At 31.6% G+C, this 1,130,641-nt stretch overlaps 47 protein-coding genes and 9 long non-coding RNA genes across 159 annotated transcripts; 32 read left to right on the top strand and 24 right to left on the bottom strand.

Moving 5' to 3' along the window:
* Nucleotides 1–16,948: 16,948 nt before the first annotated feature.
* On the bottom strand, nucleotides 16,949–20,987 carry Baldspot (elongation of very long chain fatty acids protein baldspot). Of its 2 annotated transcripts, none has more exons than XM_074125449.1 (3): nucleotides 20,755–20,987; nucleotides 20,341–20,668; nucleotides 16,949–18,526 (listed from the first exon to the last, which is right to left on the bottom strand). In XM_074125449.1, exons 2-3 carry the CDS (start codon nucleotides 20,658–20,660, stop codon nucleotides 17,971–17,973), a joined length of 876 nt encoding a protein of 291 aa, XP_073981550.1. In that variant the 5' UTR covers nucleotides 20,661–20,668; nucleotides 20,755–20,987; the 3' UTR covers nucleotides 16,949–17,970. The 2 variants fall into 2 exon arrangements, with proteins under 2 accessions (XP_073981550.1, XP_073981549.1); XM_074125448.1 differs by having other exon boundaries at nucleotides 20,341–20,680; nucleotides 20,755–20,986.
* Nucleotides 20,988–21,420: 433 nt separating this feature from the next.
* Nucleotides 21,421–23,985, top strand: LOC141452909 (uncharacterized). The gene is made up of 4 exons (XM_074125450.1): nucleotides 21,421–21,978; nucleotides 22,108–22,235; nucleotides 22,469–22,605; nucleotides 23,708–23,985. Exons 1-4 carry the CDS (start codon nucleotides 21,603–21,605, stop codon nucleotides 23,727–23,729), a joined length of 663 nt encoding a protein of 220 aa, XP_073981551.1. The 5' UTR covers nucleotides 21,421–21,602; the 3' UTR covers nucleotides 23,730–23,985.
* A 642-nt stretch (nucleotides 23,986–24,627) lies between these two features.
* On the bottom strand, nucleotides 24,628–29,517 carry LOC141452912 (eukaryotic translation initiation factor 4E-like). The gene is made up of 5 exons (XM_074125454.1): nucleotides 29,312–29,517; nucleotides 28,794–28,945; nucleotides 25,812–25,989; nucleotides 25,586–25,731; nucleotides 24,628–25,301 (listed from the first exon to the last, which is right to left on the bottom strand). The coding sequence occupies exons 1-5, from the start codon at nucleotides 29,336–29,338 to the stop codon at nucleotides 25,187–25,189; spliced, it is 618 nt and encodes a 205-aa protein (XP_073981555.1). The 5' UTR covers nucleotides 29,339–29,517; the 3' UTR covers nucleotides 24,628–25,186.
* A 139-nt stretch (nucleotides 29,518–29,656) lies between these two features.
* On the top strand, nucleotides 29,657–37,143 carry LOC141452904 (uncharacterized). Of its 2 annotated transcripts, none has more exons than XM_074125440.1 (13): nucleotides 29,657–29,794; nucleotides 30,276–30,391; nucleotides 30,466–30,615; nucleotides 30,706–30,948; nucleotides 31,809–31,943; nucleotides 32,079–32,308; nucleotides 32,397–32,549; nucleotides 33,932–34,042; nucleotides 34,308–34,473; nucleotides 34,543–34,608; nucleotides 34,938–34,991; nucleotides 35,368–35,643; nucleotides 36,220–37,143. In XM_074125440.1, the coding sequence occupies exons 4-13, from the start codon at nucleotides 30,730–30,732 to the stop codon at nucleotides 36,232–36,234; spliced, it is 1,425 nt and encodes a 474-aa protein (XP_073981541.1). In that variant the 5' UTR covers nucleotides 29,657–29,794; nucleotides 30,276–30,391; nucleotides 30,466–30,615; nucleotides 30,706–30,729; the 3' UTR covers nucleotides 36,235–37,143. The 2 variants fall into 2 exon arrangements, with proteins under 2 accessions (XP_073981541.1, XP_073981540.1); XM_074125439.1 differs by having other exon boundaries at nucleotides 30,697–30,948.
* Nucleotides 37,144–38,349: 1,206 nt separating this feature from the next.
* RpL18A (ribosomal protein L18A) lies at nucleotides 38,350–39,992 on the top strand. The gene is made up of 4 exons (XM_074125456.1): nucleotides 38,350–38,508; nucleotides 38,914–39,093; nucleotides 39,163–39,339; nucleotides 39,794–39,992. Exons 1-4 carry the CDS (start codon nucleotides 38,491–38,493, stop codon nucleotides 39,950–39,952), a joined length of 534 nt encoding a protein of 177 aa, XP_073981557.1. The 5' UTR covers nucleotides 38,350–38,490; the 3' UTR covers nucleotides 39,953–39,992.
* A 1,892-nt stretch (nucleotides 39,993–41,884) lies between these two features.
* mad2 (mitotic arrest deficient 2) lies at nucleotides 41,885–43,686 on the bottom strand. 2 transcript variants are annotated; one of them, XM_074125453.1, is made up of 4 exons: nucleotides 43,510–43,686; nucleotides 43,046–43,192; nucleotides 42,559–42,795; nucleotides 41,885–42,148 (listed from the first exon to the last, which is right to left on the bottom strand). In XM_074125453.1, exons 1-4 carry the CDS (start codon nucleotides 43,553–43,555, stop codon nucleotides 41,982–41,984), a joined length of 597 nt encoding a protein of 198 aa, XP_073981554.1. In that variant the 5' UTR covers nucleotides 43,556–43,686; the 3' UTR covers nucleotides 41,885–41,981. The 2 variants fall into 2 exon arrangements, with proteins under 2 accessions (XP_073981554.1, XP_073981553.1); XM_074125452.1 differs by having other exon boundaries at nucleotides 43,480–43,683.
* A 398-nt stretch (nucleotides 43,687–44,084) lies between these two features.
* On the top strand, nucleotides 44,085–51,845 carry LOC141452906 (putative ATPase N2B). 2 transcript variants are annotated; one of them, XM_074125444.1, is made up of 7 exons: nucleotides 44,086–44,746; nucleotides 44,829–45,017; nucleotides 45,280–45,521; nucleotides 48,753–48,924; nucleotides 50,076–50,216; nucleotides 50,924–51,043; nucleotides 51,579–51,845. In XM_074125444.1, exons 1-7 carry the CDS (start codon nucleotides 44,348–44,350, stop codon nucleotides 51,699–51,701), a joined length of 1,386 nt encoding a protein of 461 aa, XP_073981545.1. In that variant the 5' UTR covers nucleotides 44,086–44,347; the 3' UTR covers nucleotides 51,702–51,845. The 2 variants fall into 2 exon arrangements, with proteins under 2 accessions (XP_073981546.1, XP_073981545.1); XM_074125445.1 differs by lacking the exon at nucleotides 44,829–45,017 and having other exon boundaries at nucleotides 44,085–44,746.
* A 1,522-nt stretch (nucleotides 51,846–53,367) lies between these two features.
* Nucleotides 53,368–55,011, bottom strand: PCNA (Proliferating cell nuclear antigen). The gene is made up of 5 exons (XM_074125433.1): nucleotides 54,645–55,011; nucleotides 54,321–54,486; nucleotides 54,078–54,222; nucleotides 53,848–53,987; nucleotides 53,368–53,682 (listed from the first exon to the last, which is right to left on the bottom strand). The coding sequence occupies exons 1-5, from the start codon at nucleotides 54,863–54,865 to the stop codon at nucleotides 53,572–53,574; spliced, it is 783 nt and encodes a 260-aa protein (XP_073981534.1). The 5' UTR covers nucleotides 54,866–55,011; the 3' UTR covers nucleotides 53,368–53,571.
* A 35-nt stretch (nucleotides 55,012–55,046) lies between these two features.
* Nucleotides 55,047–63,172, top strand: LOC141452890 (uncharacterized). 2 transcript variants are annotated; one of them, XM_074125423.1, is made up of 9 exons: nucleotides 55,047–55,186; nucleotides 55,421–55,781; nucleotides 57,104–57,389; nucleotides 58,049–58,126; nucleotides 58,663–58,723; nucleotides 59,566–59,755; nucleotides 59,976–60,100; nucleotides 61,303–61,455; nucleotides 62,487–62,629. In XM_074125423.1, the coding sequence occupies exons 2-9, from the start codon at nucleotides 55,453–55,455 to the stop codon at nucleotides 62,555–62,557; spliced, it is 1,293 nt and encodes a 430-aa protein (XP_073981524.1). In that variant the 5' UTR covers nucleotides 55,047–55,186; nucleotides 55,421–55,452; the 3' UTR covers nucleotides 62,558–62,629. The 2 variants fall into 2 exon arrangements, with proteins under 2 accessions (XP_073981524.1, XP_073981523.1); XM_074125422.1 differs by having other exon boundaries at nucleotides 55,067–55,219; nucleotides 62,487–63,172.
* A 911-nt stretch (nucleotides 63,173–64,083) lies between these two features.
* TfIIEalpha (transcription factor IIEalpha) lies at nucleotides 64,084–71,420 on the bottom strand. The gene is made up of 6 exons (XM_074125424.1): nucleotides 70,790–71,420; nucleotides 69,222–69,350; nucleotides 67,046–67,272; nucleotides 66,702–66,906; nucleotides 64,508–64,718; nucleotides 64,084–64,283 (listed from the first exon to the last, which is right to left on the bottom strand). Exons 1-6 carry the CDS (start codon nucleotides 71,099–71,101, stop codon nucleotides 64,111–64,113), a joined length of 1,257 nt encoding a protein of 418 aa, XP_073981525.1. The 5' UTR covers nucleotides 71,102–71,420; the 3' UTR covers nucleotides 64,084–64,110.
* An 85-nt stretch (nucleotides 71,421–71,505) lies between these two features.
* Dcr-2 (Endoribonuclease Dcr-2) lies at nucleotides 71,506–105,069 on the top strand. Of its 7 annotated transcripts, none has more exons than XM_074125383.1 (30): nucleotides 71,506–72,076; nucleotides 72,586–72,788; nucleotides 72,924–73,101; nucleotides 73,191–73,316; nucleotides 74,771–74,943; nucleotides 76,632–76,854; nucleotides 78,006–78,151; nucleotides 79,147–79,330; nucleotides 81,081–81,211; nucleotides 81,693–81,933; nucleotides 82,456–82,601; nucleotides 83,232–83,373; nucleotides 84,563–84,772; nucleotides 85,063–85,236; nucleotides 85,884–86,097; nucleotides 86,187–86,353; nucleotides 86,982–87,160; nucleotides 89,313–89,536; nucleotides 92,740–92,841; nucleotides 94,895–95,136; nucleotides 95,214–95,342; nucleotides 96,614–96,826; nucleotides 96,946–97,070; nucleotides 97,230–97,407; nucleotides 98,687–98,972; nucleotides 99,257–99,477; nucleotides 100,989–101,157; nucleotides 101,240–101,318; nucleotides 101,404–101,612; nucleotides 104,143–105,069. In XM_074125383.1, the coding sequence occupies exons 2-29, from the start codon at nucleotides 72,625–72,627 to the stop codon at nucleotides 101,570–101,572; spliced, it is 4,935 nt and encodes a 1,644-aa protein (XP_073981484.1). In that variant the 5' UTR covers nucleotides 71,506–72,076; nucleotides 72,586–72,624; the 3' UTR covers nucleotides 101,573–101,612; nucleotides 104,143–105,069. The 7 variants fall into 7 exon arrangements, with proteins under 7 accessions (XP_073981484.1, XP_073981486.1, XP_073981487.1 ...); XM_074125385.1 differs by lacking the exon at nucleotides 71,506–72,076 and adding an exon at nucleotides 72,164–72,515; XM_074125386.1 differs by lacking the exon at nucleotides 71,506–72,076 and having other exon boundaries at nucleotides 92,743–92,841.
* Nucleotides 104,275–170,530, bottom strand: LOC141452877 (intermembrane lipid transfer protein VPS13A-like). 4 transcript variants are annotated; one of them, XM_074125377.1, is made up of 66 exons: nucleotides 170,382–170,530; nucleotides 169,038–169,228; nucleotides 160,906–161,073; nucleotides 160,712–160,819; nucleotides 160,507–160,633; nucleotides 159,029–159,197; nucleotides 157,912–158,120; nucleotides 157,657–157,831; nucleotides 157,443–157,571; nucleotides 157,226–157,370; nucleotides 156,449–156,668; nucleotides 155,374–155,595; nucleotides 154,251–154,363; nucleotides 153,876–154,075; nucleotides 153,013–153,179; nucleotides 151,924–152,041; nucleotides 151,519–151,827; nucleotides 151,304–151,436; nucleotides 150,367–150,597; nucleotides 150,119–150,261; nucleotides 149,455–149,647; nucleotides 149,270–149,383; nucleotides 148,248–148,427; nucleotides 147,101–147,293; nucleotides 146,433–146,581; nucleotides 145,866–146,112; nucleotides 144,631–144,818; nucleotides 144,372–144,541; nucleotides 143,836–144,103; nucleotides 143,539–143,638; nucleotides 142,351–142,547; nucleotides 142,146–142,274; nucleotides 141,929–142,061; nucleotides 141,667–141,849; nucleotides 140,393–140,508; nucleotides 139,053–139,278; nucleotides 138,627–138,726; nucleotides 137,231–137,385; nucleotides 118,857–119,089; nucleotides 118,621–118,748; nucleotides 117,187–117,329; nucleotides 116,891–117,042; nucleotides 116,598–116,800; nucleotides 116,340–116,460; nucleotides 116,012–116,227; nucleotides 115,709–115,924; nucleotides 114,652–114,815; nucleotides 114,379–114,565; nucleotides 114,169–114,294; nucleotides 112,976–113,122; nucleotides 112,036–112,158; nucleotides 111,782–111,961; nucleotides 111,235–111,417; nucleotides 110,960–111,139; nucleotides 110,278–110,412; nucleotides 109,912–110,063; nucleotides 109,681–109,837; nucleotides 108,720–108,916; nucleotides 108,452–108,647; nucleotides 107,941–108,102; nucleotides 107,748–107,868; nucleotides 107,422–107,548; nucleotides 107,043–107,109; nucleotides 106,810–106,955; nucleotides 106,234–106,360; nucleotides 104,275–105,334 (listed from the first exon to the last, which is right to left on the bottom strand). In XM_074125377.1, exons 2-66 carry the CDS (start codon nucleotides 169,044–169,046, stop codon nucleotides 105,167–105,169), a joined length of 10,593 nt encoding a protein of 3,530 aa, XP_073981478.1. In that variant the 5' UTR covers nucleotides 169,047–169,228; nucleotides 170,382–170,530; the 3' UTR covers nucleotides 104,275–105,166. The 4 variants fall into 4 exon arrangements, with proteins under 4 accessions (XP_073981478.1, XP_073981480.1, XP_073981479.1 ...); XM_074125379.1 differs by having other exon boundaries at nucleotides 143,839–144,103; XM_074125378.1 differs by having other exon boundaries at nucleotides 169,038–169,158; nucleotides 170,382–170,490.
* On the top strand, nucleotides 106,950–107,441 carry LOC141452902 (uncharacterized). Its single transcript, XR_012457677.1, has 2 exons — nucleotides 106,950–107,187; nucleotides 107,290–107,441. It is a non-coding gene; the product is annotated as an uncharacterized lncRNA (long non-coding RNA).
* Nucleotides 170,531–170,711: 181 nt separating the features above from the next.
* Nucleotides 170,712–188,844, top strand: Nup214 (nuclear pore complex protein Nup214). The gene is made up of 22 exons (XM_074125381.1): nucleotides 170,712–170,869; nucleotides 170,983–171,121; nucleotides 171,203–171,411; nucleotides 171,498–171,682; nucleotides 172,364–172,572; nucleotides 172,676–172,793; nucleotides 172,870–173,057; nucleotides 173,373–173,539; nucleotides 173,906–174,021; nucleotides 174,094–174,236; nucleotides 174,316–174,713; nucleotides 174,792–174,894; nucleotides 175,304–175,437; nucleotides 178,407–178,591; nucleotides 178,788–178,943; nucleotides 179,796–179,975; nucleotides 182,983–185,586; nucleotides 185,656–185,759; nucleotides 186,555–186,674; nucleotides 186,970–187,101; nucleotides 187,433–187,610; nucleotides 188,734–188,844. Exons 1-22 carry the CDS (start codon nucleotides 170,837–170,839, stop codon nucleotides 188,759–188,761), a joined length of 5,829 nt encoding a protein of 1,942 aa, XP_073981482.1. The 5' UTR covers nucleotides 170,712–170,836; the 3' UTR covers nucleotides 188,762–188,844.
* A 1,309-nt stretch (nucleotides 188,845–190,153) lies between these two features.
* Nucleotides 190,154–195,297, bottom strand: LOC141452893 (activator of 90 kDa heat shock protein ATPase homolog 1). The gene is made up of 9 exons (XM_074125426.1): nucleotides 195,085–195,297; nucleotides 194,778–194,868; nucleotides 192,844–193,120; nucleotides 192,472–192,592; nucleotides 192,238–192,338; nucleotides 191,982–192,116; nucleotides 191,716–191,817; nucleotides 191,252–191,388; nucleotides 190,154–191,068 (listed from the first exon to the last, which is right to left on the bottom strand). The coding sequence occupies exons 2-9, from the start codon at nucleotides 194,855–194,857 to the stop codon at nucleotides 190,984–190,986; spliced, it is 1,038 nt and encodes a 345-aa protein (XP_073981527.1). The 5' UTR covers nucleotides 194,858–194,868; nucleotides 195,085–195,297; the 3' UTR covers nucleotides 190,154–190,983.
* Nucleotides 195,298–195,644: 347 nt separating this feature from the next.
* On the top strand, nucleotides 195,645–355,573 carry LOC141452889 (beta-1,4-glucuronyltransferase 1). Of its 2 annotated transcripts, XM_074125419.1 has the most exons (8): nucleotides 195,645–195,837; nucleotides 319,181–319,309; nucleotides 344,953–345,098; nucleotides 348,287–348,464; nucleotides 350,017–350,280; nucleotides 350,381–350,672; nucleotides 350,835–351,080; nucleotides 351,173–355,573. In XM_074125419.1, exons 2-8 carry the CDS (start codon nucleotides 319,224–319,226, stop codon nucleotides 351,368–351,370), a joined length of 1,410 nt encoding a protein of 469 aa, XP_073981520.1. In that variant the 5' UTR covers nucleotides 195,645–195,837; nucleotides 319,181–319,223; the 3' UTR covers nucleotides 351,371–355,573. The 2 variants fall into 2 exon arrangements, with proteins under 2 accessions (XP_073981520.1, XP_073981521.1); XM_074125420.1 differs by lacking the exon at nucleotides 195,645–195,837 and having other exon boundaries at nucleotides 319,041–319,309.
* LOC141452740 (uncharacterized) lies at nucleotides 220,619–224,872 on the bottom strand. The gene has a single exon (XM_074125138.1). It carries the CDS (start codon nucleotides 224,870–224,872, stop codon nucleotides 220,619–220,621), a length of 4,254 nt encoding a protein of 1,417 aa, XP_073981239.1.
* LOC141452901 (uncharacterized) lies at nucleotides 290,868–297,075 on the bottom strand. Its single transcript, XR_012457676.1, has 3 exons — nucleotides 297,023–297,075; nucleotides 296,291–296,465; nucleotides 290,868–291,231 (listed from the first exon to the last, which is right to left on the bottom strand). It is a non-coding gene; the product is annotated as an uncharacterized lncRNA (long non-coding RNA).
* A 4,689-nt stretch (nucleotides 355,574–360,262) lies between the features above and the next one.
* Cap-D3 (Chromosome associated protein D3) lies at nucleotides 360,263–375,352 on the bottom strand. Of its 5 annotated transcripts, XM_074125393.1 has the most exons (19): nucleotides 375,212–375,350; nucleotides 374,905–375,134; nucleotides 373,312–373,894; nucleotides 372,845–373,188; nucleotides 372,453–372,768; nucleotides 372,169–372,361; nucleotides 371,041–371,217; nucleotides 370,733–370,893; nucleotides 369,661–369,814; nucleotides 369,176–369,385; nucleotides 368,105–368,285; nucleotides 367,607–367,802; nucleotides 366,735–366,843; nucleotides 366,171–366,350; nucleotides 365,865–366,036; nucleotides 364,328–364,524; nucleotides 363,686–363,823; nucleotides 362,587–362,760; nucleotides 360,263–362,013 (listed from the first exon to the last, which is right to left on the bottom strand). In XM_074125393.1, exons 3-19 carry the CDS (start codon nucleotides 373,470–373,472, stop codon nucleotides 361,369–361,371), a joined length of 3,708 nt encoding a protein of 1,235 aa, XP_073981494.1. In that variant the 5' UTR covers nucleotides 373,473–373,894; nucleotides 374,905–375,134; nucleotides 375,212–375,350; the 3' UTR covers nucleotides 360,263–361,368. The 5 variants fall into 5 exon arrangements, with proteins under 5 accessions (XP_073981494.1, XP_073981493.1, XP_073981495.1 ...); XM_074125392.1 differs by lacking the exon at nucleotides 374,905–375,134 and having other exon boundaries at nucleotides 375,212–375,346; XM_074125394.1 differs by lacking the exons at nucleotides 373,312–373,894; nucleotides 374,905–375,134 and having other exon boundaries at nucleotides 375,212–375,352.
* LOC141452899 (protein obstructor-E-like) lies at nucleotides 375,291–385,337 on the top strand. Of its 2 annotated transcripts, XM_074125435.1 has the most exons (7): nucleotides 375,291–375,431; nucleotides 376,193–376,328; nucleotides 376,416–376,524; nucleotides 378,286–378,483; nucleotides 378,963–379,157; nucleotides 383,910–384,111; nucleotides 384,525–385,337. In XM_074125435.1, the coding sequence occupies exons 3-7, from the start codon at nucleotides 376,473–376,475 to the stop codon at nucleotides 384,547–384,549; spliced, it is 672 nt and encodes a 223-aa protein (XP_073981536.1). In that variant the 5' UTR covers nucleotides 375,291–375,431; nucleotides 376,193–376,328; nucleotides 376,416–376,472; the 3' UTR covers nucleotides 384,550–385,337. The 2 variants fall into 2 exon arrangements, with proteins under 2 accessions (XP_073981536.1, XP_073981535.1); XM_074125434.1 differs by lacking the exon at nucleotides 376,193–376,328 and having other exon boundaries at nucleotides 375,292–375,431.
* On the bottom strand, nucleotides 381,435–383,303 carry LOC141452888 (uncharacterized). Its single transcript, XM_074125418.1, has one exon. The coding sequence runs from the start codon at nucleotides 383,084–383,086 to the stop codon at nucleotides 381,617–381,619; it is 1,470 nt and encodes a 489-aa protein (XP_073981519.1). The 5' UTR covers nucleotides 383,087–383,303; the 3' UTR covers nucleotides 381,435–381,616.
* A 2,089-nt stretch (nucleotides 385,338–387,426) lies between the features above and the next one.
* On the top strand, nucleotides 387,427–398,020 carry LOC141452883 (uncharacterized). The gene is made up of 10 exons (XM_074125395.1): nucleotides 387,427–387,778; nucleotides 387,909–388,037; nucleotides 388,108–388,185; nucleotides 388,258–388,391; nucleotides 388,460–388,553; nucleotides 389,065–389,323; nucleotides 389,417–389,630; nucleotides 390,370–390,499; nucleotides 392,652–392,705; nucleotides 392,780–398,020. Exons 1-10 carry the CDS (start codon nucleotides 387,614–387,616, stop codon nucleotides 393,380–393,382), a joined length of 1,860 nt encoding a protein of 619 aa, XP_073981496.1. The 5' UTR covers nucleotides 387,427–387,613; the 3' UTR covers nucleotides 393,383–398,020.
* LOC141452897 (1-acyl-sn-glycerol-3-phosphate acyltransferase beta-like) lies at nucleotides 396,297–432,106 on the bottom strand. Its single transcript, XM_074125432.1, has 6 exons — nucleotides 432,088–432,106; nucleotides 403,151–403,328; nucleotides 401,095–401,225; nucleotides 398,063–398,241; nucleotides 396,669–396,834; nucleotides 396,297–396,561 (listed from the first exon to the last, which is right to left on the bottom strand). The coding sequence occupies exons 2-6, from the start codon at nucleotides 403,324–403,326 to the stop codon at nucleotides 396,398–396,400; spliced, it is 816 nt and encodes a 271-aa protein (XP_073981533.1). The 5' UTR covers nucleotides 403,327–403,328; nucleotides 432,088–432,106; the 3' UTR covers nucleotides 396,297–396,397.
* On the top strand, nucleotides 410,693–418,155 carry LOC141452896 (1-acyl-sn-glycerol-3-phosphate acyltransferase beta-like). Of its 3 annotated transcripts, XM_074125431.1 has the most exons (7): nucleotides 410,693–410,890; nucleotides 410,996–411,031; nucleotides 411,574–411,775; nucleotides 412,293–412,426; nucleotides 414,066–414,247; nucleotides 415,977–416,145; nucleotides 417,996–418,155. In XM_074125431.1, exons 3-7 carry the CDS (start codon nucleotides 411,576–411,578, stop codon nucleotides 418,148–418,150), a joined length of 840 nt encoding a protein of 279 aa, XP_073981532.1. In that variant the 5' UTR covers nucleotides 410,693–410,890; nucleotides 410,996–411,031; nucleotides 411,574–411,575; the 3' UTR covers nucleotides 418,151–418,155. The 3 variants fall into 3 exon arrangements, with proteins under 3 accessions (XP_073981532.1, XP_073981530.1, XP_073981531.1); XM_074125429.1 differs by having other exon boundaries at nucleotides 410,693–411,031; XM_074125430.1 differs by lacking the exon at nucleotides 410,996–411,031 and having other exon boundaries at nucleotides 410,694–410,890.
* Nucleotides 421,069–440,985, top strand: LOC141452894 (1-acyl-sn-glycerol-3-phosphate acyltransferase alpha-like). Of its 2 annotated transcripts, none has more exons than XM_074125428.1 (6): nucleotides 421,069–421,222; nucleotides 435,380–435,567; nucleotides 435,662–435,795; nucleotides 437,661–437,842; nucleotides 439,045–439,210; nucleotides 440,204–440,985. In XM_074125428.1, exons 2-6 carry the CDS (start codon nucleotides 435,392–435,394, stop codon nucleotides 440,335–440,337), a joined length of 792 nt encoding a protein of 263 aa, XP_073981529.1. In that variant the 5' UTR covers nucleotides 421,069–421,222; nucleotides 435,380–435,391; the 3' UTR covers nucleotides 440,338–440,985. The 2 variants fall into 2 exon arrangements, with proteins under 2 accessions (XP_073981529.1, XP_073981528.1); XM_074125427.1 differs by lacking the exon at nucleotides 421,069–421,222 and adding an exon at nucleotides 434,449–435,078.
* A 1,720-nt stretch (nucleotides 440,986–442,705) lies between these two features.
* Cyt-b5 (Cytochrome b5) lies at nucleotides 442,706–449,729 on the bottom strand. Of its 2 annotated transcripts, XM_074125437.1 has the most exons (5): nucleotides 449,593–449,729; nucleotides 448,617–448,745; nucleotides 444,801–444,929; nucleotides 444,561–444,634; nucleotides 442,706–443,322 (listed from the first exon to the last, which is right to left on the bottom strand). In XM_074125437.1, the coding sequence occupies exons 1-5, from the start codon at nucleotides 449,698–449,700 to the stop codon at nucleotides 443,241–443,243; spliced, it is 522 nt and encodes a 173-aa protein (XP_073981538.1). In that variant the 5' UTR covers nucleotides 449,701–449,729; the 3' UTR covers nucleotides 442,706–443,240. The 2 variants fall into 2 exon arrangements, with proteins under 2 accessions (XP_073981538.1, XP_073981537.1); XM_074125436.1 differs by lacking the exons at nucleotides 448,617–448,745; nucleotides 449,593–449,729 and adding an exon at nucleotides 445,653–446,078.
* Nucleotides 445,954–454,472, top strand: LOC141452892 (ankyrin repeat domain-containing protein 22-like). The gene is made up of 8 exons (XM_074125425.1): nucleotides 445,954–446,092; nucleotides 448,522–448,593; nucleotides 449,007–449,132; nucleotides 450,336–450,471; nucleotides 452,592–452,925; nucleotides 453,089–453,259; nucleotides 453,343–453,564; nucleotides 454,311–454,472. Exons 3-8 carry the CDS (start codon nucleotides 449,111–449,113, stop codon nucleotides 454,470–454,472), a joined length of 1,047 nt encoding a protein of 348 aa, XP_073981526.1. The 5' UTR covers nucleotides 445,954–446,092; nucleotides 448,522–448,593; nucleotides 449,007–449,110.
* A 57-nt stretch (nucleotides 454,473–454,529) lies between these two features.
* Nucleotides 454,530–517,780, top strand: raw (NDT-like domain-containing protein raw). 21 transcript variants are annotated; one of them, XM_074125396.1, is made up of 19 exons: nucleotides 454,536–454,884; nucleotides 455,777–455,852; nucleotides 463,390–463,598; nucleotides 487,338–487,571; nucleotides 496,293–496,421; nucleotides 500,232–500,344; nucleotides 505,524–505,632; nucleotides 508,115–508,188; nucleotides 509,380–509,492; nucleotides 509,640–509,851; nucleotides 511,364–511,472; nucleotides 512,108–512,187; nucleotides 512,297–512,360; nucleotides 512,454–512,538; nucleotides 512,617–512,760; nucleotides 513,220–513,352; nucleotides 513,457–513,604; nucleotides 514,149–514,232; nucleotides 515,020–517,780. In XM_074125396.1, exons 4-19 carry the CDS (start codon nucleotides 487,501–487,503, stop codon nucleotides 515,173–515,175), a joined length of 1,824 nt encoding a protein of 607 aa, XP_073981497.1. In that variant the 5' UTR covers nucleotides 454,536–454,884; nucleotides 455,777–455,852; nucleotides 463,390–463,598; nucleotides 487,338–487,500; the 3' UTR covers nucleotides 515,176–517,780. The 21 variants fall into 21 exon arrangements, with proteins under 21 accessions (XP_073981514.1, XP_073981510.1, XP_073981517.1 ...); XM_074125403.1 differs by having other exon boundaries at nucleotides 454,541–454,884; nucleotides 512,617–512,703; XM_074125398.1 differs by lacking the exon at nucleotides 454,536–454,884 and adding an exon at nucleotides 454,972–455,112.
* LOC141452739 (uncharacterized) lies at nucleotides 458,150–460,194 on the top strand. Its single transcript, XM_074125137.1, has 2 exons — nucleotides 458,150–458,273; nucleotides 458,339–460,194. The coding sequence occupies exons 1-2, from the start codon at nucleotides 458,150–458,152 to the stop codon at nucleotides 460,192–460,194; spliced, it is 1,980 nt and encodes a 659-aa protein (XP_073981238.1).
* A 3,733-nt stretch (nucleotides 517,781–521,513) lies between the features above and the next one.
* Fbl6 (F-box and leucine-rich repeat protein 6) lies at nucleotides 521,514–540,167 on the top strand. 4 transcript variants are annotated; one of them, XM_074125376.1, is made up of 10 exons: nucleotides 521,514–521,635; nucleotides 521,720–521,843; nucleotides 522,323–523,173; nucleotides 523,257–523,420; nucleotides 528,882–529,051; nucleotides 529,129–529,269; nucleotides 529,409–529,576; nucleotides 529,843–530,050; nucleotides 530,755–530,914; nucleotides 532,505–540,167. In XM_074125376.1, the coding sequence occupies exons 3-10, from the start codon at nucleotides 522,413–522,415 to the stop codon at nucleotides 532,698–532,700; spliced, it is 1,968 nt and encodes a 655-aa protein (XP_073981477.1). In that variant the 5' UTR covers nucleotides 521,514–521,635; nucleotides 521,720–521,843; nucleotides 522,323–522,412; the 3' UTR covers nucleotides 532,701–540,167. The 4 variants fall into 4 exon arrangements, with proteins under 4 accessions (XP_073981477.1, XP_073981474.1, XP_073981476.1 ...); XM_074125373.1 differs by having other exon boundaries at nucleotides 521,720–521,906; XM_074125375.1 differs by lacking the exon at nucleotides 521,720–521,843 and having other exon boundaries at nucleotides 521,569–521,689.
* Nucleotides 540,168–542,508: 2,341 nt separating this feature from the next.
* On the bottom strand, nucleotides 542,509–547,541 carry LOC141452870 (aurora kinase B-like). Of its 2 annotated transcripts, none has more exons than XM_074125366.1 (5): nucleotides 547,317–547,541; nucleotides 546,813–547,051; nucleotides 546,292–546,519; nucleotides 545,212–545,463; nucleotides 542,509–542,877 (listed from the first exon to the last, which is right to left on the bottom strand). In XM_074125366.1, exons 2-5 carry the CDS (start codon nucleotides 547,014–547,016, stop codon nucleotides 542,713–542,715), a joined length of 849 nt encoding a protein of 282 aa, XP_073981467.1. In that variant the 5' UTR covers nucleotides 547,017–547,051; nucleotides 547,317–547,541; the 3' UTR covers nucleotides 542,509–542,712. The 2 variants fall into 2 exon arrangements, with proteins under 2 accessions (XP_073981467.1, XP_073981466.1); XM_074125365.1 differs by having other exon boundaries at nucleotides 546,813–547,064; nucleotides 547,317–547,522.
* Nucleotides 547,542–548,165: 624 nt separating this feature from the next.
* LOC141452868 (carbohydrate sulfotransferase 1-like) lies at nucleotides 548,166–590,950 on the top strand. Of its 26 annotated transcripts, XM_074125342.1 has the most exons (15): nucleotides 555,737–555,876; nucleotides 555,974–556,283; nucleotides 556,382–556,479; nucleotides 558,592–558,691; nucleotides 558,871–558,981; nucleotides 563,943–564,016; nucleotides 567,627–567,783; nucleotides 571,922–572,055; nucleotides 583,787–583,904; nucleotides 585,065–585,224; nucleotides 585,446–585,588; nucleotides 585,822–586,057; nucleotides 586,188–586,386; nucleotides 586,834–587,013; nucleotides 588,485–590,950. In XM_074125342.1, the coding sequence occupies exons 9-15, from the start codon at nucleotides 583,900–583,902 to the stop codon at nucleotides 588,804–588,806; spliced, it is 1,245 nt and encodes a 414-aa protein (XP_073981443.1). In that variant the 5' UTR covers nucleotides 555,737–555,876; nucleotides 555,974–556,283; nucleotides 556,382–556,479; nucleotides 558,592–558,691; nucleotides 558,871–558,981; nucleotides 563,943–564,016; nucleotides 567,627–567,783; nucleotides 571,922–572,055; nucleotides 583,787–583,899; the 3' UTR covers nucleotides 588,807–590,950. The 26 variants fall into 26 exon arrangements, with proteins under 26 accessions (XP_073981462.1, XP_073981463.1, XP_073981465.1 ...); XM_074125345.1 differs by lacking the exons at nucleotides 555,737–555,876; nucleotides 555,974–556,283 and adding an exon at nucleotides 548,167–548,368; XM_074125346.1 differs by lacking the exons at nucleotides 555,737–555,876; nucleotides 555,974–556,283; nucleotides 558,592–558,691 and adding exons at nucleotides 548,167–548,368; nucleotides 552,687–552,794.
* Nucleotides 552,798–555,476, bottom strand: LOC141452873 (uncharacterized). The gene is made up of 3 exons (XR_012457670.1): nucleotides 555,335–555,476; nucleotides 554,499–554,632; nucleotides 552,798–553,658 (listed from the first exon to the last, which is right to left on the bottom strand). It is a non-coding gene; the product is annotated as an uncharacterized lncRNA (long non-coding RNA).
* LOC141452874 (uncharacterized) lies at nucleotides 566,300–571,890 on the bottom strand. Its single transcript, XR_012457671.1, has 3 exons — nucleotides 571,835–571,890; nucleotides 566,522–566,661; nucleotides 566,300–566,429 (listed from the first exon to the last, which is right to left on the bottom strand). It is a non-coding gene; the product is annotated as an uncharacterized lncRNA (long non-coding RNA).
* A 3,774-nt stretch (nucleotides 590,951–594,724) lies between the features above and the next one.
* crb (cell polarity complex component crumbs) lies at nucleotides 594,725–651,370 on the bottom strand. Of its 4 annotated transcripts, XM_074125328.1 has the most exons (38): nucleotides 651,230–651,370; nucleotides 624,662–624,824; nucleotides 624,349–624,532; nucleotides 623,078–623,273; nucleotides 621,286–621,411; nucleotides 619,218–619,313; nucleotides 618,993–619,112; nucleotides 618,111–618,228; nucleotides 617,348–617,486; nucleotides 617,170–617,269; nucleotides 616,936–617,058; nucleotides 612,537–612,761; nucleotides 612,205–612,441; nucleotides 612,048–612,128; nucleotides 611,159–611,308; nucleotides 610,923–611,071; nucleotides 609,129–609,210; nucleotides 608,553–608,666; nucleotides 608,269–608,443; nucleotides 607,995–608,180; nucleotides 607,691–607,907; nucleotides 607,364–607,606; nucleotides 606,713–606,925; nucleotides 604,925–605,102; nucleotides 604,049–604,359; nucleotides 603,365–603,529; nucleotides 603,018–603,211; nucleotides 602,791–602,938; nucleotides 602,551–602,709; nucleotides 602,237–602,453; nucleotides 601,986–602,155; nucleotides 600,528–600,703; nucleotides 600,259–600,432; nucleotides 599,033–599,220; nucleotides 598,463–598,587; nucleotides 596,940–597,239; nucleotides 596,738–596,842; nucleotides 594,725–596,653 (listed from the first exon to the last, which is right to left on the bottom strand). In XM_074125328.1, exons 1-38 carry the CDS (start codon nucleotides 651,258–651,260, stop codon nucleotides 596,426–596,428), a joined length of 6,306 nt encoding a protein of 2,101 aa, XP_073981429.1. In that variant the 5' UTR covers nucleotides 651,261–651,370; the 3' UTR covers nucleotides 594,725–596,425. The 4 variants fall into 4 exon arrangements, with proteins under 4 accessions (XP_073981429.1, XP_073981430.1, XP_073981431.1 ...); XM_074125329.1 differs by lacking the exon at nucleotides 616,936–617,058; XM_074125330.1 differs by lacking the exon at nucleotides 621,286–621,411.
* A 76-nt stretch (nucleotides 651,371–651,446) lies between these two features.
* LOC141452872 (uncharacterized) lies at nucleotides 651,447–655,212 on the top strand. Of its 5 annotated transcripts, none has more exons than XM_074125371.1 (6): nucleotides 651,447–651,584; nucleotides 651,858–652,003; nucleotides 652,622–652,760; nucleotides 653,205–653,291; nucleotides 653,572–653,697; nucleotides 654,885–655,212. In XM_074125371.1, the coding sequence occupies exons 2-6, from the start codon at nucleotides 651,896–651,898 to the stop codon at nucleotides 655,103–655,105; spliced, it is 681 nt and encodes a 226-aa protein (XP_073981472.1). In that variant the 5' UTR covers nucleotides 651,447–651,584; nucleotides 651,858–651,895; the 3' UTR covers nucleotides 655,106–655,212. The 5 variants fall into 5 exon arrangements, with proteins under 5 accessions (XP_073981472.1, XP_073981470.1, XP_073981469.1 ...); XM_074125369.1 differs by lacking the exon at nucleotides 651,447–651,584 and adding an exon at nucleotides 651,591–651,753; XM_074125368.1 differs by lacking the exon at nucleotides 651,447–651,584 and adding an exon at nucleotides 651,591–651,771.
* Nucleotides 655,213–655,852: 640 nt separating this feature from the next.
* LOC141452865 (uncharacterized) lies at nucleotides 655,853–676,342 on the top strand. 3 transcript variants are annotated; one of them, XM_074125332.1, is made up of 24 exons: nucleotides 655,867–656,658; nucleotides 657,472–657,695; nucleotides 658,039–658,239; nucleotides 658,412–658,554; nucleotides 658,656–658,810; nucleotides 659,453–659,568; nucleotides 660,095–660,265; nucleotides 661,359–661,468; nucleotides 662,757–662,993; nucleotides 663,947–664,166; nucleotides 665,093–665,242; nucleotides 666,298–666,422; nucleotides 667,812–667,991; nucleotides 668,775–669,007; nucleotides 669,957–670,159; nucleotides 670,278–670,434; nucleotides 670,918–671,216; nucleotides 672,716–672,899; nucleotides 673,876–673,917; nucleotides 673,997–674,056; nucleotides 674,640–674,705; nucleotides 674,788–674,933; nucleotides 675,885–675,938; nucleotides 676,193–676,342. In XM_074125332.1, exons 1-24 carry the CDS (start codon nucleotides 656,511–656,513, stop codon nucleotides 676,340–676,342), a joined length of 3,774 nt encoding a protein of 1,257 aa, XP_073981433.1. In that variant the 5' UTR covers nucleotides 655,867–656,510. The 3 variants fall into 3 exon arrangements, with proteins under 3 accessions (XP_073981434.1, XP_073981435.1, XP_073981433.1); XM_074125333.1 differs by lacking the exon at nucleotides 676,193–676,342 and having other exon boundaries at nucleotides 655,853–656,658; nucleotides 675,885–676,018; XM_074125334.1 differs by lacking the exons at nucleotides 661,359–661,468; nucleotides 662,757–662,993; nucleotides 663,947–664,166 and having other exon boundaries at nucleotides 655,862–656,658.
* LOC141452866 (mitochondrial-processing peptidase subunit alpha) lies at nucleotides 674,732–684,003 on the bottom strand. The gene is made up of 12 exons (XM_074125335.1): nucleotides 683,863–684,003; nucleotides 683,568–683,794; nucleotides 682,432–682,511; nucleotides 681,987–682,069; nucleotides 681,445–681,547; nucleotides 680,384–680,476; nucleotides 679,511–679,683; nucleotides 678,327–678,426; nucleotides 677,936–678,144; nucleotides 677,166–677,331; nucleotides 676,926–677,058; nucleotides 674,732–676,845 (listed from the first exon to the last, which is right to left on the bottom strand). The coding sequence occupies exons 1-12, from the start codon at nucleotides 683,919–683,921 to the stop codon at nucleotides 676,673–676,675; spliced, it is 1,599 nt and encodes a 532-aa protein (XP_073981436.1). The 5' UTR covers nucleotides 683,922–684,003; the 3' UTR covers nucleotides 674,732–676,672.
* A 485-nt stretch (nucleotides 684,004–684,488) lies between these two features.
* On the top strand, nucleotides 684,489–686,198 carry LOC141452875 (uncharacterized). Its single transcript, XR_012457672.1, has 3 exons — nucleotides 684,489–684,631; nucleotides 685,058–685,273; nucleotides 685,363–686,198. It is a non-coding gene; the product is annotated as an uncharacterized lncRNA (long non-coding RNA).
* cm (AP-3 complex subunit carmine) lies at nucleotides 685,680–705,715 on the bottom strand. Of its 2 annotated transcripts, XR_012457669.1 has the most exons (11): nucleotides 705,454–705,715; nucleotides 705,118–705,302; nucleotides 704,284–704,396; nucleotides 704,082–704,203; nucleotides 703,835–703,994; nucleotides 703,424–703,537; nucleotides 703,173–703,343; nucleotides 702,205–702,363; nucleotides 702,015–702,068; nucleotides 700,370–700,470; nucleotides 686,142–686,237 (listed from the first exon to the last, which is right to left on the bottom strand). XR_012457669.1 is itself a non-coding variant. In XM_074125336.1 (10 exons), the coding sequence occupies exons 1-10, from the start codon at nucleotides 705,486–705,488 to the stop codon at nucleotides 686,103–686,105; spliced, it is 1,248 nt and encodes a 415-aa protein (XP_073981437.1). In that variant the 5' UTR covers nucleotides 705,489–705,715; the 3' UTR covers nucleotides 685,680–686,102. The 2 variants fall into 2 exon arrangements, 1 of the variants encoding a protein (XP_073981437.1); XM_074125336.1 differs by lacking the exon at nucleotides 700,370–700,470 and having other exon boundaries at nucleotides 685,680–686,237.
* Nucleotides 705,716–709,627: 3,912 nt separating this feature from the next.
* On the top strand, nucleotides 709,628–929,798 carry LOC141452857 (FMRFamide receptor-like). 6 transcript variants are annotated; one of them, XM_074125316.1, is made up of 6 exons: nucleotides 709,628–709,763; nucleotides 797,901–798,032; nucleotides 808,539–808,712; nucleotides 825,642–825,704; nucleotides 926,013–926,880; nucleotides 927,339–929,798. In XM_074125316.1, the coding sequence occupies exons 5-6, from the start codon at nucleotides 926,158–926,160 to the stop codon at nucleotides 927,846–927,848; spliced, it is 1,233 nt and encodes a 410-aa protein (XP_073981417.1). In that variant the 5' UTR covers nucleotides 709,628–709,763; nucleotides 797,901–798,032; nucleotides 808,539–808,712; nucleotides 825,642–825,704; nucleotides 926,013–926,157; the 3' UTR covers nucleotides 927,849–929,798. The 6 variants fall into 6 exon arrangements, 4 of the variants coding, with proteins under 4 accessions (XP_073981417.1, XP_073981418.1, XP_073981416.1 ...); XM_074125317.1 differs by lacking the exon at nucleotides 797,901–798,032; XM_074125315.1 differs by lacking the exons at nucleotides 797,901–798,032; nucleotides 808,539–808,712.
* On the bottom strand, nucleotides 733,488–772,680 carry LOC141452850 (uncharacterized). Its single transcript, XR_012457657.1, has 5 exons — nucleotides 772,129–772,680; nucleotides 763,633–763,853; nucleotides 763,136–763,234; nucleotides 735,475–735,689; nucleotides 733,488–735,395 (listed from the first exon to the last, which is right to left on the bottom strand). It is a non-coding gene; the product is annotated as an uncharacterized lncRNA (long non-coding RNA).
* Nucleotides 828,340–845,992, bottom strand: LOC141452862 (uncharacterized). Its single transcript, XR_012457667.1, has 3 exons — nucleotides 845,286–845,992; nucleotides 843,968–844,083; nucleotides 828,340–828,435 (listed from the first exon to the last, which is right to left on the bottom strand). It is a non-coding gene; the product is annotated as an uncharacterized lncRNA (long non-coding RNA).
* On the top strand, nucleotides 919,186–922,812 carry LOC141452470 (uncharacterized). Its single transcript, XM_074124647.1, has one exon. It carries the CDS (start codon nucleotides 922,061–922,063, stop codon nucleotides 922,772–922,774), a length of 714 nt encoding a protein of 237 aa, XP_073980748.1. The 5' UTR covers nucleotides 919,186–922,060; the 3' UTR covers nucleotides 922,775–922,812.
* Nucleotides 929,799–933,895: 4,097 nt separating the features above from the next.
* LOC141453123 (uncharacterized) lies at nucleotides 933,896–936,868 on the top strand. The gene is made up of 4 exons (XM_074125883.1): nucleotides 933,896–934,342; nucleotides 934,763–934,932; nucleotides 936,222–936,461; nucleotides 936,539–936,868. Exons 1-4 carry the CDS (start codon nucleotides 934,021–934,023, stop codon nucleotides 936,743–936,745), a joined length of 939 nt encoding a protein of 312 aa, XP_073981984.1. The 5' UTR covers nucleotides 933,896–934,020; the 3' UTR covers nucleotides 936,746–936,868.
* A 2,141-nt stretch (nucleotides 936,869–939,009) lies between these two features.
* Nucleotides 939,010–940,110, bottom strand: LOC141452858 (nuclear speckle splicing regulatory protein 1-like). Its single transcript, XM_074125319.1, has one exon. The coding sequence runs from the start codon at nucleotides 940,108–940,110 to the stop codon at nucleotides 939,094–939,096; it is 1,017 nt and encodes a 338-aa protein (XP_073981420.1). The 3' UTR covers nucleotides 939,010–939,093.
* A 181-nt stretch (nucleotides 940,111–940,291) lies between these two features.
* Nucleotides 940,292–1,003,324, top strand: bif (protein phosphatase 1-binding protein bifocal). 3 transcript variants are annotated; one of them, XM_074125310.1, is made up of 5 exons: nucleotides 940,292–942,547; nucleotides 990,660–990,803; nucleotides 996,664–996,778; nucleotides 1,000,507–1,000,730; nucleotides 1,002,128–1,003,324. In XM_074125310.1, the coding sequence occupies exons 1-4, from the start codon at nucleotides 940,514–940,516 to the stop codon at nucleotides 1,000,722–1,000,724; spliced, it is 2,511 nt and encodes an 836-aa protein (XP_073981411.1). In that variant the 5' UTR covers nucleotides 940,292–940,513; the 3' UTR covers nucleotides 1,000,725–1,000,730; nucleotides 1,002,128–1,003,324. The 3 variants fall into 3 exon arrangements, 2 of the variants coding, with proteins under 2 accessions (XP_073981411.1, XP_073981410.1); XM_074125309.1 differs by having other exon boundaries at nucleotides 1,000,507–1,000,744; XR_012457659.1 differs by lacking the exon at nucleotides 1,002,128–1,003,324 and adding an exon at nucleotides 997,435–997,581 and having other exon boundaries at nucleotides 940,388–942,547; nucleotides 1,000,507–1,000,702.
* Nucleotides 1,003,325–1,005,894: 2,570 nt separating this feature from the next.
* Nucleotides 1,005,895–1,022,249, top strand: drosha (ribonuclease 3 drosha). The gene is made up of 22 exons (XM_074125308.1): nucleotides 1,005,895–1,006,622; nucleotides 1,006,710–1,006,913; nucleotides 1,007,995–1,008,138; nucleotides 1,008,441–1,008,589; nucleotides 1,008,672–1,008,817; nucleotides 1,008,899–1,009,066; nucleotides 1,009,373–1,009,562; nucleotides 1,009,647–1,009,763; nucleotides 1,011,198–1,011,341; nucleotides 1,011,433–1,011,589; nucleotides 1,011,663–1,011,870; nucleotides 1,013,080–1,013,213; nucleotides 1,013,287–1,013,399; nucleotides 1,013,491–1,013,711; nucleotides 1,013,821–1,013,952; nucleotides 1,014,586–1,014,729; nucleotides 1,014,863–1,014,966; nucleotides 1,016,222–1,016,327; nucleotides 1,017,810–1,017,971; nucleotides 1,018,117–1,018,277; nucleotides 1,020,127–1,020,272; nucleotides 1,021,211–1,022,249. The coding sequence occupies exons 1-22, from the start codon at nucleotides 1,006,195–1,006,197 to the stop codon at nucleotides 1,021,549–1,021,551; spliced, it is 3,819 nt and encodes a 1,272-aa protein (XP_073981409.1). The 5' UTR covers nucleotides 1,005,895–1,006,194; the 3' UTR covers nucleotides 1,021,552–1,022,249.
* A 1,406-nt stretch (nucleotides 1,022,250–1,023,655) lies between these two features.
* RpL7A (ribosomal protein L7A) lies at nucleotides 1,023,656–1,027,110 on the top strand. The gene is made up of 6 exons (XM_074125277.1): nucleotides 1,023,656–1,023,792; nucleotides 1,024,088–1,024,202; nucleotides 1,024,287–1,024,436; nucleotides 1,024,529–1,024,749; nucleotides 1,026,679–1,026,801; nucleotides 1,026,893–1,027,110. Exons 1-6 carry the CDS (start codon nucleotides 1,023,778–1,023,780, stop codon nucleotides 1,027,073–1,027,075), a joined length of 807 nt encoding a protein of 268 aa, XP_073981378.1. The 5' UTR covers nucleotides 1,023,656–1,023,777; the 3' UTR covers nucleotides 1,027,076–1,027,110.
* An 11,057-nt stretch (nucleotides 1,027,111–1,038,167) lies between these two features.
* On the top strand, nucleotides 1,038,168–1,056,121 carry Mf (myofilin). Of its 6 annotated transcripts, XM_074125321.1 has the most exons (10): nucleotides 1,038,191–1,038,324; nucleotides 1,045,025–1,045,147; nucleotides 1,047,122–1,047,252; nucleotides 1,047,917–1,047,979; nucleotides 1,049,098–1,049,352; nucleotides 1,052,031–1,052,099; nucleotides 1,053,266–1,053,424; nucleotides 1,054,041–1,054,097; nucleotides 1,055,406–1,055,648; nucleotides 1,055,778–1,056,121. In XM_074125321.1, exons 3-10 carry the CDS (start codon nucleotides 1,047,159–1,047,161, stop codon nucleotides 1,055,801–1,055,803), a joined length of 966 nt encoding a protein of 321 aa, XP_073981422.1. In that variant the 5' UTR covers nucleotides 1,038,191–1,038,324; nucleotides 1,045,025–1,045,147; nucleotides 1,047,122–1,047,158; the 3' UTR covers nucleotides 1,055,804–1,056,121. The 6 variants fall into 6 exon arrangements, with proteins under 6 accessions (XP_073981423.1, XP_073981422.1, XP_073981427.1 ...); XM_074125322.1 differs by lacking the exon at nucleotides 1,045,025–1,045,147 and having other exon boundaries at nucleotides 1,038,168–1,038,324; XM_074125326.1 differs by lacking the exon at nucleotides 1,052,031–1,052,099 and having other exon boundaries at nucleotides 1,038,196–1,038,324.
* Nucleotides 1,055,929–1,063,327, bottom strand: LOC141452856 (protein odr-4 homolog). Of its 3 annotated transcripts, none has more exons than XM_074125313.1 (9): nucleotides 1,062,910–1,063,327; nucleotides 1,062,698–1,062,832; nucleotides 1,062,421–1,062,626; nucleotides 1,062,137–1,062,305; nucleotides 1,060,942–1,061,145; nucleotides 1,060,737–1,060,862; nucleotides 1,060,584–1,060,668; nucleotides 1,060,064–1,060,243; nucleotides 1,055,929–1,057,183 (listed from the first exon to the last, which is right to left on the bottom strand). In XM_074125313.1, the coding sequence occupies exons 1-9, from the start codon at nucleotides 1,063,003–1,063,005 to the stop codon at nucleotides 1,057,170–1,057,172; spliced, it is 1,215 nt and encodes a 404-aa protein (XP_073981414.1). In that variant the 5' UTR covers nucleotides 1,063,006–1,063,327; the 3' UTR covers nucleotides 1,055,929–1,057,169. The 3 variants fall into 3 exon arrangements, with proteins under 3 accessions (XP_073981414.1, XP_073981413.1, XP_073981415.1); XM_074125312.1 differs by lacking the exon at nucleotides 1,055,929–1,057,183 and adding an exon at nucleotides 1,059,031–1,059,954 and having other exon boundaries at nucleotides 1,062,910–1,063,325; XM_074125314.1 differs by lacking the exons at nucleotides 1,055,929–1,057,183; nucleotides 1,062,910–1,063,327 and adding an exon at nucleotides 1,059,031–1,059,954 and having other exon boundaries at nucleotides 1,062,421–1,062,643; nucleotides 1,062,698–1,062,834.
* A 56-nt stretch (nucleotides 1,063,328–1,063,383) lies between these two features.
* LOC141452861 (uncharacterized) lies at nucleotides 1,063,384–1,068,728 on the top strand. Of its 5 annotated transcripts, XR_012457664.1 has the most exons (6): nucleotides 1,063,384–1,063,558; nucleotides 1,064,064–1,064,379; nucleotides 1,066,161–1,066,294; nucleotides 1,066,867–1,067,097; nucleotides 1,067,712–1,067,865; nucleotides 1,068,197–1,068,722. It is a non-coding gene; the product is annotated as an uncharacterized lncRNA (long non-coding RNA). The 5 variants fall into 5 exon arrangements; XR_012457666.1 differs by having other exon boundaries at nucleotides 1,063,386–1,064,379; nucleotides 1,067,712–1,067,852; nucleotides 1,068,197–1,068,728; XR_012457662.1 differs by having other exon boundaries at nucleotides 1,063,392–1,064,379; nucleotides 1,068,197–1,068,721.
* A 6,802-nt stretch (nucleotides 1,068,729–1,075,530) lies between these two features.
* Nucleotides 1,075,531–1,086,249, top strand: LOC141452826 (uncharacterized). Of its 2 annotated transcripts, none has more exons than XM_074125273.1 (3): nucleotides 1,075,531–1,075,677; nucleotides 1,076,744–1,076,877; nucleotides 1,080,038–1,086,249. In XM_074125273.1, the coding sequence occupies exons 1-3, from the start codon at nucleotides 1,075,672–1,075,674 to the stop codon at nucleotides 1,081,014–1,081,016; spliced, it is 1,119 nt and encodes a 372-aa protein (XP_073981374.1). In that variant the 5' UTR covers nucleotides 1,075,531–1,075,671; the 3' UTR covers nucleotides 1,081,017–1,086,249. The 2 variants fall into 2 exon arrangements, with proteins under 2 accessions (XP_073981374.1, XP_073981373.1); XM_074125272.1 differs by lacking the exon at nucleotides 1,080,038–1,086,249 and adding an exon at nucleotides 1,078,051–1,079,516.
* LOC141452829 (uncharacterized) lies at nucleotides 1,079,024–1,084,271 on the bottom strand. The gene is made up of 2 exons (XR_012457648.1): nucleotides 1,084,147–1,084,271; nucleotides 1,079,024–1,079,302 (listed from the first exon to the last, which is right to left on the bottom strand). It is a non-coding gene; the product is annotated as an uncharacterized lncRNA (long non-coding RNA).
* Nucleotides 1,086,250–1,088,279: 2,030 nt separating the features above from the next.
* Nucleotides 1,088,280–1,111,223, top strand: LOC141452828 (uncharacterized). 2 transcript variants are annotated; one of them, XM_074125275.1, is made up of 12 exons: nucleotides 1,088,280–1,088,353; nucleotides 1,089,746–1,089,973; nucleotides 1,090,212–1,090,314; nucleotides 1,091,575–1,093,260; nucleotides 1,094,199–1,094,501; nucleotides 1,100,259–1,100,443; nucleotides 1,102,180–1,102,504; nucleotides 1,104,922–1,105,103; nucleotides 1,106,060–1,106,256; nucleotides 1,106,974–1,107,278; nucleotides 1,107,593–1,107,752; nucleotides 1,110,794–1,111,223. In XM_074125275.1, exons 7-12 carry the CDS (start codon nucleotides 1,102,493–1,102,495, stop codon nucleotides 1,111,018–1,111,020), a joined length of 1,083 nt encoding a protein of 360 aa, XP_073981376.1. In that variant the 5' UTR covers nucleotides 1,088,280–1,088,353; nucleotides 1,089,746–1,089,973; nucleotides 1,090,212–1,090,314; nucleotides 1,091,575–1,093,260; nucleotides 1,094,199–1,094,501; nucleotides 1,100,259–1,100,443; nucleotides 1,102,180–1,102,492; the 3' UTR covers nucleotides 1,111,021–1,111,223. The 2 variants fall into 2 exon arrangements, with proteins under 2 accessions (XP_073981376.1, XP_073981377.1); XM_074125276.1 differs by lacking the exons at nucleotides 1,088,280–1,088,353; nucleotides 1,089,746–1,089,973; nucleotides 1,090,212–1,090,314; nucleotides 1,091,575–1,093,260; nucleotides 1,094,199–1,094,501 and adding an exon at nucleotides 1,099,443–1,099,638.
* A 145-nt stretch (nucleotides 1,111,224–1,111,368) lies between these two features.
* Nucleotides 1,111,369–1,130,046, top strand: LOC141452827 (uncharacterized). The gene is made up of 4 exons (XM_074125274.1): nucleotides 1,111,369–1,113,467; nucleotides 1,113,555–1,113,847; nucleotides 1,126,338–1,126,405; nucleotides 1,128,368–1,130,046. Exons 2-4 carry the CDS (start codon nucleotides 1,113,818–1,113,820, stop codon nucleotides 1,129,365–1,129,367), a joined length of 1,098 nt encoding a protein of 365 aa, XP_073981375.1. The 5' UTR covers nucleotides 1,111,369–1,113,467; nucleotides 1,113,555–1,113,817; the 3' UTR covers nucleotides 1,129,368–1,130,046.
* Nucleotides 1,130,047–1,130,641: the final 595 nt, after the last annotated feature.

Below are 1,130,641 nucleotides of genomic sequence, written 5' to 3'. Positions count from 1 at the left end.
TTTTCAGGCGGGTTTTACGTTCAATTACCAAATTAGGTGTTGCGGAAGGAGAGATTAGCAAAGGTACCTCACTTTAAATTTCTCATATAAAGCATAAAATCCAAGACCTACAACGGAAATCGAACCCAGTACCACAATACTTCTCAGTTTCGCAGGCCTCGCCTCTAACCGCTCGGCTACCGCGACGCCTGTTTGGAGTTCCCTCCATGTATATGTGTAGGGAGCGGGAGATTCAATGTTTGTTGGAAAAGATTTAACTTCATAAGAAAATCTATCAAATCACAAATACAGCTTTTTTATTTACTTATCAACAGATTTAAATAAAAAATTGATTTTAATACATTTGCACCTATTTAAAATAATCATACAAAAAGTAATATTTAATGGAAGTGGTCAAACAATCTGTGAATATATTAAATGTTTAAAATTCATAATTTATTTCAAACACTACTGATACGCTCATTCATAATTTTATCACATTTTTAAGATAAATCAGGTGATACATTTATCACATTTTTGCTGATGAACTCCAAAGTTCAATTTATTTTTTGTTCTTAATATTTTTTTCTTTTTAATCAATTATATTTTTTGCTCTGTTATTATTTTTCTTTTCTTTTTTATTTGAACAGAATTAAAAAGTGTAAGTCTGATGAAATAGTTGTATTTTTTTTTCATCACATTGCTTTAATCAATAAATCTTGAATTATACATCCGACTACATACAGTTGCACTTGTTGAGGTATGTTTAAGTTGTAACTGGGTTACATAGTTTATATAGTCTCCTTTTTAAGAAATAAGTTATAAATTTTTATTTATATTCAATAAAAATCAATAATAATCTTGAATAATCGATTGCGCGTTAATATTCAGTGAATAGATTATACAATCATTTAATTTCCTAGTTTTGCAATGTGGATTATGTTTTCCCTTGAGAAAGAGTGCAGATGCAAAAGAAAATTGTTTTCATGATAGCGTACTTAATTGTGATTGTCTAGGGATTTCAATGAATTCGTTAAGCTAAATAACATAAAATAAAAGGCAAACACTTTTAATTTCCATAAACACACAGAATCAATCTAAAGTGCTCTGTTCTAAACACACGAAATCAATCTAAAGTGCTCGTTCTAAACACATGGAAACTACTCTCGTAAAAAAGAAATAAATCTATACTTCAAAGTATACTTTTGATAAAACGGTCTATTTGAATTTGAATTTGGGATTCCTATAATAATTTAATGTTAAAAATATTTATATACTTCTGTATGTAACCGTATGTTAAATTGGTCGCAGTGCAATCAAAAAAATCTCCGTGCATCACAGAAAAAAACTGCTTGCCCCACCACTGCATTTGGATGGGTTAATTTAAAGAAAGTAGTTGTTCCATTTTTAAGGAAACTTCGAGAACTAAAAAATCGCGTGGCAAACAAATTTAGTATCGGTAAAACCGCAGTCTAAAATAAAATATTAAATTTTTAGATTTCGGTTTTAAGACTTTCTGCTTCTCGCTCAATAATATTACTAGCAACATATATTTTCATTATTTTGTAGCAAATAACACTAAAAATGTATTGTTAAACTAGAAACATGTAAGCATATACTCTAAATAATCTGAATAAATGCATTTTCCACCATTTAACAGCGGACGTTCTGGACTATAAAAAATTAATGATTGGTTAGAATGTCCGTTTAAGATAAAAAAAATACTGATATATGATTGAAGAGGATTGAAATGCAAGAAATATCATTCCAATTGACCGTGTAAAGTGCATAATGCGTCTGATTCGAAGTTGCTGAATAATAATCTATTTTCTAGAATCATCTTCATGCTGTTCCTTCATTGGTTGAATATTCTGATAGTTGTACGGCTTTCATTGATTAGCGAAATTCCAATATATGTACATTAATTCGTCACACTTTCTATCGCTGTTTAATCTCAAGAACAATTTTCTAAAGCGGAACTTTCAATTTGAAGGAAATGTTAGTAAGAATGATAACTTCGAAGCTCGAATTTGAGGCAGTAAATATTTTAAACCAAGTTTGAAATAGTAATATATTATGCTCATATATAAAAAGTCAGTTATTCGAAACTTTTTGTTAAGGCCAAGTGATGTGTCAAGCAATGAGAACTCATTCATATTAAATCCTAAGACAAAATATAGCAACTTTAAACTCCTTTATTGTTAATTTACGTTAAACATTTTAAGAAAACGTCTAAAACAGAAAAACAAAAAATAATCCATTGTAATTATCTACCATCCATAGTACTTGGAAGTCTTGTACCAAATTTTAGAAACAAATTTTGTTAATGGATGGATCATGTGCTTTAAAAGTAAAGTGTTGTAGAAAACCGTTTAGATTACATATATCCTTTCAGTTTGTTTCCACTAACATTTCCACTTTTTACGGAAAGAGAAGAGAGTTTTCACACATTTCAAGGGATATATTGGACATCAAGACAACGACACATTGGTAAGAAGAATGTTAAAAATTAGGAGAACTTCTATTGTGTTGTTATAAAATAAAAATATTTGCGAAAGTTCAGTAAATATGAAGCTTTGTCGAGGTTAAAATTACTCTAAAAGAAACGAATACCCTCACAAAATACAATGTTGACACACACATTTTTTTTTAGCAAAATATATTAATTAAAATTCTGTTTTAGGCCTTGAAAAAAGCAAACATTTTTAAACGTTAGCCTTTTACAAAAAATATGCTTCTTAACGTAATAAGGAAAAATAACTGTTTATTTCTTGCCATTATTCCATCACGTTTGTATTTTTATTTCACGGCCTTAAAAAAAAAATAATAATTTATCCATTATTAATAACATTTTTAAGGAGATTAACGGAATTTTCGAATCCAATCTCTATTCTCTCTTCTGCTAACTGAAAACTGCCCAGATCTTAATCTTGATTGAAGAGTTGAACAGAAAGAAATCTGTGATGTAAAATAAACATCTATGATTCCCCAACTCTATTGATATCCCAACGTTATATATATATATATTCGAGCCGTCTCAACAGAGCTTTTTTTTTATTTGAACTAATATAAAATTACATCTTCGACAACAATTATACTACAAAAGCGGTAAAAAAAAAAAAAAATTAAGGTTGAACAAAAATAATGGAGCGTGCTCTTAACAAGCAGAGCAAGTAGTTGTAAGATAGTCTACAAACTACAAGGAAGTAAGAGTATTCTGAAAAACGTTTTGAGAAGTACCACTGTCAAAACCTGTAAAACTTCCTTATCTATGTAATATACTTGTCTCTTGCTGTACTGAATATCGTTAAGAGTTTTGATGAGTGGAAATGTCTGGGAGGCCAATCTTTTTTCAGTAAACAGATACCGTTTACATAAGTCTCTGGAAACCAACAAAACTATATACCGTCTTTGTGCATTTCTTTGTGAATACTTGTTCATTAATTATTGAACTATTTGAACTAAAAAATACTTTTTGAAGATTACAATTCTACGTTTGAAGAATATGTGATTAGATTTACTAATATAGTGTAAAAACAATAATGTGCAATTTTATCAATTCGCACAAGATTCAAGCAAATCTTGTATTACGTATGCAAATATTGTAATAAAAGAAAATCTATTCACAGATTACAGATCATTCAATTTTACTTACCCTTGTTAGAGCTTACTCAATTCACAATAAAAAAACTATAAGAAAATCTCCAGAAATTTGTTTATTAATATCAAGGACTAATGCACCTCAAGGTGCATATTAAAAACAATTTCGATAAAGACCAAGTAAGAGTAGATAAAAAAAGAGCATTGAGCAATTGAAACGATTAATGGCAATTACCTAATGTAAGAAACAGTAATAATAACTTAATGGACGTATTTTTTTTTAAGAAAAAATTAAAATAAACAAAATGTATCTTGTCCGCATTTTTGAATTTTAAATATTTCTCAGTTTGTGAGTGGGTATAGGTGTTTTTTGTTGTTTTTTTTAAATGTTGATATATCTTTTCCGCTCTTACGCAAATTGAATATCTAGTTTTAGTTTGAGGTTTTTGCTTTAAGGCCAAGGTGAGACGCACCAAACTTGTTCCTCCTTGACTGAGGTCTCTCTCTATTTCTTAAACATCCACGCTCTCTCTTACCCCTGTTAAAATATATAGTCCGATTGAAAATTGAAGTCCAGCAGCTCTTTTCCAGGAAAACAGTTTTTTTTTTTTCGTAGTCAATGCTAATGACCTTCGTATCGCGCTGTATACATTTTTAAACGAAATGGTGATAAAACTTACTTTTAAACGAAAAACTGAAGTAATTACTTACATTCTTTAGTTGCCATTCTCAAATAAATAACCTTTTTTTTTTATTTATAATTTGTTCTAAATGTTGGCAAACCTTAGTAGTTTCATCCAAGTCATATATAGCGTATTCTCTTATTTTGTGGTAATTTATCAGTACATGTTTGGAAATGGCAAAACGCTTCTCATTCTAAAGGTTTTTTTAATATACAAATATGGCTTTGATCAACACCAAGACTGAAAATCCATTTTCAAGAAAATAAGAAAATAAGAAAAGAAATCATTCACACTGAAACATCTCTTTTGGACATTTGTTCTTCACGGAGATCAAAAATCTGGGAATTGTGCAAAATTATATATATATATAATCGATGCGATGTACAAGCTGATCTTCTCCTGTAGTGGAGCTGGTGTAGATCAGAGTTAAACAGATTTGTGATCTGGTTCTTTTGCTCCGATAAGATATTCTAATACTATAGAAATGAAACAAATTTTAGATGAGAACTAGTAATGATTATTAGAATGGAAAACAAAATAATAATAATCACGGTATTGTCAGGTAGAGACGAAGTATATGCTATTTCTTGAGGGGAGTTGTGTTAGAGAGTCATTAAATCCTGGCTGCTCCTTTTTTGCTGAGGTTTTCCTAGACAAATGACTGGTGTCCCAGGATATGGGTGGGATAAATCCACCCTTGGGAAATAGTAGAAGAAATCTGGCGCCAGAGAGTGATTATCCCAATCTGAGGCTTTCTGACTCCTTGGATTTTCCTAGGTAACCTGGTTGTTTACCAGGGTTTAACCTCCTTAGAACTCTCCTAATCTTGAAGCCAATGTTGGAATATCTGGGGCTTTCCTCTCTTCCAATAACTTTCTCGGATAGATTGGCTCCAGATAGAGTGGTCCCTTAACGCCACCCGTAACTTTTCCACCGCGAACTTTCCTAGAAATATCTAGTTGAGTGTTTCACCACCGTGGGTGCTGCAAGATCTCATCTGGAACAGGTGAGGGGAACAATAGATCTAATCAAAGATTGAAGTACAGGATAACCCGTCATTGAGTAAAAACACGTATATAATTTTTCAAAATCAAGGGAGACTTAACTCAACTTACTTTAAAGAAATTTAAAAAAAATTGATTTGAAGTTTTCTGACCTGAACAGAAAGAGAAGGTAACAATCCCTAAATAAATTTCTATAAAAAAAATTAAAATGGTGAGGTCACATTATGATAACTACAGGAATAAAATATTATTTCTTCTCTTTTTTTATCAGATTGTTATTTTCGTTACATAATCGCAACTATTAAATAAACATACTGAATTAAAAATAAATGCATATGTAATGTAAAAAAAGTCTAATCTGGTTTATTAAATTTCCAAATAATGCCCGCATAAAAACCGTTGACGTTAATATTTTTTGTCAGTTACAAAAGAAAAAGATGTTTGCCTTCTACTAAATTTGATAGTTTACCTTGCTTGTATTAATTCCTGTTTTAATTTGAAAATATTTTCATTGGTCAAACTTTCAATAAATATCTTGTAAATATTACAAATTTTACTTTACATTTGAGGAAAGAAGTTTGACGTAAGTTTACTCACATTTGAATTTTTCTAATTGATTCTTAGTGGTTGAACTTGTTATTAATGGGACTTGATTAAAAAACAGTTTTAAAAAGTGAGCAACCGCGTAAAACAGAGAAAAATTAATGAAACAATAATAATTTTTATTAAATATTTTAGAAAAAAAGTTTGTTTCTCAGGTCAGAGAAAAGAGGCAGGAGTCCAAGGTCTCCTGGCTTCTTCAAACTGATTTATAAATAGTTAGATCTAAAAAAGAAAACTTTTAGAAATCGGCGAGACCATCATCTCCAGCGTTCTCCCACTAATTGTGATCTACAGCTTGGTTTTCTATAATACTAACGCCATTTCAAAATCTCCTGCTTAAAACTAAGATCTCCTTTCTCTTTCGTCGTTTAAAATCCCATTTCTTGGGAAGGTCATGTCAGTTTTAGAACTCGGAAATTGTCTTTCACGCTAATCTAACTTCTTGGATTGAACTCCTCCGACTTTTATCCAGTATGCTTCCCTTCATCTTTACATGAGATGGATCCTCATTGCCTCCCTTGTAGAAATCCAATGACGATGCCGGTATTGTTCTCATCACTTCTCCTTTAAATGCCGTAAACTTTATTCCTTACAAAGGCAATATTTTTTAAACTAGCTGCCAAGCTGTGACACTGTCATGGCGCGTGTTTAGCCTTAGATTTTTAGTGCTCTTATCCCAATGCTCTCCAAGCAAATGATTTGATTTTGTAAAAAAATGATATTTCATGAAATGATCATATATTTTCTGTAACTCAAGTTACTATAGCAACCTTATTATTTGCAAAACAAATTAACTTATTCTTTGCATAAACATATTGCTGTACTGTAAACTTATGAAAATTAAACTTTAAGATAAATTTAAATTTAAGATGGTGTATCTGGAGAGGTTTGGAAAGTTTGAATGTTGATTAATTCTATGGAGGATTATTCTTGCTAGGCTTGGATGATATCAAAATTTTAAAAAATCTTCGATTATAATAACACTCAACTGGTTAATATGAGTTGATCCAGTGGAATTTTCCCAGATGATTTGATGCACAGTTTGATCATTCAACTTTTAAGAGTGCTGTTACAAATTACAGACCTATTAGCCTCGAGACAAATATTGCCATGATAAATAAAAAATCTTAAAAGAAATAAAACAGTTTATTATCTTGATAAAATAAATTAATTGCTACGAATCAATTTGGTTTCCAGAAAAACATTGCAATTTCAAGGTGCTTGACAAGATGCAATTTCACTCTTTAGTTCAGCACTTAAAATCGCATACCATATTCAGCAAATAAAATCGCATTGGTTCAAATATTAGCGGAATTAAAATTGAACAAAGCATGAGTGATTATAACTTCAAGTAGACACATTCGCTTTTCACATTTTGAAAGTAGGTAATTAGGGCAACTAATCGTTTAGTTTTGTACATCAAAGTTCAAAAATTAAGCACAAATTTTATTTGTATTAATTTTAATTTGATTAGCTCTAATGTTAAGAATTGTCAAATTAAACTAGATAGTAACAATAAAAACGTTATACTGTGTGTGTCTATCATGTTTTTAAATAATTATCATTCATAAATGCTAAATAAACTTTTTTATTTATGTTATGCATAGATTTCTCACTAATTATCTGTACTATTACGATATGGAGGATATCCGTAATTGTGTAATTAATACACGCACATAACAATAAACCAGTCATTCCTTTAAAAAAAACACAATATTTCTGTTTATAATTAGAATAAGGAAACAAATATCTAGTTAATGTGTTTAAATAAGCATAGTGAACTCTTAATAAATTAAAGTGAAGTGGGAAGAGTTAAGATACAGTTATAAAAGAATTAGTCATTATTTTTTTATTAAAATTGGTAAGAATTTCATTCAATGATAAGATATTAAAGTAAAAAAGCTCGAAAATTAAGTGGTTTTGAATAAATTCATTATGGAGATTACATACAGCCAAGGACACCTTTGGATGAGAGAAACTACATTCATTATATAATATAAATATGAGTTTTAAATCCTGGGAAATCTTTAAAAATAATTCTAAAGTAGAGCTATCTACAAAATTGATAATGATCACAGGTTAATTTTACAAATAACAACTTCAGTTCATAAAATTGTTTTCTATTTTTTAATTCTTTTGGGCAGATAACATCGACATCTTTATTTTAAGGAAAACCCAGTTATTAACGTTTAGCTCCAGGCAAAGCAATTTTCCGTAAATTATCCTAGGTATTGATAATTTTAGTTGTAAATTTGATTTAGAACATTGCATTCTACTTATCTTCATTGTTATATTCATTTGCTTCGCTCCAAACAATAATAGCTTTCGATCATTGTCTCATTATAGATATTGAAAATTCTATTTATCCTATTTTATACAAAAAATTAGAAATTTAGAAGTGGTTTAACTTTCCCAGAAGGAGTTGAAGGGTTTTGAATCTGACTGTTGTAGGAAAACATCATCTCGCATTTACAACATTCAAAACCTAACATAGTTTCCTCAGGCACCTCAGAAAGTCACTTATTCGACAGTTTTTTAAAAAACGAAAGTAAAGCAAATAATTCAATTTTGAGAAAATCAGTCATTATAATAAGAATATCAGTCTTTATAAAAGAATACCTCACGAATTTTATACAAGCAATGGAATTCGACAAAATTGCAGTATTGGTCATCTGCTCTTTGAGCTTCTCATCAAGAGTTTCTCCTGTTGGCGATATGACCAACGCTGAGAAAGCATAAAAGATTATAAATTATGCCTCAGAAATGTCGGTCCCACCGCTTCAGGAGAAATAATAATCAACGATGATCAGAATATTTTGCAAGTAAGTGTTGCAGGTATACAGTTTTAAATACTTAGTATCAGCTTCTTCTTCTTGAAATTAGAAAAGAAATTATGCTGCGAGAATGTACAGTTCTTTAAAAAATAGTTTCCTAAATCACAGAGAAGTGACAAACAAACCAAACAAACTAAGGTTTCCGTCAACAAATCGACAATTATATCTATAATCATGTACCTTCAGAATCCTGGACTTACAAAGAAAGTTAAGAACCAGCTTCAGGCTGATTGGATCATGATAAATTTATGAAATTGAATTTTCCTAGAAGAATATTTTGTGATTCTCTGAATTCGAAATATTTTTCTAAAAAACTGTGTGTGGATTTGCGACTTTTCAGTCTTTCACTACTTTATTGAAAATGGCTCCAAAGAATCTTTTACTTTATTTGCAACTCTTCACAGTAAAATTGAATTGTTGTGTGGGATGAATTTTAAAGTGTTTACAGGGAATTGTTAGTAAAGGCCTTTCCAAAATGTAATAAATGATGAAAGATTTAATCAGCTAAATAATATTATGAGACATTAAAATCACAAGAATTTCAGATTTTAAAGAAAATCGCTTGCCGGAATTACGATTTTATTCTCTTGGCGCCTGTTAAAACCAAATTTCCTAATATGATTGAGTTGAAAACTCTCGTTTGTAATATGAGATATTTAACACAAAGATCGAATTAAAAATACGAATACGAAAGTGAGAAATATTTTGGATTTTACACAAAAAAAAGGGAGAAGTTTCTCCTATTAGACCAATATGGGGTCGGCACTATAAGCCTCTGGAACAGAAACTTTATCATCATTCTAATTGTATATATTATTGGGAAGATATATGTCGAAATAATGAAAAACCACGATAAAATATTCTCATGAGTACATAACGATATAATGAAATTGACAGTTGAACAACATCAACAATGAAAACTGAGAGCAATGAACATGATATGTGAAATCATCAGGGTGGTAAAAAAGAATTAATCAATCAATTTACAGTACCAATATTGTTTTAATTCATTTCCTTAATTTCTGCTGTTTTATTATTTTATTTTTACTTTCATTTTCACTTTTGTAAATATTTATTTATTTATTTAATTTCTCTATAATCACAGGCCAAACTATTAAGGCCTCTATTTGTACCTGTATTTATTCTTAGGGGACAATTGTCCCAGAATAATAAATTTCTTTTCTATTCTATTCTATTCTACCAAGTTTTACAGGATTTCCCAAAAATCTTTTCATAAAAACATGATTTCATAAAACATTAGGTGTATAGCGCTTTGCGCATAGATAAGGCCTTGATGTGTTTTTTTTAAATATTTGATGTGAACTACAACTTGGCCTTCATTTCGTATTATAGTTGTTCTGTAGGTCGATCACACTTAATTTTTTAGTCATGACTGGTTTTATTATATTTTTTGTTATTTCTCTTCATTAATTGTTAATTAATCTGCAATATGTTAGAAAACCCCAAAGAGAAAAATTAATAATTTATTTATACATTTGGTAAATTTCCACTGAATTGAGTTGTTTGTTAGTTACTTAAAGGATGTTGTCACAAACATGTTTTGCATACTTTCCACTCTCATCCACACATACATACACTTTTATTAAAGTAACTATATCTATACTACTTACTTAATTACATATATTAATAACTTAACTACATAGATTTATAGTAGGCACATGAAAAATATGTTGTATAGCACTCCAATTTGGCATTCAATTCTTTTTGTAGTGATAGGAAAACTTATTTATTATTCATCAATATATTTTAAATTAAGTAAGAGGAAATTCAGCAAACATGTAGACTTTTTTTTTGTAAGTTTGTATCAAAGCACACGGTCCGAGATCCCATTTGGACGAAAAAGTGGTTTTTACTAAGTTGGCTATGAATAACTGGCTGCCTATTAGGTTTATGTGTGATCAGCGTGACTAAAAAATGGAAAATTACAGAAACTTCAGACTTGGAAATTAGGTTAGGTGCTATCCCGGAGTTAGCTAACTGTGTGTAACCCATTACTGAAGAATTTTCTGATCTTTCGCGATTTATCACAAACGTTTGATGACAACTACTTATATAAAAACCTACTACTTTTGCCGGAATCTATATATTTGGTGAAAACTGATATTAATAGAGTTGCAAGGAGTAGGTCCTTGGCGTTCCTTCAAAATTTCTATTGTATCTCATAATACGAATTTAGACCGCTGCTGGCTGCAAAGATGTAGCTTTACACTTCTCCCATCAATCAATTTTCTTTGAAAAATATTCAACGTTTCAGGCGGGCTACTTTTACGTAATTAATAAACCATTTTTTCTTAAGACATTTAAAAATCTTAATTCTTTTAAAAATCGCAGAAAACGGAAAGCTCCATGTAGGATATCCCATCGAACAGCCGTCAGATCTTTCTTATTGGATACGAAGGCGTGGAATCGCCCAAAATTGAGATGCTCGACCGTACCAAGTCCTCTACATACGCCCTAATAAACTTCTGTTGATGGATGAAAATCCTAAACCAGTGAGAAATAATAATTATGCTTGCTTTGAAGTTTAAAATCGACAGAATTATTACAGTTGTGTCCACATTCTTATTCATAATTAAAAATTGCATTTGTATCAAAGAAATCTGTCCGGAGTTGTTTGTTCGTAATCATTATTTGTGTTTGAAACATGCTTCTCGAAGACAAATAATAAATTCAGCTTTGTTCAATTGTATTTGTATTTGCGGGCAAAGTATATAGATGTGGATGAGCATTTATATCATATGTAATTCGTATTTAAAACTAAAGAAAATCATCGGTAGTCATTATTGTTAAAAATTGTCAAAAATATTGATCAAACGTTACAATAAAGTTTAGCTATTTGGTTACTTGGTAAGTTTGTAGGGTTTTTACAAAAACCCGGTTAGCACCTGTACCAATCTATTCGACACTTTTAAAGTTAAAACGTACTGAGACATCGTGTTTTTTATTTTGCACGTTTGTTTAGTTTTAATAATGGCAACAGATACGTATACAAATAGAACCATCTCTAATAATCACTTTTTCATATTGACGAAATCACAAGACTTATTTTAGAATTTCTGAAGAAATCTCAAATTTGCAACTAGTGCCACTTCCTACGGTAGCAGTACAAAATGACTTTTTTAATAGTCCTGCACTTGATTGAACTTTGTAATTAATAAGAGCACCTATTAGTGCTGTCAAATGACATTGATGTATTAATGATGTTTAATTTTAATTCACGACAAAAATTACTCAAGTCATTGCGATTACTTTTCTACCGTTATTTATTTTATTATTATTTTAAATGATATTTTATAACATAACGGCACTAAATTTCTAAACACATTTTTATCAAGCTTTTTCGGGGAAAGTTTTCATTTAGAGTTGTTTTATTTCGTCATTTAATGAATAATAATTACCCATTAGGGCATTATACCCATTTTGAAAGTTATTTTCTCTCTTTAAATTTGGGGTCAAACCTAATGTGGGAATTTCATAATCATTATGAAATAACGGTTTATATCAATTCAGTAGTATATTTTATTACTTCAGAAGGAATTAATTTGATAGTTTTATAATCAGTCATTAAGCAAAATTGCTCAACCAGAATTTATTTATTAAATTTATCGCAATTTTAAAAATTAAAAAGAGAGGCTCGTTCGGAGATATGCAATGAATTACAGGTTTTCAGAACTAACACTAACTTTCGGAACAGAAGCTTAGTAATACTCAAGTAAGAAATTGTTCCTTAGAGGGTAGGGAATTCTCCCAATACGTTTTCTATACTGAGAAGCTCAGCGATTTTTCGGCAAACTACAGAAACAAACCCGCGGGAAATAAGCAAACTACTCTCAGGAGATATCCGACTCTGCGAACGATAAATCTATTTATTTAGTGTAAAAACGAAGCAACGAACTACCGGGCAGTTGAATTTTTTCATATTGCCTTAAAAAAATACAAAAGAAAAAATTACAGAATTAATTAAAATTCAGAATTGAATGCAGTAGTTTACTAGCACAAGGATAATTTAATTAAGGTAAAATTCTTCAACATGCAATTTTATTTGATGGATATGTTTTCTTATTTTGTTTTTACCTTTCTCTTAAATATATTTCTGTATTTTTCCACATGTTGAAGTTTTCACTTCTTATAAATTCTGGTGTAATGTTAAAAACAAACTTAATTCATATCAACTGATGCTTCTTTCAATTTATTAGGGAAAATATTCTTTTGTATGCATTTTTTGCAGTTAAGTTAATTGCTTATAATTTTAACTATATTTTATGCACAGTTATCTAGCTTTTTTAAAAATATCCCTAGACTTTAATGTCTTTATCACTCATTATAGAAAAAGATTTTATAACTTTTCAGAAACGTTCGTTTAACTGATAATGGATTGATATTTATGAATGATCAGGAAATATTGTTTTGTTATAATTTTAGTTACATTTATTTTGCATCTTAAAAAATTCTGGCTACATTTCAGGTGTTTGTCCGAGCATTGCTTTACTTTCAAGGCTCATTTCTACTTCCCTGATTTTTTAAAATTAAGTATTCTTTTAACTTATACTTGTAATGAAAATCAAAACTTTAAGCCAAGAAAATGAACTAAAATCCCACAAGAAACTCCTAAAATACAAAAAGCTGCAGGGAATCAAATTCTTTAGTTTTGTGAATCATACAGACAGCGCCTCAAAGGAAGCTTTAGTGAGTTTAGTGCAAACCACTTGCTATTAGAGTATTGCACTCAAATTTAATATTTTAATAACTCTAAAGTTATGACTCCAACATTTACTTATTTTAAAAATTATATGTTCTTAATAATATAATCTGCACATATTTAAAAAAAAATATAATAATGCAGAAGAGACATATCATTATTATAATTGCAGATTTTTTATTTTATTTTGTTTATTTTATTTTTATCATTATTATTATTTTATTTTTTTGCTAAAATACTATGAGTATGATGTAATGGAAAATAAATGTGGTTAGTAAATACAACAGTCTAAGAACAAATATAGCGCAAGTAAATATTTCTTAAAGAAATATTTCGTCATTTAATATTGATAAATAAATATTGGACTAATGGATTTCTTTTAAATTTAATAACTTTAGTTGTGGTTTAATGTTTAAAGAAGGCTTGTCATTCTCTCGAAGAAGAAAAATAGTCAACCAAACAAATTTACTAAACACATTATTATTATTTTGGAAACAAGTGTAGCATAACATAGAACCGAAAATAATGTTTCAGTAAAGTTTTACTGCAGTAAGAAAGGTTTTTATTCTCAGAGAAGATTTTCAAACCGGAAATGGATGTTTTAAAGTCCCAATAAGTGAAAAAGTGGTTATTAAACACTTATCAGTTTATCTGTCTTTGAGACTAGGTAGATAACACGAATCCTAAAAAATCGTAGCAAATTCAAATTTGATATTAGTTTAGGTCCTACTTGGAGATCTGTCTGTAAGGTTTTAGACAAAGTCAGCCAACTGGAAATAACAATTTGAGTTACAATTATCTGTTTTTAATATTTTTGCGAAAAGTTTTGTCATCATAATAGGAATAGTCGAAGTTTTGTTTCTTAGAGTTAGATTCCCTGCTCCTAATTCTGAATCTCTGATATATAAAAATCCGAGTCCGATCAGAAAAAAAAAACAGGAATGAAACCTGATTCCATTTCCAATTATTTTATTTAGAATCATACGTTCTAGATTCATAATTTTTCTGCAGAAAATTATTTAGGGTGGTTCTGAGGATGGAACTCTTTCTCAGACCCTTTTTATGGCTCCATTTGGCGATCATTATTACTGAAAAACAAATAAGTTGGTACAATTTTGTTTTAAAAAAGTAATAAAAGAAAAAGAGAATCGGCTGTCCACAATTGCGACTTTTTAAGAGAAAGTTGTGATTTTTCGCGTGTATTTTTTATTCGTGAATTTATTTATTTTAATGGCTTATTTCTTTTAATCTTCATATCATTGAATGGAGGATAGGACTCACCAAACTTTATCGAGCTGCTCAATCGTCAGATCAATAAAAAGTTTAATTCTATTTATTTCTTCAAAGTAAATGATCAAAGAAGACTCAACAAATTTATTATTTCCGGAACAATAGTACAATTTCACCACACGAATAGTGATCAAATATAGAAGACTCTAAATAGATTTCTATTATCAATAAATAATTAATTTTAATAACAGTCTGTTACGATGACTTAGTCTAATATCCGGTTATTAGGATTTTTTAAATCCAGTGTATAATCTATTAAAAAAAATTACTAGTTTTGGAAGTTGTTTAATGTACAATGATGATGTATAATGATTTAGTTGAATTTGATTTAGAAACAAAAGGAAAATAATTTACACTTTTACTTTTTTGTCTTAACGTTTGCCACAAATTATTATTGCGCAGTTTTAGTTAATGGTTGGGAATTTCCAAGTAATTTAGTACAGAATTCTTTTGTATCCTAGGTTAATTTTTCAGTAACAGCATTCCTATTCATCTAATGCTTATTGGCAAAAAACATGTATTCAAATTTGTGATTTATTCTATCAATTAAAAAAATTGGAAAATAAATAAAATAAGAAACTTTTAAGCACGATTTTTCTCACAGTACTTTACTCAAAAGTAGCAACGATTGTAATAATTTACAATCTTTTTTGGAACATAGGCTTTTCAGAATCGCAATTACAACAGTAAGTGAAGATGGAGTATAATTGTACGGCAGATGGTTGCATTTCTGAATAGGAAATTAAGTAGGTAATTGGTTTTCGAATGCAGTAGAAAACTTTACCAACGTAGAATTAAGTGACTAAAGAATTTTTTTGAATTGGAAACAAAATATTATTGGCAAAAACTGTAGCAATAAATGAAATTCTCAACTTTTACATTCTGCTTCCCTTTAACAAATGCCAGTACCTTTGATGGGTATAAATGTGTAGTTTAGAGATGATGGTAATTATTGTTTTAAAGTGGGGAGTTAAAATGAAAGCTAACGTAATTGTTGTCTCGGGCATCAGGGCATCCGCCTGGCTGTGTTAAGTACAACGTCAGTTAAAACACAAGGTTTTTATAATGATAATGGAGAAAACCGAAATCGGTGTTCCATAGATACGAATTTTATACCATCGATAGTGCAGAAGATATAATCACGAAGCGTAAACTACTTAATATTTCTGATGCTTCAGAATCGACTCTTATATGAGCAATAAAATTACAGATTCACTACTTATATGTTATAAAAAAAAGAGTAGATTCGTAAAAAAACGGCTACTGTTTTCCTACAATTTTACGACTTTTTTCTTGAAGCCGTTGAAAGATTTCTTTTCTTGCTCTCAAAACCTGAGTATATGTGAGTTCCTTAATCTACTTTAGCGCCCTCAGATGTCCAGCAGTGGGGATGGCCAACTGTCAGTTATCCATGCTAAGCAAATAATTAATTATAAGTCGATATTTTCCATCCCATTTTTCTTTAGTTTTCTCAAATTGTCTGCTGTGTTAATTCTCTTCTTTTGGGAGAATTTTGTAAAAGGAATTAAAATGGATAAAGAAATAATTGAGGCCACTACCGAAAACTGAAAATAATTTGTATTGTAAACATAAACAGCAGGATCGAGCTTTTTAGTTATGGATTTGTATGGGTAGCGAAAATAATTAAAAAAAACAAGTGCTGGTAATTTTATAGGTTTAAACTTTAGACCCAAGGCTATACTTGTCGGATGAGAGCTGGATGTCAACTTATAATTTGCTGTGCTTGGATATCTTAATGTTGGCCTCACTGCTGTTCGCCTGCCGTCCCTGTAGTAGGATGAAAATGTCCACAACATGGCAAGTGAAATTTTCTTATGCTAGTTAAATTCTGCCATTCCAAGATTTTTTTTTTTAAGGATCCAAAAAACCACAGCTGCCGATTTTTTCTTTCTCTTTCCGTGCATACATTAAACATCAGAGGTCTCATGATTATTTCTGAAAGCTTCTCCCAATTCTTTCGAAATAAACATTAATCCAAGTATCGGCGTAGGGACTTTAACGTTAAGTTCCTTCGCTGAGCGACTTCTGGTAACCTCTCCTCCAAAATAACTTCTATGCGTAAATAAAAATACTACGGAAAAAATAAAATAGTAATAATCATCATTAAATTTAATTTAGATTTTTAAAAATCCAACAATACAATTAGAAGAACCGCCAGCCTCTGCCACATAGTCTGCAAGTAAAAAAACAGGATAAAAAATTGGATTCGTCAACTATAAAGCACATTTCCTTTTATTTTAATTAGCATTTTAATCTGCAACTACCTGATATCCTCCCCGAGAAAATTTACAACAAAACATCATATTTTGAAAACTGAAATTAAGAAATTAGCACCGCAATAATTGCAAAACATATAACAATTTTTTTACGAATCCATAAATCTTTCTATAACAGAAAAAAATCTATATTTCAAAAAATGAAAAAATAAATAAATAAATAAGACTAGGCTTTAATTAGTTAAATTTGGAGAGCATAACAGGTAAGCACTTTTTTGTTTTGTTCATTTTCTGTACATACTCGTATAACGGTCAATTTTAACATTATCACAATATTAAAATACTTCAAAGAAGAATTTATAATTATCATTTAATATCTATGTACAAATTCTTTTTGTTTTTGTTTTTAAATAAATTAGGTATACTTTCTCAGCACAGCATTCAAACTTCAAAAATAAAAAATTAAGCAAAAAATAAACCGCCAGTATAAAAAAAATGGTGCCAAATACACACTTACGCTTAGAAAATGCATACATACCTATGGCTACTAAACATTAATAATCTTTTTCTTTTTTTAAACCCATTTCTAAGAAATATTTAGTACTTTTCTTCTAAATGCGCTCTGGAACTTAACTTGACTAACATGTGCAATTATGGAATGTGAATGATGTTTTTTTTTTAACAAAATAAAAGAGAAAAAAATAAGAAGTTTAAAAAATTAAATAGCAAGTTTTCTATCAAAAAGTAACATTGACAACGTTCTTAAGAATTATAATTTAATGTTTTTATTTTTGAAATTTAAAAAAAAAAAAAATTGAGCGTCATATCTAAACATGAAGCATTAATGAATAAATATTAGTATATGCTGTTCTCTGGGTTTTTCGTTTTGATTTTGTTTTTAATACTGATATAAATTCATTATTAAGAGATTTGTTTTTAATCAATTTTCTCTTTTTCTAATCAATGCATAAAATAAATCTCAAATTTGTCCCTCTTTTTTCTTAAAATTAAGCAAATGAATTAATTAGACTTAATTTTATCAGATTTATTGCTAGTATAACCACCCGGAATACTATTGTCTGACTGTGAATGTTTACTTGTTCCTCTATTTACATAAGATTTATAAAAAAATCTAGCAAATAAAACAAAGTAACTAAAGTACATGGCTATAGAAAGTTTAATGTTAGTTGTTGATACATGACATGGTTGGTGTTCCTGTAGATACTGAGCGGCCCAAACATTGATGGCACAGCCGATAATCATTTGGCAAAGTTGACAGGTTGTTATGAGCATCGCAAATTTTCTTGATGGATTGTATCCCATACATTTCAGTGCATAGTATGTATACATAATTGAATGGACACAATAATTCATTACTATGAACCATCTAGCTGATGCTGTATATTCGGTATATGAAAACCATGAGTACAGAAGAACTGTAATATGATGGTACCAATGAAGAAATATTAATGGCTGCTTCCTAAGCACAATAAAGATTGTATCTCCTAGTTCTGGCAGCTTTGAAAGAACGAAGAACCAAGTCCATACTCCAGCAACCCGATCTAGTTCAATGTAACTACAACAAATTAAAAAGTAAATGAAGTCGGTTTCACTAATTATTAATTTTCACGTTTATGCTTTAGTGTGATGTCAAACTAGAATCATTGTGTATAAATCTTTCCCGAAATAAAATAATCTTTCCACACTAATGTCTATTCCCCGTCTACGACACCTAATTGGTAGTTGGACGTTAAACCCCGCCTGAAAAAATACGCGATTACTTTACTTATACTAATGTCAATATGTGGGTAATTAGTTTTACGAATTAGTCTTTCTAAATACTATTTTTATTCTGCAATTTTCAAAGTAATCAATGTAATCAAATATTTACAAGGGCTGATTTCAGATAAGACCACTTTTTGCAGTAATAACATGGCGTCAAAGAGGCTGCAAGTGATGATTATTATAAGAATACATAATCGTCTGGCACAATATGACATATTAAAACTGTGCGATAGAACAGTTGTACAAAGGCTGATAGTCAAATTTACTTCAATGATATAAAAAGTGAAGCAAAGATTGAAAACGCGTATAACAAGACCAAAAAAATTTTTTATGGTGATTGAAACCTTTAATATTATATGATAATATACATCAGTAACCCAATCGATTACCACTTTTTGAGGCAAAGTCTGTGTGTCAAAATATCTCTGAAGTTACTGCGGCAATAATAAAAAAGATACTGTCCGGAAGTCACACTGCATTTGGATTAATAACCTGAATATAAACGCGTCTTCGGAACGAAAAATGAAAGAGTATTTCCAAACTATTTCACTTAAAATATTTGTATTCAATACTTATGAAAACCGGAGGGACATTTATTAAAATAACTTAAAACAATTCTGTTAAATGGAAAGGTGAAGATACTTTACTCCGGGTCAAGTACGAGTAAAAGGCCAGACTTACTTACTAAGGAGCTATATTTTTAAAGAAAAAAAAAAATGCTAAGGTTTGCAGTTAGAAATGCGGATATTTCGGAATCTATTGTACCATCATAATTTGGCGAACGTCTCACTTCCATGAGAATAAAAATCGAAGTCTCTACCAAGGAATGCCACCTTCCGTCTGAGTGATTAATTTTTTTTTTTTTTTTTTTTTTTTGGCGCATCAACAGCTGAGGTCATTAGCGCCCGGAGCTTTTTCCAGTGCACTGCCGGTCTCCGGACAGTGTTCTCTCGTTACAGACAACACTGTCCACCACCGGACAGTGAGCTGTAAGAAGCTCCTAGGAAGAGAAAATCTAAGGGTCAGCTGCTGGATTCGAACCCGGGACCTCCGCGTGGGAGTTATTAATGATTTGATTTGTTTCTTACAAAATTATATTTTTTTTTTTTTTACTTTAATCAATTGTTCTCCCGAAACCTTTACATTTTTTTTTATAAGGAATTACAATTCTCGATTAAAAAAAAACATAATTATTGAAACTTCACAAAATTGAGAATTCTTAGAAACTTAACTTAGAAGAAGCTTCAGTAAAGTAAAATTTCATTATGTCAAAGTAACCAAATTAATAAAAAATTTCTTCAAACGAAGATCTTTAAAGCGAAATAAGTAAAGATAACACAATTACGCTATTTTTCGTTAAAAGTACATTAATCCGCATTCACTTACTAAGTGAACGACCGTCATTAACCGAAATATATACTGTATATATAAAATATCAAAAATATCAACTTTTATATGCTACTTCTACTCATTGAATTTATATTTGTACTTTTAATAATACAACAGAAAAAACTTAAAATTATTGGGTGGGGCATCATTAAAAACTTAAATATTAGTCTTTTATTTTTGAGGAATCACTAAACGAATAATTAAAATTATTCTTACCTAGGAATGCAAATGGAGTGGTAAAGCCCATAATTTTTTAATACATGAAATAATTCTGGAGCAGTCCTGCAAGCACCCATTATACTAAATGCAGCAAGAAGTGAATTCCAAATGCACAACACGCCTTTAAGATTAAACCTAGGTCTGCTTTGCATGTAATACTGTCCACCAAATATAAGTATCATATACAGCGCACAAAAATAAAAACTTATAGTCCAATTTTTTGTCATCCACACTCTAGTATCTTGATGAATAAATTCTTCTTCAAAATTGAAGAAGTACGAATAATTTCTAAGGACCATATCATTGTATCCTCTCATTGTTGCGTCTGCACCACGATCTGAAAAAAGTAATACAGTATTCTACAGAAAATCAACAGATACTCAGGCAAAAGGCAAAAAGTTTATTACCCACGTTTTAATATCGAGAACTCCAAAGTTCAAAATTGTTGTTAAATTTATTGTTATAATTTATTATAAATCCGAAATTGCTAACGATTTCAAAAAAATAGCTGTAAACCCACGTACTATCACATTTAACACACTGCCGAATTCATACATCAGTCCACAACACGTACAACCAGCAGTGTGATCTGTGATATCCAATAGCCGCTCACAACCATTATTAATGACCTGCTCACAGTGCCGGGAGAATGCAGTGGGCGTGCAGTGAGTTAACGGATTGGTGGAGGGGGTAGAGCACTGAATAGTATCTGAATTAACATCGATAATTATGATAAATTCTTATGATCGACTTATTTAGATTAATGCATATCATATATTACTTTTAATCATTTTAAAATTGACAATTTATGACTTCAAAGCCATCCAATAGTACGTTGCCAAATTTTACATATTATATTTTTAAAACAATTTAGTAATTCAAAATTAACCGTTATTAAAGAGCAAACTCAAACCAACAAACTCCACTTTTCGTAAATTTATTTATAATTGGATGCATTACAAATTATTACTGGATTTAAAAATTTTTATCACTGTGTGCCAGAAAATTAAGTTTCTTTTAACTGTAATCGATTTACTGCATAAAATATGAGAAAGTGGTGATAATAGTCATAGTCACTAGAAAATAAGATAACAGTACAGAGATGTGATAGGGCCAGGATACCAATCAGAGATTTTTGCAAGACCTACGAGGGAGGTAATTTTCTGGTTTGTTCTGGAGTTTGGGCGCAATATGTGGTTTTAAGTTTAAAAATAGTTATTGTTTTTCTCATTATATTTTTTTTAAGTGGTTGTTAAAAAATGGGGGAGGCAGAAATTGAAAATTCCTATAAAAATATCATATTGAAATTAAAGTCACTTAGTGTAGATGAAGAGGTCTTCAAACAAAAAAAGCATAACTTCCGGCAAGAAATTGATTCACCAAGAAGATTATTTCTTATGTCTTCGATAGGCGATTTAATAGATTATTTGGAACGCAAACTACTTGTTAGAAACAATAAAATTAGACTTATTACGAAGATTTTAGATGTATTTGAAATTTTTGGAATCAGGAAACTTATAATTGAACATAATATGCTTTTAACGAATTATAATTATACCAATGACCGTATTGATTACAAGGAGGATAATGCAAGACATCAAAACATTACTTCAGACCACAGCATTCCTCCATGTGGTAAGTCTAAAGAATTAGATTTCATGAAACAGAGTAGTCCATAATATTAATCTCTCAAAACTTTAACTAAATAATTTACTCTCGTTTTTATTTTATTACCGGCTTACATTTTATTTTATTTCGTCGCAGTTGTAGAACTCATATCAAGTCGTATCGGCAATTCGTGGAAAGAAATGGCATATGAATTGCAGTTTAAAGCAGGTGAAATTGATTTAATTGATGAAAACTTGGAAAACGATGTAAAAAAATCCCTTAAGGTATTTAAAATCATTAATAAATAGAATCGTTTATTTACTTTTTGAGGATCATTTTCAAAACTAAAAAAAGGAGTTGTGAGAAAAATAAAAATATTAGCTTAAGCTAGATAATCTTTTATTTTAAATTTAATTCATTGATTTCAAACAAAATTTAGAGTTTGAGCATGACAAGCAATCTAAATTATTTAAGTATAGTTACTGTAGTTTAGTAATAACTATAAATGTTGTTGTAGATTTTGAACACCTACATTTCAAGACCTCCTCAGGATTGTAAAAGAGGTCGACTGATCAACGCTCTCTCAAACATAAGAAGAAAACTTTTAAGAGATGAAGTCGAACATTTGTTAATGATGTCCTGCTTAAATTGTCGGTTAGACCATCATCTCCTTACTTCCTTTTAAATTTATTGGTATTAGGAAGCATGGCAATCGTGCTAAGTTTCTGATGTTACGTTTGCTTTTGAAATACTATATTTTAGGAACCCTGTGATCGAACTTTGTTTTTTATAAAATGTTTCAACTAAAAAAATTGTAGGAATCAATTAAACTTTCGGTACCACTTTACATTTATTTTACAGCGAATATCTTAATCAGTGTTTCCATTTTACTGAATGAATTCTTCATTTTATGAGATTTAGTGGAAAATGACTCCTTTTTTTTTAAAGGGCTCTCACTCTAGACCTTTAACTACATTTTAGGTCCCTTTTTGGTGAGGGGAGGTCTTCCTGCGAAATGCGCCGACTTACCTGCTTAGTATTAAAAAGGATTGATTGTGCTGCTAATCATTTTGGGTTTGAGAAAATTCCTCATCCTGAATATTTGTTTTTATACTGATGGATATTTTCACGTATTAATAGTTTTCTCTGTCATGTTTATAGCCGTTTTTTCAAAATTAGGATATACATTACATACACAAAATATGTATTTGTATGTTCTTTGAAATAAATTTTCTAGCTTTCTATCTAGTTTCCAAGAAGCGTTCTTTTAGAAGAAACCGATCCTTTTTATTATTGTTTTAAAACTGTCAAGATGTTAAAATTTACTAGAAACCTTTTTATAATTTAAACACATATCCTTGGTGAATCAATACTTATAATGTAACTTAAATAAATCAACGGATATCTCCAAAAACAAATTGGCAGTTTGTACTCGCCTCGCGGCGTAATCGTGAATTCCTCGGGTAAACAAATTATATTCAATATTTATTTTCGAGGCAACAGATCAGGCCTTGGGAAGTTCCAAAAAAGGAATCTCTTTCTGTAGGAAGATATAAATTAAAATTTTTTGTGCTTAGACATAAAATGGTCTAAAACCCGTTCTGAGTGTGAAACTAAATGAAACGAAAGGTTCCCAAATGAAACCAATGTGCCAAATTTTCAAGTTTTGTGGTCTTAGTTTCGGAGATTTTATGATGGTATTTGAATTTCTTATATCCAGAAACGCGTTACTAATATATTTTTACGTCCTTTCCAGGCTACCTTCAGGAAATTGTTGAAAGATTTATCTTATATTTACCATTGCAACAGATGTAAACATAGCATATATATATCATCTGGTATGAAATGTAAAGAACCTATTCTGAAAAAAAATCCAACCAGCCATGAGAAAAAGTGGAGAAACAATATACAGTTTTTATATTTTTCATAATGTTTTCTGTCTTCTTAAAAATTTATTTTTGCATTTATGTGAACTGAAATTGTCATCGAAATAACCTTTATATATATGACAAATAAATTACCTTTATAATACAAGGAATTGATTTTATGGTAGTGACATATTCTTGCGAAAAGGGAAGGGTACTAAATGAATTTAGTCACAAAGTCACAAAAATCGTCAGAATTATATCTTGCACACGCTGTTTTCTATGTTCTAACATCTAATAAGAAAAGGATATCATTTTACGCAATGCACATTCCATATAAGAAAAACAAACTTACTTTATGCCTGGCTATACAAAATTAAACTTTCTCTTATAAAGACGAAAAAATTTCGGTTGTATTTTTTCGAAATTCCGAATTGAAGTTTTCGCCAGAAAAGTATTTTAAATCTCGGACAACAGGAAGGAAGCTAGAAAAAAAAAATATTGGTAAAGATTTGGCCGAGTAATTTATTAGAAGAAAGAAGCGTCAGATATTTACTTTTATAGAAATGCAATCCACGTTTGGAAAAAAATATTAGTAAATAAATTTATATTTAAATAATAGAACTAAATGCTACAGATACAATTTGTTTTTACGAGCCGCTCAACGTAACGTCTACTAATAAGTATCTTACATATTTACTTGGCGATAATCATTTAGCCAATAGTATTAATCACATTTCCTTTGTTCGCCAATCAAGAAGCCGAACATGGCTTCTGCAACAAAGAATTGTAAAAATGTACGAGCCTAAGGTATTTCTCAAAAAATAATATATTTGAAATTATTACATTAATCATAAATAAAGTTTCCTCAAACAATGAGAGGGTATAATTAAAATAAAGAACATGAGACTAATTTCAAGAATTACAGAATAAAACACTACCAAGTGTTAACAAATGTTACTAATAAAAAAAATAAAACAACGTTCAAATGCATTTTTGTTACTATCAAATCAATTAATGTCAATTTGAAAATGAATCAACAATGTAGAAACCAAAAGTTTGGGTGGAATAAAACATTAGTTTAAATTAAATTACTATTTAAGGTAAAAAAAAAAAAAATACACAACAATCGATCAACTTTTTTTTCAATTACATTTGTATACATGGAATAAATTACACAAGAAAAAAAAAAACGAATACTTTAGATTTGTTTTGATTGCATTTTTACATTTAAAAAAATATATGTACCGCAAAACATCTTTTTTTTTACAGTCAATATAAATGTTATTTTTTTTTAAAAAAAAAACTTCCTCCACAGATTGTATAATAATGAACAATAATAATAATAATAACAACAATCTAATCCGGTATTATAAAGAATGAGTAACTTTTACTATCGATCCAGATTTAATTTGTGTATCTTTATGCATTTGATAGACTATAGACTGTTTGCTATGAATTCTTAATCTTTCTTTAATTTTCCTCCTGCAACATTATGAAGATATTCTTGTCAAAAAACAGCAATGTTAAAAGGCTACAAATGCTGAAGTACCAAGGGAAGTATTATAATAATAAAATGTGTGTACTCTCAGGTTTAGTATCAACTTTTTTGCATTGAATACAATCTATTCGTTTAATTAATTCAACCTGTCTGTGCAGAAATTTAATAGATAAGTTTTTAAGATATAACAGTATGTGAAATAGGACAAATTTAAAAATTTACGAAATCAGGTAAACAATTTTTGAAAATAACTATTTTTGGTGCTCACCCAATTGCTACCACTGCTTCAGATTTTGATTTATCTCCATTAGCTGTCCACAAACCAATTTTGTCCATTTTTGATCTAACATTGACTGTTGCGCCACAAACTTCATCAGAATATTCGTCAAAAGTTTCACCGATCATACATAACATCTGAACAAATTTGAAACTTGAATCTTGACATGAACCAGTATTTTTTTTTTTGGTTTTTAATGAAATGAAATTATACTTACAATCTCAAGCCAATAATTATCTAATTCAACCTCTCGTTGTTTTTTTTCTAAACTTATAAGCCACCGGCCACCTTCTTTATTTGCTGCGTCTTCCCACATTGGTTGAATACCTTTCTTAAAGAGACAGTAATCGCAACCTGGTTTCAATTCACTAGCTGCTTTGATATGATTATATAAACTAAAAATAAAAAAAAAAAAAAATCTCAACTTCGAGTAATATAATGCTCATTTTTCAGGACGGGCTTAATGTCAAACAAAACTGTCTAAATGCTTAGGTCTTAACTCTTAAAGTTTAGAACATTAATTCTTCCTAACATTAATCTGAACCAATAATTATATTAAAACGACACTTTAGAGGGATTCCTATACTAGCCTCCCTCAGTAAAGCACAAAACTACTTTTATCAGAACAATTATTGCTAAAAAGTTATAGCAGTCTGTTGCAGAATGTTATGCAAAGGACGAACATGCAGACAATTCCAATCTTACTTCGCTATTGATACTTCAGAATTGTAACTATTCTTTCTGATGATAATCTTTTTCTTAAGCATTTCTTTTAAAAAAAATAACTTATTACTATGATTATGTTCGGCCTATGTAGTATTAAACTTTGTACAATGGTGCATGTTTTCAATCTATTCATCCCCATTTCTATATCAGGAGGGACCCCGGCTGCTCCGCACTATTGCCGTCATACTTTTTCGCACATACTCGAAAAGGATTAAGAAAACAAAAACTGATCAAAATAATGAAAAAAGACAATAAAACAACTAAATAACACTATTTAAATTATTATTTATTAATGTATATAATTATTTTTTCGCCATTGCAAACATACTATTTGAATTTTATTTATTTTCTAGTTTTGTTAAAAGTCAAGAGAAATCTTAAATCTTTGTTTGATCAAGTGAATTCTGAAAGTGCTGTTTGTTTTTTTTTTGCACAAGTACGACCTCTAGTCTCAGTATAAAAAAAAAGAAAGTAATGAAACAGACAGTGACCAAATTTCAAAAATAATATCTCATTATCAGCCCTCGCAGAGAGAGAGGCTTCTGATCTAGATAATCTCGAAGAATTTCTGTTATTAAATAAATTAAAAAAGGAAATTAATCGTCAACAGTATACATTTAGAAGCTTTATTAAACGATCGAGTGAAATCTTCTATCCTGATAATGACCAGAATAATGGGCATTTTACCAAAGGATTAATTTCCTCAATTCCTATTTTGTAGCAATGATGGAAAAGGCCGAATGCTTTTTAAAATTTTAATCTAACGATTACTTTAGACGATGTAGTGTACTATTCACAAAAGAAAATAAAAGACGTAGAGAAGAAAATTTCAATCAGGAAAAGAAATAATACTTAGATTAGGGGAACAGTTGAGTTTGAACATGATATAAAAAACAACTAATTCTTTTGATGTTGGAACAAATTTTTAGTGATAATTGGCATTTGTGTATATTATCTCCTTAACAAAAACAAAGTTTCAAAAGTTAAGTATAAGGGTTGATTAAACGCCAAAAGGTACACAAATCAGCAAGTACCTATCATTTCATTAATACTTTATTGATATCATTTAAGAAATTTTACTGCAGTAACTTTTCATTAATATTTTTTTGAATTTATTAGATGCCACAGACCCTTACGCTGGCCATTTTCATCTACAAAATATTTGTTCAAGAAGCACACCATTTAACTTAGATTGTCTGTAATATCTAATAAACTATTAATCACAGATTAAAAAAAAATCAAAAAGAAAGGAAAATATTTGGACCTGTGAGGACAGAGGAAGGCTTCAGAATCAGGGCGAACCAAGTACTAGCTGAACCTGTATGGGGAGTCTGTTATTGATAAAAGCAGGAAGACTGCGATGGTTGGGACACATACACCGGATGGAGGATATAAGGGCCCCAAAGAGAGCATTGTATTGGCATTCTGTTGGGTGAAGGTTGGAAAGCTTTAGTGGCTGAGACCCTTCATGGGCTGTGATGGCCAGGGAGTAAGTAAAAATCAGATCTGGGTTGTTGAAAAAATTGCAGTCATAAAGGAGGATTTGCCCTATATTTTAAACGAAATTTAGGAACTTTATCTTTTATAGAATAAGAGAAAACAAATTGTAAAAGTTAGGTATTTTTCAACGTAACGCTTTTTCGTGCATTTTTTCACGATCAACCTTTATGCAACTGTCCTACCGAACAGTTTAAATGAGGTTCTTGGATTCTTCTTCCAAGGTAAATTACATTACCTCTCATCTCGTGGTTTGGTTCCCGCAGTTTAGAGTCCTGTTCAGCTATTTTTTTTTTTTTTTTTTTTTTTTTTTTTTTTTTTTTTTTTTTAGCGCATCAACAGCTGAGGTTATTAGCGCTTGGAGCTTTTTCCAGTGCACTGCCGGCCTCCGGACAGTGTTCTGTTCAGCTATTGTCGGCAATTTCATTCCCTACACTCCGTTATGACCTTATATATAATAATAATAATTATTATTATTTTTATTTTTTTAATGCACCAGTGAAGTTTGAGTTATTTTATTTATACGCTTACATATTAACTTTTCTTCATCAGTTTACAAAAATTGCATTTTATATGTGTATACTAAAGACAAAGAATGAATCATCACTTACGTCCGCATAATCATATGTATCATATCTACATATGAATTCACGTATTGTGCAATTCCTTATAATTGTAACTTATAAAGCCAACCCAATTGCATACCTTAAAAGTAATATATTTATAGAATTTTTATTAACAGTTATTTACTGATCGACCAAGGATTCATCTGTGATGATCCTCAACAGTCTAAATCTTTGCATCGATAGAACTATCATTTCCTAGTAAAACGTAAGAGTAATAAAAATAAACTCATGAAAAATCACAACCTGCCCGCTAATCTAGTATTCTAAATCGTCCCTAAAAAATTGCCACATTGCTTACTGTGTCGGAGTCTTAGCAAATTTTACCTACTAAAGAATAACAAATTGAATACCTCCAAAAATCTTCTACTGTCTCAAAACTAATAATTTCTTTCAAGTTTTGCTTCCAATCTTTCCTTCGATCATTTTCAATGTACCAAAGGGTCCAGGAATTTTGTAGTGGATGCTTAATTTGAAGGTCTGTGATGCTAGGTTTTTCGACATCCTAAAAAAAAAATATATGTATATATTTGCTTAGTACGGAATGTAAAGTGGACAAGAAAAAATTAGACTTTTGTCAAAAACCCTTTCGAATTAATTGAAGTAAAAATAATTTCCTTAACATTAAAAATGTAGTTCTAAAGATTGAAAATGAAATATAGCGGTATGTAACATTCAATGGTCTCCTCCGTATGTTTATAATAATAACCGTATGTTTGAAATTTTTAAAGATTATATTTAAGAATATTAAGCAACATATAACAGTTGAATCTTTTCAAACAACATTTCTATGTTTTTATAAACGTTAACTTTAGAAAATCTATATCTACGACCTAAAATAAATTTTAATTTAATGAAAATTTAGCTATACCTCTTCTGAAGACTTGTTACCAGCCATTTCTTTTCTAGAGGTTGTTGAAATAGTTATATCAACTTGCACTTAATATGTAACCTTTTCCAATTGTAACTATACTGTTAAATGCTTGTTTACAAAAAAATTAACTTTGTTTTAAGTCAAACTGATGTTAAACCTCACACGAAATCCTTTCCTGATGGTTCAAGAGGAAACTGAAACCATGAAATGTGGGCATAACCATCTTGCAGTGTTGACCGCAGAGAACAGTATTATAAAACTAATATGCTATTCATTTTGAAATGTCAATAGTTCTTCATTTATGATTTAATTGCTTATTTCATTTTCAATAAGAAGTAAAATTTATAAAAGAATGTGTAAATAGTTATCTCTAGAAATAAATAATACTACAAATGACCATATAACAAAAAATATTATGTCAGCGTTTCTGTTCTTCATAAAATATTTAAGCGGAAAAAGTTTAAAAATAAAAGAAAATAAGTAAGTATGCTTGGATTTCACATAAATAATCATAGAAGTATTAATTTTTTTGTAACAGTAATATTTTATCAGTTTTCATAAATTAGCAGTATGGCTAAATGATTGATAGTAATTTAATTCCAATAAGGCCAGAAGTACAAATATTCGTATTTATTATCTTCAATGTAAGGAACATGCTGTTAACTTTTATACGGTTAATTCAAAGCTACTTTTTCAATAGAATAAAGATGTACCAACTAAAAATGGCTTAATTATCACAAATAAATCATAATATTCAAAAGGCACCATCTAACTGCTTTAAATAAATCCTGCAAAACTTAAAATTGGTTTTATTTCACATTTGTTTGTTTGTATTTGAAGTACCTTGACGAAGAAACTTATTTACTTGTATACTCAAATTATTTCTAGATTTTCTTATGATACAGCAGCTTATTGATTAATTTTATCTACAAAATCTAATCTATGATTTTATTTATTTAAGGAAGGAGTTGGACTTCCTACATTTAAGAATCTTAAGAACTTTAATGTGGCCCCTCCCTGCATTTTTTGAAACACTGTTACCAGGTCAAAGCAGGATTAAAGCAATTTCAGAACAAGGTATTCCTTTAATGCTGTATAATGTTTATTTTGGAATAAAAGTAAATTAATGTAAAAACACTTAATGTTAATAGGAAGAAAAAAAGTTTTATTATTCGCACATCTAAGAACCTACACTGTATGAGAACAGCAAAGTAGAGTTAGTAAACAAAACAAACCGAAAAGAAGACTTTCTTAGATTTGGACATTCATATTATGAATTTTCTATACATTAAGCAATGAAGGTACTAAAAATTCAACAGAGCTGTTATGGTAATCGCTACTAGACCGTTTTCGAAGTGCTATCAATTTATCAGTAAATTTAGATTTTATAGGTGATTTAACTGCTCGGTACGAATATGGTTGGTACCAGCAATGCTGAAAATACATCTACACCACCTTCTAATTCTGGAGGTGAGTTTAATTCCAGTAACTCAAATCAATGGGGTTGGCAACCAAGAAGAGGCATTAGAGGGTTTTGCCCAGGGCCTAGACGAGGGATGTACGGGCGAGGAGGATATATGTTTCCTGGGCCCCGAGGATATGTTATGCCTCCACAACAGCAATTTTATAACCAGGTATAGTATTTTGTGCGACAAGTTTTACCTTATTAAGGCAATGTAAAGCCATCCAATCACTTGTTTATTAACCAAACTCCAAACAGCTCTGCAACAACTTCCTTTCCCTCGTACACTTTAAGTCCTTGAAATCATTTGAATTATTAAATTTTATTTATGGTTTTGATTTGTTAGTGTTATTACTTTAAATGATTTCATAAAAGATAATTTTTTGTAGCATGCCGATACCATTAGACCAAAGAAAAATTTAAGTTTACATTTGCTATGTCCCCAGTTTAATTTTTTAATTTAATTCTCCATTATTTAATGCTAGTTAAGTTCTATTAATGTAATTACCTTTAAAGGTAATCAAACAAATGATTCTCTTGAGTGCTTTCGTAAAAATATGATAAATAAAATTTAGAGTTACCGCGACTGTTTGCTGGTATGCTAGAGTTGCTTTTAATTCCCAGATTTCATTACTACGCGTAAATCAATTTTATGTTTTACATTCTCTGACCAAATAAAGGACTGTTAGGATGGAATTATGAAGAGCGCCAGATCCCGAGTAAAGTCTACTCCCTCTGCGGGGAGATTGCTAGTGTTTGGTGTAGATGAGTTAATTTAATACAGTACACATACGTACGTTTGTACATATATATATATATATATATATATATACACAAACGTATGTATATATTTATATATATACACGTACCCCACACTTAATTTACCATTACGTCTCTATTTTTTAGACAAATATTAATTTTAAGGAAGATATCCTTGTCTAAGAACCTAATTTGGTAGTTGAGGGTTAGCCCCGTCGACAAAAAAAAAGAAAAAAGTAATCTATATTTCACTTCACTTACTTAATATTTCAGAGGAAACCACTTCCTTGGAATCCAAGAACGCCTAGACTTCCACACTTTCCAGCTTCTCCCGTAGAACCGTTCTTACCTTATCAACCTCCATGGCCTAATGCTCAACCTGCTTCTCAGCGTACAGAAGAAGAAACGGTAAGTTTTATTTTATCGGTGGTTTAAAAATTGATGATAAATTAATTTATTTTTTGTTTTGTAGATAATTACAAAGCTTAAATTATTAAAACTTAAATTTAAGAAATATAATTCTTTTTTAATTATAAATTAAAGAATGAAGGAGCACCTCCAAAAAAAAAGAAAAAAACAGTAAATGGTACTACTCGACCATGGGACCGTGAAGCAGCTGAGAAAGCCCTAGCACTGGAACTTGAATCTCAAAAGAATGCTGGGGCCAATGCAATAGTAATACGTTTTCCAGATCCCGAAGTATCAAAAGAAGTAGTTCAACAATTTCATCCATCTATAGAAAATGTTCATTTTCAAGCACCTTGCGGTGGAAGGTTGTCTTCTCACAATAAATCTGAATCTGTGTACTTTGCCCTTGTATCACTATTCGAAAATTAACATTTCTCGTCTATTTATCAACAGGTATTGTTTTGTAACGTTAAAGGAAGAATCAAATGTTGAAAAAGTAATGAGTGAAATAAATAGAATTAAATTTGGTGTAGGTCATTTGCAGGCTGAAAGAAAAGCGCCAAAAACCGAGGAAAATGTAGGGCCTGAGAATATAGATCCTTTCACGTAAGGCCATTTTATTATTTTCATTCAATTTGAGTGGATGTTTATTCCATAATTTTTAAGGTTCACAACTTCTCAAATTTTTGCTCTTGCAACATGTGCTTGCTTCTTCATACGTGGTCGTACTAAAGCTCATAAATTTACAAAGACACCACTGACAACCGTCATCATTCGCCTTTACATATAAAAAAAAAAATTCCAAAAATGAAAACTGACACAAGGAAAAATCTTCGCTCTGTGTTCAGAAATTAAGATCTTACTTTGCTAATCATGAAAAACCCAAAAAATCCGTGAAAGCAGGGAGTCCTGTCCTAGAAATGCGCTGTCTCGGGGGAATCCTAGACATGAGGCCCACTTATGAAATACACATCAACCCTTAACTACAACATAAATGTTTCATTGATACAATTTACTCTCATGAATGAACCATCATACTCGAACATTCCTTCTTTTATTTCTCATCAACACACTTTTCAGACCATTCCTGAATTGTGCTTGTACAGTTAGGGTAGCAGCTAAACTTTTGACGAAATAACCATAGGCTTTTCAAAATAAAAGTTTTTTTTTGGTTTAACAGAAACGTTCACTGAAAGCTTGACTTTACAAATACTTTACATTCTCGTATATCCCTCCACAAAGTATCCGACTACTTATCACTTTCTAAAGTGCTCTTAGCTACACTATCACATAGCGAACCCATTTCTTCAAGAAGTTTGTAACCTATATTTTTTTATTGATGTGTTTGTTTATAAATTTACCTATATTTTTAACTTTATTATCCTTAACAGTATGTTTAAAATTATAGCGAGCAGGCCCATATTTTTATTTATAAATAAAAATTACTAATATATCAGTACCTCAGAGATAGATAACACAGTCCATTTTTTCAAAATTTATTTGTTTAATGTATCTAATACAATATTTCTTTTTTTATTACCCAACCATCACTTATGGTGCATCTATGTTACTTATTATCCACCAAAGATTTAAGCAAAATAACTCCCGTGGGCTTGAAAATACCGCGAAAAAAATATTTCATTTGCTCTCTGTAAAAAATTAAAAATGTGACTGTGTTGTGTACCTCCAGAGTACTGATATATATTATTTAAGACGCGTGAACATCCGAGGTTATTGGCGCCCGGAGCTTTTTTCAGTGCACTGCCGGCCTCTGTTCACATTTGTGAGTAACGAAAGAACAATGACCGGACAGTGAACTGTAAGTAAAACAATCTAAGGGCCAGCCGCTGGATTCGAATGCGGGATCTCCGTATTGGAATCTAGAATAATGCTAACCACTGACTAGCCCCTTCCATAATAATAATAATTTTAATTCATTAATAAACAAATAATCGATTAGCACAACATATCTTTCTTTAATGTTAAAGGTTGTATGTTGGGAATTTACCTACAAACATAAGTACTTTGGAAGTTAAAGAGAAGTTCCCGACTGCTATGAGAATAGATGTAGGTTACGCACAAAAAATGAAATTTACAAGGTAAATATTTTGAGTAAACTTCATTACTTTTGAATGAGAGTTATTTTTTGGTTGGCTTAAAAAGGAATGCTTTTTGATCTGATTTGAAAATTGTTAGTTTATAAATGTAAAATAAAATTGGAAATTGGTTTTGTAAACGAATGGTAATCATTTTCAGAAACTTTGTTGAATCCTACTGCATCTCTGGGATTACAATTTTAGAAAGAATGTCCGTTAAAATGAATAAAAAATTAAAATTGATATATTAAATTTGATTATTTCTTAGGTATGCCTTTGTGAGGTATTCTACCGCTGAAGCAGCATTTGAAGCGTACAAATCGTCAGTAAATACTATCATTGCTTCGCGATCTATTATTCTGAGATTTAGAAGGCATAAAGCACCGGTTGGTCCTCCAGGGGAAACTCCTGCACCCAGTATTATTGAAGCCAAGGTACTTCAAATTTAAATTTGCGTTAAATTCTTTGTTAGATAAGTTTTTAATAGTTTCCTATTTCACTAGCCCGGAGAGACATTAACAGTTGGAGCAAAACTGAAGGCGAAAAAAGAAAAAGCCAAAGCCGAAAAGGTATATCAGTAATCATTCTATTACAAATTGATATTTATTATCGACATTTTATTTCTTCAGATGTTGAATTGTTAAGGATTAATTTTTTCGTTAAATTGTTGAAAAAGTTATTAGTTTTGGTAAAAGCCAGAATCACATACGCGAAAAAAACAAAATTTCTTTTTGAATTCAAAATATATTAAACCGAAAAATATTAAATAAATAAATAAATGCTAAAACGCAGTACAAATTTAATGAATTTTACAATCGAAGGTTTGAAATTAAGGATTGTTTTTTTATTAAATATAGTTAGTCATATTTTTGATAGTTACAACTGTTTCATGTTACAGGCGGCGAGAGAAAAGGAAGCGAAGAACAAAGGAAAAAAGAAGAAAGAAAAACAAGTAAGTTCGAAATAGTTTATTTCTTAGAGTGTAATTATTGTAGTGATCCAGATTTATTTAACCCTCAAAGTTTGCGATAAAAAACGATAACACTTTGGAAGGAGAATTCGTTTCTCTAGTAAAGTAATTCCTTCATATTTTTCATTATACTCTAAAGCTTATTAAACGTGGTTCACTCAATTCCTACAACACCTGCTAAAGAAGATTGGGTGATGTCATGTAGACTGTTTACGTCGGAGGCGATTCCACTAACATTAGCCAGTGAAAAAAACAGAGCGCCAATGACCTCAGATGTTACACGCGCCTTAAATTGAAAAAACAGAATAACTTCGATATATATTGGAAAGTTATGTAACTTCTACATTTTTATGTTCAGGAAGGTGAAGATGCTTCATCGGACGACGAAGAGGTAGAGTTGGAAAACGATGAATCCGATTCTGAGAACGAAGAAACTGAAGATGAAGAAGATGATGACGACGACGATGACGATGATGATGAAGATGATGATGATGAACCAGATGATGATGATGATGATGAAGAAGAAGTAGAAGACGATGACAATGATGATGATGACGACGATGATGATGACGATCTAGAGGCCAATATCCATGATGACGATGATGAATACATGGATGACGATGATTATAAAGATGTAGGTACAGTTCTAGTGTTAGTAAACTAATATTAAGTTTAAACTACTATTAGGATATGGTACATCAGTTATTATTATTTTATTCTAATATTTACTTTAAAGTTATTAAAAGCGAAATCTCTTTACCCGGATAAATCCTTAGAAAATCTTTTTTATATTGATAAATAATTTCTTAAATATCATAATTTACTCGTCAGCTGCAATTGCACTGATTAGAACTTTAATGTGAAAAGTATACGTTCGGTACATAATTAAGTACCGCTGAACTCGTGAAAAGTATTCCCGTTGATATTCCTTTCTCAACAGCCTTGATTAGATTTGCTTTATTATCCGAGCTTTTTGTCTAGAGGGACGCTACAACTCTTGAGGATGGGTTTAATGCGTTTTATTTTTATATAAAATGTTTTGTAGCCATTAGTTTTTTTGTGAATCGGTTTAATACTGTTTAGTATTTTTATGATTAGTTGTATGTGATATGTCAAATTGACAAATATAAGTTTTTAAATCTTAAATTGATATTCTTCTGTTATTCATGTAGATCTAATTTTGAAGCGTCATTTATTTAAATTGTTTCAGATGAGCTTATTTTGAAATCAATCACATTAAGTAGAACGCTGCTTGAAACAAGAAGTACTAATTTTTGCAATACCAATACGGAAGCGCAGAAATGATAAAAATGTTTTGAGTATTCATTGCTGAAAAGTCAGTGAAAAATATGTAAATAATGAAATTTTAAGTGGTATTTCTATTATTCCTAGCTTGTTTTTTTTTTTTTTTTAATGTAAATATGAAAATATTTATGAAAGAATGTTTTTAAACATGTTTATCGTAATGTATGACCGTCTCTACCCCCCATCCGGCAACTAATTTGGTGATTAAAAGTAAATCTGAGAAAATAAGTGATTACCTTGCTCTATTTTTTTACTTTGACTGTAAATCGAAAGTCAATTGTTAATTTGCTTTCATCATGTAAATAAAACAACATAAATTACGCATAACTAATACAGGACATAACGATCAAATATCGAAGCCATACGTCGAAATGAAGCGAATGTTTTGAGCATCAAAATAACTTATTTTGCAATACGTTTTACAATTGGAACTAATTTCTCCCTATTTATTGTTGTATTGTATAAACAATGTTAGACGCCACGTTAGCAGAGCGGCCTCCTAAGCTAAGAAGTACTGAGTACTATTCCCGGTCTAAGCCTTGGATTTTATTAATTGGTTAATTTGAGAAATTTGTAGTAAAATAAGTTTGCTATTCGCCTCCGACCGCGACACATAATTTGGTAGTACAGCTCGCCTGAAAAAATAGGCATTACTTTACTTTTATACACAATGTTATTATTTATACAACAATGTTTTTGACTGACTATGTGTTATGATGATATTGTATATTCTTGCTGTACAAAGTGTTAATAATTCTTAAGATTTAATGAATTAAAATTGTATAAATTATTGTTAAGGTGTAAAAAATAAATATTTATTACTTTAAAATCATTCTATTTACTTTTTTTTTATTTAAAGTACGTCAGTAGCTAATTGTTGACATTCTTGCTGCTTTAACTCGGAAAATTGTATGATTATTACAATTCTTTCCATCTGATTTCCTTAATGGCTGCGATCTGAATCCATATTTTTGTAGTACTTTTTTTAGCTTTCCAGTATCTCACATTCTCTAAACCTCTTACATTACATTCTATCTATAGATATTTCTATTTCGTGCCTATCAAACTACTTTTCTTTTACTTTTAGGATTTTCTAACTCCACCACTTAATGGGAACTTAAATTTTTAGTTTTTTTCCTGCCCTTGATGGATCTCCTAATAAATGGTAATCTTAAATTATGTTGGACAATGCCTTTGTAGAGTGAATTGTTTTGCTGATTGAACATATTGTACTGAGTTGTCAAGGATCATTACAGCTCTAGCACTAATACAACAGTTACACTGAGTGGTACGTTAAGGAAAGGTAACCATTGACAAAACGGAAAATTTGGCTTTCAGATGATTTGAGAACCTGAGAAACAAAACACGCAAAAAATATTCGATCAAGATCTTTACTAAAAGAGATTTTTTGTTTTTTTAATTTTCACTCGTTCCTTTATTTTGCAACTTTATAAAAGATACAGCCAGCAAAAGACATAAGAGATAAGTTAAGAATTCAAATTGGCGAGGAATTGGTCCAAATAAAAACAACAACTCGTCTTTTGCCAATGTTTCGACATTCTTCAGGGCGTGGCTAAGAGGGTTGGTTGAGTTACAGAAAACTGTTTGAAAATTAGCAAAAAATTGAAGAAGTAGGAAACTGTAATCTGATGCCGAAAAGAAGTTTGGAGTCTATTTCTCGTTCGTTTTAATGTTCTTGGTGGACCAGAGGTAATTTTTTTTTCGGAGGGGGCACTAGTGGCTAAGCGTTCGTGCAGTTTTTCGTGTAGAGTTAGGACTATAGATTAGATTAGAAGTAATGAAATGAGAAGCAGTCAAATCACGTATTATTCACAGTTTTTGTTATGTGAAGATTATTCTCGTTAAACGTGAAGTTTTCATAAATTTAATAAATTCATATTCAATATAACTGTTTGAAATGGCGACACCATATCTGTAATTTATAGATAAGTATGTCCAAAATCCAAGCGGTGCCTTCTCTTAAAAAATATAATTGGTAAAAATTTTAATTTTCAGTGGTTAAAATATTATTTATTTGATAACGTACAACACTGCGTGTTTTTTGTCCCTTGACCATATTGTTGTACTATGTAATGTACTCGATTCGATTCGGGCTGGTTGAATTAGTTGACCACGAGGTTCTGATTACTTTTCTCGCTAGTAACAAACTAATAAAATGAAGGCAAAGGGTGAAGTAAGTAATTTTATAAGTTGAGTTTTTTCTATTACTTATTCTCGGTTACTGAAATTTATTTGTTAAAACATTGACTGCTCCAATAATTTACTTTTAAGCATAACCTTTAAAAAAGAGTTTTAATTTTAGATTTTACTCAATCCTATGTAATTGTTTGATTTCACATTTTTTTAACTTAATTTAATGTACAGATTTAATGTGAATGTTTTTTCCCTTGACAACTACCAGGGTTAGCCGGAAAGATGATTGTAACAAGACTTGGTCTTCATTCCATAATGTTTAGTCTCGTGTATTAAGAAACTGATCGGCTCATCATATTTTTCATAATTTTTCTTATGCTGGTCACATTATTGGAATCGTTATAAGAGCAATTTATAATTGACAAATTCGCATTTGTATTCGTAGCTGAAAGAATATGAAGTGATAGGACGCAAGCTGCCGACGGAAAAAGACAAGATTGTACCCCTCTACAAAATGAGAATATTCGCCCCTGATGCAATTGTAGCCAAATCCAGATTTTGGTATTTTCTGCGTCAGCTGAAGAAGTTTAAGAAAAGTACAGGAGAAATAGTATCACTTAAACAGGTACGAAGGTGTATTTAAATATTTTGGAGCTCTTAAGTATAGTATTTTAAACGTAATTGATTAATTTAGATTCCAGAAAAATCACCCCTGAAGATAAAAAACTTTGGAATTTGGCTTAGATATGACTCAAGATCTGGAACCCATAATATGTATAGGGAATACAGAGATTTGACAGTAGGAGGAGCGGTTACTCAGTGTTACAGAGATATGGGAGCTCGACATAGAGCTCGAGCTCATTCAATTCAGGTGATTAATCTATCAATTAGTATTATGATGTATATTGAAAGATGAGTTGGTGGGCCTATTGAATTTGAACAGGCCCAGTTTCAATATTAACTCTGTAAATAATTAAGTTTGTTTTGATATTTATTTTAGTATGGTTGACCCAATGCTGAATAACAATATTTATAGTTAGCTTGTTTTTATCAATTCTGACAAGTTGCTACTTTTTTAACAGATTTTTATAGGAAATTTCGACTTCCGCTTCTGAGATAATTCTATTGCTTACTGTATAAATTTTTGCTGATAGTCGAATCAAATTCTAAAGGTGGTCAGAATTAATCAAAATAATTTATAATACAGATATAAATGTTACTAAATTAATAAATAACGTACATTTTGTATTTTTTCCAACGTAGAACTATGCAAAAGAGATAAGGAACTTACAATTTATAATATAATATTTACCTTTTTTTTTTAGATTATAAAAGTCGAAGTTGTGAAGGCAGCTAATTGCAGGCGACCTTTGGTCAAACAATTCCATGATTCGAAGATACGCTTCCCTCTGCCTAAACGTATACAGCAGAAGAACCAAATGCCCAAGTTTTCCGTGAGAAAACCAAGGACATACTTCCTTTAATTTAAATAATTTCTTTAATAAAATGTTTTTAAAGAACAAATTTATGTGTCGTTTGATTCTAACTTCTCCCATCAGATTCTATTCATACAAAATAATTTAATCATTGAGTGATTTCTTGTTTCAAATAAAGGATGAAGTAACACTCAATTTCTGATAGGTAATGCGTATTACTAGGTTTCTGTTGTGTCGCTCTAAACAAAGTAATATAAATTAAAACTGTCCGGTAGGACAGTTGTATAAGGGGTGATAGTCAAAAACTGCACGAAAAAGCGTAACGTTGAAAAACAGCCAACTTTGACAATTTTTTTCTCTTCTTCTATAAAAGATAAAATTCCCAAATTTTCTTTATAATGTAAGGCAAATCCTCGTTTATGTCTGTAATTTTTTTGCAACAACCCAGATCTGATAGATTTTTAAAAAAAAGTTGCTGAAGATGAGCAAAAACGGCTTTTCCAAAAATTGGTCTTGTTCTTGTTACCTTTTTTGTAAACTGCGTGGCGCCTAAACGCGCAAACCAATTTTCATGAATGAGGTGTCATTAAATTCGGAATTTTATGTAGACGTGCCTTTTGGGGGTCTCGACGCTGTACATCGAATGAAAGCGAAGTTAGCCACCTTTATGTACTAATTACTTTGTTAATCTTGGCCCGATTTTGATAAAATTTGGTAGGATGTAAATAAGATAATCAATATTTCTAACAGTAATTGTTTTTATGAGATAGCTTTTGTAGAGCATTTAACGTTTATTAGTATGTACTGTTAAGATCTCAACAAAGCCATAAGTTATTTATAATTGAGGGTTTTTAAATACTGGGAACTGTTGAAAGCAAATCTATTTTTTATTTTCTCCCTTAAAATAGATGTTCTATTTTAATTTAACAGTAAATACTAAAAACCGTTAAGTTCTAATTTTCCTTCATTTTACCCTGAGTTCTGACCCAACCACATTTTCGTGTTTTCTGTAGTTAGGTGTGAATCTTAGTATTACTTGCTGGAACAAAACACCTGTGACTCATTAAAGCTAGATAGAATTTTTTTATGCTTCGAGCTCCTGGGTATTAAAGGTTGGAATAATTCGGCACGGTTGTGATGAATTACAACTTAATAGATCTAAAACATTCAGTTCACTTTTTTTCAATTGCCGTTCTGCTGTATCCGAGAGTGCTGTAACTTTAATGTAAATATTAAAAATTTCGCTAGTATTTATCATCAGTACCCACTTCTCTCGCAAGTTTAATAGATCTATATTGAGCTGTAAATTTAAAAAACTTCTCGTTTTTACTTTCTCTGTAGCAAAGAGCAGCAATATTCCTTGTCTATTTCATGGCGCTGCAACCCCGTACTTATCTTCTTTTTACAATTGCCTGGAGATGACTTAACGGTGACTACGCAAAGCCAGTTCTGTAGCAAATGTATGAGTATCTGTCGTAGAATTTGGGACTGCAACTTCAAAACGAACCTCCTCGATAACATAAATAACTTCATTATTAAGTTTGTGGATTTTTTTTAGTTCCTCTCCTATTGAGCCCTAATCCTTTAGCAGTTACAGCCTTTGTATGACCCAGATATTCATTTGAAGACAATTTTCGTGTTTTCTTTAGTTGATAGGAGTGAAACTGAGCATTACTTGCTGGAACAAAACACCTGCGACTGATCAAAGCTAGATACAATTTTTTTAATACTTCTATCTTCTGCACAATAAAGGTTGGAATAATTCGGCACGGGCGCATCGACTGCTTCGGTCATCAACGCCCTAAAATACTTATTAACTATAAAATTGTTTTTGTAGGACTGCAAAACTTACTTAAAATATTTATCTAACGATCGATGTTCGATATATTCATTTCAAAAAAATGAAGGAAAATTAGAACTTAACGGTTTTTAGTATTTACTGTTAAATTAAAATAGAACATCAACAAAAAAAAAAGCATGCCAAGAATCATTAATTTATTTAAAATATATAAAATGTAGGGCTAGATATAAAACATAGAAACTATAAAGAAATAAATTAAGTCAATTTAAAAAATAATCATTCAATTTTTTTATAGCTGACTACTGTATCCATACGGTGAAGAGAAGTAGAGAAAGATCTAAACCTCAATTCTTCAGAATTTGAAATAAAACATGGTCCAGCCTCATCCCAACCTGAGGGCACATCTGCATCGAGGGAAGTGTGAGTTAAAATATCGAAGGCACCTATTAAAAAAAATATAATAAAACAAAATTCCTTCTTTATAAAAGTATGTTTTTAAAACTATGGTTTCCTTAATCACTCTTCAAAAATGAAGTATAAAAAGGTTTAATTATATTGAGAAACATAAATATTGCCGCCCTTTAAGTAAAGTGCGTACCCATTCAAGAAAAATGATTTCTTGTACCACTGAAAGAAAACGAAATTTTACTTGATCAGGTAATTATTTTGCAACGAGTTATTTCCATCAAAACTTCAGGAAATAGCATTATTTCATTAATTATTAGTAAAAGCAAAAACATCTGAGTAGTAAAACGCAGTTTTTGGCGCTACAAATATTTTAAGAAACAAAACCTTTTTTTTTTATATAAATAATAGATTCTATAATAAATTGAACTCCAATTTCATTACTTACAAGGACAGTCTAATAAAGGCAAAAAGCTCACTGATGAACAAATCTGTCGCAATACATCTCTTATTTCATTTTGAATTACTTTTATGTCTTTGGTTCCTATTGGTTTCGATTCATCGGTACAATTTTCAGCAGGTTCTTCATACTGTAATTTAAAATCCCATCTTTCCAGCACTTCTTTATTTGAAAGATTAGTAATAACTAAAGAAAGTTGCTTTATTTTACCAATCAAAAGCCAATCTGTAATGGGGCAGAAATTGCATTAAATCTATATTTATTTTGATTAAAAAAAAAAAAAAAAAAATGTTTCAATGATCAAAGAGGTGTACAAAATTAAACTCATACAAAAAATTGAAATTGCTATATACTATACATGTTCCACTAATGAGCATTAATTAACAACAGTCCTCACTCCTGAGGTAAAGGGTAAAACCCATGTTCCATGTTAGTATTTATCAAAAGTAAATTTTTGCCATCATAAATTACTTGCCTTTGATTTGTCCTAACACTGATTGAAGAAATGTATTTATTTTTTCATCTGAAGAAACATAAATAGAAAGACCAAAGTGCTCTTCATTTTTGAAGGTTTCCGGAGGATAAATACCCCTTTGAAAAAGAATACTGTTTATTCCAAAATCTGAAACCGAACAAACATTTCTTTGAATCAAGAAAGACCTAAAAAGGACAAGAAATTCAATAACTTCAGATAAATCTAAGTTAATGCAAATTTTAAGTGTCAAAACCCAAAAAGATCACCCATTTGTATCATGTAAATGCCTTATTACGGCGGTTATTATACAATGAATGTAGTTTAAATTATCATATATTTGTATCGCCTTAATTGCTTCATAATAATCACTAGATAATAATAACTTTTTAGAAGCACATGAAATTCAAATAGAAATAGACATGAGTGAAACGCACTCAAATAATCTGTCACCATTTTCGCCGAACCTTTTAGAGTTATTGCACTCCTTGTTAACTGCGTTAGTGCAGCCATAATTTACACCGTAAGGAGATCACAAAATTTAAATTTTGAAGCCTGACAAAGAAGAGTAAAAGAACACAGATACTTAAACCAAGGAGGAGAAAAAAACTTGCCGCCAATCTACTTCAATCTCAGTGTAGACTTCAAGTCATGTCTATTGAAGAAAAAATCTCGTACTATTGTAAATAATATTGGATAATTACAATGGAGACATAAAAAGAGTTTACCATTTTCAAGTTAAAAACAGATTTTGTTTGAAAATTTTGATAATCACAAGTAAATAGGAGAAGCGTCTATACTAAGTTTTTTAAAGCGTCTGAAGGAGGATGGGTAAATTGCGATTAGGAATTTAACATAGCGATAGCATATTAAAGAGTTTTTGAAATGAAAGAATGATTTTTAAGAAAGATAAAAAGGGGCATTGAATATAAAAATGATAACAGCCAAAAAAGAATTAAATAGACAAATTGTTTTGTTATATTTATTAACGAGGAACATTGTTGATCAAAACATATCGAAAGTTAATACAAAACTGTCACACATTCATAATTTGTACTGTAACCTTCAACGTAGTATTTTTAGAAAGTGGCTTCCGACTAGCTGTTGCGAAATTTTAGTTTTTTCTCAACATAATGGAGAAGATTAAAAATATTTCTGGCATTTCTTACTTATATGTCTTAATAAAACTAAGCTTATTTAGTTTTAGTTTTTGTAAATGAAAAAATAGTTTAGAGCTATTAATTAAGATATTAGTGAAAACTGTGGTTTTTGCTTTATTTATTTAACATATTTCCAGTATCCACAATGGTTTATGTGCGTTATGTGTTGCAATTGAATTACAAGTGCTTACTTATTTCACCTGCATTAATCACAAAAAGTAATTATTATAACAGTATTAACTATAGTACAAAAAACATTACCTCTCGCGCTATTGTGAATGATACTTTAGAAGGGCCAGCCTCAGCTTATGAAATGCAAATTCAGCAAGGGGAGCTCAAGGAGGATAATCACCAGCGCAAAATAGTTGAGCACTTTCAAGAGGTATTTGATGGTTTGCAAAGCTATGAACCATCTTTACCAAGTATATTTGATAAGATATTTTCAAGAAAAAGGACTGACTCTGTTCCTAAAGGCTTGTACTTATATGGTGCCGTAGGCGGTGGAAAAACAATGCTTATGGATCTTTTTTTTAGTTGTTGCAAGGTTTGTTTGGTTTGCTTCTTTCTTTTGTTTATGCCTTTTTGATTAGTTGGATCTAGTAATTTCAGTTATTTTTATTTATTAGCACATTCAAAAAAAAAGGAGAGTTCATTTTCATTCTTTTATGCTTGACGTACATTCAAGAATTCATGAACTAAAGAAATCAATTAAGAGAGTTACTAATCAAAATAAACCTCAACCATTTGATGTCATTAGGCCAATTGCAGAAGATATAAGTAGGGAATCATGGCTAATATGTTTTGATGAATTTCAGGTATTTTAAAAATATTTATTAGGATTCCTTCTTTATTAAGAACATTGATTTGACAAGTAAGAAATTTAGAAAAAAGGGATACTTTAAAAAAAAAAAAAACCATCACTTTCATAAGTCTGAAATGATCTGATAAGGCTCCAGGCACTTCATAGTAATGATAATTTATCCTATGGGAACAATGTTGTTTGATTCTTTTTAAAGTTATTTCTTTTTCTGAAAAAAAAAGTGTTTGTTTGCAACATTAAGTTTTATATTGTTACAGGTAACAGATGTAGCCGACGCTATGATTTTGAAAAGATTGTTTACCGAATTGTTCTCGTGTGGAATTGTAGTTATTGCTACCAGCAACAGATCTCCAGACGACCTTTATAAAAATGGGTTGCAAAGATCAAACTTTGTTCCTTTTATTAAAGTCTTAAAAGATCATTGCAAAGTTATGTCATTAGATTCTGGAATTGATTATCGAATTCAATCTCCTAAAGGGCAAGACAAAATCTATTTCATGTAAGTTCCACATCCCGCCAGAGGTATGTTTCAGTAATCTTTCATTTTCTAAAGATAATTTTGTGTAAATTTTTGTATCCTCTTAATTAATTCAAGAAAGAATTGAAGCGATTCCCATAACTAGCACTTGATTGAGAGCTGTTTAGTAGATGCCAAAAATCAGTTAAAATATATATTTTTGTAAAAGTACAGATTTTAAAATAATAAAGCAAATATCATCAGTCCTCCGTTTCTTTAGATTATTGAAGATTTTTTGAAAGTATTAAGCTGTAAACCATACTGTTTTTTTAGATATTATTTTTGGAATTGTGTAGGAAATCACGTTTATCAGCTTATTATACGTTTTTGTGTTATTTGCTTTGCTCACCTCATTCAGTGTTGCTCTATCACAAGGCTTATTTCTTTCATTTAAAGTGAATTCAACAAATATTTCGTGACATTAGTATCATAACTGAAACTTGTGTAATTTTAAGGGAGGAAATTTCCGCGTTGGAATCCAGGATTCGATAACCACTCAGCTAATCCCTTCCCTTATTGGAATTAATATTCTAAAAAAGTGGGAGGAAACTGCAGTAGTCTTTTTCTTTCGTGAAGCTAGAATTCATTTTTTTATAGATACTATGAGTAAATTTTTGCGTCTCTACAATATTTTTAGAAAGAAAGTTTTATTTTTTGTTCCATTTTTATTTAAGATGGAAATGAACATTAATTACCACAACTTGGTCGGAAAGAGCATTTTTTCATAATATTTATTGGAAAATTAAAACTTATGCATATCCATTTCCCAATAATAAAAGATTTAGAGTGAACGTCACATTCCAAGCAGTGGTTTGCTAGTGGTTACTTGGACGTAAAACGCGCCTCAAAAAACAGGCCTTCACATTTTTTGCACGCTGCTGAGGCAGAACAATTTTTAACTTACTCTTTCAAAAATCATGGAAACCTCACTTCCAGGGACGGCTTCAAGAAAAATTATAGAACATACAGAACAAACCTAGATTTATCTACTAGAGATTCACGGAACGAAGAACAAAATTTTTATTGTTGCACAGCAATGTTTAAAAAAAATGTAATATTAATGCTCTTTGGATATATTGAAACAGGTTTGTTTATAAATCTACCTTTTCGTCGAATTTCCCCTGAAGTCTTAAAATAGTTTGTTAGTATTTACATAGCCGAATTCACATACGTTATGTTGTATTTTTAAGAATAAATTCAGTAGGTGTCAACTTCAATAATGTTTCCTCTAAAAAAAAAAAAATAGATTGCCTTTATTTTTATTTTTAGAAGAACTTTATTAAAGACACTTGCTTTATTTTTTCTTGGATATTGTTGTTTTGGAGTAAGTATTTTACGATTTGGCTTGGAAGGATGGAACCTACATAGTATGAAAGTAGTATCTCAGTTTTTAAAAAAATTTAAGGCTAATGATAAATTGCATGAATGCCCATAATTATGAAGGATGCACCAAATTTACTTTAATTTACTGCTCTAGATTTCCTTGTGCTTGAAAATCAATGTAATGAAGGGTCTTCACTTCCCTTCTCTCACAGATTCCGACTTTGCATAAAATGCATTTATTGATACATTATTCTTTCATTCATAACAAATGTTTGAAAAGGGGAGTTGAAGATCAACACCCAATTTGGATGTCGTATATATGTATATACTTGGATTCACAGAGGACACGAAAAGAAGTTGTCTAAAATGAAGGTGATTCATTATTATCGTTTTGCATTGATGTTTTCAATTTATCCTTGTTACAAATATTACTTTTTATTGAAGGAGTGGCAGGAGAAAATGTGGCTATTTCGGAATAAGTGGGCTGCCCTTAAGGTTTTGAGCAAACCCTGTTAGCTTCCCAGCTTAATTGTGAAGGTGGTATACTTGCTCAGAAGAGCGGTATGTTACGAAGGGTGGCACCGCAATCAACATTTTTAAAAGGTAGCTGAAATGAAAGCTACATCAGGCTCAAATCCTCCCCCCCCCGCAGAGCCACCAATGTATTTTTTAATTTTTATTTTTTCAACATACTAACATCTAAGGTCATTGGTGTCCGTAACTATTTTCAGTGCATTACTAATGTTCTCTAATTTCAGACGAAAGTGGCCATTACTGAATGTAAGAAACTCCTGGATAGAAAAAAAAAATGTAAGGGAAAGATTGGAATCCGGAGTCATACCATATTGTTATTAATAAATCAGATCTTTTAGCCTGGAGACATGATGATTCTCTAACATTTAACGAATTTTAAATTTCTCAGTCCAAATGCTTAGAACCATTTTGGTGTACAGGTTTCCCACGTTAATAAAAATAATATCACCCTTGAGGTAAATATTTTTCATGTGTAAATTATGTTTGGGTCTTTCGCAACTTTGATCCTTGTAACTGTTTGTACATTCATTACAATTTCAGAAAAACAAATTTTCTGTACATTTTTGGGGTCGCAAAAGGTGACGAAGGCCTGGTTCCAAAGAGTCTTCTTGGCTCCAACTGACTGTTAACCAAGAGAGGCTATCAGGCAGAGTAAACCTTTAACATTTAGAGACAGAAAAATAAAATTCCATGTTACTTTGACTTTTGTTAGTTTATTTTTTAGTTTTTGTCAAATTCCATCATTGAATTCTCATGTTACGTATTAGTTACCACAGTACGCAAAAAAAAAAGCATTCTATAGTCTAAAAAGCATTGTCTGTGCAACAATTGTTCAAAGTTACTTGCTAGGCGTATACTAATGTCCTTAACCTGGAAATAGTTTTTTCCTGAAATTTCCTCTTTTTTGACCATCACACCAATTTTCAATGTATTCTGGTAATTAGCGTAGGATAACAAGAATAGCTTGAATCATTGTATTTTGTGTGCTAGGTAACCACCTCAAATTATGGTTTAAAACGATTTGGTTACGCTGATGGTAACAAATTGTAATTGGCTGCCAGGAAAGAAATATATCGAGAACCCACTCACTCATTCACAACTAATATGTCAAATTATTGGATGTATTGTCCATATTCACTAATGAATTTGTCTAATTTTGCTTTAAATGGACTTTTTGATGTAATTGTATCAAGAGAATACTCCTTTTAAGTTTTAGAATGTCTTTTCGACAGGTGAATCTATATATGTCGTTTTGTTTTTTAACTGTTTTAGAAGACAACTTCTTTTCAATCATCTTGATAGTGACGCTCTTCTGTAATTTCTTATACTGATATTAATACTGATCATATTTTACAGTAAATCAGAGGTGAATGCGGAAGAAAAAATTAATACCATATTTAAAGTTTTGTGTTCAATGGAAAATGATATAATTAGACCAAAAGTGTTGACAATCATGGGAAGAAATGTTACATTTAATAAAACATGTGGTCAAGTTATTGATGCGACTTTTAATGAGCTTTGTGCTAGGGTATGTATTTTCAAGAGTTTCCATTGTTCATTAATATTTGTTATTTTTAGTGGAGTTTGGCAAATTTCTTTCTTTTTCTTCATAGTTTTTTTTCATCCTCATGACTCCACTATTCGACAAACATTTTTTTTCTATTTTCGACTGTTTAGAGTATTTAGGAGATCAATAAAATATAAATTTGTATAAGGTTAATCCACTCCGTGGTAGAAAATATTGAGGTTAGAAGTAAAACAGTCTCTAGTTTTGTAATCATACGTTGTTACCGTGCTTTCTCCCAACAAAAGCAATCAGAACTCCATATTATTAAACTTTTATTCGTTCGGATTACTACTTCTCTACAGCTCGTTTTTCTGATGAACTTTTATAAGATAAGATCTAAGATAAATGTATCGAAACTTTAGAAATGCTTTTTTTTTGCGTACTGTGGTAACTAATACGTAATATGAGAATTAAAGGATTCAGTTCCTAAGCGAGTCCAAATATAGTCACCTAGAACCGTGGAAAAACCTAGTCAGTAGTAAATGTAAAAAGAAAGCGGGGGATTCGCGGCGTTATGGTTTATCATCGGAATTACCATCACTCAGCCTCTGCAGTCTATTTTGCCGGGACTGTTGCGATTTTTATATTAAAATAAATTATTGTAAATTAAATAACTTTGATTTTAAAATCCATTTTTCTAAACAGTTTGAAGTAACCATACAAGTAGAACTACCGTAATTTCGTAAAGAAAAAGTTTAAATTGCTTAAAGTCGTAAACATATTAAGTGGAAATAGTTTCCATACGCTCATAAAGTAGCCAAGATATATTTATAATTCTTTCTTTCTTTTAGACCAGTTTCGTTAGTTTTTGTAGGGATATTAAATGTTAATTAGCCAGCGTTTCATTTCATAGATCATTTTCATGTCATTATGAAAGAATAATGTTTTAAATTTCACATGTAAATAAATCTTAGTTTATTTTTGTTTTTGGATAAATTCCAGCCAATTGTCTTTGCAATAATTGTTTAAAGTATTGATTGTATTCAGTTCTGAAGATTTAATATCAAGAATCGAAACATTAGCTAAGTAAACATAAAAAAAAAAAAAAATGGTAAAGAGCTGAGGTCCCCAAGTAATGGTTTATTATACTCCTTTTTTTTTTAATTTTTTAGCCTCTTTGGGCAAGTGATTATCTTGAATTGTCTCAAGCATTTCATACAATTATTATAAGAGATGTTCCACAGTTGAGCTTAAAACAGAAATCTGAAGCAAGAAGATTCATAACACTCATTGATACTTTGTACGACAATCGGGTATACATTATCTTTAATATTACTTGTAATTACTCTGCTTTGAAGAGCAAAGAAAAGCCACTTGTTTTTATTATTTTAATTTTTTATTCTTAAAACTACTTATTTTTAGGGTGGAACTCAGATCATGCGATCTAAAACGCTAAGGTAGTACATTTATTGGGAGAAGTAAAGTAATTTACCCTTGGTTTGACTTTGTCACCACTTTGCTAAGATAACCGTAGGCCATCAAAATTGCTGAAAAACTGACTAGTCAGTTCAGTCCTCCTTAGAAACTGATTCTTACGTCCCAGCAGCCTTCTTGAACGTTGGTCACACTCATATATTACGATTGCTTGAAGTTCAAATTATCGTTTAAACTTAGGTATCGTTTCTGCTCTATTAGCGCGTTTTGGAAACGTTTATGTAAGTTCTATTCATTGTGTCTACGTGAAGGTAATAAAGCGTATATTTTATTTTGTGTTGAGTGAAGAAAAACAAAAAGGATCTCATAGAGACGGGAGTTGGGTTATTTTTTAGCAAAGGTCAGTGAGAGTACGCGGTATTGAGCAGAAGAGCCCTTTGGAACAGTAGTATGGTGAAGACAATTGAGGCGTGGGGGCTAAGTTCCTCATATATAGGAGCAACGTAACAAGAAAATAAACGAGTGGCTTTTTTGTCTTACTGCCTGAAGAATAATTCAACTGACTCATATGCATTTTTTACATAAGGTGCGAGTTGTAATCTCTTCTGATGTGCCCCATACTGAGTTATTCTTAAGAGAGAAAAATAATGATACTTCTGATGAAAATCGAGCTTTAATGGATGATCTTAACATTACAGCAGAATCAGTAAGTATTCAAATTATGGAATTCAGATTTCTTACAGAATGATTATTTATAAGTGTAGAGAACCCCCTGATTGAGGTAAATAATAGTAGTAATTTCAAAAGAACCTAAACTTTAGATAGAAATTCTTTAATCTGTTAATTGGTTTTTCATAGTTTTTGAGATTTATCTTCAAAATGAAAATAAATTTAAGAATTTTTGGGAATGGATTTGAGTGATCCAGTGCACTGGACTTCCCTGCGGAAATCGTAAGTTCGAGTCCAGCCTTCCCTTAAATTTTAAATTTTCCAGAAGCTTTTTTACTCTCCACCGTCCAACGAAGGAAAGTGTCGCTTGTTACGAGAGAACTTTGGAGTGAAAGGCTAACAGTGCACTGAAAAAGCCAAAGGAATGAGTGATCTTGGATATTGGGCGATTCATCATAAATTTAAAACATAATAATACAGCTTTTTTTTTTTCATCAACTGACCTATTGGTCATTATTACCTTTTGTACCTTAAAAAACTGCTAAAGTTGAGAAAATCTTTTTTTACTTCAGGAAAATGCTGCATCTAATATATTTACTGGAGAAGAAGAAATATTCGCTTTTGACAGAACTGTATCTCGATTGTCAGAAATGCAGACTCAAGATTACTGGCAGCAGTGGGACAAGAGACGATGAGTTTTTGATAGGGAGATTTCAACAGCAGTTATAATGTGTAATAAAACATATTTGAACCTTAATTTAAATCAGATCTGAATTAGAGAATAAATACTTGTAACAGACACTGTACCCTAGAAAATTAAAATAAAACTGTTCATGTTATTTCGTTTATTATTATTAAAAATATTGCTAATTTCTCCATTTGTCAAATCAGCCTAAAATCAAAATCTACTTTATCCTTTAATTTTTCGTTCTCCCATTTCTAACTACCAAAAGAAGACATAATTTACGATACACCTTTTTTTCTAGTTTCATACACTAGAAAAGATATATTTGACATCTTAATTTCTAATTAGTTCTGTTTGTCTTGTTCCTCAGATATTTTTCGAAATTAATAATTTCGTTAACTTAGCAATTCTTAGTTTAAGGAGTTATTATATATTTAAAAAGAAGTGAATCTTAAGCTTAATTTTTATGAATTTCGCTATTGCCAAAAACTAATATTTGCAAACAGAAAAAAAATATATACATATATATATGAATTAACCTGATATATTCCTATTCTATTTGTTGTTTATGGTAATAAGCCTCAATAGAAACACTTAACTATTAACACCCTTAACAAAGAAAGCAAATTACTTCGAGCAATTATTCTAGCGACAAAAGCCGTATAATGATCTTAAGTAAATCCAGCAGTTTTGCGATAAAAACATATTCAGTAAAACGGTACTACCGCTAAAATTTGGACTTGTCAATCACAATCTCCACTCTTTCAGACCTTATAAAGACTAGAGAAAAAATTGTACTTCTTTTCATTAAATTTCTGTTACGACTACCCTGCGATTATTAATACATTGTCAGCTCCATCCATTTATTTTGGTTATTGCAAACCAAATTTCTCAGCAAGATATTTACAGTTAAAATTATGCATTTGCTTGAATTATTGCGTTTTCCATCGTACGATTGCGGACATGGTAAAAATAACCTGCTTCTTATAGCCGGGTTGAACTAACACTAATTAAATTCCTGAGCCATTGTGGCTTGGATCGTCTTAAAGAGAAATAAAGCATCGTCAGTAATGGGGCAATTCACGTTATCTTTGCTTCTGATAAATGTAGAATAACCTAGATGGGATGGGATTAGCTATGCGGTTAGTGTATTGGATTCCCACGCGGAGGTCCCGGGTTCGAATCCAGCTGCTGACCCTTAGAGTTTCTCTTCCTAGAAGCTTCTTACAGCTCACTGTCCGGTGATGGACAGTGTTGTCTGTAACGAGAGAACACTGTCCGGAGGCCAGCAGTGCACAGAAAAAAGCTCCGGGCGCCAATAACCTGAGATGTTGACGCACCTTAATAATAAAAAAAAAAATAACCTAGATCATAAGCCCTACAGAAAGTTCAAAAAATAACGACATCGACTTGGTAACAAACGTCGACTACAAGACAGGTATCTATGAAAACGGTACTCCTTTCGAAAAACGCGCAGGAGCAAATAATGTGTGGAGTATAGCCGAAGAAAAGCCACTGACCAATCGGCAAACAACCAAAAAGTTACTTATTATAGACTCTCTGGAATAACAAATAACTGTATGAGTATATTTAACAGAAAATGTGCGAAGTTTATTGTGTTTGGACGAAATTTTAAACGCTAAATACAGTACAAAGATTGAATTCAGTAAAACAACTTGGATTACCATATTTAATATATTTTGGAAACTGTTTGAAAACTATATATATAAATTTTATCAATAATTTGATAAACATTGTATTTATAAAATATATACGCATATCAAACAACATATCTTACTGAATAAAAACGTTATAGATGTATATAACTTATCCTCAAAGAGGGATAAGATCATAACACGACGAAAAAGTGTTGAACAAAATTATTCATCTTCCTCTTCAATTTTAGGTGCTAAGTAATATCGAATGTGACCAAAATCTCCTATTTTATATTCTACTACTAACGGTACATCAGCCGACATAGAGAGCTGAACCTAGAATAAAAATTAATTAAAATTTGAACATTATTTTGCTTCATTATTCATTACATCACTTAATACATTAAATTCAGCAATAAAATTAATAAATATTTCAACATTATTTTCCTTTAAATTTTAAAATTGAGATGTACTACTGCACAACATATTTGTTCTAATTACCTGCGGAGAAAGGGCGGTAGCTTTTGTGAAAGAATTCAAATATCTGCACGCAAAAGTTAGCGTGACCGGCTCTTGCATTTCAATAGTAACAGCTTCTTCTTCTTTATCCACATTAGCTGTTTGAGCCAATTTTATGTTCGCTGAAGTAATAATGAAAAATAGTAAATAAATATGAACTTCCACCATTCACACAAGGTAAATTTAGTAAAATATTTTAGAGTATATTTTACCTGCCCCAACATCCCCTGCTGCAGAGAATTTAACACCTTCCTTTGTACATGATATCACGACTGATTCCCCAAACTGGCTTAAATCTCTGCATATGCGCGCAAATTCACCAGATGGCATCTTTATAATACATGAATAATCTGTTTCCTAAATTTTAAAAAATATATATATACATGAAGGAGCTGTGGAACCTGTAAATAATTAGAAGTGACAGCTGAAGGTATTCAAAATAAAATGAATCTTACCGGTATTCCTAAATGTTCTTGATCTAAATTGATAAGTTTCATGTCATAATCAGACACCTTTTCCTGATTTTGTGATTCAAACATAAACATCACATTATCGGCATTATCTTGGGCTTTGATAGTTAATACATCATCATTTCCAGCACATTTCATTATCTTGGTCATACTAACGTAAAGGCAAAATAATGCATCAAGTGAAATCAAATTTCTCTGATCTAATTAAGTACAGAATATGATAATACCCACAACCAAAAAATAATAAGAAACATTTTACATTGTTCATAGTTTAAGTTGATTATTTTTTTAACATTGAAAATATCTTACCTTGCTAAATTAATTCCCATTGAAAGATTTCTATCACATCTGTACTTATCAAACCCATCACTTCTCAGATTTAATGAAACTAAGCTTACATGAGAATTGTCCATTGCCTGAAGTTGAATGCCAGCATCCGAACAGTCAAATGTTGCTTCATTAAGAAGTTCTTTTATGGCTTCTAAAACTTTCTTTAACATGGAACACTGTACTAATCTGGCTTCAAACATTGTTAACTTTGCGAAAGAAACTACTAAAATAGAAAAAACTGCTTAACTAATGCAACGTATCAACAGACAATTAGAGAACGGCAGACGACTAAATATTGCAACCAAACCACAACCAACAATGGTTAAGTAGTAGTAACCAAAGTTTAGGCGGGAGAACTTCCAGTTGTCTTTATTCAAGCGCCTTCTTTATCAACGCAAACTTCCTACCAAACCTAATAAATTAGGCGGGACAACCATTTAATACGCAAGAGGAAAACAGTAGAAGGTTAAAGTGAAATGAAGTTTATGATTAGAATTTTTGTTCTCTATCAATTTCTAAAGGTGAAACCCTAAAATATTAAGTATTAATTTTGGGTAAGTTAAAATGCTAACAAAAAGATGTAAATAGGAAAACTTATCTTAATTTTCCCAGCTAAGTATACTGCAAATTCTTAAACAACTTCTTTATAAAATTAGCAGTTACCTTTTTATCTTCTAAATTGAAGAATTTGATTTAAATTTGACAAGATTGTTTAAACTCTATTATTTTAGAAACTCTGTTTTATTTTATTTTAGTGACCGTATGTTGTGGGGAATAAATGTAAACAATGGATAAAATTACATCTTCAGACAGATTTAAGCAACTAAGATTGAACATAGTTGGTTCAAAATACTCTAACAATTTAAAAAGTTTAAGCAATTCAGAAAGTCGTAGCAAAAAACCTACAAGGATGAAGCTTATTAAAGAAAGTGAACGAATTTCTGGATCCAAGGTAATAAGAGTTTCCCCCAGGAGAAATCAAGAATTTAAGAAATGTGACTTTAATAAATTACAGTGCACTTTGAGAAATAAAACATTATCAGAAAAACCGTCTCAATCAAACAGAGGTGAGCCAGCAATAGGTTCTGATCGTCGTCAGGCCTCAATATGTCACAGGTGATATGTTTAAATATTATTTTGAGATATCCATATTCATTTATTTGGAACAGAAGTTAGCTCGGTATTAGCTCCATATCATCTTATTATATGTATATCTTGTCAAACAAGAAGCGTATAATCATATTATCGTTGAAAATATAACGTTAAGATGAAGTTTTTTGTCTGCTCCTTCTCTTTTGGTGAAAATGATTTCTTTCTGATAGTAATTAAAGGGCAGCATAATTATTCAGATTTAGTCAGTTTAATAAAAAAGAAGAAATATTAGAAAGTCATAAAATATAAAAGTCATAACTGAACCCACTTAGGTATTGATATGTCATGATATAAAACCAGACCTAAGTTCAACTCATTTCGATCACTTCTTTTGTATTTTCTTAACTTCTTTATGTTAAATGAAGGACATTGGCCCTTTTAATCACTCTTCTCTGGCATTAGCCAACCTCCTTCAGTTAACACCAAGCCCTCTCAAATCTTTAAAGGATCCTTATCAAGCGAACTGTCCCCTCGTCCTCATTCCTCCTGAATGATCATTAATCAATTAACGTAGAAGCGGTTTCTTTTTACAAGTTACTCAATCCACCTTAACCTACTAGGCATTATGCTGCCCTCAAGGTCTTTACCTCAAAACTAATCAAGGTACTCTCTCTCTCTCTCTCTCTCTGTTGCACCTAGGCTTTCATGTATGTACTCTCTCCCTCCTCCATCTCTCTCACTTGGCTGAAGATCCTTTTCTAGTTCTTCCTAGCATGGGAAAGTAAACAGGGGCGAAAACGTGTTGCGTTGTTTTAGGCTTGCTTCAAGGGAAACTTTACGAAGGTAGAGTTCCTCTCTTTGAATCACTATAATCCTTGCTTCAGTTACTTCAGTGACCTCATTTTTATTATTAATAATAGTGCTTCTTTTTTCTTGGTATTGTATTAGTGACAAATATGTATTTTGTTGTGGATTAATTTATTGCCCCAAAACTTGTTCCCATTTTAAATTCCTGCACCCCTGCTTGTGCTGTTAAAGTGTCTGTTAAAACTATGACATTATCATAAGCCAAGTAATAATCTAGCCTGGTAATAACCATGAGGCCTATCACGTTTGTCAACGTTGCTTTTTTTAATACTAAGTTGAATCCACCACTTTTTTACTTGTTTTTTCATTTAGCTTGAACTGTCCTTCCAAAGTCCTAAAATAAACTTGTATTATGTTTCACATACATTATTGAAATTACTGCAGAATTTTTGCAATAGAATTGCTTTGTCATTATAAACAAATATTTGTTAAGAAAGTAAAATACTCACTTTTTAAATGTTCTTTCTTTCTGTTTTTAGAGACGATTCCAAAAATTACAAAAATGTTGAAAAAATTAATAAATTAGTCGGTAAAAATGAAAGAGATTCTTCAGGTTTTTTGAAACCTGTGAATCCTGCACCTAGAAGAATTGTACTTGAACCTTTTACAAACGAACACCTTCAATCGACAAAAGATCAATCGAGCTTCCTCAAACGTGTCAATGCTGAATCAAACAGAACTACTCATGAACCTTTTGTGATAGAACAGCTAAATATTTTCAATGATTTAAAGCAACGCATTATTGATACCAATCTCTTTGACGAGGTGAGATGTCAAATTAGCTAAAAAACTAAACTGTTGATGAAAATCAGGTTGGATCTGCTACATATTTCCTAGTATCCTAGCAAGCTTATTTTCTTTAACTCGGACTATATCGGGTATTCATCCAACATCAGAATTCGTTTCATCACTAAGGTGAGAAGAATTTGATTTCTACTCACAAAAACTTCTGCCACTTAGGCTGGAAACATAGTGGAGCGGCGAGCAAAGCGGCGCTGATAGCGAAGAGCGAAGCGGCAAAAACAAAAACTAGAAATAGATAGAGTTGCTCTATCTTCGCTTTGCTCGCCACTATGCGCGGTCCCATATGGTAACTTGTGTTTGATTTCGCCGCTTCGCTCTTCGCTATCATCGCCGCTTTGCTCGCCGCTCCACTATGTTTCCAGCCTTAGCGGACTGTGCCGCTCGCTTGTTGGAGGGTCAATTTATCGTCACTTACCTGTTGAACTAATTTTGATGATCATTGCATTTCTGACTGATCAAAATTAAAGAAAATAAGTTAAAATACAAGGTTTACCAAAAATATTGTTTTAAATCAAGTGGAAACAGTTTACAATTAAGTGTTGACAGATTTTATCAAAATCCTAATTATAATTTTATCGTAAAGAGAACAAATAATTATAAACTTGAAACCTTTTTTTTAGGTGGAGACAGAATACCACATTCATGTGCTCTTTAATAAAACTCTGTCGAAGATAAAAAAGAAAGTTAATCCTGGCATGGTAGGTAATACGAGTATGATCGAATGCATTTTCGATTCTAGAAAAAAAAACTATTGATCAGCTGATGAATTGCTTAACATTCAGTCATCTTCAGAGCTTAATAAATGATAGGTGTAAATTTAGGAATAAAAATATATTGTATATATTTTTTTAAAAGATATTCGTGAGCAAAACGTGAAATTTGTTTTTATTCAGACAATTATCTTACAAAGTAAATCAATTTTGTTAATACTATTGTTGTTTGGGATCATTAACATACTATGTAATATTTGTAATTTATTAATTAATTTATTTATTAATTTTCTAAAAATTTAAGGCAAGTCAACATCATCAAATCAAATTTCACCGACCTTCTGATATATTCTTTCTATATAATAGAAATGGAAGGTGATTGATTGTTTAATAAGAAACTTAAGCTGCATAAAAGTTTTTCTTCAAAACAAACTGTTGGCAAACCCTGCAGAAACTAAAAGAAAAAAATTATTTTCATGTTTGTTATTTAGTTCTTAAAGAAATAATTTATTCTTTCCTTGCAGGCTATACCACAAAATGTCGCAACAAAAGATCGAATACAGTCTTGGCTTCATTCATTGCAGGGTTAGTCGCTTATATCATTTACGTTTTACTATAATGTGAACTTATAAATTTAATGATCTATTTTAATATCTATCGACTATTGAATAAATTTGGTGCCTATTTTAAGAAGTAAGTTTAAATTTTATTATTTGTTCTTTTTTACAATTTCTTCAAGTTTTATTATTGATATAGTAAAATTTTACACCATTTTACTGATGCGAACTTAATCGAATGCTTCGTGTTGTAAAATTTAAGCTTTACTTACGAAAATGTATTTTAAAAAAATGTAAACTTAAGGAGTATTAAATATTATCCTTAAAATAAAATAAAATAAAAGCAATCGTTCCTTCCTTATAGGCTTTACTAAAAAAGTAGAATTTTGTGAATAATACATTCACATTTCATTAATAATACACGCATTAGAGATCGGATTAGCTCAGTGGTTAGTGACTGTATTACCACTCAGAATCTTGGGCTCGAGTCTAGCGGGCAGCCCTTAAATTTTAACTTTTTAGGAGCTTGTTACAGCTCAAAGTAACATTAATGATGGACGGCAGTGTTGTCTCTATCGAGATAGACGGGAGCCTTTATTACCCTGAAATGATTCCTTAAACGCAACTTAAATTTAAAAGAAATAGCACGCTAAATATCTTACCTCCTAAAAGTACAAATTTATATATTGAGACTAAGAATTTATGGTAGTCGGGAGGAAATCCGTGAACCAATGTGGTGGTATGCGCGTTTCCTTATTTTTAACCGATTAATAAAATCAGTCTAATTGGCTGAAAAGGCGATGCTAGTAGTATACCTCTCTAATCTATGTTTGACAGTAATTTTGTTAATAGTTCATTATGTTCTCTCAGATACCAGTAAATTACCAGAATCTCGAGCTGAAACTCTGGAAAACTCTTCTAGAATACTTTCAGTTTTACCTGAGAGTACATTAAACAATGAAGGTGAAAAAAAGAACCCAGCCTTCATGTTAAAGGATTGGACAGTTATAAAGGGAAGTAGTGAAACGGAGCTGTTCGTATCCGGAGTTCTTATCGACATGTAATGATTTTTCCATATTTACATCTAATGTTTTTTTGAAACTGATAAGTCTGAAAGCAAGCTCCAATTCTAATTCACTCATATAGTTCATAATAGAAGAATCCATTAAAAATTATAATCTTGTTAAAAAAAAGAAGCCTTTAGCATCGTAGCACTCATTGCAATAATTTGTTCAAATTTTATTATTTTTATTCGTAATGGGTAAATATTCTTTTTCTAGGCGAAGCAGAAAAGTCTTGGAACAAAAGCATAGATCAAGCAATGTCATAGAAAAGTCAGGAGATAATTTTGTGAAGACCGTTTGTTGCATTTATCAGTTGTGTGGAGATTTTATAGAAGGAAACGGTAGGACCAGTGATTTGCTTTTGAATGTTTGCTTATATTATTCTTTCATTTGAATCTTATTTGAAGCACTTTTTGACTTTCTATACTCCGAAGAAAAAATTGGAGAAATAGAACAGATTTTCAATTTGTAGTTTCTTTGTGGGAAATTCGAAAAAGTGCTTTTTAAAAATTGCTCTTTTTTTCTGCTCGCACTACTCTTGCAGTGCGAGACTAATACATAAGTGAACATTCTCTAAACCGAACTGATAAAGCTACATCTAAATAAGCAGCTGCACTACAGCTAAATATATGTGCTGCGATGGATAAAATCTACTGTTTGATCCAGCCCTGCGAATCTTACAAATTTTCTGTCTTAAGTTTGGTTTTAGTAATATTTTTAGGTCCACAAAATGAGGTAGTGAATATACCAGATACATCATTCTGTTAATGTATGAATGATAAAAGTAGTTAGCGCAAGAAAAATCTTAATAACATAATGTCTTATGGCGAGAAGAAAACACATCGATATTAAAGGAAGACCAAAGTTCTAAAAATTAGAATAAAAATAAGATGTATCCTTTTGAAAATACTAAAATAAGTTTAAATCAAAACGTAGGGGCCGTTTTCGAAAATATCTTCAATTTGCTTCAATAAAGTGGTACTTTCGGTTAACCGATTTTGTCAACTGAAAATTCGAACATTTCAGTGAAAATTGAAAATCGAAAATCTGCAACATGCATGACTATCTTTCTGATAAATAGTAAGAAAAAGTCAGAATAATTTAAAAAGCTTCAATTTACCCAAACCTCCTGCCTATTTAATTAATGCCCAAGAACAACTAAAACATTGCTTTACAGATCATTCTGAAGTGTTAAATCTATTAAATACATCTTCAGGGAAGGGATTAGCTATGAGGTTAGCATACTGGACTCCCACGCGGAGGTCCCGGGTTCGAATCCAGCAGCTGACCCTTAGATTTTCTCTTCCTAGGAGCTTCTTACAGCTCACTGTCCGGTGATGGACAGTGTTGTCTGTAACGAGAGAACACTGTCCGGAGGCCGGCAGTGCACTGGAAAAAGCTCCGGGCGCTAATGACCTCAGCTGTTGATGCGCCAAAAAAAAAAAAAAAAAATACATCTTACCGCAAAAATGAACTTTTAAAATAAAAATTTGGTTTTTTTTTCTATGTACTTACGATGATCGGTTAATGTTGTGAATTTTAGATATGCCGCAGGTAATTAAGAAGTATTTTGAAAATGGAAAATTTCCTGATGATTGGAAGACAATAGCAATTAAGTGGCATTCACTAAACAGTGCTTTATTTAAAAATGTGACTGGCACTTCAAATAGAAATATTTCAAAGCGGATTCTTGAGGGTAAATTTATGTCTTTATTTTTACTGTACTTAGATTCATTTTTGATCCTAATCATATGTTTTAGCATCCGAATTTCTTTCTTTTTGCTGGCCTGTAAGGTTAACTTATTTTGTTAGCTTTTCCTTCTGATTAATTTAAGCTTCGAATTTAATTTAATAACCTCCTAATTTGTTCTTGCGGAGATTTAACACAGTCTTACACTATCCAACTTGCGATGTTTTTATCTTTAAAAAAAAAATTATCTTTTGAACTAATTTTTATCAAATTAGAAGCGAATTATAATTAGGTAATTACAATTTTCGGTAAGAATAATTAATATAAATGATAATTTAATAGTTAAAATATAATTAAGTAAATTACAGTCCGAATAATGAAAAATATATATCAACTCACTATACTTATAATAGTTCAATTAAAATTTGATATTAACTTATTTATAACGAGTTTATAGATAAGTTTATTTACTTCAGAATTGTTTAATTATACTGCTCACAAAAAAAAAGTTTTTTTGTTGAGAGAATGTCACTTCACTGGGCGTTTTAAAACTATTTCTTTGATTGTTATAAACATTAAATCACACATTTATTTTAAAGTAAATTCATTAAACAAAAAAAGTTTAGAAAATAAGAAAATCATTTGCATGATGGCTAATGTGGAATCACCAAAAGGCCAAGAAGAAGAAGAAGAAAGGAATTATAATTTAGTTTGATTAACTAGACAAAATTAAAACTGTCTGGAAATTTTCAATAATTAGCAGCAGAAAACCGGGTTTACCTACTAGAATCCTGCACCTGGTTTGGAAATCCCAATCATAAGTAATGCTCCATTCTTAGAATACACATTTTTAATTTACATATTTAACGGAAAATATATTAAAAAAAATAAAAGAAGTTATAGTAGTTAAAAATGAAAATGTGACGTATTTTTTTGTTTTTAAGGTTTTTGTACTTTTTCTCAAACATTTTTTCTCTTCTATATTTTTTTTTTTTTATCAAGAGTACCAGATTTCATTAAACCAATATTTTTTTCAGATTTGTCTAATAATGTTCACGATTCCTGGGTACATACGAAAAAATTGAAAACCAGCTGTAAAAAAAAATGAAATTGCAATTAAAGTTATCCATAATAAATTGTTTAGTTAATAAAAATTAGTTGCAAGTAATGAAAAAAAAAATTATATTTATATTTATGAATTTTTAAAATTAATAAAATTATTTCATTGTATTAGTGAAGAAATTAAATAAGTATGTATTGATTAGGTGGCCTAATGTTTTATAATTTGTTAAGTTAAATGTAAAAAATCCATTGTTAATATTTCTTTGTGTAAAAACGAGTACTTATTAATTTTTGTATAGAAATTGCAACGAAATTCCTTTCATGTCTTAAATTTGGTTAGCATTAGTTAACGAATTTGATAGGTACAGCGAGGGGATTAGAGCGCGAGATTTTCATGCTAAAATCCTATGTTCGAATCTAGCGGCCTAATCTTAATTTTTTTCTTCTTGGGAGCCTCTAGAAAATACTACAGAGATCAATGGTGCACTGAGGAGGTCTGGATCTGTCTCAGAAGTTCGCATACCTTAATAAAAAGTCAAATAACTGATAAATAAAATTGTGCGATTGCTCACGACTTTCTGTTACATAAATGTAATTTAACTCCATATTAGTTTCCTTCACAATTATAGTGATTTTCAATAAAACTGTACTTGTTAGAGAAGCTTGATGTCCTATTTCTGCCAGAACCCTTCAAAAAAACTTCTCTTTATAAATATTATAAATAAATGTGGTTTGTCTATATGTATAATAGTGCTAGTACAAATTCCAGCCATTTTGAGAAAATATTCAGAAAGAAAAAACTGTCGAGTAAAGTCCTCATCAATTTTTATCCATTTTCGGAATGTTGGCCACGAATTGATCGTTACTTATCAGTGAATAATAGTTTTATTTAACTTACGAGTAATAGTTTATTATCAATCTGCTTATTAGCTTATACTCTTACCAATCTGCTTATTAGCTAATTACATCAAACATTTACATGTTTATTTAAGCAATCCAATCGAAGTCACCTCCAGGCTGTGGAAATGATGTTCCTAAAGGAAATATAGAGAAAATCCGTAATGCAACCACACGAGCTACACTCAATAGCGAAACCCCCATTCAACTAATTAGTTTAACTAATTACTCTCAATTGAGAGAGGTTAGCTACGACGGTATGGGCAGTAAATTGGAGGTTAGCTGGATATCCAAAAAAGACGTAGAAACAAAAGTGACTGGAAGATCCCGTGAAGGAAGACGAGTTACTTGGAAAGATAATCTCTAAAATATCCTGAAAAATAGGAAGTGGAATTTTCTAAGGCCAAGAGAATACCAGGAATAGAGAGAGCTAGCGCTCCTTGAGTAAAAACCTCTACACAGACGGTAGATAAGGTGCCGAATAAAATAAGTATGACATATTTTGCTCAAAGGAACGTATCATATGTACCAAAACATTTTCTCAAGCGCTAAAAACATTTTTTCCTTAATAGGTAAGAAATGTTTGACGTACCAATAAATACTTGAGAAAGCTTCAAAAAACAAATAACAAAGGCAATAAAACAGGAAAAGCAATAAAAGGATGAATACTGGTGATTAAGAACTATAAACTAGAATTCTTTATTAATCGTACATGTGAGAATAATATTCTTGATATATTTGTATGTAAGCTTCTTTTTCGGGTGGCGTCATTTCAGATATTAAACTGTCATCTACTTCTGTTATTGGTACAGTTTTGTTGCCAACACTTACAATCGGAACTAATTCATCTTCATCAGAATCTGCTATATCTGAAACTAAAGAAAAAATTACTTAATTTTATTCAGCCATAATATAGAAGCTACATTCTGATATATTCTTGTATCAAAATATTGTCAAATATGTTAGTTTCTATAACAATATTAATCTTGAACAAATAACACTGAAATAGTTACTTGCCTAACTAATGCAGGAAGTGACTCTTTAAGGTCGAAAAATATTTAAAAAGTTTAGCGGTAAGATAAATTGTATCAATAAATACCTCCTATGGATTCTGGGGAATCTTCTTTAGAATGTTCACCATCACTAGAATCAGAAGCATCCGGGTGAGTTGCTTTCACTGATGCAGAAGAAACTGTTCCATCCCCACGCTTTTCATGGGCAAGTAATACAGACATAATATCATCGTTATTTTTAGGGTTGTTAACTATGGTCTTCTCCGCCTCTGCACTAACGCCTACAAGTGCTTCGGTCTAAACATATAAACAAAAAAATCATTCAGAAAAATAAAAATGAAGACCATTCAAAATAGATTTTATGCAATTAGTAATTGACAGACTTTCTTTAGACTAATAAACAATTAGCCCTAACATAAACACATAAGAGATGACAGGTAAGTGGACGTTCTCGGCATGTGTAGATAGTGATGCCAAATTAAAAAAAAATTATGGTTTTCTTCTAGGAATTTCTCTTACTCTTCAATTAAAGTACTAAATAAAAATAATAAAAGATGAAATTACTTGTTTGTTAAAGGTACTATTAAATTGGGATAAAATTGTAGAATGAGACCCTTAAACACACCCTAGTGTGCGCTTGTAACTTTCTTTTGCGGTTCGGGTGCTGATAAAAAGGCGTAAAATATTTTATTTTCTATTTTCAAGAATGGAAAATCAATTTTAAAGCTGAAAATAAAAGGCAGCTAATCTGTCTTCAAAGAATATTACAAAAGGGTTAATAATTATATTATGTATTAGGGACTTGGCCTATCCCTTATTATTCCGAGAAGATCGCCTTAGTGCTCCTCAGGATCCGGAGTGGATTTTATCCTAACAAAAATAACCAAACTACCCTTCTATCGAACTCCTAAACGCTCGTATCATTATTTCTGCATAGATTCGCCTTTTTCATGCACTCATTTTCATATACAATTCTATATCTTCCTCACAGCTTCCAAAAAAAGGATTGAATATGTGCGGAGAGAGTCATGCACTACATATATTCGGCCAGGTAGCCACCAAATTAGCCCTTGCAGTGGTTTGTTCTTAATCCTCTTTTTAAGGCTGACCAAATACTTCTATGGTGATAGAATGGGGTTCCGATTCGGCGTCTGTTTCCCTAGTCTTCTTTGTAATCAAACAGTCATGGCTATAGCCCGAAAAAATTAGTGACCACGGCAAAATTGAGTCTTGATAATATCCAGGAAAAACCGGAATATCTCTATTGTTTAAATTAAAATTGTCCGGTAGGACAGTTGTATAAGGGTTGATCGTCAAAAACGTAACACAAAAAAGCGTAACGTTGAAAAACACCCTACTTTGACAATTTTTTTTCTCTTTTTCTATAGAAGATATAATTCCCAAATTTTCTTTATAATATAACCTTTTGGCGTTTAATCAACCCTTATACTTAACATTTTAAACTGTAAGTTTTTTTTAAGGAGATATAAATATAATAAAAACTTTTTAAAATAGCATGTAATATATCCCGCGAAATTAATTGTGTTAAAAATGAAAAAAAAAAAACCAAACAAACAAAAAGCAAAAGCAAACAGACAACAAAATATTATACGCCTTTTGACCAATTAAATTTTCAAAAACTTCGCAATTTGGTATTATTTTTTGTTGGTTGATTTTTTTCATTTTGTTTAGTCTTTATGCTGAAGTCTCAGTCTTAAGCCTATGATGCGTCTGTACAGTACATAAATAGAGTAGAAAATAAATTTGACGTGAATGTGAAACAAAACCAAGGTGTGACCAAGGGCAAAATTATTATAAGTTTAAACTGTAGTCAACAGGATATTTAAATCCAGTATGTCATCTGAATGGGTTCGCAGAAGTTCAAACCGCACATTAAATTAGGCTGGATGTACTTTAGCAGACTGGGTTCCGAAAGAGTAAAGCCAGAAGCAATATACAGTTCAGCATATATTCGACACCCAATGGTAGCAATACAAGGTAAGACTATCACCAAAATCTGGCAAATCGAAAACCAAATGTTAAAAGTTTAAATTATTTGGGTGTTTGTCACAAGAAAGAAAATATACTAATGAAAAATGAAATTCCTGCAGTTTTTACATTGACACAGACCACTTTCACAGACTAAGAGGATCTCAAACTGTATATTTTCTTAAAAACTCCTTAATGACTAAATAGATGGAAATAATTCCCCATGCCATTAATGAGAAAAGAATTATGTATCAAGCTAGTAAAAAATCCACTGCGAATTTTTCATCTTACTTGAGGATCACTATGAGTGATAACTGTGCTCTCAACCATCCAGATTGGTTGTTCTTTCCTGGCAGACACATCTGTTTTTTCTTCAGCTTCTCCAATAGTAACATCTACTCTAGTCTCTTCGACAGCAAAACCTTGATTTCTTGATAATTCGCCTGACCATATTTCTGAAGGTTTACCACCTACAAGTGGTCTTCTTGTATCCAACCTAAAAAATTTCAAATACAAAAGTAATATAAAATTTTAACTAAAGTAAATCTAGTGGGATCCTTGTTTTAATTAAAAAAAAAGAAATAAGAGTTAATATAAAATTTTAATTAAAGTAAATTGATCTAACTTAATCATACCCTCTAATTGTGTTTATATCCACTGGTTCTGGCTCTAAAACTTCTGGTGCTAGTCTAATACCTTCAACCTGTCTTAATAAATCGTAAAGAGGTTCTAGCTGAGAGTTGAATCTTGCTAACTGCATTCGAGAATCTTTCTTTGGAAGGGCACTTAAATCTTCCTCAACCACTTCACGACAATAAGTACATCGAAATTCTGCACTTATTGGATCGAACAATTGATCTGCCTGTATAACATTTTGATAAATAAATAAATAAAAAAACACATCTATACTTTATCTCTAACTAAGAAAAGAATATCTTTTTGATTTCTCTTTATTACCATTTCTTTTTGTTGTTTCCATAAGATTCAAAAATGTATGAATTTTCTCTCGTAACATTCATATAATTAGGAACTTCACAAGTAGGGCCATCCTCACTGTTTAGACCCAGTGGAAGAACACTAGCTGCGAATATAGTCATTTATTAAGATGGACCAAAACGACCAACCAGTTTGGCTTAAACTGCTAAGGTTGTTGGAAAAAAAGCAAAAGGTAGGACCACACTAACGAAGAAGAAAGGTATTAAGAAAATGTTCTCCTGTAGAAGCAGTGCGAGAAAAAAATGAAGACTCCCTAAACTGCATAGGCCGAGAGAGGGATGATTTATTTGAAGCAACTCTAGGATTAATTTCAATATTAAAAGAAATAAAATAATCATTTGCGAGAGAATTAGTTTATCAACAAAGCCTTCACAGTAGCTAAAATATCCTAAAATAACACCTATGGCGTTGATAATCTAACCTCTCCCTACTGCTCCGCTGATTAAGCTGTATTATGGTATTTTAAAACAAAGATATGTGAAGGCTCTGCTCAGTCTTGCAGCAAATGCATTCACTAATGATAAACGCACGTCGATGGCTTGGAAGTCTGAATTATCTATGTTGAAAATGGGAAGTGATGTTTCATCAATTGTATACAGCTCAAACACTGACAAGAATTAGAACCCTCAATTTTCCTACAATTACATAAAATAGAGTACGGATAGCAACAAGTATACTACTAAATTTAATGTTTATTTATAAGCAATTGCTTTTAGAACCAGAATATATAAATACAATAAAATTAAATATGGATTACGCCCTACTCCAGAAGGTTCACCAAAAGATATTGGATCCTTCTGCTGCAAAAGCAACGCTTTGCCAAAAACACTGGTACTATAACAATCAGCGTAATATTTTCTAGGCGACTAGAATGATCTCCGAGGGATCTATGACACCTGTGATGAAGGAGTACGCTAGTAACTAAGATGGTTCTGAGAAATATAAATATCATTAAAAAAGGCGTACAATACTATTGCGATATGAGAATAAGTTTCAGACGGTTGAAATAGATAAGGAGAAGCGTGCAATATGTCCAAGAAATATAAAGAGGAGTTAGAACGTACATTTAAAGTTTGGGTTCGTTCCCAAGTGGACTATAATACCAAAAACAGTTTTTAGATAAGGCTAGCATACAAAAAGTTGATCTACTTAAGTTAAACAAGAAAATTATTGATGCTAATGTTAGCCAACATGTTTGCACCCTTTATTCAATTGCATACATTACATATTAATTGCATGCAATATTTTTCCCTGTATTACAGTTATTTTTCCTTTGATTCTCATCATGATTGATGCGTAATCTATATATAGAAAAAGAGAAAAAAAAATGTCAAAATCGGGTGTTTTTCAACGTTACGCTTTTTCGTGCACTTTTTGACGATCAACCCAACCCTTATAAAACTGTCCTACCGGACAGTTACTCTCAGCAACATGATGCGTCGCACGTTTCCGCTGATGAATAAACTTGAACAAAAAATAGTTTTCTTTAAACGTGATCAGATTACTTATTTGTTTAGGGTGTGAAAATGCTTAGAATTCGCTGAAGCGACCACATTTTATGAAATTCTTCAATGAAAATCGGCTAAATTTAGTTACTGGAAACTACTTTTTTCCTCATTTTTGTAACCAGTGTAACATTTTTGTTAATGGTATAAACTATTTCTTTAATAAAAAGACAAACACTGAGTTTTGAAATTATTATCATTATTATTTTTATTTATTTTTTTTTTAAAGAGAAAAATAAGAATACATATATTCCTATGAGAATTGTATAATAATTTACCTATTTACTACAATGCTATGTATTTCCTTTACCTCCAAATCTGTAAAAGTTTTGGCACATTTGGGACATTTAAAACTTGCCCTACTTGTGGCATCTCTTTCTTCAGTTTCCATCCTTTTGCGCATCAGATCAAGTTTATATTTTACAACATTCACAAAAGTCTAAAACATAAAACATTAGGTAACTGCATATGTACAAAAAGTAACTCAATAACTGTATCTCTACCTTCTACATTTCGCTGGCTCAATATCCCAAGGTTGTATGTGACCAGAGGCAGGTTTAGAGAAAATCAGATTTGTAATTTTTATTCTACTATTTTTAGATAAGTTAGCGCTGCAAAATTGAGTAACTGTTACTTACTAATGTGTAAACTAAAAAACAAAACTGAATAATCCCCATTTCGCCTTATTTAGATTAGATTTAATTAAATATGTTTCATCGTACAACTTTGATTCTGAAAATGTAACATACAACCTTGTAATATTGAGCCAGCGATTTGTCGTTGCTGCGTGTAACTACCGTGAGTGCAATCTGTTCAAGAATGGGGAAGTAAAACTGGAAGTAAAGCTGGCCGAAAGTTTGCTTTTAGATTTTTATGCAATAAACTACTTTTTCGTGTGCAGGAATGGGGATTATTCTAAAGATTCGGAAAGCAAATAAACTTTTATCCGTATTTTAATCGAATTATTGTTAAATGAATTTTTATTATCAAGAAGCCCACAAGCATTCAAAATTTTTTGTTTATCATTAATTTCATTAAAACACGAAAAAAAGAAAACCCATACAAATTTATTCGTTATTTGAAACCTTTGAATAATGCCCAATCCGGCTGGTAAGCACCTAGAAAGGGGATCAAAAGGGGCGATTGATTACACTATAAGGTTTTTTAGGCAAGGAACGTAGAATCCTTTAAGGAGTAATCTGATTTACCTTTAGAGTTAAGGGTAAGTTAACCTAAAAAAATAGTGAGCATATTTTTTGTTTTTATCGAGTCATTAATTCTCAATAAATCAATAATGAATGGAGTTTAAAATAAATTAGCATGCTTGTGATTGAAAACTGTGACTTTTAAGCACCTTTTGTACGTCTACATTTTCAGAAAAATAGGCAATTTGTAAATACTAGAATAGATCATAGATATAAATTTTTATCTTTCAAATTTTTGAAATAATATTAATTCTTTTATCACGTCTTTAAAAAAAGTCATTAAAACTTTAGTCGAAAATGTAATGTACAAAACTGATAAAGCTAATCTAGATGGTTGTATTTTAACTGTCATTCTGAGTTAAATTATTAGAATATTGCTCATAGTTTTTTGGGGACTGATCATGGATCCAAAAGGAAGAAAAATTATTCAGTACCTAAACAATAAGCACTAAAGACACATCAACATTTGATGTTAAACATTTAAAAAATACTAAAATCATCTACAAGTGTAAGCTCTGAAGATGAGGTAGCCCTAGGTCAAAAGCAAGATCAAAAATATTAAACAATTGTGACTGAAATTGACCATTTTTCTTCCTTATAAATTATAACAAAACACTCAAACTATCCATAAAAATCATCTACATGTGATAACACATAAATTTGTAATAAATACCTTATAATTAATAAAATAATAGTTGACTTTCTGTGCTTTACCATCTTCACCCGTTTCCATTTTTAATCTCACTTGAATGAACTTGTCACTTTTTAAGGTAGAAATCCTTGCTCTTAGCATTTTCTTTTCAAATTTCAATAATTCACATATATCATCTTCCTTCATGCATGGATTTCGAACCAACATATCAATTATAAGTGTATCTTCGATAGAATAAAAACCTCGTACAACTAAACGTGCCAACTGCTTCAGACTGCTCGGAACTTCTGTGACAAGAACTTGTTCTTCTCCCATTTTATTATAGTTCGACATTTAAATGAATGTAGAAATATTGAAATAAAACACTAGCAGGGCTGTGTATTATCAGAAACATTTTATGATAATCAACCAAATAAACTTTTTCGGGGTCTAGGCTACACTAAAAACCTAAAAAAAAACCTACTTTGTAATTGACAATTCTAGCTAAACTAGCAGAAACTCAGACATCTGCTGATTATTGTATATGTCCAAAAAGTTCTCTACACTTTAGTCTTAGGACTTGGTGTAAACATTTCGTACTACGAAGAGACTGTGCAGTACGCTAGTGTGCATGCCTACACTGCACAGCGAAAAGCTTGTGGAGGTTATACTGGTAAAAGGCTAAAAGTCGATTAGTTTGTTAGCTTTAAATGTGGTAATGAGGTAAGGGAAAGGTTCACCTATCGTAAACATACATTTATTCTTTAAAATCCTTAAAAAAATTAAGTTTAGTAAAATATACATAAAAGAAGTGATTGATTAACAATTAAGTAGTTAAAGGAAACCTGTGAATGGGAAACATCGATTGATTGTTACTAACAAATTATATACATTCAGGTGGTATCAATCAGGTTCCAACTCCAACATGTAGCACGTATAGGAATTGAAAACATGCTAGGTTTTTATAAGCCAACAAGATTCAACCGGCTGAGAAGTTGTTGGGAACTCTTGATTATTTAAATTTAATTAGATTTTTTTGTTAAATTAAAGTTTAATGGTGATCTGAGGGATTTTGGGTTCTAAAATAAAAAATTGAATATCTTTTAAAGTTGAACACCGGTGTATAATAATCTCTACTTTGTTTCCGCAAGTAATAAATATAAGGAAAAATTGAAATTGTACAAAATTCAAAAATTGTAAGTGACTCGTTTTAAATAGAAATTTCCTGACTTAACTGAAAGCAGGTGTTCACACGGAATTCTATCAAGAGCTGATTGAAGAAACAGAATCCTCCCTGATTAAGAGCTTCCCGAATTTTTCCAGTTACAGGTACATCTATTCATAAAAAATTTAAAATGCTAAATTTTATATTATCAAAGTTAATAAGTTTTTTTTTCATGAGAAGTAAAATACACGTTTTTCAAAAATACAAAAATTTTCTAAATTCTTCACAACAAATTAAAAAAAAAAAGATACAGAGAATCAAAAATTCATATTTATTTCACAACATGATGCAACTGTTATCAGAGGGGTATAACGTAATGTAAAAAAAAAGAAAAAAAGAATGGGAGCATGTACCGTTACTTGCATTCAGTAAGAGGAATCCTATTTAAAATCAGTGAAATTTTATTTTTATTGAGTCTGGTTATTAGAAGCGGAAATATATTTCCTTAGAGAATTAGTAAAATTATATAATTCACTGGATATGATGTATGCTTTCAATAAGAGGGAGTGAGGGGAAGCATAAGCTAGTCTGTGAATCACAGAGGTAAAAAGTGGGGATAATCAACAAGTCAAGCTTTATTCTTCTACGAATGCTGATTTCGTGGCTATTGCAGATTTATTAGTTGGTGAGAGGTGGCCAAGTACCGGCAACAATGGAAGATACCAATTCTAAGGTAGATTTTAAAGCCAGAGAGTACCAAGTGGAGATTTTAGAAACTGCCATAAAAAGAAATACAATAGTGTTCATGCCTACCGGCTCTGGAAAAACATATATTGCTGCAATGTTAATAAAACACATGGCAAAAGAAATTGAAAAGTGAGTGGAATTTTAGTTAGCCTTAGCATTTTGTTACATCTTCATTAATTTAGTTTTCATTAGTAAATTAGACATTAATTCCACTTAGTTTATAATGCATTCATAAATTATCTCACTTTTTTCTTTTTTTGTTAGGCCATATAGTGAAGGTGGAAAGAGAACATTTTTCCTTGTGAACACAGTAGCCCTTGTTTCACAGCAAGCTAACAGTGTTGCTAGTCTGCTGCCATTGGAAGTATCTACTTACAGTGGCGATATGGGAGTTGATTATTGGGATAGAAATCGTTGGCATCAAGAACTAGAAAAGAATCAGGTTAACGATTAAATTAACTGCTGTGTTATGTTTTAAACTTTTAGATACTGTAGAAAACTGGCAACAAAATATTTTTGTCATTGTCATAGGTATTAGTAATGACAGCACAGATTTTCCTAAACCTGTTAACGCATGCTTACATACAGATGTCCCGTGTTAATTTACTTATTATGGATGAGTGTCACCATACAATGCATAATCACTCAATGAACCAGGTAAGATTCTCGGAATGTTCACTATTTTATACCCGACAGTAATGTCTTGATACATATATGCGCAATTTTTTGTAACACATAAATGCCTGAGATTATTCCTAAAGCTGGTTAAGTTTTTTGGTGTTATGAGATTTGTGTTTTTGGTGCCGCAACGCAGCTGCCAGTGCGCAAATCTAAGATATGATCTCTGAGATTCGTTGGTCGTCAATTATTAATTTTCATTATTTTATTTTATTATGAGGAAGAAGCATTAGACTGCTCTTTAGTTGTTATAATAATGTTTATTGATATTTGTTATTGTCTAGTACAGTGGTGGCAAACTTTTTTAATGGGGGGCCACAAAGTTTAAGAAATCCTAGAGGAGGGCCAGAATTATAGAAAAAATGCATTTTGTGTTAAAGCTTTTAATCATAATATTATAAAAACATTACAGCATTACACACTTGTGTAACTACGCGGCTAGTTTAGTTTCACCTATAGGTTATGCATCTATTATTCTACTAAGTAGAATCTACTTTATACTTCTCGACCGTCAAAACGTAATTATAGCGGGCCATATACTTTCCATGTCTATGGACCCTCGGCGGGCCGGAGTTGGCCCGCGGGCCGTACTTTGCCCATCACTGGTCTAGTACATATCATTCTGGCTAAAAATTAACGATCCAGGCATATTAGGCATCGAATATGCTTTATATTTATGAACAATAAAACTGTTTTATTAAAATTTTATAAAAATCAACAATAACACAGAAGTATCTCATGGTCCATCTACCAAGTTGACTGAAGTAAACTAATGGGATGTTCTGCATCACACAAAATGATTATTCTTAACCAGAAGTTAGGTACTTAGTTCAAGAATAAACCGAGTTCATTATCTGTTGTTAATTACTGTTAATATGTCTAATTCTGGTGGATTAAGACAGTTTCTCACTGCTCTTCGCCATGCTAACTTCTTTTTTTTAAATATTCTTATTTCTGGTTTTAACACAGCCAAGTAGAATCAGTCTTTAGTCACATTTCTACAACCTAGTGCAGTTACCTTTTCCTCTTCCGTGCAGGCGTATTTTCAACGATCGTAATTTTTAGCGATGATTTTATGCGTCGTAGCCGGTTTTTCTGTATTACTGAATGATTTCGAATTTTGATTTATTATCAGAAGTTAATCAGTTTGATGTAGAAAATTTCACTTTAACCAAGTTTTCGTATCACTGACAGTCACAGGGTAGTGTTCTTCTCTTATAGATGAAAAGTATTTCCGAAAGGAAGCCCCCTTCAACGAAACTAGTTGAGATGAGAAAAAATAACTTTTAATTTTTGCTGAATTGATAACTTTGGGTGCACTATCGTGAAAGTTCGTTGTTCGATATAAGCCAATTGTCTTGTGAATAAGTGGTTAAAAAGTATTTCTCTCTTTAATCAAGAAGTTAAATTTATCAGAGTAATTGATGTTTCAGATTATGAAAATATATCGTTTAGATTGCAGTGAGCGCCCCCGAATTTTAGGGCTTACTGCTACATTATTGAATGCTAATTGCAAAATAGAGAGAATTGATAGTGAAATAAAAACTCTTGAAACCAACATGGATTCAATAGTAATAACAGCAACTGATGAAGAATTAGTACAAAAGTAAGTGAACAAAATTTTATGTTACTAAAAATAAAAAGGTTTGAAGGAATTAGTAGCTTTTGTATTAGCGATTAGTGACCGTAAAATATTTATGTTAAGGATTCAACTTAGCGAGGAATCTGTCCAGAGTTTTCTGAAACCCACCAACCCGCATAGCTATACCCTGAAGAAGGCAATGAATTTGCCGAAACGTTGGCAAAAAGGCGGAATAGTTTTTGTTCTGGACCGATTCCTCGCTAAATTGAAACCTTAATATGGAATTAGTAGCGTTTATGAAGGGATACAAAATTGTTGCTTTAAAGGGATACAAATTAGTGAGGAATTAAAAAAGTAAACTATTTATTTCTTAATGGCTACAAATTTAATTAAGTTTATAGCTTTGTTTTGCGCCTTCAGCATGAGTGAGAGCCTTCTGAAAAGTGAAAATTATTAACCAATCTCTCAATTTTCTCTCACTTTAGTTTTTAATATTTATGTAGGTAAGTGAGTTCTGTGAGAGGTATTTTTAGAATAGAAATAGAACCTAAATCACCGCGATTCAAGAGTATCGAAAGTGACATCTTCGGGGAATTTCATTTCTTGCAACTTGGGAATTCTCAAATGCACAACTCAATTTTATTTGAAGCATTTTTTTGGTAAAAATTATTACATAAGATCTCTCTAATAATAACACAGAACTAAGCCATTTGTCTGATTGTTACTGTAATGTAGTTGAACATGAGTTTTATTAAGCCAAAAGTAATAATCCCCATAAGTAAGAGTCGCTAAAGTGAGTCACACCACAGTACCTTCGCTGTTGGTAGGTGAAAATAGTGCGTGTCAATATATTATATCTAAGTTAGCCTTCACTAAAAATCATTTCACGGTTTTGAAGTCCAACACTCTCAACTGCGATGATTCCTTCTGTATTTTTCTATACCGTTTCTATTATAACTTTGATTTAAATTTTATCTTAATGTGGATATGGATAAAAACGTTTGTCTTGCTTTTATCAGTTAATATTAGCATTTTTTTTTTTTATTTTAAAAGGCCTAAGTAGCCTGTTCATTTCAAATGAAAAGATATGTTTGAGAAAACCGTTTGTTTTATAGTTCTAAATACTTTTTTTATTTTAAGGTAGTATTTACAGGTTTTTTTCCTCATTAACGACTTTCTGTCGCACGCAAGATCATAAAAATGTCTTTAGGTTGAAGATGATTATAATATTTCGTAAAAAAATATAAATTTGTTAAGATCTTAGAGTTCAACATCTAGATAGCTAAAACAATATCAAATACTTTTAATCCGTTTGTTTCCTTACAAAACACTTTGGGTCATGTCCTGCCCTCTGTATTATTCATACTGCATCTTTTATAATAGTTCACAGACTATTAATTTTTACTGGGAAGGAGGGAGACAAGTGGATTCTGTGTCTGCATGCAGAAAAACCTGGGCGTAGGTAACCATTCTTAAATTAAAAATTTGGTTGAAAAAATGTAGCCGCTTAACAGTGAGAACAAAAGTCAGAGAATATTATTTGAGTTGTTTCACACCAAATTTTTTTTTTTTTTTGCAGAAACACTAGGTTATTTTCTGTAATTGCAGTGTATCTGTGAACTAATATTCTGCGATTGTCTTACAAGAGTTTCACTCCTTTTTCATATTTTCTTTTGTTTAACTTAATCCAATTCTTATTTATTTATTTATAGGTATTCAACTAATCCAAAGGAAAAAATAGTACGCTATTCTTCTCAAGCATTCACACTGGGAAGACAATTATTACAAACATGTGTTACTTCACTAAAAAAAGCGATAAACAGTATTAATTTAATTGAACCACCAATTATCAGTCCAGTTGTGGGAGCTGAATTATTATCAGATTCAAAAAAAACAATTAAGAAAAAGTTACTTAACTTGTTGCAAAATATTGATGTAAGCTTCACCTTATTTAATATATTAAGTAATAAATTTTGAATGACAAAATTTTAAAATAAACTTCGGAGTTGCCAAGAATGTTAAACAATTTTTTTAAAATAATATAGTAAAATCAGTGCTGAAGTATAAAACTATAGTTCGGCGAGATTTAGCCATGTCTTAATTCTTGAGCCCTTTTTCAAGTGATCTTAAAACCATAAATAAATTCTGTAAGAATTCATGTTGTGTTTCTTTCCCCCCAGATGGCTAAATTAAGCATGGAAAATATTATTTTCTAACATGATAATTTTATATATATCTGAATATTGGCCGATTATATGAAATTGCTCAGGAAATATTTTACCGCATTGCTATGTACATGTACATAGATTATGGGTATTCCCATATAGCGAATTAAATAAAATGCTGTTGAGTAAAACTGTTATTAATCTATCCTCTTAGAAATTCTTTGTGTGAAGTTTAGATTTTCTAATCCAAAATACTTTTGGTTCTAATATGCATTGTGGTACTGGGTTCGATTCCCGGTCTTGGTCTTGGATTTTATTTAATGGTTAAATGAGATATAGTAAAGTACGTTTGCTAGTCGCCTCCGTCCATGACACCTAGTAAATGGTAGTTGGACGTTAAGCCCCGCCTGAAAAAATAGGCGATTACTTTACTTCTGGTTCTCAGCTTGCGGCAGATTTCTCTGCATGATTAAAATTTGTAATTTCTCCTTTTAAATTTCTTCTGTGATTTGTATGTAATAACATCTAAATTCTTTTGGAATTTCTGCATGTTTCATCCTTAGTTCGGAATTGCTTTTTTAAGAACAATTGAAGATCCTGCATTTATAGTAGGCTGTGCCGCGCTAATCGCTAACTGCAACCTCCATAGCGGGAAAGTTCCTGGAAATCGTTAATGTTACTGGCTAATGATGTAGAAATGTTGGTCTAATATTTTTCAATCATGTGAAAGTCGCTTAAAATTATACGGGTGTTGTTCACCACCTGCGCTTGTACATTACATCAACAGCTTTAATTCTACCATATCTTTACTTCCCTTTTTGCCTAGGCAGCCGCTCAGACTATATTAATGGTATTAATATTTCAAGTATTCATTTGATTTGAATGTATTTTTTGGCTACATTAATTTTTTTTTTTTTTTAGGTCTTATATGATGATTTGGGACTTTATGCTGCTGCAGAATGTGCGCTCGCCTTGATCGTACGCCTAGAAAGACTGAAGCTTTCCACTACAGATACAGTACTTTCTACGCTACTAGAAATAATGATCACTAAATTACATTACTTTAGGTTAGTTCATCTCTTAATAATTTCTTTTGTTTAAAATGGTTGTGCGAATTACTTTCATTTGAATTAATTTATTTTCATTTGACAATTATATAATGGCAAGTCGCAATTCTAATCTTTACCGTCTCACATGAAAGCTTTTATTTTGAAAGTTTTCTCGTGGTCCACTTTATCAGTATTACACATAATAATTAAGAAACTATCAGAGGTAATAATAATATTAATAATAATAATAAAGCTTCTTACAGCTCACTGTCCGGTGATGGACAGTGTTGTCTGTAACGAGAGAACACTGTCCGGAGGCCGGCAGTGCACTGGAAAAAGCTCCGGGCGCTAATAACCTCAGCTGTTGATGCGCCAAAAAAAAAAAAATAATAATAATAATAATAAAGGCAGGGAAGGAATTAGCTATGCGGTTAGCGTACTGGACTCCCACACGGAGGTCCCGGGTTCAAATCCAGCTGCTGACCCTTAGATTTTCTCTTCCTAGGAGCTTCTTACAGCTCACTGTCCGGTGATGGACAGTGTTGTCTGTAACGAGAGAACAAGTTCGATTGATTAGAAAACTACTTAGTCTTGTGAAACTAATTTTCTAAGCGTGAATCTTATTTAGAACTACTTGATGTAGAAGTTTATTTCCTTAGCCAAAACGAATAAAATAAATAAATAATAAAATTATTTACTAAGCATTTGTTTAAATTTACTTACTCAGCACCAAGTCCTTTCCTAGTTTAACTGTTTCCATGATTAGCTTTTATATTTGGTCTTTGCTTCTCGCTTATTACGGACAATAATTGTGTGAGCAATCAAATTAATAGCTATCTGTTTACTGCGATATATGGACTAACTAATGTTTCTAAACACATGCGAACGCAACGTGGCTTATGTTTCCAAAATTTCAACTTTAAGTTTAACAATACATTTAAAAAATAGCTAATTTTAATTACAATTTCTGAATGATTGTTTTAAAAAGTCCATATAATGTAATTTATTTTTAGGAACAGAGCTTATAAATTAATGAATGGAAATGATGATGCTACAAACAATACAGTACCATTAGTTTATTCATCTGCAAAACTACAAAAGTTATGCGAGTTTTTTAAAAATTATGAACCAGAAAATGTGGCCATAGTTTTTGTTGAAAGGAGATTAACTGCGAAAGTGTTATTTTACGTATTCAATGTGAGTATTTTAAAATGGTTACTCATTTGATATTTTTTAAATCATCAATGGTGAAAAATTTAATTTAAATTTATATAGATCTCAAAGTATAATAATCATTTTCTATATTGTTACTAGCATCCACAACATAACGGCCCCAGCATAAAAGCAATTCAAAAAGTTTTCATATTTCTCTATAATGTGTGGGAATACTTAAGTCTAAAATTTTCTCTTACTGCTATTATAACAACGCAAACAAATTTACTTCCAACTAGATGTTTGTTATTTTCAATTTTAAACAAGTTATTTTAACTCAAACATGGTATTTGTTGAAAGTCTTGATATTTGGTTAAAATATGAACTCTTTGAATTAGCAGAAAAATAAATAATTATTAAAAACCAGAATATTTAATAAAAATTTTCTGGAAGAAGTTAATCAATGGAATAACACGCTTAATGTGATAATTTTCGGGTCAGTGCATATTGCGCAATGCATCTTTTTTAAACAGTCTTTCAGCTTTCAACGTGACTTGCGACTAGTGTTAAAGAAATTACGTGCGCAGAATAACAAAAACGCATTACAGATGTGACAAATGACTACAGTAATAGTAACAAAAGTAATTTTGGTGAGTGTATTGTAAACCAATTGCGTTAAATAGAGCAGGCATGAGAATAAGTGTGTTTACAACAAATTAGCAGATTGATCCAAACCATGTAGTCTTCGGTTCATACCCACACGAATCAGTTAGCGAGTTACTCCTTTGTGCCAAAAATATAAGGAAGAAGAAGGTTTTTAAAAATGTAGAGAGGGAATGTCTACTGAATGACAAAGAAAGAGACGAACTGTTCAGCACGCTTTGACAACGCCGGTTAGGTATGAAGACATCTTTTTTCTCACAATGTGTAAGTGCTGAAATCTGTTGTGAAAATGACGTAACAAATATATCTGCAGATAGAAGGTATATCTGTTGAGAATAAATATTTTAGGAATGAATGTATATTGAAGTTCTTCGAAATTAATTTATTTTTAAGTAATTACTTCGAGGCTAAAAAAAAAATATGCGGTGTGTGTTGACGCGCTCGACAAGATTTGGTCATTGTTATCTTTATAATCACCCACTCCTGGCTGTTACAAAAAACGTAGAAAGAGCTGTTCATGGGGAACACCGAGTGAAATTTATTTAGAAACTGGCTCCTTACTGCTTGCCCTAACGCGTCCAAGCCTTCATGATATTCAATCTAAACAATTGTATAGATCGACATTGAAGATTCAACTCTATTTCATAGTAAAATGTACTTCACTCTTTAAGTAGTATAGGACTTCACTTTTATCTAAATTATAAATGTAAAATTATACGGCAGTCTAGGGAAGCTGACGTCCTAGGTCCCTTGAACTTCTTATTAAAATTATGTTCACTAAAAAAGGTTATAAGCTTTTTTTAATAGGCTTGCGTTGTAGTAGTTAGTGTTAACATGTATAAGAAATAAAATTGGTGATTATACCATGATTAATCACAAACCACTTTCAGTTCTGGAAGATTTCATTCAAATTCGCAATTTTACTTACATAATCTATTCTTAATAATATTTCAGAGATGTAAGAATATACACATTTTGAAGTAGAGAGTACTAAACGCCACCCAAACTTCTCCCTCTTTCCAGCAGTAAGAGAAAGTAAAAAAAGATTCAGACCACCTACTGACCATTCGTAGATTTTTGACTTTGTATGTTCTTAAACGAATTATTGGTTTTAATGTGCCATAAATTTCAGATATTAAGTAAAACTAACTCCATGTATAAAGGCATAAGGCCAGAATTTATTGTTGGATTCAACAATAATCCTTACAATGATACTAGAGAAGTTTTGTATCTGAAGAAAAGTAACTTGGCCACTTTAAGGAAGTTAGTAGTTTTATATTTATAAATTTTTTATCGTAGGATTTCGTTGGTTTTTCCTGTTTTATTTATTTAACAAAAAATATATTACATTTTTTGCAGAGTTTTTTTTTTTCAGTAGTGGTCACAATAGTCTGAGCAAGTCTTTTGTAAAAATATCTTCCGTTGCTGTATGTGTCGTTTTTAGTTGCGGCTTTTATAATGTTTCCATCCCTGAAGGAGGTTCCGATGAAGTTCACCAATGCTACTCAAAGCACCAATAGAGATTTTTACAAAAGTCTTTCTCTGGACATTGCTGAAAAAACACTTTTTTAGTTTAAGATTTAACGTTTAATAATCATTTATTATTATTATCATCTGTTAATGCGAGGGGCATAAGACAGCCACCGGACTAAAAGAAGCGATGGGATTATTATTATTATATTTATTTATTAAAACGCTCCAACATCTAAGGTCATTGTTATCGTTAATATTATTTTTGTTTTAGATTTAATTGTAAGGAAGTAAATGTACTTTTTGCTTCCAATGTTATTGAAGAAGGTATAGATATTCGTTTATGCAACTACGTCATTAAATTAGATCTGCCGCAAACGTTTAGATCGTATATTCAGTCAAAAGGAAGAGCAAGAAATAAAAATAGTATCTTCTTATTATTTATGCCTGAAGAAGTTACTAAAGAATTATCCAATTATAATTTATTTAAAGCCACAGAAGAATATATGAAAGAAGTTAGTACTATGTAGACTATTGCTTACATTTTAAGTATTGAATTTTAGTTGTTGATCGATAGTAAGCGACGTGCACGTCAGTTACAAGTTGAATTATTTATGGTTCTTATCTATAAGTTTGGCTGGTTCAGAATTGAAATGTACATGTTGATAATTAACTTCATTTAATAAATATTTGATAAATGTGGTTCGATCCGCAGTGATGGTTAAAAATCAAAGGTCCACCTCTCAGTAAATTATAGTGTGGAAGTATTGCTTACCTTTCCAAAAATTACTTTTTTAATTCCAGTCCAGGTAAGTTGTTATGGTTTTCATCTGAAAAGGGAGGAGAGGTGTAATACCCAAAGCAGAAGTTACCGATGCTTTCATATGCATATTCTATATTTATTATACCCGATTAAAACAGTCAAACTGGCGTATCGCTTACTAATTGATATAGAGGAAGCGTTTGACATACTTAGCTAATTATAATTCATTAATTGAAACCATTCACTCAGTTTTATTATTTCATTATATTTTTAGAAATTGCAAGGCGGGAAAGCAATGGGGTACTTACAGAGCAAAGAACATGGAAACGAAGATGAGGACTGTAATTTACCTCCATACTTTGCAGACGGTCCTGGAAGTGCCATGGTTACAGGCATCTCTGCTATTTCTCTAATAAACAGGTATTCCTTATAAAATTCCTTTCATCTATGCAATAAATTTAATTTCAGATTTTAATGTAAATATAATGTATCTATTGATAGAGTGGGTCCCTCTGAAGTTAAGATCTTATGCCATAAAGCCCACGTCTTGGTTATATAATCTACCTATTGCATGCACTATAACATCTGTAGAAATTAATTTTATTAGCCATAAAAAAAATATAAGATAATAATAAAAATAGTTTTATTGTTGGTAAAAAGATTTTATTTTATTTTATTTAAATTTTTGAGTAAAAGTAAAGTGGAATTCAAATTTTTTAAGTAATATTAAGTGAATTAATTCGCAGAGTTTATAATAATATTAGATATGTATAATATAAAGGAGCTTCTAATAAAAATTTGTATGCTCCTACCAAAGAAAATTTTAATGTACTAGCAATATTTATGTATAAAATCAGTAATACTACAAGGGAAAAAATAATAATAAAAAAACTTACCATGATTGATGAAAATAAATTAGATATAAATATTATTTCACTAAAATAAAATATGCTTGTTTCTTTTATAGTTATCAACTATATAATTTAAGTTAAGGCTATTGTCAAAGACATTAATTTAGTTAAATACATGAAAGTTTTTTTTTTGTTCTAGGTATTGTATGTCACTTCCACAAGATAGATTTTGTAGTTTGACTTCTTACTGGTTTGTTAAAGAAATAAACATTGATTGCCTAAACAAATATCAAGGGATTCTTCAGTTGCCGGTTAATAGCGCAATCAAAAATTTAATTGAGGTATGATGAGATTTATTTAAAAAGTCTATTTATTTTATTTTTTATCTTACCCCTCGTATAGTCTGCTTCGCTATGTGCACGATTTCCATTTAAAATCTTCTCTGGAAATAAATGTTTTGACGCTCGAAAAGGTGGTTTTTAGTCTCTGTTTCTTTCATGTTTTCCAGATCAGTACAACCTTAACGCCAAATTACTGTTCTAACGTACAAACTAATTACAACTTATTTTTATATATTGACGAAAGTAAAATTAACACAAATAAATCACATATCTAAACAAAATTATACTTTTTTCATAATAAAAATAATAATGCGGCATAGTATAACGTAGCATAATTTAACTTGAAACGTCAATATATTTTTTAGATCGTAGTGAATATCTTAACAGCTACTCCCTGACAAATATGGGCTAAATTTTGCAAAATTACTATAAAGTTCAACAACAAAATTGTATTAGTAAGAATGTAAATTTTAATTCATTGTTTATAATGGATCAATTGAAAAAAAAATCTATGAAAATTCGTACAAATGTTTAGATCCACCGATGATAGCCATTTATCGTCTTTGAAGGAGATAAAATCATAGCTTCTCTCACTCTCTGACGCCCTGTGATGTCACTAAATTAAGACTGTTGATCAGGGCAGGTAGGCTCTATTTTTTCCATTTAGAGCCTGAGTTATGTGGAAGTTAAAGAAAAAGGGCTCGTTCTCCAACTACCTATGGCTGAGGAAACATTCTTTTATAGAATGCCTTTTCACAAAGTCAGTCGGCCTATCAGCATGTCAGAACAGACTACTAATGCTAATACTAATGATTTTAAATGTGATGGGGCATTTAGTTGTACAGGACATCTTGATAAACCCAGCATGCCCGTAATCAACTCTCTGCAATCCTCGTGTGCTCGTATGAGTTACATAACCCAATTTTAACGTTATGTGTATGTTAAGTTTCCTCATTAGAGGCGAGTGATTCCCGATGTTTTTAAAACCTTTAGATCAATTCCGCTACCTGATGTCTATTATAATATAAGCTGCGTTCCGTTGATTCTTTAAGTTGCTGAGCTCGCAATCTATTCCAGCACATTGTCCATTACATAATCTGCTTGTTGCTACATAAATAATCAACAAAATTTTAAATATTTTATTAAAAATCGTACATTTTATTTTATTATTATTATTATTTTTTGTTAGGGTCCTTTATGTGATTCGAAAATGAACGCCAAAAGAGGTGTCGCTCTAGAGGCGTGCAAATTATTACATTGCCATGGGGAACTAGATAGCAATTTACTTCCTTGTGGCAAAAATAGTGAACTTCTAAGTGACAAAAAGCTGTTCCCACATTGGCAATTGCATGAATCAAAGGCAGGGTCAAAGAAATTAAGAAGGAATTACGATAAACATGTAGGTTTTTTAACAATGGTTAATTAATTAGTTACTTTTTTGTTTATTTGATTTCGGTAATTTTTTGAATTGTGAATTTCATTTAATTTTTAAGTGAAAAATATTCATGCTTTTTTTGCTTAACATGTTATTTTGTAAATTTACTTTTAAAAAATGTCTTGGCTTGTATGTATATATTAAAGCATTATTTTGAAAGTAAATTTGTAAAATAATAAATAATGTAGATTTATATATACATATACATGAATTGACCGCTAATTAATGCAAAGTATTAATTATTAATATTGTAGTATTCAAAATGGGAGTTGAAATGCCGCCCACGACCAAAGTTAGAAACATATTTTCATTTTATTAGAATTTCACCAAACTATGAAAAACCTCTGAGGACTAGGCTAGCAGCCTTCTATGAATTACTAAATTCAAAGCAAAGTTTTTCTATAGCTACTTCTATAAAATGGCCGAAGGTAATCCAAGTGTAATAATTTATTTCTCTATTAGTCATCCCACCTTCTTTTTATATTCCTTACTGTAATCTTTTTAACTTTTTATCTGCATTTTATTCAATTTCAAGTTTAGGGTAGGAAAGATATATTTTTTATTTAGAGTTGCACTGGATGTGTCCGTTCGGTCACCTTTGTTTGTGTTACCTTTGTTTCGAAAAACTAGTTTTTTAAATATTTGGTTTGTTTGTCAGTGTGTATTGGTGTGTGAAAAATTGCGGAAAGCTCGAATTTGATATTTTAATTCACCCATACCCCAGAGTATGTGGCAATAAGGTTTTAGTCAAAATACGTCAATAATAATTTAATAAAAATTCGATTTCTGCAAAAGATTTGTTACTTTCAATTTGTTAAGAGAAAGTTGAATGTTTGCTTAACAATGCTAAGAATTAATCTTCTTTTTCGAATTTAACTGCAATCAGTATTCCCAATACAGTTGAAGAAATTAAATTCACATTCTAGAAATCAGTGATTTTTCTTATTATTCTCTTGAATTTTGCGTACAAGTGGTGCAAGGGTGGCTACAAATTGAGTAAGCTGTCAGGAAACAATCTTTGAATAGTATCATTCTGCTTGATTTCGATAATTTTGAAAAATATTTTTCGTTTTAGCTTTGTAAATTTTCAATGTTTATGAATGTTGGCGAGGTGAATATACAAATTTTGGAGAACGTAGAAACTATTAAGCTGTCTATAAATGAAATTAACTTGCTTTTCCGATTCCATTGCCTTTTGTTTGCAGAAGTTTTAAAAATTACAAAAAAATTTGTTATGAGGGATTATGAAAACTTAGAAAACTCTTTCTTTCTTGTGCCTACTATTGAAGGTATATTTTATTTTCTGCCATAATTTTTCTATTTTATTTTACTTTGATAATTTTTTATTTTATTTTATTTTAATTGATTCTATTTAAAGGTGAAAATGGTAAGATATTTATTGATTGGGAAACTATAAAGAAGCATGAAAAACTACCGGAATTGAAACCACTCAGTAATAAAGGTCGCGAGAATCTTGTGGTAGATGAAGAAACTTATTTAAACAAAGTTGTGGTGCCGTGGTATCGTCATCAAGGAGATTCGATGGTAATTAAGGACACATAGATTTATGATGCAATGATCTTTCATTTAGATAATTTAAAATATTACCTCCTCAGAAGAGCCGTTTTAACATCCGTGAAATTTACTATTTCTGTTTTCACAGATATTATTCGAATTAAAATGGGTTTAGTTTAAAGAGAACCTCTAGGTTCCTAATTTATTTGTGTTTTTAGTCTCTATTACTACTGTCTACTATTACGGTTAAAGGCACCTTAGATGCACCTGGACCGCAAGAGGGACTGTGTACTCTTCTCTTTCATAAATGATAGGACTTGGCAAATGATACTTATGCAGGGATCAAATCTGTGCGGAAGGATAGTTGTAGAAGGGTTGGTTGTCAAAAACTACAATAAAAAAAGTGATGTTGAAAAATGCTTAACTTTGGAAATTTTTTACTCTTTGCTTTTAAAAGATAAAATTCCAAATTTTACAATTTTAATTAGTACAATTTTTTGTAAAAACGCAGATAAATAGCTTTCGAGAAAAAGGTTGTCAAAAATGGCCTAAAACAACATTTTCAGATACGTAAAGCTATTGTATTTTAAATGAATGATTTTTTTTGAAATGCTGTTTAATAAACAATTAGAAATTATTCATTCTTCTTTATTTTCAGAGATATATTGTAACTAAAGTATGCTCAGATGAAAAACCTGATTCTCCATTTCCAAGTGCTAATTATGAATCTTATGCCCAGTACTTCTTTCAACGCTATAATCAAAAGTTACTTAATCTATCGCAACCATTGATTGAAGTGAGAGCAATTTCTAGTAAACTTAATTTGTTACTTCCCAAGTGAGTAAGTCTATGATTGTATATGTATATGTATTATTTTTTAACATTATTAAACATGTGATGAGCTAGAGATAAGGCAAAATTTTAAGAATTGTATGGCCTCCAATAATCAGCATCCCTTCTAGTTAAAGAAGATATGTATTATTGCGAGGTTGGTTTACAATGTTAAGGAGAACGAGATCTGGTGCTTGGACCGGGCTTTATTATTCTGCAGATTCTCTGTCTCTGTCTCTCTCTCTCTGTCACACACACACACACACACAGATATTTACTGGTGATTTAAGGTTCATTCTGGTTTGTTTTTCTTCTTAAGAAGTCGGCAATCTTTGTTTCTTCTAACACTGGGTGTCTTTTTCCCAAAAGACTTTCAATATCTTTTCAACCATTATGTGCAGTATCCAGACTATGTATTGCATATAAATACCCGCAGGCCCCTTGAGGTTTGAAGTACAGAATACAAACATAACATCTCCTACCATTTCTTCAAAGGGTTCTGAAATGTTTCTCAAAGTTTTTTTTAACTGAAAAAAAAAACATAAATAAATTAAACACTTTTTGGAATTCCAGATTAGAAATATGCCATAACTTGGAGTCTCTTCTTCTTTTCTGGAAGTTCATTTTCCAAAGCTACCAGCATTTCTTATTTATTATCATTCACTTAATTCATTTTCTTAGTTAGATCTCATGCTTCTGCCTATTAAATTGACTTTCTTTAAAAAAATGAAATACCCTTCTGTTAATATCCATTTGGATCTATTTTATTCAAAATGCCGAATTAATTACTTGGATAGCTTGCATGTAAATCTTCAGCGTTTATTTGAAATAATTTTACTCTCAATGATCAGTGGAGGGCAGTCTCTCTTCTTTTTGAATACCATTTTAATTTAAATATGTGCTTATATTTATTAAATAATTCGCCTTAAAAAAAAATTAAATCGCCTAAATCAGCATATACGCTTCATTTAATTAATTTATTCAGCTCTTAATTTAAGTCACTTAGAAACATCTGCAAAATATTTCATATTTTATTTAAATTTTTTTCTCCGTGCTCTTCAACTGATTTTTTTCTATTTGAGCTTTCTATGTTCTTCAAATCTGCCTTTTAATATGTTTTAATAAAGTTTGATATGAAAATGTATAATCCTTTTTTTTTTTTTTTTTTGTAAATTGAATAACAACTGATTCCATTTAAATAGTGTTAATGAATTATATTTACATATATGTATGTATGTATATATTTTATTATTCCAGCTGGTCCAATTAAACTTAGTTTTCTAACCACTCATATGAAAAGCTTTAATTTGGAAAAATGCTTAACTTTTTTTTTACGAAAATTCATTTTAAGGCAGTTTGATAGACTTCTTTTTTCTTTTAGAGCGCCTTCCAACAGCGTTATCACGGATTAATAGCAGGAGAACTAAAACACTGATTCACTCTTCACTTACTTTAAATCAAATCGCTTGAGCTGAAGTGTGAATCTCGAGAAATATTATTTTTTTGCATTTATGTACTATTTACTCTAACAAGCTTTGAAAATTTGTGTTCTGGGACGATCATCTTTCCTAAAAGTCCATCTATTATTGTAAACTTAATTTGAACCTAACGTCTATAAACTATAATGTCCTTCGTCGCAAGCATGGTTTTTATGTTCCTAACCGTTTCGTATTTTGATCAGAGGTTAATTTACCTTTTTTTTTTACTTTTCTTACAAATTTGGTTGAAGACAAATTGTCTAATTCTCTACACCTAACTGTTAAATCAACGTCTGAGTGAGTTTTCTTTTTATTCATTTGATATTTTCTAGTGAAGCTAAAAAGGTCAAACTGATATAAATTGTTAACCTTGAAGGTCGTTACATGCTCTTTTGTTATAAAGCCTTTATAGGGACCTCAACGATTCACTAATATAATCTTCAGTTATTACACTGATTATGCAGAAAGGCAAGGATAGTTTCCATTGCAAAAAGCATAAGGGAAGGTAAAATTGATGTGTTTTAAATTTCGTTATTACAGATCTTTGCAAGTATAAAAACCTTTAACAAGAAATTGCTTACATTTAAAAATAAGTTTAGTTCTTTTCGGGAATGGGTTGGGGTTAGCTTATTGTTATGGATGCTTTACATATATTGAAACTTGTGTAATTGGTTTCTCAGGGGAAAGAAGCAAAGTTCAAGGCAGAAACGTCTTGAAGGAGATGACTTCGAGGAAACATTAATTCCTGAATTGTGCTGTTTACTTGAATTTCCATCGGTTTATATGTTGAAAGCAACTGTTTTGCCGTCTGTATTACACAGAATTCATCATTTACTAATAGCTGAAGAGCTGAGACAAAGAATCGCTTTAGAGACAAAACTTGGTTCAGTTCATATTTCTTCAGGTAAATTATGAAACCTTTTTTTTTATACGTAAAATTGCAAAAATAAGAAGTAATTTTACTTTCTCCATATCTCCTAAACAGCGACTTAATCTTTAAAAAAAAATTTGGGAAGGCACTTGATAAAAATCAATCGTATGTACAATCAAGTTAAAGATTTTTACTTTGAACAGGGGCGTGAAGTAAAACATTATTGTCTTTAATTTCCTATGTAACCACAAGGAGTTTCATTTATTTATTTATTTTCATTTACTGAAAATGTTATTAGGCGCAAGTATCTGAAGACAAAAATATATAATTTTCGCTTAATGACACAACAGCTTGAACATTAGAAAACCGACTAGCCCAAATGATAAAATGAATACCAATAGGTAATAATTAAAAGATTAATCATTAATCATTCAAGGATTAAGCCGTATGAAAAAGAAGATGTGAGGATGTCACCATCAAAGATAAATCAGCGGTGAAATCAGTAGATTTTCATAATTTCCGAAGGATACAGTATATGAATGAAAAATGAGAGTGAGATCTCGACATAAACTTCTAGAGCTAGCCTTAGATTTAGAGGATACGCCAAATACTGCGTCTGACTGCACACTTTTTACAGAAGTTTGCCTTCATTGACGCCAGTCTCACATGTTTTACTGCAGCACCATAAAAAAAAAATAAAGTAATAATAAAAAATGAATTCAACGGTAACCAAGCGAATAGGTTTAATTGCTGGTTAACATTCAACTTGATGAATATCCCGAAATATAACACAATTGGGAAGGCATTAGTAAGTGACAACTGAATTATAAAGCAAGACATTACTCCATAATTTATGCAACAAATACAGTTCTTACAGATGATTGCTTGGGCTAACCTAGTTTTTAAATAGGTATTTGCTCATATTGAGTTAATAGGAAGCCTCTTTCTTTCATTCGCTTAAAGATAGATAAATTAAAAGTTATTCAGATATGCAAAAGGAGAACTATTCTCTTCATAATAATAATCGCGCCTTAAATCATTAGAAAAAAAAAAAATAATTTATTTCGTATAAAGTTAAATTCCTTATGGAAACACGGAAGTTTGTCGATATTAAATTCATTACATACATGTGTACAAACAGCAGTATAGATTGTATTATTCAGTAACATAAACTTCGTATAAAAGCAAAATGGATTATTTCATGGAATAAAATAAAAAAATCAAATTACTAAATTTTGGCGGAGTTCTAAAGAAGAGATAAAAAAAAAAAAATACATTATTTAATGGTTTCTGGTCTTAATATCTAGAACACAGCCAATTCATACATTCTAATAGAGATAATATCTTAGATATTTTACACTAATTGAATTTAAAAAAAAGATTCCAATAAATAATTTATTATTTGAGGTATGTTGTAAGTTCAGACAAAAGGTACATAACTTTTAAAGAATTTTTTTTATGTATTTCTCTTAATGTAAAGGAGCTTTGGCCCAAGATAGTCATAGTTGGTAGATAACTCTTAGTTTTCACGTATCAAGTCCTTGTGTTTAAGCTTCCTTACATTAAGATTGCTGATGTTGCGGAAATTAAACTAAATGCTTTTTCTTCCTCTTTTTTTTCTATAGTACATCCAGGGCAGGCATTGATTTTTAAATTTATTTTTAAGATAAGAACATTATTTTAAGATATTCATAGTTTTGTGCATCCCACACGTCCAAGAGTTTTAAAGCCATTTGTTTGGGGTAGAGTAAATACCTGTCAAATTCTTTACTCTAGCCGTTAAAATTCTTGATTTCAATTCCTTTTTGGTGATGGGACTATCTAACCAATGGTGAGTACCTCTGGAATAATAATTTATATCCAGACCTATTCTGACATTTAAATGAAAATAAACTAATGTAAAACTATTCCTATTCATGTAAATTAATGAGATAAGCATATCTTTTATTTTTAATTGGATTAATCAGCTATCGTAATTCTTTTTAATTTTTTTCATTGCTTAATTTATTTCTGGTTTCTTCGAAATAAATTTTCCTATATTTTTTATTTATTTTTTTGCCTGTTTAATATTAATTTAATTTCTTCGACTTTATCCGTCGTAGCACGAATATTTATAGTATTCCTGACTGGTTTCAGATTTTCATCTATTATTAAAGGTAGATTATTTAGTTTGGTGAAAATATTTTGACTTCACTTATGTTTCCGTCTCGCACTGCATTTGCTGACTCGTCAAGTAGACCGTATCATAAATACAGCCAGACCCCAAATTAGGTCATGGTAACGAAAATAAATTATTAAGGTGGTAATTTCAGTAAAAGTCGCCCTTGAAAATAAATTTATTAAGAAGGGAAATCGAAAAAGAGTTCTTTAAACTATTTGTTGTTACTGGTAATGAGAATAACAGTTTTTTTGTTTTAATATAGAGCATTCAAAAGCACATTTGGAAAATGTATATTGTGGAATGAAACTACTAAATATAAAACACAAGATATAAACATACCAACTTAATTTTTTTGTTTCACAAATAACTATAAATGTCATACAAAATTCTTTCAAAAAACATTCATATTCAACGTCTTACTATTTTATGGCGTCTTACTTATTATTAAACATTATTTTATTTATTTATTGATTTACATTGAAAATGCCGTCTTACTATTTTTATACCGTAACTCTTCTATCCTGCCACTTCGATCAACTAGCACACCCCTCCTTATTGAAACATACCTGAAGTATTGCGAAATATACCACTTTATTTTCCATGTAATCGCCTTTCAGTTCCAAACATTATATGGGCCGGTGTAGCGTTCCTGTCGCAGTAAGGTTAATAAAAAAAGTTTCTGGATCATTTAGTCCTTCAAAACAGTAAATCGAAGAGTAAAGTCTTATATATTTAATATCATAGGTCCCAAGATGAGGCAATGGGTTTGGTGGATTATCTATCGTATATCCAACAAAACTGTCAAGCGTGTGCTTGGGATTGAGCTTGTGCAACAAAACATCCCTTTTATCAACAGTCCTATTCTCTTGCTTTAAAACTCTTAAAAGAACCGTTTTAGAGCACTAAAAGTTTAGGTGCTTTCACTATAAATTTTCTGCTCAAAATTTTGAATTTTGTAATTTATATTTGACAGCGCTCGAGGTACGTGTTTCATTTGTTTTATTTTTTTCCTCCCTTATTAAAAGTAATTATGTAAACATTCCATGAAGCCCACTGCTTCTTGTATTGATTTCAGAAGAAATGTTTCTCAGTGAAAAAACTTTGGATGGGAACAAACCTCCCAGAAAAAGAAGAAAATTAGACTGCTGTAAACCAACTGTATCAATTGGTACTGAAGGTAAAAGCATTACATCTGACTAGAAAGAGAGGCCTAAAAGGTAAAGGCAAAAGTTTCCTGCTTAATTAGGTCATGGTATTGGCGGATTATATCCAAGTTAATGACCAAACATTTATTTTTAGGATGTTAATAGGTAAATTGTATAAGATCATGTAAGTCAAAGTGATACCTGGGTAGGAGACTAACATATTATGGTTATATTATAACCTAGTAAGTAAGGTGGGAAGGGCTTCAGGTCACAGAAAACCTCAACTATATAGGCGTTTTCTTTTTGGCGCAGTTTGTCTGAGAGAACCCTGGTCGCCAAAGAGCTTATTCCTTTTAGTACTGGGTGTTGACACCCAATCTGTCCAACACAAACCTAGGGTGCACAAACATCGCGAGCCTATACAAGAAGGACTTTGATTGGTGTGGATTTGAGAGCTCCCCAGGTTGGACCTCAGTGCTTTGAATTTTATCTTATTTACTATACTATACCAATACCAGTCATATTCCATCCCGGAAAGGACTGACAAATGTCAGTAAACCATCAATGATGTTTTCACATCGGCTCCATAGTTAAGATGGATCTCAGTATGTTTAGCAACTGTTCTTACTTTACAGACAGTCGCTCAACGTGTTGTCTCCAAAGCAGTTTGTTATCTATCACTAAAAATGCCCTCCGTTCGCGAGACGTATCCACCTAGAGTTAGAGCAGAGGAAGGTTATATTTTCTATGTCTAATGAAAATTGTAACAGTACTTTTACTCCACAGATGGTGAGAGCCCATACTTAAACACTTGTTGAGTGTCAACATTGCTGCATCTTATCTATTCTTAGCTTTTTCTAACGTAGCTCCTAGCTGAACTGTAATGATATTAGCATATTGAGGTACGCAAGCATCGGCACCTATGGCAGCCTGCGCATCAACGTTATGTATATTGAAGAGCAGTGAATTGAGAACAGCCTCTTGCGACAAACCTATGCATATTTCACGTAGACTATTAATTCTGTCGTTGTGACGTACCTTTATGTGGATGTGTCTGATGATTCCTGAAGGAACGCTTTTATTTATCATTTTTTGTAATGTCGACATTGTTGATAGGCGTTGGATAGGCCAACTTTAGCTACCAGCATGAATTTGTTTTCAGAAAAACAATTGTTAATGACAGAGACAAAGCCCAGTCAATAATAATCAGTGCATATTTAGAAATCATAATGTATCTGACGTATACATAATTGAGACAAAGCTCCAATCTAAGTTATACTTAAATTCTCTAAATTTCTTAATTTAGTGAAATTAAGAGAATTTCTCCTTAGAAATTCTAGGTGGTTAATTATCTCATTAATTAACTAAGAGAGAAATCTCTCTTTTCGTTCTTTATTATTTAATGTTATTATTATATAAAGTGCGGTAACATCTAAGATTTGGGTCTTCGGACAATATTTTCCAATTAAGTTAATATCACCGGACATGAGCTGTATGAATCTCCTAGAAAAACAAATTTTAAGGCATGGCTGCTTGATCGAACTCGGGATTCATCTCCGCATGGAACTCCAGTGCGCTGAAGCACTAAGCTAATGCCTCTCTTTCTCTACTACTTTTTTTTTCTCTTGTATTTAAGGCGCGTCAACATATTGGCGTCCGGAGCTTGTTTCAGCGCATCGGGACAGTGTTCTCTCGATGCAGTCAACACTCTCCATCAGCGGTCAGTGAGCTGTAAGAAGCTCCTAGGAAGGGAAAAAACTAAGAATCAGTAACTGGATTCGAACCCATGATCTCCGCGATGGAATCCAATATTCGCTATCCACTCAGCTAATTTTTTGAACGTTTGCCATCCTTTAAGAGATAGTCCTCGACTGACAACATTTATTAAGATATTATTAATTATAAGACTATTTAAAAAAACTTTTCATTCGATCTATCTTAATTTTTTCTTTAATCGAATTTTCCCAAAATTAATCTCTGAGTGCCTAATAATGAAGAGAACACTTCATTTTATTTCTTTTCTTTTTTAACTTTGCATACTTCAAATATTTATTTAACAGAAAACCTATTTGATTAATGTTTTAGATCATATTTGGGAATCTTTAAAAGTCGATCAGAGTGCGATTCAATATGATGACAAATCGCAGGCCCACAGTACTATTGAAGTTAGTGACATGCTTACTTCTAATATGAATGCTCTTAAAGAAGGAATATTTCCTTGGAAGGAAGAGGATGAACCTTTTGATGTAGAGAGACAGTTACAAAATATCGATTTACTAGCGATCATTCATTATCAGAAATTTATGTCAGTAGACATTGAATTACAAGTACTGTGGACTAAATATTTTGTGCAATTGAAGTATATTTCAGATTTTTAAATCCTTAAGTCATATGTTCCTTTCAGAGTGCCACAACCAATGGAAATAATCTTTTAAACGAGCTAACTGTCGTGAATACTCCTCCTAAAGCTTTCTTATCTATACTGAACGATAAAGACAACAGCATTGGTCCAGAACAACAAGTCATTCTCCAAGTAAGTTATCTTTGTATGCGAAGAATTTTTAACGATATAAACCACCTACACTAGGCGTGGCCAATAGTTTTGCCTCCGGCCGAATTAGGAGAAAACTTTCACGGGCCGAACGAGATATTACAATTAAAAAACTGTTAAATACAAAAACTATTCATTTAAGTAAACAAAATTTTATTATGTAATTAACTTTATGAATAAATGTAATTGAGTACAAATTTAAAAAAAAAGTGACGTGTTAAGGCGCTTTGCATCGCCTATTATTTTTCTTAATATCTAGCTCTACATTTTTATTAGCTATTCTTAACGCAGCCTCCAAATGTAAATCATCTTGATCTTGACAGTAATGATTGTAAATTTTGAAATTATTATAATACCTTAAAATAATTATACATCTTGCAATAATTAATCATCTTTAAAATAATAATATAATTAAATATTTCAAAAGAATTATTAACTTTAAAAATTAAAAATTAAATACATAAGTATATGTATAATAATATGTAATATAAAATGTACATATATTATACAAAATGTTGAAATATATTTCTGTTTTATTTTTAGCAATACACAGGAATAACTAAATTAAATTAAATATTAAGTTTAAGACTCGTAGCTAATATTGAAAGATAATCGCGGACCGTATATTGGCCATGCCTGGTCTACACAGTATCAAATATTACTAGCAAATATTAATAGATCATAAAATTTAAAGAAAAAGGATTAGCTGGAAGATCTACTTTACTGAATAGTTGTCGAAAAAACCTCCATCGGTATTTATTTATTCGTGAAAAGTGGTGAGCTATGTAGTGAGTGACAAGCTTCCCCATATGGTTTCTTTTATTTATCTTTACTAGCCTCCCTCAACTATTTTCCATGTTTTAAAGTTTAAAAATGAAAGTGTATAATTTATAATTATTTGAACTATAACGTTTTTTTTTTTTATCTGGGCTTACACATATGTGGTGACTAAGCCTTTTTAATTTTTAAAGCCTTTTTTTTTTTTTAATTTTTTATTAAGCTCGACAAGATGAGACCTCAGGGGCGCAGCTAAGTGACCCAGTAAGTGTACTGGCTTTAGAGCGAGGCTTAGCAATACGCCTGAGGTTTCAAATTATATTGTCGAGCTATAAAATTGGAACTATGAAAAGAACTTGTTGGACAATTACACTGTGAGAATCGCTGTTTATTTCATACTATATTTTTTAACATTTTATTTGTGTTCAACATAGTTAGGTTTTTCCTTATAGTATTTTTTATTTTTCTATTTTTAGGCACTAACTGCTGTATCTGCTACAGATATCATAAACTATGAAAGATTGGAAACCCTTGGTGACTCATTCCTCAAGTTTATAGTTTCTTTAGCGTTGTTCATATATTATCCTGATAAAGATGAAGGAAAATTAACACAAGTTAAAGGAAAAATCATAGGAAATAAAAATTTCTTTTTTGTGGGCTCGAACATTCTATTAGGTTCACTGCTGAAGGTAATGATGCTTCTTTTTTCTAATAAGGGACTAAAAAATCGCAAGTGTAATGTAATACAGTAAATTCTTAGTTAATCTAGATCTATTATTGTTTTAAGATTTTTTTTTTAATGTTTAAGGTAAATGATTTCTCACCCAGTGATTGGGATGTTCCCTGCTTTAATATTTCAAGAGATTTTAAAAATATCATTAAACACTTCAGATTTTCTCCAAATTTAATGTATCAAATAGGTTTATCTCCTTTGTAAGTAATGAGATTTCCTTCTTTTTCTTTCTTAGGTTAATTAGGGAAAGTAAACTCTCGAAATGATTTTTTTTTTTTAACTCAAATTAAAATATTATTTTATCAAATCAGTTAAATGTTACAATCGTACAAAGCCATTTTATAACTGAATATTCTTAGAGAAAGAGATTCTGGGATTTTGAACGAAGAGACACGTTTAAAATTACATGAACTAATAAACAAGGCAGAAGAAAATGACGAAACTAGTCATTCCAGTTGGGCGATAATCGGTCAGCATTCTGTTTCTGACAAAACAATATCTGACGCAGTTGAGGCACTCGTTGGTGTTTACTTACAGGTAATGTTATTGCTGTTTCTTTTTCTTGAATTATTATTTGTCGCTGCTACTGTTAATATCTTTCTCTTTTACTCCTAATCACAAGCTCATTACGATCACGTCAATTTTTCTAAATTGAGTTCGCATCACAGAAATTTACTTTACTTTGATTAAAACTTAGAGAAATATTTGCCGAACAAGGCACTTCATTTTTCATGATAGTCATTAAATTTTATTTCTATTTCGGATGAAAATTTGGGAAAAGTGAGTTTTGATGATTACCTGTGTAGTTTAACTTTTGTTGAAATGTAACCATCAATTGAAAATGTGGTTAGTTTCGTAGTGCTAGATAGTTTGTAATAGTAGTACTATTTATTACCGGATTGAATATTTATCCATTATCAAAGATGGTTAATCAGTATGGTAAAGAGAATTTGACTTCAACGTTCTTTTCTTTTTTACGATTGGCCTTTTGTATTATGAATATTAGCAAATTAAATGATAAATTTATTTATAAAGCTATTAAACTAATAAAGCATCGCCGGAAAGCAATGATGGAATAAAATAAATATACCATATTTAAACAATAAAAACGGAATTTAATTCAAACAAGTTAACGCATTTGGTTTAACAAGTTCTTTTCATTTTAATTAATATAAACTAGTTTTTATCATTCGAAAAATTATACGAGATTGCTGATGTATTTTCAAAATTTAATTTGGTTTAGCCTAGAATGGAGAAGCGAATTTTCACCTATAAAAAGATAATCATTATGACTGTAAATCCAAACTTAAAATCAGAGGGGAGAAAATGTAAGTAGAAGGAAAACAATTAAATGGAGCAAGGAGATTGGCACTGTCACAAAAATAAATCTACAGCTCAAGTGATTTTCCTGGAAAGTTGGGCTTCTAGCCAATCTCATAGACCAAGCACTAAAAATCTAAGGGATGATAAAATACGGTGGAAAAAGTAAAAAATGTGTATGGGTACTAGACAGTAACTTCGAATTTATCAGAACGCAAGTTGAATTATTAGAATTTAAATTAATATGTATCGGAAACTTGGTTGTAGTCAAATTCTCTATACAAAAGTGATTGATTAATCTCGTATAGTTGATGAAACAATCTAGAACCGGTCAGAAATTGCTTGTAGGATGACTAAAATCAACGGTGGAAACTCATTTTGAAAATTTAACTCGATTGCATATTTCCTCTAAAATTAATTAAAGTTGAATGTGCATACTAGCTGATTATTTATCTTGAGAATTAACATAACAGTTTTCATGAACTCTTGATTATAGGCATGTGGCATAGAGGGAGCAGTGACCTTGTGTCAGTGGTTAGGGATTTTAGCTCAAGAAATTTCTGATGTGACACAGCTTTTTAATTCTCCTGCGCCTACTGCTCAATTCAATGCTTGCTTAGATGTTGATTGCCTTTTAGTGGAACACCAACGTTTAGAAGCAACGATAGGATACAAATTTAAGGATAGAAGTTTCTTATTACAAGCATTAACGCATGCTTCATATCAAAATAATATAACAGATTGTTATCAGAGGTTTGAATTTCTAGGAGATGCGATTTTAGGTAAATATTTTATTAAATCCTAAAATATGTCATAAATTGAAATGCTTTGTCTGTGAAACTCCCTTCTGTTTTCTTGACTTTTGTATGAATCAAAACTTAAATTTCCATTTGAAAATCATTTTTTTGAAAGGGAATCGAGAAGAGAGTTCTAACATTTTAGAAATTCTTATATTAACACGAAACTTAATTTAAGTAAAAATTATTGTTTAAAAATACATTTAATTTGTTTGTGGTATTAGTGTTTTGTATTAATGTTTTTACAATTTTTTATTCATATTTTCCAGATTTTTTAATAACCGCACATATCTATGAAAATTGTGGAAACCTTTCACCTGGCGAGCTGACTGATTTACGTTCTGCGTTGGTAAATAATGTTACATTTGCCTGCCTTTCGGTTCGCTACGGTTTTCACAGGTATTTGAATGCAAGATCAAGTAAACTTAATGAACTCGTATTGAGATTTGTTAAACATCAAGAAAGTAGAGATCACAAAATTGGTGCTGAGGTGAGTGATTTTTTTTTCCAGCTATTAGATCTTTAAATTTTCTCTTCCTAGAGCTTCTTTCAGGTGGTATGGAACAAGCCCTTACTAGAATTCTCTGTCTTTAGAACATTTATGATGGTTAACAGGAAGCGGTTAACTCTAGTCCCTAATACTTTTGTTTTAGTACTCCCTTAGAGGAATTGGTCTGTTAGATTCATCACCGTGGGTGGTATGAGATGAGTGCTTTAAATAGTGATCTATTTTGTCGCAGTGCACAATGTCTTGTTGACCAACAAAAATACTAATAATAAATGTAATGTATACAGTACGAATATTCCATACAAAGAGGAGGCAGATTGTTCTAACTGAACTTGTTTCGTGAGATCCTATCTCTCAGTCACTGCTACCAATGAAGGATTATTGTTATAATCTGAAAAAAAAAAAACGAAATCCTAAGCAACACCAGCCCCTAAAACTCCGCAGTCTGACCTCCTCAGTTCTGACGAATTACTGCTTACGACTAAAAAACCAGTTTAAAGGAATAAAAACAGGCAAAGATTTACAAATTAGATTAGGAAAGAAAAGTACGGGAAGCTGTTTATAAGTTTGCTTAAAACTATCTTAAAGCAAAACGTTTCGTACAAAAAAAGAATAGTCGAAGTCACTAGAAATGCGGTAAAGATAAAATAGCTATTAAAAAAAAGTCTCAAATCAGATCACTCTCGTGGACTAATAAGTCTTCAACATAGTTTCAATGACCTTCAACCTGATGATTCTAAAGATGAGGTTGTTGATTGCCAACCACGGCCACCCTGTTACCAGTATCGTGCCCTGAAGTGGAAAGATGAGATAGCCGAAATATGCTGCAGCGGCGGTAAAGTTCAGCTAACCGCCCTCAGCTCTACCCAGAACCCCTTAACTCCTTATTCATCAGTATTCAATGACCGAACGCTTCTTTAGAGTTATAGAAGTTAAGGAAAGCAACTTTATACAAACACACGTATTTAACCGATTAATAAATAACACACTTCACATCCCTTTTAGGATTATGGAAAGTTTTAAATTGTTTTAAAATCTAATGAAATCGTGTATTCCTTGGCGAATTATAAATAACAATTAGGTATTCCATTGCAACATTATATTTCTAATTTGATGTTTTATTGTGCGCTTAATCTCAAATTGTATACTTCATCTGTTAAAATAATTTGCGAACTTCTCACTTCCGAGCTAAAACAATTAGTGAATTAAAACAATAAAACAAGAAAAACTGAAAATTCGCTTGATCTGATCACTGGTAAACAAACGGTTCAATTGTTGCTCACACAGATGTTGCCGCGGGCCCTACCTTCGCGCGATTTCTGCCCGCCGCTAAAGTGTCGAAACCTTAAGGGCAGCCAGACTTAAGTCTCTAATCTGGAAATAACGCGTTCTGACAACAGTGCACTTACCTTATTTTCTATAAAATAAGGCGAAAATAAACTGTTATTATTCTTTAATTGAAATTTGTTGAGTTAATCGGCAAGTGATTGCAGGTTCTTTTTCTGATTGAAGAGCAAAATGCTCAGGTGGCAGAAAGTGTTGATGTTCCAAAGCTTCTAGGAGATCTGTTTGAATCAATTGCTGCAGCTATATATCTCGACAGTGGCAAAAACTTACAGCTAGTGTGGAACGTTTATTTTAATCTTATGAAAAAAGAAATAGGTAATATAAGTTTTCTTACGATTAATTTTTATGTAATTTTACATATATATGGGCAATAAGTAAGATGATATTATTTTTGTAGAAGATTTTAGCAAAACTGTGCCCAAAAATCACATACGTTTACTTTATGAAAAATTTCCTTTTCCTCCTCCAAAATTCGGGTAAGTGTTTGCTTTCTGTTTATACTTGTCCCAATATAATCTTACCGATTGACATAACCATAATTATCATTTGTTTATATTTTAGTTCAGCAAAAATACTGCTTGATGATGGTAGGGTTTTGGTTCCATTAGAAGTCATACATAATACAAAACCATCAGTGTTCCATGGAATTGGAGAAAATAAACATCAAGCGAAATTAGCTGCTGCTAAAATGGCTCTTAGATTTTTCCATGAAAAATATCAAGATGTTTAAATATTTTTAAAGGTTGTACTTCGTTTTTGGCAAATTTAATGTAAGTATACGCGGAAAAGTCAACTTACCTATTAAAAAATAATTCAGCTAGAATCATGTCATTCGATTATGTGAATTTCCAATAAGTTTTAGATTATTATTATATTTAAGTCGAGTCAATATTTGAGATTGGAACCTGGAGCTTTTTCAGTGCTCTGACGGCCTACTGTTCTCTCGTTACAGACAGCAGTGACCATTACCGGACAGTGAGCTGCAAAAAGCTTCTAGAAAGTAAATAATCTAAGGGTCAGCAGCTGAATACGAACCCAGTATTCGCTAACCAATTAGCTAAGCTCTTTCCTCTGCAGATTTATTATTAAATTTTCACCTGCGAAGCTAATATGTATTGTGGTACTGGGTTCGATTCCCGGTCTTAGGCCTTGGATTTTATTTAATGGTTAATAAAAAGAAATTTACAGTAAAGTATGTTTGCTAGTCGCCTCCGTCCACGACACCTAATTGGTAGTTGGACGTTAAGCCCCGCCTGAAAAAATAGGCGATTACTTTACTTACTTATTAAATTTTCTGTTAATTTCTTCATTAATATAAATTTTCAATATGCATCAAATTTAAATGCAGAGAAATATAATTGCAAGTTATAAAGTTATAAAAATTGTAATAAATAATAATTGCTTAAACATTACTGGCTCTCGGTTGTGTTGTTGGGCAAAATACAACTAAAAAACCTGTTTCTTGTTGTTTGGGCCATCATGATTATTTTTTATATCTATGTGTAAAATTATCTGTCATAAATTAAAATAGAACAAAAGTAATTATGTTTGTTAAGAGGAGCGTAATTGATATGTAGAAACGAAAGATGTAACGGGAAGGTTGAAAACAACCTGGGCTTTAAATTATACATGGATGGGACGTGACTAGTAAAATATTGTTGAAAGTTATATTCAGAAAACTTATTTCTGTGTTTTACCCTACAATACATTTGATACCATTAGTCAACCGTTTTTAAGTTTTAAATTCTGTTTTCCAACAATTGTAACATTCTACTCAATATCAAGTACATATTTATTTATTTGTTATAGACTAACAAATAAAAGAAGTGATCAATTATCAAAGAATGTGTATCAAGCAGTTCTAATTTCTCTGTGATATTAGATTGTTTAAATTAAAAATTATTTTGTTTTAATTTGTACAACCAATTAGATAAATGTTGTATCAAATTATTAATAGTCGATTTTTAAATAAGAAGGCAATACATTAAAATTATAACCAGATCTGTTGCTATATGTTAAATTTTGTCCTAACAGCCTAAGTACTAGAATACTAATATGTAGAGATTTTCTGAACCAAATTTTGTTTAAACATATATTTTTGATGCCAATAAATCTCTTTATTATTATTAATATTATATGTTAGTTTGCATTGATTGAATTAGTAGAGTATATCAAGACTTTAGAGTAATTATTGAAAGAAGTATGCTAAGAAAAAAAGTCTCGTGTTTTGGTTCAGTATTCTAGATCCAACTACCAGTGCAAGTTTTGATACATTTCTGTTCCTTATTCACATATCTTTGGGTAATCATAAGGAGATAAGACTGATAAAATTAATTACTTGAATTTTATCGTCTTCCAAATATCCCATTAGACTAGAAGGGTTCTTGCCTGGTTATTTCTTTAAAACCAACCAAACTCCGGATGAATTTTTAAAAGGCATTCAGAATGTTACAGAATGTCACTAACGGAAACTCAAAGTCAAAAATCAGCACGATTAAAATATTTTTTCTTTTACCGCAGTAAAGTAAGATGAAGTAACATATAAATATTTTAAAAAATTGAAGCTTTAAGAAAAGTTTTGGATAAATTATAATTAAACAGAAATTTATTCAAACACTTTTAAACATTATTGTACATCGTATATTTACAAAAAACAACAATTACTAAAAAAATATTTATATAATATTTTTTTTTTAATTATTGCACATGTATTCAGTTTTCCTTACAACAATCTTTATCATGCAATAAATATTTAACAAATAAATATATATTTCTTTTTTTTTCTTATATATATATTTAAATCGACCGATAAAATAATTGTTCCGCTTCAAAATTATTTATTTGTGTAAATTTCGGCAGATAATATTGAAATCAACACAGGCTATAAGTAGAATATTTTCAAAAATATCAGACTTGTGTCAGAAAATAGATTCTGTTTCGCCCCACGTGAAGGTTTGTGCACACTAGTGCACTACTTCTAATTAAAGTGAAGTATTTTCAAAATTGAAAGAGGAGAGCTTAAAATCTGAAATTAACGTTAACAGAGAAATAGAATATATCAGAGAATAATCAGAAATTCAGTATCATGTTCAACTTTAATCAAAAAACTTCTACCATAGTGGTTTTCAAAATGATAGGCCTTCCGAATGCAACGGCTCTGTAAATTATTTTAGGTGAAAGTATTGAGACTTCTGAATGTTGAATACGCCTCTTTCAGTATATTGGTGAGACTTCTGAATGTTGAATACGCCTCTTTCAGTATATTAGCAGCATTATCTTTAAAAGTATTGTATTTTTCAGGATAAAATCTGAGTAGCGCATAAAGAATGAGGAAATGAAGATTGATTAGCAAACAATAAAAGTGAAACAAAATTTATAAATAAAATGTGAGATTGAAAACTGAAAAATGCGAAAAGCAAAGATGTGTGGCGAACGAAATCTGTTATCTTTCTTGAAGAAAATACGCTTGAATTGCTTTGTTCTTCAGAGTGGCCGTTAAATTATCAAAAGGATCTCAACATGGCATCATTTTAAAGTCGGAAAGTCCACCAAGGTTTGTTGAAATGGTGGTTCGTGCTTTCAGGGAAAGTGGAACCTAGGCCCTTAAAAGCCGAGCTTTAGCTAAACAACAGTCAGGCAATTAATAACAAATATAATTCTAAATTGGTATAAATATTGCAAAAAATATTTTTAAATAGACCAAACAAAAGAAGCACTAAACCTCATTTATACATATAGTTATTGGGCCTATAGTTAAGTTTCCTCACTTTGAAGTATCCCAGAAGACTCACTTTGAGAACCACTGATCTCATTATAATTATTTTTGTAAATATAGTGAATACAGAACTTTCAATGCCGACTGAATCATTCATTGATAAAGTATACATAGAGATTATTCTCCAAAATTCCTTTTACTTTTCGAAATATTTTATACTCAAATAGCATTTTTTGTATAATTCATTTTTTCAAGAACACAGATTTCTTTTATAATGTAATTTACATTTTTGTAAAACTGTAATTATTCTTATCTATATGTTATAAGCTAAAAAAACAAGAAATTAAGGACTGAAAATATTCCAGTCCTCATTTTTAACAGTGTAGTAACCGACATAGTAAGAGATTTGTATTAAGAATGATGTAGTATAATTTATTTCGGCCATGAAAGAATATAAGAAGCGAAATTAAATGTATTTTTACAAAATATATATTTTTCTATTGTTCCGTTTAGTACATCTCCAAAAAATATTCTTAAATTCATCTTTAATAGTGTATTTCAACAAAAGGAACAATTTTAGAGACGTCAAAAGGCATTCCATAACTTACCCTAACTCAAGTTTAGATTTTGCTCTGTCTCTTTTATAACTGGGCAAGGCTTATCTTCCATATTGACTATCATTACGGCTTCAATTTTTTGCTGAAGCCACTGAAGCACAGAATTATCCTTACACACTATGTATCTTTCAGTTCCGTTAAGATAGCTGTAACTTTCTTCCTGATAAAGCAAGAGAAAAAATTAATTACATTAATCTAAAATAATAATAAATTGGTTGAATATAAATAACAGAATCGCACGATAATAATTGAAAAATGCGAAGAAATCAAGCAATACTAATTATTTTCATTCTGGGTCTGATTCCAAAGAACCTAGCAAGAGAGGCATGTTCAATCCCTAAAGGCCCAAGGATATTTTCTCTCTTCAGACTACTGATGGAGAACTATCATCTGCACCAAGTCGGGATGTTATGAGCCCATTAAGTGTCTTGTGCTTCAAGGAGCAATTTCCACCATGGTATCTAGATAATCTGTTTGACATCTAGTTTTAGATAACCTGTGTAAGACTGATTGATAATCTGAATGAAGTGCTAAGATGATATTATACTGGGCAGCGAAATTTAAGCGAATAAAGTAATCTCTCATTTTTCAAGGAGGCCTTAAGGCCCAAATATCATACTGAAAGTATCGAGCTAAGGAATAGTGACAGAACTTGGTAGAATTTTTTATGAGTTTTTATTAATAGTTTGCAGAATGACAGGACATTTCCTCAATGTAGCTTGTGATTGTAAAGTCAGTTTGTTTAAGGGTTTGATCAGTTAGGTTAGAAGAAATGGGTATGTTTTTGGTTAGGATCAAAACTTAAAGCCTTGACGCAATTCCCATTAAATTCCAGAATTTGAAGGGAAGCGCTACTTTTGAAGAACCCCTGTAGTAGTCTGTTAAGTATGCAATTATTGGTCTTATAATCTGCTTATAAGTGCCAACTCCAATGTTACCCATCGTTATAGCTCCAGAGTGTCGTCTTTAAATTAGCTTATCTCTCACAACAAAGATTATTATGTTTGGACTAGATAGCAGTTGACCTCAAAAATTAATGTTGCATATTCTAATACTTACTTGTCTTACTTTAAACAAAAGAGCCTCGTTAGTAATTGTAGGTACTGCCATTATATCATCAATACGAACATTCCATTCAACTTCCCAAGTTCCCCACATTCTACATTTTTCTATAAGAAATACGTGACTGAAAAAATAAAATAGATCAATTTGTGAATTTTATAATAAAAATTATAAAAATAGATTGGTCTGCAATCATTAATGAGAAATCAATGATCGTCAGTTATACTTTTTCCATGGTCTTTTAAAGAGTGGTAATTTAAGTTAATGTTGAGTTTAGACAAAAAAACTGAAGAAAAGTTCCAATTTTGAGACTAGCATTACACCTAAATATAAAAGTAACACTTCAATTCTTTTAACTTTAGCATTCTACAAATCAAACCTAGTTAGTATTCATTAGCACTTCCTTAAAAGTCAATCGCAAACTTTTCAGTATGAATTCGAAAGATCTAAGTAGATGAAAGAATTATTTTCAAGCTGGTTTTCTTTAATGTTTGTTAACTTTTTTCCCCTATTAGAATATGAAACTCTAATAGTAAATTAAAAAAAAATCAAAAAAACTTCTTTGATACTAACTGCAGCGTAACTAATAAAAATGATTTTCCATCAGGGTTAAGTGGCGCATGGACCCAATAAACATCATAATCTGCAAAATATCCTTTATTCATCATACTCAAGAGTTGTTTTCCTGCAGCTTCATAGGGTGAAAACGGCTTAAGGCCCTATAAAAATTATAATAAATAATTATAATCTAAATTAATTCTCAATGGTTGTGCAATCATTTAGGAATAACTAGTACATATACCCACCAAATATTGATCCATATGACGTGGTTGTCTGGTACGTAAAACAAATTCATCTCCAGCTTCAGAAGCTCTACGAAGACAAATCATAATGAAAATCATCTCTTGACAAAATACAAAGATAAAAAGCATAAGGAAACTATTCAAACTTGTACGTATTTAATTTAGAAATTAAATCTCTAATTTTCATTCTTATTTAATTTTTAGATAATTTTATCACTAAAATTAGTCTTCCAATTTCTTCTGTTTTTAGTTAAAACAAATTATACAAAAACCAGCCATTTTTTTATTCGAAATGTAATTGTCGAAAGTATCAACGTTTTGATCCAAACACATGTTACTATAGAGTTAGTGTATTTTAAATATTATAGTTTTTAGAAATTACCGTTTTATGCCATAAGAAACCATTGCCAGACAGTCTGATACACTTCCTGTCGGTTTAGTCACTAAGCCCATTAATCCTTTACCAATACTTCTGAAAAAAACTTCATTTCCATCTTGTTGAGGCATACCTATATTAATAATGAAATTAATGATTTCAGTAATAGTAATGAACGGGAATTAAATTTAAAGTAGTTATTATAATCTCTTTCGCTATGTATAATTGCAGTTTTTGGCAGAGCATTAAAAAAAACAAAAAAAGAAAAAAAAAAAACCTTAAGGCTTGCGCGGATTTAAAAAGGCAATAATTTTTGATTAAATTAGTTTAACCTGTTTGATGCTTTAGAATGAGACCTGACATTCCTAACGCAATGCCAACTTCAAAGGTTTTGCTATGCGACAGTATTCGATGAGGTAGATCAGACATTTGTTCAAGACATAGTTTCCTTCTCTACAAATAATAATAATAAAATTGTTACAGAAGAAAGAAAATTAGGTGATTTTTTAAGGAATGAAACAGTACCTTTTTGTAATCATCATTAAAGTTCAAAGCAACATTCGGTTCTGTTAGACCAGCAGTTATCAGTGAACAATTGTTCCCGGTTCCGCCACGTACATGACCAATCAACATCTGAGCAGCCAAAAGTAATCCTCCATTGAATTCTTCAGAACTTTCCCCGTGATACTAAAATAGATTACGAAGTGTTGATTATTTTATTTTCATCCAATAATGTATATAAAGAAATTTCCTAACAGCTATTAGACAATTGAAGTACAAATGAAAGATATAGTTTGCAAACATATAATTCAAGACAAAGAGCGAGTAATTGAAGTATTCCTTAGTTTTCTGAGCCGCAAGAGAAAGAGCGGATAAACGATGAAACTTTGAGTGATAAATGAAGAAGACAAATTAAAATTATCAAACCATAGTTTACAAAAATTAAAATGCTAAAATAAGTGAATTTTATTTATTAAAGCTCAATATTAAAGAATTTTTAAAGTTTAAAAGAACTTGAATGTTAATAAATACTAACAAATGAAGGGTCGTAATACAATTCTTCAACGCCCTCTGTGAAATTTGTGACTGGTGAATATGGATTGCCCAATATATCTAATCTAAAAATTAATACATGAAGTTGTGGCAAAATCTGTGACCAATAATGTGAAATTATTTCATTTATCTGACTATCTTTTGTAGTTACAATTCCTTTTCTCTCGTAGTATGTAGTTCTGTAAAAAAACGTGATAACAATTAATCTCTGCCTTAAAAAAAAATTAATTATTATCTAAAATTTTACTTACTTCAAATTAACGCCTTTGATTTCAGGATGAGACGGCACTAGTGTATCGAAAATATAGAATAATAAATCATGCTTGAATGAATGCTTACAAACATGTTGATGTAAAGATACACCATTAAATATAAAACTAATATTTAAGCTGATCGGTGAAATATGAAGATATTCAACAGCTACTTTTGGTTCGTTTGAAGAAACACACTAAAAAAAATCATTATTAATGGCATATTTTATTTCAATTAAACCTGAGAGAAAAATTATGATTTATCCGTCATTTTGTAAAATGGAAAGCTCGCAGGAATCAAAGAAAAAACGAAATCATGAAAAAAAGATTAAAAAATTATTATTTCTGATTTTTAATAAAATTTAATTTGCATTCATTAATATTCATACAGCAATGTTGCCAAGATTAGGACATAATTAGGAGGTAAAATTAGGCATAAAACTAGACACTTCTTTGCTTACGCTCTGAACACTTATCATTTAGTAATCATGGCGCGGAGTCACCTAGCGCTCGGGGCGATAAGGATGCCTAAAAATGTAACAGGTTAGGTTAACTTTATTTAGAAACCCACGCGGTTCCGCGCGGAACTCAGCCTTATCTATGCGAATGACGAAATCCAAGTGAACACACGCTGTGCTCGATCCCACTCGATCATGGGTGTGACTCGATCGTAGACTAACATTCGCTCTTGCTGTGTACATAATACTTTTATTTGAAACATATCTAGGGAACGTTAATTTTTACGGGGCCCGAGAAAACAGTTTCAATGGAAAATATTATTATTTAGAACATGCAATGTACAAAAAGTGATTCTCATATAAGAAGATCAAAAATTATAAATTGAAATAGGAGTTGCAACAAAGGAACTCAAAACAATTAAAATTTCTACAAACTTGATTAAAGTCCTAATGAACGTTGAAAAATAGATAAATATGCATAGAGAGACCAGAATAATGATTACCCAATTTGAGATTGGTTGATGAAGAACTGATATATCATTTCTTATTCTCACACATGGTTGAGTTTCCATAACGGACATCGGCAATGTACCGAATATTCCTAGTACAAAATTTTCATCACACTGAATGAAAAATTCTTGAATTATCAGTTTTATATGCCTGAAAACCACATAAAATTAATGTAAAAATTCGGTAACAGTAATAAAAATAAGCATATTGAATCAATTTCTTACTTATACACATCAGCATTTTGAGTTGGTTCGTGCCTTCTTAAACATGTAAATTCTATGCAAGGTTTAAAAGAAAATTTTTTCATGATTTGATAAGGCAGAGGTTTAGGATATACTGCCACAGGATAAACGGCATTTGGCATTTGATTTTCAATCTGAAAATTAGAAAATTATGTAAGTAATGTTTTTAATGAGTCAAATTTTTCTGTGTAGCAGCCTCTTATGTCTCATATATCCAATAAGTCCAATGTGGTTTCGAATATAATTCATCTATTCGAATATTATAATAAAGTACGGATTACTTACTTTGTCCAAACGAAGTTACAAATTTGTTTATAAATGTTAGTTTACTTCTATTCTAATTTTTACCTGTAAATGGTGTACTTTAAATAAAAAAAATCTGAAGTTTTGTGAACGTCTGTACTGCACCCAAAGAGCAGACGAATATCGTCTTCTCAGTTCTCCATAAAATGGTTTAGTCATTTGCATTTTTTCAAAATCAACCTAAAATAACAAAAACAAAAATAAAATAAATATTCGTCAAGTGGTAGCAAAGAAATTAAATTGGTGTGATAGTTACAGGTGATTTCTTTTCGTGTAACAAACACAAAACTAATAAATCGATACCATCAATTGTGAAAATTGAAGGATCTACGGGAAAACCACTAACTATTCTTTTGCAGGAACGTAGAGATCTCGGTAAATAGCAGAACAAAAAAGTCAAATTGACATCTAGCGCTGTGCACCTTGATAACATTGTGCTAACATTTCAAAATTAATTTTTAGATTTGCTAGAACATTCTAAATCTTTTTTCCCATGTGAATAAAAAGTTTCAAACATAATTGATATTTGTATATAGCAAATTAACTTATATCACACAGAACTAACCACCAACTGAACGTTTTTCAATTTTCGTAAGTAGAAGGAAATTTGTTCTTCTAAAAATTATTTAAGAACAAACAAAAAGATTTTCACATTTCACTTTTACAAAAAGTTCCAACTAATAAAGCAAGAAACAAAAAAAAATCAAGCGAATTCCTCAATACTAACATGAACAAATTCTTTCATTTGTGCTTTTCTGGAATCATGTTTCCATTTATCTTCTAACCAAGCAGCTAACTCCAAAGTCATGGGCTTCCAGCGATGAGCCACACTCACTTCCCATATTGGAGCGGAATCTCTAATTGATAAATAAGCTATTTCTTTTAGTTTACCACCTTCATTGCTGGCCTGAATTTGTATAAACATAGGATTTAAAAACAGAATATTTTAATCAAATATTGGTATATAAAGTTCTAAATTTTTCAAAAAGTATTAAGACTAACCAGAGATAATCCAAAACCTTTAATGCTTGCAAACAGCTCAAGATAACTTTTTTCAGCGTCAATTTTCAATCTTGCCTTATATGCAATACGTTCATCTTGTGTGAACATGAGTACTCGTTGCAAACCTTCAAAGTAGGATACCCAATACACAGTTACCTTATCTTTTCTAGTCTTTTTGGTCAACTGCAAAAATGAAATTATTAAAAAATATTTCGTATATCAAAAACAAGTGTTCATCATTTTTTTTTTTTTTTAACATGAGTAACAATTTAAATAAAATAACCGAAATTCAGCGCAATCAAATACTCTAGCCAGACGCAAAAGAAAGTAAAAAATCAAGGCTAAAAACGGAATAGGGATAAAATGGTGAATGACTGTTTTTGTTCAAACTGGTACGTCACCCTTCTAAAATTTGATGTCACACTATCATTTAACAATCACACCTGAGCATTTGAGCTTATTGAAAGTCACTGTTATTGTGACTATGACTACTAATAGATTACTAAGGAAACCAGAACCCCGGTCTTGATATGCCAGTTTGTTTTACCTGTGTCTTCTGAGCATCATCGGATTCAGTGTCTCCGCTACTACTGCTGTGTCCATTTGGAACGGAAGTTGATAATCTTTTGAAACTAGCCGACAATTTAGCCGTCACTGTTGGAGCGCTTGGAGCGGATTGTTGCTTTTTGATCATGTGGAAACTTACTCGCTCTTGTCCGTAACCATCCTTTTAACAATTTTTTTTTATCAAAAACTCTAAAGTTAAATTTGATTAAAGAATGTAACAAAAATCCAACTTACTTTCCATATTTCTGCAATATAATCTTTACTTTTCTTATTATAAACATTCCATAGTAGAAATCTTTCCTTACAAGGATCATCCCAAGTATATAACATTGTTTGGTACGGACTCAACAAGGCAACCTAATCACCAACACATAAATAGTTCTCAAAATTATTATGCAACCAACTTATACTTCAAAATTTTTCATTTACTTTTCAAGATTACAAAAGTGCAAATAAACTGGAATATCCTTCAATCTTTATTTTACGAAAAATAAAGGAATAAATTTTGTTAATTGTTCATATGTATAGTCTATGTTGCTATTAAAAATACAAATTTGAATAAATAAATTTCAGCGAAATTCTACTGCTGAAGCAGCAGTGTAATTTTCAACTCAAACGCATAGATTTTGATAGAAGATTCCTTCTTTATTTTTACCAGATTGAGCACAGCACTGAACGACCCCAAAACACAGACGTAGTCGCGAAGATCTGGCAGATGTTCCGGGGGATTTAGGTCCAGCGTGCGAAACAAAGACCATCCCTTCTTCTACTAGTTTGACTATTAAAAGCACACCATCCCGAAATCCCATCGGTAACTGAGCACAGTCGAACATAAGGCTTTTTAATGTGTTTATTAATTTTAAACCCCTTAAGATAACGATTAAATATCTTTACAAGCCATAAATAGGCATAATTATTTATATACATAACCATACAAATCTGGATAATTACTTTAACTTTACTTTTGGCTAAATATTTTTAAATCTGGAGATTCCGTTATTAAGTTTTAATAGGACATTGATTACAAGATTTTTTTTTCTAAACTTATCGTTATTTCACATTAATACTTAAAAAATAAGACAAACAAATGCAGATTTATCAAACAAAAATGAATTACATTGAGTAAAAAAATTAAAATAAAATTATATTAAATTGAATAAATTCTATTGAGTACCTGACCAAGTTGTTGTTGGTGAATTTTAAGAAAAAGATCTTCACATAAATTATCAACTCGCACCGGTGCATCACCAAATCTATAAGGACGAAATACTATACTAAAAGGACGATTTCCTCCTCCGGAAACAATCACACAAAGACCACCCTAAAAAGTTTGCAAAATAACTTATAAACTTAAAAAATAAAATAAAATTATAAAACAACATATTATTATCATCGTAACAAATCACGATATACCGTTATCAGGTAATATAGTTTCTTCTTTATTACAATCTTCATTATTTTGCTATAACGCGGCCCCGAGCATAAAGAAAATATATCTTAATCTTATTTTGCAACACATGCCTGATGTTGCGGCATGATTAAAGGACTACTTTCGACTGCTTTTCCATTGCCAAACGTTTCTTTAACTTCAACTCTCCTAAAAAAGGAAGGCATCTGATGCACATTAGACCTAAATGCGTCTTACCACCTCCACGGTAGGACTTTTCTCCAGAGTAGCGAATAAAGGGGAATTCCCTTTTCTAAAAGTAAGTCTTTACTTCGTCACCTTGCCTTCATTTAAGCTAGTCAAAATTCTTGCGTCCGGGTCTCACGTGTACATTAGATACTATCGGCCTTTTCTTTATCACGCTACTCTATATCCAGCTGATTCTTGACGAGAGGGTGGTCTTAATGGGTCTACTAAAGCAAATGCAGCAATCATCAAGAACCGTCTGATGGTCACATATAAGGCCCACACTGAGGTTTATATTGAAAACTGTAAACTGCATGACCATCATTATATATAAAAGATTATGATATTTATGAAATTTTTATTTATTATAATTATTTTTAAAAAAATGATAAAAAATAATAGAAAATACAACTTGAATTGCAGTGTTATAAGAGGACATATCAACTGTAGCGCTCACTAGCGCTCAAATTAAATACAGTATTATAATCGGGTTTAAAATAAAATTATTTCCTGAGCCTGGAAGTACGCTTTACATCACTTTCTTAATCTTAATTCCTTGAAGGGCTCTCATTCAGTTACATCTTAAATCATGTTTAAAATTCACGAGGTAAAACCGAGGCCTAAAAAAATTGCCTCAGACATAATACTAAATACTAACGCTAAACGCCACCGATAGTCATAACTCTAAGTAAACGATAGATACAAACACTTTAACCAGAAATATAGGCACTTACACCTCGATCCATTCTCAGTACCGTTTCATGATTACGAGTAATTGGGAAATGTTGTGATACAACTTTGCTGTCCCTAAATTTTACAAGCATGTTCATTTTCTCTGTTTCCGGCCAAAAAGCTGTGCTCTAAAATTAATAAAAAAGTATATATATATTTTTTTTTAATTGCAAATATGGCGAAATATGTTTAGTGACAAAGCTGTAATTTACCTGGGAAGGAGAAAGATCAATCCAAAGATCAGCTTTTTCATTTTCTTCCATAAATCTTAAAGGTTTTTTACATTCGTTAAATACAATGAAATTTGGCAAAAATGTTACAATCTTAGTTAACTGTGGGCAAACATCTGCTAAATCGATTTTTAAAAGTATTCTATACTTCCTTTTCCGTTCTCTATCTCTGCAATATTTAAACTGTGTTTTAGACGATTTGTAATATAATATAAAAACTAAATTGTTGTAAAAATTGTGTAATTCTGATATTACTTGCAAATTACTAATCCCGATGTGCAGAAAGCATCTATTGAAAAGGCTGATGACCATGATGAATGATAAGCACGGACACGTATGCATTGCTTTCTTTGTTTTCGATAACAGAAGAGTAAGAGTTCCTCATTTCGGGCCTCATAGACGCAATCAGTCAGAGATGCCTGTCATCCAATAGTTAATAACTTTAAAACCCTACTCCAAAGATTATTAAAATAGAAATAATATTCTGTTAATTAATAATAAGGAAGAGTAATCGAAACAAAAGAGGTTTTTTAAATAAATAAAATTTTAAAAAAAAGTAAAAAGGATATTTATTTCCATAAAATAAATAAAAACAACTTAATTGGCAATGCTTCTTCGGATTTTGTGCAAACTTGCAAGAAAAAAAGTTTCCACAGCAGTTATGGTCTTTTATTATGTGCTTTTTATGTGCTCTTAGAATATCAAGTTTAAAAAATTATGAAAGTGAAAAAGCCTTCACGAGATGAGAACTTGCGGATTTGCTTCATTCGTTAAATACTTGTAAATCTTATTTAAATTATATCACAACCAAAATACATTTATAGACGCAATCATATCGAACACGTGTACACGTGTAAACGTGTAAAAGTTGGAGATGTACCAGTAATGAGTATAAGGTGTTAAAAGAAAATCATAGCAGTCATTTTCGAAAAAGTTGTGAAGTAGCGAAAAATCCCTTGAGTACATGCTACATCGTGTTGAGGTTCTCGCTCAACAGGTTATGGTCTGATTCCATAGTGGAACTGGTTCAAAATGCTAAGTTTCAGCTGCCTCCGTTTTTAAATTTTGGAAGTATTAAATTCTCCCATCGTTTTCAAAAAACAAACATTTTTCTAACTCAGGGGCCCTAAAACGTTTATGTTCGGTGAAAAGACCATATCAAAAATTTGAGACAATTGAAACAGTTATTCTTACTAGAAGTAAGAGAAGTAGAAATCAAATTTAAGTGCTAGATATATGTATTGTTTCTGCATTTATAGTATAAAAATAAAGTAGAAGGTACTGAGGAGTGAACACTCATTAAAAAGCTCACCCTGATTTGCAAAGGAAGTCCAGTTTTATTTATTATCCAATAAGGAGCATACAATATGACTTCACAGAGACTCCTTCTTTCCACCTTAATATTCAGTCCTAATTGTTTATTACCGCCCTCTGTTTCTTGTTCAGTAGTCATACTCACTATTTTCTCTTCAACTTCTGGACTCAAATTAAAATAACCAGACCATAGAATTCCAAGATAAGAAGGCACCTAAAATAATTAAAATACAAACAAGGTTCAATTAAAATTAATGATTATTTTTTAAAGTGCAAGAATTAATAATATTGTTATATTTACAGAAACAATAATTTTATTGCCCTTCAGTAAATTCAAGTAATAAATGTTTGTGTTTTCTCCAGCTTCAATTCTCACTTCAAAGTGAATAGATGGTATCTTAATTTCTACAGCAATTGGCAATCTATTGTGAAAAGAAAGCGATGGCAGCAATCGAATTAAATATTTTGGTATAAATTTGGAAGATCTAAAAGACGGAACTCCATCTTCACATACCACCTGAAAGAACAAAATGAGGCAGTAATTAAACTACAAATAATACTTACTTTTTCATCATAGTATTAACAAAATCAAAAGTGCTAGAAACAAGAAAATAATATTCTTTTCTTACGCGAACAGAAAATACTGTGGGATCTTTCTCTTCTTTGGCTGGACAAAGCACATCTTTTGGGATGTTAAGATCAGTTGCCATATCTTGCCACCATAGACCAACTTCACTTATAGAATAATTGCTGAAAATAAGTATGTGACGCAAGAATTAATTGTTTAAAAGAAATCACCTTTCATCAATAACTGAATACATTATTCTTGACAGAATAACTAAGAGCATCAGAATAAAAACTATCTTAAAGAATTTACCCATACATACTCAAAATGGGCAGGTTGGAAATAAAGTCTACAATGATGTGCTATTATTAGTGGAACGTTATAAATTTCATCTGGTTCAATAATTGCTATTCTGTTTGTATCTTCAAATGGATTGGTTGATTCTCCTATCAGACTGTAGTTTAGACCTTCCAGGATTGATTTCTTGTAGTAAAGCGCTATTGCGTAAGAAGTTTCGTTTCGTATCTACAAATGGAGAGAAGATAAACAGATGATTATTGGATATTAATAGGGTCTATTTTACAAAAAATTATAACAGAACACAAATCATCTTACTTGTAATGGAGACCTCAGTAAAATTTTTTGACCCCACTCATGGCAAGTAACGCTTAAAATAATATAGTAACGAGTACTGTTCTTTATTGGCTGCAGCATGTGTAGTTTGTTACAAGTCCTTTGCGGGCATAATATTTCCATATCTTCAAAACCTTGAATAGCATAAAACCCTTAATTCTGAAGTATAATTGTACTAATCAATTATATTTAAATTTAGTAATCAAAATAATTTCCTAATATCTTCATTACCACGTATAAAAGAAGAAAAACCTAAAAGAATAAAATTCTAAATTAACCTGTAATTTTGAGACGAAGTCTTTGATCAGTAATTTTTTTGTACAAACGGGATATTGTTTCTATTGGAAATTTCATATAAGGAGATAGTAATTCTGCTGAAGAGTATTCTTTTATCAGCTTAGTATTAAATCTTCCTTCGAAACTGCAAAAAAGATAATAATTGATATCTAAAGAAAATAAATAACCAAAAAGCTTGACAACGGTGATTGTGAGAGGAAACAATTAGTCGGACGTTTGCTTTTGGCTACTGGTTCCTATTAACATGCTCCCCAATGTTCTCTCGAAGTAGTACAAAACTACGAGATGGCTAAGAATGAACCTCTAAAATTTTTAGCATCAATGAGAGATTCCTTACTATGGGGCTACTTAATCATGAGACGATTTAGGTTAAAATTAAAAAAGCACTTGGCAACATCCCATGAAAAACCAAGTCCAACTACAAAGCATGAGGAAGTGGCTCGAGCTTTCCACTTTTCCTTTTAACCTTTATTACATCGTTAGAACTCTTAACGAAATCAATACCAGAGTTCAATAACTAAAGGCAAGTTTGCCTGGTGGCCAATCCTGATTAATGTTTCAGTAAACTTAGCTTTTTGACTTCAGTGCTGTTAATAATAGAAACCGGCACAAGAAAAAAATATCATAATAATGATGATGATTTCATTTAAATGTAACTACATTTAAAATTTATCTTTTTTAACGTGATAAACTTTCTAAGTATCAATTTCAATATTTTGAGATTCGATCTTTTGCTTTCTGCTACTTAAGGGATTCAATATCTCATCTTTAACGAAGTAGCAGAGATAAAGTTAGAAAAGTAGAAACGTTTAACTTACAACAGGGAAAATATATTTTGCCCATTATTATCTTATTTTGTGTCTGAAAATGATGGTACCGTTTAATGAAGTTGTGTCTTCAGTTGTACAAATAATAATTATTATTATTAATTTTTTTTTTATGATTTAAGGTGCGTCAACATCTAAGGTTATTGGCGCCCGTATTATTATTAATAATATTAATAATAATAATAATAATAAATAATAATAACAAAAGAAAAAAAAAAAAAAAAAAACAGAAGAAAAAAAACATAGTATTGACATGGATGATGGGCTGGGATATGTTTATTTTGCTTAGAAACTGAACTTGAAATTTCCTACGAAATAACGTTCAGATTTTTTTTAAGGTGTTACGGTTACTGAGAGGCTTTTAACAGAAAATCCTAGTCTTTTAAAAAAATGTTTAGGCCAAATATGCTATACTATCAAATATATATTATTTCCTAATATTAATACATCTCCTTGAGAAGTTACTAAAGTCTAAAGTATAGCCACTTTTAGATTCAGTTCTATAAGCCATAAAAATTTAAGATAACTCAATTCATTTTCATTTTCTATGGTGCTTAAAGTATCTAAATAAATTCATTTACTACTAACTAATCCATGTCCACATCAGAGCTTAGTGGGCTGAAGAAATCCGTTGGTGCGTTTGAAGAGGCTGGACTGCTAGGTAGTGAGTCAGAATGTTCGTACGAAGAACTCATTATTACTGTAGCCGGACCTTCCTACAATTAAAAACCAATATTGTGCAGCTTATTTATTTATCCATCAAATAATTTATATGTAGCAATTACTTATTCATGATTAACTATCCCAAAGTTAACTGAACTAACCTCAGCGTTAGAAAGAAGTGTAACATTAGAATTAGGCATAATATCATTTATAAGAATTAGAACATTCTCTGTCCACAGTGAAGCTGGATTAGTTAATGCAGTATGAAGTTTGGTTAGCACTAGTATTGATTGAGGCGTTACATTGATTTCTATTCTATCACTTGCTTCGAAAATAACGTAAGTTGAATCTTTTTCCGCACCTTCGGTTTCCAAACCAGAATCAACTGAATCACCTAAAATTGAAGAAGAAATTTCACTACGGATAGGTTCTTTCTCAGATAAAGTAAAAAAAAAAATCTGTCAACATTTTGTATAATGTCATTCATTATAGCAGCAAATATATAAGTCAAGATAGTTCTAAGCGAAGATAGATTTTTAGCTAGTACTTTTTTACACAATTTCTTAAAAAATGGAAGATCTGAAATACGTATACCGAAAATACGTAGAGGAAGAAATTCTCTTATCGTTATTTCAGTTATGACAACAGTTTTTAACATATTTCTCTAATTGACCGTCAGTAGAGGGAAAATGGCGGCTCTAGCACACCTAAATTGTGTCAGATCAAAACACCTCCAAATCTGACCGGGTAATCATCGAGTTCAACGAAGCTGTAAGCCATACCCTCAGCACCATTCTACCCCCACCTATCATCGAATTTGACGAGGCTAAAATCCGCACCATCACAAAAAAAGAGGAATCGTTTTAAAAGATCTAAAGATTTAATTCGGTATAAATATACTCAGATCTCAGAACTGTTAAATAATAATTTTGTTCAAAATAATGTTTAAAAAATAAATAGGTTTATGACAAAGAAGTTTAAAATAAACAACAGACTAAAGGGTTTTTTTAAGCGTATGCTTATTTTTTCGAAAAATGAGTTTAAAAAAGCACTCACACAAAACAACTAGGCTGAAGGGACCGGTAATTTGGAGCTTAAGAAAAAATTCGAGTTTCGTTTAAAATATCTTCCGTTATTTTGACTCCAAGTGTTGGTTGGTACAATTGTGCCGCTCCATTAGATTGTATTATGTATTCAGTAAATTCGATTTTTATGTCAACCAAAAATTATTACTTTTTTTAAAGTATTTCAATGACCCGGTGATACCAATTTTCGGTAGTACCAGTGTTTGACATCGGGTGGGACCAGTGATTGACAACAAGTATATTCCTGAAACGACCTAAAAAATTCCAAATACCTAAATCACTGTTCCACATAGATTTTGTTTAAAAAAATCAGTCATTCATAATTAATAACAATCGGATTTTAAATTGGCCTACCTAAATAATGTAATATTTTTCAACATTACGCTTTTTCATGCATTTACTGACGATCAACCCTTATACAACTATCCTATCGGAGAGTTTTAATTTCGTTCAAACCTTCTAGGGCATCTGCGTCATTCATTTATGGAGAAACTTCATTATGCAAAACGTTCAAACTAGTATTGGTTACTTTAGCTCAAGAAAAAGTTCGTTTATCCTTCTTGCAATGATAGGATGAGGGTTCCGGAATGCTTTCTACCAAGATATACCTGGTAGGTTATTATCGAAAGGGTTCGGTATATCTAGTTTTTTAATAAATTGCCACACACTCATCAGTAGAAGGCTTTTAGTGATGGGAAACCCAGCTCTGGCAACGGACGTGATCCACAAAAGTAAAAAAAAATCCTCTTTCGCAGAGGAGAGTACTGTACATAGCTCCATTCGTCTGCTGAATGTAGATTTACCATTCACTTTGAACAGTAGGGTAACTCGAGCGACTGGGTGCTTTTTAGCAGCTTTACTAATTCATGTTCCTTGAACTACAACTACCTCCCGCAGTTAACAACAAATTATTCATATGAAATTTTGTGCTCTTACACACTCTATTTTACTGATTAGTATACTATAGTTTTCTTGAATACAGATCCGTTAGTTGAGAAGATATTGACAGTTGAAATTTTAATGGGTCATGGTTTTGCTGTGAAATGGGTCCCTTATAACTCCCACAGTAAACAACAGATTATTCGTATGAAATTTCGTGCTCTTACACACTCGGTTATACTGAGTAGTATACTATAGTTTTCTTGAATACAGATCCATTAGTTCAGAAGATATTGACAGTTGAAATTTTTTTGGGTCATGGTTTTGCTCTGAAATTGGGCACTTATAATTCACACAGTAAACAACAGATTATTCGTATGAAATTTTGTGCTCTTACACACTCTGTTTTACTGAGTGGTATGCTATAGTTTTCTTGAATAAAGATCCGTTAGTTGAGACGATATTGACAGTTGAAATTTTTTTGGGTAATGTTTTTGCTGTGAAATTGGGCACTTATAAATCCCACACTAAACAACAGGTTTTTCGTATGAAATTTTGTGCTCTTACACACTCTGTTTTACCGAGTAGTATGCTATAGTTTTCTTGAATACAGTTCCATTAGTTCAGAAAATATTGAGAGTAGAAATTTTTTTGGGTCATGGTTTCTCTGTGAAATGGGGCCGTTATAACTCCCACAGTAAACAACTGATTATTCATATGAAATTTTGTGCTCTTACACACTCGGTTTTACTGAGTAGTATACTATAGTTTTCTTGAATACAGATCCATTAGTTCAGAAGATATTAACAGTTGAAATTTTTTTGGGTCGTGGTTTTGCTGTGAAATGGGTCCCTTATAACTCCCACAGTAAACAACAGATTATTCGTATGAAATTTCGTGCTCTTACACACTCGGTTTTACTGAGTAGTATACTATAGTTTTCATGAATACAGATCCATTAGTTCAGAAGATATTGACAGTTGAAATTTTTTTGGGTCATGGTTTTGTTCTGAAATTGGGCCCTTATAATTCATACAGTAAACAACTGATTATTGGTATGAAATTTTGTGCTCTTACACACTCGGTTTTACTGAGTAGTATACTATAGTTTTCTTGAATACAGATCCGTTTGTTGAGAAGATATTAACAGTTGAAATTTTTTTGGGTCCTGGTTTTGCTGTGAAATGGGTCCCTTATAACTCCCACAGTCAACAACAGATTATTCGTATGAAATTTCGTGCTCTTACACACTCGGTTTTACTGAGTAGTATACTATAGTTTTCCTGAATACAGATCCATTAGTTCAGAAGATATTGACAGTTGAAATTTTTTTGGGTCATGGTTTTGCTCTGAAATTGGGCCCTTATAATTCATACAGTAAACAACTGATTATTCGTATGAAATTTTGTGCTCTTACACACTCGGTTTTACTGAGTAGTATACTATAGTTTTCTTGAATACAGATCCGTTAGTTGAGAAGATATTAACAGTTGAAATTTTTTTGGGTCATGGTTTTGCTGTGAAATGGGTCCCTTATAACTCCCACAGTAAACAACAGATTATTCGTATGAAATTTCGTGCTCTTACAAACTCGGTTTTACTGAGTAGTATACTAAAGTTTTCTTGAATACAGATCCATTAGTTCAGAAGAGATTGACAGTTGAAATTTTTTTGGGTCATGGTTTTGCTCTGAAATTGGGCACTTATAATTCACACAGTAAACAACAGATTATTCGTATGAAATTTTGTGCTCTTACACACTCTGTTTTACTGAGTGGTATGCTATAGTTTTCTTGAATAAAGATCCGTTAGTTGAGACGATATTGACAGTTGAAATTTTTTTGGGTAATGTTTTTGCTGTGAAATTGGGCACTTATAAATCCCACACTAAACAACAGGTTTTTCGTATGAAATTTTGTGCTCTTACACACTCTGTTTTACCGAGTAGTATGCTATAGTTTTCTTGAATACAGTTCCATTAGTTCAGAAAATATTGAGAGTTGAAATTTTTTTGGGTCATGGTTTTGCTGTGAAATGGGTCCCTTATAACTCCCACAGTAAACAACAGATTATTCGTATGAAATTTCGTGCTCTTAAACACTCGGTTTTACTGAGTAGTATACTATAGTTTTCTTGAATACAGATCCATTAGTTCAGAAGATATTAACAGTTGAAATTTTTTTGGGTCATGGTTTTGCAGTGAAATGGGTCCCTTATAATTCACACAGTAAACAACAGATTATTCTTATGAAATTTTGTGCTCTTACACTCTGTTTTACCGAGTAGTATTCTATAGTTTTCTTGAATACTGATCCGTTAGTTGAGAAGATATTAACAGTTGAAATTTTTTTGGGTCATGGTTTTGCTGTGAAATGGGTCCCTTATAATTCACACAGTAAACAACAGATTTTTCGTACGAAATTTTGTGCTCTTACACACTCTGTTTTACCGAGTAGTATGCTATAGTTTTCTTGAATACAGTTCCATTAGTTCAGAAAATATTGAGAGTTGAAATTTTTTTGGGTAATGGTTTCTCTGTGAAAAAGGGGCGTTATAACTCCCACAGTAAACAACTGATTATTCGTATGAAATTTTGTACTCAACCACACTCGGTTTTACTGAGTAGTATACTATAGTTTTCTTGAATACAGATCCATTAGTTCAGAAGATATTAACAGTTGAAATTTTTTTGGGTCATGGTTTTGTTCTGAAATTGGGCCCTTATAATTCACACAGTAAACAACAGATTATTCGTATGAAATTTTGTGCTCTTACACACTCTGTTTTACTGAGTCGTATGCTATAGTTTTCTTGAGTACCGATCCGTTAGTTGAGAAGATACTGACAGTTGAAATTTTTTTGGGTCGTGGTTTTGCTGTGAAATGGGTCCCTTATAACTCCCACAGTAAACAACAGATTATTCGTATGAAATTTCGTGCTCTTACACACCCGGTTTTACTGAGTAGTATACTACAGTTTTCTTGAATACAGATCCATTAGTTCAGAAGATATTGACAGTTGAAATTTTTTTGGGTCATGCTATTGCTGTGAAATAACTCCCACAGTAATTCACACAGTAAACAACAGATTATTCGTATGAAATTTTGTGCTCTTACACACTCTATTTTACTGAGTCGTATGCTATAGTTTTCTTCAGTACAGATCCGTTAGTTGAGAAGATATTGACAGTTGAAATTTTTTTGGGTCATGGTTTTGCTGTGAAATGGGTCCCTTATAACTCCCACAGTAAACAACAGATTATTCGTATGAAATTTCGTGCTCTTACACACTCGGTTTTACTGAGTAGTATACTATAGTTTTCTTGAATACAGATCCATTAGTTCAGAAGATATTGACAGTTAAAATTTTTTTGGGTCATGGTTTTGCTCTGAAATTGGGTCCTTATAATTCACACAGTAAACAACAGATTATTCCTATGAAATTTTGTTCTCTTACACACTCGGTTTTACTGAGTATTATACTATAGTTTTCTTGAATACAGATCCATTAGTTCAGAAGATATTAACAGTTGAAATTTTTTTGGGTCATGGTTTTGCTCTGAAATTGGGCCCTTATAATTCACACAGTAAACAACAGATTATTCGTATGAAATTTTGTGCTCTTACACACTCTGTTTTACTGAGTCGTATGCTATAGTTTTCTTGAGTACCGATCCGTTAGTTGAGAAGATACTGACAGTTGAAATTTTTTTGGGTCGTGGTTTTGCTGTGAAATGGGTCCCTTATAACTCCCACAGTAAACAACAGATTATTCGTATGAAATTTCGTGCTCTTACACACTCGGTTTTACTGAGTAGTATACTATAGTTTTCTTGAATACAGATCCATTAGTTCAGAAGATATTGACAGTTGAAATTTTTTTGGGTCATGCTTTTGCTGTGAAATAACTCCCACAGTAATTCACACAGTAAACAACAGATTATTCGTATGAAATTTTGTGCTCTTACACACTCTGTTGTACTGAGTCGTATGCTATAGTTTTCTTCAGTACAGATCCGTTAGTTGAGAAGATATTGACAGTTGAAATTTTTTTGGGTCATGGTTTTGCTGTGAAATGGGTCCCTTATAACTCCCACAGTAAACAACAGATTATTCGTATGAAATTTCGTGCTCTTACACACTCGGTTTTACTGAGTAGTATACTATAGTTTTCTTGAATACAGATCCATTAGTTCAGAAGATATTGACAGTTGAAATTTTTTTGGGTCATGGTTTTGCTCTGAAATTGGGTCCTTATAATTCACACAGTAAACAACAGATTATTCCTATGAAATTTTATTCTCTTACACACTCGGTTTTGCTGAGTATTATACTATAGATTTCTTGAATACAGATCCATTAGTTCAGAAGATATTAACAGTTGAAATTTTTTTGGGTCATGGTTTTGCTCTGAAATTGGGCCCTTATAATTCACACAGTAAACAACAGATTATTCGTATGAAATTTTGTGCTCTTACACACTCTGTTTTACTGAGTCGTATGCTATAGTTTTCTTCAGTACAGATCCGTTAGTTGAGAAGATATTGACAGTTGAAATTTTTTTGGGTCATGGTTTTGCTGTGAAATGGGTCACTTATAACTCCCACGGTAAACAACAGATTATTCGTATGAAATTTTGTGCTCTTACAAACTCTGTTTTACTGAGTGGTATGCTATAGTTTTTTGAGTACTGATCCGTTAGTTGAGAAGATATTGACAGTTGAATTTTTTTTGGGTCATGGTTTTGCTGTGAAATGGATCCCTTATAATTCACACAGTAAACAACAGATTATACGTTTGAAATTTTGTGCTCTTACACACTCTGTTTTACTGAGTGGTATGCTATAGTTTTCTTGAGTACTGATCCGTTAGTTGAGAAAATATTGACAGTTGAATTTTTTTTGGGTCATAGTTTCTCTGTGAAAAGGGGGCGTTATAACTCCCACAGTAAACAACTGATTATTCGTATGAAATTTTGTGCTCTTACACACTCGGTTTTACTGAGTAGTATACTATACTTTTCTTGAATACAGATCCATTAATTCAGAAGATATTAAGAGTTGAAATTTTTTTGGGTCATGGTTTTGCTCTGAAATTGGGCCCTTATAATTCACACAGTAAACAACAGATTATTCGTATGAAATTTTGTGCTCTTACACACTCTGTTTTACTGAGTCGTATGCTATAGTTTTCTTGAGTACAGATCCGTTAGTTGAGAAGATATAGACAGTTGAAATTTTTTTGGGTCGTGGTTTTGCTGTGAAATGGGTCCCTTATAACTCCCACAGTAAACAACAGATTATTCGTATGAAATTTCGTGCTCTTACACACTCGGTTTTACTGAGTAGTATACTATAGTTTTCTTGAATACAGATCCATTAGTTCAAAAGATATTGACAGTTGAAATTTTTTTGGGTCATGGTTTTCCTCTGAAATTGGGCCCTTATAATTCATACAGTAAACAACAGATTATTCTTATGAAATTTTGTGCTCTTACACACTCGGTTTTACTGAGTAGTATACTATAGTTTTCTTGAATACAGATCCATTAGTTCAGAAGATATTAACAGTTGAATTTTTTTTGGGTCATGGTTTTGCTCTGAAATTGGGCCCTTATAATTCACACAGTAAACAACAGATTATTCGTATGAAATTTTGAGCTCTTACACACTCTGTTTTACTGAGTCGTATGCTATAGTTTTCTTCACTACAGATCCGTTAGTTGAGAAGATATTAACAGTTGAAATTTTTTTGGGTCATGGTTTTGCTGTGAAATGGGTCCCTTATAACTCCCACAATAAACAACAGATTATTCGTATGAAATTTCGTGCTCTTACACACTCGGTTTTACTGAGTAGTATACTATAGTTTTCTTGAATACAGATCCATTAGTTCAGAAGATATTGACAGTTGAAATTTTCTTGGGTCATGGTTTTGCTCTGAAATTGAGCCCTTATAATTCATACAGGAAACAACAGATTATTCGTATGAAATTTTGTGCTCTTACAAACTCTGTTTTACTGAGTGGTATGCTATAGTTTTTTGAGTACTGATCTGTTAGTTGAGAAGATATTGACAGTTGAATTTTTTTTGGGTCATGGTTTTGCTGTGAAATGGATCCCTTATAATTCACACACTAAACAACAGATTATACGTTTGAAATTTTGTGCTCTTACACACTCTGTTTTACTGAGTGGTATGCTATAGTTTTCTTGAGTACTGATCCGTTAGTTGAGAAAATATTGACAGTTGAATTTTTTTTGGGTCATGGTTTTGCTGTGAAATGGGTCCCTTATAACTCCCACAGTAAACCACAGATTATTCGTATGAAATTTTGTGCTCTTACACACTCGGTTTTACTGAGTAGTATACTATAGTTTTCTTGAATACAGATCCATTAGTTCAGAAGATATTGACAGTTGAAATTTTTTTGGGTCATGGTTTTCCTCTGAAATTGGGCCCTTATAATTCATACAGTAAACAACAGATTATTCTTATGAAATTTTGTGCTCTTACACTTTGTTTTACTGAGTGGTATGCTATAGTTTTCTTGAGTACTGATCCGTTAGTTGAGAAGATATTGACAGTTGAATTTTTTTTGGGTCATCGTTTTGCTGTGAAATGGGTCCCTTATAACTCCCACAGTAAACCACAGATTATTCGTATGAAATTTTGTGCTCTTACACACTCTGTTTTACTGAAAGGTATGCTATAGATTTCTTGAGTACAGATCCGTTAGTTGAGAAGATAGTGACAGTTGAAATTTTTTTGGGTCATGGTTTTGCTGTGAAATGGGTCCCTTATAACTCCCACAGTAAACAACAGATTATTGGTATGAAATTTCGTGCTCTTACACACTCGGTTTTACTGAGTAGTATACTATAGTTTTCTTGAATACAGATCCATTAGTTCAGAAGATATTGACAGTTGAAATTTTTTTGGGTCATGGTTTTGCTCTGAAATTGGGCCCTTATAATTCAAACAGTAAACAACAGATTATTCGTATGAAATTTTGTGCTCTTACACACTTTGTTTTACTGAGTCGTATGCTATAGTTTTCTTCAGTACAGATCCGTTAGTTGAGAAGATATTGACAGTTGAAATTTTTTTGGGTCATGGTTTTGCTGTGAAATGGGTCCCTTATAACTCCCACAGTAAACAACAGATTATTCGTATGAAATTTCGTGCTCTTACACACTCGGTTTTACTGAGTAGTATACTATAGTTTTCTTGAATACAGATCCATTAGTTCAGAAGATATTGACAGTTGAAATTTTTTTGGGTCATGGTTTTGCTCTGAAATTGGGTCCTTATAATTCACACAGTAAACAACAGATTATTCCTATGAAATTTTGTGCTCTTACACACTTGGTTTTACTGAGTAGTATACTATAGTTTTCTTGAATACAGATCCATTAGTTCAGAAGATATTAACAGTTGAAATTTTTTTGGGTCATGGTTTTGCTCTGAAATTGGGCCCTTATAATTCACACAGTAAACAACAGCTTATTCGTATGAAATTTTGTGCTCTTACACTTTGTTTTACTGAGTGGTATGCTATAGTTTTCTTGAGTACTGATCCGTTAGTTGAGAAGATATTGACAGTTGAATTTTTTTTGGGTCATCGTTTTGCTGTGAAATGGGTCCCTTATAACTCCCACAGTAAACCACAGATTATTCGTATGAAATTTTGTGCTCTTACACACTCTGTTTTACTGAAAGGTATGCTATAGATTTCTTGAGTACAGATCCGTTAGTTGAGAAGATAGTGACAGTTGAAATTTTTTTGGGTCATGGTTTTGCTGTGAAATGGGTCCCTTATAACTCCCACAGTAAACAACAGATTATTGGTATGAAATTTCGTGCTCTTACACACTCGGTTTTACTGAGTAGTATACTATAGTTTTCTTGAATACAGATCCATTAGTTCAGAAGATATTGACAGTTGAAATTTTTTTGGGTCATGGTTTTGCTCTGAAATTGGGCCCTTATAATTCAAACAGTAAACAACAGATTATTCGTATGAAATTTTGTGCTCTTACACACTTTGTTTTACTGAGTCGTATGCTATAGTTTTCTTCAGTACAGATCCGTTAGTTGAGAAGATATTGACAGTTGAAATTTTTTTGGGTCATGGTTTTGCTGTGAAATGGGTCCCTTATAACTCCCACAGTAAACAACAGATTATTCGTATGAAATTTCGTGCTCATACACACTCGGTTTTACTGAGTAGTATACTATAGTTTTCTTGAATACAGATCCATTAGTTCAGAAGATATTGACAGTTGAAATTTTTTTGGGTCATGGTTTTGCTCTGAAATTGGGTCCTTATAATTCACACAGTAAACAACAGATTATTCCTATGAAATTTTGTGCTCTTACACTTTGTTTTACTGAGTGGTATGCTATAGTTTTCTTGAGTACTGATCCGTTAGTTGAGAAGATATTGACAGTTGAATTTTTTTTGGGTCATCGTTTTGCTGTGAAATGGGTCCCTTATAACTCCCACAGTAAACCACAGATTATTCGTATGAAATTTTGTGCTCTTACACACTCTGTTTTACTGAAAGGTATGCTATAGATTTCTTGAATACAGATCCATTAGTTCAGAAGATATTGACAGTTGAAATTTTTTTGGGTCATGGTTTTGCTCTGAAATTGGGTCCTTATAATTCACACAGTAAACAACAGATTATTCCTATGAAATTTTGTGCTCTTACACACTTGGTTTTACTGAGTAGTATACTATAGTTTTCTTGAATACAGATCCATTAGTTCAGAAGATATTAACAGTTGAAATTTTTTTGGGTCATGGTTTTGCTCTGAAATTGGGCCCTTATAATTCACACAGTAAACAACAGCTTATTCGTATGAAATTTTGTGCTCTTACACTTTGTTTTACTGAGTGGTATGCTATAGTTTTCTTGAGTACTGATCCGTTAGTTGAGAAGATATTGACAGTTGAATTTTTTTTGGGTCATCGTTTTGCTGTGAAATGGGTCCCTTATAACTCCCACAGTAAACCACAGATTATTCGTATGAAATTTTGTGCTCTTACACACTCTGTTTTACTGAAAGGTATGCTATAGATTTCTTGAGTACAGATCCGTTAGTTGAGAAGATAGTGACAGTTGAAATTTTTTTGGGTCATGGTTTTGCTGTGAAATGGGTCCCTTATAACTCCCACAGTAAACAACAGATTATTGGTATGAAATTTCGTGCTCTTACACACTCGGTTTTACTGAGTAGTATACTATAGTTTTCTTGAATACAGATCCATTAGTTCAGAAGATATTGACAGTTGAAATTTTTTTGGGTCATGGTTTTGCTCTGAAATTGGGCCCTTATAATTCAAACAGTAAACAACAGATTATTCGTATGAAATTTTGTGCTCTTACACACTTTGTTTTACTGAGTCGTATGCTATAGTTTTCTTCAGTACAGATCCGTTAGTTGAGAAGATATTGACAGTTGAAATTTTTTTGGGTCATGGTTTTGCTGTGAAATGGGTCCCTTATAACTCCCACAGTAAACAACAGATTATTCGTATGAAATTTCGTGCTCTTACACACTCGGTTTTACTGAGTAGTATACTATAGTTTTCTTGAATACAGATCCATTAGTTCAGAAGATATTGACAGTTGAAATTTTTTTGGGTCATGGTTTTGCTCTGAAATTGGGTCCTTATAATTCACACAGTAAACAACAGATTATTCCTATGAAATTTTGTGCTCTTACACACTTGGTTTTACTGAGTAGTATACTATAGTTTTCTTGAATACAGATCCATTAGTTCAGAAGATATTAACAGTTGAAATTTTTTTGGGTCATGGTTTTGCTCTGAAATTGGGCCCTTATAATTCACACAGTAAACAACAGCTTATTCGTATGAAATTTTGAGCTCTTACACACTCTGTTTTACTGAGTCGTATGCTATAGTTTTCTTCACTACAGATCCGTTAGTTGAGAAGATATTGACAGTTGAAATTTTTTTGGGTCATGGTTTTGCTGTGAAATGGGTCCCTTATAACTCCCACAATAAACAACAGATTATTCGTATGAAATTTCGTGCTCTTACACACTCTGTTTTACTGAAAGGTATGCTATAGATTTCTTGAGTACAGATCCGTTAGTTGAAAAGATATTGACAGTTGAAATTTTTTTGGGTCATGGTTTTGCTGTGAAATGGGTCCCTTATAACTTCCACAGTAAACAACAGATTATTCGTATGAAATTTCGTGCTCTTACACACTCGGTTTTACTGAGTAGTATACTATAGTTTTCTTGAATACAGATCCATTAGTTCAGAAGATATTGACAGTTGAAATTTTTTTGGGTCATGGTTTTGCTCTGAAATTGGGCCCTTATAATTGACACAGTAAACAACAGATTATTCGTATGAAATTTTGTGCTCTTACACAATCTGTTTTACTGAGTCGTATGCTATAGTTTTCTTCAGTACAGATCCGTTAGTTGAGAAGATATTGACAGTTGAAATTTTTTTGGGTCATGGTTTTGCTGTGAAATGGGTCCCTTATAACTCCCACAGTAAACAACAGATTATTCGTATGAAATTTCGTGCTCTTACACACTCGGTTTTACTGAGTAGTATACTATAGTTTTCTTGAATACAGATCCATTAGTTCAGAAGATATTGACAGTTGAAATTTTTTTGGGTCATGGTTTTGCTGTGAAATGGGTCCCTTATAACTCCCACAGTAAACAACAGATTATTTGTATGAAATTTCGTGCTCTTACACACTCGGTTTTACTGAGTAGTATACTATAGTTTTCTTGAATACAGATCCATTAGTTCAGAAGATATTGACAGTTGAAATGTTTTTGGGTCATGGTTTTGCTCTGAAATTGGGCCCTTATAATTCATACAGTAAACAACAGATTATTCGTTTGAAATTTTGTGCTCTTACAAACTCTGATTTACTGAGTGGTATGCTATAGTTTTTTGAGTACTGATCTGTTAGTTGAGAAGATATTGACAGTTGAATTTTTTTTGGGTCATGGTTTTGCTGTGAAATGGATCCCTTATAATTCACACACTAAACAACAGATTATACGTTTGAAATTTTGTGCTCTTACACACTCTGTTTTACTGAGTGGTATGCTGTAGTTTTCTTGAGTACTGATCCGTTAGTTGAGAAAATATTGACAGTTGAATTTTTTTTGGGTCATGGTTTTGCTGTGAAATGGGTCCCTTATAACTCCCACAGTAAACCACAGATTATTCGTATGAAATTTTGTGCTCTTACACACTCTGTTTTACTGAAAGGTATGCTATAGATTTCTTGAGTACAGATCCGTTAGTTGAGAAGATATTGACAGTTGAAATTTTTCTGGGTCATGGTTTTGCTATGAAATGGGTCCCTTATAACTCCCACAGTAAACAACAGATTATTCGTATGAAATTTCGTGCTTTTACACACTCGGTTTTACTGGGTAGCATACTATAGTTTTCTTGAATACAGATCCATTAGTTCAGAAGATATTGACAGTTGAAATTTTTTTGGGTCATGGTTTTGCTCTGAAATTGGGTCCTTATAATTCACACAGTAAACAACAGATTATTCGTATGAAATTTTGTGCTCTTACAAACTCTGTTGTACTGAGTGGTATGCTATAGTTTTTTGAGTACTGATCCGTTAGTTGAGAAGATATTGACAGTTGAATTTTTTTTGGGTCATGGTTTTGCTGTGAAATGGGTCCCTTCTAACTCCCACAGTAAACCACAGATTATTCGTATGAAATTTTGTGCTCTTACACACTCTGTTTTACTGAAAGGTATGCTATAGATTTCTTGAGTACAGATCCGTTAGATGAGAAGATATTGACAGTTGAAATTTTTCTGGGTCATGGTTTTGCTGTGAAATGGGTCCCTTATAACTCCCACAGTAAACAACAGATTATTCGTATGAAATTTCGTGCTCTTACACACTCTGTTTTATTGAGTGGTATGCTATAGTTTTCTTGAATAGAGATCCATTAGTTCAGAAGATATTAACAGTGGAAATTTTTTTGGGTCATGGTTTTGCTGTGAAATGGGTCCCTTATAATTCCCACAGTAAACAACAGATTATTCGTATGAAATTTTGTGCTCTTACACACTCGGTTTTACTGAGTAGTATACTATAGTTATCTTGAATACAGATCCATTAGTTCAGAAGATATTATCAGTTGAAATTTTTTTGGGTCATGGTTTTGCTCTGAAATTAGGCCCTTATAATTCACACAGTAAACAACAGATTATTCGTACGAAATTTTGTGCTCTGTTTTACCGAGTAGTATTCTATAGTTTTCTTGAATACAGATCCATTAGTTCAGAAGATATTGAAAGTTGAAATTTTTTTGGGTCATGGTTTCTCTGTGAAATGGGGCCCTTAGAACTCCCACAATAAACAACAGATTATTCGTATGAAATTTTGTGCTCTTACACACTCGGTTTTACTGTGTAGTATACTATAGTTTTTTTGAATACAGATCCATTAGTTCAGAAGATATTAACAGTTGAAATTTTTTTGGGTCATGGTTTTGCTCTGAAATTGGGCCCTTATAATTGACACAGTAAACAACAGATTATTCGTATGAAATTTTGTGTTCTTACACACTCTGTTTTACTGAGTGGTATACTATAGTTTTCTTGAATACAGATCCATTAGTTCAGAAGATATTGACAGTTGAAATTTTTTTGGGTCATGGTTTTGCTCTGAAATTGGGCCCTTATAATTCACACAGTAAACAACAGATTATTCGTATGAAATTTCGTGCTCTTACACACTCGGTTTTACTGAGTGGTATGCTATAGTTTTCTTGAGTACAGATCCGTTAGTTCAGAAGATATTGACAGTTGAAATTTTTTTGGGTCATGGTTTCTCTGTGAAATGGGGCCGTTATAACTCCCACAGTAAACAACTGAATACTCGTATGAAATTTTGTGCCCTTACACTGTCGGTTTTACTGAGTAGTATACTACAGTTTTCTTGAATACAGATCCATTAGTTCAGAAGATATTAACAGTTGAAATTTTTTTGGGTCATGGTTTTGCTCTGAAATTAGGCCCTTATAATTCACACAGTAAACAACAGATTATTCGTATGAAATTTTGTGCTCTAACACACTCTGTTTTACTGAGTGGTATGCTATAGTTTTTTGAGTACTGATCTGTTAGTTGAGAAGATATTGACAGTTGAATTTTTATTGGGTCATGGTTTTGCTCTGAAATTGGGCCCTTATAATTCACACAGTAAACAACAGATTATTCGTATGAAATTTCGTGCTCTTACACACTCGGTTTTACTGAGTGGTATGCTATACTTTTCTTGAGTACAGATCCGTTAGTTCAGAAGATATTGACAGTTGAAATTTTTTTGGGTCATGGTTTCTCTGTGAAATGGGGCCGTTATAACTCCCACAGTAAACAACTGAATACTCGTATGAAATTTTGTGCCCTTACACTGTCGGTTTTACTGAGTAGTATACTACAGTTTTCTTGAATACAGATCCATTAGTTCAGAAGATATTAACAGTTGAAATTTTTTTGGGTCATGGTTTTGCTCTGAAATTAGGCCCTTATAATTCACACAGTAAACAACAGATTATTCGTATGAAATTTTGTGCTCTTACACACTCTGTTTTACTGAGTGGTATGCTATAGTTTTCTTGAGTACAGATCCGTTAGTTGAGAAGATATTGACAGTTGAAATTTTTTTGGGTCATGGTTTTGCTGTGAAATGGGTCCCTTATAACTCCCACAGTAAACAACAGATTATTCGTATGAAATTTTGTGCTCTTACACACTCTGTTTTACTGAGTGGTATGCTATAGTTTTCTTGAGTACTGATCCGTTAGTTGAGAAGATATTGACAGTTGAAATTTTTTGGGTCATGGTTTTGCTGTGAAATTGGGTCCTTATAATTCACACAGTAAACAACAGATTATTCGTATGAAATTTTGTGCTCTTACACACTCTGTTTTACTGTGTGGTATGCTATAGTTTTCTTGAGTACAGATTCGTTAGTTGAGAAGATATTGTCAGTTGAAATTTTTTTGGGTCATGGTTTTGCTGTGAAATGGGTCCCTTATAACTCCCACAATAAACAACAGATTATTCGTATGAAATTTTGTGCTCTTACACACTCTGTTTTACTGAGTGGTATGCTATAGTTTTCTTGAGTACAGATCCGTTAGTTGAGAAGATATTGACAGTTGAAATTTTTTTGGGTCATGGTTTTGCTGTGAAATGGGTCCCTTATAACTCCCACAGTAAACAACAGATTATTCGTATGAAATTTCGTGCTCTTACACACTCTATTTTACTGATTAGTATTCTATAGTTTTCATGACTACTGATCCATTAGTTCAGAAGATATTGAGAGTTGAAATTTTTTTGGGTCATGGTTTTGCTGTGAAATGGGTCCCTTATAACTCCCACAGTAAACAACAGATTATTCTTATGAAATTTCGTGCTCTTACACACTCGGTTTTACTGAGTAGTATACTATAGTTTTCTTGAGTACTGATCCGTTAGTTGAGAAGATATTGACAGTTGAAATTTTTTTGGGTCATGGTTTTGCTGTGAAATGGGTCCCTTATAACTCCCACAGTAAACAAAAGATTATTCGTATGAAATTTCGTGCTCTTACACACTCTATTTTACTGATTAGTATGCTATAGTTTTCATGACTACTGATCCATTAGTTCAGAAGATATTGATATTTGAAATTTTTTTGGGTCATGGTTTTTCAATGAAATTGCATACGAATAATCTGTTGTTTACTGTGGGAATTATAAGGGCCCAATTTCACAGCCAAACCATGATCCAAAAAAATTTCTACTCTCAATATCTTCTCAACTTATGGATCGGTACCTAAGGAAACTACAGCCTATAACTTATAACTCAGTAAAGTGTAGTATATAAGTGAACAACATTTCATGCCAATAATTTGTTGTTAACTGCAGGAGGTAGTTGTAGGTCATGGAACATGAATTAGTAAAGCTGCTAAAAAGCACCCAGTCGCTCGAGTTACCCTACTGTACAAAGTGAAAGGTAAATCTACAGTCAGCAGACGAATGGAGCTATTTACAGTACTCTCCTCTTAGAAAGAGGATTTTTTTTAGTTTTGTGGATCACGTCTGTTGCCAGAGCTGGGTTTTCCATCACTATAAGCCTTCTTGAGTGTGTGGCAACTTATTAAAACACTAGATATACCGAACCCTTTCAATAATAACCTACCAGGTAAATCTTGGTAGAAATCATTCCGGAACCCTCATCCTATCATTGCAAGAAAGATAAGCGAACTGTTTCTTGAGCCAAAGTAACCAATACTAGTTTGAACGTTTTGTATAATGAAGTTTCTCGATAATTGTATGACGTAGATGCTCTAGAAGGTTTGAACGAAATTAAAACTCTCCGGTAGGATAGTTGTATAAGGGTTGATCGTCAGTACTACATGAAAAAGCGTAATGTTGAAAAATATTACATTATTTAGGTAGGCCAATTTAAAATCTGATTGTTATTAATTATGAATAAGACTGATTTTTTTAAACAAAATCTATGTGGAACAGTGATTTAGGTATTTGGAATTTTTTAGGTCGTTTCAGGAATATACTTGTTGTCAATCACTGGTCCCACCCCATGTCAAACACTGGTACCACCGAAAATTCGGTATGTCAATCACCGGGTCATTGAAATACTTTAAAAAAAGTAATAATTTTTGGTTGACATAAAAATCGAATTTACTGAATACATAATACAATCTAAAGGAGCGGCACAATTGTACCAACCAACACCTGGAGCCAAAATAACGGAAGATATTCTAAACGAAACTCGATTTTTTTCTTAAGCTCCAAATTACCGGTCCCTTCACCCTATTTGTTTTGTGTGAGTGCTTTTTTTAACCCATTTTTCGAAAAAAATAAGCATACGCTTAAAAAACCCTTTAGTCTGTTGTTTATTTTAAACTTCTCTGTCATAAACCTATTTATTTCAAACATTATTTTGAACAAAATTATTATTTAACAGTTCTGAGATCTGAGTATATCTATATCGATTTAAATCTTTAGATCTTTTAAAACGATTCCTCTTTTTTTGTGATGGTGCGGATTTCAGCCTCGTCAAATTCGATGATAGGTGGGGGTAGAATGGTGCTACTGGGTATGGCTTATAGCTTCGTTGAACTCGATGATTAACTGGTCAGATTTGGAGATGTTAGGATCTGGCACAATTTAGGTGCGCCAGAACCGCCATTTTCCCTCTACTACACCGTCACTTACAAGCAAGCGAAGAGGCCAAAATAAAAGAAGTTATGCACCGGGGCAACTCTTTTTACTTGTGAACAAAACCAAACTACAATTGCTTTATGGTAATATCGTATAAACTGTGAAATGAACATCTATTTATTGGTCGTAATTGTTAGTTGTTTTATTTCACTTCGCTTAGATTTTATCCCAACATTGCAGTTGAAGCTTTAATGTTATTAATTTTCATGAAAAATTTATTAATAAATTTTAGTTGTATAAGAATTCAACACTTCTTAATTGAATAAAATACTAATATCTTACTGCGTTTTTTGATTAAGACTGGTCTTGCATCTTTGCCAGATAAAGATGTTATGGTACCGGAAACTGATTCAACAGCCGATTCTTCATCAGTGTCTGGAGATGGTTCTGCACCACTTGAATCATTTGAATCGCTTGCATCTCCTTCACTGCTGTCACTGAACAACATTATAACAACAATGAGAATCTATCGAATACATAAGAGGTGTGTGATATAGAAGAATATTATATATTTATTCTCCATATAATAAAAATTCTTAGATATAAGACTTCGTGTAGCTGTTATATTTATATACATATGAGCCGTTTATTTTGAAAGTGGCATAAGGCACTTTTTCAAAAAATCGAGTTAATGGCAACACTAAATGCAATTGAACGGTATCTTTTCATTTTTAAAAAATTTGCAATTTGAAATATCAGTATCATGAGATAACAAATACAAGTAAATCTTCTCGAAAGTTAGCATCCATATTTTTAAACGTGTTAAAACGCAAACCCTTAAATATCTCGACTTAAAAACAAAGTGACTTATGCCACTTTCAAAATAAACGGCTCATATATAAATAACCTGACCGAGAGAAGCCGCCTTGACTTAATTAGACAACTCATTTTAACTCAGAAATGTAAGTCTCTAAGGCCATTAACAAAATACGACTGACCCAGCTTCTTCTATCACTCAATGAATATTTGAGGTACACTAGATTTGGCTTATAGCCACTACCAAACACAATGTAAAATTCACCCAGTATAAATTGGCATTTTAGAGAAGTTCCTAACCAACTTCTCCTTTAGAAGTACACTTAATCAAATTTCTTGGATAAATTTCAAATAATCGTTATAGACCTTAATGCGTGCAATTATTCTAATGATTGTTTACACAAAACATTAAAGCTATTTTATAAAAAATCCCCAAAAAAACTGAAAAATTGTTTCAGAAAAGTGGCACTTTCGCTTAACGTCTTTGACAAAACGCATGACACTCATTTATTTGAAAGCACCTGAATAAAATAAACAATTTCAAATAACTGCAATGTTTGTTTTGTTTTTAATTTTGCTGACACAAACCAATTTGTAAATCCACTTTTTAAGGCTTTCACGTGGAATTTCAACATTAATCTACTCTTAATTACTTCTCTAAAACAATGACATCTAAACAAGTCAAAGAACTTTTAAAAAAATTGCTAGATTTATGAGTTAGGGAAAAATTGGTTAGCAGGAAGTACACTTATCAGAATTTTGTTTACCTTTCATGTTTTTTGAAAAAGAAAATTTATAAGAAAAAAACAAAATAGAAATTCTGGTGATACAGAATGATAGTACGTTTAGTCAAATAGTGGTGTAAAGGATCACATCTCTGCTAGTTTTACTAAGTAATTCCTGCGCACATATGTCTCCTTACCCAGTGAATAAGTGACTTATTGCTCCAGCTAATTTTTCCATTACACCTTCTTCATTATCAGAATCAGAATCTTCAGGATAACTAATAAGGCTAATGCTTTCTGAAAATAAATTAACAAATAAGTAACAATGAACAGAATAAAAAGTAAAGTAATCGCCTAATTTTTCAAGCGGGGCTTAACAATTAGGTACAATGGACGGGGGTAGAAGAACATACTTTATTATAAACATTTGTTTCTAACAAAAACAAAAATCTGGGGATCTTCCACTTACAAGTCACGCTTTATAACCACCATCCTCAATGAATGGAATATATAGTTATATATTTTGTTACAAGACAAAAAAATAAAATAAATTTTATACTTATTTAAAAACTTTCTGTGAGCTTTATTTGGGAAAATACAATATTGCTCTAAGATTTAGATACCATGTTTGGATTTGCCATGTTCACTTTTATACTGCCTCCTTCTGATGAAAGTCATTGAACAAGTTTCATGATCATGCTCATCAGCTGATGTTTCTGAATCTTCTGAATTCACTATTTGATTGGAACTTAAACTGTGGTACAATTTGGAGATCGTACAATTATTATCTTTCCCATTGGTTTCCTCACCATAACGTGGCTGTATTGGATAGGCTTTTGATTTGAATATCTAAAAAGAAAGACATTACTTTATATTAGGCTTATTATAAATTATTTTTTCTAAAACAGAGCAAAATACTTGTGCTTTTTAATAATAAATGTAGATTATATTATATATATTTATTTCAGAAAGTCATTTTTATGCAATTTTGAGATAGCGCTATGATTTCATAGAAGTTACGAATAATTTCGACTGATTTTTTTGTTATTCTTCAAAACACAAATAATTTCAAAAACTAAAAGTGGGGGCGAACGATTGCCAGAAATTACATGTTATCTTTGCTGGCCTTTTTGGATGTTGTATTTTTATTGTTGCCGACAGCTACTCAAAGTATCTATGAAAATAGACTTCCAGCACTATTAGTAACGGAATTAAGCCGCAATTCACGTTTTTGAATTGAGCTAGTTCATGAAGAAGACCAACCACATTAGACCCGTACCAATGGAGTACTAATCGAGCGTAAGTACAATCGTTAAAGAAGTCATTGCGGACCTGTGAGGAAAGAGCCGATTTACAAACGTCACTATACAGTTTCCTATTAAGATGAAGATCCACCCACATAGTTCCACTCACCTTCACGGTTCTCATATGCTCGAAGCTTGACTCGTTAAAACTAATTTAAAAGAAGATATTGGAAGTTTATGCATGGAAAACGGTTTCGATTGAATTTTTTTTAACCTGATCTATGATCAGCAGTATTGGCTGCTAAGCGGGCTACGAGAAATCAATAGGACAAGAAATATGGAAGAGACATCCTGACAACTAAAATGTCTTCGAAGATTGAATTGTAAGATTTTTTCAATTCTTTTGCTTCGAAAATCATCCCAAAGGAGGGCTTAATTTCGAAGTCGCACATATAAATTAAGCCCCATGCAAACTCGGACTACTTGCTTTAAAGGCTAAAATGTTAGCTCTAACCTAGGACACAGGTCCCAACTTTGAATCTTGAAAAGTTTAAATATAATGGAAAGAGTCTCGAACGAAATTTTTATATAACCTTGAAAACTTAAGGTTTTGATACAAACAACGTTTCCAAAACAAGCGAGACTATCCGTTATCTACCGCATTTCACGAAAATTAGGACAGTTTATTAACAAAGAAGTAAATTATGAACTTTAATTACTTTAACTTGTATTTCTACTGGCCGATAGACTCCTTCTTCTTCGACCGCAGGTTCAATCAAAGGTTCCCATGCTCCAACTTGGCAATTAAAATACGATCCTTGTAATCGAATTTCACCTAAAGTAAAGTTTTATTTAATTAAATATTTAATGAGGTAATGGAATAACATATTTATTTTTTCACAAGCATACTGTGTCAGGTAAAAAAGAAGGAGTAAAAAAGTTAAGTAATCTTATTTGGTAGGTGGGAATAAACGCCCAACTACTTTGTGGATGGCGGCGAAAGCTAATGCTTTACATTTTTTTCATGAATAAAAAGTAGCAACTTGCGGCACTCGCTTGAACTAGAACACTCCTATTACTAGTCCACGATCGTAACTACTATCTAAAACTCACCCAGTATTATTACACAGCAATTAGGATTTCATAACTGAAATGTAACGTTTATTTGTCAGGAGGGTTTTCGGCTAGCTTTTATTAGTACCAAATTATGAGACGATCTCTGGTGAGCTTTGAAAGCGTATATAACTAACATTTTTCCTAAATAGTTTTCCTAATTATTAGAAATTCAAATTTCACATTTAAAAACTGATGGATGTCACAAAACTCTACACGGCAGAAACCCGGACCGTGAACAATAACCTGCGAAATAGACTAGCCGCAACAATGGGGTCAGCTAAAAAATCCAGAAGAGAAAATAAAGAAATCGGAGATAAGGAGAGTTGTCGGAATGAAGTGCGTAGTCCTAGGGAAAACTGACTGTTTGCAATTAGTATGGTTCGGCGAAGCTAACAGAATGCCACGAGACAGCAGAATCTCGCAAAATTTAATGAAAAGGGAGCCTCCAAGCAGAAGGAAAATCTGAGGAATTCATGGAAGATCGGTATTGATGATGTCATGGCCAGGACAGAGCTGTGAGATGATGATGATGCACTGGAAAGATTAGTTGGGTTCAGTGACGGTTCGTCCACTTATTGTTTTGATGATTGGATTGTTTTTATTCTTTGGCCCGGTGAAACTTTAACATAAGGAAGATCCTTTAAAAAAAGCAGGCTAAAAGAAAGAAATAAGGCGCAGCGTCATTGGCACCCGGAGCTTTTTTCAGCGAACGGCCGGCAGCTAACAGTGTTATCTCATTACATACGACATCCATCGCCGAACAGTGAGCTGCAAGAAGTTCCTTAGAAGCGAAAACCTAAAAGTCAGCGGTTGGATTCAAATCTCCGCGTGGGAATCTAATAAAATTTTTAAATAATATAAGAGGTTTCTACAATACCTTTAAGTTGAAAAGACGATGACCAATTACTTATTGCTGCTTCTGCAGCTAATTTTAATAGAATCAATGGTGTTTTCTTGTCCATGCCTTCTAATTCAAATAAAATACGCACCTTAGGTACAGATATAATAAAGGTTTCTTTAATTCTCGTTCCACTATCGTTAGATTGGCTACTATTCATAACTGAAATAATGCATATAATAAAATTCATTTCAACAAAAATAATAAATATCAGGTAACATACAAAACCTAATTTATAAACCTGCACTAGGTGTTACAGTGTAAGAAGACATCTTTTTTGGCGACCATAAATCTTCCAGGTCAATCATTCCGCCAGTAATATTAGCATTATCTGTATCTCCTTCTGTGGCACAATTACTAAATTCACTTATCACCTGCCACCCCACCCCCCCAAAAAAAAGAAAGTCAACAACTGTTAAAATTTAAAGAAATATAAAATAGTTTTTATTAGTTCTTACGGTGTTGATTGCCTGAATAACATTAGGGGTGATGTGGATATCAACTGGACTAAAGTTTGATGTAATTTTAACACCACTTTCATTGGATTTCAAATATTTGGCAAATTCAAAATCACAAGGATGTAAGACCTGTGAGACAAATATTATTTTATTCTTAATAATTTGGTATTCATCATTATTATTAATAATTCATAATTATCTTTACCGCGTAAGGGGCGTTTATTTTGTGAGGATTCCTGAACTTTGAAAAAATATGTACACCAGATGCGGAAAACACAAATGATTCTCTTCCACTATGCCTGCTATAATCTAATAGAATTTCAGTCCTTAATAAAAGGGAATGGCCAGTTGAAGAGTACAAAATAATTTCAGGTCTTCTAAATTGAAGAGATATTGAAATTCCTAAAAAAAAAATAATCAAAGCATAATTAATGTATTTACTTCAAACCATAAGTTTGAGAAAATATTTAAATATCATTTTTTTCAGAGAATTAGTAATATAATGCTTGTATTACTGGTGGCCTTGGGGTTTCTTGTCTATCAGAATGTTCAAATATTTAATCTCCTCACCAAAATAATAATCTCTCAACAAAATAAATTGCTGAGATGGCTGAAAAAATCAATTGAACTAATTGAGTTTAACAAACTCTCAGGAAAACTTCACACATTCCATTCTATTTCTCTTTAACTCCTTTAATACCTTTGTTCTCTCTAAGACAACACCCTGTGACAGTCACTGACTTGCAAGAAATCCATAAATGATCTTTTTTTTTTCATATTAGTTACTAAACTTTTCATAAACCTAAACTGAGCTAAGTAATTGTTCACCAAAAATGTTCTCGATTTTATTCAGAGCAATCATGTTAGGATTATTGAAACCGGGATTTATGAAATAACGCAAAAGAAGAAAGAATTTTCATGTCGTTAGCAGTAAGTCGATTGTGAAGGCGGCAGCTCTTTCATTTCCTTTGTTTATATGGTAATTATAACGCAGATGAATTAAATGTTTTAGGTTTATTCCATCGGTTTAAATGTCGACTAGTGGATAGAAGTGATGCAATCGTTACATAAATGTTTTTAAAGTTCCAAAGCAGCGCTTTTATTTAATAAGTACGGACTTTCCAAGAATCCTACCTACAACTGCGTTCTCCCTAATCCTGATTTCTCCATTGATTATTGTTGATAATATTTTTTCAGAATGTACAAAGCCGTTAAATTTGATTGCTCAAGATAAATTGTATATTTATGTATATGTATTATGCAAGTGTAGAAAAAGATTAATAATTTGTTCTATTTCTAAGATTAACAAGATGTACATATTTAAACTAAGGATTATTAAGACAAAGTTATCGCAAATAATTTATAATTTTAGCTACATAGACTTTACACTAACCAGACTGTTCATCAAAGCAACTTGTCCTTCTCATATAAACATTATTACAAGGAGGTTCTGGAGCTGTGGGTGCTTTAGCTGGTGAAGTTACCTGTTTCACCTGTAAGAAACGTTCAATACAAGAAATAATTACCGACAAGGTATTAGAATAGCAAGAATTTTTCTTTTGGGGTTTAATTTCTACTTTTTTCAAGAAACCTCTTGAATTATTAATGGGCTTATAACTATGAAATTAGCGTAATAAGTACTAATTCGTAATAATAATTATATATATTTAAAAACCGTGTTAATAATTACCACCTGGATATTTGAATCTCCAATATATCCATGATTTATTAGACCTCCTTCAAAATATTTATCAGGTGGGAAAGAATCAAGAATAAATTTTGTAAACTCCAAAATGAATGATACTGATAAACTTAGCCTTGTATGTTCTATAAGCAAGTCTGCACTTTTTTGCCCTGACTGCGTCTGTTTAAATGTTACATCTACTATGGGAGGCGTTGATATGGAAATGTTGCTGTTTTTCTCAGGATGTAACGAACCACAGTGAGATTGAAATATCCTAGAATAAATAATTTTATCACTTGATTTATCGAATACATTGTAATTGTTACCATTTTCTTTATTTTTGCAGAGAATATGATTTTATAAGACAACTTGTATGAGACATGAATGATTTTAGAGAATATTGTTTTTGATTGAGCGAGTGAGAGAGAGAGAGACTTCCCTAGTTACTTTAATATCTGCCTACATCAAAACCACCACAAATCGCTTAACGAAATACATACTCTAAATCATTTCTTCAAGTTTAATAAAAATAAAAAACTTACTTTTTCTTTTCAGGTTCAGTTTCTTTTCTAATATCTTCTAAAAGGCATGTCTGAAGTGTTATTTTCATTTCAAGACTTTTATCAGAAAATACATCTAAGGAGAGAAGTATTTCAGATAGCTCCAGTTTACAAAGCCCTTGATTTAGATCTCGAACTGGGGAACTCAAAATCTGTAATGATATTAGCAAAATATAAATACTGATGCGAGAAGAACCAAGAAAAAAATTGATTCCCAAATAAAATTTTCAAAAATACTTACTTCATCACTGTCATTGAACAAAAATAGTTCAATACTGTCTAGAGTAAATCTTGCAGAAGTTTCTTTTCGAACATGTTCTTCTTGACTGAAAAACGCTTGCAGTTTACGCACTGCTTGGTCTTCTTCGGTTTGTGCAGGTGAACCAAAAGCATCACAACTCAATGAAGCCCAATTATTATAGATTTCATCTGAAAATTCAGTTATACATTACTTTAATTGTAGTTGATAATTAGGAGGAATACTTATTAATGTAATTATTGAGGAAATGGATTAGCTCAGTTGAAAAGTGCACTGATTCCCACGCGGAGATCCTAGGTTCAAGTCCAGATATTTTTCCTTCCAGGAAACTTGTTACAGGTCAATGCCCGCTGATGGACCGTGCTGTCTAGGAAAAATGAACATTATCTAGAGGCTAGCATTGCAGAAAAAGGCTCCTGGAGTCAATGACTTGAGATGATGTCGCACCTCAAATTCACCAGAAATCAACAGAGGACAGTGGCTCACAGACTCTACCATTCTTACGCAGTGATTCCGGCTTAAGACCAGCTTGTGGCCCTTGGATTTTGTCTTACTATCACCAACTATATTACAATTAACTGTAAGATAATATTTAGTATTAGTGCACTTTGTTACAAGAGAATACTATCACTAGGCCGTCAACGCTCCAGGAGCCAATGACCTCTCGGTTGACTATGCGGCATAATAATAACTTCTTAGCACCCTTTGCGTTTATGATGATGTTTCTTGGTTGATTCTAGTAGGCGCAGTTTACTTCCGATATTAAAGAATGCTAAGAATATTTCCTTAATTTTAACGAAATATCAACAACTTAAAGAGAAATTTCTTGAAGAAATATGCTCTATTTAATTTTTAAAGGAAGACAAAAAATTTTAATTCGAATGAACAAATATAAAAAATGCAAACTTCTGCAGGGTTCTTGTCTCACACGGTCTCCCAATCTAAATGCATAAACACGTACTAATCCCACAACATATTTACATATTGGTCCAGCAGAAATAGTTGACATGTGCTGAGAATCAATATCGGTTTAGATTAACCACAAGAAAACACCTCACTCTCCACATCACTCATTTAAATTCTTAGAATTACTCTAAAACTGTACATACATTAAAAATGAATGTATTGTCAATAAAAAAAAATCCCCAATATTTTTTATTTTTTCTAAAAAAACACTCTTCCTCCTCTCATTTACACAAATAAAGCATAATACTTACTAAGAAAAGTACCACTGTTGAAATTTTCCAACCATATGCTAATTATTGTAGATAAATCACATTGTCCTATATTAATTCTTACAGTATCTATTACACCCTCTAGTTCGTATAACAAAATTTGTGGATTAGTTTGCGGATATATTCTGCAAGCTGAAGATCTAATTAACATTGTTACAGCTTTCATATCATTGTAATTTACTGCTCTTTTTACATCCATTTTTATACTAAACGGTTCAATTATTGGTTCCTTTAACAAAGATAACTTATTATTATTGACTTATTAAGTTCACAACAAAATAAAAAGAAACCTTCCATCTTATTTTATATTTGATACGAAAGTTTTTCATTTCTATGGAAAACAGCAGTTGCCAGATGCATACAACTAAATATTCAACTGTCACAGTGGAACGAATGATGCTTCAGCCAATAAGGCTACTAATAAAAAAATATGCAAAAACGAAAATCCGTAAATGATCAATGAAATTTTACTGTGAATTGAAAGTGTAAGAGTATGGAAAGATTTCTTTTGTTACCGAACTAATTCATGCGTGAAGGATAATTATATACCTGAGCTTGCAATGTTCCAGTTAAAGTCATGACCGATCTACAAACTTGTATATTATTTAATCTAATCAATATATTGTCAATTACAGGCACTTCTGCAACTTCTACTGGTGCTGATTTTTCCTTAAAAAAATTTTCTATAACCAAATCTCCTAGAAAAAGGATATTGTATTAAAAACAAAAAATTATATAAAAAGAAAAATATTCCTTGAAAAAAATTAATCCTTATTCCACATGGAAAAATGATAAAATTATTCAAGAAATTCATAAGTCAAGAATTACAAAAAAATCAATCGACAGCTGAATCAATCCGCAGTATCACAGACTTATCTCAATTACAAACTTCAATCGTACATAAAAAGAACGTTCATAAGTGATTTTTTGTTTCTTCCAGTGTCCATTGAAACCAGTTAAAATTTATTTCTGTATTTCAGAACAATTATGTTAGTCTACACCTATCTCTACAATTGAGAGAAAAACGAACATGTAGACGCAATGGTTTAGGAGGTATAGGGAGGCTGGCTAAAGCATTAAGAATTAAGTTTCGTAGACGGAGGCGACAAAGCAAAAATAAATATGTTAAATTATTCATTTTAACCATTACATAAAATCATAAAATTTTATTGAATGACTTAAGTAAATACTTAGAACAGGCTAAAGTATTGAATTACCTAAACTAACAATAATAAGATTTGGTGACGACACCTTCTGCGGGAAAAAAAATGACGGAGTATGTACATCCAGAGCTAAATGTAACCTTGTACCGCATGTCTGAAGACTGCTAATTTTCTCTTTACAACTCCTCCCAACAGCATGAAAAAAGGATGATATTAATTCTGGTCTTATAAGTGGTTCTATAAAATTCTGAAAAAAAAAATCACAATCTATAGTACAGTATAATCTGTGGGAAAGACACACTTATTTCCCTTATCAAAAATTGCAGATTTTCTAAAAACCCAGAATTAATAAATACCGTATCAATAAAATCACGAAAAATAACATGGTGTTAGAAAGGATCAAGAAAATTTCAGAAAACTGAAAAAAAATATTCTCATTTCTGAAGTGCATTTTCTTCACACTCAAAACATTAGCAAATTCCTTAAGGGCACATAATAGAAAGCGAACTCTACCGTTCCCTAGAAAAAAAAAGTTGTAGATTTACCTGGGATGCATGGGAATTAAGTTGAAAGGAAATACAGGAAGCCGAGAAAAATTCATTTAACAAGGTGTTAAATTATTCATTTTAACCATTACATAAAATCATAAAATTTTATTGAATGACTTAAGTAAATACTTAGAACAGGCTAAAGTATTGAATTACCTAAACTAACAATGATAACCTTATAGTATCTAATAATCTGCGTTATTTAGAAAAAAATACATAATATAAATGAGAATATGCTCTTTATTTGACAGAAAATTTGAGAATGTTATAATTAATAAGAAAAAATGGTCAATGTTAGGTGATTTTAAATATTACGCTTTTCGTGTAGTTTTTGATGTAAAAATGTAATGCCTATTTTTTCAGGCGGGCTTTACGTCCAACTACCAAATTAGGTGTTGTGGACGGAGGCGACTAGCATATACTTTACTATTAACTTTTTATTTTTAACCATTAAATAAAATTCAAGGTAATATCGTAAAGTTGTCAGGATCGTAATAATTGCACTTACTGGGAGCATAAGAAAAGTAAAAAGCTAGAGTATTAATTACGATTCTTTGGAGCAACCTTATCAAAAATTCTACTTAAACATTTTGAAATATAAAAAACAATAAGATCAAATGACTAATTAATTAAATAGAAGTGTAAATATTTACCTGTAAATCTATTATCATTTTAGTTATCACAACTACGTGCAATCTGCCAATTCGTACTTTTAGACTCCCATCGGATTTCACATCGTCCTTATTAGTTTCAATTTCAACATTTTTATAAAAACGTGGACTATGTCTTATGTATTTAAAATGAATTACTTTTTCATCTTCTACACTTATCACCTGAAACATTTATATGTTCCGATCTTTATTAAAGTAGATTCAATGGAAATAAGATTAATGTATCTATTATCTTCGTTTAGTTCTGAAGGATGGAAAAGTATCCTCGGCAAAGCCCATTACTGTAATAAGTAAACCCTGTGATTTGCTTTAGTAGCAAATCTAGTCAAAATAATTTTTCAACTACATCTCAAATGGATTTCCATTGCTTTCCCAGTCACTGAGTGTTGTAAATAGCCTCTTAGTTAAAGAAAAGGAAAGCGATCACTGCCTAAGCACTTAGAAACTGAATCTTAAACGAGAAGTTATGATTGTAGTTTCCAATTCGTCGAAATGTTCAGTGAGGCAAAATTAAAATAGAATTGGCCTAAAGAGTTCTCCAAATTCTGGACGCAGAATGAACATGATGATGCATTGAAATCACAGGCTCACCATTTTTAGATTTCCAAAACTTCTCAAACACATCTCTTACTTAAAGACTGTGCTGCAGTTAACCATTCATGGCTTAACGCTTTATTAAATCTGATAGGTTCGCCGTTTACCTAAAGCAGTGAGTGATAACCTATAATTCTACATTAGGTTTCAGAAACGTCAGAGGCAGAGCTGCGTCCATCTGCTTGCCAATTTATTAAAGGTACTTAAACTATTTAAACTATATTTTTTCGGTGTTACCTCTTAACAACATTCATTTCACGTTTTAATTTTTTTTTTTAGAGATGCTACAACAGATCGATTAGATTCTAGACAATTAGGTTATCTCTATCAATAAAAATAATTTTTAATAACTGTTAGCCCAAAATATATCAGTATTAATTTAGATGTATAGAAGGCTAAAAGTTTCTTACCTTTGGATACAGTGTCATCTGTGACAAATCATCCACTGTAATCCGAGATATATAAAATTGCAGAACCATTCGTTCATTAGCTTTAAATAAACAGTCGCTCTCCACTCCACAGATCTGTTGGCAAATATTGAAATTTTTAACAATTTAAGGCAACATAAGTAAGACATAACATAACAATTCCTTACCTTTACGTCCATGAAGTCAATATCAGTATCACAAAATTTAAACCATAATTCATGAAGTCTTGTAGAATAGCTAAATTTGGTTGCCCCTGGTGGAATAGGTGTATCATTTTTGAAATTAATTCTATCTTTTAGATCAAGATTTTTTAGTCGATCTAAAATATTTTGTACAATAACAATTTCTCTATTGTTAATCCTAAAACACAGATAAAATTCTATTGATGAGAATGTCTTTTTTTTTAAGGCCAAACAAAGCCTTAAGATTTAGTTCCCTAACAACTCCCTAAAAAATTAATCTTTCTGAGGAAGTATTTCAAAGAAAAAGTTATACTTCTTGATTTTTTTTACAGTAAGGATAAAAAATTTATTAGATACGGTTTCAGCCATTTAGAGATAATCAAGAAAATCTTACAAAAAATCAGTAAATTCACAAACCCTTTGACGAATTTCGGAATATCTACAGGAGTTTAATTCTTTTTATTTTATTTTATTTTGTTAAGCATATAAATATAGCTATTATTTAAAGCCTGAGGGATATGAAATAAGTATTTACGAAACAGAGTGAAAACTCTATTTGGAAAATATGCCTTGATCAGCAAAATGATGCAAAAATCAATAATCAGGGAGTTAAAAATAAAAAAGAAATACAGAATTATGAACATATTACTTTTGAAGAAGATATTGGGCATATTTATTCAATGTTACAAAAGCTTCCCTATGTACTACTACACACGCTGAAGAGAAGTCCAATACCAATGAATGTTCCACATTATGAAAGTGCGTTTTAAAGTCTGGGCAATCTGATCGAACCTTCAAACAAATGAAGAATAAGAAGAAGGTATAATTATACAGATATAATGTGTTACTACTTTAAAATTGTTTGCTGAATCACCTTTAGAATATGAAATAACTTACTATTCTGTACAATAGTGTGGCAACGTCTTTTCCAGTTTCCGTGGCGAACAGTTCAAGATATTCACCCGAGAGGCCGGTATGTAGTTTGTCAATTAATTGTACACTTCCGATTGAGGCTTGCACAGCTGGGCCATATTCCATTATGGCAGCATCAAAACAAATATTTGTAATGCGCAGCATCAGGTACGGTTTGTCTATTCTGTTACAGGATCGACAAAGTTGTATAACGATCTAAAAATAAAATTATTCGCTTAATCTTAACAATTGTTAACTAAAAAAAATAAAATAAAATAAAAAACTCTTGAGTAATTTTGAATAGTAGCATAAATACATATTTAAACGGCAAACAAGCCAAATAATGTGAGCCTATGTGGCTCAGCTAGAAGTTTCATGTTCACAAAATTATTAGGGTCCGACAGAAACCGGGAACTTATTAATAAGGAGTCTTTATAAAAACATTATTTATAGATTTTACTTGAATACATTATTTAAATGTCAATTCCTTGTTTGCTTAATATGTGTAAATTTTTCGGTTAAAAATTACTGGTTATTGACAAACTATTTTTCTGCTGTAGCAGAGGTAGTAAATGTGCGCTACTAATTGGGATCTATTAGCAAACACAATCACTTAGAATTGCACGTTGCGCACTTCACAGACGTCTGATTCGTCAATTAATATTGAAATATGTCAGAGCCAAAAAATCTATTAAATCGCAGTGGCTTTGGTGTACAGTTATTACTGTACCATTCAATTCTAAAGTTATAACTTAAATGACCAAATTTGAGGAATAGATATCCTAAAAAAATAAAGTCTCTGGAGAAAAGTTAGCACCCTATTTTCGTAAAAGTAATTTTCGAGGATTTTCTAGACGATTCTGCAATGGAAATGACAATTTCATTTCTTGAATTTACAATTCAACTTGATGATATAACTTACTTCTCCAACCATAAAACGAAGCAATATATTAATAATATTATTGGGCGAAACGTTATCATCAAATCCAGGAAGATCCACAGTTCTTGCCCATTGTTCAGTCTCTTCGTCACTGTGTTCTACTGAAATAAAACTTCTAAAAAAAAAAGGAGAGAAAGAAATTTTCACTATATTTTACATCAATTGTTTAGTAAATTTTGTGAAAAAAAGCAAATTACTTGTCTACTTGGAGCATAGCTATCTTGGCTGGAGATTTGCTAGATGTTAACGTAGGCTTATTCAATTTGTTCAGTACTGATTCTACTAAAAGATTTTTTATATCATTTAACTGATTTATGCTAGGGTCACACATAAATTCATCATTAGCAAAGTCTGGTGATCTTGAAAGGCAGTTAATAACAGAAGAAGAAACATGCACAGTATTAACGGTTGGTAATGGTAGATTGTCAAGGAAATCCATAAAACTTCCAATTTTTCTATCAGAAATATTCACTTTTAGACTAGTTAATCCTATGTTCAATTTATGCCTGAAATTAATGCACATTTTTTTAAAGTAAATCTTTGCTAAATTGACTAAAAAACAGCTTCATTAAAATTAAAAATATCTTTATAAATAATCTTACCTCGGTAACAGTTTGTACTCAGGTTTTACGCTGTTTGAAAATGCTAATTGGAATTGAAGTTTTGGTAAGAGATGAAACTCTGAATCATTCATTTTTTTGGCATCTCTCCACAGATCTCCTGAAAATATACCTTAATAGAAACAAAGTTGGGTAATAAAATTAATATGCGTTTTCAAAATGTTTCTTATACTGCGCTACTGGAGGATCCCAATACATGTACAATGAGACCCCTCCACACCTTTCAAATAATACTTTCATCAGAGATTTTCGCAAATGAAGAGGTTAGTACTACATCCTCAATGCCTGTTATACAAGGATTCTCTGACAAGTTAAGGAAAGCAATACTTTAGAATACAGGTTTGGAATTACATTTAACAACCAAGAATTTTCAAAGTTAACACTCTCTTGATCAAGCTTCTTTAGATGTCCTCTAATTCGTCATTGCTTCATGAGAAAAACATAATTAGCGTTCGCAGTTTATTTTTGCCAAAAACGTATATGAACTTTAATTTTGGAAGGTTCTGCACAGCAATGTTCCAGATTGCTTCCACGAGAGATCAGTTATTTATGTATAAAATGGTTTGCACTTTTTTCTTATTAACCATTGATCAAGCACATTGCGGAAAAAGTTACTGATTATTTAAAAAATAAAAATTAGAAAAAAGATATGAACATCACTTCTTTTTTTTACTAAAATTTTAGAAGTTCTAAGACTTTTAAACACCAAATTTTTCACTTAATTTTTAAATACATAAGATTATAAAAATGCATATTATACCGAAATGACCTTTAAGAGAAACATCACCCCTTCTCAAAATTAACCAACAACAAGGTCGATACCCAATCATTTTTAAGTCATTAGCTTGAATTATAATCTTTCTTTCTCTGGAGTAGAGGTATTGCTAGAAGAAGAGAGGTATTGAATTGTACTTGACTTTGAACAGGAAATACATGTTTTGAGTATCTCGGAACCGAAAATCGTAGCTAGTAGAAATTTCATAATTCGTTCAAGGCAGCAGTGAATTTACCAAAACTATGATTTTTATTCATAACTACCAATTATATTTTATATTTATAGCAGAAAAATACCTGAATCACAGAATAAAACTTGAATATCCAAAAAATCTAAATGAAATCTATCGTACAGTCTCTCTTCAATCTCCATCTGTGTGGCATCATCCAGATTGATGTTGCTTGGTTGTAATTCAGTTGACACCTTTATATGACCAAGATCAATAATTGATAGGTTTCCTCCTCTAATGTAAAAAGAAAAAAAAAAAAATACAAATAAACAAACAAAATATACAATTTAAAATTAAAAAGTTAGATCACAAAACTATGATTTTTTTTAATTAGTGCAGTGCCTGTTTCCATAATGGTCTTTTCAATATTTCTAATAGGCCCTCAAAATTAATGTCTAAAATATTCTGCCTTTATAATAAAAGTGCTATTGCCCTAACTTGATTTTCTAAGATGTGCGAGTGTTTTGCGCCAGTTATTGTTAAGATAAATGTTTGGTTTAATTAAGGAGGTCTAAATTTCCAATAGAAATTAGCTTACGAAATTATGCGAATTATCACTTTCAAGAATTACAAAATCCACCATATTTTAATAAATCGAGAACAGCTATTTAAAATATCATTAAACACTTGATGAACAATATCATTATGTGTTTTATTTCAACTATACAAGCTCAATTTTAAATGGATAAATTAACAGAACAATTTTTTAAAATTAAATGTAAATCTTAGAAAAGAACTAAAACATTTTTCACTTTATTTTTATATATATTTATTATTTTTCACTTAACAGCTTTCCATCCTTAATGCTAAAGAAGCTCAAAGATTTCCAAAACGAAAGAAGCACAATTAAAAGAATGTTTACAAATCTACTTTTGGCAATTCTCGAAAAAATGATCTTTGCCTGACTTTTAAAAACACTTTTATACTTACTTTTGCAGCGTTCCTAATTCTGGTATAACAAAATAAGGTAATTTTAAATCAAGATTGATATCAAAAGCGCTTGATCGCCGGATAACTTTTCCACATATTGTACTAATTCCATTTACTACCACTTCACTTGAAGATAAAAGAGTCTGCGATAAAGATTTATCGGCTGTTTTTAAAAAACTTATAAATTCTGAAACGGCATGCTGAAAAGAAATAAATAATTATTGTAAATTACAATCAATCACCTTATTAGATACTTTAGATTAACAGCTGAAACTTCAACTCAAAACGAAATTTGCAAGTTTGAAATGTAAAGAAAGCTAAGAACCTAATCATTTGAAAAAATTATTTATAAGCTGATTTTAACATAATTTGTACCTCATGGTAAATAATTTCAATTTGCTCCAAATTGACAGTGAGACCGTAGTCAGCTTCAGAATTTGACGGATTTTTTATAAAATCAATTGACAAGAAATTCGAAGATGTATTTCCTAAAAAAAGAAATAATAATAATAATAAATCAAAAAATAAAGTGGCACAAAAACAACTACTTTGTAGAGAAGACATAACCAATTAGCGCATACAGATAAACATAAACATTTTCTACTACTTTTTAGCGAACACTTTGAATTTCCTTTGTATTTAAGGCGAAAAACTTGTCGCACTCTTATTACACTGCTTCGAGGTTTTCAAAGCGCCATCTTTTTATTAAAAATCATTAAATGTAGATTGGAATCGTCCGTACACAGATGTTGCTGCCTCAGGCCCCTAGCTTATTCCCCCAATAAGAACTTAAGTATAAGAGTTATTCCGTTACTGGAATAATATTTCGTTTAATTAAAAGAGTGCTTTCATGTTTTTAGAGCTTAATACACTATATAACTTCACTATAAAGATAAGTCAAAAGTTCCGCAATTTCACAAGTAAAGCGAATATTTCCAAATTCAATTAAACGTAAAAGAATTGTTCCCGAACCGTTCTTAGCTAATTTTATTTTTAGGATTAACCGTTATTTTGAATACTTCCTTTATCTTTGAACATTTCATAAAAAATTCCAAAACCTTTGGATCTTTACCATTTTAAAATAATTTTTATTACATGAATAGGTTGTTTGAACTGACTGAAATTCCAAGAGGAATTGAACTTGTTCTTAAATTCCGAATCTAGCACTTCCTAGTCATCGACAATTGAAGGCAAGCGTTCCTTTTTTATCATGTTAGCTGGTGCTCCACTTTTTTGGCGACTATACTGCAATATTTCGAATTAAAGATTTCTCTCGTACCTTTCCTAAACAGAAATTTCTTCGGCTCCACCTTGCGTTAGACATTATTTCAATAAAATCTTGAATAATAGAAGTGCGCGAAGTGTACTTTTTTTTCTAAGAACATTTTGATTGTAGATATTTATATTAGCAAATAAGGAGTAACATTTCATTATCCCCATCAAAAACAAAGTTTATGTAAAGGATATTCTTCAAGTTAGAGTAAATAATTTCTATTACCTGTATACAAGCTATCAGCGGTGATTATCGGCACAAGATCATGCTCAACACTGGCTCCCTCTATTAAAAAGCTCTCAACTCTAGCAGATAATTTAAAAGCTCTCGCTGCAGGTCTAGTTTCTATGCTAGCCAAAAACTGAGCCAAACTAAATACTAAAACTTCGTGTCCTCTTTTTAAGAGACTTAACGAACAATTGGCCAAAGTGAAATTGATTTTATGTTCTGGAAAAAAAAACATTAAGTCTGTAAATTCATTAATCAAAACATTTTATGTATATAAACTGTATATGTATATATCGATAAAAAAAAAGAAGATAACTGGAATAATACGTATATATGTACATTAATATATAAACAGAATGATTAATATATTAAAATTCACAAACACAAGCAAGCATTAACCACCAAGGTAGACAAATACTCTAGTATATAATATGAATAATACTGTGTAAATCTGTGAGTGTAAAGGTATGCTAGAATTGCCTGTAGTAACACTATACCCAAAAAGTTACTCAACTATTTCTACGTTAAGCTATAAGGTTTGTGTGAGTTTTAGGGAAGTCCAAGCGAGTTTGTAATATTATGTTGATACCCACAGTTATATTGCTTTGGGATATCTGCAGATACGCAGATGCATCTGAAGATCTGAGTTTACTTTCTCTTATGGGGTTTACTCTAATTTTTACTCTTTTACTGTTTCTAGGTAAGGAAAGTATCGAAATCGAACAAATTTACGTCTTTAAGTTTATACCAGAAATATCCGTATTAAAAATCTCTTTAGATCAAGGCTTTTACAAATGGTCTTCTCTCTCTTTCACACACATACACTGTTATAAGGTAGCCCTACCAACATCAAAATTTAACATTTAACACTATAATTTATCAATTAGTATTGCAATTACCGCCACAGGAGAAAATTAAAAGCATTTCATTTAGCAAAAAAATAATTATACTTCATGGAATAATGGATGAACAAGTGAGATCAGAGAAATCTTAACAACATAATCAAATCAAAGAGAGAATGCATAACACTCTCTGATTATGTAAAGGTATTTATTATTTAACAATGATATACCTATATATTGTTTTGGTTTTTCTAATGTTACTGAATCTCCGGCATAACCTATTGCTTCATATAGTGTAGATTTCTCAGAAGGAGATAACTGCGCCCACAAACCTCTTCCTTTGCCACTCACAACTTGAAGCGCTAAGTATGTTTTGGAATCAAAACCATTTCTCCACCAAAAGTCTTCTCTTTTGTATACGTTTATTTTTTCTGAGTCTTCCTTTAACATCTGTAATTTTTACTCACAATCAAAAAACATCAATCCTACTTAATCCTTATAACCAGGATTCATTAAGTTTTTTTTAAAGTTATATTTAAATAAATCAAATATGTATATTTTAATGTAACAATAATAATTACAGACAGAATATTAATTTAAAAGAACAGAAAATTTTTGGCTATGTTACCGTTGGAAGCGAGTATTAGGGCTTAATTTGCATCTGTAGTAAGTAGATGAAGGAATGCTCCGAGAAAATTATTTACTATTTTTTGGTGAAAATGGCAGAACTGTTTATACGGGGTTAAAAAAGATAAAGTGAATGCCTTTATAAGTTTCTGGAACCAACCGAGAAAAAAAAAGAAGTAAATTAAGACAATACTCGCTTCCAAAGAGTATCCGATCGGCTAATCAGTCAAAACTATCATCAATAATCAATCCATAAAAAAGTGAGAAGAGAGAATTAATAACATTCATGATTGATACATTTTTTGGAAAAGTGTAATTAACTAATTTTACGGCTCAATTGTAAGAATTTTAATTTTTACTATTAAAAAAATCATAATTACCATAATTTTAGTATGTTCTCGAGCAATAATTATATCAGTAATACTTAATAAATCCTCACTTTGCTGTAAGTCAAGTTTTAATTCTGTATCAGTTGGATTCAACAAAGTTTGCTTGTAAATCTCACAATAATTTTTATAATTTGCCCTGAAAAAAAAAATCCTTCAATTGTAATCAATGATAAAAATTTCTTTTAAGTAAGAGAAAGAATTTTTATACCGATGAGCAGCTATTCTGGCCCAAGTGTACGGTCTTATCCTCTGTTCTAATACACTTTCATAAGAATACTTCCACCATAGTTTTGCATTGCCTGACAGACTTTTACCAGGATGGTACTGCAGATATTTTCTGAAAGTTCAGTTTTGCAATTAAGTTGTAGAAACTTTTAAATAAAAGATGAAAATTTTCTACCATAAATATTTCATATAATAACCTTTTTATGTTAATTCTTTCAAAAGATTCAGCCAACTCTATAAGGGCTAAATACTGTAGTCGAGATAGTTGGGTGGCCGCATCTTGTAATACGAAATCCACTAACAATTTAGGTACTCTAGCTTCATTAGATTTATTAATAATCACTTTCATTTTGGCACTGATTGGCTTGATAACTAAAATGTTGATTAAATGTTAAGACGTAATTAATGATGTAAATTTTTTTGCCCTATTATTATTTTTTTCTTAAACTTACTGAATTCAAATTCTTCTCCTTTTACGCTAAATGTTTCTAAACCTCTTTTCATATCATTTCTCCAGGTGTATGGAGCGGCTGAATCTTGGCCAGGATCCTTACCAACTAATTCTGTACATGTTGGGTTACAATAAACAGAAAAAGAATCCAATTTTATCATCTGATACACTGAGGGTAGAGACGGACTGACTGCAGTTGGCTTCCATTTGCTGCATTAAATAACTTGTATAAATAAAGGAATTATAACAATTTCGAATTATTAGTTTACTATCCAAAGGATCTAATAATGCTTCTTGTCCAAACAAATGTAAGAAGCAAAAAAATATACCTCTTATACATCTAGCATTCATCAGCATACATTTAGAGAACTGTGCACTATAGAAAGAAAAAAATCTAGGAGTTGCGCGCCTTCATAGACCACCGCGCTACCATCAAAGCTAATCACTTCCTATTATCATTAATTGAATTGTTAATCTCTGCTTAATATTTTCAATTAAACTAAGTTTATAATTTCTAAGTAAATATTATTTTAATAAGTAATTCAGGTAACAAATGTATAAATTGTACTTAAGACTTCACCGTCAGAATAAAAGTCAAAGCTACAACCTTAAATTTGCTTATATGGTTTAAATATCGTAGAAAATATATAGCTTCAAACATACCATTTATGCAAATAACTTTAGCGGGATTTGAAAAGATTTAATTTATTTAAACATTATAATGCATATAATATCGGATATTGGTTGCCTGAGCAGGTGTTGAAATTCTGGTGGATTAAAAGATTTCTTATAATCGCTTGGTAGGCTGTGAGTTCAATGATTGAATTGAGTTCAGCGACCATTGTAATCATTTTGTTGAATACAGCTATAAGGTGTAGCTTAATGTTGTGCTTGACTAAATCCAAAGGGGTTAAGTTACTTAACCAAAAAATGGATTTTGTAATGTTTGCAAGTAAAATTTACACATACTATTCATTTTATATATCTTTAATAATAAGTTCTGTTTAAATTATTTATCTATCAAAAAAAATTAATAAATAAAATGAACCCCTAAAAAATAATCATTTATCAATTTTTCCATAAAGCCATAAATTTATTATATATTTGTTTATAAAAACCTGTTTGTAGTCTCAATTGAGATACTTTGAAGACATATTCCACAAGCTAATGGTATATCTCTCATTGATGAATCTTCATATCGAATATGGATATTGTGGATGAATACTTGAAGATTGTTCATTATTGTCGTAATTAAATTTTCAATAAATGTAGGCGATTCAGGTGCATCTGAAACAGTTTTATAAAAATAAGCGTAAGAGCAAGAGCCCAAAGTATTTACTTTATACTTGATAGTAATTAATAAGAGTTTGTTTAACACACCGATGGAGCTGATATTTTTCTAAACATTAAGATTCAGTCAAAGAGGAAAAAAAGTTTTATTTCTCCAACGTTTCGATAGTTAGTTTATTTTTGTTAAGTTCATTACATATTTAATGTGCGATGGGTGTAGGTGATTTGTTGATAAGAAAACTGCTTGGAATTGTAAACGTAAGTACCTCTCAAAACTGCTACGGCAGCAAAATACGCTAATGAACCTTGTATATAACGATAAAGAACATAACAAGCACACTACTAGAACTCCAAGTTTAAAATCGTTTAACAAGAGCGTCTTAACTAATAAATTCAGATTTTTTTCTAAATGATATCGAAAATGTTTCTGATTATCACTAAACTTGAATATCTAAAACTGTTCTAATTAGAAGTAAGTGTTGCAATAACGCCAAGTTTTTCAGTAAGGAGTATTTAACGGAAGTATCGGTCGTCCGTTTCAGTTCTCCTTAGTCATTACTCTGTAAGTAATTTAATGCTCATAAGGATCTATTTTCCTCCCTTATAGATTTAAAATAGATGTTCATAAATTTTAAGGAAGGGATAATGCATTCGTTTCTCATAATTCCTTTTTTTTTTGTTCATTCTCGGTTCAGTAAAAGATTGCGGTAGTAACGGTTATGTCACAAATTGGAACATTTAGTGGGACATACAAGGACTTGACGGATTTTCAACAAAGAATTGTACACTAAAGTTAAATGATACTGTGCAAAAAATTCAAAAGAACAAAGGAATAATCATTATTCTTAATAACACTCGACCACACAAACTTTTCAGGACCAGAAAAAATTAAATAGGTAAAGTATCCATAGTCCTGCATTTTCTCGCATTTGTTTTGGTTACTGGTGGAATGTATGAAGAAAATTAGAGGGTCTCAAAAATTTGGCAAATTGTTTCAAACAATGGAAATTATATGTTAAACAAGTAAATATATTAGATAATTAAATTTGTCAACAAATCTTTCGGTCCGAATTGAACATAAGTACCTAAATACATAAGTAGCAACGTTCCTGCCGGTTCTATCTTATAAATTACACAGAGGCTAGACAAATAACTGATATCCAATTGTACATAACATTACCAAATATACCAAAGATCCATATACAAGAGAACCAAAATATGAAATTTAAACAAGATAACAGGAGATTTGTTTTTGTAAACAGTCGCCCTACTTTTTATGTATAACGTATTAAATTTAAAATTTTACCTGAACCTAATAAGTTTCCATTTTCTAGTAATTCTAATTTTCTTTTCTTTGAAGCTCTCATCAATCTTTTCTCTTTTTCAGGATCGTAGCCACGATCAGTTATAGGCGAGGCAATAATATACACTTCCTGTAAAAATTGAAATTAATTTTTATTCTAATTAATTTTATTACTTACTTGAAGTACAAATGATATCTTTAGCATTACCTCTATTTCTATTATTATTGACTGTTTGTTGAAACATCCCCAGGGAATTTTTATTCTAATTCTTCCAATAGTTCCAACTTTAACTTCAAGTGGTAAATCTAACTCATACTAAATAAATAGATATTTGTTTTTAAACAATTATTTTTCATATTTAAATTTCTAAACTATTATTTTAACCTTTGTAGAATATTTACCAACGCATCTGGTTTAACTTTAAGCTCAGACAGCTGAACATCACCGCCAAATATACCAACATTTAAGTTTTCTGTATCTAAATCTTGTATGTATTTGCCTAAATACCGATGGAGAATAGTTGCTACAACTCTTTCAAACATGTTTGTTTTGTTTCCGATGAGGTACCGCTAAAAACAAATCATTTATTTTTTAATTAATAAAATAATATAAAATATCTGTGAAATGCACGAAAAGGATTTATGATTCGCCTTATGACTACGATCATAATCGTATATCATTAAAGCCCATCTAGAGAGCTCACACAAGTTTCCCGGACGGAATCTGAGAGTTAAGGTTCTCTAATGGTGAGAAACTAGAGTTTTTGTCGGTGAGTAAGCAAAATCAGATACAATACACGGATCAGTTGTTTGCAAATTGACGATAACACTGTTAAGTTTGATTCTAGGACGATATCACTGGAGTTAGTGTACAGGCAGGAGATAAGATCCCTGAAGAAGTGGCCAGTCCACCACTTCTCCCATAGGATTCTTTAATAAAAAATATTGATTTTCAAGAATGTTAACTGTGATTAGTCTTGAAAGAGTAAGAAACGAATAAATAAATAAAAATGAACGTTTCAAAAAATGTATTTGCAGAAGGTGGGTGAAAAGAAATTTAAAATGGCACGGCCCTATTAAAAGAAAAGAAGATGGCAAAATGGCAACGGAAATCCTAGACAGGAAAACCGAAAGAGGAAGAAGAAAGGGCAGACCTAAAGAAAAGTGGAAAGATGGCGCCGAGAAATTTCCACGTTCTCGGACTGAAACAAGAGGATATTTGGGATAGGTTCAGATAGACGCTGAAATTATAAGAAAAATCTGGTTAAGGAAAATCTCATTACTGAGGAACTCCTTTAAAAAAACAAAATAAACGAATAAAGTATGGTTTAAAATCGACAACTCAACTGAGCAGACCTGCAGGATACAAATTAGACTAGCGATCTATGTTCAGTAGTACAAACGCGCCACGGTAGCCGAGCTGTTATGTCTGCAAAACTAAGATGAATAGTGGTTCTGGGTTCGATTCTCGTTCTAGAACTTGGATTTTATGTGGTGGGTTAAGAAAAGAAATTTATAGTAACGTACGTTTGCAAGTCGCCTCCGTCCACGACTCCTAATTTGGTAATTGGCCGGAAAAAAGACAATTTTTCACCACTATCTACCTCACCGTTAATGAGAAAGGATGACAGAATCTTTCTATGGAAATAAAATTCTTTTAGCTGTTGATAAAAAAAAAATTATGGACGAATGAAAACTGAAAACCAGCTGAATAGAACAATCTTTTTCCCCCCTTAAACCAAGCACGAGATACAAAAAAAAAATACCTTGGTCCAGGTTTAATTTTATTTTGTCCAAATGAGGAATGCGATGATTCTACCCACACTATTTTTTTGGAATTTAATTTTGATAAATTGTTCAACATTTATTTTAAGCAATAAACAACCTGCAATATTAAATTTTCAACGTCTCTTGCAATGCTTAAGTAAAAATAAAAATTGAGTTTGCCAGACTAGATTTTGAAATGTGAAGTACATTAAAGTGAAAAACTTCTTAGACCCCAAAATTAATTTGACTTAAATTGAAAAATTAAGAGGCAATAATGTTGAAAAATCATTAATGATGTCGTCGTTATCGTACCATTGGATTAGTCACTTCTAATCAGCTTTTAAAGATTGTTGCAAATTTCTTCTATAATAATTATTTTACAGATTACAGCATTAGATTATTTCTAAATATAAAACGCTTATAGTTCTCTGATTTGAGTTACTAAAAAAAAAAAATTATTGCTTTTCCTACCAAACATACTTAATTATCGAACAAAATTATCTAGTTTACAAACACGCATTTGTAGTTTTCATTTGTAGGGTAAATTGATTTTTTGAAATTGTTGATGGGATTTGTCTGTCTTGTTTAGGGAAATTAATTGATTTTGCATTTTAAATGTAAACATATGCTTTTTTTATGGGAGGGGCAAATCAATCGGTTCCTTCATAAATATAATCTTCTTTCTATTATTTATATCATTTATCACATTTGAGTTCTAGAAATTGAAAAAAACATTATAGAGGATAATTTATGGAGAAATGAAATATGTCTCTCTTTCATTGATTTCATGTTAGAATATTTGTTTTGAGAAAGAACATGCAATTTAACCGGAAACCAAATCTAGTTTCAAAAGCTTTTATAAATAAATAAATCTTATTTTAACAAATATAAACGCTGTTCCACCAACTTGGGAGCCACATTAATGTAACTAAGAAAATGCCTTACACTGAGCAAAATCTAAATGTAGACTTCTACCTCTACATTTTTTTTTTTTTTTTTTTTGACATCAATAACGTCCACAATTTGTGCTATTTTTAATTTTCTATCAGCGAAAAACCAAAATAATTTTATACAAAACTCAGTTCATAAACTTTAAATAAACATATATTTAAAAAGTAAAAAATTTGTCACTGACCTAATACAATGGGTGTCTATGACAAAGGTATCGCAGTTTTGGACATACCATACCAGTGTCAGGACTCTGGTGGACTACCTAAGTTCACTGCAGGTTAGGTAGTGGCCATATTGAATCGTATTGATCGCAAAAACCGACCTTGCGCTAACTCTTAACACACATTTACATCTGGCATTCATCTTTGTCACATATATTTTATGAATTATTTTAATTAGATCTGTTCTTGATGACAATAACAGATTACAAGCTGAAAGACTAATGTATAAGTAAACTTAAAGTCTCAGTTTAGGGATTCAATTTCGGTTTTTTGATTAACGTAAGAATTTTCGAATTAGTAAATATACATTGAGCATAAAATAATGAAAGAAATTATGAATTACTTTGCAAAAATTCAATCCATTGATCAATGCAGCACATTAATATATGCTGAAATAAAATTGTAAAAGTGTATGACGCATTTGTGAGGTGAAACATAGAAGAACTTCCGCTTAAGGATTGTTCCCGACACATGAAGTCTGTGTCTTTAAAAGAATGGTTAATATTATACGAAAGAAAATCAGACATTAAAGGGGCATATCTTTTCATGAATTTACAAATTATATCGCTAAAACTATGGTTTAAAAAAAATACAAATGAATGAATGAAGTGTTCAAATAGGACCCTCATCAGATTGCGTACTATATGAACAACACTAGGTCTGATCAAGGTAATACTTTGTGGCAACCTGACACTTGTTGATGTAAGTAAAGAGAACGGAAGAGAACGTCGAGAGCATGTCGTTATGACTTGCAAGGAATACGACGAATCTAGACATTAAAACTGTCCGGTAGGACAGTTGTATAAGGGTTGATCATCAAAAACTGCACGAAAAAGCGTAACGTTGAAAAACACCCAACTTTGACAATTTTTTTCTCTTTTTCTATAAAAGATAAAATTCCCAAATTTTCTTCATAATATAGGGCAAATCCTCCTTTATGACTGTAATTTTTTTGCAACAACCTAGATTTGATAGATTTTGAGAAAAAAGATGCTGAAAATGAGCAAAAACGGCATTTTCAAAAATTGTTCTTGTTCTTGTTCTTCTTGTTGTTGTTGTTACCTTTTTTGTAAACAACGTAGCGCCTAAACGCGTGAACCGATTTTCATGAATGAGGTATCATTCGATTCGGAATTTTATGTAGATGTGCCTTTTGGGGGTCTCGACGCTGTACATGGAATGGGAGAGCAGTTAGCCCCTTTTATGTAAGGCCCCCTCCAAAATTATTATCATTAATTACTCTGTAAATCTTAGCCCGATTTTGATAAAATTTGGTAGGATGACAGGGTTAGGGCTCCCCTACGTAACATTAAAACGACGATCTGCTCTTACACTTGTTAAGGGGAAGTATAGCAATTGTTTCAAATTATCGAAACGTGAACCGATTTTCATGAATGAAGTGTCATTCGAATCGAAATTTTGTACAGATTTGCTCTTTAAAAGTCTCGACGCTGTGCCTCATAAGGAGGGGAGTTTGCCCCACCCAGGTAAGGCCCTTTCTAAAACTATTATTACCAATATTTCTATAACGCTTAGTCCGATTTTGATAAAATTTAGCATGAAGAAGTGATCAAAGCTCCTCTACGTGGCTGTGAAGTGCCATCATGCTCTTACACGTACTAAGAGGAAGTACTGCAATCGTTAAAATTATCAATGAGTGAACCGATTTACATGAATGAATTGTCGTTCGATTCAAAATCTTTGCCTCTTTGCCTTTTAGGGAGAAGTACTGTAATCGCAGTTTATTTTTCTTACTTCTCTTAAAGGGAAGAACTGAAATCGCAGTTTAATTTTGCTATTTACGTACAAATACCTTCCTATTTTATTCAAAATGCTTTCTCAAAAAAATTGTTATTGAGGATGGTTTGGGGACCGCAACTATAATCATTCTTTAAAAAGATCTCTCCAGTGGTAGTAACTCCGACTTAACACCTTTTCATGATATAATGAATGACATAATGATACAATTAAAATTTATTATTCCCAATTTTAATAAAATCTGTAAAGCAGATATGTAACTTTGAAGAACATACAAAAAGGAAAATCTATCCAAAAGGTACAAAAATCTCTTTAACAAAAACTTACAGTTTAAAATGTTAAGTATAAGGGTTGATTAAACGCCAAAAGGTACACAAATCAGCAAGTACCCAACATTTCATTAATACTTCATTAATATTTAAGTAATTCTACTGCATTAATTTTCATTAATATTTTTTTAAATTTATTAGATGTTTCACAGACCCTTATGCTGGCCAGTTCATTCATTTTCTTTTTCTTTTTTTTATGATTTAAATCGCTTCAACATCTAAGGTTATTGGCGCCCGGAGCTTTTTTCAGTGCACTGCCGGCCTCCGGACAGTGTTCTCTCGTTACAGACAACACTGTCCATTACCCGGACAGTGAGCTGTAAGAAGCTCTTAGAAAGAGAAAATCTAAGGGTCTGCAGCTGGATTCGAACCCGGAACCTCCACGTGGGAATCCAATACGCTAACCGCATAGCTAATCCCTTCCCTTTGTTCATTCATAATATTTTATTTTTTTGTTCTAATTATGATAAAATTTATATTATATCTTCATAATTAAATAGGTACTTTATTTTAGCTTTATTCCAAATTATTCTTCTGATTTATCTTTATTATGCTCTTTATTCTGAGTAGTCACATGTATGTACGAGTATGTACATGCACGTTAAAGTAGAAAAAGACTAAGTAGAGTCGGCTACTATTTAAATTTGAATCACGGATTTAAAACAATATTTCAGTCTAGAATTCGTCTTTCCGAAGTATTTGTGAGCACAAATAACGCGTAGGTAATATCAAGTAAATTATTCAACAATAATTATTCATTTCTCAATTGTAATTTAATGTAGTCCCTCTAATTTTACTTATAGTAAAATACTGGAATAATTATGTTAGCTGTCATAAAAATATGCATATCTTATTTATCTTATATTCCAAATATATAATACTGTGGGAAGACCTAGATTGAGAATGTAATTGAAGAAAACTATATTATTTTCTATAAAGCCAGATTAATTATTACCTATTATTATAAACGTTTGACTACTTCATAAAATAACAATTACTTTAATCGAAGAATTAACTTAAACCAACGATTTTTATTTAAAAATAAAAATAAATAAATGAAATCATTGATGAATGTTGGTGTAAGCATTTTTTTAAAAAAGTTTTTGAATTTTCTAGCCTCATATTTTTTTTTTATTTTTTTTAATAAAGTTTTTCTTTTTAACCTGTGATTAATAGTTTGTTGATTAGATATTACAGTCAATCTAAGTTAAATGGTGTTCTACTTGAACAAATATTTTGTAGATTAAAATGGCCAGCATAAGGGTCTGTGAAACATCTAATAAATTCAAAAAAATATTAATGAAAATTAATGCAGTAGAATTACTTAAATATTAATGAAGTATTAATGAAATGTTGGGTACTTGCTGATTTGTGTACCTTTTGGCGTTTAATCAACCCTTATACTTAACATTTTAAACTGTTCTAGACATGTATAAGATATATTTAATCAATTTACAAAACTGACCGACATGCTGATGGTAGCAATAACGACTTCAAAGTAACACACCAATTTGTTAAAATTATAAATTTAATTAAAAAATACATCCTCCATTCAAACCAATACTATCAACCCTGTGTGCTCCTATAACCTACAAACTAATGTGAAATATAGTATATTTAGAAAGTGGCAGCAACAGTCGGATAGCGTAAACGAAAAACTAAGATATAAGTACGAAATTCAGCAGCTGAGAATCATCGTGAATCTTAATATAGACAAGATTTAGGTTTGGGTATTCACGTGAGATAAATGGGTTCCCTTTCACAGGTATTAGAAGGCCGAGGTATTCGTGGTGCCGAGAAAGATTACATTTGTTACAAGTGTTGAAAGGTGCCTGGTTCTGCAAATGCCAATACAGAGAGCTTAATTCAGAGAGCTTTCAGGCCTACCACATAATTTGCTCGCGATATTACAAGAAGAGTCTTACTAGCCCACTTCATGAAGAAATTTTTTTTTTTTCACCATAAAATTTAGAATTAGGTTTAGATTAATTTCAATCAGAAGAAAGAGGAATGTAATAATATTGTAATTACTGGCGTGCTTGTATTTATTAGAAAATTATAGTTAGTAGAAAGATAACTAGTAAGAATTTGTACAAATACTGCGCATAGATCGCTAACTTGAATTATTTTAATAGGGTTTAAGGCACCACGGTAGCCGAGCGGGTTAAGAGGCGAAACCTGCAAAGCTAATATGCATTGTGGTACTGGGTTCGATTCCCGGTCTTGGCCTTGGATTTTATTTAATGGTTAAATGAGAAATAGTAAATTACGTTTGCTAGTCGCCTCCGTCCACGACACCTAGTAAATGGTAGTTGGACGTTAAGCCCCGCCTGAAAAAATTGGCGATTAAAAAAAAATAGGGTTTAGGATTATTCCTACGAAATTGTTAAGAATTTAGGCATTTGAGGGAGAAGGAATATTTAGAAAAGTACTTTCCCAATGCAAGAACATCAAAATAATACGTCAATCTAGTTATTCATAACAAATGCAGGAACCTATTTAAATCTAAACTGAAAAAATGCTTGAAGAAATATATACAAGTATTTGCTTGTTAACATAGCTCAAGAAGATTATCAGCCATTCCAAACATATTTGGATGCACAGGGAGGCATAAGTAAGGATACCGCACTCCTCCTTTATCAATTATTTTGATTAACTAAGCGAGGACATGTGGATGGACTGCTTGAGGCTCTACCACACTTTTCTTTTCTGGCCAAGGTGCTATGGCAGCCATAGCCAAAAAGGCAGAACAAAAGAATGCCAACCTAACTGTGTATGGCCTGGGTCGAGGTGATTAAAACTTTTGGAGTGATAGTGACTACAGTTGTCGACGCACCAAGTATATATATATAGAGTGGGAGGAGAGGGAGAGAAAGCATATTTATTCTGTTATTGATAGCTATTCATAGTTTTATAAAAGCTGGCAGGCGCCTTTAGTTTCACAAATGCTTTTTTTAATTAAGAGCTCAATTGAAAATTATTAATAAGTAGAGACTAATATCATAGAAATTTCTGGCAATATGAAGTTTTCATTATGACGACCAAGCTAAATGAAAAAAATAAATAAATAAAAGCAAATTTTAAATCCGTAAGAATTGCTTCAACAATGAAAATTTCGGAAATGGATTTTTTTTTTAATTCTATTTAAAAAATCTTGTATTTTTACATAGTTTACGAGTTTGACTTTTCAATTAAAGTTGAAGTTTTGTCAAACCGAAAAATATCTGTGATAAAACAAATAAGTTATATTTGATATGAATTGGTCTGGGGGTGCTTTTACTTCACCCTGAAGGCCACTTTTCTGAATAGATTTTGAAGTTCTTTAAAATGGCTCCGATAAGTGTGCTTACACTTCGCATATATCCAACACATATAAATAGATCTATAATATTCGTATTATAGTTATACAGGTTCATATATCGAGTTCTATCTTCAATCGACCTTAATATAACTTTTAAAAAAATTAGTAGATTTTAGCATAACTATAATTATTATTCTAAACATTTACCTGTAACATTCATCGGTTTCCGCTTAAGGTAGGTCTCTCCTGGGTCTTCGACATTCCATACCTCATCACGAAGACAGTCATTCCGTCTACGATACCTCTTCAACCGTTACACAGCTTTCTCCTGCCATGAGAATCCAATATCAGGGTTAAATCAAGTTTTTTTTCATGAGGCATTCTGCAAATGTACCCACCTGTACGATAATAAATTTTCATTCTAATATAAATTAGTTGTTTGACAGTATTTTTCAGTTATAGCAAAATGAATTATTTATAGAAATTATTTTTTGTTTTTAATTCATTAAAATCATTCTACTGATTTAGGTAAAGTATTTAGTCTAAAATCTGCATTAAGAAACCTCGCCCGGGGATTCTTTAAAAAGAAAATTTCCTTTTTTTTCAGAGTAAGATGAACAATTACAAAAATAAATAACACTGGAAGAAAGATACTCGTTAAGCGTTTATCTTTCTTATCAGGTAATTTGAGGAAATTGAATAAAAAAGACATTTTGAGGCCCTCTTGGTTCTAGAGGGTGCTTTATAGAAATTAGCGAGGTAGTGTGTTTTCAGCCGTATTAAAATTTCATATTACAAGTTCATATTTGATATTTGATAGCTCCTAAAAAAAACAGCAAGATTTTAGTGAAAATATCGAAACCAGAAAATCTGTTTTGAAAACCGTTTTTTTTTTAAATAATTTTTTGCAAGATAGTTCCGAAAATAGTTCCAACAGCGAAGCAGATAGAAATACGCTCATATCAAGGGCCAGTACGCAAGGAAACCATGAGTAAAACAAAAGGAGAACGCAGTTTTTTTAGCGAAATAAGTCGAGATACTGTTACTATCAAGAAAAGTAAAGCACTCCAACTTTCTCTTTCGAGGAAGCACCATGTCATGCAATCATGCCAATTTTCAATAAAAAGTTTTCAGCGGAAATACAAGTTTTGTAGACTTCGTTTGAAAATGTAATTTTAAGAAAATCTGAGGTGAGAGTGATCACTTACGTCAACACCAAAAATTACAGGTAGTTCAAACCTAATATTTGGCAAGAGAACTTCTGTGACCAAAAGTAGAAGTTACAATATTCTTTTCTATACATAGATCATTTTTAGGCCTTACTTGCCTAAAAACAGTATTTCCTTTGAACATTTCACTTGAAATATTCATTTATTTCAGAATTCAGAAAACTTGGATTCGCGTCAATCTATCATTCGAATAATATTTACCAACGCTGCACTAGTTTAACAGGATGGAAATAATTAAAACTTGTGTTAGATGTACTAGGGTATTATTGAGATAAGTAACGGTGAAAATCAAACTTTGTATTATTACAGGTTAAAGTTTTACCTGATTTTGCCAATAAAAATTTTCAAGAGAAAAATATTATCTTTTACGCGAGCTTAATCTCCAAATTTTCATCTTCGTCTGTCCAGTGTCCATGTCCAATGTATTAGACTTGTTTATTTCATCTTTAAGCGCTAAACACAGATGTTGATGCGCCCTAAATAAAAATAAATGTATTTTAAACATGTCCTTGAGCACTTGTGAAATATAAAATTTTTTATTAATTCATTTAATTACAGTTGCATTAATCAGAATAAATTATGTGAGGTTATTAATAATAATTAACCATTATTCTGTTTTACCTGCCAATATCGATTAATTTTGGAATATCGATAATTGAATTGCATAGGTTCTTATTGGCATTCTTATAGTTAAGTTAGGATTGAGATGGGTTAAGCTAGCTTGTATTCAAAGCTAACTTTTTTGTGAAAGAAGTAGCTAAGTTATTGTGTGACAACATGTCAACAGTACCTGCCCAAAAAGAAGTGCAGGTTCGTACATTACATTATGAGAATAGGATTAAGATGTTAAATGTTGTAACATCATTTACATTTCTTATGCCAGTTATTTACTGTCTCTGACATTTTATTAACATTCCATTTAGGAATTTCAGTTCAAGCTTCTATGCCAATTGAGGCTATTTTCTTCAGAATTTAGCATAAAATTGGATAATCCAAGCAGTTTAATAGCCACAGCAAGTAAATATGGCTTAATATTTGTTGGTATCCCAACAGGAATAACATGTATGTATTAAACCTAGGATTATTAAAGCATTGTAATTCCTTAAGGAAACATTAACTTACATAAATCAGAATTGACTCTAGGTTTCCAAACAAATGCCATCGTTACTATACAAAACCGGAGAACTAACAGTCGAGGATACATAACTTCCTTTCCTCGTAGAGAATTGAATTTGGGAGTTCTTCCGTCGCATATAGCTGTTAATTGCGATAATGAACTTCTTGCTGTTGCTGTTGTCGTTAACAGCTGCCCTATATTATTAATATACAGCGTGACAGCATTTGGAAGTATAGTGCGTAATTACTGGTTTTTGTTTTGAATAAGTGGCCTAATTATTTAAATGACTGAATTAATTCTGTACTTTATTGTTTCTGGCAGAATATTAAAACAAGATGTGAAGTAAGAATGAGTAGCACTCCTGGAATTGTAGTAACTGATCTTCAGTGGAATCCAGCGGCTCCTAATGTAATTGGATCTGTACTGTCTGATGGATCGGCTTTTGTTTATGAATTTAAAGATAGCTCAACTGCAATTTCTAATATACCTCCAAATTCTCAGGCGTCGTAAGTGTTTAACTCTTTGTGGCTTGGTGGGATATATTTTAACCCACCTCGAAAAGTTGAAGTTATTCATACATACTGCTTAATATGTTATTTAAAGTTGTTTATTCAGTTGGCAGTGCTATGCACCTAAATGCGAAAATAAGTGAAATAATTTTTTTATTTAATATAAACTTGATCGATAGTAAAAAATGGTGGCACCGCATACTGTTCTATTATTTGGCTGCAGCTGTTGTTAATTTATATATTTATAAAAAATTGGGTCAAAACATGGAACTTAAACATTTCAAGGAAGAGTGCGCTGAAGGACAGTGCTGTACTGTCTGCAAAGTTCCGCTTTGTTTTGGTAAAAAGTTGTGTTTGAATGAACATATCATATAAAGCATTAGTTGCATAGTGGTATTATACAATACCAGTGTCCCACACTAAAAAAGGACTATTGAAATGTTATTAATTTTTTCTTTTCTTTTTTTCTTATTTCGAGAGTAATGGTTATTTGAGAGGGATGATTACATATGTAAAATAATGGAAATGAATGTCTATTTCCATTTTTTTATAATAAAAGAAATTCTGTGCAGCTAGGGCTTTTATTTTCTTTAAAATCGTGTGCCTCAAAGAGTTATGATTTGAAATTCTATTAGAATTGTTTTTTCAGCTTCGATTGCTATTCTCTTCTAATTTTAGTTGCCTTTGCTGGAGTCCTAAAGGAAAACAAATAGTGATTGGAGCAAAAAATGGCTCTTTAACTCAATACAAACCAGATTTAAAAGCTGTCAAAACATTTCGTCCTCCTCAAATTTATAACCAACCGATGGTTGTAAGTGTACATTGGCTATCCAATTATCAATTTATTGCTGCGTTTAAGGATCGAATGGACACTTCTTCAAGGCCAGGTTCTTTTCTTGTTTTAAATAATTGTTTTCCATTTTTTAATTGACCATGTTGTTCTTGAGCAAAGTGTTATTAAAAATAATTAATTTTATCCTATTTTAACAGCGGTGGTTATTGTAAACGTCCCAAAAAGTGCATCTCAAAGTTTCGTTAATTATGAGGATATTTGCTATGGGTTGGGAAGTAACCGACCAGAACATTATTTCATCCATCAGCAATTATGGTATTATCTTTGAATCAGTCCAAGTTTTTTCATGGAAGTAGCAGGAAGTTGTACATAATAATTTTATATTTTTCAGGAATGTTATTATATTAGGTACAAGTAACGGCACAGAAGTTGTAGTTCTTGGTCAAAATGATGATTCTTGGGAGCAATGGTTGCAGGATGGGTCCAATAGAGCGCAGCTTCCTGTTTCTTTGGATTATCGGGATGTTTATCTAACTGGAATGGCAGTGGATTATAGTCCCCAAGCGCCCATTCCAATAGGTCAGTTCCATGTTGATAATATTACTAATCCTTCATGAGTCTGTTAAGAATCTTAGTCTAGCAATCAAATCTTAATTAATACAAGAGAATGTTATAATTATAACTTCACTCTTATACTTCTGTAAGTTTTAGAGTAGAGAATTTAGGTTTAAAGGCTTTTAAGCATAACATGCTTATATATAGATTTAATGTTTCAATGGTACAAACACTTATTTACAAGTTTTAATTAAACTTGTCATCCTCTAATCTAAACACTGATTGTAACATTTAAAAGTTCAAAATACATTATTATTGTAATGTTTGGTTTGGTTATAGGAGAAAACAGAGTCATAGGTCCAATGCCATTCTTACTAATGTATTCTCAAGAGGGAGTACTCTGTTTTTATCATATAATAAATTTGTTTCCGAATGCTCCCGCATTATGTAAAGCACCACAACTTCTGCCTGACCAATCCGGAATTCACTTATTTTCTGAAGTACAGGTTAATATGCCTTTTCCTTTTCTATCATTTGAATATTTTTTTTTTCAATTTCAAGAAATTAATTTTAAACGAAACAGATGATGTTGACAACTGTTGGTACTTCCAATTTTGGAAAATGTAGTTAACAAGATTGAAAAGTATGTTTTTTTAATATGGGTGTTCTTTTATCACTACGAGAACAGTTTAAACTTATAGTATTAAATAAATATAAAACAAATTAATGAGTTGGGAAGGTAACTACAAAGTTATTCTGTAGTAAAAGATAATTCTTATATGGTCTTTCATAGGCCAGTATTTAAGCCGTAGTTATAATTAATCATTTTGAAGTAAGTTAGTTCATGAATGTAATTAAATATTATACTGTAGATTGGACCAAGCGGAGATAAAGTGGTTGATGCTGTTCAAGAGCATACTAATTCAGATAATAATCGATTTACTGATAATAACCAAGCGAATGAAGGAACCAATTATAAACTAGAGAGGTTTGGAAAATTTTAATATTAGTATGTTTATTGTATTCATTGAAGTATTTGCAAAATGTTCTTTCATTCCAGTTTTGGACCGGATTTTTCAAGCTCTATTAAAGAATTACCACCTTCTAACTTGCCTTCACAATCTCCTTTTGCAGCTTTAAATATGCAAAAACAAAGTTTAACCTTGACGCCCAATGCTGCCGTTGGCAATGCTTCTGCAACAAGTAAACTTTTTTTTGTTTTAGTTATATTTATAAATTCAAAAATAAAGGGCTTTCAAAACCTCATTATGTTGGTTTTCAGGTGGACTATGTATGTCAATGGAAAACTCGTCTGCCCCGACATCATTATCAACACCAAAATTTTCTACCTCATCTCCAATTAATTCTCTACAGACTCCTATTTCATCTTCTTTAACATTTCAACTTGCGAATATATCGCAGAAGGCAGGGTCACAAACAAATATGTCCGTGAACGCGCACCAATCATCTAGCTGTAAAGGATTAAATATATTTCAACTTCCAAACACTGTAAATTCGATAGCTCCTCAATTTTCGATGAATTCCTCAACTGTGACAGCAACTATTAATCAGGAATATACTAAACCTGCACTTTTAATAACCTCCATGTCGCAGGCCAATAACTCAGTTATTCCTCAAATAATTTCAGTACCATCTACAAAGCCAGGCGCCAATGAAAAGGTACTTGTGTAAACTTAATTTACGTTGTACTTAGGTTCATCTATACCCTGTGAAATAATAATTTTGTTGTGTGAACAGTCCAGTTTGAATAAAGAGGTGACCACCAAAGGTGAATTGTCTAAACAAACGGAAAGCACACCACCTCAATCAAAGGAAAGCGAAGCTTCTTTTTTAAATCAAGGTAAATATTGCAGTTTTTTCCATCGAATTTAATTTCATATTTAGAAATACTTTTTTTACTTACTAGATTCCTAATTAGGTTTGGTATAGGTCTTCTCTCCTTCCCAACATCTAACTCCGGTTAGACGAATCTGCTTCTTTGACAATTCGTTTTGCAGTAATGAAGTTAAATATTACTTTTTAGGAATATTCTTAAATAACAAAAAAAAAAAACAAGGTTATAAATTTTAACGTTGTACAAAATTGAAATATAACTTGCTTGATTTTCAGTCTAAGAAACGTTATTTAGCCATAGTAAACATTTCATACAAGTAAACATGCCTAAAATTATTTTAACGAAACTGCTTAGACGAACTTGTACTGCTTAAAACATTAAAGGTATCTACTTTGTTCTAATATAACATTTGCAGCATCAAAACGTGATGAAGAAAAAGAGCAGTCAGTAGTTGAAATAGATTTTATTGGAGCTATTAAAGAAGAAATAACAGCATTAAAACTGGAAATTGCTAATCTAGAACAATTGAAAAGTAGCCTTAATTTCTCGGTTAGTATTTGATTTTAAAATTTTCCTTAGTATTGCTTTGCTTTTGAATGCTGCATGAGAGCAATTCATTGTTTAAGCTTAATCAAGTTTTGCAATGTACAGTGGGTCAAAAAAGTATTCATACACTAAGGTTTTTTACTTTATCTACTGAACTTTTGTTTCTAGGATGACTATTTCTTCAGCACTGAAATCGAAGATAGTAACAATAAATTTAATACTCTCATTTTCTTATATAAACATAAAGAATTGATTAAAAAGCCGAAAAATAATTTACTGTATACAAAATAAGTATACATACACTCAGTCTGAATGTTATAATTAACGCAAAACTAAAGACCTAATAATTTGTAAGCAATCCCTTTGCATTTGTTATTGCTTGAAGCCCCCTTGGCACAGATTCCACCAGGTTTAGTGTCTCTTGAGACGTGATTTCTTTCCATGACTTGGTTAAATTGGTTATGAGGTCTTCTCTGGAAAAACATTTCAAATTTTGAATTTTCCGTCCCAAATAAGACCTTAAATTTTCAATAGGGTTTATGTACGGAGACTGTGGAGGGGTGACAAGTTGTTTCCGGGCATTATAAAGCAGCCATTCCTTCGTTTTTTTGGCTGTATGTTAGGGATCGTTATCCTGTTGAAAGAAGTACGCGCTTTCGATCCCCAATTTACCAGCACTTTTGCTTAAATTATGGCGGAACATGTCCACGTACCTTTCAGCGTTAAGAGTACCATCGATGACGACAAGTTCTCCTACTCCTACAGCACTCATGCAGCTCCATACCATCCCACAGCCTCCTCCTTGCTGTACAGTTTTTATTATGTTTTTTTTTCAAGTTCCCTATTACGCCTTCTCCAAACAAAATTTCGTCCATCGGATCCAAAAATATTGAATTAGCTCTCATCAGAGTAGATTATATTTTTCCAAAATTCCAGCGGCTTATTGGCAAACTCACGAGCGAAATCCAGTCTCTTCATCCTATTGATTTCAATAATGAATGGTTTCTTCCTTGCAGTTCTACTTTAGTAGCCCGCTGCATACTGGCGATTTCGGATGTCTATGGCGTAACAAGGGTCCCTGAAGTTGACGCGAGGCTTTCCAAGAGTTGGCGTGCACTTATCATGGGATTATTGGAAACTTGCCGCACCAGATTGCGCGTTCCTCTCACAGAAACTTTTCTCGGCCTCCCAGAACGTCTTGCGTTATCAGTAGAACTTGCCTAAACTCTTTAATTATATCCTGGACAGTCGTATAAGATAATGTAAGTTCTCCCCCTATGTGGCGATAACTAACCCTTGCTGAAGTAGCGCCTCAATTTTATCTTTAATCACGGAATTTAATTCGGCTGATTCTCGCCCCATCTCAATCAACTGATAATAAGAGCCAGTATTTATCCCAATTCGAGCTTCCTAATATCAATTTGGACGCTAGCCTCCCAGTAACTAAAATATAAAGCTTAAATTCAAAACCATCAGCTGTATGAATATTTATTTTGCATACAATAAATTATTTTTCGGCTTTTTAATCAATTCTTTATGTTTATATAAGAAAATGAGAGCATTAAATTCATTGTTACTATCTTCGATTTCAGTGCTGAAGAAATAGTCATCCTAGAAACAAAAGTTCAGTAGATAAAGTAAAAAAACTTAGTGTATGAATACTTTTTTGACCCACTGTATATTCTTGGATTTTGGTTAATTGCAGCCTATATGATAACATATGATTAAGGTACAGGCAACTAAATTCTATAATAACAATTCAATTTCTACATATAGCAAATAAATAAATCTCTTATTCAAATAAAACTTCTTAGTAATAAAAGGTACTTTTTACAACAACAAACAATTATGCAAAAATCAAATTAAGGTTGCTTTTAGTCTATAGGTTACACGACTCTCAAAAAGTAAAAAGTAATACCAAAAGGAAGTCACTTAACCCAGAAGTTTTAACAATTTGTAAAATACTTAGATTAGAAAATTACTCTACAAATAAATAACTAGTCTAGAGAGCGAGAAAAAAAATAAAGAAGAATTAAGTAAAGAATTTGGAGGGGTGGAGTTTATGTAACAATTCCCGATGTTGACAGATGAACAGGAGTTAAAACTGTTTGAACCAGATTTCTTAAAACAGAATAAGTAGTTAAAGGAGGAGAATTAGAATTTGAAGTTTGAAATTAAAGCTGAAAGTAGGAAATGAGAAAATGTGAAAGGTTAGTAGAAGCAATGAAATACCAAATGAGGAGAAATCATTTAATGTTATAGGTTTTGGGAGAGAAGAAAACGTCTAAAATTTAGCAACTTTTTTAAAAGATATTTTGGATGTTGAAGTAGAAGAAAAAATGAAAAATAGCTTTACAATAGAGAAAGTACAGGAGCATAGCCAAGAAAGTTATGTTCACTAGTAAAGTTGTAATGTAATTATTGAAAAATATGATTAAACTAAAGGAGTTGGGCTTTAACTATTTAGAGGCAACAAACTGAATTTACAGAAGAAAGAGAAGGATGCAAACGCAAAATGTCCGATCAGAATTTTTTTAAAATTTGAGATGGGAAAGAATGTCAGTGATATGAACAAAGCGAGACCACGGACAAAAGAGGGCCTAGCCTATTTTACTTGTATACTTGTGTATTAGGTATACAATTATGTATAGGCCGACTTCCAGGAAAAGAAAATTTATTGTACAGCCAATCAAACTATTCAAATTAGTAATGTATCCGGATTAAAATTAAATTATACTAAGAAAAGTATGCAAAAGTTATTAGTAAGCATAAACTGACTGCCATAATATTGTATCTGCCTACCGTTTTAATTACAATTAATTCAAAATAACTCGAATATTCTTTATTAAACTGCAGAAAAATGATTGATTCTATTTTGTTCAAATTTTGAATGTAATCTGTAAGTGTTCGTCATTGTGATTAAAATCCAATTAACCGAAGTTATGTTTAAATAAATTCTCTTTTATTTACAGGTTGCACATGAAGAAATAAATGAACTTGTTGGAAAAATAAATGATTTAAAAGTATTTGAAAAAGATGTAAAAGAGACTACAGTCGCTCAAGAAGCGGAAGTGAGCGCATTAGTCAGCAGTGTAGTTGAGATGTTTTCATGGTTAGAAAATGTAAAAACAAAACAGAAACAGATTAATAATCCGAAGTAAGTATTTTTTTGTGCTTAAAAGAAATAGAAAATAGAAAGCAACAACGTTCCTTTTAGAAATTTCCCGTTTCTTACCATTAACGTGTGGTATTAAAGTTAATATCTTTTTAGAATAAATTCCAAGTTTCAAAAAACCCTTTTTTTGAGTTAAAAACACTTTGGATCCTACGTTATTTCATTATTCTATTTACAGATACATGGATTTAATGGAATCACAGGATTTAGATCCTATAACAAAAAAACATATAAATAACATTGAACAATATATTTATTATTTGGAAACTCAGATTAAACAAGCAAATATTCAATTGGATGCTCTTTGGGCCCAGCATAAAGGAAAACCTGTGAAGTAAGTTAACCTTCTCTGTCTTCAGTGTTTACTATATAATGTTTACATGTTCATTTATTGTTGGTCTATGATTGATACAGTTAAGAGTTGTACTCTCCTCAAACAAACGCTAAAAAAAGGAAAGGAGACAACCAAGTGTCACACCCAAGATTTCCCCGCAGATGATTCCAATCGAGGGATCTTGCTGTTTCCATGCCCTCGTAGTGGCAGAGATTGTAAATCGGTGCTTTTTATCGGCCAAGCCAAACCAATGTCGACCAGACTCATCAGGTTATTGGAGTTCCTAAGGTTATAATGCCCTCTCAGCAATCGGTGTTCACTCTTAGTCAGATTATGTCAACTTCTTTAGGCAAGTATGCCTGAATGTTTGCCATTAGCGAGGTTTCTCCCAATAATCTCCTTCGACTGTTATAATGAATTTATCTGTGTGTACATGTTTTCTATTGTTTTGAAAATTTACGGCGTGTGACTTAAATGATTAAATTGGTTTATTATCTGTTGGAGACTATTGTCACTATGTTAAGATAAGTTTCCTAATGGGTACATATTTTTAAATTAAAGTGGGATAGATTTTATACCCTTTATAGAATCGAACATAGCTCTTTATGTAAACCGTTATATTTTTAATAATTTCTTGTCTCTCTATTATCTGTTGCGCTCAATTATAAATTTTACTCCTTCATTCTTTAAATTTATAAAATCTATTTTTTTTTTACTCTTGGTTTGATATTAATGTTTTGTGATAAAAATTATGCTAAACTATGCCACTCCAGAAGTTAGGTAGTTGTTCAGTTGAAAAGAAAAATTAACCATTGAACAGAAATAAATACAAAGTTTTTTTTTTTGTGGCAGATCTCTGGAGTTGCCAAATATGGAAGCAATATATCAGACAATTGTGGCTGAAAATTATATTTTGGCTGCTCAGAAAGTGCGCGTCACTGAACTTGAAGTGAGATTAAAAGATAAATTAAAGTCATTTTCAAGAAAAATTCCACAGCTAAGTGATTTTTCTTCGACAACATTAAAATCAAGGTGAGCGAAATTATTATTATCATTATCCTGCAAGAGTTTGTTAGTTTAGAAAATATCGTTATCCAGAGCTATTTTCTTTCTATTCATTAACTTAAATTTTTTATTTTCTCTTACTTCACCAAAAGAAGGGATTGTAATCGTGAAAATTTCGTTTTTGAGAACCCTTTGTATCCAAAAAGGTGTTTTTACAAATTGGTCTCTCTCTCTCTCTCTCTCTCTCTCTCTCTCTCTCTCTCTCTCTCTCTCTCTCTCTCTCTCTCTCTCTCTCTCTCTGGGTAGGGCGCTTGCAAGAATCCATCTATTTCATAAAATAATTCGCAGGAAGTTAAAACTTTATATTTAGCATAGTAGCTAACAGAGGATCCTCAATAAGATTTTGTTCCAAATCGACAACCGGATGTACCACTTTAAATTTTTTGTATTTGGTGTAAGGGCTTTTTTGGGAGAGAGGGATGGTCAGATTACCCTTAAAAGTGCAATAATATTAATTTTACAGTTTTGCCATCCATACAATAAGAATCACATGTGGTAATTAATTTTCAGATTAAAAAAAAAAATCGTTTGATCGAAAGTGTCACTTTACTGAATAGATTTATCAGTATTTAGGATGTATAAAAATATATAGATATATAAAAACGACAGCAATAATTTTATGTTACATTATAAATTATAATTTGATTGAAATGTATTATGAAACTAAAAGAAAGTAATAATTTCAAGTTAAGATGGATTACATTTGCGGACTGCTATTTGTGAATGTAAATTACAGGACAATTAGCTTCCTATTTTTTTTTTATATTTGGTTCCGGTTCAAAATTATGTTTGTTTTTATAAGAATCTATTATTCTTTCCATGATCTTTCGATCTGATACTTGTAGATGTTGCTTGTTCTCATTAGACATAATCGAATTATCTGTCATATCAGTGTCATTAAAATAGACTTTGGATTCCTCTTTGAACGATACCTTTTTTTTTTTCTTTTTTAAATTAAATTGACTTTCCTTGATATCATTTTTCATGAGCTGAAATTAACATTTATTTTAAACTTTTCGCGTTTAGTTCTGGTAAAAAATTACCAAATATTTCTTGAAATATATATATATAAGTTTCCTGAATTATTACTACAGTTTACGCATTTTTTTTTAAGTCTGCAGACCATTCAAAATTTATTTTATTTTATTTTTGTATTTTTTGTAAAAAATGTATATTATTTTTTATTGTTTTAGATGTATAAATAATTTAATTTTCCTAACTGTTTTTCTGTTAGAATTTCATATTGTGATTTTATTTAGAACATTTAGAAACTAATTGATTTATTTTTTCTAATCTAACAGCAACATCTATTTTTATTTAATTATTTCTATTTTTTTGTTTGTTATATAATTAAAATTTAGTTCTGAGGAGTTTATATAAATACATTCTTTAGAAGCTTTTATTTTGTACTAAAAAGACATCAGTTTTTCTATTATGTAGTAAAATGTTTAAATTATAGAAACCTCTTCCATAGGACATCTTTAAAATCAAAATCCTTAAAAAGTTTTACCAAATAAGTCTTACTTACGTTTCGTAAAAAATATAGATCTATGTGTAAGTATTTAATTTAACAAGTTTAAATAAAATCAATTTATATCGGTATTCTGATAAAACACCCAAAAATGTGAAAAATCACTAATGAAAGTGGCAGTTATGATTGGGTAATAGTCAAAAGTTTATTGTCGGCTGCAATTTTGACAACCAATAACAAATATTGAATTTGAACTCTTCGCGATTTTTCGTTTGTGATTTATGATGAACATACTCTCCACAGAATCAAACTCAATTTTTGTTTCTCAGAGAATCAAAAAACGGATATTTTGTAATTGGATTTTGAAATTTTTACCTTTTCTTGTAAAGAAAGTAAAAATTGCTATCAAATTTTTTTCTCTCGCATTAAATTTAACTCAATTAAAATCAACAATTTAAATTGAATAAACTTAACCTATAAGTGAAATAATAATTTGTAACGAAATATTGTATAAACAATAAACAGCAAGTCAAGAAATACCCCAAAAAAATCATCTTAGCTAATTATCATTATGTAATATTATTATTTTACATTCTTCCCATTATTATTTCATGTTTTTAATTATAATATTTTTGAATTAGGTGAAAGGCTCCTAAACATTAGGTTTATTAGCTTCCTAACCCTTGTCACTACACTGCTGTCCTGCAAAAATAGTTCTGTCGTACAGTCAACAGTGACCATCACTTTCAGTAAGAAAGAGGCCAGTTGGACACGAACCCAGTGCCCGGCCTTTTTAATCCATATATCTTGATTATATCTTCCTTTATTATTATTTTTTTCAAGTGAAAGTTCTAATGTTTGATTATCATTCAACATTTATTGTACTTTTACAAAAGTTCTTTTTACAGCTTATAGTTGAATTCTAATTTACAGATCATATCTAGACATGTTTATTGACGTTTAAAATAAATTGGTAACATGGTAATTATCTGCATTATAAATTAAAAGATAAATTTTGTTACCTTATCTTTTTTTATTACCTTTAATTTTGTTACCTGGTTTTTTACTTTGGTGCATGCCGGTACAAAATTTTTGTCATACACTTTAGAGGAAAAATTCCGAAAATCTTTATTTTTTTTGAGGAACCAATTCATTAATTTTTTACACATTATATCAGTACCTACTTGTTTCGGTGACATAAGCTAGTTTCATTGTTTGTTGTTTTATTTCTATGTTGTTCTAGCTGTCGATAAAGGTGAAAAAGTGATATATTTTTACCGTCTGTATTATTTTAATGAAACTTAAAAGTTTTAATTAAAAAATTAGTGTGTTTCCTAGTTACAATTTTGTTTTTCTTATTGTCTCTTGTACAATAACTCCCTTAATATTGTTCTTGAGAGACGTTTCTGCCCCTTTTTTTTTACTTATAAATTTAAATTTAATAAAACTAAACATAATTATTTATCTAATATATTTTTTCAAATTTTTTTTTTTTTTTTTTAGCTCTGATACAGAATTAGATAAACTAGCAGATAAATTGCTTATGTCAAAATTGGATCAGATTGAGGATGCTCAAGCAAAATCGCTTAAAAGTACCGCAGAGAAATATATATTAATGAACAGTGCACAAAAATATCTTAGCGCAAAAAAGGAATACTTACTACATAAATGGCATAAAAATCATGTTGTAATTAATGCCAAATCACCAAAAAGACCGAGCGGTCAAATTGATCTTTCAAAATTCACCAAAAAAGTACAAACCACATCATCTGCACTAAAGATGTCACAAATTGTTAATGTTTCAATTCAGAATCCAAGTGCCCAAACTAAAAGTATATTTACAATTACTGACCAAGCGCCTATCACTTTTGAAAGGGAAACTGTTTCTGAAAAAATTACGAACAATTTAGAAATAAAAACTGCTGAGTTTGTACCAACGTTTCAGCCTAAAACTGAGCCAGTTACTGCTCCTGAGAAACTACCTCCTTGTTCAGTAGAAAAACTTGAAAGTAAAACTGTAAATCAAAATGAAATTAAACAAGTCAATCCAAATGATTATCTTCCTTTTGCTGCGAATTTAAAACAGCCTGTTTCAGTTTTTAGGAGCACCGGAGGTGCAACTGATTTAACCACACTTCCGCAGCAAAGTACATCTGTAAATGAATCTTCATCGAAAGATAGTAATGTACAAGATTCAGATGTTAAAAGTATAGTTAAACCTCTTAATTCTACTGCAAATTCGTATAATAAAGAGGTAATCTCTTCATCGTTAATTATACCAAATACTTTTAATTTATCATTAAAAGCAACTTCTTCACCGAGTAAAACTGGAATAACACCAACCTTCAGCGGAAACCTTCCAGGTAAAGTTCCAACCACCGCTACTGTTACCGAAGTATCGACAAATTCTGTCTTGCCTGTTATTGTTGCTGGTTCTAAGGAAAGTATTAAGAAGTGTGAAGAAACAACCTCCGATTTGCTTAAGGATGTTACACCAGAAAGAAATAAAGCTATGACGACTACTTTTACGCTGGTACCTAATCTTTTTAACGTTACTTCTACCGCTGCTTCCAATATTTCAGAAAAACCTGCGACCTCAGCAGTTAGCATCTTCGGAAATTCCAATACAGGTGGACAGTATACTTTATCGACATTTAGCTTCAGCAAGAATTCAATTTTTTCCAATGTTAACACTAATTCTGCAGTTACGACAAATTCGAATGCTCAGTTAATATTTGGTGCCCCTTTGAACAGTGTAAATACTAATTCAACGTCAGTGACGACATCTATATTTGGAGGTAAACCAGTTTCTTCTCAAATAATAAGTCCGGCTACAACTACCTCGATAAGTTCAACACCAACGAGTTCTCCTATCGCAACTGCTACAACTTCTAAATCTATTATATCTACGTCTGCACCAATCACTCCTTCCACATCTACTTTTTTTACAAAACCGAATGTTATGAAATCGCTTTTTGGTAATGCCCAGATTTCAACAGGGCAAATAAATGTCACAGGTGCCCCACCTCTTTTTAAAACAACATCGTCAAGTAGTCCTATTTTTGCATCTACGCAGCCTCAACAAGTAGTTACAGCAACAACAACATCTACGATTGTTAGTGCCAGTTCGACAAAAGTAGATTCTGTTACAAGTAGTTCTACTATTTCTACAGCCACTACCTCAGCAGCGACAACTCTAGTTCCAATAGCAACCACCACTGTTGCTAATGTCACCATCACCCCTTCCGTTAGCTTAGCATTTAGCAGTTCTCTTGTATTAACCTCGCCGGAATCCAGTACTTCCAGTTCAATTATTACTTCGCCTGCAAGTATTGTACCTACCGCACTCGCAGTGGCAGCTCCTGTTATTACAACTGATTTGTCAACTTCTCTCGCGGAGAAAGAAACATCTGCAGCACCAACATCATTTGGAATTGGTTCTTCTGGATCTTCGGTATTCGGAGCAAAAACTACTCAAACTGCTTCTTTATTTGATAATGTGATTTCTAGCACCGCTGCTGCATCAACCAAAGCATTTGGGAACACCGTAACGACCATTGGATTTGCAGCTGCCACTGCAACAGAAAGTAATACAATTTTTGGAAATACTGTTTCCAAGCCACCACTTTTTGGAAATCAAGGAACTACCCCTTCTTTCGGTGGCAATTCAGCAACAACTACCTCATCCATTTTTTCTACAACTTCTGTTTCTGTTTTTGGAAGTCCTACTACAAAAACCACAACAGTTTCAATGTTTGGAACTCCTGCGACTTTTGGAGCTACAACAACTAATGCTTCCGTATTCGGTGCAGCTGCTGCAGCCTTGCCATCATCTACTTTTTTCGGAAGCTCTCCAACTACTTCCGCATTTGGTACACCTTCAGCTCCTTCATCTTTTACCTCTCCTGCAGCAACAAGTGCTAATACATTTTTTGGAAAGCCAATTTGTTCCCCTACATCGAGTGTAACTAATGTATTCAGTAACATTTCATTTGGCCAAAAACCTACTACAGTCACTACCTCTGCGTCAATATTTGGTGGAAATCGTTCATTTGAGAGCAAACCATTGTTTGGTCAAAGTGGAGGCCTATTTGGTCAGACTACAAGGTAAGGAGCTCAGCTATTGGTATTTTGATATTAATGTTCAAACTTTTATTTCAAATTTTCTTATTGCAGCTCGCCAGGAACTTTTGGAACAAGTGGAGGATCATTGTTTGGTAATGCTTCAACATTTGGATCGCCCCAGCAGCAACAAACTAATTTATTTCAGACCCCAACAGGTATTTATCCAATTTTAATTCGTGTAGAATCATTAAGAATCTTTATATATAGCGCAGCCGGCTGGTGGTGCACATCTAAAATTGTTTCTTATAATTACTAAATGAAACGATAATTTAGTGGTGCACTGATTACATTACTCCATTACTACTTATGTACGTATGTTTAACTGAATGTTTGAAAGTGATGCAGGAAAGATTTTTTTAAAAGGGGGAATCAAGACACAAAAACAAAAAGCAAAACGGGTTTGAAAGATGGATCACTAAAAATAATTAAAAGAAATAAACTGAATATTAAACGAAGTAACATGTTACAGAAGTATTTATCTTGCTACTATTCTAGAAAAAAATAACAAAAAGTTTCAGAAACCTCACAACTAGCTACGTCCTACGGAAATTTGTTAAAAAAGAGAAAGAAATAGAGATTAAAGTCTGAATTACAACAAAGAAGGTTAGGGATAGCATGTAATTACGTTGACATGAAGTCACTTTGTTGCTTAACTACATCATTTATTATAATTGTGAATGTTTTTAACGAATGAAGGGTCATATTAACTTTTCTGAGAATAAAGTTATAATTAGATAAAATTTGCCAAATGATCGTATGAATAAAAACAAATTTGTAAGTTTATATTGTTGATTTTATTGTCCCTTTTTTCTGTTTTACTAGCATGAAGCGAAATCCCAGCTAGATCTAGATGATTTTTGAATTGTAAAATCCAACATCTTGAATTTCAGCATTAATTACAATTAACTATTTGATAATTCATTCATACCATCAATTTTTTTTTAATAAAGGGCCGAGTGGCGGTAGCTTGTTTAATTCTGGAAGTCCTAGTGGAGGTTCCTTTAGTGCAGGGAATCAAAGTGTGGCACAGTCAGGATTTGGCGCTCCCCCGAATTTCCAAAGTGCAGCGAGTAATTATCTTTTAATATATGATTTATTTATTTTAATTAAGTAATCATACAAATTTAGGGGGAAAAAAATCGTTCACTTACGATTTTTCGTATCGTACTCATTCTGCTTTATACATTTCTGCTTACTTTGTTTATCGCTAAAAAATTTGCAAATGGATTGCAATCTTAAACAAAAGATATAGCGAAAGAGTAATTATCGCTAGCAAATTTTTAATTAATGTGTTTCCAATTATTTTTTATTCATTAAAATGTTTAAATTCTTTTTTAACAAAAACAAATTAATTTAAAATTTCAGAAACTTTTGGAGCTGCTGGCTCACCTGTGTTTGGAGGGCAAAGTAGTTTTGGAACAGCAACTTCAGCACCCACTTTTGGTGGTTCAGCAACCTTCGGATCTCCAAATAAAGTGTTCGGTTCTCCTTCACCTGGTAATGATTTTTATATGGTTCCTTAAATTAAAAGATTAGAAAAATTAATCCAACCCTTTCCCGAATACAAGATGATCTCACAAGATAATCTATGATTTTAGATATATAATTTAAGACTGATACAGGCTTTCAGCTATAATTATTAATAACGATGTGTTGTAAAGAAATGGTGAAATAGTTCGAAAATACTTACATAATGAAATAATATTATTTTTAGAAGAAATTATGTCCTATATTTTATATCTAATGATAATTATTTGGAGCTGCTACTTTCATAAAGATATTTTTTATAAACTAGTGTATTTTAAACTTTTTTTGTTTTTTCTTTAAGCCAGTGGTGCATTTGGCTCACCCACCCAGCAGTCACCTACATTTGAAAATCTTGCTGGCCAAAACACTTTAACTTTCGGAAATTTGGCCCAAGGGCAGCCAACTTTCAATGCAAATCAACCATTTGGTATGAGTTCGCCCCAGCAGCCGACTAATTCATTTCCAAATACATCTTTCGGGTATGTATTCAAAAACATCCTATAAAAAATTTATATAATGTAGACGTTTTACGTTACTTACGAAATTCTAAGACAAGATTGGCTTCACTCTCCAGATAAGAACTGTATTGATCATAATTTTTATGATACAAATAGGAAGAAGAAATTAGATTCCATGAGGGTTGTCAGCTAGTCGGCTATCTCCATCTCATTCCTGGTATTTATTGTTGGCATTTCTCTCTAGTTCTTAACGTACTCTGGACGCAAAAAAAGTTTTAACTTGTGGTTTGTGTTTGTTTTAAAAGAATATCTCAAAAACAAAAAAAATCAGAAAAGCGTAGACTTTTTATTTCATATCGATACTACTACGAAATCTTCCTAAGGTTTTGGCCAAAATTTGTCAATTGAAAAATCAAACTTTATTTTAGCGATCTTTTCCGTTTTTTTCTTTTTGATAATAGTCTTTAATAATTTTATCAAACTTCAATCTCTAGAGGCCTCTCACTTTTACCTGAAACTCTATCCAAGGAAAATCTTTCATTATTTTGGTTGTTCAAAGAAGAGCTTATGCTTCTTTCTGTAACGATGCTTAAGAATAAGTTTCCGTTCCGCGATCTTTATAAAATCAATTAATTTTAAGAGCTTCACTAGGATTCCAAATTATGGACGATAATCGGTTAGTCAGAAGCGCAATTTTATACAATAGAATTTTGTTTTATGCTATTTCTCGAATTAGAATTAAGCGTTAAAAACATTCATTTCAATCAGCGTATTATTTACCGTCATTTTTTATGGAAACGAATTTCCAAATACTTGGTCCGGAAGTTTTATTACCGAATTACTCAAAAATAGAAATCCTATTTCTTTCCTGTTTAATGGTAGCGCTGACAAGTATGATTTCAACTAGTTACTTATTTTATTTTTACATTTTTATATTTTATGAATTTAAAATATTCACTTCGCCTTTGTGGAGTATACTACCTACCTCATCTCTTGGATGTATGTGAGAGATGATAGATTCCCTCCTCCTATAACATTGACATTTCTAAGAGAGGTGTTAGTAATTCTTAATGAGTAGAGTTTATGTGTGTCACACACACACACACACATATATATATATATATATATAATTTTTATTTTGCAGGGGCAGCTCATTTAGTACCTGGAGATGAAGAGTACCATGAGGGTGTGATATAATGTAAAATTAAATTTTGTACTTTTTATTTGTAAAATATATTCGTGAATTTACTAATAAGGCTTTATACTTCTTCTTTTTTATAAGGCGTCCTTCATATTAGTAAATAGTTTTTTATAATAGTTACTTTTAGCAATTTTTAATAGTTACGCTAAAAAGCCTACCAAATATGAATTTGCATTTCTTTTAGTGATCGTAAACTATTAATATTTAGGATTGAGCTAGCGAGGGATTCTGTCAAAATAAAGAACAACAACTCCGTATTTACGCCTACGTTTTGACAGAGGAAGCCATAGTGAGATTTTGATCAATCTAGGTCTACCTGAATTGTCACTTTCTATAATAGATTTTTCGTTTTTCCAAGGACTCCTCGAAAGTGGCTCCTACGATTTTCTTTAGTTAGTGTGCTAATTAATTACTATAACTTTTATTTTTTTTTCTGGAAAATTTAATTAAGATCAGTTCAGGTTGAAAGAAATGGTAAAGATTTTCTCTAATGTGCTGATACTGTTTATTGTACTGGCTTTTTCTCTGTATAAATATTAATCAGAACCAAATCTGAGTTGAATTCCCAAATTTGATGGTAGTCGGTTGTTGGAAATGCCACTTTACCGAACAGCCTTTCCTGCACTTTATAATTGCCTCGCAAAAGGCTCCGCCTTTATATGAACTTTTTTTAGTGATTTCAAAAACACGTAACTAAAACATTTACTGGAAACATCTTTCCCGGATATTTGATAAAAAGATACTTCTAAAAGAAGGGTTTGTAGATTCCAAGTGATAAGAATTAAATAAGACTTAAACCTTCAGAGTTTGACCAAAACTTGTGCGTTGTAACCTTGAGAATGGTGAGTTATAGTCGAATAAGAATTTAGATATTTTTACTTTCATTTACTTTTCCTTACGGTAAATGAAGAATTAAGAACGTACAAATTTTTGATATCGTGTTTTGAGATCCCTTAGATCCGAAAAAGTGGTTTTTAGAAACTAGTCTTTGTGTATGTGTTTGATACTGAAAAACAAAAAATTGCAAGAATCCCAGGTTTGGGCACCGCTACGGTAATCGAAGAAAGTTAGCGGTAAAAAATAATAATAATAAATAAATAAACGTTATAAAGTGAGTAGCTCATCTCGCAAGAAACGGCTGATATGATAAGAAGTTGAAACTTGTTTGTGAAATAAGGCTTACTCTATTTAACACGCCGGCCATCTTTCCTCTTGTTATTTAAGAACTGACAAATTATAAATCAAATTTCGTTTTTATAAGTTATGCTGATCCCAATGAAACACAAATTCTGTTTTAATGATCACAGTAGCTAATGAAAATATAATCTAAAAAGTAAGGGATGTCAAAATAAATGATACTCAGTTTGAGAATAGTGCAGGAGTCTTTTAATATTCCTCAAAAAATCGAGCTTTATAAATAAAAGTTGTTTTTTTTTTCTTCTTGAGATAACAGTGTAACCAAAAAATTGAATGAAATCTAATTGGTAAATCTGAAATATTACACTATATGATAAATATATTGAGTATTTCTTCAGGTGTGTAGTGAGTGTGATATCTACTTGCAAAGCAAAAAAAAAAAAAACACTTTAGGAAAGTAATAAACAGAATGAAAGAAGTGCAATCATTACAATTGTACTAAATTTCAAATCATTTTATTTATTAATAACTGTTTAATTAATAAACGCTGTTATTTGTTCAGAAAAAAATACGTCCACAACACAAACTTCTGATTTCAAAAACGATCATTAAAACTACAAATTTAAAGATAGTGCAATGGTAAACATACAAAGTCTGTAGTGCAAATTAGGGGTTTCGTACACAAAATTTATTAAAATACTGGTATCCTAAGAATAAATAAAAATTATTTTTAAAAAAAATCACAGGGACAATGATAACAATTAAGTAGTGATAAGTAATTAACCAATTCATCTTAGTTTTAGAATTAGAAACAACATACTTAGGGAACTCGCATAAACTTACTCAGGAAGCAGGTTGCAATATTCGAAATTATTTTGGAGACAGTAATTATAAAAAAATTTAACATCTGTACAAAATAAAAAACTTTTTATACTCAATTTATAGATATGTAACAAAATAAATAATAATGAACAGAAAAAAAAATAAATATACTTATGGAACAACTGTCTGCCAATAAAATTTCTAATTTTATTTAGATTTTAACTATGATAAGGATCACATGAAATAGCCCCAGCCAAATGTTCGTTTAATCGCATCCCAATAATATCGTCCCCAATTCTCACGTGTTCCATCCACATCACTGAAACAAATAATTTGGTATGAAATATTCATAAAATACAATAGTTAACTGTGTGACTATAATGGAAAGTGACCCCAATTATGTGAGTAAGAAAACCAATCCGCAATAATCACACATTATATTTAGCTACGAACATGAGAAGTTTGAAACTTTAAATCTAAAAAAAAAAAGAAAGTGAATTACCTCTTAGGAATGCCCGTTTGAGAAATCCTAACTACAGTATGATCTTCTTGCTGATCAATGTCCATGGTTACGACAGAATAGTGTCCAGCTGGCCAACCTTTCAATCGCCACCTTTGAACTATTTTCTTATCCGGAACCTATTAAAGTAAACGGAAGTATTAATAAAAATCGTTATGAAGAGCCACAGTTAAGCAAACCCTGCCACACTGGGCGACCATGAAGATCACATACATTTCATCTTTCACATACTCTAGAGAAAAATGGTTAATCCCTTTCCTCGGTAATTTTACGTATTTTTGGCATTTATGAGTAAATATAAATCATTCCAACTTCTTCTAACCATGGGTCGCCTCTGTGCCCTTCCCAAAATAATAACCAATCATTCGAGATAAACTTTAAAAAATTATAGCTAACAGTATAATGGATAGAAAGTAATGGATCAAATTACTGATAGCGTAACTAACCAATTCCACAAATTCCCCAAGTATGTTTCCTCCGAATAATTCAAAGTGACCACCCTCCTTCGGTTCTAATTTGCAGGGACCACTTGTAAATGCGCTTACCATCTACGGCAATCACAGAAGCAATATTAATAACAATTAACTGAAATGAAAGATATAATAGTTTAAATCTTGAAAATTTTAATTAGTTTCGATCGAAGTTGCTTTTTTAACAAACTTCCTTATATTTTATTATTGATTTTCTCATAGTGAGGTTTAAATTAACATACTTCAGGTGTAGTCATGGCTCTGTAAAAATCTTCACCCTTACACTGAAAGTTCTGACTCACTTTCAATGAAGTTACATCAACTGATTTAGGATCCTTGTTATTACTGGGACTCTTGTTCACCTGATTCATCTGAACCTATAAATAATCAAAACACTGAATATACTTTACATAAGTATGGCAGATTCTCTTTATTCAATATTTTCATAAGTTAATACAAAATCATTATTTCCGAAAGTAATAAATGCTATAAATGTACCTTAGTTGAGAAACCAGAAGATAAATTTGTTATTTGTTGATCCCGGGATTCTTGACATTCATCACATTCTTTCTTTGGTAGTATCATACCTTTAGAAAACTCTGAAACGAAAATATAAAAACAATAAGCGCACTTAAACTAATGCTTCACATATTATCTTTGCTTTATTTTTAAAAGTGAACTTTCTGTTGCAGTTAAGAGGACGCTTTGAAACCCCCAAGAAGAGACACTTACCTTCTTTTAACATTACGACATATAATTTCAACTTTTCCCTAATTTTTTCACTTCCACAGTTATGTAAAAAATCTTTAATAATTTCGCCCTCAGTACTGGATTCTTTTAACGTCACAGTTACCTGAAAATTAAAAAAAAAAAAGGCACTTATTAAGAGAAACATTTTTCTAACATTGAAATTCTACGTTAAATATATCACAAGTACACATTTCATTCATCCAGTTTAATTTTCGGTTGCAAACATAATATCCTCCAAGGAATGTTTAAAGAATGCTGAGTTATATCAGTGAAAATTCAGATTATTTCACCGTTTACTTAGAATGCACTTCGTTCAGTTAAATAGATAGATTTCCAAATTTCTGAATTTATTACCTCCACTTCTGATATATCATTTTCCTCACTAAGATTGGGTATATGGATTTTTCCTTCTGCTGCCTGGATGCCTCCTTTAAGCCTACCTTTCCAACTCAGTGTTATGTCCCATTCATAAAAAAAAATTAATTTTCCTTTACGATTATTGGCAACAGCTTCCCCTTCTATTTTTTCCATTTCAGAAAGTTGGCAATCTGCCACGTCAGACTCTATTCTCAGTCCTACTAATAGCTCTTTCAATTTGTCTTGAGACCAACCGCAAGCATTTTTCTCAGTCCTGCAAAGTAAAACAACATTCTTAAGCTATAAAATACACTCCCACTCAGATAAACTTTGTCCAAACATACATTTTTTTGTAAAAAAAACAAAAAAAACAGTGAAATTCTTATTTTGACAAGGATTTTAAAAATTTTTTCTGTGATAAGTCCTTAAAATCTCAGGAATGATTTGGAGAAATTTCTCTTCTATTATGACATTATTAATATTAACCAAAAATTTAAGCTTTTTACTTTGATAAGGATCCTTTTGGGTCTGTACGGTGGACTAAGGCAGTTTTGGTACTGCAGCGACTTGGATATGGATCAATTTGGAAATGTATACAATTCCCTAGAATGAATGAATATGTTTAGGAAAGGGCATTTTTGTAACTGTTTCAGTTAGCAGAAATGTAGTCGGTCACGTTCAGTTTCAGTAAAAGGACATGGTTTGTTTCTCTTCAGTACCTTCAAATGTTTTTTTCGAGGGACCTGGGTCGTTTTGGACCTGCAAAATCCAATCGGATGAATAGAGAATAATATTGAAATTAATAATAAATAATATCAAAGTTGAAAATTTTTGGACATGGATACTAAAGGAACTGGACGCCACATACAAACTTGATTTGAAAAGAACCGCACGCATTTTTCTCAATCCTGCAAATTAAAATAACATTCTTAAGGTATAAATCACACAAACCCGCAAAAGTATATGAGTATAGTTTCAAAAACTTTCTTCCCTTAATAAAAAGGAAAAAACTACATTCTCAACTGCTACGAGGATAAGAGGAGCATTCAGGTCCCCTTTTGAAAACTGGACAGGTACATCTTCTTCAACATTTGCTAGGTGAATAATGTAAACCATAAAAAAAAAAATATTGCTATAAAAGCTGTTACTAAAATATCAGAGTGATTTCTCAATGGTACTGAAATCTGCACAGATACTTGACTGATTTAAACGTCACAAGGATCAACCCTATTTTTTAAATTAAATAAAAAAGGCCCTTCGAAAGTATTTTCAAAAAAAGCTTGTGAAAATTGGAGAAAACTCTTTTAACTATGGAAAAGAAAGATAAAATAACATCGTAGAGGTTGTAATGCAAGTCAACACGGTAAAAAACTTTGAATTTTTTTAATTTTAGGCGCGTCAGTAGCAGACGTCATTGGCGCCCATTGTTTTTATAAGTGCGCTGCCTGTCCCCGGACAGTGTTCTCTTGTCAGATGTGAATTAAATACATTTCTAATTAATTCTAGAATAAGCATTTACATGTCAAGTCCGTGAACTACTGGAAACTCCGATGAACTTATTTTAGTATCAGATTTAACTACTAGAAAAATAACTATTACAAAAGTTGTTCTTCGTACATTCTGGGGCAAAACAATAAAAAGACATATTTTTAGAAGTATATGCAATGATGAGATTCGTTCAACAAGTAACAAGATAAATTATGAAGAGGAGAAAGGATATTTAGCAATTGCAAAAGCAAGACTAATTTGCAAATACTTTTTAATTGCTGCTCTCTAACAGGAGCTGAAGAACTGTCTACGTTAATAAGCACACACCAATAAAACAGATTTTGCAAAAAGAATTTCTCTGGCCATCACCAAACTTCTTCCTCTTCTAATTTATGGCCAGACAACTTATAAATCAGGTCAATTTAAACAGCTTTCATACTTACCAATGCCAATTGTTCACATTAGTTGCATCTGGTCTTTCTTCAACAATCCATCGAGGATCACCTTCTCCCCAACGTGCCATTATGATAATATCTGTAAAAACATGAGTCGAATATATCATTTTTAAGAAAAATAAAATGTTTGAAACGAGATAAATAATATACAAGGTATACCTGAAATAAATGTAACCTAAATAAGTTTTTGCTAATAATAATGGTAATTAGAAAGAGTTTATAACACTATTACAATAAATAAAAAATTGTTATGACAATAACGAAATCTTATTTTAATTACTGTTATCAAACTTACCTTAGAACAATTATTGAAGAACTTACTTTACTCTAAAGCGATGGACCCTTAAACTAAAACCAATTCAATAACAAAAATAACTACACAAAACAATAAGCTATAGCTGTAACTCAAAATGGCCAAGAAAACGTGAGTATTCCAGGTAATCAAGCGAGTTTCTGCAGATGGGACTAGAACCTTAGAGAACCTTCTAGACTTTGCAGTAATCGGTTTGATCTGTGCCATGATCAAATTAAAGTTGGTATGATTGATAAGTGCAAACTTTGAATGTTCTGAGAACTAAAAATAATGTATAATTTAAAAAAAATTAGACTTGTTAAACGAATAATTTTTCATTTCATAAATTTTATGCCATTCTTATGTAATGTTACAATAAACAAAAAAACCTCATTCCTTCTATCGTAAGTATTGTTTTTAAATAGAAACAGGACACTAATTTACTTGTTTTTGATCGATAAAATTGATTTGTATTTTTAAAGTAATGTTTTTAAAGTTTAAACTCTTACAATAACACGTGTTTTTGTTCTTATGTTGGCCTCACTGAAATGCTCGCTGTTCAATTGCCAGAACGCAATCAGTTGTTTTCATCTCGTTGTGCCGGTATCTGGCTATAGTAAAGATCAGGCTAGCCGCAAGTTATGGTTTGGTCTGCCGAAGTTTAATTTTTTGTACATAATTGTTTTATTGAATATCCGTTTCAATGTCTTGTAGAACCTCATGCTGGACGTTTATGATTACCTGTTAGTGCAAAAGGTATTTTTATTTGTTTATTAATAGTATAATTTCATGTACAGATATGTTCAAAGAAATCAGCAATAAACTCAGAACTCTCATAGAGTTTTTAAGTTCTCCTGTTGACTTGACATGATTTACACCTTGAATGAAATATTTTGATTATTTTATCTGGTGTGCAATGTTAAATGTTGTGTATGTTGTAGTTATCCCAGCCATGTCAAGTATACTAAATTATTTCAGATAATTTGATAGATAAAAAATCCTGCTATTGGTAATAATCAGTATTAAGTTGATGTCCAAATTGTATTAGGCACATTCTTGAAGGTAGGTTATATAATTTTCCCGCATTTGGTGGGAGCCATCGGGCGAAAAATGTTCAAACTTATAGATAGTTTAAAATACATTGTGTTGCCTCTTTTTTCTTATTTATTCATTTCTGGAAGTAAAAACTGATGAAAAAATCTTAGTTCGAAGAAGTGGCAAGTAGCCAAGAAGTTTCACGTTCAGCAAAGATTATATTTTTTATTTTTTACTAGTGATTGTTAATATTAAAATATTACATTTTATGAATTATTATAATTAAATTGGCCATTTATAGTTAGCATAATTTTGTTTTGCAATACAAATTGGTTCTTGTTTTCTACAAATAGAGCAGCATCACTTGATAATCGAGTCAGTTTGCAGTAAATTGTCCACTTCCGTTTTTGATGTCCGTAATAAAAGAAATTTTCGTCTCTCCTTGGTGTGTCCTCCTTACGGTTTCGTTTATAGTGCAGATTTGCAGCAATATCCTTAATGAACATCGTAAAATAAGCGCTTTTAGTAGTACTTGAATTTTCTGAAAACTACGAGTAATAAAGGAGAAAATAACATTAGAGTAATTAATAGTTTTATCTTCAAGTCTTCAAACGCTCTTCCACATAATATTGCATGTCCACCGTATTTAAAATTTTCCATGTATTTAAATGTTTATATTAGGTTTCAAAAATAAAGTAAATTATAATCGTATAATTTTTGTGGTCTTTCGCCGGTATTTCTGGAAGATTCTTTCATATCAGTCATGTGAATCACTCGAATGAATTGATTTTGTGATTTTGTCGAAATGAGGGTCCAACGATGACTCAGAGGCCGATGGTAATTTATGTGCTATTCTCTGTACTATAATAGGTCGGGAGTTTGCCTTCATTCTGATATTGGTTATCGTAGGACCCTAAACCGTCCTTGCAAAATTTATGCGGCTGAGAGCATAATAAAAAGTAATACGTTTGGTGAAATTTTTTTTTTCCTCACATAATTTTGATACGTAAAATTTTGATTCAAAAAGGTTCGACGAATAATTAATTTTTGGAATACATACTTGTAGGACAGATACTGTTCAAAAACAGGATCAGATCACGTCGCTGGCCAAAGAAACATTGATGGACCGTATATTAAGTACAGGCCAACAAGGAGGGCAATCATTATGCCGCGTTAGCTAACAAGTAAAATGTTCGGAGACGGCAAAGAATAATAAATGTGTGAGAGTTAGGTCAGGAACTCCGCCAACATCAGGATGGTAAAAAGATTTCTAACGGAAACGTTATCACCAACTAGGGTGCGTTATTCTACTTTATATGGGGAACTGGAATGACCGCAGAACATCAAGTTGTTAGTTTGAAGATGGATAATGATGGCCTTACGCCCCTAATATGCCGAGTAAGCGGCTCTATTGGGCGGCATGTTATCGTATGGTGTTCAGCCGAAAACTGTTTAAATATTTCGTGTTTATTGAAAAGTTTTTAATCGATATTACCACTTTAACATACAGATTTTCTTCTTTTTGTTATTTTTTAATTACTTGCTCATATAGTATTCTTTTTTTAATCTTCTAATTTACATGAAAAACGGTAGATCTATAATTTTTATGTGGATAATTTCTTTTGTAAAATTCGTTCCATGGCTGTTCGAAGGCCAAGTATCTTTCTAAAAATTGTCATTCAAATGTTATGCACGATTTTACAACTGCAATGTGATTAGAAGTTTCAACTCTAAAAAAGAAATAAGTTCACGAAATTCTGAAATATATTAAAACGTTTTGGGGAATTCTAACTTCAGATTTTGGAAAACAAAAATTTAAAAATGAGAAACTTGAAAATTGAAGTAAGAAAAGTGTTTTAAATGGTGAGGGTTTAATCCATAATTTTTATATTGAATTGAAGCATATTATTCACTTAAAAGAGTTTATTATTATTATAGGAGGAGCGGGTGATGGTGTAATGGTCAAGAGCGTGGCTTTGCAGATCCCCAGTTCGAATCCCGCGTATGACTACTTTTTATTTGTTAGAAAAAAGTGTGTGTAGTAGAGTTCGAGCTCTCGCCACCGTCCTAATTGGTACTTGGATGTTAAGCCCCGCCTGAAAAAAATAGGCGATTACTTTACTGACTTATTATTTTATTACAATAGGATATTGTGTGCGTTTTTTTGTCTTCTTCTTTTAACTTCAAAGGGGCTAAAAAAAAAAACGTACTTTCCCTTCAGGGTCGTATAAGTAGGGTCTACATTAGCCTGCGTCACGCGATACGCTATTTGCCCATTAGCTGTTGTACAAAATATTACTAACCCAAATGTGTCCATATGTCAGTGTCACAATGTGTTCAATAGCAGTTTATCCAAAATTATTCATTTGGCTATTTTTTTTTCTTTTTCTTTTTTGTTTTCATGGATCCTTTTTACCTTTTAAAGAATTTAGACTCTAGCGAAACGTTGAAAAGTACCAGTTGAAATGTAAATGTCTTTACATTAGATAATTGGCTGTTTTAGTGAAAATGTGGGTTGTGAATTAAGTAATTGTTTACTTGCTCTTACCCCTCTTCTATGAAAAGGTAATGCAGATTTTTTATTTTGAGTTGTTACTTGATATATGCTTTTAGAAGAAATACTTCCAAGCATTTCAATTCATAATAGTTTAAGATCTCTTCAGTTAAGAGTATATGCTTTTCATAAAATCCGTCACCGTCACGAAAAATTAACTAGGCTTAGCAAATACTAATTTGTTCTCTTTAAAAAACTATGAACATAAAAATTTTCATTTGTATTATATTTTTTTAACCCACCAGGTTTGATATTGATCCAAGTTTACACTCGTAATTATATTAATGCCATGCTAGTAGTAGTTGCAATATAATGAATCACGCAACACTTACTAAATTCCGTGACGAAGTTACGCTTTACCTGGCTATCCAATGTAAAATATACTTAGTTAATATCCATGGCCATGGAAAGAGTGCAGGAGCGTTAGTGGGAGCAGAATATATTATAAAAACTATATAACATTTTTTTTTTTTTTTTTTTTTTTTTTTTTTTTTTTTTTTTAAATATTGAATCTGTGGCAGTTTGACTTGTCCAGCTGGTGTATAGTGTAAATTGTGGTTATTATGTACATGAATTTTGTTCTCTTCGTCACGGGAAAATCAGGATGTCAATTGACGCTAGATTAATTTCTGGTTCTAATATCCAGAATGTAAAATCTAATAATCCCTTGACTTTAAAAATATCTCAACTCACTTATAGTAAAATCTATCGACCATTTTCTCTCATCATAATCTTCGTTGATGTAGCACTTCCTTCAAAGATTCCTTCTAGACGTCTTGCCAGTTATAAATTTTGAAATCTTTTAAGAGATTGATGTGTGGACGGACTACCAGCAATAAGTAATGTCTCCGCTCACCCTATTATTTAGTTATCTTTTCTTTAAAGATTCGTTTTCTTAATTGTTTTATTTTATTTTTTATAATGTTACCATCAGATTTGCTTGCGTCTATAAATATTATGTATAAGTACTTGAAGTAAAAAACAAAATATTTCTGATGCTTGAATAATTACTTTTTTGTGGAAGACTTTTTGCCATTAAATAATTTTTTAATTATGAAGTTTAAGTCTACCTATTATTTTTGAATGTTTATCTCAAATCCTATTGATGTAGTTGAAAGTGTGACTGGAGTTAAATCAGATTAATAGTGGGGCATTAAACTGCAAGATCTATGTGGTTTTGTATTATTTCTTCCTCCTGTCTCGTAATCTGTCTGTAAAACCCACTCTCTTAGAACCAAAATATATTTACGTATATTTTTAAGACCACCATTAAACATTCATTTTACTCTGCTTAAACAAACACGCCAGCTGTTCTCTTGGCTAAGTTTGTTTTTTTATATAAAATAGTTCGGTAATAATCGACAATTTTCGTACTTTTCGACGTAATTTTGCCGGACTGCAACAGTATTTTAATTGATTTTCCAATTAGTTTATCTAATTTATTTTTATTTTTTAAGAATTTATCGTTTGCTATGTATTGCCGTGTGTATAGACATGGTTCAAATTGAAGACTGTAAATGTAACCTTTTTGGGCACTATACTACCCTACAATAGGGGATAGTAACACCCTTCGATTTTTGTCGTCCTCACCTACTGCAATTTGCTTTATTCAGATTTCTTGAATCTTGAATTTTTTCAAAAACGCTATAAAGCTTTAATACTTCTATATTACAACCATAAAAAGAACATTTTCTGAAAATGCCGTTTTTTTTTTTGCTCATTTTTCTCGAAATCTGTTTCATCCATCTATGTAGTTGCAAAAAAAAATTACTCTTGTAAAAGAAGATTTGCCCTATATTATAAAGAAAATGCGAAAATTTTATTTAAAAAGTGAAAACAAATGATCAAAGTTGGGTGTTTTTCAACGTTTCTCTTTTTCGTGCACTTTTTGACGATCAACCCTTTACAACTGTCTTAACGGACAGTTTTAATTCATGCCCACTATAATGAAACAATTTTTCCCGTAGAGAAAATTTCCTCAAATTTGCAATTCTACTTAAATATTAAAATATTATAGGCACCACGATAGCCGAGCGGGATAAGAGGCGAGACCTATAAAGCTAATATGCATTGTGATACTGGGTTCGATTTTCGGTCTTGGCCTTGGATTTTATTTAATGGTTAATAAAAGAAATACAGTAGAGTATGTTTGCTAGTCGCCTCCGTCCACGACACCTAGTAAATGGTAGTTGGACGTTAAGCCCCGCCTGGAAAAATAGGCGATTACTTTACTTTATTAAAATATTATGAAATAACATTTTAAAGAGAAGGTACCTCTCTTTACCCCTGAATAGCCTTTTAATAGATTAACCATTTGTTATAAAGGGATTTTTTTAATTTACATTTTTCCAAATAAACTCGATTAAGGGCGCTGCCCCCTCCCCAAAGTACTATTTTGGCGTCGTGTACGGTTCTATCATTTATTTATTAAATAAATAAAGCTTTATTCCAAAAGAATTATATACAACAATAAATTACAATTAGATCTTCTCTTTCTTTTTTTAGGTTGTTAAATAATTGAAATTAACTGTTGTATTGTGAAAAATTAAATTAATAAAAGAAAAACCAAATAATACAAATAAAATTTAAAGCAAGAAAAAAGTGTTTAAAAACACTAAGGAAGATTAAGTTGAAACTGGTTCTTAAAATGAGCCGCTGACTATTAACATTATCATTTTGCTTGGAAAATTTATTTTAGAACAGCTTTCAGGAGGGAAATGGGGTCATCACTATAAGATATCAAATCAGTAAACTATGTGGCTTTCCCGAACTATATAACATTTATGGAAATACGATTGTGTTAATAAAAACGTTATGAGTTAGAATCTTAAGAATTGTGTGAGTGTGCCGGACCTTTATTTTTTAAATTTTTATTTAATATAAGTTTAATTTTCTAACTTTGTAAATAAGCTGTTAAGTTTTAAAGAGTTTTATAGAGAGTTTAAGCGGCCAATGTGAACAGTATGTAATTCTCGGCTTCCTTAAGTTATTGCCACTTGTGAAGGCTGGGGCTCTTCTTATGCAGTTAAATCAGCAATGACATCCACGGCCGAATCTGTTAACACGGACCAACTAGTTTCCTTTGCTTCAACAACTACGTTCAGTTCACTCACTTACACAAATATATCTATTTACATAAACATTACAATACAATATTTTGCATGCATTGTTACGTGTTCTTATGATCATCCGTTCTTGACAGATTTGGTTCGGGTGATTTGTTTGTCCCCATTTGGTATACCATTGCCTTCTTTTATTAACAGTAATGTACTTATTACCTCGTTTTTTACTGTTCATAAGAGGGAGAAGTGCTTTGAAATGGCTAATTTAGCTAAATTGAGTTTTTTAAAACAGAATAATCTAAATTTGAAATTATATAGGAATATAAGGGGGACGAGATTAGATCAGTGTTGAGTGCAATAGATTCCCACGTCAAGATCCCGGGCTTGAATCCTAGTTAGTTGCAAGCCTCTTAGATGTCCCGGTTATGGACAGTGTTGTCTGTGTTCTAGAAAAAAGTGTCCGGAGACTGGCAATGCGTTGAAAAATGCTCCGGGCGCTAATCACCTTAGACATTGACTCTTCTTAAATTAAAAATAAAATGCAAGAAAATTAAGCTTACATTCCTATTGATTCCATTGTTAATTACCATTGTTGCTTCCGATTCTTAGATTACGACCGAAATTCAACAACCAGAGCTGCTACTTCAGGTTTTTCTCAATTTTTTGTTTTCTTTTTGCGATTATCTCTACGATATTTTTTTTTAACTTGATCCACCACCAAGGCTGGCGCAACCCGCGGCCCCTCTTAACATTTTTGTGCGGCTCGCATTAAATTTTAATAGGTTTAAACACCTATTAATGATCTAGAACAGGGATGAGCTTGCGGCCCGCCAAGCATTTCTAAAATTGAATTTATTTTATCGACTTTCTCCCATCAATATATTGTTATAAAATTAATTATAATAAAATGGTAGTACATACTAAACCGAAATATTTTTTCATGGCGAGTTACTTGTCGACGACGTTTTTAAACATGCAATACGAACGCGCCGCGTCTGCGCGATTTTTTTTTTGACGAGATACACACTTGTCGGTGACTTGTTCAAACATGCAATACGGACGTTTCGTAAATTATTAGTAAGAGTTAATCTATGTGCGGCCCGCAAAAAAAAATTTAAATTTAAATTGGCCCATTGATTAAAAAGGTTGCTCACCCCTGATCTAGAATGTTCTTTAAATCGTTTAAAAAAAAAAAGATAATAAAGAGAAGACTTCAAATAGACTGACTTTCACTATGTTCCGAATTTTATTAATTTTTGACTTGCTTGATTTTTTTTAATTTTTAGCCCAATGTTAGTAACAGAATTATTTACATTAGTATAAGTTATCGTCTGATTCCCGCACTTTTTAACAAATAATTTACTGATCTTAATCTATACGAGTTACTTCATTATTTATACATTTCGTGTATGTTGTCAGTCGTTTGTTTTTTTTCCTGCTAGAGTGATATATTTAAATTTTCAGCAAATGTTCCTTCAATTTTTTTATTTAGGGTGGCAAACCGGATATGTTGATAAACTATATCCTTTTCTTTATCGCCTTGTTGTTTCCCTTATATTTATATATTTATATGTGTTGGTACACCAATAGAGATATTTCGGTGCTGTATACAGCAGAAATTATTATTATTGTCTTTATTCTCAATTGTAGAAATTCCGTCGATATGTTGCCGGCTTTTTGTTTATTTTAATTTTTTTTAGTACTTTTTAAGATGTCTCCTCTGATTTAAATATTTTTAATTTCCAACTTCCTCGTGAGTGGAAGAATTACATAGTTGTCAACTTCAAACTGCCACCTAAATCAAGCATATTCATTTTACCAGAGACGTTCTACAAAAAAAAAAAAAAAAAAATGCAGCATCTTTTTTTTCTCAGCCAATTTCTTATTTATTAATTGTATTTTTAAAGATTTTCGTGATAACTCATGTATTTTAAATTAATTGTTGGAGTAGGGCAACACTGTAACCAGCTTGCAATTTAGCGTTTTAGTGAGGGATAAGTTCAAAATAAATAAAAAAACAGCAGTAACAAACTGTACACAAATACCCTTAGAGTATTAGATTAAAATGTAAATTCCAATTCTCCTACTAACGAAATAAAAAAAATTGAATAAGTGACTAAAAATTGAAAAAGTTTTCGGATTTTCAATTAAACTTTCAATTGTAACCATTAAAGAATTTTACCTTATTTAAACATATTTCTTTTTCAGAAAAGCACGTTGTTCCATTAAATTTTAATTTGTTCTATAGAAGGATATAAAACATTATCAAAAATGAATTTGCTTTTAACGTAGTATGTACTAATAAAAACTATAAACAAGTAAGTAATTTCTTTTAACAATAAACTTATATAATTATAATCAAAACAATTTAACAATATTTTTGTATTACAGAAAGAAATATTAAATTAAAAGTTATATATAAAATAATATATTAACAAGAAATTTGTTTAAAAGAGAAAAATAATAAATAATAAAAAAATGAAAACTCACAATTACTTAATATTTATTAAAGATAATAAAAAAAAATATAATAAAACTGAAATGAATCAGAAGAATTGGTAAGTACGAGTAAAATTTGTTTATTTTCAATTTTCTAATTTTTATTTCTAACACTAAAAAAATAAAAATATGAAGTTTATATAAATAAATTAAACAATATGTATATATCTTTATAGCCAAAGATGCTGATGATGGAATGTGTAGGATGCCGAAACGTTCGCAAAAAAAGAAGTAAATAAGAATATATCTTATGAAATAAAACCCAATTTACTTAATAAAAAGCAGCGATGTGAATAAAAGGGACTGTCCCAGATCTTCAAAGGCAAGGAGACTTGCCTAGGTTCTGGATACAAGCTCTGCGTTGGACTTTGCTTATGCCAATGTCTGAACAAGAACATTAGGTTTTTCTTGCACACTAGTGATAAAGATGTAATAAGTTATTAGATACTTGATGGCCAACAATCTCAGCCAAACAACTCATTTTCCCGATTTGTATAATCTATGTGGGAATTGTCGCTTCAGCTTTCGAAACATTAGAGTATTCAAAGATTTGTGGCCTTTGGGATTATCAGAAATTTTTAACAGATTATTCTTTCCCACTAATCCTAACAACCTGGTTCATGTCCTTTTTTTTGGGTTGCCTCCAGAAAAATTGAGATCGCAGCCCAACAGTTCTTTTAACAGCTCTAAAAATTAATCTTAAACAATAGCGGATTTATAAGTTAATGTGCTTAGTTTTATTTTTTATTTTTCAATAAAATAATAAATATTCCATGACTTTTCCATTACTGTTTTCATTAGTTATTAAAATAGATAACAATATGTAAGAAAAAAGTCGATATTTAGAGTTGTTTTGATTAATTTTTTTGTTATTGCTTATTCTGATAAATTAAAAATTCAGTTTATTTTAATTAAATAAAAAAAAAGGCAATACAAAAATTTACCAACCACAGTGGAGTATTAAAGATGTGAAAAGTAGGCGGTTTGTGGGGCCAATAGGAAGCCATGCTAGTGTTAGCTGACCACGCCCACAGTTAAGCAGTGTCATGTAGGCGTTTTGTTGTGACAATAAGAAGCCATGCTAATGTTAGCTGGCCACGCCTACATCCTACCTTGCCTTTACTTATTAAATTCATGTTCATTCGCTTTTAGAATTTTTAGTTTTTATTATTATTTACGCCAGAAATGATTACGAAAATGTTATTTTCTTTTATTTCTTTGAGTTTATTTACTTCTCATAAAAAAACATAAATAAGAATACAAAAAAATATGTTTAAGCAGAGAAGGTTGGTCTACACCTTAAATGTGAAACGTATTACAATTGAAGATAAGATGAATGATTGAAATTTTCATTCGAATGTGTCAAATATAGATGTCAGTTTTACTGAAATTAATTTTCTTTAAATGAACCTTTGTGGTAGTCCAGTTTTGAGGATAGGTATTGAAATATAATTCGATATAATTAACGGTTTAATAAGGTAGATAATTTTAGTAAGAATTAAGAAGGAATTGCGTAAGGTAGGACTTTGAGAATTGTAATATACTCGTAAGAGAAAGTGATGCGTGTATTCGCACTAAATTTTTGAAAATTGTGTTCTTCATTAAGAACTAATATAAAATAAATAAAGGAAAACTTCAATTCTTTAGATTTTTTTAAAATATTGAACACTTAAGATAACCTTTCGTGAGTTTATTTTGAAATCATGTGTGATGTCTTTGAACATGCTATAAAAGAAAGTTATTGGCTTAAACGTTTTATTTTTTGAAAATGATAGTTTCTCTTGTTTTTGTTTTCATTTTTTTTTTTTTTGCAGTAATTGTATTGAAAAGCAGTTTTATTTCTGCTTTGTTTTGCAGTTAATGGTACCTAATTAGAATATTATTGACGTCTAGTCAGTTTGAAGTAATTTGTATTGCTACAAAAGTATTATAGCTAGCTGATTAATTTGTAAATAGTATGAGAAAAGATTTAAGTGCTGTGAGAAAATCAGCTGTGATATTGGAGAATACATAGTTGTGAAAATTTGTAAGCTCTTAATTAGAAGACAAAACGCATTTATATTTTCACCACACTTTACGGGCCTAATAAGGCCATTTTCAGCATCTATTTAGTTTGATCTTATTTGTCTTTGAATTGTTAATCACATATTGATTACGAAGTAAAAACTTCTTTCTTTCTTTTTTTATTTATAGTTCTTTAAATTATACTATACTAAAAATTGACCAAAGTCTATTTTTTAGCTAAATTGTAGTTAGCTTTAGAGGCTAATTTTAAACTAAACGTTTTAACTACTTTAAAGCCAAAAGGTCTAGAAGATGTAGAACAAACTCGGCTACTAATTCAAGAACTTACAATCAAAAGTTATAATATTACATTTTTATTACCACAACAATCACATGAAATTGGTTTTATGTATGAAAAATTATAACGTTACCGGTACTGTTAGGAATAATTTTTTTAAACATAAAGGACTACCTGTTAAATGATATTTTTCACGATTCAATTTTTAATTAAATAACGATGTATTAAATTGTTACCACTTTATAAATAATGCTTAATAATAATAATAATTTTTTATAATCTGTAGACTGCTGGGAAAAGTTGACGCGCCTATGGTTTGCTTTATTATTTATTGTTGTTATTTTATAAGAATAAAGTACTTTTTCTATTCCATGTTGTTTGGAAAATTTCCTGAAATAGCACTCTGAAGACATTTACAGAGTTAGTTATCTCATCTGGAATGCTGTTATTTCTATTTTCACGGTATTTAAAACAAAAATTATTTTTAGATTAGTTCTCATAATACCAATATGCTTATTTTTTATGGACATTAATTACAAATTATTACATGTATAATGTTCCTTAATTTCGGTTTTCTTTTATGGAAAAAGATTACCTGTGAATATATAGTTTGACTTTGAAAAACCACCTAACATTATTAACTAAAATGTGTTTAATAAAAATGACTCATCTTAAAACACAGGAAATGCCACTTTTATCCCTGTATAATGTCGTATAATTGCACTCTAATACAGGAGGAACCTTCAAAATAATTTGGAAGAGCTACAACATTAAGCAGTTTTAACATAAGCATTTGGTTGTTGGATTTTATTTTCTTTTACTTCTACTAAATGAATATATATTTATAATTTTAATTGAGTTTTACCTGAAATACATAATTCTGTGGCTCCTGAGGCCAAAAATGTTTTAATCAGTATCACTGTCACTGTTATGTGTGATAGAGAAAGAACTTGGTATGCCGTTTTTGTCCAAATCGTCACTCCTTGTACCGTGATTTTGGCCGTTATTGAATGCTGTTCTATTGAAGAAATTTCCTTAAATTATACTCCTGATACACATAAAGGCCTAACCACCTTTTATTTAAATTTTTACAGAAAAATTTACTTTTTAGTCATTTTGATAGATCTAGATTCCTTTAAGTCTCTCTGAAATGCTATTAATGTACGTTACTATAAACAATAAACTACAAAAGTTACCCAAGAAGTACAAACTTTGGCGAAAATGGCTTACAATTAAAGTCGCATTTTACTATTTATTTTCTAGAAAAAAGCTTTCATCTATTTTCATTGCTAACATCCCAACTTGGAATGGACATTGTTTATAAAGCGTTAGTTTTTTTATTTAAACGATTTTTCCTCCTCCCAAATTGGTTTTATGAGGAGTCTGTTAAATTGTCTGAAGATTTTCCTCCTCCCAAATTGGTTTTATGAGGAGTCTGTTAAATTGTCTGAAGATTTTCCTCCTCCCAAATTGGTTTTATGAGGAGTCTGTTAAATTGTCTGAAGATTTTCCTCCTCCCAAATTGGTTTTATGAGGAGTCTGTTAAATTGTCTGAAGATTTTCCTCCTCCCAAATTGGTTTTATGAGGAGTCTGTTAAATTGTCTGAAGATTTTCCTCCTCCCAAATTGGTTTTATGAGGAGTCTGTTAAATTGTCTGAAGATTTTCCTCCTCCCAAATTGGTTTTATGAGGAGTCTGTTAAATTGTCTGAAGATTTTCCTCCTCCCAAATTGGTTTTATGAGGAGTCTGTTAAATTGTCTGAAGATTTTCCTCCTCCCAAATTGGTTTTATGAGGAGTCTGTTAAATTGTCTGAAGATTTTCCTCCTCCCAAATTGGTTTTATGAGGAGTCTGTTAAATTGTCTGAAGATTTTCCTCCTCCCAAATTGGTTTTATGAGGAGTCTGTTAAATTGTCTGAAGATTTTCCTCCTCCCAAATTGGTTTTATGAGGAGTCTGTTAAATTGTCTGAAGATTTTCCTCCTCCCAAATTGGTTTTATGAGGAGTCTGTTAAATTGTCTGAAGATTTTCCTCCTCCCAAATTGGTTTTATGAGGAGTCTGTTAAATTGTCTGAAGATTTTCCTCCTCCCAAATTGGTTTTATGAGGAGTCTGTTAAATTGTCCGAAGATTTTCCTCCTCCCAAATTGGTTTTATGAGGAGTCTGTTAAATTGTCTGAAGATGGAATTTCTTGCTGCGATGAACCTGCCCTAAACAAATCTTTCCCCCTCATTTCTTCAAAACTCTTACTAATCTCTGGTATATAAATTAAATGGAAATCGTGTTTCATATCATATTTTTTTGTCATTAAATTTTACAAATTTCTTTCTTAAGTCTAGTTTCGTTTTTTGTTTTGCTTTTGTGAGACTGGATTTAAACGCGATTGGTTACTAGCCGACATTTAAAACAATAGTAAGAGCTGGAATTTATTTTGAATAAAAATAATATAATCTTTACCATCTATAGCATTTAATCGATGATGAATGACGACGGCAGTGTCTCTGAAGAGTGTTACATGTCTCTGTAATCGAGGAGAAACAGGTGGAGGCAGGATCAAGTAGCATTGCGTGAGCTAATCGCTTCAACAAACTGTGGTATATATAGACTACACCGAGTGAGATCGCTGTTGAAGGGATTTCCCACTTAAACCACTAAAACAGAAATATCAAGCTGGTTGTTTTCCGCTTTATTTCTGACATATACTCTTCTTCTGTGTTTTAGAAAAAATAATTGACCTTTAATAAGTAATAATCACAGTAATGTGGAAAAAGAAACATATCTCTTTAATTTTAAGTAGCAAGTGCATTTGATAGTCTGTTATAATGACAGTGGTACTTGCGACTTGTAATAAACTATAAAAAACAATTGAACAAAAATTTTAAGAAATAAAAATAAAATAACTGCATAAACAAGTATTTTTTATTTTGGTACTGTTGGACGGTGAGCCAAGATCTATATCAGGGCCGGCGTCAGCACCCGGCTTGACCGGACAAGTGCTGGCAATCGCCCCCCTCCTGATTGGAAGACCCAGAAGGAGCGATTAAAGCGAATCAAGAAGTTGAATCAACAAAGCACAAGGTACATGGTTTTAAACAGAATGACCGAAGAAAGAAGACGACGGCTAGTCTTCCGAATAGCGGCCGAAGGTATGGCCTATTTTGTCGCCACATTATTTCCTCGACTAAGGAGCCCGCTGAGAGGCTATGTCGTCCAAGTATGAAATTAGAAATATGAAAGAGAAATCACAATCTTTCTAATCAAAATGAATGAGAATTCATTATTTCTCCGTGTGTTTCTCCTAACTTCAAATCAGGGCTGTCCGGGGTGTACATTCCTGGCTTAGTAACTTAGTAATGTATAAAGAAGTAATCTCAATTCTTGCAGTAAAACTAGACGAGAATTCCTGATTTTTCATTTTATTTTGCAATTGTAACTTCAAATTCAGGCTACCCTGAATGTGTTTCAGATAATTAGAGAATTTGTTAGAGTAATTTAGAGATCTGAGGAGTAAAACCAATTTTATACTGCCTGGAAATAAAAACTCTACTTTATCTGAAGATATTTTGCTTCTGTCGTTGTAGAATTTGAATTAATATGATAGCTGTAGGGATGCTGTATTATTGATATTTCGCTCTTGCGATCAGTTTGCCAGAAATTACCTATATTATCCTTCAATGTAGGAATTTATATGAAAAGCTGGTGTATATTTGTCTAAAGAGTACTTCAAGTCTGAGGTGAATATCTCGTGTTTTAATTATTTGTATCAATTTTTTAACTATTAGTAAATGAACTTTATATCACTTGTAATGGTAAATGGTGTTAATTTAATTATATCAGGTGATATTTATCAAGTATTAGGTAAGGTAGTCATTGTTTTCTGGTTAAATAAACTATTGAAAGTGGAATGTTGAAGAGGGGTACTAAGCTATACAAGTACAGGAGTCCAGAGTGAAGGAAAGAGGATCCTTAAGATGTGAGCCCCCCGGTCTGGGGAAGTAGACCGTTTTCAGACGATCCCCATAACTGCGCCTGTCTGCCAGTTTCATGAAAGCAGCTTTCATTCTACACGTGAATGGAGCTGGCGAAGAATGATGCCGGGGTCCATTAAGGGAAAAGTAGGTTGTTGAGAAGGCTGAGCCCTTCCAACGGACCGTCCATCATCCATCCATCTCCAGTGTCTCCAGACACTCATCAAATTATGTTCGTTAGGCCATTATTCATTTTGTAGAAGTTATGTTACTGTGTACACGCTGTATTATTTATATGAGCTACCACAATCCAAAGAATTTATTTTATTTCTAGCCTCAAGGAAATAGTTGTAAAAGTATAAAAACTTAATATTTGTTACTAGTAACTGATCAACAGCTAGTTTAGCATCACTTCCTTTTCCTCATTACAAGTTTCCACAGAATGAATGTTGTTTTCTCTAAACAATCATTAGAGCAACTGTTGCTATTGAATTTCCGAAATTGCGATAATTTTCAATTTTTTCTGAACTTTCAAAGTAATAGACCTAATGTTGTGATTAATTCCTGGTATAAGAATAGACTAGGAGAAATTTAGGAATTTCTTGTAAAAGTAGCAAAGGTTTACCTTATTATCCATTTTTACACATCGCTTCTAGTGGCCCCCGGGTGCCGACGTAGTCCTTGCTGTGTATATAATCCACCTCTGGCTTAATTATTAACACTGAAGCGGAAATCCTAATATTTCCAGTCAAACTAGACAAGAATTCCTTATTTTTCATTTTATTTTGCAATTTTAAATACAAATTCGGAGTGCCCTGTTTGTACAGTGCAATTCACGCATGAATTCCGAATTACAGCTAAAAAACTAATTGGAAAAATGAGTAACTCTCTAGTTTTGAACAAACATATTTAGTTTATAGTTTATTATAGTAATAACTTAAGTCCAAAGAGGGATGTACATACAGGATAGACTGATTTTGAAGTTACGGGTGCAAAATTAATAGAAGAATAAGTAATTCTGGTCTACTTTGACTGGAAAGATTGAGATTTCCGCTTAGTAAATTTCGTTACCAAGCCAGAGGTGGAATGTACACACAGGGTAGACCGATTTTGAAGTTACGAGTGCAAAATTAATAGAAAAATAAGTAATTCTGGTCTACTTTGACTGGAAAGATTGAATTTCCGCTTTGTAAATTTCGTTACTAAGCCAGAGGTGGAATGTACACACAGGGTAGAGCGATTTTGAAGTTACGAGTGCAAAAATTATAGAAAAATAAGTAATTCTGGTCTACTTTGACTGGAAAGATTGAGATTTCCGCTTTGTAAATTTCGTTACTAAGCCAGAGGTGGAATGTACACACAGGGTAGAGCGATTTTGAAGTTACGAGTGCAAAAATTATAGAAAAATAAGTAATTCTGGTCTACTTTGACTGGAAAGATTGAGATTTCTTTTTTCATTCTTTTGCAACCTTTCTTCTTCTTTTGTTTAAAACTAGAAGAGAATTTCTTTTTCTTCTATTTTTTTTTTCCATTGCAGCACTTTTCGGCGTAAGCCGGGTGCTGATGTCGGCCCTGGATATATTTTTTAAAACTCCATGACTCTCCAATTCCTTCCAGTTTTCTTTCGCCAGGACTTTAATGGCGGTTGTGTTCGAGGATCTGCCACTTTAAGCATTTCTTCAATTTACCATTTATGTACAAAATACAATTTTACTGCGATCTTAAATTTGTCGCCTGGATAACTGAACGCATTAATTGAAATGTGATGTTAAATAAAATTTCTCGTTTAGAAATATAATGGAAGAGAAATCAGATTCGCTTCTGAGTACTGACTTCCTTCTTGATTGATCTGTATCGGATCGCAAACTTTTATCTCTTCTATTTCTGGTGTGCTATAGTCAGCTATAATCTCTGGCACATCTGGAAGATGGTTTTTACTTTGGGTGTCCTCTTAGGATAGTTTCTGTTCTGTGCATTTCTTTGGCCATCATTTTTTCGCGTTTTATATAGTCATTCCATATAAGGATCTTTTACTAGGTTCTCTCCACTTCGTCTGCGTCAATTCGATTATTGTCAATATATTTTTATCAACTATTGAGTAGAGAGCTTAATTAGCGATTCCATAGTCATTTGTAATGAAATAGTTGGTGAAATAGTGCTGAATACTATAAACTTGTAAAAAGCTCCTTGCCGCAGATGCGAGAAGGACAGAAATATCTCTGATTCTACCATTATTTAAGTCTTTTAAGTTTATACCTCACGAATCCATACGATTTATTTATTACATACTTTACTAAGAGAATGTTCTTGTTTGAAAAATAGATATTGTTAATGTAATAAATGTATAAGTACAATTTATTGATTACAGGTACATTATGTAAACGTTAATGACATGTATTAGTTAAAGGTTTTAGTTCATTACAAACTCTACCTACATTCCGATTAATAAATTAGTGTATTGGATTCATTATTTTCTTATCGAACTGTTTGTATAAAATATCTATTAACTAGTTGTAAGTGTCGAACAGGTCGGCCAGGGGCTATATATAATCCTTGCCGCTTCAAAAAGGAAGTACAACGACCTGCCTTCCACGGCAGTATATATAAACGAGAAATATGAGAAGACCCTAGAAGAAGGAACTGGAAGTTATATATTTTCCTACAGATGCCAGTAAATGCACAATGAAAGTGGTAGGAGGTAACTTTATGAACAATTTTTAAAAAGAAAAAACAATTATTTGTGAAAAAAAGATTAATGGATTTACTGTGACACGAGAATATTAACAATCACGGGATACAATAAATTATAAAATTTCAATTGCTTTTCTTTTAAAGAAAAAAAAGAGGTGATTTTTGGAGATACTTAATCATTTTTACTGTGTTTTCTGAACAATAAGAAATGCGACAGTATTAGTAATATACCAGAGAGATTTTCTGATGATCAAGAGCCGGCGGGTTCATCAAACCACTTCTCACGTTTTTATTCCTCTTACTTCTCTTAAGAGGTAGTATTAAGATCTTGTTAATTTTCCATTTATAGTTTTTGCCGGAAATACAAGTTCTTAGGGTTTTATTAATCACAGTTTTCTATAAAGTAGAAAAACAAATTGATCTCTACATAACGAAAATTGCCTCAAATTCAATGATGTTCTCTTTGGCTGTTACATCTTATGAGTAAAAAAAAAATTACATTTATTGAAATTAAATACTGCAGCGTATTTGCAAGGAATTGCAAAGTCATTTGTAAATTTTATGATCTTTCCTCGTCTTGAAGGATGACAGTAAAATTGGTTGAAAGGGCAAGCTTTAAAGAAGTGGTTTCATAATTAGGTAGTTTATTAGCTGTATCATCATGTCACAAACTGCAAATCTGTAATCATTTTGGGCAATTTGAGTTCATTACATTATTACTTATCCTTTCCTTTCGCAAAAAGAATTATTACAATCGTGTAAATTTTTGAGTTTTCATTTGAAATACTCGTTTTTTCTAAAATTGTTATTATTCAAATAAAATTGAATTAAGTTCTACTTACAAACAAAGCCTGAACGTTTAAGAATTATATTGTTTTTCCTCCTCAATCTTGCTTTTGCTCTCTACAAAGTTGTAGTTACTCCTTAATAGTTTTGAGGTTTCGGAGGCTACAGTTTCGGCTATCTTCATTTGTTGATAGAAGAGGCGCTCATCCTCTTTCATCGCGCTTTCATTCATAACTCAAAATGTTTTAATAAATACTTTGGTATCTTTCTTCTCAGTTAATTTAATCGTCATTTCCGGACAAGTGTAACGTGTTTTCTTGCTGAATTAATTTTCTTTGTTGTGGTATCAATTATAGTCAAAGGGAAATTGAAAATTAGTCCTTATTGAATTATTTTACTTATAGAATATGTCAGATAAAATCAAATTAAAAAGGGAAAAAAGGAACCCACAAAAATTAAATTACGTAAATTAAAGACGTAGTTCTCATCCTTCTTTGCGAATAATGGGAAATTGAATCTACATTTCTGACAGGAAATTGAAAAATGTTGTTAAGAGTTCTCTTATGAATTAAAATTTTACAGGAAATTCATAAAAAATTATTATTTTTGTGTGTTTCTTGAAAACGATATCTTCGATTTTCTACAAACTTTTAACTACAAATTGTATACTTACGTATTCTATATTTTTGATAATTAAAAAACGTACCTTCTGCCATAATACATGTGATTTTAATTTGATAATAATGATTTTTCTAATCCGAGAAGGAATGTTGATCTCTGTATCTTCATTGAAAGGCTCCCCGGATATTGTAAAATCGACACAGACATTGGCCTTACACTAGGTTTTCTCTCCGAAATTTATTTTGAGATTTCAGTGATGATTATTTTCAGTGAGATTTCATATTGTGATTTTTAATGTGTATCTTTGAATCGTGCCAATACCAGGACAACTTACAAATCTATCACTTTCATAATTTCAAAGAATTTTAAAAAAATATTTCTGTAATCTCACGTTAGAATTACGATTTTACAAAATAGGATTATAAATTTTTTTGACCATCTTTATTTTAAGTATTTTAAGCTTTTGATGAGCGTTGGAGTACTTTGTTGCTTTCTAGACATTTGATGTTTATTTGTTAATAACAAAAATATTTGAAAGAAATTTATCAGATTGCAATGCAATTGTAAGTAAATGCTGCGAAAAGAAAAGCCTCTAAACTGCTTCGCGCAGTTTTCCTTTTTGTTTTATTATTACAAAAAAAAAGAGCTGTAGGTCTCAGAGAAAAGACCAATTGCAAGTTGCGAACTTCTTACTTAAGTAGCACTTTTAAAGACGTCTTTAATGAGGTAGATTTCGTAATTCTTAAGGAGAGATTTTCCATTTTTTATAGAAACATTAAATGAATTGCATAAATAAAAGTTATTTAAGAATATATATATTTAGTTTAGAATAAGGACACAACAGACGTTTAATAGTTTAATAGTAGGATGATTATGTCTTTTTTGGTGGACTTAGCTTACCAGAATGGGGAAAGTGCCCTTTTAAAAACAAGCCTAGATGCAATACTGCAATTGTAGGATGATATTGCCAAGTTACTTGAGGGGATCGTGCCCTCCTGCACCGTAATTAAAGATTGCTAAAGTTACTATTTCCTAAGCGTTTTTTTTTTTAGAATGGTCTTTTTGTCTGTCATCAGTAACAAAGAAATAACAGCTTTCAGTCACAGTGTTTCCTTTTTAAGTATTTATTTTTTCGTCCAGTATTTTTATTACCTTTTTTTTCTACCAGCGCAATATTTACTGGCCATAAAGTTGGTTTTCATTTTATAAAAATGGCAAATATCTATTGATCATCTGGCTGAAACTAACAATAAACAATTTTAATTTAATTTTCCAGCAACTATTTCATGATTTACATAGTTATAATTCACACACTGAAATGAATAAAGCAAATTTGATTGCAATTCAAATTGAAGTGGTAGAGCACAATATTTCAGAATAAGGCTACCCAAAAAGAACAAGTTACTTTGTGGCTTGTTGCCGGATTCCCTTTCCCTTTCAACAATCATGCCTGTACCATCTGGTCTACATTTTTTTTTTTTGAGGAACGTAAAAAAATTCATCTTAGAAAGTCCGGGAAGAAATTGAAAGTTTCTAGGCTAGTGCGAAGACAGCGCGCTCTCTCTTCAGTTCGACCTGCCTTCAATAAATGTGCCACCACGGGAATCATATATTTTTTTTAACTTGTCTATACTACCATGTACTACTTTCATTTCATCTATCACATCTGTGAACCCCAGATGTGTTTCCAAACAAATTGTGTCAAAGTAGTATCACAATTACTGCCAGAGGGGTATGTTGTACGAGTGTTTTCCTCAACGACCCTGCTTGTTCTACCAACTGGTGAACATTTGCTTGATTGATCACATTTAATCATTCAGATCGAAACTTTCTCTTATCCATGTCATAGAGGGGGGGCCGTAGGGGACGAGAGGGTCATGTTGGATCTGTTGTAGGATTGCCCTATTTTGTAGAGTTCGTGTGGCATTTGCACAAAAAGTAGACGAAAGAAATTTATTGATCCCATTTACAGTTCGGATTTTGTGATGACAGTCACTCGAATACTTGAAAATATTTTAGTAGTTAAGTCTGATTCGAGATTTGGGGTTCTCGAGCTCGAGGCAAAGATAACACCTTACGAGTAAATATCAGAAACGAGCTCGTATTGCATGGATCGCTTCCAAAGGAACTAAATAATCTTCTTAAAACTGTAAGAGTAGCTTCATAATTTCATCTGAAGCTGCGAATTAAAATGACTGTTCTCCAGCTTCAAATACAAAAGCTTTAGCTTTTCTTCTGCAGATTGGCCAGGAATGCTGAGAATCTCCAAGTTCTTTTGCATAATAACCATGCTTGCTTCATCTCTATTTAACGACCGGTTTCATACGTGCCTTCAGGATTTCTAAATTTGATTTATGGTTTACACCCTTAACAAAGAGATATTGTCCTTCACCCAATTAATATGAGTAGATATTTATTTTGGGCAAAAATTAATTTTTACTTCAAGTGTATCCCTGGCTACATGTATCTATCTTATATTTTTATGATTTAATGCTTTCTTCATTCTATCGAATCTTTGTTAGAAATCAAAATAAGTAATGGCTTCGAAGAAAATTAGGAATATCTACTATTTTTGTTTAATTTTAGATGCCTTTCTTCATTACTAAGCAGTAGTATAAGTATAATTAAATTTTAAGGAATACCTTTACAATTTTTTTAAGTCTTGATTCAGATGTTTGTGACTATTAAGAAATCACTGAATTTAATGTGTTATATATCTTGTACAGCGGTGAGAGTGAGTTCTAACTCATTAATTAAAATTTCGTAGGAATTTCTAATTTAAATTTCATTTACAGTATCGATTTTGAGTAGATTTTTGCAGTTTTCTTGAAAATGTTCTAACATTTTCTTTGAAATTCAAATCCTCATAGCACACTTTTATAACTGTAACATTTTCCAAGCTTTTTATGGTAGTTCGTTAGGAAAGATGAAACTCTTATACGATCATTTAAGGCAATGCATGGAATCGTTACTTTTGTTACACTAATTGGATTTAATTTTGTAAGAAAGATTTGAAATAAGAAGAATAATTCCATTTTACTGAATATATTTCTGTGGTTTTTAAAATTGAAAGTTTAATGCAAGATTAACACCAGATTATAAAACCAGTATTTATCAAATATGTGATTGATTTTGGATTTTAGAAACTATGTGTTTGGTTTGTTTATGTCAGTTTGTACGTACTGATGAGTATATGGTATAACTCTGGTTTATGTTTGTCTATTGCGAGTTATATACGAGATCTAAAAGCTAAGGGATTGGTTATATACTGACCGTTATCTGTGTCCACTTATCCTATATTTATGTATTACATACAGTTTGACTTCTCTCTCTCTCTCCGTGTTCATTTTAATGAGTGTTTTCTAGGACAACGACTGGCGATCTCTCACAACTTATATGAGAATAGTTGTATGCTTGACTCTCTATGGTAATGACACCATGTTCTGTTTGCTGAAACAAATACAACTGTTTATAAGGAAAAAATTGGGAAAATTGCTAAAAAGAAAAGAAGACACAGACAACTTTCATCGTTTGAATAGAAAACATTTTTCCTTGCTGCGAGAATGGAGATATCTGTCTGAGGAAGTTCTGTCATCCTGGAAGTGATCTTTCTTTGGACATTTTCAGTGCGAAGCTTATCATCTTTGATAAACGGGTTTAGGGAGAGGTGTCACCCGCCTTTGATTGTCACTAATCTATCGACGATAAACGACTTTAAGACTGTGGAAGTCCAAGTGTACTTTTTCAATAAAAATTATCAATTGTTTCCTTGTAGATATAAATGTTTCTTCACTGTTATGTTTGCTTCCTTTCTCTGGAAGCTCTATAAAAATTACTCTTTTGCTTCCTAGCTGACAACGTCCATGGACAAGGGCCTTACTAACGGGGGATCCCCAAACCATTGTACTAGTTCTTAGAAAGTACCGAAGCCTCTGTACCCTTGAGTTGCTGTGATAGTTCTATTAAGTTAGTTCTTTTTCCTTGGCACCAGAGAAAGTACGATCATTCCAGAATTATTAAACTCTTTAAGACTGGAAGAAGTTTGACCTGATTTGATATGTACTCCTCTTTTTTCCTTTTCTCCCACTCTGAACTGCGTCATCAACTCAGGGCGTTTACTTCTGGATGAAATTACCAGTAAAAAAAGAAACAATTACTTTTCTAGTACATGAAAATACCACATTTACCCAGTAGTTATTAAATATAACAATCATCATTATCTTCATGGTAATTTAGGTTATTTTAGGCAATTATTATGGTGACATTTTTTTAAAAAATTGGTGTAAAAATATTTGCCCTTTTATTTTTATTTTTTTCCTTCTTAAAAAACTATTAAGGCTCTCTGTTATTATTGATAGTTAAATAATAAAATGAATGACGTAGTGATAATTTTAAAATAAACATTTGGAGTTTACAAAGATGAGTTGTAATCACCAAAAGTCAAAATAACGTATTCTCTTCTTTAAAAAAATTATCCAAATTGCAGGGAAAAGGTATCAGCTTTTCTCGAATATTTGTATATTCTCTCCTCTCCACCTCTCTCACTCACTAACACGCAATATTCCTGCGTGCATGTACTGATTATTTAAAAATATATCTATATAGCTCTTTTCCTTAGAAAAATTAAGATATGTTGAAGTTTTCCTTAAGAAATCAGACCAAAATCGATCATCAACAGGAATGTGGCTATTCAGAATCGCTGTTTCAGTGACTTTTTAAAATTTCCGTTTAATTATTTACCCATCTGAAAGGCTTTTCTTTTTTGAAAATATTGTTAGGTCCTCATTACTGGATAATGGACCTCTGATGACACATGAAAATCCGAAACTGGTCAGGAATACAAGAAATATGCTTGCTACGACGGATAAAACCAAATATTTCCCTTTCATTTGGAAAATATTTTTGAAACAATTTTCTTTTTGGGGGGAGTTAATGATTTCTGGAAAACTGATGTTAAGTTTCCCTCTAGGGCGCCATTAAAAAAACAAACAATCAAATCAATCCTCCGCTTATTACATAATCAAGAAATATTAAAAGTACTAACAGATTATTAAATTCTATGAAAATATAATATGTAGGATAGGAACAAGTTTTTAGAAATTGAAGATTTGAAATACAAATTAGAAATTTGTTTTTTTTGTGTTAATATTCATTTTGTTCGATATTAAGTCGATACTAAAAATGAGCAAGAAGTTAACTTGCATTAGATAGTGGGAAAAGAAGCAACAATATTGAAAAATATTCAAAAGGAAGGGAGGTGGATAGAGAAGCAATTCAAATTAAGGCTGGAATAGTGGGGGACGCCACCAGTCTTCAAAACACTTTTTACATAGATACAATTCAATACTTTATTAATAATCCATAAACTCTGAGAACAATAAAATAGTCAGATGTACAAGGCAATATACACGTGAGGATAAACAATATATATAATTCCAAAAGGGAAGAATAATTACAATAATTAATTGTCCAAGACAATATGTAACTGGGGAAATGACCTTGTACTTAACAACGTGCTTGCCGCGCACTAAATACAATAAAATAGTCAAATGTACAAGGCGATATACACATGAGGATAACCAATTTATATAATGACAAAAGGGAAAAATAATTACAATAATTAATAGTTCAATACAATATGTAACTGGGGAAATGACCTTGTACTTAACAACGTGCTTGACGCGCACTAAATACAATAAAATAATTACGCTAATTACATACGAATATATATATATATATGTTGTCCAACAGATTAACGATTTGTCCATAAAACTTGTGAACAAAAAACCAGGTTTTTATATCATCAAACTTTTCACAATGTAAAAGCAAGAAAAAGGACGCTAACATGGCCGACATTACTTCACACACTGACGCTTGACCTCACGTCCTACCAGCGCCTCCCCTCTCTCCTCGTGCTCACCCAATTCCGCCAACTGACTCAGGGAAAAAACAAGTCTGGGGGGCCGCCACTCTTGGGGAACCAAACATCCTCCCCCGCAGTGGACTCGCAGAGATCCACTTACTGAGTTGGCAGGGGGCAAAGCTTCCGGACAGGCCGGCTAATCAGTCCTGAAGTTGTCTTGACCTCGGCCACCCTGGCCACGTCGTCTCGGCCATGGTGAAGCTTGACGATTCGGCCTATGGACCACTGCAGGGGAGGAAGGTTGTCGTCCATGATCATGACTATTTGTCCCACTGCCGCGGGGAAGGAAGGCGAATGCCATTTGAGCATGGCTTGCTGCTCGAGGAGGTACTCCTTGTGCCATCTTTTCCAAAACTGTCCAACAGTGAGCTGTGCCATTGCCCATTTCGATTTGAGCGCAGTGCGAGGAGTTAAGGAGCTATCGGGAGGTAGCGCAGTCATAGGTCGCATAATCAGAAAGTGACCTGGCGTCAGGACTTGCAGGTCATCTGGCGAGGACGAGACAGCGGTAAGAGGTCTGGAATTTAATATGGCTTCAATTTGACAAATGATTGTGAGGAAACACTCCATGGTGGGCTCTTGAGTGCCTAACATGACCTTCAGTAGTCTTTTGGTAGATTTAACGGCTGCTTCCCAGAGACCTCCGAAGTGTGGTGCTCGAGGGGGGATGAAATGCCACTCGATGCTTCTTTTGTTGGATTCTCTTAGAATGGCCTCCTGAGACTTGGCGTCATTTAGTAGTGCAGATACCTCCTTGAGTCTTCTTTTGGCTCCGACGAAGTTAGTGCCGTTATCCGACCAAATGTGACTCGGCACACCCCTCCTGGCAACAAAGCGGTTCAGGGCAGCTAAAAATGCCTGTGTTGTAAGGTCTGTGACTAGTTCCAGGTGTATGGCCTTGGTGGAAAAACAGACGAAAATGGCGAGGTAAGACTGGAGGACTTTGGCTGAACGCAGGGAAGCAATTTTCACGTTGAAGGGGCCCGCGTAGTCTATGCCAGTGGTGGCGAAGGGTGATGAAGCGCTGACTCTTCCTTCGGGCAGTTGACCCATGAGTGGGTTGAAGGGTGTTGGCTTGACACTGAAACACTTGTTACAGGCTCCCAATTGTCGGCGGACAACATTCTTACCATTAACAATCCAATATCGATTTCTCAAAAACGCATGAGTGGCAGTGGGGCCTACGTGGAGGTTGGATATGTGGGCATCTTGTATGACCAGGGCCGTGAGGGGGTGTTGCGAAGGCAACAAGGCAGGGTGCTTTTGATATTCGGGGACATCGGCCAGTCTGAGTCTCCCTCCGACTCGCAACACTCCATCAGTGTGCAGAAATAGGCCTAACGTTTTAACGAGGCGTAGTCTAGGCCGAGGGGACTGAGCATCCTCAATTTCTTCGGAAAGCGAGTGCTGTTGGGCTCGGACTATTAGAACTCGCAGGGCTTCGCTACGTTCCTTTACATTCAATGGACCTGACATACGATGTACTGGATTTTTAGTATTGTGGGCGAATCGCAGGCACCAGGCCACTACATTTTGCAGAGTGTACAGACTGGAAAATTTAGACTCTAATTCCTCAGGGCAGGGCATTACACTTGACACGTTAAGGGCCTGGGAGCGAATTTCTGCTCCTACGACAGGGTCAGACAAATCGGCATTTACTGGCCCAAGGGGCCATGACTCGTGGTTTGATTTCAACCAAGGGGGACCTTCCCACCATAACTGGTGACTCACTAATTCTTGAGGACGTACTCCACGTGAGGCACAGTCAGCGGGGTTTTGTGAGGAGGAGATGTGGAACCATTGCGAGGCGGGAACCTTTTCCAAGATAGCCGCTACTCTATTACCCACGAACACCTTCCAATGCGGAGGTGGTGTTGCTGTGATCCAGGCAAGGGCAATGGTAGAATCAGAAAAGGCTAGGATATTTTGGGTGGTTATCTGAGGGAACAGCAGACTGACTTTGTGAATTGTAAGGGCAAGTAGGTGGGCCGCACAGAGCTCCAGACGAGGGAGCGTGACCGGTTTCATGGGGGCCATTCTGGCTTTAGACATGACCAGGCTAATGGTAGTGTTCTCAGACTGGGACACAAGGTAGACCACTGCCGCATAGGCTCGCTCAGACGCGTCAGCGAAACCCACTAAATAGCACTTAGGATTGGGTAATGACAAAAATCTAGGTATGCGTATTTTGGACAGATCAGGCAAGGAAACAGCAAACTGAGACCATTCCTGGGCAATTGATGAGGGCAGGGGGTCATCCCAATCAAACGAGGCTTGACAAACTATTCTAAATATTGCACGGGCAAAAACTGTTATGGGAATTAGCCATCCCAAGGGGTCAAAGACTTTGGCAATCTGGCTGGCTAATTGTCTTTTAGTTTGAACATTAGGCACGGAACGGATTAGAAAGTGGAAGTAATCTTGAGCAGGGTTCCAACAAAGTCCGAGGATTTTCAATTGTGACTCCTCATCGTTTTCTAAACAGACTGAGGACATGGCTGGAAGTAGATATTCAGAGGGTATTTTATTTAATAATTGCGGTTGATTTGAGGCCCACTTTCTGAGTTCAATTTGAGCCTGACTCAATAATTGGATTAACTGATCTCTGGATTGCAATGCCACTTCTAGAGAAGGGCCTCCTCCAGAAATGTCATCCACATAGGTACGGTCGCGGAGTATCTCAGAGGCCAGGGGAAAGGAAGCCTGAGAGGTCAGAGCTAATTCTTGAAGGACGCGACATGCCAAGTAGGGGGCTGACGTGGTTCCATAGGTCACAGTGCACAAACGGTACTCCTGCACTGGTTGGCTCGTGTCAAATCGCCACAGTATGCGTAACAAATCCCTGTCTTCCGGGGGGTGTTGTATCTGTCTAAACATTTGGCGAATGTCGGCCGTAAAGACCCATTTGTCCACTCTAAATCTGGTAACCACCTTCCAGATATCGAGCTGTAAACGGGGTCCAGGGAGCAAGAGCTCATTGAGGGAGATGCCTGAAGAGGACTTCTGGGAAGCGTTAAATACTACACGAATCTTCTCCGGGGGATCGTCTGGACGGTGTACCGCATGATGGGGAATATAATAGACAATTTGGCCTGACTTGAGAGGAGGGGCCAGTTCCATATGATTCGAATCTAAGTAGTCTTGCATAAACTCCACATAGGGAGCACGGAGATGTGGGGACTTGGCATGACGGGATTCAGTTTGTAGGAGACGCCTTAAAGCAATCTTTCTGGATTCACCGAGGCAACACGGACTGGTTTTAAATGGCAGTGCTACTGAAAACCGACCATCAGGAAGTCGGAAATGTGACTTCGAGAAGCACTCTTCAGCCTTCAATTCGTCCGGGGTGAGAGGCGAAACCTCCGACACTTCCTCCAAGGCAAACATTCTTTCCATCAGGCGTGACAAGACTAGGTCAGGGGGGTGTGATATAGATTGGGGGATTTTACCCGAGCCGAGTCGGAGTACCGTGGGTTGGGCAGGAATTGCCGGCATATGAGTGACTAGAGAGGGACCAACAGGTGAATCAGAACCTTCGGAGAGAGCAACCCCGGCAGAAGTTGTGGTGGGGGGCAGCGTTTCAGGAAGGAAGGTATTACAAGTTTGCAGCGGCCGCCGCGTTCTAATCAGACGTTGAGGTTTCGGGGTTGGAAGTTGGATAGCCAAAGTTGGAGGAGTGGGCTGCTGAGTGATGACTTCCTCTTGGGGAGTAGACCTGGCTTGGGCGGAGGACACAGACAAACTAGGGGGGCCTGATTGTCCGGACTGCGCGGGGAGTTCAGGGTTCTTGCAAGCAAGCTGTTCCGACTCGGACCGGTACAAGAGGGTTTCGGCCGAAGGCTTGTTTTCTGGGCTAGACTGGTTAGCAGGTGCCTTAGGAGCTGGTAGTTGACCATATTTATGCTTGAACAAAATTCTATAATAGGTCCGATATAACTTGGAGTTGGACCTGCTGTCCTTGACAGAAGCGTGAAAACAAACCCGCCTCGAGGGGAAGCTTCTCAAGGGGCCAGACATAATCCAGCCAAGAGTTGTTAGTCGGGCGTTGGGGGAACCATTTTGTGCCCGGATTATTTGACTAAGGTCGATGGCGTCAAAAACCGAGGCTGAAAATACTACGTCTATAGGACTCGGTTCGTTAAAGTTTGGGTCGGCTAACTGTTTATCCGCCAAATGCTGCCAATCCTTAACAGGGAAATAAGAGGACGGTGCATCTGGGACAGTCTTGGTGACTATGCGGAAGGGGACTTTGATTTGGGAAAATGGGGGACATTGCCTTACATTGGTAGAAACTTGACCTACGACTTGGGTGGCGATGTTGCCTCCTATCCCTCGAATCCCACCTGACATAGGGTTATAGTTCAATTTACTTTCTTTGGCGAATTTCTTGGACATCAAATTTATCTCACTGCCTGAATCCAGCAGGGCACGAGCGCGATACCACTGGCCATCTCCTCCAAGGAGGTAAACCAGGGCAGTGGGGGATACCGACAAATCGGAAGGGAAAGACTTCAAAATAGCTTTGCTTTGTGGATTAGGTCTATGACACAAGTGACAGTTTCGGCGAAAACTCGACAAAACATGGCAGGACTGGGGAATGGTATCGCGCGGGCCGAATCCCTAAAAGGTAGCTTTTGGTGAATCACTACCAAAGTAGATAGTTGGGAGTGAAGAAAGGGTGCTGCTACCAGACGAAGTCGAAGGATAAGAAACGTCATCTCGAAGGTGGGGAACTGCCCTTCTGGGAGAAGGGTCAGGAAGTTTCTTAGTCAGCTTAGGGCTTAAAGACATTAACGGGGGAATGACAACATCGGGTAAAGTCCTTTGACTTAGACTAGAAGAGGGGGGAGGAGGGTGAAGGGTGGTGTGATGAGCACCAGCGCACTCCAAACACCCAGCACTTCGAGGGCATTGAGCCACTGAGTGAGATTTGGAGAAACAGTTAACACATAAGTGGTTCTCAGTGATGAAACTCCATCTATTACTCACTGGCAGTCGCAGGTATTCGTTACAATTAGATATCAGATGCCACTCGTCACAAAAGTAACAGCGTAAGGAGTGGACTGGAGGGGAAGGAGCTCTCGATGTGGAGGGGGGTGTCCGTCGGGCAGGAATAGGAGAAGAGGATTTCTTGGGTGAAGGGGGCGGAGACTTAGCTGATTTGGGTGTGTGGGTCTTGGAGGGCTTCAAGGTGGAGACAGCCCTAGGCTTAAAGAATGTTCTAGGAAGGGAAGGGGTTTCAGATTGTTGGGAGGAGGGGCCTTCAGGGAGACGACTAGAGGGAGCTGTCACGTCTTGGGGCGAAGAGGTGGATTTCCTTAATGTTATTTTAGGGGCGAACTTGTCTTCTTGATTTTTCAAGAATTCCAGCACTTGTGCACTTTGGGGCAGTTCATCAAAGGATCTTAAATACTTCTTCCTAAACTCCTCTTGGAGGTTAGCAGACAAGGCCGACAGAATTACATGACACAAAAGGAAGTCCAACGGCTGGGGAATATCGTGTTGATCTAGTAGCATTTGCCTCCTTGAAATCCAAGCGATACATTCATCAATGGTGGGGTTCCCTTCCGGGACCTGAAGGAAGGTTTCGAACAACGCACTGGCGGTACGCAACTTGCCTTCATAGCGAGCATCCAAGGTCTCCCAGGCAGAGCTGTAACCTTCCTCTGTAGGCGTGGAATTCTGAATAATAGACAGAGGGGGGCCTTTCAAGCAGGACTTAAGAGCTTGGAGACGCCTATGAGGAGGCAGGGACAATTTATTGATCTCAAACTGGAAGGTGCGCTTGAACTCCTGGTAAGCGAGAACATCCCCTTCGAATGGGGTGATCTTTGGAATCACCAATTCCTGTAATTGTCTCCTCGCGAGTTCGACCACCGACTCGTCCGAGACCAAGACTTGAGAAACTGGGCCAGGAGGGGCAGACGCGCAAAACGAAATAGACGAATCTAGAATAGGTGCAATCCTTGACAAATGGACTAGCTCAGCTTGGGCAAAGCTTTTTGTCAAGGCTCTGGCAAGCGGACCTCGTTCCTCTGGGACCAGTGCTCGGAGCCATTCCCACACTTCCCCGTCCACAGTCTGGGACAACGTCAAAAACCCGGAAGAAAGCCGCTGGCACGTAGTTACAATTTCGGGAACATCTGTGTCCAAGGTTTTTGCATTCTGTGTCCATCGATCAAGCCTGTCAATGAGGTATCGGCACTTGATGGCTTTAAGATCTGCATCACCCCCTGACAGCATGGACATTGAGGGAGTATCCTCCATTGACGGAGTGGTTGGGCTTGCAGGGGAGGGGGGAGGAGTGTCGTTGCCGGAAGTAAATGAATTACCCATAATTAACCACGGCTGGAGGGACTTACAATACGAAAATTATACACAAGTTACAATACAATAGACAAGAATAATAACAGTACAAAAAATAGACAAAATAACTAACATAGACTAAGTAACTTGGTAGCTAATAAGCAACGTGTGCTAACTTAACTACATTTACTAATGATACAATAAAGCAGCAAACAATGTTATATAAACTAAACACAACTGAACATAACAAAAAAGGAAAAACCCGACAGTTGTCAAATCAAAACTGTCAATATTCAAACTGAAATAAAACTAAGGTATAAACAAATTATTTTAAGAAAAGACGAGATTACTTACAAGGTAAAAAGAAAAAAGAAAAAACAATTGAATAGTGTTCTGAAGACTGTTTCCCGGGTTTCGGCACCATGAAAAATATTCAAAAGGAAGGGAGGTGGATAGAGAAGCAATTCAAATTAAGGCTGGAATAGTGGGGGACGCCACCAGTCTTCAAAACACTTTTTACATAGATACAATTCAATACTTTATTAATAATCCATAAACTCTGAGAACAATAAAATAGTCAGATGTACAAGGCAATATACACGTGAGGATAAACAATATATATAATTCCAAAAGGGAAGAATAATTACAATAATTAATTGTCCAAGACAATATGTAACTGGGGAAATGACCTTGTACTTAACAACGTGCTTGCCGCGCACTAAATACAATAAAATAGTCAAATGTACAAGGCGATATACACATGAGGATAACCAATTTATATAATGACAAAAGGGAAAAATAATTACAATAATTAATAGTTCAATACAATATGTAACTGGGGAAATGACCTTGTACTTAACAACGTGCTTGACGCGCACTAAATACAATAAAATAATTACGCTAATTACATACGAATATATATATATATGTTGTCCAACAGATTAACGATTTGTCCATAAAACTTGTGAACAAAAAACCAGGTTTTTATATCATCAAACTTTTCACAATGTAAAAGCAAGAAAAAGGACGCTAACATGGCCGACATTACTTCACACTAGTGATGGGCTATTAGAGCGGACTCGTTCCACTGGAACGAGTCCGATGGTGGAACGAGTTGATTCAAATCCCTATTTTAAAAAAAAGTGATTCCGCCCCGCCCCAAAAAATTGAGGCAAATTAAAATGAAAATAATTAATACTGTAGTCGTTTACACTAAAATAAAACTCACTTAAGGCTACTATGTAGAAGTTCACTGACACATTCCAACTTGTAAGAGGAATCCACACCAAAATACAAAATCTGGCGAGCTTAAATACTGATGCTTGAAGAATAAAATAAGTTCCAAGGTTTTTTTAGAATATCGATTCTAAAATAATATTCATTTTATTATTTTGTTAATTTCTAAACAAAAGTAGGGGTCGATCTAAGACAGGGAGTCGAAGGAAAAATAATTTCGTACCCAATAAGCGAACCTTGCAAAGAAACACCAGGCACACCCATCTCATTAATTAAAAAGCAATGCTGTAGTTACTTTACTTATTATTTAATATTTTATTTTACATATAGAAAATGCTGTGTGCTTAATCTTTAACTTAGCGGCTGGACGCTCTTTCTCTTATCTTCATTGGCGAAAGTTAAATCGTGTACATGTTATTACGACGATCAAAGTAATACTGAGCTAAAAAATAGTATTACCTAACTGGTTTACTTACTGCTGTATCCCTCCCAATCTATCACCTACTTCACAAACATTCGTCGATTGGAAATGGGTTATAGTTTAATATTCGTTTCATTTGAAAACAAAAAACATTATAACGCTTTCTCAAGATGTTTTTAATTTTTAAAAATTTGTTTTTGTCCATTACTCTTATAATATACGAAGAATTTCGAATAAAATATAATATACAAACACAGAATGATCTAGAGTGCAGGTGGAGTCAGTCGGCGTTGTCATGGTGATGGAACCGTTTAACGACTCCGGCCCAACACCAGCAATTTCATTGGTTAAATCCACTGGAATTGGTGGAGTCAAATCCGGAGTGATTTAAATCCTTTTGAAACCGGACTCGTTCCATTTTTTCGTTCACTGAATCTAGCCAATAGAAAATGCTGGAGCTGGAACCGGAGTCGTTAAACGGTTCCATCACCATGACAACGCCGACTGACTCCACCTGCATTCTAGATCATTTGTGTTTGTATATTATATTTTATTTAAAATTCTTCGTATTTTACAAGAGTAATGGACAAAAACAAATTTTTAAAACTTAAAAACATCTTGAGAAAGCGTTATAATGTTTTTTGTTTTCAAATGAAACAAATATTTAACTAAAACCTACTTCCAATCGACGAATGTTTGTGAAATAGGTGATAGAGTGGGAGGGATACAGCAGTAAGTAAAGCAGTTAGGTAATACTATTTTTTAGCTCAGTATTACTTTGATTGTCGTTATGACATGTACACGATTTAACTTTCGCCAATGAAGATAAGAGAAAGAGCGTCCAGCCGCTAAGTTAAAGATTTGGCACACAGCTTTTTCTTTTTGTAAAATAATAAGATATTTTAAAAGCTTGATATTAATTCATAGTAAATAAATATTTCTTTCTTTATGAGTAATTATCATTTTGTTTGAAGGGTTATAATTTTTTTTTATGGGAATAATTTCCTACCCATTTGCGTTTTTCTTCTTGAATCAAGTTAACTCCGGTGGTCAAGCTAGATAACGACAAAACTGCAGTTGCTTTAATTTTTATATTTGACTAGCCTATTTTTGTTAATATTTGGTTACGTTGTTAATTTTATATTTATCAGATCAATTGGGAATTAGGGAACTACTTAATGTGTGTTAAAGAAATATAGTTTTGTTATTAACTGGAAAAGCTAACTTTTAATTATTTATTTAATTACAATGCGTGACATTTGTACTAATGCATAGGGTAAGTACAGACTGGAATCAGTGAACGAGTTGTTGGAATCGATTCCAACCCTGGAACTGATTCAAATCCAACGACTCCAAACGCGGACTCGTTCTGCCCATCACTACTTCACACACTGACGCTTGACCTCACGTCCTACCAGCGCCTCCCCTCTCTCCTCGTGCTCACCCAATTCCGCCAACTGACTCAGGGAAAAAACAAGTCTGGGGGGCCGCCACTCTTGGGGAACCAAACAAATATTCTTTCTATCTATCTCTCTATTAATTTTTTTTTTTTTTTTTTTTTTGCCAAGAAAATAATAATAGAAATTCTCCAAAGAAAAACGTGGTATCTAGTTTCATTGTGGACCACTAACCGATAGACAGATAGATGATAGACCCACCGAGGCCAGTAGGACGATGGATGTTAAAGTGAAAACGATATTGTACCTCATCCGGTCTATGTGACTCTTGCACTCTTATATTATCTTCTATGGAGACAATGGATTTCGTTTCTCTTTCAGCAGAATCTAACCGAACTGAGGATAGAAAACTTTCATTTCATCAAGTTTTAGTAAACTTCATTCTCAAAGATTCATAGTCCAATTCAATGGTCTCGCATCAATTTAAACTTAGTGTTTAATTTATTTAATAGATCTTTTCAGTTTTTGAATTTCGAATATTGAGAAAAACTACATAGAAAAAAAACATTACTTATAAAATAATTTCTCATATTTCCGTTTTCATTATCAACAAGAAGTAAATTATTTATGTTTAATAGAACAGGAAACACATTTTGAGTTCAACATATTTATCAGGAAGTAGATGTGATATGTGTGCTGTTGATTATGTTTAGCTATTTCCGCTCCTAGTGTATGAATTATTAAAATTCATTTTGTTTTCGTTTCAATGAGTATCTCTTTGGAAATACGTAAAGGGAGTTTGCCTATTACATACTCTTACTTTTTATCTGAAGAAGTATTATCTTTATGACAAATTTTATTGATTGAATTTTGATGTAAAAATTCCTGTTTTTTTTAAGTAAATGCCGAACAATATCTACGCGTTCACTGGCACCTGGAGGCGCTTCTCTGCAGGTTTCCTGATGGTGATCTCTCGTAAGCATCCCTAAGCAGTGCTGTAAGAGCATTACTGGTATTCCAGACTTGAGGAAGTAGTTTTAGTCGAAAGTTTGGTTTATTGAATGAATTACTTTTTTAAGTTTTGCAGCGCTTTAGATTTCTTTTTTTATTTAGCGCCACTAAAAATATAGTTACATCTTCAATTTAAAGAAAATGACCTTGTATCTTTTTTTTTAATTTAAAAAAAAGGATGAATTTTATTATACAGTATAAGGAAAATAAATAAAAATGTAGGTTATTAGGTGCATCACAAATTGAATGCTAAAAAAAGCACCTGTAATTTAGCACCGTTAGGGGCACGAGGTAGGCTAGTGTAGGCTCAGTTTTGTTGGGGCCGCTTTTTGGCAAGCAATCTCCAAGAAGTAAGCTAGTTGAGGACAGAACGTAATTGGGTAATTGGCAGGAGCAAATTGGCCAAATTGATGGAATCAGTTGATTAGAAGAGTAATGATTATTTGCATATTTCCATTCAGAATTTATCTAGGTCATTGATTGATTTAAAAAAAAAAGAAAAAGCCAAACAAGTTCCTGAATGCCTTAGAGTTTACTTTGTTTATGGACCTTTCATCGCCTATTTAGGTGGCCTTCTGGGGTGTTTAACAAATAGGCCTAGTATGACTTTCTCTTACTTCTGCCTTTATTTATTTATGGTGCAACTGTTGTGGCCATTGGCGCCGCCAGCCTTATCTGAGCGCTGCTGTTCCGCTGTAAGTGTACTCTCCATCACCTTTAGTAAGCTGAGAAACGCTAGTTTAATTAGAACCAGAAATATACGTTTGAGAATTCAGTGTGTTGACCATTGCGCAAATCCATCACTACATTTGTAATTAGTACTGTTAATCAGCTATCCTGCTAACTGTTATCTAGAGAAGAAATTGCTAAGTTTTATTTATTCAGCATTTTACGTATCCGACGGAAAATATCAGTAGCCACATGCAATTTATATTTCTCTTATAACTCTGTTGGAGATGAAGAGGAGCAGGCGGTCAATATGATCACAAACAATGCACGAATTTGATTTTGATGTGGAGTTTTCCCTTTCTTCTGAATCTCTACATTCAAAACCAGGCGACCTAACGTGTATAATATAGGCTTGGCATGAAATTACATCGTTAGAAGCAGAAATGGAGGAAATTTCAGCAAAACTAAGAAAGATTTTGTATTTTTCCCTTATTTCTGAACCTCTACATCCAAAACCAGGCGACTTAATGTGTATAATAAAGGCTTGGCATGAAAGTACAATGTTAGAAGCAGAAATAGAGGAAATTCCAGCAAAACTAGGAAAGATTTTGTATTTTTCCCTTTCTTCTGAAGCTCTACATCCAATACCAGGCGACCTAATCTGTATAATATAGGCTTGGCATGAAAGTACATCGTTATAAGCAGAAATAGAGGAAATTCCAGCAAAACTAGGAAAGATTTTGTATTTTTCCCTTTCTTCTGAAGCTCTACATCCAAAACCAGGCGACCTAATCTGTATAATATAGGCTTGGCATGAAAGTACAATGTTAGAAGCAGAAATAGAGGAAATTCCAGCAAAACTAGGAAAGATTTTGTATTTTTCCCTTTCTTCTGAAGCTCTACATCCAAAACCAGGCGACCTAATCTGTATAATATAGGCTTGGCATGAAAGTACAATGTTAGAAGCAGAAATAGAGGAAATTCCAGCAAAACTAAGAAAGATTTTGTATTTTTCCCTTTCTTCTGAAGCTCTACATCCAAAAATAGCCGACCTAATATGTATAATATACGCTTGGCATGAAAATACAATGTTAGAAGCAGAAATTATGGAAATTCCAGCAAAATTAAGAAAAATTTTTTATTTTTCCCTTTCTTCTGAACCTCTTCATCCAAAACTAGCCAACCTAATGTGTATAATATAGGCTTGACATGAATGTACAATGTTATTAACAGATGTGGAGGAAATTCCAGCAAAACTAGGAAAGATTTTGTTTTTTTCCCTTTCTTCTGAACCTCTTTATCCAGAACTAGCCAATCTAGTGTGTATAATATAGGCTTGGCATGAAAGTACATCGTTATAAGCAGAAATAGAGGAAATTCCAGCAAAACTAAGAAAGATTTTGTATTTTTCCCTTTCTTCTGAAGCTCTACATCCAAAAATATCCGACCTAATATGTATAATATACGCATGGCACGAAAGTACAACGTTACAAGTAGAAATTGAGGAAATTCCAGTAAAACTAAGAAAGATTTTGTATTTTTCCCTTTCTTCTGAAGCTCTACATCCAAAACCAGGCGACCTAATCTGTATAATATAGGCTTGGCATGAAAGTACAATGTTAGAAGCAGAAATAGAGGAAATTCCAGCAAAACTAGGAAAGATTTTGTATTTTTCCCTTTCTTCTGAAGCTCTACATCCAAAAATAGCCGACCTAATATGTATAATATACGCTTGGCATGAAAATACAATGTTAGAAGCAGAAATTATGGAAATTCCAGCAAAATTAAGAAAAATTTTTTATTTTTCCCTTTCTTCTGAACCTCTTCATCCAAAACTAGCCAACCTAATGTGTATAATATAGGCTTGACATGAATGTACAATGTTATTAACAGATGTGGAGGAAATTCCAGCAAAACTAGGAAAGATTTTGTTTTTTTCCCTTTCTTCTGAACCTCTTTATCCAGAACTAGCCAATCTAGTGTGTATAATATAGGCTTGGCATGAAAGTACATCGTTAGAAGCAGAAATGGAGGAAATTTCAGCAAAACTAAGAAAGATTTTGTATTTTTCCCTTATTTCTGAACCTCTACATCCAAAACCAGGCGACCTAATGTGTATAATATAGGCTTGGCATGAAAGTACAATGTTAGAAGCAGAAATAGAGAAAATTCCAGCAAAACTAGGAAAGATTTTGTATTTTTCCCTTTCTTCTGAAGCTCTACATCCAATACCAGGCGACCTAATCTGTATAATATAGGCTTGGCATGAAAGTACATCGTTAGAAGCAGAAATAGAGGAAATTCCAGCAAAACTAGGAAAGATTTTGTATTTTTCCCTTTCTTCTGAAGCTCTACATCCAAAAATATCCGACCTAATATGTATAATATACGCATGGCATGAAAGTACATCGTTAGAAGCAGAAATTGAGGAAATTTCAGCAAAACTAAGAAAGATTTTGTATTTTTCCCTTATTTCTGAACCTCTACATCCAAAAATAGCCGACCTAATATGTATAATATACGCTTGGCATGAAAATACAATGTTAGAAGCAGAAATTGAGGAAATTTCAGCAAAACTAAGAAAGATTTTGTATTTTTCCCTTATTTCTGAACCTCTACATCCAAAAATAGCCGACCTAATATGTATAATATACGCTTGGCATGAAAATACAATGTTAGAAGCAGAAATTATGGAAATTCCAGCAAAATTAAGAATTTTTTTTTATTTTTCCCTTTCTTCTGAACCTCTTCATCCAAAACTAGCCAACCTAATGTGTATAATATAGGCTTGACATGAATGTACAATGTTATTAACAGATGTGGAGGAAATTCCAGCAAAACTATAAAGATTTTCTATTTTTCCTTTTTTTCTACATCTCTACATCCAAAACTAGCCGACCTAATCTGTATAATATAGGCTTGGCATGAAATTACAATGTAAAAGTAGAAATTGAGGAAGTTCATGCCAAGTTATAAATGATTTTGTATTTTTCCCTTTTTCCAAAAAAAAGTCTTGAAAGTATCCAACAGGATAGCCCAGATATTGGATGTTCGTTTCATGCTGGATCAAAATTATCAAAGCACAATTACGAATAATAATGAAGAAGTATAGAAGCTCTACTTTGAAATTAAGGAATCTTATTGTCTGAAGAAGGTAGCATTGGACCAATAATTTTTGTGAATGTCCTGGTGTCTGCTGCAAGTACTCAAAAAAGGATAAAGATCTCCGAACTTCTATCACATCCATTGGAAGAGGCTTTAAGAAGACAAGGATAAGAGTAGAATAGGAATTGTTCACTGCTCTGTGAAACTCTCAGACTCATGACTTTTTCACAAAACAATGAGCAAGATTCTCACTTAAACATATTTTTGAAACTTCGACATTTAAATTGTATTTACCTAGTTTGTGGTTGCTTAAACACGTCTGCAAATTTTTTATAATATTCATCGAACCGGATCGATCTTAGTAAATAATTTTATTTTTCTAAAAAATCAATTCTATTATTTTATTATTATTATTATTTTTAAAAAAATGTCCTTGTGATATTTTTCATTGGATATACATTTAATGTCTGCCTTTCAGTATAGTGTTTTCTCACAGTTTTAAAAGGAAGTAGTTCATACTATACAATTAATTTAATTACAAAAAAAAAATGGAGAATACACAACGGAAGCTATGTGAAAAACTAAACAAAATTATATTCTAGATTAAAATCAGTTAGCAGTATCCGTTTTGAAACTAGCCGAATGTCGTGGCCGGAGGTCACGTTACGTACTTCCTCTTTCAAAAAGATTAAATGAAATAAACATCAAAATCAATTTTTGAAAGAAGAGTAATTATTATAGAGGATTCATATATCCGGATTTAATTGGAAAATTTCAATCACACGACTTTCCTTTACTGATAATTTTCTTAATTAAATTTTCTTGAGACCTAGAAATGTCCTTAAAAGATGATTGAGTTCAGTTAATAAATAGGCTACTGTTAAAGGAAACGGGCATCTCTGGTCCCTAGAACACCATTAAAGGTAAATATTTCCTGAAATATTTTGGAACTCTTCAATCTATAAATCAGCAGAATATTTTTTTTTAAACCCCATCTACATTTCTAAAACAATTTGATTAAATTTAAAGAAGAGTTAATGAAAAATAAAAAAGTACTTGAAAACTCCGTTTAACGAATGTAGACTAAAAACCTCTCCATCCGTCCAACACCATCTGGTGGATTATCTATCCCACTGGATATCAAGATAGGAACTTCCTGCATTAAGTCAAAGTCATAAATCAACGTCATTAGCATTTTTTACCCCTCTCAATGCTTGTGATAGGGAAGATAAGTCAAGTCGAGAGGGATAAATAAATTCTTTATTATTGCGATTCAAACCTGGGACAACAATTCGTTCAAACACTCGGAGTGTAAATACATTGAATTATTTATTAAATGTCGATTTCCTGGTTGAATTATTGAAGCTCTAAAACGGTGATAGCAATGTGAAAAATTAAATTTTCAGAATATTTGTTTGTCTTTAAATAATATTGATTGCAAAAAATGTTTTTTTTTGTATTTTATTTATAGCAACAACTGTTTGGACATAATTATTATTATTCTGTATTTCTTTAATCCAATTTTGTATTATTCAAAATCTAAAGAATGCCTGGCGAGAATTCCCAGTGTGAACTCGAGAATGGCCATTCTCTTGTCGAAAAAGAATTATTAGTTTTTTTTAAAAAATAAACACAATTATTTCTTTGATCCTTCCATAAAAGCATCTAGGGTCCATCAAGAGCCAGCCAGGGTTTGCCTTACTACAAGCGCACTCAATTCTTCCCTAACGTTTGATGCACTCTGCTGTCCCGCATCTCTCCAACCTTCTCAAATCGTCCTGAACATGAATGAGCGTTCTTTATTACTGGTCACTACTTTTTGCTACTTCTTGTTTGCTCTACATGAGTGAGGAATGGTGAAAATACAATGATCACAAATCTGGCAGCTCTTTAAATCATACTTGCTTTTAAGCATTGAGCATTCTATGAACTAATCTGCCAAGTTACTCTATGACTTTGCAATACATCTTATTTCTTGTATTTGCTTATAGTAGTTGAATGTGAATATATGTATTGAACACTGTCGGAGTGAGATAGACATCCTTTTTTCATATTTCTACCTCTTGACGAGCAGTAGTGTATTGGTTGTTGACATTTACCCAATGAGATACCGACTGCGCTAACCTTCAAACTGGCATTATCCCGCGGCTGGAGTGTTATTTACCTTGGAAAGTTTTCATGCATTTCACCTTTTATTTATTTAATTGAATTGATCCTCTATTATAATAAATAATGTATTCATTAAGAAAACATGGATATTTGGCTTATTTATCTTACGAGCAAAAAAAAAAAAAACAGTAGCTTTATGCTTTTTCATAATTTAGCTAGCAAGAAGCGTGGCGAGATATCTAAGGTTGTTTCTTAGTAGGCCACATAAAGAGAAGTCGGAGGGTCTGAATTTTACTAGGGCTTTTACTGGTTCCATCATCTCATAAGGGTTGATAATATTGTTCTTTCTCAATTACTGTTGAAATGTTCAGTTGCAGGTGAAATTGTGCTTAGCAACAAGTTAATCAATTGACAGAAATCTAACATGAGAATAGATACCGCTCCTCTGCACTCCGCTCCACTGTCAATTACACTGACCTCCAACACCGAATAAAGCACATGGCCCGCGCCGTCTCAGTTTTCGTCAGTCAACCTTTGATCATGGATAAAAATCAAAAATCGATTAGAAAGAGGAAAAGAACATCATTCTACGTTTCATAAACCCAAAGGAAATGCAAAAAAAAAAAAAAAAAGATCACGGATCAATATTAAAAAAATCCATTCAACAAGTTAGCAATCCATATGACAGAGTTAAGCCGAAATTTTGGTAATGATAGTATCAAAACTGAATACTAAGTGCTAATATTGTTTTTGAGGATTCCGTTAACAAACGAAGACCATCCGCAATAAATATTTCTTTCCAGAAATCAAGTGTTTTCACATCAAGAATTCTTGGTGAAAATCTGAATACTAAAAACTGGAGACGAATGCATACTTCAAAAAAAGATTATTGATTTGCCATTTGTAAATCATGTGATAGCATTCTAAGAGAAAGCAATAGTTTGATTTTTGTTTTTTTAAAATGTTAATTAAAAAACTTTGGGCCTTTCTAAACTTGTTTGCAGCGAGCTGACTGGACTTTTTTTTTATGTACATACATATATAACCATTACTTTATTTTTATAAATTAACTACTTTATTTTTTAGGTAAAGGCCACTTTAGTTGCACAACTGTTTTTCCATGTTCATTTGTTTAGTTCTTTTATCACCAGAACTAATGTTTTTGTTTGTTTTTTTACACCAAATTAAGATTGAGTAGTTTGCCAAATCTTAATTAGAAAGAGAATTTGTAGAAATTTCAATTTACTTCTTCATCTTACAGTGTCCCACTTGTGCACGGTAGAGAAATTTGGTATAATCTAGTTTGTTCTCCAAATAAGTGGTACATCGTGTATCATTTTCTTTTTCTTTTCTTTTCTGTCATTGGGGACAAAAACAAATTACCGGACATCCTATACCCTTAGTAAAGCCTTGGCGTATTAATTATATAACCGTGTGTCCCAATAATTGTTGATTAGGAATTTTAATAATCAATCAATATTGTTTTGTTATTAGATATTGTTATCATTAAAGATTTTAGTCCTCTGTTTTATTAGTTTTAAGCATTGAACGATCAATATCCTTGATTGGCCAATTTTATCTCAGTCAGCACCTTGAAACAAGCGGGTAACTTCTTCATTTTATCAAACCTTTATTTAGTTATCTAAAGCATTTCAATACAAATGGAAATGTTACAAATAAAGGATGTGCATGGCTGAAGGCCAACTGCAGCAGTTAAAACATTCATAAACAAGTTTAGTACTAATAAATGAAATGTTTTAAACAAATAAAATCAGGAAAGAATTATTTGTAAGCTGTTTAAGCAGAATATTTGTTAAAATGGTAATAAATCTTAAAAAATAGTATTTATTTATTACCATTTCTTACCAAAATATCATTCAGACAGGGCTTTAGGAGCTGTCACCCTTGAGAATTTGAAGTCTGAATGTACAAGTGGGTGATAGTGCGGAGAGGATAGTAGCTGGACCATCTGGTGTCCGGGAATAATGGAACTTCCTTAACTTCTCGCACTCTGCTAAGAACTGGAAGAGATTCTCTTCATCACCAGCGTTGCAGACTATTCATCATTGTCTATCCCCAGTTCCTACGTCTATCCGTGCGAGAACTAGATGTATGAGAGTATTATTTCTGTTCTTCGGCTGCAAGGACGGCCAAGGCCCTGAGTTTATGGGAATTCTGATGAGTGCAGTGCATCGGAAGAATACAATAGTGACGTCCATTGGTTTGACATTAACATACATAGCTAACTACGCTATGTAAAGAGGTAAAAATTTACAAATCTAAAATATAACGTGTTTTATTTGCAAAATATACACACATTAAAAAAAATACCAGATGTATTTAACTTCTAAAGTTTGTGTGTCCACTATTCTTGGCGAATGTAGGTCCAATATAATTACTTCTGTCTATTAAAACATAATTTTGCTTAAAAAAACTTTTGAGGATATTGCGGTTTTCGTGCCATGTTCTAGATCTAATTTTCAGTTCTTAACGATTAAAGAAATTTAATGTGTTCCCAACGTTCATCAACCCAGATTTCAACAAATGGCGCAGCTTTTATTTGATCTACTTTAAACTGCCTCATTTTAAAAAAAAGGTTTAGGAATCTTTAAAACTGAAGCTGCCTTTTTCACACTTTGTTCTTGTAAATATTTAGTCAGCCGTGAATTCAGTGCAAGCTGGATGAAGCTTCTTTTTATTGTATTTGTTATTTGTTTGTTCCTAGATGTCGGCTACTTCTCTGAATTATCTCTTATGATAAATATTTTGCATTCTTCTTTGAGGCAGAATCATAAGAGTTTCTTAAATTGTATTTCTTCTAATACAATTCATCAAATATCCTCATTCTTTCTCCTTCGCAAACTGATCTAAAGGATACTCTCGTCTGCGAAAATCCGTTTCATTTGCCGCTATCTATTACTGCATCCTCTAGCTGACTATCTATACGCAGGAAACTCTGTATCAGTGCTTCTTAAAATATGGGTCGCAGAAATATATTGTGAACTATATTATTGACGTGTTATGAGTCTTTCAATGCTGCTCTTGATATTGTTGCTACCTACTTGATGTCTATTCAACATTCCAATTGCTTTTCATACGCATTATTCATTTTCGCAGTTCCGTCCTCTTGGAAACAAGAGAATATCTAAAGTAGGTTACTTTATTTAATTTTTAGCCATCAATTTCGCTGCGTTAATTTAATTGTGAGGGGATTCATACTTATCCTGTTTTATCAACATTATTGTTCTTAATATTTAAATAAAAACTGGGTAAAGTTATAAATAAATTGACATAAATGTGGTATCAAGTTTTATAATTAGTTTCTCTGACTCTGCTATGATGTGATGATTAAATTTCAAGAAGATATTAATATCGACAGAATTATTAAATATTTCTCTGTCTGCAAAGCTATGCACTAATGTGCAGTCCCATTCACAAACTATTGTTAGGAGAGAAGCTATTGTTGGTGCTAATTGTAAAGGATGAGGCGTAGCGACAGTAAGACTAAAGAGAATTGAGAAGAGGAAGTCGAGTGGTAAGCAGGATGGTCACGTAGTGGTGGTCAGTAAGTATGCTGAGAGACTCTCGCTAAGTATTGTTGTTTATGACGTCTCCCCAGATCCTACTGGTGGGAATGGCTTGGTTAGGCTCGGATCTGGCTAGTTTGTCATCTATACTCAGCTCGCTATCCTAGTCTTTCCCTTTACTTCTTCTATTTCATCTGGAATTGTTGATGACCTGATTATCCACAGCAAATCTCTTCCACTTTTCACAGTATTCTTTAATAACATCATAATGTAGAGCCAATTGGTAGTTGGACGTTAAGCCCCGCCTGAAAAAATAGGCGATTACTTTACTTTACTAATGTAGAGCCTACACTTTTGCTTTTGTCCTAACGAAACTATTACTTTTGCTTTTCCGCCTTAAAAATAAACTTAATAACTAGGAGAACATTCCATTCTCTCACAGAGAGCTCAAGTACTTTCATTTCAAAGCGAACTGAAATGCCTTATGTTACCAACTCATGTTGAAATAGAGTTTTAAAGGCCTGGTATAATAAATACTTCTATCTTAAGTCTCCCACATCTGTCTTAAGCGAAGAAATGAGTTTTTAGAGAAATGACTTTATTATTTACTCTTACAACCAGATCGTTGATTATTTCTGTCTTTTTCTTTTGAATTTAAGGAAATACGCGAACCAGATTTGTACCTGCAATGGAAATAATGAAATACTCTTTCTACAAAATATTAATTGAATGTGAAAATATTTAATATAAGTTAATAACTCAAGTTCATCTTAATTTAATCTGTACATCTAGGTTGTTTTCGCTGGCAAAGTTAAGCACTGATATTAATAATTAAGTTAAGCATTGTAAATAACACTGTAGGCAGTTTTTTCTTTAAAAAGCAGAAAATCCAAGGGTTTATAATTGTACTCCTTCCAAAATAAGGCCGGTAGTATTAAATGAACTTTATTCAGAAAAGCAACAAAAATAGGTTCCCTCTTGGTGACACAGCATCTGTTATAGAAAAACTTTGAAAAAAAGTGATGTCGGGATGCCAAACCTTTGCCTACATTAAATGTAAATTGCCTTGTAATTAAATATTCTTTGTTTTACGTGTATTCTAATAAATCAAAGCCGTGATATTGAATATGGTTAAAGCACCGCAAAGAAGTATAATTTTCTTCAGAGGTCCTGGTATAATTACTTTGGCATGCCAGTCTTCAAGAAGTTGGTGCTGTTTGTGTAGGAGGTTGTGGAACAAGTTCTTTTTAACAAGTGGAGTATGAAGTCTGAGGAGTGTATTGAAGAGCAATACTGTACAGTCCACGACTGTTTGGCGAAGTTATGTAAATAAGTAGAGATAACTTATTCAATCGAGTGTGCGCTTGCCGAAGTTTGAAGTTAATTTGAAGTGCTTTCTTTCCCAGGGGATTTCTCTGTTGTTATCTTTAGAATCACTTGATACCTACTTAGGTATTCGAAACCTACGAAATGAGAAAATGTTCGCCTAGTTTAGAAAGATTAAATCCGTAGCGTTCTATCTCAAAACCAGTTTGAAATAATGTTCTAAAGATATTTGTGAGTCTGTGACAAATTAGTCAATGGCTATGATAGAAGAGGCTATCATTGTATAGTCTGCATCTGTAGCTAAAGTCATTAGGAAGGTTGTTGATGGCCAAGAAGTGGAGGATGAAGAGAAGGGAACATTTGATTGCACCCTCAGGCAGTGCCGTTAGTATCTGTTGTTTAGCGCCTACTGTGTACTTAATTTGTTGTTGAGCTTAACCGGAAAGGAACTCAATGACAGACCTCAAAAATATGTACAGGTAAATATTTCTCGCCAATAACTTGGATTTATCTAAATTATTCCTTTACTGCAGGAAATATTAGTAAAAATTTACTGTTAATTACAGGATGTCTGTATTGTAGATCGTAAAATTATATTTTTTTAAATGTTTTTTCCAAGTTAGGAGTTGTTTTCATTTTAGCACTATCGCCTGCCTAGATAAGGCTGAATATTTTCCTTAATATAATATTGTATAAAATTACATGTAAGAAGATATATCTATAAAAGTAACGAAGAGTTATCATCCAGGTTTAAGAGCGGGAATTTATTTTCTTAGTATTAGTATAGCTAGTAAACATGAACATGGGGGTAGCAGAGGTCCGGAGGTAATGGAGATTCCTTGCGTGACTTCTCAGCGAGCCGCCATCTAACCTGCTTGGCCTGCATATTTCTAGCTATTGAGTCTATTCTTGGACGGGTATGATTCTCCACTACTCCGCGCCGGACAGGAAGTGGTTTGCTTTTCGGTTAGCACCTGAAACCGGTTCGGTTAGATACCCCACTATGGAGCGCTGATGTTGTCTGTCCTGCAGTTAGCTCCCATCCTTCGCCAACGACCTCCAATTCAGTTCAGTTCTTTCTTCCCTTGCATCCACTACTCCGTTATTTCAAATCGCAACCTGTTTATGTAAAAAAAAAAAAAAAAAATACTAAAACGACTTTGCAGGTTTATTTTTAACTCGCTGATTTTAAATACCTTTAATTTAAAAACGAACGAATCCATTAAGTAGAAGGAAACAGCTGCAACTTTTGTTTTTCTGTCTTTTAAAGATCTTACGGTGAAAATAATAGTTTTGAAATAAGTATATGTCTTAGATCTGCGGGTATTTGGAATTCACAGTTTGCATAAACTCGTAACTATTATTAATAGGAAAATTAGGAAATTATAAATCTGTTAGTAACAAGGAATTTTCTTGGTTTAAGTTTCTAAATAGCATAAACAGAGTGAGAGAATTTAATGAGAATATTTCTCCATTTTGGCGAAAAATAGAAAGTTAAAATTTCTATTTGTGACTGATTTCATTTCAAATAGTTCATGCTGAACTAATAGACAAAGTAATTTTGTGAAGAATTCTCTAGATTGGATATTTCATCCCAGTGGTCCTCCATCTTTCTTCTTTGAAGATAAATCCATAGTTTTTATTTTTTTTAATTTCATGAAATTTAAAGAAGAAAGATCTGAACCAGACAGAGTTTGAGACTGGCTATTTCCTTTAATAGCTTTATGGCGTCTTTCATCTTGACTAATTTAACGGTATATTGGCCTAACTTGTAGCCCAGCTGATCAAAATATAGTTGCGAGAAATATACTTTGATGTTAGGGAGACAAACAGTTATAATTCATCTTATAAAAACAATACCTAATGTAATATCTTTATGGAGAAAATTCAAAAGATGTTTTATAATTATTTTTTTTAAATGTCTTCAAAAAATCTTTAGTGAAGTTTCCACATACCGAAGAATACGTCAAGATGCTTTCATTGTTTTTCAATCTATCAAAGTTTAATTAACCTATAATAGATTTAACTAAAAATAATGTTACTTTAAACTGCAATTAAAAAAGTGCATTACGTAGTAGCCCTTATTATTATTATTTTATGCTTCGGAAATATCTTTGCTTTGGCAAAAGATAGATAAGGGAATTACAGTACTGTGGTTTCATGGTGTACGCCCACTTCCTGAATATTCCTTTGGTCCTACTTTTTGAAATCATAATTATTGAAATCATCATCATTTTACTGATGAAAGTGCATAATACGATTTCAGGCGCCACTGTAGCCTAGCGGTTAGAGGCGAGGCCCGCAAAGGTAATATGTATTGCGGTACTGGGTTCGATTCCCGGTCTAGGCCTTAGATTTTATTTAATAGTTAATAAAAGAAATTCACAGTAAAGTATGTTTGCTAGTCGCCTCCGTCCGCGACACCTAACCCAATACGATCTTTTGTTTCTAAAGTAACATCGAATTACTCTTGGGCGATCATTAACTGAATTCTGTTTCCCCATTTCCACGATTCCTACTTCTTAACAACCTTACTTTTCCCTCCCTCTAGTTCATTCTTTTGCTAGAACAGTTCTTTACAGATAAATAAAGAGAAAAAACACTTTTAAATAGGAAAAACTCTAAAACTCTGGTTAAGTTTTAGACTTGGCGATAAGAGGTCTCTCCTTTGCGGTGGTGCCATGATGTATAAATTTTGTTGCGTGCGCAACTACTTCACCTTTCGGTTTTATTTCCAGATCGACAATGATATCAGTTGCGTGAGCACTGCTTCTACCCTCTTCTTACCAACTATATAATAATACTTCTAATAATTATTGCCGCTATAATATTAAGTAAACCTAGATTTTGAGAGGGAATTGCTGGGGTCATTTTTATTTAAATTTCAAATTTGATATAAAACTACTAATTATTGTTAAAACATATACTTATAAATGCGCCTTGATTTTAATCTACTCTTTTCGCTCATAATAATATTTGCACCCTAAAATATTTACTGATTTTAGCTCAGAAATTCGAACGGTTTTTATGGAGATTCTAAGATCAGTTAAAGTTATCCTAATAATACCTCCTCTTTGTTTTTTTCTAATTTCTTTGTTAACGAAACTGCAGTGAAACATTTGGGAACTATTATGTTGTATGCATTTCCGGTGTTAAACTGTTTTAGGAACCTGGACAAGTATTAATGACACAGGGAGGAATCTTGGATTTTTTGTGAATTTAAGAGTATCCTTGTTGAAAGTTGCAATGGGAGGTAATGGAGGCAAGAGAAAGGTTTGTGGTACCTTTGTTCGTTACTAACTTACGTTTTTTCTCTTGACCAATCTGCAAGTTCGTAACTCGGTAACTTATTGAATCTGTTTACGTATTTGTATTTTCCTTTGAATAAATTCCATACAATTAGTTTTAATTATTAAAATTAGTTACGAAATTGGCTGGAAAAAGTCGGTGAAGGTTGAAAATGCATATCTAATTTTCACTCTAACTATCGGTATCAATGGGAATTTAGTTTGTTCTTTTCGTTAGAAAGTCTACATTCAAGGTGTTCTTTTTATTATTTTTATTTTGTAGCTCAATTATTTTATTTATAGCTTTTTAAGTTGTCTAAGTTCCTTTTTAACGCCTATTTTGTAACCAATTTTATAAGCAAATCTTCATGGAAATGATGTCTTTTAAGCTGCTAACTCGGAAGAGTATTAGACACATATGTACTTATCTCCTGTAACCAAATTTCTTAATTTGAAATTAATCGACTGTCAAGAAGTGCCTGGCACTTTTCTTGAACTTCTTTCTGGTGGTTTTTCCACCAATTATATAAATCTAATTTTGTGCAGACAACTCTTAAGAGGACTTCAAATAAAGAGGGGGGAAAATATTCACTAGAAACAAACAAGTTTAAACTTGCATGACGATAGGAAATCTTACTATTCACCAAGTTGGAGATTATGGGAATCATTTATTATTTCCTTTAAGCAAGTTTATTGCGGTCATTAAAACACATCAAGACTGTTTTCATCTGTTTAATGCTTAATGTTCATGAGTTTGATGGTATTCCATAACTGGCGATACCACAGTTATTATGACTTGTTCAGTTTTTATGTGCCTATTCGATTTTCTTTTAGGTTCTGTTTGGATAAGAGAACATCAAAGCTGACCTTTTGTATCTTAAGTAATTCAGAGAGAAACAAATACAAGATCTAAATATAACAGAACATTTTGTTAGAAACATACTACATTCTCTTTCAAGTAAGGTTCTTTTTTGCAGCGATTATTGACTATTATGCCCACTCGCCTCTCAGTTGTAAAAATGATTTAAGATTAAGGTATGCCTGTGTGTAGAGTCATTACTTACTGTAATTTATTTTTGCTTTTCTTTCTCCATTTTATGAACCATCATTTTGAAAATTACTTGATACAACTAACAATGGGCTAACTAACCCTGTCAGCAAACTTAACTGTTGCGTGATACCAATCACAATAATGAGAACTGGTATTCTGGTTAAACGACTCCACTTAAACAATAAATCATTAACTTTGATTTTTCTTAATTACCTTTTTTTTAACGTAGAAATAATTCTCAGACATATTACTGTCGTAATCAAAAGTAAAACTTGGCAGGTCGTTTAAGTTGTTAATGCGCAGCCTCAGTTTTCTGTTGTTTCCGGTGACTCGTCTGAAAATTGGAATCTAAACTAAAAAAGGTCATTCAGGACAATAGGGAATTACCACTTTAAGTATGATTATTTGTTTCTCCTGTTTTTAAATCCAGGAGAGTCATTTATTGTCCGTGAATGAGTAGATTTTAGCAAGTAACTTTTCACAGGAAATGCTATTTTACTGAACGGATTCTTCCTTTATTTCTTCAAACTCCATTGTAGGTCTATTACTTCTGTTTTGGAAATTGGTTTTCGGCTAAACGTATAATAGAGACTGTAAGTAAGCTTCAGTCATACTTCCGCCAAATATGTTTAAGTCAAATATTTTTTGATGAAAAAATTAATTCCTTAAATTACGGAAAGAGAAAGTTTTTCTCACACTAATTTATTTTTTTAATTAAAATTTTGAGAACGTAAATTAAAAATAAAATTGTATAAATGTGACAGATATTTTCATATTGAAGATTATATTCAGCTTAGCCAACATTTGAGTTATGCAAACAGTAGTGAGCTTGAAAACAGTGAGTTGGTAATATGAGAGAGTTCTTGAATTAATATTGTAAGAATATTCCAAAGCTGTTAGCATAAAGTTAATATCAGAATATTCATGAATACACTTCGTATATGTGCTTTTAGGAAAGAATTTCCATATTGAGCATTTGTTTGCGACCGCTAAGAGTGGGATTCTTAGCCAGCGGTTTATATTATACTTGCGCTAATAGTTTTTTTTCCTTTCGAAACGTTGGCTGAAAGCACCTTTCTTTACCATTCACTACTCTTCAAGAACTTTATCTTTCTTTCTTTTCTTTTTTCAAAGAAAAAGTACGTACAGCCAGCATCGTCTTAATAGAATTATGTAGAACAGCCTCGACTGGCTTGCATATACTTGCTTTTTCGACTGTTTTAGTTAATGGTTCTTCTGATGCCCATTAATATCACTTATTGACTGCAATTCTTACATCATATTTTCCTGTAATCGACCCGTGAAATCATCGAACACAGATTTGAAGTCCAAACATACCTTTTAACAAATTTCACCCTAATCTCTGTGTTTGTAGCAACAAAAATCAAAATAAATAATTATATAAATTAAAAATTGAATGTTTCAATAAAAATGTTATCGATGTACATATTATTGGCAAGCCACTTTTATAGAAAATCGTAGAACCTGTTTACGGGAAAATTTCAGAGAGCTGAAAATAAATTTAGTAAAATGGTCTTTAGGTTGATAAATTTTGACCAAAATTTTATTGTAGCGTTCACTGTTGGCAGGCAGCTAAATGAAGTATCAAAATTTAAGCTTCTATGATTTTTTTTTTTTAGTTTAGGGGCCTCAAAATTTTGGGGAAAACATGAGAGCTTAGTTTCCAAATTATGCTCGCTATTTCCGTTTATCTTGTGCATACTTAATAAAAGAAATGCTTCTAACAAATTTGAAATTTCAAGTAACTCTAATACCCAGAGTGAAATTCTTATTTATTTGTCCAAAAAAATCTTATCAAACTGTGGATGCAACAGAAAAATATCATCCGAATTATATTAGAAACTAGTAGTACTGGTTTTACTGGATTTGGGACAATATATATTATATTTATAATTTTCAACCACTCACTTAAATATTAATACCAACTCGTTTGGAATTGCGTCATAAGCATTATCTAGGGTTAAGCGTCAGATTCCTCAACAAAAGACACCTCCAAAAAATGTCGCTACTCCAAAATTTTTGCAGTTCCTTCTCAGCTTTCTTGGACATCTGTTAACAATAACGTAGCGCTCGAAGTAGCAGTCCTGCCACATCTGTTTTAGACTGTCTACCCTTATCAGGGTGAGCCAGACAGAAAGGTCTTTCCTTGATCCCTTAGCCCTTTTTTTCCCCTAGAATATTAAATGGACGAAACTGCAACTTTAGATGTTTTACTAATTTTACTCAGTAAAGTCAAAGCCTGTGCAACCTTAAGATTATAATGGTTTTCTTCCAGAACCAAGATGCACGTGTTGATTGGAAGTAGATAGACACAGTGATCTGCAATGAAGATTGATAGGGAGAGAGAATGAATGAAAAGATGGTTTGGGTAGGGGTTTCCTCGTTACAAAGAACCTATCCCAACCTAATATATTCAGACATACCCAGACATTATAATCAATTATGTCTGTGCCTTTAAAAATGGCTGAGAGTAGTAGTAATTTCAAACATCTACGTGTTGGTGATAAGTTTTGATGCACAAGGAAGCCCTAAAGAAGTGGCCAATCCATTTACGTCTTTGGTGAACGTTTCCAAGTATTCTGTAATTTTGTCGCACTTCAAACTAGACTCTCTGATCTTCCGTGAATCTTCCTTTTAGTGCTTTACAAAATTCAAAAAAGTAAACATTTTTACTTAATCTATTTTAGAATGTAGTCATGATTTACTCTTACTATTTAAATCAACAATTTTGTTTCCATTGTGACATCAATACAGCGAATTAAGTACAAACTCAAGTCATGGGTGTTGTATCTCATTGTTCAAGAAATACCCAGGTGTATGTACGCCCGGAACAGGCCATATTTCAAAAAATAGAACAGACTGTCATGGAAAAGATTAAAAGTAATTTATGAACTTCGCTTGATTCTAATTGTTTTACTTATGTAGTTGAAAATTAGGATAATGAAGTACCTCGCTTGAATGAAGTGAAAAAATTGGATGTTTAGACAATAGTTCAATAATTTTTAGCAATATTTGAGGCTTAAAACTTTTGGTTTAATAAGTTAAAGAATTAAAATAACTAATGAACATCTTCCTTTAAATTTCCTGCAGTAAAATCCAGCATCTAGAAGTTATTATTAATAAATGTATTGAAAGTAATTAACATTGGCAGGATATACCCGTAGAAATATGTTAACTAATCTCAACAGCAATGATTGCAGTCCGCAAGTTTTATGTATTTATAAATACTGTTGTAAAAGCATTAACTCTAATAAATAAACGTATCTTTTTCTTTCTTTTTTTTTTACCGTTCTTTACCAAAACCGGTTCTTTTATTTCTGAAATTGACTGGCACTGCTTTGTGGCCGTCATACAGAAGTTATGCAGCTGCATTTTATCCATATTGAAATTAAAGTGCACTCAATTAATCTCTTAGAAGGTTTACAATCAATTTCCTTGTGCGTTATGCCTTTGTATTTTAAAATAACTAATGAAAATGAACTTTCAAAATTTTCTTTTAACTAAATAAATATTGTAGATAACTCTAGTTTTAATAGTGATGAATGTTTATCTTAAACTGTAATTATAGACTTCGCTATCTGTCTTATTAAGAACTTGTTAACATTTATTTTATCTCAACTTTTATTTATTTATATAGTTAACAAATTTTTCACAAATAGCTCTTTCTTTTGCTCTGAATGTTTGCTAAGCAAAAAGCTCCTAACATTTCCTCTTCTAGCCTCTGATGGCTAGAAAGATGAGATGAAATAGATACTTTGGACGCGGTAGATTCTAAAAATATGTGCAAAACTATGTAACAATTATCGTGGAGACGGAAATAGGCTTTATAGAGCGCACAAGCGAGTCTATTCACGAAGACGGAAACTAATAACTCCAAGAATAAGAGATAGTAGTAATAATCAGCGAATGGTAGGCTGTCCAAGAAACTCCTTCTACAAGCTGAGACCAAAGTTCGCACTTTTCCACAATAATTCCTTCTCTTCCTTCCACTACATGTATACAATTAAAGGAGGTCGAAGAAATAACGAGAGAATCACAATAATCACTTTCCAACACAATTTGAAACCACCAAATTAACTGAAGATTACGGTAGGAGATATCACAGAAATCAAATAATTATACAAGAACACAAATTCCTTTTTCTTCTTAAATAATTCAACGTTCACTTCTCCAATAAATTGATTTTGTGATCGTCTATTATTCTACCTGTACATAGAATTATCTATAAGGTAAGTAGTCACAGTGGGATGGGAAAAGAAGCAAAATAGTAAATTACATTAGTAATGATATCTCTCTCTCTCTCTATAGCAAAGTGTGAGGGTATGGAGAAAATAAAGTAGGTTTACTTTCACAAAAGACAAAAAGGAATTCCGTGATGTCTTGGTGGTGAACAAAAGAACGCCAATAATTCGGTCATGAATACGGCAGTCATTAAATTATATTTCAATAAAAATGGAGAAATATGGCAGCCTACCTTGACAAAAAGGCATGGTAACTGCTATTGTCATTGTTTTCTTTTTCAGCTGTATACTATTTACGTTCTAAATTGGACATTGTAAGTTTATAAAATGAGTATATATATCTTTTAAATTGATAAGCAATTTATTTTTTTCGGAAAAGGGGTTATTACTGGAGACTTAGTGAAGAAGAGGAGCTTCTTCCAACAAAAACAACCTTTACAGTCTCCTTTTGTATTATTGTCAAAAAAACAGATATCCTCTACGTTTCGTACCTCATACTTCTCTTGCTAGACAACATCTTAAGTTTCTATAAAACTAAATGCTCGTACGCAGTGGCAGTTGTGGTGTATTCAAGGTTTAAAATAAATCACTGGAATCATTTTCCAGATAATTGCTTTACAAAAAAAAAAAAACTGCCGATCTACTGAATTACATTTTTAATTCTAATTAATATTATACAGTTATTCAGGCCGTACAATAACTAAGATGGCGCTCTAGAGAAAAGCTCATCCTTTCTTTACGAATACTGTTACATAAAGTTTCCGAGGAAAGTGATTCAAGTAAAAGTTTCACGTGCTCAGTAAAAATACCTATTTTACAAAAAAAATATAAAAGAGCCGCTTTCGAAAATAAATTGCAAAAAACTTTAAAATTGTTTTTCATTAATGTCCGGCACATTTAGAATCATTATAACACCCTTTCTGGCTGTGATAAAATAAAATGTTAAGTATGAACTATCTGCGATAGTTCTCTTTTGAGTTATATAACTAAGTACAGAAGATTTACGTGACAACTTTTTCTATTTGAAAGGACTTCCACCTGATGAAAACTACAAATAGAAAATTGACTATCATTGGAGCAGTTTTCCAATTTTAATAGCGAACATATCAGATTATTTAAGTGATATTTAAAACTATATTTCTTTTTCTTTTATAAACAGTTTTCGTTACAAAATTAAACTAGCCAAAAAAACTAATGCTCTAAATAGTTTTGAAAACTTATTGTCAAACGTGTTGTTGAAACAGCCAACGCCACTATTTCTTGTAAAATACTCGTGAGAACTACAGCAAAAAATTTAGCTCTCAGTCGAGCAGAAAATTGTCAACCTATAAAGATAGGTTGAACCATGTCATTTAACTAAAAGTACTAACAATTATTAGAAGTTATTTTGAATTTCAATGTGAAACAGTTCTATTCTTTCTTTAACTGGCCAACTGTACATTAAGAACACTTCTAGCAAAGTTTTTTTTCTTTACTTTTTCTTTTCAGGAAAAATTGAGAGAGAGTGGCCAAAATGATGGACGCGACCAACTGATTCCACATCCCGGGCTTGGCCGTCTAGCTGATGGAATGTCTCAATTAGAACTAACCTAACGTGGGATTCTTTTTTGTATATTTCAGAAACGAAATTATCATTAAGTCTTATTTTAAAAAGTTTTTTTTTTTTTTAAGACCCACAGGATTACAGCTTACGTAATTACATTTTCTTGAAACGTAGAATTAGTTCTAAGAACGTAGTTAACTCCATGTTTACTTGCTTCCATAAAATGGTACTGTTAAAGAAAACTTGATGTATATATTCTCTGAGAAAGTGTGACAGTGCTTGACTTAGATTAAGTCCAAGTTTATGGAAATTGTTAGGCTACAATTTATCTAATCGCCGTATTCTTGAATCGAAAACCCTTCGGAGCATACTCTGAAATCTGAATCAGAAGACCTTAAAGAATATCAGTATGGGTTCAATAGCTGTACTACTAAAAGTTCGGTAACTACCAAAAAACAAGATAGGGTTGAATTTTGGGAGAACCGATTTGGGTGGTTAGTCAGGTTGAAGTGGCTGATTCAAGACTAGTCAACTCTTAAATTTTGTTATTCTTCCTTCCTAGAAAGTATTCTTTTTCAGTAATTCATGGCCCGAAGAAGGACAATACTGTCTTCAACCAAGAGAACACTATTTGAAGGCCGACATTGCCTCCTGACAAACGATCCGGGCGCCAGTGATTTCCAGATAGAGTGCGCCTAAAAGTTCTATTGAGAGCACTTCTTGACGAGTGGGAAAGTTAAGTAACCATCAACAGTGCCAATTTATACACCAATCATTCTGTAGGATCAAATCTCATCCAAAAATTAATTACAAGGGTTGATCGGAAGTATCAAGTTTCAGATATCCTCATTTATTTTTTCCGGAAACCACTCCAGCTCTAACTGTTAGATGATGACTGCTCTTTATTATTACTTAGTTATCGGCTGTAACTTTTGTTTCACTTCAAAACAATTAATTTTGAGGGAGTACTGACGTGGATGACCAAAGTTTTCCTCAAGTCTCATTATATTGAACCAGTTTTGAAGTCAACTGTAATAATAGTAGTTGAAAGTTCAGGACTGGTTTTTATTTTTGATTTTTTTCTTTATCGAAATCAATTTTAATAATTAACATTCTTCCCGGTTCAAGCCCATTATTTGAACCCTAACGTGAGTTGGTAATCTCCTAGTTGTACACATAATTACTATTAAAATTAAACGTGCTCTTGTTTCGCTCTAAAACAGACAAGTTATGGCATTCATGCTGAACTAAATGTTGATCACCATAAAACTTTTAATTACTTTTTTAATGATTTATTGCTCCTTAATTTCCACTTTACTATTCATTGATCTCTCTCACTCGCTTTTTCTATTGTTAGTTGGTCATTAAACTGCTGATCCTTTTGGGCAGTTTTTTTTTTAAAGAAAAAACTGCAGTTTTTCTTTGGGAAACTTTGAAGTTAAAGTTAATGTTAGACCATTATATTATATACAATAAAAAAATAAAAAGTATGAATGGTTTTCTAAGAGATCGATATTGTGTGAGTGCAGAGTAATTGTCGACATGTTGTAACATGTAAAGCGTTACTAAGATGATTTTTTTCCCCTTCTATTTCGGGAAGGCAGTACTGGGATGTTTGATGTTTATTTTGTGGCTCTCCTTTATACGAGCGTGAAACTGACAATGCATGGGTTTCAAAGGAAACTTCTATAACTTCTTTCCATTTCTTTTTTATATAGATATATACATATTTATAAAAAAGTATGCTATTATTATATATGTTGTAAGAATCCCATGAAGGTGAACATCGGTCAAAATATTTGAAATATTCTTCATGTATATTGAAAAAAATAAGGTAAATTTTTCTCTCTCAGATACAGATGGCCTTTCAACTTGTGCAGTTTATGCAGTCAATATGTAAATTCTAATTAGTGCATTTTAACAAAACTAAGCGAACTGTTTAACCTTTACATTGTTAATAAATTAAAAACCTTTGTTGCTTAATTACCTTGACCTTCTCGCAGGAATTAAAGGACCTTTTTTAATTCACTCTCACTCCCAATATTTATTCGTATGCTTATTTTCGTTAAGGGCACAACTTAAACCATTGAGTAATGAAACTCATTGTTTCGAAAAAAAAGTCCCTAACAATAAGTTAGATCACGGCTACCCCCCTATGGTTGATGCTGTCCTCGTCAGACTACGAGTATATCGTCTAGCTTCCTGATAGCAAGAAATAGACTATCCAATTCTTCCAGGGGTCTTTGCGAGTATCCCCAACACTAAGACAATAAGCTTAATAACCTTATCATCATTAAAGTTGTCAATTGCGGTTTAACGTACTTATAGAATAGCTCTAGTTTATTGGAATACCCTCACGGACATTGGGTGAACGCTTATCTTGGGTTTAACCTCTCATGGTACACTGTCCGGGGAAGAAGAGTGTTGTCTGTGACGAGAAAACACTGTGCAGAGGTTGGCAGTGCCTGAAAAAGGATCCCCCCAAAGCGCCAATGACCTCAGATGTTGAGTGCCTTAAATAAATAATAATCACTCATTTGAATACATGGAGGACTCTCTTTATGGTTTCATGGTATTATATTATTTACTTTTAGGATCTGGCTTTTTTTTTGGAATGCTAATATTTTCTTCTTTTGTTGCAGGTGTGTAGCATGAAACTGAAAACTTCTGCTTTTCAAACGCTCATTATTGAATGTGGCTGAAATTTGGGGTAAAATATATTTGACTTCACTTTATAGAAGTTATAAAATAAATTTGTTAAAGAAAATGAGTTTTCTATCTGTTAGCTACCTAGATTAACAATTTGAAATTTAAATTTTTAAAATTAATTAGAAGATTTTTGTGGTAGGTAAATGCTAAATTTTACTTATCGTCAACATTAGAATTAGCTATTCGTGGTTGTTTTGGTGTGCTAATGGTGTAAAGTTACAGATAGTTTTTTAATAACTGGGATTGCAGAGTGTCCATTAAGGCTGGCAGGCCAGCTAGCAACACATCATCGAAATTACCCTTCATTTGCCGTAAAATATTTTGTTGCCTACCTAGATGTTGTTTCTTTTAAGTTTTTTCGCTTACAACAATGTTATTAGGCCGGATCATTGTAAAAAATACTAAGCTAACTTAGTTTATGACTTGATTGTGAACTTGAATGGCTAAATATATGATCTTGTGGAATGACAGAAGAGCTTTGGCAGAGGACAGTGACAGGAATGAAGGAAGAAGTACAAGAAGGTTACGGAGCGGTAGAAGAGGCCTACGATTATGATGATGATGATTTTAATGATAGTAATAATAGTCCCGGATGTAGCTTGATTGATTGAGTGGTGGCGGACTACCACTACCTTTATTCGACGCATTTTGGTTGAAATCGTGGATAGGATTGTGTCTGTTATTCTGGTCAGGCTAAATAACATTGTTATAACGATAACTATATGAGGGGCGTCTTGAAAATTTATTATCGTCGAGAAAAATGTTTCGTTGGTCTGTGCATTTTTCTTAGTGCACATTCCTCGAAACAATCTTTGGCCAACAAATGTTCCCAGGAGGCCTTTTGTTTTTAAATTTATTAAAGAAAATGAGTTTTCTATCTGTTAGCTACCTAGATTAACAATTTGAAATTTAAATTTTTAAAATTAATTAGAAGATTTTTGTGGTAGGTAAATGCTAAATTTTACTTATCGTCAACATTAATAATGTGTTGATAATGAATTTCATTGCTAAACTACAAATTTACGGAAGCAGTTCATGTTTTATGACCTAATTTTGAAAATGATTGTAATGTAAATAGTTAACGTGTTGTTGCGTGAATGTTCGAGGATTTGTCGAAGATATTCTAGAAGACAGTATGGTTTAAATGAATAATTTTAATTGCTGTCCCTAAGATATTTAGCAATCACTGGGTTTTCTATTTCTATTTCTTACAGTAGTAAGAACTCCTGGTTTTTTGCCTTTCATTTCCTGTAGAAATAAAAGGCAGGTATGTTCTTTTAAAGAGAATTCTTCCATTGTTCCAAACGAACTGTTGAACTTCAGTAGTCTATCTTAGGAAGTTGTAAGTTTGATTCCAATCTTGATGGAGGAACTGGGCAAACGGGTGCTTCTGAAAATTCTGATAAGCCTTATCAAACCAAAGGGCTGGATTGTTTGCACTAAACAAGGAAAGAGACAATTATAGTTGCTAATTAACATTAAGAATTAGATATTTTTATGAACTAATAGAGATATTATATTGTTATAAGAATAAATCTGATAAAGTGAATAAAAAAAGAGATGGCAATCTCAATAACTAGCCGACACTTGTTGAATTATAAAGATGAATAAGTGCTTTGGAAGAAAGTTATTGGAATGTGCAGAGTGAGTTGTTTTTAAGAGGTAGATTGTAAGCGATAGCTGCTGGCAAAGTTTACTTCTTGATTGTACATCGATTGATCTATTAGATAATAATATATCAGATATATATGTCCATTATCATCATGCTGTTCAACGATCAAATTTACTAATGAAACAGATTGAAGTCTTCTTTAGATCAATCAAGTTAGAATAAATTACTAATATAGTTCTACTAAATCATCTCTAATTACTAGCTATCTCTTACCCAAAACCTGATATTAAAGGCGAACCTTTTTTTCTTTTGTCTTCTTTTTAGTCTGGTAAAACCTATTATATTCATGCAACGACCTGGTTTCATTAAATATACCTGTTTATTAAATGCCCTAAATTGTTTTTACCGTTATACATACAGAATCTAGGTGTGTAATAGATGCACACACACTCAACGATTTTGTACAAGAAGAATTGTAGTGTAGGTGTAAGTTTTAGTGTGGATAAGATCTCATGTTTATTGTGGAATGTAGTTGTTACCTGTTGTGACGAGGTGGTTAGTGGTTAGTGTAGTGGTTGTTCACATTCTTATTCACTTAGAAGATTAGATTCTAGTAGGGCGGCCTTAAAGGGACTACGCCACCGCAACCCAATGGATCCCTGGCTTCATTCACTTACTCCAACATCTACAATTTTGTATTGTATGATTGATTATATGATGCAGCTTCATCGATACTTTTCAGTAAATATAAATAAGATTAATTCTCTCTCAAAATTATATTTTCTGTTTGATTTTTAGGCAAATTATTTCTTTGATTTGTAAATGAAATATTTAGGTCAATATTAATAAATGCTGGAGTATAATTTAAAGTCCTCTGAAGATGTATTGTATGTCTTCCAGTTTATGTAAGGCAAACTATTCTTCTTGACGCTTTATCTTGAATAAAGAATTAACACGGAATCAGGTATCCGGAAAGATACCCTGACGCACAATCAAAGCTAACACTGATCAAAAAAGGTATTCTTAAATTGAAGTACTCACTGCTGAAACCAATTTTAAGTTACGGACTTAAATATCTACCGTCTGCAAACAATTTAGTCCAAAATTCTTCACCGAATTACCAATGATGCTCCATATTAGGTATGCTGTAGATCCATCCATAATCATCCTCATCGTACCATTCTTCAAGGGCTTAATAACATCTTGGCACAATAAAAGCTTTATTGACACCTATCTGGTCACTCTAACCCATTAATCCATCAGCTTTCATCTCTTCTTCTTCCCAACAATCCTATTCGACGCTTGAGGCTACTCTGGCCATGCGATTTCCTCGGCAAATGTCGAAAGTCATTAAATACTTTTGGAGAATTACTGCTAAGTGATGAATCCTCTTGCGCTGCTTTCATCAGGGAACGTCAGTTTTCTGCCTCAGAGGACGCCAAGAAAAGTGTACTTCTGCAAAATTCTCAATATCATGAATTTGACAAGATCACAATACTAAATGGAAACAGAAACCAGACAAATATCGCAAAAATTCACTGGCAAATACAAAAAATTGTAAGTCATATTATAAGAGAAGTAAAGAGCATACATAAAAATGTTTCCCAGCTGTTTTGTCTTCATCCTTTAGGTTATAAGAAATTTCTCCTAACAGGAAAATGGGGTTTATGGCCAAGTCTTCAACATTTATAGTGGCCAGACACCCAATATACCTGTCCATTACTACTTTGTAAAATAACTCGTAAAAAGAACGATATGGTCAGTTTGCCGAATAGCCCTGCTTGTACTTAATAGCCAAAGTGAATGAGTTCCGTTTTTAAGTGCTCTTATACTTGACGGAAAAGTACTTTCTCTAAAGTACAGTGTTGTGTGTGGTTAATTACCGACAAGGTTTCACTCCATGATTGGACCACATAAAATACCATTATTGATGGCCAATTATTGTAAGTTTGACATAATTTTAACGTTGCCAGTCAAGCTATGTTGTGTTTATGTTATTAGTGAATGTACAGAGATATGTTCAAATTTATGTAATTAAGAGATTATACACCTTTTTAGGCCCATCTTATTAAAAAATAATAATAATGTTTTTTTTTGTTTGTTTTTTGGTGAGATTATTTCGCTTAGTATACTGTCTGATCCCGTGGGTACACTCAAACGAAGTATGAAGTTATGACTTTTTGCAATTTTTCATTTTTAGCTTGAGTATTTGAGCAAAATTTGGTACTCAGAGACTCAGAATTAATAAATAAACACTTTTCTGACTCAAATACCTCAAAATGGATATTTATAACAAAAACTCTATTAAAAAATATGACCCAGTTTCATTTACTAGAAAAAGAAAGTGAAAAGATTACTTACTATCTGATTAATTATGGAAACACATCTAAAATGTTCGTCTTAAATTTCTTCTGATAATAATTTATACTTTCACTGAATTTTTTGTCTTTATTAATGGGCACAAATTGGAGAGTGCTAATGTGTCCGCGTACGTTCTCCCTTTTGTCAATCGATATTTTATCTCTAAGTAAATCCATGGGCACTCTGAAATTGTTTCAAATAATAGTTTTATTTCTGCATAAATGATTTAGTGAACCACTTTAAGAGAAAACTGAATAAGAAATAACAACTTAGCAAAGTAGAACTTCTGTTTTTTCCATATTATATCTAAATGATAGGACTATTTTAATTAAATCATCATTAAAGTTTAGAGATCTAAATTTTAATTAAAAAAACTATCTTCTTCAACTTAGCCTCAACTTTTACTCCGCAGTAAGTAGCTCAATTTGTAAAACTTAGTGTAATCAGGAATTATTGTATAACTTTATATGAAGAAAAATGGTAACTTCCTAATTCTCCGCGCTTTATCCCAGAAATGTGTAATGTGTATCTATCTTTGCCCATTAATTTTAGAAATAGGCCTAAAAATGGAATAACCGCAATAAATATAACAGTAATGAGAGAAGAGATCCTTACTGCAGAGATTCTAAGAAATGTTCTTTTGCCGTTAATTCTCCATAAATTTAGCAAATAGGAATTCTGGTTTAAAACATACCATAGGCTTTTCCTTATCCATTATTATGGGGATTATTTTTGGGAGAACAACAGTATGTGCTTGGTTACTGAATCCTTCTAAAAGTTAGGAACACCTCAGAATTTGTACTCCATTTATGCATAATTTTTGTTAGTATTTAATTTTTAAAATTGCTAAAAATAGGAGAATTCAATAATTTGCAGTAAACTAATTAACAACTCATTTAGTTTCCTTTGATAACTGATGGAACACTTAGAACAACATAGAGCAACCATCCTCTTTTAGAACTTCCACAAAAAGAACTTTCAATGAAAAAACTTTCAAATAGAAGTTGCATGTACAAATGTATGCAATAACTATAATAATAACTAAGTTTAAAAAGAAAAATCGCCAAAAAAGTTTTGAGAAAAACAGATTTTTCACAATTACAGCCCACTTTATAAAAATCAAAATTGAAAATTTACAGGATACTAGCTCCTCCTAATTATATGTATATGAAACACAATCTATATTGTATAATACAGAATAGAGAATAAAGTTTTCTATAGAAAATAATAATTACATATATTTCCACGTTTCTAATACTGTGACTTCATTTCCTTTGAATATAACAGACAGCTAATAAATGTGAAACAATGTAATAAAGTAAAAAGAGACCAAAAGACAATTTAACAATCGGTTATTAGCAATCAAGAAAGCGTGAAATTGTAACATTACCGCTTGTACATATCGTTTATTTTTGTAACAAATGTAACATACACATTTGTTACATTTGTTTTTTGTACGTTTCTGATGACAATGGTATATTACCACCACTTTCTAATCAGGCGGATTTCTTTGTAATTGATACCAACAGCGTTCTCAATGTTCAATGCTGTTATCAACCTTTTTTTTAATTTTTTTTTTTGTAGCGTTACTATAAAAGGAAGTGTGAGGGCGTATCAAATAATTCGTAGGAAATTACATAACTGCCTAATAAACTTGCTCATTATGAGCTTTGTTGCACGATTTAAAAACTGTAAGTCGCGAGGCCTTTAGAATATGGTTAGTTAAAGTTCGTCTACTGCTCTGCCTAATAAACTTGCTCATTATGAGCTTTATTGCACGATTTAAAAACTGTAAGTCGCGAGGCCTTTAGAATATGGTTAGTTAAAGTTCGTCTACTGCTTTAATCTGTAAATTACCTGTGGCCTTCAATATCGTTTAATGAAAAAGCCCATTTCCCACATTTCCTGAAGGTTTAATTCAATATTAAAATATCTTTACTAAAAAACAGATTTTTATAAGAAGTAACGAAATTCATTAAAGGAAAGTGGATTGTTCTAACTTTTTGGGAATTATTTGTTGCCCTCTACAGGAATTATAAATTTGTAAACCCCAAAATAAGGACAGTTTTGAATCCAAGTTCCCGTTGATTTGTCTTTAATGAAGACCAATGCCTTTATAACTCCTAAACACATATTTTAACGTCGCTATGACTTCGAGTAGCGTACCCAAAATAGTCCCTTTCTTCCCAGAATGGTTCCAGAATGTTAAATGATATAGAATGTTCATTTTGATATCTTTCTTTAGCATGCAATCTCATGAAGTCCGGGTACAGTGGTTTGCGTTCAATAATAACCGGGGCTAAATGTCGCTTCAACATTCTTCCTCTTGAGTAGTCTATTCAGTCCATCCCAACTGGAGAGATGGACCTCCTCCTCTTCCTTTAACTCTTTTGTCGATTTCCAAGTACTAAATATCTTCTTATACCAGGAATCCTACACTCCCTGTTCAGAATCTTGATCAGTTTACTGTTCAGAATCTTGATTCAGGAACAATACTCAAAAGAAATAAGAACCCATTAACCAGTCAAATCTGGTAAATTGCTGGATCTTTTTCTGACTGAATTTTTGCAATTATTTTACTTGAATATTATTAGCTTAAATTAGTGATGTGAATACTATTTATATCGCAAGTTCATACTTAATCGTATTAAAGTATTATCTTGGCATATCTTGGTGCTATTCTAATGTACGTAGTAACTTTCATTGGCAAAATAGTCCTAGTATCCATCATAAATAATTTCTTAGGCGATTGGAGCCGTCCTTTTACATGATGCCTTCATAACGTTTTCATTTTAATTGCATCTTACATCAAACTAGTCTGCTGAGATGGCAATGCTAATTTTTAAAACATTTCTAAAGATGATGTAAAGTCATTTCATTCTTGTTTCTAAAAAGTGAGCTCTTGTCCGAGACCATTGATAGTATCAATCAAACTTTTGACCAGAAATTTATCCAAATATAATCTTTAACATCAACTGGTAAGTCTTTCGTGTCTATATAAAAACAAAAAACAACCACACATTTTACCTTATTCTTTTCTGTCCATAAAAAAATGTAGTAAAACGTTCTTCTTGATAGATACTCACGCTTCGTTTCCGACCTTCAGTATTAAGGACGCTTTTTTCAAACACTGAATGATCTAAGTAGGTATATTTTGTAAGTGTGAGTAATTAGTAATATATTTTAATAGCCAGCCTGTTGAAACTACTCATAGTAATTTATTTATAACAATTATATTGTAGATACAAGGTTCACGGTGAAGATTCGTGATGTCATTTAGTTTTTTTTACACTCTTGTTAAGTTTAAAAAACAATGTCATAGCTTTATTTATATTTATTTATTTTTAACAGAATGTTGTTTATGCCTTGACGCGATAAACATTATAAATATGTTGTAGCACTTCATTATTTATCGGCAAATACTTTACTGACACTTGAATGACATACCAGGCTACTTAGTTTGTGTCTAGAATTGAGACATGTACTAGGCAATTTATTGTCACTTATTTATCAATTTTTATCGAAAATCTTTTTCCATAAGCCGGCCGACGTTTAAGTATATCCCATTAGTTGTGAGAGAATCTACCTTATTCTTAACGTATAAAGAACTCGACTAGGAAGCAAGAATTCAGCACAATTGCCGGCCTTCAAGCTGTCGATTTCGACCAGTCGTTTCCCAAGCTCTCAAAGCTCCCAAAACTTATCACCTTATATCTCCTTCATTAATGCAGAATAAATTTTTGAGTATATCCGGTTGATGATGAAGTTGTCGAATGTGACACTTTAGATCTACTTGGAATTCGGTACTTATAAGTCGTTCTAATCATATTGCAATCACATTCTCTCAATATAAAATGATTTAGATAGATAATAATGCTAATTGTGCTGTATCTGCATCGTCACTAAAGAGTAAGAAACTTAAATGACTCTTTTTTATATATCAACAAATATTTATTATTTTTCGTTTCTTTTTAAACAAGTTACGCAATTTGTGTGGATACAGCTGGGTATTTCGTTCTTTCTTTACTCGAAATAAGGAACAATTGAATAATGAACATTCCGTAAAGTCTCTAAACTTGGAAAATTCTCCTTTTACTATGAGAAGTGGTTTTTATAGCCTGTTTCATCTAGCCCAATATTTTGGTTGTTGTTTGTAAATAATTAACAGCTTATTATGAAACACAGAAAGAACTTCTTCTTGAAAAGAAAACATTAAGACTACCACCAACCCTTTTAGGTTTTTATGCTAACTGGGTCTAAGGGATGCACTCAGTGTTATCTATAATAACAAAAAAGTAGTGAGAAAGGCAGACAGGAAAGTCTTATTACTTGAAAATGGGACAACTTAATGGAAGGAAATTAACCCTTCTCGTGAGGCTTCTTAATGCTTAGACAAACACTATCATTGGCAGAACAAGTCTTATTAAGTATCTGCAGAGATGTTGATGTCCAGTAATTTAGATGAGAAAGAACATTTAGACATTTTTTTAATAATCCCAGATATTAGTGAAAGACAAATATCTAAATAACAAATATTGAACTCCTTGAAGCCGAATTTCTCAAAAAGTGAATTCCCAGTAAGTTTAATTTTGAGATTCTATTTTTATATAGTTCTCTTTTCGTTTATAGCTTAAATCCAACAATCACATTTACTTTATTATTACAGCTCCTGCAATCCTTTTTTGCTATAACTAAATTTTGTTATAACTTCTTACAGAAGTAGATACTTATCTCTTAAAAATACACTACTATTGATTTTATTTTCTTAGGAAAATTCTGCGAATCTTCAGTCATCGGTCAGTGTCACCTTAAGATACTAATAAAATTAGTCTTTAATTATACATTTTAGCAGAAACTAAGAAATTCCATATTTACATTGTATATTTGCACTTCGAAGTTCTAATTAGAAGGACGAAATTTCCCCAATCGAGCGCTGTGTAAATTTTGGATGTTACTGAGTGGAAATTACCCAGAGTTAGCAGAAACTAAGGGAGAAAATCACCGAATTGGCATCCAGTTCGTCTATATTTCTACTTTTCCTGTCTTTGTCACTTGCTTTTATGGCCAGGGCTAGAATAACCATAAAGGTTAGCCTTCATTTGGGATGTGAAAACTAAAATACAAGGGAAAATCACCGAATTAGCATCCAGTTCGTCTAGATTCCTACTTTTCCTCTCTTTGTCACTTGCTTTTATGGCCAGGGCTAGAATTAACATAAAGGGTAGCCTTCATTTGGGATGTATAAAGTAAAATACAAGGGAAAATCACCGAATTGGCATCCAGTTCGTCTAGATTTCTACTTTTCCTGTCTTTTGTCACCTGCTTTTATGGCCAGGGCTAGAGTAACCATAAAGGTTAGCCTTCATTTGGGATGTGAAAACTAAAATAGAAGGGAAAATCACCGAATTAGCATCCAGTTCGTCTAGATTCCTACTTTTCCTCTCTTTGTCACTTGCTTTTATGGCCAGGGCTAGAATTAACATAAAGGGTAGCCTTCATTTGGGATGTATAAAGTAAAATACAAGGGAAAATCACCGAATTAGCATCCAGTTCGTCTAGATTCCTACTTTTCCTCTCTTTGTCACTTGCTTTTATGGCCAGGGCTAGAATTAACATAAAGGGTAGCCTTCATTTGGGATGTATAAAGTAAAATACAAGGGAAAATCACCGAATTGGCATCCAGTTCGTCTAGATTTCTACTTTTCCTGTCTTTTGTCACCTGCTTTTATGGCCAGAGCTAGAATTAACATAAAGGGTAGCCTTCATTTGGGATGTGAAAACTAAAATACAAGGGAAAATCACCGAATTAGCTTCCAGTTCGTCTATATTTCTACTTTTCCTGTCTTTGTCACCTGCTTTTATGGCCAGGGCTAGAATTAACATAAAGGTTAGCCTTCATTTGGGATGTGAAAACTAAAACACAAGGGAAAATCACCGAATTAGCTTCCAGTTCGTCTATATTTCTACTTTTTCTGTCTTTGTCACCTGCTATTATGGCCAGGGCTAGAATTAACATAAAGGGTAGCCTTCATTTGGGATGTAAAAAGTAAAATACAAGGGAAAATCACCGAATTAGCTTCCAGTTCGTCTATATTGCTACTATTTCTGTCTCCATCACCTACTTTTATGGCCAGGGCTAGAATTAACATAAATGGTAGCCTTCATTGGGGATGTAAAAAGTAAAATACAAAGGAAAAACACCGAATTAGCTTCCAGTTCGTCTAGATTTCTACTTTTTCCGTCTTTGTCACTGGCTTTTATGGCCAGGGCTAGAATTAACATAAAGGGTAGCCTTCATTGGGGATGTAAAAAGTAAAATACAAAGGAAAAACACCGAATTAGCTTCCAGTTCGTCTAGATTTCTACTTTTTCCGTCTTTGTCACCTGCTTTTATGGCCAGGGCTAAAATTAACTTAAAGGGTGGCTTACATTTTGAAAAATTAAGATATAATACAAAGAAAAATACTAATTTGGCATCCCGTTCTACTAGATTTCTATTTATTTTTTTAGCTTAACCTAATTGAGCATTTCCACTTTTACATTGGGTATTTGCATTTCTACATTCAATTTTGTGTGTATCCTACAATCCTTGATATTTGGAGTAATTCTCTCAAAAAGATTTGTTTAATTTCTAATTAAGTCAGAAGTTTTACTTCAAATATTACTTTTTTAAATTATATTTTTACGTAATATTCTGCATTTAGGAGTAAGATTAAAATGTGTACATCCTGTTTAATTATAAAAGAATCATCCATTTATTATGCTCTTAATACAGTTCTTATTTGGAATTGTGGGACTGTCTCTCACTATTTCTCTCTTTGTACCCTTCCGACATTTTAATTTAGTAACAATTTCGGTACCGTTTCTTGATCCTTCATTTCTCCTTTTCTATTTCAGTTGTTACCAAGGGGGTAGTCGGTAACCTTAAGAACCAGTATTCAATCGGCCAGAAAGTACAGTTGGAATAACCTTGCTCCAGCAAAATAATTTTTGCATAACACTTGAAAATATTGTTCTTTTTTTCCATTCTTGTATAATTTTTGAATTGAGCAGTTTTTGGTTACAATTACTGCTTAAGATAAGTCATTTACGCAATAGTTGTACATCTTTGGCTCATTAATGCCAAAGTCATTCCTCAAATAATTTAAAAAGTTAAAATGTCTTTTAAGATGCAGAAGTCATTCCTTGAGGTGGAGAGGTTTTTCAGGAGATATTTTCTTTTCAGCAATGTTTCCCAAGCTTTTTCTATTAACTTTTCTCTTGAAATAATCGTGAAATTCTTTAATAAATAGATGCATCGATTCAGCCGTCGCTTAGTCGAGGTTTCACGGTTTTTTTAACATTTTGCTGAACGCAACATGTTTCTTAAGCCGCTTGGTTTGCTAATTAATTTCTTTTGACGGAACCAAGATATGGGCAAAGGTTTAATCTTATTAATTAAGTAGCTCTGTCTGTTCATTACGGTGATGAGCCGTTGATAATAAATGCTAAAACTTAAGCCTTGCAATCTTTAAAAAATGTTTTTATATTAGCTTATTGTTACGTGAGTATGGTAGATTACAAACCAATAGAAGATCATATAATTGGTTCCTTATTAAATCCAGTGAGTTTCTCTATTCCTGTATAACCTTTTAACGTCAAATCCAAATTGGTTTTCTTTAAACCATTTATAGTTCCATTGAAAATATTTCCTGAATTAGATTTATTGGATGAAGAAGGTTTTTTAAATAAGCCAACTATTATATTCTCTGACTGCTCATGGTTGTTCCTGAAAACGATTTCCTACCCAGTAACTGTGCAATTTTTAGGACAAATTAGGATGAACATCTTAATGGTGAAAAAGAACAAGGTGAATGACAACAGATGTTATAAAGCGGTTGATAATGTGATGGAGATAAACAAGATTTTATCCTTTATTTAAGCCAATGATAGTGTTCTTGTCCTTCGGATTAATCGTGGTTACTATTCTCCCCGTCCGCTGTATTATTATTTTTTTTCTGCTACGTGATCCTGTTAGTCATTTTGAAGATGATGATCATCCAACAAGGTCTGATTGATAGCTTCTTACGAAGTTGATGATGTGGTAGAGTGGTTGGTGTTGGTCTAGCGCGGACACAGAAGGTCTTAGGCCAAGGTTATGATGCCTGCCAAGGTTAAGGACATCTCCTTCCTTAGATAGCAAACGTTGACCCTCTCTGCCAGGAGTTCTTGAAGATATTGCTAAGTCTACTACCTCATCACAGTATATAAATGAATATTAACTAATTTATTGTCTTTATTTCAAGGTAAGACACGCTTCATGATTTAACTAGATAATTTTTAGACACTTGACTAATAATAAGTGCCTATGATGATTAGTACTGGTGACGAAGGTCTGCGTAGTTAGGAAACTACGTACTTCCTAAGTGCCACGATTAATGAGCACTCAGATAGAGTTCATTTCTATTTTAATCTTTTATAAATTAAAAAATGTAAAAAAAATATGACAAATTTCAAAATAGAGTTTCATTAGAAATACAAAATTTGTGTTCGAACTCATGTTATGAAAAAAATAAAGAATAGTTCTTGAGTATTCTTTTACTCACACATAACTTGCGAGTTTTTACTTTATCATAGGAGCTCGTGTAACTCGTTGGTTTAACTCATAATTGTAAGCTTCTTTTCTTTGTAACGAAGGCTTTTTTTCTCCAGAAAGCCTTATTCATTTTATGTTCACGGATCTTCAGGTTATTATAACCCAGCGCTTAACTTCAGGATTAACCCCTGGGAACCCAGTTCCTTCAAAAAGCCCATTCTTCTTTACTGCAATTCTAGTTTGCATTTTGTCGTGAGTTTGTCATATTCGTTTGCAAAGTTTTTTGTTTTTACTTTCAATCCTTTCTACATTTTTATTTTTAAACAGTTTTCTTTTGCTCCTACTTTGATAAACTTTTCTTAATCCTCGCTGAACACAGACTCAACTGTTCCAATCGTGTGATAGCAATGTATAATCCTACTTCTTGTTTCACTCGTCCTTCCTCCACTTCCTATGTTCTAGTAGTCTTTCTGTGGGTCCCCTTAATGCCACTTTTGTTTTAAAGATGGCATTCATTTTCCTCAGGCTAGACCATTTGAGCTAACATTCCTCTAAAAAGCTCCATCATGCTATATACCTAATTATAATCATTTGCTGTCAAAAAGTATCAAATTTTCATGATGATCACTTAAACTTTTTGATGATAGTAATAAAGATTAATTTCTTTTACAGTGTAACGAAACATTTTTGGGATTTATAGTGGGATCACTTAAATTACATTTTATCCTTATTATTTATAATATCGTAATATTGAAAATACTAATTATTTAAATTTAAAACATATTGTAACAGTTATCAAGTTCATGTTGCGATTTTAATCATTTTTGAGGGAATGTAATTGAATGTACATACATAAGATTTATTAACGGTAACCAAGGTAATCACGTAATCTTAATTCGTTAAAATTTATGGCGATTTATTTTCATAAATTATTTACAATTACGTTGCAAAATTGAATGTGGCTAATTTGGGAATATTTTTTTTTATAGGAGGCACACTTAGAAGAACTTGAGCTTGTAACAAATTTTGAAAGTTAAGGAGATTAATTTTTACATCCAGTAATTGCGAAAATCAAACACGTCCTTGGAAATTATCGCACGGACATATCCCTAAGATTGTTAACAATTTTTTTTTAAATAAATCAATCCATATCTTCGAAATTGAGTTTGGTTTTATAACTTTACAATAATGTTCCTTCAAATTGTTGAAAGTTTTATTGTTTTTGTACAAGTCTCTTCAGAAAAACAGGAATTATTTTTTTGTAAGTAATTTCATTTCCTCTTTGGAATTGATGAGTCATCCGGATATCTAGATAATGGTGTTCCACCCTCATAGAACAGCTGTAAATTTCCCCTCTCTTTTATTAATATTTAATGTAGCTCTAAAACTAAAATTTAGAGAATTGAAAAAGAAATAGATCTTTTTTCGCTTTCTGTTATTTTATGATTTTAGTTTTATTTATAACCACCTAATACACAAGCATACTTTTATCTTTAACCACTTAATATACACCTATAACCACTTATTTCGGTTTCGAGAACTTCAAGACAAGAATCGCTGTTGAAATCTCGTTACTTCACAAGTTTGTTAATTTTTTAAAAATTCGTAAAAACTAAAAAGGTGAGCCGATTTTTCTTTCTAGTGAAAACCTAGTCTTTTTTTTTTCTTTCCTCAAAAACACGCATTTTACCCCTTCTTTTGTACAAAGTTGAAGGAAAATCTATAAGACTATTTTCAAGAAAGAAGAAAACCCAAATTCTAATATTGTTGGGTGACCCGGTAGCTCCTTTCTGTCTGAAATATCATTGGCAATTTTTCATTTATAACTTATGACAGGAAATTGATGAAAATTCCATACACAAGCACATGTACATTAATGTCTGATTTTAGTGTATTCATATGCTAATAGAAGCGTCTCGAAGCATTGTATGGAAATGCCCGTTTGGAAGAGCAAGGTCTCGGCCACCAGTTGGCGCGTCATAATGAAATCTCCACAGTGTGGGGGGCACTTCGCTCCAGTGAACAGTGCCATCGTTTCATTTAGTACTACATTAACAAGTCAGAAAATTAATATTTGTTTAGATTCTTTAATCCAAAAAAAAGTTCCTTACAATAATAACAATTTTTCTTTACGCAATTTTAAGCTTATATTTTGTGGTATGTTTTAATACATTCACTTATGGCATTTTCCCGAATTTTACTATTTATAAGTTTTTTTTTTAATGTCGCATAATTGTTTATTTATTTTTGACCGCTTTCGCCGGACATCCAAAGATATTTACTTGTAAAAAATATTTGTGATTACATTTTGACTTCCAACGTAACAAAAATCTCGTTTGGTTTTTGTTCATTTCCACAGTAATGCATTGGGGAAGAAGTCAGGTTTAAACAATCAAGATAATTGAAATTTATTATTTATAATTTAACCTTAGAATCGATCTTTAAACGCGTGGAATTTCGCCAAGCAGCAATGAGTGATTTTTTCGTTTATTTTCATAGAATAATAAATAAAGATTTAGATCGTTGAAGGTATTATTTAAATGAAAGTGCATTTACTCGCCAAATAGAACCGAATCATGCAACTCAGTAATGATGAGAGGTAAATCTAACAAATAAGATAATCAAATGTACAATCTGGAACGGTGATGCGATTCAACCATATGCAACAAGTGGCTACATGTCTTTATGCGCGTGTAGTCTGGTACATAAACCGAAATTTGGTAGTAAGCTAATTATCATTTTCTTAGGAACAGCGATTATTGAGACTTTCTCAGAAGTACCGATTCTTGAAGAAAAACATCGTGGCGATTCTATGTTTAAGGAAACTTGGTAATAGTGGAAGTGCGTCTTTACTGATTATATTTTTGGAAATTGAAATTTTTCTTCAACTTGTACTTCAACTTCAACTCTTCAAATTGTAATCGTAACTTGTTTGAGTGGTATTGTGATAAAACGTATGTGCGAGCAATTAGGGGAAGCGAATTTAAGACAGAGCGAAGGAGGTCAATGTAACTGATTATGATTATTATTATTAAAACTTTTCTTTTCTTCGTTTGTAAGGATGTCACGAACGGATGGCATGTCTTCTTGAATAACTTAAGAGTTGCGGCAGTGTTCGTCCATAACCAGGATTTATATCTGGCGGTCATGTCATCATTATTAACCCCTCTGTCTCATTCTCCATGCTGTTTAGCTTCTTTTATATTTTATAAAAATATTTATATCTCCATTTCCCATTTCTTTGGGGGTTTTCTTTATTACTACTATTGGTTCGTATTTATTGTAAGTGAAGTAGGATTCCAGGTTAGTTAACTGTCTGTGAGTAAATAAATAAATAAACATTTTTTGGTTCATGCAAATTGTTCATATTTCCTGGCCGGATTCTCTGGATATTATTCATCACTCTGCCTAATGTCCACATGCTATCTACCAAGATCATTCCTTTATTTATTATTTATTATGTTCAGGCTGAGCTTTACACAAGTAGGTAACTCACATTCATCTACATTTAGGTAAAATTTAAATAAATTTGCATTTTTAAATTAGCCAAAATTTTATTGTAGTGTATATTTAACAAAATACACTAATTTTTTGGGTGAAGTAAGGCAGGCACATTCCTCTAGAGTGCCATTTCATATATTGTACGGTTCTAACACCTTTGAATTAATTTCATTATGGAATGTTTAATAAATTCTGAGTGTGAAAGATTTCAATGAACCAAAAGTAAGAAGAACAGAAGGGTTGTTTTTCTGTTTTTATGTTTTCTGTAAGGGATTTATTTTGAACGTGGACCAAACGTTTGTTAAATTAAATTTAATTTTCTCATACAATAAGAGAAAGTTTTGAGCTTTTACATAAGTTTTTTCTCTTTTTCCTTTCATTGAACTTAATAGAATAGAAATCACGCAAATTCTTTGTTTTGGAAGCTAGATAGTTAATACTACTTCAAATTGAATTTTTTTCCTTTCAAAATTTTACGGTTTGGGATTCCCTGTTATGTTTTTCTTTACTTTTAAGATTGTTAACCGTAAAGTTTTTACTGTGGGAAAGTCTAGAATGATTCTAGATTCTTGTAGATGACAGATATAATTTCAAAACGTTTCATAGTCAAAGAAATTTTTTATCCAATTGTCAGCATAAGTTTGGATCTCAGTTGGCTACGACAAACGAGAAAGAATTACTGTCAAGATAACATTAAAGGACTCCAGTTGCAGAGGTAATAAAAGAGATAAAGGCGTGTAGCTCTACTGATAATCGACCATGGATAGGTTACACATGAATAACTTATGAAGAGAGATGCAGCATCTACAGGTAATACTTCCAGACTGTAAAACACATTCTACAAAATGTATGGTGTACAGATGTTGAAAATATATTCAAGAAAGCAAACAGTTATCTGCCAGCTGATAGAATAGTGTATAATCTATATGCGATATTAGTTGATATTATAGTTGTGTACATCTGTCTTCTGAGTTAAACAGTTGAATATGATTGATTTACTCAGATGGGAGAAGGCAACAAGTTGTTTATGTGGACCAGCTTGGATTTTATAAAAGCGTATCACCGCTACATGACCGCCTTTGAGATTCAAGTAACATAATTTACTTCAAAAGAGAAAATGAAAATGTTAATTGAGGTTAACAATTAAGCGTTTATTTATGGACAAAGATGAGCTCTGCTTACAACTGATAACCTATTGTGGTCATGCCTCGCGGTTGGTTAATTTTATATATAAGGAGAAGTATTGTTTTGCAAACTTAATGGTCAGATCACGAACTGTTTGTTAGTTGTACAAGGTGAGAACAAGGCCGGTGATTCGTAAATATGGAATTAAAATTTAATTATTTTCAATGATCTGTACATCCTTCCACCTTGTTTTGTTCCTGTTAAAAGAGGAAAACTATTGCTGATATTAATAGTTCGTAAACGAATAGAAAGGTAATCACTACGATCTAAAATCTAAAACATAGATTTTGACTTCCTTAGTTTGGATTCAGAACTCTCATTCAGCTCACTAAGGTTATATTTAAGGATTTTTTTGACTAGCTTCAGAATAGGCTTTTAGTTCTCTGCGCACTCGAGGGAACAATTCAATCAAGGGTACGTTCGTAGTGTATATTTATTTTGGAGGGTTGATATGTACAGTACGAATGTTTTAATTTTACTCTATTTATACATTTAGACGATTTTCTTAATTTTTCTGCGACCCTCTTTTTATATTTGTGTAAATTATAGAAATATAACGTATTTTTTTGAAGTTTTGTAGTTCCTCATAATTATATATATACAAATACAATTAATGTTTCACTGAATGCAGAAAATCCAAATTGATGGTGCACTTGTACATAGTCAGTGTAAAAGAGTTCTCCACTCACGCTCAAAAAGGTGGGTGTGCATTCTGCGTGTTAAGCGTCGAATTTGGTGGACAAACTTACCTTGATCTGCATTATGAATACTCAGTTTAAAGAATCGAGTTTCTGTTCTTAGATTTGTAGATTAACAATATATAGAAGTTTGTGCGATTGGTAAGGTTGTGTTTGGACTTTAGCAGTTGCGTGTAAACTATCTCTGCGTGCAACAAAGTTTTTTAAAAAAAAACTTATTTGACTCCATTTTCGTGAAAGTCGCCAATTACTGCAGCAAAAGCACACAGAGTTGTCGCATTTCCGGTTCACTGATTCCAGCGGTTAAAACTTTTTAGTAAGCTACTTGAGGCAACTATAACTTGGTTGAGTGCGATTTAGTTTTACTCAGAAATTCCAATTTCACAAAACATTTGACAGGATCTCTTCTATATATTATGGAATTTATGTTTGGGTTGAGGATAAAAAAAAAAAAATAGCTACACCATTTTTTTTTAAATCTGCATAGATGAGTGATGTGTTTGTAGAAGAGTGAAGTACACGCAGGGGTGAAGCGAACGAAGAGGCAGTACGACGACCAAAGTGTTCGCCGAGCACAAGAGCAGGCAGGCGTGCGAGCAACTCATTGGAGCTTGTTGTAATTATGGACCAACCGCTCGCCGATAATAAAGCTGTCCTTGGGCAACCGGCGGCACCAAGACCTGACAAGTTTTTCACCTACTTAACATGCGCGTTCACTTCTAAACCTTTTACAATGTAATGTATTAACACTATTTATTTTCTATTTCTTTATTACTTCATACAGTGTAACATTCTAATGCCACGTGTACGAATTTCACAGCTATCTTTCTCTAATTATGGATAGGAATAGTTTGGGTTAATGATGATTGCATTGTCATAGCCAACGAACTGAATTAGCTATTCATCCCCACTTCTATAACTGTAATTTCAATCATAATTAAGACAAATTATTTTTAGGCAATGGTTTTGAATTCGCTCGAAAGTATCATTTCAGTACACCGTACGATGTTACAAACTGAATAATGTCAACAACGAGGAAATAAGTTTCATTAATTTGAAGTTCTTAAAAATGTATAAATTAGAAGATCTTAAATTTTAATAATAGAAAGCCATGCTTATTCTGGAAGTCAGTTTTCTAGGTCAAACTAAGGAAATTGCCCACACATAACCTCGTGTCTTTCCGGTTTTTTGTTAGGCTTTCATATTTCTATTCCGGCCTCACTCGCATAAAAGTAAAAACCGTTTCTGATGAGTTCAAAGAGACTTTATTAATCATTTTGATGACATTAAAAGTAATTACTGAATTGAGTAATACTAAAAATGATACAATTTTTAATACCTTCCGTTTTAGAAATCAGTCTTCGTATTCTTTATTTTAATTATCTTAATAACCGTTTTTCTTCCCTTTGTGAATACACTGTACCGGAAGCTCTCAACAAAGTGTTATAGAGCGAGTTTCACTAGAGAATATTGATATATATCGGATATTATTTGTTAAGGTGTCAATATTTTCTCACGTCCTCACTAAATTTTACGTCACTTTTAGTTAAGCCTTGATGTAACATCATTAACTAAAAAAAAAATAGATTATTAATTATATTTGCTCCAAAAAATGTATGGAACAGATAAGTTTCAATATTTCCTTGTGGGTGGGTATTGTTACAGCTGTGAAATTCAACCAATATTAGACTGTCCCCAAACATTCTATCTAACTTGGGGGTACTCCGATTGGGAGATAATGCTCCTTTAAAGATCACAAACATCGCTCTCTACGTCCCTTTTGTCCAACAACTTAAGTTTAATAAAAGTCTATCACTCGTCTGTCTTCCCTGACAAACATCATTGCCTAAGTATTCGCCAATTGCCTCGAGTTTCTGTTTGGAAAGAGTGCTCAGAAAAATTAGTTTCGGGGGTGCCATTGAAGAGTAAAATTAAGAGCAAAATGTTTGTTAATTGTTTCTTGGACGAAGCTCCTGCTCATATATTATTCATTGTGATCCAGTTACAAATTTCAAATCCAGTTAATAAAGTTTTTATTTTAAAGTAGGTTCAGATGTGCTTCGTGGGTTATTCACTTTTGCATTATTCTTTTAAAGAATTCACAAACTATTTTTGTACTTAATGGTATACTCGTCAATTAATTATTAAATAGAGTAGTTTGGGTACTCTATTAAATTTGTTGTATTATCACAGTTGTAAATGTCAGGTATTAAATGTCGTTTAGAATTTATTATTCATTTAATTTTTAGTTCAATAAGTAATTCTAAATTGTTCCGCTAGTATCCTTATTGTCGATGCAGTTAAGGAGGAGGGAAGTACGAGGACAATGCAAACAGGAACTGTATACCACTGTTCTCTAGATCACGTGATTAATCCATATTTATTTTATTTATCAGCGTTGTTTGATGAGGAATTGGATTAATATAGATTAATATGGATATAGATTAATATTAATATGGATTCAGACTAAGTAGAAAACAAGGTAGATGTTGGCAATTTACGAGCCGAAATGTTCTTAAAACCCTGCGTGTCAATCATGAAGTTAAAAACCTACCATTTTTTTCCCCTTTAAATTTTATTTAATTTTTAAATTTACGGCCTACAAACAGAGTTCTCTCTTTACTAAGAGACCATCACCGGACAGTGAGCTGTTAGAAGCTCCTATAAAGAGAAAATCTAAGGGCCAGCAGCTGAAATCGAATCCTTGATCTCCGCGAAGGAATTTAGTACGCTAATCACCAAACTTATCGCCTTATTTTTCCCTTAAAATAATAATCGTATTAATAATGGCTTTTAAAGAGATTAACTTGTAATTTCACGAAGCTAATCAGTAAGAATAAAGGAATAATTACTACTGTATTATGGTTAAATCATTTCAATGTTCATAAATCAAGAAATGAAGATTGAAAGGTTGCATAATTCATATTATTAAAAATTTACCAATAATTATTTTTTTATCAAATTAAACCTCTAGTAATTTTGAAAGCCAAAGAGAAATATGAAACCATAAATTCAAAAGAGAGGAAATTCTACCTTATCTGTTAAACCAGTTTATACTTTCTTAACACGAAAGCAGTTCGCATAAATGACTTGAGGGCAAAAAAACAGTACTTAATTATAACTTACTGCAGAAGAAATCCCGACTACAGGCTAAATTTCTGTAAACAGTATTACTTTTAAGAGTTTTGAAGTTACTTGGTTGAGCGTCATAAATTTGTGATATGTACAAATTTAAAATTTGGTGGAAGAGGAGTGGTATTCAACATCATTTTTTTAACCCGTCATGATGTGTATTACACATGAATATCGGTAGTCTTTATCTCTGTAATTGCAATCTGAAATCGAACTCCTCATCTATTCCGTCAGAATTTACGTTTGGATAAATTCCAGAATCTTGCGGTGTTAATGTTTTGTTTCCGCTTTTTCCCAATTTTGTTTTTATCAACCAGTTAAACAGATTCGTCTGGTTAAACGTAAGAAATGGAAAAGGTTAATTTATTGATTAAATCAGCCAGTTAACGAATGAAAGATCATTATTTTTCTCGCGTGATTAACTTTTCTTATTTCTTTTTCCAACATTATAATAGTTAGTTTAAAGAGGAGGGTGAAAGAGGAGGAGGAGGTTTGCTTGTCCACGACTTTTGGCATTGCGTGTAACTGTCAGTAATGCAATAGGTAATTATTGTACACAGAAAATAAAGTAAAATAAAAATATCGCTTTTATTTTTTATGAAGTCCCTAATAAATAGCTTCCATCGTTAATTTAACATTAAGTAGTACAATTTCTGAGGCTTAAACCTTCTCCTCCTCACCAATTCCCTCCTGTTTCATCGAGGTCCTGTCATTATTAGGCGTCATGGAGCCTAATAAATCCTAGTTTAGAGAGCTGCCATTAGTAGAAACGTTTTTAACAGGCTAGTGTTTCGCACGCAAAAAGGATTATCCCTAGCTTCATGTTGGACACATCCCGGACTATCGACCTCCAATTCTTTGTAGATACTTTCCTGCTAGATGATTAATAGGAAGTAGGTGACTATTTCACTCTGAGACAGATTAAATGGTAACACGCTACCACCTTTGGGGAACACAGACTCATCAAGTAATTCTTTTTTTTTGGCTATTTTTGTTGTTTGATGGTGCTCGGATTAGATTCTTAACCGTTTCAAATGAAATAGATTTCTCTGGCTAATTTAAGACTGGCTAGGATAAATGTCTTCTTCCTTCTCTTCCTCAGTTCTTGAACAATTCTAAGGCAATTAACAAGATATTCTTTAGAATCAGACCAAATATTTGAGTTGTTTTAATGATGTTGCTGAAGACCATCATCTTTTTTTAAAGATTCAAAATGAATTGCAGTTGTACAGAAATTAGGTTTTAAGCAATTTTCATTGTTTTTGTTGTGTAATTATAAACAATCACTTTCCAGTTACTAAATACAAGAATGTGTAATTAATTCTTGTTCTTACCTAATGTAAGGAGTAAAGCAAATTTAGATTTAATTGAATTACTTTTATACTTATGTTTATTATTATCAATTTTGTGCTAATTCAAGGTTGGAATCGATTTCTTTCTGGCAATGTGTTGCCTCACTTGCAAGGCTTTCTCTCGATATTTATTAGAAATATCTAAAGGAATATGGAGTGGATTTGGAATTAATATTCAAAAACTAGGTGAATAAAGTTGATGAATAACAGCCAAACGGAATAAAGATGATTACTAACTCATTCTCTATTAGATTTATTATTAATTCAAGATTATTTTCAGTTATAATGTTTTATTTATTCACTGTTCAGTACTTAAACAGTCAGAACAGAAGACAAACCAACCTTAGATGTTAACAATGTAAAAAATATTATAATTGTTAATAATTGTGAACCCCCAGAGATGACCTAGTTCCTAGGTCGAAAACTTGACTGAAAATAGGTATAAAATTGGCAATAACCGTTCTTATTTTTCGGACTAATGACTCATGTCACCAAAACCGACGAACAATACTCTGAATGAATAACATTCTGCATAAAACAATGATAGCAATACTCTCCTTCAAAAAGTTTTAGAAGCTCTTTAAAGCGCGTGACTATGAGAAGAGCAGGATCTCTTTAAAAGGCAGTGGTACCTTCTGAATACAGCCTTCTGAAGGAGTTCACCAACTACAGAGGGAATTACTTAGATCATAGATCCCTTGTAGAAGTTCTCAAAGCCGTAAAATGTCTGGAAATTCCCTAATTTTAATGATTAAAAACAAATTTCATTGATATATTTAATTATTAGAATAAAATATTTTATTTAAAACTGATATTAGATGTGAAATCAATTAATTCAAAGAGAACAAAGTATAAATTGTATTTTTATATCTGAAAACTATTTGTGTAACCACATAATTCCAGCAAAAGAAAACATTCTATGATAACAAATTTTACTGTACTTTTTACGTCAATACAAAAAGAAAATGTGGAAGAAAGGAAAGTGAAAATTAGGCCATTTCCTTTCCTCAAGTGTGCACTATAATTAGCCTAATGTGGGCTGTTGTGTTGCAAGAATGCACCACAAACCTGAACTTCACTTACCATCAAACTACTTCTAATAATAGTTCATTAAGATTTTTATAGTGAAAAAATAAACAAACAAAAGTGTTTCCACTTTAATAAATAATTCGCTTCTGGTGTAATCAATGTCAGATAGTTATTATTATGATTATAATAATGGTAAGATTTATGATGGCCATTTGGTAGTGTGATAGTTTTATGTGCTGTATTATATCTGCCGCTCTCCGAGTTTTTCTTTAAAGTATTTGAAGATTATCTATTGTGCTCCAACGATATCTTGCAGATTCTGGAAGACTAATCTATGTATTTTAGTGAATTCACTGTTTCTTAGGAATGCAATAAATAACTAAAAATACTTTTTATTTATTTATTTTTACTTAATGAACAATTCACTCTTATTAAATTGATTACGTACACTTCTTCTGTGGATCTATTACTTTACATTCTGTTCCTTTTGATTAGTTGTGACCACAGAATCTGTGAACGTCTGGCAGTTCCTTGATTATGTTCTGTGGTTGCACACTTCATTATCTGGAAGGTGTTCCCATATACATTGATGCATTAATTAAAATAATCCTTGTAAGGTAGTAATATCTAAATAAGATGAAATGTAATTTGCATTTATACTTCTTAATAATGATTAAAAGGTTTTTTTTTTTAATGACTTTCTCTCATCTTAAAAAGTAGTTTTTATTCCTGGCTTGTCTGAGCAAATTAATCATTCGAAGATTAAAAATGCAGAAAGGAATTAATTGTTATGAGTTAATGTTATTCTGTCTGGTATTATATGTAATGTATCTTGGTTGAGGAAAGTGCTTAGCGCTTTGGAGAATGAAGTGGCCCTGTCAGTGGAAGACAGGTCCCAGGAAAGGTTGCCTCCATCTTTTGCATTTTAAGGATGTGATATTGTTGCTGTCAATCATAGATTTACCATTCCTCAGGAGCATGTCGGTTCTGTGTGTAGTCTGATTTTTTTTTTTTAAAATAGTGGGGAGAAATTTTGTGGTTAAATCGGAGCCAAAAAAGAAAAGGGAATAGTCTCGGGAATAGGGAATTGTACCGGTTATACTACGGTTCCTTGAGGATAACTAGTTTTCCCTTGAATCGATGGCACTTTTTATATTCCATTGCATCTAACCAGGGAACTGCACCTTCTTACTACCCCTTCTAATCAGACATAATTGGAGGAGGTGCTCTTACTAGTGAATGCCATGATAGACCCTCTAGGTCATGGTGTTGTAGGCTATCTACCTATTAGAATATAATCTAAAGAATTTTTCTAATCATTGGAAGTATTTAGTATCTTGAAGGTTCACCCAAATTAGGCTATTTTTAGAAGTAGGCGCTTCATTTAGATCTCTTACTTTTAAGCTGAAATTCTATGCATTAAAACTAGGATGTAATAACTAACATTCTCATATCACTTTTATAATCTTATTTTACAATGATTGTGGAAGCGAATACAAGAAATTTATAAATCAGAGTTTGTGTTTTGTTTTTCTCGATATTTAGAGCATGTTCTACCTATCGGGTTTTTTCCTTTAATCGATTTGGTTATATATGAGAAACACTTAAGGAAATCTGGGTCAACTTTTGTAATACATTAAATACTAATTTTACGATTGAGTAGCGAGTTGCACCACAGGTTACACCTAATGAAATTTCAGAAAAAATTCTAATAATTCCCTTGCATCTAAACTGAAGCTCGTTATCAGAGTGTACATACAAACATATCTACTTAAAAATACACGTATAAATATTGAATGATTGAATCGATGTTCTAATTGGTTCAAGTTTGTCGCATGATGACCTCTGGTATTTAAATTTCGATCGTTTTTATTCTGTTTTTCAAATTAAAATGTAACCCATTTATTTTTGGTTAATTTTAGTAATATATATTACATCCAATTTTTGCTCATTTTTGCAGCAAAAATAAAAAAAATAAATATCTGGAGATTGTAAGAGGGTGGAAAATTTCTTAAAACATGGTCTCCTGAGACTGCCAATAACATGCATATACGGTGATAACTGGATGTGACAAGAAGTGGAGGAGGCCATCATTTGTTTGGCATTGGCGGCAGCAATGTTTCATTTGTTTGTAAGAGAACTGAAAGTTGAAAGTGAAACGACCAAATCAGAATGTGTAATCGTGATAAATGAAGTTCGAGGCCTCCTGTCACAGTTCAGAGGGGAAGTCAAGTGTTCTCCTCATCAGTCGCCCATAATGTTCACCTTTTTTACGTACCGTTTCTTGAATAAGCTTCTTCTTTTTTTGTTTTCTCTTGTTCCTAGTGGTATAGTTCATGAAAAAACATGCAAAATTATGTTTCTAGGTAATGTGTCAATCTAAAGTAAAAAAAACTGATGTCATTTTTGGACATTGTATTACACGCAGCGTGTATTATTTATTGATTGGACTTTAAAGAAGGATGCACTTCTGAACGGAGAGAAATTGTGAAATTATGTAAATTCTAGAAGGCCATTGTGAGAAAAAAAAACAGTGAATTTGCCACAATTATCTATCATACTAGTTGTAATAAAAATTTTAAGAAAAAAGACAAAATGTTGAGAGAGGTTAAAATCAATATTTTCTTTCAAAGTTACAGAAGAACTACTTGCGCCATTTTTTAAAATTCGTATTCAATTTAAATTCTGTGCAAGTTGTCAAAGAAATTTATATCTATTTATTACCCAACCCCTATAATGCTATCAGTCTCATAAATTTCTTTTTATTTAATTACTTTCCTTAGGTAATATTGATCAATTTTTTGTTGTCCTTCATCAACTATTACTACAACATTGCTAGTATCAAATAAAAAGTTATTTATCTATACATAGTATGCATAAATATTTAATGTCCTTGCTATAATTTCTAATTAAATTATTCGGTTAAAACTCTTGCACAATCTGTTTATAATTAACAGATTTTTTAAAAAATATACATAATTAAAATGAGCTGTGAAATTCTAGAACTTTTACTTAATTATAGTTTTCAAAATTATAAAATTTTCTGTTGATTTAGTTAACTGCATTTTTTTCGGTGAACTTAGGCTGGAATTCCGACTTTTTCCACTGTTTATGGAACTTATGTTAAGAAATAAGGCCGACCCAGTCTGTAATATCCAGCCCTGCTCTTGTAAATGGTTACGTGTGATTAAAAATCACATATTTCGGTGAACTTAGGTTGGAATTCCGACTTTTTCCGCTATTTATTGAACTTATATTAAGAAATAAGGACGACCCAGTCTGTAACATCCAGCCCTGCTCTTGTAAATGGTTATTTAAGATTAAAAATCACATATTTCGGTGAACTTAGGCTGGAATTCCGACTTTTTCCACTGTTTATTGTACTTATATTAAGAAATAAGGACGACCCAGTCTGTAACATCCAGACCTGCTCTTGTAAATGGTTATTTAAGATTAAAAATCACATATTTCGGTGAACTTAGGCTGGAATTCCGACTTTTTCCACTGTTTATTGAACTTATTTTAAGAAATGAGGACGACCCAGTCTGTAACATCCAGCCCTGCTCTTGTAAATGGTTATTTGAGATTAAAAATCACATATTTCGGTGAACTTAGGCTGGAATTCCGACTTTTTCCACTGTTTATTGAACTTATATTAAGAAATAAGGACGACCCAGTCTGTAACATCCAGCCCTGCTCTTGTAAATTGTTACGTGTGATTAAAAATCACATATTTCGGTGAACTTAGGCTGGAATTCCGACTTTTTCGCTGTTTATTGAACTTATATTAAGAAATAAGGACGACCCAGTCTGTAACATCCTGCCCTGCTCGGGTAAATTGTTATTTGAGATTTTAAGAATAACTATTTACATGTGATGGAATTCAGAATTTTTTTTTGCGAGTGAATTAGTTTGTAAAAATTGTTTAAATCATTGTAGAATCCTAACGAGTTGTTACTTGATTGTACTACTTACGTGATTTACAACTTCATAAACGCTGTTTGTTCTGAGGTGATTTCCAATACTCTTCTTCATCTTTAAAAAATATATTTTAATATAGTCATAGTTTCTCAGTTAAATGAATTATTTGGGAAATAAAATAAAAAATAAATTAATAACCTTGTTAGTCATAGTTCTGGTTCGCACTTTCTATCCGTGGTGCAGTTCTGTTGCTAATCTCAGCATAAAAATATAATAATACCCACTAGAGAAATGGAGACGAAGGTAACCGTCTCTTTTTAAATTTGCCGCTCTGTGAAGCATGAAATATACCACAATCGGTCGTACAACTGAACAAATTAGATTATTTAGCCGACATTTTTGCACTTCTTTGCTTTGTGACGTGTAAATTAAGAAAAATAAGATAAAAGTTGATGTCTTTTTCTGAATTGGTTAGGTTGATTGATGATATTTTGTCTATTAAATCCGTCATGGCTCGATTGAGATTGGTGACTTGAAGAGCATGCAATCAAAATGTGGGAAATGTCAGAAATTGTTTTTTTTTTATTATTATTAGAAAAGTGGGTAGTGATTTGAAAAGCGCTTTTCCTCATATATGTGAGTTCTTCACAGAGTTCCTCATTTAACCTACAAACATCCATCTTGTCCCCTTAATCTTTGGTAATAATTAAGTGTAAACACATATTATGCCGGCAATAGTGTGCTGTTCACAGCATCTTTCTCACAGGATTGTTAATTCTGAGTTGATCTCTTTTCGTCGGTCTGGATTACTTGCAATGGAGGAACTCTCTCGGGATATTCCTTCAATCGGCCAAACGCTGCAATTTTTTCAACACCATCTCTTCTACGTCACCTGTTGTCTGTGACTGTCATCTTTCTTTTTTTATCCTTTAAAATGAGAACATTTAGCCAAAATCTCTATAAAATACATTTTACTGCAGCTATGTTTTTCTTCATCAATTCCTAAATTGTTTGCAACCAAAATTTGCACAGTTTTACCATGAAATTTATCTAAATGCTACTACTACAATAATGCTTGACGTATTAATTTTTTTGTACGCACTGGTCACCTGTTTTTTCCTGTAACCAGTTCCAGCCAGTCGAGTTGAAGATAAGAATCCAAGGTAACTAATTGAAAATTCTGTGCCTTTTACGAACAGTAGTCACCGATTACATAGTCAGTATATCAAGAGTTGCCATCAAAATATATTCTGAATTATTAGAAGTTTGTATATCTTCCATGAACTTAGATTAACCTCATAGATCTCGTAATTGATATTAACTTAATCTACAGTCTGAAATTATTGTAGTTTAGACGATTATATCTATATCCTCGAAGTAGAATTCACGATTTAATTCTTCTAGGGATTGCTGCAAACGAATAATTTATTCCTTTATGTTTTCAATTAATAATTTATTTATGTTACCCTGCAGAAGTTAGACCTGTCATTTTTAGTATTACCAGATTTAGAAGTTATTTAATAAAAAATTATTAGTAAAATTTTCTTTTTTTTAACCAAGTTTACCAGTCTGTTCTGAATGTTTATATCGATGAAGAGGATTGTAATTGGGAGAAAGGTACGATTTTATTTTATTCGTATTTTATGTAAACTACTACTGAGTTCGCAATATAAAGCAACCAGGACTTTCTTATCACTTAAATGGAAATTACTAATACTAAGTTTTAATTGTTAATGTACTAACTGCTTACTTAATTCTAATTTGAAGTATGTATGTATGTCAGAAGTAGTGAAGTTATAAATAGACATACTTGAGCAATGGACACTTGGACATGTTGAGGTGACAATGAGAGATAACGATGTTACTTGAATACAAATTAACTTGAATATTGAGGCAATTTAAAGTTAGTACTTACTCTCAGTGTGAGGAAGTATTGCTATAGTTTTAAATTTTCGAAGAGTTTTGAGTTTTCAAAGAAAATTATACGCTTTGAATCCTGAAGACTGGAAAAATAGCTTTTAGAAATTGGTAAGTGCATAAAATTTGTAGGAAATTAACATTGTTTTATGTGCATAATCCCATGTATTTACTAACCATAGGTGTATTGAATGACAATGGGGTTCTCTTCTGTCTTTATACAGCTATAAGCCCAAGAAGATGGAGATTATAGATTATTATTATTGCTGATAGCAATTTCTGTCACCAAATTTGGTCTGTATCTTTATTAGGAAATTACAATTTAAGATATGACTAAATTAAAAGAAGCTGTTTATTTGGTTTAACTGCAATTCTCACATCTTTCAGTGCTTTATGTTTAGATAGAAAACTTGTCTTCTCTTTTCCAGATGTCTAAAACAAATTATAACAGAAATATATTGTTATTGGGTTGGAGAACTAGAGAGGGATCTGTGCCCTTTTTTTGGATCTTATCCTCCCATCATACGAAAGTAAAACCTAAGACCACCAGCAGTATCTTTGATAACGCTGAGTTACACATCGCCCAAGCCCTTTGAAGGTATAGCCCACTTAATTGAACTAATCCTAAGAAGGCGAAGCAGGCACACTGACTCAGATAGATACAACGTTTCCAAAATTCTGTCATTATTAGCGGTCCTTTGTTTTTTGTATGAATGACGCCATCAAACCAAGCGCAGTCACCACACTTACCAATTCTCTTATTTGTTCCTTCTGAGAAAGAGAAAAATGTTATTTCCTGGCGTGAACAGTACTCATTAGGAATTACAGACTCGCTAAATGGAGCAGTAATATTGTTTATTGTTTCCACTGTAAGAAAAACATTTACAGCCTTAAGAAAGCAGGAAGTGTCAAAATAGAGAAGAATCAAATAAACCTCGCCTCTGCCAGGAAATATCTAAAACGCTAAACAATCTGGACAACAAATTCAAACATAACTTATTTCCAGCTAAGACTCCGCAATTGATGATGCATTTACGTTCATGATTCATTTTTATTTTGGTTAAGCTTAAGCTTAATCATTAAATTTCTTATTAGAATGAAGTTCTAAAGCCTATTAATCACACAGTTTTAACATCATCACGACTAATGATATAACTCAACTTCATCGCAATGGATATACTTAAAGATTTCTACTTTCACATATACTTAGTCTATCCAGTTCATCATGATGTATCCTTCACTGATCATTTTACTTCCTTATAACTTCCTCAGAAGAACATTCTCTCCAAAGTTAAGTTGGTTTTTTCGTAAAGTGTCTTTGATTAAGTACCAGACTATGGCTTATAATCAGGACAAGCGTATTAATATGTTACTTTACTTACACAAAATGCATTTAGATGTTCTAAATAAATTTCTGCATTTTAATTAAGTGCAAGAGTTATTTAGAAAGATTATGTCAAAAAAGCTGTAAAATGTACTTTTGCTCTAAAACAAGAACTGAAATTATTTTCTGAAAATAAGTGTTACCCTACGCTAATATCAAGCAGAGAACTAAGAATTTCAGTTTAGTTTAGTATAGCAAAGCAGGAGCCAATGAAAATATGATAATTTTACAATGATAGCCGAAGGTTAACATGTGAACGGGGTCCATTGTTAGTTATTTTTCTACTAAGAAACAAACTTGGTGGAGAACTGGCTATATAATACAGCCAAAGTACATTGCCAACTGTATTATACATGCTGAAGACGTAAGTTGAATTCACTTTGAATGAAATGCATGCATGTAGTGATGAATTAAGTTTATTTCTATTGTACAAAAAGAATAACTAATTGTAATCTTATGGAAATTTGGATCATTTAACAATAACATCTGAGACGGCTAGCTCTCAAATAATTCAAATAATTCTATTGAACTGTTTAGAATTTTAAATTTAGATTTATCTCTTCTGATATCTGTGAATTAAAAGAATGAAAATTGTGGTGTTGAACACAAATTTCTAATGTCTATTTCTCAGTTTTTGAACGGACCAATTTGGTTTTAAACAGAATTTTTGTTGAGGTTAAGTTGGCTTCGATACAAGTTCATTCCCAAACAGACGACGATTCAGAGGTAAATATGAAATCTTAATTATCCCTCTTACACGTTGCTGAATCAAATTCACTGAGGAAACATTTTTAAAGTGCCAGGTCTAGTCTAAACTTTATTGGTTTAAAGCATGAAAAGAGTGCAGTTTCTCTGCCTCAGCAAACTGCGCTTATAGCGGCAGTTAGATGAGAGTCTAGTAGGGGAAGCCTTTTCTAGGTCCAGGATCTTTTCCACTAGACTTTTTCTCTTCTGCTCTCAATGTGTCCAACTTCTCGAATCACAACTTTGCAATAGAACCGCAACGTTCTTCATATCAATGGCCTCTGCTTCTTTCTCTTTTCACAGTCTGCACAATGGCTCTTGATGTTATTTAAATCTACCCTGTGGAGGTGCTTCCTAAACCTATCGTGCAATGTAAGCAGGGCAAACACCACACTGATTGGTTTTTCTATCTAGAAACTCGGTGCAATATGATTTGGCCATTCTTTTCATTAGAACCAAAAACTTCAATTTCTTCCTAATTTATTAACCTACCCAAAGAATTCCTGGATTGAAGGAATTTGTGTTTCGTTACATAAACATTGACCTTGTACGAAGTTCTTGGTCGATTTATTTTCTGCTTTTCTTTGTTAATGGTTTACTTGCATAATTTTATTATTTGCATAATTGCAGTAATGTTTTTAATTAAATAAATCACGGCCTCCGATTTGTTTAATTGAAATTTTTATTATTTTAATTGTTGATCCATCACTTGCATAACATTAACAATTCAGATTGTAAAAAAACTTTCAAAATTGCTACATTTTTCGGCTGAAAACAATAGGCTGGCTAATCGGATCCTGCCCGTGATTTCAAGTCTAAGCCGATGGTAGTAGTTAGGGAAGTATTTTTGTGACGATAGTAATACAGTTTATGAAGTTCAAGTAGCGATGGAGAATCATAGAAGGCTAATTTCTCATCGGAAGTTTTATTTAAAGAATTGGATAGGGAGTTCGAAGAAGGATCTTCTTTTCTCTGAGTAAAAAAGTTATGGAGAATTTCGATTAGCAATAGGAGGGAGATATGATTGGGCACTCCTGATTGGCCAGTCATTTACCCGTTGAAGGAAGGATAGTCACTTCTAAGTTTTACTAAAAAAAAGGTGTCAACAACCCGATGACTAGTTTTGTTGTTACTAGATATTTATAGTTTTGCGGAGCCATATTATCAGGATAATGCTTGAAGAAGTTGGAAATACCTTAGGATATTGATGGCAAAGATCCTTAGGTAACTATGATCTAAGAATCTTAAGAGAGATTTTAATTCTCTCATCTAAATTAGGTTAAAACAATCTTATTGATTTGGAACCTTTTTTGATGACAAATTAACTTTTAATTAATAATAATGAATAACTATTTAGATTAGAATGTTTGCAATATATGGTAGAACTCAGATAATTTCATGGATACAAATTTAATATTACTGATAAAGGTTTGATTGAAGTTTTTATTAACTAATTTTATTTATGTTTGTCTTTGTTACAGGTAAGCCTGACGTTGAGTGACCACTTAAAATTAGTAAGTACAAGTAAATCCGTTTTTAAAAAAACTTTATGAGTTTTAATTCTTTTTTGCGGATACCATACGCAAAAATTCTTCATTTCAAATCTGTTTTTAATAAAAACTTCAACAATTGCTGTATAATAAAGTCAAAACGGATTTTTTTTGTTGTTCTTTGTGAATACAACCTACAAATAATGTTATATGTATGTATATTAAGATAGCTACCGTTAAAATCAATAATGCATAAGTTATTGATAAAACATAACCACCTGATCAGGGGAATAATTCTTGAAGTATACGAGGGAGACATCAATAGTAATGTTCGATCACATTTTTGTCTCCTTATTTCTAGAATGCACGAGATGGAAAATAGAAGGGAGAAAAACTGCAAGCAAGCTTGAATGAATGCAAGATGGAATCATAAGAATTATTTGAGAAAATTAATGTTCTACCTTCCTTTTTATAATAGTTAACCATTTACATAGTCTCTTTGGAATCGTATAGTGCTAGGTTTAATTCAGAAAAGGGCAGATCTCATATTATCGAGTTCTGACCGCGTGGTCCTACATTTGATTACTCTTTCTAGGAGGCTATTCCTATTGGGCACAATGCTGGAAGCCGGGAAAGCCTTTTCAAGCTAATGACCTCAAATGATGTCCCTTAATTAAAAAGTGGAAAAAACAAATATTTCCCACAGCAAACCTAATTAATTACTATCCAGTTAATTAGAATAAATTAAATTTAATCTGATTAAATAAAGGAAAATCTGATGTGAAAAGAAGTCCTCGACTTTTTTTCCTTCTGCAAATTGCAGTATATTTGTAAAGTTCAGTTTAAATAAAAATATTTAAACCTCTAATTTTTTAGAGGCAAACCTTTTACAACTCCCAGCTGCATTATAATAGCAGTTAAACCAAAATCTTAGATGAGATCCTTTCTTAAAATTAACTTTACCGGAAAAATATTGGGAACAAAATTAGTTTTATTATAACTGGAAATCAGCAGTTCAGATATTAATTAACTAAAATTGTTGTAGCCGGTTTTATTTCACTTTTTCGATTTATGTTCGTCTACAGAAATGGAAGTAGCAATGCATTGTTTAATCGATAATATTTTGCAAGTACCATGATGAAGTATAACGAAAAAACTGGTGGAACTAAAAGTTGGTATTCCAGTATTTGTAGACCAGGAGGAAGTCTTCCCTGTTGCGAGTTTTTACGACTTCCTTTAAACATTGACTATAAGCTGTTTCTCTAGTTAATAAGAATAGCTTTTATCTACAGGATTTTGCTAGGAAAATTAATTTTAGCGTGAAGGAAGTTTCAGGTCGTTGCAACTTATCTGAATATAGAAATTCCTCAAAAACAATGCGAAAAATCAATTTTCTCAGGGAATGTAAATAATAGTTTGCGTTCCAAGAAAATAATTGGATTAATTTTCCATGAAAAAAGAGAAAAACTAAAAAAAAAATCATACTCAGAGTCGCATTTCGGCAAAACTGGGGAATTTAAATTAAAGAAATTTTCATTTTAACTTGAAAGTAAACTAAGATCACATATCAAACTAAGATTACAAACCAATCTTTATTAGAAACCTTATGATGATGCATCCATATCTTTTCTTTCTGGGCCAATTTCACGGAGACTTTTATCTATTCTTCATTATTGTGAAATAAAGTGTTCGTTATGTATGATTACACCTTACGTAACGGTTCTATATCATCTCCCATACTAGTAGTATTACACAATTTTTTTGAACCAGAAAATTAACTACAATCTAAAATTAGAATTGGGCGTGTTTTCTGTTTGTGAAGAAGAATAATTCATTCATTTTTCTATATTAATTTGAATTAAAACAAAAAAAGACATCGTTAGTAATAAATACATTTCGACGTTCTGCTTGTTATTATTATTGTTATTAAAAGTTTAATACTTTTATTAACAAATATAGTGATTAATTAAAAAAATGATTGTTTGTTTTATAATTATAAAGTATAACTAGAGGTATTGTGCTGCTTGATCACCTTTGCTCAGTAAAAAACAATATGATTGATTAAATTAGATTAATTTAAAAGAATTGTTCGTTTTAATTATATACGTCATACTAATGATGTACTTTCATTAAGTTCATTGTTTATTTATTTTCTTTCTTTTCTTGCAGTGAAAACATTTTCTTTTTTTTTATTGACCTTGCATTGTCTTTCATGATGAATGATGTATTTACTACAAGTTATTTAAATAAATTTTATATTTACCTAAGTAAGTTTATATGTTTATTTGGACAAATATTTATGTTTTTGGTGATAACAATTTATATATTTGTTTATTAGGCAAAGTACTTTGGCGGCTTGTTTTTCGAATTCAGAGGTGACGTTTTTTTTATTGTTCTAACTTCAACAATTTAAATTAGAGAAAAAAGTGCCATTATGGTTGCGGAGTAGCCCCGATTAAGGCTGCCTTTAAATCTAATCTATGATCAAGTATGGTATTTTCAAAGCTGAGTATCAAGTCAATGTCACACATTGTGACATGAGGAGTGACAGTCGCGATACAACATCCTCAATTTGTCGCGTTTTTACATCTTTACCGAATTGGATACCAAAATTCAGAACGCAATACCTGCTGTGTTTGTCAATTCCATCATTTTCTAATGTAAATACTTAGCGAAATAGTAAATTAAGAAATAAACTGTACTGCTGTTGACATAAATCTTTGGGATACATTTGCGCTCAATTTTCTCGATAAACTCGAAACTCGGTAATGTTTCAGGTTTTAAGGTTTTTTTTTGTTTAAGGTCAATACAATGTTTACCATTCTAGCATTAGACAGAATCCCAGTTTCCGGTTTCTTTCAATTTTTTAATCATTCCACAGACGTGATGTTATAATTGGCCAAGAATCCTCATGTCTATGTTTATACCCAATGAACTGTTAATCTTCTGTAACTTTCATCGCCACTTCCAATGCTGATCTGGTTTTGAACCTGATTCAATTCACCACCTAATATTGCCCTGCCCTGCCTCATATTTATTTTTATTAGAAACTAAGTCCCACAGAACATGAAAACTTGTTCTTTTGAGCACATTGTTCTGCAATTTCGTTGCTAGAAATTTGCGAGTTTTATTTAAAAATTGGAACACTGACCGCGAATAATTGTAATATACAAACGCATTTATTTTAAAAAATTTTCTCTGTAAAAAATTGATTTAATGAAAGTACAGATAGACATATTTAACTCTAAAATTGAAACCATACTTCCGGTGTAGCAATGCAATCAATTGCATTCAGTAGCTATATTCAGTTTGGAATGTTTTAATAACTGTGTGCAATGTGCCCACACATTATAACATTGAGTAAATTGCAAGGTTAAGAGACAATTTCAAGTTATCTCGTGTGTTTTAACAGATTCTTTACTAATATGAACTTTACTCATGTATAATAAGTGCATAAAATATCTTTTATTATTGCTATAGAAAGTTTTTCTTTAAAAAAAAAAAACTGAGTATTTATAAAACGTTACGTAGACATTATATTAAATTTATGTAAATGTGATTGAGTTGTAAATGTTGGGACATTGAATAAAAGATTGCATACGCTTCTCTCTTCCAGAATCCTCGTGTTTGCAGACCCACGACTTTTGTTTGCTTTCTCCTCTGACTACATAAATTACTGAAGACCGGTCATTTTTCCTTCCTTCATCTTAGGAAAGTATTACGTTAGGTACACCATCCGACTTATGCAGATAAATCCCTATTCTTTATGAATTCACACATGTTATATAAACTTGCTAGTAAACATGGGGTAGTTGTGATCTCTGAGACTCTCTTCTGCTCACTTATTCACTGTTACAAAAAAAAATATGATAAAAAAGAGAAGAAATACGGTGTTGTTTTTGGGAGCAGTTAGAGATCTAAGACCTGGGCTGGACACCAGCCAAACTCCCGTCCGATAGAAGTGTGAACTACTGTTTGAATAAACCAGCAAACATTTCTCTTTCTGCAAGTTTCAATTATTTTTTTTTTCTTTTCAAATGCAGCACTTTTACTGCGTTTTTAAGGTGTTTTCACTAAATAGCGGATCCAGAACGCCAGAGGTGACTCCACTAAGTAAAGGAGTTTCCAGAGGATCTGTGCGGATTTACGGCTGAATCCGGGACAATATTTGTGTCATATCCATTCATATTGACACTTACTTAGGAGCTTAACTTTATTAACTGATCTACTGTTTGATCATCTTATAGTATTTATTTATAATATTCAAGAGATTAATTATTTGAATCACATTACCAATTTAAACAGAAATATATTGTTACATTACAATAAGTTGTTGTTATTGAACATTACCTTATATTGTTACTGTAACAATATCGCTGCAGAATGTGCTACTACCTCTAGTTAGTTAGTACAAGTAAGGTAGGCTAGTTTTGGAAGTACAAGTGAAGAAAAAGGGTTCAAAATAAGAAATCTCCTTTACTTTGTCCACGAACAGTGAATTTCCAGTCTTGAACATTCTATTTGTAGGCCACAGGTAGTTAGTACAAGTAAGGTTGGCTAGTTTTGGAAATACAAGTGAAGAAAAAGGGTTCAAAATAAGAAATCTCTTTTACTTTGTCCACGATCAGTGAATTTCCAGTCTTGTACATTCTATTTGTAGGCCACAGGTAGTTAGTACAAGTAATGTTGGCTAGTTTTGGAAGTACAAGTGAAGAAAAAGGGTTCAAAATAAGAAATCTCCTTTACTTTGTCCACGAACCGTGAATTTCCAGTCTTGTACATTCTATTTGTAGGCCACAGGTAGTTAGTACAAGTAAGGTTGGCTAGTTTTGGAAGTACAAGTGAAGAAAAAGGGTTCAAAATAAGAAATCTCCTTTACTTAGTCCACGAACAGTGAATTTCCAGTCTTGTACATTCTATTTGTAGGCCACAGGTAGTTAGTACAAGTAATGTTGGCTAGTTTTGGAAGTACAAGTGAAGAAAAAGGGTTCAAAATAAGAAATATCCTTTACTTTGTCCACGAACAGTGAATTTCCAGTCATGTACATTCTATTTGTAGGCCACAGGTAGTTAGTACAAGTAAGGTAGGCTAGTTTTGGAAGTACAAGTGAAGAAAAAGGGTTCAAAATAAGAAATCTCCTTTACTTTGTCCACGAACAGTGAATTTCCAGTCTTGTACATTCTATTTGTAGGCCACAGGTAGTTAGTACAAGTAATGTTGGCTAGTTTTCGAAGTACAAGTGAAGAAAAAGGGTTCAAAATAAGAAATATCCTTTACTTTGTCCACGAACAGTGAATTTCCAGTCTTGTACATTCTATTTGTAGGCCACAGGTAGTTAGTACAAGTAAGGTAGGCTAGTTTTGGAAGTACAAGTGAAGAAAAAGGGTTCAAAATAAGAAATCTCCTTTACTTTGTCCACGAACAGTGAATTTCCAGTCTTGTACATTCTATTTGTAGGCCACAGGTAGTTAGTACAAGTAATGTTGGCTAGTTTTGGAAGTACAAGTGAAGAAAAAGGGTTCAAAATAAGAAATATCCTTTACTTTGTCCACGAACAGTGAATTTCCAGTCTTGTACATTCTATTTGTAGGCCACAGGTAGTTAGTACAAGTAATGTTGGCTAGTTTTAGAAGTACAAGTGAAGAAAAAGGGTTCAAAATAAGAAATATCCTTTACTTTGTCCACGAACAGTGAATTTCCAGTCTTGTACATTCTATTTGTAGGCCACAGGTAGTTAGTACAAGTAAGGTAGGCTAGTTTTGGAAGTACAAGTGAAGAAAAAGGGTTCAAAATAAGAAATCTCCTTTACTTTGTCCACGAACAGTGAATTTCCAGTCTTGTACATTCTATTTGTAGGCCACAGGTAGTTAGTACAAGTAATGTTGGCTAGTTTTGGAAGTACAAGTGAAGAAAAAGGGTTCAAAATAAGAAATATCCTTTACTTTGTCCACGAACAGTGAATTTCCAGTCTTGTACATTCTATTTGTAGGCCACAGGTAGTTAGTATAAGTAAGGTAGGCTAGTTTTGGAAGTACAAGTGAAGAAAAAGGGTTCAAAATAAGAAATCTCCTTTACTTTGTCCACGAACAGTGAATTTCCAGTTTTGTACATTCTATTTGTAGGCCACAGGTAGTTAGTACAAGTAATGTTGGCTAGTTTTGGAAGTACAAGTGAAGAAAAAGGGTTCAAAATAAGAAATATCCTTTACTTTGTCCACGAACAGTGAATTTCCAGTCTTGTACATTCTATTTGTAGGCCACAGGTAGTTAGTACAAGTAATGTTGGCTAGTTTTAGAAGTACAAGTGAAGAAAAAGGGTTCAAAATAAGAAATATCCTTTACTTTGTCCACGAACAGTGAATTTCCAGTCTTGTACATTCTATTTGTAGGCCACAGGTAGTTAGTACAAGTAATGTTGGCTAGTTTTAGAAGTACAAGTGAAGAAAAAGGGTTCAAAATAAGAAATATCCTTTACTTTGTCCACGAACAGTGAATTTCCAGTCTTGTACATTCTATTTGTAGGCCACAGGTAGTTAGTACAAGTAATGTTGGCTAGTTTTGGAAGTACAAGTGAAGAAAAAGGGTTCAAAATAAGAAATCTCCTTTACTTTGTCCACGAACAGTGAATTTCCAGTCTTGTACAATCTATTTGTAGGCCACAGGTAGTTAGTACAAGTAATGTTGGCTAGTTTTGGAAGTACAAGTGAAGAAAAAGGGTTCAAAATAAGAAATCTCCTTTACTTTGTCCACGAACAGTGAATTTCCAGTCTTGTACATTCTATTTGTAGGCCACAGGTAGTTAGTACAAGTAATGTTGGCTAGTTTTGGAAGTACAAGTGAAGAAAAAGGGTTCAAAATAAGAAATCTCCTTTACTTTGTCCACGAACAGTGAATTTCCAGTCTTGTACATTCTATTTGTAGGCCACAGGTAGTTAGTACAAGTAATGTTGGCTAGTTTTAGAAGTACAAGTGAAGAAAAAGGGTTCAAAATAAGAAATATCCTTTACTTTGTCCACGAACAGTGAATTTCCAGTCTTGTACATTCTATTTGTAGGCCACAGGTAGTTAGTACAAGTAATGTTGGCTAGTTTTGGAAGTACAAGTGAAGAAAAAGGGTTCAAAATAAGAAATCTCCTTTACTTTGTCCACGAACAGTGAATTTCCAGTCTTGTACATTCTATTTGTAGGCCACAGGTAGTTAGTACAAGTAATGTTGGCTAGTTTTAGAAGTACAAGTGAAGAAAAAGGGTTCAAAATAAGAAATATCCTTTACTTTGTCCACGAACAGTGAATTTCCAGTCTTGTACATTCTATTTGTAGGCCACAGGTAGTTAGTACAAGTAAGGTAGGCTAGTTTTGGAAGTACAAGTGAAGAAAAAGGGTTCAAAATAAGAAATCTCCTTTACTTTGTCCACGAACAGTGAATTTCCAGTCTTGTACATTCTATTTGTAGGCCACAGGTAGTTAGTACAAGTAAGGTAGGCTAGTTTTGGAAGTACAAGTGAAGAAAAAGGGTTCAAAATAAGAAATCTCCTTTACTTTGTCCACGAACAGTGAATTTCCAGTCTTGTACATTCTATTTGTAGGCCACAGGTAGTTAGTACAATTAATGTTGGCTAGTTTTGGAAGTACAAGTGAAGAAAAAGGGTTCAAAATAAGAAATCTCCTTTACTTTGTCCACGAACAGTGAATTTCCAGTCTTGTACATTCTATTTGTAGGCCACAGGTAGTTAGTACAAGTAATGTTGGCTAGTTTTAGAAGTACAAGTGAAGAAAAAGTGTTCAAAATAAGAAATATCCTTTACTTTGTCCACGAACAGTGAATTTCCAGTCTTGTACATTCTATTTGTAGGCCACAGGTAGTTAGTACAAGTAATGTTGGCTAGTTTTGGAAGTACAAGTGAAGAAAAAGGGTTCAAAATAAGAAATCTCCTTTACTTTGTCCACGAACAGTGAATTTCCAGTCTTGTACATTCTATTTGTAGGCCACAGGTAGTTAGTACAAGTAAGGTAGGCTAGTTTTGGAAGTACAAGTGAAGAAAAAGGGTTCAAAATAAGAAATCTCCTTTACTTTGTCCACGAACAGTGAATTTCCAGTCTTGTACATTCTATTTGTAGGCCACAGGTAGTTAGTACAAGTAATGTTGGCTAGTTTTGGAAGTACAAGTGAAGAAAAAGGGTTCAAAATAAGAAATCTCCTTTACTTTGTCCACGAACAGTGAATTTCCAGTCTTGTACATTCTATTTGTAGGCCACAGGTAGTTAGTACAAGTAATGTTGGCTAGTTTTAGAAGTACAAGTGAAGAAAAAGGGTTCAAAATAAGAAATATCCTTTACTTTGTCCACGAACAGTGAATTTCCAGTCTTGTACATTCTATTTGTAGGCCACAGGTAGTTAGTACAAGTAATGTTGGCTAGTTTTGGAAGTACAAGTGAAGAAAAAGGGTTCAAAATAAGAAATCTCCTTTACTTTGTCCACGAACAGTGAATTTCCAGTCTTGTACATTCTATTTGTAGGCCACAGGTAGTTAGTAGAAGTAAGGTAGGCTAGTTTGGGAAGTACAAGTGAAGAAAAAGGGTTCAAAATAAGAAATCTCCTTTACTTTGTCCACGAACAGTGAATTTCCAGTCTTGTACATTCTATTTGTAGGCCACAGGTAGTTAGTACAAGTAATGTTGGCTAGTTTTGGAAGTACAAGTGAAGAAAAAGGGTTCAAAATAAGAAATATCCTTTACTTTGTCCACGAACAGTGAATTTCCAGTCTTGTACATCCCATTTGTAGGCCAATAGTAGACCAATGCCTTCAAATGATTGTGCAACTCTGGATCAAAACTAATTTACTCTGTATTCATTTATTAGCGCCGCTTGCAAACAAGCCATTCGCAATTAAGTAGTAAACACACTTACTTTGGCAAGGTGTTCGGATCAGCCTTCTTATCAAAATCATAGGAGATGTATATTTTACTTCTTTTACATTTTAATTTTGTATATGTGACTTCGATCAATTAAGGCGCCCATGTACAGAGGCACCCTTACGCGACCGCCCCTTGTCATAGAATGTGTTTTTACACTGATGATGCCCCTATATGTCGAAATAAATTAATTAGTCCAAATAGTTTTACTGTTTTACAGAAGATAAAATGAATGAACCATTCTTTCCTTGTATGTACTCCTTTTCTGAAGACTGGTTTTATAAAAACTGTTCTAATTATGTGTCTAGTATTTATTAAATTTTTAAAGTTTTTCTTCGTTTAAGGATCATAAAATGATTAACTTTCGGAACTGGTTCATCTTTTAAAAATGTAATTCAATTAAATGTTTGTTTGGTAGTTAAATTTTAAATTATAATGATATGTTATTTTTATAATAATTAACATTAATGTAGTCTTAATCTTTTTAGATTTACATCTCAATTCACTGTCTTATTAAAATCGTTCCATTTTTGGTCCTGCGCATAATACAGTCGACTCTCGATAAATCGAAATCCAAGGGACTTCAAGAAAATTTCGAATTATCAAGCCTTCGAATTATCAAGAAGTTTGAATTATCAAGAAGGGGAGGAAAAAATCGAATTATTAAGATTTTTTATTATGTATATATGTATGTATATACGTATATTGAAAATACGTATGAGCTTACCTAAGTTTTAGACATATACAGCCTCAATTAAAATAGTAAAAATAATGAAAACGACAAAAAAGAACAAAAAAATTACATATGTATTAACATTTCAATAAATAATAATATACATATGTACCTAATTAAAAAAATGAAGAACAGTTTTTTGTTACAATGTGGCTTGACTTAGTCAAGTGACTTAGAATTGTGGAAAGCGTTGATGGTGGAATATTGAAAGTTTTGGCGATATCTTTTTCTTTTCGAACCACTTTCCACGGCCGCGATCATTTTTTTTTTTTTTGTGGGACACAGTAAGGGAGACGTACTTCCCATCGTGACAAACTAGGAAAGAGAATCGGAAAGTTAAACTGGGCTGAAAGGAGGGAAACATTAGGCAGGAAATGAACAATAAGCGGAAAATGAGGAGTAAACATTACTAGGGAAAATTCGAATTATAAAGAGGGGAAGCGGCCGCGTTCGAATTATAGAGCCTTCTCTCCCCCTGTTGTTAAGAAAAGGATTTCGAATTATCGAGCGTATCTAAATACACTTAATTTTTTCGATTTACCGAAGTTAGCAGCTGTAGAGTTTGAATTATCGAAAAATTCGAATTATCGAGGTTCGAATTATCGAGAGTCGACTGTATTATAATTATTAAAGTCAGACGGTTTACTTAAACGCCTGGAATCCTGTTTATTTCGGGTCTCCAAAGTGAGTTACGTAATTTGGGCATATTTTTCATGATCTGCATGCTGATGCTGCAGCTAGAACATAAATAAAAAAAAGCAGTTCTATAGACTTCCGGTTTGGCTGTCTTTCAAATAAGGGCACTTTATTTAGTTTGGAAAAAGTAAACCCTTAGTATACCTAGCGCTGAATAACTCCACTGCTGGACTCTGCCCTAATGTGGAACTTTTATGTTTACCTATTAAAATTTATTCATCTGCAACGGATTTCTGTTGGGGAAAAAATGGGCAGTTTTCATGAAAACAGCCTTGCGTAGATTTATTTTTAAATCTTTGAATGATCTATAAAACTAAAGGGGCTTCGCGTTTTATTTGTAAATATATTTCCCCTTGAAAGAGTTTGAAACCAGAGTTCTTAGCGATTTTGTACTAGCGGATAATTTCAGAGATCCTATTTGTGTTTCATATTTACAAGGACACTGCTCTTTTTTTACAATCCTTGTAATTGTGAGAGTTTAAGTTATCCCAATACTGATTAAAATATGAAATCTACAAGGTTAATAGCTCTACCAAGCTATTTTAGTACATATTCAAATTTTCCGTTCAGTATGCAGTTCACTATTTGGCATTTAGCTAAGGTATATTATATCCGGAAGAAAACGATTTATCCGGTTATCCCTTTACAATTGTTGTCCCTTTAAAATTGTTTTCTGCGACTACCAATATAACCTCTAAGTCGCTTCCACAGATTCACTTTTAAGAGCATTTTCATCAGATTTAGTATGCTTTTGAGTCACTGTGCTTTGTGGAATTGGTTCCACTTCCTCTCTTCCTATTGGCGTACTGAAAACGTGGGTAAAAGAAAAAGTTTCAATAGAGAGTTTTGAAGGAGATCTAATTCAGTTGCATAAATCATGTAAAACTCAAGCTTATATTAAAGCTAACGAAAGCATCATTTTGTTAAGCTAAGATGTATATAAAGGAGGACAAACATCTTTGTTAAAAGAGCAGTAAAATTAGGATTCATTTTGCCCTAAATCCTTGCTGCATTTCAGTTCTTTTTGTTCCATTTCTTTAATAACTGTAAAGTTTTATTTAAGTGTACGTGAGACCAGAAGTTTGTAAGTTGCTTCAAAAGTCAAAATACATAATATTACAGTTACAGGTTACATTCTATTTTCTCTTAGTTACATTCACTTTGGAATATGTAATCTTCTGCATTATTGTATTCATGTCTGTAAATTAGTGAAGGATGCACGACTCTTGGAGATCTCCTATTACAAGTGAAAGACTCGAGTTATGATATACTACAAAACAAAATAAATATTTGTAACTTTCGTTTGATGGGCGACTTACCTTTGTTAGTTAAGCTTACCAATTTGAAAAAAAAAATGGGTTAATGTCTGTTATAAAAATGATAATATTATAACAATAGGCTGAAATTCTATATCAGGCAACGATATATTCCTTACAAAGAATTGATTGTACTTTCAATAAGCTATTAAAAATAATAAACTAGAGTAGAAAGTAGAATCCCACACTGACACTTAGACTTACTCTAGAGAGCTTATAGCACACTTTCATTGTTAGCGTTAGGTTTTTCTATTCAGTCTTCATTATTGCAATACTGTTGTGCATTTTTTAGAGATGCAACAAAACGATCGATACTAACGATGACTGTTTGCTTTGTAAATAATATATTCACCGCTGTCTGCTTTCTTTCTGTGTAAGATGATAAATGATGCCGCCAGATGTCATTTTTGGCACGTTCTGTTTAGCATGACTTTCTGCCTTTATTTTATTTATTTATTCGTATTCAAAACTTTGTATTGCATTTTTAGTGGAAGAATTGCGTCTAATTTTCTCTGGACAGTCTTTCACGCTCCTCCTTCTTTCTTTAATGGAATAAAAACAAAAAATCAAAATAGAAGTAACACTGGAAGTAAAAATGATAATGCTATTTTGGAACCAAGGAATCCAGACCTAAACATCTGACCTAAAAATTTATATCCAGAGATTGAATGATTGTAATCGTAAAAATGTTTCTGGAGAAGTTATAGACTTTTCGGCTTCAATGAAGAAATATGAAAACAAGAAGAAGAATAAGACCTTTATACCCGAAGATTTCAATAAGTTGACTAACTAATCAGAATGGATGATTTAAGATGGCCCGAAAAAGCTCTTGTATTGAAGCAACAAGATAATATTGTCTTGATGGGGTTGCTGGACAGCAGTTAGAAAGATAGATCATCTTTGGGCAAGAGATTTTTTATATAGCAAGTCATGTTTAGTGAATGAGATGACCTTTCGGTAATTTGCTTCTTACAATCACCTTCACGTTTATGTTCTTACGTAAAATTCATCAGCAAAACCTTTTCTTCTGCCCAGATCCCAATCTTTCTTGTTCATCTGTAGAGAAAGTTTGAGTGGACCAGTGACTCCTATTGTGAGAATGGCTTTTGAAATTGGTCAATACCGCAATCAGCCGATCGCATATATCACGAGGTTTCCATTTTACTGCCGTCGTAACAATGTCACCAATCTTGTCGCCCACTTATTTGTATTTTCTTCTAATGCACCTTCAAGTGTAGTGAAATATAAGGCAATTCTGTTTGTGTCTTGAAAAACCTTTTCTTTTTTTAATTTTAAAACGCCTGAAATAACATTTTCGATAGTTTAAAATTCAAAATAAGTTTAAAGAAAATGTTATATTGTCCTGCCAGCCGTACAAACTGCCCTTTGGAGCCCTTGATGGAAAATCGCCCTAAGCTGGTGAGGATGTAAGATTCTTTCAGAATTAGAATTGTGTTACTGGGTTCGCTTTCGTACGTGTATTATATTAATAGAGCACAACGAGATGGAGAAAGTTTGTAATAAGATGTTTTGTTCCCCTTCTATTGGTTCATTTAATTATTAAGAAATGTATGTTTGTATTCCATACGAAAATTAAAATAATAATTAAAAAAAAAAGATGGCAGGACCAGACAAAACAAAGAAGTATGAGTCACCGGTCTAGTGTTTTCTTTTAGGTGCTTTGCCGTGTGTTTATCTCAACAAAGGAAATTAAACTGTCTGTCTGTCTTTGAGTCTGACTAATGCTGATCATAACAAAAGAATGTTCTTTTTTTTGTCTTTTTTCTTAAAGAAACAATTATCTGATCATTTGATTCTCTCATTTAAAAGAAAATTTAGGGTGCTTACCTCGCATGACTTTCTTGCGCTGCAATTTTCAAGATACTAACTCTTCAGTAATTTACAAACTCCAATAATTTGAGTCATATTTCATTATCACCAACATTATAGTTTGGAAACCATACAGCGAAGCTTCCTATCACCATACAACTCTGTACCCGTGATTGCCTTAAAACAAGATCTATCATAAAAATTGTTAAACAGTATTAAATTTATCTGTGCGAGGTTTACAGGAAAGTTCAACAGATGTTATTTATTAAGGTTCTATCAGTTCTTCAGTTGAAGCTGTTGCAGGTAGATAGATATTGTCCAGATTTTTATTTGCTTATGTCACTGGCCCAAGTGATGATTTTCTTATGTTCCAGGAACACATACATAGAATGACTGCACAGGTCAATAACCTAAACCAGCTTAGGATTAGATCCGGAACATATTTAAACGAATAAAAAAAACGTTTAAGAGCTTATCTGCTTAGTGTGTCAAGAAAGAAGTAATTCCACTTTTGCGTTGAAATTCAACAGTAGCAAAAAAAATTTGCATAAAATTTATAAATACAAAAAATATCTTTTAGAGATTTTCGCTTATAACTTCCTGTTTACTTCTGTGTAATGATATATTTGTTAAGTACTTTAAGTCTAAATTATTTACAGTACTGCTAAATCTTGGTGGCAAAACCAGATTTTATAATACCATCATTTTGATGTCGGTACAGAAGTTTCTAATAGCCTTAAGTTAGATTACTCTCATTTACTATTAGTATAATTTAATGCCAGAAATTTTGCCTGGATTAAGGAATGTTTATGTGCAAATGGAGCCGCTTATATAGGGGGACTTACTAGAGGAAGAGGGATCGACTTTAATCCCGTTGTTATCTTTATTCTGTTTGCTTGCCTCCAACCGGCTGGAGGTTTGGTTCTAGGCCAATAAATTCATATTATATCTTTGATCTATTGATAAATAGAAATACATATTTTCTTATTTTAGTTAATGGGAATATTTCTTTTGATTTGAATCCCTCCACCAAGTAAGGGCAAACTTTTGAATGTCATTTTCTCAGACTTTAAGTGTGTGGAGTAATTGAGGAAATATTTTGTTATGTTAGTAAACTGAACTTCTATAAATTGATCTGACTTTTGAAGTGGTTAGATCTTGAGAAAATGAAATGTTTTCCCTTAATTTTCCACAATTATTCGTTCCCATATTTATTCCTTTCTCCTACTGGCTGACTCTAAATTCTCCATTCTAGGAAGTGTAACTATTTTTGTTAATTCCCAGCATTAGATCACTTATAATAATAGTTTTTATTTTGCTAGGCACAATTAGTATACTTATTTTCAGATTTCAGAAATTTATACTTTAATCTTTTGAGGAATAAGTTACTAATTTCCAATCTGCCCGTCTATTTAAAACGCTCTACAACACCTGATGGATTTCGGTCTACTCAGTAAGCCCAATGCAGATGTCTCTGTTGGTTGCAGCTGTTCACCAGTTACAACTAACTAAAATGTTACTCAAATTGTTGGCTACACCATCGAGCTATCACAATCTGGGTCTACCGTCCTTGGTCTTCGTGCACAGCTTTGTCATCCTTCTTCTCCATAAGTCGTCCATCTAGTTTTCAATTGCAGTTTCTTTAAACCAACTTTGGGATAATCCCTGTTCTGTAGGCATTCGTCATGACTGGCCGAAAAATGAATTTACATCTACAGATTTATTTTCGTATTTCTTGAGCTCAGGCTGCCCTTTATCTGGGTTTGTTGGCAAAAGTAACAACTACTAACAACAATGATTCTTTAACTGATTCCTGAGAGACATTTTTGGAGGAAAACTTGGAAATCTAGATAGAGGAATCTTGGAGCGTTTGAAACGTAAAAAAAATGTGATCTCATCACATTTAATATTTTCATTTATGCATTCAACATAAGCTAGTACCTGCTTGAATTTATTGAGTGTAGACTGAAGTTTGAATACCGGAGTTGCCGATAACTTTCTCTAAGGTTAGATTGAATAAAAGACAGAAGAGGGCGTACCTCCTTTAGCCATTTGATTTAAATACCGGAGAAATGCAATTCTGTATTCGACTTCCATTTGACACATCAGTCACCGTCATTTTTACAAATCTAACTCCCGATAGGACCTAAGATTGAAAGTTTAGTTCAAAAGGACAGGTACACCACCAGAAGGAAAACTCCCTCCAGCTGTGTTGCCATTGTCCCAGAAGATTTAAATTAGTGAAGAGTTACCACGCATTGGATGTACTCTCTCTAGAAATCTTCCCAGATTCTGGAATCTCTTGCATACATTAGCATGAAGCAGTTGTTGTAGGGGTTCATTGCATCATTATGCTCGGAGTAAGAAAAAGAGAGTAGATACTGATAACAAGATCAGAACTCTTACAATTCACTACAAATTATGATATACTCACACTTCATTTTTGTAGAAGTTATACTTTAATTATATACTTTTTGCCGGAAATATTCTTTTTACGAGATTATCTAGGATTAGCGACATTTAGTTTCCAGTTCTAACGATTCCTTATGGAACCTCTAAAACGTATTTTCACAATAGTGAGGCCTGAAAAAATTGTGAGTTTGCGAGTAAGTTTGTTCTTTGCCGAATCATAATTTAGCCCAAAAATAAAAGAACAAAGAAGAAGCGGAGAAGAGAACAAGTTAGAGCGTGTATCCATCCATAACTAGTAAACTACTCTACTGAACTAGATTCACGCAGATCGTTTAAAACCCACACAGAACTCTTACTCAGAATATATTTACCCATCATCCTACTCTAGGGACCCACCTACCCTATTAGTTTAGAACAAAGTTTGGGCTAAATAAACTTGTCACACTTGAAGAGAAACAGTTTTAATTATTTTTTGACATAATAATTTATTCCAAACGAACTAATTCATTCTCTGCTGGTTACATGTTTTATCTTACAGTTAAATTAAACATTATTTACTTCTTTTTTTGTATTAATTTTAAAGAGCTCCTTTGTTAGTGGATGACAAAGTAAAAAAAATTATTGTTCCAATCTCCCACTTAAGCACGAATTGAGTGCAAAATGTCATATCCAGTTTAAACCCGGATCTTTGTTTAAGCTCTATTGAAAGACCTTCATAGTTAGATTATTGTGCTAAGAATGCTCCAGAAGTATTGATATTTTTTTTCGTTTAACTTAGGGGAGCAAGGAACTGTGAACTGAGACAGGTTTGCCATCAATTCAGGCATGGTTTAAAGGACTGGCCAAAAAATGAATTTACATCTACAGATTTATTTTCGTATTTCTTGAGATTAGGCTGCCCCTTTTTCTCGGTTTGTTGGCAAAAGTAACTAAAAGTCAATTCGTCAGCAATGTGCATCATCACTGGTGAAACGCAGTGAAGACTTGAACAACCTTGCAATCAAGTTCTGCACGAAAGTTGGTAAATCAGAATGTTCTTAAACACCTTCGAAAAAAATATTGTTTTGTGAGCTTCCAAAGAGGTGAAGAAGATGTTTAAGAAAATAATGGTAAGCGTCAAGGAAATATCCTCAAGAAATTAGACAACCGAAGTTCCTGAAAACACAATATTGGAATTCTTCCATTGAACTCGAGACTATCAATGAGTAGAATTAAGAGGAATATCATACGTATGAAATGGGGAAAGAAATTAAGTGACTTTTGATTCAGCATGGCGACATGAGCTCAGAACTTTAAATAAATAAATTACTAAATGTAACTTTTGTATTGCATGATTAATTTATCTGATTATTAGTAACTATGATTAATTCTCTACATGAGCAAAATCAAAAGTCATACGATTTGAAAGACATGTTGTTTGCAGTTATTTTTGCTGTAAGGCTCAGCATTTCCTGCAATAAGTACTGCTTCCATAATGTTATGGCCAATTAGGTCTTAATTGTCATTTATTGCTGTATAAAAATCGTTTATTCATTGCTTTGAGTAATACTACTTCCTGCAAATATCATTTTATTCCATATTTTCCTTGTCAGATGATACTTGTTGAAGTTCTATGTATCACTTTTCATTCATTCTTTTGGAAGAGTTCTTTTTTCAGCCGTGCTCTATAGCAATAATCTGATACATGTTGCATTACGTTTTGGTTGTACAAGAGTGGTGACTATAAACTAAATCCAAAGTGAATAAAACGATCTATTGTAGTTTGTCAGTTATTGTTTGTTCATTAAGTATATTCCTCTGCTAACTGTTCAGTGTGGGTGAGACGATCATCTGGTGTTTGGCTGTGGATATGCTAAACACAAGTAATCCGAATAAAACAAAAAATAATTTACAGGAAGTTAACCAATTCGGTGAAGAGTTAATTTAAAATCGAAGTTATAAGAACTTAGTTGTTTGGCGTTTGTAGTTCTCCATTTCTCTCTCAGTATTTGTTCATGTTGGAGTTACGAAGATGTAATAGAGACTTGTTTGTGTTGATGTGGGTGACTCTTGGGCGGCCGTTTCGCATCCAGCTTTGGACGATCCCTTCAATTTTGACCTGGTGGCTAAAACCTCATGGCTATTTCGATAAGTACACTTCCTTCTTCGGCGCTTGGAGCTTATGAGCTGGAGGAACAGTTACTTGGGAGCCAGCATCCATTTCAATATCTGGTCTAGGCCAATGGGATTATTTCTCAAGCAATGCCGATTAATTAGCAATGGGAGCAAAAGCGACTTATGAGGAAGTCTGTAATTTGTAAAAAAACGGAGGTTTCTCCTACTTTACCCTACGCGTTAGCACAACAAACATCACGTGGGTGCCCTGCCTAGAACCTCCTCATGTTTTAAATTGATTAACTTTAACATTGTCTCTTTCTGGAGGGAAGAGTTATCTTTTGTGTTTTGTTGGGAAGTCCCTTAAGTTCTCTTCTTTACTTAGGAACCTTTAAAATCAGAAGTAAATCTGAAAAAGTAAATTTATAGATCTGGATGTGTTTTCTAATACAGTAAAAACCGTTACTCACATCTGTGAGAGAAAGTAATCAACTGTAATGGATTGTGAGAAGTACCAAAGAGGATCAGGATGGTCGCGAAAAGTGGGTTGTTGATTCAAATCAGCCGGGGGAAATTAGTGAACTGTGAAAAAGAATTCAGTGTGACACAGTTTTTCCACAGGAAGTGTTTTCGATAGTTTTTCACAGGTCACTTCCTTGACACTTGCCTACATTTGTTCCGCAAGCGTTCCAACGGTTTTATCATGTTTACTTTTTGTTGTTCTCGTTATTGTTTGGGTCTTTCAGAACTAGAAGTACGCTTACTGCCTAAACATGTGTTGTAACACGTAGATACTACTTCATTAAGTCCTCAAAGGATAATAATAATTACTGCGATAGAAGACCTTTCACTAAACGTAATGTTGTTTTTTTTCTTATATAGAGTAAAGCTGCATTTAGAGTTACGGAGTAAAAACGAAATGCAGTGACTGTAACGGGCGTTTACGACCTTGTTGCACCCGGTCCCCTCTCTGCACTGCTTTTAAAAATTTACGTAACACTTTGATATTGTCTGGCCCTGTTTTATTATACTAGAACTGACTAAATGATCATAATGTGATAACAGGATTGTGAATTGAGACCAATAGCACAATAAATTTTAAAGGTCGCGTCATTTTGGCTTCTTATTTTATTATCTCTCTTACTTTTCTTTTATGATGTCCTTTAATTTGATTTTTTTTTCTTTCTACTAGCTCTATAAGAGGAAATACTGCGTGCGTCTTTAAACTTCCAAGTTGGCTTCACCGGAAATAGATGTTTTTAGTACCAACTATTTCACACGAAACTCAAATCAGTTTTATAGGGTAGAATCGCTTCAAACAAGAATATTTCTTTTGAATAACCCTCTTCAAAATGATGAATATCATTGGGTACCTTTCTTTACATATATCACTTTATTCTGCTTCTGCATTTGCCCATTGTGAATGTAAAGTTGCAAGATGTTGTACATAAATGGATGATTAAAAAATAATTTTATTGAAACTTGTTTCAAAAAATGATTTTTCATCTTGCTTTGTAAAAAAAAAAAAAAAAATTGCATCTTGATAAAATATTTGAAAGTTACTGAATTTATTTGACATTAAGGAAAGACAATTTTTTTGTCTTTTTTTTTAAATTTAAATTAACAATATCTTGTTTTGTGTCAGGTTTGAAGGTCAACTTTCATGCTCATGGAAATATACTAGAATTATATGGATAAATTGATCAGTGCTTCCAAATATCGTAAAGTTATTCTGCTAATTAGGTTATTAAAAATTTTAATTAGACCTTTAAGATATGTTTATTCTGTTAGTTATGAAGTAAAATATATTCCAAAAAGCTGTATAATAATAATCTAAAGGAGCTCGAATTAATTTCTTAGACCTTACCGGAAAAGGGCTTTTACTTTTTAGTTTTAAGGAAAAATGTTCGTAACTTCTTTAAAAAAGGCATCATATTTGTGGAACGTTACCATCTATAAATTGTTTTTGAAAACAGCCTTTTCGTTTGACCGAGATATCAATATTTTAGAAAACAACTTTTATATTTGGTTTAATTTAAATGAATATTTTTAGCACTGTAGATATTACAATAAATTTCTGTATTCATTTTTTTTTTATAACAAGTTCAAAATAATTGTGAACTAAAAGTAGACCAGCTGTCTAATATCACGGCCGTTTAGTGCCCCCTCTCCACCACTCCACAACTAATCTTATTTCGGACTCCATTAGTGTTTCTTTTTTGGTTTATGAGAGATCCGTTAGTTAATATATACTATTCAGATGTGTGTTTAATACAATGTAATTAGCAAAAAGTTAAATTATAACTCTCATTTAACGGAGAAATTGCCAAAGCTAACCTTCCAGTAGACCTGTAGGAGTTTCCTGGTCTGGGGCCTTCTTAGGGGAACTTTTACTTGAAGTAAAATCATATTGAACGCATTTACTATGTACTTTGCATAAATAAGTATGCCTTTAAATGATTCAATAATTATTTTGGTGTTCCTTAATGTATCTACTAGTTCAGGGGTTTTCGTTAAGGATAATTTTCCTCAGGTGAATAGATAAATTTTCATTTCATCTCAAGAGATTATAGACAGACGTCGTTCCATTTATATCACTTAGAATTTAAAAAAAAAAAGTAAAGCTGTCTGATTTGCTATTGAGATCATGAGTGACATTGTTTTCTGACATTGGTGAGTTTTGTTTTCTCTCACTTTTACTGATAAAAGTGGCACTTTTATCGAATGGATATTTCACTTTTTTGAGAATTTCTCGAATACGTCACTCACTATGTTCTGTAAATCTCGCACACGATAATTTTATCTTTGAAAAATGGTTTTTTACGGCCTCCTCACGAGGGAAGGAGGTAGTTTTCACTTCAAAATATCATTTTAGGAGTCATTTGCGGTTCTACAAAGTATATAATGTTAATTAAAGACATTTTGAATATAGATACGTATTAGAGCTTTGATAGTGGTTAGGAGGAAATCGTGTAAATTTTAGCGTTTCCCCTCCTGATTACACCCTCGAGAAGTTTTTTTTGATCTTGTGAATATCAAAAATGTCATTCAAAAAATCTCTTAGAAAATATTTCAGATTTTAGTCTCCCTTTATTTATAGTTTTTTATTTAAAAATAAGCAAACATTTTTTAATGAGTACTTAAAATTATTAAACTAAAACTTACATTTCACGCTCCATTTTACGTTTCATAGAATGTAATCTCGCTAACTATTCATTTAATGAATTGCCCAATTAAGATAGGCTTTTTTCCCTGCTGAAGATTAAATTGCTGCATTTTAATTGCATAAAATTAACTAGTGATTAATTCCTGGAATTCGTCAGCAAGCATACAACATGAAAAACAAAGATAATCAATGCAATTGCAGTTTATCGATAACCAGTTGGATGCAAGTCAGTGATAAGTAATGTAATTGTTCGAACTGATAATTTTAATCAGTCTGCAACTTGTATAGTCTTTTTTATAATTTTTGTATGTTATCATTTATTGAGGTAGTGCACTTACTTGCACTTAAATAGTCCTAATTCAACGTGGTATTCTCTTTTATTTTTACTACTTTTAAATGCATATACTGAAAAAAAAGTAATCAACCCGGAAGTGAATTGCAATTTTTTTTAAAAAAAATTATCTTAAGCTTAAGATAGCATGCTATAAGGTTATCCAAGTTTATTTATTAGTTTCATTAAAATAGTAATAGCAATAAAAATGGAAGTTTAATAACGAAGACTAAACTTAATCTAACTTCCTTCATTACTGACGGAAACTGATTAAGAAGAGACGATAATTCTGTCGATAAAAAAGATGCAAGGAAATCCTAATGAGAATATAGTTCTTCCAAAACATATTACTTTAAAAAATAAGTAAAATAAAAGAATAAGAATTAAAACTTTCATTGGTTAATCACTTGTCTGAGCGTGAGAATTATCTAGAAAATTGATTGCCTCCTACATTGTTCATTTTGATTGAATTTAATTATAGCAGCAAAGGAAATTCCTTTCTTTTTATGAATTAAGAGATTATGGTTAATTGCTGAGAATAGTGAAAATGTTATTTAAAAAGCTTAAACACTTTTTTTTATAGTTAATAAAGTTGTTTTCATTTCAATTAGAGACTTTTCTCTTTCAATCGTCTTTTCATTTCATTCATTCTTAGTCGCTGGGGAAAATGAAAGATTAATGGCTTTTCCATAATTTAATTTAAAGAAATTCAGTTTCCATTTATTTACACCTACTGGGCGATTAAGTACCTCAGAAAGTATGATTATTTCTTTGTGTTTCGTAATGGTTATTTTATTAGTTTTCTCTTGCTACATTCTCTTTATGTTTTAACTCTAAAATTTTCTACAAAACTCGAATGATAGAAAAATATTTACTTCCTCACTAATATCAAACAGTACTTGAAGAAAATTACAAATTTTAAAAATAGAAAGAATACGTTTATTAAGCAAGAAAAATATTTAAAATAAAACTAAAGGATCTTCAAACGAAGATTAGGAAAATTTGTAGATGCCAGTTTCGAGGATATCTCAAATAATTCTGAAAAAGGATTCCAGTTGTTTAATTTTCTTTAAACTCGAAATTTTGGCGTCACTATTACTTAGTAATGGTATTTAAATGGGGAGTACAAAACGAGAAAATGACGAATTACAGATTTTTTTCATTTTCTTTGAGATTTACTCTGATATTTTCTTTATTAGTTGATCATAAAGAATAAAGAACACTTTATTCTTGGAAGATCTTCTTAGGAGAGATCTACACATCTCTTTAAAGTTGTTTTTTTTTGTAATGCTATCTACGTTTTAACAAACTGTTCAGCTTGAAAATGTTCGAGTTGTGTTAAAAATAAAGTTTTATTGGATTCCGACTTGAAAATTGCATAAAACTTATTTCTTTTGCAGATTTAGAATTAATTAAAAGTAAAAACTAATTTGTAATAAAAATTGCAAACTTCTAATATTTTATAGACATAATTATGTTTTAATGAAGATTACTTCTGTTTCTTTGATTTTCTAATTCTATAAATCAGAAATTTTAATCTTGAGTTTATGACGCATGCAAACTTTTGACGGAAAATCAAATTGAAGAAATTAATAGAATAAATTTAAAACTGTGTTGACAAATACGCAAATATTTACGTTATTTTCATTTTACCGGGTAATCAGATATTTTTGTATCCCTGTCATTAAAATTTTAAATTATCCTTATTATAATCCTATCTTGTTCTCTATTTTTATCTGGTTTTAAGGATTTTTCGTGCATCATTTTTTGGTTTATGACTTTATCGTTTTGTTTTTTATTTGTTCTTTTTTTTACGCCTAATATGGTTGTTATATAAACTTAATAATGAAGTGTACACAAACCTGACACATACTTTTTTTATTATAAAGCTTTATTATATCTGAATAATTACGTGATTTGCTCTCATTTTTGTCCCACTTTTATTATTCTTATTCCTTTAGTGAATATAAAATTACGTAATATTCTTTTTTAAATAGTTACATTTTTCGACAACATGTACTCTCTTGATTATGTTGACAATGTCTCTTTTTTTCATTCATTCCTTTAAGACTGAATGCGGAATCTGTTATTTTTAGTGACAGATTTCTCCTGCCTATTTCCTGAGGGTCTACTTGTTTGGATGTAGTATATTTTAAGAACTCTGTTGACAACTAGCCGATTGGTTTCAATAATATTATGGTCTACAAAAAGTACTAGAAAACTTTGGTAAAATATTTTAAATAAAGTTGTCATTGATTAACATTTAGCTATGAGAATTATAATTATAGGAAACATATCATTTTTACGAAATTTGGAGAAAAGTAAAAAAAAAAATATCGATTCGAAAAGTGAATGAAAGCATTTTCACATTAATTTTATAAGGCCCTCTCTCTACAGATAAAATTACCCTACAAATTCTTTGTTGTCTTTTGTAGTGAGATTGACCGAGTGCGCGAAGATATGATGGAGTTTACCACTGGGCAAACCAACCCATCAATTACCCCTAGCATCCCCTAGGGAGTAAAATAGAACAGAAATGGGCTCTTCGCTAGATACTGCAAACAAATGATATCTTTATTATGAAGATTCTTCTAAATGTCCAAGATCAAATTACGTATTAGTGACGCAAATAGATAAACAGATTAGATAGGTCCGATATTGCTCTTCCTTCTAGGAACTCATATTCCTTTGACTTCCGTCTTAGGGTTAAAATCTCCATTTTGTTTTTAGGAAAAGGAGAAGAATACTTTAAATCTCGAAACTTAGAATGGAATAGCGAGTTTTGTGAATGGACTTATAGTTAGGACTCTGAGGGAGACTTAGACAGTTGATTATCTCCAGGAAATACGACGATGACTCAGTTGTCACTGATCTCCCAAGATCGTGAACACCCAGACACCAATAAGTGGCCTTCACCAATATCTTCAGCTACTCATTAGGAGATTTTTTTTTCTTGTACCTGAGTCATAGCTCAAAATTTAGACGTCATCGTTTCGCCAGTATATTTACAGGAAACATTGAGCCAACAATTATCCCAGTTACATTTTTATACCTAATTTTAAAGGTTAAACATTCTGCTTTAATGTTAATATTAAAATGCAGACATCACGATGATACCCCATTTGGTCTCCTTGATATTTTCAAAATGGTTGCCTTGCCTCTCATATAGACGTTTCGAATAAAATTAACTAATGCCATTTCTAATTACTTTTTCTATCCACCAAAGCTTAGTGAAAGTACTGTAAAAGAAAAATTGTATTAAATACATTGCAGTGAGAGAAAGACTCATGTCTTTCTCTCACTTTTAATTTTTCTAATAGTTGTAATATTAATTATTGTTTTAATGAAGGATATGAGCACAATATTTACAAGAACCTAATGGATTAGTAACTTAACTACTGAAATGTTATGCTGTGATTGTAGGTGATGTAAGAATCTATTTTCAAGATTTCTGAGAGAACCCACTTAATAATTGATTAAAAGTTGTAATGTACGTGATGTGTTTCATTAAAAATACTTTTATAATAATTGACTGGTTTCAGTTCAAATTGTATTAAGTAAAGGACTTTAAAGTACTTGTATTTGAAGTGTCTGCAAGACATATTTTCCTATTGAAAACTCTTATTTCGAAACTATTACCCTAAAGAAGACTTTTCACTAAAAGAAACTTCGGAAAAGAACTTCATACTAAATATACAGCACAGACATTGACGGTGAGAATCATATTTGTGATAGATACTAATCATGTTATTTCACTAAAGTAGGTGAACTGGATTCAATTGCATTCATTGGAAAATTAATGGCATAGTTTTGCTTTACTTAAGTCGCTAATGGAAAGTAAAACTAAGTGAAATTAATTTTTTTTAATTAATTAACAACTTTACTTTCCTTAATCATTCGTGTAGTTTGACAAATAAGTTTAAATTGTTCTTGAAATTTGTAGACAAATTTTATTAAACAGATTAAAGGGGCATTTTGGCTTTAGAAATAGTTTACCTTAAAACATGAATGCTTTGTAACAATCAATTTAGAAAATTCGACCTAGTTTCGGTAAGTTCTTACTTCTTATTAGTAAAAACTTCCGCAAGTAACTTAGTTTGTGTTGGTAAAGTGTAAAAAGTTTTTGTGAAAAAGGTCTTTTAAACATTTAATTTTGTAATATTATCAGTAGGATTTATAATAACCTGAAACTTGTTCAACATGATTAATTTGAGTTAAATTTTGATGAAAGGAGACAAAAGAGAATTCTAAGAACGGTGGGCGGATCTTCTTCTTTCAATAACCAATTTTTTTTTGCTTTGTATTCTTCGTCGGCACATCTTATGTTGCCACCAAACTAACAATATGACAGTGAACTACTTTCTAATCTCACACTAACACGGAGTCACAATTGTGCAATTCTGTCTACAACTGGCATCAGCAGGAGAATTTCTGGTATAATCGTCTTTCTTAGGGGAACTGATTTTTTTTTGTCTTTCTTTTCTTTCGTTTCTTACTTATTGTTGCAGCAAATGTGTCTTGCTTTTGAAAGCTATAATCATTTTCTCTTGCGTAATTTCTTATTTGTTTACTTTGACCTGCATCTTTGTATGAATTATTGCTTGGTTTTCATTAAAACATTTATCTCGCGTTAAGTTACAAATTTAAATAAGGTTTATTTTGTGAATGTACTTTATGGAAGATTGCTTAATTAAGAGAACTTAATCACCTGAATATACGCGCATAATTTATCGTACTGAGGGTGCCAGCTGAACATTTATTGTTCTGATTAAACTTTCACTCTTTTGTAATTTTGTCTAGAGATCTTCTTTTTGTCTATTTCATTTATTCGTGCTTTATTATTAGTCATCTTTCATTGCTTAAAACCTTTCAAAGTTTTTAATTCATTGATTCCTTTCGATTTTTAAATAATTGAAAAAATTGTAATTTTAAGATTAGGCAATTTGTTGGTTTCTTGTGTAACTTTACAGTTGTCTCCCATTATTCATATTCAATAAGTTTTGTTAAGAGATATTGCATTTTCCAATAAATATACCTTTTTAAGCATTGAGGAGCACTGTAAGGGACTGTTGGAATCAGGATATAGGGTTTTATTATTATTGTTGAGTGTAGGGTGTAGTAATACTTAAGGTACCGCAGTAAAAGAGGCCTTATGATTCATCTTCCAGAAGTGGTAAGCCTCGTAGGGTATCAAATAGCAAATAGTGTCGCACTTTTTTGGCTAACTCAATGTTTTGGGCGAGGATGATAAAGTTCCTTTTTTGATTTTATTTTGAGTATATCTTTTAATGCTGCTAATACACGTCGCACCAAGTGATGCAGCTGAAAGATCTGTGCTTGCATTATTTCAGGCAACAATAGGTTGTTACGCATTAATAAATTCTGTTACGAGGCACTTAAGACTATCACGTTTTTAAAGAAAATCTGTATTAGAAGATGAAGATTTCTGCAGTTTCCGTTAATTATCTATTCTTGAGATATTTTGATCTTCGAACTATTTTAATTGTCAGATTAATAGGACTAACTAAGTTCTCTTAAATTTTACTGGCATCCTCTAGCTCATCATGAGTTATCTACATGTGATTGTAAGGTATCAAAGGGTACCAAATATTGATTTGGTTAACAATTGGGCCTCTTCCCCTGTAGAAAGAGAAAAAGTGAAGTATTGCCTATTTTTTCATGCTGGTTTTACGTCTAACTGCCGGATAAAGTGCCTTGGACGGAGCCAGATAGCAAACGTACTTTACTATAAATCTCTAGAAATATAAATACTATAAATCTATAATAAATCTATTTCATGTTAAAACTCTAGGCATTTTCCACTGAAAGTGAGAAATGCAACATGCTTAAAGAGAAAACATTGTCTTGAAACTTCTCAGACCCTAAGATTCATCAAGGAAATAGCTTGTAACTTATCGTTTTAGCGGTTCCATTAAGGAATCTGGAGAACGCAACTTGGGATCTCATTTGGTCGTACCATTTCATACCCCTTGCAGGAGAAGGAGTGGTGATGGTTTTATTTGCAATTTCATACGTTTGTATAAATAATAATGTGTTTATCCTCTTATACTTCAGCTTATAGTTAATCTTGCTTTGAAATTATGTAACAATTAATTCCTTTATTAATAATGTGAAATGATGAATTAATGTGGCGTAACTCTAAAGGAGTTTGGCGTTTCTTTTTTGTTTCTTTTTTTTTAGCCTAATTAATAAACACTAATACCTGTAAATAAATCTAATTATCCTTCATAATCTCCTTATTGTTCCAAATGTTGCAACAGCACGCTAGGAATGTCTGTCTCAGTTACCTAGTTAATTTTATTGTTTTTTCTTTATTTACCTCGTTATTATGGTTTACAGGCTAATAGAGAAATCAATTGTAGTTCAAAAAATAAAGAGGTTTTACTGAAAATATATTTATTGAGTCATATTTTTCTTTTTCATTTTTTCAAAATTTAAATTATAATAAATTTAGAAAGTGAGGATTACAGTAATTGTATGTTTGACATAAGATTGGCTTTACCAACATAAAGTAAGTACCCATTATCTCGGGCGTCACTTAGTAAACCATAAACAGTAAACTCACTCTTTCCTGGCTAATTGTATCAAATAAAAATGATAAGAGATCGAACTGCGCGTTGAACTAGCAAGTATATGTTTTATGCATGTTGTCGGCAAACGACTATTTAAATTGTACGCTTAAATTTCTCCATTTCTTCTGAATTTCTTAAGAGATTTTAATACAAAATAGAGATCTCAATGGTTTGAAAATTCAATTCTTGATGGAAATAGTCTTTGGTGTAAACCGAATTATTAATGTCTAATTTCGGATTGGTTGGAAATACTATAGCCTTTCAGGCAATACAAACCTTAGCATTAAAATACCAAATTATGCCGTATTGATTTGCTCGATGGACACGCATGCAACCATAATAACGGCTCGTAGATATCTATTCTGAACAATTTGTACAACCGCAGAATTACATTTCTTTACAATTACGGCAATAAAAAGAAAGAGAAATACAAAAACAATCATCTTTTCTTGCAAACATATCATCTTCCTCTCATTGTAATGTTTCTTTTTGGTTCTATTGGATGTAATACAGTGAGTGCAACTTAATGTTACCAACTTACTGGCTATCAAGAGGGTCTTGGAATCTTATTGACTATGTCTTTGCCCCTTTTTGGAGTTAACGTGCCTGTCCAGTGAAGACCCTTTTGAAGGGAGGGAAGCTCAAATGCATGCACTCCATGTAATGCTTGTCTTCCTGCTCATCAATTTAGTATTATTATTTCTTTTATAACTGGTAACCAGAAGTATTGCAATTGTTTAAAATTTCCGAATTTGAGTTCTAACAGGAAATCAGTATTTTGAGCTACATTTTGTATTTAATTTCATGGAATAAATGTTTTTGGTGAATGGGCCTGGATTTTCATTCTAGTTGTTATTCTTTTTCTTTGGGGTGAGCTACATGTTCCAGAATGCGTTTGTTTCCTTCCTAAACTTCGAATTATATTGATAATTTATGCATCATTTGTTTTATTGTAGAATTTTTTTCATTTTTTAAGAATCATTGAATGTCCTGTGATATCTCGCCAAAAGGGGTGAAGGTAGATAAAAGATTCTGTTCGACCATGTTGATTCAAGTTATTCTTATCATTCAGGTTGAAAATCCATAAAACTTATATTTGTTTTCAATATTTAGATTTTGTAAAACTTCTGTTTTATTAAGTATTCTCTCGTGATTCTTTCATGTAAGCTTACTTCCACTCGTCCTGGACATCCTAAGTATTCTGAGTTACCATTCTTCCTAGCATGGAATTCCAGGCTCGTTATAACCTTGTACTTATTGTGTTTCAAAATGTGAGAAATTAACTGTATTGCAAATAAAAGACCTTGCATTACTTAATGTTAAAGGGTTATCGCCTATATAGTTGTAGCAATATGCAGGTAGAAGTGGGGCCATGTGCGGATAAATTAAATTTGTAGCTGTGGGTGCACTATTTACTTAGTGATTAGCCACAGTTAATTGCAAATCGTTTGTCTATTGCTATTGTAAATAAGGAATAGAAGTATTTTTGTACAGCTGGTTCTGGCACCAACTTGGAACGAAATTTTGGGGACTAGGTACGTAAAGTATGCTTTAGCATATGCTTAAAGTTCAGAGCTAAAGGACTCAGCTTAATTATTGTTCTAGAATTTTATATTCAACCTGAATCCAGAAATGGTCCCAGCACTTTTATAAGAATCCATAATATTAAAACTTTAATTAAATCGATGAAAGCTGTTTTTTTAAAAAAATCGCGGAAAACTGGAAAAGAAGATCTTTAAAGTTGAGTTCTCACTTCTATATAAATACATACAAAATTCTAAAAATGAGCAAACTTTCCTCATTTCTATCGTTCTCCTAGAAAAGAGCCCTTGGGGAAATCACAATGAGTGCAATCTGTGATAACATTAGTCCACGTCGTTTCTGATTTGGTATTTGCCTCTATTGCTGCTTTTAACTTGACTTTGATATTGATTAAAACAGAAGTAAATATTTGAGTTAAGACTGAATGTACCAACTTGTAAGGTATACCATCAATGGTACTAATAAATTTTGTTTCAACATAGCAGCGCTACGTTCCCCAATATCGATTTAATGGAATAATGATTTACATATTTGTTACGCATAAGTAATTTATTTTACTAGATTATTTATTACTTCTTGCTTTACGTGGAATAAGTTTATAACAACACTCGAGTACTTGCGTGTGTGCTGTTAAGTTTAAAGATTTGTTTTAGATTAAAAGCTATTGTTTAACTCCAGGAGAAGTTGAGGAACAAGAGTCATTGGAAATCCCAGTCTCTTGACTCACAAACTGGATATGCTGGAACATTAGCTGGAAAATAGAGGTACAATCCAGGCGTGATTATTATTTTTTTTTTTTAAATCTAATTCAAGGTTTTACGCACTCTCTTAGAAATTTAGCGTGTAATATTGAATGTGTACAGAATTTTTGGCCTAATATTTATTTCTGTTTAAAATTGTGATCATTTTGTGATGACTCGATCGTGGATACAGAATAACGCACGACATGGAATTTTTTTCAAATTGCAACCACTGTAAATACTGGTTGAATACCATGCAACTCTTAACTAATCCAATTGCAACGTTTTTAACACTGCATAAAACCATTTCTCATCACAAATCATTGATTTTTGAAGAAATGCTTGTTGGATCTTATTTTAGTTCTTTAAAGAGAATTTTGCAATAATCCATTCTTCCGCTTGCCTTTTGAGGTTTAAGGAGCTGGACTCCCTTTAGTACAAAGTTGGGAACTATAGACATTGTCAGTTCTGTGCCAATAGAACAAGTGTTCAGCTTTCCCTTAAAAAATAGCCTTGTCAGGGTCTTATGATCACCTGCGTTGAATATGTCTTTCTTTCATTAGCTTCAATGGCTTTCTTTCAGTACAGCTTCAGCAGGCTGAAACTATTTTTGAGTACGGTTTTCTATTTAAAAATAAAAAACAATTGGATTTTCTTAAAGGGACATAATGTTGTTAGAAAGGACATTAACATCCGAAAGTTATGGTTGGTTTTTAATGTGCATTGAATTTCTATAGAAGAAAAACGGTCTTACTTTTTATGTACTGCATCTTATAGATTGGTTGCCATGTGCACATTGTTACCATCGTACATTGATCTTACAAATATTTGAAAAAGATTGGGGCAGAAACTGTTTTAGAATTTCATCTAAAATTTCTATTCAAAATGAAAAATTCCAAAACATATAAATTCAAGTTACTCCAATAAAAGGATTATTGGCAGCCTCAATAAAACACATGCTTTGGAAAGCATTAGTTTAAGAAATTCTTCCCGGTTTCCTAAAATCCGGAAGATTTTATTATTATTATCTTTTTTTTAAATGTATCTGTGGCTTTTTATGTAGTAAATAGAAAAGATTAAATCTAAAATATGTATTTATTTTTATTTATGCTTCTTCCATGTATATGATGTGCGAGAGACAGGATATTTTGTGGTTGTTGAAATTGCTAGGACAGATGACGACCTTGCTATAGGGCTGACCGTGTTCTGACCGCTGGGGGATTCCTGTCGGTTGAGTCAAAGCCAACAAAGTGGTAGTGGTGGGGAGCTTCACCTCACTCACAAACAACTGGGCAACCACCGCAGACAGTTCTAGTAGTTCAGGCGGTTTACTAGTCAGCTAGCCAGCCAGACAGTCAGTTTGTGCGTGCTGCATGTTTGCAAAGATAAAGCAAACGGTGTGTGCATATACATGTACTATTGTGTGTTGCAGATAAACTTCAGCGGTGGTGTTATGTATTTACCAAGGGCCGGCCATGCTTCAAAGACGGAACTGGCTCTTCCGCCTCAGCATCTTTCTAAATCTTGTGGTAGTACTTTATGTAGCCGCTCATCTATATTTGTAAGTAAAAATCTACTTTTTTTTATTTATCTTATTAATTTTGTTTGAGTTAGCCTGTTTATTATTAAATGTAAGGAAATTCCAGTGGGTTGTTTGGTTAATTAAAAAAAGTTTATATTTATTGTAGAGGCACTTTAACTGGGCTTAAACTAGAAAGGTTTTATACCTTTAAGTTTAAAATAAATTTATTAAATTGAGTTTTTATCAAGATCAGAATGTTTTTTCTGTTTTGTGCGTCAAATATTGATTTGAATATTGTATTAATTTATAAAGCCCATCAATCTGTCGCGCCCTGTCTTCAAAGAACATTGATGATCGCCTTTCCCTGTCAGTAGTTCTTCAACTGTGAAGCCCGTGGTTCTTCTTCTTCTTCCTTCTTTCTCCTGCCATTAATTAACTGGCATTTCCTGTTTCATATTATTAGTGCTACATTTTAGACCAAAGTTTATCCTTTTTGAATACTTAAGCATCCTTCACAGCTTGTTCCTGGTGTATAAACATTCAGGAGAGAACGAACTCTTTTTTTTCAGACTTGGTATACCCACGGTACTTCAGTTTTCTTGGCCTTACCCGCTGTAGTGACTTCATCCACATATAATAGGCTATTACAATGCTAGAATACTTGCCTTAAAATAAAAGATAATAGAAAAAAGTCCAATGCCGAAAACCAAAAATAGTGTAGTCCTTGGCGTGAAGTATTGGAGTATTTCATTTCTTAGCTTCCTAGAGTGTAAAAAAGGCAAGATGCTTGAAATTCATTTTAGCTTTATAGTGTAGCCATTTAAAAGTAGCTTCATTATTTTACAGATGTCTTTGAGGAAAGTAATTCAGCTTTCTGTTAAAAAATTACTAAAATGTTTTACGGAGATTCCCTTCTAACTAACGCTCTGAGTTAGTTTTTCTCAAACTAAGCCTGTTTACCTGAAAATTAGTTTCTTTTTTTTTATATTTTCCGATAAAATTTGTTAATAATCTATTTCGAATCATAGTTTTGATTTTTTTTTATTTTTTAAATGTTTCGTTTCAATAAATAAATTTAAAACAAACTTGTCACTGTTGACGCGATAGCAAGCTTCAAAATCCATTCAAATTTTAACAAAACTTATCATAAACAATCCATGTGATGATCACATCGATTATAAAATAAGAAATTTGAGCTAATTTTACATATCAGTAAATCTGCTTTTAGATTTTAATGAAATCATTCTTCATGTGAAACTGATTACAGTTTTATTATGTTTAAAGTTACTGATTACAGTTTCTATTAAGAAAAACTGTAATTGAAAATCGTAGATTTGTTTAAAGTTTTTATAAAACTCTAATTGATCCATAAATTAGAGTAAAAAGTTATATCACTAATTTACTTTTAATCCAACATTCATTTTAAAAGGAATACTGTACATGAAGTTGATGTTAAAAGAGAAGAACTGGAATATTAAAGCTATATTAAAAATTCAAATAACTGATGCCAGTTTATCCAGGAAAATGTCCCAGAAGAGAAAACTATAAACTTAAAGTCAGACCCACTTTATAATCATTTAAGAACGCTCTTTAAGTGACTGGAATGAAATTCAGTTGTAGTTTTTTCTTGTGCAACACTTAATTTAAATGTTTTGATGGAACTAAAAAAGAAAAATTGAAAATAGTCGAGAACTTCGACTTGATGAGCGATGTGATATTATTCGACTTGATGAGCGATGTGATATTATTCGACTTGATGAGCGATGTGATATTACTGAACTTAATAAATGCACTCTAAAACTTCGAATTAGCATTTTTATGAGATCACACTGATCCCCAAATCCGATTAATGATAAAAATGGAAATCTACCTGGCCGAACTATTTCAATATTCACGACGATCTTTAAGATAAATGAACATTTGGCCCCAATTTCAACAGCTTCCACATATTTAAAATCATCAACAATCAACATTGTACTGAGTAAATCTAGAAATGGAGTAATTCCCGTTCAAAATTGGATATGTCCTGGATACCTGAATTCCGCGGAAATCCAGGTCATAAAAAAAGAAATTAACATAATTCATTTATGTAAATAACTAATAAACAAAATTTTAGAAAGAAATTTTTACATTTAGTTATTGAGAACTAAAATCTAAAGAATTAGATATTTTTTTTCGGATAATTTTGCGGAAATGTATTACCAAATTTGAAAAATTGTCGAGTATTTTATTTATTAATATTCAAACTTTTCTTTCAAAAAAATAAATAAAATAAAAATCCGTTACTTGTTTTCACTTTTAAAGTAGTGTAATGTAAATTAAAGAAGTATCCACATTAAGGTGAAAATGAAGTGAAATCTATAGAAACGATCTCACCTTGAATGTACCTGTCTAGTGTGTGATAGAGGCACTCCAAGGGGTTATAGTTTTACTCTCTAGCACTATTATTTATTAATAATTATTCATTATATATTCTATATTCATTCATGAATCCATATTCATTTTTATAGTTAGTGACTCTTACTGTTATCTACTTCGCGTCTACTCTTCCGTTTTTTAGTATTTTGCTCCTTTTTACGTTCAGCTCACTTCCCAATAACAGTTTAGTAGTACCTCATTTTTATTTTCCACGTAAGGACAAATTACCTTAACGTAATAACTGGTGTAATACAGGTGTGATAATAAAATGACATTTTGGTTTATCTTCTTTTCAATGTCATGGGTATTGTAACCGCCGTACAATATCAACTGATTCGCCGTTTCCCAAAATATCCTTTCTCCAAAAGTTTTTTGCATGGAAAATGGAGAGTGTGATTTAACAGCTCCCCTTAGAACTTCTTAGTGAGCTTGGAAACCTATTAATCTGGTGGGCCAGACACTAAGGAGTGGACAACTGCCGACTTCTTGCTCTGGGGTATCCTTGATGAAACTAGGGAGTTAACAGGTTTTGAATGGGGAACTTACCCTAATTTAGAATCTTTTTTGGGAAATCTTTAGGAAGGGCAATGGAAGGGAGTGGCGAGTTGGCTCCAAGAAGTGGTTTTCCTTAATTGCTGGCTCCCAGATCTTCACATAGACTTTTCCTAGAGAATCTTAGAGAATTTTTCCATACTCTGCAAGTGAATAGCTTCATCTGGCACCAGTTGGTGTGCAGTAGATCTTTAAAAAAAAAAGGGTCGCAGTGCAGACCATTACTCTTCAATAAAGTTAGGTTTAACCCTTGAACACAAATTTAGAGAAGCCAAGATATTAAAAGAGAAGGTACCTATTATAAAAGTTCCTGAAACCTATCAAAACGTTTTACTGTTCAATGCAATATTAGTATAATTTCAAAACTGTATGTAATAACGTTGAGAAAAACATTATAATAATGCGCACGTTTTTGAGACATATATTTTACCGCACATATGTGTAGGAAACTTTATAATTAATGTATAAGTTGAACAACATAATTCCGTTGGCTGGTGGAAGGCGTTAAAGTTTTGGGTGAACAAGCGGTTATACCACTTTATAACACAAACTTTGTGGGCGATAGCAAAACCGTGGCCATAATTAATAGTATTAATTAACCCAGGAGGGCGCCACACTTTGTCATTGATGAGAATGTGCGGCCTGCCACATCGCATTATTAAGTTTTCGTGTAGAATTTAACTCGGTCATCACTTTCATATTGTTGAGAAATATTTGTTTTGGCTTTTAATATTGATTGTGTAATACGCTTTTGGTTCTTGAACTATATTGTAAATTATTTGAATAAATACCCAATCAATTTGGAGAATTTAATGAAAATATATGTTACATCTAGCCGATTGTTAGCTGTATACAGAATATACAATCTGATCAAATTATAATTTCCGCTGAGGCGTGATAAGAGACGTTAGCCATTGCTGGAACTATCCAGGAGTTACAATCTCGCTTGAAAACGTCAAGAGATCAAACGGCCATGTTAAACGGCATGCTGTGTGGTGGGATGAAAGAGATGATTCATGTGGAAGATTTAGTTTGGATCTAAAAGGTGTGTTGAGGTCTTAATGACGGGTAACATTGGAAGGCAGCAAGCAGCGTTGATGATTTGTTTGAAGACAATCAGTACTCAATTGTCATCTCTTACGCTGACCGATACCTAATAATATCCTATCTCCTGACTCTCTGATGACCACTGAAAATATGCAAGACTACCTTGTTCTAATAGAAGACTGTATTTTGTAGAATTGGATTGATTTAGCGGATCCCTAAAGTTCCTTTCCGTACGTTTATAGTTATATCGTAGAAGTGATTTGTAGACAATCAGTTTTATGTGTTTCCGTTCACTTTGGAGTTCTGTCCAAAAAGTCGCTTCACTTGACTGTGCCTTCTCAGTTCAGTTCTTGTCTTCTTTTCTAATGGGTAAGTGGGTTCCAAGTTTGTCAATTAACCAGGTAGATCACTTGGTTGTTTATCAGTATAGACGGAATGGTTTGTTGTGACAAACCAATTTGTTATTTTCATTCATCAACTCTTTATTACATCGAAATAGCATGTTTTGGGAGGCCTCCAGCCAGTCAGTATAGGATATTATGGGGTTTCGTCTGCAATGAGCATTATACTGATTTATTGATAGGTGACTATATCTATCTTACAAGTGGAATGCAGAACGCCAGGCTAAGATAGGTTTCAGGTTTCATAGAGAAGTTAACTAGAGAGTAATGGATCATTGTAGTTGCAGAAAGTTCATAGTGGGCGTTACTACACAATAGAATATTTTAGATGGAGCATATTTTATAGAGTTATGATAAAATTATAGTTATAATTTTTTTTTCTATCTATAAATGAACATGGTAAAGCAGATGTTAGTTGAAGTTGTTCCCTTATGAATATTATTGGAGCAGTTATTAGCTACTTGCTGAGAACGGGATGTCCGATGAACGGGGTGAATGTAGAGATTATAAAACTGGTTGCTAAGCAATAAACCAGAATGGAGACTATAAACCAGAGAATTAATAAACGTAATTTTCAACTATAAAAAGTTAAACTTACATATATTTAATGGTTGTCTGGTTTTTAAAATCATTTGTTATTAAACATTATACCACAATTAGCGAAACAGAAAATTCTGTTTCTTTGTTAATTACTACTTCCATTTAGAAAATGTTCTTCTAGCTTCGAATTTCTTTGGTCTTAACAGTTTTTCTTAAGTAGTGTAAGTCTGTTATAAAGAACTGTTATAAATGGAAATTTGGCGTAAAACTACCATTTTGATTAGGCTTTTTTAAAATAGCCGAAAAAAACCTCATAATTTAAGGCTAAAGATTTAAGAAACTGATTTGGCGTATGGAAACTGACTCTGGGCGACTGGAAATGGTTTCGTTTTCAATAACAAAAATCTTTCACTGTTTAATCTCTGTTCCGGATAAAAGCCGTTATTACTGCCAGTATTCTTGCAGATCAAAGTACTAATCAGAGATCTGCATTGCGCTTGACTTAGTACTTTAGTAGCATACTTAAAGTAGCTACTGCTTGAGACACTCCTTCACTCCTTTCCACTTCTGGAAAACTATTTCAAATAAAATTACATATACGAACTTAGCTTACGGAATTTGTTAGAGAAAACAGAGTTTCTTTGGCCATGTCGCGATGAACTGGAAAAAATATTCATTCAGCCAAATAAAACTTCATATTTCGATTGAAATTCTATCGAGTTCGAGCTTCGAGTAACTTTTGGTACTTATGAGGGGCTTATACACTAAAATTAGTAATTTCCTTATTCATCGGACCTCAAAACAAGCATTTACAGTGGAAACTCCGCTTCCATTGTTGGTAATGGATTAACAGTGAAAGATTTTTGTTATTGAAAACAAAACCATTTCCAGTCGCCCAGAGTCAGTTTCCATACGCCAAATCAGTTTCTTAAATCTTTAGCCTTACGTGATTTTAATTTTGGTTAAGCGAGAAGGATGGCAGGAGCACAGAGTGCTGCTCCATCCATTAGCAGTAGTTTATGTAAATAGCGGTATATAGTAGAATGATGAATGTGTGAAGCGAATGTATTTGTAGGTAAGAATGGAGAGTGAGTGATATTCTAGTGATAAGCACCTAGACGATGCTGGCTGTATGGCGGAAGCCAATGCCAAAAGAAAAAAAAACTTTTACGAGAAAAGACAAGATCGCAGAACATTCTCGAACTAAGCAATAGATTCAGTCCATCCTCCCAATTACTTCCAGACTTTAGAACATATTAAAAGAGTATCTCCTGTTAGGAAGGTATTTATTGTTGAAGCTGTTGCAATGATTAATAGTGTAAGAATAATTACTATTATAGGAAGGCGCTAAGAGAGCATTGTATAATCTGTTTGGGCTGGATGTGATGAAGGAAGGGCGTGTGACATTCATTGTGACTGTATTTTATTATTGTTAGGACTATAATACTATTGTTTATTTAAATTTAAATTCAAGACTAATTTTATTGGGTACTTAAATATTTGACTGTTTATTAAACAGTTTGTTAGACATAACTTCTTCAGCAATAAACTGTTTATTTGTTTGTAAAGCTTGTTTTTTTAACAGATGTACTGGATAAAAAGGTGTTTTGAACAACAATCACATGACAATTTGTACTAAACAGTAGTTGACTACAATATTACGCATGTTCGTTGCTTCATTACCATAAAATGTGGTCAATTGAAGGAAGCAATGTGGTTATAGACACCTAAAATGAACACTCCTCTGTTATAAAGTTTCCAAACAGAATTGATGGGTCAAAACTCAGTGAGTTGATTACTATGGTTGCAATAAGCTATTCAGTTTGGATTTATGAGTTCTTGAAGTTAAAATTAGGCGTGATCGGTTTAATACATTTAGCTGTACAAAAGAACTTACAAAAGTATAAATTGAGAAAATTATTAATTTGACTACATTAAAGGGCTAGAACTGCTAAATACGAGTAATTTACTATTAATAACTACGGATACATTTATATAAAAATTAATCTTTAGATAATAAATTAAGGTAATAAAATTTTAGCCTTATATCCAAACAGATTGCCAAGCAACGATCTTGCCTTGAGCTTGTAAGCCTGAGCTTAACCAACAATCTGTTTTAAATCTTTTATAATTCTGAGTTTTTTCGAATTCTCCATTTCTGACGCCAATAAATGATCATATGTGCGTTTTGTAACTGCCTAGAAAGTAACGTAGATATTTTGTATGAACTCATTATCTGTTAAATAAGATTATCCGTACAAAATTTCGTGGAGAGCTTAATTTCATTCCAATTAAAGAACCTCACTTGAATAAAGCTGGTATAAATATCAAGTTTGGACTTTGAAGATGCTTTCTCCCAAGACTAGTAAGCGAAAGTAATGAAATGGCTATGTAATTTGTTAATATTTCTGGTTATTTTACAAGTAGTATAATAACTGAATGTTGTACATTTTGTGAAACATTGTAAAACATTTTGTTTGTAATTATTTCAAGAGCTCCACTATCGTGTGGGAGGTGGTCAAATTCATCGTGGAAGAACGTTATATGCAAAAGAAAAGAAATTTAAGGAAACAGCGTTTCAAATAAATATGGCGCAGTGTCAGGACTGTGTAGTATATTGTGCTTAGGAAGCTAAACTAGCACATTATAAATTTCAATCTTAGTTACCTAGTGACAAGTTTTTCATTCAAGGTTTTCCTCGTGGAATTTTTCTTTTTCTTTCTTTTCTCTCGTTCTTTCTCCATTTCCAACATCAATACTTATAAAAGAAAGAATTATTTCTGCTGCTGTTACTTTTTAACATCGGAAGAGTTCGTTTACCTTTTTATTAGAGGCGGCGTTCCACTGCATTACTTTATATTCAGGTATAGTATGTAAATAGGTTTGTACCACCCATTCGTCGCGTTTGTCAGAACAATATTGCTAAGAAATTCCGTTCGCGCTTACTCTATACATTCAATCTTGCAAATTAATGCAAATCTGTATTCAGTTGATGGTATTTCTTTGATAACAGCAATTTTCTTATTCTCAAGCAATTTATCGAGATTATAATTATTATTATTTTGATGTGTTACAGGTTCTTGATTTGTTTCATTATTTGACATATTTAAGTCTGTTTTTGGTCATTCTATTTATTACTCAGTACAGTTTTTTTGTTTTAATTTGATCTTTGTTTCCAACTAAATAACTTTAGTCCTTACTATACTGAAAACTAGTGAGGTGTGTATAAAACATTTTTAAAGTAAATATTTGTTTGAGTTAGTAAAAATTTTTGATAAAGACTGACATGATTACTATTTATTGCTGCCCGACAAACAAAGAACTAGTTAATTAAAAATTGAAGAATAGTAAAGTACATATTTTCTACATCTCCTTGATAAGTAAAAGAAAGTGAAATCACACGAAATGGATGATATAATCGATTGAATTTAAAAGAAAATGATAAAACATGTAAAATAATGGAAAACATACGAATGTTTGGATTTTGTTTTGCAAAAAGAAGATAGAATCCTCGGAATAGAAGAAAACCTGTTGCCTAGTCAAAACCACCCTGGCATGTCAGGGTACTATTTGGAAATGATGGCCATCAAGTAAATGGGGAGATGTCGCAACGGATAAGATGACGTGTTGTATGCTTCGTTTGGTAGAATAAAAATGTATTAAAGGAAGTGAATAAAGTATCTTCTCTACCAGAACGCTATTAGCTTGGATGAACCCCCAAAGGAGGGAGAGGTACAATTGTATGGTTAAAGAAAAGAATATCTGTCCAGGCTAAATGTGCAAAACCCTATGGAAATGACCGCGGTTCCGTTAGAGTGAAATTTAAGAAGTTCAGGCCTCTTACAAAAACTTTACGATGGCCAAAATTAGTAGACCAGCAAGATGATAGGAATATCCTGGAACGGAATATTGTAAGAAAGAGTCCAGGAAATTGTGGAGGATAGTTCGCCCTGAAGCAAACCAGAAAATAAGAGATACCAAAGACGTTAAATCCGTAGTTAGGATACTAAAATTTTCTCTTTTCTTTTTAGGAGGGGAAATGAATGCTAAAAATTTAAGCTGCATCTTTATTCATAAAGAACATTAACTTACTGTGTTAGGGAAATAACATCATGAGCTTTATGGGAAGGTCAAGTTTCTTTAAAAAAAAGCACAAAACAATATTTATTGGGCTCTTGGCAGTGAAATGTGTATAAACAGAAGAAATAAAACAGGTAACCCGTCGGATTTGCATAAGAATGTAGGGCAGGGGACTTAAATGTATTGAGCATTCTAGAATATCAAAATAGCGTGGGCTTCCCACATGCCAATCTTGTTATTTATTTTACGATGTTCTAAGTATCTCAGCTGGCTAATTGTTCACATTAATGAAGCTACTTTTTTTAACTTTCTTTTCCTTGTAATTTGGAAGAAAATTATGCAAAAATAACTGCATTAAGTAAGGTTGAGATGAACTATGGACAGTTAAAGTAGTTTCATTAAAGTCAGTCTTTTGTAGCTGCTTAACGATCGGGTTAGCTGATTATTAGATTATTCTATCTGACTCTAAAAACAGTCAATTATTCCAGTATTCAGAATAACTGCTATCTCAGAATACATAGTTGAATATTCACACTTATAGCGGGTTAAGTGTAACTCATAGTATTGAAATGAATGAAGCTACATCGAATGAAACAGAACTACACGTTCAGCATATCTTGTAATTTGAAAGCTAGAAGTTGGGAAATGAAGCGATCTCAGGTGAATGGAAATAAAAGAAGTAAGAGGCACAAAAAGGAGCTGTGATGAAATGTGGACATACATTTTTTTTTTGAATTGCTGTCCATTTCTTTTGGTGATTTTGTAGAGGTTTTTTTAAGTAATGTTTGTAATTGATTCAATTTACTTTTGTGTTGTACAGATAAAGAGAAATAGCTGTTACTACTTTTTTTTGTGCAACATTCTGATATCACTAGTATAGGTTGATCATTTCAACACAGCACAGCACCACATGCTAAACATGTGGAACCACCAACGTTTAGTTGATGTGACTATTTTTATTTGTTAGTCTATTTGGGTGTAACAGTAGGCAAACCTCATGTGCACTGTCAAATGAAAGGTTCTCTGGATGGTTTAGAGTTCTTGTCAATTCCTTAAGGCGAATAATAATAGCATAAAGGTTCTAGACCTGTTTGTAAATCCCAAATCTTCGCGCATGTCTTTAATGCCATTATCACACAATCATGAGACTATCGTCTGATTCGTTTTGAAATTCCTCATCGTAGAAAACCTTAAATTCATTCAAATAAATGGTAGCTAAATGATACAAATTTTTCCATTTGTTCATCCCTTGTTTCAAAAATTGATCTAATCGCTTGTTTTTTTTTGAGAATGGAACTGAATCTTTTGTTAGTTTAACGGAGTGTCTTTCATTCTGTAAAGATAGATAGTTATTTTTTACTGGTATTACAATGGGATCTAGATGTACAAAACTTATTTGCTCACCTAACAAACAACCCTGTGGTGTTTATTTACTATAAGCTGGCCAACCAGCTAGCTATACTGCGGCGCCTTTAAGAGTCGTGAATCCCCTTAAGAAATTAAGTCCTGGAGGAACTCTATTAGAACTTACATGGGGTCAAAATTTGTTGAAAAACAAAAAAAAAAAAATCTGCTTGATTGATAACGATAATCCGCTGAACTGTGGCTAGATATTTTATGAGGTTAGTTATTATTTTATAATGGTTATTAAAAACAGTTTTATCAATGATATGAATTAGGAAGCAGTAGGTGTTCCTTCAAAGCAATTTAAAGCGCCTCCGTGCTTAACCATATGGTTTTAATTGAAATGAATTAATTATCTTTCACAGTAAATTTGACAAAAATGTTAAAAGGGGTAGGCCCTCGTTAGTAGGCCCAAATTATTAACATTTTTTAATCGATAACTCTTTTTATTAACTTGTGTTAAAATTACAGTTTTCTCCTTTTCTCCCTTCATTAGTAATAAAACAAATTTAATAAATTAATACAATTTATTTGTTAAATTTCCAGTTTTTTGTTGTTTTTTTTTCTTTTTTGGACTCCTATATTACTGGTGTGTAAATATTCAAAAATATTCAACTGTTGGGCGTGTACTGCAGTCATTGTGGCCAAACTTGACCTTTCAGATTTTAGCAATTAGGCCGACTTTTTGGGTTTTCTTCCTGCTTTTGTTGTCAGATAATATTTAAAAAAAAAAAAATTCATATAACTTATTAAAATGTATTGCAGTTAAAAACTGCTTTTGAACTGTTGAGCTCTTTGAAAGGTAAATTTTATTAGTGTTATGTCAATAAGTGATATTTTTTAAAGCAATTAACAGCATAGTTTTTTAAAATTTGTTTTCTCTACAGACAACTAACGGGGTTGTAAATGTATACAGTTATGTAAACTGTGTAATGGCTTCTCTATAAAGAACAAGAATTTAATTTAGAACATTCTTTAATTAACTTGAATCTCTAATGATGGATATTAAATTTCCGTTAATTAAAGAGAAGTTAATAATGAAGAAAAGCGATGTCTTGCTTCATTGGATTCGATTCCATTCACTTTTGTTTAACTAAGACTTGTTTTTAACTTGGTAACTTTTAAAAGAAAGCTCTAATCATTGTTTTATTTCTCTACTGGAAACATAAATTAAGGTAATTACTTAAAAAATTATTTGTGCGTACATCTGAAGTAAATTTTTTTGGTGTTTTTCCGAGTCCAAAGAAGATTTATCGTCCTTTCGTTAAATCGTCTTCCCCCTGTCATGGTAGGACAGTAATTGTACTTAACGCCAGTAAGCAAAACTCTCGACAGTAAATTTAAAAAAAATTACTGCAGAGTTTTAATTGGTTGAGTCAACTTTTAGCTATCCCCAAAGAGATGGTTTTGTAAAACTCCCTATTATTAGGGTGGCAATTAAGACAAGCATCTAGGGGAGTAATCGCTTTTTAAAAAGGATAGATAAATATAATCTAGAACGTATACAACATCGTTCCTTCTTCGACAACTTCGACCAACTAAGTCGCCTCGCCCAGTCAGTCAAACCTTGCTATAACTTGCACTGTCGCTGCCAATTATAGTTCTACATTTTAAGTATATTTTCTAGTTGATTTCACAAGTCCTATCACGGTTTAAGTTGAATATTAAGTAACCAAGTTTATTCAGTATAGTTTAAAAGTAGTTTTGTAATTAAGTAAGCTCATTATCATTACCCAATCTAAACTCTTCCTTTTTACTCCTCTCTCTCACTATATACGAGTATGTATATATATGTGGTGTGTAAAATGTATAAAATATTTTTTAAATAACACCAACGCCACATCAGTACTCGTGCATTTTTAATAAATAAACCAGGATTCACGTTATTTAAAATATTTACATTCCATTTTGAATTTCTCTTTAGATTCTTCTAAATTCTGTTCAAAATCCTATTAAGTTTGCATACTCACCAATTTGGCTTCGCGCAGTTTTGTGTTAGACGGAAGAAGGAAATAGGTAGGTACGTATGGTTTTAATTCTTCTTTTGTGCGCTCACATTAGCTCATCTTTCATCTGCACACATGTTATAAAGTTAGGCAATAATATATGGAGAAAAAATCGAATATTTTCTTAATGCTTATAATCAGTAAAAAAAAAAAAAAAAAATGCAACGCACGCGTAAAAACAATAAGTCGACAATCGTATGGCTTACTTATTAGAAAAATTCTGCCTTTTAAAAGAATTTGTTCAACTAGTATTTCGGTAACATAGAATAAAATAAGAAATAGAAAATTTATCATCTGCATTACATTTAGTTAAATCGATTGAAAGTTGGATTTACATCAGTGAAAAGATAAAGTTTACAACTATAATTAAAATCTTTCAATAGATTTCGCTAGCATTATATAAGCAATTTTCTAATATTCATTAGTTATTAATACCAGTTTTCTCATATTGGGTATGAGACAACATCTGAATATTGGAATTATTGATTGAAAAGGCGACTCACTCACTAGACTGGCTTTTCCCCAAGGATCGGGGACAAGTTAGCGGTGTAGTGACTGGGAGATGATGTGAATGATCATGACAAAAAGAGAGAGAAATAGAAAGAAATAGATGATAGAATGGTAGCCATGACAATGTGGAACGGAAAAACATTTAGTTTAACTTTTTTCTTTGTAAATTTAAGAAAAACTTGTTAAGTGTAGTTTACTTTGAGGGAAAAATCGTCTGCTACATGGCGTACTCAAGTCTGAATCGTCTGAAATATAATCTCAAAGTGCGACTCTTTAACTGTTACTTCCTTTTTATTGTTAATCCAAAATAATTTGGAAATAATTACCTAAAAATATTAAAATTGTTTCCCCGTCATATTGATCGTCAGTAGAAATGATAATGATTTGTTTAGTATTTATAAATTTGAAGATCGTAAGTAACATGGAATATAATTGTTATCTGGGTGCATCTAAATTGCTTGAATCACTTATTATCTGAAACAAATCTGCCATAGAATCTAAATGGCCGTATATAATGGCATTACCAAGCTGTTTATGCTAATGTCCAATTGATTGTTCTGTCACTTACGTTATGAGTTTTTTATTTTATCTAACACATTTTATGCTAATAAAATTGAATCAATAAATTTTATGTCATTTTCATAAATAATCTGTTCTTTGAAATGGAAAATTCACTTGGTGTTGCAGGTGTTTGTAACTGCCCTTTAGAAGGATTCGGTTCTCGTTCATGCTTTTGACAGAACTTTAAAGTAGATCTTAATCTTTCCAAAGAAAGTTTGCATTTTATGTTGTAAGACTTTAGAACGCCACTCTGGATTAACCTCAGATGTACCCTCCTAGTTTTTGGTGCCCGCTGAATCTTAGGAATACCGCTTAGGATCCTTTTATAATCCAGTTCTTTAGAGACTGAGTTTCTTTTTGGTAACTGTGATTATTTAGTCACCAAGAGTTATAGTCATAATTGCTTCTTTCTAATTATTTTTAAAAAAATTAAACCCTAATAAATAAAAATTCAATAATATTCAGCAACTTGTATGCTAGCCTACAGTTTGGACATTAAGTCGTAGATTATTGTGCAGCTAATCTCCAGTTGACTAGATTATACCAATTTATGTTTTAATATTAAGGAAGATTTGACATTTCCTGCTATAAACATGTGGAAGAAAATACCAATTGTCGAGACGTAGCAGTACTATTAAAATGGAAATAAGACAGTTATATTCTGAGGGTCTTGCTGTCTTCTTTCATGAATACCAGATATTAACAAATATAAAGATTAATGATATCTAAATTTTTCTGTTTTTTTTCAGTGTCTTTATAGTTTTCTTTGTCTTTTGAAAAAATTAAACCTATTAAAACCAACTTTAGAAAACTTGGCCCATTTTAAACATAAGAGATGTAATGTCAATACATGTCGGTCAGATAATCTGCATAGATAGATTTGTTTTAGTAACAGAAACAGCAACTTCCAAACAGGTGGAGACTGCAACATAGATGCCTTATTAGTCAGTGCTAATTTTGTCACAAACATTGCTCTGTTCCCTAGGAAATGACCAATCTAGTGAATATTTCAGTTTGTCGTTTTATCAGCCACATCTTCAACACAATCCTGCCTCTTTTGTTTAATTATCTTTCATTGCAAATATCTCCTTTAAATCTATTAATTCTGCTATTTCTCTTATATCAAATATCTTTTGTTCAAATTTAAATAGATTAATGTTAATATTGATTACAAGCTAATATTTTACCGTAATTTGTCTTTAACTTCCTTTTATTTTTACTTTCCTTCTTAACCAAGTAAGACGGAGTGTTGTGATCCTCACAGATTTATTTAAATTGAGTTTGTAGGTAGAAAAAGAGTGTAGTATTAATATTGCCAAGACCTCCGCGACTTACAAGGACCATTGAGGCTAAAGTGATGTAGCAGATGTAGGCGTAGAGTAGAGGTATAAAATCAATGAACTTTTATTATATAATATAAGAATGATTTTATCCGGGGCAGCATACGATTATTTATTAAATTCTTGGCCGTTTTTGGATTTTCATCCATCGTGTGATTTAGATTAGTCAGTTTGGTCCTGAGAATTCGACCATTCAAATTTCCGTCTTGCACTAGACTTGCTAGCTCAATTGACTAACAGTGGGATTTCCTTAGAGACGCCAAGATCTGAGAAGTGGTGAATGATTTTCATCTGTGTATTGGGTTTTTTATTGATTTCTCAGGGAGTTTAGTTTTACTCTAATGTTCTCCTTCAGAACAATTACTGTACCATGGTTTACATGATATTAAGTAATTCAAGGGCATTGCTGGAATAACAAATTAGAGTAAAATCAAAGATTATTCTAAATTGACAATTGACTGACGTCAACATTCCTTGAATAATTTAAGAGCTGTTCATTAGATCAGTTACAGTGAATCACAACCTCCCATCTTCAATCTACGTTGTAAAAGTGGCTTATCTACTTCCCTCTACGTAGATCATACAAAATTAATACTTTATCAAACAATTTTAGTTAGATTTTCAACAAACTTTAAAACTATGCACTATAAAAACCATAAATCAGAACCGTAAGAATTTAGATTTTTGTTCCCATAAATGGATCTATAAGTTTTCTTTTGTGATGGTTTTTTTTTTTGCAATTGACGATTGTTTTTGCTTTTAGATTGTTACTTAAAACTGCTCTGCCTTTTCTTTACAATTTCCAACAAAAATGAGGGTTTTTCTAGGTAGTCGCCACGATTACGTTGACCTTAAAGTACAGGATTACACGTAAAAAGTTCAAAACATAGTTTAGAAGAAATACTGTAAAATGTTGTGGAATTAGAGTTTACTTCAAACTATAATTATACATCTTTAAACTGCTGAAAAAAAAAAAATCAGAACTAAACTAATGATTTTTCCTCGGCAATAGATAAGGTTTCGCTAAGAATATTGTTTTGCATAATACTTGTGTATAATTAGGTAAATAAAGAATATCTTTATTACTAGGTTAAGCATACAGAAATTAATTTCAACACAGTTGTCCTGAAGGACACGTTTGAACATGCTAGAAGACGTCTCCGGTTGGATATCTTATCAGGGCAGCAATACTACTAGCCTAAGTACGCGTATCCTGGCGAATGTCCTTCGTGCACTTTCACAGCAGAACGTACTCAGAATTGTAATCGCTGTTTTTAAACTTTTAACACTTCAAAAACTTTACTTCTCCTGCTTTAGCTATTTAACCTACTTATCCTTTTATTACCAGAAGGAAAAGTACCTTCTATTTATTAGTACGGTAGTCATTACGGATAAATTTTGTTTATACTTGAAGAGCAATAATAAGTTTAATCAAGTTCACATGCTTATTTGATTTTTGTCATTTTTAGTCTCGTTTTGATGGGAACAACCCTTAGAAACTTTCATGTATGGATTGGTTATTTTAAAAGGACAAAAAAGCTTACGGCGGATGGCGGATTTAAAGACTGCGAACTTATGATTTCTACTTTTCATTTCTCATTCCTTTTTTTAAAGATATTTATTGGAGAAAAAGTTGTTCGACTTCTAATATGTCTTTTCGGAAATTCATTTAATTGATGGTTGAGAACCGTGGGTAACGGTCGTTGTATTATGGGGTTTATAGACCACCTGAAATACTCGTATTACGTTGTTGACCATTAGTAGTCTTAATCTTAATTAAAGCACCTCAGATTTTGGGCACTCGTAATATGGAGCTTCGAAAATCGCTATTCAAAATCAAATTCTTTTAGTTAAGCTAAACTTTAAGCATTATAAGTTTTTTCTTTGGGGGGTTTATTAAGAGAATCATGAAAAAATCTAAGGCAACTATTACAATCTCACTGGACTATTTGGTCTGCCGGATAACTTATTTTCTTCAGCAATGAATTAACAAGAGATCTACGAGGAAGTAGTGTTGTAAGATATGATTATAATTGCTGGTGCCCGTCCAACCAGGAGCAACAAAATTCACAGAAGAACTAGGGAAAAAAGAGCTCCATTCTGGATGTTCTTAGAGAGAATTGGATAGTTTAAGAATACTGATTTTTCCTCGGCAATAGAAACTTAAACAACAGCTGGAATTATCAACTACGCTTTCATTTTTTTTTAAATAAAGAATGTTTCAAAGTCAATCAAGAATTCGAATTTTAAAAAAATATCAAAGATCGGATCTTCGAATCTACGTCAACTCAATAAAAAAAGTGAAAAGTCACTTTTAAAACTGGAAAAAGCGGAAAACCTGTTCATCTAATGGTAAAAAAAAATGAAGGTCACCACTTATTTATTGCATAAAAATGATTGAGAAAGAAAAAATCAAAAGAATTGATTTAAAACTGATGAAATTTCAAACTCTTAACCATTAATATCTTATTTAATTGTAGATTCTTCAAAAATGTTTTTGTTGTTTGTGGATTTAATCGAATGATAGTATTTTAAATAAGGCGATAGCTTAGCCTTAATAATGACCATGTTTATAACAAACAGAGATAATGAAAATCCAGTTATAAACAATTGTGTTGGTAAAAGTAAAAGAGGATGTGTGGTAGATTATGTAAATAACCAGACTGAATAATGTACATAATAAGTGCACAATACTGATAGTTAATAAGCGTATAATTAATCTACTTAAAACAGTTGAATTCCAAGTTATGTACATTGTTAAATCTCGCTTCAAGACAAACTTTTTTTTGTTACATTCTTGAAATAATGTTTCTGTGGACATCTTCAGAGCTCTAATCCTAGAAATATTGTCTAATAAACTGTAATATTCTAGTACATACTACGTTTCTTCATTTGTATATTACAATAGAAGCTTTGTCAGTAATTGTACAACAATTTTTCAAAAGCTTGTAGCTCATTAACTGAATTTACTGTCCAAATATGACATTTTAGATGTTAACCAGAGCGAATTATGTAAGCTTTTAACTGGGACTTTTCAAAGATGTTTTCATTGTTTGTTCGAAGAGCTTATAACTATGATTTAGTTCAATTAAAAACTTTTTTTCCCATAATTCGAAGACGTCAGGCTATTTATCTGAATTGAATTTGAAAAATATCATTGGCGAAGCATTGAGCCTTCCTTAACAGATAGGATGAGATCTATTTTAGATAGTTCGCCTTCAACATTCCAGATTTTTTGAGAATAATTGCGTTAACTGTTTTGGTTCGCTCGGATTAATTTTTGGCAAACATTTAAACACTTTTCTATCAAGATGGAAGTGCGCCCTCATGTTTGCTTCTGCACCAATTTAAAAAATTCAAAGGTTGGAAGGTCTAATTCATTTCTTTCTGGCTTGTAATTCAAATAGTGTGGAGTACCAGAGATAAGACTTCCTTCGTGCCAAGATAAAAAAAAAGCATCACTAACTTTTTGAACTCTAGCAATGTTCTGTTAAGAAATTATTCAAAGAAAATATTTATGTCTAAGCTAATTTTAGAGAGAAATATCTGAGTCCTAGAAAACAAAATATATATTACTCCATCGAATTTTCGTTCAAGGCATCATGTTCAAAATTAGTTGAAGATTTTATTTTCTGAGATATTTTACTCACAAATCATCTTTGACCATTTGCCAAAAAAGAAAGAAAAGAAATTTCCTGCGAAGAACTTCAATAAAGTTCAGGTACACAAATTACTTGCACAGGAAGGAAAGTAGGAAAAACGCTGATTATGTTGGCAGGATAAATAAAGGATTAACCTTGATTGTAATTCACTAAAGAGCTGGGTGGGCTGCTGTAATAAAATCAGTACACCCTACGTTTGGGGGGAGTGGCGACCGGTGGGAGTTGTTCCTGCACTGCAGCAGTCAGACTCTCTACTTTAATTTAATATATTCTAAACTCTAATCCATAGTGCTTAAAAAAAAAAAAAAAAGCAGTAATTTCAAAGGCTGCTCCAACAAAACAAATTTTTGTTTTTTGCATATTAATTAATTGTTAATAGAAGCCATAAATACTTGGATAGGTAATTAAAAAGATGCTTATCTTTCAATTATACACCTAATTACATGTACACGGTACACAGATCGCACATTTTTGCAATTCTTGTCGATCGATGGTGAAAAATGGACAGCCACTGGTGCTTTTACAGTAAGTAATCAACGCTGTGATCTTTAGATCTTTTCTGCTCCTTTTGATGATGTTCAATGATTTCACACTATAAATATCTTCATTTGGGTGCAGAAGTTAAATGGGCACCAGCTCTTTTAATTCCTCCATGTCCATTTCGTTTAATTCCTCACCCTCAGATTCTGGCAGCTTAAATTTGTATAAATATTTCTCTCCCCCATTCGAGAGAGAGAGTGTTGCAAGTGTTACAATGAAGTCATTGGCCAGGCATTTTCCAATGAACGGCGATCTTATTGCGGGAAAATAGACTGTACGAAAGCATTGATTTGAAAACTACTTACTAAGATAGATTGCAAGTGAGGATTATGCACTCACGATTACTTAGAAATCAGTTAGTTGGATCTATTTGAAGATATTTTAAAGTTTGTTGGCGTGAACGAAATGAAGGAAGTGCCTTCATTGATTTATTTTGCAAGATGTTCCTTTATTGAAAAGTATAACTCAAGAATTTTGTAACATTTACTTGAAATAGTATTCAAATTTGTACTTATAATGCAAACATTTACAAGTTTAAATATATTTCTTGTTCTCCATTTCAATCAACTCTTTTGTTTGCAATTCAAATCTTAATAAAATAAGAATCGTTGAGTTGCCAGCATTGTTGTAAAAACTAAAACTGTATTGAGACTTCCAAACTGTAGCTATATTTAGTACAGTCCGCCAAGAATTGAATTTTTAGTACAAGAAGAGAACGAGACATCCAAAATTCAGGTGCGCCACTTCTTTCGAAATAAGGGGTCTTCTTAAGATAAAACATCTAAGATAGAAATTTTTGATTACTCCTTAAGAATTGAGTGTGAATTCTTGCTAACTAGATTCTTCTAAAGAACTTTGCTTTCCACTTTTATAAACTTTCTTCCCGCATTGTACGCTAAAAATATTTTTCATTATCAAGAGAGCACAAAACATCTTATTACTTGTGTAAAAACGTGTTACGAAAATTTGATAAGTTCGAAAATAATGAAAACACGCTAAAGAGTGATGTGACAAATGTTATTAATATTAATGTCAGCCATTATTAAGAAACAGTCCAAACCCTCTCATCTAATGTACTTGTTTTCTAGAATCACATATCTAGATGGTTACATTAGTGGTTTAAATGTCAGATAACTCCTCTATTCAACTAAGATATTTGTGGACGCAATGCTAACCTCGAACTGTAGTGAAGAGCAGACTGTAGCCACCAAAACCATTCTCTTTATTCTAAAATGTTATCTCGTGACATATTATTTGTCCTAAGCTTCCCTCATGCTTTCACATTTCTCTCGTTGTTTTTTCTTTTTTATTTTCCATCCAGTTTTCTTAATTTTTTGGGAGAAATTGTTTTACATTAATCGAAGGTTTTGCAGAAATTGAATTCTTATGAAATATGTACTGTATGTATGTGCTGAAATAATCTGAAATATTTCTCCATATTCTATTTGTTTATGAGTTCTTAATAGTCTCCTATACCCCTTTGCATCGATTTCAATTCACAAGTTGTTATGCGTTTTAATGTAGTAGAGTAACAACTCAAAAAACCACCCCCATAGAAACGGAAGTCTAGATAAAGGTAATTTCCTGGTTTTTAAGCATAATAAGGCTTTTTTTCTCAAAACAAAACGGTATTCTCTTCATTATAAGGAAAAAAGGGGAGTAGAAAACCTTATTTGTATACCTTTAGAGTTGATTTCTTTTAATCTTACTTTGAAAGTTATTTGGAAAGTGTGCACATTTTAATCTGGAAATTAATAATATACAGACATTTTAATTGGGAATCAGTAACAGAATGTAATTACTAGTTGTTACCTTGACAAATTAACACAAGCAGATTTCCCGTTCCTCCGCAATCTTAAATCCAGGGTGAAAGCTTCAATTCCGTGCAGAGTTAATTGGATAAATATCAGTTGCGAAAAAAAAAATGATGATTTTGATGATGATATAAAAAAAAGGGATATTTTTAAAGTGCTACAACAAAAGGCAGGTGAAGGGTCCAGATAACAATGTGCTAGTTAAGGAGAGTGTTGTTGTTGTTGATCTGATGTCTGTAGGTAACTAACCATTAAACAAGATACATTTCACTTTCTGAATTTCATTATTTTCATCTTCATTTCATTTCTTGCCCTTGGAAGAACTAGAGAGAAGACAAAGAGCACTAATTTCTGCAATGAATGTTTTATTGATGGGAAATATTAAAATATGCAGCAGCGCCAAGTAAACATTTACAGGGACAACCCTTCAGTAGATATGTTAAGAATAATGCAGCAATCTCGTGCCTTCCTTATGAAACAGGATGTTTCATTCAGGATTAGGGTTATTATTGTTGAATTAAGAAAATGAATAGTTAATAAAATAAAGTAGCTATTGAACATGAAAATTATAATATTAAACAAAACAAAAAATAGCACAATTAAAAAAAAAATCTTGTTTGTTTAGTCAACTGAAATTTGTTTTAAAGATATTTATTCACTCATTAGAAGAGAATACCTCAAAGAAGTGTCTACAATTTAACCTTTATTTTTAATAAGATAAAGAAAATCAATTGTTTAAGGACATCAAATATATCAAGTTAGCGTCAAGCGTTTAAAAAATCACAAAACATTGCAAATCATGTTTTGAAGTGATTAAGCATTGAAATTAATTGTTTTTAGCACATATGTATCTGCACGTTTCATGGAACTATAAGCTACCTTTTAGAAGTAAAATGAAGGATTTTCTAAATATTATTGCTTAGAAAAGTCATTATAAAAAAAATATGCGCCATTATATTTGGACTTCAGAGCTTTAAAACTACTACGTATAGAGATCTTGGCTAATTAATGGCATTAATAAGTGATAATGTATTCTTAAATTCAACTCGGGCTAAACTAAAGAGGAAGATGCTCGTAGTGGACATGTACTGTACCTAAGAGAGCAATGCTCATCAGATTAAGCTGAAGGAGAGGAACAATAAAACCCACAATCGAAAATAGAAAAGAAGAAGATGTAAACAAGGCTAATTTCTAGTGTAAATTTCAGGCAGGGCTAAGGTAGGCGAAGATTGTCTGGGTAAAATACTGGAAGAAGTGTGAAGCGTGTTCTGGTCTGAGTAATAGAGGCATAATAATTAAATAATAATAATAATAATAATAGTAAGCATGCTGATGAGTTCCTCTAGGGGAAGTTTAAGGTAGAGCGCATGTATCTGAAAATTCGGGCCTAAAACGATTTAAAGCACTTACAGTTCTAGAAGCATTCAGAAGTCTCCAATGATTTGAAAGGCGAGTGGTTGGTTTCTCGTTTGGAAGATGGATATTCAAAAAAGAAGTACGCTGAATTGGCAGAATAATTTTTACTTTGCAGCTTAAATTATAAAACTTTTACCATTATATAATTTTTTCACTTTAAAATAATGCTAAGACAAAAGAAAGCTGTTTTAACAGTCATTTTTTAGAAAATTGTGGAAAATTTTTTTAAAAAATTCTTAAAAAGTATTCTAGTTAAGGTTTTTTTCCTTTTACAGCTTCGGGTCAACTGTAAGAATGTGAGAAATTTAATTTGAGATCTCCTTACTATAATAGACAAAAAAATAGTCCAAACGTGGTAATCATAAAAAAAGGACGGTAAAAGTACAGGATGTTCTCATGAGAGGTTGACGAAGCGAGTTGAGAGTGTGAAAAGAATGCTTCACTAAATTGTTTCTTCTTTATCCGGTCCAGGCCTGCTGCACTGTGCTCGTGTCGTTGTTATTGCGTCCTCAAGGCTCTTTCGAAATTGTTTTTCTTCTACTACGTAATTATTTGAAAATCACTTGTTTAGACAACATTTGAATGGTTAGCTACCGATTAAAGCCGGACATTTTTAATGGAAGGTTGGAAATTTTTAATAATAGGACAATCATGAAGTGAAACTATTTTTTTTTTTTAAAAAAAAAAAAGTTATTTAGTGAACATTATACACGATAGAAATCATTAGTCACGGAATTTTTATACACCATGAACATTAAACTAGTGTTAAGGTGAAATAACCATGTTTCTGCACTCTGTAATTTGCAATTGGTTGCTTTCTTATAACACTTAATAACCAACTTTCAATTAATTAGAAGTCTAAAGTAAAAACATTTTCAGCTTAAAAGATATAAATTTTATATAAAATAAATAATAAATGTTAGTTTGGTGATAAAAATAATAATTAGACCGCTGTGCACTCGTTCATTATAAAATAAGCGTGACCTCATAATATTTTTTGAAAACATCCATTAGCTTGGCTGGTTTGAGCTTTATTAGGTTGAAAATTTAAGAGCTTTTTTCTGCAGGAATTCGCTAATCATTTTTATATAATAATCCTTTAACAAGAATTACTTCGCTTCAATAACTGTAAAAGTTTCTGGAAGCAATAAGCCTGCATAGTGTGTTGCCTCAAGTGGCACTTATCACATTCCTCCTTCATAAATAAATAGAAGACCTTCCTAAAGGACTCGCCTTGATGTATCGTACGTCCGGAATAGGACATTCTTATATCTGCTCACCTGCCCAGTATTCCATTTAGAACAGATGTACGCATCCCCCTGTTGTCATAACATAATATTCCAATAAAAACAATTCTCTTTACAAATAAGTATATATATTTTTTTGTCTTAAGCGCCTTTACTCTCGACTTAATCCACTAAAGTAGTTTTTTGTGAAGGGATCATTTTTTTACTGATTGTCGTTACATTTACAATTGGTGGCTAGTAGATTACAGTTTTTGAAATAACGCCTACTCAGACCGGACAAGGAGGCCATCACTAGTTAGGGCCAAAGCTTGTTGGCGTGAAGAACAGCTGACTTCGATTCAGTGTAACGTGTAACATTCATCTTGTACATTACATTGTAATTTTTACTTTTGATAATCATTTTATATAAACTGCAATTTAATGTATCCGCTCTATCTGTATTTTATTCTTAAACTTACAAAATTCAATTTTTGAAAGGTGATTTCTACTTCAGACAAACATTTTGAAGTTCAAATGGTTTTCACCTTTATGCCATTGTAAATATTTATTCTCTACGAAGATTCACTTTCATGTATTTACAGGACTTTCTCTGTACTATAAAGTCTTAAGATGGAAAGAGTCACCTATTACATGCTGTAATTTATACTGTTAAAACGTACAAAATATTGTAGGCAGATCTAATAACCTAAATATTTCTTAACTTTTCCAATTCAGAGATCTATGCTAACGTAGAGTGAAAAAAATTAGAACAGAACAGAAAGCACAAGGACAACTGGTGTATTAGGAGTGTCTTTATGACGGAAAGTAATCAGCTGCCCCGACAACACCGGCTTTCACGTTCAAGACCAGCTGATCAGTGAAAGTAGTCGGACTATGGAACCACCCCGAAGAGCTTCGCAGTACTTTCTTTCAAATTGTGTCAAATTTGCCAAATTCTGTTCATTATTATTATAATTTTTTGTTGAAAAACAAATTTAGTGCTTCAATAACAGTACAGCTATTAATACTATTTAATCATAAACACAAAGTTCATATTTTCATTACTAAACTGAGAAAGTTATTTATTGTTTGCTGTTACAACTAAAATTGTTAAATTTACGATCATATTCATTGTTATTTCTTGATTAAAATCAGCAAAAATTTTGTATCCTTTCACCGATGACTATCTTTATCTTTAAGCTACTCCTAATTTTATTAAAATAAAAATAACTTATTGATCTCTTAATATATTCTATAATCAGAAGAGATTATTTTTATTTGCTTAGACTTGGCAGTTGGGATTTTAAAGTTCGGGTAACAGTTTCTTCTACATCTTTACTGTTTTGAAAAGTAGTGTAAGATTTTTCAAAGATTGAATTAATCCAGTCAAAATTAGGATTAGACACTTATTTTCTTCAGAGTCAAGGAGTCATTTTAATATTTAGCAAATAAATCTAAGAGGTTTGAATAGTTTAATTGCATTCAAAATTGCTGGCTAAGGACTTGAATTTTTAGAGGACTAAAATGCAAATGCTGATTGGCTTTTAGTAAAAAAAAAAGAAAGAAAGAAAAAAACTGGAACTTGAAAAAAGTGGCTTCTCAATTGCAAACTTCTAAAAACGGCCTCTATTGTCAACTATAGATTTCCAAAATGGTCATTCCCTAAAGAAAAATTAGATAATTTGCCAACTACATTTTATAAATAACAACTCTATTTAAGTGCCAAAAATGTATTTTATTAAAACAGAATGGCAAAGAGATTTGCATTTATATATTCTATTTATAATGTAAACATTACTTAGCTTTAGCCTTAAAGCTAAGGAGTTATAGCTTTTTATTAGTTATATTAAATTTCGCTTCCAGAAGTTATCAACTCATTTTTAGTCAATCTTCGCCTTAAACAGCTGCACGCGTATTGTTAAATTCTTTGTTTATTTTAATTCATAAACGCAGTGGTTTTTTTCAAACATTGTATTAATTTCTTAACCTTTTCCTTCAGAAACTGTTGTGTGGTTATAATTTTGCTAGATTTTTTTTTTCCTAGTTAGGTCCTTCAATTTCGAGGAAAGACTAAGGAATGCTGGATACTTGATTTATTCTTTATTTTTTGTATAAATTTGATTTTAATGTTGCTTTTGTGCAATAATATATTATTAATGTTGCAGGACAGAGCGGCCTAGTGATGGAGGATTGGGTTTGGAGGGAGTGCCGGCCCTTGACGATGGAAGGGCCGGCGAACCTTCCAGGCGGATACTCCTTGACATTGGATCCCAGCCGCCAAGTTTCGTCGCGCCCAGTACCAATACCCTAGGTAAGATTTCTGTTGTTGTCGCCTAATTTATTTCGTTATTGGGCTAGTTTTCTTATCTCATCATATATTCATACAAGAAGGCCAATTTCTAAAACAACTTTGTCGGACTATAGAGCCTCAAATCAAATATTCCTATGGAGAAAAGAGAAAAGAAAAATTATTTTTTCATCAGGAAAACGAGAAATTATTTCAATTTCCACTTTTTATAGGTTATTCATAATAATAATTTTTTATTTTTTGTTTTTTTTTAACAGAAAACGAAGATTAAAAAAATAAAAAGCGTGGGATAAATAAATCGGTTGACCCTTCGTGAACTGTCGGGAAGATTTAGTTGGGGTTAAGTGCATTCTGTAGAGAAATCTTTTCACCTCTACCCTCACATTAATGTGCTTTCGCTGTCTGTAAACTTATTTTTATATTGGTAAAATTACATTGCTCTCTGGCTGATAGAAAAATGCCAGCCCTGCCACATGCATTGTTTAAATAAAAAAGAAAAGGGTGTGAAACTTTTAAACGTTTCCCTCAGTTTTTGTACACATTTAGTTCTAACTTACTAAAATCGCTGAAACTTTTACGAGAAAAACGTGTCAGGAAAAAGGAGACAGGTAGGTGGTAGTGGAAAAACAATTTCCAAAAGGGGAAATTACACTCACTTCACTATTCTAACTCTCAATTCAGTTAGGAAATCTTTTTGTTCTCTTATTTCATTTCAGATTTACTCGTCGTGGTAACTCTGTATTTGTAACTTTTTTCAAGTTGCGTTGTCTATCATAATTAAACCATAGTAAGATCCGCTTACAAAAGTTTTCACAATAAAGTATGAAGTATTAAAGATTGAATTTATGGTAAGAGGTTTTTATAACAATTTAATCGACCATTGTTTATTGACTCCGTCGGTAATCGTCAAGAAAGAAACTGTGGAACCAAAGATGATGGCTCTTCAAGAATGGAGTTTTCGCGGTCATACTCCTGAAGTAAGAAGCTAGTTATTATTGATGATAGGTAAAGCTTCCAAAGTTTATTCCGTCTCTCACAACTAGAATTGCGGCCACTGCTAGATTGAACATATCGGGTCGCCCTAATTTGAAATATAAAAGTTAAAAATTTTGTGAAAATAGACTAATGTACCAGATAGTTCGATCAGAATGTTGCCTTTTCTGTCAATATCACCTGGCATTACGGTCAGTGCTAGATTATACAAGTCAGGTCGCCCTAATTTGAAATGTAGAAGTTAAAAATTTTGGAAAATAGACTAAAGTGTCAGATAGTTCGATCAGAATGTTGCCTTTTCTGTCAATATCACCTGGCATTACGGTCAGTGCTAGATTATACAAATCAGGTCGCCCTAATTTGAAATGTAGAAGTTAAAAATTTTGGGAAAATAGACTAAAGTGTCAGATAGTTCGATCAGAATGTTGTATTTTCTGTCTGTATCACCTGGCATTACGGCCAGTGCTAGATTGAACCTATCAGGTCTCCCTAATTTGAGATTTAGAAGTTAAAAATCTTGGAAAAAAGACTAAAATATAAGCTGGATGTATTTTTGTTTATAGTGATTTTTTGGTTTTTAATTTTTCTTATGTCGCCAATGACGTTACCCACTATGACGTTTATAAATAAATATTTTAAAAACTGATGACAATTGTTTACTCAAGTTTAGAATAGTTTGCTTAGAATGACGTTGCACAGACCAAGGATTTTTTTCTCTCTCAAGGATTTTTTTATTTACTTATCATTAAAACATTATTTAAGCAATGATTATTTCCTGTTAACTTCAATAAATCTTTATAATCTGCTGATGCTCACACTTGTCTTCATGGTCAGTGATTTTAATGAAAGAGAAGACTCGTTTATTTATTTTTTTTTTTTCTTGCCTGTCCTTCTATTTCATTTTTAGTTTATAATATTTTGGTAGATTCTTTTCATTCCAAACAATAAAGAACAAGAAGAAGAAAGAAAACTAAATCACTTAATCGCTTTTCACCGATTTTCTTTTCTAATAAGTCAATTTAACTCTCTAGATTGGTACGTTTAAAGTAATTTTTTTCAGTAATTCGGTATGTTTTCATTTTCTCAAACTTTTTTCCTTTTCTAAGGTTTCCTTCCACTTCCTCAGGACAAGACTAATTTCCTGGGCAGGCTGAAGTTAATGACCTACGTATTTTTTTTTTTTCCTTTTCAAACGTCTACTGTTCTTTGCAAACAGATCTGTCTAAAGGAGGTGATTCTGTGCTGCCCACAGTTTCTTTAGAGTCCTGTAGTGTTACAGCATGTACATGGAATTGGAACAGTTCAAATGTTATTCTTGTTATTGCTAGACAGGGACCCAGGAGGTCCCTGAAGCAGTTGCCGGCCATTCAAACTTTTCGTTTTTGAGGTGTTGTTTCACTAACATGAACAAATGAGAATAATTTAATTTATTTTGGATTCGCCGCATTTTTTAATTCTTTTAGATTTACCAAAAGAACAAGAGTCCGTTCCTCCCAAAAAAGTTGCTTATTTGATAACTCCTTTATTATTTACTGCTATTTCAGGATCTTCAAATTGAAGGATTAATAAATTATTTGGCTACAAATTATAATTTTATTCAAAATTAAATATATTTTATAAATGCTTAGTTTGTAGGAATTGCTAGAGTTTCATCAATTTAGTAAGAAAGGTCATGTGAATGGCCTAACCAAATTTTTTAATGATTTCAAATTACTGTTTCTTTTTGTTTGTTTTACAAATACATAATATCCATATAGTCTAATACAAGTGGTGTCACTTTATACCTCAGGATGTAATAATAAATTAATTGAGAGAAGTGAATAGATTAACTTGTTGAACTTTATTAATTGAAAACCTTCTATTCATTTTCTTCATTCTGCCTGTGATAGTATATGTAAGCAGAAATAATAATTTATTGTTCAGCATTAGCTTTGATTTAAGTGAAATAATTTATTGGTTTCAAGTTAAAGGTTGAGGTGAATTGAGTGTGGACTGTTCACTTACAGTGTTTAGTGGCAAACATTTTATTAAATTCAATTGCAGTAAATGCATTTCTTAGAGGTTTCACTAAGTTGTTTTTTTTTTTTTTTTTTTTTTTTTTTTAGTATTTATAAGTCTCTTTAGAAATATTTTTTATTATCTTTAGTATATGCTTTGCGATAAATGTATTCTACTAATTATTTACTGTTATTCGCCAGGACCCGGTAGTTCAGTTATGCCAACGAACAGAACCAGTCCCCCAACAACAGAACATAGTACGACTGTTAGTTCGCAAGGAAACATTGATTGTGTGGATAGACGGCCTTTGCATTACATTGCTCAACGGGGAGATTATTGGGTTTTATACAACTACATTGTCGCAACCACGCAGTTCAGGTAAGATTTTTATTTACTATAGAATTAATTTTTTGCATCCAGTTACAATAAAATAAAATCTATGGATTTATCTACTTCTCCACAGAATGAAGAAGGAGGTGGATAGATAATATGAAATTGGTCAGTCATTTCATTAAAGCTTGTTTGAGCTCTAAGCCCAAAACCTTCTCTAAGCCCTTTTATTGTGGTCGAAAGACTATTGAGAAAGTTACCAGAGTTTCCTTTATTTTCAAGGTCATTATTCAGAATCAAAGCTTAAAACAAAGCTCAACATTAAAACCCTTCGCTGATTCTAAACCTCTTCCAAAATAGGTTTTTCAAATGAAACTTTTCTGATATAAGGTTTTCTTTGTCTTGACGTTCAGTTCAAGAAGTTTTTTTTATCGAATTATAATGAACCACTTCTTTCTATTTAACTTAATTGAGTCGTTATTGAGCCAAGTAGTAGTAACCTAAGTCAGCTACCACGTAGTCCGACATTCGTTTCCTTCTAGGAACATATCTTGTTTTTCGAAGAAAGAAAAATTTTCGATCCTTTTCCAAAACAACGTTAGAAAAGAGTCACAAAATAAAGATTTGAAGGTGCTTTTCAGTTAAAAATACTTGGGTTCTTCTGTTGAGATGATGATAATAAAGCGTCGGTGGATTAAGAATTAGCGGAAGACAAAAGAAAACAAAGAGCTCAATTCTTTGCTTTAGAATAGAGATATATTTCAAAGCACCACTCACCAATTTATAAAGAAATAATTAATTGAACTAAATGGCAACAGAACATGGGCTCCAAATAAGTAAGAAGGAAACAGATTACAATCCACCGGAATAAACTTTTGGAAAAGATCATCTGTAGATTGATTAGAGAAGATTGTGAAATATAGACAAAAGAAATGCATTAAAAGTTGAAAAAACATCTTTAATGTCTTTAGAGCTCAAGCAGTTAATGGTCAAGTTTTTCTTAAGACTGGTCATGACTGAAGTCATGATCTCAGAAGCAGTGGGCTTTTGTGGAACATAGGTTGTGTGAAAGAGGAGATTGAGACGAGAAGATCCAAGGACCAGAAAGAAAATTGCGTTGGAGATTGGATGCTGTTTCTCAGAAGTCAACAAAAAAAAAAAAACTGAAAACATGGAAGGATCGCTTCACTAATTGACGGAGATAATTGCTAAGTAGTAAAAACATCCCTAGAAAAAACAAAATCAGAAATGAATGTTAACATACTCATTCGAAGCAGATGGGAAAATCGTTCAAAAGTCTTCTTGTGAGGGATCCCAACTAGCAAAACCTTGAACAGACCCATTACCTAATTTTACCTATTTTCCCTCCGGTTTCCGTTCGAAATTTATCTAGGCCAGTTATAGAAGTTTTCGTGCACGTTAGTCTCTAAAAAAAAATCAATCATTACTGTCTAGAAAGAAAAAAAAAAAAATTAAGTTAATTTCATAAATAATCATTGCTTAAATAGGTTTCCCATTTTATAATATAATTTGTGGCCGGCAAATTACTGGAGTTTAATACTTATGTTTCAAAGTATTTTTATTTATTAATTGCTCACAGGTGTTGGGAGAGTGTAACATACACTACTCACGCAGATTACACATTTATGGAAAATCTGGAGCCTTTATTAGACAGATGGAAAGGTCCCATCTCACTTGCTCTTCATGCACCTGGTACTGATTTCGAAACCACACTACGAACTATACATTACCTGAGAGATTGTTCACCCCAACCAATTTCACAACTTGTTACTTTTCATATATATTTCCCATCGAAGCATCTTCCCAAGATGGTGCCTAAAAGTGATAAACTGTTCTTAGACAGGTTAGTTCCTCAACTATTTATATATATTTTTGTCTATGACCTCTACTTTGTTGACCCTTACGTTCCAGTGATATTTATTTTAACTTATTGTTATTTTCAGATATAATTGTTCGATCCCTGCACCCTGGTTTAATGCTACCACCTACAAAACACAAAAGAAATTGATGTATCCAATAAACGTAGGCCGCAACATCGCCAGGGAGAGTGCAACCACACACTATTTGTTGGCCTCTGATATTGAACTCTATCCTAGTCCAGGAGTAATAAATGACTTCCTTGACATGATCAGACGAAATGGTCCTTCCCTTAGACACGGTAAACCTAAGGTTTTTCCCTTGTCAATATTTGAGTTGGAAGCAAACATGAGTCTCCCAAATGATAAGACTGAATTAGTAAGTTAATTTATTAAAAAGCTTAATCATTATTTAACAATAAAATGCTTAAACTTTTCAGTTTCTAATTTTGCTTGTATGCTCATTTAACAGTGTCAATTCATTTAATAATAATAATGTACATTTGAATTTGTTTATATATATTTTATTTTTTCATTAAAGGTAACAATGTTAAAAAATGGATCAGCGATTCCGTTCCATAAGAAAGTGTGCCCTCGATGCCATAATGTGCCTCACAGTAAAGAGTGGCTAAAAGCTAACTCTAGTCAGGGTGGTCTTGCGGTGTTTCATATAGGCAAACGTACTGGTTATTTCGTCCATTGGGAACCTATCTATATTGGTACTCACAGTGATCCTCTGTACGATGAAAGATTAAGTTGGGAAGGAAAAAGTGATAAAATGACGCAGGTAAATTAAAGTAGTCACTATTATTTTTGTTTATTACATTTGACTTACTTTATCAACATTTATAAATATAATCTAAATATTTCTTTTTGCAGGGTTATGTCCTTTGCGTTTTGGATTATGAGTTTCAAATTTTAGACAATGCCTTTCTTGTACATAAACCTGGCATTAAAACCTTGAAAAAAGATCCAGCTAGGGCTGTTTTAGCTGGTAAAACTAATTCCTTAATTAGGAAAGTCATTTTTCCAGAATTAAAAATTTTATATGGAACCAAAAAGGGATGCGCCGTTTGACATATTTTCTGTTAGCCCAATATATTTATGTAGATATATATATATACATATATATAAAGGAAAAGCAAATTTTCTATTATAGGTTTATATATATTTATATTGTATTATTATGTGATGTGCTTTTCACAATCTCATTGCTTAGTTTTTAAAAAGTCATTCCATTTATTTTAAAAAGAATCCAGTTTAAAAATTGTACATATTTATATATAAAATAAAAAGAAAATAATTCATTCTTTTCGTTATTTCGCGAAAATTCTATTTCTTTTAATTTATTGTAATATTTGTTCTGTAACCATGAGCTACTGATTAGAACCATGAGCTAAAATTAATATTTCTATTTAGTTAATTTTCAAAATATATCAATTCAAAACTTTTGTCAGGTTAATTTTAGTTATCACTTATTCTTTTTGAACTTTTTCTTAGCATTTTTTCGGGATCTTCTTTCATACGGAAACTTTTCTTCAAAACATTGTGCACCCCTGGGTTAGAAGATAATATTCATTATAAGCACTCTCGGCAGCCTAGTTTTATTCGTAGATAAGGAGTAAAAACCAATGGTTGACGTAGCGACCGAATCATCCTTCATAATAAAATAAAAAAAACTGATTTATTTATTTTTTTTTTGTACATATTATTCTAGTAGCGAACATCAGTCCAAGGCGCCCGTATGCAGTGACAGTCATCCCACCATCTTGCAGCGGCCCTGGCCATCGCTACTAGTTTAGGTGATAATTATAAAAAAGTAATGCCCCCTTTGGCTGTTAAGAAAGTAATTCTATTCTGAAATTGCATCTTCTGAGCTCTCTCAATAGATAACTTGCGACTAGTTAACTAACTTCCAAACAGACGTCATGCCCAGTAGCTAATACTGCATCATAAGATAACTTTCCATAGGTCAATTCAATGAGCTAATTTTATTTTTCCACTTCTTCAGAAATGTACTGCACAAGTTTTCCGTTAGCTTTCATTTCGCCATGGAAAATATTTTGTTGGCTTTAACAGAGTTCATGGTTATGTTCCTATTTTTACATTCTTATAATTTGTATTGCTATTTTTGGAAAAATAAACTCACATGTAATTTAAGAATTTTTTTTTATATTGAAGTTGTTCCTATTATTATGTTAATGGCACAATATCATTTAGAACAGACAATTTCTTGTTTTAATTTATGTGATTTGTCAGGATCTATTATATTCGTTTTTAAAAACAGAAAAAGATGTATATATTTATAACGTGTATGCATAAAATTTTACTGCTACCAACTTGTATGATAATGGTATTACTTATCAGATAATGATAGAAATATGTGCAGTAGTTATTACTTCAATATTTAATGAAGTTGGAAAGAAAGTATGCAAACTATTCTGAGTATATATAAAAAATATTTTATTACCAATGAGCTGTGCCTTAAAGCATATTATGTTATTAAGTAAAAAAAAAGCTTATTAAAGCCAATTAAAAAAAGAATATTCACTCTAAGCTCTTCTTTATATCAGGAATGCTGTAATATTTCCTTATTTACTGTAAAATTGCATAGTTTTTTTTCATTGCTGGTAAATACTTCATAAATATTTCATAAAATCAAATTATTATATTTGAAATAAGCCTTTATAAGTAGTGCAGTTAAATATAAGACGTAATTTGGCGATGTACTAGGACAAGTTTGGTCATCAATTTTAATTTTCTTATCTGGGTTAATAACCACGCTTTTTAGAGTTTTATTAGTTTGGATCTGTGTCATTAGTGGCGGTGAGATAATCCTGGTAACAAAGCACTTCCCAAGTTTGAAAAATAGTTGTCTGTGGTTTTGGAGAAGTGCGCCAAGATTGAACTTCGCAATGACGAACGAAATCAGTTTATTGTTTTTGTGAACTTATGTGATTACAAATTATTATAATTAGAATTAATTTTTGAGAAAATAATGTATGGAAAGCAAATTTATGGCCGGTTATTGTGCTACAAATCTGTTGAACGCTGTTAATTTATTTGTGTGATTTAGATTTAGCCATATTTCTTCCCCTTTTTTACAAAATAAACAAGTTAATGCATATGTATTATGCAGTTATAACCAATAAGAGTGTAGGTTTTCACCTGCAGAGAAAAATGTAATTTTTCCACGGTAGTGAAAGTTTTACACTAATATCCATCGTCTCTACAACTACTGTTACAGCTTGAGACTATTTACCAATTTTATTTTGCATAATTGCAGTTTAATGAGATTTTGGTTAAACTCAAGCTTCATTATCTAAATACAAAACTGCCTTTCCTCAATCTTATACTTGTGTTAAGTTCACCTACAAACTCCTCTTTCGTTTCTATTTCAGGTCCATCGGATAGATACCAAAACACGCCTGTTTGTCTACATGTTAAATGACTTTTTTGACTGCAGTGCCATAGTAGAGTATAAGAGCAAGGTGCTACGTGTTGATATATATACGATTATTAAAACAAAAAAAAATTAATGCATTTTGAATTGTAAATAAAACTAACAAAAAAATGAGAGAATACAAATTTCTTCAATGCAACCAAAATTCTCTCTGAAAAGTAGTGATTATTATGGTTAAAGAAAAGAAAAATTACTTTTAAATATATTTCTCGCCTCTCTTCTAATCTTGAGGACATTTTTCCCTTCAATAAAAAGAATTGGGCTATTCTTTCTTAATAAGCTTAAAACAAATGGAATTAAATTAGTGTCTGTTTACTATCACAGATTTTCTTAGTAGTATTTACAGTCTTTAGTTTTTATTTGTACTGTTATCCTTTTATGTATCTATCCTATATTATATTTTCATCCTAGTTCCCTAAAAAGTATATGTTCTATGTGTACGTTATATTCATACTTTATTTTTTTTATATTCTATTTTGAGTTGTAAGATATATTTATTTATGTATGTATATTATTTATAAGCTTATAAACCGCGTGTCAAAGTGTGAACATTTTTTTAATTTTTATTATTTAATTTAATCTATTGTGGGTCTAATGCCGTCTATTTAATCGGTGCTAATGCCGTTTGATGGAAAAATATTTGCTAAAGTTTTTTGAAGTAACGCATAGATACATTTTTGAACATAGGTTTGCTTTATGTTGCATTTATTAATGTTAAAATGTTCTTGGAAATATTTTTTTCGTACTTGAGAGAAAAGTAAAATCAAATATGCGATGTATGGATCATAACGGTGAACAAAAATAAAGATTTAATTAAAGTTAGAACATATTATTTATAGATAAGTTATATGACATATCGCCTCTCCCCTTAAGCTGCATCCGTCATTCTTAATATTTTTCCTTGTAATTCTATATTTTATGAAAATTTTATTTTTTATTCCTTTCAAAGAAGGTGGAGGTTTTTATTTGCGGGAAAATGCTTAAGGTTTCATTTAGCAGACAAGGTATCTGTTTTAATTAATCTGAATATATATATACATATAGATCTTATAATCATTTTTAATTATTCAAAATAGCACATAATTGTAAGACTTTTTTCATCTCTCTATTTATTTATTAAATTATTTTTGTCATTAAATTGATCTTATAGAATTATTACAGTAAAGTGAGGTGCCATTCCAACATTGCAATTTTAACAATGTGAAAGAAGGAAAGGAAAAACATATTGTAGGCTTGTGAAAATTGCAATGTATGTTCAATTCTTTCTCTGCTTTTTGAAGCCAATATTGTTTTTAAGGACTGTACATATTTTAAAAATTAATAATTAAAATTGTAAATTAGGATTCGATAGAAATATGTGAAAATGCGTTAATGAAATTAAAGTGTAAACTATATTTTTGCAGTACTTAAGCCAATTGTATTTTATAAATTATCATTTAAATATAATTTTTTTCTGTGAAACATGAAAACAATATCTACCAAGTGATAATAATAGAATTGTAATGTTTTATTAGTCCTTTTTTTTTTATAAAATTATTATGCTGATAAATTTATTTTTATAAATACCAGAAGTGTTAGACATTGGAAGGGGCAAAATATTGAAAATACAGTTGTGAAAAGGAACAGATACAATGGGAAATAATTTTACCATTATGTCAGGAGATCTCGTGGGTGGGGACCGTCATTTTAAGCAGCTTGTTGGGTAGTCTGAATTGGAAATGGTTGATAGGGTTTGAGCGGCAGAGATTCTGATGGTTCTTGTAGCAAAGATAATGGAAATGTGATCTGCTTAGTTTACAAATAATGCATGAAATTAAGAGTTTAAGTCGAAGAGCGTCATTAAAAACATAACACGAAGCTTATCGTCTGAGAACCTTAAAAAGAAAGAACTCTCTACAGCCCAGAAATTGGTGGGTTGGATCCGTTTCTAATCTACTTTAAGTCGTAGACTTCATTAATAAGTATGCAGTATTGTATGTAGTTCGTGGTGGCATTCCCCTTAATTGAGTACATATTGTTTAGTTATTGACGTTTCAGTTAAGTTTGTGAGGTACTATCTCAATAAGCGAATTTAGTTCGATTTTGGTATGTTACGGTTGTTTAATATAATATTCGTGTAGGTTTTTAATCTCATTTTAAAAGAATTTGTGCACTTGTTCACATTTTATAATTTAATACAAAATAATTTTTTTTGTGGAAAATATTATTATACAAATTATTATAAGCAAAATTTATTAAAATATTTTGAAATCAGTTGAAAATTTGCCTGGATTTATTTATAATCCGATTTGTAACATTCATGAAATTTTGTTCCCATCAAAACAATTCTATTTTTCATGTTCTCTAACAAAAAAATTATTGTACATTCTACTAGATGAATCTCTAATCTCAAAAGCTACTGATTTCTAATATCAATCTTGTTAGAAGACATGCTCAAATTTTATTTGATACAGTACTATGCTTCAGTTTATTGAAAATGAAGTGTGGCCAAAACTTCAGATGATATCTTTGATTCATCAGTCATCAGAGGTGTATTAATCAGTTTGGTTTAGTGATTTCAAATTCAATTATGTTTTCGTTTCGCACTAACTTGCTACTGTTAATTCTATGAAAATGTGCTAATTTCAGGAAGACTAGGGTAAATGTGTTATGAAACTTAATAATAATAGTAAAAACAAAGTCTCTTTTAATAAGTCAGACAGATGTGGATGATTACAAGGGCAGTATAGGCATAGCTCAGCTTCCCGTTAGGCTCCAAGGCTAAGCCAACCAAAATATTTCTCAGTAAATGAAAACGTTGCCTTTGTGTTTTAAAACCACCTATTTTACAGCCTGAAGTTTCTGCTTTCATGAATATCTATGTATAATTTATTTATTTTTATTACATCCACCACGAATAAATAAAGTCTGAATGTTTAAGAATTATAACAAAGGCTTGGGCGATTCGCAGCCACCTGCACTTGCCTAGTACTTCAATTTTTGATTTCAGCTTTGTAGTATTAAGAACCTGAAGGCTGTCTTTGTGACTACCTCAGGGAATATTCGGAGAATTCAGGTGCCCAGTAATAACACTCTAAATTAACCAAAAAGCATTGATTTAAATATTCGTCCTGCAATACCAGATAATTTCTTTATTTTTAAAAAATAGAAAATGATTCTGCTATTAGTAAAAAACTCAGCCTTAAGCCAACAATCTTAAAATAATCATTGGCATGCTATCTAGCGGCATTTGCATAAACTAACTAGTTCTAACAAGTGCCGCTAGAAAGCATTGACGTACATTTTTCACTGCAATTCTTTCAATTTCATTTGTTTGTCATACGTACGTATGTATGTATATTTTATATGAGTTCAATTCTTCATAAAACCATGATTACCATACTTGTAATAACATTTGGTGAAATTCTTTTTGTGGGGTACAAGAAATATTCTTAAAGAGCCAGTCGTTCATTTTTTGTAGATTGCAATCCGCTAATAATAATAATAATAATAATAGCCATTTATTAAACATACATACAAATACATAATATCTAAATCAGCTGAAGCTGTGGCCACAATCCGCTAATAAGTAAACATAAGAGCGAAGTTAGAGAAGAAAAAGTTCTATGTCGCATTAATTTTCATTAAAATACTTTAAAAAATGATTTAGAACAATAATCAATTGAAAACGTATCATATCTTGAGCGACTTTTCTACAGATCTTAAAACTAGAGTTAAATTCTGGATATAGCTTTTATTTATTGATAAATAGCCCCAACTGAAACTTTTTGCTTAATTTATAGAACAGGTGCTGCTGTCTGGTAGTCATTTCACAAAGTAACATTTTTTTAAACTTTTTTGGTTTTTCTCATTTATTTTACCTCCTGAACTTTTTATAAATTAGAAAAAATTATAATTCAGTGTATTATATTGTTGTTAATAGATTTTGATATAATTAAACTAAAATAAAATTTATTACCAATAAAAAAAGCAATAAATGAACCTTGCCTCTCGGCTGGCCATATTGTCATAACAAGTACTTAAGAAAGGTAATTTCGCTGGGCGGGAGGGTGGGGCGAATAGTTTTCATGTTTTTTAGACGCTTATTTTATTTTTATTTTTTTGCATTCTCACAGCAACGTTAAACTATGCTCAAAGTCAAAGTAATGAACTCATTCTTTAGAGATTTTATGTATATGAAATATATACTCATCAAGAATAGTTTTAATTTATTCTAGTCGCTTATTTTTTATTGCATTTGCACAGCAAAATTAACTTATCTCAACCTTCTAAACCAACGATTATAAAACCTTTTCAGATATGATACATGTGCATGTTGAGGAAAAGAACAAAATCAAAGTAATAAACTTATTCTTTAGAGATTTATTCATCAAAACTGTTACGACTTATTTAAAGGATTGAAGGAGAGCAACGACAAAGCGATGTTCTCCCCATCGTCTCCTAGATGATACTGATAAATAAGTCTCCATTATTTTCACTAGAGTAGTATATCAGTGCTATCTAGCGGTATTAGTTAAAACTATTAATGAAGTGTAGTTTATGCTGTTGTCGCTAGAATGCATGAGAATGCACTTTCTTAATGTCTTTTAGTCAGTTTTAGCAAATTAAATTTTTACTGTTAAGTTATAGCTTTTCGAAAAGTTGCTTATCTTATTGGTTCATCCGTCTATTTAATAAAACACCCTTTCAGGCAAGTTAGACATATTTGGAGATGACCGACAACAGAGCGATCTACTCCCCTTGGTCACTCGGATGAAACTGAAAGTAAAGGGATATGAGACTGAATTGCCACTTAAGTTGAATATCAGTGCTACCTAGCGTCAATAGTTAGAACTGTTACAGTTAGGTAGTTTAAGCTGTTGCCGCTAGAATGCATGAGTATGCACTTTCTTATTGTTTTTTGGTCAGTTTTAGCAAATTAAATTTTTGCTGTTAAGTTATAGCTTCCCTAAAGGTTGCTTATCTTATTGGCTCATCCGTCAATTTAATAAAACACCCTTTCAGGCAAGTTAGACATATTTGGAGAAGACCGACAACAGAACGATCTACTCCCTTTCCTTTCTCTGATGATACTGAAGTAAAGGGATATGAGACTGCATTGCCACTTAAGTTGAATATCAGTGCTATCTAGCGTCAATAGTTAAAACTGTTATAGTTAGATAGTTCAAGCTGTTGCCGCTAGAATGTATGAGAATGCACTTTCTTAATGTTTTGGCCTGTTGTAGCAAATTAATTTTAATTTGAAATTATAGAAAGTTAATGGCTTTTTGTAAACAAAATTCACAGATAAAATTGACAAACTATAACAAAGATAAAACTGATAGGTTATCATTTTAATTCTTTTTTTTTTTTTTTTTTTTTTTTTTTTTTTTTGCGCATCAACAGCTGAGGTCATTAGCGCCCGGAGCTTTTTCCAGTGCACTGCCGGCCTCCGGACAGTGTTCTCTCGTTACAGACAACACTGTCCATCACCGGACAGTGAGCTGTAAGAAGCTCCTAGGAAGAGAAAATCTAAGGGTCAGCAGCTGGATTCGAACCCGGGACCTCCGCGTGGGAGTCCAGTACGCTAACCGCATAGCTAATCCCTTCCCTCATTTTAATTCGTTACTGGAGTAACGATTTATTTATTGATACACATTATTTTATTATATTTATTAATTAATATCATAATTCTACTTAAATTTATTATCTATAGTTTAATATCACAGTTATATCAAAAATAAAATACGACAAAGCGAAAATAATGTTAAAGAACAAAAACAAAAAATAAGCAGAATGGATTAATAATTACGCATTTCTATGCACTTTTTAAGATTATATGTATATTCTTTTGTTAATGTTATCTTTACTAAATAGCATTAGAATTCTTCTTTTTTTTAGTTACCTGTCACATTGTAAATTAAATAAGTTTTCTTTGTAACTTATAGCAAATGATTTTTTCTTTAAAATTAAATGCCCGCCTGATGCAAAATAAGAAAGAAAAAAAACAAAAACTTAATAAAGTAAACAAAAATTAAAACCAAATTGGTAGCATTACTTTCCCTCGCTTCATAAAATGAACAACTAAGTGATTTTATCATAGTCGAATAAATAATTCTCAACCGAAAAAGTGGTTTTGTGCGGAATTAATATTTCAAAATCAATAAAATCGCAGGGTGCCTATAAATAATATATTTTTTCGAGAACGGCTTCTATGAGTTTCTTTTAATTTCAAATAACCAACACTTAATACACTTAATTGTTAGAAATATTTTTCCAGAAAATTTTTTTTTGCACTTCCTGGTAAGGGCTTTCTAAATAATAAGTATAAAATATGTTAAGAATCATAAATTGTAAAAGTAAGTATGACCGGAGGTGCGTGGTTCCTGAAGGTTCCTTGAACTTTATATCCAGCAAATTCAGGTACTAATCTAAAGCATGTTATAAAAATCTCTATATTTTTATTCAAGTAGTATGATTTACCAGAATCGTAAAATGCAGAAGGTATAAGATTTATCTTTTCTAGATTTATCTATAAATACAAATTTATATTGTTTATTTCAATCATTAAATCGTTAACATTTGCTATTTATAAAATACATTTTAAATGCAGAGAAAGAAAGCCAACAACTAACGTTGCAGTTTAATAGACTCTTTTAAAAGAATAAAATGAAACAAGAAGCAAAATATAGTATCAAACATTTCATTCAAAATCAATAACAACTTATATTTTGATAGATATTTACATCATTATTACTCTTATTGTTTCCATTATAATTATTATCGTGAAACTGTAATTTGATATTTATGACTGTTTAACCATATATTACACCCTTAACACATAAGCATGTAATAAGTACACTTTAAGAAACTGTCATTAGTGCATCATTGCTCATTTGAAAATAGGTATATTGTTGAAGATGTCCTCTTTATATAGAAATGGTGTTTAAAAAATCTGCCACAATTTTTATTCAGTTTTCAAAAATATCAAATTTGTTTTAATAATGGATCAAATTACTAGAAAAGTTCCTGAGTTCTGACAAGATAAACGAAACTGAATAATAGAAATACAGTAAACTGAAATTCTCTGAAAGTATGTTGGACTAACAGAAAATGGAAGTGCAAAAGAAGTGTACACTTGTAAAAAAAAAAAAGTGTAAAAAAAAGAGTGTACACTTGTGAAGTTCGTCGAAAACAGTTTGATTTGACAGTAAATTTATGAAATATTAAACAACAGAATTGCTAGGGTTTATTTGGTTTCAGTAATTCTTTTTATGTACATCAAAGAGAACTCGTTTTAAATAAACAAACAAAAAATACAACTAGTGGAAGGAATAATGAGAAACCAAACACTAACAGTACCATCGAACAACAATTCATAAATTACATTTTTATAATTACTAAAATATTTTTGGTTTCAATATAGACAGAATAATTCATAAGAAGCTGTGCTTACACTGCTACAGAAGTATTCACAACTCACAACAAGAGTTATCACAGACGTCGTTGAATATTGTATAGAAATTGAACTGAGTACGTTTAAAATTATGAACACAATATGATGTAATTAATTATTATTAAATACTGATGGTACTTAGTATTCATATATTTTTTTTTTTTTTTCTAAATCAAACTACTTTTTCTTCTTTTGTTTTTTTTTACCTTCCTTACCCGCAGATCTGGAAGCTTGGCCGCTAGATCGAGGTGGCGGTTCATCACACGGTGAGCTCGAGGAATTGGTTTCAGATAATACTGATGAAGAGTCTGAACTAACAATTGATCTGCCTTTTGTAGTTCTAATTCTTATTTCATCTTCACCATTACTTTCTTCACTTGCATTCCTTCTTTTCTTTGACAAGCCTCTCAATGCACGAGAATTCACTACACTGCTACCATCTCTAGTGCCATTCTGCAACATACTCTGCGATGTTTCACCAAAAGCTGTACTCAAACTCGACTGACTACGTCTCAAACTGCCTCTTTCTAAATCATTTTGACTTAGAGTTGAAGATATACTTGATCTTGCCTTTTTCTTTGGTGATTCCTTAATTGTCGAAGTACCATCGCCATTTAAAATGGACTGTGTACCAGATTCACTGCAGTATGTACTGAAACTGTTCTGATTGAAAGGGACGGCACTACTTCTGTCAGGTCGAGTTTGCTCCAATTGTTTTTTGGCAGTTCCACTTCCATTAGGGACATCAACAACTCCATCCTCTTGTCGATTTTCTCGAGAATCTAGTATTTCTGGTGTATCGTATCCAAAATCTTTTAAAACCTGAAATGAAAATACGAATGAAAATAATACATCTAAAACACCACAGTAAATAGAGAGCGGATGAAATGCTAAACTTATAATAAAAGTTTGTACTTTACGAGAAGAATAAATTTACATCACCATACGATATTACTGATAGAGAAAATGTTCTATGAATTCTAAAGACAAAGTGACATGTACAAAAATTACTATGTACTATACAGTTCTTTTGTTTATCAAAGCGATAATATTATGTTACATAGTATGTGTACACAGTGAAAATAACGCAGCTATTTACGTAGAAAACTAGAAAAGTACTTTTAAAACGAAAGTAATGATGTTTCTTTTAAGCTTTAGTGGCTATGAGACATTTGCCAAAATATATACAATTCAAATGAAGCCGATTATGAAAGGATTCTTATAGAAGATGTACGGAATGATGAGGCAATTAGTAAAAAAAAAAAATAAAAAATAAAAATGGGTTGATAGTTAAAATCAACGGAAAGATTGGGGCAGTTTGTTTAGAGAGAGAATACGTATTATACATAAATTATAATGACGTAATTCTAAAACTTCAAAATCTTAAACTCCTACCTGTTGAGAAAGTTTTTCGCAATGAACATACAAATTTTGTAGCATAACAACTTGTTGTTCGTGCTGTCTACAAGTTGAAGGTGACAATCGAGCTTGTTCTTCTTGTTCAATTTTACGCAATTCCAGAGCAATCTCTGCGGCAGTATCATTGTCATTAATTAGTATCTCATTTATCTGAAACATAAAAAAGGGTCATTAAAACAATGAAAAATAAAACAAATTTTATAAATAGGACAAGGATTTTGTTAACACTAAAATCAAAATTATGTTAATTTATTTAAGTAAAGAAAGTAAAATGGATGATCTGGCGCAAATAAAATATAAAATAGTTATTTCAGGTTTTGGTTTGACTTTCTAAATTTATTGTTTTCTTTAAATTTTGGATCCCTTTTGTTGTGGGACTGGAAGGGGTGAGGGGAGATTAAAAGAAATAAGATAATTGGTTAAATTTAATTCATCCCTTGTGCAGAACCATCTCTATTAGACGTGCTAAATAATTCCTGGGACGTTTAATCTTAGTTTATTGCTTGCTTTTGATGAAAGTTAGTACCTTCTTTTATAAACGGAAGTTGAGCCGGAAGAGTGGGATCCAAGTGGAAACTAGAAATTACCTATAGAAAGATCTTGGCACTGCCGTCTAGATAGGCCTGTGAGCAGTAGGTAAGTACGATAGAGTCTTAGAATAATACCAGGCAATGAACGAGTTTCAAAAGCTGCACACATGAAGCCTTCTTTTAATTGCTTTAAGATTCTTCCAACTCCTCCATAAGTTTCGTGGAGTTATAGAGTTCCTGGATTATTCAAGCGTAAGACTTAAGTCTTATGGAGAAATTCCAATGATTCAGAACCTCGCAGTTAGCATTGAACAGAACGATATTAAATTGCTCATTTGGACAGAAAAACAACAAATATTTTATTTATTTATTTTAGTTTAGCCTTTACCAATTCACGAAAGCGTTTCAAGCTGCCCGCGACAGTTAGAACAATTATTCACTCCAAAACGTTTTTTATTCCCCCACTCAGGCAGGTAACGGCAATGTCTCAATAACAAGGGAGTTCCAGTTCTTTTTTACAGTGTATTAAACAAACAGTGTAATACCTCTTCTTTGAAGTCTTTCATAAGTTCTCTGAGAGCAATTCTTAAATCATGTACCAAAGGAGATTTTAACTCAATTAATTTAGACTTTAAATTCAAAATTATTGGTACCACCACATCCACATAATCTTTCTTTAATGCCTGCAACAAAAATTATGAATTAATATATAAATTAAAAGTAAAATAGAACTGCTATAAAAATAAATGTCTAAGTTGTATGATATGCAAACAAAAACTTATATCATAAAATTCCCCAAATCAATTTTTCTCAGAAAAACATTTGATGTAAACATTTGTAAAAATGTATCATTTATATTTGTCAACATCTATAGATTAGAAAGCCAGAAAGAGAGAAATGAAAAGTAAGAAAAATTCGTAAACTTGTCTGTAAATTTTTCTTCCAGTCAATCGACTTCTTCCATGCTCCTTCATATGTATTTATTTATTTTTTTCAGGGACAAATTATAGTAAAATATAAAGTGTACTAAACTTGTCTTATTAAATCATCCTATATTGTGCTTTTTGTGATTAAACTGTCTCTTAGTAAGTCATAAGGCATGACTTCAAAGTATAGATTAACATAGTAATATTTATGTACAAGCATAAAAATAAAAAATCATACTTCACAATATTGAACAGAATTACCTGTGAAATTATAGTACGCTTACAAATATTGCCAATTATTTCATCACGGTTCAATTCTCCAGAACCATCATCAGCAAGATCCTTTGTTTGATTCATATGTACAAGCCTTATCTCCTCGCAAGCAAGACAGAAAAGTGCATCTTCTAATAAAAGAGAGCCGTTCCCTTCGAGAGGGATCACATTTTGTGAGACTTCGCCTAATAAATAAAATATGCCTTTAGCAACAATAATTAAGGACCATCATAACAATAATAATAAAGACAGTCATGCTTTTGAAATCTCTCTTTTGAATCATGCTTATATTCTAGTAGGTTTCTCTAATATTCAAGTGGATTCATGTAAAACTGAATAAAAGTTCTAATAGCTAAATGAATCAAAAACTGAAAAAGTTCTAAAACTCAACGTAGCGTTATGATCTTAAATTTTATGGAGTCGACACTAGCATCCATTTTAAAATATTCAGTCTATGGTAACTAAATCGTCTTCAATAAGCATAGCCGGGTATTGGTTTCAAATATGAATAATCAGCGGAGAACTATGCCGTAAACGTTAAAGAGTAAAATACAAAAAGAACTTCAAACAATAATAACCCAGAGAAGGTTGAGATACTCCGTAACCTCTTTTTACTGAATTAAATGTTAATTTTTTAAAATTAGGTTTCCTTCTAATCTCTACTTCCTTAACTGAATGACAATAGTAACTACTACTAATTACCACAGACTACTTTATTTGAAAGTACACACTCTAACCTAAACACATCTCTTTTAAAGCGCCCAGTCTAACTACTCCACAACCCCTTTTACCAACCCAGATAATCATACAATAGTAATGCACTTTCCGTTAAAGAAGTACTCCACATTTCGATTTGAAAGAGTATGATGGTGATGTTACCTAAAGTAAATTAATTTCCTTTAAGAAAAGAAAACGTGGCGGCAATGTTGAAATGCTGATGTCATTTTAGGGAAGCAGTTAAATCTAATTCGACCAAAAGTACTGATAAATAAGCCGCAGAACTGATAGTGTGAAGATACCAAGTTCGTCGACTCGATGGTATGAGAAAGTATAAAAGAAAGGATATTGATTTGATATCTTCTACCACAACAGGCCACCAGAGAATGAAAAACACTAACTTTTCTCATCCCTCCAAATGAAATTTTTCATTATTGCTAGAAATAAACAAAGATATGTTTCGACAAGTTAATTTGTTTACGAAATCCTTATGTAGAAAGTAAGAATTTATAAAATGGCATTTCCGTTGATGGAGGAAAGTAATTTGAGAAAAAGCTGGAAATCACAGATTCGTGGAATTAGAAATAGACACTTATTTAAATTTAGCAGTTGTCATCGCAAATTTAATTAAATTGTAGACAACAAAATCTTTTTGTAGTAAAAAATGTGGCTGCAAGGCTAGAAAATTAAGCTATTGTATAAATACACATACATACATACTGTGGAAATCAGAATTTGAAAAATTTCACTGTTTAAATACTATTTTTGTAATTCAAAAAGATAACTACAAATTAAATTGTATACTAACACAATATATCTGTGGATAATTTATGAGTAATTTTGAACCTATGATCATCTTGCATATGTTCAAGCATAAACCTGTATAACCTTCTCCTTATCTCTCGATTATGTCTACCAGAAATACAAAAAGCCTCACGTTCCTGAGGTCCTTGTTCGACCCTTGAATATTGTTTTTCTCCCTAAAAACGACCTTTTCTAAATTTTAAATGTCCCATGGATGTTTACGCATTAGAGAAAATAAATTTATTACAAGCGATTCAAGAGGAAATAGAAGTACTTTTATTTAAATAATTTGATAAAATGCAATGATCACCTCATAATCGTTAAAGAAATAAATTGCTTGTATGAAGAACGTTGCCATAATATTGCCCTGTTTCGTCCTGGCACAATTTATCAGAAAAGAAGATGTCTGTTCCTTTATCTCTTCTGAAGGGTCTTCTAGCATGCACAACAGATAAAAAAAGTATGGACCTCGCAATTTTATATAATCCTCCTAGAAAATTAAATGTTTTTAATGATATAATTTCCATATCTGAAAATATGAATAAAAACATCTTTTCTAAACTATCATTCGTTTCAATTTAAATTCTTGCTCTCTCACCCTCTCTGTCACTAAACACTCCACCATACACTCCCACAACTCCCACAGTAACAAAGTGAGTCGATCAGAGGACAAACATATTTTCTTATAACAATCAAATAACTCAAATTATGTCGGAGAATCTTCAACTAAAAAAACTGAGGCAATCCTTCTTGCCCGCGGTTGCATAAATAGAAAATTAAATGTAATTGGTTTATAAAATAGAAATAAATCGATTAATATCAATGATGCAAATACAAAGCTATAGCTAAACATACTGAAAATACCCAAACATACCGTAATAAGTTGCATCAATAATGTTAATGTCATTTTTCTAACTGCTAGATCTTTATCTTTTAGGCAAACGCACATATCACCAAGATAAGCTTCAACTAAAGATGTGAACCTTTAAACAAACAAAAATTAAGATAATTTACAAACATTTATTACATCTAATTTGATAATGGAGAACCTTTTATTAAAACTGTCCGGTAGGACAGTTGTATAAGGGTTCCTTATAAGAAAGGGAGAGAGGGCTTTGTCCATAGAGGACCATTCAGTAATGGATCAACACTGAGGACAACGATGCCACGTATATAAATGATTCAAGAGGGTCGGCTAACCACAGAGGGTTGAAAAAGTGAAATCTGAATGCCTACATGTAGGACCACTTAATCCAGTAGTAAGAGAAATGGGTGCTTCCTTCTTGGAGGTTGAAATTTGTCATTATCTTCGGAGTGATATTATGGTTCAAAAAGTTGAGAGAAGTTATCAAAGAGCCGGAAAAAATCTTTAAAAAGCTTTTATTTAATAGAAACTTGCAAGGAAACGGCATGTGACTTGTTTGATGCTATGTTCCAAGTGCAGTAATAAATATATTCCCACAGGAGACCTTGTTTTAATTGTTCAGTCAAGTATTTCACCTTTAAGTGAAGAGTACTGGCGAGGTGCCAATAATTGCTATAACAAGAACAACAAAATTCGTGAAGAAAAATAAAATAGGCAAAGACAAAGCTATAAATATGTCTTCACATTTGTGGAAGAGTCTTACGAGGCAAATTCAACATTTCCAAAATCCAAATTCAACATTTCCAGAAGACAAAGAGGGAAATGTCAGTCTTTCTTTATTTGCGAATATCGTATGAAAAATAGAATGAATATACACCAACCTTACACATAAATCTGTTAATGCTACTAAAGTATTGATTTTTATCTCAGATGCAGATCTATTGTCAAGAAGTGCGCCCAGAACTGGAACAATTGATTTGGCTAACAGTTGATCTTGTAGACATAACTTTCCAAGAGTTACTACAATTACCGAATGAGTCTGCGAAGTTAACTTATCCTTCCATTTTAAAGCAAGATCTAGAAACGAAAAAAAGTAAATGAGTAAAAATAGATTTTTCAACTCGAAAATTATAAAGATTATTACTAAGTAGAATATCTTGATAAACTGTAGAAATAAATGAGGGAAAGCTTAATTTATTAATTTAATAAGATTTCGAAAATCACGAGGAAAATCTTTGCAACTATATTTTTTGATGCTCAAATAGCATACTTTTATTCTCTGTATTGTACAAATGCAAATGCAGTGGTGACTAAAATACCGAATCCTAGACGTCCGCTCAAATAGATGGCAGTAATAAAAATTATTAAATTAAAATTACCATTTCTTTCATCATAGAAGTCCACTAGTGCAACTAGAGATGATACAAGTTCTTCTGAGACTACATTTGGAGAAGTCATGGAGGCTTCCCCTAAGGTGTATATATATTGACAAAGCACAGTTTGGTTTAAATCCTCTTTACAATCACCATTAATAGTTCTGTTCAAATGCAATTCTGCATCCTGTTCAAAAACACTGTTTTTTAGGAGATACTGGGTAACAAAGAATAAGAACAAAAATAATGGGGTGAACAAAAAAGTTCCGTTTTTCTATTTTAAAAGTTCCATAGACTTTGAAAGCACATCCAATAAAGGCGAACACGATATTATATTTAGTTTGTAAAGTTTCATATATATTATAGACTCTTCAAATAATCGGATCAAATGAGATTTTTCTTAGAAAACCATGACTATGTTTTACTCTACACAAATTACAGTACGTTACTTGGAAACATGCAAGAAAGTTTTAGTAGTTCTACAGAGCTAAGGTGCGCTCTGCCCAAACAGAAGGAGAAGATGTCATTTCTCAGCAATCTCATCATTGGTTTTAAATATTGGTGGAGATATTACCTTCTAAAAACTTCCAGAATCCGGGTAGCCCTCATGATGTAGAGCTATCGGATCGAATTTAATCCGAAGTAATCGTGCACTTGTCAGAACTGACAGTGGCTGAACACATCGTTCGTCATCATTTCCATACGTAAGAAGGGTAACAACAAAAAAAGTCAGCGTCACATGAATTATGAAAAGAATAGTGAAGAGCAATGAAGAAGCAATTACTGATAAAATCCTGAATCAAAGTAGTGGGTGCACACTTGGATGAACATCAAACAATGTTTCGAATTGGAACAATAACAGAACATTTTTGAGAAAATCGGGAATATGCGTTTTCTGATTTTTTAATACTAACGTTCTTCCAATAAATAAAAAATATCATCTACAAACGAATTACGAACTGAAACTGGAGTGAGCTCATTTTTATATCCTCTGAAGGAAAATGTATTATTAATTACCAAAAACAGCTGAAAAATCATTTTGAGAGAAAAACAAATTAAAAAAATTAATAAATGTACCTTAACAAGTTTGTCGGTCCATGTTTTTATTTCTGCTGGATAAGTATGCTGGTATATGTCCATACATCTGGAAATGATAGGTAGGGGAACAGCGAATTTATTCACTGTCTCTTTGATTGATGCACACAAATTGGTTTTACTTTCCTCATTAATTTCACTTAAGTTTAGAAATATTGCTTCTAATATTAGCTGACTTTCAAATTCGCTTATCTATCAAAATAGAAGGTGGAAAATAATTCAATGAAAAGTATATAATTTTGATTTAGTTGAATGAATTAAATGCAGATGTGTTGTTTAATATATTGTTTATATTAAAACCTTAAGTTAGAAATAACTGAGGCCACAATAATAAAGGTTATATATCTAGTTTTAATGAAACACCAAAATTTAATTCCTGATATTAGTTTTTAAAACTATTTCATAATAATACATTAAACTTAGATTTCGTAAAAGATCATAGTAAAATATCAAAAGCTTGCACTTACATTTGTACAATCACGAACTTTTGCATAATAATCTCTCAACAAATGATCATTTTTTGGTATATTTTGAAATTCGGATATGGATACTAATAAGAACAGAGCACCCAAATTATTTTCCGTACCAATGTGACTTCTCAAAATTTTTAGTTCTGTCGACCTGAAAATAGACAGTTTTTTTTAAATGTTTGAAAACTTGTAGATAGAACAATAATTTCTAGCAATCCAAATCAAACTTTTCATCGAATTTTTTCTTCTCACTTTCTCCAACAGGTGTATAGGCTACTTTTTTAAAATTGAGAAGGCGACATACAACCGCAACTCTATTAAGCAAATTACGCATAAGAATAATATTTGTTTTCCAACTGTAATATCCGTTGATGGACAATATTGTTTGTAAGCTACTGTAATGACCGATGATAGAGGACAACGTTGTTTAGAACGTGAGAAAATTTCCGGAAGCCAGTCATTCACTGAAATAGACTCCAGGTGCCAAAAACACTCTGATGTTGATGCAACTTAAATAAAAATAAACCGCAGAATTGGGTGAACACTCATATTTCTTTTTTGCCCAATTTTCGAGATTCTATTTATAAAATTTCATTCAAATTTTCAATTTTTTTTACGAGATTTTAACTGCGTTCAATATAAGCAATAAATATACAGAGATATACTTTCAATCATACACTTTTTTTAAATCAGTCAGTAAGGGCGGGGCTCGTACAGCGGTTCAGTGATTGCGGCACCTTGCACATTCTCCCTTTATTTATACTTTTCCATCCTAGTATAACAACTTTTATGAAATAAAAATTTAAAAAAGCCTTGTGAAAATTTTGGCCAAGCAAATTTCTGCCAACCCTGAATTTATAAAAGCATTTATTTTCTTGCTCCTTGATTACCAAACCTGCGAGAAGTCCTTTTTTGAAAATAGTAACAATTTCCAATGGTTCTACCTTTCAGATGATTAGTGCAACTGCTCTAGCAAGAGGATAGCTACGTCTAAGGCTAGCATGCTCAATTTATATAAATTAAGTAACATTCACCATAACTACAAATAAGCTAATCTCAGATAAATAACCTAATCTTATTTACTGAAGACCAATATCTGCACACAATTCTAAATAACTTTCTTTTTCTCTTATTACAAATTTGAGCTACTATTTTCCAAGGTAGTTGAGAATAACCCGTGGTACTACTGTCATAGAACTCCATGTTATCTATTATTAATTTGGTAGCAGTCTGTAAAAGAATAAAAGAAAAAAATGACCTATAACAAAACAAGTACATCTGTAACATTAAAAAATAAATGAAGCAAAGACAAATTTCAAATTATTTTGAAGTTTTGATAAAAATTTAAAACTCTAGCTTCAATTATGGAAGAGTTACCTCTAAAACTTTTTCTTGAGATTTGATTTCATTATCACCAATTAAAGGAAACACCCCGTCCACCCAAGCAGCAACTAGCAGTTCATTTGTGGGCTGAGCTAGCAGAAGATCTGTTAAACAACTTGTCATTTGTTTACGAACAACCAATGAAATATCCTTGCATGCCTGGATCATTAACTAAAATACAAATCAAAACGTAATAAATTTAGTTTATATTGAACAGTTATTAGTACAATTTAATACTTTTCATTTTACATAACTACATTTAAATAAAACAAGGACTAAGATGAGGTTAGGTTCCGAAGTATTGGCTCTCGCTGATTTTATCTGTCACGCTTGTTTGTTTATATTACTCACAGGTTCGGACTTTCATCCATCATCCAAGGTGACCAATCAGTTTGGAGCAGAGAATTTGACTTCAATTATGTTTTTGTCTGACATACTTACAAAGCACCAGCAAAATTAGAGTCCAAAATTAATTAGAAATTCAATAAAAAGGTTTTACGACGGATAAAATCAGAAATAAGTTCTTCATTAATATTGCCTCTCAAGTGCGCACTATAATTACAGTAATATGATCGGAAGGAAAAACTTAGAATAGCCACTTAAATTGCATGTATAAAATAAAACACTTCAAATGACCAAGAATTAAAAGTCAAATGTATTTTCAAACTCTAGTCTATGTGATGAAGTCTCAAAATTGACTTTGCAATATCTGATTTTGATCTATCATTAATAGATATTGTTCCAGTAATATCTCTCGAAAGATATTTTTAGAAAAATTGAAGAACTTAATATATTGCATTTCTTGAACACCCATCTTACTGAAGATTATAAAGGTAATGGCTACAAACCAAATCAAAGTGATTTCATAAACATATTCCAGGTGTCTCAAGTTTGATTGTTTTTAAATAAATGTATTTAAATTTGTTTCTAAATTTAAAATTTATTTTAATGAAAAAATCACTTTTTTTTACTATCTTAAGTAAATCAAAAAATTTACAAGTGCCTTCAGAAATAGGTAGTCTGATGACAAAAGGAATTTTTGAATCACAGCAACAGATTGTTAACGAAAAACTGATTCGTCGACTCACAATGCAGCTTTAATCGAAATACTAAAATATACACCTCGATTCTTCTTTCTGTATTCCATTTTCCTGCTAGCAAGCAAATATTACAAACTACACTTAAAGCAGCTTTTTTTACAAAAACTTTATCGTCATGAGATAACTTCTCCACAAGATCCATAATAAAAGTACCTCCAGGTATAGGGTTAGTTTTCAAATTGAATAAGGAATCACTATTCACATCTCTAGGATTCCTACAAAACAATAAAAGAGCGGGATAGATTTAAATTAATATAATGTATAAATAGCCTTTTAAATGGCAGATAATTTTTCAAAAGTACTCACCATGATTTAAACAAAGTTTTGAAATTAAAAAACTTTCTTTCATTGGTATCTAGCTTATCTATAACTTCAATTCCCATATAAGGATCGATAAAAGTTTTTAAAATGATGTCTTCAAGCGGTTCCTGTTTAATCAAAACGACCGATGCTAGAGTGCTCAATGCTTTCGTCCTGACAGTTGGTGATATGTCAGCACATTTTGAAACAACTACAGATATATAAAGATGCAGAAGAGAACTTGAAAATCTAGACACTTCAGTTGTCGAAGTCGACGACCGAAGTGGCGAAGAAATGCGATGTCTAGGACTGCTATTATCTACTAACAAAACAAAAATCTGTTTATAAATTTCATTCTTTCTCGGTAAAGGAGCATTGTAAATACCAACGTTACATACCATTCGAACATGGAGGAATATGATCTGAAGAGATGCTGCTTGACCGAATCGTTCTTGAATCAGAGAATGACTGGTACAAATTTGGATGATGATGTGCGGAAAGTAATAAGGTCGCTATTATTTCTACACCAACTACGCGATTTCTCACAGACTCTGCATGACATAGGCTCAATAACCACACATTAATATGGTTGAAGATGAATGTTGGAAGATGCTCAAGTAAAGACACAATTACTTGTACACATTTAGCGCGTACATCAGCCTTGTCTGGAGTGCGAACACATAACTGCTGAACGGCGGCAATAACGCCATCATAGGAGGCTTCTTTAACTGCAGATACAAGCCTGTAATGTGAAATAGCACATTATTAAAAAGCTGTACATAAATACTCAAAAATGACTGGTCATGTTCATATCAATATAAATATACAAAGGTATAAAGTTCATACTGGAAACAAAATGTACTACCTATAAATAAAGTTGAGCAGATTTTCTCGCAGAATGCTAAGGCCTCGAGAAGCATTGGCATTGGTCAGAAAGTCTTGCTCATTTGGACAGAGGTGCGGAAGTACAGATCTCATTATAAAGCGTACAATATCTTCCACATTACCAAACGACTGATTACACATTTCCCCCAATATTTCAATCGATTTAAAAGCTAAGAAAGCTAATGATTTAGGATGAGGGCGAACTTGAAAAATATATGATGTTTTTTCTAAAGATACAACAGACACCAAATTTTGGATCGTTAGTAATATTGAATCCTTTTCACACTTCAATTCAAGATTTTGAAGACAGAACCTCAAGTCATCTAAAAAGGCAGCAACTCTATCAAGAAGATGTATTTTTTGACTACCGCTGAAATTTAATTCTATCTTGTCATTTTCATCACTATTTTCTAGATCGCTAGTTTGTTGCCCTTTCTTTTTCTTGCCTTTTCCTTTTTCTCTAGTAGCACCATCTTCTTCATCCTCATTCTCTAATTCATTTTCATTATCCTGCAAATTGTTTTTTGTTTTGTTTCGCTTTTTCTCCTTCTGAATATTTTTCTCTGTAAACGCAACTTTTAAAATTTTTAAAGTGTCAATTGCTTGTCCAAACAAAATAGAATTAAATATATTAAATACATGCGCTCCATGTACAGAAAGTATTACAAAGTAACATCTACAAGCTTCTAAAGCTAAATAAACTTCATCTAGACTTCTAAATTCTTTAATGTCCTTTTTTATGAAAGTGCTAATAAGAGCTATAAAAGCTCTGTGACCTAAATTTTTTGAAACTAAGCTCTGCCAAGATCTTCTCGCATTTGAAGCTACAGAGGAATCTGTGATACTGTTAGATTGATCAATAGGGTCAGTAATCCAGTCTTTAATTGTAGAACTAACTGTTTTAATTAAATCTAAGATATTAAGTTCTTCTAATACCAATTCATAATCAGATGGTAACTCTTTTTCTTCACAAAAATCTTTTTCCCAAACAGAATCAACCCAAAAACTATCAACTTGGTCTAGTTGAAATTTTCCAAAAAGATCTGCCAATTCCATATTCACAATTAACCTATATCGTTCATTTAAAAAACACCATTAAAACACTTAATAATCAAATAAGCACTACAATTCTGAGAAACATGTGAAGTTCGAGGTTTATAAATGTTTCATTAGACCGCCCTCAGTAACCGTTAACAGTTCTGATTCAACGCTAGAATTAAATCTGTAACCTCCACTTTCAAATATTATGAAAGTCAAGAATGTCTTGCAACAAGTTGTAAACGTTTTTTAAATTGTAACACTTTCTATGTATGAAGAAGTACTATTATTTTTATTTAATATGGACTTAAATATTTTTTGAAAATAGAATGTTCTCTTAACATTCTTGATTTATGTACATTAGGTTTTTCGTTAACCAATCTTGGCAAAACGCGCAAAATTTAAATCGATTTATCTGAGTTCTCTTGGTGATTGTATTTATCATCATCGTAATACGTTTTCACCAAATTGGAGAAAAATTAAAAATAATTATTTTAAAACCTAAAAAGTACTGCGAAAAGTTAATCTGACATACTTATCCTGAAATGTTGAGGCTAAAAATTAAGAGTAAGTCGAATAACTGTCGACGTTGTTCATCATTTGGAATACCAAGTGCCAAGAGAAAATACAGAACTAAAATTTATTTTAGTAAAAAAGGATCCCTTAGCATAAATTCTCAATTCCTAAATAAAATCGGATATAATCTAGTCCAATCATTTTTAGTAATTATCTATCAATACATTTGTATGTATGTATTAACTTTTTCTGAAATTTTCAACAGTAACATTTCATTATTGAAGTTGTCACTCTTTTAAAATGTCATATGTATCTAAAATACTAACCCTCAGCCGAAGTCAGCAAAGTACAATAATTAACACCATCATCTCTCTTTTCCACTTAGTATTTCAAACTCTTATACATTTTCTTTTCCATTTTTTAAAGCTTTGTTGCAAGTCAAATTAGTTTTTAGTGCAAAGCATTTTGTAAGTCCGGTAGATAGTGCCATAGGTTCCTCATGTATTATTGATTTATATCCCCAGGAAAGGTGAAAGTAATTCTAAGGTAAATTTAAAACAAACAATTTGGTTATCTTAATTGATGATGTTATGTACGAATCTTAGGACTGGACAAATCTGGTGGAGCTGTAACCTCCCTTCATTTTAACTTAATTTTTATTGATTGACCGCACCTCAATATTCCCAAAATCATCACTTAATTTAATTTAAAAACTCGGTTGTGCGTTATTATTCTTCATCTCAATCTTTAAATTTTATATTGAACGATTTGAAGTGTAAAAACACCATTTAAGAATAATAATAATAAATTTTGCTTTACGACAATTAGTATTTTAATTCATCTAAGCTGCGGAAACCGTTTATTTCTATTTTTTTTTGTATTGAAAACTCTATGTTTTAATGATTCCTCATAAAGACATAAATATTTGTTTTTAAGCAACATAATTGAGTTTTTTTTTTTTTTTTACTAAAACAAGAATCTGTTACTTTTGGCATTAGACCTTGTACTAGTCAACTGTGGAAGTATTGAATCGTTCAAAAAGAAGGCATATTTATGTAAGGAACTGTTTCTAAGTCAAGTGCCTGGAAAAAATGTTAAATGAAAGAAATTAAGTTGCTCTAATGCTTGTCAATTAGTTTACTCTGACAGCAATTTTTGTTTTTCTTAGAAACATAGTTTTAATAATAATTACAAAACATACCATACTTCCGACAAAAAAGCTCAAAAAATAAAATTAATTACTTTTACAATTGTTTATTCCATTGAAAAAGATTGTACTGAAACTAATTAAGCAATAACTTTCCCAGCAGTACCTAATAGGAACAAGTAGATCTTCTAACACAGGCAATTATAATTCATATTTCCATTAACAAACAACTCCTCAGGAAATAATTAATTTCCCCGTTGGTATTCAAAAAGTACTCATACATTACAAATGCCAAGGTTACTATCACATTCCCTGACGATTTTTAAAAGTTATGCAATGATCACTCATCTTCTTTTACTAAATACTTTAATATTCCCCTCCAGTATGAAGAATTGTGCAACTTTTGGAATCCAAGTAGATAGTTTTATTTCACTATTGCCATGCATAGAGCGACATATTTGCTACAAATCTTCTTCTATCTATTGTATTCATGTGAGTATTTTTTCCAATATTTTTACATTTTTACAGAAATAAAGCTTTTAAATCAATTTAATGAGTTCATATTTGGCGCCAACTTATTAACATTTTATATAAACATCCCCTTTAATTCATCATACACACAGACACAGAATTACTTTATGAAATTCGCACTTCCTGTAGACGAAACTCGAACGAAACATAAGCGCACTATATGACAATTATTCCAAATTGGAAAACTAAATTCGAGATTATACGGCTAATCAACCTTGCACTTCTGTCAAACTGTGGTTCCACAATTCTCAGAAAGCAGGAGATCTTACACCACCATCTACAAACTGAGATTTAATCATAATTACTCGCTACAACATTTGACTCAAATTGGAATTCAGATGAGCACAAATGTATGTTATGTACATGTAATTCCGAATCCATGGAGAGTACTAATCTGTTGATCTTGATCTGCGACAATAGGTAAAGCTACGGTAGAAAACAACTGTGGAAGGAAAAAAACACGTTTTGGGATGAAAAAGTGGCTTGTGCAAATTAGTTTCTCTCTCCTTATTAGTCGAGACTATGCAGCAAAAACATCTAATAATATAAACATTTAAAGTCGACTAAATTTTTTTGTTTTGTTGATAGTTTTTACTTATTTTGAGATGGTTACAAACAAATTCATATATATTTAGTGTTTTATTATGTACTTTTACTAATATTTTAGAAAATAATTTCAGATTCTTATAACCAGTGACACCGAAATATTTCATGAATATGTATTTAGGTTGTATAAAATGCTCTTCATAATTTTTCTTAATTTTTAAATTATATAATTCCTTAATTTAAAAATCTAACAATTACCTTTTTTATATACACACTACTTCTAAATCTGGTGACTATACAGCTCTCGAGAATGCCCTAAAAAAACACGGTCTCGGTGCCAAAACATCTTCACAATTCAAACCCATCGCTACAAGGGGTAAATACTTCGCCAGCAGCAGGTAACAACTGATCCTCTAGCCTAAGAAGAAGCGTATCTGAAATCAGAGATAATCACTTATTGTAAATTATTACTTATTATCATTTATTATAAGCTGCTGTCCCTACGGCAGTAGTATTCTAGAACAAGCCAGAAGGTATTCAAGGGTAGGAATACCCTCCCAATACTAGGTAATAATCCAGGATTCTAGGTTACCCTCAGATAGAGCGGTGTGCCAGCAATATAGGAATAGCCATTCCCCCCTCAAGTGCTAAAGAACAATTCCTCAGGAGAATAGATTCTAATCCAACACTTGGTTTCTTTGGAAGCCCCTGGAAATTTGGCGAGTCGGAATTAGAGCTAACCACTCTCTTGTGTCATAACACCACTTTCTTCAGCGCACCCAATGTACGGTATATCCCCTTCCTATATCAGATGTTAAACCCAGCTCTCTAGAGAAGCTCTGGATGAGTGGGGTACTCCACTCCCTGTCAACCACTCCCTGCGCTAAAAGCTCCCCTCCGCTACTTCAAAATAAAATTTGAACTTGCTAGTTAAATAAACGTCAAAATTAGTTATAAGCAAAAAAGAGAAAGCCCTAAAGAAACATTTTATAAGGTCAAGGGATATTTCATTCACAGAACAAAATATTCACTACATATGAAAGTTATATTAATTTTTTTAAATTTAATTATTTAATTGGTATTGAAGTATTTCTATTATCAACAGAAAAGTATTGAATGATACTATCAGTATTATTATTACTTAATTTTAATATTAGTTTTTCTTCCTTCATTTAGGTAGGGGCCAAAATTGTCCTGAAAGGAATGGTCGTTTTGCGGATCCCAATCAATGTGACGCTTATTTAGAATGTGAAGATGGTGTACCAACACCGAAACTATGTCCGGACGGCTTAATGTTTTCTAATGAAGCTTCATTCTTTTCATACCCATGTGTATATCCTGGGCAAACTGATTGCTCTACTAGGACAACAACACGTTAGTATTTTTTTCTTAATTATATTAAAATTATATAGTATTTTACCCTAATTATGTTCATAGTTAATTCTCCTTAGTTATATTAGTTACTTCTAAGACACTTAGTAGTGACTCATTAAAATTACCATTGCAACAAAAAAAATTCATACTTGAATGCATTAATTGCACAAAAAATGTCATCTACTTTTTAAAAAGTGACGGTTCGAGAAACCAATGCCAATGGAGCTCCAGTAATAGTTTGTTAGGCATACATAAATTTTAATTGTATTTTAAAATATTTGAAATTGGCGTTGTGTTTGGTACAAACGCCTTCTTTGTCATATATAAAAAAATAATTAAGGAGAATTTCTCGTTAATAACGATAGCTTTCTATGCTATGTTTTCCAACCAGATCTAAATGCAGTTCCGATAGTTAATAAATATTAAACATATCAGTTTTATCAATGAACGTTCTACTGACAAAAAAATCCTTTTCCCAGAACCTGCTAAGCCAACAGCTATCTGTCCTCATCAGTTCGGATATTTCTTACTGGGAGATGCATATAACTGCGGTCAGTACCTTAATTGTGCACATGGTAAAGGTTACACTTTCACTTGCCCTGAAGGACTTGCTTTCAACGAAATCAGCCTCAGATGCGATTGGGCAGATTTGGTTCCTTCTTGTAATGCAGAAGGTTAGTTAGAATGTGGTCATTTAATAGTTCCTAATTAATATTATTTTCTAACTCATGTTCTATTGTTTCTATTACACCTACTCTTTATGTATTTCCTTCTCTTTTCTGAATTGGCAAATCTTACTGCTTTTAGATTGTGCGGAATTTAGCGATTATAATCAATAATCTAATACATTGAAAATAAACCTTAAGGTTATATAAATCACAGCCCAATTTGCAACTGTTATTGAGAAAAAGGCTGTTTATGATTTTTAATTTTTAAAAAATTATTTTATTTAATTTATATTATTTCCTTTATATTCAAATATTTTTAGCGCAAGTTAGACACTTCTGGGTTGTATCCATATTTCTATATGGATTTTTATATCCATCAGTTGAAAATAAAAATAACTATTACTTATGTAAAAAGCAAATTGCAACATTGTCGGCGATATCAGTCTGCATTTCATTTCTCAATGATAGAGAATTATTTTTTTCGCGGTCATCAGTCTTCTTTAAATTAATTACACATCATCGCAAGATTTTTATTTTCACGATGATTAATATTATTTCCCCTTATTCACCATTCAGAAAGCTATACATAATAATTGTTTCATGAGATGACTGAGACTTTTGGTGTAGCATTATATTAAGTTCAAGTATTATTAAAAGAACTTATTGGAATGTTTCCTTTCGCAGATTGTCTGTTTTAGGCAACTGTTTATTTTGAAAAATTTTACGATAATTTGCTTGATACTTGTTTTTTTATATTATTTATATAAGATAGATCCTAAGTTAACTTAGGATAATTTTGTCTTGTCTCTTAAAAGAGGAATTATTACAATAAAGCAGATTTTAGATTTTCACAGGAAGTGCTAGTTCGTGAGTGTGAAAAAGTGTTTTTTACAGATCGTTCTGTATGTGATCTCTTTGTGATCAGTAAGTCAAAATCGCAGAGAGTACAAATTCAGTTATTGGTTTAGTTTTTACATTAGCACTCAACAGCATTTGGGCAAAATCAGCCAAAAGAAGTGCCTCTTTCAGAACCGCGTTTCAATTTGTTTTTGAATTTTTCAAAAACTATTTCGATTTTCTTTTAACTTATGAAGTTATTACTAACTCTTAGATCTATACTTTTATTAAAAACATTTTTTTAGTAATAATAATTATTATTATAAAGACGGGGGACACATAATATTCCCCCTTGGTCTCACAGCTAGAGAAAAAACTACAATCCTCAAGGTAGTTCAGGAGGTAGATTGTTCTTACATGTCCAGGATCTTCTCCAATATTCTTTGTTGCGATATGATTTCCTCTTGATCGCTAACCTAACGATAGTAGTTCTATGAAACAGGACTTGAGAAGCCTTTTCCTTCTCCTTCTAGCGGGATCAACATAGAACACAGAGGCGTTAAATAAACTAAATCCCGGTTATTTTACATATTTTTGGGATGGTGTAGGTACGCTTCTCTATATGCAATTTAAATTTATGCTTCTTTAAAGGCCATTGAAATGCAACTTAGTACTTTTCATCTGTTTATGTACGCAAGAATTAATAATTACCAAAATTTTTCCAATTTGAAGAAAATCGATTGACAGGGAGGGTTTCTTCGATGTACAGAATTGAAGTTTTTCTTTTTTTAATTTTTTTAGGAAAATGGTTCGAATTGAAAATCGGTACATGATATGCATGCAAGTGTATTTGAGTTTTTTCCTAAAACACTTTTTTTAAGCACAATTCTAAAAACAATACGCGAATTAGGCTTCTTTAAAGGACTTTTACTGCACTGTTCAGACATTTTTAATATTTATGAGAATCAAATGAATTGCCAAAATTCTGTTTCATCTTGAGGATGATACATAATTTATCTATTCAATTCTAGTCAATTAGGTTTCATTTAAACTTGGACGTATGTATTAGGTCTGAGTGCATTTTGGGGAAGCTGTGGCGTCACATTTCCTTCTACAGAATCATTTCAATGGCAAATATGTGTAATTTTGTAAGTTCAAATGGTAAGTTTTAAAGAAAAATTAAAATGCGTACAATGCGGAAAAGAAAGTCGTGTGAATATTTAGATTTTATTTTTAATTTTAATTTTTTGTAAAATGCTGTTTCATCTTATTTCATATTCCTTTTTTTCTGGAATATTTTGGCACCATACGACTAATATTTTATGTTCTACCAACTCTTTTAATTATGTTCGACTAATATTTAATAAATACCTACTTTGAATTAAGTTTGTTAATAAGATCTCAGAATTGCTACAAAAGAAATTGTCCAAGAGTATTTCACTAGGATTTATTTAGAACGTCTTTTATTAATATCTATTTTTTATAACAATCACTTTGTACTTTATAATTCTTTGAAAGTATCTACAAAGAAACGATGCAATGCTCTACCCCTACAAAACAGATAAAAAAAAAAATGACCTTTTGACATTCATTCTCCTTAATAAAAAAACAGTAACTTTACCATTAGGCTAAAGCGATCTTCTGGTTTTCCTTCTTTTATAATCTAATTTTGTACTGAGAGTTGTATCTGCAATGTTCTGGTGCGCAATCCTGTGCTTTACACTTGGCTGGGCTAATTCATTGCTGTTATTATCATCTAAATCATGTAGTGAACTTGTAGTTGATTTCGAAAGTAATTTATTTTTTTCAAATAATATGGACTCTACATTATGTACTACGGCAATTTTTTTATTATCCTGTGATGTTGATTTCTGAATTTTCTCTTTGGCCTTATGCCATCGCTCTAGGAGATCTACAAATGGGCCAGATATGAGTGAATTACATGGCAGCCCACCTCCAACCAGACTTATTCGTCTCCCTTTATGATTTTCGTTTTTTTGAATTTGTTCATTTTTTGGGGGCGATATTTCAGCAGTAGTATCTTCTCTAATATTTTTTGTTGCTGAATTATTTTCTTCCTCCTCGTAATCTAAAAGTTCATCCTCTAAATTTATAACTTCTTCACTTTCTTCCAAAGGTCTCTTCTTAGTTCTAGAACCTAGTATATTATCCAATGTTTTGCTTAATTTTTTACTCTTTTTTTTGAGATTTTCTGTCTGATCTTGTTTTCCAAGAGACCCACTTTCTCTTAATGACTTTTCATTCTTCTTTGGGATGTGCGGTACAACATTAATTTTAATTTTCTCTTCTTTATAATCTGATAGCTCATTTGATAGTTCATTAGGTTTTCGGATCCCTGCTGTTTGACTGTGCTTATTAAATGAAGGAACAGATTCATCACCAAACTCCATACAATTTAAAGATGAATTCTCTGACTCAAATTGTAAAATTTGTTTTGTATATGAGGAATAAGAATGAGTCATTTGTTCTGCAATACTTGATTCATCACAATTCCTTGCCACATTATCTTCCCTTGAAGAAGAAACACTTTCAATAATAGGTAATGCTGAAATTGTGTTGTGTAAATCGTTCCATAAATTGTGCTTATGTTCAACTCTATGGGTGTCTTTATGTTTTGTAGCATGGAAAGATGCAGTATTTTTATTTCGGCGAGAAGACATTTGGTAACTTGGTCTGGTTGGCGCAACCTGAACAGGTATATGTCTATTTAATTTCTCAATTGGTGTAGGCTTATATTCAGGAATTATTTTACTTTTAGAAAATAATGCTAAAAATTTGGCGTTATTTGTGGAATTTTGAATGTCGGAAACAATATCTTCAACTACAGCTGAAATATCGGGATTTTCTTCATTTTCATCTTTAGGATCGATGCGATTAATAACATGCTTCACTGTCTCTCTTACCAAATGTGTGATGAGTAAGTTGTCATTTTCTTGATTTTTGTTGGAATCATATTTTTTTCTAACGTTGTTCTTAACTTTCTTTGAATGTTTGAAATGACAGTGGGGTCTATCACAGTGATTATCATCAAAAAAAGGACAATTTATTTTGAAGAAAAAACACTTTGAAGGCAACATTATTTTGTTTATATTATTTAAGGTTCAATAAAAATAAAGAAATAAACAACTTGAAAGGTTATGTTTTAGTTCAAAAAATTATTAAACTGACAGGTAGATCTTTTGGTTATATGATGTAATGGTGAACAATAACAACACAGGAAACATATCGGCCTCCAATATTGATTTCCAACGAAATCGGCAACAAATTGTTCAAAAATTGGTAATTTAAAACATTTTTTTATTTAATGTTACGACATAGTAGGTACAAAAAAATCGTTGAAATAGATTTTGACTGTTTTAAAGGTAATAATTTAAATCTTTAACAGAAAAACTCCAATGTTTCTTATAAATGTTAAAAATTACTTAACATTGAAATTATTTTGTCTGTAAAACACCATTCTTAAGTAAATGCTTAAGCTAGCGAACTTAATTGATTTCATCGTTAATAGCGTACATATTTGTTTTTAAACTGTATTTTTCTAGGATGACAAGAAATTTGTATGCAGGTAAGTGGCAGTTAAATTTTTCATACAATTTGAGGAAACGATTCTGAGTTTAGTTGAACCGCAAAGCCAGTCGGAATTACACAATATCTAGTTATGAGGGATCGCATTTACACCTTAACTGCATCATTATTGTCAAGAGTTTTTCTTTGCCAGTTATATCCTAAAGTATCACAGAAGTTTAATTATGAGATGCAATGAACATTTGCATTCATTTGATATTTACAGTAGTTTAGCAACTAATCCGTTATTAAATTATTTCTCTAAATTAAAAAAAAAGATATGTCAATTTTATTTATATCAGAAATGAAAAAAATCCTTATTCTCGAATTGTTTAGGATATTTAGGATTCAGCTGTCCAGTCACTTATAGCAACGAACTGGGTTACCCTGCAGAATACACCTATCACAGGGCTGCTGGAAGCTGTGACAAATATTTTATATGCATACAAGACCGACCAAGGTTGTTCCGATGTCCCGAAGGTCAGGCTTTTAATGAAGATACCAAAAAATGTGAAGATGAACGTGACGTACCAGGATGGTGAGTACATATTCTTGAATTAAAAAAATAATAAGTTTAAAAAAGAGAGAAAAGATTAGCTGTGCGTAGCGAATTGGATTCCCTCGCGGGGATCCCGGGTTCAAATCCATTTGCTGGCCATCAGATATTCTGATCCTAGCAGCTTCTTATAGCTCACTGTCCAGTGATGGACAGTGTTGCCTGTAACGAGAGAACACGAAGACCGGCAGTGCACTGAAAAAACTCGGGCGCCAATAACTGCAGATGTTGACGTGCCTTAAATAATAATAAAAAAACAAAAAAACTCTTGTATAAAAAAATGAACTTTTCTAGCTAATCTTTTGAAACAATAGAAGCCTAAATTTTAGTCATAACGTTTGCAATATTACTACATAAGTATTTTTAAAATTAAAATGTTTCAATTTATGTTTTAGCTATAGCCAGGGACTACAAGGATAAATAAAAGAGAAGTTAAATGTTGGGAGAAATATGTTAACGAAATTTACTTATAGCAATTTGTATAATGTTTTTGAAACTCTTAGCTTTAGAAAAATCAATGGATGTATCCTTAAAAATTAATAAATACATAAATAAAATAAATCATTACTTTTCAGTTTACTTAATTTTAATCTAAGCTTGCCACTAACTAGAATAGCTATTTGTCAATTACTTGATTTTGAATTGAACTAGTTTATTTAGTTATTATTTATATAAAATTTTAGGGATTGGATGATGATGTAACGATGATTGTTAGTGCTTATGCCAAAAAATATCTTACGAATTTTTTAAAGTAATTCTTAGATTTTCATGTACAAGTTTAGGAGCACTTTTTAATCTTTTGTCATCTGTATAGAAAGCCTTACATTCATCAATATTTTTCTCCAAGTAATTGTTGCCTAAACGCTTATCATTTATGAACTGGAGAAGCTGGATGATATGTGTTATAATTACATAATTCTTTGAAATTAAAATATTTTGTGGAAAAAGATTAAAAATTTTATTGTTAAATTCATTTGTCATTTTCCTCTTTTGAACTTAAGTTTAGAATAAACCAATTCTTTTGCCTAATTTGTTTACAATGATGAATTATAATTACTTTCCAAAAGTTATAGCCATTAATTGAAAGAAATGAAAAAAAAACTTTTGTTAAGAAACGTTTTACTGTGCTGTGTATTCTCTGAAAGAAAAAACATATATGTATGTAAACTTAATTCAGCCATTTTTTAAATAAACAAGAAAAGAAACAATTTGTGATTTTTTTTTTTTTTTAAAGACGTAGACCATCAGTTGCTGCAGAAGAGGACTAATTCCTCCGAAATCTTCCATCAACAAAGAAATATCACTAATGCGTACATATCTTGTATGGAGGAAATTTGAATCTTTAAGTTTAGTTTAAATGTTAGTCCTCTTGTTCTTTTTTTTTTACAGAAAATATCTTGAAATTTCGAAGGTTTAGTGGAAACAAAATCAATTAAAAATAAGTTGTTTAAGCTAGTATGAATCCAAATATAAATATTCAAGCCTGGTATCGGTCATTTTGCTGACTTCAAATCTGACTTAACTGAAGGACTGAAAGTCCTAGTCAGCGAAGCAATTTGTACATTATTTATTTGTTGATTATTCAAAAGAAAATCAATAAATATCAGTATTGAAATTGTTTTAATTTGAAATGCTGCAGTATATTGTAGTTAATAGAAATTCTCCTAACTGCATAAGATACAGAGAAGTTCCCCTTGGTATCAATAGATAGTGTTTACTTCTATATTAATTGATTTTTATTTTTTGTCCAGATAGGCATGCGTACAATGATCCCTTTCCCCCATAAACTTGTAGTAGAATGCATCACATTTATGACAATTTTATTAACAGTAATCAACGCTGTATAACATTTTCTGCAATTTATGGAAAAGGACAAACTTAAAACGAATACCAAAAGTTTATTCTTTTTCTTAACGGTTTTCTCCGTAAATATGTTCTCAAATAGTAAAGTCTTGGCTCTTATACTATCGAAAATTGATAATCTTAAAATGACATATGTATGTCTACTCTTCAGAAATCAATCGCAATTTTAATTTGTATATTAAAGAGACTAATAATATGTTTCGGTGTATCAAATAAAAAAAAATCAAATCAAAGTGGAAGGGAACATTCAATGTTTTTTATGTGTTATTTAAATTTTAATAAGAATTTTTAATGTCTGATATCACCTTATTAATATTTATTAAGAACTATGATTGAAAACATTAGCAGTTTAAAATTCTGACTTTTTTTGATGAATACTTAGATTCCAAATACCAAATAATCTGCATAATTCATATTTGCTAGACCAATTGATCTCTCAAGCTACCTCATGTCCGAAATCGTATGTTCTGATCTTAGAACAGATTATTTATAAACCTATTATTGTTTTTTTCTGGAAGAAATGTGTTGATGTAAAATGTTTGCAATAGAATCTTTGCTGGATACCTTGTTTTGAGGTGGGTACCAGAGTATAAAAAACATTTTCTGTTGTAGAAATGTTGAGGCACAAATTTAATACTCAGATTTGATATTATTGTAGCTTTCGAGACTATATTTCTATCTTCTTTTAATGTTTTTTTTTAGTTTTTTTCAACTTGCTCAATACTGAAACTAATTACTTTCTTTAAACTAAGCAAACATTTGCTTTAAATTACTATTTACCCACAAAAAATCTGTTGCTTATGTATTTAACATTTTCAAGGAAATTTATTTTTTGCATTGTTTTCTCAGGGGTCAGAGAATTGCCATGAAAGCTTCCTTTAGAACAATTTACTTTATTTTAAAAGAGAATAATTTTATAGTGCTAAAAATGTTGACCAGTACATTAACAGATAAAATATAATACAAAATAATAGTAAATGTTTAAAAACTTATGCAAATTTATCTAGAAAATTAAATTTATATATTAAACATTTCAGTATTTTTTTCCCCAATTTAACCCCAAGAAAATAATAAACCTGGTCACAGGCTTCAAAAAAGAAAAGCATTTTTCATTTTTCAGTAATAAAACAATAAGCATTTTGATGGATATATTCTTCGTAAATTGTATGCCATTGTTAGTACGAAATATTTAAATAGTATTAACATAGTAAGGCAAAGCTCATTTAACTTGGCTTTATTTTATTTTATTTTTATTTGTCCTTTGACAAATACAATTCTTACATATTTTAACAATTTCTTTTATTTCGTCTTCTCGGAATGAAGTTGTACGTATACTTTGTTCCATAAGCAAAACGATTCTAAATAATACTTTCATTGAAAATAAACTTACCATTACACCTACTTGCTCGTAAATTGAGCGGGGTGTTGTGTAGGGAGACTCATTATTGGGGAAGCTAGAGATCGGACCCCCAACAGGGAGGCTCGCCCCGAGGGTGACCCAGCCCCCAGCTACAACCCTAACCCAGTAGGGCGGCGTCTCCAGTAGGCCCTTTATTGATTTTTTTACCGTTTCATTCTGTACAATTCATATTACTAGTTAATCTGTAATTCTTTTGGTACAATGTTCGAACCTCAAGATTATTTAATGAAATATGAACTCAATCTAAATGAAATCTGCCGTTTATGTCGTAACTCAAAAGGTGTTATGTCGTATATTTTTAGTTCAATTGGAATTGATACAACAGAACCTCTTTCTAATCGGATAATGAGTTTCGTCAACATAGAGGTAACTGAATAATCTATTGTCTGTGTCTATGAAACTAATGCATTCACATCATAACCTTTAATGTTAGATGTGAACACTTTGATGTGGGTTGTGTTACTTTTCGTATTTGTTACTTTTCTTTATTCTCTAGATGAGTGAAGGTGATGGTCTTCCTAATTTAATATGCCACAGATGTCTATATCACGTAGAAAAATTAAATAAGTTTAAGCTGAAGTGCGAACAATCTGATGCTCTGCTGCGTCAGTACATTTCATATCAGGTATTTCAGTTATTTGCTTTTCTATTTTAAAACATAACTCCCTTCCACAGAAAAAAGTATACTTTTTTAGATGGAAGAAGCTACTTACAACAAAATGGAACAAAAACCACTTATAGCAATACCTCCTGAAGAAGAGATGAATGGCTTGGTAATTACCTTAGTTTTTTAAAGTAAGCTAAAAGATGAAAGTGAATATTGTCAGATAACGTGTACTGTTTAGGCAGGTGAAGAATGTGATATTAAACAAGAACATTTAGAGCCCATGATTCCTATAAAAGACGAAGTTAATATTGAAAATATTGTAATGGTGGTTGATCCACACAACACTGTTGACGGTAGTGATGATAATGAGAGGTAATATTTACCGCGTTGATTATGAAGATTTTCTGAAAATCAAAATTTAATTTAATACATTCTTACAGTGAGTCTAGTGATGGCGATATGAACTGCCCCCATTGCAATAAACGCTTTGACAAGCAAGATCGGTTTGATAGACATTTACAAATACATACACAGGTAACGTTTATTTAGAGTTTATTAAAAAATTACATAGTTTGAACAAGTTTCCTATTTGCTATCCCGAACATCGTAAGAAAGTTTATCTTGTGTATTTATTTTACAAATTTGAATCTCCTTTATCAATTCCTTGATTGTCTATGTTCCGTAATAACTTTAATTTTTTTCTTAAGATAGTTCGGTTATTAATGAATTAGGGTCTCGCTATTGGTTTTAGTAGGAAAAGCACTACTTCCTCTAGTTAGTTGAAAAGTAGGACCTAATGGTTCCATCTGATTGGTTGTTCTGAATCGTATGAAACTGTTTATTATCAAGTGAAGAATACAAATGCTCTCTATATGAATTAAATATACATTTCTGTACCTTTCATAAACGAAGAAAATTATAAGATGCAATTAAAACAAAAAAGGAAGTCAGAAATCAAGTTGAAATGTGTGTTAAGAATCGTTCTTAGCAGAAGACTTTATTTTTTCGATATCATTTGTTCTTTTTTTTTATTATTAATTTTTAGGATGGCCCATTTCCTTGTGATTATTGTAGTGCCGTTGAGAAAGATAAAGCCTCTTTGAAAATGCACTGGAGAAAAGAACATTCAGAAAACAAAGCTCATATGTGTCAGGCATGTGGAGAAGCTTTTTCCAGACGTGAAGACTTAGTCAAACATAATATAAGACATGACAAAATAAAACCTTATCCATGCAAGGAACCTTCTTGCAATAAGGCATTTGCTTATCGATCAGATCTGAGAAAGCATTTGGTTATTCATACTGGTATTTATTTTCCACAATTATTATTGTCTTTACAATTTGGTGGAAAATTACTGCTTGTGTAATACTAGAAACTGACTTTTAAAAAAATTTCAGGGGCGAGACCTTACGTGTGTACAATTTGTTGCAAATCATTCACAAGAAGTACCAATCTTAACAAGCACTATAGGCTGCATTCTGGTAGAAGACCTTTCTCATGCAGCGAATGCGACAAACTGTTCGCTTCACGTGGTGATCTTGCTAGGCACTCTGTCATACACACTGGTGAAAAACCATACTCTTGCCCAATTTGTATGATTTCATTTAATAGGTAAGATAAAAAAATATTTTCTCATCACAGATCCTTTCCCCGATAATCTCTTTGTTTTGTAGTCAACGATATGTCTACTTATTAGGAGAATAAATAAGATATTACCTTTTAAGTATTCCTTCAGCAGCAGCCAGGACACATCAACTACTTACAGTCACAACACACTTAGAACTATTACAGTTTTTTACTGGTCGAAGTCTAATTCATACAAGTATTCTAATACAGATTTGTATGCACTCTGATATATGTGCAACTGACTTTACAAGCCAGCTTTTAGATTCTTCACTAATAACAATCCTTATGTTTAGTATAAAACTTTCCAGCTCTCCAGTTCAGCCGATTCTTTCTCGCAAAGATAATGTTCTATGTTTCTTACAAGTTTGAAGAGAATTCGATGAACATCGAACGGTTCAACCGAAGTTTTCCAACACCATGATGAAGGCGGATATCAAATCATTTCTTTGTGTTTTTGTTCTTGTTCATTCGTACAGTTCCGGGTTCAATATTTTAAAAATAAAACTGTTTTTTAGTATCATAGATTTTTCCATTACAGGTATTCTTTAGCCTCCCTAACTGCTCGTTTAGTTACTTGAAATAATCTTTCACTTAATTTAAAATAATAAATGTTGAGCACAATTTTGTGTCATTAATTTGTATCTGTTAGCTTTCGCTTAAAATTTATATTTATAAAATAATTTAATACCTATTAATCATTTTTAATTAAAAATTTCTGTTTAAGGAAAGATAAGTTATTGAGGCACGAGAAACTTCATAAAGGAGAACGACCACATACGTGTTATGAATGTCCTACCTCATTTCATCGAAAAGAAGAATTAACGAAACACATTCAATTTCATCATTATTCCCCAGTAAGTGAATTTTGATATTTTTAGAGTTAGGACAAATACATTATTTAGTACCTACGATTTGTTTAAATCTCAAAAAACTATCTCAAAGAAGAAAGTGGGTAATTTTTCCGTTAAAAAAAAATCTAGATTTGACTACACTTTTTTCGCAAGCGTATAGACATTTATGAGCCCTTTACTACATCTCAGTTTGGAACATATTCGTAAACCAACAGTTGTTACTTGAGATTTTTTTTTAAACAATATTCACAAATGTCATGAAAGCAATTTTTATTTCAATATATGCTTATACATATTCAAAACAATGCAAAAATAAAATTTATTTTCAAATAAAGCGATGTAACAAACATCAGAAAAAAATCTTCATAATCAACGCGGTAAAGGATTGCCATTACTTAAACATTCATACACACAAACCGTTATACATATTAGGTATTTATGTATGTTGTACTATGTATATAAACATATAAATATTCAATATTGTATACAAAGGTGCATCCAGGGGAGTTGATGGGTTGAAACAGCTCCCCTTCCTCAGGAAATATTTGAAAAACCAATTAAAAAAAAAATTAATCAAATAATTTGCTGAAAAATTTAATTCTAAAGTAGCATTGATTCATTTTTAAGGATCTAGAGCCAGAATTAATTGCCTAATTCTTCTACATTTATTTTGATATACATCATTTTGAATATAATGTTTGTCTGCATTCTAAACATAATCTCTCATCTAAAAATTAGATGTAAAGCTTAGCTTTGGTTACATTCCGAGGAAGTTGCTAATTAGCTTTCGCTACCATTACCCGAATCTGCTGGGACTCCCTCTGTTATGAGCTCTCCTGTCTATTTTATTACACTCTAGAGTCAGAAGAGAAGGTAAAGCTATAAGACACGTTTTTGTTTCTGTAAATTAATAATATGCTAGCCAGACACATCCTTCGCGTGATACATAATAGTCAATACTCATTGTACCATTCCTTTTTCTTTCTGTCAAACATAAGAGGCTATCCATTAGTAGGCATGTGCAATGCTTAATTTGTTCAATGTACAGCCGCCTTCAAGGGCTACGTACCTCCTGTGACTGGAGATTAATATGCGAGTGGCTAATAATGAAGTTTCTCGCCTGCCTCTGACCTGGAGTTTCGCCCTTTTTGTTATCTTGTCTGCCCGGACCCTCTGTCAGTGTTAAACATAAGAATATCCACCCCAGCAGTCTTACACTCACAATAATTAGCCAATGGAGCCACGGAGATATTTCGAAAAATCACAATTTTGGAATCAATAGTAAAAGAAGTTTTATATAATTAGCCCGAATTTGTTTAAATGTCTGCTAGGACAGATGTATAATGGTTGATCGTCAAAAAAGAGTAACGTTGAAAAACACCCAACTTTTAATTTTTATTTTCTCTTTTTCTGTAAAAGATAAAATTCTCAAATTTTCTTTAAAGTGAAGGGCATATCCTTGTTTACAAGAGTTTTTATTTTATTTTATTTATTTATTTATTTTTATTTTTTGCAACTACTTAGATTTAAAAGGTTTTGAGAAAAAAGTTGCCAAAATGAGCAAAAACGGCATTTTCAAAAATTGTTCTTCTTATTACCTTTTTTGTAAGCAACATAGCGCCTAAACATCTTGGGCCGACCGAATTTAACAAATTATAAGCTTAATGTGATTGTTAATGACTGTCAATTATTAATGTTTATTTTATTGCTGATAAAGTTGTCTAGATTAATTTGTTAACACATTCACAGAAACAGTTTGAATAATAATGTGTGTTTTAACTTAAATAAAATGGTAGTTTAAAATGAAAAAGTAAGCATTTACTTCATAAACTGAACTGCATTCAAAAACTTCTTGGTGCGCCCCTGCTTCTGCATGCATCCTTTGCCCAATATAGAATATCTTATATTACATATATCCTGTATATAGTATTGGATATCCTATTTGTATTTACTACACATCCTATGTTATATAGGTAAAAATTATATATTTAGAGTTCTAAATTTGTTAGAATTATCACCTAGAAATAATATTATGAGTCTAGTATAGGTAGAAGTTAAACTTATTAGAGTTGGCTGTAATGAGCAATAATTTTCTCCTCTTTTCTCATTCTTTTATGTAGAAAATTCATATTTTATAAAAATAAATAATTTACAGCAAATGGATGGCGGTGCAATATCTGGGCCAAAGAATGTTGATAAACAAAATGAGGTAATACATTTTTTCTATAGTAAAACGTTCGTTTCATAGATGTTTGCAATTAAAATATTAAACCATTTTTTCAGAATTTAAAAGTGGATCCTCGAGACAATACACCTTCCAATGGAAAGGATTCAGAAACTGAAGACGTTATTATCAGTGTGGATCCTTCACACTGGGATGGTGCCAACCATCCTTGTGATATCTGTCATAAAGTTTTCCGACAGCCATATGAATTAATGAAACATAAACTGAAACATGGAAAAAGTAAAGACTTCATTTGTGACGTTTGTACTAAAGGATTTCATACACGTAGAGAATTGACTCGTCATGCAAATATACATAGTGACATTCGACCGTTTTCATGTGTAACCTGTGGAAAAGCATTTTCACGAAAAGATAAATTAACAAGGCATATGAAGATTCATGTTACTATTGTTTCCACAGACTCTTTAAATATTACTGAGGTACCAGCGTGTAAAATTTGTAAAAAAACTTATTCATCACAACAAGAATTAACTAGACATTTATATACACATTCAGCGAATAAGCCTTATCAATGTGAGTTTTGTACGTCGTCATATTGTAGAAAAGACAAATTGGTAAAACATATTAAAAAAGCCCATCCCCAATCTAGTTCAGAAAGTGGTGCTACAATTATTGAAAAAAATGAAGCTGTTGTTACATGAATGTGACCTCACAAATATAATTTGATATTGATGGTTATCTAATGAACAGTACTTCAAAACGTGGATACTTTTCTTTTCAAAATAGCTAATTTTGAAAGTAATGCAAAATCGTAAAAATTGTTCTTTACGTTATATTCAGGTTATATAAGATTTTCTGCCAAATAATTGAAACATTGTTCTTTTAAGTCATTAATTGCTTTAATTTTATATTATCCATAAATATTAAATATTTACCAGAAGGGCTTCGGAGAAAAGAATTAAGAGAACATTAAGTTTTCTTTCTACCTTCTTTATTTTTATTATTTACAATTAATATGGTCAAGCTCATGTAGGAGCTTTACATATAGAATTAAGATGATAAGCTGAAGCACATTTCTTCTAGGATTCGTAGAAAGCAAAATATACTTGAATAAAGAAAATAGATGAAAATTAATTTAGGTTTTTATTTTTACTTTATTTCTATTTTTTGTTGATGAATTTAAGGACTAAAGAAACGACCTTTAAAGCAAGTATAAAACTTGATAAATCATTCTAATCCAATCGTCATTTAAAAAATTCGGAATCTTTTAGCCAATATGCAAATTTAACTGCTTTTGTTGCTTTAAAAGTGTAGTTTCTAACAGACCTGACTCTCTGAAACGTAACAAAAAATTAAAAAAATAGTAAAAAAAAATGAATAAACCAATGAAGCACCGAAATAGCAATTATTTTACTTATTCAAAGTTTTGCTTTTTAAAAATAATTGCGAGAAAAAGTTACACCATTCGGAAAAATCATAAGGCAGGATTTCTTTAACCGTATCAAAAGAATGTAAATATATTTCAACACGAAGTATTATTTTTAACTTTTTAGGTTTCCTTAATAGATTTTCTTGAAAAGTGGCTTTAATTATTATTTTAAACTTGTCTTTGCAACTAGTCACAGTACTTCACATTATTTTTTTTTTATTAGATATAGTTTTAGTTACATGATGCTGTCTCGACAAATAGTGTGTAAGGACGATTAAAAAAAGTAGTAAGATTTTTTACAAGTATGAGTATTGGAACTTGAATAATTGTCATTTGGATGTTAAGGGTTTATTTTACACGAAACTGAATGTTTTGTTCCAGATTTGCAAAGTGAAAGTCTCATTTTTTAAACCTTTTCTGTATTTTATTTGAGTAAAAATAAACTTTCATCCTAATGTTTTACTGATAATTTTAATTGCTGTTTTAAATTTTTTTTGAAAACTAGTGATACATTTTTTAAATTGTATTTGGACCTGAATTAAACGTTAAGAATATAGAGATGAAAATTAAAATATTTGTTGGGTTCACAGAAGTCCGAATAATATTTGTTAAACAAAAAAAAGGAATAAATGTTGATAAAGGGTTTGCTATGCTGAAATTATCAGTTTAAAGACATCGACTCAGACTTGCCTATCGGAAGTTAACTCCTGAATCTGTATGTACCTCCGTAATTTCAATATATCAGTTAATGAGATTAAAAATATTGCTACAAGCAAATTATTTAAAGTGGGGAATAAAGCAAAGGAAGATTGGAACTTCATAAGCATAAGAGAAGTAAAAATTATCTCTGCAGTAACATTAAGCGCACTAGTTTCTTTTACTTCTATTAGATTTTACGGTGATACAAATGAATAGAAGAACTAGTTGAGGTCCTCTCTGTAAAAACAATTTTAATGCTTAGATTTGATTCTTGGGGTTCGGCTGATCTTAGTTTTATAGACACAAAATTCCTTTATAGTTACATATTATTGCAGTAGATGTATCCTAAATATCAGGCCTAAAATTTGTCCTGACTTCTAAGTTTTTTTCATCCGGTAGCTACATATGTATGTTTACAAGAGGGAAAGTACAGCTTAAAAAAAAATAATGGTAAAGTTAAAATTAAAACCTGGTTTTCCGCTCGAAATCACTTCGTACACTCCTTACACTCCTACAGTCAGACGGTAGCAATATTCAGTGGTATGAATTATTTGAATTAGCAAAATCATGCCTTCCTCAGAACTGTGGCTTATAGCTCTTACATTTAAACTTATTCTCATCGAACTAATGTAAACAAACTTCATCACGCTCCTCATATCCTCCACAATCCTCCTTCTCCACAGAAAAGTTGCTTTTGTGCAAACTTTTTTATGAATATCTTGTATATGAGGGAGCCACTTCAATATTTATTCTTAAACCATACAAGCATTCAGGAAAAAATCTCCTTTTTTTTTTTTACAAAATAAAGCGTAAAATTTTTAGTTTGAAAAAAGTCTGAAAAATGTCGTAACAGAGAGCCAGTAACCTAGTTTTACATTTTTAATTTTGTAAATTTTCAAATTTCGGATCAGCTAATTTCCAACTTCTATCATTATTAGTTATGATTTTCTTTTGATTCTGTTAGTCTTTATAAGGTCTTCACTTAAATCACAGAAGTGAGAAACAAAAAAGATGATTTTGTACTGTTTATATTATAAAGATCTGAATGCAGTTTTTGTCTACCCAAATATTAATCCAACATTTCTTAAGTTGAGTTTAATAAGAAATGTTTTTATATAAATATAAAAGAGATATACCGTATACATTTTTTAATGTACATAATTCGACAAGAACAAAATTTACAATATAAATTAGATTAATTAATTGTCTGAACATAGTATAGTATTCATATAAATCTTTATTTTTCTTTGTTAATTAATAAACAATGCTGAAATTAGATCGACCATATTGATGTTGAATGTAGTTACTTTAATGAGTAATTTGAACAGCAATTATTTTACTCGTGTATAAGACTGGTTATTGTAAGTGTGGTGCGATAAAATTAAATTAAACTCGATAAAAAGCCTTTCTTGAACGAAAATTTTATATATGTACACAAAAAATATATATATTTTTCAGACCAAACGTATTTTGTGATGAATAATGTATTTTAGTTATTAGATATTTTAATTATGCCAAAAAATAATATAAATTTATCTGATTGTTGTAATTGTGTTTTGTGGGAATATTATTTTATTTATTTTTATTATTATTGTGAAATATTTGAACATTTTGAGGACATGTACATTTCTTTTCTTAAATTATCATATTCATTTTCAATCAATGTCCTTGTCTTTTGTATTAATGTGTCAATATTTTCTGGTTTTAAATTTGTCGTTGGTATTGGTTCCAACAATGACATTACTATTTTTCCTATAAAAAAAAAAAAAAATTAAAATATAAAAAAACTTTTAACATTTGTTACAAAATTTACCACATTATTTATTTGAAATGGTAAATAACTCAGTGAAATATATTACCTCCTGCAAATAGTTTTTTCCATTGAATAAAATAGTAAGGTGACAAAACAAATGGATATATTGGTACTTGATGTTCTATTGCTGTCCAGAAGGCTCCTTTCTTAAACGGTAACAAACCTTTACCTCTATTTCTAGTTCCTTCAGGGAATATTAATAACTGAGCTGACTGCAAGTAGGGTATGATTAATTTTATTTTCCACATTCCACGTATCACAGATAATTTAATTTTATATTTATTTAAAATATATTTTTAGTAATTGTATATGAGTACTGGTAATAATAATAATTGGATCAATTAGTAAGGTATTTTTAGATTAGAGATTTAGCCCTAATTACTTTAAAAAAATAAAAAAATATTGTATCACATGTCCAAGATGTCCCCAAATTATTTTATTTGGATCACAAAATTAAAAAGAAAATAAAATCTATTTAAATGTGCGAACGAAAATAAATAATATATATTATTTAATTCTACTAATGCAATATATTAGTGAAATAAAATTCTTGATTTATAGGTTTTAAATGTTTTCTTTGCTTCATAAATCAAAATTTTTAAGGACACGAAGGATAAGGTTCATCCGCATTATTTAAAGCACCAATTGAGGGTCACTCATTTTAAGAGTTCAACTATCTTTACTTTGTCAATAAAAATTACAATTGTTAAGCTTTAAATAAAAATAAGGGGATCAAAGCAATGTATCTATTCATTTCCTCCAACTCAAAACAAAGCACTACTTAAACTGATTCGGACAAATTAAAGTAAAAAAGAAGAGCGAGTATTCATGTGAAGAATCGAACATTTCCAACAAATGGATGCCTAATTATATTAAATCCTTTCTAGCGTTTATTTTCTTTCGATAAATTTGAATTAGACAGTTTCATACCTTCTAATTTAATTTAAAAATATTTTTGGGACACATGGCGAATAACATTAATAGGTGAGTTTTAAAATTAATGTACTAAAATACAAGTGGTAAAGCTGTTTCAAATTACGTATAGAAATATTACTTCAGTCATTTTTTGGCTTTGTTTGTAGATAGATGCATCTGAAGATCTTATCTTAAGATGGTCCGAAACTTCTTCATTATAAATAAATAAAAAGGATTTGGGACTGAAATTGTTACTTGTTTACCAATTAATACCAGAGTTCATACAAGGAGAAGGCTACAAGCTAAGGATTCCACAATGCAAAATAAAGAATGCCCCTTTCACATGAGTGTATAAAGCGTGCGAACGTCCATTCAACATTGAGTAATCTAAGAACACTGCACCAAGCTAGGTATGACGTTCACAGATTTTGAGTAAGTAAGTTTAATAGAAGGAGATGGGCCGAGTGGGCATTGTTAAGTGATTTGTTAAAGAAAGTAAGAAGAAAAAGAGAAAAAAATACGTACATCTCGTCGGAAATGTTTTTCTGCAGCAAGTCTTAATTGTTGTACTGCAGAATTTTTCCCTCTGTCTACAAAGATAAATCCTAATAAATAGCATATTAAGCCTAGAGGCCAAAAGAATAAAATTTCTCTTTTAGAGACAATATTAACATCTCCAAATAATGGACCAACACTAACAATACCTGCAACATATACATATTACTAGAATGAGGAATATTAAAATCTTCACTTTGCACCCCGTTTACCTGATCATGTTAGAACTTGAATATATATTTAGTTACCCAAATTAGTAACGAATTATTACATTTGCTGTCAAATCATATATATATCTTAAATATAATATAAATCTAATTTTATCACATTTTAAAGCTATTTAATTTATGGGTGGCTATTTTCTATCTTTTTTCAAATGGAAGGAATTAGCTAAGTGGTAAACATATTGGATTCCCACGTGGAATTCCCCGGTTCGAATCAAGCTAATAGCTAATAGATTTTTTCTTTAGTGTTGTCTGTACCGAGAGAATACTGGCCGGAGGCTGGAAATGCACTAAAAACTCGAGGTACATAACTGATGAATATATCCTAAAAATTTTCCTCCAAAGCGATGATGTTGCAGTTGGGTCATTCCATGTCAAATCAACACAAAAAAAGACCATTTTTGACCTCACCATCTCGGATTTTCTTGAAATTTGGCACATGTGTACTATTGGTATAGACTTGGAAAAATATGAAATTTTACTGTGATATGTCCACTGGTTTATGAGTTACAGGGCTGTAAAGTTGCCAAAAATGGGCTGAAAAACAGGGAACCCCGTGTTTTTGAATTACTGTAGAAGCTTTCCTAATTGAGCTACAGACTTGGGATTGGTGTCATTTTATAGCATATATGATGCCCTTTCCTGTGATATGCGACACCATATGGGTTAGGATAAATAAAGTTTGTAAAATTTAAATTTAAAATTTAATTTTAAATTTTTTAAAAAGTACATATTTTAAAATTTTAAAATTAATTCTATGAATAGCTAATAGTGTTATGAATCACTGGCCAAAATATTAATTTGGGACGACAATGGCTTCATTGTTAAAAAAATTTAGGACTAAAGCTCCTTTTCATGGAAAATATATTTAATAAAATTAAAGTAATAAATAAATTGAAAATAGTAATAATGAATCAATGAATCATAATTAATAATTATTAAGATTTAAAATATTGATTTTGAAATCATTTTTAGAATTAATAATTATGATTACAGTAATTATTCATATTAATTATAATATATTATTTTAATGAAATTATGCAGTTAATCAAATTATACAAAAATAATTCAATTCAATATCTTTGTTCAAGAACAGTCTTCTTTGGCTGAGATATCAGCCTCTTTAAGTTAGTTTAAGTCGGCAAAGGGCCTTGTGATTGCGTAGGGGGTTCGGTAAAGAGACTGGCAGCTCGTGCCAGTTTGCAACGACCCTATGGAAATCAAATTCAAACTTCACTACAGCTTTTTGAGTGGGCAGTAGAAAACATCACCAAGACTTTGCATATTCAACCCAGGAAGACTATGTTGAATCTGAGTGTTTTTTAAAAAATCGGTTTGCTCAAGCATTGGGTATTAAAGGAACACAGCAATATCATGCTTTCATTCCCAGAAGTAAATCCAAAATATTGGTTAAAAACTTTTCTATGAACTCAGAAGCTTGCGAAATGGAAGTTTCAAAATTCCCTGATAAACTAAAATTAGCCGACATATCAGGTTATATCAGTGTAGTCTATAAAGAAACTGGTGACTTGGATATTTTTTAGAGAAAAATGAAGAACTTGATGAAGTAAAAATAACTTTTCTTCATCCAGCTGGACCCTCTAAATCATCTCGCATCCAAGAAATGCCGATATTCTTTGGGTCTCAGTAGTGGATGATTTGATAAAAATTGATCCTGTGACTCTGACTGGAAGAACTTACATATGTCCTACTAGAAAGTGACGCATGTCAAACAAATGAAGCGTTTTCAAGCTTAAAATAATAAAGAGATCCTATTACTTAACAATATGTTTTACTTTGGACTTATTAGTGGAATTATTATTAGCATTATTGTATTAACATGAATTCAGAGTTGAATTAATCGGATTGGAGCTTTAGTCTTAATTTTTTTTAACAATGAAGCCATTGTCGTCCCAAATTAATATTTTGGCCAGTGATTCATAACACTACTAGCTATTCATAGAATTAATTTTAAAATTTTAAAATATGTACTTTTTAAAAAATTTTAAAATTTAAATTTTAAATTTAAATTTAACAAACTTTATTTATTCTAACCCATATGGTGTCGCATATCACAGGAAAGGGCATCATATATGCTATAAAATGACACCAATCCCAAGTCTGTAGCTCAATTAGGAAAGCTTCTACAGTAATTCAAAAACACGGGGTTCCCTGTTTTTCAGCCCATTTTTGGCAACTTTACAGCCCTGTAACTCATAAACCAGTTGACATATCACAGTAAAATTTCATATTTTTCCAAGTCTATACCAATAGTACACATGTGCCAAATTTCAAGAAAATCCGAGATGGTGAGGTTCAGACCCCGTGTTGATTTGACATGGAATGACCCAGTTACGGTAATGTCATTGTATAATGTGGCCCACAATTGATACCGATTCGACATCGTCTCTTTAAAAATATTAAATGTTTTGAGGGATGAAGAGAATGGAGTGAGGAGACAAACCATTCTAATGCTCGGGGTAGCAAAACAGCCCTACAGCTGGAAATGTGTAGGTGTTGAACGATTCTAAAATTTAATGACAATATCAATTAAATGTTTAAAAAGAATACTCAAAATTAGTGAGTATTTGTTGCAGCTGTAAAAGTGCTGTTGTGGTTAAGTTTAGAAAGAACATTAACAGCATAATCATTTTAATGATAAAATTTCAAAGCTCCAAAAGTGAAGTTTTACGTTGATTACAACTTTACTAAACTAAATCACGTAATTCACTAGACGGTACTCGCAATGGTATTATGACTGATCGTACAATACTATACCAAGAATATCAAACATTGATTGATGGTTTCCAACAAAGATGCCTTTTTCTTTAGTTTTCACATCTGGAATTCTAGCTTCCCACTCAATGCCAACAATTTTTGAAATAAGGGAAGCTAAGGCAGCTGCGATACTGAAAAAAAGAAAGAAAAGTAAAATCACTAAAGATATTTAAATAAGAACTAAACTAAATCACAAGTGAAGATATATGTTCGGCGTGTTTATTTTTATACGCCCTTACTTTTATAGGGATCACTTTAACTGAGCACATTAAATTTTAGGGCACATATACGTTTTGAGATGTTTAGGTCCAGCTAAAGTATCATTTTAATACAATGGAGATTTCAATAATTTATATTAACATTAACTAGGACTAAATGAGTAGTTGAAAATCTGAGTTTAAAGAAAATGACGTGATTAGAAGTGAATTTCTAGAATTCATCAATTTTTTGCAAAGTTTTCGAAAACCATTCCTAACTGTTGCCCTGGAGTGAAATCTTCTTACTTGAAACATTTTACCTGAAGTTTGAACATTTCTAAGAAAATTCAATGTAGTAGGGTTAGTGGAAAGCTTTTCTAAAGAATGCTAATCAACTGAACGCAATTAAACTGCACTTGCTAGCAAATTGATGGATTTGAAGAAAATCACTTCAGAATGTGAAAATTTTAAACGATTTCTTTCAGCAAATCGTCTACTTAAATAAAGATTATACTTCTGTTTGAAATTATTTTCATGAAAATGTAATTATAAGGAGGTTCCGGAATGTCTTGCTTCCTTAAAAAGCCTTTTATTATAGTAAGCCTTGTAAATTGTTTGATGCTAATTAACATGTAGTAGAATTTCGAAGTAGGAAGAGAACCCTTGAGAATTTTAGAAGTCATGTGAAGGTTCATCCTAGATTTCAGGCGAGCGTCATAAATAAAACAGTAAATAGAATGAAGGAAACGTCTGTTTGGCTCTGGCTTAGCTCCTTAAGAGCTACAAAGTAATTAAAACTTCATTTATAAGTAAACCACAGAAAAATTTCTCAGAAGTTACATAAAAAAATTAATAGCAGTAAATATACATATATGTGTGCGTGTGTCTGTATATATTATATATATGTATATATGGTCGGGACAAAAAAAAACTTAGTAGCATTTTTCCTAAAAAATATGAAGTAGATGCATGCGGGATAGGAATTAAGGATCTACCAGTAATAAATGTATGTCTAACAACTATTACACCAATACCCGATCAACGTTGTAGGATATTCACGTCTCAATGAAACAGTTATAAATTTAAAAATTAAATAATGGAAAGTAAAATAATGATGATAATAATAGTAAAAAAAGTGAACATAAACAATAGTTCTGTTCAAACTTAAATGTCTTTTCTAAACTTAGTTGACGTAAAGCTCATACTGGTACTCACTACTAACAAAATGTTTGATATCTATTAGGTAGGCAAACAATTATGATTAAACTACATTAAATTATGATTGATGATGTTCAATGACTTACGTCACGATCATCTTCTGTAAAGATGTCGAATCAGATAGGCGAGGAAGATGTATGGTGGGTACGAGAAAGATATATATGTATATATCATGCGTTTTTACATGATTCTAATACTTTGCAAAAACTCATTTTTAAAATCTGAAATAAATCTAATTTAAGGAGGACGATATAGAACTGTAATTAATTATTTGGAAGCTGTATAACCGAGAAGAACAGAGAGAAAAATTGTACAAGGCTTTTTATTGGGGACTAATTTTTGGAAATTCCAATTACGATACATAAGATTCTCATGTACATATTCAGCAAATAAATGATGCCATATATTTTCATAATGATAGTAAAGTTGTTCATTTCAAAAAATTACTGCTGCTAGCATCAATAACATGCACATTTTGCATTTAAAAAATATGAATAGAAAAATTAAATTACGATGAGAAAAATGAATACACTTTCATTGTTATTAACAATTGTAAACAAATTTAGTGTTATTTAATACCTTTCATACTCAATTAGATTTATTTTTATACTAACATTCTTATATACTTTACCTCGACTTACCTCTTACATTGCATTCGTGGTAAAATGATTACCATTGGAACAATAATAACACTACTTGCCAAGCAGCTCGTAAAAAATGCTAGGTAGCAGGCATAGAATCTCAACCAGTGGTTGTTGGGAATTAATTTCGGTAGAATACATATGCATAATACTATGTACGCTATTGTCATAATCATCCCTATAACAAAACTTTAAAGTTCTATTAAAAAAATAAATTACAAATAATACATTTTTCTAAAACTAATAGGAAAAGTTCTTAAATTCTGTTGTTGGTGTACTGTTAAAATTAGTTTGATTGAGGAAAGAAAATGTTACAGCTAAAAATATACTATACTTTATTCGACAAAATTGTACATGAACACCTTAAATGAATAAAAATTTTTTAATGTGGATACAAAACATACTCTGCCACTCTGTCTTTTTTGACCTAAAGTGATGATGAAAGGAAATCTGAAGAAGTCTAGCTAAAAGCCTGATTGGGCAAAGCAGTGCTTTGTCTTTTCTTTACAAATACAAAGCCGAGAAGCGTAAACCAGGCTAATGTAATGTAAAAATACTTTTTACTTTATTTTAATCAAAATATAAATAAAAAAATAGTCTAGTTTTCGAGTATCCGCGCCTGGATAGATTTTTTTAAAATCGCTGGGAAATTGTATTGTACCTCAAAAGTTTAACCCACAAATATCTGCCAGCAATATTAAAATTATGTAAAACGGTTTAAAATGGAATGAAAAAAACTTAATTAAAATCTGTTAGCGAATCTTGATTTCCAATTGTACTGAGTCTAAGAATCTAAAGTTTCTAATAAAGGAAAATATCAGATGTATTATAGAAATATTTAAATTATGTACCAAGAATGTGAGGAAATAAAATGAGGAAATTCAAGTTTGTTGGGTTTTAATTGCACTCTCATACAACTTTCCTTAACTGCAATTAAGTACTACATAAATAATCTGTTAAAATCTCAAATTTAGATACATATTTATGTTTACTTTTTTTCCTTACACATATTATTTGTAATAAATTTTGTGATTCCAGTTGCCAAATTATTATGCGACCCGTGTTGCATGCTCAAGTTTTTAAGGATCTCCTCGGTCACAACTTTCGGAGCGATAAAACTACAGTAGTAAGATTGAATGGATTGAAATATATTAATAGGAGTAACTCTGAAGGTGAGTTGTTACTATTCACACGTATGCGGATAATCGTCTCAGAATGAAGAATTTCCCCGACAGTTGCATCAGATGGCCTCCTTCATCTTCTTTGGCTAATTGAAAACAACTTCCGCCTTGGCTGGTGGATGCTGGCGAAACAATACTAGTACTTACTAATACTACAATACTAACACTGCTTCACTTACTGTCATATTGCCTTGTAGGTATTTTCGACAGTTAAATTTACTCTCACTATATCATTATCTCTCTCGATGAATATCGAAGGAAAAGGCTGCTACCAAAAATCTCTTGTAGTGAAATCTTTTGGAGCAGCCTAACTAAACCCAAAGTGCGCTCGCTCTATTAAACGTAAATTAAATCTACAGATTTAAGTAGTATAACTCAATTTAGAAATAAATCCAATAAAAATGTATATGATATTGAATATAAGATTAAAGGAATCTTCTTTTTAATTAGAATTCAAAGTTTCAAGAAAATTTATCTACGAAATAACTGTGATAAGAGAAATGAGAAAATCGTGTGTAAAAGTTCGCGATAGATCTTGTTTGCCTATTTTTTAGGCGGGCTTTACGTTCAACTACCAAAAAGGTTACGTGGACGATGCAGGATATCAGACAAAATTTTACTTTCCTACCTTAACTCATCATAAGGCTGGAAACATAGTGGAGCGGCGAGCAAAGCGGCGCTGATAGCGAAGAGCGAAGCGGCGAAATCAAACACAAGTTACCATATGGGACCGCGCATAGTGGCGAGCAAAGCGAAGATAGAGCAACTCTATCTATTTCTAGTTTTTGTTTTTGCCGCTTTGCTCTTCGCTATCATCGCCGCTTTGCGCGCCGCTCCACTATGTTTCCAGCCTAAGTGACCAGCAAGGCTTACCGGTAAATATTCGCTATAGATGAAGGAAAAAAAGTCGTAAATAAAATATAGATTTAATCTCAAACCATTTTAGGCTAGAGTCCAATAACCATGCGTGATTCCACAAATTCTATCCAAACCCTTTATCTTTTAACACAAAATTGTCATAGGTCGGCAACCGATGGCTGGAGATCATAGAGCAAAATGGTTCCCTTTCCTCGCATGTCCAAAAGTAGAAGAGCTTTACTTTGCTCCATTAAGCAAGGCTACTAGGTTTAATTTGGAAATTTTTGTCTTCGCGCTAAATTAACCCACTATAAGATGCCACTGCGTGTCGGCACTAGCCTCAAGAGTTCCCTTTTGCCCATTTTTTATTTAATTGGTCTTAAATGTGGGTCTGTTTAGAGTCCTTGTGAGGCAAATATAAAACAGTTTTAAAAGTTTTAAGCTGGGTTTTTTCTTCCAAAACACCATATGTAAATTCAAATGTGAGTGTGGGAAGATGTAACAATAAAAATAACGTATGATGTAAATATTAGATAACTTAAACAAAAGAATAGTAATTGGTCGTAACTAACCTTTAAAATAATTATTGTTAATTAATTCTTAATCACGTATTTGCTCCAATACGTTTTCTAACACACTGTCTGAAGCCTACTAGTCTAACCTTTTCTAAAATCCAACCTTTTCTAAAATCCTGCATCCTGCACATTTGGAGAGGGAAGCTTTTCCGGATCCCACAACTCATTATTCTTCGGACAAGAAAAAAAAAGACTTTTTCTTTCATGAAGGCTAAACTTTAGTAGTGGCTCTTTTCATGGTTGTATCCTTTGGGAACTTAAGCAAGTAATTCTGAAATTTTCCAGATAAACAAATTCAGAACGAAGGATGAACACATTTTCTGTATAATAATTTGCAATTATTTACAGCTATGGAATAAATAAGTTGGATAAATTCCAAGTGCGAATTTCTTTACCAAAAGTACTGAATAGATTTGTCCGAAAGTGTATTCTAAGATTTTCTTTTAAATTTGAGAATAAAATAAATTCACGCAGCTTTGTACCTGGTCTTTATTATATTTTATTGTGTTACTTGTTATTAAATTCTTTGTTATCTTTTGCACTAAAAGGTACATCATAGATAAACAAAAAAATGTGCTTACACCGCTTCAAAACTGTTTTTCCATACAGAGCGCAATATTTGATGAAACACTGTCTCTTGAGCGGGCTAGAAGTTTCTCTTAAGAGAAGTATGTACATATTTCCATTGTGTAAAATTTTCAAAATTAAGTTTCCCCCGCAATGATTATTGTAAAAGTTCAGAAATACAAAAAAGTTTTACAGATTATATCCAAAACGAAAAGACGCTGCAAGCTTATTATTTCGCTTTGGTAATCTTCATTGTTTTTGATACTAAGGTTAGAAGAAATATAACAACTAAAATAGCATATTTACTATTTTTAATGACGCAATTTTCAAGTTTTCCCCCTGAAATTGGCTCCAAAGTTTTTTCAGTTTTCGGATACACATGACCAGTTCTTTTAATTTAACTTTTTCCGTCGTTACTAGATGTTTTTTTTAAAGGTGGTTTTCAGGCTAAATAAAGTTGTTGTTAATTACTGAGAAAATGGGTAACAAAACACAAAATAAAAATTTAGAATATCATCAACATGACTATTTGATTTATAGAACGGCCAGCTCAAGAGACAGTGCTTCATCAACAGATTTGAAGCGGTGGCGTAAGCATATATATTTAATTTTTTTAGAAGAAAAAGCAGACACATGAGAAGCATCAATGCGAATAAGTTTACATTAAGACCAGGATATACCAATTGTTTTAAAGAAAATTTGGGAGTTTTATCGTTAAAGGTAAAAAAGGAAAAAAAATTATCAAAATTTAGTTGCTTTTCAACTTTACTCTTCAAGCAGTTTTTGACACCTTTACAAATGTCTTACCTACCGGGCAGTTTTGATAGGTCACATATTTTTAAATTTTTCATTAATTTGTCAACAACAAACATGCCGCCCACGCTACGTCTATTATCCACTTAAACGTAATATCTTGCAGTAACAAGGAAGTAAAATAGTCTTATTTTCGAAGTAAACTTTCAGTATGATTAGCTGTTACATTTGGTATAGTGGTACATGATTATCCTTACAGTACTTTTCTCATTGACCATACAATAAACACCCAAAGTTGCTCTCAAAATACAAACGAAAAACGAGTATTTCTATTAACTCAGTTTTAAATGACCATACTGAATAGTTACTTACTGATAATCATCAGATTTGTATTCGCTTAACGTTTATCTTTTCACACATTGGAAAGTAAAGCATAGAACAATTCCACTTTTTAAAGGATCTTTGGAATTAAATATTGATTGCTTATCTCTCATTAGTCTTGCTGATATTATTATTATTTATTTATTTTTTTATCGTAGCAATAAAGATTGATAAGTGTGTTTTAAAAATATAATTGAGTATAGATTAAACTATAAACAATTTGTAAAATAACAAGGAACTCTTTTTTTTTTTTTTATCAAAGAGGTCACAAAATTTGTTAGTAATGAATGAACGTCTGAACTAAAACATGAATCTGGTATGGAATCTCAAACGACTTCCTACTGTTACAATACTAAATTGTTTCAATTCTATGTTGTATTATTTTATTTCATTTGTGCCATTAAGTTTATTTTCATATAATTTATCAAGTTTTTTTCTTTTTATCTTGTAACCAAACTCTGGCAGACGGCGTTAGCCATGCCTTTTGTACATTGTTTATGATTTAGTGTTTTATATTTTCTTAAATAAATGTATATTATTACTATTATTGTTACAATTCTATTCGAGTCGAGTTTTCCCTCTTCTTTAAAAATTTATTCTTATAATCAGCTAGTCTGCTAGAAGAAGAAACGACACTACCCTTACTGAATATCTGTGTATATCCTACACTTATCCTGCTACAGTAAAAAAAAAGTAAAGTAATCGCCTATTTTTTAGGCGGGGCTTAATGTCTAACTACCAATTAGGAGTGGTGGACGGGGGGCGGAAGCTAATACTCTATAAACATTTTTTTCTGACAAAAAGTAGAAATACGCGGGACTTGAACTGGGGATCTCCCACAAATGAAACCACGCTCTTGACCATTAGACCAACCCCCCCTATCCTGCTACTGTGAAGAGCATTTCTGGCTGAGCGTTTTTCTCTTTGAAGAAAAAACAATCGTGCTTCAAGATATGTCCAAAGGTCGTTCCAAGATTCCTAAGTCTACAGCAAATAGGACTAAAAGGGATTTACAACAAGCTTTCTAAGTCGCGGTAGCATAGAATAAAAGGAGAATTATGATACTTGTGGTTATTTATTGGAAACTAGACTTTTGTAAAAAAAAGTGCTGAAGCTACGTATTATGTTGATGGATAAAAATCGGAAATCTTCTATCACAAGAAAAAAGTGAATACTCTAAACAAACTACAAATTGTGTTTATCTATGATAAATTTACGCATTTTTTTCCATAAGGAATCCAGTATTGGCTCGCCAATTTTACTTCAAAGAACCTAAATTAGTGAAAAATTGTTAATCCTTTAAGAAACTAGGGTATATTTAATTCCAAAGATCCTTTAAAAAGCGGAATTGTTCTAAGCTTTACTTTCCAATGTGTGAAATGAGAGATGAAGAAGAGTAAAATCCATGCTGTTTTTAGTTAGCCGCAATTCTATTCAAATGTAATGGAGATATTTTGTTTTGCACAATGTACAATGTAACTATGGACATTTAGGTAATTAAAGGTGATCAAAGTTACTGGAAGAGAGCTAACTTGTGCTCAATTCACAATGAAGGGTACAAGTTTCATACGCCAATTTTAAGGATGTACCCTTGTAACATGCCATGAGAATCTTCTCCAATGTTCTCTTTAGGAAGGTTTCCGACCAAAACTTGGGTAGCTCGAAAATCGACGAGGAACAGTTGCAACCAACATTTAGTTGATAGGCTCATTAAAGAAGCTAGGGCAGATCAAGGAAGAAAAGAAAATGAAATGTTTTGACAAAAGTTAAGTAAAAACAAAAATCGTTAAGATACAATTACATTTATAGCATGCTATTGGCTCCCGAGCCTTTTTTCTGCACTGCCACCGTATGAGTGTTTTCTCGTTACAGTTAACATTGACCATAGCGGTCAGTAAGTTTAAGAGGGTCTTAAAAGAAAAAAATCTAAGAGCTGCAGTTGGACTCGAAACTGAATGTCTCTGCATGGTAGTCTAGTGCACTAACCACTGTACTAATCCCTTCATCAAAATAGAAAGTAAAGTGACTCCGGTGTTTTTAATCGGTTTTGTGATGTAAATTTTCAAAGTACAATGCTCCGCTTTCACAGAGCTTTTTCTGAATAATATTTGTCATTAAAAACGAGCATTATTGTAAAGAAAAACTGGTAGCACAAAAAAGACTAAATCTTCCAAAGTCTGTTGGAACTGATTGAAAAATTTTGCACATCGGTGTTAACTTTGTTTCAGTGCTAAATGTAGTCGAAGAACAAATATTCACCTATTTAAAATCAAGAGTATTATAACCAAAAGGTTCCTCGCTAAAAATAAAAAAATAAAATAATTACATTAATTACGTAAAGGTTATGAGAATTTCAACACAATAATGAGAAATGCTATTGAGCGAATTCTGAAGTTTCATGGAAATATAATGAATCTGTAAAAAAAAAAAAAAATATGATGAAATAATATATAAATTTGAGATAAATGCATAAATTATTAAATAAATGCATAAATAAAATGAATTTGTAAAAAAAAAAAAAAAATGAAAAAATGCATAAATTTGAGATAAATGCATAAATTATTCATGAAAAAAAAATAAATATTAGTTTTTAAAAATATGTCCTGGTTTCTGAGATAATGTTCCAATGTCCCGATGAAAACGAAATCGTGATTGTTTCGTACAATTGCTCTTATGTTTTAAACTCTGATTTGCTGGTTGTGCGTTCTTAATCCATTCCCTAAACTTTTCGTCACAGATACATACATACATACATATGTGCCCCAATAGAGGCTAATACATGTGGAAGTAAGATAGGAGACCGAAAATGTTATGTGTAGAGATTTGTTCCAAATATTTCCTGCATAAAGTATATTTAAAAATTTAGTTTCAATTCTACAACTTTAAATTCCGGTCACGACATCATAGCACTTCTCACATTACAAACTGCAATTAAATTGTATTTTTCAAACCTTGTTAGATTTGCTGAAATTCTGTTTTAAACACTTTCATAAAACCACTGGTTTTATTGAAGGTATTATCCATGGAATTTTCTTTTAAGCCTCACTTTTGCTTTGGCCAAAGAGTTTTAAACGTTTAGTGGATAATCCTTCTTCTAATCCCTTAAAAACGTATCATTTATAAGAATAAGCAGTTCAAATTAGTCGTCATTTTTTATTTAAAGCATAACTATAATTTACTAACAGTACTAAACAATTGAAAACAGAAATATGCTCTTACCTATATTAATCAACTGATCAGAAAATTATTTATTTTTGTTTTGTACACAAATTTTTTTATGACAGGGCCATATGCGTTATTCTTCCTGCTGATACGAAGGGCTGTGCGTATTATTGATTATTGAATAGTAAAAGAGGGGGTGGTGACTCTTCTCGTAACAAGTTAAATAGAATTATCACAAACGAAACAGTCAAGAAGAGTGCCTAGTGAGTACTAAACGTAATTTTTTTTTCTCTAACTTTCGTACTGCTGTTGTGAAGCCGCTTCAACTTGTTTCATTTTTTTTTTTTTTCTTGTTTCACTTGCTTCAGATTCAACTGTGTTCATCAAAATATTAACCGCTTAAGGCTAGTATACAGCTTATGATATATGTATTTACTTTTTTACATTAACTAAAACAATAACCTTATCGAAAATTAAGATTGATTATTTGTACATATTTTGTTTTTATTTAAGATATTTAATTACTTGTTTAAATTTTTAGCCTGCTTAAACTTTTTCCAAAAATCTTGTTTTATAGACTAGTTGAAAAGGATTCATTTTAATCTGTTTAGCAAAAAATAAGATTGAAATTAGTGTATTATCAAATTTTGATAAGTGGAATGAAAACTCTGACAATAATCTCACTTAGATTAATTGACTGATTAAATAAATCAAAGATTCCTGCATTTAATTGCATTAGCTATTAATTGTATTAGCTATTAATTGTATTAGCTGAAGAAAATGTGAATTAAAAAAAAAAACAGTAAACATCTTGCTTGCTATAAATGTATAAGGCTTTTAATTTAATCTTTTTTTTTTAATAATTTTTTTAATGACAATTGCCAGTTAATTCTTGTAACATTTGTACTAATTTTGAGGAGACACTAAATAATTTTTTTTTTCTTAGGCATGATTTCTGCTTTTGGCATTTTCAATTGGGAATGTTTATTGGCAACCGTTTTTCTAAGTATTCTACTGTTGCCATTTTCTTCAAACAAAACTATCCGCTATTACGGCTGCTACATTTTGTATGTAGTTTCAGTTTCAACATTTGGTCTTCTATTGTTACCAATTTTTTTGCTTCGACCGAAGAATGTGGCAAACTTGACGTGAGTATTTGCTATGTTTTTTTTATTAATCTACTTCTATACTGTTGATGGTTATTTTGCCTATATATTAAGTTTTTCTTTGGTACTTCTTATATAACTTATATTTCTTGTATCATTAATGAGTTTAATATTATTATTTAGTATATTTTATATATTTGAAAAATTTGCCTTAAAAGAAATTGTGTTAACGAAACATGTAATATTCTCAAAAAAAAAAAAATCCAAGTCACTTTTATTCCAGAATCTTTTAGGGATTATTTAATAATTTAAAAAAAACTTTAAATTTATTTTTTATGTGAGCATTTAAAGAAACCACTTCAGTTGTTTACTGTTAGATAATTGTAAACATGTAACACTCTGTGTAGAGTTTAAAAGATAAGATATTTTTAATTGAACTTGGTATAAATTTAGTAAGCAAATTTAGTTGCAAAATTTAGCTAAATTATGCTTAATATCAATTAAATAACTAATATGATTAATTTAAAAAATATATATTGATTTATTTGTACTAATCTAGGCTTGCTGCAATCCCGCTAAAATATTTTACTAAATTACTTGGTATAAAATGGGAGCTGAAAAATGGTCATATCTTGAAGGAATCTAAAGGTGCCGTAATTGTAGCAAATCATCAAAGCATATTGGATATAATGGGTAAGAAATAGATATATTTTAATTATTGAATGGGTACTTGCAATCAAACAATAATTTAATGAGGAGGAGGTTTATAGCTCAGTGGTTAGGGCCTAGGACACCTTCGTGAAAGTCCTAAACTTGAGTCCAGCTACCTACTCTTAGATTTTTTTTTTTTTGAGAATTTTCTTACATCTCACTCTCCAGTGAAGAATAAAGTTGTTTGTAACAAGATAACATTGTTGGAGACGGTCTAAGCATTGAAAAAGACTTGGGCGCCTATTTCTTCAGTTGTTGACTGTTTTAACTTGGTGGTCTCTTTTCCTTTCTTCTTAAACTAGGCTCTTCTCAATAGCTGTTTCTTGACTCTAATTTAAGAATTCCTTCCCATAATTATATTCTTATTTTTAAAAATAAACTTGAGAGCCAAAACTTCTACCAGCTTAATGTAATTCTTTATTTATTTTCCCATTATTCCTTTAAAAAAATAACCTGACGAAAATTCATTTTCATTTCAGATTCTTTCTCTCAAACGAAATTTCGTTTAGACGACGAAAATGTTTTTTAAAATTGTTTTTAACTGCTTCTCTTTTTTTCCTTTAATTTAGATTCGATTATGTTGTAATTCATGAAAATATGTGTACAACAAAGGCATTAAGAATGATTAGCTAGATTGTTCTATGAAGCATTTATTTAAAAACTATCGCTTTACAAATGGAACTTAACACTGCAGTCCAATCATTAGTCATTTCTAACTGAAGGCGCGACAATATCTGAGGACATTCGAGCCCGGACCCTTCTCAGTGTATTTCCAATCTCCAGTGTGTACAATCAATACATATAATATTATCCACTTCTGATCAATGAGTTGTGAGGGGGCTCCTAGGAACAGAAGAAGCCTTACGGCAGTCAGCTGGGCGAAAATTTCGGATCCGAAGGTAGTCCAGTGTACGTACTTACTACATAGCTGGAATTTATTTTATGTTTGGTTAAAAGTATTCCCATGCATTCTTCCAAGGTTATTAATTTTAGGATTCATGAATAAAACAAAAAAAATACATAAATATTTTTTTAAACAGGCATTTTTGTTCTCACATTTTGTTGTGCTTAATAATTATTATTATTTAGCTTATTCCGAAACTTCTTTAAACTTTTCTCCAGCAAACCCTCCTTAATCCCTTAGTGTGATTAAGCTTTGTTAAGATTACCCATTTGTGAATTATGTTATTCTGATAGATGCGCAAGTCCCGTTTCATCAAAAGATAGTGGGTTAAACTCAAAATGGACATATATACATATTATATAATATATACCTTAAATATATCATTAAATCTAAGAGTAAAAAAATTAACACTCCTTAAAACGAATTATATTATAAAATTTGTTAAACATAAATTATATCTGCATGAAAATGTGGTTGAATCAACGATATTATATATTCGTGTTTGGAATATTTAAAAATATAAAAGAAATTCAGAAAAAGTCTTGGAAAGTGAAATTTTAGCTACATTTAACTCTCCTTTATAACATATATTAGTAAACCGGGTACGTACAAAAATGTTTTCTTTTTTTTTAAGGAGCCAGTCTTTAAATCACAAAGGGTGAGGGAAACTTGTGAGATTATAATAAAATAAATGTATTTGTTTCATTTTTATTATAGGAATGTGGAATATATGGGAAATAATGGGTAATTGTACAGTAGTAGCTAAGAAGGAGCTTCTGTTTGTACCTCCTTTTGGCCAGCTGGGCTGGCTAGCGGGATTGATATTTATTGATCGGAACAATCCAAAAAGAGCTAATGAACAAATTAGAAGCAAATATAGACTAATTAGTGAAAAAGGGGTAAGTAGAAGAATTTCGTATAATTACTATTGTGCCATTTTTATATCATATTTCAATACTTTTATTTAAAATCTTTAATATATTAAAGTTTTGTAAAAAAATTTTGGACACTAGTTGGAGAAACTTTCAAATCTGTTCATCAAATAGTGTTAAGTTCTGTATGAATATTATGTTATTATGATTTCTTTTTTTTTTTTTAGTGATATTGTCGGATATCAATGTTCTTTTGACAGTAATCGGATTTTGAATAGGTTCTTCAAAAAGATATTACAAGTAACTGTTACTTCCATTGGATCGCGGTGGCGTAGGCTTTTAAGGCCACCCTACTAACTGTTACTTGAAACATTCATTCATTTTGTCATTTTGTTTATATTTTATTTGGGCATAATAAGTTGCAACAAATTTACAGTTAGTTTACTTAGTAACAATATGTTACAACATACTAATGTCCCCTTATTCGGCTGTGTAAATAGGAGAAGCCATCACAAGAATTCTTGATATAACATAGTCTCAGATAATTTATTTTTACATTCTTTATTTATTTTATTTATTTGTACATTCTCTCTGCGTTAGTCAGCTCTAATGCGTTTACCTATTTTTTTTTATTGTAAAAAGTAGTAATCTGGAAAAAGTAGTAACCGCAAATTGCTTATTAAATGGGACGCTAATGAAATAGCGTAGTAAATCTAATACATGATTATTTGATTTTATTATTATTATTCAGCGCTCAAGCGTAAATGTGTTATGTTAAGAATATAACAATAGCAAACGGCTAAAAATCATATATTTTCTGACCTGAGCAGAAACGCCTAAATATGTTGGCCATAATCTAAATAAATACTCTAGGGAGCAGAAGTTAGAACCGAGAGATTTTCAAGTTAACAAAGAATCCAATAGCTTGAAAAGAAGAGTTCTTACAACCACATCTGTTCCTTAATCTGAATTGGTCACTAAGATTCACAAGAATGCTCATCTTGATTCGGACTAGGGCTATTCTAAGATTATCCCTATTGTTTACTGTCGAATATTGGCACGAATCCCGAAAGAAGTTGAAATTCATATTATCTTCATATTCATATTATATTAACATTTTTTGTTCCGAATCGGTGCTCCTCATATAGAAGACAGATGTTGAGATAAAACCAAAAAGTAAATAGGTCCACTTTTTGGCATATCCTCATCCTAATTGAAAAGATAGTTTGATAATTTATTAATAAGATAATGGATAAGGATTCACCAAAATAAGGATAAGTGCGGCTTTTGCTCTTTCAGTACTTTCGCCATTTTTGTAAAATTCAATTAATTCTAATTTAATTAAGAAAATTAATGTAGCGCCTGGTAACTGGGAGAGTAACGAAATAATTCATTAAACTTACAATATTTATTTTTATCTTGCTATTATTTTCTGAAAAGGATTAGCATTTTCATCTGTGGGCACGAATTCATAAATAATTGAATTAGAATAAATTATTTCAGTTTTCAGTTAAAAAGTCTCGCTCTACCCAGTAATATTATAGAAATCTGAAAATGTCTTGCGTAAATAATTTAAATTTATAATTTAAAATGAATAAAGTAGAAGTAATAAAATTAATTAGCCAAAATTAAACTAAGTATTAACTTTTGGTTTATGGTTCCTACATAAAGTTATTTCCCAAGAATTTTCAAATAATTTTGATTTAATTCATTAATATTATGTTTATATTTTTCACGATATAACTTTTTTTTGTAGAGTAAGATCTGGTTGTTTCCAGAAGGAACTAGGAATCATAATTCTGAGAATCTACTACCTTTTAAAAAAGGAGCATTTCGGACTGCTATTGAATGTAAAGCACAAATTATACCAGTAGTTTTTTCTCCATACTATTTTATTGATGAGAAGAAAAAAATATTTGACAAAGGTAAGTCAAAATAATAATTTTATTGGCTATCTTTATAGGCATGATGAATTGTTATGCATATGAAAATAAGCTATGCAAAATAAATTTAGTGTACTAAATCTTAAGAAGCATTTTGTTAATTACTCAATTAATGTGGCGTGGTGATTGTTTTAGTGTGTAACTATAACCGCGGATAAATGTTTTTTAGTATGTTGCTTCAAGTTACAATTAATGTCTTAAGTTTTTTTAAATTTTATTGTTCTGTATGTCATTTTGTAATTTAAGTATCGTCAATCTAAGGACAGTTGATTATTTTGTTTGATACTATTTTTTTTTTTAATCATATTCTTATTTTAATCAGCTGCAAGGAAATATTACTAATAAATAAAAATCGATGAAAATATTCCCCAGAGACATAAAAAAAAATATTGTTAAAAGAAAAATAAATAATGATACAGGCAACTATAATAAGACATACAGTGGTAGGTTTAAGAGTATGTAGCAAATTACTCGTACATCCTTGCTTTGATAGACCTTGGTTGTTTTGCTTACGTGCTCGTGAATACTGCCTTAAGAAGAGTAATAACCACGCTTGATTGGAATGGATTGAGAGATTTGAGGAAATCAAACTGGGAAATTGAAGGAAATATTCCATTCACGTTGCCAAAAGTATAATTTGTGGCAAGCTGCAGATTAGAGACTTCCACAGTTTTCTATAACAGCACCTGTTCATAATTCATGTGACAAATTAAAACTGAATTATTTTGGCCTTATTGTTTATAGAAGAATAGTACTACTAAATTTGAATTTGAAAAGATCAGAGATTAATAGAAAGATGATAGTGTTGTTGGGTAGGACTTAGGAAGCAACTAGAAGTCGAAGGAGAAATGGATCTAATATCGTCGAGTACTGAAATTATATTATATATGTATAATTTCTTTTCTTACAAGAGTTAATTTTTTGTTCCCTTAACCTTCTCTTCGGTAACATTGTTTTTTCTTATAGTCTATCATTGATTTTTTCATCGCATAAATTTCTTATTTGTATCTATTTATTATATTTACAAATTAATTATGGGCCAGTTCATTATGAGCTTTACGTATTGTTACACATCCCAAATGGTGTTCTTCAAAGGTCTTGTTATTTGTTCTTAAAAATCTTACTTTAAAAGGAAAAAAGTTATCAATTCTTGGAATTCATAAAAATATAATATTCAAAGTCAATGTTTCATAAATTGAAACCAATACATATAGAATACACCTGTAACAAATAAATTATTAATTAAAATTTAGGAAAAAGAATTTATCGCATTTGTATGTTGTTGCTTAGTAACAAACTACCAAAATTCTCGTAAAGTAAATTTATTTAACCTTCTAATACTGCATTAAAAAATGTTTAATTTAATAGAATTGTAAGTGCTCATTATATAGTATTGATTTATTTTAAATGTTATACTTCTGATTAAGTTTATAATTATTTGATGAACTTGTAGATAAGTAAAGGGTATATAATACTGTGTGTAGATAAAGGAATGGCATTAAAGCAAATACCCTTTAACATAAAAGCTTCATACTTTCCCTGTAGCTTAAATTTGATCCTGGAAATAACCGTCAATTGATGTGACTGTGAACTGAATATTGCGTTTGGGTACGATAAGCTCAGATGATTGTACAAATAACTTAACTTTGCGGATCCTGTGTCTTGTGAATTTTGGTAGTATCATTCTAAGTTTTTTGTTGAGATATGGCTGGGTTGCTCACAATACGCCAAGATAAAGTGGCTATTTTACTTTCCTTTTTGGGAGACACATCATTTTTTTTGTCAAATTGTAAATAATGTTAATTAGTTTTTTAAAAAATATTTTCTTACAGGCAGAATTATAATATCTACTTTGGAGCCTATTCCTGTAGAGAATTATACATTTGACAATATGGACTCCTTAATTCAGTTGACTTATGAAAAAATGAATTCGGAGTATCGTAAACTGCGAGAAGAATGTAAAATAGGAGTTAATTTAAATTCTTGATATAGGTAAGTGACAGTATTATTCATTTTTTATTAAATAGTAATAGTTACATTAAAATAAATTATTTTAGTGTATTCTTGCTGAATCTAAAATTCATTCTTTTGGATTTATTAGTCCTTGACAGAGAACAGCATACTCAAAAACGAAAATCGCATTATTCAAACTTGGTTTTGTCCAGTATTTCGCTAGATAGGCATTTTTTAGATTTCGCAAAGAAAGATAGATAAATAGATAGATTTATAGATAGTACTAATGTGGTATATTAGTTAAAAATAAGTATTTGTTCGAGGAGGCCAAGGCTCAATAGAGGGCTGTGGCGCTAGTATTTATAATGATGACATATCTGTTTAATTGTATTTGAAATAATTTTCTATAAAAAATATAAAATCAATTAAGAGGGCCCCTCTCATTTAAGTGCGAGACTCCCTTTTATATTAAAAGAACTAAGAAAGCCTCCAATAGTCTCCTTAAATATTTTGTATTGTTTTGTGTCCACTATCACAACTTGCTTCTTACGTTTGAGGAGTCAGACCTCTTTTAGTTCATCATCAGTCTTAAAAATTGTAACATTTTTTAAAATTTTATTTATACAAACAAATCATTATTCAGCAAAAATAATCTTGGTTAATTCTATTTCTAACTTATTATTATTGTTATCATAATTTATATAGTTTTCATCTTATCTTATTTTTTTTTTATCTTATTTTAATGTTCTTAAAATTTAAACATTTAACTGTTCCAGAAACAAATCTTTCATGAGGAAAATTTAAAGACTTACAACAAAATCATTTTGTTTATTTAACAATTATTTATTTAACAAGTATTTTTATTATTATTTAACAAGTAATTTTCTTCTCTTTATGATTTCTCTTATGATTTTTGCTAGAACTATTATGCGTTAAAATATGGAAAATGATAAATGAATACACAATCATCATATTGATAATGAAGGTGTAAATATCACGGTTTCATGAATAATGATAGTTGTTTGTCCTTGTTTATTATAAATGTTTTATCGTAAATTTAATTTTTTTGTGAAAAAAATAATATTAAAATTGTATAGTCTGATGATGCACTCAAAGTAGCCAGAAACGTCTCAAGTGTATAAGGAAGATATAATATTGACATATTAAAAATATATTTTGGGGGGCAAATTGAAGTTTTTGAATTAACTCAAAGAAAACTGAATAAAAGATAGTGTAGATGTTTTATTTCATTAAATTTTTCTCAACAACTTTCCTTAAATTTTGTAGGTACAGTATTGGGTCTGATTGTTGATGGGGCGATTACTTAATTAAATGTGAATGAAAATTACTTTGAAGGACATTTAAAAGAGAGAATTGTTGTAGGAAAAATCCATTTCATTTAGATCTTATCTACATTAAAGTTGCGGATCATCTCTTTCTTAGATATATATTCTTTTTGATGCATACTTGGCAGAATTGAAAAAATAATTTAGGTGTACTCCTAGCATGTGTACCCATTACATAGGCCTCAGTAGCTTCCTTTCTTCTCAGGAGAGCTTTAGCTAGCGGAGGACTTAAAATAAGTCTCTCCCTATGCTTTAAAGATAATTAAACATTTCCATTACATTACATAAACACTTTCATTCGTGTATGTATGTTCATTCAATCTCGAGTTGCTCCTCGTTCATATGGCCTCCAAGAATCTTATCTACACCTACACCATATAAACATATCAAGAGCTCTAACCCTTCAGAATTTGCAAGCGTCACTTTGGTTTTACAAAATTATAATTCTTAGAAATGAATCATTTATGAAGAGATTAAAAGTAACACACAAATTTGTTGCTTCTTTATAATAAATGTTTATTTTAAATTTGAGAGATCAGCAGCTATTTTTGAGTTCTTTGAAAGAGCAGATGCATTTTAAACTATTATGTTTCCCTGTTTGGTAAGACTTTCTTAAAGACATTGAAAGTTGTTGATATATTATTTTCCATGCTCCTTTAATTCCCGTTTAGTAAAGGATTATGCATTTTAACTAGGTTTTGTTCTACAAGTTCCCAATGAACTTAACCCCTTTTTCACACTCTTCTTGAAATACAGATGTTTTTGTGTGTATGTTTAAGAATTTATGTTTGTAGAGTAAGTGTTAGATTAATGTTCGCCGAAGCTAAGTATAGATCAGATAACTCATCTTATTTAAACTTGAAGCAGATAATATTGCGAAGAAAGTTAAATATTCTTTGTCATGATTAAAGTAGTTAATTATGTTTTTCCATTATTTTTAAACTAGTTAGCTCTAAATTTTCTTAACTGCAATCTTCCCTGAAACTAATATCACTTACTGTTTTCATGTGAATTTATAAATCTTTGAAGGGTTATTATTAAAAGTAATAATAAAGTAAGAATATTTAAATCGTTATATGGGAAAAGCATTTTCCACAAAGTCAGTTTAATTTCAATTGATGAGTTTTCCCCCTACCCTTCTGAACATGAGAAAAATCTGTAATACAATTTGATGAGTTTTTCATGTATTTTGTGTTAAATTGTATTCCATCAATAAGAAGAAACGGATCAATTAGATTTGCATTGAAATCCAATGATTGTTTTAACTTTCATAGTTAACTTATGCTAAATTATTTTATTTTAGTAACATTGTGCTATTTAAGAGTTAATATAAATAACAATTTCTAAACTTTACTTTCTAATCCCTACTTAATGGTTTAGGATGTTCTAATAATAGGCAAAAACGAATAGAATATAGATGTAAATATAGTAGGCAGAACTTATTGCTGTAAATTTATGTATACTGATATGACATCCAGGAATTAATATTGATTAATTTATGTTATTTGATGCTGGGCTATCCACTTTTCCATTCCACTTTTCCGTTCAGTATGTTACGTGGTTCACTAAACGCCCACTAGGTGTCGCAATTAATCGCGAAAAGAGGTTGTTCACTTATTATACTTATTCACTGGAAGTGATACAGTAACTCTGATCACCGCTGTGCAGTGAAATAGTGCCCGTGGTATCAGTGTACTTTTTAGCTTTATTCATAATACAGAATAAAATATTGTCAAGTTTCGATTGAAACGTTTTCAGAGGTAAGATTAAGTTTTAATATTTTACATTAGTGGGCACTATTATGTATAAATGGGCAATCACTAATATTTGTTTTGTAGTGATTGCTCATGTTTACTTATCAGAAGAGCATTGATTTGATTACTAAAATTTTAAAACATCTAAAATTTGACTACATTTTGTTTCAAAAATTTTTATTTATTAGTAAATATAAAAAACAGGACAGTTCTTTTTAAACTAGAGTTATTAGAATAACTGATGATAATTACTTTTAAAGTTGTAGCGACATAACTTTATGTAACATTAACAATAACCTTTGATCGCTCTTTATAAACCCATCTTTAACTTCGTAATATACTATAAGGTTTATTTTAAATTTATTTATTTATTTACATATTTATAAATAATTGTAGTCAACTTCAAATTTATAGAAATCTTCTTGATCTTAATCATTCTCGTTTTATCTAACGAGTCGCAAATGAGTTGCGGTGGTTGAAGTTTATCCTTCTACAATTTTATGAGCAGTTTTTTCTCATGCACCCTCGTTTATCTCCTCGTTTGAGAGAGGTTAGGGTTGGTTATCAGTAAGTAGTACCTGACACAGCCAGTTCTAACTGTACAAATTTATTTCCTCTTCTCTAATCTATTCCGTTTAATCATTTGATTGTAGGGCATGACGGAAGGGCTGCTCTATTAAAGGTTCCGTGCACGCCTGAATATAGAAGGATAAAAATAAAAAGGGATAGGTAAAGATGTAGTGAAGGGCTCAGGTAGAAATAGATGGCAAGGTTAACGGACAGTTGACCCTCTCCTTTTTTTGACGACAGTTGTGAACCAAGGGTCCAATCTACCTCCGACGTTATATAAGACACTTAGCTACAGTCTTATTTTCGTCTTATTCGTACATTCTATTCTATACATTAACATATCTTTTGCAACAACTGAAAAATCGGATTCCGGTATAAATTTTATTTTAGACGGATGTCTTGGAAACTTTCCACGAGCGAGACGAATTTATAAGAGTACTTTTATAAAGTCAAAATCTGCATTTAATCTTAATCTGTCTTTGAGCTTTAATTTAATATGTTTCCTGAAATATAATAACCTGATATATTTCCAATTATAAATGTCGGTTGAATTAAATCTAAACTTATTAAATATAGTCTAAATTAGTTAATTTCTTTTCGTCACATAAGTGTAATTATTACTGTTCCACAAGTAGACTACTGCTTTTTTTTTTTTCAAGTGAGGACGAAAGCTGTACCTTTTGAAAGATATTAGTGGACAATACTAGCTCCGTAGGATGACCAATGACCATCCACCACATTAATCAATCTTTTGAAAATTTTTAAATGAAATCTTACAGTTTCAAACCTAACTTACGAGGCTGTAGTTGTAAGAAAAATTTAAAGGACAGTGTTTAAAGTTCAAACCCTTATAAAATAAGGGACAGCATATATTTCATCAAATTACATAAGAACTTTTGTGATCATTGAATTAATCAACCATTCATTGACATTCCTAGAGTCAGAATAGCACATTATGCAAAATCTGTTAGCGAGAAAATATAACATATATATATTCAAATTTCTTAATATTTCACTTCGTTTTTTTATTATATAAACCTCACTAAGAATTTCGCTTTTCATGGCAAGCAAGAATTTCTTTGTATACAAATAAACATTTTAGTGATTCTCCTTACAGTATTTAGTCAACAAATCAGTCTATTGGTTATTTTGGCCAAGAATAGCAATGTCGTCATCACACAACTGCATGAGAAAATCACCTTATTTATATTACTGCTCCCCTCCATAGCTCCGAGATTCTATTTGCAATGATTGAAGTTGATTAGGATTTTACAGATTTTAAATAATTTGCTGCCTCTTCTTCGTCAATACTATTCCATTAAATTAATATATAGGACAAATATTAATCATAAGATTATAGTTTATACATTCCATTGGCCGGTGGAGATAACCTGGCATGTTATCTCACATCTTACGATTCCTGAATATGAACTAAGATTATCTCTCTTACATGAAAGTGTAAATTAAACATTTACACCAACTTTCTCGAGAGGCTAAATTTTTTCTTAATTTTATTAAAATGTAAAAGGAATCATCAGAATTATAGCAGTGTAATAATTATCTCCGTTTCGTGATAACTTAATTTCATTGAGGTTACATAAATTACTTTTAACAATTAAACTAACATTTTCGTATTGCTAAAACAATCTAAAAGAGAAAAATATTGAGAAATACTCTTGAATTTATCTTCCTACATTTCTTATAATGTTCTTTATCCAAATTGTTATCAATAACACATTTCTTTCATATTGTAGATTATGAAAACTGAAGAAACTCCCCTCGAGTTGACTATTTAAAAATGCTTTATGTAGAGGTTATAAATGTTCTGGAATATTTAAATAATATTGTGGTAATCGAACTAAAGAAAACTCATCAAAATGAAAAATCCGTTCAATAAAGGGTTACTCTTCTTTGCAGAATACTTATTAACTGCAATTTTCTGTTTTTATTTGTCATTATTACATTTTTGTTTTTCCAAATTACAACCATTTCCAAAAGCCTAGTCTTTGTTGGGTGGGTACATTTAATTCATTAACATTTTTTTAGGTTCATGAAATTTCGTTTTATCTATTAATGCAGTAACTAAATGCGAATAGCTGAATAAAACCTAATTTGATGTTTGTTAATGTGTAGTTATATTCTATTGGTTGGTGAAGGTCAAAAAAGTAACAAAACATTTCTACTTCCGTTTCCCATATGCTTTAATACTATACGACATTACACATTTATTTTAGGATACGGTACGCACTGTGAGACGACCTAAAAAAAGTCATGTGAGAGTTCAAACCAGATGTTTCAGCTCATATATAGGGGAACTTTTTCTTCTATATTGAAATTCGTATATCTTTTATTTGTTATTGGTGTGTGGGTATGCCCATAAGATTTTTTACAAAAAAGGTTTCTAGTTAGGATTTTAGTAATTAGAATGTGTTGTGTGATTTAAGGTAACTACTACTAGGTAAAAATTCTAGTTTACAAGGACACCAAACTACGTAGGTTTGTGTAAGAAAAAAGGTCTCATGAGTGTACATATTAGATGTTAAAAATTAAATTGGAAATAAAGTTAATAATAATGGTCAATTGAGTCGAATATTGCCGTCAAAAACCGATCTTATTCGGTTAGAAAGTAATGAGAGAAGTGTGATATTAAAAAACACGGCTAAGACTCGATGGGTTACAGATTAAGGAATTCGTGGAAATCTGCTCTTTTTCCAACTAATTTGCTGTTCTCTAACCCATCGGTCTTTGATGGCATAGGTTTAGACTCACATCACTGCTCCTGTGGTGAGTTTATCCTCTATATCTCAAGAACAGATAATCGCAGAAACTTCAAATTTGATATTTCGTTCAAGAAGCGACAATAAATTTTTGGTCAAAATAGGCCCACCGGAAGTACCATTTTACAAAATAGATTTTTCACTTTTTTTCAAAAACCGCTTTTCCGATTTTTTTTCAAACTTGGTACAATTATAGCTCACAAATAGTTCTATAACTTTTGTTTGAAACATTTTTCTGGAATAATGTCAGTCCGGTAGAATGCCAGTTCGCTTATTCTTTATGATGGGATACTCTTTTCTAAACAAATATTTTGTTTATGAAAATGACCAGCGTAAGGGTCTGTCTAATACCTAAATTCTAAACAAAATTAATTAAAGTTTAATGCAGTAAAATTACTTATATGATGTCGATTGTAATAAAATGTCAATTAAACACATGCTTTTTCAAACATTTCTATATAGCTGAATGTATGGATTGACGTATGAATGAAATGTTCGTTACTTGCTGATTTGTGTACAATTTTATTGTTTAATCAACCTTTGTTTTTAGTATTTGATATATTTTAGTATAGAAAACATTTAAATATCTGTACCTCGGAGGGAAAAGGCACCATGTCACAAAAAGTAAATTTTACAGGGGAGCCAAATAAAGATATTTTTCCAAATTCATTTTTTGTTCCACTTTTCCGGTTATACTCTTTCCAGTACTTCTGACCATAATTATTATAGTTGGTATGGCCACTTAACCTCCCATATTTTAAAATATTTTATTTTGATCTCCATTGTGAAAAACATTTATGCCCATGTAGTGCCTTTTACCCTTAAGTAATGAAGTATCATAGTGCTTTTTAAAAATACATAAATCGCTTAATAGTAAACATAGGACATAGTGCTTTACACCTGTAGAAAGAGCAACAAAAAATTTGTAAAATGATGCCAAAATCTGAAAATCGAAAAAATGGACATGGTGCCTTTTCCCTCCGAGGTACAGATATAGAACTCTTGTTTGGAGGTTTAAATATGATAAGTTTATTTTCAACATTCATATTTCCTACTTCACTTTACCGTATTGGTTTGTTTAATAAAAGTATTTATTAGCTATTATTTACCGTAAGCTTTAAACAAGATTAATTCAAATTTAAAAACATGTCCATAAGCTCAGAAACCATAAATAAATGTACACTTCGATTTAACAGATTTTCTTTAGGTTTGAATTTCTGGCAGTGGTTTTAATGTTATTTATTGTGTGTATCGTACAAACGTCTATTGTAGATAGTTGTGTGAAACCGTCTTGGCATATTAGACGAGAGAAAGCTTGTCTCTTTTCTTGGGAAATTTCTTCATGGAGTGACAATATAACTGCTTAATGCAGGGTATTGTGATCATAGAATCAAACAGGAAACAAAGTCTTCTTATTTAATTATGGTCTATCACTAGAGTCTTCTTTGTCCTTTAACAATTTTTTATTCACCTTGTTTTAGAGTCTTATTTTTTCTATTCTATTTATAAGTCTTATGATATCTGTCATCTTGTGTTTTAATCAAAACTTATCAACAATCCGAATTGTAAAATTCTTATTTTTTTGTCTTTGAAAAATCTGAAAGTACAAAGTAAAACAAAGAAAAAGGTTAAATTTTATATTAAAATTAAAAAAAGGATTTTCCTTGCCTCATTCTAATAGAGATAATTTGAAGGAAGTTAAAGAAGAGTCTTTTAGCCATTTTAGAGAAAATTTGGAAAAGTAAAATAAATTAATTTCCACTTATGGTTAATAAATTCTACCGGAGTTTATTATTTCGAAAAGGTGGTATTTCTTCTGTGTATCATTTTTGAAATACTCTGTTCATACATTCGCTTAACCAAAATGTTTTTCTTCTTTTTGGTGGCCTCAGAACGTTATTTTTCGGTGAAAAAAAAAAAAAACAAATCTTTGAAAACTTTGATTCGATTCCTGTTTCCAAAAAGAATGTTCGCAGATCGTTTACATGAAAGATATCCGTATTTTGTCATTCATATGTAAATCGTTTGTTTTAATTAATTAAGTAGAATTATGTTTTATTGTTTTCATCACTTAAATTTTGTATCTTCCGATCTTACAGTATATTGGAATGATGGAGTTCTTTGATGATGGTGACGCATTTTAATTATTGCTTGTCTCAGTCTTCAGACGTACGTCAGCATCTTAGGTACTAATATTAATTGTTAATGTTAGTGCCCTATTAAAATATTAGATTTACAAAACAACATATTATTAATATATTTGATGGGTTACCTATATTTATTGTAAATAAGATGAAATATAATTAAGAACGATGGAAGGTCTGATAAAATTAGGTAGTTTTGTCCCTAAATTAATTTGGAAATGCAAGAAATTGTATTTTTAGTATTTTTGTTGTATTACTCCGTGTATGTAAGTACATTTAAATTAGCTCATATGCTTTTGTGCCGGTTCAATCTCTTTTTTTTCTAATTGAAGGCAAGTTTTTAAATTAACTATTAAAAATTATGTACAAGCAATAAATGTTCTTTATAAAATATAAAACCGTTCTTAATAAAACAATTATCAAAATTTCTATTTCCGTCAATCTGTCTTATCAATCTAAAGATAATTATATTTAAATATAATGAAATTAGCTGCATGTAATTAAAAAATTAATGTATTAAAAAAATAGCGTTAATTTCAATATTGCATTATTATGTAAATCCCTTCTCTCTTATTTTCGTTAAATTAACTACATTAATTAAGGTAATCAAGTACTTATGTTAATAACTTTTTTTTGTAATAAATCATATTTAGTATTTGGAATATTTAAAAAAATGGTAATGCTTGAATACTTTTAAAACGTATTAACAAAAATCCTTGGTAAAATGAATGGTACTGTGTATTGTTTACATGTGCCTAAATGGATGTTTATCACAACTATGACCAGATTATTTATTTAGTGGCTCTTCAAGTTTATCTGGAAAAATGATTTAATGGAAGTTGTTACATTGCAGTTATTCTTGAAGCAAATAAAATTTGCTTTATCTTAGTTTACAAAAATGTGTTTAGTTTAACAATAAAAAGTTTACTTAAGATCATTATTGGAATTTCGGAACGAACTTATTTCACTATATTTTTTAATGTGTAAGTAATAAAAGAAAGAAAAAGAGTAGGAGAATCCATCCCCCGATTTACTTTAGATACTTTAGATTCCTTAAAGTTTAAATAGAAATTATTTTTATTTAGGTTTTCTATCTAGATTTAGATGGAAAACCGTTCAATTAAAAAATGTATGAAGTAAAAATTTAAAACTCAAATGAAAACCAACTAAATATTGGTTCTTTTATTGATTATATTTCTTTGCGCCCATTCGAAGTGTACATGCATTATTTTTCATAATTGTATGCTAATTAAATCGCAGAATCAATAATAAATTAGTTCAAAGGTGTATTTTCATGAGAATATATTTTTTTCCTTCCGGTTGGTGGGATTCCATTTATCCTTAAAATCATTCTATAGGTTTAAGAGATAATTCAGATTTGATGATTTACGAATTAGTGACCATTCCTGTTCGGATCTATTTAGCTATGAATATGATAATTAATATTTTTGTTTTTATGAGATCCTAGTGGACCTCGCATTGAGTTTATCGTTGATAAATATCATATCTGATTGACCTTTCTCATGCATTATTATCTAATTTTCGTGCAAATGAAGTTTTTTGTGATTGCTGTTAGAACGTTCTCTTCATTGTTATTAAATCAATTGAATTATGCCATCTAAATTCTACTCCTAACTAGTCCTATAATAGCGCGAGTAAACAAGTTCTCATAACCTTTGACTCCCACGGAATTCTTCTCTTTTATTCTATTAGAATAATTCAAAGTTTTCTAGGAGTTTTCGTGAGTAGTGAACTGAGAAAGATGTCAGACTATAACACTTTATATGATATGAATTCTGAAGTGTTATTATAATGGTAATCAAAGTGTTTGATTCTTACTTTATAAATAATTTTATTAAAGTGACTTGAAAGCATGAAAAATCCCGAGATAAATATATATTTATTAGTCGAACGTCACATTTCTATAATATATATAGCAAGGGATAAAAATAATTATGTTTTTTTAAATAACCAGATAAACTGTATGGGGCCAAGTTGGAGACCAGAAACTCTCTAGTCTTAAGTGAAAGAATATGTAACTGAAAAATAAAATTGAGGTGATTTTGTAATTACAATTAATAGGAACTTCAATAAATGTGACTAAAAATTACTTAGTTAATGCGATAATTTATTACCGATTGATTTATTGACAGAATGTACAACTCTAACTCCTAAATAAGCAAATGACAATGAAAACGAAGTTTACAAAAATGTTAGTTTAAAAAATATAAAGCACTAAAACATTAGAATTAATTGGAATGCATAAATTAATTGGTCTGTTTCATTAAGGACCAGGCAGTATTAATTATAATAAATTAATAAATTCCAATAACAAATAATTCCAACATTTTCTTGAATTTTGGTTTGTCATTTTTAAACTATTCGATTGTTAAAAATTCAATACTGTGATAATTTTTGTAAAATTATTTCAAAAAAGTGACTAATAAAATTTATGACAAGCTAATTTTAAAAAGAAATGCAATTGTTAACAACTACCTACACCGTTTAAAATTTTTATTGCATTTTAAAAGGTTTTAATTTTAAATGTATATATTAAATAATATAGATAAAAATTATCTATTTCTTTCATATAATTTTATTATATAATTTCAATCGATTAGTAATTATTATTATTATAGTTATATATTTTTGTTAGTATTATAAGGAAGTTTTGTTTATGTGTAGGAGAACATATATTTAAAAAAATAATAATGCTGGGGATTCCTTTTATGCTGTTACTAGATATTGTTCCTCTATATTATGTAGGCTTCGTGCTTACAAAGCGGCCAAACCTTAGAAAGGTTCTTTGTGTTAATAATCCCACTAAGGTAAGATTCTTTCTGCCTACATTTGGGGCTGGAAATGGTAAATATACCAATTTGTATAACAAATTACTACACAAAAAAGAAGAACTAAATTTTTAAAAGTATATTTCATATTACAGTTAGATTTAGCGCTTAGTTCTTTTTTATTTTTTTTGTTAAGATAACTTTTGCTTTACATTTATGTGTATGATTGATTACTCCTTGGAGATGTAATAAAAATAATAATGCCAGACATAAGTAAAAAACTAACCAAATCAACTGCTCTGGGTTGTGGACGTGCATGTTAAAAGCACATCTCTTTAGAGATACCTACTGAAGTTCTATTTCAATATGCTATGTGGTTCTAACTCACGTAATGTTTTGAGAAGAAGCTAATCCCTTGTCCAAAATTTCTGAGTTAATGTGAAACGACTTGCCGTTTCGTTTCCCCCCTCCGAAAACGGATGCAACAAGTTCGTATGTTCACACTAAATACATTTAATTCCTGATCTCTTATTTAAAAAAAAATGTAATAGAATAATTTTAAGTGGTGATTTGAGGGGAACCGATTGAAGAATTTATAATTATTTCCATTAAATTATGTAATAATTACAGAGTGGAAAAAATGTGTCTTTATTTTGAGAATAGCAGTGAAAGTTTATCGTGCGCTTAGATTTTTTGAAAGAAGAACGAAATTATATGACAAACAAAGCCTGTCTTACCTTCTAGTAGTTGCTTAATCTTGCTTTCAAGATATGGAATAGTTTTTCTTAAAGTTTGGCTATTTTTAACATAAAACCTCAATTTAAAAGCGCTATTCTTTTTTATTTTATTAGTATATATATATTTTTTTTTTGAATGTTGATATCTAAAGAAGAGCAAAAAAATAGTTGAAAATCTCATTATTATTTATGAACTTCGGAACATTATTGTTAATTTCTCAACCAAAATTAATAAATGCGTTTCCAACGTGATTTGAATGAAAACAAATGTACAAAAATTGTGTTTATTTATCAAATATAGTAGATGCAAGTCACGTATCTATCGCGAATAAACAATATTAATCCCACAAGTAAAATAAGGTCCCGGACTCATTGGTGGTAAATACACAATACGGCCTTCTCGGTCTTACGATTTAAAAATTTGACATTCTGAAATTGCACATTCCACATTGACGAATGCAATAAAGTGCGATAGTTCACTATGATGGTAATTGTTTGAAATTATAAATTTTATGACCTTTTGTTTTTCCTTTAAATTGATGTTAAAACTCCACTTATATTATAACCCGTTATATGATAATCTTATTGGGTTTGTAAAATATTGGGATTCAGATAAAAAACTTTTCTTTTTTTTTGAAAAATATTGAAAATAAATCGTCGGAACGACAAAGAAAACTAAAGAGGTGTATCTTAAATATATTTTTATTGTTAGAATATGAAGATATTTCAATATTATATCTGATAATGTTTACATGGAATCTATCATTATTAGTTTGGTGTAGAAATATAATGTTAAATGTTAAGCATTAATATTTATTTATTTATTATAAATTTAAAATATTTCTTTTTAGTTAGGGGAAGGAGTTCACATAAAAGAAAAAAAATTCGTAGTTTTGAGGATTGTTTATAAATATAACTTGTCCATCTTCCTTTGAAATATTTAGTTTTCTTATGATTAATTATTATATTTTTTACAAGGACTGAAATGTTTCTAAATGTCGGAATAAAAGAAAATATTTTTAATATATTGACCTAATAAATCATTTGGTTGAAAATTGGGAGGGTATTGCTGGGATAATATATTTCTATGACGAATAAATCATCGAGATATTTTTGTGCTTAAACTACTAAACATTGTTTTATTTCAGGGTACAAAAAAAATGTTTTTAGTTCTTTCAATCAGTATATATAATATATATTTATAATTTTAAAAAATGTAAACTATTTTTCTTATGTAATTCTAAATTGTTTTAAATAAATATCAATAAAAAGTTTAGGATACTTGTTGTAATTTTATGTATTAAAAGAATGTCAGAAAGAATCCTATACTCTTTTCAATAATGATGACGCAGTAAAAAAAAAAAAAAAAAAACTTGGAGCAATAATTAAAATGCAAGGCGTGATAAAATGATGTATTAGCATTATAAATTAACGTAAGCAGTGTTCGGTTGTACATGAGTTTTAAAAATTAATAATGGTGTGTAAGTGAAACTAAACTGACGGTAATAAAATTACGAAAAAAAGTGTAGATATTTTTAGTAAACTACCAACAAATGCTTAATTATTTTATAATTAATTAATCAAAAACAAAAAATACCTTCAGTTATTTTTTTTTTTTAGATTCTGTTGAACACCTTTACAAAAAAAAATAGTCAAACACCTCCAAACAGATAAATGTTAACTAATGTTGAGACCAAGTTTTAGCCCATACATTAAAGACAATAGGTGCTAAATGCTTAAAAAAACAAAAAAACCTGTTTCCCTTTAAGTCAATATGCAATATTAAGTAATAAACCTTGAATGATAGTTTTAAAACAAATACTATTTGATGATTTAATAAAATAAAAAAAATACCTGTCAAGAAAAAGACATTAAAATTCTGACCTTAGATCATTTTTGGCTTGTTGTCTATATATAGATGACACAAACATTACCTCTCTTACCTTTTTTCTTTTTTTATTATTGCTTATCATGCAATGTTTCATCTCAGATTGATTATTCCCTTTTTAAATGTTTATTATTCTTATCTTGCTCGGTCTTTGGACTTTGTTCCTTTATTAAAATTGAAAGACAATAAAGTGAGAACTAGCTAATCTTCCAATCATTAAAAGATTATTGTTACTATTATCTAATTGGATTTATTTTTCACTCTCAATTGAAGGTGTTGTAATCTTGCAAATTTTAGTTTCATTGGAAATATTCATTATGAGGTCAACCGAATACAATTTTTTTTTTTCAAATTGGTGTATATAGTACCAACTTTAACTAAAAAACGAAAGATGTCTAAAAACGGGATTTGAAATAGTTTGTTTAGGTGCTATCAGAGGACTACACAATGAGGTTTTGGTCAAAATCCATCTAACGGAATTACCACTTTACTGACTTGATGTTCTAATTTTGTCAGATTTTCTTTAAAATGTCATTTTTTATATATTGTATAATCTTGCCTCTAGTTAGATGACAAATACATTTTGTACACAAAATTATCTTCCTATTTCTTATAATATCAGATTTGCAAAATTGTGAGCATTGTAGTGAGAGAATGTATTCATTTTAGACATAATTTTTCATTAAATTTCTTTGTGACGCTTTCATAGAAAGTGTAGTATCATACTTCACAAAAAGTCAACATAAATATTAAGTATTCAAATATTATGTTGATTTAGTCTTACTAAATATATGAAGAACAGCCCATTCACCAGGAAGACAAGCCGCCTATTTTGCCAGTCAGTTTTCAAACCTAGATCACTATAAGTCAGGCGAAAAGTACTGTCTATATTCGGAAGGAAAATCGGGTTCCTGCTGAAAGAAGGGGAATAACTGACGAAGAAATAAACATGGAATTCTACTGTAGGAAGAAGCTGATATAGTTAAGAATTGAAAAGAATGACAAGAAGTGTGGGGGATACCTAGGAGAATTTTGGGACTAGGCAGGACACCTACCTAGATAAGACACACTCAGGGTAGCTAGATAATATTGCCATCAACGTTAGTAACCACCAATTTTGGAGAGCTGATCTTTAATTCAAAAGCCTTAAAGTTCTTTAGAGGTTTTTTGAACGAACTAAATAAACCTAGTTGGCACTACCTCCCTACATTCCCACCGTTTACCTCGTCACTCGGGACTTTTTATTCTCACACAATATATCTAGTAAACATTTTGCATGCTGAGTATCTAACCTACTAGCAATGATTGCTCAACTTCACAGGGATAACCTAACCTTATAAACGAAGATATGCAGGAAAGCAATGCATAATTGTCAGCAGTATAATTGTAAATATTTTTACTCTGCCCTCTTTGGCGTTAATAATAAATACTCCTGTATACTGTGATTAGTTGAGAAATGCCCTTAACTAACGAAGTGCGAAAAGACAATGTTTAAAGTAAAACTTCTGTAAGGAAGGACACATTAAAGGTATGAGCGCCACGAAGTCAGGTATATACATTGTAATACCAAGTATTTTCTTTCGTACTGATTTCACAGAAAATAGATATTTTAAGTTTCATGAATTTAAATTTAAAATTTGGCCCAAATTAGTCACTTTAAGGTCAGCATAAACTTAGAAGTTGTTAAGTTCACAATTGATATTTAGTTTTGAAGTAATCTGGGGTAGGATATACACTTGATAAAACCTTTGCTTGCTCTACCAAGCCACTTTAATTTAGTGTCTAAGTTTTTACTTACCTGAGGATCCCAAAAAATCAAATTTTCCAATCAATTGATATAAATAAATATGATAGGCCTCAATGTGTATATTCAAGATATGAAGTAGTCAATATTTTTTTTTCGAAAGAGATTAACGAAAAACTGAAAACTCATATCATAAAGTCGTACATCAAATGGATTTATTTCTACAAAACTCTTGGAATCAAAAGCGGAAGTGGAACCCAAACCAAGTTACCTAGTTTGAGGTTTTAGCGATTTTTGAGCTTTGGATTTTTTTTTTTAAAAATCCATTTTTTTTTAAGACTATTAAAATCCTATTAAAATTCAATTTCCGACTTGGACTAGATCGCAATACTTCTTGTAGGACTAACAAAATGTAGAAAAAAAATCTAATAAAAGTCGCACTTCTTTTCTAACATACATAACAAAAGTTTGATTATGATCAAAACCTTAGATTTAGATTTAGATTTTGAAAAGCGGGACGGGACCCAAGCCTCACGGCACCGCAGCCACAATAGACTTTGATCAAAACCTTAGTATCCAAAATAAATATAAAACGGGAGCGAGTATTAATCGATTCGAGGTGTCTATGGCTTTTAAAATTGTTTAGTTCACATAAATGGACCAATTTCTACATACATTTTCGTATTCAGCGAATCTTACCAATATTTTGCAATTCAGAGCACTGCGAAAAAACAATACATCCTCTTTAAAGCATTAATGGAAAAATAAAAATCAAAAGCGTATAAACATAATTCTAAAGAGTTTCAATTTGTATTTAATAATCAACAATAAATCAAAGAGACCACATATACATATAATACGTATTTTTAGCATCATGCCTGCACTAGTGCAAAAATACACACGCGCGCCCATACAAGAGTTTATCTCTACAGTTGATAAGTAAGCTTATAAATTGTACAATTGTAGTTTGGATGACATTATAACAAGGAGTGTTCATTGTGAGTACTGCTAGTGAGTGCCAAATAAAAAGTTCACTTGGATGGATCATTCACATTATTAATTGTTACATCAGTTATGAGTTGTGAATTGTTTAATTATTTAATTGTTTATTATTTATGTGCTTATAAATTAGTAAGCAACAACTGTTTATCTACAAAAAGCATTATACATGCAAATCTATCAAAAGAAGCTTTTTGGACGAGAAATTTTTGTTGTGAGTGTCTAACTAGTAGCCTAATTTTATCAACATCATCGTATATGTATTATATTTTAATAGTTATAATTACTCTTATCTTTCTATATCAAGTTCAATACATCATACTTTTGACATTGAATAGTTCTTGCGTCAATTATTTCTTTCACAACACCACTTTCTATAAAAAATTCTTAATTTATAAGAATACAGAATTTCATGTTTATAACTTTAAAAAAAACGCATAAAGCTAATAGTATAAAACGTGTTTGATATTTTTTATAATTACTTAATTTCAAGCAAATTAATTTTTTTTTTTCAGAAAAATATAAAAATGGCTGCAGAAGTAGTTTGTGGAGTTGTAATAGTTTTGGCAACAATTTTTTACAATAATAGTAGAATTTTTCGTTATTATACAAAATTTGCTTTTTTCATTACGTTTAGCTTAATCTTTGCAACAATTTTTATACCATGGATGTTATTTTTTCCCGGAGATTATAGAAATGCTTTGTAAGTTTTACTTTTGTATTTATTTAGTTATTTTGTTCATTGTTGCATTCCAGAAAAAAATAGCCTCCTATCAGTTCTTTGTTTATTTTTATAGGTTACCCGCATGGGGTGCTCGTCAAATATCCAGAATTCTTGGCCTAAAATGGAAAATGAAAGGACATAAAAATATTGTCCAAAATGTCGGCACGGTTGTTCTCATAAATCACCAAAGTTGTATTGACCTTCTAGGTAAATATTTATTCATTTGGTAAAGAAATTTCCGAGCCAGCACAAAATATATCTTTAAATCATTAATTAATGAGTATATTTTTTTTTTCTATTAATCTCTTTCTTGGAGTTTTATACGGAAATATGTCTTTATGCTCACATAGTAAGTGAGATCGGATGGTCTCCGTACCTGTATGTAAATGTGTGAACAAATATTCAAAAATATAGGTGTTTTAAATTGAAATTCATTCAGATATCACTATCGTATCTGCCATAATTCGGACATATATCTGCATTTGGAATTCGTTTTTACAAAATGATAATTTTCAGATTTTCTGTAATTTTCTCGAAAAAGAACCCAACAGTTTTCACTCTCTTTTACTTCTACTAAAAGGATATATTGAGTTCGTGTCAAACTTTCTATTGTATTTCACCGTAAATTTGTGTTTTAAGATCCCTGCAGCAAAAAAAAAAAATAAGTTTTTGAAGTTGTATGCAAGTGTGTGAACGACCACAAAACCGAAAAATTGCAGTTGAAACTTTGAATTTTCGTTTAGATACTCCTATGGAAAATCTGACCCAAAGTTAAAAATCAAAAGAAAACATAATGTAAAAATGGAATTGTTCTTACTACTAGATAGATGGTAGCCCGAAAACCCTCTCCTCGAGACGTCCCCTGATAATCAATAAGGAAATTTTCAAACAGGCGTAATAAACCGCCATTGAACAATCAATATACAAGTTTAAATAAAATCGTTTGATCAATTTTTTAAAACTCATAAAAAACTGAAAAATTCGTGTACTTTTATACAAATTTTTAGTTGAAGAATTTTGATTGCCCAGTGAAATATGAAGTTTAAACTTGCTATGATTTTTCCTTATTAAGATAGTTTGTTCGTAATGTATAGCATACCATTTTCTAAAAACACTGCTTCGGCCTCAGGAGACTTCAGAGATGTATTTTTTTTCGAAGAAAATTCAAAATCGAAAATGTTCCCGTTAATCTCTTTGAGGAGAAAGAGAACCATCACCACAAGTATATTTTTGTGAATATATGGTTTCAGTAAAAATAGCAAGTTTGAAAAAACTGTATATTAAAAGTATATTTGAAAGAGAGAGACTCCTGTTCTTAAAGTACCTGCTTATTGCTGAATGAATAATATAATATTATTGAAATGGATAATATAAGCATGAATCCCCTTCTGAAATTAAATTAACTCCACAAATTAAAATTCAGATCTTAAAAACTGTGTACATTCGGCCCCGGCATACTAACATTGTGACACAAAAACTCGGTAAGTTATCATTACAACACCTGATTAATAAACCTGCCTTGTGAGCGTTTAGATTGCGTTTTAGTAATGACAAAACGGATCTAATAGAATAGGAACCTTTTTCTTCTGTTTTTTTTTTTCTTTTTTTTTGCCGGCGCATCACGTCTACGGCCATTAGCGCCCACCACACATTTTCTCTTTTCTTATACAATGGCCACTAGAGCTGGGATGGTACCTATTGGCCTATCGGGCTGCCACATACATATCTTGCATAGCAAGGCAAGGTGGAGCCTAGGCTATCGGATATCGGACCGCGCTCCCCTCTTACATCATAGATCTGGTCGACGAGGGGGAATGCGGTTTCGCCGATGGTACCATCCCTTAATTCATTACTCACATTTTGCATTTTTCTTCTGTTAACTTTAAATAAAAAAAAAGAAATGAGAATTATTTTTTTGAGTGTGGAAATCTAATTTTTGTAGTAAAAATTATAAAGTATGTAAATATTGCATTTAATTCTATTAATTTAGGCTTAGATAAACATAAAAAAAAACTTATTTTTTTATCAAATCAAACAAGAGTTAAAAAGTGATAATTATTTATTTTTTGTAGTGCTTGCAGAAATATGGCCAGTTTTGCACAGGTGTACAGTGATATCCAAAAGAGAGATATTCTACCTGTGGCCTTTTGGACTAGCTTGCTGGCTATGGGGTACGGTCTTTATTAACAGAATGAGTGGAAAAGATGCACAAGAAGCAATTAATAAAGCTGCCCTAACTATAAATGGTAAAAAGGTATGGTTGGATTTTCTGTAAGTTGGAATTTATACTAAGCATGGGACGGTCGTGTAAAGATTTATCCCCTCAGGTATGTTTCCTCTTCTTCTTAAATTTGACTGGAAATAAACTAACGAAAACAATTCGAAGGACCCCTATATGAAATTGGCGTAACACAATTCAACTAATGTGGTACAAAATTATTGTTGTCTCTGCAGCAACAATCTTATTAATGAATTACATATATATTTTTTTTGTTTTATTCTTCTAAAAATGTATTACTTTTATTCTAAGCTATCAAAAATTAAAATAATACTATAAAATGTAAAATATAGTTTGAATGCCATTATTTAATAATCTTTAGAAGTAATGGTACATCCCTACGACCAAGGAGCCACGAAAAATCACAAGTTTATGCAGGAGGCTCCCGAGTACAAAAAAAGGTCAAGAACTATAGGTAAAGAGGATTTGACATCCTTTTATTTTTTCCCTTATTAACCCAGCGACGTCCACTTAACAAGTTTCTGATACATCCACTGACTCAATTGATGTCATCATTTCGGATCCAATCATGTTACCATTTTTTACTTTTGATAAGCCATGGGACACCGAAGTTGTGGGTTTTTAAAAAGGTAATCACTGACTTATGTCACGGTAGATATGCTTTTTTTTTTATAACCACTTTCTTTACAAATCCACCTTTTAAAAACAATTGACGATCTTGTGGGCATAAAAGGAAAAATTAATGTATAAAAACTTAATTTTAAATCCAACAATGATACAACAAAATCCATCTGAAATATATGAATAATGCTGGTTTTAAACATCATTATAGGATATTTTTTCATCTATTTTTCATTCATCTATTTTAATTATTTTCTTTTGAGTTCAAGTATCAGTTATTTACTTTCATATATATATTATATATTAGTGGAAATAATTGTACAACTTAATGATTTGTAATCAGTTAAAGACAGATTGTCTGTTATTCGTTTATTAATGCAATAAAAGACAATAAAATATTGGTTTCTATTATGTTACTGACTGTCTTCAGCTCAAATAATGATATGTAACCCCTAACCGAGGATCTGATTCTTAATTCTACTCAGATCAATCCCATTATAAAAATCTCCTTAACAAAAACTTACAGTTTAAAAAGTTAAGTATAAGGGTTTAATCGACTGTTTTATCTTATTTTAATTGTGATTATTTTTTTGCAGGCAAAAATATGTATGTTTCCAGAGGGAACTCGACACGGTGGAGAAAATTTATTGCCTTTCAAAAAAGGCGCTTTTCACGTTGCTATTGCTTCTCAAGCTCCAATACAGCCAATTGTAGTTTCAAGATACACATTTTTAGATCAGAAAACGTTAACATTTAACCCAGGTATTCAAAATTTCCAAAATCTGGACTTAATTTTAAGGAACATAAATTAATTGTCACTCACAGATTTACTTCGACGCTTAATGTAAACAGTATAATGCTATAAAGAAACGCATTAAATAAAAGCTTGTACTTTTCTTAAGTGATTCATCAACAGGTTAGGTGATTTTATTTCTTTGTTTAAAATTAAAAGGTAAGAACATGTGGTTGTTCAAGCCCAGAATCTTTGCCAACTTACTGCGGGACGCAAAGACTGGGGAACGCAACTCATCTAGGGCAAGGACAGCCTGAATTTATGTTGCTTGTTCTTATTGGGATACTGAAAAACCTCGAAATTACTTAGCTATTTTCTTTAGAATTAGATTTTTTTTTCAATCCACATAGCAAAAGATTTTTTATATAAAAGTTATAGATCTTGGAATGCATAACGAAAATACTGAGATTAAAGTAAGTCTTTGAAATCATTTTCGATTATCGCAAGTAATAAACAAAATAAACGGAAAAAATAAATTCAGTGAAATGGTTGTTCAATTTTGACTAAACTTTATAACGTTACCTGGTGACTTCTCATTAGGATATCATATTTGAATATATTGTATGTTCCATTTTGAACTCTACCGATCACATCAACATGCTTTACTACAAACGAATTAATAAAAACCAGTTTACCGTATTCATGGGAACTCAAAACCTCAATTTCCTTTAAAAAGTATCGAAAATGTGCACGATTTAATTCTTAACTGCGAGGCTTAGAGATAGTAAAACTACTATTGCAAATAAAAATTTTAGTCTTCATTATTTAATTCAATATAAATTAAATAATACTAATAAATTTGATTAAGATTTAAATCTGTTATTGGGTTTTTTCTTAAATAGAGAATTTCATTTGAGTTTATCCAAACTGTTCGAATCTGAGTAGTATTGCTTTATTTCTCAGTCTTGAATTTAGTTATATTTGTTTGATCTTTTTCCTTTACTTATTTTTTTTTAATGTAGGTAGTAGCGTAATAAGCATTTTGCCAGCCATCGAAACTGCAGGTTTATCTTCCAAGGACCTGGAAATTGTCATGAATAACACATACGAAGTTATGTCCAATGAGTATAAGACATTAAATGAGACTGTAAATTAAACTTTAAAAAAGCATATCTGTATATAATTTATTTATAAGAAAATAATTTTGACCTTAGCTTTTGAAGATACTTTTATATAAAGTTAGGCCTGAGTAGAAAGTTTTTTATTTATATTTTGTAAGATCATAGTTCCTGTTGTATTAGCTCAAGAAAGTAACTTTTGTATTTTTTCCTGAACAAAATTATATTTTTGGGACCAGTTAAAGATGTGTAAGTATAAGAAGAGAAAAGACCGAGTTCTCATACATATCCTCTAGTTCTGTTAAGGGGTTTCAACATTTTAATAAATAGAAGATACTTTAAGAGCTTTGCAAAGATTATGTTAGCAAATAGCAAACTTTAACAAACCTGTTTCTTGTATTACCGTACATGAAAATTGAGTTGGATAAATTTGTTTGTGATTATTTTTGACTGAACACATCTTTATTCGATATTTGAATGCATCTTCAAATAAGAGACTGTTGATTTTTTTCAGAGTGGTTAAAAAAAAAAATCATTTAGTGATCTAATATTTATAGAACAACCTCCATTTTTTTTGTGTTTTTTTTTGTAAATGAATTTTAAGTTTTTAATATGTTATTATTGCTAATATATAAGAAAAATTATAAATATTTTTACAATTAAATTTTCTTGTTCTTTTCCAGTAAGCTTTTGCAATTTTGTCAGCCTTTAAATAAACCAGCCAAAATAAAATCCTTTTATCATAAAATGTTTGCATTCCGAGTTATATATGAATGAATGAAAATAAATTTATTTTTCTGGGACTATTGTCCCCTTAGAATAAATACATGTACAATTGGAGGCCCTATTGGTTTGGCCTATATTTTAGATATTTGTTAACAAAAAATAAGCAAGTATTTACAAAAATAAGAATTAAAATTAAGGAAATAAATGCATTCAATTATTATTTCGGAGGAAGCTGAGTAGAAAGGAGAAATTGAGCAGAAGGGATTTAAAGATGAAAAGGGAAGGAGCATGGTGGACAGATGGTGGTAAAGAGTTCCAGAGAGAGGTAGCGCGAATTAAGAAAGATTAGTCAAAGGTGAGGGTGTGAGGGAATATAGATCAGAGTAATGAGATCTAGTGTTACGAGAATGGATCGAGAATTTGAACTTGAAGAGTTGAGAAATATAATACGGTCTTTGAGATTCGCTAACTTGGAAAAGCGTGATTTCTTACACTAAAGAAAACCTCTTTAAAATCAGTAAAAAAGACTGCCCTGTTAAACTCTTCGTTATCTAGGAAAGTGGATGACTGGCAACCATCTGTCAACTATTCCAAAGTTTCGGATGATTCTAATAATGCAGGTGCTGATGACAAATGGCGTCAGATACTTTATTTATCTGCAGGATGCAGGCGAGAAACGGATTTATTCCCACCAAAGGACTGGCGGAGAATAAAATAAGAATTCTTGTCGTGCAAACTGTCGAATAATTGTCAACATAAAATAGTCAAATTTATTGTTTTCATGTGAAGTAATGCCTATTTATTCAAGCTGGCTTTACGTTTGTCTACCATTCAGATAGTATTACCTACAACCCCAATTTCGTTTTCTATCGCAAAAATAAATATTTCGAGTTGCCTACTTTATTAAAAAAAGTTAGATCATTCTTGTTCACTAGTTACCTAATGAATTTGCCAAATGACTTCGAAATTAGAAAATTAACCATTAAATTAATGAGGTTTTAAAACATAGAAGGCAAAACAAAAGAAGTTTAAAAGGAAGACGAATTAGATTATAAAAAGAATACATACATGCATGATCCGCAATGCTAAATAAAAAAAATCAATGCTTTCATCAAAGAATGCTTTTTCATTTTCTTCACTCTGGACGAAAGGAACAAGGATGATGTATTGGATAAAGTAAATTAAATAATTTTAAAAATAAAATGTACTAATAAGCAAATAGCTACTAGTAATGCCATATTTATAATTTTCAGTAGTAAAGATATTTTTCGTATTACAACATAATAATGAGCATTGATTTCAGTTTTTTAGACAAAGCTGGAGTCTAATTGGCTGCCCTTAGATTTTTTCTTTCTAGTAGCTTCAACAGCTCACTGTAGGGAGCTGGAAATTTATCTGCTACAAGGAGTGTACTACATTGGCTCTAGGCGCCAATGATCTCATGCGTTAATATCAGTAGCAATGAAGTTAATGTTTCTAAACCAAAACTTCCAAGAAGTTCCATCTGCTGAACCTAAGCCCACCTTTAAGGTGATCATAAAATACATATTTAGCATATTTACCGCCTCTTAATCACATATTTCCAATAAAGTGTCAACTCTGTTCAGAAATCTGTCACTATTTTTTTTTATAAGGAAGGATAATTAAGAATCATTTACTACCTAAATAAAATAAATACAATTGATGGTTTATTTCACACTATATTTATTGGTTTAAATTTCATAATTATTAAGGTTTTTTTTACATAAAACGTCGAGTACTTTAAAACATAGTATGCTGAAAACAAGATGTCATCAATTGCACATAAGTCTCTTTTTTTACAACCAATTTGTAAACTAATCACAAACATTCTTTTGAAAAAATTCAATTAAAATTAAGCCTTTTTTACATTTTTATAGATTGGTAATTAGAAAAAAGTCATTTCAATATTATATAAAACATTCGAACATACCAATTAAAAGTGGAATGAACAACAAACTGATGTTTGACATCAGTTGTGAAAAGTAATCAAACAATACAAAAATTTAAAATATAAATGCACTTTTTTTTTGCATAATTATAAAAAAAAGATACATAACTTTAATCTGTAATTAAAAATATAATTAGCTATAACTTCTCTGTATATATTTTACTTTATATACACATTTAGAACATGTATGACGTAAAGGTTTATAGAAAGTCGAAGAGGAAATATTTCATACTAATTTCTATAATATTATTGTTTCACAAGGAAGTATCGGTAGAACATAGTCGAAACAATTCCAATTACAACCGGCAATAGCCAAGCTTTCCACGAGCTAAAAAACAGAAATATGTACATTAAACCAAGTAATTTTCTAGGAAAAAACAATCAGGTACCTAGGTTAGCTAATTCGATTCGGTCCGAGTTCCGCATGGATAAGCAGTCAATCTCGACTTACATAAATTAATATTGGTCTTTATGGAGGAGCTTCCCGAATGTATTTATTAGGATCAAAATGATGTTACTTATTAACAAAGCATATTTTACATTATGATGAATCTTGAAAAATATTCTTACTTTAAATTGTTATAATTGTTAGAAAAATTCCTCAGGATTTCATGGTCTGCCTAGTGAGATATGAACAAAAACAAATGCAAGAGAATAATACAAACGAATGTTAAGAAAAAAAATCTGTTCTTATATAAAAAACCGCGTACTTGGGAGACAAGCACTACATTTTACTGAAGACACCAAAAAAAGGCAGATGGCAAAACTACTTTAAAGTATTTATCTGTTCTTTTAATTAAAAAAAAATAAAAAGTTTATTTAAATAAACTATTGACCCTCAAAATTAAGGTAAATACATTGGTCTGGAAATATCATACATCAATTTTAGTGATATAACAATGAATAACAAAAAATGAAAACCAAAATAATTTATGGAAGGAATATCTAAATGTAAGGAGGTTAATCAACCTTTTTAAATTAGGGGAGTGGCAATAGACCAAATAAATTGTTATCTAAAATTTCCGTCATTGTTGTCTCGCAGAACTTGTTTGTGGAGAGCTGAATCTTAAAGTAGTGCACAATTTTGAAAAAGAAATCCGATTAAAAGTTTTATCCAAAGATGGTCGGATCTAGAGCACAATGTTCTGAAAGAACCTAACAGAAAAGGCAATCATGGAAGATAACAAAAATCATGAGAAGGGCAAATTGCGAATGGCACAGCCGTGCCAATGAGATAAGATTGAATTGGGTACTTCTATATTGAGAGACCCCCTTACCTAAAAAAGAATCAGACAACTCCTTATAGGTTTTCCAATTATAAAATAGCATTAATTATTACAAAAAATATGCCCCTCCGAAGGTCGTTAGCCTTATTTACATTATTAAGGATAATGATTATATTTAAGATAATAGTCAAATATGGCAATTAACTGATAATTATGAACTTATACTTGAATTCACTTGTAGATAAGGCTAAAAGATAAACGACAATTAGACGCCAAGGTTTATGCCTATATTATTACAGTAAAAACTGTCCAATAAATACACTACTAGAACAACAATTACCTGTTAGCCGAAGGTGATCCTGATGTACCATCTTCCCAAATTCCACCTCTGGTCCCTACTGATGTGCGATCTTCCTAAAAACCAAAATTTATTCATAAGCAAGTTCCTATGAATAAAAATGGGGTAAAACTTGAGCATATGACCCTATTTTTGTAACCTTCCCTCTTGCTAATTGCTATTCATTTCTATTTGGGTTTTTTACTAATTTAACTAACCAAACCCCTTATGTGTATTATTTACCTCAGCTAGTTCACCAATCTTATACTTGGACATCATTTCCCGAGCGTCTGTTGAATGGCCAACATCTTCAAATGCTTCAGTGGCATCTCTACCGGCCTGCTCCAACAAAACTTCTTCTCCACCAGGGTGCTAAATGAAAAATAAAAAAATTCAAAGTTGACATGTTTTAATAATTACCATTTGCTTTTAGGGAAATTAAATTAGTCATTATTATATGATATATATTTTTTGTTTTATTTTGAACATCGCTATAAAATAAATCCAAGCTAGAAATCAGTTTATTTCACTGATTATGTAACAACCAATTAAAGTGGAGCTAGTTCAATAATAACCTATCAACAAATAAAAGTCACTATTATAGGATCTGGTACGAGTTGCAAGTAAACTGTTTTTTTTTGTTTTTTTTCATTAATAGCAAAAATTTCAAACTTAAAAGGGCATAAGTATAAAAAAGTAACAACTCCTAGCAAAACACAAAAGTTAATCAAATATGCTATTTAAATTCAAGGAGGGCAAGCCAATGCTATACACTAATTTGCAAAAATAACATTAAACATTTCCATTTTTTGTGGATTGAAACAAAATTAGAAGGTCAAAATAAGATATGAGGAAAAAAGCAGATGAACGTTCACTTTAAAATTGCGTTGAAAACAGGAAACAAATTAATCAGATAGACTTGAGAAATTCACAAGCATAAATTTATTTAATATTACTTCCGATGTTTAAAGTATAATTTGTTTCTTTTACAAGTATGTAGGTTAACCTCAAAATGCTATGAAACCACATTTCAAAAAATAGGACATTAATTTGCTATAATTCCGAGAAAATAACAAGTACATGTACCATACTCACCTCATTTAAAAAGTCTGAAACATTGTAAACTGAATTATGTATAGCAACCCAGACATCTTCGATTTCCCGATGCTTTTTCACTTCTTCCAAACGATAAATCTTCTGTTCATTGCTCATTTTGAATTGCGTATTTGGGCTTGTTTACCGTTTCAAGATTTAATTTGTAATAAGTTTTTATTAAAACTCAGACTAACATAAAATTGAAAGCGCTGACTCACGACACTTGATAGATATCAGCTGCCAAGGACGCCCAAATGAATATACTCTCCACACTTTCTTCATTTCAGTCATAAGCAAGCATAAATGAATTAACGTGGAATGGTGGGGAGGAGTTTTAGGAAGGAGGGAGAAAAAGAACTGAAATTCTCAAAACTCAAAGAAGTCAAAGAAAAAAGAATGTACAAGTCTGAGAACTTCGTTTCGTTAATGCGAGCCAATAGGTATGTAGATTGTAGTGACAATTGATAGGTTTCTTAGAACAACATTACGCAGAATCCTAAGTCTTTAAAAAAACTCTATCCTCCTTAAATTTTTTTTGAACATTACCAGTTTCTGAGAAAAACTTTGTAAAATGGACAAAACTCTTAAAGTACAATTCATTTCTGTGGTAAAAGAAAGCTACTAACAATTTATAATTACAGTTGTAAAATTATTTAAAATAAAGCTTTCAGAAGTGTCACGTCCAGAGTTTCGTCATTTGAAGTAATGTGTATTCGAAATGTAGCTTACTAAAAAGGTATTTAGAATGAAAAATGTTGTATGTGGAGGTATAACTAAAGAAAATTAGTTTCACCAGAAAAACTAACGACGACTGTGTTAGATTTTTCTTTTCCATCGTCATCGGTCAATAAACCAAATTTATTCAAACTTACCAGCGCGAAATTTTAACTTGTAAAATACCAAATGAATGTTGTGAAAGTGTTTTTCATTCAGGAAATTTTAATTCTTAAATTAGAATTATGACGTTAGGTAAATTCAAAATTCAACGCCCAAAATGTTTAATACCTTTGAACGGTCCTAAAGTTACAACTCGTCTGGAATTATTAAATATTCTAAAACTCGGCTGCAGAGCTATGTTACATACAAATTGTATAAATATATATTTTCTTCAGACCAAAAAATGAAAGAAATACGGTACAAAATATCATTTAAATGTCATATTAAGATTGAAGGCGAATCATTTCAAACACATAGTTGCATGTGCATGTACATGCGTATAACAGCTAAGGTTGGCCTGTCCAAACGACTTTAGCAGCATTACTCTTCTTTACATGTAGGGTTCATCCCCTACATCTTTATGCAACGATTGTGACTAAGTGAGGAAGGAGTACTTCCCCTTTGTCGGTGATGCAATCGCTAGGTCGCGGCTTGTGTTCGACTAGTGGATAAACACTCTGGGCTTCGAATGTTCGTAACAACTCACACTGGTAGCAGCTTCTTATTTAATAAGTAGTACATCTTTTGATTTTGTGTACGGTCATTCTAAACAAGTCTACTGGTAAAATAAATTGATACCTCTATCCTAGAAATATAAAAAATTCAATTCAAAGTCTCTTTTCAATTTTTCTGATTTAGATTTAACTTAGAAACGAATAAAGACTGCCAAAGCTGCTTTAAATTTCTTGACTCCTCTATATTAAACGTTATTTGACATTGCAAGTAAACTTCATGTGTATTCACAGTGTTCTACGAACACGTTACATTTACCAAGTACCGCCAGTCTATGCTTCTTCTTTTCAATTTTGGACCAATTAAGATTAACATTTAGCTATATTGGCCGGCCTATTAGTTATGGCTTTGGATTGCGAATGACTTCGCCCTTTCACATACACATAACATCATGGATATTTACATTGCAAAATGGTCTAGGTCTCTAGGTTTTGCAAATGTTTCAGCTTTTTTATTTTTTATCACATTGTTGCCGTTGAACTCTTCATTCCTTTCATATAAAATGGGATATTTCAGAAATTGTCAGTATAAACTGATTATGAAGTTAAAATGAAAATGATTGATCTACTTCTTTAACGTGAAGATCTATAATAATAATTAAAAAAAAAAACAAGTTCATCGTATTATTTCTAAGTAGTACTAGGTATTACGGATATAATTTGGGAATACGAAAACGTATTTGAATACAAAACACGATAACTAAGAGACGATGCATCCTAGGATGCAGTTAGGTCAAAACATTCCTAAAAAAATAATCCTTGTTGAAAGACAAAGGAATGCTAGGAATGTTGGAGGGCTCTTAAGCAGAAAAATTCTCTAGAAGTAAAAATTTGTGTATCCATCTAAAACCGCAAAAATCTAAGGTCATTGGCGCTTTTCCAGAGCACTATCAGCCTCCGGTTAGAGCCTGTCGTCACAGATAGCACTGTTTTTACTGGACTATGAGCTGAAAGAGGCTGCTAGAAATTAAAGATATTCTTTTTGCTATTAATGTAACATGAATCTGAGTTGAGTATATCTTTCAGAATATTAGAATGAACGCGATAATCATTTAATTCTATTAATAAAGTTAACTGTTTTTGAAAAACTTAAACAAGTAAAAAAAATTAAATATGAATTTAAATTTGTGTACAATTTATAACTTTCTCTAACGTTCAATCACTTTCATTTTTATAAATGTCTTAGGGGCACACGTTATTTAATTATAGAAGACATTTTCGAAATGTATCGTTCAATTGTTATGGTGTAAAGTACCAAAACAAAAATGTTTAAATTTTGTTCGAACTCATGTACAGTAATATTTGAATTAGAATATTCAATTTACGACATTAGGAAACATTTTTGTTTGTTTTTTTCGTATCAGTTGTAGAAAACAATTGTATTTCCAAATATTAAAGAAAAAAATCTTTTATGATTCCAGACATTAAACAGTACAAGAAGAGTTCCAGAAAATCTGCTAATTTCTTAAGTGTTATATTTCATAAATAAAAAGGTTAGAAAGTCTTAATCACTTACATTAAATACTACTCCAATTTTAAATTTCTTACATAAAGTTTTTGCATCATAAGAATGTCCAATGTCATCAAAACATTCTGAAGCATCTTTGCCAGCAAGATTCATTAAAATTTCTTCTCCTCCAGGATGCTGACAAATTGAAAATATAATTTACATTAAAAAAAAAAAAATGTGGCAAGCTATCTTTTAAGGAAATGTTTGTGTATACTGTTTTTTATGATTTCATAAATAATTAAAATCTTAAAATCTTTAATTAAGAGTATCTAATTTGAATTAATTTTCTAATACCTAGGTCATTGCATGGAATTAATTTTCTAAGGAAAGATTTTCATTATTCACAATATTCAAAAGAATATTAAATTTTATTGTAGAAGTATATTTTTATTTTAGAAGAAGAATTTGAAGAAAATTTCAAATTAAATAATAAAACAGTGAAGCACATTGAACAAAGGAGGAAAGGAGATTCTGTCAGATCTTTCGCATATTACATTTTTATGGAAGTATATTATAATAAAGGTTTGCACTTCTCCAATTATTTTATCAAAAATTGATTTAGCACAATGCATTATGTGTTATAAAATAATCAATAGCTGCTTTCCAAATTGTCAGGCCTTCAATTATGCAGAGAGGACTCGTATCTATGCCGACGGAATAAAACCTTTAATTTTTTTATTTTAATTGAAGTGTGATTCAGGTTTATTTGTGTTCTACGTCAGGAGGTTCTAAAAATAGATTTTTATTTGGAAAAATAATTTTTTATATTGCCATTGTAATGGAATTGTCAGAGGAATCTACCGAAGTGCACTAATAAATCACGAATCGTAGAAATGCAATGGTAAAAACGATTTTGAGAAGACCATCTGGCCTTTGCGAGAAAGAGCACCCTAGTTTTAATATCTTTGGTATAAATTGAGTTTTTATTGGGCCCATTAGTGGTGAATATCTAGGTACCTTAATAATAATTTTATTATCATACCTCTTCTAAGAAATTTGTAAGATCGTGTACACTTCCATGTATTACCAGCCAATAAGATCCATTAGATCCATTGTGTTTAGCTATTTCTTGCCAAGAATAAGTTTTCATTTTATACCGTCTTTAATATTAGAAAGAATTTTTATCGAGTATTCACTAAGGTAATACTACCAGGAGATAAACTGAACTTTAACGTGTAAGAGTTTCAACTAATCGCTCATAACTGATTGCTCTAGTTGGAAAAGGAAATGAATAGGCACTTTCAGAGTAAATGGTTCTATATATGTAAATGATCTGTAACGAATTATATTTTTTCTTTTGTTTACAAATATTTTATAATTAAATGAAAGTGTTGGGATTAAATGTATCTTTATTAAAAATATTTTGATCAAAAAACCTACATAAACTATAAGAGAGGACGAGAAAATTATTGTAAAAATAAATTTATAGCAGAAATTAGTTTTCAATATTGAGAAATGTTAATGTTGATCTGTTTTATAAATTTATAATTATAAATTACTTTAAGGATAATTTTAAAGTTGGTACTATAGTGTCAAGAAAATCAGTTTAATATAAACAAAATTTACTACTTGTTTTACTGCTGATTCGACCAATTTATAAAACCTATAGAAATTATGTAATAAAATTCAGAAATGGTGACATTGTTATACATGTTCTACTATTAATAGGTCATTAGTGTTTATTTTATTTTTATTGAAAAATGTCTTTTTCTGAATTACATGAAGCTGTACTGAAGGGTGACTGCAGTTTAGTAAAAAATCTACTTGAAAAGAGCGCCGATCCAGATGAACCTCAATGGGAAGTCGATGGAAACACGCCACTTCTTCTAGCCGCACCTCACGGTTTTGTTGATATCATTAGGTAAATAATAAAAATTATTTAATTAACGTGATCTATGCATAACTTTGCATGGGTAAATTTTCTTCTCAAATTGTTATTTCATCTTGTGGACTTAATGCCAAGAATAAACAAGTGAATTGAATGTTATTGTTTCACAAAAAAGTTTCAAAAAGTTATTTACTGTGAAAAACACAAGCTTTCGACCAAGGAACCGAGCAATTTTAGAATTTAGTTTTTACAAACTGTGCTGTGGGCCGATCTATATGCATTAACCTTCATAGTAAAAATCAAGGTACGTTCAAAATTGATCATGATTTTATGTGCTATTTACAGATCCGGTGATAAGGTCTTACACCAAGTCAACCGACTGGGAATGCTCCAATAGATTTTTCAGTTTTTCGCTACTCTCTTGAAAATTGGTCTAACGATGTGTTTTAAGTCTACATCTTTTATTTAAAAGTTTTTAGTAGAAAATTTCATTTTAATGTAGTTCTTTGGGAGGAGATTAGTTCAGTGGTTAGCGTATACTAGATTCAAACGCGGTGATTCCAGGTTCGCATTCAGCTGCTGGCCCTTTGATTTTCACTTCCTACGAGCTTCTTGCAGCACACTGTGCGCTGATAGACAGTGTTGCCTTTAGCGAACAGTTACCGGAGGCCGGCAGTGATCCAAAAAAGTTCCCAGCGTCATTGACCTCAGAGGAAGTGTGAAAATAAAGGTACTTCTTGGAGAGGAAGATGATTACGTTTCCCCTCATTTACAATCATCATTTAAATGGATTTTATAGTTTTGTCAGTTATATAATAAGAGGAATAAATGAGTAGCTAAAATTAGGAGTTTGAATGATTTCTTCTAGAAATGGGAATTTCTTAATGTATTTTTTCTCTTTTCTTTTCGCGCTTCTGTTGTTTTTTCCAAACACAGTAAGATTGAGACTCAACATTTGGCGAAATACATTGAGGGAATTTGAATTAAATTATTTCCTATTATGATGAAGGTTCGGGGGAAGCAGACATTTATTGTTGTTCCGTAGTTCATATCCCACAAAAGCTGTAAGAAAAAGTTGTGTGCTTCCAGGTTCAGAAAACACATGCATCGCATGGGCCTGGTGGAGGATAGCCTTTGTAGGTTCTGTTAGGAAGAGGAGGAAACGGCATGTGAGGGGCTGGTCTGGCTAAGGATGTTACTCCTCGGGGAGGAAAAATCAAGGCCTGTGAGCTTTACCCAATTGTCGCTCTCCAGAATTTAAGAGTCTGAATAAACGGACGGGTCTGGAGGGCGAGCTCTAGAGGGGGAGCCACAATAGATCCAAAGGGGTCGCAGTAGCTTAGGCCTTGGGCCGCCCTACTAGAATCTTATCTTAAAAGTTATGTGTGAACTGCACGCCAGAATTTAAAGTTAAAAGTTTATTTCACTAATAATGGCTTCTAAACCTGTGTGATTACAAGGTTGAATTTTTTTTTTTTACCTGGTGATTTAAATTTAGTAATTTCATGTAAGTCGATTTTGAGAATTTATGGGACAGGAAATAAAATAAAAGCAGAAAACCTAAAACGTTCAAGTACCAATATTGCAATATGTTGACGAATGATTCGGACTTTCAACAACCTCAAATCATATTACTTATTTGATGCAGTTACCAAGATAACTCTTTTACCTTGAGGTTCTCAGTTGAGACTAGCATCTTGCTTCACAGTGAAATGCCACTTCTGCACATTTTTACAATCTACATATCACATCAAGAAATTACCAAGCATAACCAAAATTTCAGTGTGATGAAAACCGTCTACAGGAAGCAAGCTTTTGATGTTTTTGACAATAAAAAACATCTTAACGATTTTCTCAAAACTTTAGATTTGAATCAGCAGATGTAAGCATCAAATTTTTTATTGGGCAATTATTTTGGAAAAAATTATTTTTTGTGTCCGAGGAAACTCCTACTACTTTGAAATAACTGTATTGGTTTTAGTGAGAGAGCACTGCTAAACAGTTTTGACTATTTCAGGTGAATTATTAAGTGTAAAACAGAAAACAATAATTCTCTTTTTTAGTTTAATAAATATCTATTTAAAATTGTATAATTGTGCAAGAGAAAGTCCATTTTATTTTTTAATTATTTATTTGCTTAAATCTGCTTTTAGAACATTGTTCAGCTATGGTTGCAATATGAATGCCAGAACAATTCATGGGGAAACTGCCTTACATCTTTCAATCGTTGGAAAAAAGTGTTTTTTTGAATGTATTGATGTCTTATTAGAACTTGGTTGTGATCCTAACATACAAGAAAATATTAGAGGACAAACTCCACTACATGCTTTGGTTAAATATTTAATAATTTCCGATGACTACTCAAGAACATCATTAAAGACTTTAAGAAATCTCTTCATGAAATGTAATCCTAATATAACAGACTGCCGAAACAGAACTGCATTACATTATGTGGCTTCTACTCATACCAACATGTTATGTGTGGAGGTATTAATTTGAAATAGATAATTCTAATTCAATTTTTTTTAATGACTTAAATAAAACTGTAAGCTATTAGATATTCGTAAACATTTTCAGATTAATTTTTAAATTTTCAGATAATCATTTTACTTCATTAGATAAACCTTGTCTTCATTAACAATTCTTTTAGATGCTAGTAAAGCTTGGTACCGAAATAAGAAACACAAGAGGCGAAACTGCTCTACATGAAGCCTTAGAAACTGACAATTCTCTTCAAGTTATCTTCATAATTGCAAGAAATTCTATAATTTCTGAAGTAAATGTTTATGGGGAAACAGCTCTTCATATAGCTGCAAGAAAAGTTGGTGTAAATTTATTTTCGTAAAATTATACTAATTTAGATAATGCATATATGTAAATACAAACACTTCTGTTTTGTTTTAGGGAAGGACGTCAGTGATGAAGATGCTAATTAATATGGGTATACCTGTTAATAAAAAAGATTTAAATGGCAACACAGCTCTTCATCTGGTAGCAGAAAGAGGCTATGAAAGAGCTGTGGAATTAATAATTTCCAGCAAGGATGTAGAAGTAAATGCACAAAATAATGAAGGTTTAACACCATTACATGTAGCTGTTGAAAGCGGATTTTTGACAGTTGTTGAGGTAACAGGTTTCTGCATACTACTTATTAATAAGGTATAAAATAGAAAGTGTTATTGTAAACTATCAGAAGGAAAAATCGGATTTTTTTTTTTATTTTAACTATTCAACTCTCACCAAACAATTACTATTGTCACAGAATTCAATTGCAAACTTCTTTGATTTAGATTAATACTACATTTACATTGAACAAGGCTAAAAATTCAAATTAATAGATTAAAAGAACTCGTCATTGATCGAAGTAATCGTAACAAAAGTACAAGTTCGGTTTTAAAAAATAATCAAGAGACGCAGAGTATTCAGGCTAGTTACCTAGTGCCAATTATTTCGAATTTAGATACATATAAGAAAAGGTCGATGTAACAATAAAGTTTTGTCAACATAATATTTAAAATATTACATAGCCCCTTGGGATTAGAAGCCCATAAGGTATTGAACATGGCATGGACTTAAAAAAAAACCTAATAATTGAGTATACTGAGTGCTAAATGAGGGCACAATAGATTTATTTTTTATCAGTGCTATAAACTGACCTTTTTGAAAATATAACTGGAATAACTTCCTTATTATTGAAATTATTATATTTGTCATTTCAATGTTTTTGTATTTTTATATCCAAGGCAGTACTTAAGATTGAAAGTCTTATGCGATTTTAGGCTGAGAATTCTTATCAACAGCTTTTTTTTTTTCATTATTCTTACAACAAAAATTTTTCATCTTAATTTATTTATATTTCCTTTTATTTTTAGCTTCTGCTGAAAGCAAGAAACTGTGATGTTAACATGAAAACCAAAGAATTTCTAACTGCTTTAGATCTTGCTCAACAGGAATACAGAAGAAGGTCTCATCCTCAGTTAAGTGAGATCTTGTTTAAGGAAATTAATCGGAGAGCAAATGACAAAGAAGTGTAAAGTTTCAATAATTTTTTATGTATAAAATAGTATTTTTATTAAGAAACGGATTGAATCCATCTGCAAATTAGCTTGAACTTTCTTTTATAAATTATTAAGTATTATAAATTATTGATTTAATTAAATTATTTTTTAATGAATAAAAAATGTTATTCTCTTCTCTCTAAAGAAAGTTCATTGTGAAATTATAATTAAACAAGTATTTTTAAACATTTCCTTGTAAAATTCATTAAATCCAGTTTATTTAAATCTCCCGCCTTTAATACTTTCATATGTGTGAAAAACATGGCGACGAATGTCATATGGTCTTTTTGATTAATGTTCAATTATTTGTTTAACGTGTTTTTCAAATATAAATAAGTGGCGGTATTTGTTGTCTATCCTCTACAATGTGCCTAAAATCTTCAAATAGGTGAGTGTTCAATAATAACAACAGGCCACACTAAAATCTTACTAACCACTACCATTAATAAGGGGATTTTTCATTCTGAATGTCTCTCTGGTTGTTGCCAGTAAGTACAGTGTAAATGTAAACAGATTTTTCAATCAATAAAGTGTTTGGCACGGTTCTTAATGTTCTACGTTTTTTATCATAGACTATATTTTATGTAGTGTACGTTCTCTTTTGATTGACTCTTATGTAAGTAAACATGTAGTAAATGCAAGGTCTTTGAACTATTGACTATTTTTGAATATTTTATTTAATTTTATTAGTATTTTTATTAAAAACGGAGGGCAATGTTGGAAATTATGTTGATGTTTAACACATTTGAAGTTGAAGAGGTTATTTATAATCTAATTTTTTAAGTATTAAAGAAAAACATTTTGAGATCTACTATCTTTACATTTCTTGTAACTTTTTTTGCATTGTTTTATAAAATGTATTTTTTTTAATTGTTTGAAGGTACTAATTTATAATTTTTGTTTTTAACAGTAATGGTTTTTTAGCTTGTTACAAATTAAATCAATGTCAATCCTTTTAATATTACTTTCTCTTCAACCGTGTATGCCGTGACTTCATTTCTATATATAGATCTCTGACATCATATATGTTTACACCTTGGAAAAAATATTTTAAAAAATTTAATATAATGAAACTTTAAATATTTTTGCGAACACTGTTCATTTGGTTAAGTTTCACAAAGCTTTTGGTTTTCTACTTGTAGAATACTCTTTATTTTGGATTCTATTTATTAAACATACAAATTTCATTAGACATGTTTTTTGTCCCCTGATATATTTAGAACTATTACAATGTTACTCTTATGTTTATTTAATATTTAAGAAAATTGTTTTGTTTGCAGTGCTAAAGAAACGGCAATTGGCTTTACTAGCCAATGCCCATAGAAAATGGTGCTCATCTGAATTCATTATCTTGAGGTAAATTACAAATATTGTTGTGAAGTCTAATAATTGTGAACTTAGAATTTGTAGCAATTGTAAAGAACTGTTTTGCCCTATTTAAAATGTAGTTAACAGCATGTTTATAAAATTTGTGATCTTATTATCATTTCTTTTACTCTTAACTTTTTTTTCTTTATTTTTTTTTTCTCCCTTGTGACTCCGAAATATCTTCGACAAAGTAATCATCCATCCTATGCTTCGCATATGAGCCTTACCTGAAGGACAAATTCTCTTAAACTCCATATTATACAGAACAAATTGTTCTGGTTAATTTAACTTTAATATCTGATAAATATTACACACTGCCCTACGCTCTGTCAGACGATAAACTTGCAATATATTATAACTCAAACAAACGTATTAAACATATTATGACGAATTCAATTTTCTAATATTAAATTATTTCTTAATGTATTGATTTTTTTCATCTTTTTTCTTGCACGATCTGCTCATCTGCCAATTCATTTTGTTTGATCTTCATCAGAACAGCTAATGCTAAAAGTATTTTCCACTTGAATTTGTATCACTGAATAAAAAAATTGATTTAATCCAAATTTTGAAAAAGAATTTAATTAGTTTTTTTATGATGCGCAATTATTTACCAATAGAAATGAGGACAGTTCATTTAAGGCTATTAATATTGTTGTACTTAAAGCGTTAATCATCTTTGTGGAGGGCTATGCTATCCACAACCCCAATTTATTCGCATAGTAACCGTAGAAATACAACAAAGTGTTCTAGACTTTAGCTAGATCTGGCAGCTGTCTGGGCAAATAATTTACTCATCCCTAACAGTCTGACTTAAATAATGTCTGTTTCTTCCTCTACCTTGCAGAGTTTACAAAAATGGCCCGAAATAAATAGTACATTATTACATAAAAATGTAATGTACTAAAAACCATGTTCCAAGAAGCTATCTAACCAAGAACTCAGTTGAAGCCATTGAGCCTACACAACACAGAACAATGAATTACACTTAGAATAATTAACTAGTAAATTAAATTTATTTGTTCTTCTTTCTTGAGTTGTGGGTAACTTTATTTCTGGCTTTATAACAAAGAAATATTTAAAATTCACAAAGATATCAATTTTTTTTATAAAAAATCCAGGCATTTCTGCGTGCACTAATTGATCCCTTCCCTTTTATATTGTAATTATAGCGTTTTCACTCTCAACTGTTTCACTGAGGGGTAGGTAGAATGTGATGGTTGATAATGAGAGAAAATAGTACACATGTTCCATAATGAAACATTTTGCAATTTATTATTATTTTTTTTTTTTTTTTGTATCACTATCCCATAAAACAATATTAATTTTCAGTGTTAAGATTTTGATTCAATTGTCTTTTTATTCAGATTCAATGATATAATTTTTATTTTGAATATCATATATTCATATCGTTTTGATCCTTGGTGGCTTGTCAAAATCTTGCATTGTTGTTTATTAATAAGTTATTAAAAGATTGTACAAATTCGACTAATTCTTTTTGATTGCTGATAATAATTACAGTTGATTGCTTTCATAGATTTAAGGAAGTGGAAAATTGGTTGTTAACATGATTTATTTGCTTTGGACACAAATGTGTGGATCATAATATTAACAACTTCAATATATATATATATATATCTAATATATAAAATTCTCGTGTCACGGTGTTCGAACTTGAACTCCTCCGAAACGGCTCGATCGATTTTTGTGATCCTTAGCGTGAATGTCGGCCAGGGTGGAGAATCGGCCAACATCTATTTTTCATCCCCCTAAATGTTAAGGGTAGTCCACCCCTAAATTTTTTTATTTTATTTTTTAGGCAAAATTTTTTGTTTTTATTATTTTATGACACATCATACAAAAATACATACAACCCTAAATTTTTACCCCTCTACGATCAACCCTTATATTTTATTTGTAAACTTTAATTTTTTTTAGTAAATTTTTTTTTTTTTTTGTGATGACTTACAATAAAAAATCTCATATTACTCTCAACTTTTCACCCCTCTACGATCAACCCCTATTTTTTATTTGTTAATTATAAACTTTAATTTTTTGGCAAATTTTTTTTTTTATTTTTTGATGACACAATAAAAAATCTGGAAAATGGCGGACAATCTTTCATTAAAACTACCAACAACGCAGACATCGACATTGACAATCGTTGGGTGGTACCATATTCTCCTCTGCTGAGCAAAACCTTTAATGCTCATATAAATGTTGAGTCATGCAGTTCGGTGAAGAGTATCAAATATATTTGCAAGTATGTGAATAAAGGAAGTGATATGGCTGTATTTCGGATTGAAAATAATAATGTTCATTCTCCTCCGTTGAATCAAAATGATGAAATCACGAATTACCAAATTGGCCGGTATATCAGTTCCAATGAAGCTGTCTGGCATATTTTCGGTTTCCCAATTCATGAACGGGATCCAGCAGTTATCCATTTAGCTGTCCATCTTGAAAACGGCCAGCGCTTGATCATGCTATAAATCCACCGAAAACTACGCTCACCGAATTTTTTGAATTGTGCAATCGTGCGGATGCTTTTGGTGCCTTCGCACAAACACTGCTCTATTCTGAAGTTCCGCGGTATTTTACATGGGCTCAATCGAAAAAATGGATACCCCGCAAGCAAGGGATACCAGTTGATGCGTGCCCCAGTTTATTCAAATCAAATAGTTTGGGTCGTGTATATACCGTCAATCCAAGGCAGACTGAGTGCTTTTATCTGCGACTATTGTTGGTTGTCACCGGACCATTGTCATTTCAAGATATACGGAAGGTAGATGGACAACAGTATCCTACGTATAAAGATGCATGCCTTGCTCTAGGCTTGCTAGAAGACGACAATCATTGGGACAGCATGCTTGCTGAAGCAGCATTAAACTGCACAGGAACACAAATTCGTCTACTATTTGCTATAGTACTGACTACATGTTTCCCGGCCCGAGCACAAATGTTGTGGGATAATCACAAAGATTCAATGACTGATGATATATTGTATCGACATCGTACAAGGTGCAACGATCTAACAACATCATTCAGTGAAGCAATGTACAATGAAGCATTGATTGCTATCGAGGATCTTTGCATTGCTATTGCGAATTTACCAATCAGTCATTTCGGTATGGGCTCACCGAATCGAAGTGCATCTGATTTACTCAACACAGATATGAATCGTGAACTACAGTACGATACTGTACAAATGGCGAGCATTGTTAGCCGCAATGTTCCACTACTTAATGATGAACAAAAAATTATCTACGACCGTATCATGCTGGCAGTTTCGGCAGGACAAGGAGGATTCTTTTTTTTAGATGCACCAGGTGGGACTGGCAAAACATTTCTTATTTCGCTACTTCTTGCCGAGATACGATCAAAAAATGGCATCGCATTGGCCGTTGCATCTTCTGGCATTGCAGCAACTTTATTAGATGGAGGCAGAACAGCTCATTCAGCATTTAAGCTGCCGTTAAACATTAAAAATAATCCAGATGCAGTGTGCAACATAAAAAAACAATCGTCTATGGCCACAGTGCTGAAACAATGTAAAATTATTATCTGGGATGAATGCACTATGGCACACAAACATTCGCTTGAGGCATTGGATAGGACATTAAAGGATATAAAAAACAACGATAAACTATTTGGCGGCACTTTGTTACTCCTTTCAGGTGATTTCAGACAAACACTTCCCGTTATTCCGCGTTCAACCTACGCTGATGAAATCAACGCGTGCTTAAAATCATCGCGACTATGGCGTAATGATGAAAAAGTACAACTGACGGTGAACATGCGCGTTCAAATGCTTCAGGATCCATCCGCCGAAACTTTCTCTAAACCACTGTTAGATATTGGCGATGGGAAAGTTGCTGTACATGAAAATACTGGATGCATAAAATTACAGACGGACTTCTGCACAATCATCGACTCGCAAAATAGTCTCATCGATCACATATTTCCCGACGAACACACACAATATGCAAATCATAAGTGGCTGGCAGAAAGAGCGATCTTGGCAGCTAAAAATGTGGACGTCAATGGGTTAAATTTAAAGATACAGCAGCTGTTGCCTGGGGACTTGGTGTCATATAAATCTATCGATGCAGTTTGCGATACCAACGAGACTGTGAATTATCCAATTGAGTTCTTAAATTCATTGGATTTGCCAGGCATGCCACCACATCATTTACAATTGAAGGTTGGATCTCCGATTATTCTACTTCGAAACTTAAACCCACCACGGCTATGTAATGGCACACGATTAGTCATTAAAAAATTAATGAAAAACGTTATTGAAGCCATCATCTTGAATGGCAAGTTTTAAGGCGAAAATGTGTTGCTGCCACGAATCCCTATGATTCCTACAGATGTGCCAATTGAATTCAAACGCACTCAATTCACAATTAGATTGGCATTCGCTATGACAATCAATAAGTCACAAGGACAAACATTGTCTGTATGTGGCTTAGATTTGGAAACACCGTGCTTCTCCCACGGACAACTATATGTGCGATGTTCTCGCGTGGGAAAACCATCCAGTTTGTTTGTGTTGGCTAAAGACGGACTAACCAAAAATATTGTACACTCTATTGCGCTAAGAGATTAATTTTTTTTTTTTTCAACTGCCATAATTGATAGTAAAAATATAAATATTTATTTTTGATGTTTAGATAGCTATCAAAGACTGTTGTTTAAAATGTATTCGTTACTCTAATAAAGATTTATTTATTAACCTAAATAAAACATACTTTTATTCTTTATAATGCATTCGATTATAAATACTTCCCCGCACACTTATAGTAGATAATTATTTTTATTTAACTATAAAAATGTTTCCTAGAAATAACATACATGGCAAAACAACGTTTGCCGGGTCAGCTAGTATATATATATATATATATATATATATTCATCAATATATATATATATATATATATTCATCAATATATATATATATTCATCACGCTGGATCTCAGCATCTCTTAATACGGGTTCAACTTTTCTTTGCATTTTATGCTTAGATATAAGAAGTGATAAACGACCTTTTTTAAACAATAGTGTAACTGGTAAAAATGTGGTAGTGTTAAAAAATTTAATATTTAAGAGAAGAAATTTTTAAAGAAAGGGGATAAGAATAAGAGTGAGCGACCTTAAAAATAGTGTAGGTGTCGCCACTGGACCTCCTTCCCACAGGCCATTCTCCTTCCCAACCATTTAAGGTTTTACGATATTTATGTTGGTACGTCATTCTCATTTCTCCATCGTGACTTTTTTTTATTGAATTTTTTTATTTTATTTGTCATAAATTTTTCCCTTGTCGATTATAATATGATTGATTTTGATATTTTGTTATTGATGATTCTAGGGCAAGCAATTATTTATCTGTGTAATGGTGAAATATTTATTCTAACTAGACTACTTAGTACTGCTTATTAAAGAATTTCGATTTTGATTAAGTAATTCGAAATCTTCTGATGTGGGCAAGTGTAAATCTGAATGCCTTTCCAATGGTTGTTTAAAATTATTAATTTTTAATAATTGAATTTACCGAAATATTTTCTTGCATATTCATGAATGGATTACATAGATTTTACATTATAAATAAGATTTTAATTTTTTTTTCATAACTCATAGTTATTTAGAGTGTTTACTCTATAATGTGTTAACAATTTGTTCTGATAAAAGCAAATGTCTGTAAATTATCGACTTAACCAGATGGCGGTTCTGAATTTGTTTTTATACTTACAACACTCCATATCATTAATTTATTGTTTGATAACATTGTTCCACTTTTAAAAAGACAACTGGTTAATAATTAAAAATAAAAATTACATGTTAAATGATGAGCTATGATCTAAGATTTTTAACAAAAGAATTTGTTTTATGCCTTGAAATGATTTCTTCCCGCTCCACAAAGAGGGGGGAGTGCTTCTAAATTTGACAAAATATATCGTAAAAAAGAAATCTGAAGATTGTGAAAGATTTGAATTCAAAATTTACTGATTTATTGAGTCTTTACTTTTAAGTGGAAAGTAGAAGTGATAAATGATAGATTAAAAAAGATGCTCATCATTTTATTGGGTATTAATTATAATTAATATAGATTCATATTTTTAATCTCCCTTAGAGTTGATTTTAGTTGAAGCCTGGATTCTGAATAGCCGTTTATTATCAGGTCCACGTTGGAGTAGTACATTCCTCAATGGTTGTACGTTTTATGTTCATCATCTGCAGTGTCTTTGAACGAAGTTTAAAAAATATGTTTCAATTGAAAGTTAAAAAAATAGCGATAGAAAGTATGATAAATTATGAAAGTATTCCTTATTAAGCGTTACACCCCATAATTGGACACTCGTGCATTGTCACTTTTTTTCTTCGGTCGTTGGCACTAAAATCGTAGGCGATCTTATATTGACTAGCCAGGAACATGAAGAGGCACAATCGATGAGTAGGAGTAGGATATGAGACATTTCTTTCACTGGATCATAGACAGTTCCTGACGTAGTAGGTGATATCACTAACTAGTAGGCGATAGTATGTCCTTAGGTGTAGAGTATGATAGATTAGAAGGTGTTTTGCCAGCCGTTTTTTGCAAATGTACGTAAGATAGGTGCAAGATATTAAAAAATCCCTGGAGTGGATTTTCCTTCTGACAGGATCGTAAAACTTATTATACTTTTAGCTATTCATATTATAGTGTTAGGTTGCCTTCTAGAGAGGACTGAGTTCTACGAAACTGGTTTCTGTTAATGATGTTTTTTTTAATAATGATTTTTTTTAATTATCCAATAATGATTGGATGCTAGGTCATAACAAGGAGGGGAGCAGACTGACCAAATCAGGAGCCTTATTTACCCTCATCGGTCACAAACCAGCAGTTGGCGTGTCGTTTGACATGAGTGTTGGCTTTCCGGACGAGGTCGGCCTTACAGTATTTATCTTTGTTGATGGGCTGTGTGGGCTGTCAATAATCGAAATTATTTAGGATTTTTTGTTTTTTAAGGCTCTGCGAAAGGAATAGGTTGACGGCGGAGCAACTCTTCTTCTCTTCTCATTTTTTGGTTCCTTGTTTTTTCGGAAAATCGGAAACCTATCCTACACTAAGCTTGAAACACCTGTTTTTTCCTCGTAGCAAAAACTCTTGTTTTTCCCTTAAGATTAAAAAATAAATAAATTTTTAAGATGGTCATTACTTGCAATAAGGCTTTGAATGAAGGCTATAGAGATAATAAGATTTTATTATGATTGTGCCTTTTACTTAAATATAAGAACTGTGGATAATTTTAATGCTAATCCATTATTGAAGACTTAGTATATATGTAGTAGAATGGGAACATGCTTTGAGGTTGTTTTATTATCTAGAATTAGAACTGATTTTAATTAATGAAGTATTTTTCTGCTATTTAATTGTTCTAAGACAAATATAATTAGTAGAACGTTAATATCTAAGATCTGTTTCTAATTTTAATTATATTTTTTCTAAACGTAACCATTTCCTTTTTTTATGCTTTTTCCACAGGACCCACTTCTGGTTTACATTCGTGAGGAGACATACTGGTTCTAATTATTGAATTACTGAAGAAAACAAGTTTCTTACCGCTCATGAAAATTGAAATCATTTTAAGAAGAAAAAAGTACAAGAAAGCAAGAAAAATATGCTAAAATTGAATGTTAAACACCATAAAATGGCATTCCTGAATATTTTAACAGTTTCAGGTGCTCCTCTAGGTGAGTAATCTTAACATATACGCAGAAAGTTTCGTCACTGATAGTAGCACAATTAGAAAGTGAACAGAAATATGACGCAATACGTGAAACTTCATCAGATTTTTTCTTTGAATTAAAAGGCAATTTGAAATCAAATTTCGAATTCAAGCTAAAACCATTATTCCAGACCATCACTAATGTTGATATGGATAAGCACACAATATGTAGAATAGGACTAAAATTTTTATTTTAAGTTAGAAAAAAGGTTTGTTTTCAGAAGTTTAGTAGAGTAAAATAACAAGTGCTTGTCTGTTTCCAAAGTTATGCTTATATCTGTGAATAAATTCATTTGTGCTCTTATAATGTCACTGAAGATCTGGTAGTAAATTTTGTATTGACTTGGTTGCTGACGAGTGTGAGCTTTGTTGTTGCGGTGCAATAGATGGGATAAAATAGTTGGGACAGGTTTCTCTAGCCCTGCATCCAAAACAATGAAAACTTTTTTTGGGTGGGGGGAGCTAGGGTTGTGCCGCCAATGATTTCAGTTTATTTGAATATGATTATTCAAGAAATTTATTAATGGACAAACAGTATCATTACAGTCTAGTTACATATACAACTTTCTGATCTACCTCTTAATTTTTCAATATTGACTGTACTTTTTTTCTTCAGCCTAATATGTCCACAAGTAAGCAACATGGATGTTAACTTAAATTTTCAGTTATTAGGTATCTGTTTTATTAATTTCATGCACATGCCAGTTTTTCATTTAGATTGGCAAAATGAAATTAATTTATTTCTTTCGTAAATAAGTAAGTTTTCAGGAAGGCCAGTCCTGCTCACTCCCTAGGCCCCAGACCCACGGCCACAGTTGCTGGTGGGAACCTCGTGGATGTATATGTCTTTCTTGATCAGCTAAGCTAGCTGGTGAGACTAACTTGTATGCTGATCCCAAGTGTCTTCTTTAGCTCAAAGCTCTAATGGTCTTAGTTGGAGGAATGTCCCTCGGAAAATGTTAGAATAAGAGGGATCGCTTAGTACTAGATGTCTAACGACCGCCTTAGAGATCCCCCATCAGACATCCCTGAATAGAATCCTAACTCTAGAAACTAGACCTACATCATAACTACGTGACATCATAACATTCACGGAAATGAAAGGAGAAATTTAGAAAGAGACGGGAATAACTTCCCGCCTTCTTGAGTGACGTAAAGAATTATTTCTATAATAAACACAACCCTCAGTAAATCAATGGCAAGAACAAAGGACATTTATGGAAGTTTGCTAAAAATAAGATTATGTCATCATACGTTCTTATCAAGAGGTTAAATAATTTTACCCTTGCATGTTAAGTTTTTGAAATCTGGTCTTCTGATTAGACGTAAAATGGAAGTAAACATGATTTTGTTGTTATTATTTTCTTACACAATAACTGGTCAATAGAAAGTAGGAATTCCAAACACAAACTGTTGCAGACTCTGTTAGAAACACTTCTTGATCATGATCACAAATTTCCCTTGAATAGTAATTAGTTTGTTTAAATAATTCATAACTGACGATGTGTTCACTTGGAATTAATATTCACACTCTTGTTGTCACTTGTGTAATTGATTTACACTTCTTATTTTCTCCTTGTAATATATTGCTTTTTAAATGGTAGATTAATGACATTACTGCCGTTATTAGTTGTTCATTGTGTTGTGTTTGTTTTGTTTTCATTAAAGCAGGTTTAGAACATGTCTATAAAACAGAGTAAACATGGAAGATGCTTGACACTTGACACTGAGTTCAGTAAGGGTACTAGAATTATAGTCGAAATCCAACATCCTGTTCAGTATAATTTATTATTTTTTCAGTTTTACATAATTTTCTCGAGTGTGGTTCTTCAAGATTTTCTTTAGCTATGAAAAGAAATCTTTTCTCATTTTCCTTTATACAATTTTTTTTAAATATGTAATCAATTTCTTAATCTGACTTGATGTTTGAAGAATAATAGTAAATGAATCAGGTGGTGTCTTTTTTTTCTACATATGGTGTACTATCTATGATTTCAAGTGTTAAAGGGGTGTGGATTTGACACCTAGGCTATTGCAATAACATGAACTAGATGTTTCTGACTGCGAAAGAACCATTTGATCCTATACCTCACCTAAATTTATTTATTTTTTTAAATGGTCATTTGTAATTATTGTGATGTAGTAATATGAGTATGTTCATCATCATTATTATTATTCACACAACTGAAAACCTTTTTTTTTTTTTGGATAATTGGCTATAGATTAGTGTTTATTTTGTTTATACCAACTGCTTACACTTAGCTTTGCACCTCTAAGCACTTAATAGAGACTAATTTGGTGACATCATTTCTTAGTCAGATAGAATTGCGCATGACAATATTGTACAGAAAACAGTATATTATTATGCCCACAGTGATTATAACGGTCCCGTGCGGAGGGCGAGGGTCTCGCTAGTTTGATACCCCCTCTTCTTTTAACTTGAAGAAATCTCCATATCTTGTTTTTTACTTTAACTTAAACGAATCCTTTCTTTTAATATTGTCGTCTATTTTTTTATCTTCTTACACTCCTAGAGTTGGGAGATCTTTCAGTATTTACCGGAAATATAATGTTTGAAGATCTCTAAGTGCAACGATTTACAGATTGATTTCTGTGTTTTGATGTTTTCTTGTTATAATCTTTACTTGATTGCTTGCACTATCGTAGATTTCTATCTACACTATTTTATCAAGTTTTTCTGTTTCTAGCAATTTTTTCGTGTTTTGGATGATTCACTTTAAATTTTGACTTTATAAACTTTTCTTTAAACTGTGTTAACAGTAATTTTTCTGCTAATCGCCCGAGGAATTACTTTTTACTCGGATACAACATATCTTAAGCCCTTAATTTTTTGTTTTCTCTCTCTTAGGAACATTAATTTTGGTGGGAGTTATGGTGAGCGATGACGTCACACTTCAACATAATCATTCTAATCTATTGTACTTATACGTATATATCTTTGGAACCAGGCAGTTAGGGGGCTTTTGCTTTTATTGTTTAAATAAATTAATTGCAACCTCCACCTTTCGGAATATTTCTGTATTAAAATAAATAAGCCAGATTGAACTAAACAGTTAAATGTAAATTGTAATTAGCTTATCTAATTTTAAACGTGATATTAATAAGTTTGCCGAAAGTGACCGCACGCCTAAATTGATACCAATGCGGAAAGAAGGATTTCCCGCACATGCAACTTTGTGGTAAATACCAAATGGCTTTAGAAAAATTACCAATTTATCGTAAAGCAAAGTCATGATTTTTATAAAAATGCTTTTAATTGGCTGACTAACTTGAAATGAGACATGTAATGACTAATATAATCTCGCAAATGAAAACATGACATGAGAATCGGGTTTTGGGTCCATGAAACTTCCTTTTTTTTTTTTTTTTTTTTTTTGTAAAGTGATCATTATTTCACACAACTCACTTCTTATTATTTTTTTTGGTTTAACTAATTCATTTGTGTTAGCAATTAGAAATTAGGTTTTTTTTAAAAGATTTATGTCTCTGTAACATTTATCGCTTCACAATGGTTAGCGACCTGACAACCGCTTGCCCTCCACTCTGAGCAGGATAAAAGATGCCCCTGAGTGGGGGAGTGCCCATTATATGGCATCCTTATTCGTACACTAATAACGATAAAATTATTCATTCATGACTCCTTTAACTGAATTGATTAATTTCAGCTGCATTATCGATAGTTTTCTTTTAATAAAAATAGTTTACTATTGGTGAATCGTCCAAGCAATATAAATTAATAAGCTTGTTGTTTATTGAATTGTATTTATTATTGGTTAGGATTTCTTCTAAATGTGCCATTTTTAGTGTAGTATGTGGTCCTATCACTTTTGACGAGAGTGAAATGAGTTTCTTAAGGGTCTAATTTGAAGAACATCACTAGTTATAAAGTGTGGAGTTTATAAAGGTTGTTTTTTTTATTCAGCTTTCCACAAATTTAAGAAATAGAATGGAAAACATGTCTTTATCTGATTCAGTAAATAGTTCTTTCCTTACACAGATTTCCATATGTAGACTTATATTTAAATGTGTGTAGTTTTCCAGGCTTCTATTTTTGGAAATGTAATGTGCCAAAATTAGAGTATAGCTGTTTCTCGTAATCTTGTGTAAAAAGAATAATGTGACGTCAGTACTAATAAGTCAATTTCTGTCTTATTAAACTGTGAATCATTTAGACATTCTTGGTCATACATAATAAGCCTCAGATTTTTTATAAACGTGGAAAAAAAAAATAATAATAATAAGTTAATTCAAAATAATTATTTCTATGAATGCGCTTGACGTTCTCAAAATGATTGGAATTTGTAGTACTTCTAGAATTTTTTAAATTACTGTAGAGTGATGTATGTTAGGTTTTCATAGAAAAAGTACACTCAGTAATTTAGTGATTAACGCTTCTTTCTATATCACCAATCAGACCATTCGTTCACACATCCCTTTCGTAATACAAGTAACTTAAATCTGTTACAGGAAATTCCATCTTAAAACTTATAATCTTATCTCAATCAACTATTCAAAATCTTTCTTCCAGGACATTTGCAGATAACAGTCCTATTCTTCTTAAAAAGACAAGTGTTAACTACTCTTAAATGTGTCGATAGACATTTCATATCCTTGTTGCCTATCGTCAAAGTGGGGGTTTCTCTGGCCTAATTTTCATCGCTTTTTTTAAAATAACTTCAGCCTAACTAATCTAAAACTATTTTCCCTAAAAACATTAGTTTCTAATAAAATTATTTTTAACAAACTTAAATTAGAACTCATGAAGGGCCACCAGGCCCTCTATTGTCCAGAAATTTGACAAGATTTATTTTGCTCTTCATATCAGTATATTCAGATCCTAAGTGATCCTTGTTTCAGGTAATATCCATGACCATGCAGTTTTGATCATGCAATCCACCTTCTTCGCCAGTTTATTATCATTTTGTAATATTCTTGCAAATACTTACCTTCTGTTATGTACTTATCAATGTATAACTTTATATCTCAACATCTAATTTGGTAGTTGAACATAAAGCCCTTGCTTTGGCCCAAAGTAAGGGTCAATATAGCCCCAGTTTTCGGTAATAAATCGAATTATATATGATTTGATTTTGGGACTATGTCTTGTGAAAAATCAACGAAAATTGTCCTTCCTATCTTTGGAATGATTTAGAAAGTGTTATTACTATTTAAAGTTCACTACAAATAGATGATTGAACAACAACAGAATTCCACAGTGTGTGAACAGAACTTACATCATAATATATAAGTCTATATTCGGTGTAAACTTACGTCATTTTCTAGGGTTTTTTTTGTTTGTTTGTGAATGTATTTCTTGTGAACGGCCATTTATAATTAAGATAGTTAACACTTGAGTTAGCGTAAACATTTCAATTGTAATTATTTCATTTAATTCCAAAATTAATATAATTTTTCTTTTTAAACCACAATAGAGATTGGTTTCATATTAATCAAGTAAACGTAACTCTGATTATGAATTTCATATATTACTCCTTTAAAATATGAGACTATAATATAATAGGTGCCTCTTTGATAATAATAATGTTAATTAAGAGGAATTTCCAAATAATTGACGTCTGATCGTTTATTATAGTTACTACATGCACAGCTTTCAAACTTTAGCACTTTTTATGTAGTAATAAAAAAATTAAGATATATTTTTTATTTATCGAATTGACGCAATTTATGAATTATGTACGTCATGATCAATAAACCAATCATTCTTGCGAGTTTCACACCCAGAATGCTAATTTAGCGGTTTAGCTGAATACTCTTAACTTACGTATTTTTATTTATATTTATTTATTTATTCTTTAAATGTCAATTATTTATATTAACAGGTGGTCTTTACTTGAGTTTACTTGGGTTGGTGTATCTTTACTTTAGAAATAGTTCGAAATAAAAGTAGAATGGTCTTCTTTTTTTGACAAAATTGGAGTATGTTTTCTAGAAAAGAAAAACATTCAGATAAGCCTCCTTCCGGCTTTTGGATATAAAATAGACGATGGTTTTTTTCCAAAAAGGAAATCATTTGAGTTTTACTATCTCTTTAATGCAACTCACATCTTTCTTCCGTCTGCTTTATATCCTGGAAACAGTAAAAAATAATTAATTTCTTATAAGTAAATGTATCTTAATTGTATTTTCAATTTGGAACAGATCATTATAAATTGAAAATGAAATAATATAAATTGAATCACGTTGAGGAGTTCAAGGAAAAACCAATGTTGTTTACTTCATTGAAAAAAATAGAAAAGATAGCTTCATGCAGGAACTACCTTGAATAATTGCTTTATTTTACTTTTATCTTATAAATAATAAACTTTAGTTCGATGAGAACATTTAAAATGATCAAACTGCTTAGAGGGTGAGTTCATTGCGTATCCTGCATTTTGATCTGGGTCATGAAGTTTTAACTCTTCTAGTTTTTAAAATTTATCAAAGATATATCTTAGCAAGGATTTACTACCTTGACATATTAATTAATGACACATTCCCTTCATGAGCTGAAAACTAAATATAGTCAACGTTCAACGACGGTTGTGTAATTCAATCACACCGAACCTTTCGATGCATTTATAGCACAAATGATCTGTATTCTCACGGTGTTTAGGCTGATTATTGTCAAACGTTTTGAATCTCACGGTTGGGTCGAAGATCAGAGTATCTCTAAATCCCGTTTGTAAATAAAATTGTCCTAAATCTTCTCTAAAATGTAGTTTTCTCGAAAAACAGCAGATCTGGAAATCAGTGGTGCCGCTATTTTCAGTATAAAAGTGAAGAAAAATAATTGCCTATTTTTTTCAGGCTGACTTTTATGTGTAACTACCAGTTTAGGTGTCGCAGATGGAGGCGACTGGCAAATGTACATTACTATATAGTTCTCATTATTAATTTCCAAGTCGCAAACAAGAAATCGATTTCTTTGGCGCCTCTATTTCCAGTATAACTTCTTATTATTATACAATACTTGGAACGATTGTCTTGCATGCGATGATCTATAAATTGTGCATGCTAACTGCTTATTTTCACTGCGTCTTCAGCTTTCATTCAGTGACTGGTGCCTTGAGTACGCAGAACGTTGAACAACGATTTTGTTTTTAGAAAAGTGAGACACCTGAAGTGTTCCTGGTTGCTAGACACTCTCAGCGTAATTTTGTCAATCTAGAGATTTTAAAGAAATATTTTATAAATAAAATTGAAACAAAAAAGAAATTGATGAGCATGTACGAATATAGTAATTCGACATGCAGTTTTGCAACCACAAAAGTCATTTCTGTAGGCAACCGCTATTAACCTGTTGGGATAATAATATATCCTGTGAATCAATCCATGGTACTCCACAAGAGTGGGAGCCAGTCCTTCTAGGATGATACCTAATCTATCCAAGGTATTCACGATGTAACACCACTGGAACCTATCCACTAACCCTGCACTCTACTAATCTCTCTGTCGCGATTGGCTGTTTTTATTCTTTCTTTCACACTTAAATGTATATTTTCCCACTTTCCTTTTGGATTTATCCGCTTGATTGGTATCGGTAGTTTTGAAGCGGATTTTCGGGTAAAAATAAATAAATTCAAGATTTTTTTAATTTGGATTTTCACTTAATAGTTTGATGATTTTAAGATCAGGATGAAATAAAAAAAGTAAGTAAAGTATTCGCTTATTTTTTTAGGCGGGGCTTAACGTCCAACTAACAATTAGGTACCGCGGACGGAGGGGTGGAAGCTGAATACTTTACTATAAACATTTTTTTGTATAAACAAATAAAAAGTAGTCATACGCGGGATTCGAACTGGGGATCTTCCACTCACAAAGCCACGCTCTTGACCACTAGACCAAAACAGATCATAGTGGCAGTGAAGAGTGATGTAAATGGTTACCAAGAGAATACTATACAGCTTTCCTGAAGTATGAAGTCATCCTCCAAGTACGATTCGATGTGTGAGAACTATGTGACTCACAAGGCCACTCTTATATGGCCGTATGTACATGGAGCCGGTATCTTTACTTTCCAACTCTACATATATTTATTTATTATAATGTATTCTATGGTGAGCAGCAAGGTGTGCGCCAGTGTTCCTTATTGATAACGCTTGGAAAATACTCTTAAAATACATAAATTCAGGATTTAAAAAAGATGAGAGAAGAAAATTATGCGCGATAAATGTTACCGTTTCCTGTTATAATCCAACTTTACACATAGTGACCATTGAATTGAATAGAACATCTTGCAATTAGGTTCGTTAAGAGCTGCTTCACTTTCCCACGGCATGTCTACGTCATTTTCTTGTTTACATGTGCCTACCACATCTTTAGAATCAATGTATAAAAATACTCTAAAAAAAGTATCTATATATTATTTTAAAATGATTGGTCTCTTAACACGTTTACACGTTTCCTGAAGTTTTCCGGATGTATGAGATATTTTTCATGAACTTGCCTTCTACGCACTCCTAGCTCCCCTGATTTGGAAGTTCTACGCACCTAAAATAATGTCTGAAACTCTTATTTGAAACATACAAAATCATTGTTCTAAATTTTCAGTTCAGAACTTATTATACGATTCTCCGTCCTATTTTATTGTGTGGTTTAGAAGTGTGGGAGTTGGCTGTTACAGAGTAAAGTCTAAATATGCATTTTTTTTTGGTGTAAGAAGTAAAAAACATTTGTTGAGCCTGACGAACAAAGAAGTAACTATTATGCTGCAATTAATTCATGGGCATCATGATCCTCATGAGGATGAACAAGCTAGCAAACCTGCTGATAGACGAAAAAATGTGATGAAGGAGATTGTAAAACATTTTTAAATTATTACACCTTATAAAGAGGAAGAGAAGCTGCTATAAAACTGAAGAAGGTTGCTCAGGCTGGAAACATTGCACACTGACTTTTGAAGAAAAAAAACCTCCGAAAGGCCTAGAAAGAATAGCGTGGTGAAAAGGAGTCCTAGAATGCAGCCAAGATTGCGTTTTCTACAGGATTTTGAGGCAGATTTGCTGTAGATGGGCTACAGGCAAAGAGAAAATGGCTGCTTACTAAGAAGTTAGGAGAATCTGCTAAAGGAAATGGCCAAATTTCTCTGCAAGGACTGAAGGGAACAAAGGATTAAGAAGGTTGTTACAATTATACTTATAGTACAAATATTCTGTTTATACTAGTATTGTAGCGTACAGAGTACCAAATCCTGGCCGTTTACCTAATAGTGGGATTAGGCATCCCTTGCCCAGAATTCAAACTGATTCTTGTAGATTGCCGGTTTTTATCTAAATTTTCAATCTAAATGCAGTAATTTGCATTTTTCGAGGGAGATTTTTTTTGGTAATGAGGCCTTCATCATTTTATTTCGTCCATCAGCAGGTTTGCTAGCTTGTTCGCCCTCATGAGGATCATAATGCCCATGAATCAGTTGCAGCATAATAGTTATTTCTTTGTTCGTCAGGCTCAACAAATGTGCGTGATGTTCTAAAATATTTAATGATGTATTATTTATTACTGCAGCCTTAGAATCAATTTAGAATATGACATTTTTTTGTTCTTATGATTCCATTTCGCTGCTACGTCTTTAGGAGAGCTATCAATGTATCTTGTACTTCTTTTAAAAACGGAAGCCGGTTTGCCAAGGGAAATAATAATAAGGGATATTGTATATCTATAGTTTATTAGTTTTTCATTGGATTTATTTATTTTTGTAGTTTCAACATTGGATTTATTGGAGAATTTATCTTTAAAAAATAAATAATAAACTAAATTCTAACTAATATTTCATACAGTAGTTTCAATAATCAATAATTATCGAAAGATGTTTTTTTTTGCCAAAATATTTGGTACTATTATTGTTAAATGAAATTTAGGTTGTTTAAAATTTTATCTGAAGGATGCTTATAGCTTATATCGAAGGCCGGCTGTTGGGTTCGTTGACCATAAACAGTTTAGAGCCCCTAATAAGAATATTGAAGCCATAAGCTGCACGGAAATCCCGAATTAAATCAAATTGGAAGTTCAGAGATCCTAGTAACAGATAGATATAAGTTATTCACCCCCTTTAAAATCAGTACCTATGCCTAGTCCGTTGGTAGTAAAATAAAAATGAACATTCTTATTACAGTTATGAGCTCTATAAAAATAATAAAGACATAAATATTCACCGTATCATTGATAGTATAATAAATGGGCAATAAAAACTGGATAAAACTATTTGTTATGTTGGAGCAAGAGGTTGAAGAACAGAATTATTAATGTTATATGTCAATTCGCTCTATTGAGTTAACTCTTATTAGATTATTTAAGTGGTCTATCTAAGTGAGTGTATGTTAATCTAGTTGTAGATAATGGGTCGGTCCTCTTGCGACTCTCTCTGGGCCATGCATCTGTATCCACCGTCATGACTTCTGGCTGTGTATGACGCAATCACAATCTAGTTCTCTAGCATTTTGCAAATTACTCTTTTTACTCTTCATTCTAGCATAAATTAGTAAATCTTGTCTAATTTCCATAACAGTTAAATGATACCAGGATTTATGACTACGGTCTTCCTTTGATATTGTCCGTCATAATTGGCTGATAATTCTCTTTTTTTTTGAGTAAAAGACTGGTTGTGGCCTTAGTCTCTGGCCGAGAATTAATAAACTTTAATAGAGGCAAGAAACGGTCACATTACTTTACTCTTACTTCTATTATTTCGGTTCTAATTGGCACAGTTTCTCGTTTAAGTAAGTTATAACCAAGGAAAATTAGTTTTACTGGGGGTTGAAAGGAACGGAGGTGATGCGAGGCTCTCCCATAAACATTAATCACATTTCATGGATTTAACATGTTTTTTGTAAAGGTTAAAAACAGTTAAATTAATGTAACACCAAAATAGGAAGTTGAAGACATCAGTCCATTTCACGCAGAACAGTAATGTGATTCTTTGAACTGAAAGTAAGCCCTATTCATTTTTAACCTCTTACACTGTTCACTTTTGTATACTTGCACTTTTTGATACTGTGAATATTTATGTCTTTATTATTTTTATAGAGCTCATCGCTGCAATAGACTAGCATAGGTACTGATTTTAAAGGTGTGAAACAAATCAGTTGAAAATAAAATTATAATTTTGCTTGAAAACAAATACAAGAAGTGTAGGAAATAAGGTATGCGTCATCAATATTTGCAATTTAAAAAAAAATGATTCCAAAAAACAGAGATTTAGAACAGATAGATGTAGTAAGAGAAATTTGCTATAATTTCTTTGCAAACGCCAACTATGTGAGAACCACTGATTTGAAAGTATTGGGGGCCATTCAACATCAAGAAATAGTTACAAACAGAAGAATCAAAGAAAATAAGCGAAGATCCAAACTTTGCTAAAGCTGACTGCAGCAAAGTATCTTACTAAATTTGAGCATTTATTTTTAATTTCCTCCCTAATTTTTGAATATAATGGTTTCAAATAAAAAAAAAAACATGCTTTATCTGGAAAAAAAAATAGTTGGAGGTAAAATAAAGATTACCTGAAATGATTCGCTAAATTTATTTTTTTTATAGAAATAAAAGAGAATGAGTCATTCCATGTCAAATCAACACGGGGTCTGAACCTCACCATCTCGGATTTTCTTGAAATTTGGCACATGTCTACTATTGGTATAGACTTGGAAAAATATGAAATTTTACTGTGATATGTCAACTGGTTTACGAGTTACAGGGCTGTAAAGTTGCCAAAAATGGGCTGAAAAACAGGGAACCCCGTGTTTTTGAATTACTGTAGAAGCTTTCCTAATTGAGCCACAGACTTGGGATTGGTGTCATTTTATAGCATATATAATGCCCTTTCCTGTGATATGCAACACCATATGCGTTAGGATAAATAAAGTTTGTTAAATTTAAATTTAAAATTTAAATTTTAAATTTTTTAAAAAGTACATATTTTAAAATTTTAAAATTAATTCTATGAATAGCTAGTAGTGTTATGAATCACTGGGCAAAATATTAATTTGGGACGACAATGGCTTCATTGTTAAAAAAATTTAAGACTAAAGCTCCAATCCGATTAATTCAACTCTGAATTCATGTTAATACAATAATGCTAATAATAATTCCACTAATAAGTCCAAAGTAAAACATACTGTTAAGTAATAGGATCTCTTTATTATTTTAAGCTTGAAAAGGCTTCATTTGTTTGACATGCATCACTTTCTAGTAGGACATATGTAAGTTCTTCCAGTCAGAGTCACAGGATCAATTTTTATCAAAACATCCACTACTGAGACCCAAATAATATCGGCATTTCTTGGATGCGAGATGATTTAGAGGGTCCAGCTGGATGAATAAAAGTTACTTTTACTTCATCAAGTTCTTCATTTTTCTCTAAAACATATCCAAGCCACCAGTTTCTTTATAGACTACACTGATATAACCTGATATGTCGGCTAATTTTAGTTTATCAGGGAATTTTGAAACTTCCATTTCGCAAGCTTCTGAGTTCATAGAAAAGTTTTTAACCAATATTTTGGATTTACTTCTGGGAATGAAAGCATGGTATTGCTGTGTTCCTTTAATAGCCAATGCTTGAGCAAACCGAATTTTAAAAAAACACTCAGATTCAACGTAGTCTTCCTGGGTTGAATATGCAAAGTCTATGTTGGTGATGTTTTCTACTGCCCACTCAAAAAGTTGTAGTGAAGTTTGGATTTGATTTTCATAGAGTCGTTGCAAACTGGCACGAGCTGCCAGTCTCTTTACCGAACCCCCTACACCATCACAAGGCCCTTTGCCGACTTAAACCAACTCTTAAAGAGGCTGTTATCTCAGCCAAAGAAGGCTGTTCTTAAACAAACATATTAAATTGAATTATTTTTGTATGATTTGATTAACTGCATAATTTCATTAAAATAATATAATTAATATGATTAATTACTGTAATCATAATTATTAGTTCTAAAAATGATTTCAAAATCAATATTTTAAATCTTAATAATTATTAATTATGATTCACTGATTCATTATTACTATTTTCAATTTATTTATTACTTTAATTTTATTAAAATATATTTTCCATGAAAAGGAGCTTTAGTCTTAAATTTTTTTAACAATGAAGCCATTGTCGTCCCAAATTAATATTTTGCCCAGTGATTCATAACACTACTAGCTATTCATGGAATTAATTTTAAAATTTTAAAATATGTACTTTTTAAAAAATTTAAAATTTAAATTTTAAATTTAAATTTAACAAACTTTATTTATCCTAACCCATATGGTGTCGCATATCACAGGAAAGGGCATTATATATGCTATAAAATGACACCAATCTCAAGTCTGTAGCTCATTTAGGAAAGCTTCTACAGTAATTCAAAAACACGGGAATCCCTGTTTTTCAGCCCATTTTTGGCAACTTTACAGCCCTGTAACTCATAAACCAGTTGACATATCACAGTAAAATTTCATATTTTTCCAAGTCTATACCAATAGTACACATGTGGCAAATTTTAAGAAAATCCGAGATGGTGAGGTCAAAAATGGTCTTTTTTTGTGTTGATTTGACATGGAATGACCCGAATATAAATCTTGCAATATTAAATTTGCTTTGAAACATGCACTGCTGTCTTGCAAATATTACTATACCTACATAGTTCATTATTTAGGAGCTGTAACTGAGTTCTAATTTCTCTAATTTCCGCAAAATTTTAAGCTTTAATTTTTTATTTTACTTCTATATTTTTACATTGTGTTACTATATTTGTATTTTCTTCCCCTTAATTATGGTAATTTCAGATTTTTGTTTGCTAAAATTGTTTTCAAATTCCCCACCGATAGGGGAAAAAAACACCATTATATGTAAACAATTTCGTGTGAAGGAAGGAAAAGTCTAGTTTGATTCATATAATCTCACAAATATTGTTTAAATAATCGAAAATTGGACTGCCATATTTTTGCCTCACTTTTTCCGTTAACCAACTTCCTTTTGGAATTGACGAGTGGTACAGTTAATTAAGTGGGAAATTTATTGATGAAATTGCGCATCTTGCATCTGTATGAATACCTGCAGGAATTAAATACCACATTAATTCGAATATAAGCTGCACTTTTTGTTCAAATTTGTGTGGCGTAAAATTAGGGCACTGCGCTTAAATTCAAAGCAAATATTTTAACATGTGCCGGTCTCCCACTAAATCATTTCTTTAATGATAAAATTAATTAAAATGATGAAACAAAATTAATTAGGTATTAAATTTTTTTTATTAAATTAAATCTGATTATTATCACAAATATACTTTAATTTTTACAAATTAAAAGTTTTTCATATTTTAACTATTGAGATGTAAAAAATTTCGAACTTCTGCTTGCTGCTTATGAAAGCAAATTGCCACCTTCTATTACTGTAAGCAGCAAACTTGTTTCATTGATTATTGTCCGTCTTAATATGCTAGTTCTCTGCTGCTGTAACTGAAAATGATGGAAATTTTTCTTTGGAAGTTTTAATAACATTTGTGCTTGAAATTACAAGGATGAGTTTAACAGATTGTTTAAAACAGTAGAAATGACTTTCATTAAAATTATAAAGACAAGTCTACTGATTCGAACCAGGGTATTCTGAAAATCTAAGCAGCTAAAAGATTGGAACTGTTTTCTTACAGTAAAGTCAACTTAAATTCAGTAAAAATTAGAAAATTGAAGAAATTTATTATTCAGTAGAAAAAATCGTGAGTGTTCACAGTAGATAATTAATTTGTCGCAAGTCTAATTATGTCCTCGATTTAAATATCTACTAAAACAAATTTACTGCTTGTTTTTTTACATCCACTACTCAGTTTTAATACGCAGTTAACCTTTTTAAAATAAGGTATGTAAACTTCTGTTTTATTTTTTTGATAAAAATTGGATTTATTTATGAACTACTAGAGTAAAAAAGAAATTATATAATATTGATATTTACTTTTCTAGATTTTTATTATGTTACTTAGGTATATTTGTAAGGGAGCAGTTACAAGGTCTGAGGGAGTATACTCGTATGTGGGACAGAAGTTTTTATCTTAAACAAATTTGTTCACACAGTTTTTATGCTGTTTGTGTGACTTTATCACGCTGATAGCTATGCTAGTAGCTAGTTGTCATCCGTTTTAAGTAAACAACCTGTTTTTGCGTTGTAAATCAATCAATAAACCGCTGCTAATAGGTTTAGGGGTAGGAATTAGCTAAGGTTAGCATTCGATTAAAGGTTTAGACCAGAACAATGTCGAAGTAGGTTTATTTTTTTTAATCATTTTGTGTTGCTAGTTAAAGAAATATTGCCATATTGTTACGAGTTTTGATTCTCGAGCATAAATCATTTATTCATTCCTCAGTTTCGGGTTAGGTTTTCCATCTCTTTTCCACTGTGTTTAGCGCTTTTGCAGCTACCAAATTCTCTTTTAATTACAGATTCGAATTTTGCGGCCATCTTCAGAGATTTGATTCATACATGCTACAGAAAGTTTATTTAGTCGCGGTTTCTTCCTGGATTACCTGTGTATGACAGAGAGAACATTAACATGATCGATCCCCTTTTCAAACGCTTATCTTTTAGAGCTATCATTATAGTTTGATTCATTCATTGCATGACTCCATTTCGCTAAACAAGAAGACTGATCTAATCTTTTAAAAATCTTCATTATTGGCGTACTGCAATTATATATAAATATTGTATATCCCTTCTCAGAGAAGTATTGAGCAAAAAATTACGTAGTTCTGGGTTGATTGTAGGGGGGGGAAAAAAAGCATTTATTTCGTCAGATCTGTAAATTACCTTGACATTTTCCATTTTCGTCTTTTATTTTTTTTTTTACTTTTTTGGTTTAAATCAATTTATTTTTTTGTTTTTTTAAATGCATCTCATGATTATATTTTCATGGCATCATAACATTTGAGATAGATCCGTGATCATTTGCAATTTCTGTTTGTAAAATAACTGATCAGACTCTTACTTTCTCTACTCCAGTAAGTATACTTTTTGGCGAATATTCTCAGATTTTCTGCAAACTCGAAATTCGAGCTGCATGCATTTGTTAAAATAAACAAACGAAGAATATCTCTTAAAAATAAAAAATAGATTATTTTAAAAAACTGTATTCTTGATTTATTGCAAGCTCTTAAATGAAACAAATAGAAACTTTGAAAATGAAATCAAATTCAAATTCTCTACTTTTACCTAATTAATCAATTTGTTTTTGAAAAAAATCGCAAGTCTAACGAAAATGCTAGAGAAAATAACGATTTTGAATTAATCTCGTACTGTCCAACTCTCAAGTAATGTTGATTGCGAAATTATAGCGGAAGTTCAAAAAGAAATGCTGGCTAATACTGGCTATAAATCCTCATGAAATAATTATGCCTTACGTTGAAGAATTTGCATTCCCAAAATCATAATATTTTTGCCAACAGCAGTGACCACCGTTAGTTGTGTTTGTTCCCAAATTCTGAGACTTCATCATATTTAAATAAATAAAATTAAAAAAATAATAGTAATAGTTTGAAAAAGAAAGAGCTATGAAGTTGGATACTAATGTGTAATTATGGGTTGTTTACTTATTGTGCTGTTAATCAGTTGAATTTCTGTTAGTAGCTCGTATAGTGGGCGTTACCACACCACATAATTCTTATTGTCCTTATTTTGTGGAAATGTTCCCTTTTCATTTCTACCGCGGACAAAACTATTAAACAAAACAAAATGTAATAAATTATAAAAACATGACAGTCGCCGCGGATGATGACGCATTTTATTGCGTTTGCTTTGTCCGCACTGCTTTGAATTTATTACTTTCTCTTGTTATACGTAAAAGGAAGTATCGCAATCGTTTTCAGTTTTTCAGGTTTGCCCTTTTAGTATTATATTTTCTCGATATTCTAATTTATATATCATAGGTAAGCCCTTAAAACAAATAAATAATGAATAAATTACTATTAGGACAGGAGTCTTCAACCTTTTACACTTTTAGGAACCTTTGGAGCTCATGGTCTTTCTTGAAAGTGGCGGATAAAATAGTTTATCAAAGCTTTTTTCTACTCAAATTCGCAAAATTATTCTCTTATATCTTTATTTAATTTTAATACAAACATCTTAATAAGACAATTGTATAATAAGGTAGCGAATCAGGTTTTATTTGATTTATTTTCTAGAATACATTTTATGAATAATTATAGTATTTTTTAAATTTTATAATAATATTGCGTCTCGATTGGTGTATTTGAAGCACATGGCTTTTACTGAAATTTTATTTCATCCATAAATTATTTATTTATATTTATTTTTTACAATCAACTGCCTTTTATATCCAATTTATATTAATATTGTAATTTTTACTTAAATATTAAATTAATCTAAAGTTTTTAATAAGACAGTCCACTACATGATAAATTTCTTGTTATAGATAATTTCCATTTTACGTGCGTTTTGGCTGAGCAAATAGTGATCACTTGCGGAGCTCCGGTCAACGTTCCAGAAAACCCTAGGGTTTCGCGGAACTCAGGTTGAAGTCCCCTTGACTTAGAACAATTATTCACTCAGATGTACTCAACTCTGGAAGATGTACACAAATTTCTGAAAGTCAAAATTAGTTATTAGAGCAAATTCTTCCAAAATTCTTAATATTGAAAGTAACTAATATTCCTTTAAAATTGTTCGACTCTTAAGTAGATTTGTTTTTAACTTCCAAGATTTCTTCTTTTTTTTTTTGAAACGCATTAATCTTGAACGTGTTCACAATATATCATTTCTTGTACTAGAGTTACTTTCTTATACTGGAATAGAGAAGACGATTTCCTTCAGTTTGTGATTGCGTGCCTACTTTGACTCAATTTGGTTACTTCCTTATTATTCTTGTCTATTTATTAATATGAATTATATGTGAAAGAATATATTTAATTTATTTTGTCTACATGTGACGGATTTTAAATCTAATCTCATATTAACTATAAAAACCAGATGGTGTTATATATATAAATTATGTAGAGCTCGCCTTGTGATATCAGTGTTAATTTAAATAATATAAGCGCAAGTTCTCCGCGAGAGAGACTATGGCCGTTACATAATCACCGTCAGATTCTCTTACAAATATTCAGTCAGACAATTATTCAGCATTATTCCATTTACCAAACAGTGTTGTTCGTGCGTGGGTCGAGAATATATATCAAGTAAAAAATAAAGTTAAAAGAACTACCATTGATTTTAAAAGTTTCCTGATATATTTAATTCGTAACTAGATTATTTATTTATCAGCGAAGTTAGATATTATTTATCTAGATGGGAAAAAGTTAAGCAAAATGGTTGCCCAAAATATATCAAAGCTAGTTAGGTTCACATCACATTTGCTTTTTTTTTCTATTGCAATTAATTTTGTTTACTTATTGGCAGAAATTCACGCATCTGTCAGCTGTCTTTATAGCTTGATTGATGATAAGTTTTGTGAGTAAAGCAAAAAATAAAGTAAATATGAGGCTTTAAAAAGGTAAATGAATTGTTTTTTTTATATCACACCCTTAATTGTTTGACATTTTAGGTAAAGTGAGCTGCCTGTCACAGTCAAAACAGGTGCCCAAATTTTGGGAACTCTGGTCAAATCGTTGCTCAATATCGTTTTCTTGTACCTTACTTTTTCTACCAACAGTGGTTTATTCATGGGTTTACTATTCCTATAACTTATTATTTCTTTTTTATCCTGTTTTGATGCAAGTTAAGAGTTTTTAATCAGTGCATAACATATGCGCAAAATCATGAATGCATTTTTATTTAGATTATTGATTTATCTATGTGAAAATTTGATTTCAAGTTGGAAAATAATTTGCTAAAATACAAAATGTGTTTTTTAATTGCTTGATTTTAGGAAGAGGGGAATAATTATACGTTTAAATATTCTTTTGGAAATTTTCCAAAATACTTTACTGTGCTCACGATATCTGTGTGCACTATCTCGCAAAGTTTTGTTGATGTAAAAAAACAATAAGTAAACCTTGCATTCGTCAATCACATTGGGTTGTTTCATGGAAGGGAAGAAAATGAATTCGCATTTTCTAACTAACAATTGCACAAGATAATGTTTTTGTCACCCAGAAATTTATTTTATTTATATTTTTATTTTAATAAATAAAGGCTATATAATAAAATAATGTTTTGGTCTAAGAATCCGAAGACGAACTAATAACGCATTCTTTTAATCGCCAACAATTAAAATATAACCCTATATTCTGCGATTTAAAAAAAGCAATGTATTACTAAATTATGGTCTTCCAACATTAGCCATTATACGAGTATGAAACACCCAAAACACTCGAAAAGTAACTGCATCCTTAGAAACTAACTTGACTCCTCCTGAACGTCGAGAAGATAAACCCTCTTTACAAGGTTCAGGATATTATCCTCTAGTCCTTTTTCCCTCCATAATCTCATCTGAGTCAAAGTTCATACCGTATCCTAGTGTTTGTGTTTAGAAATAAGAAGGCGTTTCCTTCTCTTTCTAGGTTATAAGTCTGCTTCAGGGTTCAGGATTAACTATGAAGAAGTTTTTTTACACCTAAACGCACCATGTAAACCAGGCCATTCGGGTGACTTTTAACTGTTTTCTGCTGTAGTTGAGGGTCTCTTATACTGACTAGGCATTAGAACCTCGTGTTTGTCGTACATTATCCAAAGCCTAAACGCTCAATGTTCAATTAAAGTACCACTTATCGGGATGGTTGTCCCCACTTTTGGTGAATTTGTCGGCCAAATTCCGTTATCGCTGATACCAGCATGTCCAAGTTCCTTCTTAAAGGCTACTCATATTACACCTTTAGTGCCGAATAAGATGGTTTTAAGAGTGATTATTTGAAATACTGAAACTGAACGATTAGAAAAAATCTTCTTATATTGGAACTTCCCACACTGATGGTAAGTCTGTATAATGAAACCTCTTGTCTCTATAATTATAACCTGCCTCACTTTTGTTTGGGTGGTTTCCACTGCTGGTAGAACATCGACTAAATGGAGATTTAAGGTAATAAATATCTAGAAATGAAATAATGGATTACTACTGTACCGTTTTCGTTTGATTCGCTATACTCGTGCGGCTTGGCAAGTCCGATACGAATAGATCGCGGAACTCTCCTATTTGGAACATTCAATCCTCCCTTGATGGTATCCACATTGTAAACTATTATTTCTTAATGCTTGCAAATTGCTACCTGTTTTTTCTCTTTCTATCTTATCCTACCTAATTATTGTTCGGTTTTTACTTTATTTCAGGATAGTATTTATTTATCTACATACCTCCTTGCACTTACTTTGCAATCTCTATAGACAGAAATGTTATTAATTTTTATTAATTATTAATGTGTTGCCTTTAGATTTTTGTGTATATATATTTTGTACAGTTCTATTTAAACAAAGTTTTGTTATAGATATTATGTAAGGTGTTGTTTTTTTTATAGGCCGCCTTCAAACTGGATAAAGAGAATCTAGAAAACTATGGCAAAGAAGTCCATAGAAATCCATTTTAGCTAATTATGATCCATTAGCCATTATCGATAAAATAGAATGCAAAAAGTTGCCTTATTGTAGGACTTCTACGGAGACTTAACTATTATAGACGTTCAGCCTTTGGTTTTCTTTGAAATTTGACAGAATCGCTTTATATTCTTTTACGTGAAACAAAAGGAAGACCAAAAATTGATCTTCTAAAGTGGTTATTTTGATTTATTTAATTGTTACTTCTTTCTTGGCCTTAATTTATTTTAATTTAAATTATTTTTAATGATATAATTATTATTAAACGGAGGTATTGTAAATTTTAGGTGCAATAAATAATATTTGTTTATTAACGTATTGAAAGTTAAAATGGAAAAGAATTATTGGTGGATACCTTGATGTAGCACCTGTGAGTATGACATCAGCTCTGGGTTTAGCCTGTGTCTATTTCCAACAGTTAGCGATGGAGCAGCAGGGGCAGGTGGAGGAGGTTCCCCCTCTCTCCTCCTAGTTTTCTTAACTACCCACATGTAAAATAAAAAAAATAAAAAAATACTCATCTCTCTTTTCGTCATTCTCCTCCTGGTGATCCAATCCAGGACGTTGACTTGGTTCGTTTGGGTCTCTCTCTTTATTCTTTTGCTTTTTGGTTGGTGTGATCTTTTCTAGTTTTATTTAAATATATATTTAGTGTGTTCTATTATAAAAAGTTTTTGTTGGAGTTAAGAGTTGCTTTTTATGTATCTGTAATCTGAAATCAATCGGATCTACCGGGTGTTCTCCACTCTCTTACGATTTGTTTCATAAAAATAACCATGCTATTTAATGCTCGCTTTTATATTGAACATATCAAACGATTGGTTAGTAAATTTTGTTTAATTATTATTAATTATTTGATTAATTTAAGAAAATTAATTAAATTTCAACTTGTTCTATATATAATAAGAGACAATAACTATTTTTTTGATGATAAGAGAGGTTAATCTAACTGAATTTTGACGGACTTCGTACTGTTTACATGTTTTGCGTGTGTTAAAAATACTACAAATTTACTTTTGTGTTGCGCGTGTGTGTGTGTGTCAGGGTTTGAATTTCTCTCTCTCTCTCTCTCTCTTTCTTTCTCTCTCCCCTTATATACTCACACATACACATACAATTCTCTCCCCTCCTTCGTACATAAAATATCTTAAAACAATCTTCATCTCGTGTGTTTGTGTCAGTTTCTATAGTTTCAACAGTATATATGGTCTATTTGAGCGTTCGTATTAGTATATATGAATAAAAGGTGATTGTGTGTCAGTCTGTGTTTTTTGTTTGTTTGTATATATGTGTGCCGGTTATATGGGGGGATAAAGTTGGCAACATTGGTACACATATACAGACCAAACTAAACCTCCTGTTTCAGTTAACTCCGAGCAGTTTCTCTGTGGTGGGCCCGCTAGTAGTGTGTGCTGTGATGTCGAGTATAATTGTAATCTACGATTTTACGTCTTTAATGTTTTACTAAAGCTTCTTAGTTGATTACGTGGGATTTCTTTATTTCTATTATAACCATTACTCTATTTTTTATTTATTTTAAAATAGTGCTAATTTTTTTTTTGCGTTTTATCATTTTTTTTTCACTTCTTAATAATAGAAAAGAAAAAAAAAATCTGTCTTTCAAATGTTGACATTATGACATTATCATTAGGAAGGTAAATTTCGTTCATTCTTTTCTGTTATTTCCATTTCTTTCTTTAGTAAATTATTTTTACAATTTTAAAAAATCAACGTGATTTTGTCATTACTCCATACTTAGTGAATAACAAACTTTTTCTTCTTAACTTCCCAATATTTACCAAATTTTAGTAGCCTTTCAATATTATATAAATTGATAATAATACTTGGGAAAGAAATTTGGCAAATTAAGTACACAAAAACCTTTTAAAAAATTATTTTTAAAAAAACTTTACAGCATGACAACATCTGAGTTTTGGAAGCTTTTTGCAGTGCACTGCCCGCCTCCAAGAGAGGTCTCTCTTCTTAGAGATTACCGGACAGTGAGCTGTAAAAAGCACCAAAAGTGATAGACATGTATTTGTTATTTTATATGAATTTAGGAAATTTTACTTTAAATATGAGGCCACTTTAAGGAAGTTCACTAATAATTTGATAAATTTCATTCTAATTAATGCTAAATGCTAATTAGAAAAGTAATTGTATACGTTTTCGTGAATAATAGGAAACAAACAAAAAAACGTGAAAAATAAAATCAATAAAAAAATGGCATGGTGGGTTTTGCTCATTTATAACCAAAACCATATTTTATTTAAGTCTCTTTGTGATATATGTAACTAAACTAAAACAAATTTGTTTGCAAATTCTTCTAAACACGAACAAACATGCAACGTAACTTAACAAACAATAAAAAACCTTTAATTCACGCAGGAAATTCTCAATATATGGATTTCGACTGAATACACACTAGTTGTAAATCTACACAATCCAAAACTTTATTTTTCGAGAGGGCTGAGAAAAAGTGTAATATATAAAGTCATTTAATAATACTATTACTTAATTATGCCAGTTCATTGTAAGAACTTTAAACAATATTTTTTTGCTTTTCTGTTAGATTTTACTGTAAAAAAAAAATACAACCACAATAAAATAATAAAAGCTAGTTAAAAAGATAACAAACTTGTTAAAGAAGGGGAATAAATAGCATTAAAAGAAGGGTTCCCATCATTATTTTGTGGTAAAAAAAAAAAAATTACTCAAAAAAAGAACCATTTGTGTATGTTTGTATGTATACATGTATATATCCGTATCTAAAAGGGTATTACGCGGCTATTACGTACTTCAACCATTATGATGTCATTTTTAATTCTGTTTTCGAACTTGATATTCTGGACACCCTCTCTTTTTCACTCCCCCTCTTTTGGATTGGAACGTTCGTTTGTTGTTTTTACTTTCACTTTGTGTTCATTAATAAATGGAAAAAAAAGAGAAGATAAATCATGACTTCATTGTTATTGTTCACTTAAATATACTATCGATCATTCTAATCGAACCATTCAACTTTTTTTTTTAGAAATAGCGATTAATAGAGAAAAAAATAACTAATACTATTATTTCTTACTCACCTTTTACAGATTTCTACTTACACACCCAGTTCCATACTAAGTAATTATTTATTACTAATACATTTTGTTTTGTTTTATTTTAATAGAATTATTCCTTTTCCAGGGAGCTATACGCGGCAGTATGATTTTGGCGGGCAAGTATAAAAAAAACGCGGTAGATTTCTGATTTTGGAAGAATATAAAGAGGAAAACGAAACAACAAAAAAATAAAAAAAAAATTCTCCAAAATCCAAACGGTCTTTTTGAATGATGGCATTATAAGTGAAATGTCTTTAAGAGGAAGGCACCTCTATCCCAGGAATTATCCCAGAAATAGAAGATACACCAATATTGCAAGGTATAGAGTTTGTTTTGTTTTATGATTTACTTCATTGTTTTGTACTAACATCGATAAATCGATATAGTTTGTATTTTAAATTCATGTACAATGTGATATAAACCATCTTGACATTTAATCACTTACTTTGAATATTTATCCATTTTGTGTTAGTATCTGTCTACCTTACGGGGATACTTGCTCCAGGAAAGAGGATTTTTGGTAATAATTTTATAGTTTTCTTAAACGGTGTTATCGAATACAGCTCCTACACAATGATGAGGGTGAAGGCTTAGGTGCTATGTCAAATTTAAAGATTCTTTTTTTTTTTTTTTCAGCAATACTGTATTAATTATTTTAGTGGCTCTGTGGCTGACATACTTTTCAGGAGCTAGAATAAAGTCATCGCTGAATGCTTGCAGACACACCTGGCACTTTTCAATATTGTCCATTATTCAGTTCATTTAACTGGTTTTTGGATCACCTGGACATCGTTTCCAGCTAAAAAGCCCTCGAAGTCTAGCCGTTTTTTTTTGAAGATGCCTCCTTGCTGGGGGTTAGGAGGGCAAAATATCTTTTCTTCTGTTTAAAAATCATGAACAGTGCGCTTGCTTCATTTTCTTTTTAAATATTTAGAGGCCGTGAGACAAAAAGTTTTTCTAATTTTTCTTAAGGGAACCTCTTTTTAAAATACTACTTCATTGAGCTCAGGAACTCAATATTTTGCTAATTTCTCGGAAGAATTTATCTAAATCTAAAGGTTCTATAGCTCATTATTAATATTCTTTGGCTAAATTATTGTCAAAATTTAAGGTTATTGGCGTACAAAAATTCTCAGTGTACAACCGATCTCTGGACAGCATCCGAAAGCTATGAATTGCATTGCTTATTACAAGGACTTGAGCTGTAGTGGCTTATAAAAAGACCAAATCTAAGGGTAGCCAGCTGGACGCGAATTTGTGGTGATCCTGCGATCTAAAGCCTCTGAATTAACCATAATTTTATTCCTTTCATATGAAATATTATTAGTTTTCTCACTGTGGAAAAATATACACATTAATCTTGATCACATTAAAAATCTTAATATATATATATCATTTAATTTTTGGATCATTAATGCATTAAATATAAATGCATTAAAATTGGTAGTAACGGTTTAATATATATTTTGGAGATTACCCTTTAGCTTTGCACCTAAAGTTTACATGAGATCTTGTTTGCATATTTAGATGTCCTAAATTTACACTCTATATTTATACTAGGTTCCTCTCACAGCTGATGTTCAACACTTAATATCTGTTTATTTATTTTTTTTTGTCTCGTTGTCAGTTTTGCCTTTGTAATCTTTTTAGACCTCAGTGTAAAAATTTTTATAGAGCACCTCAGAAGGTGTTTTATGATGGAAACTCGATGTAGAAGAATTTAAATTGTAGCAATACTCCCTCCTTCCTGTGTAAGGGAGAGGAAAACAATTAAATTACCGCAGTAAATTTGATAAAATTATTAAGGCTATTGTTTTACACCAGATTTAAGTTGAATTACTGACGTAAATGCCATTGAGTTGTTGGTTAGTCTCAAGAATCGATCAATGATTTGAGTCATAATTTTATTTACGAATCTACTGGTCACCCATCGTTTAGTTACTTTGACCAATTCAAGCTTAAACATTATCGAAGTTTAGTTCTAGCCATTGCTAACTAGCTCCGCTACTAACTGTAGATTGCCCCCACTCTTACTCACGACAATGGGTCAACACCGTTCGTGACTCCGCTGCAATCGAACTCTTGACTGTTCGCCCCCTCTTCACAAAGGAGCTGAGTGTGTTAGCCAGTTGGTATTCGTTATGTTGTAGCTTTCACGTGTTACATGCGACTTTGAATCATCTATCTTGTAACTACTTACAAGGAAAGGTGCCCTACTTTTAGCATAGGTTCCGTGCGAAGTAGTTCTTGTGGGTCGTTCGTAGTTTCGTAGTATTCTCATGGAAGAGTTCCAAGTCAGGCCCTCGTCAATAAGAAGGAGCTAACAAAGGAAGTAGTCTCATTGATAGTCACCCAAAACTATCTAATCAATCGTAAGTTAGTTTTTACTATTTAAGAAATCATTTTCTTTTGAAGTCTAATGTTCATATTTCCATCTGGAGTAAACCCCTTGCAATATGACCACCTCCGTACTGCAACAAAGAATGAAAATAACAATGAACTTCTTTAAGGTAGTCTATCGCCATATTTAGCAGTTTAGAAAATCAATTCCTGGATACCTTTTAAGTTATCAGAAAAGCTAAAAGATACAGACAAGTTTGTTTTCTTGATTAGGTCATCGACTGCATGTGTTGCCTATATTCAGAATATCGTAATAAACGTTATCAAGATGGTGCGTCCAGAAGCCAAACAACCAATTAATTAGCTTTACTGATATTGATTTCTGACCTATCAACGAACCAATTTGCCATTCTCATTCCGATTTAGACGTATTAACACCTAACTAGTTATTTTCTTTCTGATTAACACTTATCAAGAAACAATTAGTCATTCTCTCTCTGATTTAGGCCAATTATCTGTTCCGTTTCCGATTTAGACCTATCAACAACCAATTAGCTGTTTTTTTTATTTTATTTCACGAGTTAAGGGGCGTCAACATCTGAGGTTATTGGCGCTCGGAGCTCCATCGCCGGACAGTGAACTGTAAAGAAGTTCTTAGGAAGAGAAAATCTAAAGGCCAGCAGCTGGATTCGAACCCAGCATCTCCGCGTGGTATCCAGTACGCTAACCATATAGCTAACCCTCTTCCCTAGTGGTATTAGCTGTTCTGTATCTGTTTAGTTCCATTAACAACCATTTAGCTATTCTGTTTCGGATTTAATGTACTATTAACGTACTATGTACTATTAATGTACCAATTATGGGATTCCGGGTAACGAACTTGCTGATGAAACAGCAAAGGAAGGAGCTGCGTTGATAACAATCACTCCTCAGCCCATTGTCCCTGTATCCCATCGACGTTGTAGAACAGTGGTGGAGCAGTGGATTTTGAAAGAACATCGGAAACGGTGGAGATTCCGAGCTGACTGCCGCCAGGCTAAGGAAATCCATGGCCTGTCAAAAAAGGGATATGGTTGGTTTTAGCAGGTCCCGGATCCGCCAGTTGGTTCAGGTGTTGAGTGGACATGCGAATTTAGCGTACCATCTTTTCAAATGCGGCCTTACCCAGTCGCCAAATTTTGCTGGCTATGGTGAATCCGATGAGACTGTGCGGCACTTTGTTGAGGTGTGTCCAGTTTATTCTGAAACTAGGATTCCTCGTCTTCGAGAGGTTAAATGTTTCCCTACCGGAAATTGTGGCATCTGGTAATCTTTACCAGTTTATCCCAGTGCACTGGACGATTGAGTCGCCATGCTCCCTAGTGTCCTGTTACTACTTTATCAGTTTATTATATTAGCATCTGGCAAACTTTAGCCGGATTTGTTGTTCTAAAGCCCCGGTATCTCTCATGAGGTGTGCGGCGGGCGGGGAACAATGGGCATTTGGATTGCCTGCGTTCCTTCCCCTTTCTGGTGGGACCCCCCGTCTAAAGCAATCATAATCTTAACAAACAATTAGCTTTCCTGTACCATTTCTATCTTTTCTATCGTTTACGACTCATACATGTTATTCTGGGTGACGACCCAAAACAGTTAATTCTGTGATTTGGGGGTGCGTGATCGAGTCATTAATGAAGCTTGTTTCAAGCTTTTAGGTCACAATTAACAGAGATAACTGTATGTATGGGACAGAGCTAAATCTAATCATTTGACTATCTCTACTGAAGCCAGTTATCATAGTAGGGGACGCTGCTCCGTGTTGGGAAGATGTTACAGGCCTTAAGGATGAAACCGAGGAAATTTCCCAAGAAAGTGTTGAAGCAGGGCGCCCCAACAATGAAAAAATTATGGTGAAAATTAGGGTAATTTGAGTCTTCATTCTTGGTTGTACACACACAAAAAAAAGGTTATTTTATCAATACAAAATAAGCGGGAAAATAGTCAATACCGTACTTTCCCGCTCTCTCACTCACAAACGCATACACGCGCACAAGTATAATTACGTGTTAAGAGCGAGCGATATTGGAGTACGTGCTTGATGTGTCATTGTGCTTGCACAAAACAAGAAATAGTAGAAATCTTTTATCTCATTAAATCTTTACATTCGTATTTTTCTGGCGGAGATAAATAATTATTTCAGAAGTATTTTTCTCCAAAAAAAAAAACAATTATCAATACATTACTCATTAAATAATTTTAGGCCATATCATTATTAAGAAATAAGTAATATATCTGAAAATAGATATTATCTAGTTGTTATGCGAGAGTAGCTTCAATATTTTAGGCGCCAAAATTGAGTACTCCGATAAGTAAAATTCTTTGTGGATTGAAGTATTGTCGAGGTAGAGCGAGCGTATATGTTAGAATGTACTTAAGAAATTATTTACAACTTTATTTTTACCGGTGATATTGCAGAGCGAAAATTCTAAAACTCCAAGGCTAGGACGTTCGCTGCGGTAACTTCCAGCATTTTGTTTTCTTTCGAAGATAAGAGAGAGGTTAGGCGTTTCGAAGCGATCTATTGTGTTTTAAAGAGAAAAAAGTTTGGAATTATTTGAGCAAAAAAGAGAGCACACAGGTGAAGAATTAATTGCTGGGCTCCTTAGCAGCAAAGATTTTGAGATAGTCTCAATAAAATATCGAGATTTCACATAAAAATTACAGTTTTAATTTTATGTTCTTACCAGAAGTGCCAATTTTAAGGGTATCCCGAATGGGGGAATGGATTATGATGTGTTTGTCGGGGGGGGGGGCACTTTTATCAGTAAAAGTAAAGTAATCGCTTCTTCTGGCGGGGCTGAACGTCCAACTAACAATTACCCCGTCGTGGACGGAGGGCGGAAGCACTTACTTTACAATAAATATTTTTTTCTAACAAATAAAAAGTAGCTATACTCGGGATTTGAACTGGAGATAGTTCGGAGTAAGCTGGAGAGAGGATTGATTCAAGATAATGTGCAGAAATGTCAGAAACTTGTGGCATGGATTGCGGAATACTCTCTTCAAGTGGCGTTGCACGTGAATTTGATTCGAAGACCGGTAGAGAATTGGTGATCTCATTAGATTGTATGATTGTTCACAAAATATGAAGCTTACTCTAAGGACTTCTAATATAGGTTGTGGTCCTCTTAACTATCAGGAATGGTTAAAATTACGGTTACTTAAGAAAATCATTTGAATTAACTTGCAAATTTGTATATTTTATATTTTTCGAAATTGTTACCACTTCCGCGGAATCTACTGTTTTCCGCCTTCCTCCTTTCTGAGAAAATTTGTTTCAAAATTTTATGTTAAGCAAGTGCGTATATCCTAGTCCTTGTGAGTATCAAGTTCATATCAGTCGACAAACAATTACTTATGCATGCGATGATGCACAATTTACCAACATATAATTGAATGGATACTGAATTATTAAAGTTCGTCATATATGTTGCAGTACGTAGAAATATATGATGTGTAAACATTTCAATTTAACATGCAACGTTCTGTTGTTAACAAAGCATCATATAAATTAAACTGTTATTGCTTCGGAAATGTTCAAAAAAACAAAAAAAAGATGGTGTTAACTGTAACGCTATTTTAGGTTATTCAAATAATTATAATCATAAATGGCACTACTTCAAAAGCTAATTTTCTCGTGTTGTTTCTCTTAGATATAAAGTAGGCACCACAGTATCCGAGCAGATTAGAGGTGAGATGTATTGTAGTACTGGGTTCGATTCACGGTTTTAATTTAACGTTTGTAATATGAGAATTTATTAGTAAAGTACTAATCGCATCCGTCTACGACACCTAATTAGGTAGGTAATTAGACATAAAGCACCGCCTAAAAAATAAAAATAGGTATTACTTTATTTTTCTTTTTATTAGTTGTGAAGTATTCTCGCTTACTCTACAGAAAACGGGGGGCAAAAAATTGTGGATGAGAAAATAATTGAACTGAATTTTATCAATATTTGCAAATTGTAAACACCATCTGGGAAGGAATTAGTACACCTGGTTTCCCACGTGTGATATCCCAGGTTCCATTCCAGCTGCTCGTCCATAGATATGCGCCTTAAAGTTGAAAATAAAAAGAACTCCCTGGCAGTTCACAGTAAAAAACCTCAATGATCTCATATATTGACGCGCCTCAAATAAAAAAAAAATGAAAAAATAAACACCATTCTTATATTACGTTTGTATGATTCCTATTATATTGATAAATATCATATCTATCACATATCAGGAGCCATATCAGTTGGTGTAAATATTTCAGCCAAGTCAGTTATATTTGTGCTCTTTTGTGTGATCTAATATTTATTTGATGATTTACTTTCCCCGAGAAGTTAAGTTAAATTGCGTATTTTTTTTCATTGGATAAGATGACGATTAGGACTACAGGACGATCCAGGTATTATTACAAATATTTTGTTTTATCTTCAATTTATTAAAGGGAAATATTAAATTGAATTACATCTTATTATTTTAAAGATTGATACTTTGTTGCGATCTTTAAAATTTACCACTCGGTTTCTTTGTTAAAATGCATTCTTGTTTTTCGCCCATCGATAAAAGCAGTTTTCAGGAACTTTATGTAAACTTATTTCAATTATGCGTCAAATATTCTTCAGCGCGATGATGATATAGTAGTATACTGTCAGTCCATATGTTACCTTGCCCATAAAAAATTTCATTAATTGAAAACTATTAATGAAACTAATGTTATCGCAAAACTCTTTAAAATAAAATCTTTAAGAGTCACTTAAGAAGAAAATAGATGTATAAAATTTTAAGAAAATTATTCTGCGAATTATTAATGCACCTTGAATAATCTGATTTTTTGAGCAATGCGCGTGATGAAAATTAAATTTTTTATTTAACTAGTGGATTTTTACATTGTATTGATTATGCACGTAGTAGGACCTAAATTCCATTTTACAATGCCCGTAAATTTTGTACAAAAATTTTTTTTTTTTCCTATAAAAATTGCATTAATAATGGTGACATTCATTATTGTGCAAGAAATCGGATTTATTGAAAGAATTTAAGGGTATTTAGCAGCAATTTGGAGTACCATAAGGCGGGTGAGATTGAGCTTGAGCTTACAAAGGGAATAATGTATTTAGATTCGTTTAATGGGTAAAGGTTTCTAGAATTATATCTGCATGTCACTCGGTATGAGTTAACTCAATCACAGTATTGAAACTTGACATTTGGTCTAGATGCTGCAATTCGACAGAAAGTATTCGACGAAATCAGCCTGCCATAGAAACAAAGAAATTTGTTTTTACAATATTTTTGGAGCTAAAAACTTTTCATGACTACCTAGATACAGACTTAATAATAATAATATAGAATTAGGGCGCGTCCAAATCTGATGTTATTGACGTCCAGAGCTTTTCCAGTAAATTGCCAATTGCGTACAGTGAGCTGTAAGAAGCTCCTAGGATGATAAAATCTAAGTGCTGGGATTCCCAGTTACAAATCCAATTAGATAATCCCTACTCACATATTTGTCGTAACTTTGACATTTAATTTTGTATTTTCTGTTTTAGCGCTGCTTTTTTATTCGAATATTTTCATTGATTTACTGATATCAGTTAATAGTTCTAAATCATCTCTAATTTCTTAAGTCATTTAAACGGTTTGTTAGCATGCACAGCTTGAAATAATAATAAAAACAAAATATCTGTGAAAACAGTTGCATTAAGAGATAAAGTCTCATTTTCATCAGATTTTACTTCTTACGCTTAAAAAAAGAAATATTTAGGAATGTATCCAAAAGTTTTGATTTAATTATGGTAGGATAAATAAGTTAGTTTAGAATGTGGAGACGATAAATTAATTCTGTAAAAGACAAATTATTTAAGATAAAAGGGCTTCTTTTTTTTTCTGAGATTCAAGTATTTATCTTCTGCTAGTTTCATGTTGACATATGTTCAAATTGAGTGCCATTGGTTTATTTATTTTTTGCTCACCTTATAAATGGAATGCAATCAGTTCGGTGGCTAACAAGAGGTTTTAAACATAACCAGCGCCTATCTGACAGCTGTTCAAGTGATTCAATGCTTTTCAACTGATAAGATTTGCTACTTAATATTTTTGTTTTTTTATTCTGTTTCCTTTATACCTTCATTTATTTATAATTTAATTGTTTATTACATTTGTTTGCACTAAGGCAAATAGCAAATGTACATCGTGAGATTTAACCTTGATATTCTCTGTTCGTAAGGAAAAGCCAAAAATCGATTGACGGGCACAAAATGAAGGATACTGCCACGGGAAAGTTCTCCTTTCAAAAACTCTCACTTTAAACAATGAATAAAAAACATATTCTTACTTGAATCTCTTATTATAATTACCATCTAAAACCATTGCATTCATAGGGTAAGTGGCATTATTCATGACTTTATTCACATGTAGGCTATACAAGAAATATCAAACCTTGCCAGAAAAAATGTGTAGCTGATATTAACAAATACCATATTTCCATCAATGTAAGCTGTTTAAATTGTTACAAAAAGTTAACGTATTGTCGTAGTCAGAGGACGCAAGCTTATACTTAACTATAAACAATTTTTTTCTAACAAATAAAAAGTAGTCATACACGGGATCCGAACTGGGGATCTCCCTACTTGCAAAGCCACGCTTTTGACCACAACACTCTCTCCTTTTGTAGGAGTAAAATTCAGAGTAAGCTGGAGAGAGGATGGATTAAGATAATGTGCAGAAATGTCAGAAACTTGTGGCATGGATTGCGGAATACTCTCTTCAAGTGGCGTTACACGTGCATCCGATTCGCAGACAGGTAGAGAATTGGTGATCTTATTGGATTGTATGATTGTTCACATAATAAGAAGCTTTTCAGATTACTCTGAGAAGTTTTGATTCCGGTGTTTGGCTCCGTAAGATAACGCTTTGTAGAGCTCTGAAGTTTTAGTCGTTAATTCCATAATATTTTCAATTTTTTCAGTCAAGATCCATTTTCAAATAAACGGACTCCTCCTGCTTTTTTTTTTTTTTTTAGACATCTGGAATTTGAGTGCTTCAGTGTTATTGGTACCATCATGTTTGATTATAGTCTTCAAGAAGTGAGATTCGCTTTGACACACAATCCACTTTTATTACTTCGAAGGGGAATTTTTGCTGTTCCATTGAAAACACTCTATGCACTGGCAACTATCTTGTTGACCAGCAACCGCACTTTAGTTAGGCTCTATGTCATCTTTGACCTGTGATGCTGTGACTGTTTATGCCACAAGAAATAAAAATTTATGCATGCTATGACTTGGTAGTTCATTTTAAATATTCACCTAGTTGTGTCACACGCCATAGTCCATAGTTACCTTGTCTCTTATGTCGAGAAAGGATGGCTACATTGGTATTTAAATCTGCATCCAGTAAAAATTAAAAAAAACAAGCGGGCGATTGCCAGATAAAATACTACCATTCATTGTTAGAGGTACAGTTAAATTTGAAAGGTTAAATGACACGTTTGTTAAATTTGGTATAGAATTAAACTGATTCGATTTCCCTGCACTGTGCCGTCTTCTTGTTAGATAATTTTCTTTTAAATCCAGCCGATGACAAGTTGATTTTTTTCTTGTTTTCAACAAGTGTTTGAAAGAGCTTAAGAATGGCTTTGAAGAGATTATCAGTGGCTTTGTATCCTTTTGTGAAATTTTATTTATAGCTAAGAATAAGGTAATTAGAAAGTAATCTAGTTAATCAGTCTCGTTCCATACTTCATTGTTGATTAATCAATAAAAATATAACATATTATTGACGTTCAATTGAGAAACGAAACATTCATTCCTTTATTAAATTCAATCCATTGTCTCGTCTTTATAAAAGACCAATATATAAATACATTTATATAAGCTAATTTTCATGGAAGGTAAATATTGTTTATAAAAATTCAGAGCCGCTTTTGAACGTTTTAATTGGATCTATTTCATCTAATAGCTCGAACAATACTACATAGATAAGTGATGTTATCATCGCTAGAAATAACAAAACCATTTAAAGTGTATTCTGATTTATTCCATTGGCTGTGATTGTTACAAAGAATTAGTATTTCTAGTTTCATTTTCTAGATCGTCATTGAAATATCCACTATTCTCTCTGTGACATATGGTAATGGCCTCTTGTTTATTTAATGCTATTTATGGGGAAGTATTATTACTACTTACTAAATCCGGACTTTTAAATTTTCCAAATTTATTTTTAAGAAGAATCTTTGTGAAAGTGTCGCTGTGCGTAGGCTGACCTTTGGACTCATTTTCCCCAAAATGCTAAAAGCATAAACAAGTCTGTTATTATTATTTTTTTTTAAATTAAGTTTTTGAAAAGAATTGTAAGTTAGATTCCTGTTAGGTCCTTTTAAGGGGTTCACATCAGATATTTTCAAATGAAAACATCTGTTGAACGAAAACCGCAACTTCTTTTAAATTCATTAAGCCATTTGGACACAAGATAAGTGTGAGCTTCACAGCATTATGGCCTCTTTTAATAAAGTAGGACGAGTTGCTCACCAAAAAAAAAAAAATTCTTTATTAATTTCATTAATTTTCAAAAGAAAATAAAATAAATTTTCACACCACAATCAAAATGAAAACAACTGATATGAACAGTTGCGTGATAAGAGACCTGCCTGCTAACAAAAATTGGTACAAAGTTCAATTTACGTACTTCTTCATTTTTCTTATACCTAAATAGGACTTGGAAGTCTTTTTGTTACATTTGATATTTTATAATTCACATAATGGTTTCCATAACCATTCTTCCGGAAATGAATTACTTTACCTTCGATCATTGGAGGTGAACATATTCTTCTATTTTATTCAATGAAATTACAAGTAAAAGTATTTTACGCCCTTGACCTGATTATTTTTTTTTTAACGGCTCGCTTCTCTGACAGAAGAGTTAAAAACTTAGTAAATCGCCAACAATTTAATATGATCTCTTAATTATTTAATGTATACTTGATTTCATTAAATCATTTGTCATTTAAAAATCTTGTTTTCTATTGGTAATTAAAACATTTAAACTATTCTCTTTATTGTATTGGTTTTTTCTCCAACCAATTTTTATTTAACGTTAATTTTTTGTTTTTATGTGAACATATAAATTTTATGTCTTTTTGATGCTCATTTGATAAATTTAATGTTAGTTAACGTTCCTTATTTAGATAACAAATTTAATCTTCCTTCTATTCATTTGGTACCTGAGGTGTTTGGGCAACATTTTTACTGGTCGCAAGATTAAATAAATGCAGCGATTAAAATAAAATAAAAATAAAAAATGCTAGGCGCCCGAACTTAGTATCTTGGTACAGCCGAAATCCATCAAGCGGTAAATGCGTCTTTGCAGAATTGTTTCTATTTCTGTTTGGCGTGATTTTCATTAAAATGGCTCCAACGATTTTGTTTACAAAATTTTACATTGATTTCTTTTTTCTTACTAGTAAGTCTAACCGAAGATAGAACCAGGAAGTTCTGGGTTCGAATCCAGATGGTTGTACTTCCTAGGAGTTGCCGCTATAGGGTAGTATTGTCTTGAACGGAAGAACATTTTTCGGAGAACGGTACTAGACTAGAACGACATCTGGGTACTAATGACCTCAGATGTGGACTCGCCTTGTATTAAAAATAAAACATCATTATTATATACTGGGCTTAGGTCAGCTGTCAGCCTGGTGCGCTTTGCATTTGCGTGCTAGAAATCTCATATTTTCTTTTCTTAAAAGACCTCTACAGTTAACATAATTGTGAAGTGGAGGACGCTGTTGTCTTGAAACTCAATGAACACTTTCTGGACCTTGTAGTGTAGTCCATGACGAGTCAATGACTCAGTTGTTGACTTAAATAAATTAAAATAAAAGAGAGAATTAAAATATTTAAGTTATAACTTTTTTGTGATTTATATCGCAAATTATTCAAACCAAAAAGACCTTGTTCACTCACTCAGCTTCTCTAACTACAATTTTCAAGGTTCTAACTCATACATTTCCTTCAAAATGTGACTTTAAGAAATATGCATATATAATTCTAACTAATATTATACAGTTTGTATAAATACTTTTCCCTAGAACTGCCCTAAAATCAATTTTTTCTTGAAAAACAATACAAAGACAAATTACATTTATGTCTCATTAATTGTAAACAAAGTATATGTAATAAAGTATATTTGTAAAGTATAATTGTAATAAAGTATATTTCACTTCGATGGCGCCTTAGATAGAAGCATACACAAACCTTTCTCTCAAAAGAGTGCTCTTAATTGAATTGCCCTGAAAAACTGTTTGAAATAATAGTTATAAAACTTCATGAATGCAATGAGTGGACTAAATCGTTAAACGTAATCTTTAATGTTAAGATAGTGCCAGAATATATAGCATATACACACATTAAAAACCATTTCTCCTAGCTCAATGAACCTAAAAACGAGTATATTTAATGAAAACTGGGTATCAAAAAACTGGCACGATCACTCAACTTCTTAATAGGCAGATTGATCTTAATAACTGTTAAAAGAATCTTCAACTATTTATTTAATTAAAATTTTTTGTAAAATATTGTTAACTAAGTTTAATTGGTTATTTTTTTTGTGTTTTCAGGGATGTATGGACAGCATGGATCAGAAGGGTAGGCTCTCTAGACAAAAACATTCCTTCAGAAAATGTACCATCTTTACTTAGTGAGATGCATCTATATCCTGCCCAGACCCAAGGTAATTTCTGTAAAACTATATACAGGGTGAACCAGTAAGTATTGTCCATAGGCCTACTGTGTGTAGTACATCTAAAGTGGAGTTCAATGACGTATTGGACAACTTCATATTTTCCACCGTTCTTGAGTGACGTCACTTTAAATTTTTTTTCCAAAATCATTACTTTTTTCCAATAAAAATGTTATTACTCAGAAAGTTTTAGTCCGAATTCGATTCTGATAACACGGTTAGAAAGACAGATAAATTTTCTAAAAATTGATACCATTTTGAAGCATAAGTTATTCTCCCAAACAGCCTCAATCTTCCTCCGAATGCTGGAAAAATAAAAGTAATCGAATTTTTTAAGAAAACTCATTAGGCCCTTATGTGATCATTATCAGACCTAGGTGCTGGCACTTTTTATAAAAGTTTCCTGGCCTAATAGGATTTCAAACGGTATATCATTTTCCAGGATTCCTTGTATCTTCGTATGAGAAATTACGTTTGTTTTGCAAGAAAACGTGTTCACGAGAACTCAACAGTGTTAGTTATCAAGTTGTTTAATTCATTGAAAACTCTTTAAGATGGGCCAGTAATCAATTTTTACAGTAGATTGTCTTAAAATAAGAAAGTCTAAGGTCACAAATAGCGCTTAGTCACTTAGCACAAAGTTTAAGGTTTATACAAATTCTTTTCTTTTTCAACAGTGTAGTTGTGTGTGAAATTGTAATTTGGAGTAAGTACATATGAATTTTTGATTATAAATATTATAAATGTTTAAAATATTTCATAACATTTTCTTAAATATTTCAAAGAGATGGACCAGAATTTTTTTTTTTTTAGTGCCATTTGTGACCTTAGACTTTCTTATTTTAAGACAATCTACTGTAAAAATTGATTACTGGCCCATCTTAAAGAGTTTTCAATGAATTAAACAACTTGATAACTAACACTGTTGAGTGCTCGTGAACACGTTTTCTTGCAAAACAAACGTAATTTCTCGTATGAAGATAAAAGGAATCCTGGAAAATGATATACCGTTAGAAAGCCCATTAAACAAGGAAACTTTTATAAAAAGTGCCAGCACCTAGGTCTGATAATGATCACATAAGGGCCTAATGAGTTTTCTTAAAAAATTCGATTACTTTTATTTTTCCAGTATCCAGGAGGAAGACTGAGGCTGTTTGGAGAATAACTTATGCTTCAAAATGGTATCAATTTTTAGAAAATTTATCTGTCTTTCTAACCGTGTTATCAGAATCGAATTCGGACTAAAACTTTCTGAGTAATAACATTTTTATTGGAAAAAAGTAATGATTTTGGAAAAAAAAATTTAAAGTGACGTCACTCAAGAACGGTGGAAAATATGAAGTTGTCCAATACGTCATTGAACTCCACTTTAGATGTACTGTACACAGTAGGCCTATGGACAATGCTTACTGGTTCACCCTGTATAAATGTAAGTGTACCTAAAAAGCTATTGTAAGATATTTCTTCAAGCAATATTTGCAAATTTAAAGTGATCAAAATATATTCTCGAGCACAAAAAAATATTGCCTCTATCCAGAAGAAGTAAAAAAAAGGTTTACAGTTTACTTACATTAATTTTTGAGTAGAATATGATTTCCATTAAAGAGAGAATATTATTTCAATTAAGGAATAATTTAATGGTACAAAGAGGACATACTGGTAATAAAAACATTAATTGTTTTTAAGGTTTAAAGTAAAAAAGAGGAGCAGTGAAAATAAAGGTTCTACTCAATAAAATAATTGTTCTTAGTATAGACTTTTATAAGAATATAGAGCGTTAAACTCCCGTTTTATGTCTTTAATGCCAAGAATTGAAAGAATTCGTTGCGAGAAGACTACGTTTAACTACAATTAGTTAACAAACTTTGAAAGGCAAAGTATTGTCGGTCTGCATGAAGAGGGATCCTCTTAGAAAAACTCGTTTGATTCGAATTTATTCTTCTGCGGAGATTCTTGACTGTGGGAAGAAGTATTTAACACTGTTCTTCAGGAAGTGAAGTCCTTGGGAAAGTATGAAGATGGAAATGAAGAGATTTTCTTTTGTCTGTTACTATTGTGATGAATCTCCAATAGCTCTAAACTATCGAGTGCCCACGCGAGTATAGTTTTTCCACCGTATGGTCTTCACTGGAGGATGTACCGTAGAAGAGTAATGTTTATAAGACTTAATAAAACCGTTTCTATTCTCTGTTCTAGTAAAGAAGTCAGTGGGTTAACTACTGGGACCATATTAATTTTAGTGATTAATTTGTCTGTGGTGAAATGATCGGAAATCGTCTGTAAGGGAGTTCCGTGGTAAAAGGCGAATATTACAGATTGCTACACGAAATCACATTTGCGTCACACCAGATTCTATGCTCTGGGATTTAATAGATATTGGGTTTAGGTCTTCTCTGTCTCAATTCAATGCAGATTTCACGTTTATTGGTATATAAAGTAGATCTTATTACCTTTGATATCCAAACATGCAAGTACATATTTGGTTTTTAATTCATTGCATTTAATTATTCTCACATCAATCGCAGTGTCCAATTATAACATTTACTTGGATAATGCCCCTTTTGTACGTCCTTATGTATGGTGCTGGGACTTTCTGTTGCACATATGTTCAAGGTTGATCCTAATGGAGCTCTTATGGAGTGTACGTAGGCTAGTTTAATTAATAGCAAGGACGACAACAGCGGAATCTACCTTAGTCAGCAGGTTTTCGCTAAATTGCTTTAAGAGGAAATTTTGAATCTTTTCCCAACTTTTGGTACCCTTCGGCTCCATTTTGAACATCTTGACAAATATCGTCGCATTTATAAAAGAAAGTTTAAGTATTTTCAATTCTTAGAGCTAATAATTATATCAAAATGGCGAATGAGTAGATGTAGGTGGGGAATGATAAAACTCATAGTTTTGTGTCTCAACTTGGCACACTTCTCTATTTTCGTTTACTACAACTAACTTCCACTCAGCCTGTTTAACTTCAAGGATTACATCGTGTCCTTAATTCAATATAAACAAAAAAAAAAATAGTTAATTTAATAAATATTCCTTTACGTAACAATTGAAGTAATGGCGAAAATTGCCACCTTCTTTCATATCTTTGACCTTTAATTATTTGCAATTAGTAAATCAAAAGATATTATTATTAATTCCTATTTAAATAAGAGTTTATATCATTTTTTATCATCAAATTAAACATCTTACTTCATTGAATTTAATTGAAGATATTATCAAATCATTGAACATGATATTAAGAAAAACTACACATTCTCGCCAAACTCAAATATTTTCTTTACCTTCATTTCCATAATTTTGGAAGGCCTAACTATTTCTAAGTGGGTATAAAATTTAAAGAAAATCATACAAATCGTTTTCGAATAGATCTTAAGTCTGATGAAAAATCTGTAAAATAAAGTATATATTTTGAACGAAATCTTTTTGAAGTGTTCCTTAGAGATATACTAGCGAAATAAATATTAAGGATAGTCTTCTCTCAAACCAAAAGAAGTACGCACAATAGGTAAGTTCCAGGAAGAGAGAGGAGCCGGAAATCCATAATAAAAATCTCTCTCAATGCCCCGCTATCCTCTGAGGTTTCCCCAAGGATGTCGCCCTGAAAAATAATATGAAAGATTTCTAGAAATGGTGTATACTCTTCCAAACCTGCTAACTACTCAAGTAATGATTATTTTTTCTAAATGAAGCCTTTAGTCATTTTTTAAGTACCGCCTGCGTACTATTATGTTTGTTTTTACCAGCTACCGTGGGATTTAATTATATTGCTAAAATTTCTAATATTAATTTAACGTTATACCGAAGCAACTTTGACAATATTCTCATTTATTGAGTAAGGAGTTTCACAAAAGACATTTTATTTTCTTGTACTGGTCCATAAGAAGACAGTGTAATTGTACAGAGTTTCAATTTTTCGTTTTTATTTAAGTAGTTAATTGCCCCATTTTCAAGATGAACTGTATGAAATTGTTTAGTTTTATTCTGTTGTTTATATTATCACAATAATTTTATGTCCTCAACTGCACCCGATACAATTACGATCAGTTACTATAAATATTATTGCACATTGATGCAATACAATAATATTGACATTTTTAGTGGTTTCCTCTCTTAGTATTGATTAAACAATTATTTAATCAGCAATACCTCTGACTTCTTTTCCATATTGTGTCAATATCAAAAGTTATTGACTGTGAAGTGTGTACTGACTGTCTCCCAGATACTGAGCTTTTCTGCTTTGCCCTTTCAATTGGACGTTCTGGATGCGCCATTGGTTCTGGGGAAATTTTATTGTCCAGCTTTTCACATGAGTGCGTTTACAAGTGTAATTTAATATTGAAGGCAACTAATGTTTCATAATAATTCGAATTTGAAGCAAATTGTTTTAGAACTATAAGATTTACAGTAAGGTCACTTAAAATTATTTTATTTTTTTAACAACACTCCTAGCACAAATGTTAAAAGACGAAATTAAATTTTTCTTTCTTTTAAATAATAAAACAAATATCATTATGAGCATATCTTAATGTTACCATGTTGAATAAATAAACAGAGATAGATGTAAATATAATCAAAATATTTATGAAGGTCTTTCTGTTCGTTCATTACAACGTTACAAAAATAAAAGATCATAAGTTTGTTATCATTCTGTTCTGAGGTCAATAAAATTAATAATACAAATATTTAAAACGGAATTCTTGTTTCCAAATTTATATTTCAGTGTTAAATGTCTTCTAAATTTATGGGGTACTGAAGGAAAATACTTTATTTTGTCCAAAATTGAAATAATGAGGGTTGTAGTATTGGCATTGAAATAGGCATGTGGGTTACCACTGCAAAAAAAAAACATTGAACCAGCTTTATGTTAGTGTGTCAAGGTTCGGCTACAGTATTATATTTAGTCAATATTTTCCCAAACTTCCTTTTTTACAATATTGCTGTAAATTCGTATTATTTGTAGTTTTATTGTATATGTGAAATGAATTTATTGAGGTATAAAGTTTATTTTTTCGCCCATCTTATTATAAATAATGAATTATTTTGAGAGTATTATAGATATGTTTTTATAAAGATTGTAGTTGAATGTCATATTTACTCAGTTTAATTTCTCTGATTTACTTTAATTTTTTATTTATCTTATATTTATTTATTTGTTTATTTCTAGTTGGAGAAATGCTTGAATGTGCAAAAGAGTTAGCCGAGAGAGGCTCGCATCTCACATATGGAGAATTTTACAACTTTGCTTCTCAAATTAAGCGCTCTCATGAAAGAAGGTAAAGAACTAAAAAAATCTACCAATATTCATTAATTAAAACCGTTCATTCATAAAAGTCATATATATTTAAATATTTTACTTAATCAATCTATGTTCATTAAGTTAGGATAATAAAAATGTACAAAAAAGAAGAATGTACTTAGAAAAAGATAAAGAAAAGAGAAACTTATAATGTTTACTAGAGTTCCTCAATCGGTGCACACACATGGTTAAATAAAGACTGTTTACTAGTTACGTCATGGTTATAAATAATCATCAGTCATTCCAACTTCTTTATTATGTATAACAATAAAATAATTTAAATATTGTAATTTAAAATTATTTGAATTCGTATAATATTAATAAAAATCATAATTTTAGCAAATTAATTCTCTTCTCAATAGTTATTTTTCTCATCCATGTCATAATTCAACTATTCATAGAAAAATTAGTTGTTAACATTATTGCTTATCTATGTCAAATTTTTGAAATATAGATTTCCGGAGACTCATATTTAACAAAACAAATCTGCTGCTGCTAAAAGATCTATTGCTGCTCTTTTGTGTTTGATTACGGAATTTAGGTGACTAGAAAGTGTGGAAAGAGAGAACCGACTAGAATTTGCCCATGGGTTCGCGTAAAAACCCTTGCACACATCAACTACATCGACAGGGCATATATATATTCTGAGTGTTGGAAGTGTCATTGTAATGTTCGTATTCGAGGTAAGCGGATAGTATCCGCTACTCGACAAGATCTCTGAAGATTTAGTTAATTTCCTTTCCGTGTTTGGCAGAATGTTGTAGGTGCTAAGGGGATGTCTCTCTTCTCCAATCATGTGTTTGCTTGTCTACATTGTAACGTGCGTGCCTTTATGCATTTATATTACTAGATTAGATTAGAATACTATTTATGATTTTTGGTCAGAATTAGATTGAAATGAGTTGGTATTCTCTGTTTAAAATCCTACCTTTTATTTCTACAGTTTATCTAAGTCCATTCAATTAATAATTTTGTACACTTTTGCATTCAATCCTATATTATAAGACATCAAGTTTTCCAAAATCTAAGTCGCACTAGCGTTTTTGGAGTCTTTTCTAACTTAAAATTGTAAAAATAGAACTGTGAAGTGCCCACGTATGGTGTATAATTTTTTTTTTTTTTATTTTTATTTTATACTACATTAAAGCCTGAGGCTTATTGTAGGGAGTTGGGTAAAGTATTTACATAAGTATTTACAAAATTGAAGAACATAAAACAAAACAAAAAATGAAATTACATAAAAAAGAAACAGAAAGTAACATCTTTATCAGTATAATAACTTAGATAAAATAAAACCAATACTTAGTAATAATAATAATAATATTACAAGAAAATAATCTAAATGAACCAGCACAGGATACTAAATGAATTTTGAATATTATAAAATCACACATTTAGGTTTATACATTTTTTTTTTTTTTTTTTTTTCTTTTTTTTTTTTTATAATCAGTTAAATTTGTAACTTTAATTTCCTTAAGTTAAGGCTGCTATGAATATAGAAGTAAATATCATTGAGTTGTTCAATAGAAACAATATCCAGTATGGTGATCACATTACTACAGTCGTCCACATTCTTTATATATTTACTTAAATATTTAGTTCTAGCTGTAGAATATAAAGGACAGTTTACCAGAAAGTGAACAACATCCTCTCTATGTCCAAGTGAGCAACAACGGCATTGTTCTATGTCGAAAATAAACTTTTCACCTTTAATGTATAGTCTGGTATGGTGCTTGGAGGCTAAACGTATGGTGTATAAGTGCGACAAGAGTTCATACTTGAAGTTGAGTTTTGTGAAAAAAATAAATTAAATATGAATTTCGACTTAAAATTCATTAACCGAAAGTACGATTATACTGAACTTTTTTTACATTTTATAGAAAAAGTATGAGAGAGACATTTACTTAAATTTTTCTAGGAAACAGCCTGCGTGCTTGTTAACTCTTCTTCTACAATACCTTGTATACACAATAAATGCTTCAGCCTTGTAGTGTTTTCTATACTTATTGCTGAATTTCAGATTGCATAATGTTTTTGTCATTTTTTTTTTTTTTTGCCAAAAAGGTTGCTAGGATTTCTTTTTTAAAAACTTCTTATTTATATGGACGGTACCAAAATATAGAAGTACAAATGAATACAAGAGTTTCAGTTTCTGTCCATTAGGGCATGTATATAAGGGTGTACGGGAATTTATCGAACCCTCTTGGTACCAAAATATGTAAATCTAAGACTTTTTGGTCAAAAAAAACACATTAAGTTTGAAACACTAGTATTTTACTATGTTTACATACATACAACTTACAAATTGTCTTTTTCCTCTATTATCAATTAAACAGTTTCTTTTAGAACTTCAAGATAAAATAGAACCATATTGTTTTGTCTATTTACATTTACATTCTTTTTGAGATAAAAGACAAAAATTGTAACTATTAATATTTATTCTTTTGTTTTATACATAGGAATAACAAACAGATAGGACGAGCATATGAGAGAAATGGTCATGAAAAGAAAAAAAGGCCCAGGAAAATGTCAAGTATGTTATAACTTTTTAAAAGAGTTATGTGCTATATTATTATAATGTAGTGAATCACTAGAAACGAAAAATAGTTTTTATCTTGGCTTAAAAAAAATGTGAACTTCTCAGCTATAACTTAAGCAGTTTAATGGACCAAGAAAATTAGTTGTTTTTTTTTAAAATAACATTTTATTGCTAAAAAATAAATAAATAAAGTTAATGCTTATATTCAAAGTACCTGCCCAGAAACTGTTATACATTTTAGTTTTCCATTGAATTCCCTCTGCTCACCTTCCTTAGATAAGAAGCAAAGAATTCTTAAACTTTCTCTTTAATGTTATTGAAGAAATTAAGCTATCGATCGAACAAAGTACCGGTGGTACCTTTTCGTTTTTACGGTTGAGGAAATAACTAAATTCCCTTAAATTCTTGAGTGTTTTGTTGGTTTAATTTCTACTTATTGGATTGTGCATTAGCTGATAGAAAAGATCTCGTTTTTGGTGTTCACTATAGACGCAGAGTATTTCTGATTAGCAATGTTGAATACATTCGTTCATACCGGTTCGCAGTATAGAGGAAATCTAATCATTAGAGAGCTTTGCTGCATTAAATAAGTACATAATGTTTAATTTCTTTTTAATTCCAAAATTTGGGCTTTCTTAACAATTTATCGCTGGTTTATGTAGGAAAGATTCTTATTCCAGACGTTTTCTCAAGATTTTACAGGGGGCTTTCCGCATTGAAATTTTAAAAATAGCAGATGGTAATATTTTTAGGAAAAGGAGAAATAAATTGAACAAATAAATAACAGAATCCAAAAATCGATATCTCTTTGTATAAAATAGTGATTTCTAAAATAATAATAATAAACACAAATGGAAGTTATATCTTATCATGTCAAGTTAATGCACATCACATAAAATAAACTTACACACATCGGTATAATGAACTTCTTTTATCTGCGTCTTATTTATTGCATACACCGTTTTTACATTAATGAAGCCCAGGCTTTTGGAATTTTTACTTTAACATTTAACTATGTTAAAATTAAATTTATTATGAAAAAGAATGGATTATTTCTGTTTAAGCATCATAAGAATCCCACTATTCAAAGATGGGTTCATTTAGAGTTGTTTTATATTCTTGTTTTTATAAGTTTTCAAGCAGTATTACGCTCAATAAAACTATTACTTTAATGTTTGTCTCTAGAATGTAATGTGACCCATGATGTCTTCCTGGGAGGTTCTTGTAATCCCACAACTTGGCGGCAGGATGTAGCAATACCTCTACTTGAATCCCTTGGCATCACATATTATAATCCTGTAAGTAAGAATTTGTATTATTAAAGAAACAGAATATTATTCTTTCATTTATACAGAATACGTTAAGAAAGTACAGAAATAAACTTTACTTAGTGTTACTGTTTTACATATTATCAACAGGTCAAGTAACAATATTTGTTGTTTCAGCAAGTTTCAGAATGGAGTGCAGATTTGGTTACAGTGGAACATAATGCGAAAGAAAGTGCCTGTATTCTCTTCTATGTCTTAGATAGAAGAACTCGTAATGTTGTCGGAATAGTGGAAGCTGCCAACTTTGCTGGTGCTCATAGAAATTTAGTCTTAGTAATGGATTCATATCGTGAACAAGAGCCGATTGCTGGTGAAACAATAACTCACACGTCAGTAAATAAATGTACATATTTACAAAATAGTTTATTTTTGGTATAGCTATATGTGTAACCTAAAAGGTTTTGATCAATTTCTATATATAACTGTTTTCCGTTAAATCTACGTGTACTGCCATCAAAAAGACAAACATTTATATTCAAACGCTTTAAGAATGTCTCAGTAATAATTTATAATCAAGTATTATCTGTTATAAAGCAATAATTAGTTGCGCTCAACTTTACAATTTGCGATAATTCTCGCCTGAAGGTACTCAAGCGCAAACGTGTACTAAATTGGGCCTGAGGAAAATTAGATGTTAAATCACCCTGAGTGGAAACATTTTCTTTTTTAAAACGGATGCCCATCCGACAGATTTTTTTAGTACAATTTACGAATTGACTTTCTTCCTTATTATGCTATTGTACTGTACTATACAAGTTTTAGCATCCAATGTATACGACTATTTTAAAAAATGGTTCCATGGACTTTAAAGGTAAAATGTGCACCTTCTTTCCTCACTTTCTTAGCTCACAATTAATCAACGAATATCCAATTGAACAATTTATATTCGTATAGACAATTTTTTTTAGAATCAAGTCCATTTCTTTATCAAGGTCATTCACTATTTTCAAGCGAGAGACTTTTACCAACAGCTTTCATTTTTTACATCATTTTTCTGCAGAATAGTATGTGATTTTTTATAGGACAAATTCCTTCTGAATCTTCTGCAAGAGTTATTTAAATTTAAGATATTTACTTATTTAAAAGTGGTGACACTGGTATCATATACATGGAGTAAGCAGCAAGAAGCATGGTGGTGATAGAAAGTTAGATTAAAAAATCATTTAAAAGATAAAAGAGAGAACAATTGAACGATCCAAATCACGAATAAATAAAAGACAAACCAGAGGTTCTAATTCGAATAGCTGAATCTAATTCAGGATCACCAAATTTAAATTAAATTAAACATTAATACGACCGGTTTGATTCTTGTATCGTAACTGAAACTTCTTGAATGAAAGCGTTAATCGTCTTTGAGAGAATAATCCCGAGAATGATACTTAATCCAGTTAAGAAAAGTGAATAGTGGATTATAAGATGAACTAAAAGACTAAATGAATTCAGATACCGTGAGATGGGCAGGCCACGATGGCTGCATGGAAGAAGGTCTGTTCCTGAAAGAAAGTGAAAGAAAAATGAAAGTTTGGAGACCGAAAGGTAAATGTTATTGCGAATCATTGTTATGAGACTGTTGGTGTTTCTCTCTAATTTGGAAGTAGATTAATTTTGGGTTGGAGAGGAGCCTTACTTGAAATTCTTAAGCAAGTCTGCAGCAGAAGAGGAATTTATACAATCAGGCAAACAAAACTGATACATACTATATCTTATTTATGTTACTGTTGCGGCAGGTAAGTCACAAATAGTAATTATATTCTAGAAATAAATTGCTTAAACATTTTTCTATATTATTCAGAAAATAGGTTTTTAAAATTTTATAATTAACATATGTATGATTATTACAGAGAATTTGAAGAGTTATGCAGTGGTTTAGCTACTTTAAAGGATTTAGTAGAACGTCAAGGCATTCCTGTGTTTACTAGTATTACAACTGCTATTCATTGGACCGCTGAGGTAATGCATTAATACAAAACTTTTTTAACAATGGCCTAGAGCAGCAGTGCTTCTTAAACTTTGGGTTTGGCCTTTTCTATATTTCTATGTAAATACAATCAATAATTATAAAAGATTTTTTTGTGAAAAATTAAATAACATCTAACTATTTAATTGTAAATTAATATAATTTTATTTTATTTTTAATACTTTAATATAAATGGTCTAGTACGATATTATGGAAAGATTATATGTATTATATTAGTTAATGTTTCATTATGCTAGACTGTTAAAAATAAATAATGCCATTTTTGTAGTATCATCAACGCTAGGCTTCTTTGACTGATGAAGACCCTTAAAATTATGGCACTCTGTTGATTAATATTCACGTTTGATAATTTCTTTTCAAAATCATCGTTCCATGAACAAAGTAATTTACAATGGAAATGTAAAAAAGTGACTACATATAAAGGGAGTCAAATGTGCATGTCCTCAGAAGATACATATGGCAGGATTATAAAATGTTAACGGGTTTTAAAGCCGAGTTGCATTTATAAAATAAATTACTAGATGACTAAAACCCCTATTTTAAGAACCACTGGTCTAGAGCCTCTAGCTGAATATTTATTTAATTTAGTACCTAACATATTTTACAGTTATTGAATCAAAAACCCAAAGTGATTGGAACAATTAATGCCTTACAAAAGGTTAATCTCCCGGACAATGAAAAAAGGAAGTGAGTATTTTTGCTTTTGTTTCTTAAAACTCTATAAGATTTAGTTTTTGTTTTTCACTTGGCGGATATAACCATAATATTATGTTTACAAAAAAAAAATGAATTTTAGGAAGTTGAGAGAAATTTTTGAATTATTAGATAAAAATGGAGAAGGAGAAATTAACCTCGCTGATGTAAGGTTTTAATGTTTCAACTGTTTTGTGTGTATTTTTTTCTTTTAAATATTACTTTGTTAAGTTAAGAAAAATAATGTATATTTTTTTTAGGTATACCTCGCTTATCATTTAGTAACTAATAAGAAGACACTTAAAGATCTGCAAAATGTAAAGAGAAATCATGAATTGGAGAAGGGTAAATTATTTTATTGATACAATTTTTCTGTGTGTATTTTTTGTTAACTATTTATACAAATAGATTATTTTTTCACAGAACTCAGTTCAGATTGTAACAAAATAAATTTTGAACAGTTTTGTGTAATGATGAAAGACTTAAAGCAGCAGAACGGAGCTACAGAAAGTGAGCATCCTTTTTCGCCATTCTATAGCATATTTCGACCAATCTGCTCTTTCCTAGGTACTAACATCCTTGCTTTTGCATCAAGGTATATTGTTTTTTTTTTTTTAGTTTTTTTCCCATTGAAAAACATTAGTCTATCAAATCTACCATTAAATATTTTATTAAGTAATTTTTTTTAAAAACCTTGATGCAATAAAATACTAATGTTAATTATTTTATTAATTAGTTCTGTCATATACTTATAGTTTTTCTAAAAAAGTAATTACTTGACCTTATTACTTATTTGGCTTTATTGGAATGTTACAATTTTGAAGATTTTCGATGTTTTGAAATTAAACATTTGTGATTAAATAGCTAGCAAAAACCGCAGAAAGTACCACCTGATTATGTAGTTTTAATTAATGGTTTCATTATTCTTTAAAATAAAATTAGAATATCCCTAACATTTTGTTTAAAAATAAAGATTATTTACCTGTTTTTTTTTTTAATTAAAATTATTTTAATTTATTTTTCCAGGGCACATAAGTTGTTGCAAACCAGAATTAACAGCTAATCATGAATATGTTCATCCTTCTTGTTTTGATTTATATATTGGTGGTTCTTGTTTTGATTTGGAATGGAAAGGAACAATTGCTGAACCAATTCTCAAGTATGTATTCCTTATAATGAAGAAAATATTTTAATTTGTATAGAAATATTTTTATAGATCAAATATTCGAATGGTTTTTATTTATCCATAAATTTCATTTTTAGGAAAAGTGGCCTGAAGTATATAATGGCAGAATGCGGTTTATTAAAAAATAGTAAAGCAGCTCCAAAAGAGGCAGACATAATGGAAAATAGTTCTTTACTACTTTTTATAATAACCTCCAACTCTCGAGGATTGGAAACAATGGCAATTGTAAGTGTGATGTGCAAGAAATTGATTTTTTTTTTAAAAAAAAGTAAAAGTTGTACATTTACTTCGTTCCAACGTTAGAACCTTTAAGAGGAGTAATTGAAACGATTTCGTTTCTACTTTTTTTATGAACTTCTATGTTTAGTTGGAGCGCGTTTTTTAAATGAAATATTGGAGGGTCATTGAAGGGCTCAGACATGTCGGGAACGATATTTATTGAAAGCTTGTGGTAAGCCTATTAAGAAAGACCTTAATAATAATACCGAAGTTACGAAAAAAAAAAAAAAAAAACTGGATTATACTAGAAACACGATCAAGTTAAAAACGTCGTGCATTCAAATCTATTGGTAATGAACTAAACGATTGTATTGTTTGGTAATCTTTATTAGTTTTAATTGTTTTAGAAAATCAGCTAAATCGTAATTCATTTTTCGTGCATGTTGTTGATTATAAAATTATTCTTCAAAATTTCTATAGTATGTAATAGAGTTATAGAGTAACAGTTGAGACAGTTTTCTACGACTAATCATTTTTTTTTTTTATGTAGGCCTCTTTCTACATTGGTCGTGGAAAGAATGTTGTCATTTGTATACAGGAACTAAATGATTCATGCTGTATTTCAAATGAAAAGGTAAATCTCTTATTTTTAAATGTTTCTTTCAGACTCTTTCCCTCTCTGTTTCTAATTGTTGCAAGAATGGAAATTTTTATTTTTCACAGGAAATATACGTTTTGAGATTCCTTGAGTGTACAAAAGTTATTTTTACAAACAGGCCTTCCTATTTTCTTCAAACGCAATAAGTTCAAGTATTTTTTTTTTCTTTAGGTATCTCTTGGGACATGGCAATTAAGTTTTGGTCAAATTGCTAATTAACTGAATCGATTCCATTTTTTTTATATCTCTGTGAGAGGGAGTGGTTACCCTCTCCTCTAATGTGCTGTTTAAGTGAAATTTGAGGTCCACCTTCTCAATTTTTTAATTTTTGGGTAGTAGTTTGTAAAAAAAAAAGACGTGACCTGAGTTCTGAATTTCCAGTAAGCGTTTTTACTCGTATAATGAAATCGGCGTTTCCCTGAATTTCGGCAACTAAGTGAAAACCTTTCAGCGATACAATGGGTAACCTATATATTGTCTATCTCTTTAGCATGAACTTATTTCTAAAACGTATTCATCTCCTAGTAAAGCGTTAATTCTGTGTACTTACGGTTTTACCAACTATTAATCGAGAGAAATCAATATTTGGAGTCAAGTGTTTTTTAAAAAAGTCTTGCAATTATTATGAGAATTGGGTAAGGGAAAGTCGTTGTGCACATATGTGTGTGTGTTTGTATATATATATATATATATATATATATTTATATATATTTCACAAATACAAAATTTGTTACGTACAATTTTGGTTTTTATTTGTAAACAGTTCTCACAGTTAGCAATGAATGATTACAACCGTGGCCGAATCTACCTTAAAGACCTCGCTTGTCGTAAAGGTGTGCCCGTCCTAGAGAGTATATCCGATGCCGTCCAATATGCTGTAGATAGATGTATAGCTCTACCACATACCAGTACTAGGTAGTCCTTAAATTGAAAAATAGATAAAAAAAAAATGGAACATAACATCACTTCTATTGTGTATCTTTTCATACAAATGTTTGTGTAAGTTATTATTATTATTTTTAAAACTAATAGGCGAATAACTATGTACAATATTTTGAGAATTTGAAGAAGGTACTCCTAATGGATGGAAATTTTGCTGTGAATATATTTATTTTTTTAGATAGGCTTATTTTATTTTATTTTTATAAATGGAAAAAAGAAGAAAAAAGAAAAATATTAATTGTTTCATAGCTGATTTAACGTTTATAAACGCAATGTAATCTCATTAAGAAATTTGCCGCTGTTTATTTTATTAATTATTATTTAAAAGCTGTCTTGATAATTTGTTTTGTTTTATAATTCTACATCACACAAGTTTTGAATTATCTAGTTCTTTTTCAACAGAAGGAAGTGACAAATCTTTTTGTTTTTTAATTAAATCCTTAAGACCAGAAAATTTATGATTTATTAGGGGAACTCCTTTTTTTTCAGCCAGCTTGTTAAATAAGGTGTTTATTCTATTTGTATGGATAAGTTGATTATTTTTTATTTTCTTGTTAGGGATATGATACATTGTAATTGGGTGATCTGAGAACACCTCTGTGTGCTCCTAATTCTCCTGGAAAATTTGAAATTATTATTTATTGGAAGGTAATACATCACAGCTCTCTCCTTAATGCATCACATAATTGTGTTCACTTCTCTTTATTCTATATCCAGTTTATTGCATTACAGAACTTTCATTTTAAAAAAATAATTATTAAGAATCATTTGTGATATTTAAAAAAGTTCCCAAGAATCAATATTATCCTATTAAGCCTATTAAGAAAATTATTAATTCCAATTAAACATTTTCGTTTATATTTAAGTGATATGACGTTATGCGCTGCGCTGCCCTTAAACATCTAAGAAACATTTTTAAAAAATCTTATATCCATTCCCAAATAATGATGATGCATGTGGTAACTCTCACTTTTATCAGTAAAAACTCGGGATGCTATTTTATCTTTTTGAAGTTGATATCTCAAAGAATGTTTAAGGCCAACATAAAAATTAATTATTTTAATTATTTTTCAAGCAAGTGATGCGTCGTCAAAAGCTTTTATCAAGTTGTATAAATAATGAAAGTTCTCGTTTATTTTGTTGAAGGTTCAGATTTTCTTACTACCATAAATAAAATAAATACCATAAATTTTTTAATATTAAATAATTTATTACTGAACGATGATTGATTTTTTTTTTACTGATTTAGTAAAAGTATATAACTAGCTGGCTGTAAAAAAAGTATTTTTTTCTACACTATAACTTAATACCTCAACCTTTGCCAAATTTTGTTTAAAAGAAGAAAATTATGTACGATAAAGATGTAAATAATTCTTTAACATTGATTGAATCCTCTTCTAAATTCAGTTATATATATTGGTTCTGTAAAAGATTGTATATTTATGGTTTATAGAAAAAATTAAACATCACATTTAAATTATTCAACATTTAATTTCTATTTGCATTGATATTGCACATTGATGATGCACCAATGGATACAACTGATGTAATATAACGCAGTAAAATCGTGAAGTAATCTTGCACGCAAAGTTAAATATCTAAATATTAACGTGCTTTTAATTTAATTTATTTATCTAACCAATATTTTTCGTATGTTTTAGAATAAAGAGAAATATTTTTTTTACTTACTTATTATAAAATATGCCTCATAACTTATGAGGATAATTTTTTAGATTAAAAAAATAAATAAATTTACCCCTCTGTTAATTTATTAATTGTATAATTAGGTGTTTTGTTTTGTTTTATTTTTTTTTAAGTAAGAATGAATAAGAAACTAAGAAAGAATTTGTTAAGAGAAAATGAAAAAGGATTTAGCATGATATTGTGCAGAACCTAGATACGAAGACATCACGTTTAGAAAGACCAGATAAAAGTACCTGATATTTCTATTGAGAGAGATTTGCTTTGGCCGAGTAGTTATTGGTAACCGATGTATGGTAGTCAGTTTTTCTTTTCTTTTTTTCTTAATGCACTTCATATTTTGTACAAAGTTATTTTTGTTTAGTTTTCTTAATTTTTGTTTTATTACTACAATGGAAAAATAATTTTGTTCTATTTTTTTACGCATAACAAGACGCTCCTTAAGTTTTAAGAATTCAATACTCATAGTTATGTAATTTATTAAATTTTTATAGCAAATATTGTCTTTATATTTGTTAAGGGCAGTATCTCCTTTTTTTTTTATTTAATCCTATATATATATAAAATTACATTCAAACTGAAGTTACTAACGTATGTACTTAAATGTAATTGCATTTAATACCAATATTAATAATTATGTCTATTTTAATGAGCAGTACAGTTTTGTTGCATGGCAGAAATGCTTGAGTTTTTTTTTTTTTTTTGAAAATACTTTTGTCGAAAAATATATATCCAAATGTCTGAAATGTATTTTTAACTATAAACTAAAAAAAAAATATCTGTATGTGGAAGAATCGTCATTAGTTTTATTGCAGGGAAACACTTGTAAAACAAATTACTTCAGTTATTTTTGTCATGCTTCAATAAATAATTTAATAACTGCCTTTCTTAATCATTACAAACCGTTCCTAACGCAAACTATATCATTCATTTATTTGTGTTAAGAATTTTTTCAGTTTTTTATTTTATTTAATTCAGTATATTTTCCAGATTGCACTGTTTGTTCGAGAAATGTTTCTCTAAAACATGTCTAATTGATATTTTTCGATTACAAAAATAAATTTGAATTACTAATAAAAATATGTACCAATCTTTATTGAATATTAAAAATAAATTTTTCGATTATTTTAGTTTACAGTTAATCTGCGATAGATGGCTATCTGGTTCAAATGAAAATAAGTAATTTTTGTATTTATTTTTATTATGATTTTTTTATTCAGTCATTGCCTAATGTACTAAAATCAAACTAATAAGAACAGGAAGTATCCCTTTCAATTAGGACTTTATTGAGACGAATGGGGCTTTGAAGATATATAACAAGCTTAATTCTCCAAATCCATTATTAAAAATACGCAAGAGAATGATTATATTCGCATACAAATATCTAATTTTTATAGCCAGAATTGTAAATATTAGGAAAATTACGAATAATATCCTAGCTATATTTCGGAAAGTCTATAAGAGAGAGCATCTTGCTTTTCCATGACTACAGCTGTTACTCAAATCATACGAGGGTCGTTTGAAAAGTCCGTGCAAAAATAAAAACTATTTAATTTTTTGGGGTAAACCTTTTTTATTTTTCAACATAGTCTCCTTTTAGGCTTATACACTTCGTCCAACGCTGCTCTAGTTTGTTCATCCCTTCCGAATAATAGGATTTGTCCAAGTCTGAAAAATAGCCATTCGTTTCTGCAATCACCTCCTCGTTTGAATAAAATCTTTTTCCCGCCAGCCATTTCTTCATATTGGGGAACAAATAGTAGACCGAGGGAGCCAAGTCTGGAGAATAGGGGGGGTTGTGAAACGAGTTGGAACCCTATTTCCATTAATTTTGCGACCACAACTGCTGAGGTGTGTGAGCTGGTGCGTTGTCGTGATGGAAAAGGACTTTTTTGTGGGCCAATCGTGGGCGTTTTTCTTGCAGCTCGGTTTTCAAACGGTCCAATAACGATCAATAATATGCACCTGTAATAGTTTTACCCTTTTCCAGATAGTCGATGAGGATTATTCCTTGCGAATCCCAAAAGACAGTCGCCATAATCTTTCCGGCCGAAGGAACGGTCTTCGCCTTTTTTGGCGCCGATTCCCCCTTGGTAACCCATCGTTTAGATTGTTCTTTGGTCTCAGGAGTGTAGTGATGTATCCATGTTTCATCCACAGTGATGAAACGACGCTTAAAGTCCTGCGGATTCTTCTGGAACAGCTGCAAACCGTCCTTACACAATTTCGTTTTTGGTCAATCGCGGCACCCATCTTGCGGATAGCTTTGTCATGTCCAAATGTTGATGCAAAATATTATGTACCCGTTCATTCGAGATGCCCACAGCAATAGCAATCTCACGCACCTTCACTCTTCTGTCTTCCATCACCATATCATGGATTTGATCAATGATTTCTGGAGTAGTAACCTCAACAGGGCGTCCAGAACGTTCAGCGTCACTTGTGCCCATATGGCCACTCCGAAAATTTTGAAACCACTTATAAACTGTTCTAATCGAAGGTGCAGAGTCGCCATAATGTTTATCAAGCTTCTCTTTAGTCTCCTCAGGCGTTTTGCCTTTCATAAAGTAGTGTTTAATCAACACACGAAATTCTTTTTCGTCCATTTTTTGAAAGTCACTCGACTTCCTCGATTCAAACGAATGCCAAACACAAAGAAATAGACCGATCTGGCTGAAACTTGGTGTGTGTTCTTCCAAGAGATGCTACTAACTAAACATAACCTCGATACGCGCCAGTAGTGCTATCTCTCTGACTTTGCACGGACTTTTCAAACGACCCTCGTAATTAATACCCTGATTAACATTGCTTTTTACACTTCAATTCTGATCGCAAGCCAAGCTGCAGGAGAGAAATCGTTTATTGATATTAGTTTAATCTCTAATACTACTTATTTCCACGGGGCAGCATAGACTCCCTGCAGAAATATAAGTAGGCACCAAAAACAAAATGAATCGGTTCACTTTCTGTCATCTTCATCAGTTTGCATTTAATGCTACCAAAAGACGTATGCTTTTAGTACGAATTTCCACTAAGGAAGTTAACACATTATTAAATTACAATTTTTGGAATTCCTGTAGTTACAAGGTCTTGATAATTCTTATTTATTTAAATGCTTTAGTTTATAAATGTGCTGACACAAGAATCACTTGTTAGTTGTATAGACTTTATGATTGTTGCAGCATCTATATAAAATAATACCATATCGTCCAAAAAAAACCGTGTTTTACGAAAAAATTGGTGAATCGTTCGTTAGATGAGGCGCAGTAACTGGTTTATTCGAAGTAATCTCTTGTTCGTGATTTTTACAGTGTTTCAGATGTCATCTAGATTGTCGAGTACTTTTAGTCTGTAAATGGGCTTATTTTATACTTCTGTAAAATATAGCTTGTGTTTTTTCTTTTTTATTCTGGGGATATCCTAGTGGGGACATGTACTCCTCGATCAGATATTTTATCTACCTCAAGATCTTAATCTATTATTTGAATTATTTTCCTTGGAAAATTCGTTTAAGGGTGTTCTGGGGGGTGCGGTTCATCCCCTAATTGCCTTTGGTGGGGGCAATGCCAATTTGGTTTAATAAATTGCTTTATACAAGCTATCTGCAAATCCATTTGGTATGAATTAAATTTTATTCAAAAATTTAGTTTGTAAAAAATTTAAGAAGAGTTAGAACCTCGAGAATAGTAGAAACAAAATCGGGTTCGTTTGCCCGCCAATTTTTTTTTTTTAAATTGAACTCAAGCATTAGAACTTAGACGAGATGCACTAAGTTTAAAATGTGGATTGTAAATTAATTATTTTTACATAGGCTGAGGAAACTAGGTTATCTAAGAGCTATCTGGAGGGCAAAGATAGCCATGAACTCAGAACTCCATTTGCCTGGAGCAGTTATTTGGGGAAACCTGTTTGAGAATGAAAATAGAAAATCAGGCAACTTCAGTTTTGTAAGTTAAAAAAAAAAAAAAAAACGAAATATTTATTTCTCCGAAACATTTCTCTCAAACGTGTTAAAAATATTTTGCAAGATACATTTCTTTATTAGAAAAATACAGATTTTTTAAAAAAGAATTTTTGGCATTGACGCTATAAAAAAGGGTAAGTAAGAAATCCTAGAAACAAATCATTAAAGAAAAAAATTAAAAATTTCTAATTATCTTCAAATTATATTATTATTTAAAATTAAACCAATGCAGCACTTTCAAGGAGAACTTTCCATAAGCGAATGTTAGTTACACATTAAGGAAGATTATTATGAATCAAAATTAATTATTTTTTATTTAATTATAGTTTTAAATTCAAGATTAATATTCTAGTGAATATCGTAAAAAGTAATTAGATCAATTTCGTCTACTTTTTAAAAACGAGAATTCTCTAGATGAAATGCTTGATTTAATGCTGAGTAATTTTTCCTTTGGGCGGACCCCACACACCGAACGAATACCCAGTAGTATTCGATGAGATTTTCAGGATGATAGTTCTTTATATGGGAAAGTTAACAAATTTAAAAACCTCTCATTCAATACGCAGCAGAAACAGTACTCTTTTTATAATAAAAATCAATTTTATTTTGAGAGGTAACACTATTGCTTTGTAAATAATACATAGTACTAATTAATCAGTGTTGCCCTCTAATTTTTACGTTTGATACTTTCTGTAGGACTTTTTTTTTCAGTTGGATACCCTGGTTTATAAAAGCCGCATATGTTTCCTGTTGTTCTGTTTGTTGATCGAAGGTCAGTGGCACGGTCGTAAGTAAATATTTTGAAATGAATAAAGTGATGAAAAATGTAAGTCAATTAATTCTATTATCTGTTTAGAACTAGTCTTAAAGTTAGTGGGTAGCTTACCATACCTAGTTAAATGAAAAAACATGGACAAGAAATCATCATCTGTACCCGTTGTGTATAGGAGAGACCCCAATCGACTCCTTTACATTATCAAGTTAGTTAAGTTTTATGTACCATAATTCGTCTTCTCTACATGATAAATTCAGGATTCTACTAGGTTAGTAACAAATATACATTGTTTTATAGGATACAATTGAGCTGTCATTAAGCTTTGATAATGTAATCATTGAGTGATAAAATAGGCTAATCGACTAATAACAAATAAATTATTTTTTTTTAAACTTGAGACTTATTAGAAACCTGGAAGCATCTTTCCTTTTAATTGAAGATTTATACCTTTGCAAATTATGTCATGACCCAAATTTTATACTCCATAAACAATCACGAGTTTCCACTTCATAAATGTTTCTTTTAAGTCTAAAGTTACAGGTTTTTTTTCAGTGCCTTATTCTATTACTATTTATTTGTGCTTTGAATTTATTGTTATTTCTGAATTGCTATATTGGACAAAGTTGTATTATGGTCAATTGTTCATAACATAACTGTTTTATTTTGCCGCTGTACGTGTTACAGGTAACTCTGTGTAAGTCTTATCTAGTGAAAGGAGATAACGACTTCTTGTCATGTAGACTTAACACTGCGAACAACAATGAAACATAGAAGATGATGGATGAGAGGAACGGGGATTGTTTTGACCACCATGCAGATTTATTTGCTCCTTTAAGTGTTTCTGACTCCGAACAGGACTGTTTAAAGGAATTTTTACTTGAGCCAACACAACCTATTGCCCCTAGGCCTGAGTTGCCTCTTGCACCTCAACCGGTGGTGCAAGACCTGCAATGGAATAATGGCCAAATCTCATATCCACCATCAGCATGCAGTGTCGATCCATACTTGGAAGTACCGGGAAACCACCACAATTCGTACCTGCCAGATTTAGATCAAGTACCTGTTACTAATGGAGAATGTTGGAGTCCTGCTACATTCACTGCCAGTGCCAGTGAAAGAACAGTTAGTAGTGATTGTGTCAGTTCGGAAACTATGTGTTCGCCTAGTGAAGGGACGGGTGATAGCCCATCTCCCTATAAACCTTGTACTAGTGTTGATGAACCTCAGAAAAAAAGAGGTAGAAAAAGAAAAGGAGGTACATCATCCAAGGGAAGACAAAATGCCGCCGTTACCAGCCAATTCGTATATCAATCTCAAATTTCTCCAGATCAAAATGGAATAAAGATCAGAATCAAGAAATCGTTAACTGAAATTCCACAGAAAGCTAGGAAGAAAAAACAAAAAGAAGTTGTTGAGAATGATTATGAAGAACCCTTAGAGCAAAGTGGTTGGGGATATAAAATTCCACCGGGAATTTTGCACAACATATTTAAAATGGTTACAAGGACCGAAGGATGTGTTCCATTTCTCGTCAGGTTTGTTTGAATACATTTTCATTCTAAATGCTGTTATATTAGAAAACGTTTTTTCTAATAGTAATTTAACATGTTTTATTTAGGGTATCTCGGGTGTGCCGGTTGTGGAGAGAAGTTGCTATATCACCAAGACTTTGGCAGCATGTTAATCTCGCCACATTTTGGGTTAAAGACAGAGCCAAAAATGATCTCAAATTTCGGTGGCTGTGTGAAAATAGACTTGCGCTTGTCCATGACCTCAATATAGGTACACAAAATTTAATATCCACCAATTTTTTTAAGATTGTTTTTGAATGTTATTTATTTATTTTATAGTTGTTGGCAGATAAAATATCTTTTTTCATTTCCACTTTTCCCACTTACATGAAGTGATCTTTAGAATGAATTTTATTAAATTTAACAGGACACCCAAAATAGACGCTATACCAGTTTGTTACCTGCAGGTTTATTCACTTATGTTCTAATAGAAGTTGGAAAGATTTAAGATATACGAGTATCTCTTAAAGGAGAATCGAGCGTGACGTTTATTCGCTCTTCTCTACTTTTGAGCTTTAAAAATTAACATTCAGTGGTATGTGGTGATTAACATAAGCTAGGATGGAAAAAGTGGCAAGATTTATTTTCACCTAGTTTTACAGAGGCTCAATTATCCATATTTTTTTTTTACTTTCGTTATAGATTCAATTGCTTGTTGTTTTAGGATACCTCAACATCAACTTCTTATTTTATTACATTTTACGTTCACCTTAACTTGCTGTTAGAATATATAGTACCTTTCTGCTTTTCCTAATAGAGATTAGGAATCTCGAGTACAAATTTTAAAAGTTGAATAATTTTTCGACTTGATTTTTCTCTGGTTGGAATAGTAATTTTGCAGCGAACAAAAAGGAGGAAAAATGGTGAATGAGTTATTTTAAAATAGCTTAATCTTTAAAAAAAGATATTTTATTTAAACTTTTTATTATTCTACCTTATTATTAACTTTATTTTATTTTTAAGTTACCAGGTTTTTTAAAAGTAAAACGAGTTCAAACAAGATATAGAAACGATTAGATTACGTGCGATTTAGGGTTCTGTACCCCTCGTCAATAGAGGCTTATCGTACCAATCCTTTGTCATCTAGTAGGGAGAAATCTTTCTTTTAAAGCTGGATCTAGAATTTTTATTTACGTTGGTCTCCAAGTCCCGAGGATTCATATTTCTAACTAGCTGATTATATGAATGGAGTTGAATTTTTATTTAGTTATTACAAATCTTATGGTAAACCTATGAGTTTCATATTTTGCCAGCGGCTCTAGAATGAAATATAAATCCTAAAATTTCTTGAGAAATCCTCAAAAAAATACTGTTAAATCTTTTTACTTTGCTATTATTATTAGTAATTCTTTCAATAATTCATTTTAATAGGAAGAAAAAATAATGCTAATTTCTGTCATGATTTTTATTTTTGCCAAGCTTTCGATCAAGTGATTCGGTCATTTTCAGGGCTTATTATCTATCTCCTTAACAAAAACTTACAGTTTAAAATGGTTGATTAAACGCCAAAAGGTACACAAATCAGCAACTACCTAACATTTCATTAATTCTTCATTAATATTTAAGTAATTTTACTGCATTAATATTTTTTAGAATTTATTAGATGTCACAGACCCTTATGCTGGCCATTTTCGTCTACAAAATATATGTTCAAGTAGCTCTCTAGATTGACTGTAATATCTAGTTATTTATAATAATCAAACTGTTAATTACAGGTTAAAAAGAAAAACGTTATAAAAAATAAAAAAAAATTATGAGGCTAAAAAATTCAAAACCTTTTTTAAAAAATGCTTACACCAACATACATCAATGATTTTGTTTATTTTATTTATTTATTTTTATTTTTAAATAAAAATCGTCGGTTTACGTTCATTTTTCGATTAAAGTAATTGTTATTTTATGAAGTAGTCAAACGTTTATAACAACAGGTAATAATTATCTGGCTTTATCGCAAATAATATAGTTTTCCTCAGATAAATTTTCAATCTAGGTATTCTTTTCACAATGTTGTACACACATATGTAATATAAAATGAATAAGACATGCATATTTTTAGGACAGCTAATTATTCCAGTATTTTACTATAAGTAAAATTAGGGGGACTAAATTAAATTACAATTGAGAAATCAATAATTGTTGAATAATCTGCTTGTTATTAACTGTGTGTTATTTGTGCTCACGAATATTTCGGTAAGACGAATTCAAGACACATACAATCAAAAATTTTTTTGATTTGTAGTGCATTTATTACAAACAAAATATAAAGTAGATAGAAAAACTTGAAGCTATCTGCTCTCTCAAGTTCAGTTAGTTTTTAATGTTCAATTTGCGTGGATATCTTGTTCTAAGCCGACTTCTCTTCTATACTAAACAAAGAACTATTTACAATTCTTTTCGGCATTTGGCCCTTAATACTCTCTGTGTGTTCTAATCATTCAAGATGCCTAACAGACAGATTAAGAGTTGTATTTAAAATCTATAATATTTTTAACTTAAAAAGAAAGTTACCAAAGGAAATGGATATTTAGAATAAAAGAAAGAGGAGAATAGAGTATACAAACTGACAAAGATATTAAAAAAAATATTGTTGTACATTTAAGATTACAATAATAAAAAAAGTTCTAAGTTTCTTTGCAGTTTAAACATCTATAATTTATTATTTTGCCAATTGGAATTATTAACAATATGGCACTTTCTTCCTTTTAACCCATTACCTGCCATAGGCCCCATTTGGGGATCATAGTTTTTTTTAGGTTTTTCAGTCGGCAGAATTGATAGTTTTGATATTGTACCCTTCTAAAACGTTAAAAAACAGTGTGTAAACATTTTAAGTAAGTTTGCAATAACTAGAGTTTTTTTATAACTAAAAAATAACATTTTGAAGTTGTCAACACGCAAGGTGAGCGGTAAGAGTAATTATGACCGAGTTCACAATTTAAAAAAAATATCAACGAGTTCTAGTTTAAAACTTATTCTGCGTTTAATATGTGCCCTATATCTTTAACTTTTGGAACATATAGTTTTCTTCCCAAATGAAGCCTTTTGTTTCGAGTTTTGACCTTTTATTTAGTGATCCCCATTTGGGGATTATGGCTGATAGAGGTACATTTTTTGTGAAATCAGTTTTTTTGTTTCTCCAGCTATGGGTTCAAAACAATTCACTTTGGGTGAACTTAGAATCAATAGAAAATGATCCCTATTTTCTAGAATAATTTCATGATGGAATTGAGGGCAGTAATGTTATCGACATCGTGGAGTTACCACCAGATTTAGTAGCTGCTCTGACTGATGACGAGGAGATTGATGAGTATGTCTTAGAATCTACACTTCCAAAGTACCTACCAGGACTTATCGAAATTTACACAAATCTTCCTAAAGAAGGTATCAATGAAGAATTACCTTGCCCGCCTAAAAAAGCTAAAAAATGTCACAAAAAAAAATAGCCTGTGAGGTCATCTTGAAAGAAAATTAAGTAAACTCTGAAGATAATAAGGTAATTTTAGAAAGAGAGGAAAAAAGAAAAAGTTCTTCAAGAGAAATTACCTGTACAGATGTTCGAAACACTGATGTCAGAAGACAATGCTGAAAGTTGTGAAAGAGAGTATATCTTTCGCTGCCAAAATTATCTTTATGAAATCCAGTTTTCTGTAGACTGCCTACTTAATTTTATTTAATTCCTACTGTTTATTGGATACCTTTCTCTTCCGCAAGAGCAGATATATTGGTACGAGGATGAAGATGTGATAAACTTAGGAAATGCAATGTAGGGATACATGTAGAATGTATGGGAAAGTGGCTCTCCTATTTTCAAAAATTTGATAATTCTTATTAATTTTTTTTAAACTTAATATTTTAAGCACTTAGGTTCATTCTTTTAATAATAAAATGATCTCTGTTGATGTATATACTTAGTTTTTACAAAAATCAAATGTTTTTAAAAAAATAATTTTTTGTACCTGTAGTTGCCATAATCCCCAAATGGGACTTTTCAAAGAAATTAATTTTTTTAATAAAATGAAATGTTTAAAAACTATTTATTTAATACTGGAGTTATTAAAAAACTATATTTTTTGAAAAAATAGTAAAATTTCTCAAAAAAAAATTTGGCAGTTAATGGGTTAATGTGTTTACAATGAGTAATTTATGCATTTACCCGTTTTCATTTTACTCCTTAAATAATTAATTTTACCCAAAATTTTTCAAATTTCTAAAGAAGTTCTCAAGTTTGTAATTTTACTATTGTCTGTCCCAAGATATAGACTATAAAAGTATACATTTAACACATTAATATTTTTTCAGATATATTTGGTGCAATTTTTGCAATTCAAAGCATATTTACATTTTGTTTAGTTTAAATAAGATGGAAATAAATATTCAATATTGACTTTCTCTTCGGGAAATCCCGTTTTGAGATTTTCTCTCTCTCTCTTCCCTCTTCGCTGGTGATAAATTTGAAACTAACTGGGAACTGAATCTATGTTAGTTAAGAGAAATTTTATTGGAACGCCGTCTAAGGGAGGCGTGCAGTTCTAGACCTCCAATCGCCTATTTCAATTAGAATTCTATTAGAATGTTGTCACAGATCTGTGATACTTGTTTTTCAAAAATAGTGTGTTAAGATTTCTCTGTCGACTGCACTTAGAGTACGCTCTTTGCGATACATGCACCTATTTGACAATAGTAATCAATAGAAAAATTCTTGTTTTGTGTCATTTCAAAGATCATATCTTTGATAAAGTACTTTAGAATGTGTGTGTGTGTGTGTGTGTGTGTGTGTGATGGAACAATTTTTATTTTCCTAAAAACCTTCGTGTTGCTATTCTCTGTCAATCATTTTCTCTATATCCAAAAAACTTACTCAGCAGAGTTCTTTCCTTTCTTACGCTTTGACGATTAATCAACAACTTTTGGTATGATGTGTTTTTGAAGCCCTCGTCAAAAGGAACTAGTGTAAGGTAATTACTGTAGCTAGGGGATTATTTTATTTAGTTGACTGAGCCGAGGACACTCCGATTATTATAATAATTAAAACCTTAATAAGCGGATACATCAGAGTAAAAACTTTTTCTATATCGTTTTAAAGCTATACCTCAAACATTTTCAAATTATATAATAATTCGTTACAAATAATTTTTATTTTCTATCTGATTATATTTTTTAAACTTAAAACCACACAAAAAAGTAACACGCTAATTTAGAAAGAGGCAACGATTCGCATGTTATTCTCATTTTATAAACTCCCTGTCACTCCTTCATTTGATTATTTCCTGGAAAACGTTTGTTTACACCAACCAAGAGCCTCAGTTTCTTCTTTTATTCAAACTATTTAACCAATCTCCAGCTCCAGGCGGACTAGTTTAAACCTTTCTGGAATCGTGAGTCCTGCAGCATCGTGCTTCATTACTTTCCTACGTTAATTTTTGAGGATATCCTTAACTAGACTACCAAAATTGTTATAACACTTTTAATTCAATTTGTATAATTTGAAACTTTACTTTGCTTCTTAAGTGTTGAATAGTTCACAAAATATTTAAACTGTTCTTCAAGTAAATAGTATGGAAATGAACTAAAGAAGTTTTTATGCGGCATTTTATTTTCAACAAATTACTATTATTATTTAAAAGCAAATTACACTTTCTCGAAATTTATTTCATCAAAATATAAAATTGTAGGTGGATGGGAATTTGATGGAATCCCGAGTATCTTAGATAAGATGGCATCATCATGTGGTGAATTGAGAGGATTGAGTCTGACTGGATGGCAGGGATTGAGTTCCGAACATGTTAAGTTCCTTATTTCGCATTGCCCTAAATTACAGCGGCTCGATCTCTCAGGCATAAACGTAAGTTGTAATCTTTTTTTTATTTATTCATTCAGTCTTGTTAAAAATATTTATTTTTATTTTTTCATAAATTATAGCCTGAAATGGGAAATCCTAAAAGTGCGGTTTCCATGTTGTCACTGGTTAATTTGGCTCAAGAAATGGGCGAACGACTTACTCAGCTGGTCATTTCAGACAACAAATTGTCCGGAATACCGCAAATAATATCTGCCATAGCGGTAAGTTTTTGAAATGTAGACATTTTATTTAAATGTTTAAGATTATATCAATCAATATTATGGAGCATAGAACAAAAGTTCTACTGATTATAAATAATTATGTACTCCTATGAAAATTAATAAAGTAATTTATTTATAGGCTACTTGCCCAAATTTACAAGTCTTAGATTTATCTAATGTAAGGACTGTAAGCCACACTACTGCACAACTTCACGTTGAAAAACTTCAACAAGGTTGTCCTAATTTGAGGGTGCTTAGGATAACTCACAGTGAATTAGTTCTGTCTACAGTGTCTTTGAAAGAGCAGGTATTTTTGTTAAGATTTACACTGAATTATTATATTGTAAAAAGACTTAGATGAAGATATTAATTAAGCGTAAGCAATCTTTAAATAGCCAAAATAAGAATTTAGCTGAAAAATTATATTACGTTTCCTTCTTGCTTCCTAGAGGAAGTTTTATGATCGCGATGAGATTTACAATGTTAAAATAGAAGTTTTAAAAATTTGAACAACATAATTTAGAACTAAAAACCGCAGGGAGCTCAAACTTCATCTTTAATATTTGTTTTCAGAGTCTTTCAGAAGGATTTCCTCACTTAGAAGAACTCAGTGTGGCGGGCGTTGAATCTACTATGCCGGTGATCGATGATGATGCCCTGCTGAGAATTCTTAAAAGTTCTCATAAACTTCGATTACTTGATGTTAGAGGTTGTTCAAGAGTGACAGATTCTTCACTTGTCCGAGTACCCGCTTGGGATTTAGAACATCTCTTTCTCTCTGGTATGTTGATTGTTATATATAGTGACGCAAAATTATGAATACTTGGAAGTTTCTATTTGGACATGGACTTTTAGGAATTAAATAAAATATTTACAATTCTTAATTTGGAGAAAATTATTTTGCTGAAAATGCAAATTTAATTAACAGATCTTTTTTATGTGTGATTATTAATTTCTTTTCCTCAGGTATAGATACTGCTATCGTTCAAATTTAAGTTTTCATCGGAAGTTTAAGGTTCCTTGAGTATGGAAAAGTGTTAGCACGGTCTCTCTTTCCCCCTCCCTTCCGGTTTCTGTTAACCAAGTATTTTTGAAAAAATGCAGTTTTAAAATTTTTTTCAATTATAACCACAATGTATTAAAAGAATTTCATGAGAGCGTTCCCATATATATATTCTTTTTAAAGACAATAATAATTATCACAAACAAAGAAAGATTATTGCCAATTTCGATCATTTTTTTATTATTTTATGCCAAGCTTTCGTCCTAGAGACTTGTACATCTTCAAGGCTTATGTGTGTAGACAAGTATAGTATTTTTACATTTGTTTTTTACATTAAAAAGGTTAGTTTTCCTTCAGTTCTAACTGTTTAGGTTCTCACATTAATAAAAAATAATGACAAATTAACAATAATCTTTCTTCTTTTTGGATTAAAAGATTCAGTCACCAAAGATTGTATTACAAATATTTTTATATACATTCAGGATGCTATGTAACGCGCATAAATGATTCTGGCTTGGAATTAATCTGCCAGAAATGGGCCCACAGTCTTGTAGAAGTGGATCTTGCGTGGAGTACTGCTACAGGACCCCTTGATGCAGCAGTTACTGCACTTGCTCATCATTCCGATAAATCACCTCTCAGGTAAACTGTTAATAAGTATATAAAGATATTCTTATTTTCTGTACATCTTGTGCAGAACGGTAATAGTTCCCAAAATTAAAAGTTATGTTTTAAAGCAAAATATTCAAAAAGTTGGGTTTTATTTATGATTGTTGGACTATACATAAACAGCTTTTAGTAGATCAGTTGAAACGGTCATTTTATTTTTGCTATTGAAGTTTCTTTGTTTCCTTGTGATGTACTCTCTAACTGCGAGTACTTTTTCGTCGCTCTATCATCATTCCTAAAGTGCATTTGTTAGAAGTGCCTTGTTCATATGTTCATATATATTTGTCTGCGTCTTTTGCATTGCATCCATTGTGTAGATCTATTGTATACCCTTTACTAGATCCAATCAACCCTTATAGAGCCTAATTAGAACAATGAAAACAATTACCCAGATAGGTACTCTAGGTAATTTCTAGGAGGGGACGTGAAAGGCGTGGTAGTTTTGGTTAACTATCACTGGATCCAACTTACTTTCTGTTTCATAGCCCTCTTCTAAGAGGGGGTTCTAGGTACGATATATTCCTTCCCAATACATTTAATCTCGCCAGGAAGCCCCAGATAGGCCGGGAAGTCGGCAGATAACTACTCTCAGGTACCAATCCCATCACTTCATAGATGTTCTGAAGATCCAGGGAACCAGGCTCTCCATTGAAGTTCAGGATCGAAGGGAAGCACTAGTCAGCCTCGATCAAGATAGTTAGATAACTAGTCTCATGCAGCTTTCCGCACAATTCCCTTCCCAGATATTTATTCCAAAGATGGCACTTCAAAATAGAAAGCTTAGAGAATTTAAGGAGGGCATGCATCTCTCCAATTATGGTAACTACTCAGTTTCTCCAGAAATATACCCGAAAGCGAAAAACCGGCCGATTGGGATAGCCTCTGTGGTATTTGTATGCATTTAGTATCACCATCTTGTTTGTCTCTTATATAATCTAAAAAGTACAAGGTTTAAGAGATTATGCCGTAAATCGTAGTGTACTAAGTTTTTAAAATTATTATAATTATTTGCAAATGAAATAAATGAGTCATTTAGGTATTGAACCACATTGACTTTCTTAAATTAATCGTTTGAAAAATATAGATAAATTCATTGAAATTAATCACTTTCCTTTGGTTTGCTGAAATGTTAGAAAATTTGCACCCCGCTTTCTTGTGGATAGTAATAAAAAGGATTAAAAACTCATTGCAAGCTTAAAGTGCATAAAAATCAGGTTTGTCTGGAAAAGTTATTTTTGATATACATACAAGTAATGTATTTTGTATCTTTGATTAAGGAATGACAATGGCACCTGGAGTTTTCAGTGTGCTGTCGGCGACTGGTCTGTATTTTCGCATTTCTCATAATATTTGTTTATAAGATTAAGCCTTTTAGTGTTGCCTGAGGAAAAGCGTTATAGCTTGGGAATAGATTCAGGTTTGCTAGCTTTGATTGAAGTCATTCTAGGTATTGAATAAATAAATTTAAAAAAAAAATGCTGTTACGTTTCGTTTAAATAAAAAAAAGTCTTTGGTTGTTTATATTTTTTAATATAAAAATTCTCTTTTTTTTTCTTTATCTAGAGTGCTCAATTTGTGTGGATCTTCAGTAAGTTTGGAACCTGTGAAAGCTGTGCTTACACAATGTCCGCTACTAACATCACTCAATCTTTCTTCTTGTCGCGCAATGCCTCGTGGAATCAAACGATTGTATGAAGGATATAATCTCAACACTCTTCGAGACACAATATTAAAAGAACAAGCCGCTTCTGACGAGTAAAAAAAACTCAAGTAAATAAATAAAAAATGATTTTTTTTTCTTAGATTTAGTACATGGAATTTATTTCATAAGAGATATGCCACATAAAACAACTTCTTAAGTTTTGTTTAATAATAAATTATATGAAAGTAAGTTTGAATCACTTCAGTTATATTGAACATTGAAAACTGGAAATAATTCATGTTGATTGTTATTATTTTACTAATTTATTTGAAATTGTGTCTGCCACACAAAAAAAAAAGAGATACAGTGAAACTTTTTTTTTATAGTGGACACCCATCGAATATACAAAACTTATCTTTAATCAGAGATTGCCTCCTCCGCGTTAAAAGTAAGAAATGCCATTTTTATTTGGCTAAAAAAAAGAGATTTTTTTAGAGAAAATTAAGTCCATAAAGAATGAAAGTTTCGTAATTTGGCTTTTGGAATTTAACTCGCATCACTTCATGCCAAAGAAAGTTAGGTTTTTGTTTTGAGCTATTATGGGAACGTGAAGCCAAAAAACTTCTAGATTCTTCTATGAATGAAACGAACTGCTTGTGAGTATTTCCTTCATTAATGGATTTTAAAATACATTTTTTTTTGTTTTTTCAAAAATTCTAATGATTTTCTGAAATGAATGACCTTCAAAATCTGTTATTTATTGTATATTTAGTATATATGCTAAGTATTGTATCCTTGAAAAATGAGCTGTGAGGATTATATTTTTTTAAATATAATCAGGAATTTTAAGAGCAGTGACGAAGAATTGCCAATCTTTTATTTGGTTAAGAAAGCGGACAGAGGAGACGCAGCGGGTTCGTAATGAATAAAATTTTTGTGTAAATTTTAGTTCGATTGTCAGACCAGTATGTATATATATATCACAGTGCTGAAAAAGATAGTTTCTTTTCAGATTATTGTATTGCTACTTTTTTTAAGGATGGTACAAGAACGATTGCAACTTTAATTTGTTATTTGCAATATGAAGACATTTTTTTTTGACAATCAGTCGCTACCACGCATTTTCCCCAGTTACCCTTGTTCGGAAATATCAGCTTTGAGAGCGTTATTTTGAGTGAGCTACATTTTTTTGGAATGCCTGTTGTTAGAGAAATTTTTAAATTGATTTTGTCTGAATGCATGAAATATTCTTTAAGCGTTCATAACAAGTAAAAGTGCCCGTTAATAGAAGTTTCACTGTGGTTAATATAGAATTGTAAAATGATGGGAATCTTTTTTTAAAAAATGAAATAGTTTGTATTGATACAGTGCAAACAAGAGATTTTAATTGTGGAAGCGCTAAAATTTTCAATCATTTAGAACCATTTCTCCACCCACATTTAGTCCTTTCTTTATCTATTACTTGATATTAATTAAATTTTAAAAAAACAAGTGAAATTATTCTTGTTTTAATATGTAAATAGTAAAAAAACAAAACAAAAAATGGTTTAATAATAAAAAAAAAAACATTAAATCACACAAATAACACAATCATGTTGTGACATCGTTCTAAGTGATGGCAACATATTGTAAAGTTATTGTAATAATATATTTTTAGGACATTTGAATTCACACTAATAACATAGTTATTGTAAGTTTTTATTAAAAAAATTTATCGTTGAATCAGTTTTTTTTATTTGTTTAAAAGAAAAACAGAGAAAACTAATTTAAAATAACTTAGTTGCCTCCCATACAATTTTTCAAAGATGTACCTATAATTTTTTTTTTGTTTATATTTGTATTTATTTATTTTTTAATATTATTAAGATCATTTTATTGTTATTGTTTATGTACAAATAGTGAAAGGGGGAAAAAAAATTGCGTGTAATTTTTTTGTTTGAATTTCGTTGTATATTACTTGTTTGTTCGTATACATATAAATGTATGTAAGGGTTTACATTTATTAATATGAATATGAAACGTACTTTTTATGATATTTTTTTTTTTTTGTATGAACTTCTAACATTACCTAAAAGTGTAATTACGATCATTAACTTTTATTGTACATTTCAGTGCATTATTAACAATATATTGTTCTGCAAATAAGTACTCTCACTTTATTGGAAATAATGTTTTTTACATTATAACAAAATTTCTAATAGTATTTTATCAACACCAAATTATCGTTATAACTTTAACTGTAGATATTGATTCTCTGGACCACTTACAGAGTTAGTTTAGGAGTATATCTAAAATATTGACTACACAGAACTCTTTTCCTTTATAGGTTATACCTTGAAAGAGGTCGCAATTGTTTCCTCCTAATTCTATAACTTAATTTAGATGTGTTTCCATCTCTGACCTTTTTTTTGTTTAATTCATAAATATATTTTTTCATTCTTTTTCTGTCGCATCGACTGGGATGGTTAATGGCGCCAAGTATATTATTACTTCAAACAGATTGAGTAACTTTTTTTCATTATCTTAAATACTGTCTTATTATTATATAAATATTCATTTGTTAACTTGATTTTTTGGGTTCATTGGAAACTGGACTTCTGACTGATTAAAAAACAAAAACTTATTTAAAATTAGAAACGTATAGGTAAAAATTTATTAAAAAAATATGTATAATTTCAAGCATTGAAAAGTTCTTCATATTGCAAGTCGTATTTCGTAACTACGAAATTATATAAACAAATAGGTTTTTATTATAATTATTGTAATAATTATAATAATCAGTATTATTATTTAATATTTGTACAATTCAGGTTGCTCAGTAAACAACGCGATATCCTCCTACATAAAACAGCTTTAAAACACTCAACTATTTTATTTATTCTTAATATGTTTTCATTTTTTTCCGAAATCAAATGTTCAGGTACCAAATCAATTATTCCTAACGTGTAGAACCATTTCCGCGATTTCAGAGATTTTCTTCTTCTTTTCCTATGTTAGCTTAAAAATCGGCTCGTTTTTCTACTCTTTTCTAACTTTTCAAACTCACATCAACTTAGTCGAAGAAGTTACTTACTCAATGCTATCAAATAAATTAGTGCTGTGTTACAATTCGTAGGTTGCTGGATTTCAATCTAATTCTGGGTAGCTTTGATGGTCCTCTTGAAGATCTTGCATGGCGAAATATAATTCCAACTTCCACTTTTACTCTCCCCATGGACATTTCCTTTTCTCCAGTCTTTGTGTGCCCGATTTAAGCTAGATATTAAATGATTATTGAACACACAAGTTAGTCGTATTATTCAGTGGCACGCTTTCAACTGAAGTATTCTAGAATTTGTTCTTGGTATTTCTTTTGTACAACCAACCGTACATCTTATCAAATTTCGTACAAGGGCTATCATACCTTTCTGGTTTCAGATCTCCTCGAAAAGTGGTTAAAATTTATTTTTTTAAATTAATTAATATTTTTTTCCATTATCATCTTTAAAAGAGACACATAAATGTGTGTGGATAAGATGGTTTACCATCCTAATTTTCCACAAGTCGTGAGACTGACCTCAGTCAGTTGTAAAAATAGAACAAGAGATCCATAGAATATGTAGTAAGAACATAATTAAGAAGAGTACTCTAATAAATTAAAAATAAGGAAAATGCATTTAGATTTTCGAAAGATCCCCAAATTCAAAAAAAAAGATCAATAAAAAATTGTTTTGCCAAGTAATTATATTTATTCATTATTTTATTATTATTCTTTCGAATTAATAAATGGAAACCGGGCACAAATTATAGTGAATGTTCTTATAAATACAATTAATTTGTAATTAAGTAAGAACAAAATAACTATTTTTTGTTATTTTCTCTGATCCTAAATAGTATGTTTTCTTTTATCGCAAGAAGAAGTTTTTATTGTTAAAGCAAAAGGGATCATTTATAATTTTATTCAAGCCAGCTACATTCCAAAGTTAAATAGGACATACATAGGTAGTTTATTTGAAGTATTTTTCGTGGAAAAAAGGTAGTCTTACAAGTTTTGAATGTACAAATTTTTTTTTTTATACTTTTGAGTTAAGATTTTTGGACTATTTCGTACTTTATTTTATAGTAGGCGTTTCATTCAAAAGTATATATGCATCCGATTTTCTTTACTTACTCTTTTTTAAGTATGTGTGGATTTTTATTTTTTTATTTTAATACAAGTATATTTTTAATTCAGATGTTTTAACTTTAATGCTTAAAGAAATGATTTTTTTTAATAATATATTATTTTTGTTTGAATCAATCGAACGTTTTAAAAAATGGAGTGTGTAGAACTTAAAAAGCGACAAAAAAATTCTTAACTTTTTTTTTACTTAAAAATTTTTCAGATATACGGCACTAAATCTAGTTTTCCGAAATTTAAACTAACCCACCCATCCAGAGCAAATTTATAGAAGCAAATAATCATTTTTGACAATTTTAACATTGTTAAAAAGTTAAATTATTATTACAGTTTTATTTTATTATTATTTTTTTCTTAGCCCAGTTTGTACAGATATATAAATATATAAATATAATTTATATAAATAAAATAAATAACTGACTATAATAAATGTTTGTACAGAATCTCATTATTAAATTGTTTCAAATTTTATTAACCTGTAGAAAATTATTATATAAAATAAGAAATGAAATAAAAATAAGTAAATAAGGAGTATGGTACATAAGTAAATAATTGTGCTTTTCTTGTAAAATTGATTGTAAATATATAAATATTACATTTAGAAGAAAAAAAAGAGAGAAGAGATTTTGAGAATTCAATATTTTAATTTATTTTTTATGTACTAATAATTTTCTTCTATTTAAAATAATGTAAATTTATTTCTAATGTACTACAGTAGGGCACCAGTTATACAGTTTTTTTTTTATATTTATGTTGATAGGAAGGAGTAATCTTTATTTTTATTTTATTTTATTTTATTTTGTAGATAAAAAATCGTTCTTAACGCTCTTACAATTTTTTTTCACTCCCCATTGAATCTTTATTCTTTTTTACTTTATCGAAAATTTTTGTTTTATCAATTTTCTAATAAAAATTTTCACAATATTATTCTTAAGCATATTTTCAGATAATTATCTTAATTACTTTTAATGATTTATTATTTGGGTATGGAACCTCAATCTCAAATTCACTTAGCAAGTCCCTTGGGGATATGCTTTTCCCGAATACAAAACTTGAAATTGGCGAAAAAAAGGCACACTAATCTAAATTGTAAACTCGGTTTCTTCGGAACTCTCTTCCCTATCTTTAAACTCGACTGTTTATCTTGTGTACATTAGTGGTCCAACTAAGCGTGCCTAGTAAGCACACCGACCAAAAATCTGAAATAGAATTGAGGAAAATAAAGAATTTGGTCTTCCTGTTTCACCCTGTTTATAATAAACGTTTTAACTACTCTGTATAAAGCATTTCTTCTCTAAATCTTGGTTGAGTTAAAAATAAATATTTGTCAATAGCGTTATGTATGGTTTCTGTAAAGATTAACTTATGGTAACAAAATACTAAAACCATGCAGTGGAAAAAAGTAAGGTGAAGGTTTTTTTTTTTCAGCGAGGCATTAAAAAATAACTTCATTACTTCTTAACGTTTATTTGCTACTGTTATTTTTCAATTGGAGCTTCTTTAATGTTGAAACAACTGTACCAACAGAAGTTATGCTGTAACTTTCCTACAATAAATAAGCTCCTAATAAAGGCCACTCTTGGTAACAAACGAGTATAATGTATTCTCTTGTTACACTGTCCATCTGTGGATACTGAGCTATAAGAAGCTTCTAGGAAGAGAATATCTAGGGTCAGCAGCTCGATTCGAACCCGGGATCTTCACGTTGGAATCCAGTATAGGCCAACCTCAGAGTTAATTCCTTCCCTGAGTGTAAAATTATAATTTCTTGTTAATGCCTTTTCTCAGACATTGAGAATTTACCATAAAAAAAACCTTCTCCTTCCATAATAATTTAATGCTTTACTATCATTACAACAGCTAAAGCTGAAAGTGACCTTTATCCTTTTAATAATTATTTATTAAATATTGTTTTTATAAGAATGCAAGGTATACATTTATAATTAGTTAAATAAACACTTCTTTTAAATTTATTATGTTAATTAGATTTATTAATATTGGTATGTTTTCAGCTGCGAATTGGTGTATGCCCAACCTTTAAGTTAGGTTTGTAAAGTTAACGCTATTTCGTCAAGCGCGGATCGTTTAAGTAGGTGTCGTGGATGGGGGCGAAATTTGTTAGTAATATTTTATAATAGCAGTCAGTTACTGAAAAACTAACTGCTGCCCCTAAGTTCAGTTTTCTGCAAATCGGTGTGCTACTGACTACCAAGTGTCAAGAAAGGATACTTTCTGCCAAAAAGTACCAGGAATATATATATTTGCTATAACATTACTAGTAAGAACTTAACAGTGTTTTGCGCCACGAACAACTAAAAAAGTTCAATGATAAAACAAAGTGGCGATTTCAAAAGTGATCCCGGTCAATCTGAATAGCCTTAAAGAGTTGGGAAGGCTAAAGAAGATAAATATTGTTTTGTTAACTTGCGTTTTTATGTGTTTCTTAAAATGAAAATTATTAATTTTTGAAAAAAAGAACAATTTGCTTGAGAGAATAGTATTAAATTTCTATAATTAAAAATTTACCTGTAAAAGATGGAGACGTCAAAAATAATGAATACTGTAAAAAGATGCTTGTTTTAATATTCAATATTCCGTAACACAGAAACTTTGAGTACAATTATCATATTTACTAATTAAATGATAATATAGCAATAAAAAAACACTCCTTCATAGCTTCTACATATTTAAAGAAAATATATTGTAGTTGTTGAATTAAGTTACCTTTCAAACATTTTCCCGATATTATAGGTGCTCTACTGTGTGTAACAAAAACAGAAAATATTTAATTTTTTTTCTTTCTGTTAATATAAAAGTTTTGAAACAGTATACATTCTAAAAAAGAAATATATATACATATGTATCAATAAAAAAAAAAATCCTGATCATGAAAGATTCCAAATTTTGTATTTGAATGTTTGTGATACAGAAAAAGGACCTAATATATTTTTTTTTTAATTTTTATTTTAATGTGCCATTTTTATATTCAAAGTATAATTTGCCCTTAACTCTTTTATGGCTTTTAGCTGTTGATCTTTTTTTAGTTAATTTTTGATTGATTTTAATTATTTAATTTTTTAATTAAGTTATAGGGCAATTTAAACACACCAAGGAACAATTTTTTTCCCCTTAACATATTTCTCCTCTTCAAAGAAAAGGTTTTGAATACTTTTTAGTAATTTAGGCTTAATAAGGTTTAAAAAAACAAAAATAAAAAAAAGGAAAAAAATCCATGCACAGTAGATTTGTATTTATTATTTATATATATAAACGCTAATATATGAAAAGTATATAGTGAGTACATTTGGGTATGTTCGTATGTTATGTATAATTACTTTTTTTACGTAATATTACATATACATTTGTACGCACTTGTACATACTAGAATGTAATAAATGGTATTTGTTATTTTTAAATATTGAAAATATTTTTATTCACTTGTACCTAACCACTAGTAACTTAATTATTTTTGTTTTTTCTATAGCATTAACCAATCAACTTTTTGAGGGCTGAGAAAACAAACAAAATGTGGACCTTAAAAAATTTATCAGTTGTTTCCATGTGCCTAATATCGTCAATATATTGGTGGAAAAAAAAAGGAGGCGTCTTTTCAATATATGTCTTATCTGAAGCTACTTTCTCTATTTTGCAACTCCTTACAACTTGTTTCTTCTGTTTTTGGCGGAGATAAGTAAATCTTGAGGGTTACAGGGTTTTCTTTGCCTTCGAGATTGTCCTATTTTACCTTTCTTTCCACTAACAATTCTTTTTAGTCTCGTCAGCCGTTTCCATACTCTCACTTTATCTCTAGGTTTGGAAAGTAGTTCATTTTCTTGTCTCTACTCGTTCGAGGTATTGTAATTGAGGAAGAATTAGGTGAGTTTCGGTACAGACGTTATATCTGGAGGAATAAATAGTGATATTTCGGCCACATAAGCTAAACTAAAAGATAAATAAGAAGTCTATCCTCTTGCGGTATGGAAATCAAGATGAGCCAACTTGAGGAAATTATTTTACAAATATTTCTGAAAATCAAACTGAGCAATAGCTGTTCCGCTGTAAAGATTAAGGGTGTTGCTTTATGCCCCTAGGTTTTTTATTTTGAGCCTCTTTTGCAATACTTCTTTCACTAGAAAAAGCACAACTTTGGGATAAATTACATTAGGAAATTAACTACAGAACTAACCTAATTCAGTCAAAATTTTCAGAAAATTCCCTAAATAGTAAATTTGGTCTTGTTAAAAAAACACACTTAAGTTTTTATTGCAATCACTGGAAGAAATACTCGTAATTCAAAGTTGGATGAATACCTTGTTTTTTGGTTCATGAGAATTTTAACTATTTTAAAGTCACCGCAGAAGAAAAGGAGGTATATAATCTCCAGAATGTGTATTCCTAGAACAAACCCTTAGTTCATCCCAAGTAAATGTGGTATCTAAATCATTTGCAGGACTTCATTTTACGTGCTTTAACATTCACTGTTTAAAACTTATTTTACGACATAGGTCTGTTTAGTTCAAATTCATCATAGTAACTCTACCCAACACAGCTGTTACCTATTCACCTTTTGAAATCATCCACCACTACTCCCTTTTCGTTTATGCGGAAATATAATACCTGCAAAATAGATCTAAACAGGAAATTTAACTGTTGAGGTGATACATTAGAAGAATTTCTCCATTTATTCTTTGAATTTCATTGTTTATTTTGGTATCAGAGAAAAGTATAAAGACTGAATCTCTTTTATTTTTCTTTATGTTCTGTTGATTTTCCAATCTTCACAATGAAAACTACTCTAGTTTTATCTAAGACAAGTGCAGCAGCAAGAGCCCTTTGTGCAGATTTTATATTATTATAATGAAATTGATGTGCAATGTACTTTTTTCAATATATATTCTTACTGATTTGATTTTCAGGCGACCATTGACGATTCAGTCGGCTATATGGATTGTCAGAGGAGACAAGAGGATTAGAAAAAGTAGAGAAAGCACTATGGAACTTTTGATATTTTGTCTTGGCAATGGGATGTTAAGGTCGTTATGGTCGTAAGGATTACTTGCGTAGAAACAGGAGTCAACTATCTGTCGGAGTAGTTTTGATTGGAATGTGTGAACTGCCCGTATGTTTGCATTTCTGCTATGTCCACACGGTTTGAGGATAGCATTATGTATACATAACATATATAAAACGCTTGAATTCTATGTGCAATTTGGAACGTCGTCCAAGTAACCTGTAAAGTAGTTTCGCACTTTTTTTCAGTGATAGTCTCTTAAGTCTAGTATGTGGGTTTCCACGTTAGTCATAAACATTAGATTTTTCTCAGATTTCCTGGTAGAATAAGGTTTTAACTGTAATTGAAATTGTTTTTTGATTTTATCTGTCGTAGCGCGCATTTGTTAATCCCTGGCCGGTATCAAACTTTCGTTCAAGGTGGATTAATCAGTTTGGTGAAGAGATTTTGACTTTTTTTTGCTTTGGCTTTTATTGAACAACCATTCAACTCACATTATCGTCTCGCACTTAATTAATTTTAAAAGAGGGTTTTTGAAAGGTCATTTGGGTTTCATAATAAAATGCTTCTTCTGGAAACTCTACAGTAATTAATTGCGAAGAATTCACTTATTGCTAAAATTTTTAGTTGCTGGAAATCCGCAGAATTATTATTTTACCAAGAATCAAGCGAATTTGAGGAAGAGGAACTTGGCTGAATAAAATTCGGTTCATCTAACCCCAAATAACCATTTCCAATGAAAAATCAATTCTAGACACTATCCTTCAAAAAACAGAATGTATATTGCAGAATTAATTGTAACATTCTTTTCGTTTTTAGATTAACTTCTTAGTACAAATAAGCACACTTTTAAATGCAATTTTTTAATTAAAAATAAACAGCAAATTTATATAGGATAATACAGATTTACATAAATACATTTCACAAATTAAATAGAAGTTAAAAACAATTATGACTAATTACTTTGTCATATTTTCCACAATCCAATAATGAGACATAACTTGATCGAAAGATAATCTTTCTAGTGGATTCAGGCAAAGTAGCCTTTTTATAAGATCTTTACTTCCTTCTTTTAAATAACTTGGATATTCTACAGCAAGTTTAAGAATTTTTTCATAAGTTGCCTGGAAAAAATTAGGTATATTGAAAAATTATTTTATTCTGATGAATAAGTCCTCTAAAAAAATAATTATTAAATCACTAACAATATTATATTTATGTGGTTAACTAAAAATTAAATGTTTGTAAAATTTAAATGCCCATTTTTGACTACACTAGGCCGTCTGGTAAGGTTCTCCTGAGTAAAAGCTAGAGACAAGAGTTTTCTCTTCTTAAAGACCAAATTCCAATGAGCAGCATCGTTTCTACTACCTGACAAAAACCTTTTGTAAAGTTGCCAAAGAAATTTTGGCGTCGATATTCAGCGAAGATACACATTAAAAAACAATTCAACAATAATTTTAGTTTTATTTTAGAAATTTCTAGTGAGGCGCTCATATAAAACACATCCATAATACTAAATTAGAGAAAGGACTACAATAGGATTGTTTTTAGAAAAGCAGAAGCCCGAGATTGTTTAACTTTCGTGAGATTATGGATGATATGTACGTGACTTTTCTAAGTTGTTGATTAAAACTGTCCGGTAGGACAGTTGTATACGGGTTGATCGTCAAAAACTGCACGAAAAAGCGTAACGCTGAAAAACACCCAACTTTGGCATTTTTTTTCTCTTTTTCTATAAAAGATAAAATTTCCAAATTTTCTTTAAAATATAGTGCAAATCCCCCTTTATAACTGTAATTTTTTCGTAATAACATAGATTTATTAGTTTTCGAGAAAAGCAATGTGAAAATTGCGCAAAAACAACATTTTCAAAAATTGTTGTTGTTCTTGTTGTTACCTTTTTTGTAAACTGCGTAGCGCCTAAACGCGCGAACCGATTTTCATGAATGAGGTGTCATTCAATTCGGAATTTTATGTAGATGTGCCTTTTGGGGGTCTCGACGCTGTACATCGAATGAGAGAGGAGTTAGCCCCCTTTATGTAAGGCCCCTTCCAAAATTATTATTACTAATTACTCTGTAAATCTTGGCCTGATTTTGATAAAATTTGGTAGGATGTTAGGGTTAAGGCTCCCCTTTGTAACAATAAAGCGACGGTCTGCTCTTACACTTGTTAAGGAGAAGTATAGCAATCGTTTCAAATTATCAACGCGTGAACCGATTTTCATGAATGAAGTGTCATATTATTCAAAATTTTATGAAGATTTGCATTTTAGAAGTCTCGACGCTGTGCATATTTGGGAGGGGAGTTCGCCCAATGTATGTAAGGCCCCCTCCAATATTATTATTACTGATAACTCTGTAAATCTTAGCTCGAATTGATAAAATTTGGGAGGATGAAAGGGTTAGGGCTCCCCTGCATAACAGTAAAGCGATGGTCTGCTCTTGCTTTATTATATTATATATGCGTTGTAGTTTTATTTTTTATTTGTGACTAAACTAACTGACGGACTAAGTGCGCCAAGCCGGTCCCAAGCCCAGGTGAGAAAGGATGAGGGGTCCGTCGGAGTTACTTATGTTTCAGGATCTAAAGGCTAACTATACGCAGAGCCAGGAGAGGGAGGATATATTCATAAATGTTTATGCTGTGTAAATATGTTATTGTTTGCAACCCTCTATAAAACTATAAATAAATCTATCTAAAAGGTACAAAAATCTCCTTAACAAAAACTTACAGTTTAAAATGTTAAGTATAAGGGTTGATTAAACGCCAAAATGCACACAAATCAGCAAGTATCCAACATTTCATTCATACTTCATTAATATTTAAGTAATTTTACTGCATTAACTTTTTATTAAATTTTTTAGAATTTATTAGATGTCGCAGACCCTTATGCTGGCCATTTTCGTCTACAAAATATATGTTCAAGTAGCACTGTAGATTGACTGTAATATCTAGTTATTTATAATAATCAAACTGTTAATTACAGGTAAGACGAATTCAAGACTGAAATATTGTTTTAAATCCTCCGTGATTGAAATTTAAAAAGTGGCCGACTCTAACTTTGTTTTTTTCTACTTTAACATGCATGTATATGTGACTACTCAGAATAATTCATCACTCATTTTATCATAATTATAATAAAAAAATATTATGAATGAAGTGGCCAGCATAAGTGTCTGCGACATCTAATAAATTCTAAAAAATTTAATAAAAAGTTAATGCAATAAAATTATTTAAATATTAATGAAGTATGAATGAAATGTTGGATACTTGCTGATTTGTGTGCATTTTGGCGTTTAATCAACCCTTATACTTAACATTTTAAACTGTAAGTTTTTGTTAAGGAGATTATCTAAACAACTATGACTGAAAACATTAGCACAGTCGCATGTTGTTTTCAATACATAAATTAAAACAAAAAAATCAAGAAGCTAATATTTCTAGGTACAAACCTGTTGTTGTTTGCTTTCAAATGGCGGTTTTCCCACCAGAAATTCATAACAAAGTACACCAAGACACCAATGATCAACTTTATCACAATATGTTTTTCCTTGCACCATTTCAGGTGGTAAATAATCTAATGTCCCACATACTGTTTTGCGTTTGTTAGAAGGTGCATGCACTGACCAACCAAAATCAGCTAGCTTTATGTTATCATTTAGATCCAGAAGTAGATTTTCTGGCTTGATGTCCCTGTGAATAACCTGAAATAAAAAATATTTTTTTTTTTCAATTTCCTAAGGGATTAGAAGTTATAGGAGCCCAGTTAGCTAATGGTAACAATTGATTTTAGATATTAAATCTAACGATAAAAATGGCAAACACACAAAGGGTTGCAAAGATCAAAATTCATAACTGTCGCATTAGTGTCCTGCATATTCAGCTATGTACTGAAAGATGGGTTTTAACTATAATGGATGAACTTAGATTGGTTACGAAGTAATGAAAGAATCTGAGAAGGATTTCAGAAATAATCAAGATATACAAGATGGCGCTAAGCTGAAGAAAAAACTAAGAAGTTACGAGAATTCTTCGGGAAGTTAGATATGGTGTACATAAATAATGCCCGCACAATGAAGTGTTGGAACATATGCACAGAATGAATGAGCAAGGAGAACGCAGTCAGCATTTTACTTCTCAGCGAATAGAGAAGTCAACTGTTATCACTAAAAAATTGCAATTTGTACCAAGTATAGTGTTAACTTTTCTCTACAATTCGGTAAAGAATTCATTAAAATTGGAACAATACGAAGAGAGATACAGAGTTTTGAAATTTGAACGATACGCAAAACCCCAAAAATTTAACCTTCTATATCTCATTAACTGTTATCACTAAAAAATGCAATTTATATCAGTTGTAGAACTAACTTTTCTATACAATTCAGTAAAGAATTCATTGAATTCTGAACAATACGAAGAGAGATATAAAGGTTTGATATTTGAAGAAGAATTGGAATAGATGGATAGAGGATCTGGCTTCACAGGTAAGGGAAAGGAAAAAACTGAAAATTAACTATATCAATAAAACCTACCTCATTTAAATGGCAATACTTGAGAGCATCGGCCACCTGGTAAGTATATTTTGCTGCTTTATGTTCTGAAAATCTACCGTGAGGTTGTGATTGTAAATTATCAAATAATGCTCCGTTCGCAGCAAATTCCAGTACTAAGTAAATTCTACTATCATCATGGAAATATGTTAATAATTTAAGTATATTTGGATGAGTTAAATGTGTTTGAATTTCAATCTCACGCAGCAGCTGTAAAAAAAAAATATATAATAGATTAAAATAAATAATAAATACAGATAAATAAATTATACTAGGGAATATTGAAGAGCGGTCAACAATTTTGGACACAAATTTGTTTTACCACTAATTTCGGCAAATTTAGTGCCTTTTTTAGGATCTAAACCGATAAGAATAAGGATTATTCTGAGCCCATATTTTATAACTTCAAATAAAGAAATATACTAAAAAGTTTTTAAAAGTACTCATATAGCATGAAGTGATTTAAAATAAACGGCGGAAAACTATTTAAATAATTTACTAACCTGATGTTGCATATTACACTTAATTATTTCAGCCTTAAATAAGATTTTAAGGGCCACATTGTACTTAGTAGATTTATCTCTAGCTAGGTACACTCTTCCAAATTTTCCACGGCTCAGTGGGGTACCAATTTGAAAATCACTTAATTTCCAATCCTTGGGGTTTCCTCTTAACGCTTCCAGCTCAGCTTTCATTTTTCTACTCATTTCTCTCGCAGCATCCTGATATTCCACTGGTGTACCTTCCACAAAGTCCTGCAGTCAGATATTTGGTATTTGCACACATAAAAATATTTATTTTTTCCTTATAAGTTCCGAAGAGATAAGTTTCAAGTTTATTTGGATCAAACAAAAAAATTCAGCGAGGTAATTAATTAAATCCTTTTCACAGTTAACATCACTTGAAAGAGTGATATACATTCTTAGAGCATGAAATTGTTATTAACTGTAGAAAATACAACCAAAATCATTAATGTAATCGGAGAAATGTTAAACTTCATTACTTACTGGTATATTTTGTAAATCCATGTTGGTTTGGTTCTTTTATAAACTCTTAAGAACTTTACGGTTTCGTGTTGTGTTGTGTTGACTTTAAAAATAAAACGTTAAATTCAAGATAAAGGCGGGCTAGTGCTGAGTGCTCAGAACAGTTCACACAACTCTCAATGTGGCCAAAAGTCCTTGATAAAATTAATTAATTAATTATTAATTTTATATGAGGAAAATATAATTGTAAATTTAGAGGCAATTTTTATTCGAATAAACTAAAGCATTTGCGAAGGTTTTTTTTTAACTGAGTAAAGGCGATAGGTTTCCCCTCCTAAACAATTTTTAATGCACTTCACGACAATCTGATCATTTTCCCAAAGCTATTGAAATTATATGTGTGACTCTGTGAGCCATATTCAGGTAAAAAGCGTTTAGTCTCAGTTTATTCTCTCTATTTCTTCAATTTTAAGGTACTTTTTAGGAGTTAGTTACAACAAATAAAATCAATCTGAGCCTCACGAGTTTACTAATTCTGTTATTTTCAAGCTTTAGCTTAGGAATCATTTTTAATCATTAAAACCTAGCTCTTCAGAGTTTGCGAATCTTTTATCTTTCCACTCCCATTGTTTCTGCGGGAGCAGCTTCTTGATTAGGCGTATTATAATTTTGAAATTCACTAAGATCTCCAATAAGTAATTTGTTTCTCCAACTTTGAGAATCTCATTGTTGTTCGTTGTTCTTTAGATGCATTTTAACTAAATATATGTATTAGAAATCTGTTTTTATCAGTTATCGATATTTTTACTAAATCGATTTAACTCGATTATAGGTTTTTACAACCAAGCCTACCTTAACGACTACTCCTTTACCGTAGCCGTATCCTCCTCTCTTGCTATCAGTCCTACGAGATTTTAGTTTTACTTTTCAGTTCTCTCATGTCTTTCGTAGCATTAGCGTACAGAGTGAAGTTATTTTTTTGTCATTACTATTATCGCAAATTCTGAAGATTTTTTATATTGAAATCTATTTTGATATACCAGTAGAAGCTGTTCAGAGGTGTTACTGTTGTGGTATGTTGAATAAGTTATTTACTTAAAATTTGGTCCTGTTCATTGCATGGGCATGAAATTATTTGTAGGAATAATTTACCAATGGTGTCATTCTGGTGTACCATTAAGGCTTGTCAACTTTCATTTATAACATTTTTTGAACTTGTGCATTTGATGTTTTCAATGAAATAAATAATTGGACGTATAAAATGAAAATATCTTTTCTGGAATCATATGACATCTTTGTTTGAATCAGGATAGCATCTTAAATTTAACATTTATGAATATGATTTCAATGTGAGTAGGAATACAGGATTTGTAGGCGAATTTCCTAAGATAAGTTACAATTGTGGCATCCTGTGTAGGAAAATGTTGTTTTCTTTGAATTTTGAAACGTATTGCACCAAAGACAAAGTCGCTCTGTTTTTTCCAGGGAAATTATTTGATTATTACAGTTGAAATTGTATTATATATACGCCGTATATAAATACATACGGCAACCTCTCAGGCATTGCTTGCCAGTCAATGCAAAAGTTCTTAAGCCACAAGAATTATTCATTTCGTTTATTTATCTTCAGGTTTTTGTAAAATTAAACCTACTCTTTTCTTTTTAAACTACTTTTTAGTTACTGAAGTCTGAAATTCTCTCGACGTATCCTAAATGATCGGGCCATTACTTATCATTTAACAGCAGTCATTGAGTTTTTTTGGTTTTTAGTAACGAACATTGCTTTGGGTGGTGAAGAATTGTAATTATTTTGTCTCTTAAGAGAATAGAAGAATTTCATTACTTAGCAGTTATGACATTTGAATATTTTAATTATAATAATTAATTAATTAATAAAAATTACTATTTGGTTTTATTTATGAGAGGATTCACAAATAATGTTGCTCACTTCTGAAGTACTACTTATCTTAGATTATCAGTTAGGAAAATGTCAGTTCCATTGAAAATACTTGTAGATTTTTTAGAATTAACTTTTCTTTAATTTTTTAGGCCGTCGCCAAAGGGCTTGCTCGGCGGAACGTAACTTAGCCCTAAGACTTGGAATTGAATTCATTTTAATCGAATTACTTTCTTCGGGAATATTGATTTGGGGGGAACTTAAGATGTGATCTCATGCTTTCCTGAACAATATCATTTTATTACAATGAACTATACTGCAATATTATAAGTAAGCTTACCTTCTAATTCTAAGTTTGAAGAAAATGTGCTTGCATAAATAGAAAAAGCGGTATATATTAACACCATATTTTTTATTTATTTCTCTTGCAAATAGAGTTTTTGATATGGGATGTCATATTATATAAACAAAATACTTAAGAACTCAATATTACTAAATATTATATGTGATCCAAATTTCTTTTCACTCTCGCTCCTAGAAGGCTTTGCAGATTTCTCTTTCAAATCTAGAGCACTGTATCTTCTGGTCAAACTAGTTTTTAGTGTAATCTCTCTGTGTTACAGATTAATCATTATAATAAAACCACCAAGTGAACTCGTTTTAGTAGTCTCTTTCCTTTTTTTTAACATGTTCTGTTAAAGGAGTCAATAATTTACTGAATGTCATTTATATATATCTGACGTCTAAAAGTCACAATTCCTGTGCAGTTCTATGAAATGATTTCTAGAACAGGACGATCTTATATCTCATTAGATTGGAATGCTTGATAAAAAGATTTTTTGTAATATTTAACAAAAAATGAATTGGAAACTTCATTCTTCATTGGAATCTTCTACCACAGTAGCAAACATACAGTAGAATCTGCATTAGTGAACCAACTAGTGTTAGTGTGGTTATGTGTACGTAAGCGAAGCCTTCAGTCTGTGGTACGTGTGTAGTGGTCAATATTACAACGCAAAAAGAGTTATGTTTGTTTTAGTTACCAGATGAACCCGTTCACAAACTTTCAATCTAAACCAACTAAACAGAAGTGTTTTTTCTTTAAAATTATTCTAAAAGCTACCTAAAAGAATATTTTTTTAAAAATAGAGTATGCTTACTTCATAGACAATCTAAATAACTTGTATTTGTAGCATTTCCCGAAAAAGCGGAGTTCTTGTAAAGGATTAGGGTTGCTCTCTAGGCTATAGTTCTATTCAGTATAATGCATGGTTCTGATTTATGCATAATATGTAGTTCCTTAAAACTTTAAATTTAACCATTTTAAGAGAAAGAGTTGATTTAACGACAAAGAAGCACAAGTAAAGTAAGTGTAAGCTGGAACTTAAGAATTAAAGAAACAGAATGTCGTGGGAGTTCACACCTTATTTTTCAGTTCTTCACGAAGTATAAAATATTGATCCATTAAATTATTGTATGATAAGAAAACATTTGTAAAATTAAACTGTAACAATGAGATGCGGCATTTATGGTAGATAAGAAGGGGACCAAGGAACAGATAGTTTGAAAATCATTGCCTTAAGCAAAATGAATAAAAATTAATTCCTTTATAATAATTTTTTATTAATGAATTCTCGTTAGAAAAGATGAAAGTAATTTTAATTTTGCCCTGAATTATTGGTCATTTTTAAATTTTATAAATAATGCAAATGCAGTTGTTGTTAGTGAAAGTGCATTCAATTTTATGTAACAGGATTATAAATTTATAAAAGATGTTACGTAAACAAGAAATAGGTAGGGCCAAACTACCTTAGATCTTGCAAAAAAAACTTGTCCAGCCTCTTCCCCGAGTGCATAATATGTGTTCGGTGGTATTTGATCCGGCAGTATTTCGTAATTTGCCTTTCAAATATTCACCTCTGTAATACATAACTAGTCATGAGGCATATAATACTCTTTTAACTTTAACTGGATAAGTATGAAAGTGTGTGTGAGTAATTATATTCTATATAATACTATATAACTGCTAATTATATTCTCCAAAACCGTTGCTCTGATTTCTACCAAATTTGGTACACACATTCCTCAATATTTGAGTAAATAAACTAGTCCTCGCCAAACAACTCTACCTCAAAAATGAGGAAAATAGATTTTGAAACGGCGTTAAGGTAAACTAACTACGTATTACCTATTTTTAAATGCGTTCTAATCGATTACATTTGGTGAAAAAATGTATTTATTTAAAGTGTAAAATAAAAATAACTACCATTGCAATCATGAGTGGCAGTTTATGATAAGAATTGTGGGTATATCAGGGTTTTTTTGTTGCTCGATGGAATATCTGAAATGCAGTTGTGTTATTTTCTTACGTAGCCGGTAATATTTAGTAATAATAATATTACTTTATTTAAAAATACAGAACAAAAATATATTCATGAAAAAAATCAAACAAGTAATGTACGATAATATTTAGGATATATGTTAGGTAAGGATATTTTTTCAAACTTGTTACTCCGCTTCATGATGTCAAATCTGACCCTATGGTGTCGGTCGAAATCAGGAAATGTTTTAATATTAAGAAATAAAATCTTAATTATGAATGATGTTTAATAAAGTTAAGTGTAGTTTAAATAATGTTATATAATATTAAATAATCTTCTTCATAACGAATTTATGAAGCGAATATTTTAAAGATTAGGTTTAGGGTAATAAAAGAACCAAAAGTTCAGGGATAAGTAGAGCGGATCTTTTTCCTCTGTATGAAGGAATGTTAGTTTTTCTTCGGGTTAAAATCTCCGAGAAATTATTTTAATATAAATTTGTATTTTACTTTTTATTCAGAATATTGTTTTTGAGGATTATTAACTACTTACATTACTTACTTTCAAATACAATAGTGCTAATTTGCTCTTCTGTTATTTATTAGAATGTAGAAAAGAATGAACATTTCAACTTCTGTTTAATTTTCACTTGATGGGTACATAACAAGCTTGCAGCAGAATGAAAATGGGATTCCCTTGAAGTCTGGATAGTGATTTTTCACGTACATTCATAATTTAGCTTTTCATTGTAATTAGGCTATTCCTTCATTATATAATCTTTTTAAAATGGTAGTAGAAGAAGGTAACTTCGTACCAACACCTACCAACCGACTAAAAAATCTCTTAACGATATTTTCTCTCTTTTTAACTACTGTAGTGCTAACTGTTTAAAGTAATCTTTCTGTTTATTTACTAGCGTGCAACATGCAAAGTTTATTTCTACCTGCACGTGCATCATCAGAATGAGTGTTTCTATTTCTGATGTATTTCGTTCAGGTATGATGAAAAGTGAGACGTATCTTCCAGTTTTTTTCCCCTGGTAGAGACTGTGTTTTCCCGAAATAGTGTAAAATTTTCGAAATTTAATAAAAATGGATGCAAATATGAAGCAATAAACACTTTCGATTCTTTAGTTAATTTTTTTTTTTTATTGGAAATGTATTTGTTTTACAGTGGAACAACAAAATGAATATGGTTTAGAGAGAGGGAGAGAAAAAAATGTTGATAGGAGAATTAGTAACGACGATGGATGGATGGTGGAGAGAACTCGTCATCTTGTTGGCAAGTAGAATGTCCGTTTAGTGTTTTAAATCACATTTTTAGCACAATAATAATAATTGTGATATACATACATATATATTACAATTTTATATACATATAGTCTTAATAATTGTAATATACATATGTGTACAGGTACTTATATATATTACAATTTTATATGTATATAGTCTTTTAGGTCCCTATAAGCTTGTTTTAAGCTTTTCTCCAGTCTACATTCCAAGTTTTAATTATTTTTATCCGACATTAATCCGTTTTTTCACGTTCCGTCGCGATGGCGATAGGTTATTATGGTAAATTGTCTACCTCATGCATTAATCCCAATGTTGAGAACCAGAATTTTTTTTTTTACACCAGAGTCCAATTGCCGAAGGGCTATCTTCACTATGACTCACAAGCCCTTTCAGGCAGTTTTCAGTTGATTATCTAAAAAGATATGTAGGGGTCGCTGTTGGCTAAACTACTAGTAAGAATCCTCCGCCTCCATAGGTTCGTTCCGTGTTGCCTTAACAGTTCTTATTGACCAGTACGCTCACGTTAAATGGAGAAAGAAATGGTTGAAACTAAAGAAACATCAAGGTTGTTAAGGCGAGGGTTTTTTTTTTTTGTATTTTCTGTTTTCAAAGTTATATGCTTGTCATTAATAAAAAACTTGTATTTGGTTTGGTCGTCTTATATTTGTCGTGTCCATTTCTTCCTTTCGAAAAATTTTTGAAAAGTTCATGATGGCAGTTAATGGTAACTGTAACAAGTGATAGTACTATGTTCCTCTGCCCAGTCGTTAAAAGATAGATCATTAAAGAAGAGGACAAGGACTTCTGCGCACGTCGCAATGCTTTCTTATTTATTTTTATTAGGTAGTGACACCTGTACAAAATAAAAACAAAAATTAGAAATTTCACACTTGTCTATCATTCCATACAATATAAAGATTTTTTTTTTTTTAATCTGTTCGTTTGGGAGGAGAGGCGAATCTATTGAGATTGCGAGGTGTCCGGATGATGTTAATCGAACTGTACTCGATCAGTATTGTTAATATTGGTTTAATGCTGTAAATATTTGCAATAATATTGAGTGAGATTACGAGTATTAATGATTTGACGGAAGTTTGATCTGTACTGCCGAGTGAAAAAAGAATTATTTTCAATAAAATTAAGTGTAAGGTACGATTTAGTATGTAAATCACTATTAATAACCTTTTAATGATTAAACATTTTTATAAACCACAATAGGAAAAATGTAAACTTTTTTTTAGGATTTTTAATAATTATTTATGTGTTAGAACGTTTGAATATACTTATTGTAAATATCTCAATTATATCTACCGGTAATTATATTATAAAAAAAACAATATTTTCAAGGTGTTTCTAATTAAATTAATTTGGGCAGGTGAATAACAGATTTATAGTACCCTTTTTTTTCAGATTATTTACATCTTTTCAAGGACCGTTACTTTTCTGAACAGAATATATGTGGTTCCTATTTTTTACTTTCGTTAAATATTTTTAGTGCCTGTAGGCGATTCATTGAGTGGGACAAACAAGTCTCTGAAGTGAAAGAAAATTTAGAAAACTTTGTTATAAATGTAGTGGTTTTGGAAAATTGATTTAAGAGAAAATGATATTATGTTTAGGGTTTAATTCCACTGTAGATTGATACTTTAGGATGGGAAAAATTAAAAAAACAAAAAAAAAACAAATTGTATACCTGACTAGAAAAGTGGAAAGACGGGCATTTGTGACATCTGTACAGATAGTGATGATAACTGAGTTCCGCACATTTTCCTTTTATAGCTTCTCTTGTTCATACATGAAGATGTTTCACGTGTTATTGCGTGCAAACTAAATACAATATTATAATGTAGAATAGTAGGCCCAGAAATCAAGGGAAGGGATTAGCTATGTGGTTAGCATACTGGACTCCCACGCGGAGGTCCCGGGTTCGAATCCAGCAGCTGACCCTTAGATTTTCTCTTCCTAGGAGCTTCTTACAGCTCACTGTCCGGTGATGGACAGTGTTGTCTGTAACGAGAGAACACTGTCCGGAGGCCGGCAGTGCACTGGAAAAAGCTCCGGGCGCTAATAACCTCAGCTGTTGATGCGCCAAAAAAAAAAAAAAAAAAAAAAAAAAAAAAAAAAAAAAAAAAAAGTAGGCCCAGAAAGGCGATTTGAAGGCCATTATCATATTTATTTAAAAAAAAAACGTAATGCCTCTGCTTCTTTTCGTGTTTCGCATTCAGAAACACCATTCACTAATAAAATTCACTAATAAAAATATTTTTGTGTTCAGACGACCTTAAATAGGAATTTCTGATGTAAATTCCATTTCAAAATTTTTACTTGATCGCAATACTTTCCTTGCAGGAATATGAGAAAGTAAATAACAATAATGTATAATTATTCACAAAAACAATCAAGATGTCTGTAATTAAGAATTCTCGAAATTTACGTAGCTGTTTAACTTGTAATGAAGTAACTAATCAAGTTTCGCAATTTATTTAACGCTCGTTATTATGTTTTATCAAAGAAAGCCATTTATTTTACCTTTATTCATGTAGTCGTGTATTACCAAACATAAAATGAAAGATTTATTTTAAAACATAGATTGAAACAATGCACATTTAGAAACTGTCGGTTCCTTTCCTGAAATAAAAATCTGCCATACTATCAGAAACACGATCTGCTAGACTTCCTGTCAAACAAGTTGTTTACTTGGCAGTTTGTTCAGCTCCCTATTGTTTTCCATTAACAATTCATCGTGTGTGGTAGTGGGGATTGGAGTAAACTGTTCTACGTTGTAAGTGAATAGCATCTAAAACACCGTTCTTTCGAACTACACGAGTATGCCGAACGAAGTAAATATACGATATTAGTATTCTATGTGCCATATTTTTTTCCAAAATTGATATATTTTGTAACGTTTCTTTTGATAAAATATACAGTTATAAAGTGCCGCGAACAGGTTGTATCAGCTGATTTTAGGAAATGAAGAGCATTATTTATCACCGACTGCATCTTGAAGCGAAATTTCTTTAATTTTGTCAGCTCCTAGAGATGCAATCTTAAAATAAGAAAAGTATTTAAAGGTTTTTACATTTTATTTATTTCGGTATAAAACACTACATAACCTTCCCTCACTGCCAAGTAATGGAATTCTATTTATCGTTTTCTTTCAACTTTTAGTTTTACTTCAAACGAACTAAAATGATGGGAATGCAATCATACATTTTCAGAGGGTAGTTTTGATGATTCACTAGGTAAGCAGTAGAATAACGTAGTTATCTGGGAAGACTGGCGACTTTCCCATTATTATTCAATAAAACTGATATCTAACCTCTGAAAACTGGACGTTAGATGGTATTTAATTTCATAGCCGATATTCATGGGAAACGGTTCTGTAAATGTGTATTTCGTAGCAAGTTCGTAGTAAAGCAAGATATGGAAATAGCTTTTTTAACTCAGCTTATGTGAGCGAAGGTAGACGAAAATTCTTGTAAGATATCAGTTAAATTGTTATTAAAAGCATGTAATTATTAACATTTTACTATTAATTTCTCATCTGGCTATAACTCCAACTTTTTATGTGCACAGATAAAAAAAAAACAAAAACCTCCATTATAAGAAAGCAGCGTGAGACTTGAACTGAAGAATGAAATGTATGACTGGAATAATAACAGAGAAATTAATTGGTAAGAGTTTTTAATTCAAAATGTCATCGTGATATTAAATTCTATTCTGTAAAATGTTGTTTCAGTATGATTTTTCAATAAAGCTGTTCTATTAATAATTTTAATTTATCGAAAACGTTTCACGAATAGACCGCTCGCTTTAAGCCTTTTTTCGTAAACAGTCAATATCATTTTTTTGCCCCTCTCGTAGGAACACTAATTTTAAACATTCACCTCGATGCTTGTTGAGGTGAGCTCTTGCAGGAAGTGAAAAGGTGTACTTTGTAAAAGGTGTGCAGTTCACAGAAAGTTTAGTAACTTGTCATGTTGGCGGTTATTGAATATTTTGACCTAGATTTGCTAAGTAGGTATCTGTTATGACAGATATGGATAGTACCTCACACCTCTTAGGAATTTGTATGTATCGACCTATGTCCCTCTAATAATAGTGTTTGTAATAAAAGTTTTGTCTTTTATTTGATTTAATAGTAATAGTTTTATGCTTGTCTATGGAGCTTTTGGTCCTCAACATACGATATATTATTATTGGCGACATTCGATATATTATTTATACTGCAATATGGGAATTTGAATTAGTTATTTAAGATTTAGGCACTTCATAAGGTGAAATGAAAGAATCTTCAATAAACAAAACATTGAAAAAGAACATTGAGAACTTTTGGCTTCTCTCTCAGGTTAAGTCTATTGACGCCTTATTAGGGTTATGTAACAAACATCCTTTGGAGAAAAATATCATTTATGGTAGAGTGATCACTATCAGAATTCGATCAAGTGTGACATTCCTGGATTGCTAGTGTTGATTTTAATCCGTAACACTTGATTTATGAGACTTGCACTTTTGGCACGATCTTGTAAAGCCGTCGCAATGGCAAAGGATAAAGGGGCGATGTCAAGTAAAAATTTCAAACCAGAACCCCAGTAGACCATTGCGTTTCGTAGGTATGCTGAGCTGGCCTCTTTTGACTCCATCGTCACGAGACACGACGGCACTTCTTATGGAGTTAACTGTTCCCTTATAGTCTTGCGTGGGTCCCCTTACAATCTGGTTGGTTACCTTTTCGTTATAATACCTTTCAGATCAGATTTCAGAACTTCTGTGAACCCGAACTGCTGTCAGTTTCAATGATGATGATTATCTCCAAGATGATTATGATGATTATCTCCAAGATGATTATGATGATTATCTCCAAAACAATAGCGAATTCAGAGTGTGCTGCTACAATCAGTACTATTGGAAAGTTTTTGTGGCGTGTATTTTGGCCTATAGAATCCCTATTATAATATTCTTAGCGAGAAACTGGGTGATGAAGTAATAATGCATGTAATCATGGTCATATTCATTACATGTTTGTCATAAACAGTTATTACACAATTTGTGATTAAGAAGAAAGAAAAGCCTCAGATAAAGTGAAACACTTAGCATTATTAAAACAATACTAAAAGGAACACTAATTGCTCTATATTTATTGTTTGTGTTGACAGTATGTGATCGCCAAGACAACCAAGGTCTGCTTGAACTAAATATTTGATCATATCAAAACGGAAAATGTCAGTTATATAAATTTGTAAAAAATTTGGATATTTTTTTGTTTATTAATCGTCTTACTCTCCACCAATCATTCTTTTTACCTCACAATTATTCTGTAATTTTATTTTTTGAAGGAAACTAAAGTAGCAATTGTAAGAATTCAAATAATAGTGTAGGGAAAAAACTTATTGATTTGATATTGTTTTTAGTTTCATTTCGTAATATACAAAATTATGTAAGTTGGTGATCTGAATTTTTATGTCTCTTCCACATAAAATCGCTAATAAACAAATCTGCATGATTCAGGATGAGTTATTTAGGGTGTTCTGTTATGCAATTCTAGTTTTTATTATGTGGGGAGAAAAACAGTCCGTACTGTTGTGTCAAATTTTCTAATTTGAATTTTCGCATGACTCGAGTAATCCAGAATAATAAAAAAGGTGTGTTTAGAATGAAGTCTTTGACGCAAATAAAATGTGAATTGTTCAGTTTTTATATTCTGATTAGATACTGTCCCCGTCTAAAAATGGTTTCGGCTGAAATCCGCCACACCGACAATACGAGTACACAGATTTTTGTTTCAGTTTCATGTTGAGGATAGGATACTAATTTGTATTACCATTTTACTAGAGAATGTTGAATAAAAAAATTTGGATGAATATTGAGTGATGATCGTATAATATGGTAAGATACTTAGAAGTTGTATACAGTTTAATAAAATAGCAAGAGCGCTCATTTTATTGCTTTTACAATTATATAAGTATTGAATATTTACATTATTATTGAAATATAATAGTGGATATTTCTTTAACTTAGTTTACTCTTAACTTTTTACACAAGGGTCTATCTCTTTCACTTTGTAGGAATGGTAGCTAATGAAGACAAGCTTTAGGAAGTCACTCGTGCCTTTGAAGAAATAAATAATGAACTCACGCAAGATGCTATCGTAGGAGGCAAAGAATCGCCGGCTATATGTTAGTGTAAAACTGTAAACTTATTGGATTTTCAATTAGAGAGGCACTGGGCCAATTGTTTAATGAAGAATGGAGCAAAATGGATTAACCGAGCTACATTTTCATGCACACTTTAAAAAAACAAAAACAAAAAACCTGCTGCATGCCTTTACGTTTGCACTTCGCAAAGGAAATGCGCTGGCAAACTTGAGTTGATCCATTCGGCTGAATTCTTCATAATTACCAACTAAGAATAGATTTACTTGCTTCCGTCCCCTCTCTGGGCATGATTTTTTTCTATATCCATCGAGACAGCATCAATACACACTACAGAAATAGACGTCTATTTTATTTGCCAAAAAATGTTGCTAAAATTCGGAGTTTTAAGAAAGTTCTTCAACTAGAAGTGCATCTTTATTCAATGAGTGGTTCACTCTTTGTGATTTGCTCGAAAGTTACTTCTAGATTGTCTTCAATCTTCTTGAAGTAAAAAAAAATTGTTTGTTAAAATCTTAAAAATAACCGAAAGTAGGGAAGGTTAGCATTGTGTAGCATGAACTGGATTCCATTGCAGAGATCCCGGGTTTGAATCCAGCTGCGAGCACTTTTTCTCTTCTTAGGAGATTCTTACAGCTCATTGTCCAGTGAATGATAGACAATGTTGTTTGTAACGAGTGAACTGTTTGGCGGTGCACTGAAAAAAACTCCGAGTACCAATGACCTCATATGTTGACGCGCCTTAAATTTAAAGAAAAATAAATATAAATAGCCGAAAGTCTTTTGGGTAATACTTACTAACCAAATCTTGAAAGTCATTCTTTCAAACTGAGGGAGTGTCCTACAGGAGATTTGTTTTTTTTTTTGAATTTTTTTGACATTACATTTAAATTGAACATTACTTCACCTAACCAGTAGTGAAAGGTAGTAAAAAATATAAATATAAATTTTTAATATTATGTGAAAATCTCGGTAGTAAGAGCATAAAATAAATTACCAGTTCAGCTATAAAATAGGACAACAGAAAAGATTAACTTTCTGAGCACGGAAATGTGGAAGTCATGTTCTGTAGATCTAGGAAGATTACTAAGAAGTGAAATCTGTTAATGTTCAGAATAAATTCTTCCTTACTTTCTGCTATATTGCAACTTTTACATTAATGGCAAAAATAGTTAATCAAAAAACCAGTTTGAGCACTTTCACGTAAAAACTTTCTGCATGATATATCTGATGTCCGACTTGACCCACACCTGATGATGTAGAGATATGATTAATTTTTGTTTTTTAACTATGAATTTAAAGTTTCACATGAAAATAAAAGAAAAAAAGAAGGGTCAAAGTTGGAAGTATCGCCTCGTGCATTTTTTTTAATATCAACTCTTATACTACTTTTCTACCGAACTGTTTAACATATTAAGCATATTAAGAACATGACTTCTTAGCAAGAGAAGGTGTTGCCATCCTGTTTAATGTTCGAACATGTTTTGAGCTTTGCTAATGAAAAATAGTGTAGCCAACGCTTGCAAAATTTACCGTATCTAAAAAAAAAAAGAAAAATGAAAGCACTATTATCTTTTAGGATCATCTACCCGTTTTATATGAAACTAATTAATTTTGAAAAAAATTACATTTGTAAGGGAAATTCTCGGAGAGCAAAATTTAATTCTAAGAGTTAAAACTAAACTTTCAGCTCTGATTAAAAGAGCTGCTTGTGATGTGCAATGTAATAACCAGCTGCAGTTATTAAAATAGTAATTTGAGGTAGCAAGGCCTACACTGATCAGAACAACTACTTTCACTAAATACGCTGTTATAAGGAAGCAAATTGATCGGTTATAATTAGAGATCTCAGACGTGTGATCTCATACCAGATGTTTTTTGCAGCTTAATGTTTTAAAAAAATATGAAGTTAATAATAACTGAACAGGTTATTAGCTTAAAAAAAAGAAGATAAAAGTTGAACCTAGTTAAATTAATTTTGATTATTAAAATGTAATTGATGGGTGATATATCGTAATATAAATGCAATTCAAAATTTTTTTAAAAAAAGAAGTAAAGTACAGTAATATGTGGGGAAATGGAAGTACTGTGGTCAGTAGCTTGACAGTAACCGGTTTTGCTATATTCGTTTGTCCTGGTGGCCTCATTTGTGAACTACCGCTATTCTCGTCTCCAGTTTAGTACTTATTATAACTTCCCCTGATAATTTTAGTTACGCTTGTGTTCTGGTGAATATCACATTTAGGGGCTTGATTGTTCTATGTTTGCCATAAGCAGCACTTAGATTTAATAATAATGATTTAATTTTGTCAAAGTCAAAGTGATTTAGGTACTTAGGGGAAATTATATATCTTAGGCTAGATTTGAATCTAGCAATATTGGAGGAATTAAAATTCTTATATTGTAATGCCCTGGCTTTTCAAAACTTTCACATCAGCGCTTACTGAAAGCTGTACTCTCATCATTTACTGCTAAGAGTACTTAGTCGTTTCTTCAGCGATCTAGTTTTCATGCCTATATCACAGTCTAGAACCTAACGCATCATCAAATATGCTTTTAAGGGGCTTGCATAAACAGTTAGATGTTGTGCGACCAGGTCCGGTCTTAAGGTTTTTGGTGCTCTAAGCAAATGTAAAGTTTCTCTCGGCTATGGTGCACTATATCTTTCCTATCTTTTCATAAGTCCTAACTTTTATGACTCGATAATATTGAAAATGTCTTTCAAAAAAATATGACTACGGTAGACTTCTATATTTATAATATATTTAATAATTTTACAACAAACACCGATCCATTAAAAACTGACGACTAAAACTGCTACTCCTTTTGCATCAGGTAGTCAGTTATAATCATAAATACAATTACAGATTTTTAATACTTTATTCTGCTTCATCAATAAATGTACCTTTACGTTTTTATTGTTGGTGTTTTAATTATTTATGAATTGTTATTAATTAATTTTTATATAATGCATAATTTCTTGGAAATATGGGAGTTTTCGATAAACAACCAATTTAAGAAATGAAAAAAAAAACCTTCATGATTTTTTGAACACTTAACTTTTTTCTTTTTTGCTACTTATATATCTACTCTGTAGATAAGAGTATCTGAAACTGTCGAAATAGATGGAGCATCATCGCATGTTACAAAAAAGCTGGTTATACTAAGCTTTCCTATCCCTTTTTGAGCTTTTATAGAAGAATTCATCTATTTAGGTGGTCTGTAAAGTTGTGTAGATTATTCGAATTTTAGTTGGTATTCTCAAGTAGTGGTAAACTTTCAATGATTAAACGAAAAACGGATGTGAAGTAAAGAGGAGGGAGAGCATGTAGAGTAATATTTACTTAACTTCTCGGAGTGGTCCTTGCATTTCCTCTCACTTACAATGATGAGCATATGCGTGAGAAAGGAGAGAACAATATAATTGCATAATAAAGTAATCTTAAAAATAATATACCTAAAATGAGTAAGTGTTGAGAATTCCATCAAATCAGTCAGCATCAAGTGTGACCACATACGAGTAGATGTTGTAATTTAAGTGATATATCTACTGCAATTCTTAATTCTGTGTCCTGGCTAAAATACAGTTTCAATATACCCCAACTAAATGTGAAAATTGTGTGCTGTTCTCAATCTTACAGTAGGTATTATTTGATATAACCAACCGTCTCGTTTGTTTGATGTTTGGAATAGAACTGTTTTAAAATGATTGAGTATCTTATATTCCCCTATACAACCCAATATCCGTAAAAAATTAGCCTCAATGAGCGATCAAACAACCCAAGGCTAGCCACATAAAAAAAAACCTTGCGCATTTCACATTTTGTTACATTCTAAATGACTTTGTTAAAAAAGAAAAATAAATCTTTTCTGTATTACGAGTTGTATGTCATTATTATTATTATTTTTTGGTATATTTTTGAAGACAAAAATAACTGTACTTCGCCGATTCGTAGGTTCTATTCGAATATCAGTACTGGAAGCAAACTGCACACATCGGCGTAAGTTTCTGTATCATAATAGTAATCATCTTAAAAAGTTTCTTTTTAATCTGGTAATTTATCAGACAACAATTATAGTTTAGAAAATAAATTAACTCTGTAGTTTGCTTATTGGATTGCTACGCGAAGATCTCGGGTTGAATCCAGCTGCTGCCTCTTAGATTTTTTTCTCTCTTGGAGCTTCTTACAACTCACTTTCCAGTGATGCAACATTGTTGTAGATAACAATGAGAAAGATGTCCGGAGACCAGCAGTGCACTGAAACAAACTTCGGGCGCCAATGTCTTCAGTCGTTGACGCATCTTTATTAACAAATATAAATAAAAAGACAAAATAAGTATTTTTTTTTTATTTAAGGTGCGTCAACATCTGAGGTCATTGGCGTCTGTAGCTTTTTTCAATGCACTGCCGTCCTCAGGACAGAGTTCTCTCGTTACAGATAACACTGTCCATCGGATAATCGAACCTGGGGCAATCAGTCATAAGAAGTTCCTAGAAAGAGAAAATCTAACGGCCAAAAACTCAAAATTATAATTAATTTTTCTTTTAACTTTAAGATGCATACTTTTTTTTGTCTAAAGAGACCATAGATTTCAAAGTTCAATACTCTTGGCATTCATTTACAAAGTATCATTTTGTTATTCACGATAAGATTCGCCTTTTCGTATACTTCAATTATCAACCAGTATACTCCCAAATGACAATTACTTTTGTTTAAAACATTTTACCAATGTGTTTTTGTGCTGTGATTTTCATTAATCTTGAAAGTTTAAATAAATAATATCACATTTATTTTAAATTATTTATTTAATGATTTATTCGGCTACGTTCTAAGTAAGTTCAGGCGCAGTTTTTAACTGCTGATATCTGCAGTAATAATGATAATAAAACAAGTTTTTAAAAAAGTAATAAGTAAGTTTTTCTATAAGTTCTAGTTTTTATCTATAATTTATAGTTAAAAAAATGTAATGTCTATTTTTTCAGGTAGGCTTTATATTCAAGTACCTATCAGGTATCCGTGGACGGAGGCGGAGATCTAACTTACTATTAGTGTTTTGGTTCGTACTTTACTTAGTTCTTTCAATTAAAACGTTAATTAAAATCCGTTTCCTAGACTGGGAATAGAAATAGCAATACATTTTACAGTATTTTTGCGGGCCGCACTTCTTACCTCTCGGCTGCCGTTTATATTGCAAATTTTAGGCTAGATTAATATTTTATATTAGAATTGTTTTTAGTACCCTATCGGAATAGTTTTTAGTTTCTATTTATGCTATATAATGATCTCAGATGAATAATAAGAATATCATAAATGTTCCTGATAATAATAATATAATAATGGGAATTTGTTCGAATAATAGGAATATTTAGAATGGTATCGTTTATAATGGAAGGCTGAAGAGAGACTCTTGTTAACAGATACAGGATGTACCCAAGATTGATATCACTACTCTACTATTGAACATTGTATAGAAGTATGAACTATTTTCATGTTACAATATTATACCGGAAGGTCTGTTAGTTTACAGAACGGAGTTGTGTTATACATTTCAAGGTTTAGTGGAAATGGGTTTGTACGGAAATATGTTTGAATGATCACAGCAGCTCCTCTATACCTCACCCAGTTCTCCTCTTCAGTTATTTATTGGCGAACTTCCTCCTACTGTTGTGTAGTCTATTGTGTGATAGAATTAGATACAGTATTTCAAATTTTTATCCTTAACTTCGTGTATTATATAAAATTATTCTTTAATCGCTATCTGATTTTTCACGAAGTTTATTTAAAAATTGTCTGCGCATTATTTTGATGATTTTAAAAGTTCATTATATCGTGATTTTTTAAATTTGGTTTTGAAATGAGTCCGAAAAAAGTTTATTAATGTGAAAACATAATTGGTTAGAAAAGGTTAATAGTGTTTTACATAATATTTTGTTTGCTTTTTTTTTTAATTGCATTGTTCCTTTAGCGTGTAGAATAAATTTGAATGAGATAATAACTTCACTTAGAAATCCCTGTAATTATTAGTGATCTGATATTAGAAGGTCTATCTAATAGCTTTCCAAGTTGACGAAGGGACTTCTATCTTTAGAATTTATAACCTTCTTAGAATCATTTTTATTAAAGGCAGTAATGGATGTAAATAAAGTTGAAAAAACAATGCTACAACAGGCTCGTGTATTGAACAGATAAGCATACATCATTTATGTTTTAAAAATGTTTAGATAGAGAAAATCATTCAAAGAATTTTAACGGTATTTAACAGTATACAGTTTGATTAAAATTCGTCTCATTCAGTGAGATATTAAAATGCATCTCATATCGTACAGGCACATATACTGTTATATCTTTTGTAGATTTTTTTTTTGCAAGATTTGTTAATGAATTTAAATGCTATTTGTAGATCTTGCAATTAGTTGTGGAAAAAATAATTCGCGCAAATTAATCAGATTTGAAGTTTCAGACGTGTTCAAGATAGAGATTAATAAACGTAATAACTAGTTATTTATTTATTTAAATTTTTTCCCGACACATCTTCCAATTGATCTGTCAGTTTATATAGTGACGTGTGATGCAGTCTGCAACATTCCATTTCTGTGCAACTTCTTAACATTCTTTTATATATAATTATAATTTATATACATTTAGTTGCGTTTTAAGAAGGTAGTGCTAAACCTTGTTTTTCTTAGTTTCAAAGTTACGTTATCAGGAAAAATATTTGTTTCATTCATTTTTTTCCTTTCGCTTTAGTTTTGTTTCATTTTTATTTTGTATTAATTGGCTTTGGGTTTATTTCCTGCGTCCTTGATTTTGTAAAAAAATTATTTGGTACTAATATCCAGTTTTTAAAATTTTGTATGTAAAAATAGAAGAAACTGTTTATATAACCTTATGTAATTAATATATGTCGCTGTATATTTAATATCAGAAACAAAATTACACTTTAGAACATTCACTGTCCCTGAAATCCTACAGAGAACTCTCCTTTTATTCTTGCAAGATAATCAGCGTACGTAATCAAAATATGTGGCTTCACTTCAAGGTAACCAACTTCAGTTTCAAATTTCTTTTTTATTTGATTCGGGGCCAAATCTTACTTTCCTTTAAGATATTACGTTCACTTTGATTTCATTTATTTCCGATGTTTATTTTATTTCGACAAATCTACATAATTCTTTGTGAACAATGCGCTTCTTATTAGTGTCAGTGTAGGTTTTTAGACATTACCAGGTAGTTTTCTATTATAGATACCAGACTAGTTTGATGTTTTCTTATTCATCTTCTGCAGTCGTAAATAATTTCCATCTTGAACTTAATTTCCATGAAAAGAATTTCAGTTAGCTGGAGATATTTTTATTTCGTATGGAATGCATGAAAACTAAGAATTTGGTGAGCTACTTACATGACTTTATAACTATTTATTCATTATGATTTTGTTGAGTTTGTGCAATTACCATTACTGTTTGCGAGGGCTGAAAATAACCAACAAATTAGTATTCACTGATACTGTTGGCTTCTAAGCCTCAATTTACCTAATATTAATCTAATCAAAATAAATATTTACCTAATGCCTAATATTGGTGGAAAAAATGGCTTTTTCAAAGTTCATTTGGTTTAAGAAATAATTTCTCTGCAGCCTCTTTCATTTCTTCTCCATGACTTCCTCGAGGTAACAGTGACTCTCTTCCACTACTGACTTTTTAACTAGATTTTATAAATTTTCTTCAATAAAGTATTTTGAGGTAACATATTTTGAGGTTAGTATCATTATACATTTTGTAATACCGTACATTACACCGAATTGACTTTTAGAGGGAATTGTTTCGTGATAAGTGATTTAATTTACTATCTGAGTTGCGTGCTTTCAGCTTAATTCCTTTCCTGATTAAAAATTGGGAAATTTATTTTGAAAGATAGAACCCATATCTACCTAGAAGAAAAAGTAAAGCATCCCTTCTTTACATACCCATTCATAAATGTGACGTTGTTTGTCTGGTTATTTTTAAAGTGATAGGTCTATTTCTGAACTAGGGATTTGGCTCCTCTATTGTAATTCTCAGAATGAGTATACCCATGAGAGTTAAGAGAATTTATATGTTCACCATGTTTGTGTCCCTCTCTGGCCATCTGTCGACTCTCATGTGTAATTTGTCTGTCTGCTCTTCCCATTTCTTTGCATGATGAAAAAGTGAAGTCTACCATTTGGCGATGTGACTTTGGAGGATTGTCTGTTAAAAATAATTAAAAAAGAAATGAGCCCTTAGACAAAACTTAATCCTACTCAAATATTTAATTTTCATTTACTTTACCTCTCTTCATAATAAAACAAATTCATCGATTATCTTATCGCCCTCATTTTATTTTATTTTTTAAAGTTTATCCAGCTATAATTTTGCTCGTAACTAGTGCAAGGGAATGTATTAGTATACTAACGACGTTGTGGGAATAGTGTCTGCTACTTCAGGTTTTACTTTAAAACTAATATTCAGTATAACTTATGGTTTCTCTATTTGTAAATATACTGCAAACATTATCAACCTCTGAATGCTAGTATACTATATATTTAATGTGATCCTATCTAAAGATGAATGAGTAAAATGGAATGATGAAACTGAACTAAAAAATTGTTATTAATATGTGGGATTAAATTAATATTAATATCTTTTCAGGCAATATTTACATCTATCTACATATCGTGAGCAACTATCGATCACATTGATGGACAGAGACGGGTAGCTAACAAACTTCAAAATATAATCATAATTAATACATCACATAAAAGCTAAGGCCAAGATTGACAAGTACTTTCAAAACACCTCATATCGCGTGAGTATTTTATCAAGAATTTTTAATAAGTATATTGTTTAAAATGAGACAGATGGTAAAAAAAAATGTCATAAACTTTGGTTCAGCTTCAGATAATCAGACCTCAAAACCTGCCTGTGCACAAAATTATTGTCCAATAACATTCTTGCTTTCTGAGCAAGAAAAATCAAAGTGCAGAAAGTGCCCTTTAATAAATTCTCACACTTGGGTAACTAATTACAATTTCAGAGATATTACGTACATAATTTCAGAAAGTCAAAGAAAACTGATTTCTCCTCTTGCCTTCTCCTTGACTTACTAAACTGGGGAAAAAAATTTCCATTCGTTGATCACAATATCCTACATTGTTAATTGATCAGATCAATTAATACTCTGTAGTGTCTGTTGAAACTTTGTTAAATTGGATAATTTTAAAAGTTACCCTGAAAGATAAGATATTCAATGTGTCAGGAACTTCTTTTAAACGATTGAAGTTTAGTTTTTTTGGAAGAATTTTGGAGTTAATTTTAGATTGTTTACAACAGCTTTTCGCACAAACAGAAGTCGAGGCTATTTTCTATATTTCAAGTTTTATCCTATTTTATAAATCATTACAGGTTGACCAAATTCCCTCGAGGAAGAGAAAATCGTAAACAGATAAAAGTTATTGTTAGGCAAGTTGATGATAATCACATTGTGAGAATGGTTAATTTAATTAATCCTACAACAAGGTTAAATTGATTATCTGGTAGTTCCATAAAACCTGTGCAAAAACTGGACGAAAACAACGTTATTTTCTTTAATATGATCTTAGATATAAATGGCCTTGGAAGTCTTTTCACCTTTATAACGTAGTGACTCGTATTTGTTTCAGTGATCCATTCATCCATTGGATATAATCTGTTACTCTCATCACTGAGTTAATTGACAGTTTTAATAAAGTTTCTATATATATACATTTTCGCCCAAAAGAATGGAAAGTAGCTTGTAGACGGAGTGACTTTTTTGTTTAATGTTATTTATGTTAATAGGAAATTTTGTGGATTAGCATTTAGTGTTTGGATTCTCCTATTAGATATGTGTACAGATTCCTCAGGATTACGAACAGGAATCCTTTACAATAAAGGTATTAAGATGATTTGATTGTAGGTACTACACTGTAATTTGTAGAAGATTCATTATTTCGTTTCATTTTAATTTTTTTTTACCTAGTATGTAAGGTACTATTGTGATTGCATCAAATTATTGAAATTACGGTTTTTGGAATGTACATGTACTAAGCATTTCTAAATAGGAAATAATATTTTTAACAAAATGGTTTGTGTGATTTGCTAGAAATACTTAAAAAAAAAAAAATTGTAAGGTCTAACAAAGCATTCCATTTTGGTGCAATAGTTATATCTTATGTAAAGATTTTAGTCACAAAATCCATCAAAGGAAATAGCTTTCTTTGTTTTCTTGATGTGATTTTTAAGTTTTGGGGCTTTCTTTAAAAGTGTCATCAAAGATTTTTAATTTATAGATGCCCGTAGCTTTTTTTAGTACACTGCCGGTCTCCGGTTAGTGTTTTCTCGTTAAAGTCAATTCATCACGTAGAACAGTGAGCTGTAAGAAGCTCCTAGGAAGAGAGAAATCCATGGGCTAGCAGCTGTAGATTCGTATTCTGTGAATTAAAATCTTGTACTCTCTAGAACAGAGCCTTGTTTTTATTTGCAATTCTCTATTTAAGGGCTGAGAACGTCTCCAAACATTCATATACTTCCATATGTTACACATATGTCTGTCTAAAATCTATAAGTTTGTAGTTCTTGTATATTTTCTGTTTACAAACTGCTCATCGTTTCATAATTTCTTTCCAGTAATTGTATTTAGAAAAGAAACTGTCTTGATAAATTTCCCTTTCAATAATGGGCATAGTGATTTTTCAAAAATATTTTCTACAGCGTGTTTGTTTGCGACAATTAAGAATGAAATAAGTTTTTTTTCCCCCATTTTATAAACTAGATAGCAATTCTATTACGGTACATTTGAAGGACATTTCTTAGAAAAACTACCAGTCTCTGAATAGTCCAGTTTGATGGTTTTTTGATGACCTGCCAGTTTGGTGGAGGAGGATGATGACTGCGCATGTCATACTGTTACATCCATTACAACTATGAAAAACCACTTATTCACGGTTAGTTTGTTGTCAACAAATTTACCACATAGAATGTTTGTGCCGAGCTAGACAGAGAGAGAGAAAGAAAAACATATGCGGAAGTTGGATGGAAACTTTGTTAGAAAAATCCGTTAACAATTCATCTTAGTTGTTTTGTTGTTCTTTCTTTGGAACAAGTGATTTTTTTATTTTGTCGTTTGTGGTTGGGCAGCATACCATCCTTTTTTCGCCCATTTTATTCTGCAGCGCATCTCAAAAAATAAAATCAACCTGTTAAACTGGAAACAGGTATCACATAATGGGTAGACAATTAGATAGCATGATGTAATTGTGTCAAGCAGGTTGAGGACAGAACATGTTGTTTGTGGAGTGTACCTGCTCAGAATTGGCCAGAGAATGCCAATTGCAACTAATCTAAAGTAGAGGCTACCATATAACTATGGACTGTTCAGTATGCAATAAAGATAGAACATTCTTTTTAGAACATTGTACCTATATCTGGGTGGCCCTTTACGGTATTAAGATTTATTTTTTCTTACAAATCGAAATGTTACAGGCTGTGGTTGAATTCATTGAGAACATTGAGTGGGCATAGTATGGTTATAGAGTATGCGTCTATTTATAGCTTGAGGGTGTTTCTTTAGATTAGATTATTTCCTTGTATTTAGGTCCTGTACATATTGTTTACAAATCAGGTTTAGGTATCTAGGAGGCATGACGAATATCAAGTAGTCCACCTTATTTAGTAGGTTAGTTGTATGAAAAGATACCGTGTCAATTGCAAGCGCCCTTATGGCTGTATTTAATTGAAAAGCGATAGATCTCCATAGAAAAAGATATACCACCCATAGTCGACAGATTAATAACCGTTTTCCGTTCACTTTTCTGTTCTTCAACATCTTCAACGGATGTAGTTAGTGTAAATTGATTTTATTTTTGAAAAATTAACTCTACGGAATTCGTTAGACAAACTATGGCTAAACATATAACTAAGTGTTATTGTGATCTTTGAAATTTGACATTTTGGCAATAGTTCTGTAAAATTCGAAATAATAGATAAACATCTTTAATCGCTCCAATATTAAAGTATTTTACGGAATCGACTTGAAGGTTGTGGAATTCTCTCTGTGAGAACTGTTTTTCTGTTGAACCAATCCGCATCAATGGTGCTTCTAAATCAAGTCCATTGGGGTTACTTCGGTTTCAATGATATATATACATATTTTTTTTTAATTTAACGAAAGTTTCTTTTTTTTTTCTTTTCTGACATTTAACTTATTAAAGGTTAACGAATGAAATGAGGAGGCCAGCTGTGACCCGCGTGAATTATTAATATAAATTCGCACACCTTATATTATGGTATGATAATATTGCGTGTTTTTAACAACATAGCATGATCCAGTTTGATTCATTCGCAAATATCTATATAAATAATATTTAATGGCAAATAGCAAGGAGTTTATTATTGTTGTCAGATTTGCCATGTAAGTAAAATTGATAATTTTTTTATTCTTTTCGATTGAAAGGAAGGAATATACGGATACTGTGACTACTACAAATGAGTTGGAGGCACGGGCTTAGCTCTTCATATTGTTCCTAAGGCTGAGCCTACCGCAAAATATTTCGCAAGAAAAGAAAACGTTCGCTTTTATTCTTTTTACAAATATTTTTTATCTTGAAATGGAGCTGAGTTGTCTGATACATTGTTTTGCATACTCATTCTGCGAATAACTCAATTTATTCTACTAACTGTACTTTAGAGAGAAAATTCGCGATCTAACCCAGTGCCCTATTATTGAAATAATTTCACCCTTAGTATGAATCAAAGACTTTCCTTTGCAAGATACGTTTTTATATCTTATTAGCTTATTGTCTTCCCTCTAATTTAAATCTAAATTGCTCAAATTACCTTACCTTCTAAAGATCAATTTTCGATTGTGACATATTTAAGCTATTACCTCTGTGAACTGCCATTTTATAAAGTTTTCTTTGTATTTATAGTACGGCTTTGCGCAGTTGACCTTTCTGCTCTACATACTTCGACATTGGTAGTGCTGTAGAACAATAGGACTCGCTTGTACAGTCTTATAAAGAAGCATGTTATACTTTCGTATAACCTTTACACGTCTTGGACAGTAAGTAGTTTTTTTGTTTAAAAAAAAAAAAATAATTATTTCTAAAAGTTGAATTGTAATTTTAATTATATGTCCGGAATTTTTTTTTATGAATAAATGTTTTGGGTTCTCTGAGTAAGAAAAAAATGTTCGTTTTGTTGTTGTTTTTTTGAACTGCGATTACCCGTGTTAATATCTAGCAGTGAGGGCAATCGTATAAGCGGGTAGATCGAACGGCAGACTGCAAACATAATTCTCAATATGTATCTCATAAATATTCTCAATTCAAAGATTTTTTTTTTAATAATAAATTTGAGGTAATCGATTCCTACACCGAGATTCCGGATTCGGGTATCCAACAGCTGGCCCTTAGATTTTCTCTTCCTAAGAGCTTTTCACGGTTCTAGGTGATGGATAGTGTTTGTAACGAAAGAGCTCTGTCCGGTGGCCGGCAGTTCATTGAAAAAAGCTCCGCGCGACCATGATTTCATATTTTGACGTAACTTAAAATAAAAATAAAGTAAAGTAGGTAGGTGCCACTGTTTACATAGCAATCAATATGAACAAAATCAGCCTGTTGGAAATGGCACTCCACTGAAATGGATTTTCAGTTTGATCCTGCTATTTTCTTTACTCTAAGTATAAATATTAGTTAATAAATGTTATTGGTAACATATTTCTGGGAAATTTCTATTAAAATTGCACTTCTGGACGTGAGGGAATGGTTAGGCCTTCCTCTACTGCTAAAGCAATGTATTGTATGGACTAAACGTCGATAAACATTAATAAGAATTAATATGAATACCTAATTTATGAGAATTTGTAAAGCGCTGAAGATCTGGCTAGTCACTTTTTACATTCTAGGTTCTCTCAAAGTATTCAGAATATTAAAGATTACAAATACTACCAAAGTATAGTACCAAAGGTTTGAGATTGAAGCCACGGAGGAAGTTGAAATATAGTACATTAAGAAAAAAACGTTTATTTAATCCACATTTTCTTATAGGTATTCGGCACTGGAAATAGTCATTTACTCTACTTCTTAATGTTACTCTATTCAAAATTTTTTCGACACTATAAAGTACAAGAATGGTTACGTGCCAGTAATTGTTGTGGACCATATTATAAAAAGCTCGCTATACGATTATTGATCCTTTCTTTTGTGCTTCTCGTTCTAGCTCCCTAAGGAATTCTAAAATAAAAAAAAAAAAAACCTATTAATTACTGGAATCTGTGACCATCAAAGTTCAGAAATTGTATTTGGTTAGAAATTCAAACTGAATTCGAAAAATATTGTGTAAAGTCCAAAACAAGTTGATGAACACAAATGAATAACTCTCCCATATATTTACAACTCCTCACATTTACTAGCTTGAAACCTAAGTGGATAATCAGGATGTATTAAGAAAAATCTGGTCGTATGTGGGAATTAAAAGTGCTGCAAATAAATGGGGACATATTTTGTGGGTGTATTGTGGGTTTGTGGGCTTCTTCTATAGCAAATCTCCTCACCTTGTATACAAGTAAGTGATTTAAGTTCAAATAGTTCGAGCGGTAATTCTTTTACTGAACAAAATCTCTAATTTTTATAAATCTTCCTTGTAGTATATGTTGTCAGGTATGTCCTCATTTCTCATTTATAAATATTTTCAGGGACATTCCGGCAAAAACCGAAAAGTTGAAAAATCTATTGATCGGCCCTGCTCTTTCTATGATCATATTATCAACCATTGCATTGTTGTAATTTTTATAGTACTAGTTAAATGTAGAGAATATTCTGAGGAATATAGTGTTTATCTATAGAGGATGAAATAATCAGTACGCCACCTTGTTCCGCTATTTTTAACTGGGATGTCAACAAAAAAATCTATTTGCTAGGAATAGGAAATTTATTAGTCTAGGTTGGTTGAATTATTTCATTCATAAATGCCTCACAAACAAAAACGATAATCAATAATTAAATAGGAATTAATTACCAAAAAGTATGTGCAACAGAAGTAACGTAACTAATTTATCTTACGGTGTTTATCAAATCTAAGTTACAAGTTTCAAATAAAGAATTTCTGCTAACGTATTGACTTGAAATAACAAATAAATGTAGATGGTGAGAGCTAGATAATGTGATATATGTAAATGACCGCTTGGTATCTTTGTTATCATTGTAGCACAGCGAAAGTTGCCGTCTAAATATAGAAATAGTGTCTTGCCTAGTCTAGTATCTTAAAAATTACCTAATTCTAATTGATCAGTGGGGCTACGTGTCATTGATCTGAATTAAGTAATGTTAATAATATGCCTAGAGCTTTAAAATATGTTTCTCTTTAAACTATTAATAATTTTACTATTAATTAATTTGAATTAATTATTTTCAGGCCAGGGTTGTGCTAGTCTTGAATTATTATAATATCTATCATTTTGCTTGTAAATGACATTAATTCTTGGCAGTTATTAGACAGCCAGTGGACATATTACAGTGCTGTTGTCATTAACTTTAAACAGATGTCCTGGCATTATGATTTATAAATGAGGAGATCACATTAATTCTAGATGTCTGATTAATTTGATTAGCAAAAGTGAATGAAGTTTAATTTCTGATTAGGGAGTAGATCCTGAATTTACACATAACTGGCGCTTTAAACGCAAGAGTAAGTTCACTTCCTCCATAGAAAATTCTGAAATTATTTTCCTCAAAATTTGCATTAAATAAAAGTGATTAGTAACAAGCATTTAGTTTTTTTTTTTTTTAAATTCTAGAAGTTATTTTGAAAAAACTAATATACTGAAGTGGCACTAGTTATAAGATTTTATTAAATGGATTTAACTTTGAGTAAAAGTCAATCGCAGTGCCTTCTAGTAGTCAAATTCAGTCCTAATAGTATAAAAAGAGTACTCAATAATAATTGATTAAAATACGACTACACGTATATTAGTGTTAACGTGTTTGATCGTTAGTATAGAGTAATTGTGAAATTTTTTATTAACGATGCCGTGTTCACGCCACATTTTCTCTTCTGTTATTAATACTAATGGTCAAAAACATTTATACTGATTTATTGTTCCTTCAAAGTGAGCCATAAATCAACATTTAACATTGATGTTCTCTCTGATGCCATTACTAATATTAAGGAAGTGATAAAAGATTTGTGCTTTTATTTCTCTGGGTGAAATTATGTAATTGTTTCAGACAAAGGAAACATTCCTTGTCTTGAGAACTGGAGAACTCATTGCGCATTTAGTGGCCAAATTTCGTTTCTTTTTTTCGTTGAAAACTTTCACAAATTCCTTTGTCTGAGGAACATTTCATTTGAATAATGGTGTATGTACTCAGGGAATCGATAAAACTAAAGCTTCAATGTGTCTGTGAATCATGTACCGGCTTTTTTGGATTCTAGCTTATTACCTTCTGTGCGGGTTCTGAAAAGTGGTCTTACTTCCTCCGCACAATGAATTGTCAATGCTCTCATCTATGTATCCAATTGAGAACCATTCATGATGACCTCAATATTCTTTTCCTGTCCGACGTAACCTCTATAATCGAGCTCTATAATTGGGAAGCAATTCACTAGTAATGAGTAGAAAAGCATCGAATAAATTGCTGTTCTGATTGGTTGTTTAGTTCGTTTACTGAAGCTATGCCTACCTAGCATTTTGATTGGCTATCTTATCATCTATATTTCTCTTCACCTATGATTTATACAACTAGATCTAGAATGTAGAGTTAGTTTTATTGATCTCTTAAAGCATTTGGCTCTTTTAATGGAGAATAATGTTTGTTATTTAGCTGGCGAAGTCTTTGTAATATTCGTACACAGTACATAGTTATTATGTTGCTATTTGGGTACATTGACTCACTATTATTCTGTGCAGTAGAAGTGAACTGTACTCTATTGTTTCCTGTGTTATTTTTGAAACCAGCACGAAAAATGAGCGGTTAGAAAAAACAAAAATTAATCGATTCAACCTTATTATTAACCAGAAATTAGTGTAAATACCATAAACCACTTTAAAAGTTTTCTCAAAAAAGTCTTTTAAGAAAGTAATTTTTGACAATGTAAATTCTAAAACTTGGTAGAACTTTTTTTAGAAAAAATTTTGATGAAAGCGTTAGTTAGGGACTTCATCTAAGTTTCTTTTTAGTGTTTTATACATCTGGTACGTAAACTTATATACTTATAACTTATATAACACGTGTCAGCGAGGATTTAATGAACTACTAAAATTACGTATTCAACATAAACATAATGCTTGCTTTATTAATTTAGACAGATCTGATACAAAATTAAAATTTGGGGATAAAGTAGACCAAACTCAATTATGGACTGAGATGGGTTGAGTCTAATACGTAGAAGAAGGTTTTGCCAATCATTGAGTATAGCTTCAAATAAAGTCCAAAACTAGAAGTAACTAAGGTGACCTTCTGAAATTGAAGTGCGAAAGAAAAGTTTTGAATATAATATAAGTTTTGAATTATTAAAAAGCTCCATAATGGAGTGAGATGCAATTAAATAGGGCCAACTCGTACTCGAGTATAATGATCGCATATGTTGTTACCTTCGTTAAATTCAAATAGTATTCGCTGGACTGGACATCTGTTAAGAATCATGGCTATTAGCGATGATGGAGTTCTAAAAACTTTTCTCAATGTACAAAGGCGGAGGATTGGGGTTGTGATATATATATTTCATTTAATAATAAAAGATTATTTTAAGAGAAGTAAAATAGGTGAAACTAGAACATATTAAAACGGTAACATTTATAATCTCAAGAAAAGAAACTAGAAATAGAAATGTCATGTATAATTTGATGCGTCGGATGGAAAATAAAATGGAAACCTTGATCTCTGGTGAGAAAGAGAAACGAGTTGATGTGCAATCTAGTTAAAGGATTTCATAAAGAATTTAAAAATATTGCGGTACATTTAGGTTGTTTTTTTATTATTATTAAATTGTTGTTTACCTTGATTTATTGTCGAGTTTTATCTAATTTAAACACGTCTGTTATTTTGTTTTCATTGAAAACGTTGGATTTAAAATTTTTGGTTTACTGTATTTTGGTTTATAAAACCTGTTTATTTTAATTAAAAGATGAACAAAAAAAAAATTAAAGTTTAGCTGGTAAACTTTTTTAGGCATTTATAGATATTGTAGAATTAGATCATTTGCAAAGTTTACCATTTGTTTGGATGTAATGTTACTTTTCACATTTAAGTAAAAGCCTTCACTTACTTCTCTTAACTTTTCCTTTCTTTTAAGTAAACTTGACTAATGCAATTATGCGTAGTTGTATAAGATAACTAGTAGAAAGTCACTGAAACCGCATAATTAACTTTCTCGTAATGAAGCTTTTTTTTTACTGGTTTGAATAGTGCATGTTGTGGCTTTTAAATTCGGGCAAAGTTAGAACAGTCCTCTTACCGTGATTAATCATAAAACTTATTTTTCCATCCATGTAACTCATTACCATGTAACTAAAACCTAAGGGATTTTACTTGCTCGTCTTTGAAGGACATTGTATATGGTATTTTTCGGACTCTAGGTTCACTACGGGCGTGTTTTTCAAGAAGTTTAGTGCACTATGTTTATATACACAATCTTTCTCTTACAAAGGAGGTTTTACTTTTAGTATTAAGCAAGTTTTCGTGCATATATAATTTAAGGTAAATTGAACTGAGTGATTCGGTGTCACTTTCCTTTGTTTAGTATCGTGCTTTCTTAGGTAACGAGACCTTATAACCCTAGTATTCTTATATTTTTAAGTTCTCTCGAAAATCCAAGGAAACCCCCGAATAGCAGTTTTCGATTACAGAAAATATGTACCTGTGAAAGGTAATCTATTTCAAATAGCTTCTCATGAATAACATAAGCACATTTAACAGAGAAACGAAAATATACTTTCAACACAATAATCATCTCTCTAGGTAAAACTAATCGTTAGGAAATTAAATCTTACGGTCCATTAAAAATAAATTAAATTCAGATAGTTATCTTTTTTTAGTTTTGATTGGAAGTTTTCTGATATAATGATGATATTTTCTTTTAATATTGTATTATATTATTTGTTTTCATTAGCTGATGTTTTGTAGAAATATTCCTGGCGAGAAATCTTAACAAAAAGCATACTTCTTCGCCTAGTTGGACACTACTGATGTTAAGGACTAATCACTTTTTCGCAAAATAACAAATTTGAAAACCAAATCAAATTTTTAAACAAAACGCAAAAAAAAAGCTGCAATAAGATGTCCAGTTTTTGTGAAATAGGTAAAACTAATTTTATAATAATAACATTCGATAATTAGGCAAATGTTTTGGCCGGTTATTATTAGGTTAATACCAGTTTATATTAATTACTTAATATAATGTAGTAATTACTTAATTACCTTATTTCAGTGAAAGTAAGGTATCGTCCTCCAAAAAAATATGAAACAAAAACGAAATTCCGTTTTAAAACTAGATTTTCCATTATATTGCAGCTAACGGCATCTTTTCTGTGTACATATATATTACAACATAACTATAATTTTAAATAACTTTAATTACAACTTTTTTTAATTGTAATAATATTCTTTTATGGTTGATAAAAATGAATGTAAATTAGTTGTTTAGCCGTTGTTTCAACCATTGTAGGTAAAAATTATTTGCTAACTCTTCTTAACCCTAAAATATACTTTTAACACTAAATATTCTTTTAAGAAGTTCTCATTCATATGGGTAATTTTTATTTTGCAGAGTTGTGAACGAACACGAATTTAGGTTCAGTTAAAATATACAGTTCCTCGGGCTAACTTCTTTAACTGCCTTGTCTTCAATGGATCATATGTACCGTGCTTAATTCAACCTTGAAGAACTTTCCAACTAATGTTTTCGTTGTTTCAACGATGAATGTAATGTTAGTATTTCACATTCCTCATTTTATGACCAAATTACATCATACTACTTCCCCTTAAACCAGCCTTCCTTTACCTTTGTTCATTAACAAGAAAGATTAATTTGGGACATGTACGCCATGTTAAAACATGGCAATAATACCAAATCTAAAATCCGTTTGCTCCCTCCCTCCAAAGTCATTAAAATCTCAAATTTGGTAGAGAGATTTCTTACTTGTTTTGCTTCTGATAATAATGTTTTTTAGTGAAACTAAACTAAAACAAATACGTCCATCATAGAATTATTACATGATTAGTTCTCTTACTATGTTGACAGAAGAATCAGAACTAGGATTCTTTCAGTTAGCAGTTGTATTATTCTTCGTTTTTGGTGACTTGATTCATTAATCCAAATGGAAAAAAGAGTAGTGCAAATTCAGTCATTACTTTTAGTGAACCTAGGGACTAGGTAAAATATGTTCCACAGCACTGAAGATAACCTAGTCCCTAGGTCGAAAGCTTTGCAAAAAATAAAAATAATAACTGAAATTGGCATTCTTCTTTCTTCCCTAATTATTATTATTTATTTTTGAGAAGGGAACACAGTATTATTTTAAGGGAGGGGAAAAAAATAGATACATCCTGTAACCGTTATTAGTAAGTTGTAAAGTAAATGGAACATTTACATTCTTACCAGTAATACAAGGTTGTGGAATATTTCTATGATATTTCCTAAACACTGATTCAATCATCTATCTGGACGCAATAAAATAATCACACTATTAGGTCATGATCATTTTATATAATGTGTTTTTATACCTATTTATTATTAAAACGGTAAATGGTATCGATTATTATTAAACTACGTTCCACTTTTTATTGTTCTTTCTATTCTTACATTCCTTATCGGACCTTAATACTTAATACACATCTGGAATGTGTAATTTGTACTTAATTAATTGTGTTTGTTTACAATTTTAAGGTAATAATTTTGAATTACCGATGTCATTTTTTGTTTTATAAAGCACCCTTTATTGCTCTAAAGTTGCGCAACTTTATAGGCTGAAATGCCTGTCGGTCACAAGAATATAAACAAGCGCAATCACCTGAGAAGAGAAACGCAAAGTACCTTTTCATAGCACTGTCAGTCTTTGGACAGTGTTCTCTTATTACATCAGTACTGTTATTATTTCAAGGTGATACATAGGCCAGTAGGTGGATAATGTAGTTTGGATTATTATTCGGCAATTGTAAAGACAGAAGTTCAGATTCTCAAGAAATAGAAAATTGAAACCGTGGTGGAGAAGACAAAACCGCTAAGTTTTTCTCCTGATTATGATTAACATCAATTCCAGTTTCTGGGATAAAATATAGCAGATGTCGGTGAAGACGAACAGAGAGGAAAGAGCCGGAAAATTGGAAGGCACTCTGGGAAAAAGGTAGAAGAGATCAATAGATGATTATTAATTTCTTTTGTTCACAGTCTCTTTAAAGAATTTTGAAAGAAATTCACTGCAGTTCTAGCCAGCACGGACTGGTTTGTTTCCAGTACTGTTTTTTTTTTAATTTATATTTTTTATATCATTTTTCTTTAGTAAAACGGACCATTATAATGGACATATCTTAACATTGCAGTGCGGCAACAAAACATTTACGAGTACAGTGTTTAGAAATAAATGAAAGTTGCGCTTGTGAGGGTTTCTTAATCCTAGTCAGGTTTTATGGATGCCAGTTACTATTTGCAGATCTTTCTCATTAACCCATTAAGCTACAAATAGAAGCACAACTCATTTGTTCCATTGTTTAAAGTTCTGTTTGAAAGTGAATGTTAAATGTGAAGCTATTTAAATATTTAACCCTACTTGCAGTTTCAATGGAATTAACAATATTAAATAAATAGTCGGTTCGAAAAAATAACAAGGAAGTATAAAGAAAGACTTTTAGGTATTGTTAGTTCTTCGAGCTAGACATTATCAATAATTGGTAGAAGGTAGAGTCTGGTTCCCAAACAATTTATACAAACCATACTAAACAACTATTAAGGATGGTGAGGGGAGGCGAATGTGTTTTTAGAATGAGGTTATGGCGTGCTTTCAAACTTAAAGGCAAAATCCAGTCGACCTGGTGGCTATACTTTATCTAGATTCAGAACTGGCACGACATCCATCGTGCGCATGCATTATTACTCAAGCCTAGCTTATTGAAAGGTACACACCCGGCCATTCAGCAGCTGCGGGCTGCTGTGCGACAGGAAATTGACAAGGCTAGATTTTCTTGTTTATGTAGAAATGATAATCATATGCTCTTTCAGGGCCAGCCAAAACAATCATGCTGTTGCATCATTTATTTTTAATTAGATTAATTATTTCCTATTACAGACTTTTAAACGTCAGTTATTAATTTGAAGTTATTACGTGAAGGACGAAAATTAATAAATATTACTTTCCAACAAGAATTATATTATCGAAAAAACAATTACAATACCTTGACTATTTCTGACAATAGTTTATTTTTAAAAACAATGTCAAAATCAATCATTTCACAACGATTTTTCCTCTTTTGGTTAAGATTATGAAACCTCCGTTACGTTCTATAATAAGAAGCTCATCCAGTTTGGTCGTACTGATAGTAAAACATGCCTAATCAGAGGAAACAGTCCTCTTTAGAATAAAACAAGCTTTTAGTTTTTGTTGGCACTTTTAAATTCAGAATATGTTACTTTTTCTTTAAATTCTGTTATTGTTTTTAGAGTGGCGAATGTTTCGCGTACCTCTGCTATCCTCCTGTATTCAATTTTTCTAAAATATATATATATATATGCAGGGTGAACCAGTAAGTATTGACCATAGGCCTACTGTGTGTAGTACATCTAAAGTGGAGTTCAATGACGTATTGGCCAACTTCACATTTTCCACCGTTCTTGAGTGACGTCACTTTAATTTTTTTTTTCTAAAATCATTACTTTTTTCCAATAAAAAGGTTATTACTCAGAAAGTTGTAGTCCGAATTCGATTCTGATGACACGGAAAATGATATACCGTTAGAAAGCCCATTAAACAAGAAAACTTCATTGAACAAGATTGTCTTTGAGGTGAGAGAGAGAGATGGAATAAAAATTAATAAATAAATCTGTTAGACAAAATATGTTTGCAGTTGAACTTTTAACATTTAGCTTTATTGCAGTTTAAGGCAATACATGTTTTTTAGAATGCACAATTCTCGATAATACTACTTATTATATAATAATGAATTTCTTTAACTCTACGCGATATTTCTTCCTGTATGTTTACGAGATGATATGATAGTTTGCTTAATAAATATAAATTAGCTTAAAATAAATTGAGTTACAATTTACATTATCATTTATCTATTAGCAATCAACATGTTTAAGCAAATTAACGTTTGATAATAATGCGTAACCAATCAAACTGTGAGGTTTTAATATTCCAGTATTATTGTTCGTTCTTTTCTCATTTTATTGTGGATAGATTTAAAAATTGTAAAAATAAAGAGTCATCTTTTTATAGAGATAGAATTCTTCATAAATATATTTTAAAAGCCATTAGAATTAATAAATAACCCGTCTGGATGACATTTCAACTCGAGGAGGTCATACCTAGTACCGTCACAACTTAATTATTTTCACTTATTACTTTTATAACTTGTATCATTTCTATAGATTTTTGTCTTAGCATTCAATTTGTCTTTTAACAAACTCCCAGGTAAACAAAATAATATAATACTTAATTGTTGATAATACCTTATGAATTATATAAACAAACTAACACGTCATAATGTTAAGAAATTAATGGTCCTTTTAAAAGAATTTTTATTCTAGGAACATTGGTGATAAGCATGGTGAATATACTCGTAGAAGTGCGTTTAGGGTGTGTCATTTTTAAAGAAAGTTTTTAAAAGGCTGATTCCTGCCACACAATTACTTGTCCTGTTTCACGATTTTATCTTTTATTGCAAATTCACATCTGGAAACCAACATTTGTTCTATTTGTAATACTAAGTGCATTGCCAGAAACAAGGGTACAAAAATAAATGTAGCAAATGAATTTGGAAATGTGAATTGCTTTGAAATAATTATAAATTTTTCTACTTAATAAATATTGAATTAGCTTATACCAAAATATAATGAACTAGAACTAATTCTGGAAAAAGAATGTTAGGGCCTAAATTACTAACTATCCGATGTTTAAGTTAAAAATTTAAAATAGAACTGGAGGTGTTCTAAAAACATGATTTCAGATTGAAATGGATGGGTAAAATAGATGCTATTTAAGAAATAATAAATATATTTTACCCGAAAAACATTGGAAAAAGTATTTAATTTTTGAGGTAATTAGTATTAGTATTCAAAGTTATTAGTAATACTCGTGTTGGTTTATGAGCATTTTAAATTTAAAGAACCTAATTTTAGATTGAACTTAATTCTTCGAATCAGAGAAAAATAAATTACAAATCCATGTCTATGAGTTCATCAGAAACATTCGATTATTCGTTATCATGGGCCTTCGCTGCTTTGTTGCTAGCACTATTTGTTTCAATGAAGATTTGAAACAAAAAAACTAAACCGTTCTAATTCAGAAAAGAGTGACACTTCTGACCGAAAGTGAACTTGCTAACTTTGTAAACCCTTACTATTGTGAATGTTGAAAATTCTCATAATATGATTACTACTTAGAAAAAAAAAACATTTTTTCGCAAAAAAATAAAAAAAGACTGAGGAGGCAGTAGATTCTGGTAGAAAGGCTCTACTTTAATGTAATTGATTATTATTTTAAAATGTTAAATGTGCAACATAAATTTTGATGGGTAACTATTTTCTAACTATTTTAACTTTTAAGTTAATTTGAGTTTCGCTTTTCTTTTTTTTTGCAGTGAATGACTTCACATCCTTTTGCAAGAAACGCTAATATTCCGTCCATTTTTCCGTCCTATTCCGAACAGTAACTCATGGAGGAAGAATCGAGCCAAGAAGACATCTCACAAAGATGAGGTGAGTAAAGTATTTCCACTTGAAATTTATGAGGAGTTATTTGGTGCAAATAAGGAATTTATTTTTTTAAAGTTTAAACTGTTACTCAGTTTATTTGACTAGTACATGATACTACGGGCTGAACATTAATTTTGTTACCCTTTCTACTTTTCCACGAAATAAAAAAGTCAATATACTCGAACAATTAGAAGATATCGGACTAAGACAGTTACTAAAAGTTCTTGACAAAGTTTTGAGCCTCACTGATAAGCAATTTCACTTCAAATTAAAGAAAAATAATAATAATAACAATTTTAACAAAGAATGGGGTCCATTGAAATAAGTATATTCTGTTTAGTTGTATGTGTCGGTGTATTACTTTTTCGCAATTTTCCCACAATTTACCTTGTCTACTGTTATCTAGTCGTTCTCACGAAATTGTTCAAACAACTATTGTTAGGGTTTTCTGGATATAATGTTTTCTGGAAATAATGTCCCACTACTTTCCAATTTTATTTATATTTTTTACAATTTTCTACTTTTCTGTTATTTCCATCTATATTTACCTGAGTGCTCAAGAGATGCATGATATTCAAATGTTTGGGATATCAAGTGAGTAAATTATTTATAGCTCGTTGACTTTATATAACTCAGCTTATACTCTTCAGATAGTCGAGAGTCAGTTCTGCTTGGAAACTATAGACTACTCCTTGGCTCTTGTCTTGTCTTCTGCCTCCTACTTTTTAATAAATGTGATTATATTTCAACAGAAATTGTAATTCAAACTAACTTATTCAACGCTGAGCATCGAGTTATTAGTTTTGGAAGTTCTTTTACTTTATCTGTCCCTTTTGTTAAATATTGAGTTTTCAATAGAGTTACTTAATTGTACAGATAGTCTCTTAAGTGCCAGAATGTAATTGAATATTTTGAAGGTATTTCCCATTTAATTCTGGTTCATCTTTATTGGCCAGATTCTTATTGGTAAAAATTCCTTTATCCATGAGAGACCTGTCGGGGAAATGCAGTTATAGGTTAATAATAAATTAGAAATGTGAATATACATATTTCGATTCCTCATACAATAAAAATGTTTGTTAGCAAATGGATCAATAAATACTAACATCCTTTTTCGTTACTTGTTCTTGCTTCCTAAGTAGTATTTCTGTTCTTATTTGCAGATATATTAAAATCAGGGAGCATAACCAGGGTGGAAAGAAGTTTACAGCATACGCAGTCGGACTGATCACGATTTTGTGCCTTATATCATTTTTTGTTAGTCAGAGTTTAGTAACTACGTTACCATCAGCTCCATTACTTGGCGTTGGTAGATCCATACAGGTAACGATAGCTTTTCTGTTTCAGTTTAGATATTTTTTTTTTTTATCATCAACTATTAACATTTCCATGTGTTTTGTCAAATTTATGATTATTTTATGACCAGAATTATTTATTTTGAAATACTTCATAACTCACATGCTCTCATTCCATAATCTGAATTTAAGGTGATTTTCCGACTGTTAAGACATTATGTTATATGTAATATGTTTCGTAATTTTTAGAGTCTTTCTGGAAGTGAAGCGGTAAGCGAACCAGCTAACGTAACAAGGGACATTGAAGATGTTTTGGAACAACAAAGAAAGATTATTGCTACCGAGCTTAAAAATTACCATTTCCCAGCCGGAAAGTTTAATATTTCCGCAAAGTAAGAAATCTAGTTTTTAAAAGAATAAAATGGATAATAATATTCTTACAACAGTATCATCTTCCTTACGTGGCTTCTTTAATAGCGTTGCTTTTTTAATCTCTTAAGATAAATATCACATATGACCAGTGAACTTATATAATAGTGTGTGGCATATTACATATAACAATGTATGCTTCTAAAAGACTAAGGGATGGTCCTATTTTACATTGATGAATTTTGATTTCTTTCAGAAATCTTAAAGATTTTGTACCTGAAAGTGGTGGTACACCAATTAGATCTATAATAATAGCAACTTGGCGTTCAGGATCAACATTTTTGGGAGATGTATTAAATAGTGTACCAGGAAATTATTATCATTATGAACCATTGCTCGACCACGGAATCGTCCAAGTTAGAGGACCTCCTCTTGCAAATACGGCACTTAGATATATCAATCAATTGCTCAACTGCAATTACACCGACATGGGTCAGTATTGTTTTTCAGTAATAGATTGTTAATATTTAAAATAAAGTTACTGTAAACATTATTTTTAATATAAGCAGACTCACTTTATAATAAAATTCATTTATTAATTTAAGCCAAATTAATTTTTCAGATAACTATCTGCTGTACGGACAAGACCATAATTGGCTGTTCACCCACAATACCAGACTGTGGGACAAGTGCCTATCTTATCCTCATCTCTGTTGGAATCCGCAGTTTTTAAGCAAATTTTGTTCGATTTTTCCATTCCAATCGATGAAATTAGTTCGTTTGAGACTCAATCTAATTGAAGCTTTACTTGAGGATCCGAAGTAAGGTTTTACTTACAGTAACTATTAATATTTAATTAATATTTTTAGTTTTTAATAATTAATTCCAAGAATGAATAAAGGTTCTCCTTATGTTGCTAATCTTTAGTACCTTGATTGATTCTTTTTATCTTCTCATGTGATAACGTTGAATTTCATTTTTCCTCTGTATAAAAAAAACTGTTATTACTTTTTTTTAAGTTTCATCTGAGTTCATTAGCGCCCATAGCTTTTTTAAGTGCACTGGACCGGCCTCTGGACTGTTTTCTCTCTTTACAGACAACATTGTCCATAACCGGAAAGCTGAAAGAAGCTCCTAGGAAGGGACAATCTTAGAGCGAGCAGCTGGATTCCAACCCGGTATCTCGGTATTCGCGTTGGAATCCAGTATCACTGACTACTGAGTTAATCCTCTACTCATTTTAATTATTATTATTATTAATGTTATAGATTGGGAATAAGAGTACTTTTAGTGGTTCGGGATCCACGAGGAACTATGCAATCGCGTAAACATAGAGATTGGTGTCCTGGTCAATCGGATTGTTGGGATCCAACACTTCTATGTGCTGATCTTACTTCAGACTATTCTGCAGCGATTCGTTTGCATAAGAAGTATCCCAATACATTCAGGTAATATTTATTATAAAAATCGTTTATTTATCCTACTTAATGGTGGAAGTGGGCTAATCACTTCTTAGAAATTTGGGCAACACCAAGGGCTCCTGTCCAGCTATAGTGTTAACCTGATTTTATGCTCTTTAATTATACCAAATAGGTGTATATATCACGCTATAGGGACGCCTACTTTCTATATACAGGCACTGACATTTTATGAAAAAATATTTTTTAGGATCGCTGAATTTGGCATTAATATATCTAAATGATTTTCAGAATCTTACCCTCACTAACGTTTTTGTTTTATTCACTTGTTCTTATACGAGAATCCGACTTCTGTTCACTTTTTGAAGAAGTAAAGAAGACATCGAATCCTTGTCTGCTGGGTTGAAGACTTACGAAGAACTCTCCCACTTTTAGTTTGTTTCCTTGCGAATAAAACCTTATTGAATCATTTGTCGTTGTAAATATTGTGATCTAAATGCGAATAATTATTGCGAATAGTTGCATTTTATGCTGATTGGTCTATAGTTCTATAATTAGCTGCCTTAATTTTGTATTTCCTTGTGTAATTTGTATTGCAAACTTACAGGTTTGTACAATTGGGAACTAATTTCAAATTCAATTTGAAAAGAGTACCACATATTCGAAAGCGAAGATCATTATTGCCAACTTATTTTTTTTTTTCCTATGCGTACTACCTACAGTTAGAGACTAACTAGGCCATCATTTTTGAGCTAAGAAAAATGGTTGCCAGAATCTATTACATTTGAGTTTTACATAATTTAAAATGTCATATCATGTAGTGTAATTACAAGTATAAACTATATTAATGGAACTCTAATGTAATAAATGGTGGCAACTAAGTTTCATAGGCCAGAAGGCTATGGTTTATATCCCTAGAGGAAAAAATTAAATAAAAAAGACTAATAATTTTTGTTTTGTAGGAATTTAAATCTGAAAATCACACGCACACAATGTAAAAAGTAAATGGTAGGCTCTTTTAAGTGCCAGAGGGGCAAAACTAATAAACGAAAGTAAAAAATATTATATAAAAAAAAGGTCATGTTTGAGAGATGATAGCCAACACCTGTTTAGTATCAGACAACCGGTACCTTGTTACTGATTTATTGGAATCGAGTTGACCAGCCAATACAGATCTGACTCTATTTATTTCCACTCTTAGTGTTTGATAGCGAAACTACTGTCCAAGAATGTGTTCCAGCCAAGTTTAATGTTTTACGTAAATACTCTTTTTTGTTTTACATAAATAGCTAATAAAAAAATGAAGATAATAAAGATTTATTTCTATTATTATTGTACACATTTTTTATCATTGTCAGCAGGTAAAGTTTTGTATTTAAACAGGACTGCTGAATCACGTAAAATATTTTGCTGTTAATGCTATATTATTATAAAATATTATTAATATTAAAATATTTCATGTAAGTAAACAAATGTTGAATTTTGTTTGTTTTTGTTTTAGGGCTGTTAGATACGAAGATATTTCGTTAAATCCGTATAAAGGCGCTGAAAGTCTTTTAAACTTTTTTGGAAGATATTATGGCCCAACTGTAAAGCGTTTTCTGGATACACATACAAAAATCAATGTGGGCGGTGTTTCCAGTACGTTTAGAAATTCCCGTGTTGCTCCGTTCCATTGGCGAAACGACCTATCACATTCAGAAGTATTATCAATCCAGAGGAAATGCCTAACTGCGATGTCTGTATGGGGATATGTAAAAGCACATAATGCTTCACATCAAAAGACTTTTAATCCCATTACAGGTAGTTTTAAGTTAGACTGACATCTAATAATTTTGGTAAAGCTTTAATTAATTATATGGGTAGGTGATAAAATAATTGATAATTTGTGTTTTTTTTGTTTTTAATTATTATTATAAATAGTCAGTTCAGATATGTTGTTACAATCATTTTTATTATATCCTTGCTAATTTCCAGAAATGGAATACTGCCGAAAAAGATATTTGATGATCTGGTAATATTTTCTTCAATGGAAATTTTCCTACGTAGTTTTTATTTATGTTTCTTTTTTATTTTTAAGATCAATTATTTCCTCAGTATTAGTAAGAAACAAATGGCTTAATTTGAGGTTTTTGTTTTTATACCTAATTTGCTCTAAATAATAGTAATCAGATGGTGTATCGGGTTTCCTTTGAGCTTATTACAAATGGTGTTGAAGGTCAATTTAAAAATATTGGATACCAACTTGGAGATCGCGGGTTCGAATCCAGCTGTTGGCCCTTAGATTTTCTCTTCCTAGGACTTCTTAGAGTTCACTGTCCAGAGGACAGCAGTAAAAAAAAACATTGGTCCTTTTAAGAATCTCTGATTATTTTGTTTCTGTTGACAATTACTAGCACTTCTGATTTACCTCTATAATCTGCTAGTGCCTTTGTTTAGAATATTTAATTGGGCGATTTATTTATTTTTTTAAAATAATCTTTCACTTTGTTTCCTCCGTAATATCTAGTTCGTGACTTTGAAGCCATTACTATTCTTTTCGATAAAGAAACATAATTGTTTCATAAATGTGATCGGGTTCTCCGATTATTATCAGGTTCTTATGGTCAAGGTGCTTTTGCCGTAATGTTTATGTAGCTCCAACGGGAGAAAACATCAAGAGCTATTCTTCTTTATAATAAATAAGCAAACCGTATTGATAAAATTATCTTGAACGAAAAAATGTGCAACCTATTCACATTCCCTCTAATATTACATTGGTGATTGATTATAAATATATCCTTTATATTACATATCTAATGGCACTTTAAAAGGAAGCTAAATTTTATCGCTCCCGTAGTGTAATTTAATAGGAAAAAAATTGAAAATAAAAGATACCGGCCTCAAACTAAGTTGAAGACAATCGTTAGAGCTTTAAGTAAAACCATTCAGTAAAATCTTACTTACGATCGATGGTTATGTAAATCTTACTAACTGTTTATTGAGGTCACTATAAGGGCATATATGCATTGAACTCTCATATATTTAGGGAGAGAGAACATTCCTACAAATTATGTTTGGTTCTTTGTTTTCAAAGGACCTCGAAATGTTTATTTTGGTATAAAATTCAATTGCTTAACTTTGGCCACGATACGGTCCGCGTAATACCATTAAGGAAAGATAACGAAGTATGGAAACTAATGTAATTAGGAGCTTGTCTGCTGATTGCTTTTATTAAGTAAATCTGTTTTAATTCTTTATTTGAACAAAATTTTAAATGGTTCTTTTAATGTTGACAATTTATTTTATTTCTTTGATTTTTTTCTACTTTGCTTCTCCTAAGTAGAACATACTAGAAGAACTATATTATTTAATTATAATCGATCATTGTACAATTTTGGAAACTTTGTAAATAAATTGAATGAGTGCTTTATGTAGATATGCTTATCTGGAAATATCTAGAATTTACAAAATATAATTAAAACTTTTTAATTAGGGCTTTAAAAACACAAATATTAAAATAAGTGCCTAATGGCTGAAGTTCACTCTGCCTTTCTATTTTCATTAGTAAAAATAACTGCCTTATTAAAGTATAACACAGCGATCAACATTTTTTATTTTTCTTTAACTTATGTATTGTTATAATCCTCTTTCAAGGATTAATTAATGTATAATTTATGTATATATTATATATACAAAATGTGTTTGTTGTAAATACTAATTGTTTGAGTATATTATAGTTCAAAGAGAAGAATGTTACATATCTTAATAACAGAAGAATTTTTTTAGAACTGAGAATTATCATTGATCATTAAGATGTTTTATATTCAATCATTTATCATTCTGCCATATTTTTTTTTGGATATAATTATATTTTTTTTACATACTTCTAATCTTTATTTTCTTTATGTCTTTAATCTTAAAACTTAAATAATTTCCAAAATTCAATTTCACTTAACTCTATTTTTATTCTGATCTTTTTCACAAACATATCGAGTATTGGCCTTTCTTCAAATAATACTAATAATAATAATAATAATTAATTAGAGATATTATTAAATTAAAACAAAAAAGAATAAATAGATAGATAACGGAAACCATGTAATAAGAGCAATATAATCTGTGATATAATTAAATTTGTATGTAGTTATAAAAGTTTAACAAATAAGTAATTACTGATGATTTGTACTTCATTTCTTTTTTTTTTATTAAATGCAAATTTTTAAAATATTTATTTTTTCTTCTTAAAGTAATCTTGAAAAAATTATAACATTTTTTATTTGATTAATAAACGATATCTAATATTAGTAATGGTATTTTTACCTTTGTGATGAATCTATCTGTAATTGAATTTTAGATTGAAGAGTGAAAATGCCTAGTAATGTGGTTAATTTTATAGCATTGGATTTCATACAAATAATGAGTTATTAACTCTGTAGTAAGTATTGATCTCCTGTGGATTTCTTATCTCTGATGTAAATTTAAAATAATAGGTATGAGTGGAAATTACTAGTAAGAAGATTTAGATGCACAAGAAACTTCTTTTTCTTTTACAGAAACAAGAGCAATGCAAAAGGGTACTGAGTTTTGAGAATCAGAGAGAGTGGGAATTAACAAGAAATAGACATGAGATGGCGCTAACTTAACTCTTGCACCCAGTCGAAGATATTTATAAAGTATGTCAAGTCTAAGGATTCTTTCGAGAACATCAAATGTAGCGGGGAATATCTAAGGAACATTATAGCACTGGACATGCACCAGTAGCTCACCACATACGCAGTAAAGTAACGTAACTGTTAACTTAAAATCAGCAACAGTTAGTTCCCACCAGTGTCCTGCCTTACCTTTGGTGTCTTTTTTTTAACTTCATCTGTCTTGTGTCTTATTAATTTACACGAAGATTCTACAGTTTTTATTTTCTTTAATGCATGAATGTACTCTGAGTGAGGATAGTCAGATGAAAGTTTTGAGATTTTGTATGGATGTTGGTTTGATTAGTAATAGATAAATATACCCTCAGTGTAAAAGGAAAATCTTGTGGTAGGGATTGCCACGATTTAAGGTAAGTTATTTTTGTTTTTATTCTTTAAAATAATTGTAATGAATCATGGATCTCAACTGGTGTGCAGAATGCAATAAAATTAAGGGTTGTTGCGTAGATCAAGAAGGAGGGGTGTGCGGGGCAAAGCCCCTATAAGAAATAAAATATAGACTAGGAGCATAGCCCCATACTTGAAATAGAATTATCAATATTGAAATCATTTTGATTAGCTGTTACACTGTAACCCACACTGTATATAGTAATAAATATTTTATATTTACATTTAAATATAGCAGATTACATGCAGGAGAGTAATTTAAGAAGAAAATGGACAGAAGTTCCATTGCTACAGGTATTTGAAGACTATAGTTAGTACATAAGAATAGTCAAATCTGATCTAGTCCTTTTAAGTGGTCAACTAGCGCAAATATTTAGATTTACCCTTATGTCCTGAAGCTGTCCAAGAATTAGATTATTTTTTTGGTAATGAAGTTAAACAGTTATTCTGCCAATTTCAAGCAATTTTCAACAATATTATTTTTTATTATAATCAAACCAAAATTTTTTTTCTTAAATTTAGTGGGAGTAATTTTAATTTATTCAAAAAATTAATTTGTGAAGTATAAAGAAATTATATTTTACTTTTTTGATAGTTTAATCCAATTGACAATAATATCATAACTCAGTAAACACTTTATTTCAATCACATTAGGTAATGTTGATTTTTCACATTTAATACTGGAGTGCTGTCTGCGGAACTATTAGTAGAAGCCCAAATGAAACAAGACGTAGAACATTTATCCAATGAACATATACAATCAAATTTTGTTATGAATTAATAAAGTAAGTATTGTGTAGTTATACATAATATGCATGTTTATTTGACAATCTACGGTACGAAATTTTGTTTGAAAGTTGCACATGTTTCTTAGTAAACTAAAACAAGGTCACCTTACACTCATATTTAACTATATTGATGCCTCAACAAACTTTATAGGTGTTCCTTCGTAAGTCTAGAGAGTTACAACATGGTTAACAGTGAGCAAAGCTAGTCCTTTATAGGTCTAGTGAGTAGCTATGATGATTAAAGGATGCATGTTTTCTTTGTAAAATGATAATGTTAAACTAAGTTTTAATAATTTCGTTCATTTATTAACCAAATAATCTGGTTATAATATTTGTGAAGATTTTATAAAAATTTACTGTAAAAAAATGTATAAATAATTTTTATAAAATAAAAACGAAATAATAAATAATATTGTATTTATTTTTCCTTCTAATCTCTTTAATTTTTATGAAAAGTTAAAATAAAACAAAAAACTTAATAATATTGAATTTATCTTTCAAAATAATAGAGAGAATACAAAAAATAGAAAAAAGAACCTATAAGAAAGGTTAACAATGGCCGCCAGAGCTTAGAGAGTGGAAGAAATAAAAAAGAAAACCTTAAAAAAAGGTTAAAAAGGGCCGCCATGGTCTTCAGAGTCTGTATGAGCAATAAAAGGTTAAAACAGGGCAGCGCGAGCCATCTAGTGGCAATTGACTGAACTATTTTGGCTGTTGTCATGGTGATATGACGCGTCGCCATGTTGTATTTTTTCCTATATAAACAAATTCTGCGCTGGGGCGGGCGGGTGGGGCGATCATTCGCCTTCTGACCGTCGAAGAAGCAACATCTCCTTCGCCATCAAAACCCATATATTCATGATTCCTTTAAGGAAGAGAGGTGAATGATTACACTAGACATGTTTGCGAGTGTAGCCAGCAATATAACCAAAAACCCCCCCCACATTACTCAAGTCGTATTGAAAATTTGTGTTGGTATGTAGAGATGTGAATATTCGCCAACCGACCGACCGTCTTTAAGGAAGAGAAATGAATGTTAGACTAGATATGTTTAGAGTGACGAGCAATATAACCATTTATTTATTGTTTTTGTGGTCTTGTTTGCACATTATTATTTTTTATGAGGGCTGGAAAAAAACAACATATTAAATATGTACAATTACAATTGCAATATAACCATTCATGACTCTTTAAGGAAGAGAGGTGAATGTCAGAGTAGATACGGTTTGGAGTGACGAACAGAGCGATACATCCCCCTCCGTCGCTCAAGTCGTACTGAAGAAAATTTGGTAGTGTTAACATATATGTGTAGAGGTGGAGGTTACAGCAGTGCTACCTAGTGGCAAACTTTAAAACTAGTTTTTTATTTGTCTGATAAGTGGCGCTCTCTGACGGATTTTTTAAAAACTAATTATTTAATTTTTTAACTTTTTCGATAGTTACTGTTCTCTGACGGATTTTTTTAGAACTAATCATTTAATTTTTTAACTTTTTCGATAGTTTTCGTTCTCTGACGGATTTTTTTAGAACTAATGTTTTTTACGTTTTTTTTTTCTATTCAAATTTTTTTAACTTTTCAAGTTTTAAACGTGTTTTAGAGCTTCTTTCTGCATTTTTTTTGATTATATTAATTTTTCCCAATAATAGAATATAAAATACTAAGTCTAAGTAAAAAATAGATATGCAAATAGATTATTTTTCTTTTTTTAATCTCAAATTTATTCTTCTACTGAGCTATAAATTATTTTGATAATAAAAGTAAAATTTCACATAATTAGCTTTTGACATAAGCATGAATATTACATACTATCTAACTAAATAGAACTTTTTTTTTTATAAAATGTGCAAGGTGTAAGATAAAAAAATGAATAGTAATTTAAAAAAAAGAATACGTATATATTTTTTAAAAGGTACATCAAATAAATTCCTAATGAAATTTTGGACGGATTTAATCAATCACCAGCTATTATGTATTAGCAAATAGTTAAGTCAATTGGAACATTGAATAAAAATATAATTCAAGATTGAATAAATATGCCAAATTGTCTACAAAATTAATCTCTATATGTCTATTCTACATAGAGTAAAATAACAAAAAATATTTAAAAAAATATTGTTGGAAATAAATTAATTTGATACATTTTCTCTACATAATAAAAAAGACAGGCATTTGTTTGTTTGTTTTTGAGATCAATTAATATTAGTTTTTAAATGTTATTTACTACCAATGTCATATTAATGTTATTCGTGTAGAAGGCACATAAATAATTATTAACTACATTAGGCTCTCATGTAAAGGCACTTCTTAATTTTTATTACAACAGAAGAATTTTAAGTCTTTACGAATACATTCCCAGAATGTGTAAATATATACCCAAACGGATGTTGAAGATACTAATGAAAAATAGTGAATTTTATACAAAAAATAAAAATGGGACTTAATAAATACTACTAAAACTGTACAACAATTAAAAAATACGGATATAATACAAACAATTAATTTACTCAAAAAGAATGAGCATCTTATGCTAGCACACTTAGCTTTTACATATATATTAATATAATACAATAATATTAACAATATAAATTATGACAAATGATTATCAGATACTAATATTAAAACTATCCGGTGAACTTAAATTTTAAATCTATAAAATCTACAATACTTAATGCTTCTAAAAATAAACTTTGGCTATAATTTGGACAACTTCTTGTTTTTATTTCATTCAAAACTTCGAAACAATTAATATTCCTCATTATAATTATTACATTTAGGTTTAAATAAAAAATAAATAAATGACGAATTCTATAAAAAGAAAAATATATCATTATTTTAAAATACAAATTAGGTCCCTGAAATGTTACGATTATACATTATTATTGGTGAATTCTTTTAGTTTTCTGTATAAATTTAATTAAATTATTACTTATCTCCAGTTAACAATAAGTGCACTTCAGAAAATTTAATTGATATCAATTTTATCTCTCTCCGGCATTAAGAAAAAAAAATTGTTTAACATGAAGAAATAAATCCATTCTTCCCAGATAAAATGATATTCCATTCTGTTATTGCAGCATTTCTGATAACTCTCATAATAAAATGTTCACTACCGATATCGTTCATATGAATTTTTTTTACAAAAACCCATTTTTTTTTCTTTTTGTTAAATATTGCACTCGATGCATCAAAATAAAGATTTTAAAAATAACAATTGTCCCAAATTGTCCTACATAACTTAGATGCATCGTAATTGATTTCTTTTTTACAAAGTTCACAATTTCGAGCAACTAGAAGGTTAATTCTTATTATTATTCCTTAAACCACCGATTCAACATAGAATTACAGATTAAATCACAGATTAAACCTTTGTATGTCTTCTTTTCTAAACTTTTAAAACTAGCCAACAAAATTTTGATCATTCAAATAAAATAATCAAGGTTTACGTTTGGATCTATGATTTTATTGGATCTAGTTTTATAAACAGTCGTCAATGTAAAGACAGTTTGCAAAATAATAATAATATTATTAATAAAAATAAATAAATACATAAATCTAAAAGAGATGGAGGTAAAAACCTATATCAATCGTTCTTCTGGTGGTGGTTTAATAACATTATCAAGTTCAACTCTAGGATTACAATATTCCTGTGAACTCGGCGAATACGTTCCTCGGGTGGCTCGCTTCTTTCTGGCCATCATCACGAACACAGACAAGGAAATAAGGCCAGCTATTAATAGTATTGCTATTATTGGGACAACAATCAAAGCAATATCGACCACTCGTGTACCGGTGAATTGTGGCTCCTAAAACAAATATTACATCAAAATATTGCAACACTTTTATAAGAGATAATGTGTTCCGGAGCTAATAAATTGAAGTGAACTTACAACTGTACAATTCTTTCCAGTGTAAGAATTAATACATTCACATTGATAGTCTGCTGTGTCGGTGCAGGTTGAAATACAAGTTCCTCCATGCTCGCAAGGATTTTCCTTTATAGGGAGGAAGAGAGAAAAAGGATAACATAAAATTCAATTTTATATAGCAGCGTTTTTTTTTTTAATATTACGTCATTAATCCTATACATACCATGCATGGATCTGGAAACGTACAACCTATGCCACAGAAGCCAGATTGACAAGTACAATGAAAAGATCCAACTGTATTGATGCATTGTCCGGATGTACCGCAAGGATTACCCCTTAAGCATTCATCAACATCCATATTACATATATCGCCTGTATAACCAGTGCCAGTACAATCGCAAGTGAATGAAGCTATATCATCATGGCAGATAGCATCATGTTTACAAGGGTTACTGGCACATTCATCAATATCAGTTTCACAGATACGTCCTGTATATCCTGGTGCACAATCACAAACCGGTTTCTGTAACGAAAATATTTAGAAATTGAGCATTTTTAACACTGCAAATAAAAAAAAAGACTGTACGGGACATAGATCCCGTAAGAATTAGGACAATAGAACAGAGAGAGTCTTACAGTAAACTACATTAAAGTTTGGTGTACACAAGTTTAAACAAGATTAACATGCAAACATGTCTAAACTATACATGTCTAAATGTGTCTTAACAACATGTCTCATTGAATAATAAACGACTTATTCCCAGTATTCATCATTAGACATCAGCCGTTTACAAAGCTTTAGTTTTGTATATCTTATTAAATAAAGGAAAGGCGAAGAAAATGTTACATTAATGCAAAGTGCAATGACGGTTGGAAATACACCGAGAGATAATGAAACTACGTATTAAGAAGCATTTTAATCTTGAATCCACTGTATGAGTTAAATCAAATTGCTGAAATCATTGTTAAAATGTTTTGTCTGAGGTTCGCCGCGCTGGAAAAAAATTGATTTAACATACTTTTAGGTGTTGACGAAATTTTCAAACATGAAGGACTAAGAATCTCCCGACAATTTGATTTTTCACTTAGGTGCCACTATAGAATTGGTCATAAATGTTTTTGTCAAAATCCGACAACTAAAAGGGCTCCTTTATTTGAAAGATATTTATGGTTAATCGCGTTTTTCAAGAAAAGCAATGTTCGATTTGAACTTTGAAACTTTTATGTTGGAGTTTTCTGAAATAAAAATGAACTAAGGCTCCTCAAAAACAAACTAATTTTACTATCTTTTTAAACATATCACTCATATAATTCAAACAGGGTTTAATCTGTTTACACAAGAAAATAGGTTTTAAATGGAAGTTATGAAGGTTCAGAATGAATTTTCACGTTTTTGAAAATAAATTCAATGTTTTTTTCTAAAAAAAGGATAAGGGTGTTAAAAAAAAAAAAAAAAAAAAAAAAATATGACAATAAAAATTAATTTAAATTGTTTAGGACAAAGTGAGATATTAAAATTCCTTCTATACAGAGTAAAATTATTTTACTAATGCATAAAAAATATCCAACTTGTTAAACACTAACCAATGAGAGCAATTGCTTGAGGAAAGTCCTAAGTTCATACATAAGTAAAATTAAGTTTTAGAAAATTAGGTAAAGACAATAAATGTTTATAGTTACTTATGGAAAAAGAACTTTCAACTAAGAGTAACAAATATTACAAAAAATGACTAAAGATATGTATACCTTCGATTTGCTGATGCAAACTCCCCTATTTAAACAAGGTGTAATTTCACAGAAAGCAGATTCACAATAAACTTCTTGAAATCCTTCCAAGCAGTTGCAGGTAAAGTTATCATTAGTTGTGGGATCTAGATATTATAAAAAAATGTATTGAAATTTAGGTTATATCCCTTCACTAAAATCAATTCTCAACTGGTGACCACACAAACGTTATCTATCTTCTTTCTCAATAAACAGAGATATAAAGATAATTTTACGTGGCAAAATTAAATACTAATATTCTTCCACGTAACATGTAATAAAATTTATCAAATAAGTAAATAAAATAAAGGGGAGAAAAAACATTAATATATTAACAAAGACGCATAGAATAAGTATGAATCTACATTCAAACTGCAGTGTAAAGAATCCAATCTAGTTGGATAAAAAAATAAAAGATAATTATATCTTAAAGATTATAAAATTCCTTAGCACGATAAATGTCTGTGATATCTTCACAAATACACACAAAGATACTCTTAAAATTACTTGTTATCAAAGACAAATAAAATAATAATAAAAAAAAATACTAACTAACGACATCTTGGCACTCGGCGTTGTTGTAACAAGGTGCACTTTCACATGTTATTTGCTTCAATTGCTCACATTGTAAACCAACAAATTCTGGTTCGCACTTACACTCAAACTTGGCTAGCAAATCAATGCATGTACCATTATTCTGACATGGATTTGAAGCACATTCGTCTACTTCAATGTCACACCTTTAAATTTTAACAACGAAAATTTTTTAAAGAGGTTAAAAGAAAATAAATTGTAGTATAAAAAGTTAAATTTAGCGGCTTTTGCTCAAATTAATATAGTAAATAAAATGAGCATAGAGTGAAAATTGTATATGAGGTTACGGCTTTAATGATTTATTCAAAACGTTCTATAGAACAGGTCGATTGATTGTTGAGCTAATTGGTTAAATCAGAGCTAACAGCGCTCAAGAACAAAAAAAGTATTTTGTGATTGTCTTAGCTTAGACCAGCGTTTCCCAATCTGTGGTACGCAAGTTGCTCGTTGGTGATACGCAAAAAATAATCAATAATGGCGGAGCTAAAAAATTAAAAAAAAAATTAAATCATAAAAATATCATAGTAACGTTTTTTCCCTATAATTCATTAAAATTATTTTAATTAATAATATTATAAAGTTGTTAATATGTACAGTAATAAGGTTAGTCTGTCTCAAGATATTTTCAAGAAAATACAATAGCACATTTAAGAAAATTTAATAGAATTATCATGTGTCAGAACTTAAATGATAACCAAGTAAAAATCTGCTTAAAGAGACTGATTGTAATGAGTAAGCTCTATCCAAGCAACATTAAATTTAATTGCTACTTACAGGTAGTTGAATGCTTAAAAGAAATTAATTTAGAAGTTTTGGGCACAAATATAATAATCCTAAAGAAGTACTTTGTAAAATTAATAATTTTGAAGAGAAAAATATGTACTCAATTTTAAATTATTTAACAAAAGGTTTAAAACTAAGATCTTATACGTTACAAAGTTTATGATAAAATAGCACACTCGGAATAACAAATTTCACGAAATACAATCATTTTTACGAAGTGGTACAATTTAGCATAATGTACTACCAAGTGGTACGCGAGCCAAAAAAGGTTGGGAGAAACGCTGGCTGGCTTAGACCAATAATAGACGATTAAGAGAGGAAAATTCCCTATTCAAATTGACTTTTAGAGGCAATTATCAAGGTATAATTCTATTAGACAGTACATTAAACAGGTAACTTACAATGAACCTTGCCAACCGGCCAGGCATTGACACGTATAATTAGCCAGACCATCTATACACGTTGAATTATTTTTGCAATCATTTTCAAGACATTCATTTATATTTTCCGAACAATCATCACCAGCGAATCCTGCTTTACATTCACAAACATATTCTTCGGTTGAGTTCTTACAACTGAAAAAAAATAAATTTATTCATTTTCAAAGATTTTTTAAAATTGTGAAATTCCATAAATGTATCTAAACACAATTAATTAGATTTATACATACATTCCTTCATTTTTACACTCTTCGTCAAAACAAATTTGGCAGCCTAATGTTTCACCCAAGGTACTTCCTTGCATTAATTCGAAGTGATCTTTGGAAGAGGTATTGGTTGAATTAATTTCTTGGGGAGTGAAGAAAGGTAAGAGTAATCCTCCTATTCTCACTTCACCAATACAACCCTGCAGATTAGAAATTATTGATTTTAAACAAACAAAAAGTTATTATTTTTTTCGTCTGAAAAATAAAGGATTTTTGTATTTTAATGTATATTGTAAAAAAAAAAGCTGATGGAAAAATTAGTTGCGATTGAGTTGTATTCACATTTCATATTACCGTTTTACTCGGTATCTTTTTTTTAGTATTGTTTTGCCCCTAAGAGATGTCTTGTAAAAGAACATGAGGAATAATGTCTTCAACAGAGTTAATAACAACTTGTTTGTTCTAACATTAAAGGTAGAAGAACATCTTCCTGACAGTGAAGAGAATAGAATAAAATATTCATTAATTTGTCCCATCAGAAAAAATTTGAATATGTAAACATAAAATAAATACTAGTTGTGTTCTACACACTACACAAATGAAATAAATTAGGTGAAAACAGATCAAATCAAATGAAAAGTATTTTAAAGTAAGGAAATAAACTAATTTTTACTTTTTGCAAGAAAAATAAAAAATTCGTCTATTTTTAAAGATGAAGATTGGTTTATTTCGTGATTAATAGTAGTAGGGTACTCCAAAATTTACTGCCAGCTATAGTAAAGAGTATCTTTAATATGTAGAGGACAGAGTACCAATGTTGAGAGGTGAGAAGTGTACACCTAGAAAACAATGGAGAGAATAAGGTATGGAGCGATATGCTGGTCTTCCTTCGGATGAAAAATAAAACATATGCATGAATTTAGAGCCCTTTGTAAATAATTTAGTGTTCTGTTCGTAGAAAGCAGCAGCAGTCAAGATGAGAAGATATAGGTATGGAGGCTAGAAACTTTGATGAGCACCGATTAGGTATGAAGTTTTCCAAATTATTTAATGTCTTAATTTTTTCCAGTACAGAAGCGTATTAATGAGTGTGATAGGCAGAATAGGGTCGAATTCACATAAGAGAAAAGTACGTATTTCATTAACTTCCACCTAATCGGGTAAATCACCGAGGACAATTCCAGAAATAAATCTGGAATTTCTTACCATAGAAGTTTATCTGGTCCAGTAAATATATAGTAGATATCTTCTAGTAAGGTAGACAAAGAGAGAAAACTATTTGGAACCATATTAGAATATTGTTGAGCATTCGCATCAACCTTTCTTATATTATTTTTAGGGCTTAACTCAAATTTCTAAATCGCATATAATAGAAACTGAGAAACTAAAATAAAAAAAGGTACACCAGCGCGATAGTTAAATATGTTTCAAATTAATTGTTCGCCTATAACAAAAAATAGTTTAGTATTTAATAATTCTTACCCTAAACAGGCCACTATCAATAGATTTGGTGGTGCTATCAATAGCACTACCAAATGTACTGTATTCATCACCATTTAATTCTGAGTGCAGAAAGTCAACTTTGTTATGATCGCCATCAATTAATGATGAATTGATCAGATGAATCATACTGATTGCATTATCGACACCTCCTAGATAACAATGCAAATATGAATATTCTGAAAAAATGGTTTCTGAACTAGAAAAAACGTTGAATTTCAATATAACCTAACCGATTGAAATACTTGAAGAAGAAACTAAGTTCTCCCAAACAGGTTGAGAGAAATTTGTACTGAAATGTTCAGATGACACTTCTGTGGTGCTAATAATACCGGCCGTCAGAATTCCATCAACTATTGCAAGCCTTATCGTGGTCCAGTCTCCATCCTTCGTTTCTTTGGATATCTGTTTAACTTCTTCACCACCACTGATGTTCCAAGATATTGTGATCTGAAGTAAAATAATTTATATTAATAAATTCGCAATAATAATAATAATAATAATAATAATAATAATAATAATAATAATAATGGAAGGAATAAATCACCTGGTCATTGTAAACATAAATAAAGAGAAATCTTCTCTCAATATCAGGACCAATTTGTAGAAGATAACCACCAGTTCTGCTTCGATAAGAAGCGGTTATATCGTTTAGCGGAACATGCTGCTCTCCCCTAACTAATTTATATCTCATACCAGTGGCATTCTGAAAGCAAGGTTTTTTTTTTTTTTAAAGTTAAGTAAAGTCGGGCTTGACAAATTGATTTATACTCTAAATATTCCTTACAAATATTGGCTCATGAAGTGTAATGTTAGCGACGCATTCATAACCATGATTTAGATTGCGACATTCACTTCCTGTTGGGCAATCTTGTACTTGACAGAATTCCATCTCTTGGCATTTTTTTCCTTTATAGCCAACTGAACAGATACAACTGCCAACAAATATTTTGATTAAAAAAAAAAAAAACTTCATTCCTATACATAAAAGAAAACGAAATAAATAAATCTTACCTAAAATCATTCCACGTAACAGTACATGTTCCTCCATGCATACAAGGTTCATCTCGACATGAATCATCACTTACAACACCTTCCAGCACTAGTGACTTATCAAACACTACTTCTCCTAAAGAAGGTGGTATATTTACATCTACTGCGCTCAAAGGATAAAATTCTACCACCATTGTACGAGATCCATTACTCATCTGAAATTATGTCACACAATATGAGCAAGAAAATGAACAATTAAGACGCTTAAAAATAAGTTGAAAGAATGCAAATAACACTGCATGAAATTGATTTTAATAAAAAGGTATAAAGCCTATATAAAAATAAAATGTTAAAGTAAGAAGCTTTACCTGTACGTCTTGAATTACTCCTTTGAAATTGGGTTCAGTTACAGCACCTGGTATTGCACCAAGTTGCAACACTTGTAAGTCCAACTGGCCATTAGCACCAATAGTTTTTCTGAAGTGTTCAGTGCCATTAATTCTTACTCCGACTAGAGTCACATTTCGTATTACCTTAAAATATGGTATAAAATATTATTATCTTTTAAAACCTAAGAATCGCAAACAGTTACTACTTTTATAGTTGGTTGATCGATGGTTAGTCTATTTTTCTTTTAAATATTAACTACTCAGAAACTTGACAGAAGCACAGCAGTGTTTTTTTAAATGGACTAAAGATTTTGAAATTATTGACGAGCAATTGAAACGTGCATTTAATACTGAGATGTAAGAAGTCAAATTTTAATTTATAGACTATACAAGACTTTTCATTCGAAGAATATAAAAAACCCTCAAAACATCATCCAAATAGTCCACTTATAAAACACATAATAATAATTTAGGAAAAATAATGTCGATTATGGAATCCTGTAAACCAAGATTGGATAAGACAGGGTGCTTTGAGTTTTCAAAGAATTGTAACAAAAATTAACTAGATACTGTGTACAGAGAATCTACGCAAACAAGTTTATTTGTTTACAAAGTTCAATTTAATTTTCAATGTAATAATTGATATTCATTTTTATTACATACCTGAATAAGGTGACTGTATCCATTGTCTAAAGGTACGCCAGCAACATTGGAGGATTCGTGTACGCCGTTCAGCTGTAAAGTGACTTGCAACTCTCCTCCTTGCAATCTAGCTGCGATCACGGTTTCGTCAGAAAATGGCACAGTTCCTGGATTGGAGCCCAGATAAAAAATGCCACCTTCTTTTTCTCTAGTTCGGATAAACATACTAATGTCCATTATACTACGGACAGCTTTGCGCGCGGCCTGATCGACTTCCACTGTTACCACACTTTCTGTAATGTTCTCGTGGCCAAAAGTTGCAGCGGTCAAATCTGTGTGGCAAATTCAATCATAATAAAATTCGAGACATATTTTTTTTAAAAAAAAAAAGTTCTGCTTTTTCAATATCGCTTATTACTTTTAATTAAAGTTAGAATTTTAAATTATTTATTTGGACTCAATGTAAGAATTGTAAAAGGTTATTTCTGACACAATATCCACTCGCACTATTCAAAATGAAATCTCTAGTAAGAAATGTATTACCCTTCAGGGTACTTGATGTCCCTGCGGGTATCTCAGTCCACAATACTGACTTCTACAACACATACAATAAAAAGAGGCTTACAGAGATAATCCTGCGAGCAATGTTTAGCCTACTCATAAACACACTAGAGCTAATATCCCACATACTAATTCACTTTTATTTAAACCTTATACACCTCACAGATATATACCTTTATATACTCACGAACAAACCTTTTATGTGAGAGGCAAAACATTTTTTAATTTTAAGTCTCCGTGAATTTGACTTTTATTAAGGTACTATTTTTCCATTGACACAATGAGAAGAGTGAGAATTAAACAAAATAAGACCTTCGTTACTTTTCAAATACTTACTGTATTGACAAGTGTGTCCAAGAAAAGGTCTCTCGCAGGCGCAACTGAAATTCCTCCACAAATCTGTGCAATGACCTCCACTGTGACAAGGATTTGGATCGCACTGCGGTTCTCTTTTGCAACCAACTTCGATGCCCACGAATGATACTGGTTGGGTTCCGGTTTCTTGAGGTAACACCTACACAATAATCAGCAATACATTCATATCTAATAAATATTACGAAATAAACAAAAGTTAAAGAACCGTAGAGAACGGATAAGTACTGTGACCTTCCTCAAAATATTTTGCTTTCTTTTAAGAAAAGTCAATCAAAACAACAGGGTAGTCTTCATGGTAATATGCATCTTCCAAACTTTGAAAAATTCAAGAATATAGGGAAAAGCAAATTACTATAAAAGACAGAGTGGAATATTTACACAAATCTAAAGAAAAATTTTTAAAAACGAACGATTCGAAAATTGGAAAATTAAAAACATGAACTACTATTTGATATCATCAAGTATGAATTCAATTGTCTATCATTACTTACTTATTTGTCTAACACGCAAGGAAAGGGGACAAAGTCCTATCTTTATCTCCACGTGAAGCCTCGGCCTAGAGTCAAGGCAACAGAGACGGTTTGAGGATTTGTCCTATAGTCGGGATTGAGCTAATTCTGAATTTCATACCTCTTCATTTTGCTGTGAGGTGGGCAATTGAAATAACCTTCAAAATATCCAAGAACAACATGCTGCCCTAGCGTGCAAGATATACCAGTCTGTTGCTCCAGTCTCTTCCTTGCACTTCCCTACCAGCACAATCAAAGTCGACAAGCGATTCACAACGCAGGAGAGGAAAGGGTGAAGATTATATCTGCCTGTCGGCTTCCCTCTCTTCCTAGAAGTTCCTAGCTTACATCCTTTTGATCTGGGAAGCCATCCTTAGAACATCTCCATTGGGGCGAGCTCCCACGCTTTCTGAGGAAAATGAATACTTACCTGGAGTTACAAAGAAAATTACTCTATCTAAAACCCTCTGTAAGATTTTTCTTCATAATATTCAGAGGGGGCAATGGAAGGAGAAATGAATTGGCGCCAGGGAGCAGTTTTTTCTTGCCATCAGTTCTCATTTCTCCATCTCGAACTTCCTTTGGATAAGTTGGGAGTTGTTTCATCACCGGTGGTACAACAGAGTATCACCTGATACTAGTACAAGGAACAGCAGATCTAATAAAAAGCGATCTAATAAAAAATAGGCTGAAAATGCCGAAAAAAGAATAAGGAAACATACTACAAATTGAAGTGATACTAATAAGGAAAGACTAAAGGCAATCGGACATTATAACAAAGTTTATCACACACAAATTTTAGTAGACTCGAAAAGAGATAACTATGAATAAAACAGAGACATGAGCCTAATCTAACCTTTCTTTTAGATTTTAGGACGAGACCTACTATGAATATTAAAGATCTGACTCAATCAATCATTTATCGAGAATTTTGAAATCCCTAACTGAAATAAAGTGTGCTATACAATGATGACACCTACGAAGGCACTCCTTACATTTAAATTCAACTTTTTTATGTATAAAGAACTATAACTAGACAACTATAAAATTTTTAAAAGTAACACAGATATGCAATCTCCTCAACAAATTTTAACCATTTAATAGTAACATTTAAGTTTTAACATTATTAGAGTGCCAAAGGGAACTATAGTTACATTTTCAAAACGTGAAAATAATCATAAAAAAGGTTTGAGTTTTTGATTTATATTACAGAGAATTCATCCTACGATGTAATAAGTACCCATTGCCCATTAATTACGACGTCCTGTACACATCCAACAAATGCTGGAGGGCCATGCGTCAATCGACGTAGATAGGCGATTGTTCCTCCTAAATAGGTTAATGGAAAACTGGTGTGGGAAGCGTTTGCACCTTCATTCAGATTGATTGGGTATATTGTTTGTTCCTCATTTGCAGCTAGAACTAGATGCGACGCATTTATTGCAACAAATACCTAAAAAAAAAAAAAAAAATTAAAACTTATACAACCAAAAATTTGAACTTTGTTTTAAATTTGTATGCTTGGGCAATAAGTAAATAAAGAATCTAAGTTAGATAAAACAAATTTTGAGAGAGTGACTAAATCTTATCCCACAGCCTTTTTATTAAATGAATATAGCAAATAAGAAAGCTACTTAAAGAAATCTCTTGAAGTTCTGTTGATTCAACCTCACCACTTCACAGCAGTTGTATTTTAAAACTGTAATTAGGATATCAAATATCAAATATTCGCATACATCTCTTATGGTATGTAACACATGTTATTGCTCACAAAACATTACATAAAAGCCAAATTCATTGTCTACAAGGTAGAAACTACGAATGGGCAATGTAAAAAAAAAGAATGTAAAAGTCGGAATAGGAACCGACAGCCTACAAAAATGACGATTACCTTTTGCCAGTTACTGTCGTTTAATGACGATCCAATAAATACCCCTTCCCACTTGTTTAGTAAACTTGAATGTAAATTCAATCGACCCTGATTTAGCTCAAGAATATAAAACGTTGAACCTTTCCCTATTGCCAGAAGACCATTTGGTAAAGTAGTTTTGAATCTTAACTGAATGTCATAACCTTCTTCCCTTGTAGTGTTTACCATCATATATGAAGAGCCATTTAATGACATAGTCGTTATCTGTAAAAAAATATTGTTTTAGTTGTAAAATTTATTCATATTGAAATTAAATTTCAATAAGTATCCATTACTCAAATATGTAACCTTTTCACATATGGGTCCTTGGAATCCGTTAGGACATGAACAATTGAATTTATGAATAGTTTCATTTTCAAGATAAGGTTTACATGATCCGTTATTTAAACACTGATTTGTTTGACAACCAATTAGTTCTACTGAACAATTTTTGCCACCATATTTGCCATCACAAGCACAGAAATAACCAGCACGTTGGTCCAAACATGTACCATGTATGCAAGGCCTGAAAAATGTTATTTTATAACAATTATAAAATTTGATGTGTATTTCATACGACTGAGCTGAAACGTTTTAAAAAAATGAGACTTACGTATATTTTGCACACTCATCTATATCTATTTCACAATGGACACCCTCATATCCATCTTCACATTCACAGGTATAGTTGTTAAGATGATCTACACAAAGTCCCCAACGACAAGGAGAGCTTTCGCACTCGTTTATATTAATTTCGCAATTAGCTCCAGTTACGCCAGTCTGACATATACAATCATACCTAGAATTATATAGTTTTTATATAACATTGTAAGGACAACATATAAGGCCATGTAATATTTAATATTATAAAATCCATTTAAAATTACCCCGCAGCTGTTGAATAATCAAAATTTTGATTGAAACCAACCGTACTATTCATTTGACCAAAGTTTGAACTATAATCAGGTTTGTAAAAATTATGTTTAGATCTTTCTTTACATGTACCACCTTGCTGACAAGGATTGCTGTCGCATTCGTTTATATCTGTTTCGCAATTTACACCTAAAACATGCCATTAAAATAGAAAACCATGTAAGATTTGGACCTTGAAGAAAAAGTCCCGAATAAGAGGTGCAAAAGGCAATATTCAAGTAAATAATTATTACTTTACCTGTATAACCTGGGAAGCATTCGCACAAATAACCTTTTACCATGTCTCTGCACTGCGCTCCATTTTTACAGGGATTACTAGTACATTCATCAATGTTTAATTCACAATGTTCACCTAAACATAATAAGGTGTGAGTTTCACAGCTTGATTAAAATGATATAATTTATACTATAATAACTGTTTTCCATGACATCAGGTATCTAAATTGCAAGTAGGAAGTTTTCTCCGGCAACTTCCAGAAGACTTCCTTTCCTTTTTTATCAATGTTTCAGAGGATCTACTCTGTATAGGAATGTTAAGAAGTGCAAAAAAAGTGTCCTAGCTTTTTTCATCTTCTTAAATACATTTTAAGAAACACACATAAGACGCAAAAAATCTCATATATATACAAAAAACGTCTTAAAAATTTTTGGCTTCAACCTTTCTAAGCTCTTTGAGTACATTAATTGCTTCATAATTTTAAAAACTCCTGATGAAGAGTTGTTTCTGTAAAAATTCTTAAGAGATTTTCCCTGGCAATCACCGAAATAAACCTCAAAAAAAAAGATTAAAAAAAAAAAAATGCCGAAAACTCACCTTCATAACCAGTATCAGAACAGTTACAAGAGTAACTATTCAAACCATCAACGCATACTCCTCCATTTTGACATGGCGAAGACTGGAATTATTAAAAAATAATTAATTAAATTAAATTACATTAAAACTTCTTTCTTAACTTAAACATAAAATGTATATTATTGTTCCTTGTAAAAATTTTCATATCTTTGACAAAATATCTCGAGGAAGCATATATAAAGGCACAAAGACCTTTGAAAGAGCTTATCACATCATTCAAACAATAAACACGAAGGCCTGTAAGAGACGGTTGATATTGTGCACAACTATTTGGTTTAAGTGAACCTATACCAAATTGTACCCACGTACACATTCTACATCGTATACACTCATTCCCATTAACGATTAATACATCTTAAAGTATACCATTCTATGCACCATCACTGGTAATTTGGGAACTACAATACACCGCAGTGGATTTGGCTTTATACAAGCAATACTTTTTACCAGCGACCACAATTTACTTCAAAATAAATATTCTCAACTAGTGAAGAAAATAAAATTATGTTTATAAGGTTTTTTGGATTATGTATCCTAAGAGTATCCTTTATTTTTCGACTACATTATATAATGAACATAAGTTTCTGAAAATAATAACAAAGACTTGGGCACGACTTGGCAGATGGCCACCATTGGCTAAGATTCACCTGCAAGAATACTGGACAACCATCTGGGCGAATCTGTGTCTTACAGGAGCGTATTGGTTCAGACAGAGAAAGTGGTAATGAAAAGTAAGGGAGATATAGTTTTTGACATTACCCTCCAGAACGAAGTAAAAAACTGTGATGAAAAATGTGCACAATTGGAAAAGTCAGGAAGCGATAATTTAACAACTAATGGTATAAAAAGTTTACAAGCGGCAGTTACCTATTGAAATTATCAATCGCTTCATAAAACAAATTGAAGATATGCCACCTTTCTTGACAGAGGAAAATGACGCCACCTTTATTGACGTTTAAAGAGGGTGAAAGTACTAACCCAGCTCCACACTGTCCGATTATCTATTTGCAGACGTTACACTCACATCCTGTATAACGATTAATGTTTAACGCATTTGGCCAAACCAAATATTGAATGAGGAACGGAAAGGTTGTGGATTACGTGCTAAGGACTGTAAGGATCATCTGGTTATAGACTCAGCTGTGCAAAGGCAAGCGCAAAAAAACATCCTTACTTGGCTCTACGCTTTTTATATTATAACAAGGCGCAGATTCTCATCGTGACTGGAAGTCATGAGACTGACGGTTTCCTGAGCCGAAAGCGGAAAGATGTGGTCGAAATAAGGAACTGTGTCATACATAGATTGAAAAATTGCAGAAATATTTCCAAGTTCGTGGCGAGGAATCCTTGTTCCTCAAATCGTGCTCACTGATAGAACTGTCCATCACAATCGACCTGACGATCTGCTGCCGGACCTAAGGACGGTAGTACTGTCCCGAGCACGCCTTAAACTTCCTCACGTTTCAGGACAAATAATGAGCAAAACTAGGGAGCGAAATAAAGTTGTGAAAAGTAAGGCCGTCCAGATAAAGCCTATATTTTCATTGCGGGTCTAACACAGCATTTTCAGCAGGATATTTGTCTTTGAAAAGAAATAATAAAAAGTAACCATAATTACCGAATTTACAATGAACTAATAATAATAAAGCAATAATAAAAAATAATAATATAGTAATTATAAAGCTATTTTGGTTTGATCTTCGTGAGTAAATAAAAAAGGCACGAATGAATTTTTCTCCAGAAGATAATAATTACCTCACAATCATCAATGTTCGTCTCACAAAGTCTCCCAGTCAGACCAGGGGGACAAATGCAAGAAAAAGTTGCTATTTCATCTTTGCATGTAGAACCGCCAACACAAGGGTTTGACTCACATTCATTGATGTTGACACTGCAATCTTTTCCTGCAAAATAAGATAATTTTATCAATGAATTCAATATTTCAAGTATCACTTTCAACTTTTTCATAAACCACAAACTAAATAACATACCTGTATAACCTTTAGTGCAAATACAATTGAAGCCATTGATTTTATTTTCACACGTAGCTCCATTATGACATGGATGCGATAAACATTCGTCAAAATCAATTTCACAATGATCCCCAGAGAAACCAGGAGTGCAGAAACACTGATAGCTTCCTGTTTTAAAAAATAAGCATACATAGTTACCTACAATATTTGGTAGAGCTTTTTTAAAGTTCTAAGTAAATGAAAATTTCCACAAGGCCATATTTTCAACGGATTTTACAGTAACTTCCTTTCAAAGGTAGTATTTGTCCAATATATAATTCGTCCTAATTTTAAGTGACTTTTAATTGTGGTCTAGTAACTAGTATTTTGGAGCATGACTTCAGTGATTGAATTTTGTGAGCATCAATAAGGTTAGTTACGCCTAAGTTTAAATTGAGACAAGAAAATCGGTTCAACAAAGTCTTATCATTATTTCTCCGAATTCAGTAAAGAAAAAACTTGACACATTCAACACACTTGAAGATAGTAATGAAAATTTTGTAATCAAAAGCTATTTTTGTAAAATATATGTTTTTAAAGCTGGCACAATAAATTATAATTAAGCCAGTAGGTAGCAAAAAGTCACATTCACAATAAGACTTCTTTTTATCAGCATCAGATACACATGTGCCGCAATGCTGACACGGGTTCTGTGCACACGCATCGTAACTTAATTCACAGTTATTTCCCATAAAATTGGATGTACAATTACAGAAATATCCATTAACTCCATCCAATGTCCATTGTTGGACATTTTAAGGGCAAGTGATTATATAGTTTAGTACCTGACGATTTTAGAAGAATGGAACTGTCACAAAAGAATAATAGACAAATATAAGAAAACTTAACCAAAACATTGAATATTTACCTCCTTTACTAATGCAAATACCGTTGTTGCAAATTCTTGGAATCACTTCACATACGTTTATTTCCTGTTCACAATTAAATCCTAGAAGAAATTTATGAAACTGGTTTATATACATGATTAGTTTAATTATTTTAAGAAGACGTTAACAAATTTATACCACTGAATCCTGGTGGGCAATGACATGTATAATTTCCAGGAGTTTCAATACATGTTCCCCCATTCAGGCAAGGATTAACGCTACAATGTGCCACATCGATTGTACAATCTGGACCAGTCAATCCATTTGGACAACGACATTCAAATGAATTTATACCATCCACACAGATATTATTGTCAGGACATCTTTTATTTATACAATCGTTTATGTTATTTTCACAATATTCACCTTCAAAACCTGTTGACAAAAAAAGAAAAGGTTTTTTAAAAGTAATTTCTTGACTTAAGCTTACAAGGAAACAGTGTATTAGTAAATGTACATTATAAACTTACCCACTAGACATTCACAATAAGACTTCTTTTTATCAGCATCAGATACACATGTGCCGTTATGCTGACACGGGTTCTGTGCACAAGCATCATAACGTAATTCACAGTTAGTTCCCATAAAATCGGATGTACAATTGCAGAAATATCCATTAACTCCATCCAAACAGGTCCCTCCGTTCTGACATGGAGCACTCAAGCATTCATCGATGTTTACTTCACAACGAGGACCTAATATAAAAATAATGGTGATCATATTTGAAAGAAAAATAAACTTTCAAAGTTATCACTTTGCGCATTTAAAATATAAGTATTCATACTTAGAAAAACCATTTCTAAACCATTTTAGCAAATATCACAATGCTAAACAAAACATTGTTACGATTTAAAAGAAGTAATAACTAATCTACCGATTATTAATTACTAGTTTTTGTAACCTAATTTTCAAAGTAACCTTTAGAATTTCTAACAGAAAATCTTGGAAGACACTTACAAATCTTAAAATTCTTATTAATGGTAAGCTAATCAAGGCCGCCTATGCAATCATTAGATAAAATGCTTATTAAGTAAGGTATATACTTTAAAGCCAATAAAATATTCGTAGGAACCTCCATCCTAACTAATATTGAAAGCGAATTGTATATGACTACTATTCATTCCTGTTTTAATAGCATTTTCAATATCTTCTACAATCCACACACATTGTGCACGATTTTGCAGAGATGATGTGAGCAGCAATATTTGAGTTCGGCTTACCTAAAGAAACTATCAATAGTTCTCCAGATCTCCTAGCACAATAAGTCTAACAACGATTACACTGTCGTCCTAAGCAATTAATATAGTCTAATCCCCAAATCTAACAAACGATTACTTTCTAAATAGAAATACCCAAGGGAGACCCCTCGGAAGGAAAATGATGGATGTGCTAAGTGGGAGTTCTGTTGATTTTGCAGCCATTTACTGTATTTATTATCTATTAGTTCTGCAGGGTATACATCACGTGCATTGTGCCTTCTTGCACGCCTTACTCTGAACGAAGCAGATGGAGCCTACCATAAGAGACAGGTTTATTTTTCGAAACCTCTTCACTATTCCTTCCATAAATTTATTTTTCCCAGCTCTTTGGAATTATCATTGGATTGAAATAGCCATTCATTTGTTTGTTTTTTTACGTTTCATTTTTGCATCAATAATATCTATATCAATAATTTTATAATTATAGTTTTTTCTTACTAAACGTAGGTGGTCAAAGCTATAGAACAAAATGCACCAAAAAAGAAAAAAGTGAGATAATTTACTTTCAGTATAAAATCTTGTGGAATAATGGGTAATAATTACATTGGAGCATTCCAAACTATAATAATAGTAAAAAAAAAGCTTTAAAAGTAAAATTATTTTGCAATAACAAAATGTTCATAAATTATTTTTAAAAAAACAAAAAACAAACAAACAAAACAAATAAAAAAAAAAAACGAAAAATCAAGATCTTGTTATTTCTTATATTTATACTTCTGCAAATCAATGAAAGCATTAATAAAGAAAATAAGGTTTTTATAAACGAAATGAGAAATCTACTAGGATAGTAAATTTAAATCAAGAACATTAAATATACTCTCTTTGGCAAATTCAAGTCAAATAAAAGTTTTCGTAACATATTTCATAGTGAAGTACTAAACAGGATAGAGGGTGTGTCAAATAATAAGAAGTGAACATTACACGTAAAATCGTATAAAAGAAACGAAATAATGAACCATGAGTTGAAAAAAAAAAAAATTATTAAAAAAATAACTACAGGGAACAACAAAATTAAGGAAAAAGATGACGCAAAACAAACTGAAAGCAGATAATTTGGTGGGAGAAGGCAGTGCAAAGATCACTTACCTGTGTAACCACTATTACAGTTGCAGGTGTAATTACCAAGATTTAGTGTGCAAATGCCGTGATGTAGGCAAGGATTAGAAGAACAATAGTCATCAAATGATAATTCTTGATTACAGTTAGCTCCTGTCCAACCACCTTCGCAGATACAGTAATACCCACCCGTCTACCGACACCAGTGCATCAATAACAGTGTTAATTTCAATTTTCAATCATAAATTGGTCACTATTTCATTAATTACTTTAATTGTATCGAATTATAAGGCATTAACTTATAAAAAGTGATTCTTTTTTTTTTTATAACTATAAGATAGTATTCCAACAGCTAAAGATGCTTACTTGTAAACTAACTAGAACACGATGCCAAACAAAGCAATTCATGCAAAATTGTAAAATTCATAATTCTCATTCAACTCTAGCCAAACATAAATAAAATACAAGCAATTTACTGGTACAAATTTAGAAAAATTATATTCTAAGAAAACCAATTCAAGTATGACAAACTACAGTGCCCTTGGTAAAGAATTACTTCACTTTGTTCATATGTTAAGGGATTTGGAACAGGTTCCTTGGCCAACCAAATGAAGAAAATAAAAATACGTATCTGAATAACTGCAATCTAAGTCTTTTATGAATCTTCTAATTCTATCTCTCTCTCCGAATGAAAAGCTAATTTTGCAAGTGCCAGAAACTGTAAATTAGAAAAGGCCTTTTTTTTGCCCCATATGCCTTAACAATATTTTAATAAGAATTTTGCAAAGTGGTATGACTCTTCTGCTAGGTCACAGAGTACTCGGGGTCCTAATCATAACTATACAGTAGTAAGTTCGGATAACCTCACGTTTTAGATGTGGGCTAATAATTATAACGTAAATCTTTTAAGTTGATGACTTTTGGGATTTAATTTATCTAATCGATAAATTTTCTTAGAATATAGAACATTACATGTGAAAGTGTTGGAATAAGCCTACCATGAAAATTAGCGGCATGCGACATACCACCTATGTTGAAGATTGGAGACAGTGTGTCTTAATAACAAAGAAATCCGCAGCGACCCCACAAGATCTAATGTGGCAACCCTAATTTTGTAGTGTGTGTATACGGTATAAAGAGCGGGTAAAGTGTACAATGTATAAATGATGAATTAGCGTTTACGTATGGAATTGTTAAACCCAAGTAGTTTCATAAATCATCGACTTTTTTGGATACTAAGTAAAGGAGGTTACAATATTTTGAGTTGTTAACCTGCGATACCCGCAGGATCGCTAATTGGATGGCTCACTTATCACATTGGATATGATCACTAATCACACACTTCGTTCAAACATTTAGTATACTAAATGAATAAATATTTTAATAATTTAATGAGTTTAATTAATAAATAAATATTTTTCAGCCAGGCGGAAGTACGGGCCAAATTAGAGCACCCCCGGGTTATACTTTGCCCGCCTCTGCACTAAAATCTGGAAACAATGAATATCAATTTATTCGAACGATTAATTCTATTAAACTGTAGTTTATATAACTTCTGTGCTCATTACAAGTAAGTGTTTCCACCAATCAATTCATACATGTATGTATACATATAACAAAAACAGTCAAAAACATGGACAAATACATTTCCGGTTTAACGTACAGAATTCTGGGTCACTACATTGACAATTTACTATTCTGAAGTAAAAGGGTTTAACACACAAAGTGGACTACACATTCTGGTATGTAACTTACAAAATCATAGCATTCAGATGCATGCTGACAGGGAGATGCTGAACAGCTAATGGGTACACTACAATCATCACCAGTATATCCAGGCTTACACAAACAGAAGTAACCTTCCCCAGTTCTCATATAAACTCCCCCATTAGTGCAAGGATTACACCAACCTATCTTTGATTCACAATCCACACCTGGAGGTAAAAATATGCAAACAATAAAACGACTATCAGCTATTGGTTGGTTGGTTTATCAATACTGATCACACTTTCAATTATTTTGCATTTTAATTAAATTTAATTTATTAAATGATGTTAATAAATCAGAATAAAAACAACCCTCATTCTCATTTTTATTTTAGTGTAAGCATTTCTCTCAGTTCTTTGAAAATAAATAAATTGTGCTAAACTGCTTACTTATACAAACTTTCTTACTTTAGCTTAATTTAAAAAAAAAGAGACTAAAGGGAATAATATTTTCAAAAAAACACTAATTTATTTCTTTAGCAACGAAGTCTTCGAGGATGAAAAGGTAACATACGTTTAGTTTAATACTACTCATGGAATTTATATAATGAGAATAGAAACTAAAAAAATTCTTTTATTAAAGAAATTAGAGACTCATTTTCGTTTATGTGCAGTAAGTCATTTACCCAAGGTAGTCCCATAAATGAAAATAATTTAATTGAGAGAACATTCAGAAAAAAGACCACATATATTAGTCATTTCCCAAGGTCACATGTCAACGTTTATTAATATTTTCATGCAACACAATAATTCCAAAAGTAAGGATAATCAAAGGATTCATAGAGTACCTGTGTAGCCCGGGGGACAAATGCAAATATAACCATCAATTGTTGTCCGACAAGTAGCACCATTTTGACATAAGTAATTCGCATTTGTACATGCATCATTTCTTGTACAATTTGGAGGTATACCTGTTACGATTATCAACCACCAATTGGTGCATTTTTATTAATTTGTGCCAAACACATATAGGTACTTGAATATATTTACATTTTAAGAACAAAGTATTTGGAAGAAATTACCAGTGTATCCAGGTTTACAGACGCATTGATATGATAAACTAGTATCTACGCAAACAGTATTGGGAGCATTACAAGGCGATGAAGCACATTCGCTTAATTTCTGTAATAAAATAAACAATAATTATAAATTCGAATTAGGATTACAAAATTATAAAACGATCAACTTTCAAATAATTACCAATTCACAATTCTGTCCACCAAAACCAGTAGTACATTGGCAAGTATATCCTCCATAATTATCAAAACAAACACCATTATTGAGGCAAGGATTATTTTCACATTCATTTATATTAATATCACAATTTTGTCCAGTATAGCTATAAAAGTAACATTACAGTACATTTAATATTAATATTTATATTTTATTTAATTATAACAATTCCAAATCTAGTCTAACATATAATCCTCCGCCGAGGATCATCTCAATTAATCAACCTTGGAAATGTATTTCCCTAGAATTCCATCCGATTGAACTTTAATGAACTATATTATAATTAATTTTTGAAAAATCGTCATGCGAATTGCACTTGATAGATGCATTATTACCCAAGTTGACGTGGGTGAAATCTTCAGGTATTTTTTATTTTCTATTTTTTTGAATTTCAATGAGTTTACTCCTAAAACTGACAAAAATAAGAAGTTAAGTTCCCATAGAAATGTTAGTCATTTAGGAGATTTCTATTGCTACATAGAATGGCTCTCGCAATGCAATTAGGAAACAATGAACGTTTTTATAACACAAGCGAAATTTTTATAAAAAACATACTTTTTTTTCTTTACTAAGAGATAATCATCCTGCATGTTCGGCAAAACTGTACTTAAATTGAACTTTGAAATCAGTCTCGGTTAATAAAAGAAGAAGCTAAATAAAAAACACAACTAACACCTGCATTATACAATGGTTTTTTACATGTATGTTAAATAAAATAAAATAAAATTACCCTGTTCTTCCACAAAGACAAGTATAGTTGTTAATACCATCGATACACGTTCCGCCATGTTGACAAGGGCTTGACAAGCATTCATTTATGTTCATTTCACAGTCTTTTCCTTCAAAACCTAACGAAGAGATCATAAATTGATAATATAAATGACGAAATAAGCTAATACATTAAAATATACATTTTCAACATTAAAATATACTTATAGGAACCAATATAAGAAGGATATAGGTAATGTATCAAACAAATCTAACTAAATTAATGATTTTTTTTTTTTTTGGAACATAGAAAAGCAGTAAAAAACAAATTCGTTTTTTAAATTAACTTTTTTCACCAAAGTTTCGGCAATAAATTTGCCGCCCCAGCCAACATTGCAGTTTCTACTGAAACAACAGTTGGACATCCAACTTGTTCATCAGCTTAAAAAAGTATTGATCAACAAAGTAGGCTTCTTTAGTGTTCTTATCTGTTGAATTAAACTAAACCTATTCAGAAGAAAACATGTTTTCATTTTAAATTTTAATTTTCTGTATAAATAATAGAAAGTTATTCTCAAATGTTTTTACTAAATAAAGCATTAGTAAAATTCCTTTGTACAAATCTAAAAGAAGGAAATAAATCTGCCGAAACATTGGTGAAAGAGAAGCTTATTTAAAAAAAAAGAAAAGTATATCACCGTTCTCAACAGTCCTAAAATTATTCACATAGCTATTACGATCGTTAGCAGAACCATCAATTAAGCAAATGTTAATTCAACTAAATGGCCATCACTCTATTTGAAAATCAGAGGCCATCTTTCGATTATCACACACTTCGGTAATTTAATTTATTAAAAAACGCTAAAATTAGATCTGTATTTATATTTAAAAAATATACACAAACCTGGCTGACAGACACACTTATACAAATTAGAGCCACCATTTGGGATGCAAGTTCCATTATTGCGACAAGGACTGTTGTTATCGCAAACTTGTGTAATTATTTCTGAATCACATTCTTTTCCTGTTTGAAAATAAATAAAGAAATAAACAATGAAACAAAATACAATATATAAATAAAAGAAATTTACAAATATAGTCGGTTATTACGACTGAAAAAATAGATCACCTGCAAAACCAGGAGCACAGTAACATGTATAGTCGCCAGTTTTATCTTCAACACATTTGCCACCATTCTTACAAGGATTTCTGCTACATGGTGGACCTACAATATTAATATAATGTAGAATAATACCAAAAATTAAAAAAAATAATAATACATTGAGAATTTTTAAGTATAAATTAAGAGTTGTTTTGTTGTGAATGAAATGTTGCAATTACTACAAAAAATACTGAACAAAGGTAGTCAATTATTGTCAAAATGTTTCAAATGAGTTGTCAATATTTCATTCATAAATTATTTCTTTCCTTGTTGACAGCTTTCCTTTTTACTGAGGACAATAATTAGCAAAATTGTAGAGTTAGACAATTTCTGAAGGGGGAAAAAAAGCAATAGCAAGAAAATCGCCCTTAACGAGTTTAATGAGCATGGAAAATAAACTTGTACAGGAAAAAATATCTCTATAAAAACAAGTTAGAAATTAATAACAATACATACGTCTGAAAATACTAACGCACAGAAAATAGTCGCAATTTAGCTTTTACATTGTTACTATAAATTAAACATTTCGATAAACGATAAACAAAAAAACGGAAAAGCCTTCAAGGAAAAAAGCATTCCGAGAAAACCGCGAAACTATTTTATTTTTAGTTTTTTTTTTTTAAATTAAGAATAAATTTACAACTCTTTATTTACTTTTCCCTTATCTATTTTTAGTGTTTAACTCAATGTTAATTAAACTCAAGTATATTTTTTTCCCCTCAAAAACATGATTGTAGTTCAATTACTTCAAAAAGTTTTATTTCTCTTGCTTTCCTTCATATTTCACTTGAAATACTTTATATTGAAATTGTATTCAAGCAATACTTTACTCACCATGAAGGGCTGTAGAGATTAATGTTTCTTTGTTTGTACAATGTAGAAGAGAATAACTATTTTCTATTTAATGGTGTCAACAGAATAAGAGTATTAACTATTTTTAATATTCACAGTTACTAGATGGTCTTACGTCTTTAATAAAAAATGTAAATAGTATTCATGGATACTTTAGTGACACCACACCTTCATTTATATAGTTTAAGAAACAACATATCAAACATCCGATCATAATTCTTCCAAAAAAATACATTTTGAGAAGCAATTAAGTAAATAGTAACTCGCTGGTTACTAACAGGCTCTAATCATGGTCGATATATTTGACTTTTTTCTATTGATAGCCTTTCCAGTTCGTATGCCAGTCACAACTCTGGAGGAAGGTGGTATTAAAAGGCACTGTAACGGACACTTTAATTCACAAAGCAGGCTTCGGGAATGATTGGTATAAAAGGATTAGTTTCTCGTCTCTCTGTGCTCTGCATTTAATTGTAATAATCTAAAACCATTATATGTTCAATTTGAATACTCTCATCAAACTGCGCTCAATACATTTAAACTTTAATGGTATTCTGTTCATGAATTTTTTTTTCCATACACAGTCAAGGTTGAGAGGGCCATATTATCCAGCACTGCGAATCTAATTATCCTAGCTTTGTATATTTCATTGAACTATTATCATTGTTGGAATAATATTTAGTTATCAGAAAAATAATATCAGGAAAAGATTACGAAGAATTACTGTTTCCAAAAGAGTAGAGCACTCTTTTCTTTCTATTTGGTTCAGGTGCATTTCACTTAGTGCTACCTTCATGTTGGTTTCAATTAACGTGCAAATATACCTGATAGGTTTAGCTACAAATGTTTTTATGAACAGAAAATGAACACTACACAAAAATTCTAAGCTTAATGACATGCGCAGCTCTCTCATGTTAACACAAAAATGAATTCTATGTTTTTGATGTCCATTGCTTTCTTCTGGGAACTTTTTTGGAAGTGCAATAACTCTAAAAGGTAAGATTTAAATGATAGTTACGAAGTTCTTAACAATAAAAAAATAAATAAAACTAAGAATAAATAACAGATAAGAACAATAGAATAGATAGTACAAATCCTTCCTACGTACTTCAACACCATCCCAACTATATAATACGATGAATAATTGTTTAAAAAAAGAAAGAAACGAAAAGTGAAAAATGCTCACCATTGTCAATTTGGCAGTTGTTTCCTGTGTAGCGAGGTGTACATTGACACAAGTAGCGATCAGGCAATAAGATGCACCGTCCATGCATCATGCACGGTTCGTGGGCACAGTGATCCACCACTCCACCTAAACACATGCATCTAATTCTCTCTACCTCTAAACCAATCTTCTAATTCAACATTATCCTTAACCACAGAAATATGAATGAATTTTTTTAAAAGTGAATATTTTATAAATTTTCATTAAAAATTTCTTTTTCTCTTATTTTCATTTTTGAAAAGATGAAAACGAAGATGATATTTTGATACTGATAAAGAAAAATGGATAATGAATCAAAAATATTTCTAACATGGTGATTTGTACTTTTCTTTTTTAACAAGTGCTAAAAATGAATGAATATCGGCATAAAAGAAGTGCAATAAAACATTTATACATGCCGAGAAATATTGTGCAGTAGTGCTTTGTGCAAAATTTTAAGTAAGAAAAAAAAAGAAAGATTCTTTTTTTAAAAAAAATTTTAGTCTACAATCTTCTAACTGAATAAAATGTAAATAATTCTTAATGATAAAAAAGGCTCTTCGAATTACCAAGTGAGCCAGAGGCGCTGCTGGTTATCGATTGGTCGCTCTTTAATCCCAGATGATTATCTTAGGTATTATGCGGGTGGTTCCAAAATAGATATACGTGAGAGAAGCGGTCTGTTTTGAGATGGGAGATCATTTGATATACCCCTGGGTAAATAAGTAAGTCTTCCAGACTGAAAATTTATGAGCGGGTACTAAATATCTTTAAAGCCTTCAAAGTTTTAAAAGGGATTTTAAAATAACCGGTTGTCTGACTGTGCTGAAAGCTCTCAATTCTTGTGACTTCACCTTGAAGTTGGTGACGATAGTTTCTGCAGATCGAAAGACGTCTTTTCCAGACTGGGTACCAAGGAGGACATATGTTTATTTCCAGGAAATGAGGAGATAGGTAGGATGCCCAAATTAGGCTCATCTCTCCCCTTTATTGGTCTCATCCTGCTGATGGCGTGTCTAGACTTACGTCTATCCACCTTTAAAGAAGTAGACGCTTCAAAGGGATTTGAATATGGTTGACTGTAAGGAATTCTTATTTTTCACGGACAAACTTTACTAGGCATTGTGTTCTAACGGAAACAAACATCTTCACACAATAGATCTCAAACCAGGAATCCTACTTAATGAAGTTTTGGGAAAGAAGTGAAAAAGTAATCTCATTCATCCCATCACTGATTACTGAAGGGTGAGGAGGTTAGGTCCAGTAAATTTGATCGATATAGGTTAACCGTGGAAGAGCTTTCCTTTGAGAACTCCGATCCATTGGTTCAGACTGCAATTAAGGTACTCAAGTGAGCATCTGGATTTAGAATATGGTGTTGTTCCACCGCCATGGATAAATAATAACATTACCGTAAGAAATTTAATTGATTACTCAGTATAAAACAAGAAAGAAATAGATTATTGGTTTCTTAAAGAATACTTCTTGAGAAATAGTGCCTAGAATAGAAGTTTTAACAAAAAAATTCTGAGAAGGAAGCTCTGATTTACTTCCTTTATTTCATTGTAAATTTCACTTTCAATTTCAAATTTCTGGATCAATTACAATTTATACCTAAAGTATATAACAAATTTATAATTCAATATACTTATTAAACAAATAAATGTTTTATAAGATTTCAACTTCTTTAATTTTGTGTTCTACTTCATAACTTCTCAGTGAATCATTAAAGGCAAAAAATCTTAAATAAAATATTTTAAATCAATATCCATACATGCTTTTGGAGGTAATGGACATTGCCCCCATTCAACGTTGTAAGCTTGAATTTGTCCATTTGAAGGATTAAAAACAATGCTGGGTCCTTCTAGTATACATCCAATAAATCCATTGCCAACTACAAGTACAGCATTATCATTCCAAAGTTCCGGCTGCATTAATATTTCTGAATTATATGTAGAATTTGCTATTATCTGAAATGAATATGGATATATTGTTTTAAAAACGAATATAAATGAGAATTTTTGGAATAATTGGGATACAAGCAGGTTACTACCAAAAGGCAATAAAGTAAGTAAACTTTTAGTTACTCCAATTTTCCTTCAATCTTTGAATTTCACTTGATGTGGGCTTCATGCGTGTTTTAATTTTCTTGACAAAAATTTAAATAAAACCGTCAGTTCTTATACCTGAGTAGACTGTGGAAAGCTAAAGGAAATCGATCATGAGAAAATAACTTTCTCAAACGAATTTTCTTTGAACTAGGCTTTTTCCATAACATATTTAGTTCTCATTAACAGTAAATATTAAAATATTCTCACTCATATAACAAAGAGCACTTAATGAAAGCCTCTCCCAGAATTTGAGATCGTCTCAATTAAAACAAATGAATTAAATTTATTATTTCATTCGTTCTTGAGAGAGATTTGTATGAGACGAAATTTACGGGCAGCGCTGCCTGGACTCGAACCCAGAAATTTGATTTGCCAGTCCAGCGAGCTGCTATTGACTAAATTTCCTCTTTCACACGTTATTATATTAATGATTCTATTTTTTTTTTTTTTTAATCTCCTCACCATCCTCACCGTTTTAAGGATGTCACTTATTTAGACCTCCTTCAAGAAGGTGGAATCCAACAAATTCCTCTACCACAGATTAACTGAATGATAACAGCCGTATTTTTACAACATCTGGAACGAGTTTACTATTTCATTTCTTATGCAATTTTTCGGTTAACTTTTTGATGGAATTGTTATCCTAAACTTTTCTCTATTTTTACGGGCTGCCCTCTTAAAAACAATTTAAAATAATGACGTCTGGCCGTTGTGCACAAAAGAGGAGACATCTCTCCCTCAGGCCGAGATTATTAGTTAGATTATTATTAGTAAATAGAGCATTCGGGACTTATTAATATTTTTCTCCGTCTAAATAATTCTAAAGCTGAAAATTAGGATATTGTAATGAATTATTCGACAAAAACAAAAACTGAGACAAAACAATTTTTTAACAGTTTTGTATTATTTTTAAAATAATAAAAATTACTAGTACCTGTTGATGTCCTGCAGCAGACATTGTGAGATTCCCCATTCTGTACAGAATGTTGACTGTATGCCATTCGTTATCAAGTAGGTTTGCACTAATTCGAGATTCATACCTTTTACTTAAAATAGTTACAGTAAAAACTAATCCATCAGGTCTAACATCTAATACTATGGAATGTGGTGATGGTGATCTAGAAAAAAGAGAGTAAATATTAGCTTTGTTAGTCAACATATGATAGAAAACTACAATGATAAGTTGCAAACAAATTAATAAGATACTATGAGTAAAAAAATAATAATTAATAAATAACAATTTATACCTTTGTGAGAATAGCTGTCCTCCAATACAAGTCCTGAAACTGAGTCCTATATGTTTATGTAAGACCAGAGGCGGGTAGAGACTAACGTAAGAAGTTGTGTTAAAAAATCCTTCACGTGCTCTTTGGGCACCACTTTTCTCCAATGTGGACGCTGTTATAGCCACTATAAATTAAAATATTCAATTACCACAAAATAAATGTTTTTTACTAATGTAAAACTATGTTCAGAAAAGATTGATTTTTATTTATTTTTTATGAGAATGATTGTGAAGTTAATTTCTGCAATTGTGAAGTGGATATGAACAATTATTATTGGAGTTACTTCAATACTTTAATTTAGGCATTCACATATCTTACAAGTAGTAAGTAAAACGTATGAATTATGAAATCGTAATGACAAAATAATCTTTTATCCTTTAAAATTTAATTTATTGCGATTGTTAATCGAAAAGGTCAAGACGCCAGTGACTTCGAGAAGGACGATTTGAATGTTAAGAGAGAAAAGTCTTCGGGACACCGATTAATATGATTAGACGAGAAGTCATGAACAATATAATGTCGATTTTTTTAATACTTGAAGAACGAAAGGTATATTTAGAGTTCAGTGAGCAGAATAGGTTAGATAAAAAGATTGAGGATAAGATGTTTTCGTATATTTGCATCTGTATTTCACTTAAATTTTAAAATTGTATAGAAAATAAGTATTTTGTTTTTCAATAAAAGTTTTTTTGATCGTACTGTCAAGTAGAAATTATATAAAGTTTCTGCCCCATTTTTGAAACCTCCATCAAGGCTACTACCACTACTACCAAATTGCGCTACAGCCCCAGTTGGGCCTGGTCCTCCATCAGAAGGAATTCCTGTCTACTTTCGGCTTTTCTTTTCCATCCTCTTATCCTGTTTTTCCTGAGCTCATCCTCAACATATACAACCATTTTAGCTTCACTCTTCCACTTAATCTTTCACCTCCTGGCTTACCCTTTATCATCCTTTCCTGCCACCTTGTATCTGGCATTCTTTGCATGGACAAGCCTCCATCGCGGCTAAAATAGCAAAAAAAAAAAATCTACGCAAGTTCCCACGTCATTTAATTTATGCTGCAATTACTTATTTTCCTTAAATAAGACAGATTGGACTAGAGTAACAATTATTTACTACCTGAGTATACCAATGAAGAAAAAATGGAGATAGGTATAAAAGGCAGTGCGTTACAGATTATACATAAATAAGTATAAGACTTACACAGAATATTGTTCAATACAAGAATATTTTTCATGTCGTTAAGTAAGAAAGAAAGAATCAAGAAAGAAGAATTTATATGGAAAATTTCCGTTCAAAGATTTGTTAATAAAATATTGTCCTGATCGCTACGTGAGCATATCATTATTTGCAACACCTTGGTTAAACCCTTTCTTTAGAAACTAAGTGATGAAATGTTTGCTTAATCAATTAGTTGCTATGATGAACAAATTTAATAAAAAATGAGAGTTAAAAAGTAAATAATGTTCACGGCTCATTTCAGCTGTACTTAATGAATGGGAGAATCTCAGTGTATTTCTAGCGATTTTGGAATTTTCTTGTGATGGCAATACTTTCTCTATTTACTTTTACCACCAAATATCAGAAAAATATACCTCTCTCCCTCTAATTTAATACTGCCTATCATTTTTTTGTTTTTTGTAATATTTCGCTAAAATAACGAAGTAAAGAACATTCTAGCATTTTATTTAAGCTGAAGGTAAGTAACTAGTACATGCATGTTACTCTTTTTTAACTGATTATTGCATGAACGATGGCGTCACCACCAAATCATGTGCTACACGTCGTCATACTGGAGAATGAAGTCTCACTGTCAATCGCGGTGTTTTGTATATAAGTGTGATGTGTAACTAATCTTTAGAAAAATACAGAGTAAAAGTAGAGTTGATTTTCCAGTGGACAAAACATTTATTTTCTTTTTGTTTATTTACAAAGAGGCAAGAAATAATTATGGATGTTTTTTCTTTGTTTACATGAATATTTATACTATGAATGATGATATAAGTAGGAGAAAACCACATTGAAGAATGATACAACTTAATTTTAATGAGATGTAAAATCTTTTTTTTCTATTATTCAATTGTTTACACAACTACCATTGATTCAAACCTTAACATTGTTAAATGAAAATGTAATAAAATGATTATTTTATAGCAACCTACACAATAATTAAAAAAAAAAAATCCATTTTATAGAATCTCTGCTAAGTATATTTATACAATTTGTGTAAGAAAAAGTCTGGTATGGATCTGCAGTGATTTTCTTTTACCCTTCTATAACTTTAAGGTTTAGCAGGTTGCAGCAAATAATAGTTAACAAATAGGAGGTTTATAGTTTAGAATTGATATCAGTCATTATATAGCTGGTCAGTCAGATATAGCTGGTCAATTAAAAGCAAAAGATTAATATAAAAATCACTACCAAACTGAATACCTAAAGAAATACTTCTCCGACTTTAGGCTTTTGAATTATTTTGTTCTCAGTCACTCACGAGACCATGCGCTAAAAACTTAGGGTTTCTTCAAATTTGATTCTCATCAAGTCATGAACCTCATGAATAGCCTTTTTCCAAAATTTGATTCGATTTCAATATTTTACTCTTTATCAGGAGTAAAAGAAAGTAAGACAAGTATAAATATCAATGAAAAAAAAGAACAATTCGCTGTGAAACGCTAAATCTACTTTCCCTATCTGCTTTTATTATAAAAATACTAATTGTATGATTGAAATACAATGCATATCGCCAATTTTCCCCAGAATACGTTAAAAGAAAAACTGAGAAGTCAGCCATCATTTCAACAATTTTTTCCTTTCACTATAATTTACAGCGATTCGCTAAATATAAACAATTATGTCTATTTCTGCGTGGGCGTTCATCACCAATGTACTTTTTCCTTACTGTAAGTGAAACATTTCAAACTTGTTTTCAAAATTTCGTTCAAACAAATCGTTAAAAACTTCCCAACGATCAGTTCTGGGTGGTATAGTTAAATTAGGAAATTTCAAATTTCAGTGTAGTGCTGAATTTTTATGAACACTTTAACTGAAGAAACACAAACACATTTTGAGAACATTCTCTCACAAGTAGTGGAGGGCAAACCTAAAGGTTTTGTCCGGACTTCTAGTTGTATGCCGAAATCTAGGAACTACTATAATTCAAATCCTGCACTCTTTCAACTCCACCTATTTGTACAAGTTTTGTGTACTATTTGACGTTTTGTCTAAAACTTGCAAGCATCCTTACTGTACGAGGACAAAGTGTTCTCCTTCAACATTTATGTTCTCAGATAGAGCGCCCGACCTAGACTCTATTCCAAGGCCAACTACTACAAAATATCCTTCCCCCTAGACACACTAATACTAATTGTTGTCAGCTAGAGGAAGTTGAGCAGATTTTCAGCGCATCAGAAGTTATTGTTGCCTGAAGCTCTTGAAGTACTTCCGGACTGTCATTCTTTTGTTGCAGACAATCTTGTCCATCACCAAATAATTAGTGAGCTTTAAAATAATGGCAGCTAATTCCAACCCTCCTTTTCGATTAATTCAGTTTGAAATTTATCAGGTTGCCTATGTAACAAACGGATCTTTATTCGTTTAAATGAAATGAACGGTTTACCTTTTCAAACATAGTAATAATAATAATAATATTTTTTATTTGTTTTAAGGTTTAACTTATACAAAGGGTTGGTGTGATTACAGTAAACATACCTTTTCAAACATCAACTACCTTTGCGGGCCCTAGGTTGAGAGAATTAAGTGAGAGGAGTCAATGTCAGATTTGTTTGCGTTGTTTAGCAAGGAACCCGTAAGGACTCAAGATTCCTATTGAAGTGGCTAGTCCGCTGGAATTAGGAAAGTAGACCAAGAAAATTACAGAAAACTGATATAAAAAAAAAACTACACAACTCATAAAAATAAAATGGAGACAATTAAATTGTTTATATGGCAAATCTAATCATATATTTTTATAAGCCTACTATAAATAATTACTATTTACTATCTTAGACTAACTCTAATTTTATTGAGTGAACCATAGGAGGGACTTGGTGAATTGTTCTGCAATAATTTAATTAAGGTAGTAGTTGTAGAATGTTATATATACTTTGTTCCATTGGAAGCTCTATTAAACACCTTTATACAGCACTGACACTATTGTTCTTCTCAAATAGTTACTGCTTTATTCCACTCGCATTTAGGTACAAATGAAACCTCTGAGGAGATAAACAAATTTAAAGAGAATCTAAACTAATACAAATTTTTCATTAACAGCTTTCACAAGGGAATTAACACGATACAAATATACGAATTAGTTGTACTACCCTTTACTACATTTACTAAATTTACTACAATTTTTATTATCATATTTACAATGAAAACCACGACTCATTAAATTTAAATCTGTTTTTTTGATTTTACTACTTGTAATGAGACAAAATGTATATATAAGCTGGTAACAATCTGTTCAAGTAATAATATCTAGTTATTCCAATTTTTTTTTCTAAACCAAATCAGATAATGTAAATACCAATAAGTTTTTTAAGGAACTGATGCAGTTAAAGTAAGAAATAAAGAAGAACAAGTAATGATGAAAATATAATTCTTGAAGAACACAGAACGAATCAACATGAGCAACTAAATCCATTTTGCATTTTTCCTGCTAAATGATTTTTAGGTTTTCTAAAAAATAATATTGCTGGAGAAAAAGACAACAGAATTAGTAAAACAAACTGGACTTTGCTGATGTTAATAAGCAGTCGAATTATTATTATTTAATCGTTTATTTAGGTTACAATCAACGCATTTTATTGCGTTATAAGCAATAATGATTCCAATAAACAACATATCACACATATCAGAGTGGTGAAGTTACCCAGCGATAACACTCCCAATAACATTTTACTTTCTACTGACTCTCTTCATCAGAGAGAAGATCGCGAGGGCTACCTGTCTTTTAAGACGTCTAGAAGTGTTTGCAAATGTTCTGGAAGATAGATGTTGTACCAGTGAATTGTGATGAGATTGAACGTTAAGGATAGAATTTTAGCAACTTGTGTTACGGAAGGAACGTTTAAGTCTGTGCGAATGGTTTGATTGGCGACGTAGAAAGGAGTGTCCAACTAAAGAATGAAGAATTTTGGATTGCAAGAACTAGATCTTTTGGAGGTGTAAGCGTTTGGTTGTTCATAATAGTTCGATGCCATAAGCCAAAAGTGGCTTTAATATACCTACATAAATAAGTCTTTTGTTGTCCAGAGTGAGTTTTGATCTGTTATCGAGTAGAATTAAATTTATATATACTCTTTAATGTGAGACCAGAGGAAAGTACAAAAATTGGCTAACAAGTAACAAGACTATTTTCAAATTCAGATCAGTAGTTGGATATTAAAAGTAATCTTTACTTGGTACGCCAAATATTTTTAAAAAATACACATTAAAAATAAATAAATAAATAAAAATTAAGAAATAACGCAAGAGTATTAGTAAGAAAAGGTTTTATATAATACGTAATACACAATGCATAATACTAGAAAGCAAGGATAGCAAATTTTTTTTGGTTAAATGTAAGTAAACATAAAGTAAGCTTGAGTATTGTGCTGACTGCAGGCGTTAGTCTGGTTTCTTAAGCCAGCATTTGGGAATTGCATATGTCTGCACTTTCTTCTTCTAACTGTAACATGATTCTCTAATTACCAAGGCGAGTCTCTTACTTTTTTTTCTTCAGAGGTTAAGTAATCTTATACTTTGTAAATATATTCATTAAGAAAGCAACTTTAATAGGTGTGCTTAAATGTATAAAAAACAAGTCAAAGATGGAGTGTATGTTAACTAGTGCTACATATTAATTACTTGACAAAAGGAAAAGTGAAACTGTCTAAATAGGAGAAAATTAAAAATATTGGATTTAGGAAGCAGAGAGACTCTCAGTTCTGATATACCTAACTCACATTGCACACAATCTCTCATAATTATACACTAAATACATCACTAAGCAGTAAACATTTAACGCAATCACTCTCAGTTACCATTATGTTAATTCTCTGAAGGAATTATACCTGCATGCAGTGCTCAAGATTTCCTTAGGTCATGGAAACCACGAAGTAGAAATTAGAGGATGAGTGCATTTAGCCTGCACTAGAGTGAAGTTACGTATATACTAGAGTTTGCCAAAGTTGTGTAACTTCACCTATATATTTATTGTCGAAGGTATTTCAGTTTATCCAAATATTGGGGACCCAGAACCTCTACTTCCAAATTGATGTTCTAATTCTTGTTCTTTCTCTAATTGGGGCGAATGATGAAGGAGCACGGCTTTGTAGGTGTGAGATACCCAGTTCGAATCCCGTGTATTGACTACTTTTTATTTGTTAGAAAAAAAATTGTTTATAGTAAAGTATGAGCTTCCGCCCCCGTCCAAGAAACCTAACTGGTAGTTGGACGTTAAGCCCCGCCTGAAAAAAATAGGCGATTACTTTACTTATACTTCCTCTGACCCCATTACGGAAAGTAATCATCAACATACACAAGAACACTGCGCACGGATTATTAAAAAAAAAAAAGTGACTCAAACTGAAATGTTAGTTTCTTTCCGGGGGAATAAAAAAAATTAACAGCACGCCTACTACGTACTTAAACATTCTGAACCATCGCTAAGTTTAATAAGCGCAGGATGTGGTCCGGGAATTTCTAATGGTTTCTTAATAAATGATTCATACAAAAGGCATTTACTGCGCACTTGTGATACTTCGCAATCATAAGGAAATTACTAATATATATTTTTATTTAAAATATCTATAACATAAAGAGTTAAGGCTGATTTTTAGTTTAAAATATAGAAAATTTTATGAAGTAAAGAAAAAAAAAAATTGCAACAATTTTACTTTAAAGCCAGCAACAAAAATAACGGCCACCTTGATTGGTCTACAGTACACAATTAGGTTGAATAACCGCCAATGCTACTAACGAGAATGCTAGATAATTCTGATATAATGGAATCAAATATTGAATACAACGGGTTTTGAATTGCATCCCAACTATGGTAGTTTAAGTAGAATATGATATTTATTATCTTTGTGATTATCTAACATTTGGAGCTTGTATATGGCCATTTCAGTTCTTGCAATTCAATCCTCAATTTTATTATTTTCTCTTACTATGTTGTACAAAACACACAATCGAACACAATTTCCTTAATTTTCTAGAAATACCTAAATATTAGCTTACTGTACTGAAAATAAAAATTTTGTGGTGAAATACTCTTTTATCTTACAAAGATATTCACAGGTATAACAAAGTTCCTGTAGACTAAGTTATACTATTTTTGTTGACTTTAGTTTATATTCTGTACCTCGGAAGGAAAAGGCACCATGTCACAAAAAGTAAATTTTTACAGGGGAGCCAATTAAAGATATTTTTCTAAATTCATTTTTTGTTCCACTTTTCCGGTTATACTCTTTCCTGTACTTCTTCACCATAATTATTACATTAGGTACGGCCACTTTAACTCCCATATTTTAAAATATTTTATTTTGATCTCCATTGTGAAAAAAATTTATGCCCATGTAGTGCCTTTTACCCTTAAGTAATGAAGTATCATAGCGCTTTTTAAAAATACATAAATCGCTTAATAGTAAACATAGGACAATAGTGCTTTACACCTGTAGAAAGAGCAACAAAAAATTTGTAAAATGATGCCAAAATCTGAAAATCGAAAAAATGGACATGGTGCCTTTTCCCTCCGAGGTACTTTATATAAATGAACGGAAATAGTACTTTATAACAGTTTCACAAAAGACTAGATTGGCACTTTTTAATATTTAATTTCAGAGTCATTATCTTCTCGGACTGACAGGCGTTTTTAAAGACCAGTAAGTCCAATGAAGTCTACTCAATGCTAGAGTGAAACTGTTTAGAAATCCTGAGGAAAATTAGTGTCCTTTCTCAACTGAGTGCCCGGGGGGTTATAGAGGCGTTCAACGCAGAAATTTAGAAGAGAAAGGGTCTTGGTTCAGTTCTCCCATAACTCGAACTCTTTTATAGCACTGCAAAATGTCTAGGAAATCCAGCAAACAGAAATTGGTACATTAAAAGTCTTAGGAGCGGGTATGGAGAAACCCCAGACAAAATTTAAGTGGTTTTTTTTTTTTTCAGCAGCTACTCGCCCAAATTTATTGTGGTATTACTCCAACAAGACCAATCAGACATTATAACGATCGTAGCCCTTGTCTAAGGAGGTCAATGTAGATCGTAGAAACACATTCATCGTTCATCGTATGTGGGCTTTGGTAGAGGCTTGAAACAGCACTGCACTTAATTATGTCAGTGTAATGAGCTGACCGGGCTCAAAATTCGGCTCTTTGGAGATGAGAAGTGCATGTCTTCATACTTTGCCCAAGAGCACTGATCAGACTCTTAAATCTAGTCAAGCGGACGAGCAGGAGGGGTCGCGATAGCATAGGATTTTCGGCCAATCCATGTAGAGTCTAATCTAAATTGGCTACCAGTAACCGATTTTCTTTAAAATCTTTATTTTAACATCACATTTAATGCTTACTAAACATTATATAGATGGTAAAACCATCCAATGGTACATTAGAGAGAGGGCTAAGAAGTACCACTTCCGCCGGAACAGCTCTAAAATCTGTTTACTTCTTGTAATTAGTACAAGAAATTTCTTAAAATCCTTCACTAAACAGAGGAGCGTTAAGAGACCTCAGGGAAGCGAAAATCTACAGGTACCTGAATGTTTATGTTTGCACTGTTATTGCATTTCGTCGTTTCTACTTCAACTTTCTAGCAAACCTTAGAGCTCAAGGACTCAGGTTACAATAGTTTCTTTAAAAAAATAAAAGTAAAAAGTTCAAATTGCTACTAATGCTAATGCCAGAAGCCAGTTAATTTGAAAGTCAAACAAATGCATATCATAAAATATAATTACACAGAACGTTCAGTGTTAACATGCACAACCAGCGATAAATCTGGTATCGCACACAGCTGGAATACGCCCACTTCAAATCTAGGAAAAGTGCTGTCATTGGTGCATACATAATCAAGTGATTATTATATTAACATTATTAAAAAAATAATTATTATATTTTATTTTAATAGATTTATGTTCAATCTAAACATGTAATGTGAATACTTGCGTTACTTTGCACTACTAGAACTCTGAAAGTTTTAGCCAGAACATTATTTTTTAAACTCGTAATTGAAAAATAAATTGATTTATTTCTCAATTATAAAGTTAGAACTGCACATCATAATAAAATGATGCTGCTAAAGCTTCAGAGAAATGTCTCTATCTTTCCCAAGAAAACTATACTAAAACGAATTCAACGAAAACTGTATTAAAGTAATAGAACTAAAAGTAAAAAAATGAAGTTTATTCAACGAAGAAATAATTTTCTATAAAATCTCCCAAAAAGTGATAAAAAGAAAAATACTATATAACTTCAAAGTATACACCCAGATGTTGCCAGGCATTCCATACTTTGTCCATTTTATAAGTTGTTTACTTGCCTTGTAAACAGACAATTAGGTTTTTGAGAGTCAAATTCAGGACACAACTATTCCCTAGATAGATAGGTTAGGTGTACAAGCTTTTAAAGTTTACCTCGACATTTATTTATAGATATACCTACTCTTATTATTAAATGAATGAAATCACTCATTAAAAATACCAAAAATGGAAGAGGTTAGCTAAGTGGTTAACGACCTAGATTCTCACAAGTATATATCAGGTTCGAACCCAACCTTTGGCCCTCCTAGAAGCTTATTACAGCTAAGAACAGTGTAACGAGAGAACACTGTCTGGAGGACCAGCAGTGGAATGAAAAAAAAAGCTCCGGTTCGTCAATGATCTCAGATGTTGACGCGCCTTAAATTAAACAACAACAAAACTGCAAAGAAAAACTTGGACAGATAATAATCGCTGGAAGAAAGAAAAATGGATTTTCAGTTGTTTTTACAGAATAATTTTCCCAAAGAAATGCAACAGTTTAGAATAAACTGGTAATAGCTAATTTTATTTAAAGCCGTTTTCTAAAGTAAACAATGCAATTTTTTTTTTTTTTTTTTTTTTTAAAAAAAAGCTCAAGTTCTGTCACATCGTGACAGAAATAACAAAAAAAATTGATGGATAATTTTGGCCAACCTCACACTTGTCATTTCCACTCAAATCATTCTTTAGATACACCCGATGGACAATTTTCTTTATAAAAGGCAATTACCGTTTGTTTCGTGTTCACCTTTGTGAACAGACTATGTTAAACTAGTACGTATGGGCAGGTAGGTAATTTGTCCGGCAAACTATGAAATTCTTGACTCCATTGAAGTTTTTTCCCATACAGACAGACACTCACGACGAATAAGAAAGAACATCTTCCTCGGACATTTTATTAATAAAATCCGCAATCGACAAGGAACTATTTTACATGTTTTAAATAAAAAAAAAATTATCAATGTTATTTTGAATCTTGATTATAATAAATAAATGAACTAACTAATTAAAAAGAGAAGATAGTTTTTAAAACTATGATTCTAATGATGCCGCCGTGGATAACTGTTAGCTGAGGGTATCCGTTACTTTTTCTTGGTACTTGCGACAATATCTTCTTAATAGACTTGGAATACTTAATAATAATTTCAGTCGGAGATAAAAAGTACTGTTAATTTGCACATAAAGAATTTAGTTCAACGTCTAACGTTATTTACGCTTTACACTTTGCTGTCTTTTTAAGAAGATTATCTTATAGCTTTTTGGATAACATGCAAGGCCAGATCAGAAGTAATGAAAAGGTGAGAAGAGTTAGGTAAAAAAAGGTAACCATTAATTCGTTCCATTTTCTGAGCAGTGAGTCATCATGTACGAGGGTCGTTTGAAAAGTCCGTGCAAAAATAAAAACTACTTAATTTTTTGGGGTAAACCTTTTTTATTTTTCAACATAGTCTCCTTTTAGGCTTATACACTTCGTCCAACGCTGCTCTAGTTTGTTGATCCCTTCCGAATAATAGGATTTGTCCAAGTCTGGAAAATAGCCATTCGTTTCTGCAATCACCTCCTCGTTTGAATAAAATCTTTTTCCCGCCAGCCATTTCTTCATATTGGGGAACAAATAGTAGTTCGAGGGAGCCAAGTCTGGAGAATAGGGAGGATGTGAAACGAGTTGGAACCCTATTTCCATTAATCTTGCGACCACAGGTGTGAGCTGGTGCGTTGTCGTGATGGAAAAGGACTTTTTTGTGGGCCAATCGTGGGCGTTTTTCTTGCAGCTCGGTTTTCAAACGGTCCAATAACGATGAATAATATGCACCTTTAATAGTTTTACCCTTTTCCAGATAGTCGATGAGGATTATTCCTTGCGAATCCCAAAAGACAGTCGCCATAATCTTTCCGGCCGAAGGAACGGTCTTCGCCTTTTTTGGCGCAGATTCCCCCTTGGTAACCCATTGTTTAGATTGTTCTTTGGTCTCAGGAGTGTAGTAATGTATCCATGTTTCATCCACAGTGACGAAACGACGCTTAAAGTCCTGCGGATTCTTCTGGAACAGCTGCAAACCGTCCTTGCAACACTTCACACGATTTCGTTTTTGGTCAAGCGTGAGCAATCGCGGCACCCATCTTGCGGATAGCTTTGTCATGTCCAAATGTTGATGCAAAGTATTATGTACCCGTTCATTCGAGATGCCCACAGCACTAGTAATCTCACGCACCTTCACTCTTCTGTCATCCATCACCATATCATGGATTTTATCAATGATTTCTGGAGTAGTAACCTCAACAGGGCGTCCAGAACGTTCAGCGTCACTTGTGCCCATATGGCCACTCCGAAAATTTTGAAACCACTTATAAACTGTTCTAATCGAAGGTGCAGGGTCACCATAATGTTTATCAAGCTTCTCTTTAGTCTCCTGAGGCGTTTTGCCTTTCATAAAGTAGTGTTTAATCAACACACGAAATTCTTTTTCGTCCATTTTTTGAAAATCACTCGACTTCCTCGATTCAAACGAATGCCAAACACAAAGAAATAGACCGATCTGGCTGAATCTTGGTGTGTGTTCTTCCAAGAGATGCTACTACGTAACTAAACATAACCTCGATACGCGCCAGTGGTGCTATCTCTCTGACTTTGCACGGACTTTGCAAACGACCCTCGTAAATTTGAAAGAGGAGAAATTAACAACTGAAGAATTCACATGAATGGAAGGATATTCCTCAAGCTAAAATGGATTACAGAAATGCTAGTTTTCTTTTCGGCAGTAGAATGCAACTAAAGGATGTAGTTAGTTGTGGATAGGGATAAAATCAACGGTATCTATAATGACGTTTCAGTCATACATTATCACTATCAGCTTCCAATTTAGCTCAAAATCATTTCGAATTTTATCTTGTAAATTAAAGGAAAACAACAGCTACAAAATCATATTTAGCAAATTTACAGAAATCACACAACATTATAGCAATTCTGCCATTATTATTATTATCATTTATATTTTCCATTAATCTTTGTTCATTCAACAAAGATTCCTTGTTTAGAGGTTAAGTTTATTTAGTAAAAATCGGCCAACGAGAGTTAGAATGATTTGTCATATAGTTTGTCATAACGATTGATCAGACTATAGATTGTAACAAGTGTGGGTTGAATAATGGCTAACTAACTGCTTCCAAAAATGGATGGTTTAACGTTTAGTTGGCTAACTAATCTGTATGCATGTTTTATATGGTGTGTTTCATTAATCATTTGTTGCATTGATAACCAACATTAGGCAATTAGCTATAAGAAATAATATTTGCAAGTTTTTTTAGTTAGTAATATAGAATAGAATTTACGTAATTATTCTCGTAAGTGTGTAGGTTAAAATTAACAAAGTAACTGTTTTTTGTTTGTTTTTAAAAACAAAATGAGGACGAAGAATCTTATAGAACGTAGCAACAGAACTTTTAAATTTTCTTGATTAAATTGACAAACTATCATGATCAATGGTTAATTGCAGGCAATAATTTAACATTGTGAAATCATCTAAAGATTTATAGACGAAATTACAAGTATATGTATATTTTTTTTGTTGTTCTTACAACTATTTTGTGTCCGTGTGTTTTTCTGGACATTTTTAAGGCCAGACAAATGTCACGGCCAGGATGTGTTTAGCTAATATGTAGTATTTATATAAAAGATAAATAAATTAATATTAATTAGAAATTAGTTATATTACTGCCTTAACTGCTACACTAGCAAGCACGCTCTGTTAAGTGAATGCTTTTTATTAAAATAACATTGTGTTATATCATGATTGACTGTACATTTAAAAAAATAAAGTTAATAAATTGTGTTAATTAAACTTGTTATATAAGCTTATCTGTGCAATATATTATTTTCTAACTGACTGAATACTTGCAAATGTTTTTTTTGGGCTTAACTAGAGAACTTTTCATATTTCTTATTAGTGTCTTGTTAAAATCTGGATGGCAGAGAACGATAACTTGATGGGAAAGTAACTACTCGTACTTTGGAAACAAAACTGAGATCTCTGTATAACCTCAGCCCTGTTATTTCGACCGTATTTATTTAAAAGTTTTTAAAAAAAAAAACCATCGCCACCTATTCATTCAAATCCTTTCCTCAAACTCACGGTCAAGAAAATCCCCAAGGCTGAGAGGCCACTCCACATCCTCCGGGGCATCTAATGGAAGTTACCACTAGATAAATACCTTCCACATTATTGCCACTTCCTCGTAAAAACCATCGTATTTACTTGTATACAAAAAAAAAAAAAATAATATATTCAAAATAAGTATTAAAAAAGAAAAGAAAACTCGCAGAGAAATGTTCAATGACTTTTCTGGCCTTTCAGAAAATTATATGCTGCATGCACTTTTTTTAATGTAATTAAAAATAATTACAATATACTAAACAATGGTTACTCATATATTAAATTAATAGTGAAGTTCCCTTGTAGTTAAAATAAAAACTGAAGGAAACATAATAGAAAGTGTTAATTATTAATAAATATAAATTATTTATCTCTAAAAAAAAGTATTGTACAATAACAACAATGAGAGCTATTGTAAATTCCTCTTATGAAAAGAAAGTTTACTTTAAACATTTTATTAATGACAACAAATAAACCCCCTATTGTTACTTAATGATTGTCTTCTCGTTTTAAAGCTAGCGAATGCCACAACATTCCAGATAGTATGTTAATTTTAACAGCTATCACTCTGTAATGTTAAAAAATAAATAATCAAGAAGTTAGGAATTATTGAAGCTAACAACTGGTAAATGAGAATAATTAAGATAAGTTTAAAGAAAACAAATGAGTAACCTCTAGGTTAATTTGCAGAAGATTGCCAGTAATTATTAACAACCCACTAATAATGTTTAACACTCAAATTAGAGATAAATAAAACTACTAAGTGAAACATCTATTAACATTATTAAATTAAAAATTACCATATTTCATTTTGTTTTACCTAACAGACAAAACCCTACCACGTTTCATTTAAATTTAAAAAAAAAAAGTCTCAAAGCTAAATACTCAAAAACAAAATCATCTAAAGAGGAATTAAATACTTTGTAATAAGATTTACTGGTTTAGAAACGGGATAGCGGGAACAACATCTCAGTTTTGACACAAGAAGAGAGAATCATTCGAAAGAGAAAAGACATCATGAATTGAAGAGCCGTTACTATGGTTCCGAGTCGTGAACCTTCTTTTTTTGTGGGGAAGAATTGATGAGCGAAGAAGGACGTGAAAAAACTAGAGTAAGAGGTCTCACTTTTACTGGCTGAAGGAAGATTTGGACATTTAAAAAAAAAAGAAAAGATGTAAAGCAGTGAAAGTTATAGGTTAGCTTAAATTAGCTCATGAAAGCAATATAGGTGTTGGCGTAAGGGTTTACAAATTTCACAAACTGATGGGCTTCCTCTTGGAGTGGACTCAGAAGGCACCTAAAGAATGTGGGTTTAGAACGAGATGGTTAATAGAGTTTGGAGTTGGTGGAAATTCCAATACACCTCTTGCACTTGCAATGCCACTATTCATTCAAGGAACTACAAGAACTTGTACATCATCCCAACCAATCTTGATCTCAACTCTAGTAAAATTCTAGCAATTCCAACTCATGAAGAATTCTCCTCTCTATTTCTCTTTTCATTACAATAATTAGTAAATTAGAAAAGAGAAAAGCAATAAAACTTACAAATGATAATTTCTGAGTCCATTGTTATACTCCACTAAAACTATTTGTGTAGTTTCATTTCACTTACCTCATTACTAAGAAAACGGAAAAAGTAGTATTGTAATAAGCTATTATTAAAACATGGACAAGCGATTGAAGCATGAAGAAAAATGCTTTTAACCTATTAACATAAATTTTACGTAACGTACACTCTGAATATTGAACAGGAAATATTACAGGACGCACTAGTTTTTAACCAAATCAATATATTTTGATTTTAACTATGAGAGGGGGAAAAAAAATTGAGTATAATTAGAACAAAATATGTTAAGAAGACAATCTGATATTAATAACAGCTAGTCTGCTCACAAGATGTCAGGGTATGTTTCTTAAAAATCGTAGAAGATAATATAACAATCTTAAGATATGATCCCTAAATAGTTTTGTCTGAAACCATCACAACAGATGTGTATTGCGTGATATTGAAGGCGTCAGTTGTGTATGATGATACCATGTCCATGAAAACGTAGCTTTTTTTTTACTCGAACCAGGAGGGGTTCTGTATTTTTGTCTTGTTTCTTTAATTGCAACTGTAAATAATATACATCAGTGTATACAAGATATATAATTTCTGTTATAACACTGAGCTAGCTCAGCGCCCCAACCGGGGTTTAAGGAATATAATTTTAATTTTTCTATTTGTAAATATTTGCTAGTCTTCAGGTTTGAGATGTTATTAATAATGCCTTCTTTGTCTTGCCAAGACCAATTCAATAAATTTCCATCCCTTTAACTCGGAACTTTAGTCATTAATTTAATCATCGTTAAAGCGATTGGACCGTCAGCTGCTCTACAAAATAAATTTTCCTGACAACCTGTTACAATAGAAGTAAGTAAAGAATACGAATTAAAAGCAAAATAGTTGGAGCTAAATTTTATGAAACCTCAAAATCCATTTAAAAAATTGTCACCGGAAAAGTAATAAAATTTAAATTTTATAGACTTCAATTTTTCTTGACACTTTTTACGTCTTTTTTTCAAGGTTTCCTTTTACACCTTTCTCAAATAATACAGCCAGTCAGAAAGAAAAACCAAGTATACAATTGATTTGGTAATAATAAGTTAAATAAACAAGGATATTTTGGAAAACTTCCATTCTTTAAAATAATTTAGGCTAAATTTAGAGAAAGAAAAAGAGGTTAGGTAATCATTTTGAAGGGAAAAGACATTAATCTCAAATGTAACATACCATTTCCTAATCTTAGGAATTAAAAAACCTGCCCGATTGCGAGAAGCGTAACAGGCAGTAAACATGAAAAATCTACCAGTCTAGAGGCCTCGCCTTCATCAAATTTATAATTTTAGTTGCGTATTCATTTTCTATTAATATTGGCAACATTATAAAAATTGGAACATTACAATTGATAACGTATTTTCCTAAAACTTAACCTTATAATGTTCTTTCATGTTATATAGATGGGGAACAGTAAATCGTTCTGAAGGAGCACTTTAATACAGAAAGTAGTCCTCTTCAGAACCTTCTAAATAATAAAATGTACCAAGAAAAAGTATTAAGTAGGGAAAAATGGTTCCCGCAGAGGTGACGCAGTTGCATGCAGCTACCTGGGTATTGCAAACCCACGGGTACCTAGTAATTCGTGCACTTACACTGCACAACAGGAACACAATAAAAAATACTCTTGCATTATATCACGTAAACAAGCACACCAAGGTGCTACACACTCAGGGGCTACCATCCCTTGGAGATAGCTACGGCAAATGGGATATAAAGGGTTTACTCCTGTGCTCTTAGCAACAAGATTCGCTATTAACTAATTCCCAACTTTTCTTATGCAATTCTATAGGGGGGAACTGTACCTGAGCTGAATGATTCGTTTCTCTCTACTAAATCTAATAGATTTCAAGTAAAAAAAATTTTTTTTTTGTTCCTATTCAAAGAATTATATAAATTATTAAACAACCATAACATCCAGAAGAAACTAGAATTGGAATAGAAGTAGAACGTGCGCAACACATCTTTCTCCTTCCGTTGATTAATGTTACCACATGTTTCTAGTGACACTTTTTACTATTTCCTATTTTTCATTCAAACTTTCTGTTCTCTACAAAGACAATTTCTTAAGCATTAAATAATTCCAAAGCAGCAAGTTTAAAATGAGGTAGAAGCAAAAAAAGTTATAATATTATGCGTAAATTAAAATCACATAAGAAAGCATTCAAAGATGAGAACACATTCAAGGTTGAGATACAAAGAAGAAGAAAAAAAATTCAATGGCATTTGTCATAAAATATCAACCACGACTGCGAGAAGTTTAATATAATACTGCTGGCTTATTATTTAGGAATAAATTTTTATCTTAAATAATCCTGAACTATATCTTAGCAAAGAAACGAAACAAAGTATATTTGTCAGGTATTTTAGCTTTTTCTCGTTGTTTTTAAGCCTACATTTAAGTCAACATATTAAGTCAGACCAACTTTCACTTACTTTCCTAACTAGTACAGTTATAAATGGCAAATTTCCTTCAAATGTTTGGCTTTTCTCAAATAAAATGTGGAAATGGTGATGATATAATAAATAAATCCTAGCAGATAAAAGTCCTACAAGTTCCTCACACATTACAGCAACCAAAACTACTAAAAATCATAGTGAGACGGATATTCTTCAAGGCGAAGAAATAATTTAAAAATTAATTTTTATGTAAACATTTTTTCAAATTAAAAATAATAGTCAATTACAAATAAATATCTTTCATATCTTTTTTCTTTATGAATTTTTAAAACAAATTGGCAGCCATAGACTAAACATTAAAATTTCCAACTAGAAAATTGAAAATCCCCTCTTTTGTGTTAAGTTTTGTAGTTGTTTTTTTATCTACATTAATTATACGATTTCTCGGCAACAAATAAAATTCAACAATTAAAAGCTTTCAGTTATCTAGCAGTAACGCTAATGGCCATTAGCTACTACCATAATAAAGCATTTCAATTTTCATTACTTTCTTCAATTCTTACAAATCCAAATTAACAAATTTATTCGTGTTTTGGAATCTAATTCTTTTCCTTTTACTAGTCTTTGATGAAAGACAAATGAACAAATCGGAGGAGAGTTGTTAGACACCAGTCATTTTTTTGTTTTTTCTTTAAAAAAAATTCTAATGTGAATACAAACGATTCTCGTTCATTACAATTTTCATAGCTCTCACCTTCTCTCTTAGGTTTTGCCTCTCTCTTTTACCGTCTATTTTGGAGTGCATTATTAGAGCTGCTCCCAATAAATCTTGTATGAAACTCTGCTGATATCAGTCCTCATTGGTTATTACCATGCGCGCTGGGTCTCACCATGACCTTTATTTCTCTTGGACCAACAACCATAAACAAACTACTATTTTCAACTTTGGACCCTTGTAAACAAGAAAGGTTTTGTTTACTAGAAATACAAGAGACAGGAGTAAATGGTCTAACTTGTTGGCCGGCTTTGCAATCGCTCGCATATTAAGACCAAGAGGAAATCATGTAACATAAATGGCTGGTAGGTGAAGAGTTGGAGATTACAACTACTGGACTATTAAAGAGGAAGAACATTAAGCCACTTTGCGTTCCAACAGAAAATAGATTAATAGTGCGATAACATGGTTATTTTCATACTTCAAGGGCATAGTCTCTCTTGAGAGAGAGAGATACTTGAAGGCGAAGTTCAGCAATAAATCAGAGGTGCCTTAAAAAAAAAAAAAAATGAAAGAATCAAAAATTGAATGCCTTGAGTCAAAATTCACAATGCACAATTGATTCAGAGTAGAATTTTAGAAAAATGCTTTTTATTAATCAATGGTAAATTGCAGTTGCAATATATTCTTTGCTGAAGGAAGGAAAGGTAGTTGCGATACTTAGGATTTAATTTTAATGCAATTATTTTTTAAAATCTGAACTTTCTAGGAATAAACAGTCAAACGGACTAGTATTAATGCACCAATACTTGCACAAATGATTGTAGAATAAATCATTAAAGATAAAAAGAAAAAGGGATCTTTCATTCAAGGAAATAATATGTTTTCTAGAAAATGAAAGATTAATGGCGTGTAATGTAAAATGGAGAAAGGACGAATGGGTGAACGGGTGGTTTTAAGATTAAGGAGAGCGACAAACAAGGCTACATTGACTTACAGCCAGTCGTGTACTCCTTGTTCAGCGAAATTGTACAAGCGACGATTTCTCTACTCCATCATTGTGACATGTCACTGTAGGCGATTTCTTGCAATAACTACACACATATTTGCACATATTACAGCCAATAATACACTTTCCTACCAGTAGCATTCAGGCCAGCCGATGGAACAGATTGTCACATCACTTTGTGCGCATTTTATAGTACTCATTTTTTATTTTTCTTTTAAATTCCGCAAAATAGGATGCAATGCAAACTTCCTTATATGGTAATTTCACTGGGAAATTGCAATAGATAAACACAAAATCTATTAAGTCTATTGTTCTACAAATAATTAAGCCCATTGTATACAATGAAAAGAAAAGCTACTGATATGCACGATGCATTAAATAAGCCAAAATTTCACATTAACCACCTGTGGAAATCACCTCACCATATGTAGAAAGAGTTTTACTTTTTATCTTAAAATAAGTTAAATGATTTTCTTAAAATATATTTTTCCTTGTCTAGAGGTAAAAGACAAAATTCCTCTTAAAATTCATAATTAATAGATAGGTAAATCAATTTATTAAAGCAATTGTTAAAGTGCAATGGAGCATATTGTCTGAGGGTTGCTAAGAGACAAGCTGTCACTCAAACGAATATTGCCAGCAGATGTTAAAAATTTATTATATGCCTATTATATGTTAATTATCCCCAATTGGGCAACCCTAGCTTTTATATATGTATATATTATATATACCAATGTAAAAACAATAAAATGTCTTGCACAATATGACTATTCTTAGCCTTCACATATTCATCGCAATTAATAAAATTCTTTTTTATAGTTCTCGCTCGGTAACTAATTTAAATTCTAACACTAGAATGAGAATAGAAGGTAGGTTACTTGAAATGCAGTGAACATTACGCGTACTAAAAAAGGATAAGCATAAATTCCTACGTCTTTATTTTCTACCAAATATGGTTGTATGTTTAAAAAAAAAAAAAAAATGACGATACATTGCAATTGATGAATGAATAATTAAAGAATAACAAAATTTTAGCTAGTGTTTCAGAAATATTTATTCCAATCCTTAAGGCTGTGACAATGTCGGCAAGAATATAGGGTATATTCTTTATTTTTCAATTCCCCCGATAAATCAAAATACTATAATCAATACTATGGATACTATTTTAAAATTTGTCCCGAAAGCACTAGTTCGTTTTTATACACACAAAATTTATGCTAAACAATCTTACAAAAAACAAATAACTACTAGGTATATACACTATTATATGATGAACTGTACACTATAAAGAATACATAGATAATAATGCAATCTTGACATCCTCATCTATCCCCTATTATTTAATTAAATTATTCAGATTCTTTTAGAAGAGATTACGTACTGTTAAGGATGTTATTTAATTCCCCTCCACAAAGAAAGTGAACTCATAAATAAATATTAATCGGATTAGATTGCAATGATGGATCTCGAACCGAAAAAGGAAAAATTTGTTGAGGATAAAAAAATGATTAAGAGCAAAAATTTACATTTCCGGGTGGTGAAGGAAATAGACGTGAAGAGTTTTTTCTTTTCGGTATAATGATTAGAGCAAAGAATTAGTGTCAGCAATAAATACGAAATTATTACAAATCGATTAGGCAATAAATTTTTGAAGAGCCCTACATAATTAATAAATAATTTCAAGGATATAAACATTTCATACCATGAACATTTCTTTCAATAAGCTGTAGATGATATTCGATTTATCGACCTAACTTTTCTTTGAAGAAATTGCCACAAACTTTATGGAAAAAAAATAAGCAATAACAATAAAAAATTACAAATACAATAGGATTATCTATTTATTTTTGTGAAGGAGGTGCACATTTGCAATAAAGACATTTCACGTTTAATTATTGTAAAAACAAAAATAGAAAAAAAAGCGAAACGCAAGGCTTCTCCTAATTGAATTATTGCAGATACCATTAACCAGTTTGCTCTAAACTTGCATCTATTTCTGAATTAGTACCTGAATCTGAACTGTGCGATCATCAATTAAAAGAGGCTCTATCAAAAACCACTAAATTTAAAAAGGACAATTGACAATTAAGCCTAACATAACATATATCACACTGTACCTGTAATTATGTTGTTTTTTTTTAACGAAAAATACTTTTTGAATTTTCTTAGATAAATGAGGCAATCAAAATTTATAGCTCTACAAGCTTACAGAGTATAAACTAATTTTAATGAACATTTTCCGACCAGATTTTGAGAAAATATCCAAAAAAGAAAAATCCAACCAGTAAAGTAAATTTCCGATAGAGAACCATTCTCTTAACTCGCAATTTCAGCATCGCATTTAACTCTATAAATAATATTTGACCATTCAATATGTTGAAAAGGCCTTCTCTGCAACTTTACACGAACAAAAGAAGATAAAAATAAGTAACGCCGCACTTGCCGCTTCCAAAATTTAATTTGGAAAGGCTCCGTTTCTAGAAAGGTCGCTCCATACTGTACAAATGATGTACAGAGGATAATATGATGTTGGGGAAGAAGCCTAGATCGAGGATGTATTCTTAAACTTAGCACTTCAGGCAGCTGCAGAAGCGGATCTTTGCACCATCAACATACATTCCCACTCGACCATTAATTGCCATCTGCGAGCAACAGCTTTTCATGGGCCTCAAGTTACGCCCCAGCAAGTTGAGCCGGCAAACTTGATGTCTGTTAAAAAAAAAAATCTCCTTCAACAAACCCTAAGAAACATCATACCATCAAAGAAATTACCTACTACTAGCAATAAAAAGTTGATTTATTTCTAAAATCTGAACATTCATAGACACAGGATAAAACAACACAATCAGACTGTACTCGTACCCTAAATAGTAAGATTTGAGGATAAAAAGTTGATGATTGTAACAGAGTGCACTATTCATTTTGAGTTATTTTATAATGTCGTGTTATAAGAAAAAAATCTACTCAGGATGCTTGAGTTTTACCTCAAAAATAGCTCCCGCAATCCCAGCTACATTGAAGTTTTGGTTCCTACAAATTCAAGTTCAAGTAACAGAAAATGATTACTTTCTGAACATGAAATAAATTATAATGGAAATTTTAATGAAAAGACTCAGTTTTATATTTTCTTCCCCTTAATTCATCAAGGAATCCATTAATCAAACAACGAAAAATAGAATCAGCTGCAAAAGTATTCTAATTAATCTTAATTTCTGAATTCCTTTAATTATAAACATAATTATATATGTTTATATAGCAATAAATAAGGTGAAATTCGTCTGTATGAATGAACGTAACGACCTTTTCTATGAAGGCCATATGCACCATATATGGTTAGTTAGTTCTGTTCAACAGATATTTAAATGAACCTCATCATCTGTATGTTGGTTCCCATACAAATAAATTCTTGGTGAAATTTCAAGGGTACACTTTAGTTACAGGTCACACTGTTATTGCTAATCGCAATTTGCATAAAACATTCTTTAAAAATAACTATTCTAATTAGTTACAAAACTAATTACGAATTTCTTAAGTAACGCACACAGAAAAAAAGTTGAGAATATTTACTTACTAGATTTAAAGAGGTGGGAAGCCAAAAAGCGGTCTATTTCCAACGTATTTTCTGACATTGTAAATTATCAATGAATCAATGTGGTGAAAAGGTAATTTATAAGATAAGTAAAATAAGTCAAGGTGGAAGTTTGCTTATTTCTAACCTGTTAATTCATAATTAAAGGTAAACCCGAGTTGTAGTCAACAAGAGTCCTTCAATAATCCTGAATTTGAGTGCAGTTTGTACAGAGTTCCAACAAAATCCATTATATTACAGTATTCCAACCAAGTACCAAATATTAATGATAAAAGAAAGATAAGTTCTTAAAGAAAATAGCGAAATATCACGTTTACTATTTTTTAATATATTGAAGCTCAGTACGATATAGAAGCGGACGAAGTAACAGATTATTTAAAGAAAACTTATACCACTGAATGGAAACTTAGATGAGAGGGCTAACGTCACAACCAAACCAGAATTAACATCAAAGATTTCATCCGTCATTGCATCATTATTGTTTCCCTTCCTTCTAGCCAACTACAGATGTTCATCCAACTTAAGAGAGCTATTATCAGATAAGAGTGGCGCAAGCAGCTTTAAAAGCTTCTCTTACAATGTTAAGACATACTATCTGACTCACATTAGTACCAGAGAGTGGGTTAAAATCGAATATTGATAAAAAAATTTAAGTCCTGTCTGTATTTAAGTTGATGAACGGAATAGTGGAATAAAAACAAGAATACTTACTTTACAGTTACGTCTACAGCGCAATAAAACTTTATGCTACCAATCCACCTCATTCTTCAAACTAAATGTTATTAATTATTAAGAATAAGCTATCAACAAGTGAAGATGTGCTTGGCAAGCAGAGAAGATTTCTATAATGAACACTATTGCGTTTTGCGCTTTTCGATTTTTATCAAATAACCGGAACATAATTATACATAGACCGGGTCCGTATATTAAAACGGGACATATGGCTAAGTCTATTAATGAGAGATCAAGGATTTTGTAAAGAAACTGGAAAAGAGCGCTCTAAATTTATAAATATACATAAATTTAATATCGACCGGTTTCGATTTTTTTTACATTATCACAGGTTAATGCATCAGATGACTTTAATTTTTAATGTTTCAAGGTTAAAGTATCTGAAAATGGTAGTAACAATGAAAGTGAAAGGCACATTTTCTAATTTCCACTAATTTATTAACGCTATAATGATTGGAATCAATTTGAAACGAGTCAAGAAAAGAAGATCCAAATCAGATTATCAATCCCAATGAATAGTAGAGTTTGGAGTTCAATTTCCTGGGAGAATGCGCGCATTATGTTGACTCGCCTCTGCCCTGGTGTTTTTTAAGGATACGGCTGATATATGTTTTCTGCGAGAGCACGATGGGTTCAAGCGCAAATTTAACTTCCTTAAGGAAGCATCGATTCTAGATTAAATTGGATTAGAAAGATTGGAGGCCATGCTAAGTTAAACCGAAAAATAAGATTTGTTTAAAAAATAAAAATAAACGTGAAAAGATTGATGTTTGTTTTTATAACAATAAAACTTGGTATTTCTTAAAAGTGAAAACAATAATGAAAAATCGAACTTACTGACAGTTTAATAGAGCACGCGTTTTTAAAGTTACTTTTCACCTTAAGCACACATTCCTTCCCTTACATTTTTTGTATGTTGCCTTACGGTGATTAGGGCAGGAACAATGTGCGAACCGCCGGCCTTTAGCGGCACGTTTTCCTATCACAATTTCATGCCTTTCATGGTGTAAATTGCTTTAGCTCTGCCATATTGAAATAGGTTATTGACCTCAAGTCTCCATACTAATGAAGTAATTAAGGAAAATACAAGAGAAAGAGCTTACTCATGAATCTCTTAAGATAAATTAAGTACTCATTATACAAAATACTTACAATCGCGAAGACTAGCAAAACGTGCACAAACCAAATCGTTTTAATACCATAACCTAGGGTATTGGAATAAAATTAGTAAAATTGCCGATACTTTTTTGTTATTTTTAAATAACAATACGTAGACAAAGGTTTCTGACATGAAGTTCTGTTGAACTCCAGGTGTTAAGCAGCCCCGCTTTATCTAACTTAATGACTTCCCGTGTTCCACATCGATGACTCTTCGTCCTTCTAAGGAAACACGCTCTCTGGCCAGATGAAAAACATACAATTTTGCATACCAGAAAGATGATACCAGAATATACATCAAATTTCTGTAAAGTACAAATTATCTTGTTTGATTTTCTTTATAAAATTGAATTTTATATTATAAAATTGAAATATAGCAATAGCATTAGCAAACGCCATCAGCCAATATTAAAATGAGTTTTGGATCGTATCTATTTTTGTCCTGAACACAGCTTCAACTCTGACTAAACTACCTACACCTAAGGGCGAAATACAATATTTTCAACACCGATAAGAGGCTAGTTCATGATTTTTAAGGACGCAACACTTTTTTTTATAAAGAAAAAAAAATTCGCCACAGAAAAAAAGTCCAATATCTCAATACTTCGAATTAAGTTATCAACCTATTTCAAGATTCCATCATTATTTGTTGATAAATATTGTTTAAAATTATTTACACGGCTCAATTGGAAATACGATGTCTATCGCTCAACTGTACTTTAGCTTGTTCTTCTGAGCCAATATTTTGCCCTAAGCAATATTTGCAAATTAGCTTTAAGGGGTTTGCCAACTGTTTATTCATATTATATTTTGTCTTTCGAGGCTTCAATCTTCCCTTCTGAATTAAATTCTTAAAAGTATCACAAGAAATAGAAAAGGAAAAATAAAATGAACCTACTGTGATTCTAATAACAAATTCACTAATCGGTGGATGATTTAAAAATAAAATTGATCAAATCAGCACCAGTTCATGCCCATAATTACAAGTTCACATTACATATTTTTAGTGAGAACATTTCTTAGACAGAAAAGTATTTAAATTTGGTTTAAGCTGGAACATGGGAATCTCCAAAGAATTATTTGGAATATGAAAACATCCTGATACCGAAAAACCTTGTTTATTTTATATTGTGCAGAGCAATAAATGTGAAAAATATATGTGATTGTACTTCTTCCAAGAGCCTGTACGATCAGTTAATTTTTTAAAATTATTTCAGATATTTTTATCAGCCTCAAGAAATTATGTCAATGCAATATACTTTAAACATTAGGATTATTAATACCAACGTTTGAAACTTCAATTGCTGAATTAACTCAATAGATTCAGAGAATAAAAGGTGAGAGACCAGAGCATGCTTTGAAGGTTTACTCCTTGAATAACCTATTACTGTTATTAACACATTTGAATAAGGTCATTGAAAATTACTTCCATTTATGCTCACATAAAATCAGCAAAATTTTGACTTTTAGAATAAAATATAAACCGATGAAATATAAAATAAAGTAATAAAAGAAATTAATAAATGCGCGAAATTTTCATCTCAAAAAAGGTAATATAAACAATGTGTTTTCACACTTTACTTTTAGTAATAATAAAATAAACATAAGCTGATATATGCCAATAATAATGCTTATAATGTGTTAATTCTTATTTAAAAATATGTGAAGCACAACTTACAGAGGAGAAAGGGCGAAACTAATTTTGTCATCTTGGAGGGCTGGAAAGACCAAAATTCAAATATCTTCGGTATAGAGTATGACAGTAAATCATTACATTATTAAGGCACTTCACAAAATGGACAATATCACTTCATTTCTTACAATTAAAAAAAAAAAATGAAAAATAAGAAAAGAAAGCTGGACGAAAACTCTACCCTTCCCTGCACATTCAACACACTGAAAGTTTTGTGCTGCTTGAGAACACTAGCGCGCCACAAACTGGTCAACATTCAACAGTCAAGTTTTAATTTTAACAGCGCTTCCGAACTGTTGGAGCACTATCTTTTGTTAACTATGTGAACTACAGCGTCTGGGTAAAATAAACCTACTCTTTGTTTGGTGTTTTATCATTTCTCATTATTGTTTGGTTAGAGTAGGTTAAGTTGAAATTACTCTCGTCTGCAACGTACAAATAAAATCATTTCATTGTGTTTAGTACGCTATTAAAAACCACGTTATTTTCTTGTGTTTAACATGAGAGTTGTAAGCTATTTCATGACGGTATTTGCTCTATGTTGCAAAAAGAATTTATAAGTATGTGATGACATATATCAGTGGCATTATTTAATATTATGTAAAAATGACAGATGGTAAGGAAGAGTGCGATCTACAGCAACTTGTGTTAATGGATGATGATCCTCTGACCACAAAATATGGTGAAGTTACACCACCCGTTAGTCCTGGAATTTCAAAAAACACCCAGACTTCACCAACTTCACCAGAAAGTAATAAAGTACGTTTGTTTTCCAAATGTTATGCATTATGTTTTTTCAGTGTATTTACTGCACTGAAGAAAAACAATATTTACGGAAAGAAGTTACGTTTACAGTATGATAATTTAAGGAAGGGATCACAACTGCATTTTGGGGTTCGTAATACTTTTGTTGTGCTGTGAAATGCAAGCTTACATTGCGTATTCTATTTAGTCCAGACATCTAGTCGCTTCTGTTTTTTTTACTTGATTAAATATGAGTTTAAAGAATTGCCATAATATTTACAAAGAAATTTATGTAATAGGCTATTAATTCGACTGTTTTTTTTTAATTTTACGTTAAATTTAAAACAATGATTAAACATCCTGATTTCGCTAATCTCTTTATAAATTATTTTAAGAATACCACTTTGCAAGTGTAATATGAATTAATGTTCCTTATTGAAGTTAAAATACTTATTAACGAAAAGGTATCAGCAAAGCTGTCAAACTCTTGTTTACATTTTCACGGAAACATTCTTTGTAATGTAAATTTAAGTTCTTGCAATAAAGTTTTTTTTGTTCAACACATAAATTTAAGTACATTCATTTAAGTATAGTTTTCTACATTATATTGATTTAAATTGCTTTTGTAAGTAGGATATTTCATCTTCTGGCGGAGGATGTAGTGTTAAAGGTGCGACAAGTCAGGGATCATCTAGTACCCGATCACTTTGCAGAATTGCTACTGCACCAACCATTGGCTCCACCCACGCTCCAAGCACCAATCCAACCTCAGGTATTTCTTTATATTTTTACTTTTCAATATGTGTATAATGTATTTTATGTCACTTTCCTAAACAAAACTTTTTTGCGATTGACCAAAACTGGATAACGCCAAGTCATGTCTGAGTTTATTCTATCCGGACAGTGGCAGTAAAATAGAAGTTTGTAGGTAAATCTACCAGTAATGAATTCATGATGAATTACTCCTTTGTATATCATTCTAAAAACCCACTCTTAAGATTTCTATCTTTTCTAATAATTATTGAAACCATTGGCAGATTATACGTTGGTAAGGACACCTTCACATAGAGCACGCGTTGCCAATGAGCTATTTTAAATCTTCTCTACATTCTGAATAAAATTATTAATGAAGTCATGTTTTATAAACCAAAAATGCTTACAACAGACTTAATTAGTGTAAGTAAACAAAGTGATTGCAAAGAACTTACTGTTGCAGGTTCTAAATTTCTATTTGTAAATGAGAAGTTGAACAATAGACCGGCAAGGCCACCACACCCTCCTCCGCCTAATAGGATAAAGAGAGGTATTTAATGATATTGAAGGAATTACGGCATGTTCTAACTCTGCTCCAACTGTGATTGCATATATTATAGTGTGCATGGATTTACTTTTACCTGTTTCTAGATTGAATGTTAGTTTATATTTAGTTGTTTTAAATGATTTTATTTAGTTAATTTTTTTTGGAAGTAGGGTATTTCTGTTGTATTATGTTACTTTTAATTTATTTTATGGTTTTTCCCTCTTATTTTTATTTATTTTGTTATTTTGGGTTATATTTTTGTTGATTTTTGATATGCATGAAGCTGAATTATCGGAACGGCCTGCTCATCATCACTGTTTTCTGTCAGATGTGACTGATGTGAGAAGAATGGAGACTGCCTTACTGTCCTTACTTGAAGATTTTCATTCTGGCAAGCTCAGGGCTTTTGGTGAGTGTATACTTAAGGTATCTTCGAAGAAGGTTTTTGAAAATGAATGCAAATTAATTAGAATAAATGTACTATAATTTGAAGCCCTCATTAGTAGTGATTATCTCAGTTTTTCTAGATTATGTTATTTTTATTCACTTCACATTTAAAATAAATGATTAGAAGTTTGGAGGCAAGAAACAATCAATTTACCCCTGCAAGCTCTCCAGATTATTGCAGTCAGTAAATAAGAGAAAGATATTGAAAATGTGGTCAGGTCCGCAGTGCTGACTTTATTTGTCGTGGCTCACATGTTTTTTGTATTCTAGCCCGGTTTTGGTCTTACTTGCAAGGAAACACTCAGTTAACTTTTTAATTAACTTTTTGTACTGGGAAATATTATTGTAAAATTAAATATCGATTAACGTGACATACGAGTCATAGTAGTGTGAGTCGGAAACACAGTTGAATTTTGAAATTTACTGGTTTATTTTCTCCTATTTTTTCAATATTATTGCTATGTAATGCACAAATAAGTGTAGAAAATGCAAGAGATCAATTCGAGATCAGAGAAAATTAAGGTAATAGTGATTTTTTTTACCAAGCTTGCTTAACCTTATAGCGAGTTTCTGTGTGGAGATGAAGACAAAAAATAATGTTAAGTTTTTGCTCCTGCGCTTTCTTTTATATTTTCTCTATCACTTGATACTTCGTTCGCACGCACTCATATACACACCGTATCACATAAAAAAGGCGTGTGATGAGACCTTTTTCTTAATCTGAATCAATTTAATCCAGCCTTGAAATGGGATGTTATGACCTGAAATCCTCTAAAGTCAGTAATAGATATTACTATTTTGGCAATTTTTCATTAATGCTTTCATGAACTTCAACGTTTATTAATTAACTCTTACAGCTTATGGAAGATGTTTTCTATTACGAGAAAACATCGGACGCCGCTTAATTAATTGTTAACATGTTCACAAATAAAATAAAAAAATTAAAACTGATCAGTAATCAATATCAAACATTTTTATAGCCTTTCTAGGCCTGCTTTTCAAAAATTAATGAATGTGTTGAATCGAATTGTTTTAAGTAGGATTATATGATCTAGTATTGATTTTGACATAACATATTTAGCAGAGTTTTTCTTAATATAAACTTCAGAGTCATTTATTAATATTGGGGTCAATTGTTTTTCTAATCAGGTAAAGATTGCAGCATGGAACAAATGACAGGAATCAGAGAGCAACAAGAAAGACTGGCCAAACTTCATTTTGAACTTGGTGCTACCCAGGAACTGTACACACCATTAAGTGAAGAAGGTTTGAGAGAAGGCAAACAAAATATGGCTGCCCTTATGTCAAGTTTAGAAAAGCTCAGTGAATCCATTGAAAAGCTGCATTCATTTTCTAGTCAGCACGAATAATATGTTTATACTTTTGGCCTGTCCTCAAAGTGTTATATCATTATTAAAATTTATTACATTTTTTAAAAAAATATATGTGCAATTAAAAGTTGTTGAATTCAAACAAATTTGTGTTATTGATGTAGTCCCGAGTTTAAAATTGAAAGATCTCCGCGTATCGCAAATAACACATGAGGTTATTTGAGTTGTCTTAGAAACCGTATATATCTTGGATTTTATATATATCAAGAACTATCACATTTAAAGAAGAAAAAAAATGAACAGTTTTTTTTATAATCTCTACAAAAAAGTGTGGCACATTTGTTGAATTCAATTATTTTTCTCCTGAACGCAGCGACAGATAAGGAGGACTAGATTCTTCAGAAGCGCGGAAGGAGAGTCGGCTCAGGCAGCAATGGAAAGATGGATTAAAACGGGAGATGGCAATCCGTGGTCCCAGAGATTGATTGAAAGTGAAATGTAACCTTCTCCTAATAAGTGTTACGCTAATTACAGAAACAAAGTGGGAGCTATTCCGTTTAAGTTACGCACTCTTCATCCCTGATGCAGGCCTTATTTTTTACAAGGTCACTTTAACTCAAGGGCGCAATTTCTATTCTAGAGCTTTAAAAAAATCCGGTAAACTTTTTTCAAATAACTTCCAGTTTACGTTGCATTTTTGCTTCAATTGATTGATTCCCACTACTCTTTCAGTCGTCTTTTTAATTTTATACCAAATCTGCGGCAGACATATACTTCTGCTGCACGACTACGATTTTTATTTTGTATTTATGTAAGAAGTCTTTTGTTCTTGTATATAGCTATCTCTCGAGGTATCTAAGAAAATTGAACTGAGGCAGTAGATAGCTCTGAAAGAAAATGCACACGCTTCAGATGAAGTGTTAGATTGACCAAGAAATCACTTTAAAATTATAAATGAGAAGTACGGCTGTCAGGTATAATTTCTGTGGATTTCAATAGCTGGAATTCTGTAAAGTGAAATAATTAATATTGTAACATTTGTAAAGATGATTTGCAATACGTTGAGAAGTTATTTGGTTTTATTTGCAGGATAGTAAAATGAAAATAGAGTGGAATTATTGAGATTGGATTAATTGCCATCATTTGTACTGTCAGTAGTGCCACCATGTGGTGGAAATGGGATCGTGTCCGTTCGTCATTACAACCTTTAACTTTAATTAGAAAGGCAACCATTAATAAAATTTTCGGCTTAAACGGAATTTGCCAATTTAAACTGTGTACTTGAAAAATTATGAATTATCATTGCTCTCATCTAAGCAAAGAGATGTAATAATGCTTACTCATTCTGCAATGACATATTTTTACTAAAACATATGTTAGGCACAAACTAAATAACATTTTTCCACATGATTAAGAAATATTTGTTTAAGAAGTTTTGGTAAGAATGATGGATAGTCACCAAGTACAAACAACTTTTTTTCCCTACTTGAGTAGTAAGAGCTATTATTTGCTAACTATACAAAACGTATGGACATCCAAGACGTTGTTTGCCAATCAGGTCAAAGATTACTTGCCGGACAAACAAGAATTATGTAAGAGATGGTTTTATGTTATATTTGATTTTCATTAATCACAGATAGCACATTTTAAGAAAATCATCCATTGCAATTTTCCTTTGAAAAACACCCTATTTTGTCGAAACTTCTTGGTTAAACTTATTTCCCTACCCTTATAATGAACATCAATATAATATCTTTAAATAATTATCTGAATGCAGTTAATATAAGATCCCTTCACTTTGAAATGAAGTTCATTTCTTGGGCCTTGTTTTCATTAAAAACTCAAATCACTGAAGTGTTATTCACTAAAGACTCAAAACAATAATAAAATCATAAAGTTCCGATGATTACTTGCAGCCGAATTATGTTTAAGTAGAGAATTTTTTCAGTATTAACTGTTTGCACTGAATTTCTCGTAGTATAGCATTCATGTTCTCCTGTCGACAGCTCCTTATTTAGTGCTACTGTAAAATCGTGACCAATTGTAATCCTAACAAAATGCCTTAGCATTGCTCTGTGTCAGTTTTGTCAATGTCGTCTTGCGGGTATAACGTATTTCCAATTCAACCTTAGGTTCTAATGAAATTGGACACTACTTACCATTGATTATCTCTAGAAAAACTGTGTCTTGGGTATTGCTGTTTGGAGCTATACATTTTTACATTTGAATAAATTAGAATTTTAGTATTTAGTACAAAAATTCAAATTTTATTGGTATATTTCTTAATCATTATGAATTCTTAATATGGTATATGTCATCTTTTTGGTTTAGTCTAAATTTAAGAGGTGTTTATGATTTGTGCTATCATGTACATAAATTTCATTCATAATAAACTGCTTCTCCAGGCCCCGAGTTAGCGAAGTTGTTAAAAATAAGAAAAGAAGGTTTAGATGGAAGTTTTTACGGAGTTATGAAAGAAAGATTTGAGAATCGAAAAAATGTTGCTAGTACTGATCTTTCTAAAGAAATATGGACTGTTACAGTCAAATATAAGGGTGTCGTCTGCAAATTAACTGCTAGACTGATAGAAATTTTAAGTGCTATTGAAGATGAGGTTTTATCCAAAGACGTAAGTACTATATTTAAAGCTGTAGTGTACTAAGTAGCTAATAAAAAAGTGTTATTACATTTATAGTTCTGATGAAAGGCATAAGGTGTAAGGGCCACAATCATATTTTCATTTGGATTTGTTTATTGTAACCATTCTGGTGTGGAAATCGAACTGTAACTTTGTTTTTGATATAAGATTTCATCTTGCGTTCTCTTTTTTTAAATCGTTATAATTCACATAAATTGAGAATTACAGATTGTTTGAAGAAGAGTGGATAAGCAGTATATAATTTTGTTCCGTTATTATACCTATGAAATACGAAAATAAACAATTTATTGTAATCTTTATTTTCATTTTGTAGGAACGAAACATAGACAATATTTTAAATCATCAAATCATGTGGAATAAAGAAATAGAAGCGTGGAAAGTTGGTGTTTCAGAATCAGCCAAAATCATTCAAACTCATTTTGAGAAGTATGTACCTCGATATCAGAACATGTTAAAGATAGCGGGCTTCTATAGCATGGAAGATATCAATGCAATTTTAAATCGACTTGTACTAGTAAGTTATTTACAATACACTAATTTTTTCAAAAAACTATGATCTGTAACAAAGTTACATTAGAATCTAGAATTATTTTGCATTTAATCATAACTGTCTTCTTCCCTTTGTTTCTATCTTTTAATCAAATATCATGCAAAAATAATTTATAAATTTAGTGATTATATTTCAGCACACAAATCAAATTATCATTAATAATCTTCAAAATGCCACTACCCTAGAAATGAAGTTGAAATTAGCTTACAACTCAATTGTAAAAGAAGAAGTTATTAAGCAGTACTATAATGTTATGTTAGAAAACAATAACTTGTTAAAGTGAGTAAAGACAAAATGAATTCATATCACTAACTTGAAGTAGTAGGTAGATTTTTACAGATGAGAAAGATTTAATGAAATATTTAAAAAAATTTCTTAAGGTTACCACCACAAAAGGAAAAACTCAGTTTTTCAGATGATACGCTGTGGAAGAAAAAATTGTTTCAAGATTTAAATTTAATTCATGATATGTTTAAAGAAAACTTTCCTGAACCAACTTCAATTCCTGAGCTAAAAAATCATGTTGACCTTCTAGGTACTGCTTTTTTTTTCTTTTTTTTTAAATATCGGTAAATTCTTTCATTAGGGGTATTGTCTAATTATTTACTCACTAATTTACTTTATCTTCCACTAACTTTTGTAGATTTTTAGTACATTTGGAAGTTTATTCTTCTTCCTCGGCTCGTTTTTAGTATTCTCGTTTCTCCCGCGGAGAGAAACCGCAATATCCTTTCTATTTACAAGGCCAAACCACCAACGTTGGCCTCTATCAGTTGTTAGAACGAGGAGTTCACTTTGGAGCGCGCTCTACAGTCGGATTGCATTTCCAGCCCCTTCTATCTAACCTTTTTAAAAACCTCATTTCCTCAGCCACAACTTTTAGGTACTATTGTAATATTGTTGTAGAGAAATGATTCGCTGTCTATTGTTAGAATGGAAACAAAAGCCGAGCGACACTATTTTTTCTTGGCCTCTTCTTTTTTCCTCAGAAATTTTCGATTACATGTTTATTATAAAAAATTAAATTAAATTTTGTGGGGTCATTTATTGATTTAAAAATGAATAAGCTTTAAGGATTTCAAGTACTTTTTTTAGGTACAATAGTACCTAAAAGTTTTTTTAAAAATTTGAATTTGTAAGGTGTAGATTTTAATTTTACGATTTCTTCCTGTTGCAGTCAGCAGTATGAAATATTTGTTTTATTACCTACTTGCCATTATGAAACTGATATATTCTCAAGTAAAACATATCATTGACAATCCTAGCGATCCTGAAAGTGATGAGAATTCATTGGTAGGTTTACATGTCTAACAAAATATACACTGCTAACCGGTAGTTTAATTAGTAGTATATTGTGTTCAGTTTTTTATTACTCCAGTATTTTGGCAGGTTCTTGTTTGATTCTGTACAAAATTGCCAAAATACGCCTTCTCAAACAGCATCCATTATTGAGAACCTCATAACTATTTGATTATAAGACTTTTGAGTTTGTTGAATGATTATGATTATTATTAATTCTGTTGAAAACTCTAACGGGTAGCTACCAACGAAATTTTTTATCTGTTTCCTACGCTTTGATGTATAATTTATTAAGAATTTTCCTTCCGAGGATTCTTGAGCTCTAAATTACATTGAAAATTATAATTAATCAACGATTAATGGACGATTGAGTTTTTTACAAATAATTATTTCTCCATATGAATTAACCTCTTTAGATTTGAAAAATTCTAATCATAATAGTAACTATTATCCAAGGGTCATTGTAACTGAAAGTATTTGCAATAATAAAAAAGCTTTCTCTGAAGTAATTTTGTTGTAGATTTTTTGGCGAGAATATATTTTAATGATGAAGGATTACATTCATGAATCAAAGAATTTGGTGGAGAAAGGTATAAATTCTTGGAATCAAACAATATCCCGAATGGAATTGATCAAAGTAATGGCAAAGGCAGCTGTTGATCAACATAGGTGTATCAATATTTTCTATGAAGTAAGTTTTAAAAAATTAAAATTTTTGATTGAATTTAAAAATATTGGGTAGGAATTAACATTGGCTAGCATATTGGATATGTTCAAGAAAACGTAATTCAAATCGTATGATATTTTTCTAGAATTAGAATGATTAACAAAAAAATTAAAATGAAATTACAATCGAATTTATTCGATAAAATAGGACATTACGGCTTTTGGATCCTAGGACTAATTGGACAAGAACTAGGCATCTGGCTAATTTTATAAATAGATGCATCATTAGGAGCTGTTTCTCCCGTGTTTTTTCAATTCTAGGCGAGTAGTTCCTAGGTTGTTGCGTGTTAATGAAATTAAGGGTGCAAAGTTCAACACAAACTTCATGTGGAACTATTATCTTTCGCCAGTTTTAATTCACCGTATTACAAAATACAGTTACAGTAGCAAGTGAAAATCGTTTTGGTCAAACAGAAATAAAACACCGTTATTGAAGAGGTGGAAGAATTTAAATTTTGGAAGATCATAGATAAAAATTACGTCAATGAAGTTATAAAAACTATAGACTAGATGGTACTAGGTGTTTTTCCACTTCCAACAAAAATATTTTTAAGAAATATATTTCGGGGGTTATCAATAAAAGTCGACAAAATTATTCTGAGGCTTTTCGAGACATACTGTTGTGAATGTTGGGTAGTAACAAAAGTCTAACTGGTTACTGATTAGAAAAAGGTCGACTCACTGACAAATGAGATACTCTTGATTAGTTCATTGCTAATACTACAGCTGTTGATGTCAGCATTGCGAGGTCACACTGAACTTACATCATCAAGCGATCTCCGAATTTAACGCATCTCGACTTGAAATTATCTATTAAAGCAGAACTGGGCGGTTAGTAGGCCCTTTTGTAGCCTGCACATCTGCCTTTTGCTGGAAGAGGTCGCTTAACAGAATATAAAAACGGTATAGGTAGGTAAACAAAGTTTAAATTAAATTGCGCAACATTTTTCTTCTTATTTAGCAAGGCAAATTTTATTTTAAAGAGAAAATATGAAAATATAAAGAATTGAATTTAAAATTCAATTTAAATATTATTTTCAGTTGAAACTTATTTCCAGGAAGTAGAAATAAACATCCTTTTGGACAAATTACGAGATTGCTCTGAATTAAAATTTCTTAATCAAATTTATCAACAAATAAAAATGGTTTTTGAAAAATATGAAAAGAGGTATGCATGCAGTTTTAAGAATAAATTTTCTTAGAATCTTTTACTTGCAATCGAAGACATCGTCTATCTATCCATAATAATATTAGTTTCCCTAAACTGAACGAACGAGCGATTACCAGTATAGTCCTCATTTCCGTAACGATTCACAAACTTCATAGACTGCATTTTCAAACTTTAATAAAAAAGAGGCTCTGCAATGCAATAAAACAAAAATTCTTTAATTAAGTTTGATCTATGACATAAAGGAGTTTTGAACTCGGATATTATTCTGATCAGCAATGATAATTCTTGTGACTGTTTTAGGACAGAGAAATTTCTTTTTGGTTATTAGGTAGCTCCGAAATGACGCTTCGTTCTATCTCTTACCTCATCCACAAAAACACAATTGGTTTTAGCAGTGGTTTCCAACTTTCTGTTCCATCATCCCCTTCTTATCATAATAAATTATCTTCTACTTTTTTTTAACAGTTTAAATTTATAAATATTATCCTTACATCACTTTAATCAAAAAACAACAATACTATATATTGCGTTTCTAGGGGCCTTGAGGTGGTAAGCGCAGAGTTTTCAGATGTTGGACAGGAGGTAGCTGATGTTGCTAAAGCTAGGAAGAACATGGATTAGTTGTTGGTTCTGGTACTTTGTTGGTTGTATAATAACGAACATGCGGAACGCTGGTGTAGATAGGAGCTGCCTAACGCTAGGCTTATCTACTATCATCAACCAATACATAAAGCCAATATTAAGCAAAGTTTGCTTGAGGGAATGTGAAGGCATTGCGGAGGCAAGCACTTGGATGTCCTTGATTCAAAAAAATGATTCCCAATGAATGTGACGAGAGTTTTAACATGCTTTAGATACAAACACTGGCCATGACTTTCACCATCATCATTGGTTTAGCTTACTCGCTAAAATGCCTGCTGTGCGGTATGAAGAATGTGACAACAAAAAGGCTCTAGAGATATTCCGTTTACACGGAATACAAATATTTGTACCAGATGACATCCACTGTTGCACTGTTTTGTATTATACTTCCTTTTCAATTAGTATTGTCTGTCTTATGATCGTTTGCAAAAAATTCTTATCTGCAAGAAGACCTTCGTATTTTCCGAAAGTGGAGTAAATTTCATCCCACCCTAAAATGCAGTAGATTGGAAAAAAATATTACAAATTGTTTTGTTTTTGATTTTTGAGATTGTGAAAAAGTGGCTTTTCTGATTTAGACTAGAGAACTCTTGAGAGTGTTCCTTCGTATTTCTTGTACAATACCATCAATCTTGTTTTTAAGAATAAACACCAAGCATACTGAAGAAATGAAAATAATTAACGTGCCGCACAAGTCATTTAACATTAGTCGAGACCTATTCGAATCGGCTTGCAATCTACTGAATGAATATGTAGATAGCTTAGATCAAAAGGAATCTGGAAAAATTGAACGAGCCTTAAATTATGAAGACACTAATGTTAACGAAATTGAAAACAAAATATACATGCACTTAAGGGCAGCGAAGAACTGGCGAAGGGCGTAAGTATTTGTAATCAGATAAAATAATCAATATACTTCAGTATAAATGCAGTAAAAATAAATCCCATAAAAATTAGAACAATATCTATATAATATGAAATTATGTGCAATAATTCAAGAACCATCACATCTGTTACGGGACAAAACGTGATGCAACGTGAATCTGTCAGCCATTAATACGAAGCTTAGGCTGGACTTAGAAACGGCACTGGTGTCACATTTTTTCCTTGGTCCGCGCCATTCTACCAAGACGAAGTGAATTGACTTCTTTTCAGGCTAATAGAAATAGATCTGAGCTTATTATAAGTATAATTATTGATTCCAAGCCATTCTTTTCTTTGTAACCCCAGTTTGATCATGAGCAGTTCTTTTTAGAAGCTAAATGCAAAACACTAGCGCATGTAATTTGCTATCTAAGAAGGCCTAAACTGTAATCGGTTCTATTTTCCTGCGAAATTCTTGATAGCACTGTCCAGGAGACACCAACAATCACTATTCTCACCTCATCTTTCTTTAGAAATTCGGATTCCAGGCAAAAGACTATTACAGTTTCTTGAAACTCAAGAACTTCAAGAGTTTTCTGACCGAAAGCTACTGGAAGACAGTAGAAATGTCTTTTCTTAGAATAGCAATCAATCTTTGATATTAATGTTTTCGATGGCTATAAAAACAAGACGATGTTTAGGCAAGGCACGATTTAATGAGTATTGAATTCAACAATTCTGTTTAATTGAGCTATACATTAAGCTATTAGCGTCTATTAGGAGATGAGCATTAAATTGCCACTAAAAATAATTATGTCACTTGATACTGCGCATATTTAATTTCCAGATGAAAATTATGTAGGGAAGACTATTTCTATACACGTTATTTCTATTATTGACTTTTCCTAGTAATTACTATTTTTCAGCAGTAGATATTCTTTTTCCTTATTTTAATGAATAACTAAACAGTTTCAGTGATTCACTAAAAATGATAAGTGCAGAATTGAAAGAGATTATTCCATTTTTGATTGAAACCTGGACCAATGATATACTAACAGATATTTTGCAATGGTATAAAAATAAGTTACGAAGTCTACACAGAAGAAAAATTAGAATTAAAACAGATATTATAGATGTCAGAGCAGCAGAACTTGACGAACACAGATCTCGATTAAAAAGGCACATTGCTGTATGCTTTTTCTTTTTTTAAAAAAATTAATTTTTTATATTTGTTTTTAAGGCGTTAAAATTTCTCCATGGTTTAAATTATGAGCTCTACACCTATAGTTTTAAAGTGGGTAAAGGAGCTGACTTCAGAGTAACGAGGGAAGGCTCCGAAAAAAAAGGGTAACGGGAGAGGTTATCACTGAATGCTAGTTCCACCTTGTTATGAATACTAGAACCATCTTCGGAATTAATTAAGGAATCACTCTAGATGTGGAATGATTAAGGTGTACACTTGCAAGACTTTTCCTCAAAGAAAAGCTGAGCATCAGTAGGGAGTGAATTAGTAAATCCACCCTTTATCAATGAACATGTGATCTTGTTGTCTTGAAAAGTAAAGTCTTGTTCCAGATGCCGTAGAAAAATCAGCCTGGAAAGAAATGAGAGGGTCGAAGTGCTGGTAAGGCATTTATTTTACCGTTCTTAACGATGTGGCGGATTGGTGTTAGATCTCTCCTGGAGGAGCTTAAGAATAGATTCGTTGATATGTGCTCTGGACAAACCTCCAGAAAAATTGAAAATAAAGATCTGTTTGGCCAATTCTGACTGAAAGAGAATATAATTTACATTTAATAAAAGATTTTGAAGTATTTTTTAGAGAAAATTCAGCAAAGTAAAATAAGGGATCTTCAGAAGCTTATGTAACGTAACCCTGGTGGGAACTAAGTGTGCCACAAGATTGCACTTCCTTTTTGTGCCTCCTCACAGAAATAACCAATTTTTGTTTTGTTTTGTTTACTGAAAATTTAAAAACGATCTGAATAATTATCCAAATGTTGAAAACAAACTTTAATGTCTGGTTAAAGTTAAAGTTTACTTTAAAACGAAGGCAACGTTGAATTTAAACTAGTTTTTGTTATTAAACATGAACTTCATCTTTTTATTTTGTAGGGTGTCTATGATAACTATGATAAACTAGCGAAATTGGAAAACTTAAGAGATAGTTTGAAAAGACTTAATAACGAATTGGAAGAAGACTTGAAAAAAGAGCAGACTCTAAGTGTAATGAATGCTTTAAGAATTCAGGAGATTTATAAAAACGTAATTAGTATCATATATTTAAAATTTAAAATAAAACTATTATAATGAAATAATAGAAAGATAGGAGTTTTGTCATGTAAATATAGTTTGATCATTGAAATTATCATTAGCCTACTGTTTATAGATTTATTTTTTAGAAGCTTGTCATCTGCAGTGGATTTGAAGTACGAAATTTTACAAAAATAATAAATAAATAAATAAAATATCTGTTTTAAACTGTTCAAAACTTTGCTGCAATTCTTGTAAATGTAAAACAATTTTTGAATTGCATTTTTACCAAATACCGAATGAAAATAACATTATAAATCACGTCCCTCCCCAGGGACCTCTTAAATTGCATTTTTTCGAAAAAACTTACGGTCTGTAGTTAAGAAAAAACAAAGCCTTTTAAAGAAATCTTTGCTGATAACCAAAATAAGTCAATAGTTGGAGCTTCGTGCACTTTTTTTTTGTTTTTGAACACTCTTCATGTACATTTCTAAAATCCACTGTGGTGATACATATATATTTATAGTCAAACTGCAATTTCTAAAAGTTAACTCGTTCCTCTCACGACTAGAAGAAGCAATAATTCAGTCTTATCCAACGATTATCTCCGTTATCCCTTCCTACAGGCAAGGAACATTTATAACTGAACATTATTCTTCTCCTTTAGTGTGCGCGCTAGAAAAATAAAAATAAATAAGATCTTTAGTTTCGAAATTAAATCCGTTTCTACGTTATCAAATTGTGTTTGACAAGCTTTAGTTCTGGTATTCACTTTTTAGTCAGCCTCATTAACAAGCTAAAACAAAATAATAATAATACAAAAAAATAAATAAAATACAAAATGTAACGAAAAGTAATTGAAGTGGTTACTTTTGCCTTCGTAATTCAAGGCAACTGTTCAGCAGGTTTCACGTGTCACGCTATTCACAGTGTCACGTTTTATGATTTATTTTTTACTTTAGTTACAGGTTGATTTATCAATTAATGTAGAGAATTTGGCTTTTTATTAATTTTATCTTACGAACTTATATTTGCTGTCTAAAAAAAAAAACACTTTTTTTTTAAAGATGAGAAAGCAAATGGAAAAAAATAGGGCAAGAAAATCATATTTAATCAGAAGAGAAATAGAAAACATAGAAAGATTGTTTCATTGGCTGGGTGCAGCTAATAAAAATTTTTTAAAGAAAATTAGGTAAAAATTGTAAATTATGTAAATAATAACTTTTTATGAGATATAAGGCATATTTTCTCATTTGTAATTAGTACTTATGCATTTTAAGCAGCAATGCAAACAAAATTGAACAAGCGATTTTACTAGCAAATAATAAATACCTCCTTAAAAGCGTTTGACTATAATTGATGAATAAGCATATATAAAAATTCAAACACTAATAAAGGAAATGAAAGAAATGTAGTGTATTATTTTCTCTAAATATAATTACTACATGAAACGATGATTTCCTCTACATGAAAACTGAATTTGGTTTTCTCACAACTGAAATTATATTTTCAAAAATTTTTTTAGACGTTATTCAATTCTTCCAGCTTGTCAGATGCAGCAGATTAAACTCGTCAACCACAACTAAGCATGCCCGGATTGCTCAACTGAGTTTAGCACTATTCTGAATTTACACCATGCGGACCTCAATTTTTTATGGGACAATATTTCTGTAAAAAAAACTCTTGAAAGGGCGATATTGTAATTGTCAGTCTCTTTTCTCGATTACTCCAGATAATAATACCCCTGTTTCGTGATTTTCCTCTTTATGAGTCATGCTTTTCTTTTCAACCTCTAGTAGAAAGTGGAAAGGGCCATCAACTAACTCTGTATTTGCCTGCCTACCTGTCTCTTTTTGATATTTTATTATTATTAAATTATTATTTTTGTCTTCTTATTACCTATTCTTAAGAGTCAAAAGTAATAAAAATCAATAGTCTAGACGTACGTACACTTTGAATGCAGAATGGGTCTTTAATACAGCCTCTAACTTAACATTTCTGGAGTCATGTGAGGGTATTACATACACATTATTTTCATGACTTATGTGATTGCACTGATAACTTCGTGTTCGTCAAATAGGGAGCTTATAAAAGTAATCAAGGCGCCACGGTAGCCGAGCGGTTAGAGGCGAGACCTGCGAAGCTAATATGTATTGTGGTACTGGGTTCGATTCCCGGTCTTAGGCCTTGGATTTTATTTAATGGTTAATAAAAGAAATTTACAGTAAAGTATGTTTGCTAGTCGCCTCCATCCACGCCACCTAATTGGTAGTTGGACGTTAAGCCCGCCTGAAAAAATAGGCGATTACTTTTACTTATAAAAGTAATCAAAAGTGAAAATGGTAATTTAAAAAAAAAATGTTGTGTTTTTTTTTTGTATGTACAAAGGCTTTGAAACGGATTGAAGTATTGCATATATCCAGAAAAATAAATAAATGTTGCCAGTACTTATAAATGTGTAAATTCAAGTGCAATTAACAAAAAATGTATTAATATGAACTGAAATAAGTAGATAGTGAGAGAAAAAAGCTTGTTTAGTTTGTGACAGTACCATTATTCTTATCATTCAACTGTTTGGTAGATTTTTTGGAGAAAACGGAAATTTTTCCCCAAAGGAGGCACAGGTTGCTGTAATTGCCCTTCAGAGAATGGAAGGATTCATGCCAATAATGAAAAGCCAAATTATTAAATCAGTAAGAGAGTTGGAAATGGAATTCAAAATCAAACCAACATTACTGACGCAAAAAGAAAATTTAAAATTGTAATTTATAATAATTTTATTAAAGAGTTTTAGCAATATTTTATTAGACTTATAATAATATTCCTCTTCGAAGCGGCCAACTACTTTTTAAATTACCTAAACAACACGCAAAAAGCTGGAAGGTTTCGGTCCAAGAACTCTTTTTTTCTTCCAGCCAATTTAGATGTTCAATTGGTCAATTCTACTTTTATTTAATATACATTTTGTCTTAAATTAATAATTATTTCTGATACCAGAGATCATTAGCGAACGGAGACTTAATAAGTCACTAGTGGACAGTGTTATTTCATTAAAAACTACACTTGTCAATGCCCAGAGTTGAATGAGGCTCCTACGAAGTGAAAATTAAGGTCAGCAGGAGTCGATCCGAGAATTCCGCGCTAAGTTCAGCTCACTAACTACCCTCAACGGTATTGTCGAATTGTTATTGAAGTAATTCACGGTTATAACTTCTCGTGAATCGTCCAGTTAGTAAAAAAATCGTTAATTGGATATTATTGTGAACTAACGATTGTATTGACTTAGTAAATTCAAACATAAATTAAAGCTAGGTTGTCACTTCATTTGTCTAGAGATTACTCAAGCTACGCACAGTTTATGTACGCTTATGGAAAAAATAGTGAGAAATATTTCAGAGAGAAATGCTCCGCTTATTTCCTCACTGATTTACCCATAGATCGTAAGATTAACCAATTCTGTGCGAGAATTCAATTTTGGAGCAATAGTTTAATGTAAATTATTAGTAAATTTTTGGAAATTAAAATCCAAATTAAAACTTTTCAGCATGTTAAGAAAGCATGTTGAACTTGACTTTAAAGAAATGGTTGTCTCTGAAATGTTACAATTACGGAATTCACTAATTGATGAGTCACAAAAATTATTGAAGAATATTAGAACACTTGAAACAAAATCAAGAAAAATCAATACATGGAGTCCAGAAATTATGAAGTCCTTGTTAAAAAAAGTTCATACGCTAGCCACACATTTATCATTCCCTGAGTTTATGAAAAAATTAGGTAATTTTTAATTTAAAATAGACCTACATTATTGCATTCTCAGTATTTAGTTCAAAATTAGACTTACGGCAACTTTTGAAACTCTGCTTGACCTGCAATTAGATGAGCAAGAGACAGAATTGCCATATTGGGCTGCAAGAATCGTATGAGGCCAAGCGACGTAATTAAAAAAAAAGTAGGGAAGTGCCCTACTTATTGCCGATGAGACGCAGACATGGGGATAAACATTACCTGTCCATTCTATATTTGTGTGATTTTTCCCGATTCTTTTCTTCTTGTGATTTTTGTACATATACGTATGATAAGGAATCATGTTTGTCCCGAGAGTAACATAACCTACTAAAATTTACATTATAAATAATATTTTTTAACCCTTTGGCACCGGACCTCAAATATTTATCCTACATAACATTAATGACATCGGATTCTCTTAACATCACCGTAAATCCTTCGTTTATTCAGAATCCTCATTTATAAATGCTAATTTTTTATTACCAAAAAACGAAACAATACAATTGTTTAGTATTTCAATTCAATAAGTAGTTGTATGAAAAAAAATATTGTTCACTTTACTCATAAATATACTGTTACTCATAACAGTATTGTCTGTGATCTTAATTTATGAACGATTTTGGATTTTCCACCACATTCAAGAGATTTGATCATCAAGTTTGTGGAAAACTCAACAGTTTTTCTAAGTCACCTACTAGCCTAAGTACGGAGTCAGTAAATTTGTAAACATCAAATTTATTATCAGTTATCAGTTTAAGAAGTGTAAAACTTAATAAGTAGAAATCTGTAGAACATGATGAATACAAATTATCAAGCTGAATGAAAACCCGAAACAAGTCAGAAATAAAGTAAAGTACATGGCCAAGCTCTGGCTGATGAATGATGATTTCAATTTTAAGGAAATACATTTAATTTACAAACTATCATTGTTATTCAGAAATGGAGGTACCTCCTTCTGGAGATAACCACAGTCTTGATGTACCGAAGAAACAGACAGTTGTAGATATTATTTCTCGTGATTATGTACAAGATGTTCAAACTGGTACACCATTTCCTCCAACATTTAATGAAGACAATTTTATTTGCAAAACAAAATCTCAAATAAATAATTCATTAACAAAATTGCAAAAAAATGCTAGAGTAAGTAGAATTTTATAACTTTTATTGGTAAATAAGTCATTTAACAGAAAAAGTTTTTAAATTTGAACTTCGTAGAAAGCTCAAGATATGAACTTGATTAATATGATCAATGTTTCAGTATTTTTATTTTAAATCTAAAGAAGAAAGGAGGAGAAAAATAGGTACGGCACCAATCTCCAATAAGATGCTCTTTCGTAAATTCATGGAAGGCGTTGTATCTATTTTCAAAGGATACAACTTGCAGTGTGAAAGAATTTGGTTGGAAAATATTCTTGGTTTGCTATAATTTTTGTTTTTACAATTTTAATTCAACAATTTAGGGGTAGAATACTGTTCTTGTTTTATTTCGTTAATCATTTCATTTTTAAGTATTTTTAAATAATTAAGAATTGTGATATTAATATATTGAAAACTAAAAAACATGTAGTGTTAAGTGATAAGGAACTTATACACGATTGGAAAGTCTGAAAGCATTCTATGATTTAAAGTATAATACAAATTTTTTCTGATAATTTACTTTTTACCAGATTCATTTCGAATATCGTACATTGTTAGCAGCAAGGAACAGACTTAAATTCTTACATCTAGAGCATGAGTAAATTATTAAACAAAAAAAAAACTAACTAAGCATTTATTAACGACCTTGTTTTCATATTATAAAAATGTCTAGTAAAATAAAATTTCTGCAATATAATGGACACATTTCTGAACACTTAAAGACTTGATAATCCAGTTTATAATAATATTGTATTTTCCAGATTTTCTTTCTATTTTACACTTAATACATGACAGATTTATGAATTTCATTATTAAAATGCTCAAAGCAACATGGGTTTGGTGGAAATTCAAATTAAAAAATCTGAATGACGATTACGAAAAGACATTTGAAGGGCTGACTGTTAAAGCTTCTAAAGAAAGGGATGCTTTAAAAAATGAATTGAAACCGTGGTATGGATTTCCGGATAAGAAGCCAATGATGTCAATATTGGGGAAAAAGGCGACAAATCATTGTAGGGCACTTGCCCGAAGATTGTGCCTAAGATTTAATCAATTTAAGGTACAAAAATCAACAAATAGCCAGTACAACTAGTAGTTAGTAGTTGCAGTACTGTTCATTATCTAATATGTATAAAATGACCAAGTTGTTGAACTGGTAGCATCTTAAAAAATGTTCTATGTTGTGTAAAATCCTTCGTCTATGTTGTGCTAAAACACCAACACTAATATTTATTAGTATTTTTTACCAACTCGAGGACGGGGGAGGAAGCTCATACTTTACTGTAAACAATTTTTTTCTAACAAATAAACAGTAGTCATACATGGGATTCGAACTGTGGATCTCCCACTTACAAGGCCACGTTCTTGACCACTAGACCAATTCCGCTCCTGTTGAATTATATGTTTAGCCACATCATCATAACTGTTCAGGATTAATGGAAAAGCGGGTTTATATAGAGGTAAAGGGGGACGAAACCAATAGGGCTCGGAAAACCTTGGGTATGTGATGAATAATATGTTGCGGCTTGAAGGATGTTGTAAAAATTTGAAAGTTTGTTGGTGTTTGTCCTAAAGTTAAGTTTTTTATTGTTTAGTGTACATCATTTCTAATATGTTGCGTTTGTTTCTGTTAGTGTTCGTTGCAAGTATTGCAAGTGTTGTCAAAGACAAAATCGTGTTGAAGGTCTAGATGGTGTTGAGTGAGAGCAGATAATGTATCGTTGGGTTTCTTTGTCTTGCAGTCATGTTAGTGCGTGTTAGTAAGGTCTCTCATTAAGATATTGTGAAATTTGTCCAATATAAGTGGCATCAGCATAAGTAACATTTTTGGTGTAGGGTCTTTTAATTTTGTGTATAGAGTATGTCAGGTGTTGGTGTTCTAAAAACGCTAAAGAGATATTAAAGATATTTTTTTTCAAAAAGGCAGTGAATGAAAGGAAGATAAATATACTTTGTTGGTTGTGGATTGCGATGTAGAATGTTGTATAAAAGTGTCAATGTCAGTAAGAGAAAGTTCAATAATTTTTCTATTATATGAGGAGGACAACTACTGTTTTTGAAATTTTTTAAAAGTAAGTGTACTGTAAGAAAAAGGCAATAAATAATTGGTCCAACCGTCGGTATAAACACAATAATCTGTCTACAAAATTTTATTGTCCGCTTCACAAGGATAAAAAAAATCCCAAAAATAAAAACGTTAAAATTACAAAATTACGTTACAACTTTGATAGATGTAGTAACAGACATGGACAGGATTCTGCAAGAAGGAGTTTTTTTTAGTCTATGTTTTAAGATAGATGGATTGTTTAGGTAAAAAGAACAGTGTAAGGAAATGACGTTTGGTATGTGCAGTACAGTCAATTTTTTGTTTAGTTTTAGAGATTCTTAGTTGTTTAGATATTGGGTACTTTTCCCTACATACGCAGTATTTCAAGAAGATGCGATGCATTTCACGTTGCACAAAGTATAAAGTATATTTACCAGGGTTACACCTATCTATTGACTTTATGCATTTATTTTTGTTAAAGAGGTTTCAAAAAATAAAAAATATATTTACAGGTCGAAGCAAGAAATATTATGAAAAATGTTTTTCTAATTAGTACCCAACTTTTCGTAAGACTCAAAGTTTTAAAAAATGCATTGTTAGAACATCGAGGACTGCAAACTATTTTGACAAAGATAGCCAAATTTGTAGATCGTTATGCGCAGGAATTTTTTGGTACTCAAGTAACTACTGAACCAGGTATTTTTTTTTTATTTATTTTTAATAATTGGCGTACTTACTATCTAAAAATCAATAAATTATTGGCATTACCCCCAACATAGAGCAATAAAATTGTTTTTAAAATTAGTGGAGAAACCGCTAATGGAATTGGATGGTGCCTAAAGATTCGATCTAAGGGAAATGTATGCTGGATTAGGCCAGCCCACAGATCTAATTTCCTAAGTAATAAAAACAGAATCTAAAAAAAAAAAGCTCAAAGTCAGTATGTCCACTGGATTCTATCATTTAACTGGAAGCACAATTTCTTCAGATTTTCTTTTTAATCTTTGTAAACCATGTACAATTTAAAATTCAATCAATTATTAGAAGAAAAATGGTTTTGGGAGTAGTTCTAGAAAATAGAAACTGCAACCTTTCGCATCCCTATGGCTCTAAGATCAAAATCCTATAAGAGAATAATTCCCTAAATTTGTCTTATAAGAAACGGATGTATTTTTTATAGATATTTTTCTTTCTAGCTTTGAGTTCCATAAACGATGCATTTTTTTTTATAAATATTGTTGTATCTCGCGACCCTGATACTCATACTCAAGATACTCATGTTACAAAATTCGGAAGTTAATGCACTGGATTTCCACGTGAAGATTCGATTCTAGCTTCCGCCCTTTAGAATTTCTTCCTAAAAACCTCCATTGATGGACATTGTTGTCTAAAGAGCGAGCACGTGCCTAGTTCGGTAGTGCACTGAAAAAAGCTACGGGCGTCAATAATTTCAGATGTTGATGTGTTTGAATTAAAATAAAAAGAATAACTCGCAAAGAAGATGTAAAAACTCCAGAATTATAAACACTAACAGAATTAAAAAAATTATCTATTTTACTCATTGCACATTTTTAATTATTATTAATTATATAATAACATTTATTATTATATTTTAATAATGATTTATTTTATTTGTTTGGTAAATAGTAAATTTATTAATTTTTTTGTTTAGGCCCAAATAAAATGTTACAGATAGATTTTCTTCTTGAACCAGGTAGTGTATGCATAAATGAAAAATGAATTTAAATAAGCTGAAAGAAAATATTAACATAGAATATTAATGTTTCTTCTAGGTGGAAAAAGCAGACTGTGGTCAATCCCAAATACAACAGTTCTTAAAATTGCTGAAGCAGGTACCATTTATTCTTTCTTGTGAATACATTTTTTTATTTTTTTGGGCGCTTCTAACAACCCTACCCATCATCGGGCAGTGAGTTGTGTGAGGCTACTAACGGCACAATGGACTGTGTAAACTGATCTCAATAACCACTTTTTTTGCGTGTATTCCTTCGGGACACCTCTAAGAATTATGTTGCGATTATGATGTGTGCGTTATAGGACTCCCAACCGAACGGACGCGTTTTAACCTGATGGAGTAAGTTGTAGGAACCCAGAGAAGTTTTCAGTTATGGACGGACCCTAGTAGTTCCCGGATGAGAACGTTCATACTTTTCGATAACTTTTTAAAAATTACTATCGTTGCTTCAGCGTGGAAGTCGCGTCAAACGTCTACCTTTGCAAATAAGTTAAATAAAAAGACTCAGATTTTTGTCTAACATTTTTAAATTTCCTTAAATAGGTGTGAAACTGCAATTAAAAAATTCTACTGGATAAAAATAAAATATAAAAATAAAACTATTTAGAATCAATCATTTGTCAGAATATTCACCAAGATAAACACACTAATATTAATGTTTATAAAATTAATTATTTTAGAAACTGATTCACATGATTCATTAGCGCGCATGGTTGTACCTGCAAAGACTGAAAAGGTTTTGAAAGGTAGTATTATACTTAATAAATAAATGTTAAAAATAAAGCGATGCATTTATAATACATTTCTTATTTTAAAAATTGTTAACAGCTGCAATAGAAGTAGAGGTAAATGGAATTCTATTTAGAACAGGTTTTACAACAAACATTGAACTTGTATCTGATTTGGCTCGATTACTTATGATCGTCTCTAATGTACCTTTAAATTACACTCCTGAATTAGCAGGAGATAAACAGGTAAACAACAATGTGACTGGTATATTATAAATTAACCTAAATGTTTAACTTAATATGAATTAACGATTGTAGAGATGTTTATTATATGAAAGTTGGCAATCTCGTTAAAACAATACGAGGTTTCTACAGGCCAGAAGACTAAAGTGTCAAATTTAGATGGAGTGATAAGAAATGCTTGACAGCTGTGGTTGTAAAGTTTATATTAAAAGAAAAAAATGTTACAGGACGGTGGCAAGTAGCTCCCGTTTTCGCGTCCGAATTTCTTCTTTTATTTCTGTGACTGTGATGGTGTTTCGAAGAAGTACTAGGTACTAGTTTTGGAGTTAGTTTTTAGCCTATATTGCTGGCTACCTAAATTTTGGCCGTTGTGAGGAAATTTTGGGTCAGTCGTTAGGCAGAACCTGGTTGTTAGGGGAAATCATGAACGCTCTGAGCGCTCTGGCTGCAGAAGTAGAAGCAAGTATGAAATATACACGTCCCCACTAACTTCTGCTGGTCAAGTCAAATGGTACACCATTAAGTAGTCTCGTCAATAACCGGGCCTCGCCGCCTTGTTTAGGGCTTATGACTTATTAAAGGGTACAATAGGGTCACAAAACAACTCCACAGAGTGCCCTACAACGGTTGAGTCCAGCCCTTGTGCAGATCCTGACAGGTGAAGTAATATTGGTATCTCCAGCCTAATTGCGATGCAGACGCTAATTTGCTATATGAGACCTCTGGAGATAAATGGCCCTAATAAGAAGGAGAGATTTCTTCTTCTGTAAATAGAAAGTTACTGAATAGAAAAAAATTCAGAATATTTTCCTGGGACCAATAATAAATTGTGATAAAATAAGTGTGGCATTTTTTTCTTTCTTTCACTATTATATAAATGCTACAACTTATATGAAACATAGATCCTACAACGTATTGAAATGAATTAAACATAATTTTTGTTTGACTTTTCAGGGAATTGAGTTATTGCATTTCAATCTTGAAAAGAAAGTAATTTCACTGAAGAAGGTAAGAATCCCTCCTCATTGAACTTAATAGCAATAACTGTTTCATAAAGGAAGGGGGAATACTTTTTGAAAACTAAGTTTTTTTTTTGGAAAAAATAAAGGAGAATTATTTCGTTATCTTGATATCTTGAACTTTCTTTCACTCAAATAGAGTAATGTTTGTGGGACTTTTAGATTCGAGAGTTTATCTTTTTAACTTTTAAACAAATCAGTCTAATAAATTACAATTGCCTGATTCATTTATTTTATCAACAGGCCTTTAGAAATAAATGCAGATTTTACATCACAAAAAATTCTGTAAAATTAAATTCACTTCTTAAACAACTGGAAAAATGGCACGCAGAATGGAATAATGACTTTAAAGAGATAAAGAAATTATACGAACGAGATCCATTTAATGTTTAATTTTGAATAAACGTTCAAATTGTTTTTTTTTTTTCTTTTTACTAATTTATTTAAATTAAGATTATTCAAGGAAGCGATCGCAGTAAGTTTCATGATTATTTCACGAGAGCTATTTTTTGTTTTATTCCTCCGCAAATACTGAGTTGTATTTACACTTGACAAACATATACATTATCTTTCCATAGTTGTAGTAATATGTACATTGAGGTGCTAGATAGCATTGGAAGTAATATACTACATTAAAATTCTAGTATATAACTAGGCAGAGCGCAAAAATAAATCGAATTGTAATTACATCAAAACATGGTAAATTTTATTAACTGTAAAAAATTAAGTGAAAAGTGATAGTTTTCCTTTCGACTGGAAACCATCTTTATCTAATAAGGCTGATTGAATTTCAAATAAAGTAGGCAACTTTTTTATATCACCTCTTGCTGCAACACACGGTTGAGATTTTAATAGCCTAATTGCAATCCGTTCAATGTCAGACTTGGTTACGTTTTCTGCAATACAATAGCATTTTTAATAGTGACTTTTAAGCTAAGTTAAAGAAAAAAAAATCTTAAGAAATAACTTAACTCACCTATTTCCTGAATAAATGTTGACGGTAATTTTCTATGTCCAACTGCTAAAACTTGCCGAGCTATGTCTTCAAATACAACTGGACGTGCCTCGAGATTCATTAAAATCATTGATTGCAGTTGGGTCTTTGCTCTCTATTTATTTATTTATTTTATTATTATTATTTTTTTGGATAAAATAACATGAGTATAATATTTGAAAAAAAGACATTTTTAAAATAAATGTTAAATAGAAATCTTACCCTTAATTCTGTGGCACCGACTTCTCCTGCCATTGCAGACATTTCCTTAGCGATAACATCGACTATGTCTCTTACATGATTGGGCGGTGCACTTGCATGTATATAAAATAAACCAGAATCGGAGTATGTTTGATTATAAGCAGTTGCGTTAAACATCCAATGATATCTGAAAAATGTATCGTTTATCTTCTTGAGAGGTAGAGTTAATCACTTATATCACTGGGTAGATCAAAAATTAATTGCAACAGGAGGCTTCACTTTAGATCATATTACTTTTTACAAATTTATGTAAAAGAGCAGAATTTCTTCGCAAGCAACAAACTTTAAAACCTTAATTTATTTGATGAGAAAAATAATCAATGAGAAAAAAAATAACTTATTTACAAATGATCATAAAACATGTATACTTCAATAAATCGGTAAGCCAAAGCTGCTTCTCAGAGGAGGAAGTGATTAACAAAGTTTAATCCAAAGCTTAGTCAATTTTATGAAGGCAACAGGGATATGAACTTAACAACATAGTTAAAAGATTTTCATTCCGGTGAATGAGTGTCTCCTAGGCAACCTTGATCTACTATCTAATCCATAAAAAACGAGATTCAACAAATCTTGGAGACAGCGCATTGTTGTCCATTTATCTTTTGTGCCAACTAGATAGCGGGAAAATAATTTTAAAATCTGAAAATAAGCCCTAACGCATTATAAGAGGGTTTTTTTTTTTTTTCATATCAACTAGCTAAGAAAAGCAAATTACTGTGATAATACAATACCTGTTAAGAACGTTGGTATACAGTCTCGTGTACATTCCTTTTCCTGGACCTCCAGCACTAAAACTACCTCCTCCACCCATCATCACACTGAGAACACACATGGGTATGAAGTCAGGATCTTGATGACTACAACCTTCCAAGCCAATCACAACATGTGCGAGTTCTGGTAGTCCTGAAGGTCCCATGTGCAATGGAATCTTACAATCTTCCTATCATTGCAGAATTCCATTAGAAATTTACTTTAGAAATACTACACAAATTTAAGTAAAATTTAATGACATTTGCTTAGTTAATTAGTCAATATTTAATTTTTTTTTTTTTGCGCATCAACAGCTGAGGTCATTAGCGCCCGGAGCTTATTTAAATTAATTTTCGAAAAGAAAAAACATACTTGAACTATCCCTCCTGTGTACTGAGATATGGAGTTATCTATTTTCTTCAGGTTACTTCCGTCATCAAAACCCCATACTGGAGGTTTATCAACAAAATACCTGAATATATGAAAGGTATTATATTATAAAATAATAATAATATTACAAACTAATAGCTATTACTCTGATAATGTCCATTTATTAAAACATAACATTTAATTACTTTATCCGAATACTCCACCCAAAAATTTACCAACAAAAAGTATTGCTTTCCTACAGGGACTTTTCAATCCATGCTTCGCTTCCGTTTGGGGTATTTCCCCAAAAGCTGGAAAGTGCAATAGTAATCGTATTCCATAAAACTGGAAAGCCAAAAAGTGGTCCCAATAGCTACCGGCCAATCAGACTCTTAAACTCTTGGTCTTAACTACTGGAAAAAATAATCTACAAACAACTTTTAAAACACTTGACTAAATCAAACACAATACCACCACATCAATTCGGATTTAGACAAAACCATTCGCCAAGACACCAACTTAAACGAGTTACAGAACTCATCGTACACAACAAAGAGGACAGACAGTTCACTATATTTCTTGATGTAGCTTCCGCCATTTACACTGTTGACACTCTGGACTACTTTATGAACATAGAAACACTAATGCACTAGACTATATACTTATATCATTGAATAATGTTTTCAAGAAAGAACATTCCCAGCAAGACATACGTTCAATACTTTACGACAGATTCTCGCGGGTTTCCCCAAGGAGCATGAGTCTCTTACTCTTTAATCTATACTTCTCAGATATTCCAGAACCTTCCTCCACGACTTCAACTTCGAACGCAGACGAGGTTCTATGAAAGAACCTCCAACAAAGACATTAACCAATGTATTAACTGACTTCTGTGGATGTAGTATCAAACTGGTTCCAAATATGGAAGCTAAAGCTAAATCCTACTAAAACAAAAGCGAAAATCTTCTACCTTTTGTAGGTTCCGTAATGAAGACCTACGCCTATTAAATACAATAACCAGAAATTCCATGGAAACAAAAGGGTCAAGGAGTGCGCTGAAATCAAGACTATATTCAAGACCTTTAAAGAACTCCTTTTGGAATGTATCACAATTCGTGTAAAGCTCTTAGTGAGCTGGCCCATAATTCATTTGTAAATAATATGTACATAATACAAAAATAACTTACTTTTGTACAGACTCCACAAGTTGATTGTGATCAATCCCTACGCCAGCTACTACCATTCTGCTGGGAATGTAATGAATTTTCAGATAGTGAAGAAGTATGTTTCTGTCTATTTTTTCAATGTTTTCAGGTGGACAAATTTTCGGAAGACCAAGCGTATTATCTCTGAAGGCTGCCTTTAAACATAAATCACATTGAAAAGAAAATACCTCTTTCTAATAAATCAGATGAATTCAAACCAACTAGTTTGGATTCTAAAAAGTGTTCTAGTACGTGACCTCTTGCTCAATCTGCTATTAAATACTCAATATTTAGAGTAAATAAAACGTTAGTATTGAGACTTTAAATAGATATTGTTAAGGGTTAACTAGATAAAGTATTTTATGTAAAGTGGATTTAAATCAATTATATAGATACATGATAGCTTTTAATCCAATTCGTACTGAGGGCAGCGAGTTACCAGGCCTACTTTAGAGAGAAGCTTTCACCACCACTTACCGCAGAAATGTCTTTAACTTTCATTTTCATGGAAAGCTTCAAATAAAAGTTACAGATTAAATTTAATGAGGATTCTAAGTTTATTAAAAATCGTAGAAACGTTTTTTTGAGAAAAATCCCAAATAACTGAAAAATGAATCTAATAAAGTGGAATTTCAGGCTGGCTAATTCTGTCCCAAAACTGATTACCTGGTCCTGTAGTGGCACTGATTTGAAATATCAAATTTTAACTTTCTTTGATTAGGGTGTTAGAATACTGCTGATAAAAAAAACTCAAAAGATACATGCGTAAGAACCACTTTTTCGTTCTCAACGTAGAAAAACTAAGTAGTAAGTGAGTGAAAATCGTACATCTTATTATTATTTAATTTGCATTACCCCATGTATCATATCAGTGAGAATATGTTCCTGCTCAGGTCTTGACATAAGTGTTTCTAATTCAAATCTGATATATTGAGCAGCAGTTTCTACCTGAAATAAAAGTAAAAAATTGGTATTTTATTTATGGGGGAAAAACATTCACACAATTATTATCTAAAACAATTTTCAATTTTCAATCTTCTCGATTCTAGCGCAGGTTACTTATAACACCAATTTTAATATATTAAATTTCCCATTTAATTCAATAACTCTTATAAAGAAGCAAACTATAAACTAAAATAGAACTTTCCAGAAGACTAAGTTGTGACTCTGAGAGCACCGAAAATGAATGTCGGAAAAATATTTTAAAGTTAGATTTATTAAACAACCTGGGAGAATTATTCATAGTTTTCAATGTTGTTCGAGGCACATAGATCTATTTAAGAGCTCAATCAGACACATTATGACAATGAGCTGGAGTTTGTCGGTAGTTACGCTTAAACCAAGTAGAACTATCTTGTAAATGTTGGAGATATCATTGAAAGGGATGTTAGTTTAGATTACCTACAGGATCTGGAGAAGTGGATAGTTATTTACTCAGACGGATAAATGTTTGTTATAAGAGTGGAAATTAAAAGATACTGGAGCAACTAGCATAAATAAGATAAATAACATTTATTTTCATTTATTCATTAACCCAAATTGAAAGTTTATTAATTTACTATACCCATATCATAAATGGAACTACAAAGGATAGCTTAATTAATATTAAGGCCCCTTAGGAAAGCTTCTTAAAATGAACTCTTTTTAAGTTCAGAGCTCTAAAACTAGTGAAAATTCCATTTCAAGAATTTGACATTTTGACAATAATAACGTATAAGAGAATAAGCCTAGGTAAGTAAAAATTTGACATTATCGTAGCATTTCTCAACAAGTGTGAACACATTGCATTTTCTTACATCCTTACTAACCTCTAACGAATTTCTATAATCGAGCACACTAAGTTAAACAATATGGGAAAGTCTAAACGCAACTGTTAAAATCTATGATCTATCTAAGGGAAATAAATAGTTATTTACCTCTTGGGCTGTTATTTTAGGTCTAATTATTGCCTCTGCAAGAATATTTACAGTTGCATCAAATCCTCTTCGATCTGCAGAAGTAGCGTAAATAAAAGTATCCCTAAAAATAAAAACAAATTAAGAATCGTTGCTATGTTAAAAGTTTTTTTAGACAGCCTTTGGAGATCAAATCCGATCATTAGCAGTTTACCTTAAACGAAAGATCACTGCCGGTAGTATACTATATCTAAATGTGTAGATGCCAATGACTATTAATCGTCGTCATTATAAGAGAAAACAGTTTTTTTTTTTAATACAAGAATTTAATTCATCACATGGTAAAAAATATCTCTAACAAAACGCAGAATCGAGATAGCTAGGTTTACTCATTAGCACTGTTTTGAAATGTATTAAGAGCTGGTTGCAAGCAGATTCTTTAGAAGATGGTAATACTAAGAAAAAATCAAATTATTCTACTTAAAAAATTTGCTAAACACCAACTCGGCTCCAATATTGATGAAATTTAATGTGTTTAATGGAATCTACAATTTAATAAATACCTTGAAGAAAGGCAATCACATATGCCTCCATGCTTTTCCAGATCCAGCATAATTTTATCCTTATCAGCGTATTCGGTGGTTGACTGTTACAAATATAAATGTAAGTAGGCATGTGTTTAACATTTTTATAGAATAACTAAATTTTTTACATACTTGGTGATCTAATAAAGTACGATTAGGTCTCTAAAACATTTGTTCCAATTAATTAGATGTTTCAGCACTGTCTATCGATCATAGTGTGCGAAATTACTAATAAATAAGTTTGGAAAAATTGTTTGGAGACTGAATTCTGAATTTATTAAATCGCCTAGTACAAAATTAACTTAAAAGAAAAGGAAAAGGAAATCACTAAAATAATATTCGAAATATCAGAAACATTCAAATTCATTAAAAAGTTACTTAGAATTTATAGCTATTTGTACGAAAAATAATTAAAAATATTTACATTATAAGCTAATTTCTCCAAAAAATGTGAGATTCCACTAGGATAAGCTACTTCAAAGCGAGAACCCGATTCTATTATTACTGCAACATAAATTTTATTTATAATTAGGATTTAACAATACAAATTACAAATAATTTACAACATGGAAGTGAATGAGGTATTAATTTACAGGAATATCAATGGGTGGGGAGGAATTCGTCGCTATAAGTGTTTAGGCTCTGACTAAACAGCTTCATGTCTCGTTGACACAGTCTCTTATCCTCTGAACATTTCTGCCTATCTAGTGTCTACCTTAACACTAAGCTAAAGTAAAATAATTACATAATACATTTAGCTGCAAAAGGTGAAAAGAAGCAATCACGTTTAAGATTTTTTGGGACCAAACAGGGCTTCAGCTGGGTATACCCAGATGGGAAATATACACATCTGCCAAGCAGCTCCTAAAGACTTAGGAGAGCTACGGAAGCTCTTCCCGTAACAGTCCCAGCTGATGCGCCTAAGAGCACAATTCCTAACTGCGAAATGAAAGCGATGACAAAAAAAAACTGCAGACCAATGGCAACCCTCCTTGACTGGGACAGTCCCTCGTAATTTTGTTTGCAATGAAGGCAAAATTTAGCAGTCAAAATTGGAATTTAGTTCTTCAGTGGATCCCAGTTCAATATAAAACAAAGAGGAACATCGTCATAAGAAGGAAGTTTGGCCAAAGAAGGTACCAAAAAGGCCGGATGCGGTATTACAAAAAAAGGTCATTCGTAGCTGTATGGAAAAGAAAAACATGACATGCTTGTCATTTACAAGGAATGGTCTTTACTCATATACAAAAGTAGCCTAAACAATAATAGCTGATTGTTAAACAGCACGACGTTTCAATCATATGCATGGCTTTAATCAAGAAAAGGTCATTTTAAAAATGTTTTATCTCTACACTTAAATTAGACGAATTTTATCAAAATATGCAAATATACTTTCTTTAAAATTAAATGTTTAAAAAAAAAGAAAAGAATGGTTCTAAGGTCATTTATTTTATTTCTTGGGATGGACCAAAATGATTTTTTAGAAGTAAGAATTGATGAAGTAGATCAAAACTTAATGCCTATCATAATTATGCTTAGACTTTACTACAATTAGAATACCTCCAATTGTGCAGAACTGGCCAAATTTATTTTCAGAAGCTACCCTTAATCCGTTTGATAAAGTAGTTACTTGAGTGACATTATCTTCTTCTTTTGTGTCAGCATAAATTGCTTTTTCTAAATCAGGAAGAGGTGTTGACAGCGGAGGTTGATTAAAGGAATTCCTTATTGGGGGCGGTTTCTTTTCTTGAGAGGAAAGATGACGTACTTGCCATCGAGTAGTGAACCTGAAGAAGCAAAATTGCTTAAAATAAATACAAACTAATTTCGATTAAAAAACTTTTTGAGAACGTACCTTCCTTGACTTATCAAACATTTTCCAATCCTATGTATACTTTGAATAGAGCCTACCATTGCAAGATTTTTCCAGTTCTGTTTGAATTAAAAAATGTGAAGAAATGTGTCAATCAGTTCCTAATGAATTCTTGTCCCGTCGCCTAAAAAAAGAAAAATCTCAGAAGGAACTAAACTCGCAGGTTATGTTGATTTTCACATGTGTAGTAACGTAAACAATTGTATCAAGCAGATTTTGGGATAAACCTAATCATCCTTTAATTTAATATTGCTATTGAACTTTTATTATATTTTTTTATATGCGTAGTTTTATTATTTGAGTAAATGTAGCTCTTACTCTGTTTATAAGATCAGACGAAGAGTGAAACTGTGGAAATCAATATGAAAATATTAGATGTTTTTGATACTCAACTATTTCAGAATATGGAAATCCGCAAAAGCCTCTTAGGTTATTAAGTTTCACAGACAGGAAAGTATTTAATTGGCTTTAACAAAGGTTCTTACTCAGCAAGATTAAAGCAACTTTAAAGTTATGATATAGATTTTCTTAAAACAAATACTTGTAATTTAACAAGAAGAAAAATCATACTGATTATACCTCGATTGATGACTGAAAAATCTGGAACATATACATTCCCTAACCAACTTTATATAACACTAACCAACAAATTGTAACAATTTAAAGGGTGTGTTAATACGTCAAGTTAACGGCTAAACTGAGAAGTGAAATTTTTCTCAGTTGCGAACGGTGTTTTCAATTAGCCAAAAAGGTACTTGACAATCGCATAATAATTAAAGAATTAAGAATTAAATATTAATTAAAATTTAAGTATTAATCACCTTCATTTCTCAAACTTTCAAAGAAATACTATTCGGTAGCATATCAATGACCACAGTTCGGATCTGGATCTTTCTGTTACTTTGGATTTGTTCTTTTTTTCGTTTAGCTAAATGGGACTAGAAGGGCTTTGGAAGACTTAATTTCTCCTCACTGACGTGTAGTTATAATAATACTTCCAAATTCAATACCAGATAATGTAGTGAACGTTTTTCAAATACACAATAGTTCAGATAATAAGAGAGTATAATATTCAACAGATTCGACGGAGTTGCAGCTATAATTATTAGCAATAAGTATTATACAATATTATAGAAGTACTAGAAAATTCTTGTCTTCAAAAACTTTATCATTTCAGATTCGGTGGTTTTCTCTAAGGAAAGTAAAAGAGAAGAATAAGATTTTAGTGGTTGTCCAACAAGATACAATCCATGCAAGATACCTTTAATAAAATATGCTTTTTTTATTTTATCTATTTATTTTAAATATCTAGCAACAGAATATAAAAAAGTTTGCGGAATGAAAAACATAGATTGGATCCAAAGGACGTTTTTACTGCATTATAAGTAACTAGGTTCGTGAATTTCTTGCATCATTTATAGAAGAAACAGAAAATAATTAAGGAATAAAATACTAGTTTATCATGCTTATTGCTTATTACAGCCTCATTTGGGGAAAGTGGTCTATTCACTATTTCTGAGCTCCTGGCGTTTCTGCTGGTCTTCCAGTCTAACCACACTTACACTTGATGCCATCTAAAGCTCACACAATACACAAGGTTTTACAGGGAGCCATTGGTTGTGAACAGCTAAGATCTTGGATAATGGATTATTATATACTTGAGAGATTGCATAGTGTGCCCTAGTCCACCCCCACAAGCGCTTAATAATAAAATATCTTTAATTTACGTAATTATTAAACCTAAAAGAATATATTATTAGCGCTTTTAAAAAAAGAAAAATGTAAAATGAAAATAATGATACATATATATATATATATTTCATAGAAAAAATATTCATAACAAAAAATATTAATTATATACATTAATTAGTAATAATAGAGAATAATGCTTACAATAATGGAGAGCATACAACTAAAAATTAAAACATTAGGTAGACTAATCCAATTGAATTGAATTTTTTTTTTCATAAAATTTTGAAAAACTGCAGCTACAGTCAAAGAATGGAAAGTTATATAAAGTCAGCGTAACTATATACAATTATTATGCTGATAGGAATGCCATGAAAATGACAACCTTCTTTCAAAATTGTTCATAGAACATAATTATTTTGGAAAACCATTATTTCATTAATTATTCTTTTTCATATCAAGCTCAGTATTGCACAATAATATACAGATCGTTGTATTAATCTTTTCTGGATTACAAAGATTTTAGAATTGATTCACATTCTTATTTGAAATTTTCCAGCTTTTGTTATATACTTGACCCCTTTAAAAGGCTTGTACTTTTCTCCATACATATCTAATCGATTTACTTTCAGACCAGAGACTGCCATTTGATTAATTGTGAATTTCACCTAAAAGAAATGTTAAATAATCAATGTTATTAAAATATAATTAAAAAAACCACAAAAATTAGTAAATTCAATAAAAACCAATAGCTATTAATTGTACTGAATAATTAATAACCCTAAACCCCGGTTGAAAATGGCCAAGGGGCCGTCAGAGTTATTCATTATATTACACAATATAAAGGCAAACTATACGCAGGAAGATCATATTCAGAGATGTGTATGATTTGAAAATATTGTTCATAATAGGACTATAAAACTATAAACAGAACTATCCAAAAGGTACAAAATTCTTCTTAACAAAAACTTAAAGTATAACGGTAGATTAAACGACAAAAGGTACACAAATTAGAAAGTACCCAACATTTCATTTACATATGTGTTTTATTAAAATTTCATTACAATTGATATCATTTAAGTAATATTACTGCATTAAATTTTCATTAATTTTGTTTAGAATTGATTAGATGAATCAGATCCTTATGCTGGCCATTTTCATATACATCTGCTTAGTAAAGAGTATCCCACCATAAAGAGTAAGCGAATTGGCTTCTACCGGACTGACCCACCACCCCCCTCCCCCAAAAGTGCCCTTAATCGAATTATTTCAGAAAAATGTTTCAAATAAAAGTTATAGAACTATTTGTGGGCTATAATTATACTAAGTTTAAAGAAAATCGGAAAAGCAGTTTTTGAAAAAACGTAAAAAAGTGAAAAATCTATTCAGTAAAGTGCTACTTCCGGTGGGCCTATTTTGATCAAAAATTTATTATCACTTCCGGTGGTGACACTTGAACAAAATATCAAATTTGAAGTTTCTACGATTATCCGTTCCTGAGATATAGCGGATAAACTAAGTACAGAATAGTAAAGTCAGTCTAAACCTATGGCCAGAGTTGGGCACTGATTAAAAAAAAAATTAAATTCTAAATTTAATTGATTACATTTATTTTTAATTTAATCAGAATTTAATCGGCTAATTTAATCGTAATTTTAATCATATGACAATTATTCAATCAATTAAATTTCAGATTTAATCGTTAATCAAACTAATTTAATCAAACTTAAAAAATTATGATTAAATCTGAGAATTAAATTGAACTTTAATTTTAATCACCGAATTAGTTCAATTTCAATCGTTAATCAAACTAATTTAATCATCCACTTTTATGGCTTTTCAACCAATGGATCGAACCACGTTTTGGCGAGGCACTTTTTCTAAGCGTCTTCAAAAAATAATTTTCGGTTAATTATTGTAGACTTGGACTTCTTCACGAGTCTCTAGACCAGTGGTTCTTAACCTTTTCATAGACGCGGAACACAATTATAAGTATATATTTTTCTCGCGGAACACTAATATTAAATAATTTGAAATTCTGTTCAAAAATTATAGATCTGTGCACAAAATAACTATAGTTAATAATTGAGAAAAACAAAGTGTACAAGAGAACAAAATTTCATAAGAATACGTGGTTCACGGTGGGAGATATAGAACGGCCATAATTTTATAGAATTTCATGACCCAAAAAATTTTCAACCCTTTATATCTTCTACCTTTTTAGATCTGTGCACAAAAAAACTATAGTTTATAATTGAGAAAAACAAAGAGTACAAGAGAACAAAATTCCATACCAATACGTGGTTCACAGAGGGAGATATAGAACGGCCACGATTTTACAGAATTTCATGACCCAAAAAATCTTCAACCCTTTATATCTTCTACCTTTTTAGATCTGTGCACAAAAAAACTGTAGTTTATTATTGAGAAAAACAAAGTGTACAAGAGAACAAAATTCCATACCAATACGTGTTTCACAGTGGGAGATATAGAACGGCCATAATTTTACAGAATTTCATGACCCAACAAATTTTCATCCCTTTATATCTTCTACCTTTTTAGATCTGTGCACAAAATAACTATAGTTTATAACTGAGAAAAACAAAATGTACAAGAGAACAAAATTCCATACCAATACGTGTTTAACAGTGGGAGATATAGAACGGCCATAATTTTACAGAATTTCATGACCCAAAAAATTTTCAACCCTTTATATCTTCTACCTTTTTAGATCTGTGCACAAAATAACTATAGTTTATAACTGAGAAAAACAAAATGTACATGAGAACAAAATTCCATACCAATACGTGGTTCACAATGGGAGATATAGAACAGCCATAATTTTACAGAATTTTATGACCCAACCAATTTTCAACCCTTTATATCTTCTACCTTTTTAGATCTATGCATAAAATAACTATAGTTTATAATTGAGAAAAACAAAATGTACAAGAGAACAAAATTCCATAACAATACGTGGTTCACAGTGGGAGATATAGAACGGCCATAATTTTACAGAATTTCATGACCCAACAAATTTTCAACCCTTTATATCTTCTACCTTTTTAGATCGGTGCACAAAAAAACTGTAGTTTATAATTGAGAAAAACAAAGTGTACAAGAGAACAAAATTCCATACCAATACGTGGTTCACAGTGGGAGATATAGAACGGCCACAAATTTACCGAATTTCATGACCCAAAAAATTTTCAACCCTTTCTATCTTCTACCTCTTTAGATCTGTGCACAAAATAACTATAGTTTATAATTGAGAAAAACAAAGTGTACAAGAGAACAAAATTCCATACCAATACATGGTTCACAGTGGGAGATATAGAATGGCTATAATTTTACAGAATTTCATGACCCAAAAAATTTTCAACCCTTTATATCTTCTACCTTTTTAGATCTGTGCACAAAAAAACTGTAGTTTATTATTGAGAAAAACAAAGTGTACAAGAGAACAAAATTCCATACCAATACGTGTTTCACAGTGGGAGATATAGAACGGCCATAATTTTACAGAATTTCATGACCCAACCAATTTTCAACCCTTTATATCTTCTACCTTTTTAGATCTATGCATAAAATAACTATAGTTTATAATTGAGAAAAACAAAGTGTATAAGAGAACAAAATTCCATATCAATAAGTGGTTCACAGTGGGAGATATAGAACGGCCACAATTTTACCGAATTTGATGACCCAAAAAATTTTCAACCCTTTATATCTTCTACCTCTTTAGATCTGTGCACAAAATAACTATAGTTTATAATTGAGAAAAACAAAGTGTACAAGAGAACAAAATTCCATACCAATACATGGTTCACAGTGGGAGATATAGAATGGCCATTATTTTACAGAATTTCATGACCCAAAAAATTTTCAACCCTTTATATCTTCTACCTTTTTAGATCTGTGCACAAAATAACTATAGTTTATAATTGAGAAAAACAAAGTGTATAAGAGAACAAAATTCCATATCAATACATGGTTCACAGTGGGAGATAAAGAACGGCCACGATTTTACAGAATTTCATGACCCAAAAAATTTTCAACCCTTTATATCTTCTACCTTTTTAGATTTATGCATAAAATAACTATAGTTTATAATTGAGAAAAACAAAGTGTATAAGAGAACAAAATTCCATATCAATAAGTGGTTCACAGTGGGAGATATAGAACGGCCACAATTTTACCGAATTTGATGACCCAAAAAATTTTCAACCCTTTATATCTTCTACCTCTTTAGATCTGTGCACAAAATAACTATAGTTTATAACTGAGAAAAACAAAGTGTACAAGAGAACAAAATTCCATACCAATACATGGTTCACAGTGGGAGATATAGAACATCCACGATTTTACAGGATTTCATGACCCAAAAAATTTTCAACCCTTTATATCTTCTACCTTTTTAGATCCGTGCACAAAAAAACTGTAGTTTATTATTGAGAAAAACAAAGTGTACAAGAGAACAAAATTCCATACCAATACGTGTTTCACAGTGGGAGATATAGAACGGCCATAATTTTACAGAACTTCATGACCTAAAAAATTTTCAATCCTTTATATCTTCTACCGTTTTAGATCTATGCACGAAATAACTGTAGTTTATTATTGAGAAAAACAAAGTGTACAAGAGAACAAAATTCCATACCAATACGTGTTTCACAGTGGGAGATATAGAACGGCCATAATTTTACAGAATTTCATGACCCAAAAAATTTTCAACCCTTTATGTCTTCTACCTTTTTAGATCTGTGCACAAAGTAACTATAGTTTATAATTGAGAAAAACAAAATGTACAAGAGAACAAAATTCCATACCAATACGTGGTTCACAATGGGAGATATAGAACGGCCACAATTTTACAGAATTTCATGACCCAAAAAATTTTTAACCCTTTATATCTTCTACCTTTTTAGATCGGTGCACAAAAAAACTGTAGTTTATAATTGAGAAAAACAAAGTGTACAAGAGAACAAAATTCCATACCAATACATGGTTCACAGTGGGAGATAGAGAACAGCCATAATTTTACAGAATTTCATGACCCAAAAAATTTTCAACCCTTTATATCTTCTACCTTTTTAGATCTGTGCACAAAAATACTGTAGTTTATTATTGAGAAAAACAAAGTGTACAAGAGAACAAAATTCAATACCAATACGTGTTTCACAGTGGGAGATATAGAACGGCCATAATTTTACAGAATTTCATGAACCAAAAAATTTTCAACCCTTTATATCTTCTACCTTTTTAGGTCTGTCCACAAAAAAACTGTAGTTTATAATTGAGAAAAACAAAGTGTACAAGAGAACAAAATTCCATATCAATACATGGTTCACAGTGGGAGATATAGAACGGCCACAATTTTACAGAATTTCATGACCCAAAAAATTTTCAACCCTTTATATCTTCTACCTTTTTAGATCTGTGCACAAAAATACTGTAGTTTATTATTGAGAAAAACAAAGTGTACAAGAGAACAAAATTCCATACCAATACGTGTTTCACAGTGGGAGATATAGAACGGCCATAATTTTACAGAATTTCATGACCCAAAAAATTTTCAACCCTTTATATCTTCTACCTTTTTAGATCTATGCATAAAATAACTATAGTTTATAATTGAGAAAAACAAAATGTACAAGAGAACTAAATTCCATAACAATACGTGGTTCACAGTGGGAGATATAGAACGGCCATAATTTTACAGAATTTCATGACCCAACAAATTTTCAATCCTTTATATCTTCTACCGTTTTAGATCTATGCACGAAATAACTGTAGTTTATTATTGAGAAAAACAAAGTGTACAAGAGAACAAAATTCCATACCAATACGTGTTTCACAGTGGGAGATATAGAACGGCCATAATTTTACAGAATTTCATGACCCAAAAAATTTTCAACCCCTTATATCTTCTACCTTTTTAGATCAGTGCACAAAAAAACTGTAGTTTATAATTGAGAAAAACAAAGTGTACAAGAGAACAAAATTCCATACCAATACGTGGTTCACAGTGGGAGATATAGAACGGCCACAATTTTACCGAATTTGATGACCCAAAAAATTTTCAACCCTTTATATCTTCTACCTCTTTAGATCTGGGCACAAAATAACTATAGTTTATAATTGAGAAAAACAAAGTGTACATGAGAACAAAATTCCATACCAATACATGGTTCACAGTGGGAGATATAGAATGGCCATAATTTTACAGAATTTCATGACCCAAAAAATTTTCAACCCTTTATATCTTCTACCTTTTTAGATCTGTGCACAAAATAACTATAGTTTATAATTGAGAAAAACATAGTGTACAAGAGAAAAAAATTCCATACCAATACGTGTTTCACAGTGGGAGATATAGAACGGCCATAATTTTACAGAACTTCATGACCCAAAAAATTTTCAATCCTTTATATCTTCTACCGTTTTAGATCTATGCACGAAATAACTGTAGTTTATTAGTGAGAAAAACAAAGTGTACAAGAGAACAAAATTCCATACCAATACATGGTTCACAGTGGGAGATATAGAACGTCCACGATTTTACAGAATTTCATGACCCAAAAAATTTTCAACTCTTTATATCTTCTACCTTTTTAGATCCGTGCACAAAAAAACTGTAGTTTATTATTGAGAAAAACAAAGTGTACAAGAGAAGAAAATTCCATACCAATACGTGTTTCACAGTGGGAGATATAGAACGGCCATAATTTTACAGAACTTCATGACCCAAAAAATTTTCAATCCTTTATATCTTCTACCGTTTTAGATGTATGCACGAAATAACTGTAGGTTATTATTGAGAAAAACAAAGTGTACAAGAGAACAAAATTCCATACCAATACGTGTTTCACAGTGGGAGATATAGAACGGCCATAATTTTACAGAATTTCATGACCCAAAAAATTTTCAACCCTTTATATCTTCTACCTTTTTAGATCTGTGCACAAAGTAACTATAGTTTATAATTGAGAAAAACAAAATGTACAAGAGAACAAAATTCCATACCAATACGTGGTTCACAATGGGAGATATAGAACGGCCACAATTTTACAGAATTTCATGACCCAACAAATTTTTAACCCTTTATATCTTCTACCTTTTTAGATCTATGCACAAAATAACTATAGTTTATAATTGAGAAAAACAAAGTGTACAAGAGAACAAAATTCCATACCAATACGTGTTTCACAGTGGGAGATATAGAACGGCCACAATTTTACAGAATTTCATGACCCAAAAAATTTTCAACCCTTTATATCTTCTACCTTTTTAGATCTGTGCACAAAAATACTGTAGTTTATTATTGAGAAAAACAAAGTGTACAAGAGAACAAAATTCCATACCAATACGTGGTTCACAGTGGGAGATATAGAACGGCCACAATTTTACCGAATTTGATGACCCAAAAAATTTTCAACCCTTTATATCTTCTACCTCTTTAGATCTGGGCACAAAATAACTATAGTTTATAATTGAGAAAAACAAAGTGTACAAGAGAACAAAATTCCATACCAATACATGGTTCACAGTGGGAGATATAGAATGGCCATAATTTTACAGAATTTCATGACCCAAAAAATTTTCAACCCTTTATATCTTCTACCTTTTTAGATCTGTGCACAAAATAACTATAGTTTATAATTGAGAAAAACATAGTGTACAAGAGAAAAAAATTCCATACCAATACGTGTTTCACAGTGGGAGATATAGAACGGCCATAATTTTACAGAACTTCATGACCCAAAAAATTTTCAATCCTTTATATCTTCTACCGTTTTAAATCTATGCACGAAATAACTGTAGTTTATTATTGAGAAAAACAAAGTGTACAAGAGAACAAAATTCCATACCAATACATGGTTCACAGTGGGAGATATAGAACGTCCACGATTTTACAGAATTTCATGACCCAAAAAATTTTCAACTCTTTATATCTTCTACCTTTTTAGATCCGTGCACAAAAAAACTGTAGTTTATTATTGAGAAAAACAAAGTGTACAAGAGAAGAAAATTCCATACCAATACGTGTTTCACAGTGGGAGATATAGAACGGCCATAATTTTACAGAACTTCATGACCCAAAAAATTTTCAATCCTTTATATCTTCTACCGTTTTAGATGTATGCACGAAATAACTGTAGGTTATTATTGAGAAAAACAAAGTGTACAAGAGAACAAAATTCCATACCAATACGTGTTTCACAGTGGGAGATATAGAACGGCCATAATTTTACAGAATTTCATGACCCAAAAAATTTTCAACCCTTTATATCTTCTACCTTTTTAGATCTGTGCACAAAGTAACTATAGTTTATAATTGAGAAAAACAAAATGTACAAGAGAACAAAATTCCATACCAATACGTGGTTCACAATGGGAGATATAGAACGGCCACAATTTTACAGAATTTCATGACCCAACAAATTTTTAACCCTTTATATCTTCTACCTTTTTAGATCTATGCACAAAATAACTATAGTTTATAATTGAGAAAAACAAAGTGTACAAGAGAACAAAATTCCATACCAATACGTGTTTCACAGTGGGAGATATAGAACGGCCACAATTTTACAGAATTTCATGACCCAAAAAATTTTCAACCCTTTATATCTTCTACCTTTTTAGATCTGTGCACAAAAATACTGTAGTTTATTATTGAGAAAAACAAAGTGTACAAGAGAACAAAATTCCATACCAATACGTGTTTCACAGTGGGAGATATAGAACGGCCATAATTTTACAGAACTTCATGACCCAAAAAATTTTCAATCCTTTATATCTTCTACCGTTTTAGATCTATGCACGAAATAACTGTAGTTTATTATTGAGAAAAACAAAGTGTACAAGAGAACAAAATTCCATACCAATACATGGTTCACAGTGGGAGATATAGAACGTCCACGATTTTACAGAATTTCATGACCCAAAAAATTTTCAATCCTTTATATCTTCTACCGTTTTAGATCTGTGCACAAAGTAACTATAGTTTATAATTGAGAAAAACAAAATGTACAAGAGAACAAAATTCCATACCAATACGTGGTTCACAATGGGAGATATAGAACGGCCACAATTTTACAGAATTTCATGACCCAAAAAATTTTTAACCCTTTATATCTTCTACCTTTTTAGATCGGTGCACAAAAAAACTGTAGTTTATAATTGAGAAAAACAAAGTGTACAAGAGAACAAAATTCCATACCAATACATGGTTCACAGTGGGAGATAGAGAACAGCCATAATTTTACAGAATTTCATGACCCAAAAAATTTTCAACCCTTTATATCTTCTACCTTTTTAGATCTGTGCACAAAAATACTGTAGTTTATTATTGAGAAAAACAAAGTGTACAAGAGAACAAAATTCCATACCAATACGTGTTTCACAGTGGGAGATATAGAACGGCCATAATTTTACAGAATTTCATGAACCAAAAAATTTTCAACCCTTTATATCTTCTACCTTTTTAGGTCTGTCCACAAAAAAACTGTAGTTTATAATTGAGAAAAACAAAGTGTACAAGAGAACAAAATTCCATATAAATACATGGTTCACAGTGGGAGATATAGAACGGCCACAATTTTACAGAATTTCATGACCCAAAAAATTTTCAACCCTTTATATCTTCTACCTTTTTAGATCTGTGCACAAAAATACTGTAGTTTATTATTGAGAAAAACAAAGTGTACAAGAGAACAAAATTCCATACCAATACGTGTTTCACAGTGGGAGATATAGAACGGCCATAATTTTACAGAACTTCATGACCCAAAAAATTTTCAATCCTTTATATCTTCTACCGTTTTAGATCTATGCACGAAATAACTGTAGTTTATTATTGAGAAAAACAAAGTGTACAAGAGAACAAAATTCCATACCAATACATGGTTCACAGTGGGAGATAGAGAACAGCCATAATTTTACAGAATTTCATGACCCAAAAAATTTTCAACCCTTTATATCTTCTACCTTTTTAGATCTGTGCACAAAAATACTGTAGTTTATTATTGAGAAAAACAAAGTGTACAAGAGAACAAAATTCCATACCAATACGTGTTTCACAGTGGGAGATATAGAACGGCCATAATTTTACAGAATTTCATGAACCAAAAAATTTTCAACCCTTTATATCTTCTACCTTTTTAGGTCTGTCCACAAAAAAACTGTAGTTTATAATTGAGAAAAACAAAGTGTACAAGAGAACAAAATTCCATATCAATACATGGTTCACAGTGGGAGATATAGAACGGCCACAATTTTACAGAATTTCATGACCCAAAAAATTTTCAACCCTTTATATCTTCTACCTTTTTAGATCTGTGCACAAAAATACTGTAGTTTATTATTGAGAAAAACAAAGTGTACAAGAGAACAAAATTCCATACCAATACGTGTTTCACAGTGGGAGATATAGAACGGCCATAATTTTACAGAATTTCATGACCCAAAAAATTTTCAACCCTTTATATCTTCTACCTTTTTAGATCTATGCATAGAATAACTATAGTTTATAATTGAGAAAAACAAAATATACAAGAGAACTAAATTCCATAACAATACGTGGTTCACAGTGGGAGATATAGAACGGCCATAATTTTACAGAATTTCATGACCCAACAAATTTTCAATCCTTTATATCTTCTACCGTTTTAGATCTATGCACGAAATAACTGTAGTTTATTATTGAGAAAAACAAAGTGTACAAGAGAACAAAATTCCATACCAATACGTGTTTCACAGTGGGAGATATAGAACGGCCATAATTTTACAGAATTTCATGACCCAAAAAATTTTCAACCCCTTATATCTTCTACCTTTTTAGATCAGTGCACAAAAAAACTGTAGTTTATAATTGAGAAAAACAAAGTGTACAAGAGAACAAAATTCCATACCAATACGTGGTTCACAGTGGGAGATATAGAACGGCCACAATTTTACCGAATTTGATGACCCAAAAAATTTTCAACCCTTTATATCTTCTACCTCTTTAGATCTGGGCACAAAATAACTATAGTTTATAATTGAGAAAAACAAAGTGTACAAGAGAACAAAATTCCATACCAATACATGGTTCACAGTGGGAGATATAGAATGGCCATAATTTTACAGAATTTCATGACCCTAAAAATTTTCAACCCTTTATATCTTCTACCTTTTTAGATCTGTGCACAAAATAACTATAGTTTATAATTGAGAAAAACATAGTGTACAAGAGAAAAAAATTCCATACCAATACGTGTTTCACAGTGGGAGATATAGAACGGCCATAATTTTACAGAACTTCATGACCCAAAAAATTTTCAATCCTTTATATCTTCTACCGTTTTAGATCTATGCACGAAATAACTGTAGTTTATTATTGAGAAAAACAAAGTGTACAAGAGAACAAAATTCCATACCAATACATGGTTCACAGTGGGAGATATAGAACGTCCACGATTTTACAGAATTTCATGACCCAAAAAATTTTCAACTCTTTATATCTTCTACCTTTTTAGATCCGTGCACAAAAAAACTGTAGTTTATTATTGAGAAAAACAAAGTGTACAAGAGAAGAAAATTCCATACCAATACGTGTTTCACAGTGGGAGATATAGAACGGCCATAATTTTACAGAACTTCATGACCCAAAAAATTTTCAATCCTTTATATCTTCTACCGTTTTAGATGTATGCACGAAATAACTGTAGGTTATTATTGAGAAAAACAAAGTGTACAAGAGAACAAAATTCCATACCAATACGTGTTTCACAGTGGGAGATATAGAACGGCCATAATTTTACAGAATTTCATGACCCAAAAAATTTTCAACCCTTTATATCTTCTACCTTTTTAGATCTGTGCACAAAGTAACTATAGTTTATAATTGAGAAAAACAAAATGTACAAGAGAACAAAATTCCATACCAATACGTGGTTCACAATGGGAGATATAGAACGGCCACAATTTTACAGAATTTCATGACCCAACAAATTTTTAACCCTTTATATCTTCTACCTTTTTAGATCTATGCACAAAATAACTATAGTTTATAATTGAGAAAAACAAAGTGTTCAAGAGAACAAAATTCCATACCAATACATGGTTCACAGTGGGAGATAGAGAACAGCCATAATTTTACAGAATTTCATGACCCAAAAAACTTTCAACCCTTTATATCTTCTACCGTTTTAGATCTGTGCACAAAAATACTGTAGTTTATTATTGAGAAAAACAAAGTGTACAAGAGAACAAAATTCCATACCAGTACGTGTTTCACAGTGGGAGATATAGAACGGCCACAATTTTACAGAATTTCATGACCCAAAAAATTTTCAACCCTTTATATCTTCTACCTTTTTAGATCTGTGCACAAAAATACTGTAGTTTATTATTGAGAAAAACAAAGTGTACAAGAGAACAAAATTCCATACCAATACGTGTTTCACAGTGGGAGATATAGAACGGCCATAATTTTACAGAACTTCATGACCCAAAAAATTTTCAATCCTTTATATCTTCTACCGTTTTAGATCTATGCACGAAATAACTGTAGTTTATTATTGAGAAAAACAAAGTGTACAAGAGAACAATATTCCATACCAATACATGGTTCACAGTGGGAGATATAGAACGTCCACGATTTTACAGAATTTCATGACCCAAAAAATTTTCAATCCTTTATATCTTCTACCGTTTTAGATCTATGCACGAAATAACTGTAGTTTATTATTGAGAAAAACAAAGTGTACAAGAGAACAAAATTCCATACCAATACGTGGTTCACAATGGGTGATATAGAACGGCCACAATTTTACAGAATTTCATGACCCAACAAATTTTTAACCCTTTATATCTTCTACCTTTTTAGATCTATGCACAAAATAACTATAGTTTATAATTGAGAAAAACAAAGTGTACAAGAGAACAAAATTCCATACCAATACATGGTTCACAGTGGGAGATAGAGAACAGCCATAATTTTACAGAATTTCATGACCCAAAAAATTTTCAACCCTTTATATCTTCTACCTTTTTAGATCTGTGCACAAAAATACTGTAGTTTATTATTGAGAAAAACAAAGTGTACAAGAGAACTAAATTACATACCAATAAGTGGTTCACAGTGGGAGATATAGAACGGCCACAATTTTACAGAATTTCATGACCCAAAAAATTTTCAATCCTTTATATCTTCTACCGTTTTAGATCTATGCACGAAATAACTGTAGTTTATTATTGAGAAAAACAAAGTGTACAAGAGAACAAAATTCCATACCAATACGTGGTTCATAATGGGAGATATAGAACGGCCACAATTTTACAGAATTTCATGACCCAACAAATTTTTAACCCTTTATATCTTCTACCTTTTTAGATCTATGCACAAAATAACTATAGTTTATAATTGAGAAAAACAAAGTGTACAAGAGAACAAAATTCCATACCAATAAGTGGTTCACAGTGGGGGATATAGAACGGCCATAATTTTACAGAACTTCATGACCCAAAAAATTTTCAATCCTTTATATCTTCTACCGTTTTAGATTTATGCACGAAATAACTGTAGTTTATTATTGAGAAAAACAAAGTGTACAAGAGAACAAAATTCCATACCAATACATGGTTCACAGTGGGAGATAGAGAACAGCCATAATTTTACAGAATTTCATGACCCAAAAAATTTTCAACCCTTTATATCTTCTACCTTTTTAGATCTGTGCACAAAAATACTGTAGTTTATTATTGAGAAAAACAAAGTGTACAAGAGAACAAAATTCCATACCAATAAGTGGTTCACAGTGGGAGATATAGAACGGCCACAATTTTACAGAATTTCATGACCCAAAAAATTTTCAATCCTTTATATCTTCTACCGTTTTAGATCTATGCACGAAATAACTGTAGTTTATTATTGAGAAAAACAAAGTGTACAAGAGAACAAAATTCCATACCAATACGTGGTTCATAATGGGAGATATAGAACGGCCACAATTTTACAGAATTTCATGACCCAACAAATTTTTAACCCTTTATATCTTCTACCTTTTTAGATCTATGCACAAAATAACTATAGTTTATAATTGAGAAAAACAAAGTGTACAAGAGAACAAAATTCCATACCAATAAGTGGTTCACAGTGGGGGATATAGAACGGCCATAATTTTACAGAACTTCATGACCCAAAAAATTTTCAATCCTTTATATCTTCTACCGTTTTAGATCTATGCACGAAATAACTGTAGTTTATTATTGAGAAAAACAAAGTGTACAAGAGAACAAAATTCCATACCAATACATGGTTCACAGTGGGAGATATAGAACGTCCACGATTTTACAGAATTTCATGACCCAAAAAATTTTCAACTCTTTATATCTTCTACCTTTTTAGATCCGTGCACAAAAAAACTGTAGTTTATTATTGAGAAAAACAAAGTGTACAAGAGAACAAAATTCCATACCAATACGTGTTTCACAGTGGGATATATAGAACGGCCATAATTTTACAGAACTTCATGACCCAAAAAATTTTCAATCCTTTATATCTTCTACCGTTTTAGATCTATGCACGAAATAACTGTAGTTTATTATTGAGAAAAACAAAGTGTACAAGAGAACAAAATTCCATACCAATACGTGTTTCACAGTGGGAGATATAGAACGGCCATAATTTTACAGAATTTCATGACCTAAAAAATTGTCAATCCTTTATATCTTCTACCTTTTTAGATCTGTGCACAAAGTAACTATAGTTTATAATTGAGAAAAACAAAATGTACAAGAGAACAAAATTCCTTACCAATACGTGGTTCACAATGGGAGATATAGAACGGCCACAATTTTACAGAATTTCATGGCCTAACAAATTTTTAACCCTTTATATCTTCTACCTTTTTAGATCTGTGCATAAAAAAAAACTGTAGTTTATAACATGGTTAAATGCCAACATCGTTAAATGTGAGTGTAAGGTGGTTCTATGTAAGTATAATGAGGGGTAACCTTGGGTAAATGTGAGAGTAAGGTGGTCCTATCTAAGTATAATGAGTGGTAGTAAACATGGTTAAATGTGAGTGTAAGGTGGTCCTATCTAAGTCTAGTGAGTCGCCAACATGGTTAAATGTGAGTGTAAGGTGGTCCTATATAAGTCTTGAGAAGCGCCATCTAGGTTAAATGTGAGAGTAAGGTGGTCCTATCTAAGTCTTGAGAGTCACCAACATGGTATATATGAGTCACCAGACTGGTAGTATGAAAGTGGCTAGTTTGGGAAAAGTGATAATATTGATAAAGAAGAGGCAGCAGCTAGGTGGAATAAAGATGCATTGGTCTGATTCTGGTTTAACCATTGGCAATGTTTGGTTTTAAAAATTTAATCTCTCAAATTTTGATTAAATTAAAAAATTTAATCGTCCAAAGTGATTAAAACTTTTGGAATTTATTCAATCAATTAAAATTCTGATTATTTAATTTTAATCTTAATTTTTGGTTATGATTAAATATTTTATTTAATTGATTAAATTCCGATTAAATTAAAAGTGAATCATGATTAAAATTAAATTTCGGTTTAATTCAATTGTTTTTTAATTGATTAAATTTTTGCCCAACTCTGCCTATGGCATCAAGGACCGATGGGTTAGAGAACTTGAAATTCTAGGAATTCCAGATCTGTAACCCAACGTGCCTTAGCCGTGCTTTTTAATAACACTTTTCTCTCTCTTCTCTCTGACAAGCCGAATGTGATCGGATTTCTTCGGCAATTTTCGGCTTAGTTATCCTTGATTTTATTTCAAATTTAATATCTGATATGCACACTCACACGACTTTTATTTACTAATACGTATGTAGTTATATTTTCTAGTAAACTAGTATTTTTACCAAATAGTAGTTACCTTAAATTACACAATTCATTTTAATGAACTATTTTGAAAAAATCGAATGAGCACACTCACACGACTTCCTCATACCACTACTAATGTAGTTAAGTTTTCCTATAAGCTAGCATTTTTACCAAACAGCAGTTAACTTAAATTCACAAAACATTCTAAAGGAGTAGTTTCCTTAAATTACACAAACACTCTAATGGAACTATTTTGGACAAAAATCTCATGGTTAAATGTGAGTACGATAGACTGATCTTGGTCTAATGAGTCATACGGTTGGCCATCCATATGCTTGTGAAGTCTAAGTGAGAAAAAATTAATCAAAATTTATTTATTTATAGAGATACTCAGAAAAGTGGTCTCGCTAAAACGTGGTTCGAACTATTAGTTGAAAAGTCATATGGAGGATAATTAAATCAATTTGATTAGCGACTGCAATTAAATATATTCGGTGATAAAAATTAAAGTTCAATTAAGTTCTCAGATTTAATCATATTTTTTTTTAGTTTATCTACCCTTATACTTAACTTTTTGATAAGGAGATATGAATATAAACTAATTGCTTACATTAATAGTTGGTTTTGATTCAATGGCACTACCAGTACCACCCTGGTAACCAATCTAAAAACAAAACAAATTCAAATTTATTATGAAATATGGCGTAGACAATATTGGTTTTCATTGTGTATTACTAAAAAAATGTATAAGTAAAATATTTGTTGTCTTTAAAGTAAAAAATTAATGAATTAATACTTACAGTTCCTTGTAAATTTGGTAGTTTAGTAATATCAATTCTTCCAATGTCCCATATCAATAATCTACTAACCGGATCAAAAGAGTATTTTCCTTGATTACAAATAAGTCCACAATTCGTCACTGACTTTGGCATAGGAATTTCTACTATTACATTTTCGACCTATAAAATTCATAATGACATTTAGTAAACTGAACTAATGAAAGACACTTTAAAATTTACAAAAAATAGATAATATTTGCTCACAAAAAAGGAAGAAATTCATCTTTAGGGGGAGTTTATAATAACTTTGAAGGTATTCTATTAGTATTCGCATTTATTATAATTCTATAAATATGATAAATGATATAAATACAAACCAACTATCACTTTTTTTACATAAAAGATTTTTATCATATTATTGTACATTTGAATGGAACAATTTAATAACAGCTTTCATCCTATACCTGAATTTGGTCAAATGTGAAATTAAAAAAAAAAGAGTCGACTCGAAAATGGTTTGAAAAACTCAGAAAAAAACCGATGTCGTAACGGCCGATAGTAAAAGCACAGTGGGAAGTTGTGGCACCTACTAAGCTAGATGTATAGCTTTTTTTCCGAGAAATCTGAAGTTTGTGGGCCTTTTCCACTTACACTGAAAGGCAATTTTTTCATTCTTTACGAAGTCGATCCTTTCGGTCACACTCTTAATATGTATTTTAAGATAATATTTTGCAAGCAAGATCAACTTCAATCATTATATGAGAAGTTTTCCACAGTCAATAACAACCGTAAAGAAGTGGCGTTCTCGTTAGATAAAACCTAGCACCATAAATCACAACAGATGAAGATTGTAATAAGCCTTTTTTTTGTCGTGACTTAGCTTTTCTTTTGCATTTTTTTTTTTTTTTTTGTAATTGTAATGTAGTGGTTAATTTTACGAGAAATTGATTAGCTTATCATTATGAATATTGTTATATTAAATAATTTACCGTTCGACCAATAGTCTGTTTTGGCCCTACAGTTATATCTAATCTTCCATCTTTAAAACTTAGCCAATGCTTAACATAAATAGGAATGGCTACTACACTCTGAGATCCTATATGATAGGACATTAATCTCATATTACCATCTGGTGGTATGAAGGAAAGTATTCTTTCTGACTGCAAAAAAAAATGAATGATTAAAATTTGAATAAATTATTTCGTACAAATATTTTTAATGAATAAAAGAGAATATATACCTCCCATCTCTTAAATCTTACACAAGGATGAAAGCTGACATCATCAAATAATCTAGGGTTCATAAACGATAGAGTTAAATCGGGCATTCCACTCAGCTTAATACAACAATCAATCTAACAAAAAAGTTGTCTATGATTAATAATTGCAACTTTAGAAAAAATATTATAGCTAATAAGGCAAATGTTAACATGTCAGGGTCAAATTTACAAAAGATTCAGTTAATGATATTTGCATTTTTCTTGAATGATATTTACACACGTTGTTTCTATCAATATTATAACACAACACTTCACTGTCAATCCCAGCACAATTCAACAGGGCTTACAGAGATAGTTTCAGACAGGCTTTACAACCAAATATTAAGGTGTAGTGCGGTAAATATATATATATTCTTAGTACATTCTGCTTACATAGCCTTGTATTTCGGCGAATACTGTAGATCCGGATTTATCAATTATAGCATCAACTTCCTCAACAACATCGAAATATGCTTCGTTGTTAGTATATTTTACTCCAGTTCTTCTCCAAGGAACATTCGACAGCTGACCACTTGGGAGGGTTGAGCTCACACTGCCAACATTGATAATTATAATTTGATACTCAATAATAATAATAAATAAATAAATAAAATGTATATATGAGGACTGATGTACCAACTTTGACTTGCCAGTTACAGTATTGGCTATGGTTCTTAAAAGATTTGGAGGTTTTATTAACTCCTTTAATATATTTGATTCTGTAGCAAGCGGAAAGCCATTATCGAGCATCTCATCGAGTAACTATTAAAAAGAACAATAATAAGTTATTAGATTTATTGTAGTAGCAAATCAAAAAAAGAAACTGACGAGAATCATAATACCTCGTACACCACCACATAGTTTTCTTTGATGATGGATTCAGTACACTCACCAAAGTAATCATCAAAAGTGTCTACTACTCGATGAAGGAATTCAATAACAAACAAGGGTGGTACTGTAAAATTTGAAAACTCTGTCAGTAACATGATTGTTTTAAGAGTTATGTTGACATCAATGTTTTTTTTTTGTAGATTATGACTGCAATACTTATGGTAAATTTGTTTTGACTGACCCTAGTCACTGAAATAGAAAGTTTTTATACTTCTTGATACTTTAGCCAGGCATTTTGGTTGAGGTTGAACATAGGTGTAAACGGAGACCTAAGTATATCACTGCATATCGCAGGTCTTAACAACTAAAGGGACCAATGGCACATCTCCGGGTGAAATTTATATTTTTGATTTTATGAATCTTCGTCTACAATCTACGAAACTACAGAAGATTATGAATGCACAGATTCTTATCAGGATGAAGGAAATAGACAACTGTCTATCTGCGCTGGTAAAGACAGAAGAATAGACAAATTGCAAAGTGTACGTAAATAAGCTTCCTCTCTCTTCTTCTGCAAATAGTTCATTTAGCTACGAGAGTAATTACTTTCGAGAACTGGGGATTGCGTTATCAGTACCAAACATATTTCCAAACACTAATAACCAAAAAGCTCTGAATTAATGTTTGAAATGAACAAGAAAATGGTAGGACTATGAAGTATGTCAGTGGCTAGCTATCCTTACCTAAGAATGGACTTCAAAATTGAAGAAACACTTACTCAGATGACTTTTATCACCATAGATTAAATTTCTCAAAATATATCCAAGTTAATACAATCATCTTACCTTCAGTCATGCAAACTGCAACGAAAAACATAGAACATCGATGTATGCTTATTAAATAATGATGAGGTGTCGCAATTACTGGTGGCATGTCATCTGCATTTCCAACTTTACGCTGTTCGTCAAAAAAATAATCACATACAGACCTAGAAATCACACTCTTCCAATGTTTTTCCATGAATACATCTCTGAAAAAATGTTCATTATGAAAATGATTATTCTTCTGAAAACATATTTTATAAATTTACATTATACTCAGCAATTTTTTAAAAATACTGTGGAATATTAAAGACAATATTTGCTAAAATTTCTGTAATTTTTCACATTTATTAAACTCACCCAGAGGAATTTATAATAAATAGACTGTGAATCATTTTTTAATTATTTACGGAGATAATGATTAATCATTCACCATCAAAACACAGTTATCATTACTCACAATCTCTCAAACAAAATAAGAAACATTGAGAAATTAATAAAATTAACTGAGGCACAAATAACACAAATTCCAGGGCATTAAACAGAGAAACATGTAAAGCAACCTCCATGCAGGTTGCCACATTGCACATCGGATTCATATCACGGCTGAGGTGAGGTTATTGTTGTTAAGGTTTCTACTCATATGTAGAAATTGTTGTTGCATGTTGATTCTAAGTAATAAATAAATAAAAAGTTACAACAAAATTTTCAAAAAATTATTTTGTAACTGAACTGTTACAAGGAATACTTTACAAACTAAATTCTTAAGTTTTCCTAACGAAGTTTGCCTAACTTAGATTACGATAATAATTTCAAAATGATACCAAGACTTATGTGAATTACTTTACAACATGATAATTACATACATATCAATGTTATATGTCATTTAGCACAATTATGACACAAAAATCTCTGCTGGGTCTTGAATTTATCTCGATCGTCTTTAAAACAAATTTTTAACAGTACTTCACAACGGACAATTAAGTAAAGAGCACTCAAATCAATTAGCTGCAGTTTTTTATTTATTTCCAGACTAATGAATCTCCAAGATCTGTGATTAATAAGTTTCTTTTTAAGCCAACAGACTTATCCAACTTGTTTAATAAAAAATTCTTTTACTTAATCTGAATAATATACGATGAAGATTGATAAGAAGCCTTTGCCACTGATCCGAAAGCCTATTGTGGCACTGTCGGTCATATATATTTTGTTCACACAAATTTCTAAAAGAAAAAACTTAGTAAAAAAATAAAAATAGTAATTAAAAAAACTCTTTTATGATTATTATTAAGCCGTTAACACTTCTCGCCTTTTAATTGGCATGTCAACCAAGAAACGTCTTTTTTCGCTGTTAGTTTAAAACTTTGGTAACAGATAGCGCTTGAGTCTCCAATTGTAGGTCAAGAACTTAGAAAGTAGAAACCCAGTTCTCCCATTTTGTTAAAAAAACAATAATTAAATAAATTTATTCGCATAAAAGCGTTCTGAATTTGTCCTTAGTAATTATTCAAACATTGCTTTTAAATTTTAAAGCTTATATTCCCGAAAAAGAACTTGTTTTAATTTTTCTCTAAACATTTAATTAGCGTACCTAGTTGATTTTTTTTTTTGTATTGAAGCCAATCAATTTATTTTTTAATGATTTTGTTCTCTCGTTTAATTTTCTTAGATTTGATTTGAGTTTAATAACAATCAAAAAAATTATTTAGATTTAACTTCCACTAGTAATAAGCATAATTCCCTTGAAATTCTATTCTTTCAATTCTAAAAGCTATGCTAAATTTTGCGGACAATACAAATCAACCTATTTATGAACTTTTATAGGTTGCAATTTTTTAATAAAAAAAAAGAAGCCAAATAAGAAGATGAGGCAGAGCATCCATTAAGTTATTTGCAATCTATCTCTCGAGTATTGTTTCAATAGTATTCATCAAACATTCTGAAATGAAAGAGAAATTTACAAATCGCCGGATATTTCCAGTTAACTAAACTGTAATTGTGACGAATTAAATGACCACTTAAGTAATAAATGATATAGAAATAAAAACAAACTTCAGTTATCTTGTCGGAAACAATTTTAAGATAAAGCTAACAATAAAATGTTAGTACTGGCTGTTCAGTTGTTTGTTGCTAATTAATTAATCATACAATTGTTTCAGTTACTTGCAAATTATATGCTAATTACACTTTGCCCCTGTATGTGTAATTAAAAAAAGTTTCTAGTGAATAATCATGTTAAAAGAAAATGATTGATATACACGTATTCATTTAATTATGTACAAAAATTATTTAACCTTGGAAAATCTTTAATACTTGTTGAAAATGTAGTTGGGTCCGCAGAACTTGGTAATACATCCAATTTTATCCGTCGTTGTTTCATACTAGTTTCTGATATTTATCCATCTTCAGATACGTACTGTATGATAGAAAAAAAAATGGAAGTCTAATTTTTTTAAAGAATTAATCTCTGATGACCGAAACCGGTCAACCCAATAAAAACATGATGTTACAACGGGTGAAATCAACGATATAATAATAATTAATTTAAAATAGTTTTCTGAAAATGAAAAAAGAAAAAATGACTCTCTTAGGCATCCCAGGATCTGAAAAGGTACTACTAGGAACACCTCCTCCCAATACTCTTTAGAAACCAGCATTCTCAATCTTCTTCAAATGATAGCATCATAATCCGTTTGGAGATGTAAAGCATTCTTTTCAATCTGTCCCAAGAATCTTGTCGATGACATTGGGTACCATAGTCCACTTCTTCAGATGCAGGTTTTAACCAAGAATACAACTGAAAGGTTGCAGCTGGTGTAAGCAGAATTTATTTGCTAAGACTAAACCATATCACTGACTTTATTTTCGTTTGATGCTGCATGGACATGTGTTTAATTGGCCCTCCTAGCAAACCAATCTGGCGCCTCTACTAGATTCTTTTATCATGATGAAGAAAATGATTTCTTGAGATAATCACATCAAACTTGCTCATTATAAAACAGATACAAAGAATTCTCGATGCACTGGGCCTTAGTGAATATTATAGTCCTGACATCTACATAATATTTATACTATTGTATAAACAGAAATGATTTATCAGTAGTTCATTGCTATTTGGCCATTGAGTGTCTTCAAATTGCCAAAAATTAAGAAAAATTATTTGAAAGAAGATAAATAGTTGAAAAAATGAGAAAGTTGCTGGGAAAAAGTTAATTATTTACTCAGTAATATTAAAAAATCAATTATAACATAATACATTTAAAAGTAAAAATTTTTCTACTCAATCTTTGGAGGTCACATTTCCTCATCTAGGTGTATCCATAGGCAACTTGTATTTACTCTTTTGTTTCCATTGCCATCAACAAATGCCTATCTGTACTATGAGGCCTCGATTTCAGTTATTTCCTCTTCACGATTTACTCTAACTAAAACAAGCCCGTCACTGGGAATTTCTGCACTCTCCAGCGTTTGCTTGGGATCTAGTAAGCAAAGTCTGACCTTATCTAAACGCTCAGAAAACTCTATAAGGGCCATTACTTTGGTAAACAATAATCAGGTATTTTCAGAAAAACATTTTTGCCCGGTGAGCATTGTATTAACATAATTAAGTTTTAGTAAGATGACTGAATGTATTTTGGCTAGATGTTTTCCTAAAATACATGCAGTTATACATATCTCTGCGGGCCTTTTTTTTTTTTGCACTGTATGCGATTTAATGTCAGCATATGGCGTACTTTAGGGTTTGAAGCTGTAATATATGGAGGAACGAGCGCTATTCCTACGACTATCAATAAAGTTTAATTTACTTAAATATCCTGAAGACAGTTGATAGATTGTACAGGGACTGGTTTCCAAACCAAAGCCGCTTGAAGACATCTATTATGGATTTCTAACGAGCAAGTGATGTTCCTAAAATTTTGGCGTCTGTAAAATGTGATTGTGTGTGATGCGCTGTTAATCTGTGAATTTATTAAACTCAAACAGTTGCAACATCAACTAGCTGTATGTAGACCTTGTGTGGGTTTCTTCCTTTAACTAAATTAATTGTAAAAAGAAGTATGATTTCTGTGGTAATCGATGAGCATTTTGTATGTTACTTATTTTCAATATATAACTAATACATTAGTAGAAATAAATGAAATAAGAAGTGTGGTTAGCGTTCTTAGAGACCCTGAAGAACTGGCTAACCTATTGCATCTACAGGATACAACAGGTGATAATAAATGGTTTGAAGTTTACTGACAAAACGTGCAAGAACCAGGGACCAATTTTGGTTAAATTGCTTTTGCTACATGAGCTGTGTGATTGACAGAACCTAATTATACTTTTAGCTTTTAGTAAAACCACATATTTCATCGAAAATCTATGTAAATATAATTAACTTTAATTGATGTAAGTATGTAATCGATTTATTTCACAAGAAACAAAACAAATTATTGTAAATTTTGCGAGTGCGATATCCATATCCAGAAGCGTTCCAAGCGGCAAGTGATGAAAATAGATTTTGATAAGAACTTCGCTTCTGCACAGTCTTGCAATACTGTGTACCGTGTGAAGTTAGATTTACCGGCGGCGGTAAAAGTGTGAATCCAACCGTAAATACGTAATTCGCTATAATATTTCTTCTAGCTTGTTAAGACCTACTCATCAATCCTCTAATTAGAGGCAAGGTAATTGAAATTAAAACACTCTTCTTCTTCTTCTTCTTCTTCTTCTTTTTAAAGTTATACTTTCGATTAAATAATATTTACAGCAAAATCATGTTATTTAATTTAAATTTATCACAATCTCCTAAACAACTTTTGGGTTTATACATGACAAAATAATTGCAACACATCAGAATATGTATTTAAGAGCTTTTTTTCCCCGTAAATCACTGAACTTCATAAAATAAATATAAATTTCTATGGCTATAACTTATTCATTCACATTTACGAGATGTTATTTTTTATTTTAAATACACGGGCCTTAATAAGTTTAATTTATATATTTTTTAGTCAGACTAAGTATGGCCCATCATTTGATTTTATTGTTTATTTTTAAACCTTTCAACTTTACACTCATATCTTGAAGTAATTTTTAAGACAATTTAAAATCATATTGAAGTGCGAACACAAAATAGTTTACAAATTTTTAATAGCCTTTATTTCTTAGTTTTTGCGAGAAAAAACTTGGATCTAAAGTTCTTAAATTTGAAGCTGAATTTACTAATTAAAGGTCTTCCTTTATCAAAACTAAAATTCACTAAACTTGATCGCTTTACTTCATAAATAATTAGTGATCATTATGTTTTCTACTAAAAAGTTACAATATGAAATATCAAAATAGTACAGAAGATAATTCTTGAACATTAAAACTGTGAAATTAAAAGCAAAAATATTTATGGATAAGCACATGTCTCGAGTACCGTCGGATTTCACCTAGAACATTTGAGTAACCAATTTTAGATTTTATGAATTATCCAAAAACTTCATTAAAAGATAATATTAGAATAATGGAAAAGTGGATTTTTTTCTAAGTAAATGAATAATTCGGTTGAACATGTAGACTTCATTTTTTAGGCGCTCATGAGATTCAAATTTAGGATTAGGATTCACAGTATAAAAGCAGTTTAAAAAAATTATCTATGATAATAGACACCCGCCTACAATAAATAATACACTCTAAAAAATTTGTTTTTTTTGAGAAAGAGGTTTGATTAGTAGACATAAAAAATTGTTCGCGGCTCGATATCACCATCATTTTTAAAATATTCATGTTGAAAAAAAGACATTTGCAAATTAAAATTTAATTGACTTTCATCAATGTTATAAAAACGAAGTCTGTTAATGCAAACAAATATTCAAGTCTATTAGTTTTCAATACTCTTGATGATTGACTTTTTTCTATTTGGAAATTGTAAGAATTTTTTTTTCTTAAAACACATTAAAAGGATTTATTAGAATCCTATGTTAATCGGCCAATAAAGCCGAGTCGCATTTAATTTATTTCCTCAATAATTGCGGTAAATGCACTATTTCTGTAGAAATAAATTAAATGCGATATCTGTGATAGTGTTTAGAAAATTTTTACAATTTTACACATAGAAAACTCTTTTAAGTAAGGGCTTTAAGGATCTGCCCCACAAATGCTAACGTGGTTCTTTATTTAAGAGAAAAAAGGAGCAGAGAAAAGCATTGTCCTGGGATAATATTTCTTAAAGACAGCGAGAAATGTGCATACATTTTAATGAACTATAATCATGAGCAAAATTGGTAAGAAGAGAAGATCAATAAAACAAATAATTGCCATGAAATGCACTAAATATTAAACAATATATACCTAATATATTCTTATTTAAATTATAATAAATATACCTTTTTTGGGAACATCATTTGTGAATGAATGCATTTAGTAATTATAACATTCATTTTCAAATGAAACTATTTTTGTTTTATGGATTAATGATGGCAATATAGAGTTCTAGAATAAAGAGGATTTAACCAGAGGATTGAAATGAATTTTTGTTGATAACCGTTCTGTATGGAGTAAGTTTTTTAAAAATCTAATTGCGCCTTATCAATGAACTTGTTGAGTTAATGTTTTTAGTATTGATTTCTAAAGATCTTGAATAGAAAATTGAGAAGGAAAGACTTCTATTTCACTTAAGGGTGATACGCTCAATCCCTCATTACGTTCAGAATAAAGCGGACAAAAAAAAAAATAAAAGAAGAGAATTGTAATTTAAATTCAGCTTTGCGGTTATGTAAAATGGAAATAGATAGAGACATTTTCTTTGGTAATGGTGTTTTCGTGAAGTAAAACTGTTGTTCTGAAGATATTGAGGGCTCTTTATCTTCCACTGTACGAGTAGGTGTTATCCCCGTTAGGAGAAACTTTAAAGATAAGATTTTAATAAATAAATTTGTTTGAAATTATGGTTAGGTCCGTGGTTATTTTCATTCGCCTTATTAAGCATGTTTATTGCTCTGTGACCGGTTTCGATTTTTAATCCATCATGAGTGATAGATTAATCAACTTGCTGAAGAGATTTCGATAGAAGCATAAGTGAAGTCGAATTCACTATACCTAACTGATTAATCTGTCTATAATTAGGCTTACCACACCGTTTAGACCGGGACACTGTCAGTGAATAATTCTATTCCGAGTATCTGATAAAATTGAAAAGTTCCAAAGCGCTATTAGCCAAATTTGATCAAATATAAATTTTAGAATACATTTTCAGGCTGTCAGTCCCAACTGCATCCATTGAAAGAGTATTGCATATTGAAAGAGTATTGAAAGAGGATTGAGTAACGTTTGTGTTTGAAGAAAAAGATGAAACGGCTGAATCAACAAGAAAAACATAATTGCTGCAAACTCAAATGTGAACTTAAGTTTTACTAAATTATTTGACGCAATTAAAAATCAAGAATTTTGCAAAAAGTTGTGGCTAGTGATTTACATCAACAATTTTTTGTGTAATAACATGTTTATGTTCAGTTAAGAGTATATTTTTTTTTTTTGAGGAGAAACATAATATTCCAGGCAGTTATTTTATTTAAATTTTTTTTATCTTAGAAATAAAATATAATGCGAAAACAAAGTGTCCATAATAATTATCATTGGTTGTACTCTAAGTTTGGAAGTATATTCTGTGGTTGTTTAGGTTTTAGCCGTTGTCGATCAGTCTTCTCTATGATTTGGCCGTGTTTTTATAGCCTCTGCTGTATTCTGTAGAAATATGTGTATTGTACTGTCATTTCCATAAAGTCTACATAGAGGGTACTTTAGCTATCTGTGCATTAGTTCAATCCATAACAATTTACGGTGTTCTCAAAGCGATAAGCAGCGCTTTATTTTGGAAAGCTGACTTACTAGTGTCCATACATACGAGTGTAAGCGTTAGTCGGCTGAGGGTAGAGTATAATGATTTACTAGGGTGTAGAACCATATGAGAGTTTGGTAGGTCTATCATAATTTCAGGGTAATTTGTGATCTCTAGGTTAGTCTCTTTTTAACCGTGTCTTTCTAGGTAATTAAAAATTTTTACTACAAAATTTTAGCTTTTTAGTTATTAGACTGCAGTTTGGTATTTTCAATTCTAGAGCTATAGCGCAGGGGTAATTAATTTCTGTTTTAAACAAACTCTGGAAATTATCCTGGTTTACAAAAAAAATGTTATGGCTGTTTAACAATGGAGCTGGTTTGATACTAACTGGAGTGCTTTTAGTTTAATCTGAGTGGCCAACTCGCACCACAGTCAAATTGACGGGTTTAGTGACGAATTCTGATTAACTTGAAGAGCACTCTGCCTTAAATGGTGATTCCTCACCCTAATAGCTGGAGGAATTTGCTTCTCTTTGCTAGAAAACTTTGTTTTATGGTGATATTCTCATCAATGCATCAAAATACGTACGACTGACTAGATAAAAACAATAACAGCAACTGTAAAATTCACTTTGGTACGATTTTTTTATCTCTTGTACTTGGCAATCAGATCTTTATGTTTAAAAAAAAAAAAATCTTAAGGGTTATTCAATATTTGTGTTATTTATTATTCAAGAATTTCTACCAAAGAGGGTCATTTTTATTCGTAAAAATGTTTAGCGGACATATGTACATATGTTTTTCAAATAATTATATTGAAATACAGAATGTTCATTTTGATAATCTGGTAGTGCACCATTTAATTCCATTACATTTATTAGACTTATAAAGACTTATAAAAACGTCGTAGGATTTTCTTCTAATTTTTGTACACATTAATGTAAACTTTGACTATTAGCATTTTTATAAACAAGACAAGGCTTTGCACAAAGTGGTAAGTTTCTTGATAAACTTGATGCTAAAATTACAAATAAATGTGTTAAGTCCGTATAAACTTTTAAATGAAATGAAAATGAAATTCATTGATTGTTTTTTAATAAAACCTAGCAATTTATTAATAGTATATATGTATGTATATTTTTTCATAATTGATACAAAACCCTATAATGATAAAGGCGTTAGTTACAATCTGTGTATAGAAGTTGTAATTCGCTCCTGTAATTTGTAACAATTACATGTTCTTCTTGGCAGACCGCGTTAACTACTTTTGTTCTAGGTTAAACTAAAATTATTTAGTAAGTTAATTTTCAAATAAAAGTATTATTATTATTTATTACATTCTTCTTATTCCAACAATTTTTTTGTGTACATCTTTTTTAAACAAAAGTTAAAGCAGGCTTTTATTATATAAAATAAAAAGTTGAATTCTATTTAGCTGGATAAATAAAGATCTACATGTTTCACTTAAACAGTTTATTCCATTAGATGACAATCCAATTACAGTAAAAATATTTAAAGCTCTAGAATCTTGTTTCTTTCATCACTGTGCAGACTGCTAATAAAAGCAGAAAGAAATTAAACGTTGTCATTATTTCTACAAAGAGGTTGAAGGATTGAGTTTTAGTTTGCAATTGCATTGAATTCAAAATAGAAAAACTCTTATTTACTGATTAAACTGGCACAATTACACCTCTTAAAATTGCCGACCAGCCTTTATTTAAATTGTAATAAGTTAAATGTTAAACTGTACCAGAACTTGCAACAAAAACACTTATTTGGAATTGATTTTTTTTATTTCTAGTGCTGAGGTTTTATTTTACAGTGTATTTAACAATTACACTATATTTGTTCAAAATGAAAAATATTTTTTAAAACTATTTGAAGCGCCCGAAATAAAGGGAGCTTTACAAAATAAAAATATTAAAAGTTCACTCATAATTTTTTCTAGCTTCAATCTTTCACATTAGTTACTGACGAATACAAGCAATCTAGGAATTTCATTCAACGTATTTAATTCACACTATTCAAGTAATAAATGAATTCATGCCAATAATAAAGGCTTATTATTATTATACAATTTATAGGTAATAGAACCATAGAATTCCCAGAATTGACACTTTTAGTTTGTATTATTTTGTAAATATTAAATATTTCAGACACAGAGAAAATCGCGGAAAATTAAAAAAAAAAAATCTTGGAAATTCGAATTTTAGGAAATACCATACCACTCCTGAGATAACTTTTCAAATATGGAATTTTAGCAACTCATTTAAACCTCGTAGAATTGCACTTATAGCTGAGCATAAGCATCTCCTTTCTGCGTAATTGTAATTCGGATTTTTTTTTAAACAAAATTTCAAGTTTGGATTCTAATTATATATAGCTATGAGCGAGCAAGGAGTGTGTGAGCAAGGAGTGTGTGAGCAAGAAGTATGTGAGCAAGGAGTGTGCCTATTTGATGTCGTTTTCGAAAAAAATCTCTAAAGTTTATTAAAGTCTGTAAAATGGTCCTTTTCCTTTAGAGGAAATAAACATAAGTAAATGAGTCAAGTTTGATCAAAGGCGTTGATCAGTTTTGAATAAACCTGAATGCCAATTGTATTAAAGAGTGTGTTCTTGGTCACATGCACTACCATTTTGTTTTCCTTGCTATTTGGATCTCTGAGCAGGTATTTTCGTTGAAAACCCAAATTCAAAAAAAAGAAAACGGTTTAGAATACAAAAAAATATTTACCCAAACATCGCCACCTGAAGGGAGGTTTTCCAACCTTTGATAAAGGTTAAACTCAAGCGTCTTAGTTTAATAAGCAGCTGTAGTTAAGCGTTAACTTTGTTAATTGCTTCTGGTGAAAATTTGCATACTTAGTGAATTGGGATGGTGTTGAACATTTAAAGGAAACATTCTCAAATTTCTTGCTCTTAATTTAGCTTTCAATAATAAAATTAACTTATTAAAAGAACAAAGTAAATACAATTACGCTGGTTCGAATTATTATAATTAAATATTTCTATCTTTTCATCAAAAATTTACCTAAAGTGAAGGGTTCTATGGTGCGGTGGTAATTGTCAATTAAAATGCTGATTATTTTTGCATGACTAAAACCCCATTTAAATTGAAATAAACAAAAATACAGTAGTGAAAAAGTATTGGATACCTTTGCTAGTGTTTTCCTCACCGGTAATTCTAAAAATTCATAAACATGCTTTGGAATAAAAACAATTATCCATACCTTTATGAATTTAGTTGGTAGGCTGTGGGAATAAAAAGTATTTATACAATATTTTTTAACTTTAATTGGCATTAATTGCAAGTAAATTATTACTAATAACCATCTTTCATTATGTGAAATTAATGACTTTTTGAACTTACTTCAAAGTTTATGAAATTTTTAAAGAAATTTTTTTAGATGTTTTCTGATTCAAACCCTTTGTTATTTGATGTTACTCTCAGCTAAAATATGCTAACTAGAACTACATACTCAATTCGTAGTTTAAAAAATGCTTCCGTCTGATTGACTAGACAAGTTCCGGGCTTCCGGGATAGAACAATCTCGATTAGCATGGGGCGGCCCTGCTCCTAAGGCCGTTGTCCTAGGAAGAAACCTTTTCATTTTACAACGAATAAACATCCTTGCTTTCTTTGGCCATTATTCATATAGTTTTTGTGTTTGATTGGGTCTAAAGCTTTGACAATAGGTACTTGGTCTGACTAATTGGTATTTCTAATTAGGGGGGTGTTTCCCCTCCTTCCTTAGCACATTCCCAACTTTTGGGGAGGGATTTATGGGAAGGAGTGTATGGGACAACTGCCTGGTTGTCAGCATACCCTTTTCTCAAAATTTTGCTGGAAAGTTCGGTTACGTTTTTGAACTGGAAGGCCATCCTTAAAACATCTGTAGTGAGTTGCAGGCGGCGTGGCGTTTATGGAGTGCCAAGTATTTCCTGGAGAGTCTGGGTAGCAGGTAATGGAAGGGAATGTATCTTAACTAGCTTTCTTTGGGAAGGCCAATGAAGGAAAAGTTAATTGTTTCCAAGGGTTATCTGCTACTGCCAGCTCTCTCTTCTATTCCCGAAACATCCCTAGAGTGGCTGGGCAAGTTATTTTATCATTGGAAGTGCTGCAATGGTTCACCTGGCACTAGTGAGGGTAAGATAGATCTAATTAAAGATCGCATAGTAAAATACCTCGAAAGAAACCATTCCATTTTTAGTAGGCCCAGGGCCTTAATGTGACTCTTACCCTTCCTATTTCAATGGCCTTTAGAAGTAACTTCCTTATAGAGACACCCTTCTCTACATACCATATCGTAGTAGAACATCTTTCGGGATTCGAACTCACTAAACCAATGTGACATTGACCTAGTCGTAATTTACCTTTTCCTTATCTTCCTCATCATACTTCTGACCCACAGCACTGACTGACTTGACAATGACTGGCCTCCAAGGGTGTCCAGTCAATGTAACCACCAAAACTCTTAAAAAATCTTTTACTAAGGTAAGAATATACTTCGTGCTCCGTCGCCTAATACCACTTTTAGCTAGTGATACCCTACTTTGTACCTCCAAAATACTATCAGTACTCTAGTACTCTAATTCTAAATCATAAATCTTGAAAGTGTCATGACTTAATAAAGATGTTGAAATCTGAAAGATTCAAGAAAAGATGTCTTCGATGGGTTTAATTGAACTGTTTGAGTTAATAATATACGTAATAGATTTAATTTAAAGTTGGTTGGAAAGATGGGGTACATTTCTAGTTTTGGCGACAGCCAATCCACAGATAATTATGGGTAAAAAAATTAAGTGAATGAAATCCATCTTGCACTTTATAAATACCAAGCTAAATTATCTTAATTATAGCTGTTACAAGAAGTACAATTAGAAAACATTTAGTTGCGAAGACAAAGAATGAAAGGGATATCTGCATAAATTTAAAGTAACTAAGTTGCTTGATCAAGTAAAATGGCCTTGGTAATTTTTTATTAATTATTATATTTTTTTTTCTACTTGTTTTAATATATTTTGATATTTATTATTTATTACGTTACGCTCTACCTGGCTGTAACAAACTTTGGCTACATATCATGTAACTCAGGGTCATCAAGATGTATTTTACTTACAACCAACATATCCTTGTTAAGGAAAAAATAGGAAGATAATCTGACACAACTTTTCATATTTTTTCCAACATTCCTAGTGAGCCTTTAATTCCCATTTAAATCCATAATTTGCTTGAAGTACTGTTGTCAAATTTGCTGAATTTAGTTTGCACCAAAAGTATAAAGTTTGAAGCTTCCTAGAGGTTTTGAGTCTTTTTGAAATCAAAGGATGATAATAAATAGATAATGATTTTTTGTTTTTATTATTTTTTTTTAACTGTAATGGTTGGGTTGAGTTTCAAAGAGTTTACCGAAGAAGAGGAAGAAAAGAGGGTAGAAATATTATTATAGATTTTTTGTACAAATATTTTAGCGAATTTCCAATCGATTGGGAAATAAACGTGATGTTTATTGATTGAGAAATCGTGATACATTTTTGAAGGATGTCAGGCTGTATTTTTGAATTCAATTTTGGATTCTTATTTGATTTTTAAACATAACATTTTAAATTCTTTGATTAATAGCTTGTATATTAGTGAAATTACAGCAGGGCTTAGTCTGGCGGAAAGAAATAGGCAAAAACTGTATTTAGTAAAAGGGCATTTGTGCCAAAAGGATAGCTATTGTTAAGGGCTTGTTGTTGATGTCGAACGTCATGTAGACTTTTGAAGAACCACTAGATTCTAAACAACCGGAGCTTCTTTTTCTAAGCTATTTCTTTATTTCTATGTTTCCATGATATCTTTATCTTCGTTGATGTACATCCGCTAATTTGACTGGCCTCCTACTCTCTCTGTTGCTTAAGAAATCTATTTCCAATTGAACTACCCAAGAGATTTGTTTAAGCATATTGGAATTTGGGTCTATCGGCTTTCATTATGCCATTAAAAAAAAGCTATCCTTCTATTAAAAGCATCTTTTGTTTACATTTGAGGAGATTTATCTTCTTCTTAGCAAATGTTGCATCTATTTTAAGCAGTAATTCTGTAATTGTTCACCTGCTTGATATAATTACTAGATCTTCCGAAGCGAAAGTAAGTAAAATATACTACAGTAGATTCAAAATGACTGAATATTGAGTATTGTTTTCTAGTTGGACTGGGAAATTCGTACAGATGCCCTGGATTTTGAATTCATTTTAGGAGCGAGGAACGTAGTTTATGATTGGAAGAGGTAAATAGTATGGCCGCTATACTACAGTAGGTGGGGAAAGGATTTGCGATAAAGTGGGAAGTGTTTGCATTTTTGCGCAAATCACCAAGCGCTGAATTTGAACATTAGCATTTATTGAGGTACTCATAAATGGCGGTAATTATGAAGAGGTGGAAATTTTTCTTTTTTGATACAAATATGAATAATTTTACCCTTTTAAATTTTGCACTTCATTAATTAAAACCAATTTTCCACGCTCATTCATCATAAAAGTTTGTGCTTCTCAGTTTTCTGCAAAGAATTTGATTTTCGCCAATGTAGTTCCTGTCATTTACTGTAAGATTAATATTTTTTTTCTGCGTTCGTTTTTTTTTTTTAACGTGATGAAGTCGTGCTTCATCCTCACTAAAACCAGATCTTGGTGCTTAAGTGGCTGCCTCTACGAAGTTGTATGCTAGATTTCCCTATGCTTCAGGGGTCTCAGCTAGTTAAAACTCCTGAGAAATAACGCAAAACATTAGTCAGGTTGCTACAGTTCTTTCCTTTTCCTTTCTAATTAAAAGCTTGAGCTTTTGCAATAAAAGGGAAGTCAAGAGGCAGTCAAAGATAGAAGTTACAGTTCAACATTCTTTTACTCTTCCGAATCTTGGACTTGACTCTTAAACTTGTAATATAAATTCAAGCAGTAAGGTGAGATGTTAAAGAAACGTTGAAGCAAGAGTAAGAAAGGAAAGGTATTGATTATTATGGTGCTGGGTTCGATCCTGGGTCTGGCCTTGTTAGGTTATTTGTTGATCTGCCTCCGACCCCAATCTGGTTAATAGTTTCAAGTAAAGTCTGCCCGGAAAAGGATATTTCACCTAATAAACTAAAATAAGACCAGTCGACTGAAGCTATCCGCGAGGAAATTAAGTTGGTACTCTTCGAATGATTCCAGGGAGCCTTCTAAGAACAAACTTAAAAGGTGTATCTGTATGGGGAAGAGATTAGAATTGTTTTATTTTTGTATTGTCTCGATCTTTGATTCTCTGGTTATCTTAGTTTGTTACTTTTCCATTACTTTTCATTACATTAGTTACTTTTCTTACAAAAGAAAATAAAATAAGATCAGGAGAAGTAGTGCACTGAAGTCACGGGCTTGTGTTGTGAGTGTTGAAAGAGTTCGCTCAACTCAAATAGTTGCACCTCAGCAGGCCAGACTTATATTTTTTTAAAAAAAAAGAAAAAAAAGTGGCAAATCCACTTTAAATATTCAAAAAGTAAGAATTTCGCTTGAAAATTCTATTTAATTTGACCTATTTAAAAATAGTTAAAATCTTAAAATAGAAGATATAATAGAATTACTTTTAATGAGGAAATTACTAATTCCACAGTTTGAAATAACCTGATCTCATTTATCTTGTAAAAATGTTTAGTATAAAGCGCATTGTTTTCCATTAATTTTGTATAAAACAGCAAAAATTGCACAACAAGAGCTCCTAAACTTCAATATCAGGAAATTAGAGTAATTATTTTTTACTTTAAAGTGAAATTAACTCGATTTTGTTTTTTTGAAGCACTCATTTGAGAAAGATTTGTTAGATAATTAAAATACAGTAAAAATAAAAACAAATTGCATCTAATCCTTTGAAGTTCTTCTTTAATTACAGAATAAAAATTCATTATTTCCTTAATTCTTGCGTGCTAACACACAAATACCTCCAGTGTGCACGTTTTCAACACGAACAGGTTTGGCTAGTTTATGTAAAACTATAATGTTCTTTTATTAGTGACTAGGTGCACTAATTAAACTAAACCCACATTGTTAAGGGTCAGAAAGTAATTATGTTAACCAATTTTCACCCCCTTAATGACGTTTTTTTGGGCCCCCTAATTTGATATTTGGTACAGGTTCGGCCAAAGAACCCGACAATAAGTTTTTTTTTTGTCAAACGAACAAAAAACGAACCGAAAAAAAAGAAGGATGAATTCATGGTAAAGAGGAAACCAAGTGGGCAATGTTATGATGATGATAAGAAGGGAGCTGAGAAAGGCTGAGAACCCGAACACCAGCAGACCAGATTTGATGGCTTAGAATCTAGAAATCTGCTTGGGGGTTCTAAAACAAGGGAGAGTGGAAAGATGGAAAATCATCAATTATGTATTAGCTGGTCTTACACGCCAGTGTAACCTGCTATTCAATGTAAGTTGGCTGGAGAGAAACCGAAATCCGAAATTAAAAGGACGGTTGACTGTTGAAGGAATTTATAGGGGAGTGAAGTAGAGATTAAGGGAATTCTTAATTAGAACTATTCCCCACTTCTGTCTCATTTCCTCACGAGAGACTGCAGTCTACAGTGATAAATGCACGATTTGCAAAGTTTAGTGAGTAACTTTCGGATACATATACTTCTGTAAAAAGTTTAAGTTTGTTAGACTTTAATTCAGGCTTTATTCGACCTTATTAATGTGTGTCCCAATTTCTTGATAGTGGGATTGAGACCCATTTATTTTTTTTTTTTAGACGTAAAAAAGTCAACTAAAGTAAGCTATTTGGTTCGTTATAACTAACATTTTGAAACTTTTGTAATAAAGTTTATTAAGAAATAAGTTCTCCTGGAAATTCTGTGTCTATTTCCTCTTCTCATAGCTGGAATTTCACGAATGTATCCTATTTTCGATTTTTTTTAAAAAAAGATTAATTCAGCAAACACCATTTTTTTAGTTCTCTCATTGCGAAAACTTGTTTTTCCAAATGACTCTCTGCGGGGATGCTCGAAAACAAAACATGCTAAACACAGAAAATTATGGGAAGCACATAATAACTCATGTTTCCTAGCTTTATATTCACAGCATGAATTTATGGTTTGAGGGAAATAAATTAAAACAGGTTAACGCAAATTAAAGCGCTTAACAATGTTAATTTTGCTTTTAAATAGCTGAGCGAATTAATTCTGAATTAATGAATTTATATTGATAAGGGATTTATTTGGCAGTCTGCCTTCTTATCTTAGAGGAGCATTTTGGGATTTATAAACATATACAGTTAAAAGCGATTGACTAGACTAGCAGAGGTAAAACGTTTAAATTATGAGATGGTGTTTTAACTTGAAACAAATATGTCCGTTTGAATTTTGAAAAGTTGAAAGTTAGAACTAAAGTACTCTTGAAATGGGAATGACTCTCTAGAATGACAGTAGGTGAGTACGCAGCTTATCCGTTTGGTTGCAACGTAGTTGATGGATTAGGCTCCACCTCCACTGCCTTAAGTTTAATGTTGTAAGAAGTTCTGCATTGCTACTGCATCGAACATGACAATAAAAAATATGATAATGTGGACTAAAAGACGTAAGACGTTTGAAGCTACTGAAGATGCCTAAAAAAATATATATATATATATGTATATACGAGTATATATACTCGTATATATAATAAATCAACTTTTAAAAGAAATGTTTGAAAATAGGTTAGCGAAATACATGAAACAATTTTTGATCCAAATAGAAATATAAACATATATAAACAATTAATGCCAACTTCAGTATAGTTTGGGTGATTGCTCATTACTGAAGGATGCTGGAGCTTCCCTTCCCAGAAAACATCCTTCATTCACACACACACACACACACACACACTGGGAAAAAGAGATCTTTCCTGAAATTGTTAAAACACTTAGTATCTTGCTGTTCTTTCTACCCAGATGATCAAATTGTCTTAAAAATTGGCGTTTATAAGAAAACTCATCGGACACGATTACAATACTTCCACATAAAGACGTAAGGGGGAACTAAAGAAACATATATATTCTCTTTGTAGTAATTAAAAACTTTAATAATGTTAATTTTATGCATGTATTTTAATTGTTTTTGTGTTTACTCGATTCAAGATGCAAACGTTATTTCCAAATGTAAGGGGTGTTGAAAGTTATTTCCTGCAGTTTAAAATAACTTATTCCTGCATTAATAAATTTTGCACTTAATAGAGTGGAGTAGAGTAAAATTAAGTTATCTTCAACAGGTTTAAGTTGGCTCCCACATCTTGTAAAATAACCCCTCACTGAGCACTTTGTTAAGAGATGTTCATTTACTCAAATGTACTCTGCTTAATTTTCTCTTTGAATACATTTCACGTGACAAACTGGATCAGGAATCCGTTCAACAACAACTTTTCACAACAGCAGGGCAAAAAGCTAGCTGGTCTTTTATCAAAACAATGTTTCTTTTCGCAACAATACCCGAATTTAAGAGCTCTGTTGGGAAATTGAAAAAATTTGTAACCCATTTCCTTTTATAACTTCTCATATGCGTAAACTGGATTTCCTGCTATGAAGGCGATTAACTTGACCTGGTCAAGCAGGCCAGGAATAATATCCAAATATATGCCGATATAAAGATAAATAGTCTTATCTCAAACAAGTACAAAGTACTTAGTACAAGTACTTAGCTGAAAAGTGAATTTATTTATCATTGATTTATTTTTCCCACTTTTTCTGCCCTGAGTTCTTACTGTTTTATAGGAATAACCAGCTAAAAGCATTAATATTTGATAATTTTAATGGAATTAATGCTTTAATAATTTTTCATCTGTCTACATCTAGATATAACATGATAGAGAATAATTGTATCTAAGCAGTTTTATTCCTAATGCAATATCTCTTTTCAAACAGAGAAATTATTTACAGTTTTTGGCAGCTAAAAGTAGCTGTGAGACAGCAGAAAAATCTGAATATCCCTTTCTAAAGGGCTATTTTGGTGTAATGAATAAAATATTAGCGAAAAATTAATGTGCTGCTTAAATTGTAAGTTTGAAGGTTTGCCTGGGCGGGTTTAAACTTCTTCAACGACGCACTCCTTTTTAGCTATGGAATTTCGCTACTCCGATAAAAACTTTCAGCTTTTGTTTGGCATCCTTTTCATGACAGTTAACTTTATTGAAGGATTCTGGCCAAAAGTCTTTTTATAATAAAGCAGATATTGCAGCCAACTAACCTTTTGTTAATATCAAACTTTTACAAAAAAAATTAAGAAGAGTTTTAAGAAAAAGCTAAATAAATAATTATTTTGTGTTTTTTTTTAAACTTATACTTTTTCTTTGAATGGCAATCAATAATTTTCTTCGCTACAGACAATAGTCTGTATTTATTATTGTTTTGAGATTTTAGCAGTGTGATAGCGACAAGGATGAATGTTTTTTTTTTTTTTTTTTACACAAATTTCTTTAAATTCACACTCTGTGGATAAAGCCAGTAATATTGGCTGGATTCCAGCCGACTTGCAGGAGACATCGGAAATGTACAAATACAACAGTGTTTTTCTAAACTCACTCAGGGCATAGAGAGTATACAGATTAAATTGACATCACTTAACAACTCATTTACTTAAAATATAAAAATAAATAAATATTTTAGATAAAAATAAGAGCCGCTTTTAAGAAATTACAAATTTTGTGTGCAACCTTGGACTCTATTATAGTTACAGCTACAGCAAATGTAATAATAGGAATCACAAGTACTTATAGACTATTAAGATCCAGTTAGTATTTTTAAAAAAGACCACCCTACCTGCGTCTTCGTGATGATCGTACACATGATATTCGTTCTTCGCTCTCTAGAAGCTCATATTCTAGATGTATATTATGAATATCATATCTTTCTTTCACCAGATAAGAGGGACTGCAATCCTGTCTAATTGTCAATATTGAGTTTTCGCGGAAATATCCATAGCGTCAAGGCATTCCAGAAAGCTCTTCTGTATGCCCAAGACTAGCCTGAGGGTTGGGAATAAAATGGAAAGCTGCAAGTAAGCATTAAACCTGCCGTTTGGTCTCTAAGCTCCTCAGTTAGTTTGTAGGGCAACTGAGGCTTTCTCATCGGTCTTCTACAGTTGTGAAGAACTGCTTGGTTGTTACACCTTCCCTAGTACTGGTCCTCTGTGATTCAAGTGTTGGTAGAACGATTTCAGTTAGGAGGTTGGTATTTTATCCTGTCTAAAGGACAATACAAAAGGATGCTCCTTTTGCCCGGCCACTTCATTCCCAACAAGGTTATTATGTAGCCAACAAGTTTTGGCTATTTGTAAAACTAGCTTTAATTTTACCTAACTTTACTTGGAATTCATTTTTTAATTTGATTAAATTGTATTTAATTTAAGAAGTAACAAGTTTCATATTTCCTTGAACATTGTAAAATAATTAACTATACTAAACTGTATCTATTTGCATATATTTAAATATTAAATAGCTTTTTAAAATAAATTAAAAATCATTAGTTTAGATTTTATTAAGTTAAAATAACGTTTCTTATTTTTATGAGAAAATTTTTACTTCTATTTTGTTTCTTTTTGGTAAATGTATAACTCATTGTAGAACATTAATCTTTTTGTAAAAATAAAATTACAGAATTCTGATTGAAAATATGAGAAGCGCACAAGCTGTGTAAATTTCGCGTCCAAAACTCCGGAGAGCAAAATAAAGTTAGTATTTTTTAGTCGAAATTGATTATTGCTCTTTCTTGAACTCGATTCATTGGAATATAATCAATAGAAGTCTACGTATTAGCTAGTTTCAGGAAATTTTAGTAGTAATTTGGTTTTCAGAGACCAAAAAAGCGCCATGGTTGTACTGAGACCCAAAACCCCCACTAAGAAAGCCTTAAAAAACCAGTGGTAGTTCAAATATTTGACGATTGATTTAAAAGATTTCTTGGATAAGGGAACTTTAAAATTATGATCAGGGAATTTGTATCGAAATAGATAATCCAACAAAAATGGGTTCTCACAGCGGTCTCTTATGAATAAATGTTGCCTTATCTCGACGGAAATACAATATTTTACAGTCTTGAAAATATTTGTATATTAAAGAAAAACTAGATTTAATAAGCGCCACTAAAAATCCATAAATTGTAATCAACAAGAAAGTAAAATAAATTGTAGAAAAAAGTTTTTTTTTTTTCTACAATTTATTTTTCATATAAATTAGAGCAAAGACAAATAAATAATAATAAATGAAGTTTGATACTTACATTCTGCGGTAGTTCAGTATTAAATACTGCGATACTAGCTGGTTAGTTCGCTAATAGATTGAAGTACTATTAGTTGGCTAGTTGACTGAAGCACCTTTAGTAGGCTAGTTGACTGAAGCACCATTAATTGAAATAGTTCCTCTTATTAATTATACACCAATTTAAATAGTTTTACTTTTTTATTTTCTTAGCTTAAAGTTTTCAAGTAAAATATTTAATTTTATTTCATAGAAACAGCAAATTTGAGCAGTTACCTTACAAACCGAGCGATGACGGTAAACAAAATAGTGGTAATAGTAACCGTTGTTTAAGTGGAGATAAAATTCCTAGGGAACGGCTTTGTACAAAACGTTCGTTGAGAACTGGAGTGCAGGATTAAATTGAAGTAATAGTACATAATTTTAGAAATAATTTTAAGAGAAAGAGGCTATTGGAAACGCCAGCCTCTAGCATCAATCAGGTCTTGAACTACTGGAGAAGAATCGAGCAGAAAGCCGCTTCTAGTCTATAACTTGTAAAGATGTTATGTGCAAACGGGGAAAAGAAGACAGGCATCAAGCGGAATTTCCTGTTTTTACTCTGAATTCCTAACTTTTCCTGCGTCCAGAGTATTAAATTATTTTAATAACAGTAAAGAATTGATATCATTTCATTGTTTTTGAAAGAATAACATGGTTCCATTTATGAGCACAGTTTAAAATTTGCATAGAAATTGAGTGTCCATTTTTTGACGAATGTATAATTTACAGGTATAATAATACATTATTAAAATATAGATAAACACGTGAAAATAAACCTTCTGTGAAGAAATAATTAATGTTTTGAAGTTCTCAAGTCTGTAATTATAACAAAAAGGTATGCACCAATTAATTCAATTCATTAAAGTATTTTTTTCGTGTAATATAATTAAAATATTGAATGTATTTTGTCTGTAATGTGCTAAAAGTAGAAGCAAAAAGATGAACTTTTTGCAGAGACATTTCATTGGGACGAAAGTATGATCTGTTAACTGATTCTAAACGCTCACTTGTCATCTAGCGTACTTTATACAGCCAGTGGCTTTCCAGTTTTGTGGCCATTACTATTTAATCTTCGTTGTAGGTATTGAATGTTCTCAGAAAATTAGCGGTTCGGCCGAAAGCTGAAGCCCATTTATCCTAAAATGTTCAGTACTTTACTATTAACATTTCTCCTAATAAACCAAAAAACAGCTACACTTAGAATTCGAATTGAAGATCCCCCATTTACGAATCCATGCTTCATAACCACTGCATCATCACCCGCTCCATCGCGTATTAAATGTTAATAAAGATTAAATCTGTATTCAAAATTCCACATGGCCGGCCATGTGTGTCACTTTTTTGATTCAATTTTTTTAGTACTTTTTTTAATTGCTCCTTTAAAATGTTTCAGGGAAAAGTAATTAAGTAAATTACGGTAAGAGAACTTCGTGTGAATGTTCACACCAAATTTGAAGATCACATAGTGAGTAAAAAGCAACTAGCAGGAAACTAGTAACTAAACTTACTAGTAAGCCACCATCCAAAACATTAAAATAAGTTTAGTAACAGTCTCCGTAGTACCAACCAACTTCACAATGCAGTATCTAGCGCTAACAGATAAATAACCAAACAAGCAGCCAGCTGTCCTTTCGCTTCCAACAACTGGTGCGGCAGAGTACTTCGCTTTGTTTTTAAACTAAAAGTAGATACTTGATTCTTCCTCAACACCAGAACTATTGTTTGGATGGGTTCTCGTAAACTTCTGGCTATGAGAAAGCAACAGGAGATGTTTACTCTCTTTGCCAGAATATTTGAATATTTTAAAAATTCTTTCAGTATTGAATAAAGAGAAAGTTATAAAATGGTATTTAAATGAGAGCGATTAAATACAGACGAAAAATATCTGGGTTGGCAACTCACATGACTTTATTAGTAGCAGTAGTAGTAAAGTAAAGTAATCGCCTATTTTTCAGGCAGTGCTTAACATCCAACTACCAATTAGGTGTCGTGGACGGAGGCGACTAGCAAACACATTTTACTGTAAATTTCTTTTATTAAACATTAAATAAAATCCAAGGCCTAAAACCAGGAATCTAACCCAGTACCACAATACATTTTAGCTTCGCAGGTCTCGCCTCTAACTGCTCGGCTACCGTGGCGCCCACATGATTTTATTAATTATCTTTATTAATTATCTATTAATTAATTAATTATCTATTTATTATCACTCATACGATAGAGATACATTTGGGAAATGGAAGGAGAAATACAAGGGAAAACACGGAATTAGCATCCAGTTCGTCTATATTTCTACTATTTCAGTCTTTGTCACCTGCTTCTATGGCCAGGGCTGGAATAAACTTAAAGGGTAGCCTTCATTTGGGAAATGGAAGGTAAAATACAAGGGAAAACACGGAATTAGCATCCAGTTCGTCTAGATTTCTACTATTTCAGTCTTTGTCACCTGCTTCTATGGCCAGGGCTGGAATAAACTTAAAGGGTAGCCTTCATTTGGGAAATGGAAGGTAAAATACAAGGGAAAACACGGAATTAGCATCCAGTTCGTCTAGATTTCTACTATTTCAGTCTTTGTCTCCTGCTTCTATGGCCAGGGCTGGAATAAACTTAAAGGGTAGCCTTCATTTGGATAATGAAAGGTAAAATCCAAGGAAAACACGGAATTAGCATCCAGTTCGTCTAGATTTCTACTATTTCAGTCTTTGTCACCTGCTTCTATGGCCAGGGCTGGAATAAACTTAAAGGGTAGCCTTCATTTGGGAAATGGAAGGTAAAATACAAGGGAAAACACGGAATTAGCATCCAGTTCGTCTAGATTTCTACTATTTCCGTCTTTGTCACCTGCTTCTATGGCCAGGGCTGGAATAGCCTTCATTTGGATAATGAAAGGTAAAATACAAGGGAAAACACGGAATTAGCATCCAGTTCGTCTAGATTTCTACTTTTTCAGTCTTTGTCACCTGCTTTTACGGCCAGAGCTGGAATAAACTTAAAGGGTAGCTTTCATTTGGATAATGAAAGGTAAAATGCAAGGGAAAAACACGGAATTATCATCCAGTTCGTCTAGATTTCTACTTTTTCAGTCTTTGTCACCTGCTTTTACGGCCAGAGCTAGAATAAACTTAAAGGGTAGCCTTCATTTGGAAAATGAAAGGTAAAATACAAGGGAAAAACACGGAATTACCATCCAGTTAGTCTAGATTTCTACTTTTTCAGTCTTTGTCACCTGCTTTTACGGCCAGAGCTAGAATAAACTTAAAGGGTAGCCTTCATTTGGATAATGAAAGGTAAAATACAAGGGAAAAACACGGAATTAGCATCCAGTTCGTCTAGATTTCTACTATTTCAGTCTTTGTCTCCTGCTTCTATGGCCAGGGCTGGAATAAACTTAAAGGGTAGCCTTCATTTGGATAATGAAAGGTAAAATCCAAGGAAAACACGGAATTAGCATCCAGTTCGTCTAGATTTCTACTATTTCAGTCTTTGTCACCTGCTTCTATGGCCAGGGCTGGAATAAACTTAAAGGGTAGCCTTCATTTGGATAATGAAAGGTAAAAACACGGAATTACCATCCAGTTCGTCTAGATTTCTACTTTTTCAGTCTTTGTCACCTGCTTTTACGGCCAGAGCTAGAATAAACTTAAAGGGTAGCCTTCATTTGGAAAATGAAAGGTAAAATACAAGGGAAAAATTCCGAATTGGCTTCCCGTTCGTCTAGATTTCTACTTTTTCAGACTCTGTCACCTGCTTTTACGGCCAGAGCTAGAATAAACTTAAAGGGTAGCCTTCATTTGGATAATGAAAGGTAAAATACAAGGGAAAAACACGGAATTACCATCCAGTTCGTCTAGATTTCTACTTTTTCAGTCTTTGTCACCTGCTTTTACGGCCAGAGCTAGAATAAACTTAAAGGGTAGCCTTCATTTGGAAAATGAAAGGTAAAATACAAGGGAAAAATTCCGAATTGGCTTCCCGTTCGTCTAGATTTCTACTTTTTCAGACTCTGTCACCTGCTTTTATGGCCAGGGCTAAAATATACATAAAAGGTAGCCTTTATTTGGGAAATGGAAGGTAAAATACAAGGGAAAATCATCGAATTGGCTTCTAGTTCGTCTAGATTTCTAAAGCATTCTGGGTTGTGATGTTATGGATCATAACTATCTAATCAAATTTGTAAATGTGTTATGGTCCGCGTGAATCTTGCCTATTGCACCAAATAGCCCGTATTTAATTGAGTTTGACAAGACTCCTCTGACGGTCTTTGGCCCTATAGCCAGTCTTTATAAGTTTATCTTTCTTTGTAAAAAGTTCTAGTTTCAGTTTGTATATAAAATAAAGACAATAATAATAATAATTAATTGAGTTTGACACCCCTGCTTTAGACCATCGGTATTATGTGCCACTTATGTAGTCATTTTGGTAACCAAGAAAAAGGAGCATGAAAATCTATGTTTGACTTAGCTTTACATTAGATGAATTTAGTAATTCTAAAAGACGTAATAACTTTATAACTTCAACTAAAAGTTCGTTAAGTATTCAATTTCATGCCTTAGGTCAGAATTCGGAATACGCTATTGTTTTTAGCTAGAGAAAACCACTCCGTTAATGGATTTGTTAAACAATACATTGTAAATTTAACGGGAGAATAAGTCTTCCTCATATCAGTTTACTGCAGCAGCAGACTAGTGATTGAAACAGTTAAAAAGAAATATGAAGTAAGGCAATGCTGGGTGCTCAATTTGTCTGAATTCTTTCTGTTAAGTGTGTTTGCCACTATCTCCCTTGACTAAGGTTTCTTCCTTTGGGAACGTGAGTAGACGGTTATATGAAGTTAAAGGCGTACGGATATTGTTGAGATCATAGCGGGATATCTGAAATTGACTCTGGCAGTTTATAAAAGAAATTCAATTTAACGTATTTATTATTCGATAACAATAGCCTCAGGTTTTTCTGCAGAATAACAGATTGCCTAAGAGGGTATTAAACTATTTTAAATACAACAGGATTGCGGAAGTGTCTATGGAGCTCTTGGTCCGTGGAAGGGCGCAAAACGCGAGAAGAAATTGGTACTAAAATAAAAAAAATCCCTATTTATAAAACAAAACCATTTATAATAAGTCAATATTTAATAGCAGAAAACATAACTTTGCTTTTTAAAACCTTTATCCATTAAACAATTGTCAACGGCGTCCTTCAAGTTTCAAGTTATTGTGGAAGTGGTAACCGATAGAATCAATCGTTCAGTTCACCGGCTAAGTTTTCCAATAGAGTATTTAGAAAACATTTGTTCCGGAACAAATCTTCCATCTTCCCAGAAATCTTAAAAATATTGCAAGTACTATGAATAGACGAAAAAGATTAAAAAAAACAATAAAAATGATAAAATCTGCTATATTTAGTTAACTTTTGAGCTAAGTTTAAAAGTTGTAGTAATATATTGTAGGAAGTTTAAAAATTCACATTTTGGACAGCTTATCAATTATAACATTAAGTTAATTTCTGGTTTTTGAAGTTCACTCAATGGTCTTAAAATTCGGAGGACCATGGTCCGAGACCACCTTGTGGTCTTAAGATTTTTTTGTTTCTAGAAACCTCTACAATTCACTGTCAGTGATGAACCATCTTCTCATCTACAAGAGTATTCGGCAATCAGCCCTCCGAGGTATCCAGGCACCAATGACTCCAGGTTGTAAAATAGTAAATAACAGGGACAGTCTTAAGGAGACACGAACAGCAGCAGAAGATATTTACTTATAAACAGATTCGGTACTCTTCCAGCAAGCGATTACCACTTCATGAGTAATATCGCATCGCTTAACGCACGACCATTGTTTATCCTTACTTCTGAAACTTTATCATTTTTACTTTAACTACCCCTTTCATATTTATCATATCACAAAATTTAAATTCTCATTCGCGTTAGCTACAGAATTGTGGTCCTAACTTCCAACCTTTTGGCTGGACTGTGTTAGACTTGCTGTTTAAAGAATCTCTAATTGAACAGTGCCACTTTAAAACTTGAATATTATTTATCCTCCTTGCTAACTTCCTCACACGCTGATGGATATATGCATAATAATGTTATTGTTACAAGGTTTAACCTTTAAAATATTGTAATTTTTTGTCTTGTCAGTTTTAATTTTTAGTAATTGTTTTGTTTTATAATGTTAGTTTTAGAATACTTAATTGATCGCCATAATTTGGGGGAATTAAATCTCATTTCTTAGGAAGCACTAATTTTGATGTAAATCAAGGTGCGTTAACATCTGGAGTCTTCTCAGTGCTTTGTCAATCTTCAAATAGGGTATTCTTTTTAAAGAAGCCAAAACTTGACAGTGAAGTAAAGAGAAAACTTTGCTACACTCCTGTACTCGAAATTAGATCCTCCTTAAAAGACCCAAGCACTATCATATTATTTTTGTATTATTAGTATTTTCATTCTGACTATGTAATTGTATTGAAATTATTAATAGGTTGGTTGGCGTAGGCCCACAATATACAAGGGCGTTTCCAGATCATTTACTGTCTCCTTTCTTTCTTTATCATAAGTATGGGTCCCCAGATAAATATGTGAGTATAGAACATAAGCGATTTCTGATACATCCATGGCTCGGTCCATTTCTTAAGAAGATGAGGCATACTATATTTCCTCTCCAATACGAGGAAGCTTAAAGAGGAATATGTATTCTTAAGCTAGAAGGTCATGTTTGGTGGAGTTGTACCACCTCTCCCAAGCGGTCTTCTGAACATCATGCAAATAATTTAAAGCTAGTTGACTCCTTTGGACTGTATTCATTACCAGTGTGGCAACCAATGAAATCTTAAAGAGGCTGTTGACTGAGCGACTTTTATGAGCCAGTGAGTTGGTCGGACATGGCATACATGGCATGAATGTATGAATGTACGAGGGTCGTTTGAAAAGTCCGTGCAAAAATAAAAACTACTTAATTTTTTGGGGTAAATTTTTTTTATTTTTCAACATAGTCTCCTTTTAGGCTTATACACTTCGTCCAACGCTGCTCTAGTTTGTTGATCCCTTCCGAATAATAGGATTTGTCCAAGTCTGAAAAATAGCCATTCGTTTCTGCAATCACCTCTTCGTTTGAATAAAATCTTTTTCCCGCCAGCCATTTCTTCAAATTGGGGAACAAATAGTAGTCCGAGGGAGCCAAGTCTGGAGAATAGGGGGTATGTGAAACGAGTTGGAACCCTATTTCCATTAATTTTGCGACCACAACTGCTGAGGTGTGAGCTGGTGCGTTGTCGTGATGGAAAAGGACTTTTTTGTGGGCCAATCGTGGGCGTTTTTCTTGCAGCTCGGTTTTCAAACGGTCCAATAACGATGAATAATATGCACCTGTAATAGTTTTACCCTTTTCCAGATAGTCGATGAGGATTATTCCTTGCGAATCCCAAAAGACAGTCGCCATAATCTTTCCGGCCGAAGGAACGGTCTTCGCCTTTTTTGGCGCAGATTCCCCCTTGGTAACCCATTGTTTAGATTGTTCTTTGGTCTCAGGAGTGTAGTGATGTATCCATGTTTCATCCACAGTGACTCGTAAGAGTTCAGAACTGGATGGAGTTGCACTAGTTCAAGCAAACTGGTAGAAGCAACTTAGCAGGCCAGCACTCAATAATTGGGTTGTTAGACCAATACATGTAGGTCATCATGTACTTCGGAAAAGATTTGAAAGACATCTAAGCATTCCATATCTTTGGGCAGGCATAAAATCATTTTTTTAAAAAAAAAAAAGTTGCTAATAGGCTGTGGAAACTAATAAATCTAACCAATAAATGATGAACTATAAGGAATGATGAAATATACCTCGTCATTTATTTTGAGCGTTTTTGAAGTGCTCTCAGAAATTATTTATTTAAAGCTTCATAATTCATGATTAAATTTTGATTCCATTGAGTTACATTCAAGACTTTTTTCAAGAATGACACTAACTTATGAACAGAATAAAATAACAAATTGTTTTTCCTTACTAATACCAAACAGATTAGAATAGTGCCCTTTCTAAGGTTTGAAGAAATATTGAAACATGTACAAGAGAGAGAAAAAAAAACTTTTTGACCAAAGATTTTATTAAAAACTTATTGCCAACTTTTGACACTTCCTGCTTGGACTGCTAATATGTCTCTCAGGCTTTTGATTTATTAGAATGCTATCTTCTTGACATTTAGACCCTTTCTGACTACTTGTTAAACTAAGATGTTTTTACAAAACACTATTTTAAAAAACAGAAAACCATTGAAACTTATTACAGATATTCGTATCGTAATACATCATTGAGATATTTTTTCTTAAATTAATTGTGTGATTTGTAATAAAAAAAAAAGTGACTTAATTCAAGTTAACTTTAAAAATAAATAAATCAATCAATAAAATTAAAAAATACATAAATAAAATAAAGTAAAAAAAGGCAACATTTCTTTACAATACTTATAAACATTATAGAGATTTAATACTGTAGAATTTGACTCAATTTTTACAAAATATTAATAAATCTATAATTAAATGTGATGTATTTAATTTTTGCAGTTATTTACTTTGTGAAAGGTAAACTTTCGAAACAGTGATGCCCATGAAACTAAGGGCAAACTATAGCTAGTTACAAAGTTTACTTTAGCAGAGATTAGTAGAGTTATCAAGTAAGTAACGAAGCCAGAACTTCTATCCAAATTTACACATCAATAACAATCGTTAAACTGGCTGAGATTATGTAAATAATTATCTTCACTATTAAGTTTGTTTATTTAGAATTTAGTGGCCCATTTAATTGTGTGACGTGAATGAAAAGGGATCTAGTAAGGGCACAAGTATTTATAATTACATCCTTTATTAATAAGTGACCTTTAATCTAAATTAAAACTTAGTAAGGATCTTAAAGGAATTACGAGGAAATGAATTCATTTAGCATGAAGATTTTACTATAATGCCTAAATTATTGTAACGAGTCTTATACTGTTGACCGGGTTTACAATGAGTCCTGCGATTTTTCCCACTTAATTACGCTGAAGTTAGTACGAACTCATCTGATATTTTTGTCTGATCTTAAGGGCTTAATTTTAAGACAAATGCTGAGGTCTCTAGTTGCCATTAGATTTTTCTCTAATGCTACTGTCAGAGGGAAGCGTTGATTGTGAAGAAAGAACACTGCCCAGAGGACGACAGAGCATTGAGAAGATGCCAAGCACGAACGCCCTCAAATGTTGATGTGCCTTAAAATAAAAAGAAAGAAAAAAAACTTTAAAATTTATCCGTTAATATATTTTTGGGACAAATACATAGCACACTTACTCATAAAGTACTTGTCCGCTTGTTCAGGGAACTTTCCAACTCCTCTGAGGGTAACTTCACTTTGACTAACTTATAAACTGATCCACTGCATGCTTTCATGCTTAAGGCTTGCAAACTTGAAGACGATGTGGGTTACTCATAGTTTTTAGCGGTCCACCCTCCCATTGAAGTGCCGTCTAAATTGTTTCCTTTATTTTCAAGCTCTGTAAAGTAAACTTAAAGAAATTGGGAATTAAAATTTAGCAATAAGAAATTTTTTGTAGAATTCCTGTAAGGCATGTCGTGATATAAGAACTTATCTACTCACTGAAACAATCAATAATCAAAGGAGTTATCACAATGATGGAAAATTCAATCACTAAGTTGCAAACAATGTTTGCTTTGTTAGTGATCTCAGCAAGTGAAAGGTAAGTTCTACAGCTGCAAATATCTGATTCAATTTGGTTATCAATTAAGATTGATATCAGCAAATGTTGTCATTAATAATAAATTTATAAACACGGAGTATTACTATTCAGTTTTTAGAATATAAAACTAGAACTACGAGTGTTGGTTTCATGTATTGAAAGCAGAAATAATAATAAATGAAATTTACGTGCTCAGCTGCATATATATTGAACATTCTTGCCAGAGATGTGTGGGTAAATAACGCCAATTTAAATAAATTGTATCCTTTGCGCTTGTAGAATACCACGAATTCTCCATTCAAGTTATTTATCACAAGTAACTTTTATTGTATCCACTCCACATACTTCTCATTCACAGTTCTCCTTTCAGCTTTTTTACTGGAACTCACGCCCATTTTAGTTGGGTTCGTTCTCTGGTTTCTCGTTGATTGATTCGGAAACTTTTTTATTTATTATTATTCATTTTTTTTTTTTTAATACTTTGTTGTAGGAGAATTGAACAAGTCAAATCGTTGAATAATGATCTTAAATATTCATGCTCTGAAATCTCAGGACCTTTATCATACTTGAAAGTATTATTTAAATGAGAACATGAGAATGATTTCTCAAAAATTTGAGTGCGTAAGAAAGAAAAAGAAGAAAATGGTTTCTTTATGAGGTACTGTTGTCTGAGGGAGGAGGCAGGAATAAGCTGGATCTAGAAGGAGATGACGTCTGCAGATTTTCTGAAGTATTTGTTTGTTTTTCCACTTAAAACTCAATTTAGAAAATTCAAACGAAAATATAGGCTCTCATGAACTGAGGGGGAAAAAAATCTTTGATCAAATATCAAATAAATGAAAATGTATAAAATATAAAACTAATTCCAAAAATTTACTTAGGGTCAGTACACCGAGTGGCTAGTAATGTGGGCGATAACCTTTTACCCTAATTGTATATGTAAGTGTATATTTTATAAAAATTATTGATCTGCAAGTGCTTTTTATCATTCCAATTACTCTCAGTCCTTCCGGAGATTTCCTTGCTTTTCTTTCTGCCTTTACACAAAGAGAAAACATATTTTAATAATATTATAAACTATTATTTGGAATAGCAGCAAATAAAAATAATCTAAATGTATATTATATCTGAACGTATAAAATATGATGCATTGCTTTGGTATTCTAAATGCTGCAATTATTCAATACTATAAATTTTCAGATGACCGTTAAGCTGCTGAACACGTTTAGGCCAATAATCAATTTCGATTGATCAGTTTTGAGTTAATGATGCCCCCCAAAAATAAAACTGCAACTTAAATTATTTACCACTAAATGTAAAAGAAAAGGATTCTGGCCACTTATGAAATCTTTGCTACTCGTTCAAAGAGAGATATACATGAACGAAGGATTGAAAATTGAGCATCTTTTGGTAAATTGAAAGCTCTCCTTTCTTACAAGTTCAAGGAGCCGGCCTAACAAGTATCAATTGATTAGGGATACTGGATGCACCTTATGTTCTAATGTAATCGACAGGAGAGAGCTGGGATAGACCAAGATTAACCCAAATCTTACCCAGCCAACAAACGATTGTTTGTAGAAAGAAGCTTTGAAAGGTATCATCGAATAATATTATCTTTGAAAAAATAGATTCATGTTATTCATATTTTATACAAACATTTATACAAACAAACACTGACTTAAACACATACATCATATTCATGTCACAACATTACACTAAACTGTCTGACCATAAAGGGAAAAAAAGGAAAGAGGATGTGGGCAGAAATACATACAATAACTTATGCAATCTATTCCACAGTATCTTGTATGTATAAAACACTTTGTATGCACTCTTCTTGTAAAAAATGTATTCAAACGACCTAGATAATGTTTGATAGTACGAAATAATATGTTCGCTTAAAGTTTATTTCCCGCATATCATTTATTTTGTTGAATATACAAAAATCTTAAAGGAGCAAAAAATAATAATCATACTTCCGCACCACGAAGAGTGTTGAAGCTATTTCGCGTCAACATTTGTTTTTTTAGCTGTAAAATACATTCAGCAATCTTAAGTTTTCATTTGAACGATTTTTAGATACACATCTGATCATTCCTATAGTAGCATAAAAAATGAGCGTTGATTTTTAGAATTGGGAGAGAATTGCCCACAAAATATTACGATCAAATTGTAGATCTCTGCCATGTTGTCAGAGGTACCACTGTCAAAAGCGGCTGCGTTGTTTATGATCACGTTTAAGAAGCGATTGCAAAGGGGAGCCATGGAGAGAATTCCTCGTTATAAGATTTCTATGCACAGTGCTTGTAAGAAACTTATTTAAGATTGAATCTTAAATGAAAACCATTTTGATTTGCTTTTTGGAAATAAAAAAGTTCTTGTTACGAATTGCGATTTACTTTCTTCTCTCCACAAAAATGTTAATTCAACCCACGTTTTCTATTCATAATATTATCATTTTCAAACTCTACTAATAAATTATTTTCATATCTGGATATACCAATCTAAAGTCTACAGTTTTTGTAAAATTTGACCAGCGTAGCTTTTTTTTTTTAATCAGTGAATGAACAAAAATTTTCACTATTTCAATATTTGAAATTCCTAACCTAATGCTCTTTTAAATGGTGCAATCAGATTTTTGGTAACCGTTGACAACAATATTGTCTTCTCCATGACAGAGAAGTGATGCAAGTTCCAGGCTTTTGGTGTAGAGTGGCGCGATATGTCGGTCTTAAGAGCGATCAAGATGATTGATGTCTGAGATAGAGATCTTCTCAAACGGTCTTTTCAGAGACGATCTTGGCTTCAGCGCAGAGGATCGGCCTCAATGAATAGGCATAATCTTTACGATACTGATTGGCACAATAGGCATGGGTCAAAGTTTCCAAGGAATGTTAGTTCTTCAGTAGAAAAAGTCCGCCCAATTTATTTTGGCAAGGCAGACAATCTTGGCATTAGCCCGGCGGCTGTCCCACCTCTCTAAGCAGTATAAGAGAAAATTCGATGTTGAAATAATAACCACAAAGCGATTTTAAGATCTCTATTAGAAAATTTTGAATGAAAATAAATCATTTAAACCAAATAGAATATTTGTTTTTACATTGTGTCATCTTAAATTCTAATTATTATATCTGCATACAACTCTATAAATATTCATTAGAAATGGAAAGGATTAAGTTGTTTCCGGTCACAATTTCAATGCCAAATTGGCTGAAAATACTCGCTCCATTAGCCTCTTTTACCTTTTGAGAACAACCTTGAATTTTCAAAAATTTATGCACATAAATTAATTAGAAATATTCTCATAAAAACCAGAGAATGAATAACTTTGTAAATGCATATTTTTTATTTTATTTCACAATATATTTATTTCTTAATGAAATTCTAAGAAACTGTTAAATATGTGTTTTTTTTAAATGAAAAACTTCAACAATACAGTCCGTGGAACTTTATTAACATCTATATGAACTTTATTTAGATCTATATGAAACTGAAGTTATTCTAAAATGCAGCAATCTTAAAAAAGAAGTATTAGTCGAGTACTTTTATTTTACAAACTTTTTTCTAATGACCATGAATACAAGCTGGTCCCATCTCTTATAAAATGAAGAGCCAACTTACTGTAAATTGTAAGAGGAAGTGGTGGTAATATGGAAACCTTCTTTGTTTTTGACTTACCTATGCTAGACATTCCAAAAAATTGTATTGCTTTCTCTGGTAATTATTAGTTCACTCTGTTATTAATTTAATGGGGTTTAATAAGAAAATATTAACACAGAACACGTGTATTAGAGATGAGCAGAAGAACACACATAGCAAACGCATACAAGAACAATAAGACCGCCAACAACAGCCAACATAACAACAATATTTTTCTTAACACCCTCTCTCAATGAGATGTAGTTACTTAATGACTACAATAAGAAACATCGAATTGAATACTAATAATACAACATCCACATAAACTAAAATAATTAACAAGATATTAAATGTTAAAAAAATCAATTAGTGAGCAGAGAGTTTCTAAGAGTTTCAAATTTTTCGGCTCCTAGAGCTTTGGTAAATAGATCAGCTATATTTTCTTTTGAACAAACATAGTCAATTTTAATAACATTATTTAGGCACAGATGTTTGATGAAATGAAATTTTATTTCTATGTGTTTGCCACGTTTGGTATTTGAAAATGTATTTGCTAAAGATATCGCACTAGCGTTATCTATTTTAAGAACTGCTTTCATTTCATCAGGCTCTTGTCCTTTCTCATTAAACACATCTTTAACAGATTTTAACACTTTTTCACATATCACCTCACTGCTTGCTCTTTTCACTTGACTCAAATCACTTAACACACCACGAAGATTCACTAACTCTTGAGCAGCGAACCCTGCCGCGATGTATTCAGCCTCCATTGTTGAATGAGCAACACATCTCTGCTTCTTTGAGTACCATGCGATAGGGTTTCCAGCATGAAAGCATATGAATCCACTGACACTTCTTCTAGAGTCATTTTGATCAGCTCCCCAATCAGCATCACTCATACCTTCTAAGCCTCCTGTATTTTTAGAAATAAGGAGCCTTAGATCTTTTGTACAACTTAAGTAACGTAGAATTCTTAGGCCAGCTTTCCATGTCTGACTGGTTGGCTTGTCGAGATATCTACTCAAATATGATACAGAGAAAGTAATATCTGGTCTTGTTGTTATAGAGATGTACATTAGACTACATATCAGTCTCCTATATGGCACATCATTTATAATATCCAAGCTTTCATCTGCCTTGAACTTAGCCTCCATAGGTGTTGAGATTGTCCTACACACCTCCATGCCAAACTCTTTTGTCAAACGATCTATCATTTTAGTTTGAGACAAGTGTAAACCATTTCTAACATGATTAATTTCCATTCCTAAAAACGATTTAGGACAACCTAAGTTTTTTGTATTAAAATTCTTCTGTAGATCTTTCAATAATGAATTCACATTCTCCTCCGTCCCAGCCAGTATCGCATCATCAACGAAAAGAACTAAGTATATATTATCTTTATAGTAAAGACAATAATCATAATCAGATCGTGTAAATCCAAGATTTTTCATTACGGATGAAAATTTATTGTTCCAACATTTTGGAGCGGAGCGGAGACCATATAGAGATCTATTAAGAATGAGAGTATTTTCTTGACATTTTAAACCTTTAGGTGTTTTAATATAGACCTCTGTATCTAAATCTCCATTCAGGAAGGCGGTGGGTACATCAATTTGAGTCAAAATCCAGCTATACTGGACTGCTACTGATAACAAGAGTCGAACAGTTGGGATCCTACATACTGGTGCGTAGGAGAATTCCCATTCTTCTTGAGGAACTTGAAATCCACGAGCCACAAGTCTCGCCTTCTTGGTTCCATCTTCTTTGATTTTAAACACCCAACGTGTTTCAATAGCTTTCATTCCTTCAGGTAATTTTCCGGGGGTCCAAGTTCCAAGTTTCTCGTGAGACTCTAATTCTGAATGTATTGCACTTTTCCATTCTTCTGATTCCATGGCCTCTTCAAACGTTTTTGGTTCTTCATTAGTTGACAATAGAAAACAGTAAGCTGTGTACAGCTCATAGTCATCCAGATATCCAGGTTTTTTCTTTTTTCTGTTTGTAGTAACTATTTCATCTTCTGCATTTTTATCCATAGAACCCATTTGTAAGTCATTCTGCACTACTTGTTCACCCTCTTCATTAATCTTTATTACTGGATTATTTTCTACCCCTTGAATTGGAACGATAGTGTCTTGTCCATTTTCCTTGACCATATTATTATCTTTGTATACCATGATTGACTCATCGAATTTGACATCTCTTGACTTTATTATTTTCCTTTCCTTTGGTAACCACAATCTGTAGCCACCTCCACAGTAACCGACCATTACCGCACGAACTGCTCGGGGTTCCAATTTCCCAGGCTTAGGTGTCACAGTATGCCATGCTCTACATCCGAATATTTTCAATTTGGACAGATCATTTCGCCCATTCCACAGATCCGAGGGAGTTTTACCTCTAGGCAAAACTGAAGTTGGTGACCTATTTGTTTCATAAACAGTACATTTTAGTGCCTCTCCCCACAAATATTTGGGAACCCCAGAATCAATTAATTTAGTTCTTAATTTTGAGAGTAGAACCCCATTCATTCTCTCACATCTGCCATTCATTTGAGGAGAATGACTTATAGTATATTCCATTCGAATGCCATTTCTTTCCACAAAGTTTAAAAAATACTTCGATTTCGCTTCCCCACCATTGTCTAATCTTATGCGCCGGACGCTTAAACCGAACTGAGTTTTTATTTCTTTAATGTATGATATCAAGTTTCTAGCTGCTTCGCTCTTATTTTTCAGCAATTTAACAACTACAAAGTGGGAATAATCATCTAATATTACCTGGAAATATTTTTCGCCATTGAGTGTACTCGGTGTGATGGGACCAACTAAATCGCTTGAAATAAGACTTCCTATTTCTGTTGCACGCTTTTTGTTCTCATAAAAGGGTTGCCTCTTTGCCTTGCCTTCTATACAAGATTCGCATAATTTGTGCGGAGTAGGTAAATTCAATTGTGTTAGCCCATCAATTGAGATGTGCCCCATTCTTTTATGCCAAAGATCTCCTTCATTGGCAGCAACAAAGCACTCTTCATTAAATTTATCCGCTTCAAAAAGGAAAAGACCATTTTTGGGCTTGAAGAAAAGTACAGGTTTATTTTTAATGAAAACAGTTGTACCTGATTTATCAGTGACTATTTTCGCCCCACGGCTAGCAATTTTTGAAGAAGACAAAAGATTGTGCTTCATACCAGGAACGATTAATGCTTCGATAACGAATTTTTGTCCCTGGCAATAAAGGCTCAACTTCCCTTTTTCATTTGCTGTCAATAGCTGGCCATCCGCTTGAACTATTTTTACTGTATTTTCTAATTCTGTAATGTTTTTCATGAAACGTTTTAACTCTCCTCTGACAAAATGATTTGAAGCGCCGCTGTCATAGATAAAAGATTTTTCTTCGAAGATTATGCCTGAGTTACAACTTTCAGTTGTAAATAAATCAACTTCACTCTCACTTTGAGCATGATTTGCATGGCTATCCCTTTCCGTAAATTTTCTTCCTTGACTCTGCCGTGAAGGAAAATTGCTACCTCGGGTCCTTCTGGCTCTGTGGTATGATTGGTACCCTCTACTGTTTGATCCACGTCCTCTTGTTTGGTTGCTTCCCTGGACCATCTTTGGACAGTTCGCCTGGAAGTGTGAACTATCCCCACATCTAAAACAGCCATTATTTTGAGCTTTAAGGCCTGTCTCAGAAATATCTTGAGACTTAATTTTTAGTTCATGATCCAACAGACGTGCCTTCACAAAATCCATTTTTATTTTTTCAACAGTTTCCAAAGCAGTGACCACAGTATCATAATCTTCTGGAAGTGAAAGAAGCAAATGACATATTTTATCACTTTCGTCCAGCGTGGAACCTAAATCACTCAGTTCTCTGATAATTTTATCAAAATTAAGAAAATGGTCTTCCAAATTTTCAAACCTCTCACTTTTTAAGTTTACTAGCTTCCTCCATAAGGTTAGTTTAGAAAAAGAACTAGACCTCGCAAATACATCTTTTAAAGCTTGAAGCATTTCTTTTGATGTTTTAGAATCTTGAATAATGTCAAGATGTTTATCGGAAATACCTTGAATTATGATGGCTTTTGCTTTTGCATCGTTAATGAGAAAAATTTTCTTTGCTACTGCATCAGTTGGAGGGTCACTTTCTAAAACGTCAACTAACTGTTCTTTTTCAAGGATTGCATTTATTCTAAATTTCCAGTTCGTGAAATTATTCGACGAGAGTATAGGAACAGGCAAAGTAAGCACTGACATTTTTATAAACTGCACTAATTGAAATTATTCAATTAATCACGTAACACGTAACACTAATATACTTTTTAATTTAGAATAACTGGGCCCATAACCTGTTATTAATTTAATGGGGTTTAATAAGAAAATATTAACACAGAACACGTGTATTAGAGATGAGCAGAAGAACACACATAGCAAACGCATACAAGAACAATAAGACCGCCAACAACAGCCAACATAACAACAATATTTTTCTTAACACACTCGTATATTAGTCTTACACTATTGTTTTCAAATTTACTCTCCTCCAACCACCTGATGAGCAACCTTCAGTTCTATGGAAAAAGTGAAAATGGTGCCTCTGACTTGAGGTGCGGGTAATATGGAACACTTTAGTATTTTTATTGCAAGTCGCCATAGAGTGGGTTTAGGTACAATGAATATTTTTGCAGCTTTTTTTTTTTTAGCCCCATTTTAGATTCTTCTCCTTTTTTCCCCAGAAATATAAATGATTTGCTTGTGATACTTGCAATATGGAACCCCATGAAATTTTTCTACTGCGATTGTAGAACAGGGTTCCATATTACCAGCACCCATGGGGTTCCATATTGCAAGCAGCGCTATCTTGGATTTAATATGTCACAAATGAAAATAGCTGCAATACACCCCTTTGAATTCAATATATAGTGCGGATAACTACCACTATTTTGATAACAAAACTAAAATAACGGTTTGAACTTGCCTTCATAAAGTTTTCGAGAATCGATAAAAACAAAATTGAAAATTTCAAGATGAACATACAGTAGCAATTGAACCAACCACCTGCTTTGCACACTCCTACTATCTAGCTACAGTTTGAGCCGGATACCTGTTAACACAAGATCACTTGTCGCCAAAATATTATTGGGTTCCATAATACCAGCAGGGTTCCATATTACCACCACTCCCTCAACTAGATCTGCAAACATAAACTACGTGTCACAAAATTGCCAAGTAGGATTAAGGGTTCGAAGTATTACAGTTTATTTGCTATAAGATAGTAGTAAAGTTAACTGTAGCAATAAAAGGAAAACAAGCTACAATAGTATCATCAAGTACTCACAAAATTATCAATATCATCCAGTGATGGACGATATTTTTCGATCCAAGCAGAGAAGCCTTAAGCTGGAAACCAACAAATTATTGTTTCTCTTCTAAAAGGGAGAAACATTATTACCAAATACAATCATAATTTTTAATTTAAGTTAATAAGCATTGTTAATAATACATACGTATTATCAATTATATGTTAATTATGAACTAGCAGCTATAATTTTCGTCAGGCCTTCACATATAACTTTACCTTGGACGAAGTGATACCCTTCAGAAGTTTGCAATTACTGAATGTCAAGAAACATTTGTTAGGAAGGTCCATGAGGCTAAGACTTCTTTGATGTTACTGCTGGTGTTGTGAAATTTAAGGATTAAAGTAATAAAAAGTGCACGTCTGACTGCTAAATTTAGTATCCACCCACATTAAGACAAAACAAAAATTTGCCCTATGACCTTTAATTTAGGTGGAATTAAATCTGCAAACGAACATCTGCAAGTAGGAGAGCAAAGAGAACAAAAGCCACAACTTGACATTGTTCGCGGTAATTTCTCTTCTTGTTGACAAACGATATTCTCTCCTCTAAAATAACAACATTGGACTGTGTTCAGTTTAAAATTCATGTACATGGGAATTAGATTTCTAGGAAAATCCAGAGAAACATGAATTTTGTGGCAATTTACAAACATGGAAAGCAAATTGAAAGTGGTAGTAGATATTATTTTTAATATTTACACACTATGTTATAAGTGAAAATTTATTTAAACTATTTCCTACTATTTACACGCCTTTTAATTGTTAATCCAATTTTTGATCTTGTTCTTTTCCCCCGCAATTTTAAATAAATATATTTTGATTAAATTAATCTTTACTTAAATTATTTTCAGACTACAGATTTTATCCACCACTGTGCGCTTTTACTCCTAAATTCTGACCTGTTTCGGATTTCCCTATTCATTGGTCATTGACGAACATTGGTTTTATCCTTGACATAAAGATGCTCACTTCAAATATCAAAAGTTACTTAATTAATTTTAATCCATTTGTTAAGAGAAACTTTTCAGATGAACATGGATTTGATCTACCAAAATTCGTCGCCGGAAGAAGAAATCCAAATTAAGAAAATTCATCAACCGGAAAGATCTGATGGAGAAAATATCAAAAATTATTCAGTGCAGTTGATCCGACTAACTGTACAACTGAAAACATATATTTTACTTTGCAGTGTTTTATAACAGATGTTGCTATCACTGTAAGAAATAGTTACTTCTTGGAGACAAGTTCACAACTACAACTGGGAAAAGTAGAGGGAAGCCGTAGCTTTCTCATTTCAGTTCACTACATCTTCTTTTATAATTTTGAGAAACATAAGGAACGAACTTCGATGGGTTTGGCTTAAAGATACTGGCTTCCCGCATACAAAAGGCTGCTTTGGGAAAGGAAATTATCTCGTAGAAATTTGATGATTTCTTTCAATTTGATTTGAATAATTTCTATTGCTGAGTTTTTGGAAAACTGTCACGTTAAGAAGCCAATAAAGTGCTAAACAGCACAATACACTGCTGTACTAAGTACAAAACAATAAGATTACAATATATAATCTAAAGCTAAAATTCCCACTTTGAAATGAATAGATTGAGCAGAAATGCAAATTGATCAGCACAGGTATGTTCTAAAACAAAGGAATATAATCTCCTACCTTCATTCTTGAAGACGGTCTAAATGTTTAGTGAATGAGCCCATCGTAATTGTTGCCGCAAGAGGAAATCATGAAAGTCATTCACCCCAGAATTTTGTTGAAAAGAAAAGTACGGCACATAAAACTGTTACTCTTTCAATGAATTTACTATTTCATTAATATTTCGCTAATTAGACGGTCAAAGATTTCTTTTCATTCATTAAATTATCCACCAAAAAAGACTTGATTTAGAATTTATATTAATTTTTTTTATCTTTCGGTTACTGCGCTCTTAATCGCGCTTTAACTTCGTTCTCTCTTCATTACTTCACTTTAGTAAATCATGCTTATTAATCGTTCTATATTCATTTTGAAATAAAAACACTGGGTTACTCTGGGAAATAATTTCTTCTTTGAAAACTTAAATTTAAGCATTTTATTCAGTACTTATCTTGATGGGATATAGATCTTCCCAACTTAGAGGTGTGAGAAAGGATAAAAGAAATAAATCTGGAAGTTTTTAGAGTATAAGTACTTAACATAAGTATAATATAAGTGAATCAGATAATGCTGGATAGAGGCGGGAAAGTCATTTATGTAAAGATCGAACAGTTTAGGAGGGTGGTGAAGAACGTTGAGGGACACCTGAGAGAAGAGAGAGAGTTGAAGACAGGGAATATTATGTGAGGTGACAGAATGCGAGAGATGAGAAGAAAGGAACGTTCGTTAAGATAGTATGGCGATTGGTAAATTTTAAAGCTAATTGTGGAAAATATTGTGAGTAATGGAGTCAAAATGGAGATATTAAAATGGACAAGGATGGAGACTATTAGCTCCTTGAAGATCTGGATTAAAGGGAGTAGAGAGCCATGAAATGGATTTAGAATGGTACTATATTTCCACGGAAATTAGAAACGAGAGTTTTGGAATGTTAGAGGGGATGGAAATCATTTTGGTTATAAGTCGAGATTGAAACTTGAAACAATGAAGAAAAACAAGTAAGCATTTCAAATTAGCACATTTCCATTCAATTTTTAAATTTCAATGAATGTTTAATATTAATATTGCTACAGGTTTACTTAAATGATGTAAATCAAAAAATAATGTTTAACAGCAAGAATGGCAACAGTTCCCTTGTTACACAATGGTAATAACACAGCTCTTGTTTTTAATCCTTGCCTTTAGAAACCGAATACTTAGGGTACAGCCTTAATTTCTGTAGCGTTAACTCAGCCAGGTTAAAGATGAAGATATTAAAAGCTGATCTCGGGTAGATTTGAGTGTGTGCTTTTCCAGGAGTTTTTCTTAAAGGGGACACTTCCTGTGTTTGTATTAACTTCAAATGAGAACGACTATAGTTGATATTCTCATGAAAAATAGAAATAATGATATCAGAATCATGGTTTGAATGGTAAACGCAAACAGATAGAAGACGCATGTTTGGCTGTTTTAAAAGATACTGTCTCTACTTTCTTCTGTCTCAAAAAACCCATGAATAGAAAGTGCAGTCACGTTCAACATTCCAAAAAATAGTTTTTAAGTTTTTTAAATATTTTATAAAGTTTTGAAATCTAAGAATTTGCATATAAATTAATTTTATTTAAAAAAATAAAAATAGAAAGACCAAACTAATGAATCCTATAATGTATTTACTGAAAATCAAAAGAAAGAACTTAGAAAAATGAAAGGAAATCAGTACGTGAGGAAAATGCTGATAGGTGACTGGATGAGGAGCAGAAGGACGAGCCACCTCTTCCTGAATAAGAAGGATTAAAATTCCAAGTTCAAAAAAGTTTTCTCTTTCGGAGGTAGAACTTCAGTAAATAGATTTTCAACTTTTTTGAAATGTTTTCATAACAGAATACCTACATATTAGAGCTGTAACTTTTCTTTTAATGATATTTCTTAGGCAATTCTTTTTAGGAAAGAAGAAGCTTGTTCCCAAAGTGTCATTTCACTGTAATTTCCGGTTTTATAATAAACTTTAAAATAAAAAAAAGATGTTTCCATGGATACTGCTGCTGCTCTTTTTCTTGTATCATCGTTATTTTACTCGTCTTAAAGTCCTCAAAGTGTTTTTAAAGAACAGTCTTGAACAAATGCTATCTGTTCGATATTCCGCTTAAATCTATCAATAAGAAGATCGGTGAAGAACCAACAACTGAAAAAGGCGTTTTATTGAAAGAAGGTTTCAGCTCTACGAACTGATATCAATTTACTTTAGATAAATACATTTTTTACAGATCCTAAGTAAGGTCCTCGGCCTCCTGGTTATAAACCGAGATATTTAATTACAGAAAGACGATCGGCTTCAATGATCTACGAGTTCAAATTAAGATAAAATATTGTTTTGAATAGTATGATAAACAGTTAAGTTCACAGCATTCTGGAGAACCTATTACTCAACTCAACTAATTCTGCAGAACCGCAAACCTAACAATAAGATTACGTCATAACGGAGCCGTTTTGATTACTACTGTTCAATCATTTCCAGTTTCAAGTCTGCAGGTGGCATGATTAATCAATATCCCCAGTTTCTGGTGACAATTACAGTCCAATCAAGAGAAAACACTAACCGCTTTTCTTCTTCACTTTTCCTCTCTCACCCTTAAGCCCAACCGTGCTCGCTTTTCTCGAAAATATAGATTTTCCTCTAACAATCTTACAGTGATTACAAAAATAATTTCTCCTATTTATAGACGCTGAGCTTTGGCGAAATGAGCAAAGTAATGAGAGAAAGGATATTATTATCCAGCGCTGCGGAACTAAACACATTTCCAACAGATAAATGTCTACAAGTTATTTTAAAAATACAAACAATAGTTTAATGGTTTAAACAATTAGGTATAAATTAAATTAGCCTACCATTTCCCTTTTATAAATCATTTACAACCTTTTTTTGCATTTTAGTGTACTTGTTACCAAATTGACTAAGGTAAAAGAAAAACTTATTTCTGGAAAAAAACAGGTAAGCAACATTCAACTTACGCAAGTATAAATGATCTGAAAATCAGTTTAAGACAACTGAATGGAGTCTGCATCTCTTTGGCAGCCAGCTCAGTCACAATTAGATCTAGTGCCGGCAATCTGTTGATAAACATTTAAAGATTATCAGAGTTTCAAAACTTGGAGGTGTTGATGTCTGTGCGAGTTGGTAAGTTTAAAAAATAAAAAATTGGTGGTTCGTACTTAAACGAAATTCCTGATATAATTCAAGAATCAAAGTATCTTATAAAATCTTATTTTTCGACAGCTGATTTCGTTCAAATTTGGAATTAGCTCTCTATAATTCTTTGAGAATCCTCTCTATTAACTTACTTCTCTCATTTGTAAGTTCTAATTGATAATTAGTGAAACTTTTGAAACAAAATAATGAATGTTGATTAAAAAATCTTACTGATTATAACGTAATGATTACCATTGGCCTTTCAAAAAGAATTATAATTGTCAAATCGAGAAGTGTGATTAAATAATTAGTAAAATAACCGTTGTAAGTAGCTAACAGCAATCTGTATTTAATTTGATTTGCTTTTCAGCAGTAACTCTTGATACTAGCGGTTTGCTCGAGGTAAAAGGAGAGGCTCTGCAGTAATTCTAACATAGACAGGAACTTCCTTGCAACTCTCAACACTAACCAAATACCACCAGTAAGCCATTCTATAAACACACTGTCCTACAACTTGAAGGTACACTTTACGATCCTGCACTGCTCCCTTGACCATTCAGTAAATTTCCAACTACTATATACATATATATACACAGAGGTTGCCTGTATCTCCTTCATTACTCGGCCCCTTCACTTTCCACTTCGTAAAATCCAAAACCGAACTTTTAGTACATACAGTTTCACGTAGCCTGTAGGTGGGAACACTGGACGTGATAAATGGGAGAATGCACACAATATACTCTACATAGAGGCTTTACATACGCTTCACTGGATATATATGTATTCCCATATATATATATTGTTTATCACAATATTATGATTAAACTTATCTTATGATTAAACTTAAATCTACTCCATCCAAAATTTATCTATTGGGTTATATTAAATGTAATGCCTAATGCTCTAAATGCAATGCTTTTTTAAAGCTCTGAATGGCTTAATTTTAAAAAATTATAACTTTTTTTACTGGAATATGGATTGGAAGGAAAGAATCAGAGTCGAAGCTTCAAACAGTTCGGGGTAATGCAGAGCAACTTGTATTAGCTGTACTACTATTGGTTTAAAGCGCATTGGAGTGGTGAATGGATGGGCAAAGTGGGAAGCTTTGGATTCCAAATGATCCATTTTTAGATCGAATTGTGAGACTTATGATTTAAAAAAATTGATTCCGTTCGAATAGGAAACATTGGTTGGACAAGGCCTCAAACACTTCACAAGGGCCAAAACTCATAAAAAAAAACCGCCTAACATGGATAAGGTTCGCTGGCCGGCAAACGGTGTCATCAAATACCAGAGAAGTATTGTTGTATGTTTAATTGAAAAATCGTCGAAATGACGAAAAATACGCCAAAAGCCGGCTTTTATCGACAACAGAAGGTGAGCCCCATCTTATTGCATACGAGATCTGTAAATTAAGTAATGAGACTGATTTTTTTTAATTTTTTTATTCAAAAAGAATTACAATTCTATATTGTCACCTTCAAAATAACTTCCTTCTGAAGCCACCAGCGCTGGGGACGTTTCTTCCACTCCTCATAGCAGTGCTCGAACTCTGATACTGGAATAGCCTTCAGCTGGTCCGTTACAGCCGTTTGAATTTTTTCGACTGTCCCAATGAGTTCCCTTGAGGTGATTTTTCAACTTCGGGAAGAGAAAAAAGTCACAAGGACTCAAGTCAGGCGAATAAGGAGGCTGAGGAGCCGCAGGAATGTTTTTACTGGCCAAAAACTCGTTTATTGAAATTGCTGTGTGACACGGAGCATTTTCTTGATGTTGTCCCACTTGTTCTTGATGTTTGGTCTCACACGAATAACCCTTTTTTGAAGTTTTTCAAGTACACATTTGCACGTCTACACATTTACCATTCACCGTCCGAAAATTGAATCATTTGGGATTCGAAATTCCATTTCGCCTCCGTCCTTCCGAAATCTCTCCTCAACTGATTGCCAAGGTAAAAGAAGCTTTCATCACGTGGGTTTTTACAGCGATGTGATAAAATCCTATATTTTGTTTCCTAACTTAGGGCGCATCAACACTTGCAGTCATTGGCGCCTGGAGCTTTTTTAAGTGCACTGACGGCCTCCAGTCACTGTTCTTTCGTCACAGATCATTGAGCTAATCCTTTCTCTCCCTTTCTTGGCTAGATTCTTGTTGGCAAAGATGCCGTTAATGCTAATATTGGGGCTCATTAAATTCAACAAGTTCCATTATAAAATATATTTTCTGAAACCTCCCAAACATGACATTCTTTTTCTTTCAATTATTACTGATTGACCTTTTATTTTTATTTTTTACTTTTTGTTGGAACATTTTCAATTCTGTGACATTAGCTTTAAAAAATACTGTAGCGGTCTAGGAATTTAAAAAAATCTTCTTTTAACTTTCAATTAACGCTGCAGATGTCAACTATTACAATATTTTATTGTTTGGTATCAAGTATATATTCTTTTATTTTAGATGATCATAAATATTGCAATAATTAACATATTATTGACGAACTTTCTTGTTAACTTTGAATTTCACTGAACGTACATTTCTATCCTTTTTGATAAGTAAACTTAACACAAATTACAATACATCTAACTGAATATGCACAACTTATATGAGTCCATATTTCTGAAGTACTTTTCTTTTATCAACAGCATAAAAATGCAAGACCAGAGTCTGAATAGATTTGAAATAGGACGGGACCTACGCCCCACGGCACCTCAGCCACAAGAGGCTTATTGTGCCAAGAGTCTGACTGCCTCAAATATTACTGAGCTGGAGTAAAAAACTTCGTACTTTACCTTTTTTTTTAGTTCTAATCGGGCATGTTCGAACTCCCCCGTATTTTGATCCATGTCGCATCTTTCGGGGAGTAGAAAATATGCCAAAGAGAAAGCGAATATCGTTTATATTGAATGCTTTGCGTTCAATGATCCATATGGTACCAAAAGGAACTGAATCCAGTCTTGGAGCATATTTCTTAGATGGACCCTAGAATCACTGTAATGATTTATGATGATCAGATAATGCCCATAAGGTTTACCGATTCCCTTCGTGACTGGTATCGTATCTGTAACACATTTTATTTAGAGAGTGGGAAAGAGACTGCATTAAACTTATTTTACAAGTTTTTATTTTAATATTTATTTCATTTAGTAGAGAGGTAGCATGTTTAAATAAATATTGAGGAGCTTTCTAATGAATTATTTGTTGACATCGATCAGAAATGTTCATAACTTTATGTATATTTTGTTTTGTTACTGATGAAACTAAGAATTACTTCTATGAAATTCTGTCAAACGAGAGCAAGTTGATAATAATTTTTGTTAATCTTATTCATTATTAATAACAATAACATCTGATATTCTTCTATATTAAATATTTCTTATTACATAGCCTTTTATTTAAATTTTTTTAGCAAAGCAACTTTTTAAATACCTACCAATATAGAAATCAATAAGTTCATAATTCTTTATATTTTATGTAAAAAAAAGAAAGAAAAGAGTAAAGGAAGGTTTGCTCAGGTGAGGCGAAGTATAGTTGGTTACCAGCCAAACTGCTACTGATAATGCCAGCGAGCAAGTCGTCTGGATGCTTGGGGACTAGGGTAGCCCACAACATACGATATACTCAGTTCTGGACGTAATTCATAACAAATTCCTATCTGCAAAAGATGGCAATGTCATCCGATTATTTTTATCGGAAAGCCAAAAATACTTTTGGGTTTTGGAAAGATTTTGAAACCAACTACTCTTATTTCAAATTGGGTCTCTTGTATTTATTTATTTGATTTATTTAATTAATTTACTTTAAAGTAATAAATTGAGGTACAGAAAATAAATACAGTTTTCACTGGAAATCTACGTGTAATATTTCTAAAGAAATTGTGGAGAAAAAATGAAAAATCTTTCTCTACTAGTTTTTACTTTGAATCAATTTCTAAAACTTAATCCATTTTCCATTTGATTAATTTTACGCCATCAATTTGAATCTTACTTCTTTTAGAAATAAAGTATTGACATTAAGTACACTGAAACATTATTTCATTGTTTCTTCAACTCCATGTCTTTTCGAAGATAAATTAGGATACTTCAAAATTTAATTAAACACTTAAACCAATGAAACAGAAAATTTCAATCAATTTAGACAGATTTATATTTCTAAATCTTTGTCCCCGGATTTAGAAACATTAACGAAAGAACAAAGAGGAAGTAAATAAATTAATTAGTAATGTCCAGGCTCAAGTAAACCCTTAAATATAAAGCTAAATTATATTTTGCTACTAAAAACAAAATAGGCTTAATTTGAAAAAAGCCCATTAAATATTTTGTAGACAAGGAAGTGTGTACTAAAATTTAATGAGAAGCTCTTAACCAGACGGGCTTTGAAGTTGCAGTAAACTGAGCTTTACTGGAATATGCAATTATATTTCTAAACAACCCAAAATAAATGATAAAAAATAAACTTCGGGCTAGCCTTTCCCCAACAAGACTTTTTAATATAAAAGAATGTTATTTAAGATACAAGGGTTTAAATATAATATAACCTTTTTTTCTTATCAGATCTTAACTTAAATAAGTGGTCGTACTTATTATAATCTAGATGCTTTAAGCCCCTTCGTTCATTAGAGCTTGGAAGCGGGACACAAAGTGCGCTAAATAAAAGGGAGCCCTTTTAGCAGTAAATGTTCACCATCTGCTCTAGAAATAATGAAAAAAATCAGTAGTGATTCTCTTAAAATATGTTCTTATATAATTTGTTTAGTAATTTTAATCGGTTTTTAAAGGCAAAGACAACATTATATCAACACTGCTGAGGTTAACGTTTGCCTTAGTGCATCCAGAATCCAATCTTTAAACTTGATGTACCTTCCCCACAAGTTTTAAGCTGTGAAAGTTCAAACTGAGTGAAATCCCATTTTCGATCAACCAGTTTCATTCAAATTCATTTCTAATTATTACTCTACAGTCTTAAAAAAAACCAAAGCAATCCCTGCATCAAAACCCACAGAACTGATCGATAGTAGAAAAATATTTCCAATAAACATGGTATACCTAGGTGTGGGAAGTGGATTTAAACACAATCGTAACATCCTTTTTTGAGAAAATCGCCAGAACTGGCCAATTACGCTACCTGACGTAGCTATTGACGAAATATCCAATTTCTAAATACCATTTTTTTGGTAGATGCAGCATGTCATGAAGAAGTAAGTTTTCCCAGTAGAAGATTCCAAGCTAGGTTGTTAGATGTTGAAGCGGCTTTTTTAAGGTCCGCTAAAAAACAAAAAAAAAAAAACCTGATTCTCTCTCTTAGCCTTTAAGGATTAAGGCATCATGATAGCCGAGTGGTTAAAGGCGAAGCCTGCATGCTAAGATGTATTGAGGTACTGAGTTCGAGTACAGGTCCAAGATCTTGGATTTCATTTAATGTTTATTATGATAAGTTAATAGGAATGTATGCTTGCTAGTCTCCTTCGTCCACGATGTCTAATTGGTAGCTGGACATAATGCCCGCTATGTCCAAGCTTAAATTATTTAAATTATAGCTTAAATTACATAATTTTTAATAAGTAGGCTTTACTTTACAAGTCTGCAAGGCAGCAGTTATTACCTATCGCTTGAAAACAAAAGAGTTTTAGCTTCTGGGTGCCCTACGCTGAGGCGATCAGCTTTAGTAACGAAAATATGCATTTCTGATGCAAAATCCAATGTTTCTAAGCGAAACTTCAGGTTATAAATAAACTTTGCTTTGTCAAAGAGATCTATTCAATTTCATCCCGTTATTAACACGATGTAGCCATCATTTAAGTTTCTGTGTATGAAGTATTTTTAACGAATTGCGATAAAAAAAAGTCAGTGTGAGTTCACACTAGATTATCTGAATAAACTTTGCCAGTTTATATTAAATTTAAGTCTCATTATTTCATAATTTGATCAATTTCTTCCTTCATGGAACTTGTTAGAGAAGTTACTGTTCACTCAATCTCTTTGAATTTAGAAGACTTTACTACAACAAGTGGCAGAAAAGAAAAAACAATTGAAGAGAATTCAAAGAAAAGATAAAGATAGACAAGAACTGGAGATGGATGTTTGTCTTCGCCAGAGAGATAAAAAGAAGAAGAAGAAGAAGAAGAAGCTCTTCGTATTAATAATGCATGAACACAGCTATTTTGGTGAAATGAATAGGTGTATTTATTGTACAAGTGAGAAAAGGTCCATTTTCACACATTGAGTTCAAGTAATTCTTACACAAGTATGGCGTGTGGTATATTGAAAAAAGTGTTTGAAAACATAAAATCACTTACATTTTTTCAATATTAATTTTTCTCTAATTTTTTTCAATAATTTAGAAGACCATTTCAATGGTCATAACTTTAGCGATGAGTTTACGCTGTAGGTTATGAATTTAGAATATTGGATTAACTTAAGCTTTAGAAGTGTAATCATGATAAAATTTAAAATTGTCATTATGTTTCTATTTCATTTTTTAAAAATTATTTATTTAAAATGACGAACTGCCCATAACTGTCTTGATAAGCAATTTTGCTTCTGATTAATTGTTATAATTAGATTAGTAATTTTTAAGTAAGTTAGCTATTTACAACAGATTTATTTTTAAGGGTTAAGGAAAAGAAGTTAAGCGTTATTATCTTGAGGTACATCTTTCGAACAACATTTTCTTGAATGAAATTAAAAAAATAATTTAATATTAAAGTTGCAAGGACAATAAAGAAATAATGAGTTATTTATAACTAAAGTGTTGGTTCAGTGAAGTGATCTTTTCTCACTGCGTCCAACCGAGTATACTATGCCCGCATAACCGATGTGTATTGAGTATACCATACGAGTATATACGTATATCAAGTTAAGGCGTCTCATCCGACCAGGGGAATAGAGATGGAGGCAAGATTTTTGTATCAGAGGAATAGAACAGAAGAAGTTTCGACATTTAGTTTCAATTCATTTGGAATTTAACTTACATTTTGAAGAGTAGAATTTGAGACATAAAATGGAGCGTCTGTAATTTAACCAAGAATTATTTTAGAAAGCTGCTTTTTCATTGAATTAGAACCCTTTACATTTTAATTAGAATCCTTTGAATTTTAATTAGAACCCCACAGTTAAAGTCCGTTTGACTAATATACCACATCAGTTTAAGTTTGCTGTAGTATATTAGTTAGACGATTTTTTTTCAATTTTATAGTTTGGATTCGCTAAATTATTTTTTTTTCTGCAATCGCCATATAGGATCATTAAGGTAATGTTTAGTGAAGGAAGTCCAACTTTCAATCACGAGTCAAGTATGTGATTGTGTAAAATTTAATAAAGTGCCAGAAAGACAAAAGAATGAATTTAATTAAAATAGAACCGGTAAACTGTAAAAACTGTAATTTCTAAGTTTTTAGCGAACAAAATTCATTGTCCCATCCTGTGTCTTTGGGATGTATATAATACGATATATTCAGAATATATTTACAATTGGATACTGATCAAACGATAAAAAACGATAAGATTCTGCAGTGAGAATACTGGTGATTTCAGCGACTCACTATATAGATAAATACGAGAACATCTTTTCAATCTGCTTTTATACTTGAAATTTACTTTAGAGTGGAGAAATCCTTATTTAAGGCCCTATCCCGAAGGAGAATGTTTACTATTGGCAGAAGAAGTCGGTGAACAAAATAAGGGAATCCTAGAAGCAACTGAAGGAAAGAAGCCCTTATTTCTAAAGGTACATGTTACACCACCTCTCTAATATATAAACGTATGAACATGTATTAATATTAATATTATTATTAATATAATATTACATTCAATATTCTACATGCCTTTAAATTTAAACAACCTCTTTTCGAGTATATGGACAACATGTTTGAACATGTTTGTTTTGTACATTTCATTAAAAAAAAGAAGCTACTTTTACCATTTTTAAACTATGGTTTATTCCTTTTCACACTAAACACATAGAAACAATTCAGCGTAAAATCTTTAATTTTTAAATATTTAAACTTTAATCGTGATTATGATTTTTTTTTAGTGTTAATTCTAACCGAAGCTCTGATTTAATTATATTTCTTCTTTGGAAGTTCTAATTTTAGAATTTGTATGCCAAAATGAAAAATCCAACTTTAAACAATCAAAACTGAAAACTACTTAAAAGTTAACAAATAAATTCTGATCTTAGAAATAAGAACTTATTTCGTAGAATTCCTTTTAACGTTTGGATTCAATAGAAAGGTGAGAAATGTATTCAACGGAAGTAATTGCACGGAGAAAGCAAAGCGGAAACTCTCTGGTTCCTAAGATGATAATATTTCCATGCAAATTTGATTTGCTCTTTTAAATGTGGCCGATCATTTAACGTTTACTTGTGTATGTACAGAATTATGATTGATTTGAATAAGCAACTGTTTAAGATTAAAAAAAAAAAAAATAGAACGATGGTCCTGGATTATTCTAAAAATAGGGCTGAGGTCATAAAAATAGTAATCTAATAAAAGAGGGATTCAATAAAAAGGATTTACCAGAGATATTTGAATTTTCATTCATTTTCAAACTACCCACACTCTCTATCATTTTCTTTTCTAGCAGATTAGAGAATTCCTGAAAATTCAAAGGGACATCTCTTTGTTGATCTGAAGGAAATTAATCTTAAGGAATTTCAAATTCGCCGAATTCCTTCAACCATTTTCCCAGATAATGAAATAAACTGGTATCCATGACAGCAAACAATTAATTGAAAAAGCTGAGATAGGACCTGTGGATTGGGGAATAAATTGATTAAGAATAAGCCAGTAATGGCTGTTGTTCAACAACTATGTTTTTCAGAAGATTGTGGCTCCATTGAACTGGATACAATCTTCTAAGATGTGAGAAAGGTAACATCATTAGCACATTTAGAAAGAAGTGGTGAAGAGAATGGCTTCTTTTCTTCAGTTGATGGTAAGGTTTTGTAGTGTCACAGAATTGGGATTTGGAAAAGGTGGCTGTAAAAGATTTAAAGAGTTTTGTTGGGTCGGGAGCAGTAATAACACCAAATAACACTAAATCTCTGCCCATGGGCAGAGAAGTTTTAATGTAGTAATTTTAATTTTATCTGATGGAATTCAATATTATTCTCAGAATTCAATTATTATTTTAACTCATAATTCCTAACAGGAGTAGCTATGGAATTGGGATTGCCCAGATCAGAACAGAAGAAAATAAATGTATCAAGGAATAAATTTAAATCAAAAGATAAAATATTTATAAAATAAAGTTAAAACAATGTCTTCGAAACGCCCACAAAGCCTTTTATTAAACCAATAAAAGAATAATGTTCATTTAATTTTTTTTTAAATTACATTTTTTTTTAAATTAAAATAGTTTTCCTCAAAGAACAGTAATCTAGCTGACATGAAAAGCATGCTTGAAAAACACGCTTGAAATAAAAGTAATCATTTTTCTAGATTCCAGCGCCCCCTGGGTGCCCCAAACATTCATTTTCGCAGGAAATTATCAAATAAAAATGATTTGCCTCTACTAGGATACTGGCAAACTTTATCAAAACTGGGCAAAACCAGGACTGATGAGCCCCTTGAACAAGGTAGTAACCATGTTACCCAAGTGATTGGTCAGTTTTTCTTCTGACTTGTACGGTAGGTTGAGAAAGTATCTCTTCAATGTGCACCAGTTAATTAGCATGGAGCCCTAAATCAGGGAAAAGAGAAGGGAACGGCTTCTGCCATCCTGTTTGATTGCATTGCAATTATAAGATTCATGCATGACATGATTTGAAACAGTGGAAATCATATCATGAAAACGAATGGTAAGAATGATCCAGGTTCTTGCAGAAAAAGTAGAGAATCTTAGCAAAAGGTTACAACGATAGGAACGGCGAGGGTATGGTCAATAAGCCATCTTTCGACTTCATGCCTAGGCTACAGGACCTCCTCCTCTTCGCTTTCATCGAATAACCTCCCTAATGTTTCAGTTTAATCTAGGGATACTCAGTACAAAAAGTTTATAGAGAGTCGTTGGACCAATTTTTAGAAAAGACGCGAAAACTAAAAAAAAGGAAAGAAATCATTCAGTAAAAACTTCTGGATGTCTGACATTGACAAAAACTTAAGAATTGGAAGAACGACAATGTCCATTGAGTAGATTCCTTCTTCATTTCATTCACGAACACACACACTCAAATAGAAGTAGTTTTTTTTAATAAAAGTTTTTTACTATTTTCATGAAAGTAACGGCAATTTCTTCCAGTTCTTAATCAATTGTTCCTACAGCTGTCCAACTTCCAAGGCGGCAAACTTTTGTGACGTTTCTCACATAAACTCTACTCGTATTTTCCTTCACTTTTTCAACATCCATTTGTTTTCTTTAATGGTAATTTACATCATAGGCCTGCAGATGTTAACATAGAAAGAGTTATTTTTTTTTTTGTGAACAATCTTTCTTACTCTCTTTTTGGTTCCATCGCAAGCCAGGAAAATCAGGATGAATGTGTATAATATATAAATGAATATGCAATATCCAATGCTGTATGTATTTCGTTAATAAAAGAAAAACTATAAAATCATTCATGCGTTTCTCACATACTTTTCTTCCATTTCCTACTACGAATTCATATCACAGCTTTTCAATCCATATTTCCTTTTGTGGTTGTTGTGGTTGTTGCATTTTTTGTTCAGCAAACGAATTGAATTTAAAATATTTTGCTTTATGTTTGCTATTTAATTGATATTTCCATTTAATCAGATTTGCTGATCTTTAATAAACCAGTGAAGGATAAATCTAAATTACAACTTTTTTCCTTATTTATTAGTATATTTGTGACTCCATTTGAATAAGTCGCTACAAACAAATCAGATGAAAATCAAATAATAATAATAATAATAATAATAATAATAATAATAATAATAATAATAATAATAATAATAATAATAATACAATCAAATAAAACAAAAATAAATAATAATACTTGAAGAAAATAAATTGAGAAGCTTAAATGAAAGTATCCAGCAATAGCCTAGAATTCTTTATTTCTCTTCTCCTGTTTTAATTTTTTTTTTAAATATTCACTATAAAAATATCTATTAAAAATTCAAATCGACCTTTATGAAAATTTACGGGGCAAAGGTCAGTATGAAGATTAAAATGTTATACAATCGCAATTTCAGTAAAAAATGTGTCAGTTTCACACCCGATATTTTTGTTTAAAGAGCTCTAGTTATAAAAATCAGAACGATCTAAAGTTACCTATTAAGAAATAAAATAAATTCGGCAGTAAATAATGAACGCTGCTAAATACGAAACGGTGGTTTGGTCGGTAGGAGGTCCAGTGGGCTCTGTAGCTTTGCTCTCTTTCTCAATGGGAGTTTTTATAGCGGAGATTCATACAGAGCCTGGAAGTTCCACTGCTGGGGTGGAAGTGAGAGAGGATGGTTTCATCGCCGCAGCAGGACTTGGCGCCACTGTAGGCCGCATTTCCGCCTCTGCTCTTCCTCTACTATTGAAACTAGAACCAGCCTTTGGAATTCGCTGTGAATTATTGCAGCGAAAGATTACTTCTTTCACAAAGTAGGTCCTTTTGAAAAGGCAGAAATTTACATAATTTTGTCCTACTTCACTAATTTCACAATTTTACTTATTCCAAACTTTTAACTATTGCATTGCACTTGAAAGATGCTAAATGAGTCCTATGAGATGTAATATTTTAGCAGTCCCATAACTGTGCCAGAATCCCAAGGAGGATATTTACAGTTAAAAGATATTAAACTTTGTCTGAAGGAACAATGATTAGGCGCTGTAAAGGAAATTCAATTTTCACAGGAGTCGTCACCTTCTAGCCCAGCTGTTTGGATGATTTACGGGTGCCAATACTACCATTTCTACAAATGATTGAAGCATCTTTTTCCGGCCGTAATTGCTATGCAATGCCTTAACCCTGAATGGATTTTGCTGAACAGTTTTTTGCTGGTTATCTCATGGTTGTTTTTGAGAGTGGTAAATATCTTTCTTCCAGTTGTCGGCTATGTAGCGCCATGTTCTTAAAAGAAAATTTAGGGAATACAAGTTGATTTTCCATTAAAGGATTGGCCTTTGCATCCGAACCCTATACCATCCAAGAAAACCATCTAAGAAAACTGGTCACAACGTATTTCGCACTTGAGTGCCAGAATAGAAATCAAATCTCTAACTAGTTCCTTTTGATTTGAATTTTAACATTTCAGTTTTTAACATTAATCACATTTACTTTAAACTTTAAACCTTAACGAATCTGATCTTTATATACTGAATATTAATTAGATGTTAACGAAAGATGAAAGGGCGAAATTACAAAGATAGTATTAGTTATGGAAATCCGATCCAAACAGTAAAAAGAAAGAGTTCTGTTCAGATTTCCTATATCAAGTAAAAACTTATAACAAACTTCAACACCTAACTCAATAAAAAGTAAAGCCTGATGTCATTCATTTCAAATCTTTTCTTATTTTCGCTGATTTTTCTACTTCTAGTTCACAATAAAAGCAATAATGACATGAAAATAATATTCTTTCATAAATTCCATGATCAAAACAATAAAAACATGCTTTAAAAGATAAAATCAACGATAATATCCAGCACTGCAGACCTAACCATTCTTAAAATAATAATAATCATAGTTAACTTAGATAGAATGTATTTTCCTGTTAACGATAATAAAAAGGGTTGTTAGGTGTTAAAAATAAGGAACTTGCTCCTTTAGAAAAACTGTAGATTAACGTTCACTTTAATCAGAAATTATATTTAACCACTGGTTGGAAATGAAAGTTTCAAACTTATTCACTGCAGCTTCGGCTGATTTAGATATTATGTATTTATGTATGTATGTATATAATGTTTAATAAATGGCTATTATTATTATTATTATTAATTGCAGACTAATTTAAATTTATGGTATTACAAATTAATTATGGGCTATGAAGTTTACTTAATATATCAATATATACCAATATGCAGCACAATATACGTTGTTAATTTTCTGTTAGAAATTAGGAACTAGATTTCATAATAATCATATATGTGCTGGGAAGGGCTGCACTTCACTGCAGATTTTGTTTTTTTTATCCTATTAAATTTATTAAAATTAATAAAGTTATTAAAATTAATTAAATTAGAAATGAAAACTGAATATTAACTAACAATTTCGCTGAAATTATTTAGAAATCGAACATTTTCAAAGTAAAAAGTTTTCCACGGACATTTACATAATTCGAATTCGAATTTTAGTTGCAGAATTAAAAATAGATAATAATTTAACGTTTGTTGTTGGAGTTGTTGGCTAACAATCAAATGTTATCAAAATGAACTCAATAGAAACAAACATACTAGGAAATTAGGCTTTGAAATCTCACAATTCAACTAACCATTCTGATGAACAATTTAATCTAGACTATGGTTAACCAGAAATTGATCAAAAGCTCACCAGTAAATTGATTTCACCTCCTGAAGGAGTCTGTTATTGCACCGCTCTGATAAGCCCGTTTCACTTCAGGAGTGAGCTCCAACTCTTGACTCCAACAATCTGAATCACAAATAAAAGAACTTTCTATTACTTTTATCTCAATCCTAAAACAGAATTGAGACAAATATTTAAATTGATTCAGAGTTAAATATCTAGGTGGTAAAAAATATTTTAAAATAAATATTTTCAAAAGGGTGTGAAAACATTTTTTTGACAGTTAAAAATAGTGGGAAATCATACGAATATCTCTCATAAAATTTGAATATGAGACAAATCTGCTCGTGTCTGCATTATTCCACCCTCTTGTTTTCACAATTTTATCTGCAGTTATTCAATCTGTTTGAACTGACGTAGGGCAAAAAAAAAAACTTTTCGTAAAATCCATTAGTCAGAATTATTCAAGAAACAGCTATTTACTGAAGTATTATTACAATGTAAATATGCGAGTACTGACTTACATGTAAAATATTTAAAATAATTTTTTTTTTTCTTTATATGGTAAATCTTCCATCACATACAGAACTTTTTTTCTTCGTTCTGGTCTTCGTCCATCATTTATGATCACAATTTTGTAAGGTCCAGCAAGCTGCACTTAGATTTTCTTTTCCTAGGGGCCTCTACCGCTCACTGTATGGCGATGGAAGTATTGTCTGTGGTGAGGGAACACAGTCCGGAGACTCTGTAAAAGAGACTTAAGATTAAACCGTCGGGACGAAAGTAGACAGAACGCTATAGCATGCAGTCATTGACTAGTCAAAATTGACTAAATAAGTTTTATATTTACTGTTGCTGCGGCCATCTAAGACTTAATAAATATATCAATTATGTGTGTGAAGGAATAAGTGAAGTAAGTGTGGGTGTTACATTTCTGGAAATATCTGCGATGATGATGAGGGAATAGGAGAGAGTAATAGAAGGCAAAAGTAACCTCATAATTGGGTATACCCATTGCTAGCTCTCAAGTGGTTATAATTATGTTCAACATCAAGTAAATCGCATGGACATCACCGTCTCAAGTGAGGTCAGGATTATCTGAAACTACTTGAAAGAGGAAACTAGTTAATAAGATGGATGGGGGAGCAGCATAAAGACAACGGTGAAATATCGCATTAAATATTAAATTTCACTTTAATAAAGAAGATAATGCCTGAATTAAAAACACTTATTTGTTAAATAAAAAATTGCAATTATTAAACAAAGGTTTAGAAATGTTTACAACGTTTAAACGGTATAAAATATTTTATTACACTCTTACTTCTCTATTTTAAACTACCCAAGTGTATACTGAAGAAAATTACTGACTCTGCTAAAGTTAGATGTTACTATAGTTCAGTTAATGCCCCACATAAACCAGTCTTACGTCATAAACCTAACTATTATTAGTTTTTGCGTTAATAATATCGTGAAATAAATATATATGTATATTTTTTTAAAGTGCTATTTTCTTTAGTTTTAAGGACATTTTTAATTCCATTGATAATAAAGGGATGATGATTGTGAAGTAAAAGTCAAGAACACCGATTAAATGACTATCTCAGCGTTTCTATGGCAATATTATTGGGCTGGGTAAAGAAAAAAAAATCATTTTTTAAGTTAGATTGTTTTTATTGACCTCTGGAATTCATGTTTATTATTAGCTACATCTTAGCTGATATTATCTTACTACTTGTAACTTTGATGAAGTGTTCTTTTAAACATAATTCACGTTATAATTGTTTTGTCTTATTAGTAATTCTTTTATTAGAAAATTAAATGTTCTATTTCAGAAGAAACCATCAAAATGTTTGAAGGGAAAGAGAAACTGAATAAATCTTTGTTTTCAAAACTTCAATATTGAGAATACCATCCGTGGAAGGAAGACAACTTCAATTCGATGAATATTAGTTATTAATTCATTTGGATAATTTTACTGCGACTAATAGTTTTGGGGCATTTTGAAGTAGATTAAAAGGACCAAGCTAGACAAGATATTAGTGAGAATTAAATTTGTTTTAAACTTCGAAGAGTGGAAAATGTATCAGTAAAAGAAATTCGGGGGTAGGGGCCTCGAAAAGATATTCATATCAATGCTTCCTCAATTCTTCAACCGTCCTTTCTTCTTTCATTTCACTCTTTCATGGGGGCTTCTTTACCAGCACCTTTGAGGCTCACCACAAGTGAGTAGGAATTCACTTTATGGACACTAAAAACCAAAAGCCACAAGATAGTTGTTCGGATTTTAGAGATGGCCTCAAAAAAACGGGTGGAAACTGCTGAACTATGATGTTCGCCAGAACACAAGTAGTTGCATAGTTCAACTACTTTTGAAAGTCCAGTGTGAATTGTTTGAGGAGTTGTGTCATGCTTGTGGTAACAGACCGAGCTGACCATAGGAATGCTATAAAACTCCGAACTAGAAGTCATTTTGTCTGAGATTACTAATTCCACGTTTCACAATTTCATGAAATTGTAAGAAAACAACTAACAGACAAAATTCTAAAAACGTAATCATCTTCAAGAATGAATTTTGCAAGACTTTTTTTTTATCGATTAAAAGCAGCCAGCGTTATGGTATCGCAGCCATAAATCGCCTTAGTTTCAGGGCAGAACAAATTCAAAAATAAAAGAGCGGAAGGTTCAATCGGCGCTGACTTGAACTCTCGTCCCTACATCCGTTATACTTTCTTTAAAAATATTGTTTAAAGTTTTTTTTTTTTTTGTTTTTTTTGGCATTGGCTTCCGCCATACAGCCAGCATCGTCTCGGTGCGTTAAAGAAGTTAATATTTACTGTTAATCATTATGAAACATAAAATCTAAACAAAACTATCTATCAAACTTTAAGATGGGTGGAAAATGGGAAGAAAAAGATTAGTTGTTTTCAAAGTCTGTTTAATACTGTCATCAGTGTCTTAAGATATTTGATGTTATAATTAAGACAGTGCTCTCAATAATTAATAATCCCCTTGCAAGTCTCCCTGAACACTGTCAAGGTGTGTTTATATTTTATTTTAAATCGTTGCTCTTCTTAAAAAAATTTCTAGTTATTACCGCTCAATACACAAATTGATTCTAGTTTCTTCTTCCGTTCATAGCAAGGCTAGTTTTTCTTCTTGAATTCAACTATTAAAAAACTAATAAATTACAACTTTTAGGAAATGCTACTTCAGAAAATGGAGAACCAAAATTGACAACTAAAAATCTTTTAAAATTTACACTGTAAAAAAGAAATTGCCTCGCGATTGCTATTCTTAGATTGCTGTATTGTCTGCAACCCTCTAACCAGGCGCAAAAGAAGACTCAAATAACGCAGCGACAACTGAGTCGTTTTATTAGTTACTTACTGCTCTAGGGTCCTCTAACCAAACAAATACTAAAATAACAAAACGAATCTACGTATTAAAACAAAATACATATACAAACAATTAAAAATAAAAGATGAAGGAATAGAACAGAGAAAAGAAATAATAATAAAAATAAATGAAACAAAAAGCAGAAAAGGAAAATAATATTCCAAAAAGAAAATATTTGTACAAGAAAAGAGTTAGTATGTACATTTAGTTAAAGGAAAAATCTAAAGTAAAGAATAGACTCTCCATTGCGGTTTCTATTGTACAGATCGCTACAATTTATTGCGTGGACAGTTTTATTAAGGTCTTCAAAACATCCGTATACTCATACCCCTGCCTTAATCATACTTCTTATTTACCTACTGTCTCACACTACCATCATTGTGAATTGCTTTTGAGTGGGAATCTATTTAATTATTGATTTATCCGTAGAAATATTTTTGCTGCTGCATCTTTAGATTATGGAGGAAAAAAAAGAAAGTTAATGAAAATACAGAATTAGTTCTTCTTGACAAGTATTCATAAAAAAACTTCCTTAAAAAATAAGTACAATTATACAAGTACAAAATAAGAACAAGTACTTAAAAAAAAAATACAATTTTTGATCCTCAACTGCCATTCAATAACCGTATGATGTTGTTTCGGATGTAGTTAATAAATCTGCACTTAAATCTCGGGCCGAGAGAGTTCATATCTCTCTAGTAATATTACAAGCTTAACTATTTGATCTTAGGATTAGCGCCCTAATATAATTTTAATGGAATTTAGATATAAGCCTCAACCAGGCGAACTCAATATATTTTACAATTTATAGATTTTTCCCCCCTCAGTATTCTTTAGATAAATCACTGTTAATGCGTTGAACTGTATTGAAACAAGCAATCAAAAAATTACCATTTGATTCAAGTAAATGGTAATTAAAGGCACTCCCGTTAATTTAATTTAAACATATGCACTAGGGGCTTGAAATTCCAATTTTATAGAATAATTTACTTTAATTCGGTGAGGCATGACTTGACTTTGGGTTCGAAATTTTCTTCTACGTTGCAAATACTTTGGTGATGCTTAAAGTCTAGTTTGTGCAAGCATACCCTATATGGTTCAATCTTAGCTAACAGTCCCTTGCTTTTTATTACTTAACCAGTACCCTTTAAAACCATTGCTTTCTGGGAAGTGTGTACGTCTTAACCATCTTTTAATGACATTATGCGTTATAATATTTATTAAATCAGAAACAGATAATTTTATATGCATTAGTTCTCCTGAGTTGGCGGCCATTTTTGCAATTATATCGACTGTTTTGTTAGTTTTAATATCACAACTTATTCACACGATATTGTATAGGATAATTATCTCTTTCAATAGATGATTCAGTTTCGAGCCCTTTTCATTGTTAGCTAGCCCACACATTCGTACTAATCACTTAACAAAGTGTATTTATTGTAAGACTAAAGTGTTTATATATTTCAAAGCCATAATTTTTGCAACTAATTCTGTAGTGTGTACTGAAGCATATTTGCTTAAACATTTTTCTTTTTATGGGTAGCCCACAGGTCCGACTTTATTCTTACTTTAGCCTTTGGCCTGTCTTCTTCCAAGTACTTCTGGTATCTTCAAGTTTCTTTCAGCGGTAGAAACTGTACTCATGCCAGAAGATAAATTAATTTCGTTTAATGTAATTTTAATGTTTTACACCATACATTGGGTTATTGGTCGGTAGTTTCTATATTTGTAATTTCGGAGTCATGGTTACAGCTGTCATTGATCACACGGGGTGCTCTTTTTCTCCCAAAAAATGTGCTAGGTGGATATTCTTCATTTAAATAAGCTATTTTCCTATTTAAATATTTAATATTGCTCATAATCTTTAACCAAAATCTACAAGATGCACTTGTACAATATCAAAGGAACTGCACATGTTTTAGCACATAAAATATCAATTTGTACAGTATTTAAAAGATCTGAACATACAGTTAAACAAACATCTGTACTGCAGAACTTCTAGAGCGCATAATGTAGTTGAGCTTTCTTGGCTAGCTGAATTTGGGAAACATCCCAAAATCAAATATTGATTTCATAGTTAGACTTTAAAATAAAAGTATAATTTCTGTGTATGGCACCGCTTAGAATCAAATTGGATCGTTAACTAATCAAACATTAATTAAGTTCTCCCAATAATCAACAATTTGTTGACTTCATGTTATAAATTATAATTACATTAAATTGGCGACACAAACTGAACTTAAGTCATAACAGTAACATAGAGCTGTTGTAGACATGGTGGCTTTAAAGATAATTAATTGATTTAAATCAAGTGATTTAATTGAAAATGAATATACAGTCGACTCTCGATAATTCGAATTTTTCGATAATTGAAACTCTACAGCTGCTAACTTCAGCAAATCGAAAAAATGTAGTGTATTTAGATACGCTCGATAACTCGAAATCCTTTTCTTAACAACAGGGGGAGAGAAGGCTCTATAATTCGAACGAGGCCGCTTCCCCTCTTTATAATTCGAATTTTCCCTAGTAATGTTTACTTCTCATTTTCCGCTTATTGTCCATTTCCTGCGTAATGTTTCCCTCCTTTCAGCCCAGTTTAACTTTCCAATTCTCTTTCTTAGTCTGTCACGATGGGGAAGTTCGTCTCCCTTACTGTGTCCGACAAAAAAAAAATTTGCGGCCGTGAAAAGTGGTTCGAAAAAAAAAGATATCGCCAAAACTTTCAATATTCCACCATCAACGCTTTCTACAATTCTAAGTCACTTGAGTAAGTCAAGCCACATTGAAACAAAAAACTGTTCATTTTTTTAATTAGGTACATATGTATGTTATTATTTATTGAAATGTTAATACATATGTAATTTTTTTGTTTTTTTTTATACATATGTATACATAATAAAAACTCTTAATAATTCGAATTATTTTTCCCCTTCTTGATAATTCAAACTTCTTGATAATTCGAAATCTCGATAATTCGAATTTTTTTTGTATCCCTTGGATTTCGATTTATCGAGAGTCGACTGAATATGCTGCATGTTAAGGCTATGATGGGAGGTCCATGTTACTTTCAATCAAGGTTTTCCCAACCAGGAACAATTTCCACAAAAAATTAATAAATAAATAAAAAATGCTTCCAAATTTGTTTTTCAGATAAGTTAAATTGTGAAAAACTGGCCATAATTTTACTTTAGCAGCCAAAAATATTTACCTTCACTCCACCTCCTATATTAGGGCTTCATTATTAAATATTATAGTTGAGTTAAATAAGTAAGTCCAGGCATATGTTTGTCCACATCATTGGCTCAAATTCTCTCTCACTACCATGGTAGTGCGTTGTTCCCATACTCCCAGCTGTATTTTAATATTTTATAAGGAACTTTATGAGTTCGCTTTAATAATTTCTAGCTTCATTAAAATTTATCAAGTAGAATTACAAAAATGCGGCGTAAAATGTATTAAGAATGTTTCACAAAAGGTATTTTAGTATTATTCTCGTACGAGGAATTATTTCAAATATTTTAAACTTTCAGTTTTTACTGAAAATACCTTTTTGTTAATCTCTTAAATACGAACAAGTATTTTTTCCCCCTACATATTAGGGTGCTTTTTGAATCTATCATAACTCAAAATAGAAATCTCAAGAGATTTTTGATCGAGCTTTAAGTTTTGATATCATTAACAAAACAAATAAATGAACAGCTAAAACATGTAACATTAAAAACCAAAATTGTACCAAAGTGACCAAAAATTGTACTCTGTCATCACGCCAGCTTTTTCCAACTAAAATATTCATATACAAGTTCATTTGGGTACTAACAACCTCTTTTCCTAAATGTGCATTGTGAAAAATGCCCGAAATAACCTTTAATTAAACATGCCTACATTCGCATATGAAGATAAATGTGAAAATAGATACTAAGAAACTACTAATGTAACTTATATAAACACTCCACAAATTTGATATTAAATTTCCAAGTTTTAGGTCTGGAAAGAGTTGCTTAATTGAATCATATTCATTTTAACCAGATCGGAAAGTATAGCGAGGTTACAATCTGCTCAGCTTCCTTTTATAAGAGAGATTGTGCCAAAGAATACTTAAGTAAATGGAAAGTGTGGCCAATTGTTCACTTCTCTATGCAAATGATATGAATCTGAGGACGATCCCGAAAGAACATCTCCAGAATTCAATTACTGAATGGAATTGAAGTTGTAAAGTAAAACGTGTTGTTAGGATTAAAAGTTAATGAATGCGTTATGCATAAATAATTTCTTTTTATAGAATCGCAGCTGTAAAAGAATATAAGTATGTACCTATATGTTTTCATAAACCAAATAAAAAAATTAAATAGACATTTTTTATACTTCAGTTGGGCTTATTCCTGAGCTGAGCGAGCTTTATTCAATATTCGCTGGACCACAGTTGTCCTAACGATCAGAAATGACTTTTTTCTTGTTCTTCATTATTTCAAATCGACAATTTTAAGTTGCAGTCGAATAGAAATGGTGCTTTGTGTTTCAACTATTAACCGAGAATAATTTAGAAAAAATTAATTAAGTAAATCAACCGTTCTAATAAATAACTTTAAAATTAGAATGAATTAATAATCGGAGAATATTCTCCCCAAAATATCCTTCTTGCTGCAAATTAGAAATATCTTATAGAGAAACATATGACTGTTTGTTGTTCAGTTAATTAGTAAGTTTTGATTAAGAAGTTAGAAACTTAATATTGAAGGGATGAAACAAACTTCCTACAATAGGGTAAGGTAAACAATCCTCCCTTTTTAGGGAGGAGCCTTGTATTCTAGAGGCAGCATACTGTGGGCAATGTATGAGCTGCGGCCGTAAAAAAATTCCTTCGTCATAAGATAAATAAAATTCCACATTTTGTGCGCTTACATTTAGAATTCAGAGTAGGTCATCGTCTATGAAAAAATAATCTCTCTTTTTTCATTTGTGATTATAATAGACTTATTACTACAATCTATTCCCGCCACTTTTTTCCTTATTAATAATTAAAGTCCCTCTAAACGCGAGGGCCCTGAACCACCAACCTCCCTCTATTAGAGGGGAAAATCGTCTCGAAAGATCTGTTTGTCGGTCTCAATGCAATATTTAAGAAGATTTTTACATTACCTATATCCACCCTTAAAATCTGGACAGGGCTTAATATCCTATACTTGGCCTTCAGGAGTCAAAGACACCGTGCCTAAATGGTCTCTCGCACACCATGCTCATACTTTGGCGTTGATCTCCCATCCAACAGCACGTAGGTGCTCTGCCACAGTAGCAAGCTGTCATTACAGCCCCAGTACTCTTGAATGATTTTTCTAGTTCCCACAAATATTGCCCTTTAGTGACCAGATTAATTACCTCTATAAATTTCTTAATGTCGATAGCCTCTTATCTCAGTCTAAAGCGTCCCTAATTCACTTAACCTCCACTTCTTCATAATCCTATCGCTATATCGATTCCAGATTGATAGGGCAGGATTGGATCCATAAAATAATATGATACACATCACTCCTAATGTCCAGAGATCAAGATAAGTATAAGTACTTTTTCTTGCACTCTCCTCTTACCTTAGAATCTCAGCTGGGTTTAGCTAGTGCTTTTAGAATTACCTGACAATCAGTGAAGATCCTTATCTCCATTTCTTGGATCCACTCCAGCATCTCAAAGCATTCTATCGTTTCATATAACTCCAAGTCACAGTTGTGCTCGAAACCTCTAAATCTTGACATCCAACCCGTTAATCTCACGTGGTTCTGCCTCGAACAACTATCAAACATTGGATCACACTTAAAATTGACTTAAGAATGAATCTAAACTTTTAACATTAATATCAAAATGTTAGAATCTTCAAATTTCTATATAGAGCTCCGGTTAATATTTTAAATTCGTTATGTTAATATTCTATTTATCGACGGTAAAAATCTATTTTCTCGTATCGTCACCAGAAATATTTCACCAATAAGCTGATATTGTCCAGAACCAGTAGACTGTAAATAACCTAAATAGGTTTGGTTTGAGTGGCTGACTAGTTCGCTCTGCTGGAGAAGTATAGAAAGAGTGACCCCCCTCCACATTGTTCTAGTTTTACCAAACCATTACCTTAAAGTTTAATATCACACAAAAACTGGTTACAGTTCTTGCCCATCAATGTTCATCGTTCGCAGCTTTCATTTGTACACAATAACTTTGAACAAAATAGTGATATTTGGGAACAATGTAACAAAATAAATAGAAAAATATAAATTAATTAAACCTAATATCTTGTCTTTCTGGGAATTTAAACCACAAAGTAGCCTTTTAAAGATCATCTAATTAAAATTTATGAAAGAATGATAATTTTCAATGATCTGTACTTAGCCAATTCATTTTATATAAGTGACTATTGATTTTTTAAAATTAAGATCACCTTAATGAATAAAATAGTTTTAAGATTATTTTCTAATTGGCAAAAAATAAGTTATTTGCTTCTCCAGACCATCCAAATAACCATATTCTTGGGGTTTAATTTCTTCAGGATGCCTGACAGACAATTATTTGGAGATGCTTTTGTGCTCTTTACTCTCCAAAGGTCTTGGCCACTTTTACCCTTTCTCTTAAGGCGGTTTGAAGGGTTCTAAATGGTTCAAACAGAGTGGCTTAAAAACCTCCCTAGACATCTTGCTAACGAGACTGGCCAAGCTGTATCCTCTCACCAACTGAATGCTAATCTCTCTCTCTCTCTCTCAACTTAGCAAAAGACTTAATTGGCATTGGATTGAGATTGAAAAATGAGAGAAAATGTGGGACATCTTTATATTGTAAAGAGACTGTTCAAAGGTCTTTTGTAAACAAATCAAAGCCATAAGTCCACTTTCAAAAGGCAAGCATATTTAAAGAAGTGATTCCGTAATGTAGTAAGACTGACTACTGCTAATACTATTGAACTCGACGGCTAGCATTGCCAAACGCTAAATGTATAGATTACACTGAAACCTCCAGCTTCCTCTCTATTTTACTTCGTATTTAAAGTTTTTGTGTCCTACATCCATCAAACATTATACTTATTTTATGAATCCTACAAGGTGTTGAACTGAAGGCAGAAATAGTAGTTGTTGGTTGATCTAAGTATCAAAACCTCTCCATGCTGATGGTTTTTTTGTCACCAGGACCAAAAGTTCTCAAATATTTTTTCCCCACGATTTGAGAAGGAGTTTCCTTTCTTTTTTAAAGCTGGTTTTTATTTACATCACGTTTAAAAATAGTTTATTAAGTGGTTATAGCTTTCATGATAGCTAACTCTCTGAAGCTTAGAACCCTTTTAAATTGAGGTTTAGCTTAATGCTAAAGAGTTTCAGAGAAAGAGAAAAAAAGATTTCTTGGTCAAAAAATCAATTCTCAAAAAGGAAATAAACTTACTTAACCACAAAAACTCTCTGATAATGACAGAAGTTGGATTGTTAATGAATGCCTAAAGCAGGTTGGAAATGAATAAAATTTGTACTCAAACGTTTCTACATCTCTCTACTGAAACATAGTTTACTTCTTATTTATGGAGTCGTTTAAAAAAACTAGCTAAACTATGGGAGTTTAGCTTATTTGTAGACAATTTTTACCTCATTAACACACAATAACTGACAGTGGCTCACAGGCAGTGGCTTCGGTCAACGTACGACCAGCTTAAAGAAAATTTTTAATAACTTGGATTATGTAGTAATTGACTCTTTGCAGAAATCATTGCTAAACTGGATTAGAACTAGGTTCATTAAATTCAATTTATGATACTGACTGGGAGTACACTGAGTTTCTAAACGCAGAATAAAGGGAAACATGCCCTTTCAAAGTGAGGAATAGTGTTCCCATTTAATTAAAATTTATTTTATACAAGGATAATAAATTCCTCATAATGAGAGAACGTTGTACTTAACAACTTTTCTTCTAAACTTAGTTGCAACTTAGTTACTGTAGAACGAAAATACTGTTTAATGCTTTAAAGAAATAAATCCTAAAAGTATGAATTTCATAATTACTATCGCCAACAGAGAGATATTTATTTTGAGAGTATTACTATCTGAATCTCATGTTGCCCAGTATTTTTATGGCAGTTTAAATTGGCGACTTGAATTTGGAGAGATTAAACTTTTATAATTCTAATCGATCAACCAAAAATGTTCAAATTTTAAGATATTATTATGAGAAGAGCAATAAACGACAGAGAAAAAAAAAAAAATGATAATTTTATTATATTAGATTTATATTCTTACAGAAATAAAATTAATAAAAAAACCTTCAAGTTATTTTAATGATCTCTGAGCGAACAATCCTCTTAAGAGATGGACAATGTAACACTATACAGAGAGAGCATTGTAACAGAAATATGGCAAACACTTAAACTTTTAATACGAAATAGTTTTGAACTAATTTACATGAAAAACAGACCAAAGAATTTATAGTTATAGAACATCATAAACTCGATGATGTAATAAGAAAAAGGCAGATTCCTTCTGTTTTAGAGTGTATACAGAGATTTCACTCTTCTGAATGACGTTATTTTATCAACTTCCTTCCAAAGTTCAAATTGTATTTCTACAACAAAACTTAAATAACATTTCTGGTATTATATTCATCATGAAAATGTTATTTCAAACACCATCAACAAGAATATTCATAGCTTCATTGCGACTTGAGAACTTAGTGACAAAACTTAAAAGTTAATAAATTTAAGTTTTATTAAACTGAACCTAATCTAATAAATTAAATGTTTTGAGTTCTACTAACAATTAAATAATTAATTCTCCTAACGTTTACTAATTACTACATAATTGAGTTAGGACTGTAATCACAGGGCAAACTAGCACTTAAAATAATTTCAAAGAATTTGGTGCTTAGATTTAGGGATTGTGCAGGTATACTCATCGTTAAGTTCAAAATATTAAGTGTTTAAGTAAATAATTAAAATCATTTTAACCGAAAATTTAAGCTGAGCTAATTCCTTGTAAAAAAGCACAAGTTGGGCAAAGTCGTTTGGATCCAGAACGATTACCTTTCTTTAAAAGCCGTAATTTTTTTTATTTAACAATTTTTGTAAATTATTTTTAAATTTTGTAAATACATATTTCAATTGATACCAAACCCGAGTTTTTTTTTTTAAATAAATAAATTATAGTGGGCTCCTAACAGCGTACAGTTCAGAACTAAAGATAGAAATTGTTTTCCTGAAGAGATATAACAATCCTCTTTCTAAGATCTTACTCCCTAAGGGTCAGAGTTGTTCGAACAAATCGTAAACGAGGGGTAAGACCTAAACTTGTCTTACAAAAGTCGTATTTCTCCCAGATTGGTTCTGAACCTAATCTTTTTTTTCTTGGAAGGGGAATGTGTGATAGGTCAGTGCACTGCAACCTACAAGATGTATTGTGCTCTTCTTATTGTTGCCAGGCAATACCCTACAGCATCCCCTTCAGCCTCATATGTTGAAGGAATCCTAGGTTATGAGAGAGTTCCAGGGAAGGTATATTACCTTCCACCAGCTCTTGGTAATTGCCCAGCTACATATCTTATTTGGATAATGTTGTCGCAGTTAGTTATGAGGTTTATTGGAGTTTCTATCTATGCACAAAATTTGCAAATATCATCTTGTAATCTAAATCACCAAGTAAAAAATTAAGCGATTTGTCTTCTGGGTTTGGAAGATGTTAAAGAAGCTCTACAAAAATTTGGTAAAAAAGTTTCATTATGTAGAGATACATATTTAAAAGTACATAGTAAATGCATCTAAACGATTCTCTAGTAACCTCAGGTAAATCCTAAGCTTTAACTATCATTTCTGTTCGGGCCGATCTAAACAGATATGAAGGGTTTTTCAAAACTAGATTTGGAAGGCCAAAATAAAATGTTGAACATTAGGCTGATGTCAATGTGTTTTTAGACGAATTGTTAATTTCAACAGCATTCTTTTGAATGTTCTTTGGGCATTTTTAGTAAAGGTTTTGCTTAAAAATTTAGTTATTTTCATTTCCTATAGTTCTTCAATTAGTCTTATATGTTCTCAGTTTCATTAGGCTAGCCAAAACCATTCCATAATCAATTTATTTATTCCAAATTAGGGAGGCTACTTTCTTAATATGCATGTTCAAGGTTGGAATTTTAAGCAAAATGTCAATGCACCATCATCAACATCATCAGAGATAACACTGGTTACCGCTCACTGGAAAACTGATTACAAGCTGATCCACTATAAATCCACCTAGAGTTCAGAAACTAAAACGATACTTTTACTGGACTGATTGACACGCTACCAATATATTGCAGTCCACTCTCCAAGCCTACACTATCGCTAACCAATCAAAACAGGTATGGAACATTGCAAACGCTCTGTTGAATTTGTAACTGTATTGTTGTGCCACCCAATTGCGATTGATTTTTAAACAAAATATACTGTAAATATTTAGGTATAGAGTAAGGTTGTTAACAGTCCGAATAATTAAAAAGTTTAATGTATTTTTTATGCGATCAAACCAACACTTTCAAGAAAGAAGCTGGTATGGTCCTAACTTCTAAAAACGTGGAAAAACCAACAGGATGTTAGCGTAATGTTCTATAAATTATTCTGGATTTCTATAGGCTAATTTCACTATAAACCACTATAAATGTGTATTATATTTTTTCATGTAGAAACACTAATAAAAATTTCATTAAGATGGAAAACCATTTTCCGTTTGTAATTTTTTGGGCAAAAACGTTTTTCGTCTAGCTCCTGAGGATCATTCGGACAAACGGCAGAAACATATGTTGACTTATTTTCGTCCTAAAATGATCAGTAAAAATTTTCTGACCCTTGTTTAGAGCTGATCCACAATAATGTATCTCAAACAGTGCCTCAAGTAGTTGGAGAAACTAATCCTGATAAAAACAGCAAAGGCTTCTTCTTCAATGAAATTCTTAAGAGATCTTTCTTCTATTTTTTTTTTAGTAGAGAGAAAAATGATGACTGGAAGATAACACACCATAATGTCAAAGATAATAAGAAAGTGTGTAAGTGAAAGATGAGCAATGAGAAAACGGAAGGAAACGGGACAGTATCTGTCAAGGAAAGCGAACGAGTAACTAAGAGGAGTAGAAAACAACGTCTACTAGGGACAAGATAACGGAACAAAAGGCAATATTACTTACTTATCTAATGTCTTAGGGATGATGGTAGTTAGGCTTCTCAGGCGAAATAAAATCTTGGAAACTGTTAATAACTTGTGAGCTTCATTAAAACTTTAATTGAAATGTATTCTAGTTAAATGAAGAGCTAGCGATAACAATAAATAATACCAACTAGTTTCGTCCAAATTTTAGTGCCTTTTTTTTTGGTTTCAAGAAAATGATTATTTTTGCCTTTATTTGGGTTATTTTATTTTTAAAATAATACTACCCCATCCAACCGTTACTTTAGATTTTATTATTTATCTGGGTAAATAATATTTTTTTGCAATCGTTTAATCAAGAAAGATCAATTTTAATCACTTGTGAAGGAAAATATTGACCGCAAACGTTTTCATTAACTGTTTTGTGCACTACCGCTGTATTTGATTAATTATTATTGTTGGCTTAAGTTTTATTTTTACATTAATCATAAAAAAAATAACAGTATGGTAGTATAAACTTAAATTATTCTATTCAATGCTAATAAATACGATTTTTTATTTAAAATTTCAAAATAGCGATATCTTTTAAATATTTTATGAAATTTTATACACACTCGGTGAGTAAAAACTCATCTTTCCACACTTAAACAATAAATAACTATTTCAAAATAAAATATAGTCATCGAGCCTTCATAATGAAAGACGTAAGTCATGCCAGTGAACATATAATTAATGAACATACATATAAAGCGTTTGATTTTTAGCTAATTCATTCTCATTTATAACTTTTTTGGGAGGGATTAGAACCGAAATAGGAAATGTAGGGGAAAAATAAGCTGGTACTAAACATTTATATTTCTGTAGAGGAAGTTAGATTTTGTTTGGTAGCACCATCCACTCTGCTGGAGTCCCATTCAATTTGATTAATGAACGGAAGTGAAAGTAGCAAGTACAGTAATGAGAATGAAAAATTAATGGCTTAAATTGGCAGTTGAACAATGAATGAGTTAAGTGAAGCAGAAAGCGAGGGTGAGGCGTAGGTCTAGTAAAGATAAAGGCCCGTTTAACGCCCACTAACCCAATGTAGGACAAGAGAAAACACCATTTAATAAGGAGATGGTATAACTGGAACAACTTGAGACAAAATCGAATATATTATTTAAGGTCTTACTTTGTACAATATCTACCGAAAACGAATTCCAAAAAAAAAAAAATCTGTAGACATTACTAAATAATATTTCCATATTAATAACAACTTTGTGGTAATAATATTTCAAAGAACCAAGCTGGGGAGTTAATGGAATTCAAAGCTGATAAATGGTGGACGAAAATGAGCTTAAAGACAGCAAAAGCTTGTTCTCTAGGGCTGCAGATCATTCATTCGCAAGAGTTTGTAAACAAACTGAAGAGATTTGATTCTTCCTTGTTTAGTTAGAAAACAAAGCATAGAAATCAGTAAAGAAAATAAAGGGAAACCTTGCTTGGATTTCCTCAGTTGAAATGGCAATACTGTATGCGTAACATTTTAGCAGTTTTAATTTGCCGATTTCCTGTATCTCTCTAAGCAATTGTTTTCCGGATAAATATAGAATAACTAGTTTATATAATCAAGTTCAGTTAACATTTCAAGTTTAAATAAAATGTAACTAATGTTTCTAGTACATATACTAGTATCCCAAAAAACTCAGTAAGTCAACACTCAAAATTCGTCTACGAGATGCGGAAGTTCGCTAAAAAGTTTGTTGCTCCTTTTACAAGACAGTTCCCATGTTTTCTAACTAACTAACTTCACATATGAAAGACTTATCACTTTTATTTGAAATATGTTCCAAATATAGTAGATTTTCGGAAGATATTCAGTGTTAGAAGCTGCAACGATAAGATCCTGCGACTGAAGCAAATGTATTAACTTAAAAGAACCATTTTTATGGTACGGTACAAGGTAAACTTAATTTAATTCAATTTTAGACTTAAGACTTATTTTAGTCAATTGACTTAGTAAACTTTTATTTCTCAGAGGACTTGTAAGAACAGAGAACGTAATGCAGTCTGGCAGATTTTCGATTTTGGATTTCCACAGAAATTCCAAGTATTTGGGGCCCCCTGAATGCGAAAAAGTGTTTTTACAAATACAAATCGGTGGTGTACATCTGTTGCTTGTGTTTATGAACGCCAGATCATTGAAATTGAAAAACTTAGGCACTTCAAATTGATTTTTTTTTTTTTTTTTTCCAGGTACCAATACATTTTGAATGACAAAAGTTTTTGGATAAAATCGGCCAATCGGTGAAGATTTTTGGCGATTATTTTCTCTTACTCGTTCTTTGTCACCACGTTCTTTTATTTTCATTTGAAACCCATTGCAGAGAGGTTCCTTCAAGAAAGGTACTTTGGGAGGAATAAGGACAGAAACTTTCTTCTTTAGTTCCACTTATTTTACGATAATTTCGATGAGTAAGTGATAAAGTTTTGCCAAACTTCCGAATTATGATTAAATAACTTTTTAGAGTGATAGTTCTAGATAATGAGCAAAGCGTTTCATTTGAACTTGAACCTATTAAGTGAAAAGTGAATCACTTGGGCTTGAAACTTTTTTTTTTAGAGAGAAATTATTTTAGAGTGAGATTCGGGGAAATGTGAAGTGTGCAGTTTCCTTTACCGGAACCATATTTTTTTGATGGACAAGAAAACTATCTTCCTAGGTACTAACTCTAAGCTGCAAAATTATTTAATTACGTGAGCAGCTGCGGTAAACGGGAGTCGAGTGAATGATTCACCTAAGATTTATTTTAATAATAAAAATTGAAGAAGGTAGAATTATGATTTATTTATATCCGAGAGCCGTGTATCTGGGAACCAGAAGAGTGAGTGAGAGAGAGAATTGCTGCAAAATTGCTGAACATATAAAATCATCTTACTGCGGGTTTAATTTAAAAAAACCCCATCATGGCACCCCAGTAATTTCAATAGCATTTCTTTATCCGACCAGATTAAAAAAGAAATAACTCAAGCCGTGGGATTAAAAAAGTTAAACACAAATTTTTCTTTGATTATGTAAAAATGATATCTCTAATTTTTTTTTCCACTTGTTTTTAAATAAAGTTTCCTAAAGAATATGAATCTGAATTAAAACTAGAACTTTCATATACTTCGTTACAAAGAAACTAATTTAGACATATCTTTATTTTGGTAAAAATTGTACCATTGATGCTGGAAAAAGTTGAGTGTACTAGTGAATCGTATTTAATATTTAAACATTCTTTTTACTTTAAATTTTTTTACCATACAGGAAGTTACAACTTACTTGTTACTAAAATTCTGACAAAGAGGCGGTACGATATTATGTTCGCCAATTACAACCTAATATCCTTCTAAATAGATTTTCGTTAGAAAAGTAGTGATTGCCTATTTTTTTCAGGCGTGCCTTACGTCCAACTACCAATTAGGTGTCGTGGACGGAGGCGACTAAGCAAACATACTTTACTGTAAATTTCTTTTTTATTAACCATTAAATAACATCCAAGGCCTAAGGCCGGGAATCGAATGCAGTACCACAATACATATTATTAGCTTTACTGGTCTCGCCTCTTAACCGCTCGGCTACCTTAGATTTTCGTTAATATCATTTTATTTATTCATCTTCAACCGTTCTCTACCTTTATACCAGTAAAAAGAAGTCCTTGTCAACTAATTTAAGTTACTTCTACTTTGGAAGATTATCGAATGAATCCCAAATATAAAGGACTGATTTGATTTGTAGATCCTCATTATTCCTACAGTTAAACGGTTCAAAAATTCAAATTCTCAACGAATCTGGTCCCCCAAAATCAAGAATACTAAGATAATTGGTTTGGTTATTGAACCAAAACTAATACCAGGTCAAGACCTCAACATTGCTTTCATAATAACGGTAATAGAATTGAAGTATCAAAGTCCTAAAAGACCTTCTACGTTCCCCTTAACTCACCATTTTTTCAGATTGGAACATCTAACAGTTACGAATATCTTTTTATCCTAGATGAGATCCATTTATTAAATGTCACAGATTGATTATTAATTCTGAAGAATTGAATAATAAAATATGTAAAATTTAAGTACCATCAAAATATCAAAGTATGAAAATATTAAAAGAGACTTAAAGTTCAGAGGTGTTTTAATAGAAATGTTTACTTACAAATTTACTTGACTGAGGACCGAATGATGGAAGACTGGCCCAGAAGCTAGGGCACGCCCTTCTTGAGTACCTTTTTTTTCGGTGTGACAAGAGGCAAGTTTGCTAGCAGCTGTGGTTGTAAAATATGCCCTTTTTGATGTCACTTCTTACCTCACTCACTTTAAATCTGCCTAAAAGTACTTTTTCTATATTTATAAAATATATTGTCTTACATAAATTTTTTACATTTATTATTTTCTTATTAAATTTTCCGTAATGTACCGAAATGCGCGTTGCAAGTGGCACCACTAGAGTACCAAATATTTCTAATGTTCTTTGTACATATTTTTATGCTGACTTAAATGAAAAATGAACGTCTGTTCTTATCGAATATAAAACCTATTTTACTTAGCCAAGAGTTTCGGGCTTGTAAGATAACAGAAGTGTCTAAGAAGACACATAATCAATATGTAAATCTATTATTTGCTAAAAAACTGTTAATGATATACTGTTAAAGGTTGGGTTAACCTTTAATTTATATCTTTATGTTAGCAAAAATGTTAATGTTTTATTTATCTGCAATATGGTTTAATAAGTCAACATTTATTCGTTTTCGTAAATTTAAAAATTAATAAATAAATAAATTGAAAGGATAATCTCGAATTCTGGAAATCGATGCTAATTATTTAATTAAGTGTTCCTTTTTATAGCACCCAATTAATTTCTTGTTAGGAATATCATTGCCCAAGTTCGCTCTGGAGCTGTATAGATTGGGTAATGATAGAACGAACTAAATTACGATGTTATTTTAACATCAAAGGTTCTGTTTAATTAATATTTGACAAATTAATAAAGCACAGAAATGATTTTTTTTTTTTTTAAATTACTGTTGTTTTTTATTCAAAGTGAACTAAAAAAAACCTACGTAGGTGACCAATTATTTTAATTATCGATAGCACATGTGGCGATCAAAATAACATTACAGAAATGTAAAAAATTTGTCGTTCAAGATTTTTTTTGATTGAATTATTGGGCCACTTTCTCCCACTCTTCCTTCTGATTGAGTGACAAAAACATTTTATGACACTCTTACAGGTGTTGTGATAAGTTGTGATATGCCTGTCTGCTGTGCTATCTGAAACTGACTTACGATGTAACCTGGTTGGTTCCACAATGAATGAAAGGTCAAAAGCGACCTAGCTACTTTGATTCTGGGATCAATTGAAGTACGCCGCTTGAGGAGAGGACCACTGTTTTCCAGGCTCATGTTATTCTTTGAGGTGTTTTGTATCACACAGACTTGCAAATGCTTTTGTAAAGTAGGTTTGCATCTGTAGTTAGGTGCGTTGAAGGTGCTTAATCTCTTGTGTTTTCGCCAAAAGATTCTTATTTGAATGAAACGATTAGCTTACATTAAAGAGGTTATTCTTATCTGGATACAGGGTGATATGAGGTGATAGGTTGGAGAAAAAGTGGAGTATTTCTCACCTCATCGGTCTTGGACCAGCTATTAGCTGTTCGATACATGTGTGTCGCGTTTACAGCCATAGACAGCCTCATAACATTCATCTATACAGATAGGCTAAGCGTTATGAGCTGACGACAGATCAAAATGCTAATTTTGGGTCTAGGGTTGATATTGTGATGTTTGCGAGTCTTTCTTGGACCTCTTACAGGTACCTAGTAGATTCCTTTGCAGGTTATAGTATTAATGGTAAAAGAAAAATCTAGAAATTAGGACTCATGGCCCACGTAGAGTTTGTGAGACGGAGGAAGAAATATCCATCAATCTTAAATAGTTGGTTAAAAGTGTGAGAAGGTTAGGTTCGGAATCTTTGATCTGAATAGATTGAAAGTTGAGAAGCTTAGGCTATAACTTGATTTGCATGTTGGATGGCTATTGTTTTTTTTTTGGGAGGCTAGCTAAATGGGCCCATCGTGGGCTATGGATAATGTGGATTTCACTTCCTCACTATTGAATAATAATAAACCATAGTGGGCCAGTTGTATGACTTTAAAGACCAACTAATGAGAAAATATAAAATGTTGACTTAGCGTTTTATCGCCATTTTCCAGTAGAATAAAAATTGTTATCAAGAAATAAAATTGTTATCGCAGTTAAATAAAGGTCAGCTGTCTTCAATTTCTATCGAAAGATAATAAGTCTAACTTTACTACATTCTTGTGATGGAATCTCATTATTATACCCTTGCAGAAAAACGACTTTTAACAGAGAATTCCTTCTCACTATTGTATTATTCAATGATAACAATAGCTAAACTTATTACTTATTCTCATTTGAGTTTTAAACATTACTTACTTATTTATATTTATTAAATTTACATTAATAAATATTTATATTTTGTTCACTTTTCAGGTATGTGGATTGAGTTTCTGAAAAAGTAATTAAAAGTTTAAGTTACCTTGCAAGTTTTGTTAGATGTATTAATTATTTAATATAATATTGTAACATTGTAGCAATTTACTTGGATATTCTTCATTTTGTTTCTCATATTAAATTCTATTGCTTGGCTATGTTTATTTGAAATAGTCGATATTTATTTGCAAATAATTCGGATTCTCACGGAGTTTTGGACGATAACACTTATTTAGAGCGTGCCACATGACTTGCCACAATATTTCAAGGAGCAATAGTTTTTCTAGTTTCTCGCTATTTACTATTTGAGACAATAACGTGCATCTATCACGCTTCCATCAAAAACTACATTGAAAGTTGGTCTCCCCCTTGCGGGCACTAATTCAGCTTTAATGGAACGCTTTGCATGATAGAAATGAGCTGGTTGTTTAGTTACACATGGGATTACTTTAATTTTCCTTATTAACCTTGGAAATGGATTGAAATAAATGAAAACGTTAGCATTTAGACAAAAATTTTCCTGCCGAAACCTGTCTAGTTCATTAGCAATAGTAATTCATGCAATAATAATCGCAACAGAGAGAAAATTCGTTTTAATCAGCTTTTTGCTTTTAACTAAATTTAAAATTCCATCTCTTTTTACCTGCGAAAATATTTGTTCATGTATATTTTCCTTCCTTTATTATTTTGTCTATCACATCTATTTTATTATTTGTTTTTATATTTATTTATTCTTTTGCTATGAAGTTTTTTATATTTCAGCTTAAATAATACTTATTACAGTTTCATTTACTCTCTAAAAAATTATTATTTCGCTATTATGATTATTTAGCGGTTTAAACTACGGCTATCGGGCTTTGTTCAATTTAATGAAATAGCATTTATGGTGAAGTAGTGTATATTTCTAATGGAAGCACATTGTCAATAAATTCCCTAGAGCAGAACTATTGTGCTGAGGTAAATAAATATACTAATCACTATGACATTTATGCTTGAGAGAAGAATTTAAAGCCTTCGAGCTATTTAGCCGAGTAAAGGAAAACAAACAACAATGTTTAGGTCAATACCAACTGGGCATTCACAGTCCACAAAGGCAGATGGATATAACCTGTCTGGGCAAGGCTTTCTGGGGATTGCCTTTGACCGTAATATTGAATGGAGAGACACGAGTGCCAAGGTCTGGTAACGAACTTACGCGCTATGAGAGACGGATGTACGGAAGCTATGATCCTAATGGTTGTCTTGGCGAACGGATTTGTCCGGAAAGAACTGGTTGTTTCTGCGAAGAGGTTCGGCTACATTATGAAGTCATACTTTCGCTATGTAGAAAGCTATGCAATTAGGAACAGCCTACGTAGTAAGGAAGTTTTTTGGAATGTCAATTCATTAGCAGAAAAAGTACACCTAATTTATTTTGAAAAGGCAGGCCATCTTGGCTTGATTCAGTCCGATGGCTGCCAAAGAATCATCTACGCTCCTTATTATATTTCCAATAAAACTCTAAATAATGATCTTGCCATTCCCTTCGGGTCCGATTTGATAAAATTCTGCTATTAAAGATTCCACAACTCCTTATCCTATCATCTTCACCATGAAGTGTTACCACTGGGTATCTTCTTCAAATGTCATTCACATCATTTTACGCTAGAATTATATTTACTTGTAAATTTTGCTGTTGTAAATAAATGATAAATATGGATGATACACTGATGATGAATATGGCTGTTGTAAATATGGATGATAAAAGAAAATTATACTATAATAAAAATCATAATAGTGTTATGCCTGTTTCAGTATTGGAGAAAAAATAAACAAATTGCAATAACATGGAAAATAATAATAATATAACATTATGAAATGAAAATAATTGCAGATGAAGGAAATTTACATAGCAAATTTCAGAGTTATAAGAAAGTGGGGCACAAGAAATTTCTGAGGATGTGTTATGAATGTAATTGTGTTCATCTAGTATTCTTGGCTTCTGGGAGTAACTTTAATGAGCTACAAAAATAATTTTCAAGGAATTCATTCTCAGTTTGGCATGCTGTGTTGCTATGGATATCAACAGAAAGTTTGAGAACACAATGCCCTTGTCCTAGAATTACATTTTTTACTTAATCTAATATTGACACTAACAAACATGCTCTTGTACAAATATAAATGAAATTTACAAATTATAATTACAAATGGAAGTTTCACTAAATATTTAGATGCTGCAACACATTAGGGATTAAATGAATGTAGTTTAAATAAACAGGGAAATAAAGTTTGTTTCCTACCTGGAGGCAGCCACTGTTATGAAAGTGGTCTATTTAAGTCGGGACTCCTTCTTCATGGACAGTCCAACCTGTCGTACAAGCACAGAGATGTAAAAAACATGTTCAATAATCCACCAATGTTGAAAAGAAAGTCGAAATCACCAAACAACAAATGCACACTACAGAGAGCTTCTCTGACTAAACAAACGGCCGTTGCACACTGATTGCTCGTACCATCTGTAAACTGAAGCTGAAGTGTAAAGAGCAGCTGCTACTGTAATGCTTCTGTAAACAAATTTCAGAGAAAGTAAAAAACATCCTTTTTTTTTGTAGAAGGAGGAACCATCTGCGATTCAATTTGGTTCAGTGTTACTTATTGTCCAATCTAATTACAAAACTATTGAAGTGAAAGCTACCTGTTGAAGTGAAAATGGAGACAAGACTTCGTTAACTCAGTTAAGCTGTAATTAATCATTGTTTGCAAGTAACAGATGTATCAATTATTATTTAAACTTAAATTGAAAAGGCTAACATCATTAAGTATCCCAGGGGTTTTTAGTACAAGTTGCCTACATTTTAAAAAACATTGTTTGTTTTTCTGTCTCCGGGTTTAATTCTGTTTCCTTCTACTTACTGGATCAGATAAACAAAAGGGTGACCGATTTAGAAATGAGGTCATGCTGAGTCAAACAGCAAATCTCCGAATGATAATTGATTATCTACTTATTAAAGTAAATCGCTTACTACAGTACTACATCTTTTCAATAGATTTGTTTCAACATTTATATTCATTAAAAAAAAAGATGATAATTTAAGAATAAAATTATGCTTACCCAATCTATATCTAAGACTGAGGTTACTCCTAAACTAAACTATTCGCAAATTAAATTCTTCAGCCAATATTGTGTCATCCACATGCTACTGAAGGAACTTCTTGACGCCTTCTAAAGCTATACTTCGTAGAAGATAATATCTTGCAGCACTGTAACTTCTATAATAGTGTTTTTAATTTTTTGGAAAAATATTCTTCCTCAGTTGTTTTCTTCCTTTTGAAGACATCTTCTGCACTTCGATTTATTATTATTCATGCGTCACACCTTTTCCAGCTGTATCATCCATGCTTATTCTCTTTAGCATATTACGATAGATTAAAATCGTAAGTGAGATTAGGGATGGAGGAGAATTCTAAGTTAATCAAAAATAAAGTAAACTAGTGCAATAGAGAATATTTTTCATTTCAGTTTCCCTGTACCTTCTCTACACAGATGAATTCCACAATTTTGTTTGAAGATCTTTTAATAAAAATTTATTTGAAGTAGGAGGCCTTGTTTAAATTGTAACAAATTGAATAATTAGAATAATTTAAGAGAACGTTCAGCCCAGATTTAATAATTTAGGTTTTCCCAAAGTGTGGGTTTCTGGCAGAAAACCAATACAGTACCAATAACCAGGATCTCGTTTACAGCGAAAAGAGGGGTAAAATTAATTAATTCAGGGTTCATAAAAATGAGAAATATGTATTTTTAAGGCAGAAATGAATTATTTCTGCTATTTTTTGTCCACATGAAAGGAAATTATGATGATATGTACATATTATTTTATTCTAAATTTAATGTAGTAATGTTATAATTACTTTAATACAAATACCTCCGTCAAAATTTAGCAAATAGTAATAATAGAATGTACCGCCGTTAATTTATTTCATTATTTAAAAAACTAGTGAAAAGATCGACACCATTTTCAATTTCACATATTAATTTTTTGTTTTTACGTAAGAAGAAATAAATTTTGGAATTTGAATTTTCGCTGGAATTATTAGTTTTGAGGTTTTCCAATTCCGAAAAGAATGTTTTTATCATGGAGCGCATAAAAATAACAAAAATGAAAAGTTGCCTTTTGAAACAATTTACAAAAGATGTGAAACAACTTTCCTTTTAATAACTAATTCACTTTCTACCACCTTTATAATGTTTTTTTTCTTAGCTTTAATTAAAAAATGGACAGAGATAATAAAAATGCAAGAGGAAAAACGGAAACACGATAGAGAAACAAAAAACTAATTTAGATCTAAAAGAATATAAATTATACAATCTTTTTCACTAATCCTTATCTTCTATGTTCAAATGATAATACTATAACTCAGATTTCTAGTTCCTGTTCTAGGAGAAAATGTATCCAATTGTGGTTAAATTTTCTCAAGCTATTTTCTTAAGTTTCTTAGTATTAACAATTTTTAACCACCTACTTCGAGGACGTTTAGGAGGAGTGCACTGTCTAGTTATATACTAGGTAGTACTTAGCTGAACAGGTAAAGGCTCATCAACATCATCAACTTGCTGAAAGTCTCTCTTTGGTAAACTTTTCAACTTAATTTAATTTTGATCTTTACTAAAACATCTAAATATTTTATTAATAATAATTAAGTAACTAAAACTTAATTATGAGGGCAACTTTAAACTGCGAAAAGTTGGATTCTGGATTGTTTAAACATCAAAGATTATTTGTTTGTAAAAACTTAATAGAACTTTTAAGTTTAATAAATAATTCCAAAGGAAGGAAGGAATTTGCTAAGAGAACAGCGAAGTTGATTCCTTTCTGAGAATTCATCTACTGGATTTTCTTTTTATAAGTGCTATTTATAGCTCACTGACTGATTATGGATCAGATTGACGGTAACAATCCATTAACTTCAGATGTTAAATAAGCAGTTGTATTGAATTTTAGAACTTAACGAGTTTCCGCTGCCAAATTAGGACTCAGTAATCATACAAATATGCTCAATCATACTGAAAGCATATCGCAGAGGAAAGCTGAATGAGATTGTTTAGTTCCTGTTTAGTAAGAGTAGCCAAGACACAACTATGGAACAAACATTTTAGAAGAAACGTAGAGAGTAGGCTAATTTTAATTTGAAGCAACGCCAAGCAGCTGTTTTAGGCTGGTTATGAGGATGCCACTGAATGATGCTGAAAGTAATCAGCATTTATTTACCAAGAAGATATTTTGGCTTCTCCTGTATCTTCAACAAAGAATCCATTAGGTCCTTTTTCCAAATTAACTCCTGTCTTAAATGTCCCCTGTTAGACTAATGCATTTGTCACACTTTTTTTGTATTGCGTCTTACGCTTGTCTTTCAGATCTTGGAGTTTCTCTAACCTAGCGGATGAGACGGAGGGCCTTGCAGTTCTCCGTGGTTTCGACGCAGTTTATGTTTGAGTTGATAGTGGCTTGTTTTCCCTGTACAGCATCCTCAAAATGGATTAACTCATCAAACTAAAAAATAATGCCAATATAAAGCATCCATATAAATCACCTTAAGACCCAATTAAAGTGACGTACTTTTAACTAAATAAATAAATAATAGATAACGACTTAAACGACTTAAATAAAATTGCCTTTACTTGTTTTATTAAATTGATTTACAGTAATATGGGGAACGATAACTTTTTTATATATCCTGCCTGGAGGAAGCCACTAAATACGTATAAAAGTTATCGGGCTTTACCCATTTGACAGAAATTGATTTATACTTCCAATAGATAAAGCATCATAATAGAAGGTGTAATAAAGAAAACCAATACTGGGCCTTTTATAAATAAGCAGTGAATCAACTTTGATATAATTACATATTTCTTACTAGCTTAGATAGTGAGTACAGTGAACGGAAATGATATATCGTAATCTGCCAAAGATGTAAGTAGAAATTTGCTTTGGACGTCGTTATAATAGTAAACTAACTTTTATCCTCGTATTGTCCAGATTTTAATGGATTCTTTACCAAATTGATGATACGTAAAAGTTAGCTCTACGATTGGTATAAATTGCAATATCCTAGTGATAATAGTTATTGAGATATAGTATTTGGCAGGTTTTCAAATTCGTAATTCTAGTACGCGTACAGTTCTGTTACATGCATCATAAAAAGGCACATGAAATATGTAGCATGAATGAATAGATAGACATCGTACAACTTTTCTGCGGTCCACCTTCTCGCTTACAGTTTTATCTAAATATATTTTAGCCACAAGCTAGATGATTTATCGTCAACTATTATAGATCTTTCGTTGCTTGCATAGAAATCGGTCAACATTTAAAATTTCAGAATACATACAGAAAGCATAAAAGATGAACATTCTATTTTGTTAGAGCCATAGCCGGCAAAACGTAATGAAAAATTTTCCAATAATTTTCTAAAGAGGAATAAATGACCTACGTCGGGAATCGGAGTTCCCGAGAGCCTAATTTATAACGTGTCTAACTGGGCATTGTTGAGCTCTAATTTGCCATTCGCTACAATCAAAGATAACTTTCAACTGAGACATTTCTCCTCCTCTCGCAACCTTCTCTTTTTTATTATTTTCAGCTGCCCACGTCTACAACTATCTACCGTGTTTTATTTCCTGGAGCTACCCATTCCAGAATCTTCCTGATCTATTTATTATCAATCAATCAACTTCTAAATTAAATATTTGAAAACCTGATGTCAACAGATTAGATCTAATATTTAAATACATTACTACAAACCTCATTAATCAATTGTTAATTAGATAAACACATTGTTATTATCATTATCAGATTATCAAAGTTTCCATGGAGATTACTACCTCGCAAGAAAAACTACATCTTTTTTTGTTATTGTACTGTCGCTAATCTTATTTTATTGGCTGCAATAAAACAGGAAGCGATAAAAATCATTCCTGCAATTCTAGTGTTTACAAACCGGACGCAGGCTATTAGGGTAGAACTTACTACTTTTGCCATTACAAGTAATTAAAGGAATTTATTATTTGGTTATCTGAGTTAAGCTAGCAGTTTACTCTAATCTAATTATTTTTATATCTAATACCCGACAAATAAAATTTTTTCAATGTTTAGCGAACAAAACAACATAAAATGTAAACTTAATCTAGAATTTACAGACACAGAAAAATCTTAAATTATCAAATAAATCCAAGAAAATAAGATCTTATTTTTTAAATATTACAGATACATCCGTTTTGCTTAGGATCTGCGCATGATCGATGAGAAATAAAAGTTCCTTGAATTTGTAAACCGGATAAACTAAAGATGAAAAAGTTTCATTAATTATTATTGATGTAGCCAGATGGAAAGCCCATTTCCTCTGGAACTTCTTACAGTATACAGCTAGCAGTGACTTACTCTTCCTATAGTTTCCTGATTAATTAAACAACTACTGATCCTCACCGTTCAAAGACGTCCCCTTAAACATTTAGTTTGTTTCCCAAACTATGAGTAGACATTCATTGAGTATTAATTCAGTAAGGAGAATAGGGCGGCTGTTGCAGGTCTCAAGCTGCCTTATTACGAGCATATTAACTTCACTAAAACGCTCTTTACCACTCATCGAAATTTAATTTAAGCCTAACTCAGACATTTTTCATCTATTTCAATTAAAAGAACATACACAGTAAGAATTATGATTTGATGTCAACGTTAACTCTAATCTTATCATCGCACAATTTGCAAAACATTGGTTGTGTAATCGGAATAAAAGTAAAGTAATCGCCTATTTTTTCGGGCGGGGCTTAACTTCCCAATTAGGAATATATGAATAGTGTTATCAGATTGGCGGCCAATATCTCTGAAGAAGTGGCTCTACGACGTAAGTAAAGACATGTTACAACTGTTTGGAATTTTAAAAATTTTTGAATCTTCAATTTGATTTGACCCAAATTATCTTGTGCATCCTTTTCGCTCGCTGATTCGGTTTAATCGAAACGTTCTCCAATTGAAAATATTCTCCGCAACCTTAGCGGTTTCTGGATTCTACTATTTAACGACAGTAAATGCCGTCGCACAGTTAATGGACGAACGTTACAGGCGCGAGAAGGATATATTGCCAAAACTACATTCAGGGAGACAATCAGTGAGACGTCAGTAACTGTCTGAAAAGAGCAGCAAATTTCAGCAGGTTGTTCTCTTATATACTTCGTTAACTTGGGCGGATTTGAAGGCCATTTAATTTATTTTTTAAACGTATCCAATTATTCGATGAGAATTTTTTTTTTTATTGGTATTCTTTGGGCTTAAGCGTTAGTATTTCGAAAATCGTCATTTTACGGTAATACCACTCCTTTACTTAGCAGCATCATTTATATTTTTTTTGCATTTTTCTAATAATGTAAAGTATTTATAAAATATTAAGTTTTTAGCACTGCAAATTAAGAATAAAGTTTGTATGCTACATGCTCTTGTGCAAGCGATTGTCTTTTATATGGCTACGCGTAGATAATATAAAAAATTGGTTCTCCGTTAGCAAATATTAAGAAGTTAAATTTCATGGTGTAACAAAGTAGCTTTAATAGAAGATAGAATAGTATTGGAATACTGGTAAGGTTGTTTTTACTTCATAAAACCTCTTTGACACCTACATAAAATGTGTGAAGTAAAACTTAGTATCTTAGATAGCTTTTCGCAGTAACTGGACTATTTTTGGTCATGTGACCACAAAGAGCTTTCCAGCTAACTTTTAAAACAGCTGGGTGTTAAACAAAATTACTACAGAACTTTCTAGTAAGGAACAAATTATTGTTCACAGTTCACTCTTTGTGAGACATTTTGTTTGTTATTTGAAATAAATTTTGGGAATCTAACAATTTTATTTTTTTTTTGTTCTGTTTCGGTTTGAACAATTTTCTGCTATTCTTTTATTCTAAACCTTCATTTTTTTTGTCCATAAATTTATTCAAGGGGCTGATGACAAAAGAAAGGAATAGCGTGGGCACCGTTTTCCCAGAAGGGACATAGACGAAGATACGTGCTAATAGTAGAAAGAAAACGTTGCATATATTCATGCAGAAGACAGAATTCAGGGTTAGAGAGTTTTATTTCTTTTTTGAGATAACCCCATCAATAATTTACCAACGCACAGTTATCAATAAACAAAAAAATAACTTTTTCTTCCTTCACATAATAGAGCTAGCTGCTGACATTTTTGTATAACTTCTATGATTATTTATCAGAATCGGAATTGCGATTTCAAATCTCCTTATTTGGTTAAGTGATGTGCACGGCTCCATGGAATTGAATTAAACCCCTACAGATTTGATGTTAACAAAAAAAACCTACTTTTCGCTCAATTTTAAAGTGACATTACGATAAGTTAAAGAACCGAATAATAGTGCTGCATATCTTCTGTCTACAGGCTAAGTCCTCGTAAAACAAGCCAGTTCTCATTTCGTCTAATCAGTTTTGAAATATTTTCTATTCTTAGCTTTTTGTCGCTGTTTCTGGGTACATTAAAAAAAAGTATTAATAGTAATAACGCTGTTGAAATGTACATTTTCTCACCCATTTTAAATTTGAGGTCAAGAAAGTAAACATCTAATGATACCCATAATAATGGTACCATAAATTATCACAAATATCTGCGATTAAATGAAAAAAAAGAAGAATAAAGAAGAAATAGTGTTGATGATAGTAATGTTCATCACGTACATATACGGTGGGAACTGATGCTGCAGAGATGTAATTGGACTGGCGGAGGTGGAGGCAGGAAATAAAGCGAAGAAATATATGGGATCCCTTGGGATGACTGTCCCCCAACTTGCTATCAACACCACTAAGTTAGCATGTAACAACCATATTGCCTTTGGCCTTTTAACAATGTTAACTCACTACGAACTATTTAATAAAACTCACAAATGATTTTATTAACTTTCTTAATCTAATTTTACTTTCCCACTATAATCGGAAAATATCGCGAACAAATATTAGAAGAGAGAACATCAAATAAAACATGATCTTTATAACTGTTACGATTATTAAAGCCTTGAGGTACAGGTACTGTCATTAATCTTCCCTCTTAGTGACTATTGAATATTTGATTTTATTATTTGTTTGATGTAATTGATATTCACTTAGTAGATGTTATTAAACTAAGCAATTCTCATTTTTAAACGGAGGATAAATTGTGCAAACAAAAGCACAATTTAACTTTTTAAGCTCGCTGTAAAAAATTCTATTGTATAAGAGTTAAACAGTTTGCAATGATTTTGTAAACATGCTAATAAGATTGTGACTTAAATTTATTTTCAATTTTTGCTTTTAAAATTGAATTCTTGTGTTACCCCAGAAATTTCTGTACAATTTTTACAACGTAATAAGATTTTAATAAATTGTTTATGCCAGATATCTATTAATTTAACAACATCCGCTTTCTTGTTGCTTATTGTACACAATAACTGTTCTAATTTGTTGAAACTGTTTATCATTTCAATTCATATTTGTTGATATACTCCAACTGCGTATTGTAGTGCAACTGTTTCTGAACTCACATCACTATTACATTACAAATGAACTGTTTTAGGCGCCCCTTAAATTCCAGCATCTTCTCTATTAATGCTTTCAATTTCTTACTACTAACAGGTATACCATCATTCCATCATGAGCATAGCTCGCTCATCTCAGAGTGCCAAGCGTTACCATCTTTTCTGTAGTAGTTTCTTGAAAGAAGTGCACTATCTCTAGATTAGACTTTTTACTCCAAGTTACCCTCTTTTTTTAAAGCCACAGAGACGCGTCATAATTTGTCTTTCAAAAGACTGTAATCTCTCTCTTCGTCCTGTCTTGTAGTGGATAGTTTTAGTCTTTTTGGAGACGAGTTTACTTCTCAGCTGACGGGTTGACACAAACTATCCACCCGCATCACCCTCTTTTGAATTTCATGGGCTGCCTTATTGACCCTTGTAACAAGCGTTTCCACATAGATGAAAGCACCTATCTGTTCTACTTGGGACCCTTCGAGTGATATTTCATCATTATCTCCCCCTCTACGAGCAAGTACTTGGTCTTAAATTCATTGATTCAAAAGTAAATTGGATCTGTTTTTCATTAAAATGTTTCTAAAATTTCAAATTAATCTTTTCAACCTCAACCGCCTCCCAATATTGAATTTAGGTGAAAATAACTTCAAAAGTAGGATTCGTTTTCAGAAATAATGGATTAGAACTTATTAAGAAAGCACAGTTAGTTGTTTGGGTTTAAGTGAGACCCAATTCAAATAGAACAGCCTCTAATATTCTCTAGAATCATCACCGAGATTTTGACTAGAAAAGAATAATATGTTTTCGTCATCGAAAGTCAAATTGTAGCTCAGAGAAAAATAAACCATTAATTAAAAGCAGAATTTTATCTGTTTGCTATGGATACGCAAACAAAGTATGTGTATTGAATCTAAATTAAGATTGATATGTATGGTAATCCATTCTAAATCTGACAGGTACGTTGACATTTTATAGTAAATGAAAAAGTAAAAAAGAACAAAAAACATTTTGCACATGATGTTGCCTTGACAACAATGGTTCCAATACAACAATGAAACAGCATGTGAAATGGAAAGAGATATGTATAAATTACTAATATATGTACATATGTAATCTACCGAGGTGATCATGTACACAATTTTTTTTTTTAGTACATAATATAAGAAACAGCAGAGTTTTAACCAGGACGTTACCAAAAATAAGCCCTTACTTATACGAAATATTTAAAATGAATAGTACTTTTTTCCTACCATTTTTAAGCCTCCTTAAGTGAAGTGTCACTTATTCAAAACTTCAGTTTACACCCACATTTTGAATTCTAAGAGGATTCCAAGGCAACTCCGAACTGAATATTTTTTTTTGTACAAATACGTAGAATATATTTAAAAAAAAGATCATTTTCTAAGACTACTACTAACATGGTCTTAAAGTTGGATGTCTTAAAATTTTGTTATTCGTTTTGATTACTCTAGAAGGATGTTTCTTTTTAAGTTGGATGTCCTGAAATACTTTTCTTGAACAGTTATTCTTAGTTTTTCCAAAAAAAAAACAACAAAAAACCTAAGAAAACTGGGAAAAGCTGTAGCATTTTTTATTGAGCAAAATGCGCTGTGTGAAATTTTTTGAAGCCAAAAAACCTACTGTAAAAATGATAAAGGTAAGTAAATCTGCGCGGCAGAATTTACAGAGGGATGCCAGCTGTGACAACAAGAGCAATAAAGGACACTGATCATCCAGGAAACAAAGGGAAGTATAAGGACAATCATATACCCTTGTCTCAGACATCGGTATAAAGTTGAAGTCAGGCTCATTACACGGCACGGTTTTGGGAGTTACGGTACCTTTAATCGATAAATAAGTTTGTTTCTCTCTCAAGCATTGATAAGCAGAATACAGATTGTTCTCCGAGTTGCTTACAGATTGGATTTGTAAAGGTGATCAATGCTACCTCGAAGATTCATTAAATCCCTTGACAGATTAACGCCTTAGTTTCCACAAATAAATAATATTAATTATCGCGTCGAATATACTCTCCCAACTTTTTGGCGGACAATGTATAATTATTTCAAAGAAAATTAAACAATATTATTTAAACCAGGATATTGTTTATTCCAAAACAAATTTGACACTCCTTAAAGTGACTCCTGATGTTCCAAAATCAGGCAGGAGAAAAGAAAGGAATTGACGTCTTCCTGAAGCTAATAAATCATTCAAATATTCTTATTTATAAAATTCTAGTTTACAGTAGTTTAGAAGAAATTAATTTAATTTCTAAGATTTTAGAAGTTAATATTCTTTAATTTCATTTAAATAGCAAAAAGTGGTAATCTTTAAACGACATGTTTCTCTCATTTGCGTTAAAATATCAAAGTTTCATGAGATCCTTTGGTTGTGGGGGAAATATCAAAGGAACTTCATGAACTAAAACTTCACCAAGCTTTATGTAGGATATGTTCTTTATAATATGATTGAAATTTTGCATTTATAAGTAGACATTTCCAAGAAAAGCCAACTATTTGCTAATGAAAGTGAATTTTCAATTAACCTCTTAGTTTCATTCCGAAAGATTAATTGCATCAACTATAAGCGATTTTCATTGAATAGTCTCTTCAAAGCCTGGAATTTCATAACGATATCGTGATGGTCATCACAATAAATGTTTGAATTAAAAAATGGATGCTGAGGACATGTAATAATCCCAACAGGCAGTCAGGTAACAGGCGATCTTCCTAAAGAAATTTGCATTTACCCAGAGATATGGCGGCCAGAGCTAACTTTAGTATAATTCTCTCAAGAATACTGGCTAATTCTGTATTTTGTTTTCTTTCAGTTTTATTAAATAAATAGATTATTTTTCTCTCAAAACAGCTAAATAAGTAATTGAATCTTTAATATTCCTTTTTCTGGTGCTTCTAATGAATATAAATATTTTTCTTTATAATCACTGAAGGCTAAATATAATATTATTGTTATAGTATCTAAATTAAACAATAATCATGGCCTGAAAAATTATTAAGATACAATGTTTACTTTAACATTATTTCCCAAGTATCCTCGTTTTTCACTTTTCCTCTTAAGGGAACTTCAGGCCGATCTCCGCCAAAAGTCCAACTGCTTTTAATCTATGTCTTGTCTTTTTTGTCTGTTGGTCAACGTTTAAGCCCTGGTCGGTGTTAATAAATTAATTTTTTCTCTTAAAGGTGCTAGAGGGTCGAGTGCTGCAGAAGACCATAGTGTTGAGCCTGTGATGGATGGGATAAAAACAGCCTTTATTTCTAATAGTACTTGTAATTTCAAAAAATACTTTTAGAAGATTATTTAATCTACACAGAGTGAGTTACTACCTAATTGATAATGTCATAATACGAATCGATTTCATTCGTTACAAATATAAATGTCAGCTGTCACATCTACTGATATTTTACGTACAATACGTGGAGATGAACGATATATAGATAAGATTCCCTGCGATAAATTAATCTCTGATTGTGCAGCATTAATTATTAATCTATTAGCTCAATCAACCATATTTTATGGATTTTATCAATTAATTTATTGTGGCATGAAACTGGTAAATTATCGTACATTATTTACTCAACCGTTTAGTACCTCTATATCGAATTTTCTAATTCACTGGATAATTTTTTTTTTTTATTTAATTTTTTGGCGATTAACTCGAAAAAATTTCCAGCGACTTTCAGTAAACTCCCGATCACTCCAGCTCACTCTAGATCTCTTACTTCTATTTATATATTCTCGCAGCATTTATTTCTAAGAAACATTTTAATATTTTGTAAAATTCTTGTATAATGTTTTGTGGAGGAAAAGATTGACTCGGTGAGAAAACTTGAGAATTATGAGAAAATCGATCCACTGTTTATTAATTATTTTATTTTAAACCGTTTTCTGAGAATTTTTTTTTAATACTGTCACGTTTTTAGATTGAAAGCAACTGAACGTTTAAACGAGTTTATTTATGTTTGAAATTTACAACTGTATTTGGATTGAATATAACAAGAAATTATGGTCCTCATTATTTAGCTTGATTCCAAAATAAAGGTGGTCATCCATTAAATATTATCAATCTTTTATGAATTTGAAAAATTCAACTGTTGATGATTCACCATTACGCTATTATACGGTCCAAGAACTATCGACGCCGTAATCGTGATTGTTCATTTTCAGGGAGAGATTATGAATAGACTGTGGTAGAATTAGAAAGTAAGCTTGGTGACTGGAGTGAAATTGGGATTGGGCAAATGTAGAGGGAATATTGAGATCTATGGGTAATTGTAAGATTGGGCGCAGGTAAAATGGTGGAGGATATTAAGATTGGGTCGTTTGGATTAATGTTCCAAAGTTTAACTGTCTCATATACTCGTAGTCCGTACCTTTATAGAGATCTTTGTAAAATAATGTACATTAGTCTTTTATTAGAGATTGACAATCTAGTATAGTTATTGAGTAGGTCGTAGAGAAGTAGGAAACCTTTTTTTTTTTTGGAGCTGGGAGCGTTTGAGTCTGTGTGAGGATTCCACGAGTGTCTTTTGTCCAAGATGACATCAAAGTTGGCTGGGAGAACGGATATTCCGTTTAGATAAATAGGAAGTTATTTTTGTTATTGTTTTAGGCGAATATTACAAATTAATAATTACAAAAAAGATCAAATGAAGCTAACTATCTCTTAAATTGTTGTAAATTCATTTAAAATTTTAATTCATAAATAAACCGAAACTATAAGCAATATATGATATGAATTTAAATTGAAAGCCAACCGCTCCTTGCAAAAAGAAATGTTCAGCCGACTCTGCCAATCATTTAGAACTAGCAGTGAGGAAACCAGTTTACAATGATGGTAAAAGTAATCGCTGGTAAAGAATTTTTAGTCATTTGTCTATATAAGGCTCATTAACTAGCCAAAAGAAATGGTTTTCAACTTAGGGTAAATGCAAGATATATAAGTAGATCAATAATATCTTCAGTTTAAGTGCGGTGACTCAACTGGGGTTGTTTTTCATTTATTTATTTTTTTAATCTTCTTATACTTCAACTTGCTTTCTTCGTAATTGAAGATGTAGCAAAAATATTGAATCTACTTAAATTCATTCTAAATAAACTCTCTTCTTTCAGTTTTATTATAACCTTAATTGTAGCGAGTGGGTTGAAGATAACTCCATTTTTCTCTTACTATATTTACATATTTATATTTTCTTTTCTTTAATCTCAGAAAGTCCTATTTGTGGTAATATAATATAGGGGACTCGTGAGCAAATTACTATTGGCCACCTAGAAATTGGAGGAAAGTGTTGTAGATATGCGCTGTTTTCAAAGGCTGTATGTAAATATTATGGTCCAGTCGAAGGGATGCTGTTGTTGCTGGTGTGTAGTTACAAAGGAGCTGGCCATTTACCTAAATCCTCTGGGGATGCTTCTAGGAATCTCTACTTCCCATTGTCGTACCCATGTTTACTTACTGCCTACGTTATTATTGGTGCTGTGGGCAACAATTTCCTCTATCATAACCGTCATAGTTTTCTCTACTAATCAGCCTATTTTGCTCCTGTTTTTGAGGTGTAATTTTGGTCACCTAGTTGTGACGAGCTAGCCGCAGAATCTCACACCTATAAAAAAAAAAACCTCTCGACAAATGAATCCCGATTTGGGTGTTAAACGTTTGTTGCGCTTTTTCCAAAATGTAATAGACTAAATTTATGTGGGTATCAGACATACAAAATCATGTTTTCTAGGCCTCGATTCTTCGAAAAACCTTAGTAGATATCTCTTCTTTTTTTTCTAGGTGGAATGTCCTAAGTCTGAAAAAGGGGTGTTCTCTCGTCTCCACTCTCCCTGAAATACATACTTGTCTCTCACAGCTTTAATCGTAATTTCAAGGCGTTTGTGATACTGAATAATTTACAACGTGGGCCAGTTTTTTGTCAGCAATACTTGGGCTAGAAAACTGAATAATCCTTGAATTTTAACTCATGTGTAGCAAAGGACTTCGATGCCAAAAATGTCTTTATTATTATTTCTCGGCTCTAGGTCTACGAAAAAGACATTGTTATGTATCTGGATGTAAAACTGGAGTGACGATTCTCACCGACGTGCCCAAGCTCTGTCAATTCTGCTTTGATTTGTTCCGTGGGAACTGTTTGGACTAAGTGACCTGTAACCACTCTGTAGGCCTTACCTTCATCTAACTAGTGATATTCGGCGATCTGTCGCTTCAGATATTGAACTATTGCTCTGTAGGCTCTGTAGGTAGTAGCATCAATGAAAAGCTCCGTTATGCGAGATATGCGTACGAAATTGTCTTTGCCAAATAGGAGAACAAGATAGCACAGAGATTAGCATAATTCATTCGTTCAATTAGCGTAACGTGTTTTAAGTAAGTAGGCGGTGGTTTATTGTGACGTGCAGGTGTGGTCTCCATTTTATCTTAAATATTCAATATGTTGAATGGATTGCAGCTTAAAATTCCCGGTGGTGACTCAATTGTGCTTGAATTAGATTGAACGACAGATTGTCAGTTAGAGGAAGGTATCCTTCAGCCAACAGCTGCAGAGGTAGATCCCACATTTATCTTCTTATAACTTTCATTGATGGACAGAACTGTTTTTATTCTTTTTCCGCGAGTTCCCAGTGATACTGAATATTAGATTTATCTTATATTTTATTATTGGGATTTGCAGTGGTGATAGTCTATCCTCTCGTACACAATTTAGTTGTAAAATACCGTTTACGATTTACAAATAGTCAAGGAAAAGCAGTCATCTCTGTACAAGTTGTTGAAACGATGTCAAAAAGTGAGCCGAGACAGTTAAGGATGAGAGAGGTCCCGAAAGCGTTTAACCCGATTAATGAAAAAGAAACTTTTTCCGCTCTTTTAAAAAAGCTACTTATAAAAGGAGAGGTTTTGTTTGTGGTTATGAAGCGTGGCTTTGTAAGTCGGGATTCCCACCTCTATTTGAATCCTGCGTGTAGCAACTTTTTTATTTGTTAAAAAAAGTTAATAGTAAAGTTTGAGCTCCTGCCTCCGTCCATGGCACTTAATTAGAAATTAAACCCCGTCTAAAAAATATGCGTTTACTTCACTTCTTTTTAAAAAAAGCTTCTAATTACAATACAAAAACAAACTTTATTTACTCTATTCAAAAGGACTTAACAGTACTTTCTAAACCTGTAAAAGTTCAGTAAGAGAAGGTTTTATAAAATAGTTGTAGTAACTTTCTACGAATTATATGACACACCTACGCCTGTAACAGTGCTTTTGCAAAAGTTTGCGCGCCAAACAGCATCATCACAGCGTGCTACACCTCACTAATAAAGAAAGAAGGAGGCGTATCAATGCCCGCAGATGAACTCTTGGTGGGGATAGGAAAGATGAACTTACACCCTAGCGTCGAGAGGAGAAGTTAGTGTAATTAGAACCACACTCCACAATCCAAAAAACTAACCTGTCCACAAACCACTAGTCTAATTGTCTACTAAATGTATGTCTTAACGCCCTCCTTAAGACTCGTGCCACTCCCTTTTATACCATTCTTCTCTCTCTTTTTTGCTCAACAAAATTCTTCTAAATACAATACATGTAATGATTGAAATCCAATCAGGTGCAAGACTCTTAACAAAGTATAACTGACAAAAAATGTATAAAAAATATGAAGGAGCAAGCTGCTTTTACTTTATGCAACTCAGTTGCATTCAGTTATGGTATCAAAAACATTCATTTTGAGGTCATGGATATGTGTCCACGTGGCAATATGGATTTCAGCCACAATAAGGAAGTGAAATCAGACTGGAAGGAATATTAGCTGAGGACACTTGGAGAATCAGCTAGTTCAATGGTATATGATGCGAAAGTAACCCATAGACGGGTCGTAATGGTCGGATGGCGCCAGAATTGTTCCAGGCCACTGCTTGAGCGTTGGCAGAGAGCCCTTACTCGCTCTAAATACTCAACATTTTTATCTAAAAGGAAATAAAGTGAAAATAGGTCTAGTATTTAAATATTGCTAATTAAAAAATTCACTTCAAATCAACTCCAAATAAATCATACCCTAAGATATTAATTGCACTTTTCCGTAAATTAAGGAGTTAATAATGCACTTTAATTGCACCTTATTAAAAGTGGATGAATGGATTGTACTGTTATGCTCAGAGAGCTTTTTTGGTTCACATGGACACTCTGAAAGTTTAGAGCAGGGGTGCAAACACAGGCCATTTAGCGGAACAGGCAAGATTCGCGCGGACCACATCACATTTACAAATGAGATTTGATAGTTATGATCCATACATTTCAACCAAGAATGCTTTAAAAATCTAGACGAACAGGAAGCCGATTCGGTGTTTTTCCTTGTATTTTACCTTTAATCTTCCAAATGATGGCTATCCTTTGTGTATACTATAGCTTTGGCCTTAAAACTAGATAGCAGAGACAAAACAAGTAGAAATCTAGACAAACTGCAAGCCGATTCTGTGTTTTTTCTTTCTATTTTACCTTTAATCTTCCAAATGAAGGCTACCCTTTGTGTATATTATAGCTTTGGCCTTAAAACTAGATATCAGAGTCAAAACAAGAAGAAATCTACACGAACTGGAAGCCACTTCGGTGTTTTTTCCTTGTATTTTACCTTTCATCTTCCAAATAAAGATTACCCTTTGTATTTACTTTAGCTCTGTCCATAAAAGCATGTGACAGAATCAGAAAAAGTAGAAATCTAGACGAACTGCAAGCCGATACGGTGTTTTTTCTTTCTATTTTACCTTTAATCTTCCAAATGAAGGCTACCCTTTGTGTATATTATAGCTTTGGCCTTAAAACTAGATAGCAGAGACAAAACAAGTAGAAATCTAGACAAACTGCAAGCCGATACGGTGTTTTTTCTTTCTATTTTACCTTTAATCTTCCAAATGAAGGCTACCCTTTGTGTATATTATAGCTTTGGCCTTAAAACTAGATAGCAGAGACAAAACAAGTAGAAATCTAGACAAACTGCAAGCCGATACGGTGTTTTTTCTTTCTATTTTACCTTTAATCTTCCAAATGAAGGCTACCCTTTGTGTATATTATAGCTTTGGCCTTAAAACTAGATAGCAGAGACAAAACAAGTAGAAATCTAGACAAACTGCAAGCCGATACGGTGTTTTTTCTTTCTATTTTACCTTTAATCTTCCAAATGAAGGCTACCCTTTGTGTATATTATAGCTTTGGCCTTAAAACTAGATAGCAGAGACAAAACAAGTAGAAATCTAGACAAACTGCAAGCCGATACGGTGTTTTTTCTTTCTATTTTACCTTTAATCTTCCAAATGAAGGCTACCCTTTGTGTATACTATAGCTTTGGCCTTAAAACTAGATAGCAGAGACAAAACAATTAGAAATCTAGACAAACTGCAAGCCGATACGGTGTTTTTTCTTTCTATTTTACCTTTAATCTTCCAAATGAAGGCTACCCTTTGTGTATATTATAGCTTTGGCCTTAAAACTAGATAGCAGAGACAAAACAAGTAGAAATCTAGACAAACTGCAAGCCGATTCGGTGTTTTTTCTTTCTATTTTACCTTTAATCTTCCAAATGAAGGCTATCCTTTGTGTATATTATAGCTTTGGCCTTAAAACTAGATAGCAGAGACAAAACAAGTAGAAATCTAGACAAACTGCAAGCCGATTCGGTGTTTTTTCTTTCTATTTTACCTTTAATCTTCCAAATGAAGGCTACCCTTTGTGTATATCATAGCTTTGGCCTTAAAACTAGATATCAAGTCAAAACAAGTAGAAATCTAGACGAACTGGAAGCCACTTCGGTGTTTTTTCCTTGTATTTTACCTTTCATCTTCCAAATAAAGATTACCCTTTGTATTTACTTTAGCTCTGTCCATAAAAGCATGTGACAGAATCAGAAAAAGTAGAATTCTAGACGAACTGGAAGCCGATTCGGTGTTTTTCCTTGCATTTTACCTTCCATTTCCCAAATGAAGGCTCCCCTTTAAGTTTATTTTAGCTCTGGCCATAAAAGCAGGTGACAAAGACAGAAAAAGTTTTTTGAAAAGATTATTATTGGCTTCTTTTTTCATCGTAGTTAAGTGGTAATCAAATCCTGCTAAACGTTAAATGTAAAGCAAAGGAAGGGCCTTTTAGATTAATCTGCTAAAAGCAAGCCTCAAGAGGAAACCTCTACAAGAAGTAGAAGTCTTAGTTGAAGAAGAAAATTAAAACAAATAGCAGTCCTTCCTGCATCAAGGCTGGGTAAATACTAAAAAGAAATGTAAGGAACTTATTAATTCTTAAGTAAATAGTGATTTGTTTTTTAAATTTTAACCTCATGCTAAAAAAAAAATAATTAACTTTTACTTTACTACAAAGCTGCTCTTGTTGCTCTAATCTCAGCTGCAATACATTTTTAAACATTTCTCTTTTCCCTTGGAGAATTAGTTTGGTTATTTGCTTACTTTTCTCTTTTACTTGATTTTATGTACTAATATTACATGCCCTTTATTATTGTGTACAATTCGTTTAATTGGAAAAGTTTTGCATATGGCGTAACAATTCATGATTAATAAACATTCAGTATATTGTAATTTGGCTTAGGAGAAACCATGAGACATCAAAATTCTTCCTAGGCCAACTTACTACCCCGAAGAGAAAAAACAGCAGTTACCAACCAGGATGAAAGTCCAGTTCCGGTCGTAGCCGCCTGAGAATCTTAGTCCGAATAAAGTTGAACTTGGTTTTGTTTGGAACCAGCCTCACTCGTAGATAGTCTAAATCTACGCGAATCTAGAAATGTTTTTATAAAATTTCTTATCAACCATGAGATAATAGTCTTGATCTTTTTAACGTTCTTACTAATATTCTCATTAAAAAATGATTTCTCCCTAAGAAATACATCTTCGCAAATAAGGGTTTTCGTCACCCTAATATACATTCGCGCTAATAAATAAGAACATCTTTTACTAAAAATAAAAGAAATAACTGGTAGAATTTATTATTGTGGTGAACTGAAGTAGACGACTTATGCTTTAAATAACTGTATTCATTATTCTTTTTTCTTTTCTAATAAAAATGAATTATTCTAAGATATATATTTCTAGTCGTTGGTTCTCCATTTAATGTGCTTCTTTTCCATGTATACTTTTTCTACAAATAAAAGCTCTAGCATTTAGTAGCAGTTACTTAATTGAAGGAACTTTGTGAACTTTACTTCAAGAAGTGAAAGAAAGTTATGTGATAAAAAGTTAATTTCTTCGAGTGCTGTTATAGCTACGTACCTTTCTTTTTATTGTAGCTTGCACAAAAAAAGAAAAAGATAAAGTAAATAAAAGTTATAATGAGCTGAGAGATTATTTCGGTCCAGATCATTTTGTTGCTATTTGAAGATAGTTGTAAAGAAAAGAAATATATAAAAACATGTTCAAATAAAACTTCTTAAAAAAAAAAAATATTCCCGTTTCAGTTGGCCAACAAACATTCGTAAATAAAATAAAATATCCTAAATCCAACAATAATATAAAACATCTGCGAGCGAAAAAGAACTTATTTGAGAGATATCCTCGAAAATGGTAAACTTCCTTATCTGAAAGACGGCATCTTGGAGTATGTGTACAAGTGATCTCGGTCTCTCAGCGCAACGGTACATTCACTTCCTTCTCACAGTAGTCGCCCGAACAGGATTCCATTAATCTCTCTACATCTTGTTCGCTTTTCCACTGACGAGATTATTGTCACGAAAGAGGATTATCTTCTTCGCTAATGTCATGTGACAATAAAAGAAATTACTACTAAATATAGAATGTAATATTTTTCGTATTTTCATTTTTAGAAGTATTTACACAAAAAAATAATATAGTATCACAAAGGGGGATTAAGTTTGAAATTGCAAGCAATTTTTAGGAACAATTTACAATTTGTTTGTAGATTTTGATTCTTTCCAGAATATCCTGATAAATAAAATCAATTTCTTTTTTATTTCAAACATTTACATAGGAAAAATGACTTTCTAGACTGTTATTTCAGGAATTCTCTGCAGTTGCTCAAAGAACACACCAAAAAGATACTTGGCACCTTCATGTTCAAAAAAACCTAAATATCGTCGTATTATGGGACATCCAAAACATTGATGTCTCATTTGGAGAACGGAAATACATACAATAGTTGGAGTTTTCTAGACAAAAGTTGTAGTACCTAAATCAATTTTGTATGTAGAGTAGGTTGCCTCTTCACATTGTTTATAAATTTATATTTCAAATAATTTTCGAAATAAAAGTGATTTTACAGAAAATAGGTCAATAGAAAAAAGACAATAGCGTGAGATGATCTTAGAATACTTAGTAAAGATTGTTAAAGCTTCAATCAAAACGTCTATTCTACCTCACGCTTTCTTAACCATCACGCAAATTATTCTTAGCTAGTAGTTAAACGATTAGAATTGTAACGTCAATTCTCCATTAGCGGGTTGGAAGCGCGATATCAATAAGAAAGAACACAATATTTGGCAAAAATACCACCGCTTTTAAACTGAACTAGAATTCAACGAAGATAGTTTTCTTTAAATAACTTAGTATGATATCGACATCGTTTCGATTAATTACGCTGCATCAAATTATCCAAAACATAACTTAAACTCGTGATATTATAATTGAAATATAATTTTAATATTATCCGCGAAGTATTGTCTCTGACTGAGAAGTAAATATGTCACTGAAATGAAAGAAATAATGCAGAAGCTTAGTTGTTTTCACCTGCGATGTTCATTTCCACCTCGGCTTTTTTACAACATTTTTATATTATGATAGACAATTTTTAACCAGATGATCGCAAGATTGCGTGACGTTTGTAATTTTGTACAAATGAATCGCCAGACAGATTGATTGGGATTGATAGATCGCCTTATGTAAGGACAATGTAGAAACAATATTGCGTAATACAACTCCACGCCTTTACGCCCGCTCAGGGATCGCTGCCTGCCATCATAAATAGCGTTCTGTTGCAGGTGTTTCAATGTTTTAATAAATATTTAAAAAGCCTTGGTCCAAAAATTGGCAATCAATCGCAAACCTTTTATGAATGGGTGTTTCATTGTTCCTGTTTACTTCAGATAATCACAATGTTACTTCACTTGTAGGCCTTCCCTTATATTCAATAAATTTTTGGTGCACTAGTGTGGCTTTAACTTTTAAGCATTCTTCTACAGTATCGGTTCAATATGCGTTTAATGTACCTTCTGTCTAATGTTAGGGAACATTTGAAATTCAAAGTTGGACGAAAATAGATTAACTAGAAATGTCTGTTCACAGAAACGTTTTCAAATACTTTAATTTATTTTATACTCTTTGGAAAATGAAATTCACATTCTACGACTTAAAAACCCTTAAAAAAAACCTTATTTCTGGTCCATTCCAAGGTTTCTTGGATATAACTAAACTTTTAATAAAACAATTTTGATAATTATTTGAAAAAGTTAAGCGTGGTTTTATTTTATAATTTGTGCTTTAAGAATAAAAACTTGCCTTACTGTGCAGTAATTAAGGATGAAACAATAACTGAAAGAAATAAATCGTCTGAAACGGTGAAGGCGTCTAAAAGTCTGTGGCTTTGTGTTTCTTAATTAGGCCTAGATTAAACTACAAACTGACAAACTTTTGCTTAAATCTTCTTTTGTTGGTTAGTGAATTTTCTTCGAGTAATTTCATTTGACTCCTGATAGGCTTTCCTTTTTGTAAATTTGCTTTCGGGAGTCTTCTTAAAAGAAAAAGCACCATCCAATAACAACCCACAAGTAGAAAGGGTAGTTCATTACTTTCTCATTATGTTTTCTAAATTGTTTTTTTCTTTACAGGTAGTAAACTTACTAACTTAAGCCGCCATTTTAACTCTCTTCAAAGTGTGAATTTGAAGAAAACTTGAACTTGAACTTGAAACGGGCTTCAGGAAAGTGAGGAAACCTGATGAAAAGCACTAAACAATCATCACACGGCTTACTTTTTACACTACCCTAATTCAACCTGTGAATGTTAGTTGGTTTTAGAATAATTAATTCTTAAAACAACCTACTTAATTAATATAAATAAAATAAATTCAATACTTCTTTTTCAACTAATTTACACAACTACCTGAATGTTCCTTTTATTCCTGACCTAACGGCATCCCGGAACTACAAATTTCATTATTCCCTCTGTGATCCTAATATCTCTTAATTCAAGAATTCTCTTCCCTGGAAATCCCATTTGAAGGCAAAGACATGGGCCAAGAGACTTCAGTCGGAATAAAAATGAATTATGAATTTTCGTAAATATACAGGTATCCCTTTATGTTCTTAGAAAAGAAACTTACAGCCTTCTTGTTATATTTTTAATTACACTCTTCTCACTCAGCTTTTGCTTTTAATTCCTTCATCTCATTCAATATCTATCACCTTTGAATCTCTCATTCTTGAACATTATAGTAAATATTTTGGAGGGTCATCAATCTACAGTTGCTCCACTCTTCTTTTCATCCTTTACCTTATTACATTTACTAGATTTATATTTGTTGTGTATAACTCATTTTGGCTATAACGAGAGAACACGGTCTGAAAGCAGTTACAGCAGTAAAAGGCTGTAAGCCCCAAAGAATTAAGACGTTGACGTACCTTATTATTATTACTTTAATTTTGACAAATTTTATAACAAGAAAGGAATAATCCATAAGGAATCAGCCATAATGAGAAATTGTTCCCTAAATGGCTAGTGAAACATAGTTCTAGTGTTGGATGTCTTTCCAACATGGTGAAACTGTGAAGTGAAAAAGGTAATGGTGATGGTTGACATTGGTAGGATCCATTGTAAAGGGTACCGGCTATAAGAAGTTTGAATGATCGTGGCTGTTGAGGGCGCCAGCATATAGTTTTTGTCATTATCAATATAGAGAAGGCAATGAAATTAGAAACTTGTCACATAACTAGGCCACGGGCACTCCTCATAATAATACATAAAAATAAGCCGCAGACGGGTCTGCTATGCTCCAGACTTTAATAAATTAGATTTGGTCTTATTAAAAAATGTGAGTTAATAATATTCCTAAAAATAGATGAAAAAGTTTATTGCACAGAATCTTTCGAGTTTTTTTTACGTTGCAATTTAATCAACTCGTTCTTATATCGTAAGAGACTTAACTTTGCCACAGCAAATGCAATAATCACGACCACACATCATTATTATTAAAGTTTCTTCCTCGAAGAAAATAGAAACGATAATAGGGTACCCCAGACGGCTAGTAATTGATGTTAGTTAATATTGCAAAAGCCTTTAGATTGGAAGCAGTTAAGAAAACCTAAAATATCCATGTGCGCAAGTGGAACCCGAAAAAAAGAAGTTGAAGAGATTCCTTCTTTTTTTTTGTTTTTTATCTGGAACAGGATAGATGTAGATCTTCGTATTCTATTCGTGGTGCGCGATGATGGACGGTATGAGATGGTAGGGATACACAGAAAGAATTACAGCAGAGAGGAGCCTGTAAACCTGCTGTGCCGATTTTCTTTATCTGGAGTTATCTCCTTAACTATCGAATTTGAAGGGAAAGAAACTGTAAAATCCAGTAACTACTTTTCCTTATAGAGAGGAATTATAAAAGGGGAGATTACAAGAGGAAGTGGGAATTCGTTAATGTTTAATGTGTGGTTGATGTTTGTCAGTGTTACAACTAAACTAAAGTTGGCTTGTGGGTTCGCCAAACCCAGAATGGTAAACCCATCAATCATCTCAAGCAGGACATTGTGCTTGGGTGGTGTCAGTTTGTGACCGGATCTTTTGAATTCTCCTAAAATACAAAAAAACTGTTTTTTTTTTACTCATTTTTCTCTTTTTTATTCATTTCAGGAAAAGAATATGGGCAGGCTTCCCATTAAAGTATCAAATCACAGCCTTACACGGCATTATCCTCTTGTAAATTAATGATAATTTCACTTGCAATCACAGCCGCCAATCAGTTTGTACCATTTCAATGATTTAAATCAATTAGGTATGGATTACAGTGAATCATCACGATAATGCAGCTTCATTCTGCATTTCCACTAATTAGCTGGAATATAATATTGCCATGTTTCCTCAAAAAGCCTATATTTTAAACTAGGGACAAAGGAATTCACTAAATAAATATATTTTAATCTACAAAGAAAAACAAAAACTAACAACATTTAAAATAATAACTAAGAATGTAAAAATGTTCAAGACTTCTGATTAACATGTACCTAATAGAATTTATTTTACCGAAAAAAAATAAATTTTAGTCCAAGTTAATTCTTTCTATTTTGAAAAGTACCGGTTTATAAATATTAAACATAAATAATTGATTATAAATCCAATCAATTGAGGGTTCCTTAAATTGTTCAATTAAAACTCATTTACGCATTAATTCTTTCCATTTTTCTTTGTTAATTTTGAGCAGCTTAATGACTTGATTCTAATAGACAATGGCACACAAGCACTTATCATGGAAACAAATCTTTATTTGTTTATCTTCTCAAAATATAAGGAAAAATGATCAGCTCCCTTGGTATTACCATTGATAATTAAATTATTTGCTAAAATCAATTTTGAAGGAAAATCAATTGTCTAGAAATGTGAATTATTTAAATACTTTAACTCAGATAAAGACCAATTGTCTTTTTTTTCAGTTCTTTTTAAGAAAATTGATTTATAGAGGTAGTTTTGAGATGTAACATTCCCTAAACGTTCTTTTGCTAGAAGGAAACCATCAGAATTGAACTGTTTTCTTATAAGACATATAAAATAAAACTGTTATGTATTACACATGCGATCGGCACAAGTTTACAATCGCTGGAATTCAGCGTCTTCAGACAAAAATAATGAAAAACTTCACAATAAAATGCGCAGTTTTCAAGGATTCCTTCAATACTTTGCCATGATTTATGGGACCTCTAAATAAGCAAACATTTCTTTTCAGCGAAAACTTATTTTCTATAAATTTAACAGATTCAGTACTCTCTCTTGTAAAAATATAACGAAATAAGTAAATAATTTTACATTAAACAAAAACCTTAGAATTAATCGAATTATTTGAAAAGGAAATAAGGAAGAATGTAAGAAAAGTATTAGAAACAAGGAAGTGTTTTTCTGAGATTCTCTTTTCTCTCATTCAGAGAAAAGAAAAAAACTTTTTCCAAACTTTAACTCGAGGGATAATACCTTGGGCTAATCCAGAACTTCCTAAACTTTTTCTAAAGTAAATATTTTAAGAAGAACCTGATAGGCCGAATAAAACAAAAAATATTAGCAAGCTTTAATCTTAAAAAATATTACTAACGAATCAAATCTTTTATTTGACTTTAATCGGGTAGTTTCTTAACAAAAATTATGGGCTGTAAAACTGTTGATCTTTGTTATTCCACGACTAAATACTTTCCAGTAATAATACTAATTATTATGATAACGTCGCAAACAAAAAGGGAATTCTAATTACTAAGGAAAAGAATAAACCGTCTGATAAGCACAGATTATTGTGTAATTGTTGCAATTGAAAACAAAGTCTTCAAATATCCAATCCAAAATACTTACACTAACATATCACTTCTGTAGGATTTTGGCCGAGAAAATTAATTAGGTGTAGCCGAAGAACCGGGTAATCATGCTTCTCACAAAAGAGTGGTTCTGCATTGTAAAGCTCCTAAAATAATAAAGCAATTAAAAGTGCATTGTTTGAAGAAGTTAGCCAATTTTAGAATTATAAATCTGATCAGAGAAAGTCGATGAGTTATTTATTTCCTATTTGGGACTTTCAAAGATAAACTATATTACGAGCTGAAAATATCAAAATCACTACACTCTATCAATTGACGCCAAGCACTTGACCTAAATTGACTAATTATGAATCATAATAACTGCCATTTCAAAAAGAATGGGGCACTGGTGTTAATACCGAAATCACCGCCGATTCAGTAAAACATAACCACTTTAGGAAAATGATCAATGAAAATCGAAATATCAGTATAGAAATTCAGAAGAATACGAGAGCAAAATTACAAACCGTTAAAAACAAATATATATCATCTTGTAATAATAATTGAATTCTAAATCATGATTAATTATGGTACCTAAAACTGAGCACTTGTAAAGAAGTTTTATATCCAACTAATCGTAACAATAAGAATATCTTTATCTTCCTAATATAAAATATATGATATATCTCTCACAACTTCACCAAAAAGCTGCAATTTCTGCATTTGATAGTTAATATTAAGGCCAATGCTGGATTGTACATCTAGGATCGATCTGATTTGAAAAATAAGAAGTAAAAACTATTGGAAAAAGCAGAAATCGTCCCTCAATTTCACTATAAAGTTGCTGTTTCTGTATTTGATAGTTAATATTAAGGCCAATGCAGGATTGTACATCTAGGGTCGATCTGATTTGAAAAATAAGAAGTAAAAACTATCGGAAAAAGCAGAAATCGTCCCTCAATTTCACTATAAAGTTGCTGTTTCTGTATTTGATAGTTAATATTAAGGCCAATGCAGGATTGTACATCTAGGATCGATCTGATTTGAAAAATAAGAAGTAAAAACTATTGGAAAAAGTAGAGATCGTCCCTCAATTTCACTATAAAGTTGCTGTTTCTGTATTTGATAGTTAATATTAAGGCCAATGCAGGATTGTACATCTAGGATCGATCTGATTTGAAAAATAAGAAGTAAAAACTATTGGAAAAAGTAGAGATCGTCCCTCAATTTCACTATAAAGTTGCTGTTTCTGTATTTGATAGTTAATATTAAGGCCAATGCTGGATTGTACATTTAGGATCGATCTGATTTGAAAAATGAGAAGTAAAAACTATAGGAAAAAGTAGAAATCGTCCCTCAATTTCACTATAAAGTTGCTGTTTCTGTATTTGATAGTTAATATTAAGGCTAATGCTGGATTGTACATCTAGAGTCGATCTGATTTGAAAAATGAGAAGTAAAAACCATTGGAAAAAGTAGGGATCGTCCTTCAACTTCATCGTTAAAGCTGCTGTTAGTGTATTCGACGGTCAATGTCAAGGACAATGCTGGATTGTACATCTAGGATCGATCTGATTTGAAAAATGAGAAGTAAAAACTATTGGAAAAAGTAGAAATCGTCCCTCAATTTCACTATAAAGTTGCTGTTTCTGTATTTGATAGTTAATATTAAGGCCAATGCTGGATTGTACATTTAGGATCGATCTGATTTGAAAAATGAGAAGTAAAAACTATAGGAAAAAGTAGAAATCGTCCCTCAATTTCACTATAAAGTTGCTGTTTCTGTATTTGATAGTTAATATTAAGGCTAATGCTGGATTGTACATCTAGAGTCGATCTGATTTGAAAAATGAGAAGTAAAAACCATTGGAAAAAGTAGGGATCGTCCTTCAATTTCACTATAAAGTTGCTGTTTCTGTATTTGATAGTTAATATTAAGGCTAATGCTGGATTGTACATCTAGGGTCGATCTGATTTGAAAAATGAGAAGTAAAAACCATTGGAAAAAGTAGGGATCGTCCTTCAACTTCATCGTTAAAGCTGCTGTTAGTGTATTCGACGGTTAATGTCAAGGACAATGCTGGATTGTACATCTAGGATCGATCTGATTTGAAAAAGGAGAAGTAAAAACTATAGGAAAAAGTAGAAATCGTCCCTCAATTTCACTATAAAGTTGCTGTTTCTGTATTTGATAGTTAATATTAAGGCTAATGCTGGATTGTACATCTAGGGTCGATCTGATTTGAAAAATGAGAAGTAAAAACCATTGGAAAAAGTAGAGATCGTCCTTCAACTTCATTGTTAAAGCTGCTGTTAGTGTATTCGACGGTTAATGTCAAGGACAATGCTGGATTGTACTTCTAGGATCGATCTGATTTGAAAAATGAGAAGTAAAAACTATTGGAAAAAGTAGAAATCGTCCCTCAATTTCACTATAAAGTTGCTGTTTCTGTATTTGATAGTTAATATTAAGGCTAATGCTGGATTGTACATCTAGGGTCGATCTGATTTGAAAAATGAGAAGTAAAAACCATTGGAAAAAGTAGAGATCGTCCTTCAACTTCATTGTTAAAGCTGCTGTTAGTGTATTCGACGGTTAATGTCAAGGACAATGCTGGATTGTACTTCTAGGATCGATCTGATTTGAAAAATGAGAAGTAAAAACTATTGGAAAAAGTAGAAATCGTCCCTCAATTTCACTATAAAGTTGCTGTTTTTGTATTTGATAGTTAATATTAAGGCTAATGCTGGATTGTACATCTAGGGTCGATCTGATTTGAAAAATGAGGAGTTAGAACCATCGGAAAAAGTAGAAATCGTCCTTCAACTTCATCGTTAAAGCTGCGGTTTCTGTATTCGATAGTTATTGTTAAGTCCAATGCCAGATTTTAAATGTTTGGTTAACATAATTTAAAAGACAGGATGCAATAACAATTAGAAAATGTAGTAAACGTAAATGCAGAAAATGGGAGTTTTTAAAAGATTTTCTTATCACGTTCTCTCTTTGAGCAGGATGCCCCTAGGGGAGACCTCTATGTAGGGGGATCCCTATGTAGGGGAGAGACCTATTCCGTTTATTCCTAATTTTATCGAATTCATATAGTTTCAGAGATATTAGTAATAATTATTATGAGCCGACCTCATTTTTATGGGGCTAACTCCTTTCCTACAGCACGTATTACGTTGAAATTCCTCAGATGTTCATCTTCATCATATTCTGAATCAAATTACACCTCATTCAAGTGTTCACTCGTTTAGGCGCTAAGTAATTTACCAAAAAGGTAGCAGCTCAAAGAAAAGCAAGAACAATTTCTTAAAACTTTGATTAGGCCCATTTTCGGCAACGTTTTTCCTGCTGGTCAGTTTTAATAACCGTTTTGAGGTATGCTAAATCGGAAAGAATGATTGATTATTGCTTGAAATGAATGATTGTTATTGTTTTTGTTATCACCATAACCCATAAAATCTTTCAATAAAGTAAAATCGCAGTTAGTACAAATTCAGTATATCTACTCCTCCCGCTAGCGGACATGGCAATATGGTGTAAGGAGCGATGGGATTAGCTCAGTGATTATCAGAGATCCCAGGATCGAATCTAGCTGCTGGCCTTAAGACTTTCTCTTCCTAGGAGATTCTTACAGCTTAATGTCCGGTGAAGAGCAAATTGCGATAAGAGTATATCGTGTGATGGTTGCCATTTTGAATTTTTCAAGTTAAAAATTTAATTTTTAATGTATATTGACATTTATAATTATTTTTATATTTTTTTAAGCCATTTCAAAAGTTTATATAGTGGTAATATAAATGCCCAATAAATATATTTGTGGTTTAGTATTGAAAACTGCGGTTAGCTGCGTTTAATATTCGTATATTGAAATTCCAATAAGGCGCTTGTAAATGGGAAGAAGTTTGCAGTTAAACTAACAATAAGACAATCTTGCAGTCTGCTTTGAAAACCGCATGTAAACAAAGTGAACATATATCTTTGAAGGAGATCCTTTTACTACAAGGAACGATAAATTATCCCCCTCTTTGCCACTACTAGTGGATACTGGATGTTGGTAAAAGTTGTTAGGAAACCCTGAATATTTTCTCCAGATACTGTGAAGAATACTTTTCAAATGAATGTTATTACTTTTAACAATTTTTATTTAATGGCGCTAACGGCCAAGAAGTTCCCTCCTCCAAAAAAATATATGAAAATTTATTTTTTAAATCATCTGGTGGCTAAATCCTAACACGATTTTTTTACAGCATTTTTCAAGGTTACTTCACAACTAAGAATTTGTCTAAATGTCCACTTGAATGTTGTTAAATGTCCACTTAACTATTTTGAATTTCCTGCGAAGAGAGAATCTAAAGGCCAGCAGCTAAATCTTGGCTAAGGATCTCCGCATGAGAATCCAGTGCGCTAACTCTTTCCCTTATTAAACAACTTAATGTTTTATTAGCTACAGGAGCCTGCCAACACAGCCATCTCAAATCTTCTCCAAAAGAGAATTGTAGCTTTATAGCGTTATGTACAGATAAATATTGATAGTCACATATATACATATTTTTTCTTTAATTTATTTGCTACTTACAAGATACAAAAAAAATATAATAAGTGAATGTGGTGATATAGTTTTGTTAGCTAGATTATCTGGAGGAGAGAAGCTGCCACTATCAACACACTCTGGTTATTGCAAACCATCAAATTTCTATTTAGCATCAACGTTTATCTAAAAATTTAAACTATAAGTTTAATTACTATAATTGTTTAACATTTTAGCCCAAAAGTTCAAAAATAATACTAATATTATCTACGAGTAAATAATAAGAAATTCCTTCTAACTAAAAACCACAAACGATTTTAATAATAATGTAAATGTCAAAGTAAAATATAAATTTGTCAATAAATGATTAAAATGCTCATTTACAGAATAAATGTCAAAATACTTTTTACAAGGAAAGGCAATAAAAACTTTCAAATGGTGAAGAAATAATCTGGAGAACTGAGTAAAAAAGTTGCCCAGGCAATCAATCAAATAACCTTTGATGAGAATATAAACTGCTTTCTTCAGATGATTGACAGAGTAATTTGAAGTATAATATTGAACTAACCACACATTTTCTGGTGCGTTGGATAACCAGTTCTGAAGGAACAATAACCAATGTATATATACATATATGAGGTTTTTTGAAGGTTTAAAAATTGTTTAATAAAATAGGTTTTAGAATCACTTTTATGGCCTACCCACTTCTTCAAGGCCCATGTTTTGAACGATTTGAAAAAGTAGAAATCGTCCCTCAATTTCACCATAAAGTTGCTGTTTCTGTACTTCATAGCTATTGTTATGGCTTTATACATCTAGGGTCGATCTAGATTGAAAAGCAAGAAGTAAAAACCATGGAAAAATGTATCAAACCGCTCCTAATTTCACTAGAAAGATGGTGTTGTTTTATCTAATAGTGAATATTAAGGCCAATACTAGATTGTACATCTAGGGTCGATCTAGATTGAAAAGCAATAAGTAAAAACCATGGAAAAATTCAGCAAACTGCACCTAACTTTTCTAGAAAGATAGTGTTGTTTTATCTAATAGTTAATATTACGGCCAATACTAGATTGTACATCTAGGTTTTTTGGAGACACACTTTGAAAGGTGGTTTTGCCAAAACTTGGTCCGAACCATTAGTTAAAAAGTCGTATAGTGAAAGTTAATTTATTGTATTTTTAATCAGTGAATACCTAAGGAACTTCCAGCTATTTATAAAGCAAATAGTAATTCATTTAATCAACAGCACTTTAACTGTACTTGTAGCGTTTGAATTACAAAAATAACGGTCCATTTAAATCGAAAATGTAATCCACCCACAGTCTATTTCAATGGTAATTTAATGATCTGTTTGATTGAAAAGAGCCAATTATTGGAAATAGCTCCATTTTGTTTAGTGCAAATAATTACAGCTGTATTTGTAGGTTTCAATCTAAGACTGAAAAATAACGGAATGGCCAAACAAATTTGCTGGGCCAATAAAGATAATTCCTCTAGCGCCAAATATATCCATTTCCTCGTCTAACAAAACAATAAACAGAAGTTCAATATATAATTTTTCCGAGCTGTTTTTTATTTTTCACTCAAATACAAATAATAATTTGTTTCTTCTTTTTTAGCGGCCCTCTTTATAAAAGTGTCTATATAAAGTTTCATATATAACAATTGCTTAATTCCAATCTAAAAGAATACATTTTTTACCATTTAGACCTTTTTTATCTTTCAACATTTAAGAAATCAGCGTTTTCTATGATAAATTTGAATAGTATCATCGCTTTTAAGTCCCAACCTCAGTGCCAGGTAATTGCAGCTCTTCTCTGCCACAGTGAAGATCATGCAATCATGATTATGACCACAATGGACATCTCCATAGTTTTCATCATCCTCCACGTGCTGTACCCATCATTATCATTTCTTTAAGGAGCTTCGACGACTAAGGTCATTGGCGTTCGGAATAATTTTCAGTGCACCGCGGAAAGTGCAGTTTTGCATTAACAAAACTGACCTTCATCAGACAATAAGCTGAAAGAAGCTCCTAGGTACAAAACAAAAATCCAACAGCGGATTTGAATCCATAATCTCTGCATGGAAATGGGCAGAACGCTTAGCAGTGAGTTAATCTTTTCCCTAATTGTTCTTATTATTATTTTTGTAAGAGAGTAATTGGTTTGAGAGAAGTTCTAGAGGAGAATGACGTCAAACGTTCCCTAGAGTGCCTTATTAATTAAGTTGTTCCTCCACCGCTTACATAACCATTAAAGTAAGAAATAAAAAAAGGGTAGTAAAAGATTGAATAAACTTTGTCAATGGAAAATTTATTTAAAGCCAGCTTTCAGTCTTTAGAAAAGTTAGCCGCTTTTCATATTTGATTTTCCAGAAGTATTGACTCCTTATTACGAATGGCTACCCGTCAAAATGAAATGAAATTTGAATTTATATTAAAACTCTTAAACGTCGGATCGACACTTCAATAGTTGGCTATATATGTATATAGTGTGAACCATACTAAGTACAGCACGCTATGAAAGATCTGAAATTCATGAGAATATCATATGACACCATTCATCCAATGATATAGACGTCCCGAAGGAGCTTTGCAAGAGCAAGTGAATAAGCTGTGACGTTGCAAATCCAACGAGTAACTAATTTTAAGTCACATTAACGTTTGGCCAAATAAAGCATAATGTACTTAATGCAAACTTTCTTGGACCATATAACTTCACAATATGCCAAATCAAGTTTTCTAATAGAACTTTATAACAAGACTTTAAAAGTTACTCATAAATAACATATATGCACGTTATATTAAGTTGTATAAATTTAATAAAACGTTGGGAATTAAAATAAAATTAATTAGATACTATCACGAAACATTTGCTTTATAAACTAAGTCTAATTACACTAATTTATTTTTTCTAAACTTACAAACTTTAGTGACTTAAATCATATAGCACATACTCGTATAAAGGTATTTTTTAAATTCAGGCTAAAAAGTTGAATGGAACTGGTTCGCACAGCCTTCTGAATGGTTGAGTATCATTGAGGAGTCAAATATTATTCACTCTATTAGTGTGGAGTTTATTGCAGAGAATATCCCTGATTTACTTGAGAAGTAGACTAATCATATGAACTCACTAGATGTTGAGAGAGCTATTCATTCCGGTTATAATCACATGTATAGAGAGATAAGTTTGTTAGGAATCCTAGAGGAATACATGTGCTATAGACAAACTGAGGGTGGTTAGTCAATTGAAAATTTCTAGTGACAGGTTTTTAAGAATAAATAATAGAAATGGATACCATTCCATTGAGACAAGCTCTGCTGGTACCCTCAGTAATTTAAATTGTAAAGAAAGCCTGGAGCACATCTTCCTGATCTGTCCAATATATTCACCATTTAGAAAGCATCACCTATCTAAACATATACTCAATGTAGATAATTACATCAATTTTACTGCTATTCTCTCAATCTGCTCAATCAAACAGTTAAACAGTATTTACTATTATATTATAGAAATACTGAATTTAAGATCCTTCGTAGTGAATGAATAATAGTAATAATAATGATTAAGAATTCATGGACAATCTTTTATCCTACTAATTAAACCTTAATTACTTTCACTTAAATTACTCCTTACCTTGATGGCCAAATCACGGAAGTATGAAAAAGTAATTTTTAGGTTTAACAAAAACACACTTACCTAAAAGATCTAAAATTTCAGCAGCTTTTAAAAGCATTTATTTTTTAACATTCTTGAAATTCCAACTAAAGTTTCAATAATGTGTTAGACATATTAAGTTTCTTTTTGGTGGTTTCTCAATTTTTATGTTTTTCCTCGCCCTCGACACAATATGTCCAGTGAGTTTCCTCTTGTGCCTTAGAAAACCTACTCAGGCAGAACCCTTGCAATACTTTCTTAGTGTGCAGTGACCCACGTAGGAGGTGTGCTATTATCTCAAGTGGGCGCACAGCGTGGTCAGAGAAATTCCTTAGTAAGTGGAAAACTTTGTCACCCACTTTTCCTCTTCAAAGAGATCCTACTGTAAAGTTAATTCTTTTCTTTTGAGTTGATCTCACTATTTGGTTAGATAAAGCTGGGTGCTTTGAAGTGGTATCACAACTTGGGATGAAATTAGTTGCTATGCGGTAAGCGATATAAAAGCTAAAGTTTAAAAAGACAAAAATCAACCATATCTGACCTTAATTAAAAAAAAAAAACAACTCAGAATGGTTGATTAACATTGTCGAAGCCACGACCAAGAATCCACTAACAAGATTTACTACCTCACTGTTACTGCCACTGGTGAAAAATTAAGTAAAGAATAATTCAAGAATGCAAACACCTTTGCTTTTCTGGCTAGCTTTTCATTTTTTAAACGTAATACGCTAGAAATATTTAAATTTATGCATGTATACATATTTATGAATTAGTAAAATTTAACTCTACATATTTAAGCAAACAGAACTTATTTGCTTTTAGTTTTACTTTTCTAATTGCTATTTGAAATTATGACAGAGGAACATTTTCTGAGATTTCACATTCCAAGATACACAATATTTGATTATCATATATTATTTGAAACGGAAAATGTAATGTTTAGAAATTATAGTTGAACTCTGGAAATGAATGCATGATTATTTTACGGGTTTTATGGATTGAGTTAAGGGCTTTCTATGGGTTTTATGGAAATCCACAATAAGAGCACTATTTTCTCTCTATTTAATTAGCTTTTCGAAACTTTCTTAAGGTTGTTTTTATGATTATGAGATCCTCGACTACTGAATCGCCAGTGGCCCCGCGACTTCCTTACTGTCTGAAGAACTAAACGCCATTACTCTCCTATCTCTCCTCTCTCCTCTTCACATTCCCCTATCTCATATAGAGAGTGCTACCGCTGGGTAGCTTCTCTCCTCCTGCTCTTCCCGCACCAGTTCATCTTTATCTCCTATTTACTTATTGTATATATTTATACAGATTGTAAATTACAAAATAAATTTAAAAAAAAGAAAAAAAAAGTTTGCTTTTGTCTAGGATGTTACGGTAAAGCTTGAAAACATTAGTTTTTCTTCTTCGAAGAGAAGCCCTTTCAGTGATACTTTGCCGATAGGTATTGTACTACTAAAGTGGCTGTAAGTACCCGTAAAACTTAAGGAATTGCTGTTTCTCTACTTTGGAAACTTACATGAAGTAGGTATATTAATTTATAATATAGATAAGATGCATAGGATAAGTGTAAGATAAGTGCAAATTAGCTTTTTCCACGAAATAAAAGTTGGATAAAAAGATCAACCAAAAGAATAGCTTCACCGGACGCTTTGCATTTGAAAGGCTCTCGTTACAGAGAACAATAGCAGTCTTCTTTACTAACAGGCAAAAAAATGTTTCTGTGATCGTGAAGAAATACACTCTTTGCCATATGGTTACTGGTTTGGAAATGGACCTTTTTTTCAACCGATTGTAGTCCCATAATTAACGGGGAAGTAATCATTTCCGGCAAGTAAATTACTATCATTTGTAAAATTGTCTTACTCAAGTTATGTTTTAAATCTATCTTTTTAGTTTAATTGGGTACATTTAAATCTAATCTAAGTTAACATATTCACACAGGATGGATTTTAATGTTACCACAACAATCACAGAACAAATCTAAGTGCCTTCAGATACGAGTATTGTCGCACCATAATTAAAAGATAAAAAGTAATTTCTATTAATGTTATAATGTTAACAAACTGTAATTTCAAAGTGTATTTCATAAATTATTAATTTTAAGAATAATTTGGTAATAAAATCTTTTTGAACTTGAATAAAATTTTGTGATTTTTTGTTTCATTTTAAATTGGAGATACTTCAATTTATTTATCATTGTTAATATTGCTTGGCTTCAGCTTTGTATTTGAAATAATCATTATTATTACCGTACGGACAATATTGTGTGCAATTGTTGCTAAAGATTTGTCCACTCTTGCGGTTACGTAAATTCCCTTTCGCCCATTTCACTAAATTCCCCACTCAAAAGAACTATGTTTGTCACCTTGATGACTATTACAATGGTTGACAAATTAATTGGATCTTATTGAAGTCTCCGTCTAGTAATCTTGAATTATATCAGAAACAGTTTGCTCTAGGCGGTGTCTAAACACTAAACCTGCACGTCCTTTATGTATTTTAGTTGTATTTATTGGATAAATTGAAAACTGGGGCCAGTAGTAATTCTAGAAATTACAGCAAACTGTTTAATTTATCTGTTATAAAGTTATTGTTTTCCGTTAGCATTAAATAGGAAATTCCATTTATTGTAATGCCAAATTTTATCGGAATTAACAAAATTAGGCATTGATATATTTTTCAAATTTCAATTGAAATATGTCATATCACTTCTCTCTAGATTCTACGGTTGCCGGCCGAAGTTAGCCAAATCTCTAGATCCCTGTCTATCATACTACCTTTGGGACTGTGTCAGAGGAGACTTGTCAGTGGATCAAAGTATTTGTAGATTGCAGTGGTGGAATTCTTTGGTGATTGGTGGTTTTGATTGAATCTTTCGGCACAATGTCATACGCCCAGTTGCGACGAAGGTGATGTTTTGAGACTTATTGTCCCATTACATTAAGCTCCTGAAACCGGTAAAGAAAACTCTGTACCAGTGTTTGACTTTAATAAAGAGAGGGCAACAGAGGTAGAGAAATAAGATAATCGGGAAACTGATAAAAGCCACAAAGATGCTGCAAAGTAGCCGATTTTTTTTTTAACCACTGTGCTATGGTGGAAAGGAGTGTTTGCAGCTTATTGAGCCCTTAGTTCAAGATCATGATTGGTTTATTCTAAAATGGTATTTTTAATATTATTATTTTTAAAAGAGAGAAATGTTTGTTTAGGGTGAGTTAGTATATTTGAAGAGTAAATATAGTAAAGAATAGAAGTTAGAATGCTGCCCTATGGAACTCAATTTTTGATGTGCTTCAGGTCGCTTATAAAATAATCACAAGCGTCCACAGGTGGAAGTGTGTCAAACTCGATCAGAGACATCCAGCAAAGTCCCCAAGAAGCTCTCATTTTTCTCAAGAGTAGATGCCGTGATGTCCACCATCATATCAAGGACGTTTAAATTCAAATTGATGATTAGGATAACTTTAGAGCCGTGGAGAATTGGAAGGATACGTTTAAGTAATTTTTCATATAATTAGAAATCTTATAGTCTTAACAGTATAAGTGAAGATGTTGATGTCATTTACTGTCTTTGGGACAGGATGAACTTCCACAGAATATGAACAAAGGTGTCCGGATGTAAGCAACGCCTCATCTTTTATTTTTCAACAATATGAATTTGAATTACATATTATTTTTCCCTTTAATAAAAAGTTTAAAAGAAAAATTCATAAGTTAAATCCTTGTTAAAATCGCTGAGTTTTTCCTTGCAAGGATTTTTTAATAATTTAAATATCTGTTGCCCTAGAAAGTATTGCTAACAGCTGGACATTAAAAAGTGCTTTTATTAAGAAAAATATGTCATTAAATTTAAAATCAATAATGTAATTTATACAATCAAACTCAAAGATCATTGTTTAATGTGTAATCAGAACGAGCCAGAAACATTAATTCACCTGTTTATTAGTTGCCCAGTCTATGAAAGTTTTAGAATCCCACTCCGTATAAACGAATATAACAATGCAAATAAAGAATGTAAATTTGCAAATTAATTAATAATTTTGAAGAGAAAAATATGTACGCAATTTTTAATTATTTAAAAAAAGTTTTAAAACTAAGATCTTACACTTTACAAAGTTTATAAAGTGAACATGAACTTGAACTCCTTTGTAACAGATACATTCTGTCTCTATACAAATAAAGTTTGATTTGAAAAAGAAAAATAAATAAATAATATTTTCATCTTAAAAAAAAAAGACAAAGGATTACATGCGCCCCAGGTAATAACAAGTTCAGGGAATTCTTAACTGGATGGAGTTAAAAAGATATTTGGATTTCTTTCAGAAGTAACTTATATTATCATTTTCAAAGTTGATTTTAAAAAAATAAAGTGAGAAGTATAAAAAAATATTTCAAAGCGACAATCCCATTAAACTTCAACAGCTCTGGGCATCCTTTTCATTAAAGACGAATATGAGTCTTCTCTTCATCGAATGGTGTGCTAAAGGGCAACATTCTTTTTTAGGGGGCCCTTCAGGTGCTAGTAATTTAGTTTTAGCAAAAAGAACTTCCAGATGTCATGATTTATCCAACCTTATTGTCGCCCCCACTCAATGGTACCTAATACAAATATCAAATTTTAACTCTGCGATTTTCCGTCTTTGGTTAGAGATGATTTACATAGGTAAACCTAATTTTGTTATATTTAGGAGCAGGCGCCACTGTTGCGGAGGGGCTAGAGGCAACTTCCAATAATTAGGAAAAGTTGGACGTAAAGCTCGCTTGAATAAATAGGTTTTACTTCTTTTTTATTCCCGTTTCCTAAGATAATTCAAAATAGAAAATCTCGGCTCTCGCAGTCCTTAGTGGCATTAAGGAGGGAGCAAGTAAAAACCAATTTGAAGTCAATTATGCAATTGCTTTTTTATACTTGAACAAAGAACAGTTTTAATTTTGCAAGTAGGTTCTATTCTTGCACTTATCTACACAATACAATGTATATTTAACTCTTGTGAATAAACTCAATATAAATCTACCCTTATATTTATCTATTCAATAAGTATGTACTTAGTTTTGAGTACTTAGCTTTTTTATACTTGAACAAAGAACAGTTTTAATTTTGCAAGTAGGTTCTATTCTTGCACTTATCTACACAATACAATGTATATTTAACTCTTGTGTATAAACTCAATATAAATCTACCCTTATATTTATCTATTCAATAAGTATGTACTTAGTTTTGAGTTAGAGTTTTGTTGCAGGTTGCAGTTAAGTAGCAAGCGAGAAATTTAGACTTCCCGATTACAACGACTTGCATCTTCAGGGTAAGTTGTGTAAACCTTTTTAATTAATGCTTAGGTGAAGGATACTTAAATTACTTAAGTAATTTACTAATTACTTATTAATTTGTAATTTAGTAATTACTTAAGCATAATTTTCATTTAGGATTTACAATTTTGTCCCTAAATTTACAACAAATACAAGATAGATGGCAAAAACTGTGGTGATCTTTACAAGGACTGACTGATCTTTACTATGACTGCAAAATGGATGAACTAAAAGAAAAAAGGCGTTTAATTGATGTCATTTTTGTGGAGATTAAGTGTTTTCTCATCTAATTAGCTACGAGAAACCCCACGTTGAAATTAATGATTAAAAAGAAGACAAAAGATATGGCCGTTTTAATTAATTATAAAATATTTGCACTAACAGGTTTTTTTATATTTCAATTCCCTTTTTCTTTTAATATATTATTCATGAAATTTATTTCCTTTGTCACGATATTCCACCATTTTTAGAAAAAATAATTAATAAATAACGGAATGATAAAACAAGGACTTAACATTGTTAATATCCTTCATTACATTTTTTTCTTAGAAAATATACATAGTGTACCTTTCTTCGTATTTAAAAAAAAAGAAGTGTTTAAATTTCAAGATAAAGCTGAAAGATAAAAGCTGAAAATAAGTAAAAATAAAATAATAGTTATTTATATTAAGAATTCTCATTAAATGTTCAGTTCGCTTTTATTTAAGAACATTTTTAAGGAAAGGGTTACAATCCCTAAAAGTCACACATATGAATTTGTTTGAAGTTTTCGCATGGTGTTTATGCTATACTGCTTAATATTATTACTATTATTTATAAAAACGTCAAGTGCAAGGAGGAATCGTGTAATATAATGAAAATGATTGAATCTTACAGAATCACCAAAGAAATAAGTTTTTACATAACATTCATAAGTTGTATATCTTTTGAGTTATACATTGATACATCTAATAACTACATTATTTCGATTTTTAATTATTATGTTAATTAAACGCTACTAATACTACCTTACAACCATTGTTTGAATGAGGGGCAAAATAAGTTCCATTTAGCCGGACTTCCTAGGTGACAGGTAGATATTTTAATCTAATTTATGTTGACCACACGGTGCAATTTCTAAAAATTACTCAATCGAGTTCAGACTATCTTGAAAGACGAATTTCTAATGGTGACACAAAACAATTAATTCATACCTAAACGATATTCCACAAAAAGAAAAATGTATTTCTTTCTGTGTCCAAGAATGACAACTTATTCACGACGAATTTCTCATCAGAATTCTGAAATAATTCCAACGATAAAAGTGCATGCAAGCAAAAATAAGGGAAATCATTCTTTAAAAAAGTCAACCGCAACGCTGAAATTTAAATTACAAAATCACACATTGGAATGGTCGTAATCAGTTAAATATTCAAGCATCATCTTAGATTGAAACGAAATTCATCACCCAGTAGGCTTCCGTAACAAAATACATTTAAGGAAAGGGTTTAGTAAAACCCTCTATCTGGTCAAAAGGCGATTTCATTGTATGCAGCTTCATCTTGGTGCTTGGTCTGAGAAGTTTTAGATGTTTTTACTGAACGTAGCCAGGTTTACGTCACTGAGATTACTACACAAGGGTCTCCAATATATCCTTGAAATGTTAACGACTTAATGAAATTTTTTTCTAGAAATCTATTTTTAAATGATAAAGTCTTATCAGAAGTGCAGCTCCCGATGGCACACAAATTAGTTACAAATTTAAAAGAGTAAAAAATATAATACTACTAATATGTATGTATTTAATTTACTATTCAGGCGTTTTTTACTTTTAAGTTTCCTTGTTTGATATACAAATTTTGTGCATCTGGTGCTACTACGTATTTTATGCCTCATTGTGTAGATATGTGATTTTTTTTAGAAATTATCATTGAAAATCTGAAGCTATTGCAATAATTCCTTTCCAGTCTAGGAATAAATAATATAATTATTTATTTAAAAATTTGTGGAGAAAAATGTCTGGTATGTTTATAGTTAATCGGTATATTTATGTTTAAATGGAAAAAAATTAGTTTATAAGTGCACAAAATTGATAATTATGTAAGGATCCAGACGTTGGTCCCAGTTACTTCAAAGTACCCGTAATTCGACACTTTTGCCAGCTATCTCATCTGTCAGTTATCTAATCCAAGTCATAAACTGTTCGATAAGCGTTAACAATAGAATTTTGCAGATGTTCCCTTCAACGGGAGTAACAGCATTTAGGTCCATCAATCAACCGGATTATTACACTGCGCAGGCTCATTACCGAACTATGGTCCTCTGAGGATTGCTCTACACTCATTAGGCGTTATATAATATTATTAATTAATATTTTGTATAATATTACTAATCGACTATCGTTTTCATCAATAACTAATACTTCGGTCTAATTACCTCAGGAATTATGTGGATATTTTGTTAAAACCCAAAAATGTAATCATTAGAAGATAACTGCCCTCACTAATTAACTTTAAATTTCTCAACACAATATCTCTACCGATCTAATCCAATATGGCTGGTGTACCTAGAGCAGAGCATCATAGTCTGCCTCTCACCAGTACTCGGTTATACTTTTCTGATATCCACATACATCACAACAAAAACAACTTACACTTACTCCGATGAAACCAAAAATGCTGTCCACTAATAATGTTCTAGTGATGGCTCAACGATCTTGCAAAAACCCATCTTTGATCACTCCGAGTCCTGCCAAACAAAATCCAGAATTAAAATCCTTACTCTCAAATCCCGAGACACTGTATTTACCTTTAAAAAAAGAAGGATCCTCCAAGCTAGAGTGAAAGAAAGTTAGTGAATTTTAGCTCTCACCACTAACATTCGCAGCGGAACTAGATCATACATATAAAGCCACCTTAATTTGGAAGTAGAATTTTAAAAACGAAGGAAAATATAGAAACATTAGCTATAATGATCACCAAACTAGTACACCGATATCTATTACAGAACTAGAATATACATATTAAGTTTCCTAATTTGTAAAGAGATTCAAAAATGAAGGCAAAATGGGAAATTTTTGCTGTAATGTTCAGCAAATTAGTATATTTTTCCTTTTGTCGTCTATAGCTTTAGCATAACTTGATTGTACATATTAGTTAGCCCTTCTAAAACTCTTATTATAATTGTTATCCCTTCTACAACTTAATTTTTACTCAAAAATGATAATTGCCGTAATTTATCCAACCAATAAAGCTTTAATTTCAAGCCTGGTCATCTTTGCAACAGCTTAATAATTTCTCTTAGTCTCTAATTCTCGCATTCCAAGAACGGCTAAATACTCCATTTCAGAACACCCACGATTAAATGGAAATCCAAATTAGATCACTTCTTCATATATTTCTAGATTCAAACAACCATTGTTTGTTTGAAGTCACTTCCTGCTAGGTCATTACCTATCCCTAAAATATTTTACACGATGCTGAGACTCTATAATAATTTTTTTTTTTTTTTAGAGAGAGAGAGAGAGAAAGAAAGATCCCTGAGTAAACACTGGGGTTGCGAAGTTACTTGCCATCAGCATCATCGTAATGGGGCGGAATAAATCCAGTGCACAATAAATTATCACCCGAATTTAGTCCATTACTTAAGCCCTGGAAGCACTACTTATCATAAAATGTTTAAGCACCCACTGCACGGCAATATAAATTAACTTACGTTACAAAAATAATTTTTTATACATATTATATATACTTCTATGCATAATTAATATAACTGTTAAAATGTTAGGAAAAATTATATCTGGTATAATGTTGAAGATTAAATAGAAATTTATGAAATATCAGTCTTAAATATATTAATGTATTTATAGAGGAAACAATGATAAATATGAAACCCAGGTTAGCTGGGCTGGAGCCAAGAACCAGCTGTTCGAAACCCAAGGGGTTTTCTAGCACCTTCCTGGCAGTAGTTCATATAATAGGAAAATGCTTTCTGTTTCCAATCCGGTTCAACTTAGCAACAGTGTTATCAGCTTGAGGATGGTTTGAGAAGCCCAATGAGCACAACAGTGAGAAAATACAGATAATAAAGGGAATAATAATCCCATTCATGAGAACAGAATCCTTTTTTCCAGAATCTGGTTTTCTCTGAAAGAGATTCTATACGTCAAAGCGCGCATTTTCCTTATAACCCAGGCCGGTTTTGAACTTTGATCCATAAACAGAGGTGTGAGAGGAATCAGTTTAGTGTAGAGATTTTGGCTTCATTTAAGTTACCATCTCGTACTTCATTTGCTGACTAATGTTGTGTAAGCAACTATTCAGCACGTGTTTTAGATTACTTTTGTGATGTTGAAATGAATACAGGAGAAAATCTTAACAAAAAGAAAATATGATGAATTCACCAACTTTACAATGGCTAAAGAAGAGAAAACTTTTGCAAACTTTTACTCTTCCACGTGGTCTTCCACGTGTAAATTATGTAAATTACTACCGCTTTTATAATAACCGACGCATCCGAACAACTTCTCCAAGGGCTTCTTCTTTTATCTCCACTTTTTGTTATTTATTCATTTAACTGTACTCTTATCGCCGCTTAAGGAGGAATGTCTACAGAATTAGGCTTTTCGGTAGCAAACATTATGCTTCATTTGCGATGGAGAACCTAACGTAATATCAGAATGTTCATCAGGTTCCACGAGATTATAGAGTTGAAGTAATATTATTCTCGGGTTAATTCCCAAATTGAGTTTAAGGCATGAAAATCTCTTTGGAAGGAAAATTGACTTATTTTACTTAAATCTTAAATTATGTAGCAAACATTATAGCCATTTTTTTTAATTTTTCCATTGTTTTACCCGTTCTATTTCTATGTTAAAATATGACGAACCTGACAAAACAAATTTAATATAGTCGAATAAAAAAATCATAATTTAATATTACGTCGACTCCGACAACAGTTAAGCATAAAGAAATTATTAACAATGGATACTAAAAGATAAAAGCGATTAGAATAATCTCATGGATTAAGCTCATTGGTGAGTTTCCAAATATTGTATTCGATTATATAGAATGGTTTCTGACACTAAAAAATAATAAAAGTACATTTCACATAAAAATAGTGATCAGTATTTTATATGAGGCTAGATCTGGTCTATTGCAAAGGAGCTGCGAAGAGAGATAGAAGCAGTGAAAAAATGGAATTTTATGAGGCTTTATCAGATAAGATACAGATGAAGAAGATAAGGAACGGTACGATGAGAAGAACTGTGGGGTTTTAGTAGGGTAGTTGTTGAAAAGAAAACTGTAAATAGTTTGTAAATAGTGGATGGTGAAGAAATTTGATTTGGTGAAGTGAGAAAATGGGTTTCAAGCGGGCGTAAAAGGAGTGGAAGGCCAGTGATGAAAGCTAATGAGGAGAAGATAGCCGGAATACTCTTACAGGACGAGGTAAAAAAAATAAGTGGAGTTTGCACAATTTGGTTCTGTCGGCAACCTTGAAGAACAGTAGCGCCTCCTTCTGTTCGGGCGCCCCAAAAGTTAAGAAAAGTAATTTCAATCTAGCAAGCGGTAAGAAGTGTTTACTAAGCTCTAACCGTGGAATGCTCATTTCAGGTCACTTACAAACCCATCCTTAGCTTAATAAAGGTTGTAGTTCTATTCGTATGCAATCAGTGTGCCAAACGATCACTGAAAAAATAAAATGGTTAGAATTCTTTTGAGACAATGTCAAAAAGCTGAAAATTGTATTCAATAAAGTAACTTTTCAGTTGATTGATTTTATCTAAAAGATTATGTCGTGTCCTAAGAACGCATTTAAACCAAACATTAAATTATTTTCTTGTTTAAAAAAAAGGAATTCAAAAAGTATATGTATTGAAGAGATCAAATAGTGTTCTGCCGGCAAAATGGAATAAAACAAAAGTTTTAAATAATTATGCAACAGTAGTAAAAGGAAGCTTTTTATGTGACTTTCTGAGACATTACTAATGTAACTTTATGTAACGATAAAGGGCATTAGCTAGGTGAATGCAGTCTGGATGATAAAGGAGAGCAGCTTTTAGAAAGATAAGAATGAACATTTTACTTCTCCACGACATTAGCATTTTGGACCAAAGGAAAAAAAACATATCTTTTATTTGACCTCCTTTAAACGCTCCTGAATTATCAAACATCAATTGCTGTTTTTTTCTTTTGGTTGTTTTGGCATAATTGATTGTGGTATATTTGAATTTGCCTTTAGTAGGAATGGCCTGTAAAGCCAAATAAACTGCGAGGCCTACAACATCTATTTCGGCTTCCCTAAGCCTTAGATTTGGATACTGATTTGTATCCAGTATCACATTGAATAATTGATGAAAAAATAAAAAACAACAAAGAGAATTAAACATCCATTTGGAAACGGTGGCCATGGTAGGAAAGGGTTAAAAACACAGGGCAAGATGAGATTGCTTAGACGAATTAATTCACTTCAGCAGCAATCGCATTTCTATCGCAGCAGGTATTCGACCATCGTCAAAAGATGGGAGCTAACATCTGGAAACTGACTGTACTCTCGTACAAATTCATTTTCGGGGTATCTTTCAGTCTCGCAATACAGAAGGAAGATCTCCACCCTGTAAACTGACCACTCCGAGTTTGTTAACTAAAATCATTTTCTTGGAGGTAGGGCACTACTTCTTACGGGAAACTATTTAATATAAATTCCCGTAAAGACACACTTGGCCGAAAATGGTTTTAATCCAGAATATTTCTTGTATTATTATTTATTTCAGAATTTATCTAATAAATTTTTGTGTTGGAATTGTTGTGGTAACTTCTCCAAATCTTAACAACCAAAATCTGATACCAATTAGTTTTTGCTCTAATTTGCAGTTCTCCTCTTCCTTTGTTTTCCTGATTTCAGCCCTATCTTATTTTTACTGAAGCTTAGAAGGCTATACAGAGTCTGTCCGTAGACTCGGTCTTGCTGTATAATAAGATTTAAGCATCTGGAAAAGCGATTTCAATGCTAAAAGACTTGAACAATAAAATCCAGTTTAGACCAGCTAGTTTACATATGAATAGTTCTGAATTTTTGACCAGGTCTTATTTTTTCCTTTTTTTTAACCCCTAACATCCTAAATATAGTAAAATAGTAATTTGTATTGGACTACCTGAGTGTCCGCACCCAACACTTTTACAGAAGCAGAAAAAAGTCTGGGAAGGAAAGAATTACGGAATTGAATGTTCAAAAAACAGATCTTTGCTAAGTGATACTGATCTATGATTTATATTTCATAAATTTCAGAAGAAAACTCATTATAAAATCTTTTACAATTCACAACAGTTCTTATTTTACATACGAGAAGATAAGAGTGAAAATTCACGAAATCTCATTCGAAACAGCTGCTACACTGCAGCTTCATTCCGCTTACGATCTGCAGTGATATTAAATCCTTTACAAAGTTTTTTCCCCCCATTCCTGCTTTAATGTCCCTTTATATACATACATACATATATATATATATAGTAAATGCGAGCGGAAAAGGAAGAGGAAACTCTAGGCCAAACTTCCAGCATTCAACCGCCTCATCACTCTCCTACCGCTGACAGCTCAGTAAAGAGCCCTTCAAGGAAATAAGTTCATCTACTAAGCTCGCATTCACTTCCCTTAAATTTTAATTTAGATTATAGATAAATATTTAGAGCAGCAGATATTTTCAATATTTAGTTAATCCTCAGTTATCATATGCGGATTATTTATAATAAATCCACTTAATGAGTTTTTTGTTTTTCTTTGCCTTGAAAATACTAAACTCATATTCTAATAAAATTTTGGAAGGTTGAGCCGAAAACTGAGCTCAAGTACTACATATTTACATATTTCAAGATACTTAAATTTTCATTTCAATAAAGCTTTATTCAATTAAGAAGTCAGTCAAGCAAACTGTATGCGATCTGGTGACTACAGGTGGAACTGAGAGATACTTGGTAACTGCTTGGACTCATCAGCTCCCTAATTTTCCAGAAACAGATATAATCGAGGCATCCCTATTGAACAAAATACGGATCGTTCTACAATAAAAGCTGTAAGGGAAGAAATTCCTTTTTCTGGACGCCGGGGCTCTCAGAAATGGTAGAAAATCTCGTTATTGATTTGGCAACAATACTGGAGTCTACAGATGATAGATATTTGTTGTAATCAATTGTACAAAAAGATAAGTTTAACAAAATTTGCGGGACGAATGGACCTAAATGAGCTGCAATAAACTTACAGAATAAATTGAAAACAAAGTAGCACCATGGGAATCCAGTTTACTGAGATAACAAGAGGGAAGAAGTAGCGATAGCTCGATTACAATCCGTCAAACCAGAGTAACTGACGGATATCAGTTGTGTAGAATTACGGCCCCTCTGACTGTGAAACACATTTTACACAGTACAATAGGTGAAGATTATTGTATGGAATCCCAAGCAGTGGGTAAGGCATCCTTGGAAACGACGCTAACACTGTTGATATACAAGTGAGGTCTTTTAACAAATTTTGTCTATACGACCGAATCCAACTTGTTGATCGCTATCTTGTGATCATTAGTCACGAAGTTGGTTGAACGAGATTTGCAAAGGTGGGAGGAAATAATAATCAATCAGCTTTGATTGTCTTGAAAACAATGGTTTGGAGATTGTGCGGGTGAGTTGTCACTCTAAATTGTGTACCGAAGAAGATTAGAGTCCTCTAGCGACCAGCCATTGGACCCAGTTCAATTCTAAAACTTAATTCCTTCATTTACAGCTATTGTTTGCTGTCATCAAACATTATTAAATAAATCAATTAAAAGTTTAGGGTTGTAAAGAACGTAGTGTAAGTTTTCTTAGTAGATTTTGATCAGCTCAATGCTGATACAAATGAAAAATTAGTGCTCTAATCTTTTTCTGATCTAAGTCGAATATGAACCTAAAATGTATGTAAATGAGACATGTATTTTAGAATAACATTTGTACAACAATAATAATATAGAAATCAATATACACGTGTTTTGTGCTTCATACAGACACAAATTCACATTGAACACGTGCCATAATCATTATCATCAACAAACACAACCATACACTCCAGCTAAAAATACCTTCCATGTTCTTTGTAACAATACTAGGACATGTTGGTTTCTTTTATAAAACTGTAGGTATTATTTATTACGGTGAATTTCCACACTAAAAACACGGAAAAACAATGTTCCGGAAGTGTTTTAAAAAGGTTTTCCTCGCATCTCTTTTGTCACCCTAGATCTCTTTTCTTCCCTTATTTTGATGGGAGTGTGTTTTTACTACCCAAACCTTTTCTTCTCATTTTTACAACTCGTCCGCTTTTATTCCAGAAATTCTGCAGTAATGAGAAAGTTTTCATATATGCTTATACTATATTTTGTGGAAATTTTATTTTTTCAAAAACAAATTTTTGGTTTGAACATTTTCAACTCATTGCAGTTTTATGGAAGATAAATTTTCTTTGGAATTTTTAACTCGGAACATTCAAGAAAATATTCAGCTCCCTATATTGTAGTAAAAGTGTTAAAAACGATTCATGTACTCTTTATGGGGAAGTCCAAATCCATCCTAAAATCAACTTTCAAAGTTTCTGGCAAAGTTTCAAAGAAAATTTGTGCTCCATAAATAAGTAGTATTATTAAATAATATATAATGCTTAAATTTATTTTTTTGGATAAAGTAGGCATATTCGCTAATCCATTTTGTTTTTAATGACTGATAAACCAATAAATATAAAAAGGAAATATTACTGGAATTGCTCAGTAAGTTGCCTTAAAAATGATAAGTTAAAAAAAAAACTCATCGTTTACAAATAAATTTCAATTTCGAAGCAAAATCTAGAGATGACATCACATTCAAACTTAATATCTAACACAGAGACATATAATTGGAGTTTCAATCGTTAAAGCGAAGTTTAGACTGAGATAAGAAAAGCTAAACTACATGTTACTGCCCCAAGTATTAAGCTGTTTTTATGACTGCCATATTTAGCAGTATAATAGGGTCATCTCTAGATCCTTAATATTTTAAATTTTAAAACTTAAATGCCGGTTTAAAATTACTGTAGTAAATACATTTTAATATTTATAATCTATCAACAGCTTAAGGGAATCTAGTTTGGATTAAAATAATTAATATTATTCCTCATTTTATTGGGTAGTCATTAGAGTAAACTACTCTTCTATGATAATAATTTCCCTTGAAGCTATAATTTGGAAATAACGAACGGATTTGAGGAGTGCTGTGTGTAATCAAAGACCAAAGAGTAATGTATTAATTCCTTGTAATATTGTGTTGGTAATTTCTCTAGTGCAAATGTTACTCTCTCTTCTTAATATTATATTGCTACTAATTCATTAGTATTTACTTAATTATTCTTCCGCTTTAGTCCAGCAAAGTTGAATCTTTATTATCTGTATTTTTATCATTTCCAATTATCGTACTAAAAGAATTCTCATTGCTGCTTGTTATATTGATGAAAAATGGTAATATGTAAATCAGTGGTTCTTAAAGTGGGCGATATTGCTCCTAAGGGAGCTTTTTCACTTCTTTAGGGGCCATCAGCAAAAAAATAAAGAAAACTGATAGTGTGTAAAAAAGGTAATTTCAGAGCTCTATAATAAATAAGTAAAATAAATAGCTTTCAGAGCAAATGGCAACTAATTTTCCATTAATTCTTATTTATTTACAGCCATTACGTTTAAAACAATCATTTCAATACTGTCCGATCGATTTCTAATTATTACCAACTCACATCTGAGCCAGTTATTATCAGAAAAAGAGGGTAGTTCTTAATCAATCTTAAATATCGAGCGTTGGGTCCACTATTTTATGAAAGCCTACTTATGCCCACATGTTTCAATATATTGAAGAGGCCAGTGGAAGACGGCGCTAATTTTTCTCACTATAAGCAACATTGAAGATGCAACATAGGATCTTAAGTTAGAAATTTTTCTCGAATAATAATAGCACCTAGACGATAACAATTTAAAATCCAATCTTAACATTGCGGGTTACACATTACAAAACTTTAAGTAACCAACAAACTGAAGATAGAAATTGAGCAAATAAAGTGAGTCCACGAAAAAAGAGGACGTAAAAGAAGATCCAATCTTTTCTCTAATACAAATGTAAATGCGAGGATCACAATGGAAAGCAAACTAAACCCTCCAGTTTCTTTCTTTAATAAGAAGTGTTATAACTGGAAAATATCCTTTTCGATTTAACTAATTTTCTCTAAAACTTTTTCTTAAAAAAAAAACTAGTTAATGCTTAATTTCGGTGTATTGAGAACAATAACAAAATTATGGTTTACAATATGGAAGCGATGTTCTCTTATTACGTTACGAGATTTTAAGTATTCGTGAAACAGCGGTTTTACGACTGCTAGAGATATACGAGACAAGTACGCAATCTTTGAGTAGGGAGAATTAGGGTAGACCATTTGTCGTCTTCGTACCTTCACAGCTGCATACTTGGAATCAGCAGGAATTACTACTTCTTAGAGGAGTGTCAGTTGAGTCAGTTATTCCAAGTAGCTGTTCCAGGACCCAAAAATCCCAGTAGTGCCACTAAATTTGATTTTAAGTTTCTTTTGTAGGAAACATTTTCTTATGAACACTTTTTTCAAGTCAGTTCTGACAGAATTAGGTTAAACTTTCCTCTTAAGCGTCATTCGTTTAATTAAGGACTCATTACCTTCATTATATTAACCCGTTAGAGGTGACACCCTCTTTTATACCTTCCGTGGAGTCCCAGTCAGAATTTCCCTAACTGATTTCTCATCCTTTAAAGTTCCTACTTTTAAATTTCAGAATTAATTCTACAGGATTCATAGTTCAGCCTCGATTTCTTTTCTTTTATTTTTTTTCTATAAGAAAACGCTGTGAAACGTGTGGTTCTGTTGGTATTGAGAAGACCTCAACATGTTTGTCCAGTAAAAATTCACTTAGAAAATTTGACACAAAGTAAGAAAATAATCTCGCATTTATGATGATCAGATTATGCATAAAGTAGATAAAAAAAAGGTTTCAATAACGCGAAAAACGTAAAATATTTAATATTAATGTTATTGTTCAAAGAAAATTCATTACATGAAAACAGCTACTGTAATCGAACTTTAGACTGTTACAACTGTTTGAAATGAACTCTGTGTAATCACTCTTTATTCAGTACCCATTAAATTCACTGAAGGAAAACAGCAACAAGCAAGCCTTACTTGATTTGTGGGCGCAGTTACTGTCAAAAAGTTGTCACATACGAGTATATTTGGAAACCCATCCTAACGCTACCTGTCATTTAAAAAAGTCAACTGGGTCACTGTCGCACAGCAGTTTTAAATATGATCAATATTAAAAAATAAAGAGATTATTTAATATTGAGAGAAGTTTCATTCAGTGGGTGTAAAATGTTGGTTTAAAAGTTTTCAATTTCAGAATGAATTGGTAATCCGCGTGGGCCACCCTTTATAGTTCTATTCCATAAATAAGACCATTCCTCTCTGTGGCATTATCTATCATTAAATTGCCATTTTATGATTAAATTATATAATAATATTGCAGAAATTAACAAAGTTTGTTGTTTGTTAGTTAGAAAACAAAACGATCTAATAATAATCAATCCCTGAGTTCAAAGAAAGAACAGCAAAACATATGACCTCTCTATAAACTATCGACTGCAACAATTCTGAAGGATTCTGATTTTCTATCACTCTGTAATTAATTTACAACTGCTAAAGGCATCAAGTAAATGTGATTGCATAACAAGTGAATTCATAAAAAAATAAACAAATTGAAAGAATTGAATGAGGACCGTCCAACGACGAGCATCATAAGCGGCTATCGCTTGATTCCGATGAAGTGAATTCGTGTTGAAGTGTTGGGACAGTTTGGATTCGAATTCGGTGTGACAGGATTTGGCTAGGTCAAGAACAAAAGGAATTTTTAGTCTGTGTGAATAGTTTTATTGCTAACACAGAAAGCTGCGTTCACGATAATGCGTAGCATTTTAAATTTGGATCGCTTATCGAGTAGTAATTTGATCATTCGGTACCGTAAGTTAAGTTCATGTCGCTTGAGTCGGGGCCCCAGGTGAGGCGCTTCTTCAAATTTAATATTTTTACTTAACTCTCAAGTCAGACGCTTTTTAGCAATACATTAAAGTAAATTTCAATTGTTATAAAAAAAACGAATGAGTAATAAAACTTTAACACAATAACCCAACATTTTTTTCATTCAGCTTTCTCCGTTGAAGATCTCACCAAATCCCTGTAGTGCAATAATTAATTATAATCGTTTCTTTACGATGCTGTGGTTCTTAAATAATATTAAGAGATGGCTTTGTCTCAACCACAATCAATTCTAAATATTAACATTGGTTTTTGATTGAATCTAATCTTTATTTATCGTGATAAGTTGTAAATTAGGTAAATGTCGGCTAAACTGGGATTTCTTGAAAAACTGTGATATTCAAACTCAAAGCTGTACAATTTGAGAGAACTTCAACAAAACTTTAAGTTGTATCTAGTTTTTAACTAAATGATGAAAACAATATCAGTAAAATTAATTAAACAAATGAAACCAGGAAAGGAAAACCTGCCTAATGATCGAATGCAATTTACTTAACTTAAAAGGACAGCGAACTCTGTAACGTTACTGTTATTACACTATCCAACATTGCGCAAAAGGAGGTGGTAAGAAAAGGCAGATTGTAAGCCTAGAAATATTAAACAAAAGGTACTGAGTAGATTAAGTAAGGGCCATTAAGTAATATAAGTTACTTCTGATATTGTGGTTAAAGTGCAATTGAGATAGCAAGGGAAAGGAAACTAAGTAATTGATACAATTAAGGGCGGATAAGGGCGTTAAAAGCCATTGTGTTGTAATGATCATAGCAGACACACGTACCTCTCAACCACTTTGATAAATTATTTTTAGAAGGAGGGGTAAAAATAGGAAGTTGTTGTTTTGTCACTCTTCACAGCAAAACGAGTGTTTCATGTTGCTTTGTTTACTAGCAAACAGAAGAAATACAATCAGAATAGAATTTTCTCTTTCGCCTTGTAAAAGGAAGTAGGCATTTTGCCGACTTTCTATGAGGTTGGTACATGAGTAGAGCTGTGTAAACGGAGAAAGGGAAATAGTAGATAAAAATTAGCCGATTAGCTTCAGCATTATAAACATGAAACTATTTCTTTATGAAAATGAAGGCACGTAACTAAAAAAATAAAAATAAAATGTGAAAAAAGCAAACATTTAATAGGCAACTAAAGTCTGCCTTACAAAAAGATGATAAATAAAACAATTAGTAAAATACAGCATAAAAATAATTGTTAAATTACAAAACAATCATATGAGTGCTTCGCAATCACCAAAATTAGAAAAAAGTTTACTAAAACCAGTCCTAGTAGAGGACATATTGTAATTACAATTAAAATCCAGTCACACAAGTATTCTGTAGTGGCTCCTCCAGCTAGTCAAGTACTTGTCCCAATTTGGATTAATAATTTCTCTATGCAAAATAAATTTCCTGCTTTGATAAGTGCCAGCCTTAGTGAATTCTTTTTCTAAAAATATCGTAAATTTAACGAGGGGTTAAAAAAATACTTCAGGAATTCTCTATAAAGAATTAGAATCTATTAAGCAAGTTTATGACGGCCTAATTTATTAGTGGAGAAGGGAATTTTTTTTAACCCAGCTCTGGGGACAGGACATCATTCCTGTTTTTAATTAAAAAGATCATTTTCATTAAACAATTTCAACATCGAAGGCGGCAGGCCGAAATTATTTAATTCATCATCCAAAAAAAAAGGGAAGATTATTACCAATTTCAGTTATAATTTTTTACTTTTTTTCAGCCAAGCTTTCGACTTAGAGACTGGGTCATTTTCAGGGCTTTTGCTTGTAGACAATTTATATGTTTAACATTTTAACAAACAAAGGTTGGAGTGTCTTCTGTCCTGACTTCAGTCCTGTCTGTTTAGGCACTCAAACAATTAATAGAATGTTATTATTTTCTCATTAATATGCATGTAATAACTCAAAAAATTTTCAAATTTTTCAAACTGAACTGAAGAGAAATTCATGCAAGTTTTCCAGCCAAATTTATAAATATTTCTGTTGTTTGTTGTAATACTATTTCCATTTTAAACATTTTCATCCAAGAAAATTTAAATAGTTTTTATTACTTTCAAACAACTGATGAAAATTCTTGGTGTTTAAGAAGTAATACAAATAATCCAAAAGGATGAAAAACCACTTACAAGAAACAATGTTCTGGTTAAAACTTTTATCATAAAGGGAACAAGCGGTCTGCAAGGTAAAGTAGAATGAAGGCGGGCAACAATCTTCTCATTTGAGAAACTTACTGCCTTATAAATCCGCAGACTGTTCTATTTAGAGTTTGGTTTATGCGTTCCGTTTTAAATTAGCAACTACTACTCTAATTCAAAACTACAAAGATGACGAGATTTTCAACTTTAGTTTCATTCAACCATTCTCAAGTGAGCCATTGAAAAACTTTAAAAATATTTCCTCCATTTAACTAAAAAAAAGTTTTAGAATTGCTCGAATGGAGAGAACAAAAAGAGTACTGTAAAATTAGGGACACATGATGTACTTACTACACATGCTGGTCGAACGTTTCGGATTATAAAAATGTGTTGATTTTATGTTGAAGTTACGAGGTAGAAGGTGCAATCACGGGCGTTAAGTAGCCTGATTAAAAACTGAGAGAATTATTGTATTTTTAAATAGGTTTTGCATGCATGAGTTGGCGCTGACGAAATAGTTTGTATCTTTACCCAAAGAAATTGTCTATTTCTGATTTGTACAGTTAGGCTGTTGCAGCCTCAGCAAATTACCTGAAAAAGTTGCTAGTTTTACCGTACAAAAATTTATTTATTTGTCAATATAAAATGTATCAAGTGTATCAGAAAAATCAAACTTAAAAAAAAAAAAAATTAAAGAATCAAAATTAAACATTACCAAAAAAAATTTTTTTTGAAAGGGTTTGAGAAAATAAACTCCAAACGCTTACAGATTTTTAAAATAAATATCGATTACAATTTAAAGCATTTCAGTTTAATAATGTGGTTTGTAAGGAGTGACACTTTAAAAAGAAAACATTTCGTTCAGATACTAGAGTTCTGCTCTCAAGAACTATCAGTTAGAGAAGTTGTAACATCTCGAGATGTTTGTAGTAGAAATTCTCTCGTACTCATTTTAGGAAATGTCTTACTCTTATAGGAAATGAAGACCAAAATATATTACAAACAATCAGACGTAGCAACTCAAGGCACAAATTTAACTTTGTTAAGTTCACTTAAGATATTCTTTTGGTAGAAAAAATAATTTTTATATTATTTTTTTGTAGAACTCCAGGTTTTTTCCTCCTTGTAATTCACTTTCCTAAAATAGTTATTTTAGAAGCTAGAGAACAGATTTAGAAAATGACTTTTATTGCTTAAATTTGTTTTATTTCTTTTGGGAACAATAAAACTCCAAAGAAGTACAAGATATTCTGTAAAAATACACTATATGGCGTAGCGTGCCATTGATTTCATTATTTTCCAAGTGAATTTATAGACACATCGTGAGATACACAGCTGTCATTTTCAACTTTTCCAATTATGGAAGAACAATTCTCAGAAGGTTTTTTTTTTGAAAGTGTACACGTCTCATTTTAAAATTTTGCTGTAAGATCTTAATTTAAAAGCCTACATTGCAGCAGTTGGAACAATTGGGGGCAGAAATGTGTTGGTCTGAATAACATTAGCCAGTTACAATTGTTCGCGTTAACGATCTAAAATTTAATGAAAAGTCGAAAATGAATTTTCCATTTGACAGCCTCTACTTCTCCTTTCTAGGTGAAAGAAGCACTTCGATCGATTTTTCAACAGAAATGCCAGTATTATGGTTCCCTAAATCCATAAAAGTGGTTTTTACCAATTGGTATACATATGTATGTTGTGTAGTGTGTACAATGTCTGGAGTAAGTGGGTCACCAAAATTCAAAAACTGTAAAATCGAAAAAATTTAAAACGGTTCCCAAGATTATCTATTAACTTTAATTTCTACTTTTAATCTGCAACCTTTTCTTGGTAAACATTAATTAGGGATACTTTTGGGTGAGGAGGTGGTTGAACTTACACCGACTTGACCTGTCAAGTACCTGTACCTTTGCCTTCTTCAGCTACAAATTGAAGCAAAGGAAAATATAGTCTATCTATAAAGCTCTCCTTTACGCCACTCTAACCCTAGAAACTGCCACAAGCAGTCATTGAGTGTGATAACAGGAAAAACTTTACAAAAATAAAGTGAAGCTAAGGACCCTATATATATATAGAAATACGAATTTTGTTATAAGAAGAACAAGTGGCACTCAACGTCAGTTGGAAGGAAGAAGTCAAGGTGTTATTGATGTTTAAAGAGGGTGATTGCCGAATGGAATATGGGAGGAAATGTATATCTCTAGAGAGTTACTACATGAGGCAGAATCCTTAGAATTGAACTCCTGGTTAACTTCTTACTTCAAATGTTTGCCTTGCTTCATTTCTTATAAAATATTCAGCACTTGTTGGCTAAAGAAGCAAAAGCCATTAAAGGAAAATGTTTGATTGTTACTTTATGCTCAATTATTGTGAATCAGTGCGTACATTCTAAACATTTTTTTCTAAGTCTACTTTAAAGGATGAATAATTTTAACAAAAAAAGTAAAAATCTTCTGATAATAGTAAGCATGACAGAGAGGAGGTATCTAACGAAAATAAGGTAAACATTTAGCTGTCTCCGAGAACTCATCTTTTGAAAATAGTAGATTCCTTAGCAGTAAAAAACTATTTTCGTTAGCAAAAATAACAAAAAAAACATGGCACAAGAGAACTTGAATAATGTTCCAAATTCATAAATATATTTTAAATAATTACATTCACAGAGAATATGATTTTGGAACAAAGTGTGTATAAGGAACTAGGGTGATTTTTGGGTGGTGCGACCATTTTTTTCGGAAGTGGCAAACAATATTTTTGTCGGCTTTGAGAGTGCCACATGATTTAAGTTGCGGTATAGAAAGATGGTCTCTACAACTGAAAACCAACTGACTGCTCTTCACTGTGGGACTTGCACAAATTACGGTGGAAATCCATGTCATGTATATATTTGTTTTTGCAAATTTTTAATTCAAAATTATATTTAATAATATTGAATCAACTAAACTATTATTTCTTTTTAGTGAATAAGTTAAAAAAGGAAACTTACTATTAAAGTCCAAGTCCTGATTGAAAGTAGTTGAACAACGAGTTGGCTTCTCCTTGATGCAGGCTGGCAATGGAGTTTTGTTGTAGCGTCAAACCCCAATTTAATGCAGTAAAAGGCTGGAAAAAACGTATTGCTGTCTGAATCTATAGTTATTCTTGAAAGTGTTCTCTCTGTTGATTTATTCTGTTATTAAAAGATCGATCTTTACACAGAATAGAAGAAAGTCCCAAATTAGGGACTTGTATTCTGAAACATTTTTGATTACTTGTAAGATGAGATATTTGAAAAAGGCAGGCCCTGAGATTAGATTCACTAATCAAATTAATATAATGTAAAAAGCGCATAGGTATTTCTTTTTTGAAGGTAAAGATCTAAAGTTGAAAAACTTTAGTAGAGTAAAGGAAGCATAAATGAGAAGCTTTGACTAGTAAAGAAGTAGACAGTTATTTAAGCACAGAGGAGATGATTTTATTGGAAGCGGAGAAATTATAACAATAATTTAAATTCTAATTTAGATGATTATATAAAACTAAAGGAGGCTTTTCTAAATCTAGAGGGTTTTGATTTTGTTAATAGCATTAACTCCTTTGAGGTCATTTTCAAATACCTTTAGCATAGAGGAAGTACTGTTATTTCTCTCCTTTATTTTAAAGGAAATAATGAATATATAAAATAAACTTAGCCAAACAGACAATGGGAAATTCCTTAACCCTTTTTTTCTTCTTACAATTAACTATAACTAATATTTCAAAAGTTGTTAATTATTCTATGACAGTGAGTTCGCTTCCATACTCATAAAGTTGAAATTTATAGCAGCCATTATGAACAACGTAAAACATTGTCTTACAAAGTAGTGAACTACATGAGAATTATGAGTAATTAATAGTTTTGTTGCTGATGGAACTTGTGCTACATTAGCAAATTACTTATTCGAGGTTGAATGGTTTCATAACTTAGGCTTTTTAGAAAGTTATGTTAGTTTGTTGTCATAGTAAAATGTATTCGAGTGAAGACTCACATGAGTTTCTTACATAAATTAATTTTCTAGATACACAAACATTGTTTAAAATCCCTAAAAAATAGATTAAAAAAAGTGGGCCTACTTAGTGATTTTTCAGATTAGGAATTTTCTCCAAATATTTGGATATTTCCGGCGAAAATTCAAAAACCAAGCCGAACACTGTTTCTATTTCCTATTACAATATTTACGAACTTACTCACTTAATGTCAACTCAGAATTTCGAATTACATATATTGAATTCTTAGAAAGACTTCTACACTTTTTCTCTACAAATGACAGAGTATTTACTTTACTTACTTATTATCTGACCATCACAGCTTCTGAAGGGCCTGAGCCTCAGCCTCTACAGTTTCCCATCTTTTACGGCAGTTCGCCGCCGTTCTCCGACCACGTAGTCCGATAGACTCCAAGTCGTCCTCCACGTTCCTCAGCCATCTCAGTCTTGGCCTTCCTCTTTTAAAGCTTCCTTTGGACCCTTTACATCTTCCATCCAGTGAATGTGTTCTAACCATCACAGTCTACCAACGGCGTCATATTTTGTGTGTAGTAAGTGATCGACTTCAATGATAAGATGCACAGAAAATTATTCCATACGTACCCCAGAATTTTGCAAATAATACGCCTCAGGATTTATTTAAATGTCGAAATTATTAATTAGTTTACATTTTTATTTTTCCCTTATTTTTTTTCGTAAAAAACTATTACGATATTTTTAGTTTTCACTGGAAACGTGCGTTTTATTTTCTTTTAGTGAACGTTTATGATACAAAACAAAGTTTATAGAAAATGTATTTACGTAAATTGCTGTAAGAGTAAGATGAATGTCTGTAACCACCAGAATTTTCGACAAAATTGATAAATAAACTCATTTGCACAACTTCTTCATGCTTTTCCTAATAATAGGTACAAATAGGATACAGTCTTTGTGGAATCTATTCTAGAGTTCGCTGTCATTCTCCCGAAGAGATGTTCCCGAAACTTACCTAACATACAAGAAATTGAAACAAGATTATTGATGGATAGCCAAGAATAATTTTAAATATTTTTAAGTGTAAAATATATCATATATTATAATATGTTTTCCATAGAAATGATTAGCAACAAAGAGTTGACTAATAACAGTGGATTATTAAATGTTAGAAATGTAGCGGCCAATTAAAATATCAAACTATATAGATGTAAAAGTATCTAAGCGCAGACAGACTTGAAGTTAGGTAATTGATAAGAGATTTACTAACAAAATATGGAACTTGACTGCAAGACGAAAGACAGAAAACTGACCTTGTTGCTAAGGTCTTTCTAAAACCTTTTTTGCCACTCTGACAAGTCGCAGTAAGCTACCAGCTGAGATTATAAAACCCAAGACCCTTTTTGACGTCACTTTCTACCTCTCTTACTTTAAATCTACCCTAATTTCCTTTTCCTGTTTTAGAAAATATTGTCTGGTGCATCCATCTTTACATTCACACGTTCTGTTAATTTCTTTAAAAAACTGTTCTTCTGGTTTCCTGTGAACTTAGATAACATAAAACTTAAATTCCAAATTTGAAAGAATATTTGTGCAAAGATTAGTGAAGGGCTTACATTTAGTTTTTAGGTTTACTTCTAGATACTATTGGGGGTTCCCTATTCGGATATCAAGAACAGGGAAACCTTTTTATTCTCTGGATTTTTGTTTTTTCTTGGGATTCTAAGTTTCCAGGTGTGGGATGGAAGACAAATTGTACCACAGTCTCGCTCATTTCACAGGCAGAGATGAATGCAAGCTCCGGAACTTTTTTTAAACAATTTTAAAATTGTAAACTGCATCTACTAAGTCTTCTGGGTGTTTACCACCAGATTTTTGAATTTAACAGGGGGTAAAATCAAGTAAATTTAACAGATTAACAAAATTAAGAAGTTTTAAAGACATTTATCAAGTGTCCTATTTTCTTACTGCAACAATTTTGAATTGTATTAAACATAATTAAATGCAAACATTTCTTTAAAAAAAAAACGGTTTTCAGTAGCTGATGTTAATGTATTTGGAATTCATTTAAAACACAATTGATCTGGTTGGTCGCATTTATAATTAAATATTTTGCACATCGCCCACGATTACTTGATAACTTTAGAATTGAAACAGGGGTTTCACAGTTAGTTATGATATTCAACTAAGATAACGGTTCTACGAAGCCAGGCAACTTACTGCGAAACACCACTTAACGTATAGTAATTATAAATCTACTTAGCATCCTATCTGAGGAGGGGATTGCCAAGACAAAGCTGATCTGTTCTCTTAGTACCAACATTCCACTTTTAGATCCAATTCTTACACATGTAAAGATGAACATTTGGCGGGTGGTGTAGACAAACTTTATAAATTGTTACCAGTCGAATTTCCTCTCACGATGTTAAGTAAGTTACGCTACATCTTCTGAGACAATAAATCCCCTGGTAATTATAACCTTTTCAATCTCCACCAAATGATAAAACGTGCAATCTTTTTGGTTAACAATGTACCGGTTTTTATTTAACCGGCTTTTATTCCATACAGACTTTTGAGACTTGGCTGAAAGAATGAAGAATTGAAATAAATGAAAACCAGTGCAATTATGAGTTACATTTTCGCTAAGCTATCGAACTGTCTGTCCGGTTCGTTTATCTAAACAGACTCCTCTTTCCAACACATGTTATGTATAGTATTTAGGACGTCTAACCTGGTACGTCATATTAAACCAAAATGATCCTAACTTCTCCCTGGACTTCTCAAGAAACGCTCAAAATTTTCATGTACCTTGAGCTACAAAGGACTTATCTACCCAATCAAACCGATCCTGGGCAAACAGATTAGAATTATACCAATATCTTCCAACATCTAGAATTCCAATTCTTTCAATTATAAAAGCCTCCATCAAATCGCTAATGCCCCTATCTCCAGTCTCTAATACTAGCTTGCACCAAGATCTCCTTGTTCCCTGTGTGTCCGAAGCAGCTAAATCCCGTCTGCCAAGCTTCATGCCTGATCCCAAACCCTCTATTTACCCCACTTTCTGTATTACCAGATAATTCTCCTTTACGGCTGAAGCTGCTGTGATCACGCTGATATAAGTGAGAGTGCACAGCATGTGGTGAGTATTATCTCTTATTTGGGAGTTTTACCACTGGATGAATTCTCCTTTTTAAAAGACTCGCGTATGTAATATTTCTCATGAATCGGTTTCATTTATCGCAGAAATACAAAAAACAAATAAAGTTTCACAGATAAATGGTAAACATTCTAATGATTTTAAAAAATTTAGGTAGGTAGAACTTCAAAAAATGCAGCAGTAAAAGCAAGTTATGAGAGTTTACTCTAATATTTTTCTAACCATTCATATCTAGCTACAGTTTTAGCTAAAATTATCTGAAACAGCCAAGTTGATTTCCTTTGTTAATTGGAGAGGCCGTGAGCCATTGTAAACTAGTTGCTTTTGAACAATTAAATCTACTTGAAAGGAAGACTATTAAATCCGTTTGAATGGCCGATTCGATTATCCATTTCTGAAGCTATAAATACCATACTTACACCTTGATTAGAACACTATCTGTTTGACAGAATATTGCTACATAATTGATGCTTGTTGGATAAAAGTGTGTAAAAATTAGTTAATCTTTTGTAGTGTAACATCGATGACTAATTGAACTTAAGAGTAATATTTACTAATATCTTTCGTTAATTAAATAATGAGGGATAATAGCTAAAGGTAGAGCGATTCAGTGAAATGGTTCTAATGAAATCCTTCTTGAGAAGATTAAATCTCTCTTTACTTAATATTTCTAAAATCTATCGAAGATTCGAGGGAGACATTAATGGCGTATTGCTCAAATCTAGTGAATTTATGTTAAAACCTGGTTGGTGCCTATGCTAAAGAAAGTTGAAGTCTATCCAAAATCTTATTATTACAGAAAGGAATAAAACTTACACATAAATATTATTTCTCACTTGAAGCACATCAATTATCATACCAGTCTGTGCCGAAAAGTTTGGGCCAATTAGGAAAGGCAAAATTATCAATACTTGAGAATATATAGAAAAGTTCAAAAGGTAGGCGAACAAATTTAATGAAGTTAACCATTCTGTAAAGTCACTTTTTGAATTCACCATGTGTTTGGAAATTTTAAATTCTAACCGTGCTTTTTGGGCTTTAATTTATACTGTTCTGAAGGGGTATTTTAGAAAGTTGCAGTTTCATTAGGTCCCTAGAAATCCTGAAAGAATTTTTCGAAGAAAAATATTTCTGCAAGACATATGAAGAAAATAGTGAAGACCATTTTCAACACGAAAAACTGAAAAATTGCTTCAGAATTGGTACTTCAAAAACCATAAAGGGACCAAAATTGATTTCTGATTTTGAACTTTCCTCGGCTTAAAAAACACACACACTCAGAGTTCAGGCTAAAAACATGTTTTCTCGTTTATTAAATGTTTATTAAATAAGTGAATAATTTTGATTATTAATATTGAAGGTGTAATCCGTTAACGATCAGTGAGAGATACCCTGAAGACTTGCCTAGAAGTTATTTCATTTTACCGAGAACCATACAGAGAACGCGATACATATATTGGTTAAATTACTATAGAGAGCAGATCTCTCATGGTCACAGTCATCTTAGCAGTAGAAGTGGAGCAAGAAAGAAATATGACACTTACATGACGTAGTGGTCTGGTCAGCCAAATTGTCATAGCCCAAGGGATTTTTTTTTTGTTGAAGACAAAACACGTACTCGACTTTTTTTATTATTATTAATAAAGAAAAGTTGATCTGAAGGATGGGTGAAGACAAGATTTATGGAGCTCGCAAATGCTGATAACTTTACTGCAACTTTTTATCCTCCTGAAATACAAAGTATGCTGCCAGTGATTAATGGGGTAAATATGATTAAATTCTGATCATTTTTTAATAGAAAAATATTTAAAATAAAAATCGTTAGTTATTTATAGTTATTCCTACGGCCGTACGTTAAATACCAACTGGAAATTAAAGTAATTTTAATTGCTGCAAAATTTCAACTTCTTTAATTTATCAAAGTGTAATATTAATTTAATAGATTTAACATAAAATAAATATTTCACTCGGAAAGATATCGATTGAAAATTGATGGATCAATATTTGAAAGTGATACAGACAATGTTTAGTATGCTCTATGAGCAAATCAAAATAAAATTGAGCAACAGTGTGTGTGTTATTAATGTTCAATAAAGATCTCATTTTAATCTATTTGCAAATATTATTTTGGAAGGCACAGTACAGTTTAGGTGTAATGAAATAAAGGGGCTCTAGCCTGAAGGTTTACATTGCAATTAATCCCTAGATTTAGAACACAAACCAGAATAGTTTCAAATTCCTAATATTAAATTATTATTTCTGCTGTTAAATTTCATTTTAATGTTCTTTTATGTAATAAATTACGTATTTTCACTATTAATGGAAATTACTTCCATTATGCACGGTTGAAAGTACTGCTTAACGATATTTATTGTGATTACAAAAGTACAGGTACAAATAATTGCGAGAGAAATATTTAATGAGTTTCAACAAATTCTTGTCGGGATTAACTGGTCTGTTTGATGAAAACCAAGCTAATACTTCTCTTTTTATGATAATAAAATATTTAATCGCTGGACGTAATCTTTATTTTTGGCAACCGTTAAATAATGCAACAAAAAATCGAAAGTAATGAGTAAATATTGTGTTTTAAATACCAATGAGAGAAAATGAAAACAACCATTTATTTTTTTACACCCAACTCACATAAAATGTCCACATTCACCACTCTTAATTAGCCTTTCATCTAGTACCATTAGTAGTTCTAAGCGTAAATGGTAATGGCAGCAGTTTACGGAGAGTAGAAGGGGACTAAAAAGGAAGGTTTTAGTGAAAGAGAATGAGCGAATGGACTTTTACTGAATGAAAGAGTAAAGTTATTTAAATAAACTGAAGAACACTTTGTTTTTCCTGGAAAAAAAAAAATGTTTTGAATGGCTTAAAAGGAAAAGTTTAAAGTTAAACGTAGGACACATTTTTTATTTTATTTGTCTTTAAGAAAATCGTGTACAGGTTTCAAAAAAAGAAATCATTAAAAACCATTTCTGGATGATGGATATTGATTGAAGCAAAAGCTTTCGAAAGCGCCCTTGATATCAAAACGAAATATCCAGTTTAGGTACCTGCAAGTTTTACCGTTAGAAGTTCGTACTAAATATGATTACCACCTAATTATAAACATACTTCTTCAGATGCATTCGTTTCCAATGGAAATTCGATTTTAAAGAACAGTGATAGTAAAAAAAAATCACAAAAATAAAGCTAACATATCAATCAAACAATGAAATTGTTGAAAAGTTTATAAATGAACCTCTTCTCTCTATATAAAGATAATCAGCATCATTTCTATAATGATGACTTCTTTTTGGAGTGGGCAGAGGTTAAGCTACATGAAATTAAGGGAAAAATAGGCGCTCAATATGATTCCAAACCTATAATCCAGCCAATTTTAACAAACAGTTTATTGGAAGTTTTCCGTTTAGTAGAAGTAACAAATTGTACAACTAGAACTAGAATCAAAAAGAAATCATCGACCATCAGTCTCGACTAATCGTTCTCAAGACTGTTTCTTTACATTAAGTCTTTTCTATACTAAGACTTTAATCTAATGATGTGAGAATTAAATTAAAGTAGCAGCTTGTTTCTTTTTTTCCTTCTAACAACAATACAGTAACTTCAAAAAGACAACTCAGCTCGTTTAGTGGCAGTTTACAATTCAAATGCGAATTGATTGTTCTAAACCCGGCCTTCAGTAATGCAAAATATGAAAAAAAATCCTGCGCTGAGGCCTTAGTACGCAAAGACCAGTGAGTTTGGGAACTGGTTCCAGTATTGCTGAATCGGCGAGAGCTGTTTCTGTGGTCAAAAACTGACTCGAGTTCCCAGGTAAATTAGGTAAGTGAAAGGTGAGGTTGATAGCTAACAAGTCCCACATAACTTCGAAGTTTTTGCCTCAGTGCTCTGTCGCTCATCTCAGTGATTCGCTACATGCTACCTAAAATAGGTCAAGTCGTGCTCAGAGTTTTTCTTAAGTAAGCAATTCGTAAAATACAGGGTTAGTGTCAAAACAGTGCACTTCATGGCAGTGGGAATAGCCTTAAAGAATTAAATATTTATCTAGTTGAATTTTATTTTCCTTTTTTTCAACGTTCATTAGAGGTGGTTTTCTTTATTTTTCCTTAAATAATTCAATTAAACATTTATTCTGCCTAACTCATTCTTGTTTAACTGGAGCAATGATTAAATTATGTAAATCTTAAAAGAGGATTAATTTCCGGGAAATGCTTCTAAAAACAACTACCGACGAGCGGTTGATTTTGATATCATAGTCAGCAGATTCCCTTTGCACTGATTTTTCACTTCTCTGATAATCGAACTTCCCCAATAGTAATGTTAGATCATCAACTTAGTTTGAGAACCAAAAGAGAAGGAACAGAGCAAACTACTCTTTTAGAAATAGAGGAAGACATCAAGAACAAGTAGCAACATAACCGCTCAGTTACTGTGGTAACACTAGCAACAATAACAAAGCGATTTTTGGAAATTCAAAAATATCATTAAAAATCACAATTATGCCTAATAAGTTAGTCAAGAACGTGGTGAACATGACTGGAAAACGTAAAGGGAGGAGAGCGGATTGTTCTCTACCAGTAGAAGCATGTTGGGCGATATGAAGGTAGCTATGAAACTGATTCAGGTAAGCGCCAACCAAGAAGGAAACAAGGTAGGTGATGAACAAATTTACACAAATGTGACTAACAAAAGTACCAACGCGTATAATGTAAATATGGAATACCAAAGTATGGATTTATTGTGGAAAGTACTAACTGCTAACAAATATTTCTACAAGTATTATAAATGTATCAACAACTTATAGAAATGTGTTTCCAAGTACCATCCTCAAAATATAAAGAGCTTAAATTATTGGATGATATTTTTGAAGAGTTCTCGTTGTTGTTATATTGATTTCCATACAAATAGAACGGAAGTAGTGCTTGTTATGTAGATGAAGACTTTGCAATAAGGAGAAGAGTAGTCTGAAGATAAGCTCTGTAACTGAGAGGAGGTAAGCAATAAGAAGAAGATGATAATATACAAGGGATATCCACCCTGGATGCTGGGAACTACAAGGGGGGAGAAGGGGAAAGGATGATGGAGGTGAAACCAGTTCCCCACCACTAGATGTTTACCAAAAAAGCGAGGGAGATTTTCTATTTTTATTTTTTCCAGCTTATCTGCTTCTTAAGTGTGTCATTTAATAACATTGAACATTTCATAACTTTGACATGAAAAATAAATTAAAAACTCACTTCTATTTATAAAGTTAATATGGGAAACTACATGGTTTTAATTTTATAAATAGAATTTATTTTTTTATGAACTAGAGCTAAGGGCGCAGGAAAATTGACAGAATGCATTCAATTTGAAAATGTTCTTTAAGTACGGTAATAACTTGCTCACGATAGCAGCAGAATTCAGGATATTACTAGTGAGATCTATTGATATTTGTACTAACTAAAACATAAGTATGTTATATTACTATATCTCACATTATCTCTCAAAATTCATAGCATACTGGGCACTTTTTATATCACTATTTGTTCTTCATGTTTTAAATTGTTTGCATTAATATAGCGATGTTGGAGTTTAGATCTAATAATAAAAACTTTTCAAATTAAATCAGTCTATTTAGGTCAGGGTACACACAGGGTTATAACTAAAATTGTATCTATTTTAGCCAACTCTAATGAAGTTAAAGGAGATTTAAGCGTGGGATGGTCAGATTGGGTAAAAGGGCAGCAGTTCAAAAAGGGTGCGGTCAAGAATATAATTAACCTGATCAAACTAACAATTGTTGCTCAGTTGGGAATGATGGAGGCACTCTTTATTTAAGTGTAGGATTAAATATTTCTATTAGCTTGGCTAAATATTTTCTTGGTATGTACAGCAAGATCTTACAGTTTAGAACATTTATTTTAATTTTAAAAAGAACTCTGTATTTGTGCGCAATTTTATTTTTGTTTACGGTGGGCTGAACAAAAAAAATACAAAGTACCATTACAAGGAGCTCTTTGATCTCCAAACAAAGAGGAACACCGTACTACATAGTCTAAGTTACTTCCGCAAAAACAACCTTAGACTACAATAAATAACATTGCCTAAAAGAAGAAAAATATTGTTTTGTTGCAGCTTTAATCAAAATTCAAAGCGATTCCAGCGCTCAAACGGATCCTACGAAGAAGTCTAAACAAAGTCTAAGACTATTCTAAAGCAATTTAAAAAAAAACTTCTGCAAGCTGCATGTTTTCCTTATGCTAGTTCATATTTCTGCATTTCAAATCATAAATTAAGAACAAAATACTGATGTTTCATGACTTAAAACAATGAATTCTATAAAGTTATCACCAATGACATTAACAAGTAAGAAATAATGCTAATTAAGTATGCAAAAAGAAATTAACTTGGCAATTCTAATTCAAGCGAGAAAATGATGAATATTCAGTGCTCAGAATAATTTTGAAATTAAAAATATCCGCGCATATTCTATCCTGATTAATTTACATTTTAGACCAGTAATAAAAACTAAATTTTAAAAATCTATTCAATTGCAGTGATCCCAAAAACATTATACTCGTACATCGGAGGCAAGCTGAAAAATATCAGCATTTATTTCAAAAATCTCTTACCGAGTGTAAGAACTAAACTGCAAATCTGTGGTTAAATATTAAATAAAAGTGCCTTTACCATATCTCCATATTTCAAACAGAATAGGTGGTCGGTAGCTCTGGCAACGCTAAAAGCACCCAGCATTAACGGAAACTTCTTTTTTATCTTGTAGATTCTGAAGGAAAATTATTTCCCTTCATATTTAAAAGAGTATTCTTCTCCCTTTTAGCACAGCTGGTGATTTTCTTCTTCTTCTTCTTCTTTTTCAAGAGATGTCAATTTTTTTACTTTTATTGTTATTGATTTGTCGTTTTTTGTTTTTGATGAAGTCAGTGGATTCTCTATAGAATAATATTCATTAGAGGACATTCGTCTTTATCAATATAAACAATTTTTGCTAATTCAGAACAGTGTATTTTATGTATGTTTGTAAAGTTTACGAACTAGTATTAGTAATGATTAGAACTAGCATAGCCTGTAGTACGCTAAATCCAAACAGCTGCACCAATCAACTATTTGTCTGTCCCTATTTGTTTTATGTGAGGGTTAGAGAAGTAAGTTTTGCGAATCGTTTTGTGTTGTCTTGCCGGAACAGCCGCAGGGAATACAAGATCCGTTAAGATATTGCTAGGCCACTTCTGCCTTACGAAGACAAATAGCCGTTGGTTATTTCAGTTCACGTTAACTCGAGGAAATTGTAATGTCTCATCAGCATAACATTTTTAGTTGTTTAGTTAGATCCGGCTTCTTAGAAACAGTATTGCAATCGATTATTGATTTAAAAAAAAAGCGTTAACAATATTGAGCACCTTTTGGATTTTGAAAACGAAATGCTAATGAGGTGGTGGCAATGATGATTTGGCAAATTATTTAACCTTTAACCCTTTACACACCTGGTGTTTTCACTGATCTTAAAGAATGGTTTCATAAATGCAAAATTAAAGTGAATGAAAATATAAGTTGCTCCCATCTACTTGGACCAGATCGTGTGCAGACAAAGTATGAACCCTGGGATTATACTTAGACTTCAATTTTTCACTATAGGACTCTCCACATTACAATTTCCGCTTACGGCAATCCTCTGATATCCTCATTACCATCTACAACCATTCATGAAAACCCAAAGTGTCACCTGAAGCGTGGCATATGTTCGTAATAATTATTTTGCTATTTTGGTTAATGTGACTTTCTTGAACTTACGCAGGCACTTCACTGGTTGTGTTCTCCTCAGATGTTTATCTTTAGTGGTCGTCACTTTTCCCACCTTTAGGTCTGTCACTGTTTGTTATCTAAAAAGTCTACAATTTTCTTTTAATTACCACAATTTCTTGATGAAGCTAAAGAAGAGATAATGGCATGTTATTTTTACTTAAGTGAATTTAAAAAATAAATAAATTGATTTAATCCTCAATGATATCTAAAGAATCTATTTTAAACAAAGCGATCGTAAATTATTATCTGATCAAATATTTGACTAAACAATTATTTAAAATGAAAATAATTTTTTATCTCCGTTAAACGCATACACGAAAGGAATAAACGACCAAGATTTTACATGGTACGCGCTGCCAAAACCAAACTTAGAAATGTACACAAACTTTCCAATACAACATTCTTCTTGAGTTCAAGGTTGAAGACGATAGTAAGGGCAGCAAATAAAGTTCTATTGTTAACCAATAATGTAAGAAGGAAAGACTTTCTTCATTACATCTGGATCTTTATACTAAAAGTAGGAAAACATTCTTTAGCTCTTCCATCTCTTTAAATAACTGTGGCTTTACCAGATAAAAAGTACTTCGTCAATTTATATAGTTTTAAAGAGCTTTCGCAAGAAATAGCCCGTTTCAATATTTGTTTATTATGCTTTTCTAGGGTAGGTAAGTACAATGGAAAACATAAGAAGTATTTGATGCAATAAACGGTTTTATAAATGGTAAATTAAATAAAAACTAACATAGATACCTTAGGTATCATATCTAATTACAATTAAGGATGCTATCTATTTATTTACTCTTTAAATTCAGTTAAGTAAAAATAACATGCCATTATCTCTTCTTTAACTTCAAGAAATTGTGGTAATTAAAAGAAAATTGTAGACTTTCATTTAATTTATCTAACTTACCATTAAATTAAATGAAAGGACCAAAGAACAATCTATTCTAAGCTGCAACTGTGGAGAGCGTAAAGAGAAACCCTACCTATTCTAATTATTGCTAATAACGCGTAAAGGAGAGCGTAATCATCTGTGAGAAGTCGAACTTCCAAGTCTGTAGCCTTGTCGAAACACTTTTACATCAACACTTATACATACATATATAGAGGGAGAGAGATATTATAGAAATATATCTACTTCTTTTTATCATCCATTTAATCATTTCCATCAGTACCTGAACTAAAAGCAAATGCGCTTACAGATTAAAATGGCATCAGTGAAGAAGTGTGAAGAAGAAATCGCTTCATTGAGCTGTAATTAGTTAAAATGAGAAAGAGGCCGCTGTGGAGTATCTGTTTCTGAATAGAGAATTGGTTAAGATTAGATTTTTTAGAACTGTTGGACCAATGGATGGTTATAATAGGATAAGGCATTGAGGAATCTTTGTTAGAGGAATTATAACAGATCGGATACAAAGAAAATGGGTCACTGTGATTTATCGAAGGATTGGATTTTTTTAAAAATTGTAATGCTTGCTAGAACCTCACACTTCGAGCACTTAGGGTCGCAGCAAAGTTTTGTAAAAAGTAAATTTCTTTTTTGTGAATTGTTTTTAAATCGTTTGTCATGGAGTCATTAAACTATTTTTAACAAATAGACATGTGGCTGGAATGTCGGAGTATAAAAGATTCACTCTTGTTTGCTAACCTTTTTCTTTCCAATTGTGTTCCAAATTTTCTATTGATGTTCTGGAAGGTTCCTCTCTAGGACAGGTTCGAGTAAAGAAGAGAGAAAAGTAGTATCACCGAAAGTCAATCAGATGATGAGTCATCAACCAGATGAGATTTGAATGATTTGTCTAACGACCCCAGTGGGTCCAGTTAGATGCTAGAAAATCTTTATTACTTTAGTCAACCAAGACAGGTATTCCAGAAATAAAATCTTTGGAATACTGGAGTCAGGGCCGGATTTTCCTATAGGCTAACTAGGTTTCAGCCTAAGGCCTCATTCAAATTGTTTGCAAAATTAAAAGTACACTATTCCACAAAACAGTGAACACTATAACGCTGTTTTAGTGATGTATCACCGTAGTAATATATTTCATTTTCTCTCATGTAATTTACAAACTTAAAAATGGGAGGTGAAAGGGCCTCACAAGTGGAATAGCCTAGGGCCTCTTTTCATCTAAATCCGACCCTGAGGGTAGGCCTTAATATTAACTATCAAGTACAAAAAAGCAGCCTACTGTGAAATTAGGAGAAAAGTTTCACTTTTTCCAGTAGTTTTTTCTTTTGACTTTTCAAAATAAATCGATAGATGTTGCACAATCTTGGGTTGGCCTTAACATCAACTATCAAGTCCAAAAACAGCAGCCTTCCTGTGAAATTAGGAAGAAATTCCGCCTTTTTCCAGTAGTTTTTACTTCTTAGTTGTCCAAATAGATCGACCCATGATGTACAATCTAGGGTAGCCCTTAATATTAACTATCAAGCACAAAAACTGCAGCCTTCCTATGAAATAAGGAGAAGATTTCCACTTTTTCCAGTAGTTTTTACTTCTGACTTTTCAAAATAGATCGTCCTATACCTAATGTACAATGTAGGGTAGGCAGAGCCGGATTTTCCTATAGGCTAACTAGGCTTCAGCCTAGGGCCTCAAGATCAAGAGGAGCCTACATTCAAATTGTTAGCAAAATTAAAAGTACACTATTCTATAAAACAGTGGACACTAAAACGCAGTTTTAGTGATGTATCACAGTAGTGATATATTTCATTTTCTCTCATGTAATTTACAAACATAAAAATGGGAGGTGAAAGGGCCTCATAAGTGGAATAGCCTAGGGCCTCTTTTCATCTAAATCCGGCCCTGACTGGAGTTAGGTTATTTCAGCAGTGTCTGATTTGTTAGAAACCACTTATACTCGTATAATTCAGAAAAACGTACTCTCTTTCTGTTCGAATCTATCTCTTGATTCTTTCTATATCAGATATGCCTACCGACTGAATGTCCATTATGTGCGTGTTGGCAATGCCAGTTTCAATGTACTGCATTGTTGTAAAGTACCTATTGATTTTAAATTAATTGACACATAAGTGGCTTTTCAAAATAAAATTATTCGCTATTTTTGGGTTAATAATGAGGCTCGTGAAAAATAAAGTTTATATTTTATCAATTTAATAAATAATTTATTGATAATTGATTATAATCTTCACTAGTATAATACATAATCTAATGCAATAAATTTTTCATAAACATAAATTACATTTCTTTCATCTGATTGGTCTTCATACAATTTACTAAAACTAATTCCCTTAAAAATACTAAAGAGACATAAAACAGGCTTCTTTGTAACATTATTTATTAGATACTCAATAAGTAATATTAGAGAAAACAGTAAAATAATAAAATTATTCTTTAAGTGAATTTTAAGCTTACTTAATTCATTCAATTGCATGAAGAAGCAAATAGCAGATTCTTTGGTTAGAAATGGGGCTTAACACTCTTTAATTTCTGCTGGAATAGACGGTCTTGTTCTTGCACCATAGATATTCCACAAGTCCACTCTAAAATAATATTAATTCGGATTGTAAATGTAAACTTGGCTTCCAGAGTGGTTTTATCCCTAAAAAATGAAAAATAAACTAATTGGAGGCATCATTGACAGGACTAGATCTAATCTCTTCTACGCTTAAGCACTGTCTGCCTGGGTATGTCTTTCACCTATGAAGGGAACAGCCTTCCAAATCAGGAAACAAGTACTTTGTGACCTTAGGCTCTAAAACATAAAATTCAGCAACATAATCCTTGCAAGTATTCTAGATGTAATTGTTTTTGAAACCAGGTTCCAGCGGGCGAATAATTCAAGTTTATGTTTGACCAGTAAAAGGATCACTACTTTCGTTTCGTTAAAGAATTAATTATTTATAGAAAAACCATTTTAATATTAAAATTTCTCATTTAATTAACAATGTGAATGTAATAAAACTTCAGAGTAAAGCTTTAACCTTCGCAGTCTGGTGCGCCAAAAAGATTAGTTTAGTTTTAATGAATTTTAATTATTTTGTGATCTAAACTTTAATTATTAAGTTTGTGGGAACATAAAATTTTTATTTTTCATAAAACTAAAATATTAAATAAATAATTGAAAACAAAGCCTTTGTTCTTTGAAAGAATTAAAATGGAATTTTAATTTTATTGAAAGCATTTTTAGTTTTTCTATCTCAAGCAAACATCTACCAAATGATTAGGTTCATCATTGTTATTTAAACAGTTTATCAAAGCATAGAAGCTGAAAATCGAAACTAAAATTAATTTATTTCTATTAATAATATGCTCAGAATTAAATACTTTGCAGATGGGGTCGAAAAGGAACATAATAGAGGGAATATGTCAAGATATTTGACAACTGATTGCTTATCAAGAAACGAAGATAATGAACTCAGATCTGGTTGTTTCAAATAGTAAAAATAATAATGTAATAATAATGCACAAAAGGACATCATAATCGTTAGGAAAATTATATCGATTGGTATTATTAAAATTACACATAAAATAAAGCATGAACAAAATTATAAGATGGCCACAATTGCAAAAATGTTCGACAATCAGATCATAGTTTAAATAAACTTGTTTTTCCTTTTGTTTTTGTAGCAAGAATGCTGTAAAATCAGCTCCTTTCTTATGATCAATCCGATCCACGTACCCTGTATTTTCTAAAATTTAGAAAATCCACAGTGCATCTTCCATCAACACAAAACTAACATTCTTAGAACAATAGCACTGTATAGGGGATGAACCCTCTAGAATATATATATATATATATATACTAGAATATAACCCATTAGAAAGATGGAAGAGCTAGTTAGTAGTGGCCGGCAGTGGTTGTGTAAATGCTAAATATTTATGAAGATAGAACGTGCATAATTATGCTATATAAACACATGCGAGTATATACTTAAATACAATAATTCAGGCTCAAATTTTGCTAGAGAAATATCAAACATTTCAGTGTATAATTTCTATATTTAATTTATATATGTATTCCTAAATTTTTGACTAATAGCTCAGCTCAGATAAGCAAGGAGTACCAGAGTGATATATGCAAGAACTGAATGATGTTTTTCAATTGGTTTTAAGTCAGATCAATGTGGCCAGAAATAGGGAAACCTCAACCATTCAATTTATAATCCCTTCTTTAATGTTGACTTAGCAGAATGAAACACCAGCATTGCCAATCCGCTTGCTGCCTGCCCTGGAGCTAATAATCTTAAGAGTCTATTTGAATAACTGAACAGAAGAAGATGTACTCGTAGAGTGGGTTGCCGCAATATCAAGTGTTTTCAAAATATCTTCTACGCTTAGTTTCTCTCCAATAGGGTACAATTTATTCCACTTGAATAATAATAAGTCGATTTATTGCGTAGGTTTGCCCTAATGAGCAAATAATGAGGATAATTCTAAAAATTATCCTCTAAAAATAGAAATTTTGCATGAAAATAAAGTTACGAACACGAATAAAAGGGTTTTATTAAAAATGAAATACAAATTTACTGAAACCAATATTGAAACCAATTTCACGAGGAAATGACGATATTACTCCTACACATCTTTACACATATATCATAACTTCCTCGTTTTGAGGAAATTCCCTAATATGATTCCTAAACCTTAATATATAGATCAAAGATCACAGAATAACTACCCATAAAATGTATTCATTCACTACTGGAACTTGTTACCATCATATCCAACTATCAGTTTGGAATTAGTTCTTTTCAATCATCCATTCCAATAACTCGATCATTTTATAACCAACATCGAAACCGCCTTTTCAGCTGAAACATTACTGCCCAGGAGTGATACCGTATTTCAGTATTAAGCGCTTTCAGTTGAAAGAGTTCTGTTCAATTAGTTTTTAAGATAAAGATTTGCAAAAGGAAAAATCATTGGGAAATTCGCCTTTGTACAATGTTAATGCCATTTGCCCGAACTCATTAATATTATAGTGGAGCTAGAATTCTATATAACATACAGAATGGCGTTTTAGAGTAGATCTAAACTTTGACCCTTTCTAATAACTTTATTTAATCGACTTTTTAATAAGTTAATGGAAAAATCAGCTCGCTCACTATAAATCCTTTTTTTAGAAGAGTGAAATCCAAAATACTTTTTAATTGAACTAAATACTTGAAGATTATATTTTAATAGAACTCGCACACCAAAACTATAAATAGTAATCGTAGAAAATATTAATTTTAAACGTTTAAAGTTCGATTTATTGTGGCTTTTCTTTTATTTACATCTTGTAAACACTTGTCTATCCATAAAATTTATTAACATTTACCATGTTCTTTTTTTTAGTCTGCTTTTCGGACGAAGAGAATATCAATCTCTTGAAAAAAAAGAAAAAAGTTACTTTTACATCCGACAGCAGATCGTTTATCAAAATTCTAAAGCGGAAGGAAGTGTTATTTATTTTATACACCCTCTTGCTTCACTCCATCGAGTTCTTTTTTTTAGAATTTTCTATTTATTTATACACATATCTGGAATGTACACTTCTATCATATTGTTACTTACAAAAGTGTGATTTTATAAATTCCTGATAGATTAAAATGCGTTTACTGCCGGATGTACCCTTAGTTAAAAGTGATTTTTAAAGATAAAATGACTCTTTTTTAAAAAACATTTCATTAAAGTTAAACGTGAACAAATCGAAGCCCAGAAAGAATCGTTCTAAATTAAATTGAAAAAGAGCTGAATGTACATATGTGCTTAGAATGGGAACTTTGGTTTTCAGTCGTGGTCATTAGCAAGGACTGTTCATTACATTATTATTTATAAGTACGCTGTATCAAGTCATTTTTCAGGGATCAAGAATTTATTTTTGGGAATCAAAATGAACAATGTGCTTTTATTTAGCGAACTCTTCATCTAAATTCACTTCATCTAAATTCACAGACACAACATATGTTCAAACTAATAATGAATGTAATCTTTGCTGAGAATTATAGATATCTCTTTAGAGATTTATTCTCCTTCTTTGAGAAGAATTATATTAAAGTAATCATTATGCGAAGTTTGAACAAATCTCGAAAAACTAAAAAATTTATTGATACCTTTCGACTAAAACTTTATAAGTCACGTCACCTGATAGGAAATAAGTTTCTGAGGCTCCCATATAGGAGGTTCCAGTGGACTTATCTCTTTTTCAGCCTACAAAGTACACGAATTTATTTCCGTTCAAAACGTGAACAATCTGAACAATAGCAAAGCTTAACTGTATAAATTCCTCTTTCATATTTTGTTTTATTTTTATTTTAACGAATGAAACCACTTTTCCACTTCCCTCCCCCCCAAAAAAAGTTCCATGTTTTGGGAAAAATATGTGTGGTTGTAAACAAGGGTCGGCCAGTATACATATGAATTAAGGGCTGTCCACAACACTAGCGACTGGACTGAGGTCAGTATTTCAGAGACAAGTCCTTCTCTTGTTTAGTAAATAGCTGACACATACCCATAGCTTTACACAACTGCCTACCTTATTGCACACTCAGCGGGTTTTATTAAATCTCCACAATATTTCTAATCTTCAAAAGACATGACTAAAATAACTTGCTGCGTTTTTTTCAAGCAGGCAATACTTTCTTTGATCACCACAATTTTATTTAAATTAACAATTTTGATGGAATGTTTGCTGTTTCTAGAACCGCTAATTTAACATAATGAAAGCAGTCATTAAGTACAGTGTATGGCAGAATCAAAAGTAGAAGTCAAATTCTTTGCACTAAATTGATGAATCTAGCCTCAATTGATGGCGAACTGGCCAAGAATAGGAAAAATCTGATTTTGTACATTACAGTTCTTGATTTTGTCATACTTCATACTATTTACAAATATTCTTCAAACTTCGAAACCAATTTCTGTTCTTACCAATACTATACATTTTGAAACCGAACATTGTTGGGAAAATACCTTAAAGGGAAGCCTAGAAAGTGTAGATTTACGTGATTACAATTAATCAATCAATCTTTAAAGATAATCATTAAAGTGGTACGTAAAAAAGTTTAATAAAATGTTTAAAATAAATAAAATATTCAATAAAATGGTAATTTCAGGACCCACTTTGATCGAAACCATATTATCAAACATTCTCTGTTCAATCCTAAAAGTTTAATTAACAACCTAAAACTTTCTCGTATTCGTGCAAAAGAGTACACACACTTTTTTATAAAAACACATAGACAAATTTTAAAAAAGTAAAGGTTCCAAAAATGAGTTATGACAAGCAGGTTGCAGCTAGGTACCTTGTGGTGGTTGCCAAAAGAAATGGAAAAATGCTCTTCAGGCCTGTTTTCATATTTTTAGATATCCTGTTCAAAACATAGTGAAAAAAAAAAAGTTAAGAAAATTAACATTATTACAAAAAATATGCGATAATATTAATTAAGTTGGATAATCCTCTAGTAGAAAGCATGATATCTCCTCTACCCCATAAACGTGTACAAGTTATCATCGTGGAAGATCTTAAAGTGATAAACGGAGACCATCTAGCGCCCCTACTACAGTGAAACCAACTGTATAACCACTAATATTACCGTGTAGCTAGGCTCTAAAAGAGATAGCACTGGAATTTGTTCATCCAGTAGACCCGCCTAACCATTGTTGAATCTCCCTATTCGTACAAAACAAGAATGCGCAGTTGTTTACACTTTTAGTTGGGTTTAGTAGAGCACTAAATTATTATATAAGTTTTAAAGAAAACTGAAACACGTAGAAATCATTGAAACTTTTCATATTTTTATCCAATTAACAGGATATGTTATTCTACTTTTTAAATTTTATTGTTATACGAATAAGAAGTATTGAGATGGTTTCAAAATTTATGATTTCGTATTTTCACTTTAAATATTCGTTTTTAAGTTCTCAAAATGTGGTGTTCCCCAAATTGGACCATATATGCGTGTGACAGTCTGTTACTCTGCGGTCAGTATATCTCATATCTCGGAATTTTGTTTTCTGATAAGATCTTTATTGGAACGGGAATAAGAGAGGCTCAAAATTAAGTAATGAACCCTTGTAGCTGTAATTTAAAATATATTATTCTAAGCTGCAGTATCTTTAGACACTTCTGCTTATTGAATTAAAAATAAACATATCTTAATAATATTCAAAATTTGGTACCCAATGAACAAAAAGATAAGAAGAAACTAAATAGCAGAACTCGCGGATTCAGATTAAAATCCCTAATACTCACAATTCTATAAAAACAAGAAGTAGCCAAGTTTAATTTACTAGATATTGAATGTTTGATCGGAAATTTAATCGGATAACAGGTAATTTTCTTCTTGCACTTGATAAGTAATGAATGGAAAGGGAGGCGATCTACTGGATTCCATGTTTTGCATACCAAAACTCTACCCTCAGCGCTTCTTGTTGAGCTTTATTAAGGAACAGTCAGGCCACGTCCACTACGACATCATCCTGCTTAGAATGAGAATTGCTGAAGCTTACATTAGACATAGTGAATAGCTGGAATGTCTATCCTAACTATTGATTAACTTGATAAGGCCAGGACTTAAGCGTTTTTTAAGCTAATGGATTATGTATAAACTAATGTTAATCAGAGCTCTTTGTCTATCTTTTTAGGAAGGAAGTACTAACAAAATTGTGAAATCTAAATTTTTGACTTAATAACTGTATAATAATAATAAACCTTAGTGCGCTAATGGCCATAGACATTGATACGCCAAAAAGAAACTTAAAAATCCCTAATTGTATCCAAATTTAAATTCACATAATCGTCAATGGTTACTATGCCAGTCGGAATAGAGCAAAAAATCCTCTTCAGCTATCTCAGCCTTCTTCGTAGGCGCGATGTTCAAGGAATCCGAACTACCTCCAAGCACTTCCCTAACAAAGATACTCCTGGGAGACCTCTTAATCCTAAACCCGAAAACAGTATCGTCTATCCAATAGCCATCTTCAATGCCTGCCTTCGAATAAATTGCTTCCTTAAAAGCCATACAAATATTTAACCGTGCATTCCTGAATGCACGAAATCAAAGCTACACAAAGAGAACCTAAAAGAGTCGAAAAGGAAGCGTTAAAATTTAAAATAACTTGTTCAAAACAGAATTCTATCTCTTTTTTGTTGTGAGAAAAAGCTTTATTATTTAACGCATGAATAAACTGGCTTTACAAATCTCATTCAGCTAGCCAACTCGCTCGGGCTAGAATGGATAGCAATGAATTCAAGTGTATAAAGGTGCCATTTTAGTCTCTTGTCAAACAAATATCTTTACGCATGGCCGAAAAACTTAGCAATATTTTGATATACATTTGTCATTTTTTGCTTTTCAATTTACAGTTACTAATTGTCATTGCTAACATTAAATACAACTTTTTTTTTTATTAAAACATTTGAAATAAACTTCATGTCACATAAAAGAGCGATAAAGTCACATTATCTTAAATTTTCCCAACTGAATTCTCCTCCTAAAAAATCTTGTTTCAGATTCCAATTCTATTTTTCTTTTTAGACTGGGATGGTAATCGAATTTCTGCGTGGCTCTCCGATTGCTTGCATATAAGTTTGCGTACTTTTGATATCTTATCCAGTATTCTATAGTAATATATTTAATAAAAGACGATGAAGCTACTATCGAGTAGACAGAAAGAATCAAATCTCATAATCTCTGAATAAAATTTAGAAATGTAACCAAAATTTAGTTCAACATTTCGTGCAATGAAGAAAACAATAGATCTTTGAGTTTCTGATCAGGTGCTATCCAATAATTTAAATGCTATAAAAGTTTAAGGTAATAACTGTTTTTTTTCATTCGGGCTATTCGTCCATCTACAAAGTTAAATGTTGTTGGACGGAGACTTTTTATATTTCTCATATTAAGCAGTAAATATAGTCTAAAGCCTAGACAAGGAATCGAACCCAGTATACAATTCTTTCTTAGCTCCACTAGCCATGTCTCTAACCGCTCGGCTACCGTGTAGTTTTAAGTTAAACTGCTTTTGTTGAAGAAACTTTAAAACAGAATTTTCAAGGAACTTATTGTTTCAGAACTTTTTTATGAAGTCAATTTCTAAAATTAATTGTAATCAGCTCCCTGTTATTGAAACAGCGAAAAACAGTCAAACTTTACTGTGAAAGATTTGAAACAGAAATAGTAGAAAAGCTGTCCATTAACCAAAAGAAATGTGCGCTAAAAATAAACTTTTAAAAATGACCGTTTCTATTTCTGTGGTTTGTATTTTTCAAGCCGACAAGTGGAGCATAAATCAAGCTTTTCCAAAGTGGTCGAGTAAAAGATGAGTAGAGTCACTAGTATGGAAGTCAAATAAATAACTTTAGCCAAACCGGAAACACTCCACTCTTTAGAGGGTTAGCTATTTGCTGGAATGGTTTGAGTCGATCATTGGCGCAGTTAACAACAGGGCACTGAGCTGATATTTCAACTCGGTCGCTGGCCTCGTATACTCTCAAATTGGATAATTTATTTTGTCATTTACAATGGTAGCATTTTCCACGCTAACTTTATCTTTTCCACTGTATAAGTTTTGTGATTTTGCGAAAATTGTAACTTAAATTGTAACTTTAAATCGAATTAACTAGTAAGGGACAAAATTACTAAGAGACAACACTTAAGGTATTCCAGATTTAACATTTTCTATAAACGTATCAAGTACCTTAAAGGTACTTAAGGGGATAAATAGCGTACAATTTGAGTTTATAGAAAATAAAAGATAGTTAAAAGATTTACAATAACAATTTTGCTTTAAGTCACTGTCAAGTTAGATCTAGTTAAATGGAAAACATGATCTATCTCCTAATTGATCGTTCAATTAAATGCCATTGAAAAAAGAATTATAAAAATTCACAAAACGGAAGTGTTCCTCACTGATTTCGTAAATTTTCCTGTTACTGATTCCAGAGACATGATCTAAAAGAGAAATTTTGTGGAAAGGAAGTGGATCAGTGTTTCAACTCACGAAACGCAGCGTTTTAAAGCTTGTTTAAAAAAGAAACAAACAGCGTGGTAGTAATTATTCTAATAGTCTCAATAAAAAGATGTTAATTATTTTTGGTCAAAAATAATAAATTAAAAGTAACAGCAAAAAATTAAGAAAAATCTAAAACGTTTTCACTTAAAAGTTCTGCATTTTGTTAAATATTAAACAAAATATATAAAAAAAAAAAGAGCAGAAAGTTGAGATATAATTTCAGCCAGAAAGAAGAGCGAACGAAGTGGTTTGGGAGGAGTAGAATTACCAGCACCCTTTAAACTAATTTACCAACCTTAATTCTACTCTCACTAGTTGCGGATGTAATATTGAGTTTATTTATTTAGTTGGCGACATTTTGTCCATTTCTTCTCCTTTTTAATCTAATGATGGCTTTGAAATTGTATTTTGTTTTTTTATGTTCTAAAAAGATTTATCGCAACACTGGTGACTATAGCTCGATTATTATTAGAGCAAAATGTCCAATACGGTTGGACGACTTTTAGAAAGCTCTTTGTCCATATTTAGAGAGCAAAGACTCTCTCAAAAATTGAATAAAATCTTATATTTGTTCAATCACTTTCTTGAAAATGGCTTCTTTTGTACTGTTTCTTAAACTCTGCATGTTATACCTTTATTTCTAATATTCTTTTTCAAAAATTCATTTTAGATTCAATCTGTGGAGAGAGAGAGATATCAAACTAGTAGCATATCTGTCCCGTGCACTATATTAACGATAATGAAATCTCTTGCTGAAATTCTGAATTAAAGAGAATTTTCTGATTTTTATTTTTATTATTCTATTTTCCAGCGATTTTTCTTAATAAAGCGACAACTGATTTCTTCAACTTGACAGCCTTCTCTGGCGGCACCACCAGTGGAAACCTGTAAGATTGCCATATTTCTCCTTAAGAATGGTAAGTGAATGGAAAACAAGAGCAATTCAAAATAATTTTTGCCATAAGGAGACAATGGTGCTGATGTCTCGTGAGCATAAAATCAAATTTGTTTCTAAGATTAGAGCAAATAGAATATTACGGAATATTAATAGTTAAAGGTAACATATGTGACCCTTAAGAAAAGGGAAAAAAGGCGTTCCCTTTTGCAAAGCCATAGTTTCTTTAAAAAATGTATATATAATGAAGGGAGTTAAAGTCAAAAGTGCGGGCTGGAAGATAAAGGCTTGTTCTCAAAAGTAAAATGACCATTTTTAAACAATGATTATTTATGAAGTCACACACAGAAGAATTTACTTCCTTTTAAAGCTACAAAGTGATGTAAAAAGCTCTTTTTATTAACAGAGCTTTTAAAAGAGAGAGAGACCTTTAAAACATATTCAGAGAAGTGTATGTGACAAAGTGAGCAGTAGTTTTTGACTGTTTATAAGATGGAAACTTTTAAGTGGCAGATAAATAAATTGAGCCTATATCAATGTTCTTTTTGCAAGCGAACATTCTAAGAAGGTTCATATTAGACAGTTATAAATTAACCAAAATTCTAGCTGGGAGGACAAATATTTCTAATATTAAATCCCAAATTTAACACTACCAGAAACCATTATTACAAACAATAATGTTGTGGAAATACTTTTATGAAATGCAATAGAAATGATAGAACAAAATACGAGTAGAACTGATGAAAAAATATTTCCAATTAAATAAAACAAATACTATTATCTGTTATATAAAGCACTTATTTACGGTGAAACTTTTTTAAAAATTTTTTTCTTTTTTTTTTGCAGCTGTGTTGGCTCTTTTATAGATCTTTTTCCAATTAAACTTGCTGCAGCAAATACATGACTTTGTTATTCAACTAAAATTCTAAAAATAATTTCTGAAAAACACATTCATCAACAATGATAGTAACTGGATAATTTCAATTAACTCAAAAACTATTTCATTTATAAGCATCGCACTCGGTACCACAGTTTCAGGTGTGAGGTTAATTAAAGCTGGTGTTCAACAAGGCTCAGTCCTGGGGCCTACACTTTTCAACATTTTTTTAATGACGTCACCAAGCTGAAACTCAAATCCAGTTGCTCCCTGTTTGCTAATGTTACTGCCTTCTTTATTTCTTTTCCTTCAGAGTTGACACAATAGCCAAACAATTATCGATAGCCCTTGAAAAATGTTTCAATTACTTTGCAAAATGGAAAATAAGGCCAAACCATGCGAAGACACAAATTATTTTGTTTACACGCCGCAGACCGGTTGTGAATAGATTTGTCCAAATTAATGGTAACTCCCTTCCGTGGAGCAAGGAAGTTAAATACCTCGGGTTGGTGTTAGACTCCAAATTAACTTTCACCAAACACATAAACTCAGTGTGCGATAAAGCGGTAGGAATTATGTGCAGTCTCTTTCCTCTTTTGAACCGCAACTCTAACTTAGATTTTCTTAATAAAAAACTTATCTACTATTTTTATATCCGCTCCGTACTACTATATGCAGCCCCTGTGTGGTCCAATACTTGTTGCACCAATTACGGGAAGTTACAAAGAGTCCAAAACAAATGCTTAAGGTTAGTTGGGTCATATCCCCGGTGGACACCCATAGATTACATGCATGCAGCACTTGATGTTGCCAGCGTGTCCACATTTATCTACAACGCTACGGAAAACTTTGTAACTTCCTGTACACATAGTCCCTACCCGCATATAAAAAGTATTATGGACTATAACTTAAGTTCTCTTAATTATAGAGAATACAAGCACAAAAAGCTAAAGCATATCTTGCTTTAATTAATTTTATGTAGTAAGTTTTTTTTTAAATTTTTTGCCTTAGCATTAAGTTCGACTTGTACACAATGTAAATGTTGATATGTTGTGGAGAGGATATAGGCATGCAGCCTGAAACCTCCTTTTAAATATATTTGTATAAAAAAATTTTAAATGGTTAATAAACATTTTCAAATTCAAAAATTTATAAGAGAGAAAATAAAAACGATCCCTAGTAACTCAAGGTAATCCTGAACAAAAAAAATAAATCCTAATGGAGAAATAGTTCAATCAACTTCCATTAACTTTAATTGTTACCTTAATTACATTTGACAAATTTTCTTCAACACATAATTCCAGCATAAAAACGCTGAGAATTGGGAGAATCGGGTGCACCCGATTTGCTTTAGTAAGGCAATTACTCTTGACTTTTATGTTCAGCCCGCATCGCAATGCGATAGGCAATTAATAATTAATTATTACTAAAATTATTACTATTATTCTCATCATGCTAGAAACTATGTAAATTAGTACTTACTATTTGACAAGACGACTAACTAATCCACTAAGTCAGCGTTTCCCAAACTTTTTTGGCCGCGGCCCGGTACGAGATTTTAAATTTTTTCGCGACCCACCTTATAAAAAAAACATTTATTTACAAAACAAATCTTATTTTTTAATAAAAATCAAAATTCAAGTTATTTGTTTGTTTATTTCTTACACAAAAATTGCAAAATAATTATATAACAAAAACATAAGTAATTAAAGACAATCCATTATCTTCATTTAAAACTTAAAGTAAATTTTGTTTTACATATTTTGACCTTAGTGCGAAGGATGATGTTTTTCATCACATAGTAATTTCAAATTAGGACTTAATGATGTTAATTTTATTCTCAAATTAGGTTCGACATCCAATCTGTTTCGATAACTTATTTTTTAAGTACACCAAGGCTGAGAACGCAGTTTCACACGTATAAGTGGTGGCAAAAGGCATTAAAAATTGTATCGCTTTTTCGCTTACGCTTGGATATTCCTTTTGACAGCGCAACCAAAAATTAATTAATGGTACAGTTTCAAACACTTTTTTAAGATCGGTGTCGCATGAAATTTCAATTAAATTATCAACTTCTTGTTCACTAAGATTAAGCATTTCTTCCTTTTCAATATCGACAGAAGGCTCTGAATGACGAATCGAAATCAGCCAATCAGAGCATACGAATTTAAACGGTCCGTTAGGAAACGGTGGTAAAGGTGCAGTACTTGAAAAAGTTTCGAAAAATATTAAACTTAGAGCAAAATATTATAGATATTTTATGTTTTTACAATTTTTGCCACGACCCAGCTGAATTTTTCTGCGACCCGGTGCTGGCTCGCGACCCACACTTTGGGAAACGCTGCACTAAGTAATGAAATCGACCAATTTAGCACTCTTTCATTCCATAATCACACAAGAATTCTTTGAGAAGTGTAACAAACGTCTTCAAGTGACAAAATAATGTCAAAAACTCACGAATTGGTATTGCGAATAGTAATGCTAAATCTGTTAGCTTTTTACATTTTAATTCTTTCAAGAGCAAACAAAATAAAGTCGTAATTGATTTAAAGATGGTCAACAACCAACTTGAAATATTTATGTAAATCAACTACTAAACTACATCAATAATTTTGTTTCCAGCTCAAAAAAAAAAAAAAAATTCAAAAAGTAATTCAGAAAGCTATTTATTGAGAAAAATTGATGCTATATATTTTTTATAGGGACATAAAAATCCAATGATCACTTAATGTTATAGGGAGGGAATGACAAGCGCCCGTAAATCTTTACCAAATGTTTTTACGTTCATGCTGGGTGCGTAAAACGTGCCGTGAACCAACAAAATATAAATTTAAGATAAATCAAATAATTTATTGCATTATGGCAGCCAATACAAAATAAAAAAAAAATGTAAAATAAAAAGAGAGAGTAATTTCTTTTTTCATCGACCATTAAAAATAACACCAAATACTGCTCTTCCATACAAATTACAACCATTCATCAAAAACTACTCTTTAAACATTTTAAGAGAAAAAAAAACTTTAAAAGGGAGCAAAAATAGTAGTGAAAACTAATGTTCTTTCCGCTTATTGGTCCAAACTTAATTAAAAAAAAAAAATTACAATAAAATAATATGTTTAAAACTAAAAACTATGTATCTAACCTCAGCATCCATAATGACCTCAAAATCCCTTTCATTTCAGGATCTTGCTAACACTCGTTTTCTCAAATTTCATTCCTCTACAGCAGCTCATCCTAACCCTTTCATAAAACATCTATCTTCCTCCACATTACCAGGTAATCCTCTAAGGAGATTGAAGAGAAGATGGCCTCTCGTGATCTACTCTTATCGTGAGAGCAAAGCACCTTACTGGAGTGACACCACTCCAGATAAAGATAGATAGAAAAAAAATTAATTAAAGCATTTATTTTTTAAAAACTTAAATCTTTATCTAAGTAATAAGTAAGCGAGTTTCATGAAAACTGAAAAAGGCATGTTTGACAGATTCTTAAAAAAAATAAAAAAAGGAAACCCATTTATTGAAATGGTAGCAGCCAAATAAATTTGTAAAAACAAACATTTTTTTGTACAAACTAGCTTCAAAACGTGTATTTTTCTAAACACTAAAAATCTTCGCACTTCCTAAATAAGCGGACGAAGCAAAAATTCTGCATACTTGAGTTTCAAATGTGCTTCTATTACACATTGTCTAATGATAAGAGTTTTTGAAATAACAGCGAAACATATGCTTACATAAGTGGTACACAATATAAAATGATGGCAGAGAATGAGAGAAATACTTATATAATAAAACATATTGAGTTAGCTTTTCCGATATACGAGTAAGTCCTCTGAGACCCAACGTGGCCTAAAAATAAAACTGGATTATATACTTTTACGACGACGAAGAAGGAAAAAATGCAGCAGTAAATCTCAACACCATAAACTGCTTGTTTGTTCATCTGTACTGAATAAAGAATGTAAACTATAGAAAAACGTTTTAACTCACAAAAATTTAGAAAATCGTAAACAATTGTCGAATTAATTAAATACTTTGGAATGTTTTTCCAACTTTCTAATTTTTAGAACTTAAAGCGACTAATAAAGTACCTTCTTGCTGTTTAGTGGTAGTAAACTTCATTTCAACACGATACCATTAAGTGCGAATCCAGTTGGAATCATTTAAATCGTGATGTTTAATTACAAATAACCGGAATTTAAAACTGTCAATAGAATACCAGACGCAATTTTATCCACAGCTCCATAACAGCCCCTACGGCTCAAGTTAAGGCGTATGCAACTCGAAATATAAATTTATTAATATTCTTCATTCGAGAAAACTTTATTTTGCCCTTAATATGTCGCAGAATATTTAATAATAATAAAAAATCCAGATTAGACAGGATTTCGAAAAAGTTTCTCAACCTTCAACTTGCGCGTTCCAGAATGGTGCCTGCTTCCAAGAAAAACATACTTTCGTCACCAAATCACTCAAAAAGCTAGAGGAAGGAGTTCTTAAATTTCTTACAAAAAAGTAAGCAAAGAGATAGAAATTTAAGAAAACTAATAAGCAAGACGGACGTAAGGGAAGATGTAAAGAGGCTTAAATAGAATTAGGTAGGTCATGTAAGCTGTGTTAAACAATGACAGGAGGGTTAAGTAGAATGGATTCTTTAGAAAAAGTTAAGGAAAAAGAAGAGAATTATTGTAGAAGATGGATGTGAATTGCTGGTGCCATATGGATTACAGAGACTAAATAAATAAATAATCTCGTAATATTGTTGAATAGGCCAAGAAATTTAATCTGAACCGTTTCAGTGCAAACATATCACCACCTAAAGATCCTGATGAAGGGCAGTAATGATATCAGAAACGTGGAAAAACAATACAAAAATATTCGCCATAAAAAAAGGCTCTTTCGACCAATGCTGAATAAACGAAATATAATAAACAGTTTATTAAACAGTGCCCATTATTTTCATCAAATTTAAGTAAAAAAGGCAGTTAGCAAGTAACCGCTAGAATTACAACTCTTTGAATCTTTAAAACAATAGCCACTGATTGAAAGATCACACTTAAGAGTTGACACAATCATTGGGATAATGAATGCTGGCCGATTTAGAGTTTCCTTTTGTGGTCATTGTGAAATTTTTAGGTTTACTAAAGCACTTACAACATCAATAGGATGATCTTGATTTTACTAAGTTCACATTGGCACTCAATACATTTATCGGAGAATAAGATTATTTAATTGGATTAACATATTGCTTTTAATAAGCATTAAAATCTATTTTATAATATGGATTATAGCTTTATATAAATCCAACTTACTTATAAAGTACAATATCAATGTTGCAATATTGCGTTAACAGTTTTAGTTTTAGTTCATTAAAACTAACACCTCCTGCAACCTGTCGTGTCCTCTGCACCAACAGAAGAAACCAGTGATTTTTGAAAAACTCCATCAGAAAAAAGAACTGAAATTATTTGGAAGCTTGAATAAACTTAGTATCCCGCTTCTAATAAGAACCGTTCTCTAAAAATCTGGTTCAGAATTAGTGTAATTAGTGGATTAGATTAGTGTATTTTATTTGCGCTTTAAGTTGGGTAGAGTTTCCAGGCAGACAAAACTTTTAGGTTTGTAAACTAGCAGATTCAAAAACTTTTTAATGAATTAAAATTGAATGTATTCAACTCCTTATAAATAAATTAAAGTTCAGGTTATTGTTGAAAATCCCTTGACTTAAATGTTGTCGCGTTCAAAAGTACAAATAAAAGTGAATAAGTTTCCAGCTACTTCGCAGAAATGTCCTCTTATGCGTATCCTGTTTAATGGCGTTATCTGGATGAGAGAACTATGGAATATCGTAGGCCCAGAATAAATAATGTGCAAAACGATTAAAAAAACTCTAGAATAAAAAAGAAAGATTTCTTCCGCCCGAATTTCAAGGGGACGGCCCAATAAGCTACTTTGGGTTACAGCCCCAGGGAACTGATCCGCCCTAGTTCCTATTCCAATCTAATTTCCCCTTCAAAAACCCATCACTCTTATTAGATACATTGGAAAAATGTTTATCTTAAGGGCTCTTTAAAGCTTCTTTCAAAGTGCCACGACAGAACGACGAACAGTTCTACCATCAATATAATATGCATTAAATATAGTGAAATAAGATAAATGAAATTCGGTTCTCTGGAATAATTTATATTTACAGTTGAAAAAAAGGTTCTGCAGTTTTCCCATCAAACTTGAGATGCTAATTGCACTGATACAAAAAAAAAGAAAAGTTTATTACTTGGGTTCGATCAAGGGAAGGGTTGAGGGGATGTAGAGCTCTCTACAGAAAGTTAGCCCAATCGAAATCTAATTCTAACACTTCTGAAAATTCAAACCCCACGCTCAATATTTAGGCGAATCCTTTAATATATGTATGGAAAATTTATTTACATTTAATTCTTTTATTTGCATAAATTTCACTTATTTAAATACCTTTTTGTGTACAGGTCTATGAAATTTGCATATAAATTACTTCAGAGTTTTAAATTCTATCATTCTTGGTTAACAGAATTTATTAAAATTAGATAAGTACATAAATTATTCTTTGAACAAAGGGAAATTGTTGCAATAAATAAAAAAATAGGGTAATTAAATTATATAGGTACCTGGAAAGTGGCTGCCCAAAATAGGGAAAACTGGCGGAAGCATTTAACGGAGGCCAAGGTTCGCTAGACGGACTGTCGCGCCGAATAAGAAGAAGAAGAAGAAATTATATACATTCAGGAAACTAGTTTTAATATTCTATTTACTCTTAGTAAATTCTTATGCTAAACCAACAGGCTTACCCAGTTTAAATACCCAAGGGGATCTCTAGAAAGATTTTTAGTAGTTCTGGGAGGGCTGATTAAATACGTCTCAGCAACATTTACCATCATTCACAAATTTCAAATATTTCCTTCGCCATATATTCGCAAAAAGTATTATCGTCGTCAAGCTACGGTAAAATGAAATCTTTGGCCTCAATTATATCGTCCACATTTAATTATTCTTTGTCACCTTTTTAATTTAAGAATTAACAAATAAGTTTTAAATTAAACTTTAATTAAAACAAAATCAATTCAAGGGATCAGTTTAATTTTTACTGATAACTAAGCGTAGAATTACATTATAGGTAATTATATAGTCATTACAGGTAATGTATACTACAAATTTAATTACATCTGTGTTGATTTTTAAGGAGTAATGCCTATTTTTTCAGACGGCTTTTACGTCCAACTTACGATTAGGTGTTATGGTATTAGGCTTAGCTGACAGTACTTAACAATTAATTTAATCATATTAACCGTTAAATAAAATTTAGCATGGGATTTGCATCCATAACCACAATTTATTGTGCCTCGCCTCTAAACTGCACGGCGAACGTGGTATTTATACACATAATTTTCATAATCAAAAGTACTTCCATTAAAAGATTTACATGGTCATTAATTATTCAGTACAGAACTTCAGATAGACTAACTTTACAGAAAGTCTTAGATGATCAGGTCTGTGGTACTTCAAAAGTTTGCATATTTTATTAATTTATTTTTTGAACTATTAATTTAAAAAAAAAAAAAAAATACCAGACATTACCTACGATAGATAAAATAATTTTGTTTTAATTTCAAATAATTTTATATTAATAAATTAATTTTTTACTACAGTTTTAATATAATTTCATTTGTTCTTTTAATTCTCTTGCTGTACAATAATGAATGTAATTTACTTTGCTATGGGTTTTCATGATGTTACTAATTGCATGTTAAGATCAAAATAATTATTGCAATATAAAATAAGAGTAAAAAATTATGCAACATTATTTTATGAAAAAAAATGTAATTTAGTGCTATGAAATACGTAAAATATGAGAACCATTCATTTTTTAATCTGTTAGCAGAGCTATGTGCAGATTAATTTGTAAAACACTTCCAGACTTACCTCTAATATAATTATTATTAGAAAGAGTATTTATATGCCCGTTTTCATTAATACCTTATGAAGAAAATAATTCTGGAGTGCATTTGTCACTAATCTTTCCAGTTGCACATCATTCCAAAATACCAAATAAGGTACTTCAGTAGCTTTATACAAATTAAAAACAGTTGAATTTTTGGAGCAGCAAAAAAAATGATATTTGTCACCTTATTTAACATTTAAAATTTAATAACTAAAAATTAAAAGATATTTATTTTCAATGAGAAACAAACTTGTTAGTGAATAAACTTATTTAAGTGAATAAAATTTAAGCTCTGGCAAGCTTTATTAAATGTAGGACATTTTAATGATTTTACAATTCTACTAAGTTAAGCCAAAAATTAATTGATATTTTTAAATATAATAAGCATAATATGAGTATTTGCCAATCCAAAGGCAAATTTAATTTAAATTATATTATAGCTATATGGATTTTCCAACACCAGTAATCCAAAACTACGTCTTAGATCTGTTACGGATCCATTCTTTCTCTAAGTTAGTGGAGAGTACACAAGGTCATCTGAAAAACTAGGACTAGTTGGAATTGCAAGTAGGGGCGGTGTAAGTCTGAGTTGGAAGTTAGGAAGATTTATTTGTTTGTTGTTGGGAACCTATTTTCTTTTACTAGCAAAGTATCTCCTTCAAAATTATTAATCAAGCATAAATTAAAATGCATTAATGCATAATTTTCTCTAAATGTAACAAAGTTTGATATTCAACACCCTTGTCAATTGATTAGACCAATTTAACAAACATAACTGTAATTTTTAGATTTTCCTGAAAATATTGGGTGATATGCATAAAAACAAGTATACATTTTTCAGCATGAATGGGGATCACAATATACGAGTACAATTGTTTTTTTCCATAATTTGATCAATCCTTTACGCTCCTCATCTTTCAGATAATGAACATTTTCTAACTTGTTTCCCAGTTCATACAAATCTCACGAAATTCTTTACAACAAATCCACTTGTTATAAGATATATAAGATAAGAAACAAAGATCAGATAACCTAATAGAAAACATAGATATTTAATTCAAATTAATACCAACTTCTATACTCAACTAAGAGTGAAAAGACACTTCTCACACACTGCACACTCTCATACCAACTTGGTATCTCACACATCAGTAGTTAAAATCACATTTCTTATATCCTACACATTCATCACAACAACCTGAATGTCTTTACTGTTTCTTTGAGTAACTACGAGCACTTCTCACACACAGCACCCTCATCACACTTGGTATCTTCTGATACCAGCAGTTCTAATCACAATAAAATACTGCACACTGAAACTAACCATGTGAAAACATGATTTTAAATAAAATCAAATTTAAACTCAAATATTAACAAATTATTTTGTCTTCTTTAATAGAAGCGAAGCTTTTCTCTTGATTACAAATGAACTAAAACTGTTGAATACTTATTTTCTTAATAGGAATGTTAATAACAGTCACATCGTTCACTTTTCTTGTTAAATGTATGTCATGTTATTTTAATTTTTCAGGCAGGGCTTAACATCTAACTACAAATTAGGTATCGTTAAAGCACATTGCTATTAACATTTTTTTTCAGTAAATAAAGAGTAGCTATAAACGAAATTCGAACGCTTCATAATCACTAAATCAACAGCCACACCCTAGCCCTAGATATATGTATGTATGCACATAAAACATATGTCCTCATCTATGTAGACATATTAGAACCAACTTTACTGTTTATATGCTGCACAATATAAATCATCTTCCTGTATGAACAAGTGTTACTTCGTTCTACATTCTGGTGTGTACTTAATAAATCACCTTCCTCAGTATATATTAAGTTCACTGCGGTGAAATACCCAAATATAACATCTTATTTTTGTTGATGTACAAAAATAAAATAAAAAAATAGCAGTCACACAATTTTGTATTGTATTATTTATTCATTATTTTGGGTAACTTTATTTTTTATTTTTTTTAAAGCACGTCAACATTTGTGGTCATTGGCACCCGGAGCTATTTTCAGTGTAGTTGTTCCTCGATCAACATAATTTGAATCAAAATAATAAATTTAACTTAAATTTTGATTTTGAAATCTTACAATTAAACCGAACGATTGTAGGCTTCTCTTACACACATACTTAGTAAAAATGTATTGAAGAAAGTTAATGTAAGAACTTGAATTCACTTATTCACTTATTTTCATAAGTAAAGTTAACATTAATGTTCAAAAAGAAATATTTTGAGCACCGCTTTAAACTGCCTCAGTAAAACTTTATTAATTATTATATTTGATTAGTTAATGCACGAAATAACTAGACGTTCTAATTATATTTAAAGTAAACCTTCATTTTTTCCCTCTATATGAAATAATAAACTGAAAAGTATAATTATTGCTTAAATGATGTTTAGACAGGTAATGTTTGTTTGAAAACTCAAATAAAACTAAACTAGAACTTAAGTGGAGTTTATTGTTGAACTTTTGTTACACATTTTACAACTATCTAACATTTCTTCGACACAACTAAACCCAACACATTCCTAATTAGAGACCAAATATCCACAACTTATTTGAGCAGGAAGTTCATGGAAGAGGAACTTCCGGAGGAGTGTTAGAGAATTTCAATACTTTACCACTTGAAAATTTAAATAAAAAAAAAATTAATCAATTTGGAATGACTTTTAACTTTATAACTACTTGAATAAAATTTAATTAAGATAAGTAATTCCACAGACAGCTTTTCTTTTTTTTCGGAGCATTTTCATTGATTGTCCAGCCTCCAGACAATGTTCTCGCACCAGATAACACTGTATATCATAGGTTAAATCCAGCACAAATTTTGTAAATCTATTGGTAGAGAACTATATCTAGCTTAGTAGGAACGGGTCCTCTGACTCAAGTGAACAATGGATGTTCTACAAACTGTTCGATGATACCATCGCAACAGAGGCACCCATTTGAAAGGATGTGGATCCTCATTTAAATAGGACCTAATGTGGCCCATGTCCTAATGGTATTTTGATCTGTTTGTTGTTGTCTTAAGGTTTATCTTCAGTATGGTGTGAACGTCAAGGGAAAAACCGAAAGAAAAGCGACTTTATTTGAATTTCGTGATTCATTTTTTTACTCCTTAAATTAATATTATGAAAATATTTTGCAGATATTTTTATCAGTTAACTAAACACAGCCTATTTATACAAACAACAATTATAATATTGAACCAGACCACTAAATGTTTTTCAAGCAAAGTTTAACAGCACAAACAAGTAAGTTATAAATTAAATTACAAGATTTATTATAATTCTTGTTATAAATTAGATTTTTGTTCAAAAAGTAGAAAAAGAGCTGAAACAACAAACGTGAATAAATCATATGTTGTAAGTTATCAAACTGGAAAGTTCAAAAATGTTAATAAAGTGAAAGCTGTTGTAGGTCTCTGCGAAATTAAAATCAAAGTTTTAAGCTCCTTGATTTTCACTGACGTAGCACGCAATCGACCGGTTTTGATCTTTTATCCATCAACAGAGGTAGGTCGATTAGTTTGGTGAAATGAATTCGACTTTTAACTACGTTGTGTGGGACGGAAAACATAATTAAAAATCAAATTCTCTTTACCCAACTAGAATGATCGGTTGGGAATGTCAAAAACATGCACGCTATGACGGATAAATTCAGCGATATTATACAGCACTGCAGCATCAACCACATTTTCGAAAGCTGTAAGCTGTTAGAAATCTTTGCTACTTCCTGAAGGAGCATTTCCTAGTATCGCTACGCTTAAAATTTAAAAAATAAACATCCTTCCGTCGAGATTTCTTTTACAATAACAGGAAATATTATAATTACATCAAGTTTATCTACACTATGTTTCCTCTAGATACCAAATGATCCGGTTTTCAGGAAAACAAACAAGAAAATTTTTGAATAAATCACGAGTTGTAAGTTATCAACCTGGAAAGTTCAAATTTTAATAAAGTGAAAGCTGCTGTTGGTCTCTGCGAAATTTCTTCTAGAACAGGACCAATCAGAACATCACTGATTTTTTTTTTTTATGTCCCTAATCTCGCCCGCTCGACAATGTGCAATTGAATATGTTGTAAGGGAGCCTTCCGCGGGCAAAAAGAGAACCACTCTGCGAAATCGTCGTGCAAAATTGACCGATAGATGTATTACGAAATGGATTTTGGTTTCGGTGTCAGTGATTTCCACAATCAAGGGCATCTTAGCCCTGATTCGTCTAGAATTATAGATGACGTTTACAATTCGCGTTTTGCGCCAGTAGCCGAGAGACTGGGATTCCTACGCCCCTCTGTATCTGCACTCTATATCAACATTTTAAGATTATTTGTGTTTAATTCTGTTTAAAATCAGATGTAATGTCAAAACCCAGCTTAAACTTAAGAATTCGTAGAAGACCTACTGCGGGAATTAAATAATAAAAGGAAATTTATCCTCTTAAAGGTAAGCAGATATAAAGTATACTTCAGGAAGATTTACAGGATTTGACGTACGTACGCACAAGCGTTCGCCAACTTAGCTGGGCAGTCACTATAAATCAGGAATGAGTTAATTGAGTTTAGACTATCCACTGGAAGAGATGGTGTAGTTAGAACCCAGGCTGTCCATTTCGGGTTGGTTTTCTGCTGCTTAAATCTGCCCAGGTCATTTCATTCTACCTTTAAATTCTACAATCTTTTACTTTAACACATCTTTTAGTAATGTTAGGTATTTGCGAAAGATTTGATTGTTTCTTGTTAATAATAAAAAATAAATTTGTGACTTTTTTTAAAATAGTTTTCATGAGCTTACTGACTGAATTTCAATTTGAACAATACAAAGCGTTCACATCAAATGTTCGAAATTTCATTTGGACCGGAAATAAATGTGAGAGCTATCCTTAATATGAAAAACTAAAACATCCCGAAAATTAGTGCAATTCATCCCAGTGTCCTCGACGATAATTCCCAAAAAATTAAAATATAAATTAATACTGTAATAATGTAATTTCTTAAGTTTAAATACTTACACTCAAAATATGAGACACAACTTAGTAAATTTTCCGCCCAATTTGTTGGAAAAACGTTAAGCCTAATTTAGAGAACTGACTGAGCGTTTTGTGCTTTTCACACTACATTTTAAAAATGCACTTGAGTTATTAGCTAGTATTTTAGTTTTGAATTAGTGCAAAACATGTATTTTTCAAAGTCAGTCTTCTTCTTTTTTTGTATCTTTTTATACTTAAATTTTATATTAGAAAAATAATAACAATTTCTCCAACTTTCTTTCTAGAATATGAATAAACATGACATAGTTTTCAGAATTTAATATGAATATACGAGTACTAATACCAATCTTTATGAAAGGCAATCTTATTGAAGTGCTCGTTATTATTTTTAATGCTTGGATAACGTCAAACAAAGCGGAAGCGGAGCTATGTTAGGAATATAAAGGAAAATAAGTTGTATCTTCAAAGGAAGAATAAAAAGAAAAAAGTTGCCTTCCACTTCTTAAGGTACGTTGACCAGACAGTGGAGAGCTTGAGTTTCTTCATGCAATCTCTTACCAAATTGCAGGATATAATAATAATAAAGTTAGTACTTTCGTCACGACACAAAATTTAGTACTTGAATGTTTAGTCCTGCCTAAGAAAATAGGTGGTTACTTTCCTTTTACATTTATTTTTACAGTACCTAAGTACACGTTGGCCAAAGTATCTTTTACAAGGAAAATAAATAAAAAAACTAAGTTTTCATTTAAAGAATTTTCTTTCAAGATTTCTCATATTTTAATACAAGTATCATCCGTTTCAGACAGAGTACCAGAACATAATAAAGTTAATAGATGCAGTAAATAACTATATGAATGAATGAATGATTTTATTTACAAATTACATAAATACAATTGAGTTTATACAAAAAAAAAGTGTACAAGACAATGGCTTTTGACGTCTGTCGAGTTGCCTACTTTAAGTTTTTTTTTTTTTTTAATCTAATTCATTCTTATTTTAAATAATTTACTTAGCTTTACAATCACAGAATTTATATTCATACAGCAATTAATTTAATTGTTATGTTGGATATGCTCAACCAGGAACTTCCGATATTCAATAGCTTTGTTTAAGTATTTGGCGAGTGTTGTCCAGTTGGTACCATTAAATAACTATATCTGTACAATTCCTCGAATTTGGAGAAAGAGTTCAATCATTATGGCCAGCATAGAAATGTTTGTGGCTTGCAGGTTTGAACTTGTCAGTGAAAAACGCTAATTTTTCTTGCTGCCAACATCAACTAACTCTGATGCCTCCATTTATATTGCAGGATTGTTGGTATAAGTTTCTTTTGCTGGGATAATCCGGGGAAGTCAAAATCCCAGAACTAAGTACTTAGCATTTCAAACTAACTACTTAGCTTCTTCCTTTTTACAAAAATTGTTTTTTTTTAAAAAAATACAAATAATATTGATAGCAATTCCAACTCTTAAACAGAACATTCTTTAGGAATGTTTTCAAAGAATTCTTGAAAATGTATGATTCTTTAAATTTTAACTTTTTTATTGATATGTACTTTTAATCTTAGCACTATCTAAAATTTTAGATCCATCATAAGTAGTACAAGAACATCTATACCAAATCCTCCAATTAGCATGTCTAAAATTTAGACCTGCCCACCACTATATTGTAACGAAGTTGACCTGGGCGGAGAAGAAAGGCCTAGATTATTCTAGAGGTTGAACGACCAAAGTCAGTAACAGGCCGCCACTGCATAAACAAAAGGGGCGGTATCTACTTGTGGCAGAAAAGAAAGGCCTAGATTGTTCTAGGGGTTAAGCGACTAAAGCCGGTAACAGGCCACCACTGTGTAGACAAAAGGGCCGGTCTATACCTGAACTAGAAAGGAAAGGGCTAGATTGTTCAAGGAGTTAGTGACCTGTGTAAAAGCCAGCTAAGAGAAAGGCCTCAGTTGGGGTGGTGGCATATGTGTTTCCCAGCCAGTGATTGACAGGTGAGAGTGAGACGGACGGAGTTGGAGAGAGACGGAGAATGGGAGGAGGCGGCTCCCAGCTGAGGTGGTGGCAGTATGTTTTCTCCAGCCAATGAACGTCAGGAGGGCGTGGAAACTTATGCTCAGAGAGTTGGAGGAGGGCAGTCCCAGTTGGAGGGAGGCACGCAGTTAAAAGGAGGCCGACACAGCTGGAGAAGTCAGTTTTCAATCATAGTGTTAATCGAGTTTCAAGCAAGTTTTAAGGAGTTATTAGAGTTTATAGTTATTAGTCAAGTTTATGAGTTAGTCTTGGAGAGTCAGTGTTGTGGAGTGCTTCAGTGGTAGCTAGTTGGGGAATTAGTCAGTTGATGAGTAGAGCTGTTTTAGTGCAGCTGAGACTAGTGCAATTCGGTGCAGTGCGGACCAGTGGTCAGTCGGGGAACAGTTTTGTGGCGTTACGAAGTGAGTAAGTAACAGTAAACTGTTGTGACTGTTGTAAATGGTGACTGTAATGAATAGCGTTAGTTGCTAGTAAATGTTAATGTTAATGTGTGAATAAATCAGGTTATTACTTACAACTTTAGCGAGTTTTATTATTTAATCAAACCCACATATTTAATAACTAGTGGCAGGCATTAGTTGTGTAAGTAAGGTTTTTTTTTTGGGAAAAACTTTACAATATATTTAATCATATCAACTAGACCAAAATAAACAGTGAAAATATTTATGTATACGTATGAACCGTATTCTCTGCGATTGCTGATATATTGGTTATACGATCGCACTTTATGAAAGCTAAATGAATTTTGCAGCCCCTAATAATCATACCAGTTTGTTATAGTGGGCAGATGTTGCTTTGATACTGGATGAACGCCAGTTTCCATGGTTACTCTATCTGTTACAGCGATCTGTTATGATTGTTTATGTAATGTTAACCACCTTTCGATATCTGAATATGTTCACTTTTTGGTTCAAAACTAAATTGTGTTTAATTGAAATGATTATACAAGCGTTTTTATTTCACTTTGAATGCTTTCCGTAAACTGTCACTTAGAAAGCTCAAACAGACGAGGTGATGAAATTATTTGTAAATCAATTTCTTCTTCTTTAGCAGATGGTTACCTGTAGAATGCTTTTCCTGCTGTTGAAATCTTAATTTGTAGGAGTAAATTGAATTTATGAGTATCTTAAGGTATCAAAAATGTTGAAATCGTCAATGTTTATTCATTTGAAAACTCTCCAGCTGAGAGTAAATAAATTACAGAAAACTAAGAGTTAAGTTACTTAAAACTTACTAACATTTCATATCCAGGAACAACCGTTGCTAGCTATTCAAACCAAGCAAACATCAATTTGAATCCATAATTTGTGAAAATTATTTTATAATAAAAGTTCGTGTTTTGATGGTTTTTAAAAAAATTGTACAAACTTTTCTATATCCCCAGATAATTCAATAGGTTCGCTGAAGGTAACCTTTTTGACTAAAGTATATTAGGTTCATCATTTAATTTGTTGAATAAATTATTCAACAATTTAATATTGAACATTTATGAGAAGTATGTTCACACCCTCGTTTAGATGTTCAAGAAAACAAGCAAGCTTATTAAACAATTATTTTTCAAATTAAACGAAACACAATTTACTTCAGCAGGAATATATAATTAATTCTAAAATACAGAAAAGATTGTGTAGTTCGAAGACTGATGGATCTCCTCTGATTTCAGCCCACGTCACTGCCAGAATTGGATTCTCTCTGACTCTTTCAACTTCATCATTTCTCCATTAAACCATAAATCGAAAGACAATACACCTTGTTTGACGCCAGTTAATATAAACTACATACATGTAACACCATTACCGATTTTTGATTAAAAACTACTTCCCATTAATTCAATAGTGAAAAGTTCATTGATAATTCTGAGTTATTTACGGAAAATTCAATGATTATAGGTGTTTCCATTTTCATTATGGAGGTATTCAAGTTTTAATTGATTTATTGAGACTGTTGATAAGTTACTGATTGTCATCGAATATATAATATGGCTTTGTGTACAATATGTTTTCACTTTAATAAGCAAAAATAAAATTTGGTCATTTCAATTTTAACGCAGCAGTGGCTTAATTTAACGTCAAGTCGAAAAAGTTGGACATTTATTGGGACAATATGATGCAAGGAAATAGAAAATTGAATGTAAGGCAAATTTGCCTCGTTTCTTTGATTTACTCTTCATCTTTACAAGAACTATTTGAACTAGAGTGGAAGCAAAGAAATTACTGCCTTGGTAATAAAATTTTGGCAAGCAAACAGGTGAAATTCGAAACTGTTAAAATTTCTTTTCACTTTTCTACAGTTATTTTACTTCTTTTTCGGTTGGTCACTTGAAATGGTCGTTCCTACACCAGACGAGTTAGGACAAGATTACAACAACTTTTTAACGTCACTGAAATGCTCTAATCCAAGCGAAATTTGTCACTTTGAGGCTTCTTCAACTAATTACAGCGAAGTACTGAAAGAAATGCTGATCGCCAAATACAGGAAAAGGTCTAGAATGAATGAGACCGGTTCATAAAATACGTTTTTTTATTAGAAAGCTGAAAGTAGGTTAATGCCTAGTATCAATTATATTATGCATCTTTACATAATACCGGATTTAATATAATACTTCAATAATAATATTACCTCACCTACTGGACAGTTTTAATACGAATGTGTGAAGTTACTTAAACTTCTCTTTTGGTTTCCCAGACTATTTTCAGAATACTATTTCCCAGATTATATTTTCAACAATTGGTAAAATTCTTTACAAGCCTTGAACATAACTTGAACTAGTTTTCACTCCTCCTACAGTCCTTTCAGATGATTATGGTTTTACTGTGGCTAAACAAGGAAATTTTCAAAAGAGTTCATATAAATAAATTGGATTTAGTTTGGTAATTAAGTATGTTACTTTGCCTTAGCGTTGTAATTAACTTTTTTTCTTTTTGTGACCAAATTTTGTAAAATTAGGATGACTATCAAGGGACATAGAATTATTCCAGGCCTCGACTTGGCCTTCCCTGTTCTAAAGTGAATTTTTAGCCGAACATAAGATTTTACAAACCGTAAAATAAATTTTTATCAATATTATTAAATACATTTTGAAATTCTAAGGTTAATGAACGTTTATTAATTATGACTTGATATTGTAGAGACAGTCATGTGAATGATTGCATAAGATTTCTCATATCCCACATATGTTAGAGTTTTCCCTAATATTTGTAATCCTGCTGTATTGTACAACTTTATCAATTATATTTTCCGGTAAAAGAAAAAATATTGCTGCAAAAAATGCATGCAGATGAGTCAATAAACCATTTCATTTTATCTTTGAAACTTAAATTTCGCTTTATATTTTCTTCTCCAATTCTATTTCAAAAAATAATAGATGGTGAAGTTCAGTGAATAAGGAGATATGTGTGGAAGCTGCAGTATCTAAGGGTATATTTCAATTTTATAGCCTAGTCATGAAAAATGTAAATCAAATAACCTTAAGACAGCTCATGAATTTTTATTTTTCCATCTTAAAAAGTAAATGCATTTCACTAAGAAACTAAGATATAAGAAGAAAAAAATATGCTAAGCTTGGGTTTCTGAATGATTAATATAAATATATTCTTAAATAAAAGAAATTTTAGAGGTATAAAGAAAAACCATTGAGAAGAAGCAACTGTAATGGTTTGGCCATGTTAAAATAATGCATAAAAAAAGAGAGGGTCCCACAGTGAGACATAAACAGGAACAGAAAAAGAGGAAGACCAAGAGGATAATGGATGGATGAGGTTATCGAAAGTTACCGCAGGAAGAAGAGGCCCTCAATAAAAAAAGAGTTGAAAAAGATACTTGAAAAGGGCAGGGATACTTTGTGCGCTGCGAAGCAGTTCATTCAAATTAGTTGAGTGGGATAATCCATTTTTAGGGAGAAATCCAGAGAAAAAAAAAAGTTAATTGTCGATAACTTTCTTAACAGAAGAAAACTCCTTGAATTCACTTGATTAGAATTGAGGCTGGTAAGTAATATTTGAACTTGAGTCAGCTGAAAAAAAAAAGAAAGTATGGTTTAAATAAAAAGAGGCTAAGGGCCGAGCGGATGGAAAGTCAGATGCTGAACTGGAACAGAGAATCATAAATATTCATTTTACGTTAGCAGATTCATCTTGCTTTATTTTAAAAATTAATAAAATGCGGATAAGAACCCTTTCGGCGTTCTTGACCATCTTAGTTGATGCGCACACACAAAAGCAACTTTTATTAGCCAAATTTAATTAGTTTTAGTAAAAGGTTTTTCTGTTTATTTCATTCTAAGTAACACCAAACACACAATGTAATCTCTCACTCAGTCCGAGAATGCAGTCTGGGACAGATACAATAATAGAAGTGAAAAATTCTCTACATCAATGTGATGAATCTATCCTCTGAGGACCTTTAAATGGATATTTCATACGAAAGTTTGAAATTGGAAATTTGATATGATCGTAGTAAGAAAATGTACAAATTAAAGAGATAAATACTTATAAGTTTGAGAAATAAAAGAATATTTGAAGAAATGAAAGTATTTATTAATCCGAATAACTAAATTAATACGAAAATTCTGTTGTAAATCAATTCAAGTGGAATAATACAATAGTAACATTAATTACATAATTAGTAAAGGTAGTTTATACAAGTCTGTATTATCACTTCAAAACAAATATCTTCACAGTGTTTCTATAAATTTAAGTAGATTACATAAATCGACTTAACTTTATAATTTAACACTGTTTTCATATCAAACATTGTTTAGAACATCATTAAAAGTATAACATTGAATAATAATTAAATTACGTAGGCGAAAGGTCACATCAAATTTGATATAATTATTCAAATAATGGAATAATCGTTGCTGTAAGGCTTCGTTAGGCTAGCTTCAAGAGGATCAGTGTTGAACTTAATTGGAGAGAGAGAATTTTAACTAATTAGTCCATCAATAGTTGAAGAAATTTATCAATCCAAAATAATAATATCGATGTTGTGAAACATAAGCAATATTTCTTTAAATTATATTGCGATATGGATGAATATGAATATGGCACATTAAAGGAAACCTAACTAACTTTAAACCAATTTTCCGGGAAAATGGTACGAATAAAAGTTACGGATCTTCATCTATACAATGGGTACCAAAAGTTTCTAGATATTGTTGGAGCTGTTTTCAAAAAAAAATCTTAAAAACTGAACAAATGATTGAGGAAAGTGGTTCTTTGGTTGACCGATTTTGAACAATTCCTTACTGTGGCACACTCTAGTAGTACTAAAGCGAAATATCAAATGTCTTTTTGCGATATTTCATATTTGAATTGCAATGAACACATTGTTGATACACACACCCTGACCCAATTAGTGAAAACCACTTTTTCGTTCTCAGAGGGCCTCAAAACAAATCCTTCAGGTAAGTTCCAAAATAGAAGACCTGCACGATCACAAAACCTCCTCTTAATAGTAGGCAAGAGAAAGTGAAAATTAGACTAACTTGTATTATCTAATTATTTCAGACTGTACTGTTACTATCATTACTATTCTACCGCTCATTATGCAATATTCAGCTCAGAACATTCCACCAGACATTCCCTCAGAACTTAAAAATCCAGGGCCTACCCCACCAAGTAATATGACAGGAAAGTCAATGTAAATATTGGTAATGCTCTTGTCTCTGTTGAAACTGTAGTCGTCACAAACCAAAATTATTTTAAAATTAAAATCTCAATTGATGTAAGAACACAATTCATCGGTCCATCTGGTCCAGTTTCATAATATACGTACTCTTAAACTAATTTCATTTCAGTCAGCAACACTTACCAGGATGGTACAGACTGAAATAGCAGCACCCAAAACCTTGCCATCTCTGCGACTTCTTTAGCAGAACGCTGAAAATGCTAAAAATAATGAATACTTACCCAAATCACCAAATGATCGCTCCAGAAAGCCAGCAAAAGGGGCCTTCTACTCCAAAATAAAAAAATCTCTATCCCAAAGCTGAGGTCTACCTTAATAGTTTTTCCGACAGATTCCTGCTTCATCATGGCATATTTCCAGTCCATTACCGCAAAAACGCGAATATGGAACAAGTACACTGTCTGTCGGTGAGCCTTGTATCTGATCCTTGATGGCAACAGCCTTTGTTGCGGACTGAGAACCGGATTTCAAACTAGCGAACCTTAAAATAAATTAATATTCATAACTTAATGTGACGTGGTTAATTATAAAGAAAACGCATGCATAAAACATAATTTAGATCTATTATGATGTACATATAATAAATAGTATTACTTCCACAAAATTTTACTCATAGTAGTAAATATAATGCTTTCACAGTGTGAGCCTAATGAAATTTACTGTATTGCTGGCCCTTTAAGCTAGATGTATGTTGGAACCCACATAATTTATAGACATAGTACTTTAGGGAAAACATACCTCTGCAAATATATTGTAAATTTACACAAAGAAAAATGTATTTTTCCAAGTGAAATATTTTTTATGTATTCCAAATTTAAAAACCAAAAAAAATAGTTGGAGAAGTTGAAAAGAAAATGCATTGGCTATTGCGGGCATAGCTATAAAATTGAAGTACATTTGGGTTTTTAAAAAAGCATAAAATTTTCATTTATCGCAACTTGTATCAGATTACTTTTAGAAAAAAAAATTAACTAAATGCTTAGAACTAATAATAGGTAAAAAACGATGGTACACTTATTGTATAAGTTTTTTATTTTTTTTTCAAGACAAGTGATTGATTGATTAACATCATCAATACAAAAATCTGGTCAACAGGGTCAAATTAAGCAGTCATTTAAAGTAACTGGGTTTGATTGTTCTAGTTTTAGCAAAGAAATAGAAACTAAAAACACGTAACCATAACCAAATATCACAAAATTATCAAAAGTAAATTTGTTGCTTAAATGCTATAAAATAAATTATTTTATTTCATTATAATAAAATACTCCAATATTATTGTATTTATTGTAAACAAATGGATGATAATTTATGCAGTTTATGAGCGTTAGGTTTCATGAATGATATTATTAGAGATTAATTAGAGAAAATAGACATAAGACCAGGTAATAGTATCTCCGCCTGAATCTACATGGGTTCAACTAAATTATACAAATTTGTCTAAATACAGTTATTACAATCAGGATAATAAAATAGCTTGTTATAGTAATTTAATACATCAGCTGTAGAATCATTTACAATTATGTAGTTTTTGTTAGCATGAGATTTTATAACTTTTACTCTGCGTCGTAATTCTTGTCCCACTTTAAATTTTAACTCAATTCCTCTTCCTTCTGCTAATTTAGTTCGCTACCTTGGGATGTACATCGACAAAAGACTAACGTGGAATCCGCACACTAAACTGAAAAGACTAGAACTCAACCGACGAAACAAATTACTGTTACGACTAATTGGCAGGCAATCCAAACTACCACTGGAACATAAACGACTAATATACAACAGTGTACTTAAACCGATCTGGACTTACCTTGAGCTGTGGGGTTCAACCAAACATTCCAATTCACAAAGAATACAGTCCTTCCAATCAAAAATTCTCCGACAGATTACAAATTCTCCATTTTATGTGTCTAACTCTACTCTCCATAACGATCTCAAAATCTCATACATAACTGACGAATCTAAATCTAAGTATAGAAAATTCTTTGACTCTCTTCCATTCTGTACCAATCCTCTTGTTCTAAATCTCGCCTCCACAACGATTCCAGATCGTCCTCCACGACGACTGAAACGCTGTTGGCCTCGTGACAATCTCCAGTAATGTAAGAAACTCCAGCGAGAGTGTTGCCGGTGGGCAGCTTCTCTCCTCATGTTGATCCAGTCAGGAAGACTTCTTTTATCGTATTCACTTATTACGAATTCTATTCTTTGTAGATTGTGAATAGCAAATAAATAAAAAAAAAAAATTAAAATGGTATCAACCAAGATATGTTAGGCTAATAGAAGCAGCGGGATGTTAGAAGTCGCAATAGAATTCTGGAAGTCATTTTCAAGAAAAAAAAAATCTGAAAAACGGATTTTGATCTATCTATTTGCTAAAAACATTTCCTTCGAATTCCAGAGCCTCAAAATAAATATTTTTCCCTGAAATCTCAATTTCAAAAATTCTGTATAATACTTCCTTTCACGATCTTCTGTTAAAGTAAAAAACAAATTGTGCTACAGTCACCTGTCAGAGAAAGAAATAATTTCACTCTTTACTTCAGAACTACATTCCATGAGGTCAGAAAAAGAAATTAAGTGTTGATTTATGGAAGTAAGTAAACTTCAAAAACAGTATTTTATATAGACAAAAACAAAAGCAGCGCCAAACTGAGACCATAATTCCTGCAAACTATTATAATTTTTGTTCATAAATAAATCCACGTCAATAATTCTGTGCAATAATCCAAGATAATTAAAATTATTTCAGTTTTCTAAGAATTAAATCTTCATAATAAGATTGGATTATCAAATCTTAATAAAGTTTGCTTCTGATAAAATGAGTCTCTTTCTTTCAAGAATGACTCGGGATATATCTTCGAGGGATATATATATCTTAGAGGGATATATATCTTAGAGGGATATATCTTTGAGGGATATATATCTTTTATTTTGTAAATCTATGGTAGGATATACTTCAGTCTAATTTGATGTAAAAAGAAGAAACCAGATCTGACGCAGGATATTCTCTTATTTGAAACTATCCAGCAAATTGGTTGAGTGAAGGATTTACTATTTGAAGGAGGAGAGGGCACCAGTCGGCTAAGATTAGCTTCAAGTTGGATACACGCCACATTTTATAGTGCATATTATATTAAAGAGAGTTTAAAAAGTAAACAAAAATAAAGTTTATGTTTAAAAAATATTTTTAGGCAAAATCTACTTGTTTTTAATGTTTATTTCTTCCATATTTGGTAGCATTTATTTTATCAAATTGATTTTAAGAAAAATAAGCTTCCCATGAACATTACTTGCTAGTAAGCATTTCAATGTTACTTACGCTCAGGCTATCATGGCTATTGAAGGGCAAGAACCTTAGTCTTTACAGAAGAACGGTTCTTTCTTAATCCCTCTCTCTCGTCAGTACTTTCCATCTTAGCCCATTTCCTACGGACCTCTTTTCCTCAGGATACACATTCAGCGCTAACTTCGGGATCACTTATATCTCCTCCATTCTTAGATATCTCTTACTAGCACCCTTAAATAAAGCTCCCCGGACAGTTCTTGGTCATCCTGCACCCTAATTAATCCCCCAAAAAATCTTTTTAATGATCATTTTTGCTTTTTAATGCATTTATAATTGCTTTGGGTCTTAATCACTATAGTTTTTTTTTCCTGTCTTCTGTCATAATGTGAGAATCATTCAAAGTCAACATCACGGACTACTATTACACTTTTGTTTCTTAGTATCTATGTAATTTTTTAATTCAAAATTATTTGAAAGAATTATTAGGGAAGGAATTAGTTCAGATTCGAGTTCAGCTGCATGCTTTTAAATTTACTCATCTTAAAAACCTCTTAGATATCCTCTCTGGAAAACGATAGTACACTAAAAAGACAATCGGTGCTAATGAATTAAAAAGTTGACGAACCTTAAAGTAAATTACTTCACTAACTTTCAATAAAAAAAAATAAGAACATATTATTTAGATAACATGTTAAAAGTGCCAGAAAATGTTTGAAAATTATGAGAGTTAAAAAAAGAAAAAAAATAGCCAGAAAACTGTTTGCAAAAATAATTTTAGTCTAAATAGAAGAACAATATAAAAAAATAATTTGGTTATTCTTTAGCTGTGTAAAAATGTTACATCTTTCATACCTAGCTTTTATTTAAAAAAAAAATGTACATACGGATTAATTTTAATAAATTTCTGCCAGTGTAAAAGTGATTAGTATAAAGAAAAATGGTATAATCTAAACTCTTGTTATCATTATTATTAATTCCCTCTGGAAGAGTCACGTAGTTGGACAATTTAATTATCACATACAGTCAGATAATAAATCATAAGGTGCAATTAACGTTCCTGCTTATTACATTAAAGTATATTTATCTCATTTTCAAGCATCATTAAATATAACTTAAGCCAAACTTATGTCTAATACGTTCAGCTTTTAATTATTTAAGGTTTTCGTATTTTGTAAAAATAAGAAATAAGTAGAAAATAAGATATAACACACTGAAGGTATCCGTACTCATCATATCTATGGATACATATTTTCATTAATTATTATTATTAAAGATTAGAGTATTTTCCAAGAAGGAAATTTATGCACGTAAATGAGCTATGATATCACATCAATTTTATTATCTACCTTTAAAGGAAAATGTATTTCTAACAAGAGAAATGTAAAGGCTGTTTTGACACAGTGTTGCTATCTGTTGAGAGAAGCAATAAATAGCAACATAACTTGTTACAATCTAACTTTAGATTAGTACTGATTCTGATCAAATTGTGAATGTATACTATATATTAGTGAGACGTAAGGATTGTCTAAAGAGAGCGTTAAGGATGTTTAAGGTGTGGGAAAGAAAGGTCCTAAGAAAGAAAAGTCGGTGGAGAAGGAGGAAAAAATGAAGAATTTATCTGATATTCAAGGAAGTAGACATCGTGAGCTTTATTAAAAAAAAAAAGTCGTCTCCGCTGGTTAGGTCAAGGAGGAGAACAGACTGTCTAAAATATTCCTCAATAGTTGACTCAGTCGAGCTCCCCAGAGAGAAAAAGCTCACTTGCGTTGGCTAGAAGATTCCCAAAATGACCTCTAGAAGGATATTTGGTAGAAGCTTGTGGACGAGGTCTTTTAGGACTGTTATGCCGAAGATCGATCAATTCTGATCTGGCTCTCTGATAGGCAATCAAATTTGATTCTTGTGTACTTTACTGTGGTATCTACATCCTGAATATACTCATAAGACTGGCAGCTACACCAACATCTACAATCCACTTTTTCATCTTTAGGAGACAATAAACCTCTGTATTGCCGGAGTAAACTTGAATTCTGCGATCTGTTCAGAAATAAACTTCCTCTTATATCAAGCAATGTGAGAGAAAGTCTGAAGTCCCTTCCAAAGCTCTTGTTTGACTAATCTTTGTTTTAATGTATTCTAAGTAATCCAATAAATTCTATGAAAAGTAGTTAAGTTGATAGGAAAGGAATTTACACCCACTGGGATTCCAGTTTACAAACTGACCTCAAGAAAATTCTTCAGAATACCCTGATGGCGAAAACATTCGAGAAAGTATGTAATATTATTTGATTAAGAAGTTGTAAACAAAGAGCTGTAGAACTTAAATGTCTAAAATACAATTTATGTGGTTATATAATATAGCTACTGCGACAAAGGGTTGTACTGTAAGGTTCTAGGAGCAAAATCTAAGTGGTCTAATAAAGGGTTTCAAAGTGGCACGTGATAATCTTTCCCAGACTACGATAAGTAGAATTCTCTTTTGATGATCTATTTCAGAGATATTAATTTTGGAAGTGACATGCTTATTTATTACTAAAATCAGAAATTAAATAAATTCTTCATTTAGACTCTGCTGGACAGTTTGAGAATAAATTGGGTGAGGAATAACTCTTTAAGTTTCGCACAGAATTATGTGACAAGTTTGATTAAATATTAATGAAAGCAGGCTTTGATCTTAACAATAAGAAGCCCTTATAGTTCTTGCCGAAAATGTGTAGATGAGTATTCCTCAGAGTTAGCTACCTCGATGGAGGTTAGACAAGAGAATATTTGGGGTCCATTGCTATTTATTCTGCTCATTGATGGTTTGCGCTTAATTGGATCATATTTCAGAGATCAGTGATTCTAAAAAGGTTGCTAAAAAAATTGCCTGAGAAGTTTTTCTAATGATAAAGCTTGCCTCTACTTAATCTGTAGGTATGGATAAATCAAAACAATCTAGTTGACAGTCTTCTTGCTTATTTCAATGATGTGCAGCAGCAAGTTGACTTTGGACGGAATGATTAAATCAAGTTGTTCTTTTCTTATTCATTATGTTTCCTTCATACGATCCTAGCGAAAACTAATTCTATTTAACTTATTAGGAATAAATTTAGAGACTGCTAGTTCATTTAAGTAAATACATTGTACTACGCCAAATAATCTAACAGATTTAAAATAATTCTGGTAGTTAGTAAACACTAAAGAGAAAAAGTTAATCTGCAGTAATAATATCGTACCAAGAGGTCTCAGGTTTCCCACATTAAGAACAAGTTAATGCTGAGTAGCGATTTATTTGCAGAACCGTCCACTTACCAAGAAATCTTAGTTATTCCACTTAAATTATAAAAGTTGACAGCAACTACAAGCAATTAAAGAGAGCAGTACGGAACTTTTGATATTGGGTCCTGGCAAGTTCTAAAATTAATTTATCAATAATAATAATAATAGATCCCCTTTACATATAAATCATATGCGAGTGTAAGAATAAATTTGCTGACCCAATGAAAATGTAGATTGGGCAAGGTTGATAAAAGTATTCCCAGGAGTATTGTCATTCTACTAAATTGAAGCTGCAAGAATTGTTGTTTTACCCAGAGATCTCTTCTCATGTTATTTTAGAATTCCCTTTCAACTTTGTGGAGCAATGAAGTTTTACAATAATTAAAATGTTATTTGTTCCTTCAAAAATGGTTTATCACTTTTAAATTTTAATTCTTTAGAGAATAACTTTGCTTAGCTACTAAAATTGCTTCGAACCTTTCTTTCCTCAAATTACTACTATTTCTACTGTACCTAGAATGGTTGCCTAGGAACATTTTACTGAGTAAAATTTATTTTCAATCATTCAATGATTTATTATTTGATTTACTGATGCATTTTTTCCCCGTAACATTCAATTTTACTGATGGCTGCCCAACTACATGCTAAACACTAACTTTATAAGTTTTCAGTTAGCTGAAAGTTGTTTACATATTGTCTGAAATAGTTGTAGTGACTTAACCTTTTAAAGGAAAATCTATAACTACATCTTTAGCATCTATATATTCAATTTTTTCCGATAAAATGACACTATAAGCTTCTAGCTCGATCAATTAAGAGGTGACATATCTATTCTATTTTAATGGATGCTAAAATAATTGATCTTGAAATAGAGCGAAATGGATTTTTATGACTTTTCCATTCATGAATGTTAGTGTCACGCATTTAAGCTTGAAAAGATTTTTACCATTAGCAGATTCCGGGCCATCAAATGGCTATAGAAATGAGACAGAGATAAAATGAAAAAGGGCAAAAATATCAATCACATTGCGGAAGTAAAAAAAAAGTAAGAAGTGAGATAGATGGAGTTAGTAAGTGAGATAGAAAGAGAGATGTCAATTTCCATTTCTCTACAGAAATGGTTTCGATTGTGGCCCTCAACTTACTGTTAAATGACCCTACATTCTTATAAAAAAACTCAATTTCAAATGGCAGACTTCTTTTTTACTCAATGTGCCTCCAAAACTTACTTTTACTATTTTCTGTATCCAGTCAAATTTTGACTCAACCTATAAGGCAGGGAGTAAAGAATATTCTTTATAGTTATGTGACGAAAACTCAGAGAAATCCTGCAGACAAACCAAGGCTCCTTTAGAGTTCGATTTGAATGTGGTGGGTACACCCCCCCCCCAAAAAAAACAGATTAGATCATATGAAAAATAATATGGTATCATGAAGATTTATTCTCACTTATTTATCTATAAAAGCCGGAATTTACTTTTCCATTATTTATTCAAAACATGGGCGAGCAAACAAGAAAGAAAACATAAAACAATATTTGTTTTAACTATGACGGAAAAATTAAAAAAATATAAAAACAGAATTGAAAAATATCTCATCGTCTGTTTCTGTTTTAAAGATTAATTTTAATATTGTAGGTATATATTTTCATTAAAGCAGAATTGGAAAAATATCGCGTAATAATTTGTTTTTTAAATTGTTAAAATTACAAGATCCTTTATGTTGAGCAATTTTAAAACTTAATTCCAGAAATGGACAGTCTGAAAAGCGGATATGAATTGCCTTATGTCCAGTCCTGCGAGGTTTGCCTAGTTTGATAATGCCGACAATGTCGTTCTCTTGGTTTATTCTTCCCTCCACGATTGACCTATCTTTAAAAGCTCCATAAATTTTTCCGAAGAAAACTTAACTCCCCTAAGATGAGATGTTCATCCTTCTAACAGTCCGGTTCGAAGCGAGCGATTTAATTACTTTAAAATTTACTTCATACCGGGAGTTACCAACATATGAACTCCTGAAATACCATTATACGAGGAAAAGCAACAACATTTACTCTGCAGAATCCGCTAAACTAAATCCTCCTAGAAAAAAAGTTAACTAAATAATGTTTTATAAGTTTTTGATAATTGCCTTCTTAGGTTTCAAGTTATTTTCTTCTATTAGGTTACAAGTAAGAAAGATGGTAAATAATGGCCCTGTAGTCTATGCGCAAAAATATATATATATTATTGCCATACTTTATAAAATTGCAGAAAAACTGAAAATACTCGTGATTAGGTAATATTGTGCTACAACCTTATTTCCGGATTCCCTGGAGACACCTAAATGAAATATCAAATTTGAATATTATGCTATTCACCCTTTTTGCAATTATGGTTGACAAACTCAGACATAGTGAGGTAATTTCAAAACCTCCTTTTTTTTTCTTCTTTTTCCAAGCCCAGCAACTCCCAAATCATCTTAGAAATTTTCCAGTGAAAAATCTACTTCCAAAATAAGAACAAATGCGGTACTTTCTCTTACAGAAATGAAATAGAGATTAAAAAAAAGTTTAATCATCAAAGAAACGTGGGTGACCATAGAATAAAACACACATATAGGCTGAGTAATTGAGAAGTCAAAGTTAGGAGATTAAAATAGAACAAGAGAAAAAGATAAGATTTTTATACGAGAAGAGAGAGGAACTTAATTTACTCAAGCGACTGTTCGTGATAACGGCCAGCCAGCACCATACAACATCAAGCGGTGGATGCCGTTTTCTCTTTATTTCTAAGGACATGATATTCTTAAATTCTCTTTCCCTCGGTCTGGTTGTTTCTTCTCTTTATTTTTAACTTATATTGTTTCGCATTAAGATCAGTGACCGCTACAATTTATTGCTCACGGTGGTCTCCTTTTTTTTTAACTTCCTCGTGTCCGTTTTAAAAGAAAGTATTTATGGGTGAAGTTAAGCTTTTCTCTGCAGTAAAATTGTATCGGAACGTTATAGTGGTTATGAAGCTTAGATTTGTTAGAGGAAGATCCCAGCGAGCAGCTACTTTTTATTTCTTGGAAAAAATATTAACAGTTAAGTTTATGCTTCCACTATCGTCCAAGACACTTAATTTGATAGTTGGAGGTTAAGCCCCGTCTGAAAAAAAAAAAATAGGCATTACTTTTGTTTTTACCCAAACTACAATCGAAATATATCCTCTTACAAATTTGGCACGGTCACAATGTTTTCGCTTAACGTAGCCAATGGAAGTACTAGAATATTGTAAATAAATAAAGAATACTGTCAATATATGTAAATACTAAGAACATAAGGAATTACATAAACTTTTTATTACGTGTTTTCTTTTATAGCTAAAAACGATATATAGTAACTTATTTGAAGAGTTGATATAAAAGTAAGTCTGTAAACTATGTCGACTATTTGGATGGAGTTTGATAGTGGCTTCACAAATGGAATCTCTTTCATTCAGCCAAGAAACAAGTTGAAATCTTATTTCACACCTGCTGTACCCAACTATACTCAATGGAGATCTAGTTTCGCTCTAGTGAACTTGATCGCTTAATGGAATTTGAGTACAACGTTGTTAGAATTGATTTCTTTGATTTTAGGGTTTTAATTCTCAAATATTGCTAACTTTCAGTTTTAAAATGAAAATAAGTTAAAAAGAAAGTTTAATGGAATTATAAATTAAATATTTAAAACTTAAATTTGAAGAGAGGAAAAATTTAATAAATTTTAAGAACAGATTAAACTGTTATTTTGGCTAATTTTGTTCATTAACTAAAGTTCGGGCCTATTGTCTCAAAATTAGCTTTAATCTAATCATTTACATTAAAAAAACATTTAACCTTTTTGCTTTGCGTTTTAGTGAAACATTTCCATGCATGTTTTCGTGTACAGAAACTATTAAATTGCAACAAAATAGCCAAGCGTGGTTTATCTAACTTTTATTATGCACTTTATAATGAAAAAAAAAAATATCTGTGCAAGACTTTATACCACTCTTGAAGTTCTAACTTAAACAATTTGCAAACTCTCATTTATCCTTGAAAAGGATATTTTCAGAAAAAATAATCAAATAAAACTTGATCTATTATTGGCAGAGTTTGAAATCCTGCCTATTTATCTATTGCCTAGTTATTTTATAAAATTCAACAAATTGCCCAAAAGTGCTGGTAACTATATAATCTAATATTCCTTTAATCATAAACTGATGTATAAAGGTGTTTTCGCAGTCAAATAAAATGTAATTTAATTTCAGTATTCCTACAACTAGTTACTAAATGTTAATGTGGAAGTTTTAAGAGAAAACATTTAATTAAACTTATAAATGATCATTTTATTGTATCTTTTAACAATAGTGTATCTATTTTAATTAAATATGACAAAGAAGAAAATCAATTATTGCAGGGTAGTTATTTTAAACAATTATTGTGGGTAGTTAAAGTTCCTGATAGAATTAATATAATATATACTGAGGCACTATTCACCTTTTGGCACAACCTTTAATTAATGAGATTGCCTTCTGTAATTGGTATCCAAAATTTAAGAAAATAAATTAATAAGGAATAAATGGTAAACTAATTCGGTACACACTCTTAAGGAAAGCAAATAAATAGTGGAAATTCTCAAAATAACAATTTTATAAAAAATAAATTATTATTATTGTTGTTAAATTAATAACCACTAAGGTATTCAGAAAACTGATTCGCTTATAACACCTTTTACTAATTTTAATAAGTTCTAAATGAAAGCAGAGCATAGAATTTTGAATTTCTTAATTACATTTCAATTATCCAAATGTACAGCAGTCAAGATAACTTGCAAACAAAATCCCACTCATTTAACGATCAGAATTTCTTCTCACGTAGGTAACGTTATTTCCAATAATAGCAATTTCTATTAATTGTAACTTTGTCGTCGGAATTTTGATGATTTAATGAAATAGAATAATTACGTTTTATGTTACCGGTAGAAGTTCAAACTTAATTATTTTAGTGTCACCGTTTGAAACGTTTCAACAATTTAAATTTAAAAACTAATAACATGGTTGGCTTTTTCTTTGGTTTCATTTTAAAGTCTGAGTATTGTTTGATAATTTTTGGTTTAAGCTAAGTATTTTTTTGTTACTATTGTTACTTAGACATTCAAACTATGCTATAATTATAGTAAATGTAATATGAAAGAAATACTCGTTACAAGAACTTTTGAGATGTCTCCAAATGTTGGAGCTCCATGTAAATCTCAATTGATTGATTAGCGACGTGGCTAGGTCATCGGCGTTTTAGGATTGTTTGAGGAGAGTCTGTGAATGAGGGGTTAGGGTGCTTGCACGTGGTTGCATGGCATTTTTTTATATATATATATATAAAAAAATCAGTGGTTATTGTGAAGGATTAAAAGTGACACGAACAGCTGGGAGTTGGTGATTTTTCAAAGTACTATTGATTGAAAGCATTGTATCCGGCAGCTGTTGAAATGTTTACTTAAACAACAAACCTCGCAACTGTATAGCTAAAGTAGTTTTATAATAGTGTTGTAGAGAAGCCTTTTGTTATTCGGCGTAAGTTTTAAGCGACTGTTAACTGGGTTAGAAAGAATTTTATACCATTAAGTTCCAGTCTTTTTGACCTTTAGTACGTATTCTAAGTGAGTTGTTTGTTAAAATGAAGTCCTATGCGAGTTGAACATGTTTAACAATCGGTATGATAGTTCCATAGAACAAGGATTATCAGTGGGTGAAAGTTATATTTTTTTTACTTTTAGTGAGAAGCAAGTCTTACAAAATGTTAACAAGATCTTATAGGACATGGGTCCGATAATACAAGTTCAGAAACTGTAGATGTCGAAAAGATAGGAGTGATGTATTGTTTTTTGACGAGAAAGAATATCTGTTGTATATATTCTTTACTACTCTGGGGCACGTAGAGGATCTGTAAAAGCAAGGAAAATGAAGAGATTGTCATACAGATGATCTATTAATAGTTTGATGGAAGGACACTCTAACAACAAACCCGGCCAAACGTTCTGGCGAGGTCCAGGAAGACTCCAGAATGCTTCTGATCAAGAGAGGATGAAATGGTGTCAACAATCGGTGCAGAGTCGTTAAATGAGATGCACAGAAACTGAACCGGTAAGTAGAAAGGATATCTTCAAGAAGATCTCGAGAGAAATGGAATAAAAGAAATTTATTTATTTAGTAAGAAACAATTTTATGATCTAAAAATAAATTAAAAACTCGCATGTAGACATGGATAAATCCCCACTCATCTAAAATTAGGAATGTTACATATTGTAAGGCATTCGCCGCTCGGAATAAGTTTTCCACAGCAGAATTCTTTTTAAATAAATAAAAACATCGGCGCGATTACAAGACCTTCATTACAGTAGAAGAAAGTGAAAATTTATTAGACTGTAAAGATATTTCAGACAAATGATTATTACTCTATATACGTATCGTTATGAAGTAAATCGTTTATTTTCTAAAAAAATCGCGAAAAACTGAAAAATGCTTCCAATAAATTCTCACTTCTAGCCGACAGAAATCGGCCAAAATCTGAATAGTGAAGAAGCAATGATTGCATTCAAATAACAGCGAGAATTTAGCAATTTTATTCCGAGAAACCGAGAGGTTCGTGGCAGGTCGCTATCTGTTTGTCTAGCAAAGTGGTTTGGTAGATCCATATATTCCCATCCCAATACTCGACAAAAGCTTTTCTTCTTGACCCCCACAGGTATACTTGCTTCATAAAAACCACTACTGCATAAGAAAGCACCTCATGTAATTTCCTTTTGGCGTTCAGCGAAGTCATTCAAACTCATACGATCATTTTCAGCTAGCTTTTCAAGAGTTTATCGTTTTTATCTCGCGATGGTTTTTGATTTTTCTCCCAACTAAAGATGTGTCTCCATGCGGGCCTGGATTCTGTCTCTATCAGAGCATAATTCCTGTGATAGAGGAATCTCTCTTCCATTCGAGTTTATGCCCTGTCAAAGCATCTCCGCCATCGACTCTATTTTCTTGGAAAATATAACTTTAATAAATGTTTAAATAACCTGTTATTACAATTATTTATGTACATAGAGAAGTAACAAAAAATGTACTTTTCTAACGAATCTTTCTAACCTACATTGAATCAGACAGGTTTTCCTTGTCCAGTTAAATTGAAGTAAAACTTGAACAGAATTGATATCAACAATAATGTACTTGATTTAAATTAGCCAATGAAATATTTGCAGTAATTGATAGTAATTTAAAGTAATTAACCAGAGTTGGTTAATTATTTTGTTTCCCTTTTACCGAAATGTTGTTCACATGAACTGATGTTTATACTCGTTATTAAATAAATTATCAATAACCTGCCAATCTCGTTAATAGTGAAAATCAGATACAAGCCACTGCAATTAAATTGCAATAACTTAGGAAGATGGAATTTAATCCCGATCAGAGAAGCTTAGTTTATAAAGATGCTTTTACATTTGACTACGGAATAGTCTGCTAGCTCGATTCTGATACTTGGAGGGTGGTAGCGGAAGCTAGTAAATAGTTCCACCTTCAAATCCACTCTCCACCTTAGATACACTCTTCCTGCAGACGGCTGGTGGTAAATCCAATATCATAGAATACACCACTTACTACCCTTAGGAAAGGTGCTTTACAATAAGGACTTTGATAGCAGCACAGGTGTTGCGGTAATTATTAGAACTTTACTTCTCCGTCTACCTGAGAAGCTTGCTGTAGGAAAACTGTTATTACAGAACAGATCACAGAATTCCTGTCTTTACTTCAGTAAATGATTGAATTTAAGTGTAGTTTACTTGGGAGAATTATGTAAATTTAACTGTAATGCTAACTGGGTCAAATTTACTCTTCTAAAAATAATTATATCTTTGCAATTAGTCCTTTCTAATTCTATTTTGTACTTGCAGCCCTCTCACTGCCAGAAAATTATAATTTAAAACTTAGATAACGTAATAGTTGGTGCCGTTGTTTAAAGGCTTTAAGTTTCCTGTATTTTAATAAACTGCAATTATAATTTGTAACGCTTGATAGATTTATTTTGTAATCATGTTAAATTATATTTGATAGTTATATTAGTATTACTGTTGATTTCATTGTTGAGCTTCCATTACACTAATCTTAAATATAGTCTTCTACCTTCCACTTCTCCTTATTACATGCTGTTTTCAGCGCACCTTTTTTATGAATATTTGTTTGTGGAATTTTAAAAAGTAATGTTATTTTTCGGAATCTTGGAATTTTGACAATCTCCATTTCATTTTACATATATTTCAGTTTTAAAACTTTTGTTTCCTATGTTATTGGGAACGTTCATTGCTTTGGCTCCCGAAATGTGACATTCTTGTACGACTTCTCACAAGAAGTCTAGGAATTGGTATTGGAATCGCTTCTTGGATGCTGCGTTATAACTCTCTTGTCAGTAATTTGGTATAGTAACTCTGATTACATTGCTCTGACGTCATCTACCTTACGTTGAACTGCGTAATGCCCTGAATGTCCGAACAGGCCAGCATCCATTGTAAGGTCATATTTTCCTAACTGTTAACTATGTTCTCAAAATTCATTCAAAAAGTCTGATGTTACCGTTAACACCTCTCTGAAGAAAGCCATTTTAAAACAAATTTAAAGTAAAAGAAACGGCGTCAAAAGGGATAACTCCTGCCTGGCTAAAACTACAGCTGTTAAAGATGCAGACGTTTGTCACAAAGGAAAAAATAAAAAGCTTTTAAGATACTGAAAGTTACCAGCAGCTGGAGAAGAAAATTCTCTCTCAGTTACTGACCTTTTTTGAAAGGATAGATGGTAGTTGGGACAAGTATTACGCGTTAAAGTGGGAGTTTAGGCATATTTCTCCTAAAAAGTACATTCACTAAAGAAAAAAGCAAGGAATAGAAACTGGATCTAACTTAATACATTATTGCGGAGTGTTCAGTTTTACGGAAACAAAATTTCTAAAGGTAGTGGGACCAAAAGTTTAAAGGTCGTGCAAAAGAAATACAGTAATCAAAACTGAAGGTCAAAAAGAAAATAACTGACAAGTCGGTTTTATAAGTTACCATATTTTTTTTGTATCTTAACTACGTCATATTTGGGGAGGATGGAGAAAAAAAAAAAAACTATTGCCAAAAAACAAGAAAAACAGAAAAGTTAAAGAAATTACCTCCCACACAATCAGTTACACAATACAGTTACGAAAGTCAAGTAAAATAGAAAATAATAGTTTTACTAAAAGTTATTTTCCAAAGCAGTAGTTCACATATGGAACCCATCAGACAAAAGGTTGAATCCACTAATCTAATGTGACATATAACATAAGTTTGAAAAGTTGGCCAGCAGTTAAATACAGCAAGCTCCATTACTCAGAACTTTAGCAGCTTTCAGGTCCCCGCGCCTTGCAACCTCTTTGAAACCCCTTACAGTTCGCCTCGACAACCACAAAACAATATAAATTGTTCTCAAAATACAATATCCTAACAAATACAATATATTAAAACCCTTGCTTTATTATAAGTTAAAGCAAAACGGAAGTAAACATCATTCATATTAAAGTGATAACTTCATTATCATTTATTATTTTATCTTTATAACAGGAAGGAATTAATTTCATCTTTTATAGTCTGCAGAAATGTTTAATAATTTTTTGGTATCTGCAACTTTATTTGTTACTTTTATGTAACTTGTCAGAACCTTTAGCTATTGAATAAATGTAATACTTTTATTTAGATTACAGAGATGTTTCGTAATGTAATTCTAATACAGAAAACAGCTGGTTTTTTAAAAATATAAATGGAAAGAAAGTCGGTTAATTGAATTCTTAATAAACGTTAGATAAAATAAATCTAAAATCTCCGTTAAAAATGTAACCGACCACCTGATTAATAAATTTAGAATTATTTAGTCGAGAAAGCTCAATAGCGTTGAACGGTTAAAAAGACACTGGGAAACTAATTGTAGTTCTGGTTAAAATGTCACCATCTCCAAAATTGGAGGGTCAAAATTGTTACTAAAACCAAATTTGGAGAAAATCTCTTGACCAGGTGAATCTCCACGTTTTGGTGATTCTCTAAAAAATTGCTTTCCAAGTTTTCTGTAATCTTTGCAAATACATGAAACAAATTTAAATTTTATTTCTTTTAATTTTACTAACTTTCACTTAAAAAATATATTTTAGTTGGGCTAAGTTGGAGAAAGTTTTTAAGATAGGCTTTCCTCCTAAGCTCCATTTTAGTGTAATAAATGGTTTTACAAACTGCATTTAGTGCATGGAGAAACTGCATGGACTCAAATATTGAGAGTTTGAAGAATACTAAGGCGTTAAGATCTTGAGAATAGTAGTCAGAGAAAGTTTTAAGTGTCGCGCAAGGTTTGTTCTGTGATTTTACTTCTCTTTGTTTAATTTGCTCACTGTAAGCCCCAAGTAAGCCTCGCCACGTCATTTCTTGTTTCAAGCTTAAATTAGAGAACTATTTTCTAATTAGATAGCTGATTTTCCTTAATTTTTTTGTTATTAATATTTCTCTGTTCATTGTTCTAAATGCTCTCACAATTAAAGCTGATCTGAAGGCACTTTCATGAGCCTCTCTTGAAGTCTAATTTTCTGTTTGGTAAACAGAATCAAGAATAGAGAGTTTGCAGAACTGACTGAAACGGATTGGTACCATTAAAGAGGCAAAAGAAAATCCAGACTTCTTTAAAAAGTTGAGTAGCCTCTTTTTTCTAAAACTTAAACCTCTGTGAAAAGTAGAAAACTTGGGCAGTTAACTGAATTAAAAAAAGAGACGCTTTCAGTTAACAAAATTAATAAAAGAAAACATAAAATGAATTAGTAGTTGTTTGAGCAGGTGGTAATCAACTTTTTAATAACATTTCCCTCTAATCTTCTTTTTTCACTTTTCTTCTACAAGTAATTTGTCTAACAGAAAGTTTCAGAGTTTTTGGCTTTTTTTATTTTAATAAGTGCCCTAGTATTACGAAAATTAGACTTATTGGTTTATTCTTCAACGTACAAATCACTCAACCTGTCTTTGTATCAATATTTCAATCACTCTTTGAAGCATCTAAGGTTCTGATTTCCGTCAACCTTTATTAGATTAATGGTTTATTCTTAAAACTTTATTAAATAACGAGTTCATAAACTTCTATTGGTCCAATCAAAAATCTGGTAAGACCTACTATGTTCTTGTCATTAAGATAATTTTCAATTTGTATGCATTACAGCCTAGAAACAATGCATCGCTTTATTGGGCCCAACAGATCGCGTTGTTGACACGTAATAATGAGGTGATCGTAATTCAATCGGTTATCAGTATCCAATGGTAATTTCACTTGTTGATGTCCTTCTCTTTAAGCACTTATTATCTAATTAAGCAATCATTCTTTACTGTCGAATTCTTTCAAATTATTGTAATAATTATTGCAGCCTCCTTCGACGACTTGGGTCTCAACTTAGAATACTCGGACCGCTTCATCTATACTGGGTACACATCTGACTTACCAAATGATTCAAACAATCTCCTCTGCACTTACGCTGATAATACTGCATTTCTCTCTCTTCTAGCTTGCACGCCACTACAGCCTCTTCTTATCACTACTGTCTCTCCTAAATATACTTGACCTATGAGCCAAACTTTGGGGCACTTTTGAACTTTGGGACTTTGGTTAAATTCTCAAAAAAATGCCAACAGATTACTTTTATATTGCGGTTTGACTCTTGTCGTCCTTTATTTCTAGACTTAATTCCCCATTCTCCTGCTTACTTATTCGGTACCTTGGGACAAATGACTAATATGGAATCCGCACACAAGACTGAAAAGACTTGGACTTAACCGACTAAACAAATTACTGCACAATCGAAGTTACGAATAAAACACAAACCACTAACATTTAACATCGTTAGCCATTTCTCTCTGCTTGGTATCGCAGGTATTTAAGCGAGTTCAAGTTTTCCTATTTATTTCCGTTTTAGCTTGTACAAAATTGTTGTAACAAATTGAGTTGCGTTTATGTATAGTACTGTGTACTTTGGTAAGTTTGAAGCCGCGGGCATTGCTTTTCACTCAAGTTGTTCGTTAGGGTCTCATTCTAAGAAGCCTCGCCGTCAGAGCTTATCATCATCCGCTATGCAAGATACTGGATCGATTGATGATCGGCTCACACGGGATTGCCCCACACCTACGCTTGCATTTCTAAACTTAGATAGAACATCTAGATTGATCGAAGGTCTTGTGGAAGTCTAATGCCTGTGCTAAATACATCTAAGAACTGGCACTTTAACTTGTGCAAAATGTGTTCCATTAAGCACGTGTTTACAACATAGATTAGCTAGTTCCATAGGAATTAAACTGTGTTAAGAATTGGTAAATAATGGGTTAACATATAATTAATTAAATATTAACTAAAGTCTTGCAAACTTCAAATGAAGAGAAAAAAAAAAAGTGTGGAAGAGAAATAATGTGGAGAATTACAGTAGTAAGAGAAAGACATGAAACGCTTACGTAATATTACCTGTGAAGTTCAGTAAATTGAAATAATATCCCTTCACAGTTATGAGGCTTGTTGTTACAGTCAACTTTCTTCAATAATTCTGCCCGTTTTATGCAAAACAGTTATGTTATACTTGGGAATGAAAATAACCTCAATTTTCATAATGTACGCAACACTATGAGATACTTGAATTCTATTTACTTTTACTTTTAAGAGCAAACAGGAAATGAATGAGAGCCTGAGAATCTACTACAAGAATCGAATGCTTCTTTATTTGTAAAGAAGCAAAGATTATTTAATTTTTATTTAATTATAAGAAAAATATCTCATTCATTCAAGAACCAAACCTTTAGATGAATTCGGTTTATTTTACTTTTTCTCATTTCAATAAAAGGTCAAATGTGTCCATTTTTCGAAAATGAGTTTTTACCATAAGTACAGGTTGATTCGCATGAACAGAATCTCTAAAGAATAAAAAATCGCATAGCGTTCTAACTTATAACTCGGTTTTGGTAATATTCGTGCATGACAGTGAAGTTTTGGCTAAAATCCGCCAACCCGCAAGAAATTTGGTCATTCCAAAGTTTCAGCATTTTGCTATTTTCTCTAAATTGACTGAACGATTAATCTTTAAGCATTCTTTACTGCGTATCCATCTAAGTATCTGTCATATTGAAATGGAATCCGGAGAAAATTGGATTTCCCAGGAGTTCTTATGAAACTGGTTTACGTATTGTGAGTATGGACTGATAAGTAATTGAAAATTGAAAAGTATTTTGTCTACCGGAAGTACGTCTTAGTGATACGACTTTTCCAGTTCTTTAAGCTGCGAAAAAGAGTCAATTACGTTTATTTACACATTTCAACTTCCAAAACTTTATTTTTTGGGGGGTCCCCAAAAACATCTTTAGAATTTCCGTTTCTACGCAATTTATATCTTCAATATTATCTACTAAAAGTTTATGACTAAAGTTTTTATGATGAGAACCTCTGGAACATATATTTAAGTGCATTAGTTCAGCGGAACTATTACCAAAGTAATTGGCACATCCTTAATGGAGAGTAGTCCTTTCGACCTAGTTGCTGGTTCGTTAACCTCCACATATTTCCACATAATCGTCTGAAGTACGAAGAAAATCTAGTTCTTAGAAATGGAAACGAGAAATCCTAGAGAATAAATTGAGGGAAAGATATTGTCCAAAAAGCCATCAAATGAAGTTACCACAAGTTTTTTAAAGTATTTAATGCTTAATAGTTTACTTTCTGCTTTACTCTATTTGATTTTAAAATAAATAAATATATAAAAAAATGAAATAAAACAACACGATTTATGAAACTCATGAAATTTCTTTGTTATTTACATCGGATATTGTTTTTTGCGTTTTCTAATCTAAATTAAATTCTGATTGGCAATAGTATACTTCCGATTACATTTCGAGGAACAAGTGAAAGAGAGAGAGAGGTGGTAAACTTGTTGGGTTTGCGAGTTATTTACACCCACAGATATATTGCCGACATACAAGTTGCTAAATAAAAGAATTCATGAATACAGAGTGCTTCATTTTTACAGTTTGCCAAAAAAATGTAGATTCATTATTTTAAAACTGTTATATTTGGTTGAATGGCCTGTAGAACAGGTTTAAACTCATCACTAGTAAACCCCATTATTCCTGAGGACTATGACAGGATTAATCCTTTGGAAATCTAAAGGAAAGTTCAATCACACGGTGAAACTCTAAGAATAGAAATTGATTGTAGAATAATTAGAGGAAATCATGAATTGCAAGGGCTTGGCAGAGCTTAGCTGACAGAATCGGACAGAAACACATTTTCTGTTATGAAAATGATGAAACGGCCATTCGCATGTTATATCAGTGTGAAGGACCGGTTCTTCGGGAAAGAAAAGAAAAAAATCCATTCCTTCTTACTTTGTCCAAGAGCTCTCACGAGACCCGTAAGTCAAGTTGAACAGACAGGTCTGTTCTCCACAATCTATGAAGGCAGCTAAGACGAAATTTGCCACCAATCTATTTTCTGCAAGAAGTAAAAAAGCTCACTTCGGGCCTCAATCAGGATAGACCTTCTATCTCAGCTTTCCAAGCTTAAAATCTTTTTCCAACTTCTATTTCTATCCAGTTTCACAAATTCTGGTTTCTCGTAAATACTTAATTTCGGAATTTTAACGGACAATTGTACTAATTTACTCCTTAACAAAAACTTAAAGTTTTAAAAGTTAAGTATAAGGGTTGATTAAACGCCAAAAGGTACACAAATCAGCCCAACTTATCGTTCATACTTCTAGAATCATAATTTTTAGAATGTATTAGATATCACAGACCCTTATGCTGGCCTTTTATCATCCATAAATATTTTTCTATTTGATTAATAAAAGATGTATCTCATCACCATAGTTAGCATTAAAAAAGCATTTCATTTTAACTCTATTCCAGATTATTCAAGCACAAGTAGTTAGTGTACTTCCAGCAAAATTCAAAGAAACCCTTAAGAGGGTTCTTTTCCTGCAAAACAATGACTGAATTTTTGAAATAAAAAAATTAATGGCTTTAAATACAATCCAGTCAATAATATCATCATTAAAGGTTTTTGAAGAAGAAGTTTGTTTAAAAAAAAATGAAATAATAACCTTTGTATTGCTTTATATTGGTGAAAATAGAAAATATTTGTTAAAGACTAAACTGGAATCGAAGAAAAGAGGAAGGAGGAAATGTTGATCAAGAACATCCTTCTCGACAGTTGTAGATTGCAAAGATCTCTAAAATCGTACAAACTCAAGGGGAAATAAGATCGATTTGTGAATGAAGTGGAAATAAGTTGATCTTTTATGGAAGGTTTTCCAGAATTGTCTTGGACAGTCCAATTACTCAGACTGGATGTGAAGTATTTTCTTTACTATTAAAATAAATAAAAGATTTTCTTTATTTTCCAATTCATCATTGCATGGAAACAATTTTCAAAATGAAATAGTAATTGAACCGGTTGGCTGATTAGACATATAATATTTTTCTCCCTCAAGAAGTGAGAGAGAATGGACTTACGTTCTTAAACAATAACAAGTTTTAAATTATAATATCTCCGCCCAAGATTGATTGTTCTTTTTCTAGTTATTGTTTTATATTTATGTTAGTTCCATGAATTCTAAAAAAATTGTCCTTGTTAAAAGTGTACTTAAAAATTTTAGTTCTATGGATGATTTCCTTTTCCAAGAATTCCAAAGATAGCATTAGGAAATTAGGGAGTAGAATTGTTCTAGACTGTAGGAGATGTACCCATAGTTTCTAAGAAAATTTCAGGGAGCAGGAGGCTGGCATATAAGTACTCCCTAGTTCATTCCTTCGCTAATTTACCTCTGGGATTACACCTTCCCAACACTCTGGATCTCGGAGGAGCCCAATGAAGTGGACGCTGGTTGCTGATACAAATGGTAAATTATTTTTCTTGTTTTTTCAGCTACTGAGAGAGAGTCCTCTAATTCTACAAGATCACTTCTGCAGTTAGTAGTCCATTACAAATTATGCGAATTATGATTATTACTTTAAATTTTAAAACGCGTCAATTTCTAAGTTCATTTGCGGCGAAGCTCATGTTTTCCGAACTAGTGAGGTTAACATCTGCACCCTGCAATCTAGCAGAGAACTCCATATGAACATTATAGATTCTCCTGGGTCCATAACTACGAGTAGAACCCACTTTTAAGGGTCCCTCTTTCTGGAGTAGCCTTTTAAGTTTATAGATTTTTCCTTAACTTGGAAGTACAACCAGTTTGGAATGTTGATGAAGATGCAGCCAATGCGAACTCTCTTAACATTGTTGACCAAGTTATCTTCCAGATAGTGTTGTACAAAGTACTGTAAGTAAGCAAGTTCTTTTCTAAAGATCATGGTTAAAGAAACCTTATGTCTCCAAAAGGTTCAATGGTAAGACAAAATTGTTAAAAAACTAACAACACAAATTTTTCACAGTGATATCGATTTGAAAGAAATTTTTAACCAAGTTTCAGTGTAAGGTTTGAAATCTATTGCAAAATATGGTTTAAAATGTGGTTAAGGGTATAATACCCTTTTGTATTAGTACCCATTCACTAGTTTAAGGCCATCGGTCAGTCATACATTATATGACAACAATCCTTACTTCCGTACATCCCCGGATGTTAAACTAAACATAAATTAGAACGTTTCCGGCATATCCTATTACATCCTACTCTCTTTCAGCGAACAATAAATAATAATTACCAAATCTTAAACTATGGTAGACATATTCAGTGCTAAAAGCTCTTTATTTTAGAGATGATATTGATTAGCTAAAAGTTGAAACAAGTTCATTTAAAGTTTACAACAAATAATAATCAAATATCTTAGCCTCCTTTCAATTGTAGTTTTTAAACTCGATATAACTCCACTCATAATTAACTGTTGTAACAAGCAGAGTTGGTTTTAATGTTGGCTGTGTTCTTAAACAAAAATCATTTAGAACAGTCAATGTACCAGTTTCAAAAATTCAAAATTTATAACTTCAAGAAAGACTTGGTTACGTAGATATAAAGATAATGTAAGTGTAAGGGATTGGAAACGTAAATTAATCTAATTTATTTACTACGAAAACAAAAAACAACATTGTTGTTAAAAGGAAGTTGTAAATTGTATTACTTCCATTCAAATAGAAATAAATCTTCACTTTTCAGTTTTAATCATTTACTTTGTTGCTTTACTAGCTACTTAAGTAGAGCTTTATAACACATTAAAGTTGTTATCTCAACAAGTTAACAGCTATTTGCAATGTTTCCAAATGTTCTCAGAATAGTCGTTTTCAAGTTGTTGTTCCTATCAGCTTATACTTAAACAAAACCATTCTCAGAATGTTACATTAAAATGTATGGAAATGAAGTGAGACTAATGAGATAATAGAATGAAGTAGAAAATGTGGAAAATTACATTTATTAACTCACAGATAATCTACTTAATACGATTTTAGGTTTTGAGTTCTTACGCGAAACACAAATATTGTGGTGTGCTAAAAATGAAAAGGAAAATGTTTTACAAAATTATCAGCAGTTTATTTATAGATTCAAGAGGAAATGGCTTGGTCAAAACGAAAAGTCAGACCAGTGCTTTGGGGGGAGCCACGAGACCATCAAGTGAGTTAAAAATAGCAGTAATATTGAAGACAAGTAATAATTGAATACAAAAATTCAAGTGATAATTTTGGAGTATAGTTTCGACCAGTTATCGAAAGGCATGTGAGTGTTTAATGTATTCAGTTTCTCTTAATCATCGTATCCGAATCCTTGTGGCCATTACTGTTTTTCGATTTTTCGTTTTCGAAAACCAGTAATGCGTTAAGTCCCGTAAATGCAAAAAAAAAAAAAATTTAAGGAAACACTTTTCCAGTAAAATTTTAATGTGTTTGGGATTTTAAGGAAGAGATAGGATTAGGCTTCAATCTAAAGCCATGTACAATGCCTTACTACTGAACGAACTGATTAAGAATACAATTATTTTGACACTTTGCAGACAAAAAAAAATAATTGTTAGTTTTTTCACTAATTTATAAATTTTTAGAAAATTTCATTAGATTTTATGCGGTAGCAGGAACTAATGTCAGTGTTCACACCAAGTTTGTTGTAGTTATGACAGTATTTTTTGTTAAAAATGCTTTAAACATGTTGCCAATATTTTTTTTTTGTTTACAAAGTACATACTTCCAAATACCACCTTTGGGAGATTGACTCTATGCGGTGGGTGTGGTAATGGTTAAAACCTTGATTGCTGCTATATCCCTCCAAGAGACCCTGGGGCCACTGGGAAATCCAATTATTTCGAGTAAAAGGATTGCTGTGGAAAACTTCCTGTAGGAAACTAAAAATAAATTTCTACGATATATTTATTTATTTTTATTGAGATTAGTTAGTTTTTCTAGAAAACTCTTCTCTAAAATTGTTTTTACTACAACTACTTCAGTAAAAGGCTAATTCTCCAGATAGGATTTTTTTTTCGGGCAAGTATTTTAATCTAAAAATTAGTGTATTTTTAATCGCTAGGTAAAACAAGAAGTTGTAGGAAGCTAGTCGGTAACTCTATTTCGATAACTACGTTTTCTTTCAGTTTTGGGTGATATTTTAAAAAAAGAAACAGCGTTTTTCTTTGAACTTTGTACAATAAATAGTAAAACATTTATAAAATATTTTCATTTTTCTTTGTAACAAATTCGCGAGATTTACTATTTTTATTTGAGACTAAATTAAAATTAAACAAAAAATAAAAAAGACAATCCATGTACAACGTGTGAGCATAAAATAAACTTTCATGCAGAGTAGTATCTTCAGCATTACATTGGAGATCGTGACTTTGTTGATTTTGTCGCTAAACAATCATGTACTACGTGCAAACATGTATTAAATTTAATCTCTTTATGTTCGATTCTCTAGTATTTTCTGCCATTTTGAACAATAGCAGAATGTGCTTAAATCACATGTGGAAATTTACAAACAAAAATTAGTCACATTAAACCTTTGTTGCTCATCCATTTTGGTCCTCATGGCCTTTTAAATTAACTTAAAATTTTCCTAGCTCCTCTAATAGTAGTTATTTATTTTCCGAGCTTAAATAATAAAGCCATTGCAATAAAAGCTTTTCATCAATGATGTTTTATTAGATAAAGTGGCACTTACCACCCAACCGATTCTCCACAAATCTGAAACCACAATTATAAATTTAATTCTTACTAATTATACACAAAACTAGCAACCGCTTTTTGCAGCTAAATGACACTTCAGAAGAAGCTTAATCCATCATTTCTTCAGAACGGCCTTAAGAAGTATTAAAACTGTTTTAAATAAGAGGATATAAAGATTGTACGAAATTGTGGTTCGTACCGCTGAATAATATCTTTGATTTTTCAAATAGCGCAAAAATCGACTCAATGAAGAGTCACTTTGACTTACGAGTAGCTCATAGCTCTTAGCTCATTTTTGCGAGCAATCTGTCACTCTCCCTCTCTTTCCAGAAATCCACAGAAATTTCATAAAGATTATTTAAGCATACATCGTTTACGCTTGATATTTATATCTACATCGTCTTATAACAATGAAGTGGAAGTGCTGTCGCCAGCAATGTACAAAGAACACGAAAAAGGCTGAGCGTATCCTAATTAAGAAATTTTGCATTACACAATTTTAGAAAACACATTTTACACAAATTGTGTTTACATTTATTCAGTTAAATTGAATTAAGCAAATTACAGTTACCAAAAAAAAAAGAAAAAAATATATAATTTTATTATCTTGTATTCTAGGGATATAATATTCCAAAGGGAATGAAAATAAAAGTGCCGCAGAAGGAGTTCATGGAAAGCCAATTAGAAAAGATTTTACATTGAGATAAGAAAAACTTTGTTAAATGGAAGGAATTTAAAACAGAGTCGTAGTTTGTTCCTTGAATAATTTAACAAAATTATTTAATGTAATATTTTCACAATCTCTCTCTTTTTTTAAGAAAGATTTCCAATTAATTATGGTTCATTTGATAAAGCTAACTTAAAAAAGAAACCAAAAACTTTATATTATCCAATAAACTTTTAACTAATCAAAAGTTATCTTCGTATCATAATTTGTACATCCACAAATCGTAATAAAGTTAAACATTCAGGAATCCTCCAGGCAGAAAGAGATCAATCTTTCGAAGAAATTAAGGCAAGATTACTCATACTTTCCCAGTTCGGTAGTTCTTTCACAGCCTTCGAGAAGTACCAATAAGGAAACAATGATTCTAATTCATAAAACCATGATTAAAAGGCTGTAGTCACAAACGGTTGTGAGTGAATATAGAACCTCCGATCTGTCTGTTAATGGGCCAATAATCGGCCAAATTCGATGAAATGTACGAAAAAAAAACCGGACTTGGGATACTTTGTCAAGAAAAGCCAGTTGTGGAGACTGGAGGGTGTAGAAAGGATGTCTGGAGATAGGATTCCTTCCTTGATACGACTGTCTCCAAGATAACTATTTGTATTTGTAACTATTTTTCAAATTTATTCAATACAAAATAAATATTATAGATTAATTAAATTACATTTGCTGTTATACTATTTGTGCTCTTAAACACAGGTCTTTTATAATTAACGAATAATTTAAATTGTATAGTGATAATTACATTAATACCTTAAATTTTACAACAAAGTAATCACGAGCACAATAAACCAATGTTAGATCAAAGCAAATTATCTAATGAGCGCAAATAGAAATTAAAATTTGGTTATTGTTTTAAGTTTGATTTATCTACGAATTTTATTATCATTAACAGCAATTATAATTTTCCAAAATCAATCTTGTGAATCCTTACGTTAATTATAAATTGTTTGAGATACTAGCAGTCATACTTATTATTTTGCTAAAAATATGTATATTTATTGCTGCCAAGGTATTTATATGTATTTGAATACTTAAATTAAGAGCAGTTTTTCTTTAATGACAAATCGTTTACCATGGAAATTGCAATTTTTTTTAAACTTTTCAAATAAGGATTCATTTCTAACATTAATTATTTCTTTAGTGATTGAAAGAATAAGGGAAAATAACGTGATAATTAAATGCAGCATCACTGCTCTTCTCCGCTAATATCTTTCTAAATGAGTTGGGTGTGCTTTAACCGCCGGAGGCAAAGGGAGTGAACTTTCTAGTAAAGTGATTCGTTGAGTCCTAGATCCTGTACAGTATATTGTTCTTATACGCTCAAAAAAGCTAATAGCTTTACCGGAAGGAGAGTGGGAGGGTCGTAAGCTGGCAAACGCTGAAGGTTGAAGAAGATTGCGTCAGACTAAAAAGGGATCAAATAAATGGGCCAACCTCCCAACTATTTTGTCTCTTCCTAAATGAAAAGCAACCCCACACACAAGAGCACCAGTTAGTTTTGCTTCCCCAGGAACGCTGGTACACAAAAAAAAATTAAAACTGTTTAACAGTTTGCCAACTTGAACTTTTAAAGCAAAATAAAATTTAAACTATTAGATCCTTAATTCTCCTCATTATTTCAAGCTATTTGTTATTTTATTTCGTATCTAGTTTTTATTTGTTGTGTTTCTTAACATTTGCTTTATGTTTGCTACAGAATGTAAATGTCAACATTCTTCAATAAGCGAGTAAACATCCCCGTGGAATCCATTACATGGATAAATAAAATGAAATATTATTCTTCTGAATTCTTCAATCCAACAGCTTCTCATTCCTCAATTTCCGTTACAAAATGATTCAGTCTCCTGACAAAGAAGAACTGGGTTAAGATCTATAGAAACAACATCCCTTTCAAGATCCTAGGATTGGCTGCAAACAGATGGCTCAATTCTTAAAAGATTTCTGTTTTAGAGAGAAAATTTTGATTTAAAACTATACAAATGAAATAATGAATTGAAAGATTGGAGGTGTTCGGTGAAAATTGTTTTTTTAAGCAAAAATAGATAAAAAAAAACAGATAATCAGATTTCTTAAAACAAAAAAAAATTACGTTACAGAGTTTATAAGAAAACCACTTCTCAATATTTTAATTTATTGTAGCAAAGTTGACATCTTTTATTGAACTTGAGGAAAATCTGTGGTATTTAATTTTATATAATCTTTATTTATCTCAAGATTTTTCTTTGACTTTTCAATTGAATTTAAAAGAATTTTCAGTTGATTAATAGCCTTTGTCTAAGTCAGTTTGCTTTTAACGTCTAACTGATGAAAGCAGGTCGCTGAACGCAAGATAATGGACAGTAATTAGTGAAGGGTTAAAGAAAAGTTAAGTAATACCAAGTTTTTCCATTAACCCTTGATTACTGTTTTTATTGGGCTGCCTGATGCAGGTGGAAAATTTATCTTCAAACAAATGAAAAACGGAGCCTTTTTTTAAAAATAAATAAAATAAATTTATGGATGCTCGTTTATGGCAAATTAATCACTGTTATCATTGATGTATGATTAAAGAAATTGTTTAATTAAAATTTCTAATGGCCAATTTTAAGAGAAAGTAAGTTTGAAGTTTCACAAATTGTTGAAAATATGATTATATCCGCAGTGCTAAATAATATCTATGATTTTATACGTCATGGACCTCGGATAACAGAACCTTAATTCATGGATGAAAGTTAGAAACTGGTCAGGGATACAAGAAATGCGCCTACTATGACAGGTAAAATCTTGCTAAAAGGGATTACATCCATTAAATAAAAAAGGAAACGGGGAAATCAAGAGGGTATTTTTTTAAATAAATGCTTAAAACCAGAAATGGTCCATTGTTTTAATTTAAAAATAAGTTGATTGGATCTTTCTTTATAATGTTTCTCATTGTAATTACAAAAATAAAATACAGTTTACGTTTTGCGGAGGGCTTTATCTCTAACTACGATCAGTTATCGTGTAAGGAGAAGGATAGAAAACACGCATATACTTATGCGTAAAATCAAATCGAATCCACTCTCTCAATATACATTAGCTTTACAAGGATGACTTATGTTCTGTACTTCGTTTAAGTTAGGAAACAGTCCATTCCTGCTACAAATGGCCAATTCCTCGAGTTCTAAGTTTTTCAAATTGAAAAATTCACCTTATTAAAAGTTTTACCGAAATCTGAGTATACATCTGTGGACCGGATGACCTAGAGAGATTTTGTAGAGAACAATAGTTTAAAAAGGTAAAAACGTTTATTGTTTAAAACAGCCTTTTATAAATCCGAGTTAATTTGGCGTTTATTTGTTTGTCACTTGGTAGAATCAAGTTCAAAAGAAGCGATAAGATTTTTTAATATAAACGTTTTTTGTTTTCAATGAAAACTCCAAAAAGAGGAAAAAAAATACGAGTCAAAGGTTTTAGAAATTACTCAATGTTATTAAATAACATGAAAGGGAAGTCACACTCTGTTAATTACAATATTAAAAAGAAGTTCTATCGGAATGTAAATAAATGCTTAGATAATAAATAATTAACTCTATAAAATTATGTAGATAAGTATGTATGTCAGTGTAATAAATAGTGATTTTGTATTAGTACTTCAACATCAACTGATCGTAAGAAAGACAAGAACTTCAACTGTTATGCAAATGGATTTAAGAACTTCACTTTCATTGCAATGGAAACATTCATGTACTTAGCTTTTATTATAAAATATAAGTAGGGCACTAGGTATTTGTTTCGTTATAAATATACTCTGCTAGTGGTAATTTTAAATAAAGTATGAACATCCTGTTTGAACTGATCAAACAAGTTATCTTAGTGTTTTATTAATTAACCGTATTGACGAAACAGGAAATATTGCGTTTGCAATTTCCTGATTAACTTTTCACTGGAAATTCATATCTGAGTCCCCTGAAATAGACAAAAAATAAAATAAAAGTTATTTAAATAAAGAATGGTGAGAGTGCTTGTAAGTTTGAATGAGAGTGTTTTATAAAAAGAAAATTTCAGGGGTTATCATGTTTGAGGTAGCTGAAGACTGGCTGCAAAGTCTGAAAAGTAGAGGCTTCTGGTTCTGTGGGTATGGCCACGGCTTTCGGTGACTGTTAATAAAGTTGTGTGAAATAAAGTAAGATATAATGACAAATAAAAAAGTAGGCTAACTTTTAAGGTCTTTTGCAATTTAAGAACTATAAACCATTAAGTGATACAAAAAGAAAATTTTGAATCAGCAAAGCAAAGGAAAATTTCGCAGAAGTTAATGACTAACAAAGAAATCTGACAAATTATGATGCAAGTATTTCCTTCTTAGAGCACAAGCGGTCACTCTCTCCCGGAAAAATTGAAATCCTAGAGGATGTTATTCACGAGATTGTACCATAGACGAAGTAAGTTTCATCGAGGCAACTGTGTTAATAGAAGCCTCATTTTCACGGTGTAAACTCGACTGGTACTTTAGTACAGAACGGCATAGCAAGTGCATGGCACATGAGAGGAGAGGAAAAATCCTCTAACTTCTCTCCTAATGGACGTGTCTCTATTAGTAAAAGAAATCTGGGTACCAAATGGTGGAGCATTTTTCTCTCAGAATAGTACCAGAGAACACTTGGTCAATTCCGGTAGTCATCAGTGCACTCAGCTGTTTTGCCTGTAACGAGATAACACTTACTGGTGGCCGGCATTGAACTGTGCAAACTTAGACAGAAGAAGTCTAAGTACAATGCAACGATAGAACGATGTCCGAGTAGCAGTGCCAAAGTGTCGTTAATCTTACTCCTAGAAGTGGCTAAATTAAAACAAATATCTTTCAAGACTACCATTTCCTGTAGTGGGCTTCTCAAAACATTACTTCGTTGAAGCCATAATTCCTCCAATCCCAGAAGAATTTCTTACTCTAAAAAGAATAACAAAAAAAAAAGATAATACCCGCTAATATTAAAATAAACCAAGAGAGTGAAATAAATTATTAAATTATAGTTAATATATATTATTAATAATAATAAAATACTTATAAGTTGGCTAATTAAGAGCTAAAATCTAAGCCAAGCATGCATTCTCACACATACATAACTTGAATTTTATTGCAAAACAGGTTGTATAACGTAATACCTCCGTCTGAGAGTAGTAACTGTATAACATAGACATATAAATAGAGTGGGCACTGTCTTGTAATTAGTCAGTGAGTACAACACTGTCGAATACTCAACATGAAGTCGGCTTTTTCTTCTGTGGTGTTTGTAGTCGTCTTAGCTGTTTCATCGGCGAAAACTATAGTTAAACGAGGCTTAGATCATCATGAAACAAATTCACATCATCATATCCACCAAGAAAGGATAATCACTAAAATCAAAGAAGTTAAAGTACCATATCCGGTCACCGTTGAGAAGACCATTCCGTATCCAGTGCACGTACCAGTCGATAGGCCAGTACCCATCCATGTGCCTAAACCATACCCAGTAACTGTGGAGAAGACCATACCATATCCAGTCAAGGTGCCAGTACCACATCCGTATCCCGTCGAAAAGGAGATACCAGTACCAGTGAAAGTGCCCGTGGAACACCCAGTACCTTATCATGTAGTGAAATCCATACCAGTTTACATAGAAAAGAAAATACCATATCCTGTAGAAAAGGAAATACCAGTACCAGTAAAAGTGCCTTATGAAGTTCCAAAACCATACCATGTACCATACACTGTAGAGAAGAAAGTTCCTTACTATGTGGAGAAAAAAGTGCCATACGAAGTGAAAGTGCCAGTGGAAAAGCCTTATGAAGTGATAGTACAAAAACCTGTACCAGTACCCGTTGAGAAACCAGTACCATATCACGTAGAGAAGAAAGTGCCCTACCCAGTCAAAGTTCCTGAATATGTGAAAGTACCAGTACCCGTTTACGTGCACAAACATGAACACCATATATGATTCGTTTAGTTGTATTTTATAAATATGTTAATTTCTTTGTTTAAATATAAATTATTTTTAAAAAAATTAAATCGTTTATTATTAACCTTGTACTATAATCATAGTGTGAAATCATATTGTCTCAGGCAATAGAATTTGTTAAAAAATATAACTTAGGCTACGAAAATAGTTGGATTAAAAGGTAATAATGATCTGAATTTCCCAAAGGAAAACTCTTTACTTCTTTCAAATTATATAAAATGAAATCCTAAGGAGTCAAATCTATTATAAACTTTAGGGGGAAAATTAAAAGCGCCTCAAGGATTTCTTTTTGTTTTGCGGCCTATCAGATTTCAAGATCTACTTTTTATTTTCCTATTGAGGGCATTAGTATATTCCAACTGATAGATTGTCTTTTATCTTGCAATATTTCTCAAGAGTTCACCAAGTAAAGTGTAGAAGAAACTGATAGAGAACTGTTTACAGGTAATAACTTCACACCCCACAATTCAAAGACCCATTAACACTCAATTTCGAGCTAGAACAATAAATAATATCAAAAATACTATCCGGCCCAGCAAACCTAACCATATTTTCAAATAGTTTTACAAAAACTGGTCAACATTTAAAATTAGTATTTCCTGTGCATTACGTACGAGGAAAGAAGAGGTAATTTTATAGTGCAGTACTAAAACATGCTGTAATGTGGGCTGAATTATTTCGATGATTACGACAACAATAATAGTACAGTTGGAGGCAGCTGGTTCATGTCGTTGTTGTTATGTAGTCAATGCGCGACTACTTCACTAGAAGAGTCCACTATTAATTATGGCGAATATAAGTTCTCACAAATTGGAGCTAAACAATATTTTACCAATGTATATTCTAGGTATTGTCCCTATAATGCGATATTCATCATAAATTCATTGCAAATAGATCAATTTTCCTTCGATAATGATCAATTAAGGGATGCTATTTGCATGAAGATAGCTCTAGCAGAGACACCGAGTTGCCATTCTCTAAATCATTATGGTTTACCTTCCAAGAATTATTCCACCATTTGGATATAAAATCTCCATAACAAAACTTACAGTTTAAAAAAGTTAATATAAGGGTTGATTAAACGATAAAAGATACACAAATCTGTTAGTACCCAACATTTCATTCATACTTCAGCAACAACACCTGAAAAAGCTTACCTATTTTATTTAAATTGCTTTCTAAAATTTTCCTTATTCTACTGAACTGATGTCTTTTACTACTATTATTACGGGATATAAAGAACAAATATTTTATTGCTATTTCCTTTTCTTTTACTACCATTAAAATTTAGCGAAAGATATCGAACAAAGATAATGAAAAAGAGAATTTGAAATTCTTATTTTTAATTAGGCCTTATTTAATAATTTCTCAACCAAATTTAAAGTCATACTTTAATTCAAAGTACAACGAAGAGCTTAACAAGAACTATTAACTTTAATTAGTAGTTTATTATCGATTTCTCTGCTCATTAAATGAAGAGTTATTACTTTGGATATTAAATATAATCAAATGACATCCGGAAATTTTAAAAGGTGCGTCATGTTACTTTAAAAAAAAATATTTTATTGTTCAGAAATTCCAACCACTTTGAAAGTTAGAGTGAAATTCTATTCACGACGTTTTGGCTTTTTACCTCGTTCTTCTGAAACAAAAATTGTAAAGTATACTAAACGAAACATTTATTTGTTAATGAATAAAAAAATTGACTTAGAAAACTGTGAAACATCTAGCATAGATATTGACTTGTACTTCTGGGAAGAGAAATCCACTCCTTTATATTTCGCCCAGTAGCTTCTCACCAGCTTTCTTATTAAATAGCAGCACTGAAAGAAATGCTCTAGTAATTAGTCCACAAGTAATCCACTGGGTTCTGCGTTCTCAATCACATTGGCGTTTAGATATTAATTAATAAGAATAGTTTTTTTTGTATTTAATAATCGACCATTCTCACAGTTTTTGAGTGTACAATACTATACTCAGCACTCAGATACTATGCCAAACATTCTGATTCAGGGACGATGCCCTAAAAGGACTGATTATCTATGTAAGAAGGAAAACATTCATTAGACCCAAACTCTTTTTTCAAACAGTTTTCTTAGAATTTTTAGTAAAAATTAAGACTGAAAAATATAGGAAAAAAGGAAGTTCTGACAAAGTAAGCAAACATTCAAAATGCGAGGGAAAGCTGTGAGAACAAGTTGGAGAAAATATTTTCCAGTAAAAGAACTTAGTAAGCCGCAACTGGCTGTAGATTTATAAAGCCAATAAAGTTAGGAAAGCAGAGGCCAAAATTAAATTTAGTTATTCCGCCCAAGGTCTATATTTTTAGCTTTAAACTAAAAATAAAAATAACATTTTATATTTTATAAACTCCTTTGTTGTGAATAAAAATTATTGAAAGTCATTAAAAGAATTTACCACAAAAATCAGGCGTTTCTTTAAAAAAGTAACTTTTATTAATATTTGTACTGGGTATTACCCTATTAAAATAATAATAAAGTGCTCTTTTTTTGTAAAGACTAATTTCACCCATCCTCAGCCCTACTAAAATGGAGTATTTTTTTATGGCAATTCCTAAAATTCAAAATATTTAATCTGTGAAGTTTGGTAATTAAAAATAAAAAAAAGACTTCTCCATCTAACCTCAGTAAGAAATTTTGAAAAAAAAACTAAAGGAATTCGAGAAATTAAAGGGAATTATGTCATATTTTATCCTGGAGCATTAAAAATAATTTACAACTAAAATTTGTTCCAATTAAATGAATAGTATTTCATATATGAAGTATCGAAGTGCACAATGTTTGAAGAAGACGTTTGGGGGGTACAATACAACAACAGCATAAAAAGATATAAATTGTCACTTACAATTGACTTTTAGAGTAACTTTTGTATTAAGTTTGAACTGCGATTTTAAGAATGTATGTTGCTACTCTTAGAAACATAAGTACTTTCTTCAAGTAACTTATTCTCTGACTTCTGTAGTAACGTATTTTAAATTTAAAATTTTTAATCATCAATTTTGTACATTAAATTTAAAAAAAATCAGTTCCATTCTCAATTTTGGCAAAACGGGAACTCCATGCAATTCCATTGCATTAACCATTTAGCTTGCCTCTACCCTTCTAATTTCATATTCTCTCGTATTATTTCTTGATGTTTATTTAAATATTTGTTTTATAATATTAATATCACTAACTATTGGTTTTTTGTTTTTTAGGAGCGGAAGAACGACTGAAATTGGATAATAATGAACGAACGAATACTTAGTAGAATAAAGAACTAAGCAAGCCTGCTGAGAATCAGATAATGAATCTACGAATTATTCATAAATTACCAGTCTCGATGGAAACCTAATATACATAATGAACTTTACCAATACAAACTTTTCCCTTGATGACAATGAGACTGCTTACATTAGTACAGACAATGAAAATGATGATAAGTCTGAAATTCTGTTTGAGTTCATTACAAACGGTGTATTACTGAATCTAGTGGGTATTTTGGGCATTATGGGCAACATTATATCAATGGTTATCCTTTCAAGACCTCAGATGAGATCTTCAATCAATTATCTATTAACTGGATTAGCAAGAAGTGACACTGTACTCATTATAACGTCAATTCTTATATTTGGACTACCAGCTTTATTTAAATACACAAATTCACAATTATTGTTTAGTTATTATTATAGAGTTTATCCATTTCTAGCGCCAGTTGTCTATCCACTTGCTGTTATTGCGCAAACTGTATCAGTGTATTTAACTTTAACTGTAACATTAGAAAGATTTGTGGCAGTCTGTCATCCATTGCAGGCAAGATCTTTGTGTACTTACGGGAGAGCAAGACTTTATGTGTTATTAATTATAATATTTTCAATATTATATAATTTGAGTAGATTCTGGGAAGTAAAACTGGAACAAGAGTATCTTGTACAATATAATGTAACTGTATATATTCCACTTCCTTCATCATTAAGAAGTAATCAGATATATATTTCTGTTTACATCCATTGGTTGTACCTGCTGTTCATTTACTTTCTGCCATTCAGCTGTCTGGCAGTATTAAACGCAGCAATTTATCGCCAGGTAAGTGTTTTATTATTATTATCATCATTGATAAGCAGTACATGTCATTATTTATATGTTTAAAAAAGAAATAATAACTTTTTAAATTAAAATTCATTCCAGCAAAGCAGCTCTTGGTGTATTCTCTAGCTCGCTATAACTGACATTTAACAATTTGCCTTTTAAACATTTCTTTAGTATACCTTTAGTTTTCTGCTCATCTCAAAGACCTGTCATTTCTTCTTAAAAGTTCTCTTTGTTTTTTAATATAAAAGGATGAAATGCTGCTTGTTTGACAGAACGACTTAATTTGTTGGATGTAAAGAACTAAATCTAAAAGAGCGACTCGGCTTTATATAAAACATCTTTTTTTCTATTAGATATTTTCCTACCTTTGTAAGTTTTCAGGATTAATGATGAAATTAATTACTTTTATAGTTATAAGATTTGTTGCAATAAAGTCTACTATCATTTTGCAGGTGAGAAAAGCGAACCAAGAAAGACAAAGGCTATCAAGATTACAGAAGAAAGAGATTGGATTGGCTACAATGTTACTATGTGTGGTTGTAGTATTTTTCATTTGTAATATATTAGCACTTGTGAGCAATGTATTAGAAGCATTTTATGGTATATTATTGACCAAAATGGTTAAAACAAGCAATTTATTAGTTACAATTAATTCCTCAGTTAATTTTATCATTTATGTAATTTATGGTGAAAAATTTAAAAGGTTATTTTTAAAATTATTTTGTTCGCATAGCCCTAGAATATGTGATGGTGGCGTTAGGGAATCGCCAGATTGTGCCACACTGCATGAAGACAGTGTCATGCTTAGCAATGGTGATGCTAGACACTCGGTAAGAGGTAATAGGGCTAATGAAAGTGTAAAACGAGCAGCCAGAGCTCTGCCTTGTGTCTACTATCCAGCCAGACATAACTCTAAATGGAACCAAGATGATACTACTACAACCACTTTAAACCAAATCTAATCTAATACTTAAGGATGAAAATCCGAATCCGTTCAGGATGAACCAACTAGCACTTTAATACAGCTAAGATATTTTAAAGTAATTTTTCCAACACCTGCCAACTACCCAACATCTCGAGGGAAGTCCCTGTAAGTTGGAAATTATGGATAACCACTTCAATTCAAGCCAGAGGCTCCAGAAAAAGAGGGAAGCCGGCAGATTGGGTTAAATACTCCTAGTTACCTTAACTCCCTTCCGCTTACAAAAGAGGATATAACTTCTTCTAACACCTGGTAACTTTGCAGGCTTTCTGGAAATAGCCAATCCCCTGTCAAGACCGAGTTAGTTGGGAAAGGCTACTTACGAGGTTTCTTCGTATTTTGAAGGAAGCGTTCAATACCTGGAAGGCTCCGCTTTTTTATTCAGTCACTTCTGAGCCAACCATCCTTCGGCAGGGATACATTGTACATGCTTTGGATTGGATGAGCCCAGTCTTCAGCTTAGGCTTAGAAACTCTTTGGTACTACACCTCCAAGAGAGGAAACATTCCGCTTAAATAAGAAGTTTAATAAATTTACTTGTGGATTCGTTACATATCACCTATCTTTGCAGGCACATGTATTGTGTGTATTAACGATGTCGGTGTAGGTACTGTTAGTTTCGATACCTGCAGGAATGCCAAGATATCTGAGGAAGTGGTTAAACCACTTCTGTTTTTAGGTTAATAATTATAATTTCACAAACCTGTTTATTGGTGCTCAGTGCGAGAATTCTAATTTAAAGGTTCCAATCAATAGTAATATAAAAGAATCAGGACTACAAAAAAAAAAATATATATATATATATATATGCCCAGCAAATTAGGATTTAACCTCGGAATGGAAGATAATAAGCTATAAACTTTTATATAAATCTTTGTTATGGCATTCTTCAAGTTGGCTCAAAAGTCTCACTGAATCTCGAAAATCAGCATCACCGGAAATCAGTGGTCAAAAGTCACGAAAATCGTTATTTTGTAAATATATTGTTTCCTTTGCTCTAAATGATAATTAAAGTTATTACAAAAGTTGTAGAGCATAAAATCCTCTGTTTCATACAATCAACCGTTCTTGAGATAGCGTGCGAGGAGTGGGAGGCGCTTAGCAGTATCTATAGTAACGTTTGGTCAACTGAATAATTCAGTAAATAGTACGTTTTAAAAAGTTACAAAAATAATTATTAAGAAACCTTACTTACTGACTAATTAATATATCTATAAAAATAAAAATGTAAATTTTCGTTTGTTCAAAATCTGAAAACTTCAAAAGTTTTTCACCGATTGCTTTGAAATTTGGACACAACGTTGCATTCGAATGTGAATGTTTTTCATACACCTATTATATAAATGTCTCACCAGTGACAGGTGAAAACATGTTTTAAAAAAAAACAAACAACCAGCACTATCCGTTGGACTATACTAAATATTTGTATTTGCATTGCGTTGTTAAATTGAATATTCATAGATTTCAATGTACAACAAATAGCGCTGAATCCACCAGCTGCAACGTTACCTGCGTTCTACAGACTGTTCCTCAAGAAAGCGAGGCCGGGTAAAGCTAGTTTTTAATGTAACTGTACTAAATATTATTGAACGGATATTTTATTTATCAATAATATCTGTAAATATTACTTATTATTAGTTAATAACCAAGGCTTCTTAATAATTATAATATTTTTGAAACTTTATAAAACGTACACTGAATTAGACAGTAGACCTAACGTTACTAAACCATACGGCTGAGCGCCTCCCACTCTTTGCGCTCTATCTCAAGAACAGTTGATGGTATGAAAAATTGCATAGAACCAAATTTGTAGAGAACTTTATGCTCTACAACTTTTGTAATAACTTTAAATGTCATTTAGAGCAAAGGAAACAAGATATTTACAAAAAAAAAAAAGAAGAAGAAGAAGATATTCCTGACCTTTGACCACCGATTTCCGGTGACGCGAAAACGAGATTCTATGAGATTTTTTGAACCAGCTTATGTATAAAATGCCAAAACAAAGATTTATACAAGTTTATAGCTTATCTTCCATTCCGATATTTACCCCTTTTTCTACCTAATTTGACTAGACTATATAGTTTTGTATATGGTTTCAAGATTTAATGTAAATTTTTAAAAATAAAAAGAGTAATTATGTAAATAAAAAGTACTCTTTGTAAATAAGCTCTTTCGTTATCAAACTCTAATTGTTATAATGTGTGACTGATTATGTGAATAAAAAAATGTATAAAATATTTTTTTTATTATATAAATTGACTGGGAGGATGGTCATATAAAACTGATGTATAACTAACATAATCAATGTATTTCAAATATCAAATCTGTGATAAAAAAAAAAAAAAATTTAAATAGGTTGTTTGTATCTAAGAGTATTAATTTTTCTATTTTTAAAATTTTCCTTTCTCTTATTAAAAACAATTTAAAGTTTCTTGAATTAAGTAATTAACATGTATAATATAAGAAGTGAAATTTAAATTTTATTATCTTTTTAAAAGACGTTTATGTGAAAGATGTCTGTCGTATTTGTATTAAAATATGCTTCCTCTACTTTGTAACTTTGCTCAAACTATTTTTACTGTAGATTCAATTACTTGTTTTTGTATATATTTTTTTGTAATTAGCTTTGCTTAGGGAGATGAAGATTAATGCATAGTATTTTCTTTTCAAATGTTTACGTTGCCTAAATTTTAATTTTCTACGGATTTTCCACAAAATTATTTAAAATTTTGTTGACTATATCTCCAGTTTAAGAGAAGGGAAAGTTACAATTGTAAGTTACATCTCAAAAGTATTATTTTTCCAATTTCCAAAGCAAGAATGCACTAAATTGCTCGTGAATTACTTAATATTTTGGAAACTCTTGAATAATTTAAGAAACTTGTAAGATTGTTTATTATTAATACTGAATGTTAACAAAAAAAAATATCTGTTTGGCTTTTGTTACAAGTACCCTCGTGTGATTGCAGACTTTAAGTTATAGTTACAAGAATTAAAGCAGTTTTAGATATTTTTACTAATTGAAAATGTAAAATCTCTTTAGCGCCTAGAACAGTGGTTCTCAGAGTACAGTCCATGTATTTGCTACCTAGAAATATTTGTAACAATGACCGTTATAGAAGAACTTTAAAGAAAATATCAACGACATTCTTGCCTTAATTTATTCGCTTCTTTGTTACCTTAGATACATTTTCTGGCCCCAAATTGTCATAATATGAATAAATTTAAATAATATGATAATGTTCTTTAAGATTATTTCAATTTGTTAGCGGTATGGCTAGGAGAAGGGTTCCAGGAGTATATTCAATAAATGCATTATTTTTTTAACTGTGAGTTTGTATTTGTGGTATGGCAAACAATCAAATCACATTGGTCATTTTACATAAAATTGGTTGCATATGTGAATATTTTTCATATGTGAATCCCTTTTTACTTTAAAAATGTTCTAAAATACTTCTATCTTGTGTTTTTTTTGTAAGTTAGTAAGTAAGTTGCTACAATGGTGGACTTATAAAAAAAAAAAAGTTATGGAAGCGCCAAACTTGTTTTAACATATTTATTTGAGTTTGCAGGAGATAACGCGATAGTTCTGCAAAATTTCTCTATCAACATGCTTAAATTTAAATATATTTTAAGCAAGCCCCAATTTAATTTCACTCAATCAATTTCACTTATATAGAAAAGCAAGTTAAAGAAAATTTCTTTTTATGTTTTCTTTCTGAATTTGTTAATGGATTATATGCTTAAATATAGAATTTTAATAAAATGTTAAATAAAGTCCTTCCTTAACTTTTAGGACTCTTATTCTGGGTTTAAATTCAAAAATACTGAACTAGAATTGATTACATTCTTTCTGATATCCAAAATAAATTCACATTTATCCTACAATGTGTTAGCTGATTCCTTATGTACTTTTATTTCTTTCTCTAAAACTTCTTATCAAAAGAATGTTTGAAGTCACGTTAAATTTGAGAACTGCTGATCTACGAAATATTAGTTTTGATCCTAAAATATTTTTTCTATTGTGGCTTAAACAGACCTAAAGAAAATTAATTATACTCCTTAATATAATTTTAATAATTTCCAAATTTTGTTCATTCTTATTAATTCATTCTAAATTCATTACATTAGTAGAAATACATTTTTTATTGTATTACAAAAAATTAAAATTAAAATGTCAAAACTTTGGCAACGTCAGAGCATTAATGGCACTTTAAAATTTGGTTTGTATGAATTTTTAGTTTGCAAAAATTAGCTTTAAATTTAAATTTTAAGGATTAAGAAAGTAGAAAAAAAAGAATTGTTTTCGACTGCATTAGTCATTAGCGCTTGTTACCATAATTATTTGTATTTAGTTGAAATAATAATGAAAAAGAAATGTGTCCTACTTGGAGGGCGAATTTTATAGATACTGAAAGCTTTTACGGTTCACCTAAAATAAATTCCCCACACTGATTTTCTACAATTCTTTAAAATATTTACATAGATTACTCAGATATAATATTTTAAACAAGGATAATAATTATAAAAACATTGTATTCATAGTATTTACAAAATAAGATGAAATGTAATAATAGTATTGTAACAAGTATTCATGGTTATTGAAGTTTTTGTAATTGCTTACTTCATTATCTCATTCCTAATGACATTGGATAATCAACTTGTTAGAGAAAATAATTTACATATGTATATTGTGAAATAAATTTATGTAAATTAATTCAAGATTTATTATAAATGTAATTGATTAATAATGTTCGAACAAAAAAATCATTATAGTTGGTTTCTCGCAAAAATTCTCAACATTAAAAGAAAAAAAATTTTTTTATCTTTATTATATTATAAAAATATATTTTAACTTTATTGTAGACGAATCCATGAACCTTCTTAATTTTACACACACAATGTATGAAAAACTCTAATATATTAATAAGTATATGCAATAAATCTCATCCAATGTAATAAACCTTAGAAGAATTAATGATTGAATAATACATAAATGTAATGCCCCCAAAAAGATAAGTATTTTTAAACAGTGAATAATTCTCAAGATATTTTTTTACATTTTTCTGCAATGTATTATTAGATAGAATATATTATTAAAAAAATAAAAATAAAAACTTTTTGTTTTAATGAAAAATTATTAAATACATATAGAATGATATCATCTTTTAAAAGAAATTAGTGTTTATTGTAAACCTTTATTTGTAATCATCTTTATTTCTTTTCTAATAAAACACTCAGAAATAAAACATTTTAGAACAGGGTACTTTATATTTTTATCTTTACAAATTAAGATTTGCTTATTTGCTTTAATAGTGATAATTAGAAAATCTAATGGCAGGCAGCTCATTTCGACCACCCATCGAGTGGGAGGGAGTACGATTACACTAACCACTCAGATTATTTCTTACAGATATCACGCAATCGATTTTTTGTTTTTAAAACCGGAGATGTGCTCATAAACATATATTTTGAAAATATCTAATTAGAAAAACCTTAGCAAATAGGACAAGACTTCTGAGTGGGGAAATGTTCATTGTTCAATATTGATGGCACACCTAGACTGCAAACTGCAACAAAGTGTCAAATGTGTTAGATTAGCTAATCTGCGCATTCACGACAAAAGTGAATGATGGGAGTGTATTTTTCAATGTAGGAATTTAGAAAAATTATGTTTACAACTAGAGATAACAAGAGAAACCTGGAAGATGATTAAGGATACTGGAGATCCTGCAATTCACTTCCAACGGTTCAAAATTAACTAAGTTCATCAAAAGAATAATTGCTGTTTGCAAACACTAATTCTAAGAGCCTGACGCAGTAGTGTACAGTATAAAATTTCTTGAATGTTTAGTAAATTTTTTAATCCTCAGTAAATCTTGAAATCACACAAGTTTAAGAGGAAGTACTGAAGAAATAAATGTAAGTAGATAATCCAAGATTATAAACTGAATGTTGATTCTGTTGCATTACTGTTTGTTTTTAAACAGATTTATAATAATAATCTGTTTTTAAAACAATATTATAACTATAGAAACATGTGAAATCAATCAATATTTGTATAAAAATGTGAAAACGTGTTAGGAAAAATTCATTTCATTTTACAAAATTTAAATCCCAAAATCCCCTTTTTATATTACATTTTAGAGAAGATGTTAAATTTTACTAAACAAATATGCCGATTTATAACCGTGAAAAAGGCGTCACTACTGAAGAGCAGCATTCTACGTCCCGCGGTACCCACATCTTCTTTATCTGGGCCTCCAATTACCATTAAAAGATATGTACATTCATCTTACACCAAAAAGTCATTTTGCTCGAATTATTACATTTGCTTGATTCGTTCGTTTGTAGAATATTTAAGTCCATGGTTTTTTCTGAGAAAAATTGGCATTCCTGTCAAACATATTATCAAATTTCGTCGAGGAATAAAGAGATTCTCTATTCCATGGTTATCTTATTCAGTACCAACTGGTAAGTTTAAAAATGATACAAAGCAATGTTTGGTTCTCATTGTAGATTGTTATTGTTTTAAATAAAATTAAATCTGAAGCAGTGAAGTGTGTCTTTGAATTCTATAATTCCAAGATAACTTTAGAAGAATTTTTTGATAAAAATGAATTGATTGTGAGAGAAGGTGTTAATGAAACAACTTCATTAAATAAGGGCTTAAATTCAGTAGCAAACAAGCAAAGAAGGCAGCAGTAAAACTTTATTGCTGTCACGATCGGCTTTCAAGACTAAACATTGAACAACTTCTAGAAAACTGAATCTTGCCATTAAGAAACATCCTTACAAAAAAAAATGTTTCAAGAGCCAAGCAAACTTAAAATAAGTAATAATATACATTTATACAAACAAATCATAGTTGAAGTAATGATAAACAAATTTTAGCTTTAGCAATGGGTGTAGGAGACATTTTGGCCCAAATATATTGTTCTCCTTACAAAGTTAAGGATAACGTAAAAGGGAACACTCAACATATTCTGCAAAAGAAAATAGCACTCAAAGATTTAAATGTACGGAGAACGGTCAGATTTATGCTCCTCGGCTTTTTAGTAATGGTAAGGAGATTCATTTATTGTATATTATTTAGACCATAAATTATTAAGATGCCAATTTGTATGTATTGATAGTATGTTGTGAGAACAAATTTTAGACTAGAAATTCACATGACTTTTGCAGAATGGAACGAAAGATGGTTTGATAAATTGTTAAATTTCCTATAAAATAAGTACTACTTACACAAAAATTAGATAAATTTTAATGTCTATCCAAATATATTCGTAAAAACAGTTAATGCCTTTTAGAAGCAAATTCACTCAAAGTAATTCTTTGTAATAAAAAGTAATTCTTTCTTGTGTTGTTCAGAGGCTCAGTAAGGCTTTACTTAGGTAGAAGGAAAATTGCTAAAAAAAATTGAGAAAGTTAAAAATATAGCCACGTTATTTAATAGTGTCTCTTTTTACTAATAATTAATCAACAAGAATAAATAATGACGTTTCCCTCAATTTTTTTAAATCCAGGACTGAACGTTTAGGCTATCTTCAGCAGAGCAGTAATTGGATATTTTAATTTTTAAGTTATTCAAACTTTTATAGTGAGCACTTTATTCTGTTAAAATTAAGAATTGAATCATTGTTCTGCAGGAGACAGATCATCTTGGATTGGATTCGCAATGATGCATTAGTGGTAATTTTACTGCCTTAGATACATTTTTTTACCTCAATCTGACCCTTTTTTAATTTTCCTTCTTTTTAATAAAGGAAGGAATCATTAAAGTTTCTTTGTTATAAGTTAAATTTGTCTACATAAATATGATGATTTGATCTCCAACAATAGTTAAAAATTTGAAGAGAGACAAGAGACACAAGTATGCTGAAGAAAGAACAGATTAATCAAGTAAACTTAACTATTTCCTCGTTCCTTTTAAATCTTTAAAAATCCTTTTAATGAAAAGAAATTAAAAGAACGTTACGGATAGTATTTTGAAGTTAAAAAATGAGAACTTTTCAGCTGCCTTTTTAGAGTAAATTAGCTTAGAATTAACCAAAATAGTGTAAAGAAATAAAAACACTAAAACTATATTTTCAAAATAAAAGTAACGTTAAGCAGATTTTATATAAATGCTAGTTATATAATATAAATGTATCAAAAAGATAACAATAGAGTATTGATTTGAAATCACAAAACGATGGATCTCCTTTTTATTTCATTATTTACAGTATTTAATTAAAGGACAGACTGATTAAATGCAGTAAATTCAGTAGTCATAGCGAGAAAACCTTAGGTTTTAACTAGTCGGAACTCTGTGTCAAGAATTTTCTAAATAGATAAAGATTTATTATTGCAGGGACCAATCCGATCAAGATGGAATGCGTTTGCATGCAGATCGTTAAGTTATAATACTCCTCAAATGTACATGATAAAACGAGTAGCAATGGATGCATTGATTTTATCACCCGTTCTGTTAATTATTGGTCTTTCATTGTGGGATTTTGATCAAATGTATAACCATCATCCAAACTTTAAACCAGTTTGGGACAACAGACTACAGAAACCATTTTTGGATATCATGAAATTTAATTTAATGGTAAGTTTATTAAACATAGAATAGCTAGTTTGTTCAGTATTTTTAATTTTAGTGATTTCCTAATTTTTTATTTTTAGACTCGACCGATTATGGACGTAATAATATGCATGCTCATACCAACCTGTCTCAGAAAATTGGTAAGAAGACCATACGAAGTAATATTTTTTGCATATGTTTCTGCAGTAGTTGCCAAATATAAACTAGGATTTCATCCAAAAAAAGAGGTGAAACAGCAGCCAACGCCAGCAAAAACAAAAAGTGGCTGGGGAAAGAAAAAGAAATAGGGGATATACTTATAAATGGTTTAGAACATCATCAACATTCAAGTATATGAAGCAAGATTCAAACAATACAAAAACAGTTACAAATATTCTTTAAATTTTAATAATAAACATGGGTGCACATAAGTTCTATTTTTCGTTTTTATGTTCTATAGTGAGAATCGAATGTTATATGTACACAGTTTTTTTTTTTTTATTTGAAAATATTTATGAACAACTTTATGGAAAATAAAAGCACGAATTTATGGTTATATTTAGATGTAAACAGTTTTCTTTGAATTTTGTGTTAATTCACATTTACGAGTACATGTCACAGTTACAGTGGCTATTACTACATTCTGGATACTTCCAATCATTTTTTTTATTCAAGTAGAATCCATGGCCCCTAACTAGAGAATTTGAAAATTTTTTAGCTTTCGGGCCAGCATTCTTACAGAAGATTTTTGGTATGATGTTTTCACAGAACACTTTATTTTATTTATTTATTGATTTTGCTATGAAAATAATGTAAATATTTTGGGTTCCCTGAACTGTGACCAAAATAGATTTATTGTGTCCTATTTGGTGCAAGATGAGACCTCTCATCATCCTGCAGCACTCATTCACCCAAGTTCTCTAAGTAGAAAGAGCGGTGGCAAAGAAAATTTCATTCTAAAAAGACACACTAAATTAAAAATTTATGGATGGTGCTTATCCATATGTCTAGGGTAACTAGCCGCATTCTCTAGTTTAATCAGACACTAAGGGATAACGATATGCCAACTATTAGTATTAACGAAGTATTAACTACTTCGTGGGTTCACAGATTTACTGAACACAATTAAAATAATTCGAAAATCCTTCAACCGCAACCAAAAAAACATTTCTAAGGAAAGAATTATAAATTTCATTAAACGCTTTCTTTGCTTTTCAAATCCATGAACCTAGAGGTTTAAAATTTATAGTAGAATTTGTCTGCCATCCGCCTCTATCCACGATAGAATTTGAATACAAATTAATGTAAACAAGAAGAAAACTAAAGCAATTATAAGTGAAAAACAATTAGGTAAGCAGTTACAAATACAATTGTTTGTGGTTAAGATTTCAATAGTTACAAGATTAGCCAATAGGTATCAGCATATACTGGATTCTCCATAGATGACTTCATTTGGATTGATTTATAATTTATTTTATTTGTTTTTTACACCTTTGGTTGCAGTATATCTTAAAAAAATAAAATCATTTGCAAATTAAAATATTTGAGAAGTATCTCTATAATAGTTATTGTTATTTACTAGGAAATGCTTGTCTCCTCTGTCCTTTTAATCCAATGTTAACATCCAAAAGATATTTTTAAACAATTTTTCTGAAATATGATTGTTTTTCATGTGCTTTTTTTCAAAGATTCACTTGAAGAAAGATGGATGTTGGTTTAAAATGTTCTCCGTGATTAAATACTAATCAAAATTTTAATTATAAAGAAATCATTACTATATTCTGGGTTTAAAACTGCTTTTTTTGAGAGGAGTATTCTGTTTTTGATCATATAAAACATATTATTTACGGAATAATAGTTAGCATTGTCTTTATATTTAAATAAATTATTTTTTCGTTTGGTTTATTCTAAATAATCTGCAGCATCAATGCTCTGCAAAGAGATGTAGATGTGTCAATTCCTTCATGCAAACCTCTAATGAAATTCTAAAATAAAAATAAATTGTGAGTTTCAAATACCTTCTATTTTTCATCTTTTAAGTTTCTATCGAACACTAAAAGCTTCACAATTTCGGTAGAGAGTTGAAACTTCTACTTATTCACACCGTAGTATACCTCGTCCTTTTCTAAAATTGGCAAAAATATTATTTATAAGGGCGCTAATGACCCCGAAGTCGTTGCGCTAAAAAAGATGCATATTTATTCCTTTAGTTTTTAATTATTTCAACCCATAATTACTAATTTGAATCTATCGGAGTTGTAAAAAGCAGTGTTTTCTCTAAATAATGATAGCTTTAGTTAAGCTTATTTAATTAATAAGCTTTTGAAGAAATACTCTTTGGTTGAAAACTATAATGAAAGTTAGTGCGAGACTTTTTATGACTCTTTACCTTATCGTTTTGCATCTCCAAGGATTAAAATATTTATTACTCAAGCTCTAAATTTTGTTCATGTCTAAATAACTTGATGTAACCCTTCAAAAGTAAGGCATTTTTGCACGTTTGACTGAGTAAACAATTGGTTTCATTTACTTAGCCAAACATACTAATTACTTTAAAAATAATTTTTTAAAAATTATTTAATTAACAAATTATTTATTTGATATAAGTGACAATTTGTACTATACAAATAAATGATTAAAATATGAATTACATTATTTAATGTACAGCTGTTAATCTAGCATTTTTTCGTTCAATATACCTTTTCAGGGCAGCTTCAAAAACTAGACCTACCGTCCTCTTTTCCCAAATAGATATTTCTGGAACAGCTTCTGGTTGTTTATCTTCTTGTACAGATGTACTTTCTTCAACCTTTACTTCAACAGGGGTTTCTGTTTTCGTTGAATATTCTTTAAGCCTAATACGTTTAGGGTCTTCTGTTTCGGATTCAGAACTTTTCTCTTCTTCACTCCCAGACTCACTACTAGACGATGACGAAGAAGAAGAACTTATTTCTGTATCCTTATCTTTATCTGCAGAACTTTCGGAATTTTTTCTTTTTCTATAATGTCTGTCTTTCTTACATTCCTTAGATTTTTCTTTCAATTCTTTTTCTACAGTCTTGGATTCTTTGTCAGAACTTTTTGGAATACTATCCTCTTTTGGGCTAACAGTTGTTTGATACAAATGGCGATAAAACCCACTGATATCTTGTTGTTTAGTGACATCTCCAATTTCTTCGAGCATATCTTGTCTCTTTTGCTCAGCGTCTAACTTTGCAAATTCTTCTAATTTTTTCTTGTAAGCTGAAGTAACAAATGTTTCCTTATCCTTAAATTCATCACCTTCATTTTCACGTTCCTTTTGTACTTGCCGTTCAATTCTTCTTTCATTTTCAATCTTTCGTTTTTCAGCTGAAACCATCAATTTCTGGATGTATTTTGGTTTGCGATCTTTTTCTTTAACTGATTTTCCTTGCCTCTGTTGTTCTAATTGTTCGTAAATCTCATCATACTGAAATACTGTCGAATCCTGCTCTAAAGCTCTTTGTAAATCCAATTTTGTTTGTTTTTTAACTAGGCTTTGAGTAGGTTCTCTTTTAAGTGATTTTTTAACCCAATCTGCACCACCATCTGACTTGTCTGAATCACTATCATCACCAAAAGCAGCATGTTTGGTTACCTTATATTGGTTGTTTTTCTTTGTAAGTTGCAGACCATACTGTTTTGATGACATTTCGAATGTGAAAATGACCGAACTAGACACTATTCTCAGAAGTACATTAGTACACAGTAACCTTACAAGTTTCGATAACAGTGGACGGGTAGGTTAAATGCCATCTGTTAATTGTTGAGTGCCAACATGGCCAAGTGTTATTTCATGTATTCCCCAATAGATAGGAGATGTGTTCCGAAAGGTGATGGTGACGTAATTGTATTTTCCTTTGAGTGCTTGTTTTCTTCTAAAACAAGTATGTACGTGCTGTTAGTGTTAGTATTTGTTGATTGGCACATCAACGCCTAAAATAATCGACAATGATTAGATTAAGGTAGTACATCCCAGATGGTAGAGCTGGACAGCATAAGATAAGTTATATAGTAATTAATAGTCATTTTTTGATATTTATTTTAATGCCATAATGGCTTCAAATAATAGTGATTATAATTCTTACATTCCACAATGGAAGAAAGAGCTGATTTTGAGGCGGCGTGCATTTGGGAGGGCAATAACATCGGCGGGGGGAATGGTGAAGCTCACAGTTACTTGTCCGTCTTCATTGAGACCAGATTCACTACATCTGAGCTGTAGTAGACAACCGCATTGCCCGTTCCAGCCAGGTAACTGTACTGCTCAGCAGGACTTTCACCCAGAGTGTTCAGTTAGGAATATGAGGTTGTTAGATACTGACCTCTCAAGTGATTTAATTGTCAGTGGTGTTAAGTGTAATAGTGACTGTGTTAGTGATGTCAAAGTAAAAATGGTGGAAGAAAAACCAGCAAAAAAACCGTCATTCAGGGGAATGGAAAAGCAGAAAGAAGAGAAACAGTTGAGAGCATTAAGTGGTATAAAATTCAATGGAAAAGAAGAAGGTTATCAGTCTGATTCCAGTGAGGAATTGCAATATGGACCAGGTATAGTTAATAAATTAAAAAGTAAATATCTTTCCATGACTCTCAGGGATAATCAGAAACATTCATCCAGACCATCATTAGCAAATTTAAGAAGAGCTACTAGCCTGGAAAATATGTTGGATGATGATACAAATAGAAGTCAAGACAAGCCTCATTTTATTAAAAAAGCATATCATTCAAGTACTTACAAAGGTGCTAAAATTTCACAACACCATGCTAAATATTTAGGCCTTACTCGGGGAAGTGAATCAATGAAGAGGGCCCGTTCCATGGATACTCTGTTGAAAAATGATTCTAAAGTTCTCCCATTTCAGTCAAAACCATTGTTAAATAAAAGTGGGATTTCCAATGGAATCATTGCTCCGTCCATTATCAATGAAGACATAATCATTGTTGATAACAGCTCCCACACAGAAGAGGAAAAATGTAATTATATTGTTGAAGATAAAGAAATGCCTCCACCAGATGTTGTCAAGCAGACTGTGAAAATCTTTGAGCCTTCTAAGGACACCAAGCCAACTGAGAGCCAAGGTAAAAAAAATGTTAGTCTTAAAAGTTCAAACACAAACACTGCCAAAATTAATAATATTGAAAAACCTGTTCCCAAGTTAGGAAAACCATCTCTATCTCCCAAACCCATTTTAAGCCCTGAAAAGCGTTTAATTCGGCCTAAAGTTTCCTCGCCAAAGCGTGTTGTGCCAGTTGTGACACCCATCAAAGAAAGTTCTAAAAGCTCGCTACCTTTGAGGGTTTTCGAGAAAGAGAAAGAAATTATAAATGATAAAGAGAAAGAAGTTACTTCATCTGTAAGAATCCCTTCGTCACCTATAAAATCACCTCCTTTTAAAAATGTAACACACACTGTTAAAGCACCAACATTAACTTTATCTACCAATGGAGCACAGCCTTCCAAAGGATCATTTGACAAGACACCTCCTTCATCGCCTGTGAAATCAAGTTCACCTATTAAAGGTAGTCCTGTGCCACCTGTACTGACTTCACCTAGTCATAATAATAATGTTGATTTTGTAAATGATGATTCCAAAAAGTATATTTCGCAGAAAGCTATGGAAGGTATCTGTAAAGAAGGAACATCTGTTACATTTTCTTTTAGCGAGAGCCCAGTACCCTTAAATAAAAGTTATTTGCCAACTCGAAATGTAGCACAAGCCACCAATACTACTTTAATATCTTCACAAGGTGAACACACGCCCCCGAATTCTCCACCGTCGGATACTGTGATGTCACCCAGCAAACAGGTGGCAGTAATACGGCCGGTATTAGCGAGCAAAACTCAGAATTTAACAGAAGTGGAAATTGAAAAAAATCTTATAAATACAGTGAAAACTATTGAAACAAGAATAATTTCGACAAAGAATGAAGTTGAACCTACATATAATTGTGCTAGTGAAAAGACTCAATTATGGGATAAAAAACCGTGGCAGAGTCAAAATACAATGGTGTTCAACTTCAGTTCGAGAGACTCTGTGCCTGATTATATTGAAAACGATGGCCTTAACCAGACCAAGAGAACGGCAAAGGTGAGTTTTTGGTATTTATTTTCTTAATTATATTTTTTTGTTGATTGATTCCTCTTTGTTTAAATTTTCCTCTTTTTTAATTCTAATTTTTCGTTTTGTTTTTTTTTTTTCCAAGTTTCATGGCCAAGAATATTTATTTTAGTTAAATACAACATTATTTTTAATGCTCTAATTCTAGCATAAAGAATAAGATTATTTTCAAAAACTCTTTTGGAGCAATTGTTGAATTTAAGATGCCGTTTAAGGATATCTGGGCAAAGAATGCTTGGGGATTTAAGTCCCCTGCACCAGGATGGTATGAGAACTCACATAGTTTTCTTATATTAAAAACATTTAATTTTAAATTATTTATTTTATTGGAGAGAATTGAAGAACATTCTTATAATTTATTTTTATTACCATTCTGTCAAAATTTATAAATGTTTTGGAAGAAGTTCAAATTTCTTATTATTAATCCAATTTTACAGGTTTTTTTTTTCTTTTTTTTTTTTAACGTGAGCAATATTTTGCTTTGTAAACATTTTTCAAGTTATGGGATCAATAGTCTGTGTCAAGGAGTTCTTTTGTTGTAATACAATTTTTAGTGGGAAATTCTCACATGCATATGTTACAATTTATTTAATAGTTGGTGTGCTGTTTGTTGGCAATGTGTTAAGAAATGTCAAACAACGTACATACATTTATAACTTTCTTTTTTCGTATATTTTAATACGAGTAATTTGTTTTTTAAAGCATTTTTAGCTTCATGTTTTTTATTCGTATAGAATTATGACATCTATTCGTTTGACCATTATATTGATAATGATATCTGCTTTGGTAGATTCTATTCTGAAGGAAGTAGTCAAGGATGTTAAATTTGTTTCTTGTAATCGTTTTACAAGATCCCAGTTCATGCATTTATGTATGTGATTTTTTTTGTTTTAACGTCTGAACAGAAACTTTTAATTTTAGAATAGTTTTTCTTACCAATTTAATTTAATTTCCATAAGGGTAAAAAAGGGTTTTTTAATGAAAGAATGGTGTTGTTTTTTTTTTTTCTTAGCACTCATAAATTCCATTTCTTAGGTACTTATTTTTTTATGTATCGTAAATTTTGTTGTCGATTAGCTTTATTGCCAAAATAACTATTTTATTTTAACACAGTTAGTCCAATAACCCAAAATTATCACCAAATTATAGGTATTTAACTGTTGACAATACCTTCCCGCAACACAATCTATGGGGAAGTTGCGAAACTCTTGTGTGTGAGTGTGGAGATGCCAGAATAACCCGTTTTGTTTGTCTTTTCTTGGCAAAAAAACAGTAACTTATTTTCAAAAATAATTTACTTTTTTTTTGTTATAAATAAAAACTTTCATACATTTGGAATATAATCAACACTACTTAGTGGATATTGAGCTTATATGTCTTATGAGGGCGATAGATTTAATAATCTTCAATATGTTCTCCTAACAACCAATGTTTTTCTTTTTTACATTTTAGGCTATTCATAATGTATTTCTAAAATTTTCTGCTGTTCAACAAAAAGTGCAGCTTGGGGATTTTAATATTTCCAATTTTAAACAAATATTTTTAGTTGATTTTGTGATCTGTTTACGATTTCGCATTTATTTTGGTGTTTTCTTTTACTAATCTAGTTTTTGAAAAGCAAAAACAAATACGTGAGTGGAAGGGCAATCATTTGCAACTTTGTATTTCGGGTTAATATAGGATTTTGTTTTCGCCAACAAATCTGCTTTCTTATTTTAACACCTGTGACGAATCTAAATCTCTAGCGCAAAATTGCCCTTTTTTCCCGTATTAAGCGATTTGATCCATTATTCCATGATTTGAACTATTGTCTATTTCACTAAGGTAGCGAAAGGAGGGGATACATTAATAATTTATGAAGCTTTTATCTTTCTTTGTCGGAAATTTTTAAAAATGTGACTTCAGAACAGAAAGTAATTCAATATCTCGTAAGTTTATGATGAATGATTGTTTTATACCTAACAATGTTTTAAACCTAACAATATAATTAGTATACTATTTTAGATTTGGCTCACTATATCTGTTTTAAGATTGAGTCAAACAATATCATTTTGTCCTTGTAGTTAGTAAAGAATACAAAAACACAGATTAACTGATAACTTATTTTCGTATGCGAACAATAGTGACTAAAGCCCTCTACTTCTTGCAATTTCCTTATTTCATAATTTGAACCATCTTGTAAATATCTTTCAATTCAGGTCATCACTATTACTTTGTTTCCGGTAAGCAAAGAAGTGCCTGAAAAACTTAGTGGTGAAGGGAAGGTTCGAACATCATGGACCACAAATTTTATTTCATCTTAGATTTTTTACCTAGTGAGCAGCCTTGAACCCATTTTTTTATTTAAATTAAGAGTTAAATAGTCGATATCAATTCAATGTTTTGGTAGAGACCAATCGAAGTTGTTGCTGCGTATTGTTGCCTAGGAAGTTCTGAAATCTGACATACTCGTATTATGGGTTGATTAGTGGAGGGAGTTGGCTGCAGAGATTTCTGTTTATTATTATTATTTTTATTTAGTTTTTAAACTTCAAGCGCGTCAACTTCTGAAGTCATCGGCGACCGGAGATTTTTTCAGTGCACTGCCGGCCTTAGTACAGTGAGATGTAAGAAGCTCCTGGGAAGAGCTAATCTAAGGGCCCAGCAGTTGAATTTGGACCTGGGATCCACAAATGGGCATCCAATGTGGTAACCGCTTAGCTAATCCCTTCCCTTTATAATAATGATTATGTTTTTTATTATATTAGTTCGTTAAATCAAAAAGTGAATGTAAATAATTATTGAGAGAAAATTTACATTTAAAAATAAAATAAAAAGATATTATTATTTAAAATTAGGTTATTTTCTAATATTAAAAAAAAAAATACGAGGCCATTTCTCTTTAGACACACTTAACATCCTTATAATATTGATTATGAATGTTAAGTGGCAAACATTTTTAAACAGCCTAACTAAATCTAAAGATGGCTTATGACGACCCAGATCAAGGTGAAACCAAGGCAGTCCATGTTTCGTTCTCCTTTTTCTAAAATACCGGCCTCCACTAAGTATTCACGTACAAACGGAAAGTAAAACCCTAAAGATATCCTGGTTTGACCAGCCGCGTGGACATGTTTGGCCCACTAACACCACCGCTAGTAATCTTCTCAAATAGACAGCACAGATATCTAACCCCCTTTCCTTCCTACATTTATATATATAAATGAGTATTTCTTTATCTGTGATGACATGGTTCTTTTAATGGAGTCTTCTTTTCACTTGTGTTTTTTTTTTTTTTTCTTTTTTATTGGATGTCCTACAAAGTTTATATTTATAAAGATAAGAATTTCGTAGTGGAGCTATTTTGTTACTTTCTAATGACATATTTTTGTTAATTTCTTTTAGGAAAATGTCAATTTCTGAGGATTATATTTACTTAGTTTGATGGATGAATGTAAGCTGCATTTTTGCTGGTAAGAAAGAGATATGGTAAACTTTTGCAGATATTTGATTTGGAGTTATCGCCTAATGTAACCATTTTGGGGTTTCAAATAACCGGTCTTTGGGTGTGTGTGTTGTAACTTCGCCCTCTTCTTATTCTCCTCTTTCAGAACCCGATCCAACCTGTTTCATCTTCTTCTTCCTTCTTCGTTCCATGTTCTTGTGAACATATCCTTCACTGACTTTTCCTAGCATTTTCTTTCTTAAATTATTGCGCAAAAGAGTTGATAATGTTATTAGAACAATTTCCCAAGAATCTAGGCGTGAGGTAGAGTGGTTGGACATGCTTCTAATATGTCATTTGCAGTTTAATGTTTTATAGAAGGTTAAAAGGTTATTTGTCAGGACCTCCAGTAGTACGTCAACTAAACTTTGTGCTTTCTGACATTTTCCATATTTTTGTTTTTACCTCTAACTAATTCAGACTAAAAATTCAAACCCTTAGGTTTCAAAATTCTAGGACTTAGGAATATTAATTTCAGGTATAAAAACAAAAACAAATAACAAATCTGCAAGAATGGCAATACTGTGAGGAATAGAAAAGTTGAAAAATTTGTAAATAATTTTGTGGATTGCAAAAACTTAAGTTAAAACGATTCAAATTCAGCCACCTGATTGTAACAGTGATCTAGATATTTATTTAAATAATCTATATTTAAAAATAATTTCAAAAAAACAATATGTCAGTCAGAATTGTCACGACTTGTTTGTCAAAAGAAAGTCTTATAAGTGTTTCATGTTAGTATTTTATTTCTACTTAGAAATAATAGGTTTTATCATTAATACCGTTATTGCTATTAAGTTTAACATTTGTTTTTTGATTTTTTTTTCTTTTTTAGATAAAAGACTAAGAAAACAGGAAAAATAAAATAAATTAATGAAAAATAAAAGGCGAATTTAAAAGCGATAGATGTAATGAAAGTTTACAACCATCTACCAATTTCCAGTTAGTTATAGTACAGCTGATAATTATTGAGAATGTGGGTCATCTTTTACTATTACAACTTTTAATTCTTCTTTAGATAATTTCTCTTCTGTTTTAATTCAGGGTTTCCTTTTTGTGAAATTCACTCCTAATACATGTCATATAGTCAGCCAGTTAGATTTAGTGGGGGAGACACGTGCATTTCACTTTTGCTACATTTTATGTGTGCTTACAGCTATCTCCTAGGTTCGTTGAAAGTGTTTTTATTTTTAGATAACTATTTAATTCGACCATTGTTTTACTATCTTAATTTCTTATGAACACTTTTGCTACAACAACATTGAATGTGCAGTTAGTTAATTAGAAGGCTAAGGGAGAGTTAAGGTGTATCTTCAATTTGTACTTTTGATATTGCAGGGTTATGTTTCGTGGTTGTCTTTATGTCAGAACTTATATCTTTATTTTCTTTATGAATATCTTAAAACTTAAACTCCAAGGCATTCAAATTAATTAAAACAATGGTTTTCAGAATCATCTAACTTATCTTCTCAATCATGGATCAATTCCTGAACCTGCCTATAGTATGTATGTACTGAATATTCTCCATCTTGCTTTTACAAAACTTGATGCTCTAAAATTTAACTGCCATGGTTTGGCAACCATGTCCTACAGATCTGTGGCAGGAACATGCCAATAATTACTCTGTCGGCCAGCTTTATGGGCTTCTTCTAGCTATAGGACCAAGGCCCTAAAAATGACCCTTATCCAACCAAACAAGAGATCCAAGCTGCCCAATATTGCTCGAATCCTTGGCGAATCTTTTTAATCATGGTCAAAATCCCTGATTCTGTCCCTCTCTCCTTCTCTTTCGATGCCTCTTTCTGATACTGCGTCCGTATTATTGAGCTTAAAAAGGAAAGTTGACTCCATCAATTATTCATCTTATCTACTTTCCATTCCTTAATTTTTGGTATTTCAAAATTTCTCTGCAAATGGCCTGATAACGACCTGAAACCGGTTCAGATAAACCGGTAGGTGATGAACCAACCCCTTCGCCAGCTCATTAATCCTAACGTCTTTTCTTTGGCAGAAATCCTGCCATGTTTAGGAATCAAAAGAACTTCAATATCCTGCTCTTTTCTATTTTGTTAGGTAATTTGACGAACCCGCCGGAACGGTCTAAGCTTTTCCGAACACCTAATTTTAACATTAATTGATGAAATAGCTGTTAGTGCCTAATATTTAGAAATTAAATAGGTCCGAGCTTGAAATTATAGTTTTCTACGCAGTTTAAAAATGCTGCCAAACTAATTGTTTTTATCTCTGTTTTATTCTATTTTACTTTAAATACATTTTTCTTAAAATGAACAATCTTATTTTAGAAACATTAGATTTTTTTTTTTTAATAAAAAAAGAAGGATTTGCTCTTCTATCCAGTTTGTTAAAGAAAAGATGAGGTTGATATTTTGCACTCAACTGCGGATATTGTAACATTCCATTGTTCCAGCCAATGAACTTTTAGTGAAATCCAAAGGCAACATGCACTGTTGAATACGTCCTAACTTTTTACACTTTAAAGCCTTCCGCCTGGAATTAAAGTCAATAAATACGTGAGAGATAGACGGATAGATTGTTAACCTCGTTGGCAAAAATTTTGTGATTTACTCAGAACGAAGTAGAATAATATATAATTATGGAATTATTTTTCTTTGAGGTCACATTGTTAACCTTTAATTAACCTGTTGCTGTTGCAAGCTACATCATTATGAACACTGCCTGTCTAACACCTTTAGAGTTGTTTATTTTTATTATTTTTTATTAGACTTTCTAACTTCACTGTTACAAAACCGAGATAATTTCAATTGAATTCCTTATTTTTATTTTTTTTTAATGCTTAGGATTTGATAGTTCAGTGATTTCAGTGATCCATGTTGTGACTGTGAATCGAAACGTCAAAAAAAGGTTGTCTAGTTACTTTCTAAAACTAAAATAAACCAATAATTGGTATTCAGTGATAATTAATTAAAACTTAGTGTTAAAAATTAATTAATTAGAAATCGCTTTGTTTACGAAAGTCCTTTTTATTACCCGTCTTTGAGAGAGAGCCTCGCTAAGTTCTCAAAGACACGCTGGGCCCATAAAGCTGCTGAAATTACATTATCTAAGACAAAATGCCACAGTCTAAGAACTAATATTATCTTAAGATTTGTAGTAGTTAGATAGAATAGGACAATATTTTTGAAGAGGGACAACCTTTAAGATCTTTCTAAGTCAATGGAAGGTTCAGAAGTTATTCTTCTAGCAGAAGACATATAAGAGCACGGCTGCAAGTACTGTTAGTTAATTTCTTTGATATTTATCTCTGTAATAGCATACATGTTTACTGTATCTCTGACTGATTTCAGTTTTTCATCCATTATCAGATATAGATTAATTCAGTTTGGTGTAGAGATTTGGACCTCACTTATGTTTCCGTCTGTCTGAGGCAACAAGAAGGCTGAAGACAGAGGATTTTGGAGATAATGGGCATGCCAGTATATCTTTTGCTTAAAGCCACAACTAAAATGTTAGATCTATTCGCTACCATCTTTCTACATAGCCATTATTTATTTCAGTCAGTTATCTGTTATCATTCATTAGTGAAATTATAAGTCTAGGGTTGTGGTTTACCTTCACTTAGCATAGTTTTCTATCGTCGTCTCTTGTCTTTATCATGTCCTATATCTGTTCTCCCCCTTTCATTGAAAATATGAAGCCATTACTTTTATAAGATTATTCCTTGTTTGTCGGCTTTGTTTTAATTCAAAGCGAAGGGAAAGATAAAGGTTAAAACCAGTTCATTGTTTATGGGAATAAGAATCTAGAATAAAGAGAGAATTAATATTATTAACTCTATAGTTATTATCAAATTGAAGATGCCTACTACTATGTTTCGAGTTTGTAGACCAAAAGAAGAACCATTTTGGGCCAAGTGTTCTATGAAAAAAGTACTATAACAGCTGTAGTTTGTTAACATATTGTCTTAATTATTATTGTCTCAATAAATAATAAAAATAACGGGACATATGGCTGATGAAGTAGAAAAAAAAAAGACAATAACCAATGAGTTCTTATTCTCAGTATAGAGGTTTTGTATAAATGAAATAACATCAGCAGAACACATGTGAGCGTATGAGCAGCATGAACTGATTGTTAATTGTATGGTAAAGAGTTCAAATGAATTATCTATTCAGGCTGAATTTATCAAACAGACGCTATCATTAGGCATGTCAAGAATTATAATATTGATTAGTAACTTCTGGTTCATTATATTAAAAAAAAAATCAAACATTTTAGTTCAATGAGATAACTTCTTGCACATTAGCTCAATTAAAATGGCGTTCATTTTTTTAGCTATTATAAATAAAATAATAATAATTAAAAAAACAAATATCTGGTGAAAATTTAATTGCCCAAATTTTGTATCAGCTGTACTTTACTTTACGTTCAGTGCTTGGCATAAATGTAATTCTTGTAACTAACTGGTTGTGTCTAGTAGTAATTTCCGCCCAGTTAGCCAAAGAGAGCTGCTCAATGGTAACAGCCAGTCTTACCTGTGTCGTTTGGATAACATCAGAGCAGTTTTTACCAGCCAAGTCAAGCACGACTAGTTGCTTAATACGTGTGGAAAACTATACATTTCTCTGCTAGGGGGAAAATCGCCATCTTTGCCATGGGACGTGTTTTTGGCTAATTCTAGAGCCCTGACAGGCCCATGATTACCAGTCTACTTGGTTAAGAATTGTAGCAAGTTGAGTGTTAAACTTGGAAATCTTACCTATTTTGAAAATTCCAAAATATATTCGTGTGCAGTTGTTTAATTAATAATTGCATGCAGCACAGGGGGGAAAAATAAATTAAAATAAAGGCTATGGGGAAGCTCTCCCCCTGCCACGAAAACATTGTCAAAAATCTATGGTTTTTACATCATTGGTTACTGTATTAGTTTAAAGTGTTGAGCTGGAATAGTTTTCCCACAAAATCATAACCTGTACAATCTCACTTTCTGTCGCTATTTTAGCTTCAATAAAATTCGCGCAAGCAATCTGTAAAAATGATATTGCTGTATTGATACTTGAGATATATTTTAAGGAAGCTGTGACTGTTGGCTAATCTATTAACAACCATTCCCATCTATCATTTGTATTAATCACTGTATAGAATTAAGGTGAACATTAAAAAATATGTAAAACTTGTTTTTAAGAAAACGTTGATTTAGAATTGTAAAATATTACGGTTAGAGAAAATCATATGAGATGTTTACTAGTGAGTAAAATGTTACGACTGGGTCAGATCCCCTAAGTTGTTTCGGGTGAAACCTAACTCAGGTGAAAGTCTTATAAATGGCTTTTCTTTCGGTAAAGGTTGCCCTTTAAAAATAACCAGTTTTCTGAAATCGAAATCTGAGAGCCTGCTTGTTGTTTACATTAAAATTTGATTCTAACTACTTAAAATGTGTTTAGGGCATTAGTGCAGTGGATTTCTCCACCATGTCTGTTTGTGGATTATAATTGTGTCCATTTGATTTTTGTTGTCTTTGGCCTGATAATTTGAAAACAACTATTTTTCTTATCGATTACTTGTTTTCATGTCTTTAGAATCCACTGTTTACCCAGAAATATTCGGTTCATTCGCTGCAAATTGACCAGCTTTAATTCAAGAAATGCTTGACCCCACATCTGACCTAATGGGGCTCTCCTAATGTTTTAGACACCCTTTGAAGTTCCATCTCATCTACCAGATTTTCCGCATCCCTCCCTCCGTTACAATTCAACAATCACTTTGTTTTTGGAGTTTTTTTTTTTTAATTCAGTCGTTTTTAAGCAACTGCATTATCTGTTTCTTTACGCATTGTCAGCTTTAGAACAGCACTCTCTCGTTACATACTCTTGTATAGAAGCCCTGTCTCTAACCACTTGCTAATCCCCCTTTCTAATTAATATTTAGACCATGGAGTGGACCCCATAGGCGATCCTAGGACCATCTTTGTCCATTTGGTTATGCCAAAGACAAAATACCAGTAAATATTTGCTCTTAACTGCATCTATAACAAACATTTTACATCTGTAACCGTTTCGAGGAACATTTTTCATTTTGTTTATTATTATTATTTATTTTCTTTTTTTGAAAACACATTAAAAATCCACACATGATTTCTACCTTTATTAATGCCTTGTAATCACCTGTGTAGCAATGTATGATCGGTAATTCCAGCTAATGAGTCCGGACAAGTTAAAATCAAACAACTCCGAGCTTCTCCAAGCATTTCTTAGTTACCTCAAGATTAAATAACATTAAAAAACTTCTTTTTTTTAGAAATTGGCAAAATTATAAAAGATTTAATGGTAATGAAAACAGGAATTTCCTCTGTAGCGATGGATCTGTCTCAGAGATCTGGAAAAATGAAACAAATTCCTTAGCTAGAGCAAGAATTGATTATTATAAAAAATATGAACAAATTTAAATTTCAAGTAGACCTTTACAAAGCTAAACGTGTTCGATTCATTTATTGTTCATTATTGATGAGTTGCACATTTGTGTAATCAACAATTTACATTGCATGTTGTGAAACGTGACTAATCTAACACTTTGGCTAAAAGGGTAAATTGAACTGTAATCGACATTGTGTTGTTTTAGCTCTTGAAAATTATGATGTTTTCTTTAAACAGTATAGTTAGATTGTCGATAATTACATAAGAATTTTGAAAAAATCCTTTTTCAAAACTTTGTAATATAGTTTAAATATAGTAAATTTATAGTAAGTAGCATAAAGAGCTAATATATCCAGCAAATCGTCTCAAAATCTACGTCAGTATCAGTTCCTTCGAATTCACCTGCCTAGCCTCTTAACACTTTCATTTACTTCATTCCACGCAAAGTCCGTTGATTGTTCAACATTTTAATATGTGCACTTTTATCGATTCACTTCTTGACCAGAAAAACACAATGCCTAATGAGTAGATAATACAAAAAAAGAAATTTGTATTTACTTACAATTGTTAAAGATAAAACTTACAAAATAATGTTAAATCAATGTTATAGTTAAAATTTACTTATTTATTTATTTTTTGTAAGGCGTTCAACATCTGAGGTTTTTGGTACACGGAACATTTTTTCAGTGTACGGCCGATAAAATATAGTAGCAGGAAATTTTGTTCTCTTATGAAACTATATATGCTATAGTTTTCTTGTGAACCGATCCCTAAGTTGAGAAGATATTGAGTGTTGAAATTTTTTTGGGTCATGGTTTGCTGTAGAGTTGCACCCCTTTTAGCTTCCTCAGTAAACAACGTACTATTGGTATGAAATTTCGTTCTCTTATACACTTCATTTTCCTCAGTTATATGCTATAGTTTTCTTGTGAACCGATCCCTAAGTTGAGAAGATATTGAGTGTTGAAATTTTTTTGGGTCATGGTTTGCTGTACAGTTGCACCCCCTTTAGCTTCCTCAGTAAACAACGTACTATTGGTATGAAATTTCGTTCTCTTATACACTTCATTTTCCTCAGTTATATGCTATAGTTTACTTGTGAACCGATCCATAAGTTGGGAAGATATTGAGTGTTGAAATTTTTTTGGGTCATGGTTTGCAGTAGATATGCACCCCCCTTTAGCTTCCTCAGTAAATAACGTACTATTGGTATGAAATTTCGTTCTCTTATACACTTCATTTTCCTCAGTTATATGCTATAGTTTTCTTGTGAACCGATCCCTAAGTTGAGAAGATATTGAGTGTTGAAATTTTTTTGGGTCATGGTTTGCTGTAGAGTTGCACCACCAATAGTTCCCTCAGTAAACAACATACTATTGGTATCAAATTTCGTTCTCTTATACACTTCATTTTCCTCAGTTATATGCTATAGTTTACTTGTGAACCGATCCATAAGTTGGGAAGATATTGAGTGTTGAAATTTTTTTGGGTCATGGTTTGCTGTAGAGTTGCACCCCCTTTAGCTTCCTCAGTAAACAACGTACTATTGGTATGAAATTTCGTTCTCTTATACACTTCATTTTCCTCAGTTATATGCTATAGTTTTCTTGTGAACCGATCCCTAAGTTGAGAAGATATTGAGTGTTGAAATTTTTTTGGGTCATGGTTTGCTGTAGAGTTGCACCACCTATAGCTCCCTCAGTAAACGACATACTATTAGTATGAAATTTCGTTCTCTTATACACTTCATTTTCCTCAGTTATATGCTATAGTTTTCTTGTGAACCGATCCCTAAGTTGAGAAGATATTGAGTGTTGAAATTTTTTTGGGTCATGGTTTGCAGTAGAGTTGCACCCCTTTTAGCTTCCTCAGTAAACAACGTACTATTGGTATGAAATTTCGTTCTCTTATACACTTCATTTTCCTCAGTTATATGCTATAGTTTTCTTGTGAACCGATCCCTAAGTTGAGAAGATATTGAGTGTTGAAATTTTTTTGGGTCATGGTTTGCTGTACAGTTGCACCCCCTTTAGCTTCCTCAGTAAACAACGTACTATTGGTATGAAATTTCGTTCTCTTATACACTTCATTTTCCTCAGTTATATGCTATAGTTTACTTGTGAACCGATCCATAAGTTGGGAAGATATTGAGTGTTGAAATTTTTTTGGGTCATGGTTTGCTGTAGAGTTGCACCCCCTTTAGCTTCCTCAGTAAACAACGTACTATTAGTATGAAATTTCGTTCTCTTATACACTTCATTTTCCTCAGTTATGTGCTATAGTTTACTTGTGAACCGATCCATAAGTTGGGAAGATATTGAGTGTTGAAATTTTTTTGGGTCATGGTTTGCAGTAGATATGCACCCCCCTTTAGCTTCCTCAGTAAATAACGTACTATTGGTATGAAATTTCGTTCTCTTATACACTTCATTTTCCTCAGTTATATGCTATAGTTTTCTTGTGAACCGATCCCTAAGTTGAGAAGATCTTGAGTGTTGAAATTTTTTTGGGTCATGGTTTGCAGTAGAGTTGCACCCCCTTTAGCTTTCTCAGTAAACAACGTACTATTGGTATGAAATTTCGTTCGCTTATACACTTCATTTTCCTCAGTTATATGCTATAGTTTTCTTGTAAACCGATCCATAAGTTGAGAAGATATTGAGTGTTGAAAATTTTTTTGGGTCATGGTTTGCTTTACAGTTGCACCTTTTATAGCTCCCTCAGTAAACAACATACTATTGGTATCAAATTTCGTTCTCTTATACACTTCATTTTCCTCAGTTATATGCTATAGTTTTCTTGTGAACCGATCCCTAAGTTGAGAAGATATTGAGTGTTGAAATTTTTTTGGGTCATGGTTTGCTGTAGAGTTGCACCCCCTTTAGCTTCCTCAGTAAACAACGTACTATTGGTATGAAATTTCGTTCTCTTATACACTTCATTTTCCTCAGTTATATGCTATAGTTTTCTTGTGAACCGATCCCTAAGTTGAGAAGATATTGAGTGTTGAAATTTTTTTGGGTCATGGTTTGCAGTAGAGTTGCACCCCTTTTAGCTTCCTCAGTAAACAACGTACTATAGGTATGAAATTACGTTCTCTTATACACTTCATTTTCCTCAGTTATATGCTATAGTTTACTTGTGAACCGATCCATAAGTTGAGAAGATATTGAGTGTTGAAATTTTTTTGGGTCATGGTTTGCTGTAGAGTTGCACCTCCTTTAGCTTCCTCAGTAAACAACGTACTATTGGTATGAAATTTCGTTCTCTTATACACTTCATTTTCCTCAGTTATATGCTATAGTTTTCTTGTGAACCGATCCATAAGTTGAGAAGATATTGAGTGTTGAAATTTTTTTGGGTCATGGTTTGCAGTAGTGTTGCACCCCTTTTAGCTTCCTCAGTAAACAACGTACTATAGGTATGAAATTACGTTCTCTTATACACTTCATTTTCCTCAGTTATATGCTATAGTTTACTTGTGAACCGATCCATAAGTTGAGAAGATATTGAGTGTTGAAATTTTTTTGGGTCATGATTTGCTGTAGAGTTGCACCTCCTTTAGCTTCCTCAGTAAACAACGTACTATTGGTATGAAATTTCGTTCTCTTATACACTTCATTTTCCTCAGTTATATGCTATAGTTTTCTTGTGAACCGATCCATAAGTTGAGAAGATATTGAGTGTTGAAATTTTTTTGGGTCATGGTTTGCAGTAGAGTTGCACCCCTTTTAGCTTCCTCAGTAAACAACGTACTATTGGTATGAAATTTCGTTCTCTTATACACTTTATTTTCCTCAGTTATATGCTATAGTTTTCTTGTGAACCGATCCCTAAGTTGAGAAGATATTGAGTGTTGAAATTTTTTTGGGTCATGGTTTGCTTTACAGTTGCACCTTTTATAGCTCCCTCAGTAAACAACATACTATTGGTATCAAATTTCGTTCTCTTATACACTTCATTTTCCTCAGTTATATGCTATAGTTTTCTTGTGAACCGATCCATAAGTTGAGAAGATCTTGAGTGTTGAAATTTTTTTGGGTCATGGTTTGCAGTAGAGTTGCACCCCCTTTAGCTTCCTCAGTAAACAACGTACTATTGGTATGAAATTTCGTTCTCTTATACACTTCATTTTCCTCAGTTATATGCTATAGTTTTCTTGTAAACCGATCCATAAGTTGAGAAGATATTGAGTGTTGAAATTTTTTTGGGTCATGGTTTGCAGTAGAGTTGCACCCCCTTTAGCTTCCTCAGTAAACAACGTACTATTGGTATGAAATTTCGTACTCTTATACACTTCATTTTCCTCAGGTATATGCTATAGTTTACTTGTGAACCGATCCATAAGTTGAGAAGATATTGAGTGTTGAAATTTTTTTGGGTCATGGTTTGCTGTAGAGTTGCACCCCCTTTAGCTTTCTCAGTAAACAACGTACTATTGGTATGAAATTTCGTTCGCTTATACACTTCATTTTCCTCAGTTATATGCTATAGTTTTCTTGTAAACCGATCCATAAGTTGAGAAGATATTGAGTGTTGAAAATTTTTTTGGGTCATGGTTTGCTTTACAGTTGCACCTTTTATAGCTCCCTCAGTAAACAACATACTATTGGTATCAAATTTCGTTCTCTTATACACTTCATTTTCCTCAGTTATATGCTATAGTTTTCTTGTGAACCGATCCCTAAGTTGAGAAGATATTGAGTGTTGAAATTTTTTTGGGTCATGGTTTGCTGTAGAGTTGCACCCCCTTTAGCTTCCTCAGTAAACAACGTACTATTGGTATGAAATTTCGTTCTCTTATACACTTCATTTTCCTCAGTTATATGCTATAGTTTTCTTGTGAACCGATCCCTAAGTTGAGAAGATATTGAGTGTTGAAATTTTTTTGGGTTATGGTTTGCAGTAGAGTTGCACCCCTTTTAGCTTCCTCAGTAAACAACGTACTATAGGTATGAAATTACGTTCTCTTATACACTTCATTTTCCTCAGTTATATGCTATAGTTTACTTGTGAACCGATCCATAAGTTGAGAAGATATTGAGTGTTGAAATTTTTTTGGGTCATGGTTTGCTGTAGAGTTGCACCTCCTTTAGCTTCCTCAGTAAACAACGTACTATTGGTATGAAATTTCGTTCTCTTATACACTTCATTTTCCTCAGTTATATGCTATAGTTTTCTTGTGAACCGATCCATAAGTTGAGAAGATATTGAGTGTTGAAATTTTTTTGGGTCATGGTTTGCAGTAGTGTTGCACCCCTTTTAGCTTCCTCAGTAAACAACGTACTATAGGTATGAAATTACGTTCTCTTATACACTTCATTTTCCTCAGTTATATGCTATAGTTTACTTGTGAACCGATCCATAAGTTGAGAAGATATTGAGTGTTGAAATTTTTTTGGGTCATGATTTGCTGTAGAGTTGCACCTCCTTTAGCTTCCTCAGTAAACAACGTACTATTGGTATGAAATTTCGTTCTCTTATACACTTCATTTTCCTCAGTTATATGCTATAGTTTTCTTGTGAACCGATCCATAAGTTGAGAAGATATTGAGTGTTGAAATTTTTTTGGGTCATGGTTTGCAGTAGAGTTGCACCCCTTTTAGCTTCCTCAGTAAACAACGTACTATTGGTATGAAATTTCGTTCTCTTATACACTTTATTTTCCTCAGTTATATGCTATAGTTTTCTTGTGAACCGATCCCTAAGTTGAGAAGATATTGAGTGTTGAAATTTTTTTGGGTCATGGTTTGCTTTACAGTTGCACCTTTTATAGCTCCCTCAGTAAACAACATACTATTGGTATCAAATTTCGTTCTCTTATACACTTCATTTTCCTCAGTTATATGCTATAGTTTTCTTGTGAACCGATCCATAAGTTGAGAAGATCTTGAGTGTTGAAATTTTTTTGGGTCATGGTTTGCAGTAGAGTTGCACCCCCTTTAGCTTCCTCAGTAAACAACGTACTATTGGTATGAAATTTCGTTCTCTTATACACTTCATTTTCCTCAGTTATATGCTATAGTTTTCTTGTAAACCGATCCATAAGTTGAGAAGATATTGAGTGTTGAAATTTTTTTGGGTCATGGTTTGCAGTAGAGTTGCACCCCCTTTAGCTTCCTCAGTAAACAACGTACTATTGGTATGAAATTTCGTACTCTTATACACTTCATTTTCCTCAGGTATATGCTATAGTTTACTTGTGAACCGATCCATAAGTTGAGAAGATATTGAGTGTTGAAATTTTTTTGGGTCATGGTTTGCTGTAGAGTTGCACCCCCTTTAGCTTCCTCAGTAAACAACGTACTATTGGTATGAAATTTCGTTCTCTTATACACTTCATTTTCCTCAGTTATATGCTATAGTTTTCTTGTGAACCGATCCCTAAGTTGAGAAGATATTGAGTGTTGAAATTTTTTTGGGTCATGGTTTGCTGTACAGTTGCACCCTTTATAGCTCCCTCAGTAAACAACATACTATTGGTATCAAAGTCGTTCTCTTATACACTTCATTTTCCTCAGTTATATGCTATAGTTTTCTTCTGAACCGATCCATAAGTTGAGAAGATATTGAGTGTTGAAATTTTTTTGGGCCATGGTTTGCTGTAGAGTTGCACCACCTATAGTTCCCTCAGTAAACAACATACTATTGGTATCAAATTTCGTTCTCTTATACAGTTCATTTTCCTCAGTTATATGCTATAGTTTTCTTGTGAACCGATCCATAAGTTGAGAAGATCTTGAGTGTTGAAATTTTTTTGGGTCATGGTTTGAAGTAGAGTTGCACCCCTTTTAGCTTCCTCAGTAAACAACGTACTATTGGTATGAAATTTCGTTCTCTTATACACTTCATTTTCCTCAGTTATATGCTATAGTTTTCTTGTGAACCGATCCCTAAGTTGAGAAGATATTGAGTGTTGAAATTTTTTTGGGTCATGGTTTGCAGTAGAGTTGCACCACTTTTAGCTTCCTCAGTAAACAACGTACTATTGGTATGAAATTTCGTTCTCTTATACACTTCATTTTCCTCAGTTATATGCTATAGTTTTCTTGTGAACCGATCCCTAAGTTGAGAAGATATTGAGTGTTGAAATTTTTTTGGGTCATCGTTTGCAGTAGAGTTGCACCCCTTTTAGCTCCCTCAGTAAACAACTTACCATTGGTATGAAATTTCGTTCTCTTATACACTTCATTTTCCTCAGTTATATGCTATAGTTTTCTTGTGAACCGATCCATAAGTTGAGAAGATCTTGATTGTTGAAATTTTTTTGGGTCATGGTTTGCAGTAGAGTTGCACCGCTTTTAGCTTCCTCAGTAAACAACGTACTATTGGTATGAAATTTCGTTCTCTTATACACTTCATTTTCCTCAGTTATATGCTATAGTTTTCTTGTGAACCGATCCCTAAGTTGAGAAGATATTGAGTGTTGAAATTTTTTTGGGTCATCGTTTGCAGTAGAGTTGCACCCCTTTTAGCTTCCTCAGTAAACAACGTACTATTGGTATGAAATATCATTCTCTTATACTTTTCATTTTCCTCAGTTATATGCTATAGTTTTCTTGTGAACCGATCCCTAAGTTGAGAAGATATTGAGTGTTGAAATTTTTTTGGGTCATGGTTTGCAGTAGAGTTGCACCCCTTTTAGCTTCCTCAGTAAACAACGTACTATTGGTATCAAATTTTGTTCTCTTATACAGTTCATTTTTCTCAGTTATATGCTATAGTTTTCTTGTGAACCGATCCATAAGTTGAGAAGATCTTGAGTGTTGAAATTTTTTTGGGTCATGGTTTGAAGTAGAGTTGCACCCCTTTTAGCTTCCTCAGTAAACAACGTACTATTGGTATGAAATTTCGTTCTCTTATACACTTCATTTTCCTCAGTTATATGCTATAGTTTTCTTGTGAACCGATCCCTAAGTTGAGAAGATATTGAGTGTTGAAATTTTTTTGGGTCATCGTTTGCAGTAGAGTTGCACCCCTTTTAGCTTCCTCAGTAAACAACGTACTATTGGTATGAAATTTTATTCTCTTATACACTTCATTTTCCTCAGTTATATGCTATAGTTTTCTTGTGAACCGATCCCTAAGTTGAGAAGATATTGAGTGTTGAAATTTTTTTGGGTCATGGTTTGCAGTAGAGTTGCACCCCTTTTAGCTTCCTCAGTAAACAACGTACTATTGGTATGAAATTTCGTTCTCTTATACACTTCATTTTCCTCAGTTATATGCTATAGTTTTTCTTTAAATCGATTAATAAGTTGAGAAGATATTGAGTGTTGAAATTTTTTTGGGTCATGGTTTGCAGTAGAGTTGCACCCCCTTTAGCTCCCTCAGTAAACAACATACTATTGGTATGAAATTTTGTTCTCTTGTGCACTTCATTTTCCTCAGTTATATGCTATAGTTTTCTTGTGAACCGATCCGTAAGTTGAGAAGATATTGGGTGTTGAAATTTTTTTGGTTCATGGTTTGCTGTAGAGTAGTACCCCTTATAGCTCCCTCAGTAAACAACATACTATTGGTATGAAATTTCGTTCTCTTATACACTTCATTTTCCTCAGTTATATGCTATAGTTTTTCTTGTGAATCGATCCATAAGTTGAGAAGATATTGAGTGTTGAAATTTTTTTGGGTCATGGCTTGCTGTAGAGTTGCATCCTTTATAGCTCCCTCAGTAAACAACAGATTATTGGTATGAAATTTCGTTCTCTTATACACTATGTTTTCCTCAGTTGTATGCTATAATTTTCTTGTGACTCGATCTATAAGTTGAGAAGATATTGCGAGTTGAAATTTTTTTCGGTAATGGTTTGCTGTAGAGTTGCACCGCAGTAAACAACATATTAGTATGAAATTTAGTTTTCTTATTGACTATACTTTACTCAGTAATAGGCAATAGTTTTCTTACGTACAGATCTGTAAATTGAGAAGATATTGAGAGTTGAAATTTTTTTGGGTCATGACAATCTGAAATTTGGCCAGCTATATTTTCCACTGTAAACAACGTATAATTATGAAATTTTCGTTTCCTATAGTTACTTTTCTTAGTTATAGACTAATCTTCTAAAAAATTTTTGGGTCATAACATGCTCTAAAATGGTTTCTAAAAGGAATACCTGTGATGGCAAACCTTTGACATGTTAACTGATTTTGTGTGATAAGCCTTGATAGAGTAAAAAAAATATTATATATTTTTAAATAATATATGGAGGGTTTTTGAGTTATCACGGTATTTATTGAGAATATGGATCTGGTGAACTTTCCTGCGAGCAATGATCATAATGTGGGTCATTTAATTTTTTTTTTATCTACTACGGTTGCTTATATTAAGTCTACTGTAGGTGATACGGCACCATATTAAGTTAGGTTTTTTTTCAAAATTAGGACCCGTTGATCCCAAAAGGTTCATCACTGCGCTTACTACTCTGCTAATCCCTTCCCTTTTTCACTTATTCTGTTATTTAAATTTGTTTTGAAAGTGCCTTTGAATTCCCACTCCGCCGAATTTGTTTTCTTTCTTTTCCCTTGGCCAGATGTATTATTCTTCCTTCTCTCTTTTCCTGCGGTGAAATTGAAGCATTGATAGGATACTTTTAGTAGCCATGGGAATAGCCTCCTTTCACCTGTTAAACTATATAATATGGCCTATTGTGAACGCTGTAAGGTTATATTTCAGATTGTTACCGTAAACAGTAAGAGGAAATTTAGTTTTTATCTATCGCTTCATCAATATCGGGGAAATCCTCCTCGAATCATGAACCTCAAAAAAGAACCAAATTGAAAACAAAACATCTCATTTAAAACATCCAGTCTAGTTTCCTTTATGACAATCCTCAAACTTCTTTCTCACAAATTTTCTTAATTTTTTCGTTTTAAAAAGGAAGTAATTTTGGGGAAAACTAAATAAAGAACACAGTTTTTTTCAATTCCCGTTTAAATATTCGAACAACATTATTAAATTTTTCTGGTCATAAACTATTTTTTAAGATAGTTTATAGTTTGTTGATTTTAGAGGGTTGTTGTATAGTTTGTTGATTTTAGAGGGTAGTGGTTGATTGATCTGTAGACAGCGAACTTGTTTATGTAATTTTAATGGACGTTTCGGCCAAGTAAGGCCGGCCATCTTCTGCATAGTATTTATTCTAGTTGTACTAAATATTTTTCCACTAGTTTTCTTACTAGATTGCCTATTTGGTAAATCGGGTTTGAAACCACAATTTTATTAAAACAGTAAAAAGGGTTTACCAGTAGTCATACAGTCAAAAACTCTTCAGTGCTAACAAATAAACTATTACAGCACTCTAGTAATAATTAATAATTTTTAACATATATATATTTTATTAATTTTTTGAGTATTTTTGGACCTTTCGTGGATTGCATTACTAGTAATTTTTTGGTCCAGAAAATGTAAAATAATAAACTCAAATTGATCATTAAATTTGCTTCACCGAATCAAAAGAGAAATAGATGAAGACATTCATACAATTTTTCAGTAATAAAAGTGAAATTCATCTAACTGGCTTCTGACATAGAATACGATTATAAAAAGAGGCCTTTTTCAAAAAATATTCTCGAAGTAGCCAAAATCATCCAGAAGAGCTGAAACTAGAAAAAGATAGAAATAGATTATTGCTATTATGAATTCAGCGTTTTATAAAGGTTAGTTGATAGAATTCAGAATAATAAGCTGAGTTTATTGAAGTGATTTGCCATTTCCGTTCCCCTGCTAAAACATTTTTTCTAATAATAAAGTGATAAGCCTTCCTGTGATTAGAGTTTTTACAAAACTGCAATGGTAGCCGCTTTCTGGAAAAATCCTTACAAATTGAAGAAAATTATCAAAGTTCCGTTCTTGGGCATTAAATTTGGAATTTGGGCTACAAATTTGATTCTAATAAAAACTATCAATGTATAGAACAATACAATATACTGAAATGTTACTGTGCTCGTGAGATCCACATGGAAATTTTGAACACTATAGCCGAGCGGTTAGAGGCGTAGCTCGCTATGCTAAGAATTATTGTAGTTAGATTAGTGGGTTCGAATCCTCCAGTCTGGGTCTTGGTTTTTATTTAATGGTTTAATAAAAGGAATTTTGAAGTAAAGAATGTTTACTCTCCGCCTTCGTACACGACGCCTAATTGGTAGATGGAATGGGTAAAGCTCGCCTGAAATTATAGGCATATTACTTTACTATTACTTACTACTAAAAATAAATTGGAAGTAAAAAATAAAGATAATCATGGGAGCCTTCTACGAGAAAAGAATATTTCTGATTTAACTAAAACTTTATATATACTTTTTGTATAATTTGGAACTTTTGCTCAATTTTCCATTTTTTGATTCATGTGGAAACTATTTGCCAATTTCAAAAATCCAATTTTTCTTTTTCAGGAGATCTCAAAAGTTATATCTCTAGTAAAAATTCTTAATTAGAAAAAAAAACGTGATTGCTGTACTTCTTTTAACAGTGGCAAGAGAAAGTAATGAAGTCAATGCTCACTGTATTAGATGCTTTTGTAAATCACTTTAGAAAGTTTGTAAATTGTTCTAAACTTGAACAATATCCAAAAATTGATTTAACACTCCTTTTTCTAACCATTACTTCCTTTAATTTATTATAAAATGAGGAAGTGATATGCATATATCAAGTTGGCAGAGAGAATTTGTTTATTATTTATTTCTTTTTTCTTTTTTTTATTAACTTTCCATATGTATGCAAGTAGTGTGAATTTAGGAATTTATCTATGACAGAATGAAGATTGGATTGCGGGTGGGTGGTGAACGAAACTGGGCACGTAGTCGCACGTGCTACCAGTATGTATTCCATTTGGACGTGACATTCCCTTGTCTCCAACCTTGCTGGCCAAAATGCGATATAAATGTGCTTGGAATTTTTTTTTATTATTATATCAGACCCCGTTATATTCAATGTTTATAACTCTTTTTTTTATTCATTTGCTTCTTTTTATATTAAATTCAGTACAATTTTCTTTAAAACAAAAAAATATTAAATAATTTTTATTCAATCTGGAAATAGAATTCGAGGTCAATGGAAATTTAATTTTTTAGAATTTAATTATTTTTAGCGACCTGTGATTAGATTTATTGCCCTAAAGATTTTCCACCCTGATTGGGTACTATCTGGAGAAAACTTCGTCTCATTCAAGTTCCTTATGCACCCTCTGTTGGTCTGCTTTCAGCAGGTAGTTGTCTAGGGTTACCACGTGGAGAAAAAGATAGGATTTCACCTCCATCAGTAATCGTGGTGGTGGTATTTTAATGTTTGGTTTGGTTTTAAAATTAACGTTCCCGATTTATATTTTAACAAATTCATTTACAGCTTTGTTCAGATTTATTTGCTGGCCACATGAACTAACAATCAGTTTATGCTAAATTCTATTAGAAATTGTTCTCTGTATTGTTCGTTTCTTTTTATACTTTAAAATGATTGGCCATTTTATATTTACTACTGTTGGTCGATGTACTAAATATCTAACGCGTATATCAGCGGAAATTCTATTGTTTGCGTCAATAGGAACGCGTGTGCGTTTTAGTGCTATCATGGAAGTAATGGTGTCACTCATTGTAATGAAACTGATTGTCAGCTCTCTTTTATATAAAATATTTTCTACTTCTTTGTAATATATTTTAAATAGAAATTTGTAACAAATGAATTTTTATTTAATATAACAATGATTCTTAATTTGTACACTTATTTCTTAAAGTAGTTTGGATTTATCATTTTTACTAGTTTCAACTCTATTAACGGTAAAAACTTTCTTAAAGTTTAGAATAGAATTACTGTGAACTTAGACCAGGTGGCCATTTTTATCCTATAAGCGTCACAGGCCTTCGGCATCACGATTAAAGCAATAGACTGTCCAGAACATCCTTATATACTCATAGCTCTGTAGGAGGCACACTCTCCACATAAATCCCCTTTTAAACTCTTTACCGTAAGTCCAGAATTTAGACAGGGTTATCCACGTGGCGTCAGAAACAGTGATGTAATATAATCGTAGGTGTTATCTTATCTGGTCTAGTAATGAGAATCCAGTGGCTCCAAACTTTACAAAGTATCTTAAATACTGTTAAACCAACGTTTTGGAAAGATGGCCTTTATTATTTACCTTTTGTTCACTGAAAAAACTTCTTTTGACGATCAGTACTCTTTATGTGAATGTAAATTATTAACTTCTCTGCATTTTATTTATGAAAGTTTCATAGTATTTTTTAAAAAAAATAAAAATTAATGATGAAGTTACCTGAATATACCTTACTTTCTTCTTAAAATTCGTATCAAACAATGGCACTGTTAGGAATGTTTCCTTTCACATTAGGCATTTTGCCAAGAGAACTTAACTGTTCGCTCAGGCTAGGTGAGGTCCCGTAACGTGATGCCACCACATTCTATGCGTTCACCTGTTTGATTCCTCTAACAGCCACGTGCTCAGTAATCTGATTACATACTAAAGTTAGAATTTAATTTTAAGTGCAGCTACAATTTAAGCAGTAAAGTATTATAAAATAAGTTAATTACCAATTTAAAAACTGTTCATAATTAACCAATTAGAATCGTTTCTTATAAAAAATTCCCAATAATTCTCTTCAGTCAAAAAGTTAGTGACTAAAAAATATTAAGTAATGACTAATTAAGTAGAGCGTAAAAATAATGCAATTCATGTAAAAGTTTTATTATTTATTTAAATCGCGTGTCACACTAATACCACCCAATAAGAACAAAGTTAACTGAAGAATTTTCTAGTTTATGTAGGGATGTTCCTGTATTGAGTTTTTGACATCATTATCATTTGAGCTGATTGCAAACGCAGTCTGCCCATTGCTTCATAACAGTGAGCTTACAGAGACTTTTAGCAAGAGAAAGTATTTAGCCAGCAAATTAGACACTGAAACATAAGCGTTCTGGATTCATCAGCGCTTACTTTAAGCTCATCTAATAGCAGTAATTGAAATACGATTAGGTGCTCAGCGCTGGTCAAATATCGTTGATTTTTATCAATCATAGCGCTGATCTCAGTTGCATCTCTAACGGGATTTTTTGTTCAGCTAGTGTTATAGTGCGAGACGGAAAATAAGTCTGCACCAAACTGATTGATCTTTCTGTGTTGATGATGCAATTAAACATGCACGCTATGACGGATAAAGTCGAACGATTTCAACAGCATTAACATCAAATGAAAATAAGTATTAACACACAATTTGTAGCCCACTTGCCTCTCTTTCAAAAAGATGAGCTGCCTTATGCTTTTCAAGAGCGTACAAATTTCTTAAAAATTACGTCATAGTATCAAATTGTCATTTTAAGTGCAGTAGGCACTAACTTAACATAAATTAACTATATCCTACATTCCTTAAATGAGGAATAGTTCCGTATAAATAATGGCTAGCTATCACCGTCTATTTTTATTAAAGTGAGCTTTGCGACTGACTTTGATGACTTCAGTCTGATGCCTTTTCAGTTGTTAATAGTACGCGATGCAATGTAGAAATGCAATAAACTGCAGCAGCATGGTACTGAATCTAAATTACTGAATAGAATACCCATTTCAGAGTATTTTGTTTTATTTTTCTCACGTTGTGGAAGATCCATTGAATTTTTTTTTTGTTAATGACGTAATTTGTAATTATATATTTTTTTAATATTTCTGGCCCTCCTTTGTGTTAAATGATTTATTGTTTTTTTGCTAAATAATATGGCTGGAAAAAGGTTGTTAGTGTTGGTGAAATTTCATTGTATGTACAGTAAACAGGAATAACGATACGGGAAAGCCCCATTATTCTTTTATAATTCCGCCTTCACTCTTCTTTAATTAATTTAAATTAATTTTTTTGTAAAGTTTTCAGATAGTTAATAAACTTTCTCTTTCATTTGGTTTATCTATCACTTATCTCCTCTAATCATACTGTCTGCAAACTTATTCACTGTCGGTAGTTTACAAAGATTTTATTTTTAATTTATTTTTCTTTCTACGTAGACTAGCTTGGAACTGTGTTTCTAATGGAAATTAACGTTTCGAAACTTAGTATCCTATAGTTGTTCTTCTTGGGAGTGCCTATCACACCACTATACAGGGTGAACCAGAAAGTAATGTCCATAGGCCTACTGTGTGTAGTACATCTAAAGTGGAGTTCAATGACGTATTGGCCAACTTCATATTAGTTGAGTGACGTCACTTCAATTTTTTTTTCTAAAATCATTACTTTTTTCCAATAAAAATGTTATTACTCAGAAAGTTTTAGGCCGAATTCTATTCTGATGACACGTTTAGAAAGACAGATAAATTTTCTAAAAATTGACTCCATTTTAAAGCATAAGTTATTCTCCAATCAGCCTCAATCTTCCTCCGAATGCTGGAAAAATGAAAGTAATCGACATTTTTAAGAAAACTCATTAGACCCTTATGTGATCATTATCAGACCTAGGTTCTGGCAATTTTTATAAAAGTTTATAAAACTTGTCTAATGCGGCTTTCAAACAGTATATCATTTTCCAGGATTCATTGTATCTTCGTAAGAGAAATTACGTTTGTTTTACAAGAAAACGTGTTCACGAGCACTCAACAGTGTTAGTTTATCAAGTTGTTTAATTCATTGAAAACTCTTTTAGATGGACCGGTAGTCAATTTTAAAGTAGCTTGTCCTTAAAATAAGGAAGTCAAAGGTTTACAAATGCAAATTCTCAAGCATGAAATGCATTTAAATGCCATCTTAAAATGAACACCCTGTATATCCTATTTCATCTTTAAAAAACTACGTCAAAAATTAATTTATTTATTACTAAGCAAATTAAATGTTAATAATGATTATTATTTATTTAAAAACTAAATGTTAACATACAGAAAATAAGTAAATGCTATTTACGGTTTGAAAACCTCTGTCAGCCGAAACATTTACAATATGCAATGGATACTGTAATTAACATTATCCATATGCAATTTAAAATTTACATAATCTAATTCTATTCATTAATTTGATTGCAAGAAAAGCCTTAATCAAATAATAATAAGAAAAATAAAAAAAATGAGAAAACTTAGTTATGATTAAGTATTTTTAGTTTGCCCCAATTGAGACTTGTCTCAATTTGAGACAAGTAAAAATGACTTGCAGTAACTGAACTAGCATTTTCTTTTTACAAAACAGGAACTAAATGTCTACCATTCAGTAATGAAATACAAAAAGAAAAAGTATTGTAGACAAAAAACGGAAAAATATCTGCAGTAATGGAAACATAATGGATGACAATCTTAGCAGAAGAACAAGAAGGCAGGCAAACTGCATTGAATTATAAGTATTGAATGTAGTGTTTGGGGAGTTTGGCTGCACTGTGTTGGCAAGAGCTCTGTCTGATGATAGTGGCCGGAAGTGGAATCAGCGAACCGACACAAATGACAACAATAGAAATAGCTTATTACTATACAGCCAGCGTGAGGTTGTGCTTTGAGGCAGCTACATCTCTGCAATCTCTCTCTTAAATGAAATGGTAACGCGCTGTCATTATTTTACATGAAACGGTGTAGTACTGTTAAAATATATCTGGGCAATTCATCTTAGAGGATTTATGTATTTACTCAAATGAAGAGAATGACTTTAAAAAAAAAAAAAACTCGGGTCTTAACGCTGAGTAAACTAGACAAAACGGAAAGACCTACTATAGCACTTCCTGCACTCTTGTCTTGAAAAAAAGAAGTACTTCTTGCGAATCATCTTCTTGCAATACAAGAATCTGAAGTTGGGCACAGAATATAAATCTAATTTCGACAAATTTGTATAACGCCTTTCTGTGAGGAGCCAAAGAAAGGTTGTGTGAACGACTACTTCTTCCAGGATCTTGGCCTCACCTATGGACATTCCAGACTATCAGCTAAAAACATCACTCACTCTAATGACTCATGAACTCTCACATTATTTGCGCAGAAATAGTTAATCTTTGCATTACTATTTGAGATAGACTTATTAACAAGGTAAATTGGAAACAAAACCTCAAACGTACCACCATATCAAGCTACACAGCCCGTATGGAAAATTTTCTAACCATTGTTTGAATCAAATAGTTAATGATATTAGCGTCAAATGACTAATTTACATAAAAAAAAATCTAGCCACGAGGTAAAATTTACAAAAATTGAAAACCTTCTAAAAGTATTCAATTACGCAAGCCAAACTACTCATAGTTATTACAAATTGCTTTTGTTTTAGGCCATTCTGCTGATTTATGCACTTTACATGATTTGAATTGTATTGTTACGTTTTGTTTCCCCAGAGTAAACTAAACTGTTCGAAATACGTCACAGCAATAATTCTTCGATGCAATTCTATGCAGTTAATATTTTATCTTTTTGTGTGACACTTTTCCTGAAAATTGCAAGAAAAAATAGTTGACTTCAACTTATAGTTTCTTTCAGTATTTTTTTTACGCTAAGAGCAGACAAATTATTTGTAGCTAAATACTCAAAAATCGACAGTCTATTTCATTTAAATATTTAAATTCATTTTATTACAATATCGAACACTCCAGAAACCAATTAGTTTTGTCTGAATTCAGATTAATTTTTTTTCTATCAATATTTATATTTAAATATCTCGTAAGTAGATTAGTTCATTAAAAAAACAGTTAAACATTTATAATGTAATTATCGATAAAATATTCAAGGTAACTATTGTTTATGTTTAGTTAAATTAGCGAAGTATTAATAAATAAAAAAAAGATGCTAGCGTAATGGAAATAGTTGGTGCTAATGAAAGCGTCAATGAACTTACACAAGGTAATGCATGTTGTTTAAATTACATTCTTATCTAATAATTCTACTCCACTAATATTGATTGTTAGTGAAAGGTTCAAGGTATTTTGAAAAATAGGCAAATTTTCATTTGTTACTCCCGGAAGCACCTTGGACTAGTGTTTGTGTTAATTTCTTGTGTAATTAGACCATTTTTTTTATATTTTATTTCTTTAATTAAGTTTCTTTTAAATTCACGTCGTTTATCTTTTCGCTTTTTTCACTAGAGTGTCCCTCTAAATTCTTTTCTTTTTTTTTGCTCAGCACACCTGTGCTAACAGAATTCACATTCCATTAACATTTTTTAACATGCAGTTAAGGCTTAAACAAGTCATACAAAACATTGCTTGTACGATGTATTCTACCAAAATTCTTTCGCTGTAGATTTTACAGAATATTTAATTATTATTACATGAAAGAGAGAAACAGACTTAATCTATTAGTACTGTTTATTATTTTTGGTGACTGATTTATAGTTTCTAAAGACTGAAAAATTAATGCTAGTTTCAATAAACTTTATTATGCCGAGCTTTCGACCTACGGACTAGATCATCTTCAGGGCTAATTTATAATATACTATTTACATCATTAGAGGGTTGGTGTATCTTCTGTCTTGTCTGTTCTGTTCATGAATTTTTTTTGTGTCAGTGTGAGGGGCTTGACTGGCTTAGGATGTTACTTCTCGGGGAGGAAAAACCAAGGCCTGAGAGCTTTACAGAGAGGTGCCGCTCTCCAGAATTAAGAGTCTGATTAAATGGACGGGTCTGGAGGGCGAGCTCTAGAGTGGAGGAGCCACAATCTACTGGGTCGCGGTGGTGTAGGCCTTTAAGGCCTCCCCGCTATAATCTAATCTAGAAGGGAGTAATTCAGAAGAGATAACTAAAAATAAACTAAATTGAATTGAATTAAAAAAAAAATTGGCCAAATTTAATCATATATCCGCATAATCAATTTTAATGATTTGTATGGAATACATACTGAGTAGGTACATGCATATTTATTTGGAGTGTGTAGTTGTTAGTTCCTTGTAGTAGTTACAGATCACATCGCGCTGAGCAACATCCTTAACCATCCATATCAAATTTATAAACACATTATTCTTATTACCATGAATCTTGAATATAAAACAATGAACTTTTTTTCTTTTGTTTTGTTCAGTTCCGTTTTCAGTTTCACTTGATAAGATAAATAAAATGCTTTCAAAACAGTATATTTGCTCTTGCAAAAATTCTAGTCAAGTTTTATGAATTATGGTGGTCGAAGAAATCAACTGCTTATATATGGTAATTCATAGTACGCCAGTATGCGTTAAAGTCAATAGGTGAATTGAGGCACTTCCGTGGAAAGTAAAGAATATGGTTAAATGTGATTACGATTATGATTATTATCTAAAAATATGATTAAGCTCACAAAAAAAAGTGATAAGGCAACCAAGGTAACCTACAAATGGTTATATATTCTTAAAACCGTCCCAATCATAACAATCATCGTCAAAATCAGCAGAACTCAAGCTGAACTTAAAGAAGCATTTACTATAGTTACCATGCTTGAATCGTCGTCTGTTTGAAGTCAGGACTTAAATACAAAAGAAATGTAAACTAAGTAGATTGGTGGCACTTGAAGCTTAATGGCTTGAAAGAATCGATGGCTACGTCTAATTAGAATCATTCATTGATTTCTTCTATATTTGTGGAAAAATATTGGATGGGTGGCTAACTAAGGTTACTACGGACTCCATAAATATTTCAATCTCGTTTGGAGGATGTCTAAGAAATCTATGAATAAAAAATAATTTAAATAATGACATCAATATGACCAAAAAGTACAATTTTCTGCACCAATTTCAAGTGACATTAAGATCAAAATCTGAGTGAACATCAAAATAGACTGCAAACTAAATGTGGTTAGGCGATGAATTTAAATTGGCTGAAACGGGAGTAGGTATGGGTCTACGGGATGAACCCAGTGGTATCCGTCGAAAAATTGTTGACTAATCGCTCTACAGAACTCCAGGCTAATAATTTTTTTCCATTAAAATCTGAGGCAAACCCATGAAAACACAAGTTTTAATGTTATCGAACAGCCTCCATTTTGAGGATTTTACAACTTCTTAAGCTTCATCATCTCGGAAATGCAAGAAGTATCAAACGTTGACTTTTCTGATGCAGTATACTATTGGACTGCAGGCATTAGAGGTAATGAAGTTGCCGACCATGGATTGGGGGCAGCTACTTCTTTTCATTGGTCCAGAATTTAATCGTAAAATTAGAGGAAATAAAAGAGAGCAACCTAATTAAAAAAATAAAGTTTAAGGGTGGGAATAGAGGATATCACGTGATTCTGCGTGAATGAGACACAGACTGTGGTTAAGATTCCTTAATTCTGTGACATTTTTATCTGGTTTCAATTTAACGAACAAGCAGTAAGGTTTTCAGGATTGTTAGGTTGATTGGTTGAACTTTGTATACAATAAAAGTTCAGTCTCATTAAATCAGCTGTGTACCGTTTCTAAATTGGGATGAATCTCTTTAGAAGAACGTCATTTGTATGAGATTCTTTCTGTAAGCTGTAGGAAGTCTAGTCGTATTATAAATAGGTTGTTATTACAGCTGAAATATAGTCGTTTCGTGTCATAATAACTGAAAAGCTTTTTTGTCTGACACGAAGGGGAAAAAATGAAATATGTTCGTTTCCAAACAAAGTTATAAAGGACGATGTAACTTTTCTGATTTATCAAATCTTATTTCTTAGACCTTAATCTTTTAAAGTGTCCTTAAAAAAAAAAATACGGATGGAAATACTGAAGAAGTAATGAGACTTTGATGAGTTTGTGCCCATCACTTTACAGGAATAATTTAGTATCTTTCTGCTTGTAAGGTCTCCTCTAATACTACTAGACTCTAACTGTACACGATTCTCATTATTATTTTATTTTATTTTTAAAACGTAGAAGCCACTTTTAAGTGAATGCACACTAGTAATTTATATCTCTGCTCAATTAACCTGTGCAAAGGAATGTTGGGTGCTTTTTTAACTTTTATTAAGTTTTCTGCAGATTGATTAATTTGTCTTTAACAAAAAAAACAATCTTGAAAAATGACATGAAATTTAAGATGTTTAAATATTTTAGATGAACTCTTTAAAAAAAAAAAGTGGCAGGTAAAATAAGATCTTTTATTGATCACTAAAGTGCTTTGCCAAAATAAAAGATCAGTAAGTTCTGTTAAACACCCCGGATTTACTTACTTTGCAATTTTTTGAGTTTTCTTTGCGAGCTTTTAAGCTCCCAGCTTTGTTCTGAATATTGAAAGGAAGTCTATTAAAAAAAATGTTAGCTGTAACACTCATCGTTCTAATGTGTCTAAAGTTCATCTAAAACTTCATTGAAATTTATCTGAAACATTGTGTAGTGTTTATTTCTTGTTAAACATTAATTCGACCAGTTCTCCATCTATAGCCCAGAAACCTGGACAACCAGTAAGGCAGATGAAAAGGAGCTCCTGGCGTTTAAAAGAAAAATACTCCGTAAAATATTGTGTATGGCCCCGGTTAGGAACGGGCAGATATGTAGGAGAAAGAAAAACCAGGAGCTTTTTAGCCTATATGAGGAAATGGTGGTGGTAAGGTTTATCAAATTAGAAAAACTAAGATGGGCAGGACACGTTATTCGAATGGAAAAGGCCAGTGGAGTGTTAAAGGGAGAGAACCACAGTCTTAGAAGGCGAGGTGGATTGATGGTGTTGCTGATGATGCAAGTATATTACTTGTGTCACAAACTGGATGGCTGCCGCTCAAAAGAGGGCTGCATGACGGAGGCTTATTGAAGAGGCCCAGACGCATTAGTGGGTTGCCCCTTTTTCTTGATACAGTTCCTCAGTCCAGCCAGGACCTTGGCCATCTCCAGTTTAGCACTCCAGCTATCTCTAACTCTGGCAGTTCGCTTCCATCTCATATTATGCGCACTCATAACTTTCGAGGACTTCCTCAAAGTCCTCCTTCCTTCCTCAAACTCTTGGAATGGTTGCACTCGGAGTTTACCACTTGGACTTCAACTACGCAGAGGTAAGCTTCGAGCATTGATTGATAGTCCTTCATCCGATGAAGCTGACCATGTTATTCCGCCTACATTCCTCAAGATCAGAGTACTGCCATGAGTTCTCCTAGTTCTCTGCTCTTAAAAATTCTGGATGAAAGCTCTAATTAGGAAATCTGAGCGTAAACAAAGAAAGCAAAAAAAAATAGTGAAAGTTACAAATTCCATTTTTCTAGATAAAAAAGAATCTTTTTAAACAATCAAAAAGTACAATTTGATTCCTATTTCATGGAATGAGAACATGAATTGATTTAGTACGAATTGAGTTAAGTAGGTGCAATTAGGAAGTAGATTTCATTTGATTATTGGCAAGGAAAAAAACAAACAAACAAAATTCCTGTTAGCTTTTAAAATGAACTTTATCTAGAATAACACTAACAAGAAACGGAAACCACTTACAATGGCGCACTTCCTGACTTCCAAATTTTATCTCTCTCTGCCTACTAGCCATTCTAAAAATATAATTAGTAAAAACATTATTATAATTACCACTACAGCAAGTAAAGAGACAATATTTTACAATACTAGCCTGGCTAATGAAGAAGTTAATTAGTTTTCGACAATGTCAGTACGAGTTAATAAGAAAATATGAAAATTAAGTAATATTTCAACTGTTATAATTACAATTAACTTTTAGCAAATGATAATTTAATGCAAACAAAATCTCAAGAACTTTAGAGAGGTGATGTCAAAAGAAACCTAATTATTCAAAAGTGAACAATAAGTGAAGATAAATTGGACTAGCCTCGCTGTTGTTCGCTTGGCAATTAAATACTGTTACTTGTCTAAGAAATAGCAGTTCAACGACTCGCCAATTCCACATCCTCTTTCTCTACGCCTTATTCTTTCTACACGTTTCTTTTTCTGCACACTGGTAAATTGCATGTAGTAATTTTCTTTTCCGTCAACAAACTATGGGAGGGACAAACATTTTCCTTTATGTAAGTATCTCTTTCTTTTTTCTGTTCATTTTTCTCTGGAAATACTTTTTTAGTTTTAAAAAAATAATAATTTTCAACAAATTTCAGTTGGCACCTGTATCAATTTTTGATGGAAAAATTCCATCTACTTCATAGTAGAGCATTTTGAGAGCGGTTATTGTTAGGTTCCCTTTAAATGCTCATTTCAGTGATAATATCAGTGATTTGTGGTTTTTAAACCATTTATAAGTTGGAAATTTGGAACTTATGTAAGAGAAACTTCTATTTCTTCATCACTGTGAGGTAGAAGAGGTTTCAGAATACGTAAGAGATAAAGAGTCTCTTATAATATAATAAGAGTCTAATAAAGGTAGGCGAAAACGTGAATTCAATATCTGAAATTACCATATTAAAAAAACGCCTAGACCAAAATAGAACGCAGTACCGCAATACATCCTAGTAATGCGGTGCTATGCTGTTATCAACCTTCCAGCTGTCGCGGCGCTTTACTTATATTGTGTTAACAGACGCCATATAATGATTTTATTTTTAAAATAAACTGTTATGGTTATTTATTCATTTATTCCATTTATTTTATTTATTTTTTTTTTTTTTTGTAATAATAGTAGTTGATAAATTGAAGCAAAGTGCCATTCAGCAGTATAATATGTTAACACAATTTATTTTGTCACTGGTACATTTTCTAAACATTAGCTTTGTTTTTGTTTTATAGAAGAGGCAACCTTGACGTATCTTTTTATATGTTTTTAGTATGTACAGGAAAAGCAAAAAAATTAAACATAATTTAAGTAAATATGTTTGAAAAAAGTTGGAGGGAAGTGTGATTTAAAGTAACATTATCCTTAAGAAGAATGTATTTACAATCTTTTTTATACTGTGTTCTCTAAACTTGACTTACAATCCAAATTCAAATAAAATCTTAAGTGGTCTGTCTGTAAAATTATTGAAATTGTTCCAGTTTCTGCACTGACATTCTTTTGCGAGCTATTGCGGATGTATAGTTTTTGAGAAAGAGGAAACTCTCAGACCAAATTATAAAACTTTAAGATTCTTTTCATCAGGAAAATTAAAAAGAAAAGAAAAGTTCTTCCCTTAACTCATTGGAACCATTTCAAACGTTTCGAATTATTTATTCAGATATGCCCTTGAAAAAAAGTTGTTTAATAATTTTCTTAAATTGATTAGTTTGCTTACCTCTGTTGGGGTAAAAAGTTCAATAAAAACTATTTGGTTAAACGATTCAACCAACCTACTTGTTTTAGCTTTGTAGACACGTCTGTGAAGGTATTTAGGACGAAAGAAATAAAACGTCAACATGAGATTATTTATTGAAAATAGTGATAGAAAGTATTCTTATTTAAGTTCTTAAATCCGCTTGGAATTATTGGCTCTGTGTGTTTTTTTAAAAATAGTTTATATTTTAATTTAAATTCCTATGCCTTGCGGAAGTTAAAAAAAATCTTTGATTTCTACTAAGTTATTTCTTCTTCCTGTTTACAAACTTCCAATGATAAATATAGTTTTTTTTTTTTTTTTTTGTTTCCGTTTGAGATGTGAAGGAATTATTGGTTACAGTTATCCGGTTCTTCCTAAGGAACAAGATAGACGAGGCTCTTGTCTATAATTTTCATTTCTGCAGTACACAGTTTATTTACGCATATCATTAATTTCCGTTTCCGTTTTAAATTAAATGTAATATTATATTCAATTTCGTATAAATCTATTGTAGCAAAAAAACAGCTATAAAAAAAACTGTTATCGTATAAAAATGTTCGTCAATTTTCTTTTACTTCAGCTTTTAAATGTTCGTCTACGATTAGCCTTGAAAATATAAGCTACATTTATATTTATTCTTAGATCCGTAAGTACAAAAAAAAAAGGAAGTTATGAATTTAAAAAGCACGCACTCAAACTCATTAGCCTTTCATGAACATCAGCTTGTTATAAATATGCGATAAGATTAGAATTAAATTATTAATATAAAAAACCGTCGATGCGCTCGAAAATAAAATCAATAAAAAAAGGGGTATTTGATGAACTTGCAGTTGAATAGCAGTTTAATATGTCGTCATTCACTTGATAAGTGAATATTGTTTAATTTTTCTCCATTATTAGTTTGATAAGATCAGATAGTAACACATTTAATTTGGCATGTTACTCGGGAAAATAAAAAATGTGGTATCAGTGTCTCACATTATTATCTCAGCGTTTTCGTTGTTACATTTTTAAACAAAATTAAATTGATTAGTTCCATAATTTGCCCTAAAAAAATGAGAGGGAACCATTCGCTGTGCCCTATTCCAATCAGAGCTTAGTAGAAACTATCCAATAAAAGTTTACATCGCCATATTATTCCCAATTGGCTTAGAAACTTCCAATAACAAGGTGGATATGTTTGGCTGATGTCATGGAATAATGAATAAAAAGTACCAACGATCTCAACTATCTGCTGAATTGACAACAAGGATTTACATTTAGCAGAAAATGAAACCAAGTCGACCTGGATACATTTGTTGTATATCAATGCAACGCATTAATGATACAAGGCAAATTAAGACAAGTTATTGTATAATGTCGTGACAGTTAAGAGTGCGAATCGATAACTAAGATACACTCGTTCGCAACACAGTGGATAAATCAGTTTAACCGTATTCGCCTATTTAGCAATCAATTATCAACTTAATTTCTAGCTTTTGAGAAACCCAGATTTTCTTTCTTGACTTCTCAATTATCAATAACATTTGTTTCGGCATCCTCCCCCATTCATAACATTTATCATTTAATAAAATAATATTGTTAAGTGCCAAGAACTTAACATTAAGTTTTATTCCCAAATTTGGCCAAATCATTAAGGTGCCAGCCGTGTTTTACAATTTAATGACCTAATTTTTATTATAGTGATTAATAACACATTTGATTAATAGGCAATAAAGTAATAAAAGAAAATGCCATACAAGGGAGCTTTAATTGAGAGATTTATCACAATTTAGGAGTGCCATTATTATCATTAATTGGGTCTGCCCTACCTAAGTTAGGAATTCACTTAGTTCCAAGGTAATTAAATAAGGATCTGATTGAGTGCAAAGTGAGGTTCATGTAAGTTAAATATAAGGATGTAGAACGATCTCCCAACTGAGAACTGTTTATAACATTTCATTTCAAATAATTATTCTTCTATGCTTTAAAAACTCTTAACTTTATCAGTAGAGAACATTACACTTTCATTCCAGAATGAATGGAACAAAATGCTTAGAGAAGGATTACGTGATTTTAATTTTGGTTAAGCGAGAAGGATGGCAGGAGCACAGAGTGCTGCTCCATCCATTAGCAGTAGTTTATGTAAATAGTTGGATATAGTAGAATGATGAATGTGTGAAGCGAATGTATTTATAAGTAAGAATGGAGAGTGAGTGATATTCTAGTGATAAGCACCTAGACGATGCTGGCTGTATGGCGGAAGCCAATGCCAAAAAAAGAAAACAAAAAAAAAAAAAAAACATTACACAAACAGAGGAGATGAGATGGGTGTGTTTTTAGATGTTGATAAACTGTAAAAGAAAGTATATCTGAAGGAAGAAAGTAAATTATGAATGAAGTGAAAGACAGAATAAGTGAAATATATTCTTTCTCTATTCAACAATAATTAATAAACGATGTGTTTATACTCAGCAGGTGATTACAAAATTTCACACGTAAACTATCGTCCGCCTTGTAAACTTCAGTCGGCATACTTACCCAGTTTTGACTCCACTTTCCAGCACTTTAATCGAACATAAAATATCAATTTTGCTAAGAAATATTTATAAGATATAAATTATCTAAATTTAAACAATAATATAATGAACATTTTTTTCATTTCATTCTACTTTATCTTAAATCTTACTATTTGTCTGTCAAGAGAACAAAACTAGTCATTTAAGATTTCCTTGGGCTCACATATACACTTCTGGACACCCCAAAAGGCTGAAGTCCACAGCAGTCCGAACATAGTGGACCATAAAGATGCCAGGATGTCTCTTCATTCCAAAGAGTCCTTCCAGGAGTTCTTAACGATACATGTGAAAAACTCAGATCCATCCCAACTTTCAGCCCTAACCGGTCCACTAATTAGTTTTTAAGGACTTCCTGTAACCTTCTGAGCTCTGTGAAACCCTACCTTTCCTGGCACCAAAACAGACACTTCTCAAAAAAAAAACACCAATTAATTTTGAACCAATTTAACGGAAGAAGCGCGCTTAATTGGCCAAACAATCTCTTCTTGAAACTCTCCATTTCCTGAAATGCCAGGAATTACTCCTAGTAAAAAGAAGTAAGTTAATTTTTTTTTTGTTCTTGGAATAGAATAGAGTAATAGGTAGGTCTTGTTCCGTGGCATTGGAAGCAAGAGGGTTTACTGCGTCAATATCTTGTACTTCATGTAGGAAACTAAAAAATCTCCCTAGTTTACATCGTCCTGGATTTTTGCAGTGTTTTCTCAGATCCAAAATACATTTTTTCAGATGTTGTATTTATGAATAAGAATGGAGGTCAAAGGAAGTCTTAAGATTTGACCCAAAAATTTGGATTTCCTGTGTTAAAACCAATTAAAAAAAATTTGTCATGATCATAAATTGGTTTCTTCGACTTGGAGAAAGTAAAAAAAATCACCTTCTATTAGAGCAGAGAATAAAATGTAATCAATACGAAAGGAAAAGAACCATTATGTATAATATGTAATAAATAAATACTTCTTACACTAGTTATTTACGTCTGAGTAGCTAAGTGATACAAAGGAACGTCTCGGAGAAAGCAAACATGTTGCAATGAAAAGGAAAAATAAAAAAAAATCATAATGCCAACTTATAATTACGTAGTTGACAAGAAGAGAGTTGAAGAAGGTACACAGATGTACAGTACAAGTAGTTGTATAAGTTAAATTTTTGAACAAGCCATTTAAATCCATAATTTGTATTTAATAAATGATGCTAAGTTTATTTAAACTTTGTATGTCGGCTCATGGCTCAATAATATTTTTATAAATTTGTCGTAAATATTATTAAAAAATATGTATATATCTCAGTATATAAAAAGATCATCGGCAACAGCCTACATGTTGAACATAAAGTATCATTAATCATTGATACTTATGTCCATCAGTACCACGTGTCACTCCAAACATCACCTCATCATCAACCTCATTTCTTTAAACAGTCATTAATCAGTGTACTTTTGACATGTTTTACAGCCTCTCTAGCTGTACTGTAAGTACCTCTATTTTTATGATGTCCTTATTCTGGCTAATGGTGATGAAAAATTATGATTTATTCAGTATTATGAAAAGGTCAAATGTTTATTATTCTTTCTTAATTAACATTCTTTATTAATAGAAGAACAATGTACTGGGGATTGTGCTAATATTTAATTGGAGTTTTCACCTGGAAAAAAATCCATTTCCCTTGAACTCTCTTGAGTTCGAAAATTGGGGGAAAGCTTGAATTTTGTTCAACGATAATATCTCGGTGTTGATAATTTTTCCGATAACTTTGGAGTAGATTAAACCACTACCCAGTTTCCATGGTAATTGCATGACTGTGATTTTATTAACATAATCAAAATTACCAAAGAAAAATCATTGCTTCAATTGATTGATTTAATGAACATTTAAGTGATTGGAGTGATTACTTATTAAGAAATCAATCTTTTCCTATTTAGAAAGAATTTTTTGCAATTACAGTTTGTTGTTACTGCATTATCGCTTTAATTTGTATTGATTTGTTAAAATAATCAAAATGGTGCATATTGAATGGGATTTTAATTGAACTTCTCTGGTGCAGTTACAATTTTCTTGCGTGTTAAAATTAAAAATTTTTAAAGAAGTAAGTTGAATTTTATAGCTCGAAGTTTGTAGCTAATGTTAGCTTCTAAATCCTACATTATATTTAAATTTTATTTCCTTCAATAAAACTTTATTTTCCTAATAGCGCTTACATTTTCATTATTATCATATATTATTTTAGCCATAATTTATGACTCTTTACTATTTCTATTATGTAAATGTGGTTTCAATGAGGTTAAAGTTATAAAACTAACTGCATTATCGTAATGCACACTTCATTCTTCTTCCAATTCCTCATTCCTACATTTACCTAGGATTATGTCGAGGCTTTATTACGAAATAATATTAATTAATTGGATGTGCCATAATTTTAGGCAAGAATCTTTTGGTAGAGCATTGTAAATATCCTGGGCTTTGCAAGTTCTTCACTCGGGTCAGAAGAATATTTCACCAGGAGATTGAAATCTTCATTCCCTATGATCCAAGTAAACCCTCTTGACCCCTTATCTCCCTTATTGAAAGTACCAAAGGAGCGCTATTCTCGTTTGATGTTTTAATAGAGTGCCATCCTTTTGTTTTCATTTAATTATAAACGTTTATTTCTGAATATTCATTCCTACTATAACCAGAAATTAAGGAACTATCCAAATCTGTGACTATCAATAACAAGATATTAAGATAATCTTATTTTTTTTTAAACGAAAAAACAAGATTTTTAAAAACTTTTTGTTTAAAAGCCATGTGAAGGGGGGGGGATAAGTAGATGAGATTGTGGAAGGCCAGGACCGTTATTGTGGCGAGGTCAATATATGCAGAAATGTGGACTATTTACCTGCTCGGCCGCTATACATATGTAATTATATAATAAATTCTTATAAAACATTTAAAAAATAAGAATGCCTTCTTAAAGTTGATTGTATTGATAGAAGGTCACCTCTGACTTTTACGGTACGTTTCCACAGATTACCATAATATCTTCATACATAATGTAAGATACAACATTGCTCATTCTACTGTAGTTGTCTCTAGAGTAGCTGTGTCCATTAATAAAGCACTTCGTACTGTTATTGGTTTCTTATTGGACATACCATTTTTATTTACGAATAACTGAGATTGATTTAAAACTATTTTGATCTGCTTTGTTGCAAACTTTATAAACCTTGGATATTTTCTTTACGTTTAAGAAAATTTAGGAATAGGTAAAGAGGAAAAAATTGTCAAAATTTGGTGTTTTACAACCCTTATTGATGATCAGCTCTTATACAACCGTCCTGCGAACAGTTTCAATTCAATAAAAACTGCTTTGAACGTTTAATTAAAGTAAAGTAAAACTTTTCCTTTAATTACCAATTATTACGAAAATGGCATCATATCATTTAAAGTTATTTTATTTGTAATGTTTAAGTCGCTTAAATTTTGTTTGATCACATTAAATGAATTACAAGATCAAGACTTAGAGATTAAACCCGTAATACATCTAAGCATAGCTGGTTAGCTTAACTGAGGCGCCTTACAACATTTATGACAAGTACATTTTTGTATTCTCTCTTGTTATCATTATTCTGTATTTTCAAATGAGTTTATTTAAAAAAAAGTTAATATTTATTCTTGTTGGAAGAAGTATGCGAACTTAGAGCCATAAATGGAGTATTAATAAGAATTCTTTGTACTGTAATTAAAATAGATAATCTAACTTTTTCGTTCCTAAATTTGTTGAAAAGATCTCAGTAGATTCAATGTTTTTTTCTTTGCACCTACTTTCTATCTACTTTGGGGAACTTCAGGAAGTTGCTAGATTCCAAGATCTGAAGAGCAGCGCAAAGGAGGCAATGTTTATTCCTTAAATTTGTTGTAGTCCTTTGAATCAGTAGCTTTTAAATTGACACATACTGTTCCGCGCGAACAATATCCATTCAATTTAAAGAACTGTAGTGTTACTAGAATTGACTACGTCTATGTACATATATTTATGCCTTGCTAGCTGTTTTATATGCGTAATATTTTATCTAGAATAATTTCTAGAAAACATAGTTTATCACTGCATTATAATACCACCTACTTTAGTTACCACAACTGATAAAACCTTACTTGCTAACTGTGTAATCTACAATACATACACGTGGAAATGTATAACTCATATTTCTTCTAGTCTTATTCTATTAAATTATTCATAACTGGTGTAGAAATTGTGGACAAGACTTTTCTGTTTTCTTAGCATTTAAAGGTTATTTACGTAAATTGCAACATTTTAAAATATTATTCAACATGGATGAATCATTGCTCATACTTCAAAAAAAGACAAGATCATATGAGTCATTGTTTCGTTGGGCTCTCTTACTGTACTGGTAAGAAGGCACTCAGTTTTTACCGAAAGTATACGTTTTTTTTTGAGGATGTATCCGTTTTGAGTGCAAAAAAAAGTTAGAAGCTTGAGAATTGTAGTTAGTGAAATTCTTGGAGTTTCCAAATCAGATCAATTCATTTCTCTCGTTATTCTTGGAGAAAGTATTAAATGGTCGAGCTTGAGTTTATCGTAAATCCATATTTTAGGGCCCCTCTGAGTCTGGAATAACGGATTTCCTGAATAATAGTATTTTCTTGCTAATTCAAATGAGGTGAAAAATATGAAAATTACTGTGAAAACAACTCTCAAATTTTTCTTTCTCAAAATTTTTCATTTGGGAATAATTTTTTGATAGAATCTAATGTAAGAGATGTATAATTTTAAAAGTTACAAAATAAAAAAAGTAGGTTAAAATTTTAACTATAATCCATTTAGTTCAGTATGTAGTCGTTAATTGGATGATTTGCTTTCCGTGTTTGGGGTCACATTGTAATGTTTAAAACCACATTCCTCGCCAGTACTGGTAATCTTGTGTGCACCATCATTTCAACATCAGTGTTCTTCTTGTTGTATTTACTGGACTTACGTTTTGTTATGACGGCTGCATTCCGTGAATTATGTAAGGTAGATATATTTTTTGATATTATTTATTGGTGCGTACAGCTGCTAATTAAAAGATGTTGAATGTAAATAGCTTTTAGAATCCTTATTTAGAATGATTTGAGTTCCCTTCCTACTTATTAAGGATGTAAGAGATACGGGAGGTGAGCAACAGTCGAAGAAAACGTTTGATATTTTAAATAATACTAACATTATTCAATCATTGGCATAAGACGTTATTATTCTTGTGCAATAAATATTGCAAGATTCAAGTTAATGAGAAAAAATTGCGCTAAACCATCGTGATGCGCCCTGGTTCAAAAAGACAAGTCGAAGAAAGTTGAATTATTAATTTTATAAATTTTTGCCATGAAAGAAAATATTTTAGTTGTTTTCTATTTTCCTGATATTCAACAAATGTTCGCAACATTTCCTAGTAGCCGGAAAGCGTACTCCAGCCCAGAGTACCTCCTCCAGTTCTCTCTGTTTAGTAAGACTTAATAACTCTGAAGAGGGGCTCCTGAACAGTGTATGAAAGAATGGATTTGTCATTTACAAAGAGTGGAACCCTGACCCAGACTGGTAATCTACAGATTCAGTGCACATTGACTGATTTCGTCCAAGAGCTTATTTATTAGTTTCCATGGTTATTGAATTAGAACTTGCTACTATTTTTGGCAGAGAGAATGAAATAAAATCTTTTTCTAGGAGACCTGAATAGTTATTTCCAATTGAGAACTCGATTAAATAAAAAATCTTGACACAATTCGTGCAGTTCCTGTTACAGTAATTTGAGGAGAAAGTAAATCAAATAGTCGCAAGTCTAAAGTAGGGGGCAAAGAAAAAAAAACCTGCAAGTTCATCGTAATTACAGTCAGTTCGTAATGATCTAGCCCCTTACCCTTACTGGTTACAGGAATTCCACACAGTTCATCAACTTTAATCGGGCAAGACGTTTGTTTTGCTTCCTTTTTATTTATTTATTTTATTTCTATTCCTCCAGTAAGGTGTCCATATTTTGTGGGTTTATTCTGTATAGTAGTTCTGTTTATTATCTCGTTTTTAAGTTGTTCACTCTTTCAAGTGTAAATAACATGTGTATTCCAAATTAGTTTCAACATTAACAATTATGTTGCCTAACCTTGGCTCCTTATTAGTGGTATTTATTTTTCTATTTAAGTATTGTTTTACCTTTTCGACCCTACGTTAAAATACATATTATTTTGTTGAATATTAACCTAGCATTAATGTCGGCCAGTGGGTTCTTCTTTTCAGGTCTCGAATTCAATTTTTATGGCTCATTTTCCGTCATACTTTTTTTTTCGGATTTAATCTAGTTCTTGAATTACTTGGCAATCTCATAAAATTGTAGATGTCCTAGATGTACGCTAAATATTATCCTTTTTCTTTCCATTTATCATTGTAGGAATAATAATGGTCCATACAATTTCTTTTAAAACATATTTTTATTTTTTTTTTTTGTTAACAACTATGAATATGTCCAGTTTTTCGAGAGTGAGAAGGATGAGATAAAATAAATAGGAAGATTGTGAAGATCTCTCTACTATTTGGTCCGTTAGTTTTCATCTTGGGGGACAATAGTTTTTTTTCCTTCACAATTTTCTCATGTGTTCGTCACATTCTAAGAAACATTTTTGCAACTTTCCACACTACATTACGACTGTTTCCAGTAAAAACGATGTACAAGTAGAAGTAGAAGAAAATTACTCTGGAAATAATTCTAGTAATGCCTCCTGGAGAGCAGAAGTGTTCCAGGTTTAATGTAGGCGACGCTATTTTATTTTTTTACCAACAAAAAAGTAAAAAAAATCTTTATTTTTTTCAAAAAAAAAAACTCACTTGACTCCTTCTTACTTCCGTCATTGCAATCGTAAATAAAAAATTTACTTCCGATGTTTAGTTTCACATAAATGTGTATGTTGCGCGTAGATTGATTCACCCACCAGTTAAGGGATGATTATGTTTTATCACCCAATAGTTCATCACATAGTTACACTCCCAATTATTTAAATTTTTTGCCATAGATTCTCCAGAATCTTAAATCCATTTTCGAGTAGTGTAATACTTACACTACTTAATAGTGTAAGTAATAATTGAGGCCGATTGATTATCTATTACTCACAAAGCAACAGTTACAGTAAAGAGATACGCGAAGTACTGGTGACAAAACGTAATGCACATTCTACCAAAATATTCCAACAAAACGAGACTTTGTTTTTAATGAAATGTACAGTATGATTACGTGATTTTAATCATTTATAGTTATGGAACGATAAATATAGTATATCGATTATTACATTATGAACAGTAATTTATTTGATTCTTTGTCATATTCTTTAATCTTATCACAGAAAGCGGAATCGTTTTCTATTTTTACTTGCAACATTCGCGAACAACTTGACATTGGCACCTAATTAGTATTGTTTTACTAACAGACTAAACAGATGTTTGTAATTCTCATTATGTATTTATGCAAATAGATTTTCGATTATTTCAGGATAAGTAGTTAGCTTGTGTTGGAAGATTGCTTATCTTTATTACTATGCCTATTGTGAGAATTTGATAGATGGAGAGATTATTTGACTTTTGTTTTCGTTAAGTTTCTCTGAATGTTTCTCAGTTTTTCTCCGGTACAATGTTTATCCATGTAATATCACTTAATATTGAAAAGCAACGCTAGAATTCCAAATACTAGAAAAAATTGATTTAGCGAATGTGCAATTTCGTTAAATACAATTTTAACTTTTCGGAATTGTAAAAATTTTCATTATACTTGATAAGAGCTTATGCCTCTTTTATTCTTTTATTAGAAAAATTCTTTCTTTAATGTTTGTAAAAGAATTGAACTGATACAAAAAGAAGAAATGGAAGTTTTGTAATGTCTTATTCGTTAGGAATCATAAGTAAAGCTTAAAAACAAAAATTAATTTCTCATTTTGAATAAGTTTCCATTGAATAACAGAATCACTACATTAGCTAACATCCTAGCTTAAATATTTATATTTTTAATAACTTGAAAGAGAATTTAGAATATTTATATATTTAAATAGGTATATTCATAAATTACAAGCAAATAGAATAATCAAATAAACAATCAATCAAACCTAATACTAATCAGATTTTTTTTGTTGCTTTAATTCCAAATGCGTCCTCATTAAATGATGAAATGCGCAAACATTCTGTTATAGTTGAATTGCTTTAATTTCACGTTTTTGGCGAAAATCATGTCAACGATGAATACTTTTTTAAAATGAAGAATTGTCCTCCGTGTAAAACCGCAATTTGGTTTTTAATGCAATAATTACCTCACCACAAACTTTTTAGTTAAGATATTTGATTACATTAGTTTTTATGTATCATTTATTTACTGTGGTAGAGTTATCCTAATGTCTTCAACTTAGATTTCATTTTTTCCCGACCACAGAAGGAACTTTCGATAATTAGTCAGTAACAAGGACACATATTTACATATTTTTGGAATGACGGAATCATTAAATCTAGTATAATAAGCAAATCAGTGAACATTCTACATGTTTAATAAACTAATAATTTACTACCAGGCAAAAACTATTTCACATGTCTTTAACTTTTAAAAACCTTCCTTTTTTTACTTTAACCTTAATTTTGTTGTCCTTACTTTTACAATCTAAATTCTTGACGAATTTTTGTTTACCCTTCCAAAATAGCTACTGTTTCTCGATACCCCATTTCGTTAGCATGGATTTCCGTATTAATATTGCTGTACGTTACTAAAACTTGTCCAGTTATTGCTTTGTTCTCTTTATATTCTCTTGTTCCTCTAAGAGAAATACTGCTTTCTTGTTATCAGAGTTTCTCTTGGAATTCTGCTCTATTTATTGCAAACTTGTTATTATTCTCCTGGGCAATAATAATTTCAAATAAATAAAAGTTAGAACTTGTGCAAGATTATCGGATAGGAGTCTGTGCCAGGACCAGGTCTATCTCTTAAAACGTCCGTCCTGAATATATATTTTACTACAAAATATGAAACCATTGACTGGAAAAAATCTTTATTTAAAATATATATATTTGTTTATTGTTAAGAGTTATGTCAGGTTTCGTCAAGCACGTGGGGGGGAAAAAAAACAGAAGAAGTTCATTTCTTGATGTTTGAAGTTCTGCAAGGAGTTCTTAGACTTCTTTTTAAAGGGTCATTCTATAAAATGAATGTTCCAATTCATTTGATTAGAAATGCTGCCAATTTCTTGAACAATTTTTCTGTTCAATTCTCCAAAAAATTTCTCGAAAATCATTCTAGCGGCAGTCTTAAAAAGTTTTTTCTTGAAAATTTATTTGTACTTCCGTTTTGCACAGAAGTACTTGGCCTTTCCGTTCCCATAAATTGCTATCTTTATGGGCAATACCGCTTAACGACTGTATTATGCTTGTAGGTGTCAAATATGTTGCTACCATTTCAAATTAGTTTAAACCATAAATTAGTTTAATTTTCTTTCCAGTTGCGACAATAGAAAAGAAAGCCGAGCGATTGTTTTTCACTAGATTTTCTATATTTACATTAATATAACAAAAATAAATTATAAAAGATTTTATGGTTTATGAATTTCTCTTTACCAAAGAAACAAATTTAATTCAACTGTGGTTTAAATAAAAGTATAAAACTATGACGTCCTATTTGCGGTTACTACAATAACAATAATATTGCAATCAGTAACCCAAACAAAACAAAATAAAGATGAGCAATGTTGTTACATTACACCGGGTTCAACTTTTCCATCAACCAGCTAGAGTTGTTTGTTGGTTGATTGACAGCAATTACTCTAGTTCACTTGAGAGCGAGTCTGTCCCTCTATTCACTCTTCAACTATACTTCCTGATCACTTTGTAACGCGTCAACCACAACTGACAAACCACAAGACGTGTCTTCAACAGTGGTAGCATTCTTAGTTCAGATGAAACGGATTCTTGTCATCTATTTGTGTTGCGAGTTCATTTATATTAAAGTGTGAAAGTGAGAATTTGTACTCTTACGCCGATTTTAGCATAATAATCATCTTAGATTTTCTGCTTTTATGGGTCTCAGTGCTCACTGGTGATAACCACTAAAGATGTACTTTGCATTCACTATCTTTTAGTCTGATATTAAAACCCAGTTTGATATTTAAGCTCGCTAACTGTGGAACGCTTAATAAATACTGTATCAGAACTTCACTGATCAAATTGCTTTAGAAGCGATATGTTCAGTCGGAAAGATAATGATTCTGGAATAATTGATTTCTTTCCCTTAAAGATTTTGACATTTTGTGACATAAAATCATTGATATTTCCAGCATTTCCCAGCAAACTGTTCGTTCGAGAATGAAGAGTTTTTATAACTTTGTTGGGAAAACAATATTCCCCGGCGAGAGATTTGTTCCATATTATTTTATTAGAAGCTGTGGCATTTATTCTACTTGGTCTTATTACAATGTCTTACATTAAATTACATGTTTTTAAATTCACAGTTGTGCCATAATAATAACACACAAATATCAAAAGTAGGTATAGTGCCGTAGTTATGTTATTTACAATAACCTTGCTGGTCTATTCAGTCCAACATCCTATAATCTATCATTGACATAAGTACTTTCACCTTAAACAGAAATGGAATTAGAACTCCAGTAGCACGCTATCTATGATTGCAGTCTTGTCATGAAATATCTTTTTATGCTCCTAAATTCAAAAATATGATGAATACCACTTATTTATGATGAAAAACTGTAGCATTCTTTTCTATCTTAAAGATTTGGCATTCAAAATCCTGTAGAGACTTGATTTAAACAAAAATTTCATAAAATGTATTTTCTATTTTTTGTAGTTTTGCAAGGACATCAATTTTTACATTTCTTCAAATCCTTTACTAATCGTTATCGTTACTAATTAATAGATTCAACAAGGAATGTAATGAATGAATAGTTAACTATTAGATTTAATAGAGGCCTGTTCATTCCTCAAATACCTCAGTATCTCTTTGTGCAAGACGCTCTGACCGAACATTGACCTCGCCATGCATTGTTGTGCCACTGCTTTGATGTGCCTTTATAAAGGTTTCTTTGCCGAAGTGCATATTAAAAGTACATGGTTATGTACCCCTAATCACTGTAGCTACATACAGTGTCATCCTGTTTATAAAGTCTAGCATACATAGCTCGTTACGTCGCAGGGTTCTACCCTCTATTTGGGGCACAGGTCTGCCTTACATTAAGGATTCTATCACGGAGCAATAAGTAGATAGGTTCTTTTTAGAGATAGAACTGGCTGAAAACCAGTTAGAACTGGCTGAAAACCAGTTAATAGAACAGCATTAATGTAAGTCTTGTATATTATCTTAAATAATCAATACCCCTTTGCAAATTAAATTTCTTTTTCATAGTATTAGATTTTGTTCATTGACTTTTACCCAAATATTAAAAACGTGTAAACTTAAATGTTTATTAGTTTAGTTTATGTTCAAGATCTAGACCATCTTGCGTTCTAACTTTTATTTGTAAGTGAGTAAGACATATCCTAATCTCCTGTTTGCAATGATTTTATAATTCTTACATATTTATTTTATTTATTTGTTTTTTTCAGCACAATGGATGTAAAGATGAAACTGATGCTGGTTCGGGTGAAGAAGATTGGGAACCACCGACTATATGCAACATTAGATTCATTGGCGATAACGTCCTTATCAATGGCAAATCAAATTTGCGCAAAGAGCCTAAACAGCAGAAGGTATTTCAATTCAGCTTTATTATTTGCTGTAATATTAAATTGATAAAGAAATTGTGGCATAACCACCTTTAGGTGTAATTACAACTAAATTATATTTTGTAATGTAATATATGGTTAAACTAGCCTGTATAGATGTAATTTACTAGGCGTATGAAGAAATGAAATTGTAAAGGTACAATTTCTTAAGAGAATTAATTTATTTCCAACATTATTAACTCTGGTTATTTGAAATCTTATGTGGTTTCTCTTTTTTATGTCCTAACAGAAACTACAAACTACTTATGACGCAGTTAACAATACTGTACTTTTGAATAGCAAGGAGGAGGGACCAATATTCTCTATCTCTAGTTTGGATTTACGAAGAAATGTTTATGTAATAATTCCAATTATTGTAGGAATAACTCACCATTATCTTGGAGATGTCTTTTTTTGTTAACTTATTGGAAAATTCTCAATAGCTATTACTCGGTTTGCAGAACTAGGATAGACAAACATTGACGGCGAAGGAGAAATCGCCTCAGTTGCCAAGTTTTTTCTATTGAAGATATAGATGGACTGCTCGGATCAACCCCATAATCCGTGTTTGTCAGACTAGATTGGTAATAAGAATAGTTTGTAGGGTAGTTCTTTGTTGTTTAGGGTTAGTTTGCTAGATTTGTGTTTATGTAGTAGTTTTGTACTCTTCGTGTCGTTTCAAACTTATATGAGAGTAGAGTAGAAATCTAGCGTTGGTCTACGTGGAATGTTAAGCACACAATAGCTGGGTTCATAAGAACTAGAGGACTCACGTCTTAGTGTGAAGGTTATCTATATTTCAACTTTTATGGACGTTAACCTTCATTTTCCATCTACAAAACCACTGTTGAAGGATGATAAGCATTGTTGAAGACGTTGTTGAAGGTAACTTGCTTAGGTCCGGATAGGGACACGGGGAGAAGGATGTTGGAAGTTTAGGTAATAAAAATTATGGGACCAAGAAAACAACCTGGCGAGACACCAGCTGCTTAACGATGTACCAGGAGTCACTCGCCCCGAAGTATGGAAGATATGTAAATTATAATTGCAGAATTAGTAAAAAATTAGTTCAAACTTTTAGTTTTGCACCATTAATTCACATTACAACTTGTTATTTTTTTCTTTGATGGCGGGCTTTCACCTTCATCACACGATAATCTATACTTAAGACAAAATCTGATTTGATAATTGACGAATTAATAACGATTTAAACTTTCACAGCTGGAAGACTCCCGTTTGTATACTTTCCAGGCATTTATTGTCGTCTCTATATCTATTGAAAAAATACGTGTTGGAACAGATCCTGCTCTCTGAACTTCATTTCAAGGGTAAAACTTTTGTTCAAGTTTAATAAGGTGAAATTGCCTGAAACTCTGCAAGTAACTGCAAGGGACCATTTTAAGTCGCTGAGATCTTTGAGGCTAAGACTGATATAGAGTATAACTTTCTAACTAAGAAACGTTTGTTAACATTCGGTAAACAGAACAATATACAGTTTAAGTTTAGAGGAATAAGAAATTATATTCTCGTTATCTTCTTTATATTTTAGCAACGTCTATTGTTGTAAATCAAATCAATATTTTTCGTAATTGACTTGTTTCAAGTTGGTTTAAATCCAAAAGTTAGGGAAATTTGTAATTGATCAATAAATGTTAGTAGTTGATCGGTTTTTAGGAGAGTTATTACAAAATGTAATTGCGCAATTAACATCTAATAGCAGTAATAAATAATATATAAATTCTATCAAAAACATCAAAAAAATCAGTTAAACATTCAGTTTTAAATTTTGAAATTAAGGTAAATCTGAAGCTCCAAGCCTGCCTGCAGCAATGTTCTAAAATAATCTCAATCCGTCATTCATGTAATCTGAAAGTTCTTCAAAAATTTGTTGTCATCTCGTTCTTTTAAATCGCATACGCGATTTAGAATCTCCATCCAGACAATCTCACACTGCTGTAAAATAACTTTGTGGGTCTTGATAGCTATAGTAGAGCCGCCTAGACGTCTGGGAAAGATTTGAAGTTGGCAATAGATTATCCTTCTCATAAAAACTCAGCATCTCTGTCTGAAAAACTTTGGCTAGTTTCCCCAGGCTTACTGGGAGATATTCTTAGCGTTTTACACCTTGTCTCGCTCCTTTTTCTAACCCTTTATTTTTACCTTTATTTTTACTATACAGTGCATAATTTGATTTCTTTGTATGTATTTATGGAGATACAATAGTTTCAACTAATTAAATTGCTATCCAGGTACCAGGTTATTGTGTAATATACCTCCCCTTCTGAGATCTTATAAAAGTGTTACGCTATTTTGTGCTTTTCGGCTAAATTTTCTATTATTCTTACATAAACATTACCTAATTGCTCTTTAATAAAAAATTTGCCAAAGAAATGTCAAGATTATCACATAATTTCTTTTATTCATTGCATAAAACAATTTTTCTGTCTGTCATTAATTGAGTTAAAACAAAATATTTGTCTGTATGATATTGAATATCAGCAGCCCAGAAAGTAAAAAAGGGAAAACTATTTTGGATTTTGTTTCTGAAAAATTATGAATTCATTTTCAATGAAAATATGAAATGTTCCGTCATATTAACGTAGCACGTTTTATATATTATAAAAACTGAAGTTAGATAAAGGTGTGGGAATTAAGCGTTTTTTCATTGTAGTTAAAAAACTGTTACAAGTTTAGTTACATTCATATTACACTGTTATAATAAATGTTGCATAAATAACAGCTCAGCAACTTATTTTATTTGTCACATGCGCTGGATACACTTGTATATATCAACTTACATAAATTTGTATAAACTTCCTGATTGGTTTTCATTGTTTAATTGCATGATGAAATATTTTAGTTTCGAAAGTAGCAGTTTAAGTCTCGAATATTAGCTATTGTTGTGCAGGTTAGTTACAATAATTTTTGTTTTCTTTCTTAGAACTTTGATTGGTTCCCACAAGATGTTTCACCATTACTGTTTACTTATTTGAATTTTGGTTTTCTAATGATTTTATTTTTTCAGCAGCCTTTAGACAGCAGCTGCATTCACCATTGTGCGACCACGCTTTATTGGCTGCGCTACTTTAGCATTTCGCTTTATCATAGTGGTTCAAAGTTTATTTTGAGGTAAGATGGGGACCCTGTAGGGCCTAGCAGGCTGCCGACTCATTGTGCTTTAGTTCTTTTAATGCTGTGGGCACCCCCAATCAATCTGCGCCCCCCCAGTACTGATTAGAATCTCCATCCAGACAATCTCACACTGCTGTAAAATAACTTTGTGGGTCTTGATAGCTATAGTAGAGCCGCCTAGATGTCTGGGAAAGATTTGAAGTTGGCAATAGATTATCCTTCTCATAAAAACTCAGCATCTCTGTCTGAAAAACTTTGGCTAGTTTCCCCAGGCTTACTGGGAGATATTCTTAGCGTTTTACACCTTGTCTCGCTCCTTTTTCTAACTTAGAGACGTCTGAGGATCTCACAAAGTCATTAAGGAGCTCTATTAAGGAAGCTCTAGCTTCCTTTACTCAACACCTGTTGTTTTTTTTTTTAAGGTGAAGCTGTAGAGACAGGTTGAATATATTAGAACTTTTATTTTTACCTTTAAAAACAATTAAATGTTTTTCAAAAGATAGATACAATAAATAACTTTAGCATAGAGGAATCTCAGATTGTTGATATTGATATTAATCAATACGGATTAAGCAGCGTCTGGATTATTAAACAAAGGATCTGTAGATGATCTACAGAGATGGTCAGTGATCTTCGTGGAAGGGCAATGATCTCCATTTTTTAACATCACAAAAAAAATAAAAGAGGATTCTTTTGTGTTCCAATTGGATATACCCATGCATTGACCTATTGTTCCCCTGGGCAGCACCTCACCGCTTAGGTGTTCCTTCTACGGCTACTATACTACGGTTTATATAAACCCCGAAGAATCTCATTCTACAAAAAAAAAAAAAATAATAATAATCTTTTCATCAACATTGTATAAGTGCACACTTGCGTTACGCTTTTGAATTCAGTGCAGGTTTACAATTTTGTCCATTTTTATTTAATTTATATAATAATATGGATCTTTTTTTTAATGCGAAAATGTATCTAGTGTGAACACTCGATTCTCATTCTCTCCAACTTCAAAATTTAGCTTCGAACTATTAACCTCAAACTTCGATTTTTTTTTTTTCTAAATAAAGTATTACAGTTCCAGGTTATTTGCGAGTTCCCTTATTTTGTTCTGTTTATTTTTATTAACAACGAAAAGCGCCAATATATAGGTATAAAGCTGAACGCTCAGTGCTAAGGAGTTCTTAATCATGAAAAACATGTTAGATCATGTTTTTAGAACATGTTAAATAAGGTAGATGGGCTAAATCAGTAGTAAAAGCTTTATGGTACTACGACCTTAACTTAGAACTAACTTGCACTTTTGCGAATAAAACCATTATTTTTTTGGCAGTTTGTTTCAGCTTTACAAAATACAATATATTACTTAACTATATTATCATTGGGTGTTGACTAAGATGGAAGAACGATCTGTGGTAGGTTTAGGTTTTAGCCATCGTCGATCTGTTTTCTCTTGTGGTATTGTCCAGCCTCTATTAACTAGGAGCTTTTGTAGAAATATGTATTTTGCTTTATCCATAAGGTCTTTTACCGTGATTTCTGCCAGCACTTTGTGGACTTGTTAATTGCGTGTAAACCAATGGTACACCCAAGTAAAAGCCAACACTTTAATTTGTGAAAACTTTTAGCTTATTAATAGCAGTCTTACTTGGGTTAGTAATAGTTTGAGTTTAGATACGTACAAGAGTCTAGAGCAATGAGATTGCAGTGCAGTAGTGTCCTTCGGTTAATTAAAGAATAGAGCTGTCAGAGGAGGTTTTGGAAGGTCTGTCTTAAGGTCAGTATAAGGTGTTAGAGTCCAGGTTACTCTCGTTTTGAGTTTTAACAGTAACCGGCAATTATTACTACAAAATTGTTGCTTTTTGATGATTGGTCCCAAGATTGGCCTTTACCACGATGGAAGCGTTACTTTCTGTTTTGAACTAGCACTCAAAATTGTCCTGGTTTAAAGATAAATAATAATTCTTTCAAGAAATAAGACAACTCATTGCTGGCTGAGTAAACTACGATACAGTAATGTAAAAGATTTTAGGGTCAAGTATTTAGGGCATCAACGTATGAACTCTCTCTTTCCTCACAAATCTGTCTACATAAAATATTTGAGCTGTATATAATGATGTGTAAAATAAATGAAGAAGAGTCAGGAAACTGTACGTTTATTCACTACGAGTAAATGAGGTGGAACTATTTATTGTTGTTCTTTATTTCTAGCTATCACTGAAACACCTCATTCCTCATCTTCTATTTTTCTACATTAATAAGAGAATGTATCTGAAATATATTTTGTAATTCAGTGAGGAGGTCAGAAACCAGTTAGCGCTTCTAAGTTCCAGTGAAAAGGGAAATAGGCTCTGGAGATGGTAGCCGGCGGACCGTAGGTTATGTTGCAGGCTCTATGTGTCCCGTTACCAGTAGTCTTTACTCGCCACCATCAACTTCCTGTCCTCTATCACTCTAACTAAGAATATATTATATTTATTATCCTATTAAATACATTCTTTTCATACTTTAAGCTTTTAATTTTACCCACTAAAGTAGCATTTCTATACAGTAATGTAGCACATTAACGGACACCACCTAATAATAGTTTGAGGGTTATTCTCCATTTCAAAGCAAAGCTCCGAATATTATGTTTTCTCTTTGATTATAATTGACGTATTCTTATGTTTACTTTATTAAAAGAAATTAATTTTTATGAATTTTTTTCTTGTTTCAGTTGAGAATTCAATTTAATGACGAAGCTACTACAATGTTTGAATACCCATCGGAAGAATCGTTGAGTGAAGAAATTCCATTATCTCCAGTCTCAGCCACGCCAGCAATACCACTTGGTAATTTCACTAGATGATTTCTGTATAAGCTAAAAAAATATATGTTCTACATTAATTATAGGAAACACCAAGTGTTTAAATACGTGCTCTTTTTCTAAGGGTAAATTGCATATTGTTACGATTACTTCTAATGGCAGTAGTTGCAGTCTTTCTAACAATGGGAGTGCACCGTGCTGAACGATTTCAAACAATTTGTTCCCTCCCACCTAATGCACCTGCTGGACCAATAAAGAATATTTAGTGGGCAATAAGCTGTATTTTGGGCTATTTTCGTTAATTTTTGTCTGGGTCTATTTACCATTGTATGCTTATTTCTTATATGCCTCTATGATGCATCATTTTTTTCGTACTTAGTGCAAACCAAATAAATGAAAATAATATGTTGAATAAAAAAATATGTTAATTTAACCAATTTGTGAATCTGAAGAGGGAATTAAAAGATTAAGAAGGAGCGAAATGGTAAAAGAGAACTTTCACCATTGTTAATCGTTGAAGAGGGTCGTGGTACATAATTTTGTTTTTTTCGAGTATTCCTGAAAGATGTAATTTACATTTCAGGTTACAAAAACTATTTTTAATGTATTTTTGGGCATAGATACGAAAATAGTACCCGTTTTCGCCTAGAAATTTTATTTCTTGAATTATAATTCTTTCAGAAGACACACAGCTGGTGCCTACTGGTCCAGTGACTACAAGCCAACTAAACTTGCGTAATATTGTGGAGCGCACCCAGTCAACTTACTGAGGTTGCCTCTTCCATCGAGAGCTGCAAAGTCAAAAGAATCGAAACGATGCACTGTAAAGTAGGTTGCCTTCCAAAATTGTGCTGAAGAGTGTGTGTACCAATAGCTCTATCTATATTGACTCAAAGTCGTCCTGTATATAAAGTTAAACCATAATCATTTATGCCAAACTGTGCATTACCACTTCTAAGACCCAAGGATACAGTCATCAATAAATCCGAACTTATTCGGTTCTTAAACCACATCTAGAAGACATCACATTCCAACTAACCAATCTCTTAATTACTTTAAATCCGTAACTACTCTCTCCTTAAACTTTGACTACTCTTAGACCACTTATAACTCTCTTAATTGTCATTGTATGTGAACTTATTTCTAAACTTTCGCGGGGACCATTCTATCCTCTAACGCACTCACAGTCCTACTACGGAACGCTAAGGGCTAATCTCATATACAAACCTGAATTTGAAGTATTGCTCAACAACAAACATTAACAAGACTGTAATTACCGAAACTCCCTTGATTGAACAAATAATACACCTGGATCATGATATCCATCCAGGTTATTTTGGTCTCCCTCTGCCCTTTATACTTCCCACTTCACATTTTGGTGATGATTTATTTTTTTTTCATTACCTCTTCTATGAATCTTCTGAGTATAGATTGAATATTAGATGTGGGGTGTGATTGGTTCAGTAGTTACTTAACCTGCCGGCTTATGCAGCTGATTGCCTGAGGCTTGCAGCGCCGGTCCGATGATAGGAGCCAGCTTTTTTTATGTATCCTGCATTTGGGTAGATATTATAAATTTATTCAGTTTCTCTAGGTACCAGGACATGTTTTTAGTTAAACGTATGATCTTATCTATAGTTCTTCCCTAGAGGAGCTTAGTCACTTTCATATCTTACTTATCAAAAGTTTTGCTCAAAATATCTCAAACAAAGATTGACATTTTTATTAATCTCTTTGCTCTTTCAATAAGAGTGAGCTACTGCGATACCCCGGCTGTTTCTGAAACAAAACTTAGTATACTCATTCACTTATTATCACTGTTACATAAATTAGTGCACGAAGGAAACGTTTAATGTAAAATATTTTTCAAAAATTCTATCCTTTAAGGACGTTTACTATGGGGCGTATATAAGAACGTACTAAGGCAAATTTATAAAAAAAATATCCATTTATGTACATTTATTAAAGACTTCAAAAATGTTCCCTGATTTATGTAAGTTATCTTTGCTTTTTTGACTAGATAAAAAAATATGTAATACTTCTGACCCATAATATTGTAGTTTCCAGAAAATGTCAGGAATAATATTCTGACATTGAACAATAGATTATTAATTTATCCAAATAGAAGAAACTAGATTTAATAAAAAGTGTATAATATAAAAAATAATTTTTTGTTGTGAAAATAAACACGATTTTTATTACTGGTATTTATTACTGCGGATCGTTTTTCAGTTTAAAAGCTTCTCTCAGCACTTTTTAATGTTGACTATGGTTGTTATATCACTTGTTTAATAATTGTAGATTGACCTTGAACCAGTATATCCACATCAAAGGCATTCCTTATAGATACTGAACGATAGATAAATAATTGTTATTGCTCTAGACATTATTAATAACATAAATAACTAACCAATAAAAAAGGGCGCCACATGTCGTCTGTTGGTTGATAAATCAATTGTCTAAGATGTTTCGTTTTGTATTCTTAACCGAGCGGTATAAAAACTGGAGTAATTGAAGTAAATATACAGGAGTCATGAAGTTCATTAGATCAGCAATTTATTCCAGCTTATTGTGCGAGAGATTTTCGTAGGTGAATATTGTCAAACAAGAACCGATTACATTCACCTTTAAAATTTATTGCGAGTGTCTCATATCGGGGGACAACGGTGCTTGGGAAGAGTTGTTGTATGCTAGCTACGCTAGAACTGAAGACCTACTGCTCAGATAAGTCCAAAGTAGTCTTCTTGATAGACTCCCAAGTGGCCATTTTGATTCCACTTTCCACAATTTCTGAGGTAATGGAGATTGAAAAGCCGTAAGTGTTTTTATAGCCGGATGTAGCGTTAACCATCAGTAGAATTCCAGTCACTGTAATGTCAAACGGAATAAGTTGCCTGTTAGAAGGACGAAGGAAACGAGCTCCTTCCTCAGCCAGAACTACCTGTTAACCTATATTGAAGCTAAAGCCGAGATAAGGGATAACATAGACATTAGAAGAGGCACACAAGCCAAAGGCAGGAAGGAAGGTGTGGCCAGTTCTTCTGAGAGAAAAGGTGCCAAACACTTTCTGTGGAAGAACTTCACCGCCAACTTGGGTCCATGATTTCCAGCGGGTTCACAATCAGTGTGAATGATAGCTCTATGTATGAACTGAGTGAGTGCATGGAATCAACCGTCTGAAGATTCGTCTAGAATGGTCTATGGTTATGTATAATGCAGATGCTGATAATTTATGGCAGAGATTTGTGTCGTATTAGGATGCCCGTTGGGAAATGGGATTGATTTCCCAACCAAATACCTCTAACATAAAAGAAAGAAGTAATTTTCGGACTATGTGATTCTTAAACTTATTGCTGTTTCCGGATTTTTTCCATTCCCGGATTGTTGGTCCTCTAATTTTGTGGTTTTTAAGAGTGTAGATTAGCTTTGGATAGCTTAGGTCTTTGATGTTTTCTAGCAACAAATACTTTCCAGCTGTGTGAACGTCCAAAAAGCCCTTCATATCGCCTCCTATTAGATAATATCCCAGACTAGAAATAGTAAGCTATCTCTAAAACCTAATCTCCGTAACCTTTTAGTGACATCTCCTCAGGAACGAAATGAAGAAAGAACTAGAGTAGGTACTTTCTGCCAATTGGAAATTGAGCCTTAAAAATTTATACGGATTTTATTATCAGAATATCACAATTAATTATTAATAAATATTCGTTGATGTGAATAACCAATGTCTTAAGAATTTATTTATTTTTACAGTTGGTTCGAGCCTTTCTAGCTATACACCTTCTAAATCAGGCACACACGAAACCTTTGAGTTAGGTGTTACTAGGGTTGCTAACCCTCAGCCACAACAGTCAGAAACTTCTACAGCAGCCGCTGCTGAGGGAACAGATCCTCAAGAATATCTCAAGCCTGTTGATACTAATAATGAAACTACTTGGAGCCAAGAGAATACGTCAGATATACTTTTTTAGAAACAGGTATTATTTTCAAGGTAATGAAACAAATTGTGTTCATTTATGCATAATTTTTTAATTTTATGTTTGATTGTTTGTTTTGTTGTATTTTCGTTGAATACGAACAAAACAAATCTACAAAGTCTGCTAGGTAGCATGTATTCCTTTGTTGCAAAAGGGCATAGTATTTCTGCTGCATATTATTTTATCAGCATTAAAAACAATAACGTTAAAAAAAATTATGCTTAAAATATTCAGTTCAGTAATATTATTATAGAAATATTATTCACAACCTACGTAACGAGCCTATTGGCCATTTGGCAGTTTTCGCTTTGTCAAAGAAATGAAATGAAATAATGTTTTATGTTTTTTGAGTACTTTCTTTGAAATAAAGTGGCTGCTGCAATTGCCTTTGGTGCGAGATCACATGCACCCATTCCGTTGAGAATTTAGACTGCTTTTATCAACTTCATAATATACTGGAAATTGTGGCAGCGAAGGCAAGAAATAGGGGTGATAGGACTGTATTTGCTTATCCTGCATTTACGAAATTGTCTAGCACTTACTTAGGAATGGTTTGCAGCCCAAAATATATTTGCATTGATATTACCCAACATTTCAAGTACAATTATGACCTTGGTAAAAGAGTGTACAACCGCCTCTGGGATTATGGGATTAGGATTAGTAATTTACTAGAATTCTACCAAACCATCATTGACTCAGTAACATTAAAATCTAAGTAAGTCACTAAAAATTTTCGCTCGCACTAACGTTGAGGCTGTAATTCAAGCTATAAGCTATACCACTAATATCTGAGTAATTGCAACCACACTTTTTAAGAAAATTGGAGATTTAGATGATAATAACTGCAGTTATTATTATAGATTACAGTAGGGAAAGGATATTTGCTTAGTATACTGAACTCTTCCAGGTTCAAGGGCAGCTCCTGTCCTTAGATTATTTATTTATTTTTTTTCCTTGGAGTGGTAAGGACATGATTCAGACCGAATTAAAGTTGGTTTCAAAAGGTTTTTGACCCGCATTGGTGAATTCCCTTAGGCGTTTTTCTAAACACCATTTATGAAACCAAAGCATTACTTTTAGGGATAATATGGCTAGTGAGTATAAATGAACTGAATCTTGTTACGCAATGAAAGGATGCTTTTGCCTCACTCCCTGCGAAAATTCTATTAAGCAGTATTATCTTCCATCCTTGTGAGCCTTGCTGTACAATTCAAAATATAGGCATGTTTTCTGAGGAGCCACAGCTTCTTTCTAGATGTGTTCATGATACAATAATAAACTTTCAATATCTTTTAATTTTTTTAATTTTTAAGTCTTGCGATATATGAATGAATACTTATTTAGAAAAAGAAAAAAAATGGACAGTTTTATCATTTTTGTTTGTTTGTTTTTTTCAGATATGCGAATTTCCACAGAAATAAGATGATGAAATGCCACTCATTTTCTTGCTTTCCTTCAGGAATTGTCTTTGGACCACAATACCTACTTCGGTTTTGCTCAACCACTTCTGTGGCATTGAAACTTCTGTCTAGGGATAAGTTTGACATGTATTTAATCTAAAATTACTGTGATCATTAATAATGTTTAAGTGTAAATTATTTATATATTCCTGTAATTGTCATGCGATAGATTTGTAATCAGTGTTTACCTTTTTAACTTTATTATTATTACTGCTTGATTTTCCAATTATAATCATTTGCATTATTATTAAATATGTATTAACCTTTATAACTTGTAGAAAATTCTGCCATTATTGTAGGTTTATATCCTTATGTACTTTTTTTAACTAAATAAATAAGTTGCTAGTGTTCGTCAATTTAATTAAATAGTTTCTAGTCTTAATTTAGTAGCTTGTATATCAAAATAATAATTGTGAATGTAATGGAACATTCTAATGATTGATATTTGTATCGAAATAAATATTGTACTAATTTTTAATGAATTATTCTTTCCATTGATGCATTCTCTACTTTTGTTTTAACTCCATTGTGCGAAATAGTGGATTTTTGTCTGGTAGTTTTTTTTTTTTTAAGATAATTTAGATTTGCTCAAATTGATTCATTCCATGAGAAACAGTTATTATTTTTAAAAAATGTAAAAATGTTCCACTCATTTTTGTGGTTTTTTTAATTATTCTCTTCTTAGCCAATATGTTATTTTTAGATATTATTTAAATTTTGTAATGAATTTTTTCATTAACTTTAATGGAAAGTTATTTAAAAAAATTGTAGCATGAAGAATTTAGAGAATAAGTGGAAGAACTGATATAAAAAAGAAATAATGGCAACCGCTATTCTTGTGGTATTTATTATAAATGTAAATAATAATTATTTGTATTTTATAAGAAGTATTTCATAAAAAGTAAATGTTATTGAATTCAATATAAACTGTACACGACCAATAGAAACTTAAGATATACATACATAAGTCAATATATATTAAATATATAACACCAAGTTAATGTGATAAATATTGCTGTTATATACTTTGTGCACAGTCATATATTTTTTGTCATAACTTAGGACAAGTTCGTAATAATTTTGGTGTAATTTATTATTATGTTTACTAAATAAAAAATTATCTTAGAATCAAGATTAAGTTTGTTTTTTTTAATTCTATAACTGTTTACTGATTAAATGAACAATTAGTTGTAGTATAGTGTACATAATTCACTCTTTCTATTACTTGTACACACAATTTAAGTCAGAGCCCATGTGCAGATTGTGTCAAGAAGAGAAAGCGGCCACTTACATCTTGTTTGATATAATGCATCTTCAGTTTGCAACATTATGTGACAGAGGAGATGATTGGGCTAAATTCAGCGATAAACCCAAAACCAACTAGATAGATCTTCAAGGCGTATGTACAATGAGCCATTTTTTGCAAAGTGCCTGAAAAATAAAGGTCCGTCCTAACTATGCTGTTTCTAACCAATTATTTTTTATTATATTATATATATAATATTGCTCCTTCCTTTCCCTCGTTTGTCTTTGCAGCTGAACCGCATTCTCCTGGACCCATATTTACTTTTCAACATTTCTCCGCGCTGTAGCCTATGACTGTTTTGTTAACCTCGCTTCAGTCTCATGAAAAGTTATTTGAACCCCAATAATGATAATTAATAAATTAATAATAATTAAGATTTTATTAATTATAATTTAATTTATTCTTTATTTCTTTCTTTATCCCTATCATTAACGAAAACAAAATTGAAGCTTGTACTTTTGTAGAAACTGTACTTTGAGGGTAATGTTGGATACCTTAGTAATTTTACAGAAATTTGTTAAATCGAATTCTAAATCCTTTGTTTTTTTAGGCTTGTTGTTGATTTCTTTAGCTTCAGTGTAGAAATTCTTATTCCTTCACCTTTTCATAACCAATCCGATTGGTGGTACGAGACTAATCGAATTAAACGTTACTCTACTGTGAATGTCTTTCGTTTACGAAATATGCTCTACGAAAATTTTTTTTTGTCAATACTATTGAAATAAAATCAGCAATTTGTACACAGCGAGAAACCTTAGTAGGCTTCCCTCACAGTGCCAAGTACAGGTGAAGTGTTTTCGTTTTTTTTGTAAAAGCTGTAATACTTCATTTTTCTGGAGGCAATTCATGGTTACTTCATTTTATTCATTCATTCGATGTAACATCATCTTGCAGCAATGGAAAAAACATTGTGAGATATATAACGTTATAAGACTGTAATTTTTTTTTTTTTTTTTTTTTTTTTTTTTTTTTTTTTTTTTTTTTATTATTAAGACATCATAGTGCTATGATGAATTATGTAAAGGAAGGTTTATTTTTTTAGGAAAGCTTATTAGAATAAAGTTTTTCAGAAATAAATGTTTTATTTGAACTCTGTTAAGAATGCCAAGAAAAAATTGATTTCTCGCAAAGGCTCAAAAACTCAGTCTTAAGAAATTTATAAACCTTATTGTTGGGGCGATTATGCAAGTTATGCTTAATTAAGAGTTAATAGTGGCAACTATCTCTTTACCGTAGAATGACGATATATATTAGGCTCGCGAAAACTGTGACACTAAATGCACTCAGCCCTTGTGTATCTCAATTCTGAGATTCAGCACCTCAGGATAGATAGATAGATTAGGAAAGGGACGGGACCTATGCCCCACTTTTTGGATCTAGTGGAAGAAACCTTCCCCACTAAAAAGGTTGAGGACTTACCCTAATAATCCGTTTTGCGCTACTATCTCCTTTGGTCTCAAACTTCTAAAGGGTTCATAGCGCAGCCGCTCGATTGCGTCGCAATGGAACAACAGGTGAGATGCTGCTTCCTCCCCTTCCTAACGCAATCTGCACAACGGTTCGAGCTAATAAGCTCATCATGTGTACAGATGCTTACATGGACATACCATGCCCCATGAATAGGCCTGTCATCAGAGTAATCTGATTTCTGCCCAAGCACAGAGTCTCTTCGGTTCTTTGTTTATACAGCCAAGGCATCATACTCTTACTGTGTTTGACCCCAGGACACCTCACCCAGTTCTTTTCATGCTCTCTCCAGATCAAATCTCTGAGACCCGCACGAACTGCACCCTTAGTGATCTCCAGGACAGGTTCCGGGCAAACGAAAGGAGAGTTTGCTCCGTTCCTGTCCAGGTTCATTCCCCCTTGATTCCCACATGACCCGACACCCATTCTAGCCGAACTTAATTGTGCCGAGGGAGTTGTCCCAGGGTCTTTTTCCATCCCCAAACCAGGGAAGAGGTAGTTCTGAAGAAAGTGGAGTATCTCCCAAGAGATCTCTCCATGAGACCTCAGGTACAACCCCAGACACTCCAGCTCCAGTCTCACAGGCCATCATGGAGCCATCCGCTAACCACATGCCTTCCTTTAGGCGCTGTTCTGTCCAGTTCACCTTCCATTCAGTCCTCGATCTGATGAACACCTGAAATGGAGTCTAGAAACTGTGTCTAAAACAGATATTGCCCCCAGCACTTCAGAAAATTATTAATTAAGTGCTTCAAAGTGGGTCCAGAAACTTCAGTACTAAGTGGATTTATTTTTTTTGGAAATAGGCTCTTGCACTTAGAGAAAGCATTTTAAACCTCACCAAATCTGTTTTTTGTATTTAACTTGTATTTAAATTTGCAGGAGGAATGGAATATGTGTAGCCGCAAAAATATTCGATATATCGAAGTTACTAGTAGAAGGTTGTAGTAGTGCAGGTTATTTAATTTCATGTACGAAAGCTTCTTATTTATGATTGTTCCGTGGTTGTGTCAGTTTCAAAACTAGTGAGGCAAGCATTTGTAAAAAAGAGTATGTATTGTTCTAAATTTGGTTAGTGATCTAAAAAAATAAGATTATGCCCAACTGGGTATAATACCTATTATGCTTTGCCTTCGATTCTTGAGGATTTTGTTGTAATTTAACGTACAAGATAAATTTCTACATCACTGTTATTTTAATAGAAGCTAGAATGAAGGTGATGTTCTGAAAAATGTCAGGGTCTTTTTATAATACTCAAGAGCCGACTTGTCCACCGGCCTTCACGGCTGTCCCGCCACCTGCTCCCCCTGTTTATGATCAACCTTTTATGCCTGATTACAGTTTTCCTCCTCCTGTAAATTTTTGTGTACCACCTCCCGGAAATTTCAGTGTGCCTCCACCTATTATTTCAAACTTCAACCCATCGTATTCCCAACCACCTTTAGATTTTCCGGCTAATCCTCAGCAAAGTGTGAACACTTCTTTTAATTATCTACCACCTCCAGAAGTAAAATCTCAGGAAACAATTTCACTACCTGTAGTAAAAGATGATTGTGCAAAACAACAAGAAGAATTCATACTATCATGCTTATTTCGCAAGAGAAAAAGTGATGCATCAAGACCAAGATCCAGATCACCTTCGTATTCAGAAAGATCAAGGTACACTTGTAAAGATTTTTAGTATCACTCACATATTATGCATTCCTACTCACTAAGCACTTTTTATAAATTTCTTTTTGTTTTCAGCTCTTATGATTCCGGTATTAGTAGTACGAAAAATTATAGAGAGAGATCTACCAGTAAAAGCCCTCCTAGACATCGAATCAGGGACATGAGTAGAGAAAGGGAAAGAAGGATTAGGTGGCGAGAGAGATCCCCCAAGACGACACAAAACGATTTACCAAAGGGCCGAAATAGAGAAAAAAGGCAACAACTTCTAGAAAAGTGGAGGTCTCTATCTCTTTGTACAATAAACTTTATTTTATCTGGTCTCTAAGTAGAACGTATTTGTTATCTTAAGTATTAGGAAATAGTGAATAATATTGCCATCACTTGGTCTGTCAAACAGCAAAGTAATAAGACCTAGATAATTGTATAATATACATATGTATGTATGTATGTATGTATGTGGCAATGAGAGCTGAAACCAAAGGCACTCGCCTGAAACCTTGCAGCTTCTAAATGTTCTGTGCGAGTAATGGATGTATCGTTTATGTTGTTAGACTGGGTACCGGCAGGGGCTAATATGCCATTTTTATGTCACAGGGATTCTAGTAAGCACACTTCTAATGTCACTATCCAATGTTTCTACCGACAATTTCATATAATTTTAATTCTTGTAACTAAATTTTGCTAAGCAAAGTGTTCATATTGCCGTTCAAATGATAATATTTTTTAAAAAATTAATTATTTTGATTATTACAATTTTTTCACAGCAAGTGAGCTAGCATTTGACGCTATTCAATATAACTGAACATGCCTTCTTTCTTTTGCATGAATTTTGTAAAATAAAAAGTTCAAATCCAGCCCAAGGTGTCCAAAGCCTCATAAACTTATCTATGTGATCCAATTGCATGCTAGTAATATGAGGTTTTGCTGTGACTGCGTTAAACTCAAATAATCTAATTCGCGGTTCATATAGATCGTATGTTTTTGGCACAGTCATTGTATGTCTTTAAAGAAATGGATGTCCACTTCCCACATTGGCAGAAACCAATGAGCTACTTTTATGAATTTTTCGTCACTATTTTGAAACTCGCTCTATTTCTTTACTTAATAGATTAGCTAACTTTGTCTTTCTGAGACATTAGTTAGTCTTATAACTTTATATTTTTATAAACATAATAGTGTTGTGTATTATTACTACTACCTAAATTTGATTTGTATAAATGAAACAAACTGGGCAATTGTATTAGTAAGAATTCAAAGCTTGAAAAAAAGTCGCAGGTATTGAAGAGCTAATCAAATTAACCCTTTTTCTTTTATTAATTGGGTTGTAATTGTGGATCTTATTAACGCTGTTTCAACACAGGCTGAATAATTGTTCTTCAACCAATGAAATGAATGATCAGCTTGAAAAAATATACCAAATGAAGCCTGAAGAAATAATGAAGAAGGAAAAACATTTTTGGACTAGATCAGCTCCTGCAGATTTATACTACGTCAAAAAAGAAGAGTAAGTCTTTTTCTAGTAACTGTGGCAATAAATTTCAGATCACTTCTCAAAAATCAAAATTACATTTCTTCACAGTTAAATTTACATTAAACACATCTATATAACCACATAAAACTTAAGTTAGCCTAGTCATTTTCTGTCCTAAGCATTTTATTTATCCACCTATTTAAAGTTAGTTTTAAAATAAATATTTAAATTTTCATTGTTTTTTTCATAAGCAAATTATTTGTTTCATTTAAAACATTCATTTTTAGATTTCTTTTTGAAAGATGCTTTTCAGATTTTTGTTTTTAATGTTATAGCAATCTGAGAGTCCTTGAAGGAACTGAAAAATTATTAGCATTGTGTAATGAATTCGAAAATGAATTAGTTAAAAGGGGTGAAAAAGTAAGAGCTAGTAAACCACCGTACTCGGCTCCACCAAGGAAGAAAAAATTACATCGTTACAAATGTAAAACTGGCTTGAAGTTTATATTTTTATAGCGTGTTCATAACTTGATTTGTTATAAACAAACGATTTCATTCATTTCTAGGTTGTAAAGTACATAGTGATTCGGAAAGTGATTCAGATTCAACTGATGAATCTGACGAGGAGGAAGGATTAATGGAAGAACTTGAGAGAAAAAAAGCACATCCCGATAGATTGCATCCTGAGTTATGGTATAATGATCCTGGAGAGGTAATATTGTTAATGTTTTGAGTATTTAAGCATTATCTTGCGCATTTTTGGACAATGCAATACTTTTATTATTAACTTCAGATGAATGATGGTCCTCTTTGCCGATGTAGTGCAAAAGCTAAACGCTCAGGTATCAGGCATAATATTTATGCGGGTGAACTAAGTTTGGAAAAATGCGATGTAAACACTAATAATGCTGATAAGTTACATCATTACAGGATTACTGTATCTCCGCCAACAAATTTCTTAGTAAGTTTTTATTTCACTTAACAAATTAATTCTAAATCTGATGATAATTGGTTTCGGATTTTCATCTAGTATGAAATTTATTCCTAAGTTGAATTTGGCTTTCACTTACCCAGGTGGATAAGTGTCATATTCTTTTTAGGGAATTAGTGAAATCAGAAGATAAACAAAAAATTCGAAAGCGGTCAGAATTGAAGAAAATAAGCGTAATCTGACTGATAAAATCATAATCTAGTATTGCACATTCAAACCAGGAACAACAATTACTCTGATTTAGTTTGCACTTTACAATGTCTTTCTTTTCCGCAGATAAAAACACCAACCATAATTGAACATGATCAGCATGAATTTATATTTGAAGGGTTTTCATTGTTTTCTCACAAACCGTTAGAAAATCTTCCAGTGTGTAAAGTGATCAGATTTAATATTGAATACACAATTTTATATATAGAAGAAAAATTACCAGAACATTTTATAATCAGAGAGTTGGACTTATTTTGTAAGTATTTTCTCAGATCTCATTTTTGATTGTTTTTTTTTTGTCAATGATCTCAAGTAACCGCAGAATTACATAATATTTTAGATGAGTATTTATTTAAAGAAATTCTAGAATTAGTTGACTTAGACTTGAAAGCGGCAGGAGATTCTAATGGCTGTGCTCAGTTTCATTTCATGCCAAGATTTGTTAGAGAATTACCAGGTCTGTATAAATTTTAAATTTTGCTCTGACTTGAAAAAAAAAAAAAAATCTCTTTTCTAATTTTTAATTATAAATTTGTCTAGTAGTGATAGAAAAAAAAAAAAAAAAAAAAAAAGCGAGAATACTATCCTTCACCCTTTATCCTCCCTCATTGTCTTGTTTTAAGACAGTCACGGCTGACAATGTCGAACGATCCTAGAAAAATCTTTCGGCCTTTTGTAATAATGGCTGTATTAGAATCTCAAGCACTTTTTAAAGGAAATTAAAGACTCCACATGAACGGTACCCTTTCTATTTATTTATTTATGTATTCCCTTTCTTAATATCGGTATTTTCTCGACGGTCCAACAATTCCTAAATATTTTCGCTCTAAGTGGTTGTAACTTATCACAAAAAATCTTTCTCATCTTCCGTAATTCATAACCTTAAGAACGATAGGTCGCACAGGCATTCCGTATCATCGTACAGTTGAATATTTGTTAAATAGTTTTTTACAACATCGCTTAGGCTGAAGTATGTCTTATTTCTCAGAAGTATACTTTTTTACAGTTTCTCTTTGCCTCCAACATTACTTGGAGACCTAGATAAAGAAAGTTGCCTGATTGCTTGAGGTTTGCAATGATAATTGATGAAACGATAAATAACTTAATAATGATGTATATTTGATAGGGAAATTTGCAAAACAGTTAGGTTAGAGGGGAATAAGCACGTCAAGGTAACAATAATGCATCTCGGAGAGATTATGAACTTAGTCGTTTTTCGTTCAGTAAATTTATACTATACTTTTAAAAAAGTGTAACCGGTAAGTGTTGTTTTGGATTAAGTAGACATGATTAATACTGCTTTTTAACTAATAAATCAAAATAATTTCGAGTGTTTAGAAAATGGTCGCAATATTTTGTTTAAACTTTGTGTGTACACTTACCCCTGTACAATAGCAATTCTTATAAGAAAATTTTTCAAAAAACTTTATTCGAACGGGGTTGTTAGGGAGGTGTGAAGTAAAGCTGTCCTTGGAATATCGGTTCGGTTATTTTACAGTTCAGTATAATATTTAGATTTATCGATTGTGTGCCTAAATTCAGAGTTTGCTGGAGTGCAGCTGTTGAGGAATGTAGTTTAAATTTCATGTTTCAAGAAAATTTAATGATTTCTTACACATTTTTGCTGTCAGAGGGTTTCATGTGAACTTGGAAATAACAGATAAGCTTTCAATTAATGTACGTTAGTTAAAGTTTGTAACGTTTTCCCAGGGAATATAGATCTTGCGGGAGCTGTCATGCAACCTTCAATAAAATCCTTTTATTAAAGTGACTATTACTATTTATAAAATTGAACTCAACTAGCAAATTTTGAGTGACAAGGAAATTGCTATACGAGAAAATGTAAGTATGAGTGTTCAGAAGAGATTTTCTATTTATATGTCATTTTCAGAAAATGGTAAGGAGTTACTTTCAATGAATGAAGTTCTTTCACATTTGCTAAGGAGTTCAAAACCTTTAATACCTAAAGAAAATCTTGCTGAAATAATAAATCTTCCGCTGTACAAGTGGCAAAGTTTAGTTGATGAAGTTAAAGGTGCAGTGGAAATAATAGCTTTTTTAATTAATTGTTTAGTTTACTAATTCTTCCCGTAATATTTTTTATATTTATTTGTGTTGCACCATAGGGATGGTGGTATCATTTCCAGGAAAAAAACCGTGCTCTTTAAGAGTTGATCAACTCGACAAAGATCAGAGTGAAGCTAAAGAAGGAGAAATAAAAGTTCCTGAAATCGTACATTTTGGTATACGCCCTCCGCAGCTTAGTTATGCCGGGAATCCAGAGTAAATATGAATTTTTAAAAGTTTTATAAAAGCAATTACTAGTTTTAAATTATTTTTTCTTTCCCCACTCCAGATATCAAAAAGCATGGAGAGAATATGTAAAATTTCGTCATTTATTAGCCAATATGCCCAAAGCATCTTATGAAGATAAACGTAAATTAGAAACAAAAGAAAATAAACTTCAGGAAATGCGTACTCAAAGCAAAATGAAGAGAGATGTGACTATAGCTATTTCTGGTGAAGGTTTTTACCGAACTGGCATTATGTGTGATATCGTTCAGGTAGTTTTTTTTTTCCTTCTTGGAATTTAAATGTCTTCCGACTATTATATATGCATTTATAAATAATCTACAGAAAAATATTTTCCTAACTTAAGTTTAATTTGTCCAAAATTACCTTTTACGATATCCAGTGCATCTCAAGAAAAGATACACCTTCGTGTACTGTAGTATATACAGTCGACTCTCGATAATTCGAACCTCGATAATTCGAATTTTTCGATAATTCAAACTCTACAGCTGCTAACTTCGGTAAATCGAAAAAATTCAGTGTATTTAGATACGCTCGATAATTCGAAACCCTTTTCCTAACAACAGGGGCAGAGAAGGCTCTATAATTCGAACGCGGCCGCTTCCCCTCTTTATAATTCGAATTTTCCCTAGTAATGTTTACTCCTCATTTTCCGCTTATTGTTCATTTCCTGCGTAATGTTTCCCTCTTTTCAGCCCAGCTTAACTTTCCAATTCTCTTTCTTAGTTTGTCACGATGGGAAGTACGTCTCCCTTACTGTGTCCCACAAAAAAAAAAATTATCGCGGCCGTGGAAAGTGGTTCGAAAAGAAAAGATATCGCCAAAACTTTAAATATTCCACCATCAACGCTTTCTACAATTCTAAGTCAAGCCACATTGAAACAAAAAACTTTTCTTCATTTTTTTAATTAGGTACATACCTTATGTGTATTATTATTATTTATTGAAATGTTAATACATATGTAATTTTTTTATTCTTTTTTGCCGTTTTCATTATTTTTAGTTTTTTACTTGAGGCTACATATGTCTAAAACTTAGGTAAGATCATACGTATTTTCAATATACGTATGTACATACATATATACAGTCCCTTGGATTTCGATTTATCGAGAGTCGACTGTATATACAATATATATATACTCGTATATCAGGCGCCATGGTTGTCGTGTGGCTGGAAACAAGGCCCGCAAAGAAAATACACTGTATATATATTATACTTATATGTACAGTATGTTCTATACTTACTTTACTTTTACTTTATCCGATTAATGATTGATCAGTGATTATTGATTGACACACCAAACTAATTGCTCTACCTCTGATAATAGTTGAAGGTCCGAAATCGGTCAGGGATACATTTCTTGCGTACCATGTCGGGTAAAAATAATATATATATATTTTAATAATTTTTACCATGAAACTGTGTTGAGTCAGCGATTATAAGAGTATTTTTGTTACAGCATGCAATGCTTATTCCTGTATTAGTCACACATCTCAGATTCCATCGATCATTAGATGTATTGGAAAATGAAATCAATTATAAATTTCTAAATCGAAGTTTACTACAGTTAGCATTAACACATCCTTCTTACAGGTACAGTAGTTTCTTTAAAACAAAATAAAAAGATTATTTATTCTAATCTAATTTTGAATCGTAATTATTTTAGAGAAAATTTTGGCACTAATCCTGATCATGCTCGCAATTCTCTCACAAATTGTGGCATTCGACAGCCAGAATATGGGGATCGCAGAATACATTATATGAATACTAGAAAAAGAGGTATCGCTTTTCTTTTTTTTAATTATTATCTCATTTAGTTTTTCAAAAAAACTAGTTAGAATATTTTCTTCATTCGGAAATTTTGTTTTAGGCATTAATACTCTAATAAATATTATGTCACGCTTTGGTAAAAAATGTGAGACTGAATCAAATATTACGCACAATGAAAGGTTAGAATTTCTTGGCGATGCTGTTGTAGAATTTGTTACATCGATACATTTGTTCCATTTATTTCCTCGTCTTGAAGAAGGAGGTTTAGCGACTTACAGAGCTGCTATTGTACAGAATCAGCACTTGGCAGTTCTTGCTAAGGTATTCTTACTGATATAACATTTGCATTATCCCGTTATACATAAATACTTATGTAAATTTAGAAAAAATGAAACATTTAATTATAAATTAAAACGTTTTGAATGTTTAGACTCTTGGATTAGATGGTTATATGCTTTATGCGCATGGTTCGGATCTCTGTCACGATTTAGAACTGAGACATGCAATGGCAAATTGTTTCGAAGCGCTAATGGGTGCATTATTTTTGGATGGGGGCATTGAAGTGAGTATCTATTGAATATATTTTGATTTGAGCAAATCAACAGAGATTATTACATATTTTTGAACGATTTTTTTCTCTGGCCGGTCAACGGGAAGTGATTGCTTATTCCGAAATATCCGCGTAGCTGAAATATTAAAGAATTACATTTTACATATTTCATTTTTTATTGATCGCTTATGGATTTTCTACATTCGCAGGAATTGGTACTTAATGTTTGGCTGATAATTTGATTTGTTGTTTAAAATATATAACTCAATCTTACCGAATTATCTTCAGTTCTATAAATCTTAATGTTTTTTCATGAGATAGTGTAGCGACTTGTGTCAGAAACATTAGATGTAACAGGCAAATACTTAACATAGGACTAATTTATGGCCTGAAGTTAGATGAAAATACGAAACGATTCCTAATAGACAGACCAACACGCTTTGACGAGCATATCTTTTAAATAACTGAAGTTTCTGTACATTCTGAGCTTTCGAATGTAGGTTCAGTCCATTAGAAATGGTTTGCAACACGTTTTTACAGAAACTTTTGTATTACGGTCGAACATATCAAGTTGCAACATTTTTTTTCCAACATTGATATTATTTTTTTAAAAAAAGTTGAGGACTATAAACGTTCCCTTTACAGGCTGCTGATAAAGTATTTGGTGAAACTTTATTTAAGGGGAATCCAAAGTTACTTCATGTCTGGGTGAATTATCCCCCTCATCCTCTTCAAGAACAAGAACCAAATGGGGATCGACAGTGGATTCCATCATTTAAAATTCTTCAGGTAATGTATTTATTTAAAAATTTGATTTTTCTTAAAATTGAACGATAGAAGCTTTTTGAAATATAAATTTAGTTACTTGATTTATTCACTATTATATTCTTGTAATGAATTTCCTTATGTTTTACTTTTTTAGGATCTCACAAAATTTGAAGAAACTATCGGAGTACAATTTACACATATAAGACTTTTAGCACGCGCATTTACGGACAGAAGCATAGGCTTCACAAATTTGACACTGTTAGTTAATGATTGTTTTTATTTTTTCTTGTTAATTTTTCCAATTATCTAATTAAACAGCTTGATAAAGCTATAAAATATACGTTGTGAATCATAATAATATAAGAGTCTACAACAAAATTAGGTCTAAAATAGTATGGAATCACTTTCTATCATTAAATGCAGTTAAACCTAAATATCGCGTTTATCTCTATTTGTTACTTTTAATAATTTGTTACGCAGCTCAAGTTTGGGGCTAATAGATATTAGAAACATTTCAAAGGTATTTCCTCAAAAAATTGTTTGCACTTCCTTCTACTGCCTTTGCTTGTATCTTGAATATAGAAACTGAAATAAATCTAATTTACATTTACACTTTTCGTCTTCATTTTAAATTCTTCTGAAATATTTTGTCTGCCACGTCATTTGCCTTTCCAAAATTGTAGCCCATTAAATAGTTACAAAAACCTACTTTGTTTCAAAGAGTGGCCAAATCTTGGCCAAAAGTACCCTTTCATGTTTGATTTCTCCTGAAATAATATGTCGGAGTGGGAGACTAATTTTTTTGTAATTGTTGCACAGGATAAATCAGTTTGGAGGAGGTTGTGAATCGTGCAATAAAATCCAAGCGTTTCGTCCTTTACAGGACATTGGTGGAGACAACTGGTAGCCTTTGTGTCTTTAAAGTTGACTCTACCATTCAGTTGGGATTATCAGATTTGAGGTGGTTGTTTTAAGTTTAGAGGCGAATTGCTGAATTTAAACAATGTGCAATGGATTGACAAAGCTAGTTTTTGAGAAAAGTGTGCAATCCATAGTTGAGAGGACTTACACCATTCCCACCATGCCCCGTCATATTTGAATTTCTACTAAGATGTCTTGGTGTAAAATTCTTATCTGCTCAGTATATCATAGATGCTTATAATATTTCTATTAATTTAATTAGCTTTGTCAGCCGGGCGTGGAAGTACTGGTACAGCCTAATTAAAGAATTTAATTATTGATTTTAAAATTATATATTACTATTTTATTTCCTCATTTTTATGTGCATTATAATTTAGAAGTTATACAGTTATGTTTCGAACCAGGGTATTATTTTAATTTTGGATTTATTAGAGGCAGTGATAGATTCCCAAAAAAGTCTTCTGGCTGTTCTTCATTCAGTTTTTACTAATTTTATAAAATAAAAGGCAGATAGTGCACAATGACGAAATTGGCGCACCTTAAAATTAAAAATTAAAATAAACTCTCTAATCAACAATTTTTTTTTTTTCAGAGGATCTAATCAAAGGTTGGAATTTTTGGGTGACACTGTTTTACAATTAATTGCTTCAGAGTATTTGTACAAATATTTTCCAGAACATCATGAAGGACATTTATCGGTAATTAAAATTGATTTTTATCACAAATATTCCAGTTGTAATGATGTCTTTAAATGCCAATTTTTTATTTTATTATATTTTATTTTTTGTAGTAAAATATTCCAAATTGTAGAGGCAAATTAACATGTATTATTTGTCAATCAAGTGGAATAAGAATATATTTTGTGAGGTTTCCTTACTTATTCCAAAAACATCCGTAACACTTCTATAACCTTCTTAATTCGTAATTCAGGGATAAAAGTTGCCGGCATTTGTATTAAATACCCAAAATCGTTTAGCTGAGTTACAATTATGTTAAGAAGGCCACTACAGAATTCCTGAGCTGTTTTCGCGTTAACGTTAGGCCATTTGACATGCGCTTGCAATTTTCTATCGTTACTATAAAGTTGCTCATATTAGCGAAGTGCTTGCAGAAAGTACGGGCAACCTCTCTATAATGATAGATTGTTGGATTGCTTAGATCATATGCTCCAGGCTACTTCTTTTCATTTTCTTTGATCAACTGAGAAAGAAACTTTTAGGCTTTACGACGGACTTGCGGAAGTCATGTGCAATGAAGGATCTATAAGCATTCTTATTTTATTGGATGATTTTATTAAGATTTCTGATTAAGGTTGGCCACCCGTGATTTACACCAATACGACATGAGATAATGTAATTCGAAATATGAAGGAAATGTAAAGCTTCCAAACTTTATCGCCTTATATCTCCTTCAAAAACACAGAAAGCGGGTAATTCCGCCCTGTTGTAGTAGTAAATGAGTAATATTATTGTCCATATTTTCGCTGAGATTAAACCAATAGGACAGGAGATACAGCAATTCGAAATATGAAGGGAATATAAAGCTTTAAAACTTTGATCACCTATATCTCTTTCAAAAATTGAGCTAGAAAGCTACTATTGTGCACAATTGAAGAGTTAGATGAGTTCTATAATTCCCCTTATTTTTGCAGAAGTTAAATTAGTTGGAGATACAGTTACTTTGAGTTCCTCCGTCTTTCAGATTGTAACTCAACACTGAACAGGGTGTCTTAGGAATCTTGAGAACGGCCATTAGTTTTTGGCCTAAGCAAGCTATCGCCAATAACTGTGTTCTTGTATAGTTCTAGTCGTTTGGTTCATTTCGTGAACTAGAGGGCACGTGTACAAACAGTTTGGACTTTACAGCGAATAATTTTACGCTACTCTCTACATTGGCGCTTTATTTTACACATAAATATGTAAAAATTGAAATAGCATTTCTCTGTTACTGTACGACACTTTATATTATTATAACTTTCATTAGAAATTGCAGCTAAGATTTATTATTATATTACTCTAATTGAAGGTTAATACATTGCGAAATTAAAAGTATGAAAAGATTCGTAATAATGATTTTGAATTAAAAATTCTTTTTCTGTTTATTTAAATAAGTTAATATAATTTCTCCTGATTTATTAGTCCTTTCTTATTTGTGTAATTTTATTTGGTTTTTATATTTAGCTGTTGCGAAGTTCTTTAGTGAACAATAAAACACAGTCAGTAGTGTGCAACGATCTTGGAATGGGAGCTTATGCAATTTATGCCAATCCAAAAGCTGAACTTAAAACAAAGGATAGAGCTGATCTTTTAGAAGCTTTTCTCGGTGCGCTTTATGTTGATAAAGTAAGTTTTGTATTTATTTTTTTTAATTATCACACCATTCCTCATTTATTTAATATTGAAGTAATTTTAATTGTAAGTTTAAATAATTAAATTATTTTTTGAAAATATATCTTTAAAATGTTGATGTATGAACTTATGTTTTCAGGGATTGATATATTGCCAGACCTTTGCTAATGTTTGTTTCTTTCCAAGACTTCATGATTTTATCATGCATCAAGACTGGAATGATCCTAAATCTAAACTTCAACAATGCTGTCTTACTCTGCGAACAATGGAAGGCGGAGAGCCAGAAATACCTATTTATAAGTTGTTATCATTTTCATTCAGTTGCTTGCCTTATCCTAACAGCAAAATTATGTCTTTTTTGTTTAATTAACGATGAAATGTCTCAATATGTTTAAAATTCGTTGCAAGCTGTGTACTTCTCATTATTGTAATATTACATTTTGTATTCAATACATCAAATTAATGAATATTCGTGTTAAAAATTAACAGCATGAAAATATTAATACAATTCTATGTAAACAACAAAGAATTTATTGAGGAAACAATTAGAGTGACCAGACTCTGGTTTTGGTATATCTGATGAGATTTGAATGTTTGGTATGACTGGTAGTCCGTTTCGCTACAATAAGTAAGGAAATTTAATAGTCCGTAGTAACATTTTGTTTAATCTACGACTTTAAATCATAATTTAAAAATTATAATCGGGTCATTAAGATTTTAATTAAGCCTTTTAATTTTTTCAACCAGTGTTAAACGTAATTTCTAAACGCTTACTATCTTAACGAGAGAAGTGGCAACATTAATCATCACTTAAGTACCACAAAACGTTTGTGCCAATGTTTATTTTATTTTTCCGAGAATAATGGCCTTTTTTTACCCATTACAGTCTGGTCATTCTAGTTTCAAGAGAGAAAACAAAGTGGTTACTACCATCTCAAATCTCAGACCATTTTCCCTTCTGGGAATGCGTTGTACTGTAGATTTTTGTTTTTTTTTTGTTTGAGATGAGATGGAACTTAAACATTTTCTTTGTCCGCACATCAGTAAATTCATTATTCATCAGTATTAAAGTATCTGTACAAAATGTGTGAAATATTCAAACTACTTTTTCTTACTGCAATTAAAAAAGTAAAGTAGTGCCAATCATTTAGGCGAGGTTTATCGGCCAACTACCAAATAAGGTTGGACAGAAGGCAGAAGCACATACTTTAGATTCGAACTATTTCCTACCATTTCTTCCATTTAAATCCTTGCTTCCTTAGTGCCTTCTAGATTCCTTTTTCCTCTTTCAGTCTCAGTTTTCAGCTACCGTTCTTATCTCTGCCACCACGATCGGTGCAATCCGTTTTTTATTTCCTTGGATGGTTTTCATCGACTATGTATTTTCTGCAAACTTGCATTCTTCTTTTGAGGGACTTCGTTCGCAAATTCTCATATACAGTCTCTACAGTATTTACAGTATTTTTTTTCGGGATAGTAATCTCAACTTGTCTCTCCGGAGAAATTTTTGTTTCGAAAAACTGTCAAATTTCGAATAGTGTTGTTCAACAGCTGAGCTATAAGGCTATAAGGTTCGAGCCTTGAGCGCTCGAGCTCTCAGGGCTCAGCGGGTGGCTCGCTTCAGAGCTCGAGCTGAAGCCTCACAGAGAGCTCGGTGAGCCTCCAAGGCTGGGCTCAAAAGGCTCGAGCTTTTTTTTTGTTTTTTTATTTTATAATGAAGCATTTTATTTGTACTATGTATTAATAAATTCATTTCTTAAAATAAAATCAAGTTACAGCAGCTAATGAATTTTTCAACATATTTTTGTATCTAAATGAATACAATAATTTCTAAAATGTTCGTTTTTCATTGATTACTCGTCATTCCTTAAGAAAAAGGCTTGCACTTTGTGAGCCTTCAACTTCAGGTTTGTGAGCCTCCAGCTTGAGCTTCACGGCTCGAGCTTCGAGGACTATAAGGCTCGAGCTCTGAAGGCTCAAGCCGTAAAGGCTCGAGTCGAAGCTCGATTCGGTTGAGCCTTCAGCTTGAACCTCAACTGAACAACACTAATTTCGAACAGTAAGAAAAAGTAAAAAGAATGTTAATAGTATTCTAGCATTGGTATTTTGTAATAATAAAATGTTAAGAATAAGATAAGTGTTTTTGCAGGGTCATTGAATGCATGGGCCCTACAAACACAAGGCTTTATACAGTGGCTGTTTACTTTAGGCAGAAACGATTGGCTCAAGCTTCTGGGCATAGCATTCAACAAGCGGAAATGAATGCAGCTAGAGAAGCGTTAAAGAACTCACAAAGTAAGACATTTTTATAATTATAATTAATTTATATCTTATATTCTATACTTTTATAATTAATTACCAAAAAAAAGAAAAAGAAGTTGTATAATTGGAAATAACATTTCTTTCCTCAGAGAATATGTTCTTTCAGTTTCCTTTCATAATATTGGAAAAGTAGAAGTATACAATGTGCTACAGCAAGGCATAAATTAAGTTCCATGTTTTTCGTCAGTATTCAACTATGGGACAGAGGTCAAGTTGAACAAGAAGAAGAAAAGATAAATATGTGATCACTCCGGGCTTCTTTACCTGCTCCAATTCGATATTTAAAAAAACTAATTCGAAGTAATTAGGTCGTAAAAAACTTTACGACCAGTTTTTTAAAACCAAATTAGTTCCCTATCGTGATCCAGGTGTCAGACGGTGTCTTTTAATTATTATTAGGATTATTTTAACGTATTTTTAAATTTCGCATCCACTTACGATGAAATGGAGTGAAATATAGAAAAGTATCGAAACCGAAAACTAATTCAAAGTAACATGTAAAAGTTCTTCAGGTTTCTAGGTATTGTTTACTCATTTATAATTTTTTCATTGGGCTTTAAAAAGTTCTACTAAAATTAAATGCTGAAAAAATATGGTACACTATCCAGATGCTGATCCATACTAATTCGACTTCACACATTAATGAAATATTTTTATAATATATTTAATTTAGATTTGCACCATTTCCGGATCAAAAACAATAAACATTCTCCTATATATGTAACAAAATTATCCAAAGAACAATGAAAGAAAATGAATTACATACGTACACAAATAAATAAATTTATCATAGAGTGAAAACCACTCGACTTCAAATGGTGCCTCTCATCAAGGAATTTTTGATTGCTAAATTTTATCATAATAAAAATATTATACTTTTAAATATTTATAATTCTAACTTCTGTTTTAAGGATTATTTCCACAACTTGATCATCAGAAAAGAGTCATTGCTAAAAGTATGAAAAGAGAACCAGGTTCCAGAGCCTTGAGGGATGAAAGAATGGATTTTAACGATAATCGAAAATTTAATTTTAATATGAGATCTAGATCGCAGAGAAGACCATTTATACAACCTGGCGGTGACAGCCGTAGAAAAATACGAAGCAATTCAGAGATTAGCAGACCAATCAAAAGTAATTTAACACCTTCATCTAGTAATTTAAATACTCCAAGGCATAAAGAAATGCCAAAACTTAGTTGCCCATCTTTCCAACATCCAAAAATATCTAATGTAAATAATTTAGAAAAGTAATGAAGTTATTAGTAATATTTGAAATCAGGTATTCTTGGTTCAAATTATTTTAAGTTTTGTAGGAATTTAATGAATTGCGGATTCCTTTCTTGATATTCCATCTATATTGGAAGCTGATTCAATTTTATTTTGACTCATATACTCATAAATAATTAATTTTAACACCATAAATTAATGTACCAAAATCTTTTTGATAGATTTTGCATTATTGTTTATTCTTGATCTCTTCCATATATTATAAATTATTGGAAGACAAAAGACGAAGATTACTTCTTTCAATTGAACACAATAATTGAAATATACCTTATTCGTTAAGGTGCATTTTGGATTATTGTTCTCGTCTCGTCTACACATATGTAAGTTAAAAATTATTTCAAGATAACAGTCGAAAATGATCGCTTTCAATTGTGTCCATAAAATTTGGAAGTTAACGGTTTTTTCTTTAAAGTTACAGTGAAATAGCTTATTTCTTTGAATGTTTTTATTTGAAATAAGGATGTAATCCTTCAATGTGTTCTTAAGAATGTTAATAATTCCTTCATGCTGACTTTACCTTAGATTCTATTAGATATTTATTTTAAATTCACTTTTAGGTACCAAGCTTTGATTTTTTAAATACTCTGATCTGTTATTTTTCTGAATATGTAAGTTTTCTGTTTACAAATTTTTGTATATGTCATTAAAAAAAATTGTTTTAATTTAGGTTCTTATTTCCACCTATATTTTTCAGAAAACCAGAATACTTTAACTACATATCTTTGAGAATCCATTTATTTCGTATATACGTGAACCTCGAAGCATTCTGAAGTAGATTATTAATATTCAAAGAATATTAAATTCATCTGAGATTTATGGTTGCATAGATATCCTAAACTCTTTTTGCCTACAAAGAATTTAAATTTAATAGCATGAACTGATCAGATTATTGCTTTCTTTAAAGTCCTGTTCACAATCTTTCTCAGTGGCATCATTTCGTCTAGATGTCAACTACTAACTAGAAAAATTATTAAAACAGTGTCTGTTAGTCACTGTGAAAAGTACTACTGTAAGTAAGTACCTATTTTTTCGGGATGGTTTAATATTTATCTACTGCTCCAGAAAACAATGTACGTATGTTCAACACACAATTTTTCCATATATTAGTTTATTTTGAACTGGGGATCTCGCACTTAAACTATAAACCGTCTGTGGGCATCATCACTGAATCAAAATCGCCATCCTTAATTCATAAATATTAAAAAGATACCTAATTATTTCACTAGAACCTAATTTAATCCAAGATTTCAGTATTATCAGACAATATTATTTGAAAAGAAATGAAGCTATTCTGTTGCTTACAATGCAGAGTAAGATTTTACTCTCCAATTTAGCGATTTACGCCAAATCTCTTGATCTCGGATTCAATGAGATAGAGCATGTTTTAAATCAAGTGCAGGATTTCGTATTTTTCTTGAAATTCAAGTTACTAGATTGCCCACAAAGAATGGAGTAAAATTTTTGTTTACTAAGGGGATCTTGTATGAATATTTATATATGAGCAACGTCATATGCATACTTTTTCCCTTTTAACTAATGAATGATTCTATCGAAGTGAGCTCTTTATAGCCATTTCAAATATTTGTTAAGAGCATTATTTAGCCGGTATTGTGATTAGATGGATTGTGAGTACAGATATGTAGCGGTATCTCTACGGTAAATATACATATATGTATTTATAAATATATATAGAAGTATTTCAAATTTTCCCGCAGAAATTTATTGTCTTCTGAGTTAGGACGAAATCTGCTTTATAATAAAAGAAGTTATAACTAGCCTTTAAATGCTAGTAATAACTCTCGTTACCAGCAGATCTATGTACAATAGTTCCTAAACATTCCGTAATTTATGTTTGCTACTTTGCTGTCAATGCTGTTCAATTTGTTTAAAAAGCAGTGTCTCAATTTAAATAAAAGATTTACTTATGTTCAATTTTATAACGAATAAAAACTTTAGAAAAAAGGAGAGAGAAAATAAATTCTAATTTTGAATTCTATTCAGAATTAGTTTTTATTAAACGTAAACATAACCTTTTTACAAATTAGTATTGTTCTGTTGTTCTATTTAGGTGGTTGTGGCAGAAAGGTATTATACTATAGAGTGTTGAATGCTCCATGCTTCCTTTCGGAGACTTGAATTGTGTTGAGTGAGTTTTTTGTTGTCCATTATCATCTTCAAACTTATTGAAATATGGTGCAAAAGAAGGTAATATTATTTATCTCAGTTGATTAAATTAGTCGAATTTTAGAAATTTCTTCGTGAATTATTGAAATTTAATGTAACATCATTATTTTTAACCTATTTGTAACCTAATTCTTTGTAAATATGTTATTCTATCATCTTTTAGTGCTTAACATTTTTTGTACGTGTATATCAGTTTAAAATCCAAGTGTTATCACTTATTTGCTATTTAATAATCATAGTGCTTTTAATAATTGGCGCATTTTGTTGTTACCGTTGTAGTGATCATACTAACAGTTATTATTCCAAACTTTTTTAGTTAAAAAAGAAAACTGGCAAAAAGGTGGCTGCAGCCCCTTTAGCTGTAAAAAAGCAGGAAGTCAAGAAAGTTGTCAATCCTCTTTTTGAGAAAAGACCAAGAAATTTCGGAATTGGTATATAACTTATGTACCTTGTCTTAATTCTTTTTTAATTTTTTTCATGTTAATGTAATGTTAAACAGATTTAATTATTTGCAGGTCAGGACATTCAGCCTGCAAGAGATTTGAGCCGATTTGTTAGGTGGCCTAAGTACGTGCGAATTCAAAGGCAGAAAGCGGTTTTACAAAAGAGATTGAAAGTACCTCCGTCAATTAATCAGTTTTCTCAAACTTTGGATAAGCAGACATGTAAGCAGACAATTTCTACCATAGATTTACTGAGTTTAACATAGAATTGTGACAGTTTTAGTTATGTAACATAAAATTTAACTGCCATATAGACACCCAGCTGTTTAAACTTTTGGAGAAATACTCTCCAGAATCCGCTGAAGCCAAGAAACAACGGTTGAAGGCTAGAGCAGAAGGTAAAGTAGCCAAGAAAGAAGATGCTCCTACAAAACGTCCAAACGTTGTTAGACAGGGTGTGAATACCGTAACCCGACTAGTTGAACAAAAGAAAGCCCAACTTGTGGCCATCGCACACGATGTGGATCCTATTGAGGTTAGATATTGTACTGATCATTGCAAACGAATATATTTATTTATTTAGTAGCACATGGAAGCAAACTTTTTTAAAGTAGTCAGACGGATTTTGACTGAATAGAAATAATTTCAACGTAACCCTTTATCGTGCACTTTTTGACGATCAACCCTTATACAACTCAGAGCCAAACTTATCAAATAAAATAAGATAAACTTATACTCCTGTATTTTTTTCGAAAATAGAATATTCACCGAACATAGCTCCTTTTCTTATTTCATTCCCCTTGACTTTCTTATTCTTTCGGAATCCTTTGTTATTTTGTCTGTGTACCGAACTTTTTATTCGTTCTCTTTACTCGTTGTAAGTTTAAGAAATGAAAATACGATACAACCTTTATGTACGGTCCTCACGTCTTAGGCTAAATTCAATTTGGACCAATACCGACTCGCAATTAGAAAACAAACAATATAGCCTATTTAAGAAATCCTAGGCGCGTAGTTAAAGAATTCATTAAAATCAGAATCCAAGAGTTTGTCAAAAGTAAAAGGTTCAACAAATAAGGTTCTATCAGTAATTCGATCGCTGATACATTTACATAAGTGTAAAAGGATTATATCAATTTAAGGTGGCATTTTATCACCATCCACGCCTTCTGATTTTAAATATCCTAGTCACTTTAAAAGCACAATCCGTATAATTATTTTATCTTTACGCAAAAGTTTGTAAAGCATGTTTAATATATTATATTGACATCAGTTTGATTGTAATGTTAGTTTTTCTATACAAGCCTGGGATTTTTTGTTTTCTTTTAATTTTTCCGTGATTTTAAGTAGAAAAATGCCAATGAGTTTTTGTATGTAAGCATTTCAATTTTGTTTTTTTACTGTTATTCAAAACACTTACGGAGAAATTTGTTGTGTTGGGTGTAGAACTTCTGAATTTCTCACCAAGGCAAGAAAACCTTCGAGTTCCCTTCCACTGTATTGTTGATCTAGGGTTTGTTTTAGCGAACTATTAGAGTAATTTCTATTATTTATTTTATCATTATTTTTAAATTTAAGGGGCGTCAACGCGTGGAGATTTTCGGGCACTACTGCTGTTAGTGAATTTGAAAGAGGCTCCAAGGAAGAAAACATGATTGGCAAGCTGTATATATTATGCCCATCGTCTGAGTAGGCCGCTTGTGCTACTATTACTTTATTTATTTATTTTTTAAAGGAAGTTATAACCGTGACTTATAGAGCAGGTTATATTAGTTTGGGTTAATAACATTTATGATTTAAGTTATAAACATAGTATCATCTCGGTATTGTTATAAAGCTATTAATAGTTGTTGGGCAAATTTTTAAAAAAGCTGTTATCTTCAACGATGAAACGAGCATTGGTGACGATAAAAGCCTCCTTTATAGGATTAAGTCTGTTGATACTACAGATCGTATGTAATATCAGATCAGGTAACCTAAATTCATTTAGGATACTTAATACTTCGTTAACCATACCTTTTTTGATCCATTTTTCATCTCCCTGGTTGGTATATGAATAGGATAGAAGTAAAAGTTAATTTTGTTTGTTTGTTTTGAGTTAGACGGACATTTCTAGAATACAAATGAAGTGTGCTTTTCTTGAAGTTCATAAAAAAACATACAGCAATTAAAAAAGACGCTTTTTTTTTTTTTTTTTAATGAAAAATACCTATTACTGTTAAAATTATTAATAGGCAACTTGAAGATTAGCTTTTCTGTGATGTTCTTTGAATTTCTTCACCTGAATTTTTTTTTATTTTGAAGAAACATGACAATCTGAGAAAGGCAATTAGTTTGTCTATATTTTTTAGTATTCTGGTAACCATTAAAACTAAAGAGATTTTTTTTAGTCCATGATGTTTTCATTTTTTAATATCAAAGGATTATTGTATGTTGTATTTACAATGCCATATCTTTTTTTTAGTTGGTACTTTTTTTGCCTGCGTTATGCCGAAAAATGGGAGTCCCCTATTGCATTGTTAAAGGGAAAGCTCGTCTTGGACAACTTGTGAGGCGGAAAACTTGTACAGCTGTTTGTTTAACACAGGTAATTTAAATAATAATGTGAATCTAATTACTCTGAACCATTAATTTGAAAATTCCATTCTTGTTACTTATTTTATTGTGTTTGTCTGTAGGTTGATAGTGCAGATCGTAATAACTTAGCAAAACTCATTGAAACAATCAAGACCAATTACAATGATCGTCATGAAGATATTAGAAAACACTGGGGCGGTGGTGTATTGGGTTCTAAATCTGCCGCTAGGATTGCTAAGCTAGAAAAAGCCAAAGCTAGGGAATTGGCTCAAAAACAAGGATAATTTCTTTTTTAATAAACGATTGCTTTTATTATTCATTTTGGTTTACTTTAATCTTCCTTCATCAGTGAGATTTTGCAATGGGCAACAATTCATGCACATTTATCGTTCATCCTAAATTTGTGACAGCAATGAGTTTGTAAATTTGCAGCCAAATTCACTGAATCAACTTTTTGTTTGGAATTTTCTATTTAAAAAAAAAAAACAGCTCCCAACGACTTTTTAATAAACTTCAGACTCAAGGGTACGTGTAGGTCTTTTATTTTATAAGTGAGTAAGTGGATAAGTGATGTTAAAATTTTATAGTTCATAAAGGCACATTTATGAAAAGAAGAAAGTTGAGGGAAGACTGCCCTGTAAAGTGCATTTTAGGTTAATGTTCATCACGTGTATAATATTAATATGAAGAGGAATCAAATATAAACCAAAGTTCTTAATTTGAAATTCAGTGCTATTGAATATTTGTTTTTTTTTTTTCTTTTGCGTGAACACTACAGACATGAATCTCTATTATTTTTATTATTTGAAATGTCTTGGAGGTAATTTCTCATGAACAGAATTCTTAGAGAAATTTGAAATAAGTCCTTTGGTACCTAGTTTTTCGGGTTTTCAGTAATTTTACTAGGTAGTTGCCAAAGGGATTTATTTGTATGTAACGTACAATTTTTTTTGTAACATAATATACTAGTACTTAATGGTCTTATAGTATATATACACTGGACATATAATACTTGGTTTTAAGTATACTTGAGCTTAGAGAGGATATGCATTTAAAGAGGTCCTAGGAAGGCTGTGATGTTACGGTTTCAAAAACTACCAATTTTATTTTGGATCTACGTGTACAATATTGAAGTATTTTATTTGTTACAAATTTAATGTTCCAAGAAAATTTTATTGTGTGCATTGTGGTAAGAGAAAACGGGCTTAGTTCATTGGCAAAATTATCATGTTACTCAATAGGTCTACATATTTGTGTTTTGTGTCCATTTTAACTTCTTACTTTTAGAGTGCATTACTTAAGAGGTTTTCTAATTAAAACACCTCACTGGTAGATCTTTTTACGGAAAATATTTGGGTTAAAATTGATTTTAAAAGCGCCCTAGAGAGGGGTAGTTGTGCCTCTTTCAAAATAATATTACTAATTTTTGTGTGTCCGATTTTATTACCTACACTTACTTAACTGAAACAATGTCAAGTGACACAAGTGACACAAGAGGAAATAAATATGACCACAGCAGATGATGCCTTGAAATTTATATTTTTAAACAAAGTATAACTACATAATAGAGTTTATAGAAGAAAATAGTAAATTCTTTTCCGTATAGTGATTTGTTGTAGGGTAGGCTTTTCTCACAGATCGGGTTGAGGCTGCCCCTACGAACCTTTTACAAATTAAGCCTATCCTTAAATACCCCTCACTATTTAGTTCACCTGGAATTTGGATGTGAATGGCTTAGGTTGTGCGGCAATTGGTGGGTTGCACTGCTGCTAATTTCCAAATCTAGACTTTCAAAAAAAAAATGTTTTCTTAAATATACACCTTAAGGTTAGTATCAGACGGTGCAGATAATTATGGTTCTAACAATATTCGGGCAAATCGAGTTCTAACTTTTTCGATTTTTACTGATAATGGATAATCATTGTTTATCTTTGGATATAAATCGTGGTTGTATTTTCCAGTAAAATGCTGTGTACTGTATAATCAGTTCCTAGGTGGGTGTGAGGAACATCTTCGTGAGAGAATCAGTTTCAGGAAAGTCAAGTAAAATCTAGTTCATAGATAACTAAAGGTTTTTTTTGTTGCCAAAATCATTTACTGCTCAATTTATTAGTTCTAGATAGAGCCTGTCCTCCATTAAGAGGCACATACATACTGTATTCGAACTAAACTGCAGTTTGTGAAGAAAAATTGCAGAATAAAAGTTAGATTATAATATATTAAAGAATCGTAACTGAATGTTACTAAAGTATAAATATATTAACACCTTAGGTTGTAATGTTTGGCAGCTGTAAATATACAGCCAGGGTTACATACAGAAATAGATTTCTGGTGCCAAGGTCGCCGCGCGTTACATTTTAATAAGAGCATATTGAAATTGCATTTAACTTGGACATCATTAAAAATATTTTAATTCATTAAAATTTGGGAGAAATTATTTTTAATTTTTAGTAGCCAACTTCTCTGTATACTGAATTATATTTCAATAGCTGGGGCAAAGTGAAAACACAGATGGTAAGTTTGGCCTGTGAGAATACAGCAGGTACTCTAGTATTTCACTTTCGAATCTTACATAGTAAGAAATAAACATGATTGTTGACCTCTGGGGCATTAAAATTTAAAATACCCCATTTCAGTGAAAATTGTATATTTTTAAGATTTGGCTCATGTGTTGAAAAATATATAATAAATATGCTTCTAAAAATCCCAGATTTTCAAACTAATAAAAATTGAATTTTAAATGTAATTTATTAATCTGCAATCACTGCTTTTTATAAAAAGGGGTAAAAAATGTTTAATATTCTGGTCGATTTTTGAACAGAAAAATTAAAAAGTCTGTGCTGTTATGTCTATTAAAGTTGAAAATTAATTTTTGAATGAATAATTTATCCTACAATTTAAGGCACTTTTCTATCATCTGTTGTATTCATAACTCCTTTGATATTTTTTAAAATTTGCAGATCACTTTTTAATGCATCATGGTTTTGGGGCTGAACATCCATTGCTCCACGTTAAAACAAAGGATTAAATGAATTCTAACAAATTCTTTTTTTAATTATTATTTAGCTTCTTTTTTTAAAAAATCAGACGTTTCTGTTTGATTGTTAAACGTCTTCTGCAATCTTCACTATATTTCATCCATGGTTACGCTTTTTAAACCACTTGAAAATAGTTTTCAATAGTTTGAAATAGATTTTAAAGCCATAGTTTGTTGCCCAGAAAACAATTTTTCAGCGCATTAATGGCATGGGATTTTATGAAATCTTCCCATGGGTTTCGAGATTCTGGTCCTTTGCAAAAACATTGCTGCCCCAGTCTCCTGCCCGTCCATTAACTGAACGTGAAAAAAAGTCAACCAAAGGAGAACAAAGACTATACACGACTATAATTCAGGAGCCTTTTTGCGGGATAAGCGACCATTTGCTCCAAGGGTGGTGAAGATGATCTACTGGATTTAGCCCTTAGTTCTAAGGCGAAAAAAGATCCGTTTACTTCCCTAAAAATCTATTAAGAAAAAAAAGAAATCACCTCATTGGTACTGCAGAGTCTACTAATTGCCTCTAATTCGATCAAGCCACTTACTAGTAATTATTTAAGAAATTGTTCGGGCCTATCTGACGCTACAATCGCCTCAGTCTGCAAGAGAATATAAATTTTACCTAAGCAGCTTTGTATTTGGCAGCAAAAAGCGTGATAGATTTATAATCCCACAGTAAATTGCATGATGTAAAATTCTTTAAATTACATAAATATTTGAAAACTATACTTTATACAATTATTAGAAATAGGGGATAAAATTGTTAACTTCATGGAAGGAGAAAATGTGGGAGATGTTAAGTGGGATGTGCGTTACTCAAAAATATCAGGTCGGCTGGGCCTCGAGCTACAGTCTATATGTGTAGCCAACTGAAATAGCCGAGCTACACAAAGTGGGTGTGTATCTAACAGGCTATGTATGACTCTGAAGACCAATGTCAACATCCGAAGTACCAGTTCTGCTGCTTTAACGATTTCCCAATTTTTGAGTTCTTGTAATGCTAATAATAAGCAGAATATGAGTCTCTAAATCAGTATTATAATTCAATTCCATAGGTTACTATCTAAGTTTAAATAACAGCTATCAGTTAATCTATATATAACTAATTATTCATACTGTTAGGTCTGTCTGCTATTCAATGTACTATTTTGGTAATCAATGGAGCCATCAATAAGACTAGCAAGCCAAGTTCCCTCGCAAACATTAAAAAGTCTTTCAATCCAGTCAAAGTCGTTTGAAAGAGATAAAGTGCTGAGCAAAGAAAGCGTTGACTGTCTTATTTTTTTTATTTTTCTTAAATATTTCTTTAAACTGAAGATAAACAAAAACCACAAGCATACATTTTTTGAATAAGTTTCCATTGTTCATACTCGTTTATACATCAATACACAGATTGCAAAAGATGTACGTTTGGTCGCGGAAGAAGCTACCAAACGTATAGCTGACACTTTTTCCGCGTTAGTTAAGTGTGTGCGAATGATGCGGAATTAAAGCTGTGAATCGGCCTTTTTTGACAATTCTGATCTGATACTGATTTTGAAATCAGGATACACCCTTTTACAACTGTTCCCTGCGGTCGCTTTTGAATGCAAGAGACAATGCAGTAGCTTACAGTTGAAATCACAGAATATTCCTCGCAACTTTTGCAAAGATCTGCTCAGAAGAATACACTCTAATTTTTGGATTGGTTTGCGCTTCATGGCTAAGAAAAAGAGTTATTCTTAGTTCAACAAACCGCTCAGCCAACAGCACTAATAACTTCATTGTTTACTGGGCACGTGAAGCATGAAGTAGGGGTTGAAGATCCCCATTGAGGCTGGCATACTCTTGACCGACCAGAGTACATTTTACCATTCTCTGCATCAAGGTTGGTGCTTCAAACAAGTAGCAAAGTTCAAATTACTCTTCCGATTCTTCTTGTTACATATGTTTTGGAGGGAAGAAATTAGTTTGCTTTCCATTATTTGCATTCAATTTTAACTCGGCCTCCTTTGGAATATTTTTGACAAATTGCTTCTGCAGGAGAATCTGTTCTGATATTGTCTCTTCATTGTCGCATCTGGTTACAAAGAGTTTAAGAGGTTCCAAAACAAAAAACACGCATTCAAGTCCAAAGCGGTGTGTTCTATTGCAAAATATTTGCATGAACTTAACAAGTCTCATCAGTGTTTGTAGGGTCCTCTCGTTTTTAGTAGTCTCTCTTTATCAAGGTTGCAAGTCTGAATCTTCTTCTCTGCTAAAAGGGATTCTGCGATTTAGTGCAAACAGACCCAATACAAGGTTCAGCTTAGTTATATTTATTACAAGTACTTGATATTTTAACATATTGCAAAATTAATCCCCAAAAGTACCTGGGCCTTTCAAAGCTATTCCAGATTATTACTCATACTGCAATGAATCTGTTATGAACAATATGAATATGCAAAAATAAATAAATAAAATAAAACCTACAAAGTTTTTCTCCTAAACTTTACAAATGAGCTTTTAGGCAATTCTCAAGTTCTCTAAAAACAAGGCATTTTTTGTCAAAATCATCTATAGTAACATTCATATTACATTATTTGCTTTTTTAAAGTTATTAAACTGAAATTTATTTATAATGAAATTATGAACTCGTACAGTATAAACATTACATATTTTAAGATTTATTATAAATATATATTTAAACGCATTACACAATGTTAAACCAATTCAAAATTGTTAGAAAAGAAAAATGTAACTAACACATATTCACCTTGTTGGCAGTGTGAAATGCCAGAATAAATTTTCGTGATTTAATTTTTTTCAAGATTATATTTTTAGACTTTAATCTTATAACAAAACTTGCATAACACTTATCAGATATGAATTGTGTATGTTTTCTAAGAGAACATATTTATTAAACAATCCAAAGACCCATTTTGACAAAAATATCTTTGTCGGCCACAGTGGCATAGTTTGGAAAATAAATAACTAGAGAGTGAAGCTTACAAAATATGTAATTCGGTAAACATATGTAAAGAAGAATAAACTGTTATCTATCGATGTAATTGAATAAAAATAAATTAGTAAAATAACAATGAGGATGAGTGCTTAGGCTATAATTGCATACCAAATTAAAGCTACCGCTGTGCTGTAACAAGGCTAGTATGAGGGATGGTACGCTGACCAGATTCGTAGGATGCCAACTATTCAGATTTTTTAAATGTTTTTTTGTAACTATTACAACAACATTTCATCATGGCCTTGAGAACTCATCTCGTTTGTACTCCTATGACTGTTATTTAGCTCTAGTTTGACGATTAAGAAAATTTATTTCTTGTTCATGTGTTTCTAATTTCCCTTACTTATCGAAACCACTTCGATCTCACTGTATACAAATAAATAAAATTCAACTTATCATTTTAAAGCGTCATCTCGAAAAAACTGCAAGAAGTCATTTTAAAATTGTGTTAATTGGCGTTCACCAATCCACCAACTTTAAGACTTTAGAGAATCCATTTTAATATTTTTAAATTCTATCGAAGAAGGCTCCACTGATTTTTTTTTTTTTTTTTCTTTTTACATAAACGTAGTTCCACTCTTTTGTTTCAACTTTTCTTAGAGGAATTGGTTAGGAGTGATATGGTATGCTAACATCATGCATCTTCTTGGTGCAATATTAAATTTTACAAATTAGAATAAGTGGATTTTAAATTATAGTTTTTGGAAAAACATAAAGCGTGAAGATCGTTTTCTTTAATTGTCTTCTACCAGAACCAGCTTTTATTTCAGGCCAAATGTTCTTCATTGAGACTGAGATGGAATGATTTGGGAGGTATGAAACATTCATATTAATATTAAGAGAATGATTTGTTCGGATCTTAGTTGTGAATTTAGTCCTAAAATCTAAATTGTAAAAGAAAAATGTTGTTTTAATACTATTTTTGCTTCAGGTGTAAAAAAATGTATAAATATTCCTATTTCAAGTGAGAAGTAGAAATGCCACATAAATATTAAATGCAGAGTAGGAGAACAGAAGTCCCAAATTTTACTTCATAAGTCAAAGTTAAAACGTAGATTACACCACAGCAACGTCCCAAACCACGAGTTAGACCACGTGTCTCCTTGGTCACTCTATCTTTAGACTACCTTACTCATCCATTTTGTAAATATGTACATCACATAAATTAAATAATTTATATATAGAATGTTAGAAATTTTCTGGTCTCAGATCAATAAAATCAATAAAGTTTTCTTCGGATTCTTTACTGTGGGATCTCGGAATTCTGTTCCAAAAAAAATTCTCTTGTTCTTCATTTTTAGAAGAAAATTGTAGAGATTTACTCTCACTATAACAAAAGATATCTTTTTATGAACTACCTCCTGTTACTTGTGATTTATAAGTTCGACTTAAGTTCATATTTAAATATATACAAAATATTGAGATTAGAGTTTGCACACAGAAATTGGGAAAAATAAAGAAACCATCTCACTATTTTCATTTTTAAGTTTTCATTGAATTCAATTCATTCAAACTAGAATTCACATTCCACTTTCTGCTACTAACCCAATCCTTCTATTCTGTTATATATGAAGGGAGGAAATGAAACATTCAACTCTTACAAAAAAAAAAAAAAATCTCTATTTTCATCACTTATTTTTAACAAAATTCTGAAGATCAGTTTTGGAACTGAAATTGATGATAAAAAGAGGTATAACGGAGAAGTCTAAAAGCTTGTAAAACTCAATGATGCCTTCACGTATGGCTTTTTGAAAATACATAACAAAAGATTAATTGATGCGCACATAGTAAGCTAGTAGTTGAAAGAGAAGTAGACTGAGACCAACTTTGCTTAAGTACAGATACATTTTATTTATTATATCTAAAGACTAGTATGCACCAAAATATTTATAATAAATCATTTCTATCTGATTTAAACGTTGGGGTTATTGACAGGCTTTGAGAGTTCAGCCTCAGTCAACATTATCATTCGATAAAAAATAAATCATCGAGCAGAATGAAACAACGCTGTCACTGAATCCCATTTTTCCCATCACTTTCTAAATTCTATTCTACCTTTATCTGCCACTGCCTTGTTCTTTGCTTAATCCGTTTTTTTTTTCATTAAAAATTATATAATTTTAGAATCATGGAGACAATAGTGAGATCTAGAACTTCCGAATCCCATCAATTTGGCCGTCAGGTAATTATTGGCAAATGAAATGGGAAAAATGGAAACAGCAACTTGGGTACCCTCGATTTTTTGAAGGTACCCATTAACTGCTTGGCAAGAACATTTTTTACTCGGTTCATTTTATTTTCTGTTCAGTAGAAACTAATACCAAATACAATTTTCCTTGAATCAATAGATTTTATTAGGTAGTTATTTCAATTCCTTAAGGATAAAATTATGAAATCCAATTTATTTTACTGTGATTTTTAAATAATTTTTACAACTCAAATGTATCCATTAAATCACTTTTAGAAATATAGTTTACTCTACAGACAAAGAATTTTACTAATTATTCATGTCTAAAGCATATTTATTCTGTTTCTGCCAATTTGGCAGAGCTTTCAGTATATGAAGAAACATACAATTATAAACCTCTTAATCTGAACGCTTATATTTCTCCAAAAAATAAACTTTCATTAATTAATAAATGGCGTTTCGTTTATAAACTGTTTGCAAATATCTTTGAATAACTTTTTCTTGTCGTAAATATAATTCTCAGTTAAATTTAGTTGAAATACTTTTTATGAAATTCATCTACTGTTTGGACATGATTTAGTATTTATTTACTATATTTTGAACTCTGGCAGAGCAGTAAATTATTGCTAAAAAAAATTGTTTACTACACAAAGTTCTCTTTTCTAAAAAAGCATTCTTACCATTGAGATTAGATAGGAATGGCTGTGGTTAGCACTAGTGTAAAGGATGCTGCTAGGTCTGTAAAACTTTTTGGCATACGGCCGAATTGGCCGGTGGCCCCTATAAGGCTCGAACAAGGACACTATGACGTCAGATACAGAGACGTCACTGAAAAATACTTTAGGAAAAGTGCGCTTTATTTCTAAGCTGGGCTATAAGAAGTATCTAGAGAGAGAACATTCCATGCAATATAATTCTGCGCATAAAATCAAAGTTAAATTATTTCACTATAATGGTCTCTTCTTTTTCTTTTATCATACATGAACACCATTTAGGTTGCTTAATTCTATTGTTTTTAACTAATAGAAATAATGTTCTGATAAGCAATCATCGTTGAAATGTATTATGAGGTCGCTTCTTTGTAAGAATTAATACTTGTCTAAAGATCATACAATGTTGAAAAAATTAGTATTTGTTCACTGACCACTGACCAAGAAACTAACCCAAGATTATAGCCCATGTCTTTAACTAAATTGTACTTATCTGAAAGTATTAAACTTGAGTGTGTTTACAGTTTTGTACTAGGGTTAATCACCGAAACATTCGAGAGAATCGTTGGTACCACTTAGATGGCAGAGGCAAAGCAATATTTCTGTGATTTCAGGAGATCCAAGTAGGACTGCGAAATTAATCGCTTCATTAAAGTGCTTTTCAGTATGACGTTACGACCATGATGACAAAAATGGCGACAGATTGCTGGAAAAATACTTTCTGAAAGAGAGTCCTCTTTTTAAATAGAACCTCTTGAACTTCACGATATCGAGGGTGCCTTCACTAATGCCTTCCTTTGCTGTGAAGTCCTCCTTTAAAGCATAATTCAATGTTATTCGCAGACTTCTCTGATCTAGCGTTAAGGACACAATTATAATAATAATAAAAAAAAATCTCTTTGTGGTACAAGTACAACTTGATCTGGGGACGAGAACTTTGCATTTTCAAACTATTTTGGCATCAGTTTTATTTCAAATACCAATGTGATTAGTATGCCCTATTCCCTATCGGTATTTCAACCCATTTTTAAAAACAAAAATATCAAAACAGATCATCGTTTTATTAAAATATTTTTTTAGCGAACACATTGCCAAAAATAAAGACCAACATAAAATGAACGGTGGATCTATTTTCAAAGTATTTGTACTTTCACACCATGTAACTAGTCTATTAGAAAAACTATTAATAGTTCAATAACTAGCTGAATAAATAAATAACCCATAGGACTTTATCAAACCAATGAGTTTGCTGAACTTAATTTTACTAGACTGGCCTAGTTTTCGTGAGCGCCTAGTTTTAAAATAAATACTTACGTTTTGACTGAATTAAATAATAGTGTTTTGAGAAGGTCTCAATTTTGGTTGGCTCAGATGGGTCAGTTCCGACCTAGATGCCAGCAATATGAATCTACTGAACATCGTTTAACTGAATTGTAATTAAATATTAAAATATACATAGATGCCTAGATTCAGTGAATAGCAATTTTGTAGAAATTATAAATTGCTAAATAAAATAAATTAATTTTAGTTTTATACAAAATTTAGAATATGGACGACCTTACTTAGTTTTACGCTTGACTAACTAGTTAGACATTCACAGATATCTTTTTTTTGCCTCAGAGAAGGAAGAGAGGCACCATCGTAATGACAGCACTCTGACAAGATTTTATTCTGACCAGATCTTTTGTACTAAAACAATAACCAACACTTTTACCAAGAAATCCTCGGCCTTCCTCAAGTCGAACAATTCCTCTTCTTGTCTTTGTAGCTAGTTCATTTGTCCTGTACTTTTAAATAATATAAAAAAAAAATGAAAGTATAAATAAAGTAGCGCCATCGGTGCTTTTTGCTCAGTTATGCCCTTCTATTACTGAAATACCTCATTAAAATTTTTATTGGTCAATAAATTAACATTTTAAAGATATATTAATAAAAATATACATTTATTATACGCTCATTTACTCATTAACTAAATTAGAGAAGGGAGAAAAGTATGTAACAAAAAATAGGCTGTTGTTTGCTTTTGAGCGCATATTTATGTGTAAATTCATTTATATAAACATGTAGCTAAAATGTTTTTGGTGAATTTAACAAATGTGAGGAATGTGTAGAGAAATAATGCTATACACTTGTTACGCCTCTGCTGAATGATTCAATTATTTGGATCTTTTGATACTATTTGTGCTGACCTTGTTCTATTTATGTCTATATTTCTAAACATTTCAAAACTTTCTGACCTGATTGAACTAAAAAAGAAGAAGAAGAAGAATGATATCTCTTATATATAAAAACAGAAATATGCCTGTAAACATGTTACAAAACAAAAAAGTAAATAAAAATAACCTTACTGTTAAGCCAAGGAGTTAGTAATGTTTATTCCCGAAGTTTTTGGTGGAGGTAAAAAGGGCGATTACTGCGAACTAGTACCACCCGTGGTAGGAAAAAAAAAAGTCAACTTGGCAAATATTTTAAATGGATTGTAACCAAGCATCTGAAGACAGTCGCGTCACTGCTCAGTTGCTTGCCTAACTGCAATTATAGAACATACAGTTTAGTAGTTGGAGATATTGAAGTGCAATTCAAATTGCAGCAGCTCACACTTTAGAATTCATAAGGTAATTTTATAGTGATATTAGAATAATTTTGGTGCTTATAACATTACTCTTTAGTGTAATTGCACGTTATTTTGTTTTTTTAAACATAAATTTTAACCATTTCAGAAGGGGGTATCTGGGCGATAATCTTTAACTTAACTTTTTTATTAAAAAAAAGTACTCAAGTCTAAATTATAAATATTGCTTCTTAATAAACTTCTGTAATAACGTTTGGTTCGCAGACAGACAGATATTTGGCATCTTTGCCAATTTAAATGACAGAAACAGAGTGGTTAGCGCTTGACTGTCAAAAGAAAGTTACCGACTGCTTGATTTCTTTTTTTGTTGTAAAGACATATTAGAAAGAAAAAGATATCTTTTTTTAGAAGTTACACACAAAAGAGATCGCTAAAATTTTAATTTCTGGAATTAAGTCGTATTAAATTTAAAAAATAAACTAAATCCATATGATGAAATTGGAAATACTATTCGATTGGCATTTGACAAGACAAATTCCATCCCAAACTACTGTACTGTATTTGTGCAGTATTGCAACTTAAAATGAATTAATACTTTACTAATCAACAAATAACATTATCTGCTTCAAATAAATTAAGCTTTTTTATATATTTAAAGTAGCGAAACCAACAAGATAAATCTAAGCTGAAAGAACTGTCTAAGGCGTTTCTTATTGATTTGAATCAAACTGTTAAATATTAAAACATAGTGTCAAAGATTGAAAAGGTGGTTAGATCCCGCAGTACTGAATATCCGTCGTAAAACGGGTTCCGTTTACTTACTTTCATCTCTCATCAGAGATCAGGGATGCAATAAACAATCGACGTATAAAATCAAAGATGAATCAAAGGTATTGCAATATAGTATGATGTCTCGAATAAATTATTTTCGAAATGAGAATGCTGGATGGGAAGCGATCTTGGAAAGGATTTGATATTTATAATTAGAATGTTAATAATTCGAAAGACGACCAATTGTTAACATTATTTTAGATTCTTATATTTTCAATGACGAGCTATTTAATCGGAGCTGTATGATTGTTGATGATTACATCGTTGTTAAACTTTTGTGTAGTCTAGTGCCTCAAAATCTGTTGTGTTTACTTTGAAGTGAAAATCGTGTTTATCATTTAAGAATCTGATATCTTTCATTTTGAACTATCCACGAGGATTCCTCTTGTTTCTTGCTAAACAAAGATATGGAAGCAGTTTTATGGATTACCGTCGCCTGTATTGCACAATATTTTGAAGAAGATTGGTTTGGTAAAGGTGATTATTTAGAAAGGCATTTACCTAAAACCCCCGCTTTTGGAAATGTATAAATCAAGTTGAAATAGAAATTACGAATGATTTTAATTAAGTGTGGGCAAAATTAGAATATTTTTATACACACGGTAATTCATGTTCCTCCTCCGCTTTTGTTTATAACGAAGAGATGATTCAGGAACCAGGCATATTCAATAACTAGTGCGCTTACTCTACGCAATTATTACTTTATGAATCATCTGCAAGGAAATAATTTCACTGCCCTTTAAATTAAAATTTTTAAAAAAACTTAATCCCCGAAGTAGATTTATAGCTTTCACTTTATTATCTGTATTTTATTATATAAATATTACAAAACTTTACGAAGTTACAAGTAAAGTGAATGAGTTCTAAGTGAATGTAAGATCTGTCTAGCAAACACCCATTTATCTTTTCTCTGGGTCCATATTTAAACGCTATAATCCTAAATTGAAACATTCAATGACTTTGTTTAGCACAGGATCACCGCAGCGATCCAAATTTAAGATGGAAAACCAAAGTGGCTCATAAAAATAACAAAATTAGGATAACAGTTGTAATGTTATGTAGCTTCGATAACGATGTACGAGTATGTAGCTTCAGTATTACTCATTTTATTTTGTATAGCGTTTAGATAGAGTTAACCTGCAACACACTTGTGTCATGCGCAATTAGTATAACCAAACGCCGCATTAAGTTTATACAGGGAAACATAAAATTATTCATGAAAGAAATAACTGATTTAGTATTCGGTTTTGAAAACTTTTTATTTTTCAACTTAATTTAAGAAAATGTCTTAAAATTCGATACAAACTCAGTCATGTTTTATTTTTCTCTGTTAACATGTTGATGCCGTAAGACGCTATTTCTTTGAAAATTTTGTTGCAGATATATTCAAAAATTCTGATGCAAATAAATTGTGGATTACCTAACTTTGCTTAAATTAAATCATTGTGATGGATTTATAAAATAGTTGTATACGTTCAGTTTCTATTTTTAAAAGGAAAGACTCCAATGTATTGTTCGTATTGAAAGATTCAGACAGCTGGCCATTAAAACGCAATAATGCCAATTATATTAATATAAAACTATGTCCTATAAGAAAGAACAGTCCTTTCTGAACTTTTATCTTTACATTAGGACTGACTGTCTAAATACCTGATTCACCACCGCTCTAATCAGTGAAAATGAGTGATTTTAGGCAGAATCATGTGCTTTAATATGATAATAAAAGTTTTTAATCACACTGATTCAATAATTGATAGAATGAACGATTTATTTCTTTGAAATTTGAAGTCATGCTATTCAAATAATCAATAATACTGAAAATACATACTTAGATTTCCATTCGGTAATGTTGATCGAACTGACGTCAAATCGTCAGTGCTTCTATCATCACATTAATTACTGATTGCTACTTGGTCAAAGAATGAAATAAACGCCAGTGCTGAGATGGATTTTGAAAACCAATCCAGGGAAAATATGCAGAGTAATAAATATTTATCTCTACTTATTTAATATCCTGGGCCCAAAAGTCTGTTGCGCAGCAGTTATTCTAATCTATGTAAACTCTTAATAAGAGAATATCGCCTCAATGCAACTTTATTGCTCAGCTATAAGAGAATTGTAACGATTACTGTCAGTTATTTTATTCTCATTGCTATTTAAAAATTCTTCTGACGACTTTGTAACTACCATAATTTTTTTTTTTTTTTTTTTTTTGCTTTGGTCGGTATAACTTAAACCCCATTTACGTTAACATTTCTAAACAATTTGCTATTTATTTGAACATCTGGAAATGTTCCAAAGTTTCTTGTTTGCTTCAATAAAGTTTAGACCGACATCTGTTCAACACGCACAGTTAGGTTTACATAGTACGTCTTACTAAGTATATTTTAAACTACATATTAACACATTGAGTTTTTAAGCAACTTCTTTATTTTTAAAAATTTCTTTTTACGTAGTTTTACAGTTTTGTTAGTAAACTTTAGAAGGAGTTAAGTTATAGATGTGTGAAACCCTTGTCATGTTTATTCTTTCCATTTTTGTCTGCTGCAGTTTGTTTGCTTTTTGATTGCTTCCATTCAGAAAGTTCATTTTACCTCACAGAAATTGTAAAGATCAAAAGTTGTATCAAAACAGCGATTTTCAACTTAATGCATATTGGGTTGGTAAATGTTTTGGAATGTAATACAATTTTTGCAAAAAGTTAATGGATTTGCAAACAATAGGCTTTCTGTTTGCTACGATTTTCTTTTTCTTTTTAAATCACGTTACAACATGAACTGTTTTCTGATTTTTCGTGACTAGTTTCTTAAACTGGTATTATTCGTATGCATAAAAAAATTTGCTAAAAAATCAAGAAAATTATTAATGGTTACAAAAATCTATCAAAGAACTGCAATGAAGATAATCATAAACATGGTATATAGTTACAATCAGCAAGTACCGTACCATAATGTGATGAACCATAATATAATACACGAAGGCAATAGCACAAGAACCGCTCGGACCCACCAATGAAGATAAAGTAGTATTGACTTTAAGTCACAATCACTGCTACTTAAAATATTTAATGTGCTTCATTAAAAACATTGCGATAAGTTAGAGCCAGCTCTCTAAACCCAAAGCAGCTGCAAAAAAAAAAAAAAATCTAATCTGTGCAACCCGCCGAATGTTTACTGGAATGTTGTGTTTCCACTTCCTGACTGGTGTCAAAATGTTGAAGGAAATTGAAAGCCGCTGTATTGCTGTTAAAGATGTGCTTTTGGTCTAGGTCATAACAAGGTGACGGATAAGCTAGTTAAATCAGGAGCCTTATTAGTCCCTAATCAGCTGTTGACATGTCATTTGACAATCAAACGTATGTCAGGTTTCCAGGCGAGGTCATTCTCAAAAAATTTATCCTTATGGATGCACAAATGGTGGCAGCCAGACTGTGCAATCTTCACTTTGAAAATTTCTTCAAAAAAATCACTCCCCATTGTCCTTCTAAGACTCCTGGTCAAACTAATACATTCATTTGAACTTTTTATCCGCATAGTCACTTAGTACGCAGCACACATAACTTATATAAATTTACTAATCGATTCTATATTGAGTGTTGCAGTTGTTTGTATTCACTGTAAATCTGGCATAGGCTGGGTGAGGGAATTGGCCCCGATTGGCATGAGAGAGAAGAACCAATTGTGTTTAACCCTTCAGATTATTTTTAATTATCGATATCTTCCTTCAAATTTATTAGGAAACAAATGTAGAGTTATTTTAGGGACATAGATCAGAAAAAAATTAAATAAATAGAGCGTTTTGTTTAAGATCAAAGATGTTTCTGTCATAATTATTCATCCTTTTATACATTTTTTTATTCAAAATGCTTTTAATCAAAGTAATACATTCATATTTAACAATAATGATACCTTAATTAGACAATAAACAAAGTAGTAGATCCTTTGCGTCAGTATTCTCGGATTCCACTCGAAATGGCTGCTGAAATTCTGTCGAAAAGTACTGTCGCGACTTACTCGTACTGCACTTTGACATAATTAAATTTTCTATAATTTTTGAATTTGTAGTAAAAAAAAAAGATGAATTCAACATTATACTTGTTCTCTTTAATTGAACCATTTTCTAACAAAATGGCAAAAAAATTAAAACAAAAAAGAAATCGATTCAATAGAATACTTCCTGTCAGCTGATTTCCTTAAAAACTTTAATTTTAGTTCCACCTTAAACTTGGCGAAATGTCTGGCAAACTGTTCTCTAATTTAATCACAGATAGCTCACTTATTGCGGTTCTATTTGTTGCGTGAAGTATCTTGGCGCCACAATAAATGATTTCAGTTTTTTAATCATTAAATCATCTAAATTTCATTAAATGCCATCACTTCTTCTAGAAAAGTACCTCTTTCTAACTTAATCGTATTCGTCAACTGAAGCGGCACTGTCCACTTTGTCGACTTTCTGGACAATGAAGTTCAATACAAAAACCCAGCTTTGATAAAGATTTCTAGAAAGAATTTGTGTCATCTAAAAGTAATAGGCCTGCATGAATGTAGAAAGAAAAACATGAAAAATAGTGTGAACTAAAGCAAATATTAAAGTTTAACTTTTTATTTACATTTTAGTTTTGCTGACCTCTTTTCAATCGGAACCAATTTTTAAAAACTTATTCTTCTGAGGGGCAATCTAACCGTTTGTTTCTTTGTGAAATTGAATTATTTTCAATTATGATTTTTATTGTAGTGAGATAAAAGAAATTATTAAAAAAAAAAATTACATGTTACTGTAAATAAGAAATAGTTTAAAGTGGCATTTAACTCTAAAATGGCAGCAAAAGGATGACATAACATACCTGCATGTTGCCAAGTCTAACTTCCTTGACCGGTGTTTTAGAAAATTAATCACAGACCATCGTTAATCATGCTATTATGGTTTTCATATTTAGGGAAACATCATAAATTTCCACTCAAACAAAATAGGCTTTAGTTTAAAAAGGGCGTTTTCCTCTAGTTAATTTAGTTTGGTTATGTTATTGCGATAATTTTTTGGTTTTTGGTTTTTTCCTGGTTTCAAAGCATTGGTGTAGGAGCAGTTCTCGTGTGACGGAGGACCCTGTACTAGGTATTATCAAAATTATTAAGAAATAATACAGTTTGATGAGAAGAACAATAAACCGGTGATATTTATGGTGTTACAAACGTAAATATTATTGTAATGATGTTTTCTGTGGCTTCACATTTTGATCCATTTCACTTAGCTTCTAACGTCTAAAAATCGCAAAAGAAATATTGACTTTAGACTAGCCAGAACCATAATCATAACATATTTTAGAGAACCTTGTCACTACTGTTATAATGTACTGAGTTTCTCGAATTTTTATGTTGATATTGTTATGTACAAGAAAAGTATAGCCAAATGAAATTTATTTTATCAGCGCTATTTCAGAATTACTCATCCCGAACTGCCAGATTACTCAGTAGTTGAATGTAACATATATGTTACCTACGTTTCACTCATTCATAAAAGTAGTTCTACAAACTTTTTTAAAAAAATATTTTCTCCAATTAATTCTCTTTTGGAGCTTCTGAGTGTGAGTGTGGAGGGGTCAACTTCCCCAAAAGAGCTCAAGTTAAGGTAACACTCCAAAAATTGCCTCTCACTTGCTTCGATGCTTCTCAAAACGTCAAATAATTTTTGCCACATTTTTTAATGGATAATTTGTTCAATTAAGTTGGTTATCATTATATATTTTTTGTTTACCTTTTAAGTGTATAGGGTTTATTATTAGGTATATCAAAAAATAGAAATATACTACCTATATATATATATTTAATAAAGTAAACACTGACCAAAGCGGTACTTTTGTTTACACTTCAGTAATATATAGATGTTGAAAGAGATTGCCTTATTTTTTTATTTAGTTCAGTGGTGGGGAGCTTTGGAGGATGGGTCGTCTTCGGGCGAGGGTATGGGAAGAGTCGGAGCCAGTAGTCGATTAGTAGTTGTGTGTTTCATAGGGGAGCCAGCCAAGAACATCTCATTTGGTAAGCTCAAATACTTTATTTGTGCTTCATCAAAACAACAATCCTCATTAAGAACATTAAACAATGTTGATTGGATCAATTGTACACTTAATTTATTAAAATATTAACTATTTTAGAAAAACGAGAGTTTTAACGGGTTAAGAAAACGTTTTTGACTAATTGATTTAAATTACATTAGTCTGTGACGCTGAAATTATTTCATTTTCTGAACTAAAGCGGTTATTTTTATGTTTTTTTGAAAAAAATAAATAATATCACGGATCAGAGTATCAAATTCCTTCGCTCAGCCTTGAGACAGAAACAAATTTAAGTTTTAAGCCTAGGTTCTCCTAAATCTATCTTAAGTAAGCATATTTAATTTATTTTACTCAGATAATTTAGCAATCTGAATTAACAATTTAAGATTTTCTATTTTTCTCCCGTTTCATAATAATAAATTTCAATATTCCAACTTTTTTTTTGTTTACGAAAAATCATTAAAATAAATAAAAATTGTTAAACTGATGTAGGCTATTTTTTTTTTAACAATTATTAAAAGCAAATATAAAAAAATAAATAATTTATAACAGATTTTAAAAATAACATATTTAGAAGGGTTGAAGGGGCTTGAGTTCAGTAAAGGATGTATAAATTTAGATTTGTTGTCCGTTGGAACCACCCGTGTAGGCAATCCCTTACAAAATGCCTATTTTTGTAACAACCTCTTTCGCAAACACATATTTTCATTTAAAAGAAAGAAAAGATAGAAAGACAGACACAAAAAGAACTTTACTAATTTGTTTATTGTAAATTATAATTTAAGTTATGCAAAACATTGTTACCATTTAATTAGTAAATCTACCCCCTCGCAGAATTTAAAGCAAGCGATTATTTTTACATCAACGAAAGAAAAATCCAAAGGTGTCTATGAGTACGGTTTTATTTAGAACTTAAAATGTGTCCTTGATTTTGTTTTTAATTCTAACTTGATATTCTCTTATAATTTATATTCCCATACAATTTTATTAATTAAATTTAGCCTGGAACTTGGATTTTTTAAAGTCTCAAACTTCGTGTAAAAAAAGGAAAAAAAAATTAACTAGTAAGAACTATAGGCCTATTTTTACAATGAATTTGGTCTATGACCACGGTTAGACTATTAATAAATTTTGCTAATTCGACTTTTAATTTACATTACTTGAAAGTTCGTGCTGGTATTAAAAATATGTTTCAAATAATTCCTAATAATTATAGACTTGTAAGTGATACATAATTAAACAAAAATGCAGTATTTATTTCATTTTTATGAAAGTCAACTGAGCTTCTTGTAGTGTAATCTTGTGTATTTGTTTGGAACTAAGCTACTTTTTCTTGCCTTTTTTTTTATTTCTTTTAAATTATAAAAATTTATTTGAATAATAATTTTAACATTATTGATTATTTCAAATTAATTTTAAGTGTAATTAATAATCCCTAAATGTTCATATTTTCGTTTCAATAGAAAAAAGCAATTTCTTGTTCTCTTTTCTTTCAGAAAATACTTTGTGTTCTATATTTAGAAATGGGTCATTACACATCTATTCAAGTTTGTGCCATAAATCACTTGAATGTTCTTTGCACTCACGCTTCTTTGTCAGTAATTTGATACACTCAAAAAAATAAAAATCAGTTAAATAATTAGTGATCCTCTGAAAATTGCAAAATAGGTCTGTGAGTTTGACACGAATCCAAATAGCAATTCCGTCTGTCATCTATTCTTATTTCCTAAGCCTATCTCATCATCTTACCCCACTCAAATATCTAAGTCTACTTTATTACTGCTAGAAAATTCTTAAGATGTTGTTAACTTTTTTCATTCTTTTAAAATTAGATATCATCGTTTAAATCAACTTACATAACTATTATTTATCATCTTTGAATTGGGTAAATATTCCTTCAACTCTTCTTTTAATTTTTGTCCGTTATTTTTATTTGTATTCATTTGTATTTTTGAAGTGCTTATTTGAGGGGTCTACAGAACTAGCTAAGGAAGATGTTGCTGCACAACCATCTCGACATGATAGGGAGAAATGAACCCATCCAGAGGAAGGCGAAATTCTGGCAGTCATATGTCAGAGCCTTGAAAGGTATTGCTTTCATTATTTTTCTATGAATTACTTTCTTCATCATATGAAAAAAAGTGTATCTGAAAAACATGAATTACTCGTGTTGTTTGAAGAATAACTCAAAGAATAATTGAATTTCTAGTCATAGAATAAAGGATTAGTTAGGAATAAAAAACAAGCTATTCGTAACTTTGCGTTCAATTTAATACTTAAGTATTCTCTCTTTTAATGTTCGATTCCGTTCTCAATTCCACAATTCTTGTCAGATTGCCCCAAAAATTAATAAACTGGGGTTTGATCTAACTCACCCTGCTTACAGCCCAGAACTCGCTCCTTCGTACAGCCAATTATCAATAGCTGTGTTTAATTCTTCCATCCAGTGACTTTCGGGCATCAGAATTGAATTATTGGCAAAATGAGAGACTGAATGGAATATACTGAAGAAGAAAATAATGTAGCATTTTTTTAATACTAATGAAGTAAAGTCAAATTAGCAAAGATTGCTGTTACACTCCAGTAAAAGCCTCAATTTTGCTTTGCCAACCTCAAAGTTGCTCCATACTGTTAGCAACTTCATAAAACTGCAATTATGGTTTATTTAAATTCTACTTAACATAAATTTTTTAGATGTTAATAAGTACATAACAGTATTCATGAAATTAACGACAATCAATAACATTTCCAGGCCCAAAATATCCGCTTACGGATCGAACACACATGTTCGCTTTCTCAAGGGACCACTCAATAGGTAAAAACAAAAAGAAATTGTGTCAACTTTGTCGTCTTGTATTTGTTGGAAACAAAAAAAAATTGTTTTTATTAATATTATTATTTTTGGAAAAAAGAGATAATTTTTTTGTGTTAAAGAGAAAATAATTAATCAAAGAGATATAATATGTTTTATCAAATAATTTAGATTTCCCCCAAATTATTGCAGGTTTAATATAATAGGTTTTTGATACGTATTCATCACATTACGTTGTCCAAATCAGACCTCTTTTTTACTGAAATTGCAAAAATGGTTTTTATTGACTGAAAGACGATGTACATAAATGAACTGTTTGAAACCATTGAATATTTAAATCAACTCGGTTATTCACTCGCCCCAACTTCTTAGACTGTTTGTATTTCTTCTTCTTCCTTTTTATTTAACAAATTATTTTTAGGTTTCCTAAAATTATATTTTATTTATCCTCTTTCTAAATTTTAGGGCAACTTTTAGTATATCTCTACTCTTTTTTTTGCTAATAGAGTTTTGGGCCAAAAAAAGCAATATTATTTTGTCTTTGCATGTCAGTTATCTTGATATCATATTTTAGCCGTACCTTTATGTCGTTTGTATTAAATTTTCTTATGCAATGTCCTGTCTGTTTTCTTAATGTTCATGCATTTGTGTGGGTTCCACGGAAAGTTTTATTGATTATTATAATTTGAGATAATAAAATTAAAATTTGCACATAGTGTAGACTTCTTTTCAATTATTTTATTTGTTACAGTCAGCTCGTTTTCTTTCATTCTCATCAGTTTTTAATTTTAACTATCTTAAAAAGATTGAACCTTCGTAATCCCTATATCTGACTTCAGGTAGCAAACTAGGTGTAAAATGAAAGTCACTCTTTGCACAATTATTTAGAGATAACGTCTGTGTCGAATTTTAAGTGGTCTCTTATATTTTACCATCAAAATTTTAATGTCCAATCACCATAGGAATTTAATTAAATGTTGAATTTAAAAATCACGTTTTTTGTCCAATATTTTTGTATTTTGTTTGCACAGTGGTAGTTATTGAAATTGTTTTTGTTTTTCACTGCATTTATTTATCATTGTTTTAAGTTAATTTAAAATGTTAGTTGTGATGAATTTCAGGCACAGATGACATTAGAGCGCCAGATGCTACCCATTATTCACGTTACCCAACATCGAGAGGCATCTTCCGGCCACTACTGGACTTCCCTTCTTGGCCGCATGTTAAATCAATTTTCGACGATCCAGTCCATCCATCGGATCGTATCTCCGTACCGGGTTATCGTTACCTGCCTATCTCCAGGGAGACGTACGGTTTAACTCCAAGGAATATCTATCCTCACCATTACTCCAGCATCGATCGCTACCCTCGGCTCGGTAGGTACTGAATAAATGCATCCGCAAAACAAAAGAAAATAAAACGAACAAAGTACACAATTGTACTGTATTTGATATGAAATTTAATTTCGACACATTAAAACACTCGCCCGCACTTTACAATAACAAAACAAAAAACAACAATTTCTCCTAGAAACAACCATTAAGAGATACACACACACACTGTTGGCACAGAGACCCCAAATTTTTAATTGCAGCTCCCCTAACTCTCAAAACTCGATTGGTTGTTTCAAAGGAGATTGAATTTAGCCCTTCTTACATTTTACCCTAACAATTGTTTTCATTAATTTGAAAAATGTATATACTTCTTTCAACTTATGTATTCTAATTAGATTATCTAATTTTCTAAATTTGATAATATATAGAAACCCAGTTCTAAGTTTATAAAAACACTGATTTAAAAATTTCTATTTTACATTTTTTTTTTTTTCTGCATTAGAAAGCGTTTTGGTTTGAGCTTTAATAATCTGCTCTAATGTTGCATCATTGCTCATGTTTTCCTCACAAGCATACTTCTTTTTAGGGTAACATTCAATTAAAAAAAATTTTTTTTTTTAATTGTATTTCAGAAAAAATTGCGGGCTCTTTATAAGCAAAGCTGAACGATTGTAACAGCAGCAAAAAAATATGCATAATTCAATTAAGCAATCAAAAAAATATTGTTATTTTTAAATGTCTATTTATTATAATTGTATTTATTATTTAAGTTTCAAAAACAACTGACTACAGCTGTAGAATAAAAGAATGATAGAAAAAGTCTGGGCCATCAATTTGTAAATTTTATAATCATCAATTCGTCATATTATTTCGTTTTTCTATGGTCAATTAAAGTTACCATTCAAAGACTGTGAATAAAACGAAGTGTTTGTTGGTTTTATTATTTTTTTTTCTTTACACTTTTCCCAGCTAACCCCTGTTTATAACCTTTTGCATCGTTGGCATGGTCATATTATGTTTTTTGTCCTTAAATAAATTAATAAGTCAAAGGAAAGTTACTTTTATTTTCTTTTTTATCCTAAAACAGAAGAATGCACTAGTTAAACTAAATTTGTAATTTAAGTAGATGGAAAGATAGTAAATTAAAGATAAAGTTTTGAGTCAGAGCATGTTTTCTGTGTAGAAGCTAGGTTTTTACTACATGATCTGTGTCCTCTAGAGATTGCTCTCTTTTGTATATGACGTGCCTTCTGGTGTGCTCTCCTTTGCCTTCAATTAGTTCTCTTTTATTATTCTTAAAAGAAACATAATGACCAAGTCAATCTTTACTAGTATTATGCGAATAAAGCCATTAATAGAGAGTGCTTGGAGGGATATCTATAATTTATTGATAGAACGTGAAAATAATTATTTAAAAAAAAAAAAATTATTATAAAATATCTCATCAAGCATTTATGTAAATAGTGTGAATGCTTGAGCAATGCTTCTTTTCCAGGGGAAAATCTCTTTGATTTTTGAAGAACTGTAGCTATTTTTTAAAACAAAAATTGATTTTTTTAAAAAGATTCTTCATACAACAAAAAATCTAAATTCGAAGCGATTCGGAAGAATTCAATTAGAATTCGTAATAAAATAAATACTCTTGGAACAATAGCCAATAAAGGTTAGCCAATCGCGATTTTTAATGAGAGGAGGGATATTGTATAATACTGGCACTCGCAGAGTTTACTACTAACTGGTAGAGAAGTTGCCAATTTTACTCGTTACGACGCTGAGCTAAACATAAACTACGTTCGGGATTCCAATGGAATCTAAACTGGTTCAGTTGCTCTCAAAGTAAAACAGTTTTAACGTTAGAATGGAAACTAAAAAAATATTTTAAGCGAGCGTCCAACAATCGATGAGATGTAGTCGGAGGCGGAAAGCTACTTTTTCAATATTTCTCGCATTATTGGATTAAATAAAACCTCAGGACCGCAATATGTCCTCTTAACTTTGCGGGCCGCGACTACAACCGCTCGGCAACAATAGGCAGCGTTTTAGGACAAATAGTAAATTCTAACAATGTCTATAAACTACAGAAATATTAAATACTTTTCAAAAAAATTTTTTTTTGGCACTAACATCATCGAATGTTAAACTTTTCTTCTTTTTTTTATCAAGAAAGTAATCAGATATAAAAGTAAAAATTTTCGGTAGTTGAAGTTTAAATTTTCAATTTTCTTTGTATTACTTGAAAACTTGCCCCAAATGTTGGCAGCCGAAATTAAATCTTCAGATAATCAGAAAGGGAGGAAAGGAAATAAAATCAAAATCTCAAAAGGAAAGCGTTATCTAGTTACTTGCAAGGATTGTACACAAAATTTATCATTTTGGAATGTTTCTGATTAACAGGTAATTTAATTTAAACTAAATTTATGAGGAAGTTATTGAAAGGATCTTTTTTATAAAAGATGGAGATTGTAAATGTGTGAAGTTTAAATATAAAAGTGTGAAATGATAAATATTAAGGAATGGAATGTAAATATATTAACAAATGACCAATGTAAATAAAGTGAACTTCAAAAAGGAATGAAAGTTAGTACTATTCATACGAATGTTGGAAGGCAAGAAATTTGATTGATCTTTATTATATTATTTTTTATTTAACTTTTTATTTTATTTCTATTTACTTTGTTTTATTTTCATTAATTTTATACAAATCTTGGTCATATTCTCAGCCGATCACGACTATTCTACGAGAGTAGGTGGAGAATTTAAACATGATGAACATGGACATTTCCAATTTCGTAAGTTGGCTTTCAATCTAAAATATGTAGCTTTATTTTCACATATTGAAGTTTAACGCTTTCATTTTTAATATGTTTGTATATATTTGCCTCAATTAAGCTTCTAAAGCGTTAAAACTAACGCTTACATGCATTCATACAAAACAAAAGTTTATGACTGGGATTCTTATATGTAATATAGTTAACAAATTATGAAGGGCCGATTCTAAAACGGACAAGGTTGCCATTAATTTTTAACAATAGTTGAGTATGAGTTTGAATCATAAAAGGTGAACATGAATCATATTTAGTTATATTCTTATGGCTGTTCCTAAATGTTTCTTCATTTACTTTCAATATTTCTGAAGTCAATATTAAAGGAGGAATGACCTCATTCCATTTTCCTTTATGGGCAAAAATTTTGAGAAAACATTCACAATGCTTCTCTTATTTCAATTTACATAATAAAATTTTCTTAAATAGTAGAAATTTATTGAATAAAATGGTTGGTTTAGTTATTATAAAGATTCACCATAATGATACGGTTGGATGAAACATCACAGCACTTCAATACATTCCATTTAAAATTAAATATAAAAACTAAATTAATAATTCTAATATATATTTGGTTCAAATGCAAAAGAAACTTATTGCACTCCACAAGAAAATTTCATAAATCTCGAAAAAACTGTCGTAAAGTTAGTTACACTTTCGGTGAACTCATTTCTTCTACGTTGGAATTTCGAATAGATTCTTACAAATACTGAATTAGAACCGGCAATGTACTGAACGGGAGCGTAACTTCATTCCAATTTTTGAACCCTATTTAAAGTTTTTGGGCAAATGTGATGTTGATGTCGAAGTAACATCATAAGTTATCCATAAATTTATATCGTTAAGCTCAGAAGTTTTCTGTCATTTTGGGGATTAGTAAAAATGCGTTAATTGCATTTTTAAAGAGCAATGGAAAGTATTTTCATTAATTTCGGTTACTGACCCAACTTTTATTTAAGAATATGGTGGAAAAAAAGTTAGTTAAAGTATCAGTTGTTAGACCAAAAACATGATGGTGTATGATTATATGAAAGTGCAAGCATTACGAATAGAAGTGAAATCTATTTTTATTATTTAAGACATTAAAAACTGAGGAAATTATTAGAGGATAAGCTGTAAAATACGGTTGACAGAATACTTCGTGCCATGGTCTGATTGGGATCCGGTAGAAGGTCGCCAGGCAGCCCAGAAGCATCTGAATCCAGCTTACAGACGTCTTGGAACTAAACCGTTCGTTAAGGAATACACTGTAGGACCCGATGGTGCTAAAGTGCCGCTCTATACTTACACAGGTGAGCTTTTTTTAAAAATGGGTAATTTCTAAACCTAAGATAAATACACTTACCTATGAGTTAAATTAACATTTAAAATCTTAGTTCACTAACAACACTTAGGTATTACAAGTTTAAATAATAACAAAAAAAACATTATTTTAGCTGAATTTTCCTCAAGAATTTATTAGATTAATTATTTTATGAAGTTTCATCACTTATTGGAAATCCGTAAAATTCATGATTGTAGAACTACAATTATTATATAGCAGAGAGATTTAACAGAACTAAAACTTTTATCTGAATTGTTTTAACCACTTCTTTTCTGATTATTATAAGAAATGCAATAAAGCACTGCTCTTATTCTTGACTTATTAAATTTGAAATGGAAGATATATTGACTACTTACTTATAAAAGGCGATTTCAGTAACTAGGATTATGAACAATTGTAAAAGCATTTTTAATACAGTATTTGGAAGGCGACAAATCAGCGTTAATATTGATGTGTACACTTATCAATCACTTACATATGTTTCTCTTGTTACATTTCTTCACCATATATGTGATTATTGATTGCATTTTAGAAAAATTAAATGCTGGTTTGAAAAAAATTAGTTTTACAAAAATATTTTCCAGATTTATTGAAGGAACCAGTCAAGAGTGTGTTCATCAAAGATTACGTGCCGCCTTACAGTTAGTAAAATTATTAAAGTGGGCATTCGTGGTAATAAGTGTCTTTTTAGCACTAACAGTTGCGCTTTCCTTATCCACAAAATGTGTTTTATCATTCACTTTTCATAAACATCAATTAAAAAGAAATAAAATTTAAATTGTGTTATTTGAGCTAAATAAGTTTTTTTTAAGAATAATCCACTTGGTCCACTCTTTTTCAGGGATCATGAATTACAATTGAATACATTGAAAACTACAAACTAGACATATTTTCATTTTTCAACGAACAAAATTGTTAGGGATAGCATTTAAACTGCGTGGAATATATTTTATTTCTGTACTGGAGCAAAGAAGACCTGCATTAAAATCAACAAACCAAAACAATAATCCCTTCTATGGGGAATGCCGCCAGGGAAGTTGTCACAAAAACTGGTTGAAATGGGAGACATATGTTATTTCATTAAACTGACTAAAGAAAAAAAGAGAAGATATTAAAAGAGAGTTTCTGCTTTTAAGAGAACAGGAACGAGCGTAAGATTGAAGTGCAGAGTTACAATAAGTACTCAAGGTTTGGCTATGAACTTTTTGCAAGGTTGATATTGATGGGTACACTTGTCATGGAACCTCTATTGGATTTTGAGGCAACAGGCTCAAATATAAAGTAGGGCCTCTATGAATAAAATAAATTATAGAAAAAAATCTATAAAGAGAGAAAAAATTATTAAAAACAGTGAAATTTAATTTCACTTATTACAGATTTTTTTCTCAAAATCCTGGAGTGAACTTCACTTTTTTTAAAAATAGGTTTTCAATTATGTAAATGTCTGTTTAATATTCAAATTCAAAATAGAAAAATTCCTTTTCAAAAACAATAGAATGTTCTTCGAATGACTAGCAAGATATTTCTGCAGGTGCGTTTCCTATATTTCAAGAATATGTCCAAACCATTCTTCGCGATGGTGAAATGACTGGCAAAGTATTGAATAAAAAGATTATTTATTCAAATGTTCTGTGATACCTGACCTGTGATGAAAAAAGAATTATGTTTTATCAATCCTTTGATTTACTATAGCAACTAAATGCCACTTTTTTCTGTGCTATTTATTCTGGTTTTAAAATTATTTTGAGGAAACTTAGAAGCTTGCAAGGCTGTAGAAAATTGTATTCGATTTAGATTAGTGTACTAAATTAGCATATTTACCGTTCTATGACCTTGTCTCTTGGGCCATCATTTACATCTTCAGTAAATGAGAAGTATTTTGTTAATTATAGCTAGTATATTTTTTTCTATCCAAGGAAAGTATAGAAGTGACTTTGTATTGTTTGCAGGTTCTCCCATTTACAGTCGAGGTGGGATAACCAAGAGGCCAATGGTCGATCTGTTCGAACCAAAGAATTGGATCCCACTATCTAGGTACACAAGAGACCCATGGTGGTGGCAGTACCCTCAGTACAAACCATTCGAAGCACCCTACGTTCCGATGAAGCACAGCCCCTTTTATCTTCGTGACAGTTATCTTTCTCCTGTTAAAAATACTTACCTGTGGCGTGATCATCCCATCCGACCATTCTGTTAGTATTAAAATAGACAAATAAAAGCATTTAGCTTTTGACAAAATCTATCAAAACTCTACCAACATTCTCTAGTACTTTGTAACAACATTTATGAAATATAATTAATCAAGAATTTTACTGTTGCAGCTACCACTCCAAGGTTGGTGTATTGATTCAGGGATTGTGTTTCAGCATCGCTTTTCAACGACTACTATATGAGAGTCGCTAATACTGCCAATTAAAAACCTATCAATTCTAAAAATCATTTAATTAAATTGCAATAATACAAAAATACATATATTTTTTTCAAGACTGCGCGAATATTTATTTATCTTATTTATTTATTAAAATTTAGGTTTAAGTTAAACGCACAAATATTTTTGTTACAAAGGAAAGACAAACAAAAATTGTAAATATTGTTCACTGAGAATATTCAAAATTCATTCTATGTACCACAAGAACGCTCCAAAATAAACTTCCTTTCCAAAAAGTACGCGTTTTTATTTTTAAAGTAATACCTAGTCTTTCACATATTTGAAATGATCCTGATTTATATTTTTATTCAAACTTTTAATATTAGCTCTTATTGCTTTCGAGCAAAAGTGTGTTATCATAAGAAGTCTCATTTAACTTTCACAAAAAAAAATTATTTTAAAATTTTCTTAAAGTATTTTAAAAGTTAATACTTAATAAGTAAATAAGATAAGCAGTGAAATCATTTTGATGTGAGTAGAAGGAGAGAGTAGATTATACTCTGACGTGATACCCATTTCGCTGATCAGATCCGAAGATTTCGGGGTCGCTGGCATTTAAGTCGGCGAGGAGGGTTGTAATGTTTATCACCCTTTTCCTGATATGTTGTCTACTCTCTTTTCCCAACTTTTGTTGATTAAGGTCAGAAAAAGTTAGTGTTTACCTAAAGTTTATTAAATATTCGAATTTAGAAAAAGTATAATTTTTAGTAAGAATTAAGTTTATTATTCATAGAAAAATGCATAGTCTGAAGTAAAGGATATAGAGAGAACCTTGAAACCTTTAGTAACAGAAAGTCGTACGAGTAGTTCACACCAGTTTTTTTTATTAGAAAAACGGTCCTCTGTAGTTATAGTTTCCCTGGTAGGTCTTAAATTTAAAATAATCACATTGGTGCTAATGATCTCCAAACCAAATGAATACCTCCCCTTATTCAGACCAAACTGCTTACTGCTGATTACAGGAGAAGTTCTTGTAAAACTGTTACTTTGCCAATCAAAATACCAGACCACCAATTTGGCTTCAGGGATCAAATTACATTACTAATCAGCAATGCCACTGGGATGTTGATGCTACAGCTTCAGCCCTGGAATATAATGTTTCTCTCCTCTTGCTTATATTCCTATTTACACCTCCATTGTAAATTACTAAATAAATTAAAATAGAAGTGTCAACGGTTTCTTTGTCTTTCCAAAGTGGGGACTTTTACTCTTGCAATTTCAACCCACAGAACATTGCGGTGGTCCAATTTTCTCGAGTGGCATCGCTTCAATATTTTTTTTTTTTCTAAATTCCTAATCCTAAAATTAAAGCAATAATTTAAAGATTTTTTTTTAATAATAGTAAAATTAATTTTTCAAAAAGTGAATATACATTGTTTATTGTAGCATCTACTAGCAACAAAACTTATCAATCCCAACAATAGTGCAATTATTAGAAGAATTGTGGCATATTTTGCTCTTAATGATTGTTTACTTATTTTCTTTTTGTAAACTAAAAGATATGAGCTTCTTGCAACTACTTGAGTGCCTGCGAAAAAATTCCTATCACTGAAAATATTTTTGCAACTTAATTTAGTCTCTTTAAGATTTCGTTCAATAAACTGGACTAACATTATTACTTTTACGTTAAATCCAAGCATACTTCTACACCAAGATTTATTAAAAGATGTCCGCTTAAGTGCTTCTGTTAAATTTGTACTTATAAAAGTTGCTTTCTTTTCAGGAATTGTTTGAGTATTGCAAAATATGGTAGCAAAGCAATCTTGCAATTGTAATGGTTGGTATCCGTATTTAACAGTATTCTGTGATTTCTTCAAATCCCAGTTTTGTGAGTTTTCAGATGAAGAGCAATAATTTATTTTAAATATGTGATCAGGCAGAATACACTTTTCTCGTACCGCATCATCTCTCACTAATGCTAAAATCTCTTTATGTAAAACAGATGGAACAGTATTAATTTTGGGATCACATTTAGCAACCATAAGCCAATATAAAATTTCAAATACCAATTGATCGAACAGCCAAACTTTGGGTTCTCTGAGCACAAAGAGTAACTTAGGGATACCAGGAACACATTGCATCATTTCCAAGGAGCATTTATGTTTGGCAGTGCATTTAGTCTTATGAACTGCCTCGTATAATAGCTTTTTTGACTGGTAAGCAGTCATAAACAATGTTATCTTCAAGTCAGCCGCATGTAAATCACTTTTTATTACATCTAATATTTTGTATTTCTTAAGCACTATTTCATCTGATTCGAAGGGCATCATAAAAAAATTAAATTTTGAATTGAGTATCCATGGTTAAATAATTTCTGTTTAAAAAAAATAAAAAATAATCCAAGAAAACCGAATTAAACATTGATTAAGTTAGGAAACATTATGGAAATTAATTTTGAAGATTTATAAAACATGATTTGAGAGCAAATAGTTCAGGAACAGACCTGTAAATAAACAAGGTAGAAACAGATTGCTGTCCAATGGACTACTTGAGATCATCAAGTAGATTTAGAATGAAGATCACGATTAAAAGTTGAAATAATTTCATTCATTCTCAGACAGCTAAATGATTAAGACAATTGATATGGATGGGTGATGTCACCATCCCAGAAGCATGAACGAGATGAAGGTTGAGGGAAACAATATAAAAGGAACATAATATCAGGGCCTGATTGTAGGAATCCGCGTTGGAATCTTTGAGAGGTATGGTATGACAGAAGCCGATTCAAAAAAAGAAAGAAATGGAAGTTCGTCTCAGCCATTAGATCGTTGAACCTATTAAGGTGAAAAAACATGTGGGAAATGAAAAACTAGTAAGGTTCATCATATAACATATTAACATCTGAGGTCTTTGGCGCTCAGAGTCTTTTTATATTTTTTCTAATTATGACAGCCACCTTTATAGATTAAAAGTAAATTAAAAAAAAAAATCAATTAATATTTAAATTGGAATAAAGTCACGAAGATCCAGTCAATTGGGTAAAAGTAATAATTTATGTTTAATGTTACTTAACCGTGAGATGGGTCACGGAAAAGGGCACTAATTTGATGCTCTTTTGATGACCAAAACCTCTTATTTTCTAAAAGCAGATTGCTCACCTTGTCACGGCTGAGCTCAGTAAGTTCGGGGAAAAATAATTAACAAAATTGTATTTAAAAAAATAATACATTTTATTAAATTATTCAACAGCTGATAATTAAAATTGTGTAAATAAAATTAATAGAAACGATATTCAATGTGCTGCCCAATATTGAAGACATCACCCAGATTTTTTTTTACTTCAACCCGATTGTAAAAGTGTTGTGCTTATTGTTCCGATAGAGTTCAAATACGTTTTCATTGATTGTCAAATATTCTTTGAAGATAAGGAATTACTTAAACTCCTCTGACAGAAGTTAGGGAAGCAGGTTCAGACGGAAAAAAAATTAGGAAATTTTAGGAGCTGATTGGTAAGGACTTTATAAAAAAGTTGTGTTTTTTGAGAATATCTAATTTTTTATCATAAAGGAGGATTTGCCCTTTATTATAAAGAAAATTTGGGAATTTTATCTTTTATAGAAAAATAGAAAAAAATTGTCAAAGTTGGGTGTTTTTCAACGTTACACTTTTTCGTGCAGTTTTTGATGGTCAACCCTTATACAACTGTCCTACCGGACAGTTTTAATATGAATGAAGCCTGAAATTTTATCAAATGATTTTGTTTCTACACGTTTTGTGGTGGAGTCTCAAACCAAATTGGTGTTAACCATTAAAATTTTGAAACATTTTAAAATTAAAACAAGACAAACAAAATTAACCTTAAGATGATGGCAAAACCGAATTTTTTGATCAATTCCATTATAAAGTAAGCAGCAAAATTAAATATGTTTCTATACATCACTTTTCAAGTAATCACAGAAAAAAGCGTCAAACTAGAAAATGTATAGCAATAGAAATTATCATTACAATAGATGCACCAAATAAACTATAGATAAGAAAAGCTGAGGGCTTGTTAGACGGAACTAAGTCAGCTTTTTGAGTTTCCTTCCTTTGCTTATTTAAACAATCGCTCCACGATTCTTTTAATTTTGCTACAACAATCACAATATACTAATCAATCAAGATATTAATGCTTAATAAATTATGCACGATAAAAACATGAAATAATTATTCATCATAAATAAATTTAATATTCTTTACCTTGATGATCACTTTCCAAAGCAATTACTAACTCTGGCGTAACATCAATTCCCAATTGTTCTTTAACAGAATTTACAATATCTTCTTTAGTATCATCGGGAAACATGTAATCCGTAAACAGAATACCACTTGCTTCATGTTTCACAACAACTCTTCTAGGAAGGAAATGAGTCATACTTTCTGAAAACGAAAACACTAAGCTGATGAATTTTTAAAAAAAGTAAAGTATATTTTTCTAGACGGGATTTACTTCCTACTACCAATTAATTATTAGGTGTCGTGGACGAAAGCGATTAGCAAACATATTTACTTCAATTCTCATATTAAACATTAAATAATACAAGGATGTAATAATAAAATTATAGAGTATATATATGCCCAGCTCTAAAACAGAAAAAGTGAAGTGTATTTGGATTTCCTGAATTCAATTTTTTTAAAGGAAAATTTTGAAGCTTTAACTGTTAATGTACTATTTGAGATGTAAAGTATATTATAAATTGTATTCAAAACAGAAACATACCATTAGTTGAAGAATCCTCTTGTAAAGAATCACAATGTATATCAAGTCGGGCAGCAAATGATCTTAAAAGATCTTCCTTAACTGCCTGCAATAAAATTATCTGTGTTGATAAGCTCTTACAATAATCAATGCAGTAATATATAACTTAATTACAGTAATTGCTTCTTCCAGGGTAGCTGATTTATGTAAAAAAACTTTGCTTGAAATGAATCCATCAAAATTAATTTTTCCTTGAGCATTGCCAATCTCTAACAGATTTACATCATTTTCATTTGTTCCCTAAGATTAAAACATTTATTCATTGTAATACAATATTGTCACAAGAATGTTGCAGTTTTACAAAAATTAAAATTCTTACCCACTTATATATCATCGCTTTAAATATATTAAAATATTTATGTCCTTCTGTATCCAACCTTTTCTGTTTTTTCTCTTGCAAACCTGATCGAATGATTTTGATATCTCTAATTTCTTCTAAACTGGTATTTCTCTTATTAGTTATGCTGTTTATAAAAAACTTGCAATCATCTATATTCTTTTTAAAATATTCTAAGATCTGAAACTAGTTTATTATTTTATTATGAAAATTTATGTAATTATTAATGTTTGAATTACTAAATCAATTCTAAAAAAATATGTGATAACTACTCAGTGTCTGTGAATAAAATTTCTTAAAACGAAAAATCATAGAACGAGATAAGAGTATACTTCCATCTTGGCTATTCCGGCACACGGATAAAATGTTTTTAATCAACATCAAAAATGAAAAGGGACTCCAATAATTATCGTCTTCAGTTTTTCATTGAGTTCACAACTTTTCATGAATAAACATTAAATTTTTCAAGACATACATTCTTTTCGCATCGTTTTGATAAACACCTAAATAGAACCGGATATCTCTGCAAACCTACTTTCACCAGAACTCAGTGTAATTAGATTCAATTTTTTTTTCTTTTACTTTTAATTGAAGCGAATCATCGAAAAGTAATCGCCTATTTGTTCAGGCGAGAATTAACGACCAACTACCAATTAGGTGTCGTGGACGGGGGTAGAAGCTCTTACTTTACTATAAACAAATTTTTTTGTAACAAATAAAAAGTGGTCATACGCGGGATTCGAACTGTGGATCTCCCACTCTCAGAGCCACGCTCTTGACCACTAGACCAACAACCGCCCCAAGCAAATCATAAATATACATAACATTGACTTTATCCATCAAACCACTCATTCTTTTCGCATTTCTGTCAGATTATTTATCATCAGCGGTTGATTCAATACACTTGCTGACTCATTCAGTAAATGTGAAGTGTGACAGAAACTTTACGAAAACAAAAAATCCTCTAATTTGACAGGTAGAAATTCGAAACTGGCCCGAAATTAAAAACTTTCGTTTCGGACAAGCATAAATTAACCACGAATCAATGAGACGCACTTTCTCATTCCATTATTCAACTGAATCTTAATGTACGTTAAAAGAGAGAATAGTTCATAATTGACGGATGTGACAGTATCACCAAGGACCTCAGAGTGAAGAGGACTTTCAACATATTTACCTTACACATTTTCAAAAATATTTTCTTTTCGCTGAAATACGGCAATAGAGTGACCAGGTTGTATTGACAATCAATTCTATACCAAGATGTAGGCTGTTTAATAAATTTCCAGTTAGCAGGACTCATTGACATGCTCATGTTTAGTACATCAAAACTTTTACATAAAAACCTAGAAAAGTTATTTAATTAAAGAAGTTTAAGATAAGTTATGATCTTGCAAGAGATTATATTTCAAAAAATAAAAATAAATAAATAACTAGAATGCATAATAATCGTAAACTTACTTTTTTGATTGTGAACTAAAGTACAGTACAATCAAGTTTTTAGGTTGGTTACTTCCAAAAATATAAATATTTGACTTAGAAATGGAATGTATAGTATTAATTAATGAACGAACTTTTTGAAGATTTAGTTTATCTGCAAAAATATCTTTTGGCCCAACAATAAATAAACCGAGCACATACATTCCTCCAGATAATGATCTGGACACCTGTAAATTTGACAATACTACCATAAAACAATTAAGAATCAAATAATCTACTAAAAATGCAATGTTCATACATTTTTCAAATGTACTTTTAACCAATTTTCTTCTATTTGACCAAACTCATTAACACAGCACTGAGTAGAGGAAAAATCGTCTTGTAATCTCGTAATAACAACCGCATGAATGGCGACATCTTTTTTCTCAGAAGGCTAATAAAAATTTAAAACAATCTGTTATACCAAAATTTTAAGTTATCTTGCTTAACATGAAGATTTTAAGACAGTACCTGTCCAATTATAAATCCTGGAGTAAAACCCTCCTTGACAGAAACTGCATATAAAACATTCTGTATATTCTCATCAGCGAATACCGTTTTTACCATGATTGATTCATAATATACAAACTAAAAGATTTAAAACAAATAACTTTATCAAAACAAAAACATATTCTAGCAAATTCACATACTTTTGCGTGGTTATAGGTTGCCACGTTTTTAAAAAAACACAGTCACATGTCACATAATAGTAAAGGGCTATTAGAGTGGACTCGGTCCACTGGAACGAATCCAATGGTGGAACGAGTTGATTCAAATCCCAATTAAAATGAATTAATTAAATTAAATTGAAAATAATTAATACAAGTTACTTAGACGTAACTCTGAAATAAAAATTTTGGTTAATCTTTACAATAGCCCACTGAGGTGTGGCCTATTTATTTTAAGTGCATGCGCAGTAGAGTAATACTCTAAAATCATTCCTTATTACTTACCGCCAAAGTTAATTTATTTATTTTAACTTTTTCCCGCTGCAAGTTCCCGCCATACAAATCATTTTTCATGTTAGTTGTTAGTTGTTCCCTCTACAGTCTACACTCTACACTAGACTCTACAGTACACAGCCATATCTTTGATGGCTATTTCTTTGACTTCATTAGCCGTGAGTAACATTAATTTGCAGTTTTTGTTTGTGCTGAAGCGTGAATGTAGTGTGAGTGAGGATGGTTATATGAAAGTTCTTCAATTTTGTATGAATAAAGGGTTAATTACTGATCGATATGTATGCTCACAGTGTGAAAGGGGAATGAAATCGGTTAAGCAAAACCGTGCTATTGTCGGCAGTGTCGAATCTATTCGACCCCCTCACATCAAGTGGCAAGAAGTGTACGCAAGGGTTCTTGGTTCGAAAGGAGCAAAATTGCTATTGTGGATGTTCTCTTGATGACTGAGTTTTTTGTTATGCAGCGAACGCAAAGTGATGTGCGCTTGGAGTTAGGGTTTAGTGTGCATGGAAATTGTTTTAAATGAGAGTAGTATGCTTGGTGGAATTGGCAAGATTGTTGAAATAGATGAAAGTAAAGTCGGGAAAAGAAAGTTTAATAGAGAAAAGCAAGTGAATGGGTGTTTGGTGGTGTGTAGAGGGGGTCATATAAATGCTTTTTCAGGGTCGTTGAAACTAGGGATAAAGGTACGTTGCTAGACATCATTAAGACTTTCGTACTGCCAGGATATCTACAATTTACTCGGACTGTTGGATTGTCTGGAAGGTGAGGGGTTTCAACATTTAAAAGTGAACCATTCCCTAAATTTCCAAGACCTTGAAACTGGTGGGCACACTAATGCGATTGAGGGCACATGGAGCCCAATAAAAAGGCACCTTCCGCGAAGAATTGCCACTGGCCAGTTTGACTCCTATTTAGCAGAGTATATGTGGCAAAGGAGTCACTCCTCCAGGGGCGATCGGATAAGAGCATTTATAAGGTAAGTTTCTTTTTGTGTTGTTCTTTGTAATTATTGTAATGATTCTTGTGACTCAAATAAAAAATTAAGGGTGTTTTGGTAGTGGCGGGTTACATGGTAATAGCGAATCAAAATCACTTCGATATTAGGCCACACCTCCGTGGGCTATTTTAAAGATTTACCAACATTTTAACTGACTTGAGACTATCATTTTAGGAGAGATTAACATATTCTAAATTGTAAAATCACACCTGAGAGTGCGCTCTGAGGATAAGTCTAATAGGTGCTTGTACTTTGGGATTCATAGATACTTATTTTTGTGCTTCATTGTTAGGAATTAAAGGTAAACTGTTCATTCGTGTAGATATCAAGATCTGCTGTTGGAGTTGTGTTGTCGGGTCTTTTTTAACTTCTGTACTTCTGTATATTGTTTTGCTGAAGTCTATCGTTTTGTTAGCATAGTCTGAATGTGTTAATATTACCGTAGTGTTGCCTTGGTCCGCTTGGTAATAGGTGATTATTATCCTTTATTTTCTGTCTTAGGTTATTTGGTGTTCGTAGTTCCTTATTGTCTGTTTAATTCGCCGGTCTTCAGTTTTGTATGTATATTTCTGATAATATCAACCGCAGTTCTTGTTTATCATGCAATAATAATGCTCAATAATTTCTGTTTCAATTTTTGAGATCATATTTAAGTCCTTTGTCTTAATAAATTGTGAATGTCAAACACTCAAACATTTTTAAGATTTTACTTATTTAAACACTTTTTATATTATTTGAATCACTTATTATAGTTATTTCAATTAAATATATGTATAAATATAATTTAAGTGCTTATCATTTTGAACCAAATTAAACTTTTTTAAAGAAAATTGAATTTAGAATGGTTTAATTTTGTTGCTACGTTTTTGGAACTACTTGATAAAAGATTTACTTTTACAAAAAAAATGTTCAGGTTTCTGCACAAGGTGTGTTTAGTTAAAATTATTAATGTAGCATTCTTTATAAACTTCCAGTATTTTCCTCCTTGAGCATTTTTAACCCTTTGCCAGCTTTCATGTGAAGGGATTACCTCTACGGTCCCTTCTTTACATCCAGCAGTATGTTGGTAAATGTTAATTGTCACAATATTTCGGCTAATTAAGTTTATAGAGAACGCTAAGAGAAATGATATAAGTATTACAACACTTTGTTTTGGTTATCTGAACCTTTATTTACTTATAAATGCATTATATTAAAAGTAAGTGTTTATTCCAAAAAATATTTCTATTTTTAAATGCTAAAAATTTGTATTGGAGTTTATTAAAATAGTATATTATTTAATTAAATATATATTGGTGGTAAGCTGACCATATACTGCAGAAAGTACATTTCCATGCCATCTAGCGGCGATCTGTAGAACTACAATCCTTTGATAGTTCTAGCAAGCGCCACTAGATAGCATTTACTAAAGTAATTTACTAAAGCTGAAGCTGTATAAAATAAATTCTCCCCTTTCACTTTCTTTAGTTTTTTAGATCTTCAAGTTCAAACTATCGTTAATCAATAGTTTTTGCCAGGATTCAAGTTATAACGTTTATACTTAGAGATTAAAATAAAAACTATTATTTTTGTTTAAGGCATAATATAATTTTTTAAATGTTATATTAAATTGTTTTAGAGGGGATGTCTCAACTTTATAATATCATTTTTTAGTGTCAAAATTGAATTTAATAAGGTTTTAATATTAAAATGAAAACCAATTTATTTATCAGTAAGTTTTAGATAGTTTTATTATAGTGCTTAATTTTTTATTGATCCAGTGTCGTTTGCTGGCTGTAAGTTATGGTCTTTAATACTGCACGCCCGCTCGTAAGTTGAGGTAATTCCCATCATTTCGGCATTCCAATTAAGGGAACTATATACAACTATGCTATCTAATGGAGCTGTTCTTCAGGTAATTATTATCTATTATTTAATACGTTTGACGGAGTATAACTTAAATTAAAAACTTTTTTCATATAATTTAAATCTTCCTCTTTGTATTTGAACAAAACTTTAATTATTGTTGAATGAAGGTTTTAATTTGATAAAAAAATTCAACATAAAACGTGCACGTTACTTCTATGTCATTTTTCAATCACATCGAACTATTATTAGTTGAGCTCATAATTTTTTAATTCATTTTCATAAAAATAATGGAATATTAGTAGATTATGCGTGTTGTATATCGTAATCATATTTATTAAGTAGAAATTAAATCAAGCTTATGCAGTCTTGGATTAGTCAAGCTTTTTTTTCTTTCTTTGATTATTCTATTTTTTAAGCTCTAATACTTTCTTAAGTCGCTATCCTTTTTTTATTCATTTTTGTTCTTTACAGCTGTAAAATATTTCAATATTGCTTATTCATCTTCTAATTATATTATAAATAAAATATAATAAAATAATAGTAATAATAAGCCCTTGTTGATATACACATTGCAAAAGACAAATAAATAAATACTATTAACGATATTTTAAATTGCAGGTTTTAAAACTGTCTGGTAGGGCAGTTGTATAAGGGTTGATCATCGAATATTAATATGTGGACAATTTCAACTTTAAAAAACAACAAAAACTGATGTTAAGAGAGCTCTATTGGCAAGACTAAGAACTACTCTGTAATCATTCGTTCTCAGTTCTTCCGCTAGATCGCATGAGAATGTATAATTTATATTTTCTGTTTCATCCTAACTATATAATTACTTCCATTTTTATGGTACTTTTTTTTTTATTTAGCGCTCACTGAAGGATTTTTTAGAACTTATTTTTTGTAAATATGTGTTTATAATATTCTTCAATTTTATTTTAATTTTTTAGTTTTAAACGTTTTTGCATTTTATTAATACTGATATATTTCCAAAAATAGATTATAAATACTAGGTGTATGTAAAAAATAGGTATACAGAGAAGTAGATTATTTTTTAAATTGAAGGTTTTTATTTATTCTTCTACTAAACTGGACATTATCTCTAGAAAAGTAAAAAATTGGTTGAAACTATTGTCAGTTTGTACTCCATTACTTGAACTTTTAAATTTTTATTTTTGTTTTTCCTAATTAATTATGCTTCTGAAATTTTTTATTTATTTATAAAATTATATTTGGGTGGTATTATGTTATTAGTAATTATTTATATTGAAATTAGACCAAAATAAATTTTATTATGCTTAAAATATTCCATTAAATGAATATTCCTTCCCGTCTTGTCATTTGTATTGACAGTGTACTTAAGTAAGTGCCGTTCACAGGGCTGGGAGGGTGGGACGAATATTAGCATTTATATTTGAGACTATTAATTTATTTTTAAATATAAATAATTAGTGTTATTATAGATGTGAATAACACCCATACATTCATGATTCACTGAATGGAGAGAGGTCAATGATTAGACTAGAATGTGTTTGGAATGAGCGAGCGACAGAGCGATGTGCCTCCCTGCATCACTCAAGTCGTACTGAAGAAAACTGTCTAAGGTTAATATTGAAGGTAATTTTTCACTTTCTGGATAAGTAGTGCTCTCTTACAGATTTTTTTAAAACTATTTTTTTATTTTTGAACTATTTTGGTATTTACCGTCCTCTGACGGATTTTTTTTTAACTAATTAATTTTTTTGATTTTTTCTGGTATTTTGCGTTCTCTGACGGATTTTTTTTAAAACTATTTATTTTTTAAAAATGTTGATATTTACCGTTCTCTGACGGATTTTTTTAGAACTATTTTTTTTATTTGAAGCTTTTCTATTTAAATTTCTGATTAACATTTTATTTGAGAATATTAGTATATTTTTAAATATAAATAATTTGTTGTTTATTATAGATGTGGAATTAACACCCATACATTTATGATTTCTGAATGGAGAGAGGTCAACGATTAGATTATAATGGTTGGAATGGCGAGCGACAGAGCGATGTGTCCCCCTGTAACACTCAAGTCGTACTGAAGAAAACTGTCTGGCGAATATTGAAGCTAATTTTTTTTACTTTTTGAATAAGTGGCGCTCTCTTACAGATTTTTTTAAAACTAATTTTTTTATTTTTTAATTATTTTAATATTTACCGTTCTCTGACGGATTTTTTATGAACTAATTATTTTTTATTTGATGTATTCAGATATTTACCGTTCTCTGACGGATTTTTTATGAACTAATTATTTTTTTATTTGATCTTTACTGATATTTACCGTTCTCTGACGGATTTTTTATGAACTAATTATTTTTTTATTTGATGTATTCAGATATTTACCGTTCTCTGACGGATTTTTTATGAACTAATTTTATATTATTTTGGTAGAAATAAAAATTGATATAATTAATTACATTGTGACATAAACTTGCACATGTTATATAACTAAATAACATATTTTTATTGGAATTGATTCGTAAGAAAAGTTTTTTGGTATTTTCGTTGGATGTTTTCTCAACGTCTTTTTCATTTCAACTTCATTTGATGAACAGTTCATGTAGTGATGAAATAATGTATGAAATAATAGATAAGACTACCTGAGAAACAGTCCCACACAGGCAGAGTGGTAAGTAGATTTTCTTGACTTCTTTATACATCTCAATAGACTTGATGAGAATCACCAATATTATCAGCGGGCTGATGGATGTAAAGGACCCACAGAGAGATAATCACTTCCAGATGAAAGCTGATCATTACTAGGCTACAATCTGATAGGGTTGGAAAACTCTGGAAAAAGATCTATTACTGTGCTTATTTCAGCAGGCTATTAAACAACAAAATATAAACCAAATTATAGTTCTTACTTCAAAGCAAGTTAATATACTTCTAACTAAATATCCAGTAACATATTTCGAAAAATAAAAAATTATACTGCCTAATAGATTCTGCATTTTTATAGGCAGCATTAATGAAGTTTTCTGCCGTTCGAAGGAAAGTGTCCAAATAGCCATCCATCCCTTAAGATGCTGTTCCTTATGAAGGCATTCAACTTTAGCTATGGATCAGACATTCTCAGATTATTTGTTTTTGAATTTTTTGACCGCATCTCAATATTCTCCAAAATCATCAATTAATAACGGTTGAAAACCAAACTGTCATTATTTGAATAATACTTAGACTGCTAAATTAAATTATTCAAAGTAAATTCACTATAGATTTTTTGACGTTGGTTTACCAAACAATATACTACAACTTTTTTTTTTGTTGAATGGACCATTCATACATTAATAATAATAAGTATTATACAGTGGAGTGACAATAAAAGAGATTGCAAGTAATTAAATTCTTTACTACAGGGGAGGTATTGTACTTAAGGCAGAGCAGATAAGGTTGAAGACCGAGCCATTCTTGGCTATTGTAATATAAACGACCAGCAAATTACTGATGTTAGTGTTTCAGCCTCGTACACATATTTTAAATACTTTTGAGGAAATATTTAAAATAAACATTAAATGCCACAGAAACTAAACTGACTTTTTTCACTGACATTATTTAATTTAGTACATATTCTAATAGAAAAACTTTCTACGCCATAAAGGCTTCTTAAAAATTCATTTGTTCTTGCATATAGTTGGTACTCTAAACCACATTAGTTGGGTTCATCAAATATCTATGCAGATTCTTAGTATATTGGGTGAAAACTGGCCTAGAGTAAGTGTCTTATTGTGAAAATAAAGATTGCCTGCAAGAAGCTGACAAGATCTAAGAGAGAGAGGCTTCTATGAATGATACTCCTCAAGAATGTTCTAAAAGAAACAAGAAGCAAAATTAATAACTTTTGAAATGAAAAATAAGAAGAAAGAAAAAATTGCTTCTAGTCAGTTAATGTTATAGCTACACATCTTGCCGAAAAAAAAACAAAATAAAAATACTTTGCAATGATTTAATTAAACACAATCCATTATCTTAAATAATGCCTTTAATTAATTTTTAAAAGATCTTTTAATTAATCCTTTCAAACAACTTTGATTAAATGTTCTACAAAAGCTTTGTACCCAGGTGAAGATAATTAATCTTAACGGAGTTATTTTATTAGTTTTATTTCAATCTTTGAAACAATTGACCTAAAATTTCTTTTTCTGTTTTGTCATCTGAGAAAAATTGAATTGTAAGGCCAACAGAATATATATTAACTCTACCACTAAACTAGTATAGGAAAAGGAAGCGGTCAGTTTGTTTTCCAAACAATTTGAAAACCAAGTATAATGAAGATAAGAATGTTGAATAAAGACATATTTATAAATAATGATCAGGTAATTGTGTGACATGAATGCTTAGCCTGGCACACTGACCTCTATTTACCATCTCATTATCCATCTTACCATCATTAGGGAAATATTTTAAAAGACTGACATTAGTTTGCTGATATCCATGATATTGACCTGATATTGTCTCAGCACGAATACTATTTACATTATTGGCTTAGTTGAGCTGCTGTTATCAACTTTTGGATGACAATAAGTCCTCAAGAATGTTCTAATTAAAGCAGTGAGCGAATGATCATCCTGATCTAATTCTAATTAGAAAAGTTCTAAATTTTTTCAATCTCCTAGTTGGGGACATGCTCATGTACTAATGACCAATTTTTATCGTCACCTTCATTGGACTTGTTAAGATTTTAATTAATAGTTCATCTCTTTCTAAAAATAAAGTACGGTGCATTTTTAAATACAATATTTAAATTAAGTATTCGCTTAGTAACAGTTCTTAGACTAAACTAAACTTTAAGTCTAAACAACCCCAAAACTTTTACATGATTAGTAGAGGTTTAAGATAATTAAAACATTTTATGATTCTGTTAGTAGATCAATCATCAGCCTTCACTTTCAGTTCTTGTTAAATGAATAATTTTTACATCTCTCAAGTACTTTCTTGATGATTTACTCTAAAGCATGGTTGTTTGAATTCTTTATGGAAATTGAAAATTTTGTTTACGTCAAAATGAAAATATACCGAAGTAGAATAGAGAGAATAATCAAAAAAAGTCTTGAAAGTGGTATCGCTTTTTTGATTTCTGATTAGAAGTTCTTTTAGTTTATTAAATAGAAAATTTGTTACAGCATGTTGACGTTTTCCCAGATTCATTCTATTTGTCTTCTTTTTGTTTTTATTTCGTAATAATGTCGTTTAATACTTTTCTTCTGAATTAGTGTATAAAATATTCTTAATTTTATTATCATTAGTATTATTCACATGAGTAAATCTTATTTATATATGTATTATATTTATAATGCCAAAGGGAGAGAGAATCAGAAAGCTTCTGATGTCCACATTGTTAACAGATATAAAATCTATTATCTTTCATCTGGAAAACATAATTGATTAAATATACATATTTATATGTAAGAACCTAATAAACAATTTTTCAGAAAGTTTTGTCTTTAAACAGTTCATTTAATCTACAAATAACCAACATGATGAAGTCATTGTTCAATCAGTTTTCATATTCGTATTTAAATCTACCAACTACCTGGAATAATCAACAGCATGGTATGACTCTCCTCTCGTCAAGGATGCAGTAAAATAACACACACATTCATACAGTAGTATCCGCTAGGGTGATCCGTTTTTTTACTAATGATATTATTTTAGAATAGTAAAAGTTTATAATTAGAGTCCGAATTGAATGAACTAATTGAATTAAGAATTTGTATAATCGGACATTTATGATGAAATAGACGTTTATATATAAAATTGGTTTTTCTGATAAAAGGTAATATTTTTCTTAAAACAATTTTTGTGCCTTTTAAGTTGATGTATAAATTTACTGAAGGTAGATTTTATGTGCTTTAATATTCGCTCTGAATGTCAAGGTAAGGAACAATGTAAAGGAGTTAGGCGTTGGTCTGTGTGCATACTCACACAAAATATTTTTAAAGCTTTATTGGTTATGCGCTCGAGGAGGATTCATTTTTAGAAATTTCACAGTGAATAATTTTCTCTACACTCAAACTATAAGACAAAAGACGCGTTTTTTACTGAACAGCATGCCTTCCGAGCTACAGACTTATATCATGGATTTTATTTAATGAATATAAGAAATTTATAGTAATGTATGTTTGCTAGTCGTTAGTTGGACTAGAAACCCATCTGAAACTGAAAAGAATTTAAATGAAACAATAATAGTCTGTTGAGAATTCTTCAACCATATTCTTTCTTCTCTGACTGCTGCAGAAAACAATTTTACCTCAGACAAATATAAAGTGTGGCTATCCCAACATAGATTTGATACAGTCCATTTCTTGAAAAATTTCTTCAAGATATTTTGATGGTCGCAGTTAGCCGGACTAAAATTGAAATACTATTAAAATTACAGAAAAGATATATTACAATAAAGTACAAATGAATACCAGAGTTTCAGATTCCGTCCATTAGATCATGGTTGGCGTCTTTAGAAGTGATTGTTTTATTTTCATTATTTTATATATTTTTTATAATATTTATAACTAAAGACTTTAAATAATAATATTACAATAAATTATTATAGATTGCGACACTATCCATCTTTCATTTCTTTTCATTCTCAGCTTAAAGAATTATGTTTTTTTGTTATTGCTGGCTACCAAAATCTGAATTCATATTTAGAAAATTCATTCATTGTAACAAGAGTGTTTTATATAATATATACATTATGATAACCATTAAGTCATAAAGAACGTGGAAGTTAAACGCTAATGTACAAGAATGACATTATATTCAATGTTTCTGATTCTCAGTAATTTTCTTTGTAAGTTTGATTTCGTACAAATTTTTAATGAATAATTGCATTTTAATGCAGTTAAATCTTTAAAACCAATTACTTCTACACTTTTTATTTTACCTTATTAGCCATCTAGTTTTGTCATTTAATAAGTATCAGTGTAAATTACTTAACTTTTTGCAAACGGGATTATTATGCACGAGAACATAATTTGTTTCTGCATAGAAATTATAAAACGAATACTCTAAAGTTTATTCCCCTTATTGTATGTAAAATACCGTTGCTAACAGAAAAATACGAGGTGTGGGCGCCCACTCAGAAATGAACTTCTAAAACGATTTTTGTTTGTTTGTTTTTTTCCTGTTAATTGTTAAGTTAAGTTCCTTTAAAGTTGATTACACGTGAATTTCTTTAAAATTAAAACTCGAAGGAAGTCGCTATTAAACAAAAGAATAAAGTTCACCGAAAATTTTTTGGCCACCTGCACCCATTGAGTACGTTTAAAAGTGAACTGTATAAAATTTAAGTTCTCCGTTTGTTCAAGAGAAATTTTTTGATTTCAATCATATTGTTTAAGGTTACAAGTTAAGGAAAGCCCCTGGAATAAGGTAGGACTTACTGCCTGAAAAATGTCTGTCGAGATACAGTGGTGACCCCTATACAACTTGTGGTAGAATACCACAAGAAGGCCTGAGCTCTTTCGGGTTTTGGGTTCTCCCTTGAATGTTCTGGTAGGTTTATTTAGATTAATGGAAAGAGTTCTTGGACTGGTACAGAGGACACAGTCGAGAATGAAAAGTCTATAAGATTGGTGTCATGATATATTATACTTATCTTAATAAATTAATAATATTTCTGTTGCATCTTGTCCATTCAGTGTGATATATTAATGATTGTAAGATTGTTTTTTAAAACTAGATCTTAGTACAGGTTTAATTGTCACAGAGAGCCAATTTAGTTATAGATTCTTTCAGAGCTGAGATATTAATTTACTGCAATTATTAAAACTACATAGGCAAGACAAAGAGAAATGGTTACTGAATGTACAGAGAAGATGAGCGAGTGATAGATTTCAGGAGAGAGGTTGAGTAAGACAACTCATACAGTTGTAATTTATTAATAGTTAAATGTCTCGGGCAAGCTCAAAACTTGTGTTTAAAGTGATAACTCAACTTGCAAAATCTGAGTGATCCCAAACTGCCAATTAGAGCAGAGATGGAGAAACAAACAACTTTCTCTTATTGAAATTTCGATTGCCAATGCCATTTATTTTACAAATATTGAATTGCCTTCTTTAATTATTAAAGTATGCGAATCATCATAGGCATCGGTAGATTGAAATGAAATGCAACCTAGCTTAGTATCAAGAATTAATCTTGATAAAGTTGTTTACATTAGTGGATAGCTATATATTTAATCTTTAGAACATTAGTTTTTGTGTTTTATATTGAGATGGGAGGTGATCAATTAACAATGGGCGTTCTAATACCTACATTCTTTTCTTGAAATGGCAATGTCCTGCGTTAACTGAGTAATTTACTAAGTTTGTATTATATTCTAAGTTTGATCAAAATAATTGGAACTGTTTTCGATTAAATTAGTTATAATTTAGCTTCCTTGTGCTATCTAACATAAATATAAAAATGTGAACTCAAGAATTACCTTTGTTAATCTATAAAAATAAAAAAATAAACTCTAATAAAAACACTCATACAACTACTTTTCCCTCCAGAAAATCAATTGCGACAATTCGTTTTGATAATTTCTTATAAGAAAGTAAAACTGCTTCAGATGCGTGCGTTCTTTTGTGATCTCAATTTTCAAAATCTACAATCCATTAAAAGTATTGGTTAAAACTAATTGTTATGATATAAGAATAAAACTAATTCATTTTTTCATATATATATATTATTTAATAAGAAAATTTTAAAGACAAACTTTTTTAATTCTTATCATTATGTAAACTTTTAATACCTTCCTCAATATTATTTAACATTTAGTTTCAATTTTATCTTTTTTGAAATCAAGAGTGCGTTAGGCAATGCAAAATGACAGTCCCTTTTAATTTCAAGTTCATTCAACTGGGGCATTTCACTCACTTTATTTTGAGCTTTCCAACCATTAAGAAACTTTCATTTCAATTGAGTTGATCAGAAATATTTGGGTAGTTATAAAGTTAATTTTACAAGAATTTCTTAAAAACCAGGAAAAAATTATTTAAGTATCTTATATATCTTATATTATTTATCTCAATAATTGCACGTTGTCTTTTTTGTTAAATATTTAGGAATGCTGTTTTATAAAACTCTGCCTACAAACTACACAGAGGAAAGAGCAACTCGAGGAGGTAGACGAAGCTCAAGGACCTAAGTCAGTGTCAAGGATGAACATATTATGACCGCAAAACAGGATGAGTACAGCGAACGAGAAGAGAATGAAAGAGATGTTTCTAATGCAGTAGCGTAACAAATGTAACAAGTAAAATGGGCAAGAGGGGGTGGAGCTAAAAAGGCGCTGATCCCCACTTCTCTTCAAAACTGGTTTGCGTTTTAAAAGCAAACTTTGCTAGGTATAATTCTTTAGTCCCATCCCGAACTCTGATCAATCAGCCAGTACGTCCATCTACCATCATGAAGGTATACTTTAAGATAACATGATAATTTAGAAGATAAAATCGTACTAACTAGCTTTAAAAACTATTAAATGTTTTGTGCGGGATTCGTCAGAAACATAATTTCTCTTGGATTAAAATTACAGTAAGATAGAAACTGAAATCTGGTAGATAAGACAAAAAAATTGGTCTTCTCAGTACTAGTTTAATGTATTTCACTGTATCTTTGCATGTGGCATACTTCTTCATATTTCCTTTTTTTATAGCTCTGTTATTGCTTGGAATGCCAATATTGTATTCTGGTATTGTCTTCTCTGACAGGTACGAAAGGGTCAATGGCCTCATTGGTCATAATAAACTGTAGTACTGCCCATCTCGGCACTTGTTTAAAGCAAAGGAACCCGTTTTTATAGTCCCTGTTTCTTTGCCGTGGACAGCGGGCGCCAATTACTCTCCTCCCCTTCAACATTGAACTTGATTCTATTTAAGATTAGAATTTATTGGCAATAGCCTGTTTAATTTTTCTCTCTACTTACATTAATAGAATTTAACATTGATTATTATAATTATTGAATTAACCTACCTGAAACAGTGGGCAAAGTCATTTAATTTATTAGTTCCAGTTTTGTCCTTGATCATGAACTTTCATGCACTTCAGTGGAGCTCGCATTAACTGCGAAATATTTCCTCAAAATAATATTGAGTTTTTAGCTCTTTTTGATAGGCTCTCTTTCTATTTGCTACTTTTTTGTTTTAAATTTTCAGTTTTTAATTTAAGACGAATCCACATCTAAAGTCAATGGCGCATCGAAACTTCTAATCGGACAGTATTTTCTACTAAGGGTAAAGCGTCTGCATTTGAACCCTGACTTCGGTTTACTAACTCACCGCGCTACCTACTGAACTAATAGTGCCACTTTTATCTTTCATTATCATATTTATATTAGACTGTTAAAGAAAAAAAATACTAATATGTGATTAGGTGATCTGTAATAATTTTTTCCTCTTCTTGATTGAAAATCTGTCTTGCATTCGTTATTATTTTTTTTTTCAAATCTGTTTTAAAGTGGGAATCGTTTTATTACTTCCAGCTATTTATTGCGTTGGTACTGTCAGTGGCATCAGCTCTAGCTAGACCTGAAATTGGAATTGAAAAGAAGTTTGAAAATGCTAGGGAAATCAGCGCGCAACAACTTTTCCCTCTAACCGATTCTGCACAATTACCGTGAGTATATATGTTTTTGCAGTTTATACGGTGTATATATAATGTACATTTTGATCTTTTTTTTAAAATAATGTTTGCCGATTTTGTATTTTTTTATTTCCTAATAATTTTTATATTTTTTGGGGGCATTTTAAATAATTTTGAGACGAATTAGAAAGGCAGTCAGAGGGCTGGAGGTATGAAGTGCTGAGAGAGTCCTTAAAATTGTTTTTGAAATCATTACTGAGTTTCAAAACATATAAAAACTGCAAGTCTAAAGATGAAGGAATACAATACAGTTTTACTTAAAATAAAAGATAAATGATTTGATTCCTTCAGTTAAACATCATGATCTTTGACTTATATGTGCATTTGAAAAAAGATAGGAGTTCCTAATTAAAATTCTAGCATGTTGAAACTTTTTTATTTGCTGTAAATAATTACTTGGCTTGTAACATTTTTTTGACTGCTACTAATGCATAATGTGTTTAATTAGTTTTATTGTGTATATTTATTTCATTTTTGTAACGAATTTGATAACACAATTGTAATGTTATTAAAAAGAAAACCTCAGTATGCTTTGATCAACAATAGTTTTTTTAGTGAAACAATAAATATTGTTAAGTTTACAAATTACTTCGAAAATGGCAGCTATGGAAATTTACAGAAATTTTTAGATCATCAGGAAGCTTCAGTGATTAATACAGGTAAGATTATCTTCCTGAATTAATTTTATACATTTCCTCTACAATATATTTTGATTTAAATATTTAAATATCATCATTTAGACTAATGTTTGCCATTATTTAATTAATGAAAATTTACCTTCGCTACAATCTAATTATTTATTTTAATAACTTCCTGAGGTTAACAATAACAATATTTTTTTACATTCTTTGTGATATCCACAACTCAAGTCTTAAATTTTTTATATTTAACATCATTAAGCAATTTGATTTTGCTTTTGTGTTATCAAATTAATTTGGATGGGTGCACATTTTCATTTCAATTAACATTCAAAATTTGTAAAGCTTCTTTTTTATAACATTAAAAAAAAATTATACACAAGTATGATACATTTTGCCGCTAAGCATGTAAATATTGGATTGGGGCTAAAATACTTAAGTGTTAATACTTGTGATGTACTTTTATAATTTTCAAAATAAATGACTAATCATTTTTGTTATCTTCCAGGGTCATAATTGATACAAATGATCAAATAAAAATCCCGAAGGATAGACAAATCTATTTTGAAGGAGCACATATTCCTGTACAGCTGGTGTACGAAGCTGATGATGAAACACAGGCGATTGTAAAGGAAGTTTCTGTTGAGAGTTTACTAAAGAAACCCCAAGGAAAATTATTAAATAGAGTTCAAAGAAGTGAAGTTTCCAGTTTAGAAAATGAATTTAATTTGAAAAAACCTTTAATTGAAAATTATCAGTTTAGAGAAAATGAAAAAGGTAATAAAAATGCACCTTCTAATGCTGAAGCACTTACAGAAACAAGTAAAGATGAAAGTGCACAGATTGCAGAAACTGGAGAAATATTTCCAATAAATACGGATGAATTAAATAAAGGTTTAGGTATAGAAGCAAGGGGTACAACTAAAGGAATTGAAGCTTTAAATGCACAACCTCCTCAACAGTCATCTATATTAGATTATAATTTTAACATAATTAAAGAGTTGATTAAGAATATGAATGATCAGAGAAAGAACGAGGGTATTAGAAAAACTGTTCAGCATTACCAAAGCATGTTACACCCAGCAAGGACCTCTCTCCACTTACCTTTCTCACAAAGCCACTTCAGTGCAATGAAAAACTTAAATACCCAAGGACCCCCAAAAGTAATGAAAGTAATAAGTTATTATCCAATATTTTCTGCTGTAGATTTATTGTCACCATCCCAAGTTGAGAGCAGTAACAATGAGAAAATTATAGATGATTATTTTCAAGTAACTATGGACAATCCGATCAATTCAATGTGGTCAGCTCTTACTAATGTAGTTGAATACGGACCAGAAAGTGAAATATGTAAGTCAGAAAGTAAATTAAAAAGGAAAAAGAGAGAACTTATTGATGATCGTATAGAGATACCACAAAATATATTGGATGATCTGTCTAGGCAGAGTGGGTTCGGTTTTGCAAGGCCAAACATAATGAAGTTAAAAGTTCGACGCGGGGGTATTGCTATAGCTGGTCCTGGAGGCATTGCAACTGCTGGATCAGGTGGTACTACCATTGTTGGACCTGGAGGAACAGCATACACCCCACCTGATGCTACTGCTGTGGTAGGACCTGGCGGCCGGGTTGTTCATATTTCAAATTTTGATCCATCTGAAGTACATAGTAGAACGACTGATATTTCCAAGTTCTTTAAGAATGGCAGAGTAGTTGCTCATGGACCCGTAGTTATTTATAATCCTCCTTCAGTTGTCGAAAGCCTATAAACAATATTGTTTCCGTGAGATTTTGTGATATTAAGTCAAATATGTTTTTATTTGTAAATAATGAACTGTTTCAATTTGTTCACATTTATTGTATGGAATACTTAGTCCATTAAGAAATTTTATCAATAAATCCTAAAGTAATTTTGTTGTGATTTCTGTGATTGAAATCTCTTATAATTAAATTCATTTCTTCTTAAATATTTAATAATTATTTTATTTATTCTTAACACGCTAGAAACCTTCACTCATCTATCCTTTAGTGATCCATCTGCTTCACCAGATTATTGGTCATTAGCTAATTTTCGTAAATATTTCAGAACATTTTACGGAATTAAAGAAAAGAATAAACAAAAACATTCAATCTATTTTCCAAATATTAAAAAGATCTCCTTTACTATAGTTAATACTTATTTCTGTTCAATGTCCTTTTTCCAATATTTACATAATTTGATCCTATTTCTCAAAATGTAGATAGCTAATAATTACGATAATTTATTTTTTTATATAAAAATCCGAAATTGAAGTATATCTATTAGATTTAGTTACTTTTTTCTTGGGAGAAAATTTTGGTGAACAAATCTTTCATTCTTTTAAGTTTTTTTTTTCACTTATCGATTTATGTTAATTTTAGCAATTTAAATCTCAAATAGAAAGTTTTCAAAACAGATTTCTTGTGAAAAGTTAACAGATAAGCATGACTAGAGTGCATATCTTAATTATATATTTCAGGTCAGCTTCACTAACAGAAGTCCCAGTATTGATGTTCTTCCCAGACTATAATGCTTACCTAGTTCCAGCCGAAATCTTGTATCCAAATGAGAATCAAAATGTTAAAAGAAGACGTCCGATGATAAATTTAATTAAGCTTATCCAACAAAGAAGAGTTCAAACTCAACAAGTAACTAAAAATTTGTCTGATTCAACAACAACCGATCCTAGCAATGAGGAGAGTACCTTAGAAACGAACAAACGTCTAAATAGACCATCAATACCTACAAGAAAGAGCCCTGATGATAATAATAATGTAGCTGAAAAATTGGTCAATGAAAAATTACAATCAGGACAGCAGGATCAAATTGAAGAAGAAAAGGGCTACACATTTTCACAAGTTGGCCAATTATTCCAACGACCTGAAAAACCATTATTGCCAATTAGGCCACAGAATCCACAATTTCAGCTAAATAGACCATTGTTAGGATCCTATTTTCCTGCTGGGCTGTCTGGATGGCGTCCATTTGGAAATCTTTTTCAACAACCACAATATTCAGAAACACCAAGAGAGCATTATATTCAATACTTTGCAAAAGCTCATCCAGTGCAGACACAATCTTACTACTACGATGAATATTCCCCAAGAGTGCCACATTTTACAAATTATGCGGATGACATACAAGCATTCGTTAATCAAGTACAAGAATCTGTAATGAAAGAGACCTCTAACGAAGGGGATACTTCAATGGTGTTAGCCACTGTACCAATAGGTAAGAATGCACCTACTAGTTTATTACTGAGGCCTGTAGCTAAAGCTGTGGCTGGTGCTAAAGGTGTAGCTGTAGCTTCTCCAGTAGCTAAAGCTGTACTTAAGAAAGGAGAAAAGGTAAATATTGATTTCGATCCAGATGCAGTTGCAATTGCAGGACCTGGAGGAGAGGCCCATGCACATCCCAAATTAGTCATTTCCTATTCTAATGAAACTAAAGAGGTTTAGGTAGCTTCCTGAAGTACCTCCATTCTTGGCTCTATCCTGGTTAAACCTAACAATTAAAGTATAGAACAAAAGGAGTTGGATTTGGTGTACACATTCACAATGACTGTTAGATGGGCATTAAATTCCTCTTTTTGCTATTATAGTCAAGTTTTCCTGTCTTGTTTACATTTGAATAAATAATTATATTTCTGAGTACTTAGTATAAATTATATATGTGAAAAAATTGTGTTTAATAAAAATGTCTTTAATAAGATTGATTTAAAGAATCCTAAAGGCCAGTATTAATTTGTTAGACCACGTAGAAATTATTATAAATAAAAAACAGTATTATTAAAATAATGATGTATTTTATTTGTAAACTTTTATTAATCAGTTTAGATAAATTAAAGTGCTATATTTAGTGACTAAATTTATTTAGATCCTGTTCTGTGTAAATGACAATCCGTATTTTTATTTAAAAGAAGATCAGAACAGAAAAGTTTCATTGCACGGCTCGTCTTGGCATCAATAAAAAGATAATAAAAAACATATTTTATTTTATCATAAACAAATCCAAAAGATTTTATTAAAAAGCTTAAGAAATAAAAATATTTTTAATAATGCAGAAATTAATGAGAAAAGCAGTTTCTTTTATCTTGATTCATAAGTAAAAGTCGTTTTTGCAACAGTTATGAACGTGGACTTAAATAAAAGTCTCAGTTATGGCAGTACCAGATAGAGAACTGAGACAACTGAGAATTATTAAAATTGTTATTCCCTTGAAAAATTACCTCTGTTAAGAGGAGGTGAATCCATCACTCCGTCATCGAAACATCAATTATTAATAAGTGAACTGAAAGAAATGTTTAATAAAAAAATAAATAATTATAATAATTCAATTTCCATTATGAGAGTTAGATCTAGAATATTGAACTTTGATGAAAATAAAGATTTCACACGGTGCAGAACTGGTAATACCAAAATCCATATACTTATTGCTAAAATAGTGTGGTTCAGTATTGCGCATTCTTTTAAATTTTAACATTGTGAATATTAAATACCATGGCAGCAAAAGTAGTTTAATAAGAATTTTCAAATATTTTGTAAGACATCAATTTTGGATATAGAGACTACTTCAGAGTTAATATGTTATCTTCTGAATAAACAGTTAATAATAAATTATTGTGCTTTATTGCTTGCATTTTTCCTTTATTCATTAATTTTTAACAGCAAAGAACTTTTGTTTGATGCCTAAATTATTGCCTTCTGAGATTCCTTATTTCAGGTGAAACATATACCATCTTCGTCACTTCAAGTATTCGAGTGTTCTTCATTTTTTTTTTTTCTTAATTACTTTTAAATTGAAAAGCTTATCTGAGAAACAAACATTTTTAAAGAAATTATCAATTTTTTAACCATCGTCAAGGTGGAAATCATGCTTTTAAAATTACGAATTCCTTGAAGGAGATACTACTCTCTTGGTACTTGATATATTTGCACATATAAGAATAGGAGACGTTTTAGGATGATTTATTTTCAAACCAATATCATTAGAAGAAATGACTACATATTTGATGAATCCTTCCAACTGTAGATATCACTTTATGATGGAAACTTCGGAGTTCTAATGTAATCATGGCTTGAACACAGTTCTATTCTACTTTCAATCATATTTCTTCGTATACCATTTCCATTGTTGCACATAAAAAACAAGACAACATCAAGAAGTTTGCTTTGAAAAATCCTCAGTAGTAACAAAAAAAATTTATTGTTTTTTTCAGTGAAGCAATTTGAAACGATATTACTTACAAGAAGAAAAAAAATTTGAGCATTTTATCTGAAAAAATCAGAGCATTAAACTAAAAATCGATCAGAACACAAATGTTCTGAAAATTTGGGTTTAAATAAACTAAAAAGTTAAATTATACTTATGAATAAGTGTAATAAAAAAACAGAATATGATCAATAGAAAATGCAATGGATGAACTAAAATGAACATTTAAATAAGGAAACATTGATGAAATGAATTGAATAAGGCGCAAATAGTGCGTTAATACTAATGTGCATGTTTTTTGTCTTACAAAACTTTGGTAAGAAACAGTAATGACCTCGAACCTCTTTGGCAAACTACTCTCAGTTTCATTTAATTAAAGATTCACTGTACGTCCTCATACATTACACTTACAAATGAAACTATTTTTATAGAAATAACCTATTTTATTTTATTTTTATTTTTTAAACACGGTATCTTGCTTGGAGAGAAAACAGTAGCTGAGTTTAACATTAACTTTTAACATGGAGATTAAAATTTTGAAACTACAGTAAAATCAAATTTCGGTCTAAGTGTTTTATATTTTATTGAAAAGTGATTAATTATAAGGGATTAATTTATATTTATAATCAACAACAAGGTCTAGGGAGATTTTTCTAAACATTATCTCAATAGTTCTGCAGGCCCTTAGATTTTCTCTTCTTAGAAGCTTCTTACAGTTCACTGTCCGGTAATGGTGCAGTTTGTAATAAGAGTACGCTATAACACTGACCAGCAGTGCACTGAAAAAAGCTCTTGGTGCCAATGATCTCATTTGTTGACAAAATTAAAACAAAATATAAATAAAAAAATTATTAGTAATGAGTATGGTCTGGCCACTCAATAGCAAGTATTGTACTTATGTCAAACTTTCCAAAATTGAGCTTTTGAAGAAAACCTATGTTTTAAATGAGTTGAATAAATAAATATACTTGGTGATTTGGTTGTGAGAACGAGACATCACATAAAAAAAGGAAATTGTGAGAAGCTCAAGCTTTGATTCCAGCTTATTAGCAACACAGATTCCGACACAAAATTTTGGAACATGAAATGAGATATTAGTCGCTATCAAAGAATTTTTCTTTTTATTTATTATATATACACATGTTTTTAGGATTAATCCGAATAAGTGATTCAAATTTGAATTCACATTTTCAGAAACTGATCAGTTTTATTTGTAATGTATCTTATTATTATTTTGGCCAATTACTTTTAGAGGGGCTAAAATTAATTAAACCGAATCCTCGAAAAATGGATTTTCGCTACACATAAAAGAAGATTACATGTACAATACATTGCCACTTCTAATAATAAAGAAACTAGAACCAATAACCAACTCACCAGTTAATCCACTAGGGAACATCAGAATGAACTGCGGAGTCTGGTGAAGCAAATTACACCTCCTACTAATCCAAACGAGACAATCCAGAATCGCTAAACAATAGTAATGGAGATCTATTAGCCAGTGCACGCACAATGACCTTAATATTCTTTACCATGTAGTAACCCCGTTCTATAAATAAGCGAACCTGTTCCAACTGCTCTCTCATCTGAGATTCCTCGCGGACAATAGCTGTTCGTCAACCACTCAAAGCTGACGCCAATAACAATAGCTTAAATATTTAGGAGAGTCTATTATTCCAGTAGGTTTTGTTAAACTAATTTTATCTCTGAGAAGAAATTTTTCAAGTAAGCATCAGAATTTCGCAGATTAGTTTGGTTTTATGTCTTTATATAACCATAACAATTAAAAACCCTAAAGTCTTAATAAATCGCTGATATCTTTTTTTATAATGAGTTGTGAATCCTACAATTATCAGTTCATCTGATCTTCCAGTCAGTAAACTGATTCTGCTTTATGATGAGTGATGAACCTTATGAAGCAGTTGTAAGAAGATATCTCAAATACAGACTTGTTACTTTTAGTTGGAAATTGCTTTACGAGAAAATTGATTTAATAGTGTTTACAGAAAAACTTAAGATTATGTTCCCTAATTACTTTTTTATTTGTTGCTAAGTTCATTTTTCAATTATTTTCACAATAAAACGTTCGGAAAAAGGTTGTAAGAAGTTCTTTTCTTGAGATTTAAAAACTGAGAATTCATTCTCTTTCATCTTTTATTGTTGACAAAGCTCTCTTGGAAAAAGACACGATAAACTAAGAAACATCGGTTTCTGTTAACTAGTTTTAATGGACATATTGGATGATAGCTAAATAAAATTTCAAAATATTTATTTTCTCATTTTCTTTAGATTGCGAGCTTTGTTATCTATCTCTATACATTGCCAAGTTATTGAGAAATTTCTATATATATACATATATTCAATTCATGTCTCCCTCAAGTGTGATTTTTGCCTGCTCAAATCTTGAAGAGTCTATCTGTTACCTCTTAAATTTCAACTCCTGCGAGGACTGAAACGTGTTAGCTCTACTTGATGGCATGAACATTCCTGATCTATGTTGTAACTTACAGGCTGAGAGAAAGAAAAAACATATTTTGTGGTTAAAGGAAGTTATGGTTGAAAGAAATAATTTTAAAATTGTTGTTTGGTGTGAAGACTCGCAGAAACTAGTTTAATTTACGAAATAAATTTTAAATAATTTTTAAAAATAAAAACTGACCAAATCTTAGAATAGATAAGTTACAGTGTAAATGGATAAATTACTTTAAATGTCAGAAACTGTATTACTATAACAACTGGGTAAAAGTAATTATACTCGTATATATTTTCAGTGATAGTATGGATAGCTAGTTGCGTATTTAAATCGAGTAGTTAAGATCTGTATTTAAACGTCTTGAGCTGATGCCATGGTTAACACTCCTAGAATGTGCTCTTTATGAAATAAAATAGCAATAGTGGGAAACATGAGGATTCCTCAGTGTTTGACTGATGTCAAAAGAATTCCTCTTCTCTGTTTCGTAAATTGAAGATTAGTTTCTGGTTAATGGCAATGGTTAGTGGTGCATTAATTCATTAAAATAGATATGTCTAGAATTGCATACACGTCTTGATAAAGAAGGTATTATGAGCAGTACAATATTGTACGTGGTCGGTCGATTTTTTAATTTCTGGCTTTATTTATTATGTTTTTAATTTCCCTCATGCTCTTGGACCTTGCAATTGTAGCATTAATAGTACTGTCTATTTTTAATTAAGTCTCTGATGAAAGTATTGATATAACAGGGTACGTTTATGAGAATAACTAACAAGCGGATTAATTCAATGATGGTGGCCTGGACTCGTGATTCAGATTTTTCCGTGCCTTATTTAATAACTAACAAGAAAAACCTCTTGGTCCCAAATTTAACACAATTAACTTTTATTTTCTTTCCTGTTGCAGACTAGAAGGACGATCATCTAATGAAGTGAAAACTCTAGCATACTATGGTGGTGCTTTAGGACATTACCTAGTTATCCATCCGTCGGGTCACATGTACATAACCGGACAGCGCAGAGTGCCGACTGGAATACGTGAAGAAGAAGAGGAAGATGTAGGCGTGGCTGAAGAAGAACCTTCGGACAATAATGATTCCGTATCAGTAAATCAACCGCCGGAAAACGCTAGTGTAGCCGAAGCTAAACCTGTTGGTGTATCAATCGCTGGTGAGGGCGGTGTCGCCTCGGCTCAACCGATTGCACAGGCAATCGTCGGTCCAGGTGGCTTAGCATTGACCAGACCCATAGCTACGGCGATTGCAGGAGTTCCCGGTGCTGAAAATCTTGTTATTGGCCCGGGTAAATTGCCGGCTGAAAGAAACTACGCCTACAGCGTCTTCCAGCCCCACACCTACATTCTTTATCCAGCTGCAACTTACCCTGCCATTACCTTATAATGTGTGCCATTAATCTACATAAATTCATTGAGTGATATCAAACAATGTTTTATAAAATTATTAATTCAGTTCAACAATTTAATTTTAGAAAACCACAATATACAAAATTAATAATGTAGGTAATTTAAGGAGATTTAAGAACATAATATTGATTAATTATATAACAATTTAGCGTTTCTTTAAGTTAATTTTTAGCATGTACTTTTATAAACTGCCATATATATCTTGTCCAATCAAAATAATATTAATTAATAAGAATAAGTTCTTAATAATATGAATGAATCAATGAATCTCTGAAGTTGTGATTTAGATTTAAGTTGTGTTTTTAAGAAAAGGTTTATTTTTTATAAACTGCTTGCTCAAAATACTGTTTTTATTTTAGTCACATAATTTTTAAATGTCTATTTTTTGAAATTTCTAAATTGATTGAATCAATTTTTTAATTTTATAAAATTAGTTGAATCTCACTTGTTAAGTTTCATTTTTTCTTTTAAAAATAAATGTTCTCTTGTTTCATTAATTATATTTTGTTTTGTTAAAGATTTTTAAATAAAATAAATGGTGTTTTTGTATTTGGAATAATCTTTTATTTATTTCTTCACTATTTTTGTAAAAAATATTAAAAATTCCAAGTTTATGCATTTTATAAAAAGTTAAAAGAAAATTTGACAGCGAATTTATACTTCGTTAAATAAATCAGCCCTTTACAAGAAAATAATTTGGACCAGAAATTCCCTAAGGTATGTGGTGTCCGTGTCTCCCAGCGGGCTTATCATTGAGCGAACTGCCCCTATTGTAGAAGGAGCTTTTGGAGATTGTCATGGGTGACAGCCACCGAATCACGATGCCTTGATTGACCTTGTAGCATTTTGCCCCTGTTATTTTTGCGTTTCCCATCTTTTTGCATCTACCCATTTCTTCTCGCTGAAGCCTTACGTTGTCCCTTAGTTAGGCGTTTATAATTTTGTTCATAATCATCAGTAGGGTCTGGCTAATTCTTCGTAGCAACATCTTTAGCCAATCAGTCTGCCTTCTCGCTGTCTTGAATACCGCAATGGCCAAGAATCCATTAAAGCGGAAGCAAACAATGCTGATATTTAATAACATAAAGGTGTTCCTTGCATTTAATTTCCAGTCTAGTACCTCCTGAGTTATTGTACTTCCCCAAGAGCTAAAATAACTGTCTGGGAATCAACAAAAACAGCCTACAGATCACTTCCTCGTTGAAAATGGCCACACATTTGCCAATTACCGCAATCTGATTAAAATGTGTGGAGATAGCTCCTGTACCTCCTGCAGCATACCTTTTCTGGCGGTGGAAATTTTCTCGTTTTCTTAACAAAAAACTACTTCATATATATTCTGCATTATTTTATTTGAGATTTGCGATTTATTGTCTAAAAATTTGAAAAACTACTAAGCTAAAAGCTAGAATGTAAGGTACTTAGTTATGTGCCATCTCACTCAAGTGACGAACGAGGAAGTATAGAAAAATGATTAAGGGAAGCTTTGACCATGACTGTAGAGCAATTGAAGCGCCCCTCTTCCACAAAAATAGGTACATCGAAATACACAGATCAAGAGACTATTGGCGCTTCCATCGACAGATCTTGAAAGTGTTATTATACGTCATGACGCATGGAGAAACATGAACATGGTGCACTCACACATTTCAATCACAAGATATTATTGTCAATTTAGGATATCAATAGGTAATATCCACATTTTATTGCTATTAAAATGAAGCGTTTATTTTATTTTTTTTTTTCAGAGAATGCCTAGTTTTTATTTGCTTTGACAAAAATTATTACGATATCGAGTAGATATAACCAAAACGGAATAAATAAATTAAAAGATGCCCTAAATTACCACAAATTGCGAAATTTACAATTTCCGTAATCATTCATTATTACAAAGCGAGTAATTTCTCAAGACCATGGAACTGAAAATGCAAAAACATTTTGAAATTCTTAAAATTTCATTCGAGTCGTGCCAAAGGTGCGATTGCAACGACACTGAATTTCAGTGAGTAAATGAGTAAATTGATTAGGTTTAGAAAGTTAAAAATTGATTTCGAAATCCCTGATGCACAGAAAGTTAATATTTAATTTTATATCGTGTTGATCAATGTTTTTTCGTAAATTCAAGTCTCCATCAAAAAAAAATATCTTCCAGAAAAACCTTGAGGAGCTACCCAAATTCAAGTCCGACCGTATTGTCTCTTCGTACGGCTTTGTTTCTAATCTTCATAGCAAACCGTACGAGAATCTCGGGTAATCAGGAAATAGGTGGGATACCTAATAAGTACCTTTCTCCTCATTGATCCAAATCTGCCGATGTAGTGACTCTTGACTTTTCAGCATTCAATGTGTGGATAAGCTCTTTGGGTAGTTGCCATTCTTAATTGCCGATTAAGGTCAGGGTTGATAGTAAATTGACACACAGTTAGATCCTTTACGAGCAACGTGCTTTAAGTACACACCTCTTATATTAGGGTTGTTCCATAACATTTGGGAGCATTAGTCGTCATCACTACCGCACCTTAATAAGGTTGCCCGACAATGGGCCCTTTTGCCAATATGTATTCATGTGTAACAAGACGTGTATTCATGAATAATCACTTAAGTTTTTTATCAGATTTTTAAGGAGGCATTATTGCTTATTTCTCCTTATTACTAATGTACTAATCTCTTCTTCCCTACTTTCTTTTTTGTTTCTTGGGATATGTCAAGTGCCTAGATTTTAGAATCAGCCAGGGATGCCTGCAACCAAGGTTGGGTCCAAGTCCTGGGTCTCCTTTGTGGTCCTACGGTATTCAGCATTGGGCAATCTCTTAAACTCTACTTAGTGGTGAAAACACTGCGACTGTTCCAGTGGGAATCCCATCCATCTGCGCGCCGTCTGGAACTTTTTTTGAATTGAAGTTGTAGGGCCAAGATGCTACATACAAATCCTCAACCACTAGTTACCAAACGATACACTTTCTTTTGATCCTGAATAACCTATCATGAACTGCAAGATTAACGCATTCCAGTTCAGAAAACTTTTTTATATTTACATTGTTTCTTAGAAATGAGCTTTATATATTTATATACCTTAAGCAGGCTGGGGCTGGAGGAAGAAACGGAGTCTGTATTGTCAATTTGATTGAGAAGCTAGTTTGCGATATGAGACATTTGACACTTCAAAAGTTGATTATTAGCAAAACCAAGTGTTAGGCATATCCTGGACCTTTAATAGTAGAGGTTTCTCTTACTAGACCTTACAAGGATCGCCACAATAAGCCACTCCAGCTTCTCTGCCCGAGTAACAGGACCCTTCCTATGTTCTAAGTAAGCTATCTCATTATTTCTGGAAATTATGTGTTCATTAAAGATTGTCTAAAAAAATAGAATCTCAAAATTAAGATCGCATGTTTCTTAAATTTAATACTTCGTTTTGACTTACAATACAAACATTTTTTATCAAAATCTATCATCCGAAATGCGACTTCATTACTGCATTTAGTTTTTTAATTCTTGTATTAGCCGTTCTCATTATAAAAATCACTTTTTTTGCAAAAATTTTCAGTCAAAAATGATGCGAGATTTAGTAAGATAGATCTAACTTATTATATTTTCAAAAGTGAAGGTGGCGCTACATGATGTACAGTCACGATTGCCAGATTAGTTGAGTGAGTATTAGTAGAATATAATGAATTTGAATTACAATAATTGTAAAGTGATAGTCTTGTGAGTTTTCTCATTATATTTAATAATCAAAAACTGTTTTTGGTTTTACATTAAAACGGACTTAAACCTATAATTTTTCTGAAGAAGAAAATGGGTATTGAAAAACAATCTGGCCTTCATCTGTTACAGTATAAAACGTCAGTAGTAGAAAATAAAGAAATGCAGGTTGAAGAACACCTGCATGTTAGCGGTCACTGGCTTATAAGTTGGCTATACAGTGGAATACAAGATAGGAACACCACGAGGTTCATGGTGGATCAGATTTTCCCAAGTGATTCTCAGATGAATGAGTGGTTGCGACAATAGCAACAATATACTGTGCACTGATGTAGCTGTCATTTTATCATTATTACATCGTTCTAGCGCAACTAATGTGACTTGGACCAACAACAATCCATCTACCAAGTACTTAACTCTCCTAGGTCCAGGTTTTATAACTTCTTTGTTAACCTTCTTCACATTTTATATATTGTAGCCTACATTAATTGTAGCTACAAGTTCCCTTGTCAGCTTAGTCGGAAATAAAACCCATTATATTTCCTCTTATTGAAATGGTAACAAATTTTATTTTGGCTAAATTTAGAAACTCTTGCCTTGTAAGTTTCGGAATGACGTATTCGGTGTTGGTTTTAAATGTGATTAATGTCTGAAGTCTCTCATTTTAAGTAGGCAAAGAGGTAACCCTTCTATCCGAATTCTAAGCCCTGAAGATGACCTTTTTTTTTTTTATAGTTAAGTACACAAGTCGTTATCACAGACGATTTACTATTGAAAAGTCAACAAAGCTCTGCTCATACAAATAAAGTAACAGCACTACACTGCTGAGTATTTCTATTCTCAAATTTCTAAATAGTTAACATTTCAAAAAATTATAAAAAGTTTTGAGAAAGTTACTTTAAGATGCCCAATTTTCTGTAATACTTCAGAATGAATAACACACCAATGAATGGACCTTAACATTTGTAGAAATATAATACTTGAACGTTATTAAATGTTTATGAAAAGGAATTATAGTAATCTTATGAAAGATTGGTAAATATAATCAAAGAAAAATCACCAAGTCGAAATTATATTCCAAGTGTATATCATTTGATGACATTACTTCTTTAGTATCTACATATATAAGAATGTATATTTAAAAAAAAAATTGCTATAGGATTTTTAAGTTCATAAAATACGATTAAAACTCATTTTCATTCCAGATTCGCTACTTAATAATTCATTCAGTGTTTAAGAAGAAAAAATTTAAAATGCTCTTTCATCAAGAAGATTAAAATAAATCCTATATTATCGAAGACCGAAAGTATACAATTTAGATAAGTTAGATCCATAAAAGATTTTTTTTTATTTTTTAAGATTTGTTTATGGAACGTAAGAAGATAGAAAGGTTTATTCCCTCTCCACTTACATTTTACCGCATAATGTCCTCATCGAGTTCGTTAATATATTGTACACGTTAATAAGATGTCGCAAGGGACTTTTCAAGTAGTAAACACCTGTCCGCAATAACTTTGCAGTTTTATAAATTATCACTTATAGCTAACTATTCATGTGAATTAAAATAATCAAAAGTTATTGCGTACGTTGGTAAATCTTGAATTATATCCTGACTTATTTAAATTATTATAATTTTTGTTTTGTGCTAATGTAAACCAGAGTTGGGCAAAAATTTAATCAATTAAATTCCAGTTGAATTAAATAAAAATTTAATCGACCAAAGTTAATTGATTGAATAAAATTCCAAATTTAGTTTTAATCACTTTGGACCAGTGCTACTTAAACCATGGGTAGCAACCCCTAGGGAGTCGCGAGAAAATTTTTGGGGGCCGCAGAAATATATTGTGAACTGATAAATTAATTTACTTAAAAACATTTTAGTAACAAGTAATTAGAAAAAACAAGTTTTTTTGGTTTACTTTAGTAACTCGCGAACTCGCCCTACCTTCACTTTGGCTTCAAGATCCTTTTTCGTAAAATAACATGGCTAAGCTTTTCTTGTATTTCGGTATTACAGTCTTTTAATATTGAATCAAATGAGCTTCTTAGCGTTGTTTTACTCAGGAGTCTGGGAGGATCATATTTGATGGCTGCATTTTCAAAACATATAGCAATGCCATAAAAAGATTCCGTATCGAATCTCCATAAGACCTCTTTCTGCCGCCTGATAGCCCCTAAATCCCAACCCTAATGTCCCCAGATAAGAAATACCTAATACTCGCCGGGATCTTCCAAGAAATGCCACATTAGTCTCTAGCAGATTTCATAGCCTTTACACTGGTTGGCAAGATAGCCTTTAGAATTCCTCGACATATGGTCTCTTATAATGGATTGCGACTAGCCCTGCCCTTAAGATTGTGGATAACTAACCTACACTTCATGCTTCCAAGCCTTGAGGGCAGCTTTTTAATATTTAAATACCTATGCCTCTCTAAATAATGCTGCCATCTGCGGCTTACATCCTCATTATGTCCATCCTTATTATGTTGCTTGTCCTCATTATGGCCATCTTGTATTTTTTTTCTCTGAAATAAAACAAAATTAAATTAAAAGGAAAAATTATCGATTAATTTGAATAAATGAATTGGATTAAAACTATAGGAATGTTAAAATGTGGCATTGCACTTGGTACCAAATATTCCAAAACGAGAATTTTCCAAAATTCACAATTCCATTTAAATTTTTTTATAGGGTGCAATAACCAACTGATAGTTGTCTTCAGTTTGCGTGCAGCTAACCAGCTAACGATATCTTTCGTTTGTTCAGAGATGTAGTTTTGTAGAACTTAAAAACATAAGAAAAAAATAAAATAAAAATCCAACCAAAGGGTGACGACTCGTCCTTGGCAATGAGAAGTGGTCAAGTAGCTCAGCCACATCCAGCCCAGCCCAGTATGTTTTATTTTTGTATTTTATTTACTAACTGAACTCAATATTGTTTTCGTGTCAAGCATTTAACACATTTTTTTTTCCTAATATTTTTATTTTGTTTAAAAACTTGATTAATGAGACCAATGTATAAAATGACAAATATAATACAAATTTTCATAATTTCAAGAAGGAAATGGTGGATGGTTTACTAACTTGAGTAATTAAAATATTTTCTCCCAATATTAAAAGTATTTCCCAATAACTTTTTTAAATATGTGTTAAATAACTTGTGGGCTATTAAATAAAGATATGGGATAAAAACTCTCTTTTTCACTGTTACTTGAGTGGCATTATCTTGCAGATTATATTTATAAATGTCTCTTTTAACATAGCTTGGTCAACATAGCACTCTACAGCCCCGTACATTCGTCGAGGTGATGCGCATCCATTTCGTTATTCCATCTCAGAGAGCAAGTGATACAATCTATCCTCAGAATCATATGCTTGTTTAATTATCACTGAGTAAAGCTCCAACACCACTGTCTTGGCATGTAACTTGGTAGTTTTCTGGGTGCTATAGGTATCATACCTGTTCACACAAGTGAAGTGTACTCTTTGTTTTCTAACAAGAAGTCTACAGAGGTACAAGTGGATGACTTACAGTCACAACTCTTTATTATTTGATTATTATTTTTCATCTCAATTTTTTGTTTCTTTGCTGCCGAAAATTAGTTTTATAAAATCCATGCGTTCTCATTATCAACAGAAGTATATTTATTTATGCCATTCACTTTTTGACAGAATTTTTTTCATTCTACTTATCTGTTATTTCATATTCCAGTTTTTGATTTGTTTTGATAAGTAACAGTATTGCAATTTTCAGTTCTGTCTTTTTGTAACCAATCTCTGCTACAAAATTTATTTTCTACTGCAATAAGTGAATTAATATTTTTTTTTAGATCTCTTCAACGGTTTGCCCTTTAATATAGAAGCAATCAGAATACTAACTGGAGGAGTTGGAAGTACAGCATTGGACTAATCTTACACCCCAAAGGGCTTTAAAGTCATTGAATCGATATATGAAGATGTTAAGACTACCACAACACCGTTTTTATATAAATAAATACTCTCCAAGTTTGTTTGTTCTTGAAGAGATCAACGATATATCTTCAGAGCAAATCCCTCGTTATTCGGCTCATTGATTTCCTCAGCACTCTCCAGCCTTGTTGATGTGTCTTCTAGACATGTTGGTTGGACTAAGGGTAAATAAATGTTTCTATTTAACTAACTTTATCCTTCATAGCAAGCATTTGTTCCGTAATATAATTATATAATGTACTGTGTAAAATAATTAGAACACATTTCAATTCATGGTTGAATTTCCTTGATTATTTTTTTAATTATTTTGGCACTATCATTTTCTAAACGCCTAGCACCGATTGGTTAATAGATGGAAACGTGACACCAGCTATCTTCCAGGATTTTGATGTGCATTTTTTTTTGTTTTTTAAAAAAGGTTGTTGCCTTTAATTCCCAAACTGTCGACGTCTCTGTAGCACGAGTTGTGAAGTTTTAGTTGATTGATTACTTTAGTGATAGACCCTTTAGTGAGAGTGAGAATTCCTGATCTGAGTACCCCAAGATAATTGCAGATAATTTTATATTAACTAGTTTTACGCCGTAAAGTGAGAGTATTGAACACTTCCACAGTCTCTTTGCTGGGTCTAACAAGCCTTATATTGCGTGCGTTCCAACGTTCACTTAGTATTTTATAGGGCCTATTGAGATGGTTGTAACTTACTCACGATTATTCTTCGTTTAATTTACAGATAACTACGTTCTAAATATGCTGTAACCATGTGGTGAGTGACGTGTAGATCATTTAGTAAACAGTCGAGTTGATTAAAGTCACTTCTCATATCTGTGAGCTTTCCTTCAAAAAACGAAGACGCGATTTTTAGGGTACATAACTAATAAATAAAATGGATTCTAATATGACAAAAACTTTCGCAATGGATTGTTTCAGCAAATAAACTACGAAAATTCATCTAAAATATTAAATCATTAGAATAGCCCCTTGATTCGTCAAAGTTGACGACGTTTCTGGCTATACGCCTCAGGTCAAGTTCAAAAAAAAAAAGACTAAGGCAAGGGACGTGTCTGGCAATGGTTAATTCATTATTGAGTAATGCATACCACCAAATTTTGATCAATGCCAACAAGTGTTGTTCTTTGCCAAAAATTACGATCGGAAAATAATTTTTACTTCAAAAAATTAGTATCTGCTTTTTTAAACAAGGTTCTGAAATGGCATTGCTACAAAGTGAAAAATTCTTTTTTAGATAAATCATTACAATTTGAATAAATGCTCATTAGTTTTTAAAGCTTGTGTAACTGGTTATGAATAATTATACCGTAAATTCCCGGATGTAGAGATTTTTTTTCAAATAGTTATAAATTTTCCTCTTAAGTATTTTAGCTTTAATAATAATTCTTATCACGTTATATTTTTTGTGGCTAATTTTTATTATTTAATTGATTTTAAAATGAAATAATTTGCTTTTAACTAATTTAATAGCAAACTGAAATACGCTATTATTATTGCAATAAATTTAACACAGAATAAATGTAAAGTCAAAAAAATAGAATGGAAAATGATGTGTACGTATAATTTTTGAAATGCGGCTCACCCTTTGGCAAATATGATTTATCACGGTCGTAGAATCAAGGTGTTGAACTCACTTCTGTTAAGATTACATTAGTATGATAATAATTTCATAGTCGGGACATTATACTAATAGAAATAAGTTGTCATAATTTATTCATTGGGTACAGTCATAGTGAAAAAATGTCTATTATGTACCCATTAATCTTTAGAAACAGAGATTTTATTATTTATTTCGTATGGAATTTGAAGTGAAATTTCAATAAATAATATCGTTTTAGGTTATAGGAAGAAATAATTACGTTGATGGGCAAATTTCATAAATTGGGTTTTTAATGGAAATAATACTGCTTTTATGATGTTTTTGTCTATGCCATTTGCAGAGGAATGTTTTTCTGAAGAAGTTATGAGAAGGAACTGCAAAATTCGTGAGAAGCAATTATGAGAAGCGTGGGGCTATTACTCTTGAACAAATAAGTAACTTCGCTGAAATCTGCCTACAGTTGACGCGGTATATGGGTTGCAAGGTGCCTCTACAGCCTGTGACCTGAGAACTCTGCCCAGAAGCCGGTACTGCAATGAAAAATCTTAGGTGGCATTAATGGCCCCTAAAATTAAATTAAAAAAAAAAAAAAAATACAACCAGACCGCTATAGACGACGATTCCATAACCCACACTGGGAACTGAATTACATTCACATTAAACAAAAAAAAATTCTGATAATTTTAAAAAATAAATAAGTTCAAAAAAGATAAAAACTAGTATTTGAGACTTATTGATTGAAAAATAAAAACTATTAGACGGTTAATATGTGTTAACAAAGGTAGTACAGGTTGGTTGTCGAAAGAATTATTAATGATGGTGTCATCACAGTTTGACACTAATGGCCGAGACAATTATTGTTCTATTAAAAACAATTTCCAATAGCGGATATTTATTTCTTTTTCTTTAGATTCATCTGCAGATTGAAATTAATTAAAATCTTTTTGCATATCTACAGTTTTAATTATGACCTATGACTAAAGACGGTATAATTGTTTAATAATTAAACTTGAATTACCCTTTTTAATGTTATATACTAATGATATCAGACCATCTCTTTCTTGAACTGCCGATCCTTCGAGTAAGCGCGCTCACTTTATTTTTTATTAAGGCGCGTTAAAAATCTGAGGTCATTGACGTCCGGAGCTTTTTTCGGTGCTTTGCCGGCCATCGGCAATGTTTTCTTGTTACATACTCTGTCTCCGGAAAGTGAGCTGTAAGAAGCTCCTAGGAAAAGAAAATCTAAGGGCCAGCAGCTGGATTCAAAGCAGGGATCTTCGCGTTGAATCCAGTGTTCGCTAACCATAGAGCAAAACCTTACCTTTACTTTGCTACATTGTAACGCCTACCTTGATATTTTCACTGTATCTGACAGGCGACTTTCTGAAATCTTATTTTCGACCATTTTTTCCTCAAGGTACATCCGTCCTCTCCTATATTTGGATTCAATACTTCCAGTGTGTCTTTTATTTCTTCGTTCCTGATTCTTTCTGCTCTTGTACATCGTAGGCGAAAATAAGTTAAAGCCCTAGCTATGCGATTAACTGGAGTTGAAACTAATCTGTAAGCGAAGGCCATTACTATTTAGTTGGAAAATTGTTTTTTTTATAAGAATGAACAAGTAAGTTTATTGAAATTAATTTCTTTGACCTTATTTGTTGTATTTTGTAAAGAATTTTAATAGAATCTAGTTTACTTTTCGTTTCCTTTTAATCTTATTTACTCTCTGTACTACAAATTTATATTGGAAAGGAAACGTACAATCTGATAGTTTATTCAATTTAAATAGTAATTGTGTGGTTGTTTTTTTCCAATTAGGGGATTATCTTGTATTAAGAAGCAAATGAAGTTACTTAGTTTTCGAAAATGAATGTACCATATATAAGCCATATTGAAAACACTTTGCAGCATATGTACTGTATCTGGAAAAAATAAAAATACACGTCCAAGAATCAAAAGAATTCTCCTACAAGTCACCGATGTTTCTACAACACATTAAAACATTATTTACAGACATTTTAATAATCACTGAAAATAGCATATATACATAAATGAATGGCAATTTTATAAAAATAAATGGTCAATATCTTCAAAATTATTCATTCTGCGCTAAAAGCCTCTATTATTCAAGGTTTCCTTATCTGCTTAATAAAAGGTGGATGGATTTAGAAGTGGAAGAGATTTATAGTATGAGAGTTGAACTTTTTAATGTACAGGGCTTACACTTTAATGTAAATAATAGTACCAATCGCAAGTTTAGAGCTAATCTCAAATCATTCTCTTACATTACTTTTGGTAAATTTTTGGTATAGCAGATGTTGCAAATTAACTTACAGCTAACTCACACATTCTTCTGGAACTTAATTAAAAACCATTTCTACTTTCACTGTAACTTTCGATTTCCTCTAAACGTATTTTCAAACTTGTGTAGTTCAATTTTTTTTTAATTAAAACTCCTTTCTAGGCAGATGGGGAAGGGATAGACTTTATCTTGTCTAAAGTATCAATACAAAGTGTACTAAGTTACTGGAAGCCATTTCTTCTCTTTGTTTTTCACCTAATCAAGTGCGATCGTACAGAGTAGAGCTTTTACGTTCTCAGCTGAATATCCGTTCTGATTGTATATAATCAACTAGCAACAATAAATATTAAACGTCCATTTTTTGAATAATAGAATTAAGCGTTTATAAAATTTATGATAATGTTTTTTATTTTAATATCGTGAATCCTTAAAATGACTTAACGTCATTCCCTAAAAGTTAATCTTTCTTGTAATCATCTCCGTGTTAAAGACCTAACTCGCAAAATACTTCTTAAAGAAGAATACAGCGAGAATGCTAATTTATTCTAGAGGGGGCAAGATTATCCTTAGAGAGAAACCTTAGAGAGTCCCTGTCACTCTTTCTTCTTATTCTTTAGATTAATTTATTTAAAGCTCATATAAATAAAGAAAATACAAATAAATTGAACTCTTAAAGGATCGGATTTTTTTATTTTATTTTTTGAACGTAGCTGGCACCATAGGCATCATACTTTAGTGAATAAATATTCAAACAAGAGAACTGCCATTCTGGACTCATTCATTCAGTTGTTAAGATACTTGGCTAGGTCTTCTTCAAACTGAAGTGCTGGCAGGTTTTGCTAAATCATTTTTATTTTAGTGCTTACGCTTTTAATATTTTGTCTTGATTTCTGTTAGAAATAGACATCCGATTCATTTAATATTCTGATAATTTATCCAAAATTTAAAAGTTTTTGTTTTCAATTAAATGCCTCGTCATTTTCTTATTAGTTTGGAATTTCCTTGTGAACTTTCGACAGTAAAATGTTTTGGCATTTCCGTTTTATATTCCTCTCTAGAGAAGAACAAAGAAATAAAGGTTTTCAAGCTAAAGAATGTTGTTATATGGCTTCTTCAAAAAGTATAAATAGACACCGTTATTTTAATAAGTTTATTAATTGCGTTTAACAATAGTTTAATTTTTTGCAGTAATCCCTTTTATGGTAATAATATCACGTCGCCACAGAGATGTGAATTGTTGCAGTTCTAATTAACATAAATGAGAAACTAATCTATTTGCTTTAATGTGTGTTTCTTTCTTACTGACTGAAGATTAAGTTTTGGTATGAGTGCATTCCGTCATGAAACAGAGGAGTATGTTCCAGGCGGTGGTTATCTCTTTGAATACCAGTAAGTAAATAAAGTATCGTTTGTGTGATTCCAAAAAATATGTTTCGTGAAATTAGTGAATGTTAAACTTTTGACTGCCTTCTACGGTCTATTATATCTTTGATAAGTTCGAACGGTAAGTTCTTGCAATTGTTGATGTTAAACGATACCTTTAGAAAGTATGCGGGAAGTTGTGTAGAAAAATTCTCTTGCGTTTGTTCTGAGAAAACGATATTCTCTCAATCCTGGTCAGTATTTTCGTATGTAGGCCAGTCGTAAATTGGAGAGTTTTGAGAAGGGAATCAGTTCTGCTCTGATGTCCTTTGGACGTTGCGGAAGTTTTAAAGAAGCTTTAGTCAAATCGGGTAAACTATGAAACTAGGTTAAACAATGAGAGATGGGCTAAAAGAATAGCATAAGGATTCATTTTAATTGAAAAAGAAGATAGTGGAATTTTAAAAAACAGGTCAATGAGTACGTGGAACATCTACGTATTTTCCTGGGAGAAGCCAGAAATAATAATCTTTAAAGATTACGAGAGAATCCATAATCCACTCATGGACCTAGTTTTCTCAGTTCAGTTTCTTATATTTTTAACAATTATTTTGTCCTTAATGCTTTTTTGTCTTTCTCTTCCTTAGGGGGATCTGGATTAATCCCTTCCTCAGGGATCTCAGAGTCTGCAGATATCCCAGTAAAACAACACGAACAGAGTTTACACTGACATCTCTAACACTCACACAGTAGCTGCAGAGATAGTTGTGCAACTATATGGATTTAGCGATACCGCAAGGAAACTCGGATCATCACACTCTTATACTAAAACGTAAAATCAACTGTTCATTTCATTAAAAATATTATTTGTATCATAAATATTGAATAAAATAAGGTAACACCTCCCACTTTATCATTTTTAGAATAAATATAAAATCTTGGTGTTAACAAGTACAGTGTTTATTAACAGAAAAGTACTTGTAACATAATAATATGTAGTAAGTAAATAAAAAAGCTATATATGTTGAGAACTTTTTGCAAACCAGTTTTACTTGTAGCTACTACCTTTGCAGACTATAAATATGTTATATTTGCGAGGATTTATGAATGTTCTAATGTATTTTCAAAGAAATTCATCTCAACATTATTTTTAATAATTATTCAATATTTTGTCTATTATCTGCCACTTTAGTTTAATTTGTTAAAACTGCTTGACAATGAGTTCTTTTTAAGTGGTGTGCGTATTTTGAAATTCAGATAATCATAAAATAGTTTCAATGTCTATTAGCTAAATTAATGTTATTAAAGTTATGCTTCTTCGCTGGTCCGTTCAAATTCATTTTCTGAAGCCGGTATAGCTAGTCGTTTGTAATTTTATTTTACGCATTGAATTTCATCTGATCAGGGACTTCATTTGTTCGTCGGAATTGTTTGAAGGCCGTCTCCATCTGTATGCTAAAAAGTCCATGATATAGAAAAGGTTAGGAACCCCTAGGATGAACTTAATCTAGTTTATTCACTATTGAAGCAAGAAACAATAGATCAAATAGAAAGAATAATTTAGTTTTGACTAGACTAATTTGTAAAGGGAGCATCTAAACGACTCAAACATGTTTATGAGATCAATGAAACCTAATCATTGGTACGTAGGTTCTAAGATGTTTATTATTTACTTCATAAAAGACATTTTGGAATATCCTTCTGCCGCAAATGTTTATAAGAATTTCGAAAATGATGCTTTACTACCAAAGCTATTATTTTACATAAATATTTTTTCCTCGTGCTGCAATTAACGATAAATTATTGTTTAAAACTAGTTTAATTTCTCTTAAATACTAATGACCAACTTTTCCAAATATTCACTCTGATAACTTCATCTACGTACTGATTGATCAGACCTTCATTTCAATAACGTAACGTCACCTAATTTGAAGACTTTCCAAGCCAAAAGAAGTAATTTCATTAATCCTTAGAGGCATCCTCTGAGAATGGGCTGAAGTTATTCACTCACTGATATCTAGTCACATAGAATGGTTATTTTAGAAGAGTTAAAGTTAGGATCGTTATTTGATAGGCCGGCCATACGCTATCATTCAACTGTTGGAGAGATACAGCTCATGTTTCTCGAAAAATTTACATCTTTTGACTTTACCTGGAATAGAAGAAAATAATTTTATCTGTTCCTGAGTTTTTGAGACAGCCTTTCCGGCGCAATAAAGTTTTTCTTAAATGAGTTCCTAGTTACGCTGGAATCAATTTGCTGATCAACTGATAAGGAAAATAGTCCATTCATTGTTACAGAAACTGTCCTTGGTTCTGCGTACGAACGACTCTTAAGCAATGGCTTTATTTGGTAAGGATTTACCTACTAGACCATCTAGATGATGGTTCGAAAAACCTTTTTGGCAGGAGAGCCTTGAGAACACACCCAAAAGTTTTTTCTTTTTCAATTTCTTTTTCTGGATTTCAATATTGTATAATATATATTTATTAATCATACAAATTTTACATATTTCATCAAATATTTTGTTAATTCTATGAATGAATGACCGACTGTTATGCCTTTAGGAGAGAAGCTATGTTAATGAATCTGTTGAATGAGACAACACAAAATGGGACTTCGTGCACCCGCTGCTTTGTGTGGTTGCTTAGAAATCATACGTGATAGAAACAATGCCAAACAATTATTGCCAATAATTGTCTTAAATCCAAGAGACAATGTAATGTGTTTGAGAGGCATACGTACGGTTGGCTATAAGGGTGCGGGGATACGGTGCGTAAGACGGTGTCTGGTGGGAGGAGCCGGAGTCTCTGTGTACATATATACAGGTTGGGAAGTCGTGGAGCGAGCATTCTGTCCGACCGAACCACGGCTACAATCATGTATACACAGGTAAGTATTTATTTTTTGTCACTGAATTTTAATATTTCCTACATCATTCTTCATCATTATTGTTTACTAACAATTCAAGTGAATATGTAAATTAGATTTTAGTTGGGTGTTGTCCTCTAATTAATATGTGGGTTTTCCCTTCATAAGATTTTTAATTGCTTAAAATTCTTTTGACATAAACTAAAATCCAGCATATTATTTCCAAATCTATTAGGAGTGAAGCCTTTCAAAAAGGATAGCGCCAGAGGACCTAGCAGCCCGAGGCTAGTACGGTACATCAGGATTCACCTGCAAGTTAGTAGGGGCAGTAATCAACTTGGAGTCAATGTCCTCTCTTATAGTCAGGCGGACTCTTTCAAAAATAGCTTACCGTCCTTGGGATGACCAATGTTATTCGCAAGAATACATTTCTGCCCACTAATTGGCATATCTACAAACCATTGCCTCTTCAAATACCAAGGCCTACAATTTCAGAGAATTACTTATAAACAGCCGAGTCATACATTTCGACATCCTTAACAGTAACAGAAGTAATGATGAATCTAATGGACTACAATGTGTATAAAATTCGAATTTCTCTGGGCCGAAGCCAGCTGGCATTTACGTTACCTGAATACACTAATTCGCCTTAAACTTGAACTGAACACAAACAAACATCTAATGGAAACGTACGATTGTTTGATAATATTTTTTGAAAACGTGATAAATAATGCTGCAAAACAAACATATTTTGCTTATATTTTATTATCTGATAATATATTTTTCTTGTTGCATATGTATTAGAAATTATATAATGTTCATGTCGTGTTTGAATCTGAAGAGGTGCTAACGGTCTAGCATCCTTTAACAGGCATATCCTGTTACTCTTATTATTATTATTATTATTATTTTCATTATTATTATTATTATTAATCAGCCGGGTGTCCTAGAGTATAGGACTAACCTACAAATGGGTCTTTATTTTACCCGGTAGGGCAAATCCTAACATATTTCTCTCTTTTAACTAACTTCAAATAAACTATGGACAACTAGAATAAAATAAAACGAAAATTTTTTGGTTGAATTTTGATTTTTAAACAATTAGCCAACTACCAGATCACCGCGATACATAAAATTTAATTAATGCGTTTAATAGATAGAAAATTTGTGGATATAATGCCCTACATAAAAAAATATTTTAGTAAGTATTAAGTACCTGTAAAGTTAGTGAAATCCACTACCGTTCAGTGTTATATTTAAACCAGCCACTGAAATCACAATATTTATCATGAACGAATGATTTTTATGGTGAAATAGTGCATAATATAGTTGATCTTATTGCCTAAGATGTTTGCATACTTAAAATCTTTTTGATATCCATTCTAACTGTTTTCAGAGGTTGGTTCATTAGGTCTGTTATGTTTGCTAGTCTCAGTTTAGTGTATATCAGAAACTTCTGTTCCAGATTTTCAAATTCCAATACATTAAGAACCAATTTCGGAAGGAAGTTCAGAACTAAAATCTACGTAGTTCACATGTGGTGTCACAGTTTCTAAATGCTTAAATGCATTCCAAAATTAGATGGTACAATGTTCGTTATTCATCTCTCCACATTTAAATGTGATTTGTGGATGAATATATGAGAAAGATGATTAGGAGTTTGGTTATGATTAAACTCAAACGATAAAATGATATATATAAAAGAAGTATGAAATTATCTGTCTTAATTTAGTGTGAAGGACCACGGCTTTAAGGAAAAAGTAGGCTGTAAGGCAGAATAAAATGACGTTTTAAGGAATTTAGAGCTGTCGTATTTATTATTGCCAGAGAGAGTAGCGAATTTTTTTACTTATACTTTTTTTAAAATTTGTGGAAGTTAGTGAAGATAATCAACCGTTCATAGTCATCGCAAATGCCATCTTGGGGCCTTTTACCCAAATATGTATTTTCCCTTGAGGCTCAGGAGGGAGAAAGAGTATCTCGATTTTAATATTTTGGCAGAAGAATTTTGTTGCTAGGTTTTTACAACTACCATTACTACAGAAATGTTGTCGCTATTACTAAGCAACTTTCTCATAGTTAATGAGGAGCAATTTATTTGAATAGTAGCAGGTTAGCGCATGGTGATGGTAAATCATAGAAACATTGTTCGTTTCTTGAGCATTCAATTAGCGAGGATAAGGATTTATTGCTCACAGATAATTACTTAATTAATTAGCTGTCTTTGGTGAGATCCTTTAGCTAATATTGTTGGACTTTGATCTTTCATCGGTATAACTTTAATTTCTTCATTACGGCTGCAATCCTGACTCTCATTTTTCACTCTTTGTTCCCAATTTTATTAATTTATGATACTTAATTACTTAAGCGAACCTAAAGAGTGAAAAAGAATAACCTACTTTGATAACATTTTACATAACCTTTTTTTTATGTTTTAGGTATCAATAGCAGTACTACTGTTGGTCGGCTGTTCTCTAGCTTATCCCAGAACTTACCAAGAACAAAGGCAAACATTCTATACCCAACCGATTCCAGTTCATCAGAGATTAGCTGCAGCTCCTCAATTATATTACCAACAGCAACCCATTCTACAGGTTCCAGCGGCAACTTCATTATTACCGTTAGCATTTTATGATTTATTCACTTTCTATCATTAATTTTGAAAAGACTTGTTTTAAATATTATTATTATTATTTTTTTTTTTTTTGCGCATCAACAGCTGAGGTTATTAGCGCCCGGAGCTTTTTCCAGTGCACTGCCGGCCTCCGGACAGTGTTCCCTCGTTACAGACAACACTGTCCATCACCGGACAGTGATCTGTAAGAAGCTCCTAGGAAGAGAAAATCTAAGGGTCAGCTGCTGGATTCGAACCCGGGACCTCCGCGTGGGAGTCCAGTATGCTAACCGCATAGCTAATCCCTTCCCTTATTTTTTTTTTTTTTTTTTTGGCGCATCAACAGCTGAGGTCATTAGCGCCCGGAGCTTTTTCCAGTGCACTGCCGGCCTCCGGACAGTGTTCTCTTGTTACAGACAACACTGTCCGTCACCGGACAGTGAGCTGTAAGAAGCTCCTAGGAAGAGAAAATCTAAGGGTCAGCTGCTGGATTCGAACCCGGGACCTCCGCGTGGGAGTCCAGTATGCTAACCTCATAGCTAATCCTTTCCCTCCCTTCCCTTATTATTATTTTTATTATTATTATCATTATTATTATTATTATTATTATTATTATTATTATTATTATTATTATTTGGGCGCATCAACAGCTGTGGTTATTAGCGCCAAATATTATTATTATTTGAATAATAGTGTAAGAAATGGGCATTTGATCATTGATTTCAAATTATTGTTACTAGTAAATAGCTGATTGAATTAGAAGATTAACATTTGTCTATTTTGTTTTTCCTTAAAGTTACCTTATAATAACATATCAAAAATGAAATTAGTAGAATAGAATAAATAATATAGAACTTCAGTTAAACTTTTCAATCCTAAATATACTTCAAATTTACTTCTTTTTATCCAAATAACTTTGATGAGTCAGTTACTACTCATATTTTACTTCTTTTTTTTTACAGGAACAATGTAAATAGTGGTGTAAGATACGGACAACAGCAGGTACTCTATGTAGTGCCAAGTGGTTCCCAGGTGTACTACGAAGAGGGTGCCGAAGGAGAAGAAAGTGGTGGTAGTCTGTACAATTTATTTAACGGCCTTGTATCCTATTTTCCTTTTCAATCCGGTGAAAAGCCAGCTGAAGGAGGTGGCGCGGAAGGTAATTTTCATCCTTTTTTTTTATCGTGAAAATAGGACTTTTCGACCAAAAAGGATCTATTGTGCCCTACTGGGTCCAGTGTGATCACTCTTCTTAAGCAAGTTTTGTATATCTAAGATATCTAGAAAATGTACAATATCGGAAGAGGTTAAAGAAAGCTCCAACCTCTGATTAATATTCAGAATTTAAGGAAATCAATCATCTGTAAAGAAGAATCTTCAGAGTAAGGTGCCGGTGATCAGAGACAGCCAGTTTGGTTATCTGGATAACCAATCTGGTTAATCTGGCGCTCCCAACTAATGCCTTCCTTAAGAGTTAGAAGATGTCTTTCTCTGCACTCCTCTCAACCATAAGGTGAAGGAATGCGAGATTGAGTATTTTATTAAATAATAAATTAAATTTAAGTTAATGATGGTACTTACGTGGGATATTCTTCCAATAATGAAGTAAAATAAGCTGCGTTTTCACAAGTTCCTACATGACTAATTCAAGTGTTTTATAAAGTTCAATCAGGAATGAATAGTGCAATAATAATAATAAGTTATAAAGAAAACATGAAAATTATTAGAAATAAACTAAGATTTTACCTAAAATATTAAATATTTATTTTGTTTACTTGACATTAGAATACCAAAATTCTAGAGAGATTTCCTTTTGAACCATACTGAAATATGGATATGAATTTCAATCAGATTATTTTTTAAATTTTGCTATTAGGTGAAGCGAAACCAGAGAAAACAGAGGAAAAACCAGAAAAACTGGAACAGTCCGCTGGATCTGAAAATTTAATAGGAGCCAGTGAACAGCTGCAACAAGGAATTCAAGCTCAGCAAGTGTTACATCCACAACCATTACAGTTTCAAGCTCAAAAACAACAACATCAGCAACTACTTCAACAACAACAGCAACAACAACAACAAGCTCTTGAAAAATATTTGGCACTCAGGAATCAATTTGTTGCCAACACTCCAGCTTTAGGTCTTCCATCACCTAATCTTCTCTACTACAAAAATGTTGCGCAGGTAACAAAAAAGTTGATTAACTGACATGTTCATCTTTCTTGTTTTTCAGTTTTTGAAAACTGAGTTTTTTTTGGCTTTCTTAAATGAGAGGAAAGGGCAAGATTTTTGATAAGCTGGCACAACAACCTAACCTTCTGTTTTGGTCGTTTCATGTGATGATAAATTAATTGTTTTCTTTTCGCTAAAGAATTATAAATTAGATATTTACTTCGCTTGTAAAATTACTTATATTTCTTGTACACTTTCTTATTGCATTAATGATTAAATATTTAATAAAATAAATGATTAATTCTATAATTTTTCTTTGCGCTTAGCTTGCTGACTACAACACCAAGCCAGGGGCAGCTGCCATTGCATTCCAAAGACATTTATCAAAAAAGGGTCATGAAAATCATGTTCAAACTACGACTGAGAAAGAAGAAAACGAGAATGAAGAATCAGGAACAGACGGAGAGTCTACTAATGAGGAATTAGGTAAGTGTTTATTATCTTCTTCTATGAACATGAGCAGACTTTATTCTTGAGTAGATAATATGTATCAAAATCTTGACAGCTGGGTTTTTGAATTAATTTTTTTACCCCATTGGACTTTTTCTTTCAAACTGTTGATCTTTTTTTGTTGCAATTCCTGTGTTAGCCGTATCAACGTTTAAATATTCTCTAAATCTGACCCTTAATAGCAGAGGCAAGGCTTAACTAACCAAAGTATCGTAGAAAATTTACTAAAAAGATAAATTGATCCTTTATGGTTTATACTAAACATCCTCCCAATAAATAATTAATGCTTATAAGTATAGCGCACAAAAAGGTCACTCATTATTGGCTAAGTTGGAATCGGGCTTTTATTTAATATCTTGATCTTAGTTCTAATAACGTATCTTCCCCAGAAAAACAAAAAAACAAAAAACTCGCTTCACTGGAAGTTGATTGGAATAAATACTTTTCAGAATGAAGCACAATTTATTACACAATTAGCTTCAGTTTATTAGCTTCAATTACAGTTAATGAAAGTATTTAATGAAAAAGAAATTTTGAGAACGTTGAAGTATAAGTTTCAATTAAAGATGACCATTTTTTAATCATTATTTTTCTGTGAATAATATTTCTTTCAGTTAGCTGACATAGTATGTTATTGAAATTATTAACAATAATAACCGTTAAAATATCGAAGTACTTATAAAATTATGAATAAGATGTGTACAACTGAGTGACCCTCTTCCAGCAGTCATTAAAATATCTTTGAAATAATAGTTTATTCTTTCTATTCTTACTTGAAGGCAGTTATTATTTTAATAGCTTTAGGGAGAAAAAGAACACAACAGATTGAAGACTTAACTGATCTAGTTTTACTAAAGGAGGCGTTTCGTCCAGAATATATTATTTTTAATTTGAAAGAAAAAGAAAAAAAGAGAAATGAGAGAGAAAAGAAAAAAGAAGTTAAGCGAAGAGAACCAGTTTAGGTGACTAGCCTTGACTTTGAAATTTCACAAAACATGTTGCTCCTCTATTAAAAACAAGATGTGGCTAAACTTAACTCCTCTGACAATAGTTAAGCTGAATAAAAAAGTTGTGAGTTTCAATATTGTAGATCAGAAGAACTTAATTTTCTGCCAGAAAGTTAACATTAGCTAAAAAAACAAATTAGTGACAAGAAACTTCCCTGTACTCTTAGATAGTAGGAACGTTTTATGAGTAGATGCGCAAATCTAAATAAGTAATTTCTGTTAACTAGAATTTTTAAACAACAAAGCTTTGAAATTACTTTCACAAAAAGTTGGTTTATTTAGGATAAATTGGAAAAATTAAGTACTTGCTGATTTATTTGCTCAGTTAACTGTAAATAAGCATTAAAATTTAATTATTTTGTTTAGATTGTTTTACTAACTTCTATTTTACAAAATAAAGGGTCGTTACATATTCTTAGATGAAGAATGACTAAATTAACTAAATATAGTTTCCTAAGTAAAAACTAATATTTTCGGAGTGAAATTCCTAAATAAGAAATCATATTTAATCGAGCATATAGGGCCATCATTTCATATAGATGATTGAGATTAGTAATATTGTCAAGGTTATTTTCAAAGAAGGCGATCTCATGAAATTCTCTCTTCTTTGAGAAAAGCTAAAAGAAAATATATATTTGCAGTTGGACTGAGTTTTCAAGTTTAAAAAATTGATGTCTTTCTCGAGAAAATATGGAAAACTTTCTAAACCTAAGAACCTTTTCAACTCACAGATTTGTCGAAAAAGAACTTTTTTCATATTTCATTGTGGATTTTTAATATAAACTTGTTTTACTGAGTGATACAATTTGTGAAACTCAAGTTATTTACAAGGTCTTGCCCTGTAACTACTTATAACGTACTAATACCTGTAAATAATGTTCGAAGGGTTTAAAGCTAGTTAAGAAATTCAGCAGTTGAATATGTATAGCTTATTATAAAGGAGGGTTTGCCCTTTATTTTAGAGAAAATTTGGGAATTTTATCTTTTATAGAAAAAGAGAAAAAAATTGTCAAAGTTGGGTGTTTTTCAACGTTACGCTTTTTCGTGCAGTTTTTGACGATCAACCCTTATACAACTGTCCTACCGGACAGTTTTAAAACATGGTGAACGCTTTAATGCTGTGAAAGAATCTGTGGATAAAGGAGTGTCTTCACTCCTTTTTTAAGAAACTAATGTTTTCAAGAGATATAGATCAAAATAGTTTTCATATACGATGTGGCTAGGCTTTTCTGGAAGAAATGAATATGTTTATCACTTAATACGAAATAGCCCTTATAAGAAACAAGACAATGAAGGTAGTCTAACGTTGCTTTTTCTGTACCTGTAGCGCAGAATTAACTGCGATTTAATTTAAAGAGGATTATGCAGGAACTTCCCTTAAAAGTGGTATTTATTCTTTACACTAGTTACACAGGTTTTTAGTGCTTCGAAGTTTGGGAAAAATATTGAATTATTTATTTAGGAATTAAAAAGAAGAGAAAGTCGACAAGTGTTCTTCCTTCTTCTTCTCTATTAGTAATTGTTAACACCTTCACTTAAATTTCTATTTTTACTTATTGGCGTAAACAAAATGGAGTATCTAACATGAGATATCGCAAGAGACTATTGACTATATTCTTTTTTAATAAGTATCTTAATTAGATAGTTATTTTTTGTATAATTAGCAAAAATTTTAATTTATGTTCTGATAATTAGGTAATTTGTTTATAATTGGAGAGATTAGATCAATAGTAAGTACACTGGACTTCTAAGCGGAGATCCTGATCTGAGTCTAGTTATTCAAGCTTCCTGTACGGTGATAGGCAGTGTTTTCTGCAACGATGGAAGTCTTACAAGAGACCTTCAGGTCTGAAAAAGACTCCGACTGCTAATGATTTCAGATGTTGATCCTCTTTAAATTAAAAACACAACATGTTTATACGTTTGCTCAATAGAATATGATAAAATTAACTGCTAATCTTATTTGATTCCAACTTTTACTTTAATTTACAATCATTTTTAATATTGCAGGTCCATCGATAGCACAAGCTAAACCACAAGCTGTGTCAGTAGCTGGACCAGGAGGAGTAGCTGCCGCTGCCCCTGTAGGAACTGCTATTGTTGGTCCCGGTGGAATGGCATTATCTGCTCCACAGGCAACTGCAGTAGCTGGTACTAAAACTAAGCCAGGAAGTAATGAAAAAATAAGGACATACTTCCCAAAACATTCTGCTGCTGCATCATTTTATCCCTATTAAATCCGTAAAATGAAACGAAGTTCCAATTCCTCCTCCGACTATGACTCTTCAAGCTCTTGCTAGTTAACTTTGACGGCCGAGCAAAAGGCTTGAGAAAAGTCTCATCAAAATGATTACGTGCCAATTAATTTGCCAACTATTTATTAATTACAATACCTGTAATTCCTGTTTTATAAAATAAAGTAATGTTTCTTTTTATTTAACGGCGCCCTATTTTTTTGAAGAGTAAATCATAGAATCCCATTTTTATAAATGATTTATAAAATATTATTGATCTAACTTTATTTCAAATATTGATATGCCAAAAATTACTAAAAGGTTCAGGTTTAGGTAGTTTCTATGTTAGAAAAGCTGCATTTTAAAGAGGTCTCAAGGTGGATATTTATGAAAATTCCACTTTTATTTCAAGATATATTAAAAACTTATAAGAAATTAGTAAGTCGAAGAACTCTCGTTCGCTTCAAAAGATTATACAAGAAATCTTTAAATTACCCAATTCTTCTCTCACTAGCTCTCTTATTTTGATGTATGATTTAGGAATTTCACCTATTTAGTTACTAATTATTCTTTCAATGATCTAACGTAAATTTGATTGAACGAAATGAAATTTGACATAAGTTTTGGATTGAACTATAATATTTGTGCCCTTAGATTAGAATCAAAGCTTAGTATGTAAAGAATAAGTCGGAATAACGAAGTCCACAAACCAAAAAAGTTACATTAAAATGATACTACATTTTCTTTTGCTCATATTGTCAAAAAATGAAAGTTTTTGAAGGGCGGCAAAATACAGAAAAAAATTATGTAAACTCTGTGATTTCTGTATGTGATTTCTTTGATATTATTTTTTTTACAAAATATAGGATATGTGAATTAAGTTGGGAAGAGGAGCGGATAACATTTGCAATTACAACTTTTTTTTTTTCGAAAATACAAGCATCAAACTATTTTTAATTATGTAGGTAATCAGAAAATTGAATCATATGTTATGTCAATGCATACTTCAAGAACATTGATGCCTGCTTGCAATAGAAACTTCTTACTGTCAGTGGTTAGTTTATTGTAACGAAATTAATAAGAACATCATTCAGATCCGTTTGGTGATATCCTCGGAAGTCTGCTAGTGTTGTGGAATAGGATTATTGATAGACCACAATAAGACGATAAAATGCTCACTGATAAATCCAAAAGCTTTTGTAGGGCGAGATTTTTTTTAATGAAAATCTATAGTAGAGGAGTCATTCACAGTGTTATTTACAAGTGGACTTACAAAAAGAAGTGCTGGATGTCATCATCAGATAAAATGATTTCACTTACTCGGAGGTCTAAAAATAATTATTTCGGTGCGAACGCGCAACGTCAAACTCAAACCAGCTTTGTCTTTTTTCTTTGTCTACTTTCTCAGGTGGTTGGAATGACACATATTTTACCGTTGGATCAAGAATCATCTGATCTTTCACAAGTATATTAGCATCTCTCTTCGATTCCACTGGAAGCATGCAATACTGGTAAAGTATTGAACTGCTTCAAAGCAAGGGTAACGTTTCTCCTTAAGAGGCCGCATTATTTCATATTTAATGGGAATGGTAACTGTGATCGAGAGCAAGATGTGTAGGCATTTTCCCAGCACATGAGCTAGAGTACCCTGCTTCTTTTGCGGCAGGACTCCCAAATTCTCCTACATCTGTCTAGCAGAGAATTTTTAAATTAGTAGAATGTACAGTTATCAAACTAAGTTACGATGATCCAAGATTCGATGAATGGATGCGTAATCGACTACTGGACTATATGTTGCTAAATCTGTCTATCATCGGACGTGAGCTGAAGAGGCTCCTGGGAAGGAAAAAATCTTAGGCAGGCAGGACTTGGTTTCGAAATCGCCGAGTGGGAGTTCAGACAAGCCTTTCCAGGTTTCTCAGAAAGGAGAGAAACAGAAAAGATGATGTGAGAAAACAATAAGTTGTTTTTCAATCTAAAATCACTAAAAAAGTTCTGCACCAGTAAGTTGTTCTGCTTCGGTACCAAATACTGAAGATGTGGACTATATTTAGGAAAAAAAATAGTATATTTCTTTAATAATTATTACTTTTAAAGTGGTAAACAAGATTTCAGTTTCTTTGTTACTATAGTGTAGGGCTTGTGTAAGGTATACAAGATATATCTTTAAACTTTTCGTATCTTTGCATGGAATTTATTATGTAAGCTATCCAATAAATCGTTTAATTAATTCAAAATTAGAATTTCAAAAGAAAGCCATGATACAATAAAAAATTTCCGCTAGGACAGTTGTATAAGATGAGAATACTTAGTAATAAATCATTCTTTTAAGGCTGAAGTCAACGTACTTGCAGGATAGTACGTGCAATGACCGTAATTATAGTAAGACCTTAACGGACTTCAAAATGAGGGAGCAAGTGTCTGAGGTGGGAGCTGAACTAGTAAACAAAGTAAGTGGTTTGTGATTATTCTGTAAGCTGCACTTAACTTTGTAGAACCAATTTAATTTTATTTCCTCTCTCCCTTTCTTCTTGTAGCAATCTTTCAAGAAACGTTTTACATGGGTACTGTGTGATGTGATAATGAAATACTCAACTCACCCTCAAAGCAAAACAAAAAATTAAAAAAAGATTGAGGTAGGTTGAGATGCACATGTTAATGTCTACGGTAACCAACCAAACCTGTGATAAGCCGTCCGCGTAGAGGGGAGTGAGGACGGTAAGGACGAAAGTTTCGTTACTATTTGAGTGTAGAACACCACTTTGAGAAGTTCGCTGCCTTACCTCCAGCTTCTACCACTATGAAACTTCTATTTCATTTAATTGCTTTGGTAAGTAACAAATATTTATTTTGTTTGTTTTAAATATAGTTGAATTTTTGAACATTATTATTATTTATTTATTTTTATTTTTTTAATTGGTTGCTCATATCTTGAGCAATAACTTTAGCTTCATAAAGGTACCATCCTCTTATCAATTTAAAATTAAAAATTGTAAATTCTTATGAAAGTGAATGTTATAACTATGAAAAAACAAGATCATTATAAAAATATTTTTAGGAAATGAAAGAAAAAAAGTTAACGGTTTATGATGGTACGCTACTTAATAATTTTAATGTACTTTTCTGTAAATTACAATTAGCAACAAAACTATGTGGGTTTATATATAACTTTTTTGTGCTATCGTTTAAAATATATATATATACGTATATTGCGTAATAGTAATACAGAAAATGAAAAGATATTTCAAAACTAAACATTTTATTGTTAAAAATCAAGTTGATTTCTAATGTTAACTTTTGTCTTTTTATGGTAATGCAAGTATTGCGATCGGATCGAAATTTAGGTTTTCCGCGATGGAAATACACTGTTTAGGGACTTCCTTAAACCCAAAAGATGGTTTTTAAAAAATCGTCTGAGCGTGTAGGTATGTGATGTGAAATACAGCTCAATAATAAAAATATCAGTGATTTTAAATTTGGTAGTCTCATAGGTCTTGACAGTAACTATGCCATCAAAAGTCGATCATCATTTTACTGAATGGTTTCATTTTTAGTACGATTTTCTTTCTTATCTTCAACATTTTTTTGATTCGTATTTTCGAAAAAAAAAAAAAAATGATTAAGGAGATGTCTGGGTGAAGGAGTGATTAGACTTCTGCCTCAGGTTTCATTCGGTATTAGGTGTGGATCTACCTCTTGTATTAAAGAGGATAAAATAAATTTCTTAAATTGGCAATTAAAATAATGGCATTTCTAAATATGCGGAGTCCCCCAAATGTTTTTTTTTTTGCAGTTTTCTGCGATTTTCTTGAAAAATCAATTGAGCTGAACTAAGTAGAACAAATACTCACCAAAAGATCATTTATCAGTATTAAGAAAAGTTTATCGTGACTGTTGATTCCTGAGGGTGTGTAAAATTGAGCTTCCTTCTGGTGCTATTTCTGAGAATTATGCGGTTAAACTGCCGATATTTTGTCCTGCGAATTAGTTATGTTGCTAAACTTCCATATTTGCTTGAAAGCCCCTGAATATTGTCTCTTACAATTGTAACATAAAATTGAAGTACGAGAATCTCTTCTGAGTATTTCATACAATGTTTTTTTTTTATTTTTGTAAATTATGTAATTTTCTCTTCTTTTTTTTTCTACGAAAATTAAAGTGTTTAGAGTAAGTTATCACATAACGTTTAACTCTGCTCAAGTTCATAGTCAACTGACGCCAGATGGTATTCTCTTTTTCTTTTACCAATTCTGCTTGTCCATCAGCATACATCCATTATTCTTCTCCTGTGGGTGGCATAACATGCAGTTTTGTTTTTTTTTCTTAATTATTTATACTTCAAAATTAGCTTGATTCATTAAAAATATATGACCGAAGAATATTAGGAATTTATAGCTGAAGAATGTTACATTAAATTGATTTCTCCAACTTTATTTTGATAATTAACTGTGAGGGAGTTTTGTTTGAATTCTTCGGTTAGACCACTAATTGTACATTTTCTATTATTTAGGAAATTTTTAGATCTCAGACACTTGTTTATATTTGGATATTTATTATTCAAAATAAATACGGACATTGCCCTTATAATGAATGTATAAATCTTTCAATCGAGTTGAGGAAATATTCCATCCTTAGCAGGTGTTTCGTTTTTTTTCTTTTATTTCTTGAACATTTTTTATAGTGTTTTATGCTTTGCATCTTAGAGGCTTATTGAATCATCCTCTTGAAATTTCTAGTGCATTTAGCCTCTTATATTTGTTAGGTTTACGGTTCTTTTTTCTAATCGATTTTGCGACATGATCTCCTCTATTCTCAACTTGCCAGAGTTATTATTTTTCTATGAATCAGTGTCGTCCTCATAATTATGTTTTATAAGACAACCGTAATTTGAATGATTTAATGAATTGGAATTGACCTTGATCAAGTTCTAATGCTCAATTGAAATATTTTGACTACAATTTTAAGATTTTTAATTTCTTTAATACGAATGCGAAAATCCAGGATCGTCCTCATTAATTTAATTAATTAATCTAACGTTATTTAAATAAATTAGAAAGAGTTGACCTTGATAATGAAAGTTGCTAGTGTATCTTTACAATTTTCTTTGTATATTATTATTTAATAGGACTCTATTTATGTGAGAGTCGTTTAATAAATTTGTAAGTAATTTAGAAAAAAAATAATGAAGCCCTCTGCTGAGGTTTGGTTGTGTGGTTACTAACGACTAACTGTACTAAGATAAACAATGAGTCAGTAAGAGATACATTCCAGTTTTAAAAATCTTCATCTCATATTTCATTCCTACACTTCCCTTCATGGTTTATTTTGAAAGCATTATGAAAAAAAAGAACACCTTAATGGAGTTTTTTAATGTAGTTAACACACTACAGTGAGTACAAAAAAAAGGACCTTACCTATCTGAATTCAATATAAAACCTTCTACACTTAATGAAGAAAGCATCTAGATAATAATAGTTGTTGCATCATTCCAAATCCTAAATTTAAATTTAATCATTTCTTAATTTCAACTGTTGTAGCCTAAGTTTAGTGTGCTTGTAAAAGAATAATACTAGCTCTTCTAAAATACTGTTTGCTATCGGCTATTTTTTGAAAAATCGTCTTAATAAAGTTTTTAGAGTAGGAAATCAAATTTAAGAGAAATGATTAGCTTACTGATTGGTTGATCATCGGGCTCAAAACGCGAAGATTCCAGGATTGGCTGCCCTTAAACTTTCCCTTCCTAGTAGCCTCTAATGATCACTGTCCGGAGGCCGGTTGTGCTTTGAAAAGACTCGGGGACCATTGACCTTAGAGGTATATTAAATTTGAATTACTTGGTTTTTACGTTTTTTACCTTATTACATTCGTAAATTTTTAAAATAAATCATGTAAATTCTCTTTATTAAAAATATGCCCTGAACCAGAACTAGAACTTGAAGAACAGATATTTTTATAATTAATAACATCCATTCCATTAATAATATCTGTGAGGAGTTTTGTTTACATTTGTGTATTTCTAAAGCACGACTGGCTGCAAGTAATTATATAATCTGTGTATAATGACAGGTAATTAAGGCCGGCTACAATGTTTTGGAGAAAATATGAACAAATGTCGAAGTATTCCAGCTTAATTACTATTTTAATTATTCCAATTATGTTTAATGTTAATGTGTATAACATTTTTTCAACGAAACATCAATAATTTTTAAGAAAATTAAAATAAAATATTAATATAGAGATACCTAAGTCACGTTATTGAACTTAAATCAACATATCTTCGTCTTTTTTTCTTAAAGAGTTTCAGTTATTTTATTTATTTTTTTATTCTTTGGTATGAATATTACTTCAGTTTCTGCAAATATTTATTTATTGGCTTGCTTGTTTTCTCAATTATTACCCAAATCTATTATTAAAATTATCTAAGGAGATTTACTGCATCCTGCTGTTAAGCGCATTTCCTTCTTCTTTTGCTAGCACCTTTATAGTGTTAAGCAAGCAAGATCTTTTTTGAGTCCTTTTCTCGGCCAGGGGTCTCTGACTTTGCAGTTATTTTTAGTTCAACATACTACACACACTTCAGCTTCAAGTTTCTCTGTAGATTCTTAGCTTCCTCTTAGACGAATTCTTTCTCTGAGGACAAACAGGTTTCTGTTTTATTGTGCGAACTACCCAAACTATACCTTTCTTACATTTCTTTCTTTGATGCCTTTCTCCTATGAATTCAAATATCGGATCCTGAAAATAACACTGAAGCTTCTCTAATTTATTTTTAAGTCAAATTCTTTGTATGTGTGTTTTTTTAAGGATACCCATGAGAACGCTGGTTGAACCCTTAACATTATCCAGGTTTTTGCTTAATAGAGAAAGCTAGAAACGCGGATTTTATTTAATTCCCTAAGAATTTCTTGTTTTTCAATCAGTGAAGCTTCTTTTGTAGAAAGTACCATTGGTTGACGTTCTTCGCTCTGTTCTCGACCTCTGGTCTATTTTCAACCTCTCTAACGATTATACTAAATATTGAGAACATCCTTCATACCACCGAATTGTCCACGTTTTAGAAATCTTTATGAGTAAAGAACTTTACTCCCTACTTGCGTTATTTTACATCTTGATTTAATTTATTATCATGAAACTCAATTTCAAGAACAAAGTATTTAAATTTAAAGCACTTCATTTATTTATAACATTGTAATAATACAATTAATGCTTAAGGAAACACTCTTTCATAATGATGTTCAAGTTGTCTGAAACATAATTCGTCACTACAGAAGAAAAGAGAACCTAATGTCTTAATTCTTGATCTAAAAAACTTTTAGGTAAACAGAAGACAATGACGTGATGAAATAATCATTGTACGCGCTATGGCTACGATGACAAAAAAAACATCATTTTATGATTGGTGAAATGTTTCTGTAACTTTTTATAGAGGTTTTGGGTAAAAAAAAAAATGGGAGGTTAAAATCCTTGCGAAGATGTACTGCAATAATTAGCTGATATAAATATCTCGGTATTGTATTAACTTCTCAATTATCTTGGCAATATCACTTTCGGATGAACTTGGAGCTAAATGTAATATAATCCTCCACAAAAGTATTTAGTTTGAAATAGAAAGTTAAGCACTAAAAATTAAGAAGAAATTAATACATGAAACTGCCGTTAGACGATGTAATTTCTTTTTTAAAAAAGCCGCACTACTAATTTGATTGATCCAGACTTTCTCTCTATGAACAGCTGTACTGAAATATAATTAACCATAATCCACTTTAAACACATTCTGATTTGATTATATTGATAAAATTCCGTATGTTATTGTTTAATGTATTTTCGTGGTTAATTGAAAAATTGGGTCAATCTTTTGCTTACTAAGAACTCATGACTCTAGCCTCGTTCAAAAATTATAAACATGTGTCGCCGTGGCAAATTATAATCGTCATGATTGCAGAGTAGTACATTTCGAGTTGCATAGGTCGACGTAGATACTGCACTGCAGCCTTGAGGCAACCTACCTCGCTGAAACCGGTTCATCAAAAAAAGAAATCTGGCTGGAAACAAACATTGTCCCACACAGAATAATACACTAATTGAGGTTCAAGACATCGAAACTAAAAATCTAAGTTTTCGAATGAAAATCTGACGTAGAGTTCTTCAACATTTTTTTCTTTTTTATTTTAATAATCAAGTTCCTGTTTCGATTTGTTTCCACCAAACTGATAAATTTAAATCTGGCAATGGATAAACTCCGAAACTTATCCTTGCCTTTATTGTACCCCTGTATACAATAAAACTGGGGATAAATTCAGCGATATTATCCAGCTCTGCGGGCCTAACCAAATTTTCAATTGTATTTTCAAAAACGTGTATTTTCAATCATATGAAGGGGAATTTTTTTTTTCAGTTTACTGCTTTGAAAAACTTTTAATGTTTTTTAAGAAGAGGCATCTCAAATTGTTTCTTTTAGTAAAGTATTTTGGTTTTCCTTTCACGCTTTCTTCTGGGATTATACTCGTAATTATAAAAACAATGGTTGAGCTGGCTAAGAAAGAGAACATCTGTTCCTCTCAAAGAAAGGAAATAAATTTCAACTGCTGCCCTGTTTCTAATCCATTTTTCATTATGAAATCTTTTAGACGGCATTTAATTCTTTTAGTTGCAGCTTACATGACGTTATAGTTAAAGAATTAGGCGTATTGACAGCTTGTTTAGAATCCCTAAGAAAAGGTATGTCTCAGTTTGCTTACATACCAATACTACGACGTCCTCCTCTGTAATTTAAAGTGTCTAAGTCAACAAATAACGAATTATTGACTGTAGAAGCAAACCTCCGAATATTCTCTTTTTCCACTCTTGTTGTTGTTGCTTATGGAGCAACAACATAGCCAATGGACAAGAAACATAGCCAATTTATTCTTCGTCCTATGGCTTAAAAAGGACATGGGCAGATTTTAGTTGCAGAATAAGATTTCTCTGGACAGAATCATGTTATAAATCTTTGGAAGGGAAAAAATATTAAATATCTATATATTTATTAAATGATGTAATAGATTTCAACTGTTTAGGATATGTTAGTAATATGAATGGGACAAACAATAAGATTGTTTGGCGATTTTAGAGAAAGTTTGGAAAAAATAGTTTCATAATGACTGAGGTGCGCTGCTTTTGTTCTTTGATCTGCTGCAAATATAAGTTGTCATAAATATTCCATTATTTTATTTATGTTGGATTCGATTGTTAATTTTGTTAAAAGTTTTAGTAATGTTTTGATCGTTTGTAGTAGTAAAAAGAAAACTAATGTTCTTACGCTGAACTTGATCTTCCTGGTGAAAGGCGGGAGCGACTGGAGACACCCTGTGACTAAGACATCACTGCAAACATATAAGTGTTTTTCTTTTTATTAAAAATGTTATTTTTAATAACGTAAAGCTTTATCAGGGCGCGCCATGGTTTTTGCTTCCTAGGTTTCTCCCTTTCAGTTGCGAGAGAACATTGTCTCAGTGGAAGTGCACAGAGAAGGCTTCTCGCGTGACATTAAATGACCGTTGCGCCTTAATTAAAAAAAAAAGAAAAAAGAATTTCAATGCAATATGAAATTAATACTAGTATCTCTTTTATTAAGCAACTTATTTTATTTCTGTCTGTAAAATACAATTAGAAAAGTTTTAATTTTGTTTTACTGCGTGTTTCTCAAGCAAAATAAATTTATAATTTTAATAAAGGTCCCCTATCTCATGTATCTAAGATATACAATTAAACATTTGGTATGATTCACCAAAATGATATTATGAACTTTAATTTAACTTTAATTTCTCATGATTAGTTTTTCAATCGTAAACTCCAATTAAATCTTGCAAACACGTTACATTTCAATACTTTCAACTTAGTTTTATCTCGTTACAAATTTCTTTTATACCAGGTTCTTCTACTTTTTTTCAAGTGGGTAGACCTTGATTTATGGATAACTACGCCCACTTTTCGATCTAGTCATTGACCTTACCCTTTTCTTATTTATAATAAAAGCTAAACGGCAATAATATAATTTTTAAAATTTAACAGTTTCATTTTATTTATAAAATTTTCTATTTTAAGTTATGCAAAATGCGGATATTTAAAGCTGAGCACATAAATTTAAACATTTCTTAGTAGGTACTTTATGAATGCGAGAATTTCATCACCAAATCAAATGTGACCCAAAAAAAATCAGCTTGGCTCTTTCAAGTTTCAGAGGGTAATGTGTGTAAAGATAATAAATTATCTTCAAGAAAGGTTAAGAAAGGAGGAGAATACGACGAACATTCTCTAGGAGAGACGACAGAAAAAGGTTAGATGACTTCTTCAGATTAAGCATAAAAAAAAGTCTGACTCTGGCATCCCAATTAGCTAAACTTAGAACCTGATGTCTCCTGTAGATTCTGAGAGATGTAGAAGAGATACCAACTAAGCTCCTGACAGACTGGTGCTTTCATTCAGAAGAGGTTTAGAAGTCTGGGGCTTACAGGAGCTTGTGTAAGAAATGGCCTTCACAGAACCACAGATTTCCTAGGGAAGGAGACTTGAAAAGAGGCTGTGAGATCTGGGGTACAATGCACTTCCTCTTTCAGTGCATTACTATTCTCTACTTCTAAGTTATACTTTTATTGTGTGAATGAAGCGAATTTGTCTTGTTGATGACAAGGATCTCATCAACAAGACAATGAAAATCCCTTATAAGTTTACATTTTAATAGATTTTCAACGACGACATATATTATCTTCACATAATGTAAACAACGCCATACGTTCTGCACATAAAAATAACCCTGTCACATTTGTTGTTAACACTTTTTCTTTTCGAATAATATGCGTGCATGCACTTCTAATAATACGCAACTTGAAATCTTTATTCCTCTATTTGTTTTAATTTTTTTTTAAATCATAAATAGACAATTGAATTTTATTTTTAATGAAAACTTGTTTTCCGTTTGTTATTGTGTCAGATATAGACTATGTCACTAATGTAGTAGAATGACTCATTCATTCTACCAAAATCATCTTCTTGCAATTTATATTCACTTTTCGAGGTTAAAACATCATGCTTGAATTAATTTCCCTTTTCGTTATGATTTTTGTATTAATATAAAACTGGTAACATTAATGCTGACATTTCAGTTTTATTTTATATTACTTAACTTTCGATTTTTCAAGGTTTTGAAAAGAGCGCAAGCAACTGTACTCTCGCTATAAAATGATGCATCTATATTCATAAATTTTCAATTGTTAAATCTGTAGCAAGTTTTATAGAGGAAGCGGATTTAAAGCCAAATCCGCTGCGAATTCATTGATTTATTACGGCTTCATAATTGTTAGTGTTTGTACGTAGAATGGAGTTCCTCGCCAGCCTCTTGCCAGAGCCTAAATGAAAGGTAACAGCAGACGAAGGGTGATGTTCAGCAATGTGCGAAGATAAGAGGGAAGGAAAGATTAATAGAAAAGATGTTGAACACATCCTTGAGGAAAGACTTTAGCGTCACAAGAATGTTCAGCTTCATTCTATTTCTTTTACAACCAGGAGAGTCTTGAAGCAGAATACTTTGGTACAAAACGTGAAAGGGAATAAATTCAATAGTGGATGAACTAAAAGATTTGATCACCTCGCGTCTCAAAGGAAACTGGACCTTCCTTTTTGGCTATGAAAAAAGGCTCTGACGAATTGTTCGTCCAGCTGTGCATTCCAGTTTGTAGAACGCTACTATTTGATTTTCAAAAATAATTATTTACCTACATAACTGAAAATTTATTTCAATATAACCAATGAAAAAACTATCTAAAAACACCTTAAAGAAAATAACGTGTATGCTTTAGTTTTGTGTTTGTATCCTTTGCATTTCAAATAACATTAACTCTAAAATAATACAAGCATTATACTTTATAAGTAAGCATTACTAAAAAAATTAACGACACAAAAATATAGTATGTAAAAATAAAAAGTTTTTAGTTGACTCGATCAGCTGAACTAATTGGGTGTGAAAATATTCGTAAATGGAACTTTTGTGTTTTTCTTCTTTAAGAATTGTAGAATATTAGATTTCACGTCCTTTGGCATGGTCTCTAATCCGTATCACACTTCTCATAATCTGAAACGACCGTTTTGTTTTCCACTAAGTAGCATAAAGGTTAATTAATTGTCCAAATAAATAGTTCACTAAATTGAAATGAGATCGTGAAAATTAAAACGCTTTTATAAACTGGGTGCGAGGGGCAAAGAGCCTAATGTAGCACTTATCTCTCATATCCATTAATCACTTTTGGATAATTTTATTACATTCTTGAACTGTAGGTCTAGAATTGCTGTGGCAGCCATAAAAATAAATAAAAACAACCAACCTTCCACTAATTTGATCCGTGAAAATAGTTACCAGACAAATTGCATACTAATTTGTAACACTCTTTGAACTATTTATGAAAGCTTGAACGTCTTAGTATGGAGACAAGTAGCATGGATGTAACCTCATCCAAAACCTACCTCTGGCGAACTTCTTTAAGTCCTGAGAATGGCTTCTGTTTCCCACCTCTCATCCTCAGTTAAGTTTCAAGGATTGACTCTATTCTCGCAAGTTCTCATCCTAAATTCTCTGGCCTGCTCCAAGGACAGTGGCCCATCAGCATTATAGGGATGTAGGGATCAGATGTATTCCTCAAGTTGGAGGATCTAATGCTACATTGCCAGAAATAAGTTGAAAATAATATTTTTCTTCTCTGAATTTAAATTGAGAAATGATTTAGTACTTTTAGAACTCACTGATACTACAGTTCAATTTAAAGAGAAAGCAACAGCTATTTTTGTTGATGTTGCCTTGTTATTTGTCAAATTCTTGCTCCAAATAAGCTCAAAAACTTAAACTTACTAACTTACTAATTACTAAGTAATTAGTGCTGGAGCCAATACAAACCATTATTTGCTTCTACATTGCGGCGATACCGCTTCGCTTCTTGATGCACTTAGCACTGCAGCACTCTCACTTAACGCTCACCCTAGCACTACTGCAGTAATTGTGATCGTTTTATGTATAACAAAATGAATTGAAAAGAGGAATTCGTAAATCCTGGTGTAAGAAGGTAACTTTTTATATTTGAGATGTCGTTTCACAATAAATCACAAAAGTAACCAGTTTTAGCTAAGTAACTTATAAAAACAATGACCTTGTAAATTACTCACTTTTTTTTTAATAAAAAATTATAATCGCCCACTGCATTGCAAACAGGTCATTCGTGTATCTTCTAGTTTTTATAAATAGAGTTTAGTGTCTTCGTCATCTCTAGACGTTCGATGCTAGTTTCTTTCAACATTTTATATAATATAAAGTTATGAGATTTCTTGGTTGAATTACCTGCCTTATGGCAATGTTCTTTCACATGCAGAGACAGCTGTAACTTATGCCTAGCCCAAGAAAATTTATGCATGACCAGGATAGCTTGGATCTAAACCACTGCGCAAGCTTAATCTTCTGCCCTTTGTATTCTATATTAATTTCTATTTTTCCAAAAGTAGTAGTTCATCAAAATTGAATATTCTCAATTATATTGTTGAAATTTAGGGCAACAAACAAAACAACCATTAATCAAGGTCCTGTTGGTTGATCTCTCTAGGGCACAATATGTATGTTTAAAAGAATAGTTGTTCGTTAAAAAACTTTTGTAGGATGAAAAGACTAGCATGATAGAAATGCCACAAAATTTAATGAAAATTGTTGGAATGATTTTTAAAGGAATGTTTAAGTGCAAAAAATTCATTCTCTTCAAGTGAAATTTTTTTATTTATCCTGCCCTCAGCGATTTTTAGTACTTGAATTATTTCCGGACTCTAAAATATTACGAGTTACAAAACAAAAATTTGAATTAGTAGTATTAAAAACAGATTCATTACAACAGTTTGTTAGTAACACCTAGCCAAAAATATTGATGCAGAATTGAATCAATTCCTTTCATAGAAAGTGGTCCACTTAAATATCCAGCTATTTCATAAATAATCAATTCGTATGATAAAACTGTCGTGACGGTACTTTCTCCAAGTCAAACTATTTTTAGTTTAAAAAAAAAAAACTGCAAAAATACGTCTCTTCCTTAGCGAATAAAAGAAAATTGAAGAAGTAAATTCTTAAGACTATAAAATGAATAACGATTCATTTAACCAATTTTAAATTATTACATCATGTAGTATTGCTAATCACCTTTAGGAAATATATTAGTGTCCCAAAAGATTTCTCGCACCACGTTTCTGCTCAGGAGTCACTTCACTACCAGCGATCAGTTACTAAAAAGGGTTAGAACGCCTACAAACATAGGTGTTGACTTTATATTCTACTAATCTCTGTCATCAATCCATTTGCGCACAATTTTCTGAGGAGCCACTAAAACTTACAATACCAATTAAGGTTTAAAAAGTTCGAAAGAAGAAAATGAGTTTTTCTTATAACATCAAAATTGCTTTGAAAGATGTTTGAAGAAAAACTCTTCTAGTAGAAGAAAATAATTTAAAGAACAATTTATATCCAAGGAAGTGTAAATGTTTTAATTAGTTTAACATTTTTCAAATAAATGAAGATTTTTTGTCACTATTGATATAACTTCCCTATATATTACTATAATTTGATGTAAATATTTTGTAGTAATCGTTACAGAATATGAGAATCTTACGTGTTAAGTAAGATCTTTAGTAGCTAAAATGTTCATAGGTAGCTTACATTGAACGCTGTGAGCTAGTCAGAAACTATAATATAGTTTTGTTTCTTTTACTTCTCTTTCCTTTGTTTTAAACTGTCATAATATGAACCGTTATAAGTAGGACGTTCCACTTGAGTAAAATATACTTCTAGAGTAAATTGTAATGCAAAGATGCTACCAAAATTATGTTAAAAGATTTCTGTACGTACTAGTGGTATTTAATGTTTTCATATGAGTGTACTTCGCAATTTTTTCTTTACCTGATGTAGCAAAATTTATTACTACATAAGAGTAGAGAAAGTAAAATAGTTTTAAGGGATTAAGCGGCGGTAGATGTAATAAAAATTGGTAAGATAACTCCGAATGTGACGCTGGTCGTGGTGGATAGTGTTATCAGTCATATTTTCTTACCAATAAAATTTATTGAATATCTTCACTAATTACTGATAAGAAAAACAAAACAGATTTACTTTTTAAGAAAATAGTCACTTTAAATATGTAGATATTTCTTAAACAAATAAAGGATTATAATTAATTATTTATTCTTATAAAAAGAAGTATGCCCACTCATGTCTTCTTGTTTAAGAGTTATGAATGCAATAAGAAGATTTGTGTCTCTGTTTACAGGCTGCAGTGACAAGTGTGTCCTCCGGCATCTTCTTCCAGTCGGCCACCCTGGGAGAACAGATTCAAGGGTAAAGCCATCACCTTCTTTTTTCTCATGATAAATAGATTAGATTCAACAATTTGAAACAGTTCCACAATATGAACGCTTATCAAAACAGAACAAAAAAAGACATATATATCTTAATATACTTTTAAGTATATCTGTTTTTTAATAAATACATCTTTAAAATTGAAATAATAAAAAAAAATTAAAAAAATGTACCCTAGCCAATCACTGAAGTTTGTATTATTAATATTTTTATTTTTTTAAGGATTATGATTGAGGTAGTTATAAGTAATAGATAATGGTTTATTACACAATCTTTAACTAGGCTACTTTAATAAAATTACTTTCATTATTGGCTGTGTTTCTCATAATTTAAAAAATTGTTGTACGTATGTCCCAGCCAATACAATTTAACATCCATAATGATTTTAGAATAATGACGTATTAACTAAATGGAATCACTTATTTGCCTACTATTTGCCAATGTTTAAAGTTGAACTCTGCGGAAGTTAAACTTTTGTTTGAAGCATTTCTTTGGATTTTTATTCCTGATGGTTCTGGCGAAAATGTAACAAGTTGAAACAACGCACCTTCAGAACAGATCTATTTTACCCTTCCTTTGGTGGATAATTTTATATTGAGAGTTCATGGAAATAGAGACTTAGAATGATTGTTGTTTTATTTAAAATTGCAAAATTATATCAAATTTTAGCAAAAATTGATTTTGTTTGAAGAATCAACCCACTTATTTTATCCTGTATTCTATCCTGAATATTTTTCCATGAATCTAAACACCCACCAATTTTTCACAGAATTTGAACGTGGCATCAGAAGCTACTTTCTTTCTTTTTTTTCAAATAAAGTAGGCAAAAAGTCCCCATCAAAATGAAGAATCAAATAGAATAATTTATAAATTATGTAACATATTTTGGTATATAACGAGTTCTAAATGCACAATTGACCTTGTTTTTTGGGAATTGTCCTCAATAGCCTGAAGAAAATTGTTTTCATTTGGTATGGAAAATTTTATTCGACAATATAAGTTAGTCACAGTTTATAAACATGAAAAATACCTTATCTGTTACTTTAATGTAGCTCTAATTTTCATATGTTTACGTCAAAATTTTGAGCAGTATTATTTGTTTTGTTCGGTTTCAGTTCATTAATTTTTTAAAATAGTTTTAGTATTATTTCATTAGGTAAAATTCCATGTTACTTTTAATTAGAATCATTAAGTTTCGATTAGAATTAGTTTGCCCATTAGAAGTGAAATTATAAAACGGCAGAGAACTGTTGCACCATAATAAGCCTGCCCTTTGCTTCTTTTATTTTATCTTGACTTTATTATTTCTTTCATTAAATGACTGAAAAAAAAATTAGATCATTAGTTGAAATCAGAGTAGAGTAATAAGTTAAGGTGATGCTTTTTGAGCTTCTTATTGCAATATGAACTACCTCCTACCTTCTAAGAAACATAAAGTGGCCAACCTTTCGCCTGAACTACGCTGGGTTTAGCCCAATTCGTTTGCATAAGATAGGCGTGACTCAGTGAGCGTACATTGCCGGTTTATATTTATCGTTTATTATATACCAGGACCTTTGGTAATTTCTCTGCCCGAACCTTGAACTAAAATGACTACTTTTTAATCTTAAACTACTTTTCCTTGTACTTGTTTGAAGGCAACAAAAAATGGATTGCTTTCATGATTGTTGCTTTCTTTTGGGCTTCTACGTCGTTATATTATTTTTTCTCGATCTTTATGAAAAAAAAAAAATTATTGATTAATAAAACATGTTGATAGCATTTCCTAGTACTTTGAAGAACATAGATTCTCCAGAAAACTAACATAACAGTTTTCATAATTTTTTCAACACCAATTTAGTTTGTAACACACAGTTGTACTTTCAATGACATGAATTTCGTATTAACGTGATGTGTTTAAAGGACAAACATGTCTAACTGAAACCCCTTTTTTGCCTACAGGGATAGACAGTGGCAAGATTTCGACCAGTATGGTATCAGCAACGAAGATAGATATACGTATCAACATCCTGGTTATCAACAATTACTGGACTATCAACATCAGTCATACCAACGTCCTTCAGAATCACTAAGACCATCACAAACATTATTCCAAGCCACCCAACATCTTCTACAACCTGCCCAGCAAATTCTACAATCAGGGCATCAACACCTTTTCCATCATAATCCTCAGCAGACTTACAATGAACCAGCAGAAAATGCGTATCAGTCACCTCTGCAAGTATTACCAAATTATCAACTGTTCAACGGATTTCAAGGGTCACAGTTATCTCAGCAGAATAATGTACCGTTTGTCGTAAAGTTTGTAGAAAATCAAGCGTTAATGCCTATAAGAGCTGTATACAGTTTGCCTCCACTATTAGAGAAACTAGTGCAGAGAGTGCAAGGTTATTATTCGGTTTACAATGCTCCTGAGCAACTGACTTTAGACAGGCCACTATTTAAACCAACTCCTGCTGCTCCAACCGCTGATCTGTTCATCACAGATATCACAGAGAGCAGTGAAGTAAGCGATAGTGTTTCTGAAAGTAGCACTGCATCGCCCGTGCAACAGATATCTATTTTGCCATCAACAACTGAAGAACAGAAAATTAAGCCTACCACAGAAGCACCACAAACAACTACAAAATCCACAGAAACTGCAACAACAAGCACAACAAGTAAATCTCAAAAAATAACTGCTAGTGCATCCACTGAAGCACCTGAGACAATCAAAACCACTACAACAAACAAAACACCTGAAACTAGCACAACATCTAAAACAACCACAACAAGCTCAAATAAAATATCTACCTTAACTGTAGTTGAATTGACACCAACTACCTCTGTAGCTGAACAAGAGACAACTGATGTTGCTCGCGAAACAACTACAGGAGCACAAACTGAACAAACAACCGATGCTTCAAATGTAGATTCAACAAGCTCCGATGCAGGAATATAAGGAGTAATGAGCAGTATAATCATGTAATGAGGTGGCAAACTACTTTAAATAATTTATTGACAAAACAAAAATGATTTAATTTAAAAATTATGCGCTACTCATAATATTCATCTGCAAGAACTGAAACTATTCTTCACGGAACATTTCATTAATTCATAGACTCCCTCAAAAAAAAAAATTATTAAAATAAGTTCTAAATCTGTAAGACAAAAAACAAAGTAATTTAAAAAGTCAATGTTATGTTTCAAGTACTCACTTTTCCAGGGCCTTAATCTAACTGTTTTTTTAAAAACTTGAAGTAAAGTTTAGAGGTAGAACTATTTATTTTGTAATTGCATGAAGCATCCTAGAAAAATTGGTGATCAATTACCTTGCTTATGTTTACATGACAACTGAACGTTTGACTTATAGAAAATTGTAATTATTTTGAAATAATATAGTAAGGTTGAGGCAAAAAGTTCTGTTTATACTTAAAATAATTGTAGTATTTTTACTTCTATTTACATTCTATTTTGTGTAATTGACTTTTGAGATTGATTGATACGCTTATACTAAAATTTAGATTTATTTTGTGTATATTTTTATTTAAATCACTTAAAAATTTACTTTCTATTGTTTTGTGCTGTAAAAATCCGTGTCTCGTTATAATCAAATTTAAATAAAAAATATTTTATTATTATTTTTTTTATAAGGAACATCCCACATTTGAGGTCTCATTAGCATCTGCAGCATTTTTAATACATTCTCAGTCACCTGGACAGTATTCTGTTTCTAAACAGTAAAGACTGTTCATTATAGATTTAGGATCCTAGGAACGTAAATAAAGTAAACTAAACAAAGCAAGCCTGGATTTGAACCCGGGAATACTTATAGTTCGTCGTCCCTTGCCACTCAAAAGTCATTTATTTATATAACATATGTAAAAGGTAGAGGTGATATTTATAATTTTAAATTCAACTTGAGCATTTAAACTCAAAGTTCGGCTCAAAAAGCAATGAACGGGTAAAGGTAAACACCTCAATATGCACTTTAACAAGAATTGCTTAGAGCACATGATGGTCACAAAAAGATTTTTCACATAAATTGTTAATCTTAATTTGCAGAATCTTTTCTTTGAAATATTATTGAACAATTTAGCAAGTATCACAAACAGTATTGGTGAATTTTAATTGAGAAAGAACATACAAAATTTGATGAACAGGTTCATATAAAATATTCTAAAAACAAATTATTAAAGAAAATTAATGAATACAATATACGGCTTTGTATGTGAC

Source organism: Rhodnius prolixus, unplaced genomic scaffold, assembly GCF_049639745.1.
Source record: "Rhodnius prolixus isolate KJV_2025 unplaced genomic scaffold, Rpr scaffold_3, whole genome shotgun sequence".
Lineage (NCBI taxonomy): Eukaryota > Metazoa > Arthropoda > Insecta > Hemiptera > Reduviidae > Rhodnius > Rhodnius prolixus.
This window is presented reverse-complemented; position numbering and strand designations above follow the sequence as displayed.

Excerpts from the sequence above, each read along its gene's own strand:
- Baldspot (XM_074125449.1), bottom strand. The coding sequence starts at position 20,660 with ATGAGAGGATACAATGATATGGTCCTTAGAAATTATTCGTACTTCTTC. Across the intron at positions 18,527-20,340 it reads CACTCCATTTGCATTCCTAG|TTACATTGAACTAGATCGGG; the intron begins GTAAGAATAATT and ends AATTTGTTGTAG.
- LOC141452909 (XM_074125450.1), top strand. The coding sequence starts at position 21,603 with ATGGGGGAGGCAGAAATTGAAAATTCCTATAAAAATATCATATTGAAA. Across the intron at positions 21,979-22,107 it reads CCACAGCATTCCTCCATGTG|TTGTAGAACTCATATCAAGT; the intron begins GTAAGTCTAAAG and ends ATTTCGTCGCAG. Across the intron at positions 22,606-23,707 it reads ATGTCCTGCTTAAATTGTCG|GCTACCTTCAGGAAATTGTT; the intron begins GTTAGACCATCA and ends CGTCCTTTCCAG.
- LOC141452912 (XM_074125454.1), bottom strand. The coding sequence starts at position 29,338 with ATGGCTGGTAACAAGTCTTCAGAAGAG. Across the intron at positions 28,946-29,311 it reads GTAACAAGTCTTCAGAAGAG|GATGTCGAAAAACCTAGCAT; the intron begins GTATAGCTAAAT and ends TTTTTTTTTTAG. Across the intron at positions 25,990-28,793 it reads ACAGTAGAAGATTTTTGGAG|TTTATATAATCATATCAAAG; the intron begins GTATTCAATTTG and ends TTTTATTTTTAG.
- LOC141452904 (XM_074125440.1), top strand. The coding sequence starts at position 30,730 with ATGGTTGGTACCAGCAATGCTGAAAATACATCTACACCACCTTCTAAT. Across the intron at positions 34,474-34,542 it reads CCAGTATTATTGAAGCCAAG|CCCGGAGAGACATTAACAGT; the intron begins GTACTTCAAATT and ends CTATTTCACTAG. Across the intron at positions 34,992-35,367 it reads AAAAGAAGAAAGAAAAACAA|GAAGGTGAAGATGCTTCATC; the intron begins GTAAGTTCGAAA and ends TTTTATGTTCAG.
- RpL18A (XM_074125456.1), top strand. Across the intron at positions 39,094-39,162 it reads AAATAGTATCACTTAAACAG|ATTCCAGAAAAATCACCCCT; the intron begins GTACGAAGGTGT and ends TGATTAATTTAG. Across the intron at positions 39,340-39,793 it reads CTCGAGCTCATTCAATTCAG|ATTATAAAAGTCGAAGTTGT; the intron begins GTGATTAATCTA and ends TTTTTTTTTTAG.
- mad2 (XM_074125452.1), bottom strand. The coding sequence starts at position 43,555 with ATGGCTGCACTAACGCAGTTAACAAGGAGTGCAATAACTCTAAAAGGT. Across the intron at positions 42,796-43,045 it reads AGTGTTAGGACAAATCAAAG|ATTGGCTTTTGATTGGTAAA; the intron begins GCAAGTAATTTA and ends GCCCCATTACAG. Across the intron at positions 42,149-42,558 it reads GCCTTTATTAGACTGTCCTT|GTGCCTTCGATATTTTAACT; the intron begins GTAAGTAATGAA and ends TTTTTTTAATAG.
- LOC141452906 (XM_074125444.1), top strand. The coding sequence starts at position 44,348 with ATGGTTTATGTGCGTTATGTGTTGCAATTGAATTACAAGTGCTTACTT. Across the intron at positions 45,522-48,752 it reads CAAGACAAAATCTATTTCAT|TAAATCAGAGGTGAATGCGG; the intron begins GTAAGTTCCACA and ends CATATTTTACAG. Across the intron at positions 48,925-50,075 it reads TTAATGAGCTTTGTGCTAGG|CCTCTTTGGGCAAGTGATTA; the intron begins GTATGTATTTTC and ends TTAATTTTTTAG.
- PCNA (XM_074125433.1), bottom strand. The coding sequence starts at position 54,865 with ATGTTTGAAGCCAGATTAGTACAGTGTTCCATGTTAAAGAAAGTTTTA. Across the intron at positions 54,487-54,644 it reads ATGGGAATTAATTTAGCAAG|TATGACCAAGATAATGAAAT; the intron begins GTAAGATATTTT and ends CCTTTACGTTAG. Across the intron at positions 53,683-53,847 it reads CTACCGCCCTTTCTCCGCAG|GTTCAGCTCTCTATGTCGGC; the intron begins GTAATTAGAACA and ends TTTTTATTCTAG.
- LOC141452890 (XM_074125422.1), top strand. The coding sequence starts at position 55,453 with ATGGATAAAATTACATCTTCAGACAGATTTAAGCAACTAAGATTGAAC. Across the intron at positions 57,390-58,048 it reads ATACCAATCTCTTTGACGAG|GTGGAGACAGAATACCACAT; the intron begins GTGAGATGTCAA and ends CCTTTTTTTTAG. Across the intron at positions 58,127-58,662 it reads AGAAAGTTAATCCTGGCATG|GCTATACCACAAAATGTCGC; the intron begins GTAGGTAATACG and ends CTTTCCTTGCAG.
- TfIIEalpha (XM_074125424.1), bottom strand. The coding sequence starts at position 71,101 with ATGTCGAACTATAATAAAATGGGAGAAGAACAAGTTCTTGTCACAGAA. Across the intron at positions 69,351-70,789 it reads ATTATTTTATTAATTATAAG|ACTTTTGTGAATGTTGTAAA; the intron begins GTATTTATTACA and ends TTTATGTTTTAG. Across the intron at positions 64,719-66,701 it reads TCACTCATAGTGATCCTCAA|ACCGAAGCACTTGTAGGCGT; the intron begins GTAAGATGAAAA and ends TTATATGTTTAG.
- Dcr-2 (XM_074125383.1), top strand. The coding sequence starts at position 72,625 with ATGGAAGATACCAATTCTAAGGTAGATTTTAAAGCCAGAGAGTACCAA. Across the intron at positions 73,317-74,770 it reads ATAATCACTCAATGAACCAG|ATTATGAAAATATATCGTTT; the intron begins GTAAGATTCTCG and ends TTGATGTTTCAG. Across the intron at positions 76,855-78,005 it reads ACTTGTTGCAAAATATTGAT|GTCTTATATGATGATTTGGG; the intron begins GTAAGCTTCACC and ends TTTTTTTTTTAG.
- LOC141452877 (XM_074125377.1), bottom strand. Across the intron at positions 142,548-143,538 it reads TTGCTTTGATGAACAGTCTG|GAATTTCAATATCTCTTCAA; the intron begins GTTAGTGTAAAG and ends TTTTTTTTTTAG. Across the intron at positions 110,064-110,277 it reads TTAAAGTACACCATTTACAG|ATTGAAAATCAAATGCCAAA; the intron begins GTAAAAATTAGA and ends TCTAATTTTCAG.
- Nup214 (XM_074125381.1), top strand. The coding sequence starts at position 170,837 with ATGTCAACAGTACCTGCCCAAAAAGAAGTGCAG. Across the intron at positions 170,870-170,982 it reads CTGCCCAAAAAGAAGTGCAG|GAATTTCAGTTCAAGCTTCT; the intron begins GTTCGTACATTA and ends CATTCCATTTAG. Across the intron at positions 173,058-173,372 it reads CCAAGCGCCCATTCCAATAG|GAGAAAACAGAGTCATAGGT; the intron begins GTCAGTTCCATG and ends GTTTGGTTATAG.
- LOC141452893 (XM_074125426.1), bottom strand. The coding sequence starts at position 194,857 with ATGGCACGTTGGGGAGAAGGTGATCCTCGATGGATTGTTGAAGAAAGA. Across the intron at positions 193,121-194,777 it reads AATGTGAACAATTGGCATTG|GACTGAGAAAAATGCTTGCG; the intron begins GTAAGTATGAAA and ends TTTACTTTGCAG. Across the intron at positions 192,117-192,237 it reads CTTCTGGTTTCTCAACTAAG|GTTCAGATGAATCAGGTGAA; the intron begins GTACATTTATAG and ends GATTATTTATAG.
- LOC141452740 (XM_074125138.1), bottom strand. The coding sequence starts at position 224,872 with ATGTCAGGTGGGATTCGAGGGATAGGAGGCAACATCGCCACCCAAGTC.
- LOC141452889 (XM_074125419.1), top strand. The coding sequence starts at position 319,224 with ATGCTTCAAAGACGGAACTGGCTCTTCCGCCTCAGCATCTTTCTAAAT. Across the intron at positions 345,099-348,286 it reads GCCCAGTACCAATACCCTAG|GACCCGGTAGTTCAGTTATG; the intron begins GTAAGATTTCTG and ends GTTATTCGCCAG. Across the intron at positions 351,081-351,172 it reads AAAGTGATAAAATGACGCAG|GGTTATGTCCTTTGCGTTTT; the intron begins GTAAATTAAAGT and ends TTCTTTTTGCAG.
- Cap-D3 (XM_074125390.1), bottom strand. The coding sequence starts at position 374,387 with ATGGAATTGGCAGATCTTTTTGGAAAATTTCAACTAGACCAAGTTGAT. Across the intron at positions 370,894-371,040 it reads CTCAAGAAAAAGTTTTAGAG|ACTGCTACCAAATTAATAAT; the intron begins GTAACTCTTCCA and ends ATTCTTTTACAG. Across the intron at positions 368,286-369,175 it reads GGACCGACAAACTTGTTAAG|GATGCAGAATTGCATTTGAA; the intron begins GTACATTTATTA and ends GTTTTTGAACAG.
- LOC141452899 (XM_074125435.1), top strand. The coding sequence starts at position 376,473 with ATGCATAGAGCGACATATTTGCTACAAATCTTCTTCTATCTATTGTAT. Across the intron at positions 379,158-383,909 it reads TCCTTCTTGTAATGCAGAAG|GATATTTAGGATTCAGCTGT; the intron begins GTTAGTTAGAAT and ends CGAATTGTTTAG. Across the intron at positions 384,112-384,524 it reads GAACGTGACGTACCAGGATG|CTATAGCCAGGGACTACAAG; the intron begins GTGAGTACATAT and ends TTTATGTTTTAG.
- LOC141452888 (XM_074125418.1), bottom strand. The coding sequence starts at position 383,086 with ATGTTGCCTTCAAAGTGTTTTTTCTTCAAAATAAATTGTCCTTTTTTT.
- LOC141452883 (XM_074125395.1), top strand. The coding sequence starts at position 387,614 with ATGTTCGAACCTCAAGATTATTTAATGAAATATGAACTCAATCTAAAT. Across the intron at positions 388,554-389,064 it reads ATTTACAAATACATACACAG|GATGGCCCATTTCCTTGTGA; the intron begins GTAACGTTTATT and ends ATTAATTTTTAG. Across the intron at positions 390,500-392,651 it reads AATTTCATCATTATTCCCCA|CAAATGGATGGCGGTGCAAT; the intron begins GTAAGTGAATTT and ends AATAATTTACAG.
- LOC141452897 (XM_074125432.1), bottom strand. The coding sequence starts at position 403,326 with ATGATTATGACAATAGCGTACATAGTATTATGCATATGTATTCTACCG. Across the intron at positions 401,226-403,150 it reads CCACGAATGCAATGTAAGAG|TATCGCAGCTGCCTTAGCTT; the intron begins GTAAGTCGAGGT and ends TCTTTTTTTCAG. Across the intron at positions 396,562-396,668 it reads GAAAAAACTATTTGCAGGAG|GAAAAATAGTAATGTCATTG; the intron begins GTAATATATTTC and ends TTTTTTTTATAG.
- LOC141452896 (XM_074125431.1), top strand. The coding sequence starts at position 411,576 with ATGATTTCTGCTTTTGGCATTTTCAATTGGGAATGTTTATTGGCAACC. Across the intron at positions 412,427-414,065 it reads AAGCATATTGGATATAATGG|GAATGTGGAATATATGGGAA; the intron begins GTAAGAAATAGA and ends TTTTTATTATAG. Across the intron at positions 414,248-415,976 it reads GACTAATTAGTGAAAAAGGG|AGTAAGATCTGGTTGTTTCC; the intron begins GTAAGTAGAAGA and ends TTTTTTTTGTAG.
- LOC141452894 (XM_074125427.1), top strand. The coding sequence starts at position 435,034 with ATGCAAATCTATCAAAAGAAGCTTTTTGGACGAGAAATTTTTGTT. Across the intron at positions 435,568-435,661 it reads GGAGATTATAGAAATGCTTT|GTTACCCGCATGGGGTGCTC; the intron begins GTAAGTTTTACT and ends TTATTTTTATAG. Across the intron at positions 435,796-437,660 it reads AAGTTGTATTGACCTTCTAG|TGCTTGCAGAAATATGGCCA; the intron begins GTAAATATTTAT and ends TATTTTTTGTAG.
- LOC141452892 (XM_074125425.1), top strand. The coding sequence starts at position 449,111 with ATGGAAGTATATTATAATAAAG. Across the intron at positions 449,133-450,335 it reads GGAAGTATATTATAATAAAG|CTGTACTGAAGGGTGACTGC; the intron begins GTTTGCACTTCT and ends AATTACATGAAG. Across the intron at positions 450,472-452,591 it reads GGTTTTGTTGATATCATTAG|AACATTGTTCAGCTATGGTT; the intron begins GTAAATAATAAA and ends ATCTGCTTTTAG.
- Cyt-b5 (XM_074125437.1), bottom strand. The coding sequence starts at position 449,700 with ATGAAAACTTATTCTTGGCAAGAAATAGCTAAACACAATGGATCTAAT. Across the intron at positions 444,930-448,616 it reads AAATTGGAGTAGTATTTAAT|CACCCTGGTGGAGAAGAAGT; the intron begins GTAAGTGATTAA and ends TTTTTCATTTAG. Across the intron at positions 443,323-444,560 it reads GGATCACCTTCGGCTAACAG|CTCGTGGAAAGCTTGGCTAT; the intron begins GTAATTGTTGTT and ends TCTGTTTTTTAG.
- LOC141452739 (XM_074125137.1), top strand. The coding sequence starts at position 458,150 with ATGGCTGTATTTCGGATTGAAAATAATAATGTTCATTCTCCTCCGTTG. Across the intron at positions 458,274-458,338 it reads AGCTGTCTGGCATATTTTCG|CGCTTGATCATGCTATAAAT; the intron begins GTTTCCCAATTC and ends GAAAACGGCCAG.
- raw (XM_074125396.1), top strand. The coding sequence starts at position 487,501 with ATGTCTTTAAGAGGAAGGCACCTCTATCCCAGGAATTATCCCAGAAAT. Across the intron at positions 508,189-509,379 it reads AAGGCCCAGGAAAATGTCAA|AATGTAATGTGACCCATGAT; the intron begins GTATGTTATAAC and ends GTTTGTCTCTAG. Across the intron at positions 512,539-512,616 it reads AAATCATGAATTGGAGAAGG|AACTCAGTTCAGATTGTAAC; the intron begins GTAAATTATTTT and ends ATTTTTTCACAG.
- Fbl6 (XM_074125376.1), top strand. The coding sequence starts at position 522,413 with ATGATGGATGAGAGGAACGGGGATTGTTTTGACCACCATGCAGATTTA. Across the intron at positions 523,174-523,256 it reads TGTGTTCCATTTCTCGTCAG|GGTATCTCGGGTGTGCCGGT; the intron begins GTTTGTTTGAAT and ends TGTTTTATTTAG. Across the intron at positions 529,052-529,128 it reads TCGATCTCTCAGGCATAAAC|CCTGAAATGGGAAATCCTAA; the intron begins GTAAGTTGTAAT and ends CATAAATTATAG.
- LOC141452870 (XM_074125365.1), bottom strand. The coding sequence starts at position 547,337 with ATGGATTTACAAAATATACCA. Across the intron at positions 547,065-547,316 it reads TGGATTTACAAAATATACCA|GACTTTGTGGAAGGTACACC; the intron begins GTAAGTAATGAA and ends ATCTGACTGCAG. Across the intron at positions 545,464-546,291 it reads AGTATTGCCATTTAAATGAG|GTTATTCACAGGGACATCAA; the intron begins GTAGGTTTTATT and ends TTTTTATTTCAG.
- LOC141452868 (XM_074125364.1), top strand. Across the intron at positions 585,225-585,445 it reads GCGTTGGTAGATCCATACAG|AGTCTTTCTGGAAGTGAAGC; the intron begins GTAACGATAGCT and ends CGTAATTTTTAG. Across the intron at positions 585,589-585,821 it reads AAGTTTAATATTTCCGCAAA|AAATCTTAAAGATTTTGTAC; the intron begins GTAAGAAATCTA and ends GATTTCTTTCAG.
- crb (XM_074125328.1), bottom strand. The coding sequence starts at position 651,260 with ATGACAAAATTAGTTTCGCCCTTTCTCCTCT. Across the intron at positions 612,442-612,536 it reads TTATTGTGAATGTCTAGTGG|GTTTTGAAGGTGAATATTGT; the intron begins GTAAGTTTATAA and ends TTTTGTCAACAG. Across the intron at positions 599,221-600,258 it reads GCCGGTTGGCAAGGTTCATT|GTGTGACATTGAAGTAGACG; the intron begins GTAAGTTACCTG and ends TAAAATTTAAAG.
- LOC141452872 (XM_074125367.1), top strand. The coding sequence starts at position 651,851 with ATGACAGATGGTAAGGAAGAGTGCGATCTACAGCAACTTGTGTTAATG. Across the intron at positions 652,761-653,204 it reads AAGCACCAATCCAACCTCAG|GTTCTAAATTTCTATTTGTA; the intron begins GTATTTCTTTAT and ends TTACTGTTGCAG. Across the intron at positions 653,292-653,571 it reads GCCTAATAGGATAAAGAGAG|CTGAATTATCGGAACGGCCT; the intron begins GTATTTAATGAT and ends ATATGCATGAAG.
- LOC141452865 (XM_074125332.1), top strand. The coding sequence starts at position 656,511 with ATGATGGATAGTCACCAAGTACAAACAACTTTTTTTCCCTACTTGAGT. Across the intron at positions 671,217-672,715 it reads TAAGATTTAATCAATTTAAG|GTCGAAGCAAGAAATATTAT; the intron begins GTACAAAAATCA and ends ATATATTTACAG. Across the intron at positions 674,934-675,884 it reads AATTAGCAGGAGATAAACAG|GGAATTGAGTTATTGCATTT; the intron begins GTAAACAACAAT and ends TTGACTTTTCAG.
- LOC141452866 (XM_074125335.1), bottom strand. The coding sequence starts at position 683,921 with ATGGTAGGCTCTATTCAAAGTATACATAGGATTGGAAAATGTTTGATA. Across the intron at positions 678,427-679,510 it reads CTTGTGGAGTCTGTACAAAA|GTATTTTGTTGATAAACCTC; the intron begins GTAAGTTATTTT and ends TCATATATTCAG. Across the intron at positions 676,846-676,925 it reads AACATTTATTCAGGAAATAG|AAAACGTAACCAAGTCTGAC; the intron begins GTGAGTTAAGTT and ends ATTGTATTGCAG.
- cm (XM_074125336.1), bottom strand. The coding sequence starts at position 705,488 with ATGATTCACAGTCTATTTATTATAAATTCCTCTGG. Across the intron at positions 703,344-703,423 it reads TAAGATTTAAGAGATGGGAG|TCAGAAAGAATACTTTCCTT; the intron begins GTATATATTCTC and ends TTTTTTTTGCAG. Across the intron at positions 686,238-702,014 it reads AATCAAAACCAACTATTAAT|GTGAAATTCACAATTAATCA; the intron begins GTAAGCAATTAG and ends CATTTCTTTTAG.
- LOC141452470 (XM_074124647.1), top strand. The coding sequence starts at position 922,061 with ATGAAGTCGGCTTTTTCTTCTGTGGTGTTTGTAGTCGTCTTAGCTGTT.
- LOC141452857 (XM_074125318.1), top strand. The coding sequence starts at position 926,158 with ATGAACTTTACCAATACAAACTTTTCCCTTGATGACAATGAGACTGCT. Across the intron at positions 926,881-927,338 it reads ACGCAGCAATTTATCGCCAG|GTGAGAAAAGCGAACCAAGA; the intron begins GTAAGTGTTTTA and ends ATCATTTTGCAG.
- LOC141453123 (XM_074125883.1), top strand. The coding sequence starts at position 934,021 with ATGTTAAATTTTACTAAACAAATATGCCGATTTATAACCGTGAAAAAG. Across the intron at positions 934,343-934,762 it reads ATCTTATTCAGTACCAACTG|CTTTAGCAATGGGTGTAGGA; the intron begins GTAAGTTTAAAA and ends AACAAATTTTAG. Across the intron at positions 934,933-936,221 it reads TCCTCGGCTTTTTAGTAATG|GGACCAATCCGATCAAGATG; the intron begins GTAAGGAGATTC and ends TTATTATTGCAG.
- LOC141452858 (XM_074125319.1), bottom strand. The coding sequence starts at position 940,110 with ATGTCATCAAAACAGTATGGTCTGCAACTTACAAAGAAAAACAACCAA.
- bif (XM_074125310.1), top strand. The coding sequence starts at position 940,514 with ATGGCTTCAAATAATAGTGATTATAATTCTTACATTCCACAATGGAAG. Across the intron at positions 942,548-990,659 it reads AGACCAAGAGAACGGCAAAG|CACAATGGATGTAAAGATGA; the intron begins GTGAGTTTTTGG and ends TGTTTTTTTCAG. Across the intron at positions 990,804-996,663 it reads AAGAGCCTAAACAGCAGAAG|TTGAGAATTCAATTTAATGA; the intron begins GTATTTCAATTC and ends TTCTTGTTTCAG.
- drosha (XM_074125308.1), top strand. The coding sequence starts at position 1,006,195 with ATGTCAGGGTCTTTTTATAATACTCAAGAGCCGACTTGTCCACCGGCC. Across the intron at positions 1,017,972-1,018,116 it reads GTGCGCTTTATGTTGATAAA|GGATTGATATATTGCCAGAC; the intron begins GTAAGTTTTGTA and ends TTATGTTTTCAG. Across the intron at positions 1,018,278-1,020,126 it reads CCAGAAATACCTATTTATAA|GGTCATTGAATGCATGGGCC; the intron begins GTTGTTATCATT and ends GTGTTTTTGCAG.
- RpL7A (XM_074125277.1), top strand. Across the intron at positions 1,024,203-1,024,286 it reads ACCAAGAAATTTCGGAATTG|GTCAGGACATTCAGCCTGCA; the intron begins GTATATAACTTA and ends AATTATTTGCAG. Across the intron at positions 1,024,437-1,024,528 it reads AACTTTGGATAAGCAGACAT|ACACCCAGCTGTTTAAACTT; the intron begins GTAAGCAGACAA and ends ACTGCCATATAG.
- Mf (XM_074125322.1), top strand. The coding sequence starts at position 1,047,159 with ATGTTGCTGCACAACCATCTCGACATGATAGGGAGAAATGAACCCATC. Across the intron at positions 1,047,253-1,047,916 it reads ATATGTCAGAGCCTTGAAAG|GCCCAAAATATCCGCTTACG; the intron begins GTATTGCTTTCA and ends TAACATTTCCAG. Across the intron at positions 1,053,425-1,054,040 it reads GCCGCTCTATACTTACACAG|ATTTATTGAAGGAACCAGTC; the intron begins GTGAGCTTTTTT and ends AATATTTTCCAG.
- LOC141452856 (XM_074125312.1), bottom strand. The coding sequence starts at position 1,063,005 with ATGGTAAAAACGGTATTCGCTGATGAGAATATACAGAATGTTTTATAT. Across the intron at positions 1,062,833-1,062,909 it reads CAGGATTTATAATTGGACAG|CCTTCTGAGAAAAAAGATGT; the intron begins GTACTGTCTTAA and ends AATTTTTATTAG. Across the intron at positions 1,062,306-1,062,420 it reads TTTAGTTCACAATCAAAAAA|GTTTTTATGTAAAAGTTTTG; the intron begins GTAAGTTTACGA and ends TAACTTTTCTAG.
- LOC141452826 (XM_074125272.1), top strand. Across the intron at positions 1,076,878-1,078,050 it reads ACCGATTCTGCACAATTACC|GGTCATAATTGATACAAATG; the intron begins GTGAGTATATAT and ends GTTATCTTCCAG.
- LOC141452828 (XM_074125275.1), top strand. Across the intron at positions 1,107,279-1,107,592 it reads ACTACAAAAATGTTGCGCAG|CTTGCTGACTACAACACCAA; the intron begins GTAACAAAAAAG and ends CTTTGCGCTTAG. Across the intron at positions 1,107,753-1,110,793 it reads GTCTACTAATGAGGAATTAG|GTCCATCGATAGCACAAGCT; the intron begins GTAAGTGTTTAT and ends TTAATATTGCAG.
- LOC141452827 (XM_074125274.1), top strand. The coding sequence starts at position 1,113,818 with ATGAAACTTCTATTTCATTTAATTGCTTTG. Across the intron at positions 1,113,848-1,126,337 it reads TATTTCATTTAATTGCTTTG|GCTGCAGTGACAAGTGTGTC; the intron begins GTAAGTAACAAA and ends CTCTGTTTACAG. Across the intron at positions 1,126,406-1,128,367 it reads CTGGGAGAACAGATTCAAGG|GGATAGACAGTGGCAAGATT; the intron begins GTAAAGCCATCA and ends TTTTGCCTACAG.